Source organism: Ambystoma mexicanum, chromosome 7p, assembly GCF_040938575.1.
Source record: "Ambystoma mexicanum isolate Mex_15411 chromosome 7p, UKY_AmexF1_1, whole genome shotgun sequence".
NCBI classification, from domain to species: Eukaryota; Metazoa; Chordata; class Amphibia; order Caudata; family Ambystomatidae; genus Ambystoma; species Ambystoma mexicanum.
Genome location: NC_090939.1, coordinates 622,672,511 through 623,825,943, shown reverse-complemented (window position 1 = coordinate 623,825,943; position 1,153,433 = coordinate 622,672,511).

Sequence of the window (1,153,433 nt, the reverse complement as noted above, 5' to 3'; positions counted from 1 at the left end):
TTTTGGAGAATAAATCCACGATGACTAATATGGTGTTGTATCCATTGCAGGGTGGAAAATCTGTGATGAAGTCCATCGGCAGGGTATGCCAAGGTGCTGGCGGTACTGTTAGGGGATGTAGTAAGCCAGCGGGGTTCTGTTTCTGAGACTTGTTTTGTGCACAGACACCGCAGGTTTCAATAAAGTGGGCATTGTCTTTTAGCCAGGTTGGCCACCAGTAGTTTTGTTTTAGCTTAGCTTGAGTTTTGGCTATTCCTGAGTGTCCTACCACTAATGAATCATGATAATTTGTGATGACTTTTGCTTTTGAAGTTCTTGGTCTTGGACATATAATCGTCCTTGGAAATACGATAGATTGTCTTCGATGGTGTACTGGTCACCTTTTAGCAGCCATTCCTGTTCAGTCATTGATCCATTGGGGATTGCAAACTGGTTCTTTGGTCATCCACACACGTGGTGGCAGCTATTCTGGTTTGAATCCTTTCCTCAGGAATTATGGCCACGGGGTCGGATGCTGTAAAAGGCTCTTTTTTTTCACTCATGCAAGATAGAGTGTCTGCTTTCCCATTGCGTACTCCTGGCCTACAAGTGATAATAAAATCGTATTCTGAGAAAAAGGGAGCCCAGCGAGGTTGACGCAAGGATTGTGCTTTGGCGGTTTTTAAATATTGCAAGTTACGGTGGTCCGTGATGACAGTGACGGTATGTCTCGCCCCGAAAAGGTAATGTCTCCAGGCCTTGAATGCTGCCTTAATCGCCAGTAATTCCTTATCTGTGATTACACAGTTCAACTAGGGGGCTGAAAATTTGCGGGACCAGAATGCAACAGGGTGTGGTTGTCCGGTTTCAGGATCTCGTTGTGACAATACTGCTCCCATGGCTATTTTTGAAGCATCTGTCTCAACTATGTAAGGTAGGTCTGATCGTGGGTGTCGATGGACTGGTGCTGTAGTGAATGCTAGTTTCAACTTCTGGAAGGCTTCTTCAGCTTCTTTCGACCAATGGAACTTTTGATTTTTCTTTAACAAGGAGGTTATTGGATGTACAATTTGTGAAAACCCAGGTATAAACCGACGGTAAAAGTTGGTGAATCCGAGCACTCTTTGCACTCCTTTCGTGGATGTTGGTGAGGGCCATTGGAGGATTGCATCCACCTTTCGTGTATCTATATGTACGCCTTGTGGTGTGAGCATGAAACCAAGAAACTCGACCTCGGTTACATGGAAAAAAAATGTTTCCAACTTGGCATACAATTGGTGTTGTCGAAGCTTCTCTAAGACTGCCCGGACATGGCCTACATGTTCTTCCATGTAATTTGAGTAGATAAGAATGTCGTCAATGTAAACAAGAGCGCAAACGTCCAGTAGTTCACGGAGTACATCATTCATAAAGAATTGGAACACCGCGGGGGCATTGCATAGCCCGAAGGGCATGACCTGGTATTCAAAGAGGCCGTACTTTGTGCAGAAGGCCGTTTTCCACTCGTATCCCTCTTTTACTCTTGCAAGATGGTATGCTCCTCTTAAATCCAGTTTTGTGTAGATTTGAGCATGTTTAACTTGGTCCAGGAGCTCTGGTATAAGTGGTAAAGGATATCGATGTTTTACTGTGATCTGATTGATGGCTCTATAGTCGATGCAAGTTCTTAAGTCCCCCTCCTTTTTAGGCACGAAGAATAAGGGGGAGGAGGCAGGTGACTTGGACGGGCGAATGAAACCGTTCGCCAGTTACTGATCCAGATAAGTTCTAAGATGCTGATTTTCCTGTTCTGTCAGAGCATAAATTAAGCTGCAAGGGATCTGGGCTCCGGGTACAAGATCTATTTGACCATCGTAGGATCTTTGCGGGGGCAGAACGCTGGCTTACTTTTTTTTTAAGACATCCTGTTAATCTTAGTATTCAAGCGGTAAGGAGCTGATGAGGCCCAGCACGATTCCTTTCTTCGGTTTCAGATTGGTGTCCTCTTTTTTGTAACATGTGTCGGCACAATCATGAGGAAATGTCAGAACTCGTTTTCACCAGTCGATCCTAGGACTGTGGGTCTCCAGCCAGGGCATTCCCAATATCATCTGGAACTGAGGAGCACTGATGAGATCGAAAGTAATGTCCTCCTGATGCCCGTCCTCACACAGAAGCTTGATTTTCTCAGTTTATTGTGTCACTAGGCCAGATGATAGCTGGGAACCATCCACAGCAGTGACGTTTTCCGATTTCTGCTTCTGTCGGAGAGGAAGGCCTATTCAGAGAGCCAAATCTTGGTCAATGTAGTTACCCACAGCTACACAATCAATATATGCCTCCAAGGCATGTATTTTTGATGGTTGCTTGTGATTCACCAAAAGCACTGGAAGGACTAGATGTGAGGTCTGTACAGATTCCTTTTTCATGCTCGACCAGCGGACCCCTACACTTGCCGGGCATTTCCCGAGTTCTGTTCTTTTTTCCCTTTCTGCTTTGGTAAGGGGACTTCATAATCCACCAATTTGCATTGGCTCAAACTGTTCATGTAGTTTAGTCTGATTCTCACGAGATCGTACGTAAACTGACCATCCCTCTGATCTAGCTCGATCCATTTTCCGATTCTGCAACCTATGATTGAGTTACACCGTCAAGTCTATGTAGTCCACACACCTCTCAGGGGGATTCACCACTTGTGCCAACACATCCTTAAGTTCTCCACATAACCCTTGGTAAAAGAGTCTAGTCCTCTTCTCTTCTGGCCAGTTGAAGGATGCAATATCGGTTAATAGATCTTGACTCCCTTGTCTGAGTGACAACAATTCGTTGTCCAGAGCTTGTCCTTGAGTATGACGGGCAAACAATTTCTCCAGCTCATGTTGGAAATTCCCAAAGTTCTGAAGTAAAGGGTCATCTTGATTTACCAAAGGTAAAGCCGAGTACGCTGCACTACCTCCTAAATATGAGAGTACAAACGCCACTTTGGCTTGGTCATTAGGAAAGGCTCCTGGTCTGCACAAGAAATTAAGGCGACATTGGTTCAGAAATACAGCACACTTGTTTGGGTCACTGATGAAGCGTTCAGGAGGGGCTAGAGGCACTGTTCCTGGAAGATCCATCTGAACCAGTTTTGATTGTTGTGGTGTGAAAGAATGACAAGAAGGGGTCACTCCAGGCAGTGCAACCTGCCCTGCTTGTGCTTTTTGCATTTGCCTTGCCAATTTGTCAGTTCTTTCTTGAGTTACAATAAGATCCCTCTGTAATGCATTGGTTTCCTGTCTTGAAGCATGTACTTCAGCTTGTAATTCCCCTAGTAAGAGGGCTAACTGAACTGTTTCTGAAGTTTCCATAACAACCAGGCAGAAAGTATTAGAGGCTTCGCGTTCTGTTACGCTCACCTGGTCTCTGCGGAGGCGTTGGGGCACGGTTGCAGCCCTCTCTGAACTTGAATCACCCCCTTCAGGCCTCTCCCTCAGTAGAAAAGCTGTTAGCGGTGGTACATGGTGATACTGCTCCTTCGTGGGGATAAGAGTGTGTGAGTGCACCAATCTGTGATTGTTGTACCTCTCGAACCCTTCACCCCAAAGTACGGTTTCTGTGAGCATACACTGGCCCATAAAGCTCACCTGTGAATTATGGAAGATAAGCACTCCGTCCTGCTACTTCTGTCAGGGGCGCGTCAAATGGGATCTAGTTCCTTCACTGAACCCTGATAAGGATTAGTCAAGTCCAGCTGTGACTATGCTTCTCCTTATGATTGGTAAGTCTTTCTTGAGCTCTTGTGATGCTGTTCGTTCTGTATAATGTCTTTATATGTTGGTCCTATTTATGCCCGAAATAATGTCTCTCTTCTGTTTTCTTCCCTTAGATGGAAATGCGGTCTCAATGCAGCTGTGAGACGCTGCCGGATGGAAGATGGATGCTACCACAATATTCGACAGCAGGTCGAATATTGGGATGGTTGAAGGAAAAGCATAAAGTATGGCAAAGCACAACCTTAAACTGACTGTTTTTTCGATGTCTAACCTTGTCTTCTGTTTTTCCTTGCAGGCTCTGCTGTCGACGATGGAGCGTGTCGTGCCGCAGTGCCAAGATGAAGATTTCGGCGTTCCGGAAAGTGTAAAGATGAATACTTGGTTTGCCGAAGAGATGTACAGGTAAGAACAGCTTCCCCAGTTGGTAAGTATGCTGGCAGGAAGCACGATGTCCAGGAAGCAGGATCTTCAAAGGTAAGTCTGACTTCATGCAACATGAGCGTTACGCTGCTTGCAAGTGCAGAATAACGCGAAACGTCTGTCTTGAGGATTGGGGCAGCTTATATAGCTGAGATCGTGGGCACGCCCATTAGGGCCGGCTTACCAGCCACACCCTGCCACTCCTAGAGAGTGAGCACTTGCGAAGGCAATCCATTAGTAGCCACACCAAAGAATACACTTGGGGCTGCTTAATGGATGGAATGTTCAAGGTTAATGCATCCTGCTTAATGGATGAAATGTTCAAGGTTAATGCATCTGAAGTGCTATGTCCATAATAAAAGCTTTTTGGTGTTAAATTGATGTTCTTGTTTACTTTTGTTCATGAGCCTAGTGCCAAAGGCGCCAGAACAGTGCCCACCCAGGTCTCCTGTGCATGTGACCCCTGCATGCCTTTGCCGCTGACTTCATGACCATCACACCTATTTCACCACCTTCATGTACCTCCATTGCACTAATGCAAGATTACTTTGTCACTCCTCTGATATTTGCCTCTCAACTTTTCGCCTCCACATTTCTTGCTCTTGGGTTGATCCTTCCCCTCACCCTCAGACTCTGTGAGCACACCACACCGTGAATCCAGAGCATTCTGACAACCTTTGTTTGCGACATGACTTGTGAATCTTTCTCTTCTGGGCACAATAATTCCTCCCAGCCTGTCTGGCCACCTCCTTTTGTCCTAGTATATGCAGCACATGGAGACCACTTTTGTGGTGAAGGCACCCTGCTAGCACGTTTTAAGCGACTTCAGTTCAACACTACAGCTAAATCAATGCCTAGTCTGGGATGCTGATGGAAGCCCTTATTGATGTATTTTTATGTCCAGTTCGTTTACTCTGGATGACAACCCTTATATAACACCCCTCTCTTAGAATCCCCCTGACCCCACTGAGCCAAGAAGTAGGTTTGTTTTGCAAATTAAAAGGTTTATTTGAAAATTAAACAATATCTATATATATATATATATATATATATATATATATATATATATATATATATATATATATATATCACACTTTTATAATAAATTAATATTTGCTAGCACACTTGTAAAGATGATAGTGATCAACAATGGATAATGTTACAGTGGTACACTCTTTTTGATGGCTTAGAAGTGATGTAGAGAGGATAAAGTAGCTGAGAATGCTTTTATGGCTTCAAGGGCAAGGCAATGATGAATGAAAATGCAGTACAGAAAATAAACTTGATATGACTTCAACAAAAGACAATGTAATCACTTTTCTTTGACAATCCCCCCCCCCTTTATGCAAGGTAAAGAGATGGGAGGGAAGCACACAGTTCTCAGGAATGCAATCAAATATAATTCAGTTCCCCCCTAGCAAGCTTAGAGGAAAACTGGTAGGAGTCTTAAACACAGGCAATATACTTTGATGTGGTTGCAATTAAGTGAAAAATATGCGAAAAATGCTTTTAATTCGCTATAGGAGGTTCAGGGTAGGTGATGATACTTTGAATCAATTCAGGCCAGCCCTATCAATGATTCAGGGATGGTTATTAGGTTGGAAACAGATTTCAGGGATGGAAGCAAAGACAAATATTTTTACACGTGGCTGAAATTAAGCAAAATGTCAAATCGCGGAAATGTAGTCACGTGCGTCAAGCGCAATTACGGAGGCACTATAAGTGGTAGAATAAAAGTTAAATCTCGCTTCTATCACAAACGGTTCCGGAGATACGGCCGATTTAGTAAAGGTATTTTTTCGGATTTGAAATTTTAAAGCTCAGAATGACAGATGACAGTTTTTTCAGGTTTAAAGATGACAGAATGACACGATTCAAGCAGGCAGTTATAAATAGGTTAAAATAGTTTGGATTAGATTATTTTAAACTAAGAGATTGGTTTTGGCACAGTGCTAGCTGGGTACTCACACTGGATTTTGGACAGGAATGCGACTTCGTCACGGATCGGGTCAACCGGTTGGACTGGACTCCTGGCGGTTCTCTCGCCACGGACGATCTCTGCCTGGTTCTGCTCACAGCGATCTGGGTCAGCTCTGCTAGCGGCACTGCACAGCGGTCTGGATCTCTGATTCTGACAAAAGTTCTTGGCACTGCACGGCGGTCTGGTCTCTGGTTCCGGGTACAGCTCTGCTTTCTGGGTGTTTCTGGCACAGGGCTTTAGCCAGAATCAGACAGCTCAGCCCGGCTGTCTGAATAGTTTGGTTTGGTTGCTAGGTTTTGAAGGCCTTCTGATAGGAGTTCAGCTGTTGGGTTCTAGAGTTCTTGGAGTTTCTGGATGTGAAGTCTGAAATCAGGATGTGGAGTTGTCTGTCAAAATGCTCAGCAGAAAGTGAAAAAGAAAAGTCCTATCTGGCTTCCAGTGGCTCTTTTTATGTGTTTAGAAAGTGGGTGGGTCGGCTAATTCTGCATGCCCAACCCTCTCAACGTATCATTGGCCAGATCCTCCTCTCTTCCTTGATTGGGGGAACTGGGTTGTGAGTCAGAGTGATGAGGTAGGTTTATGGTTAGAGGATCCTCCCCTTCTCAAATTGCACACAAATCTATTTCTGATCCAAATACATATTTATCTATGTACCATTTTTCTAATATTATACGTCCAGTTAACATATTTTCTGTAGCACCAAACCATTCGATCCCTGTCTTTGTAAGATGTCGTGTCCACTTATGACAGAATTCTGCCCTTTTCATCCAGACCACGACCTCTAAACCTTTCCAGTGCACCAGGGATATGGGTTTCAGATGATAAAGTGCCAGATTTTTAACATGCATACATTTGGAGTAACAACCTTTTTTCCGCTACTATCCCCAAGAACATACCACAGGGTCCTAACACCTCTTAAAATGTGCACAGAAAAATCACAAGAATGATGATGTTATTTATATAATTTTTACAAGTCTGCACAATGAATTATCCATCTTTTTAAAATTATGCTCTGGCCCCAAAGGGGTGTGGTTTTCCAAAGCACATGGTGGAATTTCTAGTTTATCCACTTCCCCCAAGCTCAGCTTGCTCACAGATGCAGTGCCCCTCCCACTTCTCCTTCCAAGAGGAAGCCGTTTACGACCCCCCTAATATAACATTTGCCTGAGCCAGGGACAGTGCTTTGTTTAGTTTCCTGTAGCCCCCAGGTGCTCCTCCCCTAATTCAATCAGAGAGGTGTCATCTCCTTTTGGCAGGGGAAGCAGAATGCAGCCAGGCCTGGGAAGAGTGGCTGAGCAGGTTTCACTCCTGTCGGGGGTAGTTGCCGGGCAGAATTCACTCTCTTCAAGCCAGGCTTCAGCTAAATGTCACTTTAGTTCCCAGTTTTCTACATTCAAATCAAACTGACAATTTTTACACATGCAGCTAGAACGCTGATTCTAAGTTCAAAACTATGACATTTCAACAGTTGCAAACTATGTGACACTCAACAGTAGGTCACTCATTTATTTTAAACATTTAGATTTTAGTGTCTTTCAGTCCAATTTCACTTCAGCTGCTGACATCCACAGCTCAGCCAGTTTTGTTATAAGCATTGTTTTGGGCTCTTTCTCTTTCCAGATTTTGTATGCACACAAGACTACATTCTGCCAAATGTCTGCTGGTGTTCATTGAGATTTTTGAATATCTTGCCATGTTTAAAATAGGCATTTTTAGCTTGCATTTCAGAGAAACAAAGGTGATTTCAAAGCGTTTTTTATTTTTTTATTTTAGCCACCGGCACTGCTGTTTTTCCTTTGGCACATATTTCACTCATGGCACTCCTGACCTATCACGTTCGTACTGGTGGGTGGCAAGTCAGGGGACCATTTTGCTGTGTGCAAAACTGCGCGGTTCCCCAGGATTCTGGCGCAAATGTGGGCTGCGACAGCTCATCCCCACATCTACCCAGTCTATTGATTCAACATGGGTCAAAACCCTTGACAACGTGGCCCAATGATATGCAAAAATAAGGTAAACCCCGTCAGGGGAATGAGACCAGGAGATGAGTTTCAAAGATAACAAAGTTTATATAATCATAATAATTGCCTGCAAAGAACTCTGCTGCCCGAGAACGCTCTCCCGAAACATTACACAGGCAGCACATTAAAAGGGCACACAGCATCACTGCGGACGACATGAACAGGATGCACTTTCTAGCATCGGATTGGCGAGGGGCCTATAGTACAGTTGATACTATAAGGGAAATAAGATAATAATTGGCCGCCGTCCCTCCATTGCTTTTGGCACACATGGGTCAGCTGGGCTCATCTCTGTGGTGTGAAGATCAGGGCAAGGGAGCACACATCTATCTAACTAAATTAAACAACAGGAACTGATAATGCAGAAATAATGCCACACAGAAAATCTTGCAAGAATAGGGGTAATCAGGTCACTTGAACTAATATATGGGCATTCTAACCTCTAACCTCTGGATTCACGTTGATACCGCAATCTCTGCACCGAGTTCCCCGCCCCAAAGGTTTGATCTGCCATATGCCCCGCTTGGGTCCTTATGCTATAGGTAGAATATATTGCCACACAGGATTAGGGCTGTGGTGGGGGTCCCGAGTGATCAGGGCGCAGGAGGGTCAGATGGGTATCAGCATGAAAGGAACTGGGGGGTCAGAGCTGGTGGGCTTTGGCCTGACAGGGTGGGGGTTGAGAGGGCACAGGCAGTTGAGTGGAGATGAATGGGCAATTGGGCTTATGACTTCGCACTGTCTCACGCTCTCCGCAAGAGCGCATTCTTTCGGAAATTATACTATGAGATTGTAACAAGGCATGGCTGGCTTCCATGAGAACAGGGCTCGCGCAGAGCTGGCAAGGTGGAGGTGATGGTGTGGGCTGGCTGTGCGAGGCGCTGAGGATGGGAATGCTGCATTTATAAAGAGGAATGGAGTTTCGGGCCTAATAGAAAAGATGGCGCTGGGCCTAGTTAAAAATGGCTTCTTATGGCAAAGCAGGGGGCTATAGTGTATGTGTTATTTTCCATGGGATGTGGTGCAACAGAATGCTGTGGGGGGTGGCTACTCCTCCCCCCTTGGTTATGTTATGTTCGTAGTGACAAAAGGGGGAGGGGCAGGGATTGTTTCCTTTCCAACAGTGTTGAATATTACGCTTTATATACACCTGTAACAATATTAATAATGTTGGGCATTCAGGTCTTACAAGATGTTTCCAAAACACCAGTGGTCAGGAATGTTCTGGATTCATGGTTTCAGAGGTTATGGGAAAAGTGGACTCCCCCCTCCCCGACCCACGTTGAGACCCACTCTGAGAAAAGGAGGATAGGGATAGGTTGCCTTTCATTTCTTTCTGCTTGTGGAAGAGACCCTTCCATTCACCTGTGCAGATTTAGTGCCGTATAGAGTGTTCCCATTAACCTTTGCCATTGACTATGCTTGCTAGGGATGATGGGAGTTGTAGTCCAAAACCTCTGGAAAGCCTAAGGTTGCAGACCCTTGCGCCTAAAACAATCACCTTCCGCCACCACAGAACCCATAGGGACAAGAAGTAACATAGTTCTCAGGGCGCGCTACATAGACAAGTGCTTCCTAAATGGTGACTTCCAGCCACAACTTCTAACCTTAAACACTGGTCTGCAATGAAGCCAGATGACAGGTATATAAATAAATAATTGCATCTGAGATCACCCCATGTGATCTTGCTAACGAGTCTCTCTGGACTACCTCTAGAATGTTGCTAATACCCGCCGTCCCACTATAGGTACCCTGGAACCATAATTCCCCGGTTTCACATCATATACAGCACACTCATCAGAATGGTGAGATGTTTCTATGAGATGCTGAGTCACATTTCAGTGTGGTTTGCACGCAAGTGAAATGCAGAGAAAAATGCCAAGGTGGGTTGACAATAAATGAATGTGGTAGATGGATGAACATTGTGTCAGAGAGACATAAATACAGCATTTTCCGCTAAAGGTGTTTCTCATGCATGCGCAGTCATTTTTTTAATGTATGTTCAATGTCGGATGATAAATGCAGAAATCATTTTGTAAAAGGTTTCACAAATCCAAAAAGAAACGTTCAGAAACCGGAGGATGTCGCTAAGTAAGGCACACTGTTTGCAGCAAGGTTGATATTGGCCGTCGATGCTTATCATGAAAACCTCAAGGAGTCATGTGTGTAGGTGGAGTATGAGTGACATCAATGTTTTTCCAGCTCGGCTAAGGGCAGATACTATGTGGTTCAACCATCAAATAGCCCCTTTCAGTCCTTTGTATAAGAAAGGATTACATATTTTACATTCAAGTGTAAGTTATTGATTTATGTTTGTAATGTATTTCTATTTTTCGGCAGTTTTGAAAACCTGACTGGATGTTAATAAGTGCGTCATCGAGCCTAACGCTAAACCAGTCAAGCGTATTAACAAATGCAAACACCTGTTCGTGATGGAGGCAAACTGTTCCTCCCGCCTCCAGCACTTTATTCTAAAGATTACTGACACATGCTTACGTTTTAGGCCTTCGTCCTGCCAGTCACCGATTTTCTGAAATGAAATTCAAAAAAGTTGAAAGATAAAGAGGTTTCATTGCTGCGCCTGCCTCTCCCTGCTGGGCAGCCGGGACGGACCCATCTGCGCCTGTCAAAGGTGCTGCAGAGAGAACCTGGCCAGTTGCTTCCTTCTGTCGCCCTCCAGCACTTCCTTCCTCTCCTTTATGCCTGATACCTCAAAGCGTTCCCTGGAAATGCGATCCCCTGCTTTTATCTACAGGAGGATGCTGTTTTATTAAATAGCTCCAACAGCCTAATTCCAATTTTCGAGTCATTGCCGCCCAGCTGCTATAGTGCAGCATATGGATTTTTTAATTTTCAGTCGTAGTGAAGCAGGTGTGCATTTTAGCATTGGAGTCTTGAATGGATGTGATCTAATCTGCTCTATGCACATTTAGAAAACAACAATTAAACTGCACTTCACACACTGAAGCAGGGTATTCCATTAGAAGGTGGCTAAGGAAGGGATAAATTACATATATAACTTTGTTAAAGGGATGTTATGGTTAAGTTACACTAATAAAAAATGATGAAATTCAATGAAAAAACTTTGTTAAAGGGACGTTATAGTTACAAGTAAAACTGAAAAACCTCAGAAATTCATCAGTTATGGTAAACTAAGCAACCATAACTCCCGCCACCACTGTGCACTGCTAAGACTAACACCCAGGACATCACAAACGTCATTGATGACATCACATATCTGTGCCACTTATTTGTGTTCGCTGACATATCGAGGCCAGGTGGTTTTGTTCACTGACAGTCCCAATATTAAAATTCAAAAGGTGCTATCTAGACTTTAACCTTGTCATAAATTCTTAAAGTGCTTTCCTTAGGGTTTGGTCTAAGCTGGTAAGATAGCTCAGCGGGTTGAGCGCTTGCTGCTGCGGTGTATGTGTAATCTGCGGATCGCAGGTTTGAATCCCGGCCAGGCCAACTCAGCCTTTTATCCTTGGGAGGTCGATAAATGAGTACCAACTTCAGTTGGGATGATACATGTATGTAAATATGATCTCTGTAAAGCGCTTTGGCTTAAGGCGCTATATAAATAACAAGTCATTATCATTGGTCTCAGCTCATGGTGCACATACATGAGGAAATAAGCAGGCCTCAAACACACAATTCATTTGTATACATGAAGATAAACTTTAATGTTATTGACATTTTCTGATGATGCTGTTTCTTTCTTCCTTACTTTAGTTTCCCTGTATGTGCCTCTGATTTGTATGCATTGTGGATCTTCATATGTATTGTCTGTACTTGCACAATTGTATAGTAAGTATTGAATTGTTAGCTAGTTATTACATGTTTAACATTACTCAAAACTCTGATAAGGTAGCATTCATTATTGTATTATCCAAAATTCCAAGATTATACATATTGTACTTCTATGGTGCATGCTGCAGTCATTTGCTATGTTTATATATTATTAGGTTCCTGTATTAACAACAGCACTCCAATACAATGTTGTTTAGATGAGTACATTCTTTAATAGATTAAATAGTTCATGATAGGTCTCCAGATCACCCCTGACATCTTGTTACCAACATTATAAACACAACCCCTTGTAAGGACTTTTCATCAAAATTAATTCCACATGTGATGAAGCTTTACTTAGTGCTTGGCTTTTCAGCAATTGATCCATCAGACCATTTAAGGTAGTACCGTAATGTTCCCTGAAGCCGGTTTGGTATTTATTAGGCCTATTTACCCTTCTGGCCCAGATTTTAATTTCCTCTAGAAGCAAACCAGCAAACAACTTTTGGGAGGAGTCCATGATGGTTCATGTCTGATAATTCCCTGGGTATCTAACGTCCCCTTTTTTTATTTGCATTTTTAACAAACAGGAAAAAAAGAGTGAATCTAATTTCAAGCATAAAATGTTTTCTTTACAGTATAAGGCATAAAATAGCCAAGGACAACTGAATTCGGCCTGTTAGGCACAGGTTGTAATATTGCATCCTTCAGAGGTTGATAAACTGATTAGCATTAAAAGTGGGTAATATTAACACCTAGGTGCACCCTTTTCTTCACAAATAACATCTGGTTCAATCAGAATGCTCAGAACACAGTTTACAAGTCCAATATAACCCACGTTCTGAGTATTCCCAGTTGTACATCCATCCTGCCTGTCTCAAGGTAACCTTTACTGATTGGCTAAGCAGAATCTGTTTGTGATGAAATTAAATGACTACTGCTGTGCAGGAGCACATGAATGTGTAGTGGCTAAATCGCCTAGTTAGCCCCACGTTACAACAAACCAACAGTGATCCTAATCATAAAGGTGAAACAGGCATAGCCTGACAGGTATACCTTCTTTGCCATTTGAGGTAGTGCAGAGCAAGGGCAGCGTATACTGTTCAGGATGGTTGTGAGCTGCTACTCAAGCAATCAAAACAACAAAAGTGGTGGAGTAGCAAAATACAAGAATGTCCAACCAATGCACTATAAAATAGGATCTTCAAATAAACCAACAAAATGGTACACAATGAATAAAAACACACTTGCGCATCCCTTTAAGGGAAAATACAGCAAATCAGACTTTTTAATAAAGGGGCACTCAGTTTGTAGACAGGGTTGTTCAGGCCAAGATTTCAACAGCAAAACTTCTAAATTATTGGAAATGTCTTTGAAAAATGTACAGAACATGTCTTAAAAGTCACTGTGGTCCTATAAGGCAAATCAGGAGTACAGGTGTCCTATTTCTTTAATTCTTGTTCTTGGGACTCAAAAGGGTCAAGCCAGGCATTTGGATGTCAAACCAGGCTTCTAGGTTAAGCAGTGGTGATGTGTTCAAATAATGCTGTGCTGTTTGGCAGCTCCAAAGATTTGAGGTCAAAGACGATGTGCAGGCAGTGTTGGGTCGGCTACACTGAAGACTCGCGACTGTGGAGGAGCAGAGGCTTGCCTTCAGTGGTGAGCAGACACGACTTTCTCAACACAGCATCATGGTACTAAAGTTGTGATGGATTTGAGCTCAGAGAGCCTGTTAACCAGCCAAACAAAGTTGACTTGGGTGATACTGTAAGAACCGGTGGATCACAGATACAGAGAAAGTGGAACTTCGGCATCAGCATCATGTGAAACTCAGAGATGTAGAGATAGTTGAGAGTTGATGTTGATGATGAATCCAGCCGTTCACTTGCAGAAGCTTGGATACAGCCGAAGGAGCCCACACCTGCATCAAGGCAGTTCAGAGGCGCAGGGAGGGCCAAGGGTCCCTGCCTTGGTTCTTTAGTTTCTGGGGAAACCGAGTCCAGGGTCTCAGAGGCAAGGTGAACCCTTTCTTCTGCCCATCCCAACCAATAAGGTCTGTAGAGAGAAAGTGCAGAGTCCTGTCACCTCCAGTGAGCAGGGTCCTACATACCCGTATCTCAGTTGCAGTAGGCCTTGTCCAGGCAGTTGGTCACCTCTTATTCAAGCAGTGTCAAAAGATGAATTAATTAAAGGATGGGCATTCCCCCTTATACAGGCAAAATGTGACAATGGATTGGTTCACAGCATGCCTATTGTTAAGGGTCCAATCCTGGCTGCTGTAATCAGTGTCCGTTGCCTGCTTATGTCATATGCAGAGTGCTTTGTCTGTAGGAAGTGGGGAGGGCAAGCAGGAAGTTTTGGAGCCCTATCAAAATACAATATGGTGAAACCCTCTGTAAACATTGTTCTTTCTTGGGCTATTATAACGTTGTCACATCCTCTGTCTGCTTAAATCAAAAAGACTCCAGTCAATAGCACCCTGTTGTGAGGAGGCCATTGTAATGACAGGACTGTCTTTGAAATAGTGGTTCCCATGGGACCTCACAGTCTGTTTTCCTGTTCCCTGGAGGATGTGGCAACCTGTTATGCACCAGCCATGGAAGTTATGGTATAGGTGGAGATACACCTAGCATGGTTGCCTTCTATGTCTACGTAACGGTCTAGCCTCCCACCAAGATGGCGGCTGGAGCGTATATACGTATCACGCACAATAACAACGGTGCGTTGTATCATCGTTGAATTCTAACTTTGTTCATTGCCCCTTGCTTGTACTACTCTGTTTTACAGAAGGATCTTACCTCCTTATCCTTGCCTTAGCCTTTTTCTACCCTTCTGCTTTCACTCGTGGTGTTACCCCTCTCAGGTGTATACTCAACAGCGGTTTACTCTGGTAAGTTCACAGGAGTTTCTTTTCTAGTTTTCTTCGGTTGTCTGTTCCTACCTTAACATTTTCTGCTCCCTTCTCGCCTGTCCGATACTCTGTCTGCTTCCAGTTCCTTTTGTTTCCGCTGCTCTCTTTCACCGCTATAATTATAGTTCTGTGCCGAAGCTCCGGTTACCGCAGCCTCCACGGAGTCACTGGTCCTACGCATCTTCTACCTTCTGCGGTGCCGTTAGGATCTTGCGGTTTTTCCAGACAACGTCTGCCTTCTACGGCGTCTTCTGGGTATCAGTACTCTTCAAAAGGTTGCCTGTCTCCTGTGGTGCCTGCTGGAACTTGTAGTTTCTCCATACTACATATCTGGTCTTGTCCTTTGATTGCCTCAAAGTCTTCAGAATATATCCACCTTTAAAGACCTTTTCGCCACAGCAGAATTCTCAAATAATAGATCGGATACTCCTTCTGACAGGAGAGAAGACCTGCTACACAGGGTTTTTTGCCAAACGGCTTTTTCCCTGAAGTTTTGGGACTGGCTCCTGGGGGATCACCGGACTTGGTTCCCATCCGGTCAGGGTGGCCTCCGAGGAGCCACGTCCTTATTTACGTCAAAAGAAGACCAAGGAGAAGACGGAATCGAAAAGGTATCGAAGAAGACAGGATTGGTCGACTTCTACGGGATCCACTGGAGATTCAGGTGAGGAGGAGTTGGGCACAAAGAAAGGGGAAGTTGTTAGTCTTGACAGTATACAACGCCCAGAAAGTACCCAGATGGCTACTCCAGAACAGATACAGGAGATGTGTAATGCCATCCAAAACCTACGAGTCGATATGCAAGCACTCCAGGCTGAAAACCAAACATTGCGTAACCAAGCCGCAATCAGGGATGAAGGAAGAGGTGAATTACCAGCAATGCCTTTTTCCATGCCTAAGTACGATGGAAACCCAAAGGGCTTAAAGGATTTCCTGGATTCTTGCTTTGTGTACTTTTCTTTTATAAGAAGAACCTTCGAGTCCGGAAGAGCCCGGGTAGGGTTCTTGATTTCCAACCTGACAGGCAATGCCTTAAGATGGGCAACACCTTTGGTGACGGCTGACGATCCGTCAGTGAACGACTATGCCTTATTTGTTCGCAATTTACAGACACGTTTTGAAAGACCAGAGGTCCAGTACTCAACGTATGAGGCACTGTTGGATATAAGACAAGGAAATCAAGATGTACAATCCTACGTATCTCAATTCCAAGGGTTGGCTAACTTGGCTGGATGGCCGGAAACGGCTCAGCAGACATTATTCCGTAGAGGTCTCCAAGATGAGATAAAGGATGAATTAGCTCGAGTAGCCAGACCAGAGACTTTTGCGGAACTAGTAACCTTGGTTCTACGGATCGAATACAGAATTAATGAGAGACGCCATGAGAGGAAGAGAGCACGAGGAGGCCAGCTGAACTATAACCCTCCTACAATTTCAAGGGAAAGATCTTCCACCGAGGAACCAATGCAGATAGGTGCTACTCGTGGACCTTTGACATCAGACGAAAGAAGACGCAGGCGAGAACTGAACTTATGTATGTACTGTGGTTCTCCCAAACATCAATTGAAGGATTGTACCGAGACTCCTTCCCGACGTTCGGGAAACGCTCAGCCTCGTCCCTCTGCAAGGGAGGTAACAGGGAGAGTAGCACAAGTCCTTGCAACCCCACAGGATCTGGGAAAGGAGTAGAGAACAACAGTCTAATGATTGTCCAAGTATCACTAACCACAACAACTGGAAGTTGTATTTCGGTTCTAGCCATGTTGGACTGCGGAGCAGCAGGCAACTTTATTGACATAACCTGGGCTAAGAACAATATGATCATCCTCCAACCCAAGAAGAAGGCAATACCAGTAGAGGGAGTTGATGGCTGTCCTTTATCCTCTGGACCTATCACCATGGAAACGCTACCCATGCGAGTTTCTATGGGTAATCATCACGAAGAGATTACTTTCGATGTGATTAGAGCAGCACACTTTCCTCTCATACTGGGAATACCTTGGTTGAGACTTCACAACCCGTGCATCAACTGGAGTACCAACCGACTGAGTTTCGATTCCGAATTCTGCAGCAAAGACTGTATCAAGGTTCCGTACCCAGAGGTACAATCCGCCAGCCTGGTAATTCAACCTCAGTTGACGATATCAGCTATTCCGATGCAATACAAGGAATACGAGGATGTATTTGAAGACGTCCTGCCTAAACTCCTCCCACCTCATCGCCCTGAGGACTGCAGCATCGAACTGAAGGAAGACGTACCCTTGCCCTTTGGAAGAATGTATCCATTGTCCCAACTGGAACGGACTGCACTTAAGGAATATCTCGAATCCAACCTCAGCAACGGATTGATAAGACGGTCAAAGTCTTCAGGCGGTGCATCTTTGTTTTTTGTAGCTAAGAAGGGTACCAAAGAGCTCCGTCCCTGTATCGATTATCGTGGATTGAACAGTATTACTGTTCGGGACAGATACCCTATGCCCCTCATCAGAGATATCCTAGAGGCTGTTAAAGACTCCCAAATCTTCACTAAGATTGACTTACGAGGAGCCTATCATTTGCTAAGGATACGTCATGGCGATGAATGGAAGACCGCCTTTCGAACACCGTTGGGGTTGTTCGAGTATTGCGTAATGCCTTTTGGTCTTGTTAATGCCCCAGCGGTGTTCCAGAGATTCATGGATCGGATATTTTCAGGCATGCTGAACATATCTGTTGTAGTTTATCTGGATGATATCCTGGTATTCTCCAGCTCACTACATGAACACCGTACCCAGGTTAAAGAGGTTCTTCGCAGGCTAAGAGAGAACGATCTGTTCGCCAAACCTGAGAAGTATTCATTTGAAGTTACAGCGATACCTTATCTTGGATTCATAATCTCATCTACAGGTATACGGATGGATCCAGATAAGGTTAAGGCCATTCTCAGATGGCCCGATCTATCATCTGTCAAGGAGGTTCAACGCTTTCTCGGTCTGGCGAATTTCTATCGCCGCTTTATACCACATTTCTCTGAGATAGTGTTACCCCTTACCTCACTCCTTAAGAAGGGTGTTCTTTTTTCCTGGAATCCAGCTGTCCAGAAGGCATTTGCCACACTAAAGGAACTGTTTACCACAGCACCTGTTCTAATACAACCCGACCAGTCGAAGCCTTTCATAGTTGAGACTGATGCCTCTGGTGGCGCTCTGGGAGCGGTACTCTTACAGGAAGACAAGGAAGGACAGGAACACCCTATCGCCTACTATTCACGAACGCTTACCATCAGTGAGCGAAATTATTCTGTGCTCGAGCGAGAGTTGTTGGCCATGAGAATGGCTTGTGAAGAGTGGAGACACCTCTTACAAGGAGCAACCAATCCATTCCTCATACGTACCGACCACAGAAATCTAAAGGTTCTCCAGCAAATGGAATGTCATAACTCACGTCATGCTCGCTGGACCTATTACTTTTCAACTTTTGATTTCCAGATTACTTACATACCAGGTTCATTGAACGGAGTGGCTGATGCTCTTTCCAGAAGCTGGCCTGTATCCGGACAGGAAAGAACGGCATTGGCCAATGTAGAGAAGTTGTTACCCAAACAACGATTCATAGCCATGATCAATCTTTATCTCCAAAAGGTACAGGAGGGTTATAAAACATGCACTAAACAGACACCCACTTCCAAGGATCTACAAGAGATAAAAGGGTTATGGTTCTACAAGTCAGCCCTTTTCCTACCTTCTCCAGAGCTTCAACAACAAGCACTCAGTTTATGTCATGATCTTCCTCTGGCTGGACATAGAGGACAAAAAGCCACACATGAGCTACTTACTTGAAGTTTTTGGTGGCCTTCGGTGAATTCTGACGTCAAGTCATATGTCCGGTCTTGTTCAGTTTGTGCCAGTGTAAAGGTATCTAGGCAGAAACCCATCGGTTTACTACAACAACCCGAGCTTCCCACTCGCCCCTGGGAAAACATCTCTATGGATTTTATTGTGGACCTACCTCCTTCTCAGGGAAGAACAGCAGTAATGGTAACGATTGATTCGTTTTCCAAACAAGCCCATTTCTCTTCTCTGAAAGGAGTACCCTCGGCAGCAGAAACTGCCCTTGTGTTTCTTAGAGATATAGTAAGACTACATGGACTCCCTCGAGTGATCATTTCCGATAGGGGCGTACAGTTCACTTCAAAGTTTTGGTCCATACTTTGTAAGGAGCTAGGAATTCATAGAGCTATGTCGTCGGGTTATCACCCGCAGTCAAATGGACAGACGGAGAGACTCAATGCCACTCTTGAAGAGTACCTACGTTGTTTCTGTAATAAGGAACAGGACGATTGGAATTCCTTGATCCCCATGGCAGAGTTTGTTTACAGCAATACTTATCACACCTCTATCGGTATGAGTCCATTTTTGTGTACCTACGGCTATCACCCTCACTCCTTCCCCAAGATCGGATTTATCGATACCAAGGCACCGTCTGTGGATAAAGCCTTGGCTGAGATCCAACAAATACATACCTCTGCTCTACATACCTTGGAAGAGAGCAGAAAAAACTCCAAGAGGTACGCGGACAAGAAGAGAAGACCAGTTCCTCAATGGGGTTCAGGGTCGTTAGTCTGGTTATCCACCAGGTACTTACCCAGGTGGGCGAGGCTAGGCAAATTCACCCCAAGATATATAGGTCCTTTTCGGATAGAGACTAAGATCAATCCTGTGGCATACAAACTAAAGCTACCTGCTCGTTTCAGTAGAATACACCCAGTATTCCACACTTCCTTGTTGAAAGAACATATTGAGGATCCTTTTCACAGAAGAACTAGGAAGAAGGACATCAAGACGTCTCTGATTCCTGAAGAGTATGAGGTAGCCAGATTGATGGATTCACGTTACAAACAGGGAACATTGCAATATCTGGTCCATTGGAAGGGTTACCCAAATTCTGAAAGAACTTGGGAACCTAGATCGCATCTACATGCCCCAGAACTACTCAAGAAGTTCCACAGATTGTTTCCCGGTAAGCCGGGAGGGTTCCGGCATAAAAGGGGGCATACTGTTATGCACCAGCCATGGAAGTTATGGTATAGGTGGAGATACACCTAGCATGGTTGCCTTCTATGTCTACGTAACGGTCTAGCCTCCCACCAAGATGGCGGCTGGAGCGTATATACGTATCACGCACAATAACAACGGTGCGTTGTATCATCGTTGAATTCTAACTTTGTTCATTGCCCCTTGCTCGTACTACTCTGTTTTACAGAAGTATCTTACCTCCTTATCCTTGCCTTAGCCTTTTTCTACCCTTCTGCTTTCACTTGTGGTGTTACCCCTCTCAGGTGTATACTCAACAGCGGTTTACTCTGGTAAGTTCACAGGAGTTTCTTTTCTAGTTTTCTTCGGTTGTCTGTTCCTACCTTAACATTTTCTGCTCCCTTCTCGCCTGTCCGATACTCTGTCTGCTTCCAGTTCCTTTTTTTTCCGCTGCTCTCTTTCACCGCTATAATTATAGTTCTGTGCCGAAGCTCCGGTTACCGCAGCCTCCACGGAGTCACTGGTCCTACGCATCTTCTACCTTCTGCGGTGCCGTTAGGATCTTGCGGTTTTTCCAGACAACGTCTGCCTTCTACGGCGTCTTCTGGGTATCAGTACTCTTCAAAAGGTTGCCTGTCTCCTGTGGTGCCTGCTGGAACTTGTAGTTTCTCCATACTACATATCTGGTCTTGTCCTTTGATTGCCTCAAAGTCTTCAGAATATATCCACCTTTAAAGACCTTTTCGCCACAGCAGAATTCACAAATAATAGATCGGATACTCCTTCTGACAGGAGAGAAGACCTGCTACACAGGGTTTTTTGCCAAACGGCTTTTTCCCTGAAGTTTTGGGACTGGCTCCTGGGGGATCACCGGACTTGGTTCCCATCCGGTCAGGGTGGCCTCCGAGGAGCCACGTCCTTATTTACGTCAATAGAAGACCAAGGAGAAGACGGACTCGAAAAGGTATCGAAGAAGACAGGATTGGTCGACTTCTACGGGATCCACTGGAGATTCAGGTGAGGAGGAGTTGGGCACAAAGAAAGGGGAAGTTGTTAGTCTTGACACAACCCTTCTAAGGTGATTAAATAGATGACTGGTATCTGGTACAACTATCACATACAGTTTAATAAACACCCGCCACTGTCCACCAAGTTGAAAGTAAAATTGCAGCAATTGCTTCTGGCTGTATACTTTTGCAATCTGATGGGTCACCATGTCAAAACTAGGTATGGCTTACATTTAGTTTTTAACAACTACCATCAGCCTCCTGTGGTACATGATTATAATGTTTTGAATTAGAGGTGCATACAGTTAAAAAGATACTTCTGTATGTTGTAACATTGGGTTCTAGCAGCTGTGTTCAGGAATGCACATGCAACCTTTGAACCTGCGATGCTGCCAGTGCAGGGCAGATGCTGGGGATGTTAGGAGAAGGTCACATTAAGGTACATATCTGCATTCTGCTTTTTGTCATGGGGCATTATGAAAGTGGGGTCTGATAAGCAATGCTCACTCTCTGGAACAGAGCTAACCACACCATTTTGTTATTTTTAAAAAAGCTCAGGCTGTTTCACTCTCAGAAAGGGCATTTCATCACACTGCCCCTTCTTACCGCACTAACAGCACTTGCTTGGTGATCCATCTTTTAATGTAACCCCATCATTCATTTGGCTCGGCAAAGGTGAACATGGACAGTCATAAAACAGGTGCTAATAAAATAGTGCACACCAGATAAGGGTGTTATTACTGCCTGGAATAATTCACTTACCCAACTTACTGCTCTCATCATTGACTAGGGCAATGACTTGGGGTGGGTATTATAATGCTTAATTATTCCATTACTTGGAAGTGGGAATATTAAGTCATGAAGTTCCCCACAAACTATTGCTATACTTATTATCTGCATTTGGCAAAACCATATGGGCAATGTATACAAGAATATTTAATACTTAAAGGTTATGCACATGGCCAGGTCACTAGTACAAACAGCTTGATACTTATTGTGAATTATTTGTCAGGTCAGACCTATGTTGGAGGATTCCTTTATCTCTAAATCCCATTCCTTGGCCTGGGGTGCAGCATTATCTCTATGCTGCATTTTTCTTGTGTGTGTGTGTGTATGTCGAATCTCCATAGACTGGCTGAGGAAAGGGATTGGCTAAGGATAAACTGGAGATCCTGTGGAGATCCAAATGGGAGGAAGGATTGGTCATCCCAAATTGCACTAGCAAGGCTGGTGTAAATGGAGTTTGATGATGCACCCCAGGACTAATGGACATGTATGTTCTGGGTCTTTTTCTTTGTTCTCTGTCCTGGCGACCATGTTGTTAATGAAATTAATCGTGGATTACTAAGGATTCCAGGCTGAAAGATAGCAGGTCATTGACCTTCTTTCCGGCTCGACCACTGCCATACAGTCAAACCTCAATCCCTCATATGTGGCGGTCTTGCCCTGGTAAGTCCGGCAAAGCAGGATTGCCTTTCCTGTGTCTTTACCTATAGCTTCTATCCTTACCCCACTTGGCAAGTTTTTAAGGTGTCCTCATTGCTCCTGTCTGGTGACCTAAAGCAAGATGGACTGCTCTGGGGGCAAAACCAGCCATTTAAACATTCTCTCTCATGTTTTATCCATTGGGGAATGAGATCATCCCCATTGTCATGTGATTTTAAATGCCAAGATGTGTGTTATAGGAATTCATCTTTAAGAACTGCTTTTTTTGCTTTTTGCATCTAAGCTTGCCCGGGAGTGGGAGAGTTGTCTGAGTGGATTGCTTGCTATTGTGTCTTCAAAGGGTTGATAATCCAACTGTGCAATGAAAAACACATTGCACTTCTCAGATCTGTCCCTGCCTGTCCTTGCAAAGCCGCCACTCTTGATCTCTATTCCTTGAGGGCTCCCTGCTGCGCCAACCACTGATCACTCCCACTTCCTGCCTGGCTGTGACCGGTGTCCTTACTGATCAATCCCACTTCGTGCCTGACTGTGACCGGTGTCCTCAGCTGTGACATCTCTCCATGTGCGTTCCTACCTACTGTAATGCTTGGCCATTCTTGCACTCTAGTCCTGCAACATCACCTTAAGACCAGTGGCCTGGTAGTGTGGTACCCGGGTCCTCTACACTCCTGACTTTCTGTTGCTATCGGTCCACCATCACGGGACTGCCCACAGCAACCTGAGCCCACCACAACAGCTCACTCCCACCACCTTGACCCAGCTGCGCTCACCTAACAGTTTATGGACGCTCTGCTGCCAAGGCTACTCATCCTTCTCTGATCCACCTGTACCTACTGGACCATCTGCTGACACCCTGATGCCAAGACGACTCACACTTCCTCTTTTGTGACCCGGATTGCCTTCCCTTCTGCGACGACCACACTGATCCAGCTGTACTCACCTAACAGCTTATGGTCACTTCGCCTACAAGGCTACCGCCGAGACTAACTGCCTGTTATCATTTCCCCTCTTGTCATGTGCTTTGTCTGTCCCCCCTCGTCATTCACCTTCCTCTCCCCCCCTTCCTCCTCCTCCTCCTCCTCCCTCCTCTCCTTCTCATGCTCTCCCTCTTCGTCCTAACCTTATCTACCCTCCCACTGTCAAACCCTCCAGCTTCATAAACATTGCACTCTGGAATGCCAGATCCATATGCAATAGGACAGTTGTGACACTTGTCTTGTTCTTCCGTCTCAACATCAATTTCCTTTGTATCACGGAAACCTGGATCCCCCTCATGAATTCCACTGTCTCTGCTTCTCTCACCAACCCCTCTTCCTCCTTCTCTCAAGTCTCTCGCCCCTCAGGCTGCGGCAGATTTTTCAGAGATAAATTTCTCTCATCTACCCCTACCCTATCTCTCCCTACCTTCTTCTCCTTCGAATATCTTTTTAAACCCTTCACCTACCCTCATGCTATCCTCTTCTTAATTATTTACAGACCGCCTTGTCCCCTTTCTTCCTTTTATGAGGACCTGGATCACCTCCTCTCTCTCATCTCCCCCTCGCCCACCCCTCTCACAGTCCTGGGTGATTTCAACCTTCCCCTCTCCAACCACTCTCAAACTTCCCCTCTCCTCTCCATTTGTGACTCCTATCTCCTCTCTCCACTTACTACTCCTCCAAACCACTCCTCTGGCTCCACTCTTGACCTCATCTTTACCTCAACCTACTCCTTCTCCCCTGTTTCTTCTCTGCCCAACCATCTCTCTGACCATGCCTTACTCTTCTTCTCCCTTACCCAGCCACCTCCGTCCAATCCCTCTCCCTCCTCTCCCTCCTTCTTTCGTGGTGACCTCCGCAACTTCTTTGCCGCCTTGAACGACGTTGGATGAAATCCCCTTCTCTGACTAACCAATCATCCTATTTTTCATATCACTCCCTCTATGCCTCCTGCCTTAAATCAGCTAAACGCTCCTACTATTCTAACCTTCTCCACTCACAAGCCTCCCACCCCTGTCAAATATTCCAAACCCTCTCTCGCCTCCTCTCCCCTCCAACTCCTGATCCCTCTGCTAACTCCTCTCTCTCTCCCTCTGACTTTGCAAACTTTTTCTCATCCAAAATTCAATCCCTATGCCAAAATATTCTCCTTTCCTCCTCCTATGCTCCTCCTCCCACCTCCTCCTCCCCTTCTCTGCTTGCATGTCCAACTTCTCTCCTGTCACTCCATCTTGCATCTCCCTTCTTCTGTCCAAATCTCACCCTACTGCTGCCCCCTCTGATCCCCTTCCCACCTCTCTCATTCCTAAAATCTACTCCAACCTCATTCCCTAACTAACTACTTTCTATAACACCGGCCTCTCCTCCACCACCTTTCCTTCTGCATTGAAACATGGCACTATTATTCCCATCATGAAGAAACCCTCTGCTAACCCTCTTCTCACTTCAAGCTTTCGCCCAATCTCGCTTCTCCCCTTCCTATCTAAGCTCCTTGAGCGCCTAGCCTACTCTCACCTCTCAGCTTTTGTAACAACTCACCCTCTCCTTCCTCCCTCTCAATCTGTATTCCACCCAAAACACACCACAGAGACTGCTCTCACTACAGTGCTGAATTCTCTCCTTACTGCTTGCTACGCTAAGCAATCCTCTATCCTCATCCTCCTTGACCTGTCCACTGACTTTGATACCGTCAATCACCCCTTACATCCTAGTAATCTTTCCTCATTTGGCTGCAAAGGCTCTGTTCTCACCTGGCTTTCTTCTTACCTCTCCAATCGTTCCTACACTGTCCCCTGGGGTGGCCACACCTCTTCCAGCATCCCCTTGGACTATGGTGTCCCCAAAGGCTTGGACTACGCCTTTTTCTATTCTCTCTTTATACCTCCCTTCTCGCTCCTGTCATCTCTTCCTTCAGCATTTCCAACCACTTCTACGCTGATGGCACCCAACTCTTTCTCTCCTTCTCTTTCACTCCTGACCTTCATCACTCCCTATCTTCCTGCCTTACAGCTATTAAAAACTGGATGTCATCCCATTTTCTCTCCCTTAACACAGACAAAACGGAAGTCCTCTTCGTTCCTTCTAACACTCTTTCTCCTACCCCTCCTCCTTCTATCCACTTTCCCCTTCATATCTCCCCATCTCTACCTATGCTCGCAATCTTGGTATCCACTTTGACTCCTCCCTTTCCTTCTCCCATCACATTTCTCTCACCTCTCGTTCCTGTCGTCACCATCTCTACAAAATCCGCAAGATCTGATCCTCCCTCACCTTCCACGCTTCTAAACTCTTAATCTCCTCCCTCATCTTCTCTCGTCTCTTCTACTGTTCTTCTCTCCTCTTTGGACTCCCTGCCTCTCATCTGGCCCCCCTCAAATCCTTCTACCACTCCTCCATCCGTACTCTCTGCCTCCTCGGACCTCGCGACTCTATTTCTTCCACACTCTCTCAACTTGGCTGGCTTCCCTTCCCCTCCCAACTTAAATTTCAATTCCTCTGTTTGGTCTTCAAATCGCTCCATGTCCTTGCCCCGCCCTATCTTACTTCTCTCCTCTCCTTCTACAATCCCTCTTGCTCTCTCCGCTTCGCTGACTTCTTTTTACTTACTGTACCCCCATCTCCTTGTGCCGCTTCTCGCTTCCGTTCCTTTCAGCTCCTAGCCCCCCTACACTGGAACTCCTTACCTCTCTCTATCCGCTCCACCCCCACATACACCTCCTTGAAAGCCCTTCTTCTTCACTCCCCCCCTTGACCTCCTACCTTCTCTCCTCCCCTTCTCCCCTGTCCCCATACCTTCCCTTCCTCTCACATCCACTTGACCTTATATCACATAATTGAATCTTGTTCCCCTTCCCTTCTCTACCCCCTCTCCCTTCCTTCTCACCTTTCCCTCACCTCCAATATCCAAGGAAGCTGTTCTACATATTGTTACGCTGGTTTGTCTCATGATTGTTAACTTGCTTCTTCCATTATTGTATCTTGTTGTTTGATTGTAAAGCGCTTTGGATTAAAGCGCTACATAAACTTAATAAACATAAAACATAAACATTGACTTGTTGTTGGCCAGGGTGGGGGTTAAAGATTTGTTAGGACTGAAAGACTTGGTATGGAAGTAGAAGTTATTTTGAGCTAGACTCCATTCATAGGCATTGTCACAAATTGATCCCACATGCGTGCGGGGCCCGGGATCAATCCTGATGAACAAGTAGGAGGACTGCTAAGGACCATATTTCTGACAAAACAGGGTATTCTCTAGATATTAGGGACCAGGACCGAAATACAATAAGACAGCTTTTGAGTATCTTAAGGAAGGTACACAATAAAAGATTAAAGACAATGGGCCTCATTACAACCCTGGAGCTAAGTGTTTAACGGCGCCGTAAAAGGCTGCAGCGCCATTAAACACTTAGCGCCTGATTACGAGGTCCCTTTGCGGGACTCGACCTTAACGGCTGGTTTTACCAGCTGTTAAAGTAGGGACCCGCAAAGGGGCCTTGGTGCTAAGTACAGTACCGCAATTTGCGGCACCATACTTAGCGCCTTACCCATTCCCATTGATCCCTATGGGGCAAAAATGGGAATGGGGAAGGGCCATGGAGGAAGGGGGAATTACCGCCCCACCAACCTTGTAATGGGGTGGTAATTCCCCCTTTCTCCATGGCGGAGTCGGTAAGTTACCGGCATGGACCATAGTGCTATTAGCACCATGGTCCTCCGCCTGGGTCGTAATGAGGCCCAATGTTGGATCTTAAAGATTAGGCAACATACTTCGAATGGGGAAGCACACCCAAATGCAATTCCTAGAAATCGACCCAGTGTCAAAACACGTGTCAGCTGTCACAAGAAAATAAATCTGGAGCACAACAAATTCTGACTTTGCAAATCTATATAATGTTAAAAATAGATCTCTGAAATATACTGAATGATTCAGTGAACATTTCTGATCGGTCTAGCGTGATTCGCCAACACAAATGATCAGCTATCTTTTACTGTGAGAGGTTTAGTGTATTACCTCTAAGTGCTGGAGATGCAGCTAGACAACCCATAATACTTACAGCCCAAGTGCACTAACAAACGGTTGTACCCTAACGCAACCCCATTGTCCCAAACTGGCCTGCAAGCCACACAAGGGATGGTAACAACTTATTAATGTGGCAAGGAAGTCTCTGAAATTATAATTGCTAATTTGCTGGAATTTGTTACCCAGGTTTATTTTAGCAGCTGCTACAGGCATGGTTCAAAGTTCGAAAGAGGTCAGCTTTGCCAGATAAACAAAGCTGATGGCACAAGTTTCAGATCGGAGAAGGTGACAGACTAGACAGTGAGGGCCCTCTTTTCAAATGGAAGTACAGACAAGGCAGGAGACCTTAGATATGGTGACACTCAAAAGGGAGCCTGATGAAGGCTCTGCGGGTAGCCTTAGAATGATTGTGATGTACAAAATACTTCCTGTGCTCCATATTGATGAACTGGACTAGCTGGATGAGTTGACCTTGATGCTGGCAAGCCTGAAAGGTGTTCACTCTTGATTGTGCACTTTCTTTCACCACCAGAACAGGGAACCTCATATCCTATTTTCAAGCAATGATCCTTGCCTTGGATGAGGTATGACCAGAGGAGAAGATCAACAATGAGCACTTTGATTCTCTAGCTGAGGATGGACGAGTAAAGGGTGATCCTCTGTCCCTCAGAACACCAGTTTCCCTGCATGTTCATGACCATGAAACATTAATGGAAGCCCTGAGGGTCATATTTTCTCTTTGTGAAATGATGGCCACAGGCTGAAGCAAGACATCGGAGGATGCCTGGAAGAGGGACCTGCTCTCCAAGTGCCATTTGTACTGGGAAGATGAACTGCCTTACAGCAAGCCCATGGAGAAGTTCATGTTTGGCCTTTCTGTGGTTGCTCTCCATTGTAGACAGGAGATTTTGGTGGAAAAAAGGCATCTTCAACCAAGGAGTATTGTTCAAAGTACTTTATTAAATTAACAGTTAACTACCCCATGAGTCTTTCCAACATCCTAGCAACCCTGGAGCCTTCATCAGTTAGGTTTCAAAACATCAACAATCTATATTGAATACAAAGAAAGCCTATACTGCACTATTACTCTACAAACACACACACACACACATTCACACACGCACGCGCACACACACACACACACACAAACACACACACACTCTCTCTGCTCTTCACACCCCAGGCTCTCAGTTCCCTTCGTCGATGGGGGAAAATATACAATGTGACTTGCAGATTCTTAGTACTTTAGGGCTCATTACAAGTTTGCCGGTAAAATGACAGGAATACCGGTCCGGCAGTGTTACCATTACTGGCAGAATTACTGCCATATTACAAGTCATCTAGTGTGCGCACAGCCCCCTGCCCAAAACGATAATACCAGTTGGCGGTCTACCAGCATCAATGGCCATTGGCTAGTAATACCGGCAAAATATTTCCAGCACAACTGTTTCTGCCACCATACCAACTGGTATTACAGGTGCCAGTATTACCAGCAGTGGAAATAGTATCATCGCCAGAACTGGAAGCTCGGTGCCAGCAGCCATCTTTAAAAACTCAATCTACCCTAAATAACTAATTTCCTGCCATTCATTACCCAAAGTGGTGGCAACATAATGGCAGAGGGTACAAAAGACCTGTCTGCCAGAGCTCTGCCTCCAGAAGCCAAAATGTACAGGGGCAGAGCTAACTGCATTGGCTATTGCAGTGGTGGAGCATGCTGATGCCCTATTCGGCAGCAGGCACAGAAAAACATCTGGCCAGAGTAAGACAGCCAAATGGGCCGACATACAGGCAAGGGTGAAAGCAGTGGGAACTGTACCCAGTAACATCAGGGATGGTACGAAGCAATGGGACCACCTCAAGGCGAGGGTCCAGAGCCTCATAGCCAGACACAGGAGGTAGAGTGCTGTGCGCAGAAGGAGGCTGAGTGGAACCCATCCACCTCACGCCCTGGGAGGAGACGGCCAGCTCCATCCTCCACATGAAAGGCATCAAAGGGATAGGGAGCATGGAGGCAGTAGCAGGAACCCACAGTAATGGTGGTAAGTACATCTGACACCATGTACATGTGAATGTAGTGTCCAAAAGCATGGGACCCCCAGCAGAGATGCACACAGTGGGCACAGGAATGGTTGAATACATGGCAGTCACAGCAAATGGCCAGTGAACAGACACACGTGCAAGGGGAGGTGGGTAAACATAGAAATGCACATGCACTGTAGTCGAAATGTACATGTCAACACATGTACACATGAGAAGCACCCATGTGTGCCAAGATAGTCCATGGGCCTCATTACGAGGTGGGCGGTAAGGGATTACCAGCACCGGTAAGGGCACCAGTAATCTCTTACCGCCCTACTACGAGTTCCCTTTGCGGGTCCTCCCTTAACGCCTGGTTTTACCAGGCGTTAAGGACGGGACCCGCAAAGGGATACCGGGGTCAATAACGGTACCGTTATTGCTGCCTTCCCATTGAGCCCTATGGGGAATTTCCGGTCCCGCCAACCTTGGAATGGACCGGTAATTGCTCCACCCACCAGACCGGAGTTGGAATGATTTTGGAGGCAGCCATGGCGCTAATAGCGCCATGGCTACCTCCAACCTCGTAATGAGGCCCCATGTCTGTAAATGAAGCTCCACCACACCCATAACAACAAGCCCCCTTGGCAGGCCAACAGGCAATGTGCAAATGCATGCACCGTGTACACCCTCAGCAGGCACTACCAGGGGTGTTGCTAGCTCTGGAAAGGATTGGGGGCTAGGCTAATGTTGGGACTGTCGGGACTCGGGGCTATCTAGTCTTTTGATTGTATCCCTTGAGCTTCTATCCGGGGCTACAACCAAAAGACCTGGGGCTATAGCCCCCTTAGCCCCCCCTAGCAACGCCTCTGGGCACTACCATCATCTGGTAGTAGCAGCACCCATTGGAGCGATAGCACAAATCCAAACACAGAAATTGTGCACCTATAGAACACAAAAAATGTCACATGATTGTAATGCAATCCTGCAGACATGTCTGCCAGATGACTAACAGCATGTCATTCTATTCCCAGCAGGAACACAGTCCACGGACAGTGATGAGGCCGGACCATCCACTGCAGGCATAACATCTGCCCCCGCCCCTGTAAAGGCCAGACCCCTTGCCAGCAGGAGCAGAATGCAGGGCAGGGCTGGCGGGCCACCATCACCTCACCACCATGGATACACTGGAAAGTCCTAAGGATGACACAATCCCGATGGCAATGCTCAGTGGTTCCTCCACCGGCCAGGAAGGGGACACAGCTGTTGCTAAAGCTCCCACCACTATGCCACAGCCAGCACCTGTCATGGGACACAGTGCTGCCTTCTCTCCTGTGTGTGGAAGACGCCGGGGTTCCAGCACACCCTCCTCGCCATCACGGGCAGTGCAGGCACGGGACCATTGTGGCATTGCTCATGTGGACTCCACAGATGAGGTTGAGGGGAATGAAGGGGATGAAATGGAGCATAGGATGGGAGGTGCATCTCCATGCTTCAGCCCTGGCCCTATACACAGCCCACCACCTATGCCGGTTCCCAATGTGTCGGCCATGAGTGAATGCCTGTAGGCAAATGAGGAGCATCAGGCTTCCATCGAGGATCTGGCAGGCCAGCAGCTGCAGGAGATATGGGCCATGCATGAATTAATGCAGGATAGCAGCCAGCAGGATGGCCCACTCACTTGACCATGCCACCACTGCCATGACTGCAATGGGACAGAGGGTACGGCAGCACGCAGAGGCTACGTCTGCTTCCACCGAGACCCTGCACCAATGCATGCAGCTTATCCTGCAGTTCATGTGGGCCCAATGGTCAGAGGCCACCACCTCTGTGACACCCACAGAGGGCTCCCTACTTAATACCCCAAGGCACCACTCACAGCACCTCATCACTGGCAAGGACGCGGTGAAGAGCTACATGCCCAGTAGGCACAGAGTGTGACAGAGGGTGTTTAGTCCATCATGGTACATCATGCACACAGCTCACGGCCAACACTTCTTGCTTTCATGGTCGATGATTGACAGGGCAGCATGACTTGGTGGGTGGTTTGGGCCTGTGCATTGCTCTCATGCATGGTTCCTGACGGGAGTCTGGGTTATATGTGCAGGTCGTTTGTTTGGATTCCATGATGGATTCATATGCATGGCAACCTGAGTACATGCCATGTCAAATGCCAGTGTCAAGTCCCTCAGTTGCAATTTAGCAGCATGTCATTTCATGTATGACAGTGTTCTTCAGACATTTAGTTGTTCCCCACCCACCCCAGCTCACACCAAGGGTGTCTGGGGCTGGGCACCCTATTCAGTCTTTCAAAGTGTCGTTGGAACAATTACTCTCCTTGTGTATTGTACTGCATGGTTTTACTTTGAATGGACGGTAACCTTGGTCATTGGTTGTGTTGCCAACTGTAATCTTCTACCTTTTTCCCTGGTTTTTGGGGTGCCCCCTGGGCATACCTTGGACACCACTTCGTGGGCTAGCCCCCATTTGCAGCCCATGAATGTTGTGAGATGTGAGATACTGCATCCTGGTACCTGTAGTCCAGTTTGTGTGGCTGACCTTTTGGGGAAGCATGGCTTGGTCATCTACTGCTGCATCATGAATTATGTCCTAATCATGTGGGGTTGCAGCCTGTCATGTGTGGGGTGTGTGGGTCAGTCCTACATGTACAGGGCCTTATCAGGGCATGCAATCTCTATTTGTGGGTCCCCCATTTCATGTCACTTGTACAGCAAGGTTTGTGTGATGGAACATGTACACACCCAATATCCAGGTCAGTTGGCCTCTGAGCCCCTCAATGTATGCTGTTCCACAGGATCATGGCATCATGGGTTGATCCTGGGACGCGGGTGCAGCAGTGGGTGATGGTGAGGTCTGCATCACAGGTGATCTTTCCTTTGAGCAAATGGAACTGCCTCTGGTACCTGTAGACCTCCTCCGATGCCTGGGGTGCCATAAACTCTATATGGGTACAATCCAGGGCTGCTACCACATTGTGCATGTGTGCCATGGTGTAAAATCTTGCCTTTGTTGGATTTGCCTGTGCCAGGGTGGTAGGAAGTGAAATGTGCCATCCACCATGGCGCAGGAGTGCATCCAACACCTGACACAGCACTTTAGTGAAAGCAGGCTGCAAGATGCCAGGCAGTTGGCTCACAGTGTGCTGGAACATGCCCATGGCAAGGAAGTGCAGGGCAGACACCAGCTTTACCAGAGAGCGGTAGTATGGCTGTCCTGATGGTGATCCTGCTCCCTATTTCGTCCAGGATGTTGTTCAGCAGATCTGCAATGGTCTCACTGTTGAGGTGATAAAGGGTGAGGATCTGTCTGTCAGTGAGTGTCCATGGTGAGGCCCTTACCGAGGGTATAGTAGTGTCTCCTACTCACCATCACCCTCCTCCTCTCTTCTGCCTCATGATTCCTGTGGTGGTACTCCAGCCCCTGCCGCTCTATGTTGCCCTGGAGCAGCTGCTTGTGAATGCTGACGGAGGCCAGTGGCAGCATGGTGGTGTAGGGAAGCATGCTTGGGGAAGGTGTGGCCCTTTTGTTCTCTTCCTGTGGTGCATTGGGTGCACCTGTGGCCTCATTTCCATTACCTGCATGTATTTACTGCTCGCTTCCAGGTGTAAGTAATAGAACTACCACCACATTTACCATATACCGGCAAACTCGTAATGCGCCCCAATGTGTGTTGTCTCATGCTAGAAAAAAAATATTTCAATTACATATTTTTTAACAAAATCTTCGGTCATCTTCATTAGCTTTTAACAACTTGACTCCTTCTATTGTAACCTTTTGCATTCCATGGCTCCATTACCTTCTGGATCATAAATGTGTTTTCTTTCTTCGTGCATCACTATACCACAAAAGCGTACGCCTTTCTTTGGTAAAAAATGTATCTAAATACTGTAGGTTAGTCTTCCCTGGTGAAAATCTCTTTCAAAATGTAATTACTCTTGCAGTGACATTTCTAAAATACGTATGGTCTATCCACTTATATACTGTTTGCATTATACCCAGGGATGTTGTGGCCTTTTTAAGGGAGTCAAGTTTGGCACATCGTCTTAGAGTGATTGTCTACATTTGTGCACTGAATGAAAACATTCCGCTTCCTTTCAACCATTCTGTCTAGTCCTGTCCACCAATAATTCTCTCTCAGTCTCTTCTCTCTTTTAGTGGCTCCAGTGTCACCATCACATGCTATATATTGCGGACACCTGCACAAACCCTCAGATACAATAGCGTTTACACCTATGTGCACAGCCTTCTACTTCCCACTTAGATCATCCTTCCCTTGCCAATATTGCCTTACCCTATTCATCAAACGCATTCAATGCATTCCTAGGTGGCCAATGCCCATTCTCGTGCTGTATCAACCTATATTGATTATGAAATCAACAGCACATTCTGTAAGACAATTATCCTTGGAAATAATGACATGAGTTCTTAAGAAAACGTGTTCCATCCAATGTAACTTGTTGCCCTCATTATTACTCAGAGAGTGATAAACAATATTCAGCTCTTTTTTTCCTGAGACAAATGGGACTTCAAATGTATGTCCCTGTAACTATACAAACCAATTGGGTTCCCTCCTGCAAACTATATGAGATCCATTGCTCACAAATACCGACTTCAGTGATTTAACCTATGTGCACTGAAACGTGCTCCTCATGGGAACGTTCTAAACCACTCATCCAACAACATAGACAGCAACTCCCCTCTCTTGATTGATTACTGAGCATTTGTGTTAAAGGATCTTGATGCCTTTTTGAGGCATACGCAATTACGTTTTCCTCTTCAATCCTTCCTTGGGTGGGACAAGTGCATACAACTCCACCAAGTTCCTGTCCAGTAGCATTTCCCGTGTCACAACTCAGAGATGGTGTCCCAGTTGTTGCAGATAACACTCTCCCACTTTTGGGAAAGTTTCCTTCACTCCTCGAATACGAAAGTCTCTAACGTGATAGGCCAAAGACTTTCCCCCCAAGAGCTCAGCCTACAGAAATCTATTTCCACCTGTCAGGCTGGGGGCTTGCGTGAAAAGGCAGCAGCAGACTCAGCAGAGCTAAAGGAACAAAGAACAAAGCAGACGTTCAGAATATGCAGCCAGGTATTGCCAGAAGAACAGCAAACACCACCCCCAAGTACCCACTCTTACCTGTTCCGTAGAGAAATGCACCAGTAACCTACTAGTATTGGATGCAGAGATGAGGGATATATAAATGGTGACGGAGGAGTACACCAGTATACCAGGACACCGATGTCAGTGCAGCAAAGCGTCCCAAAAAGTGCCCAAAGTAATCCAATGTAGATTCAGCAAAGCGTCCCAAAAAATACCCAAAGCAATCCAATGTAGATTCAGCAAAGCGTCCAAAAAAAGTACCCAAAGCAAGCCAAAGTTGATTCAGCAAAGCGTCCCAAAAGGTACCCAAAGCAACCCAATGTAGATTCAGCAAAGCGTCCAAAAAAAGTACCCAAATCAATCCAAAGTTGATTCAGCAAAGCGTCCAAAAAAGTACCCAAAGCAATCCAATGTAGATTCAGCAAAGCGTCCCAAGAAAAAAGGTGCCAAAAGTGTTTAAGCACTAACACAAAGAAAAGGGGGGAATTATCCCATAAGCAGTGAGGAGAGGGATTAAGAACTAGACTAAAACAAGAGGGTCCGCACTGCTGTGGGTTCAATTAATAATTAGTTCAAGTAACAAGTTATTTGTCAGGGTGTACCACAAGGGTATCACTCAAATTTGTAGGCTGTAGCAGACTCTGAAAGCAAACAGGGTAGTCTGATGATTGAAAAACCGTAAAAGATATTTATTTAACAAAGAAATAGCTGTGTAAATAATACATAAACAACTAAACAATATAACAAACATATAAATGCATTTGTTTGATGGTTGGAAGGTTAATAGTCAAGAGGCACCAAACACAAAAACCTAAATATAGGTTTTTCTTCAAACTTTTGAACACAGTAGACAAAAGAGAATTCTAAAAGAAACTGGACAACAAACTGCCAACTGTATGGTGGCCTGGATCCCAGCCAATATTCTTATTTATGGCTTATATTGGGCCACTGCACAAGTTGTTCTCAAAGAGTTGGCAGGAATAAAATTGTTCTATGTCCTACGATTTGTTGACAGGTCTGCCTACGTGTGCGTGTCAAAAGTTAGTGACATAAACAGTAAATTTAAATTGAAATCATTAGACCACGTTTTGGCAAAAGAGCCACCTGTCTGGCCAATAGTTCCATGACATAGTTAAAGTTAAAGTTGCCTTCCTCAGGGCAAAATACCATACAACAACTGGACCCTGTTGGGAAGCAGACATAAACAAAGTAAATAATATGAAAGAGATGAACCCTTTCTATTCAACTACCCATATTGCTTAAAGAGAAAGTCAAACGCCCAAAGGCATAAAAATTATCAAATCAATTCGCTGTGAGTGAGTCCAGGCGCATAGTGAGCCAGGAATCCGAACGCAGAGCGTCTGGATGAAGCGGGGTGACTCACGGCAGGGTTACATTAACAGACAAGGGGTCACACTGGAGAAAACAAGCTCTTTGACAATTAAATGAAAGAAGTTTCAGAAACAAGGGTGCATAAATGATGCTAAACAGGTAATATATTGTTGAAAAGTGGGTATCTGCCTTTCAAAAAATGTTTAATAGGGAACACTGGAGGGAATTAATTCCTAATGTTGTGTTCCGCAGAGTACCTGGGATGACTCCTAAGGTCCGTCAGTTGACATCAAATTAATTGCCCTAAAAATTTAATGGTCCTGTAAATATGCATGATTTTAGAAAACCCCTTTAACTGCTGCGTGTCACAGTGAAAAAATGGCATATGTCTACCTTAGAGGGAAAAAAGGGGTGCATCCAGCTGGCAATTAGCTGTGTTGCTGCCTGCGAAGGGCAGATAGCCTCTTGCCTGCAGAGGGGAGAGCGAAATGTGCTGCCTCTGAACAGAGAGGGAGAAAAGAAGGCAAATGGAGGCATAAACAATACTTCCCGGGACCGCGTCAAAACAGATACATGCGGAAATAAACAGGATTCCGTGCGCGGCTAGTCGCAGTTACAAGGAGACAGGTACTCCTTACCTCGAGTTTACTTCGGGGTGCTGGCTAACTGGTGACTTTACTTCGTCTGACAATGCAAGACGCACAGAAAGCGTGTGCTTGCAAGTGGCGGAGAGAGCGAACAAGCGAGCGAACTGAGGCAGGGGCGTTGATTTGAAAGGCCTCTTCCTGTTGGGTCGCATCTGGGAGGAACTGGATTGGTTGGAGGCTGACGTGCCTCCTAATTCAATGAATCTCATTGCTTAATGGGCAGCCCAGCATCTAGGAGGGACTGGATTGGTTGGATTAGTTGGAGGCTGACGTGCCTCCTAATTCAATGGATCTAATTGGTTAATGGGCCGCCCAACCCCTGGAAGGCATCTCAAGCTTGGCTCCTCGTTCACAGAAGCAGCAAAGTGAAAAGAAGGTGAGAACGCCAAACCACAGGGAAGGTCAGCGAATAGCCCAGCTGCAGTGAGTGACACTGACGACAGTTTGGCCAACCACAGAGTGGGAAACAATCCCGAAAAATGTGAAATGATGTAAATCATGGATGAAAAAAGATGGAAAAAGGATGCTAAAGGTAGGCGAGCAATATGCAACAACGGGCACGTGCACATAAATGCGAATGGCACAATTTAAAAGTCAGCGGGCTGACGGTGATTTTTAATGCAGGATCAATATAGAAACTGCAATCTCAGTCTGCATATGTTTTGTGTGATGATGATAGATAATAGATAATATGGGTAATGGAAACCGCAGAGAGACTCAGAAATCCAAAGCAGGAAGAAGGAAAAAGTTAGGATGAGGAGCAGGAAAAGGTTCTCAGGATATTGGAAGAAAATCCTCATTCAAACCGTTAATATAGCGATAAATCCAACGTGCCACCTTCTGAAGAAGACAACGGGTCACATTAGGAGTATTTTTGACTACATCTAGAATCCACCAGAAAATATCATTAGCAGAGTGCTTTAGTTCAATGCAGTGACTAACAAGGGGTGCGGATTCTGTCCGGCACCGGATTCTTGAGCGATGCTCTGAAATCCTAATGTGAACTGGTCGAGACGTTTGTCCGACATAGCGAAGCCCACAAGGACATTGGATGCAGTACACTACTTGTTTGGTTTTGCAGTTTGTCATAGAGGAAAGGGTCCAGGTTTTTGCCCCAATTTTGAATTCCTTGAGTTTTTTAGTGAATTGGCAGACCGAACAGGATCCGCACGGGAAATGGCCAGTGGTAGTTCTGAGGTCCCAAAGGCCTAATCTCGGGGGGTCCTTTTTGAAATTGGAGTGAACAAGTTTGTGGCGGATATTTTTGGCCCTTTTCAACGCAAACCGTGGTAAAGGTGTGGCGGGCAGACCAAGTTTGATAATTGGCCAATATTTGGAAATCATTTTTTTGATCGCAAAGGTTTGTGGCCCATGGGTTATGATGCATGTCATTTTAGTGATGTCAGTACTAGGTTGGGAATGAAGGTCGGGTTTAGGGCCAAGCAGTATGCCCCTGTCTGTAAAGCGTGCCCTTTTTAAGGCCTTGTTGATCAGTCTCATGGGATAGCCTCTCTCAATCAAGCGAGTGCTCAAATTCTCAGATTGTTCATAGAAATCATTCAAATTAGAGCAGTTCCTCTGTATACGGAGGAACTGTCCATATGGTAGGTTGTCACGAAGATGGCGTGGGTGATTACTGGATTAATGTAACAAAGTATTACGGGCAGTGGTTTTTTGATACAGAGAACACATCAATTTGCCTGATTCCTCTTTGATGACCAAGTCTAAAAATGCAATTTGTGCGGTGCTAAATTCCATTGTGAATTTGATATTTGTATCCACATTGTTCAACCAGTTAAGAAAAAGTATGAGGTCAGGTTTAGATCCAGTCCAGATGAAGATGATGTCATCAATGTACCTTTTCCATTTTGTTATATAGTAACGGAAGGGGTTGGTATGAGATAGAATGTGTAGTGATTCAAATTAGAACATGAAAAGTATTGCTAGGCTGGGCGCAAATGCAGCCCCCATAGCTGTGCCTCTCGTCTGTAGATAGAATTGACCACTGAATTCAAAATAGTTTCTGTTGAGTGCTACAGTCAAAAATAAAGTTCCAGAATAAAATTGTGCGGAACCCGGTCCTGAGTGTCATACTCCATGAGGAGTTCTCACATACAGTCAATGGCTTGGTCTTGTGGTATTCTGGTATATAGCGATTGAATGTCCATTGTAACCAGTATCTGAGTGGATCGGTCAAAGTCAAAATTCTCAAAGATTGTGATAGTGTGAGTGGTGTCCCTCAGGTAAGTTTCTGTTTTCACACTAATCGGTTTCAAAAACATATCGATGCATTTGCACATGGGTTCCAATATTGACCCGCAGCCGGACACGATAGGTCTCCCTGGAGGTTTTTCCAAATTTTTGTGTATTTTAGGGAGATCATACATAGTCGGTATGCGATTTTGACTTGTTGTTAAAAATTTGGATTCCTTATCTGTGATCCATTTGCGGTCATGAGCAAATTGTACTGCACTATCAATTTCAGTTCTGATGTCTCCTGCGGGATCTTTTTAAAAATTTTTATAACTTGCTTCATCTAGCAATAGATCATCCATCATGACTACATACTGTGTTTTGGACATCACAACAATCCTGCCACCCTTAGCGGCTGGTTTAATAATGATGGAAGAATTCTTAGATAATTCAATTAAAGCTTGATTTTCTGACAAGAAAAGGTTATGTTTGATGGGCTTGTGCTTGGCTTTGAGTTTATCAAGGTCTCGAAGGATACATTTTTCAAATGTCAGGATTTCTTTCGAAATTTCATTGCCTGATGGTTTAAAAGTGGAAGGAACACGTAACCCGGTATCTGACTCTGGCTCATTCTCAGAGAGCTCATTGAAAAAAACTTTTAACCGCACTGTTCTCAAGAACCGGCGAATCTCTAGTTCAGTTTCAAACCAATCTGTTGGTTGCGAGGGTACAAATGAAAGCCCTTTTGAAAGAACTTTAATCTGAGGAGATGTTAATTCGATTTTGGCTAGATTGAAAATCGGCATGTCTTTCTGATGATCAATTGTTTGTTCGGGCGGCGCCGTCCCCGAAATTGGCGGTGTGGCGTTTGGTATGGGGGAAACCATTGTTGTCCACAAAATGTGTTTAAGCAAACAAAAGAAAAAGACCAAGGAAACGAGCGTTCACCTCACGCTAGTTCCTTTGAAAAAAGTTCGAGTGAGAGAGCGTCACAGCCTGAGGAGTTAGCAATTGGAGGTTGGGATAGCAAGCTGAGTTTGAGTATTCCGGGGGAAAGCAGTCGAAGGGGGCCGGCGTCGGGAAACAAGAAAGGGCAAGGCAGAGGCAGGGTCTTGTTTTAAGCACGGAGTTCAAGGTTAAACAGAAGTCGGGAAACAGTGCTCGTAACTAACACAGTTTAGGAGCACCTGATGTTCGAACAGACAGTATTTAAATATGATCTTCAGAATGGTACGGCAACGTAGTACGTGTGTGACACGTGACTACCATATCAGGAAGATGGGAAATGTAGTCTTAGAGGGCTCTGTATGCTGAACATCGCTCAAACAAACGCCATGGCAATTTCAAACGAAAACGGGACGTGACAGTACCCCTCCACAAAGGGCGACTTCTCCTGTGCCCGTGCAAACGGTGCAACCAAAAAGCACGCAACAAACGGGGTGCATTCAGATTAGAGGCCGGTTCCCAGGACATGTCCTCTGGACAATACCCCTCCCAGTCGATCAAGTAAGATTGAACCCCACGGCAGAGGCGGGTATCTAGAATGGCACGCACCTCATATTCATCCTCGCCTCTGACGTTAACTGGGGCTGGAACGGTAGGTAGTCGGGTGCCAGGTACAAAAGGCCGAAGCAAGGAGACATGGAAGACTGGGTGCACCCTCCAATGAGTTGGAATGTCCAGACAAACAGCAACGGGGTTGAGACACCGTAAGATCGTATAAGGTCCCACAAAACACGGCAACAGTTTCCATTTACCCCGAATGGCCAGGTGCTTTGTTGAGAGCCATACGCAGTCACCACAGGAATAAGAAGGAGCCGGTGCACGCCGCTTATCGGCCTGCATTCTGGTGTGATGTTGCGAAGCTTGCAGATGTGTTAATACAGACTTACGGATGGCAATCAGTGAATCCCTCACTGCATTGACTGCAGGAATTTGCTTTAGGGAAGGCAGGACAGGTGGAAGACTCCTTGGGTGCAACCCATATAACGCATAGAACGGGGAACAGCCAACCGATGAGTGCAGAGAATTTTTGTAGGCAAATTCTGTGGCACCTAATACCGACAACCAGTTTGATTGATGTTGTAGACACAGACAGCAAAGAAATTGTTCCATGGTGCCATTGGTATGTTTGGTCTGGCCATCCGTTTGAGGGTGGTAGGCCGAGGACAAGTGGGCATCAATACCCAAGGAAGAAGTGAGAGCGTGCCAAAAGCGCAAGTTAAACTGAGACCCTCAGTCGGAAATCAGAACAGTAGGTAGTCCAAAAAAGCGTACCACATGGTCAAAGAACAAGCTGGCCAATGTGGTAGCAGTTGGTATTCCCAAGCATCGTATAAACCGAGCCATCTTGGTAAAGATATCCACTACCACAAGAATGGTGGTCATACCTCCGATACAGGGGAGTTACACCACAAAGTCCAGGGTCACTGTATGCCACGGATGCGGTGGTAAAGGCATACTCATTAGAAGATCTACGGGTTTACCAGGCTGTCTCTTGCATTGTGTACATACGGCACACTTAGAGACGTATTGTTCGGTGTCCTTCTTCATGCCAGGCCACCAGCAGCATCAGTGCAAAAGATCATAGGTTTTGGCCCGGCCAGGATGGGCTGCTAACGGGAGATCATGGGACCATTCAAGAGCCTTCTGTCTGGTTTGGTTGTCAGGTAGGTACAGTAGACCTTTAACATAGGGAATGCCGGAAATAAGTTTGGCTTCCATCTCCTTCAGGACAGAAATATGATCCCTGGCCCATCTCCTTAATCCGTCTATAATTGACGGAGAGACCGAACAAACACATGTAACAGCACCTGAGGGTAATACCAGGGTTGCTTGTTTTACAGATTCCATGTCTGTACCAATGCGGGATAAAGCATCTGCCTTTCCATGTAATGGACCGGGGCAATATGTCACAGTGAAATCAAACATGGTAAAAAACAAATGCCAACGTATCTGCCTGGCGTTGGTACATTTCACATGAGACAAGGCCTGAAGGTTTCGATGATCTGTATACACAGTTATCGGGTGCCTTGCACCTAAGAGATGGTGCCTCCACTCCTTGAACGCCACCTTGATTGCAAGTAGTTCTCTTTCCATAATCGAATAATTACGTTCAGCTGATGTAAGTTTCTGAGAATGGAAGGCCACTGGATGTAGGAGTTGAGTAGCGGGGCACACCTGCGAAAAGATGGCCCCTAGCGCAATAGCGGAGGCATCTGCTTCCACGATAAATAGAAGAGCTGGATTGGGGTGCTGTAATGCAGGAGCGGCGGTAAAAGCATTTTTCAAGTTCTGGAATGCTGCCTGCGCTTCATCATCCCAAAGAAAAGGGACGTTAGGACTGGTCAACCGAGTTATTGGGGCTACTATTTCAGAAAAAGAGGCGATAAAACGCCTATAAAAATTACCAAAACCCAAGAAGGACTGGAGAGCTTTTACTGAGCTCGGGACGGGCCAATCCATAACTGCCCGAACCTTGGAGGTACACATGAGCACTCCTTTTGGGAAATCTGAAACCCCAGGAACTCTACAGACGATGCAGGGAACACACACTTCTCCAGTTTTGCAAAGATGGAGTGCTCCCTTAGATGAAGTAGAACAGAGCGCACATGCTGTATATGTTGGGACAGAGTTTCAGAATATATCAGGATGTCATCCAAATAGATAACAACGTAGCAATCCATCATGTCCCTGAAGATATCATTTAAAAAATGCTGGAATGTCGCTGGGGCATTGAAAAAGCCCAAAGGGCATTACACAATATTCATAGAGCCCAAATTTTGCCTTAAATGCAGTTTTCCATTCATCTCCCTTTCGCATTCTCACCAAATTGTATGCTTCCCGCAAATCCAACTTGGTGAAGATAGTGGAGGAGGTCATTTTATCGAGGAGCTCCGTGATAGGTGGCAACGGGTACTGGTTCTTAACCGTGACTTTATTGAGGGCACGGTAGTCCACAAAGGGACGCAGATCCCCTTCCATCTTTGGTACGAAAAATATTGGGGAGGCCGCCGGTGAGCAGGACGGACGTATGTGTCCCAAGCGCAAGGCTTTGTCAACATAGCTCCGTAGATGTTCCTCTTCCTTCTGTGTGAGGGAGTAAATACGACCATGTGGAATTACTGCTCCAGGTATCTGGTCGATGGGGCAGTCATAGCATCTGTGTGGGGGCAGATTTTCTGATAGGCCTTTGTCAAACACATCAGAAAATTCCTGGTACTCCAATGGAAGTACCGGAACCGGGTTAGATGATGTGGCATTGATAGAAGGGAAGCTAGTTACCATTGCCAGGCAAGGAGACAATGCCGCTACGTCATGAGACTCAAGGCACCTCTGTATACAAAAAGAGGAAGAGAACCGTACTATTTGTTCAACCCAGTCAATTACAGGATTGTGTGTTTGCAACCAAGAAATACCCAGAATGATGCCAAATTGAGGGGCCGTGATAAGGTCGAAAGTAATGGATTCCGAATGACCTTGTAAAGTGGACATTTGTAGTGGACCTGTTTGATCCGTCACCTGTCCAGATACTAAACGTAAACCATCTACCGCATGTATTTCCTCAGGTCTTGCTTTAGGAATTATAGGTAGTCCATAGCTTTCGGCCAACTTGAGGTCCATATAATTCCCACTAGCCCCTGAGTCTATCATTACCGGGTTGGGAAAGGTATTGACGCGAGGAGCCGTAAAGCACACAGCAAGGTAAACATGCGAAGACGGGAAACACTCACCTGGCCTGGGATCATTTGACTCGTCCGGAAGGCCCAGTTTAGGGACGAGTCCTGGCGTTTCCCGTCGACTTGGCGGGCCTTTTGGGACACAGACGGATGTAATGACTTGACTGGCCACAATAGAAACATAGGTTATTCACCATCCGTCTTTCTCGTTCATCTTTGGACAATGGACCCCTGATTGCCCCAATTTGCATAGGTTCGGCTTCTACATGGGAAACAGGAGTAATTCCATCTGGTCGGGGGGTGGTGCGAATATCGGGATACTGACGTTCGCCACGTCTTTGCCGGAGTCGAGCATCAACTTGCAAGACTAGGTCAAGCAATTCGGGAAAACCAGTTGGAACAGCAGGTACCACTGATATGGCATCTTTCAGATCGTCCGACAAACCTTTATAAAACACAGCCGCTTTCTTCTGTTCCGGCCATGTGGTTTCAGCCGCTAATTGGTTGAAACGGGGGAGATATGTCAAGAGATCCGACTTGCCTTGGCTAATAGCCAAGAACTCCAGATCTGAGGTCTGTGCTTTATATCGCATATCAAAAACACTGTTCATGGATTCGATTAACATATCATAATCATACAGAGCCGGGTCATTTGCTTCCAGCAATGGATTAGCCCATGCTGCAGCAGTGCCACCCAGCTGGGAAAGAACAAATGCTGCCTTTGTAGTAGCGTCTGGAAATGCCAAGGGGCGACAAAGAAAATGAAGGCGACATTGGTTCACAAAGGTCCGATACGCCTTGGGATCACCCAAAAAGCGTTCTGGCGGAGCCAAACGGAAGGGCCCAGGAAGGACAACTGGGGCTGGAGCCGGAGGCAGTACAGGTGGTACAGGAGGAGGCTCTGCAGCCGCGGCATCACCAAACTCCTCGTCATAGGGTAGGGGCTGCACAAAGCTCTGTAATACATCCATGCGTTGATGTAAAGTCGCATGCACTGACGCCATATTGGTACGAAGAGCAGACAAAGCCTACATGAGGGCTGCCATTGGGTCCGATGCAGCCTCCATAACCGAGAGGCGTTTTGAGGGCTCCTAAATCTGTCATAACTCAGAGATGGTGTCCCAGTTTTTGCAGATAACACTCTCCCACTTTTGGGAAAGTTTCCTTCACTCCTCGAATACGAAAGTCTCTAACGTGATAGGCCAAAAATTTTCCCCCAAGAGCTCAGCCTACAGAAATCTATTTCCACCTGTCAGGCTGGGGGCTTGAGTGAACAGGCAGGAGCAGACTCAGCAGAGCTAAAGGAACAAAGAACAAAGCAGACGCTCAGAATATGCAGCCAGGTATTGCCAGAAGAACAGCAAACACCACCCCCAAGTGCCCACTCTTACCTGTTCCGTAGAGAAATGCACCAGTAACCTACTAGTATTGGATGCAGAGATGAGGGCTATATAAATGGTGAAGAAGGAGTACACCAGTATACCAGGACACTGATGTCAGTGCAGCAAAGCGTCCCAAAAACTGCCCAAAGTAATCCAATGTAGATTCAGCAAAGCGTCCCAAAAAATACCCAAAGAAATCCAATGTAGATTCAGCAAAGCGTCCAAAAAAGTATGCAAAGCAATCCAAAGTTGATTCAGCAAAGCGTCCCAAAAGGTACCCAAAGCAATCCAACGTAGATTCAGCAAAGCGTCCCAAGAAAAAAGGTGCCAAAAGTGTTTAAGCAAACAAAAGAAAAAGACCAAGGAAACGAGCGTTCACCTCACGCTAGTTCCTTTGAAAAATGTTTGAGTGAGAGAGCGTCACAGCCTGAGGACTTAGCAATTGGAGTTCGGGATAGCAAGCCGAGTTCGAGTATTCCGGGGGAAAGCAGTCGAGGGGGTCCGGCTTCGGGAAACAAGAAAGGGCAAGGCAGAGGCAGGGTCTTGATTTAAGCGCGGAGTTCAAGGTTAAACAGAAGTCGGGAAACAGCACTCCTAACTAAGACAGTTTAGGAGCACCTGATGTACGAACAGACAGTATTTAAATACAGTCTTCAGAATGGCACAGCAACGTAGTACGTGTGTGTCACATGACTACCATAGCAGGAAGATGGGAAATGTAGTCTTAGAGGGCTCTGTGTGCTGAACATCGCTCAAACAAACGCTATGGCAATTTGCGATGAAAACGGGACGTGACATCCGGTTACTATACACAGCTTCTAACTGTCAAACAGTTGTAGACCCTGTGCTTTTTCATTGCTTTTTTGTTATGTTGGCTGTCCATTCACATTTATTTTACTTTTTTGTCAAACTTCCTCCGAAAATGACAAATAATATATTGTACTTTCACTCAAACTAAGAAATGATTATAATTACTCCTTCTTTTCTGGCGTTTTCGCATCACAGATGTTCTTCTCCAAACTAGCCTTGGGTGTAATATTTTTACCACACAACTCACACCCAAGATCATCAATACGCATTTTCCTGCATCAACAATTTCTATTTCTCGATTGTAAGTTGGAATACTGCTTTCATCAAGATAACATGGTAACAAATAGCAATTTCACAAAACGTTCCCACTAATTCTATTTATTAAAGGGGGGACAGGGAAAGGTAGAGAAGAGTGCAAGGAGGCTGGGAAGGGATACCTACATCTCACAGAATCCAATTTCACCTAATGAGAAATCTTTGAAATGTTTTTTCTTCGAATTTGGTTGGGTAAGTGGGTACATTTTAAAACATAGATAGGGTTGGGTAAGGGGACAGGGTAAGGTAGGGGGAAGTGGGAGGGTAGGCGGGGGGTCTCCCTTGCATAATAAAAAAAAATGCAAAGAAAAAGAAATTCGAAGATTTTACCTTTAGGTGAAGTGGATTCGCTGAAAGCACATACATCCGGCTGGGAACGGGGCCAGTTGGAGTAAAAGACAAATATCAGGGGTAGCAGAGAGGATACCCACAAAGGAGAGCTCTGTAAACTCTCTCTTCAACATGTATGTGAAAACTCAGGTTAGCAACGATAAGGGTGGCAAAGTTGCATAGATATGGTCATGTGATGGGAGATTATGAGAGATTCTGAACATTGCTTATAGTCTGTGAAGGGGTTATATGTCAATATCAACACACAAAAAAGGTACTTGTTTAGGCCTTAGATGATATATATATATATATATATAGTCCAACCTGCACTTGTCCCCCCTCACCCTATCCCACTCAGTTAACCCCAAACCCTGTCTATGGACCAAAGCGTTTCGATGAGCTTTCCTTCCCTTCTTCACCAGATCCCAGTTATCTAGAAATCCCTAATTCTCCTGTTTTTGTTTCCGTTTCTGCCCCACCTTCCCAGTCATAATTGTATATATATATGAAATAAAGTTACTTTTCTTATATTCTGTTGTAATTACTTTCAGTTCTTTGTGATGGAACCAATTTAGGTGTCCACGGACATCGCGGTTGTTCGGAAATGTTTGTAAAGAAATGAAAATGTAACTGTCCTGAGGACACTACATCTGTCCGTAATGTTCTCATGCAAGTTGAAAATGTTCTAAGAACACTCGTAGTGTCCAGAAATGTTTGTAAATAAACGAAAATGGAGGTGTCCTTAAGAACACTATGCCTGTTCGTAGTGTTCGCTAGCAAGCAGAAACTGTTCTAAGAACACTCGTGGTGTCCTGAATTGTTTGTAAATAAACAAAAATGGAGGTGTGCTTGAAACGCTATGTCTGTCCGTATTGTCAGCAAATAAATTAAACTGTGCTAAGAACAAACGGCTGTCCGTAACTGTTCGTTTTACATGTGACAAGCTTTTAATTAGTTCAGGACCCGAACACTGTCCGTAGAACATCAACACACATGCGCAAAACAATGTCCGTACATTGGGTGTCCTGCAGACGGCCTCTACCTTAGCGAACATGCTCACAAAACAATCATGTGACCGCGCCCACGCTCATCTCGTGCTCTAAATGCGGACACTGTTCGTGTCCCCGAACAGTTAAAAGTACATTTCCAAGTAATCCACAATATTTCTCATTAAAAAATCACCATACCAGAAATACCACATACTAATCCTAACTTTCAACATAGTTTTTGTGACTTATTGAACCTTCTTTGATGTTCGATCTGTCCTGCGGACGGCGGGCATTTTTGCGACCCGCGCACAAGCACCCCTATATAAGACCACGCCCTAGAGCGCATTCTCATTGTGTTTCTGTCTATTCCACAGAGCACACTGCATTTTGCTGCATACTTTGCAGATTTTGAGATTTCCATCTCCAAGCCTATGACATCCATGGCTCCACTATTACCACATGGTGCTACATCTGCCTCAGCACCACCCCCACCCCCTCCACCACCACCATTTCCCCAAGGGCCTGAAGAGGGGAACAGGAGTGAGGATACAGAGGAGGAAGAAGAGGATGACGAGAATGAGGTAGAGGAAATCCCTACTAGCCGCCCGCGGCGTGATTCTTGGGTGTGGCGGTTGTTTACCGTTCATGGGAATGGTCCTAAGGCTCGTGCGAACCGTGTCACCTGCAACAAGTGCAAAATGGTACTCAGTCGCGGGAGGCATGGATCGTATAGCTTTGGGACTACGACCATGAAGCAACACCTGAACTCATTCCACACTGGGGCCATTCGCAAGGTTGTACCTTGCGAAGAGCGTAGTAGGTTGATTGCCTCTACTTCATCCTCCGTTTCTGATCCTGTCACCACAAGGAACACCTCTGTGGGACAGCGTCTTCCTCAAGCTGCCTCACAGGCCATACAGAATTCTGATGACCCTTACCTTTCAAGGGTCACAGTTGTATGTATGTACTGTGACACAGTACTCTGTAGAGGGGAGCGACTTTGGATTGCTTTTGAGACTATCGTCTCAGAGCATGAGAAGACCTGCTCACTACCCAAATAAAACCCACTCTACATCTTCCTCTCTCAGCTCGCCCTTTCTTAACCCTGTGGTTGGTGCCCCATCCTTTACCCTCCTTTCCCCTCCTCTCCTAGTGTGTTGTGTGTAAAAAACCAAAAAAATACAAAATAACAAAAATCAAAAAAAAAAATAAGGCTCTTTTCAGAGCCGCCTTTCACAGTTAAAAAATAGAAGTAACGATAAAGAATGCAGGGCCCTTTCTATTTCTTGAAAGTCCGCAGACAGTTCGCGAAAATAAAAAAAATTGGGGTGCTGCCCTATTGTAACCATTTCTTTTTTCTCTGGGAGGAGGTGGTGGCTCTGAAAAGAGCCTTTGGGAGGTGTTTGTATGTCAAAAATTATAAATACTTAACACCTACTTCAAAATAGATGCTGCATTTCTAAAAAAAGGTTGCAATGCATTTTGTACATTTCTCAGAAAAATCTGATTGCCAGCATAAGTAATATGGACTCCATCTCTGAGAAAAATGTATGTACTACGAAACATAATATTTTCATTGTGAAGAGAGAACATGCCAAAATCTCTTAGGAAAGCACAAACAGCCTTATTGACATTACGCCTTGCTTTCTCCATTTGTGGACCACATGAGAAAGAACAAAGCCACATTTGTCTTTGCGCAATCCATGAAAAAATTACTTTGGAGTTTGGAAACATATCCATGATCTTCTGAAGTCCTTCTTTCATTGCAAATTGCAAAGAAATTCCAGACACATGTCCTAAACTGTTCCCTCCACAATGAATTACAATTATGTCTGGATGTTCCTCTATCTTCAAAGTTGCACAGAGAGGTAGCAAGTCCAGCCACTTCATTCCACTCACTCCATGCCAGTGCACTTCCACATGTGGGAATCCAAGATCTATAGATACACCACAGCTTTCTGCATGCACCTTAAACCAATGTATCCACAAGTCTCCCAAAATCCACACAATCTGTTTATTGAAACACTCAGCCATAGCTATCTGTTCTTCTCTCACCAAAAAGAATATCAGAGAAAACCTCTCCTAGCACAACACACTCAATAAACTTTACTGACCAATCCCTTGCTACATTCAATCTCTTTTGCATGCCTCCCCACCCCAAATTCCCCGGATGTAATATGCGGTTTCCTGGAACTACCGCCATGTCCGCGAACGTATCGTAACATGGACAGCCCTTCAACCATTTCCACTTCACTCTCTGTGCCATTCCCTCATTGGAGGTAGCTAAGAAATCACATGACCATCCACCAATCAAATGCACAACCTCTACATGTAACTGCATCATCATAGATCAGCACTGCAAATCTACGGTGAATCTCTCGGACTACAAGTCTCATACCATTGGCAAGCACGATCTACGAGAAATACTAGACAAATCTCCAAGATTTCTACTTGCAGCTTCGTCCATATCCATATGCATGAACACAAACTACAGGTATGCATATTTTCTATACAGTACATGAACACATTTTCTAACCGACCTTTACCTTGTATAATCTGTAAAATGAATCTACAATCATTTTTTCATTATCCTAAAATGAACTGTGACTTACAAACCTTTATACCGTTTAATTTCTTCGTACACACACACACACACGCAAATAATGTTAAACTAATCTTTTTCAAATAAACTATATAGACTACATACAATCAAACAAAATTACATGCACACTCTATGATCAAATCTCAAAGAATAATATTTGTACAAACACATATTTGGTTTTACTTTTTTTAGTTTATATAATTAATTACATTTATATAGGACAAGCAGGCTATGACATTCACTCACTATTACGTGGAAAAGCAGGCTATGACATGGACTCACTATTACGTGGAAAAGCTTAGTTGCAGGAATAGTGGTATACAGTGGTACATTATGAATTTAACAAGCCATAGTGAAGATATTTTCTTTCCTACAGTTAGTCATAAAATAGTTTTAATAGTTTTAAGGAAGGCGCTGAGCATTTCAATTTAAAAAATCTATGTCTAAATTAAAAAGAGTGCTATATATATATATACAAACCAAATTACTAATTTCCTTCTTTTACAATTGCAGTGAAGACCATTCTCCTGAAAAGAAGCAGTCAAATTGGAACTACAAAGAACAACTAAGAAGCAAACTGCTCATTTTAGAAAAAACTAAGTAGAATGTTACCATAATGTTTGAATTATTACTCACACTGTAAGCTTAATTCATGCTATTTCTGTGCCTAAAAATAGAGATTCTGCACCATTCTGACCAAAAAACCCCCCGTCTTAAACAGTGATTTACTGGCTGAATGGCCCACAAATTCCTATTTTTCGACACACAAATTACCTAACTCAGCCGCTAGAATTTAGATGTTGTAGAAAAAACAACTGCTTTAATTGTATAGCTTTAGACATACTATTTATACTTCTCCACACCACTAGCTTACTTTTTTCTGTCATCTGAACCCCAGTTTAGTAACACATTAATTCAAGAATAGCCATCTCTACTAGTTGTACTTCCCAATGAACAATCACACACCATTACATACATCTTTATCACCTTACTCAAACACTCATGCACACACCACACATGCATTGCAGAACACCCCAACCCATACCTTCTGTATTTTTTTCAACAGACCGTAAAGAATGCCTACCAAAAAGCAACTCCGTAGAAAGGGACGCAGAAGTAGAGCAAATGAAAAGAAAAGTCTCCAACATAAACATCCATCTATAGCAGAATTTGTAAAAAAAAGTTGAAACACAACAGCTAATACAGTCATGTAGTGAAACAGAAGAAGTGTCTAGTACAAAAACTTTCCCTCCTCTATCAAAAAGTAAAACAACCCAAAAAACAATTAACAGAAAATCAACTATCACTACAAATAAAACTTCTTCTATAAATCTTGATATTGTAACGCTCACCTGGTTCCCTCGGAGGTGCGGGTCTTGGCTGGGCGGTGAAACCGTCTTCAATGTTAGGCGTAGGGTTCGTTTGGCTCCCTGGTTTGGCCCCCTTCTCACCGAAAGCTTGACTTGGAGGGTGAGATGTCTACAAGTGGAAAAATCAGGGGATTAGTAGCTGGAAGGTTGGATGAAGTCACTACCCCCACACTCTCTCCTCCCGTGGTACTCGGTTGCTAACTGTGCTCACCTTAAATAGGTGAATGCCGGGCTCTCCATCCTGCGTCTTGTGCAGAGGCTCTGGGTCCAGTTACTTCACTGGATTTGGGATCAGCCTCTTGATTGCAGAGGGTAAGTAGAGAGCGATGCCGCCGTTAATTGCACGAGCGTATTTTGCATATATCAAAGTCCTTAATGTTCTCTTTTAACGTCCCTTTTCTGCAGGGTTCACTGAGAAGAAATGATGGCGAAAGAATGCCAAAGTTGGTGGAGGCACGTAAGTAGAATGAATGCCACAGTACTTTAATGCGCACCTTAATGTCTTTTCCTTTCAGATGGAGAATGATGAAGGCGCCGGAGATGATGCCCAGGTTTGTGCCGAAGAGTGAACAAGATGATCCATCATCTTGTTCACTCTTCGGCACAAACCTGGGCATCATCTCCGGCACCTTCATCATTCTCCATCTGAAAGGAAAAGACATTAAGGTGCGCATATGAAGGCACGTAAGTAGAAAGTCTGTTCTAGGCCTTTAAACGCACCTTAACGTCTCTCTTTTGCCTTGCAGGTGGTGGAGTGCGGTGCGAGCTGACTTTGGAGCGTACATCGTACAGGTAAGCCGTTCAGAAACAGAACGTTACTAACCAATGTTCTTTTGTCTTTGCAGGGCTCGATGGCGGAGAAAGAATGCAGCAAATACCTTAAACACTCCGGTGGATCGGGTAAGTTGAAGCGCTGACCTTGACTTTGCTAATCTGTGTTTTTGTTGTTTTGCAGATGCTGCTGAAGACTGAAGATTGGATTCTCATCAGGTAAATCTGGAGATTTCGCGTTCACAGGAGCCGGAATGGAAGATTCCCTGGAGCTGACACGGTGAGCGTCCTGCTGCTGATGCAGAATAACGCGAAGCACGTTGCACCAATCGGGTGTGGTTTAAATAGTGCACAGGAGTGCTTAGGCGTCTTCTTCCACAGCCTCGCCCAGGTAAGAAAAAGAGTTCCAGTTTCCAGAAGAGTTCCAGTCCTAGGGAGTGGTGCCAGCCCCACCCAGAGGAAAAGTAGTTCCTTGCCAGAAGAGGATGAAGACATCATCTTGTCGGTAAGGAAGCAGCATGGTCTGCAGCAGGTAGGTCCACCCAAGCACTTCTGTATTTGCTATGAGCCTGGCGCTTCTTGTGCCGGGACCAGTCCCCACAATGAGCCTGGCACCACCGGTGCCAGGACAAGGCCCAAAAGGTCCCTAAAGGGACTTGCTGGCGTCTGCAATGAATGTTGTGAGCCTGCTTCCAAGGGCGTTGGGCTGCTCCTGACTCCTTGTAAGCAGTGGTCATGACAGATATAGTACAAAGTAAGCATACCAAGACAAGTATTTTAGCCAAAATGTTTCGTCACAAAGTCCTTCAAAATCTTATGAAAACAGGAGAGAAACGAGGTTCAAGACTTCAAACCTATCGTAGGAAAGTCATCTTAGAAGCGTTGATAGACAGGTCACTTCTTCTCAAAACAAAGTTATTTATTTTAGTGTTAAACAGAATGAAACCACTAACAAAACTAATAACTAAATTACAAAAAAGACTTCTCAATAAACGAAATGTCAACAGAAATAACTTCTTAAATATCTGTGGAGGTGAATGGAGTCACACTACAACCACAGAACCATACTTTAATGAAGAAGCCTACAAACAAAAGCAAACAAATACAATTGCCATACATAGCAGTGGTCGAGGTTCTGAAAAAGTTAATAATACCATAATGGAACAAGAAGAACTCCTTACAAAAATATGCCCTGAAAACGTAGATTTACCCCTCCATTCAACTGGATCAGAACATCTAGTGTACAAATGGCCATGAACGTCAATGTGTAACATTCCCAAAAAAATGTTCAAGTCTTTACGCCAATTCCTCAATCAATATGTGAAAAGCAAAGACAAAATCAAAATGAAACTACTGCAAAATATGGATTCTTGTCCAATACGCAAGTACACAGGACTACAAGGACATTCCTTGGCCTGCATTACAGGACCTACTTGCAAAACACCCTTCCATGATATCAAAAGGATATCAACACATCATGCAGGTATAAGAAATCTAGTTTATAAACTGTACTTTGCTAAAAGTCCTGCTTTAGTACTAGCCAATTTAAATAACATTCTTCTACATGGTACAGCAAAAGACCTCCTACAAGAAATCGACTATATCCAGACAAAATATTTTGGAAGTGAAACCCACTTACAAGATGAATTAGCTGTCAACCAACTTCGTAACAATTCTGCACATGGCAACCTTTCACTACAGACATACAAAAAAGAAATACTAAAATTTGAAAGTACTTCAGCTGAAGTACCAAACCACGTGTGTGTATGTTGCTGCAGAACTTTACATAAAAGTAGCACAAAAACTATAGACCTATCATACAAAATAGAAGACAATGAATATTCTAAATGGTTTGAATTAGCTCTCTACCTTATAGCAGAAAACAAATATGAAATAACTGACCCCATACTACTTCGCAGTTACTGCACTACAAAACTTGACAACAACCAAACTCCTTCATGTGCTATCACAAAATAACTTGGAATTGTATCCACTACCAAAACCCCTTCAACAACTTAATATATATGAAAGCATCATAATTCAAACAGTGCACCCATTTCAAGCAATAATACGCCTTCAACCAAAAACTGCAAAATTGCCTCCCTCTGAATTAGTGAAAGGTATTCATGGAAAAGTAGTGTATTTACCATTACATCTAAAAGAAAATGTGTACACTCTCGGAGTGCAACGTCCAATGCAGCAATCTTTAATTATCTTGGTAAATGGAGTACCTACAAAAGACAAAAAAATGTGGCAACAACTGGTAGATTTACATAAAGTTAGAGAAGCCCTACAATATCTTAAAGAGAACAATGAATATTACAAAGAAGTTAATATTGAAGAAAACTTGCAAGATACAAGTGAAATAATTGAACAGACACAAGAAGCTGGTCAATTTGAGCTCCTAGATCCTGCTACAATATCAAACACTTTAGACCATTATACAATTCATCCATTGTACTCTAATCACACCATAGAAGATGCACTGGAAATGTACCAAATGCATCAAACAAAAGGATCACCAATCAGCATATGGGAAAAAAGTATAGAAGCACATGCTTTTCCTCTACTCTTTCCGACTGGCAAAGGAGGAAGATACGATGATAGACCTATTCAAATATCAGCATCAAAATATCGCTAATTACGAATGTATTCTGAAGATCCCAGATTTCGAGAAAATGTGGAATACATATTGCACCTACTCTTTGAAAGTGAACTAGCAACTTACTTACCGAGTTGCACACATATTAAAATCAGGATCACACTTTCAAAATATGACAGCTACACAATTATTACAAAAAGTTCAACAAAAAGATGAGGTTTTGCAAGCAAATCTTACAAATCTATTAGCAAATATGCGTGGTACTAAAGAGTACTAGTTTCACCGTCATGGAGATGTACGTTGTATGATCAGAAACCTTGGCCCACCCACTTGGTTTGTTACATTAAGTTGTGCAGAATATGCATGGGAAGTTTTACATGCTTTCCAACGCATATCAAACGAAAACAAAACAAACATAGATATACTAACACCTGGGGAACTTTGTTCGCAGGATCCTGTTAATGTTTCACGATATTTTCACCATTGCTTCATTGCTATGCTACATTTTATTTGTAACAAAACTGTTCCTCCCCTTGGAGAAGTGCAATACTTCTTTTGGAGAAAAGAATACCAAGCCAGAGGAGCACCAGATATCCACATGCTTTTATGGATTAAAGATGCTCCTAAATTTGGTCAAGACAGTGATGCCATTGTTTTACAGTTTATTGAAAAATATGTCACTTGTGAAATTCCATCGGAATCCACAAATAGTGATCTTCATGCAAATATTTTACAATTCCAAAGACACAATTGTGGCAAATATTGTCGTCGCAAATACAAAAACAAAGGGAAATACTACACCAAATGCTGATTTGGTTTCCCTAGACCAGTCACAAATACAGGTCAAGTGGACAACCTAATGTCTTTAGTTAGACATAGTGTTAAAGGTAAGTCACATAAAAATACATAATGCATAAAAAGAAAAGAAGAAAAATATATCAATGATTACAATGCAATCATTGCCTACTTATGGAATACAAACATAGACGTGCAGTACATTGCAGACAATTCCACTGCAGTTGCACGATATGTTACAGCATACTTAACCAAATCAGAAAAGACAGAGCTCCAAGACCTCTGGAATGACCTGTCATCAGATAAAACAGTGTCTCAGAAATTATACAGCTTGGACATAAAAATGCTGTCCCATAGAGAATGTGGATCCTATGAAGCAGCTGATCGATTAACTGGTACTGCATTGTATGGTAAATCTGCAAATATAGTATGGCTAAGTCTTGGTTCAGCTAAATCTAGACAAAGAGTTCTAAAATCATACGAAGATATAGAAACAATAGCCAAACATGATCCCAACAGCCAAGACATTTTAAAAAACAATTTATTGGACACATACTACCCAAACCGGAGTACCACTTTGGAAACCATGAGTCTATACCACATAGCCCAAAACTACACATACAAAAATAATATAAAACCTGATGAACAAAACCGTAAATACAAAGTGACAAACTGTGAAGGCAGCTTAGTAAAACTCACCAAACCAAATTTAATTAATCATATCAAATTGTCATTAAAGACTCCTCAACATAAAGAAGTATATTACATGTCCCTGCTACAACTCTTTAAACCATGGAGAAAAGAAGAAGAAATACTAGATAACTATGACTCATATGAAGACGCTTTCATAGCAAATGAAAGCAGTATAACTGATGTAAACTTTGCACAGTACAAAACAATGCTGCACAATGAACAGCAACACGAAGAAGAACTCCAGGCCCAACTAGATAAGGACACTCCTGACAGTAGTCAACCATCTGTCACAGGAAGCCAAGAAACACTGGGAGACCCACTAATAACAAATGAGGCAGAATTAGCTATGTTAGAAGTACAAAACACCATGTGTTAGTATGAAGATAAAGAAGGCTTAACTATACTAGATTCAAAGCTAAACAATGAGCAACGTAGCATTTTTCAAGAAGTAACAAAAGAAATTGCACATGGTGTACAACATGAAAACAAAGAATGCACCTGTCAAAATTACAAACCTATACTATTGTATGTCAGTGGTGAAGCTGGTTCTGGCAAAACATTCCTAATCAAAATCATCAGTAAGTTCCTTCAACAATTCACAAACAACAAACTGTCAGCTATTGTCACTGCCCGCACAGGTTTAGCTGCCTACAACATAGGTGGTGTCACTTTACACCGATTACTACTCCTGCCAGTAGAACACCAAAACAAATTAGATTATTACAAACTTTCTGCAGAATCTGCAATGGAACTATGCAGAGTATTAAAACAAATGAAAATGCTACTAATAGATGAAGTGAGCATGGTGTCCAACCTAATGTTGGCTTTGATTCACCTCAGATTACAGGAAGTACTCAAAACAAACTATCAAGAGTTCTTTGCAGGAAAACACATTATTGTTTTCGGAGATCTTCTTCAATTGACACCTGTAAAAGGTGAGCCTATTTTTAAAACATTAGGACACAAACACTGTCGTAAAACTGTTGGCAGCATTGGAAATGTCAAACTTTGGCAACATTTCCAATACAGAGAATTAACAAAAAACATGCGCCAATCTGCAGATCTCACTTATGCCAACATCTTAAAAAGTATCAGAGTTGGTATACTTTCTAGAGAAGCAGAAGCAATATTGAAAACCCGGCACATTCATGCACTTTATGGTGATAATACATGTGCTACAGATGTTATGGAACAATTAGCCCACAACAATGTCAATTGTATGGCCTTAATGCCAACTCTTGCAAGCTGTTTCAAATTCAATGAAATCATGTTAAGTAAAGAAATGCAACCAATAATGGAAATTAGTGCCACAGACAAACTAGATGTACATGGAATGACACTACCCATGTGTGACCAAGCCACAGCAAGACTAAACAGTTTAGAAAAATCAATCTCAAACACAGCAGGCTTGGAAAAGATATTAAAATTATCCTTAAACTGCAGAGTAATGCTGAAACGTAACCTTGACATAGACCAAGGACTAGTTAATGGAGCACTGGGTACAGTTGTTGGCTTTCAAACATACTCATGTGACAACAAAATTCAGTTTGTCAATATTCTCTTTGACAAACTTTCAGAAGTTAAAAGAATAGGACGCTCAACAGCTCGATTCCTTCTCTTCAAAGACATGTATGTACGCAGAGAACAATTTTCCCTAACTCTTGCATACGCAGTCACCATTCATAAATCACAAGGTCTTACCTTAGACAAAGCAATGATAGAGATTGGTAACACAGTCTTTAAAGAAGGCATGAGCTACGTAGCACTAGCACGCTTACGTACACTTGACGGTCTATTTCTAATCAACTTTGATGCAAGTAAAATAAACGCTGATATTCCTTGCATTTTAGAACACAATAGACTTCGTTCGCTATACACCCCCATCTACAAACATATCCTGTTCCACAAAAAGGAACATGTTTTAAAAGAAAACTAAATCAAACAGAAATGCAACAGGATGTCACTGCAAATCCTCAGAAACTAAAACTTCATCAAGTACCACAATCAAAAAAGAATCAATTAGCGAAAGTAAACCAGGTACTTCTTCAAAGAAGGAAGACAAACTCCAAAAAAAGCAGTCAGATACAGAACTACATGGTCCATTTAAACTCTCAAATATAGTTGGTGTAAGTTGCTACGCAAATGTAGCAATGAATATTCTATTTCAATTACCACCAATTGTTGAGAACATATACTTACATAGTGCAGACCCATTGTGTTTGCAAATGTTAGTACTTCACAGAAATGCAGCAAACAATCCTGACAACACGTATAGTGTTTATGGAATAAGACAACAATTGGACTACTGTGCTGCAATGGTGAAATTCACTATAAACTCACAGGAAGATCCACAAGAATTTCTAATGTACTTATTATAAGTACTGGAAAACAAAAACATACCTATAAATTAAATCTTCCAGATTTCATACATGTGGAAACATGCATGCACTCTCTGCAACAATGTGACACAAGAACAAATCCCTAATGAGCGCTTTGTGTATATATCAATACCTAATTGTGAATCCGTTCCATTTCAGCAACTTGTACAAAATGCAAACCACGGTAGATTATGTTCCACCTACAATTCAGATAATCGCTCTACGTTAGTAATACAAACACATAGTAAATACGTAATACTAATGCTTCTACGTTACAATGCAGATGGTACCAAAAAAAACTGCAAGCTGACTGGATTCACACATGGTCAAATATCACTTGGTAGGAAAACCTTGACAACAATAGGTATCATCTACCACGCCGGAGCCACAACCAACTCAGGACACTACACTGTATATGTAAAAAAGAAATGTGGATGGTTTGAATGTAATTATAGTACCATTACTCTAAAGCAGAGATTACCAGCAAATCTTACAAACGCTTATTTAATGTTCTTAAAACCTTAAGTACACTTGTAGTAAAAAATATAAACTGTCACAATATTCCAAAAGCTATCTAACTGCCCAAAGATGCTACAACAACTAAACAGATAAATTAGGACTACTCAAATAAATCAAAAAATAGACAGTTAGAATACGCCAATTGGTATCTAACTGTCCCAAAATTTAGAAATATTCAAACAGATAAATCAATACCACAAAATTATATAAAAAAATAAATAGTTAGAATACGCCTACTGGTATCTAACTGCTCCAAAACTGTACAATATCCAAACAAATACCTGATATCTTAAAGCTCCCAAAAACTGGAACAATCCAATGTATAAAGCATTAGCCAGAAACAACAAGTAAACACTGAAAACAAACAAACAAATAAACTGTAGCATAACAGAAAAAGGTTTTTTTTAATCCAACATGGATTTTTTTTCTCCCACAGGCCCAATGATTTTAGCAACAAACACAGAAACTGAGCAAATTGCACAGTACTCTCGTTTATCATCGACTAAATATGAGGGTAAAAAAAAAGAAAAAATGTTGATTGTACAATGTAATAACTCTTTATAAAATACTAATACTAACATGCTATTTTCTTTTATCACAGAAATGAACATAAAAAACATGGACTCCTGTTACTAAACCAAATAGTAAGTATAACATCATAAATACAACCATCGCAGCATATCACACCTATACTGGCTTATAACTTTGTTCCTTATAAATTTGTTTTTGATCCAAAGTTATAAGCCACTCTGAGTGTGATATGCTGCGGTGCTGCTGGCCAGGGCATACACTCTTGGGTGCATGGCATATGACTGTGATATGCTGCAGTGCTTCTGGCCAGGGTATAGACTCTTGTGTGTATGACATATGACTATGTCACACCCATAGATTCAAGCCTTGCAACCATTTTAATGTCTGCGGACACAAGGAAGGTCCTAGAACACATTCAACTTGCCAGAGGACAATACGGACAGCTTCCTCAGGACACCCCCATTTTCTTTGTGTACAAACATTTCAGGACACCGCGACTGTTCTTAGAACACTTTCAGCTTGCCAACGAACAATACAGACAACGTCTCCAGGACACCCCCTGCTAACATTCCAAGACTCAAGACACGCCACTAAATACAATTTTTAATTCAAGTTTCACCGCGTTGTCCGAGGTTGGCGGCGAATGCAAGATGGCGGGCGCGACAGAAAATATGACGTGCATCGTGCACCACACCGCCCAATCAGCAAACACGTCGCATGTCCGCGGACATGACGCAAGCCCATGGGCCAATCGGGGTGCTGTCCGCAGAGCGAACAGGGAAGTCCGTCCGCGAAGCGAACACAGATATCACTAATTTTTTTGCCTTACATTTTGGTAATTTTTAAAAATAACTACTGGATGGATTTACACCAAATTTGCAAAAGCACGCGTTCTGGGCCAAGCCGCCGCTCCTGCCGCAAATTTGGTGTAAATCCGTCCAGCGGTTCGGGCTGTAGCCGTGCGCAAACTTTTTTCCCATTATGTCTATGGAAAAAACAAAAGTTTTGGGACCCCCCTATAACTTTGCCCCCCCTGGACCAAACCTCTCCAAACTTTGCAAATAAAATCAGAGTGGGCCATATACTCTTTTTGCAGAGTTTGGTGAGGATTTGTCCAGAGGGAGCGAAGTTATAAGCCACCCAAAAAGTGCTCTTCCTATGGAAACTCCAACTTAACCATAACTACACGGACGCTACTGCGTCCATGTAATATATATATATATATATATATATATATATATATATCCTCTTTGCTTCTGCTTTCTCTCCTCCTCTCCCCTATTGAAATCTTGGCTGAAACTGTACTGGTTACCTGGCCACCCTCTGATCTCGGGCCCAGGTCCCCTCCCCCACCAGTTACACACCTGCACTGCCTCCCTGGTAACCCTCGCACTTGGGGACTGTTTTTCTGTATCCCTACAGTCCCCCACCAGCACTTGACACCTGACGTCTGCACTTACCCTTGCACTTGCCACCACCTGGCCCTACTGCTCTTATTGTTTTTATTTATTCTATTATCCCATGTACTGCACTGTCCCCACCCCCTCTCATTCTGCACTTTTCCCCTTACCCCCTTCCCCTGCACTTGAGCGATCGGAATGACACTCGGCCTAGTAGGATCGCTGACTCTGTCTTCTTCCCTCTGTCCCCACCTTGCCGCGTCGCGCTTTGAAACACTTGTGTATAGGCGCGTTATAAATCCTGTATCATATCATATATACTGAAAGGGCATCTTGTTAAATTGATAAAGCCTGATGGTGTAATAAAGAGAGTGAAATGCTTTGGGGAAGGTTGGTGTTTTAACTGGTGATAGTCCAAAAAAGTATACAGTGGCAGAAATGTTTGCTTAACTAACTGGCACTTGAACTCATTTCTATTTGGAAAAGGGTGTCTTTCAGCAATTATATTTTATTAACTTTCCTCATGTCTGCACAGAGACAAATCTCACTACTTGCATTCTTAGGAACTACCAACGTCCAAACTACCACACACTCTCTACTGTTATGTTATGTTATTGCAATTTGTAAAGCGCACGGTCGCCCAAAGGCATCATGGCGCTAGGAAGGAGAGCTGCTCTGTCGAGGAGAAACCAATGGAGGAGCTGGAAAATTAGAATTGGTTAGTTTTCAAAGCTCTTCTAAAACAGAAGTGGTCAGTGGTGGCTTTAAGTAGCGGGGGGAGATTGTTCCAAAGTTTGGGCGTGGCAATAGAAAAGGCTCTGCCGTCAAGCCTTTCCCAGTTAAATCTAGGAACAATGAGAAGGTTAGAGGTTGCGGAACGGAGATCCTGATCCGGAACGTATCGGATGAATTTAGAATGCAGGAATTCGGCTCCCTGACCATGGATTGCCCGGTGGACGATGCACAGTGACTTAAAATGAATTTGCTGCTTCACTGGAAGCCAATGAAGTTGGCGGAGCACAGGCTTGATGTGGGCACCATAGGGAGAGTCAGTGGCTAACCTGGCTGCAAGGTTCTGCATACGCTGAAGACGGTGTATAAAACCGATCGGTTGTGACAGATACAGCGAATTACAATAGTCCAACCGTGAGAGGACTGGCGCGGCCACCACAGGAGGGCGGAGGGCTACGGGGATCAAAGGCATGTCCCTCTTAAGGACCCGGCTCTGATGATGGGTGGACTGGCAAACAGCCGTAACCTGGTTAGACATAGACAGAGAGGCAGAGAGGATAACCCCTAAGTTCTTTACTTTACTGACTGGACCAGGTAAAGGGCCAAGGGAGAGGGGCCAAAAAGCAGGGGTCCACAGTAAGGGGTTGGAGGGACATCCTACCAACAGTACCTCCGTCTTATCACCATTTAACTTTAGCCAATTCTGGTCCATCCAGATCCCGACTGGCTTTAGGCAATCATGGAGGCAGGCTGAGACCTCAGTTTGATCCTGATCCAAACGGATCAGGATTTGTGTGTCATCCACGTATGAGTAGCAATTAAGCCCAGAAGAACGGATGAGGCAGATCAAGGCCCAGATGTATATGTTAAACAAAATCGGCGACAGAGAGGATCCCTGAGGGACCCCGCAGGTGAGGAGGCAGGAGGCGGAGAGAAAGGGTGGCATAGCAAGGATCTGTGTACGATCTGAAAGAAAAGAGGTAAACCAGGCAAGAACAGAACCGATATCCCAATCTGTGAAAGGCGAGAGAGAAGGATGGAATGGTCGACCGTGTCAAATGTGGCATAGAGATCTAACAAGATCAGAGCCCCAACTCTGCCTGCATCGACAAGTCTGCACATGTCATCTTGTACAGAGACAAGGACACTTTCTGTACCTCTCCCTGGCCTAAAACCAGCCTGAGCATGATTAAAGATTTTAGAGGATTCCAGAAAAGAAGACAAAAGAGGTGTGACCAAGGATTCCAAGAGTTTAGACAGAAGGGGAAGCAGAGAGATAGGGCAGAAGTTAGCAGGCATAGTAGGGTCCAGGGAGGGCTTCTTAAGGAGGGGAATAACCCTCGCTGATTTCAGCTCCGGGGGAACCAGTCCGGACTGACAGGACTTATTTATAGCCATTGTGATATCAGTCAAGATGTCAGGGGCAATCGTCTTCATAATAGCGGCAGGAATGGCATCCTCAGGAGAGGAAGATTTGATCTTTAAGATGGCTGACTGAATGACTCTGCAAAATGCACAGCCGATTCCGTTCGCTCTTTACTTTTTCTCTCATTTCCATTGGCAGATTCATTTTTTGTACATTTCTTGATTGTTCTATTATGACATACATTGTGCATCGTTCAATTCTCAGATACGGGGAGATATAATGGAGTGTACCAGAACAGAAATAGCATCTGTCACACACATATATATATATATATATTACAGGACCTACAGTAGCAGCCCTGTAGTTATGGTTAAGTTGCTCAACCCACAGGAGGAACAGTTGTTGGGTGGCATATAGCTTTGCCCCCTGGACCAATCCTCATGAAACTTTGCAAAAAAAAGTATATGGCCCCATCAGTTTGATCCCATAAGGTTTGGTGAGGTTTCATAAAGGTGGGGGCAAAGTTGTAGGGGGGGTCCCAAAATGAGTAGGTTTTCCCATAGATGCAATGGAAAAAATATTTTGCTCACGCCTACAGCCCAAACCACCAGACGGATTTTCACAAGATTTGCGGCTGGAGCGGCGACTTGGTCCTGAAAATATGTAAATCCGTCCAGTAGTTTTTTTTTAAACTACTGGGCCAATGCGGACGGACCTCCAATTGGTCCAGAGGCCGACATGAGGTATGCGTACATCAGGTGCGCCTGCTCATTAGTCAATAAAATATGTGCGGTGTGTCATATTTTTGGAAGCACCCGCCATGTTGGATTCGCGGACAGGTGCCAGTGTCCGCGAACATCGCAGTAAAAACATATTAAAAAACACAACATTGCACTTGTCAAACTTATCAAACAATCTCAGGAGAGGTGAGGGGTGATGATGATGGGATCGGTTATGGCCCTACAAAGCCCAATAAAACAGGTGTTTATCTTTTCCGATTTCCGCAAACAGTCTGGGACAATCCTGTGATGTTCGCTAACATATTAGAAGTTCGAGGCCATATATGCTTATTTGTGCATTACAGGGTTGGTGAAAAGCAGTTTTTGGATGGCTTATAACTTTGGCGCCACTCAATGAAACTGCATGAAATTCTAAAATTTCATTCTAGACCTGATTCTGAATGGCTTTGGAAAGTTTGGTGCTGTTTTGTCAAGAGGGAATAACATATTGCAAAGGCATATAAATGTGGTGCCATTTGACGAATGTGCACAAAAGCTTGCAAAAAGATTTTAGATCTAGATGTAAATGGTTTTGCAAAGTTTGGTGGAGATTTGTCAAGATGGGGCTAAATTATTTACATTTTTAGATGGCTTATAACTTTGTTGCCATTTGAGGAATGTAGTCAAATGTTTCCAGAATGATTAGAGACCCAACTTTGATTGTTTGTGCAAAGTGTGAATGGGTTTTGTCAAGTGGGGATTAAGTTATATGACTATTGTATATATGTACATTTTGACACTTTTGAAAAAATAAAACATGGGTGGATTTCCAGCAAATCTGTGTAAGGAGCATTGGCAAGGATGAAAGCATGGTTTTGCAAATGTGTCAGTGTTTTATATTTTGAAAAGTGTCATAATGTTGGTACAAAAAATAGTGGTATACCTTTGGTGACTGAGGTATAGCCTGCGGCCATGGCCAGTGGCCAGATTGTATGGGTCATGGCATAAGGTAATGACGTGGGCAATCTAGCTACTGGTCAAGACCACGAGGGATGGCCAATGGGGATAAAGTGGCCATGTCCACCAGGGACTAGCTATGTCGTAAAGTTTTTTTAATTGCGATAGGTTTGAAAGGGAAAAAAAATGTCCTTGTGGTAATATGGTCATAGGGTTCTCTCTTCGCTTTCTGCAGGCAGCCATGGAAAGGGAAGAGGGGCTTTGTATGGATCCCCACCTTCCCTTTTCATGGTGGCCATCTTGGAAAAGGATTTTTCTTTCTACAGTGAGACGATGCGCATGTCCCGGTGCAGGAAGACAAATCCTTTTTTCTAGTACCCCAGGTTACAGCTTTTGTAACTCACGGTGGTAATGGCCTTCATCCTACATTGCAGGGGCTTGAACGGGGGATAACAGTCCGGAGCCCTCGTTATCCACCCTCGCTTCCCTTGGGCCACTAACTTGGGCTGGCGGGCCGTTATCCCCATTATTGCCCCTAGAACGGGGGATGAACGCCACATTATTCCCATTAGAATAACGCAAAAAGCTAATGGAAATGTTGGAAAATCGTATTGAGTCTATGTACTTTACTAAGAAATGTACATGGACATGGAGTCTATACGATTTTAGTTCTGTTTCTAACTATGAAAGGTGGCTCCTAAGGGAATTTTTTTTTGTTGTTTTTTTATTTCTTTTTTTTGCAGGAGTGGTTAGACTATAAGGTGGGGGAAATGAGGGAAGAGGCAACAAGCACTAATATGGAGGGGCAGGTGGACAGGGAAGATGTTGCTTGTGTGTTACATCTAAGGTAGGAGACAGTGTTTCTCATGCTCCTTCATTACAGCTTCAAAAGCACTTTGAAATTGCTCCCCCCGTGCAGAGTGGTGTGTTGCAGTATATATAGAGGACTGTTGTCTTTGAAAGATATAGATCAACAGCCTCTTTTATTGCTTGCAAGGTAGCTGGTGGGATTTTGTGTCCCACAGAAGTAGGCTGTGTGGTTACAGTATTGGTTGACGAAGATGAGATGGAGGAAGACAGCCTACTACTAGCTAGGAAAAGAACAGCCTTTCTGAGAGCATTGCAGTGGTTGGAATGGTTATGGCGGCGCATGGAGATGGCCCCGGTGGAGTACTGTCCAGGCAGTCCACGACTAACAGTGCATTTCACTTTGGTAGCTTTAGCCTTTGGTACATTCCCAACAGTGGTAAAGAACTGCCACACCAATGATTCTCTCTTGGTGCTAGAGGTAGGTACTTCCTCTACCTCATCTTCTTGGTCCTCTTCATTGTCTTTGGAAGTACTGCGCTTTTTTTGTTGTGTAGGTCCCCCAGCCGGTGGTGGTGGTGTCTCTTGGGGAGGAGGAAGGGTAATAGCTGATGCCATTTATAAGATAAATAGCAGTTTTGCTAATATTATTCCAAGTATGTGCTTCGTAATAGATTGTTAATGGATAATGAATAAGAATAGATGTAGGAGTTGTGCAAGGGGAAAATTATGATTGAAAGTTCCTAGTTCAGCAGAAAATGCAGGTCCGAACTGTCTGAGAAGCACATGTGAGCATGAAAGTCTGCAATGACATCCGATGTTCATGGACGTCGACAAACACAATAACAGCAGAAAAAGTTGCAAAAAGTGAATAGAAATGTTGAAAATGATGCTAGAAGTTGGCAAACAGCAGAGGTTTAAGGTGAAACAGTATACATTGGACATAAATGTTGCTATATTGGGGTAAGTATGATGTTAGTAAATTGTAGGAAACTATCATGCTCTGATAAAAACCCATGAAATGCACTGAAAAATCTTTTTTAAAGGGATGTTATGGTTAAGTTGCTCTAATAAAAATCTATGAAAATCACTGAAAAAACTTTCATGTGGAGACAGTGCTGCCAGTGTCCTGGACACCATGACTGTGCAGATGTGCTGTTTGACTGGTGGAGGGCCACGGTTTGATGGTGTCAACTGGTGGTGGCAAGGTGTCCTGTAGAGCTTCTCTCTTCCTGTAATCATGTTTGCCCGGTTTGGCTTGCCCACTCCATGGTGCCATTAGTATCACCATCATTGTCCTCCACATCTTCCTCCTCTGCTGTGTCACTTCTATCCCATGTGAATGAGAAGACAATGGCAGTTTTGCTGGTACATGGGAAAATATGTGAAACATACACAAACACAGCAAAAATGCTACCTTGACGCTGGGGAGTGCTGAATGTGGTTTACTGGATCGTACTTTGCTGGATTAATTTGTACCCACAGTAATATTCATTTGTATCAGTGTGAGCTGGCCATGTGTAATAGCACAGTAGGAGGTGCGTTTTATTAGGCACTGTGTGATGGCCCACATAATATGGAGGTCATATATGAAACATGGACTTCAGACAATTTCCCACTATTGATGACATCACACCACCACATGAATGCACACATTAGCCATGGAAAGGTGTGACCTTACTTGACCAATTCTCTACTGTATGGACACATAGACATCCATGCCTGCAGGTCTCTTATGTAATGTTGTCCATTGCTCTGGACAGTGCACAGATACGTCCCTGAGTCCCTATCATTGCTCTTTGTTGCAGCAAGTAGGCACATAGCATATGCATCATGAGTGGAGATATGTGTTGGATTCCTATGGCATCACCATGTCTCGGACAGGTTCACATGGCATGGACATTCCATGCAAATCCATATGCCTATTGTTGAGTAATGGTAGTGTTATTGATATGATATTTATAACGCGCTTAATACCCAAAGGTTACTAAGCGCTGACCCGGGAATTGAACCTGTGTTTCTCAGTGTCGTCTTGTTTCCAAGGCGAGCACTTTGCCGCTGAGCCATCCTCCCGGGACTGGTGGAGGAGTGGGGGTGGTACTGCCACTCCCATTACATGGTGGAGAAACATTTTCAATTTTACAATGAACTTCATACAACATTGAACATATTTCTTCACTTAATTAGATATGAACAGACACAATTATATAAATAATACTCAATTGAAAACAAATTGTAAAATAAGGCACAATAATCATTTTTGTATTCTCTTTATTTTAATTAATGTTACTTATTTTCTATACATTTCCTCTAATATGTACTAATTCTATTTCCTGAAAGATTTGGCAAAATGTTAGGATAACAAAGAAAGGTTTTCTGGGCCTTCCAGCCCTCATGTTTTCTTATTTCTTTTGCCTTTTCATGATGTATTCTCCCAGGGTACTTTCTCCTGGCTTTGCGTTATGTTTCAGTTGTTGTCAATTATTTAATTTGTGAATAATAGTGTATAAAAATTAAAATTCATTGTTTGAACTTTTTGTAACCTTGAAAGAAATATTTGAATCATTCATTCACATATTGTTTGTTATGTGTTTTATTTTTACTTTACTTTAGTTTTATTGATTTATACCACGCGGTCCATGGACCCAAAGGCTTAATGGCGCCAATACAGAGAAAAAAAAAAAGTTAATTAAAAAGTCTTCAGTTTCTTTTTAAAAACTACATTTGATTTCATACCCCTTAAGTCAGGACGTAATACATTCCAGGCTCTGGGTGCTGCATGAAGAAAAGCACTTTTGCTAGCCTTAACAGTGTTACATTTAGGTGCATTGAGCTAATCAGTGTTATTGGACCTGAGACACCTAGAGTGACACTTTTCTTTAATCAAGTCCTTAAGATACGCCGGCATCTTCCCCAGCCGACATTTCTGCACTATTAGAACGAGACGATATAGCAGTCTGGATTCAACCGGAAGCCAATGGAGGCTATGGCGAGCCTCTGAGATATGATCTTTACGAGCGGTACCTGTTACCACTCTGACCGCACTATTCTGAATAACCTGCAATCGCTTGCACTCTCCCTTATTAATGCCTGACAGAAGACTGCAACAGTAATCTATTTTGGTGCCCACTATCGCCCTCGCAATAGTCTCGGCATTCTGTTAGGTAATAAAGGGTTGCAAATTAGTCAAATGTTTTATACAATATGCAGATGACGACACTAAAAAATTGACATGAGCCTTCATTCTGAGAAGGCTCTTATTAACTTAAATGTCAGGATGGTTGAAAGCCTAACTTGTCTTATGCAAAGGTGGGATTTCCCAACCTAATAAAACTAAGGAAAGCCTGAGTCAGAAAGTTCAACTTAAAAGTCTGGCTGTGTCCAAAACCTATACTTGCCCTCACAACTAAAGCTAGACAATGTGTAGGGATGGCAATATAACAACCGGTGTTCCAAATAAGGTGCTGAGCTTCTTCCAGCTCCTGGCTTACTTTCTGGTGCCCCTTCCCCAAGTTCAAAGCAGTTCCACAAAGTTTCGGGGTTCCCTTCCCCAAGATCAAGACAGTTTCACAAAGTTTCGGAGTTCCCTTCCCCAAGTTCAAGAAAATCCAAAGTAAAAAAAAAAAAAGTTCACCAATGATTGGGATCTTCCCCAAGCTCCTTAATAGGGTTACTTTTCCCTAGTTTGCCAATTCACATTTGCTATCACCCAAGTCTCTTCCTGTACATTTTCATTGACTTGCTTCTCTTGACATCGACACACTTGTCGTCTATATTCAGTTACTTTTCTATTTAGGGCACTCGGTCTAGGCACAGTTGACAGACCACACGGTCCACCCATCACAGGTCACGCAACCAATACCCCTTTTCCAGCTGCTTATCAACCAGGGATCACTGCTTTCCCTTAACATTGAATTCTTGCACCAAGTTTACTTTATTCCATCACCTTATTGTGGCTAACTTGCCACCATTCACTTAGTTATGGCTCCTGCCAATACAGGTCTCTTTCAAAACGGTAGTTATTTGACCACTTGGCTTGTGTTAATGATCTTCTCGCACCCTTCTTGGAATTTTACCTGCTTTGCCAATACTTTATTTCAGTCAATTCACTCATTGGTATTTACTACCTGTACAATGTTGCTTTTATTCCATTCATTATATGTTCCTCATTTGCTTTCTTTCTGTGCAGCATCAAAAATGCTTATACAATCATCTTTGTTACTTTTTTTTAATCTGCATGGTATTCAATACGGCTTTCTGTTTGATCGTTATTCAAAACTCACACGTTTAGCAATGCTTTCAGTTAATTCAAGATTGTAAACACTTGCCTCGATAGTCAAAAGTGTTTCTTTCAGTTCTGTAAACATTCAGTTATTCATGAAAGGCTTATTGCCAGTTTTCGGAGCGCACCGGTATGAGTGTTCCCCTTCTGCACTCACTGGCTTCAGGAGGCAGCTCCTGTCGGCTTTGCTCTCTTCCTTGGTTGGCTTTTCCCTCCTCCACAGTCTCTGCTTTTCTCTCATGGAGGGAAGGGGGAGTGCCACTTGCTCTTCTGGAGGTCTGTGGTTACACGCAGGGGGCACATGACTTCCGAACCTTCTCTGGGCCTTCCCTGGCACCAACATCTCTGGTCCTCTCCCGACACAGCTTCCAATACTCACGTCTCCTTCTCCTGTCTCTCCAGTATACCAGCTTCCAGCTCCAGCCGGCTCCACACTTCAGCCTACTGTGCAACCTCTCTCCACCTGAAAAGCCCACATTTATATATATCTGTTGGGCTTACTAAGTGGCCAAAGGTGGTGGTCACTTAGTCCAATTGCTCAACCATAACTGAAGGGACATGCCTGATCTTTACAATGCTCTGTGGCCTCTTCCTCGTCTCAGTACTAGAGTGGTGAAATGACCTACAATTGTTCATCACTCTGAGTTGCCTCTTCTTCATCCCTGTACCATACTGTGTTAAATGATGGGACATGTGGGGAAAAGGTGTTTCAATAGCCCATGAAGGCTGGGGCAGGGTTAGTCTGGTTTTCAACAGAGAAAGGGGGATACCATGTCTCCTTATTAACCCTCCTTTCTTTTAACCTCCTTCTGTGGTTTCGGGATTCATAATATTTTCTGATGTTACCCTTGCCAAAGGAAAATGGGTAACAACACCCCGTAAGTATGCCTGGGATTTCAGGTTCATTATGGAATGGGCATTATGGAATGGGAAGGGGGTATACTGTGACTCTCTCACGGACATCCCCCCTCGCTTCTCCACCCCCAGGTTCAGGATCCAAAAGCGATGGCCTTTCCCTGGCCACCTGAGAAGAGGACACACAGGGAGTAGATGTGAGCACGCCTTCAGGTTTCTAACAGCTATCTTTCATTCCTTTTTCAAATATGAGATTCATCACTACCTGTATTTCCTGGATTCTGGTATTTTACGGGTGTTTATTATAGAATTGAAACTGATTGTTAAGCTATTGGCCCAAATATCAATCAGATGACAAAATAGATCTGCTAGAATCTCATTAGGTCCGGGACAACGAATATGGGACATCTTCATTGTGGAGCTAGGCGCCTCTTGTAAAGAAAAATCAGGGGCAATCACTAATCAGCAAAACGTGGGTTCTCCCTGTGTACATTTATCAGTGAGAGTTCTTGACCAGTAATTGGGTTAACCAAGCTATTTAATTTGAAAAATCTTTAATCTAAGCATTATCGTCAACATTTCTTTCAAAGCCTTTTAGATTGCTACAATATGGTGCCCCATTTATCACTATGCCCCAGAATTCCTTAGAATCAGTATCAGAACATGCCTCTAACAAATCAGTCCACATGGCATTATCCAATTAAAGTTTATGTGCAGCAATTGCTCTCTTGTAGTTGACTTGAACAATTACTACCACTTTTCTTGTTGATTCTGGGTTTGAATGAGGAAAGCAGATTTGATTTAGCCTTTCTACATCCTCTGTTAAACAGTAACATCATGCTACGGATCGCTTGCGACGAACAACTAAAATAGAAAATGGGAGAAATGTTAGTCATTAACAAATCTCATATGTGGCCAATATCACAGGCTGATGAACATCATTATCCGAAAGGGTGTAAAAGTACAATAGGTTAGAACCAATTATATTTTGTTGATACGTTAATTTACCAATTGATGCCCATGTTATTGTTTTGCGAAGTTATTTCCACAAGGGCTAGAGATGGTAGTACATCAGGCTCAGCCATATCGTGCTACTGTTTAATCTGAAGTGCAATTGAGTGATGATCACTATATAATTCATCCAAAACAAAACAGAAGTGGGCACCTGATAGAAAATAATCAATTGTGGAGTTTCCTAGTTGACCTCTAAATGGGTAGGTGCCTGGGGTATAATTTGTGACTCGACCATTGATATAACACAGTCACCACTCAATTTGCCATGTATAGAATGTAAGACCATTTGAACAGCTGCTTGGGTCTAACATGCAGTGCATAGTAATGCCCAACATGATATCTTCTTGATCATCAAAAAGATCTGGCAGAGAATGTTATTGATTTTTAAATCAGAATCCCCCCCAAATTGAACCAGCACTGATTTAATCTTTCCCATGACATGAATTATTTGATGATTGATAGGCTACACATATCGCTCTGGCTATCGGGGCTATTATAAAATGATATCAACATCAAGCAATGTAGAGCAATCTAACTATAATCATTTTCCATTATCAAAACCAAGCATCAGAGCTTGAGAAAATGTTAAAATCAGGGCATATATTAGTGATAGAAAAACATATCAAACAATGTTTTTTAAATGGCTAAACCCCCCTAATTTCTGCACCAATGCTTTCTTGGATGCTTTAACTTGATGACTGTGATAACCATCTAACACTTTATCAGCAATGACACAAGTTTCTTGTAAAAGAATGATAACATACTTTTTCAAGAGATTAGATGTTTCAACAATAATTAGTTTGGTAGTTGCCCCAGCGAGGTTCCAAGATAAGAAAGAAAGTGAGGACAAGCTAGTTACAGCGGGCACAATGCTACATTCCTAGTTATCCATTGTGATATATATATATCCATAGTTACTGTAGCCCTAGACAGTTCAACTACATCAACCAGTGATACTGGCAAAATATACAATCAGTCAGCCTCCTCAAGGGCAGACAAAACTCCTTGTCTATTCTCACTTAGAATTTACATTGATTTTGCCTTATAATTAGGGTAATTCTCATGCTGCCTGTACCTTGACGTAGAATGCACATAGGTGGTCAGGATGACAGGCTGTAGACTATTTTTGAGTTTTTGTTGTGTATGCTCTAACAATGGCTTACAATTGCTCAGAGGGTGTCTCCCTTTCTGGACAGAAATTTTGTGTGATTGGTTGCATATGTCCAGAGACTAGAGTTAATCACATATGCCCCTACTCTAAGATTGGCAGAGGTCACCACTATGTAATCACCCTTTAATGATTCAGGAATATTACTCAACGAATGTACTCTTTGGCCCATCAGAGTCTCTTGTGGGTCAACAATGAGACCCGTATTCAAGTGTTAATTCAGTGAGTGGCATTACTTTTCAGAAAGCAGTTGACTGATCTTCTGGCAGGAAATCTACTTCTACGACAGTACACACCGAAAGCAGCGCTGCTGGGAGGAAGTTAAGAATCTCTTGAGCACATTGCTTGAGTCTTTCAACTGCTGTCAGATCATGCGATGTATGGATATTCAAAACATTTAAACCATGCTTTAAACCAGTATAAAAATCAGCAGTCACTATCATAGGTTCTAACTAACTAACTAACTAAAGAATTTCTTATATAGCGCATTCACTCACCCAAAGGTTCACATCCTTTCCCTTATCAAATTCACAAAGGCATGGGATCCTTCTGTGCTGGTGAATCTTGGGACACAGTAGCATCAAACTCAACCTGAGTAGGCAGTTCATTGACCCCTTTACAGATTGATTAAGTGCACCTTAGGTTTTAAATGTTACTCCTTTTTTTATGCCACTTAAAATATCATCAATTTTTAGATGGAAAATCCAAAATGATTTTCATTTTCCCATTTAAGTCCATAGATGTGTTATTGAGCTCCTTAGCTATCCGGCTCCTGCTTCAAGAAGCAAGTTCTCTCCTTGAACAGTTGGAGAATGATCATCGTAGATTGCTCTACATTGCTTGATGCTGGTTGCAGCATGGTGTGTTAATTGTATCTGGGCAGGAATCACTAGGTAGAGCAGCAATAGGTAGCAAAACCAGCTCCTCATAATAAAAGAGTTAATAGTCCTCACTAGAGGTACAGTTTATGTTCAGTGAATTTAGAGAGCTAGCGCGAGCTGGTGATGAAATACACTGGGTTTATTATTTTAAATTATTCTTTATTTGTATTTGTTTTTTTAAGAAAGGTCACAAAATCAGTATAATACATCATCAAAATAAACCGGCACACAGGATAAAAACTTTCACAGAGCAATACATCACATAATCATTACCTTAAAACATTTCATAACAGAATATTATTTAAATACATAAAGTCATCCAATTCATAATCTTAATAAAACTTGCCACCGCTAGGCCTTCTGTTATAGAATTAATATTAATACATCTTTTCCAAAAGAAGTCACAATTTAATGAGCCCTATCCATAAACCTTGATGACGCAGCTTAAAAAACTATTTTATCTTACATTTATTTAGGATCTCACATCTTGCAGTTTCCATAGGACCCTTATTACAGTACCTACAACCTATCTCCTCCAGCTCAGTAATCATTTGTCTCCTAAAATGAATCTCTTTTGTTAAAAGTAAGTTCCATCTCAATCTAGGTAAAATGCTTCTATAGTAATTATTTTGAAACAGAATTATATACGGGGTTCCCCAACTTCTATGTTCAAATGCCAGATCACTGAAAGATGAATACCAATGGAATAAGTCAGTGGTGCACATCCAATCGTAGTCATAGAGGGATTTCTTTACTTTCTCTGGTTTGGCTAACACAGTAGTCCTCTCCATCACCAGATTCAATAGAATAGCCAAGCTTTTTGCTTCCAGCTGAGAAAGGAAATTGCTATTATTCTTCATACCATACAAATGTTTCCCTAATTGCTCATCAAGGGAGTACGCAATCGGGGCAATCAATTTCAAAAATAGTGAGAGCAGCCGCCATTGCACTTGTGCCCCCAGAAAAATAGTCCCCAATTCAAATCTAATTGCTGCTAATTGTATAGCATTTGGCGCTTTCAGTACTTTGCTCCATAATTTCGCTTCCATTAGATCTAGAAATTCAAAGATGGATTCCTCAGCCAATTCCAGACCATATATTAATTTTGTGATAATCTTACCTTCAAACAAATTGAAAACAGGTTTAATCAAAGAATACCCATATTTTCAGTCGATTATTAAGGTCTGATTAGTCAAGAACTTCCCTTTGTTTAAGAGGCTCTCTCTAATATTGGTCCGCCCTGGCCGAGCACTTATCTGAAAACCTAAGTATACCAAGGAATCAATAGTTCCTATCGGCTTATTCTCCAATGACCAAACCCTCCCTTTATGCTTTTTCCCCCAGCAAATTGCTAAGATCATGGTTTTACTAGGATTAATCACCAGTCCATTATCTTTAGCAAATTGGGAGAATTTATCCAGGAGACGTTGTAACCCAGCCCACGAATGATCAAATATCACAAAATCATCACCATACGCCTACCATTCGACCCTCATCAATCCTATCCTAGGGGCGATCAAACCTGCCCCAGCTGGATCATTCACTGCATCTGAAAGATATAGGTTAAACAGGCAGGGTGCCAAATTGAAACCTTGCCTCAGCTCCATAAAAGTTTTAATACGGTCCGAGAGGACACCTTCCTTGTTTCGCCTAACACGAATACCGGAGTCCTCATAGAGGCCCATTCAGAGCTTCAATAATCCACCTGATAACCCCCAGTTAGCCAGTTTGCTCCACAATCTATTCCTAGAAATGTTATCAAAGGCCTTTGAGAGATCAATGGAGGCCAAATAGGTATAGCCATTGCCTTTTCTCCAAGCCAAATCTTGCAAGGCCCTTACCACCAGACCATTCGGATTCATGGAGTGTCCTTTATGGAAGCCTGTCTGGAAGGGGTTAAGTCTCCTGGTTGCTCGCACCCACTCTTCGACATGGCCCAATAAGGAGGAAATTATGCTACAGTCTACATCTATTAGAGAGAAAGGGCAATCATTTTTTTGGGTCTGACCTAGAACCTCTCTTAAAAATGGGGCAATATTGCAGCAGTCCATGACACGAGAAAAATCCCTGAGTCCAAAATACTCCCAAATAACAAGAACAAAACTTTACACCAATTTACAGGATCCAATTTCAAGGTGTAATACATACGTCCATTTGGGTAAGGTGCTTGCCATTTCTTACAGTTCTTTATTAAGGTCCCAATATCCTGAAACTCTATCTTTGGTATCCATGGAGAGTCAAAGATATATTTATGAACATTGTGGGGGGATCTATCTCTATTAGCCCACAGCCGTAGGTATCTCCCAAAAAACCCAACCATTGGGTTTCCTTCGCCACATTCAGTCCATTAATTTGGAACAAATGGTCCAAATGATTCACTAATATCCAAAAAACATGAACATCGTGTTTTTATTAAAGTTTGCAGCATACATTCAGCATCTAACTGTAGTAGGGCTGCCTTTTTTGATTTACAGAGGTTCCTGTATTTTTGCTTTAACTTCTTCAGTTCCACTCATAGATCAAACCCCAATATCTCTATGCACTTTCCTCCTCACTTCTGCCATATCTGCATTTTATATATTATTAGTTTTCCCCCTAACTATACTGGAAAATGTACGATTTAATTTTACTTGTCCATTCAATTCCCCCATGCAATTATCAAAAGACAGAACATTGAATACCCTCACTTTCCAATCTAAAGGAGTTCCTCTAATGACACAGACCAACTCATTATTCAGGATCCCAATATTCTGATCTGACCATCTAATAGCATTCCCTGCACAGGAGATTTCCACATACTGCATAGAATTACGTGCCCCAATTTTATCAGGGAGTTAAATTCAGCAGTGAGAATTGCACGATAACTCCAATTGTTAGGTTGCACTGAAAAGCTCACACAGCAATGAAATATAAATGGGCCTGCAAAAATGTAATCCAGGGTCGAAGCACTTTCCCCTCGCTGCCAAGTTGAAGGAGCATGTACCTCGCCGAATAGTGTTCCGTTGATTAGGGACAAACCCAACTCCTCCAAGGTTGACCTCCACAACCACCCATTTTGTACCTTAGGTTCCTTGGATATAGTGTCCCTAATTACATCCCAGTTTCCATCTATGCTTTCTGGCATGATACAATTTGAATGAAGGTCTCCTGCAGCAATAGGTCTTTCATCAGGGTAAGCATTAGCCCATGTATTAATACAGTCCGAGATAAACTTCAAGAAACCTTGCAAATCCGCCACTCTACAGTGCCAGTAAACATTCATAATTAATAGGTTCTTCGGGCCCTCTAAGGAAGTTAGAGCCACTGCCATCACCCCAAAGGGAAGGTTCAGTAACAGAGTAGCCCTCACACCTAGGATAGACCCTACTGTAATCAACAAGCCCCCCAAAACTCTCCCCCCTTACTAGGCTTAGCATACTGATTAAACACCTGGTAACCATCAAGGAGTGGGGTTTCCAACAACCACGTCCCCTGAAGTAATAATATATCACCTTGTTTCAGACCTTGCATTGCGTCACAATTAATTAGCAGATTTTCCCTTCCTCTGGAGTTCCAGGATACAACATTCAGTCCTAATTCCTGGAGACCCCTTTTACCAGACTGAGAGCCTCTTGGGTGCTGATATTTTCTACAAAGTGGATATAACTAAATCCCCATTACTATATGTAACATCTGCTTGTACCCCAACAAATGTAATAGTTCTTGAGCCTTGGATAGCAGGATTAATCAATATTAGCCCCCCCTGCCCCCAGCATATTCTTCCCCTCTTGGACCAGATCCATCACAGGTTGTATGTCAAATCCCAACTCTTTCAATTGATTCCTTTCCGATACTACCAGCTCTTTCACCAAATTTGATCCAAAATAGAGATGGCAATTATTTGTATGTGCTCGATTAGGAATGGCTACTCGAACAGTATCCATCAATGAGAGCAGACTCAATGTGGGGATTTTGGCAAAGATAGTAAGCACGTTCCCCCTATTTAAGCATACCTGCACTTCTGGACCCAAAACACAGCTCATGCTCAATTTAATTTGACCATTGCTTTGCTCATTTTCTGAATGTGTTTATCCTTAGCCACTCTATTCTCTATCTCATTCGAACCCATCGCTCTCCATTGGCCATCACCATCCTTGGCGTGCAGTCACACGCTACAGGTTTTTGATTTTAAAGACCCCCCAACCTCTGCTCACCCCACCTCCAGAATCTTTCCATTAAATCTGTATACATTTCGGGGGTATGCTCTGTAAACATTGTTGTTTTTGTTGACTCCAGGTATCGCAATTACTATTAGGGTTCCCCTGGATCGACCTCAAGCCCTCATTGGCAGTTTTAGCTGTCTGAAGAGAGTTCGAGCCAGAAACGTTTTTTTGCAGAGTTAAAATCTTATCTTGTTGGGCCGGTTGTAATCTACCCTCTATCTGGACTGAGGACCAAACATCGTTCAACATCCCATAAGCAGTTGGCATAGCTTTAGACCTACAACTGTTGCCAACGGCTTCCCTAATCATATTAGGAAGTAAGCCTCCCAGTGTACTCCCAGTCTTACCCTTCTTTGACAAGTCCAAAATCTCATATGCTTCACTCTTCTTCTCTCCTAACTTATGGATACCCCTATAATGACCCCCACTAGGTATAGTAGTCACACTCTGGTTAATACCACTAACCACACCCCATCTGATTTATTCATCCTCAAATGGTGTCTCAGTTTGGGTAGTGACATTTCTGCTGAACTGGGGTTACTCCTCCTTAGCACAAAGTTGGGGTACAGAAGTCACACTTGTTTTCTCCTTCTTAGAACAAAGTTGACGTAAAGGCAATGTGCCCAGAGTTATATTGACATTACATTTTCGATTTCCCATCCTGTACTCCACGGATTCCACAACCACTGGAGGTGTCCCTTTTGCGCACACTTTTCTTTGGCCCTCCTGATTAGAGCTCAGTACTTCTGAGCTAGGCTTCACTTGGAATGTACCTACAGATACAACATTTGTTGTGGCCCTTTTTGTGCTCTTATTTGCTTCAAAGCAACATAAGTCACTATTTTGATGTTGATGCCCACTTACTTTCACCCTTTTTTGGTTTCCCCTCATGACCTCACCAAACGAGGCCACGTCCAGTGGCTTACAGAACGGTTGATTCCCCACCAAATCACCCTGAGATGAATTGACCTATGGTAAACTCTGGATCAGATTTTTAACCTCCTTGTTGTTGCTTATATCCATACTGGCTACCTCTGACTCATTAGCATTCACCTTAATCGAATCATCACAATGAGATCCGTCCAAACTGACCCGTTAGGGAGCGTGACCCCCTCCTCCCCCAACATTATTTGATGGACAGCGATATTGGGGTGGATGAGGGTATTAACCCTACTCAAATGTTCAATCTTGTCACCTAACCCCATTAATATAAGGCTGTGTTAGTTTAGTTCAAGCTAGATATTATCGTACAAGTTTACAAACAAACTCAACGCCATGTTCAATGCTGACACCGTGGGATGAGTTAATCATATTTCTTCATCAACTTCTCAGAAGATATGATGCATCCCAGCATCTCCCAAAGTATCTAAACCATCTGCCTGGGGCAATTGTATAACATTTTGAATCTTAGGACTTCCTTTCTCAATAAGATTAGTCAAAACATTTGGGGAATTAGGCATTGACGCATCACAAGTCTGCTGTATCACACTCATTGGGTGACTTTATGTCCCTACACCCTCTTGACCTCCCAACTCTAGTTCAGCAAATGTGATAATTCTCATATCCTGTAACTCCCTAAAAGCAGCATTACAGTTTCTATTAGACATGATAGTGATCAATAAACGCCATGGCTTTGGTTGGCACGATGGATTTTTTCTCTGTGCTGGTTCCCACAGATTTAGCAAAATGACAATAAAAAATGATTTGCCCAGCAATAGGGGACTGGATAAAGGTCTGCTTTGTAAGGCCTGATTTCCTATTGTATGAGAGCTTTGGAGTCTTCAGGCCTTTTAAATCACCAGGATTGTCACCGCGAGCATAAGCACCACAATCACCACTCAGGGGTAAGTCATTAGATACCAAATTCAGTCCTCATTACCCTTGCCAGGGAGGATGCCATAGAGGGTGCCAGTATCCACTGTGTTAATCAACAAGTTACGCGGAGTAGGCAATAAATTGCAAGCTACCCCCAGGGTCCGTTTTCCTCTCCCCTCTCCATATTAATAGGGATGCGAGTATTCGGCAACTCCAAACTGTCAGAAGGAGAAGAATCACGGGGGACCATTTGGCTCCTCAAACCCTTCCCCATCCTTAACAACAGGTGTGACTTTATTATCCCAGCCCCTCAGTCCATTCTTCTCCCTTGGTGGCTTTTCACCAAGGAGGGATTCTAATATAGGATCATTTCTGTATCAGTTCCGAATGGAATGTGCAAGTACGCAGCTATGTATCATTTGTTTTAAAGTTGGTCCAAATGGATCTCTGGGTCCAAATGTTAAGTGCAAATTTACAGTATTAAAAACGGTTTAAAAAAGGTTTATAGGAAAAAAAGACACTGTTTGATACTAATAAAAAAAATAGCAAGGTTAGCGGACTATGACGTTTCTTGGGGAGCCAGGTTCACAACGCCCCACTCATGCTACCAATTCCAAGGAGCAAACGATTCAGGCAATGCCGGCAGCATAGCTAGACTATGACGTTGCTTGAGGAGGCAAGTTCACAATGCCACACTCCTGCTACCGATTACAGGCAGCTAGCAGTTCAGGCATTGCCCGCCGGGTGGACAGGCTATGGCTAAGGCGTTACTAGAAGGATACGGCCGAGCAAAGCCGGGAACACAAACGCCAACAAACGCCAACAATTTCGGGAAATGATATCAGTTAAGGAGAGGTACAGACAAGGGGTTAATAATCTCCCGGCCTCTTCAGAATTTGGTTTAGAGGAATACAGATCTTTTTTGTTAGTTTGAGGGCTCGCTCTGCCACCAATGTTCTCTTTCCCAATTTACTCGTAACTTTGTGTAAATAGGTGTCCAGTAGACTCTGCATGTTGTTGGCTGGTTTGGTGCCACCGTTTCTTGGTTTCGTCCCAGAAACACAGTCATGAGTACCCATTGCTTTTCGCCATTATTTAGGAAAGCAATGCACAAGAAGGGAAGGTTCAGAGGTAGCAGCCCACAGTCACCATCTCAATATAGTAAAGGCGCTAAAAAAATCAGAGGAGCTCAAAGGCTTCATGCCTGCAGACACCCCTATCTGAATAATCTGTAGGAATTGGAAGTGTCAAGTGCAAGGTAGACAGTGGGAAGGGCAAAGTGCTATTTGCTATATCCAAAGAGCAAAGCACTATCATTACGAGTTGGGTGGTGAGGTAAAAATGCGGCAGTAATACTGTTACCACCACATTACCGCACCGCCCAACTATGAGTTGGAGAATTCACCTCCAGCAATGAACTGGAGGTAAATCCTCTGACTTTCCACTCATATTTGGCAGAATTACCGCAGCAGACTTACTGCTGCAGTAATTCTGCCAAAAATGTCCCATTAATTGGGGACCTACACCGCACCAAGTGAGGGGTAACAGTAATTGCGTTGGGCGGTTTACCGGAGGATTTACTGCCGGCCAGAATACTGCCCAACTCATAATGAGGCCCACATTTTGGTTACTTCCACTTTAAAAGATGATCCTACAAGTAAAAATTCATTAAAAGTTCATTGATAGATATCACAACACAGGGCCTTTGGTGGTATTTCAGCAGTAAATCAGCTGAGATATCATCAAACTGCATTACCGTTGCCACTACTTGGTCCGGTGGTATTACTGCCGGATTACAAGTGGTGGTAGGCAGTGTTACTCCCCATTAATTGGAGTCCATAGGACTTCATGGTTGATTTCAGTGGTATATCCACCAGCAGTAATAACGCTGAACTGGCTGACTTCAGGTGGTAAGGTGGAGGAAGTACCTCCAGCTACTTACCCCCAAACTCGTAGTTGGGCGGTGCCGTGATGCATTGGTATACAGTATTATCACAGCATTTTGCTGCTCCGCCCAACTTGTAAAGAGGCCCTATAGTTTTTGAAGCTGTGTCAAAATACCTTAAATCACACAGCCATACACATCACACAGGTCCAACGTGCAGATGAGTGCTCCAATTAAAATGTCCACAGCAAAAGTACAATAATGTAGAAGTTGCTGCAGACACTACATGTCAGCAGGTTGCATAGATGCAGGGGTGGTCCATGCTTACACATTGTGTTCCATGAACTAAAGTTCATTGCGGGACCTTCACCGGGGCCCCAGGGTAGCTGGAAAACCCAAGGTCCCGCACTGCTCTCCACTGGTGAGTGGGCATTTGAGGTATAACAATGTGCCATGCCCACAACATCCAAAGCGTATCACAGACTCCATACTTCCCAAACAGCTAAAACAGACCACTCCAGGCCCGCTGTGCTCAACAGCGGTGAGTGGACATTTAAAATATAACAACATCCCATGCCCACAGCGTCTGCACTGGTCAAAGGCTTCAGGGTTCCCACACATCTTCAGGCCCTGCTCCCCTCCACAACCTTCAGTATAGCTATTGTTGCTTTACTGTCACAACATTGAGACAATCCCAATCAATTCATATACTTTAGATCCAGTATCAGGCAGACAGGGTGGAAAACATAAATGACTTGGATCAGGATATGTGGTTCACAGTCTTTAATTTCACAGTGCAAAAGGATCAACACAAAAGTCAAATTATGGATTGGCAAAACCAACAAAAGTCTTTCATCCTCTTGTCCAAAGATGGTTACTGCTCCTTGCTAACATTCTCGATGCAGGGATTACCAGGTTGTAAACCTACATGTATCTAACAACAAGTCCAACTCGAAGTCATCTTCCAAGACTCTCTGGATGATACACCTCTGCTGTGCCTCCAACAGCAATAGGTACAGGTTTATCATCTCGAGGGGTTGTAGTTGGAGAAATTAGTCTCTGCTACCACTCTCTACTACCCTCCATCACCTTCTCCACCTTCAGGCTTGAAGCCATGGTCCACTTCTTGTCTATGTTCCTACTCTGAGATCCCTGCCTGGGCCTTGTGCCTTCTCCCACCCCTGTCACATTGCTTTGACCTCCTTGAGCCTTCTACCTCTTGCTGTTGTTGCCACCACTTCCTTCAGCTGTTACAATGTCATCCTTGGAGTCACCACCTCTTCCTGCTATCATGGTCACCTCCTAGCTCTCACCACCTCCTCCTGATACAAGCACCATCTCCAACTTTTTGACACACCTCCTGATGTTAACACCTCCTCTAGACTCACTCCGCATTCTCCTAATATCACCACTCCCTCCAAGTTGTTTCCACATCCTTGTGATGTTACGCCTCCTCCAGCTCTTCCCCACTTCCTCTAGCTGTTACCACTTCCTCCAGACTCTTAAGGCTGCCTTCTAATATAATCAACCAATCAAACAATCAATCAGTCAGTCAATAATTTTATTTTGAGCAAATCAACAGAAAAGTGTAAAACAGAATACATTGAGACGCAAAACAATAAATTACCTTAATTAAATCTTACAAAATGATTATCCATAATCAATATCAATATTCATGAGCAGCTTTAATTGTCAGTGGTTAGTTCAATCCTTTGTATTCAACTGGATTGACCAAGCCTTGTTCAGCCAACTGAACACTACAAATGTTACATCCTTATAAGTAGTCATTTTACATAAGGCATACAGATCGCTTATAGAACGTGTAAAATATTTGAAAAAAATGGGATAAAGCCATCTCTTTATCAGATGAGCGTAAACTGTGCAGGTCAATAAAAAGTGCATGTCTGAATCGACTTCTGTAGTACAAAATTTAGAGGATTTGCGAGACCATTTATGGGTTAGCTGCGCAACAGATAGGACATTTAATGTTATGAATAAAGCCCTATTAGTGCTTTGGATCATGTTTTTAATATAGGGTTCAGGGAGCATGTCAATTTTATATGGCAGGTAGCCTGGGAAGCTTTTTAGATTAAGGGAATCAAGAATCAGTATCTGCAGCTATAGAGTGTCAAGTTTGGACTTAATTGCCCTCACTATCTCCTCCATTACTGGCGTACATTTAGTAACGAGGTGCACCATCCCTATACTATGCAAAAGGATATGCAAGTGTCTGTACCACTTCCATGATTTGCCATTGGTAGACTTAACTACATCTCTAAACATAAACATCTCATTATAACATCTTTTATTTTTTGACTTCTTTAGGTGTAGCCAGAAATGGTGATTTATTAATGGCTACAAATCTGAGTGCTCTAACACCAGTTTCCGTCGATAGTGGAATCATGGTTGTACGGAGAGGGCCTGATTCACAGAGCATTTTTCAATGGGCGTGTGTTGTTCTCCAAGGTTGTCAGGCCGTAGGTATCATCATGCCCCAAGGTTCGCTGCCATATAAGGCAGTGGACTGAGCTTGGGCAGAGTAGACATCTAATAACGTTAGAATAACGTTAGAGGTAACCAGTCTGTATGTAACCAGTTTGAGAATGTATTGTCTTTTAAGAATAGGTTGGCTAATTGGGAGGTGCATTTTACATTGTCCTTGAATCTGATCATTAAATAATCATAGAAGCTCACCTGCTGAAGCCTGGCCCCTTCAAAGAAAATACTTGTTTGTATTTTATGTGCGAAGTTGCAGAATCTGACCACTATTTTGGAGCAATTAATTAGAAGTCCTCTTTCTTTACAGAAGTCTGATAAAACTGTTATCTGTTTTAAAAGGCCCATTTTAGTCTTTGAAATTAAAACTGTGTCATCTGCATACTTACAGATGCTGACTTTGTGCTTGCCAATGGTAGGGGAATCAGTATTTAGATTTGAGACTCTTAAACTCAAATCATTTACATAAATTAAATAGAGTAGGGGAGTGGGAACACAGCCCTGGAACACTCAGTTTGACACAGGGAATTGGTGTGTTCTTTCTCTGCCCTGTCTGATCTGAAAGTGTCTGAAATATATTTATAGAACCTTTTGATGGGAGCTAACATTTCTGGGAGGATTTTAAGATCATTTAGAACATGCCATAACATGGTTTGGTCTACTGATTCAAATGCAGATTTCAAATCTACAAAGACTAAAACATGAGTTTCCTTTTTGGAGTAACATACTTGCTTAAAATTGGAAATTGACAAAGTGACTGGTCAATTGTGACCAGACCCCTTTTAAAACTAGCCCGTAGGGCTGAGATAATCTCCTCATCTTCTACCCACTTCTGGAACAAGATGGAAGCAGTTTACCGTAGACCTTGGAGTGGTCATCAATCAGACAAATGGGTCTGTAATTTGACGGTGTCAATCTGTCGACTGTTTTGAAGATAGGCACAATCTCAGCCTGCTGCCACCAACTGGAAGGGACAAGGTCAATACTATTGAAGTGGTTCAAGAACCAGGCAAGAACTAGGGCCCAGCTTTGTCCGTCTTCCCTAGATTGATCAGTGGGAATCCAATCTACTCCAGGAGCCTTACCTTTCTTCTTAGATGTAAGTGCCCTGCCTGTTTCTTCCACACCAAATTATAATGGAAACAAATGTACCCCCTGTACTATAGAAGGAGCAGTGCCTTTCTCTGTACAGGTGGCATAAAGATAACTGCAGTTTTGGAACCATGCATCCTTGGTGATTAATGATTCCACTTCATGATTAAGTGAGGTGCCAGATAGTATGTCGATGACGAGATTCCCCAAAAAGGGTGGGTTCTTGTTTTTTGTAGCAGATTTTAAAAGTTCCCACTTGGCTTCTTCTGCTGATCATTTATTATTAACCCGTTCCTTATAGGTTTGTCTCAAGATGGGTATCTGTTCGGGCAATCTGTTGGATTTGATCTCCCTTAAAAGGTCCCTCTTGGCCAACGGCATTTTGAATCATATCAGATATTACGGGATTGCTGTTGTCTCTTAATTACAGTGGAGGGTTTAGTGACTATAGGGGTTAGACTGGATTCTTACTACCAAGGATACCATTGAAATCTCCACCATTTCCCCCATAGCTTGGTCTAATCACTTCTTCATTTGTCCTTTCACATTGTAATCTCCCTTCTACCACAGTCCCACCCCCAAACCAATCCTGTTTCGCAACACACGTAATCTCACACATGAGTTACTCAAGCCCACTCTCTCATCATGTCTCACACCCACTCATTTGGCTAGCAATAGCACAGATATCCAAGCCAACCTCTACCATCAAGGCCTCTTACGCACTATGGACCAGCATGCACTGCTCACATCTAAAATTTCCAAGCCCTATGAACCCCTCAATTCCTGGTTCTCTGACAAGCTTGTCGCTCTCCACAGGAACAAAAGAGCACTGGAGCATATCCACCAAAAAATGCCCCCCATCTCAACGCCTCTAATGTTGCTTCTGCCACCAAGGCTTACAAGTCAGCAGTTATCTCCCAAAAAGCACACTTGTTTGACACTAGAATCACAAATGCTAGCTCTAACTCCAAGGAATTGTTCTCCATCCTAAGAAAGTTGGAAAACCCTGTCCAATCTAATGTCATTACCAGATCTGATAAAAAATGGTATACCGCCATTCAAAAGGCTCTCACCAATGAAATTGACTCTCTTTGTAAAACGATTACTGAAAAAAAAGCCACAACTAACTTCCAAATCCACATAATAGGTTACCCCGACGCAAACCGAGCACCCCAGTCTCCTAGTCACCACTCCATTTGCATTCTCCCAAATTTCTCCTCTGACTTTCCTAGAGACAATTCATGCACTCAAGCCCTCAAACTATAAGGGAGACTCCTGCTCAGCTCATATTATCAAACTCGGTGCTGCTACCTTGTCCCCCATCCTCACTGAGTTTGTTAACGCCTCATTTAAGACCAGAACTTTCCCCAACCGCATCAAATCTGCATGGATTTCCCCTCTCCTAAAAAAACATCCGTCGATCCTCCCCTACCTACCAACTGCAGACCCATCACCTCCGTAATGTTTTTCAATCAAAATCTTAGACCGCATTACCTACTCCCAAATCTATTAGGTGTTAGACAGTCTGGTTTTTGACCAAAACATAGCACCAAAACTGCATTGCTCAACCTTAAGATGCAGCATGACAACATCAGAGACTCAAGCAATCTTGCTATCCTCCTTTTCCACAACCTGTCTGCTGCTTTGACTTGGGTGACCATGACACCCTCTGCCAACAACTTGCCTCACACTTCTTTTTCTCTGCAGAAGCCAACACTTGGGTCAGGTCAAGTTATTCCTTGTTGATCTCAACTCTGGAATCTTCATTGGAAATACTGCTGATGACCCCATTCCTGTCCCCATAGGTGCCCCTGAAGGTTCCTGTATCCTGCTAACACTCTATAATACACTAAGCCATTATTTGACATCCTTGACTTTCTTGACATCTCTTACACTAACTTTGCTGATGATACCCAAATTCCCATCCCCCTCACTGGTTGCTACTCCTAGGACACCATCAGCATCAACAGGATTTACTACATTATCCAAAAGTGGATGGCCAATCACAATCTCTGTTTAAAGGATGATAAGACAGAGCTACTTATTGTAGGCTCTCCTTTTCACCTAAATAAGCTTTATGCAGCCTACTCCACCTTCTCCATCGAGGGTCCTGCCATCCCAGTTCACTAACAAGTTAAAACACTGGGGGTCTATCCGGTTGCTGAGCTGACCATGTCTAAGCATATAAATGTTTTGGCCTCATCCACAACCTACACTGCAAAACTCATCTCCTTGAGCAGACAATTCCTGTCTCCTTCAAACTGTCTCACATTGGCAAGAGCTATTATCATCAGCAACCCTGACAGTTGCAATGTGCTCCTTATTGACACCTCAGCTACCAACCTTACAAACCTTCTCCAAAATAAAGCCCTCAGGGCCAGGCTGGGTTTGTGCTGCATTGACAACATCACTGCCTCCAGACGTGACACTCATTGGCTACCCATCAAAGCCTGCATAGAGTTTAAAACCCTAACTGTGGCACATCGCTGCCTCTACAATGATGTTCCCCTTTACCTGAGAAAGAGCATTTCTGTGAACACTATACTCCTCTGCTATGATCCTCCAACAGTATCACTCTTATAACTGATCGCTTCAAAAAGGGTAGAGCCTGAGGTGAAAGCTTCGGCATCACAGTCCCTTTTGTTTGGAACACTAACCCTCATATATCTGATACGAGCACTCCTATGCCACCTTCAAGAAACTTATCAAAACCTGGCTTTTCAACAAGTATGATTAATACTTCTCCTTAATTGTGCTATTTCTATCATTGTCTCAGTTTACCTTCATGTTCCAATGCTTTAACCATGACTTTTACTGTACAATCGCTGTGATACCTCTGCATTTCGGCATTACAAAAATATTATAAATAAGTAATATAAATAGACCTGCTACCAAGCCACAGTAAACAGCTTCTATAGTCTCTGGGGTAAAACTTTCCATTGTTAGTGCTGTCTCAGGTATAGGGACAACTATCTCAAAGATCCGGGGAGCGTTACTATCATAATCAATGTCTGCCCACCAAATTCTCTTTCTATTGCTCACAAGAGAAATATCAGAGCTATAAAGATCTATAGTAGCAGTTGAGTCAGTGAAAGGATCCCCAAATAGTTTCAGACATACAGTATTGTGGTCACTCTCTACACGTGGTATTACCTCAAGGGATTTCCCAGTTTTCCAGTTGGCTGCTTCCATAAAGTCATTCCATACAGTCATATTCCATATGGCTTGCCTGTGGCCCACTGCTAAAGCTTGGCACTGCTGGGTGGTCTCTAGGGAAGCGTCTGTTACAGGCACCCATTCGCAGTACACAAAGGGAGGCAGCTATCTTCTTTACTTGGTGGTAGCTACGTTTGGTAGTGGGGACAATCCAATTTGGGTATACCCCAGTAATCATCTTCTTCATTCAACAGACTGGCAAAACTTGGCAGAGGTTCTATTTATGCATTAAAATCACCTAACACAGATTTTCTGGGTAGGAGATTTCTTGGTATCCATAGCATCATATCTACAGATCAGATCCTCTAATTCCCCTACTGAGGTTACATTACCAGATTTACCAGTACACAGATATACATTAAATAATTACAGTCTCACATTAGGGAAGCTTAATTTTAAACACAGGTGGTCCTTCAAAACCGACTCCATCATTTCAATATTAACTTTTAGTGTTGTGTTGACTGATACTGATAAGCCTCAACTTGGTCAACCTCTGTGGGCTAAAATGGTCAACTTAAAGAAATCAGTGTAACTTGTCTTTGAAAGATGTTCAGCCAACCATGTTTCTTGGAAACAAATCACCTGGAATTGATCCAGGAAGACGTGCCTGTCTAAATCATTGGTTATATCTTTTAGCCCTGCTATATTTCAAGATATATTTGCATGGTCATTGCAAAGTTCTATGGCAGGAGGATGCATTAAGACTGAGGGAATATTAGCAGGGGTCCCAATATATAAGTCAGTGCAATCTGTGGTAGACTCCATTGTCTGCACTGCGGATCAGTATGATAGGAGAGTGTGTTTGATTGGGAAGGTTTAACACTAGAGGCTAAAGGTCTATTAGACCCACTCTCCTTTGAGGCATAGTCTTCCTTCTCAAAGCGTAGTCCTATTTGGGGTCTTTCTGGAGGCAGTGGCCTCTGCTCAATGAAAAGTATACCTTCAACCAACTGTTTGTGTCTTAATTTTGTCCATACATGGGGTCCTTAGATCAATGGATTTTTGTACCTCAGTGATGTCTGTCTTCCCTAATAATTGACAGGCTCCCTTTCTTGTATAACCACTTCCTCCAACCCTTTCCTACCTCTTGTAATGTTATCCATTTCAAAAGACTCAGAGCACCTCCTCCTGATTCATTCCTCCCATCTCAGCTCCAAAAGCCTCCACTCGTCCACAGTCCTTGTATTATACTCCAAACTCCTCTAACCACTAACCATAACCTGCTCCTTCAATGCATACTGTGAGACTGAGCTACATTACTTATATAGGGGGATCTCTACTCACCCCGGTCGGACTCTGGGTTTGGATATGCACCTGTGAGTCCCAATTTCAGGAGAGATGGGATTAACTGTTGCTTCTAGACTCAGGTAAGTCCAGTAGAGGCTAAGGTGGCTGGCGTACATCTATTACAACCCTTTTGGATTTCATGTGTGTGTGTGGAGGGCCTGGGAGAGCTGCCTGGTTGGAACAACCCTGAATGCTGTTGCTGTGCATTAATGTCAGTTTGGTGGAGGTTAAGGGAGTTGCTTAGCCTAATTTCATGTTTCTCATGGTGTGTGTGGTTGTTTGGCGAGTTTGCTGGTTCAGGTCTGAGGACTTCATGGACAGGTCTGCGTACCAAGAAGGTTCTGAGAACCTCACAGATGTAACAGGTGGCATTTTTGTGAACCCAAGAAACTCTTAATTGTCCCCCTATCATCTGAAGGGATTGTAGTTGAAGGGGATTTAGAAGTCACTGACAGTGGAAGGGTGTATGGTAGCTTTAGGCTGACTTCCCCCTGTCAAGAGTCTGGGAACCTGGGAGAGTGACTTGGGGATCCGCCTTCTTCTGCTATAGGATGCATCCTCCCCTGTCTTGGGAAGGAAACCAGCCCCTGAGCTATTCTCCTGGCAGTTCGCAGAGCCAGGCAAGGGACTTTTTCATAACAGTAACTTGCTTTTCTAAACTATTGAATAATGTAGAAAAGAAATGTTATCAATACAGAAAAGTGTTGAATGTCAACATTATCTATAATGGGCCCAGTGTCAGATCACTGTCTTCACAGACCATGCAGTCATTATCGTATGGACATTGAAATGTTTGTGCACATGCCAAAAATTTTGCCATGTTCTTTACACGCTTGGGTTTTGTTGTCACTTATCACTGGCGCTGAAGAATGGTAAAGAGATGCTTGATATTGTTTTTCTGTTTTTGAGGATTCCACCCTTTAGAATGTCAAAGCATTAGGCTTACTGTTTTGACAATAAGAATGGTGTGTGTGTGTGTGTGCGTGTGTGTGCGTGTGTGTGTGTGTTCATACATGAGTTCTGAAGAACCCAAAGTATGCCAGTCTATCCAAGATAAACATCCATAAAAAGTACAGTAACTGTTTTTATTAAACAAGGATATATGTCTATGGGCTATAAACTGATGTGACAGTAGCAAATTGGCAGGACAGCCTGGATAATTGAAAAGACTGTAAATGGTACAACGCTTAATGTAGTAGAAAGGTATGGAAAGAGATGTTTGCGGCTGTGTGTCTATTTGTTAGGTTTTCATTTAGACTAACACATTATGAAGAAGCAAGTGCAGCTCTTCCGGGTGTTGCAGTAGTATGGATGTCAGAGTTTAACTCATTGGAGTTAACATATTAAATTGTTTTGACAGTGAACTTCCAATCACCAAGACTGTACAGTCTTGGTGATTGGAAGTTCACTGTCAAAACAATTTATCTTAAGCATTTTTCCTAAAATAAATTTCACTTACATGAGTTTCCCTATGTGGCACTGTCTAACTTGGGGCACAAGTTCACATCAGATTTTGGAAAAGTGTCATGGAGTTATTGGGTCTGGATGTTTGACTTTCTACTAGTTATCAGGTTTTAGTTGTTTATCCACTCTACTTAACATATAGTTTTAATTCCACAGTCATCTGGACACTATATTTATATTAATCAAGGTTCCCATGGCCAGTAGTCACTTTCTACAAAGCAGGCACTTGTGTATGAGCGTGATATAAATAAAAAATATCATATAGAATAGTATGTTTTTTATCTTTACGATATAACCAAAAATATGTACCAAGAGGTTTATTATATGCATCTTACTGCTCCTCCTTTGGCTGTCAGTGATTCGCTGGGGACGGTTATTCTGTACTCTTCCTTTTTAAGTCAATTCAAGTTGCTAACCACAAATCTGGGCCCACTGAGCTATAATTCAGAATTCCTAAGGGCAAGTTTGTCCATCCTGAATTCCCATGGGTTTCCTATTTAATTTGGAGATGTCTTCTGATTATTCCTCTCAATTCAAGCACTAACTCATCTTCTGGACAATCCCGTACGCAAATTCTACGTTGAAATGATTAAATCGCCTAGTGACCTATTGGCTCTGTTAAAAAATAAGGTACTGTTATTGGTGAGAAAGGTACCAAAAAGTGTTGTAATGGAGAACTAGCCTTCCTCAAAAGATTAGGTAGGAGCCTAGAGCATCAGAAATCAGGTCTTCTCAAGACAAAATGGCCTCAGAACTCCACGCCAAAATAGCACTATAGAAACAAAAGAGAACATAATGCACTGATTGTACCAGACATACAGACAAAGCTCCAGATCACAGTAACACATTCACGTGCCTACCTCAAGGGGGTTTTTGATCACTTATGCTGATATTAACCAGCTCCAAATACTACAAGTATATTGTTTCACACTATTCATGCCTTTATCTCAGCGGCTATGTTTGTGATCACTGCATAGCACACCTCCCAGAGTGAAACATGTTGGATTTTGCATTTGCGTTCACCAATAAAAACAATGCACATTCAAAATCACTTTCTGGACTTCTTGTTAAAGCAGATATTGTGATAAAGCAATGTGATCTGAAACCCTGTCTGGGGGATGGCTGGACAGATCACAGGAGATGTGCCATAAGTAATAGGGCAGAGAAAAACGCTTTTGTTGCACTGCCCTTTTTCACACAAAACTAGAGAACTATTTAGGATCTATAGAAGATGTCATAACCAGGCGAGGTGGACAATACAATCATCCCTTTAGACTAGCTTGCAGGGGATCTTCTTGGCTTAAACAAGGACACAGCTAACAAAGTCCCACTGAAAATAGAAGATCAGGATCTAGGATCCACTTCAATAGGTTTGTTAGATCTGAAGTGTGGCATACACTGTGATTATATTTCTCCAGAGCAAGTGCCCTCACTCATTACCTTGTTGAGGTACACAACGTCCAGCAAAATCATAAGGAAACAATAGTTCCACTCTTGCTCTGACCTTGACAGAGATTTTCATTACACCATGGCGTAGCACTGAAGACTTTAAAACATATATATATAGTAATATGTCTGTCAAACAAACCAGCAAGTCTATATAAGAAGCCTATTGAACTAATGGCCCACCTGGACCCTGAGAGAGCAAACTCATGGACAATGAGTCCACAGGGAGGATAGCTCAGGGGCAACGTGCTTGCCTTCGAAGCAAGACTACATGGAGCAAGACAGGTTCGATCCCCGGGTCATCTGGGTATTAAGCCCTTTATGAATAACCTATCATATCAAATCAATAGCAAAAAAGATCCCTGTTTTACACCTGTCAATCATGATTAAGACCTACTGTGGACACTGAAACCCTGCGTGCAGATATAAGGAAGGGGTTGCTGAGTGCACCAGACATTATTTGATAGCCCTATTAGCAACCTAGGGCACTCTCAATCATTCCATATTACTCCAGAGGCTCCAAGACTATGGGAGGATCGCTGGGACAGCTCACACTTTGATAACCTCTTTACTTATGACTCACACTCGCCAGGCTGTTTGGACATGACCTCTTGGAACTCAGAGACGTAGCCCTTATTCACAGAGCGTTTTCCAATGAGGTACTGCCATTATGAAACACTTCTGTGAATTAGGCCCTTAATCTGTGGAGTTCCTCACTCGCACTTCTGGACCACCACTGAGACTCTTCAAAATATATGAACGTGCCCACATCTATTGTGATTAAGCAACACAGCATGTCACGCGAAACATATGATGATGGCACACAAGTCCCGAAGAGTATGGATTCTAACCCAAAGATTTGACCTGTCGTTCCCAAATCAAAGAATTCACGAGGCAATGCAAACTATGCGTAAATGGTTCCAAGACCGTGGTACTACAGTTCACCAAATATATCTTGAGCCATTCTCCTTTTCAGTTGTCCTTTCATGGGTAAATCTTGAGAAACCATCAGCAACTCTGCATGATTTTTCGACCCCGCAAGCAATTCTGTGTTGAAGAGTGCTAATCCCTAACAGCACATGCTCAGGAATTTGTGTGTACTTGCTTGGCTCGAGCCGCAAATTGGAGCTGGTCTGAGGCCATTTTCTTACCACTCCGACATTGTGCGTCCGCAATATAAGGGCTTCCAAAAATTAATACAGAGCCCAACAAAGTACTCTTAATTGACATGTAAATCACCTGGAAACAGCTGGCACAAAATCTTGCTGCTCCTCTAGTACTCAGTCGAAAAGGATGATACTACGTTACTCTGTCTTTGAAACTCTATCGGCCTGATTCATGGAGGTGTTTTATAATGGCACAACGTTCCATGAATCAGGCCTTATATTGGCTGCCAATGGAAGAAAAAACTCCTTTTGAGACACTGAGACTCATTTAAAAAAAAGCAGAAATAGCATGGGCAGGTCTTGGGCAACACACAAGCGTGTGCACCCTCGACCTCCTATTTCGATTGTTTTGATGAATCAGTTTAAATAATGCATGGACATCCAGGCTTTTCTAGTTTTCCATACTATTTTGCACCCATTCACAAATATAAATGTAACTGCCACTCCTCATATACTTGTATGGTGGACATCATTTAAATTCTTCCCTTTCGATGCTGCCTCATTTGTGTGGGTGCAAAAAGCAAGCAGAAAATCATGCAGATTCCAACACCTCTGACGTCATGAAAATTCAATGCGGGTGGAAAAGCAGGAGGATCTGATGAAGAGAGTGGCTGGGGGAGGCAGAAGCACCATATATGCCTGGTCCTCCAACTCAGTGCATAAATTGCACAACATTGGCACAGTTCATAATCTACTGGCAGAAACCATGCCTCCACCAGTAAATTACATAATGGCCGACCGTCCGCCTGAATCAAAATGAACCCCCCCCACCACGTGCTTGATCTACAAGGTAGAGTCATTGTTTGACCTCCAACTACTATACACCATCATGCAACTCAGAATCTGCTTCAGAACAAAGTGTTTGCAATGCCGCCTAGAAACATTTGTGTACAGGCACGTTATACATGCCATATCATATCATATCATTAGCTGCACAAAATTGGTCATACTAGGTCCTGTGCTCTGAAACTCCCTTATCCCAGACCAGAGGAAACAAAAAGGAGATCATTTCAAAATTCCTGAAAAGACTAAAGACCACACTTTTCTGTCAAGCTGCTTAGGTTAAGCTTATTTTTAACCCAAAGACAAAATTGTGTGAAAGGAAAATAGATGGGGTTGATGGGGAAAGTGTCAATGGCAGGAGGAGGAAAAGAAAGGGAACACGGGGGTGGTGAATTGTGGAGGCAAAAGGACAGTGAAAAGCTGAACCAAAAGTGGCCTAAACTGTGCTCCCGGGATCAAGACCGCCCTTGCCTTTCCATCCCTACCTAATGCACTGTGACCTTATGACAGACAGTTCGTTTCTTGAGAATAGTTGTTGCAAAAGCTGCAGTGACAGCCCCGAGGCTGCTAAATGAACTGGCCTCCTCTGACCTCGGCATCTCGCTCCCGCACTCTGTGGTACTCTACTTCACTGCACCGTGTGGAGTCCCTCGTAGACCGCCTCACGCTCTGGGCATACATCCGCTCTTCACACTCAAGAATGGGTGGACACCGGAGCTGGGGTGTAACACTTCTTTATTGATTCACATCCATACTGGAACTGATGTTCCCTTAATTTCCACTATGAGTCGGTGGGGTTTCTTCCGGTCTCTCTGAGGCACTAGGTCTGTCTTTTCTGGTCTTTTCAGGCTGACTTGGAGACATCCCGAGTGGCATCTCATTGTCTGTATCTTCTCTGTCTCCTTCATAAGGTGTGTCCCAGATGTGGCTGGCATCAGGTGAGAGGGTTTCTGCTACCGGTATGATCCCCGGCATCTGCCTAAAATGGGACGGGTTCCTTGTTCTGGATTTGTGGTCTCCCTCCGCAGTGACGAGTGAACCTTTTGTCTTGACAATAGTGAAAGGTTCCTCGTTGAATGCAGCCATGTTCTTGAAACCCTGTAGTTGCTTTACTATGACAGTGACCCCGGGCGCAAGATCACTTTCCTTTGCCCGTCTTCTTGTGTCAGCGGTTCTTTTCATGTCTTCTTTCATGAGAGCGTCTCTTCTTCGCATTTCTGGGTCGACTTGGTTTCTTTCTTCCTCTGGCGTGAGATGTGGGAGTCTTGTTCTGATTGTTCTTCCGAACATCACTTCTGAGGGTGCTTTTCCAGTGGTGCTGTGAGAGGTATTTCTATAGTCTCGCATTAGCTGGGACAGCAGTTTTTCTACAGGTTCCCCTGTAAGCCACGCTATTTGAGTGGTGCGCTTGATGTTGCTCATGAATCTTTTGACCGTGCCATTGGCTTGAGGCCATAGAGGTGTTATTTTGCGATGTCGAAATCCCATGTATTCTGCAAAAGTCTTAACGTCCTGCCCTGTGAATGGTGGCCCATTATCGGTCTTTACAATTATCGGAACGCCATATGTGGCAAACATTCTGTCAAGAGCCGGAATGGCACGGTGTGCTGACGTGGACGGTACTATTTGCAGGTCCGGGTATCGCGAGTACTCGTCGACATCTACCAATATGTGCTCCCCCTTTTTAGTGGTCCAAAGTAGTCTACCGCTATTTCTTCCCAGGTCTCTTCCAGAAGTGCAGTCATGCACAGAGGTTTGGGTGCGGTATGGGGGTTTATGACTGCGCAGGTGGGACAGTTCTTGAGCAGTTCCTTCACCAGTGAGTCGAGGTGTGGGAACCACAGCTTTTGTCTCAGCTTTTGTCTCAGCATTCTTAGTGTTTCATTCTTAGTCTTAGCCTCATTACAAAAGCGTCCGTGGTCTCACCTTTGGTTTGTTTTGTGGTGTGGAAGATGTGTCTTTCATAGTCCATGTTTGTGTGGGGTGTGAAATAGTCATTGAGGGTTGTTCTTAGGTTGGTGTAGGTTTCTATGTCACTTTCTGGTATTTCATCAGTATGTCTCGCACATTTGAGCCCACAGCGTGGTTGAGCAGGCTGTGCTTCTGTTCATCTTCTATGGGTCTGACAGCTTTGAGGCACACCTCGAAGTCCCTCAGCCACCTCTTCCACCGTGATCCTATCGTGCTGGTGTCGGTGAGATCACAATTTGAAAGTAGTTGGGACAATATGCTGTCTGACATTTTCGTTGGGAGTGTTCTTGCAGGCGCTACAGGAACAGTTTGTGAGTCCTCCTTGGAATGCCGGGTGTGGGTGTAAACTACAGATTAGGGTCTACCTCTCGGGCCTTGAGGGTGACTTGTATTTGGCTTGGTTCTTGCTTAAACCATCTTCTCACGTGGCCCTGGTATAGTTGGTTTCACTGTGACGGGCGGGGCCCAGCTGTCATTCGAGTGTTCTTTTGAGTAATGTGCGGGCACAGGTGGGGGCGCTGCCATGGCGCAGTTGGGCGGCCATTTTCCCGCTCTGCACCGAGTGAAATATGGGCCCAGGTGGGGGCGCTCTGCTGGCACTGTTGGGCGGGCGTTTTCCTGCTCTGTTCTCGGGCTGTCCTGTAACAGAAAAGTCTGTGACTCTCCTCTTCCTTCGCCAGCGGGGAGCGTTTTTGCTCCCACCCACTGGTGTGCCTTATGCGTGTGTGGGTGGGCACTTTCCCGCCTTAACGGCTGGCCTCCGATGGCTGCCTGGACCTGCTGTAGGCGGGAGATGATCTCTCCAACCACCTGGATGCTGGTAACGGGGAGCGTGCGCGCTCACTTACCCGTTGTCTGGTATGATGTTGAGCTGAGCGGGAGGGCAGCACCTCCACCGCTCGCAGCGTATGTTTCCCTGTGGGGCCTCCTGCCCTCGCCGCAGTCTCCTGCGTGACAGTATGCTGGGGCCTGCGAGACGCATGTGAGCGTGGCCGCTCCAGGTAAGCACATCGGGCAGCGTGGGGTCCGCTTACCGCCTCGTCGCCAATGTGGAGTCCCTCGTGGACTGCCTCACACTCTGGACATACATCCGCTCTTCACACTCACAAGAATGGGCGGACACCGGAGCTGGGGTGCAACACGTCTTTATTGATTCACATCAATACTGGAACTGACGTTCCCTTCCTCTCCTTGCTCCTCCCCTTCCCGCTGCCCCGGGGCCCTGTCCACGTGACATGAGGTGGTGAGGACACCACACAAGGTCAACGTCATAGCTGCTGCCTCCATTTTAGAGAAGATCTTCCCCCCTCGTCAATCTCTTCTGGCCACAGCAAAAAGCCACGGATAAGCTGAACTAAGCGATGCTGCTGCTACTGCACACTCCAAGTGGTAGAAGCATAACAAAAGAAGTAGTGGAACTGTGACTCGGATCGGGATGGGGCATGGAGCGGGGCATGTGGGCATTTCAATTTTTCTTTCATTTTCAGCCTTCATGAAGCAATGTTTCTGGTACAGGCAGATCCTGGTCCTCTCTTTGCAGAATGCTTGATTAAGTCCCTCCAAACTCTTATTCTTTTATTTAAAAAGAAAGCTCTGAGGAACGGTTTCTTTTCAAAATAAAAGTATAGGAATTGTGAAAGTGCAAAAATAAAAGTATAGGAGCACCGCTGCCAGTCGCTCTTGTTCGCTTTGCCCACTGCACACTCCTCTGCTCACTCCCTTGATGTGGCCCCTCGCCCTGCAGTATTCCACCGCATGGAGGCAAAATGGAGTTCAGTAAGATTCTTGGCACATTGCACTGTCCAGCTGAGCTAGTAGTTAGGTGGCATACTGAATTATTCTATTTTCTCGACTGCCAGGCTCTTACACCCAAGAGAGACAAATACCTGAAATATAGGGCATGTACTGACTCCACTGTCGCTAAGGAACTGTTTTGGTTTAGTCTTATGTGGGGGGGGAATATTTCACGGATGCTTTCACGATGTCAATTGTTGTCTGGTGTTTTGGTTCATTCAGATTAATGCTATTTTGATGCATTAACTGTTTATTTTTAGAGTCTAGTTTTTTTTTTTAATTTAGAATAAGAATCTTTGCAGTTTTATGGTACTGAGTGTATTTTAAGTTTGTTGTCTTGAATTTTGAAAAAAATGTGTATGTCTTTATCTTGCTCATTTGTGTAAGGTTTAATTAAAACTAAATCAGAATATCAAAAGAAAAACAAATATACTATTTTCTTTATCTTGCTAGTCTACAAAAATTACTTTATTTCGAGGTGGGCGAGATCTGGTCTTTATTTTTTATTCATGTGCTTTATTTCTGAAATGTTTCCATCAAAGCCAAAATACAATTAACGGTCGTAGTTCATCGGGTACAATGTAAAATACAATACTGGTAAAACAGATTTAAAAACAGATTCATAAGCGCTGCAAAGTAGATTTAAGAACAAATTATACATTATACACAAAAACTAAATATACAACGTAAACAACTCTAATTAAAGTACATAGTGCAAGCCGGGAGAACCTACCCTGCAATAAATCTGAATGGTAATGCACTAATACATCTTTTAGCGAATATCAAAAGGAAATTATGTCAGCATCAACGGTGTAACTATTGGGTCTTTCCCTAGTGGGCCAGGAGTTGCCAACTTTAATGCACTGCTCCAAATATCCCATCTGACTGACCTCATTCGGTATTTGGGGGAGCTGAGGTAATGCGCAGCTGCAAATACCACATCGCTGTGGGCACAACCTTTCTGCAGTTCAAAGATCTCTATTCAACAGGCATACTTTCAAGTTCATTTGTCTAATTTTCAAAATATAGAACAAGTAAACAGGAAATACTGTACAAATTCTTTGAAAAAAGGGCAAAAAAGACACATTTGAGATGAATCTGGACTCCAGGCACTATTTAAGGTAGATAGAGGTAACATATTTATTCTAAATTTAATGAATTAATTGCGTGCGTCAGAATCCTTCATGTCTAGATACCGTTCAGATTGATCTGTTCAGTTGTGATGGCTGAGGTGACCAACTGGATGCTTAATTGTTCGATTCCGTTCCAGGAGCACACGCAGCTCTTTTACTATGTGAGTGTCCCACTAGACCTTAGTGTACCCATTGACCAGGAGACACATAAGTGGTGCACGCAAGCATCCTGTGACACATCACTCTCTCAACTGACCAGGACTATGGTCCCCGATGGCGTTCAACCTACCAGCGCTTTGAGGTCATACCAGTTGATATATAGAGCGCAATATAAATGCCAAATAACATAACATGTGCCGAACTGTATGGAGCTTTATTCCTATCTGGCGAAATCAAAATCAAATGCAAAAAAACTAATTTAACATTAATACTTTTCACATCTATCAGGGAACTTCATGAAGAACTATTACAGACACCCATGGACACACCAGTACACGCATTATTGCCGCCAAATAGAGCTTCTTTTTGCCACCACCCTCTTACTGCAATGTTAGAACATTTGTCACTTTTCTGGTTAATGTGGCAGCCCATGTTTTTGGCTCTGGGAAGCTGCCTAGCATAGCCTTGCTCTCCAATCATCCCTAGATACACAAAGAAACACATCTTTGTACATCAGCAGACACAAATAGGGCCTGATTCACAGAGCGATTTCCAATGGGATTGCACCATTATAAAACGCTTCTGTGAATCAGGCACATAATCTCAAACACACCAGATCCATGATTGTTTATTATTGTTTATTATTGATAAATCACGTAAATACCACAGCACAGTGAAAGCTCTGTTATTGTGTTGGGCGTTTTGCAGAAGCTAGCTGTTATGGTGGGTCTCTAACGTATTGCTATACGTGCGTATTGTGTGGTTCTGAATTCATGCCATTCCAGAACCACTTGAAGCTGAATATGCCCCGGTGGGCGTATGCTCTGGGGGCTTCATAAATAAACGTATGTAGACACCTTATTAATGCCTCCTATGCATTTATTACATATGGTGACGAGGTGAAACTAGAAGGTATCTGTAGTACAGATCCCCCAGAGGGAAACATAGCGCGGCCCGCCCACATTCTGAGGAATTCTGCTACTGCATACATCGTACAAGAGTTCTTGCCAACCGGCCGTGGTACACATCTCCTTATCCTGGCGTACATCAGGAGAAAGTACATTTCGGTGAGCTTCACGAAAAAGGATAATAAGAGAGGATTACAGAGAGCTGGCACCGCGAGAGCCCATTGCATTATATAAAACTGCAACGGCAACACAAAGCCTAGAGAAAAGCACCCAAAGACGTGCCGAACACGTGACGGCCATATTGTGAAGTTGATTGTTTTCAGCAAGTTACCAAGGTAACAAGACTACAGAGCTTTTATAACAACACACTTTAACAAAATGGTGATTTGGCACCACATTACACACATAAACAAGAGAGTATATGCAGTATGTGTGATCAGATGGACATCAAAAGTTGCAAAGACATTTAATGATACAAAGAAGTATATTAACAGGACTTTCTGTACACTAAGCCACCCACTGCATTGAACACTTGCTCCAAATTTACTTGAAGAAAAGAAAAAAGAATTGTAAAAACAAACATATCCTACTATATAAATTAGGTCTATTTGCCTGCCATCATGCAGCACGTTACAGCACCAATCCAATTTGTTCTGCAGCCTAGGAATCCCATGTGCCCATGGGAACAGTGGATTGACGGATTCCAGGAATATTTAAGAGCAGTGGGTGGGAACAAGTACAAGGATGATCTCAAAGAGGCCACTTTGCTAAACTGCATTGGAGCAGAAGCTTTAAGGATTTTTAGGGCACTTCCTGACTTGGGTGGTGCCAAAGGTGGTTCAGGCGACAACAATCGCAAATTTGAGTGTGCCCTAGGAAAGTTTGCCAAACATTTCGATAACAAAACCAATGTAGTGCTAGAAACGTACACATTTTTTTCAAGACGTCAATTAAAGGGTGCATCAGTCGGCACCTACATTGCAGCTCTAAGAGGACTCATGTCAACATGTAAGTTTACTGGGGTCGATGAAGAGTATCTGAGAGATCAATTGGTGTTGAATTTGGCTGATTCACGAATACAACAAAAACTGTGGCTAGCTAGAGACCTGTCACTTGAACAGGCACAGAGATTGCTAGAACGATTGAGCTGGGCGATCGCTGTATGAAAGAAAGGTTCGATAAAAGTGAGGATAAAGAAATCAACAAGGTCCAGGAGGACGGGAGGGAGGACGCTGATGAATTTTTGGTGGCAATGGTATGAAGGATGACCACTACCAATTCTAGAGCAAACTCCAGGAGAGGAAGAAAAACGGGATATAGGAATCGGAGTCAAAGCCGTTTTTAAAGTGTGGCTGGTATAAACACAACAATGTTGAAAAAGAATGCCCTGTGGCAGCTGTTGAATGTTACAAGTGTGGGCATATAGGACACTTTGCTAAAGTGTGTAGGAATATTTGTGGAAGAGGGAGCAGATACAGTAGATACTCCATGAACAGACCGTCACAAAACATGGGGAGGTTTGTCGAAGAAAACTATGGACCAGACAACATGTTAGCCATCAGCAGCGAGAACACACAACATGTGCAGATCCTCACAGTCACTTCAGTAGAGGAGAATAAAGGACCTTGGGTGAATATGGAGTATTCACTGTCTGGCAAACTTCAAGAGATACAATGCACTGGGGTGAGAGCAACAGGATACGGAAAAACTCCTATAGACATTATTGGATGTACTTGGGTGAAGTTGGTTTCCGTGACAGAGAAACGTACTGCAAGTTTTATATAGACAAGAATGGTTAATCTGTAGTAGGATGGGAAGAACAAGCCACTCTACGTGCTAGGATTCATCCTGGAGAGGAAGTTCCCATTTGAGTGTTTTGAAAGATAATAATTACATCAAAGGTGCACTCGCCAAACAGTTCCCCAAAGTGTTTAAGGGGAAGATCGGACTCCTGGAAGGGTTTCAACACAAGATCATTCTTAAAAAAAGGAGCAGTAGCCATAGCACATAAAGTAAGGGGTGTTCCCATCGGTACAAAAGAAGCATTAAAAAAGAACTCTCTCGGTTGTGTGAACAGAATAAAATAGAGCCTATAGAAAGCTCAGAATGGTTAGCCCCCATAGTCTTGGTGAAGAAACTAGATGGGACCATAAGGATGTGCGTAGATCTGAGGCATCTTAACAAAAATATCTGGATAGATAGACACCCTCTTCCAAACATAGGGGAATTGTTGACGACCATGAAGCCAGCCACATTTTTCACCATGTTAGACATATCCTTGGAATAACACCAGGTAGCACTAGAAGAAGAATACAGGAGTTTAACATTGTTTGTCACTCAACTGGGTGCCTTCTTGCTTCGGCTGCAGCAGCATTTCAAAGACTAATGTCACATTTGTTTGGAGGTCTTGAGGGAGTATATTGCTTCCAAGATGACATTTTAATATCTGTTGAGACGGAACAGGAACACAATGCGAAACTGACAGGAGTGTTACAGGTGATTCAAAAGAGTGGACTTACTTTAAAGTTGGAAATATTTAAGATTAAGTGTGACAAAGTATCGTATTTGGGCCATTCCATTAATGCCGATGGTATAAGCCCCAGGAAAGAATTGATAGACTCCATTATGAACATTCCAGAGCCAGACAACAAGGACCAATTGAGAGTTTTTTTGGGCATGACTGAGTACTATTCTAAGTTTGTGGGTGATTACACTAACAAGACCAAATCGATGAGAGAATTAATGAAGAAATTCACACAATTATTGTGGTCGGATAAGTGCAAAAGAGAATTAGAACAGATAAAAAACGCAATTAATGATGCCCCTACATTAGGAATGTTTGACTGCAAAGCGAAAACCATAATATCTGTAGATGCCAGCAAAATTGGTCTAGGGGGAGTAATGGAAAAGTTCAAGATAACGGCTTAGTCACTACTGCATTTGCATCAAGAATCCTTATGGGTGCAGAATTAAACTATTCCACAATTGAGAGAGAAGCTTTGGGGGTGAAATGGATTTTGGAGCAATTTAGGAATTTAGTGTGGGGGCTACCAATTGTCCTCAAAACCGATCATAAACCATTGGTACATTTGTTGCAATCCAAGGCTCCACATCTGATATCACCAAGGATTAGACGTTGGATTTTAGATGTAATGCAATACAACATGTGTATATGCTATACTCCAGGCAAATCAAATTTGGTTGCCGATTGTTTGTCCAGGTTGACATGGGATTGTGGAGATGCCAACACAGAAACAAGTATGGAGTCTGAGCCGGATGACATCATAGCTACTATTAACCCGCGCATAACGAAAGAGGAATGGAAAAATATGGCTGGACTTGACCCTGAACAATTGAGTCTCAGAGAAGCCATAAACAATGAGTGGAAAGACTATGATTGATCAAAGCTTAGGAGCTTATGCTCAAATAAGAGATGAGATATCCATGGACTCAGCACACATTTATAGAGGGGATCGTGTCAATTCCCCCCCATGAATTTGAGAGGACAGATAATAATAATGGCCCATGAAGGTCAATTGGGCAGACGTTTAACCAAAAGAAGAGTGAGGAGTATTTACTGGTGGCCAAGAATGTGGAGGGACATGGAAGAGAGCGACAGGAACTGTATTACGTGTGCAGCAAGTGATAAAGTGAAAACTGTGAGAAAAACACCATTACAACCAGTGGAGATTCCCAGTAAAGTTTGGTTGAAACTGGCCATTGATACCATGGGACCGTATGAAAACCTAGATACTGTCAAAATCTACATTATAGTCTTATTAGACTATACCTCAAAGTGGGTCGAGTGGGGAGTTGTGGAAGGAAATGTCACCATTGGGAAAGTTGTACATTTTTTTAATGAGATTTTTAATAGAGAAGGTGATTCCAAAGAGATAGTTTCTGACAATGGAGCACAGTTTACCTCACTTGAATTTCAATTATTCTTAAAGGATAGAGCAATTGTAACTACATCACTCTATCATCCCATGGCCAATGGCCTTGTTGAAAGAATTAACACATTTGTAAAAAGTGTAATTCAATTGGCGGTGGCCAATTCGCTTCCGTGGAGAGATACCCTTAAAGAGGCTCTTTGTACTTATAGAACAACTCCACATTCTACCATGGATGTAGAACCATTTACCATGATGCGTGGTAGACTAGCATCCAATCGTTTGAGTCCTGCATGGATGTTCATGTATACTAGTAAAGGTCATGTTGATATTGAGCAAGTTATAAGGAGGGTGAGAGAGAAACAAGCAAAGTACAAAAGGTACTATAATTGGAGAAATGGAGTGAAAGATAATGTAATCAGAAGTGGAGATTGGGTGTGTATCAAAGAACCCAAGAATATGATGAAGGGGGAATCCAGATTCAGGACACCACAAAGAGTGCATAGCTGTTTTGGAAAATCAGTTGTGTTGGAGGATGGAAAAAAAAGTGGTCATGCGATGATGTAAGGGTGGAAAGGGATTCCAATATGCCAAGTACCAGTAAATCAAATACTCAGGTGGCGACAGACCATGCAAACAAAAATATACAGGACAATGATCCTGGAAGTATGTCTGGCAGTAAGTCAAATACACAAGTGACGATGGACTATGTTAACAGAAGAATACAGGGCAGCGTTTCTGACAGTAGTGACAATGTGGAGAAAAATAAGAGTGTTGTTCCAGGAGGTGTATTATCCAAAAGAAACCACAAGATCATTCAGAATTTCAGCAATGATTATATTTATTACTGAGAGGCATTTGGACACCTAGGGAACACAGATGTATCCTTTTTATCCAAGTGATGTTTCTGTTTGTTTTTGTTTTTGGTTTATTGTATTCTTTTTATGCATTTCCTTTTTCATAATATAAGGGAAGGGGATGTTATGGTGGGTCTCTTACGTATTGCTATACGTGCGTATTGTGTGGTTCTGGAATGCATGCCATTCCAGAACCACTTGAAGCTGAATATGCCCCGGTGGACGTACGCTCCGGGGCTCCATAAATAAACTCATGTAGACACCTTATTAATGCCTCCTACGCATTTATTACACTAGCCCAAGCGTGCAAGATGAGGATGCAATTGCCAATTGTTGATTTTAAGTGCTTCTTTTATTTCCATAGTGCTTGATACATTAATGTTGTTTGCATATGTGTGCTCCATTCCACTTTGGTGGAAGAATATAATATTGAGATCCCAATTCGTAGCAAACAGCTATTCTGTGATGCAGCGAGTTATTTTTATTACTCCATTGCATCTTTGCTAAAAAAGAAAAAGACATTTCTATCTTGGACATGCTTGAAAATGTCATTGTTAACATGTTTTTATTCAATGTGTGTTTTCCCTGTGTGGGACATGTCAGCTGCTATGTGAAAGTATGCATTGTAGTGAAGGTATATCTGCATTATGATACATGAGGCCATTTCACTTCCAGATTGTTTTTGAAAGATAGGGGAATACAAGGGTGCACAGCACACACCCGGTGGTTTGGGAGCAGTGGTTCAGGGCATAGTTTAAGGTGATCCCATCCATTGAAGGTGGCAGTCTGGTTTTGTTTGTGTGATCTCTAACCTTGAGTGAGCAAAAGCAGTAAGACAGGAAATGAAACAGTTTGGCACAACTTCATTCCCCATGGGATCGAACCTGTTTTGCTTTGCGTCGTCCTTCTTCCAAGACGAGCGCGTTGCCCCTGAGCTATCCTCCCGAGATTGGAAGAGGAACAAGATCTGTAAACCAAAGGATATAAAACAATTCCTTCAAAGTAGGAAGTATTTCAAGGTTACCGTCCTAGCAGTAAATGCCTAATGTGTTAAGTAGCAAAACACTCCCCTAGAAACAAAAAGCATTCAAGCAAATTAGAAATGACTTTTGATGTTGTACTTATGAAACTGTATAACACAAGGGTGAAATGGAATACCATATTGATTAAGTTAAACTACAATTGTGATTTATAAAACCTCGCAAAAACATAAAAATCATGTATAGCAATAGTTGGGTTAGACCTGAGAACAGTATTCCTCAGATTTCTCTACAGATGATCCCAAAACAAAGGAAAGTATTGGAGAAGGTGGGTCGCTCTCAACTCTAGTAAGTAGTGTTCTGTGTCATTGGGAGAGTAGTATATTAAACTGCTCTGGTATTCATGGAAAGGGAAGGGAAACAATTAGAACTTGGAGAGGGGTGAACTCATTGCAATGTTTTAGCCCTGTGATCTTTGGTGATATTTGGTAAGCAGTATAGTGTTAGCTCGTGTGTTTTATATGGATTAAAGGAAAACGGAACCTGCCCTGGGAGATGGAAGCATTCATCGCAGCACAGCATTGTAGTCAAGCAGGTTATTGTGAGGTCCTGTTTTCTATGAGGAGGAAAGAAAAGGAATCAGAACATGGAAATGCAGGGATCTAGTCCAGCCTTGTGGACTTTGGCGAACAATGTATTTCGAGCTCTTCTGTTCCAGCCAGATGGAGCAAAGCAATCAGCACACATACCAGTATTGGGGTTGGAGTGATTTATTACATTGCAGCCATGAGCAAACACAACACCCAGAGCTTTTGTGTTGTGATCGAGGAGAAGAATGCAAGCAAACAGCACAGGAAAGTCCATGTGTTATTGCCGAGGTCTCTTGTGTTCCAAGAAAAATTCTGAGTATGTATGCTCAATTGTGAAACATGGCACACACCATGAGACAAGAGTCTTTGGGCCTCATTACGAGTCCGGCGTTAACCAAGGCGGTAAAACCTCCTGGTTAACGCCGGACTCGTATTACCATTCCGCCTCCGTGATTCCCGGAATTACCGGGGCATTACAACCCCGGTTTTCTGGGAATCACGGAGGCGGAATGGTGTAAATCCCCATTCCCATTGAGTCCTATGGGACTCGATGGAAATGGGGATCATGGAAACACCGGCAGCACATCGTAATGCTGCCGGTGTTTCCTCGTCTGCCTGCATGAGGGAGGTGTTAAACCCGCCAGGTCAGACCTGGCGGGAACATCACCTCCCGCCTGCAGGGGTCGGACTCAGGCGGTCCGGAAACAACGGTGGCGGCGGGTTTACCGCCACCGTTATTTCCGGACCGCCTGGGTCGTAATGAGGCCCTTTGTCTTTGTTTCCTCCTCTGTCTCACTTATTGTTTCTATCTAGACATCTTGAAAATGGGCCCCAGCTTTTCCTTCTCTACCCTTGGCTTTTAGAGAGCTATTTTCTGGTGCCAGGCACGGGGGGCTGGCTCGTAAAGGGGCTGATTTCCCTTAATCTGCTGCTGTTCTCTCCTCAGTCTGTAAAATACAAGGACCCATAGTACACCTCAGCCATAGCTGAACCGTTTTGCTTTCTACAAAGTGACAAAAACTGATTTTGAACTTTCTGATAGCTACTTGCCAAAGGTACATTCTAGACTTGGGGTCATGTCAGTATCATGTGTCTCTGTTGACCAAAGATCTCAATAATACACTTCTGTAACCTACATTGCTTTGATATGAAATAGTACACTTTTTACTCACATAATATTACTTTTGAAATAAAATGTAATACAAATATTGCAGTTAATAAGCACACCTCAAACTCAAAATGATTTTTCGTCTTTAAAAAAAAATAGATATTTTTTTCAGGTATAGAAGGCCAGTGCGCCTCTTCATAGAAATATCTTGAGGTACATTCGACCCCCCAGAAAATACAATTGTGCCCCCCTTGAAAAGCTGCTGGAGAGGTATTAGTGAGGTGTGTATCACCTTTGTGAAAGCATATTGTGACATAAGTCCTCAATGTATTTTAGTCATAACCTATGGGACAGAGGAACGTGGAGGGCAGGAGCCCCCACCATCCAGCAGCCCGATCGCTGCTCACATCGGATCCGCCGTGTGATCCCACCCGAATCACGGCCACACCGTCGCCAGCAGCACGGCTGCTACACCATGCCAGCAGCACCACTACGTGAGCCTGCCTCAAGAAAGCCTAACACTCTCTGAAGCCCTGACGCCGGCGGTGAGTGCTTGCCATTACGAAGCACGAGGCTCAGCCAGCCACAGCTGATCCAAAATGGCTGTCCGTATTGTTATTATGGTTGCCTAGCGACCTCGCTCCTTCAGTACGGCCTGTGATTGGACCGCCTGCCCTACTTCCGCATCTTGTCTTCTCCGGATGGCGAGAGCCGGCCCGCCCTCATCAGGGTCTGCCTAAATAGGCCAGCGCCGCTTCCCAGTACACTTTTCTCCTCGACGCCACGCGTGGAGGACAGGAGCCCCCACCATCCAGCAGCCTGATCGCTTCTCACATCGGATCCGCCGTGCGATCCCACCCGCATCACGACCACACCGTCGCCAGCAGCACGGCTGCTACACCATGCCAGCAGCACCACTACTGTGCGCCTGCCTCCAGAAAGCCTAACACTCTCTGAAGCCCTGACGCCGGCAGTGAGTGCTCGCCATTACGAAGCACGAGGCTCAGCCAGCCACAGCTGATCCAAAATGGCCACCCGTATTGTTATTATGGTTGCCTAGCGACCTGGCTCCTTCAATACGGCCCGTGATTGGACCGCCTGCCCTACTTCCGCATCTTGTCTTCGCCGGATGGCGAGAGCCGGCCCGCCCTCATCAGGGTCTGCCTAAATAGGCCAGCGCCGCTTCCCAGTGCACTTTTCTCCCCGACGCCGCGCGCGGAGGGTAGGAGCCCCCACCATCCAGCAGCCTGATCGCTTCTCACATCGGATCCGCCATGTGATCCCACCCGCATCACGGCCACACCGTCGCCAGCAGCACGGCTGCTACACCATGCCAGCAGCACCACTACCGTGCGCCTGCCTCCAGAAAGCCTAACACTCTCTGAAGCCCTGACGCAGGCGGTGAGTGCTCAAGATTACGAAGCACGAGGCTCAGCCAGCCACAGCTGATCCAAAATGGCCACCCGTATTGTTATTATGGTTGCCTAGCGACCTCGCTCCTTCAGTACGGCCCGTGTTTGGACCGCCTGCCCTACTTCCGCATCTTGTCTTCGCCGGATGGCGAGAGCCAGACCGCCCTCATCAAGGCCTGTCGAAATAAGGCCAACGCCTGTTTGCAGCCTATTTCTGCCGAAGCTGCCGTCTGCCAGTCCCCCTGGCCCAGCACAGCTTCATCTCAAAGGTAATTCGCCCGCTCCTCGCAACATAGTGATAGCATCATAGTTGCCCACGACTTTCCATACCTCAGGTAGCTGAGCGCCTCACGCGACGCCCCTCAAACAGGCTCAAGGCACTCCTGAGTAAGATAGCACCGCTAAAGAAATCCTCCTTGTCATCGAAACTTTACCCGAACAATTAACTATTACCCTACCGCTGCATTGGCAACGTAGGAACTATGATAACACTATCTACTAATCTCGTGTCTCAAGCAGATTTGCATCTCATCTGTACTAAGCTATTACTCTGTCTGCACGGCCTTCCCTTTGTCTCGATCTATGCCTGCACCTGATACTCCCGTACTGCATACCCTAAATGTGCCCAGTTTCTGCCTGACCTCTTCCTGCTCTCGTTCTTGGTCCTGCCAACACTACACAATTGTGCTTAATGTATGCATGTCTTTTAGCAAATGTATGACCACACGCACTTTGTTACACGTATTCTGCGGCCTCAAACCCTCCCACACTGAGCCTTACTCAGGACGCCGACTTCCCATATGCCCAGTCTACACTGGATGCCAGCCCAGCATACTTGCTGACATTCTTCCAACCCCACAAATGAAGCTCTTCTAAATTTCCATGATGATAATCCTCACCCTCTGAAGGGAACTAGTCACCCCCACTAGCACAGCCATACCCCCGTTCTCTGCAGTCTGCCCAGTATTTGATTGTTGTACCTAACCTGATATTTGCTTGCTGCCTTTTAGCCCAATATCTGATTGCTGTATTTAGCCCTATAGTTGATGGTTGCATTTTAGCCAATATTTGATTGCTGCATCTAGCCCAATATTTGCTTGCTGCCTTTTAGCCCAATCTCTGATTGATGTATTTAGCCCAATACTTGATGGCTGCATTCAGCCCAATAGTTGATTGCTGTATTTTAGCCAACATTTGATTGCTGCATCTAGCCCAATATTTGATAGCTGCCTTTTAGCCCAATATCTGATTGCTGTATTTAGCCCAACAGTTGATGGCTGCATTTTAGCCAATATTTGATTGCTGCATCTAGCCCAATATGTGCTTGCTGCCTTTTAGCCCAATATCTGATTGCTGCATCTAGCCCAATATTTGATAGCTGCCTTTTAGCCCAACATCTGATTGCTATATTTAGCCCAAGAGTTGATGGCTGCATTTTAGCCAATATTTGATTGCTGCATCTAGCCCAATATGTGCTTGCTGCCTTTTAGCCCAATATCTGATTGCTGCATCTAGCCCAATATTTGCTTGCTGCCTTTTAGCCCAATATCTGATTGCTGTATTTAGCCCAATATTTGATTGCTGCATTTAGCCCTACACCTGATTGACACACTTAGCCTAACTGATTGCCGTATCTAGCCCATTATTTCATCGCTGTATCTAGCCTAGTACTTGATTACTGTATCTAGCCTAATATCTGTTGCTGCACCTAGCCTAGTGTTAGACTGCTGCAGCTAGCCAATATTTGATCCTACTACTCAATGTCGTTCTTAGTCTACCCTGCCTAGTATCTAATTGCTGCATCCAGTCCACCTGCCCCACACTTAGCCCACCCACAGGCCCTATCTTAACCAGGAATAACACGATGTTCTCTTACATGCCTAACCTAGCCCACCAAGTATCACCCTCTAATCTGATAATTATACTCATTACTACTGCCTACATCACCATGCTAACCCTCCAGCCTCTAGAGGACCCATGAGTCCACATACAGTCAATACCCAGAACCCCTTGCAACGTAGCACAGAGGAACCATAGACTCCGGGCGCGACTTCCTAAAATATTCGAACCCATTAATAAATACAACATTAACCTGGACCACCTTCGCCCGAAGTTACCTTTACCATTAGAAACTACTGACCCCCCTAGCCGTAAACTTCATCCTAAAAGAAATAAGCCTACTGCCAAACTGCCACCTATAATACCACCAGAACCTGACCTAAAAGCTGCTTTAATTAATGCGAGATCGTTAGTCGCTCATGCTACAGACATAGCGGACGTTATCCGGGAAAATGACCTTGACTTCATCGCCATCACGGAATCATGGCTCCATGATGCAGCAAGTCCTGCACTTACCCTAGCAGTCCCTGACAACTATACGATCCTTAGAGCTGAAAGACCAGATGCACGTGGTGGAGGAATAGCGATTATCGCCAAAACCAATCTATCCATGAGAATCACCTCCACACCCAACCTGAAATCTTGTGAGTTTCTTTCTATCAAACTACTTACTGTCAATTCGCAAACATTAAATATCCATCTCCTCTACAGACCCCCAGGCCCTATCAGCTCCTTCAACGAAGATATCACGACTGTTATCTCTGAGAAATTAAAAAACTCCTCACAAACTTTAGTGCTAGGAGATTTCAACTTAGGTTACAATAATATCAATGATCACCCGGCCACTGCCGCAGCCAACACCTTAGCAGAACTAGGTTTCACGCAGAAGGTGAATACTCCCACCCATGCTAAAGGGAGAACTCTCGATTGGATCGCCAGTCACAATTGTAATCCCTCCATAATAGCCATTGTCCCACAAATATGGATGGACCACCATCTAATCTCTTTCACGATCAACACTAAAAGACCTATAGCTCCAACACCCCCGCCCAGCCGTACCCACTTTAACTAGAAATAAGAAAAATATCACAGCCGATAACATCTTACCCCATATCCTACCTAAACTTAACTCTCTACCAGAACATACTGATCCCGACCTTCTATTGTAGGAATTCAATAATGCCATGACCATCGCTCTTGACAGCGTTACCCCGCTTAAACTTAGGAATAGTAAACCAAGAAAGCACCTAAACGTCTGGTTTACTCCCCACCTAAAAAACCTAAGACTACAAAAAAGAAAATGCCAAACAATATGGAACTTGCAACCTACCGCTGAAAACAAATCCAATCTAACAAACATCTCTAAGCAATACAAAAAGGACATCATCCTGGCCAAACAAGAAACATATAATAATAGGATTACCGAAGCCAACTCCAGCATGAAGGAGCTCTTCTCCATCCTAAAAGAACTGGAAACGCCTATCGCTGTACAGGATGACTCTATCAAAGATAAAACCTGGTGCACAGACATACAGCTGGCTCTCACCACTAAAGTATCTAGCCTCCAAACTAAAATTGCCCTAAAGAAAGCATCATTACCAGCCAAAACCCATACATCTGGGGACAAAATCCTCACACCCAAACCTATTGAATGTACCCAATTCAGCTTCTCTAAGGTCTCAGTAATGGAAGTAGAGAAAACTATTCTGGCTCTCAAACCATCTAATTGCAAAGGAGACCAATGCCCAGCATAATTGATCAAGGACACTGCTAGAGATCTAGCTCCCTTTATCACAAAACTCATCAATGCCTCCTTTACCACAGGTACCATTCCACGTAACCTTAAGGAATCCTGGGTACTCCCCTTATTGAAAAAACAAACACTGGACCCTAACATTCCCACAAACTATAGGCCCATCACCACGGTGCCCTTCTTACTAAAAATACTAGACAAGGTAGCTTACACCCAAATCCAGAATTTCCTTGAGGTGAACCAGCTCCTTGGCGTCCGCCAATCCGGCTTCCGACCCCTACATGGCACAGAGACTGCCCTTATTGATTTGAAAGCCCAAATAGTTTCATTCAGAGACGAGGGCAAAGTAGCTCTCCTCCTCCTTCTAGACCTCTCAGCCGCATTTGACCTGGTGGACCATAGAGTCTTATGCAACCATCTGGACTCTGCAGCCCACTTCTCAGAGGAGGCTATAGTCTGGATACAATCATTCCTCAGTGACAGGACCATGAGGGTGTTCTCCCCTTCATCGGCAGCAGACCCAATACCCATCACCTGCGGAGTGCCCCAGGCATCCTGCGTCTCGCCAACACTTTACAACATCTTCACCAAGCCACTCTTTGACGATCTTGACAATCTGGGTATCACCTACACTAACTATGTGGATGATACCCAGATTCTCCTACCACTTACCGAGGATTATGGGGAAGATCTGGCTTTGGTGAACAGAGTCTATAGCATCATTCAAGCATGGATGGCAAACCACAGTCTCTGCTTAAACGATGACAAAACAGAGCTGATCATCCTGGGCACTGCTGCCCGTATCTCTAAACTCAACAGAAACTATTCTACATTCATCATCGATGGGAACACGATTAAGGTCGCTAAAGAAGTAAAAACTCTAGGTTTTTACCTTGACTCGACTCTCTCTTTTACCCAATAGGTGAATTCACTGGCCTCATCCACGGCCTATACATGCAAATTAATACGAGCTGGTAAACAATTCCTGTCAGAAGACAGCTGTCTTATCCTAGTTAGGGCTCTCATCTTATCAAAATTAGACTACTGCAACTCCCTTCTTATAGGGACTTCCAAACAAATAATCAACAGAATACAAGTGCTCCAAAACAATGCACTTAGAGCGGCCCTATGCATCCCAAAAAGAGCACATATTTCTGAAATAAGACGCAAACACAAATGGCTCTCCACCCAGGAAGAAATCAACCTTAAAACTGCATCCCTCATCCATAAATGCCTAAACAACAAAGCCCCCCATTACCTTATAGAACGATTTACTAGAAAAAACCTGACTAGACTCACTAGAACAGCCAGCCCTAACTCCCTTTTAGTGCCCAGATTTAAACTAACCACTATCAGAGGTTCCAGCTTCCCTGTCAAGGCAGCTCTATTGTGGAACTCCCTACCCCAGGCACTTAGATCTGACCTAACTTTCAATAAATTTAGAACAAACACTATAAAATGGCTTACCGAAAATGCCATATAACTGGCACTCTCCCACCCACCACTACATGCATTTCACCTGTTATAGAGTTTTACTATGCAAATGTTAACTATAATTTGAATGTGCGGCTGCATATTTTTCTGTTGTTCTGTTGTTCTGTTTTCTGTCATATGCTGTAACCGTAACCTTTCTGCATCTAAGCTGTAAACCTCCTTGTCTTATGCGCCCTGATACTCGAGGGTCCGGCGCGCACAACAAATAAATAAACAAACAAACAAACAGTGACAATGGCCTTAGTGGAGTGAAGGCTATAAAGCAAAGGGCAGCTACCACCTGTTGGGACTGCAGGCCTAGGCATTATTGCTATGCACACCCAGGAAAAGTAGTAGTGTACCCCACAGGTGCTTTCTTTAATATGAAAATACACCTGTGAATGATTTTTTTCATGAAAGAAAAATGAACCATTGCAAAATGGCGACTACAGCAAATCTAAAATGAGCTCAACACCAGAGTCCATTTTCTTGTTCTATGGTTAGCTGTTGGTGGCACAGGGGGTGCGGTTGCATAGGAGGTGCGTGTGCAGCAGTGAAACACAAAAAAGTACATACTGTTTTATGTTTAATAGAAAATACAGCAGTGAAACCGGGAGAAGAGCGGGATGTGGGTAAGTACAGACAACAGATTGCCCAAGACAAGGGTTTAAACAACTGGATTAGTCCCTCAACTGCTACAGGCATTTTGTGCAGTGCTAAAAACAACTAATGTTAAATGCAGTAAGAAAGTCTGGGCATATTGTTACCCCCATTCTCTTTTTTGAGCTACTAAAGTGTGTGGTAGAATGGGGTATATGAAGCTTAGCTGTCAGTTTGCTTTTAAAGCCCAGGAACAGAAATGAGGGTCCGTTTCAAATGTATTCAGGGATTTCATTTGGGTGTAGCCAGGGGTCGAACCTGCGACCCCTGAGGTCTTCCTTGCTACCCCTGTGGTCTCCCTTGCTACCCCTAAAAAAAATATATCTTTTTTTTTTCTTTTGAATCTTCTGGCTGTTGTCAGTGCCATGTGGCTCTTTGTTTCTGCAGTGGCTGGGTTTCTTGTTGAGGCCACTTACAAAAAACAGGGGGTTCCACGAGTGTAACACTTTCAGCAGTGACCCTAAATAAGAAAGAATAGGAATAACAAATAATTTGTCTTTCTGGAATTCTATACAATAATTGCTAGACTCATTAAAGTGGTGAAAAGTTGTGTTCTATTGCTTCTCATGATGTCATTTCGGGGTGGGGTCAAATGGAATCACTTCCTGCGATGCCATCAGATGTCAAGGGTCATATTATGTTACTTACGCTACCCCTGGCATTTTAGTGAAATGACGTCCCTGAATGTATTGCGGAGAAATGAACCCTTCGTTCCACGTGGCTTTCTGCTTTCAATTTGGTAACAGGTAAATTTCACCAGCAACATCCAGGTAGATTAGAAGGTGCTGCTACAACTGGAGTGTTTGAAAATCTGGGAGTGGTAGCTCAGTCCCTTGGGGAAGGTCGTTGGGTAGAGAGTAGATAAGATCCAGAAGTAGAAAGGGGGAACGTTTGTGAGAAGATGGCCACGTTCTTGCAAGCCAGAAGTAGGTAAGAGCGCCATGATTAACCAGTGACTGATGCCTTTGCCTTCTGGAGTGTCCTGGTCCATTCTCTTCCAGTGCAGAGAGGGGTGCCCAATAATGGTTGCTCCAATTGTAAGCATGACCGTAAGATGGATGATGCCTCCTGAGGGAGGGAAGCAGATGGAGACTGGATCCACCGAGTTTCTTGATGGATTAAGGTGCTGCCTTAGTTTAGAGGATTGGACAATGATGTTATTATTATTGTAATAATTATTAGAATTATGATTTTGGTATTTATTGAGCACAGACCTGCTTCTCGGACCAACAGAGCGCTTTACAATGATAGGGGCAAGAACAAAGTTAGGGAGTAGAGAAATAAGCAAAACAAGGAAGTGGGGATCTAAAAACAGCGAGGAATGGCGCCTTGTCAGCAATGGATCTACAAGTAACCAGGGGAGGTAGCTGTGGGGATCAGATCACCCACTCTCAGGTAGGGTCTGGCGTGGAGGGTGTGTGGACCTAGTATGACATTAATTTCATGGTGTTTAGTCTCCTGGCCAATATACCACCAATCCTCCAATTGGGTTCTGGAGGTGGCTGTGTCACAGTTTATTTTTAACAAATAGGACTTGTTCATTTGAGATCTTAGTCAGATATTCGAATTCAGTGAAGCCACCGGCATCCACTAAATGGGAGGTTAGTGCCACTGCCCCAAAGCATATGCCAGTTCAGCATTGCTCCGCCCACAGAGATGCATAACATGACAGGAATGCATTTTTTCTACACAAGTAAGTATACTCTATAACAAAACGTGAAGTCACTGTGATAGCCAGAGAGTCCCATTCTTCATGCTTGTGTGTGCCCTCATAAACAGAGCTCCCTTGGAGGTGTCAAGATAATGCCATGGAAACATAGACGTGTCAATGAACAGGATGAACAGATCTCCCGCAAAGGTTAACGATGTGTGAAATGTTTAGTAGTGGTTATACGAAAGAGTGTATATTTACCTGATATCCTACCGGAATCATTGTCCAATACAGGCAAATACAGAGCAGAGAGCAGAAGTGATATAAATAAATACCTGTGACATAGTTATGACTGGGAGATTTCTTTTTTGATGGTCCATGTTTTCTTTGTATCATTACTGTACATACATTTTGTGAAATGTCCCTGTACCTGCAAAAGGAGATGTGAAGGCTCTGTAGTGTACCCCAGTGGGCTTAAAAGGGAATATATGAACACATTATCGAAAGAATCCTATTTACTTACAGAGTGCTCTATAGAGTCACTACCTCAGCCTCCAAAAAAAAAAACTGCTGGGCCCAGTGTGGGGTGCAAAACCCTGGTTTGTGCTGTTGCACCACCTATCTACAAAAGGGGACAGCAAAAAAGTGCTTGCCCAAGTTCAACAATGAGCCTAATATTGCACTCGTTTAAAATAAATATGGAGTGAGGTGAAACAATCACAGCCAAGATGACTTATCAGACTTCATTCAAACTTCATCTGGGTCTGTGTGTAAACAGACAGGATCTATGTAACAAATACTGTCCTCAATCCAAGGTGTGCCAAATGAAAACCAACAGATAGTGATTAAGTCAGGTTTTTGAAAAATAGGATCATTTTTTAAGGAAAACGATTTTTTTTAAAAGAAAGAACGTTACGCGTAAACCTTAACATGCTGCTAATATCACTAGTGCACCACAAAGATTACTTCTACTGGTGTCAACAAGTTATTTAGTGTATTCCTCCAATGTCAACAATCAGTCAACCGGTTTCAGCAGGACTGGTTTATTGTGTTGCCTTCTTCAGGACTAGAAGCTCCTCTGTTGGGAGCCAACCCCCTTTGCCAGGACGCTAGGTGCTCATAGGCTCTCACTGCTACATGGATTCCCTTTCTGTATCTGGAGGTTGTATCAAGGTCCTTTTTAACTGTTTCAAATGGCATGTGTTTATGAGTCGTACATCGCTGGGTTTTTGCATGTGTTTTTTCTCACTCCTGCCTCTCCAGTCCGATCAATTAGTAAAGGGGAATACCACACTGGAAACTAGGGAGAGGCTGGAGAGGTGGACACACATAGCAACTCAGCAGGGCTTTTACTCAACAATCTGCCCCCTGTCAAACCTCACTGGTAGCACCAAGAAGCAAGCACATCTAATTTGCACCAATGTGAGGGTGCTCAGAACTTGGACTTATACCATTGGGCTAACATCTTAAAGGCATGGTCTAGTAAAAATGTTTATTGTCCCTACGGGTCGGCCATGTTTTTTTAAGCCTAAGTGGCTCGATTTTAGAAAACTTTCCTATGGACCTTACCCGAGTTTTCGTCCATTAAACGCACGCGAAAACAGGCACCAGGGAGCCGCCATTTTGTGATAATCCTATCACTTGCCGCATCGCCCTGGCTGACCTGGTTTTGCGGCACTAAATCAATTCCCCCGCCCCTGAGCCTGACATTATCCAAACATTCATATTCCCCGCCTCTCTCTGTGACGTTACTGTGCTGCGTAGGTAAAAGTGCCCCGTCGTCTTCTACACGACTCCACACAGAACCCGGAAACCAACACAGACCATCTCACAACACAGCGCACCACAATTCGAAATATGAAACTGTACTTTAAAATCAAACAGCAACACGGTACATTTGGTAAAGTACATTTATTTGACATTAAATGTTTAGAGAATATTCAGCAATTGCCATATGAACTCCGAAAGCCATTTATTTTCTTTTATCTGTATCCGCAATGGTACACAGGGTGTTGCTTTTCGTTAAAAGAAGCACTTTGGAAGCACGGTGAACCGCAAGGCTGTTCCATCAACTAGGCACTAGTCCATCGTAAAGGTTGATATGTTGCTTCTAGCCACGAGTACAGCGTAAGGGCATGTGGGCCCTTGGCGATCGTCCCATAAAATTGTCAGTGTGCTCCAGTTGTTCACACGAAGCTGCAGGTGTCTCACGAAGAAACCGTCTGCTGGTGTCTCAAACCGATGGCAGTAGCAGAAGGGGAGCAAATACCTGTTATGAAAACAAAAAAATTATAATTAGTCTCGCCAGCCGATCTTCATTAATATTACTCATTTTATTTATTACAGCCGATCAGAAACTATTTGCTTGCAAGGATAGTTCAATGGAGTATGTTCGGCTCTAAAATCAATGCGAAAAGTAACTAAATAAATCGAGGCCAACACACAATGATAAACGACAGTTAGTCTACATGCGTGAGGAATGATATGATATATGATATGGCATTTGTAACGCGCCTATACTCAAGTGTTTCAAGGCACGACGAGGCAGGTGGGGAACAAGGGCAGACAGACAACGATCCTACTAGGCCAGGTGTCTTTCTGATCGCGCATGGGGAAGGGGGGAGAAGGGGGTAAAAGTGCTGTACATGGTTAGTTGAATACAAATTAAATAATAGGGCCAGCTGGTGGCAAGTGCAAGGTAAATGCCGGGAGAAGGGGCTGAAGGATACAGAGACAGTCCCGTAGTGCAGGTAGGCAGTGCTGGGAAAAGTGGCTGGGCCAAGGACCGAGATCGGTGAGACCAGTGGACCTGCATGCCCATGTGCCCACTACGAACACGTTTTCCTTGCTTTTCCTAGCTCTTCATTCATTCATTTATTCATGCATCCATTCATTAAATCTTCATTCCGGTATAAAAGCGTGTAAAGATTTACTTACATTATATTTGAAATTTCCATTGTGTCTCTTCGTAATGCAGTCTGTAAAACGGACCGTGCTCTTGACAATGATTTTTCGTATACTGAACTAAAATGAAACTCGGTCTAGTTTCTGAATTTTCTGCCTTATCGTCTCTTACGTTATTGCGCACCCCCTTCAAATGTAGTTCTTTCGGCATGGTCCCTGTCTCAACTCAAAAAACAATAGACCTTTATACTTCCAGTGCGACTTGTGGGCCTCATCTGGGCGCGAGCTGAAAATCAAAGCTGCTGTCCTTCGCATTCTTTATTTGCAACATCACGTAGTATAGGCATCTGTGAGAACTTGAAGTTTAGAATCCCTCTATGTAGTGCGCCTCAATGTGCAAATGCGAACTGGCTACTCTCCCAAATGCCACGGCCCGCTTGGCGCGTTCTAAGTGCCCCAATTTTGTCCCCGTTGTCTGCGAGCTTTGCAGCCCAAATTGAGACATTTAATTTTTGGCGGAAGGCCAGGGAAAGTATAAAGTACCTCAGGAGTTGAGTTAAAAGTGAGATTTATTGTTTGTTTGTTTGTTTTATTATTTGCAATACGCAAGCCTCCCCTCCGTTAACAGTGCGCAACAGTGCGCAGCATTTACATTTACATGAGATGAGACATGACAAAAATATATACATACACATATATGAGGTGAATAGAGAGAATTCAAAGATGACACCCAGCTTGTTCGCCACCCATGATGGTGAAGGTAGGGGTTAGGGTTACAGGTACACTGTACAATAACATTTATTTACAAAAAGACAATCGTATTGCAATTATTTAAACCGGGATTTGTACTTCACAACCAGCTGTGCTTCGGGTGGGCATGGCACAGTCGCAATGTTCGGTGGCAATGGATCACTGCTCTGCAGAGAAACGTCCAAAATTTCCATATCTGTGCTTCTCTAACACAGCAACAATAAGGCCTTTCACAAAGTCGAACTGCATTTCATCATAGACTGGTTTGATCACCCATTGCTTACTTCGTTTTGAAAACACCTTAGTGTAGCGAGGCATCCTTACTTTACCCCTAGTCCTAGATTGTTCACGTCCGACATTGCTGTTATGGGCCAAGACCGCTAGTAGAGTGCGATGTTTCATGCCCCGAAAGCTAAAATGCAAGCGCTTTGGCCTGTATTTAGGCACATATTGTGGAACACCTCCAAATCTCCTGTGTGACAGAATTCTGTCAGTCCTCTCAAATCTCTTGATAGAGTTTTGTCGAAAACAATCTTCTCAATGGCTTTGTGTGTCGGTGAAGATGGAATCAACCACTTCTTCTTCCGTGCCTCCTCTGGGGACAAAGGACCATGTTCACATTGGTAGAAATGTTGATTTGCTGTCCAGCGGTGAACGTTGGTACAGTGGTGCATCAGTGACCGCCATTTTTCAAGTAGTATTTCCACCCACCCTTCACAAGTTTTTGAGCTCCACCAAAGATGGTTGGTGATAGAATGGGACCACTGCAAAATACTTTCAAAACCTTCTTTTTTTCCTGCAGCCGAGATTTTCTTACTGATTGATTTAGCAAGATGCCATACGTCAAATTGATGATTAATATGTGGGAACTGCTCTCTCATTGTCTTGGCAATTGAAGCGTGTCTGTCCGTGGCTATGAGGTCGATGTGCATTCCCCTTGATTGTAGATATTCCACTGATTTTATAAATCCTAGTTTCTCCATGGCCCCTGACGATGTACATTGTGTTACCTGCACGACCACCGAACTCACAATTTTCTTACCATCCATGTCCTGAAAGTGGTAGGTACAGTACTTGGCAGAAAATCCAGGGCTGTCGCACTGTCCATCGCCGGCTAGCCTGAATCGTTTGCCTTTAAATGTACTTGATAGAGACAATTGTTCACTTTTCCAAGCATCACTAATGGGCGGAAACAGATAATCATGTTGGTATATGTAGTACAGCGCTTTAGAAATGAAATGGAGTCCCACAAACTGAAAGAAAGCCTCTAACTTTCTAAAACTGGAGCCACTAAAAAGTGATGCAGCTGCACACAGTAGATTGCCTGCTGGCAGTTTCCCCAGCATCGGTTGTGCAGACCATGAGAACCTATGATTTAATTTACAGGCGGCATTTATTTTGACGTTACTGCCTTTTATTTGACAAGTCACATTAATCAACGGCTTCCCACATACTTTCCCTCTAATGGAATGCACACATTTCAGCATACTTATAATTTCCATCAAACAACTGTCGAATACAATGTATTTGCTCTCTTTCATTAGACTGTCATCCTGCATCAACGTTGTTTCGGCCTGTGACGTTGTGGTGATTTCAACACATTGGAAAGTAATATCGCTGATATCAAGTTCTGATGCATCTATGGATGCTGCGGCTGGTTCATTCTCTGTCATTTCGACATCTATTACTTCAACATTGATGGAGAACACAACAATGTCGACAGGTTTTTGGGTGGCAAATTTTTGGCGGGTGTAGATTGTGTGAATTGATCTGCAACTACTTCAGAGCTATCTTCAATACATTCAATAACATCTTCTTGTGGTGGTGCGGTCGCACAATAGCAATGGTCCAATGCAACTTTGCTGTAGTCTCCAAACACAGTTAATTCATGTTCTGGCCATTGGACATGAGCACCTCGAGCCTCAACACACCTCGCCTCAATTAATAGTTCCTCCATAGTGTACATTGTCTGGCAAGCAACATCTCTCATTCGCTTCACTTTCTGTGTATGTATAGTTCTGACACCCACGGGTAACTGGAGGAGAGATTGGAAAAGGGATGTTCAGTATAAACACAAGATAAAGTGTAGTCCAATTGACTGGAAAAAAACATAAAATAGTCCCCAGCACAAACATTTTTTTAAAATTATCAACTGTTTGTAACTAACCTTTTTTTGTTTTTTTTTCTTTGCATCTTTTTTGACTCAACCTTCAACATCTGCACGCTGTAGCTCCAATTCGTTTCCGCATGTCCTCCCTTCCTCTTGCGCTGCAACAACTATATTTTCTGTATCCGCATAGACAGCACGGAATGAGGCTCCATCGTCTCCCTGAAACATAGTACTTTCATTACTATGTATCAAAATATTGTTAGCATAAAACACACGTGAGGATGAACACACAGGTACATCTCAATAGCCAAACACGATTTAAACATTGTGTGCAACAATCAAACGACAAGTATTCGACCAGTGATGATCTATTTCGATGGAACTGTCAGTATCCATACCTCTGGCTCTGCATGGACTGCCATGAATGGTTGTATTGGAGAGGAGGCATCCGCATCTCCCTGAAACACAGTACTTGCATTAGTATGGTTTTCAATATTGGAAACATAACACACACTTGGGGTCGACGGCACAGGTACATATAAAAAGATAACCACAAATGATGCATTGTCTAAAACAATCAAGGAAAATATAAGTATGTAGATTTCATCAACTTATTTCTCCGATTCCTTTACATCTGCATCATCAAAATGGGATGTTGTGATTGTAGTGGAAGCTCCGTCGTCTCCCTGAAACACAGTACTTGCATTAGTATGGTTTTCAATATTGGAAACATAACACACACTTGGGGTCGAATGCACAGGTACATATAAAGAGATAACCACAAATCATGCATTGTCTAAAAGAATCAAGGAAAATCTAAATATGATCACATTTCATCGACTTATTTCTCCGATTTATTTACATCTGCATCATCTAAATTGGATGTTGTGATTGTAGTTGAAGCTTCGTCGTCCCCCTGAAACACAGCACTTGCGTTAATAGGGAAGAAAGTATAGCAAATGGAATCACGTTATATGATCACGCATGATGGAGCTGTCAGTATCCATACCTCGTGCTGCTGAAGAATATCTATGGATGTTGCAAATGTAGTGCACACTTCCGAAAGCTGTTGCGCCGATTCGTATACGCATGGTCCCGCTTCCACTTCCCCTGGAATTACTTGAATGTCAGGCTCTGCATCAAGTGCAGGGGTTGACGCTCCATCAACTGCCTGAAACATAGTACTTGCATTAGTGAGGATTACAATAGTGAAAACATAACACACACCTGGGGTCGACAGCACAGGTACATATCAACGGCTAACCACGAATGAAACATTGTGTAGAACAATCAAACGACAAGAATTCCAGCTCTGATGATGACGCTCGATGGAGCTGTCAGTATCCATACCTCCTGCTGGTGAAGAACATCTAGAAATGTTGTAGATGTGGCGGACACTTCAGCATCTCCCTGAAAGACAGTACTTGCATTAGTATGGATAACACTAATTATAACTGAAAACAAACACCAGTGGACGATAACTAAGGTGTATATCAATTGGAAAGCACTAACCAAACATTCGGTAAAATAATTACACGATAGAATAAAACTATTACTTGACATGCATAAAACAAGTATGTAGCGGATTAGCCTAGTAAGATTACCTGATAGGCTCTAGAAGTGGTTGATAACTGCGACCACGTCAAGGATGTAGAATGTTCTTGCTTCAGATTCAAGGGATAGTCAAGAAGTTGTAAAGGTAAATTAATGATTGATAATGAAATGTTAATATTAAAAATAGCCATGTAAGGCGACAGAATACTTGAAAAATGCTCAATACCGCACAGTTCCCTGTTCCCATACATATATACATTGCGTTTGTGGGTTATGAAATCGAAAAAGAATATATGATAAATGTCATTATTTAAAAAACGATACACTCATATCAATATCGAAATTATTACAAGGGATAGAACACCTACAATATCAATTAATCCATTCGGCTACCTACACACTACCGCAAGGCCTAAAGCTAAATCCGGACACTTGACGCACCAGTGGCGGAATGTGGACGAATAGAGTGGGAATAGCGTTTTCGATCAATTTCCGTGTCGTTCACCGTTTATTCTTCTTTGTTACCCAAGATGTTGTGTACATGTCCAAGCAAAAGTGCTGGCTGCAGATGCGGTATCGATCACCCCTCTTGTCCTGTAAGACTTGTTGGACTCTACTTTCCAGCTCATCCAGTGGATATCTGCAATGTCTGACCCACTCTCTTATTCGATCAACAGTTTTTGGGAATACATGCATTGTAGTGCCTTCAGATTTCGCATGGGTCTTCGAAGGGCAACCGCTAATCGAACAGGCAGGCATTGTTGATAAATCTGAAAATGAAATATCGACATTATTATACAATCTTCATGAATAAAGATTTGGTACAAAAGTAAATGAATCATACAATGATCAATGCAAGGTTTGTTTTGGTCGCAGGAACTATACCATTATGTGTGGCTAAGTATTTGCATAAATTGCAGAAATGTATAAATGATGTGACTAAAATCTGAACATGTGACTCGTCCCTTGGATGTTCTGTCTTGCACGAGAAGGAAACATGCTTACATTATAGACTGGACCCCCGAAGGATGCAATTCGATGACAATAGACAAAGATGAAAATAAATAGATCTTTTGATAGCATAGCAATGGAAACTCAAGTCAATAGTGTAGGGGAGGACTGGCCGCGAGGCCCTCCTCACCTGCAGCCTTCTCCCCAGGTGAGGACCATGACTCGGTGGGCGTCCCCTCATGCCACCCGGGCCCAGGTGGAGGAGGGTTCACCCGCCGACGACATTGCCCACACGTATCCGTTCCTTGCATATACCAAAATTCAGTTAGGCCTAGAAGCCATCTTGTCTAGCAAAGATGGCGTGAGTTCAGCGCACTGTAGCGCGGCCCCCACCTTTGGAGGGCCTTTCATGCATCTCTGCCGCCGCAGCACCATGGCAGCTCCGCTGCGAGCGCGTTCCCATGAGAAAGTTGGGTACGAGCTAACACCAGATATTAACACTGTAACAATCTGTTATCCACAATGTAATACTGCACCCCGTGTGACCTGATCCGCAAGGCCAGGGCGACGCAGAAATGAATTCAAGTAGTGGTATTAGTGAACGACTCTTCTTAAACAGAATCTGCAAACTATGAATTAGCCACAAAAGTGAAATGTTTATATGACTTCACATGTGACTGTACTAATGCTGCTAGATCACAGAGAAAGTGTCTTTAAGTCATATGTAGACACATGAACCCCTATATGTCTTTTGAGTCACCCATAGTAGCAACCGTCAATCTCTGTGGTCCATAATATAGTTCTACCTCATGTACCGTCGAATGTATACAAATACTTAAACACTGTAGTAGATATAATACCATGTAATGAAAAGGTACTCGGACCGACTGTATTAAAGAAATGTGTAACGAAATTGAAATATATATGTGTGTTTAAATAAGATCAAAATAAGGCAAAACATTATAAAAGTTCTGCATTCAAAAGTCAGCAACGCACGAGGAAAAAACCTTTGTGAATATATGCAAGGCCATTCTCCCTCCCACCCTACCAAGCCTGCCAGATAAAGAAGCTAAGGCATGTGCCGCGCTCCCTCACCTCCCCCAACCAAGCTGGAGCCGCTTCAGAGAGTCAGAGGCCCCGGTACCGCACCCAAGGCCACAGCCCGCCACCTGTGTTATTTACAGCATGGTAATAAACCCACGTTTGACTCCACAGATCTACCAGCACCCTCTCGTAAATCCCACAATCCCCCCAGACCACCCCAAGAATCATGACCCCGTGCAAAGACGACCCCCAACGCTGGGACAAGACACAGAGACCCATTTATATAATAACTTCTAACGCAGCAGACAGACATGTATCATTCGGCTCAGGCCCCAGAGCCCAGCCCCTCGACCTAAAATACCGGTCAATAGGACACAGGTAAATCTCACCCCAACCGACAACCACCAGACCTCTCACGAGGTGCATTCCTCATGTGTTGCGTTTATTTTATCAGATAAACTACTGAGCGATTTATTGATGAACTTAAATGTCGTTTCTTGAATAACTGCAGTGTGCATGGCTTAGGGCAAACGAGTCAGGAAAGGTATTCATCTTTGTCACAGGCTGCCCCAGCATACCAACACCGCTCGGATGACCTCAAGCTGGCCTGCCAGGCCCAACCCAACCCACGAGGCTGACCAGTGACGTCCTCACGCCAAGACCAACCACGCTGCAGCAACACCTATAGTTAGTCGACGCCACCCAATCCCAATTAACTTGTGCCCCCTATAGTGTGTAGGTTCTGATGACGTTTTTTATATTAGAAATACGCCTGTCTTTGCTATTGTCAGACAGAGCGCTCTCGGAGGTTGCAGAGTTCTTTGCATGCCCTATTCTTTGGATAAACGCCCACTTACGCTCACCCGCACTCTGTCTTGGCCTTATTCCCATTACGGGAGAGTCCCTTATTGTCTCTCATTGCGGGGAGGATCGTGCTGAAATTGGGGGCGCTTCCTTTCAGTGGTGACCCCGATAGCGTGATGTCTCCAAATTATTTTTCCTAACTCCTTTTTAACGACCCCCTTGTGGCACGAGAATCTCCGGTCGAGAAGGGATACGCACGGTGAGCCGGCTCCGGGAGGCTGCCCGCCAACGGCGACCGGCACAATAAGAAGTGCGCACTCAATGAGAAAGGGTACGGGATCCCGATTGGAAAAAAATCCCCTTTGAGTGCCGCTCGCCGGAGCCAGGGGCTGACCGTTGAGTTACCGGTGACACTGCCTGGACGGACCCAGTTTCGGAGACTATCGGTTCAAGACGGGCACGTGAGTACCGAGTGCGAGCGATCGTAAAGGGGAAAGGAGGGGAAATTGTGAACAGAAGAACGGGGACAGGTAGAGGAGAAGAATAACGGGGGTCTACTAAAGACGGGTCTTGAAAATTTCTTTATCTTTTTCTTTGCATATGGCCATTAGGAGTAAGAAGTAAATGAAGAAGTAGAAGTGACGGAAACCTAGCTCCGAGAGGGGGTGGAAGGCGGCGCCGCATAGTGCTATCTAAACTAGTACTGGGAATATATAAAGAAGTGAAAAATAAGTTATTAGTGTCTGGCAAGGGAAGACACAGAGTATATTTTAGTATTTGCTATTTCTTTCTATTCTTTTGCTCAGAGGGTAGGGGTCTGGACTAAAAGTGAGCCTGGGGTGAACTGATTAACATAAAATACCAAGACAAGGGGGAAAACAGCAGAAATAGGGATCAAAAATACTGGCACATGCAGACGGGTATCTAGTTACCCGAGTAGAACAACAGGGACAGCTGGACAGGAAGGAAAGGGAGGAAAAAAAAGCCAGGTGTGAGTGGGAAAGCATTGTGAGGGGTGCGCGCACCGTGCGAATAGTGAAGAAGAACGACTGATCGCGAGGGGGTGCCAGAGAGTGTGGACCATAACTAGCAGGTGGTTGGTTGTGAATGAAAATTGCGCGGGATTGAACAGGGATGCGAAGACAATGAGGAATGGCGAGTAAGAAAGAATGTTAATAGTGAATTTAACTTGCGTGATATCGTTGAGAAGTCCGCTCTTGTCTGGGCCATAAAAATATACTTAGACATATCTATACGTAATCAAAAGTAAAGGAGGTGAACACGGTCAGTGCTATTGATTTAAAATATGGGGGCAGAACCTCCCTTGTCACATATTTGTACGAGCTTACCGGGATACGCTGAACGAATCAAGAAATACCACGATCAATGGTTAACAGAATTAAAAGGGGAAGGATTGCCCCAGATTTGGCCTGAGGGGGGGTCTTTTGAAAAAAGCGTTCTAGATATGGTACGAACGTGCATTCGCCTCAAGTATAAGGGCAAACAGTGGCAAAACAGGAAGGAGATATTAGATCTCTGGGGACTATTTGAAGAAATACCCCCACCCAAAGCTCCGGCACCAAATATTGATCTACCTTCCACCACAGATAACCCACTGATGATTCCAAGAGAGGAAAAGGAACAGCTAAATACAGAACAACCTGCGGAGGTGATTAGTTTGTACCCGATATTACATAAACCAGCCCCCGCAGCAGGGTATAGTGATCCCACTTATGTGCCTCCCCCTACAACTACTACACCCCTAAGACCAACAGCCCCCCCACCATACGAAAGCACTAGAGAGCGTGCCCAGACAAGCACGCAGAGAGGGGACATAGAAAAGCTAACGAGCAATTTAGAATCGAGGCTCTCGATAGCAAAGGATGAACTCTCAAGAATAAAAGACATATGTGAGCGTACAGCATGCACTCCCACTCGATCAGGACGTGTATCCAGAACATCAAGTGAAAGTAGACAAATTGAGGAAGGATGGAAAAAGGGTGAAATATTGTTCAGAATTGAGGAAGAACCGACAAGAATAATACAGGTGGAAACACCGGAGGGGAGTATCGGTGATGTATCACGGCAAACAGGGATCAGAGAGGACCTGCTATGTGATGTCCGAGGCGAAATAGATGAGAGTGACAGGTTGAGTATGGCAGTAGGAGGGGAAAGCGAGGAGCTGGATGGTGCATGCTCGCTAGGAACAATAGATGACGAGTGGATGGGACGACTAAGGAATAGAGTGGGGAGGATGGCGTCATTGGGGTCAGCGACGACCAAAGTGGGTGAGGGCGCCACGCTAAAAGGAAAATTACAACTTCCACTAATACACAGAGGGGGAGGAAGACCAAACTATATACCCTGGGCCCAGATGGATAAAGCTAATTTGATGAAGTTATTGCCCCCGTTGTCCGGAGGTGCGAGCAAGTGGATATATGCATTCGAGAAACATACTGCCGGCATACCACTGGCAGTAGGCGATGTGAAAAGCCTACTAGTATCAGCAGTAGGAGATCAAGCAGACAGAGTATGGGTTAAGGCTGGTTTCCCGGCCGTGACATTAGATTGTGACCGTCATGATGGAGCGTCCTTTAATACAGTGCGGGCACGGGTTTGGGATGCGCTGCGGGAGACGTTCCCAGATACTCCAGATTTACAGTCAGTAATGCAGTGTACAATGAATGACGGGGAGGATGCTATGGATTACATTCTCCGGGTGCAGGAGATGTGGAGAGCGGAAACGGGCACACCCTGGCACCAATCCACATCTCTATTTTATTTTATCATTAAGAGAGGGCTCCCAAAAGAGGTGCAGAAGGCACTTGATAAAATAGCGGGCGTTGAGGCAAAGGGGTGGCCAGAGATCCAAAGTATAATAGTGCACCATTGCAAAAGGATAAAAGAGAGAGAGAGGGAAGTAGCACAGAAAAGGTTGGCAGACGAGGCAAAGTTGGTACAATCAAAACTGGTGAAGGTTGCAGCAGCGGTAGCAGGGCTCCCACTCATGAGGGAGGGAGACGAAGGAGAGGAGGGGCAAATAGCAATACAAGGAAGAATAGCAGCAAATTGGGCAGGACAAGGACAACGACAGTGGACTGAGCAGGAGCAGAACGGAGGTCCAATGTGGCAAGAGTGGGCCCCACGAGGGGGTAGAGGTGGGTACAGGGGCCGAAGAGGGGGACAAGGGTATGGTGGAGTGGGAGGAAATGGATGGCAGGGTCCCAGAGGTCCACAGGGGAGCTGCTGGAACTGTGGGAGGTGGGGACATTACTCGAGGGAGTGCAGAAGCAGACAAAACAACGGGTTCCAGGAGGCAGAACAGTACGGTCACCCACACCCAGGGAGCCCATACGGCCTCCCTATGGGACAGCACCAACAACAAGGAAATGAAGGGCAAAGAGGTAACGCACAACTACACGGACATCAGTACAGAACACAGAATCACCCACAGAATAATGACACTATACAATACATGCCAGGTAACACTTTCGCTACCGTAGCGAATGGAGCCCCCGCACCCGCGCCCTACAGCGGAGTATCAGTAGTTTCGGGGAACATTTTTGATCAGGGAGGGGCGATGAGACACCCCGCATAGGACAGCCCACAGAGAACACTTGCGTGTCCAGTACTATCTACGACCCACAATGCATCAGAGGAACCATTGATAGGGGCGCAGATAGGAGACACGCAATTCATATTCATGGTGGATTCCGGAGCGGAGAAATCATGCATTAAAGAGGGCCGGTTCCCGCTATCTAATAGGACGTTAGAGACGCAGGGGTTCTCTGGGGCTGTAATTGAAGTTCCTTACACAGAAGAATTGGATGTAACGGTGGGGGGGAAAACAGTGAAGGCACCCTTACTGTACTATGAACGCTCTCCAATTAATTTGCTGGGGAGGGATCTCTTGAGCAAACTAAACATGACCATATCATTTACAGAAAGTGGTATAGTATGTTCAACACCGGGCATATGTCCTCTACGCATAATGACAGTAATGCAGGGCCACGCAATCATCACAGAAATTAGAGGATTACCAAAAAACGAGGAGGTGTTTATTGAGGGCATGCGAACATTGGCCCTCATAGTACCAGAACTAAAAAGAATGGATTGGAGGATCCCAGCTGAGTTCCTCTTTCGCCCCATAGTATGCCCCGACACAGCCACTGGGGCAGTGCTATCATTGGATTTGCACGCAGTACACGTGTCAGCAAAAAGGATATGTGTAATAGGGATTGACATGGAAGGATGCGAATGGCGTACAGTACTGTGTACAAATGCAAATATCCCACTGCGAGAGCTGTCAGATGAAGAGCTCTTTTCAGACGCCGAGACAGACGGCGAAATAGTAATGGAACTAGCCATACCATGTGACATCGTGATTACGGCCAGAGAAACTCCAATTGAATTAATGGCAGTAGTTGGAGCACCACATACATTTTTTGATGATGACATGAGGTTAATACCAACTAACATATGGACGAACGGCCCCCATGATGTAGGGTTATTACATGGAGTTCAACCTGTGGTGATAAAACTGAAAGAAGGGGCAATTTTACCCCGGGTGAGACAATATCCATTGTCTCGCGAGGCAGAAGAGGGAATAAAAGAGACAATAGAGGCACTGTTAGCACAAGGAATAATAGTGCCCTCAAATTCCCCATGCAACACATGCATTTACCCGATCAAAAAGGTGAAGGGAGGGTCCTGGAGGATGATACAAGATTTACGCCCACTCAATGATGTGATTCAGAAAGAGTTCCCTCTAGTGCCGAACCCGGCCACAATACTATGCAACATCCCAAAACCAGCATCTCATTTCACAGTTATTGACTTAAAAAATGCGTTCTTTTCGATCCCCTTAGCAGAAGAGAGCAGGTACTTAACAGCATTTACACTAGGGGGGAGGAGATTTGAACACTGCAGACTACCACAAGGATATTGCGAAAGCCCAAGCATATTCAACAGAATATTACATGAGGATCTAGGGAACCTATCTGTAGAAAGTACGGTGATTCAGTATGTTGACGATTTATTGGTTTGTGCACAGAGCGAGGAAGAGTGTAGAAAGGATTCAATAACACTCCTGACATTACTGGCCAACAAGGGGTACAAGGTAGATAAGGGTAAGTTACAATACTGCCTAACAGAGGTCCTATACTTGGGACAGCTAATATCAAAGGATGGAAAACGGATCATACCAGACAGAGCAGAGGCGATTAGAGCCGTTGGAGAGCCCAAAACAGTAAAAGAGATGCAAAAATTCCTGGGCATGTGCAACTACTGTCGAGCTTGGATATTAGACTACGCAGCATATACGAGGCCCTTGTTACAGGCACTTAAAGAAGCGCAACAGGAAAACAGACACATAGAATGGACAGGAGAAATGAACACATCATTTAACTCATTGAAGGAGCTAATATCAAGCGCTCCAGTTCTGGCAAACCCAGATTATGGACGCGAATTCTTCTTATTTTCACACTGCAAGGGAACACTGATGACCGCAGTGCTGACACAAAAGACATCGTTGGGTCACAAGCCACTGGCTTACTATAGCGGCACTCTGGACGCAGTAATGCAAGGACATTTCGCGTGCGAGCAATCTCTCGCTGCTGCCGCGTTCGCCATTGAAAAAAGTGCCACAATAGTAATGGGCTGTCCAGTAACACTGTTTGTGGAACACTCACTATTTGCAATATTAGAGCGATCAAAAAGCACATTAACAACACAACGCGCCACAGCATATGAGATAATATTGTCCAGTGCAAACATCCATATAGTAAGATGTAAAACTGTAAACCCAGCCACATTCATCACGGAGGCGTGCACAATAGAAGACATGCAGAACCACAACTGTGCAACATACACCGGTGACGAGGGTCAGGATCAGGTGGTTTTTGAGAATGCCCTGAACGAGGGAGAGGTGTACTTCGTGGACGGGTCGGCCTCAATTGACATGGAGACAGGAGAGAAACATGTGGGTATGGCAGTGGTACGATTAGAGGAAGATGAATATGAGACACTAGTGCAACACCGCCTCCCCTCACACTATTCAGCCCAAGCAGCAGAACTGATAGCACTAATAGAAGCATTGCATGCAGCTAAGGGGTGCGCAGTAACAATATACACAGACTCAGCATACATGACGACCACAGTACACGGAGGGCTGGCACGGTGGGGGCGGAGAGGGTTTCGACGAGCAGATGGAACACCTGTCCAACACGCAGAATTATTAAAAGAATTGATTGAGGCACTGCAAGACCCCACGGCAGTGGCAATTGTGAAATGCCAAGCCCATACTACAAACACAGATCTTGTATCTTTGGGAAACGCGGCAGCAGACGCCGCCGCCAAAGAAGCTTCATACTTTCAGAAAGGTGAGGTAGGGGAGTACATGTTGCACCACACAGTAAGCCAAGAAGTCCCCACAGGATATAACATGATGCTCACACAAGAAATACTAGAGCTGCAAGAGGGAGCTAGTGCAGAAGAAAAATTGCTATGGACTAAGAGAGGATGCAGCAAATCACCAACAGACTTATTGTGGCGACAAGAGAGTTCAGGAAAAGCAGTGATGCCAGTTACGTTGTTAGAAATAGCCTTTCAACAACTACACTTCCCTGCACATAATGCTAAGCAACACATAGTGGCAGAGATACAAGAGGATTGGTTTGCACCTTGCCTCCAGGAACACATCACTAGGCTGGCATTGGAATGCACGACATGTCAAATTTACAACTCAGGAATGACATTACGCACACTGAGAGGTACAATACCAAAACCCAATGGCCCATTTAGAGAGCTCCACATAGATTATGTAGATATGGGAGAAAGGTGCAATGGGGCTCGTTACATGATTGTGGTCGTATGTCCCTTCTCAAGGTGGGTGGAAGCGGGGCCCTGTGCACGTCCTGACGCGAAGAGCGCCGCAAAGTTCTTAGTGAGGGAAGTATTCCCGCGCTGGGGAATTTGCGACGTGATTCGCTCAGACAACGGCACTCATTTCGTTAATGAACTGTTCAAGGAAGTGACTACATTATTGGGAATAAAACACAAATTATGTTCAATTTATCATCCTCAAAGTAATGGCGTAGTGGAAAAGATGAACGGCCTGCTGAAAAGCAGGTTGTCAAAACTATGTTTTTCCCTAAAAAAGAGCTGGATGTACTGCCTACCTCTGGCCCTGTTTGAATTGCGCAATCAGCCAAGCAAAGACCATCATTTATCCCCACACGAGATCGTCACGGGAAGGAGAATGCACACAACACATTCGCCTCTCCGTGAACGTTCTGATGCACACAGAAGCGCTGCGGTATTAGGTGAGGAGTTTACCGACTACTTGAAAAAATTAGCACAAGCAGCGCGCGTAATTGCAAAACAACTTGCCCCGCCCTTCACAAGAGAGGAAGGAAATGCAACAGAAGCAGTAACACAGCCGGACAAACAGTCACAGCTGTTGCCAGGCGACTACATATATGTCAGAAGTTTTGTGAGAAGGTGGAATGCACCACGGTTCCATGGCCCTTATGAGGTAGTGTTTTGCACACCCACGGCGGTAAAGGTGAAGGGCCTGAGATATTGGGTGCATTTGACAGATGTACGCAGGGCGTATAACGCCGTGGAAGGTGAGGTACAGGATGAGGCACAGGCAACAGCGGACAATGGAGTTGTGCAGAACGAATGATGGGAATTTTGTGTGCATTAAGTGATGAACATTGAACGCGACTGGCGCACGACAAGTGTACTAAAATAAATATGTATAAATATATATACTTTTTACAACCTTTGAAGGTTTTTGTGGGGTTTTTTGGTTTTGGAGAAGTTTTTTTCCACTTTCCTTTTTTATATATGAAATAATGTACGGATAGTAATGATTGTACAATTACCTTGTCTGTGGACACACCCCCTCCCCCACCCACTCCCATACTTTGTCGAAACAACGTCACAACGTTAGAAATGTTTACATGCTTGTACTTAATGCACTTTTGTGTTTCAAACAGGATTTACCATGGCATCCAATGGGCAGCCTGCAACTAATAGATTTGTTAGATTTAGAGAAATGTTAGTAGATAGATTGACATATTCATACGAATGTGGTTTATCAATGTGTGTTATTGTGTTCTTCATCTCAATATTTTGCCTGGTGACATATTGGTTCATAGCGTTCATCTCTATCGAGATGAACGAGGGGGGAGGGGGGAGTAACATCACCCTGGCCCCTGGGACGAATTCAACTACAAGTATGAATATTAAAGAAGGTGATTTTTTGGTCTGGGATGGATCACACTTTGTATGGGGTTACTATACTGCACCACCCACTGCTGCCCTGTCACAAGCAAGAAATTTCCAAAAAGAAATGGAAAATGACACAATGTCCCTACCTGAAATATATAACAGCCCCACTACCCTTCCCGCCCCGATACAAAACAGTGATTTGTTGTTTATTGAGGAAAATGGAAAAGTAATTACGATGACAGAACACAAGTTCCTATATGAGGAATTGGAAAAGGGGGGTGGGAAGGAGGAAGGGGGGCATATTTTTTCACCTATCGAAACTAAAAGGTATAGGGGGAGGGAGAAAAGTAGGCGAAGAAGAGAGACAAGTAGGAGGGGGTATGATGAGTATTATGGGTTAGGCTTAGACAAGATGGAAGACCCACGACACCCCCACCAAGCAAATAAATGGTATGCAGATATGAGTGCAACAGCTAAACAGACAACCAATGAAAGCTGTTATGTCTGTTCGCTCATCCCCCATGCATCAGGCACACCCAAAGTGTTGTTGCCAAGAGAATTGCCCATTGTGGATGCCCAATGTCTCCTTCATCTCACACTGTGTAGAATAAAGAACACCTTCCAAGCACACGATGTCTCTTTCAAAATGATGCAGAACAACAAAACGTGCTATTCAAAAGCGTCTGGAGTGGTCTGTCTTAAAGAACCCTTTTTTGCAATACAAGGGACACTGTTTTCCGAAAACAAATGGAAAGATGAAGAAGTACTGTGCAAAGCGGAAGCACTGAGAGGTGTCCAACCAGACAAGCTGCGGTGGATGGAAAAAACGTGCTTACCAATATGGAAAGAACACATCTCTAAACTAACATGGGTAACAGCGATGGAGAAACCCTTCAAGCTACAAAGTGAAATAAAAAACGAACTATGTTTCAAGGGAGAAGGAAAAGTGGCAATGGGAACGAATAAAAACTGTAACAAAACTCTCACCATCCCAGACATGAAAAAAGGAACAGCAGCGCTAATGGACACATACTGGGTATGCGGGAATCAGGCGTACTTGCACCTTCCCCAGGCATGGAGTGGCAGCTGCTCAATGGCCACTTTGCACTCGGCCCTAATGGTGATTCCAGAAAGTCACGTCGACGAAAATAAAAGGACGCAAGGAAACGTGAACCAGGGTGCGACTTCTCCCACTGCAAAAGCGCACCTCTATGTCCTGTCCTCCGGAGGGAAAGAAGAGGAGCTATCACGGAACAAGCGAGCATCGAACTACATATCACAAGCATCATCCGATTTATTGGCACAGATCCCAGACAGGTATCGCCTGTTCAGCTCCGTGGAAACATTTTTTGCCTCACTAGTTTCAAGTGTCCAAGCAAGAGCAAATGCAAAATGGCTCCAGATCACACGGTGGGAACTGATTCAGCTGGCCAATGACACTGAAGAAGGGTTCAACATAATAAAGGTGGAACTACGAGCTCTGCGACTGATGACCATGCAGAACAGGTATGTTCTGGACCTGTTAACAGCGATCGATGGAGGTGTTTGCCGAAAAATAGGAAGTGCCTGCTGCACGTTCGTACCTTCTGAAGACGCAGAAAATGGGTCCCTGTCCCACGTCATTGAAGCAGTACATAATCTGGGAGAGAAGATGAAGATGGAAGGTGGGGCTAAAGATAGCTCATGGTTCGACAATATCTTCTCCTGGGTTCCCTCATGGCTTGGAATGGCAATGAAGTTCTTGATACCAGTTGTGGTGGTCCTCCTCGTGGTGTTCTGCCTGTGCCAGGTGGGCCTCCGATGTTGTGCTAACGCAGTCCCTAACGGTGCAATGATGATGGTGACAATGGGCAACTCTGGTGGTACAGTTAGGGCGACACAAGAAGTACATGTACAGACAGGAACAGATAACACTCCCAGGTACCAGTTAGTGCCTATGCACCGTGATAAGTACATAGTAGACAAACTATGGCACACCACTATCAAAGAACCCCGAGATGTGGAACTGGAATGGTATGAGGAGGTCTGGGTAGACTTGGAAGAAACTGGTGACTGTATATATTTAACATGTACACCAGACGAGTATGCTAGAAGAGGTGAGAGCTTGAGGGGGGTATGTAGGGCATGGATTCCTAGAAAAGGAACACCTGCATGGGATGACGCAGTGATAGAGGAACAAGAATGTAGAAGATTGGAAGAGCTAAAGAATTCGTTACTTTAGTAACGAAAGGGGGGAAATGTAGGGGAGGACTGGCCGCGAGGCCCTCCTCACCTGCAGCCTTCTCCCCAGGTGAGGACCATGACTCGGTGGGCGTCCCCTCATGCCACCCGGGCCCAGGTGGAGGAGGGTTCACCCGCCGACAACATTGCCCACACGTATCCGTTCCTTGCATATACCAAAATTCAGTTAGGCCTAGAAGCCATCTTGTCTAGCAAAGATGGCGTGAGTTCAGCGCACTGTAGCGCGGCCCCCACCTTTGGAGGGCCTTTCATGCATCTCTGCCGCCGCAGCACCATGGCAGCTCCGCTGCGAGCGCGTTCCCATGAGAAAGTTGGGTACGAGCTAACACCAGATATTAACACTGTAACAATCTGTTATCCACAATGTAATACTGCACCCCGTGTGACCTGATCCGCAAGGCCAGGGCGACGCAGAAATGAATTCAAGTAGTGGTATTAGTGAACGACTCTTCTTAAACAGAATCTGCAAACTATGAATTAGCCACAAAAGTGAAATGTTTATATGACTTCACATGTGACTGTACTAATGCTGCTAGATCACAGAGAAAGTGTCTTTAAGTCATATGTAGACACATGAACCCCTATATGTCTTTTGAGTCACCCATAGTAGCAACCGTCAATCTCTGTGGTCCATAATATAGTTCTACCTCATGTACCGTCGAATGTATACAAATACTTAAACACTGTAGTAGATATAATACCATGTAATGAAAAGGTACTCGGACCGACTGTATTAAAGAAATGTGTAACGAAATTGAAATATATATGTGTGTTTAAATAAGATCAAAATAAGGCAAAACATTATAAAAGTTCTGCATTCAAAAGTCAGCAACGCACGAGGAAAAAACCTTTGTGAATATATGCAAGGCCATTCTCCCTCCCACCCTACCAAGCCTGCCAGATAAAGAAGCTAAGGCATGTGCCGCGCTCCCTCACCTCCCCCAACCAAGCTGGAGCCGCTTCAGAGAGTCAGAGGCCCCGGTACCGCACCCAAGGCCACAGCCCGCCACCTGTGTTATTTACAGCACGGTAATAAACCCACGTTTGACTCCACAGATCTACCAGCACCCTCTCGTAAATCCCACAATCCCCCCAGACCACCCCAAGAATCATGACCCCGTGCAAAGACGACCCCCAACGCTGGGACAAGACACAGAGACCCATTTATATAATAACTTCTAACGCAGCAGACAGACATGTATCATTCGGCTCAGGCCCCAGAGCCCAGCCCCTCGACCTAAAATACCGGTCAATAGGACACAGGTAAATCTCACCCCAACCGACAACCACCAGACCTCTCACGAGGTGCATTCCTCATGTGTTGCGTTTATTTTATCAGATAAACTACTGAGCGATTTATTGATGAACTTAAATGTCGTTTCTTGAATAACTGCAGTGTGCATGGCTTAGGGCAAACGAGTCAGGAAAGGTATTCATCTTTGTCACAGGCTGCCCCAGCATACCAACACCGCTCGGATTACCTCAAGCTGGCCTGCCAGGCCCAACCCAACCCACGAGGCTGACCAGTGACGTCCTCACGCCAAGACCAACCACGCTGCAGCAACACCTATAGTTAGTCGACGCCACCCAATCCCAATTAACTTGTGCCCCCTATAGTGTGTAGGTTCTGATGACGTTTTTTGTATTAGAAATACGCCTGTCTTTGCTATTGTCAGACAGAGCGCTCTCGGAGGTTGCAGAGTTCTTTGCATGCCCTATTCTTTGGATAAACGCCCACTTACGCTCACCCGCACTCTGTCTTGGCCTTATTCCCATTACGGGAGAGTCCCTTATTGTCTCTCATTGCGGGGAGGATCGTGCTGAAATTGGGGGCGCTTCCTTTCAATAGCAATGAGACCAATGAACATAGCACTATTGTGTACTCCACTCGCAAATAGATAGAAATTTAAAAATCTGCGAAATATAACTAGGATACATGGCCTTGCCTTGACCAACAAACAGTTGGATTCAGCAAGCAGAGCAGTATGTTGCAGGAGAATAGGTGGGTGGCCACAGGTAGCACACTGATGGGTTTGCTCTAAGCGGTCACAGAAGTTCACGGATAGCACGACGACGAGTAGATTAGCGTAGATCTCATTGGTTGCCAGGTAGCACGTTCAGGAGTTGACTTGCAAAGCACAAAGATGTTCTCATGAGACATATCAAGTGGTTTATAAAGTATTAGAAACAGGGGTGTGTTTGTGAATGAATGACGTATGTATGTCGTGGTATTAGGGCGGCGGCCTGCTTCAAGGGGAGGCCTGGCTGGAGACACGGGGTCTGAGGAGGCCATGTGACCGATGGCCCCTTGGCGTGGGATACCTTTTGAAGTGTACATGTAGTTTGGCACCTTGGCCTTTCGCGCCCCTGACAGCGCGCATCGACTGACGCAAACCGCCTTTGATAGAGGGGGGTGGGCTGGATGGGCCTGGGGCGTGCAGATAAGGCACAGGAAGACTGCTGAATGGAGACACTTATGTGGATTGCAGGGGGGCGGCCTACCTCAGGGGAGGCCTGCCTGGAGACACGGGGTCTGAGGAGACCATGTGAACGATGGCCCCTTGGCGTGGGATACCTTTTGAAGTGTACATGTAGTTTGGCACCTTGGCCTTTCGCGCCCCTGACAGCGCATCCACTGGCTCGAACCGCCTTTGATAGAGCGGGGTGGGCTGGATGGGCCTGGGGCGTGCAGATAAGGCACAGGAAGACTGCTGAATGGAGACACACTTATGTGGATTGCAGGGGGGCGGCCTACCTCGGGGGAGGCATGCATGGAGACACGGGTCTGAGGAGACCATGTGAACGATGGCCCCTGGGCGTAAGGTACCTTTTGAAGTGTACATGTAGTTTGGCACCTTGGCCTTTCGCGCCCCTGACAGCGCGCATCCACTGGCGCGAACCGCCTTTGATAGAGGGGGGTGGGCTGGATGGGCCAGGAGCGTGCAGATAAGGCACAGGAAGACTGCTGAATGGAGACACACTTATGTGGATTGCAGGGGGGCGGCCTACCTCGGGGGAGGCCTGCCTGGAGACACAGGGTCTGAGGAGACCATATGAACGATGGCCCCTGGGCGTAAGATACCTTTTGAAGTGTACATGTTGTTTGGAACCTTGGTCGTTCGCGCCCCAGACAGCCCCACATGCCAGCGCTCATCCACGGGTGTGAACTGCCTTTGATGGGGGGGTGGATGGATGGGCCGGTGGGCGTGCAGATAAGTGTGTGGGAACGAGGGGCCATCAGGCCCCTCTTGATGGCCCCTCTCATGCTTTACTTCTCAGTAGAAACTCGGACCAAGTGCCTCCAGTAGTGAGTTCACCCCTTGCCCTTATGTGATAACTTTGGTTGACAATCGCGTAGATGGGACCACTGAGCATGACTCTTCCTCTGAGATCACTGTCCTGCATGTGAACCAGCCTGAACTAAGCACATCGCTCGTTCATCTCCATAAACGTGTCCTTGCCCACACACCCTCGCCAGTGGAAACTTACTGCCATTGTGACCCTGTGTACCTGCAAGGTATTCTCTTCAAGTGCCAGACCAGTAACCACAACATGATGCCCACCTAGCAGATCCCCAATTAACATTAGACCCCTACTGCAGTATATCGTTGCTTATCAATAACAAATGCCACATACCAGAGATTCTTGTGAGCACAGACCCACACTTCAACCGGTGTATTACAGTGGTCAAGACCCTTAACCTAAGGCCTGTATAATCCAATGTTAATTGTTAGTATAGATATATGTGTGACTTTTATAGAGACATAACCTACTGAAAGACTTTGAACAAGTGTTATTTAGTGCATGCATTATCGAGAATATTTTATGTTAGCTTAGATAGTGACCACCCTGCTTCACAGCGACCAGACCTTCACCCATTCGGAGCACAGATGTCTGACGTCCATCCTTGAATGGAGACACACTTGATTCATTTAAAAAAATCGAAACAACCGTTGTTAAAATATATGTGGTGTTTTATTTTGTATCTTATTTTCATGACACAAAAATACAAGACTTTAAAGATTATACAGGTCAGGTTGCAGCACAGCGAGAGAAAATCCCCTGTACTGACCGCTGTCACTCGGGAACGTTTCTCTTATGGCATGAATGGCACAGGCGGGTATCACTCTTCGAACGCGGTGTCCAAGCCTCCCGTGGAGCCACCATGTAAATGAACGATAGGCCACCAGCCTGTACCACCTGTGAAAAGGAATGAAACAAACTGTTTTTAAATGACCAAGATAATTTTAATAAACATTTGTTGTCAATGACAATTCTTGTAACTAATGGCATTCTGCACGGACAAATGCTATCTAGACAATGCACACTATTGAACAACTTACATGCGTTACAATGATATGTAGATGTAATTTTGGATATAGTAGAAGAACATGAAATAGGAGTGGCATGACAAGCAGAGTATACTTACTCGTTAGTCGGATTACGAGGACGAACAGTTGCGCGAAGTTCGTGCATGAGCACCATCATTATTCTCAAAACGGCCCGTGTGAGGCAGGCTGCCCTGAAGTCTGGCAGCTCGGTGATGCATTGCGGTCGTGGCTCACCTTCCGAAATGTAGGCCAGGCATCCTGAGTTTTCTCGGCAGCAGCAGTTCTCCTCCTTGGTTGGCATTAGCTCGCACCGATTGCATGTGCACCAGGTAGAGACGCCGTCCATGCGACTAGGCCCAGGCTCTTCATCTGTTGATTCGTCCTGGCAACTGCCGTCCGAATCCCCATCGTTTTCGCGTGCTTCCCTTTCCAGTAGTTCCTCCTCGGTATACTCGGGCTCGTACATGTAGGGCATTATTGTAGCCATTGTGTGGTAAACAAAGTAAAATAATTTACCGAGATGGTACAGGTGTTCACACGGGCTACAAGCGGCAAAGGTAGCTGAGCAGAGCACAGAAACGAGTCACAAAATACTCTAAGTAACACAGAGAGAGGAATGGAATCGAAAATCTGCTGCTGTGTGTTGTGAAACGGTCTGTTTATACTTATTGAGGAAAGAGGCGTCCTGCATTTCCATGGCGACACATCATTAGCTGAAGCTCAGCGAATGTTGACACAAGACGTGCTTTGGCGTTGGGAAATGGGCGGTACGAGTCTGCTGATGACAGGCTCAGGGGCGGGGGAATTGATTTAGTGCCGCAGAAGCAGGTCAGCCAGGGCGATGCGGCAAGTGATAGGATTATCACAAAATTGCGGCTCCCTGGTGCCTGTTTTCGCGTGCGTTTAATGGACGAAAACTCGGGTAAGGTCCATATGAAAGTTTTCTAAAATCGAGCCACTTAGGCTTAAAAAAACAATGGCCGACCCGTAGGGACAATAACAATTTTTACTAGACCATGCCTTTAACTGCTACAGCATTTTTGTGCTAACCCTAGTTAATCTTACGTACTATAAGTACGTGTATGTCACATATTTAGCTTTGGGAATGTTGTGCTTATGATATATATATTTTTTTTTTTATTTGCCCCAAATCCTTGCGGATTACATTTTTTATTCTGTATATCATAAACAAATAATACATAACAACAAAAGGTCGAATGTTCAACACAGGATTACAGATGAACTCACAAACTCGGTAACCAAAAATGAACTCGCTAAAATATACTTAACAATGAAACTATGCTTATGATGTTATATACATGTTTATAACAGTTGAGGGGGTTATGCCCACACATCTTTTTTTTAAACCCCTTTACACCACATATTTATGAGGGGGGAGACCCCCGCAGCCCTCCCCATATTAATATTATATTATTTCCCCCCCACATATGTATGTGGTGTAAGGGGGGTCCAAAAAAAAGGCAGCTTTTTCGGCCGTCGTAATTGTGAGGGCGACATTTTGGTACGATTCCAACAATTGCTCTAAAGCAGAACAAATTAGTATATATATAACCTTATAGAACACTGTCTGAGAAATGTCAAAGTTAGGATGACCAAGTTTATTCTCACAATACTGTCCATTCACTCACGTTTCTCCATTCAAGCCTTTGCAAACCATCCTGTCTGAAGATATACAATTTATTAAAGGCAGAAAGTATTAGTGCTGGAGCTGAAAAAAACATGGATTTGCAAATACAAGCTGCTTAGTTTATGGAGCATGTATGATACGGCCTTCACAGACAAATGGTACCCTCTACATTTACAAAGTGAGACATGTTGGCTTTGCCAATGCTCATTTACCTTTCCTGATAGTACAGAAATATATGTATGTGCATTCATACTAAAACATGACATGCACAACATTGGGAAAGAATTCACAGTCCATAAGAACATTGATTAAAAAAGATCAAGTGTCTCATTTTGGGACGTTTGTTTGCCATGGTACCGGTAGTTTTTGCAGGTGCTTCATTTTGGTATTACTATAAAGCTCCATCTCTAAACTGAATACATCTGCTACCTTTACAGTATGAGGAGTGCCATCATTTTCAAGAAGGCATGGTTCATACAGAAGTGGTGTGAATGCTTTGCATTTTGTTCTGTAAAGATATGTTCTTGAATATCTACACCGCGACCATCACCTTTGCAGTGGTTTTACAGCACCAAACATTGTCATAAGGGTTGCCATATTGTGCTACAGCCAAGTATGAACCAGACCATGGATGTAGAAGCATTGGCAATCAGGCCTTGTGCATATACACCACCTGGGAGATGGCATGCACGGTGTACGCCATGACTTATGGTTTCTAGAGGCCGTCCATTGCACTAGTTAGAGTTATGGATGAGGCCCAAAATGCTTTATTCTGTACATTAAAATCAGTTATGCAAGTCATCATAGTGCACAGAGATCAAGAAAAGGGTTGTCTTTGAACACATTACACCCTGCCTACTCTGGAACCATGTCCAGGATTTCTGCAGCTTTAGAATAAGGGCTTATTTATTAGTATGGTGGACATGTTTTAAATATTTGCCATTTTATATACACCCTATTTTTAACATCCCCCTGAATTATTAGTGAGATTGCATGGGATATTTACCACCTGAATACAAAAAAATGCTGCATGGGTAAGTATCTTAAAATGGAAATCCATACAGGTATTACCCTCTGCAATAAGCCCCTGTGTATATAGGATGTTTTAATCAGGTGATTTCTAATTCAGGGGAATTTCCCGACCACCCTAAACCAGGTACGCACAAATCTACTTTATTTAATACAGTTCTTTTTATGAATCTGGGACCCCCAATTTAATAGAATTGATTCCTTACAGCTTCCCTCCACTTTCAAGACCAGAAACAGACAGGGTTGTGCGGAAGGTATATTTATTAACCAAATTGAAATAATTGAAACAGAGAACAGATTAACAAATAGTTTATTCATAAAAGGCTATTTTCAGTGCTACAGTTGAGGAAATAGAGAATTTAGTAACAAACACTTCACCGCAGGTATCTATGCATATAATTCACACTGAGCATGCAAGCACCATGGATTGAGTTAATGAGAAATCTTTCACGTGTGAAAAACAACAAATTAGTTAAAAGAAATCCCTGTCATCCGATTCTCTCTACTGCCCCTTCATTCAAAATAGATACCACCCCCCGTTTTCTCAATAGACAGGTCAGAATTTCAACTCAATTGTAACAGACTATTGGACCTTTGAGTAAGTGATTGGCTTGTAGAAAAGAAAATGTATGTTGAACAGTATGTTGGCAAAACTCCCTTCAGTGATGTTTTTATTCAATTCCCGGGTAAAATGTACCTTTCTCCCTTTCAATGGCAAACTTTAAACAGTGAGAGAATGGGTAGTGAATAATAACCATCTCCCTTTTGTCTGACACAATTTACCTTTAACAATAGTATTCTACTCAATGGTATACCCAGGAATGGCTTCAATTATATTCTTTTCTAGGTATGCACACAATGAGATGTCCATTTATCTTCCAGATAATTCTTCTGGGATAGGTGTCTTTGCACAGAGCAAGAGTGAGGGGATCTCACTGTAGACACACCATGGACCTAGTCTATCAAATATATATGTTTTTCCAGAAGCACATACACTTCTGCAATTGTTTCCCTTTCAGAACATACTCGTATATGAATTTCATTTGGCTTTATCATAGACAGGTGGGCATCCTCTTAATGACTGGTTCCCACTCAAGGAACAAGTGGGCACCAGTCAGCAAGATGGGATCAGCTTTCCTCCACAACCTTTCTGCTATCTCTTCTACAGAATAAGGCCTTGGACTTTAACTCCTTCCAGGCCTCACTTAGAGTGTCTGATAACATATCAATGGGTACAAAAGGACAGCAATCTATTCCTGTGTCTTCCAGTTGTTATTAAATCTTCTTTCTCTCCATCATTCAGTAAGTGAGCGAATAAGTGTCTCTCCTTTCTGAGTGAGTGTATGTTGAATCTTATATTGAACAGCAACTCCACCTGTTTGAGGTGTGTATCATTTCCCCAATCTAATTGGTCAATGTATCCTGATTGGACAGGGTTCCAAAAATGACATCACAGTAGACATACCACTGTGCAGTCATTGGGCATATTAATAAAGGAGGCAGTCTGATAGAAGCAACTTCTAAACCCAGTTTCCCTCCCATTTAATATGATGCCATCCCAGGGACTTTTTACATTAAATATTACCACCTTCTCATATAATGACTTCCACCCATATTACCACTTTACTAATTTGCTCACCAGATATCTCTCTCTGGCACAAATCAATGGATGTAATTCTTATCATAACAGCATGAATAATTACGGAGTTATCGATTTTTCCATTTAACTCACTTCTACTTTTATATTCAACTTATTTTCCCATCTCAAAGCAACAGCCTCATCCCTGGGGATGTTATGACATATATTTCACTAGCATGTGCCTATTCTTTGTGACACAATAAAAAATCACCTAACTGAACCTACCTTTAATAAAAAATGTTTGGTCCAGCTATTAGGGGATTTGATTAAAAGCTGAATGTTTGAACACATTAATGAGTTCTTTAAGAGGTTTGGTTCCAAAGATACATTCGATCTAAACAATTCAATGTACATTTAAATGGCATTTTCCTTTATCCATAAATATTGTCTTACAATTGCAGTTCTTCTGCCTAGATACAAAGACTAGGAACATGGTATTTATTTTATGTTGAGTCATGGCTGGAAATCTTCTCTTGTTGACTTAGGCCTGGCTTGTATGTTATTTGTGGTTTAGGTTCTGACTGATGGTAAGAGCCTTTGTAATTGAAATACCTTTGTTATTATGGTGTTAATTCTGCCTCCTCTTGAGAGGTTTCCAGGCCTGTAGTCCTGTCAAGTGTTAAATTCTTTCATTTACGAAGGCCTGTGAGATTGTGTTAATAGATTTGAACTGAGAAGGACCACAGATTCATCTTAGTTGAAATATATATTTTTAAATGTTCACCCCTAATTTACACATGTGGCAAGAAATAAAACTGAACAATTAACTTTATAGCATGGTCTGGCTTGCTATGCCTGTTTGCAGGATGATCCTTATCTGAAGTGCCCAGGCTCCCCAGAGTTTATTAGCTTCGGAAGGAAAATTATCTGTCCTCCAATCCTGTACACTGGGGTCTTTGTGAGCTGAAAGGATTTCCACATGTCAGAATTTGGTGCTAGCTCCATTTAAAGTTGGTTTCAGTCCCAGTTGCAGCTTTTAATGTGCCTATTTACATAAAACACCACAGTTCATATTGCGTTGGCTTATCAAACCCCTATGTACAGTTGCCAGTTATTGTCTGGTACTTTAAATGTTCATCTCAGACCTTGTGCTTTGTAGTTCTTATTTGAGTGATGGCAAAACATTTCACATGTGTTTTCGCAAATGGTTTCCAACTGCTGGGCACAGGATGCAGCCCAGATGTTGTCTTTGAAGTTAGCACTTTCATTCAACACAAATTTCTTTATTGGTCCCATCCCCCCTTGCTCTTACTCCTTGCAGCAGCAAAAGGGAGAGGGCAAGGGATTTTAGGAATTCTTTTTCATGTGGATCTTCAGTCCCTCTCTGTTCTTTCCTTCAAGAGGTTTCCTTGGAAGCCCCATTCCCATTCCACAGTTCCTGGAAACAATTGTTTAATGAACTAAAGAGAGGGATAGAGAGGCTGAAAGGGAACACATAGAGAAAGAGATTTTTACAACAACAATACATCCTATCACAAAATGTGTATGTGCTATTTGTTATTCCGTCAATTTCTAGCACTCTAATTTGATTAATCAACTGTTAATGTTCCTTTTTATTCCTTTCCTTTTCTTGTTCTTCAGGTTTCATTCTTCACCATTCTCTTTTACTGGCACTTCTGATGACTCCTCAATCATTCTCTAAGCTGTTCAAGGGTACCATTTCAATTGATTGATATGGACCCATTTTTCAACAACCATTTCTCCTTTTCGGATTCAGATTTTATAGGTGACAGGAGAGTTCCTGTCTATGATCTCAATATTACCTCACCAAAAAGGTAAAAATGTATTCTCCTTGGTTTGGTTTCTTTGCAAATTGTAAAGATAATCTCTGCCACCTACCTTGTACACCCATTTTGTTGTCTTTTGATTATTTTAAGAGCTCAATCCTTCAGCAGACTTATCCTGACTGGTTTGGCCATATGCAAAAGCATACTGTAGGTGCTTCCTCAAGTTCTCAATGTATTCAAGAGCTGTTCAGGTGCTTACCAACGTCTGCTCCTGAGTTTGGTAAAGCAGATGCTGAGGCAATACCATTGTCAGCAGTCATCAATTCAAATGGAGACATCTTGGTGGCAGAAGAAGGTATAGATCGAATGGCCATCAGGATAAGCTGCAATCGGATGTCCCAACTTGGTTCAGAATCAACCACAAACTTCTTCAAGATAATAATAATAATTAATAATAATTAATAATAATAATAATTTGGCATTTAAGATATAAGATATTCACAATTGTTTTGTTGCATCTCTCCACACCACCATTCAATCCTGCGTGGTAGGCGATGTGGACTTTACCACAAATTAGTCATCACCTCACTGGTAAATGACTACTTCTGTCAGACTGAAGCCTTTGAGGAAGACTGAAACAATTGGTGGCTGTCTTTGCCTTACAATTTGGGTCAGGAAGGCACTCCATCCACTTTGTGAAAGAGGCATTTCACTGTCAACATGTATTTCTTTCCTCTGGAAGAACGAGTTAATTGTCCAATGAAGTCTGTTTTCTGAATAGGAGCTCTGTGTGTGGGAGAACTTGGTTGGAACTAAATACACACGAGGCATCCCTTTAAATAGGTTTTGAGATCCTGGTCCATGTGTGGCTAGTAATCAACTTCTTATACTATATCAAGAGTCCTTTGAATTCCCCTATGACTGTTAATGGCAGCCTCATGGGCATGGTTTAGCATCAGACTTCAGAATCTGGTAGGTACCGCCCACTGGTCATTAACCAATTGGGGGTTCCTCACCAACAGCCATCTTGAACCTTGAGCTGAAATTTCATCAGAATGTGATGGTCTTCCGTTCCTTCAGAGTCTGATTCTACCAGAGGAAATCTGACTGGATCTTCTAAACATTTATAGAATTGCCCAATAATGGGATCCTCTTTTTGAGCAGTATCAAGTCTGCAGCAGGAGTAGCTCTACTCCACTGAGCAGCTGTATGTTCACTGTCAGTGTGTGTTTCTGATCTGGTCACTGCTGTGACCTGGATTTCTCCCAGGCAGTGATCCATATCTATGAAGTCCCCCTATAGAGCTCCTGTTTTGGCCAATTGATTAGCCAAGTCATTTTCTGTCTTCTCAGGACCCTTTATCTTAAAATGACCTTTGATCCTCCCCCAATAGATGACCATTTCATTAGATGTCACCCGATTCTTAATATTGTGGATCAATCTACCATGTTTTAACAGTTCATTACATGCAGAAAGCATGCTTCTGTTTTTCCAATTCATCAGGTGTTCCATAAACCCATTTCACACATACTCAGAATTGGTGATAATCACAAGTTCTGTGAGTTGGTGGTTTCTTGCAGTACAGTTGGCTTGATAAATTGCCATCAGCTCTGCCACCTGACTGCTTCAGGGGCCTTTTTTTAACCAGCAGAGGGTTCTGAAAGATCATTTACCCATGCGTTCCCAGTGCCAGCAACCAATTCTTTCTCCTCGTCTTTTGTAATACGGTAGGAACACCCATCCGCATAAACTGTGGGTAACTCCTGACATGTGTTTTCTTCACATACATTGTGTGGGGATGCCAGGTATGCCTCCATATTAGCATTGATGATTAGAATTTCATCCTCAAGACAGTGTTCTTCAGAACAATCATGTAAGTCGGCCAATCCTTGAGGTAGAGGGCTCTTCTTATTTTGCCCGTACCTGACCTCCATAGGGAAGCCCTGGATTAACACAGTCCAAGAAGTGATTGTTGAATTAGAGACATTCCCAGCCTGTATTCTATCACTCTGCAGGTATTTTAAGAGTTGGTGAGAGGTCTGTACTATGATGTTCTTACTCTGGATAAATGGGTGGCTATTTTTAAATGCCCACACTGTTGCCAGAAGTGCTTTTTCACAATCATTGAATGTTTTTTCTACAGAGGATAATGTTCTGCTTTCGTAGGACATTACTTTGTTGACTTTCTCACGTTTTTGGTATAACACCACCATCAAGAAGGTATGTGAGAAACCAGTCTCTAAGAAAAAAGCCTTATTCTTGATAGGGTGAGGCAAACAAGTAGCTTGTTACAACCTTTTTCAATTGTGTTTTTGCCTCTTATTATGGTTCCCCACTCTCACTTTACCCCAGCCTTCAATAAGTGGACCATAGGTTGAGTGAACGCAGCATGATCATCAATACATGTTCAACTATAATTAGTAATTCCAAGGAGGCTTCACAACTCATACAGTGTTGTGGGGTTCTTTAATTTGACTAAGGCTTCTTTTTCTGGGGATTGAGGTCCTCTCCTGTAATTTTGTGTCACAGAAAATTCACTCTGGTCTTGCACCATTGTGTTTTCTGGAAATATATTTTTGCACCAGCTTTTTGCAATTGGGTAAGAACATATCTGATTTCTCCCACATATTCTTCCACAGTTGAGTATCTGATCAACAGATCATCCACATGGGTCACATTTCCTCTTTCACTCAGATCAGGCATAGAAATGTTGAACTAATTTCCTGAATTGATGTACACGAAGGGAGTACGGGTCCAAGTATATTGTTGCCCCAGAAGGTAAAAGTAAGCTTATACTGATCGTCCCTATTCACATGTACTGTGCAATAACCGTTTGTCAAGTCAAGGGCTGAGTACACTTTTGATCCTTGGATCTGTGCCAGTCCTTGGTCGATATAGGGAAAAGACCACCTTGACATGTGGTCCTATTTATTCAACTCCCTTAGGTCAGCACAAAAACTCCATTGTCCATTCGGTTTTAGGATCCCCCGTACCGGGTTGTTAAATGTACTGTGGATAGGATAAATTGTGCCACGGAATTCCAGGGTTATGATAATCTCTGTGAGTGATTCCATGGATGCAAGAGGAAATCAGTATTGTCTTACAAACACAGGAGCCATTTCAGGGTCCGTTGGTAGAGCTGTTGCATGAATAGATGTCTTCCCACAATCATAGGCGTTAAATGAGAAGATACTCTGGAAATCCAGGAATACCTGTCTCAGTTGTTGTCACTGTTCATAGGCTTTAAAGGCATTTGCCAGACTGATCTATTCTTCTACCATATGCAGGAAAGCCAGAAAAAACCCTGGTGTCTATATTTAAGTAGTAAGCTCCAGTTCGGTTGAGAGATCTCTTTTAATGGTATTTACCTGCACAGGAATTTCAATGTAATCAAGATAGTTATTATGAACTCTAACCACTACCTCGTCACAGGTAACATCTTCTACACCTCGGGAAGGAGAGCTCAGGTTTGATTCCTACGTCTGCGCTTAGAAACTTCTGGGTATTAAACGGGTTATAAATAACCAATCACATAATATCATAAGGGCATGAAGAATACCCCAAGAAATTTCTCCCATGTCGGGTGTTCATCTTTTCTGGATGGATACTGTCTATTTTACTATAACAATTTTTTGGAATTGGACCTATGATTTAATTTTCTAAATCTATAGAATAATATTGGGAATTGACCGTCATTCCAATAGAGGTTTCTGAACCCAAAGTAATACTTTGAGGGTCTCTGTTATTCACCAATATTCGAATGGTGTTGTCATTTAGATCGACTTATGGTGTTGGATGGAGGGTCAATCCTTGTTGTAAGGTATAACTCAAGTTTATAAATGCTTCCTGATTTTTCAGAGTTTGTCCTCTTTTTATTTTGATTGATACAGTGAATTGTCGCACCTGTGCTGGGATAGTAATCTCTCCTTTTGTTTGGACTTCAACAGCATAAGACAACAAATGAGCTGACCGGGATGCTTTCTCAACATTGTCTAAGCCTATTGAGTTACCCCCCAGTCTTGACCAAACTTTATCATTAACAAATCCAAATGAATTGCAAATCGGTGGAGAATATACTACCTAGATAAAATTCAGAAATTACTTCTCTAACAATCCAACAATTATGATAAATAGTTTTATCTCTAATTGCCATTTTTAACATGCACCTATGATAATGCAGGGAATGGTCAAATCTTTTTGGAGTCGCTGAAAACAGTGATCAGCTTATAAAACTTTTTCCATTGTTTACACAGACTCTGGTAAGCACAGAATCTTTTACTCCATTTATCTGAACGGAGAAGAATGTATGTTCACCTTTTTTTTCTGGATGTCAGTCAAATTACAACTATGGTTTTGTGAACTGTGTTCAGGAGCGCTTTGAAATTCTTTGGGATCCTACCCTGAATATAGAACTTCAAGGTATCGATGTCCAATGTGGAAAGCTACTTGCTGTGAGGGAGAATCATTCTTAGGATTTGGGATAAGGTCCCCTCACTACTCTGGCCTCCTATTGAGATGATGTTGATCTTGAGACCCTGATCATTTTGAAAATTTGATTGGGATGTCGTTCTATCTAGTGACAGGTACCACTAAGGCTGACATAACGGGTACTTCTCTTCAGCTTGATGGGACAGTTTGTTTGGGTCCAGAGAACCTAGTTCACACAATCATTCAAAGGAAACAGCCTCCGAAGAAAGTTGTTCCCCAGTAAAGAGGGTGTGCCTTCTGAATCAACGACAATCACTGGGTGTTTCAGATGGTGTCGCCCAATTTTGATTTCCAGATCCGCATTCCATTGACAGAAATGTCCTTTCCATCAAAAAATGTAGAGTTCTCCTAGAAGAGGTTTGAGAGGAATTTGATGGCTCTCCCCTCTTCCCGGATTGAGTTTCACAAACGTTTGCTTTGAAATCAAGGTTGCCTGTGACCCTGTCTCTACCAGAGTAGATTAATCACACTGACCTTGTATCTCGAGAGGCACATAGAACCTACCTAAAGATATTAGCACAATTGTATTGTAGAATGGTAAGCCTTTGAGTTACTACTTGGAAGACTTCCATTATTGTGCCCATGTAGCAAAGAGCACAAAGTAGAATCCTGCAAACTATAGACCCATTCCTTTATTGTATGCAGACTCAAAGATTTTTGGGTCTATAGTTCTTAAAGAACTTGGTTCTTGGGCTACGAGTAATAGCATCCCTGACAGATTTCAAAATGGGTTCAGGAGGGTTTCGGGTCCTTCTTTAACTGGGTATATGATTGATGAAGTACAACCGTGTTGCTGCGGCAAGTTGACGGGTCCTGTCTTTCTGGCCAGTATCGACCTGTCATTAGGGTTTGACACTGTCAATAGGAATATCCTTTGGGTAAAGTTACAAAATTGGGGGTCAACAAACCATCACTTGAACATCTTGACACACGTGCATACAGATACCAATCTGCAGTTAAGACTGAATCTGCAGGGTAAAATCTCTGCACCCATTGCAACAGACAGGGGTTTGTATTCGGTGTTGTAAACTGGCACTCTTTTTACTCAATCTCCATACAGAGGCGACGGCCAGAGAGCTAGCACAAGCTGCCTTTAGCTCCCCTAAGATCAAACAGGTCAAAATGTACAGTGTTACCTATGCAAACCTCGTTCTCCATGATTGTACCCCCATTGGGTTGCAATGACTCGACTGCATTTCGGAGCTATACTTTTAAGAATGACCTTATAATAAATATCACAAAGTCAAAAATCATACGGATCCCGAGCACTACGACCCTTAAAAGTGATCGCTTCAGTTGATGGTTGAATAATATGAAATTAGAAAACTCCAACAAACTAAAATATCTGGTCTTCATTGTTAGGGGGAAAAAGCCATCCAACTTCGAGCACAAAAGCTATTTTTAGCATATCAGTATATAACATTTTCCATTTATCTGTTAATTACATTTTATGAAGGCAAGGTGATTCCGGCATTGATGTATGGACGAAAGCACTATCACCTCTTGGACAATTATGATCTATCTAAGTTTAAAGGCTTGATATGGAGGAAAATATTAGGTCTTCCACTATGTGTACCCACAGTATTAATTTGGTACATGTTGGGGCTGAAATCTTTGAACTTCTACCTTTTCTAAATAAAATGAACTCTCTGTTAGAACTTGCTGCTCCCCCCTAAAAATACTCTCTTTGGTCTGCTCAGGGTGAGTTTCCTGACCATGTGAAGAAATGTGACATCACCATGTCTAAGAAAGGATTGACACTTTCAAATTAACAAGTGACTTTGGGATATGCTAAATGATTCATGATACATCAGGATTGGTGGGAAACTTGCAACGTGGTTAATATGCACAATGAATGCAAGAAAGTAGGCGAAAGGAGTATTCATTTAACCCAAATGCCCTCTCCATTAATAAGAAGGACGATGATGACATTTTGAATTAATTTACTGAATACTAAACTCCTACAATGCATAAAATCTAAATTGGCTCTGGATAGCACACTTTGTAGAATATGTGGGGCAGGTAGTGAAACGCTCAGACATTTAATAACAGATTTTAGTGCACTATGGAAGGAGCATAGTCTATTTTTTAATAAGATGATTCATGATTCTTCTTTTCTTATTATTGAAGTATTTTGGGCATGGCTCTTCCAGGGGAGATCATTGAAAATGATGTATGTCCTTATGCGCTTCTTGAAGATTAATTTAACTAAGGATCTAGTCATAAAATATTGTAAGATCTTTTTTAGTTTAGGATTTGATTTACATTTTAACTATCATGCTTTTATTTTATTTAGAAGTGTTTTAAGCCTGAATGTATATGTATTTATATATATTGTGTTGTGTAAGGTTTATATGAAACCATTAAAACAAATAAAACACAATTGTAAATAAATAAATAAACAAATAAATAAATAAATAGGGTCTTTGATGAAACCCTTTTGGATATGCCCTTCTTGTCTCTATGTACTTGTGTCCATTCTTCCTCTAAATCAGTGCTACTGCTGGAAACCCATTCCCTATTGTCATCTGGGCCCTCCATATTGTTCTGATGTCTGATTTCAGGAATGCCTCCTAGATGCATGGGGCACAGGCTCCTGTTTTTGTTCTTTTGTCTGTGAATGTTCAGGATTATTTTCCCAGGATCCCTTTTTAGAGGTTGGTTTGGGAAATATGGGGTTTCTTCTTCTGAGGGATGAAAATAAACAGTGTCTCTTCCCCTAGATGGTCTAGAAGAATTATCCTAGTCTCCCTGATGAGAAGAGACTTTTAAAATGCCCTTCCTTGGTGGAAGCTTTTGTCTTTCCATGTCAGCTAAGTGGGCTAACTGATTTCTATGCAGGGTTATTTTCTGCAGTTCCAGTTCTCTCAACCATTCATGATATTTTTCCTCAGGCCTAGATGTATCTTCATTTCAACTCCTGTCCCCTCCTGCATTTCTCAATAGGGCACTCTCCACCCGTCTCGCTGGTAAAGGTGGGAATGAATCTATGTCAGATAAGGAATGCTCTTCTTCCTGATCAGAAATATTTGAGAGAGGGGATGTTAGACACCTCTCAGCCTGCCTATAGGAAGCTGTACATGATCCCCTCTGTCCAAAGAACTTGCCTCTGGTGGTTTACTGCTGGGTAATAGTAGGGCCATTTCATATTCCCTTACTTACTGATATGTTTTTTTTTATTTCAATAATCTGTTTCTGCTTACACTGGACTAACTCCTCTCTCATCACACATGCTAGCCTGATTAGCTTGCAGTGTTTTGCTGTGGGAAGTCAACAAGTCCTTTTTATTTTGCAGTTCCTGCTATAAACATTCATGCCCACACTGGCAACTTTGAATAATACTAGACCTTTCATGACTCTTCTCTTGAAAGTGTACAGGGACGTCATTTGGGGGTCGCACCTGCGACTCCTGAGGTATCCCTTGCCACCCCTGTGGTCTCACTTGCTACCCCTAAAAAAAGATTGAAAATATTATTTTTTTAAACAAATAGAAGCTCCTGGACTGTGCCCAGTGCCATGTGGCTCTTTTTTTCTAAAGTGGCTGGCTTTCTTGTTCAGGCTACTTAAAAAAACAGGGGTTCCACAAGTGTAATATTTTGAGCAGTGACCCTAAATAAGAAAGAATAGGAATAACAAATAGTGTGTTTTTCGTGGAATTCCATACCATAATTGCTAGACTCATAAAAGGTTTATTTCAGGCCACTAATTTAGTCTGTTTTTAAACACGTCAAATTCACAATGCAGACAAAACCTCCAAAAAGCATTTAGAGTAGAATGAGCATCCATTTTGGACTATGGGCATGATTCCCAGTGTGTTTTCCTATGGGATTGCGCCATTAAAAACGCTTCTGTGAATCAAGCCCTATGTATTTTGTTTTTTGCAAGTTGCAGTTATAGCTTGTTTTTTTCTGCCGTTGTCTCTTTAAGATTATCACATGACATTCCATCTTGGTGTCCTTGGTCACTTGACAATATCCTTGTGCCTAAAAGCTTGTGTAGAGTGTAGAAATGTTTGACCATAGCACATAAAGTGGCCCTTGATTTCATTGTTCCACAATTTATCCTTTGTTGTAATGTGGCTATCTTTCCTATTTCCCTGGCATGCTGTTCAGGATGATTGTTTGCATGTAGGAGGTAACGACTGCCCAGAGTACTTGATGCCATGTGAGTGCGCTGCTTTCCCTGCGCTTCTCTAAATTCTTTAATACGCATTAATGAACCCTCCCAATAGTACGTACTTTGCCAACTTCTGAAACCTGAAAAGTAGATCCAGGCAGGCTTGAAATGTGGCCAACTTTGCACTAGACCTGGAGATGAACTGGCCTGCTGTTAAATCTCAGTTACCAGTTTAATGGTATCCACCACAGATTGTAATTTGCTTTCTGACTTTGAGAACATTCAGACACGTAATTGCTCATTTGACTATAGCCGGTAAGCTAGCTATAGCCAGTAAGGTAGCTCAGGGGGTTGAGCACTCACTGCTGTGATGTGTGTGTGATCAGCAGCTTGCAGGTTCGAAACCCGGCAAGGCCAACTCAGCCTTTCATCCTTCTGAGGTTGATAAATGAGTACCAAATTTGCTTCCTGATAAATGAGTACCAATAGAAGTTGGGTGATATTGTATGTATATTTGTTCTATATAAAGCTCTTAAACATAGGTGCTATACAACAACCCATCATTATCATTTGGCCTTTTACATCTGCTTGCATTCACAGTAATATGGGCCTATACACACTGATATTAACGATTCTTTTGGTGGTCCATTCTTGTATGAAATGTATATCATACTACAGTGTTGTTGTAACCATATTGTTTGTAGTTTTCTTAGGAATAATGCTATGTGATGCCACTTCTTGTTTTGTCAAGGGGTGAAAGGTCATTTTCCATTGCTTCCCGTGATGTAACTTTGGTGTGAGGTCAAATTACATCACTTCCTGTGATGTCATCAGAGGATAAGGGTTGTGTGATGTAAATTCGGCTACCCCAGGCATTTTGATGATATGACGTCCCTGCCAGTGTAGCATTTCTTGTTCAATATATATATTTTACCTTGTCTAATTCTTGGGAAGAGACTTCGTTCAAACCTCATTTTCCTCCACCTGATGTAGTTTATTCACCAGTTGCTGTTTCTCAAGTATTTGAGCATTAAGCTGTGAGCTGATCTCTCTGACATTTTGTGACACTTAAATTATGATTAATTTGTTCTTTGATTACTTCTGTAAAAATGAATTTATTATGTTCTTGTTTTAATTCTGTCATGTGTAGTTCAGTGTCATAATGTTGTCTAACAAGACATTATTATACAGATTGGTCATTATATTTTCCTTGTAACTTATTTTTGGCCTCTGTACATTGATTATAAGTGTCCTGGAGACTCAAACACTGTGTCACTTGCTTCTGCAGCTAGACGCGAGAGGCTTAACTTCAGTTGCATTTGGTCCATTCATTGATGGTTGCGACTTACGCCTTTGTGTTTATGGCTACACAATTGTTTGCCATTCAGTAGCTCTTCAGACATTTTCTGGTCTGCTTCTTGTCACAGTTTAATTTGAGCATCCCTTTCTTCCAACCGGCCTTCAACCAATTGGAGATGAAAGTACAGGTCCACAAAACGAGAGATCAGTATAAGAATTTCCTTCTTGACAGTTAAAGCTGCATATAACCTCTGTATGGACTGATTTAGTGGTCCTTGTGCATCTGAAATGTCCCCCTCGGAGAGGCTTTTTTGTCCAGCATATCAGTCTTCCACACGTCAATACCTGTGGCCGTCCAGTCCCCATACAATTATAATTTTTATTTTGATTTTATTGGACATTTGTATGGCGCCTATACACAAGTATTTTCAAGCGCCACAAGACAAGAAGTGGGGGGCACGGTTTATCATAAGAAAACAGCAACCAGAACAAAGGAATGGTTATATTAGCCGTGTGACAATCCTACTGTGCAAGTACTTGACAAGATGATAAGTGCAAGGGTCAAGGGGGAGAGGGAAAAGTGCATTAGTGGGGGGACCCCACAGTGGCATGGGAGGGCAAGTGATAGTCAGGCCAGGGCGGCTAGTACTTGGGGAAAGAGGGGAAAGGGGAGGAAAAGTGCAGTGGGCAGGAGGATTGGGTTGGGGTAGTCCCGGAAAGGGAGCCCGAGGGCAAGTGCTTGTGAAGCGTGCTGGGAAGGACTGACAGGGGGTGGTCTGGTCCCTGTATGACTCTGAAGGGACCAGGCCCCAGTCGCACCAGCAGGTGGAGAGCTTAGCATGGGAGAGGGAAGGAAGAGGTGGAAAGGAAGGTCTTGAAAAGTTTCCGGAACTTAAAAACATCTGGCTCAAGTCTGATGGGGAGAGGGAGGCTGTTGCAGAGGGAGGCACCATCTGAGGAGATGCATCTATCTCCCACTCTGCCTGATGAAACATTCGACCTTCAGAGAGTTGGTGCCAGAAGACTGAAGAATTTTGGCTGGGAGGTATTTAGGGAGTGAAAGATGGATGTAGAGAGGCCCATGCCCCAGACAGCCTTGTGGATGATGCAAAGGGTTCTGAATTTGATCTATCACCGGGAGCCAGTTTAGAGACTTTAGGGCTGGAAAGATGTGGTCCCTGGGCTTGAGCCCAAGGATAAGTCTTACAGTCCTATTCTGGTTTAGTTGGTGGGGGCAAAGGGAGGAAAGAGGAAGGTTGAGGAAGGGGCTGCTGCAGTAGTCAAGCTCAGAGAGAACCAGGGCTCTAGAGACATTGAGCTTCTGGGGGAAGGTGAGGAAAGGTAGAATGCCCCTGAGTAGATGAAGCTGAAAATTGGACTTCTTGGGAAGGTATGTGATGTGTGGAGAGAAGGAGAGAGAGTAGTCAAAGAGGATCCAGAGGTTGTTTGCCTCACAAGTGGGTGAGGGGAGGGGACTCAATAAGTCTGGCCAGAGAGCGAGGGGGACAGCTGGGAGCAGGTGTCCCATCGAGAAGGATCTCAGACTTGCTGGCATTGAGGCAGTGATTGTTGGCAGCGCAACATGCCTGAATAGCAGTCAGGAAGTCAGGTATAAGGCAGGTAGAGGAGGAGGGTGAGGTAGGGGAAGGCAGGCAGAAAGAGAGCTTTGTGTCATCGGTGTAACACTAGAAGTGAGGAAAGTAGGTGGAGATCAGGTGGGCCAGAGGGGCCAGGCAGATGTTGAAGAGCCATGGTGATAGCATAGAGCCCTGAGGGACGCCACAGGTAGAGAGTGAGGTGGAGGAGATAAAAAGGACCCATTTGAACTTGGGAGGGTCTGTTATAGAGGAAAGAGTAAACCGCACCAGTGCCCTGTCTGTAATGCCTAGGGTATCACAGAGATGGTTTATGAGGAGGATCAGTACAGAAGGAAAGTTTGAGTCCAGATTAGAGAGTAAGTCTTATTGGGTATTCAGGAGAGCTGTTTCAGTGCCTATGGCTGCCCTGAAACCAGACTGGTGGTCATGGAGGCAGTCCGCTATTTCAGTGCGGAGGGTCAGTTGGGGGATGACCAGGTTCTCCATGAGTTTGCCCAAGAAAGGGGTGATAGAGATAGGTTATTATTTAGCTGAGCAAGAGGGGTCAGTAGATGACTTTTTTTAGGAGAGAGTGCACCAGGGAGTGCTTGAGGGGTTGAGGGAAATAGCCTGTGGCAAAAGAGTGGTAGCAGAGGTCAATCACTTACCTCTAATTATTTTCTATGTAACAATTTATACTTCTGTGCACACCAGAGTGTTTCCTTATAAGGCAGTTGGATCAATAACACGTAATTCAATGCAACACAATACATTCATGCACATTTGTGAGCTCTCTATAATTCAGGTAAAAGTGCAATATCTAATTCAGGGGAATTTTCAACACTCTCCAAACCAGCTATGCACAATGCTCTTTTATTTAATGAAGTTCTTGTTATGATTCTGGGATGCCCAATTTAATAGAAGGTATTACTTACAGCTTCTCTCCCCTATCGGGTTGCACAGAAGGTGTATTTATTAACCAAAAATAAATAATTGAAACAGATTACAGATACACACATTGTTTTTTTCATAAAATGCCAATGATAAGAAATATTCAACACACTAGTCACTTCCGTTTTCAGTGCTAGAGTTGTGGAAATAAAGACTTTAGTAACACACACATCACCACAGTTATCTATGCATTTAATTCACCCTGAACATGCAAGCACCATGGATTGAGTGTATGAGAGACCAGGAGGAATCTTTCATTTGTGAAAAACAACAAATTAGTTTAAAATATCCCTGCCTATCAAATTCTCACTACTTCCCATTTATTTACAATAGATATCACCCCCATTATTCTCAATTCAGTTGTAACAAAGCATTGGACCTTCGGGTATATGAATGGCTTGTAGAAAGGAAAATGTATGTTCAGCAGTATGTTGGCAAACGCACTTCAGTAATGTTTATATTCAATTACTGGGTAAAATGTACCTTTCTCCCTTTCAATGGGAAACTTTAAACAGCGAAAGAATGAGTAGTGCCTAATCACCCGCTCTCTTTTGTCTGACACAACGTAACTTTAACAACAGTACTCTACTCAATGGTATACCCAGGAATTACTTCAATTATATTCTTTTCTACTATATTATTTTCTAGGTATGCACACAGTGAGATGTCATTTAACTCTGTCATAATTCCTCTGCATTAGACATGTTTGCATAGAGAAAGAGTGAGGGCATTTCATTGTCGAGACATCATTGACCTAGTCTATCAATGATATATACATACACTTCTGAAATGTTCCCTAACTTCTTGGGATGTACAGTCAATGTATGTATTCCCACCCCTCAGTACTAACAAAGAACAGGGCCAATCTAATTCCCCTTTATAGTATCACTCCCCTAAGAAGTGTTTCCCCATTAGAACATACTCACATATGAATTTCTCTTGGCTTTATCACAGGCAGGTGGGCACCCTCTTAATGACTAGTTCAATTCTTCCCTCGAGGGACAAGTGTGCAATAAGTAAGCAAGATAGGAATCCGCTTTCCTCCACAGCCTGTCTGCTATTTCTTCCACAGAATAAGGCCTGGGACTTTAACTCCTGCTAGGCCTCACTTATAGCCTATGCTAATCCATTCATGGGTCCAAAAGGAGAACAATCTATTCCTTCATCTTACTGTTGTTATCAATTCTTAATTCTCTCCATCAGTCAGTGAGTGAGCGAGTACATCTGTCAGTTTCTCTGCTTTCTGAGGGAGTGTGTGTTGAATCTTATATAAAACAGTAACTCTACGTATTTGAGGTATGCATACTTTCCGCAATCGAATTGGTAAATGTAGGTGATTGGACAGTGTTCCAAAAGTGACATCAGACTAGACATACCCTTCTGTAGTCATTGAGCATATTAATGAAGGAGGCAGTCTAATTGGAGTAGCTTCTAATCCTAGTTCCCTTCCATTTAATATGATGTCATCTCAGGGATTTCTTGCATTAAATATTACCACCTCCTCATATAATGAATGCCATCCAAATTAACGCTTTACTCATTTGCTCACCAGAGTCTTCTCTCTGGCACAAATCATTTGATGCACTTCTCATCATAATAGCATGAATAATTACAGAGTTATATATTTTTACATCTAACTGAATTCTAAACTGTATATTCAATGTATTTTTCCATCTCAAAGCGACAGGCTCATCCATGGAGATGCTATGACATATCATTCACTACTGTGCGGCAAATATTCACAACAAAATATACACTTGTCTAATTTGCATATTAAAACTACTATTCAAAAAAATCGTTTTTGGTCCAGCTAATAGAGGATACGCAACTGAACATTTCAATGAGCTGTCTAAGAGGATTGGTTCCAGAGATGCAGACGTTATAAACGGGTCAATGGAATTTTCCTTTATACAAAAATATTGCCTTACAATTGCAGTTCTTCTCCCTATATACAAAGACTAGGAATGCAGTATTTATTTTCTGTTGAGTCAATGCTGGAAATCTGTGCTTTTTGACTCAGGCCTGGCACATACGGCATTTATGATTCAGAGCCTAGCTGATGATAAGAGCCTTTGTAATTTAAATATCTGTGCTTTTATGGTGTTCATTTTGTCTCCAATTGAGAGGTTTCCAAATCTGAGGTCCTGTCAAATTTTACATTCTTTCATTCAGGAAGTCCTGTGAGATGGTAAGAATAGATTTGAACTAAGCAGAACCAGGGGTTCATCTGAGTTTGATGTATTTTTTTTAATGTTCGCCCCTAACATACACACGGGGCAAGTAATAAATCTCAACACTTAACTTTATAGCATGGTCTGATTTGCTTTGCCTGTTTGCAGGATGATCCTTATCTGAAGTGCCCAGGCTTTATAGAGTTGATTAGCTTGGGAAGCGAAAGTATATGTCCTCCCATCCAGTAAGCTGGGGTCTTTATGTGTTGAAGGGATTCCCATATGTCAGAATTTAGTGCTGGCTCCATTTAAAAGTTGCTTTTAGTCATGATTGCAGCTTTTAATATGCTATTTTTATAAAAAAATAACACAGTTCTTATTGCACTGGCTTATCAACCCCATATCTACCATTGCAGGTTATTTTCTTGTACTCAGGCCTTTCATTTGTAGTTTTTATTTGAGTGACTGCAACACATTTTCCACATGTTTTTGTTTGTGGTTTGCAACTGCTGTACACAGGCCGTAGCCCCAATGTTGTCTTTCAAGTTAGCACTTTCATTCAATGGAGATTTATTTATAGGTTTCCCTAATGTTTGCTTCAAAGTGATCCCTGTGCAGTTGTGACCTTACATACTCCACTACTTATCTCACCTCTGTGTCCCAACTTGATCTAGTCCCTATACGCCCATCAGTTGTTTGGTCTAGAATTGTCCATATAGTCAAACACCCACCATGACCCTACTCCTGGAAATCCCCACTGTTATCTGCTTGTGGGACTACACTCCACTGTGATCTCTCCACGTAGTCCCACAGTTGTATACTTTAAGATATCGTCTGCCACTATCTGGCTGCACTGTGATCTACCCCTTTGCTTGCTATGTAGATGCTCTCTCACATCACTGTATCCACTGATGGCAGCTCCTGGATGTCTTCTCCCATTCTTCTGAACTGTGATTTAAGCCAAGGTTCTGCATACCATCTGCTGCTGACATGCAAACTCACTCTAGAGGGCTGCATGATTCCTCCTCAAAACAATGCAGACCTAGGGGACACCAAGGCCAAGACGTTCGCATGGATATGGAAAATAAAAGACTTTTAATACCTATTGGGGTCTCCACTGAATGCGCCCCATATTAACATGGTCAAATTCTAATTTCCACCATATACATTCTAAGCCACCCGCGCACGGCAATTGGTCACCCCCTCCAACATGCATTAACCACTTAAATGTGCGAGAGTGGGTAGAACGTACAATGATTCCTTGTGCAAATTCAGGACAAACATACTCGCCCTTAGCACTTAAACATAACACCACATTTGTCTGACCAAATTGTATAACACAGTCCCAACCAAAGCATGCCAGAACTATGGGCACACTTGGCATCCCACTGGATATAGATATCTCAATAGATATCTCAAGTGCTCTCGACACATTCCACGTAGAAACACATCTGCATGCAGTACCCACGTGAACTGCGCACATCAACACAACAGCAAAGCTGCCTTGGATTTGACCTCTGCCTCACTAAGAGTGGCTGCCTCACCCAGCCACTCTTAGAGCCAAAAAGCAATCACATAGAAGTGGAGCATAGTAAAAACACAGTGGCAAATAGCAAAACATAACATAACTTTCCATGCACCTATGCAGTATCTATCCCAGCCAATGTGCACTCATAGGGTCGGTGGTATTTTAAGAACAAGTGGGATTTTACTGTAATCACCATGCTCACAATGAGAACTTAAATGACATGTTGCCACAGTCTCTCCCTAAAATAGGCACAACATATACTAGTTATGGGGGACGTCTGGGGGAGTCGCCCTTGGAAGCCACATAGTAATACTTAGCTAGCGCAGGGACATATTTTCACATCATACATTTGATTGGTCAATATTCTCCTTGTGCTTTGCTACACACAAAAGGCATACTTGTGTGTGTGAATACTGATTGAGCAACAATTATTTAATTATCCCATGTCTCTCTTAAATATTGAGAATGGCACCCTGGCTCTCAGACATTAATAATATGTAAGAGAAAACTGTTGTGGGAAGGTTAGAGAGGATTTTAGCGTGACACAATCTATATGATTGGTTAAGATTATGAAGGCTGGTTGGTTCAACCTGTCACAGCGTGTGCGGGCATGAGAGTTAACCCACTACACTCTTGTATTAATTCAGTGTAAGACTGATGCCACCACGCTTTCTGCACCAGTTTACTTCTATAGGTTTATTCACTGGTTCATTAAAGTATAGTCATAGGAAGTGTCCAGTATGCGACATGTGTTTCGGCCGATGGCCTGCTTCAAAGCTGGACGATAAGTGAACATACAATGTTGTCCTAGGGTATAACTGAATTGAACACAAAATAAATAATAATATAATATGATATAATTATATAATAATATGTAAACACTGACCAGTCACAGCAAATTTGCTTTGAGAACTCAGCAGTATGGGTTCAGCGAGTGCCCCCGCTCTGCAAAGCCTTGCTTGAAAGGGGACCAAGGGCGTCGACTTCATTACACTCCCTGTTTTCTAAAAACATCAATTATGAGGAAAGAGTTTATTTAGTGCAAGTGGAAATCAATAGCTTCAGTCAACTATCCGTAAAAAAAGGTATATTATTGCTTTCTTCATCTGTGAACTTTCCCTTCTGAAAGCTGCAAGCGAAGATGTTTTTTCCCGGGTCTCCGTAACGTTCTCGATCCCTAATAACTTTCTGGTAATAAATTAGAGTGGGTATATATTTATTTACCCTGGAAGTGCCCGGCAAATTGCCTTGGCGGTATAAGACAGCATTTGTTCCTGACTGAGAAGTGCTCTGTGCCGGACAACAGGTTAATGGGCCAAAACAACTCCATTTGAAAAAGTCAACAGTTTTGATTCGGCAAACCGGTTCCAGGATCTCGCGCATTCCGCATTCCCATCACACATCTGGAGCCTAAACGGACAACGTTTTCTTTCATATAAAACTGTTTATTGTTCTGCGAGATTGATGCTGTTAATATCGGCCTTCAACATGACAGATTAGCATCAGCAGTTAATCAGGGCTATTAGCAGATAAATATCGGTAATTCAATCACTACAGTAATTTCTTTTCCAATAATACGATTTGCGAATGCAAGTGATTAAGTAATTAGCTTACATCTCCATAGATTACAATTCCTCTGAGCTCTGCGCGTTTTCCTTTAGATTACAGTGCTTAATTAAGGCGACTGCGAGCATTTCTTTTCCTGTCCTTTTATTTGTGAATGAGAGGCATGTGTTGCGGGAGAAGGCGAAGCCGTGTAACCGTCTGAAAACCGTCCTCTGTTTATGACCTTCCGCCGGAGTGCCTCGCTCGAGCAAATAGATTGATTTCAAGGCGGGTTTCTGGATCTGCTCTTCGTGTGAAGGTGAAGTAAGAACGCGCGCTGAAGAAGGCTCCTTACAATTTATAGAAGAGTTTACTTTTTTTTTTTTTAAGTTGTTACTGGTGCCCAAAGGGTATTCAGTTCCTGGTGCGCCATACTAAGCTCACTTACATATTTACAAACTATAGGCCATTTTTTATTTTGTGCAATACAGGAAACTGCGCATGTGCAATCAGCTCACATTTTACAGTTACCCACACTATTTTTATGGAGAAGGGAATTTCAAATCTGCATCCATTTATGCATTTTATGCTGCATCCCCTCAGACAGGGGGAGATTATTGCACAATTGTGGACGACGTTTGTGGCGCACAAACACCACTTGCGCATGAGCTGTTGAATTAGCTCAGGGGTGTTGTTAGGTCTGGAAAAGATCCGGGCTGCGCTAATGTCTGGACTGTGGGGACTAGGGGCTAGCTAGCCCTTTGGTTGTAGCCTATGGGCTTCTATCCGGGGCTACAACCAAAAGACCCAGGGATATACACCCCTCAGCCACCCCCCTCTCTCCCCAGCAACGCCTGTGAGCACAGTGTATTTACAATGGTGCTAATGCAATTGCAGATGTGTAAACGTGTGCATGCACATTTGTACAGAAGGCACCCTAAAATAGTGCCGACGTACGTCACTCTTAGGCATGTCTGTAGCAGTGCCCAGTAATGACGTCAAAGATGCCCAAACTTCTGGGCCCCGAAATAGGTGGACTAATCCTCTGGTACCCTATAAACCATAAAGAGTACAGAAATTAATAATGTACTTCACCAGTGACGATGCATTTTGTCAAGGTCAGATACAACATAGCACACATGAAATACACGATTTTTGAACAAGTTAATACACCAACAAGGGGAGGTGCCCTAACGAGAAGACTTAGGCAGAGAGAAATTGTTTGGATTGCTAAATTGGATTGAATGACACCTATAGGGATGAATTGCGATTGAACCCTGGCATGCTATCTATAGTGGCTAGCCATATCTACATCACCTCTGATGGCATTGTCCAGATCTATGTATTTGCACATAGTACATGATTGGGGATAATGGTTGTTAACATTAGACCAGAGGTCTTCAAACTGTGGGGTGCGCTGCAGCATTCCGGGGGCTGGGGGGGGCAAAGAGCCCAGCGTGAAATAAAAATAAAAAAACATTTTAAAAAATGTTTAAATGGAGGAAATGTACTGAGGCGGCTCTGCTCATCCATAATGGGCAAGGGGGTGTCACCCAGTGGCCCCCTCATCCATTATGGAAGAGCCAAGGAGCCAGCCCAGTGAAACACTGAGCAATCCCTCAGCTCCTTTTTCAAGTGGAGGGAGTGTTCCTGGGCTGGCTGAACTGTCATCAAAGGGAAACAATGTTTCCCTTCGACAGTTCAGTTCCCCATCCTCACATGCTCACTGAGCCATGCAAGACTGAGGGCATTTTGCTTTGCCAGCCTTTCAAAGCTCATTGGAAATGCTGGCCGGGGAACTCCATGTCTGTATGTGCGAGGGGGAACTCCTGCGCCTCCTCGCACATACGGACAGAGCAGCCTGGAGTGAGGCATTTCAGCACCCATGTGCATGCCCGTGCAGGCGACTATGTATGTGCAGGCCCCTGCGCACACTTGTGCAAGAACCAGGAAGCTCTTGCTTCCCGATTCCTGTTCATAGATCTGTGTATGCTTGTGTTATGAGTGAGTGTCTGGTGATGGGTGCTCATGTGAATGATAGATTGATTGCTGTGTGTGTGTGTGGGTGTGTGTGTGTGTGTGTTTGGTCTGTGGAGCTGATTTTGGCAAGTGGGGGGGTTGTACAACAAAGACATTTTAAAATGCCTTTGTTGCACAATCCCTCTACCCACCTGCCAAAAGCAGCTCCCCTTCTGAGGTGCTGTGGAGCCCAGGGGACAGGGATGGTATTTTTTTACTGAACATCTTTCATAGATGTCCAGTAAAAAATATCATGCCTGCCTCCTGGTCCCCCCAGCGCCAATTGCAAACTATTTGCCTTTTCACCCAATTGTTTTTTTTTAAGTATGTTCTAAAATGCAACATTTTAACCCATTATTTTAATCAAATTCCCAGAGGGTAAACCCCCCGAACACCCCTAGCTTGGTTGGGCATATCTGGGGGAAATATGTATGCCCCTCCACTTAAAGAATTCACCAGCCACCACTGGGCCTGGGACTGTTCTGGGAGCAGGGTGGGGGAGCCCAGGGACTGTGGTGGGAGCAGGATGGGCAGGAGCCAATGGATAGTGGTGGGAGCAGAATGGGGAGAGCCCAATGTCTGTGGTGGGGTGGGGAGAGCCCAGGGTCTGCATAAGAGTGGGATGAAGGAGCCCAGGGACTGTGATGGGAGCAGGTGGGGGAGCCCAGGGACTATACCGGGAGTAGGGTGCGGTGACGGCACACAATAGTTCATAGCCATTTGGATTTACTGCCCATGTGGCACTTTTGGAGGGGGGGCTGCCCACATTTTGCTCAGGGGAGTCCCAGTCCTAAGAAGTTTGAAGCCCACTGCAGTAGACACTGACTGGATCATGAAGTGGTATTGGCAACATAAATGGCATTAAGATTGTGAACAGATTTCTCTGTGAGGCATCGTTGACGACGTGATCTGGTTTCGAGTGTGAGCAGGTTCACCCGAGAGGGGTCTCTTACAATTGTAGATTCTCTGACACTGGTCATGGTGGCATGTGCCACATTGTGAACCTTGCCCCTTTGGGCATATTGCCAAGATGTGATTTAGGTTAGCCTGAGAGGGTTATTTTTACTATTGTAAAAGGTTGAATATGACCATGGTGACACACACCCGTTTGTGAATTGTGACCCGTAGGGTATATATAAGAATGTGGCATGCATATAATATTGAGAGCGTTTGAAGGCACAATGCCCCCCATTGCTTCGGCTGTCATACATAATACTGTGAACAACAGAGGCATGTTTGATACACAGGGTAAATCAATAATATTGCCTTGCTATTATAGATAGCTTTAGGTGGATAAATAACATGGTGAACAGTGACCCTATTGGTACACTGACACTCGATCAGTGTGGTATTACACTAATAAGTGCAGGTGGCACCATACACTTCCATTGGCCACCATATTAGCATTGGGGGTAATTTACATGCGGATACAATCGACTTTACCCGGCTATATATACTCATGGTGTGGGATATATCCTTTCCCCTGCAGTGAGAAGTATCTACTAGACTCCCCTGGTGACATTACAAGATGGCGCCCGTCGGCGCGTGGCATTCACACATACAGTTTACAGGCATACATTGGTGCACGGACTAACGACATTGGCTCTTTGACTCACTGGATCGATGAATAATAAAAATGTAATAATTATTTAATATAATTACTGTTGCATCTGTTTTACATGAACTATAATGCAGCAGGTTTGCAGTCTATTACGGCCCCGGTCTGTTGCGCCGCGTTCCGTTGAGCTGATTAAGCTTATTGAACTTCGATTGGTAATTGGGTAGGGTAAGATGCAGAGCTTGCCCACGACACCTCATCTGTGTCCTTATACAATATTATGCAGCGTGACATCTAGTCGTGGGTTTTATCGTGAGATGAGAAATCTTACAGAGAGCTTAGTAACTGACATGGTAATAGGTAAGAAGTTGGTTAATTTGCATGCAACTTTCAGCAATGACACGCTGTACTATATCCTTCAGGTGTACAGATTACTTTGAATAAAGTTAGAAAATCAGCAGTGTAACAGCCTTGAAAATGGATATAGAATCCGAAAGGCGTCGGCCAATCGGAAGTGTCAGCGATACACATCTTTAGGACTGAACACTTCCTGCTAAACTGCTTGGTGTTGTGAGCTTATTTATTTCACACTGTATACATATATTTTTGTGTCTATTAATTTAAGTGGTTTTCATATTTTGTGAGGCTTTCTTCTCCCTGTATATGAGAAATTGTAAGGAAGATCTTTTGCTTTTAATTATGTGTTTGAGCAATGTACGTTAAGTGGAAAGTTTAAAACGCTTAGTAAATCATTTTTTTTTCTCCAAATTAAGTAAATCATGAATTTCTTTTCTCTTTATTTTTTCTCTCCCGGTGAAGAGGCGCCATCAACACAAATGATTGCATTTTTTCAAGAATTGCAATAGCCTCACTTACTTTCCCACGCTTTCGGGACATTTTTTGATTTGTCACATTGGTACAAAAACGCAACGTGATGAATTAAGACTATTGGGCACGCACAAAAATGACCGCATGTTGAAGAGGGCTGGAAAGTACAGGCAGAGGAGGAGAAGGCAGCGGGAAGACTAACAGAGAGCGAGAGAAATAGAGCGAGGAAGAGAGCGTGGAAGAGAGGGCGAGTGCGAGAGAGAGCGAGAGAAAGAGAGAGCGAGAGAGAGGGAGGTGAGAGCGAGAGACAGAGAGAAAGAAAGAGAGCACGAGAGAGAGGGAGAAAGATAGAGGCAGCAAGAGAGCGTGGAGGACAGGGAGAGTGTGGGAGAGAGCGAGAGAGAAATAGAGAGCGCGGAGAGAGATCTTGGAAACTCCGGGAGAATGTGTCCTAAATTGCTTCCATGTGTCCCAAAGGCCCCGTGTAGGAAACCTGTGCCCATCGCTGAGTCTGACCTTCTGGGGCTGTGCAATTAACCGGGGTCTAATTTGTATTGCTAGTCTATCAACTTCAAAGCGCCCCCAAGTTGCCAAACTTCATTTTCAAAGAGTCATTCTTGGGTACTCCGAACACAATTATGAAATATGTCCCGCATTATATTAGACGTGTCCAATTAAAATACATCGTTTTAATTGCTAAGGCTTTATTGGTAGAGTGATTACCAACATATTTTGGAGTTAATTTGTAAACCCTCTACATGAAAAATAGCTTCGCAATCCTCGTCTTTATTTGCATTTTCAGGGTAATCATTTTGGGCCACTTGAGGAAAAATTACGAGATTTTTTTTAAAAAATCAGAGGTGCCGTCTAAAATGTCTGGAGTCCGAATTTGTGTGTTTAATAATTCGAAATGCGACTCAGAATCTGCGTCACTACAGTGCTTTCACAATGACAGCTGCGTATGCTCCGGCCTCTTTCTATGTCATGCTCCCGTCTGCCAGTTCAGTTTTTGGAAGAAGGAGAAGCAATTGTGTTCCAGCTGAGACTTTCTCGGAAACCTCACATTGTTTCACTAGAATGTTCGATCGTTGTCCATAGTAGCGTGAATAATACACACCAACCAGTGTCACAGGATATATGCCACACATGCTATAGTGCAGCAGCGTGCAGCACGCAGTGCTCCTCTCTCTCCTTCACACTATATCTATATATATCAATATCGTTAATATGTGCATGGCTTTATCGTAACTATAGCTAAGATAAACACAATTCGCATTGACTTTTCCCAAAATTCTATTGGTAATAACTTTTGGCTCGCTGGAGAACATTTTTCCCCCAAACTGAACATTTTGAGGGAAATTCGATAAAATGTTCAAAAGTTACTGAGCAAACAATATAAATATTGTTTCTGCCTAGTGCTATTCATTTTTCCATAGAGAACAAGTTGATTCTATTGAACGCACGTTAGAGAAAACCCCTGGAAGTATTGGCACAGATAAGAAACAAGTTGGGCACAATACATCACAGTTAAGCCTTTATTGGGTTTTCTGTAAATCTGTCGGGTATTCTTGTTAAAATTTGATGGAGAAGTGGGTGCCCCAGTGTAAAAAAAAGTATACATCGCTCATGGTGCATTGGAGAACTGAGCTTTTCAGAAGTGAAAACCCGCCATTTTTTGTTGCTGGAGCCGCGCGACTCATGCAATAATCCCACGAAAAGCTTAAAAAGGAAAGTGCACAAAAATATCATTTGGAAAGGGTGGTTTTAGATGAAGGTAGTGCTGGTTAGAGGGAAAGAGCACCAAATAGTTAGGTGAGCACTTTGGGAAGGGCTGACGAACCCATTTTGAGGCAGAAGAATTCCGGTTTACTGCAGTAAAAAAGTGTCTCACGGGGGCAGTGATAATGAAGAGGGTCAGGAATGTTATACACAGTGTGGCAAGGGGAACCTCCAAAGGTGGAAGGGTGCACATTCAGATTGGCAAGACTTTAAAAAAAAATGGAGCATTTGCTGATTACTGTGGTATTCACAAAACACTGCTTTACTGTGCAAATTATGCTAACGTTTTTTTCAGTGAATTTCCTATGCTGTAACTTCTCCATGGCCCACTTTCCATGTCCTTCGCCCATGGCCAGTGGCCACGCCATTCACTCTGCAAGAATGAGTATGAAAGATGGTGGCCCTTTGGCCATGGTCTATGACCTTGACCCCTCTCTCCCTCATGAATAAATAACCTGGTACCACTGGCCATGTACTCTTTCCACATTGACACAATTAGGATGAAAGACCATGATCCACTAGCCATGTGGCACATGCCCCCCTTTTTTGTCTCATTCTTTCATTTCTGCGATAGTGTCCCCCTTGCAATTTTCCATGTTAACATACAGAGGATCACCATCAATCATTCCCATTGTATCGCAAACTTTTCTGATCACTACATCCCCATTTTAACTCTCAATGTGTACCCCTCCTCCTTTTTAGGACCCTCACAACACCCACACTGTGTATATCTCCCCTGACACTCTTCTCATATCCAATTTCTCCCACTTTTCTTCTGAGTAGTACCGTTTACCAACCCCGTCATTCGATGTTCCCGTGGGAATCCTGGAATCGTGTGGGATTTGTGCACAAAGCCAAAAACAGTCTGACTCATAATGGGCGTTCGTACCCTCCCCAAAGTGACCACCTAACTCTTTCAACCTCTTTTACACTTCCCACCCACTAGTCTGTTCTGAAAACACCCCTTTCCCTCTCTTTCCTTTTCTTAAAACCCTCAATGATGCACTGCATCATTGGAAATGTATAGAAGTTGTTGAGACTGGGAACACAGTCTTCTCTGTCGAGTTTAAAAAAAAACGACTGGACCAATTCACATAAAACCGAAAAGAGGAATATCTGTGACACAAGGCTCTCTAAGAAGGGAGGGCAGGGTGTGTTAGCTGGTTGGCAGGAAGGTAGATGCACAAACGCCAACCAAAGCAGTCTAATAAGAGCAATATCAAGGATACCTGGATGCAGCCACTTTGCGTTACAATGGCTAACATAAGCAGTTATATGTGCAATGGAGGGTTACCAACATATATCTTCAAGCATCATCGGCGGGCTAAACATAGTAGGTGTAAATGCTCTACGTGTACCACATGTGCTAACCTGCATGTGCTTTCTTCTAGTTGCAATGCCACGCTACCGGCATATCTAGGTACAACCCCATGGTTGTCCTTACAGGTATTGTAAGTGGCTAATATCAAAGTGTCAGGACCAGTACCAAGGCCCCGGAGCAGTGGCAAACTACCCTGGAAGATCTTTAAGCACAGGAGGGGCAATCATAATACATCTTCTTGGTGCTATTAACAGTCTGTCCTCAAAGGTCTATAGGCACATTGGGCCAGTTCTCCCTATGATCTTCACAGTGCTGAGGACAGGACATCACCCTAAACATCTGCCTGAATGGACAGGCTAATGAGAGAGTGCAACACCATTCTTACCCCCTGCCTGAAAATCCATCTAGGTCCAACACCCTTCCCACCCCCAACAATCCATCTACGTGCAACTAATACCCTACCCTCAAAATCCATCTAAGTGCAACATATTTCCTACACCCAAAATCCATCTAAGTGCAACTGATTTCCTACCCTTAAAATCCATCTAAGTGCAACTCATTTCCTACTCCCAAAATCCATCTAAGTGAAGTACACAGATAACCCCCAACATATCTAACTGACAGTCTTGTAGACTGCAATTAAAATAAACACCCAGATTCAACTTTGGCAGAGTAGTGAAAATCAGTTACACAAATAAGCTAGATGCCAGTCGGTATCAGATTTTAGGTAGTAAGAGTGGTGGGGTTTTACTGTAGTACAGTAATGGCTGTACTCCCCGCCCACACCACACTTACCTCATCAGTCACTATAGGTTGTCAGCGTCAGGCATCTCAGGCAAACATGGGCAAACATGGAGTGGAGTGCTCTTTAGAGTGCTGCTCTTTGCCTTGTGGCCCTTAGCCCAAGGCTACCCTGGAGTGCCCTTAGCCCAAGGCTGACCTGAAGTGCTCTAATAATAGGACAGTTTTCCTGGCAAAAGCTACAAACCATGGGCAGGGGCGATGGGTGGGGGGTGGGAAGATGACAGGGAGAGGAGTCACAGTTTGATCAGAAAGGGGCTGAAAAGAAGGCAAAGAGAGAGAAATGGAACGGGGTTGGAAGAGGGCAGGGGAGGGGGCCGCAGTCTGAGCAGAAAGAGGGTGAAAAGAAGGAACAACGAGAGAAATGGAACAAGATGGGAAGAAAGCAGACAGGGGTTGCAGTCTGAACAGAAAGAGGGTGAAAAGAAGGCAAAGAGAGAGAAATGGAACAAGATGGAGGGGGTACAGAGCAGACAAAGAGGGGGCACTTACCTCACAAAGCCAGGGCGGCTGCACAGGACCCGCTGACACTGGGCCTGCTGCTGAAAAAACAGTCCTGGTCTCGGTGTTCAAAGGAAGTAACGCTTCCTGGAAGAAGTTACCAATCACAGGAATGGGAAACAGGTGGGGGGGGCGGTACGAGGGGAGGGGTCACAGTCTGAGCAGAAAGAGGGTGAAATGAAGGCAAAGAGAGAGAAATGGAACAGGATGGGAAGAGGCCAGGGGAGGGGACAGAGAGGGGGCACTTACCTCACCATGCCAGACGGCTTCACAGGACCTGCTCACAATGGGCCTGTTGCTGAAAAGACAGCCCTGGTCTCAGTGTTGAAAGGAGGTAAAGATTCCTGGAAGAAGCTACCAATCACAGGCAGGGGCAGGAAGAGGGCAGGGCAGGGGTCACAATCGTAGCAGAAAGAGGGTGAAAAGAAGGCAAAGAGAGATAAATGGAATGAGATGGGAAGAGGGGGTCACAGTCCGAACAGAAGAGGGTAAAAAGAAGGCAAAGAGAGAGAAATGGAATGAGATGTGATGATGTTGTACAAACATATGAGCGAAGTGAGGAGGGAGAAGTCTGATGAAGACGGTTTTGCCTCATCCTGTATGCCATGGGTGCCTCTAGACTTTATATAGCAACAGAAGTACCTGCAAGCACAGAACATTGACTGACACATCTTGCACTATGCATGACACAGGGACAATTCCAGGGTCGAACTGCCTCCACAGAGTGGGTGACAACGGCAGACTCTCTATGTGTGGATAGTTTTATAAAACAAATGGCCCTGATAATCAATGCTAAAACACAACACAGGGTAATCAAATACATACAGTCATGGTTCATATAGAGGAGAGATTGGAATAGAAGACCACAAACTGCTGCAGTGCAGTGATGCACAATGGAATAAAATACCTGGTTGCTGGAATAGAGGCAAGTTACAGATAAAAGGAACTGTGCTTATCACCGAAGGGTGGGTTGATGGATTAGTAGGCTGCACAGCTCCAGCAATCCTAGAACAACCTGAGGAGGTTGTGCTGAATGCAAATAAAGTGTGCCTTGATGAATGGCCTAAGTATATACAAAATGGCTCAGCTGGATAGAAGATGAGGGAGGACCAGTACAGCTAATACCATTGAAAAATCCTACTCTGTGCTTCAGAAATAATGGAACATTGAAAGTTGAAATTAACACAGGTTGTGGATGCGTTTTTAATATACCAGACATGAAAGTAGGAACATCTGTATTAATGGACCACTATTGGGCATGTGGTTTAAAGGCCTAAATGGAGCTTCCCCTGAATTGGGGGCGGGGAAGGTCTCTGCTCCATAGTAATAATAAGTGCACTACCACTGGTAGTGGCACAGAATAAGGTGCGATTGGTGATTTCCCCCTGATGAGTAAAAACATCTGCAATAAAAGGTCTCTTACCCTAAAACACATCAAAAGGGAGAATCATTTTTCAGCTACATCAATAGAGGCCTATGACGACATACAAGACAAACACACATTGTTTGGTAAAACAGCAGTATTCTTCAACTCCTGCCTTGCTCCCAGTTTGCAAACAGTGGTGAATACAAACTGGTTACAGATAACCAGATGGGAGTTGTTGCAAACAATAAATGCAACCATAAAATTGTTTAATTCGATCAGTGAAGAGGTGAGAGCAGTGATGACCCTTCAAAATAGGTATGTCCTTGATCTGATAATGGCCATGGAGGGAGGCATTTGCGCTAAGATTGGTCTGTCTTTCTGTACATACAATACAGCAAATGATGAGGAAAATGGGACCCTTACAGAGGCTATAATAGCCCTGCAGGAACTGAATACCAAGATAGTGTCAGAGGCGGAAGACATTGAAGATGATGACTGGTTTGAATACCTGTTGTCATGGGTATCCACCTGGTTGGCAAACACATTCAAAATATCATTGGCCATACTGGTATTGGTCCTGACAGCTATCTGTGTCCTGATGATAGCACTGAACCAATCCAAAAAGGTTGGCAAAAAGACACTGGAAATGACCATAATAATATATGTGGAAACTCAAGTACATGAGAGTACACAAACTTATGAAATACCCAGGTTGTATCCCATAGACCATCTAATTGGACCTCCTGGGACATTATCTGAATGTCCTGTGGATTACCACATTAACACCAAACATTTAGTGGATTGTGAAGTTAATGGGGATTGTTGCTTCATGACCTAGAGTCCTGAAGAATACATAGCACAAAGAGGCAGCTTGAGGCGGTTTAGCAAAATATGCATACCCAAAGATGATTATAATGGAATGGGCAGAAATATGGGCTTAGTCAAAAATTTGACCAGAGGGGGGAATGTGATGTTGCAGATGAATACATCATTAATACCTTCTGCCCCAACCCTGCCCCAATAATGCAAGGGCGAGAAACTTTACAAACTCAGATAACCTTATGACCCCATGAACCTTGGGTGGCAGGGACATCATTTCACCAAAATGCCAGGGGTAGCGGAAGTGACATCACATGCCCCTTGACCTCTGGTGGCATCAAAGGAAGTGGTCATTTCACCCAACCCCAAAGTGACATCACAGGAAGCAATGGAATATGACCCCTTGACAAAACAGGAAGTGGCATCAAATAGCATTGTTCCTAAGGACACTGTGAATAATATGTCTACAATATCACTATAATGTGATATACATTTCATACATTAGACATAGCCAAACAAGCAACTGGTTGGACATAGCGAGAACATAAAATTTGTGCTTTAGAAACTTAAATGGAATGAAGATATGTATTTTTGGTTTGGCTATGGTTTTAGGATGAGAATTGTGAAGCAAATGTTTGTATTTGTTTACACTATATGCTTACAAATAAAAAAAACATTTCATACAAGAATGGATCACCATATGTATCAATAATATCAGTGTGTATAGACCCATATTATCACATTACTGTAAAGGCAAGCATACGTCCATGGCCAAATGATAATGATGTGTTATTATATAGCACTTACGCTTAAGTGCTTTATATAGAACTAAATATACATACAATATCACACAACCTGTGTTGGTACTCATTTATCAACCTCAGAGGATGAAAGGCTGAGTTGAGGTGTTAAAGAACAGACTAAATCAGTGACTCACCCCCTGAAGTGTACCTGAAATAAACCTTTAATGAGTCTAGCAATTATTGTATAGAATTCCAGAAAGACAATTTATGTGTTATTCCTATTCTTTCTTATTTAGGGACTCTACTCAAAGTGTTAGACTGGTGGAACCACATGGTGCTGCCAAAGCCCAGGAGTTTACATTTAAAAAAAAACATTTTCTTCTAGGGGTAGCAAGGGAGACCACAGGCGTAGCAAGAGGGACTGCAGGAGTCGCAGCTGCGAATCATGGCGACCTCTAAATGACATCCATGAGAAGTGGTTAATGATATGAGTTAAACTAAGTACCATGAAATAGTATGCTTAACCTGAGTGAATGTACGTACAATCTGCCATAAAGAATTAGTTAGGTTGTGTAACACAAGTAAGGACTAAAAGTGGTATGTAGAATGCACAAATAGTGTGCTGTATAAATAGTGCAACACAGTATAAAGAGGACAGGAGGTTCCTGGTACAGGGTGTTGCGTTTTTTTTACATGGCACACTCCAGCCAGGGACTCCTTCCCCGACAATGAATGTGGCGTACAATAAAATGCTTTTTTATTTTTAATATACTATGGATTCTGTTTGAGTATGCCTCCAACCCGTCTCACACCGAACTTCCACAAACACCCTGTGTCACAATGGACTAGGAACCAGGCCGGTGTGTATCAATAAGATATGTATTCATTTATTATTTTTATTTAATAAAAAAGGAAAATCAAACAATTTCACAGCCACCAATGTTGTGGCAACACTAATGCAATGATCTGTACAGAACAATTAGGTTAAGATATCCTATTACAATTCACACAGTTCTTTAATGACAAAACAGAAAAAAAATAACAATGTCTACCAAGTGATACCCCCAACAGCACTCCCCCCTGCAAAACTCACCCCAAAATATCAGCTAAACTTAATTCCTTTGAATGAAAGGCAGTGGCAAGGAGTAGGATTTGGGGTAAAGCCCACCACAAGATGGGAAGCTAGCAAAGAAAGTGAAAACTTGTTTTTGGAGCAAAATGGCAGAATGGGATTTTGATTGTTTTTTTTATTTACTTGTTTATAATCATAAAAATATTTTTACAGGGATTTTCATTAGTGCAAAATCTGATAAATTTGACCGTAGCTGTGGCGTCTTGTGGAAAGAGAAAGAAAAAAAAGAAAAAGAAAAAGAAGAAGAAGAAAATGATGGAGGTTGTGACTATTTAGGTGGAAGTATCGTAGACCCATTAAATCTATATCCTTTGATCAGTCATTTGTGTCGCTGTAGTCATTTTCATTGCAGCTTCAAGGATCTTGACTGTTGCTATTGCCCATCTTGATTTTTCTCCTGCTATTAAGTGCCCACACCACATCTCCTTGTGCCTGAGTGTGGCTTCTCCAAAAAGCAGGAATAAAAAGGCTTCACGGATTTGGACAGTTCTTTTGACAGTTCAGCAGCAGGTGTCTCACTGATTGCACCATTGAGTCGTCGGCGCATAATCTGCAGATGTTTGAAGTTGCTAAGGATCGGATCGCACTGATTTCTTGTGTTGGTATCAGGTTTAACCGGGTTCTCATAAAGAATTTTTGAGATTGCTTACTTGGGAATTTTAAGCAGTAAGTCAATGGAAGCTTCAATGTATTAGTAGTTGGAGGTAAATGCCCCAGTAATCTGTTTACTGTTGCAATGTCACAAGTTTTAATCCAGTCGTGAAGGCCAATTTTTGTTTTTACTCTTTCAGGATTAGAACCAAATCATCTTGGGTACAAGCCAGTTCTTTCAGCTTCATCTTCAGGTTAATTTCCCAGATATTGAGTGCTTTGCATCGGCCTTGCTGAAGTTCCGAGTGAATTATCTTGGATATGGGAAGACTCTCTGGCATTATGATTTTCCTGAGCAACTGCATTTGGCTTTGCTCGACTGATGCAGCTAAGGATAAAATACCTAATTCACGGCTAATGGCTGCTATAGAGGTTGATTTAGGTAGCCCCACGACAGATTTCCAAAAATAGCCCTCAAGCTTCGGGCAAATAGTTGCTTGGATGTTTAATGCTGCGTCCATTCCATAAGTCAAAGAAGACACGACTTTCGATTTATAGAATTGAATTGCTGGTGAAAGAGAGAATTTCCCGTATTTCTTATCGACTAGTCTAGTTTGAGTAGTCAGTGTTTTTATTTTGTTCCACAGTGCCTGTTGCGTCGCCTTCTCTGTTCGAGTCGCGTCCACCATTATTCCCAGATACTTGATGGTAGGCACTACCTCGATCTTTATGTTATTAAGGGACCAATGGTATTTTTGCAGGTCTTTGGTACGATTTTTTTCCATGATCAAAATTTTTGTTTTTAATGTGTTCATCTCAAGATCGTTGTCTCTTGTATAGTTGGCCAAGTTGGCTAATTGGCGCTGAAGGCCAATTTGCGTTTGATCCATAAGGATCAGATCATCAGCGTAGAGGGTTTGTGATATTGGTTTGTTGCAAATTTTTTGGTGGGAATGATCTGACTGATGATTCATTATGTTGGAAGTCTCCCAAGAAGGTGATAAAAAGTGCCGGGGCAAGTGGACAGCCTTGTTTCACTCCACGTTCCGATTTGATCTGTTCTGGTAATCGGCCCTGCTGGCTCAGTCGGTCCCGAATTTTGGTATCAGTGTGAAGTGCAATCACCGGCTCAAGAATTTCCATTGGGCACTTCCAATCGATTAGCTTGTTCCATAATTTTTGTTGGCTAATTTTCTCCTTGTGACAAATTAACAAAGGGCAGAAATACTCTTGGCGCACCCATCTTGATTTTATCTTTTAAAATGTTCAAAATCATGATGTTTACACTGGTGCTGGCGTTCTTCAAAAAGCCTGTTTGCAGTGGATCTGAACATGGTGATGTTCTTGCCCATTTTTGAAATCTCGCCAAAAGGAGAGTGGCGAAAATTTTGCCCATGATGTCTATGAAAAGCGATTGGGCGATAATTAGCCAGATCGTCTCTGTTTCCTTTTTTAAAAATTGGGACCACCACTGCTTCGGTCCATGTTTTTGGAATTTGTTTTCTAGTTTGGCATTGCTCAAAGATTTTACTTATAAGGATGGACCATTCTGTTCGATGCTGTTTCAGATCTATATTGGTTAACCCATCAATGGGATTTTGATCAATATTTACAACTGCTAGGGGACAGAATGACACAAAATTCGTATTGCTCACACTTTAGGAGATTGGGAAAGTTTATAGAATACTAATCAGCACACAATGGCAAAAATAGACATGAAGTGGGAAAATCGGGTTTGGGAGAAAGGAAATGCAAGGAAAAATACAGTGGCAAATGGAAATTTGTTTCCACTGGGTTTACTATGATATGCAGCTCAGGGAAGGGGTTTAGTTTACAACAGGAAAATCGGTTTTCAATGACAAGGACAGAGGCACATAACAGGTAGACTTCTAGGCAAAAGGTGTTGCTCACAATGGAACAACAGTTTGGGGTTTAATAGGCAGATGCAAATGGGAATTTGTTTGGTAATGCACACAATAAACGGACACATTTGGTTTTCAATTACAAGGGGACTAATTCTTTTGAGGCAACACCTTAATGATTATAATAATTAAACACAACACCAGGGACAAGATGGTTGATTTCGAACTTCAACAATCTTGAACCGTGAATTTCAATGGGGGAATAAATTGATTTACTTACGATAACTATGAGGGATTTACACAGACATCTGAGAGGTTTTCCAAAGGAGATCTGCTAAAATACACAGGCTAATACTAGATTCTTCTATGGGACGGTGACTGAATTACACTGGCAATTTTTGGGGTTTTCAATGGGGTTTTCAATGGGAGAAATATTGGATGCAACGCTACAAAAATGAAGGGCTTATGCAATTTAGGGCTGGGATATATGCTACTTACAGAGCAAGCCTTGGTTTGGGATTCAGGAAAACCAGCTGGATCTCAAGACCCTCTGGACAGCTAGGGCAAGGAGTCTGGTCACTGCACTCTCAAAGATGTACAATAGTTATGACTCTGCAAATGATCAAACATGTTCCTAATTTCATTTTGCATCTTTTCACCAACTGTCACATTTGTCCCATTTTTAGATCAGCCAGAAAACTAGTCTAACTGGCCCTTTCAGTCACCAAAGTCCTAGGAAAACGCAATTAATACCTTTAAAACTGCCTGGAAATTACATGATAAAATAGCATCAAATGAAATTAATTCTCATTCTGAGTGCTGCGAAAAATGCGTGAATGAAATCAGTCTTTTAATGTCAATTGGGAGTGTCAGTCCCCCCGTGGCAGGGCCGCTTTATCCCGCGCAGCCATTTGTCTTCCTCTGGGCTCAGCCGGTGACCAGAGACTTTTATTAGTCCCTTTGAACTTTGCAGTTTGCTCTTTGAGGTGGGCTACTGAGGTGGGTGCAGGAAGGGCTTGCACCTCCTGGTCAAGCTTTAGCCCCACTTTGCCTTCTTTGAAATCTCTGGGCTCTTGCCTTCATGTCTGACAGATCAGGGAATTATGACGCCCTCAGCAACATCACATTTTAATGCAGGATGGTTCACTGGCAGGTGTGACTTCCAGCTGGAAGCAGGGCTTTTAATTGTGAAGTTTCCTGCATCAGCCCAAACTGTTTTTTCCTGTAGTAAGTGTCACTTCAAAGGTGACTGGAGTCTTGTGGGTTGGAATATAATGTACATTTGCTTGGACCACCCTCCCCCCTCATTATATTTTCCTGACACTTTCTGCGTGAGCAGTGCTATCCTCCCACTGTGGCTTTTTAAAGCTGTTTTTCTTTTCACACGTGTACAGGCTTTGTCGCTTCAAATGTTCAAAATACTGTCTTGTAGGTTACAGGATTCTTTGATTTCTCCTTTTTTCAGAAAGTTTGCCTTTACTGTTGGTCCATTGATAATGAGGGGTAGGACCCCTTCCACATGGTTCTTTATTTTGACATGAAAAAAAGAAAAGCCAAGCCATATTTTCGTTTGCAGTGTTTAAAGGGCTGCTGTTCAAGTGAAAGGGAAGTAAAAGCTGTTTGTTTCTGATTGTAGTGTTGACATTCTTGCCCCTCATGTGAATTAAAAGTAAATCAAGTCTGTTTTTGGATGCAGTGTATAATTTCTTGTCATTCAGTTGAAATAAAAACAAAGCAGGGCCGTTTTTGCTTGCAGTGTAAAAATGCTTGCCACTCATGTGAAATAAAAGCAAAGCAGACCATTTTTTTTGGCAGTGTTTAAATGCGGCTTTTCATGTGAAAGGGATCTTTGTTTGGGGCCTTTAAATGCAACCAGCACAAGAGATGGCCTCACTACACTGCTATGGTAATTGGATTATTGATAGATAAGATGCTGAATACACAGGTAGGGACATTGTCATACGGCAGATGTACAAAATGAATAGAAATGGCTATGGCTGCCAATATGGAGACAGGAAGACAGGAGTGCCGTCATTTTCCTAACAGAGACTGCAGCAGATCTCAGAATTAGTAAGGCCCAGAACCCAAGATGCAGAATTTACAAAAACGCATGTATTCTAGCATCTCGTGCAGAGCCCACACAGTAGCTCACGGCCAGAACCAAGGTCAGAAACTATGAAATGAGTAATAGATAAACAAAATGAAGCTTGACAAGGAACGGTAGACTCCCAAGATTAATTAATTTGAACAAGAGCACAAACAACCATTGATGTCCAGGTGCACGAGATCAGTAAGCCAAGAAACTATAGGAAAGTAACTGAACAGTGTCCCAAGTGACCAGAAAGAACACAACATGCATGTTCAAATTAGCTAAAAACTTGATAAATTGAAGGCAATCCACTCTCAAACATGGTACCCTAACATGTGATCCAGATACAAGAAACACTGGCTAGTCATTACGAGCCAAACACAGATAAAACACCTGCAGAAATCCCTCAGTACACGACAGACACTAGACAGAACACAAGGTCAACTACAAAGGAAAAGAAGGCCTCATCGCCTTGTGATGATCAGGAGTGTTCTTTAATTGGAATTATGGCAGACTACAGAGTTCTCGTCCCCCACTTTTTTCCCGCTCATATCTTGACGCTGTGTGAAAGTGGCTATGGTTGGTAAGTTAGAGGTCAACCAATAAGAAGTCTGTTTGCCACACCCCCTATGATGGATGATGCCATCCAATTAGCTATGCCTGCAATTATGTATTAGACATTTTATCAATAGTAGGAATGGCCCAGGTGTAGTCATTTGTGTGCAGCTACCTTGTAATTTAATCTAACCAGTTTTTGGGGTGGAATAGGATGTCTGCTTCTCCATCCCTTAGGAGTTGGAATATCTCAGAGGTGCGTTTTTACATTGATCTAGCATTGAATATGTTGCAGTGCGTCTTTTTTGTTTTCTGGGTTTTGTTTTTCCTTTGAAGGTGGCGTTGGTACTTTAGGTTGGTATTGATTCATTGTTCCTTTAAATTCTGCATTTGGTTTTGTTGCTTCTATTTCTTCGTTCAGTAGATATAATAGGTTGCGTTTTGGGTTGATGTATTCTTCTGGGTCATTTGCCTACTTGTGTTGATGATTCTTTGTCTCTCGCCAGTTTTTTGTGATGAATGGTCTATTGAGGTTATTTTGTTTGGTTGAGCTTCTGTGGATTTTGTATCAGCCCATTGTGTTTCCAGTATTCCTGTTTATGAGTTTAGCGTATTTGTATGTGGTTGTATGTACGAGTGGGTGGTAAGTTGATTGGTAGTGTGATAGAGTGATTTTGGCCTTGTTCCAGTAAAGGGGCACTCTTTCAGTGGGCAGTTATGGTGTTGATTGGTTCTCAGGTGTGGTGGTTTGAGATGGCCACTCTTCTTCTGTTTGGTTTGCTCTATTTTGGCAACTTCTTTCCTAATGTGATTCATTTTTGCAGTGTGGGCTAGTTGATTAGAGGCTGGGTTTCTTGTTTGGTTCTGGGTCTGTTTGTCCAGTTAGGTTGGGTGTTTGAGTCTTTTCTTTGTGGGTTGTCTGGTTGTCCAGAGTTTTTTGTCTTGTTTCCTCTTTGGTGTCCAACTGCATAGATTATATGAGTGGTGGCTGCTTTTCCTTGGTCTGTATTCCTCGTCTGTTGGCATTTGAGCGGGCGATATTTGTTTGAGCTGTATTTGTTCATGTTATTCCAGCATAGAGCAGGGGCTGTAGATTGTAGGATGATATGAAAGGGTGGAATATCCCAGGGGAACATTATCCCAGGGATCAAACTATCCCAGGGGCCAGACTATTCCAGGGGTTAAACTTTCCAAGGTCTAAATATATCGTAGGAGCAGACTTCTCCCAGAGGCAACCTATCATATGGGGACAACCAATTCTAGAGGTAGTCCTATTCTACAGGCAGACCTATCCCTGGGGCAAGACCGATCCCAGGGACAAAACATATCCCAGGCACAAGCCCCATAGAAGGTGCAAGTCCTATCCCAGGGGCAGACCTATCCAAGGGGCAGACCTATCCAAGGGGCAGACCTAACCTAAGGCCAGAACTATCCTAGTGGCAGACTATGCCAGGGATACAAGTATCACAGGGACAAAGCTATTTTAGGGGCAAACTATCATTGTATCACTGTACACAGGCTTCAATGGAGATGCCACATCTTCTCCTGAGCCGCTTCTTCTTTGGCAGTAGAGGGGACAAACCCTCTCTTGCAAGAAAAGTTCTTTAATCATGTTAACATCAACCTCAATGGGTCTCACCCCAGCTGGGTAAGACAACAAATTATCCTTGGTCTGCCACTCAATGAGGGATACTGCTGTCTCTTCTGGGCTGGGGAACTCTGCTAATGCGCAGGGGTTCTGCTTTCTCCTTGAGGGGGCAGACGGGCTTCCTTGACACCTCCAGTGCTTTCCAGCTCCCCCAGGCAGTTGGGAGGCAAGGGTTCCCCCTTTCTTCTCTTGGCATAGCAGTTTGCAGCCCTTTGTTCTCCAGCACAGGATTCCTGCAGCCAGGTCCTCCAGGGACCTCTCTTACACTTCATGACTCTTTCCTCCTTTTTATATCGGCTTTGGTAAATAGGATTTGGGGAAGGACTAGACTGCTGATAGTGGGAAGTGATCATCATTGCTCCTCTCTTCTTCTTCATCCCAATGCTGTGGGGATTGTGGGAACAGTAGTCCCTGTCTGAGAACACTGTATAAATGTTGGTAATATGTTTTACATGCAAACTATATTTAAAAGAAGAGTATGTGGAACTGGGATAAGTGTCTTTCATAATTTTACAAGGCCAGTTAGTTGAGAGTTGGCTTTTGGGATGTGACCAAAGCTTTCCACTACTCTCCATGGTGAAAGATGGACGATATCACAATGGGCCATTATTAGATTGTTGCAAATTATATGATATGATATTTTTATTTGTATCGCGCCCATACACAAGTGTTTCAGAGTGTGACGAGGCAAGGGAGGGTAAACAAGGGAGGACAAAACAACAATCTTACTAGGCCCAGTGACATTGAGAACGTGCACGTGCAGGGAAGAGGGATGGGGGAAAGCACGAGGGGCAGGGGACGAGTGGAAAGTGCTGAACACATGATAGAAAAATAAAAGGTAGTGCAGCCACGAGGTGGTAAGTGCGAGAATAAGATGTAGACAACAGGTGTCTGATAAGTGGTGGAAGGGGACTGTACGGTAGCAGATACAGACCCAAGTGCAAGGGTTGCCAGGAGGCAGTGCAGGTGTGTGGCTGGGAACGCAGGGATCTGGGCCCAAAATCAGAGGGTAACCAGGTGCCCGGTGCCAGAGCAGAAAGATTAGCAGGGTAGAGGAAGAGCGAAGGCAGAAGAAAAGAGCAAGGTGTTGAGGAGCTCCCAAACCAAAGATGGTTCTCCTCAAGTTTCAGAGAGGAAGGGAGGCTGTTCCAGAGGGAGGCCCCAGCCGAGGAAATGGATCTGTAAGATGGGGCCTGTGGGGTGAACTAACCAAGCTGTTCAATGTCGAAAGATGAGTCCGACAGGTTCAGGGTTGTATGTTGGGCCCCATACTTTTCCTGATATACATGGATGAGGTGGTGGCCCATGTAACAAGGGAGTGCTTAGACACCCCCAAATTGGGAGTAGAGAAATGTCCCCTACCGCTTTTTGCCGATGACACAGTTGTTTTGCCCATCTCCCCTAAAGGATTTAAGACCACAATGGAAGCATTCCAGGAGAAATGGACTGAGGTGTCTTTGGAAATGAATATGTCTAAGAGTAAGATCCTGATATTCCGTCTGAAGTTTTCTAAGTACACTAAAATGTTGGTTAAGGTTAAGAACATCGTCCTAGAACAAGTACAGGAATATTACTATTTGGGCATATGTTTTAATGACCAAGGGAACTGGCTTCCACAATTGAAGAAAGCCACCTTGCAAATGGAGAAATATAGGGGGTATAACGAGATTTTTCTATGGGCAAAGTGCAGTCTCACCAGCAATTAAAATGTTATCTATCCAGGCAAAGGCAGTGTTGAGTTATAGAGCTGAATTATGGGGACATGCAGATTGCCATATTTTGGGCTCAGCAGAATGAACAGTCCTAAAGAAATTACTGGGCCTTCCCAAATCAGCTCCAGCTAACCAAATATATTTGGAAGTGAGACTTAGCCCAATACAACGAGAGGTTTATTTTAGACTTGCTCTTTTTTGGCTCAGTATCTGGTCTGTCCCGGAGCTTAATACCACCCAAAAAGCAGTAACCCATCTACTTGACTCAGATGGTGGTACATCCCTCCCGTGGGCATGACAAATACAAGACTCATTGGATTGTTTGGGGTTGATAAACTTATGGCACAGCCCACATTGCATAACAGAGGGACAATTTATTGAAACAAAATGAGTTGCCAATTGTAGAAATTCTACAGGGGGAATTTTATATCTGGAAAGCAAGACGGGCTGGGGTCTCGAAACATACCTTGACATGGTAAGGCCACCTAGCGCATTTAAACTGTATGTTAAGTTTAGAGCCTCCAATTTTCCTCTGGCAAATGTCACTAAGAAATGGTCTACAAATGGTAATGGTACCTGTCCATTTTGCTTAGCAGTGGAAGAAACCCTGACACATTTTCAGTTTTTTTGCAAAGCCACTTAGGCACAGATTTTTAGTCACATTGTTAATAGCAAGTGGTATGACAACAACAGTAGATGCACTAAGGTACCTGAAAAAATGTCATGTGATTAAAGTGGTGTATTGTGTATTTACTTTTCGCACGTGCGCTTGGTGGATAAGAGCAAAAAACATCAAAGAACAGGCCCTAATGGTAGGATTTTTATCTGTGAACGTGAACTTTTTTAACAGTATTATGTTTATTGGATGTAATTTGTTTTTTTTTTTTACTTAGCCTGTGCTATATTTTATGATGTGGTGATCCTTTCTTATGTCTGTATTTTGTAAAATGTGTAAGGCAAGATGACATATGTCGAATAAAAGGCTACTGAACTGAAAGGGATCTACCCCCAACTCATTGCTTGGAGAAGCGACTGACCCTGAGGGAGTTGGAGGTGAAGGAGCAAAGAGCTTGAGTTGGAAAGTATTTACGGAGGGAGAGTTGCAGGTATTGAGGACCCAGGGCCCATAAAGCCTTGTGGACAATGCAAAGGGTCTGGAATTTAATCCTTGCAGCCACTGGGAGCCAATGAAGAGAATTCAGCGCTGCAAAGATAGGATCCCAGGGCTTGAGGCCAAGGACAAGTCTCGCAGTCCTGCTCTGGATGAGCTGCAGAGGGCAGAGAGTGGTTGTGGGCATATTTAGAAGGGGGCTGTTGCAGTAGTCCAGCCTAGAGAGAACCAGAGCTCTGGAGACAGTGAACGTCTGGGGGAAGGAAAGAAAAGGAAGAATACCTGAGGAGGTGCAGTTTGAAGTTAGACTTTTTTGAGATGTAAGAGATGTGAGGAGAAAAGGAAAGCATGCAGTCGAAAATGACCCCGAGGTTCTTAGCCTCGCAAGTGGGAGCAGGGAGAGGGCCAAAGGAAGCCAGCGAGAGAGTGACAGGAAAGGAAGATGCAGATGTGCCGATGAGGAGGATCTCTGTCTTACTGGCATCAAGGCAGAGGTTGTTGGAGGCGCACCACTCCAGGATTGCAGACAGACAGTAGGAGATGAGAGAGGGAGAAGAGGTGGCGGAGGGGAGCCTGAAAACAAGTTGGGTGTCATCCGCATAACATTGGAAGTTTGAGCATAGAGCAGCAATGTAGCGGGTGAGCAGTGACAGGTGTTATTTGAAGAGTCAGGGAGAGAGGTTAGACCCCCGGGGCACACCACAGGTAGAAAGTGAGAGAGAGGAATGGAAAGACCCAAGTTGGACCTGGGAGGGTCAGTTGGAGAGGAAGGAGGTCAGCCAGGCCAGGGCCTGATTAGAGATACCCAAGTTATCATGGAGGCGATTGAGCAGGATGACATGGTTGACTGTGCCAAAGGCAGAAGAAAGATTGAGTAGGATGAGGACAGATGGGATATTAGAATCAAGGTTGGAAAGCAGGTCTTTGCGGATGTTCAGGAGAGCAGTTTCCGTGCTTCTGGCAGCTCTGAAGCCAGACTGATGGTCACAGAGACAGTTAACAGAATCGGTGTGAAGATTAAGTTGGGAGATGGCCAACCTTTCCAGGACTTTGCCCAGGAAAGGAGTGATAGAGATCGGGTGATAAATGGGGGCTTCTTCCTGAAAGGGGAAAGGGGATACTGCTTCTCACCCGATGAAGTCAGGATATCTCCCTGGAGGTTGTCTCCCTCATGTGATCCTCCCTCATACAGCCGCGCCCAGGGTCAGGAGAAGGTAGCGTCTGCTGTCCCCTGGCCACATAGGAAGAGGTCACCAGTGGAAAAACAGTGATTAGTCCCAGAGTGGGAAGGTAAGTTCAAAGTTAGAACCTCACAGCAGCAGAGTTCAAAGCAACAGAGTCACACAGCACAAAATTCAGAGTGACAGAAACACTTAGCGGCAAAATACAAAGTTAAAGTCCCACAGTGGGAAAGTTCAAACTTAAAACCTCACAGCAGAAAAGTTCAAAGTGATAGTCACACATTGGCAACATTCAAAGTTTAAAGTGACAATCTCACAATGGGAAAAATCAAAGTTAAGGAAGTCCCAGTGTGGCAAGATTCATAATTAAAATTAGCAGCAGCTATGTTCAAGATGACAGAGTTACACAGTGCTAACGTTCACATTGGGCCTCATTAGGACCCAGGCGGAGTGGGTTTCCGCCAGCGCTAATCGCGGCGGACCCGTCCGCCGTACTACGAGTTCCCTTAGCGCCATGGAGGTTTTCTCCGCCTGGTTTTACCAGGCGGAGAAAACCATGGCGCTACGGGACCTCGTTGTTAATTACGCCACCGTATTTTATGGTGGCGTAATTAACTCCTTCCCCACTCCCATTATACCCTATGGGGCAAGAATGGGAATGGGGAAGGGCAGAATGGGGATTGGGGATTTACCGCTCCGCCGAGGTCGGAATGGGGCGGTAAATCCGCCAACCCCCATGGCGCTATCGACGGCTTTCCGCCGTGCTTCGCGGTGCATTTAGCACCACGAAATCCGCCTGGGTCCTAATGAGGCCCATTGACAGAAGTCTAAGAGGGAGGAAGAGAGTGGTAAAAAATAAATTGAGTGTGCTATATCATTCTTTACCTTCACCTCCCCCCCAGTGATTCCCTGGGCTGGTAGGCGAGGGGAGGGGCTGCAGTGCAGGTCTGGGTCGGGCGAACAGGCAAAAAGGCAAACAGGAATTTCCCTTATCATTTGCATTTCAATGGCTGCCCTGGAGGATGGAAGATAACCTGCATTCCGTATGCAGTGATAAAATCGTGGCAAAAATGTCGCCTGTACAAAAAAAATGCCGTGGTTTGACCAGTTAAAGGTGAACCCATTACAATATTTAAGGGGAGCGGGGGGCTCCACTTAAATGGTATAATGGGAACAGGGGTTTGCAGGGGTGTCCTCCACATCCTTTACATGGATTGCGGTGGCAAAACCACAGCCTTTTTGCCGCTATATTTTGAGTCCACTGCCATTTGGCACATGGAACCCTGCCTTCCGGGTCACATGGTCCGAGAGGCCTGCAATCCAATACAATTATTAACCTTTGGCAGCAAACTGATTAGAACCAGGAGGACCATTTTTTGGCAGTTTCTGAGAAATTAGACATTTGAAAGAACATTCGGCCAGTAAAATGTGTTAAAAGTCCTAGCTGCAGAGCACACTAAATCCCCTATTTAGAAAACCTGGTGGAAGCAGAGCTTTCACCACATCTTCACACTATCTCATGGCGGCCAGGCCAGGAGGCAGAGCCACTGGCCTATTTTCGTATCTGGCCCTAATGATAGCCCATTTGGGGTTTTCAGCCTCGCCAAAAAAAGTTCACCCATTGGATTTCCTTAAACACCAGATGGTGCTTTACACCTGTTGGGGATTTCGGACTCCTGTTCTCCTCAACATCTGTGAGACTCTGATGGAATTCACACCACTCACCTGCGAATGCAGTCGAGCAAAGGGTATTACTTTGCCAAGCCTAATATTTGGAAAGAGAATGTAAGGGACACACCACCACACAGAGCTAGCAGTGGAACTGGCAAAACTACTGACAGCCACAATCACTAACACCAGAGGTTGAAGTGGGCGGGAGCGAATGGGAGCGGTGCTCCTATACTTTCTATTTTTAAGTTTCACTCTTCCTACACTTTTATTTTAAAAAAGAAACCGTTCTGGAATGGTATAGTTTGAAAATAAAAGTGTAGGAAGAAATTGAAGCTTGCACTTCAATGCAGTGCACTGAACATTCCCTTAAATAGCAGGTGTGTTTGTTTGGGGTTTTGGATTGTGTGGGGGCGGGGGTGCAGCAATGGGGTTTCTGGAGAGTGGGGACAGGCCAGCAGGGAAAATAGTTTCACTTCTTCTTTTCATACACTTCGACCACTGACTAACACCCTCTCACTTTCAGTGAGTCAAGCAGCGGTTTCTGGCACTCTCTTTTGTGGAGGTTTGATTGATGCAGGATGTTGTATCTCAGCATCATCAGGTGACGGTGATCCTGCAATTGCACTGGTGTGGCACGGCCTGTGTGTCGGGACGAGATGGAGGAGAAAAAGAAAAGGCCATGCACATACACATGGGTGATGAGCAGCCGTTTGGCCGAAGCAAATAGAGGGATTACTGCTTCACGCTTAGTTCCATGTTATCTTTATTTACTTTTGGGGACCTGCCATTTGCCATCCCCACACGGCAACCCCACAAAATGGCAACAAGGATGGGATTCAGATAAACCCCCCGTCTACCCAAAAAAACAAAATATATCTCTATTTATATTCACTGAAAAAATCTTGCGTTAAGGGACAGTTAAGGTGATCAGATTTAACACAATAAAACCCATGAAATTCAGCAGATGTGGGAAGCGATGATCATCCTAACTCAGCGTCCCCCCGTTGATAACCCATAAGATCTAATAATGTGTTAATTGTCTAGTGCTTACACCTAAGCGCTTTACATAGAACGCATGTAAGGATAGCTCTGTGGCAACATGCAGGTCTTGGAAGCAAGACCACGCTGAGTAAACACAGGTTCGAATCCCGGACCCACGCTAGAGAGAGAAAAAAAAAAGTGTGTTATAAATAACCTACCCTTCCACAATGAAACTAGCTCCTAGATACCTATGGGTTATGTGCGCGGAAAATAAATGCAAAAATAATATATATGATAATACATACAATATCACCGAACCAGAACTGGTACTCATTTATCGACCTCGGAAGGATGAAAGGCTGTGTTTGCCTTGCTGTGATTCAAATCTGTGACCTGCAGATCACACACAGATTGCAGCAGCAAGTGCTCAACCCACTGAGCTTTCTTGACAGCCTTTATTTGTGTATGTCATTGTAAATCCCATCTGTTATGTATGTGCTCATGAGCTTTGCAACAGGGGGGCGCCTAGGTGAGATGATCATCACTTCCCACATCCATTGAATTTCATTGGTTTTGTTGATTTACATCTCATCACCTTAACTGTCCCTTAACTAAAGTTTTTCTTCAGTGAATTTTAAGGCTTTTGTTATACCATAGTTTATTCAAGGGCCACTAGCCTTGGCCTCCAGCCATGGCCACTGTGCACATTGCACAAATAGGTTTCTTTAGGGCCCACTATCCATGACCTTCGGCCATGGCCAGTGTACATGTTCCACCAATAGGTTGCCTTGGGGCCCACCAGCCATGGCCTTTAGGCCTGGCCAGTAAGCACAGCCTTCGGCCGTGCCAGTATCTTTTAAAACACTAGGTTTCTTTCCAACCAACTAGTCATTGCATTCTGTAGATGTTGCATCAATACTTTTCTTTGGAACCCACTAGCCATGGCCTTCAGCAGTGTCCACTGTACATATTGCACCAATTGGTTACTTTGAGGCCCACTAGCCATGGCCTTCGTTCGTGGCCACTGTACATGTTGCAGCAACAATTTCCTTGGGGCCAACTAGCCAGGGTCTTTAGCCCTGGCTGTGCTCACTGTATATTTTAAACACTGTTAAATTAGGCGGTGCAGGTTAAATGTGTTGGTATTACCATAAACTACAGCATTACCACACCACCCAACTATGAGTTGGGTGGAAAGTTGGTGAATTCCCCTCCACCAATGAGCTTGAGGTAAATCTGCCAACTTTCTGCCCATTTTCAGCAGAATTACCACAGCAGAATTACTGCCACGGTAATTCCCTCGAAAATGCCCCATTGAGTCTTATGGACAAAACAAAACGGGAAGTTACAGCAGTAATACCGCCAGACCAAGTGGTGGTAACGGTAATTCCATAGGGTGGTATTAAAGCAGATTTACCACCAGAATACCGGCCAACTCGTAATGACCCCCTATGTTTCTTGCAAGCCCACTAGTCATGACCTTCACTCATGGCCAGCGGTTCAGTCCTGGCTTATGCCCATGTTGCACCATTGTTTTTTTTTGTTGCACCCCCTGGCCAGGGCCACTGGGACAAAGAGCCAGTTCCCCCTGCCTGGTAGTTGTGATCACAACAGATGGCCCCCCATTTCTTTTTTTTTCAGTTTCCATCCCCTCAACAATCCCCTGCTAATTACCACATTTGCACACAAAAATTACAAAGTCATCACAAATGCTTCCAATGTGCCCTTTCTCTCATTGCTTTGTGTGACACATTTATGTCTCTGAGTGTGTCTTCTGTTGTTACAGCGGTAATCTCGCAAGATTCCCCTAGTAGTCCCCTGATAAACGATATTCCTTTTTTCTGTAACCTGGTGCCAGACCACCCGCAACTCCCCAACTTCACATGGTGCCCTCTTCCTCCCTCCCCAAATGTAGCCTAATGCCTTTGTATCCTTTCTCCACCTCTAGCTATTTCAGTATGTTTCATTTTATTACCACAGTAATCGCTTGCATCGGGCACAACAAAAATGGTGGTTTTTCTTTTCTGAAAAGTCTCTCTGCTGCAAAGCACCATGGGAGATATAGTTATATTTTTGGGAGAAGGGGTAACGATGTTCCCCATCAAATATTTTAAAACCTGCTAGACGGAATAACCCCAAACCTGTCCCAGAAATTAAGTCAATGCTTCATGCCCAAGGTGTTTCTTATTTGGTCCAATTCCGTCCAGTGGTTTTTGTGCTTTAGCTTGATATAATTTTACATTTTGAATGGGAGTAGGCTGAAAAGAGTATTTTTTGCTTTTCTTAGTTACTTTTTCAATTCTTAGCAAATCTTTCCCATAATTTCCAGTCTGGGGGGCCCTTGACAAATGTTTTGTTTGGAAAATGTCAGCCAAATCGGTAGTGCGAGTCAAAAGTTAGTTGCAATAGAATTTTCAGATTACCTATGGCTCATATCACACACATTAACTGAAGTGCAGCGACTGCCGCACTAAAATATATATATAATATATATATAAATAGATATACAAATGAGTGGACAACCGCTATCAAGGACACACCTGCTGACTGACGGATAGCAGGTATCAGGAGAGCAGCAAGAGGGGCTACATGAGAAATCCTGCAAACAAGCATGTTCGGCACAGAGTCGCTCAATGTACAGTCCGCAGTTGCAGCAATATTTCATCGTCCCATCCCTTTTTGATAAGTCGGACCAGCAAGCCCTTGGCCCATGATGGGAGCGTTGCATGAGAAGATTTGAGAATGACCTAGATGCGTACAATGAAAATTCTTCCAAAAGGTTTGCCAGAAGGCTCCTAATTAACCCAGTGCGGGATGACATTGAGGACCTGATCCCTGAACAGACTGACACCTATCAAGGACTCAAGGAAGCTTTAAGTGCTTTTTTCAGTCCTCCAAGGAATATTGACCATGAGAGACACATTTTAAATACTGCCCGTCAGGTGCAAGGAGAATACATGGACTAATTTGCAATGCGACTTCGCAAGTCTGTCACTCACTGCGATTTCCACAAGTTCACGAATGAGGACGCAATTCTTTGCATCATTGGAGGATGCCTATCCACACCGTTTTGGAAGAAGCTGTTAAGGGAATCCCTTCCCCTTTCCACCATTCTCCTGATAGCAAGGACAGAAGCAAGAACGGAAAATCAAGCCGCTCAAATAGAGACAGGGAAAGACATCAAGGGGGAGCGACTGAATCAAATCTCACATTCACTCAAGAACAGGCAAAGAAGTGGCATGGCAGAGGCAAGTGCAATATATGCTGATTATCATTTCCACATGAAGAAAACGTGAGGTTTCCAGCACAAGGGCAAAGTTGCAGCAACTGCGGCAGAGAAAATCATCGAGTGAAGGTTTTCAGCTCCATGCCCATGAGACGGGAGGCAAATTCACACCAGCTGGCACAGCTGGGATGTGACATGATGACCAGAAGTGAAGTAGTGAGTCACGTTTGCCAAGTGACGAGTCGTCCTGCATCACCCTCGCCCCTGCCGTGCATTAATATAAAGACTATGCATACATGATGTCTGAGGCCGTCGACGCTCGTGGAAGCAATGTCAACATATGGGTACGAAGACAACCGGACAAATTTGTCATAGATGCAGGGGCAATGTTAAACATCATGTGCATTTCTGAATTCAACAAGATGAGGGAGCCTCCACCCTGATACCTTCTAAGCTGATTGTTTTTCAATGGGCTACAAAGGATCCGGTGACAAATCATGGGAAGTTGTTTCAAACCAGGCTGCGATACAAAGAGAGACAGCTACCATCGGAAGCTCATGCCCTCCAAGGAGAAGTCCCAGGAAGCGACTTGCTGGGGCCTTCCATGGCCAGATCATGAATATTGCGGCTGTAATAAACACCATGCAGCCATCACACTTGATGATCCACCAATTCCCATCTCTCTTCCAAGGCTTGGGGCATCTCAAAGGACCCCCCCATGGTGATACACATCAACGAATCTGTGAGACCTGTTTCTCAGCACCCCGAAGAATACCGACTCACCTTCAATCATGAGCCAAGAAATAAATTAATTGTCCACTAGAAAATTAGATCACTGAACCAGCGTGGGGACTTACACCCTGCGCTGCTCATATTGTAGCCATTCTGAAGAAAAGCACAGTTGATGAAATACATGTCTGCGTGGACATGAGGCAGGCAAACAAGGCCGTAGGGTGTGAAAGACATCTTGGGATCCTGGGATGCATCTGGACGACATGCTAGGCTCACTTACTGGGGCGCAAGTGTTCTCAAAATTCTACCTCAACAAGGGTTATCACGAGATAGAGCTGGATAAACAATTGATTGATATAACAACTTACGACACTCCACAGGTATAAACGCATACGCTTCAGCATCTCCTATGCTGCAGACATAGTTCAGAAGAGCATTCACCAGGTCATCAGTCATATCAAAATTGCTTCAACTACAGCGATGACATTCTAATTTTTGGGGCCTCACTTGAGCAGCATGATCAGGCACTCGTGCAAGTATGTTCTGCCCTGGTTGAGGCAGAGTTGACCCTCAATGAAGAAAAGTGCACATTCCACAAGGCCAACCTGAAATTCTTTGGGTATGCATTTTCAAGCAGAGGCATTAGACCTGATCCAGGAAAAGTAAAAGCCATCACAGAAATCTCTGCTCCCAGCGGCATCAGTGAAGTCCAATCATTCCTGGGGATGGCCAGCTACTGTAGTCGCTACATAAGGCACTTCGCTACTACGAGTACACTGCTGAGGGAGCTCATCAAGCAAGGCGTGACATTTCAGTGGTCTACTCTGTGTGAGGAGGCTTTCCAACAAGTTAAATGTGACATTGCCTCAGCCGACCATAAGGCATATTTTAACCTGTCCCTATGCTCAGAGCTGACAGTGGATGCTATTCCAGTTGGCCTAAGAGCCATACTGGCCCAGCACAGGCCTGGGAGGCAATCACCACAAGCAGTGATTGCATATGCCAGCAAGAGTCTATCAGACATCAAGAGACACTATTCACAGCATGAAAAGGAATGACTTGCTGTAGTCTGGGCCTGTGAACATTTCCAAATGTTTCTACTAGGGAAACCATTCCTGATCATAAATGACCACCAGGCATTAAGAACTATATATGTATATCTACAATGTAAGATGTTTCCCCGCATAGACATATGGGGCTTTCGCCTGCAGGATTAGGATTTCCATATAATTCACAAGCCAGGGAAAGAACACAACCCAGCAGATTTCATATCCTAGCATCCACTACCTGATCTGGCACAGAATGCGTCCATGGCGGAAGAGTACATCAACTTCATCACTGAAACATGGTCATCAGGACCAGTGTCTACCGCTTTCATAAAGGAACATATTTGTCAGGATGAGATACTACTCCAAGTGCTAGAACTGACAATGATGAGACGGTGGCTCTCTGTGACTCTAGATAGCCGTCATGGAGGTACGAAATTAGCAGTTTATCTTGGTGCTTTCAAGCAGGCAGAGGATGGGGTATCTGTTTCTGCGGAAGGACTCATCATGAGGGGCACTCAACCGGTAGTCCTAGTCAAACATCAACAACAAATCATTAGCCTCACACACAAGGGACACAAAGGAGCAGTTGCCACCAAGTGACAGATTACAGACACCATGTGGTTCCCTGGGCTTGATGCCCTTGTAGAAAACACCATATGTTTGTGCCATATATGTCAATGCACCATGAGAGCTGAAAAATCTGAACTGTTACAGATGTTGGAGCTGCCTGAGACCATATGGAACAAGGTAGCAGTTGATTTCTTTGGACCTCTTTAGGATGGAAAGTATTTGCTGGTATTAATAGACAAATACTCTTGATTCCCTATTGTACAAGTTATGTCGTCCACAGCTTTGATATCATCTTCTCAGCATCGGGTATCCCGGAGGATCTCAAGTTAGATAACCGGCCCCCTTTCAGTGGAACGGAATTCACCCATTTTGAATGATACAACGCCACAACACAAGAATCACTCCCTTATGGTCTCAACTCAATGGGATGAGGTTAATGGGTAGCTTAAAGAGGATGGAGCAACAGAACAAGCAGAGTGCCATGTCTCTCAACCACGCTCTGTACATTCTGTACAGTCTGTTAAGGGACAACAGAAACTCACCTTACAGTACCACACGGAAGAACCCAGCTCAACTAACCTATGGAAGGAAGATAAGGACAATGCTACCCCACATCCCTAGCTGAGACAAACACATTCATCATGAAGTCCTAATAGCTGATCATGAGAAGAATGAAGGCATGAAAGAGTATGCTGACCAGAGGGGGCATGCTGCCTGGTCGTACATAGACATGGGAGATAGTGTTCTGTTCACCATCGGCAAGTGACGTTGGAATCTCCATTTGACCCTTTTCCCATGTCAGTGTCACACATCAGTGGATCTATGGTGACTGCGAGAACTCTGGATTGAGTGGTCACTCCCAACGTGTCACACTTTAAGAAATACATGATGTCCAAGGAGTATGAACCGGAGGAAGAAAGGCAGGTAGAAGAAGCATTAGTTGAATCGAGACCTACAGAGATGAGTGAGCACACCGTTGCATACTCTCACACAGTCAGATGCATCAGGAAGCTGATGCGACAAGTCAAGTGATATAAGATAAAATGATGAACTGATGTAGAGGCACAAGGGGGAGATGTGTTATCTCTGCATCATCAGGTGACTCTGATGATGCAACCGCACTGACGCGGTATAGCGTGCGTGCTGTGAGGGGGAGGAGAAACAGAAAAAGGCAATGCGCTTGCACAACAAGCAGCAGTTTGCACTGAAGTAAATTAAAGGATTACTGCTTCACGCGCGGGTCTGTGTTTTGTTTATTTAATTTTGGGGGCCTGTCATTCTCCATGCTCACCCAGCAACCCTACACGGGTGGAGGCATGGCAGAGTAGTCCCACCTACATATTAGTGGTGCAAGCAGAGAGCCAGAGGGGTTCTTTGAAGGAAGAAAGAGCCTCTTTCCAACAACCTTTAAGTAGGTGCCAACTATATGTAAATTAAGTGGCTCACAATACCCCAGAAACCTGCCTCAGAGAGAGCCACACGTGTGTTGGGGGTGGGGGATTGGAAGGGGATGTCTGATGGTCATTATTTTCAATTGTAGTGATTGCATATATCTGTCATGCTGCTGCTAGTTTGTGTTGCTAATCCTTCCCTATCTGATCATAGTTTCTAATCCAGCCTGTATATTAAATATTGTGTGTATAAGAGGGAGTGATTTAATTTTACCTTGTCATGAAAAGGTCTAAAACATGATGGAGAAACTGCAGCTTGTGAACATGGCAGGAAAGACATGCATGTGAAGTGGTGAGGGCACATCTGGGATGAGAGGATTGTATAGTCAGGGCACATGGGGTTGGTAACGGGGGAGGCAACATTACTGTTGGCCTAGGGTGCCAAAAATCCTTGCAACAGCCCTGCCAATAGATATTTACATTAAGTTCAAAAGCAAATTCTGCCCCACAGGGACTGTTGTGCTCTGGCACCTTTCTATCAAAAGAAAGTCACATTGCCCTTAATGTGCGTATCCATGGCCGCAGGCCAGCATTCAAATAATTGTTATAGGGACATGTAAATAAATTCTTCACTGATGGAGACAGATATTCCTCTTGTGCGTGACTCACCTTTTGAATAAGTGTCTCGATGCATATGCACCGAACAGAATTATGTGATGCCATCTCTGATGGGAGCATGGCTAGATGCCCTTTACGGGTTTTCGAGATATATTAATGTCACACCTGCTGAGTCCAAGAGCTGATTATCAGCAGGCGAGTCCCAGCAAGCATGATACCCCTCTATGCACATCAATTAATTATGTGGCGTCCATCAATGCAACTTAAAAAATGCACAGACACGCAAAGTCACAAACATCCTTGCAAGTGGATATTCGAGACACTAATAATGCATAATAGTGTGTTAAAAAAAACTGTATTACATCTGTACAATCTGTACTTTGCTTGGCACGTGACATAAAACAATATGCACATTGTCTAATACATGCATATATGTATGAATAATTTATTGAAGACAGCATTGGTAATGCTAAATGAAGAGAACCATGTTCTAATCTCCTTCATTAATTAGCCAAATAGATGCATGTAAAAGGATGTCCTCATTAAGATTGCTAAGCATGTGACTAGCATTAATGAATATGTTTGTAGATATTAGCAAAACGAAAAGTGATCAGGGGCCTAATAATCAAATAAACTGAATGTTCTGGACAGGGTGTCACTAATTACTAGCAACGTCGGAATTTCTGCTTCCCACATGAAATAGCTTGGTGAAAATATACACACACAAACACACACACACATACACACTTCTCTAAATGTCTTACAATGTGCCACATTCAACAAGTCTAATGCATCTTGCTCCTTACTCCACAGCCAGCCTAACGCTCTATTGAGTATTAAATGACTCTTTACCACCACTATTGGGCCTCATTTCAAGTGCGCCGGTCCAGAAGAAATGCCAGAAGAAATGCCGGTAATTCTGGCCCCTGTATTTTCTCCAGACTAGCACACTTCAAGTTTGTCGGTAGGGGCCAAAGATCTCCCGGCAGGCCTGACATGACGGCAGATCAGGCCCCTAACGGCAAATAAATGCCTGAATCACCAGCACCAGAAATATGGGTGTCAGTAATTCATGCAATCCCATCCCATGGAGTCCTATTGTACTCCATGGAAATGGGAACTTACCAGCTCTCCCCTGCCTGTAATATCCCGGTAATACCAGGAAATCAGGCGGCGGAGACGGTAATAGCAGTTTGCTGGTATCCAGTCGGTACCGCCAAACTCATAATGAGTCTCTGCAGAACAGTGCAGGACAATGGGTGGGAAGCCTGCAAACATTAGGGCGGGGCACAGGGGAGGAACGGAGATTCCGGGGGCCAGGGGAAGGCACCCACTGTGTGATGTGGCCCTTAGGGATGGAACCTGGGTCATCCCCTAGAGTCAACTCTATCTCCCCAACAGCCACCAGCAGCAGAGTAGTGGCACCCACTTTCATTTCCATGAAGGAGGTATTAGCCCAGGGAACAATCAGTACATGCGTTATGTGGGTAGAAGCATGAAATGATATGATATGATATGATATGACATGATATGATATGATATGATATGGCATGATATGGCATTTATAACGCGCCTATACACAAGTGCTAGTACAGAAACTACATTTTATGTGCCTTGCTTGAAAACCTGAGTGAGGTCTCGACTTCATTAGTTAGGTGGCCCACTGACCACCCCATTGTTCAGAGGGAGGCACACCGTGTACTGAGCAAAGTGACTGACTGGCGAGGGGCTGGCAATCTGCTCGGAGACATTATGGCAAATAGAGAAGGGCTTACCAGATTGCTTCTTGGGTTTATCTGCGTAAAACTTTGGCTCTTTTTTATGTTTACACTTAATTTATTTGTGTTAATTAAACTTTTAATTTATTCTGCAATAAAGCTGTTATTTTTATTATAAATATTATTTTTGAATGCTCTTATTGAGCACGATCTAAGCCCTTAGGTTGTTTATGCGCACCGTGCACATAAGACATTTACAGTTAAAAACACTATTTCTTGAAAGCATAAAACCATTCCTTTAAAAATATTAAGAAACATAATATTACGACATTCTTGCATATCACTAAGTTTGTTCATTATTATGTGTATTTCTGTATAGTCTGCACTTTAATTTGCGCTTCACATTGAACAATGCACACTGTTGAAGTCTAATGCCGTCAAATATGTATGAATAATTAAGTGAAGACAGCAGTAGTGTTCAATGAAGGGAATCATATACTATTTTCTCAAATTCATTAATCAAATAAATGTGTAACAGGAGATCCTCATTAAAATTCCTAGGTTTGTAGCTTTCGATGTAGCAAGACTAAAAGTGATCACAGATCAAATAAACCTCACGCGCTGAACAGTGATGCACTAATTACTGGCAACACCTGGATATCTGCTCCCCCATCAAATCGCTTGGTTGAAATATAAACTCACACACACACACACACACACACACACACACGAACAGACATTTCTTGAAAGTTCTTAATATATCAGATAGTCCCCTTTCTATCGTAATGAATCTTGCGGCCAACTTCATAGCCACTCTGGGCCCCCTAAAACTCTATTGGGTGTTAAATGATTCCTTAGTGCCGCTATGACCCGGCAGGACGGCAGGGCAGTGGGTCAACCGGCCATCGTTGCAACGTTTTGTTCTCAAAATCTTATTCCACCGATGTCTCAGATCCTTGGTGTGTCCGCTACTAGGCAATAGGCAACTGGTTGACCTGACCTCCTGTGCCATCACAACACGCTTTCACGCCTGGTATGGGAGAACATCAATGTTTTCACTGCAGTCCCTTACTGCACTGTTCATCAATTGCACATGGCAGCTCACTTCAGGGAGCACCCGCTTTAAGCAGGTGGTAGAAGGCATGAGATATTCCAAGCCGCTGCAATTCTGTGTTACTTTCTTAGAAAATTGAAGGACGGGGCACTGCTCTAAAACACGCAAGTGGCTATGTTACTGCCTTACCCCTATTGGTATCAGCCAGGCGTGAGCAGCAGATTGGTCAGGTTTCACATTCCAGACCTACACACTCTCACTGATGCTTTGGGTAAAAGTAGGGTGTCTCTATCAATTTCTATAGCACCTGTGAGCACCCTTAAACTGTGACAAACAGTGTAGGATATCTTTGCAGATGCCCTAGCACTCTGCACCCATCCCACTGTCTTTGCGGTAGCAACCTACTTTTGTGGCCATCAGTCTATGCTACTCCTTCCCACAGACTGGGAGCCAGTGGACGAACAAGCACCTCCTTCCCATACTTTCCACAATGAAGGGACCAGATGCCCCCTGTGGCTGCCACAGCACTTCAACAAACCTTTCGATTAGATGAGGCAATAAACAATCTCCAAGGTGCCTTATCTCCTTCCGACTCTCAACCAGAAGTAGGACAGTGATGATTCACCCTTTTGCTAATAAGAGGCATTCTGCAAGTGTAGGTTTGCCTTTCATCCTCTCACTTTCCACCTGCTCCCCCAGGTCCTCTCCACCCTCCTTCTCCTCCTCCAGCCCTCACCACTTACATACACCCTTCTTTATCCCTGTCACCTTGCCCTTATATCACCAGTCCCTATCACACCCCAATAGGCCTTTTACACATTCTTACTGCTTTGTCCAACATGCAGTCCACAATTCCTCATCTTTTTCCTTCTTCATTTTTCTGCTTCCCTTTCTACTCACTGTCTTTCCTTATCTACACACCTTCCTTGACCTTTATGCACTGCACCTCACACCACCTTGCGCCACTATCTCGTGAACTGTTCTTGTTCTTAATCAGCCACCATTTCCACCAGTCAGGCCTTGAATTAAGTCATCAGTGCGCAGCCCAAAGATGGCGCCTGGATCAGCATTGGGTTACGGTCAATCTCTATTTTCCCATCTGTATTTTACAAACTCATTACTGCCCAACTATGTCCTTTTGACACTGGGGCTTTGTGTGTTATTTGACCTTAAAAGAGTGATAAAAGGGTTTTGAAGTATCACAATACTTTGTTTATATTTATAGTATATATTTAACAACGCTAACTTAGTAATACTTCACAGAATTAAAAACAAAATTAAAAAGCCAGCTTCAGACAGTCAAAATACAGACTAAACAGTGTACACTTAAGCAATATGCCCCAAGCATCGGGGCATTACTGAGTCAAGTAATGCCCCTGGGCCCATAGTTATAGGCCCGAGTGAAGGCCCCCGGGACACTACCTGACTCAGTAATGCTCCCGCTGCGAGGGGCATATTGCTATTAGTACCCCGGCCCGCAAGATCTGCGTGACCGGGGTACTAAAACCAGTTTTTTCTGTCCCGAAACGCTGGAGCGTTTTGGGACAACAACAAAAAAGGCCAAGAAAATGCCGCCGGGAAAGTGAAAATAGGGTGTCTAGTCAAAGGATCGGATCTAAAGGGTCGACAGGTCAAAGGATCGACACCAAAGGGTCGACAGGTCAAGGGATTTAATTTTTTTTTAAATTATATGTATTTTTTTAGTTTTTCGTTTAGGGAAAAAAGTGTTTTTTAGCAAGAAAAGGGGGTGGGGGTGACGCCCCCCCCAAAAAAAAATATGTGAAAAAAAAAAATCAATCCTTTGACCTGTCGACCCTTTGGTGTCGATCCTTTGACCTGTCGACCCTTTAGATCCGATCCTTTGACTTGCAACCGGAAAATAGCGTTCATTTTCCCTTTCCATGGCGGCCATCGGGAGCGGATGCGCTGGGAACAGAAGTGTTCACAGTGCGTTCGCTCCTGAAAGACGACAGAGAAGAAGGAAAGTGGGGTTGGGAGGGTGGGGGAGAGAGAGGGAAAAAAAATAGACGTACCTGAATCCCCGGCGGGGGAGGAAGGCAGCCTCCAGCCATGTGGAGGCTCGGGTCAGGGATTGCCCAGCTCCGAGCCTCTACACAGCTGGAGGCTGCCACTCCGCCCGCCGTGGACAAAGGAGGCAAAAGGTAAGTGAGGTGGGGAAGGCGGGGAGGTGGGATGCAAGGCAAAAAAAAACATACCTGAGTCCCCGGCGGGGGGCGCAGGCACCTTCTCAGCTGTGTGGAGGCTCGGAGCGGAGATAGCCCCGCTTCGAGCCTTCTCATTGGCTGAGGGGTTGCCACACCCCCGACCGGGAACAATGGCCGTGGATTCCTGGCCTAGGGATTCCCGGCCGGGTAATGTCCTGGCGCGGGCCAATCAGAATGTTTGTTTCATTTTGATTGAGCCTTCGCCAAGGTACTAATTACAGTTAAAGCATGACTTCCGTAAAAACAGCACCTCTAGCCATCTAAAATCATTCAATGATGACAATGATGGAGACAATTCTTTTCCAAAATGGAGTCATATAAACTATGCAGGCTTCATGATTGCCACTCATAAAAATATTCCATAAGGCTTCAGCTGGAAAGTTCCTCTCCATGCCAGCAGATCTCAGTGCTTGTGACCGTAACTTCATTAGTGAAGAGCAGTCAGTCAAACAATCTTTATCATACTCCAAACATGCTTCCACAGACGCGCGGCAGCATCTCTTATTTTTCGGAATATGTGTCCATGCCCCAGTAATTTCCAGGAACCTTGCCAAATTAAATTTTAGCTTCAAATAATCCCAGACTAATGAATTGCCCAAGAAGTGGTTGAGGTGCATGGCTATGGGACGGCCAATAAGTTCATAGTGGCCTGGTAAACAGGTAAGGCAATGGGTGCCAAAAATCAGACCAATAAATCACAACCCTCCAGAGTGATATGTGAGGACTGAGGTCTTTCCCAGCACAGTGTAAAGAAGGAGCCAAGTATTCCCACCTCAAACACCTCTCCCATAGTGCCTATATGTTGGGAGCCAGAGTGTGCAGTACCATTGAAATTACAGATACAAAGGAGAATCATGGAAGCAAGGTTCACATTGAGAAAATCATACCTGCATGCGAGACAATGTGATGGTTGTTTGAATATAATTCTGAAAGAAACAGGACAAACAACTGAATGAAAAGAGTGATGACCTCATACAAGAACAGAGCTGACGTGCATAAGAAGAGATGCAGAGACGAGAGAATGCAGGCAATTCTATAAGGCATCAAGAAAGTATCGAAAATAAGTGACATTTTGGGATCAAGATGAAGAAGCTTATGCTAGCAAGATAGATGAAAATGTCGAGCTGTTTTACACGTGTACATATCGAAAAGCAAGCAGACAAAGTATTCCTGAGGCTAGCATTATAGTGAATAGATTGCGGCATGCACCAACATATACATATATAAAAGTGAGTAAAGAATGGATGTTTCCACTACGTACAAATAGCAGAGCTGAGAAAAAGAAGTAAGGCCGCTTTTCCAGTATGTCGTAGTTTGAAAAAAAATTGAATTACAGGCAAGGCTGGATGAGCCAAGAAGCCAAGGCCGTATCAGGATGGGGTGAGCTGACATTGGATACAAATCTTGTGAAAGAATGCAGCTCCTGTTCAGAAGGCATGGATGAAAACAAAAAGATGTTAGCGGTCGATTAGAAAATAGTATTTTAATACACCAGAAGCTCGATTTTGTGGTCTTCAGTCACGTGGGGTGAAGAAGTTGGACGAGCATGATGGTCACACTTTCGTATGAGGGGTCCGCACAATCAAGTGTCCTATAGTTATTTAGCCAATAGAACGTTGTGTATTTAGTGACGTTCATAGTGACCTGTTTGAAGGGAGTGCTTAGTTGCCCCACCTGATGTTAAGAAGCCTATCATTTTATTCCACTGCCTAAACGAGTATGGATCGTATACTTAGATGTTTTCTTAAACGCTATCACACTTGCCACTAGGTTTTTGTATTTTGCCACATAGGATGATGTTAGTAATACACGGGTTAACGTCATCTATGACGATTTTCTGTTATATGAACAAGCTTTTTCTAAGATGCATTGAGAGATTTTGCGCTCAGACATCCGTTGATGTCCGCTGTACTCCCTTTTTTAGATAATTGATATTAAAACAGTTATCCTTTTGCCAACTACCTGAGTCGTTTCTATTATTGATGTTTGAATAATTTCTGCATTCCCATCCATCTCAAGGGTATTGCTACCTCATCTTAAAGGGCTGGGAACTCCAGTTCAACAGGGTACCACATTATCACTCTTCCCACCACATGCAAGGGCCAATACCTTCTATTACATCCCTCGGACACACCCGGAAAGACTAAAGTGACAGGAGCAAGGGGGCACAATATTTAACAAAGTATAGAGGAAAGATCAACATATAACACACTTAAATACTCTAGCAACCAGCACCTCATCACAACAGTGGCAGAGTGGGAGCTGGCACCATGTTGATTATGGAGGGAGCCACCCTTGGCCAGTCTTTTCCCAGGCGTGGTGCGCCCACTCTGAGGCACCAACCTGCTGGGCTTTAATGGGGCACCATATTTTGCATAGCGGCAACATAAATGTATTAAAGGTGAGTGTGATCAAAGGTCATTCCTGCTCCTGCCATTACACTGGGAAATTGACAGTGGAAAAATCAGGATTGCATTTATAATGTAATTGATGGAAACAGCTGATGAAGCACCACAGTGAATACTGTAATTGTGTAGCACACACCTCAAGTCTAGGTATGGACGGATGTGGACGGTGGTGCTGGATCTTGTGCTTGTAAGCAGTGGCAGATCGAAAAGACAGGAACATGGAGTGACATTTTCCCCAGAAGATCCTCTGCACTGATGCACCAGTGTGCAAAAAGTGTCATTTTAGTTTAAATTGAGCTTATTTAGGCCACAGGGTTTGTTTATTGTGTGCCAATAGAGAAGACATTGGCATTATTTTCCTAGTACGTGATCCTAAGCACCATCTATATGCAGAAACTATTGCATTGGAGTACAGCTAGGAGGGTGATGGGATGTGTTGAGGGACACAAACGTGTAGGTGTTGTTTGGTTATTTGTCTACCCATTAACTGCCCACAGCCATGCTAATCCCCATGGCCATTCCACCCACTTTCCTCCTACACCCGCTATAAGCACATTCTCTTGGATTCTCTTTGTGCTAGCTTTATCAAGAAGTAGCATTAACCTTTGGTTGAGATGCCTATCAGAGATATTTCTATGGAGTCTTCTACGAATGAATGGCTTTATTGGATCTTTACATGCACTACTGGTGTAATGATTTTTAACCAAGTGTGCTTCCAGTCACTTGATTTGTATGCAGTGTGCATGTCCTTCACTGAAGTTCTGTTAAAAGCAAGCATTGCCAAAGCCAACAGGTTAAATAATCATTTGCCAGGCACTACTGTTAAATGCCCAGGTACTTGCATCATTTTACAGGAGCTGCCAATAATGGCCATTTAGTACCATTACAGCAGTACCTGGCAAATACCTATCCCTATTGTACACAAAGTCAAAACGTTTGGCATTGCCAATGCTTGTTCAGCGGTTGTAGTGGCTTTTTTGGAAAAGTAGACACTTTCCATTTAGAAAATGCACTACTCGCAAACTAATTTAGAAATTGCTACCAAACAAATCACTGTGTGACCGAGGACCTATGATCACTGCCCATTCTGTAAATCACCACCAAATCACAGAGCCTTGCAGACGCTGCATTTATGGAAGGCTTGACTCCAGGTAGTTACTTGTCTTTTTAAGTTTATTTCGATTTGTGATGCTCCATAGGCAAAAACACACCACTTGAAGACCACACATGCAAACTATCTCAAATGACAGCCCTTGGAGGTGCTGCTGGGCAGCTGTGGCTGTCCCCTCATACAGAATGAGGGGATTGGAAAAGTGTGAGCTCTATGACTTTAGCCAGACTTGCAGTGATTTCTTCACCTGCGGGTGGTCTTGTCAGTTCACGTGCTCTGTGTATAGTTACTCACTGTGAGCAATGCAAGACAGGTACTTTGTAATGGCCCGGAGACAAGCATCCCTGGACAGCCCAACAACAACCCCTGTGAGTAGGCATTTATCCTTCAAAGTCAAAAAGCCATATTCATCTGTATTCTCAGCCAGGCTCTTACCTTCTCATGTATGTAAAATGTGTGATGTTCGAAGGCCTGACTAGCAATGCTGCCCGTGTTGCTTCGTCTATGGTCACAGATATGGTGGACTTTGAGCCCCGCTCTGCAGCGGAAGTGAACTTTATCTGGTTAAGAACCAGTGCTGGTGTTTCTAAACACAATTTTAAGGTGCTGCATGAGCGCATGGGTCCCAGACTCCATGGGGCGCTAGTTTTTTGCATACAAAAGGCCTAAAATGCGATCATATCAGAGGAGTTAGCCAAAGTACACGGGTCAAGTCAACCACCACGCAGGGACTGGGGCACCATCCAGAGGGGTTAAACATGTACACACTAAAGGGAAGGGCCGATGGGGATGGGGAGATTCATTTTGATGGTCAGATAGAGGCATTATTACAAGTAACAGGTATGCAAGGAAACTGCAGAGGCACCGTAGAGAGGGGTATCAACAGCAACAGGGACAAGGGTATGACACAGAGCTGGGGGAAAGGGCCGGGTTAGCTCACCTGATTAATCTGCTCCTTCTGCCAAGGCACTAGCAGGCACCTCTTCTTGTTCAGCAGGCTGCCTGCACCGCTTTCTCCTCGAAGTCCCTTTGAATATCGTGGGATGCCTGGTACTTGCTTCTAACCACACACAGAAGACAGAGCAGAGGGGCATGTGGGGGGGGGGCTCCGTTCATAATGCACATGTGCCAGCCACTCATGACCGAGGCCTGACCCGACCCATCCTTCACAGCGCTGCCTGGTCTCTGACTCTGCTGCTGCTGCTGCCGCCAGCGCCAGCCTACAGACAGTGTACAGGGATCAGGGCTGGTGCCATCACAGGCAATGCAAGTAAAGACAAACGTAGTGTGAGTTAAAGCAGCCTTTTGCCTAACCTTGCCTAGTGATAGCACCGGCCCTGCTAACAGTTAGATTTACAATCTTACAGCCACCCAAAATTAAAAGCATTCCATACATCTTTTACAAATATACTCAGCTGGCTTTCTACCACTCTCCCTCACCTACTTCTTTGGTCCATCACTCCCGGAAACAAGGGTGTTTCTAGGTCTGGAAAAGATCAGGGGCTAAGCTAATGTCAGGACTGGCAGGACCTGGGGCTAGCTGGCATTTTGGTTGTAGCACCTGAGCTTCTATGCAGGGCTACAACCAAAAGACCCTAAGCTATAGCCCCCTCAACCCCTCACCCCCCTCAAGAAATGCCTCTGCCCGGAAACATCAAGAAAATATCTGTCCCACTGACGCTCTCCATCACCCCCCTTAAGTGTCTCCCTCCCAAAACCCCACACCCAGAAAAGAAAAGGTACCTGCACTCCTGGCACCCTGCCCCGCCTCCCTCAGCCTCCTCCACACAGTATGGTGTTGGTCCCTGACATTGCTGGAGTTGCTGCTCATTCCACGTGACAGGCTCATGATTCCTGTGCTGTCGGAAAGCTACACCACACTCTGCTGTCTTCAAGTAGTTCTGTGCTCCACAAGTTGCCTGTCAGTGGCAGGCCATGCGAGAATTGCAGCAGACAGTGAGGCCAAGGAAGACCTTGTTGTCTGATTACCTGGGGTTTAAGAAGACCCTGGAGAAGCAGAGGCAGTGCTGTAGTCATGCCAGGGCAATGGGGGTCATTACGACCTTGGCTCAAAGGGATACCGGGCACCAGTAATGACACTGGTGCTGGTAATCCCTTTGCGCCCTATTCCGAGGTCCCTTTGCGGGTCCCGTCCATAACGCCTGGTTTTACCAGGCGTTATGGACGGGACCCGCAAAGGGATACCGGCGTCAATAACGGTACCGCATGCCCATTCATAGTTTAAGAAATTCAACATCCATTGTAAAATCATAAATGCTTCTTATGGGTAGAGAAGATAACGTTTAATACAAAATGTACCTGGAAATGACAGCCTTTGACTACTTCGCAGTATTTTCCTTACAGAAATGACATAGTAATCCGCAATAGAGAGGCAATGGGCCTCATTACAACCTGCCAGTCAGGGACCGTGCATAATCCGTGATGGCGGTAAAAACGTTTCCGTGTCTGCAAGGTTGCGGAAAAACCGTCCGATTACACGCTGTCGGTCGCGCGCACCACACGGACTCGGAAACGTTGTTACCGCCATCACGGAAAACCCCACAGAAATGGAAATAAAGCAGCCACAAGTGGCGCAAAACCCGTGTCCGCCTACCCCACCACGGATATGGAACCAGAAATACCATGATCGCCAAAACAGGAAACAGAGAGGCGGCCATCATATAAAAGCACAATCCATTGCCATCCAGAGCCAGCACAAGCACAAACCTAACTCTGAGAAGCCAAAAGGGACCACCAGCATGTCTGCCAGGATTCCTGCTCAGAGGCAGCACAAACAGCGCTTCAGCGAGGCAGAGCTAACCGTCTTGGTGGAGCACATTGTGGACAATGCGGAGATGCTGTTTAGCGCCGACCAACGGCGTGCCACACAGCAGTGGAGGAAGGAGGTGTGGACCGAAGCTGCACGCAAGTGCACTGCTGTGGGTGTGACAGTGAGGAACGTGAAGGACTGTCACAAGCGGTGGGACGACCTGAGGCTGAGGGTACGCAACCTCATTTCCACGCACCTCCAACGCAGCAGTGGGACAGGCGGAGGACCCCCTCCCCCACTGAGGCTGCAAGCATGGGAGGAGCGTTGCAGCAGCATCCTGCACCTAGAGGGAATCCATGGGATTGGGGAGGCTGAGGCAGGAGTGAGCCCACCTGCAGATGCCGGTAAGTGCCCAAACCTGAATGCCACATGTAAATATGCAGTTGTGAGTACTGGGCCAAAGGACCCATAAACAACCCCCCCCCCCCAGGCAGTGCATGTGTGGGCCAAAGGACCCATTAACAACCCCCCCCCCAGGCAGTGCATGTGTGGGCCAAAGGACCCATCATGATCCGTATGGCAACTAATATCACAGAATGCATACACCAGCAATCAGATGCATGTGACTAACACTATTCAATGTACAATCTTAATGACGCATGTGATGCACCCATCTGCCACCACAACAACACTAATTGCATGCCCTTTGTGTCCCCACAGCCGTTTCAAGTGACAGTGATACTGCACAACAGGCCAGCCAATCTGCACCGGCAAGTACACAAGCCACCGCCACCGCACAGGGGGATGTTGCTGGCAGTTCTGCACCTCTGGCCACATTACCAGCCACTACAGATGTGCCGCCCACCACCACCACCGACATCCCCACCGTCTCCACACTGCCTGAGTCTAGACAGGTGCCACGGGAACCTATCATGGCCACCCAACACAACACCGAAGGCAGCAGCACTGCAGAGGGGGCGGCCTGCAGTGATAACAGTGCCCGCAAGAGCACTCGGAACCAGGGCCACAGGGGGAGTTGCCCACATTGGAAGACCTGGGCTCCTTCCATGAGCTGGAGTTCAGCCCCACATCACTGGGGAGTCCCATGAGGTCGCCCACCCCATCCATGGCCGAACTGAATGCCCGCATGCAGCGGATGGAGGACCAGCAGGCTACCCTCACCCAGCTGGTGGAGAGGCAGCTAGAGGAATCCAGGCTGCAGAGGGAGAGCTACAGCGCCTCAGTGCGTCGCCGGTCGAGGTCCATCGGACGCTTTGCGAGCACTATAGTAACCCTTGCACGCCATGTGCAGGAGGGCAACAACCACACCTCCAGGCTTGTAGAGGCCATGTTGGTTGGCCAACAGGCAAATCTGGCACGGATGCCCTCAATCCCAGATTCTGCGCAATCAAACACAACCACCCCATCCAGCTCCACTACTGCCAGTCCAAGGAGGCGCTTGAGTAGGCTAACGGGTCCCTTGGGCAAGGTTGCACAGGCACAGAAGCGCACACGGAAGTGATGGCATGTGTGTGGGGCAGTGCAGGACACATGTGGACTACAAGGGTGTGCGAGGGGTGGGCACGTTTGGGTGGTGGGGTAGGTAGTTTTGGGGGTTTGAACAATGGGGCCTGGGTGGGGGTGGGCACGTTTGGGTGGTGGGGTAGGTAGTTTTGGGGGTTTGAACAATGGAGCCTGGGTGGGGGTGGGCACGTTTGGGTGGTGGGTGGCCCCGGGTGTACAGCTTCCCTAACCAAAGCACCTCCTTCCCTGTTGTTATTACATCAATACATCACCATTTCGAATCAAGTCATACATGTGTGGACATTGATCATTTATTTTGCAGTGCAACTATTAATTCACTGTCGTCACCATGTTCGTGCATTTCTGTGAATGTGCTGTGACTCAAAAGTAAATGCGAATCAAGGCATCCCGTGCTCTCTGGCCATCATGTGGACCCCCAGGGGGAGGCGGTGCCATCCCATCCCCATCTCCATCCCCATACCCATCTCCATCCCCATCCCCATCTCCATCCCCATCCCCATCCCCATCTTCCTCATCTGCGTCTGGTGGCATTGGGATGTTCCTGCACAGGCATATATTGTGCAGCATGGCATATACGAGCATGATTTTACCCGTCTTCACTGGGCTGTACAGCAGTGATCCGCCAGATCTGCTCAGACAGCGGAAACAGGCCTTCAGCAGTCCAAATGTCCTCTCAATCATTCCACGTGTACGGATATGTGCCCTATTGTATGCCTCTTCATGCCTGTTCCTTGGTCTCCGTACAGGTGTCATCATCCATGGCGTGAGTGCATATCCCGCATCACCTACATGGGATGTAGATGGGGGAACATGTCAGTGTTTGTGGCATCATGTCCTCATCTGCTGCTGTGCATTCTTGTATCATCATTCATTCATGCATATGTACCATGCAGTGTATGGAGGTATGTTTTGGGCATCACTATGTATGTCGCTAACTGGATATGGGCCTACACATTAACTTGCATGTTTACTGTGCCCTGCGGGTGACATTTGATTGTGTGCATGTCACGGTGCAGTGCTGTCCACACATGGCAGAGTGACTCCACTGTACGGAAGTAGTAAATACACATCGTCTCATTTACACGCCTCTCGTGCCTTTTGAGGCAGTGTTTCAATTGAAGGTGGGTGTCTGCAGTGGCACAAGGTTCATAGGACAGTGACGGGATTGGCTGTGCTAGCTTGTGCACGGGCACATTGTGGTGCCCTGTCATGTCTTCCTTCATGATGTTTGGCATCCGCTGTGTATTTGGTAGATGGAAGGAGGGTGATGCATGTGCGGTCACAGCGGCACACTCACAATGCTCATTGGCCTGGACACACACACACCACTTCGACAGGGTTGTAGCATCGTCAGCTGTACTCACCCAATAGCCATGTGCTTTGTCCGGCATAGCGTTCCATGTACCGTGGCAACGTGGAATTCCGCAGTACTATTGAGTCATGTGCTGAGCCTGGGAAACGTGCACAGCAGTGTGTAATCAGTTGCATGGCATCACAAACCATCTGGACATTCAAAGAGTGATACTGTTTCCTATTGCGGAACACCGCCTCAATTGCATGTGGTACTGTGAGCTCAGCGTGGGTGCAGTCAACTGCGCCTATGCAATTTGGCATGCCTGCTATGGCATGGAAGGCCAACTTGGTGGCAATGACCTCGGGGAGGGTGCGGGGTAGGGCTATGTGTTCTGACACATGGCGCAACAGGGCATCCAGTACCTGTATCAGGATTTTTGAGAAACAGGGTTGTGATATGCCGTGCAGCTCACCAACCGTGTGTTGATAGGTGCCAGTGCCAAGGAAATGCAGTACTGAGACAACCTTCAAGAGGGGGGAGATGGCGGTGGGGGTGTCAATTTGGCTGCTGATGTTGTCCTCAATCATGGCGGTGATGTGCAGGATTATTGCACGGTCCAGTCGGTATAGTGTGTGGATCTGTCCTGGGGTGAGGTTCCAGGGTGAGGCCCTGATGCGTGGAATTGCTGGCTGGCGGTGCGGTCGGGCTGGCTGGGCAATGGGGTTTGCCATAGCTGCAGGGTTGGCTGGTTGCCGCCTGTGCCTCCTCCGCCTGCGCCTCCTCCTCTGCGCCATTACTGCCACCATGTGCAGTGCTGCCTGTTGGTTGAGTAGGCCCAGTCCCAGTGCTACTAGACCTGCTGCCTGCATGGTTCTGTGTTGTGTTGGGCTGGGTGTGGCCCTTTTGTAGGCTCCCAGTGGCCTGCTAGGTCCAGCTGGCCTGATTTGTTGCACCTGTGCCCTGATTCAGTTCAGCAGGCAGTGTATAACGGCATGTTCGCGGTGGCGGCGGTTCCGCCACCGTGATCACGGTATTTACGCCATTTTTTTGCCGGTATTTCCGTGTCCGCGCTAGTTGTGATGCTCACGGTGTTTCGTGTTGACGGTAACGGAGGGGTTTCCGTGCAGACGGACTTAACGGGACCCCTATTTCCGCGGTGGCGGTTGAGGGTGGTGCCATTACCGGGGCCGCGGGTCATGATTGGGCGGACATGGAAACGGTGCCGGTATGGTTTTACCGGCAGTGTTAATTCCAGACCGGAGTACTTGTAATGAGGCCCCATATGTATTTGAAGTAAAACTTGACTGCTAAATAAATTAGGTACACTCGATTGCTGTCATTTTGAGTGCCTGAAATTAATAGTTATTGGTAGTGGCATTATCTAGTAATGCAATAAAAGTGAAAAGGTTGCAAAGACTATGATAAACATACAATAGAAATCTATTGTGTTGATTTATACACACCAACCTTTGGAAATAATAGTTCAATAAGGTAGGAATTATGTTGAAGCTCTACAAATTGTTAGTGGATATTACAATGTGGTGAATTCTGAAATGTGGAATTAGGAACATTCTTATGTGCATTGAAGAGAAGAGAAGGAGTTAGTGGCGTAACAAATGTAAAATGGAGATTAACTTTTCCCCCAAATCTTTAGCCTTCTAACCATTCGCTCTGATATTGATCTTAACCCGACTCCTTTTAGGAGTCCTTCACAAAACCATAAGCATGCTCATCAGTTGCCGCCTTCACCAATCTTGAGAACGCAAGATGCTGTTGGAGTGGAGCATTGACCATAAAGCCACCCAACGCATTCACTCAATCTACGTTGGGGGGGGGATTCTTTCATTACCAGCAAACAACATCACAATCTTCCCATGAAACAATGACAGGGGCCCAACCCACAACATAGATCAGTGCATTAAACGGGGCAGAGTCCAGTGCCGGATTAACCATTAGGCCAACTAGGCACCGGCCCATGGCCCCACTACTTTTAGGGGCCCCGCGGCAACAGATCAAAATAAAACAGTGCAGAAAATTAAGGAGAACATTTGCGATGCCGGGCCCCAACATTTCAACTGCCTAGGGGCCTCCCAGGAGGGTCTAATCTAGCACTGGCAAAGGCTAAGACCATTAATCTGTTTGTTTCCCTCCACAAAAGCACCATGTCATGTCAAAGATAATACATTAATTGGCTCAGTCAACGCTCAAGAGTTAGAGCCATCTGCTGAACTGTACTTAGAATCTTATATAGTACTGGCTGTGTAGAAGAAAGACTCACGAAGAAGAACATTAACATTAAAAGATATGCCAAGGCCAGGTACCTGAGTGCCCAAATAAATGTAGCCGACAACCAGCCTATTGAACATATCAAGATTGAAAGACGATTATCAAACGCTTTCCGCCCCAAAGCAATTGCACATTTGAGAGTGTATTACACAAATGTTGCACGGTACAAGTGCAACTAGCACCATAGAGCAAAATAAACATGTTATTTCAAACCATTTTTACACCAGGGCAATGTTTGCCCTAGTTCTAGTCTTTTACCCTGGTCCAAAAATGCACGGAAAGAATATGGTTTTTGCATAAGAAATGTGTTGGCCTAGTGCTAATTGCTCTTGCACCAATGCAATTTTTCTGCAATATGGCCCCTAGAGTCTGATTATAAGGTACAATGGACGCTCATTCTCTTAGGATTTTTCATTTGAAGCCATTTTTGTGATAGTGATCAATTTTGTTCACTTGCAAATGTGCTATTAAATGTGTTGCAGAGCATAGACATATGCTTTGCAGGTGAACCTTGCATCTCTTGACTGCCGTTGTAGCTGGTGCTTCACAAAACTTTGCTGCCATGCCATTGTTTTTCTCAGCAGCCCTACAAGAATCTTGTCAAAATGGATCGGTTGCATGATACCTACAGGGATCGAAATTTCGGATTTGTTGACCAGGAGTAAAAAGCAGCTCCTAGGTATCCGGCATAACCACTTAGAAAGGAGCTACCTCTGGGCAACCAGGAGCTAGTACAGACTGTGCAGCAAACCTAGCATTGCGCAAGATGTAAACTCTAACTTTTAGTCCAGTTCATGTTATTCAATATGCTCTAACTGTCCCTAAAGTGTGTTCTTTATCGTCCTTTATAGATATGTTATGTTACTTTGCATTTATATGGCGCCTTATGTACCATTGGTATGGTCTCAAGGCGCTGGTAGGTTGAACGCCCTCGGGAACCGAAGTTCAAGTTAGTAGAGAGAATAGAGAGAGTCATAAGGTGCGTGTGCGCACCGGATATGTGTGCATCTGGTGTGGCATTCGTGTGATAGCTGCTTCTTAGCGGTAGGTGTGGTGGTTGAGAGATCAAGCGTATGTGTTTGTTCTGGCAGGTTGTTATCCAGACCAATTCTGGCTGCGTTAGGCCTGAGGAGAACGCCTAGGCTGGAGGGTGCGTAACCAGCAGTGTTTAGTTAGGGTGATGGGGAGTATGAGGCAAATTATGGTATGAGAACAGCTATACCGAATGGTGTCATAGTATCGCTGTGTTCTAGTTGAGTGGTGGTGTAAAGAAGAGAGTAAGCGTAGAGATGTGATATGGTGGTTTACCATAGGTGCTTGAGATCCAGCCCATTCCATTAGTTCCATGTACTCCATCCGTTCCATGTACTCCGACTGTTCCATGTATTAAGACCATGCAAGCACTCCAAACCGTTCCATGTTCTTTCAAACGTTCCATGCTAGTTGGTCCGTTCCATGCTCTCTGATCCGTTCCATGCACTCTGATCCGTTCCATGCACTCTGATCCGTTCCATGCACTCCAAGCTGTTCCATGCACTCCAAGCCATTCTATTCACTCCGTTTTATGCACTACAACCGTTTTATGCACTCCAACCATTTTATGCACTCCAACCATTTTAGGCATTCCAACCATTTTATGCACTACCACCATTTTATGCACTACCACCATTTTATGCACTTCATATCGTTCCATGTACTCTAATCATTTTTGTACAATGTCCATTCCATGCCCTCTATCTGTTCCATGCATTCCATTTGTTGCATGAACTTGCTCAGTTCTATGCACATTAACGGTTCTATGTATTCCTTCTGATCAGTGCACTTCGTCCGATCTATGTATGTCATCCTTTCATCATCCGGTCTGCTCCTTTCTTTCGTTCTACCCACATTATCCTTTCTCCATGCATCATCCATCACATAGTTGACCCGTTCTATACACCCTGTTTCTTCCGTTCTGTCCATATACGTCATCTTAACACGTTCCTACCCGTTTCACACGTTCCATCCACTTCACCCGTTCTGCCCACTTCACCGGTTCCAACCACATCACCCGTCCATCCACCTACTGCATCCGTTCTACCACTTCATCCGTTTCGTCCATACACTTCTTTCGTTTTACCTACTTCACCTGTTCCACCCACTTTACCCGTTGCACCCACATACTTCACTCATTCCACACCAGTTCATCCGTTCCACTCACATACTTCACCCATTCCACACCAGTTCATCCGTTCCATCCACATACTTCACCCATTCCACACCAGTTCATACGTTCTATCCACATACTTCACCCATTCCATCCACATATTTCACACGTCCCTTCCAACTACTTCACCCATCCCTTCCAACCACTTCACCCGTCCCTTCCAACCACTTCACTCGTCCCTTCCAACCACTTCACCCGTTCCTTCTGACCACTTCACCCGTCCCTTCCAGCCACTTCACCCGTGCCATACCCTACATCTGTTCAACACCACAACACCCTAATCTGTTCAACACCACAACACCCTAAATCTGCTCAACATCATAACACCCTAAATCTGCTCAACACCACAACACCCTAAATCTGCTCAACACCCTAAATCTGCTCAACACCACAATGCACTCATCCGCTCCATGCACTCATCCGCTCCACGCACTCATCCGATCCACGCACTCGTCCGCTCCATGCACTCATCCGCTCTACACACTCATCTGCTCCACCGACTTCATCCGCTCCACCGACTTCATCTGCTCCATTCACCTAGTTCATTCATCCTGCATTATCGGTTCAGCCCATGTCACTTGTCGCACACACTCGATCCATTCCATGCTCTCTGTCTGTCCCATGCCTTACACTCATCTCATGTACTCCAATCATCTCTTCTGTTGGTTCCATTCATACCATGCACTCTTCCATTCCATGCCATCTTTCTGTGTACTCATCCGTCTCCTGTATTAATCTTTCCATCCTCTTCACATTATTCCTTTTGTCCATTTTGTTACTTTCGTCCATTGCAATCATTTCATCCATTTCATTAACTTCAACCGCTTTCCTGCTTTCATGCAATTTATTATTTTTATCCACTTCACTGCTTTGATCCACTTTACTCATTCTATTCTGTTTGTCCTTTTTAGTTTACATTAGAGGTTATTAGTTTTCGATTTCTTGCTTGGATCTTGATGTTGTATTGTTATTTGTTTTATTGTTATTTATGATCTAGTAGTTTGGGTTAGTTGAATTGCTGTTATCCAGTTTATTCCTCTCGTCCACATTGATCCACTTGTCCATTACATTTATTTCGTCCACTTCATTAATTTCAGCCACTTTACTGCTCTCATACAACTTATTCTTTTTATCCACTTTGCAGGTTTGATCCTTTTCACTCATTCTATTTTGTTTGTCCTTTTTAGCTAACCTTAGAGGTTATTAGTTTTCGATTTCTCACTCGGATCATGATGCTTCATTGCTATTTATGATCTAGCATTTGGGCAAAAGTCATTGAGATGCTGTTATCCAGTTTGAGTTAGTTTGAGTTCGGGGTCGGTTTTAGGGGAAGAGGCAAGTTTTCAGTAATTTGCAGAAAGCTCCGTTTTACTCTTCCATTTTCCTCTCCATTTCATGAAAAAGGTAAGTGCTGCTTGCAAATACACTTTGCAGGCGGTATTTACTAATGGATTCCTACGGAATCCACCTGGTCTTGACCAGGTGCAAAACCTAGGACGATTCCATAGAAACACTTGTGTACAGGCATATTATAAATTACTGATCATATCATATCATAGGAATCCATTTGTTGTACACCTGTATGAAAATATTATGCAGGCATACAACAAATGGCAATGACAAGAAGAATCAGGAATGTACAGCGTCAGGAATGTAGAGCGGGAAATGGAGGCCTAAAAGCATTACACCTTGCTTTTACGCTTCTATCGCCTGATCTGCCCCATTTCAAATGAGGTGGCTAGTGTATCAGAGCTATTGCTCCAATGTATTTTGGCACGAGGGCAACGTGGCCCATTAGAACTATCACAAACATTGCTCTGGTGGAAAAATAAAATGAAATAATATGATTTTTGTCCCTACTTATTTTTTGACCTAATACCAATACCATGCAAAAATGTAACTTGCAATGGTGCAAAGTTTCTGTTATACCTCCCCAGGCATGCAGCAAAAGGAGATGTGGTAGTCAGCAGAGAGTTGTGCATCATACCGCAGAGTTCCCAGATAACTTCCATATGGACCTCCATTTTGGCAAGGTACATGGTCATAACAAGAGATGTGTGCTCTGTGATCCACAACTCATGAGAGACTGGGGAATTCAGTGCCTTCTTTCTGGGGTGTGTGGCTCCCAAGAAAGACAGACACAACACATGAACCCTGCCACATGCAATTCCTTCGACCTAACCCAGAAATTCAACAGAATGCAACGAAGCTCAGACAAACAGTGCTTTATGAGTCACTTACTCCATAACCCCAGACTGTTTGCAAACTCCATACTTCCAAGAATGCATGGTCGTCCGTGCAATCATGTGAAATTAGTGCATCGCTCTGCTACCATAGACTGTGGTTGCACCAAATCCACAACCCTAAGGTGGAGTATGATAATTCAAAAATTGCATTTGTATTTATAAGGCTCTGAATACATTAAGTTCCTACCCAACATACCACATTTGCAGTTTTTAGGGATAATGAGCAGTCTGACAAACAAGCACTAGTGCTCCTTTGTTCCCCATCCAGCCCTCTGCACTCAGGTGCCTGTAATTGATTACAAATCCTGCAGTTTCCGATAATGAATACATTGAGCCTTCTGCCTCCTCTCTGCATGGGCCCCATAAAAGTTATCGCCATAGAAAAGAAAAACTAGTGTGGACAGTTTGTTAACGAAAATTCACATATTTGGACCTAAAACATCCACATCATTGACCTCCGGCAGGTTCATCAAGCACATACAAAAAGATAGCATAACATAATGCATTCCTCTATCACTGGATGACCTACAAACAGTGACCAGCATTCCAAGATCCTCAGCCTACCTCTCCAGCTTTCTAGAGCTTTAGCATCGTGGATAATAAAATCCACCAACTCCTCCTTACTACATTGCGAATTTCCAAACATTTCTTCGATCTAAGGATCTACAAGAATAACAATATAGTTTGCATGCAAACATGTCAAATATGCTCGGATTATCTCCACGTTTGCACTAATTTAATCTTTGGGAATCAGGCACAAGGTAGCGGGTGCAAATCTGAGATACTCCCGGCCTCTCGTCATCTGCTCTGGTGCAAATCTTTATCAATCAGGCCCAGTCTTAAAGTGGATCTTTAAATGATGTCATTTGGAGGTCACCAGGGGTCGCACCCGCAACCCATGAGGTCTTCTGTGCGACGACCCCTGTGGTCTCACTTGCTACCCCTATCAATCTATTTGAATTGAAGCTCCGGAGCTGTGGCCAACGCAATGTGGCTCTTTGTTTCTGGATTGGCTGCATTTCTTGTGCAGGCTTCTTACAAAATAAATAACAGGGGGTTTCACAAGTGTAGCAATTTGAGCAGTGACCCTAAATAAGAAAGAATAGGATTAACAAATAATTTTTATTTTTGGAATTCTACACAATAATTGCTTGACTCATTAAAGGTTTATTTTGGGCACACTTCAGGGGGTGAGTAACTGATTTGGTCTTTTCCTAAACACATCAAATTCACAATGCAGACCAAAACCTCCAAAAAGCATTTAGAGTAGAATAAGCATCCATTTTGGGCTATGTATTTTGCTTTTCGCAAGATGCAGTTATAGCATGTTTTTTTCTGCTGTTGTCTCTGTTACAATCATCACAAGATATTCCACCTCAGTGTCTGTGGTCACTATGACAAAATCCTTGTGCCTAAAAACGTGTGTATATTGTAGAAATGTTTGACCATAGCCCATAAAGTGGCCCTTGCTTTCATTGTGCCACAATTAATGCTTTGTTGTAATGTGTCTCCTATCTCCATGGCATGCTGTTTGGGATGTTTGTTTGCACCAGACCTGCAGATGAACTGGCCTGCTCTGAAATATCGGTTACCAGTTTAATGGTATCCACTAAAGATTGTAATTTGCTTTCTGACTTTGGGAACATTCAGATATGTAATTGCTCATTTTACTATAGCCAGTAAGATAGCTACAGGCGGTAAGATAGCTCAGTGGGTTGAGTGCTTGCTGCTGCGATGTGTATGTGATCTACAGGTTGCAGGTTCAAATCCTGGCAAGGCCAACTCATCCTTTCATCCTTCAGAGGTTGATAAATGAGTACCAACCCAGGATAGGTGATATTGTATTCATATTTGTTCTATATTAAGCACTTAAGCGTAAGTGCTATATAATAACACATCATAAGTGCTATATAATAACACATCATTATCATTTGGCCTTGGAGGTCTGCTTACATTCCCAGTAATTTGTTAATATGGACCTATACACACTGATATTGTATTGTACTGGATATGGTATTTATAGAACGCACAAAGACCGCAAGGCATCAAGGCGCTGGGGTGTGAGGGAGGCCGTTGGACAGTCAGGCTAAAGCAGGTATGTAATTAGAACTTTTCGAAAAGGGAGATACTCCTGGAAATTACGAAGGTCCTGAGGCAGGGTGTTTCAAAGCGTGGGTGCAAGAACTGAAAAAGATCTCCCTCCCGCTCTGGCACAGCAAAATCTAGGAACGCATAGCAGAGATTGATTTGTCGAATGCAATGATCGGCCTGGAATGTAGGGCACAAGTTTAGAATGCAGGAATTCTGCCCCGACATTGTGAGTAGCACGGTGAACGAGACAGAGTACCTTGAACTTAACTTGGCTTGTAGTAGGAAGCCAGTGTAGTTGGTGTAAAAGATCTCGAGAGTGAGCAAGTCTGGGACTCCCAGAGCAAGGCCACTGCTGCATTCTGGAGCGTTAGAAGCCGTTGGAGTAGAATCTCAGGTTGGCCAAGACAGATGGTGGCGCAGTAGTCTAGGGAGCTCATAATAGATGCAGTTACAATTTTGGACCTGGAGGTGGCAGGAAGAAAAGGTAGAATTGTTTTCAGAATCTTTACTTTTGTATAGCCTAGCTGGCAGATCTGGGCTTCTCTAGAGCCAATAGCCATTAGTTTAATCACTAGGCTCTTCACTACTGGAGAGGGCTCTGGACATGGCCCCAGGGAAGGAGGCCAATAATCACAGGTCCAGGGCTGACCCATTCCTGTATGAAATGTATATCACATTACAGTGATATCGTAACCATATTTTTTGTACTGTACTTAGGAACAATGCTATGAGATGCCACTTCCTGTTTTTTCAAGCGGTTAAAGGTCATGTTCCATCACTTCCTGTGATGTCACTTCAGGGTGTGGTCAAATGACATCAATTCCTGTGATGTCATCGGATGTCAAGGGTCGTGTGATGTCACTTATGCTACCCCTGGCATTTTGTTGAAATGACGTCCCTGGGATCTTTGCTGACAATTCACCTTTTGCCTTCACAGGGGTGCGACCTTCAGGGATGAGGTTAGCTGTCCTTGAGACTACGCCATCTTCCACAAGGCTGCTTTATTGGGTGGTGAATTGTTTTGTATTGAGACCTCTTTCCCTTTAAGCAACATATTTCATCGTGGTTGCGAACATTGGGATTGGCTATTGCCTCCTTGCAAGCATTTGCCTTTACTTTTGCTGTTAGCCGAAGCCACCCACATATGATAACGTTAGGGGTACACTTATGAGGAGGCTTGTCGCAGATGGCCCATTTGCCACATTCAGCATTTCAACATCCCATTCTGGGCAAATAATTGTCTTGATCACAGCACAGACACTCTGTTACAACCAATCCAATTCATTAATTTTACACTTGACTTTGTAACACACAGTACTAAATTACATAGAAAAGCCATCTTAATGTTTAGTACATGGACGAGATCATGATTACAGCTGAGTTGAAAAATGAAGTTTCAATGAATCTGATTGTTGGCCCTGGCTAAAACAACGACCTATAGGATCAGAAAGGATATATAAAAAAACAGACTGTAAAAAACAAAACACCAAACAAGCTCATGCAATCAAAGTGAAATGTGAGCAATGTTAAAAACATTCCAAAAGTGGTCATTAGACAAGATTACAGAAAATAGGCAGATGATGGAATTCAGAAAATGTGCCTTGGATGAAAGCATCGTATAGGAAATGAATGAAGCAGAACGTTCATTATTTTCAAAAGGGTCTTGAGAAACGTCAGCTGACAGCAAGCAAAACCAATGACAGAAAAAAGATTTGCAACAGGGCAACCAGGGAAATGAAACGAGTTCAAGTCAACATAGATCTACACATAAATGAGCATGATTGGATGGTTATTTTTGGGAGGAACGTTTGCATTTATGATGATGGCACAGATCACAGAATGTATGTTGATTACATAAATTACACTAGATCTGCTAACCGTTTGAAGCATGTTTTTCATCAAGTAATCTTTAAAAAATGATGTTATTTCTACGAACGCAAAGCATGAAGCCCACACATTTGCTACTAAATTAATTAAAGCACTCCTTATCTGCGAGAAGCAGATTTTTCATTAAATAAGTAAATGTTTGCATTGCTACAAAAGAAAAATTCCTGATTCCTAGCCTAACAATAATAATATTAATATTAATAATAATAATAATAATAATAATAATAATAATAATAATAATAATCATTCTGGTGTTTTATATAGATCCATCATCACTGGGAATCTGGTTTCATTGCCCTTGTCAACCAATATTAAAAATTACTAGTGCCACGTCTTCAACGGGGATCAAAAAAGAAAAGACAGAGACATACGTTTTAAGTGTTTCACTTGCGAACTTGCAAAACGAGTGGGAAACATAATAAATGAGGTGACATGAAGTGTAATACTAGTGTCAGGATAAGTGTAGCATTTCCTCCTAGGTGGGGTGGTGAAATGACCACCTACTCAGCTGTCTGACTTCTACAAAACAAGGGCAATAGCAATCATGAAGGTGAAACAAGCATAGGAAACATATGTGCCTCCTTTGCCTTTTGTGGTAATGTGGGCCGAGGGCAGGCTATACTCTTAAGAAGGGAGTGGAAGTGAACCTGCAGCATCCCAAATAAACATACCATATGCAGCAATAACTGAATGACACACGGCCTAGTAAGATCATGGTTTTTGTCCTGCTTCTGTACTCCCTTCCTTGTCTTGTCATGCCTAGAAACACTTGTGTACAGGCGCGTTATAAATGACATCATGTCATATCATGTATCATATAATATCATATCATATTACCGGTCTCTAGGGGCCAAAGTTGGAAATAGAAGGGCAGTTAACAGTCAATAATACCTTTTCGCTGTTCTTGATGGTTTGACAGCATCAACCAGCTTTCTTGGCACTGTGTAAGCTGTGTGAGGCTCAAAAGTGGCGGTTGCATTGTTTGAAATGGGTAGAATGTGTTGAGTCAGTGTTGAGCTGAAGCTCGTTGCAGTTCAAAGTGGTGTTTGAAGAATGCAGATTGTGAGGGCCACAATGGTCAGTTTGATGGTTGACGGATGGTTGTATGGCAAAGATGCTGGTGACTGGAGGCACAGCTTGAGATGAAGCGATTGGATGCAACTTTCTAAGAATGTGTTTCGTGAGGGCTATAAGGGTTGGGTCGGCAGTCGACAGATGGTTCGACAGCGAAGATGCTGGTGACTGGATGAGCAGTTCGAGAATGCAGTGGTTTGAAGCAGCATTTAAGGGTTGCTGTTCAATGAGACCACCAGGATAGGTTGGACTGTCGACTTGATCAGTGACAAAGAAGCTGGTGGTTTGAACGGCATCTCAAACGTGGAATTTGCAGCTATGAGCTTCTTTTTTTAGCTGAGGAAGAAATCTGCTCATCTGGTGCAGTGCAGCAGAGAAGTGGTTAGGATGTACAACACAGTACTTCAAAGATCAGAAGTGTGCCAAAAGCAGCAACAGAGTGACATGTTATGTTATGTAAGTGATTTCAATACAGCACTCCAACTAAGTCAATGCCTAGTATGGGATGCCCAATGGAAACCCTTATTTATATATTTTTATGTCAAAGTTCTTTTAATTCTGGATGATGTACCCTGGTATAACCCCCCTCTCTTTGAACCCCCCCTCCCCCCGGTCTCACTGAACCAAGAAATAGGTTTGTTTTGCAAATTAAAAGATTTATTTGAAGAATTGAACAATATATATATATATATTACTTTTATGAATATGAATAATATCTGAATATCACACTTATGAATATGAACAATGATCAGCAATGGGTAAATTACAATATCAACAATCTCTTTAATCAGTTAGGAGTAGACATAGGAAGAATAATGTAGGAGAGAATACTTTGTATGGTTCAAGGAAATGCAATAATAGGAAAGAATGCATAAATAAAACTTGATATGAATTCAATCAAAGACAATGTTATCACTCTTTCCCCTGTGACTACTCACTCCACCCAACATGCAATGTGAAGATATGAATGAGGGCACACAGGTATCAGGAATAACAATCCACAATTGCAGTTTCAATCCCACTGCCCCCCCCCCAGCAAGCAGAGAGAAACAGGGCTGATTTTAAACAGACCAAAATAATTTTAAATGTGGTTTGAATGAACGGGAAAATGCTAAAATTGATTTTAATTCGCTAAATAGGATTCAGAACTAGTGAGAGTTGCTTTTGATTGGTTCAGGTCAACACTAGCAATGATTATAGAAAGATTAGCAGATGGAAAACAAAATTCAGAAGTTGAAAACAAGAAACAGCTTTTTTACATGAAGTGAAATTGAGCCAACTGCAAATTCGCGGCAACCTTTCCGCGTGCGGGAAACGCGATTAAAGCAAAACTATCAGGAACATCGTTTGAAAGCTGAGGATGTTAGCTTCAAAATGACATTTAAATTTCGTCTCTAGGACGTGCAGTTCAAAAGTTACAGAGGTTTTTGTGAAGGTAGATTTTTCTCTAAAAGAGTCAAGATTTCAAAATGAAAGATGTGCTATTGAAGATTTGGAACAAAGATTTCTGAACACTAGAAAGTCTATGGAGCCTCAAACTACACGACAGCCCAGCCACCTATCCAGAGGCACCTCCGGATGGTTTCTGTCTGAACGAGATGATTGCCTTTCTCCAGAAAATATATATTAGCGCCAAGATGATTATCATTACAATTATCAAGGATTATGTGGAGGAGAAGAGAACTTAGGATAGACAACAAAGATTCAATAATGCAGTTATGAATAGGTTGGAATAGTTGGATTGGGTTACTTAATACTAAGAGGTTGGTTATGATGGGTTCTGGGTTACAGCTCTGCTCTGCGGGTCTGGATCTGGTTCTAGCATGGGGTTCTTAGCTAGAACAGTAAAACAGCACAGCCCGGCTGTTGAATTTGAGCCCCTTGGAAGTTTACGGGTTAGAATCAGGTTGCAAAAGATTCTGAAGGCCTGCTGAAAAGAGTTCAGTTTTTGGGTTAGGCCTCTCTGCTTCAAAGTTCTATAGTTTGGTTCTAGAGTCTGGTCTATGGATCTATGTCTGGAGCCTGGATCTTCCTGCAGTGTGCTTCGCCAAGAAATCAGTTGAGGAGTGGAAAAGTGTGTGTGTCTTTCTGGGTCCTCAACAGTCCCTATTTATCCATTTCCAAAGTGGGTGGGGAGGCTGATTATCTATGCCCAACACTCAAAGGATCTGATAGGTCAGAGAATATCCTATCCCCTGATTTGAGAAAGGAGCAGTGTGTCATCCTGTGTCATCATGTGTCATGTTTATGGCTTAGGGAAAAACCCTCCCCTTTGTGTCTGCGCAGTATATCTTATTTTTCATAAAAAGATTTTTACAATATGCACAACTTGTTAATATTACATATACACATCACAGATGAATTAAGGCACATCTCTGTTCAAATCCCATATTCCTACAAGCTTTGGTTCGTAAATGACAACTTTTGGTGGGTTTCTCAATGTTAGTTCTGCACCAATTTTTATACATGCATGCATATCCCATCTGGGCACATTTCTGTAATTTTTCATGTTCCTAACATAAACACAATGGCTACAATATGAATAAATTCCGGGATTCAGCCTCAGAACATTGCACAGATTCCAAATTAGTCTTAAACAGTGAGCACATTTTTCATTTTAACAATCTCTAAGTTTCATATTTTTGCCAGTTTGGTACAATATTTTAGAAGTATTTTCCTTAAACATGTATTTAATCCAATGTCAAATCCACATTTTCAGTCTGGCCCGCCTCCCGAGCTGTGCTGAGCCAGAGGGTCACATGGCTTGCCTTCCTGCCAGAGCAGTTTGTTGTCAGTCACACCCGAATTAGCATTCCTATTCAGCTCAAGGACTCCATTGTCTGCACTCAGAGCAACAGGCCAGGGTGCCCCTCCCAGCTCCTTTTCACACCAGCCTGCCATTCTCTTAGTCAAGGGCAGGGGCAAGTTTCCTTTGTTCAGGAAGAAGGTGTGGAATGTGTTTGAAGCACAGTGTGGGAAACTTTAACTCTTAAACCCAATGTCCGAAATTGTCTTGTCTTAAAATATAACTCAAATTTTTCACAAATACATCAACCAATTTCTTACTTCAAGCCTTTTCAGAATATAGTTTTGAATTGTATCCACCTCTTAGGTTTCTGATAGCAAGTCTTTCTTTGGCATAGTTTGAGTTCAATGTTGAACTTTACACAAGATAGGTTTTAAATCGCCGGCTTCTGACAGAGTTGAGTAACGGTATTACACCCATTTTTGACAGATTTCTTGCAGCAAGCAATCCTCAAAAATTGACTTTGCTCAGATAACATATACTTCTATGGACATTATATTTATGTGGATTTCTGAAGTAGAATGATGTTCACCACCCAACAAGGAGGTTGGATCTTATTTGGTGGTTCGTGAGCCATGATTTGTGCACATTTTTGGCAATCAAGAAAAGGGATTTTGGTGGCCAGCCGTGGGATGAGAAAGACGTAGGTCTCCTCGGCTCCCGCGACCGCAACAAACATCCTGGTAAAATCACCTGAAATTCAACGACATAAGAGCAGATAACATTCCCGTATGGTGTCGGACACCCTTGGGCACATACGAGGCGTAGAGCAGAGGAAACCGCAGCCGATTTCAAGAGAAACGACCACAAGAAGTTTGGAGGCATACGACATCCAGCTTCCAAAATGGCTGCCGGCGCGCATGGACGAACGCCCTGAAGCGAAGCAGTGAGGCTGCGCCGCACTGGAACCCAGCCTGCTACTGATCCGCAGACTACATTGGGGAAGAGTGTGGTCCTGGTGGGGCTCCGGCGGTGTCCCTCCCAACTGGCGGACTACAGCGGACCCGTGTGGATGTGAGGGTGGGGCGCGTATCCACTCGCGTGGGACACCTGGGACCCCCGCCGACAGCACTGCTACTCGAGAACGAGGGACGTAACTCCCGTGTGGCCCAGTGTGTGGGGCAAGCCTGTACACCACCGACGAGGAAGTGGTGCCGGTGCGGCTGGGAGGAGTGGGTGAGTGTCCCCGTCCGAGCTCTGCTCCAGGTGGCGATGGCGTGCAAGACAGGCCAAGCATGCAGACCCATACGCAGCTAGTGATATCAGTACCATGGGGAAAGACAAGTCAAGGAAACTCCACACACAAAGCAGGATGGATCAGTACACCATCCCACCGCCCCATGCATCAGACCTCCACCCGCAATCCGCGGACGAGCTGGAAACGGACCAGGGAATTTCATTGAAGGACATTTTGGCTGCGATAGCCGACTCCCGCACATCAATGGAGCAGAAAATGGACGGGATAAGTATGGATGTATCCCTCCTCCGACACATCTCCAAAAATTAACAGCACGCACCGGGGAAGCTGAACATCGCATATCCAGCAAAGAAGATAGAATGCATGACATGCAACAACAGCTCCAAAATGTCACAACCAAACTGAAGGTACTGGAGGACAGAAATGAAGATGGTGAGGGCAGATCTAGGCGTAACAATGTGCGCATAATTGGCATACCCGAGATGGCCGAAGGCCCCTGCATGGGACTCTTTCTAGAACAATGGCTGACTGATCTGTATGAGCCAGATGCCTTCTCCAAGTTCTTTTCCATAGAGAGGGCACACAGAGTGCCCACGGGCAGACCCCCATCCGGCGCACCTCCATGCACGATAATTGCAAAGTTCTTAAACTACAGGGATCGTGATGCCCTACTGCAACATGCGCGCGCAAAAGGCGCCATCACAATCAATTGCTCCAAAATTGCCTTTTTTCCCGACTACACCAGTGCAAAGGGCGAGGCACTCCTTCGAACAACTTAAAAAACAACTGCAAACAATGGTAGTGAGGTATGGCCTGCTCTTCTCTGCGCAACTCAAGATTTATCACAAAGGGACAACAGTCCACTTCAATGATCCCAAGGAGGCTTGGCGCTGGGCTGAACAAAACATAGACAGAAACTGGTTGACCCCCCGCGACAACAGGGGGAGGAACAGAAGACCTCCACCAGACCAACAGCGAGAGGTCCGTCGACCACCAGCGCAAGACCCACCGGAAGATCAGGGGGGCTGACCACTGCCTCAATGCCAACCGGATGCCCGAGGCCCCGTTGGGTCACCCAGCTTGAACTACTGAATTACTCTGTCTACACACACACTTGCAACAGCAGGCTACACACACTTACCTGATGCGGCCGCGGTAAGCCCCATGACCGCAACACAAGGAGAGCCCCTTCCGATAGTGCAACAAACTCCACGTTTGTTTGAAGTTAAGTTGAACGCATGTAAGGTGTCCAGTTGACACCATGGGTTTTTGTTCGGGCGACCGATGCTTCTAGTTGGGAGGAGTATGGGGAGGGGGGTTGGGGATTTGTTAAGTTTAGCTACAGCCGGGACCCGTCAAATGCACAAGATAATATGGCCAAGGGCATATTCGCAGCTGGCGCATCAGACCGTCAATGGCAACACAGGCAGTGACTATCACAAGCACCCATGGCATCACATAGCGGTAGTAGCGACGCTCTCAGAACACTGAGGCTTACAACATGGAACGTTAATGGTGGGCAATGCAGTCAAGCGCCGGTTGGTGCAGCAATTTCTGAACAGGCGGGGTGCTGACATAGTGTTCCTGTCTGAGACCCATCTTGCGGGCACAGATTGTACCCTATTCAGACGTACAAACTACAAGCTGACACTCCACTCAGGTTTCACGATGGGATCAAGAGGTGTCATGATCCTGGTACACAAAAACCTCCCCTTCCACCTTACGACGGTAACCCATGACACAGGCGGCAGATACGTGTACGTGACAGGCAAGCTATGGGATCACTCCATCGCACTGATAGCCACCTATGCACCCCCAACTCTACTAGAGACACTACTTACTGACATTGCCCTGTTAATCGCAAACGACACTTCTAACCTCATGATACTGGGAGGTGACTTTAATGAAGTCATGAATGTAACCCTGGACAGATCACACTTGCGGAATAGAAACCCCAATGTTCTCACCAGACTTGCCACGTTTGCCAACACACTAGGCCTATGCGATGTGTGGAGGAAACTCCACCCGGACACGAGAGCATACTCCTTCCACTCAGGGGCTCATGCCTCGCTTTCCAGGCTAGATTATCTCTTCACCAGAGCAACTGATATACATAGGGCGCAAGAAATAAACATACTTCCCAGAGGCATCTCTGACCACTCCCCACTAGAACTGACACTCATAACATTCAGGCGGATTCCGCCGCCGAGCTGGCGCCTGAATGGCTACTACCTGGGTGACTGCGAGCTTGTGGACAGGCTACAAGAGACCACTAATACATACTTCGAGATCAACACACAGACGGCAATGAACCCAGGAACATTGTGGGAGGCCTACAAGACGGTGTTAAGAGGTGAACTAATATCGTGGATGATCGCTAGCAAAAGACAGCACTGGAGCAAGACACTTGAAGCCGAACAACAGGTCAAGCAGGCAGAGGAGTGGCACATAATTGAGGACACACCGGCCTTGAATCAGACGTTGCTACTAGCACAGAAAAGGCTGCAAAACATAGCGATGGACAATGCGAAACAAGCACATACTGCCATGCGAGTAAGACTCTATGAAACAGGTGACAAGGCTGGCAAGATGCTGGCTTGGCTGGAAAGGAAGGAGCAGGGACGCAGTCATGTCCGAAGGCTCGACACAGGAGGGCCGAACGCAGGGGTGGCGGATCAGGAAATAAGTCAAGGCTTTGCGGAATATTACGCTGAGCTGTATTGAAAACCCACGATACAGATGGACGTCACGATCATGGACCAAATTGACATCCCCACCTTAACTGAGACGCAACTGCAACTGCTGGAGAGGGAGATCACAGAAGATGAGATCCTAAGTGCCATGTCGGGCCTCCAAACCGGTAAAACCCCAGGACCTAACGGCTTCCCGGTTGAGCTATGGCGAAAGGTGGGGACCAATGTGGTGGCCCCCCAACTACTCTGAATGTATCAACATGCCATAGAAGAGGGCATTCTCCCACCAGATCTGCGAGAAGCAACAATAATAGTGATACCCAAGCCGGACAAGTCCCCGGAAAGATGCAGCTCATACAGGCCCATTTCACTCATCAATAGCGAGACCAAAATACTGGCGAAATTACTTGCGGTCCGTCTGCAAAAGGTTATTCCCACCCTGATACATCCGGACCAGTGCGGCTTCATGCCACAGAGATCAAAGCGCATGAACCTCCACAGGCTATATTCAGCCCTGGAAAGGGCCAACAGCATACAGGGCCCGCTAGCCCTACTAGCAATTGACTTTTAAAAAAAAAGGCCTTTGATTTGGTGAGATGGGAGGCCATCTGGACCATAATGCACCGCATGGGCTTCGGTGAGAACTTCATGAAGTGGGTGCGCCTGTTGTACGAATCCCCGGTGGCCAGGACCAGAGTCAATGGCTGGCATTCAGACCTCTTCAACCTGGGGAGGGGCACGAGACAGGGCTGCCCGTTGTCAGCCATGATTTTTGCAATCGCCATCGAACCACTGGCAATCCTCCTGTGAAACGTGCCAACCTGGGAAGGCTTCCGATGGTCTGAAACCTGGGAAGACTGAATATCCCTCTACGCGGATGACCTTCTCATATATCTGAAGGACCCGAGCAACACCTGCCCCAGAGTCATGAACCTGTTAGAGCAATTTGAAGCATTCAGCGGATTACGTGTGAACTGGTCCAAATCCATCCTCTTCCCTTTAGGAGACACCTCGATGGCAAACCTAGTGGCTGGCCCTTACCAGATTGAGAGGCAACAGTTCAAGTATCTGGGGATACATATCATGAAGCAGCTTACTTAATACACAACCCTGAACTTATCCCCCCTTGTAACAGGATTTGCAGAAGATACTCTCCATTGGATCTCCTTGCCACTAACGCTGATGGGCAGAGTGGCCCTGTTCAAAATGATCGCCCTTCCTAAATTCTTATATATCCTGCAAAATGCTCCACTATACATCCACCAGTGAGAATTCCACAAAATCGAGTGCATCCTTAGGAAACTGCTATGGGGAGGAGGACACCGACGAATTGCTCTTGCCACGCTCCAAAGGTCTATCTGGGAAGGAGGGATTGGGCTGCCCAGGCTACAGTCATATTACTGGGCCAGCCAGATGGCGGTAGTAAATGATATGCTCCATGGAGATGGAAGCCTCCCACACATCACAAGTCTTATCTGTAATGCCACCACCACTCCTGTAGAGCATCTAAATGGAGGCCTGAACCGCACACCAAAAACGGATATGGTAACGCATATAGTGAGAATATGGAAGGAAGCACATCGTTACTTAGGATGGGGCGGAAAATTAACGCTGGGGCAACCACTATGGAACAACTGCAACCTTCCTGAAATACGAAAATTGCCCAGATGGGCTGAATGGTTCCAGCGAGGAATCGCCAACATAGGGGATGTGGTTCACGAGGACAACCTGGTACCATCCGAGACATTACATGTGCAGTTCTCCCTCCCAGCCACAGAAAGGTACCACTATATGCAGGTAAAACATGCTTGGACGACCCATCGACACATAACACAAGACATGCCAGAAAGCTCCCCATTAGAGCGAAACATAGTTCTGGACTGGGTAGACCGGAAAGTCACCTCTACCATGTACAATGTGATAACATCCTTTGCAACGCCGGAACTAACCAGTTTGAAGACAAAGTGGGAACGAGATGTGGGTCCACTTTAACCAGAGGACTGGGTGAAGGCCCTGATGTACCTGCGAGAAACGACCATTTCCTCAAGGCTAAGACTGGTCCAACTGAAGATCCTGCACTGCACCTACTACCCGAGAGTGGCCCTCTTCCGCTGGGGCAAATCCTCGGACGCAAGATGCCTACGATGCAAACGAGAAGAAGGTACTTTTTTTCATACTCTGTGGGAATGCAGTAAGATACAGCAGCTCTGACAGAAATGCTGTGATAAACTGTCTAGCGTTATGGGTAAAGCCATACAGCGATGCCCAAAACTCCTCCTCCTGGGGATCTCCAGTGAAACTGACCTTCCCGCTATGAGAAATTGCTCTGGTCGACTGCGATGGCGGTTCTCAGTCGGAACATTGCGCAACTGTGGGGCTCGGAACGTACGCCAAGCTATGACCAGTGGGTCACGGACATGGACATATGCGCTATAATGGAACACAGAGTGTACGCGGTGAGGGGTTGCCTGCAAAAAGCGGACAAAATATGGAGAAGATGGGAAGAGGCTAGCTAAAGGACAAGGGTGGCTCCGCTGCCTCTGAGACCGAGAGATGCCCCGGGAAAGTGGGAGTAACGAATCTGCCATGATTAGTCTATGCCACAAAGTCATCCGATGTGAAGTTGACTGTCTGTCGGACCGTGGTCCCGGAAGTTGAGTTTCTGAATGTTTTTTGTTTCTTGGTTGTCTCTCTCTCTCTCCACCCCATCACCCTCACCTGGAAATGTTGATGATGCATATGTTCCTCTCCCTTCCAGTCTCCCCCCTTCTCGACCCCCCTGCTGTTCCTAACTCTCCCCCTCCTTCCCACATCCCTACCCTGTATTGCAGAGAGATAAGTGTAATGTTGTTTAATTTTCAAATCAATAAAATCTTTCATCAAAAAAAAAGAAAAGGCATTTCCAAACAGCTCTGTGTTTCTTTTTGGCAATCAGCATTGCTTTTTCAAGTGATTTCAGGCTACTTTGTGGGTAGCCCAATAGTGGGTTTTGGCAGTGATTTCCCATGCTCACTAAGATAGGCAAAAGTGGATGGCGGCCTATTTTTCAGATTTTTACTGCGCACTTTCTGGTGATTTCTAGCGAGCAGCATGCTTTCCGGCGGCCATTATGATGTTTCTGCTGTAAGCAGTGCACAGTAATGTTGCAGGGCCTGGACTAGTGGGTTGAGACATCCCACAGTTAGGATATGTCGAACAAGGTTGAAAAGCATCTCAAGGCAGTTTGAAGCTGATAGACATGGATCCTGGCTGATCTGACTCTCAGGTTGCTATGAGTCCCGATCCAGGGGCTCAGGGACAAGATAGGTCCTGCTCTCCCAAACGCAGGGGAGGCTAGCAAACACCTACAGGGGCCATTCACCTCTGTGAGGTCCTGGGTACCAGTGTAGCTGGCAGAGGTAGTTCTTGCTCCAGAAACAGATCACCTGCATTGTGCCCTGGGGATGGTTAGGGAGCAGAGCTGACCTCAGCCTTGGATCACCAGCTTTCATCTAAGAGCTGGAGGACTCTGGAAAGGACTAATCTCACAATAGGGTAAAAACACATTTTTCTGAAGTCTTGCAGTCCAAAGCTGAATGAAAGAAATAATGGAAGACCCCCCTCTTTTCTAGGCAAATGTCCACAGGTGATTGGAGAGAAGTATGCCTGCTTTAAGGGGTCCAATCCCTGTTCTTGCAATGAATGGTCTGTTATTTATTGCATCATGCCCAAATTGCTTTGTGCTAAAGGAAGTGGAGGAGACAGGAAGAAAATAGAGGTAAAGAGAGAAAAAAGATGCTGGAACCCTTCCCCACTTGTGGTGAGCTCCCTTTAGCTAAACTATGCCGACTCCCCTTCACAGACCAATATCATCAAAGGCCTTTTGCTATGAAACACCCCGGTGGGAGGCTAGTCCTACTGTGCAAGATGTACTCTTTGATTCCAGTTTCCCAGGACAGCTCCTGCTGAGGGGGTCAGAGCTGATACCTGACCCTAAGCAAGATGAAAGAACGGGCATAGTTTTCGGTATTTTGTCCTGCTGGCTGGCAGGGACAGGCTGTCTAACCAGAATGCACATAAGCCTTTCATAGCTGGCCTGGGCTTACATTGTTGACACATGATATGAATCAGAGGTGGCTCTTAATTATATAGACCCTCCACAACCATAAAGCTTTGGGTATGGCATATCTTTTCAGATTATGCTGCAACCAAGTGAGGGTATTCTGATAATCATATGGAATGTTTAACAGTGGTGTAAACTTAAATTCAACCTCTGGTCTCCAGTGATTTGGCTATCACAATAGAGTAGAATATCTGTCAAACAGGGCAACTGCGACCACTGAACCTGCTATGTACCACTGGAGAGCAGAAGCTTCATATAAGAGATTAATGCAGCAGGGCAAAGGGGTAAGTTATGCTGTTGGCATGGGCCTTATGAATGGGGGGTCAGGTTATCAGGCCACTCTTTCTGAGATGGTATTATCAAATAAAAAAAGCCCGGCCCTTTACACTCTTGCCAGTTAGCAATTCCTCACAGGGAAGTTGCAGGGAAACTAAAGCGGCTTCTCTACAGCCTCACACATTTCTGGGGTTCCATTCCAGATGGCAGTTTGATGTGTACCAGTTTTTGACAATTGCCTCCTGTAGGGCTCTGTTAGCACATTGCTCAGAGGGACATTTCCTGTTTCCTCCTCCTTCTCTGTGACCTGATATTGTTGGTCTGTGCCTTCTTCACACACCCGAGTTTGCTCTTTGAAATGATCTGCCAAAATGGAAATGTAAAAGTCCTGGATTTGGGAGATGAGCAACCTGTGTGACACGCATGGCAACTCCCAAATCCTAGGATGTGGATTAGTAGAGCTTAGAATAGTCAGAAGGCAGTAAACTATCCTAAGATCCCCAGTAGCTAGTGTTGCCTACATTCTTGGCCAGGGTTCTGACATTTCTCTTTATGATCTTTAAGCTACACCATTTCCCAGGATTCTCTCATCCTGGCATCTATCCTTTCTTCTTTGTCTGGCAGTTCCTTCTCTACCACTCTGCTCCTTTTCACCATTAGTCTCTCAAACTCCTTTTCCCACTATTCAGAGGTACATTTTTCTATAAAGATATATACAATCACTGTGTTACTCTTGTCCATGGTTCTCTACTACTGTAACCAACCATGATCTATACAGTATCAAACTTGATACTCTGGACCCCCTTCTTCACCTCTTCAGGTACTACTATCACTGTCCTTGCCTTCTTCACTCCTATGGGCACTGTTATCATTGACCACACTTTTTCCAGTCCTCCATTTACTATTGTCACTGTTCTCACCAACGGCCATTCTATGAGCCCTACTTGCACTGTCCTCACCTTCTTTACCCCTTTGGGCACTAATATCACTATCCCCACCAAGCCTCCTTCTCTTGATGTCACGCCCTCTGGCCACAGCGCTCCTGCTTCTTACCAACAGCCCCAGTTGTTCTGGCTCCTCACTTTGGTCTTCAGGGTCTCTCCTCCACCTTCCAGGCTTAAGTGTGGCCCACCCCTCACGACCACTCCCGTGGCCTCCTGGGCTCTGCTCACACTGCAGGTTATTCTGCTGTTCCCCTTCAGCCTCTTCCAAAACTGCTTCTGTCTCAACTCTCAGGTATCCATCTCCTACTGGAGACTGTGAAACTCTCCAGGTAATACTGGCCAGAGTTGGACAGTGAAAGACTGGGGCTGTGTATTTATATTTTATTTTTATATTTTTGCTAAACCTTTTGGCATCAAGGAACTATTCCTATAGTGCTCTGCACCCACCAATAAGCCTATCATTGGTGACATCGATTTCAGGTGTCCTAGCTGGAATAGGGAATGGCTGCTGGGATCCATTGACCAGATGGCTTACAGCCCTTAAACAAACTCCTGTTTGGGCAGACCTCTCTCTGGGCCTACCTTCCAGCCTCTCTCTGTGTCAGAGAAATTAATGCGCGTCTCTTCAGGCAGTTGGTGTAAGGATTGGCTGGTGTTTCTCACCCCTGAGCATGGGTTCCACTTATAATGTGGCACTTGAGGGTGGCCTTGTTGGCAGTCTGCTCTCTCGTTGTCATTGCCCAAGATTGCCCTTAGAGTAGACTCACTTAGCCTCTCTGTTCTTGACTGTATGGGCAAAGAGGTCATGTGCAATTAATGGCAGGCTGAATGTTGAGTTTCCCAACCTTACTCAGGTCCCTCTCTTTTAAACTGTATATTTAGATAGGATTCCTCTACCCATACAAGTGGAGTCTAGCAGGCAGGTGCAATTGGTTCTTTGGGACCACCCTTCCTCTATTCTTTTAAAGTGGCAGTGACACACATTTAGGAACATATTTTGGATCATGCTGCGTGGAGAAACTATATCTCTATGTGGGTAAGGTACATAGACAATATTTTTGGGATCTGGACTGGCACGTCAGAATCTCTACAAGATTTATTTACATATCTGAATACTATCGATCAATGGATTCAATTTACTCATGAAAGTTGAAGATCAGACATACATTTCCTAGACATTTCCATTCATGTACAAGAAGGGAGTTACCTTACAAGTATCTATAGGAAGGAGACGGATCACAATTATTTACTCCACCACCAAGTTTTCATAAACTAAGCATGACTAAAAACATACCCTACAGTCAGATGATGAGAGTAAAACGTATAGTTAACGATCCAGCAACCTATGAAAGAGAAATTGAGAACATGGGGAAAAGATTTGAAGCACGGGGATATAAACCTGCAGAAATAATAACAGCCAAAGAGCGTTTGGAATCTACTACAGATAGAAGAAGCACTGAGGATACCACTACATCACCTATGGTTTATGTTTCTTGCTACTCATTACAAAGCAACAAAATCAAATCTGCTATAAAAAAAACTGGTGCACATTGGCAAATGATTCCAGGATAGAGCATCCTTTTAAGGATATCTCGATATTCGCATATAAAAGAAGTGCAAACATGAGCGAGAGATTGGTTAAAACAAGACCACCGACAAAGAAACCACAAACTACTAGGAAGGGAACTTTCCCATGGTTACATTGTAGCAACTGCAATTTTATAACAAAAGGTGACATTATCAATCACCCACGTTCAGGGGAGAAGATACATCTAAAGAGTTATGCAACTTCTGACACGCCAAACATCGTATATGCCATCAAGTGCCCTTGTGGTATATACTATGTGGGCCAATCCAGAAGACCAGGGAAAAAATGATGGAGCGAGCACAGATCATGTATTCATACCAACAACCTGAACTCTGCAGTAGCTAGACATTGGAATTCTTTAAAACACAATATTAGGCAGATAAGGATTCGCGTTCTTGAAGTTGTCAAACAACGGAATGCACATGAAGATCTAGGAAGACACTTGAATCAACAAGAAACATATTGGATTGACCGGCTTGACTCTTTAAAACCAGGGGGTATAAATGTATGACCTGATGTATGACTGGATATCTGTTGATTTGTGAAATTGCAATTTCCATGAAATGAAGTGTACCTTGTGAATGACAGTCGACATGTTACAGACCATTTGAACACTGTCTGATGACAATTACCAAAGAATAATAATTGGCTCAGAAATACATGGGAATATGACGGTGAGAAAACACCAACGTGACATGACAAACCACCATAGGCTAATTTCACCACACCATACTAGGGAGTTGGAGAACGTCCCAAATGAGAGCCTGTGGGACGTAAGGCAATGACACCATCATTGCCATGCTCCAACCTCAGTAGTTTCATCATCCAATACGGTGCGCTGAAGACTGTATGAATTTCCATCAAGCAGACGCGAGAGTATAGTATCGAGTGCAGATTGACTCGCACAGTGTTCGGTCCTTGTGAACATATACTCGCACATATATTTTCATATTCATTAACTGACACTGCTATTGCGAGAACAATTACATACATCGAGCTGTAACAGCAAGTTGAAACACTCCGATCATATTGCAAGCACGCAAGCGCATGAGGGTTGGTACGTTACGAACAACAACACATGCATTTGAATAAATTACACGTGCGCCTGCGCACAAGGGTTGCCAAGTTACCGATATTAACAGATACATCTAGATATACAGCATGGGCAGTATTTACAATTCAGAAGTTTTTGTAGATAGAAAGATGCACATCACGCAAACGGGAGAGGCAATCTTATCTATCCGTAGTCCACTAGTAATGATCCACTACGCTTGTGCTGCATGAACGCATGTGCGAATCACTAGAAGAGGAGTTGTGACATTTAAACCAAGACGAATGAATGCCTGCTCTTTCGAGCAGTGCGTTTGTCTGAGCAGGGAGATTATTGAGGTAAACTAGACATTGGAATTCTTTAAAACAAAACATTAGGCAGATAAGGATTCAAGTTCTTTAAGTTATCAGACAACGGAATGCACATGAAGATCTAGGAAGACACTTGAATCAACAAGAAACATATTGGATTGACTGGCTTAACTCTTTGAAACCACGGGGTATAAACAAATTAATAAACTATACATGCTTTCTGTAAATACGTTGTGTTTTAATGAAGATTTGCATTAATGAAGATGCATCGAGATTAGATACTTTGTGTAAGAATTCATTTGCAAGCATGAGCAAAACCACCTGTACAAGAGAAACCGAATAGACACTATATGATGCGGGTACTCTGTTACCTAAACACGAGCATAGTGGTTGGACTGATATAATGTATGACCTGATATATGACTTGATATCTGTTGATTTGTGAAATTGCAATTTCCATGAAATGAAGTATACCTTGTGAATGACAGTCAACATGTTACAGACCATTTGAACACTGTCTGATGACAATTAATTACCAAAGAATAACAATTGGCTCAGAAATACATGGGAATATGACAGTGAGAAAAGACCAACGTGACATAACAGACCACCATAGGCTAATTTCACCACACCATATTAGGGAGTTGGAGAACGTCCCACATGAGAGCCTTTGGGCTCTCTGTGGGACGTAAGGCAATGACACCATCATTTCCTTGCTCCAACCTCAGTAGTTTCATCATTCAATACGGTGTGCTGAAGACCAAATGAATTTACATCACGCAGACACGAGAGTATAGTATCGAGTGCAGATTGACTCGCACAGTGTTCGGTCCTTGTGAACAAATACCCGCACATGTATTCTCAACTTCATTAACTGACACTGCTATTGCGAGAGCAATCACATACATCGAGCTGTAACAGCAAGTTGAAACGCTACGATCATCTTACGAGCACGCAAGCGCACAAGGTTGGTAAGTTACCAACAACAACAGATGGATTTCGATATATTATGCGTGCGCATTGTGGGATGTTTCAACCCACTAGTCCAGGCCCTGCACATTACTGTGCATTGCTTGCATCAGGAACATCAGAATGGCCACTGGAAAGCATTCTGCTCGCTAAAAATCACCCAAAAGTGCACAGTAAAAATCTGAAAAGTAGGCCGCCATCCACTTGTGCCTATCTCAGTGGTAACACAGGAGCCCACTGCCAAAACCCACCATTGGCTGCCCACAGTGCAAGGCTGATTGCAAAAGAAGCACAGAGCTGGGTGAAATTCTGTTTTTTCTTGGTTGTAAGATTTGCAAAAATCATGGCTCACAAACCACCCAAAAGATCCAACCTCCTGTTGGGTGTTGAACATCATTCTACTTCAAGAATCCACATAAATATAATGTCAGCAGAAGTATATGTTATCTGAACAAAGTCCACTTTTGAAGATGGTTGCTGGAAAGAAATCTGTCAAAAATGGGTGCAGTAACGTTACTCGCCTCTGTCAGATGCTGGCAATTTCTAAATCTGACAGGAAAAACTTGTGTCTCAAAAAGCTAAATATGCCAAAGAAGGGATTTCCATCAAATGCAATATAGGGTGCCACACATTGATTTTCATGTTGAAAAAGACTGGAAATGAAGATATGTTTGCTTATTTTAAATTTGTAACTGTAATTTGCAAAAGGGACAATGTTAAAATGGACTATAATGTAACCTGATTCAGCTAAACTTCCAAGAGGTTTCCCACACTGAGCTTCAAACACATTCCACACCTCCTCCTTAAACAAAGGAATCTTTTCTCCTGCGCTCTGCTGAGTATCTGACTGGCAAGTGTGAAAGGAAATGGGAGGGGCACTCTGGCATGTTGCTCTGAGTGTAGACAAATGAGTCCTTGAGCTGAATGAAAATGCTAATTCGGGTGTGACTGACATCAACTGCCCCGGCAGGAAGACAAGCCATGTGACTCTCTGACTCAGCCAAGCTTTGGAGACGGGCCAGACTGAAAATGTGGATTTGAAATTGGACTAAATATATGTTTAAGGAAAAGACTTATAAAATATTGTACCGAACTGACAAAAATATGAAATTTAGAGATTATTAAAATGAAAAATTTGCTCACAGTTGAAAGCTAATCTGGAATCTGTGCGACATTCAGAGAATGAACCACACAATTTTTAATATTGTAGCTATTGTGATTATGCTAGGAACATGAGAAATTACAGGAATATGCTCAGAGGGTATGTGCATGTATGTGCATGTATGTGTAAAAAATCGTACAGATCCGAAAATGTGTAACCAACCAAAAGCATGAAAAATTGTCATTAATGAACCAAAAGTTGTGCGTATTGAAAATTTGTTTTTTGGGAAAAATAGATTTTCTAAGTAAAAGCAAAGCGGGGGGATTTTTTCTGGACCCTAAACACAGTGTCACTCTGACACAGGATGACATATCATGACACACTGTTCCTTTCTCCAATAAGGAGAGTGGGAATTCTCTGACCTATCAGATCCTTAGAGGGTTGGGCATTGTGAAATCAGCCTCCCCACCCTCTTATAAAAATGGATAAATAGGGACTTATGAGGACCCAGAGGGACACGCACTTTCACTCATCAACTGATCCACTGGCGAAGCACCCTGCAGGAAAATCCAGACTCCAGAACCAGACTCCAGATCCAGACTCTAGAACCAGACTCTAGAACCCTGAAGCAGAGGTCTAATCCAAACAGCTGAACCCTTTTCAGCAGGCCTTTAAAAACCTTGCAAACCTGATTTAACCCCTAACTTCCACGGGGCCTAACCTAATCCATTCAACAGCCTGGCTGAGCTGTTTTCTGCTTCTGGCCAACAACATTTGCTAGAACCCAAGATCCAGATCAGTCCAGCAGAGCTGTAACCCAGAACCCGTCAGATCCAGTCCAAGAGGCTGCGCAGAGACCAGAGTGCTGAGATTTGAACCAAGCACCTGAGACCTGTCCGGTGGCGAGTGGAGTCCAAGCCAAACCTTTGACCAGATATTTGATGGGTCCATTCCATTCCAAAGCCATAGTAGTGAGTATTTAGCATAGAACTATCTATAGCCATCTCGTAGTTTAAAGTGATCCATCCAACCCATTCCAACATATCCAGACTGCATTGTAGAATCTCTTTTGTCCATTCGGAATCCTTTCTCATCCATCTAATTCTGTGAGAATTGTTAGTGTAAGCCAACCTGTTGGTAATTCAAAGCGTAATTTCATTTGAAATCTTGACTCTGTTTGAGAAAAATCTACCTTTATTAAACCCTCTGTAACTTTTGAACCGTACGTGCTAGGAACAAAACTTAAATGTCATTTTGAAGCCAACGTGGCCAGCTTCCAAACGAACCCAAAACAATTATTTATAACTTTTCTGTAATCGCGTTTCCCGCACATGGAAAAGATGCCGCGAATTTGCATTTGGCTCAATTTCACCACCTGTAAAAACAGCTATTTCTTGTTTTCAACTTCTGAATTTCGTTTTCCATCTGCTAACCATTCAACAATCATTGCTAGTGTCTACCTGAACCAATCCAAAGCCACTCTCACTAGTTCTGAATCCCATTTAGCGAATTAAAAACATTTTTAGAATTTTCCCATCACTTCATATTACATTTAAAAGCAATTGACCTGTTTTAAAATCATCCTGTTCTCTCTAAGCTTGCTGGGGGGAATCGGGATTGAAACTGCAATTGTTGATTGTTATTCCTGAAACCTGTGTGCCCTCATTCCATATCTTCATAGTGCATGTTTGGGGGAGTGAGTGATAACAGGGGGAAAGAGTGATCACATTGTCTTTGGTTAAATTCATATCAAGTTTTATTTCTGTGTTGCATTCTTTCCTATCATTGCAATTTCTTGAACCCATACAAAGTATCCTCTGCTACATTAATCTTCCTATTCCTACACCTAATTTATTAAAGAGATTGTTGATATTGTTATATTACCCATTGCTGATCATTGCATACATATTTCATAAGTGTGATATTCAGATATTATCCATATTTATAAAATTGTGATATATATATATTGTTAAATTCTTCAAATAAATCTTTTAATTTGCAAAACAAACCTATTTCTTGGTTCAGTGAGACCGGGGGGATTCAAAGAGAGGCGCGTTATATAAGTTTACATCATCCAGAATTAAAAGAACTTTTGACATAAAAATATATAAATAAGGGTTTCACTTGGGCATCCCATACTAGGCATTGACTTAGTTGGAGTGCTGGATTGAAATCACTTACAGATTGTGGGCTCGTGCGCAGGATTTCTGGATTAGACATACCACTTGTGCAGCTTAATACAGTGTGCTAACTGACAGGATACATAAATCCTGTGGGGCTACTGCGCTGTGTTACACTGTAAAACCACCCCTCAAAAGGGAACGCTCTAAGGAAACACTCTATTTTGCAAAAATAAAATAATAAACCTCTGTAAATCATGAAGAAAATTAATATTTCCAAAATTGAGACATTGGTAGACATCAAGATGGCTAGAGAACACCTTTTACATAAGGTATTTGTGAGAGGTGAATGGACAGAGCAGGGTCAGAATGTTTAGTTGCAGGAAATCACACAACAGATCACTGCAACAGGGTTAGATACATGGCGAGACCAGGGTCCCTTACATGTGGCCCTGAGTGAACGATACATGGCCCTAAGGCCAAGGATGAGCAAAATAAGATTGCCAAGATAGCGGCATTTCTATATTTATCTATAGGAGCCATACAGGATAAATGTGCTGAAGGCCAAGATCTGGCAAGTAGGCAACTGATGGCATTGGAAAAGGTCCAATCTGACCTGGACTCTTCTGAGCAGAGGCTGCAGAGGAGCCAGGAGTCAGAAAATGAAAGCAGGCAGTATATAGTTAAAATCAAAGAGGATATGGGTATCCTGCAACAGGAAAAGGCAGAACAGGATACCAGAATTCTGGCCTTGCAGAAGAAGTACCAAGAAAGTGTGGATTCTCTACTGCAGAGCCAGAAAAAGCTGGAGCAACAACTGGACTTGAACAGGTCATGCGCAGAGCAGGTAGTCACCCTGCAAAGCCACCTAGACAGAGAGAAGGCATAGAGCAACAAATTAATTCTGAAAGACCTGGACACCCAAGCAGAGTTTGATGAAGAGCGCCAGAAAGCTGGTGCCCTTCAAAGATAGAGGGACGAGCTGGTGGCACAGAGGCAGGCTCTTGCTCAGGAAAGGGACACCTTATGCCAGGAAGTCTGTCACTTAAAAGGGAAACTGGAACAAAATCACCAGGCCCTCCAGGGACTGGGTGATCTCCAAAAAGAGCATGATAGATTGTTAGAGCACACCAGGAGGGTGGAAGATGCTCTGGCAAGGAAGGAGCAGGGCAGTATGAACAGGACTCAGGAGGTAACCCTCCTGCAGCAAAGACTGGCCCAGTACTCAAAGACAAACCAGGAAGCACAGATAGAAAATGAGGCTCTCTGTGTGAAAAATGACAGGCTTCACAGGCAAGTAGCCATGCAAGAGAGACTGATAGAGACTAGTAAGGCCTTGTTTGAGGAACAGAAAGATCAGGTTCTTGCATGGCAACAGGGAGCAAGGCCGGATAGAGATGAGGTTTTCTGGGAAAGGGAAACACCTGAGCATAACCTCAGGAACCCTAGGACGAGAGGCCTTCATCTCTCCCAGTTCCTGGACTCTGCCACCCCCATGTCCACTGGCGCACATGAGCCCAGGGCCACGGGGATGGCAGATTACTATGCAGTCAGAAGTATGAGACTCATAGACCAGCACCTCCCAGAAATGGATGGGCGGGCATCTGGGTATGGGTACCCAAGCACTGTGAAGTTTAGTGGGGAACTCCAGGAGAGTAGGCCCACTAAGGGCATCCTGAAAACCTCTGCCCAGCTAGGACAGTGGGGGGTACCAATCGAATCCTGGGAGCAAGGAGGAATCAGAAGACTCCTCTGAGTGCCCAGGACACAGGGGACTAGGTCCCCACATTCTGCCAGCCATTCCCAGGCTTGCAGAATCCGGTAGGACCTAGAAGACCAGACGGGCACTTCTGGGAGCAGTGCCTCTGAGTCAGAGGATGAATGGACCAGGGTTACCCAAACCAAGAAGCCAATAAGGCAAAAAAGGGCCTTGCTTATGGACCCCTTAAAACAGATCAAGGCAATAAGGAGCGTCATCATGCCTTATCATAAGAACACTAAGTATTCTGTTTGGGAGCACTTAGAGCTCTTTGAGCAGATGATGGAAACTTTCCATTTGAAAGACAGTAGTAGCTGCATTCAGTATGTGAAATGGACATTCTCACCAGAATACTCCAGTTTCTTTGCGGGGCTGGAGGACCAAAATCATTCTAGATGGTCCACCTATAGGGCGGCCATCAAGAAGCATTTTTCTGTTCACAGAAATCCCCAAGAGGCTTGCAAGGCAGCCTACAACTTGCAATGTGGGGAGGATCAGGCCCCACAAGAATTTGTGCAGGAGTTAAAGCGTGCCTTTGCGCAGACTACCAGAAGGGTGCACACGGACAGCAAATAATTTGTTAATACTTTTTCCATGCTCTACCAAAATACATCATGACCCAGCTAGTGAGAGATTTTCATGAGAAAAGATCACTAGACTGGGTCATTGAACCGGCCACCCGGATCTATGAGGTGCAAAAGCCCATAGAAAACAAGAAAGCTCAGAAAAGCCCCAAACCAACCAACACGCCTGCTGCTGCTAAGGTGGCAGAGGTAAAGGTTGCCCCCATTTTGGATTTGGAGATGGCGGGCCTAAAAACCCGCCTGCACAGCAGAATAATTCCAAGCCCAGAAGGCCCTCGGGCCAGTTACAGACAGGGAGCCAAGGAGGTAGTCCCACAAATGGGATCCCTCACTACCCTGACTATGTAAGTCCCCGCTACAAGGGGAACAGACCCATCCTGGGTTATGTGTGGACTCCTCCAGCCCAAGGAGGGGGTGGGGGTCCAACCAAGTAGCCCCTAACCCAGGGAACCTCCCTCCTCACTTCCCCCAGGAGGGCAGAAATTCCCCAAATCCTGGGCAGAACTTTTTCCCCAGGTATCCACAAAGTTTTCAAACCCAGAATAATCCATCCTTCTTTCCCCACTTTCCTGAGCCCAGAGAACTTAATCCGGGAGAGGGGAGCACAAAGGTGGAGGGGTGCCCAAATCTTCCCAACCCGGGGTATTACCAGAGAAGGGATAACTACCCTTCCTGGGATCAGCCCAGGGGGGAAATGAGAACGCTTTATAAGCCTGAGCGGTGTCACAACTAGAGTGCCAGATCCAAAACATGGCACAGGATCTGGGTCGCATGCTGAGGGCTAAGCAGAACCATCAGATGAGCATGCCGGTGCAGAATGCCTCTAACTCCGGACCTGGTGCCCCAGAACAATGATGGGGGCAGCACTCCGACAACCCACCGGTTCCCAGGGAGGAGGCACAAGGGGAAGGGGGGTGTAAAGCCTTTAAGGAATCTTGCTTCTACACTTGTAGAAAGCCCCTGCAAACCCAGTAACTGGAACCAAAATCTCCTGCCTCTGAAAGTCTGCCACCCAAGGAGCAGAGAGGGGGTAGGAGAAACAAAGTACCCAAACAGACCCATTTTGTGGAGGAGGTACATATCTTACAATTTGAAGGAGAGGGATCCTCAGAGGATCCTGGGAAAAGGATCTTCTCCTTCAGAGATCGAGGAACTCCCCCCAAAGAAAAATGGGTCCCAAAGGATTCAAATCCAGACTGGGTAGATGTGGGGACGGAGCTAGCTCCGCCCATCATCCAACCCCAGAACCAACAACATGAAAATCCCCTGGTTCAAACCCATCCTGGTGACTGCCTCCAAAAAGGGGGGGCAGCTCAGAACCAGAACCAGGGGAACTCAAAACTGCTCCCATGTCTAATTGCCACCTTTTTTTCAGATTCCCAAGACTCCCCACAGAATTCTTCCCAAATCTCTTCTCTCTCAATGTCCAAAACTAAAAAACTAGCCCACCAGTTGTCCAAAAATGTGCATTATCTGTGCCCCATTGCAGAGAAGGAGGGAAGATACTATGCGCCGGTTCAAGTACAGGGGCAGGGTCCAATTTTGGCACTGGTGGACACTGGATCCCAAGTTACCCTTCAATCAGAAAAGGCCTTTGATGAACTGAATTCCGGCAGGGGGGAGAATTATCAAATTCCTCTCACCTCTCTTCCTGGACAACTGCAGAACTTTGACGGGAAGGAAATTCCCGTCGAGAGGACTGCGGATTTGGACATTAAAATTGGGCGACACAAGGTGAAGCACCCGGTCATAGTTGTGACTCCAGAGGGCACCCCTTGTTTATTAGGGAATGACCTCCTGCGAAGGTTGTCACCCCTAATAGATTGCGTAAACAAGGTCCTCTGGACCCAGACTAGCCGACCAATAAAGTTAAAACAGAGTGTCAACCATGTTAGTTTAAACAGCACATGCCACATGGTTGAACAAAAAATCTGACCAAGTCGAATTTCACTTCCAGAACAACCAAATTCCAGGCATGACAGTAATAGCAGTAGGACAACATACTGGTGATGGGGGGTCCTCTCTATTTCTGAAAATCAACCTTCCTTCCAGTTTAAGGTGGCATTCCACACTGGAAGGAAACACTCTGAAATTCTTTACCAATCCACAATCAGACATTCCCACTCCTGTAGTCCAGAAAGATGTGAAATCAGCTCAGAGCCTGGCTGATATTCAGCAAATTGGAGAGCAGTTGTTCATCCCTGTTCAGTTAAATGAAGGGAAGGACTCTGTTCTCGCCCGAGTGTGTGTGAACAACGGTAAGAGCTTCATCAGCGACACCATGTTCCGCCAACTCCCAAAAGATCTAGCCATTCCCACATTTAGGCTGATAGACAAATGGGAAATGGATCTGGAAACACCCAATTACAAACATCTCCTGCCAAGCAGGTGTATTCTCAAAATCTCCATAGGCAACAAGAGCATAGTCCATAATTGTTGGGTCGTGCGAGACGTCACTGCCGCCTTTTACTTCGGCAGTGACATTCTCAATCGCTCTGCCATTAGTTTGGACCTAATAAACTTCAAAGCTTGGTCCCAACTAGCAGATAATCCCATGGGCTTTGATGACCCAGAGAAAGCATTTAGGTCAGCTCAACTGCTGCCTTATGCAGTTGGAATTCAGATTGGAGAGGAAGTCACCATCCCAAAAAGGACCCGACAATTCTCCCTAGAAGTGGTAGTTAAAAGAGGACAGAAATTGAAAAACCCTGATGTCTATCTTCATCTCAATGCTTCTCTAAAACAGCAAGGGTTGGGGGTAAACCCAACACCACTAGTCAACATAGAACATGACACCATTCCAATAGAGGTGGATAACAGCGACTTAAAGAGTATCACTCTAGCCAAAGGCACCATTATTGGAATGGCGGTTGATGACCGACATTTTTCCATTGATTTAGGCAATGAACTGTTAGGACCATTCCCCAAGGACTGTTTTGACAGTGATAGTGAGGACAACACCACACATGATAGGCTCTTTACCGGGCATGGGGGGAACTTCCTGGTGTACACTTTCTGCCCTTATGGTAAGGAAGATGTGACCTGTGACTTCAGAAGGGATGAGGTGATTTTCCAGGTCCATGAGGGCTGCCTTTCCCACCTGAAGACACCAGTCCAAATCAGCACTCTGACCAGGGACTTCTCCACCCAGCTGGAGGAGGCCACTGAGATAGCAAAACCAGAAGTTTTTCCAGGCTTCAGGCAGATGGTTGAAGAGAGAGTCAACCTAGCTGATTCCTGTGAGACTCTGGAACAGAAGCAAAAGTTGAAACAAGTTTTCTTGGATTTTCAAGATCTCTTTGTGGTGGACTCATATGTCTGCGGTCGCACCGACATCCACACAACAACAATTCCCACGGACCCTGGCATGACTCCAGTGTTTGTGAAGCAATATTGCTTGCCTCTCACATAAATGGATTCCCTTACTGAAATAATTAAGAACTTTGAGTCCCGTGTGATAATCCATCCAGTCCACAGCACCTTCAATAATCCGGTGCTGGGGATGTTGAAGCCAAACGTTCAGTGGAGACTCTACGCCTACCTTAGGGAGCTCAACAAACGGGTCCATACTACCCGATGGCCTCTACCCTACATTGACCAAGGGCTGGCCCAGATCCAGGGGTCACAGTCATTCACTGCAATAGACCTGACCAATGGATACTGGACTGTATCTGTCAGTAGATAGGACCAATACAAGCTAGCCTTTACCTTTGGGGGGCAGCAGTACACATGGACCCGGACTCCCTTCGTATACATCAACCCCGGCAATTAATTCAACATTTTCCTACATAAGGCCATGCCCAACCTGGGTGAGAGGGGTAACCTGGCATATGTAGATGATTTTCTCATCAAAAGCTCAACTGTGGAGGAACACATAGCAATGATCCGTTATGTTCTGACACAGTTGAGGGAATCCGGAGCAAAACTTTCCTTTCAAAAGGCACAGTGGTGTAGAACCCGTGTACATTTCTTGGGCATGAGATTACTCCTCAGGGTCTCTGTCCCCAGGAAAAGAAAGTGGAAGCACTCCAGAAATTGAAAGACCCCACAACTCTGTGGGAACTAAAGAGCCTCCTTGGACTGACTAATTATAGTAGGAAGTTCATTGAGGGCTACACAGAGATCAACAGACCCCTGATTCATATTTTGAAGGGGGGGTCAATGGGAATGGGCTCCAGAACAAGCCGAGACAGTAAGACAACTCAAAAGAAGCCTCTCACAAGCGCCTTGCCTAGCTTACCCTGTCAGAAACATGGAGTTCTTCTTGGAGACAGGGTTCTCTAATACATGCTTGACTGCAGTATTATACCAAAAGCATGACAAGTGACAAGGTCAATAAAGTAATCTCCTACGCAAGTAAAACTTTATCCTCTGTGGAGGAAAAATTCAACGACTGTGAGAAGGCACTCCTGGCAATGGTGTGGGCATTGAAGAATTACCGCCCGTTTATGCAGAGGGAACACATAATAATGGAGACTCCACACCAGCCTCTGCAATATCTCCAAAGTGACAGAATCCGGGCCGGAAATGTGAGTAATTCACAAATGACTTTGTGGATTCTGTCAATGCAAGGCTTTCCTGTGGAGGTCAGATATGGGCAAAACAAGAAGAGTCCCCTCGCGCAAGGTCTGGGTGACTTTCATGATTTTTCCAGAGAAAATTGTCTCGAGGACGAAAGTCTAAAAATCAAGGACAACATGGAGGCATACCTCAATTCCCCACACAAAGTCTTTGAAGAAGACAAGTGTGAGGGAATGTCCACTGTCTATGTGGATGGATGCTCTTACCATGTTGACAACAATGGGGAAATAGAACTTGTGGCCGGCGTAGGGAATGCATGGGTGAATGAGACCCCAGGACCCTCCGCTGGGTACAATATTGGTCCCGAGGTAGTCAGGTGGCAGATTTGATGGCTGTGCATCAAGCCATCCTCACTGCTGCCGACATCAACTCCACGAACTGGTCATAATCACAGATTCGGATTATGTACGGAATGGGTTCGTGGAGCACTTGGTTAACTGGAAGACCAGAGGCATGTTATGTGCTAACAACAAACCCTTGAAACATGGGAAGTTAATCCAAAATATTGATGATCTGGTCACCTCGAATGGGATGACCATCTACTGGAAAAAGATCAAGGGTCATTCCAAAGTAGAGGGACCAGACAAAACTGGAAATGACTTAGCTGATCAGCTGGCCAAAACCGGGGCCATCCAAGGGGATCCAAATGAGATTGAGTCCCTGTTGGGGGAAATCCAGGTCACTGCTATCACTAGCTCCCAGACAAATGCTCACAATGATCTCTCAACTGCACAATGGAGTAAGGAGACTCCAGATGCTGATTTGATTATGGCTCAGAGGGGATCCAATAATTGGTATGTTTTATCAACACATTAAGGACCCTGATAACTTTCCCCTGACCGATAACGATTACATAGGGAAAGAGGACCTCAGAGTGTTGATGAAATGTCCAAAAATGTTCCGAATCCAAGACGGTTAGTTGGTTAGGAGATCCCTAGCTGGCCATGATCAGTGGTTGGTCCCTACCTCATTCCGTAGCCTGATGTAAAGTCACGCCCATGATATAGCCACAGCCGGTCATAGGGGGTTTCATACAACACTTGAAATCTTAAGAGAGGTTGCATACTGGCCACACATGGGGCAGGACCTCAACCAATACTTGAGGGGGTGTCTTGTGTGTGCACAATTTCAGCCAACATCCCTGACACACCGTGCGCCTCTCCAAAAGGGGGGGGATGACACTGCCATGATCAGATTTGCAAGTCGACTTTATCGGGCCGGTAATTCGCTCCTCTAGGGGAAACAAGTACATGTTGACCGTGACATGCTTGTTTACTAAATGGGTGGAATGTCTCCCAGCCCCAAACTGCAAGGCAGAAACAGCAGCTGCCCTGATGATCAACCACATCTTTTCGCGTTTTGGACTACCCCAAATGATCGAGTCAGACAGGGGTAGCCATTTCATCAGCAAAGTAATGACAAAGATGTGGGAGATACTTGGGGTTAAAAGGAAGCTACACATTGCCCACCGGACACCCTAGTGGTGCAGTCGAGAGATACAACAGAACAATTGTGAGCATATTAAAAAAGTTTGTGGCAGATTCTGGGCCAAGTTGGGATATTCGATTACCTCTTGTCCTAATGGTCATCAGATCTACCCCTTCATCTGCAACTAAAATGTCACCGTTTGATCTGATGACTGGACGCAGGATAGTGCTTCCCAAGCATCTGCTCTATAGAACCCAAGAGAAGACATTGATCAATGCCTCCACAACTCATGAGTATGTTGAAAATCTAAGAAAACACCTTGAACATGCTTTTGCCTATGCTCAGCGAAATCTAGAGAGATCTGCAGACAGCATAAAGACCCACTATGACTTAAAGACTACTAGAAAGGAATACAATGTAGGAGAACGGATCTACTTATACAATTTCCAAAGGAACCAGGCCAAACAGCGAACATTTTTGCCTACCTGGAGGGGCCCTTTTGAAATTGTAGACAACATCTCACCAGTCGCCTACAAAATCTGCATCCCCAAAGGCAGATTGCTAGAAGTGGAAGACAAGTGGGTCCATATTAATCAACTAAAGTGTTGCCATCCTAGGCACACTCTGCAGCAACTGGAGGAGTCTTCTGGAAACTCATAGGGGATCACTCCAGATGCATAAAATTCCAATTCTAAAATATTCCATGTATAGCCTATAAAATACAGTAATAAAAATATGTCTGATTTATCAAAATGTATGTGTCCGCCCCACTACATTAAAAGTGGTGGGGAAATGTCTACGAATATGTTTTTGCTTTGTCATCCAAGGATTGATAAACCATGGGGACGGAAACCAAGGAGGACTACCCAGGGACCGGGAGCAAAGATCCGAGGGGCCCAGAGTATCGCTCAATACTCACATCAGGACTGGCGAGGAGAACCGATCGATCCACCTCTGATGGAGAAATAGATGAGGAACGTTGCCATTGGTGGAATCAGAAGAGATGAAACTGATATCCCAGTCTTGCAAATTCCCATTGATGGACGATCAATGCCAAATCACAAGAGGGGGGCTTGTGGAATGTTTCAACCCACTAGTCCAGGCCCTGCAACATTACTGTGCATTGCATGCATCAGGAACATCAGAATGGCCACTGGAAAGCATTCTGCTCACTAAAAATCACCCAAAAGTGCGCAGTAAAAATCTGAAAAGCAGGCCGCCATCCACTTTTGCCTATCTCAGTAGTAACACAGGAGACCACTGCCAAAACCCACCATTGGCTGCCCACAGAGCAAGGCTGATTGCAAAAGAAACACAGAGCTGGGTGAAAATCCATTTTTTCTTGGTTGTCAAATTTGCAAAAATCATGGCTCACAAACCACCCAAAAGATCCAACCTCCTGTTGGGTGTTGAACATCATTCTACTTCAAGAATCCACATAAATATAATGTCAGCAGAAGTATATGTTATCTGACCAAAGTCCTCTTTTGAAGATGGTTGCTGGAAAGAAATCTGTCAAAAATGGGTATAATACTGTTACTTGCCTCTGTCAGACGCTGGCGATTTCTAAATCTGACAGGAAAAACTTGTGTCTCAAAAAGTTAAATATGCCAAAGAAGGGATTTCCATCAAATGCAATATAGGGTGCTACACATTGATTTTCATGATGAAAAAGACTGGAATTGAAGTTATGTTTGCTTATTTTAAATTTGTAACTGTAATTTTGCACAAGGGACAATGTTAACAAGGACTATAAGGCAACCTGATTCAGCTAAACTTCCAAGAGGTTTCCCACACTGAGCTTCAAACACATTCCACACCTCCTCCCTAAACAAAGGAATCTTTTCTATTGTGCTCTGCTGAGTATCTGACAGGCAAGTGTTAAACGAAATGGGAGGGGCACTCTGGCATGTTGCTCTAAGTGTAGACAAAGGAGTCCTTGAGCTGAATGAAAATGCTAATTCGGGGGTGACTGACATCAACTGCCCTGACAGGAAGACAAGCCATGTGACTCTTTGACACAGCCAAGCTTTGGAGGCGGGCCAGACTGAAAATGTGGATTTGAAATTGGACTAAATATATGTTTAAGGAAAAGACTTATAAAATATTGTACCGAACTGACAAAAATATGAAATTTAGAGATTATTAAAATGAAAAATTTGCTCAGAGTTTAAAACTAATCTGGAATCTGTGCGACAATCAGAGACTGAACCACGAAATGTTTAATTTTGTAGCTATTGTGATTATGTTAGGAACATGAAACATCACAGGAATATGCCCAGAGGGTATGTGCATGTATGTGTAAAAAATCATACAGATCGAAAATGTGTAACCAACCAAAAGCGCGAAAAATTGTGATTTATGAACCAAAACTCGTAGGAAGATAAGATTTTGACAGAAACGTACCTTAGGCAATCTGTGATGTGCATATGTTTTATTAATAAGTTGTGCATATTGAAAATATGTTTTTTGGGAAAAATAGATTTTCTAAGTAAAAGCAAAGGGGATGGATTTTTTCTGGACCCTAATCACAGTGTCACTCTGACACAGGATGACACATCATGACACACTGTTCCTTTCTCCAATCAGGAGAGGGGGAATTCTCTGACCTATCAGATCCTTAGAGGGTTGGGCATTGTGAAATCAGCCTCCCCACCCACTTTGGAAAATGGATAAATGGGGACTGTTGAGGACCCAGAGGGACACCCACTTTCACTCATCAACTGATCCACTGGCGAAGCACCCTGCAAGAAAAACCAGACTCCAGAACCAGACTCCAGATCCAGACTCTAGAACCAGACTCTATAACCCTGAAGCAGAGGCCTAATCCAAAAAGCTGAACCCTTATCAGCAGGCCTTTAAAAACCTTGTAAACCTGATTTAACCCCTAACTTCAACAGGGCCTATCCTAATCCATTCAACAGCCTGGCTGAGCTGTTTGCTGCTTCTGGCCAACAACCTTTGCTAGAACCAAAGATCCAGATCAGTCCAGCAGAGCTGTAACCCAGAACCCGTCAGATCCAGTCCAAGAGGCAGCGTGGAGACCAGAGTGCTGAGAGCAGAACCAAGCGCCTGAGACCTGTCCGGTGGTGAGCAGAGTCCAAGCCAAACCTTTGACCAGATCTTTGATGGGTCCATTCCATTCCAAAGCCACAGTAGTGAGTATTTAGCATAGAACTGTTCATAGTCATCTCGTAGTTTAAAGTAATCCATCCAACCCATTCCAACATATCCAGACTGCATTGCAGAATCTCTATTGTCCATTCTGAATCCTTTCTCATCCATCTAATCCTGTGAGAATTGTTAGTGTAAGCCAACCTGTTGGTAATTTAAAGAGTAATTTCATTTTAAATCTTGACTCAGTTTGAGAAACATCGACCTTTATTAAACCCTCGGTAACCTTTGAACCGTAGGTGCTAGGAACAAAATTTGAATGTCATTTTGAAGCCAACGTCGTCAGCTTCCAAACAAACCCAAAACAATTATTTATAATTTTTCTGTAATCGCGTTTCCCGCACACAGAAAAGTTGCAGCGAATTTGCATTTGGCTCAATTTCACCACCTGTAAAAACAGCTATTTCTTGTTTTCAACTTCTGAATTTCGTTTTCCATCTGCTAACGATTCAACAATCATTGGTAGTGTCTACCTGAACCAATCCAAAGCCACTCTCACTAGTTCTGAATCCCATTTAGCGAATTAAAATCATTTTAAGCATTTTCACATCACTTAATATTACATTTAAAAGCAATTGACCTGTTTTAAAATCATCCTGTTCTCTCTAAGCTTGCTGGGGGGAATCGGGATTGAAACTGCAATTGTTGATTGTTATTCCTGAAACCTGTGTGCCCTCATTCCATATCTTCATAGTGCATGTTGGGGGGAGTGAGTAATAACAGGGGGAAAGAGTGATCACATTATATTTGGTTAAATTCATTTCAAGTTTTATTTCTGTGTTGCATTCTTTCCTATCATTGTAATTTCTTGAACCCATACAAAGTATCCTCTGCTACATTAATCTCCCTATTACTACTCATATTTGATTAAAGAGATTGTTGATATTGTTATATTACCCATTGCTGATCATTGCATAAATATTTCATAAGTGTGATATTCAGATATTATCCATATTTATAAAAGTGTGATATATATATTGTTCAATTCTTCAAATAAATCTTTTAATTTGCAAAACAAACCTATTTCTTGGTTCAGTGAAACCGGGGGGATTCAAAGAGAGGGGCATTATATAAGGGTACATCATCCAGAATTAAAAGAACTTTTGACATAAAAATATATAAATAAGGGTTTCCCTTGGGCATCCCATACTAGGCATTGACTTAGTTGGAGTGCTGGATTGAAATCACTTACAGATTGGGGGCTCGGGATTTCTGGATTAGACATACCACTTGTGCAGCTTAATACAGTGTGCTAACTGACAGAATACATAAATCCTGTTGGGCTACCGCACTGTGTTATACTTTGAAAGTACCCCTGAAAAGGGAATGCTCTAAGGAAATGGTCTGTTTTGCAAAAATAAAATAATAAACTTATGTAAATCATGAAAGAAATTAATATTTCCAAAATGGCAACATTGGTAGACATCAAGATGGCTAGAGAACACCTTTTACATAAGTTATTTGTGAGAGGTGAATGGACAGAGCAGGATCAGAATTTGTGGTTGCAGGCAATCACACAACAGATCACTGCAACAGGGTTAGATAGATGGGGAGACCAGGGCCCCTTACATGTGGCCCTGAGTGAACTATATATGGCCCCTAAGTAGGCAACTGATGGCATTAGAAAAGGCCCAATCTGACCTGGACTCTTCTGAGCAGAGGCTGCAGAGGAGCCAGGAGTCAGAAAATGAAAGCAGGCAGTATATAGTTGAAATCAAAGAGGATATGGGTATCCTGCAACAGGAAAAGACAGAACAGGATACCAGAAGTCTGGCCTTGCAGAAGGAGTACCAAGAAAGTGTGGACTCTCTACTGCAGAGCTGTTACTCACCGAACGGGAGTAGACAAGACAGGAGGCCTGAGCAGCGAGGCTGTGCGTTGATTGAAGAGCTCGGGTTGGAGCCTCCACCCAAGCCTCCTCTCCATGAGTGATCGAAAATGACCTTTCTGATGATATGACCCTCTGCTGATAGGTGTGCAAGACAGAGGGACCGATCACCCGAAAGAGCGGGGAGAAACACGCCGCCACGGACCCAGCTGCAAGAAACAACACAAGATTAATCATTTGGAATAACAGCAACTACCAATAGATGGAGATAAGACAGAATAGTACCTGAACAACCCAGTCCCTGGATCCTGAAATTACAATGCCCTGATATCCCCTGAAATATTATAGACAAGGAATTAGGAACTATCCTGAGTAATGTAAATAAAAAGGAGAAAAAGGCACTGAAAATCTTACCCTAGGAAGTCAATGTTCCCTTGTACTCCAGGATGCAGAACACAACGACAGTGCAAAATAATAAACGGGGAATGTTAGTTGGGTAACTAGTCCCGGGCGGAACGAGGGACGCACTAGATCTGGGTGGGTGCACAACTGCAAGGCGTCCTCAAAGTGCACTTATAGGGCGGAACCAGGTAGAATCCATAACAACAAACGTCCTTTAAAAGTGGAGCCAAATGGAAAGATTCCAGAACAAGCGAGAGGAGGAGTGCAGGTGAGGTTAGGGTGCGTGGGAAGGCGCACAAAAACAAATACTTAGAACTTTGGGAATAAGTGCTAAGGCAGTCCGTTGGGCAGTTTTCCTATTCGGTACACAGGCGAGAAGGTAACAGAATCAGCAGGCAGGCAGTCCTTACAACAATCCTCAAGTCGGTACATGGGCGAGCAAGAAGGTAACAAACAGCAGGCAGGCAGTCCTTGGTTCAAAAGAGGGTTCGGTACACGGAGCACGGAATGAAGGAGAAGGAAACAGTATTCCGTTGAGCAGACTGGAAACTGAAAAGAGGAGCTTCAGGAACAAGGCGATAAAGACGGAACTTAAGCGCTGGTTGTAACATTCAAACAGAAGAATGCGTCCTCCGGGCTGCAGCCGCTTAAATCAATGAGGAGGTGGAGCCAAGTGAGGGGAGGCACACGTGATGTTATGGACTACGAATTCCCTTAGGTTTCATGGGAATCGTAGTTCGAAACCGTCTGGCTGGTGCAGTAGTCGTTAGCCTCCATGGCATTCTCCACTTCATAAAGAATGGCGCTGCAGAATGCAGAACAGAACGGCGAAGCGCAATAGTTTTGCCAGATGTCCTTTTCCGCTGTCGGCCCTGAGGTAAGTATGAAGCACTGGGTCGTAGTGTGGAACGGCGTCGAGGTGTGACAAGAGCCAGAAAAAGCTGGAGCAACAACTGGACTTCAACAGGGCATGCACAGAGCAGGTAGTCACCCTGCAAAGTCACCTAGATAGAGAGAAGGCAGAGAGCAACAAATTAATTCTGAAAGACCTGGACTCCCAGGCAGAGTTTGATGAAGAGCGCCAGAAAGCTCGTGCCCTTCAAAGACAGAGGGGCGACCTGGCGGCACAGAGGCAGGCTCTTGCTCAGGAAAGGGACACCTAAGGCCAGGAAGTCTGTCACTTAAAAGGGAAACTGGAAGAAAATCACCGGGCCCTCCAGAGACTGGGTGACCTCCAAAAAGAGCATGATAGATTGTTAGAGCACACCAGGAGGGTGGAAGATGCTCTGGCAAGGACGGAGCAGGCCAATATGGACAGGACTCAAGAGGTAACCCTCCTGCAGCAAAGACTGGCCTAGTACTCAAAGACAAACCAGGAAGCACAGATAGAAAATGAGGCTCTCTGTGTGAAAAATGACAATCTCCACAGGCAGGTAGCCATGCAAGAGAGACTGATAGAGACTAGTAAGGCCTTGTTTGAGGAACAGAAAGCTCAGGTTCTTGCATGGCAACAGGGAGCAGGGGCTGATAGAGATGAGTTTCGCTGGAAAAGGGAAACACCTGAGCATAACCTCAGGAACCCTAGGACCAGAGGCCTTCATCTCTCCCAGTCCCTGGACTCTGCCACCCCCATGTCCACTGGTACACATGAGCCCAGGGCCACAGGGATGGCAGATTACTATGCAGTCAGAAGTATGGGGCTCATAGACCAGCACCTCCCAGGAATGGATGGGCGGGCATCTGGGTATGGGTACCCAAGCACTGTGAAGTTTAGTGGGGAACTCCAGGAGAGTAGGCCCACTAAGGGCATCCTGAAAACCTCTGCCCAGCTAGGACAGTGGGGGTGGGTACCCATCAAATCCTGGGAGCAAGGAGGAATCAGAAGATTCCTCTGAGTGCCCCAGGACAAAGGAGACTAGGTCCCCACATTCTGCCAGCTATTCCCAGGCTCACAGAATCCGGGAGGACCTAGAAGACCAGACAGGCACCTCTGGGAGCATTGCCTCTCAGTCAGAGGATGAATGGACCAGGATTACCCGAACCAAGAAGGCCAATAAGGCAAAAAGGGCCTTGCTTAAGGACCCCTTAAAACAGATCAAGGCAATAAGGAGCGTCATCATGCCTTATCATAAGAACACTAAGTATTCTGTTTGGGAGCACTTAGAGCTCTTTGAGCAGATGATGGAAACTTTCCATTTGAAAGACAGTAGTAGCTGCATTCAGTATGTGAAATGGACATTCTCACCAGAATACTCCAGTTTCTTTGCAGGGCTGGAGGACCAAAATCATTCTAGATGGTCCACCTATAGGGCGGCCATCTTGAAGCATTATTCTGTTCACAGAAATCCCCAAGAGGCTCGCAAGGCAGCCTACAACTTGCAATGTGGGGAGGATCAGGCCCCACAAGAATTTGTGCAGGAGTTAAAGCGTGCCTTTGTGCAGACTACCAGAAGGGTGCACATGGACAGCAAAGAATTTATTAATACTTTTTTCCATGCTCTACCAATATACATCATGACCAAGCTAGTGAGAGATTTTCATGAGAAAAGATCACTAGACTGGGTCATTTAACAGGCCACCCAGATCTATGAGGTGCAAAAGCCCATAGAAAACAAGAATGCTCAGGAAAGCCCCCAACCAACCGACACGCCTGCTACTGCGAAGGTGGCAGAGGTAAAGGTTGCCCCCATTTTGGATTTGGAGATGGGGGGCCTAAAAACATGCCTGTACAGCAGAATAATTCCAAGCCCAGAAGGCCAATCACAGACAGGAAGCCAAGTAGGTAGTCCCACAAATGGGATCCCTCACTCCCCTGACTATGTAAGTCCCTGCTACAAGGGGAACAGACCCATCCTGGGTTATGTGTGGACTCCTCCAGCCCAAGGGGGGGATCCAACCAAGCAGCCCCCAACCCAGGGGACTTCCCACCTCACTTCCCCCAGGAGGGCAGAAATTCCCCAAATCCTGGGCAGAACTTTTTCCCCAGGTATCCACAAAGTTTTCAACCCCAGAATAATCCATCCTTCTTTCCCCACTTTCCTGGGACCAGACAACTTAATCCGGGAGAGGGGAGGCCAAGGGTGGAGGGGTACCCAAATCTTCCCAACCCGGGGTATTACCAGAGAAGGGATAGCTACCCTTTCCGGGATCAGCCCAGGGGATAAATGAGAACCCTGTATCAGCCTGAGCGAGTGTCACAGCTAGAGCGCCAGGTCCAAAACATGGCACAGGATCAGGGTCGCATGCTGAGGGCTCAGCAGAACCATCTGATGAGCATGGCGGCGCACAATGCCTCAAACCTGGTGCTCCAGAACAACGACGGGGGCAGCACCCCGACAACCCACCGGTTCCCAGGGAGGAGGCACAGGGGAAGGGGGGTGTAAAGCCTTAGAGGAAGCTTCCTTCCCCATTTGTTGAAAGCCCCTGGAAACCAAGGAACCGGAACCAAAATCTCCTGCCCCTGAAAGTCTGCCACCCAAGGAGCAGAGAGGGGGTAGGAGAAACAAAGGACCGAAACAGACCCATTTTGTGGAGGAGGTACAGATCTTCCAATTTGAAGGAGAGGGATCCTCAGAGGATCCTGGGAAAAGTATCTTCTCCTTCAGAGATGGGGGAACTCCTCCCAAAGAAAAATGGGTCCCAAAGGATTCACATCCAGACTGGGTAGATGTGGGGATGGAGCTAGCACCGCCCATCATCCAACCCCAGAACCAACAACATGAAAATCCCCTGGTTCAGACCCATCCTGGTGACTGCCTCCAAAAAGGGGGGGGGGGTGGCCCAGAACCAGAACCAGGGGAACTCAAAACTGCTCCCATTTCGAGTTGCCACCTTTTTCTTTCAGATTCCCAAGACTCCCCACAGAATTCTTCCCAAATCTCTTCTCTCTCAATGTCCAAAACTAAAAAAAACTAGCCCACCAGTTGTCCAAAAATGTGCATTATCTGTGCCCGCTTGCGGAGAAGGAGGGAAGATACTATGCCCCGGTTCAAGTACAGGGGCAGGGTACAATTTTGGCACTGGTGGACACTGGATCCCAAGCTACCCTTCTGTCCAAAAAGGCCTTTGATTAACTGAATTCAGGAAGTGGGGAGAATTATAAAATTCCTCTCACCCCTCTTCCTGGACAACTTCAGAACTTTGACGGGAAGGAAATTCCCGTTGAGGGGACTGCGGATTTGGACATTAAAATTGGGCGACACAAGGTGAAGCACCCGGTCATAGTTGTGACTCCAGAGGGCACCCCTTGTGTATTAGGGAATGACCTCCTGCGAAGGTTGTCACCCCTAATAGATTGCGTAAACAAAGTCCTCTGGACCCAGACTAGCCGACCAATAAAGTTAAAACAGAGTGTCAACCATGTTAGTTTAAACGGCACATGCCACATGGTTGAACAAAAATCTGACCGAGTCGAATTTCACTGACAGAACAATCAAATTGCAGGCGTGACAGTAATAGCAGTAGGACAACAGACTGGTGATGGGGGGTCCTCTCTATTTCTGAAAATCAACCTTCCTTCCAGTTTAAGGTGGCATTCCACACTGGAAGGAAACACTCTGAAATTCTTTACCAATCCACAATCAGACATTCCCACTCCTATAGTCCAGAAACAAGTGAAATCAGCTCAGAGCCTGGCTGATATTCGGCAAATTGGAGAGCAGTTGTTCATCCCTGTTCAGTTAAATGAAGGGAAGGACTCTGTTCTTGCCCGAGTGTGTGTGAACAATGGTAAGAGCTTCATCAGCGAAGCCATGTTCTGCCAACTCCCAAAAGATCTAGCCATTCCCACATTTAGGCTGATAGACAAATGGGAAATGGATCTGGAAACACCCATTCCAAACATCTCCTGCAAAGCAGGTGTATGCTCAAAATCTCCATAGGCAACAAGAGCATAGTCCATAATTGTTGGGTCGTGCGAGGCGTCACTGCCGCCTTTTACTTAGGCAGTGACATTCTCAATCGCTTTGCCATTAGTTTGGACCCAATAAACTTCAAAGCTTGCTCCCGACTAGCCGATAATCCAATGGGCTTTGAAGACCCAGAGAAAGCATTTAGGTCAGCTCAACTGCTGCCTTATGCAGTTGAAATTCAGATTGGAGAGGAAGTCACCATCCCAGAAAGGACCCGAAAATTCTCCCTGGAAATGAAAGTTAAAAGAGGACAGAAATTGAAAAACCCTGATACCTATCTTCATCTAAATGGTTCTCTCCAACTTCAAGGGTCGGGGGTAAACCCAACACCACTAGTCAACATAGAACATGACACCATTCCAATAGAGGTGGATAACAGCGACTTAAAGAGTATCACTCTAGCCGCAGGCACCATTATTGGAATGGCGGTTGATGACCGACATTTTTCCATTGATTTAGGCAATGAACTGTTAAGACCATTCCCCAAGGACTGTTCTGACAGTGACAGTGAGGACAAACCACACCAGATAGGATCTTTACCGGGTATGGGGGGAACTTCCTGGTGTACACTTCCTGCCATATGGTAAGGAAGATGTGACCTGTGACTTCAGAAGGGATGAGGTGATTTTCCAGGTCCATGAGGGCTGCCTTTCCCACCTGAAGCCACCATTCCAAATCAGCACTCTGATCAGGGACTTCACCACCCAGCTGGAGGAGGCCGCTGAGATAGCAAAACCAGAAGTCTTTCCAGGCTTCAGGCAGATGGTTGAAGAGAGAGTCAACCTAGCTGATGCCTGTGAGACTCTGGAGCAGAAGCAAAAGTTGAAACAAGTTTTCTTGGATTTTCACGATCTCTTTGTGGTGGACTCATATGACTGTGGTCGCACCGACATCCACACAACAACAATTCCCATGGACCCTGGCATGACTCCAGTGTTTGTGAAGCAATATCGCTTGCCTCTCGCATCAATGGAGTCCCTTACTGAAATAATTAAGAACCTTGAGTCCCGTGGGATAATCCGTCCAGTCCACAGCACCTTCAATAATCCAGTGCTGGGGATATTGAAGCCAAACGTCCAGTGGAGACTCTGCGCCGACCTTAGGGAGCTCAACAAACGAGTCCATACTTCCCGATGGCCTCTACCCTACATTGACCAAGGGCTGCCCCAGATGCAGGGGTCACAGGTATTCACTGCAATAGCCATGACCAATGGATACTGGACTGTATCTGTCAGTAGAGAGGACCAATACAAGCTAGCCTTTACCTTTGGGGGGTAGCAGTACACATGGACCCGGACTCACTTCGGATATATCAACTCCAGCAATGAATTCAACATTTTCCTACATAAGGCCATGCCCGACCTGGGTGAGAGGGGTAACCTGGCCTATGTAGATGATGTTCTCATCAAAAGCTCAACTGTGGAGGAACACATAGCAGAGATCCGTTATGTTCTGACACAGTTGAGGGCCGCCGGAGCAAAACTTTCCTTTCAAAAGGCACAGTGGTGTAGAACCGGTGTAAATTTCTTGGGGCATGAGATTACTCCTCAGGGTCTCTGTCCCCAGGAAAAGAAAGTGGAAGCACTCCAGAAATTGAAAGACCCACAACTCTGTGGGAACTAAGGAGCCTCCTTGGACTGACTAATTATAGTAGGAAGTTCATTGAGGACTACGCAGATATCACCAGACCCCTGATTCATCTTTTGAAGGGGAGGTCAAGTAAGGCAATAAGACAACTCAAAAGAAGCCTCTCACAAGCGCCTTGCCTAGCGTACCCTGTCAGAAACAAGGAGTTCTTCTTGGAGACAGGGTTTTCTAATACATGCTTGACTGCAGTATTATACCAAAAGCATGACAAGGTTAATAAAGTAATTTCCTATGTGAGTAAACTTTATCCTCTGTGGAGGAAAAATTCAACGACTGTGAGAAGGCACTCCTGGCAACGGTGTGGGCATTGAAGAATTACCACCCGTTTATCCAGGGGGAACACATCATAATGGAGACTCCACACCAGCCTCTGTAGTGACAGAATCCGGGCCAAAAATGTGAGTAATTCCCGAATTACTTAATGGATTCTGTCAATGCAAGGCTTTCCTGTGGAGGTCAGATATGGCCAAAACAAGAAGAGTCCCCTCGCGCAAGGTCTGGATGACTTGCATGATTGTGCCAGAGAAAACTGTTTCGAGGACGAAAGTCTAAAAATCAAGGACAACATGGAGGCATACCTCAATTCCCCACACAAAGTTTTTGAAGAAGACAAGTGTGAGGGAATGCCCACTGTCTATGTGGATGGATGCTCTTACCATGTTGACAACAACGGGGAAAAAGAACTTGTGGCTGGCAAAGGGAATGCATGGGTGAACGAGACCCCAGAACCCTCTGCTGGGTACAAGATTGGTCCCCAAGGTAGTCAGGTGGCAGAGTTGATGGCTGTGCATCAAGCCATCCTCACTGCTGTCCGATATCAACTCCACAAACTGGTCATAATCACAGATTCAGATTATGTACAGAACGGGTTCGTGGAGCACCTGGTTAACTGGAAGACCAGAGGCATGTTATGTGCTAACAACAAACCCTTGAAACATGGGAAGTTAATCCAAAATATTGATGATCTGGTCACCTCGAATGGGATGACCATCTACTGGAAAAAGATCAAGGGTCATTCCAAAGTAGAGGGACCAGGAAAAACTGGAAATTACTTAGCTGACCAGCTGGCCAAAACCAGGGCCATCCAAGGGGATCCAATTGAGATCGAGTCCCTGTTGGGGGAAATCCAGGTCACTGCTATCACTAGGTCCCAGACAAATGCTCACAATGATCTCTCAACTGCACAATTCAGTAAGGAGACCCCAGATGCTGATTTGATTATGGCTCAGATGGGGGATCCAATAATTGGTAAGTTTTATCAACACAGTAAGGACCCTGAGAACTTTCCCCTTACTGATACCGATTACATAGGGAAAGAGGACCTCAGAGTGTTGATGAAATGTCCAAAAATGTTCAGAATCCAAGACGGTTTGTTGGTAAGGAGATCCCTAGCTGGCCATGATCAGTGGGTAGCCCCGACCTCATTCTGAAGCCTGATGTTAAGTCAAATCCATGATGCGGCCAGAGCCGGTCATAGGGGGTTTCATACAACACTTGAAATCTTAAGAGAGGTTACATACTGGCCACACATGGGGCAGGACCTCGACCAATACTTGAGGGGGTGTCTTGTGTGTGCACAATTTCATCCAACATCCCTCACACACCGTGCGCCTCTCTAAAAGAGGGGGATGACACTGCCATGGTCAGATTTGCAAGTCGACTTATCGGGCCCGTAATTCGTTCCTCTAGGGGAAACAAGTACATGTTGACTGTGACATGCTTGTTTACTAAATGGGTGGTATGTCTCCCGGCCCCAAACTGCAAGGTAGAAACAGCAGCTGCCCTGATGATCAACCACATCTTTCCGCATTTTGGACTACCCCAAAGGATCGAGTCAGACAGGGGTAGCCATTTCATCAGCGAAGTAATGACAAAGATGTGGGAGATACTTGGGGTTAAAAGGATGCTACACATTGCCTACCAGCTAGCCTCTAGTGGTGCAGTCGAGAGATACAACAGAACAATTGTGAGCATATTAAAAGTTTGTGGCAGATTCTGGGCCAAGTTGGGATATTCGATTACCTCTTGTCCTAATGGCCATCAGATCTACCCCTTCATCTGCAACTAAAATGGCACTGTTTAAGCTGATGACTGGATGCAGGATGTTGCTTCCCCAGCATCTGCTCTATAGAACCCAAGAGCAGACATTGATCAATGCCTCCACAACTCATGAGTATGTTGAAAATCTAAGAAAACACCTTCAACATGCTTTTGCCTATTTTCAGCGAAATCTAGAGAGATCTGCAGACAGCATGAAGACCCACTATGACTTAAAGACTACCAGAAAGGAATACAATGTAGGAGACGGGGTCTACCTATACAATTTCCAAATGAACCAGGCCAAACAATGAACATTTTTGCCTACCTGGAGGGGTCCTTTTGAAATTGTAGGCAAAATCTCACCAGTCGTCTACAAAATCTGCATCCCCAAAGGCAGTTTGACAGAAGGGGGAGACAAGTGGGTCCATATTAATCAACTAAAGTATTGCCATCCTAGGCACACTCTGCAGCAATTGGAGGAGTCTTCTGGAACCCCAGAGGGGATCACTCTAGATCCATAAAATTCCAACTCTAAAATATTCCATATATTGCCTATAAAATACAATAATAAAAATGTGTCCTGATTTGCCAAAATGTATGTGACCGCCCCACTACATTAACAGTGGTGGAGAAATGTCTACGAATATGTTTTTGCCTTGTCATCCTAGGATTGATAAACCATGGAGACAGACACCAAGGAGGACTACCCAGGGACCGGGAGCAAAGATCAGAGGGGCCCGGACTATTGCTCAATACTCACATCAGGACTGGCGAGGAGAACCGATCGATCCACCCCTGATGGAGGAAAAGATGAGGAACTTTGCCATTTGTGGAATCAGAAGAGATGAAACTGACATCCCAGTCTTGCGAATTCCCATTGATGGACGATCAACGCCAAATCGCAAGAGGGGGGCTTGTGGGATGTTTCAACCCACTAGTCCAGGCGCTGCAACATTACTGTGCATTGCTTGCATCAGGAGCATCAGAATGCCCACTGGAAATCATTCTGCTTGCTAAAAATCACCCAAAAGTGCACAGTAAAAAAATGAAAAGTAGGCCGCCATCCACTTTTGCCTATCTCAGTGGTAACACAGGAGACCATTGCCGAAACCCACCATTGGCTGCCCACAGAGCAAGGCTGATTGCAAAAGAAACACAGAGCTTTGTGAAAATCCGTTTTTTCTTGTTTGTCAAATTTGCAAAAATCATGGCTCACAAACCACCCAAAAGATCCAACCTCCTGTTGGGTGTTGAACATCATTCTACTTCAAGAATCCACATAAATATAATGTCAGCAGAAGTATATGTTATCTGAACAAAGTCCACTTTTGAAGATGGTTGCTGGAAAGAAATATGTCAAGAATGTGTGCAATACCGTTACTCGCCTCTGTCAGACGCTGGCTATTTCTAAATCTGACAGGAAAAACTTGTGTCTTAAAAAGCTAAATATGCCAAAGAAGGGATTTCCATCAAATACAATATAGGGTGCCACACATTGATTTTCATGTTGAAAAAGTCTAGAATTGAAGATATGTTTGCTTATTTTAAATGTGTAACTGTAATTTTGCACAAGGGACAATGTTAAAATGGAATATAAGGTAACCTGATTCAGCTAAACTTCCAAGAGGTTTCCCACACTGAGCTTCAAACACATTCCACACCTCCTCCCTAAACAAAGGAATCTTTTCTCCTATGCTCTGCTGAGTATCTGACAGGCAAGTGTGAAAGGAAATGGTAGGGGCACTCTGGCATGTTGCTCTGAGTGTAGACAAATGAGTCCTTGAGCTGAATGAAAATGCTAATTCGGGTGTGACTGACATCAACTGCCCTGGCAGGAAGACAAGCCATGTGACTCTTTGACTCAGCCAAGCTTTGGAGGCGGGCCAGACTGAAAATGTGGATTTGAAATTGGACTAAATATATGTTTAAGGAAAAGACTTATAAAATATTGTACCAAACTGACAAAAATATGAAACTTAGAGATTATTCAAATGAAAAAATTGCTCACAGTTTAAAACTAATCTGGAATCTGTGCGCCATTCAGAGTCTGAACCACAAAATTTTTCATATTGTAGCTATTGTGATTATGCTAGGAAAATGAAAAATTACAGGAAAATGCCCAGAGGGTATGTGCATGTATGTGTAAAAAATCGTACAGATCCGAAAATGTGTAACCAACCAAAAGCGCGAAAAATGATCATTTATGAACCAAAACTCGTAGGAAGACAAGATTTTGACAGAAACGTACCTTAGGCAATCTGTGATGTGTATATGTATTATTAACAAGTTGTGCATATTGAAAATATGTTTTTGGGGAAAAATAGATTTTCTAAGTAAAAGCAAAGGGGAGGGATTTTTTGTGGACCCTAAACACAGTGTCACTCTGACACAGGATGACACATCATGACACACTGTTCCTTTCTCCAATCAGGAGAGGGGGAATTCTCTGACCTATCAGATCCTTAGAGGGTTGGGCATTGTGAAATCAGCCTCCCCACCCACTTTGGAAAACTGATAAATGAGGACTGTTGAGGACCCAGAGGGACACACACTTTCACTCATCAACTGATCCACTGGTCGAAGCATCTTGAAGGAAGATCCAGACTCCAGAACCAGACTCCAGATCCAGACTCTAGAACCAGACTCTAGAACCCTGAAGCAGGGGCCTAATCCAAAAAGCTGAACCCTTTTCAGCAGGCCTTTAAAAACCTTGCAAACCTGATTTAACCCCTAGCTTCAACAGGGCCTAACCTAATTCATTCAACAGCCTGGCTGAGCTGTTTGCTGCTTCTGGCCAACAACCTTTGCTAGAAACCAAGATCCAAATCAGTCCAGCAGAGCTGTAACCCAGAACCCGTCAGATCCAGTCCAAGAGGCCGCACAGAGACCAGAGTGCTGAGAGCAGAACCAAGCGCCTGAGACCTGTCCGGAGGCGAGCGGAGTCCAAGCCAAACCTTTGACCAGATCTTTGACGGGTCCAATCCATTTCAAAGCCATAGTAGTGAGTATTTAGCATAGAACTGTCCATAGTCATCTCGTAGTTTAAAGTGATCCATCCAACCCATTCCAACATATCCAGACTGCATTGCAGAATCTCTTTTGTCCATTCTGAATCCTTTCTTATCCGTCTAATCCTGTGACAATTGTTAGTGTAAGCCAACCTGTTGGTAATTCAAACGCGCAATTTCATTTGAAATCTTGACTCCGTTTGAGAAAAATCGACGTTTATTAAACCCTCTGTAACTTTTGAACCGTACGTGCTAGGAAATTTAAATGTCATTTTGAAGCCAACATCGTCAGCTTCCAAACGAACCCAAAACAACATTCCAATTCCTTATAGTTTTTCCGTAATCGCGTTTCCCGCACGTGGGAAAGAGTCCGCGAATTTGCATTTGGCTCAATTTCACCACCTGTAAAAACAGTTATTTTTTGTTTTCAACTTCTGAATTTCGCTTTCGATCTGCTAACCATTCAACAATCATTGCTAGTGTCTACCTGAACCAATCCAAAGCCACTCTCACTAGTTCTGAATCCCATTTAGCGAATTGAAATCATTTTTAGCATTTTCCCATCACTTCATATTACATTTAAAAGCAATTGACCTGTTTTAAAATCATCCTGTTCTCTGTAAGTTTGCTGGGGGGAATCGGGATTGAAACTGCAATAGTTAATTGTTATTCCTGAAACCTGTGTGCCCTCATTCCATATCTTCATAGTGCATGTTGGGGGGGGAGTGAGTAATAACAGGGGCAAAGAGTGATCACATTGTCTTTGGTTAAATTCATATCAAGTTTTATTTCTGTGTTGCATTCTTTCCTATCATTACAATTTCTTGAACCCATACAAAGTATCCTCTGCTACATTAATCTCCCTATTCCTACTCCTAATTGATTAAAGAGATTGTTGATATTGTTATATTACCCATTGCTGATCATTGCATAAATATTTCATGAGTGTGGTATTCAGATATTATCCATATTTATAAAAGTGTGATATATAAATTGTTAAATTCTTCAAATAAATTTTTTAATTTGCAAAACAAACCTATTTCTTGGTTCAGTGAGACCAGGGGGATTCAAAGAGAGGGGCGTTATATAAGGGTACAACATCCAGAATGAAAAGAACTTTTGACATAAAAATATATAAATAAGGGTTTCCCTTATGCATCCCGTACTAGGCATTGACTTAGTTGGAGTGCTGGATTGAAATCACTTACAGCATGCGCACAAGGGTTGCCAAGTTACCAATATTAATAGATACATCTAGATATACAGCACGGGCAGTATTTACAATTCAGAAGTATTTGTAGATAGAAAGATGCACATCACGCAAACGGGAGAGGCAATTTTATCTATCCGTAGTTCACATGCGCGAATCACTAGAAGAGGAGTTGTGACATTTAAATCAAGACAAACTGAATGCCCGCTCTTTCGAGCAGTGCGTTCGTCTGAGCAGGGAGATTGTTGAGGTAAGCGGGGAAAATGGTATTACTACGCCCGAGAGTTTCAATCTATTGGTACGGAATTACACATTCTGTCAATTACATCTTTACAGAATTTGAGCTGATACGAACTGAAAGCCAAGCAAACAGGTGGGCACATCTTTAGCATATATATATATGAATTGAGAGTTCAGAAGATGAGATACGTGTGACTGAGATTTTGGTTTGTTAATTCAGGACATTGATGCCACAAGGAAGAGTTATTGGAGTCAGGTTTGGTGACAAATATTTAAGGTACCAAACTTATATTTTTCATCATCTACCAATGATTTAACAATCTAATGAACTCTAAAGAGTGTTTAAAGGCTGACTTGGCTAAATGTGTTTTATTTTCTTTATTTCCCTGTTTTCATTTTCCTGTTTGGATTTCTACAACAAATCACACTTATTAGTGGTGGATGACTGGTGTGTGAAAACGCTATCCATTTCAATAATGTTTTTTCTGGTTGGGATTTAACTATGTCTTTTACTCACTGCTTTTGAATTTCCAAATCATTGAATACTTTATGACATGCTGATCACTGGGTTATTGTGATTGTACATACCCTAATATGTGGATAACTGATTTATGATGACTGTTGGATAGTGCCCAAAAGCCCTGACGATGGGCTTGTGTCCGAAATGCATAAGCAAATTTGATTTGGGCACTGATAAGTCAGGCATATATCAAACAATGGAATAATTAAAGCTAAATGTGGACTTACCATACTTTAAAATTAATTGAAGTTTGTCTACCTATTGAAGTAAAGACAAGAATATTTCAAGACACACAAACAACTCCGGAGGGAGAGCTAAGAGTGAGTGCACTCAGGAACAGATTTAGGTTGGTTTCTTCTTTTGGAAGTGACTACAGGGTCCCCACCTTCAGTGGAAGCGAAAGCACTGTGCTTAGGTCTTGGGAAGAGCCTGATTTCTTTTATCTTATGTAGTTTCTGCTCTCCAGGTGATCTTAGAGACCTTTCGGTAACACGCATGCAGTAGATGGGATGCAGAATAACTCTGACACCAAATAATCGTACCAACTCAAGAAGAAGGCAAAGTTTTACTTTTTTTATTATCAATTGTCTAAAACAGGGAGTTATAACGGACATCAACTGACGTTCGGTTGAGTCTCTCATATATTTCATAAAAAATCACAGTTATATAGTAAAGACTTGTCACACGTGACATCATACTACTTGGCAAATAAGAGAAACCTACGAGGGACTGTGATACGCTCAAGGGGAACATTTAAGTATACCTTCTATACTGGGTTGGGTTATGATTGGATCTCTAGTGTCAGGTGGACAACTTATGCTTAGCTCTACTGCAAGTTATCTTCAACATTATTAAGTACACAGTATATTATTGGCTCTCAAACTATAAGGCCCTTTGTTATACGGCCCTCTACAATTGGTTGGCATGATTGTGCCATGTCTGGAACATTCAGTTAACATAGCAGCACATGAGCTCATTCCTAGGTGCCTGGAGGTGAACTCGATTTTGCCTCCCCACCCAATTAGCCCAACATCTCTCATCACCCATGCCTTCTGCCACATTTTTGAACTTGGCCCTGCAATGTATTCTTGCTAGTGAGAATATAAGGGAGTGCAGGCACCCACAATCGCCTGTTCTGGAACTCCAAGCCCAACTCTATTCCCATCCTTGGCTCACGTGACAGAAGGCCACAATTTGGTCAATTTTGCAGTAATTAAATGTCTTACATGAATAAAACTTGGCACGCTTGGTGTTGTTTCTTCACACCTTAAGAAGGGATGATTCAGCTTTTCTTGTTCTCTGCCTTGAGAGTAGATAATTGGTCTTGGCTTGCTTAAACTTTAATACCAGGTCAGACAGCTTCACCCTTCAAGACCGCGATCTCAGCTAATTCATGCTGTTACACAGTTCTCGGTCCTTCTTTTCCATGGGTCCAAACTTGCTAAATTCATGAAACTGATGTCCAGCTTCTATACAATGGCGGCTTTGCCTGCAGTCTATTCACTACCTATAGCCAGCTTCTAATGTAATTCAATCTACTTGCATTGTGTCTCGGTTTATTACACAGTCACACCCAAGTCAGGGAGCTCCTTCCCCCACAATGAATGTGGTGCTGTCAGGATTCCACAGAGGAACAATTCCCTTACACGTAATAAGGTAAAGTGCAAGGCTGCCACAGTCACAAGGAAACCTACCCTTCATGATCAGGTTACACTACGCTCCTCGTTTTACCCAAAGTCCTGAGGCACACCATCTTGCATTCGTAAGAGATCAGTGTATGGACGCAGAGCCCTGTTTCATGGTGGCTGGAAGTTGCAATTGGAACGTTCGGTGGTGTCCCTTACACATGCGTAGGTGATCGCCTCCTGTGCGGAGAACGACGGACTACGTAGTCACGTGATTTTTTAGACCTAAGCCCCACCCGCTCACTCCTCTGTGCTTCTGAATTACATAGAGTGAGCATTGTTCTGTGTTCCTGTGAATTATTCTGTTATTGTTACTGACCTTGCTTCTGCTTCGTGGGCCTTGCCTCCTCTCATTCCCAGGTCTGTTTGGTGATGACCCTGCTTTGCTTCACAGACTTCTTGCTTGGCCGCCTTTATACCTTGCCACCTGGTTCCACGCTGACTCAGATTGCTTCACAGACTTCTTGCTTTGCCGCCTTTGTACCTTGCCGCCTGGTTCCATGCTGACTCGGATTGCTTCACGGATTTCTTGCTTCGCCGCCTTTGTACCTTGCCGCCTGGTTCCACGCTGATTCGGACCGCTTCACAGACTGCCGTATTTGTCTTGGTGCTTCCTGGAACTTGGCCGCTTCTGTTGACTCACGTGCCTTGACACACAGACTGTTACTCCTCCTTGCGCATTGTTAGTACACGGACTAGAGACTTCCATAAGTTTACTTGGATACCATTAGGCGTCCTCGTGCTGTCGGGCTAGGATATTCTACTGGGACTAAGGACTGCAACCACATAGAGAAGGTGTCCTTCTGCCGTTGGGACAGTCAATCTATGGGTTACTTACTTCACAGAGGAAACCCGATCCCTCGTCGATGAACTATCAAGGACTTCCAACACTGTAAGCCCTTTGGCATCTTGAACATTTCTTTCCCCAGACCAATCCTTTGCTTATACCCTATTGCTATATTGTTACAGAACACCTCCCCCTGTTGAAACCATTCACTGTGCCCTTTCAGTCATCCTTTACCGTGTTACTTGTACAGGCCAGCTTTCTCCTTGTTGGTCTATTGCATTTGCTCAGTTGATTAACTGTTGTTCAAGTGACACTTTTTCTTGTGTTTCTTTGCAGCCATCGGTGTCTCCTGTTGTGTCCAATCTTTCGATTAATTGACTCCTCTGTATGTTTTCTTCTTACATCCAGAGGTTTACATTAGTACGAAGAACTCTTCTCCTACACTGCAGGTTCAACTACTCAACACCTGTTTCCATTGAAGGAGAGTTCTGACAGGCGCACAATAAAGCGCTTTGATTTATTTCAGGTTCTTTTTGGTAAGGCCTCCAACCAATCTCGCACACAACCCCAACAAATACCCGGTGCCACAATGGACTACGAACCAGGCCTGTGTATATTAAGAAAATATTTATTAATTAATTGATTTAGCCAAATATGACAAATAGATTACATCAGCCACCAATGTTGTGGCAACACAAGAACAAAATGAATTCCGTAAAGGCACTAACATATAGATAGGCTGTCAAAATGAATACCTTTTAAATCACCCACCAATACAAGAAAAGAACAATTCAACACACGCACAGTGATTTCGAACAAGGTTATGCTTTTCTCCCAGCAACCCCCACCCTGCAGACATCAATTTGACTTGACTCCTTTGAATGGAAAGCCAGTGGCAGGGAGTGGGAACACAACAGGTAAATCGTATTTGTGGTCTTACTCACAGAAACAATATGAAAGAAAGCAATGAACAGGCAGGGATTTGGAGTTTTAGTCAGCACAGAATGGGGAAATTGTTTTTTGGTATATTTGATCAAAGAACCAATATGGGAGACAGAAAAGCAATGGGAAAAATGTGTTTTGCTACACCTAACAATAACACACAGGGCTTTGGGGTTTTTGTCAGAACAGAATGGGCAAATCGGCATTAGGTTGAAATCACAGTGATGTGAGAAAGAATGGAAAGCAAGGGGAAATTCGTTTTTCAGAGTACACAGGGGCAATTTTGTTTTGCACGTTGCATATGCACAGGAGCTAATAGGATTCACACTTCCGATTTTAAAGGAAGGGGATCAATAGGGAATTCCATTTTGAAACACTGTGCACACACATGGAACAGGGTTTGGGATTAATTCTTTTGGCAGTTCTTTATGTCTATACCAGTTCAAAACACACTGGGAAAAGATTGTTGGTTTTGAATGCCAACAAAACAGATCCCGTGAATTCAATAGGAGAATTCATTGATTTACTTCCATAAATATGATAGGGCTCTGCACAGACAAACAGGAGATTTTTCAAGGGGGAAATAACTAAAACAGTGCTGGAGAAATATAGGACCTACACAATCTATGACTTTGGGGTAGTTCAACTTACAGAAGAGGCTTTGAACCTCAGGAACCTCAGAGCTCCACTGGGACAGCTAGGGGGTCAGTCAAAGATCTCCGCTGAGTCCTCCAGGGGGCCCAATCAGCTTCTATATCTCCTGGTTCCTGTCTCCAATGAAAAACTAGGCCTCTCTGCTGGGATGTTATTCGGCAGGGTTCAGCAGCCAGTCGCCTCTCGAAATTATTGAAAGAACTCTAGCTCTGATACAAACTAGCTTATTTATTGGGCAAATTACACCATTAACTTGTCATGATTACCGTGAAAGGGATTGGTTAATGATCACTACCCACCTCCCACCTGTGTGCTGATAGGACAAGGGGATGGGGGAGAGCTTTGGAATAGCTGTGGGAGGATGACGCTTCATCACGTCACTTTGACAGATGGGCTCGGACTGCATTGAGCTCACAAAATATCTCAGCATGGCAAGTAGCCTGAATTTTCAAATCTTTACTTGTATGAATACATTTTTGAGAACTATATTTTTACGCAAATCACATAAGACTAGTCTGAAATGTGCATGCCCTTTTTATGCAGAGATACAGTTTTTCTTGATTAACTCAGGAACCATATCAGTGAACAACATGCCATTTTATTATTTGTTTTATTTCAGTTGTTTTGGTCCCGAAAAATCAATTTGGCAAAGGTTTGGTGAATATCTGAAATGAAGAAATTAAATAATGCTGATGCCAATAAACATCCCTGTTTTAGGCCTCTGGCAGTTGCGATCGGAGAAGTTAGCAATCCGCCATTAGTCAATCTGACCTGGATCGAGGTATTAGTATGCAATTGAATGATCCATTTCAGAATGTTCCATGGACAGTTAGCATCAGCCAGTTTTTTGTACAGAAGCTCTCTTGGAACGGCATCAAAAGCCATTTTAAAATCGATAAATGCGAGATACAGGGGCTGTTTCCGTTGATACGTTCTCTGAATGAGGCTTGATAGAGTAATGATATTAACTCCAGTACCTATCCCCTGCAAGAACCATGTATGAAATGGGTCTCAAAGGTTCTTATCATTTAGCCAAGTATTGAATATCTTTAAGAGCAGCCTGGCAAACAATTTACCCGGACAGTCCAATAGCGCTGTTGGTCTATAGGACCTACGGTTCTCTCGGTCACCTTTTTTAAAGATGGGAAGAATGATAGACTTTTTCCAAGTCTCGGGAATAAAGCCAGATTTGAATGCTTGAGCAAAGATGCGATAGAGAATACTTGCCCACTCATTGACATGCATTTTTAACATAGCATTATGCAGACCATCAGGACGTATTGCTCAGGAGGAACTCAATTTTGTGATGCAGAGTTTTATATCATCAATGTCAAATGGAAATCCACCGGGTACTGTGTTCAAATGATGACACAATCGCATGTCAGAGAAGGGAGAAAGATATAATTTTTGAAAATACATCAGCCATGCCTCAGGTGATATCGAGTTTATCTGGGTAATGAGTTGGGGTGTATCGGAGGTGTGATTAAGCAGGGCCCAAATACCAGCTGTTGATTTTGATACAAGTTGCTTCAACATGGACGCCCCCTCCAGTTCATAAAGCTTAGCTCTTCTTGTTTTAAGCCATTTTTTGTATCTCTGCTTTAGTGATCTGATTTTTTTAGCAGTATCTGCCTCATTTGACTTTAGTAACTGTCGAATTTCATAACTTAGCTCAGCTTTTTGATGTTTTATATCCAAATCAGAGACATGAATAGGTTGATGTTTAATCAACCCGTTACCACTGTCAACTCGTTTGAACATCTGCATGTCAGTTGTATAATCTTTTTCCAGAAGACCAGGGCTTTGATACATTTTCCTAAGATTATGATCTAGGCTTCTTAATTTCTCTCTATTCCAGGTCAGTCTATTGCCCCCATTGTTCACTATAACATCTGTTATGTTTACATTCGTCCACTGTGTCGCATGGGGTTGTCTAATCTGCAATGATAGCTTTAGTTTGTGGTGATCACTTAAATCAGTCTGAATAACCTCCAACTTTTGGACACAATTAAATACTTTTGCATTGATGTAAATATAGTCTATTATAGCATGCTGAGCGCCTCTTTGCCAGGTTGCCTGGGCGGGGCAATCACCCCCCACATTTCCATTTAGCATCAAGAAGTTGCGCTCTGCCCTAATTGTAGACAAGATCATCTCATCCCCTGTTAATTCCAATTCTCCCTCTGTAATGAGATGCAAGTTGAGATCGCCTAGTATTACAATGTACATCAATCCGACCTCTAGGGCTAATTCATCTAGTATTTTCACAAGCTGATTAAAGAAATCCTCAGATTTCAACGTGTTGGAGCACAAATAAATGTTGACAATTGCTATTTTTTTATGGCTGTTAGATAGTTTAGCCTATTGAAATGATGGAGATGGAGACTTACAAGTGGTCAAGACTAGCCCACATTTTTTTCTTTACTGCTATTAAAAGCCCTCCTTTTGGTCTGCCGAAGAAACCTTTTTCTGCTGGTGTAAACAATATGGCATGTGAGTCCCAAATCGGTGGCAATAAGAGCCAGGTTTCCTGAAGGGCAATAATATCGATGTCAGCCAGACCCCCAATATTAGCGGAATTAAGGTGGCGATGCCCTCGGGTGTTCCAGGAGACCACACTTAAATATGCCATTTTACAGTCATCGTGTTCATTATTACCAGCATTATTTAACCAACCTTTGCATCTCTTGGAATTAATGAAAGGCCCAAATCACATTTTCATTAATAACTTTAGTTTGTGTCGATCCCGCCAAAATTGTTTTAGCATGGTTACAAGGGTGTGAATGTCATCTTTAATAAAAGCCTGCAATGACTGTTGTGACATGTACACTGCTCCTTTTATGCAATAAAATGTATTTCTCCCATTTAAGCAAACTGCAAAAGCACAGGTCTCTCTCCCCCTTACCCCCACCTTTTTTAAAGTTTAATTTCTCTTTATAGGCCTGGACTTGCAGAGTGTGCAGCCTGTGTTTATGTTAGCTTACCCCTTTAAAGCATGTGATGCCCTGATAATAGCTCCTAATGGACACTTTATGAGTTTGTGACCTCAAGGTCAATCCTGCTGCAAGAACAGAGATAGACATATCTGGTCTTCCCCGCATTTCTGATCTAAGAAATATTCCTGCTTGTATTTTTAAGTAATGGCTGTGATTGATGATGACAAGCAGGCTTGAATCTCCAGGGCAACAGAGGGAGAGACTGGGGATTAGTCACAAATTTGGAGAAATGACAGTCCATGTACCCTGCAGCAAACAGCCTGTACACCTGTACATAAATGCATTTTAAATGATGTTTTATAAGGCACAGAGTTTCAAATATACATGTGTATTACTTTGTAATTGTCCTTATGTGTTATGAGAACACCATGCCCAAGCTTGAAAATCCAGTGGGAATTCTTCTTACTGTCACTTTGGAGGGAAAAACAAAAATGACATTCTTTTATTTAATACACATGAAGTGCTCCGTTTCACTTCAGCTGCTTGGAGCATAACTCTGGTATCCCATTGAAGATACTGTGCATTGCGGTTTCCTGATGTATAAGTGCAGCTCAACAATGGATTGAATCAGAACATCATTGCCACATGTCTTTCTTTCCTTCCTGAAAGGCATTGCGCACATCTTAGCATTTTCGAATTTAAGCCCACTTTCTTCTCTTTATAATTTAGGTTCCAATGGCCTTATGTCGGACCTCATTTCTGTGCTGGCCTCTGTATTTCTGGCATCCCGGGGTATAATTTCATCCCACAGTTGTTGCATCTGTGCAGGTATTGAACGGCTTGCTTTTTCTGCATTGTGTCACACACGTGCAATCCCCTTCTTCGCATATGGAAGTTTACTTGATTCGTAACTTCGTCGTCAATTTCGATATCGCCCATGCATTCTCTTCAGTCAATCTTTTTAGTGTGTCATGCTTGTCTCTTGTGATTTCACTAGCTCCTCTTTTGCTCTTTTTCATATTCCTTCAGGGAGTTGCTCCCTCAAAGTATCATTCTTCGGGAATACATTTGATAGGGTTTTCTCAGAGGGTATCTTCTTTCAAATATTCTCTGTGGTATAGCCACAGCTGTTGGTGTCAGGCATGGCACGATCTCATGCTCCCAACATACTGGAAGTAGGGGGGCGGGACTGCCTGCAGAGACATTCAGCTACTCCTCTGCACAGGTATATGGAGTACCACCCTTGTTAGCAACATGTGACTGTCCCCTGCCCTGAGTCGAGGACTAGGTGAGGGTGTCTACTGGATCCTCCCCATACTACTCCTAGGCCTATCATCTGCTATCTCTTGAAGGCATCCGGCCCCCTTTGGTCACCCTAGTGGGTGTTCCTTGAGCAAAGAAGTGACTTCTTCATACCGTCTTTATTACCCACAATGTGGTACTCAGTTTACCAATGTAGTGGTGGAGGGTGGGGGGGTTGAAGGGCAGAGTCAACCTGACCGGAGTAATGAACTGCTGACAGCATGGCATTGTCCTGTTCCCAAGCGGAGCTTGAGCTTTAGCAATTGTCACGGCTAGACTGCAAGCATTTATACTGAATCACAGATATCTGGAAATGAATTCTTCCAGAACATAAAATATAGCTGAAAGTATTTTTGCAATTAACATTTTACGTGAGTTCAAGGAAGGCTCGCATAGGAAGTATACAAACAGCGTTCAGAGTAAAGTGGGTTAGGTCTCTGCCACTGTTATCACGTCTGCTATGGTCACGGTGCCTGGAATAAGTGCACCCGTCATGAACTGTCCTCATTCCATCCTCTGAAGCACAGTTAACCGTGTCTAGGTCTTTGCTAAGGCTCATCTAGCTGACTACCTCATCTGCCACCAGTGACCCTGTGTGAAAAATATCGCCTACAAAAAGATTGCAGACAATAATGTTGCCACAGCATTGATTTATCTTTCAAAACCACAGGTACTCATGCATAGCACAAAGACAAACATGGAGTTAACTTGGCAATAATGATGCACGTATAAAATACAACCAATTACAAGTACACAAACATACCTCACTATTGCTCACTTGTGCTAGAAAATCTCCGATAGTTATGCATGTGAATAATTCCTTATTTGAAACTTGAGATCTTAAAGTTTGTTCACGTGCAAAATAGCAAAACAGTACTATGTCTCACTCATAGAGAATTAGATGGACACAATCTAGAGATTATTTTCAACACCCTGGTTGTTACCTTCACTCATTCTGTCGTTAGAAACACCCACACCATGCTGCAGGAGACTCTTAAGGTTAAGAACATCTTTTGAGGCAGTAAAGAACAGAAACAAGTGCCACCTTCTCTAATAATGATGGTCTTGCTAGATTCCAGTACAGAGCTGCCCCAGGGATCAATGCTGGGAAGCTCATATCAGATCTTAGAAGTCAAGGTTCAATTGTATACAGGTCTGTTGTTGATTTTGTTACCCGCATTTTAGCCCCATATACTATTGCATATGTCACTTTCAGTTCATGCATTCTCAATGTGCTTAGGAGCAATGTCCTTCTATACATAGTTTAAGAAGTAGCTGAAGCACACGACTGTCTTCTTCATTGTTTGGGATAACTCACTTATGTCTGTATCATGGCATCCCTCGTCAAGGCACTGTGCAGGCTTAAGGCTTCCTTGGCTCAGAACCACACCCAAGCCATGCAAACGTCCTAGAAAGTAAAATCTCCACAGTGACCCCAACAATCACCACCAATGCAACACATTCCTCAACAATGGCATGGTTCCTGCTTCTCTTAAAAAACATTCTATCACTCCTCATAAAACCTATTGGGGATACATATGTCCATACAACCCCCTCTCTATATTTGACCTTTTGAAGCCAAGATCTGTCAGAGTACAGTTACAACACAACACAATGGAAGTGTGCAACAAAAGACAAAATACACACCCAATGCATTTTTGTTTTGCCGCCTTTTGGTGGTGCAGCCACCAAAACATCGCCAACACCAATGCTACAGAGGAGAGAGATCTATTCAAAAGGGACCAGAAAGCTGACGTTGGGGTTAGCATGACAACTGGAAATGCTGTTGCATACTCAGGCAACAGACTAATGTCTTGTTTAGCTTATTTTCTCCCAATTAGGAGTACTGTAACATGCCACGTGTGTGTGTATCAGTTTCAAAGCTGGTGTCATGTAATGATTTTTGTTTTAGGAGTCAGAGGGGGTCAGGCTATATTTGGTCTACTTTCCTGGCCCTTTTGGGCTACAGGTAATTTTCTCTTTCTGGGAATTGTAACAATACAAGCATTATTTTTGTAGCGATGCAGCAGCAATGACAACATACAGAGGTCCTCATATGAAATCTGAGAGGGCCTCTATATTGTCAATGCTACTGCACCTCTCCCAAAAATATTGCCATACAGAGGTCCTCTCAAGAAATCATAGATTTCTCACAGGACTTCTGTATGTTATCAGTGTTACTAAAATAATGCTTGTAATGCAAGCATTATTTTTTGAAGTGGTGCAGTACCACTGACAACATACAGAGGTCCTCATAGGAAATCTGAGACGACCTCTGTATGTTGTCAGTGGTACTGTACCTCTCCAGAAAATAAGGCTTGTAAGGCAATGTGATGCAAGTATTATTTTTTGGAGCAGTGCGGTACCACTGAAAACATACAGAGGTCCTCATAAGACATCTGAGGAGATGTCAGTGGTACTGCACCTCTCCAAAGAAATAATATTTGTAATGCAATGCAATGCTCAGATCCTAGGGTTTTCGTATTTGCCTTATGTTTTCATGTTGGAAAAATCTTTGTGCTCCGGGTGTGTTGTGTGTGCCATTCAAGCATTTCTATTTCTGTTGGAGGAATATAAATAAAAAAGGCATCACAGGGTCATGAATGACCTGGATATGCATTGCCCATTCCCCTGCTGTCGATCAAACATGATTTATGCGCATTTTAAAGCGCATCACGTTTTTGAATTCGGGATGCACTTTGAAATTGGTACCATTTCCCTTTGTCCTACTGCTTTGTGCAATTGTATAAAAAGTGGGGAAAAGTGTCTCAGAGTGCGTTCATCTATGACTATGAAGAAATGTCAGATGGCTTTTGAGGACATCTGCAACAGGCCGAAAATGAGCCCCACTGAGAGCAAAATTATAATGTAGGACAACAACAACCAGGCTGAAATTATGCATACAACTTGCACTGTTGCTCTGTTCCCTATTGTTCTATCCCTCCCCCTTGTGCTCCCCCTTTGCGCTGCCCTCTGCCTCCTTTGTGGTGTCCCTCTGTCCCCTTTGCACTGTCCCTCAACCCCTTTGAGTTGTCCCTCTTCCCTCAATGGCATTGTCCCTACACAACCCTTGCAATGATGCTCTGTCCCTTTTGCCTTGTACCTCCATCCCTTTTGCGCTGTCACTCCTTTCCTGGTGCGCTGTTGCTCCTTCCGCATGTGCTGTTGCTCCTTCCCCGTGCACTGTTGCCTCTTCCCCCTTGCGATGTTGCCCCTTGTGTTGTTGCTCCTTCCCCATTAAGCAGTCTCTCCTTCCTCTTGCTTTCTCGCGCCTTCCCCCTTTCATTGTCGCTCCTTCCCCCTTGCGCTGTCTCTCCGTCCCACCTTGTGCTGTCGCACCTTCTTCCTTGTGATGTTGTTCCTTTCCCTTGTGCTGTCACTCCTTCCTCCTTTTGCCATCACTCTATCCCCATTTGCACTTTCACTCTTTTCCCCATCTGCACTGCCACTCCCTCCTTCAAATGTTGTACAATGCTCCTGTGTACTGTTGCTGGCCTAGCAATAATCGATTGGATTTTTTTATTCCCCCTTGTGTTGTCATTTATTTCTAATTCCTACCCCACAGTGCTTTCTTCCTCCCACCTCCCACTACCACTGCCCTTCATTCCCTCCCATGCTGCAATTTTCTCTTCCTTGACTGTCATTCCTCATTCTTTCCCTCCATGCTAAATGTAAAATGCAAAAAACTGATGGGTGTGACTTGGCAGCGAACTGGAGCAGTCGCGTTTTCTTGCCTCTCCGTGTTGCCAATGGCGGCGTAGAGCGATCCCTGGGATTGGGAGCCCTAAACTGCACTTAACGTCCTCCCACCAAAGCAATGATGTGCCCTGAACGGTGAAATCCAGAAACAAGTACATCTTGCTGCCTGCGGCGGCTGTCCTGAGCTGCTCTCCGCCAAGTGCCTGACCCCAACATGGCAGACCACCATCTAGGGTAGCGCTCTCAGCCCTCTGTATGTGCTGGGTTGCAGTCTTCTCTCCTTCTACATGTCGGACTTGGTCTGCCATTTAATACAGTTGGGGCTTCCCAATTCCTGTTCCATGGAGCTGAGCTTGAAGTTGCTGGCCTCGCTTTCATGTCTAGTGGGTTTCCCTGGCCCTCCAGTGTGCACCCGCCTTTCATGCTAAACCTGGAGGTGGGGGGCAGGGTCGGGCTGATGAGCACCCTGGAGGCCCTTGGGGGCTGGACCCTCCAACATTCCCCATGTAAGCTGGGGGCCACTATATTTGTCTTGAATGTCGTGTTCCTGTACCCTCATGCTGGCTCCAATTCCCTCATCCTCATGCTGAATTGAAGTTAGGGGCCTGAATCGTCTCCTTAGGATCCTGATTCCAGAGACCCTGCTTCAGGGCACCTCTTGCACCCCAGCCTGATGCATTTGAACTCTGCAGGGGTTCATTCTTCTAAGTTGCTGGGTCGACCATTGGAGTCTTGTCCACCCTACAATCGCCAGTCGACTTCCCAGTCTGCTATAGAGATCAGTGTTTAAAGATGTGAAGGCAGGCGCTCTGTTACCAGTCTTTAGCTTCTCCTCCTAACGCACGTTTTCATGACTTCATCAATCTTCAGGGAGGCTGAGTTTCTGTGTTTTTTCAGGCAGGTCTGCATTTCTGTTTCAGGTGTAACAAATTAATTAGCTCTGAGGATTCTGGTACTTGTATTTTTCACACTTAATTTTGCTGGCAGGTGACTGGAAACAACTCCCTCCATAGCACAAATCTTCCCCTTGATGGGGGGAGGGGGAAAGCCATGGTTGTGGCTCTCCAATGTAAGGCATGATGGCCCTGCTGCACTGCCTTGTGAGCCCGGGACTCCTGTAACAATGTTTAAAGATGTGAAGGCAGGCGCTCTGTTACCAGTCTTTAGCTTCTCCTCCTAACGCACGTTTTCATGACTTCATCAATCTTCAGGGAGGCTGAGTTTCTGTGTTTTTTCAGGCAGGTCTGCATTTCTGTTTCAGGTGTAACAAATTAATTAGCTCTGAGGATTCTGGTACTTGTATTTTTCACACTTAATTTTGCTGGCAGGTGACTGGAAACAACTCCCTCCATAGCACAAATCTTCCCCTTGATGGGGGGAGGGGGAAAGCCATGGTTGTGGCTCTCCAATGTAAGGCATGATGGCCCTGCTGCACTGCCTTGTGAGCCCGGGACTCCTGTAACAATGTTTAAAGATGTGAAGGCAGGCGCTCTGTTACCAGTCTTTAGCTTCTCCTCCTAACGCACGTTTTCATGACTTCATCAATCTTCAGGGAGGCTGAGTTTCTGTGTTTTTTCAGGCAGGTCTGCATTTCTGTTTCAGGTGTAACAAATTAATTAGCTGCCTTACATTGGAGAGCCACAACCATGGCTTTCCCCCTCCCCCCATCAAGGGGAAGATTTGTGCTATGGAGGGAGTTGTTTCCAGTCACCTGCCAGCAAAATCAAATGCGAAAAATACAAGTACCAGAATCCTCAGAGCTAATTAACTTGTCACACCTGAAACAGAAATGCAGACCTGCTTGAAAAAACAAGTAACTCAGCCTCCCTGAAGATTGATGAAGTCATGAAAACGTGCGTTAGGAGGAGAAGCTAAAGACTGGTAACAGAGCGCCTGCCTTTACATCTTTAAACATTGCTATAGAGATCAGGCAGGCTGTGGAGCTGGCTGGTGGGCTCATCTGTGCCGTCATGGAGTGGAAGGTGCCTAGGGCTGGCATGCACAGCAATGTCCTATCTCTTATGTATAACCAAGAGAGGTACAGATCCCAGAAGGTATCAACAGAGGTGCAGGTGCATGCTGCAGGCCTCGAGGAGAAGGGAGGTGACCCGGCAGTTCTGGTCACTGAGGTTGATAAATGGGTTACTGCTACTGAATCCCGCATTGAGGAGCTCGAGACGGGGCTGGCGTACACCTATGACATCTCCTAACTGACGGGCAGAGTAGAGGTGCTGGAGTCCACTAGTGAGTGCCTGTTGCTATGGCTCGAGGATCAGGAGACTCGCCACCAGAGAAACACCAGGCTCAGGGGATCCTGTCCTGGATTCCCGACGAGTAGCTTGCATTGTATGTAGAAGCCCTGTTCAAATATCTGCTCCAGTGGCCGGCTGGGAAGGAGCTCGAGTTGGATCAGACTCATAGGGTGTCCCCCTCTGTCCAGATTTGGAGAAACTGGGCTTCGGATGTCCTGACCAGGATCCATTTTTATAATCATAAGGAAGAAATTGTGCGAGCAGGTCAGGCTCGCCAAGATTTTGCATTCAGGGGATCCACATTTGCGCTCCTGCAAGGCATGTCTCCCTCGACCCTGGCTAATAGACGCTGGCTCTGAGACTTTACCCAATGGTTGAGATGCAAAGACATCAAATATCAATATCAATGGGGGTTCCTGTTTGGAGTACTCTTCATGTGGGAGGGGGAGCAGCGCACAGTCTCCATGTCTCAAGAAGAGATGCCCATCATGAATCCTACATCCTGTCTGCCTTCCCCCGACCCAGACTGGGAGGCTGGACAGAGCTCAGCACGCCCAAAGAGAGCAGCAACCTGATCTAAAGTGGCTAGATCTAGAAATCGCAGATGCAATGGGCAGGTGGACATGAAATCCACTCCTGCTGATCCTCCGAAGAGCTAACCAGACTTCCGAGCCTCGCTGGCCTGAGCCTCAGATGTTGTAATATTCTTTCTCTCATCCTGGGGATGACCCTGGGAATTTTCTTCAGTCATCTCACTGGGTTTTCTTATGGTCAATTCAATCCCTTATTGATGGTGATGTTGTTGAAGTTCGGCAGGGTGATGTCCAATAGTTTTCCAGGCTCTGGTCCACAATGGCCCATTGATGATGGTGGGCAGGTTTTTCCTAGTGGGGTTTGGGGGTGGGAATTTCGGGGGCGATTCGGCTTGGGGGGACAGTTGGGGGTTGGTTTCATTGTTTCATTATGTAAACTGGAATTAAGTGCTTGGAGGGGCCAGAATCTTTTTTCTTGTCGACATTTGGGAAAAACATGTCTTTGATTCTGTTCATGGGGGAGGTTTAACCACTCAAAATTGCTACACTTAACGTGCAAGATTTGAATTCTCTGGTTAAATGGAGATCAATGCTTTGAAGGCTCCAGGCGTCTGGGATGGTCATAGCCATTCTGCAGGATACTCACCTGCCTCCTGGGGATGAGTTGTGCATGCGATTTAGATTCTTTCCTAAGCAATACTTTGCCTCAGCTGGGGTCAAACAGAGGGGGGTTGCTATTCTCCTGGCCAGAGATGTCCCGTTTCTTTCCAAGTGAGTGCTCAGGGACCCGGAGGGTAGATATGTGCTGGTGAAGGTCACCTTGAGCTTAACTTCGGTAACTCTGGTTTCTCTCTACTTTCGTAATGATGGCCAGCATGACTACCTGATAGCTCTGCTCCCTGTAATAACGTGCTTCGCAGAAGTGGACTTCATCGTTAGAGGTGATTTCAACGTGACCCCTGATGCGGCCATAGATACATCTTAGCCACCAGGTTCAGGCGATTACAGACTCTCCCAGGCACTGATGAGATTCTTACACGAGTTGGGAGTGGTGGACGTTTGGAGGCTCTTTCATGGGGGGGGCTTAACATTTTCCTATCATGGTCACAAATGGTTTTCGCCTATTGATCTGTAACTGGTCTTCTCTTCACTTCTTCAATTTGTTTCCAACCCTTATATCAGCCATAGGTTGTTCTCCAACCATTCATTGGTCTCTTTGGACCTCCATCTCACGGAAGCTTGAACCCCACACAGATGTGAGTGGTGCCTATATGATCCACTGCTCCTCAATGCCCGCTGCGTGAAGAATTGGCAGATGAGAATACTAACAACTTTCAACAAAACTAGGGAGAGGGGACGAGACCCGAGGTGGTATGGGATGCTCTGAAAGCCATGGTCAGGGGAGGACTGATTAACCATTTGACTACCCACTTTTCAGCAAAAAAGCACAATATGGACTCCCTAGAGTCTCAACTCAGGGACTGCGAAAGGACTCATGCACGTGTCAAGTCGGCGAGATCACTCCACAAACCTAGACTGGCTAGGTCCAATCTGGAGGCCCGGATGGCCTCTGATACAGCCAGTTTTCTGACCCACACGAGGCAATCTTAATATTCATATTCTAACAAAGTCAATAGATTTTTTAGCACACATTGAAGGTACAAAAGACCAGGAATGGTGTCCAAGCATCTAGGCTTCACTTTTTAGAAGCGGGCAAACTAGAGACTTTAGCGGATTACTATGAATCCCTCCTTGGAGCAGATCCTCTGGCTCAGGATGCTCAGGCTTCTTTCCTGGCTGCGGCCTAGCTGCCTCACGTTTTGGAGGAACAGTGGGTCTCATCAGATGCCCCAATCTCAAAAGAGGAAGTACAGCGGGCTATCGGATCCTTTCACAATCAAAAGGCTCCAAGGCCAGATGGATTTACCCCCGCTTTTTATTAGACCTTCTGTAGATTTTTATTAGACCTTCTGGACACAGCTATTGGGTCCCCTTACCTCATTCTTAACCTCGATGGTGCTGACACAAACCATGGTTGAACCCTATCTATCTTTATTGCTGTAGCCAGGCAAGGACGCAACATCTTGCGGTTTGTATCGCCCGATCGCCTTTCTTAATACGGACGCCAAGATCTACGCAAAGGTCCTGGATGGGACGCCTAATGGAGTGCCTTCCTGCTCTGATCCACCTGGATCAGACTGGATTTATAGACAGATGTAGTACACGTGATAATATTAGGTGGGTTATTAATGCTATAGAGTTAGGGAGAATCCAGACAACTCCTCTCACTTTGCTGGCACTTGACGTTGACAAAGTTTTTGACCAAGTGAACTGGGGATTCATAAAGCTGACCTCGCAAACATTTCGGTTTGCCTCCATCTTTATCGCCTGAGTGGTGGCCTGCTATGGCTCTTTGCGGACCAGGATTTTCATTTGCAGTTGCTATTCTTGGTGTATGCCCATACTCAGAGCGACTTGCCAGGGGGGGCCCATTTTACCCCTGTTCTTTGCACTTCTGATGTAACCTCTGGCAGCCCAAGGCTACCCTATATGCTGAAAATGTTCTCTTTATGTTTATGAACACCCGGACGTCGTTTTGGGAGGCTATGCATCTCCTGGCAGGCTTTAAGGCGGTTTCTGGCTTCACCATCAACGTGAGGGAATCTAAGGGTCTCAATGTCTCAGTATCCTTGCATGCCATGTCCATGATGTGCCAGGACCTACCATTCCAATGGGGCGAACAGGAACTGGACTATCTGGGGGTCGGATTGATGCCTGTAGTCACAGATCTATATAGGTCTGTGTACCCCTCTTTTGAACACTGGCGAGTGACCTGTCTAGGTGGACTGAACAGGAGATCTCCTGGCTCGGTTGGAACATGGATTCAAAATGCATATCATACCCAGACGACTTTATTTTGCCTCAGCCCTTCAAGTGGCCATAACCAGAACCTCTCTTCGGGCTCTACAACCAAATATTATGAGTTTCATCTGGGGAGGTAGAAAGTCAAGAGTGGCCTTGGTCTTCTGATCCACCAGAACTATGTGATGGTGGCGAACATCTCTGGGCTGTTCTTCTGGCTGAGGTCTGAGGGTGTGGCGCAGTTGGTGAGCATGGAGCTGGCAGTAACAGAATTCCTCTTATTGACCCTCCCACATCTGACCACAGCAGACCGATTCTGCAAGGGGTCATTCCTATTCAACACTAGATCTGCGCTCTCTTATAGGGACACCGTGATTAAGCAGAAGGACTGTCTGGGTGCTTGGGACCCTTCTCCATGGTGCTGCGTAATCCCTGTTTTGCTTCAGGCATGGAAGTGGGTGCCTTCTCGCAGTGGAAGGGGGAGGACTGGAGCAATCGGCTCAGCCCTATCAGGAGAGCTCCCTGCTGACCATCGCAGGGGTAAATTCCACCTTTTCCAGCTGGAGTGCTTCAGGTATTGTCAGCTCCTCCACTGGATCACTAACCATATAACCAGATCAGCTAGTACTAGATCCCCTGTCGTCCTGCAACTATCCCTTTAAGGTGGGAGCCTCTGCTAAACGAATCTCTAAAATCTACAGATTACAATACCGTTCAGACCCCTCCACTCAGTTTGCATTCATGGTCCAATGGGAAAGGGACTTTGGGTGTCCTTTACCTGAAGAAAACTGGGAACGAACCTGACGGTGAGCACCGACCTCCTTCCTCTGTGTGACCAACAAAGAAAATTTGCATAAGTTACTGTATAGGTGGTACCTGTGTCCTATCCGCCTACATACATTTGATGCTAAAACCCCCCCCCCCCCACTGCTGGCAGGGGTGCAGACAGGAGGGCTCCTTCATTCACATGTGGTGGGACTGTCAGCTGTCTCAGTCTTTTTGGCGGTGGGTGGTAGCTATTATAGCAGAGATCGCAGATACAGCCTTACCAATGGACCCCGAGGAATATTCTTCTTGGGGAGCCGGTGGAGTCTGTCTATCCGTTGAGTGACGGCAGGGCTTCCTTGGTCTCCCAGCTGCTTTTGGCTGCTTGTATACCTCTGGCTAAATCTTAGAAATGCAATGAAGGCCCTCAGGTTAATGTATAGTGGTATAAAATGTGGGAGGTGGCGGAAAAGGTGGGTGCCCTGCTTCATAATAAATATACTAAACATGTTTCCACTTGACTCCTGCTACACGAATTTGCGAGAAGAACACAGCACGCTCGGAGAAGCCTCAAATGTTGCACCATTTTTCTCTGATATAAGACATTTGCACCTAATTCTATTGTCAAATTAAATGTTTACTTTATGAACCTGATCTCCTTCCTCTTGTTCGGTCTCTTGTCGATATGATTATGATTTGTATTTCATTGGTACATGCTCCTCATTGTTTGCACTTTGGTTTTCATGTAATTGCTTTTATTTACATTTTGTTGGTTATTAGAACATTGCTAAATACTGCCTTGAAAAAGAAATGCATTAAACAACTAAGGACGCTAAAACTCATGCTTGTTGGCCTTTGTTATGAAAACATATAACCACAGTCGCTCGCAGTCTACGTGTCTACGGCAGTCTCCTGTTCCCTACAGTCTGCTCTCCATTGCTGTGGTGGGAGGAGTGACCCACACAGCCTTCTTAATCTCATTCGAGCCGCAGAGCGGCCGCGGAGCTGCTCGCTGAGGTGCTCGCAATCTACGTGTCTACGGCAGTCTCCTGTTCCCTGCCGTGTGCTCTCCATTGCTGTGGTGGGAGGAGTGACCCACACAGCCTTCTTAACTTCATTCGAGCCGCAGAGCAGCCGCAGAGCTGCTCGCTGAGGTGCTCGCAGTCTACGGCAGTCCACGGCTGCTCCGCGGTCCGCTTGCCTCAGAGATGCTAGTCTGTGAAAGGGGCAGTGATGGGCACTGGCTTCAGAGCCAGCGAACCCGGAGCGAGGACAGTGGCCTGGAGCGGTGGAGTCCTTTGAAGCCAGTGAGTCGTGCCAGAAAACCACCCTCCACGAAGGCAAGCACAGCTCAACAAAACCCCAAACCACTTGAAGCTTTGGTGCTGCGAGATTCTAGCAAACACCAAGAAGACTACACTAAAGCCTTAACCAGCTTGGAAGATATTCTTCCAGTTTCAACACCACCGGAATGGCATAGTCACATGGAGGGGAGTGACCAGCCCGCAATGGCAGCGTTGGCTGTGGAAGCCTTCAAACATGCCCCACTGGTTGACAACAAGACCTTACCCCACCACCCCCTCCCTCCTGAAAACAGTACATCGGGCTCTACTAGCCCTCAAGACCTGCAAGCGGAGGAGCCAGCAATTTACCCTGCTGATTACGCCGTCACAGAGGTGGAAGTCTCTGAGGGCGAAATTGCAGACAAGGCGCACTGTTCCTTCCCCTTAGATCCGCGAGTCTCGTCCGTCCGAAATCCTTCTCCTCTCGAACTGAACGCCACCGCCGGCCGGGAGCCTGCCGCGGAGGTGACGAGTCTCACTGCCGACGAGCCGCGAACGGTGGAGAGTGAGCTGGAAAACACGGGGCGGAGTGGCGGCTCAGTCTCGAAGACTGTGCCGACCATGCAGCCCTTGTGGAACTCGGATGAACTGCGAAGCTCAGAGGCTCAGCCCGCTTCAATGTCAGGTCGGGGTAATGCTCAGAACCCGACTTCACCAGAAAACCTAAAACTGGGTCCTGCTCCTCCAGAAAATCAGGAGACCCAGATAACGAAGGAGCCAACTGCATCGGGGGTCCACCAACCAGCTGTTAACCCCCTAAAAGTGCCAAGTATGCCTATGCCTTTGGCAATTACCATCTTGTCAGTCAAATTAGCCGACCTTCAGAACAAAGATGAAACCAAAGTGGAAATTCATCAACCACTCAAAAATGAGGACCTACCCAGTCCCCCAAAAAACAGTGCTATTGGCAAGAGCACTGAGGATTGCTCGTACAATTGAGTACTCTGAAGATGACCTGGATGTATCGGGGGACGCCACAAAACCTCCAACCATCCCCCAAAGACTAAATTTATCTGAGCCACACTCCACGCCGACTGAAACAGTATTCACAAGTCGCCTCAATCCTATGGTAGCAACCAACATTAAATGCCAGTCACAACAATGTACGACGTCTTTTCCTAAGTTTACTAAGCAGGAGCTGAGTAAAAAACCACTGATGAAAGACAAAACACCATCACGCCCTTGCAAGGCTCAAAAAACACCAACGACGGGATCCATAGTCGATTTCTTTGCGACAAAAAAATAAAACCTGCAGGAGGAAGACAAAGCTGAGTTATTGGACGCCGAACTCTTGGAAGGAACTCATCAAGACCTGAACCACGAAAGCGATAAAGACTCTTTGCACAAACTTGCGTTCCTGAAAAGATGGCAGGCCTTGGAACCACCTTGAACGCACCGGAATCCAAACCGACACAAAAGGATACCAAACCCTTCACTGACCAAGCGCAAATTAACTGCATCCCTGTCACAAGTAAGACAGTCGAGGATCCTGTGCTAAGAGATTCTGTAATTCCAACGAAGAGTCAATGCCAGATCGAACTCCCGGACAAAGACTTAATAAATTCGACCGACCAGGAAGTGAGGAAAAGAGACGCTGCTCCTTGTAGTTCCACCCAAGAGAACTCTGCAAATGAGAGGCTCAATAATTTATGTCAACCCTCACCAGAAAGATATGAGACTAACTCTACGCCTGACTCTAGCCTGGCTCACCCACCAAATCTCGAAAAAGAAAAACAGACCTCTTTGCCATCATGTCATCCCTGACTATAGCACCAGCTCCTTTCACCAAGCTCTATGAAGCGCTCAACGACTCAGCAAAAGACCAAGTAACTTTATTGGCCCACATGCAAACGTGACTTTCCTTCATCGAAGGCTACATTACAGCAAAGGAAATCAATAAACCTCCTACGGGAGGAGTTTCTCTGCAACCTGGATATCCTGCCGTTGGCACAAAGTTTTCGAAAGTCCACTCAAACGGATGAGCCAATCATCAAAAACCTTCCAATTTACAGGAAACTCAGCAAAAGAAGCCACGATAGCCATTACCACTCAAGCAATAAGCGAGCCATCTGGCCGGAAGGCAGCAACAAAAACTGAAGTTCCTCCTGCAAGTTCGACTACACTAAAATCAAAAGAAAAAAACACATCTTTGAACACTAAGACTTTGTGGTCGTCTCCAACTAACCTGAAGAAAATCAATCTGACAACTGTAACCAAACCTCAACTGAAAAATGGATGTGCAATCTGGTCCTCTGACCAATCCATCCAAAAAGACGGTGCTAAACTGAGTGGGCACTCCAAGGCGACGACGAGCAGGCCCTCAGCCTGACTCAAAATCGATGACGACAGTCTGGCATCATCATTAAAACAATCCTGCCTACCTTTTGAGCCCAAACCTAATGATCCTACGCTTCTTCCTCAACTAAAGATTTCACGTACCTACACCAAAGGAAAGCAGGATACGGACGATACCACCGTGTCAATCACGGAAAGTGAGTTGATGGAGGCGGCCTTGAATGAGACAGAAACCTGGGAGGACTGGGACGAGGTTGATCGGAAGCCACCACAAAAAAGGAAAAGAAACGTAAATAGTAAATCTCCTGCGTCAAGTACCGAGGACATTGACCAAAAACAAGAAAACAAAATGCTCTCTCCGGAGCAAACAAGTCCAATCTTTTTAACACTGGAGAAGAAGAAACTAAACCTCCACCTCCTGGCAAAAAATAAAGGCACTAGAATGCTTCAATACGCACCGGCCAAGAAAACGGAAAAGTCTCCTATGCAGGCTAGGTCCAGGCCCCGTTCATGTAACAGGAAACTATCAATGAGAGGTGATTCTCAAAAACCAAAATACGAGCGGCCGACAGAAAATTCAACTCATTGGCGCTCTAGAGTTCATAGAAGTCGCCACAGGGATGAGCGTTCAACTTCAAGAAATTGGAGCACAAAAAGGCGACCAAAATCAGATCATGCAGCCAGACCCTCGTTTACACCAAGAAAACAACGAACTTCAAATTCCAGAGGGCCCCAAAATTCAAAGCACGCGACAACACCCAGAGAAAAAAGCAAAGAACGCCGAGCAAAAAGAGAACTCATAAGACGTTCTGCTAGGTCTACTAAGACCCGCTCTTTCATCCTGAAAAGCATCTGGAAAGAAGATTCCTCTTTCATTCTGAACAGGAAAAGCATTCTAAAAATCTTGCACTAGGGTCAAGCACTAAAAATTCTATCGACAGAAGATCTTACGATTGTGGAGTTTCAAGACAAAAAGCGAGTTGACAGTGTTTACTTACACATAGAGTCTGAAACAATAAAGTCTCTCTTAACCAAGGCAAAAAATAAATTAAGAGCCTTAGGATACAATCTCATATATTACACGATTAATGAAGGTCACAAACACAAAGAGCATTCAACAGATCGTTTGGAAAGATGCTCGAGACCCAGAAAGACAAACGACCAACGTACCAACGGGACTTCTCACCAGTATGAGCGAGTTTCGTCATCTTCAAACAGGTGTAACCGAAGGTCCGCTCTGTGGAAACAGAACGAGGGCCATTGCCAAGCTCTCTAGAATTGGAAAGTGTCCCGTCAGGTCCCCAGAAAAACTGGAACATTACCATCGAACAAGACACCTTAACTAAAGGAAAAGAGAAGTCATCTGGCGACCAGAACCAAATTAGTTCCAAAAAAGATCTAAACCATTGGGCCTGGCTGCCCAAAGCCCTGTCAACAAAACAAGGATACTAGCAGTCAAACATAATACAGATAAACAAGGACTCCTCTGGTCAGTCATCAAACATGGAATACATTACCGGCCTAACCTTGGGTTCCTGGAACACACGAGGCTTCACCCACCTGACAAACTCCTCAGATGTAAACTTGGGATCATCTGACATTTGGTGTCTCCAAGAAACATGGATCCAAAACAAACCAATGATAGAGGGCTATGTAACCATCTTGTCTCCAGCCCTGAGAGGAGCCACAGGTCAATCAAGGGCCGGATTACTGACTGCTCTGCGCATCGGATCCAACCTCCAGTTTCTTAAAGTTATAAAGGAGGAGCCGCACATCTTGGCAGTGCTGATCCAACGAGGCGCCAGCCAACAATGATCAAGTAAACGAAAGAAAACTACTTATTTACTAGTAAACTTGTACTGGAACCCTAAAGAATGTGCAACTGAGCACTTCTTATCAAACATTGAAAACATTTTGAAAGATGCTCTATCAAACAACTCATCGACAGTATAATCATCTGTGGTGATTTAAATGTCAAGATCATGCAAAAAAGAGTCAAATATTCACAAATAAAAGCCAACATCTTAACATTGCCAGAAAACTCCCTACAAAGAGGAAAGAAATGGGCGAACTTGATGGACACTTTCGATCTTCACAACGCCCACTTCTTGGGCAAAGCATCCCACCCAGTCCTCCCAACCTTGGAGTTAGCAGGAAGACACGCTACCCTAGACTGTGGGCCTCATTATGACCCAGGTGGAGGACCATGGTGCTAGTAGCACCATGGTCCATGCCGGTGTCCGCCATGGCGGAATGGGGAATTACCACCCCATTCCGAGGTTGGCCGGGCGGTAATTCCCCATGCCGCCATGGCCCTTCCCCATTCCCATTTTTGCCCCATAGGGCTCAATGGGAATGGGGAAGGCGCTAAGTACGGTGCCGCAAATTGCGGCACCGTACTTAGCACCAAGGTCCCTTTGCGGATCCCTACTTTAACGGCTGGTAAAACCAGCCGTTAAGGTCGGGTCCCACAAAGGGGCCTCGTAATTAGGCACTAATAGGTTAACAGTGCCGCAGCCTTTTACGGCGCCGTTAACCCATTAGCGCCTGGGTCGTAATGAGGCCCTATGTCTATCTCTCCAGAAACCTTCTGACGTAGGTCACAGGCTTTGAGGTTATCAGAACACGCAACAGCGACCACAACCTTTTGAAAATGACGTGGACAGCTTCCCGCCTACACGTCCATGAGAGCTCGTGTGTCTTGAGATCGGCCAACATTGAGACCCACGCCAACTCCACACATCTGAGGTTAAAAGGCTCAGCCATTACGACACTAACCACAAATTATTGTCAAGCAAAAGCACTGGACATTTTAAGAGAGGCAGGTAGCCTCACGGACTACTGTCCCCTACTACAGCCATACCAGATTCAAAAAACTGGTAGCTGAAGCAAAGTGAAGACCCACCACTACAACAATTTGATACTTAGAGAAAAAAGGCTGATAATGAGACGTTTTCCTTCCACTATTAATAGAGAAGCAGCTCGGACCGCTACCAATGTTTATAAGAACTGGTTAAAAGGCTTCAAACTCCAGCTTTATCAAGACGATTCCGAGCAAATGCTGCGAGTACTTAGTGGCAAGCAAACAAAGGCTTTCTGGTCATTGATCACTTCAAAAAAGCTCATCAAGTGAGGACGCTTTATCATCCAGCGTCCCAGAAGAAGCCTGGATTGCCCACTTTTCAGCTCTCTTCTGCCTACCCGAGAAGGGGATAGAATCTTTGAAACATCGAAGTGCTCATTGGGACATCGAACTTCACCCAACTTGCATTGAATCTAAAATTAAGAAACTAAAATCATCACGAGCACCCGGCCCTGACGGTCTGTCAAACATGGACTTAAAATCCAACGCGGCAAGCTGGTCTATCCTGATAGCGGAAATCTTTGAATCGTGCATGGCAACTAGATCTATTCGACATCCTGGAAGACAGCAAACGTTGTGTCTATTTACAAATCAGGAGACAGAGGCGACCCGAACAACTATCGCCCCATCGCACTCCTCGACTGCATCGGAAAACTCTTCGGATCCTTCCTACTTGGCAGCTTCAAGATCTGGGTGTCTTCTTCAGAAGGGTGGGACAATTTCCAAACTGGCTTTAGGAAAAACCTAAGCACCATGGCAAACATATTTACTATCAACATTCTCAAAGCCAGAGTCCAGGAAGGGGCGCCCCCCCTGTGCCCGGCTTTTATCGACTTGTCCAAAGCATTCGACAAAGTAAACAGAGAGAAGCTATGGACAAATCTTACCAACTGGAACTGTCCCCCCACCTTGTTTGATCCTATACAAGAACTTTACTCCGAAACATCTATGAGAGTCCGACTCAATGGTACAGGTCGACTCTCCTCACCAATTGGTACAAACTGCGGGGTAAAGCAAGGATGTCCCTTGGCACCGGCACTTTACAACGCCTACATGGGCGATTACCAACATGCCGAAAGAAATATAAAAGCTTTCCCCCTTCTCTGGGCTCTTAAAAGATCAGTAGGCTGCTTACACAGATGATATCATTCTAATTGACCAAACGAAGATAGGGCTCCAGCAAAAACTGAACAATTTGAACGAATATCTGAAAGCCAATGATCTGGAAAGCAACGCCCTGAAAACTAAAGTGATGCGCCTGATAAAAGCGGGCAAACGAAAAGCATCAGAGGCATGGTTCTTCAACAACGTCCGCCTCGAGGAGGTGGAATCTTTCAGATACCTGGGCACCATGTTCAGCAATAAGATGAATGAGCAACCAATGCTAGACCTCTTGATCCATAAAAACAGAACCTCAACTGATCATCATGGACAAAAAATGTGGTCGCTTTTCAGTCAAAGCGGCAATCAACTTTTACAGGATGAAAGTGGTTCCAGCACTTACCTACGTTGTGGCAGCCATGCCAAGTATTCCAGACTCAATTTGGCCCCCTCTGGAAAAAAAGTCCTCCGACTGCCTATCTCTACATCAATAACTCTTATAAGAAGAGAACTCAGCCTTATCTCACTCGAAGGCACGGTATCCCTTAACAGCTTGATGTTCTACAGGGAAGTGAGATCATCTAAGGAGAAAATCTACACACTAATCCAAGAAGAAATCAAGAAAGGCTCAAACAAAATGCTAACAACCTGGATACATAAAAACCAAACGCTCTTAAAAACAATAGGAAGTTCAGAGGACGAGCTTTTGGTTAATCCAACAAAGACGGCAAAGAAATTGAAAGAATTTGACTGGTGTGACACACAGCTGAAAGCTCTGAATTACAAATCTGCGACCCACCTGCCGCTTTTTTCCCAAAAAATAAATGAGCCTATCAGCTATTTACTGAAGTTCCCGAACAAGATCTTTCGTTCGACTTTCTTGAGAGCAAGACTGAACATTTTAAAAACAAACGAGGTCTTGAGAACTCGAGGCAAATCTGTGACTGACTCTTGCCGTTTTTGTCTGAATCAGGACTCAAAGGAGAGCTTAAAACACTTGATTCTCCATTGCCCGGGTACCACTGGCAACAGGGAAACCCACCTAGGTCACCTCTATTCTGAATTTTCAAGACTGGACGAAGACTATTGGTGGTCTTTCTTGATGAATGGGCTAAGTCGAAGACCAGTCATCGCTGTTGTAAACTTTCTGCATAGTTTGAACTTGGACGCTATCTGTCAATGACCAGAAAAACCTTAAAGGACTTAGCCCTTTGATAAGCAACTGGACAAGCAATTTGAAGAAACAAAATGTGAAAACATACAAAAGTTTTTGAGGAAATAGGATTTTCTTTTGTAAAAACTGTTAATTCAGTTAACACAATAAAAAAAATAAAAAAAATAACCCCATAGACAATTGGAGGTCAAAGATTTGGGGTGGTGCCAGAATTCTTTCCCACATCTTTGAAGGGGGCTACCACCTCCCTATTCCAAAATGGCTTGCTCCAAGATTGGTTTGCTGTACCTAGGGTACACCTTCTGTTTAATATACCCCATATCTTGTGAGGTCTACAGGCCACAGCCTTATCTAACTCCCTCAGGGACTTCCTACCTGACCTAACAGGGTTACACTCATTGCCCTAGTCCCCTTCCTCCTGATGACCATCTTTCAACCTTTTCTATCACCGATCTCTCTCTCTGTCTCCACTTTCCACACCTGGTCTTCTCTCTCTCTCTCTCTCTCTCTCTCTCTCTCTCTCTCTCTCTCTCTCTCTCCCTCTCTGTCTCTCTCTCTCTCTCTCTATATATATATATATACTCTCCACTATCTGTCTCCTGGTTTTCTCTCTTCCCCTCTCTCTCTCTCTCTCTCTCTCTCTCTCTCTCCCTCTCTCTCTCTCTCTCTCTCTCTCTCTCTCTCTCTCTCTCTCTCTCTCCATTCCTGTCTTTACCCTCCAGCTCCCTCCTGATCTCTTTTCCTATCTGTACACCATCTCCTTGTCTTGACACCCTCTCTCCATTGTCCTGCCCTGCTCTCGAGGTCTTGCCTGATCTTATCCACTTCCCTCAAGACCTCACTCCTTCCCACACTTCCCTGCGTCTGCTTTCCTTCACCATCCTGCCCCTCACTTCTCTCTCCCTCTCCCTCTCTCTTTCTCCCTTTCCCTCTCTCTCTCTCTCTCTCTCTCTCTCTCTCTCTCTCTCTTTTTCTCTCTCCTACTCCCACCACACCTCCTACTCTCCCTCCTAAATTACCTCCAATCACTCGCCAACTCATACCCAATTGTTACCCCACTCTCAACAACTCACCTTCTCTTTCTGCAAACACTCAAAAGTCTTCTTCAAGTTCTCCTCCAACTGCTTCACACTCTACTCTGTTTTTTTGTCCTCTGTCACCCTCCGTCACCCCAAAGACCTCTCACTGACAAAAGACTCTTCTGGCTTTCTATAACCCTCCCCTTCCTGCTTAGAAGGTTCCCCCTGCTCCCATTGGATGCTCATGTTTGCTGTTTCCCTGGGTCAATCTCTGTCTGTGTAGTCCCAACTCCTCCCATCGAACCCCTTTGGCTCCATTTTCCCCAAGAAATCTTCTTAAGTGCCTCTATCCCTGTACCATTTTCAATCTTCATCTTTGTTAAGTGGTCCATGCAAACAATGTGGTTGTTTGTTCCCTGTTTTCCCCCTGAATCAAGGAATCCTTTGTTCACATATGTTTTTGGGAGTGTTCCCTTGTCTCCAGTTGGGCTGTGCTGCTGCTCACCTACTCGCATGTACCACACCTGGGCATTCTGTAGTGGGTGTTTGATCTCCCATTCAGTGCCTGAATTGGGATGCCTATTCCATAGCCACTTGGTGAACTAGTCTAATCCAGATTGTGTTTTATCCATTGTGCCCAGGTGCATTGTAGCACTTGTAGTCTCTGATTGCAAAATCAGGCTTCCAATGTTTCATTTTCCACCCCACAGGTCTGAGGTCTCTGATGCATGCTGGTCACCGCAGTTCTTCAGACATCTTCTGAAAAAATAGAAAAAGAGAATTGGCCCGGGCAGGCAATGAAAGGCATCAGGATATAGACAGAAGCATCACTGTACATACATGGCTCCACATATACCAACCTGGGATGGAAGTTCTCTTCATCTCCCCCATAACACCTCTGGGGTCCTTAGCCCCCCTTGAAAGAGTCAGATCCATGACCCCATCAAAAATACTACAGTGAATGCAATGACTTGAAACACTAGCAACAGTGATGATTCCATCTGACAAGGGCTACAAAAACAATTCTTCGTCAAATCAAGGAAGAGATTCTGAAATATATGGATAACAACCTCGCAACGGCTGTGAACCTTCTCAATTTGATTTTGGCATGTGACACAGCAAAATATGATATCCTTCATCATCATCTTTGCCACTTTTTAGAATATCATAGGTGAACAGCGATTTGAGAAACAGGGATCTGGAAAAGATCCAGGGCTATGCTAATGTTGGGACTGTCAGGACTCTGGGCTAGCTAGCCTTTTGGTTGTAGTCCCTGAGCTTCTATCCAGGGCTACAACCAAAATAAACGATGCTATAGCCCCTCCACCCCCACACCACTAGTGACACATTTGTTGAGAAGGTTCTCTGGCTTGATCCTACCTTAAAAACATGCCATATATATATCCATGGACCATTTCACTCCAATCTCCAATACCCTGGGCCCAGAAATGCAGAGTGCTGCTGGGATCAGGGTTGTTTCCAGCGGTAGTCGATGTTTACCTGAGGTCAGTAGCTTCAATTCCATTTTGGTTTAAATCTAATTTTACATGAAAAAAATCAAATTGTGATTCCCTTAGAAGATAAGACAAAGTTGAAATATTGTATTATGATTTACTCAAGTGGGATTCAAGGTTGGATATCAACCAACAACTATGGGGCTCATTTGCGAGTTCCCCATAATTCACTGGTGAGAACCCCATTACATTTACACATTCACATGCACAGGTCTCTGCTGCCAAATTCTCATCATTTGCACGTGCCAGAGGGGAGGGTAAAAAGGCAGTGTACACATTTGCACGCAAGCCTTTTGCACTCTGCCATGCAAATGAAGTAAACACTGCCTGCTGTGTATCCATGCCACTCCATAGTAATCCATTGTAAACGCATGGCAGGAGCCGTTTACAATGGATTCCTATGGAGTCAGCCTGCTTTTTGTTGGTGTGAAATGCTGGCTGGCTTCACAAGACTCCACAGCATTTTTGCCAGCATGAAAATCCATGCTGGCTTGAATGCTGTAGTATTTGTATGGCAGAGTGGAAAGCAGTGGCGGAAATGGAAGTTAGGTTCCGCCCCTCTTTCTGCCATACAAATCAATGAAAATGAGCAGGGACATGAATAATTGGCGTAAAAGCCTTATGCAAGGCTTTTACACCATTTATTTACATTACAAGATCATGCAAAATTAGCTTGTATGTCTTAACTGTAGTAAATTAGAGATTCTGTTATGCAGCACTGATACCACAGACTACCTTCATATAGCCAGGTAATATTCATTCCTCTCCACAGCCAGCTGATTTGGAAAGTAAACTAGGCATCATCTTAACACAGACCGATCATTTTACCCTAGGTGACTGCTGTCACAGGAAATGGCCACCATCTCCTTCAGATTGAAAACAAGCATTATCACTCTTGTTGCCTTGCACCACAGGGTAGTCACCATCAGGATCTTGGAGCTCATGAGCTACTGCATCAATGTATTCATCAGATCACCTAAAAAGCAATAAAACAACTACAATTGGTGCAAAACTGACAGTCTGTCTAGTGGATGCCCCCTGGAAGCAGAACCACATTTCTCCCAATCTTAGGCTCCTCTATTGGTCACGAGTAATATTATACATATTTTGCATTGAGCAACAAACATTTTGGAAATCTTGCCCCAAAACATTTCTGGTACAATGAAGAGATAATCTCCCAACAGGACTCGAGACAGGTGAGGGTGGTTTTCTGTGCATGTCTATGATGAACATAAGTAGAGCAGGAGCTAAAAGGATCTCACAGACCATTCTACAGAAGCATTCTAAGAACACAACAATAAATGTGTATACTTGTTTCAGATAGATCTCTCTAATGGTTTAGGAAGGAATCAGTACATGATCCAAGGGTCCCCAAGACAGCTGAGAAACATAACATTTCCCATGACACACTGTTAAATGCCTTACCAAGATCTCTGTCTCATCCTACCAGCGCAGTGATGCTCTTCTGTACATAACTGCACAATGGGTGATTTGCCTTGATTATCAAATGGCAAGTTTATAAGAGTTTTATAAAGCACAATCATCCACCCAAAGGTATGGTGGCACTATAGAAGTATTAACCTGAAGATAGATGGAGACAATGGGGAAAAACACAAACAAAGAAACGTGAGTGAGCAGTCTTCCATAGTACGGATTGTACGTACAAGAGTTTTATAAAGCACAACCGTCTGTGGAGAGCCCCATGGCGTGTTTTCTGTTAGTTGATAGATTTCACCAGTTTGTGATGGAAGACAGAAACCCACAAAGCCGTCCCCTTTGCCCAACGATTTTTGCTTTTTTTCATCACATAATTTCCTGCTGTTGTTTATGTGGGAGAGAGGCATTCCACTGCTCGCCTCAATATCTGCTGCTGAGTTGAAGGATTTAGTGAATGTTGACAATGCATCTGTCTGTACTACAAATCCTGGAGTTTTGTGACAAATCATTGGATCATGTAACTTCTCCCCATGGGGGGACCCTTTCCTGTGATGCTTGGGAGGTGAGGCCGCTACCTGATATTCCCCCTAGGGGTGGTAAAAAGCGCGAGAACCTCACAGGGAGGGATTTCCCTGATGGGGATGTGGACTCCAGTTCCATGATGGAACTCCCAAACCATTTTTCACTTGAGGCTTTAATATCTCTGCAAACCCCAGATAACCAACTTGAGAGTACTGCTGTCATGAATTGTGATACTCTCACCTGTTTTCATTGAGAGACTTACCAGAATATGACCAGGTAAAGACAAGGGCATTTTCATACCTTTTCCTCAAGTACTGAGAAGAAGAAGATCGAAGGAGTGATGCCCATTACGCTCAAAGCTAAACAGTATTGAGAAGAGGAGGCCCCGAGGAGACATGAAGATCACCCCATAGAAACTAGAGAACGACTCTGACAGTCTGCCTGCTGGGGAGGAATTAGCCTGGGAATATAAAGAGAGAAAAATGAATATGGAAGGAGAGAAGCCGGCATGGATACTGGAATCTCTGGGAAGTTCAAACCTGGTATTGAATTAAATTGATATTTTATTTATATTATGCTCGTACACAAATGTGTCAGAGCGCGACAAGGCAAAGTAGGGGAACATGGAGAAGAAAACAACGATCTTACTAGGCCCAGTGACATTGATAACGTGCAAGTGCATGTGGAGAGATAAGCTGCAGAGGTCAGTCCTTGACGGAGAGGACTCTGAGTCCAGGTTGGAGGGGTGCTCCGGAGAAGGCAGGAATGTTGAGGCAACCATTAGCTGGAAGAAGGTTGTCAGTGGTGTGACCTTGCTGAGAGGAACTGCTCGGTCTGACAACTGTGCCAGAAACTGAAAGCCCAAGTACCCAGCAGGACCAGGGCGGTGCGGCTCGGAGCGGAGAAAAGAATGAATGGCCAAGCAGAGCAGCCTAATTCAAGACCTCAGGAATAACCAGTGGCGTGGTGGCTCCAAGAAGAAGTTAACAGGGGCCACTGTATGCCCTGTAGGGGCTTGGGGAGGATTAAGGGGTGCTTCTGGAGCAATTCCCTCAACACAGGAGCCACCCTAAAGCTACTGAGCCTGAAGAGTGCATCTGAGTAATCTCCCTCATCACAGTATCTAGCCTAAAGCTATGACCCTGAAGAGTGTATCAAAAGTAATCTCCTTCATCACAGTAGCCACCCTGACGCTACTGACTATGAAGAGTGGTTGCCAGAAAAGAAAGATAGACCAAGAGAAAACTAATACAAGTGTGGAACGCTTTGGGAGAACTGTCCCTGGCTCTAGTGACTCTAAGGTTGCAATCCAGATTCTTGGAGAAGAGCTTGGAAGGAGTTGCAGTAACTGGATCTAGTGACTCTAAGGTTGCAATCCAGATACTTGGAGATAAGCTTGGAAGGAGTTGCAGGAACTCTTAGGAAAAGTCACAAGAACTGTGTTAAATGTTCATGATACCAGGAGAAGTGAGTGGTTATCCTGGTTGGTAAATCAGACTCTAATTCATCAGACCAACGGGTGAAGCCTGGATAGACCCCATTATAATTTGCAATCTCCAATATTGGTGAAAGTTGTGAAATCTGTAGAAGGGGAATCATTCTCTGGATTCAATCACAAGACTGTAACTAAATTGACCTTTGTTGTCTGGAACAATCGACACTCCTGAAGACTGCTGATACCAGGAGGAGAGAACCATCCTTCTGGATAACTTTAGTTGATTATGTTTTAGTGGTAGGGCTAGAGAGTAGGAGAATTTGGGACAGAGGGCAGTTATTTTGTGTTGGACAATCATCCTGACGATAAGCACATGAGTTTCCTTAGTTAGGTAGGTACTCTCTTTTAGAATAGGGAGAGTTAGGTTTTCTTTCCTTATTATTTAATAAAGGTTTTTAGCCAAAATGCCACATCTTTGTCAGACTCCTTCCTCCAGTGCGCCACAGTTTCCATCAAAGCAATAGAGATCATTGCAGCTAAATGCAGATGTTATTCAAGGTAGAAGCTGTCGCTATAAATGGAACCCAACAATAATCAACTACGCAAGAGGCAGTGAAACACGGTGCTTCTTATTCAAGTGTGACACATATGATTCAACTGTATGGAGAAATATTGTGCCGACAATGAAAGCGAAAATGTGCAGCCGCATGTAGTATGCAGCACCTAACATAAGGCATGTTGACTACTTCAATGTAAAGTGAGAGGCACCAAAATAATGCATTGCTTTATTCATTAATTTTGCTCACCAGTTATTTCATCATATGCGAGATAACACCTGACAAATGGCCCAGAGTTTACCAAACATCAAGAACATTTGGAACTAAATACTAAACTCATGACCTGAATTGTTGAAAACATGAATAAAGTAAAACTGTCTGCAAACATGAAAAATGGTGCCTTGTCACATTAGAAGAATGCACCAAAAGCTGAGCAAAACGTCTGCCATTTGCAAGCAGGGAAAACCTTAATGTAGGAGATAACACTCGCCTATGTATTCATGTGTCATCTTATGGACTGAAATGTTGATATGTGTTCAAAAAGAAGCCTCACAGAGTGCCATTTTTCTATTTTAATTGCAGTGTTAAAGTTGCAAAATGATTATTATTTAGAACATGTTGAGCACAAACAATAAAGCCATTGAAAAGCTGCTTGAAGGAAATGCACTTTGTCATTACAATAGGGGTAAATAAGTCCTTCATGCCTACACACTTATATGAGTGGTCAATGTTGCTATAGAACTGTTAAATAATATTTAACTTAACAGACCAGTACGTTTGAACTTTCCATAACCCAGGGTGAGCGTTAAAGCTTGGCTGTTATGTGGTGACAACCCTGTCCTGTGGGGTGACGGCCAATTTATATGACCAGAAAAAGCCATAAACCCCAATAAGAATAGCCTATCTGTACTGGGACACTAACACAAGGGCTAAGATTAAGTAAACATACTTGAAAATGCATTTATTAAAATTCCTTTAACTTTAAAATCTTAGTGTGCTATCTGATAACCATCAGAGTAGCTCTGTGACGACCCACTCTTTTCTGACAGATTTCAAAAAATGTGGTTGCACCTAATGTGGCATCTTTTAATTTCTACTCTCATGAAACAGACCAAATTGTTGGCTTAGTGAAAATATTAAAAAAGAGGCCCTATGTCAGCAGATCCAGGTTAATTTGTGGCTGAGGGTTCCATTATCCCAGTAAACGAAACTCAAAGTTGGAACATTGCTTAAGAAATGATGAGCCATTTAAATTAACCTTACACTAGCATTTAAAAATGATAATTTTAATATAAACCCTCAACTAAATCAGCTACAATCAAACAAACAGAAACGTGCATTATTATCAGGACATATTTATCTATCACATGAAACCAGATCACATTTCCTGTGTTTTTTAATAATTATTAACATTATAATTATTGATTATTATTATTGATACCTTTATGAAAAAGGACTCCACACATGTATGTTGCGTACCCAGACGTGTGTGTGGGCTGAAAGATTACAGAAATCCTTTTTCCATCAACATGATATGATGCTACAAAAAATAAAACAAATTAAGTGATTTAGAATTGAATATTACTCTGAGCCAATAGGCCCCCCACTTTTTTCATATTCAGATATATGAACATCTAATTGAAGGATGTTTTAAGGTGGCAGAAATGACTTTTAGATAAGCCAATGGAGAACTTCACTAATATAAAACCTCTGACATAATCATGACATAAGTGTGTGAATATTACACATTTCAAAAAAGCAGGAACACACAAGGAATAGGATTATTTCTTTGGAATTAAAGCTACAGGGAAGAAGAACACGAGATGAGTACTGAATCTGGAACCTGCAAAATGTGGCCTTTTCCATGAGGAACACTGAACCAACTTAACCTGAGGCAGATGCTTTCCTGAAAAGAGGAGGAAGGGACCAGGTAAGAAATGAGGGCCTCTGCTGGCGCTGCACATTACATAAGTAGTCAAAATCAGTATAAAATAGTATCAATAAATGCCCCAAATGTAATTAGATACATCTTCTAGAATTATTTCCCTGATTCATCCCCGGAGTGAGGAAATTGAAGGGGGGGATAGGATGGTGGACACATGGGGGCATTAATGGGGGCATTCATTCCAAATAGAACATCTTGAGATTTCATGTGAAATGCAACAGTCCCTTCTGACCGTAAAGCTTAGTGAGATTTGGCTGCTTGTAGAATTACATAACATTTTTGCACACCGAGGGCAGGGAATGCAAAAAATATTGTTGATAGAACGAAAATGGAGTATTGCAGTTTGCTGGTGTAAATGACATCCTGCTTTCATTGTAACTAAAACTGAGGGAGATTACATTCAAATAAAACACAAAAATGCTTTCTCTGTGTGGTGGGTGCTGTGTAAAACATGGACTATTTTCCAGCACTGACAGTGCAGCATTTGGTAAATGATAGCTAAGAAAGGAAGACACCTTGCCTTTTTCACAGATATAGTCCACATTGGGCTGTGGTACGAAGGCACCCCCCAAACATATTCTAAAGAATAATGTATTGATAATGTGTGATCTGTGAAAGTCACAGAGAATTAAAATGAATTTGGGGACATGAGGTAGCTAAATTGTGTCACTTAGAATATTAATGACAGGCGGCAGCACCTCGATGTCACTTGCAGGAGCTTGTATTGCCAGATTTCTCACCTGATTCAGAGTGTATTCCCTTGAGGTGGAACAGACTCAGTCCATTGCTGAAGCTTGGTTATAAGTGCCAGTGTGCTTATTTTCTGGATCCCCGCTAACTGTTTATAGCGGGGGGCTGGATATTCCTGTCATAGTTTATGGTTTGAATTGCTGAATTAGATCATATTATTGTCGCTTCTGAGAGCTAATAGTGCTAGGGAACCAGGGACGCCATTTCACCAAAATGCCAGGGCTAGTGGAAGTGGCATCACGCTACCTTTGACATCTGATGACATCACAGGAAGTCGTGTCATTTGAACACCGCCCCGAAGTGACATCACGGTAAGCGATGGAACACAACCTTTCACTCCTTGACAAAACAGGAAGTAGCATCACATAGGGGGGTAGATACAGAGGGCCGCAGACGATGGGCACAGCTGTACCGGGTGGCAGAGAGGAGAGGGGCAGTCGACATCTATTGAGTCAGGTTGAACAAGGGACGATGTGATGGTGTAGGTGTTGTAGGTGTTGAGGCGAAGCTGTTCCTTGAAGAGATGGGTCTCTTCAGTAGATGAAGGGCACAGTAGGTTGGAGAGGGTAGTCATTACCAGATTTAGATTTGTTTTATGTTTAATCTGATATAGGTTGCAACTAAGAAAACATATGCATTTTGCAATGAGGATATTAGTTAGATGTCACTTGCTATAATGCTTGACTTTCTCTTGAAAGTCCATGATCCAAGGTTCTTTGAAAGGGTCAGAGTTTTACTGAAGGCTGGCCTGAACCGGAAGAGTCAATTGTTCATGGAAACATTGTGAGGAAGTTTGGAAGCCAGGGAGAGGAGTGAGGGGCGGGAGGGGTCAGGATCGTTTTTATAGCATTTACAAATCTGTTTTTTTTATTTTACATTTCGTGAGTTTTGCTACTGGCGATTGCAGAGGAAACATTTTAAGCTATTATAAATATTTCACTGATAGGGCGGATGACACCCTCCGTCAGTGCTCTGAGAAATCGGGAGAGTTTTTGGAGGGGTCCATTCAGCGGGAAGACGTGCACAACCATCTCTTGCAGTTATGAGTGTATGGGTAAATTTGCCCGTAGGCAAGTTCCAGGATGTTGTGCATATATGATCCCCCTTCTTTGCATTTGATGCATTTTGGAGGGATGCGTTTGGGCACGGTCTCATAGTCTTGGCTATCATGTGGAGCCACCAACCAGGAGTAACGTCTGGGAGATGCAAAATTGTCTTATCAGTCAATGTACCATTGAAGTTATACAGAGTGGTAATTGTAATGTGAACGTACAATATGTGTCACCTATGCTGATTCAAACATTTATAGTGTCCAACTTTGTGTTTCAATATCAAGTGGGGTGCCTTAGTCTCTTCATTTGAAATAGTCTTCCTTTACAAATCTTATATTGGCCAATAGTTGCATACATGACATTGCTCAGTTAAACTAAGAGCCAAACATTGCAAACTATCACATCGACTAATTAACAGCAATGTTCTCTTATGTCCCAAAGGAAAGCATTGATTTCTAATTTTTAAATGAAAACAAAATTGAAACATGGATTGTCCAAAAGACCTCATGATAAGCTTCAACATGCACCACAGACAGACTTATATGCATCTAGTTGCCCACACTTCATGACAGTTTTTCTGCTTCATGGCATGCAAATGTACTACACATTAGGGAGAAAGGCAGAAGTGGTACTGTTTTATATGGCTAGTGGTATTGGCATGATGGTGAACGGCTAGGCTGGTCTTGCACATCAGAGAGCGGGATAACAAGCCCAGGGGGGTTGGATTACCCTCACATGGGGACGTGTGCAGCATTTAGGACATTGGTATTGTTGAATAGTGAGCGCTGAGATTTTAGTAATCAGTAGTTGGCATTCTGTGAAATCAGACTCAACTCTATGGGCCTCATTACGACCCAGGCGGTAAGTTACCGCCTGGGCCGTGACTTTACCACCATGGCGTAAACTACGTTTACGCCATGGTGGTTGGCGGACTTACCGCCCCATTCCGACCTAGGCGGGGCGGTAAGTCCCCAATCCCCATTTACCCTTCCCCATTCCCATTTTTGCCCCATAGGGCATAATGGGAGTGGGGAAGGCGTTAATTACGCCACCGTAAATTACGGTGGCGTAATTAACTCCATGGTCCCTTAGCGCCATGGATTTTAACACCTGCTAAAAGCAGGTGTTAAAAGCACCATGGCGCTAGGGGACCTCGTAATTGGCGGTAAGGGGTCGGCGCAGCTAACGCTGGCGTTAACCCCTTACCGCCAGGGTCGTAATGAGGCCCTATGTTCGTGCATCATGTCATACAAAACCAAATTAATCAAAATTCAATGTATTTCACTTAACGATTTAACACGAATGCAGCAGTAATCACGTGACACTTAGAACCTGATTTACAAAAGAGTTTAACAATGGTGCAATCCCATTGAAAAACGCTGTGTAAATCAGGAACATAGTTACAAATAAGCCACTGAACATTAGCTAGTCTGCGAGGATTTTGCACTAGGAATTTAGCCAAACTCAGGCCCTGATTCATGGAGTTATCTGCGGGGAAAATCAGGACTTTGCGTGCCATTCTGCGTGCAAAAACCCATTCATCGATTCATGGAATCGACTGGGCAGGACTTTTTTCGGGACTTGTGTGAGTTCGCACTGGCCCGGAAGATCCTTGCAGAGCGTGGGTTGGTTGTACGCAGAACTCAAAGTATTGGGCCGAACATGCAGAATGAGGAAGTTCAAGGAAAATTGTGGGCGCTCCAAGGGATGGCCCGCGCAAATGAATTGCACTCCCACAATTGTGCAGATCAAATCGTATTCATGGATTTGACCATGCAACCTCATGTTGGGGAAATGATCATGCAAAGCTCCTGAGCTAACTGCCACCGAAGGCAGTCGTACAGTCACTTACGCATAGGAATCACTGTGCAGAGGTAAGATTGCATGCCGGGTTTAGGGATGAGTGCATGCAGTTGGAGTTCCAATCAAACTTGGGTGCGCGTAAGCAGTGTAGTGGGGTGCAGGCCCGGTTTACGGGGGTTTGCACACATATTTAGCGTGAAATGTCAACTTTTATGATACATGGTGCGCATGATGGGGGGTGCTGGGAATAGTTACGAGGGACCATATGCAGTATTACCGGGGTGCTCCCTTGGTTGTGGGGGTTCACATGCTATTTTTCCAGGGTGTGTTGCTTCACGGTTGAAGAGTGCGCAAAGGTCTGTATGCGTGGATGGAATTGCTATGCGTGGGGGCGTGTTATGGGCCTTCTGTCCGCTCTGTGCACATAGGGCTGTTTTACGCAGGAAATTCTGTGAATATGCAGAGTGCACAGATTTTCTTGTTTGCGCAGGGATACGCAAAGTAATTTTTGAGGTGCAAACTTTGAGGGTGAATGTGCCTTTTCCATGAATCGGGCCCTGAGAGTTTTCACAAAGCACAACCGAAAAATTCTGAATGTGGAAGCTTTTATTTATTTGTTCAACAACTGAAGTTGTCAAACTATTGGAGTGGATTCTGCAGGGTTTAGCTCTGTTCTATAAATTACCACCATTAAAAAAAATACTTTAAGGGCTATTGATTTGAATTGCTGTAATTTAGCAAATGCACTGGGAGAACAAACCTCTGTTTGCCAAGCGAGTCTGATCCACTGACGCCATTATGGTTGTTTACGACGCGTTTGTGGCAGTGCACATAATTGGATAACTAGCTTCATCGCGCCATTAAACACCGGGCACAGGCTTTACCTCGCAATGGCAAATCAGTACAAGGTGCAATTTGACATTTCTCTGCGATGTGGCCAGGGATATTTTAACAGCATGCAGCTCTGAGTGCGACACAAGGTTCTGCACTCCGCCTCACCTCTGAAGTATTTTAATCCATGTAACATTCCGCGCAGAATTGCACCAAAGCGCCCAAACATCTGTATACATTATGACCTGAAAGAAAATGGCTCTTGTATTTTCTGCCCCGCTTCGTATGGGGTCAAGCTGAAAAACATTGTGCCCTGTCACAATCAATAAGTCTGGCTTGTGCTGTGACACAATTGTGGCGAACTCTGCTTTGCATTTCTCAGCAGTTGAAAGGAATCGTTTCGAGTTGATGTAAAATGTGCAACTTAGTACAAAGGTCCACACAGCCTATAAACTGTAGTTGGAGCACCATAATGGATAAAACATATGCTATCAGCAAATGGCAATTGTGAATCAAATAGCCGTCCTTGGTATATTAATACTGGGCATTCATGGGTGAAATGTTAGGCAATAGGGTAGCACTTGGAAGAAAAGAGATGGCTATGGTCTGGCCCCGGTCCCACCTTGTATCCCTCTGGTCTAGAGTGGGTGCCCAGGTCATTAGCCTGCCATGCTTGACTAAAAATGACTACATGCAATGGTCCCCATTTCTCCTCATTTGAGATTTTGGGAAAGTTAAACTGGAGGTTACTGAGGTTCATGAATGCTTTCTGCCTTTGAAAGGAACATCTAAACTCCACCTGACTTTAAGCCTTTAGAACATATTCGTTTATTTGTGTTGATTTGAAGAACAGGCGTGTCAAATTAAATCAGAAATGGCTTACAATAACACATTTCCTGATGGCAGAGGCAACCACCTAAAGGGTGCTTGTACAGCAGCACAAAGATGAGAATAATTGGTGAGCCATTTTATAAGGGTGTGAACCAAGTCAGACAAAACAAACATAACAGAAACAGTTTGCATACAAATGTACAATTAATCTACGGCTGCAAGTGTTTTAAACTAAAGAAAAGTACTGTACAAAGATACTCAATTATAGTATTACACAGAACTGGAGGGAGTGGTGGGTTCTGGCAGGGGGGATGGGGAGAGGGCAGGGGGAACTCCCCTTTGGCAAGTAGATGAAGCTTAAGCCCAGTTTGAAGAGGTTCACAGTTGGACTGGCTTTGATTTTGATGGGCAGCAGGTTCCAATGGAGTCAATGGAGTAGGGCGAGAAGGGAGAAAGAGAGGAACCGAAAGGAGGCGCTGGGGTGGTTCATGGGACAGTGAGGTTGATTGCAGAGAAGGAGAGAAGGGAACCAGATGTTGAGCAGACAGAGACACAGTCAGCCAGGAGCAAGAGAATTGATAGCTTTGGAGATTGGGAGAAGCAACATGAAATGGGAGCCATTGTGCATGGAGAGCCGGCCAGCATGGTTTTGGTAGGTAGAAGTTGGAGAGGAACAGGGTAGGCTGTAGAGAGTGATGGTAGCAAAGTTGAGGACTTTATCTGAAAGGAGTTGAGGGATGGCCAGGGAGTAGGCATGAGCAGTATTCCAGTTTGCTGAGCACACGTTTGGACATTAACATTTGTGTAGAGTGGTGAGTAAGAAAAGGGCATGCTTTCCAAATGTTGAGCATGTTAACACGAGCAGCAGAGGCGATGCTAGTGATGGAAAAGTTGCAGTAGGAGGTTGCTATCAAAGAGAACCCGAAGGTTGTGATCCTTGGGTGAGAGAGCAAGAAGAGAAGATGGGAAGGAGACGGGAGAGGGGGGAGTGGGAATGGCATTAGAAGCCAGGAGATAGATGACTTCAATTTTTGAAGAGTTCAGCATGAGGCAGCGGAGGCCCATGCAGTGATGGATCACAGTGAGACAGTGCCCACTCGGATATGTCTGGGGTGAAGTAGAGAAAGGAGAAACCGATCAGAGTGTCATCAGCAAAGAGGTGACAGTAAAAGCCAAAGGATGAGTTAAATCTTCCTCGGACAGAGGGATAGCGGGTGACGAGCAGAGGTCCAAGTACTGATCCTTGGGGACACCGACAGGGAGAGGGGTGGGTTCAGAGATTTATAGGAGTGACCTTCGAGGTGTCGGGAAGTATTTACAACCTGCAATTAGTTAATCCATTTTGGTTTGCTCCAGAGGTAGCGGCGACAGAATCAGGTGTTCTGATGCAAACCCCTGGTGGTGTTAGAACATCTTATATTCAGGTTCTTCTCCAGGGCCCATATTACAGAAACTTTGCACTGGTGCAGTACGTTTTTACACATCATTTGCACAATGAAAACATTGGAACAGACCCTTTGGCTTCATGATTAGCCAGTTCTCTGAAAACAATGGCCAGGCTTTCATCGCTCAAATTAAAAATGAGAATCTAATTGTGCTAGTATGACTAAGATTAAATTTGTCAATCAGGGCTCTACATACGAGGAGCGATCGAATTTATGATTCATCAATAATGATATTCCTAAACCACTGAAATTTCTCTTCTGGACATGCTTGAGTTGTATGCAGACAGCTTGGTTGGTTTAGGCCACATATCTCATAGCCTCATAAAAGTAAAGGAACTGAAATTAGGTCTCATGGCCTTGGAGACAAATAGACATACAGACAGACAGACAGGCGTGCATGCACGGACAGACAGACAAATGCGCACACACGCAGTCTCACACATACACTATTTAAGGGTTGAGGACACATAATTCAATCTCCTGTGTTCTGGTGTCCACTGTTATCAGTGCCCAGGGACTGTGTGAATGCAAATTGGTGGATTGTGTTGATTAACCTTAATCAAGGTGTCCACTGCTTGTTTGTTTTAAGACTTGTGTAATGTGTGTTTAAAAAAAAGGGGGGATATATGTAATTTTGCAATTTGTACATCTCGGTAGATGTAGAGATAAAATGTTAGCATATGAAGGGAATAGGCAGAGTGATTTGTCCAAATTTGGAGAAGTCTTGTCTTTATCACTTTTTGATAGTCGTCTGCATAGAAATGCTATTCTGTTACCAAGTGGAGTTTATGGTTAAATGGTTGATAATGGGATTTTAGGATGACTGGTATGATGTCAATTAGGTGTAGGACTAAGTTGCAGTTTTATAAGCAAGCTTATTTTTAACAGCATTTTCGGCAGCCAAATCATATCAAATAACACAATGGCCCTCATTACGACCCTGGCGGATTTTTTCCGCCATCGGCGGACTTTTCCGCCATGGCGCAAAGTCCCTTTACGCCATGGCGGATGGCGGACTTACCGCCCCATTCCGAGGTCGGCGGGGTGGTAAGTCCCCATTGACCCATTTACCCTTCCCCATTCCCATTTCGGCCCCATAGGGCTCAATGGGAGTGGGGAAGGTGTTAATTACGCCACCGTACACTACGGTGGCGTAATTAACACCGAGGTCCCATAGCGCCATGGATTTTTACGCCCGCAAAAAGCAGGCGGAAAAATGACCATGGCGCTATGGGAACTCGTAGTTGGCGGTAAGGGGTCGGCGCAGCTAACGCTGGCGCAGACCCCTTAGCGCCAGGGTCGTAATGAGGCCCAATAAAAGGAATGCAATTCTCTGACGGATCAGTTTCCACTTGGTCACACAAGTGTGTTGGTGTGTGGAGCTGATCAGTCAAATATTGCCATTTGTTTACTTCCCTTCCACTAATCAGCCACACCCTGACATCTAAAAGCCCAGATGCACACCATTAGCACCACATCCACAAACGCACCTAAGCACATGGGTAGGGTGGTGCAGTCTCTATCTGTGGACACACGCACGAACCCTGCAGCCCGCACGCGTACAAGATTTCGACAAAGTTAAATGTTAAATGTTAAAGGTATATGTACCGCGCACCGTCACCAACGGAATTGGTCCCCAGGCGCTGTGGCGGATCTGCAAATGATAAGGTGGGATGGGTTAGTAAGGTGAAGAGGGAGTAGGATAGTGAGAGGAGTGGTGTTCTGTTGGCAGCTTCAACTCGGTGTACACCGGGTGCTGAGCTTTGGTGCAAGTATTGGATCGGTGTCAGTCCACGTGTGCTGTTGCTCTGGTTTATGTTGTTGCAGTGTTGTGAAGTGCGTGCGGCTTGTTGTACGAGAGATGGTTGTGTGAGTTTTGAGTGAGATAGGTATGCAGAGTTTGAGCTTGTATTGGTTAGTGGGTTACCTGACCTTTAGCATGCTAACCTTCCCAGTTCTGTCCAAGCGTGGCACTTCGCGTTCCCAACTAGATGCGGCGCGGGGCCAATGTCCGGAATTCCATCCAGGCGTCGGATTGCCAACAATCACAAACCCATCCAGATGGGGCGCAAAGTGTCATTAAAACACAAATACAAAGAATGGCCTTATTTTGCAGTGTATGGGGGCAAGGCGGGGGAAGACACTCTGAGCCTGATTCATGGAAGTGTTTTTATAATGGCGCAATCCCATAGGAAACCGTTCCATGAATCAGGCCATCTGAGTATACTCTTTAACATAGGCACAATTTTCAGCAAAACAATCTTTTAAACTACAAAAACACACACTCACTAACAATGTTCACTTCGAGGCAGAGCAATGCTGGTTAAAAACATTTTTCCGTGCTGCTTTAAATACTTGAAATAAGGGACATGTGTCACGACAGTGTTCCCTAAAAACTGAATTAACAACTATTGTAAGTCTGTGAGCGTGTTCAAACATCTGTAACAACTTATTACTGTTTTTTTTTTAAAGTTAACTCTATTAGCATAAATCTTCCAACAGACACGTGGAAATGAATGAAGCCGGTGTTTGATTTTAAAATTACATGATGGGTGAAAAAACAAGCAGGTTAGCTCTTACAGTCATTAGTCATTAGCAGAATAGGACAAGAAGGTTGTTTTGTTTTTACACCGGAATTGCAAGGAATGGTGTGACTCTTCAATGCGCTAGACACACACAGAGCCCATTATGTCCTTGCCCTCTGAAGTCACGAATAAGGACCACTCTTTTTAAAATGACACTAAAACACCATCGTTTCAGGATGTCTCAGCTGCAGGACTGGGCGGCCCAGGAAGAAACTAACGTGACTTTAGAGGTTAGTTACTACGGCGCTTCATTACTTTTATGAGAGGTGATATGTATTGTACAAGGTTATTTTAAGCGTTTGCGTCTCTACGTTACGTGCATTGTTTTTGAGTGCTTGAGGTCTACACATAGCAGAAAGGTAGCTCAATGAGTTATGCGCTTGACTGAAATTGTAGGTTTCAACACAGTCTAACAATAAATCTGTTTCCATTGTCGCTTGTTAAAGGAACATGAACATATATTTAAACTTAAACAAAAAAGTGCTTACTGTCAGTGAGAAAAGCATGTTGGGGCCATGTAACAAGCGGCTCCCATTAACTCGGATTCAACACACAAGACATTTGGTTCCGTGTATTTATAGCGAAAACAATAATAACGGAAACTTATGTAGTGAATTAAAAAGAACACAAAACTCTCGAATTTTTTTCTCTTTTTTAATTTGGGGCGGTCCCCCGTTTCCCCAGCCTTGTTACCCCGCGCCAAATCCTCCCACACTTTTTTATCCCTTACCCCACCGCCCATATATACTTTTAACAAAAAGTTGGACATTTTTTTGTTATTTATTTTCCGTTATTAAAGTTTTTCGTTATTTGTATTTCGTTATAATCAGTGTATACCCCACCACACCACCTTAAGATGAAAGTCTCAAAAACAAACAAGCAATGCTCGCACAGATAGAATTGCAAAAAAGGTGTACTTCGAATACATCGACTTTATAAACCGATAGGGCAAGCCAGAGGATTTCAATGGGATTGCGCTATTGAAAAACGCTTTTTTAAATCAGGCGCAAAGAGTGACAGCGGGATTTGGTGTTCCATCAAGTACATAAAGCAGGCAGTAACATGTGTCAGGTGGCACACTGGCGCCTTAACTCATAACCTGGCAGAAAGCAAAGAAATACCAAACCCATGCCATCATGCACCAGATCCCACACAACACCTAGACATCGGGTAGCATTCAAACTTGCCAGAATCACCCCAGTTTCCATAAGATGATCCTTACTTACCTTGGCTACCGTTTGATGCGCTTTAAATCTGCCTGCCTCTACTCTCCGCCCTCTGCAACTTATCCAAAACAGGACTGCGAGACTTGTCCTTGGCCTCAAGCCCAGGGATCGTATCTCTCCAGGACTGAAATCTCTGCACTGGCTCCCAGTGGCTGCAAGGATTACGTTCAAAACCCTCTGCATCGTCCACAAGGCCTTCTGGGGCCTGGGGCCTCAATACATTCAACTCTCTCTCCCTAATACCTTTGTTCTCGGGCTCTTCGCTCATCTGCCTCCAACTCCCTCAGGGTTAGCCGTTTCTCCAAGCAACGAGTTGGTGGTCGATCTCTCTCTTCGGCAGGCGCCTCCCTCTGGAACAGCCTTCCTGCCTCCCTGAAACTTGAGGAGAACCATCTCCGGTTCCGGAAACACCTCAAAACCTTCCTCTTTGCTTCTGCTTTCTCTGCCTCTCTCCCCTGCTGAAATTCCCTGCCGATTCTGCACTGGTTACCTGGCCACCCCTTCTGATCTTGGGGCCAGGTCCCACCTTTTGCACACCTGCCATGCCTCCCTGGCAACCCCCTGCACTTAGGGACTGGTTCTGTACCCCTACAGTCCCCCTCCCAGCACTTATGCCTGCTCTTAACTTGCACTTGCCACCATCAGGCCGTCTTATTTAGCGTATTTATTCTTCTATCCCATGTACTGCACTTTCCCTTTTCCCTTCCCCCTGGCACTCTTCCCTTTTTTCCCTTCCCTCGCACTTGCGCGATCTGAATGATACCTGGCCTAGTAGGATTGTTGTCTGTCTTCCACTCTTTTCCCTTCCCTTGCCTCGTCGTGCATTGAAACACCTGTGTATAGGCGCGTTATAAATGCCATATCATATCATATCATAACCGAGAAAACAATGTTGATGAAGATGGAGTTGTTGGGAGGCTGTTGGGATGCAGGAGGCCATGTTGGTCAGGGAAGCTGAAATCACACTACCGCTGATAGCCACTTTAGGGACTCCACCTACCATTAATTCAATGCCACCCACCCACCAAGCATGCACCTGTATCGCTATATTAGAAGCATTCTATCCTTTCCCTTTACAAAGCGTTTTGCGAGGAAACCCATTAACCTCGTGGAACTGTGGGCGACTACCACCAATGGTGTCTCCACTGCCTACCTAACCATTGTTCTTAACCACCGTTCTTTCCTGGCTTTTCCCTTATTCCTATTCGGATGAATTGGCCGATGCATTATTTATGTTCAATGCTTTGTAATTGTAATTCTGTATTTTGTTTATGCACTTGGGTGAGGTGACATAGGCATGTGCAATGAGTGTAAAGCATCCCTGAACGTGGATCATTTAATCACACAAGCCATTCCAGATTTCTTCTGCAGCATCTCTTTTCAACTGAATAGAATTGCTGCAACAAACCTTGCACAACAATTGCTTCAGTCCGGGATTGCTTAGGTCAGGGATTTATGTGTGGTGACTTTCACAGCACACAACTATTTAGGCGATAATGAGAATGCTCAATGAGGGTCTGATAGGATTGTATTGTTTATTCATAACGCGCTTAATACCCAGATGTTTCTAAGCGCGGACCCAGGGATTGAACCTGTGTTGCTCCGTGTTGTTTTGCTTCCAAGGCGAGCGCGTTGCCCGTGAGCGATCCTCCCGAGACTCCCGAGGGTATGTTTGACAATGCTGCCCAGAAGTCAGACCAACAACTGGTAGTTTCTGAAATACATGCAATGGGAAGAAATCATTGGGTACATGTATTGGGAGGATAGCCCAGCGGCAACATGCTCGCCTTGGAAGCAAGACGAAACGGAGCACCACAGGTCTGCGGTTAGAAACCTCTGGGTATTAAGCGTGTTATAAATAACCTATCATATCATATCATACATGCCCATGCCAGTGGGGATGTATGCTTCACACCATCATGTGAAATTCGAGGTTCAGAGCACAAATATTTGATGGCAACAGGGTGCTGATAAATTAGCAGGAGCTCTTACCAGCAGGAAACTACTTCCCTTGTTATGGACAAAACTCATATGACATGAAGGACCAGTGGTTCATGGAATGGGGTCATTTTCAAAAGGAATCTCTGCTTCAAGGGTGCTCAGACTTTCCAACATATGCTTGCGGGAAAGTAGAGTTTTTCTGGGTGAGCCCAACTCACCCAGTGGGTTTCCTAAAGGGTTGAACCATGCTGCAGGTCTCAAGGTGGGAATTGAGGCCTGCTCTCCAGTCGCAAGGCCCAAGACCTGAGAGGTGAGTCGACCAACCAATCAGAGGCCCTAAGCCATTCTCAAACAGTCATAAGGACCTTTAACAGGCCCAGATTGCTTCCTGATGTCTTTGTGGGTTTGGTTGGCAAGTTAGAAATGGCCAGGATAGGCTCACCAATTGAAGATTTTGAAGATTCTGAGTGTTTTTGGTGAGCTCAGGTGGATTTAGGAATTGTTTTGAGGAGTTTGTTAGTTGTTTGTGGTGTTTTTGATGTTTCTTTATCCCTGTTGTATCCTCTTGTGTCTGTTTGTGTGTGTTCTTTCAGCTCAATCTCTAACCGTGCCACCCTTACTCACTGGTAAAATAACAAAAGAAAAAGAAAATCACTATGTACTTTCCACTGCACTGTTTTCCCTTTGTCACACCAAAATAAAAGAAAACGAAACAAAAAACAAAACCTTTCCTAACACCTTTCTATTACTGTATTTGTAGAGAAACCTTTGTCGTTGGACCCCAAAAGTCTTTCTGTGCTGTACTCACCCACCCTACATACATTTTGTGTGTTTCAAGAACCTCTTCCCATTGGTGAGTCTTACATGAATCCATTAGTTTGCCTTTGTTGCTTATTTTGTGTTTTGCACACCGTAGGCACATTTGTGTTTTGCACATTGAACTATTAGAAAACAAGCCATTGTATGAGGAGCTGGACTACTCCTCAACCTCTGGCAGCTGATAGTTCATCGAGGTAACCAAAGTCAGGGTGCCTTGGGCACCTCCTTGATGTGGAATCACTGTAGGCTACATGACAATCATGTATTCAAGAAATGCACATGACATGACAGAGTCCCAGCTAGTCTAGCACCTGCTCCAGCAGTGGTGGTGGATGCAAGGGTATGCAAGATGACACGCCATCTCATTACATTTCAAATGATTCCTATTCCACCTCCTACCCCCGCCCCCTCTGACTCTGGGCCAGCCTAACATTTTCTCAGACCCGAATGCCTTGCTGAGAAAAGCCTGACTCAGTGGCACCATTGACAAGCAGGGCCACCTTACAACCAATAGCAGCAAAACCTATTGTTTATGGTGGTAGAATTCAGGGTGTGGAGCCATTTGGTAAGAACAGGTGACACAGGGGGATGATCAATGCATGCACATACTGTGTGCGTTGCATGATCTGTGCCAGTTTGGGGAGCTGGATCCCAAGATAGCGGAGGATGTCAGTGGAGAGGCATAAGCTCCAACACCACCATATCCTCTTCCAGATGACTGGGCAAGAGGTTAATAAAAGGTGGCATGATGAACTGGGATAGTGTAGAAAACGGTATCGGTGGCACGGCTGATTGGTTGATCTAAACAAATTGAGGAAGAAGCTCTATTTTGTGAAGGTGGTATAAGGACTCACAGAGAGTCTCACCTAGTGGTAGAGCCATAGTAATTGAGACACAACCACCACTAAATCCAATGTGCTTGTTAATCAAGAAAACAAACAGTTGTTCCATAAACATGCGCTGTCACATGACACATTACAAAGAGTCCAATCGGATTGGATATTTATCCTTGATGTTTTAATCTGTTGTTTCGACCAATTTTGGTGTTTTTCAGGGCAAAATTACAAATCTCACTAGGTTGTAGTTCCACTTTTCCACTTGATTGGGATATGATAAGTATACACTGACTATGTTATGTCTATTACTTGAAAGTTGTGGCAGTCGCTACATGTGTGACCCAGCCATTCGCAAGGCTCCTCATAGAATACATTTCAAAATGTTGACTCCCAAATAATTCTTGGATTCAACGCACCTGATAAACATCAAGGGTTCCCCATGTGAGCGTCCTGCAGTGTTGTGGCTCTCTTCCATTACCGCCTCAGCGCGCCACACCCAGGTCACCCAACACACTCCTGCTTGTTAATCAAACTGCAGAGGTCAAGAATATAACACTATGTAGACCATGTTGTATAGCTCCACTAGTTGGCAGAGCTACACAAATAAATGAAGGTGGGGCCTTCAGTTTATTAGCATAATACTATAAACCAGAGAGAGGCTGATCTGGTTGGTAGATCCAAATAAAATGAGGCAGAACCACTAGTGAATCCAATGGTGGTGTGAACCAGACTGAATAAGCCAAGAATGTAACTTCAAGACGCTGATGATGTGTGGCTACGGGGTTAACATAGTCAAATAAATTGAGGCATAATCTGCAGTTTGTTACTGTATCACTAGAACCCAGACAGTGGCACTGCTTGTAGGTAGAGCCTGACAAATTGAAGGTGAAGGAAAAGCTAAACATTTACTTTTGCAATGTACTTAACCACTCCTGTTGGAGTCAAATTCTCCATCCTCTTTCCCCATCCCACTCCATGATTGGAAATGTAGCGGACATCCCCAGAAATCATCATCTGGGGAATCTACTATGTGGTCTTACAGGAGATATCCCTAGTGTGTCCTTCCAATGTAGTCTTCAGCAATAAGATGATGGGTCATTTTTAGGAAAGTAAGTTCTTTCTTGTGTGCATCATTGAGGCATCTTCTGTGGTCCGAAACAATATTCTCAGCAGAGTTATCAACACATTCTCACTGCACAATAACAAGGTAACAGCATAGGTTTTTGCACAGCTAATTGAGCAAGTATAGATGACTACACTAACCACTTGCCAAGCCAAAGTTACAGCGGATCATCATCACTACCCAGACGGATTGGGTCAAGAACATAGGCATCCCCATCTTGTCTGCAGTGGGCAGGCTAGATCGAAGAGACTGATGCAAACAGCAATCCAGAGTGAGCAAGGATCCTATCCTATAGCCTCTTGTTTTTTCACTCTCCAAAAGATTGCTGTGGTTCTGCCTGAAATAGTGCCAGAAATTGTGGATAATGAGTGTACAGTGCCTGACAAATTACTTGCTTGTTTTCATTGGTGGAGTCCCCCACTATGGGTTTCATGCAGTCTTACACTTGGCTACTATGTCCTCTCGCGAAGGACAACCTGCTGCATTTTCTTCATCAGCATGCTATTCAAAACTTGCTCCTTGGACTTTAATTCCTGGGTCAAGAAAAGATGCCAGAAGATACTCCAAATTCTCCTTCATCCCAACAATGTGTGGCTCCTGTCACTAGGTTGAGAGCACATGAGTTGTCAGTTACCCTGATTTTGTATCACAAGGTAGTTCATGTATTATTGTGGATAGTTCTAATTCCCATCGATACATCACTGGTATGCCCTTGATGGGTGATTTTTTGTACAGGCTAACCCACTGGATGGCCTCTTTAGAAAGGCTGTAGAAAAGAACAATCATTTCCCAACATTTGCGACTATGGCCCCATTCAGTTGCCAGCTCTGGCTATTTCAGTTGTTGGTCACTATGTTGCACTGTTCTCGCAGACACTCCAGAAAATCAAGGGATGAATTTCACTGAGTTGCAATTGTGGTTTTCATCTGCTTTCAAATAAACTTCTGGCATGACTCAATCTTTCCTATCATGTTCTGTGCAGTATAGGAATGGCTAAAATGGGAGCAGATTGTCTGGGTCACACTGAACAACTCATTTACTAGCAGGTACTGACTTATTAAGTGGTTCACCACTAGATGGAGGGCATGGGAAATCAGGGCATTTACGTGGTCTTGCCTATCCTCAAGGAAGATCCAACATTAGATCAGTTGTCAGTTGCTGCCAACACAGTTGTAAACCATGAGGAGTAAGCCAATGTACCACAACCTTCTTTACTTTATCTGAAAGATCAACTCCCCTGTGAGCCTTACTGTCAAACCCTTCCACCCACAAGGTGGCCTGCTTGCACATGACATTTGGTGGCTGCTTTCCTGGGGCTTGATGACGAGGGGTATGCAGGAAGCTGAACCAGTGTCCAGTGATGGCCATGGAATATGTGCCTCCAGCAATGGTCCCTGTTTTCATTGTTCGGTGCACTTTCTTATCCTCATAGTAGCCCAGTGCCATTCCCACTGCTTCCAGTAGAGGGTTGTAAAGTTGTGGTACTTAGATCTGCATGAAGTAGTTCTGACTTCAGCCGAGATCAGCGAGGCCATGGATCTGTCTGAAGCAGTGTTTTCTACAAAGGAACAGGATATTACATCTATTGGCAGCATTACAACTAGCTTTTTATTAAATAGATATAACTTTTCTTGTCCTTGTGATTTTTTTTGGCACACTCAAAATCCTCTCCAACAATTTGATGGTTCAGTTGTTGTTTTTGTATGTTGAATGCTGCAGTTTTTTGTGAGTATGTTTTCTGCATACTGTGGGAAATGCAAAAATGGTGTGTTCCAAAATAACATTTGGAAATCTGTGGATTGACAGATGCCAACCATCTGCAGTTGAGGGGGGCGAGAGTCTGTATCGTATCCCTAACCTTTTGCCATGCAAGCAGATGATGCCATCGAATCTGCGCCATCGAATCTGCACGAGGTAAGGGATATGAGTCAGACGACATAAGTCAGACTACCACCACCATGTTGCCCTAAAGGTTAAATGTGCCCAAAATGGTATCTGACTTTCCTGGTCAGACACTTGTTTTATATTTTGAAGTTGGAAGGTGTGCATTAGGCTTTTCCAACATGAAATAACTCCCCACTCCTGATTTCTTGGGTCGACTGAGACTGGCTATAACTGCTCCTGCTTTTCGGGCCTGATCTGTGTACTTTGCATTTTTTTTTTAAACTTTCTTTATTGGCATAGTGAAAGAACAGACAATCAGCAAAGTGTACAAGGTAAATATGGTAGCAGGTACATGAGCGACTACATAATGCATGGTAGATACAAGCGGTGGTAGATGCCCAATCGAGCAGACACACGGGGCTCGGGGAAGGACTAGTTCACCTCACCAGGGGGGGGGGGAGACAACAGTCCTAGATCATCCTTGTTGTTCAGGTAGGTACAAAATTCTGACCACACATTCTTGGGATGAGAGGTCTGCGGGAAGGTGGTAATGTAGTCCTCTTCGCACGTTTGAGTCCAGGTGAGGGCCCTCAGCCACATTTCAAATGAGGGGGGGAGCGGCGTTTCTAACTTTGTAATATGCATATTTTGGCCACTATGGTGGCGACATTCAGAAACCTGGACATTTTTCCCAATTCTGGACTATCCTAGAGGCCAAATAATACAGCTAATGGTTCCAGAGAGATGGGGAACGCTGTGATTTCAGTGAGGGCGTCTATTATGGCCTTCCAGTATTGACCCAATGCATCACAGGACCAAAACATGTGCATATGATCCGCATCTAAAGATTTACATCTATGGCAGGGGTGAGCCTGAGGACGTGTAAACTTGTCCAGTCTGTGCGGAGTGTAGTACAGGCGATTTAGGAGCTTATATTGTATGCATCTATATCTGGCATTAAAGGAGGTGGCGCGGGTGTGTACGCACATCTTCTTCCATATTGCGTCAGTGATGGGGTGTCCCAGCTCATCGCTCCATAGATCGCGCGCCGCACGTGGCAACTTTGTAGGGTTGGTCAACAGCATTTTATATAGGGAGGACACGATCCCTCTAGCCCCGGCTGAGTTAGCTATATAGTGTATCTCCGGCGAGTCTGGGTGCTCATCAGGGTAAGAGGGCCAGAAGGCTCAAAATGCTGCTCTCAGCCTGAAATATTGCAGTAGCTCTAGCGCAGTGCCAGAGTGGCCCTGACACCATGCTTGCAGAGTGATGAACTTCCCTTCGGGATAGATATCGATCAAGGCCCGATATCCCAAGTCATACCAGTGTTTCATTAGGAGTGTATCATGTGTGGGGGTGAGGCCTGGGAATTGCCAAATGGGCAACCATTTATAGTATGGGTGAAGACCGGGTTGTGAGTGTAGTATTTGTTTCCACGCCATGATTGTGGCCGCCACGGGGTCGGCCTGGGCATCAGTATGAAATGTGTGGTGGAGTATAAGAGAGAGGGCGTTAACCCCTCGCCTGCTAGCTTCTCAAGCTTCACATGCGGGGGGGGGGGTCAGTGAACGTGTACCAGTATGTGGCGTGTTGGGCCTGTGCGGCAGTCCAGTATTTTGCAAAGTCAGGAGCGGTGAAGCCCCCTTCCTTGTACGGACGGGTCATATGCTGCCACTTCTTCCGGACCGCACCGGAATGCCACAAAAATTGAGCGCAGAGAGAGTGCAGATTTCTGAAGTATCGCCTTCCAGGCCAGATTGGCACATTGACGAAGACGTAGAGCAATTTGGGGACGGTTATCATTTTAATTAGAGCCAGCCTGCCCCACAAGGAGAGCGGGAGGTTACGCCATCTCAACAGTTGGGCTTCAGCAAGCTGCGCCAGAGCCCCGTAATTGTCGGCCATTAGTGAAGACTTGGTGAGGGTTACCTGCACCCCGAGGTATCTGATACCCTTTGGTGACCAGCGAAGGGGGAATTCACATGACGGCTGTGTTGTGGTCGGTGTGAGCGGGAAAATGTCAGATTTGGTATAATTAATAGAAAAGCCTGAAAAAGTGCCAATTTTGGTAATGTCCCGTATGATCAGGTCCAGGTGGGTGGACGGGTCCCTGATATAAAGTAGCACATCATCTGCATTCAGTGAAATGATCTCAGGGTTGTCGCGCATACGTATACCTCTAAGCGTGTGTTTGTCTCTGACGCTGTCAGCCATGTGTTCGATGGCAAGTACAAAAAGTATCGGGGAGAACGGGCAGCCCTGGCGGGTACCTCTATGGAGGGCGAAGGGGGCCGAGGTCCTGGTGTTGACCAGGACTCTGGCTATGGGGTCTGTGTAGAGCAGCTTGATATATGACATCATGCGAGGGCCAATTCCCATTTTATCGAGTACCGCCCACATGTATTGCCACGACACCATATCGAATGCCTTCTGGGCATCAAGGGTGACTGCCACTGCGTTTGCATTGGAGTCAATTCTGGCCAAGATGTTAAACAAGTGGCGGATATTGAGCGCTGTGGACCTACCGGGCACAAAACCACTTTGGTCGGAATGGACTAAGTGTGTCATAATCGGGAGGAATCTATTGGCGATAATCTTAGCAAATATTTTCGTGTCATTGTTGATCAAAGAGAGGGGTCTGTAAGAGCCACATTCGTCCAGCAGTTTGCCAGGTTTGGGAAGCATAGTTATGAGTGCCTCGCGCATGGATTGGGACAGGGTGTGCAGGCTTAGTGCCTCATTCCAGACCTCCAAGAGTCCGGGTGACAGGATTGCTACATGCTCTCGATAGAACTCGGCGGTGAGACCGTCCGGGCCAGGAGCCTTGCCTATCGGGCAGTTCGAGATGACTGTGGTTATCTCGTCAAGGGTGAATGGAGCTTCAAGCTGGTCGCTAGTGGTGCGGGAGAGGAGGGTCATGGGTATTTGGTCCAGCAAGGCATCCGTGTCTTGTGAACTATGGTCCTGCTGGGGGCCGTATAGGGTTGCGTAGAATGCAGTGAACGTCGCGAGAATGTCCTGGTCAGGCCAGCACAGGGTGCCGTCTGCGTTTTTGATACAGTAAATGCGAATCCTACCTTCTCCGTGAGGACCAGCCTGGACAGCGTCCTCCCCGGTCTGTCGCCCTCACCATATTTTCTGGCCACTACGGGACGGGCACAGTACTGGACCTCCCTTTGGGCGTGGGACTCAAATGCTTCCAATTCATCTCTGATCTGTGCCAGTGTGGTCGGGGAAGGGGCAGCAGCATATTCTTTCTCCAGTTCCTTTAGTTTTGCCTCCGACCGTTGCAGGCTACTTTTGATTGCTTTAAGGACACTGGCTTCTCTAGAAATGCACATCCCCCTAATGAAGACCTTGAATGCCTCCCATCGCACCCCGTCAGAGGTATCCCGCCTGTTGTTGCAGTCAAAGAAGGTGTTAATATCGGCCAGGATATCAGCTTTGAAGACTATGTCCCGTAGGGCCTCAGACTTGAATCTACAAGAAGAGCGGGGGGGGGCGGTCCTGTCCCAGTGCTATGCCTAATGTTACCGGTGAGTGATCCGATAGTGTGCGCGGTAGTATGTTGGACTCCGTGACCCTGGCCACCATGCAGCGTGATATGAGAAAGAGATGTATCCTGGAATGGCTATCATGCACCGATGAGTAAAAAGTGTACTCTCTAGACTGTTGGTTGAGAGCTCTCCATACATCTGTAAGACCAAGTGTGTTCATGTGCGCCAGTAGCCTATGAGCTGCACGTGATGGGGCTCTGCGGGATGTACCGGGTCTGTCTAGGTTGCTGTCTAGGATTAAATTCATATCGCCCTCCCCATAGAACCGGGATACCAATGTACTTTAGAAGTATGCTGGTGATGGCGTCGAAGAACTCTGGAGCGTCAAAATTAGGGGTGTATGTATTAACAAGGAGGCATTCCATGTTGGCGAGCAATCAGTGAAGTATTACAAATCTACCCTCTGGGTCAATGTGGCTGGTGCGCAATGAGAATTGGACTGATTTGTGGATTAGCGTCAGCACCCCTTGGACTGGGTTGAGTATTTCGTGTAGTACCTGTTGTTGCCCCACGTCGGGGCGAGGTATGTCGCTAGGTGCCCCAGGGCGTCTGTTTCTTGGAGAAGGAGAATCTTAATGCCATGCCTCTGGGCATAGGCAGTTATCTTGCGGGCTTTGGTGAAGTTGCTCAGTCCGCAAATATTCCATTTCATTATATTAAGAGCCATGGGGTCACATTATGGGACATCCCTGCAGTAGTGTACATTCCCATGTCGTAGTCTGAGTTCACCACCCGTATAGATGTAGTGCGCTGACATCTTGCACCTCTCTGCCATGCCTTTTACTTTAAACACAACCCTAACTACGCCCCCCCCACCCTCACTGCCCAACCACAACATGCAGTGCAGTCCCCCCACCCTAGAACACAAGTGCCGCCAACCGGGCAGAATCCCACCAAGAGGTGAGGGCCGAAGGGCCAAATCCATCGTGGATTAGTCCACATTCCTGCCCAACAAGGGCAAAACATAAGAAGTAACCAAATGAAAAAAAACATTGCAATTCCAGCGGACAGCGCTAGTGCCGTGCGGCCGGAAACTTAAGTATGATGTGGGGCAGCATTGCCGTCCCAGTGATGTTACTGCGGTAGTCGGATCTTGTGATCGGCCTCTGAAGCCAGAGGGCACCCTCAGGCCAGGCAGCAGAGTAGGAGAAGGTGGGTAGCAAGGCTAGCCCCAGGCACCAAGAGAAGGTGGGACAGTGTAAGTCATCTAGGAGCCAGCCTGCAACCCTATGTACGTGATAGGAGGGCATATCTGCAGAGTGAACGAAGACTGGTTGCTATTAACACATCGAGAGATAAGGATCAGTGGACATGATGTGACATTCCGGGCCGTACTGTTCATGATCAGTCACCGTTGGGGGGGTTGTTCCTTGGCCCATGTAGCGGTATCTGTAATTTGATGAATTTCACTGCCTCGCCCGGGACTGTGAAGAAATATAGCTTGCCATTGTAGGTAATTTTCAGCCTCGCCGGGAACAGAATGGCGTAGGGGATGTTGTGCTCCCTGAGCAGCTTCTTCACGCCGAGGAATTGGCGCCTCTCCTGCTTCACAGCAATTGAAAAGTCAGGGAAGATTCTGATAGTGTGGGCCTCAAATTGTAGTTCTCCCTTCTAGCTGGACAGGCGGAGGATGAGGTCCCTGTCGCGATAATTTTGTATCTTAGCGATAATGGGTCTGGGAATGTCACCCGGTCTAGGGCGAGGTGATAGGGCCCGATGGGCTCGCTCCACTGTGAAATACGGTGAAAGATCAGGATTGTCCAGCAGGTCTTTAAGTAGTTTTTCAACTGCATCCTCCATCCGCCCCTTAAGGGCGTTCTCGGGAACCCCGAGAATGAGCAGGTTGTTTCTGCGGGAGTGAGACTCCAAATCGTCACATTTCGCCTTGCCGTTTTTCATTTCCCGTGACAGGGAAGCCACAGTGTCTTGGAGCGCGTGGATACCATCTTCATTGAGCGAAATTCTATTCTCGGCCTCAGTGATCCTGGATCCCGCATGGTCCACTCGAGTCTTAAGTGAGGCAACATTCGCATTGATGTCATTGAGCTTTTTGTGAAAAGCGGCAAAGTTTTTGGCCATGGATTCCATTAGAGTGGTGAGATCAGGTGCTGTGACACTGCGGTGAGGGCCCGGGTCAGGTGCATCTTGTGAGGATGGCGCTTGGTCTCGAAGGACCGTTTTGGTGAACTTGTCCATGGTGCCCCCGTGGGTAGCGCTCTTAGATCTGCCTGGCATTTGGTCGGCGTAGGTCTGGAAGTGGGAGAGGGACACTGGCGGGGGGAGGGCAATGAAGTGAGTAGGTGTAGGTCTCCGCTGGGCCAGAAGCCCTCACCTGATGTTCCTGCCCCAGCTGTGTGTGGATATCGCAGCAGAGGTGGCCAAGACCAGCAGCAAGGTGGTTTCAGGTGGGTGTCGCCCCTGGGCGGTTGCAGATTGTAAGGTGGCCTGGCCTCAGTCAGTTTGTATGGGCGAGGCTGGTGTAGTGGGGCCCACGTATAGCAGAAAAGGCGCCGACGGGTCCACAATGAAGGCAGCGCACACGGGCGCACATGGAATGGGCAGCCGCAGCGCGGGGAGGGGGGGGAACGCCGCACTCACCACCCCCCCCACTCCTCACCTGAATCCCCGCTCCTGGTGAAAACCACTGTCGCAGTAAATATGGGGCTCCGGTCAGCCCGATGAGGGATTCTCCAGAGGGGGGTGAGGGTGAAGGGCGCGCTCCAGCGCAGGCCCAGAACGCAGCTATGTCCGCCGCGGCTCACTTCCAGGGAGCTCCCTCCGCCAGCAGTGTTGGGCTCCCGCGGTGCGCCTTAGGTTCCTCGGCGATGCATGAAGGGAGGGGGGCCGGGGCCGTTCCTCCGGCCGTCCCGGTGCGGGCCCAGGAAGGTGATCACAGCGGAGGGGGCCGGATGCCGAAGCGCGCAGCGGCCCCTTTTTGATATGCGGTGGGAGGGAACGGGACGCCTCCACAGCTGTCACAGCGCGTCCTCGGGAAGGGGATCCTGGCGAGGGAGGCCAGCCCTACGGTCGCACGACGGCAAGGCCTGCACCCGGCCAGCAGCTCTCAGGGGTTGCAGCTGGGTCCCCGAAGGTCGAAACGGCCCCACATTTTCACAGAGCACGGCCACGGGTGTGCACAGTGCCTCAGCGGAGTACCGGTGTCATGTAGCAAGGAGGACCGCAGATGTTCAAGGATTAATGCCTACGCCGCACGGAGCTGAGAGGCTAGGCAGCCATCTTGGGCTGCTCCACAGTGCCACTCTCGCTGTGTACTTTGCATTTGATGCTGTGTGTGTGCTGTGATAGGATCAGTAACCTGGTCCTGTGACAAGGGGATATGGACCCCTCTCAGCCTTGGGTGGAGGATTACCATGGTAGAAGGAGGAGCCTTTTCTACCCCAGAGGGGGAGGTGGCAGTTGAGAAGGCTCCAATTCCTGTTCCCTCCCCAAGTGCCTGTTTATACATGGTCAGTACAAACTTGTATCCCCCCATACCTCATAAATCACTTGCTCACCAAGTTCTTTGTCTTTGTCTTAGATTCAGCGGCATTGCTGAAGTCGACCACAGAGTCAGGAGAAAATAGAGCCCACTGTTGGCACACACTATTTGCATCCCAGAAGCAGACCAGAGATGCGAGAGGGAGAAAGCACCACTAGTGGTGGAGAGCTTACACAGCTGACCAGTGTGAGACAGGATGGTATCAAGAGAGATGACACAGACAACAAAGAAATTATTAAACATAGCTTTATTAATAATCAGGATTGTGTAACGCTAACTTACCCTATGCGATGACGGTATTTCCCTGCCTAAAGAAATCTAAGGAACGTCTCTGTCTATAAGTCAAAAACCAAAAGTCTTTCTGTGTCAAAAACATATGCCTGTTCTCACAACTACAACACAACTAGTAAGGAAATGCTTTCAACCAAATGCACTTGTTCCAAAGTAAATGTTCAATGATTGGCAATTTCAGTTCTTCTAAAGGTCTCTTTGTCAAGATCAATACAGTCCAATGTAATCTTGTGGCAGTAAGACTGATCAACTTCTGAGGTTACCTTCTGCAGATTAACAAATATCACAGTTCATACCACTTGCCGGTCTCGGGTTTCCCTTCCCCAAATTCCAAAGGCAACAAAGTTCACACAACACAAGATGAATATTCTCCAGGTTTTGTTGTCAGGGTTCCATTTCCCAAGATTTACTTTCAGCAGGTTACTTAGTTCTTCTTCTTACCAGTTCACAAAAGTCCATGGGATCTACTTGACCCTTCCTTTGGTTCACTTCACTGATGATTCACCTTTTTGCTGCTTTGCAACTTTTAGTGTTTTTGGAATAGTTGCAGTTGTTAGACCACACAGTCCAACCATCACAGCTCACGCAACCAGTAACCACATATGTTTTGAGCCTTGATGTTGGATTTGTTTGCACTAGGAATCTTTCTGGTCAGGGTGCAGTTGTCAGACCTAATGGTCGACCCATCACAGGTCACGCAACCATAAGTTTCCCAGCGCTGATGCTCAATAGTTCATAAAACAAATGCTTTGATTTTATTGTAGGATTTTCATATGCCTTCCAAACTTGTAGTTATTTAACACTTTGTAGTCTTGTTCAAATAGCAACTGTCTTGTCATTTAATATATTCAGTATTATCAGCATTCATTTGGTTTCACTCTAACCATGCTTTACTTTTGTTCAATATTCAAGATATATAGCTTTACGTTGTGTGTGCTCAAATAATATCCGTCAAACAATTCAGTATTCAATAGTTGCAAGTTCTACTAGAACATGCTCAGCAGCTCCTTTTATCAAGTTCAGCATTCAATATTTGCAAGGCTTACTTATGCGGGCACAGCAGCCCCTTTCATCAAGTTCAGCATTCAATATTCACTTAGTTTACGTATGCAGGCTCAGCAGCCCCTTTCATCAAGTTTGGCATTCAGTATTCATTTGGTTTTACTTGCATGGGCTCAACAGCCCTTCGAAGCACCCCTGAGTTCCCAGTCTCTTTGAGAGCCTTATTGGATTGCTGATGCTCCGCTCAATGGCTTCTTTACCACACGGGACAAGCAACTTGTCGGTTCATTGGCTGGTTTCCTTTCAAGTAAGCTGGCCTTTGTGTTGGGCTCTGCCTCTGCTCCTCAGTGGCTTCTGCTCTCAGCCTCCCTCCTCGTGAGTTTTCGGTCCTGCTCGGTCCGCTCAGCAGGACTCCTGTAATCTTCAGCGGGCGCCTTAATATCTTGGCTTCCCGCCCCTCAGCATGGCAAAACATTTGTTCTGTTCTCATTCTACTCCTCCACAAACTGCAGCTCTCACATCTCTCGCACCTCCTGCTAGGTATCCCTGACTTCCAAATGTTACACTCTATTTCATCAACAATGGGCTGTAGGTGAAAGACGGTATTCCCAATTGCCTGACCTTGTTCATGCCCATTATTGTGCCATTATTGTGACATGCCTGACCTCTCTTCTTGGTAATAGGACATTTGCACTGCTCCTAGTTGGCTCTTCTTCTTCTGAGTAATTAAAGGAAAATTAAAGGGGGTTATGGCATGAGATTGACAACAGCCGATAAATGCTAAGGGAGGAGAGAATAGGTCAATATTAGGAAAGGGGGGGATACCATACATCACCTTCAGGTACCCTCACTCCAATCCCCAAGGACCCTCCATTCAGGTGATCCTCCCTGCCTTGACCACCCCCAGGGTAGGGATCCAAAAGCAATGGCCTTACCCTGGCCACCTGACTAGAAGATTCCGGGGAAGTAGTTGTGACAGCACCTTCGGGTTTCTCACATACCCTTCCCCAATGCGTGCTGGACCTACAGTTTGGAGGAATACTAAGGAGGACCTAATTATATGTACTGTACAGTCTGTCAAATGTACATCATATGACAATCAATAGGGACAGATCAATCTACACAACATTTAGTAGTTACACAGACTTAGTACACTCATAACTCATATACTGGACCAGGACAGCCGATCCCAAAAGGATGGATTGAACTAAAAAGGGACAGAACACACCTCTATCTGAACCTACACCCCCATCCCTAATCCTAGGAGACAGTAGTGCACCACTTATCTATAAAATGGTAGAATAAGGAGGTCAATTCTCTATGTTGTCAACTGGTCACAGAGAGTTGTTAACAGGTCCTGGTCTATATAGCAAGAGGTCACACTTTCCAAAAATTCAGGGTGTCGTAATCTATAACCATCTTGGCCTTAAAGTAAGGGCCATAGGACAAACAGAAGATTTTTTTTAAAGTGGAAACACCATGTGTGAATGTCTTAGGACTGGTATTCAACCTTTTTATTCCCCCTGGATCATATCACACTATTAATTAAAAGTAACGAGCCACCCAACGTGTATTAGATCGAAGGTGCAATCTCTCATGAAGACATAAAAGGAGAATAGATCACTTTCTCTAAAACAAAGACAGTCTAGTTTATATTACTTAAGAACTGGTTGCCCGGTCTGTATGCATCAACCGGTTTCAATGGCCTATCAACTTAATGGCCATCTTCATTAGGACAGTCTTCTAGGCTGTTAGTGTTATTGTATCACCTGGGACAAGTACGATCATATTAACTCAATAACAGGGTACTTGCATGCTGCCGTCTTTGTTGCAATGGATGAGGTGAAGTGATTTAGCTGCACCTAAAATAATTTTAGAACAACACCTTTCAGTGTCTGTGTAAGCCAGAAGTACCAGAGGAGGATAAAAGGAACACCATGAAACAGGAAGTTGTGGGTTGTTCAGTTGCGGTCAGAGGGGGAGTAGGTGTCTGACCAAGAGACCAGTAAGAGAAAGGATGATGGACAAGTGTGTGGAGGTGAATTTTAGAACATCTGAGGTATTGGTTGGTGAGTGCAAGTGGTACTTCATTGTGAGTATGCATGTGGGACTAGTGAGTGAGAAAATTAGAATGAGTGGAGGAAGTGAATATGAAGTGGTTGTGAGAGTGATGGGTGTGTGTCAGGGAGAAGGTATGCAGGAGTGGTAGAAGAAGTGTGGAAGAGGGCATAGTCATGCTCGAAATGTTATATTCAGCACAACAGTTTAAACTGTGTTCATCACCAAGTGCGAATCCACAACTGCTAGGGTTTTGTTTTGCTCGGTGTAGCACCTCATTTATTGCCGAACCGAGTCATTTCCTGAGTCAAAACTGCTGGCCAGAACATGGTGGCTGCTTTGGTGGGACACTCACAATCAATATGTCCAGTACATGTCGATGTATTGATTTCTTTATTTTTCATGTTTGCCATCTGTGAGTGGGCCCCAAATTCTCCTTTTTTGCCTAGGATCAGGATCTGGATGTCCCTCTCTGCTTTTGTCCAAACAAATGAAAAATGTCCTGTTTTCCCATGTTTTCTTGTCACATCTTTTTTCAATTTGGCTACGGTCTGAAAGTAAGATCAAATCGATCGAAGCAGAACAAGTGGTTGGCTAAGGATCACCACGGGCCTGTAAATCTTATAAATACTCCTGTAAGCCCTGATAAAAAAGTTGCATCCTTTTCTCTCGACCTCAGTAACTACATAATTACTCGGTCACATAAGTGACTAAATTGTTGGTACCTTGCCTAAGATTAAATAATTCTCTATGACCAGACAAAAGATGTCTACTGTGATCAAAAATCCATTTGAACTCTACTTTAAATGGAGCCCAATTACACAACAACGGGTTGTCTTTCTGAATCAGGGGTATAAATAACCCAAGCTGCAGTGTCCTTAGAGAGAAACAGGTCACAAGCACTGTTATGGCCTGCATAGACGCAAAAGTGCTGCTTGCATTGCTTACAATATGAATTGTTTCAGTATCCTTGATAACATTGTGGTGGGGCTAATGGCAGGGTCGGACTGAGCCATAAAACTGTCTTGGCACCAATTAAAAAGTGGCCCACATTTGCAAATGGCTATTCATTTCTTTTGTGGCCCTGTTTGAATAGTACCCAAGGGGGAGTTGTTTGATAAAATGTGATGCAAATTGTGCATTTTAAAGAATATTTATTCAGTAACACTGGTCAAAACTACTAGCCCCATAGTGAAGAAACTCATCAAACTGGTTAGTGACAGATTGCGATTTTTGCCATTCAGCCTCTGAAGCTTGTTTTCTGAATCACAGGGATTGTAGATTGGGGTAAACCAAGAGTTTTTATGTTAGGATGGTTTGGATTTTCTTTGCATCAAAGGGGCAAGTGTATTTACTGCTTTGGTAATATTGTTGTTCCAATGGTCGAGTGAAGTTCGTTTATTGGGTAGGTTTAAGGTCAGGCAGTAGGGGGACAAGCATTCTTTGGTGAGGTTCTGAGAGCTTCGGGATAATGGAGGGGAAATGGTAGCAATGGTGCTGATGCTGGGCTTAGTAGTAGGAATGGAGAAGGAGATGATGTGATGATATGATGATCGGACATGGGGCAGGGAGTGTTGAATAGAATAGTGGTATTTCAGGTAAGACCGGCAAGCCACTTTCATACACTTACCTTTGTGAGAAACCTGAAGGTGTCTCACCCGTTAGTCCCTGGGGATCTGTTGTGCGGGCGGCCAGAACATGGCCAACGCTATTGGATCCAGTTCCTGGGGGGTGGACTAGTGCTGGGGGGTCATCGGGGAGTGAAAGTGGACACCGAAGGCTGAGACGCAGTACCCCTTCCCTTTAATACCTTTTCCCCAACCTACCTAGTAGGATATTTAGGAACACAACGCCCCTTCCTGAAACGGAAACTTTCTCACAGACAACTCACCGTGAGAGACAACAGGACTACCCACCTTTCTCAGCAGTATTTTTCCAGATTTTCCCAAACTTACTAGTGAAAACTACAATACCCATAATTCCTCCCCTGTTCTTCATTAAAGTCACTGAGACGAGGAAGAGAGAGATTGAAAGGATGAAGATTACAGAACCACAGACACAGAAAACAGACTCTCCCCTTTCTATAGCAGACTGTCCCATTAATGAGGCCAGGCTAAGTGAGGCCTCCCTCTTTAATTACTCATACCTGACTCCACTTGTCTCTCCCAGGCAGCATAAAAGGCTGAACAGGAAATCACACTTGGAGCGAGTTGGGGATATGGGAAGGTGCCAGAGAGAAGGAGAAAGCCCTAGTGAGCTGCAGAGGCCCTGGAAGACCTGGAAGTGGAGAACACCCCAAAACACTGGCCCTACTATTTGAGTGGAGACCACAGTGTGGAGAAGGGAGCTGTACTTCCAGAAAGCAAGACCAGGGGCAGCTGGGGTTGCCTGGCAGTACCTACAGCAGAACTCCTCCCCTGGGGCCAGACAGGTGAACCCAGGTCCATGAGCGGCAATAAGTAAGACCCTGACCTCATTGAAACATCCCCCTTGTGGCTCAAACAGCCCCCAAAACATGGAATACCGTTTTGGGCAGTGGGAGCGAAATTCTCACAAGTTCATTTTGGGACTCGGGGTCCAAAAACATACTTTTGAAGATTGTGAAATTTGTGGAGAAGGGTCTGAGCCCGGCAGAGGGAGACCCCTGTGAACTTTGCGGAAGAGGTCTGAGCCCGGCAGAGGGAGTCCCTGTGAAGTTTGTGGAGAAGGGTCCGAGCCCGGCAGAGGGAGACCCCTGTGAACTTTGTGGAAGGGGTCTGAGCCCGGCAGAGGGAAACATTGTGAACTTTTGGGAGAGAAACTGGCCCCAGAGGTAGAGTGGTCCGGCACCACGTGGGCGCTCATTCATAGGTCTCTGGATGGTGCCCCTCTACCGAACCAGGAGAAACAACAAGTACCAAGATGTCTTAGGGGAGGCCTGCGTAAGGTGTCAGAGTGGTCATACGAGGGTCAAACCCAATCCCTTGTACAGTCAAAAGTCTTTGGCCCATTGTGGAGGCAAACGTGAACCCGACTGAGGAATGCCTGTATATTGGAGTGAATCCTAACACAACCCAGAACATTGTGGTGAATGAACTGTGTGAAGCCTGACTGGGGGCTTTAGGGAAAGCATGACTGGGGGCTTAAAGAGAAGCCTGACTGGGGGCTGCAACCCGGACTTATGTAAAGGGAAGAACTGAAGGGATCTAGAATTACTTTTTCTTGAACTGGCAAATGTCAACCCGACAGAAAGATGCAGAGAGAAAGCTTGGCGAAGAGGACCCCACTTTCTGAGGCAATTATGACTTAGTGTTACTGTGGCAAATGTGAACCCGACTGAGGGATGCCTGCGAATTAAGCTGAACAGTAATACTCCTGTGAACATTGTAATGACAAGAGTCAACTGGACCGAGGGATGTTTACAGTGAGTGGTTTGTCTGAGCCCGACTGAGGGAGGCTATCATTGAGAGAAGGGTGAACAGTAATCACCTGACATGAATATTAGCAGAAGGAATTCTTGTTTTGTTGTTTTGGCATATCAGGCCCTCTGAAGCAAGAGACTTTGCATGAAAGAGACTTGGGCACTGAAGGCCCCGATATCAAGGAAAAGGAACTGTAAACTTGTATCGGAGAAGCCCAGGGGTGTGCTGTGCTCAAAAGTCACGCCTTGTACTGTGCTAAAATTGTGGAGAAGGGAGACCCCGACCATAACATCCTGACTTATCATTTTGTGAACACTTCTTTCTTTTCTTGTGAACATTATCCCACACTATTTTGTAGCATAGCGGTAAGGATTGGCAATAGGTTTTTTAGTATACGCCCTTTGATTTGACTAGATTCCACTTGGACTGTATTATTATTATTTGATGGACGTAGCTTGCTCCCATCTTAGATTTAGGTTTAGATTAGGTGTTTATATCACCCATTCTTACAGTTTAATAAACACCCTTGAACTATGATCACTTGTGTCTGTCTTGCTTTGATGGCATGCCTTCCTTACACCGTCTTCTCGACTGTCTTTCTGCACACTCTTCAAACCCTTCCTCATGCGATCACCTCTGCGTTTAGGTTGCTGTTTCTTCTCTGGGGGTCCTTTATAGACTAACAGTCGCTCAGTTTTCACGCCTAAATTGCCACTTGCCTTTTCTCATTAGCTTAAAACAATATCTTGAAACCAAATAAGTCTCCTGTGCACGTGGCCTCTCCCTTCAGATCTCCAAACATCAGAATTTGAATTTGAATTTGAGTTTGAGTTTATTTGTAACTGCCTCTGGGCAAAGACCACATCTGGACGCAAATGGAAAAGTACAACGCATGATGACTCAATTAGGTTAAGAAGGGCATTAACCCAAAAAGAAAAGGTGAGTTTTCAAGCTTTTGAGAAAAGCTGATCAAGTCTGAATTGATCAAAGCCAAATAGGTAATGAGTTCCAAAGAGTTGGTCCAGCAACCAAGAATCTTCTATCACTCCTAGACTTAAACTTGGATGGATGGATGGTCACAAGTTTTTGACTAGTGGAACGCAGAGTGCAGGGGGAAGAGTATACATGTATTCTTGTAGAGAGATAGGGTGGAGACAGCTTATGTAAACATTTAAAAACTATACATAGAATTGTTTTAATTGGATGCGTTTGTGGATATCAGACAGTGCAGTGAATGGCAGTAATTCTATGACAAGATCGGAGGCGAGCATTATGCTTAAACTTATTTAATACTGCTAACCCATAGCATTTAAAATCTTACTTTCTTTTTTTTTTATTACAATCTCCAACTTGTTCAAAAATAACAAAGAAAAAACATCACAGAAGGGAAATACAAACATGGGAGTACTACAGTCCCCATGAGGCTTTGCTGTCTGGAAGTCCTCAGCCTCAATCTCGTTGACCAATCCGAGCCCTTCTCCTCCTATTAGTGTCTGTCTCACTAGGTCCCTTCCTCTTCTTTTTTGCTGCAGCCACAGCAGATAAGTATACTATTATTCATCTGTCATGGTTTTATGATGCTAGATACATATGTGCTTTAAGCGTTTACATATGATATTAATACGCGCAGCATACATCTTTTAACAGCGTTTTATATTTATAGTGCAGTGAAGTAAGATTCCAACATCGCATAGATAGTGAGGGCGCGGGAACCTAGGTAATCTGCGTCACAGCTGACAGGCCGGGCCCGTGAGTGGGGCTCCGGCCAGTCAACCAATAAAGTTCCAATTCAGTTTCGTTCGAAGTGGACGTTCAGTTTAGTCCATGCCCAATCGTGGGGAGACAGTAAGCCCCATAATACAAACAACGCCATAGACAAACTCAGCCCTTGGCATACAGTGACGGGAGTACATGGGAGAAGATGAAATAGATCTCTCCAATAGTTTTAAAAAAAGTCTTAGGGAACTCCCTAATACAAGCAGTAGCTCAGGGAGTCAAGTCCTTGCAAGACAGATTGTCTGTCCTAGAGGAGTTTTTGGGAAAAAAGGCTGGCACGCTCCACGACCAAGGGGAGGGGACCACCACAATGAAGCCTTTGCAACAGGAGAAGGGGAGAAAAATGGCCCAGAAGAGAAAGCACTCTTCTACTCCCCCAGGCTCATAGTGGAGCGCCCCCAAGACAATGAAGACATGTCAGACATGTTTGAACCGGACACAATTAGGCACCCGAGGTCCACAGAATGGGTTCCTTCGCCGAGGATAGCCATATACATGTCTCAAAAAATGAAGAAGCCTCTAGAGAAAGATACCAGATTCAGGGTCAAGGCAGAGTGTCCAAGACCGGAGCTAGCGGAGAAGGTAGCTGATACACCCAAGCTCAATCCCAAGATGTTGGCCTTCGTGACGAATGCTGGAAAAGATGCACAAAAGGGCATGGACCGTGTATGGAAAACATGCCAAGACAAGCTACTGACCTGACGGGTCCCATTGCAAAAGTAATGGACCTAGCGGAAAGAGCTAAGGACACTGGGGAGCCGCTGGATCCAGTGATCCTCGCAGGATGGGCACAAAGGGCAGTTTGCATGTTGGGCAACGCAAACTGTGCATTATTGTCTGAGAGATGGTGATCCATGCTACTAAAAATAGATAATAAGCTAGGGGACCTAGCTTCCTACGAAGCAGGAGAGAGTGCTCAAGGCCTTCTTTTCGAAGACACCATCATGATGGAGATTAACAAATTTGTCGGGACATTCACAGCCTCAGAGAAGGCGCAAGCGCCTATCAGGAAAGTGTTTACAGGGTGAATTTTTGCTGGGGCCGGTCAACATAGGGGTCTTTCGACCGGCCGGTTCAATGCCAACAGGAGGCCCCAAGGTCCCAGAGAGCAGTATTGTGAATCACACCAGCAAGACGCTTTTTTCCCCAATATAGGCAGAGGTTTTCAGGGATGCAGTGGTCGTGGATACTACCGAAACGAGAACAATAGCACAGATGAGCAAGTGCGCAGCGAGCTATCCTCCAGTAGGGGGCAGTACAGGATTTTCTTTGAGCAGCTGGCGCAATCTGTCTTCAGACGCATGGGTTTTACCGACAGTGCAAGGTTTTGTGTTGGAGTTTCTAGAAGCTCCAGAGCAGAGGCGACCCCCACCGCGTATTCCAATGACAGAAGCAGAAGAAGAGTTGTTGAACGCAGAGATTCAGACTCTAGCACGGAAGAACGCAATAGAGAAAGCAACGCCACACAAATTGCCCTTTCTGAGCAACATGTTCCTAGTTCATCGCAAGGACAAGGTTCGTCCTGTGATAAATCTGAAAGAACTAAACAGCTGGTTAGTGTACAGACACTTCAAGATGGAAGGGATCCATCTATTAGGAGACCTACTCAGAAAGGGAGATTTGCTGGCGCGGCTAGATCTGAAAGACGCATACCTTACAGTACCAGTAGCAGCGCAATGCCGACCTTTCCTAAGATTCATCTGGAAAGGGGAGATGTGGCAATTCAAGAGCCTGCCATTCGGTCTAGCATCGGCACCCTCACGAGGCCAGTAGCGACAGCACTACAGGAACAAGGTATTCCGATGATCATCTACTTAGAGAACATCCTACTCGTTGCGAAGGGCAAAGATCGCTTGCAGATGCAAGTTCAGTGGGCAATAGACCTAATCTCCAGTCTAGTTTACTTAGTGAACAGAGACAAATCAAAACTAGTACCCCCACCAGGAAACTGGAATTTCTAGGCTTTACCGTAGACACAAGGAAAGCCACCCTAGAGCTTCAAGCAGCAAAGATAAGGGCCATAAAGAAAGGCCTAAAATCAGCACTCAAGAAGCCGATCATTTCGCTGAGGAATCTAGCCAGGATAGTGGGACTCCTAGCAGCATCCATTCAAGCGATTTCCCGGCCTATTACATTATCGAGCTCTTCAGAGTCTGAAGATCAGGTACTTAAGGAAGTGATGGAGATACCATTGGTTAGTTCCTTTAGAGGAAGAGAGCAAAGCAATACTAGTCTGGTGGCTTCACAATATGGAAGCTTGGAATGGTCGAGCCATTTTTGGAGACGTTCCAGAGCTAACTACAGAGTCAGACCCCAGCAGATCAGGCTGCGGGGCCAGATGCGGTCACATAGAGACAGGGGGAAAGTGGTCCCAGGAGGAACTTGAATTACATATCAACTGCTTAGAGCTTCTCGCAGGCTCCTTTACAGTAAAAGCTTTTACCAAAGACAAAGCACAGTGCTGCATCCTTCTGAGGACAGACAATATATCAACAGTACGGTATATAAGCAAGTTAGGGGGCACCAGGTCCAAGATGCTGGCAGAGCTAGCAAACGATTTCTGGCACAGCTGCCTCAAGAGGAAAATAACAGTCAGGGCAGAATGTCTCCCAGGGGCCCTAAATACAGTTGGAGGTTGGAACTACTGTTACTTACTGGATTACAGCGACTGGAAGTTACACAGAGAGACCTTCGAGAAGCTAGAGCAGAGATGGGGACCCCTAGACATAGACCTGTTCGCCTCACGATTAAATGCTCTACTGACAAAATACTTCAGCTGGAAGTTAGACCCGGAGGCGCAGGGGACAGACGCATTCCTTCAACATTGGGGGAGCCAGATCCACTATGCCGTTCCTTCCTTCGCGATGCTGGCGAGGGTACTAGCAAAGATCCGTGGGACAAAGCAGAGATAGTGACAGAAATGCCGGAATGGAAATCGCAAGCTTGGTTTCCAGTTCTGATGGAACTTTCTACAGATTTTCCTCAGAAGATTGTGCACAGACCAGATCTGCGGTCCGACCCAGTGGGAACACATCACCCGCTGATACAGGATCAGACACTGTCGCTATTGGCATGCAGAATTTCAGGCGCAGATGGGGCTTGCCGGGCCTTTCAGAGGAAGCTGCAGAATTTATCAATGCATCATGGGCTCCCTCTACAATCCGGAGCCATAATTCCGTGTGGCAAGCCTGGGAGCTGTGGTGCAGGGGGAGGAGTATTTCTCCTGTTTCAGCACTTATAGTTCAGGTAGTGAACTTCCTAGCTAGTCTGCCTCCCGCCGGCAGAGCCTTTAGGAACGTAGGAGTGTACAGATCTGTAATATCTGCTGGGCACAAACTAGTTGACGGGGCTCCAGTAGGAGAGCACCCAGCAGTGACAAGGCTACTGAAAGGAGGGAAAGTTAGCAGGCTGCCTATGTCAAGGTATTCCTCTCTGTGGGACGTGCATAGGATTCTGTGTCTGTTCGAGCAATGGCCAAGGAATGCCCTTTTAGCAAATAGGCAACATTCAGGAAAATTGGCAACAGTGCTATGTTTAGTGTCTTGCAGAAGGGGTTCAGACGTGAAGGCTCTAGAGATAGGTAGGAAAGTATTCTATCCAGAAGGCATAGCATTTAACATAGCGCATCGGACGAAAACCAATTCTAGAGTAATTTTGTACCCATACTGTAGTGCAATGCATAATATGTTATGAAGCAGCAAAGGCAGCGATAAGACCAGCGGGGTTAGGCAACTGCTTATAGCGTGAAGAAAGCCATATAAAGCGATTGCGACTGCCACCATAGCTAGGTGGCTAAGGGAAGTGATGGAGCTGGCAGGTATAGGCATCACGATGTTTGGAGCACACTCCACCAGAGGAGCCATGGCTTCACAAGCTTTTGCAGCAGATGTTCCACTGCAAGAGATCATGAAGGCGGCAGACTGGTCAAGGGACTCAGTATTCAGGACATTTTATTTTAAACTTGTGTCTGATATAGCTTCTGCAGTTGTGGAAAGCTTTGAACAAGCATAATGCTCGCCTCCGGTCTTGTCATAGAATGAAGATTGCCCAAGCGCACAGCGCAGGAAGTCTTGATTCTATTAAAGAATCGGAGGTGAGCATTATCCCGCCCAGCAGAAATACGTATGGTTATCAGCAGAAAAAAAAATGTCTTATGGATTATGTTACAATGTTAACAGTAATAGTTGTATGAGAAACTGATAGATGTATTTCCCCTCCCTAATATTGCTATTCTCTTTCTTGATTAGGAGAAGAGCAAAAGAACTCTCGTGATTAGGACGCATGGAGTCAGTAATGAGAGTCTGGGAGGACATGAAAAGTGAAGCAGCAGGACTCAGGGAAGAGATGAGAGATGTTCTGAGTCAGCAACGAGTTTGATTTTTCAAGTTAAGACTATGGTTTACAGTTACGAGAACAACCAAAAAAGAAGAGGAAGGAACCTAGTGAGACGGACACCAATAGGAGGAAAAGGGCTCGGATTGGTCAGCGAGATTGAGGCTGAGGACTTCCAGACAGCAAAGCCTCACAGGGACTGTAGTATTCCCATGTTTGTAGTTCCCTTCTGTGATGTTTTTTCTTTGTTATTTTTGAACAGGTTGGAGAGTGTTATAAAAAAAAGAAAGTAAGATTTGAAATGCTGTGGGTTAGCAGTATTAAAGAAGTTTAAGCATAATGCTCGCCTCTGAGTCTTTAATAGAATCAAGACTTCCTGCGCTGTGCGCTTGGACAATCTTCATTACAGATCTGAACAGACTTTGGTAGTTTAAAGACCGATAGCTGCGTTTTGTGCCACCTACAGCTAATGGATTTTGTTTGCAAGAAGATCGATTACGAGATGATTTGCATCATTACATTTTTAATTGGTAAGATCTTGGACTATCCCGACATGTTCATTTTCAGGAATAAAGGTACAATCTACTTCAAAAGCCTGATTTAATTGTCCCCCTAATGTGAGAATGCAGTCTGAAATCTTCTTGCCAAATAACACCCAAGCTCTGCACCTGGTTTACACAAGTCAAAGGGGGGTCAAATAGGCAAGGAGGTTTAGGAAGATTTAATGGATCTCTAAAAGCATTTATAGGACCAAGAATCATTATTTCCTTTTTTACAGGATTTAGTTTAAATCCATTTAACATAATCCTGGTCTGAACCGCAAACATACAACTAGCAAGATTGGTCCCAGATCTCGATAGAGTTAGAGATTTTAAAATAAACATGTGTGTTGTCCACATAAGACTGGTAACAAAGCTAGTATTTTTTTTTAATTAAGTCATTGGAAGTTGAATGTGCATACTACATGACAGGGGGGACACAGTGGTTGATAACTAGCTGATAGGATAGCTAGCTTGGATGGAGTTGCTGCTTGAAACACAGTTTACTTAAACCAGAAATTGCTGATGTAATTATACATTATCTTGCATTGCTTTCCTCGGTTGGTTTATTAATGGGAACGTAAGCGCCTCCCTGAGTTTCCATGATGAACACCTGAGCCATTTCAATTCAGAAATGCTTTTCCCTACTTTCCACATAAGCATCTTCTAGGATCATCCTTCTCTTATCTGACCTCTATTTGAACAGCAACAAAAAACCCTTAGCTGAATTTCCTTTTCTGTTTTTTCAGCTCCTCAACTTTGGCTCGTAGCTCCTCCCCCTTTGCTTGACTGTTTCCATCTGCAGAGTGTGCCCAGTAGTTAGCTCTGCCTGCTCCGCTGACAGTGTTTTAACTACCCATAAAAGCAAGTGCACTTCTTTGTCGTTGTGCCCATCCCTAAAATGGCCCCCTTCAACTCTTGCAGTGCAAAGCGCAATCCCTCCTGATGTGCATGTGTTTTGGGTCTTATTCTAGCTGATGCTGAGAGTACTTCTGATAATGTGTCACCTTGTTCACCCATTCAGACATTTTCTTTCCTTCGGTACCACCTTCTTTACAATATGCATTTTGTTTCATGGTGTTTCCATGTTCCCCATTTTGCCATCTGAATGGTTCCATACCATGTCCCCTCCTTCTTTTTCTGTATCTGTATCTCCAATTCAAATTACTGTCTCGTCTATGCTTAAGATGTTCACTGGCAGGCAGTACTTCTTCTTCCCACTTCCAGGTTCCCTGACCCATGGGTGTAATGTGAGTTCTACTACCTATCTGTTAAGTGTTCTTCCTTTTTTGTAATACAACTATTTCTTTGAAACAAATGACCAAGAAAGACAAAAGAAAAACGTATAAGTTAAACTATTGTCATTTAAGATATTTCTGAGGAGAATATGGACAATAATCAAGTAGTTTAATAGATTTGTAAGTGATAGTAGCTGTTTAGTTGTTTCATAGCTGAGCCCAGGAAACCCTGAGTTTATCAAAACCCTGGCTTCTAGTCTGTTTATGCAAAATTCCATTAAATATGTTTCCAGGCTTTAGAAACCCATGGCTGTCCTTATGGGGATGTAGTATCCATTCAAACTTTAGCATCCATTTAGTGTGCTTGCTCCGTATACTTGTAGGCAAAGAGTTGTTGGTCAGTGTTTTGCAATCCTTGGAGACACACGAAGACCTGTTAACAAAGTGTGTGTAGCTTGCTGCACAAGAGGATCCCACCTGCAGAGGCTCAACCTTTCACTCCCGTCTTCTGTTGCCCTTCTTAACTCCTTCCTTCCTTTCACTCCGTGCACCCAAAGCACTTTACTTACCTCTTTTCTTCGATCCAGCTCCCACCTGACATCTTGCTCACAGTCCACCCACCACAGCAAGTTCTTTTTCTTTCGTTTTGTCTTGCTTATTTGCAAGTTGATGTCTATCAGCTCTCGCACCAGTTATGTACCCCTTTCCTCTTTTCCTGTGCACTAATTCCCTTAGTAAGCAATTACCTCTAGGTATCTGTCCCCTCTTTGCAATTTACTCTGTTTGGAGTGGCCTCCACCACTTTACTCAAGTGTGCCCCTTCTCCTTGGGTTGTTCTTACTGTACCTTCTCAGTACATCCTTTCCATAGTCTTGGCAAAATTCATGTCTAGATTAGTTTTAGTTATGTCTAGGTCCTGCGATTGTTTAATAATAGGATGTGTTTTCTGTTTTCCATTGGCAGATACCAATATTCCCCTTACCTCTTCAACAGGGGGATAAATGTAGAGCTGCTGATGCTTTTCCTTGAGCCTTCAGCTTCTCCCTACTCCTTCTATGTCCAATTACCAGGTTATCTGATGCAGCACAAGTCTCCACACTTCTCCTCCGTGTGGGTGCAAGGAGCTATTCCTCCTATTTCTGGGATCATGGTCCATCCGCCTCCTCATCATAATGCTGGAGTAGCAACTTCATTCGCCCTTTCTATTCCTACTACACTACCTGTCCTGGAAAGCTGCAATATCGCCAAGCACATGCCAAGCCTCTTCCCTAACCTGTAACCAATTTGTCTCATAGAGTTACCGCAGCTTAATTCATGTATGTTTCTTGTTGGTGGCATGCAGGAAGAGAAAGAAACCCCACCATTCCACTCTCTCAATGGTCTTGAGCTAGATGGAAAGTATGCTGCTCCTGTGGAAGGTTTGCCAAAGCGCAGTGCATGGTGACATATTAGGATGGATTGAAGCTCATCTGCACTTCTGCATCCTTCATTCACATGGCATCGGATTGTCAAGCAGAGACGACATGGCCCTCCCAATAAGGAGTATTCATGTGTCAAACCTGCACCATACATTACATTCAATAACCTTTGTAGCAGGAAAAGAGCTTGCTTTTGTTCATTTACAGCTCTTGAGACATTGAAAGGGAAATGGCAGCGCATAACTGCTCCCAAGAAATGGCCCCTGAACGCATATTTCATGGGGTTTTATGCAATTTTTAACAATGAGAATCATACCTAAAACAGTAAGGTGGAGCATGGCACAACAACACTGTGTTATGCCTGTGCAGTTGCTCTCCTCTGACCATATGACATGGTCTTCAACTACAGCAGATCACTCCATCATACGTAACGAGCCATGGTCTTCTGACGAGAGAACACGTGACCCTGATTCCAATTCTGAAGCACGAATATGTCCTCATTCGTGATGTGTCAGTCACTTGCATCAATGGGAATGCCTGTGTTCCGAGCAGGGATCAATGCCACAGCAACAAAGCCTTCTGGTCTGTCCCAGTTTCTGCCAAACAATCATAGATTTCTCACAGTCTTGCTGCGTCATGTCACTAATCTTGGCTGTGGTGGCGCTTTGCTTGGTACAGCTGCAGGGTCAGTGACTAAAAGAGAACATAAAATACTGTTGTCGTCCACACACGAAAGCAGGGTTTCAACGCCACCTCCAATAATGCCTTTTTGGACTTTGCTTTGTTTTTGTATTTTATTTTTCACAACTTATAGAACTGAAATAAGCAGACTGTTGCCAAGGCCAATGGAGTTGGCAATTTATCTTGAGGCTTGGATGGCTGAGAGTAAAAGTAGAGGCAGGGATAACAATGTTCACTGCACTTTAATCAGCACATTTTGTACCACCCTTGCTATCCAACCACATTTTTTATTTGTTTTATTTTTTACAGTACCAAATTCTGTCCACTACATTCAACCCTTATGGCCTTGTCTATTGGATTGTTTTAAATGTTATTTTGTGTTTTATTGGAAATGCAAAGCTGTATCTACTTAACTTCTTAAGTGCTTGAGTTGGCTCGCCCTCGCTCACCTTCACTCCCCAGCCATTCACACTCTGACAGCATCTGGATCCCATGCAACAAGATGCATGGTGCAATCAGAGGTGGTATTAAGCACTCTGCAGGAAGGTAACTTCTCCACCAAAACAGTCATCAAAGCCTAAAATGTGGAGGTACTCTAAGAAAGGTGAGGCATTAACAAAGGCCGCCCAATCCATATCACCCATTTAAATGTAGATGTCCCAATAAAGAGAGATGATTGTGATTGTTATTACTTTACCCAAAAGCCAAAACCGACATTGTCAAGCAGTTCAGAACCTGTGCAATTTGATAGCTGGAGGAATTATTTCTAAATGTCCCAGAGGATCTTGGTACCTGCAGAATCTATCTTCAGCTGTCAAATCAGTGTACCGAACCCCTTGGCCAATTGAGCCGTAATATTCAATGCTTCTCAGTTTATACATAAGCGTGAATACAGGACAGCAAGGTGCAACTAGTATTTGCATTCTTTTTTGTATTGTTTTATGTATGTTACTTGGATGAAACATCAAAACAAAAGCAACACATTATTTTGCCAAAAGACTAATGCGAAAAAGACACTGGCATGGTTGAGAGCTAAACCCAATCCTGTTGGTTTTCTGCCACCAGAGGCAAATGCTCTTAGTACTTCACCACTAACACCATGACAGTGAAGCCTGGAGAAGCTCAAAGGAGCATCAGTCCATATCAATAATTCACATTGCCCTCAGCTACAAAGTATCATTCTTGTGTATTAACACTTACGAACAACATTGTTGAAGGTGGCAGGCACATTCTGTCTCTTGTCTATTGTCATCCAACATCACCACCATCCATGCACTCTGCTGCATACTTGAATTCTCTCTCCTCACTGCTTCTGACTGCTCTCAGAGCAAAGGTGTGAATTTACTGTACCACCTGTAGTAATTGTGAGCAGGTGCAAGTGGATTTAGGTCACATGGCCTAAGCCCCGCCCACCTGTCAATCACTGTTAAACTGTTGGTGCATTCCTGTTTTGCCGCCCTTTTTCGCCACTTAAGCAGCCCTCCTGCCTCTTTTCCTTTGCATTTGGTGAGCATGTGCAAGTGGATCTAGGTCACACGGCCTAAGCCCCACCCACCTTCTTAGCCCTGTATCTTCCTTTCTGCTCTCAACTCTTAGGTCAAGGGCGTCTCTCGCCTGGGCGTTCGAAGTGAAGGGCAAACGAAGAAAAGGGCAATTCATGTTTGGACCTGTTTGGACCGGGAGGACCCACGGAACGATCATGTGGTTTCTCCCGATGTCCCCAGAGGCCATCCCCACCAGGCAATGCCAACATCATCGCCCCTCCTCTAAGGTATGGACTCCTCAATACAGCAACCTCACCTAAATCAACCTCAAGCCCATCAGCACTACTTCACCATCGAACGCAGAATATGATGCTCGCCAAAGTCAGCTCAGCTATCACACATGCAGCGGACATTGCTGACCTCATCAATACACACAACCTTTATGCCATTTTCATCACCAAGACCTGGCTGACACCCACCTCCATGCACTTCATAGATGCTCTTTTCCTTGACGGCTACAGCATCCAACACAGAGACCAGCCGAACAAGACAGGTGGATGCCTCCCAGTCATCCACAAGACCTTGTGGCCCTGCAAAAGACTTGATGTCGACAACATTGGCCCCTTCCAAACGCTCTCCTGCCACTTCCTGCTCTCCCTGATGTCCACAGTCACCTTACATCTTATCTATAGAGCACCCAAACTCAACACTACCTTCATCTGAGACTTCATCGACTTGGTTACCACCATGTCCCTCACGCATCCCAACAACATCTGCATAGGTGACTTCAACTTCCCAGGCAACAATGCCACCAAACCGATGAAGGAAGCTCTTCTCTGCCTTCTCGATACCCTCAGCCTCACACAGCGCACAAAAGACCCAACGCACGAGAAAGGTAACATCCTCGACCTTATCATCACTGCACTGCCTTCCCTAAACTACAGATCTCCTCTCCCACTTGACAGGTCTGACCACCTGGCCATGCCTTTCAACATCCTGCACACCACCCCAGGCAAGCACTCCCAGAAGAAACACATCAGACAAACCTTCAAGTCCTTCAAGAACTTCTCGTGGAAGCCCACACAGAAGACCTTGCCAACCTCGAACTCACATGGACTGAGCACCACCAACCAAAATGTGATAATCTACTGGAAACACTCAACGCCACCCTCTCAGCCTCCATCAACCGACATGCACCTCTGAAACAACGCACCTGCAAACGAAAACCATCAGCACCCTTGGTACACACAAGAACTTAACGTCAGCAAGAGAGTCATCAGGAAACAAGAGAAAACCTGGTGCCGCTCCAGGACCACATCTGGCCTGGTGCCCCTCAAAGACCAACAAGCAACCCGCCGACAACTAATCAACATAGCTAAGGCCTCCTACTATCAGACCACCATAGTAGAAGCCGACAACAAAAAGGTATCCCTCTTCAAAGTGGTGAAGCACTTCGTCTACCCGCTACCCGGCAATGCAATACTACACTCCATCGAAAAATTCACTGCTATCAACACCTTCTTCATCGACAAAATCACCAAGATTCGCCAGCACATAAACACCAGCTCTGCAGCCTCAGACCCACTTCACGTCACTCCTTGTGAAATCTCCACACCCTGGACAACATTCAAGGCACTCAGATCATCACCAGCTCCCTAACTCAAGGCACCTTCCCATCGACTCTAAAGACAGGACAAATCTTCCTTCTTTTAAAGAAGCCCACTCTGAATACCGACAACCTAGGTAACTATCGCCCCATTACCTATCTTCCCTTCCTTGATAAGATAATTGAGCAATCTATAGCTGTGCAACTGCAGAAACAAATCAACACCAACAATCTCCTCCAAACCTACCAATCTGGGTTTAGACCCAGATGCAGCACAGAGACGGCAACCCTACAGGTCATCGACGATGCCCTCAACATCCTTGACGATGGCCAGCCCTGCCTCCTGGTTCTATTCCACCTCTCAGATGCTTTTGACACAGTAGACCACCAGGTGCTCACGGACACCGTATATCAGGGCATGGGGATCAGCAACCTTGTCCTACGCTGGTTCAGGTCCTACCTTGCCAACCACCAGCAGTTTGTTCAGATGGACTCCTCTAGACTGCCAATGCTACCCATCACCTATGGAGTCCTGCAGGGTTTCATCCTCTTCGAGTGAACTTCAATCTATACATGGAGCTGCTGGGAGCCCTCCTTGCCACATACAACATCCACACCCACCAATACCCTGATGACACACAGCTATACCTCAAGATCGACTCCATCCACAGGTTTAAAACCTGGTTCTCGATGATCTAGTCTTGGATGTCCAGTATACTTGAAGCTCGACCCCTCCAAGGCAAAATTCCTACTCCTCACCAACAACACCAGACATCCAGACATACAGACCTGGCTATCAGCCATGAACCCTGAGGGCTTCACACCCGAGTTCACCTCCTGCGCCAAGTCCCTCAGGTCCCACATCGACAAACACCTCTCCTTCAAGACACACATAGCTATGACAACTCAGACAACTTGGTATCAGCTCTCCCTCCTGTGGAAAGTCAAGCCCTGCCTCCCTCCGGACAGCTTTAGATCCACCATCCAAGCACTGGTCTTATACCACCTGGATGGGGCAATGCCCTCCTCAAAGGCCTCCCGTCGTCTTCTCTTGGGGCCCTAAGAAGGGTCCTACATATCACTGCACACCTCATCAAGAATCTACGCAGATACGACCACATCACCCCAGCCCTCATCAACCCTCACTGGCTGCCACTGCACACACAAATCACCTTCACGTTTTGCTGCATCATCTATAAAGCAGTCACCCTCAAGTCACCCAGCTATCTCTCAGATAAACTCAGTATCTCTGTGGACAGCGCACCACCAGAAGCCAGGGCATGTGCAGAATTGGAATCCGCTGCTGCAAAAGGGAAAGGACCAGAAAACAAGCCTTCCTGGCCTACGCCCCAAGACTAAGGAACCTCAAGCACATCCACATCAGACTTACCCCCTCGCTGATACAATTCATAAAAGAACTCAAGACCCACCTCTTCAAGGAGTCTCACCTCCTCATCACTAAGGTCATCATGTTGCCCCCGCGCCACCTGGCATGCAAGACGTTGTCCATACTCTCCTCCCCACCACCTTGTACAGCTGTACCCCTCCTCTGTATCCTATACCGCGCTGTATATCTGTTCTGTTGTTACCTCTGAAAAGCAGTCCACTATGTACCTGTACTGTTGTATACCTCTATAAAGCGCTCTGTTGCTTCTCAAGGCTCGGTCCATGCTCATTAAATACAATAATAATAATAATAATAATAATAATAATAATAATAATAATAATAATAATAATAATAATAATAATAATAATATATTGAAAGACATCACAGTAGCGAATGGTTGCTCACTGTTCCCAATCAACTCACTAATGGACATCTTGCAGCTGTTATCAGCTTCAGTAATATCTGTGGTCATGGATGGTTAGGATTTAGAGTTAGACTTGTGGAGGAGGTGGGCGGCTAAGACAACAGCAATTAAAGCCTGATCAATTATAGTCTACGGTACAGTACAGTGCTTTTTTCTGAATGGCTGTATTACTATATTTCCAAGCATGTACATTACAACATTAAAAGTTTTGCCCAACCTTTCTACTAGCTAAACTCTCATAGCCGCTACCTCTCCTGTTCATCTACAACCTGATTAAGATCTTCTGAAAACTACTCCATCATGCTACCGCACATTTTTCAATTCTATCATAAAGTCAATAATCGTTGGTCCGATTCCTCTGAGACATCAGTGACATTTTACCACTTTGTAGGGCATCTCAGTTGATGAAGGCTATTAAGCCATCTACGACTGACACTTCTCTTTGTACCGTCAAAAATGTTCTAAATATAAAATGATATTCAGAGAAAGTCCTAGAAAAATGTCAAACAGTGTTATCATCCAAAGGGAAAAAAGAGAAGGCTCTAACCTCTATATTTCATGGAGATTAGGGCATTCTACTTGGAGTGCTTACTGCTGTGCTTTCTAGTCCCCAACCATCTATCAGCTCACTAGATAGATGAATATCTTGTAACACCAATGAGTTAAAAATGTACAGAAGAAGACAACATTGTGTGAAACCCTAAACAGACAGCAATACACATGTAACACTAGTAGTGGTAATTTTAGGAAATAAAATCATCAGGGATTAGCATTTTGAGGCTGTCTGAAGAGTCATTAGAAATGTAGGTAATTATATGGTCCACATAGGAGGTGAAAGGTATATGGCTTCATTTTTGGGGCGATCTATGGTTGATAAAAAAAGAACAAACATTGGAACAGGGATCTCATCATCGGCACACCTGCTTGCTCCTTTCCTGTCACTCTCTGGCTGGCCTCTCTTGGCCCTCTTCCTGCTCCCGTCTGTGAGGCTAAAAGCCTCTGGGTCATCTTCGACTCCACACTTTCCTTCTCTCCTCACATCTGTCACAGTCAGCTGTCCAGGAATACACAGGTGGAGACCCCCCAGTATTGGGGTATTGGCACCATTTCAGGAAGACAACAGCGCCTGCAGAAAAACCAGAGAAAGTCACCTGGGCCCTGTCCTGGCACCAGGCACATAAGGAATGAAGAAGCACAAGACCAAGAACCAGATAACTTCCTGGTGTCCCAACATGGAAGGTTTTAACTCAAAACCCTCTTTGCTGTATGCAGTCTAGTGTTTGGGTGGGGCTAAGTTGATCGGGCGTGGCTGGCTATATAAGCCACGCCCATCCTGAAACCATGCTTCACGTTACTCTGCCCTAGGCAATGTGGAGCTCACCGGTGGAGCTCCTGTTCATCTCTGCAGACCGGACCTGCAGCTCCTGTTCATCTCCTCAGACCGGACCCGCAACTCCTACGATACTTACCTGTGATCCCGCTCAGCTTCTAGCAGCCGCTGCGAGGTTGATTCCTGTGGTACCTGCGATACTTACTTGGAAAATCCGATTCCATTTAGCTCCATCATCGCGACTCAAGCTGATGCCTGTAAAAGAACAAGAATAAAAGTAAGAGCATAGCCAGAAGCCGCGCACGCAAAAAAGGAAACATAGAAACTAGAGAACTAAGTCACGCATGCAAAAGAAAGGCAGTGCAAGTACGACGAAGGGCACACAAGGCCAAGTCATAGAGCAAGAAAAGGAAGAAACAAAGCTTGAAAAGGAAAAAGCGTGCGTGCAAGGGGAAAAGCAGCGCTCGCAAGGAAAAGACAGTAAAACAAGCATTAAGCAAGGAAAAGGGGAACAGCGCATGCAAGAGGAAATCAGAGCACACAAAGACTACAAGGCGCTGTGATTACATGCTAGGAAGCACCAACAGCACCGTTTTAACTACCCACCACCACACGACACGTGCTGGGAAGGCAGCACATAAAGACATAAAGAGCCGCAGCAGGACTGGGCTTGGACTACACCGACATAAAGGTGAATCAGTGGAGCAACAGATTCATTGCACCCCTGCTGAAGGAAGCAGGAAGGAGGAAGGAGAGCCTACCAACTCTAAATATAAGGTGAAGAGAGTCCCAAGAGGAACCCAGTTTTCACGAAGGGGGCACAGGGTTGGTGAGGGCCCAGGGGTTGAAACATTCCACGCTCATCATAGTTCCTCATTGTAAGAATCATCCTCCATAAGAAGACCAGCAACCAACGCAGCCAACTCAACCACGAGCAGGCCAGCAGATGCCCACACGCCCAACGGAACCGATTCCCCTGTGGAGATGAGGTGAGCATAACAGAAAGCAATGCCACTACTTGAAGCTCTGCCCGGGCACCATGGAAACTTCAGATACGGACTAGCTGGTCCAATTGCTAGGGGAGCTACGAGCCGAGGCACATGCTGCCCGGCAGGAAACGAAAGCACTATGGAGGGAACTGATTATAAACAGAGACCGCACAGATGACCTAGCCAGACAGCTACTCCAGGCACAAGGCGGTAAAGCACCACTACCTGGTACCGCTCCAACAGTTGCACCGTCACCACCTAATGTGGTGCAGGTAGTGTTAACCTGGCCAGTGCCTTTGGCCCCACCTGAACGATTCTCTGCTGACCCCAACAAATATTCTGTATTCAGAAACCAGTGCCGTCTACACTTCCTTTGCTGGCTTGGAGCATTCCCCAATGACCAGTCGAGAGTCGCTTTTATACTATCGTACCTTGGAGGTAGTGCAGCAGATTGGTTAATTCCTCTGGTCAACCGAGACAACCCCTTGCTTTGTGATTTCACAGGGTTTCAACGAGAACTTGAAAAGCTGTTTGCACACCACACCCAAGGTCAGGTCCTGGACAACAAGCTCTTGTAACTCAGGCAGGGAAGTCAGGATCTGCTGACGTACATAGCCATGTTCAACCGGCTAGTGGCCAAAAGCAACTGGCCAGAGGAGAAAAGGATGACACTCTTTTACCAGGTTTTGCAAGGGGAGCTAAAGTATGTCCTATCTGAAGTAGTGAACGCACCGGAACGATGTGCTGAGTTCATCGGCTTAGCTGTGCAACTGGACCACAGACAATAAATCGACAGAGCTCAATCAGACGGCTGCACTGTTTACATACGCCCAAAAGAGACCCCACCTTGACCACCAGAAAACCATCCCAAACCTATGCAAATAGGTGGCCTGAGAAGCCCACTCACTAAAGCAGAAAGGGAAAAAAGAAGACAGCAGCAACTCTGTTAGTACTGCGGCAAGTCTGGTCACTTCCTCTGTGAGTGTCTGGTTAAGCCACCTAGGTGGATGGGGGGAGCCACAGACAAGGAGAACCCGGAACCCGACTCGGAAAACTCCCATGCCCGGCAAGCGTAGGGGTCCACTTGTCGAGCTGTGAGAAAGAATCTCAGACCTCGCACCTACTCATTCCAGTGTTCCTGATCTGCTACCAACAGCCGTCGAAGATGCATGCTTTGGAGGCATACAAAGACAGTGGAGCAATTGGTAATTATATGGACCAGGATCTGGCAAGCAGGATAGGTCTTCCCCTTTGGCAAAAGACAACAACAGACAATGTCAAGCAGTTGATGTTACCCCGCTATCTTCAGGTCCTGTGACACGTCGCACAGAAGAAGTGACTCTTATTTGTCCGGATGGCCACAGGGAAGACATCGCCTTTGACCTTATCAGTGCTCCTCAGTTTCGATTGATCTTGGGGATTCCTTGGTTGGAGGCCCATAATCCTCAGATCGACTTGCGCACGAGGAGTCTAACCTTCTCCAACAAGCGTACCTGTTCTTGCCACAGGGTAGGGTCACTGTCGGGAGGACAGATGGAAACCAACCTGGGAAGAGGAGGAGTGTTGAGTCTGACGGGTACATTACCACCTGAGTACCTGGACTACCAGGATGTTTTTGAAAAGGAACAGGTGAACACACTCACTCCACATCAACCCTAGGACTGCCAAATAGACCTCACTCCAGGCGCACAGATGCCCTGCAGTCGAATCTATGCCCTCACGGAACAGGAAAACCTCCACCTGAAGGCTTACCTTGACCAATATCTGGCTAACAGGTTTATCCGCCCCTCCAAGTCTCCTGCAGCCTCGCCCCTCTTCTTTGTCCCTAAGAAGGAGGGGGATTTAAGGACCTGCATCGATTACCGAGCCCTAAATCAGATAATGGCGAAGAACCGGTACCGGCTGCCACTCATCCCAGAGCTTCTGAAACAAATCAAGGACACCCAGATTTATACCAAGTTAGACCTCAGAGGGGCATACCATCTGGTGTGAGTTAAAAAGGGGGACGAATGGAAGACCACGTTCCATACTAAGTATGGCCTTCACGAGTACCAGGTCATACCCTTTGGGCTTTGTAACGCCCCTGCTGCGTTCCAGTTCTTCATGAACAACGTACTAAGGAAACTACTGGACGTCTGTGTGCTGGTGTATATCGATGATATCTTGATATATTCAGCCACGAAACAAGACCACGTCATCCATGTTCGGGCAGTCCTGGAGAATCTCTGCCAACCCCAGCTGTACGCCAAACTGGAAAAGTGTTTCTTCCACGTTGCAGAGGTCGAGTTTTTAGGATTTATCCTGACCTCTCAGGGAATTCGAATGGACACCCATAAGGTGGACGCTATCCTTAACTGGCCATCACCATCATCAGTGAAAGGAGTCCAGAGGGTGCTGGGATTCGCAAATTTCTATCGCTGTTTCATTCTGGGATTCTCCCAAATTGTCCACCCAATAACAATAACATCTCTGCTATGGAAAAACAAGCGCTTTAGTTGGTTCGCGAAGGTGGAAGAGGCCTTCCAGAGGTTGAAACAGAGGTTCACATCGGCCCCGGTCCTATGACATCCTCGACCAGACCTCCCGTAGGTGGTCAAAACTGACGCCTCCAGTATCGCCATGGGAGCGGTCCTATCACAGAAAGATCCTGACCCTGGTCAATTACATCCGGTAGCGTTCTGGACACGTACATTTTCGGCACCGGAATTAAACCATGCAATCACAGACAAAGAGCTCCTGGCGATAAAGGTAGCATTCAAGGCTTGGAGACACTACCTGTTGGGAGCCAGCCCTCTTTTTTGCAGAATACGACTATGTAATTACATACTGATCAGGGGTTAGTAATGGCAAGGCCAATGCCCTTTCCCGCATGGACGAAGGGGAAGAAGCATATACAACACGAGGCCCAGTAGCTATCATTCCAGAGGAAAAGATCCCTGGCACGCTCGGAACAACAACTTCTACTTTGGAAAATTTACAGACTAAGATACAACAGCATCTGGAGAAGGATGCGCAGCAAGGAGTAGTCAACACACCATCTCTGAGGGTCCCCCATACTTCCAGGGACGTCTGTACCTTCCAAGTAAGGAACTGCAAGATCAGGTCATCACCAGCTATCACGACTCTCTGGTTGAAGGTCAACCGGAGATTGCTAAAACACTAGCCAAAGTCAAAAGGAATTACTGGTGGCCAACCTGGCGGAAGGACATAATTCAGTTTGTATCATCATGTGGAATCTGCACTCAAAACAAATCTCTAAAACTAAAACCTGCAGGACCACTACACCCCTTGGCAGTGCCTCCCGCACCATGGCATATGCTATCGCTTGACTTCATCACGGACCTAACTCCCTGCAATGGTTGCAACACCATCTTGGTAATGGTAGACTTGTTTTCGAAGAGTGCCCCCTTTATCCCACTGAAGGGCCCATCAACCGCACTCACAATAGCAAAGACCTTTCTGGAACAGACCATCCGGTTACATGGATTCCTTTCAATGTTAATCTCAGATCGGGGCAGCCAATTCATTTTGAAGTTTTGGAGAAAAAGTTGTGAACTCGCTCAAATCGACGTTCGACTGTCCATTAATCATCATCCCCCAAACCGATGGCAAGACAGAGCGAACAAACCAGACATTGGAACAATATCTGAGGTGCATGCTACACCAGACAAAGGCCAACTGGAAGGATGTATTATGGATAGCAGAATATGCATACAACAACTCAATGCATACTAGTACGGGACAAAGCCCATTCTATGTTGTATATGAACGGCATCCACGCACCTCCACCTTTGATCCACCCGAGACATTGGAAATGCTAGCAGTGACAACTTTACACACCACAATTGCCCACATCCTGAAGGAGGCCACTGAACACCTAGCCAGGGCCAAAGAGAGGTATAAGAAGTCTTCAGACCAGCACCGAAAGAAGGTCCCTGCGTACCAAGTCAGAGACACTGTATGGTTGGCATCTGGGCATATCACTATGAAAGGACCCTGAACCTTCCGCCCCAGGTACCTCGGTCTGTACATCATTGAGGCGGTTATCAATCCAGTTACAATGAGACAGACCTTACCTCTGAATATGCGGATCTACCCTGTGTTCCATGTCTCCCTCCTAAAGCCTGTACAACCCGGGACTCGAATCAAGACACCCCCAGCACCCGTGATTGTCGAAGGTGAGCCAGAATTCGGGGTTAAAGACGTCCTGGACTCCAAGATAGTGAAGAATAAGCTCTTCTACCTCATAGACTGGAAAGGATACAGGCCTCAGGCAGGACATTGGAAGCTAGCGACCACATCCATGCCCCACGACTAGTCAAGCGCTTTCACCGCAGTAATCCAACCAAACCTGGACCGAGGAAGAGCCCACCCTTGAGAGGGGCCTTGGAGGGGAGCACTGTCACAGTTAGCTGTCCAGGAATACATAGGCGGAGACCTCTCGGTATTGGGGTACTGACACCATTTCAGGAACACAACAGCACCTGCAAGAAACCAGAGAGAGCCACCTGGATCCTGTACTGGCGCCGCTGGTACCTGGCTCATAAGGAATGAAGAAGCACAAGACCAAGAACCAGGTAACTTCCTGGTGTCCCAACATGGGAGATTGTAACTCAAACCCTCTTTGCTGTAGGCAGTCTAGTGTTTGAGTGGGGCTAAGTTGATCGGGCATGTCTGGCTATATAAGCCACACCCCATCCTGAAACCATGCTTCGCGTTACTCTGCCCTAGGCAGCGTGATGCTCACCGTTGCAGCTCCTGTTCATCTCTGCAGACCGGATCCGCAGCTCCTGTTCATCTCTAGAGACCGGACCCACAGCTCCTGTTCATATCCGCAGACCAGACCGCAACTCCTATGATCCTTACCTGCTATCCCTCTCACCTACTGTCAGCCACGTTGAGGTTGATTCCTGTGGTACCTGCAATACTTACCTGGAAAATATGATTCCATTCAGCTCCATCATCGCGACTCCAGCCGATGCCTGTAAAAGAACAAGAATAAAAGAAAGAGCATAGCCAGGAGCCACGCGCACAAGAAAGGAAAAATAGAACCTAGATAACTAAATCACGCATGCAAAAGAAAGGCAGCACAAGTACAAGGAAGGGCACGCAAGGCCAAGTCATAGAGCAAGGAAATATAGAAACAAAGCTTGCATCGGAAAAACCGCCTGTGCAAGAGGAAAAGCAGCGCTCGCAATGAAAAGACAGTAACACAAGCGTTAAGCAAGGAAAGGGGGAACAGCGCATGCAAGAGGAAAGCAGCGCATGCAAAGACTTCAAGGCACTGTGATTACATGCTAGGAAGCACCAACAGCACCGTTTTAACTACCCACCACCACACCTGCTGGGAAGGCAGCACATAAACACGCAAAGAGCCACAGCAGAACTGGGCTCGGACTACACTGACATAAAGGTGAACCAGTGGAGCAACAAATTAATTGCACCCCTGCTGAAGGAAGCAGGAAGGAGAGCCTACCAACTCTAAATATAAGGTGAGGGGAGTCCCAAGGGAACCCCAGTTTTCACAAAGGGGGCACAGGGTTGGTGTGGGCCTGGGGTTTGAAACATCCCACACTCATCACAGTTCCTCATTGTAGGAATCATCCTCCTGAAGCGGACCAGCAACCAACACAGCCAACCCAACCACGAGCAGGCCAGCAGACGCCCACATGCCCAATGGAACTGATGCCCCCGCGGAGATAAGGTGAGCGTAACACATCTCTGACGTCACTAAGAGGTCACACTACCAGCTGCATCTCCTCAGAGGTATTCTTCCTTTCCTATCCTTCCCCCAGAATCTCACTGTCTCCAGAGCTCTCGTTCTCGCTAGGCTGGACTACTGCAACAGCCTCTTTCTAAATCTGCCTGCTTCTACTCTCTGCCCTCTGCAACTCATCCAGAACAGGACTGCGAGACGTATTCTTGGCCTCAAGCCCAGGGATCGTATCTCTCCAGGACTGAAATCTCTGCACTGGCTACCAGTGGCTGTGAGGATTAAGTTCAAAACCCTCTGCATTGTCCACAAGGCCTTCTGGGGCATGGTGCCTTAATATCTTCAACTCTCTTCCTAAATATCTTCCTTCTCGAGCTCATCGCTCATCCACCTCCAACTCTCTCATGGTGAGTCGCTTCTCCAAGTAATGAGTTGGTGGTCGATCTCTTTCTTCTGCTGGGGTCTCCTTCTGGAACAGCCTCCCTGCCTCTCTGAAACTTGTGGAGAACCATCTCTGGTTCTGGAAGCACCACAAGACCTTCCTCTTTGCTTGTGCTTCCATTCCTCCTCTCCCCTGCTGATCTCCTGGCTCAAACTGAACCTGGCTACCTTCTGATCTCGGGCCCAGGTCCCCTCCCCCGCCAGTTGCACCCCTGACCTGTGTGGGATGTATTGACCCACTCCGCTCTCTTATGCGGCATCACTCCGAAAGTTATGGTGCAAGAAACAACAACAATGGCAGAAAAACTCTGGTGTGTGCCAAAATCCTCCAAAACCGTGTGTTTAAATGCACAAAAAGATGTATGCATAACCTGCCACCCATGGTGCATAAGTGGTGGGATATAAAACACCCTGCAGAAAATGTGCCAGTGGGCTCCATGACCAGCAAACATAGTGCAGAGAGAGAAGCAGCACTTTGCAGATGAAACTCCAAATGTGCCTATAAATGACATTTGCTGTGTTGCTAAAAACTCCAAAATTCCTATACACAACACTTCTCAACATTCAAAATCTTGCTTGGCGCTAAAATTCATCTAATCTAATGAAACATGGTGAATATACAAAGTTCTAATGTGTAAGAGCAAAACATTTCCTCAGACAAACTGGATTGTCTGTAAACTGACAGCTCCTGTCAAACTCTGGGTGCAGTATACTGGGCTACCTGTGAATGACAGCTGTCAGATGAGCTCCTGATGAAACTTCAAAGTATCTAAACTAAAAGTCTGCTGGATTAGCAAACATAAAAGGATTGTTGCTAAAAAGAATACAGATCTCAGTTGTTTTTGATCCTACAGGTTTAAAGCTAAGAAAGTAATGTATGTATGTTATTTGATGCAACAAGTTTGGTTTTTGCTGGGTTTAAGAAATTAAGAATCAATTAGCCTGGCTGAGCTGCAAGAAGTGGAAAAACAGGTTTCTCCCAAGGGGAGGGAAATCCTCTCAGCAGAAACTCACTGGAAGATGATAATTGTGGGTTAGGCCAGACTTTTGTCTACAAAAAGAGAATGAACAATGGCAGATCCTCCAGCCCAGGAAACGGATGTGTGAAATGGTCATAAACTGCTCCTGGAAGGAATTCCCTAAAGGAGGGGGCTAATCCTGGACTCCAGGGAGGGACGAAGGGGCAGACCATTTGCTGTTAAGAATGAACAATGAACAATTTTTAGATACTCATAACTTGTTATTGAAAGTGGTGAAAAATATAAAAAGGGCTGTTAATCTAATTTATGGCTGCACATTTTAAGAGGCGGTAGAAGTGTGTAACATATTCTCGACAGGAATGGCAATATATGTGGTTTTATGTGAACTGTATTAATACTAGAATTGTGAAAGTTTACACACACATTCTTTTGTTAAACATACACATTTGTGAAAATTTGCAGACAATTTGGAAAATGTGTTCATGGCGAAAAGGACAAAATTCCACAGCTGTGGGTTTTTGATGAACAGATGCTACATAAAATATGGAATATGTGTGTGTGATTTGTGTAGAGGTGACCAATGTATAAATATGTATTTAGGAGAAAATCCGATTTTGACACTAGTGGCTGAAGGGAGGTTTCTAAGGACTGTGAAGCTAAACCATAAATGTGACATCATCCATCCTTGATCCAATCACTCAGATGCAAGGCGGAGATGAGGTCCTGATCCAATCCCAGTGCATAGGGGCAGCTTAACTCAGCCGGCACATAGACCCATTTTGTGATGTCCTTTGAAAGGATAAATAAAGACAGCTGACAACACATAGGGACTCACTGATTCACTCACTTTCCTGATTCCGGCGAAGCACTTTGTTCCAGCATTCTAAATCCACCCTTAACATCCTTCCATATCCAGATGCAAGACTCTTGCCAAACAGTAGAGAACTATTGACTTTCAGCAAGACCTAAATCCTCAAACTTATTCTCACAACCCAGTGAGCGCTCTGGTGTGGGAAGGCCTTCGGAACTAGTATCCTGAAACTCTCTGGCTTGCTACCACAAGGCTTGCCTGAGGAACTCACTATCCAGCTGATTTGAAATACCCAGAAACAAGGAGGGTAGATACTGTGCAAATCCGGTGACCGGCCTATCTGATCCAGTCCCGTGCCTGATGTGCTGTCCTTCCTTGACAGACCCAATCCATGACCAGAACTGACGGGACAATTTAATAACTTATTCTGTAAGTATTAATAGGAAGAACAGTGACCCATAATATACCTGCATTGTATGATCCCAATCTCAAACCCATCCCATCTTTAATTCAGAACCATAGTATTGCTAGAACTATCCTTGCGCTGACCTTTCTCTCATCTGTGTACTAAACCCTAACTTCTTATTGATTTGATTAAGCTTATTAAGCTAGGTGGGGCATTGCTGAGCATTCTATCTCACTTCACAAGCATTTAGCATGGCTGAATATTTAGTAAATCGAGAAAGGGACAGGGTAGCATTATTCTCCCCCAAAGCCACCCCAGGTAATGCTTTTTCTGGTAGTAGCACACAACCGGAAACCTTAGGTAACATATTCTACAAACTTGAAAGATTAGCCAAGCGTGAAACAAATAAGTATTGGGAGATAGTATCTTTGGGTAACTATTTAGAGCACAAGAGAAATATATATTTGAAGATTTCTTTGAGAAGTACTTTTGAAGACTTTTTACATTGGCAACACTGAACGCTATTACTTAAGGATCTTAGTGTAATTTGTGTTAGCTAGCAGCGCATCTATATGGTGGAACGATAACTGTCTCTTTGCTTTATAAAAATGGTTTCCTTTTAATTTCTTAATGTTATGCCTGTAATACAATGGCCAGAAATACTTCCAACGGCTCTCAGACTTTGATTATTGTAAATCTTGATTAACAATTCTTTGCAAATCATTTGGACTAGACATCGTTGTATATCAGGCTGAGCTATGTCTTCATGAATATTACCTTAAATTAACTCAGAGTGCTCCGCTGCAACCAGGCAGTGTGGGCGTGGAGATGAGGAAAATACAGAAAAACAGAGGAAGCAAACACCACAAAGACTATTAGGGTCATGGGACTTGGTGTATACCTGTGGGAATAGGAAAAATAAGAAAGGTCATGGGGTGAAGCCCACACCACAAAAAACTAAAAGGTTCATGGGGGTGTCCCCCTTGGGAATAGGGAAAAAATTTGATTAATAGGGGTGTCCTCCATGAGAGCACACACCCAGCAATAGAAAAAGCTAAGACACCACCATGGATGGTTCAGGCACGGTGGTACAACAGAACGGAAATGAGAGAGATGCAAAATGTGAGAGGGTGGGACAAAGGGAACGATGAAGTAGGAAGGGGGGCAGTTGATGGCAGATGGAACATGGCAGAGAGGTTAGTAGGGTTGGAGGGGGTGTAAAAAAGGCAAACAAAGTCAAGTTCTCCAGAAAGAGATCCTGCAAAAAATGACCCTGATACAGTCAAGTCTGCCCTATGGATCAACACAGTGGTAGATTTAGCTAGCCTTGCTTGCGCTGATACCTGCTATCTTTGGGATGTAGCTGTGTTAAAATTAAGCATAACATGTTTCTTTTGGTTTTCATTCAATGAACCATCAATAAGTGGGCTCCTCAAGTCCCTAGTATTTCTGCCCAATCCACACTGCATGAGCACCTACAACTTTTGATTTGCTTCTCAAATTATATGATAATCCTTTTTTGCTTTAGTGGGCCCTTCAGGATACTTTATATGACATCTAAAATTAGTGCTAATCAACATGCAGAAAACCATGTTGCAAACGAATAGCATCTCCACTTACCCGTCACCCCATCACCATACCCCAAGGTAGATCCCTCTCACTTGCTATATGATATAATAGGTTATTTATAATGCGCTTAATTCCCAGAGGTTTCAAATCACGCACCCGGGGATCGAACCTGTGTTGCTCTGTGTCGTCTTGCTTCCAAGGAGATCACGTTGCCCCTGAGCTATCATCCCGAGACTAGTAGAGTAGGAGAACCAGAGATCCAGGCAGACTATGCAGGGGTGGGATTCATGACCCCTGTCTTCTCACAAACTGCCACAAACTGCACCTGGCAGCTCTTCTCGTGCTTCACGCCTGCATGGGCATCTAAATTCGGACCTCCATGTGCTCAATTAAATGGTCAGCATGTGCTGAAACACACTGGGCCTGATTCACTGTAGCTTTTTATAATGGTGCAATCCCATTGGAAAACACTCTGTGAATCAGGCCCACTGTGTCTGTCTGCCCCTCCACTCGCTTCTTACTCATAAGGTGTGTGCCACAATCTGCACTTGTCAGCAATTCGCACTGAGACATGGTTTAATGGCTACGTTCTGTTCTTAATACAAAGTTCAGTCCCCAAAGGAAAGTTTTAAAAATGATGATTCCCACATACATCCATGGCCTCTTTCTCAATCCCTGAGTAGTTAGACTTTGCTGCTATTGTTTTATATTTACTTTCATGTTCTTGTTTTTGTTTCAGGGCTTTCCAGACTGTTATTTTATCCTTATCACACTGTTCAGTCCAGACGTGTTCTACATTGCTCGCTCCTATGTTACTTAGTTTTGGACTAATAGCACGCTGATAAAACAGAAGTCAAACACTCAGCCTTGATTGCTGGCCATTCTACTTCAACTATTGCCCTTACAGGATCCTCTTTAGGTTCCTTCTTCCCTAAACAGCTGATAGACAAGATAATCTAAAATATCCACTATAAATGTACATTTGTCTCTTTTTAAAGTAAGACCTACCTGTTCTGGGGTTCTAGACAACAAAATGTAGCCTTCTATTATGTTCCTGCACACCTTTACACAAGGCTGAATTGTAGCACCATATACTGCCAGGCAATCTTTACCTCACCCGCATGTGCCCATGAAATCTGCCAATATCCCCTACTTAGGTCTAGCTTGGTCATGAAGTTCGGTAGCCCAGTCCTCTTGATTAGGTAATCCTGGGCAACGGTGGATATGCATTGAAGCTTGAGAGTTTATTACATTTGTGGAAGTCAATACAGAACGTCCACGTCAAGTCAGGTTTAAGGACTAGGACAATTGGGGAGACCAAGGTTCTCAGTGAGGAAATGATGACTCCTACATCCAGCATCGTTTGGACTTCAGTTTCCAAAGCCTTCCATTTAGCAAGAGGGTCGAAGGTGGACAACCTTCCTGGGAGGGGTCTCATTTCTGTGTCTGAAACCTTTGGCTTGCCCCAGGCTTTTCACAAAGACCTCGGCAAACTGTTGGAGGAAGTCTGCCAAATCTCAAATTTGATGGGGCAGCAGGTTATCTGGAATCGTCCCTCCCTGGCTGAAGCATAGTTGTTGCTGTTTGTTCATAGGCAGGTTGGCAATGAGTGCCAGATATTCTGACTTCCTCCAGGATTTTAACCAATAGATATGGTGGACTTGAGTGATCCTCCTCTGTTCATCCGGCTGGATGTAGTTGTGGTAGCTAAATACTTAAATAACCTTGTATGTCTCATGACACTTGCCTGTTAGTTTATTTGTGGAGGTGGGAAAGCAGGGCTAGCACAAGGCCCCCTACAGCTAATTTCCTCAGTTTGGTTCCCCAATCTTACAGACAGTGTTTTTCCTGGATGACTTCCAGGTGTTGTTGTGCCAGGAATACATGTCGGTTAACACTGCATTAGTGGCTTGAACAAATTTACTTGTTTCCTCCTCTGACTTCACTTGTCTTTGGCAACACGCCTTCATGCTTCCTACCATACACAAGCTCAAAGCGCGAGCGTTTGCAAGAGGCCAGTGGAATTGTCCTGGCAGCAAATAGGGCCCAGGGTAACAGCTCATCCCAGTTCTGTGCATCTTAATGAATCCTTTTCCAGAGGAACTTCTCAAAAGTATGATTAAAGTGCACAATCAACTCAGCATCTTGGAGGTCATGATAGAGGTGCACAGGGTGTTCTTCTTAAGGTCTGACTTGACGCAGGAGCAGGTGTGTTGCTAGGTCTGGAAAAGATCTGGAGCTTCGATAATGTTGTGACTGTTGGGACTCAGGGCTAGTTAGCCTTTGGGTTGTAGCCCCTGAGCTTCTATCTGGGGCTACAACCAGAAGATCAGAAGCTATAGCCCCTACAGCCCCCCTAGTGAGGCCTCTGCCCGGGAGATGAAGCAAACTCTCTGACCTGGGAGGACTTTTTTGGGCTAGCTTTCCCAGGAGATGTACGTAATTATGTGTTTCAGAATGTTCTCATTTTCGGAACTCATGGGAAGGCCTCAGGGTATCGTGTTGCAAAATGTATGATAACCAGGATGCATTGCTTTCATGTCTTAGAAGGACGCCCGGCCCAATGACATTCACCCCAATATGCAAGACGGACACCTTCATCATGGGAAGAGGTCGTAGAGCGGCTTAAGCAATGTCTTTTCGGGAAGTATTTTGGCATAGTGGGCACTGCAGGCAGTACTGCTGGATCTCTTAATGTGCCCCTGGCTAAAATAAGGGCATGTCCCCGAATCTTGTTTACTCCTTGATGCCCTGCTGAAAGTTGGCATAGTGCTAGTTGTAGGGCAGGCCTTCTGTAATTCTCCGGCAGATGAGCTCTAAAAGGAACAGTACTATAGATAGATAAACTGTCTAGCATAAGTGGCACGAAAGATATATTGGGCCTCATTACGGCCCAGGCGGTAAGGGGTTAATGGCGCCCTAAAAGGTGGCTGGGCCGTTAACCCCTTGCCGCCTAATTATGAGGTCCCTTCGCGGGTCCCTACCTTAACAGCTGGTTAAGGCAGGATTGAACCCGCAAAGGGACCTTGGAGATAATTACGGTACCGCAATTTGCGGTACCGTAACTACCACCTTCCCCATTTCCATTGAGCCCTATGGGGGCAAAAATGGGAATGGGGAAGGGCCAATGGTGAATGGGGAATTACCGCCCCGCCAACCTTGGAATGGGGCGGTAATTCTGCCATTCACCATGGCGGAATCGGTAAAATACCGGCGGCAACCATGGCGCAACTAGCGCCATGGTTACCGCACGGGTTGTAATGAGGCCCATTGACTGCAATCATTCACTGACCAGCAGCCATTTGAAGAGCGATCTTCAATTGGATGGAAGGTTGAACTGCTGTGGCGGTGGCGGTGTCACTAATCCAGACTGGCTTACCAGACTCCCCACGCAGGCACATCTTTGTTCACCTATGTCAACATGTTGGCGGTGGCGGACCATTTGTGTTGCAAAGAGCATCCAAGCTCCGATAAACAAAAAGGACCAAAAAGAAACACAAAACGGGGACAGTCACAGGCAACTGCTTGTGCTTTTGAACTGCAGAAAATAAGTGGATAGCCATATAAATGTTGTACAACAGTCTGTTTAATGAGCTCACAGGAATCACTGGAAAACCTGTTTTTAGAAAAGAAATTAGAGTTGATCTCTCCTTTAATGCTTATTTCCCTTCAAAGTTAATATTAGTGTAACACACGGAGCATCGTTCCCTGCACTGGATTGAAAGAACAAAGGGCCTGCAATATTCCGCTTTGTGCCAGGTCCGTAATTTGGGAGACATTTTGGAAAATGGGGAATTTATGTATTTGGAGAGAATGCAACAGAACATATATCCCATACCAATTCATTTTTTTATAGTGAGTGTTGATGATGAATACGATAAGGAGTAAGATAACGATAGTTTTAAGGATATAAAGAAGGAGTCTGAAACGTTTGCCTCGCCAGATGTTTTGGACTACAACTCACGTCAGCACTAGTCAGCCCAGTCAATGGTAGGGGATTACGGGAGTCATAGTCCAAAACATCTGGAAAGCCACAGGTGGCAGACCCCCGATTTAGGGAGATTGGGTAAGGGGGTGAAAGATGACAGGAGAAAGGCGTACATTTTTTCCACCACCTATGGTTCGTTTGTGACACCATGAGAAAAAAGATCAGGGCACAAATTGATATTGCTGCATGTGTTAATTTACCAAAGATGGTGCATGAGACTTTAAGATACATTATTTTATCCATAATAGAACATTCTTAAGGAATACAAAATTAAGAAGTTACTGGTGTAGTGGGGAAGTTAAACTTAATCATATTATTGTTAAATGTCAAGTATTTTAAGAAAAAGGTGCTTAGGAGAATACGATACAAGAATCAGAGACGTACCCAAAGTCTAATAGATGATAGGTTCTTTGAAATGTGAGAGTAGATGAAATAACCACGCAGCCATTTTCCTTGTGTGCAACTGCAGCAGTATACACACTAATTATGAGTAAACAGACGTTGAAAGGTCATGATATTAACAATGATGGGTAAAACAATTTCCTCTTTGATAGAGAAAAGGGTGAATTGGGAGACCATGGGAGGTATGTAGGTAACATGTCTTCAAATATAAGATTAACTTTTATTTTCCTCTCACGTGTACGTTATAAGTATGATTTGCGGAAACTAGATCTGCAAACGGCATCTAAATAAAATAAACGTAAAAACAAAAACAATATGGTGCATATGACTGTCCAAAATATGAACAGATTCGAGATGGTCACAAAAAAGATAACGCCCACAGCCAGCTGTTGCAGTGTGAGCTTTATAGTGTGTGTTTGTCACTCCAGAGTGAAATACGGATGGAGGAGCGTTTTGTTCTCCTTTAAGGACCCTATAATTGCACCTAAAATGTGAATATGTAACGGCAAGCTGCATCTTTAACAGTGGTAACCGGCTTTGCCGTCATTTACCAATGTGGATCACTATCTTCTAACACGTCACTCTATACAAACACACAACTGGCAGCGGCGAATTTGTATTTTTGTATTTTATTTATTTGTAAAGCCCACTAAGCCCTGAGGCATCTGGGCGCATTTCTGGCATAGCCAACGTTACATAGTTACTTACAGATTAGTTAACCAGAGCAAGAATAATACAAAGCAAGTGCCACAAGGAGGTCAGGCAAGTGAACAGGCGGTGAGAAGAGAATTTCTACAGCTCTTGCGCAAAGAGCCAGATTTTTTAATTTTTCCTGAATATCAGGTAGAGTGTTCCACAGCTTAGCAGCTAGTACCGTTGCATATCTCTCCCCCTCACCTCTCCAACACGAATCTTCAGCATTGGTTCCCCCTCCATAAATGTATTTTCATATCTGGTCAAACTCTTTAATAACAGGCTCGTTTTTAAAAATGCAAGGGAGATTGGCTAACAGGCCCGCCGCGATCCATTCAGAGCAGGAGAGGAGAGACACAAACACTTAAGAAACTCGCTTTTGATTCCTGCCCTGGCAATTTGAAGCAGCATTTAATGGAAAAGTAATCAGCAGCCCCCCTCCTAAATGTAGTTGCCTCTGTACCAGACTGGAAGACATAAGCGGGGGAATTAAAGTGCACTTGAGCCACAGCGCTGATGCACGGCGCCGGATCAATAAGCAGCATTCATACAGCAGTGCCGCTGGGAATACGGAAACGCAGTTTTACCATTACCCTTTCTCGTGAGGGTCACTGTGTGTATTCGTCTAATCAATCTAATCACGGAGTGATAAATGCAAGAAAAAAACATTTTTTAAAGTGTATTGAGGAACATGCAGTCTTCGGCACGCCACATGGAGCTGGAGTCACGTGCAGCAAGGCGTGCTGCGTGCGCACAAAATGGAAGCAAACGGTTCACCCAACTGTTCATTCTCGCTTTGGCATGTGCCTTATTTGTAGTTTTTCTACTCGTTTAAAAGCCGTTTGACTGCTGCTGAGTATGATGCAGAGTAAACAAAAAGTGCACCACTTTTTTTTTATTTTGCTATACACAAAAAAAGCGACAAAGCTCGAGAAAGGTTGGGCTTGTAATATCAAAGTGCGCCCATTGCCTCACTAATTATTCACCATTCTCATATAAAGAAAGGTGCACGCCTTTGAACTCGGCTCACTTTTCATTGGAGACACATTGTGCCTCATTATGACTGTGCCGGTCTGGTAACAACGGTGCCGGTAAGCCTACCAGCACCGTTGTTACCGGACTGGCACAATACGAGTCTGATGGCGGGTGCTGTCCCGCCCACCAGGGTCAGACCTGGCAGGAGGAACGGCACCCGCCGGTAGAGTTTCACAGAAGCACTGGCACCGTTATTGATGGTGCCGGTGCTTCCGTGGTCCCCATTCCCATTTGACTCCTATGGGACTCAAATGGGAATGGGGATTAACAATTTACCAGTGCCTGACTTTCCGGAATGCCAGGGTTGTAATCCCCCGGTGTTACCGGCAAGCCAGGCACCGGTAAATCTTGCAAGTCCGGTAGCAACCCACCTGTAGCACCGGCAAGGTTACCGCCAGACTTGTAATGAGGACCAATGTCTTGTTGCTACCATGTAGCACACACTAAAGTAAAGGTACAAGAAGGAGGGCCTGAATAAGTCATTTTAAATCCACGGTTTCTTCTTCCTATGACAGTTTGCCTTCAGCCCATATTCTCAGGTACACAGTAAATGGCATCGACATGTGTAATATGGGCCAAAACTTGATGCACCCTTTGTCGAGATACAAGACCCGTTACAGACTGCAGCACGTTTATTTCATCGGAATGAGCCTAAAGAAAAATTAACTGCACCTCTCTGCGGTGTAGCGCAAGACACAAACCGTGCTGCCCCTGTGAAGATTTTGGCCATATCCAACATGTTGCATTTCCACCACCCTATGGAGCAGACACTGTATGACATCCCCAAAATAGCACCAAGCAAATGGTGGCTTATGGTGACATAGCGCATTCCGTTTAAGATTATGTATGCTTGAGAAGGCTTCATGGTCTTGGTAACTGTACTCAATCTAGTACTCTATGAAACCATTAAATGACTGACTTGTTTGGACCCTGTGAACTCTTCTACCACCTTCACCTTTAAAGGACCCCTTTGAAAGGGCCTCATTCCAAGTTATGGGGTGGGTGAAAAAAGTGACGGTAATTCCGTTACTGCCATTTTTCTTGGTGGTAACAGAATGACCTCAATTTTTCCCACATTGTAAAATTCCCAGTTTTAACAGAATTACCATCAGAGGAATTACTGAATGGAAATTTCCGCAGATTTTTTAAGGAAAAGTGGAGGATTTACCTTAAGGTAAATCCTCCACTTTTCCTCCAGAAATTGACAGATTTACCACTTGGTAATTCTGCCAAAATTCCCAATAGAGTCCTATGGACTCCATAAATGGGTACTATTACTGCCCTACCACAACTTGTAATCCCATGGTAAACCCATGGGACCAATTAGCGGTAACAGTATCCAATTGTTATGGTAATTTGCTGGAACTATCATTAAATTACCACCAAATTCAGAATGTGGCCTTAGATGTATTCTTTGTTTATTTCAGCTTGTGAGCTACTTCACCTGCTTTACTCTCCACTTCTGTGGTACCGCACAGTGCCTAAAATCAACAGCCCAGAGATGAGCACCACAATGAGTGAGTTTGTCGGCTGGATATGGCATTTAAGGAATTTAATAATGGCTTGTAATTTTTACAATTTCCCTCATGTGGTCTGCCATCTATTACCACACTGGGGGGAGTGCTCTCACAGATGATGATAATTAAGCATAATGATGAGTCAGTGTTGTGGAGTGCTGTACAGTCTGTTGAAAGACGTTGGGTGCTGAACTGTACAGTGCACTGTATGGGTGTATGGCAAGTCCAATGTCTTGTGCAGTGTGTTTCGTGGCACTAGAGTAACATTAAGCTTTATTTATAGGTGCCTCTGTGAGATCATTGTCTCCCTTCTTAAGGAAGAGGTTGAAAGTATAGTGTACCGTCTCAAAATTCAGCTGTCTTCAGTTTGCAGGATTCAAATTACAAACTTAATTATTTATCATGCTTAGCAGGATTATGGCTGGTGTGGGGAATCTGAGTGCATCCTCACTTCTTTCCCCAATATATCCTCCTCCCAAGTGACCAAAGAAAGGCCTTCACTATCAGATCTTGACCCTGGCGCTGCATATGCGAGAGAGGATAACCTGGGTGGACGAGACTTGGGGAGTGGCGATGAGGGACCCTTAGGTGGGAGGCGTTATTCCCCATTTCCATTTACTAATTAGTTTAATATTCCTCAGGCCTTTGTAGGTTACTACCAGTCCCTTCCCTATCTTTCACATAAATCATCTCCCAGTCCACACCAGTCAGGTACTGGGACGAGAAAGAGACAAACTTTAACCCTACATCCTCTCTTTCTTGACTCTTACACACACGCACATCACTTTGGTACTGGGATGTGGAAGATGAATCTAACACTGAAGAAAGACTGTTGGTTTGACAAGGTGCGGTCTAGTCTTTCCAAAACCTTAATTGATGCCAGTAACTTTAAATGGAGGAAACAATGGCAAGAGAGGCACTTCAGTTTCCTGTTGGAAACGCTGCGGGACACGGGACGAGAGGCAGAGATCTGTAAAAGCTGCAGCAGCGGAGGAGCAGGAAACAGGGAGAAGCCAGCTCAAGACTTGCGGGTGAGCCGGCAGAAGCAGAACCGGCACTGTGGAAGGCTGTGAAAATGCTGAGAGCAGAGAGAAGCTTCCTGGGCGTTCACAGCTGCAGGACCGGAGGATAGTCATTGTAATTGGTTATTTATAACGTGCTTAATTCCCACAGGTTTCTAAGTGCGGAACCGGGGATCAAACCTGTGTTGCTCTGCGTTGTCTTCCTTTCAAGGCGAACACGTTGCCCCTGGGCTATCCTCTGTGCTACCAGTGCTCTAAGGAAGACAGCAGGGTGAAGCTAAAACCTCTAAGAGGGAACCCGAGGCTGTGGAAAGGTGGCGCAAAGCAGCAAGAATCAAAAGAGGTTTTCCACTACCACACCAAAGCCGACAGGCATGCGATTGGAAAGCAGTGAGTCTGCCCCAAAGGCAAGGGGACCCCGTGTGTGTCAATGGGACAAAATGAACTAATGGAAGGAATGAATGGTTGTGAATCAGACTTAACAAATGTCCTGGCAAAATAAGCAGGGGAAGAAACTTTTATTTGATTCTATCCAGTGTTTATGATTCGCTTTATTACATGAAGTATAGTAATGGTGTGCTTTTTTTATGTTCTAGCCTGTCACCTCTAATCTGTGACAAAAAGTGTATGTTGCATGGATTGCAGTGAATTGAGACTGGCGAGGAGTACACAGACATATTCATTAATGAAGCACCCATCAAAGCAGAAGGATTCAAAAGCCTCAAGGAGCTGCTTTGGCTACCCTTTGAAGCGGGCATCGTGTTCAAGAGTGCCAGCATCGCCTACAAAGTAGCCCCAAACTAACCACCACTCTACTTGGCCGGGAAACTCACCATCACCGGTGGCAGTGAACCACGAGAAGTCACAACATCACCGGGCTGGAAACAGAAGTGTGCAACAAGGAAATAACTAGGAAACTGGCCTTTACTTACTATGCTCCCTGTTTCTGGAACACGTTACCAGTACAGGCAAGGCTGGTTCAGTCCATCCTACACTTCAGGAAGGACCAGAGGACCCTACTCTCTAAAGAGCCTCTCGTCAATTGCTGATTGAGCCACACAGCCCAACTCCCCCCCCCCCTCCTTTGGAGTTGCCCCGTCATAGCTTCCACTACCCATCCCAGATCCTCTACTACCTACAGACCCTACTTGTAATCCCACGGGCGTGTCTCCTCTGAACAGTGCTCAATCTTTTTACCAGCTACAAATCCCATACTTTCAGACGCAATGAGGGCATTTTAGAAGAGAGGGCACCTAACCTTTAAACCACAGCCAAATTATCTAGGTAAAGTCCCTATCTGAGGAGGCATCTACAAGTATGGGCCAGAAAAAATAGTCAACTTTGAAGCAATAAGAGTCACAGCTTTACCCAAGGAAAATATCGTCTCTGTGACCATTGTCCTGCAAAAGGTATGATGCCGAGGACTTCTGAAAACTGTGACTAATAATGGACACTGATCCAAAACATTCCTCAGCTGCAGGATTCATCGAGAGCCAGGGGCTTTATAAACTCAGAACTCCTCTGGATTATCCATACCTAAATCCAATTGAAACGGTATGGGCACAGCACAAGAGCGATTTAAAGCATGTGCATTAACCATGCACAAGGCAGGGCTGCTTGATGGCATCACATAGTTTTGGTTGGAGGTACTTTTAAGAAGACTTTTTTGCAGAATAATTGGCCACGTTAAAACGTTCCTACCAGTGGTCCTTCAATGGAATGGGATATCGATGAATATGTGAGCCTGTATTAAAAAAAATCTATTCCTTATCCATATACTTAAAAATAAATAATAGATACTAAAAAGATATTTTGAGCTGAGTTGACCGCCAGCCATTGAAGGTTCCTCACCTTCCGGTGAAAGGATAGTTAGCTGGGTGAGGGAGACGACACATGAACACATTTTATTTAATTAAGTCTCCGTGTAACAGTATGATCTCCAACACACAGCACACTTTGGATGAGCAAACATCTCCTTTGAGGGAAAGGTTTTGAGGTGCATTGGTCATGTTGAGGTGTACTATTTGATGTCTGGAATGGCAGCTGTGAAAATATGTCTGTGGAATGGTTATCTCGAATAAAACAATATAAAACAAGAGATTGTAAATAAAACACACAGCACAAGAGACCCATCATACCAAGTGGATCTAGTAAGACCATCTACCACCTTACAATGCGCCATACTACAGGCAGAGGGCCCACGTGGGTGCAGCGATTGTAGGTGAGAGATGGATGACACGATTGCTGCGAGAGACATATGAGCAATGGCAAGTCTCTTCACACAATTCCTTTGTTGGATTTTCATGAAACAATACAACTGTGGTCTCATCAGCCGCACTACGTCTTTCCATGTGTTGATATGTGGCCAATGTGATCAGCGGGGGAGGGGAGGATCAGGTGTGGGGTTCCCCATATGTCCCTCACAATGTACAGGAGGTCATAGGATGTTTAACAGTGACCCTTTTCTATTTCCCATAGGTCTGAACAGCTACACAGAGAGAGAACGCACGCACGCACGCACACGCACACGCACACGCACACACACACAAACATTTTAACTGTTAGTTTTAATTACATGCATTGACTCACCATTACTTTTTTTTTACAATAAATATGTACATCAATATATACATGAGTATGAAATGATGGGGGGGGGTGAGGGTGCACTGGGATGATGGCTAAAAGTTTACAGGTGATACAGTGCAGGGAGCACTGACATTTATATTTGAGGGTGATAGGAGCAGAAGGCCTGGAAGGCATGGAATTCTGTGGTAGATGTCATGGGCACACCGTCAAGAGGAGGGGGCACCCAGATAATCGCCAAAGGTATGGACGAGAGGACAGATCAAGGAGGGCCAGTATTGATATTAAAGTACGCTACAGTGGAAGGGTTATGGGCAGGGGGAGACAACATGGTTTCTTTTCCTCTGGTTCATCCTCATCCAGTGTCCCATGTGCTTCTTATTTCTGCTTGTACTATACAGCTAACTCCCCACGCTGTTTTGGGGAAATCTCTCTTAAAGGTCCACATTGTTTCATAGGCTCACAATTAATTGAAAATATTCCAGGAGAAAAGGGTGAGCTGTGGAGATGCTGGGCTCATTTGCAGGCCCCAAAATGCCCTCACAGCTGAGGTATTGGTGCTATAAAAAAAAAAACGAATATTGTCCATGTTATTATTATGGACCCTCCAAATAGGAAAAACATAAGCAAATAACGTACAGTTCTGTACCGTAATATGAAACACTTCCAACGCCAAAAGAAAATTATTGAAACCCTCATAAATGGGAAGGACACAATACTCTGTACTGTACCCCAAATGAAGTTATTCCATGGTGCATACTGCAGACAATGTACTAGGTTATAACAGGGGAAGACGGAGAAAAGAGAAACACTGTGTTGAATAACACAGTTACATACCCTCTGTGATCAGGAGGACTTTCTTCTGCCCATTGACCTTTGAGGGACGTTTTCCTTCTTTAGCTGTTTGCATGCATTTATTGCCTATAGTAGAACCTGTTGGACCCCTTTCGGATATTGGTGCCATTAAAAGAGTGGTTCTTGGCAGACCCTGTGTTTAGGCTGGAAGCTGCAGGAATGTTGGGCTTTGGAATCTCTCCCTCAGGTTTAAGCTCCTCAAGCACCATTGTCACATCCATTAAGCACATTCTTTAATGTTTCTATTTGAAGTGCAACTACGCTATGGAGGGTATTCCTTGATGGTGTTGATTCACACTCTGCCTGGAAGGCATTTTAATGTACTCTGCTTGTAAAGCAGTTCAAAGAACCCCAATGGCCCACATATTGTAGCCCTGGGAAGTCCCTGTGCTGTGCACAGGTGGGGGAGGGGAGCCTCACAAGTGAGAGCTGCACAAAAGCAAATGAAAATGGCCTTAGCTATCTAGAGGAGGGGCATTTTGGGAGCTGTGGAGATTCTATTGCCATACTTTGCCAGTTCCACAGCCTGCATTGTTTTTTAGGGGGGCTGGAACTAGGTAGTGATGGGTAGAACATTGACAGGCCGATTCATGGAATTAATGTGCGCTGAAAATTCCGGCGCAGAGGTGCCAAAATGTGCGATTCACAGTAAAAGTGCGAAAATCACAGTGCAACTGCGAAAATCGCAGGGAAACCAGCGCACATCGATTCATGGAAGTCCGTGCGCGAGAAATATATTGGATGTGCGCTGAAAAAGTGCGCGGCGCATGCCGGCGCACAGGTCATCCAACGGCGTGCGCCACGGCCGCTGCGAAGTCGCACATAGCGCGGCGCACATTACAAAAGTAGGCAGAACACGGGGCGTAATACTCGGAATGGGGAACAACGCGTGAAAATATGGGCGTCACGGGGGAAGTACAGGAGGCAAGTGCGCGGAACGCCCACACGCTCACCTACAACTCGTATTCATGGAATCGAATAGGGCAAACCAGCGCACGGTCAAACACGCGCACAGGGGCAAACAAGTATGCCACAAGAAAGCAGGCGGTAGCGTCCCTGCGCCTGAAATAAATGTGCGCCAAAATGTGCGCTAACAAAAAGCACCCATATACAGCTATGATGAATGATCCATACTGTGGCCCTCTAGGACAAATGAGGTGCAAAGGGGTACCGACAAACACGGACACCCGCTGTGTGAAAAATATCGTGTGCGTGTATTATCGGGTTCGCGGGAAGTTCCACATGCGATTGGCCTGGGCACATGTATTCCGGGGTGCGCGGGAACTTCCACACGCGAATTTGCAGGTACGTGTATTTCGGTGTGCGAGTGAAATTCCACACGCAATTTCAGCAGGGTATGTGTACTCCGGTTGAGTGGGAAATTCCACACGTAAATCCAGCAGCCTACGTGTATTTCGGGGGTGCCGTGGAGTCCCACACATGAATTGGCCGTGTGGGTCCTCCCAGCTGTTCCCTCTACACCCTCTACACCCTCCACGGCCCCTGCAGGCGGCCCACACCACAGGGGACTACCCTGCACCCCTGCACATGTCCCGCAGGCAATCCATACACCATGGCCATGCCCCCCAGCCAACCCACATGTCACCTTGCACTACTGTCCACCAACGCATGTCCCCCTGCACCCCCACCCCCAGCACTGTAGGGAACCCTCCACCAGTCCCCCACTCCTGTCTCCCTGCACCCCCACCCCCAGCACTGTGGGGCACCCTCCACCAGGCCCCCACTCATGTCTCCCACCCCCCCACCCCCCAGCAGTGCGATTTGCCTGGGTACGTCTATTCCAGGGGTGCGCGGGTAGTCTTACACACAATTTCATCACGGTACGTGTATTATGGGTCTGCATGAACTTCCACACGCAATATCAGCAGGGTACATGTATTACGGAGTTCGCGGGAAGTTCCACACGCAGTTGCCCTGGGTATGTGTATTTAGGGGTGCGTGGGAAGTTTCACACGCAAATTTGCAGGGTACGTGTATTTCGGTGTGCGCGTGAAGTTCCACATGCAATTTCAGCAGGGTACGTGTACTCCGGGTGCGCGGGAAATTCCACACACGATTCCAGCAGCCTACGTGTATTTCGGGGGTGCCGGGGAGTCCCACACGTGAATTGGCCATGTGGGTCCTCCCAGCTGTTCCCTCTACACCCTCCACGGCCCCTGCAGGCGGCCCACACCACAGGGGACTACCCTGCACCCCTGCACATGTCCCGCAGGCAGCCCATCCACCATGGCCATGCCCCCAGCCAACCCACATGTCACCTTGCACCACTGCCCACCAACGCAAGTCTCCCAGCACCCCCACCCCCCAGCATCCAGGGGCACCCTCCACCAGGCCCCCACTCATGTCCCCCTGCACCTCCACCCTCCTGCATCCAGGGGCACCCTCCACCAGGCCCCCACTCCTGTCTCCCAGCACCCACACCCCACCGCACTGTAGGGCACCCTCCACCAGTCCCCCACTCCTGTCCCCCTGCACTCCCACCCCCCTGCATCCAGGGGCACCCTCCACCAGGCCACCACTCCTGTCTCCCAGCACCACCACCCCCCAGCCCTGTCAGGCACCCTCCACCAGGCCCCCACTCATGTCCAACTCATGTCTCCCTGCACCCCCACCCCCCAGCAGTGCAGGGCACCCTCCAGCAGGCCCCCACCCTTGTCTCCCTGCACCCCCACCCCCTGCATCCAGGGGCACCCTCCACCAGGCCCCCACTCCTGTCCCCCTGCACCCCCACCCCCCAGCACTGTAGGGCACCCTCCACCAGGCCCCCACTCATGTCCAACTCATGTCCCCCTGCACCCACACCCCCCACCAGTCAGGGGCACCTGCCAGCAGGCCCCCACTCATGTCCAACTCATGTCCCCTGCACCCCTACCCCCCTGCATCCAGGGGCACCCTCCACCAGGCCCCCACTCATGTCTCCCTGCACCCCCACCCCCCAGCAGCAGTGCAGGGCACCCTCCACCAGGCCCCCACTCCTGTCTCCCTGCACCCCCACCCCCTGCATCCAGGGGCACCCTCCACCAGGCCCCCACTCCTGTCTCCCTGCACCCCCACCCCCCTGCATCCAGGGGCACCTTCCACCAGGCCCCCACTCCTGTCTCCCTGCACCCCCACCCCCCACCAGTCAGGGGCACCTGCCAGTAGGCCCCCACTCATGTCCAACTCATGTCCCCCTGCACCCCCACCCCCCTGCATCCAGGGGCACCCTCCACCAAGCCCCCACTCCTGTCTCCCTGCACCCACACCCCCCAGCACTGTAGGGCACCCTCCACCAGGCCCCCACTCCTGTCCCCGTGCACCCCCACCCTCCTGCATCCAGGGGCACCCTCCACCATGCACCCACTCCTGTCTCCCTGCACCCCCACCCCCCAGCAGTGCAGGGCACCCTCCAGCAGGCCCCCACTCCTGTCCCCCTGCACCCCCACCCCCCAGCACTGTAGGGCACCCTCCACCAGGCCCCCCCTCCTGTCCCCCGGCACCCCCACCCCCCTGCATCCAGGGGTACCCTCCACCATGCACCCACTCCTGTATCCCTGCACCCCCACCCCCCAGCAGTGCAGGGCACCCTCCACCAGGCCCCCACTCCTGTCCCCCTGCACCCCACCCCCCAGCACTGTAGGGCACCCTCCACCAGGCCCCCACTCCTGTCTCCCTGCACCCCCACCCCCAGCAGTGCAGGGTACCCTCCATCAAGCCCCCACTCCTGTCCCCCTGCACCCCCACCCCCAGCACTGTAGGGCACCCTCCACCAGGCCCCCACTCATGTCCAACTCATGTCCCCCTGCACCCCCACCCCCCACCAGTCAGGGGCACCTGCCATCAGGCCCCCACTCATGTCCAACTCAAGTCCCCCTGCACCCCCACCCCCTGCATCCAGGGGCACCCTACACCAGGCCCCCACTCATGTCTCCCTGCACCCCCACCCCCCAGCAGTGCAGGGCACCCTCCACCAGGCCCCCACTCCTGTCCCCCTGCACCCCCACCCCCCTGCATCCAGGGGCACCCTCCACCAGGCCCCCACTCCTGTCTCCCTGCACCCCCACCCCCGACCAGTCAGGGGCACCTGCCAGCATGCCCCCACTCATGTCTCCCTGCACCACCACCCCCCAGCACTGTAGGGCACCCTCCACCAGGCCCCCACTCATGTCCAACTCATGTCTCCTCCCCCCACCCCCCAGCAGTGTGATTTGCCAGGGTACGTGTATTCCAGGGGTGCGCGGGTAGTCTTACACGCGATTTCATCAGGGTACGTGTATTATGGCACCGCGTGAACTTCCACACGGATATCAGCAGGGTACGTGTATTACGGGGTTCACGGGAAGTTCCACACGCGATTGCCCTGGGTACGTGTATTTCGGGGTGCGCGGGAAGTTTCACACGCGAATTTGCAGGGTACGTGTATTTCAGGGGTGGGCGGGTATATTTACTCGCGACTGGGCGTGGGAGAGCGTGTTACGTGTATTCCTGGAGTGGGCGGGAAGATTTACACGGTCGCCTACAACGCGCAAACAAAAAAAAGGTCCAATCCGGAAACACGTACGCCAGCATGAAGCAGGCGCACGTCCCGCGCAGCATAAAAGAGTGCGCAAACAACAAACAAGCTCAGACGCCAGGATGAATATACCGTTCCTAGCAGCAGTGGCCGTGGGATACCGCAGGATGAGGAGAAGGATAGTCAGGGCCAGAATCTTCACACCCAGAACCAGCCTATTTGGTATGCCTGATGACCAGGTGTATGGGAGGTACAGGTTTCCACCACACATAATACTCGACCTGGTCAGTGAGTGGGAAGATGACCTCACATCACCCACCCTGTGCTCCCAAGCTCTCAGCCCCCAGGAGAAGGTCCTCAATGTACTGCACTTCTTGGCTACTGGATCATTTCAGCGGGCAAGTGCCATAGTGGGGGGGGTGTCACAGGCCACGCAGTCACGGTGCCAACACCAGGTGTTGCCCATCATCACTGCACGCCCATCAGTCCGCAGGCATATATACCTGCCCAGAACACCTGCAGAAAGGCAGGCTGTCAGCCAGGATTTCTACAGGGTGGCACAATTCCCCAAAGTGCTAGGTGCCACTGATTGCACCCATGTGGCTCTACGTCCTCCCAGGGCATCTGAGCACATCTACAGAAACCGCAAGCACTGGCATTCCATCAACGTCCAGGTAGTATGTGATTCCAAGGGAATCATCACCTCAGTATATGCCAACTATCCAGGGTCCACCCACGACAGCTTCATTTACAGGATGTCAACCCTAAACCGGGACATGGAAGCTGGGCGGCATGGCAATGCATGGCTGCTTGGTGAGTATAAATGCCACAGCACATGCATACATGACAGATACAGAGTAATGTGAATACCCCACTAATGATCCCCATCACCACCTCCCCAGGGGACAGTGCCTACCCTCTGAGCACCCACATGATGACGCCAATTCGGAACCCCATCACGCCTCCAGAGGTAAGATACAACACAGCCCATATTGCAACCCGGGGCATAGTGGAGCACACATTCGAAGTGCTCAAGTCACGCTTTCGCTCCCTTGACCGTTCTGGCGGGCAGCTGTTATACGCTCCCCCAGTAGTGTGCAGGATCATAGTGGCAGCATGTGTCCTGCACAATGTTGCAACACAACGGGGCCTGGCTGTGGACATGGTGGTGCCCCCAAACCCCCAACCACATGCACGCCCGCTGCGCATGGGAGGGGAAAGGACACAGGGTGAGGCAGCCCGTACGCAGCTGGTGGCTAATTACTTCACATAGAAATCACACCCCTGTGGAGTGCACACAGCCCTGGCACATACCATCTGACAATCAATGATGACTCAATCTGACAATTATGATGAATTAAGGGACAGTCAACTGTCAGAACCATAGCAGCCTGGAATTGTTCATCTGGAAGTGTCACAATGTGTGCATCCCCACCTACACAAACACCACCAATGCAGTGTCATCAAAAGACACACTTCCATGCAGCAAAAATGAATACCCACTTGCAAAATACAACATGAGAACAGTGCCATGTCACCCAACCCCTCCCCGGCACGGCCACACAACACACTGTGGAGGGTTTTGACCCATGTGGAATCATTAGACGGGGTGAATGTGGGGATTAAGCTGTCGCTGCCCATCATTTTACCCCAGAACAAAAATAAATCATTGGAGTGGGTAAAGATGGGGATGCGCTGTCGCCGCCCATCAATTCATCCCAGAATCCAGGAGAGCTGCGCAGTTGTGCGCACACCAAAATGGTTACCTAACTTGCCACCCACCAGTGTAAAGAAAGGTCTTTGTCAACAAAATCCACTGTTACTGATGTCAAAAAGTTGCTGAAATCGTGACTCATTGGACCACTTTAAAGATTCAACCCTTTTGTGGGGTTCCACATAACCATCTTACTGTAAGGAGCCCCATCAAAACAATGTTAAGCAAGGATTTACTACCATGTAAGAACCATTCCTGTTTAGAATGCATTAATCCAAGAAAGATCCCAAAATTGCATGCAGTACCAACAAAAACCTCAAGGCGGCACTAGCGGTCTAAACTCTGACAGGAGAGCTGTCTTGCAAAACTGTCTAAGTGCAAAGAAAGGGGTCTCATGTCATTAAAAGTTCAAAGGGGTTGCCTGTCCTGAGAACTCTTGACACTTCAGAACTCAACACAAGGAGCCAGGAAATCACAGGGTTCTGTTAATTAAATGCAAAGTGGCTCCCTGGCCTCCTGATGTCAGCTTGCCAGACACCACACAAAGGACCCTTTCCTCTGAAAGGAATATGTTGATTTTTACTGTTTTACTGTCAACAAAGGCCTGCCTGCCAGAGGATGCATGTGACTGACCCACCCAAGTCTTGGAGGCGGACTCCAACACTCTGAGGACTGAATTGAAAGTAAAATATATATTTTACAAAAACACTGATAACTCTTTGTAATCAAATGACAGAAATGTATAACTTTGAGAGACTTAATTAAAAAAATGTACCTTTAATTCAAGCCCAAACTCCAAATTGTGGGATATTCTGGGACAAAACCCTGCTGTTTATTACTATTACAGACTCCCTGTTTCAGCTAGACAAACGAAAATGCATTGGTATGTGGGTAGATATGTGAGGAACAGTTGTATAAAATTTAATGAAGATCCAATGTTGTTTAGCACATTAAAAAGTGCTAAAAGTTGCCATTTCTGAATGCAAGCCCCCAGGAAGAGCAGAGTTTGAACAGGGTATACCTCCTGTGATATGTGAGGGGTGCGTGTAATTTTAAACAAATGTTTACCTGTGCAAATATGTCTTTTTATATCAAATATAGATTGTGTGCAATTTGACAGGGGAGTGTCCTCTCTGCAAGCCATAAAATGACATCGCTCTGACTCACAGTTCCTTCCCCAATCAAGTGAGAAATGGAAATTTGACCAATGGCAAGTGGAGAGGGGTAGGGTCTAGTGATGCTCACACACACCCATTTCAAAACACATAAAAGCAGAGAGACAGGACAGATAGGGACCTTCAAATCCATTTGCAGCTGGAAGCTCTGCCGGAAAATCCATACTTTACCTCCCTCAACCTTCAGAAAGATCCAGACTTTAAATCCCTCAATCTTCAGAATCCAGAGAGAGAGCAGACCCAGATCACTGTGAAGTGCAGAGACCAGAGTCCCGTCTAAAACCTGACCAGATCCATGGCGAGGCCCATTTCACTCAAGAATATAGTGTGAGTACCTAGAAAACTGTGCAGAACCAATCTCCTAGTTAAAATAATATAATTCAATCTAGCTTAATCTAAGTAGAACTGTCTCCTAACTGTCACCTGTCATTTGCAAAGCTGTCACCTGTCATTTTCTAGTTGCAAGCTGCACTTGTCTTTTTGAACTTTAAAATTTCAAATCTGAAAAACGACCTTTATTCAATCGCTCATATCTCTGCGACCGTTTGTGCTAGAGACTTGCAGTAACTTTCATCTGGAAGCTGAGATCCTAGGCTTTCTTAGGACCCCAAAACGATAGTGATAATCCTTGTAGTTCCTCTGTAATCGCGGAACACGCATTCGCGAATTTTGCCACGATTTGCAAATTTCTTCACGTGTAAAAAGCTGCTGCTGCTTGCCTTCCATTTGCCAGAAATTCGTTTAACCTGCTAATCATCCCTGGATCATTGCTAGTGTGAGCCTGGACTAATATTAACTAGATACCACTCACCCTGAACCTCTACAGGGAATTAAAAACATTTTAGCATATTTTTCACTCCATTGCCAGCACATATAGAAGCATTTTGGGTTGTGTTTTAAACTTCTGTTGTCTAAGCTTGCTGGGGTGAACTGAATCACATTTGATTGCATTTCTGAGAACTGTGTGCTTTTCCTTCCACTTCCTTGCATTGCATAAAAGGGGGGGGTGAATTGCCAGAGAAAAGTGATTACATTGTTTTGTTGAAATCATATTGAGTATTTTCTGTACTGCATTTCATTCAACATTGCATCCATCTGAAATCTATAAAGCATTCTCTACCACATTATTCTTCTGTTCCTATTTACCAGTGTGCTACCTTATCCATTTCATGTCAACTCCTTAGTGATTATAAAGAAGTGTGCTAGTGCCAGATTCTCCGTTGTTAATCTTTATCATATCAGATTAAGTGTGATATTCAATTATTAATTTATTATAAAGTGTGATATATATATCTATATTGTTTAAAGTCTCAAATAAACCTTTTAACTTGCAAAACAGAACTACTTCTTGGCTCAGTGGGGTCAGGGGGATTCCAACAGAGGGGTGTTATATAGGGGTAGTCATCCAGAACGCATGAACTGGACATAAAGATATATCAATAAGGGTTTTCATTCAGTATTATAGACTAGGCGTTGACTTAGCTGTAGTGTTGAATTGAATCCTCTTACAAATTGGGGGCTCGGGCCGGACGGTTGGGTTAGATTTACCACTTGTGCAGCTTAATACAGTGTGCTAACTGACGGGATACATACATCCAGTCGGATCACGACGCTGCATTACGCTGTGAAGCATTCCTCAAAAGGGACACTCCAAGAAAAGTTCTGTTCTGCAAAAATAAAATACAAACTTCTGTAAGTCAGGACAGAGACCAATCTCTAGAATGACGACCTTAGTAGACATGAAAATAGCCAGAGAGCACCTCTTACATAAACTATTTGTGAGAGGTGAATGGACTGAACAGGGCCAGGATGCCTGGTTGCAGGCCATCACGCGACAGGTCACTGAAACAGGGTCAGACCTATGGAGAGATCAGGGTCCATTACATGTGGCCCTGAGTGAACTATATATGGCTCCTAAAGCCAAAGATGAACACGACAAGATTGTTAGGATAGCGGCATATTTATATTTATATATGGGAGCCATAAAGAATAAATGTGCTGAAGGCCATGATCTGGCAAAAAGGCAACAGATGGCGTTAGAGAAGGCCCAATCTGATCTGGACTCTTCTGAGCAAAGGCTGCACAGAAGCCAGGAGTCAGAAAATGAGACCAGACAGTACATCACTAAAATAAAGGAGGATATGGATGTGCTGCAAAAGGAAAAGTCAGAACAGGATACCAGATTTCGGGCCTTGCAGAAGGAACACCAAGAAGGTTTGGACTCCCTACTGCAAAGCCAGAAAAAGCTGGAGCAACAACTGGACTTCAACAGGGTATGTGCTGAGCAGGTAGTCACCCTGCAAGGCCACCTAGATAGGGAAAAGGCAGAAAGCAATAAACTGATTCTGAAAGACCTGGATACCCAGGCAGAGTTTGATGAAGAGCGCCGGAAAGCTGGTGCCCTTCAAAGGCAGAGGGACGACCTGGCAGCACAGATGCAGGCTCTCAGTCAGGAAAGAGACACTTTAGGCCAGAAAGTCTGCCACTTAAAAAAGGAAATTGAAGAAAATCACCTGGCCCTCCAGGGGCTGGGTGACCTCCAAAAAGAAAACCAGAACATGGAAGATGCTCTGGCAAGAAAGGAGCAGGCCGGTAGGGATGGGACTCAGGAGGTAAACCTCCTGCAGCAAAGACTGGCCCAGTTCTCCAGGACCAACCAGGAAGCACAGAGGGAAAATGAGGCACTCTGTCAACACAATGATAGACTCCAACAACAGGTAGCGATGCAGGAGAGACTGATAGAGTCTAGTAAGGCCTTGACTGAGGAACTGAAAGCACAAATGCAGGCTCTTGCATTGCAACAGGGAGCAGGGGCAGATAGAGATGAGGTCCGCTGGGAAAGAGAGACTCCTGACCATAACCGCAGGAGCCCTAACATCAGGGGCCTTCATCTCCCCCAGTCCCTGGACTCTACCACCCCCATGTCCCCTGGCGCACATGAGCACAGGGCCACAGGGATGGCAGATTACTATCCAGCTAAGAGTATGGGGCTCATAGGCCAGTACCACTCAGGAATGGAGGGGTGGGCATCCGGGTATGGGCACCCAAGTACAGTACAGTTCAATGGGGGACCCCAGGAGAGTAGGCCCATTAAGGGCATCCTGAAAACCTCTGCCCAGTTAGGTCAGTGGAGGAGGTACCCATCAAATCCTGGCAGCAAGGAGGAATCTGAAGACTCCTCTAAACTGCGCAGGACACAGGAGACCAGGTCCCCACATTCTGCCAGCCATTCCCAGGCTCGCAGAATCCGGGAAAACCTGGAAGAACAGACGGGAACCTCTGGGAGCAGTGCCTCTGAGTCCGAGGACGAATGGACAAGGGTTACCCGAACCAAAAAGGCCAATAAGGCAAAAAGGGCCTTGCTTAAGGACCCCTTAAAGCAGATTAAGGCGATCAGGAGCGTCATCACGCCTTACCATAAGAACGCTAAGTATTCTGTTTGGGAGCACTTAGAGTTGTTTGAACAAATGATGGAGACTTTCCATTTGAAGGACAGCCAAAGCTGTATTCAATATGTAAAGTGGACCTTCTCCCCGGAATACTCCAGTTTCTTTGCGGGGCTGGAGGACCAAAATCATTTAAGATGGTCCACCTATAAGGCGGCCATCTTGAAACATTTTTCTGTTCACAGAAATCCTCAAGAGGCTCGCAAGGCAGCCTACAATTTGCAATGTGGGGAGGATCAGGCCCCACAAGAATTTGTGCAGGAGTTAAAGCGTGCTTTTGCACAGACCACAAGAAGGGTGCGCACGGATAGCAGAGAATTTATAAATACGTTTTTCCATGCCTTGCCCAAATATATCATGACCCATCTCGTGAGGGATTTTCACGAGAAAAGATCTTTAGACTGGGTCATTGAACAGGCTACCCGGATCTATGAGGTGCAGAAACCGATAGATAGCAAAAGTAATGCCCAGAAAAACCCCAAAGCCAACAGCACCCCTGCTGCTGCCAAGGTGGCAGAGGTAAAGGTCACCCCCATTTTGGATTTGGAGATGGGGGGGCCTAAAAACCTACCTGCACCTAATAATGCTAGGCCCAGGAGGTCCTCGGGTCAGTCACAGACAGGGAGCCAAGGAGGCAGCCCTACAAATGGGGTCCCTCACTCTCCTGATTATGTAAGTCCCCGTTACAAGGGAAATCGACCCATCCTGGGTTATGTGTGGACTCCTCCAGCCCAAGGGGGGGGGTCCAGCCAAGCACCTAACCCAGGGAACTTCCCTCCAAACTTCCCACAGGAGGGCAGAAATTTACCAAACCCTGGGCAGAACTTTTTCCCCAGATATCCACCCGACTTTCAGCCCCAAAACCATCCATCCTTCTTTCCCCAATTCCCTGAGCCCAGACCACTGAATCCGGGAGAGGGGAGGCCAAGGGTGGAGGGGTACCCAAATCTTCCCAACCCGGGGTATTACCAGAGGAGGGACAGCTACCCTTCCCGGGATCAGCCCAGGGGAGAAAACAGGGCCCCGTATCAGCCTGAGCGGGTTTCCCAGTTAGAGCGCCAGGTTCAAAACATGGCGCGGGATCTGGGTCACATACTGAGGGCTCAGCAGAACCCTCAGATGGGCGTGCCGGCGCAGAACGCACCCAACTCTGGACCTGGTGCTCCAGAACAATGACGGGGGCAGCACCCCGATAACTCACCGGTTCCCAGGGAGGAGGCACAAAGGGAAGGGGGGTGTAAAGCCTTGGAGGAAGCTTCCTTCCTCACTTGTAAACAGCCCCTGGAAACCCAGGAACCGGAAACAAAATCTCTTGCCCCTGAAAGTCTGCCTCCTAAGGAGCAGAGGGGGGGTAGGAGAAACAAAAGACCCAAACAGACTCAGTTTGAGGAGGAGGTACAGATCTTCCAATTTGAGGGAGAGGGATCCTCAGAGGATCCTGGGAAAAGGATCTTCTCCTTCAGAGAGGGGGGGAACTCCTCCCAAAGAAAAATGGGTCCCTAGGGATGCAAATCCAGACTGGGGAGATGTGGAGACTGAGCTACCGCCGCCCACCATCTCATCCCAGAACCAACCGCAAGAAAATCCCCCGTTTCAAACCCATCCTGGTGACTGCCTCCAAAAAGGGGGGGGCGGCCCAGAACCAGAACCAGGGGAACCCACAATGGCTCTGATCTCCAGTTGCCAACTTTTTCTTTCAGATTCCCAAGGCTCTCCACAGAATTCTGCCCAAATCTCTTCGCTAGCAATGTCCAAAACCAGAAAGTTAGCCCACCAGTTGTCCAAAAATGTGCATTATCTGTGCCCCCTTGAGGAGAAGGAGGGAAGATACTATGCCCCGGTACAAGTACAGGGGCAGGGTACAATTTCAGCGCTGGTGGACACGGGATCTCAAGCTACCCTTCTGTCCAGAAGGGCCTTTGATGAACTGAATGCAGGAAGGGGAGAGAATTACCAAATTCCTCTCACCTCACTTCCTGGACAACTCCAGAACTTTGACGGGAAGGAAATTCCCGTCGAGGGGACGGCAGACTTGGACATTAAAATTGGGCGACACAAGTTGAAACACCCAGTCATAGTTGTGACTCCGGAGGGCACCCCTTGTTTACTGGGGAATGACCTCCTGAGAAGGTTGTCACCCCTAATAGATTGTGTAAACAAGGTCCTCTGGACCCAGACTAGCCGTCCAATAAAATTAAAACGGAGTGTCAACCATGTTAGTTTAAACGGCACCTGCCACATGGTTGAACAAAAATCTGACCAAGTAGAATTTCACTTCCAGAATAGCCAAATTCCAGACGTGACAGTAATAGCAGTAGGACAAGAGACTGGTGGTGGAGGGTCCTCTCTATTTCTGAAAATCAACCTTCCTTCCAGTCTAAAGTGGTACTCCACGCTGGAAGGAAACACTCTGAGATTCTATACTAATCCACAATCAGAAACTCCCACTCCTATAGTCCAGAAAGATGTGAAATCAGCTCAGAGCCTGGCTGATATTCAGCAAATTGGAGAGCAGTTGTTCATCCCTGTTCAATTAAATGATGGGAAGAACTCTGTTCTCGCTCGAGTGTGTGTGAACAACGGTAAGAGCTTCATCAGCGAAGCCATGTTCCGCCAACTCCCAAAAGATCCAGCCATTCCCACATTCAAACTGATAGACAAATGGGAAATGGACCTGGAAGCACCTAATTCCAAACAGCTCCTGCCAAGCAGGTGTATGCTCAAAATCTCCATTGGCAACAAGAGCATAGTCCATAACTGTTGGGTCGTGCGAGACGTCACTGCCGCCTTTTACTTAGGCAGTGACATTCTCAATCGCTTTGCCATTAGTTTGGACCTAATAAACTTCAAAGCTTGGTCCCGATTAGCGGATAATCCCATGGGCTTTGATGATCCAGAAAAAGCATTTAGGTCAGCTCAATTGCTACCTTATGCAGTTGAAATTCAGATCAAAGAGGAAGTCACCATCCCAGAAAGGACCCGACAATTCTCCCTGGAAGTGAAAGTTAAAAGAGGACAACATTTGAAAAACCCTGATGCTTACATAAAACTAAATGTTTCTCTCCAACTGCAAGGGTTAGGGGTAAACCAAACTCCATTAGTCAACATAGAACATGACACCATTCTAATAGAGGTGGATAACAGCGACTTAAAGAGTATTACTCTAGCCGCAGGCACCATTATTGGAATGGCGGTTGATGACCGACATTTTTCCATCGACTTAGTAAATGAACTGTTAGGACCAATCCCCAAGGACTGTTTTGACAGTGACAGTGATGACAACGCAACACCAGACAGGATCTTTACCCGGCATGGGGGGAACTTCCTGGTGTACACTTCCTGCCCCTATGGTAAGGAAGATGTGACTTGTGACTTCAGGAGGGATGAGGTGATTTTCCAGGTCCATGAGGGCTGCCTTTCCCACCTGAAGCCTCCAGTCCAAATCAGCACTCTGACCAGGGACTTCTCCACCCAGCTGGAGGAGGCCGCTGAAATAGCCAAACCAGAAGTCTTTCCAGGCTTCAGGCAGATGGTGGAAGAGAGAGTCAACCTAGCTGATGCCTGTGTGACTCTGGAAAAAAAGCAAAAGTTGAAACAAGTTTTCTTGGATTTCCAAGATCTCTTTGCGGTAGACTCATATGACTGTGGTCGCACTGACATCCACACAACAACAATCCCCACGGACCCTGGCATGACTCCTGTGTTTGTGAAGCAATATCGCTTGCCTCTCGCATCAAAGGAGTCCCTTACTGAAATAATTAAGAACCTTGAGTCCCGGGGAATAATCCGTCCAGTCCACAGCACCTTCAATAATCCGGTGCTGGGAATATTGAAGCCAAACGGCCAGTGGAGACTCTGCGCCAACCTCAGGGAGCTCAACAAACGGGTCCATACTTCCCGATGGCCTCTTCCCTACATTGACCAAGGGCTGGCCCAGATTCAGGGGTCACAGGTATTCACAGCAATAGACCTGACCAATGGATACTGGACCGTGCCTGTCAGTAGGGAGGACCAATACAAACTGGCTTTTACCTTTGGGGGCCAGCAATACACATGGACCCGGACTCCCTTCGGATACCTCAACTCCGGCAATGAATTCAACATTTTCCTACATAAGGCCATGCCCGACCTGGGTGCGAGGGGTAACCTGGCTTATGTAGATGATGTCCTCATCAAAAGTTCATCTGTGGAGGAACACATAGCGGAGATCCGTTATGTTCTGACCCAGTTGAGGGCCGCCGGAGCAAAACTTTCCTTTCAGAAAGCACAGTGGTGTAGAACCCGTGTTAATTTCTTGGGGCATGAGATTACTCCTCAGGGTCTCTGTCCCCAGGAAAAGAAAGTGGAAGCACTTCAGAAACTGAAAGACCCCACAACTCTGCGGGAACTAAGGAGCCTCCTTGGACTGACTAATTACAGCAGAGAGTTCATTGAGGGCTACGCAGAGATTTCCAGACCCCTGATTCATCTCCTGAAGGGGGGGGTCAAGTGGGAATGGGGTCCAGAACAAGCCGAGGCAGTAAGACAACTCAAAAGAAGCCTCTCACAAGCGCCCTGCCTAGCTTACCCTGTCAGAAACAAGGAGTTCTTCCTGGAGACAGGGTTCTCTAATACGTGCCTGACGGCAGTATTATACCAAAAGCATGACAAGGTCAATAAAGTAATCTCCTATGCGAGCAAAACTTTATCCTCTGTGGAGGAAAAATTCAACGATTGTGAGAAGGCACTCCTGGCAACGGTGTGGGCATTGAAGAATTACCGCCCGTTTATCCATGGGGAACACATCATAGTGGAGACTCCACACCAGCCTCTGCAATATCTCCAAAGTGACAGAATCCGGGCCGGAAATGTGAGTAATTCCCGAATTACTTCCTGGATTCTGTCAATGCAAGGCTTTCCTGTGGAGGTCAGATATGGCCAAAACAAGAAGAGTCCCCTCGCGCAAGGTCTGGCTGACTTGCATTATTGTGCCAGAGAAAACTGTCTCGAGGACGAAAGTCTAAAAATAAAGGACAACATGGAGGCATACCTTAATTCCCCACACAAAGTCTTTGAAGAAGACATGTGTGAGGGAATGCCCACTGTGTATGTGGATTGATGCTCTTACCATGTTGACAACAACGGGGAGAAAGAACTGGTGGCCGGCGTAGGGAATGCATGGGTGAATGAGTCCCCAAAACCCTCCGCTGGATACAAAATTGGTCCCCGAAGTAGTCAGGTGGCAGAATTGATGGCTGTGCATCAGGCCATCCTCACTGCTGTCCAGCATCAACTCCACGAACTGGTCATAATCACAGATTCAGATTATGTACGGAACGGGTTCGTGGAGCACCTGGTTAATTGGAAAACCAGAGGCATGTTATGTGCTAGCAACAAACCCTTGAAACATGGGAAGTTGATTCAAAACATTGATGATCTGGTCACCTCGAATGAGATGACCATCTATTGGAAAAAGATCAAGGGTCATTCCAAAGTAGAGGGACCAGACAAAACTGGAAACGACTTAGCTGATCAGCTGGCCAAAACCGGGGCCATCCAAGGGGATCTAATTGAGATTGAATCCCTGTTGGGGGAAATCCAGGTCACTGCTATCACTAGGTCCCAGACAAATGCTCACAACGACCTTTCAATTGTACAATGGAGTAAGGAGACCCCTGATGCTGATTTGATTACCGCTCAGAAGGGGGACCCAATAATTGGTAAATTTTACCAGCACCTTGAGGACCCTGAGAACTTTCCCCTGACGGATACCGATTACATTGGGAAAGAGGACCTAAGAGTGTTGATGAAATGTCCAAAAATGTTCCGGATCCAAGACGGTTTGCTGGTAAGGAAATCCAAAGCTGGCCATGATCAGTGGGTGGTTCCTACCTCATTCCGAAGCCTGATGTTAAGTCACGCCCATGATGCGGTCACCACCGGTCATAGGGGGTTTCACACAACATTGGAAATCTTAAGAGAGGTTGCATACTGGCCACACATGGGGCAGGACCTCGACCAATATTTGAAGGGGTGTCTTGTGTGTGCACAATTTCAGCCATCATCCCTCACGCACCGCGCGCCTCTCCAAAAGCGGGGGATGACACTGCCATGGTCAGATTTACAAATCGACTTTGTAGGCCCTGTGATTCGCTCGTCTAGGGGGAATAAGTACATGTTGACCGTCACATGCTTGTTTACCAAGTGGGTGGAATGTCTCCCAGCCCCAAATTGCAAGGCAGAAACGGCAGCTGCCTTGATGATTAACCACATCTTTTCCCGTTTTGGTCTACCTCAAAGGATTGAGTCAGACAGAGGTAGCCACTTCACCAGTGAAGTAATGACAAAGATGTGGGAGATACTGGGGGTCAAAAGGAAGTTGCATATTGCTTACCGGCCAGCTTCTTCTGGGGCAGTAGAGAGATATAACCGAACCATTGTGAGCATATTAAAGAAGTTTGTGGCAGATTCTGGGCCAAGTTGGGATATCCGATTACCTCTGGTCCTAATGGCTATCAGATCTACCCCTTCATCTGCAACCAAAATGTCACCATTTGAGTTGATGACTGGACGCAAGATGGTGCTTCCGCAGCATTTGCTGTATAGGACCCAAGAGCAGACACTGATAAATGCCTCCACTACTCATGAGTATGTGGAGAATTTAAGGAAACACCTTCAACATGCTTTTGCTTATGCTCAGCGGAATCTAGAAAGATCGGCTGATAGCATGAAGACCCACTATGACCTGAAGACTTCCAGGAAGGAATATCAGGTGGGAGACCGGGTCTATCTATACAAATTCCAAAGGAACCAGGCCAAGCAGCGCAAATTTTTGCCTACATGGAAGGGACCCTTTGAGATCATCGACAAGATCTCCCCTGTGGCCTACAAAATCCACATCCCCAAAGGTCCTTTGGCAGCGGGGGAAGACAAGTGGGTCCACATAAACCAGTTGAAGTGTTGCCATCCCAGGCACACTCTGCAACAACTGGAGGAATCCTCTGGAATCCTAGCGGGTACTGTCTCAGACTAATTCAGTTCCAACTATAAAACATACCACATCTAGTCTCTTAAATATTGTGATTCGCATGAAACTGTCTCTTAGTTATACTGTTTTTTTTGTTTTTTTCAAAATAAGAATGTAATGTTTCGTCATGATGAAATGCATATGCTGCCCCACTATCTCAACAGTGGTGGAAAAATGTCTATGGATAGGTATTGCCGCTCTTCCTTTGTCGTCCTAGGAGAAAGAAAACCGGGAGACGGGCCAAGGAGGACGATCCGGAGACCGGGAGCAGAGACGCAACGGGCCCGGGGTACCGCCCAATCTTCCCATCAGGACCGGCGAGGAGAACTGATCGATCTGACCGGATGGAGAGGAAGATGCTGAACTGTGCCATCTACAGAATTGGAAGAAGATAATGTGGACATACCAGCGCCAGGGTTCAAAACCTCCCTTGCAACCGACTCCCCCTCGACTCAAGTCAAAGCGCAGTCGGGCGGGGGGGTTTGTGGAGGGTTTTGACCCATGTGGAATCATTAGACGGGGTGAATGTGGGGATTAAGCTGTCGCTGCCCATCATTTTACCCCAGAACAAAAATAAATCATTGGAGTGGGTAAAGATGGGGATGCGCTGTCGCCGCCCATCAATTCATCCCAGAATCCAGGAGAGCTGCGCAGTTGTGCGCACACCAAAATGGTTACCTAACTTGCCACCCACCAGTGTAAAGAAAGGTCTTTGTCAACAAAATCCACTGTTACTGATGTCAAAAAGTTGCTGAAATCGTGACTCATTGGACCACTTTAAAGATTCAACCCTTTTGTGGGGTTCCACATAACCATCTTACTGTAAGGAGCCCCATCAAAACAATGTTAAGCAAGGATTTACTACCATGTAAGAACCATTCCTGTTTAGAATGCATTAATCCAAGAAAGATCCCAAAATTGCATGCAGTACCAACAAAATCCTCAAGGCGGCACTAGCGGTCTAAACTCTGACAGGAGAGCTGTCTTGCAAAACTGTCTAAGTGCAAAGAAAGGGGTCTCATGTCATTAAAAGTTCAAAGGGGTTGCCTGTCCTGAGAACTCTTGACACTTCAGAACTCAACACAAGGAGCCAGGAAATCACAGGGTTCTGTTAATTAAATGCAAAGTGGCTCCCTGGCCTCCTGATGTCAGCTTGCCAGACACCACACAAAGGACCCTTTCCTCTGAAAGGAATATGTTGATTTTTACTGTTTTACTGTCAACAAAGGCCTGCCTGCCAGAGGATGCATGTGACTGACCCACCCAAGTCTTGGAGACGGACTCCAACACTCTGAGGACTGAATTGAAAGTAAAATATATATTTTACAAAAACACTGATAACTCTTTGTAATCAAATGACAGAAATGTATAACTTTGAGAGACTTAATTAAAAAAATGTACCTTTAATTCAAGCCCAAACTCCAAATTGTGGGATATTCTGGGACAAAACCCTGCTGTTTATTACTATTACAGACTCCCTGTTTCAGCTAGACAAACGAAAATGCATTGGTATGTGGGTAGATATGTGAGGAACAGTTGTATAAAATTTAATGAAGATCCAATGTTGTTTAGCACATTAAAAAGTGCTAAAAGTTGCCATTTCTGAATGCAAGCCCCCAGGAAGAGCAGAGTTTGAACAGGGTATACCTCCTGTGATATGTGAGGGGTGCATGTAATTTTAAACAAATGTTTACCTGTGCAAATATGTCTTTTTATATCAAATATAGATTGTGTGCAATTTGACAGGGGAGTGTCCTCTCTGCAAGCCATAAAATGACATCGCTCTGACTCACAGTTCCTTCCCCAATCAAGTGAGAAATGGAAATTTGACCAATGGCAAGTGGAGAGGGGTAGGGTCTAGTGATGCTCACACACACCCATTTCAAAACACATAAAAGCAGAGAGACAGGACAGATAGGGACCTTCAAATCCATTTGCAGCTGGAAGCTCTGCCGGAAAATCCATACTTTACCTCCCTCAACCTTCAGAAAGATCCAGACTTTAAATCCCTCAATCTTCAGAATCCAGAGAGAGAGCAGACCCAGATCACTGTGAAGTGCAGAGACCAGAGTCCCGTCTAAAACCTGACCAGATCCATGGCGAGGCCCATTTCACTCAAGAATATAGTGTGAGTACCTAGAAAACTGTGCAGAACCAATCTCCTAGTTAAAATAATATAATTCAATCTAGCTTAATCTAAGTAGAACTGTCTCCTAACTGTCACCTGTCATTTGCAAAGCTGTCACCTGTCATTTTCTAGTTGCAAGCTGCACTTGTCTTTTTGAACTTTAAAATTTCAAATCTGAAAAACGACCTTTATTCAATCGCTCATATCTCCGCGACCGTTTGTGCTAGAGACTTGCAGTAACTTTCATCTGGAAGCTGAGATCCTAGGCTTTCTTAGGACCCCAAAACGATAGTGATAGTCCTTGTAGTTCCTCTGTAATCGCGGAACACGCATTCGCGAATTTTGCCGCGATTTGCAAATTTCTTCACGTGTAAAAAGCTGCTGCTGCTTGCCTTCCATTTGCCAGAAATTCGTTTAACCTGCTAATCATCCCTGGATCATTGCTAGTGTGAGCCTGGACTAATATTAACTAGATACCACTCACCCTGAACCTCTACAGGGAATTAAAAGCATTTTAGCATATTTTTCACTCCATTGCCAGCACATATAGAAGCATTTTGGGTTGTGTTTTAAACTTCTGTTGTCTAAGCTTGCTGGGGTGAACTGAATCACATTTGATTGCATTTCTGAGAACTGTGTGCTTTTCCTTCCACTTCCTTGCATTGCATAAAAGGGGGGGGGTGAATTGCCAGAGAAAAGTGATTACATTGTTTTGTTGAAATCATATTGAATATTTTCTGTACTGCATTTCATTCAACATTGCATCCATCTGAAATCTATAAAGCATTCTCTACCACATTATTCTTCTGTCCCTATTTACCAGTGTGCTACCTTATCCATTTCATGTCAACTCCTTAGTGATTATAAAGAAGTGTGCTAGTGCCAGATTCTCCGTTGTTAATCTTTATCATATCAGATTAAGTGTGATATTCAATTATTAATTTATTATAAAGTGTGATATATATATTTATATTGTTTAAAGTCTCAAATAAACCTTTTAACTTGCAAAACAGAACTACTTCTTGGCTCAGTGGGGTCAGGGGGATTCCAACAGAGGGGTGTTATATAGGGGTAGTCATCCAGAACGCATGAACTGGACATAAAGATATATCAATAAGGGTTTTCATTCAGTATTATAGACTAGGCATTGACTTAGCTGTAGTGTTGAATTGAATCCTCTTACAACACCATGGCATGTCATGCTATGTGAGAGCAAACAAATTAATCCCCACAACATGACCCAAGTGTCACAAACTACAGTGTCCCTAATGGAGACTGGACACACATGAAATGCTCACAGTAATGCAGGAACAACAACACACATTACCAAATACTTACCAATAATACTAATCACCTACACAACCTCCAACCTACCATAAACATGACAGTACGGTCTTAAAAAATTGGTAGCCTCACTACCTGATAATGCCAGTACTTCGAACACTTCCAACTGTACAGTGTTAGCGCCACGCAAAAGTGTAGGTGCACTGCTTACAACATGGACTCCATTTCCAAAGTAGAGCGCCTTGTGAAGACATGACAAATGGACCTGCAAATTAGGAGGATGAGATGGATGCAGAGGCACATATCAATACACCATGCAGTGTGCAATACAACAACAATATGCACTAGGATTGTATACACAGTATTGACTACAGACTGCCCACACATCAAATGGGAGTCCAACGTCACCGTGTAAATCAATGTTACTTGGGCACACCCTTTGCAAGCCCATGGAAACGGGAAGCAGAAGGGGTGTGTGTCACACAAACCCAAGCATCTGAACCAAATTCAGGACAAGCCAGCCTGTGCCCAGCCAAAATACAGCGTATGCCCACGGGAGCCACACAAGGCAACACACTTTCCAAAAAATCAAAAATCAAAAATCAAAAAACAAAAATCAAAAATCAAAAAACAAAAATCAAAAATCAAAAATGGCTATGAATGGGCCAGGGGGGGCGGAGGGGGAGGCCACCCAGGAGGTCCGAGGATAGGGTGCACACCAAAACCCACCTGTGTGGATCTTGCAAAAAAAAAACACCTCCATGGGCTCATGGCCTGCACGGCTACCCTATTGTGGGAGAATCGCTGCTGTCGCTCTCCTCACCCTCTGCAGCTGCATCAGGAGGTGGTGGCACTATGGGAGGCAGCCCACCCAAAGCCCTAGTGTGGTCTTCCATGGCTACAAGCATGCAGGTATGGAAGGTCTGGTTCTGGAGGATAATTGTGCAGAGGTCCCCATGCAACAACTCACGGGATGCCCGGAACTCCTCCCTAGTTGCCTGCATCTCAGTTGAGAGCGTAAGTGTGAGCCGCTCCAGCTGCTGTTCTGTCCTCGTGTTAGCTGAAGCCTCAAGCTAAACCAGAGTTACCCTAAGCTGACGGAGTTCCACCCTCAGGGCTTCCCTGTGGCCCTGGGACTCAATAGAAATGGCTTCCCGCAGAGTCTCCAGTACCGCCCGCCTGTCCCTGTTGGACGCCAACATGTCATCCCTGTGTGACTAGCTAATGGAGTCTGTTGCCTGCTGTAGTTGTTCAATCAGCCTTTCTTGGGGGACAATGGAAGTGGCCACCCTATCCATGGCCTGAGCAATCATCTCAGTTGATGCTGACTGTTGGTTTGCCATACCGTATATGGTTTGCTCCCATGCAGTATTGCCAGGTGGCGTACGGTTACCGCGTCGGCGGGCACCACGCCTGTCTGGGGCAAGGCGAACTGCGCCTTGCTGTGCCGGCACTGCCTGAGGTTGCAGGACTGCATTCCCCCTCTGATCTTCTGGCCCAGGAACAGGATCAGATGTAGCGGAGTGTGACCCTGCATCCGTAACCACCAAAGGCGGACCTACCAACACTGACATCCCCATTGAGGGTTCTACCCCTGGTGCAGGTGGGTTGGACAGTACAGAATCCCTCCCAGAAACACTTACCTGCGATGGCACGTAGGTCTCATCATCCGAATCGACACCTGAATAGAGCTCAGGGGAGGTGTACCCAGAGACACCCCTAGAGTTGATGGTCTGCAGCAAGTATGGGTTCTCACCCACCACCACACCACGTCCCTCACTGGTGCCCGGTCTGGCCTGAGACCCCTCCTGGGTCTGCACCATCTCCACAACCCCAGCAGTATCAAGTGCGTCATCCCCTGCAAAGACATGAAAGAAAAGAAATGGGAACAGGCATTAGCACCATGGCACACAATTAGGGCTCAGAAGCAACAGAAACAGTACTTCATTGACACATGTCCCACATGACTTTAACCCTCCCATGCATGCACTGTCACTGCGTGTGAAGGGGAGGCAAATGGAACACATTGATGACACCAAGATGGAAGACCAACACATTTACTGCATGCTGGCTAGCAGTGCCATCACACATTGGCCTGTGGTTGGCATGTCCAATACACATACATGACACATGCCATCACACAGATGGCATGTACCCTAGACATGTCACGCATGTGACAATAGGACTGAGAAATGCCTAGTAAAAGTGGTGGAATGCAGAAAATCAGCCTGAATGAACTCAGAATAATATGCAACTATGTTGTGGCAAGATGACACTTCAAGGGAAACTGGCGTGAGGTTGGGCTGAATGTCTACTGTTGCCAGAAGGGATACTGCAACACCCAAATCCTGGTGCGCAGAATGTATTGGATGAAGCACATGGGTGACCCAAACCACTCAGGCACAAACACCCTCACCTGCCACTCAATCAGAAGCACTCACACACAACCATGCACATGGATGACACACAAATGCATGTGCACTCACCGGACAATGCCTCATAATCTGGCAGGTCTCCCACGCCTTGGATCTGTTTCTCCGTGACGTAGGTCCCAGCAACATACTCATGTGGAGTGAGTTCTATGTCCTCTGCTGGAGACCCACCTCCAGTCACTAGAGTTGCGGCATGACTTGAGGCCAGCTTTTTCTTTGCCCTGCGCTTCAGGTCATTCCAGCGCTTGTAGCAATCATTAGTTGTGCACCTCAAGAATCCAAGGGCACTTATGAGTTCTGCGATGGTCTGCCAGTGTGCCTGACGTTGTGCAGGTGTGGTCTTGCATCCTGCAGTAATCACCATTTCGCTGTCATGTGCGGACACATACTCCACAAGTGCATCAAGTTCGGCCTGATTGAAGCTGGGCTTCCTTGGTGGGCCGGACTGTGTAGCTGTGTCTGGGGAATCAGCCTGTACTGGACGAGCACGCTTCCTCTTCCGCTTGGAAGGTGGTGGTGATACTGAGTGTCCTACGCTGCTCTGGACACTAGGGGCAGGAGCCTTGGTGGACTGTGGACCAGGAGTGTGGGAATGAACACTCACCATGGGACTTGGTGCAGGCATTAGCTGAAGTGTGATGTAGTCAGGGTGAATGTCAGCAGGATGGACTAGGACCGACACTGTCCTGGCTGAGAGACTCAGAGCTGGGGTGGATGGAGCTGCAGCTGCCCCTGCAGCCTCCCCACCCTGCCTACTCGGGGCAGCAGATGACATAGCTGCCCCTGATCCACGTGGGCTGGTGACACCAACGTGCACCACCACATGTGGCCTAGACCTTCTGACCTGGAAGTCAGCCATGGAGTCACCCTGTGCCAGGTCTGGTGCCACAATGGGCTGGTCCAACAAGGGCTGAGCAGGGATGGTATCAGCCACGTTACCCTCAACCAGGGGGGGGCATGGGTGTCCCTGACTGGTCACCCACACATGGGGGGCTAGGGGCATCCTGCAAGTCCCGGCCACGTCCCCTACCGTATCCACCACGGCCACCTCTTGTGGCTCGTCCACCTTTGCCACCCTTACCGCGTGCTCGCCTCCCAACCATGGCACTGATGTAGTTGTGCATATGGGAGTTGCAGTAAACTATTGTCCTGGGCAATAGGGGGTCAAAGGGGTAGGGTAATGGATGGAATTTGTACCCTAGTGCTCTAGCAAGGCTGTATGTGACCCCTGGGGGAAGATGACGGGTCACGCAACGCACAGGCACCCCGAAAAAGGGAGATAATGTGCACGCAACCCCTCCTAGACCACGTGCGTGGAAAAATAAACCTGCACTACGCTGTGGCACCCAGAAACACAAAAATGAACGTATGCGTGTCACACACAGCCTAGACTGACCTCTGAAGGGGTAGGCAACACACGGGGCAAGCACAGATGTCAAATACGTGCGCGACTCACCATCTGCCAGGAAATAACGTGTGAAAAATACGCATGTGTGCGCGTTGGCAACACCCCCGCCAAAAGAAGAATTGTACGCTGTCTGAGGAGACAGGACAACAGGAGAAGTGAACGCTGTTTGAGGAAACAGGCCCAGGAAAAAGACAAAAAGACAAAAAGCTGTCAGAGGTAACAGGGAGTACGAACTTGGAACACCATGAAGTAAATCGCGTGTGAACCGACAAGAAGTACAGATTTCACCCACTCGCTCTCCACGAAAAGCACGTACAAGGAAATTGCGTTCTACACGTACCTTTTAAACATGCCCACACGTCCAGCGTCACTTCCGCGTGTACGCGCTAAGGCCCCATCCTCCAATTACACGAGCTGACACTCTGAGGCTGACACTCTGAGGTGCAGTCATTGGACGTGTAACATGCACCCGTGTACAGGGAAACGCCCGCACACGCACGTCACAGACGCGCATACGCGCTGGTGGCCTTTGGGCCAATGAATTCACGTACGTGTGCTGACGCGCTTATGTACTAAGGACCTCTCCTCGAATTATACACAGACGTGCTGGATTTTCACGTGCCAAATCACTCTGTATCAAGCTGGCCACGCGTCACTCCGTATCAAGCTGGCCACGCGTAAGACCACGCTCCTGCTCAGAAGGCCGAATTACTGCCCCCCAGAGCCCCGAGCACGCTCCCACCTGCCATCTGCTGCTGCCTGATTGCCTGCTGCCCACGTGCCCTGCCATTTGCTGCCTGCACATCAGCCAGGGGTGCTGTTGCTGTGACCACCCCTGCTGGAACCGAAGACTCCCGACTGGGATTCCATCGCTCCACAGACCAGCCCCAGGACCCAGTTGCCCACCCACTCCTGCCTCTGGGGTTGCACTGCAACATCTGGCACCACTAACAACCACCGGCCAGAGAGGCAGAGGGCCACCAGCTTCACTGCCACCGAAGTTGGTGTCCTGGTGGAGCAAGTCCTGGGGCAGTATGATGCCCTCTTTGGAAGTTTGTGCGCCGACAAGGAAGGACGGACTCGGATCTGGACGGACATTGTGACTGCCATCAACGCAGAGGGGGTGGCAGTCCGACTATTCCATCATGTCAAGAAGCGCTGGGAGGACTTCAGGTCCAGGACCCTCAACAAGGCCCGGCGCCTCTTGAAGGCAGCGGATGCTAAGGGGCGTCGGGGCCACTTGTCAGACGATCAGATGAGGGTCCTGAAACGCACATCCCCAGCGCTCCACGTCCAGGTCCTTGAGAGGCAGACCCTTCTGGAGTCGAGCGGTAAGTGTACATGCATCATGATTGTGAGCTGTACGTGTGGTGATGTGCCAGTAGTGTGCAGGTTGCACATTTGTTTTTATGGGGCCAAGTATGGGGGGGATGTACAGGGCCGTGATGCTAACACATGCGAGGGCTGTCATGTGTGAGACATGGATGGTGCTTGTGTGTGTAGGCTTGCACGCCAAATGCAGTTGTGTGGGCACACATGTTTGGATGAATGTGTATGTAAGTAGGCATGTTCGTGATGTCACACATGGATGTTGTTTTCAGCTGCATGTATCAGCACTGTGACAGCGGGATGTGGAAGCCTGATTGGCAGATGTGACATGGATGCCAATCTGAACACTGCGACAGTTGGCAGAGGTGTACACATGCATGCAAGTGTGGTGGTGTGTGTGCATTTGTAGTGCACTCCCTGTGTTGCATGTGATGTCGGGCTCACTTTTGCCTGCTCATGCTGTTGTATGTGTATGGATGGTGCTGGCTGTTGCGATATGGCTGTGGTATGGCTCATGTGGCTGGTGACATGTCTGAGGTTTGCCAATGCCACTCATGTACAACTGTCATGTGTGTATGTGTCCATTGTACAGTGCCCTGATGCCTGTGCTTTATTTCTCCCTGTCTGCAGCGTCAACTGATGAAGAGGGCGGAGAAGGTGCTGTGGAGCACAGCGGTGGGGATCGCACCCCAGCCGGAGACGCAAGGCCCGGCTCCCCTCCCAGGTTGTGATCTCGTCGGGGAGTGAGGAGTCCGGTGCCGCGTCCCAGGCCGCAGCTGCCGGGGGAGGTCCAAGAGGCGGAGGTCGGAGTTGGACTCCTCGGCAGCAGAAGGGGCAGCTGGGACCCCACAGGGCCCAATGGGGGTAGATGGCACGGAGTCATCCAGGTTGGTGGGGGGTTTGGTGGAGGAGGAGGCTGTGCAAGTGACAGAGACGGAGTCTGGGGGTCTGGAGGTGGGGATTCCACTGGTGCTAGTGGTGCAGTGCAAGACCAGGGACAGGAGGCAGCACAGGCCGCCGCGGAGGTGCCTGTGTGCAATCCTGTCCCTGATCCTGTCACTGCATCATCTTGCACCAGCAGGGATGCCTACGTCCAGACCCGTTTTCAGGCAGGGGATGAGCTCACAACAACTGGCCTTCCTCTGCCTGCGGACGTGGCTTTCCAGGTATGGGTTGAGCCTGTCCTGACTGGTGTGGCATTGCGTCAACGGGCCATGCGAGGTGACCTGGAGTCTTTTCATGAGGAGACTGCACGTCATCTCGAATGGCTCATTGACCGCGTCGGCCTACTGGGACAGGTCACCCAGGCCGGATTCCTCCATTTGCTGCAGCTTGCTCCGACCCCCTCCTCAACTGAAGACCCTATGCACCAGTCGTCCTCTGTGCCATCTTCCCACCCATTTGTCACCTGGGTGCCCTGTGGAGCTGCCTCTGACGGTGCGGCCAGGCTGGTGGAGGAGGCATCCCTGCCACAGTCGGGAGTCGGACGTCCAGCAGGGGTGGCCACATCAATGACTGCACCCCAGCCGGTGGAGGATGTGCAGGCAGCAGGAGCCAGGGCACGGGCACAGGCACAGCAGCAGCAGCAACGAGGTGGGAACCATGATGGCTCGGGGCCTTCGACATCGGAGGGGCAGGAGGACCCATGACGGGAAGTGTCTTCCGTGTGGCAGCGGTTGGGCCACGCCATAGATGCGGAGCGGCAGCGGGCGGAAGAGGCATGGCTCACGATGGTCAGGGCAGAGAACTCCATGAAGAGGGCCCCGAGGCGGGCCAAGTGCCTCGAGGCAATCCACAGGGAGTTGGAGGTGAACATGTCGTCGGCCCTGTGGACCCTAGGGGCCATGGAGGAGGACCGCCTCCGGGACATTGAGCAGCAGTTCGATGATGCCCTGGCCCGGAACATCCCGAAGTGAGCCGTCGGACTGGCCCGCTGCCCTTGTAAATAGTTCTGTAGTTAGTGTTAGGTTTCCTTTGCTTTTTTATATTTTTTTTACCTTTTGGACAATGGACCACATTTTTGTATATACTTTTTTTTATTAGGTAGTGTCATTAGATAGGTTTCCTTTCTTCTGTTGGGATCATGGACCCTGGATTGTTTATCTGTATATAGTTGACTGTCGGAAAAAAAAAAAAAATTGATTTTACCCATGGAGCAATAGTTTTTGGTTTTAATTTTCAATTGGATTTACTTTTGTGAATTGTGACTTTGGACACCTTTCCTTTGGATTATGATTTGTGGTTTTACATTATTTTACAGACATGCTGCTTTTTGTTTTAAATTCCCATTTTTGTTTGTTTATTTTTGATTCCATTTATGTTGCTTTTAATACATATTTTTTCATCATACTTCAATGTGTAGTATCATCTCATTGGTTTCATGCATGTCATGATATGGGTTTTGACATTCACTGACACCGATTGTGTGTATGTGAGGGACATGTGTTCATTTACATACTTGCCATTGGTGTTGTATCATGTAATTGGCATTTCTAAGTGGGTGGATGCAATACTTGGGTGGGTGTTTGGCATGTGGAGACTGCCCATAAGGGCCAGGGATCTAGATTGTGATGACGTGTTGGCTGGGGGACATGTGTGGGGGCCTGGTGGAGGGTGCCCCTGGATGCTGGGGGGTGGGGGTGCTGGGAGACATGTGTGGGGGCATGGTGGAGGGTGCCCTGCACTGCTGGGGGTGGGGGTGCTGGGAGACAGGAGTGGGGGCCTGGTGGAGAGTGCCCCTGGATGCAGGGGGTGGGGGTGCAGGGAGACAGGAGTGGGACCTGGTGGAGGGTGCCCTACAGTGCTGGGGGGTGTGGGTGCTGGGAGACAGGAGTGAGGGCCTGGTGGAGGGTGCCCCTGGATGCAGGGGGGTGGGGGTGCAGGGAGACAGGGGTGGGGGCCTGGTGGAGGGTGCCCTACAGTGCTAGGGAGTGGGGGTGCAGGGAGACAGGAGTGGGGGCCTGGTGGAGGGTGCCCCTGGATGCAGGGGGGTGGGGGTGCAGGGGGACATGAGTGGGGGCCTGGTGGAGGGTGCCCCACAGTGCTGGGGTGGGGGTGCAGGGGGACATGAGTTGGATATGAGTGGGGGCCTGGTGGAGGGTGCCCCACAGTGCTGGGGGGTGGGGGTGCAGGGGGACATGAGTTGGACATGAGTGGGGGCCTGGTGGAGGGTGCCCCACAGTGCTGGGGGGTGGGGGTGCGGGGAGACATGCGTTGGTGGGCAGTGGTGCAAGGTGACATGCGGGTTGGCTGGGGGGCATGGCTATGGTGGATGGGCTGCCTGCGGGACATGCGCAGGGTAGTCCCCTGTGGTGTGGGCCGCCTGCAGGGGCCGTGGACGGTGTAGAGTGAACAGCTGGGAGGACCCACATGGCCGATTCACGTGTAGGACTCCACGGCACCCAAGGAATACACGTAGGCTGCTGGATTCACGTGTAGAATTTCCCACGCACCTTGGAATACACGTACCCTGCTGATATCATGTGTGGAAGTTCACGCGGACCCATAATACACGTACCCTGATGAAATCGCGTGTAAGACTGCCCGCGCACCCCTGGAATATACGTACCCTGGCAAATAGCACTGCTGGGGGGTGGGGGGGTGGGAGACATGAGTTGGACATGAGTGGGGGCCTGGTGGAGGGTGCCCTACAGTGCTGGGGGTGGGGGTGCAGGGGGACATGAGTTGGACATGAGTGGGGGCCTGGTGGAGGGTGCCCTACAGTGCTGGGGGGTGGGGGTGCTGGGAGACATGCGTTGGTGGGCAGTGGTGCAAGGTGACATGTGGGTTGGCTGGGGGGCATGGCCATGGTGGATGGGCTGCCTGCGGGACATGGGCAGGGTAGTCCCCTGTGGTGTGGGCCGCCTGCAGGGGCTGTGGAGGGTGTAGAGTGAACTGCTGGGAGGACCCACATGGCTGATTCACGTGTAGGACTCCACGGCACCCAAGGAATACACGTAGGCTGCTGGATTCGCATGTGGAATTTCCCGTGCACCTTGGAATACACGTACCCTGCTGATATCGCGTGTGGAAGTTCACGCGGACCCATAATACATGTACACTGATGAAATCGCGTGTAAGACTACCCGCGCACCCCTGGAATACACGTACCCCGGCAAATCGCACTGCTGGGGGGTGGGGGGGGTGGGAGACATGAGTTGGACATGAGTGGGTGCCTGGTGGAGGGTGCCCTGCACTGCTGGGGGGTGGGGGTGCAGGGAGACATGAGTCGGACATGAGTGGGGGCCTGGTGGAGGGTGCCCCACGGTGCTGGGGGGTGGGGGTGCAGGGGGACATGAGTTGGACATGAGTGGGGCCTGGTGGAGGGTGCCCCTGGATGCAGGGGGGTGGGGGTGCAGGGGGACATGAGTTGGACATGGGTGGGGGCCTGGTGGAGGGTGCCCCACAGTGCTGGGGGGTGGGGGTGCAGGGGGACAGGAGTGGGGCCTGGTGGAGGGTGCCCTACAGTGCTGGGGGTGTGGGTGCTGGGAGACAGGAGTGGGGGCCTGGTGGAGGGTGCCCCTGGATGCAGGGGGGTGGGGGTGCGGGGGGACAGGAGTGGGGGCCTGGTGGAGGGTGCCCCACAGTGCTGGGGGGTGGGAGTGCAGGGGGACAGGAGTGGGGGCCTGGTGGAGGGTGCCCTACAGTGCTGGGGGGTGTGGGTGCTGGGCGACAGGAGTGGGGGCCTGGTGGAGGGTGCCCTACAGTGCTGGGGGGTGGGGGTGCAGGGGGACATGAGTTGGACATGAGTGGGGGCCTGGTGGAGGGTGCCCCACAGTACTGGGGGGTGGGGGTGCTGGGAGACATGCGTTGGTGGGCAGTGGTGCAAGGTGACATGTGGGTTGGCTGGGGGGCATGGCCATGGTGGATGGGCTGCCTGCGGGACATGGGCAGGGTAGTCCCCTGTGGTGTGGGCCGCCTGCAGGGGCTGTGGAGGGTGTAGAGTGAACTGCTGGGAGGACCCACATGGCCGATTCACGTGTAGGACTCCACGGCACCCAAGGAATACACGTAGGCTGCTGGATTCGCATGTGGAATTTCCCGTGCACCTTGGAATACACGTACCCTGCTGATATCGCGTGTGGAAGTTCACGCGGACCCATAATACATGTACACTGATGAAATCGCGTGTAAGACTACCCGCGCACCCCTGGAATACACGTACCCCGGCAAATCGCACTGCTGGGGGGTGGGGGGGTGGGAGACATGAGTTGGACATGAGTGGGGGCCTGGTGGAGGGTGCCCTGCAGTGCTGGGGGGTGGGGTTGCAGGGGGACATAAGTTGGACATGATTGGGGGCCTGGTGGAGGGTGCCCTACAGTGCTGGGGGGTGGGGGTGCAGGGGGACAGGAGTGGGGGCCTGGTGGAGGGTGCCCTGCACTGCTGGGGGGTGGGGGTGCAGGGAGACAGGGGTGGGGGCCTGGTGGAGGATGCCCTGCACTGCTGGGGGTGGGGGTGCAGGGAGACATGAGTTGGACATGAGTGGGGGCCTGGTGGAGGGTGCCCCACAGTGCTGGGGTTTGGGGGTGCAGGGGGACATGAGTTGGACATGAGTGGGGCCTGGTGGAGGGTGCCCCTGGATGCAGGAGGGTGGGGGTGCAGGGGGACATGAGTTGGACATGAGTGGGGGCCTGGAGGAGGGTGCCCCACAGTGCTGGGGGGTGGGGGTGCAGGGGGATAGGAGTGGGGGCCTGGTGGAGGGTGCCCTACAGTGCTGGGGGGTGTGGATGCTGGGAGACAGGAGTGGGGGCCTGGTGGAGGGTGCCCCTGGATGCAGGGGGGTGGGGTGCTGGGGGACATGAGTGGGGGCCTGGTGGAGGGTGCCCCACAGTGCTGGGGGTGGGGGTGCACAGGGACAGGAGTGGGGGCCCGGTGGAGGGTGCCCTACAGTGCTGGGGGGTGTGGGTGCTGGGAGACAGGAGTGGGGCCTGGTGGAGGGTGCCCTACAGTGCTGGGGGGTGGGGGTGCAGGGGGGCATGAGCTGGACATGAGTGGGGGCCTGGTGGAGTGTGCCCCACAGTGCTGGGGGGTGGGGGTGCAGGGGGACATGAGTTGGACATGAGTGGGGGCCTGGTGGAGGGTGCCCCACAGTGCTGGGGGATGGGGGTGCAGGGGGACATGAGTTGGACATGAGTGGGGGCCTGGTGGAGGGTGCCCCACAGTGCTGGGGGTGGGGGTGCTGGGAGAAATGCGTTGGTGGGCAGTGGTGCAAGGTGACATGTGGGTTGGCTGGGGGGCATGGCCATGGTGGATGGGCTGCCTGCGGGACATGTGCAGGGTAGTCCCCTGTGGTGTGGGCCGCCTGCAGGGGCCGTGTAGGGTGTAGAGTGAACAGCTGGGAGGACCCACACGGCCGATTCACGTATAGGACTCCACGGCACCCAAGGAATACACGTAGGCTGCTGGATTCGCGTGTGGAATTTCCTGCGCACCTTGGAATACATGTAACCTGCTGATATCGCGTGTGGAAGTTCACGTGGACCCATAATACACGTACCCTGATGAAATCGCGTGTAAGACTACCCGCGCACCCCTGGAATACACGTACCCAGGCAAATCGCACTGATGGGGGGTGGGGGGGGGTGGGAGACATGAGTGGGGGCCTGGTGGAGGGTGCCCCACAGTGCTGGGGGTGGGGGTGCAGGGAGACAGGAGTGGGGGCCTGGTGGAGGGTGCCCTACAGTGCTGGGGGTGCAGGGGACATGAGTTGGACATGAGTGGGGGCCTGGTGGAGGGTGCCCCACAGTGCTGGGGGGTGGGGGTGCAGGGGGACATGAGTTGGACATGAGTGGGGGCCTGGTGGAGGGTGCCCCACAGTGCTGGGGGTGGGGGTGCAGGGGGACATGAGTTGGACATGAGTGGGGCCTGGTGGAGGGTGCCCCTGGATGCAGGGGGTGGGGGTGCAGGGGGACATGAGTTGGACATGAGTGGGGCCTGGTGGAGGGTGCCCCACAGTGCTGGGGGGTGGGGTGCAGGGGGACATGAGTTGGACATGAGTGGGGGCCTGGTGGAGGGTGCCCCACAGTGCTGGGGGGTGGGGGTGCAGGGGGACATGAGTTGGACATGAGTGGGGGCCTGGTGGATGGTGCCCCACAGTGCTGGGGGGTGGGGGTGCTGGGAGAGATGCGTTGGTGGGCAGTGGTGCAAGGTGACATGTGGGATGGCTGGGGGGCATGGCCATGGTGGATGGGCTGCCTGCGGGACATGTGCAGGGTAGTCCCCTGTGGTGTGGGCCGCCTGCAGGGGCCGTGGAGGATGTAGAGTGAACAGCTGGGAGGACCCACATGGCCGATTCACGTGTAGGACTCCACGACACTTCCCAAGCAACCCGAAATACACATACCCAGGGCAATCGCATGTGGAACTTCCCAAGCAACCCCGGAATACACGTACTCAGGGCAATTGCGTGTGGAACTTCCCGCAAACCCTGCAATACACATACCCTGCTGATATCGCGTGTGGAAGTTCACGCGGACCCATAATACACGTACCCTGATGAATTTGCGTGTCAGACTACACGCGCACCCCTGAAATATATGTACCCAGGCAAATCGCACTGCTGGGGGGGTGAGAGGGGTGGTAGACAGGAGTGGGTGCCTGGTGGAGGGTGCCCCTGGATGCTGGGGGGCATGCCCATGGTGGATGGGCTGCCTGCGGGACATGAGCAGGGGTGCAGGGTAGTCCTCTGTGGTGTGGGCTGCCTGCAGGGGCCGTGGAGGGTGTAGAGGGAACACCTGGGAGGACCCACACGGCCAATTCACGTGTAGTACTCCCTGCGCACCCCTGAAATACAGGTGCCCTGATGGAATCGCGTGTGATAGTTCCCGCGCACCCGGGAAATACACGTACCCTGCTGAATTTGCGTGTGATACTTCCCGCGCACCCCTGGAATACACGTGCCCTGATGGATTTGCATGTATTACTTCACGCGCACCCCTGATGTACACGTACCCAGGACATTCGCGTGTGAATCTTCCCGCGAACCACTGAAATACACGTTCCCCGCTTGGCGTTTGCTGTTTGGCAGCCCTGTGAACTGGTCCAGGGTTAGCGCAGACATTTGCGATGAATTGGGAATTTTGATGGATTTTCCTTGCGCGAGGGCGTTCTTGGGGGCGTAACTGGCGCTGCTGCAGGGTCGCTGCGCCACTCTGCGCCATGGCTGGTTTTGGAGGCTAAAATCCATGAATACGCTGTGCGATGAAATGGATTTTTTCGCACGCGGCTGGCGCACTCTATCGCACGGGGACACTGTGCGCCAGCCGCGTGCGCCACTTTTGTGCGAAATTCTATGAATTACCCTGTGAGTATTTTTATCAATCACATTTTGGCGATTCAGCATCTAAGTAAAAACATGCGTTTAAAAAAGAAAGACAATTCGAAGGAAAACACCTTGTCAAGTAAAAGAAATGCTTCAAAGCATGGATTGAAGACATATATAAATAAACATGACAGCGAGTCAACCTACTGATTGGGAAAGAAAATAATGACCATTTACCAAAGTTCATACTGATAAATGTAAAGATACTCTGGGGTTAGACTACCAACTAACACATTCACCTGTAACTACCTCCCTAAATACTTGGGATTATGCCAGTTTTACTTACAAATCTTTTTGACAGCGAGGCGTTCTTTATCGACAGTTGGCTGCTCTTTAGGATCAGAGGAACGTGGCTCAGTCGACATCCAAAACAATTCATTTGGCTGGAAGCTGTGCAAGGTTTTTACATCTTCAGGTTGTAGGACCTAAGGCCTATTTCATTCGTAGCAACGACAGAATGTATTCTTGAGTGCATCTCTGGGTTCCCATGTAGATGTCTTTTTCCACATGATTTTTGGTGAAGTTCCTTTTATCATACATCACGGATTGTAGCTCGGTGTTTGCAAGATTGTGTGGTGGATGTATCACCTCATCATTGTTTCTTCTTGTGACATATTTTGTTGGGTACTCCCCACTGGCACTAAAGTCTCAAGAAATCTTAAACATATCTTCACCTCCAAGACCTAAAACAGTAGAGGGTCCTTACTTCTGCAAACATTACACTGTGCCCTTCTGATCTCGTGCACCTCCTAATTATCATGGCTACCCAACCTCTCAACATGTATTTACACCAATGAGCCTCTTGGCTCTTCTCTTTCCTTCCTTTATCTAGAGCCCCAGAAAACGGTTGTGTTCTAAAAGCTCAGGGGCTCCTAAACACTGAAGGACATGAACAATGATTCAGCCCCAAATAAGGCAGTCTAGTAGAGAGCAGTGCATATTCCATTCAATTTCACCACAAGCTTCAAGGGAAATGGACTGTAATAGACTTCCTCATACTGCTCATGTTCAGAGTTTCCCTAAACATTCCCATCCCTTTTCAGGCTAACATTTTATTCCCATCCCTTTTCCTGCTTACATTTCAAACTCCCAAAACAATTTTTCATAACAGTGAGTGCTGTCCAACTTGGCCTTGATGGTACCTGGAACCAAGTCCTTGTCAATGAGGGCAAGCCTGTCATCCCAGAACCTATTTATGTCCCACCTTGAGTAGTCTCAGGTACACATCACTTTCCCAGAAATACATTCTTGCCACATCTGTCTGTACATCCCCCTCATTTACTGAAATAGGGTGACTGTTACCAGGTGCAAGTACTTCCAATTCCTAGTGTCCACAGTATTGTGGACAAGGGTGCTTGAAAGGCATATAAATCTCAGCCATTCTGCGATGACAAATTCAAGCCCATGAATTCTCTGAGTTTGAAAATTCATTTGTACTAGAGGCTGATGAGCACCAAGTCAAAGACCCTGGGTAGCCATGCCAGAGAGACTACTTTTTCTTGGCCTTGCGCCTGTTGACAACGAACACCAGTTCCATTTTATCACAGATGTAAAGGATTGACCTAAAAATGGCGTTGACATGAGAAAGGGAAAACTTTTCACAAGACCTACTGTGAGTCCTTTATCATATCATGCCTCTTGCCAGCCAGCACACAGCACCAAACAAGGGCATCGCCTGATACAGATTCCCCATCCAAGCTATACATTCCGCTGGAAGTCATTGTGACTCCAATTTAATGAAGTCAATTCTCCTCTCCCAATCACCAGTCTTCCCACATTTCCCTTGCTGCACTGGTACCATGTTGCGGCTGTTGCTCCTGTTATATGGACAATGGTATATGCCCGCAGACCAATGTTCTGGGATCATCACCTTGGAAACAATATTCAGGTGACCTAAGATCTGTTTCAAAGCCAGCTACTCTCACTCGTGAAGACCCCACATATGCCTTAATAAGGTTAGCAACGTCTCCCACTTTTCAGCAGAGACCCTGGAACTCACTATCATAAAGTCAACCTTATCCTTCTCTAAATGTCCGTCTAGCTTTTAGAAGAGAGAACATTCCAGCCTACTGTTCTGCCCCCATGTTTCATCAAATAGATTGTAGTAAGAACTGTTTATCACATTGAATTGTGGGTCAGTAATAGGAAATAGTCTAATAAAGATTTGCAACCTTGTTCTTCATCCCTTTTCCCTCCTGAATATTGTTAAATTAATAGAAATGATACCAATGATAATCTCCCATGGGATTATTCAGTGATTCTTTCATGCCGCTCTGTTGAAATCAGCAATGTATCTACTATTCTACTGTTTGGTGTTGTGACAGTGGATGTGACATTTGAATTTGGGGTAAAGGTTGGCACATTGGCAAAATAAAGAAAAGTAAGTTATGCTATTTGATTTACAGGAATGAGTTTAGGCAACAAGATCATTTCAGGGATCCAGCTCAGGCATTTCAGGCAAAATAATTCAGTAACCAGTCTCTTGTTGAATATCTTAATACATGCAAAACATATATTTCCGAAAATTGGAGATACAATGACAGGATCTTATCAGTGGAAAACAGAAAGTGCAAAGACATCTTTCCACCGATGGCAGCAACCAAGTCAAAGAAGGTCAGTCATGACCAGTGAGTGTTTTATGGTGCCATTATATGCTCAGTTGGAGTACTGTTTGCCTAGTGTTTATTTCCAGGCTTGCTGATGGTACTCTTGGTCAGAAGAGATTTGCCTGGCATTTCGGTGCCCGACTGCCCTTGTGGGTGGGACAAAGACTGATATGCAAATGGATATTTCTCCTCTGTGAAGGGTGCAGTGAGCTAAATCGTAGTTGTAGACACTCCTGAGGGGAAGAAATGCCATAGAACAGGGTATTTGACACACGTTTATTTATTGTTCACTTGTTAGCCACTTATACAGGAAGTAAATACTGTGTCAAAGCACACACAGGGGGCAGGGGGCGAGAAACAATGAAAAATATCAATTATTAATTACTATGCCTTCGGAGTGTTCAGAACGTGCAAGTGCAGAAGGGAGGAGGAATGGGATAGGTGCGGGGTGCTCATGAGTGAGCAACAGGTGAAGTGCAATGAAGGTAAGTGTGAGCATCCAGGGTGGAGGGTAAGCAGAGGCAAGTGCTGAGGATAGACAGAAGCTGAGGGCGATTTGGTGTGGGTGGTCAGGGCCCCATGGATGCATAAGGGCCCTGATTTAACAAGGGGGGTCCTGGGAGTCTCTCTGCCAGACATTAGTCCTGGTTACGAGAGACTTACCCAGAGTCTTTAGCTCACTATCTTTTCACAGAGAAGAAATATCCCAAACATATCAGTCTTTGTCCTGCCCTGGGGCAGTCCAGCACCGAAATGCGAGGCAATTCTCCTCTGAACAAGAGTACCAACAGAAACCCCAGACACGTGTTTCGGTCTGGTTGGACCTCATCAGTAGGGTGGATCTGTGCCTCTCTAAGAATAGTGAGCAAGGGGTCCACGTCTGGATTCCCCTAGTAACTTAGGGTGAGACCCAAAGTTACTTAAATATGCAGATTTAACAAGGGGGGTCCTGGGAGTCTCTCTGCCAGACATTAGTCCTGGTTACGAGAGACTTACCCAGAGTCTTTAGCTCACTATCTTTTCACAGAGAAGAAATATCCCAAACATATCAGTCTTTGTCCTGCCCTGGGGCAGTCCAGCACCGAAATGCGAGGCAATTCTCCTCTGAACAAGAGTACCAACAGAAACCCCAGACACGTGTTTCGGTCTGGTTGGACCTCATCAGTAGGGTGGATCTGTGCCTCTCTAAGAATAGTGAGCAAGGGGTCCACGTCTGGATTCCCCTAGTAACTTAGGGTGAGACCCAAAGTTACTTAAATATGCAGATTTAACAAGGGGGGTCCTGGGAGTCTCTCTGCCAGACATTAGTCCTGGTTACGAGAGACTTACCCAGAGTCTTTAGCTCACTATCTTTCACAGAGAAGAAATATCCCAAACATATCACCGAAATGCTAGGCAATTCTCCTCTGAACAAGAGTACCAACAGCATCCCCAGACACGTGTTTCGGTCTGGTTGGACCTCATCAGTAGTCTGGCAGAGAGACTCCCAGGACCCCCCTTGTCAATTTGCATATTCAAGTAACTTTGGGTCTCACCCCAAGTTACTAGGGGAATCCAGACGTGGACCCCTTGCTCACTATTCTTAGAGAGGCACAGCTCCTCCCTACTGATGAGGTCCAACCAGACCGAAACACGTGTCTGGGGATGCTGTTGGTACTCTTGTTCAGAGGAGAATTGCCTAGCATTTCGGTGCTGGACTGCCCCAGGGCAGGACAAAGACTGATATGTTTGGGATATTTCTTCTCTGTGAAAGATAGTGAGCTAAAGACTCTGGGCAAGTCTCTCGTAACCAGGACTAATGTCTGGCAGAGAGACTCCCAGAACCCCCCTTGTCAATTTGCATATTCAAGTAACTTTGGGTCTCACCCCAAGTTACTAGGGGAATCCAGACGTGGACCCCTTGCTCACTATTCTTAGAGAGGCACAGCTCCTCCCTACTGATGAGGTCCAACCAGACCGAAACACGTGTCTGGGGATGCTGTTGGTACTCTTGTTCAGAGGAGAATTGCCTAGCATTTCGGTGCTGGACTGCCCCAGGGCAGGACAAAGACTGATATGTTTGGGATATTTCTTCTCTGTGAAAGATAGTGAGCTAAAGACTCTGGGCAAGTCTCTCGTAACCAGGACTAATGTCTGGCAGAGAGACTCCCAGGACCCCCCTTGTCAATTTGCATAAGGGCCCTGAAATCAAACAAGCAACGGTGAGATTAGCAGAGGAGGGGGGGGTAAAGAGGAAAGTCTTGAGGAGCTTCTTGAATTTAAGAAAATCTGGCTCAAGGTGAAGGGGAAGGGGGAGGTTGTTCTAAAGAAGGGAGCCAGGTGAGGAATGCGATTAGCCACCTGCCCTCTGTTTAGCAAAACACTTTACACACAACAAGTTGCTGTCTGAGGAGCACAGAGGTCAAGAGGGAGAATATTTAGTAAGAGAGAGTTGAAGATAGTGTGGTGCCCAGCCCCAGACAGCCCTGTGGAGGATACCGAGAGATTTGAAGTTAATCGGTGAAGCAACCGGGAGCCAGTGAAGACTTTTTAGGGCAGGAGAGATGCAGTCTCTGGGATGAGGCAAGGATAAGTTTTTGCTGCCCTATTCTGGATTAGCTGGATGGGTCGCAGAGTGGAAGAAGGTAGATCCAGAAGGAGGCTATTGCAATTGTCAAGCCTAGAGAGTACCAGGGCTCCGGTCACATTGAGCTTCTGGGGGAAGGTGAGAAAAGGTAGAATTCCTTTGAGAAGTAATACCTGAAAGTGGGACTTCTTGGCAATGTCCTGGGTGTGGGGGGGAGTAGAAGGAGGAGTCGAAGATGACGCCAAGATTTCTGGCTTCACAAGAGGGAGCAGGGAGAGAGCCCATGAAGGAAGACCAGAGTGAAGGGAAGAAGGCAGGAGCAGGGGTCCCAATGGGAAGGATCTCCATTTTGCTGGCAATGAGGCAGACATAATTGGAAGTGCACTGTGCCTGGATTGCAGAGAGGCAGTCAGAGATGATGGAAGGTGCAAGAGGCTCAGCAGGAAGTTTGTAGACGAGTTGTGTGTCATCAGCATAACACTGGAAGTTGGGGTGAGAAGGAGGAGATGAGGAGTGCCAGTTAAGTAAGATAGATGTTAAAGAGCCAAGGTGAGAGAATAGAGCCTTGGGGGACACCACAGGTGGAGAAGGAAGTAGGAGAGGAGAAGGTGCCCAGGATGACTTGGGAGGAGTGGTAAGTTAGGAAGGAGGTCAGCCAGTCCAGTGACTGCTCCGAGATACCAAGGGTGTCGGGGAGCCTTTGTATGAGGATGGAGTGGTTGACCGTTTCAAATGCAGAGGAGAGATCAAGCAGGATGAGGACAGTTGGGGAGTTGTAATCAAGGGATACAAGCAGTTCTTCACAGGTGTGTTCACAAGAGCAGTTCCATGCCTCTGGATGCTTGGAATCCAGATTGATCATCATGGAGTCCACCAACAAGTTCAGTGTGAGAGTAGAGGTGGGACAGGGCCAACTTCTCCAGCAGTTTCCTCAGAAAGGAAGACATGGAGATAGGGCGGGAGTTGGTTGGACAGGTAGGGTCTGTTGATATTTTTTTAAGGAGGGGGCACACAAGAGCGTGCTTGAGGGAGGAGGGGAAGAACCAGTAGCAAAGGAGTGGTTACAGAGATCAGCAAGTGCAGGGGCAAGAGAGCCAATGCTGTCTTTGATGGTTCTGGATGAGCAAGGGGAAACCTGTTTGAAAGAGACCTTGATGCAGAGGACAACTCTGGTGAGTAGTTCAGGTGAGACAAGGGTGAAGGAAGAGAAGGAATAAGGAGGAGGGTGAGTGGCCAAGTGAGGCAAGTGGGTGAGGGATGGGTTGGGAGTGTGAGTAACAAGGCTGTTCAGGATGTCCTGAGTTTTGGTGGTGAAGTGAGTGGCGAGTGCATTGTAAAGGCCCTGAGAAGGACTAGGGGAGGAGGATAATGTGAAAGGGTTGGTTGGCTCCCTGCAGATTTGGAACAGTTCATACGTGTTGTTTGATGCACCAGATACCCATGCCTGAATGTGGGCCCTTTTCATGGCACGGAGTCACCGAGAAGGAGCAGGTTGGAGGAGGTTGAAAGTAACAAGGAACAGAAATCAGCCCATTCAGAGAGGAACAGGAAGGTAGTGCCTGGAGGCCGGTAAATGGTAGCAATGGTCAGGGTGGAGGAGGGAAGAATAACAAACTTGTATACCAGGCTCTCAAAGGAAGAATAGAGTTGAGTGGGAAGGGTGGAAGAAGGAACCCTCTCAGGGAAGATGAAGGCAACCCCACCACCAACACGGTGAGGACATGGCTCGGAAATTATCTTAAAGCCGTCAGGTAGGAGGGAGTCAAAAGCAGTGACTGAGTTGGCATTGAACCATTTCTCAGTAAGAGCGAGAATGTCAAGGTCAGTGTCTTCAAGAAGGAGGTACATGTCAGCAGAGTGTTTGTTAGCTGGCGGGAATTAAGAGTGTGCCTTTGAAGTTTTTCTGAGGTGGAGTACAGGGGCATGGTACTTCAGTCAGAGGGGGGAGAGAGGGGAAGTAGGTGGAGAGGCAGTAGAGGGGAGAAAGTGAATGAGGAATGCATTGGTCTTTAGGTCATACCATATAAAGAGTAGTGCCATCTCCATTCCTCTCATGGGTCTAAAGACTGCTTGTGCCTGAGCTATTAGCTGGTGGTTGTTTTCGACATATCCCAGTATTTGTTCATAAACATAGGTCTCCATTAGTTTTGCCGGGTATGGAATGTTTGAGATGGGTCTGTAGTTTATGAGGTCTTCAATATCGCCCGCCGTATCTTTGAGGAGTGGTCTGATGTAGGCTGATTTGAAGGCTTGTGGTACCCTTCCCATTGAAAGTGACATGTTGAAGAGGTTTAGGTAGTATTCTGAGGGTGTTCCCTTTGCAAGGATCGCTTTGTAGATGTCTGTTGACAATGCTCATTATTGTTATCGGGGTGCAGGTTATGTTCTATTGGGTCTGTTTCACCATCAAGTAGTTTGGTTAGGATTCATATTGGGTTCACGTCTTCTTCTGGATCCTCTTCATTTTCAGTGTGATGGTGCCAATGGTCCCCTTGGTTTTTTGTAATGTATGGCGTAGAGGTCTCGTTTCATGCTTTTTCTTCTGTGGGGTCCCGATATCCTGCTGATGCGTATAGTGTTCCTGATTGTTGGTTGCTGCTCTGTCCGATGGTCTGTTGAGAGGTAAGCCATTAGGTAGAGTGATTTTTGTTTGGTTTTCGTGGTGGATCTTATTTCAGTTGGGCACGTGGGTGTGCATTTCATTTAGGGGTGTACTGAAATTCGGCATCAAGCAAGTAGTCTGCAAAATTCTGACTGAAAATGAGATATTCGGCTTCAGCCAAATACTTCATTATCACTTGAAGCCGAATAGATTCCCTACATGATAAATTAAGTGATGCTTTTACTGCGTGCCTGTAATAATTCAGGCATGCCATATGTATCCTTTTAAAGGATCATTAAACAAATGCTGTTGTCCCTTTTTTGATTGAGTACAGGCAGAACAGAGGTGTGAAAGTACAAATAAAGTCGCTGCCCTCCATGTGCTGGACAGACTTTCATCTGGTGGTTTGCTGGGGAGGGGTGAGCTGAAGCAAACCTCTCAATATATTTAATGTATCTCTGGTCTCCCCTGTATTTTTCTGTTAAAATCCACTGACCTGGAACAGTAGTTCATGAAGTTGCTACTGAAAATGATATTTTCTGTAGGCACTTATTGATTTGCTGATGACCTGTTTGAGGATCTGAAAATGACTGCCTCCAATCCCACCAATTTCCAATCCAAATAATATAATTTAGTGGATTAATATAGCTGTTGCAGGGATTTCAGTAAGTCACAAACCATGAGTAAAATAGCACAGGAGGAAGTGTACCTGTAGCAAAGAACTGTATTTAGTCTTCAGGCCAAAGTTAAAAAGCAAGTTAGATGGCTCCGTGGGAAGTGTCCCTCATGCCAGATATGTGCTTATTATATCAAAACATAGGTTACAATGCCTGCACTCAAACTTTCTCATGCTGCCAAAATGAGTCCCTTTGAATTAAGTAAAATTGACAGATGTTACTAAAGAACGTGACTATATTGTTTTTTAATGAATATGTGCCAGTCTTTGGCATCCGAAATTTTCCTCCCAACATTAGAGAATTCAAAAAGAGGGATATTTGTGTAATAAAGATAAGGAGATATACGTTTATAATTTAGAAACATTGGACCAAATGGATATACAAGTGACACAAATAAGTGAAATAAACATGCACATGCCAATTAAAGATCTGAAAATCAGAACTGCCCCTTCCCTATCGGGTCAGATGAGAACCATGGAGGACTCAGCATTCCCTATCTAGGGAATGATGTGAGTGTTTACTGTGTTGCTGCTCTGCTTACCTGAGTCTGCCTACAATTGACTAAAATTGGAATCGTTCTTTCAGTGTGTGATGTTTTTGGCGTGCCATATAGCCAAACCCCTCTCAGGTACATTTCTATTTGTGAGCGTTGCCGCTCCTAAAAACACGTACTCCTTCAGATCCTGTTTGTTACCTGTGTTGTGTGTGCACAAAACTGTTGTTTTTTTTCATTTTGTGTCGGCAACTGCAGGGAGATAGTTTCTTCCTGTGAGCAGTGCATCACATGAACATCATCCTCGATCATTTACTTGGAGCCCCGCCTGTCGAGTGGTTAAAACAATACTCACGCAACCCCTGTCGCCTCAATTACCCATTTGGATCCACGAGTGACTCCACTTAGTGGAGCTTTCACTGTTTTTGCACGCTTCTTTCCTTTACACTGTATGACATGCCAGTGACTGCTGGGAGATTAGTACTTCCTTTGCGCTGCGCACGCCTATTTTGTTCCAGCAGACTTCTAAGTCTGATTTTAGCATTATGTTCTGTCTGTGCTGGTGACTGTGGGGTCTAATTGTGTATATTATTGCTCCCTTTGAACCACACAGTCTTTATGAATCCAAGTGATTTGACCGCGGCTGAAACTACTGCGGGCAAAACGTTTGCATGAGAAAGGTGCGAACTACCAAAAGTTTGCACCTTTCTCATGCGAACACACTTACATTCTCACACCCACACACACAACACACCCATAACAACCCCCCCACCCACACCCTCAACACACCCACACCCCAACATACACAAACCCCACTTACCTTCATCTTCACGCTGGTTCCCTCCAGCGCCAGTTCCCTTTCACGTCCGTGAATGTGAACCGGCGCTGCAGAGTCCTTTTCTTTTTTTTGTTTTTTTAAACAGAAGGCTGCGGGGGTGTCCCCCGCAGCCCCGGCTCACTATACCATAAAGTATAGTGAGCGGGGCAATGTGGGGGACACTCCGCAGCTCCTGTTTTTTTTAAAAAGAATTAATACATTTTTTTTAAATGGAAGGCTGCCGGGGTGTGCCCCGCAGCCCCAGCTCACTAAACCATGAAGTATAGTGAGCGGGGCGATGCGGGGAACACCTCGCAACCCTGTTTTTTTTTTTGTAAACAGAATGCTGCAATGGTGTCCCCCAAAGCCCCCGCTCACTATACCATAAAGTATAGTGAGCGGGCCGATGCGGAGGACACCGCCGCAGCCCCCGTTTTTTTTTACAGTGCTGCCACCAAAGGTTCGAACTTTTGGTGTTCAAACTTTTGGTGTTCAAACCTTTGGTGGTAGCATTTTTAGAACTTTTGGTCGTTGCAAGCATTTTCTTTTCGGTACAATTGACCTAAACCGTCTTTATACATGTTTTGCTACTCAATTGGAGGTTTGAAGAAGCACTGCAATCCGTGAGCCATTGTTTTAAAATCCATTGAATATAGTTCCAGTGACTGCAGGGGGTCAAGAACTCCCTTTGAACCGTCCATTGCTAATAGACTCAAGCAGTTCATAACATCCGCCTCATTCCCTCTGAGTTTTGTCTGAGCTGGTGACTGTGGGGAGCTATTGTGTTTGTTCTTACTCCCTTTGAACTGAACAGCCTCAGTAATATCCTGGAAACTTACTAAGTTGACCGACCTTTTGATAATTGAAGTTTTGAATTGTGGTGCTACACTTTCCTGTTATGCACTTGCTGTCTGATAACCCAGCTGGGCAAATCTAAACAATGTCTCTCCGCACTGGTTTGCGTAGCCCACCTCTAACTCCCAAAGCCACTATGCTTAAGAGAGACACTGCTGACATTGATATTGGTGCGACCGACATAATGGGTCATTACGACCCGGGCGCAAAGGGATACCGGGCACCGGTAATGACACCGGTGCCCGTAATCCCTTTGCGCACTATTCCGAGGTCCCTTTGCGGGTCCTTCCCTTAACGCCTGCTTTTAGCAGGTGTTAAGGACGGGACTCGCAAAGGGATACCGGGGTCAATAACGGTACTGCAATTTGCGGTACCGTTATTGCTGCCTTCTCGATTCCCATTGAGCCCTATGGGGCTCAAATGGGAATGGGGAATGGCTTTTAAAATTGGGGCTTACCGGTCCCGCAAAGATTGAAATGAACCGGTAGGTCCCCATACCGCCACAACGGTGGCGGTTCCGGTATTGGTGCTAGTCATGGCGCTAGTAGCGCCATGACTAGCACCAACCTCAGAATGAGGGCCAATTACTTCCTTAGAGGGAAACCAAGTGCCCCATGGTGGTGACTTGTGTAATAACAATGAAGCAGAGCTAGTTGCAGTGCTGACCCATAATCTAGTGGTTCCCGATTCTCCTGCATGCCAAAATGTAATACCTACATTCTGCACTGAAAAGCCCAAACAGAAGAGTCGTAACAAGTGCAGTCCTAAAGCTACTACTGTGGGTCATGTTGTCACACCCCAACCAAGGTCTCCCATTGGAGGACAATGCATAATGGACTATTTCCCTGATGTTAACTGGGACAAGTACAGAAATTAAAACCATAGTACCCCTTAGAAAAACCGCCATAATTGACCATACGCAAATGAACATTCTGAACGACCTAAGCATCATCGAATATGCAGACTCAATTACACATTCAAAAGTCTACGTATCTTTGGATTGAGTCACCCAGCAAACCTGTGACGCATCTCAAATTGGGTCCCCTTCCGAACTCACTGACTTCATCTCCCAAGAAAAGAGAAGAGCCCATTCTATTTCATCTCCGGACTACTCCACAACCTAGTGACGGAGCTATTCATCACACGCTCAGAGAGGCTGATGATTGTATCAAGCTGTCCTCCCCAGCCTTTCTGCACTTAACATGGTTCTTAGCTCTTTTGTTAAATTGATTGATAACATTTGGGATGAGGTAAAGATTTGCTTGACTATGCTTTCATCCATTTACACAAAGGTTGAAGACCTGGAAGCATGTGTCGGCCACTTGGCCTCTTTTGAAAAAACCTGCAAATTCAGGCCCTGCCCAAGCCCCTATTTCTGCTGACATTATCATAATAGATGAATCTGTGCGTGAAATAATACCTGTCCCCAATGACACCCATGCATCATCGTGTCATGTTAAGGTGAATCAAAACCCCATCACTATGGATGTTTGTGACAATCCTCCACATCAAACTATTGCTTTAATTCACACACAAAAGAGTGGTTCCAAAGTCTGTCCCATCACCCGAGGGAAAAAACATGTCAAAGAATCAAAAAGTGCTAAAGAGACATAACAATTCTTCTTTAAAATGGTTACATGATCTCTCCATAACTGATTCCATGAATCTGAATCTGACCTAAACCCCGCTTTTGTACTTGAGTTAAAAACGACATCAGATTTGTGTGTTCCTACAGTTTCCTCTTTAGGTGACCCTCTGATGGCTAATGTCTGTAGTGGAGGATTGTCCATCCCTAATTTATCTACTCATTGTGTAATTGACAATGCTAGAATCTTCAAAGCTGATGCTTGTCTACAGATGGCTCCCAATTCTGATTCTAAAAATGTTTTCTACAATGATGTTCCGTGCTTGTCAATTGGCCACGCTCCAGATTTGGGCAGACCGTCTACGGTTCTACCATCTGCAAAAACTCAAACAATTCAGAAATCACATGTGCTGAATGATGTTCTGCATAACTGCAGGTTTGATATGGTACCAAAGTTAGGATTAGTGAGTTTGGATACAACTCACCAAGCAGTTGTTCACCAAACTGATGACAAATCAGCAGAACACGCTGCTGCAAATCATGTCTTATTGCTCCCTCCTTCTAGCAAGAGCTCCAAACAATGTGTTCATGCCCACACTAATCAGCCAAATAGGTATCTAAATTGTGTCAGTGACAAAGGCCGTAACACTCATTAATATAATTCTGAGCCTAAACCTGACACATTGGTATATCCTCTCCCTCGTCCACCTTTTGCAAGTTCAGAGAAACCATCTACCTACCATTTCAAACATACTTACTTGGGTGCTTTACTCGATAAATTATATATTCCATCTGAAAGACAGTCTACAGTGACTCCTAACTGCGAAAAGCCCTTACAGGGTGGAAACTGCTCTACTGCAAACACTACGTCTTGTCATACTTGTGTGTGCTTAATGGGTGCTGCATTGAACCCCAATAATGTAATCTATGGGGAAGGAGCTACCAGCAGTGCTACTAGCATACCATCCTATAGTAGGGTGGAGCATCTTAATTCCAATCTGATGCAGCTATTAGTTACTGGGGAGGGCTCAAGAGCTTCTAATAGCCTTAACACTCAAACTCCGGAGCCACACAATGGGGGTCATTACGAGTACGGCGGTAAGGGGTTAACGGCACCGGTAAGGGTGCTGGTGCCGTTAACCCCTTAACGGGTCCGTTATTAGCTTCCTTCCCATTCCCATTGAGCCCAATGGGGGCTCGAATGGGAATGGGGAATGGTTTTGTGAATGGGGACTTACTGGGTCCTCCAAGGTTGGAATGACCCGGTAAATCCCCATTCAGAGAAGCCGGTCCCGGACAAGAGTTGGAGGAATCCATGGTGCTAATAGCGCCATGGATGCCTCCAAACTCGTAATGACCCAAAATGTCTTACTAATGTCTAGTCTGCTGGGTGACTCCATACCAGTCTGTTTGAACCGTATAAATATTCTGTACATTTTGGCTGAAATCCCCACACTGATGGCAATTTCCTCTGCTGACATAAAGAGAGTGGCTTTCCCAGACAAAAAGGATGTGTTCCGAGGCCCTTCTTCATTTACAATCTAAATTAGTGTTTAATTTAATTTCTGCAGAAAGCACAATGTTGGATAACCTAGAATTCTCAATTGTGAGATGGGAACAAGAAGTTAACGATGATCATAAGCTAAATCCTAAGGGCAATCCCTAAGTCAATTACATTAAACGATGGAATGGGGATAAGAAATAGTTTGGCCCCATTGACGACAGAGAATCTAACCTACAAGGGCCCACTAATAATCGGCTCCTGGCGGCGCTGATGATGAAGTGGTGTCTGTAAGCAGTGATGTTGGTAACGGGGAATTCAAAATACTGTCATGGAATTCTAGAGGCCATGGCCACTTGTACACCAACAAGTCAGTTCTGGATGAACTACGACATTCCAACAGTTTAATTCTCTAAGAAACTTGGCTCACTACTAGCCCAGTGCTGGTTGGGTATCATGTCCTTTTCCAGAAAGCAAAGTGCGGTGGTAGACCATATGGTGGCTTAGCCATCACTTTATGATCTGATCTTTTAGCGGTTTCCCGACCAGTTCCAAACCTTCTTTATAGACTATTGACAGTTGAGCTGGAATTCCGTTCCAATTCGTACTATGTCCTACTGTTGAACATCTACCGGAATAAGGACGTAGGAGAATTTGAAGAATTCCTGCAGACCATTGTTCATTTGGTGTGTAAATGGAAGGTGAGAAGTGGTTCTCGTCATGTTCTGTTAGTGGGCAACTTGAATGTTAAATGCGTGTTTGTATTGGCTGAAGAGCTTTTACTTAATTATAAATATGACTACTCGCCTGTTAATCAAAAATCTAAAGACGGTCTGCAGTGGAGCTCTACACTTGCTTCCTTAAATCTATACTCCCTCAATGACCAATTTAGGAATAGTATCAACAACCATTATACAATGTTTTGTGGCTCCAACCAATCCACAATTGGCTATGTCTTTGTCGACCCCCATTTGTATGAGATCTGCTCTCATTTTTCGAATAATACTACCCAATGGAGCGACCATTGCATCCTGAGTGCCACCTTAAACTTTCCATTCACACTTTTCGACAATCACATCATGGGCCCTATTGAGTTAAAAGTCTCTGCTTGGGGCAACGGTGTTCGCAGAATTGCTTTGAATGTAGATGGGTTGGCTCAGCAGTTCAGATAATCTATGGCCTGTTCCAAGCTTGAATGGAAGGTCCAAGTGTTCAACGTGGGAAATGTTGACGACACCATCAATGTTTTAATCTCTGGTGCTACTTATAACCATACGTCCCTTCGGAAACCCTACTTGTAAGAAGCACTTACATGTATATGATGAGCAACTAGCCCAGAAAAAAAGACAGATGAGGTCCACCTTAAGACTAATAAAGACTCTCCCGATCCTGTGGGAAGAGATAATGGTTAAGTGTAAATTAGTTAAACAAAACTATACCATCTACTGTAAACATCTGCGTGCATTTCTGTTACACCAGGATTTGTCATTGATGCTGAGAGCTTCATCCAAAAAAGATGGGGGTTTGTTCTGGTGCTTAATAAATGACCAGTCACTGTCTACATGTATTGCTCAGTTAAATGCAGTAATTAAAAAAAACCTGTGCAACCTTATTTCGCATCTGTTCGATCTGGGCAACGTGAAACCTTTGAAACAGATAATTAATTCTAACTATGAAACAACTAGAGAGAAGCCCATTAAAATCAATGTAAAAATGGTGTTGGACTTGATAACTTTATGTAAAACCTCATGAGATGAGGGGCCCAATGGGCTGTCAAATGCCATACTTAAAACTGCCCTAGAAATTGGGCCAATGCCCTTGCGATTTTATTTGAGTGTCATTGCTACTAAAACGTTTCCTTTGTCATGGCAAATTGCCTTTATTGTTCCCATCTTAAAAAAAGGCTTAAGTTCTGAGCCCTCGAGCTATAGACCTATCTTGTTGCTGGATGCGGACAGTAAGATCTTTTCATCCATCCTACTCCAGCATTTAGAAAAATGGGCTGCTGACATGTTTAGACTATTTAAATTTCAGACAGGTTTTCAAAAGGCTCATTCTTCATCTAGTAACAGTCTTGTGCTTAGGTTTATTCAAAAAAATACTTGGGCTACTGCAGATGCTTGTACCTACATAGACTCTTTTGATTTATCATCTGCCTTTAACCGTTTTGACCGTGTCAGACTCTGGGGAAAGCTGAAAAACTGGGGGGATTCTCTGTAGCCTTCTGGATCCTATTATAGGCCTCCATGAGAACTCTTTGGTCCGGGTAAGGTTGAATTGAGATGGGGCCATGTTTTGAGGCATTCGGACACGGTGTGGTCTTCGACAAGGCTGTATTTTGGCTGCCTGTTTGTTTAACCTTTATGTGTCTGATGCAAGTGAGTACCTGACCCCAGCACTCTAATTGCACCTACGTGGGCTCTCAGAAAATATTGTGGCTCGCATATGCGGACAATTTTCTTCTTTTTGATAAATCCTGTGTGGTGCTGAAAAGACTTCTTAAGTCTTTCTCTGCATATGCGATCGACAATGGCCTTAAGATCAACATAAAGAAAACCAGAATTCTAGCCATATCTAGAAGCATGAAAAAGCGCTCCCATTTGTGGTCTTCAGAAGATACCGTGATTGCTTTGGCCCCCTGTATGACTTACCTTGGCTACACCATATCTATTGTGACAGGTTTTGACAAATGGAGGCTCGTGTTAAATCAAAAGGCAGCAATGTTGCTCTCACAAATACTGGCGTTACATTGGCAACTTTGTTCATTTTCTATCATGCCAGAACTGAAATTATATGTAGGAAAGGTAGTCCCCAAACGAATTTACTGACAAGAACTATTCTTTGATGCAGCCTTGAAATCACTGGACTTGTGGGAAGCTAAGATATGGCGTAGAGTTTTGGGGGTACCTATCTGTTTCCCCATTGCCACTATAAGATTTGAATTAGTTCTTATTTCTATTCACGTCCGGGTGGAGTGGAGTCTCTTGAGATTATTTAGAAGAATACTTGTGCCTATTCGTGATTCCCTTTATGTGAACTTTCAGGAGTCCATGAACCTGTCTCCCACCGGGAAATGTCCCAATGTTGTCAGAGTAATTAAAAACCACTGTGATAGAATTTTTACAAAAAATCTACATGAATATTGATATTTTGATCCAAAATCCAATCAAGGTAAAAAATCAGCTATACGACATGATTGGATCGAGACACATAAAAATTCCTTGGTTATACATCCATTGCCCATCCCTCCCATGAACATAAAAAGAGGGGTGCGATTGTCCCATACCTCGTCAAATTTCCTGATAGCCACCACAGGAAAATATTTCTACATTTCAGATGGAATTTACTGCTAACCAAAGAAATTCTATCGTGGCATGGTATGATTACACCTGAAGACTCTGGATGCAGGTACTATGGTCTGAAGGGCACTGTCGAATCCACCAGATATTTGCTCTCTTTCTGCAAAGAGCTAAGTGAAAAAAGTGAAAAAGGTGGTTTCTGCACTCATCTATTACTGAGGCTCATAACAGAACCCGACGCTTGAAGCATAAACCAGATTTTTGAGTGCTTGCAGCGCTTGTGAGTCTGATGGGACTCTTTCTGACAACACAACATCAGTGAGCTATTTGTACTCCGACGATAGTTTATTAAACAATCTATGCCCAGATTTGAAAAAGGCACATGTAGGGTGCCGAAACACGTGTCATCCTTATGGGCGATCAAATAAATAAATATATGATGAACTAAGAGAAATTGGTGTTGTTTAATACTGAACTCCCTGTGGCGCAGTAATAGATGAGTGCAGAAACCACCTTTTTCACTTACTACAAACGGAGTAGGGGAACTCTGTGTCTTCGTTCTCTGCACGCATCTGTGCGACACTGTAATACTACTATGTTGCATCAAGTCGCAGAGGTCTAAAAGTGACTATACAAAAAAGTTCCCCGAGTCATATTGTTTCTAAGTGAAAAAAGGTCTTGCTATCTGGGCAAAACTTTTCCCACTAAGCAGTGGGCTCAAGATATGCATATCTGGCACCGATGCCTAAGTGGTACAGTTCCCTCTGACATTCTAGCCGTTGCAGATTTTTTCAAATCTCTAGAACTCACAGAAAGATGGCTAACTTTCTCTGATTTGCCGACTACCAATGTCAAGTAGTTTGTAGTCCGCATTTCCCTTTTACGATGCTGATTGAGGAAGTCATACGATTTTATGTGATCTTAGTCTAATCTAATATTCCAGTGGTATTCTTGACACATAAGTAAAGTTGAAAGGTTGTTTCTGCAACGTCTCGACAGTGCAGTATTTTGGATTGTCTTGAGTTTTATGTTATGTGAATTCTCTCCAAGACTTGAGTCTTCATGAATTTTACTTTTTATGGTTATGATCTAGTGTTTTTATTGTATTTGCATCCTTTTATGAGTATGATTTGTTATGTGTACTTATGTACTTCCTATGTGAACGTTTTTGTAAAGGTTTTTTTTAAACCATATACAAATAAAAAAGAATCAAAATATATTTTTGTCTGAGGTCTTTTACCATGCCCCAAAATACCACAAATATAGCCCACCCAAAAAGAAAGAAAAATACTATCTATTAATGAAAAAGACATTTTTTCACATGCCTCATCCACACTCAGTACCACGGGTAGAAAGCATGGCTTTAACATCCCAAAGGTTTGTATTCAGTAGCACTTCAGCAGTCAGCAGGGTGCTAATTGTTGTAATCACTCTTGTTTTGTGTTTCAGTGCCTTGATGGAGCCAGACGGCTAAAGATGGTCAGGTTCAAAATAACATTTGAAAGTACAGGTTTCCCCCAGGTGAGCTGTTGTGCCTTTTGACCCTCTTACGCCTTGATTTGGTGCCTTAACATCTTGTTTTGCGCCCCCTAGGTCCCCGTGCAGCATGGTGGTCTCCCAACCCCTTCCGCGCATTTCGTTTCGCTTCCCCTCCCTCCTTCCGCCCCCCAGCCCTCCTCCACCTGTGATTGGCTGTTCATTTTTTCCCCTGCCTGGCCCAATCACTGGCACAGCTAGTGCACGGCTCCTTCTCCCAGGATTCCCCCAGGTGAGCTGTTGTGAATTCTGACCCTCTTGGGCCTTTATTTGGTGCCTTAACATCTTGATGTGCATCCCCCAGGACCTGCATACAGGGGGATAGTCTCCTGACCCCTTCTGGGCATTTCATTTCACTTCCCCTACCTCCTCCCAGTCCTCCCTCCACCCATCATTGGCCAGATCACCGTTCTTACTGACCATCCCAAGGCAGCCCTCTGCCCGGCAGCCCCTGTGGCTAAGAGCCCCAAGGCAAAAAAGCGGCTCCCACAGAGGCGGCTCCAGATAGTGTCTGCAGGTGTCAGCAGGGGAAGCCAGTGGCCAGCCATCATCCAGCAGCGACTAGTAAGTTAGGAGTGGCCTGGGTTTGGAATAGAGCCATCACTCTACCCTAAGACCCTGCCACATTACCTACACTATAATAACACTGTGATTATTGCCCTGTGCCACTCTGAGATAACACAATGGTTCTGACCATATTTAAACTACATTGTGAAACCTAGGTCTTTCTCTCACTATACAGGACTCTCAGACTTAGGTGTGTTGTTCTCAGGTATTAAATGGCAATGTGAAAGTATTTAAATTGCATTGTGAAAGTATTTAATTTGCATGGTGAAAGTATAATAAAATTGCCTTGTAAAACCACTATACAGGACTTTCAGAGTTAGGTGTGTTTTTCTCAGGTATTAAATTGCATTGTGAAAGTTTTTAAAAATTGCATTGTAAAACCTAGGCCATTCTCCCACTGTTCAGGATGCTCAAACCTAGGTGTGGTGTCTCTGGTTTTAAACCACATTGTAAAATTAGTTCTTCCTTCTTAACAAAGTGTTCATCAGGTATAAAGTCCTAAAAATGAAAGTGGGCAGACTCATCAACAAATGCAAGGGAATGGGATGTTGCCAGAAATTAGCATATCAAAGTGAAATATGCACATTTCATTACATTGGCTTTGCATAACTACCCAAATTGCACAGGACGAATGGCATTTGACTTTCATAAAAGCAACACACACACAAAACCCAGAGAGGATTGTTTCTTCTAATAGTCTTTTTGAAAACATTAAATATGTGCATGTTTTAAACTCCAAGAACCAATACACATGTTTTCCCTGGGACTTGCAGTACCGGAATGAGACATTTGGCTTCTAGTTGTCTGTTATTTTTCATCAGGTAATATAGTGCAGTGGTGAATTGTCCGGCCTACAAACCTGACTGCGGTTCGATCCCCGTGGTCAGCTTTAACGCATAAATTCAAAGAGGACATGCAATGTTTCTCATTTTAGCTTGGGGGTAACGAGTCCACCCTCTGAAAAAAGTGGGGGGACTTTGTCCCCCCGCGTTTACCCTCGACTTGAGCCTTGGTGTTCATCCAGGAAACTGTTCTACTATTGCCTGAGCTCTTGTCGTTTTGTCCAATTGTCTACTATTGTCTCATCTCTCCTTGTCTCATCTGCTTGCGCCCCTCCCTGTGTCCTTACCTAGTGTTTTCCCCGTCCTCTTCTCTCCTCTCCCTACCTACTCTATGGTGCTCTCTGTCTCTCATATCTTTTCTAACTGCTTCTCTGTCAACTATCCTACTCTCCTCACTAAATCTTGTGGGAAGAGGTTTTAAAAGAACTTCCTAGTCTCTACTCCAGGCCTCCCTATTGCTGACACCTATACCAGTGCTTCCTCCAGGCAAATCCTCACTGACATCCTCTTTGCCATTCCCTCGCCAGCCCTATGGGCTCTCCATATGCTCTCTGTGATTTTTTCTTTCTCTTCTTCCCCAATTAATGGTGGCACCAGATGGGAGGCCCTCCAGGCTGCCTTCCACTCGTCTAAGGTCATCATTAATGTTTACCATAATGGGCCCGTCTTGGTCCAAGGCCCTCAGGCCAACCTTCTCCTCTTTGATAGACGCTTCCTGCACCTCATTAATTTCCTTCCTTCTCCTGATGTCCCCTTTCTTCCATCCACTGCCTCCTTGCCTCCCCCTGCTGCCTCCTCCTTGGCTACCTCGCCTTCTCCTCCTCCTTCCTCTTCTGCCCCCCCTCGGGCTTCTCCTACACCTCCGCAGGGCGTACCTCTGATTTGTACCACTCCCCAGAAGTCTTTCAAGGACGGCAACCTTCTCCGTATTGCCAATCTAAACTCTTGCTCAGCTGTCAAACACTCCTCTGACATCTGCCGCCTCCTTGAAGAACTTGACCTCAATGTCCTTGGTCTCACTGAGACATGGTGCACGGCCAGCTCTGTCACAAGCTTTGTCACTCTCCTCCCTGACGGCTACAAGATCCTCTCCACACCCTGGTCCAATCGTTCTGGACGGGGTGTAGCCCTAATCTTCCCTGAGTGGATTCCTGCCACTGTCATATAAGTATAATATTTTAAAAAACAGTAATTATTTAAAAAAAAATCCTTCTCTTTTACCAACTATACCCATTTTGCGTAGTGAGGTATTTACCTAGTACAGTATTTTGAAAAATCTACCTCCATCAAATGGCTCATGATCATGTGTTGAAATACCTCATGATAATCTGTGATATTTGCCAATACTTGAATTTGTTTTCCGTGCCTGAATAAAAAAAAAAAAAACATTTTGTTCCATAAGTGAAGGGGATGGGCTAGTGCATCCCCTTCAATTGTGGCCCAAAGGGAGGCAGGTGAACCACAAAAGGACAGACAATGGGAGCACCATTGACATTCACATTCTATACTGCTTTGTTCATGGAGATGCACAAAAAGCAGAAGGGTCATTAATGGCCCTTATATTTATTTTGTTTCCATGGAACAGGAGCGGCCTGCACAGCGTATGTCCCATATGCATCTCCATCTCTTAAACAGGAATAGAAAAAAAATGATTTCAATTTTTCACGAACATGGTCATGGGGTATTTCTGAAAAGCTGCATGCAGTATTTCTAAAAAGCACATTTCCGGAATGGGCTTACCACGTTAGTGCCAAAAAACCCATAATTTCTGAAATCAACTGTAATTACTGCATGCTATGCTCTTTATGGTAGGAATACAACCAAAACCACAATTAACCCCTTGGTGGTTATTCCCCACACTGAATAAAACATCACTACACAGACCTGCCGGTAAGCATTTTAAAATCACCCGTGTGTATTGCAGTATAGGAATGTGGAAGTGAAGGGAAGGAGCGTTCCATGGGATAAGCATAACGAATGTGGGAGCCAGCCCAGTCAAACCCTGAGCGCTCTCTCAACTGCTTTTTCCAGTTGAGAGAGCACTCAGGGGCTGGCTGAACCTTCAAGGGGAAACAAGGTTTCCCTTTGACAGTTCAGTTGCCCAGTCATGCACGCTTGTTCAATGGGCCATGCAAGGCTGGGTGCGTTTTGCTTCCCCAGCCCTGCATAGCTCATTGGAAATGCTGGCTGGGGAACTGCATGTCGGTATGTGCAAGGGGGTGGTCCTGCGCCTCCTTGCATATACAGACAGAGAGGGCTGGAGTTGAACATTTCGTCACCCATGATCAGGCCCCTGCGCACATCTGCAGGAACCTGGAAGCTCTAGCTTTCTGATTCCTGTTCATGCTACGCAGGAGTGTTGAGCGATGGGCAGGAATCATCAGGATCGGGGCAGAAGGTATGTTTATGTTAATTTATTTAGTATTGAAAAATGTGAAAGAATGCGTGTATGCTTGTTTTACGAGTGAGTGTATGATGATTGGTGCTTGTGTGAATGATCGAGTGCTTGCTGTGTGAATGTTGCGTGAGTGTGTTTGTGTGTTTGTGCTGGTCCATGGAGCTGATTTTGGTGAGTGGGGAGGAGGATGGCTGTACAACAAAGGTATTTTAAAAATGGTTAGTTGCACAATCCCCCTCCCCACCGGCCCAAATCAGCTCTCCTTCCGAGGTGCTGTGGGACTCAGGGGAAAGGGATGGTATTTCTTTACTGGGCATCTATGATAGATGTCTAGTAAAAAGTGCCATGCCTGCCTCCTGCCTCCCAGCACGTTACATGCACACATAATCAAGTTGATTGTATGTGTGTGTTAGGCGCTGTGGGGCCCACGGGACATAGATGGTATTTGTTTAGTGGATATCTATGATAGATGTCTAGTACAAAGTACCATGCCTGCCCCGTTGGCCACCAAGCACCTTGCATACACACATATTTGATTGTGTGCGTATATTAGGTGCTGTGGGGCCTAGGGGGCAGGGATGGTATTTTTGTACTGGACTTCTATGATAGATGTGTATTAAAAGTACCATGCCTGACCCCTAGCCCCCCCTCACCCTAACACCTTGCCTACACCCATAATCATGTGATTGTATGCATCTGTGATAGATACCCAGTAAAAAATGCCATGCCTGGGCCCGTCAGCTCACAGGCACACAATTGACTCTGCTCCTGCGAGCCGCTTGTGTGCCCAGGGGGTGGGCATGGCAGTTTTTATTGGACATCATGCACAGTAAAAGATAATATGGCTGTACCTTGGGACCCCAGCACCTGACACACATCTGCTCCCTGGAACACTAGTCCCTCACACTCACAAATAATGACATTCATAATTAATGTGACTAGGGGCAGGCATGATATTTTTTTTACTGCCCATGGATTTTATAGCAAGCATGATACGTGCTTTTATTTACTTAAACTGCCATTTTTATGCAGCTAGTCTAGCCATTTTTTATTGTGGTATGACATTTTGTATTGGGCAGCTTTGATAAAGCAAGCATGATAAGTCTTCTTACGAAACTAGATTGGCATTTGTATGCAACCAATCTAGCCATTTCTTACTGTTGCATGATATTTTGTATTGGACATCTTTGATACAGCAAGCATGATCAGTGGTATTATTCTTATCGTGTCATATCATTTTGTATTGGGCGTCTTTGGTAAATCAAGCATGATAAGTGTTATTATGTCGCTAGACTGGCATTTCAATGCAGCCAGGCAAGCCATTTCTTATTGTGGTATGACATTTTGTATTGGGCATCTTTGGTAAAGCAAGCATGATAAGTGTTATTATGTAGTTACACTAGCATTTCAATGCAGCCACACCAACCATTTCTTATTGTGTGTGGTGTAACATTTTGAACTGGACATCTTTCTTTAATAAAGCAAGCATTGATTACATGATTGATTTATTGTTTATTTGTATAGCGCCTATGCACAATGTTCTTCAAAGCGCTTCAAGGAGGGAGGGAACATGGGAAAATACAGTTACATTCTTACAGGTCCTTGAAACAAATCAGAATGTGAGAATAACTATCAAATCATAAAAGATAGTGCAAGTGCATGGAAAAATAAGGCAGAGGAGAGGAAAGGAAAACAAGGAGAACAATACTAGCAGTAACATTACTATGCCTGATGACAATTGGTGCAGTGCAAGAGTGACAAGAGGAGGGGGAGGAGGGGAGGTGAGGGGAGGGGAGAAGGGAAGAGGAGAGGTACATAACAATTGACTATCTTAAAGGATCAGTGACTGATCAAGGTAGTGCTGGGGAGGGAGTGGGAGGAGAAGACACGGAGAAAAAAAGGGGGGCAGACAAGCTTTTAACAAAGGTCAAGGGACGAAGATAAGAGTAAGTGCTAAGATAAAAGAAAGGTGAGAGAGGGGAAGGGGAGGGTAAGATAGCTGTAGGTGGATGGGGGAGGGAGAGGAAGTAGGGGAGGGGAACGAGGCTGCAAAAGACAGGCGACTACAATGACTAAGCCTAACGGCAATTGGGGTAGTGCCGGAGAGTTACAGACAGGAGGGCAGGGAGGAGAAGGAGGAGGGGAGGAGAGGTAAGGAGGGGAGGAGAAGAGGGGAGAGGGGAAAGGGTACAAAGCAGGAAAGGGGTGAGGGGGGAGTGGGAACCTCGTGGGAGGTGGACATTGAAAGAGGGGGGGCAAGTGATGAGGAGGGGACTATGAAGAAGGGAGGGGTGGTGAGGAGGGTGCCCTGGGGGATTCAGTCAAAGGGGGGTAAAAAGAGGGACTGGGGCAAGAGGGGGTACACAGACACACTCAGGCCCAAGAGAGGGGTATACAGGCACACTAGGGGGCAAGAGGGGGTACACGGACACACTCAGAGGTAAGAGGGGGTACAGGACACACTTGGGGGCAAGAGGGGGTACACAGACACACTTGGGGCAAGAGGGGGTACACAGACACACTCTGAGGCAAGAGGGGAGTATACAAGCATGATCAGTGTTATTATGTAGCTAGACTGCCATTTTGATGTAGGCAGTTTGGACTTGTTTTTATACAGTGCAATGCACTTTTAATGGTAAAGTCAACTGCATTGTGCTCTTATGTGGGGATACTGCCATATATTGGCAGAACAAACACGGATATGCTTTCCGATAGTATCATTACTGGCATTATGCACAAAGCAAACATGAGTGTGTGCTTATATGGGAATACTAGGGTATAATGGTGCAATGTATGGGCACAGCCAGTGTCAAAATGTTTTATACTGGCACACATTTTGGGCAAAGGCATCATGAAAATGTGTTGGAGAAATGCTCCTGTGTACTGTTGGTGACTTGCATCTATCGGATTAGTTCATGAGTTACCCTTCAAAACCAATTCAAACTGTCTTTTTACCCAATTCTTTCTAAAAAAAAGTGTGCTCTAAAATGCATCATGTTAACCCATGATTTAAAAAAAAAGCCTTGAATTGTTTTAGCTCCCTTCCTAGTCTAGGGGAGCGCTATGGGATATCTTGGAGAAATATTTACGCCCCTCCTCTTAAAAAAATCACCAACCACCACAGAATCTGCATAGGATCAAATTGGAGGTCTTGCTCTGTTATTGTGTAAATACATTAAATCCAGCTACATATCTTCATTGTGCCGTTCTATGCAGTGTGGTGTGTGTTAACAAAGTTAAAAAAATACATTAAGAGCCTAATTATATGTTGTGCGTTTTATTGATCTGCAGTATTATTGGTTTTGCAACCCACTTGTGCTACTCACCAACATGTGCTGGAGGTATTTCCTCCACTTGCAATGGCAGTTTTGCCCCACCACATGTTGTAATAGTGCATGCTCCTAATTGAGTCCACCTGGAAACCAACATGGGAAAAAAACCTGTGAGAATAGAGGACTCTTAGCAACCCATTACATTAATTCAGTTACTGAAGGTAATACCGCCTAAGTGTGATTCTGTACGCATTTCAACAATGACAGATAATCAGAGCATTGCATAAAATAGGGTTGAAACGTGGTATTCTAAACAGAGGACCATCCATTCTGGGGTCTAATTTGAACTCGAACACTACACTGCACACACAAATTACGAATGAGGCATACCTTTCAAAACACTTCTTGAATTTAAATGTGCATTGATTTTCAATACTGCTTCCGGGAACAGCTACAGAGGGTTCCCAAAGGTCTAAAGGGCCCAGTTTTTCAGTTCAGAATATAATTCCTTTTCTGAATACCCGGGAGAGGTGTAAAAAGGAAGAGTGGAGGGTACATGACGGCCATAGACAGTGTAGCTGGGTGGCCTCATCATTGGTCTCCAGCCATGCCTGCTCAAGAAGTCCAGGATCAGATCTGAAAGTCAGCCAGTGTGATGCGAGTGCACACGGTCAGTGGAAATAATACAATATATTCTTAAACCAGATGGATTGGCGCCGGAAGGCGCAACTTTTCTTGGGCCCAAGACAAGTCTCTCTCTGACGAAACTTTGAAACAAGTGGAACGCATGAGTATCGTTTGAACACATATATACTTCGGATTCTTTACTGGAAATGTAAGACATCAAGGAGAGATGCAGAGGCCAAACATGGCTTTGAGATTAATCACACTTTCGTAAAGAGAGATTTTATGAAGCATTGAACATCTCGAGGCAATCGAATAAAAGGGAAGAGACAAATAAAAATACAATATCGAGTTCTTGGTCTCCAAATTGAAAGAGAAATGCATGAGGCTTGAAGGATCAGAAGAGTTTTGTCCCGTAGGTCAAGCAACAGCAGTACCGGAGAAATTCCGTTCCAAGTGGCTTAGAAGATCCGATCAATACGTGCAAGAGGAGTCAAGGAAAAGGGTGGAACAGGCGCCGCGGCAAAGAACGATGGCCGCCATGTTGCTTTCTCTTGGGACCGTTGCGTGAATTATTTAACCAAGGACAGGAAGTAGCTGTGAGTGCCATGCCAGACATGTGTCCTGTGCTCTATGCGTCAGTCACTGGGGGCCATGTCCGTGTTCAGGGACAGCAACAGAGAGAAGGCACCTAAATGCGAATACGAGCATGAGAAAAATGTGGCCAATGATGGAATGTTTACAAATCTTTGGTGCTAGGTTAAAATCACTTACAATACCGTGAACATTTGGGTAACATGAAAAACATTTTTATTGGGGACAAAAACTAATGCTGAATACAGTTTATTATTTGTATATTTATATATATAGCAACAAAGTTGGGGGTTTGGGGGGGTAGAACAAATCCTTTCACCTGAAACGTGAAAGTAGGATAGTCCATTTTGAGCCAAGTCACAGATAAAGATTCCACGACGCCACCTAGTAGCCATTGCTGGAAGTTCACCTCCATTTCTGAGCCACATCAGCAAGGCATTGTGGGTATGCAAATTGGCCCAAAAGCGAGCCTTTTTCATGAGGAAATTGTCTTTGTCTCAGAGGGCAGTTCTACTTCATGCACAGCTTAATCTACCCAAGAAAGACATTTTGCAAGACTGTCAGGACAACTACTTACCTGGTTTCATCCTTATTAGGTATCATCAGTGTAGCATACCATGGAGTTTCTTTAGTGTTCTACATGTCTGGCACATGTCTGCTTGTGGCCGTTTTGGAGTGGCTTGGCAGGGCATGCCTGGGATGGTTATTGTCTATCTCTATTGCAGAATAGATATGCCAGGTTAATATTTATCCCCAATTTTAAAATAGAAAAATATAAAAAGCAAGTATGGAGTTCGTTTTGAAGAACCATGACTATCTCACACGGGCATAGTTGATGAATCCTGGAGATTAGGCAGAAGTCATTTATTGTTGGATGTTAAATTGGTATTTGATGTGATCTTTGCAATTGGCCAACTAGTTATGTCACAACTGATGTCCAGGAACTGGCGTCTGTGGATGGTTCTGTCTGCTCCCCAAATGGGCCACACCTAGTCAATAAGACCCAGAGTCATCCACACAAGGAGAAGACATGTAAACCAAGGGAAACCTCACGATCTATAGGGATTCAAACAAGAAATATGGCCAGGATGTTGAACAGTGTTCCCTCAGATCGAGCCCCCACCCTTCAATGAGTATAAAAAACACTTGGAGGAAACAGAACTACTGGAAACGACGAAGAAGAAGGGTCAGATATAGCAAAGAGATGGAGGGGGCCAAACTGAAGGCACAAGGCCGATAATAAAAATAAAAAGCAGGCAACTTCTGAACGGAACAAGGGCGGACTCTAAGGAAGTGGTACATTGAGAAGGAAAACAAGGTCCAGGCAGTCTATAAAACAATCCACAAGAAGTTCGAAATTCCAAGTCCAAAAAACAGGAAGCAAAAATTGAATAATCCAGAGGAAGGAAGGAAACAAGATCCAAGACCAGGCAGAGACACAAGATCGAGGGTTCAGATCAGGAGGAGGTAGCAGAACAATCCAAAGTAGGTAGGGATACAGGGCATACAGGAGAATCAGCAGGTATTAGGCGACCAGTCGAAAGTCAGATGGAGAAACACAATACTGTAAGGCAGATCAGAAGGAAGGCAATACTTAGCCACAGAAGGCAGAGGTATGGTACCCGGGAAATAAGGTCTGAGAAACACAGGAAGGAAGAACAGGCCCCCACAAACTCAAAGAGAGTTTGTTGAGGCATGGTCTTTCTGGCAGCCCCAGAGAACGCTGAAAGGGTGGTAATCCCACCTCCATAGGATGCGCAATGGATGTTTTGATTTTTAGATTTTTAACATTTATATAAGCGCATATCACAAGGGAACCTGGAAGCAAGCTGCATCTATGACCAGCTGTTAAAAAAGTAATGGTTAACCTAGAAGCCAATTAATCAAGATACTATGCAAACATATAGGTTTTCAAGTGTTTACAAAAAACCATTAGGGAATTCAATTGATGAAGATGTATCGACAAAGAATTCCAGGCTCGGGGACCTGCAACAGAAAAGCGCTGGTCACCCCAGGTGGTGGTTCTGGAAGATGGAACCACCAACAAACATTTGTCCACTGAGCGCAATAAACATTTGAAAACCAAACACAACAGTTTAAACAGAACTCGTTCCTGAATTGGAAACCAATTAACTTGATATTATGTCTTTACGAGACAGTGAGAAAATCAGATGTACTGCAGAATTCTGTGTTACCTGGAGCCGTTGGAGTTCGCATTCTCAAAGTGTCATGTCATGTGATCCAACGACCCATCATTACCGCGCAGGTGCATCTGGTACTGGCAGTCCTCAACCACAGTCACCACATGAGGCGCCAACAGCCAAAAAGCGTCTGCTGAGTTCATAAGGCTCAGCTGACCATACGTGTGACAATTATGAAAGTTAGGTGTTATGATATAAACAGTATCACAATTTTATGTCTGTGCATAAGTGGAACTCTCTTTGAAAGTTTGCTGACAAATAAAATGGGAAAACGACCTCTCTCTTAGCAGGTAATAAAGCTCAGTTAGTAAAACACTCACTTCAGCAATCTGTGTGTAACTTGCACTTACAGGTTCGAATCAGGGATGAACTAGTGCAGCCCTTCCGCTTTCCTCTGTCCATGAAGTTATTACAATTAACACGTACTATAAATAACACCCATTATTACAACCTTAAGATTCTTAAGGAATCTGGCATGAAGCATTGCATAAACACATGATATTATTATTGTTTTGAATAACAAGCATTGGCAATGCCAATAGTTTTGGCGTTTACTGCTGTTATTTGCATTTTGCATTTATAGGCACCAGGGTGCAAGGAGGGGAGTGCAAAGTTTGAAAGGGGGGTGTGATAAGGGGTGCAGGTGTGCAATAGAATGAGATGAGGAATAGAGTAAAGGAGAAAGCCATTGACAGAGGGTGCCATCGATGATGAGCAAGAAGACATATGAGCGATAAAGGGTGCAAGTGAGTGGGTACGAAATAAAGCAAGTGTGTGAGAGGAAGGATGAGAGAGAATTGGGAGAAAGGTAAGATGGGTGGGAGGGGAATACAGGAGGTAGGATGAGGTAGGGTGGGTGGGCGAAAACGGATGTAAGGTGGTTGGTGGGGGTAAAGAGAGAGGTGGTAGTGTTGAGTAAGGAAAGAGGGGATATGAGGCGTGGTGGAAGAGGAGGGTAGGGGGGTGGGGATAGAGAGAGAGAGAGGGTAGCACGTCTGGATTGGGTAGAGAGGGTGCGGGTAGAGAGAGTTGTTAGCGTGGGTGGGGGTAGAGAGTTGGTAGGTTGGGTGAATGGGGGTAGTGAGAGTTTGTAAGGTGGGTGGTGGTAGAGAGAGTTAGGTAAGGTGGATGTGTGGGGGTAGAGAGAGTGGGGGTTGGGTTGGTGGGAGTAGAAAGAGTGGGTGTAGGGTTTGTGGCTGTAGAGAGAGAGGGGGTAGGGTGGGTAGCTGTAGAAAGAGTGGGGGTAGGCTGGGGGTAAAGAGTGGGGGTATGGTTGGGGTACAGAGTGGGGTTAGAGTGGGTGGGATAACGAGTGGGGGTAGGTTAGGGGTATGGTTGGGGTAAAAAATGGGGGTAAGGTGGGTGGCTGTAGGAAGAGTGGGGGTAGATTGGGTGGCTATAGAAAGAGTGGTGGTAGGGTGGGTGGGGTAAAGAGTAGGGTTTTTGGTTGGGGTAAAGAGTGGGGGTGGGGTAAAGAGTGGGGGTAGGGTGGGTGGGGGTAGAGAGAGTGGCGGTAGTATCGGTGGGTGGGGTAGAAGGAGTGGGGGAGGTTGGGTGGGGGTAAAGCGAGTGGGTGTGGGTAGAGAGAGTGGGGTAAGGTAAAAAGAGTGGGGTATTGGTAGAGAGGATGGGTGTAGATAAAGTGGGGTAGGGTGGGTGCGGTAGAGAGTGCTGCAAGTGGCTGACAAAGTCCCGCTCCATGGTTTTAGAGTGTACCAGGTGCTGCTTAAAGTAAAAATGGTCAGATGGTTGAAGCTGCACATAAAGAGAGAGAAAGAGAAAGAGCAAACATTTCTATCCCAGTCCTGGTGCCCCTCCACCTGCACATGGGGCTATCTCCCTCCACAATAGAGTGGTGCTGCACCCCACATTGCATAGATGTTTTAAAAATAATGCTACTCTTCAGTTTGGAGCTGTCTTTAAAGTCATTCATCTTCCATAAATATCTAGAAAGTCCCTGTAAAGTTGGAAGCTATTTCAAAGCAGGATTTGCATTAATGTATTGGGGTAGGGGTGATGAGGTCAATTGGTGAGGGGCTTGCTTCCACAGACACTGCAGGAACGCCATTGGCACTGTTTTCAAAAGTGCCGATAAGCTGCAGCTATTCTAACCCACCCAACGCTGCACTTGGGGGCAACGGGCAGGTTTCAGATGGCTAGAAGGGCAGCCAAGGGTTAATGAAGTGTGCCCCGTCACTAACACGCCTCTGAGAGGAATTACACTCTCTTGCACATTTTAGCAAAAGTTGGCCGTCCACCCCTCTGAGTGGAATTGCAGACTCTCTTATGATATGGCATTTATAACGCGCCTATACACAGATGTTGCACTTTAGGAAGAGGTGGCATTTTAGCAAAAGGTGGCTGTCCACCCCTCTGAGTGGAATTGCAGACTCTCTTGAAAATTTTAGCAAAAGGTGGCTCTAGGGCTTGAACCCCTGCCCTTGGTGTTAGCATGGCCTGTGCCTTCCCCGCTAGGCTAGCAAGGCAACCCAAAGAAGCCCCGTCCCACACTACAGACCTGTCAGGCGCTTAATTCCCGCGAGAGCGCCTGGGATAGCCTAGCTTTTTTCACATATATTTCCAGATTTCGTATCTGCTGCATTTACATTTTGAGAAAAGCCTGGATGTCCCCACATTGTTTCCATTGGAGCCCCGGGCACCATGGCGTCTGTCTGTGTTTCAGGCTCCTGATTCCTCAGTACAAGGGCTGGACTTGCAAGCAGAACGCCTGACTATATGTAGCTTGGGAATGAGGCAAATACCAATGTCTGCGCCTTTCATATCCAAGATCTCATCGGCACCCACCTCTGTGGCGTGCTGTGTTCCTGTCAAAGAGCAATGGTGGGACCACATTTGGAAAACAGGGTTCCTTGCATTGCAAACATTGCTGTAAGAAGTTAAAGGCCAGAGGAAAGAAGGGTGCCCTTACGGACCATTATTGCCGATGACGTTGAGTTATATGCATTCAGTACCTCGGCCAAGGCTGGGGAAAAGATGAGGACTACGCAATTACATTTGTGGTTAACTAAAAAAAACGAAAAATACGTACCTTACCCAACTGAAAATATATTCATTTGTAGTCCATCGTGCCACCTCGCTGTAACAAGCCTGAAGGGTGGCCTGAACCCTGTTTCTTGCTATGGGTAGAGAAACACTCTAAACATTGAGCTATCAGAAAGGTATTACCCGAATTGTTCGTTTGCAATTGTTCGAATGCACAATTGCACGAATTTACAGGGTCACAATTGACCTTTTCACAATATATATATATATATATATGGGTTTGGGGCGCGTTCGGGTTGGGTGGGGACTTGCGGGGGGTTTCCCCCCGCATATATGTTACAATTGACCTTCACAATTCGGTAAATTGTGAAAAGATCAATTGTAATTCGAGTAATTTGCAAACAAACAATTCGTATACAACCATCAGAAGCACATTGGTTATAAAGAAGGAAACACGGGATTAAATGGCAGGTGGTCCCACACCCAGGTACGTCACCAAATTATTAACAAGGGGAGCCCGCTGGCATTCCGCATTAATCCCCAAAAAAACCAAAAAGATGATATACAAATGTATAGACGGTCCCAAACCCAGGGACCATCACGGAACCCCGGAATTTCATCTGCAAAGGCACGGCCAGCAGCAGGAAAGAGAGGCCGGCAGCGAGAAAGAAAGAAATCAGTCCGCCGCTTAAACATAGTCCGACAGGATTTGAAAAAAAAAAAGCATTAGTGCATGCAAATGAAAATCTAATGGACATATAATTAAAAACATACATTTTGCTTTTACTTTGGTAGAGCACGCATCTCCCCAGCAACAGCAGCAGGCCAGCAGACATGAGCGAGAAGGTGAAGGCCCAGCTGGTACTTTGGCCATTTCATGGCCAAGCGTTGGCCATACATTGCTCCCAAACTCTCCTCTACAGTTGACTCAAGACCAACTAGGACCCCCTATGCCAACCTACTCACCGTACCCATGGTAAAAAGAGCAAGAGCAGGGGGTGCCAGCTTCCCCTACCTAGCTGCCCTACACTGGAATGCTCTCCCCACTATCCTGCGAGCTGAACCCTCACTCACCACCTTCCGCAAAACCCTGAAAACCACCCTATTTGCCTGATTCTCTACCCCGTTCTTTATATTCATCCCCCTATTTGAATATTTGAACTGTGTACGCTTCTTGCATAACATGTGTTACATCTATGTACCCAATGTTGTAATTTATGCAAAATGTAACTAAGCCTGCTGCAAGTAACAGCGCCACAATGCCCCTGGGCTGTCTGTGCGCTATACAAATGTAAAAAATAAAATAAAATAAAATAATTTACAGTAGCAATGGTTTGGCAATATTTTGGTGGTCACACTACCAAATTGCGGTGAAACCAAAAATGAGGCGAATTACTGTTGCCCTAATATATTTTCATGTTCATGTATTTTGTCCGCCTTTGCCAGTCTACTGTATGTTTTAATATCCCATGCGGTATTGCTGCATACATTATTTAGAGGATTGCTACTTGTGGTAGAAAAGGCCTATCCTGAGTACATGTGACTGAGCTAAAATATAAACCTTAGCACTACCTTAAAGCAACTAGCACTCACTATGGGACTCACTTGGCACTAAGGCTAATAGACTGCACCAAATAACAGGGTCTTACAGCACATTTGACATTTGTTAATGTATTTTTTAGGTTTTAAATGTCCGAATACATTTTGATGATTCAGTCTATTTTTATTGCATACTAGTTGGGGATACACATGCAGGAATTTATAGATTATTATCATACATAGCATCCTGAAATATCCGTACAAAAGCCAGGAAATCATGTTCTTATTACAGGCTAGTTGTGACATCACAACTGCCCTGTAATAAGAAAATGACATCACAACCATTCGGTACTCAGCTATTGCACATCACTTGTGACATCAGAGTGCGTGCTACTTGAGCCAGCACAGAGCACAACAACAGCTGTTATGTTTGCAGTTAATTTAAGCTGTGGCAAGCTTTTCAAATTTCGTGCTTGTAAAATAGTTTTCTGTGACACTTTACAGACAATAATTAACAAGGAACTGCTTTTGGTAGATTGTTTAATTTGTGCGCTTCTAGAGTTTAACACATGTAAGTGAGAATCAGCATGTTTTACTTATTTAAAAGCACAAAATGAAAGTGTTTTATTCAATTCATTTTATTAAACTGCCCAAACTATTTTTCTGCGACACATTACAAGCTGCAAGTTAGCTTTAAAAAAGAAAAATTCAAACACATAGGCCCTCATTACGAGTTTGGCGGTAACCATGCCGCTATTGGCGGCATGGCTGCCGCCGAAACCGCATCGGGGTCCGGGTCCTCGGAATGAGGACTTACCGGGCCATTCCGAGTTCGGAAGGCCTGGTAATTCCTCCCTCCAAGGACCCGGACACGGTCCGTCCCCATTCCCATTTCAGCCCCCATAGGGCTGAAATGGGAATGGGAGAGGGAGCAACCAACGGGCCCTTACGAGATGGTCCGTTGTTTGCTCCCTCTTCCCCTCGCGGGACCCGGTAAGCACGCCTGGTTTTCCCAGGCGTTCTTACCGTGTCCCGCGAGGGGAACTCGTAATGCGGTGGTACGGAGTGAACGGCGCCGGCACCTTTTACGGCGCCGCTCACTCCGTACCACCAGGGTCGTAATGAGGCCCATAGTACGTTACTTATGTGGAACAGCAAATGGAAGATCTCTTACATTATATTAAGGAAAATGCCATGTAGTGAAGGAGATGACAGTGTGTGGTCATGTATTATAAGGAATAAAATACCTCATACTGTACGTGAAAAGGATAAATCACCTCAGCGTTACATAACCTTATAAAGGAACTCAGCCTTATGCCTCATTCCTATGTTTGGTCACAAAACTCCCCAGAGACTAGCAATATCCTTATAACATGTGGTAGGGGGTACTTCATCTATCTATATATACAAAAGTGAACATTTGTGGGTTTTTGATGCTTCACGTATGGTCCCTATACAATTCCACACCGTTTCACCAATCTGCACCAAATATTGCACAGTCACCTGTTAGGACCGTCCAGACATTACTGGTTACATGCCATCTGGACACCTCACCCGTTTCCCTGGATTTTAGTAAAAGTGAAAATTTGGGTATGAGTTTGTGGCTTCGCATATTTTCCCTATACAATTCTACACCGTTTCACCAATCTGCACCACATTTTGCAAAATCAACTGTTAGGACCCTCCGGACATTACTGGCTACATGACATTTGGATATCGAACGCCTTTCTCTGGATTTTTAGCAAAAGATTCTGGGTTTGTGAGTTTGTTGCTTTGCGTATGTTCCCTATACAATTACACACCGTTTCACCAATGTGCACCAAATTTTGCACAGTTACCTGAGCGTATGAGGGAATGAAAGTCCGGGCAATGCCTGATATGTCAGCTTGTCCCATATATAATGCATCACTGAGCCAATTTGCAGAGATATTATCAAACTTTTAAACACCATTTCATTGAATCTGGAGCCTAGATGTAACACCTCCCCATGTTAATTACTGCTAGCGCTTAACAATGGAAAGTTGTGATTCTATTAATGATTATATTAATGTCACAGGGGCTATTATTTAAGCATAAATGCCCACTACCAGGGGCTTCATTAGCTAGTTATGGCCCAGACCCAACTGAAGCGAAGGTCTTAACACTATGCCCTGATGCCATTACCAGGAGTTGAACCATGGGTTTGTAACTGGGGGTCCGAGAGCAAGGTATTTGTCTGAAATAATCGACTGCAGTGAGTGCAAAAACTGTTGGTTCACAAAAATACTCTCCTCACATGTCTGCCATTGAAATGAGACTGGGCTCTATAATGAGTCTTTCTTCAATTACACTGGCATCCCGGGCAGATGGCTAGGAGAAGCATTGTGGTGTGGTGCTGATACAGAAAGGCAAACTGGGGTGGCGAGTGAGGTGGGAGGTAGAGGAGCAGATGGGGAAGCAGTGGTGAGAGGGAGGGAAATGGCATGAGGGTATGAGCAGCAAAGTGCTCAGATCGCGGGATTGGATCATGAGAATTGGAGTAACTTGATTGACTCCCACACCTCTTTGGGTGCTAATCTTCATTAATGTTCGTATTGGGTTTTGGGAGAACAAAGTGAACCACAAATATTCTTCGGCCACCAGCACGCCATGTAACCTTTGCAGGAGTGGACATATAGTAACAGAGTCAATACAAAGGGCTAATACCACTATCCAGTTCTTCATGTTGTGGAATCAGAAAAAATACAATATTACAGCTGTTACACCAAGCAAAGGAAAATACACCGACACAGGCTTGTAAAGATTCCCAAAATCTTTATTACAAAACTGAACAGTATTCAAGTAGAATTACAGCTATTTGGCCGTCAATACATCACAGAGACCACCAGCAGGGTGTGGGATGTATTTACCCATGCATCCGAGCCGTACCTCAAAACTGTGCAGTACTGACATGGAAAACATGATGATGGCCAGAGCGTCCCAGAAAATGCACAGGGAAATGCATGAAGAATAGGCTGCCACCCATTTTTGCCGATGTTATGGGCACAGAAGGACACTGCCTAAAACCACCATTGGACTACCCGCACAGTAGTCTGAAACCATTGGGAATGGCAATGCTGATTGCCAAATGCAACCTAGAATTGTGGGGAATTCATTTTCTTAAATCCCAAAAATGGGTGCAGTACCAGTACTCACCACTATCCAAAAGCCGGCAGTTTAAAACCACCCTGTGTTTCTCTGAAGGCAAGCCAAAGTGCCTATTTCAAACATTGCAATATGTGCAAAATATTCACTGAACACCAGCAGACATTTGGTAGAATGGAGTTTTGTGTGCCTACAAAATCTGGGAAATGAAGAGCCCAGAACAATGCTTATAACAAAACTGGCTGAGCTATGGAGTCAGAGGTTTAAGTTGCACTGGATTTAAAGACACTAAAATCGAAAATGTTTAGATTAAATGAGTGACCTATGTTTGGTGTCACATGCCTTTGTAACTGTTGAAATGTCATAGTTTTGCACTTAGAATCAGCATTCTAGCTGCATATGTAAAAATGTTTAGTTTTATTTGAATGCAGAAACTGGGGAACAGAAATGACAGCTTAAAGAGATTCCAATTTGCCTGGCAACTACCCCCATCAGGAGTGAAACTTGAGTCACAGCTGTGTTCCCAGGCCTAGCTGCCCTTTTGCTGCTCACACTAAGGATATGCCATCTATCTGATAATTGAATTACCTGTGCTCTGCAGGAGAGTGAACAATGCAACTCCCTTCACCCAGGCAGAGGGTTTATTGAGAGGATCATAAATGGCTTCCTCTTGAACAATGAGCCTCTCCTGACTCAGGCAAAGGTTTTATTACAGCAGTCGTAAAATGTAGCTTCCTCTTGGCAGAAGCTGGGAGGAGCACTGCCTGTGAGAGCAAGCTGGCTTGGCAGAACTGGATAAACCAGTATTTCTACCTTGTGCTGAGAGGAAACCACACCCCTTTGTAGCCAGAATATTGTTTAGAAAAAGATGAATAACTCATAGTACGGACATGTGAAAATTTTATAAATGACACCATAATTCTTGTGATTTTTCTGCCCACATTTTAAGAGGTTTTTAGAACCGGTGGCGTGTTCAGGGGGGTTTTAGTGGAAAAGTGGATATTACTCTAAATGTATGCATGTTAAAAATCTGAAACTTCATCAGTTAATGTCCATACTCCCTGCGCACATGTATGTAAAGTTGGGTCAATGTCAGAAATTGAAAAATCAGTTAAAAAGTCAATTATCTGCCATTTCTGAATGCAAGCTCTTAGAAACAGCAGATTTGGACAGAGACATGGCTAAATTCAGCCACACCATGTATATGTAATTTCAAGCAACTGTGTAACTGTGAAATATGTCTTTTATTATCAAATATAGAATATGTGCAATCTGACAGAGGAGTGTCCTATCTGCAAGCCATAAAATGACATCACTCTGACACAACTTAGCTTCGCCAATCAAATGATAAATGGAGGTTTGACCAATTAGAAGCTGAGAGAGAGGTAGGGTCAGTGATGCTAGAACACACCCACATTCTAAACACATAAAAGCAGACAGACAGGACAGATAGGGACTTTTTTCAAATCCATTTGCAGCTGGAAGCTCTGCCGGGAAAATCCATACTTACCTCCATCAACCTTCAGAGAGCAACATAGAGACTTCAAATCCATCAGGCCAGACCAGAAGCAGAGTAGAGCTGACCTGTTAGCAGAACCAGAGAGAGCTGACCCAGATCACTGTGAAGTGCAGAGACCAGAGGCGAGTTTAAAACCTGACCAGATCCATGGCGAGGCCCATTTCACTCAAGAATATAGTGTGAGTACCTAGAAACTGTGCAGAACCAATCTCCTAGTTAAAATAATATAATTCAATCTATTTAATCTAAGTAGAACTGCCTCCTAACTGTCACCTGTCATTTGTAAAGCTGTCACTTGTCATTTCCTAGTTGCAAGCTGCACTTGTCTTTTTGAACTTTAAAATTTCAAATCTGAAAAACGACCTTCACATAATCGCTCATATCTCCGCAACCGTTTGTGCTAGAGACTTGCAGTAACTTTCATTTTGAAGCTGAGATCCTAGGCTTTCCTTGTAGTTCCTCTGTAATAGCGCTCGGCGCATCCGCGAATTTTGCCGCGATTTGCAAATTTCTCCACATGTAAAATCAGCTGCTGCTTGCCTTCCATTTGCCAGAAATTCGTTTAACCTGCTAACTATCCCTGCATCATTGCTAGTGTGAGCCTGGACTAATATTAACTAGATACCACTCACCCTGAACCTCTGAAAGGGAATTAAAAGCATTTCCAGCATATTTCTCATCCATTGCTAGCACATATCAAAGCATTTTGCCTGTGTTTTCAAAACTCCTATCTGTTTTCTGTAGTGTAAGCTTGCTGGGCTGAACTGATTTACATTGATTGCATTTCTGAGAACTGTGTGTTTTCCTTCCATTTCCTTGCCTTGCATCAAGGGGGGGAGGGGATTGCCAGAGAAAAGTGATTACATTGTTTGGTTGAAATCATATTGAGTATTTTCTGTACTGCATTCATTGAATATTGCATCCACCTGAGCTTACATAAAGCATCCTCTACCACATTATACTTTTGTTCCTATTTACCAGTGTGCTACCTTATCCATTTCATGTCAACTCATTAGTGATTATAAGAAGTGTGCTAGTGCCAGATTCTCCGTTGTTGATCTTTATCATATCAGATTAAGTGTGCTATTCAATTATTAATTTATTATAAAGTGTGATATATATATATTTTAAATTATCAAATAAACCTTTTAAACTTGCAAAACAGAACTACTTCTTGGCTCAGTGGGGTCAGGGGGATTCCAAGAGAGGGGTGTTATATAGGGGTAGTTATCCAGAACGCATGAACTGGACATAAAGATATATCAATAAGGGTTTTCATTCAGTATTCTAGACTAGGCGTTAACTTAGCTGTAGTGCTGAATTGAATCCTCTTACAAATTGGGGGCTCGAGCCGGACGTTTGGGTTAGAATACCACTTGTGCAGCTTAATACAGTGTGCGAACTGACGGGATACACACATCCGGTCGGATCACCACGCTGCATTACGCTGTGAAGCATTCCTCAAAAGGGACACTCCAAGAAAAGTTCTGTTCTGCAAAAATAAAATACTAACTTCTGTAAGTCAGGACAGAGACCAATCTCTAGAATGACGACCTTAGTAGACATGAAAATAGCCAGAGAGCACCTCTTGCATAAGCTATTTGTGAGAGGTGAATGGACCGAACAGGGCCAGGATGCGTGGTTGCAGGCCATCACACAACAGGTCACTGAAACAGGGTCAGATATATATAGAGATCAGGGTCCCTTACATGTGGCCCTGAGTGAACTATATATGGCTCCTAAAGCCAAAGAGGAACACAATAAGATTGCCAGGATAGCAGCATACCTGTACCTATACATGGGAGACATGCAGGATAGATGTGCTGAAAGCCAAAATCTGGCAAATAGGCAACAGATGGCATTACAGAAGGCCCAATCTGATCTGGACTCTTCTGAGCAGAGGCTGCAGAGGAGCCAGGAGTCAGAAAATGACAGCAGACGGTACATCACTAAAATAAAGGAGGATATGGATATACTGCAACAGGAAAAGGCTGACCAGGATACCAGATTTCTGGCCCTGCAGAAGGAGCACCAAGACAGTTTGGACTCCTTACTGCAGAGCCAGAAAAAGCTGGAGCAACAATTAGACTTTAACAGGGCATGCACGGAGCAGGTAGCCACCCTGCAAAGTCATCTAGATAGAGTGAAGGTAGAGAGCAACAACCTGATTTTGAAAGACCTGGATACCCAGGCAGAGTTTGATGAAGAACACCAGAAAGCTGGTGCCCTTCAAAGGCAGAGGGACGACCTGGCGGCACAAATGCAGGCTCTTAGTCAGGAAAGAGACGCCTTAGGCCAGGAAGTCTGCCATTTAAAAAGAAAAATGGAAGAAAATCACCTGGCCCACCAGGGACTGGGTGATCTCCAAAAAGAACACCAGAACTTGTTAGAGCACACCAGCAGGGTGGAGGATGCTCTAGCAAGAAAGGAGCAGGCCAATAGGGACACAGCTCAGGAGGTAACCCTCCTGCAGCAAAGACTGGCCCAGTTCTCCAGGACCAACCAGGAAGCACAGAGGGAAAATGAGGCTCTCTGCCAGCACAATGAGAGGCTCCAGCAACAGGTAGCGATGCAGGAGAGACTGATAGAGTCGAGTAAGGCCTTAACAGAGGAACTGAAAGCACAAATGCAGGCTCTTGCATTGCAACAGGGAGCAGGGGCGGATAGAGATGAGGTCCGCTGGGAAAGAGAGATTCCTGACCATAACCGCAGGAGCCCTAACACCAGGGGCCTTCATCTCCCCCAGTCCCTGGACTCTACCACCCCCATGTCCCCTGGCGCACATGAGCACAGGGCCACAGGGATGGCAGATTACTATCCAGCTAAGAGTATGGGGCTCATAGGCCAGTACCACTCAGGAATGGAGGGGTGGGCATCCGGGTATGGGCACCCAAGTACAGTACATTTCAATGGGGAACCCCAGGAGAGTAGGCCCATTAAGGGCATCCTGAAAACCTCTGCCCAGTTAGGTCAGTGGAGGGGGTACCCATCAAATCCTGGCAGCAAGGAGGAATCTGAAGACTCCTCTGAACTGCGCAGGACACAGGAGACCAGGTCCCCACATTCTGCCAGCCATTCCCAGGCTCGCAGAATCCGGGAAAACCTGGAAGAACAGACGGGAACCTCTGGGAGCAGTGCCTCCGAGTCCGAGGACGATTGGACCAGGGTTACCCGGACCAAAAGGGCCAATAAGACAAAAAGGGCCTTGCTTAAGGACCCTTTAAAGCAGATTAAGGCGATCAGGAGCGTCATCACGCCTTACCATAAGTACGCTAAGTATTCTGTTTGGGAGCACTTAGAGTTGTTTGAGCAAATGATGGAGACTTTCCATATGAAGGACAGCCAAAGCTGTATTCAATATGTAAAGTGGACCTTCTCCCCAGAATACTCCAGTTTCTTTGCGGGGCTGGAGGACCAAAATCATTTAAGATGGTCCACCTATAAGGCGGCCATCTTGAAACATTTTTCTGTTCACAGAAATCCTCAAGAGGCTCGCAAGGCAGCCTACAATTTGCAATGTGGGGAGGATCAGGCCCCACAAGAATTTGTGCAGGAGTTAAAGCGTGCTTTTGCACAGACCACAAGAAGGGTGCGCACGGATAGCAGGGAATTTATTAATACGTTTTTCCATGCCTTGACCAAATATATCATGACCCAGCTCGTGAGGGATTTTCACGAGAAAAGATCTTTAGACTGGGTCATTGAACAGGCTACCCGGATCTATGAGGTGCAGAAACCGGTAGATAGCAAAAGTAATGCCCAGAAAAACCCCAAAGCCAACAGCACCCCTGCTGCTGCCAAGGTGGCAGAGGTAAAGGTCACCCCCGTTTTGGATTTGGAGATGGGGGGGCCTAAAAACCTACCTGCACCTAATAATGCTAGGCCCAGAAGGTCCTCGGGCCAGTCACAGACAGGGAGCCAGGGAGGCAGCCCCACAAATGGGGTCCCTCGCTCTCCTGATTATGTAAGTCCCCGTTACAAGGGAAATCGACCCATCCTGGGTTATGTGTGGACTCCTCCAGCCCAAGGGGGGGGATCCAGCCAAGCACCTAACCCAGGGAACTTCCCTCCAAATTTCCCACAGGAGGGCAGAAATTTACCAAACCCTGGGCAGAACTTTTTCCCCAGATATCCTCCCGACTTTCAGCCCCAAAACCATCCATCCTTCTTTCCCCAATTCCCTGAGCCCAGACCACTGAATCCGGGAGAGGGGAGGCCAAGGGTGGAGGGGTACCCAAATCTTCCCAACCCGGGGTATTACCAGAGGAGGGACAGCTACCCTTCCCGGGATCAGCCCAGGGGAGAAAACAGGGCCCCGTATCAGCCTGAGCGGGTTTCCCAGTTAGAGCGCCAGGTTCAAAACATGGCGCGGGATCTGGGTCACATACTGAGGGCTCAGCAGAACCCTCAGATGGGCGTGCCGGCGCAGAACGCACCCAACTCTGGACCTGGTGCTCCAGAACAATGACGGGGGCAGCACCCCGATAACTCACCGGTTCCCAGGGAGGAGGCACAAAGGGAAGGGGGGTGTAAAGCCTTGGAGGAAGCTTCCTTCCTCACTTGTAAACAGCCCCTGGAAACCCAGGAACCGGAAACAAAATCTCTTGCCCCTGAAAGTCTGCCTCCTAAGGAGCAGAGGTGGGGTAGGAGAAACAAAAGACCCAAACAGACTCAGTTTGAGGAGGAGGTACAGATCTTCCAATTTGAGGGAGAGGGATCCTCAGAGGATCCTGAGAAAAGGATCTTCTCCTTCAGAGAGAGGGGAACTCCTCCCAAAGAAAAATGGGTCCCTAGGGATGCAAATCCAGACTGGGGAGATGTGGAGACTGAGCTACCGCCGCCCACCATCTCATCCCAGAACCAACAGCAAGAAAATCCCCTGGTTCAAACCCATCCTGGTGACTGCCTCCAAAAAGGGGGGGGCGGCCCAGAACCGGAACCAGGGGAACCCACAATGGCTCTGATCTCCAGTTGCCAAATTTTTCTTTCAGATTCCCAAGGCTCTCCACAGAATTCTGCCCAAATCTCTTCGCTAGCGATGTCCAAAGCCAGAAAGTTAGCCCACCAGTTGTCCAAAAATGTGCATTATCTGTGCCCCCTTGAGGAGAAGGAGGGAAGATATTATGCCCCGGTACAAGTACAGGGGCAGGGTACAATCTCGGCACTGGTGGACACGGGATCTCAAGCTACCCTTCTGTCCAGAAGGGCCTTTGATGAACTGAATGCAGGAAGGGGAGAGAATTACCAAATTCCTCTCACCTCTCTTCCGGGACAACTACAGAACTTTGACGGGAAGGAAATTCCCGTTGAGGGGACTGCAGACTTGGACATTAAAATTGGGCGACATAAGTTGAAACACCCGGTCATAGTTGTGACCCCGGAGGGCACCCCTTGTTTACTAGGGAATGACCTCCTGAGAAGGTTGTCACCCCTAATAGATTGTGTAAACAAGGTCCTCTGGACCCAGACTAGCCGACCAATAAAATTAAAACAGAGTGTCAACCATGTTAGTTTAAACGGCACATGCCACATGGTTGAACAAAAATCTGACCAAGTAGAATTTCACTTCCAGAACAACCAGATTCCAGACGTGACAGTAATAGCAGTAGGACAACAGACTAGTGATGGGGGGTCCTCTCTATTTCTGAAAATCAACCTTCCTTCCAGTCTAAAGTGGTACTCCACGCTGGAAGGAAACACTCTGAAATTCTATACCAATCCACAATCTGAAACTCCCACTCCTATAGTCCAGAAAGATGTGAAATCAGCTCAGAGCCTGGCTGATATTCAGCAAATTGGAGAGCAGTTGTTCATCCCTGTTCAGTTAAATGATGGGAAGGACTCTGTTCTCGCTCGAGTGTGTGTGAACAACGGTAAGAGCTTCATCAGCGAAGCCATGTTTCGCCAACTCCCAAAAGATCCAGCCATTCCCCCCTTCAAACTGATAGACAAATGGGAAATGGACCTGGAAGCACCTAATTCCAAACATCTCCTGCCAAGCAGGTGTATGCTCAAAATCTCCATTGGCAACAAGAGCATAGTCCACAATTGTTGGGTCGTGCGAGACGTCCCTGCCGCCTTTTACTTAGGCAGTGACATTCTCAATCGCTTTGCCATTAGTTTGGACCTAATAAACTTCAAAGCTTGGTCCCGATTAGCGGATAATCCCATGGGCTTTGATGATCCAGAAAAAGCATTTAGGTCAGCTCAATTGCTACCTTATGCAGTTGAAATTCAGATCAAAGAGGAAGTCACCATCCCAGAAAGGACCCGACAATTCTCCCTGGAAGTGAAAGTTAAAAGAGGACAATATTTGCAAAACCCTGATGCTTACATACATCTAAATGCTTCTCTCCAACTGCAAGGGTTAGGGGTAAACCCAACTCCATTAGTCAACATAGAACATGACACCATTCCAATAGAGGTGGATAACAGCGACTTAAAGAGTATTACTCTAGCCGCAGGCACCATTATTGGAATGGCGGTTGATGACCGACATTTCTCCATTGGTCTTAGAAATGAACTGTTAGGACCAATCCCCAAGGACTGTTTTGACAGTGACAGTGATGACAACGCAACACCAGACAGGATTTTTACCCGGCATGGGGGGAACTTCCTGGTGTACACTTCCTGCCCGTATGGTAAGGAAGATGTGACGTGTGACTTCAGGAGGGATGAGGTGATTTTCCAGGTTCATGAAGGCTGCCTTTCCCACCTGAAGCCTCCGGTCCAAATCAGCACTCTGACCAGGGACTTCTCCACCCAGCTGGAGGAGGCCGCGGAAATAGCCAAACCAGAAGTCTTTCCAGGCTTCAGGCAGATGGTGGAAGAGAGAGTCAACCTAGCTGATGCCTGTGTGACTCTGGAACAAAAGCAAAAGTTGAAACAAGTTTTCTTGGATTTCCAAGATCTCTTTGCGGTAGACTCATATGACTGTGGTCGCACCGACATCCACACAACCACAATCCCCACGGACCCTGGCATGACTCCAGTGTTTGTGAAGCAATATCGCTTGCCTCTCGCATCAATGGAGTCCCTTACTGAAATAATTAAGAACCTTGAGTCCCGGGGAATAATCCGTCCAGTCCACAGCACCTTCAATAATCCGGTGCTGGGAATATTGAAGCCAAACGGCCAGTGGAGACTCTGCGCCGACCTTAGGGAGCTCAACAAACGGGTCCATACTTCCCGATGGCCTCTGCCCTACATTGACCAAGGGCTGGCCCAGATCCAGGGGTCACAGGTATTCACTGCAATAGACCTGACCAATGGATACTGGACTGTGCCTGTCAGTAGGGAGGACCAATACAAGCTGGCTTTTACCTTTGGGGGCCAGCAGTACACATGGACCCGGACTCCCTTCGGATACCTCAACTCCGGCAATGAATTCAACATTTTTCTACACAAGGCCATGCCCGACTTGGGTGCAAGGGGTAACCTGGCTTATGTAGATGATGTCCTCATCAAAAGCTCAACTGTTGAGGAACACATAGCGGAGATCCGTTATGTTCTGACACAGTTGAGGGCCGCCGGAGCAAAACTTTCCTTTCAGAAAGCACAGTGGTGTAAAACCCGTGTTAACTTCTTGGGGCATGAGATTACTCCTCAGGGTCTTTGTCCCCAGGAAAAGAAAGTGGAAGCACTTCAGAAACTGAAAGACCCCACAACGCTGCGGGAACTAAGGAGCCTCCTTGGACTGACTAATTACAGCAGAAAGTTCATTGAGGGCTACGCAGAGATCACCAGACCCCTGATTCATCTCCTGAAGGGGGGGGTCAAGTGGGAATGGGGTCCAGAACAAGCCGAGGCAGTAAAACAACTCAAAAGAAGCCTCTCACAAGCGCCTTGCCTAGCTTACCCGGTCAGAAACAAGGAGTTCTTCCTGGAGACAGGGTTCTCTAATACGTGCTTGACGGCAGTATTATATCAAAAGCATGACAAGGTCAATAAAGTAATCTCCTATGCGAGCAAAACTTTATCCTCTGTGGAGGAAAAATTCAACGATTGTGAGAAGGCACTCCTGGTAACGGTGTGGGCATTGAAGAATTACCGCCCGTTTATCCAGGGGGAACACATCATAGTGGAGACTCCACACCAGCCTCTGCAATATCTCCAAAGTGACAGAATCCGGGCCGGAAATGTGAGTAATTCCCGAATTACTTCCTGGATTCTGTCAATGCAAGGCTTTCCTGTGGAGGTCAGATATGGCCAAAACAAGAAGAGTCCCCTCGCGCAAGGTCTGGCTGACTTGCATGATTGTGCCAGAGAAAACTGTCTCGAGGACGAAAGTCTAAAAATCAAGGACAACATGGAGGCATACCTTAATTCCCCACACAAAGTCTTTGAAGAAGACAAGTGTGAGGGAATGCCCACTGTCTATGTGGATGGATGCTCTTACCATGTTGACAACGACGGGGAGAAAGAACTGGTGGCCGGCGTAGGGAATGCATGGGTGAATGAGTCCCCAGAACCCTCCGCTGGATACAAAATTGGTCCCCGAAGTAGTCAGGTGGCAGAATTGATGGCTGTGCATCAGGCCATCCTCACTGCTGTCCAGCATCAACTCCACGAACTGGTCATAATCACAGATTCGGATTATGTACGGAACGGGTTCGTGGAGCACCTGGTTAATTGGAAAACCAGAGGCATGTTATGTGCTAACAACAAACTCTTGAAACATGGGAAGTTGATCCAAAACATTGATGATCTGGTCACATCGAATGGGATGACCATCTACTGGAAAAAGATCAAGGGTCATTCCAAAGTAGAGGGACCAGACAAAACTGGAAATGACTTAGCTGATCAGCTGGCCAAAACCGGGGCCATCCAAGGGGATCTAATTGAGATTGAGTCCCTGTTGGGGGAAATCCAGGTCACTGCCATCACTAGGTCCCAGACAAATGCTCACAACGACCTTTCAATTGCACAATGGAGTAAGGAGACCCCTGATGCTGATTTGATTACTGCTCAGAAGGGGGATCCAATTATTGGTAAATTTTACCAGCACCTTGAGGACCCTGAGAACTTTCCCCTGACGGATACCGATTACATTGGGAAAGAGGACCTAAGAGTGTTGATGAAATGTCCAAAAATGTTCCGAATCCAAGACGGTTTGCTGGTAAGGAAATCCAAAGCTGGCCACGATCAGTGGGTGGTTCCTACCTCATTCCGAAGCCTGATGTTAAGTCACGCCCATGATGCGGCCACTGCCGGTCACAGGGGGTTTCACACAACATTGGAAATCTTAAGAGAGGTTGCATACTGGCCACACATGGGCCAGGACCTCAACCAATATTTGAAGGGTTGTCTTGTGTGTGCACAATTTCAGCCGACATCCCTCACACACCGGGCGCCTTTACAAAAGAGGGGAATGACACTGCCATGGTCAGATTTACAAATCGACTTTGTAGGCCCTGTGATTCGCTCGGCTAGGGGGAATAAGTACATGTTGACTGTGACATGCTTGTTTACCAAGTGGGTGGAATGTCTCCCAGCCCCAAACTGCAAGGCAGAAACTGCAGCTGCCTTGATGATTAACCACATCTTTTCCCGTTTTGGTCTACCTCAAAGGATTGAGTCAGACAGAGGTAGCCACTTCACCAGTGAAGTAATGACAAAGATGTGGGAGATACTGGGGGTCAAAAGGAAGTTGCATATTGCTTATCGGCCAGCTTCTTCTGGGGCAGTAGAGAGATATAACCGAACCATTGTGAGCATATTAAAGAAGTTTGTGGCAGATTCTGGGCCAAGTTGGGATATCCGATTACCTCTGGTCCTAATGGCTATCAGATCTACCCCTTCATCTGCAACCAAAATGTCACCATTTGAGTTGATGACTGGGCGCAAGATGGTGCTTCCTCAGCATTTGCTCTATAGGACCCAAGAGCAGACACTGATAAATGCCTCCACTACTCATGAGTATGTAGAGAATTTAAGGAAACACCTCCAACATGCTTTTGCTTATGCTCAGCGGAATCTAGAAAGATCAGCTGATAGCATGAAGACCCACTATGACCTGAAAACTTCCAGGAAGGAATATCAGGTGGGGGACCGGGTCTATCTATACAACTTCCAAAGGAACCAGGCCAAGCAGCGCAAATTTTTGCCTACATGGAAGGGACCCTTTGAGATCATCGACAAGATCTCCCCTGTGGCCTACAAAATCCACATCCCCAAAGGCGGTTCGGCAGAGGGGGAAGACAAGTGGGTCCACATAAACCAGTTGAAATGTTGCCATCCCAGGCACACTCTGCAACAACTGGAGGAATCCTCTGGAATCCTAGCGGGTACTGTCTCAGACTAATTCTGTTCCAATCATAAAACATACCACATCTAGTCTCTAAAATATTGTGATTTGCATGAAACTGTCTCTTAGTTATACTGTTTTTTTTTTTTTTCAAAAAAGAATGTAATGTTTCGTTATGATGAAATGCATATGCTGCCCCACTATCTCAACAGTGGTGGAAAAACGTCTATGAGTAGGTATTGCCGCTCTTCCTTTGTCATCCTAGGAGAAAGAAAACCTGAAGACGGGCCAAGGAGGACGATCCGGAGACCGGGAACAAGATCCAATGGGCCCAGTGGACCGCCCAATATTCCCATCAGGACCGGCGAGGAGAACCGATCGATCAGTACCGGATGGAGGAAAAGATGCTGAACTGTGCCATCTATTGGAAGAAGATGAGGAAACATCCCAGGTCTTGCGAGTCCCATTCGTGAAATAGAATGGCCATCGCAAGAGGGGGGCTTGTGGGATGTATTTACCCATGCATCCGAGCCGTACCTCAAAACTGTGCAGTACTGACATGGAAAACATCATGATGGCCAGAGCTTCCCAGAAAATGCACAGGGAAATGCATGAAGAATAGGCTGCCACCCATTTTTGCCGATGTTATGGGCACAGAAGGACACTGCCTAAAACCACCATTGGACTACCCGCACAGTAGTCTGAAACCATTGGGAATGGCAATGCTGATTGCCAAATGCAACCTAGAATTGTGGGGAATTCATTTTCTTAAATCCCAAAAATGGGTGCAGTACCAGTACTCACCACTATCCAAAAGCCGGCAGTTTAAAAACCACCCTGTGTTTCTCTGAAGGCAAGCCAAAGTGCCTATTTCAAACATTGCAATATGTGCAAAATATTCACTGAACACCAGCAGACATTTGGTAGAATGGAGTTTTGTGTGCCTACAAAATCTGGGAAATGAAGAGCCCAGAACAATGCTTATAACAAAACTGACTGAGCTATGGAGTCAGCAGTTTAAGTTGCACTGGATTTAAAGACACTAAAATCGAAAATGTTTAGATTAAATGAGTGACCTATGTTTGGTGTCACATGCCTTTGTAACTGTTGAAATGTCATAGTTTTGCACTTAGAATCAGCATTCTAGCTGCATATGTAAAAATGTTTAGTTTTATTTGAATGCAGAAACTGGGGAACAGAAATGACAGCTTAAAGAGATTCCAATTTGCCTGGCAACTACCCCCATCAGGAGTGAAACTTGAGTCACAGCTGTGTTCCCAGGCCTAGCTGCCCTTTTGCTGCTCATACTAAGGATATGCCATCTATCTGATAATTGAATTACCTGTGCTCTGCAGGAGAGTGAACAATGCAACTCCCTTCACCCAGGCAGAGGGTTTATTGAGAGGATCATAAATGGCTTCCTCTTGAACAATGAGCCTCTCCTGACTCAGGCAAAGGTTTTATTACAGCAGTCGTAAAATGTAGCTTCCTCTTGGCAGAAGCTGGGAGGAGCACTGCCTGTGAGAGCAAGCTGGCTTGGCAGAACTGGATAAACCAGTATTTCTACCTTGTGCTGAGAGGAAACCACACCCCTTTGTAGCCAGAATATTGTTTAGAAAAAGATGAATAACTCATAGTACGGACATGTGAAAATTTTATAAATGACACCATAATTCTTGTGATTTTTCTGCCCACATTTTAAGAGGTTTTTAGAACCGGTGGCGTGTTCAGGGGGGTTTTAGCGGAAAAGTGGATATTACTCTAAATGTATGCATGTTAAAAATCTGAAACTTCATCAGTTAATGTCCATACTCCCTGCGCACATGTATGTAAAGTTGGGTCAATGTCAGAAATTGAAAAATCAGTTAAAAAGTCAATTATCTGCCATTTCTGAATGCAAGCTCTTAGAAACAGCAGATTTGGACAGAGACATGGCTAAATTCAGCCACACCATGTATATGTAATTTCAAGCAACTGTGTAACTGTGAAATATGTCTTTTATTATCAAATATAGAATATGTGCAATCTGACAGAGGAGTGTCCTATCTGCAAGCCATAAAATGACATCACTCTGACACAACTTAGCTTCGCCAATCAAATGATAAATGGAAGTTTGACCAATTAGAAGCTGAGAGAGAGGTAGGGTCAGTGATGCTAGAACACACCCACATTCTAAACACATAAAAGCAGACAGACAGGACAGATAGGGACTTTTTTCAAATCCATTTGCAGCTGGAAGCTCTGCCGGGAAAATCCATACTTACCTCCATCAACCTTCAGAGAGCAACATAGAGACTTCAAATCCATCAGGCCAGACCAGAAGCAGAGTAGAGCTGACCTGTTAGCAGAACCAGAGAGAGCTGACCCAGATCACTGTGAAGTGCAGAGACCAGAGGCGAGTTTAAAACCTGACCAGATCCATGGCGAGGCCCATTTCACTCAAGAATATAGTGTGAGTACCTAGAAACTGTGCAGAACCAATCTCCTAGTTAAAATAATATAATTCAATCTATTTAATCTAAGTAGAACTGCCTCCTAACTGTCACCTGTCATTTGTAAAGCTGTCACTTGTCATTTCCTAGTTGCAAGCTGCACTTGTCTTTTTGAACTTTAAAATTTCAAATCTGAAAAACGACCTTCACAAAATCGCTCATATCTCCGCAACCGTTTGTGCTAGAGACTTGCAGTAACTTTCATTTTGAAGCTGAGATCCTAGCCTTTCCTAGGACCCCAAAACGATAGAGATAGTCCTTGTGGTTCCTCTGTAATAGCGCTCGGCGCATCCGAGAATTTTGCTGCGATTTGCAAATTTCTCCACATGTAAAATCAGCTGCTGCTTGCCTTCCATTTGCCAGAAATTCGTTTAACCTGCTAACTATCCCTGCATCATTGCTAGTGTGAGCCTGGACTAATATTAACTAGATACCACTCACCCTGAACCTCTGAAAGGGAATTAAAAGCATTTCCAGCATATTTCTCATCCATTGCTAGCACATATCAAAGCATTTTGCCTGTGTTTTCAAAACTCCTATCTGTTTTCTGTAGTGTAAGCTTGCTGGGGTGAACTGATTTACATTGATTGCATTTCTGAGAACTGTGTGTTTTCCTTCCATTTCCTTGCCTTGCATCAAGGGGGGGAGGGGATTGCCAGAGAAAAGTGATTACATTGTTTGGTTGAAATCATATTGAGTATTTTCTGTACTGCATTCATTGAATATTGCATCCACCTGAGCTTACATAAAGCATCCTCTACCACATTATACTTTTGTTCCTATTTACCAGTGTGCTACCTTATCCATTTCATGTCAACTCATTAGTGATTATAAGAAGTGTGCTAGTGCCAGATTCTCCGTTGTTGATCTTTATCATATCAGATTAAGTGTGCTATTCAATTATTAATTTATTATAAAGTGTGATATATATATATATTTTAAATTATCAAATAAACCTTTTAAACTTGCAAAACAGAACTACTTCTTGGCTCAGTGGGGTCAGGGGGATTCCAAGAGAGGGGTGTTATATAGGGGTAGTCATACAGAACGCATGAACTGGACATAAAGATATATCAATAAGGGTTTTCATTCAGTATTCTAGACTAGGCGTTAACTTAGCTGTAGTGCTGAATTGAATCCTCTTACAAGGGTTCAATGTGAGCAGTGAACAGAATTTCCTAGCTGGTCATCAACACATTTATACAATTTGTAAAATGATGTCCAGCCCTCTTACAGGTTAATTATACACTGGGCTAGGGTCGCGCCAGGTTCACTTTCCTAATTTACATATCTCGTGCATGCGGTTTACTTTTGAATATATTTACTAACACACTTCATTATTCTTTAATTTAACATTTACACTCTTTACATGCTGTTTTAACACAGACCAAACAAATGTTTCACATATCATATTTGGAAAGCGTCAGTCACGGGGGGCCACGTCCGTGTTTAGGGACAGCAACGGAGAGAAGGCACCTAAATACGAATACGAGCATGAGAAAAATGTGGCCAATGATGGAATGTTTACAAATCTTTGGTGCTAGGTTAAAATCACTTACAATACCGTGAACATTTGGGTAACATGAAAAACATTTTTATTGGGGACAAAAACTAATGCTGAATACAGTTTATTATTTGTATATTTATATATATAGCAACAAAGTTGGGGGTTTGGGGAGGTAGAACAAATCCTTTCACCTGAAACGTGAAAGTAGGATAGTCCATTTGAGCCAAGTCACAGATAAAGATTCCACGACGCCACCTAGTAGCCATTGCTGGAAGTTCACCTCCATTTCTGAGCCACATCAGCAAGGCATTGTGGGTATGCAAATTAGCCCAAAAGAGAGCCTTTTTCTTGAGGAAATTGTCTTTGTCTCAGAGGGCAGTTCTACTTCATGCACAGCTTAATCTACCCAAGAAAGACATTTTGCAAGACTGTCAGGACAACTACATACCTGGTTTCATCCTTATTAGGTATCATCAGTGTAGCATACCATGGAGTTTCTATAGTGTTCTGCATGTCTGGCACATGTCTGCTTGTGGCCGTTTTGGAGTGGCTTGGCAGGGCATGTCTGAGATGGTTATTGTCTATCTCTATTGCAGAATAGATTATGCGAGGTGAATATTTATCCCCAATTTTAAAATAGAAAAATGTAAAAAGCAAGTATGGAGTTCGTTTTGGAGAACCGTGACTATCTCACACGGGCACAGTTGATGAATCCTGGAGACTAGGCAGAAGTCATATATTGCTGGATGTTAAATTGGTGTTTGATGTGATCTTTGCAATTGGCCAACTAGTTATGTCACAACTGATGTCCAGGAACTGGTGTCTCTGGACGGTTCTGTCTGCTCCCCAAATGGGCCACACCTGGTCAATAAGACCCAGAGTCATCCACCCAAGGAGAATACACGTAAACCAAGGAAAACCTCACGATCTATAGGGATTCAAACAAGAAATATGGCCAGGATGTTGAACAGTGTTCCCTCAGTTCGAGCCCCCACCCTTCAATGAGTATAAAAAACACTTGGAGGAAACAGAACTACTGGAAACGACGAAGAAGAAGAGTCAGATATAGCAAAGACAAGGAGGGGGCCGAACTGAAGGCACAAGGCCGATAATAAAAATAAAAAGCAGGCAACTTCTGAACGGAACAAGGGCGGACTCTAAGGAAGTGGTACATTGAGAAGGAAAACAAGGTCCAGGCAGTCTATAAAACAATCCACAAGAAGTTCTAAATTCCAAGTCCAAAAAACAGGAAGCAAAAATTGAATAATCCATAGGAAGGAAGGAAACAAGATCCAAGAACAGGCAGAGACACAAGATCGGGGGTTCAGATCAGGAGGAGGTAGCAGAACAATCCGAAGTAGGTAGGGATACAGGGCATACAGGAGAATCAGCAGGTATTAGGCGACCAGTCGAAAGTCAGATGGAGAAACACAATACTGTAAGGCAGATCAGAAGGAAGGCAATACTTAGCCACAGAAGGCAGAGGTATGGTACCCGGGAAATAAGGTCTGAGAAACACAGGAAGGAAGAACAGGCCCCCACAAACTCAAAGAGAGTTTGTTGAGGCATGGTCTTTCTGGCAGCCCCAGAGAACGCTGAAAGGGTGGTAATCCCACCTCCATAGGATGCGCAATGGATGTTTTGATTTTTAGATTTTTAACATTTATATAAGCGCATATCACAAGGGAACCTGGAAGCAAGCTGCATCTATGACCAGCTGTTAAAAAAGTAATGGTTAACCTAGAAGCCAATTAATCAAGATACTATGCAAACATATAGGTTTTCAAGTGTTTACAAAAAACCATTAGGGAATTCAATTGATGAAGATGTATCGACAAAGAATTCCAGGCTCGGGGACCTGCAACAGAAAAGCGCTGGTCACCCCAGGTGGTGGTTCTGGAAGAAGGAACCATCAACAAACATTTGTCCACTGACCGCAATAAACATTTGAAAACCAAACACAACAGTTTAAACAGAACTCGTTCCTGAATTGGAAACCAATTAACTTGATATTATGTCTTTACGAGACAGTGAGAAAATCAGATGTACTGCAGAATTCTGTGTTACCTGGAGCCTTTGGAGTTGGCATCCTCAAAGTGTCATGTCATGTGATCCAACGACCCGTCATTACCGCGCAGGTGCATCTGGTACTGGCAGTCCTCAACCACAGTCACCACATGAGGCGCCAACAGCCAAAAAGCGTCTGCTGAGTTCATAAGGCTCAGCTGACCATACGTGTGACAATTATGAAAGTTAGGTGTTATGATATAAACAGTATCACAATTTTATGTCTGTGAATAAGGGGAACTCTCTTTGAAAGTTTGCTGACAAATAAAAAACGACCTCTCTCTTAGCAGGTAATAAAGCTCAGTTAGTAAAACACTCACGTCAGCAATCTGTGTGTAACTTGCACTTACAGGTTCGAATCAGGGATGAACTAGTGCAGCCCTTCCGCTTTCCTCTGTCCATGAAGTTATTACAATTAACACGTACTATAAAGAACACCCATTATTACAACCTTAAGATTCTTAAGGAATCTGGCATGAAGCATTGCATAAAAACATGCTATTATTATTGTTTTGAATGATAACAAGCATTAGCAATGCCAATAGTTTTGGCGTTTACTGCTGTTATTTGCATTTTGCATTTGTAGGCACAAGGGTGCAAGGAGGAGAGTGTAAAGTTTGAAAGGGGGATGCGATAAGGGGTGCAGGTGTGCAATAGAATGAGATGGGGAATAGAGTAAAGGAGAAAGCCATTGACAGAGGGTGCCATCGATGATGAGCAAGAAGACATATGAGCGATAAAGGATGCAAGTGAGTGGGTACGAAATAAAGCAAGTGTGTGAGAGGAAGGATGAGGGAGAATTGGGAGAAAGGTAAGATGGGTGGGAGGGGAATACAGGAGGTAGGATGAGGTAGGGTGGGTGGACGAAAACAGGTGTAAGGTGGTTGGTGGGGGTAAAGAGAGAGGTGGTAGTGTTGAGTAAGGAAAGAGGGGATATGAGGCGTGGTGGAAGAGGAGGGTAGGGGGGTGGGGATAGAGAGAGAGAGAGGGTAGCACGTCTGGATTGGGTAGAGAGGGTGCGGTAGAGAGAGTTGTTAGCGTGGGTGGGGGTATAGAGTTGGTAGGTTGGGTGAATGGGGTAGTGAGAGTTTGTAAGGTGGGTGGTGGTAGAGAGAGTTGGGTAAGGTGGATGAGTGGGGGTAGAGATAGTGGGGGTTGGGTTGGTGGGAGTAGAAAGAGTGGGTGTAGGGTTTGTGGCTGTAGAGAGAGAGGGGGTAGGGTGGGTGGCTGTAGAAAGAGTGGGGGTAGGCTGGGGGTAAAGAGTGGGCGTATGGTTGGGGGGTATAGAGTGGGGTTAGTGTGGGTGAGATAATGAGTGGGGGTAGGTTAGGGGTATCGTTGGGGTAAAAAGTGGGGGTAAGGTGGGTGGCTGTAGGAAGAGTGGGGGTAGGTTGGGTGGCTATAGAAAGTCCCTGTAAAGTTGGAAGCTATTTCAGAGCAGGATTTGCATTAATGTATTGGGGTAGGGGTGATGAGGTCAATTGGTGAGGGGCTTGCTTCCGCAGACACTGCAGGAACGCCATTGGCACTGTTTTCAAACGTGCCGATAAGATGCAGCTATTCTAACCCACCCAACGCTGCACTTGGGGGGCAACGGACAGGTTTCAGATGGCTAGAAGGACAGCAAAGGGTTAATGAAGTGTGCCCCGTCACTAACACGCCTTTGAGAGGAATTGCACTCCCTTGCACATTTTAGCAAAAGTTGGCCGTCCACCCCTCTGAGTGGAATTGCAGGCTCCCTTATGACATGATATGGCATTTATAATGTGCCTGTACACAGGTGTTGCCAGGCCTTTAAGTGGGGTAAGAAATCGAGGGGGGGCCCTCATTTGGGGGCGTGGCTTGTGGGAGGGGCGTGGCCTAAAAAGTACACAAATCGTAGGGTATGCACACAAATATATATAAATGTTATATATTTGTGTGCGTACCTTACTACGGTTTGTGTACTATGCAAGCCATCTTTTCTAAACATAGAAATATGTAACATATTTCTACGTTTATAAACGTTTATATAACATTTATATATATTTGTGTGCATACCCTACGGTTTGCCTAGTTTTCAGGCCATCTTTTTTGAACATTTCAGGTTTATAAAAGATGGCTTGAAATGTGTACTTTCAAAGCCATCTTTTATAAACCTCGAAATATGTCGAGGAATCCCCAGGTTCGCCGAGGGTTAAAGACGCCTCGGCGACCTGGGGAAACAAAGGCACAGTAACTGCCTCTGGTGACCTCTCGCGCGAGGGGTCACCAGATGCAGTTACTATGACTGACGGAAGTGGCAGCCAGTCACAGCGTCGCTGTGTCTGGCTGCTACTTCTGTCAGCTTGCCTGACTTCATTGCAGGCGCATCTCCCTTCGCGGCTGCGGCCGCGACGGGATAATGCATCCCGCCAATGTTGCGGTAGGACGGGGGCCCACTTTAAGCACTGGGTGTTGCACATGTTAGCAAGAGGTGGCATTTTAGCAAAAGGTGGCTGTCCACCCCTCTGAGTGGAATTGCAGACTCTCTTGCAAATTTTAGCAAAAGGTGGCTCTAGGGCTCGAACCCCTGCCCTTGGTGTTAGCATGGCCTGTGCCTTCCCCGCTAGGCTAGCAAGGCAACCCAAAGAAGCACCGTCCCACACTACACACCTGTCAGGTGCTTAATTCCCGCGAGAGCGCCTGTGATAGCCTAGCTTTTTTTCACATATATTTCCAGATTTCGTATCTGCTGCATTTACATTTTGAGAAAAGCCTGGATGTCCCCACATTGTTTCCATTGGAGCCCCGGGCACCATGGCGTCTGTCTGTGTTTCAGGCTCCTGATTCCTCAGTATAAGGGCTGGACTTGCAAGCAGAAGGCCTGACTATATGTAGCTTTGGAATGAGGCGAATACCAATGTCTGCGGCTTTCATATCCGAGATCTCATCGGCACCCACCTCTGTGGCGTGCTGTGTCCCCTGTCAAAGAGCAATGGTGGGACCACATTTGGAAAACAGGGTTCCTTGCATTGCAAATATTGCTGTAAGAAGTTAAAGGCCAGAGGAAAGAAGGGTGCCCTTACGGACCATTATTGCCGATGACGTTGAGTTATATGCATTCAGTACCTCGGCCAAGGCTGGGGAAAAGATGAGGACTATGCAGTTACCATTGTGGTTAACTAAAAAAAACGAAAAATACGTACCTTACCCAATATTCAATTTGAACCCTGTTTCTTGCTATGGGTAGAGAAACACTCTAACTATTGAGCTATCAGAAACACATTGGTTATGAAGAAGGAAACAAGGGATTAAATGGCAGGTGGTCCCACACCCAGGTACGTCACCAAATTATTAACAAGGGGAGCCCGCTGGCATTCCGCATTAATCCCCAAAAAAAACAAAAGATGATATACAAATGTATAGATGGTCCCAAACCCAGGGACCATCATGGAAGCCTGGAATTTCATCTGCAAAGGCGTGGCGGGCAGCAGGAAAGAGAGGCCGGCAGCGGGAAAGAAAGAAATCAGTCCGCCGCTTAAACATGGTCCGACAGGATTTGAAAAAAAAAAAGCATTGGTGCATGCAAATGAAAATCTAATGGACGTATAATTAAATGCATACATTTTGCTTTTACTTTGGTAGAGCACGCATCTCCCCAGCAACAGCAGCAGGCCAGCAGACATGAGCGAGAAGGTGAAGGCCCAGCTGGTACTTTGGCCATTTCATGGCCAAGCGTTGGCCATACATTGCTCCCAAACTCTCCTCTACAGTTGACTCAAGACCAACTAGGACCCCCTATGCCAACCTACTCACCCTGCCCATGGTAAAAGGAGCAAGAGCAGGGGGTGCCAGCTTCCCCTACCTAGCTGCCCTACACTGGAATCCCCTCCCCACTACCCTGCGAGCTGAACCCTCACTCACCACCTTCCGCAAAACCCTGAAAACCACCCTATTTGCCTGATTCTCTACCACGTTCTTTATGTTCATCCCCTATTTGAATATTTGAACTGTGTGCGCTTCTTGCATAACATGTGTTACATTTATGTACCCAGTGTTGTAACTTATGCAAAATGTAACTAAGCCTGCTGCAAGTAACAGCGCCACAATGACCCTGGGCTGCCTGTGCGCTATACAAAAGTAAAAAATAAAATAAAATAAAATAATTTACAGTAGCAATGGTTTGGCAATATTTTGGTGGTCACACCACCAAATTGCGGCAAAACCAAAAATGAGGCGAAGTACTGTTGCCCTAATATATTTTCATGTTGTATTTTGGCCGCCTTTGCCAGTCTACTGTATGTGTTAATATCCCATGCGGTATTGCTGCATACATTATTTAGATGATTGCTACTTGTGGTAGAAAAGGCCTATCCTGAGTACATGTGACTGAGCTAAAATATAAACCTTAGCACTACCTTAAAGCAACTAGCACTCACTATGGGACTTACTTGGCACTAAGGCTAATAGACTGCACCAAATAACAGGGCCTTACGGCACATTTGACATTTGTTAATGTATTTTTTAGGTTTTAAATGTCCGAATACATTTTGATGATTCAGTCTATTTTTACTGCATACTAGTTGGGGATACACATGCAGGAATTTATAGATTATTATCATACATAGCATCCTGAAATATCCGTACAAAAGCCAGGAAATCATGTTCTTATTACAGGCTAGTTGTGAGATCACAACTGCCCTGTAATAAGAAAATGACATCACAACCATTCTGTACTCAGCTATTGCACATCACATGTGACATCAGAGTGTGTGCTATTTGAGCCAGCACAGAGCACAACAACAGCTGTTATGTTTGCAGTTAATTTAAGCTGTGGCAAGCTTTTCAAATTTCGTGCTTGTAAAATAGTTTTCTGTGACACTTTACAGACAATAATTAACAAGGAACTGCTTTTGGTAGATTGTTTAATTTGTGCGCTTCTAGAGTTTAACACATGTAAGTGAGAATCAGCATGTTTTACTTATTTCAAAGCACAAAATGAAAGTGTTTTATTCAATTCATTTTATTAAACAGCCCAAACTATTTTTCTGCGACACATTACAAGCTGCAAGTTAGCTTTAAAAAAGAAATATTCAAACACATAGGCCCTCATTACGAGTTTGGCGGTAACCATGCCGCTATTGGCGGCATGGCTGCTGCCGAAATCGCATCGGAGTCCGGGTCCTCGGAATGAGGGCTTACCGGGCCATTCCGAGTTCGGAAGGCCCGGTAATTCCTCCCTACAAGGACCCGGACACGGTCCTTCCCCATTCCCATTTCAGCCCCCATAGGGATGAATGGGAAAGGGAGAGGGAGCAACCAACGGGCCCTTACGAGATGGCCCGTTGTTTGCTCCCTCTTCCCCTCGCGGGACCCGGTAAGCAGGCCTGGTTTTCCCAGGCATGCTTACCGTGTCCCGCGAGGGGAACTCATAATGCAGCGGAGTGAACGGCGCCGGCCCCTTTTACGGCGCCGTTCACTCTGTACCGCCAGGGTCGTAATGAGGCCCTTAGTACGTTACTTATATGGAACAGCAAATGGAAGATCTCTTACATTATATTAAGCAAGATGCCATGTAGTGAAGGAGATGACAGTGTGCGGTCATGTATTATAAGGAATAAAATACCTCATACTGTACATAAAAAGGATAAATCACCTCAGCGTTACATAACCTTATAAAGGAACTCAGCCGTATGCCTCATTCCTATGTTTGGTCACAAAACTCCCAAGAGACTAGCAATATCCTTATAACATGTGGTAGGGGGTACTTCATCTATCTATATATACATAAGTGAACATTTGTGGGTTTGTGGCTTCGCGTATGTTCCCTATACAATTCCACACCGTTTCACCAATCTGCACCAAATATTGCACAGTCACCTGTTAGGACCGTCCGGACATTACTGGTTACAAGCCATCTGGACACCCCACCCGTTTCCCTGGATTTTAGTAAAAGTGAAAATTTGGTTATGAGTTTGTGGCTTCGCGTATTTTCCCTATACAATTCCACACCGTTTCACCAATCTGCACCACATTTTGCAAAATCACCTGTTAGGACCCTCCGGACATTACTGGCTACATGACATTTGAACAACAAACCCCTTTCTCTGGATTTTTAGCAAAAGATTCTGGGTTTGTGAGTTTGTTGCTTTGCGTATGTTCCTTATACAATTACACACCGTTTCACCAATATGCACCAAATTTTGCACAGTTACCTGAGCCTATGAGGGAATGAAAGTCCGGGCAATGCCTGATATGTCAGCTTGTCCCATATATAATGCATCACTGAGCCAATTTGCAGAGATATTATCAAACTTTTAAACACCATTTCCATTGAATCTAGATATAGATGTAACACCTCTCCATGTTAATTACTGCTATCGCTTAACAATGGAAAGTTGTGATTCTATTAATGATTATATTAATGTCACAGAGGCTATTATTTAAGCATAAATGCCCACTCCCAGGGGCTTCATTAGCTAGATATGGCACAGACCCAACTGAAGCGAAGGTCTTAACACTATGCCCTGATGCCATTACCAGGTGTTGAACCATGGGTTTGTAACTGGGGGTCCGAGAGCAAGGTATTTGTCTGAAATAATGGACTGCAGTGAGTGCACAAACTGTTGGTTCACAAAAATACTCTCCTCACATGTCTGCCATTGAAATGAGACTGGGCTCTATAATGAGTCTTTCTTCAATTACACTGGCATCCCGGTCACATGGCTAGGAGAAGCATTGTGTGGTGGTGCTGATACAGAAAGGCAAACTGGGGCGGGGAGTGAGGTGGGAGGTAGAGGAGCTGATGGGGAAGCAGTGGTGAGAGGGAGGGAAAATGGCATGAGGGTATGAGCAGCAAAGTGTTCTGATCGCGGGATTGGTTCATGAGAATTGGAGTAACTTGATTGACTGCGACACTTCTTTGGGTGCTAATGTTCATTAATGTTCGTATTGGGTTTTGGGATCACAAATTGAACCACAAATATTCTTCGGCCACCAGCACGCCATGTAACCTTTGCAGGAGTGGACATATAGTAACAGAGTTAATACAAAGGGCTAATACCACTATCCAGTTCTTCATGTTGTGGAATCAGAAAAAATACAATATTACGGCTGTTACACCAAGCAAAGGAAAATACACCAACACGGGCTTGTAAAGATTCCCAGAATCTTTATTACAAAACTGAACAGTATTCAACAAAATACACAAATAGCTATTTGGCCGTCAATACATCACAGAGATCACCAGCAGGGTTCAATGTGAGCAGTGAACAGAATTTCCTAGCTGGACATCGACGCATTTATACAATTTGTAAAATGATGTCCAGCCCTCATACAGGTTAATTATACACTGGGCTAGGGTCGCGCCAGGTTCACTTTCCTAATTTACATATCTCGTGCATGCGGTTTACTTTTGAATATATTTACTAACACACTTCATTATTCTTTAATTTAACATTTACACTCTTTACATGCTGTTTTAATACAGACCAAACAAATGTTTCACATATTATATTTGGATAGCATTACTGTTCTTTTATACTTGTAGTTTAACATTGCTAATTCAAGTAATCCCCTGCTCCGGAGGTCAACAAAGGACAAGGTCTACATGACCCTAACATGTAACCTGAAGGCAGGTTGGACATTAACTCTCCTACAGAGGTTGGAGAGGTTAAGGCAAGAACAAGGGCACAAGGGACGGCCATTTTAGATTGCAGGGTGACTTTGTACAAAAACCCCAAAATGGCGGTTCTAACCTAAAATGGAGGCTTGATTCAAGATGGCGGCTTACATCAATTTCTAAGGTCAAGACCTTGCCGTAGAGAGTTATTCGTGTACAATTTTAAGCAACTTGGCGTAGGCCAATATACATACAAATCGTTATAATAGGAGGCATAATTTAATATCCGGTTTGACAAACCCTCCTTTTGGCCTATGCCAAGTGCTAACACTACTTCTGATCTGCTTGCAAGTAACTCCATATGTCATCGTCCATACACCCCGAATCATTGTCGGACATATCTATTGTCATTAGATCTGACACCAGAGTTTCTTTCAACACATACTCTTTGGAAACCTTCTTTGGGGCGTATATTGTATGCCCTTATACACTTGTTGCTTGCGCGCAACATCCCCCTAATACTGAGCATATACCAGGGAGACACTGTATACAACAGCAGAGAAACAGAAAACTTCCAAAGATAATCAGCAGGGCCGAGAACAACTTCCATCTCCATGACTGTAAGAGGTCCCAAAACTATGTACCAAGTTCCCAGTTTCCCTCAGGAACATGTACTTCTGAACTAAGAACATGTAGATTTTGGATAGCCCTAAAGATCGTCGGAGAGGAGTCTGGTATGTAAACGCAGCAAGCGGACCCGACTAAATTACATACTCCTCCTCGCTCTGCCAGGATAACATCTAATGCCATCCGGTTCTGAAGAGCCACTCATCTTATCGCTCTCTGCTCTAACATCACATTATAGAGTATGTCAGTGGTCCGGTTGATGGTTCTCTCCAATACTCTCGCTAGTCCCCTGATATCTTCTGAATTCGTAATTTGCCCAAAAAATGGCACAAAAGATTTCATAATATCTCCTAGAGTTTGCGCTGGAGTATCCCCTTTCACACCTCGTCGTGGACGAGTCTTCGAAATGTCTAAAGTACTGGCAATAAATACCCCAGGTAATAGAATCCCTAAATAACAGGTTCCTTGCCAATCCCTGGGCAACCATGGAAATGCCACATCACCGCAAACAAAATAGACAGGTTCGCCTATGTACAGAGGTCTGTTTTCACTAGTCAAATTCGCAACGTTAGCGCACTTTCTAAAATTACCCATTGACCGTGTTACATTCCTCTGTATGCAGAAGGATACTGAATCGGGGCTATGATTAACAGAATAAGATGGAGGCGTGGCATCCTTATTGCCTATAGGGGCCATTTTGAAAGACATTAAAAACTGAAAGGGACGAGACAATTTATCCGAGGGCCAAACAGAAGCAACGTTTGGCTTTCATCTATTTGCAAAAAGCGAGCATCCCAGGGGCATCAAAACATTCTTTTCAAAACTATTTAAATTTGTACCATCAAAGTTCCCTGAGATGCTGTCATTCCATCGACCAAAAAATAGTGCTCTAAGAGAAGCGTAACAGGCAGTTGTCAAAGGTAAGGGATAAATATACCAACCTAGCCCCTTATCCCAATGTTGCGGTAGATGTGTACAGATCCAGCAATTGGTCTTATTAAAAAATTGCATGAGTGGCATTGATTATTAACAAAAGGGTATTATTCTGATAGTTCCGTCTATGCAAAGAATCCCTAGTGGACAAGGTATTCAATTGCACAGAAGGAGTGGGAATAACAGATATATTTTCAATAGGTAAAAAGTCCTCTAACGGATATGCTTCTTCCAGATACCATAACCCAAACCCAACAGTTACTAAAAATCCAGTAATTATCACGAAAAGGCAACAATACACTTTGGGGGTCCCCTTACATGCTTCATCATTGTCTCTGCTAGTCACATATTTATCTAAAAGTTCGGTACGAGCGGTAGCGGGTGCAGGCATTGTAGTCTTCAATCGAAAAAACACCAATTGTTCATTTGCTGGCGACTCCAGTCGCGCGTTTTCTTAATGTCTTTGCCACAACCCTTAGCCGACAGAATCTTCCCGCACAGTCGGGCCAAAAGGCAAGCCCTCATATGATTTTCTCAATCGCACAGTCAGACCATGCTGTACGCTTACTTCCTTGGGCGCAAATTATATTTTGCAGTTTCTGGCGAGAACAAAGTGTCGTCACTTCCTCCTGGAAGTGACGAATGGACGGAAATGGGATCAGAAAAGGATTGATTCGGAAGTTCCACTGTTGGGGATTGCGGAGACAAGATGGCCGTTTTGTCCGGCCTTGCGGATTCTGAAGCGGTCTCCAATTCTCCCTTGTTGGTTGTTGCTGTTTCAGGCACGCTAGTTACAGCAGTGGGAAGGGATTCTGTGTCTTCTGTATCGTATGGCATGGGCTGTGCGATCCGTTTGGTGTGCGTCGCATGGATCCAGTGTTTACGACCCGCTACCCGCACAGCAGTCTGGGTGACTAGCAGGACTTGGTAGGGACCCCTCCACCGAGGTGCAAGGCCAAACAACCTCTCAAAAACCTTCGTGAGGATCCAGTCCCCCGGTCGTAGACTGTGACAAGGACCCTCGTAGTGCACAGGTAATGCTTCTCGCACCTGGTGATAAATATAAAACAGATTTTTAGTCAACTGGTTACAGTAACCTGAAAGAAGCACATTTTCTACATCCCGTAATGAACGACTTTTTGGCATACCCCAAATATTAGCAGGTCTCCCCATTACCACATCAAAGGGAGAGAGCCCAGTCTTAGTTTGAGGGGTTGTTCTCATCGACAGTAACACGATCGGTAAGGCGTCCGGCCACTTTAGCTTGGTGCCAGCACACGTCTTAGCGAGTTTGTTCTTTATAATGCCGTTGTGCCTCTCCACTAATCCGGCACTTTGGGCATGTCTAGCTGAATGGAACCGCTTGTCAATCTGTAATCGTTTGCAAATTTGTAGGATTACAGTGGCAATAAAGTGTGGCCCATTATCTGACCAGATGACACTCGGCTGCACAAATCTAGGAAAAAACTCTTTCAACAGAGATTTTGCCGTGGTTATGACCGTTGCATCTCTAACCGGGAAGGTCTCAACCCACTTACTAAAGGCACAAATAACAACCAATACATATTTAAGATTGTTACACCGTTCCATTTCAATAAAATCAAAGTGAATAACCTCAAACGGGACAGAAGGTGGAGCGAAACTTCCTCTAGGAGTCGAGGTATCTTTTCCTACATTGTGCTGCAAGCAAACCATGCAGTTCTGGACAAAACGCTCCGCAGTTTTGAAAATCTTATCATTGGCCCATACACTGTGTAGCATTTTTGTCAATTTTCGTGCACAAACATGTGTCGGACCATGAGCCATAATAACCATCATTGTAATGTAGGCGTCAGGGAGTAACCATTTCCATTCAATATTGTCTACCCAGCACCCATCGTCATCCAATCTCCCTGCACCCTCGATCCCTCTCTTAGTTTCCTGTATGGTGGCATCTGCTTGAATATCTTTTACAGCATCGATATTTTCGCCCAAAGAGAAAACATTTACAATTTCTTTTAAAGCATACATTTCTGAACTGAAATCAGTGGCAGTCTGTTTAGCTATCTGATCGGCGAAAGCATTCCCTTTTCCTACATCATCTGTAACCTTTTGATGTGCTGAACATTTTATGATAGCTAACTGAACAGGGAGTGCAAGTGCTGAAAGTAATCGCACTATTAAAGTGCCATGCTGGATTTTCGTTCCGTGCGAGGTCAAGAAACCTCGTTCTTTCCAAAGTCTACGGAAATTGTGGGCCACCCCAAAGGCATACTGACTATCAGTATATATATTCACTGTAAGCCCTTCAGAAAGTTCACAGGCTCGAGTTAACGCTATAATTTCTGCGGCCTGCGCAGAGTTATACATAATTCTTTTAGTTTCCACAACCGTGCTTAAAGTAGTAACAGCATAAGCAGCCGTGGATGTACCGTCTGGAAGTTTAAAACAAGAGCCATCACAAAATAGCTCTCCTTGTGGGCTATTCAAAGGCGTGTCTTTCAAATTGATTCTTCCTTTAGTCTCTTGTTCTGTCATATAAAGGCAATTGTGTGACGTATCGTCACCATCAACAGTATCTTGCGAGACAGGTAAAAGTTCAGCCGGATTTAATACACAACACCTCTGAATTTGAATGTGGGGGGCAAACAAGATTAGTTCATATCTTGTCAATCGTGCAGAAGTGAGGTGTTGCATTTGAGTTCTATTCAATAGAATATCTACAGAGTGAGGTACCATTAGGGTTAACGCATGACCCAGGACCATTCCCTCACTCTGTTTTACAGACTGCAGTAGCAGCAACAGCGCGCAAACATCTTGGCAAAGCGCATGCTACAGGATCAAGGGCGGAGGAATAGTAGCTGCACGGCCTATTCTTCCCTCCATGTTCCTGTGTTAACACAGCCAAAGCACATCCATCACGTTCATGCACAAACAATACAAAGGCCTTGTCATAATTCGGAGTTCCTAAAACCGGCGCTGAACACAGCGCAGATTTGAGCAAATCAAATGCTGTCTGGTGTTCCAAACTCCATGGCAATGACAAAGAAATGCCCTTCTTTGTCAAAGCCAGGATTGGTTTAATCGTTAACGAAAAGTTAGAGATACACAATCTACAATAAGAAGCCATACCTATCAAGGCTCTAACTTCCTTTTGCGTATTTGGGACAGACATGCCAGAAATGGTCTTTATTCGTTCAGGTGTCAACCGTCTTCCCTCCTTTGACAGGAGATAGCCTAAATAGGCAACCTCCTGACAACAATATTGGAATTTTTAAGTGAAGCTTTGTGGCCATGTTTTGCCAGATGACAAAGCAACAACACGGTGCCTTCTTTACAGGCGCTCTCAGAATTAGCAGCCAAGAGGAGGTCATCTACATACTGCAGTAATGTGCAAGTAGTAGGCAACTCGAGGGTATCAAGCTGCTCTTTCAATGCCCTACTATAAATACTTGGACTCTCAGTGTACCCTTGTGGTGCACGAGTGAATGTAAACGAGCGTCCACCTAGGGTAAACGCAAACAAATACCTGCTATCCTTGTGTATGGGAATACTGAAAAACGCGTTTTTAAGATCAACAACGCTAAAATGAGTGGCAGAAGCCGGAATCATGGTTAGTATCGTTGTAACATCAGGTACAATAGGAAATTGAGGAGCCCCAATTTTGTTAATAGCGCGTAAATCAATTATAAAACGAAAGGGAATCGCATTATCACCTTTTTTGTATACTGGCAAAATGGGGCTGTTACATATGCTACCTGTCATCTCCTCAATTACTCCACGATGTACAAAATCAGAAACTATACATTTCAAAGCCTGTTCGCCTTCAACTGAGATCTTATATTGCGGGATGCGAGGCAATTTTACTCCATGTTTCAAAATAATTTTAACAGGTTCAATTCGAAGAATGCCCACATCATTATCATCAATTGCCCATAAGCATTCTGGGACATTACTAAATTCTGGCGGTAAAGGTCAAGTCAAAAACTGAGAGGCGAGTGATTTCTGAGGTGAAATTGTTATCCGAATTCCATCCGCAGAACCATGTATTACTGCATGCAATGCCTTCAACAAATTTAGCCCCAGCAAGTTCTCCCCACAGTTTGTGGTAAGTAGAAATGGACACTGTTCCGTGAAGGGACCCAGTGTTATTGGTACCGGCAAAGAGACCAGACAAACTACAGGAAACGTTGGACTGCCCTGACAGGGGAATATTTGGAACCCGTGAATGATCAATGGAACATTTCTGTGCTCCCATATCTACTAAAAATAGATGCTTCCTATTTCCCACCGCCATCTCAACGTAGGGGCCTTTCTGATGAACGGGAATAGGCGTAGGTTCCAAATCCTGCTTCGGGCAATCCTAGCGGAACAGAATATTATCAAAAGGAAGCTCTTCAGAGAGGTACACGGCAGAAGGGGGATCAAACATGTTTCTATTATCCACATTCGAAACTTGCTTATCTTGTTAAGGAGGTTGCTGTGATTCTGGTGTAAACTGACCTCTGCCAGGGCCCCCTGCACCTAGGCGACCTCGGGATCGTCTACCCATATTCCCAAATGACCTTTGCTGCAAGGTCGGACATTGTGCGCGCCAGTGGCCTTCCTGCCGGCAATAGGCACACTGGCTAATGGTTACCGGAGCCAAGGGCGCACTTCCCTGTGGACTGTACTGACCTCTAAATTGATTACCCCCTCTAGGGTTTCTAACAATCTGCTGTAATAAAACTTTAGTTTTCAGGTCACCCCTTTTTTTCTCAAGTTTTTCCTTTTCAGTATTTACACGATTTTCATAGTACTGAGCCATATGCAGTACTTCTGATTGAGACTTCGCCTGCCAAGCGCTTTCAGAAGACATAATCTGTAGCTGGATGTCAGGCAGCAATCCACGTACAAATTTGTCAACAAACAACCTTTTCCCTGACTCTGTGCCTAAGTCTTGTCCACTGAAATCTGAGAATACCTGCTCAAACCGATTGAAGAAATCGGTAGCACCCTCAGACTTTCCTTGGACACAGGCCATAAGCTTGTCCCAAATGATTCTTTTTTCTGGAACCATAGTTTTCAATTTTACAATAATTCTATCAGGCAAGGTTAATATCACTTGAGGTGGTCGTTCGCCAGCTGGTCTTTCTCTGTCTAGGCTAACCATGTTATCCCATGTATCTCCCAACCCAGGTATGCCATCTATAGTCCTAATCTGTTTCCACAAATCAACTGGCAGGAGTACGGGAAATAATAGGTCAATATCACTTAAAGTGAATACCGAAGACTGCAAGACCGACTCTATTTCTTTAAAGAATCCGGTCGGATTCTTTCTTATATCGGGAATAGATTGCTTTATGGTGTTCACTTCCTGTCTTGAAAACGGGACGTGAACAAACTGTGAAACGTAATGTACAGGAATTTCTCTGGCTACTATTCCTCGTCTAGCATCGGCCGCAATCTCAACTTTCGGGACAAATGTCGGAGGGACCTCTCTCATAGGCAACTGAGAAGTAGGCAGCTCTGAATGTTTACTAAGCAACAGAGCCAAATCAAGTGCTAAGGCAGTTGAAGAAGTATCAATCGAGAAGGCTCTCTTATAAACACTCAACAATTCTGCGGGACAACAAATCTTTCTTCTTACACACTCATTCTGCAGGTGCTCTACCCTCACCTGTATCACTTTCTTTTGCATTTCTAACGTATACTGACTATGTGTGTCATATACTTCATCTGGAGTTAACGACATATCCGAAATCCATCTTATCGCATCCTTTATACAAATTTGCGCTTCCTCTCCTTTTAATTCTCGACGAGGAGAAAACCGTTTCTGTAAGTACATAATACCTAAACTACCACCATCTGCTTCCTCATTCTGTAACTCTTTGAACTCCTTCCTATACTCAAAAATCCTCTCAACATGCTCATATACCTTCTCCGCAGGATCTCTGGACAACGCTGAGGTGTTCAAATCCCATAACCCTTGTGGGAAATCTACATCATTTAGTCTATTCCACATTACGCTCAAATGAGTCCCTAATCCTTCGATAAAAACATTTTTCTCAGGAATATCTTTTAAATTTTCGAGTGTGGAAAAAACATCAGCTTGTTCACCCTTCTCCATACAATGTGTAGCCCAAGCAGTCAATTCACTCCTTTTGTCTGGGGACAAAGTATTACGAGTCACAACCCTTGGTCTTGCTCCCTGGTCTACTACAAGCGATGCAGAATCACTTGGAAGAGGAAGAGTAGGCACATTCTGAATAACAACAGGTGAAGGCAAGGGGGCAGGCAAAGGGGCGACGGCTGGAAGAACAACAGGGAGGACCGAAGGAACTATAGGAGGGGGAACTACAAGAGGAAGGGGCAAAGCGCCAGGAGGAGGGACGTATGGAGGTGGCGCGGAGGCATCAGGCCTTCGTTCATGCAAAAGCTTATTAATCAATTCATCTGACGTATGAAAATCTTTTGAAGGGTAGATTTTCTGAATGCCTAATTGAAACGCCCTGTCCGTGTTCCTAACTGACTCCAATTGTTTATTTTGATCATATAACCGTGCCTTTTCGACACTTGTCATATGTCTACGCATATGTTTCTCTCTACTCTTTTGTTGCTGCAAAGCTTCTGTTTTCCAACTGTGCAACGCGTCAAATGCTGCAGGTCTAGCCTTTTTCTTTACTAATACAGACTCTAAATATTCTATACGAGGGATTTCAAAACTACCATTGGTTGGCCACTGAAGTTCAGAATTATGTCTGGTTTGTCTGTGCCAAATGTCATTAAATGCTATACTACCAAAGCCTTTCTTTCAGTACATAGTACATGCCGGAGACCTCTCCTGTGGTGCGGATGGCTATCTTCCAAAGATTGTCTGTCGCTGCGGATTAATGCCCCAAAGCAGGCAGACAATTTCCCAGGCATATCAAAGTTCTGGTGTTACCTGGTTAAATAATTGTGCTCGCGAGTACAATGCTCCAAATTCAAATTGTCAGGGTTAGATTAAGAATCGGGGCACGATTCACCTGTCCAAAGGCCTGGGAGGCCCGATTGGGTTACTAAGGACAATGCTAAGGACCCACGTGTCTGGTGATTTTTGGCAAATTTACCCACCTCAAATATATGGGCCCTCGTAAAAATGTCATCTCGGGCTACCGCTCACCGTCCAGGGATCGGATCGTGCAGTTTCATCGAGGAATTCGCTTCTCATCTAGAGTGGCCGGTTCTGTTGGCACCGTCCGATCCCGGTCCGATAGCCGAGCCAACCTTCAATGAGACGAAGTTAATCTTGAGGGTCCCTATTCGGGCGCCATCTGTGGAATCAGAAAAAATACAATATTACGGCTGTTACACCAAGCAAAGGAAAATACACCGACACGGGCATGTAAAGATTCACAGAATCTTTATTAAAAAACTGAACAGTATTCAACAAAGTACACAAATAGCTATTTGGCCGTCAATACATCACAGAAACCACCAGCAGGGTTCATTGTGAGCAGTGAACAGAATTTCTTAGCTGGACATCGACGCATTTATACAATTTGTAAAATGATGTCCAGCCCTCTTACAGGTTAATTATACACTGGGCTAGGGTCGCACCAGGTTCACTTTCCTAATTTACATATCTCGTGCATGCGGTTTACTTTTGAATATATTTACTCACACACTTCATTATTCTTTAATTTAACATTTACACTCTTTACATGCTATTTTAATACAGACGAAACAAATGTTTCACATATTATATTTGGATAGCATTACTGTTCTTGTATACTTGTAGTTTGACATTGCTAATTCAAGTAATCCCTGCTCCCGAGGTCAACAAAGGACAAGGTCTACATGACCCTCACATGTAGCCTGAAGGCAGGTTGGACATTAACTCTCCTACAGAGGTTGGAGAGGTTAAGGCAAGAACAAGGGCACACGAGACGGCTTGGGTTACTACTTTTAGATTGCAGGGTGACTTTGTACAAAACCCCCAAAATGGCGGTTCTAACCTAAAATGGAGGCTTGATTCAAGATGGTGGCTTACATCAATTTCTAAGGTCAAGACCATGCCGTAGAGAGTTATTCGCGGACAATTTTAAGCAACTTGGCGTAGGCCAATATACATACAAATCGTTATCATAGGAGGCATAATTTAATATCCGGTTTAACAATGTGAGCTATTTCTGAACTATTTTGAGTGTCTCACCTGTACCATATTAAAATAAAAGGCATTTAACAATAGCAGATTCTCTTGGCCTGATGGCTAAACACCTGATCAGTGCTGTTCAGGGACCTGATGGCAGGCTGGTATTGTCTGGGGCACTGCGGGGTATGGCATCCTGCCATTCCTCTGAGGGCTCTACCCGTCAAGCATTTTGGACTAATTCATTGCCAACGTTAATGCATTAGCCTAACTTTGATACCCCCAAAATGTAGGTGATTTAGAACATGTGCAAATATATTTGTCGATGGCCAATTCATATGCCATAAAAAATCTGAAAGAGACTAAAACAGAATTCTGCTCTTATGTTTTTTGTGAATTACACGGACTGATGAACATAAAAAAAACCCATGCAGTCTGAATTATCACATCTAATTTGATATATTTAGCATCTATTTTTCAATTCAATGGTGTCTCAACCCTTCAAAATCTTTCGTCACATTTGCAGAATCTCCAAAAAGCCAGTTTCATGCCACCACTTTAAACTGTTGCATTTTACACAAGAATGTCTCATTGAAGTGATGTCTAGACAGTGCATGTCATTATCAACAGACATGCCTGGGGCCAGTATCTCCAGTTCCAGACAAAAGAGGAGCAGCGAGACCCCCACATGTGGATGATTAAAGACACCAGTGAGCCTATTGACTCAAAAATAGCAGGTAATGCCAGGCACATATAATTTCAAAAAGCATTCTTTGTATTTTTCAAAATAATTCCGCAGACAGTTGCTTCAACAAATCTACAATGTTCCCTTGAGAATGTGGTGTAATTCCACCTGCAAGTGAACTTCTGTGTTTTAGTTTGTGTACTAAAAACACATCCTGAGCTTTTGATTATGCAGTAAATGTTCGTATTAATTTGCTTCAGTAATCAATTCTACATTTACAGAATGGAAAAGAACCTCTGAACACGAGGCACCTACTGCAAATTCCCAGCAATGTGGCATAGCGCAGAATCATTATTTTCTTAGCTGCGTCCTGAAGAATTGTTTAGCCAGGAGCTAAGAACTCTCAACTTATGAGCAACACAAAGACCAGAACTCCAACTCTATTTCTCAAATAAAAAAGCACGAAACAATCCGCATGTCTGATTCTTGCTCCGAAACTATTGGTTAATTCTGTTTGCATAAATGACTAATATGACTAATACATTCAATCAATAGATGTGTGGCACAACTACCTTCTATAATTTCTTGGTGCCCAGACTTGAAAGTTCTTAAATATGGACGTCGACCCCCCCCACCAGACGCCCGCACTGATGTGGTTTAAAAAAAAAATGTGACCCTGAGATTTCTGGAGTTTCAGGAAATAATATTCCACAGAAATATGTCGGGAGGTCATGAAGAATTGCATAATTGTACATAAAGGTATTCATAGTTTAAAACATGTTTACCTGACCACGTTTTGAACAGCTTTAAACATGGGGGTCTCCATCGGAAAAAACTAATATTTTTGGTGCCCAAATATCTCCAAATTGTCGGCTTCGATTTTCACAATTTGTTGTGTGCGCCTAGATTTCATCTTTAACTGGTGCATTGAAATGCATTTTTTTAAATCAACTCTTTTATGTTATGTTATGTTATGAGATATTTATAGCGCACACTATCACCAACAGAGTGGTCCACTGGTGCTCTGGTGGATTTGAAAAGCAAAAGAGTAGGGTAAGTTAGTAGGACTGAGCCGGAAAAAGCGTGAGAGCTGTGATGTTCTGTTGCAGCTTCAGTTCGTTTTACACAGTTTGCTGAGCTGAGGTGTGTTTTTTTCCATTGGTAGTTGTCATGTGCTGTTGTGCGAGGCCATGTGTGGTTTTTCTCATTGTTGTGGTGTAGTGAACTGCGTGTGGTTTGTTGTACAATATAGGTATGGTTGGGTTATGTTTAGAATTTGATAGGTGTAAGAAGAGGGATGAGATTTTTATGGGTTTGGTTAGTGGTGGTGCTCCATCATACCGCCTCCTCTTTGGCCACCTGTGGTACACATCCTTGCCAGTGTCACGTATTGTGGTGCGCTGGGGGTAGGTCTCCCTCCTGTATTCTGTGCAGGGTTATGGGGTGTCGGCAGGGTTATTTAGTGGTGATGCCTCCTCAAACCCCCTTTCGACTCTGTGTCTCGAATAATGGATTTCTACACCTCTTTCGCTTATGTAATATCCTTTTGTGCAGCCAGCATCAGCTTCCTCGGCCACTTCCATGTGCCCTTGAGCTACATGGTCCCTGTGGTTCATCTGTTCGGTCACCACTCTTTCCCCTTCAAATCTTCTGTTTTCTGTCTGTGGTTCAACCTAGGATGCTTCTGTCATGGCTTCTCCTTTCTGGCGCTTGTGGAGGAGAGGAATAAGTCGCCATTAACGTTCTGCCACTTATTCCACAGAGTGTTATGCCGCTCTAGTCTTTTCCATCATGGCTGCCGCTGATTGGATATTTTCACTTTCAGTTTGCCCTGGCGGTATATTGCAACTTGATTCATCCTCCCTCCTGGGTAAGATGCTCAGTTCTCTCCTTCTTTATCTCTCACTCTCTGAGCGTTCTTCTTCATCACTCGTTTTCTCCTTAGAATACTTCTGCTCCTTTCCTCCGCATTCTGCATCTGACCACCACCGTAATTGTTGCGTGTCTTGCTTGCTGCTCTCGACTTGTTGCTTCTTTTGTTAAATGGCCGACTTCTACTTCTGTGTAGGAGATACAACGGTTTCTTGGTTTTGCAAATATTTATCGCAAGTTTATTCAAGGTTTCTTTAAACTGGAGCTTCCCATCATAGCGTTCCTTGAGAAGAATGTTCCTTTACGTTGGGGTTCATCGGCGGAAGAAGCCTTTCAACATCTCAAGACAATGTTTTGCACTGCACCGGTTTTGTTACAACCCAACCAGAACCTGCCCTTCATTATCAAAGCTGATGCCTCGGCTGGGATAGTGGGTGCTGTACTCAAGCAAGAAGTGCAAGGACAAGAGCATCCATAACCTATCTATCCAAGACCCTGTCTCCCAACGAGTGCAATTACTCTGTGATCGAAAGAGAGCTACTACCTATCAAACTAGCATGTGAAGAATGGCACAATCTGTTGCAAGGTGCTACAAATTCGTTTCAAGTCCAGACTGACCATTGGAACCTCAGGATCTTACAACAGATGAAATGTGTTAACCGCAGTCAGGGAAGATGGTTCACTATTTCACGCAGTTTGATTTCTCCATTACCTACATCCCTGGAACCCAAAACACCATTGAAGATGGCGTGTTTGGCTATCAGGACGTAGATACCACTCTTTCCAGTCCTATGGGATCTATGTACCATCGGAACAGATTTGTTTTTTTGGTTTAATCTTTTTTACAAGATGTCAAGGAAGCATGTTGTCATTTGCTTCTCAATCAGTAGGGACAACATATGCAACCTTTCGAAAGGAAGGAAGGGACGTTATTTATCCAGGGTCGTCTGGTGGTTATGGAAACATCTTTGCAGAAGAAAGTCCTTACGTGGTGCCATGACAATAAGACGGCTGGACATAGAGGTTTTACAGCAACTTTGGACCTCATGCAACAGAACTTTGGTGGCCTAATTAGCGAGGAGACGTCAAGGCCTTTATCAATTCTTGTCTTGTATGTGCACAATATAAATATAGCACAAGAAGACCTATTGTTTTTTTGGAGCAAGCACCAGTACCTTCCCAGCCCTGGAGTCATCTATCCACTGATTTTTTTGTGGATTTGCCTCCCTCTCAAGGGAATACCGCGATTATGGTCACTATAGACTCCTTCACTAAATTGGCTCATATTGTGCCCTTACCTGCTGTACCCCCTGCGACTGACATGGCCAGAGTGTTTCTTCGAGATATATTTAAACTACATGGACTACCGACCACATGATTTTGGATCCAGGCTCTCAGTATACATCAGCTTTCTGAGGTAGCCTCTGCAAATTCCTGTGTATAAAGAGGGCCTTATCTTCAAGATACCATCCACCAACTAACAGAAACAACAAGAGACTAAATGCCACCATGGAACAGTACCTTTGTTGCTTCGCCAATCCGCAACAGGATTACTCGGTAGTTCTTCTTCCTACAGCCGAGTCCCCTTATAATAATACTGTTCATTCTTTCACCAAATTGAGTCCTTTTTTTTGTACCTATGGCTTTCATCCTCGCTCCTTGCCCATCATTGTGTATCCTTCCAAAAGGATACCATCGCTGGGTAATGTGTTGTCTAGCATCTCCAAAGCACACAAATCAGCCCAGAAAAGTCTTGAAGACAGCAAGAGGAGGGTCAAACGACAGGCAGACAAACATCAAAGCGGTACTCCAGATTGGGAGGTTGGTTCCAGGGTGTGACTGTGCATAAGGTATTTACCAAGATGAGTTCACCCTTGGAAGCTATCTCCACAATACATCGGTCCTTACAAGATTTTGCCCAAGATCAGTTCGGTGGCCTTTCAGCTACAATTGCCTAAGCCTCTGAGTGGGTTACATCCAGTGTTTCATGCCTCTCTTTTTTATGTTCTTGGGTTCCTGATTCCTACTCCAGACAGAAGAAGAAATACGGTACCAACACTGCTCCAGACACTAATGAATCCAAAGTTTCCTACATCTGTGATTCACGGTATCACAAAGGAACTCTTCAATACTTGATGAGTTGGAAGGGGTACCCTCCGTCAGAGAACTCCTGGGAGCCTAGCTCATATGTCAATGGTCCTCGACTCATCCGGCGATTCCACCAACTGCATCCTGGAAAGCCTGGTACCTCCAGGTATAGGAGGGGGCATCCTGTCACAGATTCTCCATTCTGGTGCGTGTGGAGGAGAGGAATAAGCCACTATTAACGTTCTGCCACGTATTCCACGCAATGTTACGCCCGCTCTAGTCTTTTCCATCATGGCCACCGCTGATAGGATATTTTCACTTTCAGTTCGCTCCGGTGGTGCGTTGCAACTCGATCCATACTCCCTCCTGGGTAAGACACTCAGTTATCTCCTTCTTTCCCTATCGCTCTCGGAGCGTTCTTCTTCATCGCTTGTTTATTTCTTGGAATCCTTCTGCTCTTTTTCTCCGCATTCTGCTTCTCACTGCCAGCATGATTGTTGCCTGTCCTGCTTGCTGCTCTCGACTTGTTGCTTCTTTCCATGCTGGGCTCCCTCTTGCTTGGATCCTGCTTTCTGGGAATTTTCCATTCTCCTATGTTAAGGTCCTGGAATTTGGACCTCCCAATTGATCTCCTCCACAGCTGTACTTATTTTGCTGAATATCCTTCAGGGTTTTTTTGTGCCTTGTGCTTTCCCCCCTACCTGGGTGTCCCGGGGATAGAGTACCTTGCCTAGGCAGTTTACAGTCAGGCATATTGGCTACTTCTCATGGCAGGCCTTTTCTCTACCAAGACGGAAAGACCTTGAGGAAGAAAAAGAAAGGCAATGCGAAGACCCCAAGGGAACAATTGCCTCCTACCTCGTCTGAAGGTTCAGGTGAGGAGCAGGAGGGGCTCGTTGACAGCTCCCATCTCTCTCATTAGCCTCTGTTAAGGCCCTCTATAGGAACTCGGGGCTCCCTCCCATTCAGAAGTCTCTCCACCTCCCTGCACTTGTGGTACACTTTAGTCCTCCATGTTGCGCTATTTGTATTCATTCTGAAAGATGTGGGTGTCGCTCATTTGTTTTCGTCCGGTTCTAAGTTGAAGAGCCAGGTTTTTAGGAGTTTCTGAATTTTAGAGGATCCTTCATGTTGCATATTTTTCTCAGGAGGGAATTCCAAATTTATGTGGCTAGGAGAGAGAATGCTGATCCACCACATTTTTTCCTTTTCTGCGGTGTAGGTTCCAGCAGGATATCATTCTTGGATGTGAGTGTTCTGGTTAGATGGTAATTGGTGATTTTATTTTGTAGGAATTCTGCTAGTTGGCCGTGGATTGCTCTGTGCGTTATGCACATTGTTTTGAATGTGATTTATTTCTTGACTGGCCTGGTGTAAGGATTGATTTGTAGATGTCTCATGGGCACGGGTCCATTGGTGATCCTTCTTTTCTTCTAAGATTCACCAGCTTGATTTGTGTGAAGCTTTGTAGGTTGCGGTTCCATTTTCGAGGGGACATGTTGCATGCTCTGGTTGATTGGTCTGCTTTGTATGATCCAATGCATGCTGGTGATTATATTTTTAAAGTGGTCTGCAAGGTTGTTGCATAGTTTTTGTGAAGGTACCAGTGTGTCGTTGCATCCAGGTGGGTTTCTCATCTCATTTATGATGTTGAATAGTTCTTTTTGGGCGTTGGAGGCTATTGTGATTCGATTGTCGTAGTAGGTCTTTTTGGCTTTGAGAATTTCCTTTTTGTATGCTCAGATTCATTTTTGATAGTTTATTCTTTTTGCCTGTTCATAGTTTTTCCTCCATTCTAGTGCAAGTGTCTGTTTTTTTTTCATTGTACTGATGTGGGGCGTGAACCATTTAGGCACTGCTTTCTTTTTTGAAGGGATGAAGGATTTTTCCAGGGAGATGCTGTCTATAGTTTTGGTGATCCATTTCTGGATTAGGTCTGCTCTTTCGTTTAGGTCGGTTCCGTCCATGCTTGTGGTTGAAGGTGTCGAGGATTCCAGTTGTTCTTTTTAGTTACTATTTTGATGGTATTCCAGTTTCTTCTCCAGATTGCTGGGAGCTTTTGGGGCTGTTTGTGTGCTTTAGCTGCTAGTTGGTTTACAAATGGTATGATGAGGTGATCGCTCCATAGTATTTGTATTGGTGGTGCCAAAGAGGTTAGATTTATTTTGGCAGAGATTGCGTCAAGAATGTGTCCTGTTGTGTGTTCCTCCTTTTACCATCTGGTGTAGTTTGATTGTCTCAAGTTGCTTCATCAGTGATTTTTGAGAGTTTGCGCTCTCTTCTTCAAACCATAAATTGAAGTCGTAGAGGATTATCAAGTCTTTGTGTTTGGTGGCTACGTTTGTGATGGCTTCTTTGAAGGTGTCAACAAAGGTTGCGTCGTCGGTCGGTGGTCTACAGATGAGTATGAATGTGAGGCTTGTTTTTGAGTTAGCAGTGAGGTGAAGGACAAGAGATTTACAGTTTCTGATGTTCAGTGGGTTGTCTGTCTTTATTTTCTGGTGTTCTTTGTAGGCTATTACAAGTCATCCTCCTCTTTTACCTTTTCTGTTTAGTTGTCGGGTAGACAGCTGTGTAGTGTGACTTTGTAGTTGTCCGCTAACCAGGTTTCTGTGATGAATAAGATGTCTATTCCGCCAGATTTCCTAGATCTCTGCAGCATGTTTGACCATTGATCTTGAGTTGAATAGATTGCAGTGTATTTTTATAATAGTGCTTTGTTTTGGTCCAGGTTTTGTCTTTTGTTAGATTTCCTTGTTGGTCTCATGGTGTGCAGTGTGCTCAGTAGGGTCTGTTCCTTCATTGAGTAGATCTGCTAGGTTTCTTATTGCATTCCTGGCTTCTTCTGGTTCCTCTTCAGTATCTCATTCAAGTTGCTGTAGGTGCCCTAGAGTTTTGGTGATATATGGAGTGAGGGTGTTGTTTTCCCTCTTGTTCCTTCTGGGTGCTTCTTGTCTTTTCCAGTGCGGTCCGGGTATCTTGCTAGATCATCTAGCAATGTTGGTGGTTTGGAATTGTTCTGTTCAGATGTCTGTCACTAGGTATGGTGTTGGGTATACAGGTTTTTCGCTTCTCTTGGAGTTTGTTCTATTTTCTGTCATTCTTATAGGTGTGTGTTCCGTTGTCATGTCTGCGTTTATTGGCTGTGTGCCATGGTGTAGTTCCATTTGATCTCCTAGTTGTCCCTGGTATCATCCTGTTCTGTGTCGTTGCATAGTGCAGTCCTTTGGTATCTGTTAGGCTTGTGACTTTGCGTTATTCGGGTTATTGAACCAGGGGTTGTAGGTCTTCATGATTTGGTTCTTTACTGATATTTCCTTTTTGTTTCCGATTTGGTTTTTGGCGTTTATCTCGTGGTTCTTTTAGTTGTGGTTGTTGAACATATAAATGCACAAACAAACAAACTTTAAAGTATTTCCTTTCCATCTCCAATGTGGTTTTTCCCCCCTGTGTTTATCTTTTGGGTCCTTGGATGATGTTGTAGGAGGCCAGTTGTGCGACTAGCAAACCGCTGTGTTGATAAAGACCTGGTGGTTTGTGTGCAGCGGGGAGGGTGTTTGGGAAGGGGGCATTGCTGACGGTGCAGCGACACACTAGATTATGGGGCGTTGTGCTAGGTGGGAGAGTTGGGTTATGCGAAAACCCACGGTTGGTGCAGGTGTCTGGGTTGGAGACACAGTGATTACTCAAGATGCACCTCTACCTTAGCTAAAAGGGTTTTTGGGTTGTCCAAGCTGGGGCACAGCAGTGAGTTTATGGTCCTTTGGATCATGCATATGATAATGGATGGGATTAACCCAGAATAATTCTGAATCCAGATAATCGGATAAACTCAAGAAGATGGCAAGTTACTGTTTTATTAACAATTGTCTAAAACAGGAATGTTACAACAAACATCATCGGACGTACGCTCAGCCTCTCAATAATCTCCACCAAAAAAAAATATTCTTATACTGAAATATGCATCAGAGTGATGTCATACTATGTGGCAATAGTGAAAAACCTATCAAGGGTCGGGATTGGTTAAGGGAAACATCTAGATATACACTTACATAGGAGCTAGGATTGGTATTGGCTGTCTGATTTCAGGTGGACAAATTATGCCTACCTCTTAAAACATGTCACTTCAGAAACATTAGATACACAGTTACTCAATGGTTTTACAAACTATAAGGTCCTTCGTTATATGGACTAATACAATTGGTTGGCACGCTTGTGCCATGTCTGAAACATTTGGTTCATTCTAGAAGCACGTAAGTGCAGACCCAGGTGCAGGGAGGTAGGATATGAAGCAACCTCACCACCCAATTAGCCTAGCATCTCTAATCACCCATGCCTTCTGCCATGAAATTGTCTCTGTACTTGGCTTTGCAAAGTATTCTTATCTTTGGGAATGCACGGAAGTGAGGGCACTCGCAATCGTGTCTGGAACTTCATACACAATAGCATCTGGAAATGCTCTAAATGAATTAAAACCTAGCATCCCATGTGTTCTTTCTTGCACCTTAACATGAGAAGGTTCATCCATGCACACTTGTTTTTCTTCAGAGTAGATACCTGACCTTGATTTTTAGGATCTTGACCTCAGGCCAGGCAGCCTCACCATGCAGCTCCATGAGCCTGCTATTCTGCTGCAACACAACTTTTCATCCTCCCTTCATGGTTTCTGGTTTACTTATTCATTAAACCAGTTTCTATGCAACGCAGCTTTGTGTGCATTCTATTCACTAGTCATGGGTAGCCTATGCAATGAATTGGTCTACCTTATATTTCAGCATCTGTACAATTCTTGAACATCTGTTTTCTGCTGCACTTTTTGTGCATGTGTAATCTTCTTCTTTTACACTTGAGAATTCACTCTATTCTTTACTTCGTCATTACTTTCTTCAGGATCCATACATTATCTTCAGTCAGTATCTTGAGACGTCATGCACACTTTCTTATGACATCATCAGTTTCTTTGCATATCTCTTTCTCATATTCCTTCAGGGAGTTCCTCCTGCAGGTTATTTTCACTTCAGGGGGACATTCTATAGGGTCGTCTCAATGGGTATCTTCTTCCAAATACTCGCTGTACCATCAGTACGATAGCTGATTTAAGACAAGGCACAGTCTCATGTCTCCAATACAGGGTAGGTAGGAGGGCGGGATCTCCTGCAAATGCATAGAGCTGCTCCTCTACATGTCCCACCTCTAGTCGAGTCCTCGACCACCTCCTCAAGTTTTCCTGCTTCGTTGCCTCTTCTCTTGAAGAAGTTTTTCTTGGGTGTCCATATCTTCGTTACTCCCCTATGAGTGCCCGTTGTTTTAACATGTTCATCCACACTCAAGGGCATGTTGCTCAATTGTCCATTCCGGGTACAGTAGACCCAACCTCCCATGTATATTCTTATGATCCTTTGGATACCAGAATTTTATTCCTTCAGGTGCCACAATACTAGCCTTTATGTAGTCTCTGATGACATCATCGGTCAACACCTTGTCTTCTGGTTCATCCTTTGCATCAATCATGATCTTCATTCCCACTGCTTTCTTTGCCGTTTTTTTACATTGTTCCATTAATATTATGATCATACAGAATCCAAATATGATTATCACCAATATTGCTCTGAGGAACTTGAATAAGTTTGCCATTCAACAAGGGATCCATGAAAACAGGAGTGCGAACCAACTGTCATCTGTCTCATCCACCATTTTCACATGTAGATCTATGAACAAACATATGGCCTCTGTCAAGGTCCTGTTCTCACGATCATGAGATGGTCTGAATGTGCAATATGATGGCCAGATCCTGGCACAAATACCTCCTTCCATTGCGGTAATCATGTCGAGGACATGTCTATTCTGGAGGGTCATCAGCCTTATGGCCCTCAACTCTTCTTTTATGGCATTAAATCCTTTTGTAGTGACATTGATTGTTTGTAGCAGCTCCTACCTGGTGATCGGTAGCCATTTGGTATTTACCGCTGTTTTTATCCAAGGCATACATATAGAAGTGACCATCACTGCAGTTCTGCTGAACAATTTGTGCTCGTCTGGAATGTTTTCATAAGCCATTAGGGATTTCTGTGAGAAATAATTTGATCTCTTAATCCGCAGGAGTTCTAGTGACCTCTTCTTTCTCAGGTGATCATCTACTTTGGGAAATTCTCAAATCTTTAGGTCACTTTGTGGAATCACCAATGCTGGAACATGGATATACACCAATGCACACACACCACCCCAATTCCTGGGCAGTTTCATGTATGCTCTAGATCTGCAGTCCCAATACTGATCCATTAAGAAAGCCACCCCTCTCCTCATTCCTCGGATGTCAATTATGTTCTTGCACGCCTTATTATGTCCAACATACATTTTCCCTTTGCTTTGAAAGCACATTGTCGCATTAATCAGTGGGACTAAATACACTGCATCTGCTTCACCTTCCACCTATATCAGCAGTTTGGAGTGGAGTACTTGGCCCAAAATGTCAGACACTCATCATTCACCTTCTGAACTCCTTGCACTGCTTCCTTTCTCAGCAGATGAGCTGTACAGGACATCATTAGACCTTCCCATCCTTTGTTTGTACTCACTCGTCCATGGATCAGTAGTTCTGAACGTTCCCAACATCCAGGCATTCCAGTCTTCTCTGTAATGTCAGAACAGTTCATTATTTTAATTTCTTCAACAATCACTTTGTCTTGACCTGCAGCAGGGTGCACGAGAATCCTGTCTGTCCATCCAGACTCTTTCTCCATATGTGTTGTCTTGATATAATCATCCTGGTATGGAAATGACTGACTTGATCTACATCGCAAGTTTGCCCAGTTCCCTTGAAGCTGTCCTCTAGTAGTATAAGCTGCTAGATGACTGAGGCATTTTGCATTGTGTGCTGGCATCTCCTTTGAAATAAAGTTTTTTTTACTGTATTCATGGCATAGGGGATGAGAGAGCAGACATAGAAATTTTCATCAGATGCTCTATCCCCCACCTCTTTCATGTGCTGGTACCACATATTATTCCCCAGGTGAGCCGCATTATCAAGATAGGTATTTAGACCTTGATTATCTTCCTCTACATCCCTATTATGTCGTCTGGCATGCCCATAGAGGTTAAAGAAATGATCATCATTCGTACCTATACTAGGAAAAATCATAGGTGTAATATTTTCAATAAGACCATTAGCATAACAGAGACTTCAAAATGTAAGGTGCGGAAAGAAAAAGAAAATACACATGGATATGTATATCAGGCATAGAAGTCTGGAAAAACATTTGGTGTGCCATCCCACTACTTGTTCAACTTGTGCTCTCTCTATAATCACATTATCCACTTCACGAATAATTTTTGATGCAAACATTCAATTTTATGTTCGTAGTTACACAATCTGCTCGATAATCGCAATTAAGTGTCTCCTTATCAAAGGACCATTTTAGGGTCATGCAGAAAGGTGTGAATATTAACATCTCTCCTAACAAGTGCAGGGTAGGACTGAAGTATAAACACAAAAATAGCAACTAGGACCTGATTTGTGGTATTGTCAATTGGTATCATATATTTATAATTGAAACAGTTATTCTCCTAAAAATGAATCTGAGTATTGATCTCTTTTCCAATTTCTAATCAGGAACTGACGGTTCCGCATAGAACTGATGCAATATTTATTCCTTCAAAGAATTTCAAAAAAATATGTTTTCATCCTCTGGAATTCTCGGCAAGTCCATGCACTTCCTGCTAATGGTTTAAGGAGTGTCCACTGAATTCCAGCTCAAAAGAAATATGGGCTAACTACTCGCTGTTTTATCGTCCTTCTTCTTGGTCATCGATCGAGTCTGCACACACAGAAATTCTTGTATTCCTTCTTGGCCAACAGGCACTGGACGGAGGGTCTCACCTTTGTAGACATTTACATTGTACATTGCCTAAATGCAACCAAGCTCTTCTTCCTGATACCCTAACTACAGAAGGGGAGACTTCTGCAACACAAAAGGGACCATTAAACCCAGGCTTGTGCCATTTGCAGGTGAAGTTTTTATTGAGGATGAGGACATCAACATATAACTTTAGTGGTGGCCATAGTTCACTTGGATTGGTTACTGGACTGTCCTTTCCCGTGTTCCTTGACCCCTCCCTCCTATGGTTGACTTGATCTGCAATAAAAGAAACACTGGTAGTCATACATGTCAAATAATCGTACATTTCCTCACCCAGAGCTTTGACTACACTCTGGGAATCACTCCTGACTCTAGATGGAGGCTTAAGAGGTGTTTTCATGCAATACCCTCATAATGATTCATGGGGAGGAAGATGGTGCTCAGAATCTGGCTGATTTCAAAGGGAATATAAGGCTAGGGGCAGGCAATATAGCCATCCCTTCTTCAGAGTTAATTTTATCTTGGCTATCTGCTCTTTGAGGAGACCGTTGAGTCTCTCACATATTTCGCTTGCTTGCGGAAGATAAGCAGAAGAAAAGATATGCTTTATGCTCAATGTAAGTCCTATCTGTTCAAACAGCGTATTAACAAATTGTGGTGCATTATCAGATCTTAATACTTCACACACACCCCATCTTGGAAAGACTTTGAGCACTAAAATCTTTGTTGCAAAACGTGGCATCGGGGTGTGTACATGGACCAGCTTCGATCCACCTAGAGATGGGACAAACCACAACTAATAGATACCTGTATCCATTACATGCCTGCAGCATAATGATGTAATCTATATGTAAATGTTGAAACTGACCATTTGGTCGAGGAATTACTCCTCTGATTGTTCTCAGTGTATGCCCAGCAGTAAACATATGACACACAATGCAATTCACCATGAACTGTGCAATGTGTTCTAATAGATTGGGAATAAATTGGTGGTCTTCTGCAATTGTGGCGGTAAGTCTTGTATATGCGTCGGGTAATGCAGCTGCTCAAGTGTGACTTTTAAAAATGCCATTGGAATCACTGGCTTTCCAGTAGTTTCCTGTCTCCATAATAATATGATATGGTATGATAGGTTATTTATAGTGTGCTTAATACCCAGAGGTTTCCAAGCACGTATCCGGAGATCGAACCTGTGTTGCTCCATGTCGCCTTGCTTCCAAGGCAAGCTTGTTGCCCCTGAGCTATCCTCCCGAGACCCCTGAGGGGTCTAATGCTTCCGTGAGGGATAAAGAACATCCCCTGTGTTTCTGTAGCTCTTGCTCTTCTTGTGGGGCTCTATCCTGAATCTCTATTCGTTGCGTAATTGACAGCATATTAAACCCTTCTAGTATGAGCAGGCTCCTATTCAAAATGTCTTTAGTATCTTAAGTTTCAAAACTCAAATTTGTCTGAAGAATATTCAAAGCTTTTGGCTTCTACATCTGCAGCTTTGTTTCTGCGAGAGATAAAGTCTGTTCATTTAGTATGTCCTGTGCATTTTACGACCGATATGGCTACTGGGAGTTGTAGTGACGTAATGAGCCTGTCCAATAAATATGCATGTTTCACTAGAGTGTTGTCTGCATGGAGGCAACACCTCCTTTTACAACGTGATAGTCCTGCATGTAACAACATGACAGTCCTGCATGTACGGCTGACGTCATATAGGCAGAGTCATTGTACACCATCACTTCCTGCCCTTTGTGTTTCTCGAGCACAGCAATAAGCGCTTCCGATTCTGCCATTTGTGCTGAAAAATCAGACAGTAGTCTTGCACTTGATATTACCTCAAATTCACCATTTAATCTGGGCCTTACAACGCCGGAGCCTGAAAGCCTCTCGCCACTAGTTTGGTCAATTTTCGAAGAACCATCACTAAAGAGAATCTACCTCCCACTAGAACATTTTCTTTCACAAGGGGTACATCATTATAGAATTCAACATAGTTTGAACAGTCATGCACATGATCACCCTCTTCTAAAGGTTTAGCTACACACGTGGTTGGGTTCACTATTTTACACCTCACTACCTTAATTGCTGGATTAGAACTCATTTCCTCATAAGATGAAGCTCTTTGTGACATAAATGTACCCTTGTGTTTCTCTAAAATGGCAAATAAGGTGTGCTCTACGTAGAGAGTCGTGGAACAGTCCATGGTAATACTTGTGGACTTCTCAATTGCAAATTCGGCAGCAGCCAAAGATTGTTCGCATGGAAAATGTCTTCTCATAACTAGATCGAAAATCCCACTGTAGCATGCCAAAGGCTTATACCCCAAAGTTGTTCTTTGTGTGAGTACTGCTGTCATCACTGACCTATTGTGTGTGTGAAAACAAATATAATTCTTAGCTAGAGTTAGGAATCCCTAAAACTGGAGCTTTAAAGATTACTCTTTTTAATTCCTCAAATACCTTCCTCCATTTCTTCAGTCAATTAGATTTTTTCTTTACCAACTTCTGCTTTTTTAGTGCTTGCAAAAGTGGCTTGGTATATGTCTATGTGCTGTAGTCGAACACACAGGCCCTGAAATAATTGCATAAGACTAGGAACAGCTAAATTTGCCTCACCGTGTACTGTTTCGGTGTCTTCATGATAGCCTCAGGTATTTCAGGAGTCACCTTCTTTTCTTCATGTGAAATTAACTGGCCTATGTAAAACACCTCTTCCTGACAATACTGTAATTTCTCCTTGTCTACCTCGTATCCTTTATCTGCCAATATAGTCATTAACTGAGCCAAATCTTTTATACACTCATCCTGTTTTGCTACAGACTATTATGTCACCTACGGACTGAATTACTGCACTCTTGAGTTCAATGTTACCTAGATCCATCTGTAGGGCCCTTTTAAAGATCGATGGGGACTCACAATACCCTTTAGGTAAACAAGTATGTTTTAGTCTCTTTTGTCTGAACGTAAAGGCAGTAAGGTCTTCTGAGTCCTTGTGCAACGGGATTGAGAAAAATGCATTTTTAAAAATCGATCTCCGTGAAATACTTAGCTTTAACTGGGATACTATACAATATTGTTGCAGGATTAGGAACTAATGGAAACTCTGCTTCTACAATCTGAAAAGAGGGCGCAAGTCCTGGATAAATCTCCACGACCCCCCATTCGATTTTTTAATCAGATACACTGCAGTATTGCATGGGGATTCCAATGGAACTAGGATTCCCTGATTCATCAATGCTGAAATAGTCTTGAATAGGCCTTTATCAGCTTCTCTAGACATAGGATACTGTTTTTCTCATGCTAAGTATGCTCCTGGCTTGAGTTTTATTTTAACCTCTCCTATTCCCTTCAATAGGCCTATGTCATATGGGCCCATAGACCAAGGGATTCTTGGCACCTTTTTTAGGTTTTCCTGATAAATGCTGGTCGGTGCCACATTATCGCAAAAGGGGCTTAGTTTTGTACCTACATTTGGCACTAGCTTCTTTGACACAAAAATAGAACTTTTCAAGTTTATTCGAAAAATTAAACTGAAAGCCTACTTTGGAGATGTTCAAATTCCAGAAACGCACACAACTAACAACCATTTGGAACTCAAACCTAACAGTCATTTTACACCATCATTACCACATGGAACAACAGACATTTTCCATGAAGCTTTTCTACGAGACTTGAAGAAAATCTCATTCAAAACACCAAGATTTTGCAACCTTAATAAGAGCGAACTGTCGATCATCAGAAACTTATACGAGGATGAGACTATCACCATCCGTCCAGCAGATAAAGGCGGAGAACTATTAGTAATGAATATAGATGACTACAGAGAAGAGTGTTTAAGACAATCGAACAACACAAATGTGTACAAAGTTTTACCTTGTAATCCAACTAGAGAAATTGCAGGGTATTTGAAGACAATGTTGGAGATGCCAGAAGAGAACGAGTGGATAAGTGATACAACCAAAATCTTTCTTATACAGAGTTTTCCAAAGGCATCACATCTCTATTTGCTTCCCAACATTCACAAGTCATTACTAAAACCACCTGGACGACCAATAGTGGCTGCCACTCACAGTGTTCTTCAACCCCTAGGCATTTACATTGACACCATATTACAACCAATTATACAAAAACATCCTACTTACATCAAGGATACAACAGACTTTCTTAACAGACTTGCACAGATCCAACTTGACGAGCATGACATTCTAGTCACTATTGATGTCAACAGCCTCTACACCTCCATTCCATATTGCCTAGGACAACAGGCAGTGGAATGGTTGTTTCTACAAGAAGAAGAAGTAGGGGCATCAAAGGAATGGGTTATGATGTTACTAGAAATTGTTGAACAAAATACCTATTTCCAATATGAAAAACAGTACTACCCAACAATACTATCAGTGGCACGGCAATGTGTGCAACAATGGCACCTATATATGCAAACTCGTTCATGCTGAAATTTGAAGAGGACCATATCATCAGACACCATGGCATTGATATATAAAACACTGGGGGAAGATACATAGATGACATCTTTTTGATTTGGAATGACAGACAAGAAACCCTCAATTCATTTTTGGCATACATCAACATGATTGACACCAGGATTCAATTCAAGCATGAAATTGCCCATCCGAAAGTTAATTTTATGGACATACTGTTAACTCCTAATGTACCAACATTTGACACTGTTGTATATCATAAACCCACAGACAAAAACAATCTTCTACATAGAATGAGTTTTCATCCTCCAGCTACAATAAGGAGTCTACCATAAAAGCCAATTGCTTCGCTTTAAAAGAATTACTAGCACAGACTGCCAATATGAACAAGAAAAGAAGGAGATGCTGGACACATTTAAAAAGCGAGGATATAAAGAGGACAAATTGCTAACTGCTTCAGAGAAAGTAGGATTAAAGGATAGATACAGCTCATTGTCGGGCATAAAAATAACAAAGAAAGAGAACCCACTTGTATTTGTAAGTAAATACAGTATACAGTGACCAAAAAAAAAATATTCTTAAGCACTGGCCTGTACTAACTTGTGATGGTAAATTTCAAAGCTTATTTGAGGAGAAACCAGTCTTTGCCAATAAACGGAGTAGCAATTTAAGAGATGTGTTAGTGAAGACAAAACCCAAGACGGACGAGAATGAGACCAATTTAAAAAAAACAAGGAACTTTCCCCTGCATGTCATGAAATAACTGCAACAACATTAAAAAGGAAACACATATATATTGGACAAACAAGCAGGAAGGCTTGTTTATGATGGAACGAGCATAAATCTAATATAAGAACTCACAACCAGTATTTGCCAGTTGCCAGACACTGTAATCAAGCTAATCATCAAATTTCGGAAATGCGTGTTCAAATTTTGGAAGTGATAGAAACAGCAAACATAAGGACCAGTGACAAAGAATCTTGAACAATGTGAGGCATACTGGATTGAGAGGCTTGACACAGTAGCCACCCGTGGATTGAATGAATAATTAGATTTACACTGTTTTCTATTAATAATTCTTAGTTATAATCATACAGCATTGAAGCTTTTTTTTGTTTACACCTAATGTTTGGACCAGCAGGATGCAGATGGTTGTTTAGTTGATCATAATCCATGAGCAAGAACAATGAGATGGCACATGCGTAGAAACAATTTGTTATTATGTATTCATGACAATACTTCTGAATTATGATTTTTTTTAACTCACACAAGATCCTATGAAGGTTGGTTAAGAACTTTGAGTATATTTTGCCATGGCCAATTTAGAGGTTTTTTTCTTAACTATGATAGCTGTTTAGTGTATAAGCATTGATGAATATTGCAATTGATTAATGTGCACAAACAGCAGGGTTGATGTCTTCTTTGGAATAAGGTACGAGTTAGATTATGCCTGATTATAAGTAGATGAGTTGACAAGACCTACTATGTTCGACAAGAAATACTATGATCAAAGCTATTCACCTCATTTTGAAATAATGGATGCACTAACAGTGTATTGTTTCTCTGTATATTTTGCAGTAAAGGAGCATCAGTCACACTTACATTTGAACACTATTGTGAATACAAATACTGACATTTGGATTTCTGGATAGAAATTAAGGCATTCTTCAAGTTGTGAATATTTGAAGAAACACACAACTGCATCACATACGCGGCAAAGGTTCATCCAATTACAGGTACTTGACCTCAAGTTTAGTGCATCCCTATTTAGCTTTAACAACATGTGTGAGTTTTGTTGCTTGAGCACAATTGTTGTGAGAATTGAAAAACTGTATTACTAGTGATTTAATCAGCGTTTTTGTTTTTTTCTGGCACTATAGAATTCGCCCTGATCAAGGACCAGTTATTGGGTCCAAAATGCATTGGCAATATGTTGCAATTCTGCTCCCTCAACTAGAAATGAACTTTGGCAATTAAAAATAACTACAAACAAAACTATAAAGGACTATTGTCTATCTTTTTGGAACAAAATCTAAGTATTATATTTTATCTTCAACATTATATGCAATAGTGTAATTTGCTTCAGTAGTTTATAATACAATACAGGCAACTCAAAAAAGTTTTTTCATCAGACACACTTTTTAACTCATCAGGTATCCTCACACTCTTCCCTACTAATCCAGGTAGCCATGTCTATAAAATGCTCACCCCTTACATGAAGACTTCCAGATCTACCGGGACTCCTCGTAGAGCTGCTTGCTCTGTAAATGCCAATATAAACTCTCCTACATTTAAATAGTGTATTCCTGGAGTGGAGCACACTATTCCTTGATCGTTAAATGAAATTGTCATGTTAAGTTTTGTCATTAAATCTCTTCCCAAAATATTAACTGGCGTCTGTCGTGAATATAGTAAGGGGACAGATATGTCACATTCCCCTATAGAAACAGGAAATTTATCAGTAAAAGGAACTAAATTCGTAGCTCCAAAGAGCCCTTGAGCATTCATGGCAATACCTGACATTGGATATTTTCCCCGCTTATACAAGAGCGAGTCACCCCAATGTCTACAAGAAAAGAAAATGATTTGCCTCCTATCATCACATCGACCCTTGGTTCCTCTTTGGGGTCTGGTGTTACTGATAGTACTGAACACATCAAGTGTTCCTGTGAGCTGTCCTATTCAGGGTACAAATTCATCCCCGTCCCAGTAAAATGGTATCCTCCTACCACAGTGACACCCCCTATCCTAGGTGTCAGTATTTGCCCTGTGCTTGCATTTTGTTGTGTTTGCATAGGTGCTTGTTGTGACTGCCCTTGCGATGGGTGCATTTGTACCAGCCCCAGCTGTTGTGTCTGCTGTACTTGGGGCGCCTGTGCGTGATAGGATGTGTGATCCTGGACAAAGCCCTCTCATATATGTGTACTGTATGGTGGTGGATAAGCTGTCCCCTCTCTTGAAAGTTGGCCATTTTGTTGCAGCATTCCCTCGGCTTCTACATACGCGTCCACTATTCCCTGTCATCCCACAATTCCAACATACCAGAGGTGGCCCCCTGGCAAACCCTCCTTGAGTATTCTAACTTTCATTCTGGGCATTTTGAAATCTACCATGGGTGTTCTAAAATCCGCCTTGGGCATTCTGAAATCCACCTCCTCTTCCACTAAAACCTACACCTCTATTTGGTGGCCAAAACACATACCCACTTTTATCCATCGGGTGTGAATTATTCCCCTCTGACATATGCACTATTTCTTGCATTCCGGCTCCTTCTCCACTTTTCAATACTGCCCCTTCTATAGCAATCTTTGAAAGTTTCTTCTGAACTTACTTGGCTTCCACAGTCTTTCTATTTTCATCTTTTTTTTATTCTTCTCTTGTAATAACCGACAATGATGCACAATAGATAATTGTATCTCAGACCATGGCTTTCCTTCCATCCCCACGTGTTTTTCCATTTGTTTCTGTACCGGTGATGGCAATCCCTGACACAAAATATGATAAAATAGTGCCACTGTTGTTTCCCACGGTTCATGCGTTTCAAGCTGCCATTTCTCTGAAATATCCTGAATATAGCAATAGGGTCTTCATCTTCCTTGATTTTACATGTCATAATTGCAACTATATCTGATGTGTCAGGATACTGTACCCTGGGAGCTCTCCAACCATCTGTCCTGCAATTATAAAATGGCGCGCCACCATGCGCCATGTTTTGTGCTGTCACACCTGCATATCCCGCTCATCTCCGAACGTCGTCAGCTCTCTCTCCAAGAATGGCTGCCAATAGACCTGTTATGTCGCCTATGGCCAGCGTGTTTCTTCCTGTCATCTTTTCTAATTCATATATTCATTTCCCAGGCCCTGAAGACAAACTAAAGAGCTTGTATTTTAGGTTGTCTTACGCATCTGAGGCCATGGAATATATTGTGGCCTTGCCCCTTCTCTAACAAGGGGAATTGTGAGAACCCCATTCCAAAGTAAGACCCCACTATCCTTTTACCTAATGAAGGGGTGATCGTTCCAATTGGACTTTGTGCTGGTAATGACCATAAACTACTCACATAAGGTGGAGATTCTTCAGGGAAGCTCATGATATAGTATAGGATCTGGTGTCCGTTGCTTAGGGTGTTCCAGATCTGACCAACTTGCCTCCTTATCCATCTTTGAGCTTGCCAGGGGGGCACACACACTCTCTCCCTCTATCGCACAACCTGACTCATCTGACATTGCTAGACCCCAACTAGTGTTACTATCATCCTCCTCTTCCATAATTTTAATCTGCGCAAGCAAAGAAAGTGCTTGGCATTCATCACTAAACATGTTAGCCTCCTCATCCCGTGGTTTAGTTACCGGGGATTGATTGCTACTCCCTAGAGTTCCATATTCATTGTTTTGTCTTATTTGCTGATATATTTTATAGATCCTTTCTCCAATATTTTCTGCATCATACCTTTCCTCTTCTAGTGTTACTCTAGGTGTTTCTAGCACTACTTCTTTTATCAGGAGAATCTCTCGTTCTGTCCCATTGTATTTCCTCGCTCAGCCTCATTCATTCTTTAAGAATGAGACTGCATCCAGGCCTCGCTGCTTTCAATTCTGCTTCTTCGTCCATGTCCCTTCACTTTCTCGCATCCCTATTTGCCCTCTCTTCTTCTTGCCTTTGTTCTTCCCTTCTCACTTCCTGTGTTCATTCTTATTCTTCTCTCCTTTTCTGTAATCTATTGTCCTTCACACTTTGTGTTTCCTCTTCCTCTCTGTCCCTTTCTCTCCTGTCTTTTTCTTCTATCTCTTTCTTTCAAGTGTCGTTTGTTTGTTTGTTTATTTATTTATTCGTACTTCCTTTGTTCCTCTGTCCGTTTTTCCTCTATTTCTTACTCTTCTCTATATATATGTTCCTGTCTTTCCCTGCTTTTTCTTCCTTGTTTATCCTCCCTAAAATCTTTTCTCTTTCCCTGTCCTTCTTTTCTTGCTCGTCCGTGTCTTCTCTCTGCCTAACCTACTCAATACTTTTCCCATCTAATTTGCGTGATATCTGTCCTCCCATCCATTCATTCTATATGAGTGTTACCTCATCAGCCCTATCCTTTCACCTTTCCATCTTTAGATTTTGGGGTCTATGTATGTCGATATATTTAATCTCTAGCCCCTTTCTTCCTTATCTCGTATGGACTTGCAGGCATCTTCCTTCATTTTTCTCTGTTCTAGACTGTTGTCACTACTGTAAGCGGGGGCAGTGGGTTCATATGTTGGGTTACTATACCCCAACGCTGCTTTCAATTTCTTTAAAAGAAAAATGCCTATCTCTTCTGTATCTACACACTTAATCTTAGACAGGGTAAGAGGAGCTGAGGGCTCAATGCCCCCCCTTTATGCAGATTAAGCATCCACTCCTCCGGTGCCGGGTCCTCTTTCTCCTCTTGGTACATTTCAAAGTTCTAAAACTGACAATCTTTTCTCCAATTTCTTTTCTGTGTATGCAGCGTGCACATATGTGGTTATGTATTGTAATACTACTTTTGACAATGATCCACCCCCCCTTCTGGCCATGGCATAAACATTTTATCAGCTGTGCCCTTTACCCATTTCGCATGTTACTGTTTGAGCTTGAGCGCATGTCTTGGTAGTGTGTTTCAAAGGTGCATGAGAGGCCTCCATAATAACAAGTCGCAATTGACTGTCAATATTTACCAGATCGTTAATGATATTTCTATCTCAAGGTTAATTGGTCACCACTTTTAATCCCAAAACAACAAATAAGAGCAAGCACCATTAATCGCTGCTCAATCCTCTTTTGTTTCAACAATCTATCTGTCTTCTGATTGGCGCCAATTGTTTACTACACTTTAACTTTAAATAACATCACTTCCAACCTTCCCAGCTTATTATCTCTCAAGAACTTCACACAACAAATAATACTCAAACTAATGACAGAACACATTAATAACCCCTGTGATCACCCTCTCTTCTTTTATAATCGCTTATAATAAGAGGTGTACTTCCCACTCCTCCAACTGTATTACCCTATACAGGGTTTAAGACATCACCTTTCACAGTCCTGAATGTGCGTATTCTCTCTCTTAATATTCTGATTGGAATTTGAGACATCTTCGATCTCTCTTGAAATAGGATTACTTAGGCATTCCTTTATCTCCCCAAAATATCACAATCCTGTCCCTTTATAGTGCCATTTCCCTCCATCTACATAATCAACTCGAGGCCATCGGTATCGACTCCTCCTCCAATCTGAACACTTCGCCTTCGGTCCGCGCCATGTCCATGGAAACCGAGCAGAGATTTCTTCAAAGGGGGACCTGCCCACCATCTCGATTCTTCTCGTAAGTTTATTTCTATCAGCCGCTCTCCACAGGAAACACCACGATCTTCCAGCTAATGGCAGAGGATGCCCGATCATCTGAAACTCTGGAGTCAAACTGGTTTTGATCTGGAACCATCCGCACTGCTACCACGTGAGCTTATGGACCTTTGGATCTTCCATATAGAAATAGATGGGATTACACCAGAAACATTCTGAGTCCAAATAACCACACAAACTAAAGAAGACGGCAAGTTACTGTTTTATTAACAATTGTCCAAAACAGGGAGGTTACAACGAACATCATCAGATGTATGCTCAGCCTCTCAGTGAGCTACACAAAAAATTCAATTCTTATACTGAGATATGCATCAGAGTGACATCATACTATGTGGCAATAGTGAAAAACCTATCAAGGGTCATGATTGGTTAAGGGAAACATCTAGATATACACTTACATAGGAGCTAGGATTGTTAATTGCTGTCCGATACCAGGTGAGCAACTTATGCCTACCGCTTAAAACATGTCACTTCAGAAACATTAGACACACAGTTTCTCATTGATCTTACAAGCTATAAGGTCCTTTATTATACAGATTAATACAATTGGTTGGCATGCTTGTGCCATGCCATGTCTGGAACATTTGGTTCATTCTAACAGCACGTAAGCCCAGACCCATGTGCACGGAGATAGGACATGAATGATACATCACCTCGTAATTAGCCTAGGATCTCTCATCAACCATGCCTTCTGCCCTGACATTGCCTTTGTACTTGGCCTTCTGGATTAGTTACAGAGGGCGCAGAGTAGAGGAAGGCAGGTTGAGATAGAGGCTGTTGCAGTGGTCCAGCCTAGAGAGAACCAATGCTCTGAAGCCGTTGAACTTCTGGGGCAAAGTGAGAAAATGAAGAATACCTCAGAGAAGGTGCAGCTGATACTAGGACTTCTTCGAGAGGTCTGTGATGTGAGGGGAGAAGGAGAGAGTGGGCTTGAAGATGACCCCAAGGTTTTTTGCCTCGCAGGAAGGTGCAGGGAGAGGTCCTAAGGAGGGTGACTAGAGTGAAAGAGGGAAAGTGGGAGCAGGTCTCCCATTGAGGAGGATCTCTGTCTTGCTGGCATTGAGGCAGAGATCGTTGCAGACGCACCATTCTTGAATTGCGTAGAGATAGTCAGGAATGAGCGAGAGAGGAGGCAGAGGGGAGACTGAAGGAGAGCTGAGTATCATCCGCATAGCACTGAAAGTTAGAGGAGAAGGTAGAGATGAGGTGGGTCAAAGGTCCACTTTGAGGTTGAAAGGCCGTGAGAGAGGTTGGAGTCCTGGGGAACACCACATGTGGAGAGAGAGGTGCTGGAGAGAAAGGACCCCAGTTGGACCTGAGAGGTATGGTCCAGGAGGAAGGAAGTCAACCAGGCCAGGGTCTGATCCGTGATGTCCAGGTTCTCACTGAGACGATTTATCAGGATGGCATGGTTGACAATGTCGAATGCGAGATATGGCTAACTAACACAATCAGGCTAGATGCGAGATATGGCTATCTAGCACAATCAGGCTGAATGTGAGATATGGATAACTAACACAATCAGGCTGAATGTGATATTTGGCTAACTAACACAATCAGGCTGGATACACGATATGGCTAACTAACACAATCAGGACTATTGCGAGATTTGGCTAAATAACATAATCAGACTAGATGCGAGATATGGCTAACTAACACAATCAGACTGAATGCAAAACTTGGCCAACTAACACAATCAGGCCAAATGCGATATTTGGCCAACTAACACAATCAGGCCAGATGCAAGATATGGCTAACTAACACAATCAGGCTAAATGCGAAGATATGGCTACTAACACAATCAGGCTTGATGCGCAATGCGGCTAGCTAACACAATAAGGCTGGATACAAGATATGGCTAACTAGCACAGTCAAACTAGCTGCAAGAAATGGCTAAGTGACACAATCAGGCTGGATGCAAGATAAGATTACTATACTAACTGTTGGCTGTACACATTACACTGTGAGCTAACAGACAATAAGATAGGATAAGTTTAAGATTGGGTTGGTCAGTTTAGTGGGGAGCAGTAATGGCTGCACCCCCTGCCCGACCCACACTTACCTTGTCAGTATCTGCTGGTTGACGGTTGCATGTCTCACAGGCTAACACGGTCTGGAGCTCCTTCTACCCTTTGCCTCAGGGTCCTTCACCGGAGGGGGCTTTAACGGTTTTGGGCCGCCCTACTGGATTCACATAAGAGGGTACAGCACCCAATCGGGGTGGAGGGGGTAGCACTGGAGATGGTCAAAGTGGGTCAGGAGGGAGGTGGAAGCAAGAAGCAGTGAAAACTACACAAATTAAGAAGAATGGGGGCAAAAAAGATATCCCCCGAGTTTGAGACTGAGAGAGTTAACATCTTCAGCCCAATCACAATGAATTTTCAGTGCCTCACTAGTGATGACTGGTGGAGAGTTCTGTTTGATGGGTCAAACAGAGTGTTGTTATATGCTTTGGTTTCTTTCCTTCGTGTTATAAAAGATCGTCTACACGATACCTCGGTGGATCCGTTCGTTGGGAGGTCGTGAGGTCCGCACCCGAGTGTTATGGGAAATAGATGAAGGGAGGAGGCCTTGTACTGATTTGAGATGAATGTATAAATCTTAGCTTGGTTTTGTCCTTTTTCCTTTGCTTCTTCCATTTCTTTTTAAAGGTTTGTAATATAACCAATAAAAAAAATTAAAAAAAGATATCTTGCACTAGGAGCACCTGCCTCACCTCACACCAGGGACTAAAATGACACAGTGAGGCAGGGAGTATAAGGACTAGGCCCGCTTTGTTGTGATTTATGGGGCTGGCCAATCAGGGGAGATGGTGAGTCTGGAGGCAGGAAAAAGCAACAGAAATGCAAGAAGCGGGTTGGGAGGGAGGTCGAAGCAATGAGTGGTGAAAACTACACAAATTAAGCAAATCTGGGGCAAAAAAAGATAATGTGCAGCAGGGGTAACTGCCTCACCTCACGCCAGGGACTAAAGTGGCACTGTGAGGTGTGGAGTATGCAGAATAGGCTCGCTTTGTAGTGATTTACAGGCCTGACCAATCACAGGAGGGGGGTGGGTCTGGAAGTGGGAAAAAGCAACAGAGATGCAGGAAGCGGGTCAGGAGGGAGGTGGGAGTAACGAGCTGTGAAAACTACACAAATTAAGTCAAATTGGAGCAGAAAGAATATCAGGCACCAGGGGCACATGCCTCACCTCACGCCAGGGACCAAAGTGTCACATTGAGGTGGGGATTACGAGGACTAGGCACGCTTGGGCATGATTTAGGGGGCTGGTCAATCAGGAGAGAATGTTGGGATTCTGGAGGCAGGAAAAAGCAACAGAGATGCAGGAAGCGGTTCGGGAGAGAGGTGGAAGGAACAAGTGGTAATATCTACACAAATTAAGCAAAATGGGGGCATAAAAGATGTCAAGTACCAGGGGCACCTGCCACACCTCAAGCCAGCGACTAAAGTGGGGCGGTGAGGCGGGCAGTATGAGGACTAGGTCCGCCTTGTTGTGATTGACGAGGTTGGCCAATTGTGGTAGGTGGATGGCTCCGGAGGTGGTAAAAAGCAACAAAGATGCAGGAAGCGAAAAGGGAGGGAGGTGGAAGAAACGAACAGTGAAATTCTGAGATATCAAAATGAGATATTAATGATTTAAGACTTATCTATATATGACACATGAACAGAATGATTGAACATTTCATTCAAACTACATTCAGAGCTTACGAGTTTTACTGTGTGTACATTGCATAACTAAAATATCCTAAAAACTTAAATCAAAGGCAAGACACAGCTGACATTGATACTAGTTTTAAGGTGATGGATTAAATGTAAACCTTTCACACTAACTGTGCCAAGAGGAGTATGAGTTTCACATTTAGTACATTATGCAGCTTACACCTGAAAACCCCTCAAAATCAGCCCTGATTTTGATGTTAGTTTTATGTAATAAACGTACATTTTTCATACACACTGTACCATGGGTGCATGATTTACACAGTTCGTAGATTTGAAGTCTTTTGAAACCTGACAGGAAAGTCAGGGCTTACTTTAATGTAGGTTGTCAAGAGCTATATATCACATACAAGCACAAATTGAAGAAGTCATATATGCGCCTGCAACATGTGCACCTATCACGCATGCACAGATCACATCTGCACCTACAAAACATGCACCTACAACATGTGGATGTATGACAAGTGCTCCTGTAGCACATGCTCCAATCACCAGCACTCTTTCGATGCACACTTTCCACACATTTTATGAGACACACTCCTGCTAAATGTGTTCCTCTGACACGTGCAGCTACTAAACATGCTCGTACTAGACACACACATACTCCTATGACACCTACACCTACAGCAGGTGCTCCTACAACACATGCTACTACCACACATGCTCTTATTACACACACTTACAAACACTCCTATGACATGCTCCTACGGCACCCACTTCTACAGTACATGTTCTTCTAATAAGCACATCTACTACACACACACCTACTACACATAACATGTGGACGTATGACAGGTGCTCCAATGACATATCCCCCAACCACACACGCTCTTAAGACACATACTCTTACAATGCACACATATCACACACTCTTACGACACACATACCTAGACGTGCGTTTTTTCAGGCGCTGTAAACTGCATTCAAGTATCAACTGTAGAAGTCATATGCGCCTACATTTGTACATTTTGCAGTTTACATCTGAAACCTCACATCAAAGTCAGGCCTGATTCTGATGTTAGCTTTCAACGGATGTAATACATTTACATTTTTCATTTGAACTGTACCGAGATGTGTATGATTTTCACAGTTCATATATTACGCAATGTACATCTTTTGAAAACTAAAAAGAAAGTCAGAAGTCATATAAGCACCTAAAACAAGTACACCTATGACACAAATCACAGCTGCACCTTCAACAAATGTACCTACAACATCTGGACATACACCATATGCTCCTAAAGCACATGCTCCAATCACACACAGGCCCTCATTACAAGTCAGGCGTTAAGGGTTTAACGGCGCCGTCAGCACCGTTAACCCTTAACGCCTGATTCACACTTTAACGCCTGCTTTTTGCACACATGCTATTACAGTACACGCTCCTATATCACATGCTTCTATAACACAGGATCTAACAGCACACAAAGTTATCACACACACAAACACACTCCTATAACACATGCTTCTACAACACTCAGACCTTGGTGACAGTCTTCTCCATATTGGAGATGATTCTAACCAGTTTATCCAAAATGTGCTTGTGTTCACACTTCAGATGTGTTCATGTCCAGTTTGCTCTCTATGGTGGTAACTAAAGCTTTGATGCTGCCCACATTAAAGTGGAGCACCCCAATTAATGCCATTAATGCTTCCACTGCCATGTTTGCTGAATTTTCAATTCCCACAAAATATTTGGCTTGAAAAATGCCTCTCCTCTGTGTTCTCTCTTCCCTTTGGTAACACCACCTTTCTCTCACATATGATCTGCTTGCCTCTATGGATCAGAGGGTCCCTGTTCTCATGCTGACACTGAGAACACACTGCACATTTCATTCATGCCTTCCATGTATCCCTTCCTATTTAAGGCAGAGAGCGCTGGGTGACACCGCTCCATTCCACTTTAACTCTATGCCCCGTGGAAGACTTTGCATTGTAGATCTAGTCCAGGTGCAGCTCAGCTGAAGTGTTATTCCCTCTCCCTCTGATCAACAATGTAGTGCAACGTCTTAAGTACAGAAAGGTCTAATCAGGCTCATCATTCCAAGAGTCATCTCAGAGTCATTGCTTTGCAGTAACCAGGGTGCACTGCAAATTATGTGTGATCAGGAAAGGTGAGGTCTTAGTGGGTTACAGCTTCCTCTTGAAGTCTGAGGAAATGTCACTGATGGAAGCAACTGGTCCATTGCTCCCTCTAGTCCATCACTCTTCAGCTACGGTTCTCCTAATAGGTTTGTGGCATAGCTGACCAGACACAGGAGCTGCTGATGTCTAGCTCCATCTGAGAGATCAGCTGGATCCGTTCTTGAAACAAAAGCTATGATGGGTTTGTTTGCCTCAAGGTGGTTTATGAGTCTCTGTGGGTTGCAGCTGCAAACTAGAACCTCAGTTTTCAGATGGGCTCTGTCAAGTCTTTAGCATCTTTGAAAACAGAAATACTGGTAACACTGACACACTGCTTTTCATGCTGGTTCCAAAATGAAATGATGGGGAGGTATTTTGTGATATTGTAACTGATCGCATGGCATTGAGGTATGGGTGGGTCACTAGGGGTTCAACTATGATTCTTACACAAGTCATTGAAATGCATTTGCTTAATTTAGAAGTTCATTGATAATTGTACAGTTAATATTTGATTTTTCTATCCACTTCCCGTGATTTCATCCATGTCATATACTGTGTAATACCATTTTGTGTCAATGGGTTCACATATCAGGTGGTTAATTAAGTCACTAAAGAATGAAATGGCATACAATGACATTTTCTTTATGATGTTGCTTTGTCTGAAAAAATGATGCGAGTGTCTGTACCTATTTTGACGAAGACCCTTTGCAGGGTAGATGTTGGGGCACAAACTTCTGGGGGCAAGGGGAGTCCTACCACTATGTGAAGGGCCTGCAATATCCGAATTGCAGCTGACAGGAACTCTAGGCATTCAAGCAAGAGAGCGGCTCGCAAGTATCTGCACACAGGTTGCACACTAGAGCTGGCACATGGATTGCACACCCACTCACACTGCAGCACAGGTACTCGCCAAAAAACGTTTATTCTGGGGAGCGGGGCAACCCATGAACCACATAAGTTGACGAGCTAAGTTGACGAGCGTTCAAGACGCCGGCCAGCAGGGAAGCAGAGGGCCAGTTTGCAGAGCTGCTTGGCTGACATGACAGATCAGTCTAACTCCAAACTTCCACCATAACAATGTAAGCCCTAGACCCACACTCCTCAGAACCATTATGTTATCACTTAACACACTAGTCTAGGGAAGCCAGAACTCATCAAAACAATGAGCAGATGAAGCGAAGCAGCCGATAGGGAGCTGGAATATGACCAATCCTTTATTCCGTGGACAATGAAGCAACAACTTAATTCTTCCCAGGTATTTTTCGAGCCATTTAGAATTGATAAACAAGTATAAAAGGAGGCTGAAAGACGAATATAGTGTGTGGGTTAGGACATAGATCCAGAATGTTGGTGGAGAGATAGTAAGGGAAGTACTTTCTTGAGCAGTGCATATAAGAGCTTGGTGGGAAAGGGAAACATATTGCCAAAAGTCTACTGAGGGCTCTAGGTCAGTTCTTGGATGGGACCCGGAATAACGACAGAGTGACAGAGTGGATCTGATTGCAAGCAGGCTGAGGACTACGGGTGAGAAGCAGGCTGAGAGCAGGGGAGCTTAAGGGGAAAAATCACAACCTGGGCCTTCTGAGGGCTCCAAAATAGAAGGTAACCACTGCGAAGTAGCTGAGAATAATTGTATCCTGAAAATCACCCTTCTGGGGTAGAAAGTCCTACCCATAATTGTTTTGGGTATCTTCTATGCCGAGGGGAAATCAAAAGTACTTATCGGTAGGCATGGCCAGTGACTACATCCCTGGAGTCTAGGAACACAAATCCAGGCCTGTAAGTCATTGGGGGTCATTACGAATTTGGAGGTAGACACGGGCCCGTTATTAGCTCCATGGTCCCTTAACGGGTCCTGCTAAGGCCGGTTGGTAAAACCAGCCGGCCCTGATGGGACCCGCTAAGGGACCTCGTAATAGGGCGGTAGGGGGTTAACGGCACTGGCATCCTTACCGGTGCCGTTAACCCCCTACCGCCAGGGTCGGAATGACCCCTATATATCTGAATCAAGATCGAACAAACAAGTTAAAGAGAATACAAGAAAATATGTTGGGGTGCCATACACACTCTGAGACTGTGAGTGTCCTAAATTGTTCTTGGAGTTATGCAATGTTCTGTCATGTTAAATGTTCTTACACTGTGCACTGTTTGCAGCTGCTTGGAGTGGGACACGAGGTGCTCTTGGAATAGACCCTTGCACATGTTTTGGCTATACCTCCATCCTGAAAATGTTAAATACAATCATCCCTCTTAAGTTTAATTGCTTTCTTGTGCCTTATTGACGTCCATCTAACCCCCCTGTGTGATACAAATAAAGGTGCTGAACTTCATTCTTTGTGTGCCGAGTGCTCTGTCCTTCCCTACAATAACAGTATGTTTTAACATTTCACTGCGGATAGACATACATTTACAGAACATGTTTGCCTCATTAATCCAATGCCTAATTTCAGAAAGGATAGTGATGATATCGCTGGCAGTAAATGAAAAATACTGCTGGAGGTGAAATACTGCCAAGCTCAAAAGGCAATCCCTCTCATAGTAAAGTAGGCCATAGTAAAGTGGCAGTAAACATTGCGAACACAAGAGCAGTTTTGAGCTATTACTAAAAAATTGACATGAAACAAACTGCCACATTTTGAAGTATGTGTTATCCCATAACACTCAAGTAATGATGGGAAAGATTTTTTTTCCTGAAAAGGCCCATTGGCGGAATTTGCATATATCATGGCAGGTGTCATTTTTACCACTGTGGCATTTGTGGTACTACAGTAAATGTAAAATAATGGTGTTCCCCGTGTGTTATATTTCCATATAGTGCATGTGAAGTAGGGAGCTTTGAAACACACATTTTCTTGATGTATAAGCGCCTTACAAATGCCCAATAAATAAATAAATAAACAGAATCTGTGCCTCTGGTTCAGGGCTCCCATATTTATGTATGCATGTATTTACTTGTTGTCAGATCATGACAAGTAATAGTCCCCGGCATGCGTGTTCTTTGAAAGTGTACAACAGCTCAGAGAGGAAAACAAGCCTAGCAGTGGGGAGGCAAGTGCAAGGGCCATGCTCATGCTGCAGGTGACAGGGGAGGATGGAGGAAGTTAATCTGGAGTAGAAAAGGTACTGACCCAATGAACCTGGAGTTACATCTGGTAGCAGTAGAGATCACTTTAGGGGGTAACTCAGGTGGCAGCATAAGTGTGGCCTAAAGAATAAGACAGCTTGATGAGATGATTCTCTAAGAGGTTTCTGAATTTTAAGTGGTTTTCCTTATTTTTAATACTCCAGAGAGAGGCGCCCACTGATCCAATAGACATCTGTCCAAGACTCTTTTTTGCTGAACTTTGAAGTGGATATCCTCATCACTTTTAAACTAATGTTTTAAATATTGGCAGGTTCCCTCTTACGAACGCCCTTTGCATTATGTGCTCCATCCTGAAAACAATTGTTTTCTTCAAAGGAAGCTGATGTCCGTTTTTAAGTGCTGCAGTAGTTTGGTCCAGCGGTTTCCACTTCACAATGAGCCTTTCTGCCCTGTCTTGTACTTGTTGAAGGAGAGGAGTTAGATGTTTTGGGAGACCTAACTAAAAGCTGCAACACGTGATAATCCATGCCAAGGTCATCACTGCTTAAACATTATAATGCATGTTGAGGAATGGCAAAATGTGCTTTAGCAAGTCCATGTGAGCCTTGCAGGTTTTAGACAAATCCTTAATCAGTCTGTTAAAATGTATCTTGCTGTCAAAGAATACCCTGCATTTTTACAATCTGTGATGGTGTTGAGGAGGATCAAAATGGAAGACTGGTCAAAAGAGAGGTTGGGGAATATTTAGACCCACAAATATAATTTTGATTCTGAAGCTTTCAGGGTGAGGTTATTGCCAATTAGTAGTGTTGGATCAAGAGAAAACAAGTTGAAACTGTATGAGACGTCTCAGATATATTATGAAATTTGAAACCTGTTTGTGAGTCATCTGCATACATTTGCGATGGGTGTCAGCAAGAGGCTTCATACATCAAGTGAAGAACCAGGGGGTAAGACCAAAACTTGGTGAACTTCCTCCCAGATGGCCAATGTTTTCCTGTCCTGCAGGGAGTATATAATCATTTTAAGAGATAGGCCCAGAATACCCAAAGAGGGCTAGAAAGCCTGCAGCAGAAGTCTGATAGTTGAACCTACTTAATGCATTTGATAAGTCAAACAGAAAATTACGGCTTGGCAAATCTCATGACGCCCTGTTGCTAACACGTTCTTCCTATAGTGCAGCGACGATTCAGTGCTGCGTTAGGGTCGGAACCCTGACTGACTGCGGCACACCCGATTGTTGGTTTGCTATATTTCTGGAGTTGGTTCGCAGTCTTTTTCTCCAGTACCTTGCCTAAGATAGCGTTGCTCAATATGTGCAAGAAATTGGACAGCACATTAAATAAGGGCTGATCGCTTTTTCAACAAGAGTGAGATAATGGCCTTCCAGGGACTCTTAACTACCTCATGAGTGAGGGAGCTGTTCATGAAAGCTGAAAGTGCCGGGGCTGAAGTGATCACATTCCCCTTAATGAAGATATCAGGGTAGGTAGGAATAAGTTTGTTCTCATGAAGGTTCATTTTAGGGACAGTTTTATGAAGTCTTGTGGGTATATGAGGTTTCAGGAACTGAAAGTGTGATTGCAGCACAGGGTGGTGTCAGATATGGGGTGGGCCACAATACTGTTGAGATTTATTTGACTCTGCCACAGAAAAAAAGTGGCTAGATCATCAGCCATGTTTTGCAAAATGATTGTTGGCAAATAACATTATATTGGTGTTCTTAGTTTCTTGCACATCTTGAAAACATCAAAAGATTTGTTATAGGCCTGCACAATGTGACTGTGAAGAAACTCTTTATTTTACTGATAATGTCATACTGGTGCCCGTTTTAGTGCCTGTTGCATTCCGCTTTGTCTTCTTGGTCTCAGGTTTTACACCATTTGACCTAAAAGTACCTGTTTGAAGCTTTCAGGAGAGCCAGTTCTGTTGGGTTTTTATTAAATTAAATACATTTTATTTATTTTATTGGTCACTTGTTAGGTGCTTATACAATTAGCAAAACAGTTTCAAATCACACACAGGGCGGACAGGGGAAGGTAGACAATGGGCCTCATAACGGGGTTGAAAATCCAGCACCCGCGAATGGGCAATTACCGGGGTATTCCAGCCCCGCTGGACCCGGAAATTGCCCTTTTGCAGGTGCCGGTGCCGGTATATCCCCATTCCGATTTCAGCCCTATAAGCCCCACAGGCCCCATAGGGCTCAAACTGTTCATAACGGTGCCGCTGCTACAGGCTTGCTGTACTCGCGGGTGCCTTTCATTCCACCAGGGCAGACCTGGCGGAATGAAAGGCACCCGCGGCACAACTCAGAGTTTTCCGGTCCAGACAAAATGGTACCGGTAAGCTTACCGTTAACGTTGAATCCGGACCGGCAACCTTGTAATGAGGCCCAATGAATTACAGCAAGGATAAATAACTGAATTAATAGTACAAACAAATAATGAGAGTAAAGGGAAGGTGAGACGAACCTACTATACCTTTTGAGTGTTCAGAACGTGCAAGTGCAGAGGGGGGAGGAGGGAGGGATAGGTGCTTTGATGCTCATGGAGACGTGCTCAGGGTAAGTGCTAAGAAGAGAGGAATGTAAGTGCAACCACCCGTGGGTAGGGGAAGCCCAAGTAAGTGCAGAAGAAAGACAGTGGCTGGGATGAGAGATGTGGGGGTCAAGGCCCAAAGGACACACATCAGTCACCCTGCTGTAAGATTAGCAGGGAAGAGAGGAAGAGAAGGAAGAGGTAAAGAGAAAGGTCTTCAACCTTTTTCAGTACTTAAGGTGGTCATGCCCAAGACACAGTGGGAGAGGGAGGCTGTTCCACAGGAGGGAGCCAGCTGAGGAAAGTGATCACCCACCAGCTCCATGTTTAGCAAAGCGCTTAATACACAGGGAGTTGGTGCCAGAGGAACAGAGGAGACTTGAAGGGGAGTATTTGGTCAGGAAGTGTTGAGGATAGAGTGGTCCCTGGCCCCAGATAGCCATGTGGATAATACAGAGGGATTTAATCAGTGCTGAGACCAGGACAGGGACGTCATTTGGGGATCGCCAGAGGTCGCTAATGTGACCTCTGATGTCTCCCTTGTGACCATTGGGGTCTCCCTTGCGACCTCTAAAAAAAAATGTGTAATGCAAGCTCCTGGCTGTGGCCAGAACCATGTAGCTTTTTACTTCTGGAGTGGCTAGCTTTCTTGTTGAGGCCCCTTAAAAAAAGAAGAAAAATAAGAACAGAAGTGCCACAAGTCTAACACTTTCAGCACTGACCCTAAATAAGAAAGAATAGGAATACCAAATAATGTGTCTTTCTGGAATTCTATACAATAATTGCTAGACTCATTAAAGGTTTATTTCAGGCACACTTCAGGGGGTGAGTCACTGATTTAGTCTGTTCTTAAATGTCTCAACTCAGCCTTTCATCCTTCTGAGGTCGATAAATGAGTACCAACACAGGTTGGGTGATATTGGGTGTATACTTGTCTTATATAAAGCACTTAAGCGCAAGTGCTATATAATAAGACATCATTATCATTTGGTCATGGACGTCTGCTTGCATTCACAGTAATTTGGTAATATGGGCCTACACACACTGATCTTAACGATACATATGGCGATCCATTCTTGTATGAAATGTATATCACATTATAGTGATATCATAACCATATTTTTCGTAGTGTGCAATGCTATGTGATGCTGCTTTGTCAATGGGTGAAAGGTTGTGATCCATTGCTTCCCGCGATATCACTTCGGGGTGGGGTCAAATGACATCACTTCCTGTGATGTCATCAGGGGGTCAAGGGTCATGTGATGTCACTTCCGCTACCCCTGGCATTTTGGTGAAATGTCGTCCCTGGACCAGGAGCCAGTGAGGGCTTTCTAGGGCAGGAGAGATGCGGTCCAAGGGCTTGAGGACAAGAATAATTCTCACTGTCCTATTCTGGGTTAGCTGGAGGGGTCACAGGGTTGAGGAAGGAAGATTAAGAGGAGGCTATTGCAGTAGTCTAGCCTGGAGAGAACCAGAGCACAGGTAACATTGAGTCTCTGGGGGAAGGTGAGGAATGGAAGAGTCCCTTCGCGAAGGAAGAGCTGAAAGTGGGACTTCTTGACAATGTCCTGAATATGAGGGATGAAGGAAAGGGAGGAGTCGAAGATGACTCAGAGATTCAGGGGCCCATGGAGCAAGGGCAGAGTGCAGGGAAGAAGTATGGTGCAGGGGACCCAATAGGGAGAATCTCTGTTTTGCTGGCCTTGAGGCAGAGGCCATCAGCAATGCACCAGGCCTGGATGGCAGAGAGGCAGCTGGGGATGAAGGATGGTGCAAGGGCATCAGTGGGCAGTTGGAAGAAAAGTTGTGTATCATCAGCGTAGCACTGGACGTTTGGGGAGAAGGAGGAAATGAGTTGTGTAAGCAGAGAAAGGAGATATGTTAAAGAGCCAGGGCGAAAGAATGGAGCCCTGGGGGATGCCGCAGGTTGCGAAGTAAGAAGGGGAGGAAAAATGGCCCAGAATGGTTTTGGAAGAACGGTCACTTAGGAAGGAGGTAAGCCAGTCCAGTGCCCGCTCTGAGATGCTAAGGGTGCCATGGAACCTTTTTATGAGGATGGAATGGTTCACTGTGTCAAATGCAGAAGATAGATCAAGAAGGATGAAGACAGCAGGGAAGTTGGAGTCAAGAGATGCAAGCAGTTCTTCACGGGTGTACAGAAGAGCAGGTTTCATGCTTCTGGATGCTCGGAATCCAGACTGGTGGTCATGTATGAGAGTTGAGTTGGGGGAGGGCCAGCTTCTCGACCAGTTTTCCCAGGAATGGGTTGATGTACATGGGGCGGTAGTTGGCCAGGCAGGAAGGGTCTGCAGAGGTTTTTTTAAGGAGGGGGAGCACAAGGGAGTGCTTGAGGGAAGATGGAAAAGAACCAGTAGCAAATGAGTGGTTGCAGAGGTCCGCCAGAGAAGGGCAGAGAGAGGCGATATTTTCCTTGATGGTTCTGGAGGAGCAAGGGGCAACCTGTTTGGACGAGACCTTCATCGAGTTGACAACTCTGGTGACCTCTTCAGGGGATAGAGGAGTGAAGGAGGGGAAGGAGAAGGGTGAATGGTGGGGGGAAGGGTTGGGTTGTGAGAGTGTGTGACAAGGCTGTTCAGTATGTCCTGGGTTTTGGAAGTGAAGTGAGAGGCAAGTGCATTGCAGAGGGCCTGGGAAGGAGTAGGGCAGAAGATGCTGAGGATGGGTGGGCAAGTTCCATACAGCTTTTGAAGAGTTTGGCCGTGTGCCTGAATGTGGGCTTTTATTTGGCATGGATGGAGAGTCTGTAGTGTCTCCCGATCAGGCGGCAGGCCAGTTTGTCAGAGGGTGAACCTGAAGTGTGCCACTTCCATTCAGCAGTCCTGCACTTACATTTTGGGTTTTCAAGATCACAGTCGTACCAGGTGTTACTCTTGGAGGCAGGTCTCAGGCGGATCCTCATAACTGAAACAAGGATGTCAAGGGTGTTGGTGATGGACAGATAGAGGTTGCTGTGTACAGAATCAGCAGAAACAACTGTGTTGGTTGGGCAAGGGGAAATAAAGATGGCAGCTGAAACTCGTTTCATCAGACATATTTTCGTGAACGAGTTTGGCAGAGCATTATGAGGAGCTGTCACAGGGCCATAGGGACCCAAGTGGTAGGTGAGGATAGAGTGGTGAGACCAGGAGAGAGGGTTGGCCAGGGGAGTAGAGAGTGTGAGGTTGGAGAGGATGATGGCATCTAGCATGTGTCCAGCAGAATGGGTAGGGCCAGAGGGAAGAATGGAGATGGATAGCGAGGAGCAGAGGTCAGTGAAGGCGGTGGTTGCTGTGCAAGGGGAGTCAAGGTGGATGTTGAAGCCACCTAGTAGTAGCAGGTTGGAGGTGGTAGAGAGTAGGGAGGAACAGAAGTCTGCCCACTCAGATAAGAAGAGAGAAGAAGTGCCAGGGGGCTGGTAGATGGTAGCAATAGTCAAGGTGGAGGAAGGAGAGATGACCAATTTGCACACTCGGCTCTCAAAGGACAAATAGTGCTGAGTGGGTAGGATGGTAGAAGGAATCCACTCTGGGGAGATTAAGGCAACTCCACCGTCTGCACAGTGGGGTCGAGATTTAGAGGTGATCATAAAGCCGTCCGGGAGGAGTGAGTCAAAGGAAGTAACTGAAGTTGAACCCAGTTTCCATTTGTGCAAGTATGTCCAGGTCATTATCTTCAAGGAGAAGGCAGTAGAATGTTTGATCGCTGAGCGTGAGTTGAGGGTAACCAGATGGCGACGATTGCTGTCTTTGAAGGTTTTTGGAGGCAGAGTGACAGGATGTGGGACATCCACCTGGAGAGGTGGAGTAGAGGGGGAAGAAGGGGAGGCGGAGTGACGGGACATGGGGAATCCGTCTGGAGAGGAGGAGCAGTGGTGGTAGAAGGGGGAGAGGTAGGGGAAGGAAGGACGTTGATGAGAGAAGACAGGAGCCAGTCAAATAGTAGGAGGTTGGCCTGAGCGCCTTGGACCAGGAATGTACCCATGTTGTAAACATTGATACAGCTGTGAGATGAGAAGAAGCCCACAAGAAGGACTTCCCACTTGGTGCCGCCATTAATGTAAGTTGAAGAGTAAGGTGGGAGAGTAGCAGTGAGGTGAGAGGTCCATAGTTCAGGAGATGGGATGGAAAAAAGGATATCAGTGAAGATTTCTCTTGATGATGCACTGACATAGGTGTCTGCAATTGGGAGGCCTGGGTTAGCAGGAGGGATGTCTTTTTTATGTTTTTTACAACCAGATTTAGTGAGAGAGGGAGGATGGGTGATGGTGTAGCAGTTGAGGAAAATAGGGGAGAGGGAGAGTGCCATCTCGGAACCAGGGAGGAAGACTGAGGCAGAGAAAGTGAGAGGTGAGATGGGGGTGTGTATGCTGCAATCCACAGTTCTGAACCTGAACCACTTGGCACAGTAGGCCAAATGGGTAATAGGTGTAAAGTCAAACAGGTAGGATGGAGGCACAGCTAAAATCGATTTTTACACAAACCGGTGGTAACAGTGCAGGCTGGAAGCACAGCTAAAATCGATTTTCACACAAACAGGCAGTAACAATGCAGTATGGAGGCACGGCTAAAAATGATATTCACATAAACAGGCAGTAACAATGCAGGATGGAGGCACATCTAAAAACGATTTTCACACAGACAGGCAGTAACAATGCAGGATGGAGGCACAGCTAAAAACAATATTCACACAAACAGGCAGTTACAAAGCAGGATGGAGGCACAGCTCAAAAAATGTTCACACAAACAGACACAAATTTGCAGGAATGGCACTGGGAATGCAGCACAGCAATACAGTAGATGATGTCAGTGAGAATGAGACACATTAAAGAAGCAGAATGCAGAGTCAACTTAGGGAATGGGGCATCTGCAAGTTGGATGACTAAAGAAGCAGAGGAAGTGAGATCAGTGGAGCCGAGGCAGCCACTAAGTAGCAGTACTCACATGATGGCAGGAGTAGGGAAGTCACAGTCAAGAAGACCATTTAAAGTATATATGTCATTCAGGGGCATTTTGCTGTAGATTTTGGTGAGTAGGGCTCGGAGCACAGGCAAGCACAGACAGGAATGGAAAGGGCCCTAGATGTGGGCCTTTGGAGAGGGGCCAGCCAAAGCCTGCCGGTTCCCCAATAGGCCAAAGAAAAGCAGTAACAGCCAATCAGTAGGAGGGGAGGCGGGTGAAGAGGCACTCAGGAGAGCATTGTAAGTGTGGGTAAAGGCGGTGGCCATCTTGGAAATGCTGCGTGGTGCCAGAATACAAAGGGCACACAAGCATCTACATTTAAAGAAGCCCCACACAACCACAGTGCACGCTGCCCCCAAAGCGTTGGGAGGCAGTGAACATTCTGTAGAATGCCCCACAGTGATCAGCGATAAAGAGACAAATTCAGCAATATTTTTTGAGATTCATTTCTTTTTAAATTTGCATTTTTGAATTACAGCATACCGTACGTGGGATAAAGACGAAAGCAGCAGTAGAGTGAAAGTCATCAGTCACAGTGATTGCAGCTTCAGGTGAGTAGTTAGAAGGCAATCAAGATCCTCCTGACTCTGAGCAGTGAAAAGAAGAACAGCTGATGCTGTTTCCAGGCTGAGATGTGATGGCCTTGCGTGGTCTTGCTTCCAAAGAAACAACAGGTTTTGACATTTCATATTTAAGCACTGAGACAAAACAGGAGCTATTGGAATTGCTGTGCATTGTCATGAGGGAAATATTAAAGTAGAAAACAGTCTATGTTTATAAGAATAAATGTCTTATGTCATAATGTATCATATAATTGTTTTGCATATGTTAAACTTGGTATAATGGAAGGAAAAAGCCATTTATCAAAGTAAGCGTTGTTTAAATTAGAAGCCCAAAAAGAAGTTCTGCTTGTTTGAAAATGCCATTAAGGATTTTCCTACACCATCTATTTCATGACCTCTGATCACAACAATCCATGTTTCCAAACTAACTCTTTCCAAAGTAATTTGCAGAAATGCACAGCAATGTTTCAGTTTAAAAATGACATTTAATTACTGAAATATTCATAATTTCAAAATGCGATGTGCCATGAAATTTTGATGTACAATTCCCCATCTCTCATACAATTTTGATCAAAATAATATTAATACATTATTAGAAAATGTATATATTTATTCATATAATTGATAAGCATGCATATACATTAAAGCCAGGTCAGAGACATTTAATTAAATGGAGCACATTACTCTAAACAATGTAATGTTATTTTGCACAACTGCATATGTACACACATGAAGTTATTTTAGAAATTGATATTTTAATAGAAATAAACACCCACTCACCAGGGTTGGGTGACATAGAAGTTAGAAACTCCTACTCATGAACTTCTAAATACTTCAAAACATTTGATTTTCTAGGTGTCAGTTAGCGACATCAAGACATCAGTCAGAGGGTCCATCAATAGAGTAGTGATGCATCAGATCACAGTGATTTGGGAGGAGTACATACAATAAAAGATCAAAACCATTTGGGAAGAAGAGATCATTTCTTAATTTATATTTGTGAAAGATGACAACACAGATGATTAAAGAGAGGAAATTCATGCACAATGTGCAGGCATGGAGCTGAGGTAATACCTTCAAGTTCATAGGAGGGTTTTTCAACTGAGGCATAAGTGGGAGAGCACTTAGGATACCTTGTTACCTGAATCCAAGGATTGCGAAGGGTATCAGATGTCCTCCTTTGTCCAATGATGTGCTGCTACATTTACGAACACAGTGGGGTCGCAATAACCAGAGTGTCCAGAGAACATTGTTCATGATTCTGATTTTTATCCAAAAAGATTTCTATTCCACAATTAAGAACGTAAGTGAACCGATGCCCCTTTTGTGTATTTCGATGGTATAACCCCATAGAAATTGAATATTGGAGAGGGCACGATCTCCCCTCTTCAACTGGAAACAAAGAAGCTAATCCACCTGGTCTTCATTCAAGAAAGACTCATTTTGAGTCTGTCAGTTACAAAGGAATGTGTAGAGAATCGCAATGTGATGAGCGCGTGCCGTCACCCGAGCCTCTGCCTCTTTGTTATGATTCCAGGCAGAGGGGCTCGCGTGACGAAAGTGACCGTTGAGAATATTGCAGCTTGAGGAGTGATTGTTCCGTCGGGCTCGCTTATATTAAAGTAAAGTCATTACCTTATCACTGCCTCAGTTGTCTCACTACATTTGGCGATGAGGATCGAGGCCTTGTGGTGAGCCCACGACGGAGGACGTTCCGCAACAAGACTCACAGGTACCCGCCCAGGCCATCGGACCCTGGTGGGTTCCGGCGCTTCCTGCACCTCCCAGGTCCAAGGGACCTGCTGCCACTTGTTCTGCTCCGGAAGAGGCATCAAGAAGAGTGTCCAGGAACTCCGGCCTGCTCTCCGTCCTTCAGTGTTGTTCAGGTGAGGAGGGGCAGTGGGAGAGCGGGGAGGAGTTCGGGCTGAAAACGGAAGGGACAATCCTTCCGACCGCGATAGCAATGTTGCGTTCAGTGAAAGTTCGGGCTGAAAATGGAAGGGGCGATCCTTCCGACCCCAACAGCAACGTTGTGTTCAGTGAAGCTTCCACGCAAGCCACGCCCGTCGGCACGCCCATTTATTTGGGGAAAAATAAGCCCAAATGCCTTACGGAGACAAGGAAGTAAATAGACATTTGCACTGTATCAGGACAGTGCCGGAAGGTGAAAGTCCACATTATATAGTACACAGAAGCAAGTAATGTGAGCTGGGCTACTACACACTGTGAAAGGATATATTTATATAAAAAATATTGCTCCAAATTAAGTAAAAGTGATGTACTGAGCAATACAAAAACAGCAAAAGTTTGGAAAGTGACTTGTACCTTATAAAGTTGTAATAATTGCTGCAGCTAGTATGGCCCCACCTCCACCTTTCTTAATGGAACCAGGTGTCCCACCTACAAGGTGGGACAGGTGGAAAACGCTCTTTGACACTTACCTGGTAGCAATTGGAGGAGATAAATTTGCTGCCACAAGAAAGGAAGCTATACTTTTGCACAATCTAGGCACGGAGGGTCGTAGTGTCTATGATGGGTTCCCACAACCTCCACAAGAAGGTCAGGGGGATGTGGATCAGTATACCCTGGCTGAAAAGAAATTGGAAATTCATTTTGAGGCAAAGAAGAACATAACATTTGAAAGGCATAAGTTCTTCCAGAGATTACAAGATGCTAGTGAGCCTGTGGAGAAATGTATTGCATCCTTAGATCTTTGAGCCACACGTGTGAATTTGGCCAGTTAACGGACTCACTGATCTTTTCAAAACTGTCCCAGGATTCGGCAGAAACCAGCCCCCACTCCCCAGAGACAATTTCAGCCCGGCCACCGGCAGAAAGCCAGAGGGGCCAATCCGACCCTGCAGGTATGCAAGAACAATTTACCATTGGCACACTAGAGCTGGTGCCCAGTGTGATGTTGTTTCCTACTTCACTTGCTACGGAATGCTAAACCCATCTTGGAAGAAACACATCTGCTCATGCTGGCATTTTTTGGAAATAGATTTCCCCTTTAACTATGATTCCTCCACATGGTCCCTGCAGCTTTTAATGGGTGGAAATAAAGTGTCATGTTTGTAAAAATAACGAAAACAACATGTATTGTTCTATGAAAGGACCAAACGTGCATTTGATCACGTTACCTTTATTTCGCTTCAAAATCAGCAAATCTCTTTGTTTTATGTGTCCTGAAGGGCACCGAGCCAGGGTGCGCTTTTATTTCATTCTTTGCTTCATAAAGAACTGTAACTAAACTTTGAACTCTCTGATACGCAATTATATGCAGCAAACAGAACCCACAAACATTTTAAAGTTATCTAGTAAAGTTGGTTTACAGTCTAAATTCCAAAAGCCGCATTCAAAAATACCAATCAGTGTGTTGTTTTTATTTTAATTACATTTCCGTCCCACTAGCACAATAAAATCAAGTGAAAATCAGAACATATGCGAGGTAATATGTTTAGATTTCAAAAATAAACTTTTCCGATAGAAAAAATGACAGGCATGTTAACAGGCGTTGGAGCTGTGCTGTTTAGTACAGCAGCCGCGGCAATAAGGTGGCGGCAGAGGGCCATGGCCAAAATTAAAGACACCCCTCGTCTGCACACGACCAGAACTTTCTTGGCCTTTCTTTTTCTAGAACATTCGGTGAACAGAGGTGGAGGGGTGTGCAAGGATTGCCCAGGAGAGGCCATTGGAGGGAGGAGTAATGGGGGAGGGGCCAGGGGCCTTAAATGCTGCCTCACTCGAAGATAGCCTCTTCATTTTTTTCGAGCTGGCTGTGCTCCAGCCTTGTTTAGCGGCAAAGCTCCATAGGTGACACAAGAGACCATCACTGGTCCAGCAGAAAACAAACACTCAATGGGCCTCATTACACGGTAGGTGGTAAGGGTTTACCGGTACCGGTATTTTACCGGTACCAGTAAATCCTTACCGCCTTACTACGAGGTCCCTTTGCGGGTTGGGGAATTTAACGCCTGCTTTATGCAGGCGTTAAAAAGCAACCCACAAAGGGACCAGTGGAGCTAATTACGGTACTGCAATTTGCGGTACTGTAATTAGCGCCTTCCCCATTCCCATAGAGCCCTATGGGGCAAAAATGGGAATGGGGAAGGGCAATGGTGGAAGGGGGAATTACCGCCCCGCCAACCTTGGAATGGGGCGGTAATTCCCCTTTCCACCAAGGCGGTGCCGGTATTTTACCGGCATGAACCATGGCGCTAATAGCGCCATGGTTCACCGCCTTCCGTGTAATGAGGCCCAATGTATTTTATATTGATTTCCTTTATAAGCCGCGTTTACCAAATTGCTGTACATAAAGCTTTAAAATGGTACAAAAATGACCACTTTACATCCAAAAGTAGAAAAAAACAAAGAAACTAAGACATGGTAGAAAGAAGATAGCTTTTAAGAGTTGTACAAAAACGAGTGTAAGAGGGAAATGACCCAATATGCAATATGCAATAGAAAAGCATGCTAAATTTTACTGAAAATAACTTATGATTTTCTCTCCCTCGGACATTGCGGACTACATCCTTTCCCCCGACCCCCTTACTTACCTGTGGGCGGCACACCTTCTTGTGTACCACCATCTCCTGCATCCCTTTGCGACGCCGGTTCCCTTCACTTGTGTGAATGGTACTGAACCCATATGCATGCATTAGTATTGGCCGACCCCCAAACCCTCACCCATAGTAATTGGCTCACAACTTGTGTCAAGTGTTGGCAATAAAAGGCCGTAGGGTTTTATTGTACAGATATGGTTATGGCAATAAACAATAATCACATATCATAATAGTATCATACTTTTGGGCACCGAGTCGTGAGGTTACCCCCTCTGGTCCGTGCCCGCCTTCTTGTGTCCCACGACTTGTTGTGGGCACCGTACAGTGCCTTGTACTTCTTTTTTGTTCTTCTCCCTTCTTTTGTAGGGTGGGAGGGTTCTGTGGTAAAGAAGCAAAAAAGATTTGGAAGACACTGAGTGAACAGTGAACCTCCTGTTTGTTTGGGTCCCCGTTCAGGGTCCACAAACAGATTGTGTTTACTCAGAGCATGCTGCTCTTATTTATAGGACCCAGGGAGGCCCTGGGTCTTTGTTATTTATGTGGTGGGGGCTGCTGTTGTCGCATCCCCCGGCCGGATAGCCGACTGTCTGGCCCCCTGATGGGGGCAGGACTTTGAACCTGGGCCCTGCCTGACTGTTGGTTTCATTATGGTGCTTAGCACCTTGGTATTTGGAGGAAGGGTGAGGTGGTCATTGACACCTCACCCTTCCTTGGCTTTGTGCTTCAGAGACTGCGTATCTCTGGAGCTGGGGGGAGGAGAGGAGCAGGCTGAGATAAGGTTGCGGCTGCCCCTCTCCCAAGCTGCTGATGGTAACAGCAGTTACCCTGCCTTGCTTTTGGGATGCCCTGCAGAATTGCCCAGAACCGGGGCTGCAGGGTCCTCTTTCATCTTTTTGGTTTTGTTTTACTTTATTGCGACGGGTGAGTGGGACACCCTGGCAACCCCGCTGACATTACAGTGAACAAGGGTGTGGGAGACACCGCTGCAGCCCCCACTGGTCTTGTTCACTGAAATGCCACCGAATGGGGGACTTGGTCGAAATGTCCAGGCATACTTAATTTTCGTATGGCCGAAATTCGATCAAATCTCCCATCCGTTTGTTTTTTCGTTTATATGTACAGATTCCGGTTAACATTCGTCTCCATAATATTTTGATTTTTAGTATCTTCAGATCTGAGATTACTTTGTTAAAATTAGGAGCCTCGCAGGGAAAGAGTACATAGCACATTATCATCTATTCACTGAAAGGATATGGAGAAAATCACCATCTCCAATTACCATGTTTTCAAAAGCATGCATAATTTAGTGAATGATAAAGACTTTACACCATGGATTTTGGCTTTTTCAGCGCATGACACTGCATTATCTGTCTGCAGCTGTTTTAGAATGGTACAGAGTAAAGATATAATTACCTCTCATAAATCACAGATTTACAGATCCACAAATTCCTTGACAAAGGCATCGAGTCTGCTGAAATAATGCACACATGCCATAATAACTCACAGGAAATCACAACATACAAACCCCACTCCTCCTTCTCCCATACTCATCCCTCACTAATTACTCACAGCTAAATGTACCAACTTTCATACAACACAACAGCCACGCCAAATGGCCAATAAAGTCTACCACACTATGTTTAGATTCATACCACATTCTCTCCATAACAACACCTCACTCACCCCAACCCATCCATGACCATCACCTTACCTCTGCGATCGCCCTTACAGCTTGCGCACAGCAGAGCACGTTTACTCATGCTAACACAGTAGAATCCATACCCAGCACACAGGCAATGGGTGCTCCTGACCGGCACTCGTCAACACGACAGCCTTTCCACTCCTCGGGCCTCATTACGACCCAGGCGGTAAGTTACCGCCTGGGCCGTGACTTTACCACCATGGTGTAAACTGCGTTTACACCATGGTGGTTGGCGGACTTACCGCCCCATTCCGACCTTGGCGGGGCGGTAAGTCCCCAATCCCCATTTACCCTTCCCCATTCCCATTTTTGCCCCATAGGGCATAATGGGAGTGGGGAAGGCGTTAATTACGCCACCGTAAATTACGGTGGCGTAATTAACTCCATGGTCCCTTAGCGCCATGGATTTTAACACCCGCTAAAATCGGGTGTTAAAACCTCCATGGCGCTAGGGGAACTCGGAATTGGCGGTAAGGGGTCGGCGCAGCTAACGCTGGCGTTAACCCCTTACCGCCAGGGTCGTAATGAGGCCCCTCATCTTTCCCACTGTCCCACTAACACAAGGTCCCCAACACATTTTTTTTTTACAGAGCCATGATCAATGAGGCCAACATTGTTGGTAGAAGGGCGCTATACAAGACCACTTTTCCTATCCTTACCTTGCCTTGCAAATTCCACCACCTTCAAACTCTGTTTAGGTGGCATTATACTTCAACTTCTTTTGGTTTTTGTAGTTTTCGATTCTCAATTTAAGCACACAAGTGCAAATAAGAAAGAAAAATAATATATTGTAAATACAATATGTGAGTAATATCCAGCCTGTAACCGTGCAGCAGTAGAACTATTACAATGTTTTAACATGCTTTGCTTTGAAAACTGCTCTTAATTTCTTAATTCATAGAAATAGCACCCATTTAATATAGTGTACTATACTTATTTAAACATCTTTCTATTTAGCATTTTAAATGGATAATGCATGCCATTGTTTTTTTCCATTAAATCTTTGTTTCAAGAACAACAAAAAACGAACGAGCTGCTGTGGTTGTTGTAGCCATGCTCTTGATGCTGAGGAGTGGAGGAGGAATTACAGGGTTTTCTGCCAAACCACATCCATCGTTGGCATGATGATGAGGTGGTGTTATGCAAGACGTACTCCACCGTGAGTATATATTTCCGGACTCAGACATTACTTGCTGACCACAATGGAGTCCTCATGCAGTTATACACAACATGATCACAGAACACAGGGTGTCCTTCCAATTTTGGAGGCATTCTTTGAGTTGTTCTGTGGAACTATTGCCACACTCAGCTACCATTACCACCATCTGGTCCGGTTGATTTACAGCCTGATTCTGAGTGGAGCTATAGAGGTGTTAATCTGCATTTTTGGAGTGCATAGGAATCCAGTGGGGATTTGTGGATTAACCATGAGTGGTAATTCTGATGGTGATAGATCCACCACTTTTTGATGGTCGCATAGTAAAGATACCTCCAGCCAAGCTAAGGGTAAGCTAAGGTATCTCCTCCACTTTACCTCCAAACCTGTGATTTGGTGGTGTGAGAAAGTGGGGCTAAAGCAATTATTGCCATTTCACCACTTTTTCCTGCGCTTCCAAACTCATAATGAGTCTGACAATCTTGACCTGGTTTAAACTAATTACAGAAACCTGTTTGTCCAACAGTTACTCAAGCCTCCTGGATGCCTGCCTGCCAGATTGGTATAATTTCTTGGCCAATTTTCAGGCAAATAAAATGTGATTGGGTTTAATTTATTTTCCCATAATCTGGTATTTAATGCTCCAAAAGAAATAATACTCACCTTTTGAGATACTTCAGGTGAAATACCTCCTAGACTCAAAGAGTTCAGTGACAGTTTTAAGAGCATATCGCCCTGGGGGGACTTTTCCTCTGTATTAGATGAGTGGCAGGAACTTGTCTACAGAACTAATCCATGCATTCATAGTTATGGGAAATCTAAGTAACTGCTGGATTGTGGGTATACCAATAGCAGCCGACAACTCATGAATAATATGCAAATGGAGGATTTTGCCTAACTTGTCCAATAAACCGTTCATATAAAGTTACACAAATCTGATGTTCTTTTGGGTTGGAATGTGCTCCTCACACCCACTACATGCTACATGCATACAACAGGTTTATAGCACCATGAACTGATTTCTTCGCAAGAATGTGGTAAACTAACCCCTGCCAGCACCCTTGTTCTCAAACCTCACTGATGTGACCTTCAGCATCTACTTGGATTGCTCTGAACAAACGCAAAATCCAAAGATTCTTCTGCAGGCGCTCAACAGTGAACTAGAATGCAACTTGAAAATGTTAGCTTTATTGACAGCTAAAACCTCTAATCTTTCTTTGAAACTTGCCAATAAATGTTTCGGTTTGGACATAGCTCACCTAAAATGAGAAGGTAGGAAACTTGAAAGTAAATTGTTCAGGTAAAATTCTCAGGAGACACTTGTGAATGGCTGATCCACAGGAGAGGCTATCATAGAACTATTACATTGTACGAAAGCAGAGCACTTTGGCAATTGGCAATTGCTTGCTTTAGGCCCCAAAAGAAGAACATGAGATATTCCGAATGTTCAAGCAATTTTCCAACATAGTAGGCATTTGAGCCTTCTTCAGCATCTATTCTGACTAAGTGACCTTTCATTCTTCTTCCAAGGCAACATTAATTTAATGGAATGCTCTCTCTCTGTAGAGGCTGCCCAAGCCCCCCCCCCATGTCATAGAATGTGTAAGCCTCCCTTCACGTTTCTGCCTTTGACTACATTACAGAAGAAGACATCATACAACTGGGAGACATATGAAGGCCCTGGAAACACTTTCCCAACACTATACACCTCAGTCATCACACACAAAACAAATCCATGTTCTAGTACCTCACATCACTAAGCTCTGCAAATTCTTCCACCAGTCTGATGAAAAAGAACTACTGCATATCCTGAAAATCTTACCAATTCCAAACCCATCTCCAAGTTATACTTCCCATTCAAGATTCTTCAACGATTTGCCCATACATAGCCTCATTCCTACTATGAATCTAGTACCCTGTTCCACCACAGACAGGCCGGCTTCCATCTTGGGAAGAGCATGGAAAAAACCTTCCGAACATTAATGAAACCCTCATGGATTTGCAGGGACAGAAACCAATGTGCAGCTCATATCCGTATGGTAGACTGTGACACGTTAGACCACACTATTATAATGAGAGATAGTGTACTCAAATGCATCAAGTTCTTCCTGACAGACTGTGCTTTCAAAATAAGAGTTGGCCAGTTCCTCTCAAGCATGATGACCTCAACATATTTAGATTATCAAAGGCATCCACTACACCCCCATTGCTTTTCAATGGATACATGTCACCCCTATCATCCACAGAGGAGAACCTAACCAACTCTCTCGTAATGTGTACTGATGGCAGGCATCTTATCTTCAGAGTCAGAAATGATCCCCAATCTTCAAAACCGATTTCGGACTCCCTGTTAGTGGTAGCAGCGTGGAGTAAAATCAAGTAGAGCAGATTAAAGTGAGATGTAAATGAGGGGTAAACAGGGTGCCGATGTTTTTATAGGCAGTTACTGTGAATATAATAATCTTTTTAGATGTGTTGATTCAGAATTTGCACCCGGGGAACTGCGCTCAACCAATCAGGTGACTGGAACAGCTGGTGAGAATACACAAACCCTGCCCGCTGTTGCTGCCACCTGATGCCCTTCCCGAGATGCGCCTTTTTTTTTCTTTTTCTTTTTTTCTGACGTGGGGAGGCTTGTTAATGAAACCCAATTCCCCTTCCCCTGCCCCAAGTTATCTGCGTGATGGGAGATTTGCTTTCCCATCCCGATGCTCCACCCGTCTGGACACCATTAACATAGAAAAGGGACTAGGTCTCTTTTTCGCATGACCGCAGCCATTTTGGAGCATGTTTTCCATGGCCACTGTCATCTGAAAAAGGACCTGGTCCCTTTTCTATTTTAATGGTGGCAGCAATTAAAAAGAATTGTTTTCCTCTGACGGGAGATGGGCTCGCACTGAGCTCATCTCCTATCAGACAAAAAAAAAGAAAACTGAACTTATGGTTCTTTAGTAATGTGCATGCAATAGCTGGGGTTCACAGAATAACTCTGAGTCCAAATAATTGAACCATGTCAGGAAGATGGCAAAGGCTGCTGTTTTATTAACAATTATCTAAAACAGGGAGATTACAACAGACATCATCGGACGTTGGCTCAGCTTTCGACAAATTTCTCAAAAAACAAACACTTTATACTAAAAATACGTCAGAGGTGATGTCATGCTACGTGGCAAATGAGAAAAACCTACAAGCGATTATAATTGGTTCAAGGGGACCGTCTAAGTATACTTTCTATAAGGACTAGGATTGTGATTGGCTGCCTACTGTCAGGTGGACAACTTATGACTACCTCTAAAACATGTCATCTTCAACACTATTAAGTACACAGTTTATCATTAGTTCTCAACCTATAAGGGCCTTCATTATACGGCCCTCTACAATTGGTTGGCAAGCTCATGCCTTGTCTGGAACATTTGGTTCACTTAGCAGCACTTAAACTCATATCCAGGTGCCAGGAGGTGGGCTTAGACTTTACCTCCCCACCCAATTAGTCCAACATCTATCATCACCCATGCCTTCTGCCATGAAGATTGTCTTTGAACTGGCCTTGCAAAGTATCCTTGTCTGTGGGAATACATGGGAGTAGAGGCTCTCACTATCATTGTTTTAGGACTCCAAGCTCAACTCTATTTCCATCTTTGGCTCATGTGACAGGAGATTATGATTTTGGTCTATTCTGCAGCATTTACATGTCTTAAATGAATGCAACTTGGCACTCTTTGTGTTCTTCCTTTGCCCCTTAATAAGGGATGATTCATCCTTCGAACAATCACTGCTTTCAAGAATAGATAACTGACCTTGGCTGCATCTGTTTTGATGCCAGGCCAGACAGCCTTGCAGGCACTTCCATGTTCTCAGCTTATTCTTGCTGGGACATAATTCTCGGCCTCCCTCTTCATGGGTCCGAGCTTACTAAATTCATGAAACCGATGTTCAGTTCTTATACAATGGCGGCTTCGCCTGCAGTCTATTCACTACGTATAGCCAGCTTCTATGATTACTTAGTCTACTTGCGTTTCAGCGTCTGTACAATTATTGAACCATTGCATTTTCTATAGCACTTCGCACATGTGCAATCTTCTTTTCCGCATATGAAAGTTTACTCTATTTTTAACTTCGTCATCAGTTTCTGTAAGATCCATACATTCTCTTCAACCAGTATTCTCAGGGCGTCACGCGTGTCTCTTATGATGTAACTAGCTTCTCTCTTTTGCTCCTTCAGGAAGTTCCTATCTTAGATTGTCATTTCTTTGGGGATACATTCGATAGGGTTTTCCAGTGGGTACCTTTTCTGGAATACTCACTGTGGTATTGGCACAGCTGCTGGTGTGAAAGATGGCACCGTCTCAGACTTCCAACATATAGGAGGTAGGGGGGCGGGATTTCCTGCAGAGGCATGCAGCTGCTCCTCTGCATTCCCCCCTCAGGTCGAGTCCTTGGCCAACTCTTCAATGGTTTCCACATCTTGATATTTTTTCTTGAAGAAGTGCTTCATCGGGGTCCAGATCTTCATCATCCCCCTCAGGGTGCCGGCTGATTTAACATGCACATCTACACTCCAGGTCATGTAGTTGCACTGTCCATTTGGATTACAATAGACCCATCGTCCCACATACTTTTTATGATTCTTTGGATATAGGAACTTTATTCCTTCAGGTGCTAAAATGCTGGCCTCTATGTATTTTCAGACATCTTTATCCATCGATTCCTTGTGTCCAAACCCTGATTCGTCATTGATCATGATCTTCATTTCTACCACCTTCTTTGCTGTCTTCTTGCATTGGGCAGTTATTATCCTGATCACACGGAATCCAAACATCACAATGACCAATATTCCGCCAAGAATCTTGAATATGTTTGCCAACCACCGCAGAATCCATGAGAATATGGAGACAAACCAACTGTCATCCGTAATGTCCTCTGTTTCATCTTGTTATGCAGGTTTCTTAACAATGAAACATGAAGGCCTGATTTTGGCGCACATTCCTCCTTCCATCGATGTGATCATGTCAAGGACATATCTGTTTTGCAGGGTTATTAGTTGTATGGCCCTCACCTCTTCCTTGATAGCATTGAATCCCTTTATTGGTGGTATTGATCGTCTGCAGGAGCTTCTATCTCGTAATCTGAAACCACTTGGCATTGGCCATCGTTTGGATCCCAGATATGAAGATAGTCACAAAGATTGAAGCAGTCTTACTGAACAACCTGTGTTCATACGGAATGGCATCATATGCTTCTATTGATTTGGCTGAGAAGTAATTCTCTCTTCTGGTCCGATTGAGAAACTCAAGCGTTCTTTTCTTTCTCAAAAAGGCATCTGCTTTTGTTCAGGTCACTCTGAGGAATCACTAATACTGGAACATGAATGAGCACCAATGAGCATACTCCACCCCAATCCTTGGGCAGCTTCATGTAGGCCCTAGACCCACAAGCCCAATATCGATCCATCAGGATGGCTGTCCCTTCTCCCACCCTGGAAACGCCAACTGTAGTTCTGCAGTCCTGTTGTCTCCCACATGATTCTTTCCACGTCTTTGGAAGCACAATGTCACATTAGCCAATAGGATTACAGCCATGGGGCCTGATTCATCTTTTACCCATGTCAGCAATTTGGCATGCTTAGCCCATGACTTCACACCCATTGTTCACTCTCGGTACCTTTTGTACATATTATGGCTTCAGTAGATGATCTGCACAGGACATCAGTCCTTCTTCCCATCCCTTCTTGGATTTCACTTGTCCATAGATTAAGTCTTGAGTTTGCTCCCAAAATCCAGGTGATCCAGCTATTCTGTTTCACCTCACTGATGATGCCCAACAAGGCTGAAACACGTGTATGGGGTTACTGATGGTACTCTTGTTCAGAGGAGAATTGCCTAGCATTTCGGCGCTGGACTGCCCCTGTGCAGGACAAAGGCTGATATGCGGGGAAATTTCTTCTCTGTGAAAAGGACAGTGAGCTAAAGACTTGGTAGAGTCTCTCCCAGGGGTTATTCACCCAAGAACAGGTCATTGGGCTGTGTTTGTGCTGGTAGAGAGATTCCCAGACCCCCCTTTGTTTGCATACATTAACTTTGGGTTTCACCCTAAGTTAACAGGGCAATCCAGACGTGGACCCCTTGCTCACTGTTCTTAGAGAGGCAACAGTTTCATCTCACTGATGATGCCCAACAAGGCTGAAACACGTGTATGGGGTTACTGATGGTACTCTTGTTCAGAGGAGAATTGCCTAGCATTTCGGCGCTGGACTGCCCGTGGGCAGGACAAAGGCTGATATGCAGGGAAATTTCTTCTCTGTGAAAAGGACAGTGAGCTAAAGACTTGGTAGAGTCTCTCCCAGGGGTTATTCACCCAAGAACAGGTCATTGGGCTGTGTTCGTGCTGGTAGAGAGATTCCCAGACCCCCCTTTGTTTGCCTACATTAACTTTGGGTTTCACCCTAAGTTAACAGGGCAATCCAGACGTGGACCCCTTGCTCACTGTTCTTAGAGAGGCAACAGTTTCACCTCACTGATGATGCCCAACAAGGCTGAAACACTTGTATGGGTTACTGATGGTACTCTTGTTCAGAGGAGAATTGCCTAGCATTTCAGTGCTGGACTGCCCCTGGGCAGGACAAAGGCTGATATGCGGGGAAATTTCTTCTCTGTGAAAAGGACAGTGAGCTAAAGACTTGGTAGAGTCTCTCCCAGGGGTTATTCACCCAAGAACAGGTCATTGGGCTGTGTTCGTGCTGGTAAAGAGATTCCCAGACCCCCTTTTGTTAGCATACATTAACTTTGGGTTTCACCCTAAGTTAACAGGGCGATCCAGACGTGGACCCCTTGCTCACTGTTCTTAGAGAGGCAACAGTTTCACCTCACTGATGATGCCCAACAAGGCTGAGACACGTGTATGGGGTTACTGATGGTACTCTTGTTCAGAGGAGAATTGCCTAGCATTTCGGCGCTGGACTGCCCCTGGGCAGGACAAAGGCTGATATATTCGGGGAAATTTCTTCTCTGTGAAAAGGACAGTGAGCTAAAGACTTGGTAGAGTCTCTCCCAGGGGTTATTCACCCAAGAACAGGTCATTGGGCTGTGTTCGTGCTGGTAGAGAGATTCCCAGACCCCCCTTTGTTTGCATTTTCCTATTTAATAATTTTTAATACAATCATCACATTTCTTTATACTAGTGTAGAGGAGGAGCCAAGTACCCTTACTCCAACTGCCCTGCCTCAATTACCTATAGAGTGGGAACTGAAGTATGTAACGTATGCAGAACAGTTGAACCAACAAAGAGAAGAGCGTGTACTCTGTGCAGTGCCAATAAGAATACCCATACCTAAGAAGATCTGGCAGGCAAGGTACCCATTGAGAAAGCCGTAAATGCATACAAGACAATATGATGGCCATTTGAATGAGATTCCTGAGGAAGCAGAGCAGATGAATGGTAAAGGCGAATGGTGACTTCACACTGAATAGAGCTGATGTCTACAGAAGAAAATGCAGAGACAAGAGAATGCAGATATTCTATAAGGCATCAAAAAAGTACCAAGGATTAGTGACATCTTGGGATCAAGGTGAAGAAGCGTATGCCACAGAAACAGATGAAGATATTAAGCTAGTTTAAGCGTGTACAGATGCAAAAGAAACGCAAGCAGACAAAGAAATTGTGAGCCTAGCTTTATAGTAAATAGATTACGGTAAGTGCCAATATGTATAGATGCATATGAACGAGTAAAGGATGGATGTTTCCACTACGCATTATAAGCAGTGCTTGCTGGACATTAGCAAGAAGGCCTCATTTCAGTGTGTCGCAGTTAAAAAGCAAATTGAATTACAAATGAAGCTCAGCAGAAGGAATTGGATGAGCCAAGAAGCCAAGGTCTTATCAAACTGGAATTTGCTGTCATTGGATACAAATTGTGTGAAAGAACAGAGACTCCTGTTCAAAAGGCTTCAGCAAAACTAAAGACGTTAAAGGACTATTAGAAAATAATATTAAATACACAAAAAGGCTTGATTTCATAGTGCCGAGTCATGTGGAAGAAGGAAGTGTATGATCAAGGTTGTCACACCTACGCACGAGGGCAGGCTGTGCCCGCGCTCCTTAAAAATTCTCAGAGCACAGTAAAAAACTCAAGGTCAAACGTCAAAGCACTAATTGATGCTGGACCATTGAGGTGACGATGGATTGATAGATTCATTGGTGGGAAGCTAGTGTTAAGACAAGCTCACCAGTACCTAGATGTTCAGTCTGCATGCTGCTAGACGTAGGTCGTAGCGATTGAGCAAGCACATCTTAGTAGATGGAAAGGAGAAAGAGATAAAACTGATGAGATAGCGCTCTTACAGAATGAATGGATGGGAGGTCAGATTTTGCTTAAGCTCAATGGTAAAGGCATTGAGGACGTAAGACAAAGGGAAGATCAAGACGAGCAAGATAAATAGGACAAAGAAAGGGAAGAACGATTAAAAGGCAAAGGAGCAAAAAGAAAAGATAGACAGGGACGAGTGCAGTTATATCAAGACGAGCAAGCAAAAATACAATAGAGAGCAGAAGACCAAAGAAAACGTGACAATAGACAAAGAACAGCTGATGAACAAGAGAGGCTAGAAAGAAAAAACTAGAAGAGGAAGAGCAGAAGTTAAGAAAAAAAGAACACAGAGACGAAGAAATGAGGAAACACAAAGGGATAGGAAAAGAAAAGAGGAAGAAAGAGTGAGAGAGGAAGCGAGAAAGCCAAGAGAATTTGACAAAGATATGGAACGCAAAATAAGGCTGAGAGCACGCAATCTTGATTACTTGGAAAAGGAAGTAAGAAATCCTGAACCAAAAGTAGCATGGGAGGATATAGAGGAATTTTTTCCAGAATGCGATTCATTACCAGGCCCGTCTAGAGCAAATCTAGAAGACGAATTTGACTCAAGAAGAATTGGAGAAGTGATTGATAATGTATACCATGAAATGAGAGCTCAGAAGGAGTCAAGGGGGAAGGGAAAAATGCCATCTCGAGAGCACTCAGTTGTATGACACGGAGGAAGCCTCATGTAGGAGGAGACATAAGGAGCTGTCTTTAAACAGACTGACTCTAAATAGAAATTACAAAGAGAGAAGTTGCACAAGTTGGGCACAGGAAGAGAGAGATGGTGCATGTGGTCCTGAGGGATGCTTTTCTATGGATAAGTAAGTAAGATGGTCGGATTTACACAGTCAGACTGACCTAGGGGGCAACCCCATGGTAAGAGGGGGGTGTCACCGTCTTATGTAAGATCATTGCCAGGTAGAAGGTGATGCAGGAATATCGTCCCGGCGGTGGATTGACAAATGATGAGGGATGAGAATGAGTTTGGAGCTTCACAGTTTCCCTTGCTAGAGAAAGGAGGAACGAGAGCACAATATACACCATGTCCTCAGATGGATAGGGATAATCTAAAGTGCAAACTTCTGAGTTTATCTTCTGGTGCTGGAAAATGGATACATGAATTGGAAAAAATGACAGGAGGAACTACACTGGCTATAAGGGAGATTAAGGTTCTTTTAATTGCCATGCTTGGTGAAAGAGCTGATGGCGTGTGGACAAGAGCAGGATACCCTGCTGTGACTACAGTCAACACTACCCATGACAGAGCACCATTCAATAACTGTAGGGCGGCATTCTGGAAAGCGGTTCAAGTACTGTATCCGGACACATCTGATATGGGAGCTATAATGACAAAAAAGATGCAGGAAGGAGATGATCCGTTGGTTTACATTCAAAATTTTCAGGAATCTTGGGCCTAGGAAACGTGCGAATCTTGGGGAAAATCAATACCGGTATTCTATCATATATTATGCCAAGGGCTGCCAGAGCCAGTACAGAAGCAGCTCAAGACGTTAGTGGGTATTGAAGCTAAACCGTGGTCAGAGATTCTGCTGACCATTGAGCATTACTGCAGACTCCTGCAGGAAAAGAATTGCAAAAAAGATGATATTCAAAAAGGCGAGGAGGCAAAGTTAGCGCAGAAAAAACTGTCCAAATACGCTATTGAAGGGGCAATGTTGATGACAAGCGTAGACAGATCGAATTCACAGCAGATAGTGAACATGCATAATCAAAGGTGAATAATAAAAGGCAGTTCGATCAAAACAATAGTAGATATGCTCCACGAGGAAGAGGATTTCGAGTAAGTGGTTGGCAAGGTAATCAAGGAGATTGGCAGAATAATCAGGGAAACTTTCAGAATAACCAAGGTGGGTTTCAAAATATGCAAAATGGTAATCAGCGCTTGCAAAATGGGCAAGTTGGGAGACCGATGCCTGTATGTTAGACTTGCGGATTGACAGGGCACTTTTTTCGCATGTGTAGAAGTCAAGGGATGATGCAAAATTGCCAGTTTTGAAGAGGGGGATGTCAAATTCGCAGCAGAGTGGAGATGGATTTGCGTACAATCAAACAATGCAGCAACAAGCGCAGAGAGTGAAGCAAGGCTTGCAACCACAGCAGGTAGCAGTTAATCTGCCGCAAGAACAATCTCAGCAATCACCTATGCAGCTTCAGCAAAACACAAACACAGGTCAGCTAATGACTCCTGGGATAGGGGATGTCACTGCCAATGGAGGGAATCCTTTCACAAGTAATGGAATGAGGCTGTGCCCACAATAGGACAGCTCACTGGGAGGCCTGATGTGTTCAATACTATCCGTGATGCCAAACCCTCATAAGGAACCAAGGGTGGACGTCAGTATAGGGGGCAAAAGATTTTAGTTTTTAGTAGACACGGTGCAATGCGCTCATCTATATGAGAGGGAAAGTTTTCAATGTCTGGCAATGCCATGAATACTCAGGGGTTCACAGGAGCTACAAGCAGAGTTCCTTTCACTGAAAAATTACCAGTTTCTATAGGAGAATGTGGCATGAAGGTGCCACTGCAAACACCCGTCAATATATTGGTACGAGATTTAATGACTTAGTTGAATATGACAATCTCGTTCACTGATGAAGGTATAGTGTGTTCAACAACAGGAATGCATTATTTAAACATGTGCGAAATTATTATGGCATTCGCAGGACAACTAGCTATGAGAGCGAATCCATTAGAACCAAAGGTTTTCCAGTATGGAGTATGCATTCTTTTGTCATGGCTACTAGGCCTAGCAGGCAGAACAATGAGAACTCCAGATGAATTTTTGTTTAGACCGAGGATACCTATGCTCGAAGAAAAGTGACACATTTTTCCCTTAGCGATACAAGCAGCCATAGTGCGAGGGGAAATAGTTTTGCTTGATGGACATGATGATGAAGGAAAACAATGGCACACAATAATCGCCTTCAGAGAGGGTTACAGACTGACCGACGTCACTGACGAAGGTCTGTTTGGAGATCATTCATCTGATGACAAAATAATATTTGAGATGTACATTGCTTATTGGGTAAGAGTAATTAAAAGTGAGGTTCCTCAGAAAATGATGATAGAACAAAAACCTCCCGAGTATTTTGATGACGACATGGCAAAAGTGCCAGTTTCATTATGGACCACCGGCCCCTATGGCATAGGCCTACTAAAGGGGGTCAGAAAATTGAAGACTAAATTGAAACCAGGAGCAATTTTACCTCAATAACAACAATATCCTATTGGGGGTAATTCATAGAATTCAGCGCACAAGTGGCGCACGCGGCTGGTGCACAGTGTGCGCGTGCGGCAGTCTGCGCCAGCTGCGTGCGCCAAAATCCATTTCCGCGCACAGCGTATTCATGGATTTCAACATCCATAACCAGCCGTGGCGCAGAGTAGCGCAGCGACCCTGCAGCAGCTCCAGTTACGCCCCCAACCCCTCCCTGTGCGGCATGAACAGCGCACAAATCCCGTACATGGCGCACAGCCCAGTGGAACAGCATACAGACCGCCAACCACAAAAATGTCTGTAAAAATCCCCGTGCACTCCTCCGAATACACATATTTCAGGGGTACACGGGAAGTTTTACACGCGATTGGCCCTGTGCGAGCGGGGTACGTGTATTTCGGGGGTGCGCAGGAAGTTTTACACACGATTGGCTCTGTGCGAGTGGGGTACGTGTATTTAGGGGGTGCGTGGGAAGTTTTACACGTGATTGGGCTTGTGCGAGCGGGGTACGTGTATTTTGGGGGTGCGCAGGAAGTTTTACACACGATTGGGCCTGTGCGAGCGGGGTACGTGTATTTTGGGGGTGCGCGGGAATTTTTACATGCGATTGGCTCTGTGCGAGCGGGGTACATGTATTTCGGGGATGCGTGGGAAGTTTTACACGCGATTGGGCCTGTGCGAGCGGGGTATGTGTATTTCGGGGGTGCGCGGGAAGTTTTACACGTGATTGGGCCTGTGCGAGCAGGGTACGTGTATTTTGGGGGTGCACGGGAAGTTTTACATGCGATTGGGCCTGTGTGAGCGGGGTACGTGTATTTCGGGGGTACGCGGGAAGTTTTACATGCGATTGGCCCTGTGCGAGCGGGATATGTGTATTTTGGGGGTGCGTGGGAAGTTTTATATGCGATTGGACCTGTGCGAGCGGGGTACGTGTATTTTGGGGGTGCGTGGAAGTTTTACACGTGATTGGGCTTGTGCAAGCGGGGCACGTGTATTTTTGGGGTGCGCAGGAAGTTTTACACGCGATTGGGCCTGTGCGAGCGGGGTACGTGTATTTCGGGGGCGCGCGGGAAGTTTTACACGCGATTGGCTCTGTGCGAGCGGGGTACATGTATTTCGGGGATGCGCAGGAAGTTTTACACGCGATTGGGCCTGTGCGAGTGGGGTACGTGTATTTTGGGGGTGCGTGGGAAGTTTTACACGTGATTGGGCCTGTGCGAGTGGGGTACGTGTATTTTGGGGGTGCGTGGGAAGTTTTATACGTGATGGGGCCTGTGCGAGCGGAGTATGTGTATTTTGGGGGTGCGTGGGAAGTTTTACACGTGATTGGGCCTGTGCGAGCGGGGTACCTGTATTTCGGGGGTGCGCGGGAAATTTTACATGCGATTGGGCCTGTGTGAGCGGGGTACGTGTATTTCGGGGGTACGCGGGAAGTTTTACATGCGATTGGCCCTGTGTGAGTGGGATATGTGTATTTTGGGGGTGCGTGGGAAGTTTTATATGCGATTGGGCCTGTGCGAGCTCGGTATGTGTATTTCAGGGGTGCACGGGGAGTTTTACACGCGATTGAGCCTGTGCGAGCGGGGTACTTGTATTTCGGGGGTGTGCAGGCAGTTTTACACGCCATTGGGCCTGTGCGAGCGGGGTATGTGTATTTCGGGGATGCGTGGGAAGTTTTACACATGATTGGCCCTGTGCGAGCGGGGTATGTGTATTTCGGGGCTACGCAGGAAGTTTTATATGCGATTGGGACTCTGCGATTGGGGTATGTATATTTCAGGGCTGCGCGGGAAGTTTTACACGGGATAGGCCCTGTGCGAGCGGCGTATGTGTATTTCTGGGGTGCGCGGGAAGTTTTACGCGCGATTGGCCCTGTGCGACCGGGGTATGTGTATTTCTGGGGTGCGCCGGAAGTTTTAAATGCGATTGGGCCTGTGTGAGCGGGGTACGTGTATTTCGGGGGTGCCCCAATGAATTGCCAGTGTGTGTCCTCCCAGGTGTGCCCTCTCCCCCCTCCCCAGGGCCTGCAGGCAGACCCCAACACAGGGGTACACACTGCACCCCTGGCCATGCCCCACAGGCAGCCCATCCACCCTGGCGAAGCCCCCCAGCCAGCCCACATGTCACCATGCACAAGTGAGCACTGACTCATGTCCCCCAGCACCCCCAACCACCCAGCATTGAGGGTCACCTGCCAGCAGGCCCTGACTCATGTCCCCCTGCACCCCCATCCCCCAGCATTGAGGGGCACCGGCCAGCAGGCCCCGACTCATGTCCCCTTGCACCCCCATCCACCCAGCATTGAGGGGCACCTGTCAGCAGGCCCCGACTCATGTCCTCCAGCACCCCCATCCACCCAGCATTGAGGGGCACCTGCCAGCAGGCCCCGACTCATGTCCCCCAGCACCCCCATCCACCCAGCATTGAGAGGCACCTGCCAGCAGGCCCCGACTCATGTCCCCCTGTACCCCCATCCAGTCAGCATTGAGGGTCATCTGCCAGCAGGCCCCGACTCATGTCCCCCTGCACCCCCATCCACCCAGCATTGAGGGGCACCTGCCAGCAGGCCCCGACTCATGTCCCCCAGCACCCCCAACCACCCAGCAGTGAGGGGCACCTGCCAGCAGGCCCCGACTCATGTCCCCCAGCACCCCCATCCACCCAGCATTGATGGGCACCTGCCAGCAGGCCCTGACTCATGTCCCCCTGCACCCCCATCCACCCAGCAGTGAGGGGCACCTGCCAGCAGGCCCCGACTCATGTCCCCCAGCACCCCCATCCACCCAGCAGTGAGGGGCACCTGGCAGCAGGCCCCGACTCATGTCCCCCAGCACCCCCATCCACCCAGCATTGAGAGGCACCTGCCAGCAGGCCCCGACTCATGTCTCCTTGCAACACGAAAGGAAGTTGCACAATCATGGGCCTCATGTGCACCAAAATACCACTGCACGCCACCACAGTCTTGACATGCAATGATTTCACCAATCCACCCCACACCGACATGCCTATGCCAGGACACAAATCAAAAGTCAACCATGTACATCAACACATGTCCTTCACACACACACACTGTTTGCCATAGATTGTGTAAAACCACAATTTTACATGCATGAACCCAATGAGAGAATCCCACACATGGAATTAAAATATCAAAATGTATTATAAACAAAATCAATGTAATGAAATGAAAGGCAAAAAGATAATACAAACATGAAATGAAATGCATGGGCAAAAATATGAAAAATGAAATGTAAAAAGAATCCAAATACATCCTGAAGAAAAATGTTCCAAATTGTCTGTCCACCATAACAAATCCAAAGGAAAAGTAAAAATCAAAATCCATTGCCCCATGGTGAAATCCAAAGAAAATGTGCACATAAATCCAAAGTCCAACTATGTACCAGGAATTTTGAAAGGGTCCATGAGCCCAACAAAAGAACTGAAACCTATCTAAGAAACTACCTAAGAAATAACTATATCCAAAAGTGTGGGGCATAGTCCAATCACCCCAAAAGAAATGAAAACGAAAATGAAACCTAACACTAAAAACTATTTACAATGGCGGCAGGCTAGTCCGACGGCTCACTTTCCGATGTCCCGGGCCAGGGCATCATCGAACTCCTGCTCAATGTCATGGAGGCGGTCCTCTTCCATGGCCCCGAGGGTTCTCAGGGACGATGCCATGTTGGACTCCAACTCCCTGCGAATAGCCTTGAGGCACTCGGCCCGCCTCAGTGTCCTCCGCATGGAGTTCTCCGCCCTGACCATTGTGAGCCATGCCTCTTCCGCCCGCCGCTGCTCCGCATCTATACGCTGGCCCAACCGCAGCCACAGGGAAGACACACCCATTCCAGGGTCCTCCTGCCCTCTGGCCGATGCCTGCCCCTCTGATGTCGATGGCCCTGAGCTATCATTGCTCCCACCTAGAGCCTGCTGCTGCTGTCCATGTGCCCAGTCTGATGATGCCTGCACATCCTCCATCTGCTGGTCTCCAGTTGTTGGGGTGTCCACCCCTGCTGGACCGCTGACTCCCGACTGTGGCAGGGATGGGATCTCCACCAAGCTGGCTGTGTTGGTCGGGCCAGGCCCACAGGGGGCCCTGGTGGAATCTGGGCCGGAAGACGGCAGGGAGAACGACTGACGCATAGTCTCCACAGAGGAGGAGAAGTCCGCCAGAGTGTGCGACACATGTAGGAACTCACCAACCAGGGCCCCTCCCAACGTTGCAACGCTGCTCTTCGTGATGGCGTGCATGCTCCCCCTAGGAAGCACAGACATCATCACGAATGACACGCATGCGCAACGCGACACTAATCAGGATGGAGCCCATACGTCATGGGACTCCTCGTCCGCAGGTAGTGGAGAGGCAGATGACGTAGGCCTCCCCCCTACCTGCGGACGGGCCTGGGACGGGGCATCCCTGCTGGTGCATGGTGGTGCAGTCACAGGGTCAGGGACAGCGACATGCACAGGCCCCTCTGTGGTGACCTGTGCTGCCTCCTGACCCTGGCCCTGGACTGCACCACTTGCACCAGTGGTATTACCCCCATCAGGCCCCATGTGCGGCTCAGTAGCGGGCTCCCCCTCTGTGGAGACCACCAACCTGGATGTCTCTGCACCGTCTTCCGCCATTGCAAGCCCCTGTGGGGGCTCACCTGACCCTTCCACTACAGCCGTAGTGGCAGACGCGGCACCAGTCCCCTCGCTCCCGGATGATGGCAATTCCTGGGAGGGTGGCTGGGCCTTGCGTCGCCGCCCGGTGGAGGCATCCCCGCCGCTTAGTTCCACAGCGCTGTCTCCGCCCTCTTCTTCACTGGACGCTGCGTAGAGGGAGACATAGAACACAAGCATCAGGGTACTGTACAATAGTCCCCCAGACAGGAAGCAATAATACATGAGTGGCACTGTCAAACGTCACTTCCATCCTGTCCCTCCACAATACATGGGTCAATACACACAACACACATGCAGAAACAGGCATGGTGCATGCAATCAACATCAGCATCCATGGACATGGGCCTCTGTTAACCAAAATGTTGCCTTCTAACTCACATGCATCATGGCTCATACTGACCCCATGCACACACATCACCGGAGGCTCATGCATCCATGGCATTTCAAAGTCACACACACGCTTCTCAGACACACAGACATGCACACCATACATGTACATGAGAGCAGCACCCATCTCTCACCCACCACCCATGTCCAAGAACAGGGACTGGCATGCATTCATGTGTGCATTCCGCATGCAGCTCCCCATGTCTCATTGCAACACATGCACCATCCATGTGGTTCACGCATTACTGGTCTCACATGCACTACCATGATGTCCCGGCTCACACACATCCATACATGGCCTATGTTACACATACAGGCAAGTAGCTGACTACCAGCACACTGCAACATGCCCTGTTTCACACAGCAATGCATGGCCACTTACCGCTCGACTCCAGACGGGCCTGCATCTGAGGATCTGGCGGTGAAGCACTGGGCGAATGCTCTCCAGAACCCTCATCTGCTGGTTGGTAAGCTGGCCCCGGCGCCCCGCTGCATCCTCTGCCTCTAAGGGGCACCGGGCCTTCCTGAGGGTCCTGGACTTGTAATCCTCCCAGCGCTTCTGGACGTGTGTCAGGTCTCGGGGTGCCACCAACTCCGCGTTGATGGCACCAACGATGTCAATCCAGATCCTCTTCCGTCCTTCCTTGTCGGCGCGCGATGGTGTGAAGAGGGCATCATAATGCCCCAGGACATGCTCCACCAGGACACCAACTTCCTTCTCGATGAAGCTGGTGGCCCTCTGCCTCTCTGGCTGGGGGTCGCCAGTGGTCCCAGATGGTGTTTGCCCTGACATGGCGACTCCCGAGGCAGGCATGGGTGGGCAACTGGGTCCTGGGGCTGGGCTGTGGAGCGATGGTATCACAGTCGGGAGTCTTCTGTTCCAGCAGGGGTGGACACAGCAACTGGACCCCTGCAGATGGCTGACGTGCAGGCACCAAATAGCAGGGCACATGGGCAGCAGGCAGGCAGGCAGCAGCAGATGGCAGGTGGGAGCGTGCTCGGGGGTCTGGGGGGCAGGAATATGGCCTTCTGGGCAGGAGCATGGTCTTCCATGTGTTTTCGCGTGGCCAGTTTGATACGGAGTGATTTGGCACATGAAAAAAGTGCACGTCAGCGTGAAATCCGAGGAAAGGCCCTTAGCTCATAAGCACATCTGTGATGTTACGCGCGTGGGCGTTTCCCTCGTGACGTGTGCATAGTGGTTCAGTGCGTGAAAAAACTGCATGTCTGCGTGTGAGTGCGTGTAATCCGAGGAAAGGGCCTACGCGCGTAAGTGACGTGACGCCACGGGGGCGTTTCCCTCAGCACGGGTTAAAGGAGAGCGGGGCCAGCAGTTCGCTGTATGTGCCTTTCGTGGAGACCAACATGTGTGTTGCTACTTCGTGTTGTTTCGCGCGCCATCACAACTTCACAATGGATCAAGGACGTATCTCTTCTTTTGGCGAGGGTATTGGCTACGCGTGTTTTTCATCATCGCACTAGTCTGACGGTGAGGCACGCATGCTATTTTTCCCACTCCGGGTGCCCCTGTGTATCGTGTACCCGTTTTTGAGGTCATAGTAGCCTGCATGTCCCACGTGTTTTTCGTGTTACTGGGTGCCACCGCGTACTGCGGGAGGTTAATTCCACGCACGTAGGCTGCAGGGGTTGCGTGCACGGTTTTACTGCAGTTTTGGGGTACCTGAGCATTGCGTGATCCATCACTACATCAACGGGGTCACATACAGCCTTGCAGGTGCAGGGGTGCTGTTAGCATCTTGCATCCCACCCCCTTCACCCCAATTGCCCAGGACAATTGTGGTGTACACCTCCCATTGGCACTCCTCCATCTGTGCTGGCACTACTCCATCTGTGCCATGGTTGGGAGGCCACCAAAGGTGAGGGGCGCCTCAGCTGGGTGTCCCACTCATGGCGGGCATGGTCAGGGACGTGGCCGGGGTGACCAGGGAGTAAGGGGACTCCAGGGTGTCCAGGGTGGCCGTAGAGGGGGAAGAGGCAGGGGTGTGCCACTTGTGCACGATGTTGTGCCATGTGTCGGTGCAGTCATGCCACCACCCCCTGTGGTTCCGGGAGATGCAGCTTCTGCATCTGGCACTGGCGCCCGTGTGAGCCGGCAGTTTGTTTCATCAACTGCCACGGGCCCAAGGGTAGTGGTAGCTGCAGGTGCAGCTGTGGACACCACCACCCAGGCTCAGGGTCTGCCAGCGCAGGCTGTGTTGGCACTTGAGGAGTCCTTGGAAGATTTCCAACAGGACAGGAGGGAAACCGTAGGTGCACGCAGGGCTGCCCTGACCGAGACACGTGTCCCTGGGCCAGTAATGTCATCTGCTGCCCCGACCAGCCGGGTGTTGGCAAGTGCAGGGGCAGATGCAGCCAACAACATCCCAGTTGTGAGCCTGCCAACCAGGACAGTCACAGTCAATGACCCTGCCACAGCGGATGTTGCTGCGCAGGGTCCATTAGAGGGCACCCAGCTGCCACTGACACAAGTCAGGCCTTTGGTCGTCCCTCCACCTGCCACTCCCTTGGCTCAATCCACCAGTGCCACTGGCCATACTGATCAGGGCGGCATTTGCCATCCAGGGTCTGCGCCACAATCCAAGAGGAGGAAGGTTGCACGTGCAGCACAGGCTGGGACCCCACACACAGCCACGACCTCCTGCATGTCGAGGAAGAAGCCTTTCTGCAACCAGGAACTGGACTTCCTCGTGGACTACGTGCGGGACCACAGCCGTGACATGCTAGTGGGGCCTAATTGTCAGACTACGGCTTCCGACCGTGATACCCACTGGAAGCAAGTTGCGGAACATGTGAGTGCTTTCGGGCATGAGGTGCTCACGGCGCAAGAGTGCAAAAAGCGTTGGAATGACCTCAAATGCAGCGCTAAGGCTAAGCGTGCCTCAAATTACAACTTGACTCTGGTGACTGGCAGTGGGCCTGCACCTGAGGAGGAAGACCTCACTCCGCACAAGTCATTCGTTGCGGAGTTCATACCACCTGAATCGGTCGAAGGAGTAGGAGAGATGCCAGACTTTGATGCCCATTCCAGTGAGTGTTGCTGCGTGTTTGTTGAGGACATGTGTGTTTTACTTGTGTGATGTGTTGTGCATGACTGCCACTACATGTCATGTGTACAAGGTTCTGATGTTCAAGTAACACAATGCTTCACTGATGCATGGCTGCTCTGCAGGATGGTGGACATGTGGAGCGGACGGGGACTGTCCGCATCACGACTATTGCACCCTACTCACATGCTGGTCACCAGGATGCCCCTCCGGTCCATGTTCAAGCTCACTGACCCTTCTGCATGTAGCCTGGGGAGACCTTCCTCTCAGCCCTGGGACTATGTCATAGCATGACTGACGTGCATGTGTCCTCTGCCTGCATGTGGGTACTCCACGTAGGCATGCTCCCTTGCCCCTCCACCCCCCCTCTGGACCCCAATTTCACCTTTGCACTGGTCTGCTTTAATTTTGCCCTTGAGTACTTGCCTGTTCATGCATCCTGTGTACATGCTAACTTCCACCAGCCATCTGCCAGACATTTGCTGTGGGTTACATCCTTTGTACTTGATGCAGAGTGTCTCACTTGGACTGTGCATAGGTCAGATGCCCCGCAGGGACATGAGTGCCCATTCATGCTCCATGTGGATTCCATGCATGCCCCTATGTATCCTTCACTGGATGATCATTGTAGTACGTGCCCAGGGTGACGTGTACTGAAGTCGTACCTTGCTAAATGCGTCTGGATGCTTCCCCAGGGTACATTGGATGTTGTGTGAATCTTGACACATTGGTCTTACATTTGCCACGCACCCACCAGCGCTTTACTTACTGCATTGACTGTGTATGTACCATCACAGGTGGAATCTTACGTATGGGTATGAAGCACCACACCAGATAGTTTGTAGCGTATCTTGTTACTTTGGGGCATGCATAGTGGTGTGTGTGTGTTATGGGCACACACAGATTAGTGACTCTGGCTCTCTTTGCAGCATTGAACGGGTCATGTTACCGGACCTGAGAGTGTGCAGGCAGGAGGCCCAGAGATAAGTTTCTCTTTGACTTCAATTTGAGTAATTTGGTACTATGTGCATGATGTACACGGTTGGTCTGATTGTGTATGTGTTAATGTGATTATTATGTTTTTGTACATTCCCTACTTTGCCTTGTCAATCCTACTCCCCTCTCCTGCCCCTCATTCTGGTTATCCAGTATACCAATGCCTGTCCCGACTGCATATCCCTGACCCTCCTTCCCCACCAGGGTCTCAGAGCCCTGTGTGAGTTTGACCTTGCAGGCACCCAGACCACGGTGGGGGTGGTTGGTTCGTGCCACTCCTGCGCCTGTACACGGGAGCTGTGACAGTACACATCTGTTTGTGGTGCATCATTCGATTTTATGTACCACACATTGTACACATCCTGTTGTGACATTGTTTTACTGTGCTACCTTGGTTGTTCTATCATTGTGCTAGTACTTGGACTTTGTGACGTACTGCTACTTCAAGTCATCTAATGGAGGCTCTTCTGGTTTGTTTTGCTGCCTGTTGGCTTTTGCTTGGTTTATGTGTTGGCTTGCTTTGAGTTCTCTTTGATTTGTTGTTTTTGCAAGTCAAGGTGGCATCTGAGGGTGCTGGACACTTTTTACACGCAAGGTGGAAGATGGTGATAAAGGGGAAGGGTGATCCTGTGGCCAGGTGAACTTCAAGGATGAAGGCTACATACCCCATGCGCAGTTGTTCAGTGGGTCATGGTGATATGTGAGGGAGGGGGGTATTTTGTTGTTGGACAATTGCCTTGCCCCACAGTGTGATGGGAACCCTGACATTGTAATTGTGGTATCCTATGTACATGATGTATTCTGCTGATCAATGGCTGTTCATGTGTTGTGTTTACCTTTCAGGTGTGAGGGTATAGTTGTGGTTTGACATGCTGGGGTGTACACATGAGCAATGTTCACATGTGATGAGGACACTGATGGTCACTTGATTGCACATGCATGTATTGAGTGCATGTCCCTACTGACACACACACTCGCACTATGATCCACAACACGTACAACCACCTTTCCATGTCCACATGTGCACACAGTTAGCCTTCTGGGGACCACTGTATCCCTGCAGCACATGATCTATGACCATTTGTGGATCCTGTACATGCGTGATTTGTTTTTTTATTTAGTTTGTCATTTTCATGTGATCCTAAGGGTGTGCATCACACACAATGACTGGTCATTATGCTGTGTGCTGAGCAGTGTCTTGCAGGAGATGGACACAGCACACGTATTATGCAGTGTTTATTTTGTCGTGCACAATGTGCATGTGAACAGGCATTCATTGCTATGTTCAAGCTACAAATGTTGGTATGCATTTGGGTATGACTTGCTTTGTGTGGGAAGTTGTTGGTCAGTCATTTCATCTGATCCCATGTCAGGCATCATTGTCTGACACCACTTTGCATTTTTTACATGTCAATGTGTACATTATTGTTATTGTGTTGGTGTTTTGCTATTGCTTGCCATGTCACGTTGTGGTTTTGGTGGCTTTGTGTGACATACCAGTGATTGCCATGGCCTGTTTTGTAAGTCTGTGTGATACACACCTTGCATGTGTACCTTTTGGTCACACAGGATTGGTTAGGTTGAAGTAGCTAGGGATGCACACAATGTGGCACTTCCATGGCAACATTCACAGGGTCGGTAAGGTTTTGACAGTTGACTGTCTCTTTGTCATCATCGATTGTCACCTGGTATGTGCCAGGCCTGTGTGCAATCCGCAGGGGTGGGAGTTTAGGTGAAAAATGTGGCCACAAGCTGGGTCCGGGCTGCCTCACCACTTGCCCTATCCTCTCCCATGGGCAGCGACTATGCCTGTGGTTGGGGATGTGGGGGCACCACCATGTCCACCGGTACGCCCTGCCGTGTTGCAACATTGTGCAGGACACATGCTGCCACAATGATCCTGCACACTACTGGGGGTGCATAGAGTAGCTGCCCGCCAGAGTGGTCAAGGGAGCGAAAGCGTGACTTGAGCACTTCGAATGTGCGCTCTACTATGGCTCTGGTTGCAATATGGGCAGCGTTGTATCTTACCTGGGGTGATATGGTGGGGTTCCGGATTGGCGTCATCATGTGGTTGCTCAGAGGGTAGGCACTGTCCCCTAGAGAGGTGACAATGGTTGTGATTATTGGGGTTTGTGTATTTGTCTGTCTGTGACATGCATGCATGTGCACTGGCATTTGTACTCACCTAGGAGCCATGTGTCGCCATGCTGCCCAGCTTCCAGGGCCTGGCTCAGGGCGGAAATTCTGTATTTGAAACTGTCATGGGTGAAGCCAGGGTAGTTTGTATAGACAGAGGTGATGATTTCCTTGGCATCGCATACCACCTGCACGTTGATGCAATGCCAGTGCTTGCGGTTTCGGTAGATGTGCTCAGTGGCCCTAGGTGGACGTAGGGCCACATGGGTGCAATCTATGGCACCGAGAACTTTGGGGAAGTGTGCCACCCTGTAAAAGTCCTGGACAACGGCCTGCCTTTCTGCGGGTGTTCTGGGCATGTATATGTGCCTGCGGACTGAGGGGCGCGCAGTCATGATTGCCAACACCTGGTGTAGGCAGCGTGACTGCGTGGCCTGTGAGACCCCCCCACTATGGCAGTAGTCCACTGAAATGACCCAGTGGCCACAAAATGCAGGACATTGAGCACCTTCTAGAAGGGGCTCAATGCTCGGGAGAAGAGGGGGGGGTGATGTAAGGTCATCTTCCCACTCCCTGACCAGGTCTAGGATGATACGAGATGGAAACCTATACCTGCCATAGACCTGGTCGTAAGGCATCCCAAAAAGGCTTGTCCGGGGGGAAAAAATGCGGGCCCTGGCCATTCTCCTCCTCCTGCGGTGTCCCACGATCAGTGCTGCGACAAATGGGGCATTCATAGTAGCGGTATGTACGTGTTTGTTGTTTGTGCACGCTTTTATACTGTGCGCAGGGACGCTTCCGCCTGCCTTCCTGTGGCGGACGTGTTGACACCTGTGCGCGTCTTTTAGCGTGCGCAGGTTTCCCGTATTCAAATCCATGAATATGAGTTGTTCGCTTGCGTGGGGCGTTCCGTGTATTTCCCTGCAGTACTACCCCAGTTACGCCTTCTTTTTAACGTGTTGTTCCCCATTCTGTGCGTTACGACCCGTGTGCCACCCCTTTTTGTATGTGCATGGACGTTGTGCGCTTTCCCTGTGCACGTTGCGCACACCGTTCGGGATGTTGCAATGACGTGTTTGCCCGTGTGCCTCACGCACGGGTTTGGCGCACATCCCGAGAAAAACACGCACAGAGACTTCCATGAATCTCATGCGTGCGCGTACGCTTCCTTTTTCACACTTGCGCCTGCTTGCGCCTGCTTGCGCCACTTTTTTCAGCGCACATTTGTTCCATGAATCAGCCCCTATGTCTCGAGAGGCAGATGAAGGTATTTTTAAGACGATTTCCTCCATGATGGATCAGGGCATCTTAGTGACATCAGAGTCACTGTGTAATACATCAGTGTACCCTGTGAAAAAAGTAAGGGGGGTCATGGTGTTTAGTGCAAGATCTTCACCCAATAAACCAGATTGTAGAGACTGAGTTCCCTTTAGTTCCTAACCCGTCTACGATCATATGTAATATACCTGTTGAAGCACAATATTTTACTGTGATTGACTTGAAAAATGAATTTTCCTCAATCCCATTGCACAAAGACTCACAGGATCTGATCTGACGTCATTCACCTTTAGACAGTGTAATTTGAAAAGCACTTGTTTACCACAAGGGTATTGCGAGTCCCCATCGATTTTCAATAGAGTTCTTCAAATGGACTTAAGCAATGTTGCTTTAGAAAGCATTGTGTTGCAATATGTAGACAACATTTTAGTTTGCAGCACCTCAGAGGAAGAGTGCAGACTCGATTCTGTCCAGCTGATATAAAGTTGACAAAGAAAAGTTACAATATTGTCAACAAGAAGTGTTGTACATAGGCCAAATGATTTCACATGAGGGAAAAAAGGTTATCCCTGAAAGAGCTGAGGCTATTTTTAAAACAGCAAAGCCACACACGATAAAACACATGCAGAGGTTTTTGGGATTATGCAATTATGTCACAGCATGGGTCTTTCACTACAGTTCGTATATAAGGCCTTTATTGCAGGCTCTAAAGAAAGCACAGGCAACACAAGCAAAAATCGTGTGGACTGAGGAAATGGAAAAAGGGTTTGACGAATTGAAAAAAACAATTTGCACAGCTCCAGTTTTAGAGATTTCTAATTATGCTGAGGAATTATTCTTCTTTTCACATACAGATGGCACTGTTATGACAGCAGTGCTCACACAGAGAACCGCGTTGGGGTACAAGCCCCTTGCATATTACAGCGGAATCTTAGACCCAGTAATGAGAGGCCATTTTCCATGTGAACAAGGTTTAGCCTCTGCCGCGTTCACCCTAGAAAAGGCTGCAAGCATAGTAATGGGATGCTCCATGACGTTATTTGTTGAGCATGCACTATTTGCCATTTTAGAAAAACCAAAAGGCACTTTGACTTCTCAAAGGGCTTCTGCCTATGAGGTAGTCATGTTAAACCCAGCGATCAAAATATTTTGATGTAAAATAGTGAATCCTGCCATGTTTGTAGCTGAGCCAATGACCGAAGGAGAACCTCTACATGATTGTGCAAACTTTGAAGAGTTCAATGATGAACTCCCTAGAATAAAAGAGAATGCATTAGCAGGATGAGAGATTGTTTTTATTGATGGTTCTTCAAGGATAGATCAAAATGATGGACAGAGGAATACAGGTGCTGCTGTGGTAAAGCACACAGCAAATGGGGAATTTTGGGTGCTTATTAGTACTCGATTACCGTCTCATTATTCATCACAGTCTGCAGAATTATTGGCTTTGATACTCGCGATCGAGAATCACGCAGACCAGGAAGTAACAGTATACAGCGACTACGCCTATGTGACATCAACGGTGCACGCAGGCCTAGCACATTTAAAAAGCAGGGGCTACCTCCGAGCGGACGGCACGCCAGTGCAGCATGCCGCCTTATTGGATAGGCTTATTAAGGCACTATAACTCCCAGTAAGCATTGCAGTCATTAAATGCGCAGCCCATACTAAGGGGGCAGATTTTATCTCACATGGAAATCAAGCAGCAGATGCTGAGGCCAAGCGTGTAGCAATTACAGATAAAGAGATTATGAATGTGGAGACTATTGATGTGAATTAAAAAATTATTATTATGATGACTATATCTGAAGGGTACAATGATTTGTCTAAAACGCAGTAAATGGAGGTCCAGGGAGAAGCACCTCAAGAGGAAAAGAATTTATGGGCGCAAAGAGGGTGTTGTTTAAACCCCTCTGAAGCATTGTGGCGACAGGACCGCACTGGTAAACTGGTGATGCCTATAGCCTTATTAAGGGTGGTGCTGGAACAGCTATTGTTGAGGATTGGTTTGTGCCAAATTTAATGGAGCATTTTTCATTTTTTATAGTGAACTGTATTGTGTGTCAACAATTCATGACTGGGCATACACTGTGTGTAATGGATATAGATACCTGATCATAGTGGTGTGTCCCTTCTTGAGATGGATAGAAACAGGTCCATGTACACACCCAGATTCTACCTGTGCAGCAACATTTTTAGTGCGGGAAGTATTTCCTTGATGGGGAGTATGTGAAGTTATGAGGTCAGATAATGGTCCTCATTTTGTGAATCAGACATTTGAGCAGATCAGCTTGTTGCTTGGTATAAAGCACAAGTTTTCTTCGGTTTATCATCCGCAAGGAAAAGGAATCTGTGAGAGGCTCAATGGCTTGCTTAAAGAAAGAATAGCCAGGTTGAAGCTTACCTTGAGGAAAGGGTGGTTGCATTGCCTACCACTGGCATTATTTGCTTTAAGGAATCAACAGGGTTCTGACCACCATCTCAAACCCCATGAAATAGTGACGGGGAGACGAATGAGGACACCTCTAATGCCTTCATCCAGAGTTAGAAGTGATGATCAGCTAACTGCAGAACTGTTAGGAATAGAATTACATGATTATTTGAACTGTATGACTTCCAGTATTTGTGTCATTTCAGGACAGCTGCATTGACAATGGTGTAGGGCAGTACCAAACACAGAAGGAGATGCTTCAACAAACCAATCACAAGAATTATGTGTTCCCCAATTATTCCCCATAGATGCAGTCCTAATCCGCAACCACGTAAGGAAAAAGTGGGACAAACCCCATTTTAATAGTCCCAGCAGTCCATTTATTGTGGAAGACGTCAAACCGTCTTGGTTTGGGACACTCCTTTTAAGGCATTTATAAAAGGATTACAGGAACCAAATTTGAACACTCTGTGCATGTCAGTTGCATGGTCAAGGGGAAATCTGTATTCATAAAGCCACAGTAGCTTATTGACTTTGGACTGAGGCATGCTTAAGCCTTGGTAAGAAGAGGATTATGCCAGATTCTGATCGTGGATACAGCAATTGGAAAAGGGTGCAGTACCCAGACTCGTTCCATACTGATTTCCTGTTTGGATTTATCTATGGTGTCACCCAGGGATGTCCTTTCTAGGCATGTTCTTACTTATTTTTAGTTGGTGTTGCGCTCTTTCCCTTCATTGGTGGCGAGAACTACTTGCATACCAGATTTCTTGCGAGATCCTAAGAATGGCCCAATTATAAGAAGATTGCTTATGGTGATCACTGAACAATTCTTGCAACTACCTGAGTACAGCAAGGAGAGTTCAAATGCCCCTATCAACTGTTGCAGCTCATAGACCAGTCAGTGTGGTGTTCTTTTGTCTGATTGAGGAGTACCCGCATCTTGTTGGAAGGCACACTGATGTGCTCACCTTTCTAAGGGATCTGAGAAACACTGCAAATCTGAATGTGATCTTAGAAGGCATTATCATCCAAGGTAGCATTTATTCTGAGCGAAATCACAGGTCGGTGTAGAAACTTGCCTTCGAGGGACAGATGGAAAGGTTGCTGATAAAGAAAAAAGACTTTTGGTTCAGGCTGAAAGAAGTTCATGTCATCAGGGCTGAAGCAGATTTGAAGCATAGATTGGGAGATAATCTATGTCATTGAGCTCGTTTAGACTTACTGAGGTCAGTTTTCTTCATACTAAAGAGGCATCTATAGTTCAGCTGGTGAAAGACTGGTTCCAGAGATACAGAGAAAGTTGTTTTTGTCATCCAGTAAGCAGACAACTGATTGAGGACAAATTGCTGAGTCAAGACAGCAGCGTCCAGAAGCAGTACACAATGCTGATGTATTAAAGTTTGAGTTTTTCCTTCCTTAGGTAATCAAGATGGGGAATCTCAGTAGCAATATACTATTACCGCATGAAGAGAGATGCTCAGGTTGTCTAAGAAGTAAATGTTGTAGGGTGACATATCTTTGTGTCATCTACACTTGCATTGTGTTCATACTCATACTATTTTCATTGACTGTACGAACAGAGTTCTACATTGGTGCAAATGGAGCTAAGACTACTGTGCATGCTCCTGAGCAGAAAGAAAATGTACGCGTGGCAACTACTAGGCAGCCTAGACCCTATGTAATCATTCCTATTCCAAAGAAAGATGGCAAATTGCCTGAACTTGAGATGGATGTCACTAACAATCGTTCACATGCAAAGAGTGTCTTAGAACTTATTTTTGGACACCAGAGACAGGCTTGGCAAGACAGGCATGACAAGGGGTTGCTAGAGAGTGAGCCTACACAAGTAATCCATGAAAACACACCTGGTCCAGTGACAATTGACCCAAAAGCAGTTTCGAAAAGAAGATCCCAGATGGAGATTATGCGAGACATTTTCATGCTTAAATGGGCTGCTGAGCAGATGAGGTGTTCTGAACTTTCTCTGACTCAAGGAGCACATGTAGGTGTACCCCATCCATTGATAGATACGCCTATGTCTAATCCAGAAAGAAGAAGCTATGTTGGAAAACTTCATGATATCATTATGGAAGGTCACATGAAAAGAATGAGACCTAAAAGAAGCACACAGGAAGATATTTATGAATTAAATGATTATCTGGACAGCACGGCACACTTGGAAAATAACATATGGTACCAACACATGAAGGAAGTTGGGAGAAGAACTTAAAAGGTGGAATGCTTCGTAGGTGCACTTCTGCCATACAGCATGGGGAAGGCAAAAATCTTCATAGCTGTTGAAATAGATGTCCTGACTGCACATTGCATAGTGCATCTAGCATTCTGTAGTACACGAGCCTAGTTCATGGGCTGAACAGCCTCTATCAAATGGGCAACTGAATGGACAGATCTGAATGAAGATTACTATATTTAAGATATAAAGACAAGAAACAACACCAAGATGAGGAATCTCGTGATCAGATATGAGAAACCTGGAGTAAAAGGAACTGGAATCAGACGGGAATTGAATAAAAGAATGAAAGTTCCAGGAAAGTCTGCAGAAGACATTCATAGATGGAAGAACAGAGGCCAGATGCAGATTTGGGGAACTGCCCTATCACCAGATGGCTGGGAGGAAGGTGTGGTGATCTGCAGAGATTGGGTAATAATGGATCACTACTAGCCAATGATTGAACTTGCACAAATGTTGTGTAAGCCTCTATGGCCAAAAGTTGCTAAGCTACTGACATGGGTCAATGACAAAGGAGGACCCTTGCAGATAGTGCCGTTAGAGAATGCAAAGCTGTGTTTCAGAAATAATGGAACAAGAAGGATGGGAGGAAACCAGAATGTGGTGGAATATTTGAAGCACCAGGCATGAACATTGGAACATCAGTAATCATGGATCATTATTGGGCTCGTGGATCCAAGGCATATATAAAGGTACCTAAAGACTGGGGAGGAATATGCACATTGGTGAATGTCCATGTTCCAGCATTAGTGATTCCAAAGAGTGATCTGAATCTGGACAGTTTACCAAAGGCAGATTCTCACCTGAGGAAGAAGAGATCTGTGGAACTGATAAAGAGGATGAAGAGAGAGAACTATTTCTCAGCCAAGTCAATAGAAGCTTTTGATTCTATTCCACATGAACACAGATTATTCAGCCAGACTTCTTCAGTGTTCACGTTGATCTTCATGCCCAGAATCCAGGTTGGAGCAAATACCAAGTGGCTTCAGATAACCAGATGGGAATTGCTGCAGACAAATAACACTACCATAGATGGATTAAATGCAATCAGAGAAAAGATGAGACCCATAAGATTGATGACTCTCCAGAACAGATACATCTTGGACATGATCACAGCTATGGAGAGAGGTGGTTGTGCAAAAATCAGAGAATCATGTTGCACGTTCATACCTTCTCATGATGACGAGAATGAAACCTTGACAGAGGCCATAGACATGCTGATGAAACTCCATGGCCAGATGATTGACGAAGTAGAAGACATTGCTGATGACAGCTGGTTTGGATCACTCTTCTCTTGAGTCCCACAATGGATGGCAGATATGTTCAAGTTCCCTGGAGCCCTGAACGTGTTGTATTTCTTGGATTTTGTGTGATCAAGATAATCTTGCAGTGCAAGAAGACAGCTAAGAAAGCCATAGGCATGAAGATTCTGATTGATGTTAAACCAGAATGGAAGCCCAGAGATCTGACAGATGAAGACATCACAGACTTTGTGAAGGCCAGTATTCATGCACCTGAGGGAAAGAAGTTCCTGTACCCAAAGAACCATAAGAAATATGTGGGAAAATGGATCTATTGCAGTCCAACTGGACAGTGCATGCTCATGACATGGAACAAGGATGAGCATGTGAAATCAGCAGGATGCCTGAAGGGAGCCAAAAAGATATGGATTCTAAAGAAGCAGTTCTTCAGACAAGGATTTCTAGACGTGAAGATTGATGGGAAAGTAATCGATGGATCTCCCAGAGGGGGGAGTGTAGAGGAGGAGCCAAGTACCCCTACTCCAACTGCCCCGCCTCTGTTACCTATAGAGTGGGAACCGAAGTATGTAACATATGCGGAACAGTTGAACCAACAAACAGCAGAGCGTGGACTCTGTGCAGTGCCAATAAGAATACCCATACCCAAGAAGATCTGGGAGGCAAGGTACCCATTGAGAAAACCATACCTGCATACAAGACAATATGATGGCCATTTGAATGAGATTCCTGAGGGAGCAGAGCAGATGAATGGCAAAGACGAATGGTGACGTCACACCGAATAGAACTGACGTCTACAGAAGAAGATGCAGAGACCAGAGGATGCAGATATTCTATAAGGCATCAAGAAAGTACCAAAGATAAGTAACATATTGGGATCAAGGTGAAGAAGCCACAGAAACCGATGAAGATATATTACGCTAGTTTAAATGTGTACAGATGCAACAGAAACGCAAGCAGACAAAGTAATCATGAGGTTAGCTTTATAGTAAATAGATTGAGGTAAGCGCCAATATATATAGATGCATAAGAACGAGTAAAGGATGGATGTTTTCACTATGCATTATAAGTAGTGCTGAACATTAGCAAGAAGTCCTAATTTCAGTATGTCGCAGTTAAAAAGCAACTTGTATTACAAATTAATCTCAGCAGAAGGAGTTGGATGAGCCAAGAAGCCAAGGTGTTATCAAAATGAAATTGGCTGACATTGGATACATATTGTGTCGAAAGAACAGAGACTCCTGTTCAAAAGGCTTGAACAAAACAAAAGATGTCAGAGGGCTATTAGAAAATAATATTAAATACACAAAAAGGCTTGATTTCATGGTGTCCAGTCACGTGGAAGAAGGAAGTTGGACGATCAAGGTGGTTAAACCTATGCACGAGGGCAGGCTGTGCCCGCACTCCTTAAAAGTTCTCAGAACACTGTACAAACTCAAGGCCAAACTTCAAAGCACTAATTGACACTGGGACCATTGAGGTGATGATGTATTGATATTTTAATTGGTGGGAAGCTAGTGTTAAGACAAGCTCACCAGCACATGGATGTTCAGTCTGCATGATGCTAGACGTAGGTGGAAAAGAACTGATGGGGGTTAGAATCCAACCAATTATAGTGGACCGTTTAATTAAGGGTCCTATAGTTTGTGTAGCCAATGGCACGGCGTGTATTTAGTGACATTCATAGTGGCCATTTTGAGTGGAGGCCTTAGTTGCCCCACCTGATGTTAAGTACCCTATCACTTTCGTTCACTGTTCTATACTGATATGGAACTTTTACTTAGAGATTCATTTACAGCTTATCACTCCCTCCAATAGGTTTTGTTGTTTTCCACGTAGGATGGCGTTGGTAATGACACAGGTCAGCATGTGACTGATGATGATTTTGCATGATATAACCTCTGATTTGACTAAATATAAGTTGAGTAAGAGGATCGAGCAAATGCTGATGTTCATTGTACTCCCTGTTTTAAATGTTTGATATTAAAACCGACTCCCTTTTTCCAAACTACCTGAGGCGTCTTGATTATTGATGTATGAATAAAATCTGCATCCCCATCAATTTCTAGGGTATTGCTACTCATCTTGAATGGCTGGGAAACCCAGTTCACTTGTAACTGCAAAATCTGCTTGATGGTGGCAATAAGGAGCCTCCTTATCACTTTGCCATAGGATCCTGTAAGAAAGTGCAAACATCAACGTATCTTCTCACAAGACCAGGAGATGCTTGAAGTAGAAACATAAAGACAGCAAGCAAAAGTCGATTAACGTGACTAACAGGTATTCTAACAGGTATTCTTCACGAAATGAATCTGGATACTGATCTCATTTCCAATTTCTAATGAAGAACTGACATTTAGGCATAACTCTGATGCTTCAATGTGTATTTCTTAAGTTCAATTTTGAACTACTGGAATTCTCTGCAAGTCTTTTCACTCACTGCTAAAATATCTATAAGGAGTGTCCACTCGAATTCCAGTCCAACATAAATCTGAATTAACCGCTGGTTGCTTTATCATCCTTCTTCATCATCGATCGAGTCTGCACACACTGAAATTCTTATTCTTGTCTTGCTTCTGGATCGACAATGGTGGGAGGGCGGTACTCACCTTTATAGGCCTTTACGTCAACCAGGTGAAGCCAAGCTCGTCTCCCTTGGACTGTCACAGCTGAAGGATTTATATTCTGAATGCAAAAGGGACCATTTAAACATGGCTCATGCCACCTTCGAGTACAATTCTTAATTAAGACTAGGTCTCCAACATATAACTTAGGTGCTGATAGTAGTTCAATTGGGTTGGTTGTTGAATTGTCTTCTTCTGTGTTCTGAGACCAACACCCCGTGCGCTTGATTTGATCTGAAATGAGAGAGATGCTAGATGTGATACATGTCAAATAGTCGTGTATTTCATCACCTATGGTTTCAGCTACACTTTGGGCAACACTTCTACTCATAGATGGAGGTATAAGGGGCATTCTCATATGCCTCCCTGTCAATAGTTCATGAGGGGTGAGGTGATGGTCTGATCCTGGCTGATTCCGAAGGGAATATAAGGCTAGGGGTAGGAAATATAGCCATCCCTTCTTCAAAGTCATTTTAATCTTAGCAATCCTTTCTTTAAGGAGGCTGTTGAGTCTCTCACATATCCCGTTCATTTTCAGGTGATAAGCAGAAGAAAATGTATGCTTAATATTCAATAGAAGGCCTATCTGTTCAAATAGCTCATTTACAAAATGTGGCCCATTGTCAGATCTCAGCACTTCACACACACCCCATCTCTGGAAAACTTTGCACACTAAACACTTTGATGCACAAGTGGTATAAGGGTGTGTACACAGACCTGCCTCGATCCACCTAGAAAAGGTACATACCACCACTAATAGATACCTATATCCATTACACACCTGAAGCATATCTACATAGTTGATATGTAAATGATGAAACTGACCATTCGGTCGAGGTATTACCAGTTAATTGTCCCCAGTGTATGCCCAGCAGTAAACTTTTGACACACGATGCAGTTTACCATAAATAGTGCAACATGTTCCAAGAAATTTAGAATGAACCAGTCTTCCGCAATCTTAGCAGCAAGACTTTCACTAGTTACATGCGCGGTATAATACAGCTGTTTGAGCGCAACCTTTAATAATGCTACTGGCATTACCGACTTCCAGTGCTGTCTTGTCGCCATAATGCTTCTGTGGGTGATAAAGAACACCCCCTTCATTTCCACAATTCCTGCTCTTCCTGTGGTGCACTTCCTTGAATCTCCATTAGTTAGGTTATTAATAATGTATTAAACCCTTCTTGCACTAACATGGTTGCGACTACAAAACTCGAAATACCTGGGGAATATGCAACCCTTTGTCTTCTTCGTCTGCGGCTTCATTCCCACAAGTGATCAAATCTGTTTGCTTAGTTTGCGCTGTACATTTAATGACTGCTATGGCTACTGGGAGTTGTGGTGCCTTAATAAGCCTATCCAATAAGGATGCAGGCTGCACTGGAGTTCCATCTGCGCAGAGGTATCCTCTCCTCTTCGAACATGCTAACCCTGCATGCACAGTTGACGTCACCTAGGTGGAGTCACTGTACACTGTCACTTCCTGTCCTTCATGTTTCTCGAGAGCGACAATGAGCAATACTATTTCTGCCGCTTGAGCTGAAAAGTGAGACGGTAGAATTTCCCCCCCTGCTAAAGCATTCTCCTTTACACGAGGTATAGTATCATAAAAGTCAACATAATTAGCATAGTCATGCACATGATCGACTTCTTCTACTGGCTCAGCTATAAATATGGCAGGATTCATTATTTTATATCTTACAAACTTAATTGCTGGGTTCAAAATCATCAACTCATAAACTGAATCACTTTGGCATGTCAATGTGCCTTTGGGTTTCTCTAAAATGGCAAACAGGGCATGCTCCACGAAGAGAGTCATGGAGCAGCCCATGACAATACATGTAGATTTCTCAATCGCAAACACAGCTGCAGTTAATTATTGTTCACAAGGTAAGTGTCCTCTCATAACTGGGTCTAAAATCCCAATGTAATATGCTAAAGGTGTATATCCCAATGTAGTTTGCTGCGTAAGCACTGCTGTCATAACTGTTCCATTTGTGTGCGTAAACAAATAACGTTCCTGAGCATAATTGGGAATTCCCAAAACAGGGGCTGTACAAATTGCTTTTTTCAGTTCCTCAAACCTTTCCTCCATTTCTGCAGTCCATTCTATTTTTACTTTACCCACTTGTGCTTTCTTTGAATCTTGCAGAAGTGGTCTTGTGTATGTACTATGATCAAACACCGAGGCTCTGAAGTAGTTTCATAATCCCAAGAACTGTTGCATCTGTTTCACTGTGTTTGGTTTTGAGGTTTTCATAATTTCCTGGGCTCTTTCAGGTGTCACTTTTTTTCCTTCATGTGAAATCAATTGACCTATGTATAACACCTCTTTTTGACAGTATTGCAACTTCTCCTTGTCTACCTTATATCCCTTATCTGCTAGAATAGTCATTACCTGAACAGAATCGGTCTGCACTCATCTTCTGTGGTGCAACAAATGAAAATGTCATCAACGTATTGTACCATTGCACTCTTGTATGTTTATTTTTTTGTTTGTTTGTTTTATTCACTTATAATGTGCACCAAACCCGAAGGTAGCCGGGAGCAGCAGTACAGAATATGCAAGACTTGAAGTTACATGGTTACAGATTACGAGCAAAACAAAATATGTACAGGTCATAGAAGGTCAATTTTAAATTACTAGCAATACAACATAGATACGGGCAATAGAGTGTCATCACACAAGACAAAAGGAGAAATGTACAAATGGGCAGCAAGATGGTGATTATATATATATATATATATATATATATATATATATATATATATACACTAAGAAGTGTCGGGAATCATGTAAGAGCTAGTGAGCAGCTAGTCATCGGTAGACTTCAACAGAATGATATAGTTGGATCTGAATTTCAGATAAGGCTGCTCCACACGTAGATAATGTGGCAATGAATTCCATAATTGGGCCGCTCGGACTTGGAAGCTGACTCCCCCAGCATTAGCCAGCCTGAATCTTGGTGTGATATGGCTATTGATATTAGTGGTTCTTGCCGGTCGGTGGAGCTTCTCTTTAGGAGTCTGTCCGTGAGATAGCTAGGTGTAGCATTATTCAGAGCTTTGTGAATAAGGGATGCGACTTTTAGGTGGATTTTATTTTGGGTGGACAGCCAGTTGTTTTGTTGTCTTATCTTAGATATGTGTGATCTTTTAGACACGCCAAGGGCTGCTCTTAAGGCATTATCTTGTAGGATTTTAATTCTGTATATGATAGATTTGTTAGCACCGATGAATAAGGCATTGCAATAGTCAAGCCTGGACAAAATCAAGACTCTAGCTAAAATAATGCAGTTGTCTTCTGAGAGAAAGTTTTTGTCTGCTCTAATGAGCTTGCGTGTGTAAGTTGTGGCTGATGCCATGGATTTCACCTGTTTGTCGAAGGAGAGGGTGGAATCCAGATAAAAGCCAAGTGTCTTCACCTCCTTGGATACCTTGATGGTATTGCCATCAATCTCAAAGGAGGTGTAGTCTTGGCCTCATTTTTTGAGATTATAATAAGTAGCTAGGACGATAAGCTCTGTTTTATAATCATTCAGACATAGACCGTGGGTTGCTATCCATGTCTGGATGATGAGATACACCCTATTTACCAAGGCCAAATCCTTGTTGTAAAACTGTTAAGATCAATATTGCCTAAATTCTTTTGTACGACTCAATTAAAGATCAATGGGGACTCACAGTACTCTTGGGGCAAATAAGTATGTTTCAGCCAGGTTTGGCGTAATGTAAATGACGTCAAGTCTTGTAAGTCCTTGTGCAACGGGATCGAAAAAAACAAAATTTTCAAATTGCTTCCCGTGAAATATCGAGTTTCCACCGGGATACTACACATCGTCGCCGGTTTAGGAACTGAAAGAAACTCTGCATCTAAAATCTGGTTAATCGGTCTCATATCTTGTATAAATCTCCACGACCCTCCTTTAGGTTTTTTGATCTGATACATCGCAGTATTACACAATGATTCTGATGGCACCAGAATCCCTTGTTTCATCAGTGTTGAAATAATCTGGGATATGCCCTCATCAGCCTCTCGAGACATAGGGTACTGCTTTACTCAAGGTCAAATCGCTCCAGGCTTGAGCTTTATTTTAACTTCCCCTATTCCCTTCAATAAACCTACCTAATAGGGACCTGTGGTCCAAAGGGCACTTGGCACCTTTTCCAACACTTCCTAAAAAAATGCTGGACGTTGCCGCATTATTGACACTCGCTGTGGAACTTCCCTTTTCTCTATTATCTTATCCAGTGTATAATGCTCATGAAGAACACTACTTCATCATCTGTTATGTCAGTCAATCTGTACCCTTCCTCAAGAGCTATTACTGTTCCCCATGGTCTACCCTCATCATCTACTCCTTCGAGCATTGCCATTTCCCTTCGTTCTATGGCTGCTTCCAATTCTGAAGGGATAGTCTGTCCCCCATTCATCCATAGGTATTTGTGGTCGAAACAAAAACTCATCAGGTATCCTCACAATTGTTCCCACTAAGCCAGGTAGCCATGTCAGTAGAATGCTCACCCCATACATAAAAATCTCTGGATGTACTGGAATGCCGCGCAGAGCCACTTGCCCTGTGAACACAAGTATAAATCCTCCCATGTTTAAATAGTGTATTCCTGGAGTGGAACAAACTATTCCTTGATCAGTAAATTAAATTGTCATGTTTAGTTTTGTCATTGAGGGAGTAATTCATAGAATCTAGCACACAAGTGGCACACGCGGCTGGTGCACAGTGTGCGCGTGCGACAGTCTGCGCCAGCCGCGTGCGCAAAAATCCATTTCCGTGCACAGCGTATTCATAGATTTTAACATCCAAAACCAGCCGTGGCGAAGAGTGGCGCAGCGACGCTGCAGCAGCGCCAGTTACGCCCCCAACCCCTCCCCGTGCTCCATGCACAGTGCACAAATCCCGTACATGGTGCACAGGCCCCCAACCACGAAAATGCCTGTAAAACTCCCCGCGCCTGTAAAACTTTCACACGCGATTGGCCCTGTGCGAGTGGGGTACGTGTATTACTGGGGTTCACAGGAAGTTTCACACGCGATTGGCCCTGTGCAAGCGGGGTACGTGTATTACTGGGGTTCGCAGGAGGTTTCACACGCGATTGGCCCTGTGCGAGTGGGGTACGTGTATAACTGGGGTTAGTGGGAAGTTTCACACGTGATTGGCCCTGTGCGAGCGGAGTACGTGTATTACTGGGGTTCGCGGGAAGTTTCACACGCGATTGGCCCTGTGCGTGCGAGCGGGGTACGTGTATTACTGGGGTTCGCGGGAAGTGTCACACGCGATTGGCCCTTTGCGAGCGGGTTACGTGTATTTCTGGGGTGCCCGTGAAGTTTCACACGTGATTTTGCTGTCAGTGTGGGGTACGTGTATTTCAGAGGTGCGCGTGAAGTTTCACACGCGATTTTGCTGTCAGAGCGGGGTACGTGTATTTCGGGGGTGCGCGTGAAGTTTCACACGCAATTTCGCTGTCAGAGCGGGGTACGTGTATCCAGTATGGTGCGCGGGGAGTCCTACACATGAATTGGCAGTGTGGGTCCTCCCAGGTGTCCCCTCTACCCCCTCCATGGCCCCTGCAGGCAGCCCACAACACAGGGGTCACCCTGCACCCCTGGTCATGTCCCGCAGGCAGCCCATCCACCATGGGCATGCCCCCCAGCCAAGCCACATGTCACGTTGCAATATGATCACCAACTCATGTCCCCCAGCACCCCCACCCCCCAGCAGCAAGGGACACCTGCCAGCAGGCCCCCACTCATGTCCCCCAGCACCCCCACCCCCCAGTAGTGAGGGGCACCTGCCAGCAGGCCCCCACTCATGTCCCCGAGCACACCCATCCCCCAGCAGTGAGGGGCACCTGGCAGCAGGCCCCCACTCATGTCCGCCTGCACCCCCACCCCCCAGCAGTGAAGGGGCACCTGCAGCAGGCCCCCACTCATGTACCACTCATGTCCCCTGGCACCCCCACCCCCCAGCAGTGAGGGGCACCTGCCAGCATGCCCCCACTCATGCCCCCCTGCAACCCCACCCCCAGCAGTGAGGGGCACCTGCCAGCAGGCCACCCGCCAGCAGTGAGGGGCACCTGCCAGCAGGCCCCCACTCATGTCCCCCAGCACCCCCACCCCCCAGCAGTGAGGGGCACCTGCCAGAAGGCCCCCTCTCATGTCCCCCTGCACCCCCACCCCCCAGCAGTGAGGGGCACCTGCCAGCAGGCCCCCACTCATGTCCCACTTATGTCCCCCAGCACCCCACCCCCCAGAAGTGAGGGGCACCTGCCAGCAGGCCCCCACTCATGTCCCACTCATGTCCCCCAGCACCCCCACCCCCCAGCAGTGAGGGGCACCTGCCAGCAGGCCCCCACTCATGTCTCACTCATGTCTCCCTGCACCCCCACCGCCCAGCAGTGAGAGGCACCTGCCAGCATGCCCCCACTCATGTCCCCCAGCACCCCCACCCCCCAGCAGTGAGGGGCACCTGCCAGCAGGCCCCCACTCATGTCCCACTCATGTCCCCCTGCACCCCCACCCCCCAGCAGTGAGGGGCACCTGCCAGCAGGCCCCCACTCATGTCCCCCAGCACCTCCACCCCCCAGCAGTGAGGGGCACCTGCCAGCAAGCCCCCACTCATGTCCCCCTGCACCCCCACCCCCCAGCATAGAGGGGCACCTGCCAGCAGGCCCCCACTCATGTCCCCCCCTACATGAAATAAAGATGCACAATCATGGCCCACTTCTACACCAAAATAACACAGCACGTCGCCTCATTCTTGAGACGCAATGATTTCCCAATCCACCCCACACTGACATGCCTATCTCAAGACACAAACCATAAGTCAACTATGTACATCAACATATGTCCATCACACACACCCACTGGTTGGCATTGATTGTGTAAACCCACATTTTCACATGCATTAACCCAATGAGCGAATCCCACACATGGAACTAAAATATGAAAATGTATTCTGTACAAAAATAAAGCAATGAAATGAAAGCATAACAAAATTCGCAAACATGAAATGAAAAGCAGGTGCAAAATATGACTAAATGAAAAGTATAACCAATCCAAAGAAATCCAAAAGAAAAATAGTCCAAACTCTCCCTCCACCAACGCAAATCCAAAGGAAACGTAAAAAGAAAATCAATTGATCCATGGTGAAATCAAAAGAAAAAGTTCTAAATAATCCATTGTCCAACTATGTACAATCCATTGTCCAAAAGAAAAATCCATTAATCCATGTTCAAAATCAAATAAAAAGTTAAAATAAATCCATTGTCCAACTATGTACAATCAATTGTCAAGGGTCCATGAGCCCAACGAAAGAAATGAAACCTACCTAAGAAACTACCTAATAAAAAAACTATATACAAATGTGTATGGCATAGTCCATTCACCACAAATCAAAGGAAAAGAAAAAGGAAACCTAACTCTAAAAACTATTTACAATGGCAGCGAGCTACTCCGACGGCTCACTTCCTGATTTCCCGGGCCAGGGCCTCATCGAACTCCTGCTCAATGTCCCGGAGGCGGTCCTCTTCCATGGCCCAGAGGGTTCGCAGGGACGATGACATGTGGACCTTCAACTCCCTGCAAATTGCCTCGAGGCACTCGGCCCGCCTCAGAGCCCTCCGCATGGAGTTCTCCGCCCTGACCATTGTGAGCCGTGCCTCTTCCGCCCGCTGCCGCTCCGCATCTATGGCCTGGCCCAACCGCTGCCACATGGAAGACACTTCCAATCCTGGGTCCTCCTGCCCTCTGGCCGATGCCTGCCCCTCCGATGTTGAAGGCCCCTAGCCATCATGGCTCCCACCTTGTTGCTGCTGCTGCTGTGCCTGTGCCCTGGCTCTTGCTGCCTACACGTCCTCCTCTGGCTGGGGTGCAGTTGTTGAGGTGACCATCCCTGCTGGACATCGACTCCCGACTGTGGCAGGGATGTGTCCTCCACCAGCCTGGCCGCAGGGTCAGAGGCAGCTCTACAGGGTACCCAGGTGATACATGGGTGTGAAGATGCCATGGAGGACGACTGGTCGGAACAAGGTCCTGCAAATGGAGGAATCCGGCCCTGGTGACCAGTCCCAGTAGGTCAACGCGGTCAACGACGCATTCGAGATGATGTGCAGTGTCCTCACGAAAACACTGCAGGTCACCTCGCATGCCCCATTGACGCAAAGCCATCCCACTCAGGACAGGCTCAACCCGGTCCCGGATAGCCACGTCCGCAGGGAGAGGAAGGCCAGTTGTTGTAAGCGGATCCCCTCCCTGAAAACGGGTCTGGACGTAGGCATCCCTGCTGGTGCAGGATGATGCAGTCACAGGATCGGGGACAGGATTACACACAGGCACCTTCGCGGCAGCCTGTGCTGCCTCCTGTCCCTGCCCCTGCACTGCACCACTAGCACCAGTGGAATCCCCACCTCCAGACCCCGTGTCTGTCCCTTCCGCAGCCTCCTCCTCCATCAAAACCCCCACCAACCTTGATGACTCCGTGCCATCTTCCTCCGTCGGACCCTGTGGGGTCTCAGCTGCCCCTTCTGCTGCAGAGGAATCCAACTCCGACCTCTGCCTCTTGGACCTACCCTCGGTAGCTGCGGCCTGGGACGCGGCACCAGACTCCTCACTCCCTGACGAGATGACAACCTGGGAGGGGAGCCGGGCCTTGCGTCTCCGGCTGGTGGTGCGATCCCTGCCGCTGTGATCCACAGCACCCTCTCCGCCCTCTTTATCAGTTGACACTGCAGACAGGGAGAGATAGAACACAGGCATCAGGGCACTGTACAATGGACTGATACACACATGACAGTTGCACATGAGTGGCAGTGTCAAACTTCAGACATGGCATCACAATCCCCAACACACATGTCATTTCAACTCACACACATGAGCAATTCCACAGCAATATCGCACCAGGCAGCACCATCCATACACATACAACAGCATGAGCAGCCGAAGGTGAGCCTAACATCACATGAAACACAGGGAGTGCACAAGACATGCACACACGCCACCACACTTACATGCATGTGTACATCTCCACCAACTGTCGCGGTGATAAGATCGCCAACCATGTCACATCTGGCATTCAGCCTTCTACATATCAGTGTCACATGCATCCATGTTGCATCACAGTTGCACACTTGTCAAATACACACACATGCACATGTACACAGTGCAGATACATGCAGCTGGAACCAACATCCATGTGTGACACCACAACCATGCCAACGTACATACACAGAAATTCAAACATGTGTGCTCACACATCTGCATTTAGCCTGCATGCTTACCCACACATACACCACCCATGTGTCTCACACATGAGAGGACTCGCATGTGTCAGCCTCACGTCCCTGTACATACACATCCATACATGGCCCTACAAAAACACATGTGCAACCTGCACACTACTGGCACACCACGACGCGCACAGCGTCCAATCAGTATGCATGTACACTTACCGCTCGACTCCAGACGAGTCTGCCTCTCAAGGACCTGGACTTGGAGCACTGGGCATATGCGTTCCAGGACCCGCATTTGGTGGTCGGACAGGTGGCCCCGGCGCCCCTTGGCATCCGCTGCCTTCAAGAGGCACTGGGCCTTGTCGAGGGTCCTGGACCTGAAGTCCTCCCAGCACTTCTTGACATGTTTGATGTCGTGGACTGCCACCCCCTCCTCGTTGATGGCAGTCACAATGTCCATCCAGGTCCTGGTCCGCCCTTCATAGTCAGCACAAGAACTTCCAAAGAGGGTATCATACTGCCCAGGACTTGCTCCACCAGGACACCAACTTCCCTGGCACTGAAGCTGGTGGCCCTCTGCCTCTCTGGCTGGGGGCTGCCAGTGGTGCCAGATGGTGGTGTGCCCGACATGGCAACCCCAGAGGCAGGTGTGAGTGGGCAACTGGGCCCTGGGGCTGGGCTGTGGAGCGATGGTATCCCAATCCGGAATCTTCAGTTCCAGCAGGGGTGCTCACAACAACTGCACCCCTGCAGATGGATGATGTACAGGCAGCAAATAGCAGGGCAGCAGGTAGGCAGGCAGCAGCAGATGGCAGGTGGGAGTGTGCTTGGGGCTCTGGGGGGCAGTAATTCGGCCTTCTGGGCAGGAGCATGGTCTTCCCTGTGTTTTTGCATGGCCAGCTTGATACGGAGTGATTTGGCACGTGAAAATCTTGCACGTCTGCATGTAATTTGAGGAAAGGCCCTTAGCGCGTAAGCGCGTCTGTGACGTTACGCACATGGGCGTTTCCCTCGTGACGTGGGCATAGTCGTTCAGGGAGCGTGAAAAAACTGCACGTCCGCGTGTGAATGCGTGTAATCCGAGGAAAGGGCCTACGAATCTGTGACGTGACACGCAAGGGCGTTTCCCTCAACACGGGTGCATGTTCATCGTACACGTGCAAAAACTGCACGTCCGAGTGTCAGCTTGTGTAATTGGAGGAAAGGGCCTTAGCGCGTACATGCGTAAGTGACGTACGTGTGGGCCGGTTTAAAAGGTATGTGTAGGACGCCATTTCCTTGTACGTGCTTTTCGTGGAGAGCGAGTTGGTGAATTCTGTACTTCTTGTCGGTTCACACGCGATTACTTCACAGCGTTTCAAGTTCGTACTCCCTGTTACCTCTGACACCTTCATTGTTTTTTTGGGCCTGGTTCCTCAAACAGCGTTCACTTCTTTTGTCCTGTCTCCTCAGACAGCATACAATTCTTCTTTTGGCGGGGTGTTGCCAACGCGCACACGCGTATCTTTTTCACGTTCCTTTTAGGCAGACGGTGAGTCGCGCACGTATTTACCAACTGTTCTTGCCCCGTGTGTCGCGTACCCCTTCAGAGGTCATTGTAGGCTGTGTGTAACACGCGTACGCTTATTTTTGTGTTTCTGGGTGCCACAGCGTAGTGCGGGTTCATTTTTCCACGCACTACGCTGTGGTCTACAAGGGGTTGCGTGCACGTTATTTTTTGTTTTTGGGGTGCCTGTGCGTTGCGTGACCCGTCATCTTCCCCCAGGGGTCACAGACAGCTTTGCTAGAGCACTAGGGTACGAATTCCATCTTGTACCCTACCCCTTTCACCCCCAATTGCCCAGGACAATCGTTTACTGCTACTCCCATACGCACAACAACATCAGTGCCATGGTTGGGAGGCGACCAAGCGGTAAGAGAGGCAAAGGTGGCCGACCTCCAAAAGGTGGGTGTGGTGGGCGTGGTATGGGACGTGGCCAGGATTTGCAGGGTACCCCTAGACCCCCATGTGTGGAGGAGCAATCAGGGACACCCATGCCCCCCCCCCATTGTTGTGGGAAATGTAGCTGACACCATCCCAGCTCAGCCCTTGTTGGAGAAGCCCATTGTGACACCTGAACCGGCACATGGTGACTCCCAGGCTGACTTCCAGGTCAGCAAGTCTACGCCATGTGTGGCGGTGCAAGTTGGTGTCACCAGGCCACGTGGATCTGGGGCAGCTATGTCATCTTCTGCCCCAAGTAGGCAGGGTGGGGAGGCTGCAGGGGCAGCTGCAGCTCGATCCACCCCAGCTCTGAGTCTCCCAGCTGGGACAGTGTCGGTCCCGGTCCATCAAACAGACGTTGCCCCTGCCAACATCACCCTGCAGCCAATGCCTGCACCAAGACCTATGGTCATTGTGCACTCGCACACTCCTAGTACCCAGTCCACCAGCGCTTCTGCCCCTACTGATCAGAGCGGCGTAAGCTACTCAGGATCCACACCACCTTTGAAAAAGAGAAAGAAGGGTGCTCTGGCACTACAGGCTGAGACCCCAGACAGCTACACACTCCGGCACGTCAAGGAAGCCTAGCTTTAATGACGCCGAACATGATGCACTAGTGGCCTATGTGTCGGCACATAGCCGCGAAATGGTGGTGACTGCAGGGTGCAAGACCACACCTGGTCAACGTAAGGCACACTGGAAGACCATCGAGGACATCATTAGTGCCCTTGGATTTGTGAGGCGCTCAGCTGATGATTGCTACAAGCGGTGGAATGACCTGAAACACTGAGCAAAGAACAAGCTGGCCTCAAATCATGCTTCTACTCTGGTGACTGGCGGTGGGTCTCCACAAGAGGACAACCAACTCACTGAACATGAGTCTGTTGCTGGAACCTTCGTCACAGAGGAACAGATCCAAGGCGTGGGAGACCTACCAGATTACGACGCATTGTCCGGTGAGTGCCCATGCGTGTGTGTGTAATCCATGTGTATGTTGTGTGGGTGACGGGTTCTGATTGAGTGCCAGGTGAGGGTGTGTGCACCTGAGTGGTATGGGTCACCCATGTGCTTCCTCCAAAACATTCACCAGCCTTGGATTTGGGTATGACCATATCCCTTCTGCCCACAGTAGCCATTTAGCGCCACATTACTGCAGTTGCCCTTGAACTGTCATCTTGCAACAACATTGTTCTGAATTTTTCAGTGTTCATTCAGGCTGATTGTTTCAATCCTCCCACTTTTGCAATGCATTTTTCAGCCCTATTGTCACATATGTGACATGCTTCTGTCATTGATTACAGCCCACATTGGCCCACATTTGTTACCTTGTTATGTGAATGATTAGACCATTCAGGCTGATTGAGTATTGGCCTGCTCGCATTGGTTTTTGGTGCCTGTGTGTATGTGGTACATGATAGTTGTTTCCTGTCACGTTTAAGTGACCAGCCATTGATGTGTAGATCTGCCTGCAATCACTGTATTCTTGTACACTGGATGTGTTGCAGTGAGTGGCACGTGCATATTTTGTCACACTATGTAGCATTTTTCATCTCATCATGTCCATCTCACATGGATGGCTGACAGTACTCATTCACTGACATATGGCTGTACTTGTCAAATGTACCATGGCTATGCTACATGCCATCTGTGTGCTGGCATGTGTCATGTATGTGTATTGGACATGCCACTCACAGGCTAATGTGTGATTCCAGTGCTACCCAGCATGCAGCAAATGTGTTGCTTTTCCATCTTGGTGTCATCAGTGTTTGCTTTTTGCCTCCCCTTCCAACTCAGTGACAGTGCATGCATGCCAGGAGTATAGTCATGTGGGACATGTGTAAATCATGTACTGGATTTCTGGCTTGTCAGGCCTATGTGTGTGCTATGGTGCTAATGCCTGTTTCCATTTTTTGTCTTTCATGTTTTTGCAGGTGATGACGCACTTGATGCTGTTGAGGTTGAGGAGATGGTGCAGACCCAGGAGGAATCTCAGGCACGACCAGGCACCAGTGGGGGACGTGGTGTGGTGGTGGGTGAAAACCCAATCTTACTGCAGACCATACTGTCCAGGGGTGTCTCTGGATGCACCTCCCCAGACCTCTATTCAGGTGCTGAATCAGATGATGAGACTTATGTTCCGTCGCAGGTGAATGTTTCTGGCAGGGATTCTGTTCTGTCCAACCCACCTGCACCAGGGGTAGTACCCTCTATGGGGATGTCAGTGTTGGTAAGCCTGCCTTTGGTGGTTACGGATGCAGGGTCACACTCCAAAACATCTGATCCTGTTCCTGGGCCAGCAGATCAGAGGGGGAATGCAGTCCTGCAGCCTCAGGCAGTGCCGGCACAGCAAGGTGCAGATCGCCTTGCCCCGAACAGGTGTGGTGCCCGCCGACGCGGTGGCCATACGCCCCCAGGCAATACTGTATGGGAAAACTCCATGTACGGTATGGCAACCCAACAGGCAGCATCAGTTGAAATGATGGCTCAGGCAATGGAGAGGGTGGCCACTTCCATTATCCCCCCTGAAAGGAAGATGGAGCAACAACAGCAGGCAACAGACTCCATTTGCCAATCACACAGGGAAGACATGTTGGCCTCCAACAGGGACCGACGGGCGGCACTGGAGACTCTGCGAGAAGCCATTTCTATGGAGTCCCCTGAGGGTAGAACTCCATAACCTCAGGGAGACCCTTGTTGAACTTGAGGCTTCCACAAATTTGAGGACAGAACAGCAGCTGGAGCTGCTCACATGTTCGCTCTCAGCTGAGATGCAGGCAACTTGGGAGGAGATCCGGGCATCACGGGAGGCCATGCGTGCAGAAATGCAGGCAACCCATCAGGTGCTGCATGGGGATCTCCATACTATCATCCTCCAGAACGAGACCTTCCACACCCGCATGCTTGCTGCCATGGAGGACCATACCAGGGCTTTGCGTGGGCTGCCTCCCATAGCACCACCACCTCCTGATGGAGCAGCAGAGGGTGATGAGAGCGACAGTAGCACTTCTCCCACAGTAGCACAGCCGTGCAGGCCATGAGCCCATGGAGGTGTTTTTTTCTGCAAAACCCACACAGGTGGGTGTTGGTGTGCACCCTGTCCTCGGACCTCCTGGGTGCCCCCCAACCCCCATATGGCCATTTTTTTTATTTTTTTTTATTTTTATTTTACAGTGTGTTGTCTTGTGTGGCTCCCGTGGGCATCCACTGTGTATTCCGGCTGGACACACGCAGGCTTGTCCTGTGTTTGGGTTAGATGCTTGGGTTCCTGACACACACACCCCTCCTGCTTCCCGTTTCCATGGGCTTGCAAAGGGTGTGACCAAGTGACAGTGACTTACACAGTGACATTGAGCTCCCATGAGCTGTGTGGGCAGTCTGTAGTCATAACTGAGTGGACATCCTCAGTGGGGTTTGTTTTTGTATTGAACACTGCATGGTGTATTGATATGTGCTTGTGCACCCATGTCTTTCTCCTTATCCGCAGGTACCTTCTTCATGTCTTCACAAGGCCGTCTCCTTTGCAGATGCAGTTCATGTTGTATGCAGTACACTGACACATTTGCCTGACAGCAACACTCTGGAGTTGGAAGGGGTCGATGTGCTGGTTTATAGAGGTTGTATGACTAACATTACTTTGAGTTTGTACTGTCATATTTTGGCAATGTTTCATGCTGTGTTGCTGTATTGTGTTGCTGGTAAGTATTTCGTCATGTGTGCTGTTTGTTATTGATTACTGGGAGCATATTGTCTGTGGCCTGTTTCCTTTGGGACAGTGCACTTTGTGACACTTGTGTCATGTGTTGTGCATTCCTTTGTTTGCTTTCACATTGCAGGACATGCCATGGTGTGTTGGGTGGCGGAGATGGGGAGGGGTTGGGTGACATGGTGCTATTTTCATGTTGTATTTTGCAAGTGGGTAGTCATTCATGCAGCATAAATGTGTGTCTTTTTGTGACACAGATTTGGTTGTCTTTGGGTAGGTAGGGATGCACACAATGTAACACTTCCATGTGACCAATCTCAGGATGGTATGGTTGTGACAGTTGACTGTCCCTTATTTCATCATCATTGATTGTCAGCTGGTATGTGCCAGGGCTGTGTGCACTCCACAGGGGGGTGACTTTACGTGAAGTAATTAGCCACCAGCTGCGTACGGGCTGCCTCACAACGTGCCCTTTCCCCTCCCATGTGCAGCGGCCATGCATGTGGTTGGGGATGTGGGGGCACCACCATGTCCACCGGCAGGCCCCGGCGTGTTGCAACGTTGTGCAGGACACATGCTGCCACTATGATCCTGCACACTACTAGGAGCACGTATAGCAGCTGCCCACCAGAGCGGTCAAGGGAGCGAAAGTGTGACTTGAGCACTCCGAATGTACGCTCCAATATGCCCCGGGTTGCAATATGGGCTGTGTTGTATCTTACCTCGGGTGGTGTGGTGGGGTTCCGAATCAGCGTCATCATGTGGGTGCTCAGAGGCACTGTCCCCTGGGAAGGTGATGATGGGTATCATTAGTGGGGTTGTAACATTACTCAGTATCTGACATGCATGCATGTGCAGGGGCATTTATACTCACCAAGCAGCCATGTATCGCCATGCCGCCCAGCTTCTAGGTCCCGGTTTAGGGTTGACATTCTGTAAATGAAACTGTCATGGGTGGATCCTGGATAGTTTGCATATACTGAGGTGATGATTCCCTTGGCATCACATACTACCTGCACGTTGATGGAATGCCAGTGCTTGCGGTTTCTGTAGATGTGTTCAGTTGCCCTGGGAGGACATAGAGCCACATGGGTGCAGTCAATGGGACCTAGCACTTTGGGGAAGAGTGCCACCCGTAAAAATCCTGGATGACACCCTGCCTTTCTGCAGGTGTTCTGGGCAGGTATATGTGCCTGCGGACTGATGGGCGTGCAGTCATGATGGCCAATACCTGGTGCAGGCAGCATGACTGCGTGGCCTGTGACAACCCCCCACTATAGCACTTGTCTGCTGAAATGAACCAGTGGCCAAGAGGTGCAGTACATTGAGCACCTTTTCCAAGGGGTTCAGTGCTTGGGAGCACAGGTTGGGTGATGTGAGGTCATCCTCCCACTCACTCACCAGGTTGAGTATTATGTGAGGTAGAAATCTGTACCTCCCATACACCTGGTCATCAGACATCCCATTTATGGTTCTGGGTGAAAGAATTCTGGCCCTGAGTATCCTCCTCCTCCTCCTGTGGTATCCCACAAGCACTGCTGCGAGGAACGGCATATTCATCTTAGCGTCTGAGCTTGTTTGCTGTTTGCACACACTTTGATGCTGCGCGGGTCCACGTACGCCTGCTTCCTGCTGGCGTACGTGTTTCCGGATTAGCGCGTCTTTTTTGGCGCACGCGTTAGCCCCATTCGATTCCATGAATACGCGTTGTAGGCGCGCGTGTGGGCGTTCCGCGCATTTGCCTCCTGAACTTCCACTGTGACGCCCACATTTTCACGCGTTGTTCCTCATTCCGTGTGTTACACCCCGTGTTACACCTACTTTTGTTGTGTGCGCTGCGCTATGCGCGCTTTCGCTGTGCACGTAGCACATGCTGTTTGAAGACGTGTGCGCCAGCGTGCGCCACGCAGGATTTTAGCGCACCTCCATGGATTTACATGCGCACGGACTTCCATGAATCGCTGTGCGCGGGCTTCGTTGCGATTTTCGCACTTGGGCTGCAATTTGCACGCTTTCGCACGCTTGCGCGGAAATTTTCAGCGCACATTAATTCCATGAATCGGCCTGTAAATCTCTTCCCAAAATGTTAACCAGTGTCTGTCCTGAATATAACAAAGGAACAGACATGCCACACTCTCCTATAGAGAGTGGTAATTCATTAGTTATCAGCACGATTGACGTTATATATTTTTTGTAATGATTATTCTATTCAAGGAAGGTACTCAAGATGTGAAATTAGCAGAGGCCAATGGACCAGAGGTTTACATAACCTAATATGAAATACAATCGGACATCCCATTGCATTAGGAATCCATTTTTATAATGTTGTAATGTTTTCAAGTCTGTTAACTTGGTTCTGTTTGTAGATATGTACATATGTTTGTTTGAGTGGAAATGAAATTTGCTTGATTTAAACCATATAAAAATGCTAATTTGTTCAGCTTGAAGTTGCGCTCGGCAAAGCGAAGGCCAGGGTTTTGAAAAAAATTAAGAAAACAAGGGTAAAGAATGAACCAGTTTGTTTTGGAGAAATATTTAAAGCAGATGTTTTAGTCATATTATGTTTTTAGTTCGAAAATCATATCTTCTTTATGTGTGCTATACATTGAGCATGTGTTTCTGTAAATGTGTTATAGGCACAGAAGGACGAGGAGTATAAAGACTCAGACAACAACTAAAACCAAAGACGTCACTTGCCAAACGGATTTCACGCAGGAGCAACTACTATTTGAGGCACAGCGTGGTCCAGTCAATATTCAGACTTGCGATGCACATGTCCAGTGGCCGGAAAATGAATGGAATCTCACCTGCGAACCGTACAAAGTTACCATGGACCATTGATACTTTGTGCAAACTTGAACGATGAAACTGAAGACAGTGAAGATGCAGTGCAATTGCTTGCAGACCCGTTGGACACAATCTACACCCTCTAAAAATGTCCCACCCAACAAACATTCAATATTACCTGTTTCTCCAATTCATGCAGAAAATGCACAGCCTGAACTAACAGAGGCTGAAGCTTCAGCGCAATTGACTGAGCAATTTGCCCAAGATCTCGAATTCAGTTTTCCTAGTTTAGGGCAATTGTCCACCACCGTCGAGTCACAAAACAACGTACTGTAGGACGAGTGGCTATTAAAGGAGCAAAAATACATTGTATTCAACAGCTACCTGCTAGAGATTGTACAAATGCTGAAATGTGATCACAAATTAAGAGGAAACAAATGCAGGGAGCCATTGGTGAGTGTGTCTCATGTAATACAGGGCACCAAACTTACAATCCAGGCCAGCTGTGTCCACCTCCATAATACATTTTCATGGTTTGCTCAACCGATGCTCGGCAAAGTGCCTGCTTTGTCAGAGACAATAAGTGATAGTGATCAGAAATAGGTCCCAGGGCTTAGCCCTGGCAAACACCCGCCACATATTAAACACTTGTTGGAAAGGATTATATTCTTTCATATTTAATGTGAATCGTTTAAAACTGTAAAGCTCACCTGATTCCCACGGAGGCGCTGATCCCGGCTGGGCTGCTATCATTTCTTCAATTGAGAAGCGTAGAGCTCGGACGACTCTCAGGACTGGGCTTCCTCTTATCGAATGTCTGACTTGCAGGGTAAGTTTTCTGCAGGTGGAAGAAAAAGGGTTAATCACCGTTTGATGGGATTTCTTCTCCCACCAATCGCCAGTTTCTCCCACAGCCTAGCTTTCTACTTGTCTCGGCGAGCTCTCACCTTAGGCGTATAAATGCTGAGCTCTCCATCCTGCATCTGGTGCAGGGGTGCGTGGATTCCAGTTACGTCACTGGATGAGTTCAGTGTTGAGGCTCAAGTCTTTTGCGGCCTTAGTTGTGGCACTGGTGCTGGGATGCCTGTAAGTATACTGTAGTCTTTAGGCTTTAAAAGATGGGCACCTCAATAATGTCCCTTTTCCTTTGTTTCAGGCCTCGGGATGCTGTGGGCGTAGTTTTCCATTGCTGCTGCACGTGCCGATGCACGTAAGTATAATGTTCATTGGCCGCTTTTAATGGCACCTCTAATAATGTCCTTTTTCTAGTTTTCAGGTGCCGGGATGCTGCAGGCTTTATATCCGTTGCCACTGCACGTGCCGATGCACGTAAGTATAATGATCGTTGGCCGCTTTTAATGGCACCTCAAATAATGTCTTTTTCCTGTTTTTCAGGTGCCGGGATGCTGAGGTTGATGCGGCCGCTACTGCGCGTGCAAAAACTGGTAAGTTAAGATGAATGTGACTGCCTTCACCCGAACCCCTTTTTAATTATGTCCTTTGCCTTTCAGGTGCAGAGAAGCTGCCGAAGAGAAGGCCGCGGTTAGCACCGTTGCAATCACAGATGGATCAGGTAAGCGGGCGCGGCTGCGAGCGAGTTGCACTTTTCTAACCTTATGTTTATTCTTTGCAGGTTTTGCCGGTGACTGGATTCCGGGATCTGGTAAGTATTGTTCTGTGTCTTTCTTCATCCACAGGTTGCTGCGCGGAAGCTGAAGATGACTCTGGACCTGGAATGCAGGAGCCGACTCGGTGAGCGTCCTGCTGCTGCTGCAGAATAACGCGAAGCACGTGTTTTCCATCGGGCGTGGTTTAAATAGCAGAGAAGTGCTTCCAGTGTGTGTTCTTCCACCGGTTCCACCCAGGTAAGAAAAGAGTTCCTGAATGGAGGGAATAGTTCCTCCCAGCCCTGATGGCTGGGGACTTCAACCAGACTGGATTGTTCTGGGTAAATATGCAGCATGGTCTGCCTCAGGTAAGTCCACCCAAGCATTATTACACTGTTTATCAATATGAGCCCATCGCCTATGGCGCCGGGACTGAAACCCTTCATGAGCCTGGGGCCAAAGGCGACAGGACACAGTCCAAAGGGCCCCTGTAGGGGTCTGCTGGGTCCAGAATAGTGGAAGACGGGTCTGCTTCCGAGGGCGCTGGGCCAGTCCTGGCCCCTCAGGAGTAGCGCCCATGACAAAAACAAGCATTAGCTAAGCCAATAGGTTATGCTTTGTAGTGGTGGATGGTAATATTTTTTTGTAAAGCCCACCCACAGGACAAACAGATGTATCCTCTACATTTGCAAAGTCAGCATGTATTGTTTCACATTTTAATATGTTTCTTGGTTTTCTCTAGGAACCTTTTCTTCTAATGCCAACAGGCAGAATTACTATTTGAATAATTTTCAAAATTGGCTAAGGGAGCTTAAGTTCCAACATGAAGCACCTGTCCTTCCAATCTATTTATAAATTGGTTCTAGTAATTTGTCCTTCAAGGTCCAGCATACAGTGTTTCTCTTTTCAATGAGTTTCTCATTTGTCTTTTGGAACTTTACCTTAAAGTTCCAACATGCAGCAACCACTTTGTTAAGCAGTTTCTCAAGCAGCATCAGGAAATTGTCCATTATGTTCCAAGGTGCAGCTCATGTCCCTTGATCTTCAGCATGCCTTCAAAACTTTCTCTTTATGCTTCAGCATTGGGTTCTTCCCTTTTAAAACTATTCCCATAAACTGTCTCACGGAATGTAGCTTTGTTTCTTTACAATCAGTTTCTCCAGCACGCTTTAAGAACTTTGCCATAACGCTTCAACATGCAACACTTCTTTCATGCAATATTTGAAAAGGCTTTAAGAAATTTCCCTAAAAGTTCCAACAACAATTCTTTCAATCTGTTCCCTCAACTGGAACTTGGTTTTCAAGTTCCAACATATAGCACTTCTCTCTTTCTCCATTTCCACAATTGGCTCACTCCAGTTTCCAGTCATCATCCTTTCTCTTTTCAATCCTTTTTTCCATTGGCTTTAGGGACTGCATCTTCACATTCCAGCATAGATAGTTTCTGTTTTCAATCAACTCAAGTAGATCTAAGAAACTTCCGTCCAGTGCCCAGGGACCAGCTTTTCTGTTTTCAATTACTTTCTCACTTGTCTTTTAACAGGTTTTTCCCAAGATGTTTCCTTTCTGTCCTCATCCTCTGCGATCTTCCCACCTCTTTCGACATGGTCAACCACGCCATCCTGATCAATCGACTCCGTGAGAACCTGGGCATCATGGATCATGTCCTAGAGTGGTTGACCTCCTTCCTCTTGGACCTCCCCTCCCAGGTCCAACTTGGTCCTTTTCTCTCCTCCACCTCACTCTCTACCTGTGGCATTCTTCAGGGTTCTATTCTCTCACCCTAGTTTTTCATCCTCTACTTGGCCCATTTGTTCCACCTGATCTCTACCTTCTCCTCTAACTTTCAGTGTAATGCGGATGACACTCAGCTTTCCTTCAGGCTCCCCTTAGGCTCCTCTCCTCTCTCGCTCATTCCTGACTGTCTTTCCGTGATTCAGGATTGGTGCACCGGCAACATTCTATGCCTTCATGCCATTAAGACAGAGATCCATCTCATTGGGACCCCTGGCCCTGCTTTCCCTCTCTCACTTTGGCTGCCTGCCTTGAGATCACTTCTTTCAACTTCCTGCAAGGCTAAAAACCTTGGTGTCATCTTCGACTACACTCTCTCTTCCTCTCCTCACATCTCGGACGACACCGAGAAGTCCCACTACCAGCTGCATCTCTTTAAAGGTTCTCTTCCCTTTCTCACTTCCCCCAGAAGCTCACTGTCTCCAGAGCCCGGGTTCTCTCTAGGCTGGACTACCGCAACAGCTCTTTCTCAATCTGCCTCTTCAACTAATCCAGAACAGGACTGCAAGAGACATATCCTTGGCCTCAAGCCCAGAGACGGTATCTCTCCAGGCCTGAAATTTCTCCACTGGCTTCCAGTGGCTGCAAGAATCAGGTTCAAGACCCTTTGCATTGTCAACAAGGCTTTCTGGGGCCGTGCCTCGCACTACATCCAATGTTCTCTCCCAAAATACATTCCTTCTGGAGCCCTTCGCTCAGCTACCTCCAACTCTCTAAGGGTTATACACTTCTCCAGGCAGAGAGTGGGGGCTAGATCTCTCTCCTCTGCAGGTGCCTCCCTCTCTAATGGCCTACCTGCCCCTATCAAACTTGAGCTGGACCACCTGCAGTTCCGGAAGCAGCTGAACCCTTTCCTCTTCTCCTCTGCTTTCTCTCTCTCCCTCCGCTGCTAACCTATCTGTCTGCTGTACTGACTGGTTGCTTGGCTACCCTCAGAGTCTCACTGTGTATCAGGCTCTTTCTTGATCAGTCACCTTTGCACTGCCAAAAAACACACTTGGGGACTACTGATGGCTATCTGACCTAGCGGTATACCTTACGTTTTTCACATATGTAACACACATGTCTGTTGTACAATACATTTGCATTTTAATGTTGCCCTTATGTGAAACCTAAACTTGTCCTCCAATCATTCTATCTCGGCCCTCCTCTGGTGTTTAGCCCTAGGTCGTGCTGGTGTGCCACTTATCTAGGGTAATGGGGCAGATAAAAGAGACTTGCCCTGTCGTATCCAGGCAATAGAGTGGTTTAAGAAATACCAATGTTTTAAAATACACACATTCTTATTGGCAATGAAAAATAAGCCCTTGGGGGTGCTGGAGGCTATACAGGTATATACTCTCTTTTTAATGTTACCTGTTTAGCGACCCCAAATTAAATCTAAAAATGCTAATTCAATTTTATACATAATGAAACACATTGAAAATGTGCAATGCCTCCAGGCCTACCACACACTTAGGGGCTGTTACTGTAACACTGCAGTCCTTTGTTCTCCCCGCACTACCCAGAGCCGCGCTACCCTGGCTGCACTTACTCAGAGCATTGCTTCCCTGTTTTCCCCTACCCTCTCCATTGCACTTACCCCGCCCTTTCCCCTTGCACTTCTCGTTATCGCACAATATGAATGACACAAGGCCTAGTAAGATTGTTTGTCTTGTCCTCCCTCTGTCTTCCCTCCCTTGTCTTGTTGCTCCTACAAACACTTGTGTACAGGTGCGTTATAAATGTCTTATCATATCATATTGTATATCATATCATGGGCCTTCTCTGCTTTCAGTCAGGAGTTCATTCATCAGCACTGCCTGATTACAGGAGCTGCCATTCCACCTCTACCTCTCACTATCAAGCCATCTTCATGGCAACCCTGCTCTCCTGCCATATACGTGTGATGCTTGTCTCATTTCTGCTGCTGCTTGTGGCCTCCGTGTTCGAAATCCATTTCCTCTCCATGAAATTCAACAGGTTGACTTTCAGCGCTCTACACTGCCTTCACCATGGCTCCTGCACACAAGGTGTGGCAGCATTCACCATTTCTTTAGTTTGTCCACACTCCCCCTTTAAAGAGCACTTTCTTAGAGCATTTTGTGGGTGCTAGGGTGGACTTGGCCAGCTCAGGCATGGTTTGCAGCTGATGCTCACTCTGCATGGAATGGGAAAAATGAGTACCTTTCCTGCTATGCTGCAGATCATGTGACAGGAACTCACTACTCCACAATACTTCCCATGTCAAAGGGGGCACTTTGATAAAATATGAATCGGCATCGGAATCGGATATAGAAGCATCCACATTTCATCCTCTGACCATGAGGCTCTCTCATCATGGCAACAGCCTCCAGCATCCAAGCTAAGCCCATATGGGCTGTATGTGTATTTATTTGATGTGCTTTGAAAAGTTCACAACTTTGACAAAGTCGCATTCTTCCATTTAACAAATTTCCCAGTGTGGCTACCTGTTACTTGCACGTGTGGGCTCTGCCCTTAATATCTCTGTTGCTACATTTGCAAGCTTCCTGCTGCCCAGTTGGGCTTTTTAAAATCAGAGGAGCTACCCTCCAACATGGCTGCTGACATTTTGGGCACTGGTGTGCCACATTAGCCCACCCAACTCCATTGTGATTGGCTTCTCCTTTCTACATAAGGCCAACCTGGGGGATCTGGCCCCCTGATGAAGGCCCACAGGAAGGCCCCTGTCTGCGCCTGTTCTCTCCATTTTCACTGGCATTGAATATGAAAGCATCCACATTCTATCCTCTGATCATGATGCTCTATCATCACGGCCAGACCCCCCAGCACCCAAGGTAAGCCCATCTGGGATGTATCTGTATTTATTTAATGTGCCTTGAAAAGCACACAACTTCAACAATGTCGGTTTCTTCCATCTAATAAATTGCCTAGTGGGGCTACCTGTTACCTGCAGTTGTGGGCTCTGCCCTTAATATCTTTGTTGTTGCATTTGCAGGCAGACTGCTGCCCAGTTGGGCTTTTTAAAATCAGAAGAGCTACACCTCCAGCATGGCCGCCAGCATTGTGGACACTGGTGTGCCACATCAGCCTCTCCAACTCCATCCATGATTGTTTTCACATTTCTTCAAGAGGCCAATCAGGGGAACCGGCAGGCTGAGCAGGCCCACAGAAGGCCCCTGTTTGGCCAAGCCGGCCTGGACATCCATGACCACAGGGCTGTTTGGTGCTTTTTATTCCCCTGCTCACTCCTATGTCACTACAAAGTGTGGTGTCCCGGCTCACTGTCAATAAGGTGAGCGTTCACCTGCTGTGTCACTTTTGTGTTTCTGTGTGTGTTTCTGACTGATCCAGCAACCTGGAACCAAGCACCACTTTCCTCCCTCCTGGCCTCACTGACACATTCTGGACTGTACTCCTTCAGATGTCTTCCGACTACTGCACAGTTGCATTCTAATCTTGTGATCTCACTGTGTATCCTAACTCTTGTTATTCTTCATTTCACTGTGTTCACAGTGTTTTGCACTCTCTGACTCTTGGTGTTGTCTGTGCAACATGATTTTAAATTTAGGCATTTATCTGTGCTAAATGATTTTTTTAATGTGGCCTTTTCTTTGTGCTACATGATTTTTACATTTGTACATTTCTCTGTGCTACAGGATTTTTTAAATGTAGGCATTTCTGTCTGCTACATGATTTTTAACTTTGGACATTTCTCTCTGCTACTTGATTTTTAAATGTGGGCATTTCTCTCTGCTAAATTCCTTTGCACTGACACTCCTCATGTGTGTCTGACCCTCAACTCGTATATCTCTAACTCTGCTGTCCTCACTGGAATACTGTTTTTTGTGTTATTTTTCTGCTCTGTTTGGCTGCTAGGCCGCCTGGTGAGTTCTGTTGTGCACTGTGCATTTCTGTCCCTCCCTCTCCACTGAGAGCCGTTGTTGAATGTAGAAGGTTATGATTAGTTGAAGGGAACATTTCCTGTAGCTTCGATCAAGCGCTCTGCCCTTTGCAGTGAGATATTTAACTTTCCTCTTTAGGCAGCCAATCCATGCATTCTACCCTTTTGCCACTCTTAACATTGTTCCCAGATATTTTATCTAATTTGATGAGACCAAGCGTTTCCCATCTAATAGCCAGCTTTCTTTTTTCTTTGTACTTCCTCTCACATCGCCAAATACAATTATCTCAGATTTGGAAGCATTCGATTTGAAGCTATTTTTGTCCACGTATTTCTGAAGGATGTTCAATTTTCTCTGCAGACCGATCTTAGTCTGATCTAAAAGGACCAGATCGTCTGTGGATAATATCCAAACAACCTCCGTGCCATTGATCTTAGGTGGGACTGTTGTTTTATCTTCTAAGTCCCTTTTTGTATCGTCAATGAAAACGTTGAACACGTTTGGGGCAAGGGGGCATCCTTGTTTTAGCCCCTTTGAAGTGTCTATTTTCCTAGTTAGGTTCCCCTTTCTGAGGAGCTTCTTTTGTGAGGCTACCTCGTTATCATAAACATGGGTTGGTTTATGGAGTGGCTTTAGATTTTCAGATTTAGATTCTCTGAAAGCTAACAAAATTCTGCCGTACTCAACATCTTCTGGCTTGCAGTTTGCCTCACAAGTAGATCTTTTATTATTAGAGGATTATATTTGGCCAATAGACAAAGTCTATTTTGACCTCCTTCTACTTCAACCCATTCAGTCCATCATTGGGAATTTTCTTGGACCATTCTGAAATTGTCAGTATTATTGGGTCATGGTCACAATAATCTACCTGCTGGACAATTAAGGAGTTAATGTCTGGAAGCAAATTTTCCGTTATGAAAAAGTAATCTATAGTAGCTTTCCTCTTTCCGTTTGTCCAGGTGGCTGCAGCCAGGATATCTCCCTTGGTATTTCTGTTTAGGAGATGGATCCCTCTCAACTCCATCTCTTCCAGGCATTCGTGACCATGACAATTCTTTGGTTCCTTTTCTCCAATTTTCACTCCTGGTATCCCCTGCCTTCCTAAGAGGCAATTTGAGTTAAGGTCACCACAAATTTCCAAAACGAAAGTTCAAGTGATCCAAGTACATTTCGTCAATCCAGTCTGTCACCAGATCTACGAAAGTGGCTCCTCCATAGCCAAGATTCCTGGATGCATGTTATGTCTAATTTAAATATTGCTGGGGTCAGCTCATTAAGCAAATGTAGATATCTTCGAGTGTTCCAGCTCCCAATTTCCAGGTTTCTTGGTCTTTCATTCTTCTGGCTTAAGGCAAATTTGTCTTTATTTGACAACAGCAGAGGTGGGTTTTCAATAGTACTAGTCTACCTCGGCTCCCAGCCAATTACTGGCTCTTTGGTTCCATCAATTTAATGTTAGTCATTGATGTCTTTTTTTTTTAGATCGATTCCTTGCATTTTCTTTTCCACTCCCTATCTTTTCTGTCAATCTTTTCCTTGCCTCTTCTCTCCTGCTCAAATCAAAACCCAAAGATCGAAGATGGTCATTTGCATCTAGCATTAACAAAGTCATAGCCACAGAGCTCATGAGTAAATTTACTTTATCGTCAACTCTTTGATCTGGAAAGTCAACGATCGTAATGTCGTCTCTATTAACCACTCTTAATTGTTGGATCACTTTAATATCAGACCGTCATCGGCGCTCAAATTCTTTCCAATGTAATTGTTAGGCTCTGGTCCCAATCGAAGTCGACTCTGTTGGCTCCCTTATAGTTTGATCACCTGAGATCCATTTGACTTTGACTAGATCTGTCAAACCCTGTTTCCTTTGGGCAGTTTGAGAGGCGATCGTGGTTTGACTTCAAAAGTAGTTCATTTATTTTGATTGCCTGTGACGTGGGGCATTTGTCAGAGTCCTTCTGGGTCCTTCGTTTTTCTCTTCTTTCTGAAAGGGTGAGGAATGATAGTAAGATGTTAGACTCCAGGGAGTAAAGAGTCTTTGTTCCTCTGGCTCTTGGGAGGGATAACCTGGCCCACTCTCAAATGTTCCTCCTTGGTGGAAAGTCATCATCTTCATAAACTGATAGGTCCATCAGCTCCATACCACTCGCTTCCAGTTCCTCTTTTTGGTTATTGTTGCTTTGAACCTTCGAAGATGTCTCTGGCTGCGAGATGGTTCCCATCCGCCCGGACAAACCTGCATTTTCTACCGTTAGGTCACTTTGGGTTGGCTTTACTGTGTTTTGAACCTTCAGGTTTCTCAAAAAACATTGCGAGCCACAGGGCTCTCCCTGCATTGATTGTTTCACATTGTAGGTTTCTTTCCTTGTTTTCCTGTTTCACTTTTGATGGCCCCTGTTCCATTTCTTCTACCTTGTTGAAAAATAGAGAAAGGATTTCTGCTGCCATTTCTTGGGTCGCAAATATCCCTGCTCTTCCCAGTTTTGGGATTCTCCATGTTATCCAACTTTTCACAGTCATTGTGGATTTGGGCCCTAACTACTACAGCTGTTGATGTTGTACTGGCTTTCTGTTGAAAACTTTCAGGTGTACGTTTATCCTGGTTCACTTCTGGCATAGAATGCTCATGGACGACAATATCTCTGTCCTCTTCCCTTCCTTTTGACGATTCAGGGGATCCCGAAGATGTAATACAGACCTCTTCACCAGTATCTCCCTCCTCACTTAAGTTGTGGATCTTCTTTAGCGGTCTTTTGAGAGTTGGACCAAGAGTCAATTTCTCTAACTGACTCGAAAAAATTTGCTTATCTGTTTTAGCATCTTGAAGCAAGTCAATCAGTGATTTTAGGATAACACCCTCGATCTCTTTTTCTCTTCCTTTCTGCTCTCTGATAGATTCGATAGAGGATTCCATGTAGATCAAATTTGAGTTCATCAAGACAATTAAGGTAGTTTGGTCCTCATAATTTTTGCTCATATTATCATATAATTTTAGGCAGGGTGCTAAGGATATGGTGACTGCTGAAAGGATTGAGGCTTGAAGGTTAGTTGCCCATACCGGTTGTCTGGCTGGGTCACTCGCTTCAAATATTTTGACCTGGGGAGTTGGGTCTTTTTATTCACCCTCTGGGGCTCCTGCTTACAATCGGAGACTTTGGTGGACTCCAGTTCAGAGGAGTCTACTTCACTGGTTCATTCAGTGTATCTTTTGCAAGGCTTGTCTGGGTGTCTAGACTCTGATGGTTCCCAAGTCTTAAATTGTTTGTGTGTATTTGGGTTGCCTCTTTAAGGTCTTCTCTACGATCTCCCTTGAGGGGTGCCCCCATGCTAGGGATAGAATCTCTGCATATTTTGTCATACAGGCTGCCTGGGCTGAGTTTTCTTTAGCCCCCTGGGATAATAATGGTCCCACGGGACCCCTATGGCCTCTTTTTTGGGATCCTCATCTGACAAAGGCAGTTCTTCACTCATGAACGGCCTTGAAGGAGGTCCCCCGTAGGTTCTCGGTATCAGAGTTTGAATGTCCAAAGCCAGTGCACGATTTAGTGGCTGCAGCTCTCGGTTCAAACACACTCTGAAATCCACCTCGGGGCTCTGTGATTGGTAGCCATCTGGGAAAGAGCTGCTGTTTTAGGCTTTAATGACTGTGCTATGGTTGGGTCCTCTTCAAATAGCAAATCAGTTGGTACCACAAGCCTGTTTTTCCTTATTCTTTCTATGTCCAGATTAGGAGCCTCAACTTCTTGCGAGTCTATAGCGGTATTATTCGGGTAAAGTTCCACTGAGACTGGCAAAGTACAAACAAGTACCGTTCCATTCAGACATGATGGCGTTGTGTTACTTAATAGATCTTCATCAGAAAGGTTACCCCAAAGTTTACCAAAGTTTACCTAGAGCCTCGTGCAGATCATGTATTGAAATCAAATTTCTGTGGGTGTCTGACATCGCAGATGGGGCCTTTACATTTGGACAAGCAGTTAGGGAGCCAGTACCGTGCATGACTTTAGATTTAAAATACCATTTTAGTTTTCCTGAATCAGAAATTGAGTGGCTTTTTTTTTGTCTACAGGCCTGCAATTTGTTCATTATTCATCGTTTTACTGCAAGTGTCTGGCATCGCTCTACTTCCCTTCTTGAAGAAGTGATAGCACTTTTGCATGCAAAGAATCCTTAAGTGCGGGAGAAAGCCTGTCTTCCATGAATCCCTGCATCATTTGATCAGAAAGTCCTCCTTCCTCTGATCGATTTGCAGAAGCCAAACCATCCATTGTTAGGACCGGCGGGAGTCGGGAAGGTGTTTTACAGACCTCCGATATGGTCTACTTGGGGCCTGGGGCCATTGGTGAAGTCTATTCCACTATGGATTGGCGGGGAGTGACTTTGCATGTGGGTCAGATGGGGCTTGTGGCAAAACGCAAATGTGCAAACTCAGGAGCAGAAGGTTTCGAGTTCAAACGTACCTGCCGTCGGGAACGCTGCAGACCTCTCTGGTCTGGTTCCAGATCCATACATATTTGTTTCAATCCTCTCTTCTTCTTCTCACTTCTGCAAACACTCTGCGAAACTCTGCGACACTTTGCGTGTTTTAAGGAAGTGAAGAGAATAATAGAAAGTGAAAGCAGACTCTCTCAGAAGGGCCACAGTAACTGGATACTCCTGCAGTCTCCAAAACTATGCAAACACTCTGCAATGCTTCACATCCGCAGTGGGTGTTTTTTTAGGAAGTGAAGAAAATAATAGAGAGTGAAAGCAGACTCTCGCAGCACAGCAACAGTAACTAGATACTCCTGCAGTCTCCAACACTCTGCAAAAACTTACCTACTCTAGCTACATAACAACATTTATTATACTTGCTTCATCCAAAATGCCCAATACAAAATTTCACGCCACAGTAAGAAGTGGTTAGACTGGCTGCACCAAAATGCCAGTGAGCTTATGGTCCTTAGGAAAGTGCATATGGAATGGATGGGATAACACCAGAATAATTCTGAGTCCAAATAACCGAACCAACTCAAGAAGATGGCAAAGTACTGTTTTATTAACTATTATCTAAAACAGGGAGGCAGGGAGGTTACAAAGAACATCAACGGACGTACGCTCAGTCTCTCAATGATCTCCACAAACAATACAATTCTTATACTTAACAATACGTCAGAGTGACGTCATGCCATATGGCAATAGTGAAAAACCTATTAAGGGTCAGGATTGGTTAAGGGAAACATCTCATTATACAATTATATAGGACCTATGATTGTTACTGGCTGTCTGATATCAGGTGGACAATTTATGCCTAACTCTCAAAACATGTAACTTCAGAAACATTAGATACACAATTTCTCATTCGTCTTACAAACTATAAGGTCCTTCATTATATGGACTAATATAATTGGTTGGCATGCTTGTGCCATGCCTTGAACATTCAGTTTATTTAGCAGCATGTATGCCCAGACCCAGGTGCAGAGAGATAGGACATGAAGCTGCCTCACCACTCAATTAGCCTAGCATCTCTCATCATCCATGCCTACTGCCAACAAATTGTCTTTGTATTTGGCATTGTATAATATCATCTTTGGGAATGCATGGGAGTGAAGGCACTCACTATTGTGTCTGGGACTCCAAGTTCAAGCTCTATTTCCATCCTTGGGTCACGTGACAGAAGACCACCTCCCTTCATATCTTTTCCTCCTTCCAAGCTCCCAATTCTAACTACAGCCCGCAATCCTGGTCTCCATTTTGATTAAAATCTCTCCTTTTCCCATCACATTTCTCGAACCTCTCGTTCCTGTCATTTTCATCTCCACAATATCCATAAGGCCTGCCTGTTTTTCACTTTTCAAGCATCCAAATATTTAATTTCATCTCTGATCTTTTCCCTACTGTGAGTCTAGAAATTACCCTATCAAAGCAAAGATGGTATATAATGTTGGTCGAAAACCAATCGGATCATATGCCCTACATCGCCAATACAGAATAGTCAGAATAACCATAGAGCATCTATGATGTGCCCTAGATCCGCCATTTGCCTTCCCTGCCTTTCTGTTCAAATGCTTTGCAAAATGTATTTCATTTAATTCTGCTCTAACACGAAGCAAGGCAAGAAGTTACATGTTGAGAGACCGGCCCAGGCAGAAATGCCAAGCAATACAGAAATACATTGTTTTCCTCCCTCACAAGTCTTTGAAGGTGAGCAGAGAGGCATTTAATCACCAAGCCAGGTGCCAGCCTGTCTCGCTGAAACTGTAGAAACAGGCCGTTAAGGCATGAATTATACTTTCCTAGTGGCCTCCCTTTCGGGGACCTCTTTAGATCAGGCTGACCCCTACTTCACGAATAGAAACTAGCATGCTTTGGAATGTGTCTCTCCTACGAACACAGTTTGTGTTCTCCATAACAAAGAACCATGTCTGCTTACTGCAAATTGCAACAGTTGCTAAACCAAGTAATATAGATTAAGAAAGAAATGTGTCATAATGTGTCATATTTGTCATAATTGTCAATTACCAAACCCTAGCTCAAGAAAATACATTATGGGCGGTTTTGATGTCTCACAAAAAGATTGTACAATTGTCTTTTCGTATATATGATACTGTTGTAGAATGCTTGCTTTCTTGCGTCTCACAAGGTATGGGTGACACACGTTGCGAGACGTTAGACTCAGTCGGCCAACTGAGACTATTTGCTTTGCAATAAACCCTAGTCCTTGGAAATCGTTCCCTGTGTCTGTCGTATCACTGGGTGTATGGTGATTGTGCCTTGTATCCATACGCGAGGGTTTTCAGGGCCTAGCAAAATGGTGCCCGAATAGGGACCCTCCTCCATTTGCTCCATCGTGTATGTTTGCATTTGAAGAAGGAGAAAATGAATCGAGGACGAGGCCGACGAACCAGGATTGAAAGGATTTCGGGCCACCCCTGTGAAAGTGATGAGAGACTCCTTTGCAGATCTGTACACAACCGGTCCCTGATCGATGAGCAGCAGCCAGAGAGCAAAGAAGGCGAGGGTCCTGAAACGAGGCAGATTGAGCCAGATACAGAGTCACAACGATTCTTGGTTGCGTCTGTATACGGACGAATTGCGTCTCGAGAGAAGAATTGATTGATCAGGTGAGTCGTGCCCCGATTCTTAACAGCCCTGATATTGGTTGAGAGTTGCTCTTGCAAGATCAAACGCCCAGGGTAAGGTACGAATAAGATAAACATGCCTGGGAAATTGTCTTCCTGTCTAGTGGGATTTTTCCACTGCGGTAGACAATCTTTGGAAACTGGCCAGGCTGCGCCACCCATAAGGTCACCAGCGTTTGAGATGTATGTGAAATATGGAATAGGAGCGATAATGTTTAATTAAATTTGGCATAGGCAGACCAGACATGTAGTAGATTTGCAGTGGCCAAAAGACGGTAGTTTTGAGATCGCCCGAATAGAGCACTTAGAATCAGTATTGCTGCGCAAGAAAGCACGCCCACGACATTTGATGTCATAAGAGACTGGAGGAAAGAAGCTAACCTCCGTTTAAAAAGTAGGGAGAAACATGCGTGCAGGCCTAAATCAAACAAGGAGAAAGCGATAGAATTAGAAGAGAGAAAATGGCATGAGGATATCAGAAGAGGGGATAGGAGTATCCAATTAGACATACAAAAGATATATCCACAACAAGAATTGCATGCATCAGATGAACTAATAAATAAGATGTTTAATGAAAAAAGACAAGAATGCCCTCAAAGTAAGATTGACATAATTGCACCAGTACCCATTGCTCCACCTCAGTTGCCACCCCCATCCCTGTTTTTCCAACTGCACCGTCTCCCCCTGCGCACGTGATACAATTTCCCCACTGCCGACAGAGCAGGCATTAGCAGCTGCCTTAGGAGACAGTTCCACGGAGGCAGGGCCCGCACAGAGAGGAAGTACTAAAGTAATGCGTAGTACGGTTAGCAGAGCAAGGAGAGAGGAGCTTAAAGAATGGGCAGAAATGTACATTGAAGGAAATGACGAGGGATCCACGCTGAGTACAATGTGTGACTATCAGAAGCTCGGTGAAAAACAGGTATTGTTAGAATGCATGGGGGAGTATCTTATGGATAGATGGTGGAAATTAACTGGTATGGTAGCACCGCAGAAGTTGCGGGATCTAAATGCTTTTTCACGTATGAGGGAATGTGCGGCAGAAATAAAAGAGCACCTAGACAGGCTATTTGAGTTTAAAGATGAACTTGATGAATTGCATGCAGAGATGAAAAGAGGGAAATGAGACAAGGTGATACCATATGTTGTGCAGTGATTTTTTCCGCTGTCAAAACCTGTTAGTGAGGAAATGAAAATATGTACACGAGAGGCGATTAGATGGATTCCTACAATGGAGGTGTATGATACGTTCGAGCAGTATACAATAGAAATGCAAAGGAAGGTATTGCAGGTAATGGTTGAGTATTTGCAAGATAAATGTGTTGAGAAAAATGATTGTTGTCCCTCTGAATTAATGACAATATACAAGAGAGCGTTTTCACCTGAAACTGGAAAGACTGCCCTTTCCCTCGATCTAGCTATAGTGCTTAATAAGAGAGAGAAAGAAGACAGGACCAGTTTGATATTTCCCATGAGAGAAGTCCCTCCCACTTTTGTGCCAAAAGTAGAAATTCCTGGCGTTGATGGAGCTCCCGCGCAGGTAACAGAAGCCCATTATACAGCCCAGTACGTGCATGTCCCTTCTTTGATACAAGAGGTAAATAATATAACACAAACAATCCCTGATTTAAGAACAAATCCGGCAGGATTCCATAAAGAGATTGAGTCCTATTTGAAATTGTCTATTTTTACAATGAGTGATATTGATTTATTATTTCCTGTAATTCTCCCAGTAGACATGTGGAAGCAAATTAGGAATGTAGATGACACTGAGATTTTGGGTGATACATGGGAAAATTTGATAAAAGAGGATACAGACAGAAAATCTGGCGAAAAGCCATCACCAGCTCTGTCAGCATTACCAGCACGAATAGTACAAAAATTAAAGATTTTGGTACCCGAGAAGAGAATTATCTGGGACAAATTAACTGCATGCATGCAAGGCAAAGATGAATTGGCTACTGACTATTTTAACAGATTTGAAGAAGCATTTGCAGACTTTAGTGGCCAAGATTTAAGCACTTAACCTGGGAAGAGACTATTTGTTGACAAATATGTGAGAGGGTTGCTACCGAAAATTCAAAATTTAATAATGACATCAGAAAGTGCGTGGCAAGCAAAATCACAGAGTGAAGTATTACACATGGTGCAATAATATGAGAATAGAGTAAATACAGAGAAAGAGAAAGAGGTGAGGGAAAGGGTGAATGTTAAAACGAGAGTGTTACTGCAACAGGTAGCGAATAATAATAGGGGCGGAGGAAATGCACAAACGAGAGGGAATTTCTCTAACATGCACGAAGGTCCAATTGGACTGAATCAATGCGCATATTGTAAGGAAGAAGGACATTGGCGAGCACCGTGCCCACATTTACAGAATAAGAATGGAAATGCCCCAAGAAGACAGAATAGAGGTCGCCCGGGAACGCAAATACAAAATAGAAACACTAGAATGCTACAAAATCAGAATAACCAAGGAAATAACAACCCGAGTCAGAACCAAAACCAATAGCAGCAGAATAGTGCAGGAGAAGGACATTTTTTTGATACTCAGTCCGATTCATACTATTCAGGTGACTTTACATCGGATGATGTATTGTTCTGTCAAACTAGAAATTATATCGTGCCTCCTATTGCTATGAATATAAGTATATTGGCCTACGCCAAGCTGCTAACAAGCTGCTTATAAACTACATGTGAATAAACTCGCATTGCAAGGTCCTGACCTTAGAAACCATGTAAAGTGTCATTTTGGGTCAAGCCGCCATTTTAGGTTTTCTTGCTCTATAAAGTCACCATGTGAGCTAAAATGGTAGCCTATGTTATTCAGAACAGAGCATGATTGTCATGACCTCTGTACAGCTAATGTATAACTTGCCTGCAGGCCACTTGTTAGGGTCATGAGCTGAGACCTTGTCCTTCTGCTGACCTGTGTGCAATGGATTACCTGTATCACCGAAACTGATCTATAATTGAATGAGAACACCTGCTTAACTATATTGTATAAATTAAGTCCTGCATTGTAATGTTAGGCCTAGAGCATACATTATTACCATTTCTTCTTGTTAATGTATAAACCTAAGATGAACTAGATTTGACCTGGCAGTAACCCTAGAGCAGTAACTTATTTATGGAATGGTTAACCTGCAGAAAGGCTGGACAACAGGCTGGAGAAATGTATAAAAGCCTGACTGTTTCAATGAATATTTGCACTCACTGAGCACACCAAACCACACCGGAGTTCGCTGTGTTGTACTGAGGGTCGATAGCTATCTGAATTTTGTTCTGTTCTTTTGTAACTGGATTCAGTATAAAATAAAGTGCTTTGTATGTTCCTTTGTAACCTGTGTTTGGTGTGTTTCCTTTTTGGTTACCTTGCCTCATATTATTTCCTTGTTTTCACAGTTGGCGCCCAGAATAGGGACCCTCAAGATTGATGCCGGATTATTGAAGGTTGACGCACGCTATCGGACCGGGATCGGACGGTGTGACATAACGGGCCCGACTGAACGAGACGCGACAACTCAACAGCGCTGCACGATCCGTTCCCTGGACGATAGCCGTGTGGTCTGAGACGGCATCTTGACGAGGGTCAATTTTTTGAGGCGGGCAGGTTTGCCGAAATCACCATACACAAGGTAAAATTCGTTAGGTAAGTCCTTTGTAAACCGATCGGTCCTCCTTAGGTTTGGTCAGGTGAGTCGTTACCCGACTCTTAATTCAACCCTGACAATTTGAATTTGGCGCATTGTATCTGCAGAAACAATTATTGACCAGGTAACACCGAGTATTTGAGAAATGCCTGGGAAATTGTCTAGCTGCTTTAGGGCATTATTCCGCAGCGATAGACAATCTTTGGAATCTAGCCATCCGGCACCACAGGAGGGGTCACCGGCATGTACTATGTACTGTAAGCATGGCATTGGAAGTGTAGTATTTAATAAAATTTGGCACAGACAAACCAGACATGCCTCCGAACTTCAGTGGCCAGTCAATGGTAGTTTTGAGATCCCTCGTATTGAATATTTAGAGTCAGTCTTGTTAAAAAAGAAGGCCAGACCTGCAGCATTTGATGTTTTGCAAAATTGGAAAAGAGAAGCGCTGCAGCAGCTTAAAAGTAGGGAAAAACATGTGCGCCGTCATAAAACAAATGCTGAAAAGGCGTTGTTATATGATCAGGACAAACAGTCTGAGTCGGTTAGGAATATGGTAGGGCTTTCTCACTCGGTATTCCGAAAATCTATCCTTCTAAAGATCTTCATGTTTCTGATTAGTTTATCGACAAATTGTTAAATGAACGAAGGCCTGGTGCCTCTGCACCACCTCCGTATGTTACTCTTCCTCCTGCTATACCTCTTCCTGCTGTTATTCCTGCTCTTCCTGCTCAACCTGTTGTTCCTATTCCTCCGGTTGTTGTTCCTCCACCTGCTCCTCTGCCTCTTCCCATTGCACCAGCAATAGTACCTCCATTGAATTTGCCTGCACCCTCACTCCCAAGTAGTTCTGTACCGCTTGTAGTTGATCAGGGTGCAGGGTCGAGGATTGTTACTCGTAATACTGTTCCTACAGAAAAGAAACAGGATTTGTTTGCATGGGCTAAGCATTGTATGGAGAGAGATGATCGAGCTAATGTTCTTGCCACACTTTCTAATATGGATAATTTTCCTGAGAGAAATGTTTTCATTGAAGGTTTAGGGATTCATTTATGTGTAATGTGGGGTAAATTAAATAATGCAGACCTCCCACAAGGGTTGAGGGACCTGAATACTTTAGCGTTTTCAAGAGACACTGTGGAGAAGGTACATGAGCATGTTGAGAGGATATTTGAGTATAGAAAGGAGTTGGAAAGGTTACGGAATGAGGATGACGAAGAAGAAAGTATGTATGTACAGAAACGATTTCTTCCGTGTCGTAAATCGACATCTGAGGAGGCGCAAATTTGTACAAAAGATGCGATTAGATGGATTTCAGACATATCGATAACTCCAGTTGAGGTATATGACACATACAGTCAATATACGCTAGAAATGCAGAGGAAAGTGATACAGGTAATGGTAGAGTACCTGCAGGATGAATGTTTAAAGAGAAAGGTTAGTTGTCCCACAGAGTTATTGAGCATTTATAAGAGAGCTTTTTCACTTGCCACTTCTTCAACTGCTTTAGCGCTCGATTTAGCTCTGTTGCTTAGTAAGCGTTCGGAGTTGCCTACATCTCAGTTGCCTATGAGAGAGGTTCCTCCGACATTTGTCCCAAAGGTTGAGATTCCTGCTAATGCTGCAGTAGGTACACCTGCTGTGGACATTCCTGCACATTATGTATCGCAGTTTTTTCACGTCCCGTTTTCATGACAGGAAGTGAATACTATTAGACAGACTATTCCTGACATTAGGAAAAATCCGACAGGGTTCTATAAAGAGATAGAGTCCGTTTTGCAGTCCTCAGTGTTTACCCTAGGCGACATTGATTTGCTATTCCCTGTACTCCTGCCTGTAGATTTGTGGAAACAAGTTAGAACTATAGACAATGTACCAGGGTTGGGAGATACATGGGCTAACATAGTTAGGCTTGATGGGGAAAGGCCAGCTGGTGAGAGACCACCTCATGTGATACTAACTTTGCCTGACAGAATCATTGCAAAACTGAAAACTATAATCCCCAAAAAGAGAATTATTTGGGACAAGCTTACGGCCTGTGTCCAAGGAAAATCTGAGGGTGCTACCGAGTTCTTTAATAGGTTCGAACAGGTATTCTCGGATTTCAGTGGACAAGACTTAGGCACAGAGTCTGGGAAAAGATTATTTGTGGACAAATTTGTACGTGGATTGCTGCCTGACATCCAGTCACAAATTATGTCTTCTGAGAGCGCTTGGCAGGCGAAATCCCAATCAGGAGTACTGCATATGTGTAACGCTCACCTGACTCCCACGGAGGCGCTGGCCTGGTTCGCGCTGCTGTGACCTCTTCTAAGGTGATGCGCAGGGTTCGGAAGACGGACTGGACCGGGCCCCCAAATCTGGCTTGTCTGGCTCGCAGAAGTATCCTTCTGTAGGCGAAAATAGGGGATTAACTGTCTGCGGTTAATGCAATCAGCCTCCCACTTTCCCCTCTCACCCTCCTCGAAACCCTTTTGTGATTCCTCGTAGCGTCTCACCTTAGGGTCTGGAAGGACGAGCTCTCCATCCTGCTTCTGATGCAGGGGCGCGTTGGTATCCAGTTACTTCACTGGATTTTCGGATTGGTGAGAACCAAACTTGCTTGGCTTCCAGGTAAGTTATTTGATAAGAGGTTCCCCTTGTGTCCATGCATTAATGTACTAATGCTAGTGTCTTTTTCCCCATAGGGGCCGGGGTATGGAATGCTGGGGAACAGGCACCGACCCGAGATGAGAGGTGAAATCCTTGTAGAAATCAGGTAAGTCTTTAATGAGCATTTTTTGGTAATGTCTTTTCATTCGCTCATTAACGCTGATGTCTCTTTTTCCCCTTAGGGGCCGGGGTCTGGAAATGCCAGGATGCGGCGCGGACCCGAAATGAAGAGGGAATGAATCAACAGGTAAATCTTAACATGGAGATTTAGCTTTCCTTATTCCCTTCTCTCTCTCACCTTTTGTTCTGCTCTTTTTCTCCCTAGGCGCTGGGGCGTGTCTGCGAATCCGGATGATCGCTGCTGAACATGGAGGCGCCCTGTAAAGATGAGTGGAATGCGGCGCTGCAGCGATCGACGCAATGAGCTTTTAAATAAAAGTCTTCCTTCTCAGGATTGTCGGCGAGATGTATCTGGGATGCGGATTTAGCAGGTAAGGACTTTTCCTTCTTCAGTTCTCTTCTTCTCTTCCTTTGCAGGTGATCCAGGATGCTGGCAGGCGTGGCAGAAGTCAGGATGCAGGAGCAGACACGGTGAGCGTCCAGCTGCTAGATGCAGAACAACACGAAGCACGTGTGGCTGTTCGGGTGGGGTTTAAATAGCCTTGGAAGAAGTTCCAGGTATGTATCCTTCCTCCAATCAGGTATGTATCCTTCCCCGACCACGCCCGGATGGTAAATTAGTCCCACAGGTAAAGTAGTTCCTTTCAGGCCTCAAGGAGGCCGGGATCCTGTAGCATGGTCTGCATCAGGTAAGTGCACCCAAGCATTTCCATAATGAGACTGGCGCCTATGGCGCCAGGACTGATGTCTTTTATGAGCCTGGCGCAATAGGCGCCAGGACACTGTCCAAAGGGCCCCTATATGGGGTTGCTGGGTCCTTCCTTGGGGACTGGATGTCCGCTTTCGGGGACGCAGGGCTTGAACCGGCTCCCCGGGGGCGGGCATCATGACAACATGGCTCAGTACTACGAGAACCGTGTCAATAATGAAAAAGATAGAGTCGAGAAGAGAAAAGGTGATTTGAAGACTAAAGTATTGTTACAGCAAATTGTTAGAGGCCCAGAGGGGGTAGTTCGCAGATTAGAGGTCAGTATGTTCCACAAGGGAATGTGCCCTTGGGTCCTGTGAATATCAACCAGTGTGCCTATTGTCGCCAGGAGGGTCACTGGCATGCACAATGCTCCGTCCTTCGACAGAGGTCGAATAACACATTTGGAAATATGGGTAGACGATCCAGAGGTCGCCCAGGTGTAGGGGGCCCTGGTAGAGGCCAGTTTTCGCAGGATCCCCAACAACCTTTTTCACAGGATAATCAGACTTCGAGTGTGGATACTAGAAACATATTTGATCATCCTTCTGCTGCATATCTATCTGAAGAGCTTCCTTTTGATGATATTTTGTTTCGTTAGGATTGCCCGAAGCAGGGTTTGGAACCTACACCTATTCCCGTTAATCAGAAAGGTCCCTACGTTGAAATGGTAGTGGGAAATAGGAAACATCAATTTTTGATAGACACTGGAGCACAGACGTGCTCCATTGATCATTCTCGGGTTCCAAACATTCCACTGTCAGGGAAAACCAATGTTTCTGTAGGGTTTTCTGGCACACCAGTTGTTTGTCCAGTTTCTTCACCGGTACCTATTTCTTTGGGTCCCTTTACGGACCACTGTCCATTTCTCTTGACTTCAAATTGTGGAGAGAATTTGCTGGGGTTGAATCTGTTGAAGGAATTAAATGCGGTAATTCATTGTTCTTCTGATGGAGTGCGTTTGACGATTTCACCACAGCAATGTTCTGTTTCACAATTCTTGACTAGACCTTTGCCACCAGAATTCAGTAATGTACCAGAGTGTTTGTGGGCAGTTGATGACAATGATGTCAGTGTTTTGCAGATTGAGCCTGTTAAAATAGTTTTGAAACATGGAATTAAGCTGCCCCGTATTCCACAGTATAAGATCTCAGTTGAAGGCGAGCGAGCTTTGAAGAGCATTGTTTCCGATTTTGTGCATTGTGGGGTGATTGAGGAGATTGCAGGAAGTTTGTGCAATAGTCCGATTTTACCCGTGTACAAAAAAGGTGATAATGCAATTCCATTTCGTTTTATAATTGATTTACGTGCCATTAATAAAGTTGTCGCTCCGCAATTTCCAATTGTGCCTGATGTGACGACAATATTAACCATGATTCCAGCTACGGCTACTCACTTCAGTGTTGTGGACCTAAAGAATGCTTTCTTCAGTATTCCTATACATGAGGATAGTAGATACTTGTTCGCGTTCACCTTAGGGGGACGCTCATTTACATTTACTCGTGCACCTCAAGGTTATACTGAGAGTCCTAGTATTTATAGTAGGGCTTTGAAAGAGCAGCTTGATACCCTTGGATTGCCCCCTACTTGTACGTTGCTTCAATATGTTGATGATTTGCTTTTAGCCGCTGACTCTGAGAGCTCTTGTAAAGAGGGCACTGTGTTGTTGCTCATCCATCTAGCTAAGCATGGTCACAAAGCTTCGCCTAAAAAGTTTCAATATTGTTGCCAGGAGGTCGCCTATTTAGGCTATCTCCTGTCAAAGGAGGGAAGAAGATTGACACCTGAAAGAATAAAACACATTTCTGGCATGTCTGTCCCAAATACACAAAAGGAAGTTAGAGCCTTGATAGGTATGGCTTCTTACTGTAGGTTATAGATCCCAAACTTCTCACTAGTGATAAAACCGATGTTGGCCTTGACGAAGAAGGGTATTTCTTCGCCATTGCCATGGAATACGGAGCATCAACATTCATTCGAGTTGCTCAAGACTGCATTATGTTCGGCGCCAGTTTTGGGCACACCGAACTATGAGAAGGCCTTTGTGTTGTTTGTGCATGAATGTGATGGATGTGCTTTGGCTGTATTAACGCAGGAACATGGAGGGAAGAATAGGCCATGCAGTTACTACTCTTCTGCCCTTGATCCTGTTGCATGCGCTTTGCCAAGATGTTTGCGCGCTGTCGCTGCTGCTGCTGCGTCTGTAAAACAGAGTGAGGGAATGGTCCTAGGCCATGATTTAACCCTGATGGTGCCTCACTCTGTAGATATTCTATTGAACAAAACCCAAACGCAACACCTCACTTCCGCACGACTGACAAGATATGAATTAATCTTGTTTGCTCCCCACATTCAAATTAGGAGGTGCTGCGTTCTTAATCCGGCTGAACTTCTACCTTTCCCGCAAAATACTGTTTGCGGTGACGAAGAGTCACATGACTGCCTGTATACTACTGAGCAAGATACAAAAGGCAGAGTTGATTTGAGGGACACTCCTTTGGATAACCCACAAGGGGAGCTGTTTTGTGATGGCTCCTGCTTCAAACTACTGGATGGTACATCCACAGCTGCTTATGCAGTCACTACATTGAGTACGGTTGTGGAGACCAAGAGAATTACGCATAACTCTGCGCAGGCCGCAGAGATTATAGCATTGACTCGAGCTTGTGAGCTTTCCGAAGGGCTAACAGTAAACACATATACTGATAGCCAGTATGCCTTTAGGGTGGCTCACAACTTTGGGAGACTTTGGTCAGAGAGAGGGTTTTTAACTTCGCATGGCACCAAGATCCAACATGGCTCCCTGATAGTACAATTGCTTTCAGCGCTTGCGCTCCCTAGTCAATTAGCAATCATTAAGTGCGCAGCACATCGCAAGATTATAGATGATGTAGGGAAAGGGAATGCTTTCGCTGATCAAATAGCTAGACAAACTGCCTCTGATCTCTTCACGGAGATGTATGTTTCAAGGGAGACTGTAGATGCCTATGCAATGGATGAGGGTGTCGGGTCTGTACGGGATATCCAAACCGATGCCACATTAGAAGAATCCAAGAGGTGGGCTGAGGGCTTGGGGAAACTCGATGATGATGGGTGTTGGGTGGACATGGTTGAAGGGAAATGGTTGCTTCCTAATGCCTATATAGTAATGATGGTTACCATGGCACACGGTCCCACACATGTGTGCGCTCAACAGATCACGAGAATGTTAGAGAAAGTCTGGGTAAATGATAAGATTTCAAAAATTGCCCAGCATTATGTCCAAAATTGCATGATTTGCCTACAACACAATGTGGGAAAGGGGACAGCAACTCCAAGAGGTAGCTTTGGGCCTCCTTCTGTCCCGTTTGAAGTGATTCACTTTGACTTTATTGAAATGGAGTGATGTAACAATCTAAAATATGTCCTGGTGGTCATTTGCGCCTTTAGTAAGTGGGTCGAGGCTTTCCCTGTTAAAGACGCTACAGCCATGATCACTGCAAAGACCATGTTAAAGGAATTGTTCCCACGGTTCGGTTTGCCGAGAGTTATCTGGTCGGATAATGGTCTGCATTTTATCGCTGCTGTAATTCTACAGATATGTACGGCTTTGCAAATTGACAAACAATTCCATTCGGCCAGACATGCTCAGAGCGCCGGATTAGTGGAAAGACACAATGGTATCATAAAAAACAAGCTCGCTAAGACGTGTGCCGGCACTAAACTAAAATGGCCGGACGCCTTACCGATCGTGTTACTTTAAATGCGGACAACCCCTCAAACTGGGCTCTCTCCCTTTGAGGTGGTAATGGGGAGACCCGCTAATATTTGGGGTTTGCCTAAAAGCTGCGCATTGCGCGATGTAGAAAATGTACTTCTCTCCGACTATTGTAACCAATTGACTAAAAACCTGTTTTCAATTTATCACCAGGTGCGAGAGGCATTGCCGGTGAGGTACGAGGGCCCCGGTCACAGTCTACGACCAGGGGATTGAAGCCTCGTTAAATCCTTCGATAGAGCGTCTTGCCTCGCACCACGTTGGAGGGGCCCCTACCAGGTGCTCCTGGTCACTCAGACTACGGTGTGGGTAGGAGGATGTCGCCACTGGATCCACGGCAGCCACACCAAACGGATCCCACACCAAGTGCCATACGATACAGAAGACGCAGAACCCCTTTCCGACATTGAAACCAACGTACCCGAAACGGCAGACGGTGGAGAGAGAGTATCGGAGGCCGTTCCGGAAGTTGTAAGGCCCGAAAAAACGGCCATCTTGCCTCCTTGCTCTCCTACTGCATTGTTTGTGGATCATCCATCTTCTGATCCAACTTCCGTTCACTCGCCACCTCCTGTGGGAAGTGACGACATCCTGTCTGCTGATTGTTTTGCACCGGAAACTGTGAAGTATAATCTCTGCCCAAGGAGATAGGTTTGCAATACGGCTCTTGCTGTACAATTGAAAGAATTTGAGGGCTTGCCTTTTTTTGGCCCAATTGCATACAGGGTTCTGCTGGCTAAGGGTTGTGGGAAAAGACATTAAGAAGACGCGCGACCGGAGTCGCCAGCAAACAAACAATTGGTGTTTCTCGATTGAAGACGACAATGCCCGCATCCGCTACCATTCGTACTGAACTTTTGGACAAAAATGTGACTAGGAGAGACAATGAGCAGATATGTATGGGGGCCCCAAAAACGTTTTGTTGTCTACTGGTGATAATCACGGGACTTTTAGTAACTGTTGGTTGTGGGTTTTGGTATTTGGAGAGAATGTACCCTTTGAATGATTTCCTACCTGTTGAAAATATAACTGTTGTTCCCACTCCTTCTGTGCAACTACATACCTTGTCACCTACAGATCTTTTGCATAGACGGAATTATCAAAATAACACTCTACTTCTAATTATGAATGCTACCCATGCAATCTTTAACAGAACCAATTGTTGGATCTGCTCGCATTTACCGCAACATGGGGATAAGGGGCTAGGTTGGTATATTCACCCTTTACCTTTGACAACTGCTTGTTATGCTTCACTTAGAGCACTGTTCTTTGGCCGATGGAACGATAGCATCTCGGGGAACTTTGATGGCACTAATTTGAATAGTTTTGAGAAACGTGTTCTGACTCCCCTGGGATGCTCGCTTTCCGCAAATAGGAGTAAGCTCAATATTGCTTCTATTAGGCCTTCTGATAGACTGTCTCGTCCTTTCCAATCTTTGATTTCCTTTTAAATGGCTCCAATAGGCAATAAGGATGCCGTGCCTCCTCCTTATACTGTCAACCATAGCCCCAATTCAGTTTCTTTCTGCATACAGAGGAATGGCACCCGGTCAATGGGAGATTTTAAAGGTTGTGCCAACGTTGTAAATTTGACTGGGGAAGACAGACCTTTGTATGTAGGCACACCTATCTATTTTGCTTGCGGTAATATAGCATTTCCATGGTTGCCCAGGGATTGGCAGGGAACTTGTTATCTAGGAATACTGTTACCTGGGGTGTTTATAGCAAGTACTGTAGAGGTTTCGAAGGCTCGTCCACGGCGGGAAGAGAATGGCGACACTCCAGCACAGGTTTTAGGAGATGTAGCGAAATCATTCCTTCCATTCTTTGAGCAGATAGCGAATTCCGAGGATATCAGGAAACTAGCGAGAGTACTGGAGAGAACCATCAACCGGACCACAGATATACTCTATAATATGACTTTAGAGCAGAAAGCGATCAGATTGGTAGCGCTTCAGAACCGGATGGCATTAGATGTCATCCTGGCTGAACGTGGTGGAGTATGTAAACTAGTGGGGTCTGCTTGCTGTGTTTTCGTACCGGATTCCTCCCCAACTATTTTTAAGGCAATACAGAATCTGCACATTCTTAGTTCAGAAGTGCATGTTCCCGAGGGAAATTGGGATCTTAGCGTTTGGTTCTGGGACTTCTTGCGGTCTTGGGGTTGGAAAGTGCATTCAGTCTTGCTGATTATTTTGGGAATTCTGCTATTTCTTTGTTGTTGTATCCAATGTCTACCAAGTATATGTTCAATGCTAAGGGGATGTTGCGCTCAGGCGATAGGTACAATAGGACATGAAGTGTATGCCCCGGATAAAACCTCTAAGGAGTATGTACTGAAAGAGATCTTAGTAAAAGATCTAATGGCGTTAGATATTTCTGACAGCTATTCAGGGTGTATGGACGATGACACATGGAGTTATTTGCAGGGAGATCAGAAGTAGTTTAGCACTTGGCATAGGCCAAAAGGAGGGTTTGTCAAACTAGAAATTATATCGTGCCTCCTATTGCTATGAATATATGTACATTGGCCTACGCCAAGCTGCTAACAAGCTGCTTATAAACTACATATGAATAAACTCGCATTGCAAAACCTTAGAAACCATGTAAACTGTAATTTTGGGTCAAGCCGCCATTTTAGGTTTTCTTGCTCTATAAAGTCACCATGTGAGCTAAAATGGTAGCCTATGTTATTCAGAACAGAGCATGATTGTCATGACCTCTGTACAGCTAATGTATAACTTGCCTGCCGGCCACTTGTTAGGGTCATGAGCTGAGACCTTGTCCTTCTGCTGACCTGTGTGCAATGGATTACCTGTATCACCGAAACTGATCTATAATTGAATGAGAACACCTGCTTAAATATATTGTGTAAATTAAGTCCCGCATTGTAATGTTAGGCCTAGAGCATACATTATTACCATTTCTTCTAAGATGAACTAGATTTGACCTGGCAAGGGACCCTAGAGCAGTAACTTATTTATGGAATGGTTAACCTGCAGAAAGGCTGGACAACAGGCTGGAGAAATGTATAAAAGCCTGACTGTTTCAATGAATATTTGCACTCACTGAGCACACCGAACCACGCCGGAGTTCGCTGTGTTGTACTGAGGTTCAATAGCTATCTGAATTTTGTTCTGTTCTTTTGTAACTGGATTCAGTATAAAATAAAGTGCTTTGTATGTTCCTTTGTAACCTGTGTTTGGTGTGTTTCCTTTTTGGTTACCCTGCCTCATATTATTTCCTTGTTTTCACAGTTCAACTAGGACAGCCCAAGACAGGGGTCGGAACCAGTATCTATTCCTGTTGACCAGAAAGGGCCCTACATAGAGATGAAAGCGGGGAATAGAGAGCACACTTTTCTAGTGGACACATGTGCGCAGAAATGCTCGATTGATCATCACTTGGTTCCGGAGATACCACTGTCAGGGCAAATGAATGTTTCAGTAGGGTTTGCAGGCACCCCAGTAATCAGTCCAGCGTCACAGTCGGTACCTATAACACTAGGTCCATTCACTGAGTCTTGCCCGTTCCTTTTGACACAAAATTTCTGCGAGAATTTATTGGGTTTAAATTTGTTGAAAAAATTAAGTGCGGTTATTCATTGTTCTCCTGATGGAGTGTATTTGATGATATCACCACAAAAGATGCCAGTGTCACAATTTTTGTCTAAACCAATACCAACTGAATTAAGTAAGGTACCGACTTGTATATTGCCGATGAATGACAATTATGTTGGTTGTTTAAAAATAGAGCCAGTGAAAATTGTTTTGAAGGAGGGAGTTACATTGCCAGGTATTCCACAGTGTAAAACTTCGGTGGAGGGTGAAAAAGCATTGAAATGCATTGTTTATGATTTGATTAAACGAAGCGTGATAGAAGAGATTAGTGGTAGCACTTGTAACAGTTCCATTCTTCCAGTTTATAAGAAAGGGGGTAATGAAATACCATATCGTTTTATAATTGATTTGCACGGATTGAATAAAGTAGTTGATCCCCAATTTCCATTGGACACAGATGTCACTACCATTTTGACAATGATTCCAGCCTCTGCTTCACATTTTAGTGTCGTAGACCTTAAGAATGCATTTTTTAGCATCCCAGTGCATCCATATAGCAGATATTTATTTGCTTTTACACTAGGAGGACTTCTTTCACATTCACACAAATTCCACAAGGTTAAACTGAAAGCCTGAGTATTTATAGCAGAGCACTAAAAGAACAGCTAGACATGCTAGAATTGCCAACAGGGTGTGTACTATTGCAGTACATTGATGACCTGTTGATTACTGCCGACACACAAGACATTTTCAAAGAGAGTACTGTTACATTTTTCACACATTTGGCAGCACATGGACATAAAGCTTCATTAAAAAAATTCCAGTATTGTCGGAAAGAAGTGGCCTATTTGGGCTACCTTCTTTCGAAAGAGGGAAGGAAACTGACACCAGAAAGGATAGAAAGCATCTCTGGTATGCCTATTCCAAAGACACAGAAGGAAGTCAGAGCCATAATAGGCATGGCTTCATATTGCAGGCAGTGGATTTCTAATTTCACTATGATTGTGAAACCTATGGTGGCATTGACAAAAAAGGATGTTGCTTTGCCTTTACCAGTGAGCGAGGAATGTCAGAATGCATTTGATCTGCTCAAAGTTGCGTTGTGCTCAGCTCCAGTTTTGGGCACACCAAATTATGAAAAGGATTTTAAGTTATTTGTGCATGAAAATAATGGCTGTGCACTGGCTGTTTTGACTCAGGAACAAGGAGGAAGAAATAGACCATGCACTTATTTTTCTTCGATGCTGGATCCTGTTGCATGCGCTTTGCCATGCTGTTTGCGAGCTGTTGCTGCAGCTGCTGCGTCAGTAAAACAAACCGAGGGAAAGGTTTTGGGTCACGCCTTAACTTTGATGGTGCCCCACACAGTAGACGTTTTCTTAAATAGAACGCAGAAGCAACATCTTACATCAGCCAGACTGACGAGATACGAAATTGTCCTCTTTGCACCACATATTCAAATTTCAAGATGTTGTGCTTTGAATCCTGCAGAGTTAATGCCCCCTCCCAATGAAGATACGGTTGAGAAGAAATCACCACCCCATGATTCTATAATGGTTACTGAACAAGAAACGAAAGGAAGAATTGACCTAACAGACACCCCATAGAAACAGCCAGACGAGAACTGTTTTGTGACGGTTCCTGTTTTAAACTGCCCGATGGCACATCAACTGCTGCATATGCCATCACAACCCTGAAGAGTATTGTAGAGAGCAAAAGGATCCTGTATAATTCAGCAAAGGCTGCAGAGATCATAGCATTGACAAGAGCATGTGAAATTTCTGAAAATTTGAATGTAAACATATATACTGACAGTCAGTACGCATTTGGGGTGGTACACAATGTTGGTCGACTCTGGGCTGAGAGGGGCTTCCTATGATCACATGGAGCCAAGATTCAACATGGTGCTTTAATAGCAAGATTGTTGTCTGCATTGAAGTCTCCAAAGCGACCAGCAATAATGAAATGCGAGGGGCATAAGAAAGTATCATGTAACGTTGGAAAAGGAAACGCATTTGCAGACAAAATTGCAAAACAAACTGCCACTGATCCACATACAAAAATGTTTATAGCACAGGCAGAAGAAGTGCCCTCCATGATCGAAAATGGGATTGCCACAGTCAAAGCGATGCAGGCGGAGGCAACTGCAGATGAAATAAAAGCGTGGGCTGAGGGTTCAGCAGAATTAGACGTAGAGGGCTGCTGGGTAGACAAAGAAAGTAGAAAGTGGATGCTGCCCAAATCCTATGTAACCGCGATGGTCATCATGGCCCACAGCCCCACACACATATGTGCTAAAAAAATGATTCAGCATTTGGCCACGGTATGGCAGAAACCACACATTAGAAAAACTGCTGAAAGGCTAGTCAAGAATTGTATTACTTGTTTGCAACATAACATTGGAAAAGGAACAACTACTCCAATAGGTAGTTTTGGCCCCCCCTCTATGCCCTTTGAAGTCATCCATTTTGATTTCATAGAAACGGAAAGATGTCACAACCTTAAATACATCCTGGTGGTAGTCTGTGCATACAGTAAATGGGTGGAAGCATACCTGCTTAAGGGCTGCACAGCAATGAGCACAGCAAAAGTGATGCTGAAGGAATACTTCTCTAGATTCGGCCTGCCATGGGTCATATTGTCAGACAACGGCCCGCATTTTGTTGCTGCCATGATATTACAGATTTGTGCAGGCCTTCAGATTGATAAACGATTCAATTCCGCCAGACACCAGATGAGTGCCGGTCTTGTTGAGCGTCAGAACAGCATCTTAAAAAACACAATAAGTAAAATCTGTTCAGGGAGTCAATTGAGGTGACCTGATGCGCTGCCCTTAGCTTTGTTGTGCATGCGCACATCTGTGCAAGCTAGGACTGGAATCTCCCCATACGAAATCATCATGGGGAGACCCGCAAATGTTTGGTGTGCCCCACAGCCCAGGCACTTGAGTGAAATAGAATACCCTTTGCTCAGCACTTATTGTGACATGTTCACGCAGAAACTCCATTTGATTCATCAGCAGGTGCAGGAGGCTCATCCTTTCAGATAGACAGGCCTGGGGCATTGTCTGCAGCCGGGCGAGTGGGTCCTGATCAAGAACTTTGAGAGAAAGTCTATCAAATTCTCCTGTCAACGCAGACTGCAGTCAGAGTGGATGGTCATAAGGCATGGATCCATGCCACCCACACGAAAAGAATTCCATTTCCGTTGAAAGAGCTGCCTGATCCGGACGGCAAGAAAGAAACAGCTGCCCTTGACTCGAAAGACACAGTTGCCAGTTCTCTGCCACAGTTACTGCCTGAGCCTGAGGAAAAGCCTGAAAAGATTGCCACAGAGGGAAAAGGGCTAAATGTGCCCAAACTTTGCCCAGCAGATCCTGCATCATCGCAGGCTGACTTAAAGCCTGCTTCATCACTTGTTGCATCACAGGCTGACACTCAGCCTGCATCTGGAAGTGCTTCTGCACTGTTCATTGATCATACAGTACCTGGAGCGATAAGGTAGAACCTACTTTCTCAAAATTGGAAGTGATCTGATCTACGTGTTTTGTTTTCACCTCTATTCCCATCACAGATGAATTGGGTATCGGAGGCCTAGGGAAGTGGAGCGTGGGGGATGTACCAGTCTGCATCAATTTGGGTGCTCTGGAACGCGGCTTCCCGGTACTATCTTTGAAAAAAGTAAATGACATATGTTGATCACCCTGTGCGAACAAGCGGGTGCATATGGTACAAAGGCAATTGATGTCTGCTCTGGAGTCTTTTGAGCACTGTGCAGAGGCACAATAATCTTGCCACATGTTTAGCAATCCAGGCGGTTGAGAACTGGCCTAGACACTTTGCTGACCTCTTGGAACATTTTACGTGTTTTTAACGGGCGCGGGTGTAAGAACTATTCATGAAGAACATTGTTGGAGAAGAAGAATTGCACACAATGCCCATACTTGCTTCTGTCCCCTCCTGCACCAACGCTGATGACGTAGTAGATATAGAGGCTATAAAAATGTCTAGAAGAATTTTCTGCAGAAAATTCATGCTAGTGATTATAATACTACTTTGCATTCTGAGTACACTGATCCCAGTGTTATGGTATCTGGAAAGCGTGCATCCATTGAATTCTCTTTTGGCTGCCACCAAAGCACCTGTCACAGACAGTCCAGTCCATGTACTCTCTTATACTCTCCCTCCATTAGAAGAGAGACACAGGGAAGGTTATGGTAATAACATGTTTCTTTTGATAATGAATATGACTCACCCTATCCTGAACAGAGCACATTGCTGGGTCTGCTCCCATTTACCCCAGCATGGCGGGAAAGGAATGGGTTGGTATGTACAGCCATTACCCCTCAATACAGCATGCTATGCATCAATAAGTGCACTATTTTATGGGAAGTGGAATAAGAGTGATACAGGTCAGTTAGATAGAACAAACATAGATGAGTTTGAGAAAGTGGTAATGAAACCTGTAGGTTGTTCCATATTTAACAGAGCAAGAGTGATAAGACAGTGGTAAGGCCAGTAGACAGACAGCATGTGCCTTATAAGTCATCTGTAATCACGTTTCACATGAACCCAGTAGGGAACAAGGACATAGTGCCCCCTTGTATACAATAAATTACAATCCTTGCACTGTCCCATTTTGTCTACGGAAAAAAGGTTCCTATTCAGTATGGACATTCAATAGATGCATGAATATTGCAGTACTTGAGCGAGAAGAAGAACCAATATATGTAGGTGATCCCGTTTATTTTATATGTGGAGAAAAAGCTTATCCCTGGTTACCTAGAAATTGGGGAGGGAAGTGTTACCTAGGGATCCTTTTTCCAGGTGTATTCCTTTCCAGAACGTCAGACATATCGAAATTATCTAGATCCAGGCCACGGCGGGATGAAAGAGGATTAAATGCGGAAGACATAGCAAAATCATTTATACCATTTTGGGGCCAAGCAATAAACTTGTGGAATATATGGAGATTGTCCAGAATTTTAGAAAAAACGATAAATGGAACGACCAACATATTGTATAATATGACCCTAGAAGAAAAGGCAGTTAGATTAATTATACTTCAAAATAGAATGGCTCTTGATATAATTTTGGCTGATCGTGGAGGTGTTTGCAAAGTCGTGGGGTCAGCGTGCTGTGTATTTGTAAGTGACTCCTCCCCTATGATTTTTGAGGCAATAAAGAAATTACACATTCTAAACTCTGACCGTCATGTCCCGACAGGTGGTTGAGAGCTGAATATAAGTTCCTGGTTTTTGGAGTTACTGCGCTCATGGGGATGGAAACTAATTGCAATAATAGTAACATTACTCAGAATCTTCATAACATGTTGTTGTTGTATACAATGCCTATCAATCATTTGCTCTGAAATAACAGATGAATGTATACACATGGTAACAGAAAAAAGAACTTCCAAATTAGATACGAATACAAACGACGAAACAGAAACTATGAAAGCGTTCATGTTGATTAATATTGATGATGACGATTACAGTAGTATGAATAGTTCAGAACTAGATACATGGTCAGATGAAGATGCGATGTATGGATGATGCTCTTGGCTTACGGCCAAAAGGAGGGTTTGTGAGTCTAGAAATTACCCTAACAAAGCATAGATGGTATATTATGTTGGCCAAAAACCAATTGCATCATATGCCCTACATCGCCAATACAGAATCGTCAGCATAACCATAGAGCGTCCTTTTTGTGCCCTAGATCCGCCATTTGCTTTTCTGTTCAAATGCTTTGCAAAATGTATTTTATCACGTTCTGCTCTAACACGAAGCAAGGCCACAAGTTACATGTTGAGAGACTGGCCCAGACAGAAATGCCAAGCAGTACAGAAATACATTGTTTTCCTCTCTCACGAGTCCTTTAACGCGAGCAGAGAGGCATTTAATCACCAAGCCAGGTGCCAGCCGGTCTCGCTGAAACTGTAGAAACAGGCCGTTAAGGCATGAATTATACTTTCCTAGCGGCCCCCCTAGTTCACGAATAGAAACTAGAACATAGCATGCTTTGGAATGTGCCTCTCCTATGAACACAGTTTGCTCGCTAAACAAGTGCTTTGTGTTCTCCATAACAAAGAACCATGTCTACTTAATACAAATTGCAACAGTTGCTAAACCAAGTAATATAGATTAAGAAAGAAAGGTGTCATAATGTGTCATATTTGTCATAATTGTCTATTACCGAACCCTAGCTCAAGAAGATGCATTATGGGCAGTTTTGATGTGTCACAAAAAGATTGTACGATTGTCTTTTCGTATATATGATACTGTTGAAGAATGCTTGCTCTCTTGCATCTCACAAGGTCTGGGTGACACATGTTGCGAGAGGTTAGACCCAGTTGGCCGACTGATACTATTTGCTTTGCAATAAACCCTAGTACTTGGAAATCGATCCTCATGTCTGTTGTGTCTGTCGTATCACTGGGTGTAGGGTGATTGTACCTTGTTTCCATAAGCGAGAGTCTTCAGGGCCTTGCACTACTCTTCTATTGTTCTACCACTCTGCTTGGGCTTCCTAATTCTGGTCTTGCTTCTCTAAGATCAGTCTTTAATTCTTCTGGTTATCTATTGTGTCTTCTCCCCTATTTGGATTCTATTTCTTCTTCACTTGCAGTACTTGGTTGGCTGTCCTTTCACTCTCAAATTAAATTTAACTTTCTTTGTCTTGTCTTCAAATTCTCTATGGTCTTGCCCCTAGCTATCTAGCTGCACGTATATCCTTCTACATTCCCTCTTGCTCTCTTTGGTCTTTCTGTCAGTTTTAGACTTCTGGTTCCTCATCCCCCCGTGCTCAGTCTCGTTTTCGATCTTTTGAACTTCTTGCTCCCCTCGACTGGAATGCCCTCACATTTTCTCTTTGTTCCATCAATGTCTACTCTCTCTTCTATGGTTTTCTAAAATCACACATCCTTCGACACTGTTGAATGATTGCATACTGAACCCAATTGTTTATTCACTTTTATTGTACTGTTTTTAATTTTTATGTTTAGCACTTTGGTTTAAAGCGTTAAATAAAAGACAAATAAAATACAAAGAAAAGACCACGATCTGGTCCATTTTGCAGGTTTTAAATGCTCTAAATGAATTAAAACTTGGCATTCTCTGTGCTCTTTCTTGTACCATAACATGGGACGTTACATACTGTGCACGCTCATTCTTCTTCAGTGTAGATAGCTGACCTCGATTTCTACGATCTTGACTTCATGCGAGGCAGCCTCACCACGCAGCTCCACAAGCCTGCTATTCTGCTGCAACACAGCTTTCCATTCTCCCTTCATTGTTTCTGGCTATTTATTTCATGATACCAATGTCCAGTTTCTGTACAATGGTGGCTTCGCCTGCATCCTATTTACTACTCATAGCTAGCCTCTATGATTGCTTAATTTACCTTTCATTTAAGCGTCTGTACATTTATTAAACTTCTGTTTTCTGCAACAGTTTATTAACGCATAATCTTCTTTTCTACACTGACAGTTCATTCGAGACCTTGCGTCGTCATTTGTCCTCTAGGATCTATACATTGGGGGTCATTACAAGTTTGGAGGTAGCCATGACGCTATTAGCTTCATCATCTCGAGAGATTGTGCACACTTTCTTATGACACCATAAGTTCACTTGCTTAGCTCTTGTTTCACATTCCTTCAGGGAGTTCCTCCATCTATCATAGAGGCCCAGTAGAAAATGACCATGCCAGTCCCTGCAGCCCCCAGCACCTCACACATGCACACAATCAATGTGTTATGTGTGTAGATAAGGCACTGCGGGGCCCAAGGGGCAGGAATGGTATTTTGACTTAGCCATCTATCATAGATGCCCAGTCGGAAAATACCATCCCTGTTCCCTGGGTCTCCCAGTGCCTCACTAGGGGAGCTGATTTTGGCCCGTGGGAAAGGGGGGTTGTGCAACAAAGGTTTTTTTTTAATTCTGTTGTTGTGTAACCCCTCTCCCCCTCAGCTCCCTGACCCAGCACAAACACAAACATTTACACAACATTCACATGCAGCATGCACTCGCTCATTCACACGTGCAGCCATCAACATACACTCATTCATAGCACAAGCATACAAGCATCCATACATATATTTAAATTAAAATGAGTGTACCTTCTGCGCCAGTCTTGAAGTTTCCTCCCAGCGCTCCAGCTTCCGCATAGCACAAACAGAAATCAGAAAGCAAGCACGTGTGCGGGAGCCAGGGTGCTGATGATGAAGCGCACCTCTCCGTTTTTATGTGAGGGGAGGCACAGGAGCACCCCCTCACACATACAAACATGCAGTTACCCAGCAAGCAGTACCAATGGGCTATGCAAGGCTGTGGAAGCAAAATACCCAAGCCTTTCATGGCTATTTTCGCATGTGCGTCTGGTGAACAGAACTATCAAAGGGAAACTGTGTTTCCCTTTGACAGTGTAAGCCAGCCCAGGAGCACTGGGCTGGCTCCTCCAAAATGGGCAGGGGTGCAGGTGTGTTGGTGCTCCCTCACCCATAATGGAGGAGCTACCACTGGTTCAGATTAGCCTAGTAATATAGCAACTTGTGATTGGGGTATTTTGCAAAGCATTAACAGAAGGACCACAATATGTGTGAAATATGGTATATGTCGTCACAACCAGAAAAGAAATGGACACACTAGCCTGGTCTGCCCATGCTCCTCTGGTCTCAATTTCTATTGCCTAATTCTCAAAACCTTATGAAAGTAGGATGAAATAAGCACATTGCTAACCATATCCTCTGTCCACAAAGCCCTTCAGCCTGATCCTTTTATTCACAAAGGCAATCTGCATGTAGTGGGATGCATATTTAGCTCTTCTGAATGCACTGGACACTAAGGCCCAATTCACAGAATGTTCTGCATGGGTCAAAGTGACTTTGCACTGCTGAAAAGTGACGTTGCACTGCCGTTAAAAACCCTGATTCATGGAGCTGTGCAACGTGTATTTTTGCCGTGCAAAGTCAGTGCAAAGTGCTTTTGTACTGTAAAAATGACTATGCACTGACTTTGCACAGCAAAAATACACTTTGCACAGTTCATGAATCTGGGTTTTTGTCGGCAGTGCAAAGTCACTTTTCAGCAGTGCAAAGACACTTTGAACCGTACACAAAATTCCATGAATCAGCCCCTAATATTGCAGTTGACCCAACAACTAAGTGGATGTGGACAACCGCAGTTCCTCTGCCCTCCAACCACAGGACTGCTGGGAGCACATCAGAGACAATAGTCTATAAAGTGCCAGTGACTTAAAACAAATATTTTACATTCTCATTTCTATTTCAGGAGCGTAAATGTCAAAAGTACATGAGTATATGATAGGTTATTTATAACGCGCTTAATACCCAGAGGTTTCCAAGCGCGTACCCGAGGATCGAACAAGTGGTGCTCCGTGCCTTAATGCGACCAAGGCGAGCACGTGGCCTGTGAGCTATCCTCCCGAGACACGGAAAGGAGAGGAAATGTTCATGCTTTGCACGTGCGTCTCTATTTGGAGCCGTGCAGGACGGGGGACGGGGGTCGTGAAAATGCCACTATCTAGGGATTTTTCACTGCATATGGTCTGTGTCAGGAACGGTCAGGTGTAGGTGAAGTCTAGGAATCAGAGATGTGTTCAGGATTGCACTCAGTACACCCCTGACACACGCCTCCCAGGTGCAGATTTTGCATTAGTGGCCATATGCATATGCAAAGTAATTTGCACGTGCGCTGATTAACTTTGTGATTTACACGTGTTGCAAGCTTGCAGCTGGCTTATGCAAGTAGAAACACCGCTTGTGAATTGCTTTCACTTCTTCCCGACGCCCCTGCCTGCAACAGATGATGTTGCGTTCAGGCATGCATCAGTTCATCCATCAGCTGCCATTCCTGGTTCCTGGTTCCTTCTCCTGCACCAATCTACAGCTGGGTGCCCTGCCTAACAAGGTAAGGCAGGGTGACCACATTCAATGTCCCAGGCCACAATTATGCCTTTTTGAGCATGACGATCTACGAAAATGACCATCTTTACTATGGGATACCCCCCTTTCTATCATTTTTCTCTACCCCCGCCTGGTTGCATGTATGCTTGACTGTTGTATCTCACCCCCTGTTGTTTGCTTGGGATGTCTGCTTATTTGAATCCATCTTCTTGCTCCTCCCTCCTCTCTCCTCTCCCCCTCCCTTCACTGTATCCTCAGCACTTATGAGACATGTCGCCTGACCTGTATCATAGAAGCTTGTTTGTTTCCCCCCTCTCCCTCACCCGTTTTTCCTCCCTCTTCCCCTCCAGCACTATCTGAAATGTCATTAGGCCTAGTTTTGTTCTTCCCCTTCTCTCTGTCCCCCTGCTCCCCACCTCTTGTTCAATTCTGGCACTACCAAAATTGTCATCAGGCCTAGTAAGGTAGCTGCTTGTCTGTCTTATTCTCCTTCCCACCCTCCTCCTTATCATTGTCAAAGCTCTTTATCAGTAATGTCGCCTGACATGTATGATAGCAGCTTGCTTATCTCCCGCTCACTTGTTTTGTTTGCCCCCCGCCCCTCAGCACTATCTGAAATGTCGTCAGGCCTAGTACGATAGTTACTTGTTTTGTTTTTCTCCTTCTCCCTATTCCCCCCACCTCTTGTTAATTCTGACACTACCTAAATTGTTGTCATGCCTAGCAAGGTAGCTGCTTGTCTGTCTCATTCGCCTTCCCACCCCCCATCGCCTCCTTATCATTGTCAAAAGCTCTTGCACTATCTGAAATGTTGCCAGGACGAGTATGATAGTTAATTTCAAATTCTTAATGTATCCAGGACTTGTAAGAATGTCACTGTATTCTCCCTTGTTCCCTCCGTGCCTTGAAGCGCTTTGAAACACATTGGCCCTCATTACGACCCTGGCGGAGATCCATGGTGCAATTTGCACCATGGACCATGGCGCAGAGCTGCCAACTCCGCCATGGGGGTTGGCGGACTTACCGCCCCATTCCGACCTTGGCGGGGCGGTAAGTCCCCAATCCCCATTTACCCTTCCCCATTCCCATTTTTGCCCCATAGGGTATAATGGGAGTGGGGAAGGCGTTAATTACGCCACCGTAGATTACGGTGGCGTAATTAACGAGAGGACCCGTAGCGCCATGGATTTTTCCGCCCGGAAAATCCGGGCGTAAAAATCACCATGGCGCTACGGAAAGTCCTAATCTGGCAGAGAGGTACGCCATGCATTACGCTGGCGTAAACCCCTCTCCGCCAGGGTCGTAATGAGGGCCATTGTGTATAGGCGCTATATAAATAAACAATCAATCAATCTACACGAGTGCAATCGAGGCAATGCAAAATAACATCGCCAAACTATGAAAGCACAGTGTAATATTCTGAAAGGTGTCAGTGTGAAAAATAAAATTAATGAAAATAGCATGCTGGAAGAATCTTCCCAGCATTAAGAAATAATAAAATATTTAGGTGTATAAATATCTGATCAGAATCCTTTTATTCTTGAAATGTGAGGTTTTGAAATAGGCATAACCTATGCGGGAGTCGTTCCGCGCACAGTGTCTATGTTCCTGCATCATAAAGTTCTTGTTACTGCCTTAATTAGAACTTGTCAAAGCAAGGTTTAAACAAAAGACATGCTCCTATGGGTATGATTTCAAGAGGTGCGCCATTAAAATATTAAAGACTTCCCAACTAAACAAGAGTGGAATTCATCGAGTCTGGAGAACATTTTGATATATAATTTATATATGTAAATTATTTAGCGTTAATGCAAATTAGCCTATTATTGAAGTTTTCCTGTGTTGTGAATGACACTTCAACCCCTGGATTTGTCCAATGTTAATACAATAAATACAGAATTAAAGAACGCAGCTACATACATGGGAAGATGATTAACTGGGGCCTAGCCAAGCCCTGTTCTTGTATTAACATGTGTCTGAGGTTGTAATTATTAGTTCTGTTATTAGTATTTGTTTTTAAATAGTATGGTGTTCTACTGAGGCATAGCTACATCTTAATTGTAATATTGCTAAAAGAGCTGTGGTACATTCCACTGAAAAAAACATGCCCAAAAAGAAATGCATACCCGTGAAATCCGTTCCTAATTATGCATTTAATAAATGCTTATCTTTGTGGACGTTTGGCTGTTGGTGGCTCTTGGACAAGGCACTGTAAACAATAACAATGCTAGCATGAATGCACATCCAAGGCAGATGAGTCCCTTGCAAGAGAGAAGGCTTAGTGAAACTGAGAAAAAAAGCGTATTCCTCTCTTCTTGAAGTGAGCCCGTTCTGGTACAGTGTATCCACCCAGGGTCGTGTTACAGAAACGTTGAAAGTGCAATTGTTCAAAAATCCCTGGTGCAAAAACAAGAACATAGTCCTTCAATGCATTTCTGCAGCAGGTCAATGTTTGCAACAGTGCTAAAGCAAACTTTGCTCTGGCGCAAAACATTATTGAAAGAATAGCTTCCTTACCCCAGAGCAGTTTTTGAACATGTACTACTACCACGCAATAGTGTTCTTGCACCAGTGTTTCTGAGATATGGCGCCTCATAGAAACTGTGTAAAGATATTGGAATTATTTCCGACAAAATAATTGTGACATGTGACGTTTTGCGATATTGAGCAATCTGCATCGTTTTTCAAACCGCATGTTGGCTGCAGTTAAGCAGTGCAGGTGTCGGTAGTTGTAGGAAGAAGAGATGGTTTGAAGAGTATTTTACAGGATTGTGGTAGGCAACCTACACCAGTGAGGAATGGAGCAGCATACTCAATCAAGGAGCATTGCTCGTGGAGAAACGTGCAGGAGCCTTCGCCTGCCATGAACATTGATTTCTAGTTGGTAAGTGTGAGAGCAGCGAAAGCACCAAAGTCCCTCTGTCTCTATTACACACGATGCATTTCATAGAACAGTGTTAACAAGCTCGACTTGAATAAATGAAGCATTGAATGGTGAACATAGCCCCACCCTCTGAGAGCCCACAATACTGGCGCCTTAGGAAACAAAAAAAGATTGACTGCCTCTTACTCAAATTCGGACACATATACATAAAAGTATTAAAACATACCAACCTATTTAAAATCGTGATACGTTGTTGTTTATTGTGGTTTTTCTACTTTTTTGTAGGCCTTTTTCCATTCGGTTTGAATTCTGTTACTGGCATGTCATGTGGAAGGCCGCAGTCGATTAGAAATAGGTTGTGCATTGTTGTATGTTTTAACACTTTGGCCTGATGAAGCCCCGTGTGTGGGGTGGAACGTGTGGCAATTTGTTGTCATGGGAGAAATTGCCTGCCATGTTTTACTGCTATCTTGTAGCAGGATTTGATAACAAGAATACATTTCTCCTCTATTTTTGCACCAATACCAGTTTGAGTGCCAGAGCCTCTTTCTCTACCTTCTGTGAGGATCAATGTTATACTTTATGGTACACAAGTGAAGTGTGTGGTATATTGCACGGCCTGCAGTAGCGGCCATTTAGTTCTTGTTAAGTTGCTCAACTCATAGAAAGAACACTTTTTGGGCAGCTTATAGCTTCACCCTCCCTGGATGAATCCTCACCAAACTGTGCAAAATGAGTATATGACCCCCTTGGAAAGATTCTGCAAAGTTTGGCGTGGTTTTGTCCATAGGGTGAAAGTTATAAGCGGGTCCTAAAATGTGTGGAAATCCTAACAGACGCAATGGAAAATATTTAATGATCACGACTACAGCTATACCGATGGACAGATTTTCACAAAATTTGCGGCAGGAGCAGCGGCTTGGTCCCGGAAGTGTCCTTTTGTAAATTTGGATTTGGTGTAAATTCGCCCAGTAGTTTTTTTTTTTTTTAAATGGCCAAAATGTATGTAAAACATTTTTTTGATGACTGTGTCTAGTCTGTGGATTCATTTCCTGATTCAGTTCGCGGACACCCCCCCCGGACCAATCGGAGACCAGCGTGTTGTCTGCAGACATAAGACGCGCCCACTGATTGGGTGTTGAAAAGCGTGAAGTGCTTCATATTTTTTTAAATGGTCACCATGTTGGCTTTGCCGGTAGCGTGGTGGGGAAATAGACTGGAAAACACATTTGGGGTTATATGGTGGTTGAAAAAGGGACCGGAAATGGTGTGGGGGGGTGGAATAAAGATGACATGGAGCTGTTTTTATATGTGAAAAAAGGGTTTGCAGATGCCGCTGAGTCTATAGTCACTTTTAGTGTCCATGGACATTATAACGATGGCAGGGGGTTCTGGGTAAGTTTTGTTATTTGAAGGTCTATTGTACTTTATATGGATTAATTCTATTGTGGGGTTTGTGGCCAGTGGCCAGATTCTTGGAGGCACGTGACCACGTGGGCACCTGGTTCAGCGTGCTTGGTAATTATCTGCGCATTAGCATTGTCTAGGAGTGTATGCAGCGATATTCCAAGCAATTTTTTATGCAATCCTGTGCAGCACCTCGGCCTGAATTTTAGTCACATGCAGAATTTATTTTCCCATTCAAAGCTATCCCGATTTTCAAAACCTTCACCACACAGTCAGTCCCTAGTGGCCATGTCTACTTGAAACCCATTGCCAGTCCCTCGTGGTCATGGCCAGTAGCCAGATTATCCAAGTCAAACTCGGACAATCTGGCCACTGCCCATGGCCACAGACCATGACGTGGACAATCTGGCCACTGCCTATGGCCACTTGCTATACCTCAATCACCAATGGTATATCATTGTGTTTTATATCTATTTAGGACACTTTTAAAAAAATAAAACACGGACACATTTGCAAAAACATGTTTTCAAGTCTTTGCCAATGCTCCTTGCACAACTTTCCTACAAATCCATCCATTTTTTATTTTTTTTAAAGTGTCAAAAATGTATGTACATAAAATAGTCATATAACTTTGCTTCCAGTTTACAACAGACTTTGCAGAAAATTCAAGGTTTGGTTGGGCACATTCGTAAAATGGTAACAAAGTTATAACCCATCGATAAATTTAGAACCATTCAAGGCCACGTCTAGAATAATATCACACATTTCATACAGTTTCATTGAGTGGCACCAAAGTTATACACCATCCAACCCTGTAATGCAAAAAAATGCAAAAATATGTATGCATGCTCCCGAACATCTGAAATCTTCGCAAACATTACAGGGATGTCCCAAACTGTTTGTGAACTTCGAAGGTGGAAAATCACCTGTTTTGTGGCTTTTTATGGCCATCTCACATCCCATCCTCATCACTCCTCAGTTCCCCAGAGATTGTTTCATTAGTTTCACAAGTGCAATGTTGTGATTTTTAACATGTTTTTACTGCGATGTTCGCGGACAATGGGCACTGTCTGCAAATCCAACATGGCAGGCGTTTCACAAAAATATGACGCACCTCACGCATTTCACCATCCAATCAGCGGGAGCCACTGATGTCCGCGGACATAACACCAGACCCTGGACCAATCAGAGGCCTGTCCATGGACCAAACAGAGAAGTGAGTCTGCGGACCGCACCCAGATATCACTAATTGTTTTTGACCTATTTTTTGGCCATTTAAAAAAAAAATACTACTGAACTGATTTACACCAAATTTTCAAAAGCATGCTTTTGGGACCAAGCCACCGCTCCTGGCACACATTTGGTGAAAATCTGTCCAGCGGTTTGGGCTGTAGGCATGAGCAAACATTTTTTTTTCATCGCGTCTATGGGAAAAACACAACCATTGATAACCCATATAACTGTGCCCACCCTAAACGTAAACTCACCGGACTTCGCAGAATCAATCTGAAAGGGCCATATACCTTTTTTTGCTCCAAAGTTTTGTGAGGATTCGTCCGGGGGGCAAAGTTATAAGCCGCCCAAAATGTGGTCTTCCCATTGGTTGAGCGCCTTTACCATAACTACATGGCCACTTCTGCAGGCCGTGTTGTGGAATCAGAAAAAATACAATATTACGGCTGTTACACCAAGCAAAGGAAAATACACCGACACGGGCTTGTAAAGATTCCCAGAATCTTTATTACAAAACTGAACAGTATTCAACAAAGTACACAAATAGCTATTTGGCCGTCAATACATCATAGAGACCACCAGCAGGGTTCAATGTGAGCAGTGAACAGAATTTCCAAGTTGGACATTGACGTATTTATACAATTTGTAAAAATGATGTCCAGCCTCTTACAAGTTAATAATACATTGGGCTAGGGTCGCGCCAGGTTCACTTTCCTAATTTACATATCTCGTGCATGCGGTTTACTTTTGAATACATTTACTAACACACTCCATTATTCTTTAATTTAACGTTACACTCTTTACATACTGTTTTAATACAGATCAAACAAATGTTTTGCATTTTACATTTGGATAGCGTTACTGTTCTTGTATACTTGTAGTTTATCATTGCTGATTCAAGTAATCCCCTTCTCCCGAGGTCAACAAAGGACAAGGTCTACATGACCCTAACATGTAGCCTGAAGGCAGGTTGGACATTAACTCTCCTACAGAGGTTGAAGAGGTTAAGGCAAGAACAAGAGCACACGAGACGGCCATTTTAGATTACAGGGTGACTTTGTACAAAACCCCCAAAATGGCGGTTCTAACCTAAAATGGAGGCTTGATTCAAGATGGTGGCTTACATCAATTTCTAAGGTCAAGACCTTGCCGTAGAGAGTTATTCGCGTACAAGTTTAAGCAACTTGGCATAGGCCAATATACGTACATTGTTACAATAGGAGGCATAATTTAATATTCCAGTTCGACAAACCTTCCTTTTGGCCTATGCCATGTGCTAACACTACTTCTGATCTTCTTGCAATTAACTCCATATGTCATCGTCCATACACCCTGAATCATTGTCTGACATATCTATTGCCATAAGGTCTGACACCAGAGTTTCTTTCAACACATACTCTTTGGAAACCTTATCTGGGGCGTATATTTAATGCCCTAATACACTTGTTGCTTGCGCGCAACATCCCCCTAATACTCAGCATATACCAGGGAGACACTGTATACAACAGCAAAGAAACAGAAAACTTCCCAAGATAATCAGCAGGGCCGAAAACAACTTCCATCCCCATGACCGTAGGAGGTCCCAAAACCATGTACTAAGTTCCCAGTTTCCCTCAGGAACATGTACTTCTGAACTAAGAACATGTAGATTTTGGATAGCCCTAAAGATCGTCGGAGAGGAGTCTGGTACGTAAACGCAGCAAGCGGACCCGACTAATTTACATACTCCTCCTCGCTCTGCCAGGATAACATCTAATGCCATCCGGTTCTGAAGAGCCACTAATCTTATCGCTCTCTGCTCTAACATCACATCATAGAGTATGTCAGTGTTCCGGTTGATGGTTCTCTCCAATACTCTCGCTAGTCCCCTGATATCTTCTGAATTCGTAATTTGCCCCAAAAATGGCACAAAAGATTTCATAATATCTCCTAGAGTTTGCGCTGGAGTATCCCCTTTCACACCTCGTCGTGGACGAGTCTTCGAAATGTCTACAGTACTGGCAATAAATACCCCAGGTAATAGAATCCCTAAATAACAGGTTCCTTGCCAATCTCTGGGCAACCATGGAAATGCCACATTACCGCAAACAAAATACACAGTTTCGCCTACGTACAGAGGTCTGTTTTCACTAGTCAAATTCGCAACGTTGGCGCACTTTCTAAAATCACCCATTGACCGTGTTCCATTCCTCTGTATGAAGAAGGATACTGAATCGGAGCTATGATTAACAGGATAAGATGGAGGTGTGGCATCCTTATTGCATATAGGAGCCATTTTGAAAGATATTAAAGACTGAAAGGGATGAGACAATCTATCAGAGGGCCTAACAGAAGCAACGTTTGGCTTACTTCTATTTGCAAAAAGCGAGCATCCCAGGGGCATCAAAATATTATTTTCAAAACTATTTAAACTATTTAAATTTGTACCATCAAAGTTCCCTGAGATGCTGTCATTTCATCGACCAAAAAATAGTGCTCTAAGAGAAGCGTAACAGGCAGTTGTCAAATGTATGGGATAAACATACCAACCTAGTCCCTTATCCCCATGTGAGCAGATCCAGCAATTGGTCTTATTAAAAATTGCATGAGTGGCATTCATTATTAACAAAAGAGTGTTATTCTGATAGTTCCGTCTATGCAAAGAATCTCTAGGCGACAAAGTATGCAATTGCATGGAAGGAGTGGGAATAACAGATACATTTTCAATAGGTAAAAAGTCTTCTAACGGATATGCTTCCTCCAGATACCATAACCAAAACCCAACAGTTACTAAAAATCCAGTAATTATCACAAAAAGGCAACAATACACTTTGGGGGTCCCCTTACATGCTTGATCATTGTCTCTGCAAGTCAAATGTTTATCTAAAAGTTCGGTACGAGCGGTAGCGGGTGCAGGCATTGTCGTCTTCAACCAAAAAAACACCAATTGTTCGTTTGCTGGCGACTCCAGTCGCGCGTCTTCTTAATGTCTTTCCCACAACCCTTAGCCAACAGAATCTTCCCGTACAGTCGGGCCAAAAGGCAAGCCCTCAAATGATTTTCTCAATCGCACAGTCAGACCATGCTGTACATTTACCTCCTTGGGCGCAAATTATATTTTGCAGTTACTGGTGAGGACAAAGTGTCGTCACTTCCTCCTGGAAGTGGTGAATGGATGGAAATGGGATCAGAAAAGGTTTGATCCAGAAGTTCCACTGTTGGGGAGTGCGGAGACAAGATGGCCGTTTTGTCTGGCCTTGCGGATTCTGAAGCGGTCTCCGATTCTCTCTAGTTGGTTGTTGCTGTTTCAGGTACACTAGTTACAATAGTGGGAAGGGATTCTGTGTCTTCTGTATCGTGTGGCACGGGCTGTGGGATCCGTTTGGTGTGCGTTGCATGAATCCAGTTTTTACGACCCGCTACCCGCACAGCAGTCTGGGTGACTAGCAGGACTTGGTAGGGACCCCTCCACCGAGGTGCAAGGCAAGACGACCTCTCAAAAACCTTCGTGAGGATCCAGTCCCCCAGTCATAGACTGTGACCAGGACCCTCGTAGCGCACAGGTAATGCCTCTCGCACCTGGTGATAAATTGAAAACAGATTTTTAGTCAACTGGTTACAGTAATCTGAAAGAAGCACATTTTCTATGTCCCGCAATGAGCGACTTTTTGGCATACCCCAAATATTAGCAGGTCTCCCCATTACCACCTCAAAGGGAGAGAGCCCAGTCTTAGTTTGAGGGGTTGTTCTCATCGACAGTAACACGATCGGTAAGAAGTCCGGCCATTTTAGCTTGGTGCCAGCACACGTCTTAGCAAGTTTGTTCTTTATAATGCCGTTGTGCCTTTCCACTAATCCGGCACTTTGAGCATTCTGGCTGAATGGAACCACTTGTCAATCTGTAATCCTTTGCAAATTTGTAGGATTACAGTGGCAATAAAGTGTGGCCCATTATCTGACCAGATGACTCTCGGCAGCCCAAACCTAGGAAAAAACTCTTTCAACAGAATTTTTGCCGTGGTTATGGCCGTTGCATCTCTAACCGGGAAAGCCTCAAACCACTTACTAAAGGCACAAATAACAACCAATACATATTTAAGATTGTTACAACATTCCATTTCAATGAAATCAAAGTGAATAACCTCAAATGGGTCAGTTTAGCCCAGACACTGTATGCCACCAAACCTGCACTCCTCCAAACCAATAGTACTAGAGATGCCACAAAACTCTGTATACCATTTCAAATAATTCATCAAACAATCTCCCAACATCCACACAGTCAGCAATAGCCACATCCATTATTCCTACACACAATGATCAAAACACCATCTACCCTCTCTTCCTGTAAAACACAACCAGAACACCTCATTGGCTAATCCCCACAGTACCCTTTCAATTCCAGGCATCCTTGAAAGACCCAGATGTGGCACATGCCGTCTGTAGACTACTGGAGTATCTGAAGACCTCTACCCTTTCCACTTTCATGTTATGAACACTCTCTCATTGGCTGCTTTCAAAGAGTCACACATCCGTCCACCAATCTGAACCTGTAGGCCCTTTAAAATGAGGTAGCATCCGGAAGTGCACTATTTGACTGTTGGGATCGACTGTGCCTCTGCTGGGCTCCACATCTGGACTCTCGTACATTGGGCTTTTGGAACGTTGGAAAGTTGAGGCTGTGAGCTGCGCCGAGGACGAGTCGGCAGGAGTGTTGTTATTGGCTGAGTTAGGCTACACTCATTCAAGGCCGCCCCTTGAACAGCGTTGAAACGCTTATAATCCTGATGCACGCGCATCCAGCGCGTGCATCCAGGAAGTGCACCGGAAGTACACTGTTTGACTGTTGGGATCGCTTGTGCCTCTGCTGGGTTCCACGTCTGGACTCTCGTACATTGGGCTTTTGGAACGTTGGAACGTTGAGGCTGCGAGCTGCGCCGAGGACGAGTCGGCAAGGTGAAGCTCAATAGCTTTTGTGCAGCGTAACATGGACAAGTGTAACTTTTGTATGATTCTGAGTGACTGTGGAAACTACTATGTTCACTCGCTGCCCTGAACTCGCTGCACTGAATTGTAATTGAATTGTTACTCGCTGCACTGGTTTTTTCATTGCACTGATTGCGCCCTTTTTGAAAACCTTTTCTTCTTTTCTTTTGTTAGGAGTATTGTTATTGGCCGAGTTAGGCTACCCTCATTCAAGGCCTGCCCCTCACACAGCGCCGACACGCTTCTAATCCTGGTGCACGCGCATCCAGCGCGCGCATCCAGTAAGTGCACCGGAAGTGCACTGTTTGACTGTTCGATGGTTCGCAGGCTCGCAGGTGACGGAGGCTTATTTTTTTTTTTGGGATCACCTACACTTAGTGTGAGACATAGTGCCTCATACAAAGTCATTACATAGAAATGGTGTGTGTGGTTTGTCTATAGCAGTTTGTTATCTGCCAATGCGAGTAGCTAGGAGGATAGGGGTGATCCCAGGTCTCTGTGTGCTACTAGTCCGTGTTCTATGCTATTTAGTGCAACCTATTGTGGACTAATACTATTCCTACTGATGACTAGTGTCCTCCCCCCGCTTTTTGTGGAGAAGATCGAATGTTTGGCACTGAGTAGAGGTTATTACAGAAGGGGCACGGCACTATGGTCAATGGCTTAAGAAGTGCTAGAAAATTGAACAAAGTGCATAGTCCCACCACGTTAAGTGAATAAAGGTTGAATATCATGTCATCAACAGACGAGATGGCGGTGCAATCTAATACACAGGGTGCTAATGTGAATTTTGAATGTAATGAATTAAGTCCACTATCAGTATCACACATTAGTGATGTTGTTAGTGAGCAAGTAGATATAGTCGATATGGACGAGGATAGCATGCATACTAAGCTTAAACAATCATCCCCCATCAAGTTCAATGTAAAAGAAGTCAATGATATCACACTAATGGACATGGCCATTAAATCCATGACAGAGGAACTGGGGCGGTGGAAAGTTAAAAAATTAAAAATATAAACACCCACGCTACAAACCTTGGCCTGAACGATTGCTCAATTCTTGGTCTTGCCATTGAAGAAGAAGTAAATAAGAGAATGAGATTCTCCTTAGGACCTTCTACACCGGTGTAAAACAATCATATGGCAGAGAGGATGTACACATGTTCAGTCTCCCACCATGACACAAACAGGGATCATACACCTTTACCTGTGATATGAATGATGCTCAGCTTTGGAAAAATGAATGGCAGAAGGAGCATGCCCAGTCGAAGCAACAGCTTTCTAATGGCAAAATGCTGCTGGGCCAGGGTAAATCCCTTATAAATTCTAGGGAACAAATAGATATGTTTGATTTGACAACAGGGCTGCTTTCTGGGGGGAGGACTCATGAGGTTGGTGACAATGTTGAAGAGGCCGACTTTCGCCACAATGACATGGATACATTTGGTATGAATTTCCCGGTATTATCCAGGATTCTGGATCTGCTTGACAAGGGCCACGAGTTGACGCACCTTGAGCTAGGGAATGTAAAAAATACTATGACTGAGATATTATGTCAGATCGACACAATTGAGGGAATGCTATTTACTTGTCAAGCGATAGTCTCTCTGGTGGGTGAGCACAAGAAAAGTGCCAGGTTAGTTAATGAGAGCACGCAAACTCTGGCTGATCTCAGAATAGTCAATGCTAAAATGAAATTGTTTGCAGAAATGGCAGCCACGCCTGAAATTGACAATAAAACATTAACTCCCGAGTCCATACCCAATTATGGGGGTGGTGAGGTGAGAATTGTGTCCATAATTGAGCAAATTAAAACTGACATTATGGAAATTAAACTCGCCATTACTAATGGACAGGGTGAAATCGTAGAAACTCCCAAAGCATCAAAAAAAGTTTCTATCCCAACTGAGCAAGGAGCAGATAGTCCTTCAGCACTGCTTGTTTTAATTGACCTCTCAGAAGGAGACATGAAAGAATTGGGAGAGGTGATGAACCCTCCTCCTCCGGATGAACAAATGGAAAAAGAGAGTGTTGTATTTACCCGTAGAGAAAAAAGAACAATTGCCAGAGCACAGAAAAGAAACGCGCGCAACAAAAAAAATATTACTGCATTAAAAAAAAAGAAAAATATGACGGTTGGAACTGGTGCTCAGTTGAACGAAGCTCTTAGTAGCCAATATGATGGAAATGGTTTCGATCTTCACCAACTCAATGATGAATCAAAAAAACATCTGGCCATGATACATGATGAGGCTGCAAGCACCTCTAAGACGCCAAAAAAGTGTCTAAAGAAGTTGAAACATGTGATGACACCAGACACTCAAGACGCGATAATTGAGGCTGAGGAAAGCAAGTGTCAACCCAAGGAAAAGAGGAGTATAGCTTTCACTAGTATGGGTCCTCCAGGGGCACAAACGGCACTTTCACAATTCTATAAAATAACGAATAAAAAGACCAACTCCCACAACAGTATCAAGTCGACAAAGGTGGAGGGCTATGGGCCATACAGCGTACAGCCGTATGAAGAAAAGCTGGCCGAACATGTGGCAGGAGACAAAACAACTAAGGAGAAACATCATGCAAATAGTGAGAAAGAGGAAGAAGCTGCGCAGGTAGTTGATCCCCAATCCACATGTCCAAAGCAAAAAACTCCCCTCATTGGTATCCACAACTAAAAGATGTCCACAGCGCCACAAATTGCAATCATATCAAATATAAAGAGTACGAACGGACACAAAAAAGAATCAGAAACAGAAGCAAATGACTTTAGAAAATATGGCACCAGGGATGCCAATTATAATGGGGTGGGAGAGTGATGTGGCGATTAATGGAAGAACCAGTTTGAATAGAACGTTTATTCTAAAAGCCTTCCAGGCAATTCCATCCTTAAGAACTTTACGCTCTGACGACATAGAGTGGATACGGTTAGCCACTAACTAAAACCACCTTATGATTTGTGGCTTCCAATCAACAATCATTGCTAGGATGGTTTGGGAACAAAGAGAGAACTTTGCAGTGATTGGTTTAGAACCATTCTTATTTCAATGTGAAAGAGTTGCCGAGACCTTCCTTGTAACACTACTCAAAAAGGAGGGGGTGAACAATGCGCTAATACAACCCGGCCCGCTATCCAATCTCAATGAAGAAACCATAAAACAAATCCTTACTCTAGCAGCATCTAGGCTAATCAAGGGTAAAGCGGAATGCTAGCATACAGATAATCCATTGCGAATTATGTCATGGAATAGCTGTGGCTTGGCTAATTTTTCAAGATGGGTCAACAAGAATGAGTCAAATGATTTTCCTGAAATCATTATGCTTCAGGAAACTAAACATACTGAAGCATTTGATGTGGCAGGCTACGAATATTATGCACACCCAGCATCTAAAGGTCCAAAGGGACGACCCTCGGGGGGCACAGCGGTACTGGTGAAGAATACATGTAGATTCGAAGTGGAAATTATTCACCAGGATACTGCCGTGCTGGCTCTTCAATTAAATCCTTATCTCCCCACTGATACCAAAATTGCCATTGTATGTATTTATTGGAACAGAGCAACAATGGGTTGGGAAGTTATTGAAAATACTCTTGACATAATCCTTCAAGGGATTTTTGTGAGAAGCAACAATGTGGGTTTGTTACTGGGGGGGACCTCAATTCATCATGTTTTACTCCGAATCCGGAAATTGATGACATGAGTAACAGTAAACCTTTGCCCTCCATAAAATATGGACTGAAATGGGTAAACTTTTTATTAGGTTGGGATGTGCAATTGGTGCCCCCCTTGGATGAAAGTAATCCTCTCACTTGGAAACGTGGTGAATTGAAGTCTTATATTGACCATTTTTTTATCTCTTCTTCATTGGTATATTTGTGTGGGAAAGTTAATATTCTCGACATGGGTTGTAGCGATCCTGCTTCAATCTGTATGGGAATGGGAATTTCATACTGGCGCTATCACTCAGATACCGTGCTCAAACTTGTTGAGATGGAAAGACCAGGCAGAACTGTAAGATGGAATCCTCTGACTTGTAAGAAACGTATTACTATGATCAGAGAAGAGCCAGTCTTCAGGAGATACACCCATTGCTATATTGGGGCGGACATGGAGATGGAACAAGAACTGCACACTTGCATTAGTAATCATGTCAAAACCATCTCTTTGTGCGTCAGCTCGGTCCGTACTCCGACTCACCATAAGCATGCATTTAATTTACACATTCAACAATTTAAAATAAGGAAAAACTTAAAACTATGACAGCTGGCAAAAAAAGATCAAAATGTGGAAATGTATAAATTTGAAAAAAACGTATTATTTTAAAACATAAAAACCTTATCAAGGATCTAAAATATGCCACTACACTAAAAGATAATCAGCACATGATGCATCAAATTTTTAAAAATGATACACGCAATATTTGGGCATTGTTAAGAACTATTACTAGTCCTAATAAGATTATGCAGGATCCACCTATTTTGGCTGCCACTTGGGGAAAATTCCTTACAGCCAAATTTGAACTACCTCCGTCATTTAAAATAGATGCTTTGAAAGATTACTCTGCATATATCATTGAGTGCTGTCCTTGGTCGATTGATGACATAGTGTTGGCTATTTCGAGATTAAAAGATTCAAAAGCAGTGGGGCCGGATGGGATCCCTCCATGTTTGATAAAGATGGATCCACATTTATGGTCTATAATATTGAAAAACAAATTCGACAACATCTTTTCAACCAAACAGATTCCCACCTCTTGGGGATCAGCAATTATTGTTCCCATTTATAAAAAAGGTAGCACTATGGAACCGGATAATTATAGGCCAATTGCGCTTACTGATGCCTCGTATAAGGTATTTACACAGCTAATCCTCATTGACCTACAGGAATTTCTAGCTAAAAACCACATACTGTCAAAATTCCAAATTGGTTTTAGAAAGTTTATGGGGTGTTCACTCAATGCTACGCTTGTTTCTCTTTTACAGTGCCAGACCAAGGATGAACACACAGGGGCAATCTATATGGCGGCATTAGACCTGTGTGCAGCGTTTGATACTGTTATCAGTGAAATACTTTGGAGCAAAATGACCATTCTGGGTATTCCAATCCATCTAATTGCCTTTTTAGCACTCCTTCATAGTCAGACGAATTATAGGGTCCGAGTTCACAGCATGGGTACCCTCTCTGATCCGATCGATGCTGTGATTGGGCTTAAGCAGGGCGGCTCTCTTGCAGCCGTCTTGTTTAACCTATATCTCATAGATCTGGAGTGGAATTGGAGAGACATAATTAGATATCCGGCAAGATTGAATCATCTAAAAATTAATGCAATAGGTTTCGCTGATAAAATACTCCTGATTGACAGAACTCCCTTCGGCTTACAGAACAAACTATCTAGTACCGTTGAATATGCCCAATCTAATAATTTAAAGATAAATTAATAAAAATCACAGATCATTATCTCCGCAGATGGGAAATTGAGGACCAAAATTCAATTGGTCGATTGGTTTAGTAAATTTACAAGAGGTGACAAAAACAAGGTATTTAGGGTATTACTTAACTGACCAATACTCTACTAAATGGTGGAAGGATATGCTTGAAGAAAAGTGTAAACCATTAATGTCACAGATGGGTCTTATTAGTAAAAAATATTGCAATTTTTCCCTAATTCCGTTGGTTCAATTTTATTTACTAAAAATTGAACCAATCATTCTTTATTGCCTTGATATCTGTACAACTGAGATCGATGATCTACTCGACATAATGCAAGGTAAAATTTGGAAAAAGACATTGAGGCTAGCTTTGTCTATCCCCAATGATATTATTCGGCCCGAATTTGGTTTATTACCTTTATCAGAGAAGAGAAATTGGAGATTGCTCAATAATTATAAAAAAATACTATCTCCTCCGAGAAATTCTTTGTACGAGGATTTATCAATTATGATAGCTGCAAGGTCCTCCAGGCTCTTAATAAATATGTCGAGAAAATGGAAACGATCCTAGATCTAATCAATGTTATCAAAGTTGAGCTCATAGCATGTCTTCCTGCCAACAAGAGGAAATTTCAATGTTTTTTTGGTGCATACAGTCTGATAGGATTGGAAATTACAAATCGTATTACGAATATGCTTTGTTCAGAAAGAAATTGGGTGATCTACCGAGTTATATTCTAAACTTTACGGGTCTAAAAGAAAGAAATCTGTACATACGATTTAGGCTTAATCAATTCCCCACATTTGAACGTGTTCAGCACTGGCCAGTACATAAATCAGAACTCTTGGCAAAAGTTATCGAGTGTCGTTTTTGCGGTATGACAAACACTGAAGAGTCTCTAAAACACCTAGTAATCTTTTGTCCAAAATTTGAAGTACTTAGAATTCATGAATTTGGAAAGTATTGTATTCTGAATCATATAATGCCAGAATTTTATTATGGAATAGATGTATGTGGGGAAAGAGTATCCGCTTGATTTTAAGGTTAACTAAAGTTCTTGAGGTACTTAATGAGCACTTATTGGAAATTGGATTATAAGGGAAGTATGGTATGACTGTACGTGATATGAATTCTAAAACATACCTGTAGCATGGATGTGCTCCTTCTTGGTAATTACGAAAGACGATAACCTCAAGCATTCATACTCTACTCTATGTATTAGTTCAAAGATGACTAAACTATCTTGTTTTATATATTTTATATGTTTTAGAGGTTTTAGAGATATGAATTGTAAACTTTGATGAGAATGTTTAAAGAACTCTAATTGTGAATTTATTTAATATGAACTAAATGTAAAATGTGTTTTGATTAAGTTGGAAAGGTTATTTGATTAACCAAAAACAATTTTAAAAAATTTAAAAAATGAGGTAGCACTATCTAGGATGGATGGGGATGGCGATCTTACTCTTGAACCGATAATCAGACCGACTCAGGAAGTTGGCAAATCTGTAGCTGTTTTATTAACAACTAGCTGTCCCCGGCCACGCGTTGCTGTGGCTCAGTCTGGTTAAATGGAAAAGAAAGAAAAGAGAAAGCGCACGTTTCTAATATATTTAATTTCACAGTTCTTGTGGGTAGTTTTTAATGGGTCTAGCGGTTCTCCAAGTTGAGGCAGTTTAATTTTCCCGGCGGCGCAACACATTCCTTTAGTTTCTCCATTAAATTACAGAGCCTTGCAATAAGGACACACTTCAGTTATGGTGCCAATGAGAACATGCCGGCTGAAACTATAATCATCAGCTGGGTTGTACCAGAATGCAAGGTGATTGTAATCGCGTGATTGCTGAGAATCGGAAACATTGAAATTGAATCATAACATTTTAGTATAGCGTTTGTTGCTTTTACATTTTTATTTATATAGATCATCTAAAGCAGAGAGTACAAAGGGCATCAACAGACACCGCAGAAGCATTCTCAAAACATTTCATAAAAAATTACACTTATATAGCAAAACCTCGTCATGTGTGACATCATACTACGTAGCAAAATAAGGAAACTTTTGATAGATTATGGTTGGTCTACGTGGAACATCTAAGTACACTTTCTATGGGGTATGGGATCGTGATTGGGTCTCTAAGGTCAGGTGGGTAGCTATGCCCACCCCTAGTGCAAGTCATCTTCAGTGTCATAAAAATATACATTGTTTCATTGGCTTTAAAACTATAGGGCTCATTGCTATGTGGCCCTCTACAATTGGTTGGCACGCTTGTACTTTTCTGGAATATTCCACTCGCAAGCAGCACACAAGCTGGTACCCTAGGGGCTGGAGGGGAGGGTTCAACTTGACCATACCTGCCCACCCAATTAGCCCAACATCCATCATCCATCACATCCATTCCTCTCCTCCATCTCTATCTCTACCTGTGGTGTTCCCCAGGGGTCTAACCTCTCTCCCTGGCTGTTCAACCAATACCTGGCACTTCTTGCCCACCGCATTGCCGCGCACTGCCCCAACTTCCAGTGCTATGCGGATGATAGTCAGCTCATTTTCAGGCTACCCTCAGCCACCTCTTCTCCCTCTCTCATCTCTGACTGTCTTTCCGCCATCCAAGAGTGATGTGCCGCCAATGATCTCTGCCTTAATGCAAGCAAGACTGAGATTCTCCTCATTGGCACAACCACACCCACTTTCCTGTAACTCTCTGGCCGGCCTCTCTTGGCCCTCTCCCTGCTCCCACCTGTGAGGCTAAAAACCTCGGGGTCATCTTCAACTCCATACTCTCCTTCTCTCGAAGAAGAAGTCACACTACCAGCTGCACCTCCTGAGAGGTATTCTTCTTTTCCTCTCCTTCCCCTTGAAGCTCACTGTCTCCAGAGCCCTGGTTCTCACTAGGCTGGACTATTGCAACAGCCTCTTTCTAAATCTGCCTGCTTCTCCTCTCCGCCCTCTGCAGCTCATCCAGAACCGGACTGCAAGACTTGTCCTTGGCTCAAGCCCAGGGATCATAACTCTCCAGGACTGAAATCTCTGCACTGGCTCCCAGTGGCTGCGAGGAGTAAGTTAAAAACCCTCTTCATTGTCCACAAAGCCTTCTGGGGCCTGGGGCCTCAATACTTTTCCTCTCTCTTCCTATATATCTTCCTTCTCGAGCTCTTCGCTCATCCGCCTCCAATTCCCTCAGGGTCAGTTGCTTCTCCAAGCAACGAGTTGGTGGTAGATCACTTTCTTCGGCCGGGGCTTCCCTCTGGAACAGCCTCCCTGCCCCCCTGAAACTTGAGGAGAACTAGATCCAGTTCGGGAAGCACCTCAACCTTTCTCTTTGCTTCTGCTTTTTCTCCTCCTCTCCCCTGCTGATTTCCTGGCTGATATTGAAACTGCACTGGTTTACCTGGTCACTCTCTGATCTTGACCAGGTTCCCTTCTCTGCCAGTCACACACCTGCACTGCCCTCCTGGCAACCACCACACTTGGGGACTGTTCTATGTATCCCTACAGTCCCACAACGAGCACTTGACACCTGATGCCTGCACTTACCCTTTACCCTTGCACTTGACACCTGCTGGCCGTACTTTACTATTATTTATTCTATTATCCTATGTATTGCACTGTCCCCTTCCGCTTCCCCCCTGCACTTTCCCCTTCCCGCTTCCCATGCACTTGCACAGTCTGAATGACACCTGACCTAGTAGGATCGTTGTCTTCCCTCCGTTCCTCCTCACTTTCCTCGTCGCGCCTTGAAACACTTGTGTATAGGCGCGTTATAAATGCCATATCATATCATATCTCTCCTACTGTCTGCCATTCAATTAGTCCTTTGAACTCAGCCTTGCAAAGGATCATTGTGCCTGAGAATAAAAGGGAGTGCGAGCATGGCCTTAACTTTTGGTCTTGTCGTAGCTTGCCCAAAGTCTGTTTTCATCTGACCATGTGACAAGAGACCGTGTTTTGAGCTCCTTCATTGTATTTAATACAATTAAATTAATAAAACCTGGTGCTTCTAGTATTTTTCCTTTGCACAGCAATAGGATCCCGTCTTGCGTCTCACGTTCATTGTATCACCTTGAATAGATAACCAGGTTCTTGGCTGCCCAACACTTGACACTGAGCCAGACAAGCCTTTTCGAATCTTCCTTCGCCTCCAGCTGTTCTATTCTACTGTGCCACACTTTCAGCCCTTCTTATTCACGGGGTCCAAGTTTGCAAAAAATGCGTTGTGGAGCATCCAGATTCTATATATATATATATATATATATACATATATATATATATATGTATATATATATATATATATATATATATATATATATTGGTGGCACCGCCTGCAGTCTATTCACTACGTATAGCCAGCCTTATGATTACTTAGTCTACTTGCGTTTCAGCATCTGTACAATTATAAAACAGCTTTGCATTTTCTTCAGTGCTCTTCACACTTGCAATCTTCATTTCGCACGTGAAATGTTGCTCAACTCTTTACTTCACCATCAGATTCTATAAGGTCTATGTACTCTCTTCATAGGCATACCTTCTGAGTGCATCATCTCTGCTTCATATGACGTCACCAGTGTTCTCTTTCATTCATCATCACATTTCTTCCGGAACTTCCTTCAGAAGGCTGTCATTTCTTCACGGATACATCATATAGAGTTTTATCAATGGATACCTAGTTTAAGGGACTCTTCGTGGTATAGGTACCATCACTGGCGTTGTGCATTTCGCATATTTTCCGGTTGCCAACATATAGGTAAAATGAGGGTGGGACTTCTGGTAGATGCACTTGGCTCCTCCTCTACACTCCCCCCACTGGTTGATTCATCGACCACTGTCCCATCAGTCTTCACATCCAGACATCCTCGTCTGAAAAAGTGCCTCTTTGGAGTCCATATCTTCATTACTCCTTTTAGGCATACTGCTGTTTTTACATGCTCATCAACACTCCACGTCATGAGACTACATTGTCCATTCAGGTTCCAGTAGATCCATCTTCCCACATACTTCTTGTGGTTTCTTGGATACAGGAACTGTGTTTCCTTGGGTGCATGAATGCTTGCTTCTATATATTTTTTGATTTCTTCATCTGCCACCTCTTTGAGTCCAAACCATGACTCAACATCAATCATGATCTTTATTCCTGTTGCTTTCTTCACAGTTTTCTTGCACTGTTGGATTATTATTCTCATCACACAGAATCCAAACATGACCATCACCAACAAGGCTCAGAGGAACTTGAAGATATTCACCATCCAACATGGAACCCATGAGTAGATTAATGCAAACCAGCTGTCATCTGCAATATCTTCCACTTCATCTTCCATCTTGATGTGCAATTTCATCAGCATTGCTATGGCCCTCTGTCAAGGTCCCATTCTCTTCATCGTGAGAAGGTATAAATGTGCAACCAGATTCTCTGATTGTGGCACAAACGCTTCCATCCATAGCTGTAATCATGTTCAGAACACATCTATTCTGAAGAGTCATCAGTTTTATGGCTCTCAATTCTTTATTGATAGTGTTGAATCATTTTATGGTAGTTTAAATCATCTGCAAGAGCTCCCATCTGGTAATCTGTAACCATTCTGCATTTGCCATCGTCTGAATCCCTGGCATGAAGATAGTTTTGAATACCGCAGCAGTTTGAATGAACAACCTGGGTTCATACGGAATAGAATTACAAGCTTCTATTGATTTAGCTGAAAAGTAGATCTCCTTCTTTGTTCGATTTAGAAATCCAACTGCTCTCCTCTTTCTCTGGTGATATTCTGCTTTTGGAAACTCTCAAATGTTCAGGTCACTCTTCTAAATCACCAACGCTGGAATATGAGCAAGAACTATAGAACACAGCCCTCCCCAGTCTTTGGGCAACTTCATATAGTGATAATGGACCATTGGCCAAGTAGTGGTCCTTTATCACTACTGTACCATCCTTCATTCCTGGTACATCGAAGATTCGACTGCACTGCTGATTTTCTCCAACTTTTCTTGTGCCATTGTTTCTGATGCATAGCTCTGCACTAGCCAGAGGCACTATCAGCAACGGGCCTCCTTAAACCTCAACCCATGTCAGCAGCTTTGCAAGCTTCGGCCAGAGAAGTTGCATCCTTTTTCCACACAATCAATAACTGGTTTGTGACGTCCTGTTACTGCCACCGCTCTGCGTACTACTATTCCTTCTTCCCATCCATCTGGAGAAAGTATTGTTCTCCAGATTTGCATCTGACCTCTCTCCTTGCATCTTCATATTTCTTCATCATTCTTTCCTTGGCAATTGAGCTTTTTATTTATTTCCCATCTGATTCCTGCTCCTTTCATTTAAGGCTGTTCTTATCTTATCACAATATCTCTGGTGTGTGCTCTCGCTCTTGTATTCAAATCTTGAACATATTGATCTTCTTCTGGAGCTGCCCATTCATTCACCCATACCAAGGATGCTGTTCGACCCTGGAACTGATCTCTTCTATGGCAGAGTGCAAGGTTGGTCAGACAATGACCTGTCTGGACTTCTATTTCTATAGCTATGAATATTTTGGACTTCCCCATAGCATAAGGTAGGAGTGCACAAATATAGCAACTCTTCTCAGAGGTTCTTTTTCCCACCTCTATCATGTGTTGATGCCACATGGTATTCCCCAAATGTGCTGTACTGTCTAGATAATTATTTAACTCATAATCATCTTCCCTTGTGCTTCTCTTGTGTCTCCCTCTTTCAAGGTGAGTTTGCGCATAATGATCATGGAGTATACCAAACTTGGACTTCTTAGAGGGGGAATCATAGGAACACTTGTCAGAGAAATGGGTGTCTTTACATGTGTCACTGGTGTAGGGATAATCACATATGTCCTTGGTCTCTTTACAATAGGTAATTCTGCATAAGTCACTGGAGTGGGAAGGATCAAGGGGACTCCTACCTTTTTGGGACCAATGAAGTAAACAGTATAGATGAGCAAAATCAGAAAAACAATAATACATGTTGAGAAGGCATATATTATGCACCAATACATGAGTCCCCACCACTTTCGATTCTCCACACATCACTGAAGTTGCTCATTTTCTGGAACTGCATTATTATTAACAGTCTACATGATGCCTGTGAACTATTTTAAGGAAAGAAAACACCTTTTTAATCAGACAACCTCGTTAGATGCTCAGGAAGCTGCAGGATCTGTTCAACTATTGCCCGCATTAACCTCCTAATTGCACGGCCATTTTTAGGATGTTGCAGGAATACACAAATATTAGTACTATGCCAATTAAGAGCAGGGTAAGCTTGGAGTATGTATATAAAGACAGCGAGAAGTAGTCATGGGTATCGACATCAGATAGAACTATGAGGCTAACCAAAGAAAAACTCAGTGAGGAAGGAATTGGGAAACTGCTCCCTTTTCCAATCATCGATCTGGGGGTCATTACGACCCTGGCGTTAAGGGTTTAACGGCGCCGTAAAAGGTGTCGGCGCTGTTAAACCCTTAATGCCTGATTACGAGGTCCCTTTGCGGGACCCGACCTTAACGGCTGGTTTTACCAGCCGTTAAAGTAGGGTGCCGCAAAGGGACCTTGGTGCTAATTATGGTACTGCAATTTGCGGTACCGTACTTAGCGCGTTCCCCAGTCCCATTGAGCCCTATGGGGCGAAAATGGGAATGGGGAAGGGCCATGGTGAAATGAGGAAATACCGCCCCGCCAACCTTGGAATGGGGCGGCATTTCCCCATTCCACCATGGCGGACTCATTACAACACCGGCACCAACCATGGTGCTAATAGCGCCATGGTTTAGCACGGGGGTTGTAATGAGGGTCAAAGTCTAGAGGCCTCATTATGGGTTTGGAGGTAGCCATGGTGCGATTAGCGCCATGGCTACCTCCAAAATCATGTCCAGGTCCGGGTTCCCTGAATGGGGACTTACCGGGTCATTCCAACCTTGGAGGACCTGGTAAGTCCCCATTCAAAAAACCATTCCCCATTCCCATTGAGCCCCTTAGGGCTCAATGGGAATGGGGATGGAGCTAATAACGGGCCCGTTAATAACATGCCCGTTATTAGCTCCTTAGTCCACTTGCAGGACCCGCAAAGGATGTCTAGTCTGACCAGATGTTCTGTGCGGGTCCCGCAAGGGAACCTCGTAATAGGGCAGAATGGGTTTACCAGCACCGGCACCATTACCGGTGCCAGTAAACCCATTCCACCAACCTCGTAATGAGGCCCTAGATCTGGCATTGTCAGCACATCAACACTTTCTAAAGTCCAATTCAAAGATTCATGTGGCTCAAGAACGTTTGCTTTTGCACTCCTGCTAAAATAACTATAAAAAGTGTCTGAGGTGAGCGCAGTCCAAATACACACTTACATTTATTCAATCAGCAATCTTAGTGTCCTTCTTCCTCATCATCGATCAAGTCTGTACATGCTGAACTACTTCTTCTTGTCTTGCTTTTGAATCAATGGTTGGGGGTACATCGGTTTCACCAGCATATGGCTTCACTTTGCCCACGTGTATCGAGGCGCATGTTTCTTGGACTTTTACTGCTTAGGGGGTAACATTTTCAATGATAAACGGTCCATTAAAACAGGGCTTGTGCCACTTCCTTGTGAAGTTGTGCTCTAGGACTGGGTCTCCAATAAATATTTTGGGCACAGGTAATAGTTCTTTACATCCGGTTGCTGAATGGTCTTCATCTGTGTCTTGAGACTGACACCCCTTACACTTAAGTTGATCTGAAATTAAAGATAAACTAGCAGTCATACCTGTCAAATATGTACGAAACTCATTTCCTAACAATTGTGGATTCATCTGGACATCACTCTGCTCCTCGATGGAGGAGACAAGGGCATTCTCATTCACCTCCCTGTCACTAGCTCATGGGGTGTGAGGTGGTGGTCTGACCTGGGCTGATTCTTTAATGCATAAAATGCAAGGGGCAGGTAATACAGACATCCCTTCTTTAGTGACAATTTTAATTTTGCAATTCTCTCTTTGAGAAGACCGCTGAGTCACTCACATATTCCGTTCGCTTGCGGGTGATCAGCAGAAGAAAACTTGTGTTTTATGCTAAGCAATAAGCTAATCTGTTCAAATACTTCATTAACAAAATGGGCCCATTGTTGGATCTCAGCACCTCACATACTCCCCATCTAGGTGTCAGGCTGACCCTTGGCCGTTGATCTGCGGAAGCTGCTGAGCCCCACCAGACCCTTAAAGGCGTGGCACACTCAAGTACTCTTACAACAGCTAAGTATTCCTCAACCCTGGGGGAAGGGGCAATTGGAGAACATAATAAAGAACAGACTCCCTCTGGACCTCTGGACCCTCAGGATAATCTGCATCAAAGGAGAGAAGATAGATTAACACAAACATCAAACATTTCCTTCTGTACATTCCCTGTATTTACTGTACTGCCACAATTGCTAAGTACTGTTTGTCCTCTGCTTATTGCTTGGCGGATGAAATGACCCTTGGTGGTGAAGATGAATAGAAGAACTTTTACAATGTTTATTGCATTACATGGAAGAGACTTGACCCCTAAGAACTGAACTTCAGGCTTCTGGCTCCAAACATGTCTCACTATTTAAGACTCTTACATCAAAAGGGTTCATGCCATGCTGTTTAACTTTTTTGTTAGATATTGTTCCTTTGAAGAAAGACGTTCATTTAATGTACAAAATGTTTCTAGTAGAAAGTGGTTTCTATTGTGCTGAGTAGTCACACACAGGAACTGTCACTTAGTCCATTAGTTCCCATGCTCCTGTCTCCATGGTTGGCAAAAAAGGTCACACAGCAAACAAAAAGCACCATGAATTAAACCTGCCAAGCAAATTATTGTCTCTATCTTGGCAAACAGATTTTCATCAAAAACTATTTACACGAGCGGGTTTGGTTACATATGTTGCTCATTCCTGCTCAGTTCTTCTTAGAATGGAAGGGAAAACAATTCCTGAATACTCGCACCTTGAATTTCAAGATGCGCAGTGATACGAACTTCACGTTCGCAAACAACAGCGGTTGCCTCTCTCTCTCGCTACATGAGATGAGAGTAATAGAAAACCATGCGGGCGGCAACAGCATCCTCTCTATTTAATCTGAAGCACAGCTACTGTTGCTTCCAAAGGTCCGCGCATGACGGGGAAGAAAACAGCAGATCTTTGAAGCCGATCAGAACTGTTTCCCCCATCACGGTTGCTGAGAGCAAAAGCAAACAAAGTAATGACTTTGTTTAATCTCCACAGAAAATGTCTCTGAGGGGTCCAACGAAGTTACTGAGCTGCGCGGGCTGACTTAAACACTCTGCTTATGAAATCGATCTCGTGCACGCTCAGAAAAACAAAACGTTCACCTACTAACAAAAGTTTAATTACTTCCTTACTGGAATTTCACTTAGAAGAAGAAAAAAATAGCCTTTCTACAACCGAATGCAGCCTGCATACAATAATGTCTACGGTTCCTTGACTTCTCAAGTTAACAAGTAGGAAATAGAAAATACTTGGCACTTATCTCTGGAAACAGCTGGTGACCTCTGCTCACAGTCTTTACAACATAACTGATCTTTCCTGATATCTTCCTCTTGGTTCTCTTTATCCCGGCTGTTTGGCCCAAGGATTACCAATAACGGTAACTCCAAAATGTATGTCGAGCTCAGCTGAAGTCTAACAATGAAAGGCAGTTCAGAACTCCTTCCTCCAGAACAAATGGAATTTTCAACCAATCAGATCTCTACCCAGAACCTCCATCTTGGCTTGAGCACTTGTCAAAGCTCTAGATACTAAGTTAAGGCATAACTCTCATAAAATAATGACACTCCTAGAAAAGATTGTCAAAATTCTTATCTTCATATTATTTGCATAACTAAGCTGTAGCAACCCTGACAGTACCCCCTCCTCAAAGCCGTGTCTCAGGGCCTGACTTGCAAGGACATTTCTTATGAAACTTAGTAATTAACATTGGGACATGAACATCACTGACCTCCTCCCAAGTGCGCTCCTCCGGCCCACACCCTGACCAATCAATGAGATATTGCAACTTTCCCCTTATCCGCCTAAAATCCAAAATGGATTTAACTTCAAACTCTTCCAACCCTCCTTCAACCAAGACAGGAACCGTTGAAACCCTCAATCTAGTCCCTTTGTGTACCGGTTTCAGCAAACTCACGTGAAACGTAGGATGGCCCTTCAGACTTGCTTGCAGTTTCAATTTCACAGCAACAGGATTTATCACTCTCTCCACCTCAAAAGGACCTGCATACCTCTGACTGAACTTATTTATCCTTTTAATTCTCAAATGTTTAGTTGACAACCAAACCAAATCTCTCACCTACTGGGGACTCAACCTTCTTTTTGCATCAGCATACCCCTTCTATCTAACCTTACTTTCCATTAAAGCCTCTTTAGCTCTCTCCAGGTTCATTTTCATAACCTGCAAATGAATCCCAACCTCCGGATTCATTTCTTCCTTCTCGACATTATCAGTAAGGAAACAAGGATGAAAACCCCTTCACAAAAAGGAAGGAGTCATAGACGTGGAATCCTTTTCACAATTATTATATTCAAACTCAGCCAGCCAAATTAAATCTACCCACTCTGAATCTTCATTCAAATAACACCTCAGGTATTTCTCCAGCTCTTGATTAACTCTCTCCACTTGTCCATTCATCTCGGGATGAGAACCTGAATTTAACTAACCTCCATTCCTAATCCCTTACAAAATGCCCTCCAAAACCTAGACATGAACTGAGAACCTCTATCTGAAATGACCCTACTAGGCAGACCATGCAACCTGACCACCCCTTGAAGAAAGTTCTGAGACAGATTTTCTGCAGTAACTTCTCCCATAGTGCGAATAAAATTTCCTTCTTTAGACACAAGATCGACTACCACCAAAATAGATTAACAACCTTGATTCCTTGGCAAGTCTGAGATGAAATCCAAAGCCACAATATGCCAAGGACGAGGAGGAATTGGAAGAGGCTCTAACAAACCCATGGGCTTCCCAGTCAGATGCTTTGCCTGAGCGCGAACAGAACATGTTTTCACAAAGTTCAATGTATCCTACCGAATTCTTTCCCTCCAAAACTCCCTTCGGACTAATTCCAAGGTGCTTTTGAAACCAGGATGCCCAGATAACATAGACTCCTGGCTATCTTTTAACACATGCTCTCTCAATTCCAAAGAAGGTAAGTATAATCGATCATCAAAATATGGCAGGACATTCCGAATACTGCAAACCAGATCTTGCTGCACCCTTTTTTTAATTTCTTCTACCTTCATCACCTTTTTGATTTCTTCAGCCAGATTCCAAGAAACTTTAGTTCCAGCCAATACGAAACGCACCGACACAATCAAAGGCTGAGGAACACACTCACTCTTCATTGATTCACTTCCCGGGAATTAGCGAGACAACGCGTCTGCTTTTCCGTTAAGCTTCCCAGGCCTAAAGGTGACTACAAAATCGTAATCTGCAAAAAACCAACAACCATCTTAATTGTCTTAGGGTTAGTGGATTTGCTGATTTCAAGAAAAGCAGATTTCGATGTTCTGTTAAAAGTATTACAGTGTGTCTTGCACCCAACTGATGGTGTTGCCATTCCTCAAATGCCAACTTGATTGCCAAGAGTTCCGTATCAGAAATAGTGTAATTCATCTCTGCTGGCAAACATTTATTAGAGAAGAAAGCCATGGGATGAAGTTGACCAGTCACCGAATGTCTTTGCGACAAGACCACCCCCATAGCTAGATTTGAGGTGTCTGCCTGTACAAAAAATGACTTTGCCTGATCTGGATGAAATAAAATTGGACTGGACACAAAACAAGCCTTTAACTTTTGAAATGACTTCTCTGCCTCACCATTCCATAAAAACTTCACTCTTTTCTTAAGCAATTTAGTAATGGGAGAGATTATTTGAGAAAAACCTTCAATGAAATGACGATAAAAGTTGGCAAAACTAATAAAACTATAAACTTCTTTCACCTTGGTAGGGGAAGGCCAGTCTAAAATCACTTTAACCTGACGACGATTCATCTCCAAACCTTTAGTGGAAATGATGAATCCAAGAAACTCCACACACTCTGTATGGAATTGACTTTTCTCGAATTTTGCAAACGGATGGTTTTCTCAGTTTCTGAAGGACCTTGCGTACATGTTCTTGATGTTGATCTAAGTCTGAAGAAAAAGTTCAAATATTGTCGATATAAACCACCACAAATACACCTAGAAATTCTCAGAGAACCTCATCAATAAAGAATTGAAAGGCCGCGGGAGTGTTACATGGACGGAAAGGCATCACAAGATATTCGAATAGCCCAAACCTGGTCTTAAAAGCTGTCTTCCACTCATCCCCCTCATGAACCCTGACTAAGTGGTAGCCTCCCCATAAATCCAGTTTAGAAAAAACTGTGGCACCTTGAATTTGATTCAGCATTTCCGGAATTAAAGGAAGAGGATACCTATTCTTGATGATCACCTTATTTACTGCACAATAATCTATACACGTTCTTAAGGAACCATCTGGCTTCAGAACAAAAACAAGGGGGAGGCTGCCTGAGACTGTGAGTGATGAATTAACCCCATACTTCAATTCTCACCCAAGTATTCTTTTAAGTATTCATTCACCTTTTCTGTGAGAGTATTTACCCTATTACTAGGTAACACTGCCCCTGGCTCCAGATCTATTTTACAGTTGAAAGGTCTGTGTGGGGGAAGCTCCCCAGCTACTCTCTCATCAAACACATCCCAAAATTCTTGATAACAATCGGGTAACTTCCCAACCACAGCTCTAATTGCATGATAAGAAACAGTGCCCCCCCTCTTCAGCCAAAACCTTTGACACGGATACCTCCGCCTCATGAAAATCCATCTTGAGAAACCTTTCCTGAAAGCAGTGTGCCACACAGAAATCAGATTGCAACTCCACCGTCCTTCGACTCCACTCTATCCTAGGATTATAGGATGTGAGCCACGGCATTCCCAAGATAGTCTTTAATTGTGGTGCATCTATTAATTCAAAAGAGATTTCCTCCCTGTGACCTCCATCCAGAACCATGCACAACAACTCAGTCTCATGAGTGATAGGACCTGATGAAAGCGAGGTTACATCCATTCCCCTTACCTGTTCCACCACCTCCTTTCGATTTAACTGAATTCCCAAAGCCTTAAACACACCCCAATCCATGAAGTTACATGTGACCCCCGGCCCTGATCCCTTTAAAACTGCTTTGACTAACAAGGATACATTCACTGTAATGTGTGAAACCGCTGCTTGTAGGGTATTCACCACCTGCTGTTCCTTAATGGCTGAGATGACAGGTCTCTTTGGGGTGTAAGGGCAATTTCCAAGAAAGTGGCTACCCTTACCACAATATAGACACAGTTTATTTACCCATCTCCTCTCCTATTCCTCCTTAGTTAAGGGCCCTCTCACTTTAGACCCCTGATGAGACCCTCTTACCTCGACTCCACGACTTCTGAATTCTTTATTTACAAATTCTACTCTAGAAAAACACACCCCTCTACCCACACTCCTCACTTCTCCAAGACTATGTTTACGCTCTACCTTTCGCTCATTGAGACAGAAATCCAACTGAATAACTAAGTTCATCAACTCATCACATGACGTTGGTCTTTCCACTATAGTAGATAGTGCATCCTTCAATTCCTCTTTGAACCCCCTATAGAAGAGAGAAGACCTTTTTTCTTCCAGCCACCTGCTCTCCAACAACAGTGCCTTAAATTGAGTGATATAAAATACCAAATTTCGTCCACCGTGCTGAATTTCTAATAATTCCACATCCACCTTCAAAGAGAGCTGACACCGATCAAACATCTTCTGAAACTCTTCTTGGAAGAGAGCAACATTTCTCAAGGCTAAATGTCTCTGGCTAATCAACAACTCAGCTGATGCAGCTGTCTCACCAGATAAATATGACATGACAAAAGTAACCTTTGCCGTATCCGAAGAAAATATCTCAGGTCTACTTAAAAAAATGAAGCTTGCACTGAGTGCAAAAAGTCTGAAACCTTTGGCCTCTCACCCACACCTCTCGGGAGCTGCCAACGGAACTGACATACAAATAGCACTCGCACCCCCTAAGACTCCAATGTTCCCTGCTGGAGAACTATCCTCATCCTCCCGGAGCAGCACTGGTGGATTGCCTCCCGCATGAGTCGTAGGTGCGACTGCCCTCCTGACCTCAGCTTCCTGTAGACTTGTTACCTTCTCACTCAGTTCCTGCATTCTTTTATTTAACTTTGCAATCTCCATATGAGAGATCTTTAACTTCTCCCTCAAATCCCTAATCATATCTCCCAACACGTCAATTGAGGTCTCATCGGGGTACCCAATAGCTCAGGTAAACTTAAAAATGATGGCCTTTCATACTGCCAGGCTGAGCCTTGGCAGTTAATCTGTGGAAGCTGCTGAGCCCCACCAGACCCTCAAAGGCGTGGAACACTCAACTACTCTTACAACAGCCAAGTGTTCCTCACCCCTGGGGGAAAGGGGGAATTGGAGAAAATGATAAAGAACAGACTCCTTCCGGACCTCCGGACCCTGAGGATAATCTGCAGCAAAGAAGGGAAGCATAGATTAACACAAACATCACACATTTCCTTCTGTACATTCCATGTATTTACTGTGCTTCCACAATTGCTAAGTACCTGTTTGTCCTCCGCTTCTTGCTTGGAGGATTAAATGACCCTTGGTGGTGGTGAAGATGAACAGAAGAACTTTTACAATGTTTATTGAATTACATGGAATAGACTTGACCCCTAAGAACTGAACTTCAGGCTTCAGGCTTCAGGCTCCAAACATGTCTCACTATTGAAGACTCTTACATCAAAAGGGTTCATGCCTTGCTGTTTAACCTTTTTGTTAGATACTGTTCCTTTGAAGAAAAACTTTCATTGAATGTAAAAAGTGTTTCTAGTAGAAAGTGGTTTCTGTCACTTAGTCCATTAGTTCCCGTGCTCCTGTCTCCACGGTTGGCAAAAAAGGTCACAGCGCAAACAAAAAGCACCATGAATTAAACCTGACAGGCAAATTATTGTTTCTGTCTTGGCAAACAGATGTTCATCAAAAACTATTTACACAAGCGGGTTTGGTTTAATATGTTGCTCTTCCTGCTCAGTTCTTCTTAGAATGGAAGGGAAAACAATTGCTGAATACTTGCACCTTGAATTTCAAGATGCGTAGTGATATGAACTTCCCGTTTGCAAACAACAGCTGTTGCCTCTCTCTCTCTCTCTTTACATGAGATGAGAGTAATAGAAAACCATGTTGACGGCAACAGCAACCTCACTATTTCCAAAGCTCTGAGCATGACCGGGAAGAAAACAGCTGATCTTTGAAGCTGATCAGAACTGCTTCCCCCGTCACAGTTGCTGGGAGCAAAAGCAAACGAAGTAATTACTTTGTTTACACTCCGCGGAAAATATCCGTGAGGAGTCCAACGAACTTACTGAGCTGCGCGAGCTGATTTAAACACTCTGCTCACGAACTCGAGCTTGCACACACTCATAAAAACAAAACGTTCACCTACTAACAAAAGTATAATTACTTCCTTAGTGGAATTTCACTTAGAAAAAGAATAAATAGTCTTTCTAGAACCGAATGTAGCCTGCATACAATAAAGTCTACAGTTCCTTGACTTCTCACGTTAACAAATGGGAAATAGAAAAGACTTGGCACTTATCTCTGGAAACAGCTGGTGACCTCTGCTCATAGTCTTTCCAACATAACTGATCTTTCTTGATATCTTCCTCCTGGTTCTCTTTATCCTGGCTTCATTAGGCCTACGTCATAGGGGCCTGTGGTCCATAAAGAGGTTGCCACTTTTTCCAAGTCCTCATCAAAAAATATTGGGCGCTGCCGCACTATTATCATTCGCTGTGGGATTTCGCTTTTCTCTATTCTAATCCAATATTTAATGCTCATCGTGAATATTACTTCATCATCTGATGGATCATTCCTGAACATATCCTTGTCAGTGACATCAGTCAACCTATACCCTTCCCCAATGGCCATCACTGTTCTCCATGGCCTGTCGGTTCCTACGTGGATGTCCAATACCCAGCTCACAATGGCTGCATCTAACCTTAGGGGTATAGTGTGTCCACCCTCTTCATCCATCGGTATCTGTGGCTTGAACAAGGACTTATCAGGTATTCTCATAATTTTACCCACCAGGGTGGATAGCTATGTCAACAAAATGTGTACCTCATAAAGAAAGACTTCTGGCTCTAACGGCACTCCTCGCAGAGCCATTTGCCCTGTAAATGCCAATATGAATGCACCCACGTTCAGATTATGTATCCTTGGAGTAGAACACACTATTCCTTTATGAGTGAAGGAAATTGTCATACTTAGCTTTGTCATTAAATCTCAGCCCAGAATATTAACCAGTGTCTGCCGTGAATAGAATAATGGAACAGACATGTCACATTCTCTTATTGAGACTGGTAATTCATCAGTAAAAGGAACTCTGCTTGTAGCTCCAGAGAAACTTTGCGCATTCATGGCATTTCTCGATAATGGATATTTTCCCTCTTGTATACATGAGCGAGTCGCATCAGTGTCTACTAAAAAAGAAAAAGATTTGCCTCCTATGGTAACATCAACCCTTGTTCCTCTTGGGGGTCGGCTGTCACCAATAGTTCTGAACACATCAAATTACCCTGTGAGATGTCCCATTGTGGGTCCATACTTATCCCTGTACCTGTAAAAGCACTTCCTCCTACTACAGTGACACCCTCTACACTAGGTGTCATTAACTGTCCCTTGTTTGCACTCTGCTGTATCTTCATGGGTGCGTGCTGTGACTGCTCTTGCGGCAGATACAATGATGCTTGCTGGGGTTGCAATGCCTGTTGCATTTGCGGCGCTTGTGCTTGATACACTGTCTGATCTTGGGCAAACCCATCCCTAGTTTGTAAGCTATATGCTGGAGGATAAGCTGTCCCCCCTCTTGACAATTGCCCATTCTGTACATACACTTGTCTCCCACATGTTCGTGCAATATGCCCTGTCATTCCACATGTCCACCATATAGGAGGGGCTCTTCTGACTAGCCCTTCTTGGTTGAATCCCCCTTGACAATCTAATTATCATTCTGCATATTCTGAAACCTACCTTGGTTATTTTGAAAACCACCCTTTCCTCTGTATCCCATTCCTCTGCCTCTCGGCATAAACCCATTCCCTCCTTGGTCTATCTGATGTTGATTATTCACCTGCGATGTACTCACTGCTTGCTGAATTGCCAGTCCCTCTAAACCTGTCAGTAGCCCCTTCTATGGTGTACCTCAACAATTTCTTCTGAACTAACTTGGCCTCCTCAAGTTTTCTAGCATCATCCTATGTCTTATTTTTCTCTTGTAACAGCCGGCAGTGAAGTGTAATAGTCAGCTGTATCTATGCCCATGCCTTCGCTTCCATTCCCACTAATTTCTTGAGCTGTCTCTTTACTTGTTCTGGTAATCCCTGACACAGAATGTGACAAAATACTGCCACTAATTTCCCCCACAGCTCCCTCATTTTCAAAGTCCAGTGTTCCTGAATACTTTGAATATAAGCAAGCAGATCTTCGTCATCTTTCATCTTACTTGCCATAATTGCACCCATATCTGATGTATCAGGATACTGTACCCTGAGCGCTCTCCAGACATCTGCTCTACAATTATTAAATGGTGCTCCATCATGAGCTGTGTTCTGTGCCGTGACACTCAAATAGCTTGCTCTCGTCCAAATGTCATCAGCCCTTCCTCCAAGAATGGCTGTTAGGAGCCCCTTAATGTCCCCTATTTCCAGAGTATTTCCTCCTGTCATCTTTTCTAACTCATAAATCCATTTCCCTGCACCCGCTGTTAAACTGGGGAGTTTGCATCTTAAATTATCATTATCCATCTGTTCCCAGGGAATATGCTAAGATCTGGCCCCTCCTTTCCCCAATAAGGGAAACTGCGTGAACCCAAATCTGCAATTGGCTCCCATTGTCTGCCTATGCATATTAGGGACAATGGTTCCTGATCACCTCCTTCCTGGCAATGGCCTCATTCTGCTCACATATGGTGGTGACTCTCCCTTCTCACTATGTGAAAGCCCTCTAGGCTGCTCTGAATATGCTATAGGATCTGGCATCCTATCTTTAGGCTACTCAAATTCAGACCATCTTACTTCCTTGTCTGTCTGCAGACATCCCTCAGGACTGCATGCACTTTCTCCCTCCTCCCCACGGAATGTTTCTCGCTCTTGATCTGACATATCTAATCCCCAACTAATATGGCTGTCATCCCTTACACCTTTGTCTAAGTTTCAAAAATAAAGGGGATAGCCCAATAATCTATGGTCCTCTGGGCTAAATATATATAGTACAAAACAGGAAATGAACCCATAGATGGAGGATGACACCCAACCAGTACATTTGCTTCTACATAAATAATTACAAATGATTCAATCTTTTTACTTCAACACATTTTTTAATAATATTGCATATCTAAAAAAAAACACTCAATGGTGTAGAAATAATTCAAATATAAAACACAATCAATACAAAAGATCCACAACATTCGACCCTACATACCATTCATATAACTTTTTCAAGCCAACATCCATGCACACAACAAACTCCATGACCAATTACTTATGATCACACTCCAATGTACAAATATATAGTTGTTCAATATTCAATCCTTTGATTAAACTCTTCACATATGGGTAACCGCCTATATCCAAGTAGGCAGTATGTCGACACGTGTTTCGGGTTGTATTTTCTAGACTTTACTTAGTCCACTATGTACACCAACCCACTTCAGGACAAACAACAGGAACAACAATAATGCCCCTTTCGATCTAGCAGGGTGGATCAAATTGCTCTGAACACAATGGGTAACCATTCCCTCAAAGTGTTTCTATAGTCCAATCATACTCACGGACTACTTTTAGTCGTATGCATAGTAATCTTGACACGCCCGACTCTTACGATGCTGAATCATCGACTTCTGGCATACACCTTGTTATGGTGGTCTCTTTGTTCGAAGTGAAAAATATCCTCACCAAACTTTGCAAAAAACGTATATGGCCCACTCTGATTTGTTGAGGTTTGGCCCAGGGGGGGCAAAGTTATAGGGGGGTCCCAAAACTTTTGTTTTTTCCCATAGACATATTGGGAAAAAACTTTGCGCACGCCTACAGCCCAAACCGCTGGACGGATTTACACCAAATTTGCAGCAGGAGGGGGGGCGTGGTCCCGAAAGCATGCTTTTGCAAATTTAGTGTAAATCTGTCCAGTAGTTTTTTTTTTTAAATGACCAAAATGTAAGGCAAAAAAAAGAGTGATATCTCTGTTCACTCCGCAGACGGACTTCCCTGTTCGCTCCGCGGACAGTGCCCTGATTGGCTGAGCGGCTTGCGTGATGTCCGCGGACATGCGACGTGTTCGCTGATTGGACGTCGTGGTGCTTAAAGCGCATCCGATTTTCGGTGGCGCCCGCCATCTTGCATTCGCCGACGACCGCGGACAGCGCAGTGAAACTTGGATTAAAAATTGTATTTAGTGGAGTGTGTTGGTGTGTAAGAGTGTTTGGGGAGGGTGGGGGAGTATGAGTTAGGTTTAATGTTCTGTTTTTTTTATATGCTAGACACTTTTGTTGTGTTCGATTTGTCTGCGGACAACACGGCTGTTCTGAAATGTTCTATATAAACTAAATGGTGGGGTGTTCTGAGGACGGAGTATGTGTCCGTTTTGTTCGCAAGCAAGCTAAAATTGAGCTAAGAACACTCGCGGTGTCCTGAAATGCTCTGATTACTCACTGGTAATCTTCATCACTCCTAGTCCTACTCTTCCTCGTCACAGTACTGACGACCCTCCTCACCCTCCCTGCGGGGAAGGTCCCATGCTCCGGCTTGGTAATATGAAACTGAGTGATGTGGATGTGGGGGAGGAGTTATAGGAATTTGAAGAAATAGAAGAAGGGCCTGTGTCGGAGGCAGGGGCTTCATGAAGTAAGTACTGGGACAAGGAAGAGTGGACGTGGAGGTAATGTTTGCAATTAAACAAAATGGGGGTGTTCTGAGAACGCTGTTTGTATTGATCTTTGTCAGGTTGAAAGTGTTCTAAGAACCTCCTTATGTCCGTTGACATTACAATTTCCTATGGACCTTAACCGACTTTTTGTCCACTAAACAAACGATAAATCAGGCTGCTGTGCGCCGACATTATGTGATAATCCTATCACTTGCCCCATCGACCTGGCTGACCTGCTTTTGCGACACTAAATCATATCACCCGCCCCTAAGCCTGACATTATCAAAGCATTCATATTCCTCTTCTCTCTCCGTGACGGTACAGGGTGCGTAGCCAAACGCGCCCAGTTGTCTCCAGTCCTACGCGACTTTACACAGAACCCAGAAAACAACACAGATCATCTCACAACACAATGCGCAACAATTCGGAACATGAAACTGTGATTTAAAAGCAAACAGCAAGATTGTACATTTCGTAAAGTACTTTTATTTGACATCAAATGTTTAGAGAATATTCAGCGATTTGCATTTGTCTTTGCTGTTGATCCGCAAAGATTCAACTTGAGTCACACGCTGTTCCTTTGCGGTACACAGGGTGTTGGTTTATGATAAAAGAAGCACTATGGTTGCACTGACAATCGGAAGGCTTTTCCAACAATGAGTCATTAGACCACCATAATGGTTTGTATGTTGCTTCTAGCCGCTAGTACCACGTAAGGGCATATTGGTCCTTGCTGATTGTCCCATAAAATGGTGAGGGTCATGAAGTTGTTTAGAAGTAGCTGCACCTGGCAGTCAAAAAATCCATCGGCCGGGGTCTGAAAATCGTGGCAGTGACAGTACGGAAGGACATGCCTGGTTTTAAAAAACATAAATTAGTCTCACCAGCCGATCTTCATTAAAAATATTCATTTTATTTATTAGGGCGTGAAACTATTTGCTAGCGAGGATAGTGCAACAGAGTATGTTAACATATTCCCACTAACCCACCCTCTGTCCTCTACCCTTTTCAGAGCCCTCTAAGCGACAGGGGACCAATTAGGCGGTGATAGTGTGCAGTAGAAAACACTACGCCACATTGAACGAACAAGTACAACTTAACCGGTCTTTAACGCCAGGCTATTGTTATTATATTCCGGTATAAAATAATCTAAAGGGTTACTTACATTATATTGGCATTTTCCATTGTCTAAGCATAGTGCAGTCCCAAAATATGACTCCGTCTGTGCCAACGATCTTTCTCATAGTGATATAATATATAAAAGCGGTTTCATTTCAGAAATTTCATCCTTATCGTGTCTTACGTTTTTGCAACACTACTTCAAAAGAAGTCTTTTAGCAAGATCCCTGTCTGTCAAGGTCAAAAAACTATAGAACCTTATAGTGCGAGTCATGGGCCTCTCCGGCACGTGAGCAAAAAATGGAAGCAGCTTACACTGCTAAAAACCTATGAAATTCAGTGAAAAAAAACTGTGTTAAAGGGACGTTATGGTTCCAAGAAAAAACGAAAAACCCCTGAAATTCGCCAATTATGGTAAACTAAGCAACCATAACTCGCACCACTACCGTGCACTGCTAAGACTAACACCCACGACATCAAAGATGACATCACATATGTCATTGATGACATCACTGATGACATCATATGTGTATGTACTTTTCATGAAATATGTGTACAAGGGATTCTTATTATAATGTTGCGAAAAAAGTGTCAAGGATCATTGCAATAAATATCATACCCTAATTAGTGCTTTGAACGATGCATTGATATAAATAGCATACTATTATGGGGTTCCATCTAGTATACTAAGCTACTAATGCAGAAACATAGCATTGTGTGCAGCGTAAAAGATGAAGGTATAATATTCGTAATGTTAATATGTTGAATAATGAAATGATAATTGTTTTCTTAACATATTTTTGTGTACTGTGAAATGAGTAATAAGTAGCTAATAAAACCCATGTATTACATAATTGCATTACTATAGAGAAAACACAAGGAGACAAGAACACATACCAACATACATATACATAGGGTAAATAGCAGCTTTGAAACAGAGAAATCATCATTTATTTGCATGAAAATAATGCTGTCTTTAAAGCTTGTGTCTTCCCGTATGTATATGTTTCATATGATGTGACTGGACTCTAAGGGAATTACTATAAGAACCTACTTGTAGGATATGTCTACAAATAAAATACAATTTTTAGTTTCTGACTGTTACTGAAGAAAACCATGTGGCCTAGATATGTCAGCAAAAGAAAAAAGAGTGAGCCAGAAGAACACTCGCGGTGTCCTGAAATGTTCGTACATAAAGAAAATGGGGGTGTTCTGAGGACATTGTCCGTATTGTTCGCTGGCAAGTTGCATGTGTTAAAAGAACACTCGTGGTGTCCTGAAATGTTCGGAAATAAACAAAATGGGGGTGTTCGGAGGACGTTCTCTGTATTGTGTGACCGCTTAGCTGTATGCAATGAGGGAATGGCACAGAGAGTGAAGTGGAAATGGTAGAAGGGCTGTCCAAGATTTACTCGGTCCGTGGACAGCGGGGCTGTCCGTGGACAGGGCGTGCTACATCTGGGGTTTTCCAGCAAATCCAGCATGGAAAAAAGACTGTAGGGTTCAGCCAATCAGATGTTGAGGTTGTGGATTTGTGTTGAAATAGACTGTAAGTAGTGAAGCTGACAGAAGTGGCGAAAGTCAGGGTGCTTGGAGATATGTTTGTGCATGGTTTACAACACTATGCTCAATGCAGACATCTTGCAAAGAATTTTGATGTTAAAGGAGTGAAAGTGGTGTGGAGCACTGTGCCTGATTGCAATGTACAGGGAATTGTACAACTTTGTGTTAGCTCATGAGATTTATCCCAATGATCCTTGACAGTTTTTGGTCAGCATTATAAGAATCACTTGTACAGAGTTTTCATGAAAAGTAAATGCACATGTGATGTCATCAGTGATGTCATCAATGACATTTGTGATGTCATCTTTGATGTCCTGGGTGTTAGTGTTAGCAGTGCACGGTGGCACGAGTTATGGTTGCTTATCTTACCATAACTGCCGAATTTCAGGGGTTTTTCGGTTTTACTTTGAACCATAACGTCCCTTTAACAAAGTTTTTTCACTGAATTTCATAGGTTTTTAGTAGCGCAACTTAACCATAACGCCCCTTAAACAAAGTTTTTTTACTGAATATATATATATATATATATATATATATATATATATATATATATATATATATTGGCGGCACCGCCTGCAGTCTATTCACTACATATAGCCAGCCTTATGATTACTTAGTCTATTTGCGTTTCATCATCTGGACAATTATAAAACGGCTTTGCATTTTCTTCAGTGCTCTTCGCACGTGCAATCTTCATTTTCCATGTGAAATGTTGCTCAATTCTTTACTTCACCATCAGATTCTATAAAGTCTATGTAATCTCTTCATAGGCTTCTGTTCTGGGTGCATCATCTCTGCTTCATGTGACGTCACCAGTCTTCTCTTTCATTCATCTTCACACTTCTTCTGGAACTTCCTTCAGAAGGCTGTAATTTCTTCGTGGATACATCATGTAGGGTTTTCTCAATGGATACTTAGGTTCAAGGACTCTTCGCGGCATATGTACCATCACTGGCATTGCGCATGTCGCATTTTCCGGTTGCCAACATGTAGGCAAAATGGGGGTGGGACTTCTGGTAGAGGCACTTGGCTCCTCCTCTACAAATCACATCCAAAACCTCCAAAGCTAACCCTGTCATGTCAGTTCAACTCTTCCAGATGTACACTTGAACTCTGAGAATACATATCACCTTTTAATCAAAAGCATATGCATCAAAAACTACTGTGAAACTGTCCAAGATATCTATTTCCAGATTCAACAAGATCTTCATCTAATAATACATAGTGAAGGTATGCTTATTTTTTAAAAAAATATGTTCTTCAACTCTTTCACATATAAATATATATAGGGTTCCTGCTACTTACCCTGTAATAATCTTCTTAATAAGCATATTCTCTTGTGTAACCCCTCTAGCAAAATGCCATGCATTCAGCATTCATTACCTGCTCACATGAATTAGCAAACGATTAGAATGCTCTGTGTTTCAAAAGGTTTCTTTCTTTTTACAATCATTTTGATGAAAGTTAAAAAATGCATATGTGCATTTATAGTAGCACTGTGCCACGTTTTCATAAAAGAAAGGAAAAGCAGATACAATAGAATGCTAGACCATTTTTAAGTGCCACTTAGTGTGTGCAAGTTTAATATATTAACAATACATGTATATTTCCTAATGTAACCCATTCCAATCTTTGGCTGCTTATGCAGTCCTCATCTTTTATCTACAATCTGGGATTTGTACTCCAACTTTTATAATGAGAAAAGTGGAACTACAAGTCTCAGAACGCAAACAAACAATCCAGGACTAGATAAACACCTACATATTACAATGCATCATGTTGGCAAGTATGCATATATTCCTAACATATTAAACTTCCACACACCAAATGCCATTAAATGTGTACTACAATTCTCTTCCATCAACTTTTATTCTCTTTTACAAAACGTTACACACAGAGCTTCTATAAATGCACATACAGATTATCTTAACATTCATGAAAACGCTTCTAATAACAAACATTTTTAAACGTTCAGCAATTACATTAACTGTGTTTCCCAACAACTTCTCCTACCTTCATAAATAACAAGCTTGCTTACTAAAAGTACTTAACCATTACTACATATCCCCACTCACTTCATTTTACAATTACAGGAAAGAAGCACATTGCCAAAGACAAAATCTGAAAAAAGAATAGCATTCAAATCCTACAAAGTACATTAATTTACCAATTATATGTAGGCAATCTCAACAGCACAGTAACACTGAATATTACTCCACCCTACTCTTTTCAAACCAAAATGTCTTTCACTCTAATTTATTATATTGCAACATTCACACACTTCCTATTCCCATCTAAACACTGCCATTACAACACCAACTCTTTTCCTGGAAACAGCACAATGTTCCTACTGATTCAATCAGACCACCACTTCCTTACTCACTATCATAATGCCGTCACAACTCTACAGACTCTTATCCTCACGACCTTCCCAGCCACACCTGATAGGCCACCTCACAAGCAAATAGCACTGTATTAATCTCTCCAATCACACCCACACACACATTCACAATACATGCATATACATTTCAAACTCAAACTTTCTCTTTTCCCAACAGGCACAACAAAATGCCTTCTAAAAAGCAACTCCATATAAAAGAAAGGAAACATATAGCAGATAAGAATAAAACCAAACCATAAAGTCATCCACCTCTAACACAATTCATAGAAAACATTTAAAAAAAGAGCTAGTAACCGCACTCAACAATACTAAACCAGCCAAGATAAAAAAAAGGTAAGGCCCCTCTTGCAAAAACTAAATGTAAAAAAATATGCACAAAGAAAAGCTGACCTACTAACAAATCTAAAACTGTATCTACCAGTTTTAACGTAGTCACGGTAAAGCAATTCAAAAAATGTATGTTCCAAATAATGTTCCACTGTAGAGTTCTTCCCAATCTTATGAAAACAACTGAAAAGTCATGATCTAGCCTTAAAAACTACTCCAGGAGGCTAATCCGTAAGCTCTAATTCACAGCCCTTTTCTACTAAAGAGAAAATAAATTATTAATTTAACATTAAATATTGATTTTAAACAGAATTAAACCACTAACTAAAATAATCAATAAATTACAAAAAGTACTTCTAAACATGCGCAGGGTCAATATAGATACCTTTTTAAAATTCTGTGAAGGCGAATGGATTCACACAAGCAACACAGAACCATATTTCAATGAAAAAACGAATAAACAAGAACAACAAAAACAATAGCCATAGACAATAATGGTTGAGGGTATGAAATGGCAGAAGACACCATTATGACAAAAAAAAACATTATAGAAAAAACATCCCCAGCAAACTTTCAACCAAATGCTCCTTTCTCCCAAGCAAACCATCCAGTGTACAAATGTAAATGAAGCTCAATGTGTTACATGCACGAACAATCCTTTAAATCTTTACGACAATTCTTCAATCACTTTGTGAAACTAATGGACAAAAGTAAAATGAAAACATTCCAAACCATGGACTATTGTCCAGTGCGCAGCCACACTGGACTTAGCTGGCATTCATTAGTCTGCATTTTAGGAACTGCTTGCAAAAGCACATTCCACCACATCAAAATGTTAGCAACACACCATTCTGCTATGCAAAACCTCCTGCTCTAGAACTGCAAAATTTAAAAAACATTCTCCTACATGGAACATCTAAAGAACTACTTCAAGAAATAGAGCACATCCAGAGTAAATACTTAGTAACTGAAGTTCACTTAGAAAATTCTGTAACTTCAGAAAACCTCATAAATACTGACGTCCTAACAAAGACATACAAAAAAGAAATAGCTAAGTTTCAAAACACATCTGCTGAAATACCAGACCAAGTATGTGCCTCTTGTCGCAGAAATTTTTATAAAAAGAGCAACAAAAATTATAGACACAGCCTACAGCCTATAAGCCCTACAATATCTACAAGAAAACAATGACTACTACAAAGATAGAAACATAGAGGCAAACTTAAGAGAAACCACCCAAATAATTCAAGACTCACCAGCAACTAGCCAATTTGAATGTGTAGACCCTGTTACAGCAGCCAACATTTTAGACAGGTATACAATTCACCCTCTACAGTCCAAAGACACCATTGATGCTTAGGAATGCTCAGGGCAACCCGTTCGCCTTGGAAGCAAGATAATGCGGAGCAACACAGGTTCAATCCCTGGGTCTGCACTTAGAAACCACTGGGTATTAATTGCATTGTAAATAACCAATTATAAGTATAAACATATCAAATCCATCAAGCCAAAGGATCCCCAATGAGCATATGGGGGAAAAAGTGTCAAGCACGTTTGTTTCCTCTACTCTTTCCTACAGGACAAGGAGGAAGATATGATGAAAGATCCACACACGTTAGTCTATGAGAATATCGCTCTTCAAGAATATATTCTGAAGACCCCAGATTCAAACAAAATGCTGAATATATTTTCCACCTCATCTTCGAAAGTGAACTAGCAACTCTATGTCATGGAGTTGCACAGACATTAAAACAGGCTCTAACTTTTTAAACATTTCCACTACCCAACTGCTTCAAAAGATAACAGATTAAGATGAAGTTTTGCATTCAAGTATCCCAAATCGTTTGGCAAACATGCATGGTACAAAAGAATATTGGTTCCAACGTCACGCTGATGTACATTGTATGCTAAGGAACCTAGGCCCACCCACATGGTTTGTTACTTTAAATATGCATGGGATGACTTGCACGACTTCTTGCACACTGCAAACCAAAATAAAGATGGAATAAATATATAAAAACACGAGGAGAACTCTGTTATCTTGATCCTGTCAATGTATCAAGATGCTTTCACCATTGCTTCATTGCCATGTTGCACTTTATCTGCAATTAAACTTCCCCTCCACTCAGAGAAGTGCAACACTTCTTTTGGAGAAAAGAATATCAATTTAGAGGAGCACCACACATCCACATGCTTTTGTGGATAAAAGATGCTCCTAAATTCGGCCATGATAGTGACGCCAATGGTTTTACAGTTTTATAAAAAAAACATTACCTGCGACATCCCTTCAGAAACCACAGATAGTGACTACATACACAAATCTTATGCTTCCAAAAACATAAGTGTGGCAAACACTGCCGACGTAGATATAAAAAGAAAAGAAAATACTCATTGAAATGTTGCTTTGGCTTCCCTAGACCAGTTTGTACAAAAGGTAAGTAAATAGCTTGATGCCTTCTGTTAGATATAGTGTAAAAGGCAAATCCCCTAAAACACATACAACATTAAATGGGACGAAGCATCCAGGTACATCAATGATTACAATGCAACCATTTCCCTCTTGTGGAATGCAAACATAGACATGGAATACATTGCAGACAATTCCTCTGCAGATGCAAGATATCTCACGGCTTATCTCACCAAAGCTGATAAACAGAGCTAAAAGACCTCTGGGGTGAGATGTCATCTGACAAAATACTATTACAAAAATGTTATAGCTCTCTCATATAGAATGCGGGTGCTACAAAGCTGCAGACCATTTAACAGGTACAGCCTTATATAGCAAATCTGAACACATTATCTGGCTGAACATTGGTCTAGCTTCATCCAGAAAAAAGAGTACTAAAATCCTATCAAGAGATAGAAACCATAGCCACAAATGATCCAAATAGCTAGGACATTTTAAAAAACAATTTAAATGACACATACTACCCAAACAGAAGTACTGCTTTGGAAAACATGTGTCTGTATGACATTGCCCAAAACTACACCTACAAAAACAATGTCATAGGTGTGTCAACTGCTGCTTTTGCTTCCACTTTCATCCCCCCACACCCTACCTCTGTTACTAATTCTGACTCTGCTCTCAGCAAGCTCCACCTTTCTATTAGCAAATACTCTTGAAATTCTTGCCCCAGTCATGAGGATCCACCTGAAACCTGCCTCTAAGCATAACACCTGGTACGCCTCTGAACTTTTGGGACTGAAACAAAAGTGCAAGGCGGCAGAACGGAAGTGGCAATCTTCAGGCTCACACTCTGACAAACTGGTCTGCTGCCTGCTCCAATACAGTACAATACAATACAGGCTCTCCATCTGTGCCAAAGAATAGAGCCCACTTACAGTCACAGGTTTTTGCTGCATCCAACAACACGGCTGAACTTATCAAGATCTGCAGGGTACTAGCCAACTCTTGCGCAGTGTCCTCCTCCCCTTCTCCTTCCCAGGCCCTCTGAAATGCACTGTCCACACATTTCAACAAACTTCACCACCAAAACTTCACCACCAAAACCCAGGACATCCTGAATGCCCTTGCTAATCACCCTCCCAATGCAGCCCACACTTTCTTGCCTCCCTTGGCCCCTCACCCTCCTCCTTTCTCCTTCTCTTTGTCCCCTGAACCCTTAGGCTCTTTAAGATGAGTTAACACTCTACAGGGTGGATGGGGATGGAGATATTACTCAAAAATCAATAATAAAACTGACCCAGGAAGTTGGCAGAATACTTAGTCTGTTTTAATAGCAAATATCTAAAACAGGGAGTACAACGTACATCATTGGATGTCTGACAGCAATATCTTAGCGAAAAACATAAAAAACAAATTTATATACTAAAAACTCATCATCATTGGAAAACTGAGAAAACCTATGTGTGTCTATGATTGGGTAACGGGAGACATCTGGATATCATTTCTATGAGGGTTGGTGTTGTAATTAGGTCTCTACTGTCAATTGGGCAACTCTGCCCACCCCTTGTGCATGTCATTGTGAGTGTAATCAAATACACAACATCTCATTGGACCTCTAAATTATAGGGTTCTTTGGTACGTGGCACACTTGTACCATTATGGGATATTCCACTTGTTAGCAGAATGCAAGCTTGTACCCCAGGTGCAGGTGGTCTCAGCCTGGTCATGCCTCCCCACCCAAAAGCCCATCATCCATCATCACTCAAGCTGTCCCCCATGAACTTGGCCTTCCTGGGAATAAAAGGGAGTACGAGCATGACTTTATCTTCTCGTCTCAGTGTATCCTGCCCAAAAGTGTATTTTCATCCAATCATGTGACTGGAGACCATGTTTTGAGCTTCCTTGTTGTATTTAATCATATTAAATTAATACAACATGGCACTCAATGGGCACTCAATTAATCCAACTTGGCACTCAATGGGCCTCATCATGAGGCTGGCGGTAATACAGTCATGGCTGCCGCCGGTATTTTATTTTTTCCGGCGCCCATAAATGGGCAATTACCTGGTCATTACAGCCTTGCCAGACCCAGTATTTGCCCATTCCTGGGCGCCAGGAAAAATTATTCCCCATTCCCATTTGAGGCCCATAGGGCTCAATGAGAATGGGGAAGCCGGATGCACCGGCACCGTTATGCTGTGCTCATGGGTGCCGCTCTGCCTGAGCACAACTCCTAATTTGCCGGTCCTAGAACTACGTTATTGGCAAGCTTACTGGTACCGTAGTTCCCGGACCTGCAAACTTATAATGAGGTCCAATTTCCTTCCGCCGCACCTTGTCAGGAGCTCGGTTCTCGCCTTCTCGTTCATTGTATCTTTTCATTATAACTAACTAGCTTCATAACAGCCTTATCCCTTGACACTGGGCCATGCAGGTCTCTTTGATTCTTCTTCCATCTCCAGTCAGGCGTATTCTGCTGTGCCACAGGTTTTTAGCCCTTCTATTCACGGGGTCCAGTTTGCCCAAATATGATGTGGAAATTCCAGATTCCTATGCATATATATTATAAAATGGTTGTCCGTTTCTTCCATGCTCTTCATACGCATGATCATCATCCCATATTTGAGCGTTTACTCAATACTTTCTTTGTCATCAAATTCTATATAGTTTATTCATCTTCTTTCTTGTCATCTCTTCTGATGTTTGACACTTCATGTGACATTACCAGTCTAGTCTTTCATCCACCTTCACATGTTCTTCAGGGATCTTTCCCAAGAAGCTGCCAGTTCTCTGTGGATACATAAAGAATGGTTTCCTTAATGGATACTTTGCTTCAAAGGCTGCTCGTGCTACAGGCATCATTACAGGTGTCTTGCTTGTCACTATTTCCGGTTCCCAGCATATAGGCAATTTAGGGGTGGGACTTCCTGCAGAGGCTTTTGGCTCCTCCTCTACACCCCTGACACACCTGAAGAAGTTACCAGAGATGTCTGCTCCATGAAGTTCTCTTCTAACCAGGTTTCCCCTTGCTCATCCAGGACCATCCGGGATAACATTGGCTCCTGTGCCCTCGCACTCGCTGATTTCTGCAATTACTCTTTTGACATTGGATCTCCCCTCTTCCATTAAGCACTCCATTGTGCTCAATGGTTGGCTGACCAGGGTTTATTTCGGCCAATGACCAGACTTTGAATCAACACTGATCAAGCACATACTGGAGCTTTTTGGCAACAAGAAAGCACATGCCACTCCATATCACCCTCAGTGAGATGCCCAAGTGGAGAGGTTTAATTGAACCCTCTTGGCAATGCTGTGCACCCTAAGGCCAGAGGAGAAGAACCGATGGAGTCAACATGTGGCTACCCTGACCCATGCGTACAACTGTACAAAAACTGATGAAAAAACTTCTGTAGACCCTACCTACCATGCCAACTACCACCCTATTTCCATCACCCCCTTCCTGGTGAAGCTCCTGGTGAAGTTGGCACTGCCTCAACTCAACACACACACCCAACTTTTTGATGGGTTCCACAGCCGTCAATCTGTATTCCGAGCATCCAGAGGCACAGAAACTGCTATTCTGAACTCCCGTGAGGGACTGCTTGCATCTCTGTACTCCAACTCCCCTGATGTCCTCATGCTTCTCGATCTTCTTTGATACAGTCAGATATTCCATCCTCATACAAAGGCTCCACAATACACTTGGTATCTCGGAGCGGCACTGGACTGGCTGACATCCTTCCTTATTGACCACTCTTCCCAAGTCATCCTGGACACCTTCTCCTATCCAACTTCCTTCTCCTCCTGCGGTGTCACCCACGGTTCTATCCTCTCCCCTTGGATCTTTAACATCTACATTGTATGCCTCAGCTCCTCCTTCTCCTCCAACGTCCAGTGTTACAGAGATGACACACAGCTCTTTTTCAAACTTCCTGCTGACCCTCTTGCACCCTCCATCATCCCTGAATTCCCATCTGCCATCCAGTCCTGGTGCACTGCCAATGATTTTTGCATCATTGCCTGTTAAACGGAGATCCTTCCCATTGGGACCGTTGCTCCCTCCTTCTTCCCCTCACTCTGCCCTTCCTTCTCGGGCTCTTCATCTGCTCCTTCTGGAGCCAGAAACGTTGGAGTCATCTTCGACTTCACTCTCACCTTCCTCCCTCACACTCAGGACATTGCCACAAAGTCCCACTTTCAGCTCTTCTTTCTCAAAGGAATTCTCTATTTTCTCACTTTGCCCCAGAGGCTCAATGTTACCTGAGCACTGGTTCTCTCTAGGATTGAATATTGGAATAGCCTCCTCCTGAATCCACCTTCTCCCACTCTGCAACCCCTCCAGCTAATCCACAATAGGGTAGAGAGACTTATCCTTGACCTTAAGCCCAGGGACTGCATCTCTCCTGCCCTAAAAAGTCTTCATTGGCTCCTGGTTGCTGCACAGATAAAATTGTAATCCCTCTGCATCATCCACAAGGCTATCTGGGCCAAGGGACCATACAATCATTAACTTTATCTTACTAAATACTCTCCCTCTAGACCACTACGTTCCTGTGGCACCAACTCTTTGTGTGTAAAGTGCTTTGCTAAACACAGGGTAGGTGGTCAATCCCTTTCCTCAGCTGCTGCCTCCTATGGAACAGCCCCCCTGCCTCTGCACCTTGAGCAGGACTTTCTTAGATTCTGGTAGCTCCTCAAGACTGTACTCTATACGTCCTCCTTCCCTTCTTCTCTTCTCTGCTAATCCCACAGTTGCTGAGATTGGTGTTCGGGCCATGATGCATCTTCGGGGCCCTGTCCTCCCACACTCAATCAGTCCAGTTCCTGTTTACCCTCAGCATTTGCCTCGGAACACCCTCTGCCCTGGAGGTTCTCACTTACTTTCCCCTGGCCATGTAGCACTCAACAAACCAAACACTTCATCTATGGCTCACACATGAGCCCAGCCTCCCCAGAACTTACGCTCACTGCACTCTTCCTTGCTGAACTTAAAGGTTTTGAATACTCACAAGGCATAGTAGGTTCATCCTTCCTCTTTTTCCCTTCTCTGCCTTTATTAAATATTGTGTTTTGTAATGTAGTTCACTGCCTTGTTCCCTCCTTTCGACCAGTGGGTGCTTTGAAACAGTATTTTTTAGGCTGTATAAGCTTCTAACAAGCAAACAATAAATAAATAAATAAATGAGACATCTGCCAAATATTCGGTCTCAATTTGTGAAGGAAGCCTTGTGAAACTCACAAAACCAGCCTAATTATTCATATAAAGTTATCATTTAAATCTACACAACATAGAGAACCATATTACATGGCCCTATTCCAACTTTTTAAATCTTGGAGACAAGAAAAATAATTATTAGGTGACTCATTTGAAGCTGCATTCAAAGTAAATGAAAGCAGTATAACAAAGAGAATTTCAAACAATACAAAGAAATGTTGGAGAATGAACGCCAACAAGAGTTAGACATTGAAGCTCAACTAGATAAAGACACTCCTGAGGGCATTCAACCTTCCCTTACAGGAAGGCAAGAACCACTTGGAGGACCACTCATTCTAAACAAAATAAAAATAGCCATGACTGAGGTAGAAAATACCATGTATAAATATAAACAAGATGCCGAAGACTTGTCAGTGCTCGAATCCCACCTAGATGATGAACAACTCACCATTTATCTAGAAGTCACTCAAGAAATTGAACACGCTTTTAAACATGAAACTAAAACCTGTAACTGTAAAAACGATAAACCTCTGCTCCTGAATGTAAGTGGTGAAGGTGGTTCTGGTGAAACATTCTTGAATAAAATAATCAGCACATTTCTACAAATCTTAAACAACAGTCTTTCGGCTGTATAAACAGCCCCCACAGGTTTAGCAGCATACACCATAGGAGGTGTAACTTTAAACCGACTACTGCTCTGCCCGTAGAACACCAACACAAATTAGAATGCTATAAATTATCAGCAGAAGCTGCTTCTGAAGTATGCAGAATTCCGAAACAAATGAAAGTGCTCCTGATAGATGAAGAAAGTATGGCTTCCAATCTCATGTTGGTTTTAATTCATTTCAGAATGCAAGAAGTCCTAAAAACCAACAACGAAGAACTATTTGGAGGAAAACATGTTATTGTTTTCAGTGACTGCCTGCAGTTAACACCAGTAAAAGGTCAACCTATTCTCAAAACATTAGGACACAAACAATGCCACAGTACGCTCTGCAGCATTGGAAATGTGAATCTCTGGCAACATTTTCACTACAAAAAACTAACTCTAAAACATTTGTCAGTCTGAAGACCTCACCTATGCTAAAATTTTAAAAAGCATTTGAACTGGTTTGCTTACTAAAGATGTTAAATTCATCTTAAATAGTAGACTGTTCCATAAGCTATATGGATGAAACACATCTTCTCCTGATGCCATAGAACATTTAACTCAACAAAATCTAAAGTGCATGTCCTTAATGCCAACCCTTGAAAGCTGTAGACAAAGTTGAAAAAAGAAATCAAACCATACTATAAATCAGCTCCACAGATAAATTAGGAGTGCACAGCATGACACCTCCTAGGCGTCAACAAGCAACCACATGACTAAATAGCTTAGAAAAATGTATTTCCAACACAGCTGGATTGGAGAAAATATTTGCTTTGTGTCTGAACTGCAGAGTAATTCTGAATCGTAACCTTGCCATAGAATAAGGTGTAGTCAGTGGAGCAATTGGTACAGTTGTTGGCTTCTAAACATATCCACATGACAACATTCAGTTTGTCAACATCCTCTTTTACAAACTTGCAGAGGTTAAAGAAATTGGGCCTACAATAGCACATTTCCTTCTTTTCAAAGACATATACGCACGCAGAGAACAATTTTCTCTGTCTCTTGCATATGCTGTCACCATTCACACATCACAGGGTCTAACCCTAGATCACGAATTGACTAATATTGGCAGCACAGTCTTTAAAGAAGGTATGAGTTACATAGCAGTTGCACATCTGCATACACTCAACAGTGCATTCGTAGTTATCTTTGATGCAAAGTCAATGTGGACATTTTTTGCATCCTGGAATACAACAGGCTTTGTGCACTTTACACCCCCATCTAGATATGTACCCTCAACCCCCAAAAAAGAAACCTTTGAAAAGGGAACTAATCAAAACAGAATTTATAACAGATCTCCCAACAATATTGCTAAAGAAACAACAACCAACTCCTTCTGCATCAAACACTGCAACCACAAAACTGTCTAGTACAAAGTCAAATGCACGTCTATCACAAAATAAAGACACACATATCTCTTCTCCAGAAATATCTGCAGGCCCATCAAACAATCCACAAACAGAACTCACTTATTCATTTAAATTCAGCAAAACAACTGGAGTAAATTGTTATGCTACTTTAACAATCAATCTTCTTTTTCAATTGCCACCAATTGTTCCACACATTTACTTAAATTGCTCAGACAAGTTGTGTTTGCAAATGCTCGCCCTTCATAGAAATGGCGCAAATAATCCTGAAAACACTTACAGTGTCTCAGGTATAAGGCAAGAACTGGACTACTGTGCAGAAATGGTAAAATGTGCCATAAACACACAGGAAGATACACAATAATTCCTAAGGAACTTACTACAAGTACTAGAAACCAAAAACATCCCTATAAATGAAATCTTGCAGATTTCATACAAGTGGAAACATACATGCACCCTTTGCAACCATGTTACACAAGAGCACATCCCTAAAGAACGATTTGTATATGTATCCATACCAAATTCTGAATCCATTGCTTTTCACCAACTTTTGCAGAATGCAAATCATGGCATGTTATGCCCTTGTTGCAATTCAGACAATCGTACCAATATACAAATTAACTCACATAGACATTATTTTATACTAATGCTTCTAAGGTACAATGCTGCAGATGCTAACAGAAATAATTGTAAACTTACAGGCTTCCCTCATGGCTAAGTATCTCTTGGAATGAAAACCTTCACAACAGTAGGTATAATATACCACACAGGCGCCATAACTACTTCAGGACACTATGCTGCATATGTAAAAAGAAGAAGTGGTTGGTTTGAATGTAATGCCACCTCTGTTACTGCAAAACATAGGTTACTAGCAAATCTTACAAGTTCCTACTTAATACTGCTTGCACACAAATGTTGTCACTAAACCTAACCACAATTAACCAAAGTTGCCAAGTATCTAACTACATCCATAATACTACAATAGTACTTTTAAAAGTTTTGACTAAAATGTAAGTAAAAGAAATTAGTGATATCTTTGTCCTGTCTGCGGACCCATTTCCCTGTTCCGTCCACGGAAAGGACTCTGGCTAAGAAGGCAACGTGGTGTCCACGAACATCGGACACGCCCACTGATTGGATGGTGAAAAGCGTGAAGTGCATCAGATTTTTGGAAACGCCCGCCATCTTGGATTGGCATACAGCGGCCGGTGTCTGCGGACATCGCATTTAAAACATGTAAAAAAACACAACATTGCACTTGTTAAACTTATCAAATAATCTCTGGGGAGGTGCGGGGTGATGGTATGGGATATGGCTGCAAGAAGCAAAAAAACAGGTGTCTCTCGCCATGAAAGTCTGCGAACAGCCGGATGTTCGCAAAGAGTCCTGTGAAGTTCGCGGACATCTCTGCATTATAGGGTTGGTGAAAAGCAGTTCTTGGATGGCTTATAACTTTGGTGCCACTTAATTAAACTGCATGAAATGCTGCACTTATATTCTTGACCTAATTCCGAATGAGTCTGCAAAGCTTGGTGGGATTTGATCAAGAGGGGGCGAAATTAGAGGGGGGGTCCCAAAAAATATAAAGGCTTATAAATGAGGTGCCATTTGACGAATCTACACTTAAGTTGGGTAACTGATAATAGATCTAGGTATAAATGCTTTTGCGAAGTTTGGTGGGATTTTGTAAAGAGGGGGCAAAATTAGAGGGGGGTCCCAAATTATTTTAAAGGCTTACAAATGGGGTGCCATTTGACGATTCTACACAAAGATATGCAAAAACATTATAGATCTAGTTATACATGTTTTTGCATGTTTTTGCAATATTTTGTGGTATTCGTGGTATTTTGTCAAGAGGGGGCAAAATTAGAGGGGGGTCCCAAAATATTGTAAAGGCTTATACATGTGGTGCAATTTGACGAACACAAAAGTTTGCGAAAAGATTTTAGATCCAGATATAAATGTTTTCATAAAGTCTGAATGGATTTTGTCAAGTGGGGGCTGGGTTATATGACTATTGTATGTGCATACATTTGACACTTTTGAAAAAATAAAACATGGGTGGATTCCCAGCAAACTCCGGCTTTTAGGAACCTGGGGTGCTAATGGCATTCATCCCTCATTATAGCCACTGGAATGGGGGGATAATGGTCCAGAGACCTCGTTATCAACCCCTGCTTCACTTGGGGCTGACAACTTGGGCTTCTGGGCCGGTATCCACCGTTCCAGTCCCTGAAATGGGGGATGAACGCCACAATATTTCCATTAGCATAACACAAAATTTTGGAAAATCTTATTGAGTTTATGTACTTTACTGAGAAATGTAAAGTAGATGGAGTCTATAGGTTTTTTAGTTTTATTTTTTGACTGTGAATGGTGGTTCCTACAGGAACATTTATTTTGTTGTTTTCGGATGTATTTTATTTTTTGGCAGGAGAGCTTAGAATGAAAGGTAGGGAGGGAAATGAGGGAAGAGGCACCAAACAATAGTATGGAGGGACAAGTGGACAGGGGAAAATGTTGCGCGTGTGTTATTTCTAAGGTAGGGGGCAGTGTTTCTCATGCTCCTTGATTACAGCTTCAACAGCACTTCAAAAGTGCTTCCCTCTGCAGAATGTTTTGTTGTAGTATGTACAGGGGACTGTTGTCTTTGAAAAAAAATGTATCAAGAACCTCATTTGTTGCTTGCAAGGTAGCTGGTGGGATTTTGTGTCTCACAGAAGTAGGCTGTATGGTTACAGTATTGGTTGAGGAAGATGAGGTGGAGGAAGACAGCCTCCTACTTGCTAAAAAAGAACAACCTTTCTGAGAGCATTGCGTCATTGGATTTGGTGTGGCAGCACATGGAGGTGGTCCGGTAGGAATACTGTCCGGGGAGTCCGCGGCTCAATACAAAGTTGCACTCAATGCATTTTACATTGGTAGCTTTAGCCTTTGGTACATTCCCAACAGTGGTAAAGAAATGACACACCCATGATTCTCTCTGCTAGAGGTAGGCACTTCCTCTACCTCATCTTCTTGGTCCTCTTCATTGTCTAGGAAGTACTGCGCTTTTTTTGTTTTGAAGGTCCTCCAGCCGGTGGTGGTGGGAGGAGGGATGGCATTAGCTGATTCAATTTTTAAGATAAATAGCAGTTTTGCTAAAATGTTTCCAAGTATGTACTGTGTACTAGATTTTTTATGGATAGTGAGTAGCAATAGATGTAGGAGCTGTGCAAGGGAAATTTTGAAGTTGAAAGTTCCTGGAGCAGTATAAAATGCAGTTCCGAACTGTCCACGAAGCACAGATCTTATCGCGAAGTGCAGACACGTTCTTGGGCACGTCATCATGACGCGTGCAAGCATATGGTCATGTGGCACTATCCGGATGGTCCGCAATGAAGTCAGATGTTCGTAGCTGTCTACGGATGCAAAACCAGTTGAAATAGTTGCAAAAAGTGTATACAAGATTTAAAAATGATGCTAGAAGGTGGAAAATGGCAGTGATTTAAGGTGACCCTATGTAAATTGGACACAAATATTGCTCTATTTGGTAAGTATATTAGTAAGTCGTAGGAAAATAGTGTGAACTGGTAAAAACCCATGAATTCACTGAAAAACCTTGTTAAAGGGATGTTATGGTTAAGTTGCACTAATAAAAACCTATGAAATTCAATGAAAAAACTTTGTTAAAGTGTTAAAGTATATATATATATTTATAACTTTATTCGGAAGATATGCCTCAATCATAGTACAGTTTACAATACAAAACATATATAAAAAAAACACCATAATGGATTAATATCTACATTAATTTCATTACGTAAGAACATTTTGTTTAAAATAAACATGCAGTAATAAAAGCAATGAACACTTGTAAAAACCACAGCATGCATGTGCCCCATCCGGGCTACTGCTTTCCCATTTTTGTGCTCATAATAGACCCCAGTGTTCTGTTCTTGAATGCAGATCTTAAACATTTTTAGACCAATTACACATGTTCAGGCAGGGTGCAGCATTTCAAGGCTGGATGGCTGAAGGAGTTGGGAAGTGCACTAGGTAACTCCAAACAGGTGCGAACCAAGGCCTGCTTGCCAGAGAGTGGGCTTTGCAAAAAAAAGAAAAGATGAACCTCATCCTCCCGCCCTCCTTGACAAAGTGGACATGCGGGTGAGGAACAAGGCCCGCTCTTCCACTTAGAAGACTCATCGGCCAACAGGAGTATGCCCAATCGGAACTTGCAAACCAGGATTTTAATTTTACTGACATCGGGAGGTCCCAATATACCTCCAACCCCCACACGTCCTTAAGCAACAAGTAAGCCCTCGCTTATTTCCCCTTTAAGCAGTTGTCAATCATCTTACTCCATTGCCATTCTTTAAAATTGTTCTTAAGTACCGCCTTGTAGGCACAGCCCAGCCTTGTGGGGTCACTCCAAAGATCCCCCAGTCCGATGTTAAAGAGCATAGTTCTTAGATGCTTAAACCAAGGAACTTTCCTACCACCTGGCCTCACAAGAACCTCCTCCAAGCCCTCCCTAAACAAAGTTAAAGCTTCATTATTCCAAATGCACAGCCAGTAGAACACTGGCTGCATGATAATGGCATATTGGATCTCAGTAAGACCAAATTTGCATGCCACTGGGGTAGATAGCGCAATCCAGGTTAAGCCCTGCAATGCTTTCAAAAATGTATTTTCTGCTTTCTGAATCATAGTACAATCATTCACTCCCCATAAATCAGCACCATATATTATCCTAGGGATTGCCTGGGCCTGATAAATCTTTAGGGGCACCGAAAGAGCCTCGCCCACCAATCTTGTCACCAGATTTCTAATGAGACCAAACTGACGCAGGTGCAAAAGTGAGGACCTTGCTATCTGATCCTGCCATTTTAAATTGTTCAAAAAGATCAGACCCATATATGTGTATGAGTCCACAGACTCCAGGGGCAGGCCATTCAGGTTGAAGTTTGCCCATGGTCGGTTCCCACCACCCCCAACCTGCATGGTTTTAGTTTTGGAAAAATTAATTCTTAGACCCTTTGCAGAGCAAAGCTTGTGAAAAACATCCAATTGGTTTTGCAGGTCAATCAAAGTCTTTGACAGTAAGACTGCATCGTCAGCATACAACAGCAGGCTCCATTTTCTGTTGGTCAATGTTCGGGCGTCTCTCGCAGCTTCTAAAAAACTAGGCACCAGACTATTAATGTGTAATAGAAATAGCAGAAGCACCAAAATGTAGCCCTACTTAACCCCTATGTCTATAGATACTGGATTGGATGGGTCTCCAGATCCCCAGCGTATCTGTGCCTGTAGCGGCCGTGAAGTTATGGTTAAGTTGGTCATCTCATAGGAAGAGCACTTTTTGGACAGCTGATAACTTTGCTCCCCCTGGACGAATCCTTACCAAACCTTGCAAACATAGTACATAGTATATGGCCCGTCATTTGGTGAGGTTTCGTGATGGGGGGCAAAGTTTTAGCGGAGTGCCAAACACTTTTCTTTTTTCCATAGATGCAATGGAAAAGAATTCTGCTCACGCCTACAGCCCAAACCGCTTGACAGATTTTCACCAGATTTGCGTCAGGAGCGGTGGCTTGATACCGAAAGCGTGCTTTTGTGAATGCTGTGGAAATCCATACAGTAGTTTCTGTTAAACTAGGCAAAATGTACGTCCCCAAAAATTAGTGATATCTGGGTCCACTTCATGGACACATTTCCCTGTTTGCTTCGCAGACATACGATGCGCCCACTGATTGGCTGGAGAGAAGCGTGATGGGCATCATATTTTTCCCGAAAGGCCTGCCATTTTGTATCTGCAGATATCCATGGATAATGCAGCAGGGAACAGGGCTGGGAAACATGTTTTGGGGCATCTGGTGTCGGGAAGAGGGGCTTGGAATGGTGGGGGAGTGAAAGATGGTTGATATGATGTATTTGTTTAGGTAGAAGAAGACTGTGTGGTGTCCGCGATAGTCTGCGGACAGGTCCTTAGGCAGGCATCTTGTCTAGTGAATGCATGCAGGCTTCATTAGTGTAGGTGAATGGAATGTAGGTAATATGAGGGTGTTTGCATAGGTTACAGATAGGCCATGCGCCCAATAATGTAGGAACTGGCACAACTACTGCAGTGTCATATGGCCATACCACCAAGAATGTATCCACAAGTAATGAAGTGGGTAGTGTTTGATGGGCAGTTGGAGAAACATGTTTGGGCGTATTTGGTTACTGCAAGAGGGTTTCTTAGAGTAGGGGAATGGAGTCTGGAGGATATGGTGATATTGCCACTGATGAAAACTAGGGTTGGCAGTGTACTTTGATATCTACAGATGGTGTTCGAATTGGGAAGTTAAGGGCACATTGTTGTGTGGCAAGATTCTTGGGTGCATTACCGTATTATGATGTGGTGGTTGTGGCCAGCATCTAGACTCTTTGGGGCATGGCCAGGGGCCATGCACCCACGTGTCTGCCCACTGGTTGCAAGTACTGCAATAGTATGTGTACAGAAGTGAAGAGAGCCTTGGGTGCCTGCCTTATGTCTGTGGGTTGTAGCCACTGGCCAAATCAGATTCTTGGGTGCATGGCTGTATAGTGCTGTGGTGGTTGTAGCCATCTGCTAGACCCTTGGCCGCATGGGAGTATGCCCGCTGGTTGCAAGAAATGTAATGGTATGTGTACAGAAGTGGACAGCGTCTCGGGCGCCTGGCTTATGTGTGTGGGTTGTGGCCACTGGCCAGATTCTTGGGTGCATGACTGTATTATGCTATGGTGGTTGTGGCCTGCCACTAGACTCTTGGGTGCATGGCCGGAATATGTGTACAGAGGTGGACAGGGCCTCAGGCGCCTGGCTTATGTGTGTGGGTTGTGGTCACTGGCCAGATTCTTGGGTGCATGTCTGTATTATGGTATGATGGTTGTGGCCTGCTCCTAGAGTCTTGGGTGCATGAGAGTCTGCCCACTGGTTGCAAGAACTGTAATAGTACATGTAAAGAAGTGGACAGGGTCTCAGGTACCTGGTTTATGTGTGTGGGTTGTGGCCACTGGCCAGATTTTTGGGTGCATGGCTGTATTATGCTGTGGTGGTTGTAGCCAGCCACTAGACTCTTGGGCGCCTAAGAGTCTGCCACTGGCTGCAAGCACTGTAATAGTATGTGTACAGAAGTAGACAGGGCCTTGGGGGGTTGGCTTATGTGTGTGGGTTGTGGTCACTAGCCAGATTCTTGTATTATGATGTGGTGGTTGTGGCCAGCCACTAGACACTTGTGTGCACCCAAGAGTCTGGCTGCAAATACTGTAATATTATGAGTACAGAAGTGGAATTTGGCTTTTGGAAAAAACTATTACAATAATATGTGTACAGTAGTGCATAGACCAGGCCTTTGGGCAGGCAGCTTATGTGGTTAGTTTAAGGGAGTGGAATGTAGATGATAGGACAATGTTTGGATAGGTTCAAAATAGGCCATATGTCAAAGAATCTAGGCACTGGCAGAATGACTGCACTATCATAGGGCCATGCAAACAAGACTTTACCCACAACTATTGCAGTAGCTAGTGTTCGGTGGCCACTTGTAGACACCTGTTTGGGCATATTGGGTGACCACTTGAGGGATTCTTACAGTAAGGGAGTGGAGTTTGCATGCCATGTTGATAATGGCATTGGGGAAAAATAGGGTTGGTGGGCTACTTCAGTATGTGCAGGTGGTGTTCAAATTGGGTAGGTAAGGGTTAATTGTTGTGTGTGGGTTGTGGCTACTGGCCAGATTCTTGGGTGCATGGCCCTATCATGCTGTTGTGGTTGTGGCCAGCCTCTAGACTCTGGGGTGCATGGCTGGAGGCCGTCGGCCATCGGCCTCCGGCCATGCACCGCAGAGTCTAGAGGCTGGCCACAACCATCACAGCATAATAGGGCCAAGCACCCAAGAATGTGCACACTGGCATAAGTATTGCACAAACGTGTATAGAAATTCAATTGTCTCATTACAAAGAAGCATGATACCAATAGGCGTAGACTCACTTTACATACTCTTGTTTGTATGCTTCTTCATTGAAATATGGCTCTATGCTGGTGTGAATTGTTGCAAATGTATCTATGTTGATATTGCGCAAGTTGTGAAGTTCATTTTGTAGTTTACTAGCTAATTTTGTTAGTGGTTTCATTCTGTTTAAAATTAATAAAACAAATTTCCTTTTGAGGAGCATTGCACTGTGTAAGAGAGCTTCAAGTATCAGTTTTCTGCGGTGACTTTTAAGGGTTGAGCGTGATTTCTCTGCTGTTTTTATAAGGTTCTGAAGGACGCTATGGTGGAAAAATGTTTGTAAAATGAATTTTTTGGAATGCTTTTCATTAGTAGATGTAGTACTAGTGCTACTGGTAGTTTTATTCTTCTTAATACATTTATTTTTGGTTTGACATTTTGGGAGACACACTTTTTTTCCTGCTAGCTGGTTCAGTTTTGCTAGCTGGTTCAGTTTTGTTCAGTAACTGCATTAGCTGTTTTGTTTGAACATTTTATACAAACTCTGCTAGAGGCAGATAAATAGTTTGCATGCTTTTAGTTTTATCTGCTCTATTTTTCTTCAGAGTTGCTTCTGGTAGGCATTCTCTTTTGTCTTTTCTCTGCTGTTCTTATAAGGTTCTGAAGGACTCTATGGTGGAAAAATGTTTGTAAAATGAATTTTTGAATGCTTTTCATTAGTAGATGTAGTACTAGTGCTACTGGTAGTTTTATTCTTCTTAATACATTTATTTTTAGTTTGACATTTTGGGGGACACACTTTTTTTCCTGCTAGCTGGTTCAGTTTTGTTCAGTAACTGTATTAGCTGTTTTGTTTCAACATTTCATACAAACTCTGCTACAGGCAGATGAATAGTTTTCATGCTTTTAGATTTATCTGCTCTATTTTTCTTCAGAGTTGCTTCTTGTAGGCATTCTCTTTTGTCTGTAGGAGATAAAATGGAAAGTGTGGGTTTCAAAGTTGTGCAATGTATTTGCCCGCACTGTGTATGAGAGTATGCATATCAGGGTAGGCATAAGTAGAGCACTGTGTGATTGTGTGATGGGTTATTAATTCTGGTTGGTAAGGTTGTACTGGTATCTGTGTTTGTTGATGTGTGAAAGGTTTGCTTCAGTGTGTATGACTTTGTACTGTGCATGAATAAGTAAGGACATTATGATGTTTTCAGAAAACAAGTGGGTGTTTCGACACTGGTGTTCACATGAAAATACAAAGAGTGGACCTGCTGAGGTGCAATGAGTAAGAGTGAAGCAAATGCTGTTGCGTTGCATATACTTTGGTAGGCTACAATAAACCAACACTGCACTGTCTGGGTAATGGGATGAACACTACTACAGTACTGCAATTACTTTGTTGGATGTGAAGAGTAGGTTCCTTCTGGGTGGTTTTGTTTTCCAGTAGAGACGTTTCTGTGTTTCAGGAGGATATTCTTCACTGAAATTGTGAAAGAAGGAAGTTAGTGGGTATGTGTGTTAATGGCACAATAATTGCACTAGGAGAACACATTATTACACATTGTAGGAAGATTTGTTGGGAGGCACAGTTAGTAACATTGCACGTGATTACAAATACGGTTGTAACACGGCTGTTGGTCCAGATAGGTTGGCACTACATTCCTAACACTTGTTTGGCAGCAACCTTCCCAGTGTCACCATGTTGGTCTGGAATGTCAGGTGTTGGCAAATGTTAGTCTGTATGTGTTTGAAATTGAACATTACTGCATGGGAATGGGGACTTGGAAGCATCAGCATGGGTTGGTATGGGAGTTGGTATGAGAGCCAGTGATGCAGTGATAAGTATGCCATACAGGGTGCGCTTTTTCAAGTGTGAGTTGTTGTTGCACTACTTGCATTGGAAATGGAGTAGTGCAAGCTCTAGTAGGGTGAGAAAGGGTAGAAGCCCAAAAAGATGTACAGATTATAAAGAAGAATGTGTGTGCAAGGAATTTTATAAACTTTCCCACACATAAATGCTTGCTACATGAGTGCCATTGCAGTATGTTGCAGAAATCCTTCCTGTTGCTTTCATTTATTTATCACAATTGACAGATCACACTGTTGCCAATGTACACATGCATTTGTTTGCTTTCTTTCAAATGGTGCTCAAATGAGTAGTTGTAAGCGCAGTGCATTTTGTTAATTGTGCAATCTGTGTAATTGCCATGCTATGGTAACATGCATTCAGTTTTTGTTTTTTGTGTGCATTCTGGGCATTTTACAGCAGGTGTGTTAGTGGGAGAAGTGGTTGTAAAAGAAACAGAAGGAAAGAAGACAATAACAGTTTGCACATTGGAATGGGTGACATGGGCAAGCATGCATGTTGTGGTAATTTAATGAAGTTTCACATATGATCTGCCACTTGAACATGCTGTGCAAATGTTCCAAATGTGCTTTTCTTATTTTTGTTTTACAAAAGAATCAGAGAGAGTGCTGCTAAAATTGAAATATGTGGTTTGCAACGGTTATGCAAGTGGGCTTCAAAAGAAAACTTTGAAAGCACTCAGCATTGTAAGTAACTGCCACTTGATGTCAGGAGATGGGACAAATGACAGTATGCTTATTGAGTAGTTTATGCAGGGTAAGTGGCAGGCAGCATGTTCAAATGCATTTGTAAAACAGTTGCAAATATACTCTACAAAATATATGCATAACTGTAGTTTGCGTTGATGGGTGCAGATGTGGATGAATCTGGAAGCAGAAATCTTGGAGAGTTTTACAGTACTTTTTGATGGAGGTGCTTTGCAATTACAGTACTCTGAGTGTTGAACTATGATGACAGAGTTATATGTAGTGTTCTTGGAGGTGATTGGTGGATGGTTGTGTGCCTGCTTATTAGTAGCCAATTAGGGAGTGCTGCAAAGAGTGAAGTGGAAAGGGAAGAAGGGCTTCCCCTGTGTTACAGAGTTCGTGGACAGCGCAGTAGTCCACGGACAGGACGTGCAGCATCCGGGGATTCTCAGCATGCCTCGCATGGAAATGGGACTGTGTGGATTAGCCAAACAGGTGTTCGGGTTGTCCGTCATAGGAAGACATGGTAATACTGTTTTGCATTCCTGGGTGCAGTGAAGATGGCAGAGATGCAGAACGTCAGGGTGTTGATGTTGGAGATTCATTTGTAAATGATCTGAAGAGGTATGCCGAGGGAAGAGGCATTTCAGCCAATCTTGGTATTGAAGGAGTGGAGGCTTTGTGGTACAGTGTGCCTGGCCGTAATTTGCAAGGAGTGCTTGGACTTTGCAGAGTTATGGCCACTTTCAGCATTCCTGATGTTCTGGTGGTCCATTGTGGAGCACTGCTTGTGGGTTATATCAGTGCTCCAAGTTTGCTTAGTGTTCTGACAAGTGGAAAGAAGTCTTCAGTCCACTCCTTGTTGCTGAAGAATCTTTGAAGTAGGCAAACTTTGTTACTTTGTGATTGCTCCACTGCTCCTTTGAAAATACACATGGAAATCATCTGACTTGCAGTAAGGCATTGTGCCTTTAAATCTAGTGGGGACGCTGTGTTGAGTGATGTCTGCTACACCTGTCATTCTAACTACAAAACCTTGCGGGTTAGCAAAGCGGTCCGACAAGTGGAAAGCAGTCCACAGACCGCAGGTGAGCACGGTGAAATTTCTTGAATAAATTGTACATTCGTTCTGCTACCTTGCGCAGCTGTTGGAAGTATTATTGTGTGCTGGACTTAGTCTCACGCAGCACCTATACAGCTTGGCGGTGCACCAGTGATTTAAAGTACATTTTGACTGGAAATGGGGGACTGGTTACTCCTCCGTACCTCTCTATTTAGTTTGTGGTGTGTGGAGACTGTGGGATATAAGCTCTTTGATCCACATGCTGGGAGTATCGTAAGTTTCATTTTAAGGGGACTTATTGTGAGCTAGCTGTTTTTGATATCGGAGTATGATACCTATTAGACCCACGGGTACTGAGTAACACGGCACAACATAGATGTGCCAATCTCTTTAAGCCTGGTTACTCCTCCAACTCTTCAAGTGCAAACTAACTGCCCAATAGATGTGACGGTGCAAATAGGGGCAAAAACAATTCTCAATGTAATATCTTGAAGAATCCTGGATCAAAATCATCCTAGGAGGCTGTGTTTAAAGCATCTGCTATCCCAAGAATGGAGGAAGTGACAATTGATTTAATTCCCTCAGAGACCTCATCCATTGAGGTGGAGCAGGACCCATCGATCTATGGGGAAATGATTAAAGATGGCGAGGGACTTTTAGAGCAAATCAATACGGCCTGCCCAAAAGTTACCACAATATATACATTCATGAATGCCTTAAAAGATGGCTCCATGGAACAAGACTGTATTGAAGCCTAGGGGCTTGACACCTGTAGTCCTGCAATCCAAACAATGTTTTTTTTATTCACAGATTCTGTCATCGTTGAGAGGGGTCATAAGGTGGGCATGGAGGGAGACAAGGGGCCCCCTCCAGCCGATTCTGCTGCAATGTTATCTGCCAAAGGGAGAGAGAGTGGCTCTTCACAGTACGGCATTGCCAGCTCGGCTCCTCATGGCAGCCAAACAATCAGCCTTCCAAGAATGATACATCACAAATGTGCTTTGGGACAGGACAAGAGGGAGGGACAAGTCCAGAGTATAATGGAGGATGGGGTCCACACGGAGGTATCAGAAGCCATGAAGCCTTGGGCTAAAGAAACAGAGACCTCATGAAAGCGATGAGGAAATGCTCATGGGTAGAGATCAAGTACTGAACAAAAATAGGTCCCTTAAACATACAACCTCTAGTTGTTCGGATACATCCACCAAACGCCCTAGACTATCTTCAAATACGGAGACTCCTGTGTCCCAGGTGGAGACAGCATTGTCGGACGAAGATCTGCTATTGGATCAGGCAGCTTCACAAGTATAAAATCAGTTGGTGCCTAAACCATCAATAGACATAGGTATGATTGCGGCACTCTCCTTAACGATGGCGCGGTTTATGAAGTTATATGAAACCTTATCTGACAATCTGAAAGATCAAACAGCCATCATAGCTATGCTGCATTCCAAGATGATCTTTATCAAAGGTTTTGTGACAGCTCTGCTGGGAAACCCGGATAACAATCTGGAACAAATTATAAAAAATCTTCATTGTATTTGGGATCCTTTAATGCAGGAAAAAGAAAATCAAAGGCGGTCTGTTTTATTGAGTAAGCCTGTATCCACCTTGTTGGATGATCCAATAAGAGACAATGGTCTCTTTCTGGCTCAAGTCATTGACCTTACTTACTTCTTATCCCTAATGGAAATGCAAAGAAGTGCCTCAAAAGCTTCGGGAGGATTCCCGTGAGGTCCAATGACCAACCAGACTCTTCAATTAGGATTGAGGGTAAGGTAGAAGGAACATATAATGGGGGCGCTAGACAAACACAGGAACAAAGTTTAAGGCAAATGGCTGTTTCATGGGACTTGTCTATGCTTTTGAAACCAGGTCATTTGCATAAAAGATCAGACAGGACATTTAATATTTTTTTCAAAAATTTCGGAAGGGCATACGAATATAAGGAACCTGGAAGGATCGCCCCAGACTAAAAGGGATGTCCTAAAATCAGCTATAACTTATATAGCAAAATCTAAGAAGAACACAAACATGTGCAACAAAGGCAATGGGGCAAATACATTGGCCGGGAATGTACGAGTAAGTATATCTGTGAAGACTCAAAACAAGGGGACCTCATCCGTAAAAATGGATCAGAGGACTATAATGTGGGTTCCAAAAAAATCCTCAAGTATCTCAAACGACACTGATAAAGTCACAGATGAAGACATTTTTCAATGACAGGGGTCTAGTACCAGTGACCAAGAGGGGTTGAACAGAATTAAGCAGAGGTCAACGCAAACGAGGACCTGTTCAACCTAGGATATGACACAACAAAGTGAAACCATGCTTGGACAGCTGACACACAAGGGTAATATGGTGGATTAATGGCAGTATGAAGAAGAATTCAAAGCTGAGGTGGAAGAGGAGGGGTCAGAGAACGGGTTGGATGAAAATGACATGTCCAAATTATCAGTAGACAGTGACCTGAGATGGGGTATTAGGGAGAGAGGCTGTTAGTCTGACCCGTCCAGGAAGTCCTGTCCTGAAGAGCAACATGGGATTCCCTTCCAAAATTTGAGGGCTGTTCAAAGGACTATGGATCAAAAAGAGTGATTTAGTGAGATCTGATGCCACATATAAGAAAGGTCAATCTTCAGGGGTCCCAAAAGGGGTTACATGGAGTGAGTCACTCAATAAGCATAATACTCAGAAAGAAGAAGATACAACAAGAATGGGGTTGGACATGATACTACACATAAGTGATGATCATATCCTCAACCGAGCTAATGTCTTATGACTCCTCCACAGTCTTCCATCTCTGAGCGGCATACAATCCAATGATCTGCATCTTATAGACTTCCCGGATGAGTCAAGGCAAGACAAAGTGATGATTTATCTTTCCTCAGTGGAGATCAAGCATCTTTTGCTGAGGGCTTTGCCTAAAAACTCCATTATGGGTTTTCTACTAAAGGAATTGGACCCAAATGAGGAGTCACGAAAACTAACTAAGACAGAAAAGGAAATAAAAAAGGCACCTGACAGTCAACAATACTGGAACAGTAGAGTCAATTCTGCCCAGAGTAATGGAACGAACCAGAAGGCTTCCGTGAAAACATTGGCCCAACTCATAGGGGCAAACAGGTCAGCAAACATACAAATTCTGGTGGAAAACACTAAGGCCTGCTTGAGCAAGAAGGATACGAGGGCACAAAGTCATATTGATCAAGAAGAAGAAAGTCGGGGATGGTTAGCGGGCGCGTTGGCATCCAGCTCATAATGCCCAAGGCCTAGCAACCTTGATGAGCCAAGAGGGATGGTGTTTGGAGGTTGGAACACCAGAGGGTTCACAAACCTCTTTGACAAAGGTGATCCTGTGTTTGACCATTTTGATGTGATTTGTCTCCAGGAGATGTGGATCTGGGAAGCGCCAATCCTCAAAGGGTTCATTATACATCCAAACCCTGCAGTCAAAGGCTACTGGGGCGTCCAATGGCAGGACTTCGCCTGGAGATTATTCTTGCAAGAAATGTCACGCCTCTAATACAGATTGCTCTGCTTTAAAACTTCAACAAGCGAGAGGGTGATGAAGGACATCTACTGATATGCAATTTGTATCGGAATATCAACTCTAAAATGGTGATTAACTTTGTCAGAAAGGTTATGAATCAAATAGATGATGCTATGGCGCTATATGGAACTGATAAAAATATCTGTCATCAAACTCAACAGAAGCACTTTTAAGAGCCTATTTTGGAGAAGTGAGCTTGACTTGAGAAATATTAAAATAACGAATGGTTCTACAAAGGGCGGGGGGCATCCCACCAAGTTCGAAGTGGCAAAGGTGCAGAGAGAAGCAGATCTTAGACTACGGGCCTCATTACAATGTTGGAGGTAGTCATGGCACTACTAGCCCAGAAGAGGCAGGGGAGGAGGTGAAGGAACCTTGTGAATGGTAATTCAAGACAGAAGAAGAGGATATTCTTGAATTGATAAAGTCATCGAGCAATTCTAGAGTAGCTGGGCCAGACTGCCTTACAAACGTAATCTTAAAAAAGAACCAGAACCAGGGAAAGTGGACAGCCTTTATGAAGGACCTGTTTGATGCCATTAGAATTCCTGCTTCAGGGACCAAATCAACCGTGGTGCCTATCTTCAAGAAGGGTGATAGGTCTATTATTGGCTGCAATCAGTCTATCGACTTTCTTGACGTTGTTGGAAAGATTTTCACAGCACTACTTCTCAAACACATCACATGAGTAAGTTGTGCACGGAAACCAAACAGTTCGACATCTGGCAGGCAGGTTTCATAAAGTGTATAGGCACACCACTAAACCTTTTTCTTATTAATCTTTTGTAGAACATGATGCAGTCAAAGTGCAATACTAACATCTATCTGGCCAAAAATATATCTGTCACAGGCTTTCGATTCTGTGGATCGTCCTACCCTATGGTCAAAATTAAAAGCTTGAAGTTGCCCGCAAGATGTAAGGGAAGCCATCAAGGCCCTTTATACCGAGACCAGTTTCAGAGTTAAACTGGATAACTCAAGAAACTTAACTGCACCAATCAAAAAGCCAAGGGTTTAAAACAGGGTTTTGGGTTAGCATCAGCCACATTCAACCTGTATATTTCGGACATTGGAACTGCATTTCAACAATATTAGATGCTTTCTGCTAAACTTAGCTTGAACACACACATCAACAGCATCCTGTATGCAGGCGACCTAGTGCTTACGGACCAGAACCAGATTGGTCTGCAGCGCAGCTTGATGCTTTGGCCACTTATCTTTCAGCGAATAGATTACGGATAAATGCTGCAAAATCCCAAATTCTAACTTTTGGCTGAAAGCGGGGCAGAAGACCGAGAACAAGTGGTTGGTTTATGCAAGGAGTGAAACTACCTAAGGTATCATCGATGACCTATCTGGGTATGTCCATAAATGACAGCAATATTGACTCTCAGAGGGAACAAAACCTAAAGAGCAAAACGAAAAATCTTGCAACTCTGGCCAGAAGGATAAGATTCCGGCATTGTAAATTCTCCTTCATTCCAGTGTTGGATTTCTATTGGATGAAAGTGTTGCCCATCTTAACATATGGTTTGGAATCCTCCTTCTTACTGTCTTGGACTGTGCGGTCTAGGCTGGAAGGCACCTTTTGGAGGTACTTACTTTCTTTGCCTAAATCGACGCGAATAGCGATAATAAGAAAAGAGCTTGGCCTAACTTCCATGTATGCGGTTACAGTTCAGAAATCACTCTCGTTCAACCACCATCAGAAGGGGGTTTTCATCTCCTAAAATCAGCTTTGCAATTAGGAATGGAACAGACCCTTGTGGAGTGGAGAATGGTGTGTATGGGAATTCTGGAGAGCATAAGCATGACAGACGAACTGCATCCAATGAACCCGAACCATGTCAAACGGAAGCTACTCGAATAGGACTGCTAAACCAGTTCTTGAGAATACGCCTGAATTTGATGCCCACAAAAGAAAGATTGGAAGTCAACAAAGTGCAAAAAAAATCAGATTTTGGTTGCAGATGCAGAGATTGGCCCTCATTCTGAGTTTGGAGGTAATCATGGCGCTATTTGTGCCATGGCTACCTCCAATACCGTTACCGAGTCCGCCCTCGTTCAATGGGGACTTACCGGTCTATTCCGTCCTTTGCGGGACCGGTAAGTCCCCATTGAAAAAGCAATTACCCATTCCCATTTCAGCCCCTATAGTGCTCAATGGGAAGGGGGAAGGCACTAATAACGGTACCGCAAATTGCGGTACCGTTATTAGCTCTGAAGTCCCTTGAAAGGCCCCGTCCATAACGCCTGGTAAAACCAGGCGTTAAGGAAGGGACCTGCCAAGGGACCTCAGAATAGGGCGCAAAGGGATTACCGACACCGATGTCCTTAACGGTGCCCGGTATCCCTTTGCACCCAACTCGGAATGAGGGCCATTGTCTTTGCTAAAACGACACCCTCTCTCTCTTGCTAATAGATTATCCAAAAAAGGTGCATGTGTCGGAAGCAGTTGATACACTGAATCTCAGAGTGCTCGGGAGATCAGTGTGAGAACAGTGCGACTTGACACGTATGAGCCACGTCTCACTGATCCCTGAGGTCCTTTCCTCTATTCCAGGCTCTGCGTTCGGTACTAGTGTGCCTGCAGCAGCAGACATTTTGTCTGCCAAAGATCTTGTCCACCAGAAGCCAGGAGCCATTGAGCGGCCCCGAGCCGAGCTGAGCGGTGGGGAGCTGAGTGGTGCCATTGTGGGGGAGGGCTGCCACCACCAAGTCCCCTTTTGTCCCCTCTTGTCATTTTGTTTTGGGACGTCTTTTGGATATTGCAGTGGAGGGCTGCCAGCGCACCTCACTGGGATTCCCGACAGCTGGCTGAAACGAAAGCTGGTTGTAACAGTGGGCACAGCAATCACTCACACTAAACACGCCTAGAAAAACGTTTAATTTGCTTTTTTACTATTGGTGCCAGACGTACGGTTCGGAGACTGCAGGGCTAATTACCCTTTGATCCGAACCGCCGTCCTTTTCACTTTACCTTCAGAAAGCAATTCGATTGGGTTTCATGCCTGCCTTCATGCCTGGTTCAATATAAAGAGGAACCTTAGGTTCGGAGACTGTGGGGTTTATAACACTTTGATCCATCCCACCCAGATTCCTCTCTACAACGCCCAGCATAAAGTTCAGGATATCAATCATACAGCAACAGATACCAAAAACTTCAGAAATTCAGCAAGGTCAGGACATGATTATGCTGTGCTGCCTACTTCATAAATAAATAAGGAAATTTCACACGTTAGGAAAGACATTTCTACCTATATTCTCACAAGACAGCGGAATACTGCAATCTGCCCCAACAGGCTGCTTATTAAGGTTCTGAAATCCAAGTATGCTCCCAAGATATAATTTAAGAAGTGGTTCAGGAATACATGAGCCAAGAGTCCCTGGTTGGGAGGACTCCCTTACTGGCACATCTTCCAGGCTAGAACTAGTTAATGATTGTACCTTTCAAACAGGCTTAGGGGAAGAGACGTCCATGCAGAATGGCCAGTGGGAAGCCATCAAAGACTTCACCCTCACAGCGACAAACATGAAGGGAACAATCAAACACTACTTCCCAAGTCAAAGGTATTGGAGGCTGACAAACTCTCCTATACACCTGCACTCAAGTCTGGCAATTGGACAAAGGAATACTAATGGAGGGGAGGAAAACAAGCAACTACCTTAAGTATTGGATCCTCCCTCTAGGTTGATGCTATCACCGATTTCCCCAAACAGTACCCATAATCCCAAATAAAGCCAGATTACGACAGAACAACTGAGAAGCAACTCACCTTCCCCTAAGACTATTGACCTCCTAAGGGATAGGGACCTTAGTCCCCCTTTAAGGGAGACACAACCATCCCTCATGAGTGAAGCAACACTGGCTGGCCTAAATTTTGTTCTAAACTCCCTTTTCTAAGCGTTTGAAAATATCAAAGGTGATGCACAGATACACACGGGTATCTTAATGGAAATGTCTGAAGACATATATCAGTTTGACTCAACAATAGTGGCCTTGAATGCAATCAACAACACAGTTTCACCAGCATTACAGGCTATAAGGGATTTAAAAATAGAAAGTTCCGAAGTTAAACATCTACTTATGGATTTTTTACAACAAAAAAGAAAACAAATCATGATACAGGAATCACAATCAATAGGAACTCCGCTAGAGGTTAATATACCCCTCTCACCTGTAACAACTGACTATCCATCCACATTTGAGAATACTCCTCTTTCTCAGTTAATCCTGGATGAATTGTGCCATCTGGCCAGTTGGCGGACACTATACCAGAGAGCATACCCTCCAATCCAGAGAAATTGTCCATCCAACAAGGGCCTGAAGAGAATCTAGAGACGGAGGAATGAAAGGATGGCTTGCAACAAACCTTCAAGCGCAGAAGAAGATTGAGAAAAAAGAAGAGGGGAAGAAAACATAAAGCATCTGACTCTCCGAATCCCAAAGGGAAAAAGTAAAAAAACAGAAAGATCGAAAACCTGGGGAGCAGTAAGACTAATATTTTTATAAAAGCCTTAACCAACCCACTGGCAAATCCAAAAATCCAGGAGAAGAAGGGAAATGACAGCCAAACATCTACAGTAAGCCAACCTGGGCCACACAACTCAATACAGTTTCTACCACCAAGCAAAGAATTAAGAATTACATCAATAACTGTAGGCATACATACTGATCTACCATCAAATAGCCCCAAAAAAGGGTGTAATGAAGTTCTAGAAGCTGGGCCTACGTTATCATATGGAGGGAAACAAATAAAGTGGGCTCCAATCTTTCTTTTAAAGAAAACATCTCTAACAGTGTCAACTCAAGTCCAAGAGCCCTCCATAAAAATCGCACCCATTTTTTGTAAGCCCCAAAAAAAGAATTCAAATATGCCCACGGAGCCCTGTTCAATAGAAGACATCCAAGTACGACAGGCAGTGGTTGGAATAGAAGTTAAAACCGTACTTCCTCGGTTTGTGCTAATCAGTACAATGGGCCAGAAAGTAGAGACTCATAGACAGGAGGAAATATCAACCGGTTCAAAAGATTACAAAGACCCCGATAACATACAGGTGGAGCAGGTGTCTTTTGCTATTCCGAAATTATGGTTCACCTGCAAAAAACACATATTCAATCCAAAATTCTTGAATAGAGGTGAGATACTGTTAATAATCAAAAATGTTCCTGCTCTATACCTCTTTTCAACCAGAAATATAGAATACACCAAGTTCCCTAATCCCAGTAAGATACATTTGGACGAAGTGCAGTTGACCTCGAGAGCAGGGGCCAGAGCAATTGTTACCGCAGTAGACCTCTTGGAAAAACACGGCTTGCTGGTTCACAAATCCCTACAAGGGGTACACAGAGAACAAGATAAAGCACCCACGCTTAAGGAAAAGACAGCTCAAGGAAATGGTGGACGTCTGCACGGAGGTCAAAACTCCCCCCCAAAAAGTGGCTCAGATCACGCCATCCAACTATCTTTAATTCCCGAAATTATCACACAAATTTGCTCAAAGTTAGGCACAGGTCAGACTTTACTTTAGCAAAGATCAGATTAAAATAACAAGCTGGAATACGAGGGAATCCAGTACTTTCAGAAATGTGAAGACCAAATCAGAGGCATTTGGGGGTAATGACTTGATCCTTTTCCAAGAAACCTGGTTAATGCATGCACCAGAATTAGAAGGCTTCACAATGGGGAGTCAAGCAGCTACAACGATGGGGAAGGGTAGACCCAAAGGGGTGGCTACTTATGGCCTGTAGATCAGATTTTTTTTAAACAAGTCCTAAAAATACCATGCAATCAGGACGGCATCTTAGCTGCAAAATTGGAGGCGCCATCAACTGCCAGCATGAAAGAACTGTTGGTGATGAACCTATATTGGAATCCTGCATGTACAGAACTCCCGGTCTACCAAGATTCCCTGGGTGAACTTCTTGCATTTATCAAAGCCAGTTACCCGGATTCACGTATACTGGTTGCAGGGGATCTGAATTCTCAGTGTGTTCCATACAATCCAGGGTGTCATTTGTACAAAGCAAGAACAATAAGTGAAAACGGTAAAAAATGGTGCTCCTTCTTCAAAGTATGGGACTTAAGGTTACTGAATGGTAACATAGAGGGAGGCGTGCCGCCAGCATAGACCTGGTTACGCGGGAACATCAGATCCACTCTGGATTACATTTTTGTATCTCCCAGTTTATTTCATCTGTGTGATGAGCTAGTAGTGGGTGACTCTAATTTAAGTGATCACAGTAAGCTACCGGTGTCATTTTGCTGGAATTTCAAACTAACAGCAGCAGTATGGCATAATAGTCTAGAGGTAAACAACCAGAAGAACAGAGTCTCGAAATACAGAAATGAAGGCCATTGGTTGAATAAGGAACTCATACATATCGCTACAGCATCAGGTCCAGAGTCCTGGGAAGTAAACTGCCACCCGCAGCATTTTCATAATTTTCTTTGGTCAATAGACCAACTCCAAATCACACTTCTTCAAAAATGAAATTCTCATAAACATGCATTTGATGAAGATTCCATGAGGAAAAAGTGGGAAACCCGCAGCTCCATTGCAATAGCAAAGAAAGAAATACTGGATAGCTCTACCCTATGGAAAGAAATAAAACTTATTAAAAATGTGTATAAAAACTGGTCCAGACAACAGCGCTTCAAACGCCTGCAGCAAGATGGCGAATCCATGTTAAGAATATTATCAGATAACAACTCGCGCAACTTCTGGTCCCTGATAAATTCTCAAGGTCAAGATCAAGAGGCGATGCAAACAAACTGCATGCAAGAATCTGCATTGATTAACAATTTTTCAGAAAAATATTCGAAATCCGATACGGCCCTTTGTTCATCCCTTCAGACTCCTCATGGGCATTCAAAGTCACAGAGGAGGAAGTCCTCAAGTTAATCAACAAGTCATCTTCCACCAGAGCCTCAGGACCGAGCAGACTTAACTATCAGGTTCTAAAAGCAAATCCAGATCTGTGGGCGAGAATATTGTGTCAACTCTTCTGTAAAATTTTGAGGACTAAACTCATTCCACAATCTTGGAAGACTGCTCTAATAATACCGATTTACGAAAGGGTGACGAAAAAGATCCTAGTAATTATAAGCCCATTACATTACTGGATATTGAGAGTAAGATCTTTGCTGGGATACTATTGAAGGAACTGGAGAAATGGGCTAAAGCGAAGAAAATAATACCAAAGCAACAGACTGGCCTTAGAAGGGGTCACTCAATGGGCCTGATTGGTATTACTCTGGCAACTATTCGCTATGGGAAAGAAACACCAAAACCACCAAAGACATTTGCAGCCTTTATAGATCTATCCAGTGCTTTCGATTTAGTTGATAAAGAGAGACTCTGGCTCAAGCTCTCCAGAAAGGATGCACCTAGGCCTTTAATAAATATCTTAGCAGCTCTTCATGATAATAACACAGCCGTTGTAAGACAAAACTGCGAAGGCCTTCTGTCGGATGAAATCCAGGTGAAAAGAGGAGTAAGACAGGGCTGCATGGTGGCCCCATGTTTCTTCGACTTCTACCTTGCTGATTTCAGTGAGGAAGTAGATTTAGTAGGTCCAGCAAGTGCGAAAGTGGGGCAGGAAGTAATCAAATGGCTCATGTACGCAGACAACATCGTACTCCTAGATAGAACACCTGTGGATCTCCAAAGGATGTTGTCTGCTCTTGAAATCTATATGAAAAAAAATGATCTAATAGTCAACCCCGATAAATCAAAAATAGCCGTCTTTGGTGGTTGCGGCAATGCTGACCAATTTCCTTGGAAGATAAATGGCTGAATCATCCCTGTGGTAGACAAAGTTAAGTACTTAGGATGTACACTGTACACCAAACCAAGAAGGTCACAAATACTATCTGATATCACATGTGCGACTAAACAACTAAAAGCGCAACTGCTAAGAATTTTTGGTCAGTACTGCAAATTCTCATTGATTTCAGCACTGAGGTATTATAAAGCAAAGATCATCCCAAGTCTTCTATATGGAATAGCGGCCAAGCACTTGGATCAGCACTCGCCAGTCCTGCTCAACCTAAAAAAAAGTGGTAAAAGAGATTTTAACAAATTGTGATAGCAATGAAGATCTTCTGGTGTCAAACCTGATGGAGACAAAGAAACAGATGGAAACAGTAGATTGGATTAAGACAACAAGGGAAATGAGAGCATAATCCTCCTCAACCTCTTTATCTTTACTTGAAAAAAAATTGGGTTTTTTACTGAGATATCTAATAAAATTTCCAGATCGCAAAATAAGACACACTTTTCTCAGAATGCGGCTCAATTTAGTTCATACAGGAGCTGTTCAAGTAATAAGCGGTCAAAAAAAAAGTGCCAGAATTTTATGTACGGGCTGCAGAGATCTAAAACATCAGACGTTAGAGCATCTTCTGAGACACTGCCAAGGCACTTTAAATACCAGAAAAAAACATTTGGGCAAATTTGTCTCTAATTTAGATCTAGAGACAGGTCTCTCCTCACTTATGTTCTGGAATAGACTGATCACTGGGGAAGAGACGGCATTGAAGATAAATGTAATCAGAGTACTTGTAGATATGGAATTCATTTTATCAAAATATTGCTAATATTGTATAGACATGTCTGCCTGTAGTTTCTTAAATTTAAAAAGAATTGTATGAATTGGTCTGTTAATAATTGTAAGACGCTTTTCTTCCTTTTATTTTTTCTGATACTTTCTCTTTTTGTGAAAATTTTGATTATAACACAAATAAAAAAAGTTTTAAAAAAGGATTATGCAATGACACTCCAGAGACCTTGTTTCATCTATTTATGCAATGCCTTTACCTAGGTGATGTGGGAGCAAATCTGATGGGGAAAATTTTCCGTGACTATCTGACCTTATCTCTGAATGAGATGTGGGCCTTGCTAATGCAGGGCAAGAGGATTACTTTGACTCTCACATTGTTGGAATTTGATAAGGTCATTTTTCAGGAAATAGATACAAGGAACTCTCACGAGGAATGAGTTATGTAATTTACTACCTTGGTAAAAACTGAATGATTCATTTTGAGAAATCAACTTTGTAAATAGTTTTTCTTTTTTCACTGTTGATTTTTAATTATTTGGTTTCTTTTTTTAAATTCAATTGGATACATTACTGTATAGCTGAAAGGTTTCGCTTGTAAACAGTTTGCTAATAAAAAAAAGTTTGCTTAGTGCTCTGAATGACTTGATGAAGGCACTGATGCTGCTTTTTCCCAGTGTAAATGTGATTTTCTCACAGATACCACCTAGAGCAGTATGGAACAACCCCAATGTACTCTGCCCTCAGCAAGATGCCGGAAGGTGGCATGTCTGGATTTTTGCACAGTGCTGAGATGTTCACTTTCCACAATGAGAATATTAATTCTCTTAGTGTGAACTTCTTCACTGCAGATGGCATTTCTTTGTCCACCATTTGAAGTGCCACGGATCGCACGTGCCACATCCCAGCCTTTTCAGGATGGGAGATATGGAAATGGGACATCAGTGATGTCATCAATGACATTTGTGATGTCATCTTTGATGTCATGGGTGTTAGTCTTAGCAGTGCACGGTGGTGACACAAGTTATAGTTGCTTAGTTTACCATAACTGGTGAATTTCTGGGGTTTTTCGATTTTACTAGTAACCATAATATCCTTTCAACACACTTTGTCCACTGAATTTGACAGGTTTATATGAGGACAACTTAACCATAGTGTCCCTTTAACAAAGTTATTGCAGAGCCTGGTTATGGTTAAGTTGCTCATCTCATAGGAAGAACACTTTTTGGGTGGTTTATAACTTCGCTCCCCCCGGACAGATCCTCACCAAACTTTGCAAAAAATGTATGCGGCCAGCTCTGAATTTTGGCAAGTTTTGTGAGGTTTCGTCAAGGGGGGGCAAAGTTATAGGCAGGGTTCCAATATTTTTTTCCATAGAGTGAATGGAGAAAAACACCTATAGCAGAAACTTCTGTACGGGTTTTCACCAAATTTGCGGCAGGAGCGGCGGCTTGGTCCCGAAAGCATGCTTTTGTAAATTTGGTGGACATTTGTTCAGTAGTTTTTTTTAAAAAATAGGCAAAATGTAGGTCAAAAACATTTGTGATATCTGGGTTAGGTCCACGGACCCATTTCCCTGTTCGGTCCGCGGACAGGCATCCAATCGGCTTAGAGGGTGAAGCATCCACTGATTGGATGGTGAAAAGCGTGAAGTGTGCCAGATTTTTGGAAACGCCCGCCATGATGGATTCACAGACTTTGGCCTATGTCCGCGGACATTGCGGTTTAAACATATAAAAAAACACAGCATTGCTATTATCAAACTTATCAAATAATCTCTGGGGAGGTGAGGGGTGATATGGAAGGGATGGGATATTACCATTAGAAGCAAAAAAATAGGTGTTTTTCACCGTAAAAGTCTGAGAATGGTCCGGATGTTCGCAAACAGTCCTGTGAAGTTCGATGACACTTCAGATGTTCGGGGGCAGTTAGTGGATGGCTTATAACTTTGGCATCACTCAATGAAACTGCATGATATTTTGGAATTCCATTCTAGACGTGGTACTGAAAGGCTTTGCGTGGGATTCTGTAAAGTGGGGGAGAAGTTAGAGGGGGGTCCCAAAATAATATAAAGACTTATAAATGTGGTGCCATTTGACGAATCTGCACAAAGGTTTGCAAAACGATTTTAAAGCTAGATATAAATGATTTTGTAAAGTTTGGTGGGATTTTCTCAAGAGGGGGCTATTTAGAGGAGGCCTCAACATTTTTGGATGGCTTATAACTTTGTTGCCATTTAACGAATGTGGATAAAGATTTTCCCAACCTTGAATGTTTGTGTAAAGTCTGAATGGATTTTGTCAAGTTGGGGGCTAAGTTATATGATTATTGTATGTACATACATTTGACACTTTTGAAAAAAAAAACATGGGCTGATTTCAAGCAAACTCATGTAAGGAGCATTGGTAGGGACCTGAAAGCATGGTTTGGCAAATGCGCCTGTGTTTTATTTTTTTACACGTGTCATAATGTAGGTACAAAAAATAGTGATATACCTTTGGTGACTGAGGTATAGCCTGTGGCCATGGGCAGTGGCCAGATTGTCCAGGTCATGGTATAAGGTCATGACCTGGACAATCTGGCTACTGGCCATGCCCGCGAGGGATGAAAAATGGTGTGAAAGTGGCCATGTCCACCTGGCACCGGTTATGGAATAAAGTAAATCGAAAGTAGGATAGGTTTGAAAAGGAAAAAACATGTGCTCATGGTAATATGGTCATAGGGTTCTGACTTCACCTTCTGTAGGCTGCCATGGAAAGGGAAGAGCGGCTCTGCTCCGTACTGAGCCCTGCCTTCTTTTTCCATGGTGGACATCTTGGAAAAAGGATTTTCCTTCCTACAGCGGGATGCCACAGGCATCCCGATGTAGGAAGAATAATCTATTTTTTAGCACCCCTGGTTCCCGCTTTGGTAACCAAGGGTGCTAATGGCCTTTACCCCCCCACCACCCATTGCAGGGGCTGCAATGGAGGATAATGGTCCAGAGCACTCGTTATTAATTTATTTATTGATTTACAACACACCGAAGGCTGACGGCCTCAGGGCGTACACAGGCACACTTCACTTTATTTTTTTGACAAGAGTCATAATGTGGGTACAAAAAATAGTGATATACCTTTGGTGACTGTGTTATAGCCTGTGGCCATGGGCAGTGGCCAGATTGTCTGGGTCATGGTATAAAGTCATGACCTAGACAATCTGTCTACGGCCTTGACCCCAAGGGATGAAAAATGGTGTTAAAGTGGCCATGTCCACCTGGCACCGGCTATGTGATAACGTTATTCAAAAGTAGGATAGGTTTGAAAGGGAAGAAAATGTGATTGTGGTAATATGGGCATAGGGTCCTGACTTCGCCTTCTGCAGGCTGCCATGGAAAGAGAAGAAGGGCTCTGTACTGAGCCACACCTTCTCTTTCATTGTGGCCATCTTGGAAAAGGATTTTTCTTCCTACAGCATCCCGCTGTAGGAAGAAAAATCTTATTTTTTGCACCCTGTGTTCCCACTTTGGGATCCAGGAGTGCTAATGGCCTTTATCCTCCATTGCAGGGGCTGCAATGGAGATTAATGGTCCGGAGCCCTCATTATTTATTTATTTATTTATAACACGGCAAAGCCTGCAGGCATCAGGGCGCACACAGAGACACTTCACTTGGGCCAATAACTTGAGCTGCCGAGCAGTTATCCCGAATTCCAGTCCCTGGAACGTGGGATGAACACCACATTATTCCCATTAGCAGAACACAATATGCTAATGGAAATGTTGGAAAAAATGTATTGAGTCTATGTATGGTCACGTGGCACTGTCCAGTGACGTCAGACATTTGCGGACGTCGACGGAAGCAAAAACAGTGGAAAACGTATAGAAGTGTTAAAAATGATGCTAGAAGGGGGGAAATGGCAGAGCTTTAAGGTGAAACGTTGTAAATTGAACTTGGGTGTTAGTCTTAGCAGCGCACGGAACCATAACGTCCCTGTAACAACATTTTTCCATTGAATTTCATAGGTTTTTATTAGTGCAACTTAACCATAACGTCCCCTTAACTACGTTTTTTCGTTGAATATATATATATATATGCAAAATGCTTGGAAATTTGTAATATGTGAAAACACAGCAAAGACAGGATACAGGGGACAAGGTTCTGGGTAACGCATTTCGTGCTCACAGAGCGATTGATCACACACAAGTTTCACAGTGGGAATGGCAGAGTTATTGTGTAACAATTCCTTTTTCCATGTTCCCAACCAAAGCGAGTAAGACAGCCAAAGTGTGTAAAGCAGGCGGATATGTTGGAATAAAGTAAGTCCATGGGTTTAACATTGAAGTGGGTACAAAAGATCAAGTTGAAATGCAGACAAATGCATATGGGAGCAGTTTACAGTCAATTAAACTAATACATGAAAGCAACGTAGTAAAAGTAAATGACAAATGCGATGATAGATGCAATGTCAAGCTAAGTAAACTGCAAGTGCAAGCAGCGAATTAGTGCCAAAACGGCAGGCAAAAGTGCTCATGCATAGAGCAGCATGAAATTGAAGTGCTAGTGCATATGTCTTCCTTATGTCATGAGCTCAAAATAAGCAAAACATTACTCATGTCTGGAAGGAAGGATGAAGAAAAAGTGCAAATGAATGATGATAAAGTGCACAGATTGTTAAAAGACCTTGGGCATCATTACAAGTATGGCGATAAGGCAATAGCAGCACCGGTATCGCTACGGACACAGTTGCTACTGTACTGCCATACTAGGATTTCTGCTTGTGGGTGGCCTTGCAGCCACCAGGTCTCACCTGGTGGCCATACCAGCACCCGCGAGTGCATCCCGAGAGTGTCAAAAGTAATAGTGACAAGGTAAACAATTTTACTGGTGCTATGTTTCTCTGTGAAGGTTAAATTGACAGTGTTAGTATTGAAGTATTGATGCTTTTTACAAAACTGAACCAGTCAACCTCAGTCCCTGTATCTCCACCAGGTCACAAGTTGTGTGGGGAAAACCTCAGAAATTATTTCTGATAGAAATGTATCCTCCCACCATCCCATTGTCAGATTGACATATAGAGGAGTAAAAGTGCAGCCCATGGCGGTGCCATATACTTGGTGAAAAAAGACACTCTAAAAAAGAAACACATTATTTTCTAGACAAACTTAAGCATTTCCAAAATCATGGTTCAATGGGCCAAAAAATGAGCGATTGTGTTTTCAATTTTTTTTTACATACATTAATGCCCACATGGTGATCTATAGAAGTGTACAATGATACAATGTCTAAAGTGGTCAGGATCAAAACCTTTTCCCATCGGACCTCACTGATGTGTTGGAGGAAATCCTTGGTGTCCTGTAAATAAGAGGATGAAACTGAAACAAAAGAAATCAAAGTTTCATCTATGAATCGTGGCATGTTTTACAATAATGATCCTGACAAGGTAACAATAGGTCTCCCAGGCGGATTAACCAAAGACTTGTGAATTGTGGGCAACAAATAAATGGTGCGAATGGTAAAAACAGGGGTAACCAAATATTTTGTGGTACCAACATCCAGAATGCCATTCTCACCACTTGGTGACCAATGCCCTTAATTCAGATTGTATCTGTGGTAAAGAATTAATGGACAAAGGTAGATAGCACTTTTTGTCCTTGAGTTGTCTGAGTGCCTCTGCCACATAGTCACAACAATTTTGCAGGACTATGTTAGGGCCTTTGTCTGATGATTTGATGACAACCGCCAACAAATTCTGTAATTCACGCAATGACTTGGATTGCAGCTGGGTGAGATTATGGCATACAGATGACACTGTTGATTGTTGCAATTTTCACAGATCAGAGATGCAAAGGTCATGAAATGTCTCCACACATCCCCCAGTGGGCATGGGGGATTAAACTTGGACTCGCCTTCAACTGGGAAGAGACAGACCACTCTGAGTTAATGTCAAAGTCACTAAAACAAATATTAGTGGAATCAAATGAAGCATACCAAGGTCGCTAGATTGGTCAAGGATTCAATGTCAGAAATAAGAAGATTAGGTCTATGTGAAGGAGGAATGGATTTAGTGGCTTTGGCCGGGTTTATGGCAAAAAAGCTTTTCAATTTGAACTGGTCCAAATCTAAGCATGTTTGCACATAATCAAAAGCATTGGTAGGACAAAAATGTAGGCACAGCCTAAGAAGATCTGGCTGTGAGTTGGTGAGAACATGGGAAGATAAATTGATGACGTGTATTATCCATGGGGTTTACCTTTTTGCTTCCTCCACAAAGCGTGTCAAGCTGCCCTGGGAGTCTTGATTTAGGTTGTTTCCCATGTTGACCTCGGTGGGTTTTCTTCCAGCTGCTGCTTTGCATCCTTTTCCGCTTGCACAACCCCTGCCTCTGTTTTGGGACTTGCTATCTTGACACAGAAGCCGCATTTCCTCTAAAAAATGAAACCTATCATTTTCAGAATTCGAAACATCCGATTCAGAGGATATGATGCCAGATTCCTTAGGCTGCAATGGCACCAAATTGGACGTGGACATGTTGCGAAGAGTATCAAAGCGCTTGGCAAATGTGTAAACCCTCCCAGTGTCATAATCTGTTTTATCACAGATACATTTCCTGTGTTTACGTTGTTTAATCTCATCTTCGTAGGTATTCAGGTTACCATCGATCTTGGAGCAGAGTGCATTGTCATCTTCAGTTGATTGTATGGATTTAAGTTCTGTTCAGCTGCCTCAATATGTTTAAGGGCCATTGCATGATCTAATTTGGCATATCTTACCAATATTGTCAGAAAATGCACTGAACACTCTATTTTGGCAAGACCTCATTCCTCAAGCATGGCAGGATCTTGGTCCTCAAAAGAAGGCATTATCATTATCTATAAGGCCCCTGGGAATGTGATCAACATTCAGATAACTTTGTAGGGAACATTCCTCCCACCACTTCAAAATCTCTTCCCTCTGATAATTGTCAATTTCTCTAATTAAAGTCAACTCCCTGCTGATGGCAAGGTCAGGTTGTTTATTGGTATTAGGATTAGGTCCTGATGAGATGTCTTGCTGCTCATTAAAAAGGATGTGTGCCTGTAGTAGACAAGCTGCTTCCCTAGTATCCTTCATGCTGTGTTGAAAAATAGATAAAAAGATATGGCTCTCAAACTGACCCGACTGGTAAGCCAAATGCTTAATCAGCATAAAGCCACTGTGAGATTGATGGTGAAAAGAACTGCCTAACAACAATACCCCAATAGTATGCAACGAGATGCTAAAAAAAAGCAGCAAGGACTTCCCAGTATTGTAATGACGGGCATCCTCCGACACACCATAGCACTGTAGGTTCCCGACCCTTGCGCGTGCTTAGGGCAGACTCCTGTGAACAAATAATTCACCAACAGACACAGCAAGTGTGCCCACAATGCGTGAATGGGTCAAGCTGCATCAGTAAACAAAGTAGAAATCCCTGTGCTGGTCCTACATGGAATGTGCCATGTCAAATAAATGCAGAACAGAAACAAACAATACCAAAGGCAGGATGGCTACACTCCAGGGTCGATGGAAGCAAGTGAAGTAAGCAAAAATCCAAGGAAAAATGCTCGGAAGGTTTTAATATGTGAAAACACAGCAAAGACAGGATACAGGGGACAAGGTTCTGAGTAACGTGTTTTGTGCCCGCAAAGCGCTTGATCCCACACGGGTTTCACTATGAGAATGGCAGAGTTATTGTGTAACAAGTCCTTTTTTCATGTTCCCAACCAAAGCGAGTAAGATAGCCAAAGTGTGTAAAGCTGGCAGACATGTTGGAACAAAGTAAGTCCATGGGTTTAACATTGAAGTGCGTACAAAAGATCGAGTTCAAATGCAGATAAATACATGCGGCGGCAGTTCAAAGTCAATTAAATAAATAATGAAGGCATGAAAGAAATGTAGTAAATGTAAATGACAAGTGCAATGATAGGGGGTGGCTAATTTAAAAGCCGCCCAAAAAGTGGTCTTCCGACCTTCCTATGGGTTGAACCACTTAATGGTGACTACACCTCTGCTACCGCGGGCTGTGTTTATATATATATATATATATATATATATATATATATATATTTTTTTTTTTTTTTTTATTTTTTTTTTTCAAGGAAAAAGCTTTGTTAAAGGGGATGTTATGGGTAAATTGCACTAATAAAAACCTATGAAATTCAATGAAAAACCTTTGTTTGTTTGCCATCTGTGAGAACTTGCTGTTTACACTACATCTTTGTAAATTGTTTGCGTGCTAATAAAAAAAGTTTGTTTAAGGGACATTATGGTTACAAGTAAAACCGAAAAACCTATGATATTTGCCAGGTATGGTAAGCTAAGCAACCATAACTCGCGCCACCACAGTGCACTGTACACTGCTAAGACTAACACCCAGGACATCAAAGATGACATCACATCAGTGATGTCATCAATGACATGTGTGATGTCATCAATGACATTTGTGATGTCATCTTTGATGTCCTGGGTGTTAGTGTTAGCAGTGCACGGTGGCGCGAGTTATGGTTGCTTATTTTACCATAACTGCCGAATTTTAGGGGTTTTTGGATTTTACTTTGAACCATAACGTCCCTTTGACAAAGGTTTTTCACTGAATTTCATAGATTTTTAGTAGCGCAACTTAACCATAACGTCCCTTTAACAAAGTTTTTTCACTGAATTTCATAGGTTTTTCGTAGCGCAACCTAACCATAACGTCCCTTTAACAAAGTTTTTTCACTGAATTTCATAGGTTCTTAGTAGCACAACTTAACCATAATATCCCTGACTTCATATACATGTAACATAGAACATACTGAACCCCCACGTAGTGATTTTGATGTCCGCGGACTACCGCCATGTCCGCGGACATATCGAGAATCTGAGCGTGGTGAATGTAAATTTAAATAGTGTGCCCCATTTCCCCTTTGAAGTTGGCTCTGAAAAGAGCCATTTTTTTTGTTTTTTTTACAGATGCTTGACAGACACCTGTTATTTTGTATTTTTTTCTTGGTTTTTTTCTTACTTTACTCCTAAAATCTTCACATAACCTTCTCCAAAGCAACCCTTACATTCCAAAATAGAAAGGCATTTCCCGTAAAAGATAAAGAGATGCCATCTTCTTTAAAATTAACAGTATTACTGGCATCAATATTCTCATTATTACAGAAGAACATACCAGCTCTAAGCATGAAGGCACACATGCCTTGGTTGATGTCACACCTAGCAATGTTTTGCTGAGGACAAAAAACTGAACTATTGTCCCATATTGCCCTAGGTAGTAATCCGGAAAAAATTACTTTCACATTGGAAGGATCTTCATTACGGCTTGAACCAAGCGTTCCAAATCAGCCACAAAAGTAGGAGCACTGACGTTGCCCAAATGGAAAGCACCATAGTGCAAAACTACCACATGCGGACTGTTCATCGTGGCCATATCCTCACAAACGTGTACAACTCCCTGTACATTGCAATCAGGCACAGTGCTCCACACCACCTCCACTCCTTTCACAACAAAGTTCTTTTCAACATGCCTGCATCGAGAGTACTGTTGTAAACCATGCACAAACATATCTCCAAGCACCAACACCCTGACTTTATCTACTTCTGCCATCTTCACCACACACAGTCTCTTTCAACACAAATCCACAACCTCGACATCTGATTGGCTAATCCGTACAGTCTTCTTTCCTTGTTGGATTTGCTGGAAAACCCCGGATGAAGCACGCCCTGTCCACGGACAGCAGTGGTTTCCGCGGACCGCGTATCTCTTCGACACCTCTTCTACCATTTCCACTTTACTCTCTGTGCCATTCCCTCATTGCATACAGCTAAGCAGTCAGACAATACGAAGTACGTCCTCAGAACACCCCCATTTTGTTAATTTCGAACATTTCAGGACAATTATCATTTCATTATTCAACATATTAACATTACAAATATTATACTTTCATCTTGTACGCTGCACACAATGCTATGTTTCTCCATTAGTAGCTCAGTATACTAGATAGAACCCCATAATACAATGCTAGTTATATCAATGCATCGTTCAAAGCACTAATTACGGTATGATATTTATTGCAATGATCCTTGACACTTTTTCGCAACATTATAATAAAAATCCCTAGTACACAAATTTCATGAAAAGTAAATGCACATGTGATGTCATCAGTGATGTCATCAATGACATTTGCAATGTCATCTTTGATGTCCTGGGTGTTAGTCTTAGCAGTGCACGGTGGTGGCGCGAGTTATGCTTGCTTAGCTTACCATAACTGACGAATTTCAGGGGTTTTTCGGCTTTACTTGGAACCATAACGTCCCTTAAACAAACTTTTTTTATTAGCACGCAAACAATTTACAAAGATGTAGTGTAAACAGCAAGTTCTCACAGATGGCTTTACACAAAATGTTGCAAAGTAAGCATTTATGCTCGTTCACAGTGAAGGTCAGCTGCTTCCATTTTTTTCTCGCGGCCCGGAGAGGCCCACGACTCCCAGTATAAGGTTCTATTTTTTTTTTTACCTTGACAGACAGAGATTGTGCTGAAAGACTTCTTTTGAAGAAGTGTAGCAAAAACGTAAGACACGATAAAGATGAAATTTCTGAAACAAAACCACTTTTGTATATTATATCACTTTGAGAAAGATCGTTGGCACACGCGGAGTCGTATTTTGGGACTGCACTACACTTGGACAATGGAAAATGCAATTATAATGTAAGTAACCCTTTAGATTATTTTATACCAGAATATAACAACAATAGCGTGGCATTAAAGTCCGGTCAAGTTGTACTTGTTCGTTCAATGTGACATATTGTTTTCTACCGTGCACTATCACCGCCGAATTGATCCCCTGTCATTTAGAGGGCTCTGAAAAAGGCAGACGACACAAGGTGGGTTAATAGAAATAATTTAACCGGTCTGTAGCCGGTCAAGCGTTCTACTCGCTGTGCCACTTCACTGTAGCCGGTCAAGTGGCACAGCGAGTAGAGCGCTCGCTTTGACATCCGCGCACAGCTTGCTAATGCAGGTTCAAATCCTGGCACGGCCAAACTCAGCCTTTCATCCTTCCGTAGTCGATAAATGAACACCACACACTGTGGGTAATAATAAGCAGCGCTGAGATACCTGAGGTTCTTAGCGCTTTATAAATGCCAAAAATATTATTATTTTATTATTAACATACTCCGTTGCACTATCTTCACTAGCAAATAGTTTCACACCCTAATAAATAAAATGAATATTTTTAATAAAGATCGGCTGGTGAGACTAATTTATGTTTTTTAAAACAGGTATGTTGCCCCATTTTGCCAATGTCACGATTTTCAGACTCCAGCGGATGGCTATTTCAACTGCCAGGTGCAGCTCCATGTAAGCAACTTCATGACCCTCACCATTTTATGAGACAATCGCCAAGGACCAATATGCCCTTACGCAGTACTAGCGGCTAGAAGCAACATACCAACCATTATGGTGGTCTAATGCCTCGTTGTTGGACCAATCTTCCGATTATCAGTGCGACCATTTAATGCTTTTATCATAAACCAACAGCCTATCCACCGCAAAGGAACAGCGCGTGGCTAAAAATAAACTTTTGCTGATCGACAGCAGAGACAATTGCAAATCGCTGAATATTCACCAAACATTTCATGTGAAATAAATGTACTTTACCAAATGTACCATCCTGCTGTTTACTTTTAAACCACAGTTTCATATTCCGAATTGTGGCGCACTGTGTTCTAAGCTGATCTAACACCCTCTGTACCGCAAAGGAACATCGCGTGGCTCAACATGAACTTTTGCGGATCGAGAACAAAGACAAATGCAAATCGCTGAATATTCACTAAACATTTGATGTCAAATAAATGTACTTTACAAAATGTACAATCTTGCTGTTTGTTTTTAAATCACAGTTTCATATTCCGAATTGTGGCACGCTGTGTTGTGACATAATGTGTGTTGTCTTCCGGGTTCTGTGTAAAGTCGCGTTGTACTGGAGACGACTGGGCGCGTTTGATGAGGCACCCTGTAACGTCACGGAGCGAGGCGGGGAATATGAATGCTTTCATAATGTCAGGCTTAGGGGCGGGAGATATGATTTAGTGTCGCAAAAGCAAGTCAGCCAGGTCAATAGCGCCAGTCATAGGATTATCACATAATGTCGGCGCACACCAGCCTGATTTATCGTTTCTTTAGTGGACAAAAAGTCGGGTGTGGCCCATAGGAAATTGTACTATCAGCAGACAAAAGCAGGGTTTGTAGAACACTTTCAACCTGACAACGAACAATACAAACAACGTTCTCAGAACACCCCCATTTTGTGTAATTGCAACCATTTCGGGACACCTCGAGTGTTCTTAGAACACATTCAACTTAACAGATTACAATACGGATAGCGTCCTCAGGACACCCCCAGTTTGTGTATTTACAAACATTTAAATACACCGCGATTGTTTTTAGCTCAATTTTACCTTCCTTGCGAACAAAAAGGACACATACTCCGTCCTCTGAATACCCCACCATTTAGTTTATTTACAAAATGTCAGAACAGCCGTGTTCTCCGCGGAAAAATCGAACACAACAAAAGCATATAGCACATTAAAAAAAAAACATTGAACCTATCTCATACTCCCCCACCCTCCCCAAACACTCTTACACACCAACACACTCCACTAAATACAATTTTTAATCCAAGTTTCACCGCGCTGTACGCGGTCGACGGTGAATACAAGATGGCGGGCGCCACAGAAAATCTGACGTGCTCCACGCCCCACGCCATCCAATCAGCGAACACATTGCATGTCCGCAGACATGACGCAAGCCCATGGGCCAATCGGGGTGCTGTCCACGGAGTGAACAGGGAAGTCGGTCCGCGAAGCGAACACAGATATCACTTATTTTTTTGCCTTACATTTTGGTAATTTTTTTTTTAAAAAAACTAATGGACGGATTTACACCAAATTTGCAAAAGCACGCTTTTGGGACCAAGCCACCACTCCTGCCGCAAACTTGGTGTAAGTCCGTCCAGCGGTTCGGGCTGTAGCCGTGCGCAAAGTTTTTTCCGATTATGTCTATAGGAAAAAACAAAAGTTTTGGGACCCCCCTATAACTTTGTCCCCCCTGGACCAAACCTCTCCAAACTTTGTAAAAAAATTCAGAGTGGGCCACATACTTTTTTTTGCAATTTTTGGTGAGGATTCGTCCAGAGGGAGCGAAGTTATAAGCCACCCAAAAAGTGCTCTTCATATGGAAACACCAACTTAACCATATATATATAGTTATGGTTAAGTTGCTCACGGGGCATGAGCAGGGGGTGGGGGAAGGGATAGAGACACACGGGGCATGAGCGGGGGGTGGGGGGAGGGGAGAGACACACGGGGCATGAGAGGTGGGTGGGTGGGAGGGATACAGACACACGGGGCATGAGCGGTGGGTGGGAGGGATACAGACACACGGGGCATGAGCGGGGGGGTGGGTTGGAGGGATACAGACACACGGGGCATGAGCGTGGGGTGGGTGGGAGACATACAGACACACGGGGCATGAGCAGCGGTGGGTGGGTGGGATTTAGAGACACACGGGGCATGAGCGGGGGGTGGGTGGGAGGGATAGACACACGGGGCATGAGTGGGGGTGGGTGGGAGGGATAGACACACGGGGCATGAGCGGGGGGTGGGTGGGTGGGATAGAGACACAAGGGGCATGAGCAGGGGGTGGGTGGGAGGGATAGAGACACTCGAGGCATGAGCGGGGGGTGGGGGAGGGGAGAGACACATGGGGCATGAGCAGGGGGTGGGTGGGATTGATACAGACACACGGGGCATGAACGATGGGTGGGAGGGATACAGACACACGGTGCATGAGCGGGGGGGTGGGTGGGAGGTATACAGACACACGGTGCATGTTCGTGGGGTGGGTGGGAGGGATACAGACACACGGGGCATGAGCAGGGGTGGGTGGGAGGAATAGAGACACACGGGGCATGAGCGGGGGGGTGGGAGGAATAGAGACACACGGGGCATGAGCGGGGGGTGGGTGGGAGGGATAGAGACACACGGGGCATGAACAGGGTGTGGACGGGAGGGATGGAGACACACGGGGCATGAGCGGGGGGTGGGCGGGAGGGATAGAGACACACAGGGCATGAGCAGGGGGTGGGGGGAGGGGAGAGACACCTGGGGCATGAGCGGGGGTGGGTGGGAGGGATAGAGACACACGGGGCATGAGAGGGGGGTGGGTGGTAGTCATAGAGACACACGGGGCATAAGCGGGGGGTGGGTGGGAGGGATAGACACACGGGGCATGAGCGGGGGTGGGTGGGAGGGATAGACACACGGGGCATGAGCGGGGGGTGGCTGGGTGGGATAGAGACACACGGGGCATGAGCAGGGGGTGTGTGGGAGGGATAGAGACACTCGGGGCATGAGCGGGGGTGGGTGGACGGGATAGAGACACATGGGGCATGAGCAGGGGCGGGGGGGAGGAGAGAGACACACAGGGCATGAGCAGGGGGTGGGGGGAGGGGAGAGACACATGGGGCATGAGCGGGGGGGTGGGAAGGCCAGAGACACACGGGCCATAAGCGGGGGGTCGGTGGGAGGGATTTATAGAGACACACGGGGCATGAGCAGGGTGGTGGGTGGGAGGGATAGAGACACACGGGGCATGAGCGGGGGGTGGGTGTTAGGGATAGAGACACAGGGGGCATGAGCGGGGGGTGGGTGGGAGGCATAGGGGCATGAGCGCGGGTGTGTGGGAGGTATAGGGGCATGAGCGGGGGTGGGTGGGAGGGATAGGGGCATGAGCGGGGGGTGGGTGGGAGGGATAGAGACACACGGGGCATGAGCGGGGGTGGGACACATGGGGCATGAGCGGGGGGTGGGTGGGAGGGTGTAGAGAAACACGAGGCATGAGCAGGTGGTGGGGGGAGGGGAGAGACACATGAGGCATGAGCGGGGGAAGAGACACACATGGGGCATGAGCGGGGGGGAGGGAGAGACACACACGGGGCATGAGCAGGGGTGGGGAGAGGGAGAAAAACACACAGGGTATCAGCGGGGGTTGGTGGGAGGGAGAGAGACACACGGGGCATGAGCGGGGGTGGGGGGAGGGAGAGAGACACACGGGGCATGAGCGGGGGGTGGGGGGAGGGAGAGAGACACACGAGGCATGAGCGGGGGGTGGGGGGAGGGAGAGACACACGGGGCATGAGCGGGGGGTGGGTGGGACAAACAAAAACATGGACATGCCGCACGGACATGAGTTCGTGCGGCAGATCCCGCTCCTCGGCCCTCCGCTGGCCACCGTGTGCGATGGCATGAGCGGGGGGCTGGAGGAACAGGGGACACACGGAGCATGAGCGGGGGTGGGGGGAACAGAAAGGACACACGGGGCATGAGCGGGGGGTGTGGCAGACACGGGGCATGAGCGGGGGTGGGAGGAACAGGAGACAGACACGCTCCTGCTGACCTGACAAAGCCTCTCATCCGGGAAAGAAAGATGGCGGGCATCTCTGAAGCCAGACGCACTGCACACTTTCACCGCATCCAATGAGAGAGCACATCAGATGTCCGCGGACATCACGCAAGCTGCTGGCCCAATCACCGTCCTGTCCGCGGAGCGAACAGGGAAGTCCGTCCGCAGACCGAACACAGATATCACTAATTTTTTTTGCCCTACTTTTTGGTCATTTTAAAAAAAACTACTGGACGGATTTTCACCAAATTTGCAAAAGCACACTTTCGGGACCAAGCCGTTGCTCCTGGTCCAAATTTGGTGAAAATCCGTCCAGCTGTTTGGGCTGTAGGCGTGAGCAAAAATGTTTTCCCATTCAGTCTATGGGAAAAACTGAAATTTTGGGACCCCCCCTATAACTTTTCCCAAATTTTTCAGAATGGGCCATATACTTTTTTTGCAAAGTTTGGTGAGGATTCGTCCAGGGGGAGCGAAGTTATAAGCCGCCGAAAAAAAGCCGCCCAAAAAAAAAGTGTTCTACTAAAAACCTATGAAATTCAGTGAAAAAACTTTGTTAAAGAGACGTTATGGTTAAGTTGCGCTACTAAAAACCTATGAAATTCAGTGAAAAAACTTTGTTAAAGGGACGTTATGGTTCCAAGTAAAACCGAAAAACCCTAGAAATTCAGCGTGCACCGCTAAGACTAACACCCACGACATCAAAGATGACATCACAAATGTCATTGATGACATCACTGATGACATCACATGTCTGGCTCACTCATTTTTCTTTTGCTGACATATCTAGGCCACATGGTTTTCTTCAGTAACAGTCAGAAACTAAAAATGTATTTTATTTGTAGACGTATCCTTCAAGTAGGTTCTTACAGTAATTCCCTTAGAGTCCAGTCACATCATATGAAACATATACATAGGGGAAGACACAAGCTTGAAAGACAGCAATCCTTTTTGTGCATAAAGATAATCAATTGACTTATCAGCACTTTCTGATAGTTCTGTTGTTTTTTTATGGCTGTACTTTCCCTGTATATGGTCATATTTGTATACATTGTACTCACGCTACTTTCCTTAGGGTCCAATCACATCAAGTGATACATATACATAGGGTAAATAGCAGCTTTGAAACAGCAATCATTTATTTGCATGAAAATAATCAGTTAGGTTATGAATTGTTTCTGCTACTACTTGTGCTTTTTTGCTAACTTCACTTTCCCTGTATATACCCATATTGGTATGTGTTCTTGTCTCTTTGTGTTTTGTCTATAGTAATGCAATTATGTAATACATGGGTTTTATTAGCTACTTATTACATATTTCACACTACACAAAAATCTATTAAGAAAACAATTATCATTTCATTATTCAACATTCTAACATTACGAATATTATACCTTCATCTTGTCCGCTGCACACAATGCCATGTTTCTGAATGAGTAGCTTAGTATACTAGATAGAACCCCATAATAGAATGCTATTTATATCAATGCATCGTTCAATGCACTAATTAGGGATATTTATTGCAATGATCCTTGACACTTTTTTCGCAACATTATAAAAAGAATCCCTTGTACACATATTTCATGAAAAGTACATACACATGTGATGTTATCTTTGATGTCGTGGGTGTTAGTCTTACCAGTGCACGGTGGTGGCGCGAGTTATGGTTGCTTAGCTTACCATAACTGGCGAATTTCAAGTGTTTTTCGGTTTTATTGGAACCATAACGTCCCTTTAACAAAGTTTGTTCACTGAATATATATATATATCAGGAAACCAGTGAGGATCCACAGGCATGATGAACAGCACTCCAACCCAGCATCAATAGTGAGGAAATACAGCTCTGGATAGCAGCATGTAGCCAAAACCTATCTTTATTGTTAAAAACTCATGCCCAGGCAGAAGGACATGGCGGCATAACACATTTCACAACTTTCTTGTTCCTTGTTCACATGAATGTATTATATAAGGTGTGCAGTGAGTTCAATAGGAAATTGAAAAACTAAATTGCTAATAACATTTGGCTTGTGCAATTTTGCAGAAACTTTGCAGATAATTTTGTATGCCCGAGTCCCTCTAGAAGGGAAAGTTTGGGAACGATTTGTTCCAAAACAAAAAAAGTTATTATTGAAAAAAAGAGCACTTTTAGTCTACTCCCCGTTCATTTTTCCATAAACAAAAAGGTCAATTTTTGCTCCACTGCACAGCCCACACCGCTGGACGGATTTGGATCAGGTCCAAAACACCTTGGGCAAAAAGCATTGTCTTGCAATCCTTTTGTGGTTTGGTTTGATTTTGATCAGTAGATTTTTTAAATATTCTCCCCAAATTATAGCTATATTCCTATGATGCATTGCAGTAGAGAGGCTTTTCAGAAATGAAAAAATCGCCATTTTTTTTCACAATGTAACTGATACCGGCGGCTATACCCGAGCATCCACAAAAACTAAAAGCACAAAAATGGCATTTGGAGGTGGAAAAAGTGTGAAAAGGCAGGCTAGAGGTGGGGGTGGTGGTGCCACCATGTGAAATTTGGGAGTTGGAGGTGGGCGAAGGACTGAGTTTGCAGTATAAATGTTTTTCAGCAGCCGCGGGTATTCAGTCAGATACCCTTGGCAACCCGCAAAGGCGAGATTGGGAAAAAGAAATGCATCACACAGTACAAGTGTTTGAGGGGGGATGGCTGGGGAAGCAAATGGAAGTCGCGGGACCGTGGGGACATTGTCATGAGCAGAGGGACACTTGGTGAGTGAGTGGGGGTCCAGGGGAACATGTTTTGTTTTTCACCATTTTTCCTGATAATGGTGGCTGTATGTGGTACAAGGCTAATATAGCCGCGAATTTGGGGAAAAGTTATACAACGTATATATATATATATATATATATGTGTACGGGTACAGTCAGGCCGGGGTTGTGGCTTAGTAGCATTGTAAACGGCTGAAAGCCTGGTAGTTTTGTAAAATGTACAGTGGCCATGGCGAAGGCCATGGCTAGTGGCCCATTACAGTTTTAAAATATAACCATGGCTAATGGCACCCAAAAAAATATGATTTAAAAATATAACAGTGGGCACTGCAGAAGGCCATGGCCAGAGGCACATAAAAATATATATAACAGTGATGCTGAAAAATATACAGTGGGCAAGTCAAAATGCCATGGCCAGTGGCGCCAAATAAAATATGATTTAAAATACAGTGGTGCCGGAAAAAACCATAGTAGCAAAACCCTGGAAATTCAAGGAAAAAAAGTTAGTTTAAGTGCAGGGAAGGTGACTAAACACGACAAATCCTGTGCATTGGGAAACTCAGGAGCGGCTTAACTTGACACTTTCCTGTTGCAAATCCCAAGAGCAAATATATATATTATAAGAAAAAGAATTCACAATACTATATGGCATTATGGGCGATATGGCATTATGGGCTAGATCTTTGGGAACAGTCCGAGTTAAGCTGCTACTGATGGTATGGTATGGTATGGTATTGTTTATTTATATAGCACCTATACACAGGCAAGTGTTTCATGGCACTCAAGGAGGGTGGGAACAAGGGGTTAAAAACAAGCAGTCACTCAGAGCCCTTGAAATTCTGAGGCTATAATAGTCTGCACAGGCAGAGTTTCCAAAGGCATTGAATTTCAAGGTTTTTTTGCATTAGGTTTCGTAGTTTAGTCACCTTAACTGGATATTAAATAATGTTTTTCTCCTTGGCTATATTATAGGGTAGCAGTCGCCGGCCTATAGTTAAGGTGAGTAGGATCCTCAAATAAATTAATCGCTAACTACCTTTGACTCTTATGACTCATCTGGCCAGAATTCTGAAGTTAAGTAGGGGTGTGCGGGCCCCGTGACTGAAAAGTTTGAAAAAGATTTGTTTAAAAAGGAAAAAGTTATTAAGAAAACAAAAACAAAAAAAATCAAAGTTGCAGCCTACTTATCATTCATATACCCATACAGAAAAAAGGTCAACTATAGCCAGACCACACAGCCGAAACCACTGGATTGATTTGGACCAGGTCTGAAACAGCGTGGGCACACAGCTTTTACTGGAGGCCTATTTGTGGTTTGGAGTTATTCCGTGCAGTAGTGTTTTAAAATATTTAACGGCAAAGGGGTGCGCCTTCTCCAAAATAGATAGCTATATTTTAGGTAAATTCCCCAAACAGGGTGTTTTTAGAAATGAAACAGCCAAAATCTTTTATTTTTTGCAATGCGAGAGATAACCACGGCTATAGCCGAGGATATCGGAAAATGAAATGCAGGAAAAAAGGTATTGGTAGGTCAAAAACATGCAAACGTTATTATGCTAGAGGTGGGGTAGAGGAGATTGCTAGATGACACCAAGTGAAATCTGGCAGTTGGAGGGGGGAGTAGGGACAGAGGCTGTTTCTGGAAGCTTTCTGTAGCCTCGGCTATATCCGCAAATAGCCGACATTTGAAAGCAAATTGCATCACGGAAACAGCGTGTGATATGGGGGGAATGGGAGAGGGCAGAGAAGGTTAGAAGGCCATCATTAGAGTGTGGGGAGCAGGCACAGAGTAGAGGGACAGTTGGTGAGGGCCTGGGGGATAGGGAGGCATTTTTTCCCAACAATCATTTTTCCCAATAATTGTAGTTATAAAGGTCTACAGGTAGCCGAAGGTATCTGAAGTTCCGAACCCGCAGTTATAGCTTAAAATATATATATATATATATATATATATATTTACAGCAAAGGTGACGCTTGGGGTACAAAATCACTGGCTATGGCCAGTGACACAGTAATTATTTGGGACTTTTATCCATGCAGTAACTCTGTCTAGTTCTGAGGAAGCTGTCAGCTACCTCATGGTATGTTGCCTTATAGTTGAGCACAAGTTACCTTACAGCAAGGCATTCATATTCAACAATTTCACTTTTTGTACACAGGTTACTGAGGCTAAATGTTTATTTCCTTGCACTTGTCTTAAACTTTCAGTGCACCTCTTCCATGGCGTACCTCCTCTTACGAGGGTCAACCAAATTAAACATATTTGGAGAACTGTAAGTAATTGTGTTTCATAAACTATGTTCTCTAAGTAATTATATTCTCTTTTCTTTACAGACTGGAAAGTGCATATTATGACATAATCACTGTGCACATATTACTGTGGACATGGCCCTCATTACGACCCAGGTAGCAATGGTTTAACAGCGCTGTAAAAGGCGGCAGCGCCGTTAAACCATTACCGCCTGATTAAAAGGTCCCTTTGCGGGACCCGTACTTAACAGCTGGTGTAGACCAGCCGGTAAAGTGGGTGCCGCAAAGGGACCTTGGCGATAATTACGGCAACCGTAATTTACGGTGCCGTAATTAGCGCCTTCCCCATCTCCATTATGCCCTATGGGGCAAAATGAGAATGGGGAAGGGCAAATGGTGAATGGGGAATTACCGCCCCCGCCAACCTTGTGATGGGGCGGTAATTCCGCCATCCACCATGCCGGAGACCGGCATGGACCATGGTGCTAATAGCACCATGGTCCAACGCCAGGGTCGTAATGAGGGCCCTAGTGTCTGTAACACTGCGCATATACTGTATCCCACTTTCTGTACATTTCCCCAATGTCGCCCCATCCTTACTATTCCAACCATGCACTATATTCGCTGCCTCTTCATTCTCTCCATTTTTACCTAACCCTGATTCTCCCTATGTACTCACATACTTACATCTTTAGTACTATTATTGTACCTCCACCATACCTTTCTCTAGCCCTACCCTCTTGACCACTACCCACCCACTCTCCCGCTAGAGAATGTATTCATGCTTTTGCACTGTTCTGCCATTTTCTCTTATATTGTGTGTATCTCAAAATACACAATATAAGGAGTACTAAATACAATGCATATATATATATATTTCTAATTTCTTTTTTAATTAATAGCTGCAGCTATGTGGAAAGCAATGTGATTGGGCAAACCATACACACAGATAATAGCGGCACCGTCTGAAGTGTATATCCGTGGCTGCAGCAGTACAGATCACTGCACAGCACACGTAGTAGTGGCTACCAGGGCCCACTGTTTTATCACAGCAATATACAGGCCAATGGTATGTTGTGTATTTCTCTGGTTGCATAGCCGCAGCTACCCAACAGTTTGATCGAAAATGCATCACAAAAACAATGAGAATTATAGGGGGAATGGGAGAGGGCAGGAGAGGTGAGGAGGATCTCAGCAGAGTGGGGGAGCGGCATAACATGTTGGGGTCAGTTGGTGTTTGTGAGTGCAGGAAAAGATTATTTGTTGTTGTTTTTCCGAATAGCCATGTCTACAAAAGCAAAAACATTTTTGGGTGTTGCTATACTCGTGGGTATGCAGCAGGCAGCAAGTCACACATAAGCGCATTTACGTATCTCATCAATTGATTGGTTGCAGGCCTAAATGTGGCTATTGAGCATAGCCACAGGTATTAAGCCATACATTTCTGTGCAATAATCATGTTATTCTGTGGGTGTTAGACCACACAATTTCACATGTATTTGTGATTCCATGTCCTCACATCTACCCCTGTCTCATTTCGACTTTTAAAGGTTGGCAATGTCTGTTTTCCAGTTAGTAAAAAATGTGTGTGTTTCCGTGGCTAGGAGTAGGTGTTATTAGCCGTGGTTTGAATAGCCACGACTATCAAAGATGGTTAATAAAAAAGGTTTTCTATGTGTTTCGGTGTTTATAATTGGTTAGTGTTACTGCTGTTATTGTGATAGGTTGCAGTGAAAATGTGTCAGACATTTTAGTACTTTGCTTACTGTATAGTCTTCTTTTCATCCTATTGATCTGGAAAGTATAAAAGCCACAATTGTTTCCACTTTCCGCATTTTTATTGCAGAACTCACAGTATGCACATGCTGAGTGTGTGGCTGATGGGAAAGTAAGGGTCAGGAAATATTTATCTATTTAAAGGTTTATTTACAGTGTTGTGTGTGTCAGCTATATTAACCACTGCTATCAGATGGCATATATTGCCACTATTTTCCACCTGCACTCACCAAGTGGCAGTTAATTGTATCATAGAAGTGTTTAGAAAATGCATTCTTGTAGTCTTTATAGAATATTGAAAGTGTTGCTGCTGCTCATACATTTATGCATTCTGATTATTTTACTGAGTTTCTATTAAATATAACCATCTCTGTTTATAAGCCCATGCATTAGTTGTTAGTTTCTAATACTCGTATAAATAGGTATCCATAAAATGTAGCATTTTTTCTATAAATAAAGCTACACTATTTTGTTAGCACTACTATCAGATTACATGTATTGCCACATGTTCTCACCAAATTCTATTTACCATTATTGTAGAAATGTTTTACAATTACTTTGTCCTTACTTGTAAATAAGGTACAAATAGTGAGGTTCCTATTTCCCCATGCCCTTTTTTTTACTGTCACTAACATGCTGCTTAAATAATACATTCAGGTTAATGGGAGTAAATGTTTATCTGCTTGCACTTGTTATAAAGTTTCAATGCACCTCAACCATGAAGTACCTCCAGCTGTATGCAGTTTTTTATTTGGAGGAAAATGTAAACAAATTGAAAAAGACATGATAAATATTACTATGCCACTGCAATGGAACAATATGTTTAAAAAATATAAAATAATTAACTTAAATAATGTTTCAACAACATTCTAAGAGGTTGAACTTTTCTGAAATGTTCTGAGTCAGAAAATGGCATCTCCCACTATGAAACAATTATGACATTTGCAGCACAAAACAACATATTTTGCCAATGGAGGTTGTCGAAGGTACTATGCTGGAGGTGGATGGTGCAGAGGTTGCCGTGGTGGTTGCTGGTGGAGAGAGTGACCCCATAGCAGCTGTTGACAGTAGTCAGAAGAAAAGGCAATGAGGAAAAGTAAAGGAATTTTCTGACAAACTGCATGTTATTTTTTAATACACCTTGATTTTTTTCCCAACAAAGACAAGAAAGGTTTGGCAATGATGCCTGTATTTTATGTTTCTCATGGGCCTTCCAGTAGTCCTCATCAAAGTCATCCCAGAGGACTCAGACTAAGTGTTGTATGAAGACACATATCCCCAAGCTGTGTGATGGAATGTTAGATAGTCCTTGGTTTAGCTTTTCTTTGCAGATGCTGTGCTGCACCTTTTCTATCTGTTTTAGAAGTAGTTTTCTATATGTTTTAGAATTGGTGCTGCCCCACCACAAAGTACCTTGAGTTGCCTGCAGTTTTTTTCATGCCGCTTAATGTTTTGTGAGGGGGTTGCTTTGTTCATCCACCCACCCCCTGTATCCTTTCGCATGCTTTGTACCCTCACCCTCTGTACCACTGTGCACCAGACCCTCACTCTTTATATCGAACTCATCCTGCCCTCTCTTTCCTAACCTCACTGGCCCTACCCTAGTTTCAGTTCCCCCATCCACCGTATTTCCAGACTCTGTACTCTCACCAACCTCACTACACCCTGTGTACCCGTACCCACTCAGTATATCCCCACTCACTATACTCTCACCTATTTACATTATCGATTTGTTAGTGTATGTTTTTTTTATTCACCTTGGATTTCTTCCTAATGACTCAATGATTATTATATGTGAAGACAGCAACAGTGTACTATGCACACATTTTGTATCGAACATAGTGCATATGAGGTACTTCATATGAGTGTCAAACAACTGTGACTGATTGTATTTCATAAAGTATGTTCTGTAACTAATTGTTTTCTTTTTTTTTTACAGACAGAAGCGTGAAAATGATACCTTTCTCTTCACATGTATTAAGTATCAATACCTAATACAAAATCCACTCATTTTACCTAACTCTGACTACCCCACTCACTCTCCCTGTTGAAAGTCCTCCCACACTCCATACATTCTACTTATATCCTCTCTACCCCTTTCCAGCCTACCCTCACCATCCTGACCCCTACTCATCCTATCACCAAAGAATCTATTCATGCTACTGCACCCTACTCCCATCATCTCTTAAACTCTATATATCACGATAGAGGGACTCTAGTGCTTGGAGAGGTGGACGAAGGACTCCCAGGTCATTCAAGGTGCTCCACAGGAGGCTCCTGTCCACGTAATCAAATGCTAAACTTAAGTCCCTAAAGGCCATGTAGACAGGGGTCCTAGCAGGAAAGACATGCTTGGATTAAACAGTTATACATGAGTACATTGGTTTATTGTACCCATCCCAGGCTTAAAATCTAACTGTGTATTGGAAATATCATTATTTTCCAGCACCCAATCCTCAAGTCTTTTCGTTAAAGTACCAGAGAACAATTTGGGGGTGATATGAGGATGGTAACGATTTTGAGCCCTTTTTATAAATGGGTACAATAGTGCCAACCTTCCAGCTGGCAGGAATTTGTTTAGTAAGCAAGACTGCATTAAATACTTGTGTAAGAAACAAGGCCCACATCTCTACACATGAGCTGATAACATAATTCAGAAACCCATAAAGCACTTGTGCTTTGTAAGATTTCTGCCAAACTATAATCAATATAATATATGTCTGCTCCAATATAACTATCATCAACCCCAATTACCATGGATAGACAAACAGTTGTGGCCCGAGGAACAGAAATTGGGTCAACTGTAGGTAAACCCTTTGTCAACCATCCAGTTGTACATGAGGGCCTGGATGACATCGATTGACTGCCCTCGGAAATTGGGAAGATGACCTGCCAATGTTGTAATGTCATCAACCTGACATCTTGGAATATTGCAGGGGTGGCTAAACATCTTAGAGATAGTGCTTGGGTGAAATCTATGGAGGGATTCAATGTTATTGGACTGCAAGAAACATGGGCTGTGGATGAGATAAACATCCAGGGCTATGCTTCAATCACTGTCAGAGCTAACAAGGGCCCAAATGGAAGACCATATTGGGGACTAGTTGTTGGGGTAAAGGCCTCCATGAATTTCTAGGTCACCGATATTAGTACTGGCTCCCCTGACTTAGCACAGCTGGCAATCAGTACGCCTGAAAATCGCTGTATTTTACTGTTTAACCTCTATAATAGGCCAATAGAGAGATAATAACCAAATGCTATGGAAAAATTAGAAAATGTGTGGCTAGTTGGGAACAAAACAAAGGCAATCGTTACGAGACCATTGTTTTGGAGGATTTCAACATGCAGATGGAACCAATAAAGGAACTTGAGGGAGCCTGGGAAGACCGGGACACTGCATTAGACATTCCCCAAGTAGTTGCAAACTCATGGGTTAGAACTCAAAAACATGCAATGGAGTCCTTGCAAATCCTATATAATTTGAGACTTCGGGCATGTAACGGTGGGTTTCTTTCAGACCAGCCAATCAAAGATACTTATTATGGCACGAATGAGAGCTCAAGAAACGACTATGTTCTGTTTCTTGCCAAGATTGGCAAAATGTGCTGGAGTTTGAGGTGGCAGAGCATTTGGAGAGTGATCATAGGCCTCTGGTCTTCTCTGCGAGGGGCCCAACCATGTGGGAAACCAGGTGTTCTGCCACCCCTGCCAAAATTGAGATCACTGAACACGCACAGCGCATCATGAAATGGCCAATTTGGTTGCAAAAGAATCTTGTCGAAAGGATGTATTGTTCAATAATGGGGAACATCGAGCAGTTGTGCTCTGGGGATTGTGTGGACAATAACATCCTTTGTTAGTTTGGGGAAATGGTAAAGGAAATCCAGCCACTTCTTAACACAAGTAGATCAGTAAACCCCAGGAATGTGAAGTGAGGGGAACAATGGCTCCACTTGGCTTGTAGAGATGCCAAACACAAATTGACGGTCTACTTGAAGATCAAAGAGCAACTGGATAGGGTGCATCTCCATGTATTAAGAAGTGAGTATAAACCCTACTAAAGACTAAGAAACAGCCGTACATGAAGGAGAAATGGGTTTCAATGTTGGAATATGCTAAGGCTGGGACTCTAAAATGTTTTGGTAGTCTGTTACAGACAGGGATTTGAAGGGTGATGTTACTCTGTAGGCTTGTATTACCCGCGATGTATGGTACAAAAACTTTGAGGTTCTCTTTCATTCCCCATGTATAAGTGATGGTGATGAGTGGGCATCTCCTGTCATAAATGATCGACATGGGATGACCAATTTGGTACTAAAACTGTGGTTGGTAGAAGAGGCTCTGAGGTCCAAGGTCAGTGGGAAAGCCCCAGGTCCCAATAATAATAGACCTTTTCAAAAGCGAGCCTGTAATCTTGACTAAAGTTTTTAATTCAGCACTGACAACAGGTGTGATGTGGGACAACTGAAATGGTGCACTAATTGTCCCAATATACAAGAAGGGGGATAGGGCTGTACCATCAAATTATCGCCTTATTTCCCTTCTTGGAGTGGCAGCTAAAATATTTTCCAAGAGTATCTTGAAGCACCTCCAGGCACAGGTGGACAAACCTCACCGTTAAACCATCTTCAAGCAGGTTTCCAGGCTGGTATACGTACGGTGGAACAGAGCTTTATGGTCCATTTGATCATTCAGAAACATCTACTAATCGCTAAGACCAGGCAGTGAACCTGAAGACGGCCTTCAACAGTGTTGCTAGGGGGCAGCTGTGGTAGGCACTTTCGGCCCAGGAGCATCCCAGTGACTCTATTCTAATAATACTGCAGTCGTCCTATGGAGCCTGGAGGGGAACATAACTAAGATTCTCAGAGTTGATAGGGAGATGCGCCAAGGATGCATTTTTTCCCCCCTGTTAATCTGCATTTACATAGACTCCATCATTGATGCTCTTCTCGCTGCTAATTCAAATCCACCTAGGCTTGGGGGTGTTAGGATGCCAGCACATATATTTGCGGCCATATTGTTGTCCACATCCCCTATGGGGTTACAGCAAGTGTTGGACTATTTTTAAAATAGCTGTGGGGACCTTGGGCTGGAGATCAACTCTAGTAAGACCAATTTGATGGTCTTAAGCCCAAAGAACCCTAGAGATAGGGGTTTGAACAAGATAGTGCGATACACCATATTGGAGCCTGTGCAATGGTATGACTATCTGGGCACCTGTTTTTCATGAGGGGTCGGGTGGTTACAATAGCTCACAAAGGCCAAGATCATGTTGGAAAAAACAGTGGGGCCTTGACTACTTACTTTTTCAGGCACGGTGGTGGAGCATTGAAGCTAGTCCTGGCAGTGTACAATGCCCAAGCTAAAGGTTTTCCCTTCTTTGGGTATGAGGACTGGGGAAATGCAAACTCTGCCCCCTTAACTGTGGTTGAGAACACATTTCTTATGAACATCCTATTTGTTTCACAAAGCATGCCAACAGCAGCAGTAAGGATGGAGTGTGATATAGGCCCAATAGGCGGCGAAGCGGAAATGAGACCCATTTTTTTTACTGGCTGAGAGTGTGGGGAACTCTGGAGTTGGCCAAGAACTGAGATGCTCTCACTTATGTGATGTCCCTAAGAAGTTCTTATAAAGTCCTGTGGTTGAGTCACATGAGTAAATAGCGCTCTGTGTTGGGCTTATGTATATTCTGGGTAAGCACGCAAACTATGCCCCTGACTGCTAAACTACTGGTGAAGACAGCCTATCAAATATTTACACAAAATAAAGTCATTCTAAATAGCTCAGCTTTAGCTAGTTGACCAGGGTATATGAGTTACAAACCACTGTCAGGCTATGAGGATTATGTGGATGTCAATTTGTGATGATGAGAATGAAACTTGGTTAATTTCTTGCTCTTTTGTCCTGGTTTAAAGGAGCTTAAGAGACGATATTTGGTCCAATTGTTTATTCTCTTTGGGCTCAGAACAACCAGAGAGGCTATGTACCAGTGCAAACCTGTTGATAACCTGAATATTGTATTTTTCATATCTTTGTACATTCGACTGGCATGACACAAGAGTAAAAATGTGCTAGTTCTATCAAACTGAAACTTAACTGTTATTTGCACTAGTATTTCTGACCTTTTAACATGTTTTATGTAATCTTATATTGGTTTTGCACTTGTGTGATTTTGTACGTTTTGTTTTTACCTGATGGATCTCGCTGAATAAAGGTTTTAACAACAACAAAATAACCAAAATACCTCTTTTACAGAAAAAGTATCTAACTAGGCATAACTTCATGGTTATCGTAGCATAGATGCCTCTCTTGCCATCCCTATTTGCGCCATTGTACAGTTTACTGAAATGTTCACCCCAATGTTGCTCCTGTACAAAAATTTCTCGGGCGACATTGGTACAATTGTTAGCAACGATCTTCCAAAAATTCTTGCTGTCATGGGTGGTAGTTACTACACACAGTGCTTCTAAATGATCCTGTGTAATCTTCAGTTTTCTCATTGCTAATTCTCTTTTATAATCTTTATGTTCCTGCCTAAGGATTCAAATGTTTAGATTATTAGCTATTGACGCACTCATAGGAGCTCTCTTTTTTTCCCTGCAATGAACCTAAGACTTAGGCTGAATCTTAGTCCTAGAGGGATTGCACTTTGTGCTGAAAATGTATCTGCAATTTGCAATAAAAGTATTAAAGACACAGACAATATGATGGGTTGAGGCTTCTACACTTAAGCATAGCATGATATCAGCTTTGATCCACCACCTTCCCAACAAAGTCATTCTCCCTATCTGATCTACAGCACAGGGCCCTCCTATTTGCACCCATTCACAAGGATAAGGAATATGCTGAATCAAGGGCACTCTTTTTCTTCCCACCCCAGGGCCAGGTGAGGGATAAAGTACAGTGATCACTAGTGCGGGAGTCTACAATTTCAAATTAGTTTATACAGTCGCAATATTTTATTGGAACCAAAATGTAGTCAAATAATACTACAAAACCACCCATTGTTGAAGGTATAATTGCCTGCAGTCACCACGTCAAACCTGCCATTAATGGCTCTATAGCTGATTCCCAGAATTAAATCCTGAAGCACCAGGGTGCTATTGAGGTAATAAGGTCCAGCGGACTAGGGTTTGGAATGGAGAATGCATGCTCCAGTCTGATACTGAAGTCTGCTGAATATCATGTCAGGTCAGGATCAGCATAAGGTCATTCTGCAGTAGGTCCTTCAGAGCGTTCAGAAGGCCATGGGATCTCTTGCCCTTTCTATTATAAAGGTTTGTAAAACCCAGAGATTTATAGCCACACATTTTGACAATAATACACTGAAGAATATCCTTTATGCCTTTGACTTCCTTAATTTCCCAACCCGGGGTGGTTGCAACATAGATGGGTAAATCGCCGGAGGGATGAATTAACCAGCCAACGCGCGTTGCGACCTGTGGTCCTTCGTGAGGCTGATATATAATATAATTCATTACAATATTGCAAAACAACAATAAACAGTGTTCTCCAAGTTATGCCCTGTGCCTGAAACCTTTGTCACAATGCTTACAAATTCAAATAAAAAGGATTTCTATCTGTTCCTTGCATTAACAGTCCTTATAACACGGTGTGTACTTCAATCTTAAAAATAATAAGAGAAAAAGAGGGACAAATGACAGAGACAAAAATAGGAAAATATATAGATACATATCTTTATGAAATTCCAATACTTTCAACCATAACCACAATCTCCTCTTGTGATTATGTATAGCTTTAAACAACCTAATTTGCAGGCTTAGTGAAGCAACCACATTCCACATCTCAATGCCACAATAATTGGCATGACGTAATGCTCAATTTGTGGTCTCAATTCTACACCCAAATGTGAGTTGAGTGATTTCCTCATTCATACTAATTCCTGGGTATTATATAACTTGTCTCTTTATAAAATTGGTGTTTATTGGATTAGTCCCTCATCCAAGTGCTCTCATGTTCCTAATGTTGATTCATGTATATTGTGTAACTTGTCACTTTGTGATATTAGTGTTAATTAAATTGGGCACTCACCACAGTGCTCTCATTTTCCTATTTTCCATAGAATTAAGGCCAAGAAATGGCCTTGTGTCAAACTTAAAGCTCTGAGATCACATAAAAATGCAATTACTAATATCATTGTAGTAACTCTTACTGTTCAGATAGCCTGGTTGCCAAAAAGCGTAAGTGTTCACTTAGACCAAATAATCTTATTCTTGGTCTGACGTTCTGATGTGTGCATTACATTTTAGCGCTCCTTGATGAGTTCAAACTACAAGTGAAAATCAGAAGGTATATTTTCTAAAATAGCTTTCATTATTCTTGACAAGTAAAGTCCACCCTTGCTTGTTAGATTTCAACTGTTAATTCTGTGAAATTCTGCTTGCTGGTGGGCAAAATGTCCCAACATTCAAATTTCATCAGCACACATTCATCTGAAAGTTTTTGATACGTTATTTATAGGGTTACATTGCTGTATGTTGCTCCTTTTGCTGCCTGTATATTGCTTTGTTTCATTGTGAACGTGGTGTTCCAAAAATGTATTATCCCCATCTCAAACTTACCTAAACTTAAGGATGTCCAGTCAGGAACCATCCAGTCGTGTTTGCCATTCAGCGTTTTATCTCTGGTGGGTTCCATTTTGCTTTTCCTATTTAAATACGCAGGAGTGATGTCACCGGGTTCAAGTTGAGGGTACACGCGGTGGGCGGAGTCCACCCACTTCTTTCAGAGCGTGGACTGAATCCCCCCCCAGTTAAAATGAGAAACATTGAAAGTCCTCTTTTAATTTATGAATTAAAGCCGACCTCAGGGATCGAGCCACAGTCAGGTTTGCAGGCCAGACACTTGACCACTGCACTATATAGCCTGATGGAAAATAACAAACAACTAAAGGTGAAATGTCTCATTTCAGTACTACAAGTTCCAGGGAAAACATTTGTTTTGGTTCTCAGAGTTTAAAACATGCACAACTTTTAATGTTTTTAGAAACACTATTAGAAGAAAATATGCTCTCTTGGTTTTGTGTGGGTGTTCATTTTATGAAGGGCAAATGGCATTCGTCTTATGCAATTTGGATGGTTATGCAAAGCCAATTTAATGAAATGTGCATATTTCACCTTGACCTGCTAATTTCTGGCGACGTCACATCCCATTGCGTTTCTTGATGAGTCCCCCCACTTATATTTTTAGGAATTGACCCCTGGATGTCACGCGTGCATGATGCGTGATGTCACTTCCTCTTGTTTGTAAATAAAAACATTACATTGAGCGTGCATCATGGAATACTAGAGAAAGGGTTCTAGTGCAGTCTTATATATGAATTATGTTAACCGACTATTGTCTAACCTGCAAAGATGTTCCATTTCATCAAAATGATCATGTAGTAGAGCTGTAATTGTTTGATCTTGATGTGTATCTCACAGGTTGTAATCAATTGTAAATCCTTATTTAACCTAAGCTTTACATCAGGATGCTTCATTGTTCTGCAAGACAATCCTGCCACTCCTACTTATTTAAAAAAATAGTACATCAACATAACCATAAACGGCAGTTTTAGTATGTGTGCAGTGGGGTGCACCAAAGCATTGTCCTACTGTAAAAGAAATAATTTAAAATTGTCATAATTAACAGAATTTCTTTTTCCCCTGGAAGATGGGCACTAGTATATTGTGATAACAAATTCTGACAGTATCTCACACAAAGCATTCTTGCTCTTTAAGATAGATAATTACATATTTGAGGTACATTTATGTACACAATAAGCAGCTAGATCCCTACACGTGTTTAAACTTTGGGGTACTCTGCATTGTTAGTCTCTAATTATATGGGGCCTCATTACACGGATGGCGGTAAGGGTTTACCGGTACCGGTATTTTACCGCTACCGGTAAATCCTTACTGCCTTACTACGAGGTCCCTTTGCGGGTTGGGGAATTTAACGCCTGCTTTTTGCAGGCGTAAAAACCAACCCGCAAAGGGACCAGTGGAGCTAATTACGGTACCACAATTTGCGGCACCGTAATTAGCACCTTCCCCATTCCCATAGAGCCCTATGGGGCAAAAATGGGAATGGGGAAGGGTAATGGTGGAAGGGGGAATTACCGCCCCGCCAACCTTGGAATAGGGCGGTAATTCCCCTTTCCACCAAGGCGGTGCCAGTATTTTACCGGCATGAACCATGGCGCTAATAGCGCCATGGTTCTCCGCCATCCGTGTAATGAGGCCCATAATCTTTCATTGCCTATGAATCTCAATAAATACAGTTAAGCCACATAGCAACTCCATGAACAAGGTGGCAAAGTACAGCAGACATTACCTGTGATACAAAGATTATTCTCAGTGTAATTCATCTGTGCATCTTAGTCTTATTAATATATGCATCAGTTCACCTCCTACAAGAGATTCTCTACAGTGTTAGTTCCTGACACTATAATCTTCCATTATCTATACAATACCATGAATACAATTAAACCACATGGGAATTCTGTAAACAGTTTGTCATGTCATAGAAGACATTCCAATATATTCCATCTGTACATCATGGTACTGTTCATGTATGCTTCAGTTCACCATCTACAGGAACACAGGTATTATGTGTGCTGTGTTCAAACATTCAATAGTACTCTGTAGTTTGCAAATGCATCTGGATTCCAATTGTCTAAGCAACACTCTCTGGTCCCTACCCCGTTTGCCACACTTGGCCTTCTGTAAGCCAATAAATCTCATTTTATATTTGTCATCCATCTGGTGGTTCTCTTGCCAATGGTGTGCCAAGGGTAGTCTTTGGTCAGGGTTATACAAACTCGATAAATGTTCCCATATGCGTACTCTTAGTTGTCGTATCATGCTCCCTATAATAGGTCCTGTGGTAGCAGCCCTGTAGTTATGGTTAAGTTGTGACTTATAACTTTTCCCCACCCACATCCATCCACACCAAAGTTTTCAAAACAATATTTCGCCCCCTTGGATTGATTCTGCAAAGTTTTCTGAGGTTTTGTTCAGAGGGGGCAAAGTTATAGGGGGTCCCAAAATGTCTGGTTTTCCTCATAGACGCAATGGAAAAAAATGTTTGCTCACGCCTACAGCCCAAACCGCTGGACAGATGTTCACCAAATTTGTGCCACGAGTGGTGGCTTCATCCCAAAGGTGTGCTTTTGTAAATTTGGTGTACATCTGATCATTAGTTTTTTTAAAAAAAACAGCCCAAAAGTAGGTCCCAATGAATGAATGACATCTAGGTTCGGTCTGCAGACTCACTTCCCTATTCTCTCCGCCGACACCCCTTTAGGCCAATTGGGGTCCGGCATGATGTCTGCGGATAGCAGATGCACCCGCTGATTGGATGTTCAAAAACTTGAGGTGCGTCAGATATTTTGAAACTTATGCCATGTTCGATCTGTGAACTGCTGTTGTTATCCGTGGACATCGTGGTAAAAATCATATTTAAAAACACAACATTGCACTTGTCAAACTCATAAAACTATGGGCCTTATTAGGACTCCGGCGCTAAACCATGGTGCTATTAGCATCATGGTCCATGCCGGAGTCCGCAATGGGGAATGGGGAATTACCACCCCATTCCGAGGTTGGTGGGGCGGTAATTCCCCATGCCGCCATGGCCCTTCCCCATTCCCATTTTTGCCCCATAGGGCTCAATGGGAATGGAGAAGGCGCTAATTACGGTACCGCAAATTACGGTACCGTAATTAGAACCAAGGTCCCTTTGTGGGTCCCTTAAGGTCGGGTCCCGCAAAGGGACCTCTTAATTAGGCGCTAAGTGTTTAACGGTGCCGCGGCCTATTACAGCGCCGTTAAACACTTAGCGCCTGGGTCATAATGAGGCCCTATCTCTGGGAAGATGAGGGGTGATGAGGATGGGCTGGGATATGTCCATAAAAAGTGATACATTTGCCGTTCTTTTTCCTTCCGATGTCCACAAACATCTTCAGGGGCATCAATGCCTATTCCTGAATTAAAGGGTTGGTGAAAAGCAGTTTTTGGATGACCTATAACTTACTTTGGCGTTACTCAATGAAACTGCATGAAATATTGTGATATCATTCTAGACCTGACCTTGAATGGTTCTACAAAGTTGATTCTGTTTGAGAACAAAATTAGAGGGGGCAGGGTCACAAAATATTTGAAAGGCTTATAAATTTGGTGTTCTTTGACGAATCTGCATAAAAGTGTGGAAAAAGATTTTAGACTCAGAATTTAATGTTTGTAAAGTTTGGTGGGAATTTGTGATAAGGGGGCAAAATTAGAGGGGAGTCTCAACATTTTTAGATGGCTTATAACTTTGTTGCCATTTCATGAATTTGAAGAAAGGTTATCAGAAAGATTGTAGATCCAACCTTGAATGTTCGTGCAAAGTCTGAATGGATTTTGTATAGATATGGCTAAATTGTATGACTATTTATTTGTGTGTACATTTTGACACTTTTAAAAAAATAAAACATGGATGGATTTGCAGCGATATACCTTTTGTGACTGAGGTATAGTCTGTGGCCATGGGCAGTGACCAGATAGTCTGGACAATCTGGCTAGTGGCCTTTACCACGAGAGAGTGGTTATGGGGTCAAGTTTTTTTTAAATCGGGATAGGTTTTAATGGGAAATAAATGTTTGCTCGTGGCTGGATGGGATTGCAGCAAATATGCACATAGAGCATCAGCAAGAACTTCAAAACATGGTTTTGCAAATATGTCCTGTGTTTTATTTTTTGTAATATGTGAACATGTAAGTACACAACTCAGTGATATAACTTTAGTGCCTGGGCAATGGGCCTGACCCTGAGCAAGGAGAAATATGTACTGTAATTTGCTAATTGGGGCATGCAGCATGGTTAAGCCAAAAGTTCGAATGGGAAAACTGTACTCTGCTTGAGGTTACAGCCTGAAGTGCTGGACTGGATTACAACCAAGTTGCGAAACCAGCTCCAGCAAGCATCTAAAAGCATGTTTATGAAAATCTGTCTTGTGTTTTATTTGTCCAAAATGTCAGAATGTAGGTACAAAAACTAGTGATATACATTTGGTGTCTGTGTAGTGGTCCTGGGCATCAGCAAATGCAAATGTGTACTCTGATATACTTATGGCAGAATGCTGCATGGCCGAAGCCCATGCCCCAAGGATTTTGGAGACTGACCATGGCTGCGAGCTGTGACCACTGCCCATTGGTCACATTATTAGGGTATACTGGACACTGAGCTAGGATGTAGGGTAGGTGCAGTGAATAATGGGGGTTGTTTGGTGGGGCTGTGGTGATGGTCGAGCCTCATGCCGTAGGCAATTCAATGATGATTTGCATCCCCAGCATGCGCTGCTGATAACAACACACATACGTATGCGTAGCAAACAATATGTTTGTTAAAGGAGGTTTATAGTTTGTATATATGTTAAAAGAGGAATTATTAATAACTTGTATACAGTGATGTTACATCATGAAACATTTTGACTTATAAAAACCTATTAAACTGACAGAAAAAGCTTTGTTAAAGGGGGACGTTATGGTTTAAAATGCACCCCACCCTTGGGACTCCTCCACCCCAGTAGTTAGCTAGTGGTCTCCAACCTTGGCATCCCTAGTCACTTCCCTCATAGGCTTCAATGAGCACTTGCCCATCCTTTTGCCCTTTCTATTTATATTATGTTATGTTATGTTATGTTATGTTATGTTATGTTATGTTATGTTAGTGGTACTTGTATAGTGTACTTTCACCAACGGAATTGGTCCGCAGGCGCTCTGGCGTATCTGTAAACAGGAAGGGTGGGTAGGGTTAGTCGGGAGGCGGGGAGAAGGAGAGTGGGAGAAGTGGTGGGCTGTTGGCAGCTTCAGCTCGGTATACACCGAGTGCTGGACTTTGGTGCTAGTATCGGATAGGGCGAAGGCCTCGAGTGCTGTCGGTGAAGTTAATGTGTTGTTGATGCCGTGTGGTAAAGTGCGTGTGGATTCCTGGGAGAGAGAGAGGTTGTGGGTTTAAGTATGCAGAAGATTGAGGGTTGGGTTAGTGGGATCTGTATCCTGATTCAGGTACTTATGTTTCCGTTAGAGTTGTATACCTGTTGCTGGTTCCTCGTGGGCTGACTCGCTTTGGTGGTGTTGCGCTGATCCAACTGTATCCTATTGAGTATAGTTTGGATTGGTGGGTGCGCCTGAACCTGATCTTCAGGTGTGGGACTGGGTGGGTGATATCTATTCTCAGGGGATATAGTGTGACCCTGGTCAGTTGAGGCTTTGCACTTCTCTCACTGCACAATCCATATGTGCATTTATAGGAGCACTGTGAACAATGTTTTTGTATAAGTTTTGTAGAGCATTGTTAAGTGGTAATTGGTGTATGGAAGGATAATATGGTGACACGGTTATGTGTATAGTTTTTCAAAGTGATTGTTGGATGGATGTGTAATTGTGCGAAAGCAGGCAATGAGGGAGTGTTACAAATATAAAAGTAAAAAGGGTAGAAGGGCTGTCCTGTGCGATGGTTTGCACGTGCCATCCGGGTCGTTTAATAATGCATGGAGTGGAAAGGGGACTGTGGAGACCGCGGATAGTTATAAAGGTGCATGGATTTTGGTGCTTATTGTATGCCAGAGAAAAGTATTTGGGACAGAAAATTGTTTCTGTCCCTTTATGTTTTTCTTTAGTATACAATTATCCATTATTACATTTAGCATAACATACAATGCTAATGGAAATGTTGGAGAATCTTATTGAGCCTAACTACTTTAATGAACATTTTGAAGTTGATGGAGTCTATAAGATTAATTTTGTTAGTATTATTTTTAACTGTGAAAGGTGGATCCTAAAGGAACCTTTTTTTGGATGTTTTTTGTCATTTTCTTTTTGCAGGAGAGGCCAGGAAGCAAGGTGGGGGAGGGAAATAAATAAGGGAAGGAGCACCTGAGAAAGATACAGGGGGAGGTGGACAGGAAATGATGCAATGTGTGCCTTAAATGTAAGGTAACAGGCAGTGTTTCTCATGCTCCTTGACTGAAGCCTTGAAAGCATTTCGAGACAGTGCCCCCCTGCAAAGTGGTGTGTTGCAGTATATACAGAGTACTGTTGTCTTGGAAAGATATGGATTAACAGCCTCATCAATGTCTTGCAAGGTAGCTAGTGGGATATTGTGCCCCACCGGAGTAGCTTGTCTGGTCACAGCATTGGTTGAGGAAGATGATGGAGAGGAAGGCAGCCTACTGCTTCCTGAAAAAGGAACAGCCTTTCTCAGAGCATCTCGGTGGTGGAATTTTGTGTGGCGTTGCATGGAGGTGGTCCCTTTGGAGTACTGTACAGGTTGTCTGCGACTGAGTGACTGCGTACATTTAACCATTGTAGCCTTAGCCTTCAGTACACATCCAATGGTGGTGAAGAATCGCCACACCCATGATTCTCTCTGGGTGCTGGAGGTATGCATTTCCTCTATCTCATCTTCCTGGTCTTGATTGTCTTCTGCATTAATGCGTTTTTTCCATTGTGAAGGTCGTCTAGGTGGTGGTGGCTCCTTGGAAGGAGGGATGACCATGGCTGATGCCATTTTTAAAGTTAAATAGCCGTTGTTCTAATATTGTTCCAAGCGTGTGCTTTCTCCTGGATTGGAAATGGAAAATCACCAAAAATAGTTCTAGGAGCTGTGAAAGGATACATTTTGTACTTGAAACTTCTTAGATCAGCTGAAAATGCAGTTTCGAACTGTTCGCGAAGCACGTACCCATTCGCGAACACGTCATCAAGCTGTGTACGCGTCATCACGTGACACTGTCCGTAATGTCGGGGATGAAGTCAGACATCCGCGAGCATTGTCGAACAGCAAACGGTGCTCAAAATGTGCAGAAAGTTCATAGAAGTGTTAGAAATGTTGCTAGGTGGTGGGGAATGGCATAATTTTTACTTAAAAAAACACACTTACTGGACTAGTGGGGGAGTTTCCACCTGTAATTTCTCCAGATCATATATCACACAACGAAAACGCAGGTTTTTTGAATTTTTAAGGGTTATTTATGCATTCCTACCAAAAGTGTAGCGTACAGATAAATTGCCCTCCAACATATCTTACCAAACCCTTGTGAACTTACTATCCCTAGTCTGCGCTGATGAGCCGCTTATATAGGGTGAGGGGATAGGGAGAGAGTTGGCCCATCTCATGCTAGTCACCAATACTTCTTACAAGCATGCTTTCTTTTGAGTGTGTCTTATTTGCATTTTTTTGTATTCTTTTTCTTTGCTAGGCATTACCACATTTTAAAATCTATTACAAAACACTATATTTCGATTAGTTATAAAAAACAGAACCCAAAAGTGGTTATCTGGGAAGAGCACACTAGGCACTCAAACTCTTGAGCTAGTGTAGAGTCATTCAACAATACCACTTTCTACCCAATGGGTTCGGAAACTGTAATGCTCAAACACTATTTCTTTCATTCGTTGACCCTCTCACCATGTTGCTGTTGTATTCCTTTCATAAACAAGGGTCAGATCTGGCCTACCGGTTTCTGTGGTGTGAATTCCTCTCCCACTTTCTTCAGGGCCACAGCACGTTTTAAGTCCAGCTATCTCTGTACGACACCCCACCTTTTGTTTTGCTCGTGTCGGATTCACAATGATGAATGGGTGACTAAAAAGTGGGTCGGATGCGTCTATGTTTGTGCATTCCGAGGAGACCTGCAAACTCAGGTTTCGGTGGAGTAGCAGTAGCTGACTTGCGTACGCGGTGCCGCAGCACGTTAAAACCTGCTGTGGCCCTGAAGAAAGTGGGAGAAGAATTCACACCACTGAAATAAAGTGGTCCGGTTCCACGTTAGTCACCTATGCACAGTTAGTAAGAAAAAACATGATGGTAAAAACATTGGGGTCCAAGGCCTCAACATCTGGACTGTCATGTACCTTAGTTAAGAACAAGACCCTGCCCGGTGTGCTTCAAGAAGAATGCGCATTGGAGAGTGGCATTCCCGACCACTGCTTGAACTCTGCAATCACAGACGCCCACTTTCCAATGGTCACGTCACCATGACAACTGTAATACCTGTGGCCAGCCCTAAAACTGAGTGCTGCAAAGTTACCACAAGTCGAAAAGCAGACGCAGTGCAACAGACGCAACATTGCCAAATAAACAGAAACAAAGCTGCATTAGCTCTCCATCAATGTCAAAGCAACTAAAGAAAAAATAGTATTTTATTCAGGGAGCTTTGAGCAATAGGCAATACATGGTGGATAACGTGGGGGTGTAGAGCCAGAAACATGAAAGTACCAGAGAAGAGATGAGCCACTGGGACATATGTTTTTCTAGCCTAGGAAACGCCCGTCTCCTTTTGTGAACAGCTGCCGCCATCACCTGAAAGCAAAATCTGACAATGCATTGATTGCAGAACATACCTGTTGGCGTGGCCGACGCACGCAGCGTGTTTTGCTCCCAATGCCTTTACTCCCCACTTCTCTGTGCCCACACAGATTGTTTAGGTTCGTTTTTTTATGTGGTTATGTGTTACGTTCTTTTGTTTATCTCCCAGGGTCCGTGGCATTGCCAAAGGCTTTTGTTTCCCAGCAGTGAATGTTCGTGATTTTTAATTGCTGCTGTGGCCGGTGTGACTTATGAGTGTACTGTGTCTACTAACTTTGGGTTAATTAGAAAGCCGATAGGTAATGCATGCCTCCGGCTTAGTCAATTGCACTTATTCAAATAACCAAGCACAGGTTCCCAGCACATATAGCTGTGGGTGATGCAGAGCAATATCCTGGTGTGCTGCATTCATTATCTGCATTTATCAAGTTTCAAATGCTGGAAGATAAGCCGAAGGTACCGCGTGAAATAGGTTCACAGTTATGAAGAGGTATGCACCGATGAAGTTATGAGCAGCGTGCATTTTTCAAAACATGACAAAAGAATAAGGGCCTGATTTACAAACAAATAATAATGGGACTTTCCGATGTTAAAACCTTTTTGTAAACTAGGTCCTAAGTGTTCAATTTCCGGTTGTTCTTGATTGCGTAAAGAGGCATATTTTAAGTTGAGCATTTTAGGAGTGGCCGATGGTCATTTGCATAACTCGTAGTTCAGCGTTTGCATTCTTTGAGGACAATATGGAGCATAATGTAATCCTTCTCACACTTTCCAAGTTCACGTGGGTACGATCGCCTTCAAACGCCGCAAAGCAAATAGCAGACTCACTGCCAGTAATCTGGAGTTGGCATAGCTACTGGCTACTAATTCCTTGATCCAGCATGCCAGTCACTTTATAAAAACTGTAAGCGACGTAGAAATACAAACGTTCACAAAATTAAGCGCAACTGAAGTATTTACTCGCATAATTAGCAGAGTTGCTGCAGTTGCTCAGTCTCCCGAAAATTAACAAATTCTGCAACACCTGTCGTTTTCTGAATGCAAAAACATCAACATATATCTGTTCTGCACAAGCAGTGCTTCATTTGCGGGGTAGGGAGGAGTGTTTGCCAGGGCTCAGCACTGGCACTTAAGTAGCCATGGCAGTGATTTTCTCAGACTCTGTCTGATTATGATGTGGTGTTTTTGCAACTGTATTACTTTAAATCTCATTCTGTAGGTGTCATACAACAAGCAACACAAATGTGAACTGAGCACAGTCTCTTCATCCTTGTACGGCTCATTGTTATTCATGAATTTGATGACCCAGGTGGGCAGGACAGTGCTGGATATCTATTTCCATGGATAACAATGAGTGGGAAAGTCACAATGCTGGGTGTTTCTGCTGACCATGCTCACACACCACTCCGGTCCTCCTGCAAAACATTGGTGTAGCTCAGATACTGTAATATCCAGTAACACAATCACAGTACTGTGGGTTGACAACAAGAGGGCAGTCACTAACCAGCAGCACCCACATAGGGGCAAAGCCAGGTAACAGACTAGCACCTAAGAGGAGTGTCTGTCATGTGTGCCAACTTATACAAACAGATCTTGCTGCAAGGTTGGGCAGGCAAGTTCTTCAGTTCAGGAATGATTGTTCCTGCATTTGTCAATCAATGTACACAGGAGGAAAGCAAGATTACTTATTTTGTTCTGTCAATAGATGGTCAACACGTTCCACTTGCCACTTATAGAATCCAAACCAAATGTTAACAATGGTGATGTATATAATGGAACACTCAAACATTTGCCCTAAACTAGTCAATTGATATCTGCAAATTGCTCATCTGCTATGCGTAGTGCAAACATCACCCACAATGGGCAGTGGGAGTTGCAGCTTTAACCTTGAACATGTTGACACTGTGGGGCGCAGCTATGGGTGGTGGCAATAGTGGGCTGGGAGTTTCCTGCCCCAATGTGTCCCAGGTGTGGTAGAACATATTTTGGCCCTGGCACTTATTTTTCTGCAAATTAAGCCCTGTGCCCTGTGCACAAGACATTCTGCCCTTGTAGTATAGCTACCATTTTCCAGTTTGTCTGTGAAATTGCTCAGTCATCTTGCTGGGTAATTCAGAGTCTCATCTTGATAATCGACCCAAAAGGAATGCAATGGCCATCAGGGTCTCGTTATCATAAGTAACTACTGTATGCCTTCTCGGGCTCTCCTACCAGTCCACCATCATCATGGGAATAAAACCTCCAAGCTGCACACAGCTGGTGTAGATGGTCCAAGTGGCACATGGAAGATGCGATGGACGAAGTTCAACAGTCAGGAACAGCAGGATAGGGGCAAGAGGAAGAATGCAGGCGTCCAAACATCTGGATTACCCAGAGATGCAGGAGTCAAAGTAAAGCAGATGCTGAGTGGAACAGGACATACAAAGGCAGAAGCCTGCAGCGGATAACAGAGCCGAAGCAGAGCAGGAGTCGGGACGAAGCAGGAGAGTCGGGGACGAAGCAGGAGTCACTGCGCAGTAGGTACAGAGAAGACCAGCAGCGATGACGGGGATCGGAGTGGAACAAGATGGAAGGGGGGCAAGGAGCAGAGACGAGACAAGCAGTGAAGATGGGGATTGGAGCAGAAAAGGCTGCAAAGCAGAAGAGGAGCAGAGACGAGATGCAGAAGGACTGGAGGGAAACATGAAGAACAGGAAAAAGGAAACAGCACCCATGAAACAAGAGCTATGACATGTCAGGCCTGATCCCTCGCCGGAATATTAAGGCCATCTTGGAATGTCAGAGTGCGTAAGAATGACTAGACTGCAGCTCTCGTACATTGGAAGGCGAAGGCGTAACAGGCCCATGCAAGTACTTAATAGCACGGCACCATCACATGCACATTCCCAGTTACTATCCTCCCCTGCACATTCAAACTAACTAGCCCTCCCATGTGCATTCACAAGTACCCCCTGCACATTCCCACTTACATTTGATAATTCACAGTTACTAAACTTCCCCAGCACATTCACAGTTACTAACCTTCCCCTGCACATTCACAATTACTAACCTTCCCCTGCACATTCACAGTTACTAACCTTCCCCTGACCATTCACAGTTACTAACCTTCCCCTGACCATTCACAGTTACTAACCTTCCCCTGCACATTCACAGTTACTAACCTCCCCTGCACATTCAAACTAACTAGCCCTCCCATGTGCATTCACAAGTACCCCCTGCACATTCCCACTTACATTTGATAATTCACAGTTACTAAACTTCCCCAGCACATTCACAGTTACTAACCTTCCCCTGCACATTCACAATTACTAACCTTCCCCTGCACATTCACAGTTACTAACCTTCCCCTGACCATTCACAGTTACTAACCTTCCCCTGCACATTCACAGTTACTAACCTTCCCCTGACCATTCACAGTTACTAACCTTCCCCTGCACATTCACAGTTACTAACCTTCCCCTGACCATTCACAGTTACTAACCTTCCCCTGCACATTCACAGTTACTAACCTTCCCCTGACCATTCACAGTTACTAACCTTCCCCTGCACATTCACAGTTACTAACCTTCCCCTGACCATTCACAGTTACTAACCTTCCCCTGCACATTCACAGTTACGAACCTCCCCTGCACATTCAAACTAACTAGCCCTCCCATGCGCATTCACAAGTACCCCCTGCACATTCCCACTTACATTTGATAATTCACAGTTACTAACCTTCCCCTGACCATTCACAGTTACTAACCTTCCCCTGCACATTCACAGTTACTATCCTCCCCTGCACATTCAAACTAACTAGCCCTCCCATGTGCATTCACAAGTACCCCCTGCACATTCCCACTTAAATTTGATAATTCACAGTTACTAAACTTCCCCAGCACATTCACAGTTACTAACCTTCCCCTGCACATTCACAATTACTAACCTTCCCCTGACCATTCACAGTTACTAACCTTCCCCTGCACATTCACAGTTACTAACCATCCCCAGGTTGTTCACACTTGCTACCCCTAACCTGTACATTCAAACTTAACAACCTTCACCTGCAAATTCACAATTACTAACCTTTCCCTTCACGTTCACACTTCTTAACCTTCCCCTGTACATTCTTAATTTAAAATGTTTAGCTCCATCGAGACAGACATTAGCTCCACATTCCACAAAATAACATACTCTGCTTCTTAGCCATACCAGAAAAAGTGTGGGACAAATGACTGATCACCCAAAACAAAAAGAGTTTCACTATTCAGTATCTTTTTTACTACACCGAGGTAGCCATGGTGCTATCAGAACCATGGCTACCCCCTTACCGCATTCCGAGTCCGGGTTCTCGCAATAGGGACTTACCGGGTCATTCCAACCTTGGAGGACCCGGTAAATCCCCATTCTGAGAACCATTCCCCATTCGAGCCCCCATAGGGCTCAATGAGAATGGGGATGGAGCTAATAACAGGCCCGCTAATAGCAGCCCCATTATTAGCTCCCTGTTCCGTTAGCGGCTCCCGCTAAGGGCACCTGGTAAAACCAGGGACCTCGTAATGCGGCGAGGGGGGTAAACGGCAACAGCGCCCTTACTGTTGCGTTAACCCCTTACTGCTGACCTCGTAATGAGGCCCCATATGTTTCCAGAGCTGAGGCCTGATGTGAGGGCAAAGCCGGTAACTCACAGTGACACCTAGCAGACCAGCCTCACAGCGGCACCCAGACCTATTAGCCTCACAGCTGCCTTCATCTCTGAAAACAGATACTCAGTGCTTGGATGACCGAGCACTTGAAACAAGCACATTCTTAAAACTTTGCATCTAGCATGCATTTAGCTATTGATCTGGGTTCACCAGCATTAACTATACCACAGACCTGAAGATGTGCCGTTGCTGGTTACAAAACACATGGAGGCAATACATGTTCTATTTATTAACTTTTAGATAACTGCTTTCTACTAACACCTACATGCTTCTCTACAGCTATAATCAACATCAGTACTCCCACCATTCTGCTGCATGAAGAAATGGACCTGCCTTACATTGGCCATGAAGTTGCTATAAAGCTGTTAATGTTTTATGTTCGACTTTGGTCTACACCATCACTTACAATATTTAGGAAAGCCATGAAAGATGTTTTAGCACAGAATGAAGGCGGCACTTTAACCTGTTTTACCCCAGCTCCCTCCTTCCCTCAGGCCATCCTCTATGGGTCCCCGTCCCTCACACTCTTGTGACGCAAAAAAAAACTTGGTGTCATCTTTGACTCCTCTCTCTCCTTCTCTCCTCACATTGTGGGCCTTGCCAAGAGGGCCCACTATCAGCTGCACCTCCTGTGACACATTCTCCCTTGCCTCATCTTCCCGCAGAAACTCGATGTCTCCAGAGCTTTGGTCCTCTCTAGACTGGACTACTGCAACAACTTCTTCCTCAATCTCCCTTTATCCCCTCTTTGCCCCCTTCAACTAATCCAGAATAGGACTGCAAGACTTATCCTTGGCCTCAAGCTGAGGGACCACATTTCTCCAGCCACAAAATCTCTTCAATGGCTCCCGGTTGCTACAAAGATCTAGCTCAAGGCCCTCTGCATCATCCACAAGGCTTTCTGGGGCCTGGGACCATGCCACATCTAGCACCCTCTCCCTAAATACCTCCCTGCTAGAGCCCTCTGCACCAACTGTCTGCAGATCAGATGCTTCTCTAATCAGAGAGTGGGGGTAGATCCAGCCCTCCGCTGGAGCCTCCTTCTGGAAGGTCTCCCTGCCCCTATCAGGCTTGAGCCAGATTTCCTTACATTCCGGAAGCTCCTCAAGACCCTCCTTTTTGCTTCTTCCTTCCCTCTCCCCTTCTACTGCTAAAAACCCTGCGTGTCACAGTGACTGGCTGCCTGGTTCCCTCTAAATTCTACTGGGCACCAAGCCCCCTGTCCAGCCCACTCACTTCTTCGCACTTACCATGGGGACCCTCACCTACTGCAATCCCTGGCACTTGCCCTCTTGGTCTACCCTCAGCACTCACTTAGCCCCTTGGGCCCTCTTCCCTCCCTCCTCTACCCCCCTTTCACCCGCACTCTCGCCTCTTTACCCTGCACTTCCCCTCCCACCCTAACACTTCGCATTTCACGCAGACCAGCAACCTCCTCTCCCTCACACTTCTTGTTACTGCACTTGCACGATCCGAATGTCACAAGACCTAGTAGGACTGTTATTGCTATCTTTGTGCTTTGTTCCCCCCTTTTTTGTCTTTTTGTTGTATAGACGCCTTAAAAATGTCCAATTAATAAATACACGTAAAGGATTGTCTGCATGGCTTAGGTTATTCCAGAATATGGACTCACCCATCCGAGATAGATTCTCCTACCAATAATCTTCTACAGAATCCAGATAAAACATCTTGACATTTTGCAAATTCAGAGCTAGAACTCCATATCACTAAGCCAGTAATGGAACTGTAACTTGTTTTTGGGCTATGAGCCCTATCTGGATCAGATTATACCCTCCTTGGTACGAACATTATTTTTTTATGTTTAGGATTGGCACTCTACAGTTAGCCACATGTTCTTATAAGCATGACTACCTGTGATTGATGGCCATTCTGCTGGACCTTCATTTTTTGTTGCTCCGCCCCCTGTATGATAACTTGAGGAGGCCATTTTTAAAACCTAGATTAATTGAAACCAGGATACTTAATTTACTAGTTGCTATGACGGACTGTAGAAGAACAAATAATCCCTCTGGGGTTCCATACATCCTACATTTTTCTATGGCATCCATTCTTCTGATTCTATATAAAACAACTTCATTACCAGCATTGGCTGCAGCTTTTTCCCCTCTACTTATCCTCTTTGAATATCTCTACTCTACTGCCTCTGTTTTGTCTCATTCACGGGACATTCGTGGTTATCATGCGATGATGTCATATTTGTTGACGGACATTGCAGAGGTGTATATTTCATCACAGACAAAACAATTGTCCTGTTTTTTAACCCTTGTAACGCCAAACGAACCCCATTCCGACCATGTTTAACCTCTTTACCCCACTACCCTTTATATATTTATTTAATGTTTACAGAGTTTTTCGGTATTTTGGTCCTCAGTGAAATTGACCACTCTGTAATGTTTTCGGTATATTGAGTGGGCACCTAAGAGTTCTGTTATCTAACGGAGTGAAGTTCAAATAACCCATGCCACCTTTCCCAATGGAGGTAATTCAGCAAATATAACACTGAATTATGTTAACAATATTCTGTACATGTACATATTCTCTGCCTGGTGTATCACAAAGGCAGAATTCAGAAATAATTTCATGTCAAATGTATCTGTCATTTACAATTGTTCCTCAACTGCTCCTTCTTAAGTACAGATTAGCCAGAAATCACAATGGTTGTGTTAGCCAACTGCGCATTGACCATGGTTCATCACCTATTGTCAATGTCTTTCACTAAACCCAAGATGATCTGTCATGTATTGCCGACTCCTTTTTACTTGTAAGAGTACACAGTGATGATACACTTCCAAAATCTATCTTCGTTCACAAGTAAAATCAGCTCAAACTATGTTCATTTTTCGAACTTTCTGGCATGTACAAAGAGCTCCAGGCAAGACACGTCTGCTTCTTTCATCTTTTTGTATCACATCTGCTGACAGAGGCCCTGTCCCTGTTTGGGAGGAGAAGAGGCAACCACCACATCCATTTTGATAGCTCCGACATGGAGTTTGGGCGACAGATTTGAAGAGATGATGTAGAAGTGAGAATTTGCTGGACAGGATTACCTGGTTCATCTTCTCTTAGGTGTGCAGTCATAATGTCGACATCAATAATGTCGACAGTCAAAATGTCGACAAATTAATGTCGAAAAACAATAATGTCGACAAACAAAAATGTCGACATTTTTCGATATTTTTTCGAAATTTAATTTAGTGTATCCACACCCAATGGCCTTTAGCCTCCGCCCGCTCCCAACACTTGCTTTCTCTTAATCTGCCCAGCGTACAATGGTCTGTAGAACAAAATGTCAACAGCCTATGCTGCACTTCAAAAACATGTGGTGTTGTGCGATATTTGTTTAGCGCTTAACTGCCATTGCCAGGGCCTCCGAGTGCTTTGGTTTGTCTGAGGGAGACCATAGTCTGAGCATACATGATAAACAGTACACTGCATAGCAGGAGGACGACATTACATGATACTACACATTTATGATTGCAGGCAAATGGCAATTTCTAGCAGTGATGACTAGCACTGTAACACAATATTTAACATTGTTTGTGGTATTAGGCTGATGTGTGATTTACAATGTCAGTGAATATGTGCTTGTTGGCATAACATCTGAATTTGGCATGGGGCTAGTGAACGAATATGGGAATGCTGTATTAAAAGGTGGTGCTAGAAGCGTATGTGCATGTGTGTATATGTGAATAGCTATCCCTAGAGTAACAGATTGCAGTGAAGGGCTCTGTGAGCACATGCAGACAATAGCTGGTGAAGATTATATGTTAAATTGTACAATATATTGCATAAAAACACTAAAATTACATGTTCAACCGTAAATAAAGTTGCTTTTAAGATTGAAGGCAAATGCCAATTTTTGGAGTGGGGACGATTTCTCACTAAATACTCTCTCTCCAGATCGTTATGCTCCTCCGGCACTAACTCTCTGTGTGTCAAGCTCTTCGCTAAACTGTGAGCTGGTAGCTGGTCTCATTCCTCGCAGGCTCCCTCCTTTGGAAAAGCCTCCCCCTAGATCTTAGTCTTGAGACGGATCTCCTCAAATTCTGGAAGCTCCTCACAACTTTCCTTTTCACCTCCTCCTTCCCTTCCTCCCTCCCCTACTATACCCACCAGTTGCTGAGATTGGCAGACAGGGCCCTTATGTGTCCTCCTGCGTCCTCCTGCGTCCTGGCCTCCCACACCCAATGGCCTTTAGCCTCCGCCCGCTCCCAACACTTGCCTTAGCCCCCACTGGCCTGTACCACCAGAGGCCTGCACTTATTTATTGGCAGCTGGACCCTCTCACCTAGTCACTTTACAGCTGCATACTCCCTAGCACTCCCCTCTTAGTACACCTAGCATTTACCCCAACTCCCGCTTTACTTTGCTCTCTCTGCACCTGCACGTTCTGAATGCTCACAAAGCATAGTAGGTCCGCCTCTATCTTTCAATTTTGTATCTGCTTTCATTCCCATGTTCCCTTTGGGCGCTTTGAAACACAATGTTTAAGCGCCTTACAAATGCACAATAAATAAAATAGATACTTTTGACAGTTTTAGTAATCATTCAGAATAGTTAAAGACAGGGCCTCATCACTTTCAGGGATCATTTTCTGTCCTATTTTATTATAATTCATGTGACTTTTGGTAATATAGATAAGTAATCTGTTCTAATAGAGTTAACATAACTTCTTGTACTTTTGTTTGTGAAATCCATGGGGGATTGTATGGGTTCATAGAGGCCTCAATAAAACAAGACAGGCAGATTAACAGATTTACATAAAGATATTTAGCTTTTAACTTAAGTGAGACCTCACTATTTTCTAAGCATTTTGTAGTTTCCTGGATAAGTGAAGATAGATACCTGGTGATTAACACATATCTGAGTTACCACATATGGGAAAATAACAGTTTTGCACTCATTTATTAATTTCAGAGTAAAAACACAGAATTCAGCATTCGAAAGAAACCGCACAAAGTTAGTACAATGCATTCACACCTTGATTAGACTGCAGACGTATATAATTGATGAATAATAATGATCACGCTAAATGTTTTGAATAGGGCTTGTATATGTAGGGAAAATACATCAGTTCACTGTGACTCTGCAGCATTAGAATTCCTTTTTTCATAAAATCACCCTTTTAAATATAGCATTTTTCAGTCGTATGTGAGTCCTGCAGGTTTTATTTTTATTATTATTATTATTGTTATTATTATTATTATTGTTATTATTATTATTATTTGATTTGTATACAGCGCATCACGCCCATGGGCCTCAGTGCACACACATAACAGAGGGCAAAGATAAAGGCAGTGCAGTAAGGGGAAGCATGAATCGAGTAAGCATTGTCTGCATATATATGTTTGTCTAGTCCTTAGAATTAAAGAGATAGGTTTTTATAACTTTTTTGAATGTGGCATTGTTCGAAATGTTTCTTAAATCTGGATGGAGGGAATGCCAGAGGCTAGGCACACAAGTATAAAAACATGTACCCCCAAATCCTTTAAGATTACAGTGGGGGTACACTCAGTTTTCCAAGTGCATTTGACTGGAGGAGACATGTATTTAGAGTCTTTTTCAAGCGCTGCTGCAGATAAGTGGGTGCTATGCCATTAACAAATGTGTGTGTAAGTGAGAGGACTTTGTGAGGTATACAGTAGTGCATTGATAGCCAGTGTAAGTGTTTTCTTGCCTGCGTAATATGTTAAGTTTTAGCCAGTCTGCACACCGCTCTAAGAGCTCCATTCTGCACTATTTGAAGGTTTTTTGTGTCGCCTTTTAAAGTTCTGACTAATAGATTGTTACAATAGTCAAGTCTTGAATTTATCAATGCTGTTGCCACTGACGAGATATTTTTGGGAGACAGGTAAGGTTTAATTTGTCGTATTAGTTTAGTCGTGCAAGCACATGTAGCTTTGGTTTGTAATACGTGCTTGGTCATGCTAAGGCCTGATTCCAAATAAACTCCCAGGTTTTTCACCCATAGACTGACTTGTATAGTACAATTGGATATTTTGAATTGACTATACCTGTCCTCCAATTCTTTTATTCTCTGATCCATACCCACAATCATGAGTTCAGTCTTACTTTTGTTCAGAGCTAGATAGTTAGCAGTCATCCATTCCTGGATTAAGCCGTAAACCTCATTTGTTTTTGCTGCATCCTTGTCATAATCCCCAGTGATCTATAGGACTACTTGTGTATCGTCTGTGTAATTGTTATAACCAATGCCAACGCTATCCAGGAGGTCAAAGAGTGGGCAAGTGTACACATTAAACAATTTGGGGCAAAGACAGGCACCCTGAGGAACACCACATATCAATCACTCAGAGGGTGCCAGAAAACCATCCGAAGACACTCTATGAGTTCGTGGACTGAGGAAAGATACTATCCAGGAGGTAGTGGTATCAGAGCAGTTCACCAGTTCTCTCAACCTCTCAAGCAGAAATTTGTGATATATAAGATCAAATGCTGCCGAGAGGTTGAGAAGCATCAACAATGCAATTCGGCCATTATCAACCATTTTTGCAAGGTTGGCTTACAGATCAAGTATAGCGGTTTCTGTTCCATGAGAGGATCGGAAACTAGACTCTAGAGCACTCATCACATTTTGTTTATCAATATGTTTTTGTAGCTGCCGCTAGGCCACCCTGTCTAAGATCTTTAGGAAGAATGGAACATTTGTGAAAGGGCGATAACTACTTGCATCCTCTGGGTTGACTGTCTCTTTTATTAGAATGGGGGAACTCCATACTTCTTTTAGCCAGAAATGTACAGTAGATGTATTGACAGAAGAGTTCTCTATCTCCGTAATAAGAGATGCTGGGCATTGAATGGATGCTTTTATTATACCGGCTGGGCATTCATTGCCAATGCAGGCCGAGCGTTTTAAGCCTTTTACAAATCCTATCAGTCCAGCCTTGCAGACCACATTTAACTTCAATTCAGGAGGTTGGGGTAGATAATTAGTCAATGAGTTATAAGTACATGGAGTTTTAAAGGTGAGACTGGGTGTGTTCTGTCGACCTGCGTCAACGGTAGCCAGGAGTGTTTTGATTTTATTAGAAAATCCACTTTTATTCCCTCCAGTTCACTAAGAATGCTAAACAGTTCTTTTTGATTGGATTTAGCATTATTTAATCAATTTCCAAAGCTATCTTTCTTAGCCTCGAGAACAGCATTTTTGTAACTGGGTGCTGTGATTCGGAAAGCTTCAAGATTGGTCTGACAAGGTTTTCTCCTTCAGAGCCTCTCGCTTTGCTAGATCAGCTAACATAGGACCAGCCTGATCAATAAATGCCTTTTTTTATTTATTTACTTGCATTAAAATTGATTTACAATTTTTTTAGCAATCTAGTACAATCAAATCACCATAAAGTAAAAAAGTGAAGTTAAAGTAAAAGAATAAAACTAATCATCACAATTATATCAGAAAGAGAGCAAGAAAAACGTATCAAACCAAGTCAAGCAAGTCAATCAATCAATCAGTTATCTTTAACAACAACAACAGATCCTGACTCAGGGCAAATTTCTGCAAGAAAGTGAACAAGTGCAATAAAAAAATTTGTTTTTTGACCATAGATTAATGCATATCACCAGGCAGAGGGGTCGGATATGGCAAAGTCTGAAAAAAGAGATTGAAAATACTTTGTGTGAGGATCTCTTAATGCCGGACATTCTGTGATAATATGGAATAATGATTCAATCACACCATTGTTCTTACAGAAACGTCAGTGATTGTCTGGTACCAGGCCCCGTATTGCCTGAATTCCGTTTGTCAAATACAAGTTCAGGCGAACTCTCATGAATTGATTTCTAATTTTTTTATCAGGCAAGAGTTTCAAATAATCACAAACAGTGTTTAACCTACGCCCTTTTGTCGATAGTTGGGCTACAGAATGATGGCTATTAGCAGTGTCCTAGGTCTGAATCCAGTCATGAGATTTCAGTTTTAATTTCACTTGCGTAGGATTAGCCATCAGTTTTTCCAAAGAGCTTCCTTTCTCTTCCAGGCACTCCATCATTTTCAACCGCCAACCCTTCAAAAAGAGATTAGAATCCAATATAATTTCTTTATAGATAATTTCCCAAAAGAGTGGCCTTGGAGTAGAAGAGCATTTACCGTAAAGGGCTAATCTATTCCAGGTGACTATAAAATTCAAAGATGTAAGACCCAACTCTCTTCGAAGGATAGCCATCGGGATAGATTGTGGAACACACAGAACCCTTTTCCAGAAAATACCTTCGAGGCAGGTCCACAAAGGCTCCGAAATATTGAACATAGCTTCAGCTCCAAAGGTTATAGCCGGAGACACATTGGGCCTCATTCCGAGATTGGTGGAAGTCATGGCGCTATTTGCGCCATGACTGCCACCAATAATCGGTCCGGCACTGATCTAGTTCAATGGGGACTTTCCGGTGTAGTCCAACCTTTGCGGGACCGGTAAGTCCCCATTGAAAATACCATTCCCCACTCCCATTTGAGCTCCCATAGGGCTCAATGGTAATGGGGAGGGCGCAAATAACGGCCTCGCGCATGTCAAGCCCATTATTTGCACCCTGGTCCATTTGCGGGTCCCGTCCATAATGTCTGGTCAGACCAGACGTTACTGGAGGGACCCACTAAGGGACCTTGTAGTAGGGTGGTAGGGACTACACGCACCAGTCTCCTTACCGGTGCCCTGTATCCCTTACCGCCCTACTCGAAATGAGGCCCATTGACTTTGTAAAAACAAAGAACTGGAAGGATGGAAAAACGTCCAAACTTTCTATTTAGCTCGCATGCTTGGCTAGTTAGCACTTTCATCTTTGATATTAGATGGGATAACATGGGAGCTTCTGGTCTTGAATTACTTAGCTAAATACCCAAGTACTTGAAAGAGTGGACATGTTCAATCTTCTCACCACCTATGTGCCAGGAAGGGCAGTTTGACCTTGCCGATGTACCGAAGCTCATTGTTTTAGTTTTACAGCCCGTTCTTCATGATGTAATTTTGTAGTGCGTTAAGTTGCCTTTGTAGGCCAACCGGAGTCCCCTTGATTTATGTGGGCTATTATAAAGGTTAACCAGGACAATACTCATATTAACATCTAGGCTACCCTTTAATACCTGTAAGCAATGATTTTCAACATTCAGCTCAATATGATCACATTTCTACAATGACTTAACAAAAACTGCCATTCCCCGTATGACCGACCCCGTGTGTTCTTTAACGCTGGAATCTGGAATGATTGAAAACCATCCAAAAACAGAGTAGCTAGTGCCCATGTCTCCTGTAGGAAGACAAATTCAAACTGCTGCATCAAATCGCTTATGTCTTCCAGTTCCAACTTGGACTTGGCCCCTGCTATATTCCATGATAACAGAGACACAATAGCACCATTCGAGGGGTTCCACCACCAAGTACATTGCTGGTTTGGTATGGGAATATTGCCCTACTGGTTGAAACCTTGGGTCCCTACCCCATACAATCCCAAGTTCCCAGCCGTATTTGACCCCTTCCCTATCTGCTCCTGCTCAGCTACAGCTGCTTTGAATATGTAATAGACGGGGCAAAAAGGGGGGAGCAGTTTTTCACGAATCATAACGTAATACAGTGTAACAATTTGACGGTACTTGATATCCCATGGTGCCACACCAGACTCCCGATGAGAATACGGAGGTCAGTGTTTCACGATGGAAAATAGGAAAGGGGGATAGTGCATTCTCGCACAGAGGAGATAGTGGGATTTGAGGAAGATGTAGCAAGAAAGATAAATGAGAGTTGTCAAGGGGGTTGGAATGTACACATCCATGCTTTGACTTGGATAGATGAGAGACATCAACCAGTTCACATAAAGCCCCTTTTACAATTCTCTTTGTGTTTCAGGGCCATGGGGACAACTGCAGTGGTGGGGAATACTGGCTTTGAGAAGACAATGAGCATCCCGGAACTTCATATCAAAAGCACATGCCGAGCTGCCTCCAGACTGGGGAGGGGTGTACGTCCTGGTCATGCTCCACAGCCCTGCATTGGTCTTGCCTCAAACAGATTTACTAGCCTTCAACAACCACTGCGCATTACACCAAAATAAGATGATGAGAGAGCAAAGGGTACAAGGAGGACAGGAGCACACCATGAATGTAAGGAAAAGAAACAGTAACTACTTGTCGAAAGAGTCCTCACAAAGTTTGGACGCCATTCCATACTACTTCAGACTGTTTACTAAAGCATCTGTCTTTTTTGCCTCACTGTTGCCTCCTGGGGTGCAAGCAGCCACTAATGCTTAAATGCAGTAAGAGAAGAACTCTGTGCCCTACGACTGGTAGCGCTTCAAAACAGGTTTGTCTGGGACATGCTAATGGACATGGAAGGCGGGGTCTGTCACCAGATCAGGAGCAGTTGCTGCACGGCAATACCCACCAACGATTTCATCAATGTGACACTGACTGAGGCCATCGAGGAAATCCACACCCTCCACGAGAAGATGACAAAAGAGACACACAATGCCACATCTGACATTTGGCTAGACTCACTGCTCGCCTTGGTGCCTGAGTGGCTGACTGTGATGTTTAAGGTGACTGACCCCTGCTTGTCTTGATTCTCGTTGTTTTCTGTGCAGGACAGTTGATTCTAAAAAAACTGTAATTGCAGCAGGAAAATAATTTGTTATATAATGTCTACTACTGATGGGGGAAAGAAGGGTAGAGGAAACGATAACAAAAAAGAGGTCCAACATCATGGAATGAATGACAGTGAAGAGCAAGAACAGGTGGTTTTTGTAGTGCCACCACAAAATGCAGAGGATTATGATGCTCTTTGGGTAGCATGTTCCTCAGATGGCTGGGAATGCAAGATAATAGGCATCACCTTGGATGAGTATGAAGAAGAGGGAGGGGACATGGACAGGGTAACGAGGCTATGTATTCCCAAAACAGTAAGCAAAGAAATGGCGGGAAAAAGAGTGTTGATTGGTAGATTGATCGAAAGGGGGAATGCAGTAGAGGTGCTGATTCAGTGCTATCAAGGGGGGGTGGATTTACCAGCTGCAGGAATTATGGGAGCAGGACGGGGCACCCCTAGACAGGGCAGGATATCGTTGATAGCTGCAATAAAGGTGTCTGAGTTGCACCTGCAGCTCGAGAATTCTTGGGGAAAATCGAGGATGCGAGAGAGCTTTGGGAGTGTTGGGTTGGAGAATTAGATAAATATGGTAACTAATATGAGGGGGAACCACGTGGCTGCCATTATGAGGTGATAGCAACAGGTAAGTAAATCACTTGGGTTGAACACTGACAGGCCCTGTATGGTGGGTAAACATAAAATTGCATTAGCACTCAGAGGCAATGGGGTGCTGGAAGAATGATGCCAGCTGACTGTTCCCAGGAGGCAGAGGTTGCTGGGGATGAGGACTAGCAGATACATACAAGGTCAGCGAGCCGGGCTCCTGGGTGCTCACTGGGACCGGTGAGACTTAAAATCATAAAAACATGTTCAGGGAGGCACAGCCCAAGTATGGTCAGCAGTTTCAAATTTCCCCCTGGTAGATGAGCATGGGAAGAAAGATGTGGGACGAGAGGTTGATATGGGAAGGAACCAATAAGAAGGTGAGTTGTGGTGTCCCTGAAAGGCAACAAGTATATTGTGTTATTGCTGATATCCGCAAGGCACCTCATTGTTTGGATGCTGTGTGAATGTATCCCTTTCCACAGGCTCAGGATGTGTTGTGTGCTGACCAATGGCAGAAGAATACATTTCTGTAGGTCAGCACGATTCTGTATTACAAATAACAAGTAATTCTTGGGGCGGACTGGGAAGAAATGTGGCGCCATAGGGGAGGTGATGAACAGAGGGGTCAAAGATTGTTTGCTCCAATCATCTGCGACTAACATATATCTAGCTATAAGGGACTGATATAGTCCTGCCAATCAGCTTAGCACGATGTCTAAAATTTAGCAACAGTAATCACAACTGTTTCTGACTATACAAATAATGTTTTAGCCGTATAAGGGATCTAATAACAGTAGGCTGTGTTGGCAGCTCCTATCAATCAGTTCTGTTCCACTGTGCTACTTGATTTGTGCTTGCCCAGCTGTAATAAACACTGTTACTTCTTGCCTGATGTATGCTCCTTTTTGGATCACTTCTGATACCTTATTAACTACGTGCTCATGGAGGACCCCTGATACAGAGGTTTTGGAAATTCCAAACCTAACCGTTTGCCTTTCATCCCACATTCATTTCTCAGGGAAGTGCACCAAGGTGATCTTGAGCTCAGGTAAATGGGGGCTGGAGATAGGTAAGAGGCAGGATAAGGTCTAAGGTTTTACAAAGAGTACTCTCATGCCCACCTAAACCTGTCTCCCAATAAGTGCATTTTAATCACCCACCTGCTACACCAATTTTTCTGAAAGGAATCCAATGCATTTTTCCTTTAGATTTCTATCTTGACTTTATTCATCATCCACATCAACCTTATGCTTAAATGGTTCCTCAATGTATTGCAGGGTTGATCAGGAATGAAGACTTTTTAACTGGTTTATACGGCCTCAGCATTCCTCTATATTATCCCCTTTCAGTTTTCAAATGTTGCAGGCCACATGAGATACTTTGTCTATATTTTCAGAGGATCCACTTCAAAACGTCTCCTTATATCAACTCTTTTAGAAGGTATGGGGGACATTATCATGCTGAGTGATTATGATCCAGAGGTCACAGTGAGTTTTCATACTCACAGCATAATTCTCAATATTTCATTCATCATATGAAATAGTATGCTGTAGATGCTTTCAAATGTTAAATACATATTTGTGGATGGGGGATGCATTGATTAATGTTTTTTTCCTGGGTACAGTACATCAGTGTTATGGCAATACCATATCATTTCCAGTCAATAATTTGAACGGGGAAATTGGGCAGCTGAAGATGAAGTGGCTTTTAGAGCTATCATAACTAGGGATCATTGTATGACCCAACTAAACCCAGAGTCATCTGCAGACTTCCTGAAGACTCCCACAACTGTTTGGTAATACATCCCCACTCCTACACTATATGCAGGGTAGTAGGCAATGTATACTTTATTTTTCAAATCCTAACCACATCACTTTTCTAGATTGACTGCCAGGGTGAAGTGTTGGAAGTGTTTGTCTTCTTGTGGCCTCAGAGCGCTGTTGCAGTTAACTGGATCACTTTCCTTTTGTTTTCTTCTGTGGAGTCGGCGTGATCTGAAAAGCTATGTCTTTAAGAGGGCTGGCCTCTCACAGCTTAAAACCCTACGTGCTACATGAAGCACAGCAAAGTGTTGGAAGTGTTTGGCTGTGTTCGCCTGAGGAGGTCTGTCGAGTTCATCACCACAAGTAAACTGAAGAATCATGCCTTGTGGACAGTTTTTGAAATAAACTCTACGCAGCATTTCATTCATGCTCCAAACATCTAATCATTTAGTGAGGGATACTCTACTACAGACATTGGACTATACTATTTCAACTTCCTCAATGAAGCGACACATCAACCAAATTGTCAAAAAAATCCAAACAAAGATCTTGTAGCCTGAATGAATGGGCAAATTTTTTATGGACAGTTAGTCCTATTCAGCAGAATCCATTGCTTGAATCTGATTCCAATATCCCTGACAGACGTTTAGATCTATCTTGTGAACCACAAACTTCCACAGATCATAATAAAGGTCAAGTTCTTAGAGGTTACTCAGATCAACAAGACAATGTTCTTTCTCCTTCAATTATAGCAATAAAACCTCATTGCTCTCGAATTGAACCAGGTCAAAGACCACATAGGTGTAGTCCACATTCAAATCAAAGCTGTAGAAATCAATCTTCTGAGAGACACCCTCTACCTGATTCTCCTAATTTTCACAACTCTACACTGTCAGCTTTGAGTTTTGTGTTAAATTATTTGGTGAAAGTCTTTGTGTCATTGAAAGACGAAGTGCACACCTACTCAGGCATCATTATGGAACTCACTAAAGAAGTGAGCAACTTCGACTTTTCACTTATTAGCTTGAATAGAGCTATGTTCACCCAGTTCTAGCAAATTGCCTCACAGGTTTCTGTGAATGAAAAGGTGCACACTGACTGCATGAACAATTTAGCAAATGATTTCAACTCTTACAAACTGAACAACAATTGTATATGGTCAGACATTAAATCTACAATTCTGGCCCAAAATAACTCTGATACCACCTCCGGTGTTCCATTCATATCATCTCCTCAGTTGCCATCTTTTGATGATGATACCCACTATCTGCATCTGTTATGGAAGAATTCATTTGTCTGGCACAGACGGTTGATGTGCAAGCCCTATCCGACAGGGCATTTACCAACCCTGCCCTTAATTCACCGGATATTCTAAATGCCTCTTCTAATCTAAAAGAAAAAATAGGTCAGTCTAATACTGATACTTCAAATTCCTTTCCCAGACAGCATCATGTTCCGGCATCCGTGGATGACCAGCCTGCTCCGAATAACGAAACCCCCCCAAAAAAAGGAAAAAGAAAAAGAAAAATCTCAAACAGGCATCAGCTATAAATGAAGACCTGGATCATCAACAAAATCCCAAAGTGTATTGCAAAAGTAGCAAACAAAAGAAAGCTGGAAAAAATAATGTTTTCAAAGCTCTTGATAACATCTTAAAAGAGTTTGATAAAAAGAATAAAAAATCGAAAGGACTGAAACTGACTTTAATGAAACCTTGCCTGCTGGCAGTGGAGGAAGTACAGTGCCTTGTGTTGCCTGACTTGAGAGCAAGCCCTTCTAATGCTTCGGACCAAAGCAATCCTCAAGCTAAATCTACGACAGCCTCCCAAACTCACACATTTTCTCCAGATCTTCCTCTTGTAAACCCTGTTAAATTAGCTCCCATGTTCTGCAGAATAAAACATCTGAAAGCTATGGACAAATCTGCAAAGTCTGATCCAACATCTAATTTCACTCCAGTGCCGTCTGCTTTATCGTCATCAGAGGTGCCTATCAGTTGTCCACCATCATCACCTATACAAATGTCTAAATCCCTTGATTTATTGTTGCCTGATAAGCCATTTGCTGCTCCCAAATTATGGCTTAAACAATTCATAAAAAAGGGCAAACAGCACTAAACCATAGTGCCATTCTTTCATACACCATCTCAGACCTTTATTTGTTCTCTTCTAATGACATTAACAGACTGTCATTCCCTTACGATAACAATACACATATTGTGGAACTGATACTGAAATCTAATGCAGGTGGTCAAGCCCTTGTCTTGGCAGCATAGGATTAAGACAATAGGAGTTGAGATATCCCTAACTGTTCCATTTTTGCCTCAGAATGGAAATCTCAATGGCCCATCCAGATCGGTTACTGAAGAAAAATCTACTGTCTCACCCGGCAATCAGATCCCTAACATGGACACAACTCACCCTCAAGCAAAAGGTGTAGTTTCTGTAAAGAATGACAAGTCTAAGTTATTGTCCTTACTACCGGACATCATAACTGAAGTCTTTCATCATCTCAATGTCTCCAACAATACACTCTAGGTAAAAGACTGGATCAAGCCCTTAAGTTGGAATACTCATGGCCCTTTGTCATTTACACAGAAGGACAACGAGGGAACAGAATTTTTCAGAGTTTGACTTTGTCTTTTTCCAGGAGACTTGGCTTATGACTGAGATATATCTGGATCGATTCACTATGATCTCCCAAATAGCAATTTGTCCAAATGGGGGCTGACCTTCTGGTGGCCTCATGATTGCAATTCGCTATTCTGTAGGATCTGATGTTTTGTGCCTTAGTGAGGACATCCATGGTATTCTTGCCCTTAGATGTAGGATTGCATGGGGTGCAGTAACCCGAGGCCATCTCTTACTCAGTATATACTGGAATCCGGCAACCTCTCCTCTTTTCTAGAATCACTTTTGGCAATTTTGACTGATTTAAAAATACAATTCCCGGCTGATTTATTATTTATCGGTGGAGACTTCAATGCCTGTTGCGCCTCTACCGCAAGGCATTTATCTAAATCCAAGCTTAATAATTACCATTGAGAAATGTGGGACCAACTGCTTAAGGAATGGAACTTAACCATCGTCAATGACAATATTCCATCTGATTGCCCCCCCGTGCTTGGACTTCGTCTGACAGTAAAAGTTCCTCCATAATAGATTATATAATTGTCTGTACTGACTTGTTTCAACACTGCCTATGGTTACACGTGATTCCCATGCCACATATTGATGATCTTTCCCTGCAAACTACTTTTCTGTTGCCCCATATGAGCTTGCTAACTCATCATACTAAATTATCTGTGAATATGCAAGGGAATTGCATTGCTTGTTTTAAAAGATGTGGACGGTTGCTGAAGGATAAATTGGACTCCATTGTAAATTATGGCCATGAATGTGAGATGTGAGTTGGAAAGGCTGTGATTTCCAGGTGACTTTGTGAACTTTATTTGGCATCTGAATGTACCTAGGTTTACCCCAGTCGCAAAATTGTTCACGCCAAACCTCGATCATTTCTTCAACTCTTTGGGAGACATATTTTACCGATAATACACTGACAGTATATTTGCTCTGAAACCACCTCTGATTGTAAAACACCATGGTCCTTGAAGATAATGTAGGATGATATATTGAACAGAATCATGCATTTATCTAAATCTCGTGCAGCTCATCCGAATGGACTTACAAATGAGATTTTCTACACTGAACCAACTATTTGGGCAGCTATACTTAGTAAACTTTTTAGACATATAATTAAGACCCATACATTTCTGCATTCTTGGAAACAAGCAATAGTCATCCCTATTTACAAGAAGGGACTTAGATCAGATCCTGCAAAAAACAGACCCATTGCTTTAATGGATGGCGACAGCAAGAACTTCGCCAGGTTAGTCTTGCAGGATCTTGAAGCACAGGTTCATAGTAAAGGTATACTGTCCAAATTTCAAGTTGGTTTTCGCAAAGGCCTTTCAACACTACTCAGTGGCGCAATACTTAACATCTTAAAGGCTCAGTCCCAAAAGATAATGTGCAACCTAAATATATTGCACTAATTGAGCAAGTCAAAACGTTTGACCTTGTCAATAGGTCAAAACTTTGGCTAGAAATAAGGTCTCGAGACATTCCAGAGAACTTTTTGCAAATTATTATCGCCCTACACGAGAACACTACAATAAAAATGTGATTAATTCAAATGGGCGATTTATCTTCTTCCATCCCGATTGCAAAAGGGGTAAGGCAAGGTTGCCTTTTGGCTGCTCTTCTTTTCAATTTATATCTATCTGATCTGGTCTCCTTTCTACAAAACTTCACCTTTGTATCCCAGGTCATAGGCAAACGTCATTTCTTGGCATATGCCGATGATATAGCCCTGATTGATAACAGATGGATTGCAGACTGATGGCATCAAGGTCGTAGTTTCCTGAGAGCTAGAATACTGAGTATCATCAGTGTAGTTAGTAAAAAACACATTACACTTGACTAAGAGGTCACATAGAGGCCTGATCTACAAGTTGAAAAGCAAAGGAGACATACAGGCCCCCTATGGAACACCACAGATGATAGATGTCAGTGGTGAGGTCGAATCACCGCAACAAACTCTGGCATACTGATGTGAAGTATGATGTGAAAGAAAGGACTGCACACATTTGATGGTGTTCAGGCTACATAGTCCAATATCCCCAACGATAAGGGGGAGGCCGTCTTGATCCAAGAGATCAAACACCGCCAACAAATCTAACAAGACAAGCATTCCAGTGTTGCCTTTATCTGAGGTACTCAGCATGTGAGTTTGAAGGTCTAGGAGAGCGGTCTCATTGCTGTAATGCGGACAAAAGCCAAATTGTCTAGTTTGTTTGTTTGTTTGTTTTATTCACTTATAATGCGCACCAGACCCGAAGGTAACCGGGCGCAGCAGTACAGAAAATGCGAAGCTTAGGTTGCAGGGTGGGGTCATGGGATACATACACTGTACAAATACAAAATACAAATATAGAATGCAAAATATCACGGAAAGGCAGCAATTGCGGTTTACATGCAGAATAAATACAAAATATGATCAAGACAGTCTATGTACAGGTACTGTGTGGGCGAAAGCTCAACGGTCAGGTGGGCAAAGTGGGTGGGACCATAAGATCATGATGAAATGTATGTTCTGGGGTGGGGTGAAGGATAAGTGGGCGCCGGTAGGCTATTCATTGGCAGTCCTTAGCAGATTGATGTAGTTATTTCTGAATTTAGGGAAGGGCTGTGCCTCGCGTAGGGGATTAGGCAATGAGTTCCATAATTGAGCTGCTTGCACCGGGAAGCTACTACCCCCCGCCTTAGATAACCTGAATCTCGGAATAGTGTGCAGGGTGTTAGATGCTTCAACGAATGACTGGAGTTGGATGGTGGCACTTTTGTCCAATATTTATAACAGAAAATTAGAGTTTGTAATGGGCCGTAAATTGTTGGTATCTTTGGGGTCAAGCCCAGATTTCTTAACCAGGGGTGTTGTGGTGACCTTTTTGAAGGAGTCTGGAATCTGGTTGTTGGCAAACAAGGAATTTACAAACCTAACAAGAATGGGAGAATAAATGTCTTTATGTTGAAGCATTAGGTTAGGAGAAACAGTATTTCCTGGCCACTAAGAGGAGCGTAATGAGGAGATTGTATTCATCTTGTCAGGAGTGTTTTTAACTTGTTCAAATTTGATCTTAGTGCTTGCCTTATCCACTTTTACACTGAAGGCCTGTTGTGTTTTAAGACAATATTGATCCGTTAGGGTGAAGGATGTGGATAGGGTGCCAGGTTTCTCTAGCGATTTAACAATTTCAAAAGGCTTTTTGTTGTTATTGTTAGCCTCCTCTATCTGCATGTTAAAAAAGTTCTTCTTCATGTCACAGATTACTGCTTTGTCTATGGTTTTCCGAATAATTTTATTAGCTTCGGTGGAGCATTTTTGCCATTTTGACTCAGCTTGCCTTTTGGCTTTCTTCATTAAGCTCGGTTCTTGAGTGTACCATTTTTGGTGTGAAGGATTGTCTCTGACCAATTTATTTCTAATAGGGGCTACTTTGTATAACATGGTACACAAATAATGATTTAAATAGTCAACCAGGCGCATTGGGACGTCTAGATGTGAAGTTGAGGTCAAGCAATCTTTCAAGTCATTAGCAGTGACTTTTTTAAAGTTGCAGTTTTTAACAAGTTTCACTGGGTTCTTTGCTTTAGGAGGAGGATTTTGAGGATGAATTTGAAAGGTTATGAAGTAGTGTTCAGACGTATTATAAGGCAGTGTACAGTCAACCTGCACAATAAGGTTACTGGACACAACCCAATCAAAGATGTTCCCTTTATTCTGAGTGGGTGAGTTGATAAGTACATGGTAGTCAATGTTGTGTAGGGCTGTTTCTAGAGCAATAGCTTTGTTGTCAGACCTGTCATTGTGCCATCGATTAAAATCCCCAACCAGCAAGGTAGAGCAATTTTGGCCATGTAAATCAATTAGAGTGTGGACAAGTTCTTCATTGAAGTTTGGAATGTCTGTTGGAGGGCGAAGGACTAGGACAACGCTAATGAAACTGTGAGCAGTTGGAGTCATTTTAACATGAAGAATTTTGCAGTTGGCACAGACGCAAGGTCACTAAAATAAATCCAGTTGTTTTTTAGAGATAATAGCCACACCACCACTGTGATCTGCAGACTGATTTTGGAAGGTAGTGGTGTAGCCTTCAGGCTTGGCCAAAGCAATCATTGGGCCACTTGTTTCTGTGGTCTAGGTTTCTGTGAGGCATATTAAGTCTGGATCAAGTTCTAAAATGTAATCATGAATGTTGGATCTTCTAGGCATTGATAGACTTTCCTGAAAAATGGCACCTTCACTTTCGGCAGTTCAGCATATGTATCTGGAACATCTCTACTACAATGAACAATTGGATCTTAACTTTCCTGCAACTTCTCTGATGAGTCACAGCTGTCAACTGGATCTTTATATCAATTAATTCTCTTCGTCAAGCTCCTGTATTGGCTAACTGGTCTGCTAAATCATTTTCTGTTTTGTCTGGACCCTCTATCTTGGAGAGACTTTTATGTTCTTCCAAAGTCATGTCATGTTGTTTGTAGTCATAAAATGAAATGGTTTGGATCTGTATTCAATGTTTCAAGAGTTTGTTGTTTGAGCAATGAATACCCCTAGCCTTCCAGGTTTTCTGATGTTTTACACATTTATGTAGGGCATAAACAGAATTGGTATTGTTTGGTAAAGGGTCGCCAGCTCAGCCAACTGACTACTCCATGGACCAATTTTGTAACCTACAGAGCGTATAGCAGTATCATTCATCCAATTCTTTCTAGTGCTAGCTACTAATTATTTCCTATGATTCTCTATAGCATGATAATGGCATGCATTCACAGAAACATTGGACTTGACCTGGAGGTGCTTTCTTCTTGCACAATATGCAGGGAAGCTAGACCTGCTTCAACATCATCAGTCATTATGTAATCTTCCTCTTCTAAACATTGATCTTTGGCACAATCAAGTGGACCCATCAATCCTTGAGCCATCAAACATCTTTTTTGTGGACAGACCTTATGCCTACAGGGTAGCCTAGCAGAGAAATAATCCAAGAAATAAACCTCAACTTATAGACACTGTGCAAATATAACATTTGTTGGGGGAAGATTGCAAGTGTCATATGGTCCCATGTCTCAGCAGGCAATAGAGTTCCTGTGAACAAGTTTTGTACACATCGTTTTTTTTATTGTCCAGAATGGCCACATCTTCCACAGATCTAAATGCTAGTTTTGTCCCTAGTTTATCTTTCATATTGGTAATTGGCATCAAGACACTGTTTATCATTTCACCACTATGCAGTTCCTTGCCATTCTTGAGGGGTGGATGCACCTGCTCCTTCATCCTCTATCCCTGGCAGTAGGTGTGCTGCCATTGAGAGGAGATGTAGGTGTCCTTTCAAGTGCATAAGCGTGCAGGCGCCTGTCACTCTGTGTAGCCTTTCTGGCTGCAGAGTTGCATGCTTATCTGGTGTATCCATGGGGACCAGGTTTTGAACCTGGTTAGATTCTCAACAACTGGGAAAATGCCTAATCAATTGGGTGACACCTAATCAACTGAGTCCCAGGATTCTCTCTGCCTAGATTATAGGGGAGGAAGGATAGCTCAGGGGCAACAAGTTTGTCTAGGAAGCAAGACAACGCAGCGCAACATAGGTTCAAATCTCGATCCCGCGCTTAGAAACCACTCGCTGGTATTAAGTGTGTTATAAAACAATAATTATAATTCAAACACCCTAGCGGGTATTTCGCGGTGCTGATTGGCCAATCTGCGGGCTATAAAAACTGGGCCTTCGCTTGGGTGATTAACTCGGCCTTCAGGGGCCATAACACCCGGTACGGCCCTCGCTGCAGGTCCATAAAGCTTTATTATAATTAATTTGTAAATTGTACGTCTGTGGGCTTTATTAAGTGTTTATTTTTATTTTCGCATTGATTTATCCCATTTCATGTGTTTTATATACTCATATTTTGGGACACTGGAAATAAGCACTGATGCAGAGTTTATTGTATTTACAGTCAGTTTTCATGGGACATACTCATATGTACTATTTACAACACAAACAGAAACAATCCACTAAGCAACAGGATCTGATGTGAAAAGTTGTGAACACGTTGGAAATAGCTAGCCAGAGGTGGTATCTAGCCCTCTGCAAGACTTTAGCATCTTCATATGACATATGTGCCCTGACCACCACCCCACAGCCACCAAAAGGGGCCACCTAATGTAAACCCAAAATTCAAAGGTGTTATAAGGAAGATAACAAATGGAAAAATGTGCACCGAACCATAGCAAGCAGTTCAATAACAATGTCACAGTAAAGAGACAGAATTGTTGTTATGAATATTAGCATATATTACTAAATATCAGTATTCTTGTTGTTTTATTGTTTGCTATATTTTTACTGCTTTAGGTCATCAAAACAAAAACATTTAAATAAAAATAAATTCAAAATAAATTGAGCTGTTACATCATGCTTCATGCTGGGAACTACACGCCAATTCCAAAAGGCTTTGGCAGAGTTAGTAATCCAACTCACCTTGGATACCACAAGGCAAAGGCTCTCACTGCTTAAACGCTAGTGCCATACTGATGTAGACTGGTGGGCTGTAAATGAGCTTCAGCACATCCCATTACATCAAAATGCACTCATCTGCAAAAAAGGCAAAGTACTCTTCTACAAAGTGGCAAAGTGACAATTCCATCTCACTATATTATGATACGCTCATTGGTGATTCTAGCATATTTATTTCTGTTTTTGTTCATACTGTAACACACGTGATAAAACATCATCTCTGGCCAAAGCCTGTGCATGGGCCTCATGGTTTACACCTGCATGCACTGGCCCTAGGCACAAACCGGAAGTCAGTTGAGGAGACAAAGGGTCCTGTTTTAGGGAAATAGTGCATTATGTGATAGCTGCTATTTTAAATAACAATGACAGTAAAAGCACTGTTTTTCCAGCCTTTAACTTTAAGCCACTATCCTAACACGAATTTAGTAAAAGCCCTTTAACAGAACCCAGTATTGGACAAATGTGTGCCAGGCAGCATAGACTTTAGAGCACCCCTCAGGTGCTGGGTGCTATCATATCAGCACCTTCACTTTCGTGTCCTATGAAAATGTTCAACCGTGCTGCACCTTTAAACAAGATGATAACACGGCTGTGATGCCAATCAACTCGGCAATGTGTGTTTGGTGACTGTTCCATGCCAGCATCTGTGGTCATGGCTGGAATTGGGTTGGGGGGCTGGAAAGACATGTTCATGTTTTGTTTAATACAACATCAAAATTAATGAATTAAAGACTATGGTGCAAAATGTTTTTTTTTATATCCTTGTAGTGTGTGTACAATGCAGCATTAAAAGTTGAAAACGATCTACCACAGAGATTATAGTGAGATGTGCTCTGGGGCAGAGAGCAGATGTTGTGTTAAAATAAACGATGTGCATGATGGTATGAAGTGGCAGATTTATGGTTTCTGCATAGTATAATATTCCACTGCTCAGTGTTATACAAGTACAACACCCACAGAATGGAAGGGCACCAAAAATCATGTAAAAAATACCCTAGCATTAGGAGGTGAATTCTTGATGCTACACAAATCATGGATCTGCCAGCATGGTCAATGGTGAGGGGTCATGGAATTTGCAGTCCAAAACATACAGAAAGTCACAGGTTAGAGGTGTGAACTTTTTATGACTATGATCTATGCTTTCTGTACGGTATGTGCATCAGGTACAGGGCTTCTGTTCCTGGTGTTGATCGTAGGGTATCCAATTTGGGATTCCTAAGCTGGGAGCTGATCAGTACAAAGCTTTGTACACATCAATTCTATACTAATCAGTAGAAAGGGCATAGCTGCCTACCTAGTATCATGTAATGTAACCAAAGCTACATAAATGTCCTATGATCTACCTACCTCATGCAGAAACTGCAGAAATATATCTCCAAGCCACATAATGTGTTGTGTTGAATCTTTCAAAAGTGCTAATGGGCATGGGACCAGGCCAGCTGTAAATACCTGTCATCAGAGATAAATCGTATATAAATGGGGCATGCCATTCCTTTATAAGGCGAGAAGGCCATGGTGCAATGCAATTCTTCTCATGTCACCCCTCTCTCTAAAAAGACAGAACACACAGGGAAAAGCAGTCGCTGGGCATCATTGCAAGTTTGGCGGTCCAGAAATAAGGGTGCGTAGCAATGTACCGCCACCCTTTCCGGAGCGCCAAACTATGAGTTTGCTGCCAGGGGCATGGTACTGCCAGCAGGCCTGACCTGCCTGGAGTTCAGGCCCCTACCAGCAGTGAAGGAAGCACTGGACTACACCATAGGGTGTGAGGGCCACCCATTACCATTGCTAAGTAGACACATATTGCCCATTTGTCGCCTATGTTCGTGACATGCAACACTGAGTATGCAGCGGATGTTCTGCAAACTGGAGGTTCACTGTGTCCATAGATTATCTGCTCAGTTACAATTTGCGCATGCCTGTTGAAAACTTTAAACTAGAAATTGTGCAGGGAGATGGTGGAGCCTTCACAATTACATCACCTGCATTCTCCTCATCTGTATTAATCCTTGTTCCCCATGCCTTCTCCTCACTCAAACCCACACTATCGCCCTTGCCTTCTCTCCACCCACACCCACACTTGCACCCCTGCCCTTTCCTCACCTGTCACCACCCTGGCACCTCATGCCTACTACTCATCCAAACACGCCTCTTGATCCCCTGTCTTATCTTCACCTGCACCACCCCTCCTCCCCACACCCTGCAGGACGCACTGGCTCCTTTGACACTATTGAATTACACCCTATTTCCCATTTGATGCTCGACATGCCAAGTACCCTCTACTGCCAGCCAGTGGCTCAGAGGAAGAAGAGTGTCTCTCCTCCATTGCCTAATTATGCAGTGAAAAGTACTTTGCAGAGGAATGAGAAACCGAATATAAATACTGGCAAACAATGCCCAGGAGATACATCATGCATACTGTTCAAATGTGTTAATCTTTGAGCAGTATGAGCAGTGGTGCACGTGAGTGAGCTTTGATGGATCGGGCAACAAGGCAGACCTTCTAGTTCTTCTGAGGACCACCTTCTTCACCTTTGTGCATGCAAACTTTCACAGTGAGCCCACCCAGCTTTGTATGAATAACATAACAAGATAAATGTTATGTATATGAAGAGAGAGCACTAGACTCATATTGCCCTCACTCACCGGACACAGCACGGCCCTCTTTGTCCATCTAACCAGTGGCAGCAATCAAGTTACTTCCTTCCCTGTACAACACCCACACTTCCTCCACTTGGCCCCTGACAGTCATTGCCAGCCTTCTCATTTGCACACCCTACCTCCTCTTCCCTTTAACCCTGACACAAGTGGCAACCGTCTATCTTCCCATACTGTGTCTCAGCTACCTCACCACCCATTTGCCCCCTAAATTAGTGGCAGGCATTAGCCATCCTCTCCTGCCAACTCTGACTGTTCCTTCAGTTAAATTTCGTAGGCAAATCTTTGGTTTGACTGTATACGTTACTATACTGTTATAACTTTATGTTCTTGACAACAATTTTAGTGTATATTTCTTAATTGCATCGTGAGCCCGAGTGAAGGCTGAGGGGCAGTTTGCTGCAGTCCCCCACTCCAGGAAGGATTGTTGTGCATTGTACACATGCCTAAGTCCACGCCCCCTTCAACAGCAGCCCTGCCGAGGAACGAGGAACGAGCCCTCAGCGAAAACCTGAGGTAAGGTTGAAGGGCAGTCTGCAGCAATCCGCCACTGCAGGAAGGATCGTTGTGTGTTGTACGCACGTCTAAGGCCATGCTCCCTTCAACACCAGTCCTGCCGAGGAACAAGCCCTCAGCAAAACCCGAAGGAAGGGTGAGGGGCAGTCTGCGGCAGTCTGATGCTCCCGGAAGGATCGGTGTGCATTGTACGCATGTCTTTGGTGACACGCCCTTCAACACTAGCCCTCCTGAGGAACGAACCCTCGGCAAAGCCAGAGGGACGGGTGAGGGACAGTCTGCGGCAGCCCACGGTATGCACAGCATGCATGGTTTAGTGAACATATTTTTTTGTTTGAGACTCTTTCTTGTTGACCTCCGCTTCCCCCAGATTCATCAGGATCCCGGAGCCTGTGGTGGTAACATCTGTGGTCACGCAGAATACATGGTCATTTAGATGAGGGTTGAGAGGGGCTCTGGCAGTCCTCTTAGCTGTTGAAGCATCACTCATCCTGTTTCTTATTTACTTTTCATAACTTTTTTTCCCACCTGGTTTGTTTACTGTTTTAACATTGTAACAGTTTTAATCAATTTCATACATTAAATCAATGTGTTTCATATATTACAAGCGTAATTTGTTGATACCATTGAATCATTCCCAATAGGATTTCTGTGCCTATGCAATGATGAAAAAGAAAGTCTGGTTCATTGTTTCTCCCTATCAAAATATAAAAAGAAAAACAAATACAATCACAAAGAGGCAAATGCTCCGATAAATGAAATGAAGTCATTGCTTTACACCCTTGATGACCAAACTAAGCTGGCAGTATTCCTGCCAAAGCACAAGTCAGTTGCTAAAAATGTTAGTAAGTTGGAAGGAAATGATATTGCATAGGTAACGGCAATAGAGACAGTGCCAAAGGGAAACAAAGGGAGGGGAGAACATAGGGGAAATTCGGCACCAGGCAAATAAAGAAGCAGTTGGCACTCAGGTGCGAATACCACTGGTAGTAGCGATCCATTCCAGATGAAGTTCTTGGGCTTACCTACTGAAAAAATATTTGCTACTTGTGAAGTTAAAAGGATGGGTGGTCAAGAGGGCAGGAGGAAGTATTCTATCCCAGCTCTTATTCATGGAGGGGTAGTAATGAACAAGGGACAGGTTAATGGGAAGCAGTTGGGAAAATCAACCCACGGTAGCAATATACAAAAATTGGCTACTGAGGACTACACCTGCACCTCAGTAATAGATACACCTGCATTGTGTAATATACCAATAATACAATGGACCTCAGCAAGTGAGATTAGAGTCTCTTCATACAGACAACGTCAATATTGTTAATATCACAAAATATATTTATTTTTATATAAATTCACAGTATTTGTTCATACACCATATCACATAAATGATCACTTGTTCAACATCCACATATATATTCCACCATTCATATCACTATTCATTCACACACTCAATAATGTACGTTTCTACACCAATGGGTTATTCAAGAGACCAAGAATACTCATACATTGAAACAATTCCTTACCCCTATATCCATTCCATACCCATCATCCATTCCTCATTCAATGTACCCATCCCCATTCCCATTCGAGCCCCTATAGGGCACAGACGTCCAGAGCGGGTCCCGCAAGGGAACCTTGTAATAGGTCGGAATGGGTTTAACGGCACCGGCACCTTTACCGGCGCCGTTAAACCCATTCCGCCAGGGTCGTAATGAGGCCCATGGTGTATGAACAAATACTGTGAATTTATATAAAAATAAATATATTTTGTGATATTAACAATATTGGTGTTGTCTGTATGAAGAGAGTCTCCAATCTCACTTGCTGAGATCCATTGTATTATTGTTCTATGTGACATGACTGGAGGACCTGTGTCTTAACAGGCACCCTATATTTGAAATTGTGTAATATACCCACATCTAGGGCTGCGTTGAAGAGCATATTTAGTATTCGGCCGAATACCAAATAGTTTGTGAACTATTCGACTGAAGTATAAAAGACAGAAAAAAATCAGATTTAACCTTCATTGTCTGATTGCTCCAAGTAGGTGTAGGGTGTTTTCTCTCTCTGCGGTCTGGGGAGGTGGGATTTATGTTTAGTAGGGATGGGCAAGCAGAATTCCAGGTAGGGGATTTGTGTTGTTGGGGTGGGAAGTGGAATGTCATGCATGGTATTTGTGTTAGGGGGTGGCAGGCCCCAAGTAGGAAGTTTGTGGAGGTGTTGGGAATGTAGGATGCAAGTAATGGGGGCTTGCACTGTATGCCGGCAGAGTGTCAGCAATGCTGTCTGTGGTTCAAATACTTGCATGCTCATTTTGCCGGTTCAGCCCATGTTTGCCACTTGGAGCCAAACCATACTCCAAGTCTCGGCCCGAACTGGCCCATCCCAGGAATTCTCTGGCTCTTCCAACTCTACATCCTACAAATACCACCAACAGAGCATACCTCTCTGACTTTCTCATATAGAGTCCTCACACCTATCTTTACCCGCTGTCACACACCGGCCCACTCTGGAACTGGAGAGATTACCCAACCTAAATTCCTCTGGCCTGTTATGTCAGGGAGAGTAATATGCCCCCACCTAACGGAGCCCTGCTAGTCTCCACTACTATTGTGAATTATTAATGTTTCTCTATGGGCATGGCCCATAGGAACAAATGCTGCTCACATTTCACTTATCCTCACCACTCCTTCTCACCAATACACAAACATATGCACCTTATCATTCCTGATAAAATATCAGATAATGTTAAACTCAGGACTCAAGTCATTAAAAAAAGAAAGGGGGGACTATGGCATACGCAATGGGAAGTGACATGACAGGAACTGAATGTATCCTAAAGCGAAATATGCACATGTCTTTCAATTTGTCTTTTCCAACTGAAGAAATGCACATTGCATATAAACATTCACCAAAAGAAAAGATGTTCCTGTAGTGTTGCTGGCTAAGTATAAAAGGTGATACCCTTTCATGTCTAAGAATATGTAACAAAACATGCCCTAAAGAACAGATTACAATATAAGATATTTTACAGCTTTGTGATAGCAATTTGGCTGGTCTTGTGGCTAAGTGTCTGGTCTAATTCTATTCAGTTTTGCAAAATGAAGTCTTTATTTGCCTTTCTGAGTTCTCGTTGCATTGTATTCAAATGAGAATGACAAAGTATTCGGCAAGAGACGAATAGCAAGAAACTATTCGGCTGAAGCCGAATAGCCTTTTTTCAGCCGGAATTCGGCCGAATACTTACTCGAAGCTGAACTACCCACAACTAATCGTTTTGAGGTTTCATCAAATAGTGGGGACATCATTGATGTTGACACAAAAAAAACTGTTGTGGAATTAGTGAACAAATGCAAGAAGTTCAATGGTCCAGCAGAGGTTGGTGTTGGTAAAGGTACTCACACAGATCCCCTGAAAGACTGTAATTTTAAGAGCTCCATGAACAAAATTAGTAGTACAGATATTGGAATCCCAATAGAACACGTATAAGGTGATGGCAGAAAGATAACAACCTATTTTAAGCCCTTAGTGGGACCCAGATCAGCAACCAAAGGGAATTGGGGGAGAGTGGTGTTGTTCTCCCCACATTGAGTCAGAGCGAGAATAGGCGCTCCCCATCTCACATTGATGTTAGTTACTTGGCAGGGAATCAGACCATACAAGTAAATGACTGGAGGCCACTGATTGATGTCAAAGAACTCCTTTTATGTTCCCGGATCTCGAAGAAATTACAGTCCAAGATACACATTTTCTTTCTTTCATTGTTTCTATCTCAATTCAGTGTTCAATGAAACATTTAATGACTGAATCGCGACAGGCAGCTCTTAATATCTCAGAAGTTTGTTTGTTTATTTATTTATATAGCGCTCAAAACCCGGAGGTATCTAGGCGCATTACAGGTTGCTTAGAGTACAGGTTACAAGTCACGAGTTGAAGCAAGAAACCTTCACCCTGTCCTTGAAAAAATGAATCAAGCGCTGGGCATCTTAGCCTCTCTGTATAAGGGTCTAAATGTGGAAATCTCAATCAACACTTCTGGAGTCTTTGCTGTTTAAGATTAACAATGTTAAAATAATTGTTGGCGTCCCATGTGAAGCAAAACAACCCCCATTTGGCTGCCTGCCCCTTGGCCCCACAAAGGGTCTTGACAGGCACTCAGGCCAATTATGATCCACTTCATAACTCCACTGGTACTTTGACAGAAAGAGGGGCCCGGACTGTGGGAGAGGGCTCTATTATTTTGGTATCAGTGTCTGAGTCCTCTCCAGCGACGGCGGACTTTCAACAACAAAATGCAGAGGTTACAAAGCTGCATTCTCCCATGCATGCTTTGTACTCTGAATCTTTAGTGATTGATGAGCTTTCTCAAAACCAGCCTATATCTCCCCTTAACGAGACTCAAACAACAAGGAAACAATCATCTAAGAAAAAGCATTGTGTTTAAATGAGGGTGTCTGTTAATCAAGGGAAAACAATCCTGCCACCAATCTCCCAGAATGTTTTTGAGATCACTTTTTAGACAACCATCAGTTGCTGCCACCTTTAGAACTCAGAAAATGAAAAAAACACAGAAATTTGTCAGGAATGGGCTCCGCCTCATTGACAAACTTTAGTATTCTGAACAAAGAAATGGACTTGGACACTGCATGCAGTCCTCTTAGAAATAAAGTTCAGGTTTCTGCAGATGTGCAACATTCTAGCAGAGAACCTCAATATAATCTTACTTTGGTCTTGGTTCATGTGTCTGCTTTGGGTAATGCTTTGGGTAATGAACAAATTGGTGGCTTACAGTCTGACCCAAGCTCTTTTTCTGCCTGACATGTAATGGCCCCAGGTTTGTTTCATTTAGGAGGGGCCCCCAGTGGGGGGATCACCTCCTCGGATATAGCAGGGGCTTCAAAACAATTAAATCTGTTAGCCCCCAATTTTGTACCAAGTGTTGCAAAGGTTTCCCATACCTAGCCCAGCTCAAAGACCCGATAAGGACGTCCTTCTGGGAGTTTCAAGCCAGCTACTACCGGAAGCAACATGGCCTAATGTCGTAGAACTTCCTCAAATGGCAAATGTAGTGACTATGGCTGAGACTTTGGGCAATCGGTTGATATCTCAACTGGGCATAAATGATATTAATGCTAAAGGCCTGGGGGAAGAGCCTCTCTTTTTAACCCTCAGGGTGGATCTTAGCCAGGCCAAAAAGAGGTCTATTGCTTTTTGAGAGGTGCTCAAGTTCCTGGCCATCGCCTGACACATTTGATGTTCGGAGGGAGGGACGACAGGTCAATAATGCTGCTACACAAAATATTCAACAAGTTCAAATGACTAAGGCTTCTCAATTATTGGTTGAATGTTTGCTTCCGGAACATCAGGGAGATCGCCTTACATCTCTCTAACATTCTGAAAAGTTTTGGTGCAATTCCTTCTTTATGTTCCTATGCTTCAAAGGACATTACAAGGGTCTATTTTGTTGATCGTTACCGCACGGATCGAGCTGTTTAATACATCAATTTGAAAGTAGTTTGTGACCTGATTGTCAGGGAAGCCCTGTCATTGCAGCAGATGGGCTTTGACACAACCCCTTTCTCTGAGTCAATAAATTGGATGGGGCTTTATCATTACTCAGACCTTCACCCAAATGATCTTGTTGTCTCTACCAACGTGCACAGTGGGGGAGTACGGTTGGTTAATTCCATCGGGCCACTGCGTATCATGGGCTGAGACGAGCTAGATTGGTCTTGGGTGGGTGGTGTTCTAAATTGTCCAGGAACGCCTCAATGTGGTTCTCAGACTCTTTAGTGACCGACCACACTTTGGGGGAAAAATGAATGCAACATAATGTTATTTGTTAACAGGAGACTTGGTTTACTAAGAACGTTCATAGCAACGGATATGTTTCATTTCTACAACTTGCTACCTCTTCAGACACGAGTCGCCCTAAACGAGATCGCCTGATCTTATTGAAAATTGATTCGGGAATGAGAGTTGTCTCTTCGGACGTCTCAGCTATGGGCTTGTTATGTGTACACGTTCAAGTTGGATTGAGTGAGAATGTAGTGCATCTGCTTCTGATGAATGTTTATTGCCATCAGGGAGTATGTCCTGTGGGCAAATTGTTAAAAGATGTTGCCTTAGTAATAAACGGTTGGTGGGATTTATTCCCAAATGTTTTTTTTATAGTAGTGTGTGATCTAAACTCCTCATGTCTGACTGTTAGTTTTAATCAAACAATGGACAGATGTCCCCCGGCTAAAGATGAGAAGTGTGTAGAGGGATGGAAGTGGCTTGTCAGTTTGGAAGGTTTGGGACAAAACATGTTGAATTGGGTTGACCCTACGGCTCCAAGAGATCATTTTACGTGGCACAATGGAGCCGTGGGCTCTACCATAGATTATATATTTATGGATGCAGGTTTACTAGAAAGTTGCTATCCTTTGTTAATCTCCAAAACCACCTTAAGTGACCATTACCCTCTGAGTGTCGGCATTGATTTGAAATGGAGTAATTCGATGAGTGGGAGCCCACAGGCAATATCATTTAAGGGCTCTTGTAATCAAGTGTTTTGGAACCCAGTTAAAGTTTGTCAGTCAACACTGCTTTTGAAGAATAGTGCAATTCAGTGGTTGGAAACTGGACTGTCAGTACCCTAACCATTGAATCTTTTCAGACACTTTTAAATGGTATTTTTTCTGAAGTTTTTAAACTTGGCCATGACAGATTGATACTCCGTAGTGCCCTCTACCTGTATAAATTGGATCTTGACGTGTCTGCCCATAAAAAGTCCATCCAACTCAAAATAAAAGCATTCAAGGGTAGGTTCGTAAGTGAGCCTTCACTGATATTCCTTGAAATTAAGAGAGTGTGCTTAAAATATCATGAGATACAAGAGCATTCCTCTTCCAGGGAGATAGTGATAATATGCTGGAGGTTTTATGATGTAAATTCTCTTTGATGGTTTGGCGTATTATCAATGGGAACTCTAATCCACAAGTACAAAAGAAACTAAATGCAGTGGCGGAACCAGAGTGGGTCTCCCATTTTGAAAGAGTATTTTCCTGTCTCATCCCGAATTATAGTCTTTTGGCCTTTGAGCATTTTCGGGATTGGCAATTGGAAGTAGAAGAGGAAACCATTCTAAATATCCTTTCTAAATTTAGTTCATCATGGGATCCAGACCTGAACAAACTCTCCAATTTGCTATTCTGTGGTGATCCAGCAATGTGGTGAAGCATCCTGACTTGTCTATTTAAAAATGTTATGGACACAAATCGTTTAACCATACTTGGCAGATTGCTCATGCAATTCCTATTTGCAAACATGGCCCCAAACCCGACCAAAAAATATATCGCCCAATGTCGATTCTTGACGCTGACAGCAAGGTGTTTGCTGCCCTGCTGCTGCCTCGTGTCGGAGATTGGGCGAAGGAGACAGGCAGGCTTCAGAGGTGGCAAGTTGGTTTTAGAAAGTTTATGGGCAAGCATTAAATGGCTTCATGCTGAAATGTCTTCAATCAACTGCATGGGCAAAAACCTATACATCTATATTTATCACAACTATTGACCTCACTGCTGCTTTTGACAGTGTAAATAGGGAACTTCTATGGAATAAATTACCTGATTGGGGAATGCCATCGAGTCTGTTGAGGCTACTGATTGGTCTGCACGAGAATTCCGTGATGCAAGTCCAATTAAAGCAGGAGGGGGCTTTATCCGGCCAGATTAAAGTACATCGAGGAGTACGACAAGGCTGCATTCTTGCCACGTGTCTTTTGTATTTATATACATCAGACATCAGTGAATATATGCAGAATGTAGCTTTCGCCTCCCCCGAACTTGCCTACCTAAAGGTTTCCTGGCTTAGCTACTCTGATGATTTTTTGCTATTTGATTGCACTGAGAGGGGATGACAATGGGGGTCATTACGACCCAGGTGGTAAGTACGCCAACTTTACCACCATGGTGTAAACTATGTTTACACCATGGTGGATGGCGGATTTACCGCCCCATTCCAAGGTGAGTGGGGCGGTAAATCCCCATTTCCCATTTTACCCTTCCCCATTCCCATTTTTGCCCCATAGGGTATAATGGGAGTGGGGAAGGCGCTAATTATGCCACCGTAAATTACGGTGGCGTAATTAGCACCAAGGCGGTTTAGCGCCATGGATTTTAATGGCTGCTAGAAGCAGCCGTTAAAATCGGAATCAGGCGTTAAGGGTTAACGACGGCGTTAACCCTTAACGCCTGAGTCGTAATGAGGCCCAATATCTGCTTATTGCCTTCCATATCTATGACAACCTGATTATTAATTCTCAGAAAACCAAAATAATGCAGTGTACTAAAAAAAACTCGTACCTCCTCCTACACCTGGTGTGTGGGCGGAGCTGCCGTGGAAAGGGTGGAATGTTTTGTTTATGTGGGATTCCCAATTTTCGCAAAGTCAAGGACTGGGCTAAAGCCCGAGCTTCAGCTATGTTGAATGAGATGAAACGTATTGGCTGAAGGTATGGGGAAGTTTCTGTAAAACCTCTAATTAAGTTTTATGAGGAAAAACGGATACCCAGGGTGTGTTATGGTCTCAGACCGTTAGGACTTTTGGAACCAAATTCTGTTCCCGATGGTCCTTGGGAAGTCGTTTCCACGGATTTCATCGTAGATTTACCTCCTTCCCAAGGGTTCAAGTGTATAATGGTGGTAATCGATTTCTTCACAAAAATGGCTCACTTCTCTCCGTTACCAGGGGTTCCAACAGCGGCAGGTATGGCCGAGACCTTTATCAAGGACATCTTCCACATCCACGGAGTTCCTAAGAAAATCATCTCTGATCGAGGTAGCCAATACACCTCTCGATTTTGGAAGAATCTATGCAACCGTCTAGGCATTGAGAGAGCCTTAACGTCCGGGTTTCATCCCTAGTCCAACGGGCAGACGGAACGCCTGAATGCCACCTTAGAACAATGCCTACGATGCTATGTGAATCTCCAACAGGACAATTGGGTCTCCCTACTTCCCTTGGCTGAGTTCTCTTATAATAATTCCTTTCACTCTACTCTCGGTCTCACCCCTTTTTTCTGTAACTATGGTTACCATTCAAGGTCCATACTGCACGTCTCTGGCATCACCAGCGGCTTACCAACTGTTGATTCCGCTCTCGCCATATTGTGAGACGTTCACCTTCAGGCTAAACAAAACCTTAGCGAAGCACACATGAGGTATAAGGTTCAGGCTGACAAACATCGCAAGCCAGTCCCTGATTGGGGGGTAGGTTCTAAGGTCATGTTGTCCACAAGATACTTACCTCGATGGGCACACCCTTCCAAACTTTCTCCTAGATTTCTGGGACCTTAAGAGATTACACAAGCTATCAACCTGGTGGCTTTTCGTTTAAAACTACCCAAAAGTCTTCATAGGGTTCACCCTATGTTTCATGCTTCACAACTAAAACCTTTCCATGAAGACATCTGGTCCCGCAAAAAGATAAAAGCCCCCTTGCCCCTACTTCGACCCAGGAGGAATTTGAAGTGGCTCAAATTTGTGATTCCCGGTACCGCCGGGGAACACTGGAATACCTGGTGCGATGGAAGGGATATCACTGGTCGGAAAACTCTTGGGAACCAGCCTCTCTTGTCCATGCCCCACTTTTAGTCCGCAGGTTTTATCACTTTCACCCTGGCAAACCTGGGGGGGGGCCCTAGGAGGGGGCATACTGTCATGCTGCAGCAGGGTTGGCGGGCATGTAATTGCTGGCGTTTGTGTCCGCCATAGGGTTTCCCCTCACTGCCATTCACCGCATCGTTCTAGTCGTTGCACGCGAACGTGACCGGAAGTATAAATTACTCTGCTTCCGGGTCACGTACACGTTGCAACGTTTCCGGGTTCCCTCCTGTGTTACTGCCGCTCCCGCTACTGGTGTTTACTCTGCCGTCTATTTTTCTCCTTTTTGTTCCCATGCTTTTCTGTTTTTTCCTCCTTTTCTTCTTGCCCTCGCTCTGTGCTTCTTAGCCTTGTGCCTTCTTTCTTCTTCCTTCCCTGTTCGTCTGCATTTTCCCTCTCTCTCCTCTGCCTGTGTCTTGCCCTTGTACCTGATTGATCTGCTGCCTTCCAGACCCTTGCCTGCTTACCGGACTGCCTGTGTCTTGCCCTTGTACCTGATTGATCTGCTGCCTTCCAGACCTTTGCCTGCTTACCGAACTGCCTGTGTCTTGCCCTTGTACCTGATTGATCTGCTGCCTTCCAGACCCTTGCCTGCTTACTGGACTGCCTTTGCCTATCCCTGGTACTTTATTGACCTGCTGTCTACCAGACCCGTGCCTGCCCACTGGATTGCTCTCCCATTACCGATCATCCTCCAGCGCACTCTGTCATCTTCGCTTATCCTACAAGAAGGATACCTTCTAGGGTTTTTTTTGTGCCTCCTGGCTTTTTTACCCTGAGTGGCGCTCCCGGTGGGATAACCCCCGTGCCCCTATTTTTAGAGGCACGGTGGCATCCTATCGAGGGCGTCCTTACCTGCACAAAAAAAAGGAGAAGCCTCCAAGAAGCAAGGAAGGGAAACCCAAGAAGAAAGTGGAAGGTGAGGAGTTGGGGGAAGGGGGAGAATCTGCCTTTTCGTCCGACGAAGAGGACATCACCGACCTTTGTGACAGCAGGGTACTAGACTGGACTGGACACAATAGATCAGTGTTTCAGGCTATTTCTGATAATAGAGAAATATGTGATATTGAGGAAGATGATGATCTATGTGATCTTCATCAACCTCAAAACAGCATTTGACAGTGTGCCCTGAGCTCTACTCTGGGAAAGGTAATAGCATCCATCTGTCCCTGCTATGAGCTATCATTATCTGTTATACTAACAACCAAGCAATGGTGAGATGCCCTTTCCAGTACAAAAAGGAATTCCACAAGGCTGTGCCCTAGCTCCTACTCTCTTTTCTCTCTTTATTAATGCTCTCTTTATTAATTCTCTATTTATTAAGACCTAATGATGGACATTTCCTTTGATGCTGCAACCTTAGGCAATGAAAGGGTTGCACTGCTACTATATGCAGATGATGCCAAATTGATTTCTAAAACTCCAACTGGCTTGAAAAGATAACTTGCATCATTTCATGTCTGTGTATCTAATGGTATGTAGATGGATCGAACCAAAGCAAAAACAATATTTCTTGGCCAAAAAAGGGGAAATTAACCCAAACTGATTTTGCCCCTGGAGGGTATGCCTATTGAACAAGTGACCAGCTACGATTATCTAGGTATAAGGTTTGACAATAAAAGTGAATGGGACAAACAAATGGAAAAATCACAATTGAGACTCAAAGGTTCATGCAGTGCTTTGCATAGCTTTGTTTTTTCACACGTGAATGGTGCTGTGAGCCAGTATCTGAGAATTTACAGAATGCAAATATGCCCTTTGGCTACTTCCGGCTCTGATATCTGGGGCTGTTTAAACACAACAAAAGTGTTCATTACAGTGAATACATTTCTAAGGGGTTATTGGGCCTACCTAGGAGAACATCAAACACGTTGCTTAGTCTAGAAACTGATCTAAGGAGTATCAAGTTTGATTTGGATATTAAACCGATCTTATATTGGATATGTGTCTGGTCCTCTCCAATGCTTATACATTTTTGCAGTGCTTTGACAGATGTTGCAGTGCAAGACGGGAGTTTGAACATCCCTTGGTGCAAATATGTAAAAACAATGTTGAAAACATTGAATTTGACAGAACTCTGGGTTAACACATCTGCTATAAACATTGCCACAAAGTTAATGGTAAAGATGGCGTTTGAGAACTATGTAAGTTTGCAAACATTGTATGAATGTGATAAATATGCACTCTCAAGTGAATTTCTACTGCATAAAAAAATATTGGTTTCAATGTTTATCTAGATATGATCAGTTTTCACCTTGATAGAGCGTTATACATTAAGCTTTTATTGGGAATTTTACTAGTCACTGCTCTGAGAAACAAATGGAACACTGCAAATACAGGCTTATGTTACATGTGTGCTTCTCCCAAAGAGACACTGGGACACTTTTCGTATGGGAGCATAATCTAACGGATTTCCCATTTGGTGAGGCCGACATCCTCAAGATTATTAACAACATGAACACATCGAGAGCACTGGTTCCAGATAAATTAGCTAATGCAGTTATTAAATGCAACACCATTAAGTGGGCAACTTTTTTATGGAATATGTACTCTAATATCTGACACAGTGGGGTTATACCAGACAGCTGGAAGAAAGCTGTTCTGGTACCTATATTTAAGAAGGGAGAGAGAACTAACCCAGATAAATACCAGCTGCTGGACATGGCAGACACATGTTGTAAAATATTTTGTACTCTCCTATTAAAATTCATGAACCAATGGAGTAGCAAAGAGAAATTACTCACCCCGCAACAAACTGGCTTTAGACAAGGTCTCAGTACCTTGGATAACCTGACTTTTTTTTACCATATTTTAGGGTTTCCTAAGATAAATAAGCTGAGAATGAATGTAAAAAAAAACAAGATTATGATAATGGGGTCACAGTCGCACATGAAAAAACTCAGGGATATATATAGAAGTTAAACAATGAGGTGCTTGAAGTGGTGAGAATGTATCCATATCTAGGTATCTCAATTATGAACATCCCTGTTAAAAGTTTCTATGAACATTCCCTAAAGAATAAGATGTTGGGAAAATGGAACGTCATTAAACGCTATATGGGGGAAAAGGGTGATACTCTTTGGAGGGTTTTTCTCAAACTCTATAAATGTAGCATTGTTCCCGGGGGTCTTTATGCTCTAGGAAATTTAGAAACGAAATACTTGTCTTGGACGATAGATTAGAAGGCAAAATATGGTGCCAGGTTCTTAAAGTCTCTAACACGGTTCCCATCGAAACAATAAAATGTGAACTGGGCCTGGTCTGTCTCAGTACATATGGGAAATGCGGTGTTGCAAATTGTACATAAAAATAACATTGTCCAAAGGGAACCAGGAGAGTTTAATTAATATTATAGCTATAAATATGGATGGGAATACCAATGTAAATCAGTTTATGGCAAGTCTACAAAAACATTTGACAACCTTTCTATATCATATTGCATCCCTATGCCTGGGGATGATATTGAGGCTACCACCTTTCAAAAACATTTAAAAAAGAGAGCCATGGAGTGGGATATGTGTAATAACTTAGTAGGAAGAAACGGTACACACAATATACCCTGATGGGATATAAAATTGCAAAACAAAAGTATATATTACAAACATTTGCAACCATGGTTTACTATGTTTCTTCCTATTGCTCCGGTTTAACATACTACCTTGCTACGACTATGTGGGAGCTGGTCAGCTGTCCCGTACCAAGATACACTATGTTGTTTGTGCAAGAAAGAGGTGGAAACCAGTAGACATCTATTGACAAATTGTATGTATTCCCAAGAATATTGTAATAAAGGTGATTGGGATCTGGTGAGTGATCCTAGAATGGTATCGATCAACCAATTCTGGTCAGCTATATATACAGCAGACACTTTAGTGTATGTGGGAGCAGGATATTACATCTGGAATCAAGTAGGAAAACTGTTACCCACAAATCAGTGATTAATGCAATTCACTTTAGAATCTACTGTGAACACTAATTTTTCATATAGTCACATAGGTATTTTAGTGATGTATGTTCGTGATGTATATAGTCTGTATCTTAATAATGTAGGAAGCTGATGTCTATTGCGTTCTTCTTAAATTTCTAATTTTTTCAATGTTTTTATGTTTAAGTGATCAGAGTGACTTTGTTTTGCTGTTAATTTTATGATTTGATTTAACAAGCATATGATTAATGGAATGATATCTTTGCATTGTTTGTAATGTAGTGTCTGTAATGGATTTTATGATGTGAAAAGTGTATAAGGTTTTAATTAACAAATTGCACTATAAATCACATTAAAAAAAGGAGTGAGGTAGAGTGGGTGAGTGTGGTGTGGTAGAGTTGGTGAGAGGGATGAGCGTAGTGGGTGACTAAGGTGGGGTAGAATGGGGGAGTGGGCTGAGTTAGATAAGTGTGTTGCAATGAATTGGGGTGAGGTATAATGGATGATTGCAGTGAAGTAAAATGGGTGAGCCGGGTGAGATAGAGGGAGTGTGGTGTGCTCATGTGGGAGAGTGCGGTGCGATAGAGTTGGTGAGAGCAGTAAGGTAGATTAGGATCAGTGGGTGAGATAGTGGGGTGAATAGGGTGAGGTAGAGTGGTCGAGTGGGGCTAAAAAGATTGGTCAAGGGGTATGGAAGAGGCGGTGAGATATATGGTGATGTATGGTGTGAGCTTGTTTGGGGAATGTTATAATGGGTGACTGAGGTGATGTAAAGTGGATGAGCTGGGTGAGGGAGATTTGGTGAGTGGGGTTCATTTGTGTGGGATGGGTAGGTTAGAGTGGGGTGAGACAGAGAGAGCACATGTGATGAGCTAGAGTATGTGAGTAGGGAGAGGTAGTGTGTGAGTGGAGTAAGGTACATTGAACTGAGTGGGTTGGGGTAGACTGGGTGAGTGGGGTAAAGTACAGTGGTGAACTCAAGTGGAGTGAACTAGAGTGGTCTGATAGAGTGAGCAAGAGTGAGAGAGTGGAGAGAGGTAGAGTGGTCCGGTAAGTTTTTGCACAGTGGGGTCATTGTTGTGAGTTTGATTGGGTGAGTGGGGTGAGCTACAGAGAGTGATCAGGGTTAGGCAGAGTGGGATGAATGCAGTGAAGTAAAGTGAGTGAGTTGGTTGAGGTAGGTGAAGGTATAGTGTGAGGGTGGGATGGGGTATAGTGGGTGAGTGTGGTCAGCTAAATATAATGGGGGAATGCCATGAGATAAAATGCCCACATGGGGTATGCTAGCATGTGACAAGGTATAGTGGGTGAGAAGGGTGAGCTAGAGTGGTTGAATGGGTTGTGGCAGAGTGGGGTCAGGTATACTGGGTGTGTGGGGTGAAGTAGAGTGGGTGTGCAGGGTGAGTCAGTGAGTAGGGTGAGCTAGAGTGTATAAGTGGGTGAAAGGGGTAAGGTAGAGTGGGATGAGTGTGTGAGATATTGTGGGGATAGAGTGGTGAGATAGATTGTATAGGTGAGATGAGGTAGAATAATCAAAGTGGGGTCAACTAGGCTGATCTTCTTGGGTGAGCTAGAGTTTTTTTAATGTGTGAATTGGTTTATCAAAGTAAACCTTACCCAATGTGTACGTGCATACAGGCAGTATCAAGAAAGAATCAAATACCAAGGAGTAAAGAAGAAAAAACAATGACAAAGATTGAAAAAAAATAAGTAGAACAGCCATTTAAAAATACAATCTTAAACTATCCTTAAAGTCATTATTACCATCTCAGAGTAATCATATAAATTCGATATAAACAAATTGTTAAGTGATCTTCATTTCCACCAGACAAACGTTGCCAAAATGCATAGATTAAGCCAGTCATCATCGTATACAAACTTTCGTAACATAGTAATCCTCACATTTTTCAAAAATTAACATTTTACCAATAGATGATATAGAGATTCAGTTGTGTCTGGCTGTTTACAGAACAAACATTTGGTCTCTAGTACAACAGTTTTGAAGCAGAAGTCAATAATGTCACCCCTGGGCATAACATACAGCCTGAATCAGTGAAATTGGGATCTGGGGGTAACAATATATTTATAAAAACAATAACATTTTCCATTTAAACCACACTTCCAGTGACGCAGAATGAGTTCATGTCGAATTATTACAATAGGCACACAGCTGGCCAAGGATAGTTTTTGTTTACAAATAAAGCCTTCTATTTTTTCAAGATTTGAATAGGTGGCTAAGTGGCATATTTTCAGTTCATACAGTAACAATGGAATTACTTTGGCCTTGTAAAAGTTAATGAGTGGAATTATTGTGAACACACACACAATGTGATTTATTAATACTTTTCATTTGAGAAGCGAATAAAATTGCCTCCTCTTTTAGCCTTAGCAATATGGGATTTTGGCTAGGAATTGCATCTAAGCTAAAACCCACATATTTTAAATGTATTGCAGGTTATAATAAACAAGAACTGATTTTCCAAGTAAAGCCATATGGCTTCCTGTTGAATTTAGAAAATCGTACGATTTGGTTTAATTAGAATTTATCACCAAATCATTATCACTTGAATATTGTTAGATAGCAGTGATCCGCTATTGTAGGCCCAACTGAGTCTGATCCAGGAGAATGACATCATCTGCGTAAGCTAGCCAACAAATCTTTATGGTATCCAAACGTGGTGTGGCAAAAGAGGCTATCATCAAGAATAGCCCAATATCAGATAAATGTAGATTAAAATTCAGGGAGCCAGAATGCCTCCCTGCTGCAACCCTCTAGAACTGGGGAACTCCTTAGACAAGACGCCCCGACAGTTCAACCTTATTTGAACCTGAGTGTCCAAATGTAAGTGGATGTGATAGTTGATCTATTTCCTGTGTCAAATCCTAATGAGCGGGTAAATGCGGTGAGGGTGAAGTAGAGTTGGGTCACCTAGAGTGTGTGAGTAGGTTGAGGGACAGCGGTTGATGAATGGGGTGATTTACAGTGTGAATGTGGTTCCAAGTGGGTATGCCTGATCAATTTGGTATGCATGTAGTTGTGGAAACAAACTGAAGAATATGTATTGAAATGAAGATTTTTTAAAAATGTTTTGATATTGCCAAATGTCATCAATTAATTTTGAGTAAAAATAAACAATAATTGATTTTGTATAACACATATTTATAATTTAATATAATCAGTAATGTCAATCACTTAAGTTCTTGATCTATTTTGTGTTTAAGTTTTTTTAAAATGGCCAAAAAGTAAATAAACAAAATTAGTGCTATCTGGGGCCAGCCCATGGGCTCATTTCCTGATTCGAAGTCCATGGACGCCTCTGGGCCAATCAGAAAGCAACGTGACATTTGCGGACATCATACACGGCCACGGTTAAAAACGTGAACTGCGTCAAGACTTTTTAAACGGACATCATGTTGGATGCGCGAACAGCACCTGTAGTCTGCGGTAAAAACATATTAAAAAATACAACCTTGCACTTGTCAAACAAATGAAATTATCTCTGGAGAGGGGGTGAGGAGGATGGGATTGGATATGGCCATGAAAAGCCAAAAATGTGACGTTTTTCTTCTCCGATGTCTGCAAACATGTTCGGGGACAACCATGCATATTTCTGCATTACAGGGTCGGTGAAAAGCAGTTTTTGGATGGCTTATAACTTTGGTGCTACTCTTTTGTGAAACTGCATGAAATTATGTAATATTATTTTAGACCAGACCCTGAATGGTTATGCAAAGTTTGGTGCTTTTTCGCCAAGAGGGGGCAAAATTAAAGGCGGTACACTAAATATTTAATCAGCTTATAGATTTAGTGCAGTTTGATAAATCTGCACAAAATGTTTACAAAAGGAATTTAGACACAGATATGAATGCGTTTGCCAAGTTTGGTGGGATTTTGTCACGAGGGGGCAAAATTAGATGGGGTTCTCAACATATATGTTATATATTGACAAATCTGCACAAAAGTTTTCAAAAATATTATAGACACAACCTTTAATGTTTGTACATACTCTGAATGGATTTTGTCAAGTGAGGGTTAAGTTATATCACTACATTTTTGTATGTATATTTTGACACTTTTCACACAATAAAACATGGACGGACGGATTTGCAGAAAACTCCTGCAAGGAGCATTGGCAAGGACCCGAAAGTATGGTTTTGCAAATGTGTCTGTGTTTTATCTTTTGAAAAGTGTCAAAATGAAGGCACAAAAAATAGTGATATACCTTTGGTGACTGGGGTTTGGCTTGTGGCCATAACACAGACAATCTGGCTACTGGCCATGAGCACGAGGGTCCAGCAATGGGGTTAAAGTGGGCATGTCCATCAGGGACCTGCTATGTGGTAAAGTTTTTCAAAATCGGGATAGGTTTGAATGGGAAATAAATTCTGCTCTTGGCTACAGACCGAAGTGCTGGACAAGATTTCAGCAAACATTCATGAGGAGCATCAGCAAGGACCTCAAAGCATGGTTTTGCAAATCAGTCCTGTGTTTTACTTTGTTGAAAGTGTCAAAAAGTAAGTACAAAAAATAGTGATATAACTTTGGTGTATTGATAGTGGGCCTGGAAATCAGCAAGGATGAATGACTACTCTGATTTACTTATTGAGGCACGCGGCATTGCCAAAGCCCTAGGTTTAAATGGGAAGAAAAATTCTGCTTGCAGCTACAGCCCCTTGTATAGACTTTTCATTAAAATGTATTTCATATGTGATCTCATTAGTGATATCATCAATGACATTTGTGATGTCATCTTTGATGTCTTGGGTGTTAGTCTTAGCAGTGCACAGTGATGGCGCAAGTTATGGTGGCTTAGCTCACCATAACTGACACATTTTTGGGCGTTTTCGGTTTTACTTGTAAACCATAATGTCCCTTTAATAATGTTTTTTCACTGAATTTCATAGGTTTTTATTAGTGCAACTCAACCATAGCGTCCCTTTAACAACATTTTTTTCACTGAATATATATATGAAGTGAGACACTCCTTAGAGAATTTGAGAAACTACAAAGGCAGGAAATCAGCAAATGGTGGGAAGAATACTCACTTCAAAACTACATATATGTAGGACGCATACCCAGAGGCTTACGTATACTCACAACGCCCACATTCGAAGAACAGGATCCTGCCATGTTACAGAAATGGGGCAAATCAAGTAATATCTTTTCTGTCTCATTCCTTAACATCCTAATTAAATATGCCAAAATTGATTGACTTAAAATATTGTTAAAGATACAAGAGATTGAAGAGCAGCTGCCAGCCACCAATCCCAGTGAAGAGGGAAAAGCCAACTCGCTCAGGGCTCTTGGTTTGCAACAATGTATCAGTAACCCCACACACAACAAAGGTCGCATCCTGAATTCTCCATCTCACCTACTGGACACTTTACACCTTTTCCCATCCTGTTTCCCCATACCTTGGCCCGCAGCATCAGAAACCTCACAGAGGAACACCTAGCTCCCATGATCAGCTCACTTATACCCAAGCCCTCTTTGGCAAAGACCCTACCACACCTGCAGACCTATATGCCAAAACCTTAACTGCTGCTATTGACACCATAGCCCCGCTCAAGCCACACAAACTTAAACCCTCGGCACATAGAAACTAATGGTTCACCCCAGAACTTCAAGCACTCTGTACGAACAAATGGCTAGCAGAAGCCAACTGGAATCACCATCCAAAGCCAAAAAGCTACTGTTCACGGTAGATGCTAAATGCTACAAAAATGCTATTATCTCTGCCAAATCTTTCACCTACAATCTGTGCAATGCAAAGTCTAACACATGTGGGATTTTCACTATTTTCAGGGAATTAGAAACCCCTACAATCCCACTGACCACCATAACCAAAGATGTCTCATGGTGCCCCAATATCCAAAATGCCATGCTCACTAAAATTGATACCTTTCACAAAAAAGTGACACCAAACAATCCCTAATCAAACCCTCGTAAATATCTCTGACAGACCCTTCCTCCTTCACTGTCAGCCTTCAAGACCCTTCTATGTTTCACTTCACCAATGTCTCAGAAGATGAAGTCAAATCCATTTTAAAAGGTCTTAAACCAGCTCTGTGTAAAGGCGACAATTGCCCAGAGAGCCTTCTCAAAGACTTCTCAGACATTTTAGCTCCCCTCTTTACCTCCTTCATCAATCCATCCTTCTACACTGGCATAGTTTCAACTAGCGTCAAAGATGCATGGGTTCTCCCACTTATTGAAAAACCATTGCTAGACCCCTCAATCCCTACCAACTACCGCCCAATTACAACTGTCCCTTTTTTACTAAAGTTTCTGGACAGAGCAGTCTATCTGCAAATCCAGCAATATCTAGAAGCCAACCAAATCTTGGGCATGCGTCAGTCAGGATTCTGCCCAGGCCGTGGACAGAATCGGCTTTACTCGACATAAAGATCCAGATTGATGAAATCAAAGAATGAAGGCTATCCTGCCCTGCTGCTATTCCTCAGTATCTCAGCAGCCTTTGACCTGGGTGACCACAAACTCCTGGGTGGGCACCTATCTTTATTAGCCAACTTCTTCCCTGAGGCCTCATCCTGGATTGTATCCTTCCTAGGGCATAGATCCATTAGAGTATTTGCATAGAATACCAGTGGCCCAGCAACATCTGTCACCTGCAGTGTTCCTCAAGGGTCTTTTGTATCCCCACTTTGTATAACATATTCACAAAACCAGTATTAGCCCTCCTGGACTCTATCTGCGCGTCCTATGCAAATTGTGAGGATGATACGCAAATCCTACTCCCCCTCTCCAGAAACTACCATGAGGACTCCAGCTCCCTCAACTCTGTCTACATGACCATCTAGGCATGGATGGCGATGCATTATTTATGCCTAAACAATGAGAAGACAGAGCTTCAATACTCCTCTTTTAACATGGATGGGATCCCAATACCAGTGTCACCTTTTGTGAAAACACTTGGTGTGTATTTGGATGCAACACTATCAATGCAAGTTAGTGTCATTGCCTCCTCTGCTGCCTATACGACTAAATTAATATGTGCTTCCAGACCTTTACACTCTCCTAATAGCTGCCTGACAATAGCCCAAGCCACCATAGGATCTAGGCTTGACTATTATAATTCTCTTTTCGTAGGTACTACTGATATCAACATTCGGAAAATGCAGGTTACTCAAAACAACACACTTAGAACTGCACTGAATATCCCTAGAGCTCAACATATCAGAACAAGAAAAAAAAGCCCACTGGCTCCCGATTCATGAGCCGATTCTCTTTAAAACACTTTCCATCATACATAGATGCTTGTCCAAGAATGCCCCACCTTACTTATCCCAAAGAAATCACCAAGGCATCCTCTTCCAGGCTGACTAGGGCAGCCGATGCCCACTGTATCATCAAGTTCAAATTTAAACAAGCTAAAGCTAGAGTCTCTACCGTCCTGGCCATTGCTGACAAACATTGGAACATTCTCCTGTCTGCCTTGTGGCCGAACAGTCCTATTGGATTTTACGGAAAGCGCTAAAAACGTTGATGCTTACCTAATCTTGATTATCAAGTGCTTCCTCCTTCTAGGGGGTAATGCAAAGTTGAAAAACCTATGATGTCAGACTAACACTGTATGTAAATAATATTTTATACTGACATGTTAGTAACTGGTTATGTAACAGCGCCTTGATGCCTCAGGGTTTAGCGTGCTGTATAAATGTAAAACCAAATAAATAAATATAGCAGAAGACCATTGAGGATCCAAGGGTATTATCAACAGCACCCCAACCCAGTCTCAGTAGGAAAAGAATACGGCTCTGGAGATCAGCTGTTAGTAAAACTCTCCTTTATTATTAAAAATGAATTCCCAGACAGAAGGACATGGCAGCATAACACGTTTCTCATCTTTATCATTGCTTGATTTTATGCTTGATTGCTTGATTTTATGAATAAATATATATTTACATATAGCTGATTTTATCTTGTCACTCCCAACAGTAGGTCCACACACTTCCATACACGTCAAGGGATTGTATCCCTTGTCCAACTTTTTATAACCCTCCCCATAGAAAAGAATTACTCCATTGACCCCAACTTCAGCTCTGTAAATTGTTACTGTTTGCACAATTCGTGTACTAATGCGTACAATCCTAGTTTGGTAATCTTACACGATATATGGGCAGCCTAAGTGTATTTGCATTTTGCACAGTTCTAGCAGTTAGCAGATACATGTGATAACGAAAAATATACTAAATGTATTTTATATAAAACTTTCCCAGTTTGGTCACCATAGCACAATTGAGTTGTAACATGTACTGGTCCTGATGCATAATTATCCTCTTCTGTAGGTATGCTTTCCACTACCAAGAGTGATTAAACACTGCTGGACCTGTAATGGGATACCGTGCACAATAAACCTCTTGGAGCTTGGTGCTCATCTCTTGGCTTATGTCCTACGGCATTACTGTGCCATACATTCAGGCATCACAGGGACAGCAGGTATACAGGTATCAGGTACACCTTGTGGAGTAACTCACAAGTTACAATGCACAATGAATAACTATAAGGGTGTCTCCAGAATGGCGTTATTTACATGGGGAGAATAGGAGGAGGGGTAAACAAGGTACAGTCTACAGTCTAATTGTCTACAGTTTAATTGGTTAATCAAAAAACATTTCAAGTATAGCAATCAAGCCTCAGCACCTTAATCAGGGCCAGCTGGAAAGCTTTGGCCCAAGCAGGCAGAAATCACCCTTGTGATAAAGCATGAACACCTTGCAGGTGACCAAGGAAGTTACTGGGCACTCTGCAGGAGGATAGCACCTCCATATCCAAGAAGCATCCTCACATCACTGCTATGGAACAGACATGGTTGCAATGGAAAATTAGCCCAGCTTAATGTATGATTCAATTCTAAAGACTCTCCTCTCTCTCTCTCTCTCTCTCTCTCTCTCTCTCTCTCTATCTCTCTCTCTCTCTCTCTCTCTATCTCTCTCTCTGTATCTCTAATTCGTTCTCCCCTTCTGTATGTCTGGTTTGTTCTCTCCTTTTCAGGTGAACATGCTCAGAAGCAAGCCTATCTAAACTATCGGGTTCGATCCAGCACAAATGATTCAAACTACTTGTATCTGAGGCTCAAAATGGTTTGAAAATGTTGAACTGGATTTTTAATTCCTCGCGTAGATAGGAGTGTTTGATGGTTTAATTCGTCTTGAATACAGCTCTTCGATAATACTGAAGTCTATGATAATGGACCAGTATCCTAGGATTCAGATTTAATATTGCCTAGGGAAATGATGTAGCAGCTGCATAAAAGTGAAAAACGTGCATAGGATGCACTTTTTATTTGCGTTCATTTTAGAAGTTCACAGATCTCTTTATTCACATATTTGACCTGAGCATTTCTGGGGGGGTGGTGCTGCAGCAAAAACTGTACACTGGCCAACCCCCTTGCATACATTGGTGTCAGCAGAATGGAAGTGTATGTGTAATCGGAATAAACATATCCTGTTTTAAATGTCATTTTTTTATATCTCGTTGCAGGACACTTTCTAATGCACTTATTGGATAATACCTAGCAGTCCCATTTCCTGCAGATCAAAGTAATATTCCAATGGGCAGTGGCATTCGAGTTTAAAGGATTTAAAATAACACGCTCCCATTATGATAATCAAAAGCTGACTACCATTTCCTGCAGGCAAAAACATCAAATCCAATACTGCCAAGGCGTGTATGCTGAGAAGATAAAGAGGTTGTGTGCAACGTTGCACTTGGTTCTAGGAAACTATAATGTTCTATAATCATATACAAAAAGAACTATGAGGGCTTCGAATTATGTATTCATATTTATAAGAAGCACTGTAACATTTGGAAAGTTACAAAAGGAACTTCAGATAACTAACGATGTTTTACTATAAGTGTAAAGCAAATGCAAAGTTGAATACAGCCTCCTTATCATCACAAAATATTATTCCTTCAGCTTTGGAGAAAAATAATCATCAATCTACTTTACAAATGGTGTGGATGACAAGTAGAAAAGGTTCCTAGTCTGATAAAACCATACGTCACTAGACTACCTGCAATAAAAAGCTATCATTTTTCTTAATGCTTTTCACAAAACAGGTAGATTTCAGCTGGCATCTGTTCTTTTTGGATCAGGGATGGCAAAATATACACTTAGAAAACCATTTCCAGAGCTTAGATGTCATAACCGTGGACAGTGTTATGGGAAGGGGCAAAGAAAGATTTTCAGGGACCATGCTTTTGGCTTGTTTTCATCTAATTACAGTGACTTTTGTAAACAAAGACGTTCATTCGCCCTGGCAGAACAGGCTTGCCTGAACTTTTGTTTGTCAAATCCAGGCTACTATTTTATGGTTTTACGTAAGTGCTAGAAATGGAATACAAGCAGAGAATTTGTGATAGTATAAACTCACTATATTCAAAGCATTTTGCAATTTCTCGGAAAGCTATGTGAATACAGAAACACACTTTGTTTAACAGATATCTGCTGTAACTGTAGGAGATTTAGGTGGTGCACATTTTCGAATGGTGCAATTTCAACTAAGCCAGGAGTCATAACTTAGACTCCACCAAAAGTGATATGAGTTGGTGTATGTGAGACACTAGGGTGAGACAGAATTGAGAATTCATACAAACCAGAGTGGAAGGGTAACTTGGGACTTAGCCTGCCAGGGCAGTGCACATTTTCAAGCAGTGTAACAACTAATTTCTAACTTCTAACATGATTAACTACTAACTCCTAACATGTAACAAACTAAAACAATTAGTGTTTAGAATGGAACAGCTGAGTCCATAGCACAAATTGTTGGTGTAAACTTAGGGTGAAAACTGGGATGTAATTGGCACTGCAGACGCAGGCTCTAGAATGCTGTTTGTAAAATAAATGCAGGAATTAAAGCTGCTCTTGCAATGGGAGACATGAGGGTTAGAGAACTTGGAATGTTTACTTGTCTTTAATGTGATACCGTTTATAAAATACACTTTACACATAAAATATACATCTACATACTAAAAATAAAACTTAAAGAATAAACCTATAAGTAGTACATACTAATATCGCAATTTCTCAATACCACATAACAGTAAAATAAAACTAATATTCCACCGAATTAAGAAGAATACAATAAAATAAAATAAGATAAGAATAAAATAGTGAGCTAAACTAATAAAGTGCTATTTCTTAAAGCAACACAATTACTACATACAAACCATCCATGGTACAACAGAGGTACAAACGTACTCCTTCCCTCTGTCGGCAACTAAGTAGTATCAAGAAGGGCAGCAGACCCAAACAGAGAACGAGGAAAAGTTGGCATCTCAAGAGTAACATACAGCTATTTCAGATAGAGATACTCAATAAACTCTCTGTCGTTAACCAAACATTATACATTGCTACCAAGAGCCAAATATGTATTGTATTGATACTACTCCCCCAAAAAGATGGTTGTGCTATAGAGTCAAAGCTATGTGTACATCTGCCATATTGGGTCAGATATGTTCTGGCTAACTTAGGGCAGTTTGTAAGCACATGTTTCCCTGTTTCTACTATTGACTTGTTCTTATATAAACGGCAGTAATGTTCTGCACGGGGTATCTGACATGAGGGTTAGAGAATTTGGAATGTGCAAGATTGTGTTACTCAAATTAGGTCTATTGTCCATGTGCTAGCGCAGAAAGCCAGAATAAGAAAAGTATACCATAATTGTGGCGTTCATTGAACTAAAACTTTGCTCAAAAGTGACATAGAATAGAATAGGGGCTTCTGGAAGTTTCCAGGAGGTATGACCATTCAGAGGAGGTGTCGGATTGACAGATGCATCACAGTCAGGGCAGGCAGGTCTTATACTTTGTGTAGGGGAGTATGCATGAAGTGGGCAGGTAGAAAGACAGAAAATTGCAGAAAGAGGAGGTAAATCAGGCATGAGCGGAGGCAGAGAGACCAGGCTGATCGTGACTGGGAGGCGTTCTGCAGAAGAGAAAGGAAGAGGAGTGGGCCATGGGGAATTTGAAGCCGAGCTGAGACCGAGGGCACCAAGCCTGTTCTTCACTGGCTTTGCAAGCGCAGATCCTTCAGGCATTTTGGTAGGCATACAAGTAACAAAGTGAGGATAAAACATCATGTTTGTGTGTGATAGAATATAGTGTGGTGTGTTTTGCACGTGGGTAGCCAGTTGCAAGCTGGCAAAAGCATTGAAAGTAGGTCAAAGCTCCATAGATAATTCCAGGTTCGCCTGCCAAACTTCCTTGTGGGCGCTTAAAAAAGGCATCTGAGAATACTTTCGCTTTTATTGAGCTATGTGTGTAATGCAGGTGACAACGTGTGAAATATGAATTGACTTAATTTCCTGCTAAATGCCTTTTCTCTCTGTATTTCTAAAGACACTTTGTAAACTGCATTTGTGCAGTGGCCATATTTTGAGAAAATATAGCTACATGCAGAAGGACACAGTTTTAAAAAGAAACGTGTGTGGCAGTTCATTGTCAGTGTATTTCCATGATAAAAGTGTTACATGTCCAGCACTGAGTTCGAACCTGAGTCTCTCTGCAAATGGCTCCGGATAGAGTGACTATAATTTCAAGCTGATTCCCTGTGTTATGAATACATCAATTTACAAGTAACTTTGTCATACTGCATTGGGTAATTAATTACCTAGCAATCCAATATAAATAAGGAAGAGGAATTGTGTACTGGGTGCAGCACTAAGTTCTGCTTTTGGTTTCAGCAAATGATCCCATTGAATGAATAACAACAGCTAGCCCCGTGTTTTGTGGCAAGCTAGGAAACCTCACAAAATACCCTCCACAACTCATGTGGAAAAACAACTAATTTGGGCCCAGTTCATAATTTCGGGGAAAAACACAGAATTCAGCATTTGAAGCTCCACAAAATGTACCCGTCGCTAAGCCTCACCGTTGCAAAGTTCCCAATGTATTTATAACTTGATTAGCCACCAATATTTAAATAAATAATAATCAACAATGTTCACAATACATTTTTTTCACCTCTTGGGAGGATGTAGGAAAATATATATCTTTCATTGAATCTGCAGCAATTTCCTTTTCTCATGACTTTTCACTTTTAAATACAGCATTTTCCATTTGTAGGTGTGGCCTGCAAGTTTGGTGCACATACTAAACTTTTCATATGAAAACCGGCTTTTGTTAAATATACTTCTGATATTTTGGCATGTTTAGACAGGAATACTTTTTATATAAATCCATGCACCACCATCAAACTCAGAAAAAGTATCTTAGGAAAACTTCCAAATCATTGGGGAGAAAGGTTCAAGGATCTGAAGTCCTTGAAATGCGTTGTATTCTATTGTCTTCCAATGATAAACAATGGATTGTAAAGAGAAATGCCTTCTAGAGCTCATTACAGGCACCACTAGCTCTGTGATCACACCAATCTTTGAAGGCCTTAACGATGAAACGGCAAATCAATCAACTACATTTCCAGGGCACATGCACTGGAAATTACCCAGGAAGGACTGAAGGGGTCATGAAGGAAGCTTCCAGATGTGTACTGGGATAGGGAACCACTATCTTCTTTGTTTAAAAGGTTACAACCTGTTTCCTAATTTTCTTTCCAAAACACAAAGGATAGCTAGAAAGGAGGTGACATACAGGTGACTTGACAGCACCTTCAATGAGAGCACATCCAAAACCAAAGTCAGAGGATTTAGAAAATGTATACAAAACCTTCACAGTAGTGCTTTGCCACAAGGTGGAACCAGGTCTATCCACGGTTACATAACCTCTTAAACATTTCCCCTTAAAACAGCTGGAGACTGGGAGGAATCCTGTTAGACCAAAACTCGTATTTCAGTATCAGCCTACCTTCTCCCACAACATCCATGCCACAGATGTGAACAGCTGTCACATAAAGTTGATGTTTCTATCCTGAAAACACCATCTACATTGCCACCTACACCTTAGACCTGGTCCCCCATATTGATTTTTTTACTAAGGGACCACTCTATTGTCTATATTTAATATGAAGGCATTGAATGCTCTCACCAGTTCCTTCCAATGGGATGATTGCTGTCTCTTTCTATACTGCCTCCTATTGCCCACAACTTGAAAAGAGGTGCTTAAAGATGATGAAGAAATTCAGTCTGCCAAATTCGTACTCTTGGCATTCCCCTTCCTGTCGCAATGACCACGCAGTTTAGTCCTGAGAAGTCACTTTAATCCATATACGGGCACGGCATCCCTACGCAATTGTGATTTAAACAAAATATGTTTTGGTGCTTGCTACCCTAGGTGTGTATGTGTGCAAAGCTTACTGGTGTGCACGGCTTGCAGCTACACGTGCACATCAACTTTCTAGCCCCCATGAACCCCAATTCTCCACACCCAAACAATGCAAAGAACTCTGCATGGGTGAAGTGATGCCTGCAAATCCTGACCTGGAGTCTCTCTTTGCAGATTAACAAACCCCTCTTTATCCTCCAAATTACTTCCAACCCAATCTGCTCAATCTGAGAGGCATAGTAATGCTGATCACAGGTAAGTACTTTGGTAATTTCCTTTTCAGGGAAAAGATGTCAATTCTTTTCCCTAGAGCAGGGGGGCAACATCCAGTCATCAAGAGCCAAATCCACACCATATTTTATAATGTGCAGTCAAAATATTTTTCGACACAGAGAATTTAGTTTGGAGTTATTCAGATAGTCAGTGGTGAGCCTAAAAACTTTGTGAGATTGAGATCTCACAGACTGCACTTGGACACCTGCCTGCATAGAGGTTAGAGCTTGTCATGTTATCAGGAGTATTCTTAAGCAATCACTATACTTGCTGGGGGTTGTAGTGTTGATGAATCCATTACAGGTATTGGCCTTCAAGTTCTGTCAATCAAAGCACTGTTGGCTAAAATGCCAGGAATTGATAAAGGTGATCTTTTGTTCAGGGTAATATTAGTCTGCATGGTGTTCAGACATTTGAGTGTGAAGTAAGCATTCTGGGCCAAATTCAGAAAGGACTACATGTGAAGAATGTGAGGGAGAATTTCTCACTGGGATTCGGAACTCAAGTCCCATTTATTTATTTATTTATTTAGTTAGTTATTGACATTCGTAATTTATACATCAAGCACATTGTGTTTTGAAGCGCGCACAGGGCAACAGGGTGGGAACATTGGAATTAAAGCAAATATAACAATGAAAGATAGAGGCGGACCTACTAGGCCTTGTGAGCATTCAGAAGGTGCAGATATAGAGAAGGGGTGAGGGAGTGGGGGGTAAGTGCTAGGTGTATAAGGAGGGAAGTGCTAGGGAGTGAACAGCTGTTAAGTGACTAGGTGAGAGAGGTCAGCTGCCAATAGATAAGCCAAGAGGTAGGTAAGTGCAGGCCTGTGGTGGCAAGGACAGTGAGTGCCAAGGCAGGTTTTGGGAGCGGCGGGAGGCTGAAGGTGATTGGGTGTGGGTGGCCAGGGCCCAAAAGGACACATAAGGGCCCTGATTACCAATCTCAGCAACTGTGGGATTTAGCAGAGGAGGGAGGGAAAGAGGGGGTGGAAAGGAAAGTCTTGAGGAGCTTCCTGAATTTAAGGAGATCTGGCTCAAGATGCAGAGGAAGGGGGAGGCTGTTCCATAGGAGGGATCCTGCTGAGGAAATAGATCGGCCACCAGCTCTCTGTTTAGCAAAGCCGTTGACACGCAGAGAATTAGAGCACGCGGAATGTAAAGATCTGGAGGGAGAGTATTTAGTGAGACAAGTTGTAGATAGCGTGGTCCCCGGCCCGAGACAGCCTTATGGATGATGCAGAGGGATTTGAATTTGATCCTGGCTGCAACCAGGAGCCAGTGGGGGGTTTTTAGGGATGGAGGGATGTGGTTGCTGTGCTTGAGACCAAGGATAAGTCTTGCAGCCCTATTCTGGAATAACTCGAGGGGTTGTAACGAAGATTAAGGAAACAGCTTTTGCACTGGTCTAGCCTAGAGAGAACCAGAGCTCCAGAAACATTGAGCTTCTGGGGGAAAGTGTCGGAGGGAATTCCTATGAGGAGGTGGAGTTGAAAGTGGGCCTTCTTGGCAAGGTCCTGAATGTGAGGGAGGAAGGAAAGAGAGGAGTTGAAGATGACTCCAAGGTTTCTGGCTTCAGATAAAGGAGAAGGGGAGGGCCCAAGGATGATGACCAGAGTGAGGTGTTCAAGAATAGGACTTCAGGGATGAAGATGGGACAAGCTGTGGATGCAGGGGTCCACAGGCAGACTGTCTATTCAAATGTAAGTGCCAGGAGCACCCCTTTTTTTTTTTATTATTTATGGTTTTCACATAAAAGCCTTTACAATTTTATAAATCAAATCAAAATACATAAAATCAATGACAAATTGTACACATCTATATTCATTAACTCATCCTTACATACATAAAAAAACATAAAACATTTACAAAATACAAATATTAAAAAACATCCCTAAAAACAACTACTCCCTCAACCTATACAGCCAAATAGAGGGATTAGAAAGTGCCAGCAGTATTTTTTATAGTATTCATAAAAGACATAACAGCAATTCCCCCAAACGGGATTGCCGTCATTAATTTCACCAAATATTTTTCCTGGTTAACAGAAAGTGCAGTGCAATAATTTATCAAATGTTTCAAGGTTTCAGGCACAGTTGTATCAGTACAAAATCGGCAATAAACTACTTGAGCACCAATTAAATTCCTCTTTAACATTACTTCCTTTGTACCCTGAAGATTCCATCTTAATCTTAAAAAATCTTCACGTTTATAGTGATTCTGAAAGATGCTTAAAAGGGTGCAAGACTCCCTAATTTGTAATGCTCGAACTTCAAGTGCTTCAATGAAGAGTAGCCATGTAACTTGTCTACTGTTTCACAGCGATCCATTTCCACAGGGGCACATTCTATTTTTCACAGAAGTTTCCCTCTCACTTTTCCCAATTTCTAGAAGGTAATTTTCACACCTTTCCTTTACTCCTGAAACATAGTTATTATCCTTCATACCCATGACACAATGGAGCATTTAATAGATATGGGCCTCATTACGACTACGGCGGAAGCTGTGCTGGTAAAACCGGCGCAGCTGCCGCCGGAGTTGCTTTTGTACCGGCACCCTGGAACAGGCAATTACTCGGTCATTACGGCCCTGCCGTACCCAGTAATTGCCCATTCCTGGGCACCGGTAAAAAAAATGCCCCCCATTCCCATTCGAGCCCCATTAGGCTCAATGGGAATGGGGAGGCCGGATGCACCAGCACCATTCAGAATGGTGCCGGTGCATCCAGCAATGTCTGCTCGTGGGTGCTGGTCCGCCAGGCAGGCCAGTACTGGCGGGTGGGAAGGCACCCGCGAGCAGAACTCATAGTTTGCTGATCTGGTAACAACGGTACCGGAAAGCTTACTGGTACCGTTGTTACCGGACCCGCAACCTTGTAATGAGGCCCTGGTGTTGACTCGTGGAAAACAGATCTTACGATACAAGTTTAATAAACTACATGTCAACTTGGCCCTAAGAGAGGAAATCCCCAATTGAAACCTAATTGCTGTCACCGGTACCAATTTAGGGACTCTTGCGCCACATCAATCCTTCCATTCTATCAAGCAAATCATGTACCCATTTTCCCCAGAATTCCAAGCACTCCTTTTATACCAACGTGGGTGAAGCTCTGGGAACAGTCCCCTGCCCGTGTGGTTGTTGGGTGCAAATTGGCAGCAATGGACTGGTTTTTAATTTCCCCCATTTTTAAGAGATGGAAATGTTAATGAATAATGTATAAGGCTCATTCAAATGTTCAGCCTTTCTATTTGTGGCAAATTATGTGGGCAGGTGTCTACCAGAGCGCTGTCAGTATTGGGCTTTCCCCTGAGCCTGCCCTCCCACAGAGGAGTAAAGATATAGGGGAAACTGATGCATGGATTGTCCCATATCAGATCTCGTCCACCTGTGAATCAGACCTATGCTGGTGGACATGGCACCCACTTCAGGAGCATGTCGTTAGGGTGCACATTGTGTTGACCTGCATACACTGCCTGTGCAGAGGGATTTGCACAGTCGCTCTTGTTTCTGTGATCAGCACCCACACAACAACCTGCAGTTTCCCATTGCTGAGGCTTGTACACAGGTGGGTCAATTGTGCTGTGGGTTTGAGAATCTACGCTGCAGTCTGAGGAGGAAAACAGCAGAGAAGGGTGAATGAGGAGGACCAAGTAGCTGCGTCTACAGACAAAGTCAACACGATTTAATTACAATGTAGAGGGTACGGAAAAAGATGAGGGAGTGAATGTTTACAATTGTGTGCATGTAGAATTGAATGTGCTGACACAAACCGTGAGGTGTGAGGACGAGGAAGCCGAAGCTAAGTCTCAATATATATATAGGCCGTGTAGTGTTACTCGAATATCAAGAACCATTGGTAGGTGTACGAACTTCTGTGCACACCAGGCAATCGCAAAGTTAGAAAATACAACTGATAGTAAACCACAAGGCGTATATGTTCTCACTTGTGGAACATGCAAGTGTGAAAATACAATCGGACATTCAGTTTTGACAGGAGAAGCTAAGAAGCTACATTGATACAGGCCTAGTTGGAAAACGCCCCTAGAGGTTCCCATTTATTTTTTCATTTTCATTTACTTTGTTCGCGATGTCTACTTTTAAAAAGAAACACAAGTGTAAATCTCTCCACAGGCACTTGAGAAAGGTCAGTCTGACACAGTATGAAGTTACCTCTAGTTTTACAACTAAGTTACATGACACCACTGCGATAGTGCCATAAACCAGTTGTGTCTTTTTTTTCGCCAAGAATTCCCAGGTTTGTAATAAAACGATGCAATAAAAGCTGCAACCCTGTGTCACTCGATTCTAGTGGCTGTGCTCGAAAACAAAACCTGTACCTGGATACTTTAAACAAAGGTGTATACTTTTCAGTAATCATGCCGAAGAAACTGCACCAACCTTACAACCTTTAAAAAAACATCCCCCGGACTTTAAGTTAATATACAATGTATGCCTAAGCCTTATGAAGAACGCTGGCATTCTTCATTATATATGCGATATTGCTGCTATTTGTGCCTGTTAATGCTTTAAATAATTATAACTTAAAGGGCTCATTAGTATGCATAGCAACATTAGCGGAAGCCCATTGTTCATAGCTGCTTGTCTGTGTACTACTTAGCCAAATAGGAAATTAACAAACTATGTTTACCCAACAACTGGCAATTCATAAATTAATTAAATAAAAAAATGAAACATAAAACCCAAACACAGCAATGGTTTTAATAGGTTTCCCTATGCGATCTAATTTACATTTTCTGTCTTCCCTTGCAAAGATATTACTTCATTAAGATATTTTCCAAATTAGAGAAGTTTTAATGACTTCTCTATTTATTGCTTCCATATGTAAGTAGTTATCTTCCTTACAAATGGAAATGAGACCCAAAATTGCAACAAATGAGGCCAAGCCGCTGAGTGCATGTGTTCCCCTTCGGAGAAAGTACACATGCCTGTTCGAATTAACTTTAACCTACGTGTCCATTGAACAGACATCCTCTAATGTGGGTGCTTTTAAAACTACTCTCGTTAAAATGCATTCTGAATGGCTGAGACCACTTGATCAGGGTTTTCTAAGCAAATAACCCCAGTTAATATTAAACACCTGGGTCGACTCGCGGGTCTCAGGGGACCCGGTGCTGCTGTGCTTGACCTCTGCCCTCTTAGAGTGAAGTTAGGTCCTTTGTGGCCCACTTTGGACTCAGACAAGAAAACTATTCTGAAGGAAAACACCTGCCTGACGGGTCTGACCCCCGAGAAGCAAGTGCGGGTTTGAAACAAAGTCAGCTGGATGAAAGAGGGGGCATCTAGCGCAGGTGCTTCCTGCATCCAGCTTCAAACAAGAATTGCGCGAGAAAAGGCACTGTCTGGTCACTTCCGATTTAGCCATTTGTGAAATGGGATCTTCTTGGCAGTAGAGACATTGCACAGATGCCGTGTATTACATGTGATACCTCGAAACATTTTGCAAAAATGTGTAGGAGTTTACCAAAAAAGTGATGAGATGAAATGAGAAGAAATAATGTATTACAGTGATTATGTTCCCAAATGTGGACTTGGATACTCATGACACAAGTGTCTGTTTCCACACTTGTCCAAAATGTGTGATCCTCTGTTAATCAATTTTGATTCCATGTGTCTCCTTTCATGACTGTGCCTGAACGGGGAGCGTCACAGAATCAAGAATACAAGGTATACCCGCCACTGAACTGCACACTGTGTACTTGGTGCGAACTCAGCTTACAGCCACATATGCCAACACGCCTCTTGTCAATCAAGTCACCTTTTTTCTAGTTTATGGGGCATGTCGTTTTGCTTTATCAATTATAAATCCAGAACTACAAGCCCCACATTGCAAAGAAAAAAACAAGGTTGATGAGCACCTCCCGAATGGCATGTTGGAATGTATGTATGCTATTTGCAAACTTTCCCTAGCGAAAACAATGTTGTTATCTCCATTTTCTCTTTCACTCCTGCTGAAACATCCATGGCGATAATGCAAGTCTACAGACAAAGTCAATTCTGTTGCCAAAACTCCAATAAATGTGTGTATGCATGCTTACACAGCTATGAGCAGAAACTACTGGCTGAAAAGCCAAGGCTGGAAGGAGATGACCTCATAGCTCGGGGTCAGTTGGCCACTACGCTCATATTAGTGCCGTGTACAGATGGAGGTGTCTGATTTTTCTTATACAATTCCACATAATTCCGTTGTCTTCATTTTCTGCAAAGAATCCGAGCATGTTGCCGGGGAAATGAAGGGGAGCACATGAATGTTCACCGAGGGATATCAGACATATTTTATTTCGAATAATTCTCTTTAGTGTGTAACACATAGTCACTACACAAATGGCCATGAGAATAAAAGTAAAAGAAATGCTTCCAAAATTAAGTTACCGTGTTTATAGCCTAGTATGTGTACGTGCAATGCTAGAAATAAACACGCAGGGCTTACTGCCCAAAAAGCGTTTGACATTTTCCACTAAAAGTGGCATTACTCATTTTTGTCAGCAGGTCTGAATACGGACGGGGCAGTGAAAGGAAAATATTTAATCTATCTCTATTTTGCAGATTTATGACGTGCCTACGGTAAAGTAAAACGACAGGGTTGGAAACATAACTCCTTCCCAATCCTTCCGTTACTTCTCGCATGCCCCGGCCTCCAAAGTGGCTCCCGGAAGCAGGCCGGACGCCACTCACCCGCACACTACGACGCTGTCAACACAGCACCTGCGTTCACCTTGCACCATACGGTAGGCCTCTTTCTATTTCCGTGGCACTCCGCCAGTGCGTTTCATTCCCACTATTCCAAGCTTAAAACTTGTCGGCGTTTCCTCATGGTCTTTACAGCTCTGACCTAGCATACTGTAGATTGTATGCCCTCATTCAATCGGATTGACCAGAACATGAGCAGGACGCAAGTTTTGGCACAGGCATAGCTCACAGTTACAACGCGCCAGGACTCATTTCAGCTCGGGCCGGTTACAGAATTCAGACCTGAATGGCTTTCTCTCTCTCCAGCTACAGCGTGCTTTCTAATGGGCCAGGCCAGATGTGAAAGGTCAGAGCAGTGTGCCTTGTACAAACAGTCTCATTAATGCAGCCAGATTCTCTAGGAAATAAATGAAGGGAAGAAAGATAATTGGCAAGCACAGTGGCACTAGCAATTTGCTTTCATCTTTAGCCCGCCATCTTGGGCCTGATAAAGACCCACATCTGAAAGTGATCATGGCGGAGTATTATGTTTTTCAAACCGCGGTGAAATATAATGAGGCATTATTCTGCTGTATTTTAAATGCAACCAATTTGCAAGCGGCTTTCATGGTGACCGAGGTAGACAAGGAGAACACAAGTTTTTTGAAGTAACTTCCTCACTTTTACCTAGTCCTACACCAGGAACAAATGAAACGCAATTGCTTTCACCCTTCTGGAAGCAAATGGAAGTCATCACTTCGCATCAGGCTGAGGGTATGATTCCTGCCAGGGACGATAACAATGTGCTGTTGTTGATGCGCCCCAGTCAGGGACACTTAGCAGTGAGAATGTCATATTGTCAAGTACCTTTAAGACTGCAAGGCGAAAGACAACCTGTACCAATTTCACTTTGCCGCCAGAGGGTTGAATCCCTCTTCCGGCCGTCCGTGGTTTCTCTGGTAACCTGATGTGATGGGAGACTCCATGTAGCCACTAGAAAAATGCAGTGAGATCATTTTTAAGATTACCCCCAAGAGAGCACATTCACGTAAAATACAGGCTCTCTATGCCAGTGTGCCCTAACAGACGATGTCCTAATTTCTGTGATTTTGTGGGCGCCAACATAGACTACACACTCACTGTTTTAATAGTATGCAGGAGGCCTGATTCCACCAAGTGTGCACAGGCAATTCATATTGCCCTTATTGCGCGAAAAGGCCTGACCCAAAATACAATTGAGTAACTTGCTTATCTATAATATTTTGGAATGTTATATTGGTAGCATCTCTTTCTAGCCAACAGGGACCATCTGCGAATCCGTGATATACTCAAAACGCACCATTTTCCCTATAGCGAGATACAACTGAGTCCAATATCAACGTAAGAGGTCTTTGTATGCTTCATAAATGCTTTATAGTTACATAAATATCGATATGAAAGGCCATATATGTGTACATACACTATGGCCCATTCAGGGAAGTGCCTCCCTTCAGCTGTAGAAAAAATAGTATTTCGATTTAGATTAGCCAAAATACGCATATAAGGGAACTGCAGAGAAGAGACGTAGGGCCTGATTTACAAAGCGTTTTTCAAGGGGATTGCACCATTGTAAAACGCTTTTGTAAATCAGGCCAGAAAAATTGTAACTAGCAAGTTAGGGCATATTCTGGGGAGAGACCCTACAATGAGGGGAATGCAGAGACAAGAAATAGAAGGTCATAGAGGAGTACATGGAATTTGGTCAGGCCAACCTGAGCCTGCAGTGAGCAGAAACGAACTTATTTTCAAAAGTAGTTCATGTGAATTTGCAAAGTCTGCCCTCTCACTCATAGTATTTCTTTCATGTCTAGTAACAATCTGACAGAAACACCACCGTAGTAATGTTTCATGTTATAAACCACTTTCATTTCATGGCTCCATTTATTTTCATATTGTATTTTTGTTTTTGAATACATTTATTTTTTCAATATATTTTCCTTTCTTAACATTACTAACACGTCTTCTTGTATATTTTTGTAACTTTTGGGTCTATTACTTTTTATACACACCAACGAGGATAAAATTGTGTTTTTTTAATACGTTTGTCAATACACAAGCCACATACTCACATGCTCTTCCCACAAATGAGTCACAAGGTTAACTTTGAAAGTAACGTCAGGTAAATTATCTACTTGCCTCTAACAAGTCGGCATTCATAAGTTGCGATTCATTATGGAACACCTAACTTTGTCACGTGTTCTTTATCAATCATCTGTTTATTTCGGAAAGCAAGAAAGTTGCACAAAAACAGGTTAAATAAAATACAATTCAAAACACATCAAAGATTTTCAATAACTATATGGCTAAAAATAAATAAAAACACTAGCTTCGGATCAATAAAGTGCATATGTGGTCTATAGAAGAAATATTTAAAAATAAATATTTCAATTGTAGTGTGTTGCCTTATACAACCATTCGATCATTAGGCAACCGTGTGGAGTCAAACACCTGTTTCCTTCTGTAAAATGCCATTCTTCGATAAGATAATTGGGAGCAGCCCACCTTGGGGAGACTCTACTCACAAAAGGTATAACAATGCTGGATGGCATTGGACCAAACCAGTTTCTTTTAAGATTATTTTCAGAGTGTTCTGGGCACAACAATACAAAATGCACAAGGTCTTCATCAGGAGCACATATAGGACATGATTTGTCAGTTATGTTGCCTGACCATGTCCATTGAATCTCTCTCGAAGGCAAGCAATTGAATCTTGCCCTAGTGATCGGAACACGTTGGGCTGGGGTAAGTAGCCCATAACAAGTATTTTTGGATTTATTTGTGGCAGCTGTGTCAACCAGCTCAATTATGGTCAAGTTCTCTTTTCCTCAGTGCTACTTGTTTCATGTAATTAGCACTAGGAAGGATTATCACAGAGTTAGAAAAAAAGTTTGTTTTCACGTGGTGAGCAAGTTTTATTTAGCTTTAGAACATTGACTATTGAACCATCCTTTAGGTGTATCGTTCCCTTAAATAGTGACAGGCCTATTAAACCTCTCTGTTCCAGAATGTCTTTTGAAGTGGTTCAGGGCCATCTAATAAAGAATTGAGGCAACAATGTTCTCGTATATCTCCATTTGATCCACCCCCCCGCCAGCTTAAAGTAAGTTTAGAAGTTGGTAAACTGGTCACTGCAAAGAAGGGGTAGGTAGTCCTTTTTGTGTTCTTACCCAACTTAAATTGTAAAAAAAAGTGGGCGATGATTGCAAAAAACAATCTACATCAACATAAAAATCATCCAATAAGCCCCAAAAACCTGACTGAAAAAATAAAAAAGAATCAGTGCACATTAATTGAACATAAGCCCAAAGCGTGGGGTGCAGTGAAAGGCCCCAAACAGAAGTCCCTTTCACATTAACAGCAGGATTCTAAATACTGAAACAAAAATGGCCTGGCATTTTTTTTAAAGTAAAATTGAAGTGCCATGTGGAAAAGGGCCTGCCTGTCATTACCAAAGGAAAAGCAGCATTTTAATTTACAAAAATGAAAAATCAAAGATCCCTTTCACATGGAAAACATTTTTAAACAGTGACATCAAAAAATGGCTGGTGTGTGCACATCAAAGCAGTTTAAATGTGAAAATGTATCACTTCTAACCGAAAAATGTCAGGCAAAAGGCATGATGTGCGGGTTGACAAAAAACAATGTATATTAGGTTTCACATACCAAACTCCAGTGACATTTGAAAAGCCACTATGTGTTCATGAAAACATGTCAGCCCAAGACAAACCCTTTTGCTGGCTGTGGAAAAGTTCATGAGGAAATCTCCCACTCCCAGTTTGGATGTTGCATCTCCCATGTAGTTACCGACCGCAAAAAAGTGTCCTGGTAAAGGTATGGAAATTCAGTGCTCTCCAGACCTGCTGGCTCTGAAGGCATTGACTGCAGGAGAAGTCCCCCTTGGCTAGAGCATGACTAATATGAGTGAAAATGGGGGCAGAAACTTCAAAGAGCAGAGAGCAAGGTTCCAACACAAAGAGACTGGTAAAAAAAAAAAAGAAGAAATCTCAGTGCAGGCTGACCCAGTGAAAACAAATGGCCAGAAGGCATGAGAAGAGCCATTTGTCCCACATGAAGATGATCAATTAAATTAAAAGGACTATAATCATTTAGGCCTTTTTCTCAGAAATCATAGGGCGGATTTTCTTCATCTATGTACCATTTTTAGGTAATTTACAGGCGATTTTGGAGGTATAAAATTCATACACCTGCGACTCATGGAACTGTAATGCCTATCAATGATGTGTTTCTGGCTGATCTGAATATGTTTCAAATGTGAGAGTTGGTGAGCGGGTGGAGAATAAAATTAGGGCTATGGGTAATAACTTAAATATTCATAACTGTTATGCGTTGTGTGGAAATGGCAGAAAGGTGCCACAAGGCCGTGCTACATGGTACAGACTTGGTGGTCGGCTTAATTCTCCATGATTAGATGAATCAGAAAATATGTTTATTATGGCAGTTGCTAGTAAAATTATGAAGCTGTGATACATAACTAGTTTTTGCCAAAAAAGTTGAAAGGAGAACAAATGGTGATTACAAATGTGAATTGCCATATGTTACTCCAGACACCTAAAACCAATCCTGTCTTGGAGGCTGGGTTTGGGAGGAGAGAGAAGGGTGACTGTCCAATCCTAGTTGTGGGAATTATTGCACAGTACTTCCCCAAGATTGTAAATTGGTGGTGTCATCGCTGCTATATAAGGGGGACTGCACTAGGAGGAGGGACACACATAGACACACAGACAAGAGGCAGACCATCAGGAAGGCTGCTGAAACTTACCATCTGACAGCTGTAAGGAAACACCAGATGAGAATGCTCAGAGTGCATCTGGGTGGAGCTGTCTATTTCTAGGAAGGCATCAAAGCTGACTGGGTTCTATGGTGGAGAGCGGGAGGTTATCTTTGAGAGTGGAGTGACCAGAACCCTGCCCTATCTTTCCAGAGTGTCCTGAGATTCAGCTGGATCTCTCAACTGTAAACAGAGGATTTCTATGCAAGTATAACTGAGCCCTGGGAAACCAAAAGGTGGGGAGTCTGTTTGCCTTAAATCCTTTCCCTTTATAGTGGGCAGGGGTTAGGGGGACTGTGTAGATCCTTAGCCTATTTAACTAAAATATTAATCGAATTAATTCCCCATTTGGCAGAACATGTTTGTGGTGGTGACCCCAACTTCTTTAAGGAAGAGGAGTGTCTTTGTTCTTAAATCAGTCCAACCTTTTTATCTAGCTTCCCCAACACAGGCCTTCAAGTGGAGGGGTGGTCTGAAATTCCAAATCGTTCACATTTTTCTGTCTTACTTCCCAACATAGACCAAAGCCAGGGGGTCTGAAAAACAAACCGATACATCACCTTGTGTGTATTGTAAACCAAAAGTGTGGGACGAAATCAGAATTGCCATGCGTATTTGTACAAATCTTGAAATCCTACTGCTAGCCTTTTAAGCCTGCAGTAAAATAAAAATCGCACAACACTACATGATAATTGCTTTCGTTATTGATCAGTGTAAATGTAGGGGAGGAATGGCCACGAGGCCCTCCTCACCCACAGCTCCCTCCTCAGGTGAGGACCATGACTCGGTGGGCGCCCCCTCATGCCACCCGGGCCCAGGTGGAGGAGGATTCACCCGCCGACGACATTGCCCACACGTACCCTGTCTTTGCATTTACCAAAAATTAAGTTAGGCCTAGACGCCATCTTGCCTAGCAAACATGGTGTGAGTTCAGCACACTGTAACGAGGCCCCCACCTTTGGAGGGCCTTTCATGCATCTCTGTCGCCTCAGCAGCCCTGACAGATCCGCTGCGAGTGCGTTCCCATGAGAAAGTCGGAGATGAGCTAAACCCGAGATGCCAACACGGCAACATTATATTAGTAACAATGTGATATTGCACCCCGTATGACCCGGACCGCAAGGCCGGGGTAGCGAGGAAAAAAGCTGAAGCATCACTATCTGAAGAAGGTAGAAAACAATTCAAGTATTGGTATTAATGAACTACCTCTGTTTAAAATGTGAATAAACCATAAAAATGTAACGTTATATGATATCCCTCCAGGTCTGGACTAATGCTGCTATAACCACGGAGAAAGATGTTGACCAAACGTGTAACCTCTATCTGTAAAAGTGTTTTTCAATAGTATGTAGAAACTTGAACTCATATATGTTTTTGAATCACCCAAAGCGGCGAGCATCAATCTCTGTAGGCCATAACCTAGATATCCCTCGTATAACGTCTAATGTACATACAATACGCACACAATGTAGTGAATATAATGTTAGGTAATGAAAAGGTACTGGAACCGACTGTATTAAAGAAATGTGTAACGAAATTGAAGTATATATATGTGTGTCTAAATAACGTCAAAATAAGGCAGAACAGTATAGAACTTCTGCATTCACTGATCAGCAACGCACGAGGAAAATACCTTTGTGGATATATGCAAGGCCATTCCCTCTCCCACCCCACCAAGCCTGCCAGATAAAAAAGCTAAGACTTGTGCCGCGCTCCCTCACCTCCCCCAACCAAGCTGGCGTTACTTCAGAGAGTCAGAGGCCCCGGCGCCGCAACCAAGGCCACAGCCCGCCACCTGTGTTATTTACAGCACGGTAATAAACCCACGGTTGAACCCACTGATCTACCAGCACCCTCTCATAAATCCCACGAACCCCCCAAGAATCCTGACCCCGTGTAAGGACGACCCCCATCATTGGGACAAGACACAGAGACCCATCTATATAATAACTTCTAACGCAACAGACAGACATGTATCATTCGGCCCAGGCCCCAGAGCCCCGTCCCGCGACCTAAACTACCGGTCAATAGGACACAGGTAAATCTCACCCCAACCGACAACCACCAGACCTCTCACGAGGTGCATTCCTCATGTGTTGTGTTTATTTTATAAGATAAGCTGCTGAAGCGATTTATTAATGAACTTAAATGTCATTTTCTGAATAACTGCAGAGTGCATGGCCTAGGGCAAATGAGACAGGAAAGGTATTCGCCATTGTCACAGGCTGCCCCAGCACATCAACACCGCACGGATGACCTCAAGCCGGCCTGCCAGGCCCAACCCAACCCACGAGGCTGACCAGTGACGTCGTCACGCCAAGACCAACCCCGCTGCAGCTACACCTATAGTTAGTCGACGCCACCCAATCCCAATTGACTTGTGCCCCCTATAGTGTTTAGGTGTTGATGACGTTTTTTGTATTAGAAATACGCCTGTCTTTGCTATTGTCGGGCAGAGCGCTCTCGTAGGTTGCAGAGTTCTTTGCATGCCTTATTTTTGGATAAATTCCCACTTACGCTCACCCGCACTCTGTCTTGGCCTTATTCCCACTACGGGAGAGTCCCTTATTGTCTCTCATTGCGGGGAGGATCGTGCTGAATAGGGGGCGCTTCCTTTCAGTGGTGACCCCGATAGCGTGATTTCTCCAAACTATTTTTCCTAACTCCTTCTTAACGACCCCCTTGTGGCACGAGAATCTCCGGTCGAGAAGGGATACGCACGGTGAGCCGTCTCCGGGAGGCCGCCCGCCAACGGCGACCGGCACAATAAGAAGTGCGCACTCAATGAGAAAGGGTACGGGATCCCGATTGGAAAAAAATCCCCTTTGAGTGCCGCTCGCCGGAGCCAGGGGCTGACCGTTGAGTTACCGGTGACGCCGCCTGGACGGACCCAGTTTCGGAGAGTATCGGTTCAAGACGGGCACGTGAGTACCGAGTGCGAGTGATCGTCAAGGGGAAAAGAAGGGGAATTGGGAATAAAAGAACGGGGACAGGTAGAGGAGAAGAATACCGGGGGTCTACTACAGACGGGTCTTGAAACTTTCTTTATTCTTTCTTTGCATATGGCCATTAGGAGTAAGAAATAAGTGACGTGGTAGAAGTGACGGAAACCTAGCTCCGAGAGGGGGTGGAAGGCGGCGCCGCATAGTGCTATCTAGACTAGTACTGGGAATATATGAAGAAGTGAGAAATAAGTTATTGGTGTCTAGCAAAAGGAGACACCGGGAATATTTTTTAGTGATTGTGCTCTCTCTCTCTATTTCTTTTTTTCCATTTCCACGGGGTAGGGGGTGAAAATGAGAAGGGTATAAAGAAGTTAGAACATCTTAAAAAGTGGGGACTCAGTAGTGGCACGTACAGACGTGAACACAGTAACCTTAGCAGGAAAACAGGGACAGCTGGCTAGGGAGGAAAGGGAGGAAAAAGACAAAAGTGTGAGTGGAAAGCATTGTGAAGGGTGCGCGCACCGTACGAGTGTTGGAGACGAACGGGTGGCCGCGAGGTGGTGCCAGAGAGTGTGGCCATAACCAGTACTTGATCAATTACAAGTGAGATCACATAAGAGTGCCTGGGAATGGGAAGGAGATGAGATATGGTGAGTGAGAAGAGATTTGTGCAGTGAATAACAGTGGGTGATAATTTTGAGAGGTCCGCTCTTGTCTGTGCCATAAAGGCATACATACGCATATTTACACCTAATCAAAAGTAACGAAGGCGAACGCGGTAGCGCTAGCGATTTAGAGGATGGGGGCTGAAACTCCCTTGTCACACATTTGTAAGAGCTTGCCGGGATATGCTGAACGCATAAATAAATATCATGATCAATGGTTAACAGAATTGAAAGGGGAGGGGTTGCCCCAGATTTGGCCAGAAGGAGGGTCTTTTGACAAAAGCGTTCTTGATATGGTATGTACATGTATTCGCCTCAAGTATAAGGGAAAACAATGGCAGAATAGGAAGGAGATATTAGATCTTTGGAGATTGTTTGAGGAAGTACCCCCACCCAAAGCTCCAGCCCCAAATATTGATTTACCTTCCACCACAGACAATCCACTAATGATCCCGCGAGAGGAAAAGGAACAGTTAAGTACAGAACAACCTGCGGAAGTGGTTATGTTGTACCCAATATTACCTAAACCAGCCCCTGCAGCAGGATATAGCGACCCGATTTATGTGCCTCCCCCTTCGACCAGCACGCCACAAAGACCAACTGCACCCCCACCATACGAAAACACCAGAGAGCGCGCCCAGGGAGGCACACAGAGGGTGGACATAGAGAAGTTAACGAGTGACTTAGAGTCGAGGCTTACAGTGGCAAGAGATGAACTCTCAAGAATAAAAGACATATGTGAACGCACAGCATGCGCCCCCACACAATCTGGACGCACGTCTAGAGCGTCGAGCGAAAGTAGACAAATTGAGGAGGGATGGAAAAAGGGGGAAATACTGTTCAGAATTGAGGAAGAACCGACCAGGATAATAGAAGTAGGGACAGCAGAAGGAAGCATTGGTGACGTCTCGCGAGAGAGAGGGATCAGAGAGGATTTGTTATGTGATGTCAGAGGAGGGGGGGATGAGAGTGATAGATTGAGCATGGCAGTAGGAGGAGAAGGCGAGGAGCTAGATGGTGCATGTTCACTGGGGACTATAGAAGATGAATGGATGGGACGACTAAGAAATAGGGTGGGGAAGATGGCGTCATTAGAGTCAGCAGTGACTAAGGAAAAGGAAGCTGCAACGGCAAAAGGGAAATTACAACTCCCATTACTCCACAGGGGGGGCGGGAGGCCAAACTATATACCGTGGGCTCAGATGGACAAGGCTAATTTAATGAAATTACTACCACAGCTGTCAGGAGGGGCAAGCAAGTGGATATATGCATTTGAGAAACATACCGCTGGTATACCGCTGGCAGTAGGCGATGTGAAAAGCCTACTAGTGTCCGCAGTTGGGGATCAGGCAGACAGAGTATGGGCTAAAGCGGGTTTTCCAGCTGTAACTTTAGAGTGTGATCGCCATGATGGGGCTTCTTTTAACACCGTGCGAGCAAGGGTGTGGGACGCACTGCGGGAAACCTTCCCAGATACCCCTGATTTGCAGTCAGTAATGCAATGTACCATGAATGACGGGGAGGACGCTATGGATTACATTCTCCGGGTGCAGGAGATGTGGAGAGCGGAAACGGGTACGCCCTGGCACCAATCCACGTCTCTATTTTACTTCATCATTAAGAGAGGGCTCCCAAAGGAAGTGCAAAAGGCACTAGATAAAATAGCAGGCGTTGAGGCAAAAGGCTGGCCGGAGATCCAAAGCATAATAGTACACCATTGTAAACGGATCAAAGAAAGAGAGAGGGAAGTAGCACAGAAAAGGTTGGCGGATGAGGCGAAGTTGGTGCAATCAAAATTGGTGAAGGTCGCAGCAGCGGTAGCGGGACTCCCACTCATACGGGAGGGAGAGGAAGGAGAGGAGGGGCAAATAGCAATACAAGGAAGAATAGCAGCGAATTGGGCAGGACAAGGGCAACGACAGTGGACAGAGCAGGAGCAGAACGGAGGTCCAACGTGGCAAGAGTGGGCCCCAAGAGGAGGAAGAGGTGGGTACAGGGGTCGAAGAGGAGGACAAGGGTATGGAGGAATGGGAGGAAATGGGTGGCAGGGTCCCAGAGGTCCACAGGGGAGCTGTTGGAATTGTGGGAGATGGGGGCATTACTCAAGAGAATGCAGGAGCAGACAAAACAACGGTTTCCAAGAGATAGAACAGTACGGACACCCCCATCCAGGAAGCCCCTACGGCCTCCCCATGGGACAATACCAGCAACCAGACAATGTAGTACAAAGGAGTAACGCACAACTACACGGACATCAGTACCGAACACAAACCAGCCCACAGAATAATGACAATGTGCACTACACGCCTGGTAACACTTTCGCCACAGTAGCTAATGGGGCACCCGCCCCCGCACCTTACAGTGGAGTGTCCGTAGTTTCGGGGAACATTTTCGATCAAGGGGAGGCAATGAGACACCCCGCATAGGACAGCCCACAGAGAGCACTTGCGTGTCCAGTACTGTCTACGACCCACAATGCATCAGAGGAACCATTGATAGGAGCGCAGATAGGAGACAAGCAATTCATATTCATGGTGGATTCGGGAGCGGAGAAATCATGCATTAGAGAGGGCCGGTTCCCGTTATCTAATAGAACGTTAGAGACGCAGGGGTTCTCTGGGGCTGTAATTGAAGTTCCTTACACAGAGGTATTGGATGTGACAGTGGGGGGTAAAACAGTGAAAGCACCCTTACTGTACTATGAAAACTCTCCCATCAACTTACTGGGGAGAGATCTCTTGAGCAAACTAAACATGACAATATCATTCACAGGGAGCGGCATCGTATGTTCAACGCCAGGCATATGCCCCCTCCGTATATTAGCAGTAATACACGGCCACACAATCATGAAAGAGATCAGAGGGGTACCAAGAAATGAGGAGATGTTTGTTGAAGGTATGAGAACATTGGCTCTCATAGTACCAGAACTAAAAAGGGTGGAGTGGAGGATCCCAGCAGAATTCCTTTTTCGTCCCATAGCAAGCCCTGACACTGCTCTTGGGGCAGTACTATCGTTGGATTTGCATGCAATACATGTATCAACAAACAGAATATGTGTGATTGGTATTGACATGGAAGGATGTGAGTGGCGGACAGTATTGTGTACAAATGCAAATATCCCGCTGAGAGAGCTCTCGGACGAGGAGCTATTTTCTGACACTGAGGGAGATGGTGAAATAGTGATGGAATTGGCAATGCCCTGCGACATTGTAGTTACAGCCAGACAAACTAAGGTTGAACTAATGGCGGTAGTAGGAGCACCGCACACATTTTTTGATGAAGACATGAGTTCAGTACCCACTAACTTATGGACTAATGGCCCCCACGATGTAGGGTTGCTGCATGAAGTTCAGCCTGTGGTGATAAAATTAAAACAGGGAGCAATACTACCCCGGGTGAAACAATATCCACTGTCGCGAGAAGCAGAAGAAGGGATCAGAGAGACAATAGAAGCACTGCTAGCACAGGGTATAATCGTGCCCTCAAACTCCCCATGCAACACATGCATTTACCCAATCAAAAAAGCGAAGGGGGGTTCATGGAGGATGATACAAGATTTACGCCCACTGAACGATGTGGTAATGAAGGAGTTCCCTTTAGTCCCGAACCCGGCGACAATACTGTGCAACATTCCAAAAGTAGCATCACACTTCACAGTAATTGACTTAAAAAATGCATTTTTTTCGATTCCCTTAGCAGAAGAGAGCAGGTACTTGACAGCATTTACATTGGGAGGAAGGAGGTTCGAACACTGCAGACTACCACAAGGATATTGCGAGAGCCCAAGCATATTTAACAGGGTACTACATGAAGATCTGGGGAATTTGTCTGTAGAAAGCACAGTGATTCAGTACGTTGATGATTTATTGGTTTGTGCACAGGCTGAGGAAGAGTGCAGACAGGACTCGATAACACTCTTGACATTATTGGCCAATAAGGGGTACAAGGTGGACAAGGGGAAGTTACAATACTGTCTGACAGAGGTCCTATACTTGGGTCAGCTGATATCAAAGGATGGCAAGCGAATTATACCAGACAGGGCACAGGCGATTAGAACAATTGGGGAGCCCAAAACAGTAAAAGAGATGCAGAAATTTCTGGGTATGTGTAACTATTGCCGAGCATGGATATTGGACTATGCGGCGTACACAAGGCCCTTGCTACAGGCACTGAAAGAAGCACAACAAGAACACAAACACATAGAATGGACAGAGGTGATGAACACAGCATTTAACTCACTAAAAGAGCTGATATCAAGCGTTCCAGTACTAGCAAATCCAGATTATGGGCGCGAATTCTTCTTATTTTCACACTGCAAAGGAACACTGATGACAGCAGTACTGACACAGAAAACATCTTTAGGGCACAAACCACTCGCTTACTATAGCGGCACCTTAGACGCAGTAATGCAAGGTCATTTCGCGTGCGAGCAATCCCTAGCTGCAGCCGCGTTCGCAATTGAAAAAAGTGCCACGATAGTGATGGGCTGCCCGGTGACACTGTTTGTGGAACACTCACTTTTTGCAATATTAGAGCGAACAAAGAGCACATTGACAACACAACGCGCCACAGCATATGAGATAATACTGTCCAGCGCTAACATCCATATAGTAAGATGTAAAACAGTGAACCCAGCCACATTCATCACAGAGGCATGCACCGTAGAGGACATGCAAAACCACAACTGCGCCACGTACACAGGTGACGAAAGTAAGGATCAAGTGATTTTTGAAAATGCCCTGACCGAGGGTGAGGTGTATTTTGTGGACGGGTCAGCATCAATCGACATGGAGACAGGAGAAAAGCATGTGGGTATGGCAGTGGTACGATTAGAGGAAGATGAATATGAGATACTAGTACAACACCGCCTCCCATCACACTATTCAGCGCAAGCAGCAGAACTAATAGCGCTAATAGAAGCATTGCATGCCGCCAAGGGGTGCGCAGTGACCATATATACAGACTCAGCATACATGACAACAACAGTTCACGGTGGGTTGGCCCGGTGGGGGCGGAGAGGGTTTCGGCGAGCAGACGGAACGCCAGTCCAGCATGCAGAATTATTGAAAGAACTGATTGAGGCCCTGCAAGACCCCACGGCAGTGGCCATCGTAAAATGTCAAGCTCATACCACCAATACAGATTTTGTATCTTTGGGGAACGCGGCAGCAGACGCCGCTGCCAAAGCAGCTTCATATTTACAAAAAGGTGAAATAGGAGAGTACATGTTGCACCACACAACAAGCCAAGAGGTCCCCACAGGATATAACATGATGTCCACACAGGAGATAATAGAGCTGCAAGATGGAGCTAGTGCAGAGGAAAAATTGCTGTGGACTAAGAGAGGATGCAGCAAATCACCGACTGATTTATTGTGGCGACAAGAGAGTTCAGGAAAAGTGGTAATGCCAATTACGCTGCTAGAAACAGCATTTCAACAACTACACTTTCCCGCACACAACACAAAGAAACACATAATGGCAGAGATACAAGAAGATTGGTTTGCACCTTGCCTCCAGGAACACGTCACAAGGTTAGCTCTAGAATGCACGACATGTCAAATTTACAACTCAGGTATGACATTGCGTACACTAAGGGGTACGATACCAAAACCAAGTGGCCCATTCAGAGAGCTCCACCTTGATTATGTAGACATGGGAGAAAGGTGTAACGGGGCTCGATACATGATTGTGGTTGTATGTCCATTTTCGAGGTGGGTGGAGGCAGGCCCATGTGCCCGCCCTGACGCGAAGGGCGCCGCGAAGTTCCTAGTGCGGGAAGTGTTTCCGCGCTGGGGAATTTGCGACGTTATTAGCTCAGATAACGGGACGCATTTTGTTAATGAATTATTTAAAGAAGTGACTACATTATTGGGAATAAAGCACAAATTATGCTCGATTTATCATCCTCAAAGTAATGGCGTCGTGGAAAAGATAAATGGCCTGTTAAAAAGCAGATTATCAAAACTTTGTTTTTCCCTTAAAAAGACTTGGATGTACTGCCTGCCTTTGGCCTTGTTTGAACTACGAAACCAGCCAAGTAAGGACCACCATTTGTCCCCGCACGAGATCGTCACGGGAAGAAGAATGCACACAGTGCATTCGCCTCTCCGTGAGCGTTCTGATGCACACAGAAGCGCAGCTATATTGGGGGAGGAGTTCACAGAATATCTGCGAAAACTGACACGGGCAGCGCGCGTAATTGCAAAGCAACTAGCCCCCCCCTCGACAAGAGAGGAGGGGAACGCGACTGAACCAAACAGGTTGCCTGAAAAACCACTACAGCTAATGCCTGGTGACCTCATATATGTCAGAAGTTTTGTGCGGAGGTGGAATGCACCACGTTTCCATGGCCCCTATGAGGTAGTGTTTTGCACGCCCACAGCAGTAAAGGTGAAGGGCCTGCGATATTGGGTGCATTTGACAGACGTACGTAAAGCTTACAGCGCTGCGGATAGTGAGGTACAGGACGAGGCACAGGCAACAGCGGACGATGAAGTTGTGCGGAATGAATGATTGGAATTTTGTGTGCATTATGAGATGAACAGTGAACACAATTAGCGCGCAACAAATGTCCTGGACTAAAACATGTACATATGCATATGCAAATTTTCTTTTTATTACAATTTTTGAAAGTTTTGCGTGGGGTTCTTTTTTCCTCTCCTGTGCTCTTTAAGATGTTTTTTTATTTGTTGTTTTTAAACTGTCATGTTTTTTATTATTTATATATATATATATATAAAGTAAGGTACGAATAATGATGATTGAAAGGCTACCTTGTCTGTCAACACACCCCCTCCCTCACCCAACCCTATATTTTATCAACGAAACGTTACAAAGTGGAAATGTTTACATGTTTGTACTTAATGAACTCTCGTGTCTCAAACAGGATTTATCATGGCATCGAATGGGCAGCCTGCAACTAATAGATATGTTAGATTTAGAGAAATGTTAGTGGCTAGATTGACATATTCATTTGAATGTGGTTTATCAATGTGTGCTATTGTGTTTTTCATCTCAATGTTTTGTCTAGTATTGCACTGGGTTATAGCGTTCATCTCTACCGAGATGAACGAGGGGGGAGGGGGGAACAACACCACCCTTGCCCCTGGAACGAAAACAATTCCGACTGTAGGTATCAAAGAAGGTGATTTCTTGATCTGGGATGGATCACACTTTGTGTGGGGATACTATACTACACCACCCACTGCTGTCCTGTCACAATCGAGAACCAAAAATGTAAATAATGACACAATGTCCCAACCTGGAACATACAACAACCGCACGATCCCTCCCGCCCCAATTTCAAACAACGATCTCTTGTTTATTAAGGAGGATGGAAAAGTGATTATGATGACAGAACACAAGTCCCTATATGAAGAATTAGAAAAGGGGGGTGGGAGGGAGGAAGGGGGGCCTGGTTCTTCACCTACTATAACAAGAAGGTACAGAAGAAGGGAGAAAAGTAGGCGGAGAAGAGAGACTGGTGGACAGGGGTATGATGAGTATTATGGGCTAGGGTTAGACAAAATGGAAGACCCACGACACCCTCACCAAGCAAATAAATGGTATGCAGATATGAGCACAACAGCCAAACAGACAACCAATGAGAGCTGTTATGTCTGCTCACTTATCCCCCATGCATCAGGCACACCTAAAGTATTGTTGCCACGAGAATTGCCCATTGTGGATGCCCAATGTCTCCTTCATCTCACGCTGTGTAGAATAAAGAACACTTTCCAAGCACACGATGTCTCTTTCAGAATGCTACAGAACAACAAAACGTGCTATTCGCAAGCGTCTGGAGTGATCTGTCTTAAAGAACCTTACTTTGCAATACAAGGGACACTGTTTTCCGAAAACAAATGGAAAGACGAAGAAGTGCTGTGCAAGGCAGAAGCACTGAAAGGTGTCCAACCGGACAAGTTGCGGTGGATGGAAAGAACGTGCTTGCCAATATGGAAAGAACACATCCCTAAACTAACATGGGTAACAGCGATGGAGAAACCCTTCAAGCTACAAAGTGAAATACAAAACGAACTATGTTTCAAGGGAGAAGGAAAAATGGCAATGGGAACGAACAAGAACTGTAACAAAACTCTCACCATCCCAGATATGAAAAGAGGAACAGCAGCACTAATGGACACATACTGGGTATGCGGAAACAAGGCGTACTTGCACCTTCCCCAATCATGGAGTGGTAGCTGCTCAATGGCCACTTTGCATTCAACACTAATGGTGATTCCAGAAAGCCACATTGACAGAAGTAACATGATGGAAGGAGGCTTGAACCAGGATGTAGCTTCTCCAACTACACAAGCGCACCTTTATGTCCTGTCCTCCGGAGGGAAAGGAGAAGAGCTCTCAAGGAACAAGCGGACCTCGAACTACATATCGCAAGCATCATCTGATTTATTGGCACAGATCCCAGACAGGTATCGCCTGTTCAGCTCTGTAGAAACATTCTTTGCCTCGCTGGTATCAAGTGTCCAAGCACGAGCAAATGCAAAATGGCTCCAGATCACACGGTGGGAACTGATCCAGTTGGCCAATGACACTGAAGAAGGGTTCAACATAATAAAGGTGGAACTACGAGCTCTGCGACTAATGACCATGCAGAACAGGTATGTTCTAGACCTGTTAACAGCAATCGATGGAGGTGTTTGCCGAAAAATAGGAAGTGCGTGCTGCACGTTCGTACCTTCCGAAGACGCAGAAAATGGGTCCCTGTCCCACGTTATTGAAGCAGTACATAACCTGGGCGAGAAGATGAAAATGGAAGGCGGAGCTGAGGATAGCTCGTGGTTCGACAATATCTTCTCTTGGGTTCCCTCATGGCTTGGAGTGACAATGAAGTTCCTGATACCAATAGTGGTGATCATTCTTGTAATGTTCTGCCTGTGCCAGGTGGGCCTCCGATGTTGTGCTAATGCAGTTCCTAACGGTGCAATGATGATGGTGACAATGGGCAACTCCGGTGGTACAATTAAAGCAACACAAGAAGTACATGTGCAGACAGGAGCAGACAACACCCCCAGGTACCAGTTAGTGCCTATGTGCCGTGATAAGTACATAGTAGATAAACTATGGCACACCACTATCAAAGAACCACGAGACGTAGAACTGGAATGGTATGAGGAGGTCTGGGTAGATCTGGAAGAAACTGGCGACTGTATATATTTAACATGTACACCAGACGAGTATGCTAGGAGAGGTGAGAGTTTAAGGGGGGTGTGCAGAGCATGGATGCCTATAAAAGGAACCCCTGCATGGGATGACGCAGTGATAGAGGAACAAGAATGTAGAAGATTGGAAGAGCTAAAGAATTCGTTACTTTAAGTAACGAAAGGGGGGAAATGTAGGGGAGGAATGGCCACGAGGCCCTCCTCACCCACAGCTCCCTCCTCAGGTGAGGACCATGACTCGGTGGGCGCCCCCTCATGCCACCCGGGCCCAGGTGGAGGAGGATTCACCCGCCGACGACATTGCCCACACGTACCCTGTCTTTGCATTTACCAAAAATTAAGTTAGGCCTAGACGCCATCTTGCCTAGCAAACATGGTGTGAGTTCAGCACACTGTAACGAGGCCCCCACCTTTGGAGGGCCTTTCATGCATCTCTGTCGCCTCAGCAGCCCTGACAGATCCGCTGCGAGTGCGTTCCCATGAGAAAGTCGGAGATGAGCTAAACCCGAGATGCCAACACGGCAACATTATATTAGTAACAATGTGATATTGCACCCCGTATGACCCGGACCGCAAGGCCGGGGTAGCGAGGAAAAAAGCTGAAGCATCACTATCTGAAGAAGGTAGAAAACAATTCAAGTATTGGTATTAATGAACTACCTCTGTTTAAAATGTGAATAAACCATAAAAATGTAACGTTATATGATATCCCTCCAGGTCTGGACTAATGCTGCTATAACCACGGAGAAAGATGTTGACCAAACGTGTAACCTCTATCTGTAAAAGTGTTTTTCAATAGTATGTAGAAACTTGAACTCATATATGTTTTTGAATCACCCAAAGCGGCGAGCATCAATCTCTGTAGGCCATAACCTAGATATCCCTCGTATAACGTCTAATGTACATACAATACGCACACAATGTAGTGAATATAATGTTAGGTAATGAAAAGGTACTGGAACCGACTGTATTAAAGAAATGTGTAACGAAATTGAAGTATATATATGTGTGTCTAAATAACGTCAAAATAAGGCAGAACAGTATAGAACTTCTGCATTCACTGATCAGCAACGCACGAGGAAAATACCTTTGTGGATATATGCAAGGCCATTCCCTCTCCCACCCCACCAAGCCTGCCAGATAAAAAAGCTAAGACTTGTGCCGCGCTCCCTCACCTCCCCCAACCAAGCTGGCGTTACTTCAGAGAGTCAGAGGCCCCGGCGCCGCAACCAAGGCCACAGCCCGCCACCTGTGTTATTTACAGCACGGTAATAAACCCACGGTTGAACCCACTGATCTACCAGCACCCTCTCATAAATCCCACGAACCCCCCAAGAATCCTGACCCCGTGTAAGGACGACCCCCATCATTGGGACAAGACACAGAGACCCATCTATATAATAACTTCTAACGCAACAGACAGACATGTATCATTCGGCCCAGGCCCCAGAGCCCCGTCCCGCGACCTAAACTACCGGTCAATAGGACACAGGTAAATCTCACCCCAACCGACAACCACCAGACCTCTCACGAGGTGCATTCCTCATGTGTTGTGTTTATTTTATAAGATAAGCTGCTGAAGCGATTTATTAATGAACTTAAATGTCATTTTCTGAATAACTGCAGAGTGCATGGCCTAGGGCAAATGAGACAGGAAAGGTATTCGCCATTGTCACAGGCTGCCCCAGCACATCAACACCGCACGGATGACCTCAAGCCGGCCTGCCAGGCCCAACCCAACCCACGAGGCTGACCAGTGACGTCGTCACGCCAAGACCAACCCCGCTGCAGCTACACCTATAGTTAGTCGACGCCACCCAATCCCAATTGACTTGTGCCCCCTATAGTGTTTAGGTGTTGATGACGTTTTTTGTATTAGAAATACGCCTGTCTTTGCTATTGTCGGGCAGAGCGCTCTCGTAGGTTGCAGAGTTCTTTGCATGCCTTATTTTTGGATAAATTCCCACTTACGCTCACCCGCACTCTGTCTTGGCCTTATTCCCACTACGGGAGAGTCCCTTATTGTCTCTCATTGCGGGGAGGATCGTGCTGAATAGGGGGCGCTTCCTTTCAGTAATTATTTCGTGAAGTGAAATTGGTAGAAAGTAAAGAATTGGGATCTGTGTTCTTTTTGTAACTAATTTGTGTAATTGATTTGAATACCAAGAAGTTAATGGTGAGCCACTGATAAATTGGTGTTTGACATGTTCGTGCTAATTTCTATCACCTTTAATTTAAATAAATACCAATATTTTCCTGTACACCAGCCTGGTTCTTGGCTCATTGTTAGCTCAGGTGAGAGGAACCCAAGGGGCATGATATGTGTCTGAGAAAGGGCTGAAAAAAATGATCCATTAAATAGTTTGTTACACGACACCTTCAGTGGGGTGGGAAGGAACTCCCTGTGTTGAGGGTGGCCTCTCAATAAACGGTTACAAATTGGGGGCTTGTGGCTGAGATTTAGCTCTCTATTTCTGACCCATGACAAGTACATTGTGAGGCAATGACACAAATTGAGGCTTCATTAACCCTGGAACAATAGGGATCCAATTTATGAGCATTTTACATTTACTTAATGTTATCTACTTCATTTTGTATCTAACTTTAGGTCTCAGTATAATTCTTCTTTTATCTAAAAGAAATGATATTGTAATAAATGCTGTAATTTTCTTTTTATTTAAATGCAATGATGTAAAAAGCATTATTAAGGTTTGTATTTAAAATTAAATGCACTATAAAGAAAAAAAGAAAAAAAACTTTGTGACAGACTATCCATTTTGATACAATTGTATTAAGGTGGATGGAAAGTCATCTTTGTTGTGTTAAAGTGCCACCATGACTTGACCCCGGAGTTCCAGGGACATTTATAGGTAATTTATGCAGGGGCAGAAATCAAGTTTTAGTAAGGTGCAAAAAGCCAATGTGAAAATAACTGCTGTACACATTTGTGAAGCTAGAGAGCATCTCCTAACAAAATTATTTCTTGAAGGAGAATCGGTTGAGGACGATGCAGGAAACTGACAAACCAGAATTGTGCAGGAGGTTACCTCAGTAAGCAATGATATTTGGCTTGAAGGTGGAATATTGCACAAAGCACTTGAAGCCTTTTATATGACCACAACTGCTGGTGATGAACAGATACAAATGGCTCAGCAAACTTCTCAGTTATATTTTCATTTGCTTTTAGTGGAAGAGTGTTGGCAAAATAGTGAGGCTAGTAGGATGAATCAGGCTGGAGACCTGTCACAGGCCCAGCACCTTGTTTAAAAACTCAAAGATGAGCTGAAAACACAGCAGCAAGAGATTTCAGAGCGTGAAACACCATTTGTTGAATTGAAAAATCCACATAAAGAGTGTGTAGAAAATCTGAGCACACTGCAACACAAGTTAAATGACCAGGCTGCCCATAATAGTCCTTTCAGATGAAATGATGGCCTTTCAATTGCAACTGAAGCAGTTGAATGAAATGAAAAGTCAGTTAATTATCAAAGGGGTTGATTCCCAAAATGACTTTGATCAGATACATCAGCAGGTAAGTACTCTGAAACAACATAGGGTGCAGCTGGCTCAGGAAAAATACCTCCTGAATCAGGATGCAGCGTCCTGTTACAGAGGATAAATCAGTTGAAAATGGCGGTAGAAAAAGAACAGTCAGGTTCTCAGGAACTGACTAGAATTAGAAAAGAAAGGAATGAGCTTGTAGAGCGAGTGAGGCAAACAGAAACAGAACTATCAGAGGCAGCGAATTGTAGTGATGTGCAAGAGAAAGAGAATAGTCTCCTGAACCAAAAGCACCTTGAATATCCCTGTAGCATGCTAGGCTCACAGAGGGAGAATTCATCACTTCATCATGATGTGCAGCAAACAAAAGATTGGTTGGCAGCTCAGAGGAGGGTGCAAGAGATTAATCAGGCTTTAGTGTCAGAATAAAAAAGCCAGCTCTCTGACTACCAACAGCAAATACATAAAGAGAGACACAGGTGTGGGAGGCTCACCAAGGAAATTGAAAATGATAAACGGGCCCTGAGGCACCCTGACCAATCAGGATATGGGACAAGGCCCATTGATCAAGGTGAGGCGTCCTTCCCAACAGGGGCCTCATACCAGTCATTTACAACCTCTTATGCACAAATAGGAGCCAACCTCATTCATGCCACATATAAAGTACAGGGTGACATGAGGCAGTTAAACATATCCAGGCCTAGCACGCAGAAGGGAAAGTGGCTGGACCAGTATGTCCTGGGAAGTAAGGAATAATATTTGTAAAGTACTTCAGACAATGAAAACTCTTATGAGGAGAAAGTCAGGGAGTTATACTGGCTAAAGATGCGACTACAAAGTGACCACCTATCCCGCTTCACTGAAGGAGAAAGCCAGACCCTCAGCCTAGGAAATGCATCCTAAAAACCTCTGTATGTTCAAGAGAAGGGGGAATTCCCCAGACTCCTTGGGCTTGTAAGGAAATCCAGGGAGATTGACCCTGATGGTTCACTTTGGTCCAGGTGAGAGCAGTCCAGACAACATTGTTCTGTGAGATATTCCCAGTCTCATAGAGATAGGAAGCGCCTAGAAGACAGGGATGGGAGTACCAGTAGCAGCACTGAGTAAGAAGGTGAATGAACTCAGGTGCAGAGGAAGAAAAAGACAGAGAACAGAGCAAGGGTTTTGTGGAAGATCCAATAAAACAAATCAAGGCCATAAAGAGATTCCTGACCCCATATCACAAGAATGCCAAGTATTCAGTATGGGAACACCTGGAACTTTATGAGCAGATGATGGTATCATTCCAAATCAAGAATGATGTGAATTGCATAGTATTTTCCAAATGGACGTTCTCACCTGAGTACTGTAAATTATTTCAACCCGGCACTCCACCTAAGTCAATGCCTAGCGTGTGATGCACAGCTGGAACACTTAATTATATATTTGTGTCTATGTGTTCTTTTATTTCTGAATGATGTACCCTTATATCACGCCCCTCTCTTTGAATCCCCCCCCCCGGTCTCACTGAACCAGGAAGCAGGCTGTTTTGCAAAGTTAAAAGATTTATTTTATGAATTTGAACAATATATATATCACACTATTAATATTTATACAAGGATCACCATTGGGGTGATGTTACAATCAACAATCTCTTTAATCAGAAGGAGTATGGATAAGAAAAATAATGCAGCATAGAATAAAGCTTTGTGTGGGTTCAGTCAAAGGCAAGGTCATTCTTTCCCCCTGCACACTTCTCAATTCCCCCCAATATGCAAGATAAAAGATATGGAAGGAGAGAAAACGGGTTTCAGGAATAAACACTCAACAAATATAGTTTCAATCCCAATTCCCCCCAGTGAACTCAGAGAGAAACAGGAATGATTTCAAACAGGTCAAATGCTTTTGAATGTGGCTTGGAACTAATGGGAAAAACACAGAAAAAATGGATTTAATTCACTTAATTGGATTCAAAACTAGTGGGAGCCACTTTGTATAGTTTCAGGTAAACACTAGCAATGATGATTGAATAACTAGCAGGTGGAAACTGAATTCAGAGGTCGGATGCAAAGAACAGCTGTTTTACATGTGATGAAATTGAGCCAAACGAAAAATATGCGGAAAACTTTTCCGTGCGCGAGAAACGAGATTGCGGGAAAACTATAAGGAATGTGGTTTTGTTGGAAAGCTGAGGATGTTAGCTTCAATTTGACACTTGAATTTAGTTTCTAGCATGCACGATACGGAAGTTACAGAGGTTTTAGTAGAGGTTGGTTTCTCTCGAAAGAGTCAAGATTTTCAAATGAAAGACGCGCTTTTGAAATTACAAACAAGGATTTTCTTTACACTAAGGAGGCTATGAAGATACAAGATACCCAACGGTACAGCCACCAGATCAGTGACGGCTCTGTCTGGCTTTTGCCCGCCGAGACACTTGTCTTTCTTCAGCAAATATATTAGCGCAAAGATGATATTATCACTACCATTATCAAAGGACTATATGGATGAGCGAAGATTCAGGAAAACAAGAGGATTTTCTATAATGCAGTTCTGGATATGATAGAATGGGTTTGGATAGGATTACTTATGGATAAGATACTGGCTATGGACAATTCTATGCTATAGATACTCACAACTACTGTTTGGAATAGGCCCGTCAGGGATCTGGTCAAAGAGTTCTGGACTGGAATTCTGCTAGCCCACCAGACAGGATTCAGGGCGTTTGGTTCTGCACTCAGCACGGCACTCTGGACACTGCATGGCCTCCAGACTGGATTTGACAGGTTGGTTCTGGGTTGCAGCTATCTGGTTACAGCTCTGCTCTGCTGGTTTGGATCTTTGGGTTCTAGCAAGAGGTCTTGGCAAGAAAGCAGAACAGCACAGCCAGGCTGTTCTCTTTTTGGTTGTTCCCCATGGAAGTCTGGGGTAAAATCGGGTTTCAAGATTTTAAAAGGCCAGCTGAGAAGGGTTCAGCTTTGGAATTGGGCCTCTCTGCTGTCAAAGTTCTGGATTCTTGGATATGGGTATCTTCTGCAAAGTGCTTCGCCAGTAATCAGTTGATGGGTGAATCTGTGTGTCTCTATGTCCTAAGCTATCTCTATTTATGTATTTCCCTAAGGGGTGGGTAGGCTGAATTATACTAGGCACACCCTCTAGGAATCCTATTGGTTAGGGTCTGTCCTCTCTCCTGATTTGAGAAGGAACTCTGGTGCCATGATGATGCTGTATTTTACAATCCAGGGATTACCTCCCCTTTGTTTCTGTACAGTAAATCTATTTTTCACATAAATCATATTTACAATACAACCAAATTGCTAGCAATACAGATTTACATCACAGATTTAGTAGAGCAAGTATCCGTCCGAGGCCCATCTCAGTGAGAGCTTTAGTTCAGATTGGACAGTCTTTCGGCGCTTTTGGTTGGGTACCCAATGTCAGATCTGTCCACATTTTTCTACATATATGCACACGACATCTGGGCATAATCCTGTGAAGTTTCATATCTCTAGCATCATCACAATTGCTACAAAATTACAATTTCGGTAGTCCTGTCTCTGAACATAGCACAGAGTTCAGAGTAGTTTCAAACTGTGAGCAGAATTTTCATGTTAACAACCTATTTTTTACAAATGTTGCACAGTTCTCTGTGTGTCTTTTTCAAAAAGATATTTTCTTGTGGGTTAAGATATACAAATCTGTCTGGTCCCGCGCCCATGGTTTTGCTGGGCCAAGAGCAATCCAGCCTCTCTTCCTGCTGGCAGTTAGTTTCTGTTGACACTTGAATTTGCATTCCCTTTCAGTCCAGGAAGCCTATTGTCTCTCCCCAGAGAAGCAGAGCAAAATCTCCTCCTCCTTTCATTAGCATCTAACTGAGAGTTCCTGGGCAGAGAGCAAAAGGAAGGCACCTTTGTTTGGGGCAAACTGTGGAATGTGCTTTGAAGTCCTCCGGCTGGTATCAGTTCACTTTAAAATACTTTGTTTAAAATTGTTTTTGCTAAAATACTTTACATTTTCACACAGATCCCTAATTCCAGTCTGTTTAAAGCATAGAGATTGAAAGATTGAATAGTAGCAACCTGCTTTTGATGGCAAGTCACTTCTTTTCCACAATTTGATCTTAATGTACCAGTTCAAGCTAACAGTGTAAGTAAATGACAGCTTTGATACAGGCAGGCGGCGGTACTGCGCCCATATTCTGACTGATTATTTTCCAGGCAAGCATCTTTTTGAATGTGGATATTCTTGTGATGAAATCTGCTTCTCCTGACATTGTGCTTATGGGGATTCCTTAAATAAGGTGATGGTTAACACCCAACAAGGATGTTGGATCTTTTCTGATGTTTGGGAACCATGATTTTGCAATTTCAACAGCCAAGGAAAAAACAGATTTTAGAGCACTTCTGGGTTTTCCTGGCAATGCAGCACTGCCTTTTCAAGTAGTTCCATTTCACTCTGTGGGCAGCCCAATGACAGGTTTTGTAGTGTGGTCTCCTGTTCTACCACAGTCACAGGCAGAGTAGATTGGCAGCCTATTTTTCTGGTTTCCCTGCGCACTTCTCAGAGATTTTCAGCACACATAGGGCTTTTTGGCGGCCATTCTGTTGTTTCTGGTGAAAGCAGAACACAGTGATGCCGCAGGGCAGAGCATAGTGGGTCAATGCATCCCACATTATTCTAGTTTTTTGCAGGATTAGACGACCAGGAACATCATAAATGCTCCACATATAAGGCAGCCATATTGAAAAATAAATCTACCCATATGAACCCACAAGACGCCCGTAAGGCTGCATATAACTTGCAGTGTGGGAAAGATCAGGCCCCTACGGAGTTTGTGCAGGAGTTAAAGTGGGTATTTGCTTGGACTTCCCAGCAGGTGAATACCAATAGAGGGGAGTTCATAATTACATATTTCCATGCGGCCCCCAAATACATAATGACTCAGTTGGTGCGTGATGTTCAGGAGCATATAACCCTGGATTGGGTGATTAAACAGGCCCCAGGATTTATGAAGTCCAGAGCCTGCTGAGAGCAAACATACAGCCAAACCCCCCAAACCCTCTAACAGCCATGCTGCTGCAAAGGTGGCAAAGGTAAAAATTACCCCTCCATTGGATCTGGAGACGGGGGGCCTAAAAGTAATCCCCTGCCAACAAGCAAAATGGAAAGCAGAAGGGACCCCGCAAATCCGGCCCAATCGAATGGTAGTCAGGCTAGGGCCCAGAACAATGATTACTCTGACCCTGCCACCTATATAAGTCCTTGGTACAAGGATACTAAACCAATCCTGGGGTATGAATACACTCCCCCGGCCCAAGGTGGGAACTAATCAGGTAATTAGTGCCCCAGTGTGGAAACTGCCACAAATCTACCTTTGTCCTAGCCCTGCGTGGGTGACCATGTTGTCAGTCTTAGACAAATCTCCTAGGGGTGGTGTGGATCACTATGCCCCCCCTGCTCTTGTATCTCAGTGCCTTTCTGCACTGTGTTACTCCTAGATTACTCCTATCTTACGCCTATGGACACACTAACATAAGACACAAAGAAAACACATGAATCGATTAAACAATAGGAACACTTTTATTCATACATAGCAATGCATGATGCAAACACTACTATAATGCACATCTTGAATTTGCACCTTTTATGTTTTTGGTGCAAATCTACCATGCAATGCAATAACTATAAGCCTTACAGGCTTCTAATGCAAGAAATCTAATAGCAATCCAATCCATTCCTCTCCATTCCACACTATACTTCACACTCTCTCTCTAAGACAAACCCTGTCTGATTACCCCATCTATCATGTCAGCCAAAGCTCTGTGTGTGTCTGTTCTAATTCCCCATGCACATGTCTTATTCAACAATGCACCTCTTTTGCTCTCTGTTGCTCTGTCTCTCCTCTCCAGCTAACTTCTGCAACCAGCCAGTTAGTCAGGGCCAGGCCTCTCTCTGCCAGATCCCTGCCAGATCGATCTCATCAGCTCTGCTGCACCCAAAACCGCATCCCGAAGTACATCCAATCACTCCCAAACGCCTCTCCAAGTCATCCTCGATCTCTCAGAGTGTCAGTGTGTCATCTCCAATCCAACTAGCATCTCAAACTACCAACTCCCTGTCTCCTCAGAGAGAAGACCAGCAGAGAGCAGCAACTCAAATCTCAGAGCCTCACCTCTCATTATACTGTTCAATGACGTATTCATATCCATGGTTACATGTCTCTCTAAGCTAAAATGCCTCTCTTTCTGTCTGTCAGCATTTCTAAATGTGAGCAGTGCCTAAAAGTCTGTGATGCATGTACTTGTACTTTTCAATCACTGCGTGTTCTGGTCATCATGACATTTTCTATATCTATACCATATCTTCTTCTGTCTGCCTGCGGTACAAAACACCATCTTACCATATTTCTCCATTCAAATCCCTCTCTCCTTCGGCATGTCTCTCCGTGCAAAGCTCTCCCTCTCTCTTCATGGTGCTGCCTGCCCCCACCTTCTCTCTGTCTGCGAAGCACCAGCCCAGGCTGATAAGGCCACAATGCCTTCTCCACTCGGACAAGGGTCATGTTATCTGTCTGCTAAGCAAACTGTTTACGCATACTTTGTACACTGTAAATCATAACAACTTTGCACTCAGTGGCTTCTATGGGTGCTTAGGAGCCAGCTACATGCTCTGTCTAGCATTTACTCTTTCTCTCGCAAACCCAAGCGCTATCTATAATGCCTCAATGAATATTCTAAGTAAACACTCAATCCGTGTCTCTCTACAATGCATACATAATACATAACAACATATCTCTACATGTGTCTACAAATATAACATGTGTTTCTACATGTCACTTCAAATATAACAGGCCTCATTCTATAGCAAATTGCAAATGCATACAAAGTGGCAGAATAATGTAGACAGTCTAATGTCACTACTTCATGTCACTACTAATCAGTACTAATCAGAATGAATGATGGATAAGTGGATCCCTAAATGGGTAATGATTCTCTAATAATGGGTAATGATCCTGTAATGAAAACAAACCAGGGTTCTCCATACTATCTGGGTTTACACCAGGAAACTTCCCTCCGAACTTCCCTCAGGAGAGAAGTATCGCTTCACCTCCATTCAGAACTTTTTCTCCAGATATACCCAGAATCAGAACTTCCAAAATAATCCTCCTCTCTCTCCCTAGTCCCAGGGCAATAGATCCCTGAACCTGGGAGAAGGGAGATTCAGCATGGAAAATTATGGGGGGAATTTCCAGTACCCGAGCTACTCTGGAAGAAGGGACAGTTACCTTTTTCGGGAGCAGCGAGGTGTAACCTGAGACCTCCCTACCACCCAGACAAGGTTTTGCAACTGGAGTGACAGGTCCAGCAACTGACTGATGTTCTGGGGCCCATGCTGAGGGCTCAGTCCAACTCTCAGGTCCAGCTACTCGCCGATGATCTGGGGCCCATGCTGAGGGCTCAGTCCAACTCTCAACCTAACCCTGCTTCCCAGAATTCCCCAACACCCAGGTCTGATGCCCCATGGGGGAAATGATGAGAGGAAACTCAGACAAACCACAGGTTTCTGAGGAGGGGACCCCGGTGGAGGGGAGATGCCAAGCCCTAGAGGAAGCTTACATTCTGATCCAAACAGAAACCCTAAAAACCTCTCAGCATGAAAGAGTCTCTTCTACCCCCAAAATGTTAAAACCCAAAGAGCAAAGGGTAAGTAGGAGACGCCAAAGAAGAAACCACTTTGTGGAGGAACTCCAGACTATACCCTTTGAACGGGAAGAATCCCTGGAGGATTCAGGTAAGCAGACCTTCACTTTAAAAAAAAAACAAAAATGGGTCCCAAAAGACCCTGATTGGGACAGGGTAAATATGGAGACCGACTCAGTACCAGAAACTCTTTAACCCCAAACAGGTGAGCCAGACAGAATGGACACGAAGGGGGTGTCCTTTCTTCAAACAGGTTTGTCACTGGGTAAAGGGGGACAGGTGACAGCCAAGGAGCTGGGGAAAATGACAATTACCCAACAACTCCAATTGCGGGTTGCAGAGTTTTTTTTTACAGATTCCCGGAGTCTGACACAGAAAACTGACCAAGATCACACAGTGTTGGAGTTCAATATTAAGAAAATGACCACCGGGCTGTCAAATAACTCAAACTTTTTTTGCACCTTGGACGAGATATAAGGCTGATTTTATGCACCGGTAAAGGTGCAGAGTCAGTGTAAATTATCAGCTCTTGTGGATACTTTAAGTAATAAAAAAGCAGGGAATGACAGATTAAGGTGCGCTCAACTTTTACAAATTATAGGTAGTCCACTGCAGCAACTTGTGGATACTGTATTCCAAGGCACTCTCCTGTCAAAAAGGGCCTTTGACCAACTAAACTCAGGAAGGGGGAGGGCCAGCAAATTCCACTCACACCATTTTCCGGACAACTCAAAAATGTTGACGGCACCGGCTGAAACATCCAGTGATAGGTGTGACTCCAGAGGGCACACATTGTTTACTGGGGAACGATCTCCTGAGGAGGTTATCACCTCTGATCGACTGTCTAAACAAGGTCCTCTGGACGCAGACTAACCGCCTTATCAAAATAAAAATGAGTACCAATTAAGTAAGCTTGAATGGTACCTGTCATGTAATTGATCAACACTCTGAGAATGTGGAGTTCCATTTCAAGACTAACCGAGTCCCAGACATCACTGTCATCTCTGTAGTAGAACAATCTGGTGATGGGAACACTTCTTCATTTTTTTTAAAATATATTTTTATTGAATATTTAAACAAACAATACAAACCAAACTTGCAGTGTACACAATAACATTTCGGTTATACATTTTCAATTTTGTTCACTGCCTCCCATTACCCACCCCGCGTTACGAGCCTGCTTTCACTAGTGTTCTATTTCTGCATCTTGTGATTGGGTATTCCTTTCCGTGGGATACACCGGGTTGTGTATTGACCCAAATAGTTCTGCTATCAATAGTTTCCAGGCCTTCAGGGTCTCAGTTTCCTCCTCCCGCCAGCACCGCTAGCTTCTAGCCATATCGTGGTTTCCGCTTCCGCCCATTTCTGCAGGTCTTTCCACCATAATTCCAATCGTGGTTTGTGGCACGTCTTCCACCCCATAGCAATTCTCCTCTTTGCAAGCGCATATGCCAGATCTTTCAGTTTGCTTACATCCCTAAGTTTCGGTGGCCTAGGGAACCCCCTAACAGGCAAGCCCACACAGTATCCACCACAATCTTGATACCTTTTTCTGCTAATTTGCGTGCAACCTCGCCCCAGAAGCGCTCTTAACCGGGCATGACCAAAACATAAGCACCATGCCCGCGTTTTCATCATCACATTTAGGGCATGCCTCTGGTCCCACATTTTCGAACTTGGCTATCCTCTGAGGTGTCAGATACGCCCTATGCGTAATGTATAATTGCATCTGCTTAAGTCTTGCGTTCGTCGACACCTTCTTGTGATACCCTTGGGCATGCTCCCACATCCTATCCTCCATCGGGGTTCCTACTGCCTCCTCCCATTCTAGTCTCAATTGCACCATCTCCTTTCCCACTTTGGCCATCATCCTCTCATATATTCTGGATATCACATGTCCCTCTGCTATGTCGTATATTATGACTATGGTAGCATCTGGTTCTTCCTCAAGCACCAGTTCGGACCACATACTCTTAATCTTACGCACCAGTCTATTGTACATGATATACTGGCCAGTGTGTAACCCAGTTTCCGCCTCCAACTCCCCATAATTCGTTATGGTCCCCTCCTGCCAAATATCCCCCATTCTCGCTATACCGGCCAGCTCCCAATGGTTTCTAATTATTATCCTCAGTTGCTCTTCTCCACCTGCCAATGCAACCAGTGGTACCTGGGGGGAGCATGGCCATGGGTTCCCCATCAGTTGACACGCCCTGCACCACATCTTCCATCCTAGTACCATCATCTTGGGGCGCCCACCCATTACTGCCTTGGGCAACCACATAATCTCCTTCAGATAGAATGGGGCACAGTCCTGCCTGAACAGTCTGGTCTCAGAGGTCACCTCCTCCGAGAGCCATGTGGCCACATATTGCAGCTGACTTGCAACATAATAAACTTCATAATTAGGCAGCTTTATACCCCCCTTCTTATAAAAGTTCTGTAGCTTCCAGAGGGCCACTCTGTTCCTTGTATCCTGCCACAGGAAGTCCCTACACATGCTGGCCAGTCTGCTAAAGAACTTCTTTGGTATCAAATACGGGATATTCCCGAAGTAGTGCAGGAGCCTGGGCAAGACCACCATCTTTAACATTGCACTACGTCCCATCATTGCTAAGGGCAGCTTTACCCAAAACCGCATGCAATTCTCAATTTTCGCGATGGCTACTTCTGTATTTTGCTTATGCTAATCTTCCACAGCGTGATATATATCTATTCCCAGGTAGAGAAATGTGCTGACCACCCACGGCACCTGCAACACGGGCAATTGTTTCAGAGGGATCCCTTTATATCCACCCAACGGGAACATGCTAGACTTCTGAGGGTTCACTGCTATACCGGACATTCCCGCATATCTCCCCATCACCTCCAAGACATATTGGAGGTTTTCCTCTGGATATCACAAATACAATAGTATGTCAGCTGCATATAATGATATCAGGTGTCGTTCACCTCCAACAGGGATGCCTATCAGAGTCAAGGAACCCTTCTTCATTCTTGAAAATCAACCTTCCTCTCCGTTTTCTGTGGCAATCCACACTGAAAGGGAACACCCTGATAGTTTACACCAGTCCAAAATTAGAAGAAACCTTGAGTCCCTGACAATCAGATGAGGAAGAGCCCACTCAAAATCTGACAGACATTCAGAAAAAGGGCGAACAGTTGATTTTCCCCATTCAGTTAAAAGATGGGGAGGAGCCGGGGCTCACAAGAGTATGCCTGAATAATAGAAGGAGTTTCATCAGCGAACAATTATTCCGGAAACTCCCAAAAGATCAGACCGTTCCCACATTTAAATTGACTGAAAAATGGAAGTAGGTCTGGAAACACCAAATTCCAAACATCTCCTGCCTAGCAGGTGTATGCTAAAAATGTCCATTGGCAACAAAAGCACAGACCATAATTGTTGGGTTGTGAGAGATGCCCTTCCACCTTTTATCTGGGAAGTGACATTCTCAACCGATTTGCAATCAATTTGGATCTAATTAATCATAAAGCCTGGGCCCGACTGAGGGGTAACCCCATGAGCTTTGACAAACTTGAAGAACCATTCTGGTCAGCTCGATTGCTGCCTTATGCAGTTGAAGTTCAAGTTTGAGAAGAGGTTACCATCCCAGGACAGGTGCAACAAACTCTTCTCCTCAAAATTAAGCGAGGACAGAACCTCAACATCAGGACGTCTATATAAATCTAAATTCCCATCTCCAACAACAAGGTTAGTATTTAAATCGGACACCTCTAGTAGACCTAGAACACAACACCATTCGAATATTGGTGGATAAGAGCGACCCTCAAAGTATCACTTTGGGTGCAGAAACCTTTATTGCAATGGCGGTTGATTCCCAACATTATTCTATTGATTTAGGTAATGGAATCAGTGGAGCAATCCGAAATGACAGTTTTGACATTAGTGACAGCATTCCTACAGAACATGTTTTTACTAGGCAAGGGGAGAATTTCCTGGTGTACTGTTCCTGCCCCTACGGTGTGTAAGAGGTGACCTGTGACATTAGGAGCTGGAGGGCAGTGTTCATATTCAAGGATCACTACCTCGAACCACCTGTCCAGGTCAATACCATCAAAAGAGATCTCTGCACCCAATTGGGGGATACCGCTGAAATTGGCAAGCCCGAGGTCTTTCCAGATTTCAAGCAGATGGTCAAGGAAAGGATCAATCTTGCTGATGCCTGTGAGACCGAGGAGGAAAGACAAAAGCTTGGAATTCCAAGATATATTTCCCGTAGACTCATATGACTGTGGGCACACATCCTTTCATTTAACCACCATTCCGACGGACCCCGAGATGGCTCCAGTATTTGTGAAACAATACCGGTTACCTCTCGCATCCATGGACTTACTCACAGAGATTATTAAGAATTTAGAATCCCGTGGGATAATTCATCCGATCCACAGTACCTTCAACAACCAGGTACTGGGGATTCTCAGACCAAATGGCCATTGAAGACTATGTGTAGAGCTGAGAGAGTTGAACAAACAGGTCCACATGTCAAGATGGCCCCTTCCCTACATTGATCAGGGACTGGCCCAGATCCAATGGTCAAAGGTGGACACTGCCATTGACCTGACCAACTGTTACTGGACAGTACCCGTGAGTAGGGAAGACCAATATAAGCTTGCCTTTACCTTCAGGGGTAGCAGTAACATGGACCCGTACCCCCTTTGGATACATACACTCCGGCAATGAGTTCAACCTCTTCCTACAGCTCAACTGTGGAGGAACATTAATCAGAAGTCTGCAGAAGTTTGCTATGTTCTAACACAGTTGCAGAAAGCCAGAGCAAAACTGTCCTTTCAGAAGGTACAGTGGTGTAAGACCCCTAGGGCACAAGATCACACCTGAATCCACAGATGAGGACGGTGGAAGCCTTATTGAAATTAAAAAAACCTACCACTCTGTGAGAATTAAGAAGCCTTCTTGGACTCACTAATTATAGTTGGAAGTTAATTGAAGACTATGCAGAGGTTTCTCGACCCTTGGTCCATTTATTAAAGGGCGGAGTCCAGTGGAAGTGGGGTTCAGAACAATCTGAGGCAGTTAAAAACCAGAAAAGAACCCTTTCCCAGGCTCCTTGTTTGGTTTACCCCATAAAGAACAAGGAGTTCTTCTTGGAGACGGGGTTCTCAGATACTTACCTAACAGAGGTATTGTACCAAAAGCATGACATGGTCAACAAAGTCATCTCATACGCGAGCAGTACTTTGTCCTCTGTGGAGGAAAAATACAATGACTGCAAGAAGGCACTACTGGCAATAGTGTGGGTGCCTAAAAATGACCGCCCATTCATACAGGGGGAGCACATCATTGTCAAGACTCCTCACCAACCCTTGCAATATTTACAAAGTGACAGAATCCGGGCAGGGAACCTTAGTAATTCCAGAATTCCTTTCTGGATTCTGTCCATGCAAGGCTTTCCTGCAGAGGTCAGATATGGGCAAAACAAGAAGAGTCCCCTAGCACAAGAGTTGGTGGACTTGCATGATTGTGCCCAAGAAGAATGTCTCGAGGACAAAAGTCCAATGACCAACAACAACATGGAGACGTACCTAACTTCCTCACACAAGGTCTATAAAGAAGACATGTATCAGGGGATATCCACAGTTTATGTGGATGGGTGCTCCTACCATGTTGATCGCAATGGGGAAAAAGAAAAGAACTTGTGGCTGGCATCGAGAATGCCTGGGTAAATGATACCCCAGAACCCTCTGCTTTTTATAAAATAGAACCCTGAAGTAGTATAGTTGCAGAGTTGAAGACTGCTTATCAAACCATCATCATTGCAGTGCACCACCAACTCAATGAACTGGTCATCGTCACTGGCTCTGATTATGTCAGGAATGGGTTTGTGGAGCACCTGATTAACTGGAAGAATCTAGGCATGATTTGTGCCATCAACATACCCCTAAAGCATGCCAAACTGATCCAGTCAATTGACGATCTGGTGACCTCCAATGATATGACCATCTATTGAAAGAAGATAAGAGGTCATTCCAAGACAGAGGAGCCAGATAAGACTGGGAATGACCTGACTGACCAGCTGGCTGAAACCAGAGTTCTGCAGGGGTATTTCATAGAAACGGAATCCCTGCTGGGCAAATCAAAATTGCTGCTGTCACCAGGTCACACACTCATGCTAACAGGGAACTCTCGATGGCCCAGTGGAGTAAAGGTACCCCAGATGCAGATTTGATCAGTGCACAGAAAGAGGACCAGATAATTGGGAAATGTTATTGACGCACTGAAGATCACATAAGCTTTCCTATAACAGTGTCGGATTATACCGGTAAAGAGGTTCTGCGGGTGTTGATGAAGTTTTTCAAGATGTTCTGAATCCAAGATGGTTTGTTGGTAAGGAGAGCCCTTTCTGGCTATGACCAGTGGGTGATACCTACCTCATTCCGAAGTCTGATGTTGAACCACACCCATGACGCAGCCACTGCTGGTCATAGGGGGTTTCATACGACATTGGAAATCTTGCCTGAGGTTGCCTAGTGGCTACACATGGGCCAGGACCTCGATATTTACCTAAAGCAGTGTCTTTTGTGTGCTCAATTTCAACCCAGTTCACTCACATACAGAACATAGCTCCCCTACAAAAAAGGGGAATGACACTGCCTTGGTCAGATTTGCAAGTTGATTTCATAAGGCCAGTGATTCGCTCCTCTAGAGGAAAGAAGTACATGTTGACAGTGACAGGCTTGTTCACAAAGTGGGTAGAATTTCTTCCAGCCCGAATTGTAAGGCGGAGACAGCTGCTGCACTAATGATCAACCGTATCGTCTCTTGTTTTGGCCTCCCACAAAGGATGGAGTCGGACCGAGGAAGCCATTTTACCAGTGAGGTGATGGCGAACATGTGGTAGATTCTAGGGGTAAAAAGACAACTCCACATTGCCTACTATCTAGCCTCAAGTAGGGGGGAAGAGAGATACAACAAAACGATTGTGAGTGTCTTAAAGAAGTTTGTGCCAGACTCTGGACCCAGTTGGGACATCCGATTGCCACTTGTCCTGATGGCTATTAGGTCTACACCATCTTCTGAAACAAAGATGTCTCCATTGGTATTACCTCAGCATCTGCTCTTTAGGACTCAGGAGCAGACACTGATAAATGCCTCCATTACTCATGAGTACATTGAAACTTTAAGGAAGCACCTCCAGCATGCTTTTGCTTGGGCTCAGCGCAATTAAGAAAAGTCGGCTGATGGAATGAAGACACACTATGATCTAAAAACCGCCAAGAAAGAGTATGAAGTAGGTGACAATGTTTACCTGTACATTTTCAAAGGAGCGGAAATTCCTCCCATATTGGTGTGGTGCCTTTGAAATTGTAGATATAATATCACCTGTTGCTTACACGATCTGCATCACAAAAGGAGAACAGACAGAAGAGGAATGGGTCCACATCAGTCAGTTGAAAAGCTGTCACCCCAGACATGCTTTACGACTGAATGAAGACCCAAAAGAAAGTAGAGCATGGGAACAGGAACCATCTGAAGAATGAAAAGGAAGGATGACAAATTGGATGAAAAATAAGAAGGATATATATATATATATATATATATATATATATATATATATATATATACATATATATAGGAGTAATTTACTTGGTGTCATTGTACAAATGAAGGAAATAAATAAAATATGTTTTGTGAAATGGTGAAAATGTCATGTAATAATTGTACGTTGTTGTTGTTCTAAATTCTATGTAACTCATCCGGAGAAATATGTGTGTAAAAAGTACTGAAACTCTTTTTCTATCTTTTATTAGCGAACTAACCCCCTCAACTTTCAGACTGAAGGTGAGAGAGGAGTCTGGTGAGTACCCCAGGGACCTTGAACGAAAGGAAGAAAGTGGTAGTCAGAGATGGAAGGGGAGACTGTAGTGCCCACTCCCTAATGAAGGAAATTACGCCTAATGAAACCACACTCTGCCCTGCTCTTCCCCAACAAAGAGTCATGTGGGGTGCAGTCGAAGGCGCCAAACAGAAGTCCCTTTCACATGAACTGCTGGATTTTAAACACTGAAACAAAATCAGCTTGGACTTTGTTTTTTATTTTAAAGTAAAATTGAAGAGCCATGTGGAAAAGGGGCCTACCTGTCATTACCAAAGGAAATGCAGAATTTTCATTTGCAAAAAAAGAAAAATCCAAGATACCTTTCACATGAACAACAGGATTTTTAAACAGTGACACCAAAAACGGTTGTCACAGGTGTGTGCAAATAAAGGCAGTTTAAATGTAAAAAGTATCAGTGCTATCAGACAATTGTCAGGGAAAAGACATGATGTGCAGGGTGCCAAAAAACAATGATATTAAGGTTCACATACAAAACTCCAGTGACATTTGAAAAGCCACTTTCTGTTCATGAAAAATGTTAACCTAAGACAAACCCTTTTGCTGGCTGCGGGAAACTTCACAAGGAAATCTTCCACTCCCAGTCTGGATGTTGCATCTCCCATCTAATTACCAGCCACAATAAAGTGTCCTGCTAAAAGTGTCACAGTTCAGTGTTCTCCAGATCTGCTGTCTCTGAAGACATTGACTGCAGGAGAAGTTACCCTTGGCTGGAGCATGACTAATATGTGTGAAAATGGGGGCAGCAAGCTTCCAACACAAAGAGACTGGTAAAAAAAAACCTCTGGGTGCAGGCTGACCCAATGAAAACAAATGGCCGGAAAGGCAGGAGAATGCCCATTTGTCCCACTTGAAGATTCACAATTAATTTTAAAGGACTATTGTCATTTTGGCCTTTTTCTCAGCAATCATAGGGTGAATTTCCTTCATCTATGTTTAATTTTTAGGCTATTTCCAGATGATTTTGGAGATTTAAAATGCATCCACATGCGACACTAGGAACTGTAATGGCTATCTAAGATGTGTTTCTGGCTGACCTGAACATGTTCCAAATGTTAGAGTTGGTGAGCGGGTGAAGAATAAAATTAGGGATATGGCTAATAACTTACATGTTCATAACTGTTTTGCTTTTTATGGAAACAGCAGAAAGGTGTCACATGGCTGTGCTACATGGTACAGACTTGGTGGTCGGCTTATCTAATTCTCCATGATTAGCTGAATCAGAAAATATGTTTATGATGGCAGTTACTAGTAAAATAATGAAGTTGTGATACATAACTCATTTTTGACAAAAAGTTGAACGGAAAAGAAATGGCGATTACAACAGGGAATTGCTCTATGTTGCTGCAAACCCCTAAAGCAATCCTGACTTGGAGGCTGGGTTTGGGAGGAGAGAGAAGGGTAATTGTCTAATCCTAGTTGCAGGAATTATTGCAGGGTACTTTGCCAAGATTGTAAATTGGTGGTATCATCGCTGCTATATAAGGGGGACTGCACTAGGAGGAGGGACACACACAGACACACAGACAAGAAACAGACCATCAGGAAGGCTGCTGAAACTTACAATCTGACATCTGTAAGGAAACACCAGATGAGATTGGTGGAGAGTAGGAGGCCATCTCTGAGAGTGGAGTGACCAGACCCCTGCCCTATCTTTCCAAAGTGGATTTCCTGAACTGTATACAGAGGCTTTCTATGTAAGTACAACTGAGCCCTGGGAAACCAAAAGGTGGGGCAGTCTGCTTGCCTTAAATCCTTTCCCTTTATAGTTTGTGAGAGCGGGGGAACTGTGTAGATCCTTAGCCTATTTAACTAAAAATATTAATTTAATTAATTTCCCATTTGGCAGAACACCTTGGGGTGAATTTTGTTAAAATGTCGAAAATAACAAAGTTCACTTCTCAGTGTGCTCTGAAAACCATAGCCTATAATTTAATTGGATAATCATTTTTGTCCTGCTGACCCCGACTTCTTTAAGGAAGAGGGGTGTCTTTGTTCTTAAATCAGTCCAACCTTTTATCCAGCTTCCCCAACACAGGACTTTCAGTGGGGGGGGGAATCCAAAATTCCCCAACTCGTTCCAATGTTTCTGTCTCACTTCCTAACATAGACCAAAGCAAGGAGGTGTCTGAAAAACAAACCTCTAAATCACCCTGTGTTTATTTTAAACCATAAGTGTGGGCAAAGTCGAATTGCTAAATGTATTTGTACCAGTCTTGAAATCCTACTGATAGCCTTTAAAGCCTGCAGGAAAATCAAAATCGCACAGCACTGCATGATATTTGGTTTCATTATTTATCAGTGTAATTATTTTGTGAAGTGAAATTGGTAGAAAGGTAAAGAAATGTGATTTGTGCTTTTTTTTGTAACTAATTTGTGTAATTGATTTGAGTAACAAGCCATTAATGTTTAGCCACGGATGAAGTGGTCTTTGACATATTCATGCCAATTTCTATTACTGTTAATTTAAATAAATATAAATATATTTTCAGTACATCGGCCTGGTTCTTGGCTCATTGTTAGCTCCGGGGTGAGGAATCCAAGAGTCATGATATGTGTCTGAGATAGGGCTGAAGAAAAGAATCCATTACATAGTTTGTTGCGTGACACCTTGTGTGGGGACGGAATGAACTGCCTGTGATGAGGGCAGTCTCTCAATAAACCGTTACACAAGCATAGAGCCATGTGCTTAGCAAAAGCTCTTCTGTACACGTTTGAGAATGGTTCAGTGGGCTTGGGGCTGATTGGCTCCTTGGTAATTGGATTGCTAAGATTAACTTTCAATGACCTCAAAAGATCATCCAATGGGGACAGAGTATTGAAAATATTCATTTTAAAGTTTGTCATACAATGCATGATAGAATTGGTTTTATCCATCAGATCTATCGTAGCAGAGCCGATTTACTTTAGAAGGGCCTGTAGGGTGTGACCAGGCAGTGCCTCTTGGTGATTTATTCTTGCTAATTTTTTCTTGGTTGTGAAAAGGTTTATCCTGACTGTAATGCAGTTATTGCCATATATGGATGACACTGAGCATAACGATGAGGATAAGCGGGCTCCAGTAAGGACACCAGGAGCACTCTGGGGAGATTCCGGTACGTCTGACTGCCAGGATGGAAAATGAGACGGTAAGTCAGAAAGATCAGGTGAAGTTGCACCCAGAGATTGTGAAAGTGAGAATGCAGGCTCCAAAATATTCTGCAGGGAGGGGGGCATCAGTGTATTGTTGTGATAGAGAGTGCTTGTTCAGTCTTGATTATCTGCTCATTTATTCAGCCAGTGCTTGCATAAGAAACGTGGTTAGTGTTTCTGAGGAGCAACAATTCTTCAGGCAGGTCGCGTCCGGTTCAAGTCTCCACTACCTTCCTGCATCAGTAGAGTCCTCCGCAGACAGTGAGTAGTATGTTTATACATGTAACAGGGAGAAGGCAAAAGGCAACCTGTAAAGGGCAACCTGCATACATACAGATGGCAGAGCATAGGCAGGAGCTTCAACAGAATTCCTTCTACTCACTGATTAATTCTGCAGAACCACTCCACGTGCATCAGAGTCAGGTCTCAGTGTCCACAAGTCAATCCCTTGAGAAACATATAAAATGTGCCATGTGCCTCCAATCAACTCAATCCGAAGTCATGATGTCCTATTTCAATTATGCAGCACAGATAGCAGGGTTTACAGATACTACTAGTTACCAGTGACCTTGATAAAGAAAACATGTGTGGTTTTCTGGGCCAGAGCTCCAGAGAACTACAAAAGGCTCAATGGTGCAGCAACCTCACTGCACACTGTGAATTGAAATTCAGGAACAGTGGAATAGATGCCAGGCCCGCTCCGCTCTTAACTCCAATCTCCAAAATGGGGACATAATTGCCCCTTGCATACACAGACACCTTCAGGAGTCAGGGGCTTAGCAGGGAACAGCCTGCCCTACTTGCAACTCCGCTCCACTCTGCGGTCAGCAGGATGTAAGATAATGTAGCAAGTGAAGCTGCTTTCATGCTCCAGGCTCCTCCTCTTCTCCCCCAACAGCAGGGAACAGCCTGCCCCACTTGCTGCCCTGCTACACAGTAAGCAGGGTGTGAGATAATGTAGCAGCTGATGCTGCTTTCAGGCTCTGGGCCCCACCTCCTCTCGCCCAATATGCAGGGAACAGCCTAGCCCACCTGACGCTCCGTTCTTTATGTTGTTTTTACATATATGTCTAATAAGCTATGTATTAAATTTGTTAAGCTTCCAAATGTGCAAGCAAGTCACCTAACGTACATTATGTTTTAGATGATGTATAAACACATTGGAGCTCATTTTGCTCCACAATGTAGATTGCTTGGAGGCGGACACTTACATTTTCACTCATGTGCAAACAGGTCCCATCTCGGCAGTTTTCGTCATTTGCACTGCATGGTGCAAATGAGAAGTGTAAAGAGACAGTGGAAGCCTCTTTACACTTCTCTTTTTCGCTCCACGGTACACATAGAGTAAATGCTGCTTGCCACGTAGGCATGCCTGGCAGCATTTCAAAGGATTCCTATGCTGCAAAAAGCAGGTGTGTTACATAGGAAATCATTGGTTTTATGCCAGCATGCACTTCTCATGCTGGCATGAACTCAAGTTGTTTTTGAAGGCGGAGGGAAAACAGGAAGCAGAAACGTAACTCCTTTTCAAGCCCTGCCCGCGCCTTCGAAAACAATCAAAATCCCCCAAAGAGTGAATGGTGGCGTGAAGACAGGCGTAACACTGTTAGGTATGTCTTTAGTGATTCCATTTAACCATCCAGGGGGACTCCAAAATGACCCCCATAGATTAACTTTGACACATGCCCATTAATTAAACAACCCACTATAAAATACATATCAACTTAAGTATGTTACTTCTTGGTCAAACCAATAATTGAGTGAGGATACAGGTGTCATGCCTTCCAATTTTAGAGAAAAGCACTAGACCATGCTCAAGTCCCTCAACAACACTTTAAAAGCACAACGGGCCACTACTATCTGACAGAATAGACTTTCCACCTACCAGAAATGTTAACATTTTGATTTCGAGAAGGCAGTCTGCAACAAAGAGATCGAATTATGCTGAGTAGAGTTAAAGAGGGATAACCTGATTGTACAAAAGAACAGGAAAGCCCAACCTCTAAACTCCTGTTACAAAAAAGCTGGTCCCTTGGAATATTCTCATACACAAAGACGAATTACAAAATGGGTTAGAAGAATTAAAACATATCAGCACCACATATGCAAACAAAGTAAAAAACATAAAAAACAGTGGCCCTCATTCCGAGTAGGGCGGTAAGGGATACCGGGCACCGGTGAGGAGACCGGTACCGGTAATCCCTTACCACCCTACTACGAGGTCCCTTAGCTGGTCCCTTCCTTAACGCCTGGTCTGACCAGGTGTTAAGGACGGGACCCATTAAGGGACCTGGACGCAAATAACTGGCTTGGCATACACCATTAAATGGGAATGGTTTGGTTAATGGGGACTTACGGTCCCTCCAAGGTCGGAATGGACCGGTAAGTCCCCATTGTACCAAACTAGAGTTGGTACCGGTATGGCACGCAGTCATGGTGCAAATAGCGCCATGACTACCACCATACTCGGAATGAGGGCCAGTGTCTACAAAGGCCATACTTATATTATACATATGAAAATGGGAATCCCATATTGTCCCATAAAATGCACAACAAGTTGGTTTGGACACAATAAGGGTGTTCTTTTGTTCAGGGCATGCCACTGGAAGGTGCATATTTATTGTATTGTGAAAAACAGAATTGATTAGTAAATCTCACATAGGAGAGAAATTATGTCTGTTTTTTAGCTTTTTAAAGAATTGGTAGGGGTCGGTAGGCATTCAAGTAAAGTTCTGCACAGAAAAATCACACAATCTATATACTGATATGTTGAACTTTAACCCATCTCAGGGTGGGGATTGGTCACCTATGCAATCTTAACTATAGTAATGGATGTTCATCTCCCCAGGTGGACAGTGAAATGCCTTGTTCGCAAGAAAAATGGTGCATTACAAACCATGATTTTTTAAGAATCTGCACCACAGAAGACTTGACTAGTGGTGACATTGTGGGAACCAAAGATGGTGACACAAAAGAGGAAGCCATGTTGGGAGAATAAATCACACGAGGGGCAAGAGTAAACCACTAAAATGAAAAATGAATTTTGGAAACATAAATTACGTGGGTGGCAAAAATGAAACTGATAACTTGTAAGGCACAGACCAATATTGACCACCAAAGTAAATAGGGCTGACAAGATAAACGTCTTGAACAAATGAAATGTGTGGCCATTTTGTTTGAGCAATAAGTTATAATTATATTTCCTAAGATTTGAGAAGAGGGAAAAATACTAGCTGTGAAGAAAAAATCTTAGAATTGTTTGGAGGCAGAGAATTGCATTTAGTGGTTGCAGTGACTGCGCTAAAGTTTTGTGATGGACAAGACAATATCATAGAAGGAAAACTATGTAATTTGTTATGGAGTAGCTCACAAGCTACTTCCCCTCTTTCTGGTGATGGACAGAGGAACGTGTCAGTTAGAGCTCTTGCCCCTACCCCGGTCCCATAATTGTGAAGGTGAAAGGCATTGTTTACTGAGACAGATGTATTATCCATACTTCAAGCAGATGCACATGCTGTAACCAAAGATGACAAAAGCAAAGAGATTGCACTGCTAGGCTTACACACATAGCTGCACAAGACACGAAGAAGACATGCATTCATCATGAAGATACATAGCCACTAGTACAAGACACGAAGAAGACACGCATTCATCATGAAGATACAAAGCCACTAGGTCAAGACACGAAGAAGACATGCATTCATCATGAAGATAAATAGACACTAGGTCAATCTCATGTTTAGACATGAAGAATGTTGCCCACACTCAATAGCCACTAGAAACATATAATAAACAAATGTATAAGCGAAATGCAATGCAAAATATATGCAGAACACAGCTCACTGGCATGGAAAAGTAGCAGTGGTTAGCAGCAGCAGTTTTGTCTTAATTCACAAAATCTCCTAAGACTTTCTGAACAGCACTGAGAGGGGTGGTTTAAATGGCACACTAAACACAGATGTTGGCAGGGAAAATATAACCGAAAATAGAATTAAATGGTAAGAAAATATGATTTCAGCTGTGCCATGGCAGGAAGGGGGTTCTAACAAACAATTGCACCATAACAGGATACATAACAGATTTAGAACATCCAATCAGAGGGATGGGAAACTTTGAACTGGCCTTGGCAGACAGCATTATTTTGGGTTTCATTTTCAGAAACAATATCTGGTTTGAACATTGTGTATGAAAGCTGATGTTTTGTTGGTCAGCAAGAAATTATGCCAGTGAGAAAAGGGAGGAATGTGTGTGGGTGTTCAATGGCTGTCTGCCAATTTTGGGCAGGGCAATGTATTTTAATACTCAATGGCCTGACCAATCAGAGTCCTGACCCCTTATAGAATGTATATGTAGACAAGTTGCTGACCCAATCCTTTCCCACCTTAGGTGTTTGTGTTTTAACACGTCACTCATGATGTCACAGGCCTTAAAAATGGCTTGCTGAGTTTACAACTGGGAGAGACATGGATATTTTGCATGAGGCTCATGTTATCCCTGTTTTATGTGTGTCCTGTTAAATAAAACATTAGTTTGTCAAGTCTTTTCGTCTCCTTCATTTTTTGAGACAGAGGATTTCTCGTGGCCTGACTCTGCTCACCTCATGGGGTTTTTGCCCATATCAGAACACTAGTTGCAAAGAAAAATGTACAAGATATTACATGCACTGGTTTTAACTGAGTGTGCCATTTGTTTTTGATGAATGATGCAACATACTTGTTGTGGAGGAAACACCTTAGAATTATTTAGAGATAGGAAATTCATTTCAGAGACTGTACGTGGCTTTCCCAACTTCCTATAAGGATCAAAGAAAGCACTGGAGACATGAGATTCCATTCACTAGTTGTAACTGAGTCTGGCAGCATTTTCTGATGACTAGATAAAAAATAGTTGCAAACATTTGAGATGAGCCCAAATACTGGTTGTACAGAAAAAAATCCTAGAATCGTCGGAAGTAAAAGATAATATTCAGTGGGTGAAACTGAGTGTGCCAACTTTTTGTAAAGGACACTACAATATATCATTGCAGAAATGTATGTTATGACAAAATACCTGTACATAAGGAAAAATAGAATTGGATGGATGCAGGAGATTCTATTCAGTGGCTGTGGCTAAGTGTACCAACATTTTTTGTTGAGATAAAATATCATGTTTCTAAATGTATTTATTGTGTGTTTTAGTTTCTACAAACAAAACTTTTCACATGAGAAAAAACAAAGGAAAAAAACAAAGAACATCAAAAAGTATATTCAACACTAGACAATTAGTCTGGTTAAAAACAAATATAGAATTACGAGCATACAGATTACTTTTAAACTCATTCTGAGGATTAAATCACAAATCAACTACACAGTTCATTAGACCATAAACAAGAGAAAATTCTATCATTCTACAAATGCAATTCATCATTACATATTCACAGTAAAATATCATCAACAAAGTGCATTGCTGAGATTGCTGGGTGATTATTCAGTGCAGTTAACAAATGCCACCATAAATTTTGCCATGTGAGTATACGCTGCCACACCATGAACTTTTCAAAATGTATACATCCAATCACAAAGTGTATAAATGTCTCTCTACTTACAGAACAAAATTGACACTTACGATCATTCTTTGAAACATTTTGTCTAGCGCCTATGACATCCTGCATTGGTAGCAAATAATGTTTAATTTGAATCATCAACTCTCTAATCCTCTTGTCACAATATTATTTTAATAAGAGTTGAAGAGTGCTAAAAGATTGTATAGCCTTGGTAAAATGGTCTGAAATTGTATAGACCATTAATTGAGATCTAATGTTGAGCCAATCATTTTCAAACAGTCGCGTTTTCACCCTCTGGTGAGTGTGGATTAATTCCTCTATAGTTAAGGAATTGTCAAACAAGACACCCAATGTTACGTTAATCCATTCATTTAGGACCTCACATGAATGCTTTACCCATAGATCATTTAGCTTACCAAAAAATGTATTAACCGAAGGGCAAAGGATAGATCTTAAGAGTTGTACCCTCTGCCAGCCAACATGTGTTTTCAGTGTGGTTAAACCTAAAAGATGAGAGATTGCTGGAAAAAGGGTACCAGAGGGGAGGGAGAGGACACTCCTCCATACCATAGCTTCAAATTTGTTCCAGTCCAACCTTTCATCCCATATCTCTGCACCATGCATGATTTTGAAGATTTTTCTTGTCTACTGCTCTTAGTTGGGTGGCCATAGAGACGGCCTACACTTTAAAGATGTTTCTAAGACTAGTAATTGTAGGGTTTGCTTGTAAATCAACCCCTAGATATCTAAAGGATTCGACTAAATCGACTTTTTGATCATTAATAGAACAGCAATATTTTTGTCTCCCTGGCTTACTCCTATGTTTGTTAAAAATCAATATCTTGGTCTTGCTACATTAATACTGAGACAGTTCTCCTGGACATAGCCTATCACGGCTCAGTAATCAAGACAATCCTATAGGGGTGTAGTCAAACAGTACTACATTATCATGATATAATAGGTATTTCAGTTCCCCTGAACCCACTTTCGGAGGATTAGCACCAATATTAACAAGAAAAGAGCCCATATCCATAATATACATATTAAAAAGAAAGGAAGCCAGAACGCAGCTCTGGCGTAGGCCCTGTTCATTAGAAATCCACTCCGAGAATGAACGTGCTTGATCTAACCTCACCTTTATCCTGGTATTGGTGTGCAATGTATTCACAATGTCAAGCTGGGCCTCTGGACAACCCCCTTCTCTGCAGTTTGGACCATAGTCTTGAGCGATTAACACAATCAAATGCTTTAGTAATATCTAAAAAAGCAATATATAATGCTCGCCAAGACTTTCCTACCTGTTCTGTAAGTAGAGAAATTAGTATAGGATTCAGAGAGGTGTTAGTGCCCTTAATATAGCCATAGTTTCCAAAAAACAGATAAGCAATAGAGGCAGGATTCAAATAAACATGTAGAACTATAGAAATCTTCCAGATTGCCAAAGTCAAGCCCCACCAAATTATTTTCATGCCTAAAACATCAGGTGTATCTAACACAAGCTTTTCTACAGAGGAACCCGGGGCCAGGCGCCAAGTGCTTAATAAAGGCCTACCTCTAGGTCCTCTCCTGGCAGGCTTATAAATAACAGAATTACCATCAAGAATCGGGATATCCACCATTAATGTCTCCTGTAAACATATCAACTCAATGTCTACCCAATCGCTAGCATCTAAAGTGAGATGTTGAAAGCCCCGGGTATTCTAAAAGATTATCTTGGTGACCGTTTCTCAATTTTGAACATATTTGGAAATCCCTTGTTCATGCAGGGAATTAATTACAAAAGCCCAGTCATATGCAACTGAGCATTCCGATAAATGTTTAACAGCGCCTTCTTGAGTTATGAGGGCACCAGATTTTACTGAGATCACCAAGGGATCAAGTGGAATTTATCTGTATTTAACATCCCTTACAACAGGCAAATCGTTACCGTATGCGGCTTCCAGTGATGAGGACTACATTACCAAGTTCTTTACCAAATGCGAGTAAAAGCCCAATTTAACTACATTGTGCATTATCCACAAATTCTACTTGGGCTAGTTCTTTTCTTGGTAGATTTTAGAGCTGATATTTTGCTTAGTAAAGAAAGGATGTATTGTCTATTCAGAGGATAAGATCCTCCAACAGCAAAATTACGCTTTTAAAAACACATAGGCCAAATCATCCCTAAACTGGGGCATTGACTTTCCAAGGTATATTTATAAAATGTATTTATTGGTCATTTGTTAGGCGCTTATACAATTACCAACAACGGTTTCAAAGCGGCCAACAGGGCAACAGGGTGAGGGAAAGGGGAGGAAGACCGTGAACAACAAGATAAATAATTGAATTAATAGTACAAACAAATACAAAAAAAAAACAGGGAGGGGAGACAAATCTACTATGCCTTGTGAGTGTTCAGAACATGCAAGTGCAGATGGGAGGGGGTAAGGGAAAGGTGATGTGGTGCTTATGGAGAAGTGCTCTGGTGAAGTGCTAATAAGACAAAAACATAAGTGCAACCTCACGAAGGGAGGGTGACCCTAAGTAAGTGCAATAAGTAGACAGCCGCCACGATGAGAGATGTGGGCAGGCACGGTCCTGAGGATACATAAGGGCCCTGCACATCAGTAAGGCTACTGTATGATTAGCAGGGAAGAGAGGAGGAGAAGTAAGAGGTAAAGAGAAAGGTCTTGAGGCTTTTTCAGAATTTAAGGAGGTCCTGCTCAAGATGCAGAGGGAGAGGGAGGCTATTCCACAGGAGAGAGCCCGTCAAGGACAGTGATCGACCACCAGCTCTCTGTTTAGAAAACCGCTTCACACTCAGGGAGTTGGTGCCAGAGGAACGCAGTGGTCTAGAAGGGGAGTATTTAGTCAGGAAGCATTGAAGATAGCGTGGACTCCAAGGATATGTCTCGCTGTCCTATTCTGGGTTAGTTGGAGGGGTCGCAGAGTGGACAAAGGAAGATTAAGGAGGAGGCTATTGCCATGGTGAAGCCTGGAGAGAACCACAGCACCACAGCATGGGTAACATTGAGTCTCTGGTGGGAAAGTGAGGAAGGGAAGAGTTCTTTTCAGAAGACACAGCTGAAAGTGGGACTTCTTGACGCTGTCCTGAATATGAGTGATGAAAGAAAGGGAGGAATCGAAGATGACTTTGTGATTCCTGGCTTCAGAGGAGGGGGGAGGGGAAAGCCCACAGAGGAAGACCAGAGTGAAGGGAATAAGTAGGGTACAAGGGACTCAACGGGGAGAATCTCTGTTTTACTGGCATTGAGGCAGAGGTCAGTAGCAGTGCACCAGGCCTGGATGGTATAGAGGCAGTCAGGGATGAAGGAAGGTGCAAGGGCATCCGTGGGAAGTTTGAAGAAGAGTTGTGTGTCATAAACGTAGCACTGGAAGTTGGGGAGATGGAGGAAATGAGGCATGCCAGCAGAGAAAGGTATATGTTAAAGATATATGTAGGTATATGTTTAATGTCTGAACTTCAGGGGCCACATCTCTTAAGTGTGTTAACTGAAATGTTGTGGTTTTACAATTTTTGCTAGTCCCCTCAACAACTGATGTACCCGGCTGGGGTCTATCAAAGTCAATGATGCTCATCCCGCATCGAGAATGGGGCCCCCTCTTTGGGAACTAAGTGCGCCACATCTCTGGGGGAACATAAGAACGTGTAAGAGGTAACCAAGGAGCAGGAATAGTACGAGCACCCAGGGCATCTAAGTGCTTTAAAGACTGCGCCTAAGGAAACACTCTGACTACGGAGGTGCCCTCAGCAAGGTCGCTACAATAAAGGGACACTACTAAGTCTTCCTCCAAGTCCTCAGAATGGTTAGTCAAAATGCTGTAGTCAAAGGAATCTACTAATAGTTCCCTTGTCTTTGGTTTCAAATAAGAGGTTATTAGGGTATTCCCCCTTGTGTTAACGTGTGACTTTACAATTGGACTAGTCTTTACTGAAGAGGTCCCTGAAATTGGCTTTGGATTACCCTTCATTCGCTTGTTTACAGCCGCCCACCTTTAGTGAGATAGAGGGGTGTGGAGTGGGGGGAGATCCTGTATGGATATCTCCATAATTTCACACAATTCCTCAATATCAGCCTTAACAGATCAAAGAAATTTGTGAGAACCCTTTAAGCCAGGAACCTGGGTATTTTTTGCTTTCTTCAAATGTTTGAGTTTGTTTTCCTCTTTCCACCCTCAAAAACTACCACATCTAAAGGTTGTTTTGTGGTGATGATGGCAAGATCTAATTCCTTAACAATACCCAGCTACTTTGCTAGAACCTCCCCATCAGCCAGAGTCCCCGCCCAATCAACTTGACATTGTAAGGGTAAGCCTATGGTTGCATTCACCATTACTGCATGAATCTGATCAGACTGATTGCAAACAACATTTGAGAGGGTCATTGAGTAACGTGGGCCTCCCTCCTCTAGTGTTTGAGAAGCAACATACCTCCTGAAGTCAGTATTGCTAATACATGCAAAAATAAAACCTTCAAGTAAGTTCATCTTTGCATACAGTTTGTTCAAAGTTGCTCTCACTTCACAGATTTCAAATTGGGTGTTGTCATGACCCCTATCCAACAAGTTCAAATTCTAGATAGAACTCGATAAGAGCAAATGTCAATTGTAGGATCACCCTGCATTTGGGAATGGTCAGAACGAGAGGGAAATAGAAGGTCCCCTGTGTTGATATGCCAGCATCTTGTACTGTGTCCAACAAGCAGGGAGAACCAGTGGACTCGCCATGCCCAAGAAAGCCTTCTACTTGGGATGAGGTGTGAAGCTGCTTTAAGTTGTATTCGATGACACTGATGGATATTCTTGTTGAGGCATCCCAGCGGGGATAATCAAATCAGGCCTGTGAAGCTGCACGTCCTCTATGCCTACATGTGAAAAGGGGCCAGGAGTAGAGGGGACTAGTGATAAGGGAATTATTTTAGGGAGCTTGTGCAACATGACTGGTGCCAATATTGAAACATCCGAAATAAAAAATGTTATCAGGATCAACATGGTCCAATGAGCCAGAGGTGTCCTGGCTTAGTTGTGAAAGGACCAAGGATGTATTAGCAGCTTTCTGTTCTGCCCTGTCAGCTATCATCACATTACAAACGGACTTGACATCTGACACTGACATGTTGCCGTTTAAGTTTCCAGCCGCAATAGCTTCAATTGCATCCAAATGAAGAACCGCCCTGCCACTAGGAGTCAACATAGATTTAGTAGCCGGCAGCAGGGTGAAAAGATGTCCCAATAATCATAGGCATCAGAACTGGCCTCATAACATGGATAAGCAAGGGTCGCTGATGCGGCCTTGGGTGTTAATGGAGTTGGCTCCATTAGACGCTTACCGCTCCTTAGGCCAATTACCATAGGCAAAGGGCAGCAAACTTGCAGCGCTGAATTATAACAAATAGGAGGAAGTTAAACAGTACCTTACAGGAGTCTCCGAAGCCAAGTTGGTATATGCTCCACATCTGTCCAACAGGTCCACAGGAACACAGAAACACACTGTGCGCTCTGTGCCAGGGTTTGTTTTTGAACTCGTCCTCCAACAAAAGAATGAATTAGGTAGAAAGACTTCACAGAGCTCGTAGCTTGCAACAAATTGGCATGATACCGAGCTTCCAGGATCCAAAGAAACACACTGCACACACATTCATTTGAAGAAAGGTTTTTAGTATTGTTTGGAGTAAGGCAAATACACTTGGTGATTTAATTGATTGTGCCAGCATTTTGTTTAACATACTAGACAAAATGCTAGTTGCCCAGAAATAATCTTAGAATTGTTTGGGGAGTGGAGAATTAATACAATGGCCCTCATTACGACCCTGGCGGAGTGGGTTTACGCCAGCGGTATTCGCGGCGGACCCGTCCGCCCTACTACGAGTTCCCGTAGCGCCATGGAGCCGTTTTCCGCCTGGTTTTTCCAGGCGGAGAAATCCATGGCGCTACGGGACCTTGTTGTTAATTACGCCACCGTATTTTACGGTGGCGTAATTAACGCCTTCCCCACTCCCATTATACCCTATGGGGCAAAAATGGGAATGGGGAAGGGTAAAATGGGGAATGGGGATTTACCGCCCCGCCAAGGTCGGCATGGGGCGGTAAATCCGCCAACCCCCATGGCGGTATCGGCAGCTTTCCGCCGTGCTCCATGGTGCATATTGCACCACGATCTCCGCCAGGGTCGTAATGAGGGCCAATGACTATAACTAAGTGTTTGAATTTTTTGTGACGGACAAGACACACTAATATATGTGAAGATCTGTGAAAATCAAAATGCTAGTTATAAAGAAAAATCCGTCGATTGATTTGGAGAGAAAAAATGCAATTCTAGTTGTGAAAAGAATCTTAGAATTGTTTGGCTGCAAATGATTGCATTCAGTGGCTGTAACTGAGTGTGCCAGCTTTTTGTGGCAAAGGAGATGTAATAATCGCTGATAAAATGTGTGATGAGACAAATAATTAGTTGTGAAGAGAAAATCATACAATTGTTTGAAGGCAAGAGATTACATTGCTAACATTTTGCTAACATTTTCTGATTTAAAAGCACTAGGGTTGAATATTTCTGACAAGACTAGTTGTGAATAAATATCTTAGCATTGTTTCACGGCAGGAGGTTCATTTAAATGATGTTAATTGAGTGTGTCAATGTTTCGTGACAAACAAGTCACCATTTTAGGGTTTAGGATTTGTAATGCGACAAAATGCTAGATGCAAAAAATAAAATCTTAGAATTGGTTGGGGGACAGGCATGCACCCCTGCCATCATCTGGTGTTTTGTCTACTACTATTATGGAGAAGAGAATCCCACTGACCACCTTGTGCAAAACACACACAACTGGTATTTCTTGTCAGTGGGAGGAAATATTAACATCTTGAATAACAAAATATCTGGAGCACATAAACAGGCCAAGGGGGGGCATAAACTGGGGTGCTGGAATTGTTCATAGTTGACTGAAGGCATCGATGTTGCATTTAGCATCACCTCCTACGCAAGAGATAATTACTCAGATATTTCAGTTGGAGGAAGGGGAAGTTCAGTCCTCTTGGTCTCTGAATTCATCCACTGATGAGTTTTACAAACCAAAACACAGTGTAGAGGAGCTTGGTATAATATGATATGATTTGCTATTTTTAACGCACTTAATACCCATTGGTTTCTAAGCGCGGACCCGGGGATCAAACCTGTGTTGCTCTGTGTTCCTTTGCTTCGATGGCAAGCACATTGCCCCTGAACTATCCTCCCAAAACAAGGGAGTATGAGAAGTTCCTGGTCATCTAGTCAGCTTGATAATAATGATGATGTTGATGATCTACTTAAAGATTACGACAAATCAGAGTCCAGGCTGCAACACATGATTGTAGAAATCAAGGATAACGAGGAGTCAGAGGAGGATGATGGAAACTACCCAGACGGGAAAAAAATAGCTCCTAAGCTACATCTGTACAGTATCGATTAGACACAGCCTGCAATATTTAAAGAATAGCAATTTTCAATAAGGACAAAAATCCACAACACCTTGACACCTGCACGCTATGCGAATATCTGTGTGCTGGAGTCAGCTTGGGACAAAATTGGGTACCACATCTTTGAGATACATATGATGCAGCACTATGCACAGGATTGGGATGTACTTACATGGCCTCATCCTGAGCCCTCCGACCAGAAGCCAATCACCACATCAGTCCCGCTACATGCTGTTAGCCCAGGAGGCATTGCTGTTGTGCCAAATGTGTTCTTGGCACTGAACCACAGCTTTACCTCCCACCAAGATACCCCATTTCCCACAAAGTCAGCATTAGTGAGTTGAGCAAGGCAAAAAATCTCACAAGTTGAATGACAGAATGAAAGAATGTGCTTTCCTCGTGATGTACATGGACCTCTTGAATTATCGTTTTGCCAATTAACTTCAGTTTGTTTCAAATTATGAATAAAACCAATCCCTGCTGGGGAAATTCCCAGTAAATGTTATTTTTTCATGTAAGCGTGTATTGCAGTTTTAGGACAAGGTACTTTTAACTTTGGGGCAGGCACTAGAATAGCTCAATTGCTAGAAAGTTAACTTCCCCATGGACATCTGAAAAAGAGTTCTAAACATCAATTTCATATCTGAGAACATTGTCACCCACCAGGTGTTCTTCCCCTCCTCTGCCAGACACGAGGGGTTCTGATTCCAAAGGATCCTATGGGCATAGCCTGTGCTTTCACTTCAGCACCTGGCCACTTTGTGTATACAAGGATTTGAAGGCAAGGGCACATTGGTATTGACACCTTGGAGAATGTGGAGGAGGTGTTGGCACAGTGGATAAGCCCACAACACCTACTGCTGGGACTTATTAATACTGGCAATCATCTGGTATCCTTGCTTTCCTACAGATTGTCAACCCTATGCATGTTCCTTGCTTTCCACATGTCCCCCCGTTTGCCATGAAAATAGCTGTTAGTGGGTGAGGCATTTCATTCCTACCCCCACAATAACCCCTGTGGTGGCAGTTCATACATTGTGCATATGTTAATCCCTTACAGCCCCTTCCTATCTCTGAAAGAACAGTCCCTAAAATGAGATACATGCTGCATACCTGCCTTCGCCCTGGTTTCATTATTTAGCTTTTGCACAAAGCTTTCCAAGGAGCTTGAACAGAGATTAGCCCTTACTAATGAGACAGATATACAGCAAATTAAAGATTGGAGTGTTATTGAACTGTCCATACTATCCTCCCCAATGCAATGACCTGTCTTTCACTCTCAGTGAACATCTCTTTACCTTACTGCAGCCATGACAGTACTTTAGGCCAAGATATGGTGCACCCAACATTTGGGTGCATTTTGAAGAATCCACACTCCACCTTTTATATTTCATGCCCCCCATTATATCACGAAGAGCATGCTGCAAGGTTTCAGAATCAATATGAAACAAAAATTACGGAACTGCTTTAACAGCCGGTGAGTGAGTGTCACTGAAGGGCGGGGGGTCATTTTGGCCTGTGGCTTTGTCCACCGTATGAGAGGAGTTTGAGACTTTTGGGAGACACTGGGTTAGATCACTGTTAGAAAAGACCAAGGATTCTGTGCCCTGCCCCAATCGCTTGATAAATACCTGACAAATGTTGTTCACTGTCCTGATTGGCATTGCCCCGATGGGTAAATATCTCAGCTGGCTACTAAACAGGCAGCTGTGCAAGTTAATGTGACACTTGAAGTGAAGTGACTCTCAGTCTGCCAACACACATACTAAGAAAGGTACAAAGAATACCAGGGTGCTCATTTCTCAAGCAGCCCTTTCTTTGAACTTCGTGTGCTTACCTCTCATGAGACTTAGCTTATAGTAAAACATAGAGTCTCAAGACTGACCCCTTCTGTTTGCCAATTCTCATATCCTTGTTGTCCACAGGGGTTTGATGTATCTTTGAGGAGAGATAGAGATGCAGAGAGAGAGAGAGGTGACTTGTCCAGAAGAGCACAGTTGATAGGAGTGTAGGACGGACACCAGGTCTTGCCCGAGTAAGCAGCTCACCTCTAAAATCTCATACCACCTCACATTTCACACACACAGCCCCCACAGATGGCTACTACAGGCCCTGCCATTAGCACATTATTAATAGTCAAACTATAAACAAGCTATCCTCTCTAGTCCTATAACACTTCTCCACATCAGCCAGTAACCATCCTTGCACATCAAGCGGTCAGACCTTGGTTTCTCCTCTTCAGGTAACATACCCCCAAGAGTCTCTGCCAAACATATAAGTAGATTGGCACTCAGGACATGGGTGCATCCAACCTTCACCCATCAAAACCAAAGGTTTTGCATCTCCCTCTCCACCTATCCCACTCACAACTCCTGCCTCTTTTGTTACAGAGCCACAAGCAGCAAGGTTTACAGAAATAAATGGCAAAAGAGCTCTATATAGGTCCACTTAATATTACATAGCATTGTGTTCACATGTTTCATCAGCAATTGACACCCTTTCAAGAAAAGTATTGCCACGACCCAGGAGATCAGCTCGCAGTCAAAGAATTGTGGTGCACCATTTACAATTGTCTTATAAGTTACCAGACCACAACTTGAAGATGGTAATTTCCACATGGGGAGTTCTATGCCACACAAGTTGAACTGTATAAGTGTTCGATGCAATGCCATCACTGAAGTGTGTAACAGTCTTAGTCTAGCATTTGTTGTTACATACTAAGACACTGGTGTCTGCTCTTTGATATCTTTTGTGTTCTACTGACATTTGTGGAGGACTTCAAGTGTATTAACCAGCACTCTGCATCACTAATTGAGGTACTGCCCATTGTATACCTGCTACAACCCAACCTGCCCAGGGGCCCATGATGTGGCTGGCGAGATGAATACAGTGCTGCTGGTAAAGGGACCCACACATGGGCCACATTACAACACCGGCGGTAACCAATGGCGCTATTAGCACCATGGTTGCTGCCGGTATTGTAACAAGTCCGCCATGGTGCAATGGGGAATTACCACCCCATTCCAAGGTTGGCGGGGTGGTAATTCCCCATGCACCATTGGCCCTTCCCCATTCCCATTTTTGCCCCATAGGGCTCAATGGGAATGGGGAAGGCGATAATTACAGTACCGCAAATTGCGGTACCGTAATTACCTTCAAGGTCCCTTTGCGGGTCCCTACTTTAACGGCTGGTCCAGACCAGCCGTTAAGGTCGGGAGCCGCAAAGGGACCTCGTAATTAGGCACTAAGGGGTTAATGGCGCAGCAGCCTTATACAGCGCCGTTAACCCCTTAGCGCCAGGGTCGTAATGAGGACCATGGTCTCAATGGAATACACACCCAGTACCTACTGGTGTAATTTTCAGACTCACATTTCAATGCCCAAGTGGTAAATTTCAGCTACATGTACCAGATAGAAAACTTTGGGAACCCATCAGAATAAGACACAGTTAAAATGTGCAAAGATACTCTGACGCAGCTGATGGAGTGGGTGGAAATTAAATTGCATTAGGGACAAAGGCAGGAAGAAAATACAACAACTTCAGTGTTCAAAACACTGCCAGCGATGTCATGGCAATCTCTTTTTCATCAACATGATGCATTTTCCTCTTGCTGCCTACACTGCCTCAGTCATCCTATGTGAACTCTACCGATGGCAGTCATAGGCTGCGAACAGAAATACTGTAGGATGCACGCCTCACTCACTTAGTAAAGCTGAACGGATTTCGGTCTACAGGAACATGCAGTGGACCTTTAGCAGTTCAGAGAGTGGATGCTTCTCTAGTTGATGCATCTCACACAGGTAGGGTGATGATCAACAACAGTGCTGGTTCCTAAACTGCCCCCATCCGTGCACTGTCCGATTGAGTATTTAACACAGAAGCGGGTTTTGTATCTGATTAGAGTAAAAGCTCTGCACTGTCTGTCCCATGTTGAACAATTAACTAGTTGAAATGTTCCCGCACTTCTTTGAGAAATAGTATGGAAAGAAACCTCGTTATATGCAACACATCAGCTGCAATGATGAAGACATTTTGTTTGATTCAAGTCACTGTCACAAAGCTGAGTGAGATGAAGCACAGACTGGTGCAAATGAGTTATCTTAACACATGTTCCTTAGGATATCTTACAAGGGAAAACCAAATCACCTCCCACAATGTGCACAAAATAACTTAATCTGTGTCAGGATAGTCGTTCACCAGGATGAGGTTAGATTGTGGTGTAAATTCAAATGTTAGTGTCTCTCTGGGACGTTCAAAGGTTTTCAAAGTACATTTTTTTCGGTTCTTTTTAAGGAAGACGTCTCTTCCTGTGGCTTAATTACGCAGTAACGTGCAGCGGCAGCGTTTACTCACTTTGCATTGCGGAGTGCAAATGTCAAGGGTAAAAGGCAGTGTACAAGTTTCTACGCCTCCTTTTGCCCTTTACATTACAGTAACATATTCTAACATGTCTGAGGATAGCAACAAGCCTTCATTATAGGACCAACTAATGAAGGGTAAAGATGCTAACTTAATTCAGCACATGATGACATTTTATACAGTAAGCATGAAGCGTTTAGAAGAATTAACTAATGAATAGGGCATACCTATACTAGCGTCTAGGCTGAATTACATATCAACGATGAAATGCTAGGATTATAATTGTTGTAACTGTTATTAACCCTTGGAAATTGAAGATGTCAGTAAAATGGGTATTGCTTGCAGTATACATGCAGTTTTTAGTAGTTGTATGAATGTAAGGGGTTTACCTATGTTAGTGATTAGACAATACTTACTAAACATGATAAAATGCTTGGATGTAGTATTTGTAATTGTTCTTAACCCATGTAAACTCAAGTTGTATGTAAATTGTCTGTTTTATACAAAGTCAATGTTGGCTATATGTATAATACATAAAATAAATGCAAAATGTAAAAGAAAAAAAACTCAATAATGCAATAATCCCACCCCACAACGTCAGACAAGAAACAGGCTCTATAATCTGAAGATTTTATTTAAAAAAATACATCCAGGAATTAAAGTGGTCCCCTAACTTACAACGCCGGGGAAGTCACTGACAATATTTCTAATGGATACCAGCTGATTTTATACAGAAAGGAATACACATTCTGCCTGTGCTTCTGTCACTAATGTTTTCAGTTCAATTTTCAATGACATCCAGACAACTACAATTGGAATGCATTACTATTCTTCACAACAGAATCATATTCCTCCTCATACTTTGATTTGTAGATTTGACATTGGGGGTCATTCCGAGTAGGGCGGTAAGGGTTAATGGTCACCGTTAACGAGACCGGCGCCGTTAAACCCTTACCGCCCTACTCCGAGTTCCCTTTGTGGGTTGGTACTTAACGCCTGCTTTTTGCAGGCGTTAAAAAACGGTGCCGTAATTAGCGCCTTCCCCATTCCCATTGAGCCCTATGGGGCAAAAATGGGAATGGGGAAGGGCCCTTGGTGAATGGGGAATTACTGACCCCGCCAACCTTGGAATGGGGCAGTAATTCCGCCATTCACCATGGTGGAGTGGGAAAGATAACGGCGTCAACCAAGGCGCTAATAGCGCCTGGGTTAACGCCAGGGTCGGAATGAGGCCCTTTGACTTTCATAAAAGTTGATTCACACAATCTACAGTATGAAATTGTAGTTTTCTACTTGAAACCCATCTATCCTTGAAATCAAAAGGTGAACAGTTCTCAGAATACAGTTTGAAACAAAACAGCTCACTTCAGGGCTCAAAAAGTACACTCCCCACTAGCCATTGGCTTGTGATAATTGACTCTTGGCGAATAAGACATTGTGTGCTGTGTGCTTCTTTAGAATTGAGGTGGAGAGTGACTTTTTATGCCTGGCTAGTAGATAGCAACCTGGTTCACTTGTTTTTCTCTGAAACTATTGACAAGAATTGGAATTAGAGAAACATGTTGCTCTAATATGGCTCAATTATTCTCTGAGTGATCCAAATATAAAATGTTGGACACTATTGGTGTCAAACGTTTCCTAGCATTTGCAGAGATATATTGGGATATCTTTCATGATATTGAATTGCTTGAAAAGATTTTTAAAAGCATGAGTTCGGGAATTATTGTTTCTTTTTGAAAAGCTAGGCCTCCAGCACCTGACTCTCACTATTCTCAAGGAGTTTGTTTCTCCCTGAAAACATTCCAGTTCCAAGTGTTCTTTAAGAAATAGATGTCAATTAATTTAATGACTATACCACTGAACAGCCACACAGGCTTGCTATTTTACATTTAAATTTGGGATGTCTAAGGCCTCCAGATATCTGAAATTGCAGGAGAAATTCCTTAATATTGTGAAGCTATCTAGGGTTTCAATTGTAATTATAAATCACAAACTTCACATGCCTTGCACTATAGTCCCCCTTTCAATGGCATAGCTTTCAATCCGGCTCCCCCAAAATAATTGCATTTACTATCTGGGATTTAATTAATTGTTGGGACATTTGTTTAAATATTATGGAAATTTAGTCATAGGCGCCCCTCTCAGAGAACAAACACGGCCCATTGACATGTTCTGTGTGAAGGTACCCACTCGAGAGTCAGCAGCCACACTGTTGCCCACTGTACCTTTCACAGATGGGAAATATCCATTTACATATCAGTATTTTTCCCGCCCACTTGCGCAGTCCAGCACCGAAATGCTATGGCAATTCCCTTCTGAACAAGAGTACCAACAGCACCACATATACGTGTTGGCATCATCAGTGAGGTGGAGCTGTGCCTCATGTGCCAGCTTCATCTGCCACTCCTTTTCCAGATCATCATTCATCTTGTTGTGTTTTGCCTCTTGCCTTGCATCTCCGCCACATTCTACATCCTCATGGTCTAACTGCTGCCCTAAAGCCACATCCTTATCTTATACCTGCTTCTCACATGCAACTCCTTGTGTTCTATCTCCTTGTGTTCCCCTTCAATCTACCCTACACGGCCAGGCCAGTATAGCCACGTAATAACACTTCTCATGTTTGCTTTATACTTGATGACAAATAAATGATCCCTTGCCACATAAACAAAGTATATGCAGGCTGGCATTACTCGTAGCAGTCTGCATATACTTTCTCAATGTGGCAATGCCTTTTTTACTTCACATTAAGGGTAAAACAAACATAAGTGTTATTACGTGGCTAGAATGACCTACATTAGTAGTGTCAATCTGCATTTATTTTCTTAATGTAGAATGACATTCTGTACTTGGCATCAAGAGTAAAGCAAACATGATAAGTGTTATTACATGGCTATACTGACTTACATTGGTGGCTCCAATCTAACAATATATTCTTTGTATGTCACTGTCATTTGTGTACATTACAGCAAGGATAAAAGCAAACAAAAATGTGATTGCACTGGCTTATCTTGGTATAGCCAGTCTGGGCATACCTTCTTTCTGTGGCATGGAATTTTTTACTTACTTGGAATCCTTACATAGCAATACTGGCATATATTGCTGCAACAAACATGGACATATATAGGTACAACTAGTATGACAATGTTTAGTACACTGGCATATGTTGTGGGCAAAGGCATCATGAAAATGCATTGGAAAATGGTTCCTGTGCACTGTTGGTGACTTGTATATCTATTGTGTTTTTTGTGTGCTGCCATACAAAATTGATTGCAAACTGCGTGGCTTTTTACCAAATGTTTCACATTAAGTGCTGTAAAATGTACAGTTGTTGATCATTATTTTAAAAATGTTCCCCCAAGACATCCTTGCTTGGTTCGGGCTCCCTCACTGCGCTTGGTTGCTCCCACATGTTAGGTGCATACATTTAAGCCCCTCCCGTTCAAACATTCACCAGCCACCACTGAGTAAACATCACTGTATTTCCTGTTGCCAACAGACAATATCTAACCGATTCAAAGGGCATTCCTTCCTGTAACCACCACTATTTCACAGATACTGACCCTATGTCCAGAATATAAAGCCAACTTCTAATCCAAAGTATGACCACTTCTCTGCTTTGGACTCTCAAAAAGATCTTCACCAATGATTTTATCTTCAGTTTAGAATCCCCCCCCCCCACCTTGGACATACAGGTATTTCATATCTTTGTTCATGTTGACTGGATATTCTTGGTTCCATATTGTATTATGTTTCTTTTTTCATTATCTCCTACCCTATAGTATCTATAAATGTTTGTATTGCTGTCATATCACAATGCTTATTTTAATTTTTAGCTTTGTAACAAGTAGAATGTTTTCAAGGTTCTGCTTCCACTTTTTTAATCAATTATTTCGAAAATAATCACTTTCATGCCATTCTGTAGTTTCATGTTAATGCCCCTTTTTTCAGAACCTTGTTTCTCGATTGAGATGCCTTCATGTATTGTAGTGCGCTGTCCTTAGAATACTCATGTGAGGACATCCGGTACAGTACTGCACATTTTCCCAAAAGACTTGTTGATACAACAATGGTTGCTCACCTGTGGATTTCATGATTTCGGAAGTTTATAGCTGTGCCAATGAAGTCTTTGTGGATGTCAGGGCAATCACTTCCACATGGGTAGCATGGATTTTTCTTCTGAGATGTATGTTTCTGCAGAATTTACAAATAAATTGCGTCCCAGACTGACCCCCAAGTTGCTGCCAAATGCTGTTGCCACTACCTGTCTGCATAGATGCAGAGAGGTTCGAATAAAGTAGAATTCTTTTTAATGCATTATACTTTCTCCATTATTATAATAATCTACATGTTGTCACTTCATCTTTGTATAACGCCCTTTCACATTTCTTGAATACATTATGTGATATATTAAAAAATAATGTTATAATCATTGTATCATACATACATTCTCATCAGCAAGTTGGATGTAGCCCATTTGTTATTTCCAATGTCATTGTCATTATTAGAGGTGCATGTTAACCCTACTAAGTATCAACATGTATGATTTTGAGTATGTTTTAACTTGTCATCTACTCTGTCATAGACAGAGCAAATGGAAGGCCTCTCTACAGACACTTTAATTGATCCACAGCTAATCCTATATGTTTTGAATTGTGAGAGGAGTTGTTGTTTTGCACTGTCTTTGTGTTGTCTTTACTGTTGTTGTATCAGTGACTTAGTGCCCATATTATCTGCTATTGCGAGGGCCAATCAGTGACATAAAGTAGTTTACCTGAAACCACATTAGTGCGTGGGACTGGGCATATAGACACACTTAGTTCTGCGCTGGGTAACTTAATCTTTAAAGATGATATGCTATGAGGGACTGCAGCAAGTACACAGGGCTTGTGACTATGGCCTATGCCACAGCAATATGCATATGATACAATATGATATTTTATTTATATTGCGCTCGTACACAAGTGTTTCAGAGCACGACAAGGCAAGGGAAGGGAACAGGGGAGAACAAAAACAAACTTACTAGGCCCAGTGACATTGAGAATGTGCTAGTGCATGGGAAAGGGGAAAAGTGCATGGAAGGGGGAGAAATGGAACTGCAGGGCAAAGGAGAAACAGATAAATAATAATAAATAAATAAAATAAATAATTAATAAAGGCAATACACGGTTGTAGTGCAACCAGCAAGTGGCCAGTATAAAGGATTTTGAGTGATACACTGTAAGTTGACTCACCCGAATAAGCTTCCTCTTTATTGATTTGTAGGAAATAAATATATCTTCATTTGCGATTAGAACATAGTCCCTCTGAATCACTCAAAATTCTTTATGAGTTGTCTCATACCGGCCATGGAAGTAAGTGAAGGATTGTTTGTGCTTATGGCATTTGCCAAACGTGTTAACAAGAGTATAAATGAAACACAACTATGAGTTGGTCTACCTGAAGTGAAGCATGCGTCTTTTTAGTGACTAAAAGATCATTGAGTTGACATAGAGGGAATGCTAGACATACCAGATGACTATTTGTATTGTTCAGAAGAATATATATGAAGCAGTGTTTGTTTGTAATTGTTATTTTGTATCATGTTTTTAGATTCTATTAAATAGGCTGGAATTACAAGACAGTATTTTTACTGAATAAGAGAAATTCATATGTCCTGAAGAAGGCCCGAAAGAGCAAAATGTGAAATGCCACTCGAGATAGTGTTTAATGTCTCCCCCCAGGCTGAAACATGTTGACGATCTAAAAAGACTTTCATTGTTTCTAAGTATATAAAAAAACATTCTAATTGACCCCTGTATGAATTGTAGGGAATTTTCTCAATATTACCAGTGTTCAGCTACTCATGACTGTACCCTATTTTTTCTATTTTTTCTTCACTTTTTCTCTTTTTTATTAACAAACAATTGAGGTTTGAGGGATTATGTGAAATTTGTGAAATAAAATATGATGTTTTTTTAACCTTTTGAATAAAACATATAACTTTTTGATAAGATTGTGAGTATGTGTCTGGTTCTAAATATATGTAGTCTTGTTAGTTGTCTTTATACACTCTCATAAAAAAGATGGTATGTTAATGTTTGGTGTAAAAGCACAACCAATCTGCTCCATGCCAGTGTAGAGAGGGGTCATCTTTTTCTCACCCTTTATTACTGTGGGTACAGATACAGACCACAGGGCAAGGGGTGGCCCGGGGGCAGTGCAGGAGGGTGGCAGGGTGAGCAGGTACCTGCGCCTGGAGGACAGAGGATGGCCAGGTGCACGGTGTCGAGAAAGAGACCGATCAGCAAGGGAGAGGCGCGCGAAGGCAGAAACAAAAATGAAAGGTCTTGAGGTGTTTCCAGAACCGGAGATGGCTCTCAAGTTTCAGAGTGGCAGGGAGGCTGTTCCAGAGGGAGGTCTCAGCCGAAGACATAGATCTACCCCCAGCTCATTTCTCTGAAAAACGACTGACCCTGAGAGAGACAAGGCAAGGGAGGGGAACAGGTAGAACCTTTATAGTGCGTATCCGTATTTATCCATATTTACACAAGCAAATTCCCTTCTTTTTTTATCCTGTAGCAGGATCATCCATTTAGATATTGTAAGAACCCATTTCTATTTCAGAAAAATAGGTTTCTTAGTTTATTTTTCCCTTTGCTCTTATACACGTGTTTCAACCTAATGCAGTCATTTTCAAAAGTCATTGGTATGAAGGATAGACAGACACATGTCAAATTCAACGTTTATGTGGTACAGTTAACATACATTGGTTCAATATGGCAGTTTCTGATTCATCCAAACACAATTTTTAAGACAGTATCATGCAAAGAAAATACAAAGGATTTGCAAATGACCAAATCACAGTACCAATTGTAGCCATCCATAATCTGGTATATTGGGGTACATGGATGTGGATTGAGATTTCGTGGTATCGAACAACTGCCCAACTGCCTTCTGAGAGTTTGGAGGGTTTCGGCAGATCCAATCACAGGATCAGCTCCAGCCCATCGAACTTTCAGGGAGAGTCCTCTCCCTTGTTTGATGTAAGGCGGAGGCGGTCCCCTCATTAAAACTTGTAGTTGGATGAGATCCACGCACCTTGCTACATCCTCGGCTTGTGCCGTGCATGAGTGGACAGAAACCTTTTATACATTTCTATGTGAGCTGAAAAGAAGATTTAAAACCCACTTTCCACCCAAGCTAACCTGCAGCTTGCAATAGATTGCAATATGTGGTTTTCAATAGCAATACAAAATTGCAGTATTCATTTTGTTCATTGCCATCTACCACATTGCATTCTTGAATCCTGTCATTTTGAGTATCACTGGTTTTCCAAATGCAACATCATTCCGTACATTTGGTCCCTGCTTTTATGTTAATCTGTGCTTTTCTTGGTTTATATCTTTTAAATAAGGATGATATGCTGATTAAAATGAAGACAAATAAGTGAAACATAGGAACGTATTTAGAAAAGTGCGTTCATATTTTTTGTTTAAAGAAGTGTTTTTCAAGTGTGTAACTTGACTTATTAACTAAAACAAATATTTAGTGTCATATTCAGCTTCAGCTGAATCCTTAACGAACCATTTGGTGTAAAGCTGATTACTAAATATGCTAATCGATACACTCCTATTCTAAAGGCTATGTCCAGTGAATTAATCATAGGGAAGGGGATAGTGCAGCCTAGGTCAACACATCTTGCTTGCAATCTCCCAATGAACTGATGTGTTTGCAACCAGCTGATATAGACTGTTGAGGGCTTTTCAAACTAGGAGCATCTTGGGAAGAGTATATTACAACAGATCTTTTTTTACCGAATATATGGCCCTACAATGTCTGGAGCATGTATGTCATAAAGATAAACATTTGAAATCCAATCTGCACCATGTGCAGACTGGATTTGTCAAGAACATTGCAGGTGTGATGGGAAGTACCCTCATGCAGGATTTGCAGGTGTGATGGGAAGTACCCTCATGCATGATTTGCAGGTGTGATGGGAAGTACCCTCATGCAGTGGAATCCTTAAAACCATGGAATTGTGTGCATAGAGACACATATGTAAAGGGGTGAAATGCCAGTCCCTCTATGAATGAGTGTTAACCATGATGAATTGTTCAAATGCAATACAATAAAGACACATATGTTGGCAACTCCCTCATATTTCTAATGATTGTTATGATGGATTTAGTGGATTTATTTTGTATGTATTTTAAAGAATGTATCCATGTATTTTGTAAAGGGGTCAATTAATAATCTAAATGGCATTGTAAAAGGATTTGTCAAGGAGAAAATTGTTTTAAACATTCTTGGGTAATACACTTTTCAGAATAATAAAATGACAAATGTGTTAATTGAATATGAATATGAAAGGTGTGCTGAATTGTTTCTTAGAATAATGTGCAACGTAGTGATAAATGTCCATCCCATGCCTACAAAAAAGCCCAAACTGTTTGCTTTGCCAATGCTTTTATACTAGTGGTGGGTAGTGGTGGGTCAGAACATTCACTCGCTTCAGCAATGGCACTGGGCTAATTCACAGCACTCACATACTGTCTCAGGGCTCATAACACATTTGTATTTCAGCTAAGCACATAATATGTGTGCCACTATTTTTGATAGAGAAATGCAAATTATGGCTAAATATTTGGGATTGTCAGTCATATATAGAGATGATTTGCAGGTTGGTACAATATGACATGAGCCTGTTCTCTACAATGCCAGTGCCCACTAAGGCATCAAGCACATTTTACTCACCCACATGGGGCATAGGACAGGCTACGGTGCCAATGCATTGCAAGACATAAGACAAAGAGGTGGGGTTATGTTGTGCAATGAACCCAGAGACCGCTGAAGTGCACAGCCTGGTTCATGGAACGCTTTCCTATGGGAGTGTGCCATTATAAAACACTTTTCGTGAATCTGGCCCTTTAAGTGTTATGCTGGAACTGTACATGAAAAGTGTGTGCCTCTGCATTTCTTCTTTAGTACTTAGCAATCACTCACATTGGGCCTGGTTTACAAAGCTTTTTTCAATGGGACTTCCCCATTGATATATGCTTTTGTGAATCAGGGGCTTAATTGTTGGTTTTCCACTCATCTATCTCCGTGTGGCCTTCTTGCTTTACATGACCCAAGGGTAGAGGCCTTGCGTTCAATTTCTCGGCAGCGCGGTTTCTGATCTACCTGCCAGTGCTTCCATTGCTGGCGCAAGTTCAATGAAGTATCTAGCAAATAGGGTCAAGTAAGAAATGTGGCGATATCAAGGAATCACATTTTTTTGATGGGCTGAGAGTCTGCGATGAGCAGGTCCCTGTATACATTTTAGAAGCCATCCGAACTTGCAATGTAACCATTCTTGTATTTCCAATATAAGATGTAATAACGCTTTATAAAGTTACACATTGATCGCCTGGGCCTCTGGAAATTGCATTGGGGTTGCACTTCTGCAACAATGTTCATTTGATGGTGGGGCTCAAAGGATCATTCATTTTCTGCTTCCAGACATAGTAAGAAGTGAACAAAGACATGCTGATGGCATTAACGTTCGACAATCATCTAACAACATTTTTAGAAAAAAATAATAACTTGACAGGGCAGAAATATCGAAAATATACATTTTTATTATGACGCTGATCGCAGAAAGAGACATTTGCTACATTTTCGTGTGAAATTAACCACCACTAATTTGAAAAATGTTCAGAATCCGACTCTGCTACTAAAATGTCTAAAACTGATACATTATTTCTGGAACATTCGGTGAAATTAAATACATTAAAAAAAATACTTTTATCGTTGCCGGCACCAGTAGGGCACATCAGGAAGCACCTGGTCTTGTGGTGAAGGCTCATGGGAGTCGTAGTACAAACGATTTGGAGAGACACAGGTTGAGACCCTTAAGTCAGTAACCTGCAGAGCCATGTCAGAATGTACACGATGATCACATCCTGAATGGCAGGAATCGAGGCAACAATTACTTTAAACGTATTTATTGGTAATTGGCAGCACAATGATAGTGGCTGGTCGAGTTGTTTACAAGGAAAAGACAGTCAGTCTCAAGCTTTTTCAGAAAAAGCCTCTCGCCCTTCCTAGCTTAATTTCAATGAGGATAGACAAATCAAAAACGACTTTCGACTTCCATACTGGTAATAAAAAGAGCATGTCACACACCAGCAGACCAGCAAGCCATCCGGAAATTGCCAAATATCAACACACAGAGGCATACACCCCTACCACTCACATATCTCTCTCACACGTGTGCACACAAACACGCGCGCGCGCACACACACGCGCGCGCGCGCACACACACACCCCACACACACACTTTGGGCAGCATTCCAAATGTACCTGTCCAGATTTACATGTGCCAACTGATGCTGTACCCCCTCCGAAACGCACACACAGGGGCACAAAAATCAAACCAGTATTGCAAATAGTACCTTATTCCCAGAAGACATCATTGACAAAATAGCCAGTAAAGCTAAGAGCTACCATTTTCTTTCATAGAGGCAGTTCTCATTTTCATCAACCATTTTCACATTATGGTTTAATTTTTGCCTAAATCGAAATGATAGGCTTGGATCACACCCACACACGCTCACTAGTGTTATAGAATGACTAAATTGCCAGGAAGATGTCTTTGAAACATATCCTAGGATATCAACATTATATAATGACGCAATATAAACAGTAAAATACTAGCACAATGACACAGTTGGTTACTTGCGACTTTGACAAATGAAAATGACAAAGTTGAGAAGCAACCGCCCCAGATGTGATTCCAAACTTGTGACAACTCCAGATGTTTTCGACTACAACTCCCATGATTCTTGAGCATTGACTATGCTGGTTACAACTGATGGAAGTTGTCCAAAGCAACTGGAGAGCCACACGATATAAACCCCTGCACTACACCATAACACTGCTTCAATCCATTGTCCAAAAATCTACACTTCGGTATCCAGTTTTCAATAAACGTAAAAAAAAAAAAAAACAGCCACATTTTCATGCTGACTTATATTATCACCAGTTGCTTTTAAATGCTCACATTGCACGTGGCCAAACGCGAGTTTCATTCATTATGTATTTGTGGAACTTCTTCAAAGGGGCTATTTGCTTCTCCATGTATCTCACGTATGGGGCCTCCCACAAACTCCAATATAAATAACATAGTCATGTTACAATTCTGTTTTTTTTTTTAATACAGGGCTTTCTTTTCTTTAAACTAAGATGCAGGCCACAGGTGCCTATATCGTGCATGACATTGCCTTACCTAATAATCACGTGCAAACCTTGCATACACCTCTACAAATACGTAGGTGTACGTCAAAAACGTGCAAAGATATTTATCATCATGAAAAGTGTTGATGGAGCATTTTGAATGGTCTGACTGCATCTGTTTGACTGAACACAGACACTGACCTTTCACAAAGCCGAAGCATTGGACACGGAATTGGCTGTCCTTACTCACTTGACGGCGGCCTTCTAAAGCTCAGCCCCTTCCTACCATCCACCTGTTACGTATGCTACTGTACAATCAAATCAATGTCGTGATGACTTAGTGAAGCATCTACTCTAGGCTCTTGTGCAAATCTCACCCAAGCCTGCAAATCTGCGTGTATTTTGACATGCAGAATACTAATGCATGACAAAAAAATCAGAATCATGGAACAAGACAGTAACCCGACGCATTGCTGTCTTGTGCCACCGTGAGCAGCAACAGTGCCCACCCATGATGCTCATGGTGTGCTTAAGGAGTTGTGGAAGGGATGATGGTCAGTGGGGAAAGGAGCAGGAAGGTTGGTTAAGTGAAGGGGAATCACGGTGAGGTAATTTGACAAAGCGGTTTTCTGGTATGGAGAATGGAGAAGACTCAGCAAGGCAATACAGTGGGGATTAGTGAGCGAGCATAGGGCTTAAAGACGCATCCAGTGGGTGAACAGGGGGGTCCAGGACATGCATACCAGTACAAAGCAACAGGTCTGTCAGGGGAGGGTAAGAGACATGTGATGCAGGATGCACCATGACTCCTACAAAAGATGCCGTAAGGGGTCAAGGAGGTTGTGGTGACCTGGTCACGCTTCGCCCCTTGACACAGTGAGGCAACTCCTTAGCGGCAAAATAAATGGGGTAGTTCCGAGCATGCGCGACAGTGTGCAGGTGGAGCCTGGATGGAATACACATGTGCATGTCACTCTGTGGGGTCCAGGGGCTACCGTACTGCAAGGCTTCACAACAATGGCGACAAGGAAGTTGTTTTCCCCGGATCTGCGTGTTGCATAAGCTGTGCTGACGGAGGGTTTTGGAATGCTCACTTCGGTGGACAGCTGAGCAAGCACACGAGAGGAAGGTGAGACAGGCCCTTTAATGCCGTGTGGAAGGAGGTTGCGGCTTCCCAGCTAAGGAAGTGCACGTATGCCTCCAGGACAATTTTTGTAGGGTGCATTTTTCCCTTAAAAAAAAAGGAAATGTTCATTTTCTTTTCTCTTTTCTCCTAGTACAAGAGGAGTTTGAAGAGTTATTCCTCATCCTCAATATTTATTGACACTGTCCCTGTGCATGTCTTGGCTGAGTTGCGGCCTTCGATAAAAGGTGGTGCCTGTGCGCACAGTGTGACAGCATGGAAGCAGACCAGGCAGCAGCCGGATCTGTCCCTGGCAGTGGCCCATAGCCAACAAGGGGCACTGACTCCCATGCCATAATTTGACATTTAGGGGGTGCCAGCGGCCCTAGGCCCCAGATGGAATTTGTGACTGAAGCACTTGGAGATGTGCTTCTCTGCAGTTGTGGAGGTGGACGACCAGGCAAAGAAGTCAACACTTTTGTATGCGGTAGGTCCAGCTGTTTTGAAGCTGTTTGAGACCTTGAGGCCGGCGGATGCTCATATGATGCAGTGAAAAACTCTCTGAGGGACAATTCCATCCCACTAGTGAATCTAGATTGCGAGAGGTTTGTGATGTGTGTGGCCAAGCAGACGGATGACGAGTCGCTAGACTAATTCCATGACAGGCTGAGACAACTAGCAACCATGTGCGCGTGGACCAATGAGGAACCGATGGTGCATAACTAACAAATTCAGGGATGTGCCTCAGGGAACCTGGGGAGACATATCCTGAGGGAGCCAGGACTCACCCTGGTAAAGGTCCTTGAAATGGGACAGTCCTATGAGCTGACGGACACAAGAACGTACCAGATGGATGCGGCCATGAAGATGGTGACCGAGAGGACGTATGCGCAGTAGAGCACCAGCAAGGCGCCAGGTGTGGTCGGTGAGGCATGGGCTCCAGGAGGGCCTGGTGGCCAGAAACACCAGCTCAATGCACGCTGTGCGGTTACAACCTTCTGCATGCAACTGAGTGCCCTGCAAAAGGGCGTGTGTGTGGGAAGTGTGAGTCAGTGGACCAATTTACGCGCATGTGTAAAACCCTGGGCCAGTCGTCACACCACAATGCCCCAACAAAATGGTCACGTTTGCTCAGAGACAATTCCCAAGGTTGCCCAGGTAGAACAGGATGAGGATCAGCAGGTGCATGATCCGGACCCGGAGGATGACGAGGAAGACCCATTTTGATCTCCAGTCTCAGTGACTTGAGAAGTAAGAGGAAGAGGCAGTTGAGATGTGCTGTATCCGTGGCTGGGTGTGAGATCCCCATTTTGATAGACACTGGCACCACTGTGAGTGTAATGGCTGTGGAACACTATGAGGGGCTGCCAGGTCTTCCACCCCTAGCATGGCCAAAAGTGAGGATTTTCACGTTTGGTGGCAAACAACCACTCCCACTAAAGGGGGCCTTTGTATCGAGAGTGGGGCATGGGCCGAACACCATTAAAGTGAGATTCTTTGTTACTGACATCACCAAAGACACTCTGCTAAGTTGTGCCGCAGCCGAGGCCCTGAAGATTGTCAGTTTCACATATGGGGTCTATGTGGAGGACATCCACGAGTTGCTGTGAAGGTCTGAATAAGTGTTTGTCGGCATAGCTAAATTGAAAGGTGATCCTGTCAAGCTGCATATTGATGAATCCATACGCCTGTGGCACTCAAACACAGGAGGGTCTCATTTCATCTTAGGGCCCAAGTAGACAAGGAGATAGAACGTCTAGTGGAAATGGTCATCATCGCAATGGTGGAGGGGCCAAACCCATGGGGGTCACCAATCGTGGTGGCCCGGAAGCCAAAACAGCCGGAATCAGTCTGGAGTTATGTGGACATGCTCCTTTCAAACTAGGTCATCAAGCAACAATATCACCTCACGCCCACTTTGGATGACATCATTGCAGAGTTACAAGGAGCAAGATTCTTCTCCATATTGGACCTGAGAGAAGGCTATCACAACTTTTAGGACTCACAGGGGCTTGTACAGATACAAGCGGCTCAGTTTTGGTGTATCGTCCGCGAAAGTATTCCAAAACATCATGCAGGGGGTGCTGGCTGACCTGACTGGAATAATTAACATCAGTGATGACAATTTGGTGTTTGCTGAGTCTGAAACTGAGCACATAGAGACATTAGAGAAAACGTTAGAGAGGATATGGTTGCTGGGACTAACTCTTCACAAGGAAAAATGTGAGTTTTTCAAGGAGAAGATCAAGTTCTTTGGTTTCGTATTTCAACAAGGGGGAGTGTCACCGGACCCCAAGATGGCTCAAGGGGGAGTGTCACTGGACCCAAAGAAGGTTAAGGACATCAAGGAAGCCAGACCACCAGAATCAGTCACGAACATGAAAAGCTTCCTCAGTATGGTGGGTGCTTTATCTGGAACCTAGCGATGCTGTCAGAACCCCTGCAAAACCTAACCAAGAAGGAGTGTGCATGGCAGTGGGACCTACTCAAACAGAATGCTTTAAAGAGATCAAGTCGGCCCTGATGGCTGAGAGCACCATGGCATTGTTTAATCCGTGCATGGCGTCAAAGATTATGGTCGATGCAAGCCCATTTGGACTGGGAGCAGTATTGACCCATCAGAATTCAAAAGGGGATGTCCTGGCAGTATCGTTCGGAAGCAGGGCACTGACGGACACAGAACATAAATGCTCCAATATAGAGCAGGAGGCACTTCCAGTGCTCTGGGGGTGCATGCATTTCAGGCTTTATATACTGGGGAGGCCAGTGATGGTGGCGACCGATCATAAGCCCTTGCTGCCGATCTTGGCAGGGTCATCATCAAAGCCCCCGGGACGCATCAAGCATTGGATGCTAGCTCTCCTAGAATATGTCTCGTAGGTGAATCGACCGGGAGCAAACAACGCCGGGGACTATCTGTCCAGACACCCTGGGAAACCTGAAGCAGAGTCAGGGAACAGAGAAATGGATGTGGAGGAGTTTGTCAAAATGGTGATAGAATCCAACATACCAAACTCCATGTCAGTGCAGGAGATGGCGGACCACTCTGCAAGTGATGAATGTTTCTGCTTGGTCCGGGAAGCTTTCAGCAAAGGAGACTGGAAGTGGGCCCTTATGGGGTTGGCCAAGCGCACGCAAGAGGCAAAGATTGCGCTAGAGCATATGTGCAAGGTGAGAAACGAGTTGTCTTTCACTGAATCGAGGCTGATGATGAGGTGCCAGAAAATGGCTGTATAATTGGTGCTTGTGGCCACGGTCATAGCTCTGGCACATCATGGGCATCAGGGGTCAGCCAAAACCAAGTCCCGACTAAAAATGAAGGTGTGGTTCCCCAATTGAAACTACTCATCAATGGGTTTGTGAGAAACTGCGTGTGGTGTCAGGCTGCACCCCACGTGTAGAGGGATCCCCAGATCAAGTCGATGCAGAGAGGGAACAAGCCATGGGAAGTTGCGCACATGGATTTTGGCTCGATAGGGAGAGAAACACACTTTCTCGTGGCTATTGATGAGTGGAACAGATACCCGGCAATGGAGTTCATTGAGTCAACATCGTTTGAGAATATCGGACCAGCGCTGGAAAAGATGTTTGCATCTCAAGGTTTCCCGGTCAAACACCGGAAGATCTCTCTGCTGTGGCCGAGAGTGAATGGGAAGGCTGAGCACTTCATGCAGACACTGAACAAAGTATTCTGAATAGCTCATGGGCAGGGACAGTCTCTGCGTCAAGGCCTATATCAGTTTCTGAGAGAATATAGGGCTACTCCATACAGTTCCATCGGAGTTGCTCCAGCGGAAGACATGTTCCAAAGGTGCCTGTGCGGTCTCTTCCCAGACAGTGAAGACAGAGAGCCGGGGGTGATCGATGAGGAGCCGGTGGCCGATGACTGCAGGTGGTAGAACGAGAGGGAGAACATCAGGAGGAAATTGTGACCCCCCCCGATTTCTCGCTGGGGGATGAGGTGCTAGTCAGGAACCAGCACCTGCAAGTCAAGATCTCGCTTTGCTATGAACCACAGCCACTGGATGTAGTAGGAGTTAAGGGATCCATGGTGACTGAGTCAGTTGGGAACAAGACAGTGACCCGCAACTCCAGTTTCTTCAAGAGGCTTAGTGGGCATCACCCTGTCGATCAAAGCCCAGGGCAGAGTGAGACTGAACCACGTCCGGAATGTGCCTGGTGCCCCTCAAGAGTGGCAGATCTGAGCCCAAGTGAGAAGGACGAAGCCAGAGGACATGCAGGTAGGAAGTATCCAAAGAGGGAGTCCTGATGCCGTCCGCCACACCTGAAGGACTATGAATAATATGTCATCAATATATGGGTTGGAATAAGGCAAAGACTGTTAGAATGTAGTGTTTTGAAGTTGTGTTATGCTCATGTTAAATGTTTACAGTAAGAAAATGTTGAGTGTGTTGTTATGTTTCATTGTTATGAAAAAGGAGGGATGTGGTGACGTGGTCACGCTACGCCCACGACAGAGTGACGCAACCCCATCACTGGGAAATAAATGGGGCAGTCCCACGCATGCGCGACTGTGTACAGGCGGAGCCCGGACGGAATACATGTGTGCATGTCACTCTATGGGGGCACAGTGGCTACTGTACTGCAAGGCTGTGAGGCCTCACAACAGAGGTGACATGTAGCTAAAACAAAACAAGCACTACGAGAAACAGGAGTGCAGCTGAGGGAGCAGAGTTATGATGATCTAAAAGGTGCCCAGCAGTGTTCTTCATATCCACTCAGAAAAGTGTGTAGGATGAATTGTGGGGAATTAGATGAGATTGGTGTTCTATGAATGGTGAATATGATCTGCTAAAAATACAAAGTCAAAAATATCCCATCCCTTCTTTACTTGGGGCCCATCTCTAAGGCACATCCTGCAGAAATACCAGCATAAACACAGTCTGAGTTATTAGGCTAACCATCACCAAGAGCTTCACAGGTTTTGCCATATTGTCTCAATTATCTTTAGCTGGAGGAGCTGGCTTCAAACAGGAAGTTGGTTATTAGCAACAGAAAACGTACAAAGAAAACACAGTCACCTTTTCAAAAAAGAGTTCATGTTAATCAGCCTGGAGCCAGCGGACCTACAAGAACCACCCAGGGTCGAACTACTGACTCATTCTGCAATGACGAGCTATATGAAGAAACTCACTTTGTGGTGTCCTCCCCCGGGACGTCCAGTTAAGGGTTGAGTTTAAGGCTGGTATTGCCCCTCTTAAGGTATTGCCTTAAACTCCCCTTGCACTCCTCTGACCAGCTCCTTACCAGCATTCTATGATCCTACAACTGCCACTTTCACTTTCAGAAGATTACTGGCTTCCTGTTTCCTGTTTACAGCTGTCTCCTGCTGAAGTACTTCTGGGTTCCTTTGGAAATGTAAGCACTTTCCTTGAGGTATCTACTCACCCTGGCTTCCAGAGAATAGGGCTGACAGAGCCAAGAGTTCTTGCAATTATCTTTTTCCTTCTTAATTCTTTGTTCCCTGCTAGCCTGTTTGCCACTGGTTGCCACAAAACATGGCACAAACAAAGCACAAAACAACTTTCAAATAAAACTCTTCCACTGTACTACAATGAAACAACCAGTTGCATACACCAGCATTCTGCTGAACTGCCACTCTGCATCTGCTCACACATATGAAATCAATGAACTCAATAGCACACAATCCCCAGACATACTCTTCCTTACAGAAACATGAAACAATCCTCTCCACACAACCATTATCTATGACATCCTTCCACCGCACTATCCAGTATAGAGGATACACTTTGTCTTAATGCCACCTTTTTCAATTATCTGGGCATGGCTTATAAAAATATAGTTGTGGCATCCTGTCATTTTTTGTAAACTTGGGAGTGGAGCTATATCACTGGCCCTGGACTTGCTTAAGAAACAAGCGCTCCCGGCCGCTCTGTATGGTGCAGAATTATGGGGTTTTACAAATCTTAAAAGTGACGTTATTGTGAAAATACATTTCTTAAAACATTTCTATTGTTTCCCGTCAGTGCCCCTTCCACATTGCTTCACCTAGAACTTAATCATATACCAGTAGCGACCCAGCTCTCTTTCAAACCGGCCCTGTATTGGATTAGAGTATGGCATACTGAGGGTTTTGGCGAAATACTGTGAAGGGCTAATCCATATATTTAGTATAACAAGAGGAAAAAGCCTAAAATGGTTTGCTCATGTAAAGTCATCCGTTGTGAATTTAGACAGATCTGATCATTGGGAAAACCCACAGTCTCTCTCCACTCAGGAAACTAAGCAATTGAAAGCCACGACGATTTTGAGAGCTCTTGAGATCATAGTATCGAATGCTGCTAGCCTAAAGTTGGGGCCTGATTATCTCGAACTTAGATGGAAGCCTGGGTGCAAGGCGTATCTGGATATAGTATCTACGCCCCTAGGGAGATCTCTGTTTTTACGTTTTAGACTTGGTATTTTACCGTGTTTGTACCTTAACTTTGTTATTCTCTCTCTTTGTAGACTTTACTTTTGTTCAAGTAACCTTAACTCTTTCTTTCCAACTATATTTATTTCTATTTGTATTGGCTTCTTTTGTGGGGGATACAGCACATGGCATGTGAGTTATGTTGTATAAGTGTATGTAGAATGAGTATATGCCATATGAATGTATCAGCTTATAAGCGAATGGCGTATGAGCCATATGGTTTGCATTTCATAGATGTACGTAATTTTCGTCTTGTCTACATCTTACGTACGTTCATATAAAAATTCATATCAAAGTTAGTCATGACTTTTATATGCATTTGTATATGTATAGTTTGGGTAGGAGATGTATATTAATTTAATTCTTGTCTTCCAGTTATTTTATGTGTAGGTGATTGGGTGAATAAGTGTGTGTCATAAGCGTGGGTGGCATACGTGTGTTTCATAAGTGTATTTGTTGTAAGAGCGTGTGGTGTAAGTCATATCAGTGTTTAATGTGTAAGTGACTGGCATGTGTGTATTGTGTATTAGTATCATATGCGTTTTCTGTGTGAAGTCATATGAAATGCACATGTTGAATATGCCTCCTATACACATCAAACCTCACACAAAAATACGTTGATGTGAATTTTGATATGTTTAGGAATCGTATAGAAGTTTTATGAAATGTTCATCTTCTATAATTTTCAAATACATTAGGAAAAACCTCAAAGTAATTCATGACCTTGCTGTGAGTTTTCATATGTATATTAATTTACATGTACAACATGTACATCTCCTACATGTATATGTACAGTTCAAAAATGTGCTTTGATTCTGTGCCTGTGTTATAATAGTGTATGTTGTAATAGCATAGCATGTAATAGCATGTACCATGGGGTGTGTGTGTGTGTTAAGAGCATGTGATATATGAGCACATGGCATTAGTGTGTGTCATAAGAGCTCATTTCATAAGAGTGTTTGTTAGTGTTTGTCATAAATGTGTGTCATAAAAGGGTGTCATAGGAGTGTGTGTCTAAGAGATTGTTTCATAAAAATATAGATTGTAAGAGTGTGTGTCATATGAGTCTGCGTCATAGAAGTTCGGTGTGTAAAAGCATGTGTCTCAGAGCAAGTGGCACAAGTGTGGGTGTTGTGTGCATGTGTCACATGTGACTGATAAAAAGAGTCATAATAGCATGAGTCTGTAGACTGTTCTTTGCAGGTACACATCATAGGAATGTGTGTTGTTAGAGTATTTGCAGTAATAGCTTGTGTCGTAAGTGTGTGTCATAAGGGCTTGTGTCATAAGAGCATGTGTTATTAGAGAATGTGTTGTAAAAGCGTGTGTCATAAGTGTGACTGTCATACGTCTGTGTCATTTGTGCATGTGTTTTAAGCGTGAGTGTGATAAGTGGGAGTGTCATAATGGTGTGTGTTATAAGATTGTGTTTGTTAAAAGTGTGAGTGATAAGAGCGTTTGTCATAAGACCATGTTTTGTAAGAGCGTGTGTCAGAAGAGTGTGTCATAAGTTTGTCATAGGAATGTGATGTAAAAGCATGTAGTGTAATAGCATGTGTCCTAAGTGTGTGTGTCATAAGTGTGAGTGTCATCAGCGTATGTGTCAGCATTGTGTTTATCGTAAGAGTGCCTGCCATGACAGCATGGATCATAAGAACATGTGCTGTAATAGCTTGTGTTCCAAATATGTGTCCTAAAAGTGTGCGTGTCATACGTGTGTTTGTAATAAAAGCTTGTGTTGTAGGAACATGTGTCGTAAGAGCACCCGCCATAAGTGTGGGTGCTGTAAGTGTGCGTGTAGGATGACAAAGGACGCAGGCACAGATGATAGGTTGAGATTCTATTTATTCAGCTCTCAGTTTACTCCAAAGAAAACAAAATAAAACTAAACAAATAGGGTTTACTTCACCAGTTTCAGTTCAACAGTTCTTCTGCTGGACCAATGTTCTGCAATAAGGCTCTTCTCCCTCGTTCTAAGGTGCCTGATAGGTCCACCAATTCTCCGGGTCTTCCTCGGGCAGCGCAACGTCATGTAAGGCAGAAAGTGCAACAATGTAGCAGGCATTTCCTTCCCTTTTATAGCACCTCCTGTCTGATGTAACTAATTCATCTCCTCCTTTTTGGTACTGACCAACCCCATCTCTTCAGTGTAAATCCCGCCCCGTCATGGCCGCCATTCTCCCCTCATGTCCATTTAGACCAGACTCTGTTGGGCTGTTTCTCCATTTTCCTGTGTAATTCCCTGTTTTGTTCTGGCTTCCCAGGCATGGCTTATCTTCTTTTCCCATTGTAGCGAGTGTCCGTGTTCTCGCTGCAGCTGGCACATGATTCCCCACAGAGGGTGCTTGTGTTCCTGCTGTGGCAGGTGTTTGTATGCCCACCACATCTGGTGCCAGTTTTCCCTTAGCGGCCCCATATTTCCCTGCTGTGTCGGGTGCTAGTGTTCCTGCTACGGCAGGTGCCACTTTGTCCGCTTTGGTGGGTTGTGCTCCTGCTGCGGCAGGTGCCTGCTTCTCTGCTGTGGCAGGTTGCGCTGCCTGCTTCTCCCTTCTCCGATGTGGCTGGTTGTGCTCTCACTGCAGTGGGGGCCTATTCTCAGCTGTGGCAGTTGTTGATTTCCCTACCGCTTTGTTCTGGGTGTGAGTGCGGTGGTCCCCACAGTGTGTGTCATAAGTGTGTGTGTCATAAGAGCATGTGTCATAACAGCGTGATTTGTAAGAGCATGTGTCGTAAATGTATGTCTTAAGTGTGTGTGTGTCAAAAGGCCATGTGATGTAAGTCATATGGTGCAAGATCATGTGTAATAAGTGTGTGTGTAATAAGTGTGTGTATCATAAGAACATGTGTCATAAGCGCACATGCTATAGGAGTGTGTGCCATAAATGTGAGTGTCAGAAGTGTGAGTGTCATAAGTGTGTGTGTTGTAAGTGTGTTTGTAATGAGAGTGTGTTTCATAAAAACTGTGTCAGAAGAGTTTGTGATTGAGGAGCGTGTGGTGTAAAAGTGTGTGATACAATAGTGTGTATTATATGTGCATCTTTGTGTATGAGTATCAATACCATCTGTTGTAAGTGTGTGTGTCATAAGAGCAGGTGCCATAAGAGCATGTGTCATAAGATTGTATGTTGCTGGAGTGTGTGTCCTAAGAGCATGTGTCACAAGAGCATGTGGCATTCATGTGTGTGTGTGGCATAAGAGCATGTGTTTTAAGAGTGTGTGGTATAAACATGTGTGGTCTAATAGCAATTTGTAAGTGTATTTGTGTCATATGTGTAAGCTTCATAAGTGTGTGTGGCATAAATGTATGTGTTTTAAGAGTGTGTTGTAGGAGTGTGAGTCATAAGAACATGTTTTATAAGAATGTGCGGTGTAATTGTATTTTTAAGTGTGTGTGTGAGTGTGTGTGTGTTGTGTGTTGTAAGAGCATGTGTCATTTGAGCTTGTAGTGTAACAGCATGTTTTGTGTGTGTGTCAAATGTTTGTATGTCGTAAGTGCATTCATCGTAAGTGCATGTGTCATGAGTGTCAGTGTCGTTAGTATGCATGCCAAAAGTGTGTTGTCTCGAAAATGTGTGCCATAAAAGCATGCATCATAAGAGTGGGTGTCTTGGTTCTGTCATTTGTCATCTCTGCTGGCCCTGGTAAATTGTGCTCATTTATTGAACAAAGATATTGAGATCACTCAGGAAATTTATAGGGAGGTTAAGCATAAACATGATTCCCTATTTGGTGAGAACAAAATGTTTGCATCTGTAACTCAAGTACTATTCCCTGGGTGTATTGTCCATAAAACTGCTTTCACTCCGGAAACTTATTTGAACAAGATCGTTCTTGTTTTTAAAAGAGTTTCGTATAGCATGTCCGTCTGAAAATGTTTCTGGTTGGCAGAGTTTTCACACAGATGGTCCAACAATTCCTGTAAATCTTGCCAGTCTGCGCAAACGTGACGGAAACTGTTATACATTTCCTTCTGGTGTGTCCCAAATCCTCACTATTATGAGGCAGATGGATCCTACCGGTTCTCTTGAAATACCCAGCCTGCTCACCCTGTTATGCTTTAGTTATCTGCAAATCAACATGCCTGAAGGATGTGGTTTTTGCTGTATCCAGATTTACAGCAAAAGCATGGTGGTAAGAGCTACGCACTAAGTGAATGTTTGCTGCTAGCCCTCTATCTCATTTTTGCTAATGTATTTCAAACGGTTTTTAAGATTTTAACTTTTGTTCATGATTATACTAATTTAACCAGATTTTTATCAATTTCTTTACTTTTTGCTGTGAATAAAATGCTGACTGATTCTACTGTGTTTAAAATGTGTATGAACTGTCTATATATTATTTGTACTTGCACTTTTTTGGGCTTGCTCCCAAAATGAAGTTTATTTGACTTGAAGAGTGTGTGTCATAAGAGTGTTTTCTGTAAGTGTGTGGTGCAATATCATGTGTCGTAAGTATGTGTGTCTTAAGTGTGAATGTCAAATGTGTGTGTCATAAGTGGATGTCATGTGTGTGTCATAAGAGCATGTGGTGTAAGAGTGTGTGGTTTAAGAGCTTGTTGCCGAAGGGTGTGTGTCGTAAGTTTGTGCATGTGTGTCATAAGTGCATGTGCCATGAGGATGTGTGATGTAAGGTGTATGAGTTGTGATATATAATGTCTGGCATGTGAGTGTATGGTCTCTAAGTAACGTATTAGTGTTTAGTATAAAGTTACTTCAGTTACATCATCACTCTTAAGTATTTTCATATTGTTTCAGCATAGCTTCATGCATCTTCTCAATGACATCACTCTGCTCTCGTCAGATTTCACTCAGTGCTCCATAATGTTCAATGGTGCATGCTGACATCCTTCCATATGGCATCCTTCCACCCTTCCAGTGTGAGGGTACATTTGGTACGGCTGTCAAAGTGCATATCTTCTCTCATACACTTGATGCGTTATAGGCATAACACAGGGTGTCCCACATATATAGCCCTTCTCCTGCTGTTCCAGTATAATGGCCGTCAGGGGCAGGAGCTAGGGAAAATGCATCCACCTGCTCCTCTACAGCACACTCATTCTGCTCATGTCTTAAATGCTTCCCATGTGTATAAAAGAGCACAACATAATCATGTCTAACTTTGATGTGTTTTCAATATGTACAAGAGGTGTTTATGACTTTTGTATTTCATACATTTAGGCAATTTACATCTGCTATTTATTTTTAAATTTGTTTATTGGCATTTCCTATTGTTACAATGATATCAACGTGACTGAATTGCATACCGATGAAACATCTTAGATACAAATGAAAACTTGCATCAAAGTCATTCCCGACTTTGATGTTCGTTTTCATACATATAGTAGCATACACATATGAAATGAACATCATCTACACGTACATGTGTACAGTTCACTTAAAAGATGCACATTCCTTCTACACGTGCGTGATGTATAGATACATTTAAAAGCATAAATATTTCGAAAATGGCCAGATTGAATTTCAGTGGATCAATTCATGATAAGATCAAGATGCATGCCAAAATAATTGAAATTCAAAGCGACCAATTTTGAGATATTTGGGCAGACATTTTCTTTCCCCTATGAGAAAACTCTGTGTTAAAAGCATTTCAAAACATGATAAAAGCAACATTATATATATCAAAGTCCAAATTTGTTTATGGTGGAATTTGTTGAAGGGTTGTTCCTTATACAATTCCACACTGTTTCACCAATCTGTAACACATTTTGCATAGTTACCGGTTAGGACCCTCTGGACATTACTGGCTACATGGCATTTGGACACCCCACCTCTTTCCCTGGATTTGAGCACAAGGCAAAATTTGTTTGAGGGTTTGTGGCTTGACGAAGCATTGTTCCTTATACAATTTCATGCTGTTTCACCAACCTGCACCGATTTAGCATATTTATCTGTTAGGAACCTCCGGATAGTACTGGCTACATGATGTTTGGACACCCCACACCATTCTCTGGATTTCCACACAAGCCTAACATTTTTTGTGGCTTGGTGAAGCATACTTCCTTATACAATTCCATACAGTTTCACCAGTCTGCACCAATGTTTGCAAAGTTACCTGATAGGACCCTCTGGACATTACTAGCTACAAGACATTTGGACACCCCACCCCTTTTTCCCAGATCTCAGCACCTTCACACATGAGACATCAATGTGGTTGTAGAAGGAACGGTCCTGTCACAAGGAACACAACTCAAGGTCCAGGCCCTAAAATGCACAGTTTCCAAGATATTTGCATTGCAATGCACCGCAATGAACTACGCCGTACCAGGGGAGGCGACAGGTGGGGAGAGAGCACAGAAGGCCACAGTATGCAGCAGCACACCAATTCCTGCCTCCCCCAACGTCTGCTCTGGTGCATGTCAGTTAGCCACACACGCCCATTATCAATGCAGTTTACTTCAGGGTGCAAAGCACATCAAGCGATCAGTGAATCAGAACTGCGACCAAGAGTATCACTGTTATCATGTCTGTTTACAGAGCCCATTCGGAGAATGGGTACTTCTGCTAGTATTTTTTAATATGAAGCCATCCTTGGACAATTCTGAAATGTTCAATGCAGGGGTGGCTGGCTTAAAATTTTACTGTGGAATGTCTCATGGATGGAGTCAACAGTTTTTAAGAAAAAATATTTTCTGAAACTCTATAGACAATCACACTTAAGCTTAACTATGGCATGCACCACAGTATTTGGATTAGTTATATATATATATATGCCCTAACAAAAACCTGTACACTTCACTAAAAAAAAACTTTCAACCTCCCCTTTATGCTTCAAATTAAAACCGAAAAACCCCTGAAATTCGACAGTTATGGCAAACTAAGCCCCAACTCTGCCACCACCCCTGTGCACTGCTACCACTAACACCCAGACCATGAAAGATGTCATCTCAAATGTCAATGCTGACATCAATGACAACATCACTTGTTTAGCCCCTTTCTTTTCCTTCCCTGCCATACATATAAATGTACAATCAGTAAAAAAATGTCACTAAAGGAATGTTATACTTCACAGTGCAACCAAGCACCACTGCACATTCCCCCATTATAGTAAGCTAAGCAACCATAACTCGCACCATCTACGTGCATTGCTAAGACTAACACCCAGGACATCAAAGATGACATCACAAATATCATTGATGACATCACTGATGACATCACATGTGAAAGTAATATTCCTAAAAAGTCCCTACCTACAAGGGGTTCTTTCTATTATGTTGGTAGCAAGATGTCAGGGGTGATTGTGTAATGTTACACATGTAATAACTAGCTCACAAATCTAGACTTAATACACACTTGTGCTACAACAAACAATAAATATGACGACCCAATGCATATAACTGAGCGGCACATACAGGGAAACAGAAGTAGGGTAGAAGGAACTAGCAGCATCCCACAGTTTATCTTCCTGTATACAAATTAATTGTGTTTTTGAGACCTGCTATTGCCCCATGCATGTACATCATGAGCTGACACTAGACCCTAAGGCAAGTACTTTTATTGATTGTACATATATATGTATGGCAGGGAAGGAAAAGAAAGGGGCTAAACAAGTGATGTCATCATTGATGTCAGTATTGACATTTAAGAATGACATCTTTCATGGTCTGGGTGTTAGTGGTAGCAGTGCACAGGGGTGGTGGCAGGGTTGGGGGCTTAGTTTACCATAACTGTTGAATTTCAGGGGTTTTTCGGTTTTTATTTGAAGCATAAAGGGGAGGTGGAAAGTTTTTTTTAGTGAAGTGTACAGGTTTTTGTTAGGGCAACTTAACCATAACGTCCCCTCAGCAATGTTTTTTTTTTGTAATGAATTTCACTGTTTTTTGGGAGGGCAACTTAACTATAACCTCCCCTTAACAACGTTTTTTTTGTAGGGAATTGTGTAGATTTTTGGAAGGTGGAAGGTAAGCATGAAATTGTGGCAATGAAGTTGATGAGCAGAATATACACTGATATCATGTGCTTTTGAGAGATATGCAGTATAATCTACGTACTTGACATACATTTAACATAGAACATACAGAACACCCTCCCTATTGATATTGTAAAGGTACGGACTGAGCGCCTGTTTGCGGACGGGGTTGGACAGGATCAACATTACCGAAAGAGGCGGGGGGTAGTAGAAAATGTACAAATTTCTTACAAAAAAAGTGTGCAACGTAGAAGAAGGACATAAAGATATTATGGAAACCTGAACCTGGGAAAAGAAAACAACACATGTAATAAGCATGTAGAATGAAGTGGATGGTACCATAAAAAAAAGGATGCTTCCAGCATAATCACTTCACAGAAACTTGCCAGCCTGGAACGACAGTGGATGGACGCAGTAGGACGAAGGGAGATTACAGCAAAGGAGTGAGTGCAGATCATTTTTTTATATGCGTGAGTTTTTGTTTATAAGTGGTGGATAAATAATAATTTCTTTCTGTTGTTTTGACTCAGAAATGGCTAGTACTTTGGAGTGGCTGGAGGAGTATTTCCCGCATGGGGAAATGTCTGAAGACAGCGACAATAATCGTACACAACATTGCTCTGCATATACAAAATAGTGACCAGTATTTTAGAGGCATTGAACTTAAGTATTTTTTTTTAACATAGCAGGAAAAAAAAGACGAAAGGGTAACAAACGAGAAAGAAGAAGGCAGGATAAAGAGGATAGAGGAGAAAATGGACATATTGAACGCCAATTTTCAAAGTTTACGGGAGTTTGTAGAGGACTTGTGAGAGGAAAAGTTTGTTATCATTGCCCCACCTGCACCTGCCCTGCTTCTCCATTCCTTAGTGAACCATCTCCAAACCTTGAACAGAAAAATAGACGTTTTGATGAAATATCCATCCCTTCTTCCCCTCACAAATCTTCTCCTCATAACCAGCCTGTGTTGAATCCTAATTCCCCCATATTTGTTTCAGTGTCCGCTTCCCCCTGTATTTCTTTAGAATGATGTGTGTGTGTGTGTGTTTGAAATGTTTTTGTACAGTAGTTGTAGAGAAAAAGTGTGTGTGTAGATTTTTTTTTTTAAAAGACATAAAATGTTCGCAAACAGCGCACCTGTTCGACCTATCTGCAAGCAATGGAATGTGGGTGCTGTCTAATGTGAAGTAAGACGGATGTGATGTGTGACTGCACCATCTTTTGAAAATGTGCATACATAAATAGAAAGGGGTGTTCAAAGGATATACTACCTTGGGGTACCGCTCGGAAACGAGATAATACATGTTCGTAGAACACACAAGACACCCGGAATGGGTGTAAAAGAATGAAAAGGGAGTGTGTGAAGGACAGTATAGTGGTCCGTATTGGGCGCAGGCAAAATGGTGCTGTCCGTAGAACAGGCACGGTGACCGGCAAGTTCGTAGGCAAACAAAATGGAGTTGCCCTAAGGACACTGGAACTGGCCGTACAGTGAACATAGCATGCGTGCACATGCGCAGTACAAACGTAAGTATTGCGAACATAGCGCCAGTTCCTAACTGTCCATCTCACTTGTGTCACACTTTGAAGTAGTTTGAGAACCCAAACACTGTCCGTAGGACACTTGTGCGCATGCGCATGTTTGATTGTTTGCATTTGCTGTCCCGGGGACTTTCATTACGGAGGCGGATGTGTTGAGGACGTCATCATATGACCGTACCTAAGCTGAGTGTGGGGACTAGTTTCAGCGGTTTGTGTACTTCCACAACAATAAAAATTAACTTGTAGACACAAGGCAAAGTATTGTAGAGTTTAAAAATGTAATTTCACACATCCCAAACAATAGCCCACCTCAGGAGTTGCTGTGTAAGATGTGTGTACTGCTTTGTAGGGATGAAGACGGTCATGAGGCACACCCCTCCACCCCTAAAAAAGGCCACACCCCCGAGCGCATCTTCATTGTCCTTCTAGCTATAGCCGATTGAGGTGTGTTGCCTTTACTGCTGTAGTGACCAAAAGGAAATTAATCGGTATGGCTTCCATGGCTGCTGTTGGGTTATTAGCCTCTGCTCCACCCCCAAACCTGCCACCATCACCACCTCACCAAGGGCCTTCAGAGAAATATATGGGTGAGGATGTAGAGATTGAGGAAGAAGAGGAGGAAGATAATGAAGTGGAGGAACTCCGCGCTAGGAGCACTCGCGTGAGTCGTGGGTGTGGCGGTTGTTTTCCGTTTATGGGAACGTACCAAAAGCACGTGCGAACCTGGTGAAGTGTAACCAGTGCGATGTGGTGTTGAGTCCCTGGAGATTTGGAGCGTACAGTTTTATTACGACAACCATGAAGCGACACCTCACTTCGTTCCACACTGCGGACATTAGCAAGGTGGTGCCATGTGAAGAGCATAGTCGTTTGAGTTCCTCCACAGCATCCTCGGAATCCGATCCTCCCACCACAAGAGACACTCCTGTGGCGGAGCGCCTCCCTCCAGCTGCTTCACAAGCCATTCGCAATGCTGTGGACCCTTACCTTTCAAAGGTGAAAGTAGTGTGCACATATTGTGACGCAGTTCTCTGCCGGGGGGATGTTTTCGAAGTGCTTTTGAGGCTGAAGTCATCGAGCATCAGAAGATCTGTTCCTTACCTAAATAAAGATCACCCTTAATATTTGTCTGTTCAGTTGCCCTTTCTTATCCGCGTGGCTGGTGTGTCGAGTGCTGTTAATCAATTAATGTAAAAACAACAAAAATGACAGAAAAAGCTCTTTTCAGAGCTGCCTTTCTCAGTATAACAATAGAACTATGAAGTGAATCCCGTAGACCCCTGCTGAGTTCAGCAAAAGTTTGCAGACAGTCGTAGAGGGGAAAAAGAGAGGGTGCAAGTGGAGCAAATGCAATAAAGTGTACGTTGGGAGTAAGTGGCGGCTCTGAAAAGAACCTTTTGGTGGTGTGTTGTGTGGGTCAAAAACAGTGGATTGGGGAAAACGTATAGTCAGATAGGTTAGTGTGATTGCAAAAGAGGGCGCAATGCGTTTTGTAAATTGTGAAGAAACATCTGATTGCCAGCATGTTTGAGGTGGACTCCATCTCTGCGGAAAATGAAACTACTACGAAACAAAATGTTTTAATTGTGGAAAGAGGACATGCCAACATCTCTTAAAAAGGCACACACAACCTTATTCACATTGCGTCTCGCTTTCTCCATTTGTGGACCAAATGCAGAAGAATGCAACCATATTTGTCTTTGGGCAATACGGGAAAAAGTATTTGGCAATTTGGAAACATGCCCATGAGCTTCGCGAGTCCTTCCTTCATGGCAAATTGCAAAGAAATTCCAGATACATGGCCTAAACTGTTTCCTCCACAATTAATGATTAGTATATTTGGAGGACGCTCTGTCTGTAAAGTAACACAAAGAGGTACCAAGTCCAGCCATCTCATGCCACGCACGCCATGCCAGTGCACTTCCGCATGTGGAAATCCGAGATTTGTAGATAAACTGCAGCTTTCTGCATGCACCTTCAACCAATGTATCCATGAGTCTCCCACAATCCAGATAATCTGTTTTCGAGCATGGAAAGCCATGGCTTTGTGGTGTCCTGTGAGGGAGAAGGCGGTCTTACTAAAGTACATCGGTCAGAACACACCTACTGAACTTCATGGACCAATCCCTAGCTCCGGTCATTCTCATCTACAAAAAAACATACCAACTCGTAGCATGAATGCACGCATGCCGCGATTGATGATGCACCTCCCCATGCTTTGATCTGGACAGAAGACAGAAGTGTTGTTCCATTGTACTCTCGGGAGTAAAGCAGAAAAAATTACTTTCGATGTTGAGAAGATGGTCATGAGTGCTTCAACCAACTGTGCCAAATCTGCCAACAAAGTACGTGAAGTCAGGTATCCCAAGTGACAAGCACCGTAGTGCAAAATTACCACATGAGGAGTAGTCATTCTATGCATTTCTCTGCAAACTTGCAGAATTGCCGCAGCATTGGCATCAGTGTCAGCGCTCCACACCACCTCTACTCCTCACACATCAAAATGGTGTGCAACATGCCTACTCTCGGCATAGTGTTGTAAGCCTTGCACAAAAATGTCTCCAAGCAGCAAAACCCTGACCCTCTCCAAGTCAAGTCAAACAACTTTATTCGGCCAAAGAAAAATGACCATCAAAGTACATCCTACAAAAGCATTACTAAGAAAATAAAATAAAAAGTAAAAAATGCAGTTCTGGTACAGCGTTGCATAGAATCAGCCACAAAGAAAAAAACAGGGCAGTACGAGCAATCCACCCCCTCCAATGGAGACCATAAGCAGATCTTTAGGGCCAAAATCAGGTCCCACCATCCCCATGCCTCCTCCAACACCCATGGCGCCTCGGGCCCAAGACAGTCAAATTAGCACCAGAAAGGAAGCTGTTACTAGGGAAGACCCCGGTCTTTACTATGGCAGATCTAACAGGGGTGACAGGGCTGAGGAAAGGGGGCATACTGATTGAAATCCCACTCTTCAATAACTTGCCAGCCCGACCACAACCTCCCCAAACCCTGTATGCTATACGATGGTCCCAAAAAGTCAATTTAATGCTGTCCAGGGAGTTTTTGCCCATGCTGGTAATTCTGCTGCACCCTGCCAAAGCCTCTCTTCGTACAAACGGGCAGCCTCCAGTGGTATTTAGCCAGAACAGGCATTTGTTAAGTAAAGCGTCCCTTGGCTCTGGCTTGTCTGCTGCCAGTTTGGGCACCCCCTGAAGAAAGGCTATTGTATGATTGGAACTTCCTGATTCCAGCAACTTTAATTGAGCCCCCGATTTCCTTGGACCCTGGACTTTGGGTTCGATACATTCCGAGACCATGGGGGCAGAGCCCTGTGCCTGTATTCGGTCAATGGCAGTCCCGTTGGGGGTGGACAAAACCAAAGGGACCTCTACAGGAAGACAAACTGGGGGACATCCCAGGAGTGGGGGCGTGTGCCTTTCGTCAGCTGGGGTGTTAATCCTGGGCTCCTCCACTTGATCATTTCCATCTCCCTTCTTTTGAGCCTCTAGCAAAGTGTATAACAGGTCCTTAATGATGGCCAGTTCCACCAGTACTTGGGTACACCCACACCCCCTTTGCAAGGGCGCTTCCTCAGTAGGATGGTCAGAGGTCAATTTGGGCTCATGGTTACTCTCAGCAAATGTGTTGTTTTGGATGGGGACCTCGACCGACCGTGAAGGGGACACACCAAGGGCGGAGCTACCCCCTAAACTAGTAGAAGAAAGTATATCGCTCCACGAACTATTATGGGAGCTATTGTGGGAGCTTGAGGAGGAATTGCCCCTTTGAACAGTTTGGGCAGTTAGTGTCAGTCTGTCCCCCACAGCCAAAACAGATGAAATAGGAGAGTCCAGCCGGGGCCCAGACGGTAAAACAACCCGATTCCGTGCAGGTAAGAGGGAGGACTCTACCCTTGGACTATCCAGAAGATGACGGATCTCATTGAGCAGGAAGTGGGTATCCCCAAGGATTGCGGGTGCTGTGGCCTCATGGGTGGTTCCTGGTGCACAATGTGTCATCGAGGCAGCTAAGGGACCCGCTATCCGAGACCTCTTTAGCTGTCTGAATTTCCTCTTGGCTCCGGTAGGGGGGCCCGGGCCGAGCTCAGGTCCCAAAAACACAAGGGGTGCAAGGGTTGGGGTCCCCCCCAGTGGGTTGGGCAAGATGATCCGGCATAAGGGCCCAGACAATTGATTCAAAAATGGGGCAAAAAAGGCGCCAGTAAGGAATTGACACCTAGGTTACCTCCTTTACAAACAGCAGACGGCAACAGCTTCCATACGATGAGCGGCGGTGAGCAGCGGCTTCAAACTCCAACCTCCCTCTGTTCAGTGTTGGAGTAGTATCTCAGCAAGCAAACATGGAGTGCAACGCTCCCCCTCAGCGGTCCGCGAACACCCCTGCGGGACGCAAACACCCCGCGCCCTTTCCCCGCGGGCTTCACCCGGCGGGCTTGAGTGTCCGTGCCTTTAAGGTGGGGGGGGCGTGGCCAAAGAACGAAGGCCCTCCTGGGCCAGACAAAGTCCCCCTGCGGGACGCAAACACCCCGCGCCCTTTCCCCGCGGGCTTCACCCGGCGGGCTTGAGTGTCCGTGCCTTTAAGGTGGGGGGGGCGTGGCCAAAGAACGAAGGCCCTCCTGGGCCAGACAAAGTCCCCCTGCGGGACGCAAACACCCCGCGCCCTTTCCCCGCGGGCATCACCCGGCGGGCTTGAGTGTCCGTGCCTTTAAGGTGGGGGGGGGCGTGGCCAAAGAACGAAGGCCCTCCTGGGCCAGACAAAGTCCCCCTGCGGGACGCAAACACCCCGCGCCCTTTCCCCGCGGGCTTCACCTCTGCCATTTTCAGTGTGCGCACCCTCTTTCGACACAAAAGAGTAATGTGAACATCTGATTGGCTGATGCCTACAGTTGTCTTTCCATGCAGGATTTGCTGTAGAAACCTGTATGTGACACGCCCTACTAGCGGACAAGCGTTGCCTATGTGCGGCACGTAACTCTCACCAAGTCCTTCCACCCTGTCTACAATGGTACCAAAGCGAGTCCCTCATTGGACACAACTAAGCGGGCGCACAATCATCCACCAATCACATAGAACATTGCTAATTTTAACTCCGTCATCAACATTGCGCACTTCAAAATTACTGCACATGATTCTTAATGGAAATCGCATACCATTGCAAATCACCTACTTCACAAGCTACTGTACAGGATTGCGAATATCTACGTACAGCTCCATGCATGTCCACATGCATCAGTATAGAGTACAGGTATGTACATTTTAATCAGAGTACATGTGGAAGCCTTATGATTTAAAATAGACAAAATAGTGCAAGATTTGTCATTAACAAATCGCACGACTGCTTATTGTCTTCTGCATAACCTCTACATACGTTGCAAGCATGCCTATTTAGGCATAGCTCTCAACCATTTTTGTCTTAAAGGCGGGTGAAATCAGCCAATTTTGTTTTTGGCGGGTGAGACACCCATTGGAATGAATGGCCGTGCATGAGGCTTGGCGGGTGAGTCTGTCCTTTACAAGGCGGGTGACAGCCACCAAAAGCATGTGAGTTGAGAAGTATAATTTAGAGCAGTCCTCAATTTTGTATGTGAAAATGTCGGAGTTCTGTACTCTGTACTGCCTACAGTAATGCTACTTGCAATGTGATTGTATGAGAATAGTAAGCGCTCCTGATAGTAGTGCTGACATGTCCTTCGGAGGGTCTCCTGATTTTTCGACATCGTGCTTTTCATTAACAAGTACAAAATGTTTGCCCATCTAGTACTTTGCCCTATCGCTTACAAACCTCTCTCCTATTCATACTACACTTTGTAAAGAACAAAGCATTTGCAAACCCTTAAAAAATGTAGTTATTTCGAAGGACTTTCAAGTACCATATTGAAAGTAGAATGCAAAGACAGCACAGAGAGAAGTGAAATGTGCACGTGGACTGGGTTAAAATATGAAAGTTCAATCCTCTGATGAAAGAAGTACAAGTAAAGTCTGCAGTATCGTGACTGCTGCAAACACCCAAAGTAATTCATATTGTTTTTTTAATACACAGTGAAGACTTCTCTCCTGAGAATCAACAGCAACTACACTGCAGATGACATATCCGAATGAAACCTGGTCATCTTGCACAAAAAAGTAAGTACAGTACAACCTTCATATTGTAACTACTCCTTAAAGAGGCTGCATGGGTTATTTGTTTATTTTGGCCACCAAAGCAAGCATTCATTTGTAAACCATTCTACCTACAAATATCCATTCATTGAACAAAGAATAACAGTTGGAATGGCTGACAAATCCCTGTGTGTTTGGTACTGAAATAACATAGGAAATCCTTAGAAGGTTAGATTGTGAAAATATGTTGCGGTAGCAAGTTTTTGGCATTTCGGTTATTAATAATGGTTCTCATCACAAGTAGGGCACTTTGTACTGTCATCTAAAGCACATTCTAGTAGTATACAAACAGTAAAGTAGCCTTACCAAATGATAGTTAGAGGTCACTGTAGGTTGACACACCATGCCAAAGAGCTTCCCCATCACACTTATGCACACATGCATACAGCACACATACATTGGACAATAGACCAAAGTATACTTTTTTTTCTCAACAGACACCAAAGAATGCCTACCAAAGAGCAACTCTGTAGAAAAGAACGCAGAATTAGAGCAAATAAAAATAAAGGTGTCCAATGTAAGCATCCACCTGTTGTAGAGTTAGTGGAAAATCTTGGTACAAACCAGCTAATGCAGTTGGGTAACATAATAAAAGAAGTCTCAACTACCGAAACTGTATCTCCTCCATTAAAAAGTGTCACTAAACACTAAACACAGAAATGTTGTCAAAAAACGGCTGCCAGTACAGCTAACAATGTTCTTAATAATCCTGATAGTTTAAGAAGAACCCATAGTAAAAAAAGTATTTAGCAAAAATGTTTCATCACAGAGTCCTTCAGAATCTACTAAGAAGAGGACCAAAATCATCCTCACCCTTTAAAACGTACCATAGAAAGGTAATTCTACAAGCACTCGTGGACAGTGCAATCCTTCTCAAAAGGAAGTTGTTCATATTAGTGTTAAATAGGATGAAAGCACTAACAAAACTAAGTACCAAACTACAAATGAAACTCAGCAATAAACGGAATGTGAACAAAACATTTTTTTTGCATGTTTGTGGTGGTGAATGGAGTCACACAACAACCTCAGAGACAAATTTTAATGAAAAAGCATACAAACAAAATCAAACAAACAAAATTGCCATCCATAGCAGTGGACGAGGGTATGAGAAAATCAATACTGCCAGCATGGAACAAGAAACACTGCTTACAAAACTATCTTCTGAAAACTCAGAATTACCTCTCGATGCAGCAGAACCACACCGTCCAGTATACAAATGGCCATGCACATCAATGTGTGCCATTCCAAACAAAGCTTTCAAATCTTTACGTCAGTTCCTCAATCAATATGTAAAAGGTAAAGACAAAAGTAAAATGAAAGTGCTGCAAAATATGGATATTTGTGTAGTGCGGAAAAACACAGGACTAAAAGGACATTCATTAGCCTGCATTTCTGGGCCTATTTGCAAAAGTACCTTCCATGATATCCAAAGAATATCAGTACATCATTCCAAAGTAAGAAATTTAGTGTATAAAATATACTATGCAAAAAGTCCAGCTTCAGAATTAGGCAATTTAAATACCACTCTTCTGCATGGTACACTCAAATACTTACAAGAAGAAATGGACCGTATTCAGAAAAAGTATTTTGAAAGTGAGAGCCACGTAGAAAATGTAACAGTTTAGAGCATAATAGCGACAATTCTGCACATAGCAACCTTCTATGGCACACATACAGAAAAGAAATACTAACATTTAAAAGGTCATCGGCTGAAGTACCAAACCATGTGTGTGTATGTTGCCGCAAAACGTTTCACAAAAGGAACACAAAAAATGTGGACATAGCATACAAAATAGAAAACAATGAAGACTCTAAATGGTTTGAATTAGCTTTGTACCTTTTAGCTGAACGCAAATATGAAATAACTGAATGCCTAATATGTTGCAGTTACTGTACTGCAAAATTAGACAACAACCACACTCCTTCACGTGCAATTACAAATAATTTGGAATTGTTTCCAGTACCAAAAATCCTGCAACAGCTCAATTTGTATGAGAGCATAATAATTCAAACAGTTCACCCATTTCAAGCAATTATTCGCCTTCATCCAAAAACAGTAAATTTACCTTCATCTAAATTGGTGAAAGGCATTTGTGGCAAAGTAGTTTACTTGCCATTAGATCTAACGGAAAATGTGCACACTCTAGGAGTGGAACGCTCAATAGAGCATTCTTTAATAGTCTTGGTAAATGGAGTACCAACAAAGGACAAAACAATTTGGCAACAATTAGTGGACTTACACAAAGTTAGACAAGCATTGCAATATCTAAAAGACAATAATGAGTACTACAAGGAAATAAATATTGATGAAAGCTTAAGGCAAACAACTGAAATAATTTAAGAGCCATCAGAAACTGGACAATTCGAACTTCTGGATGGAGCTACAGTACCCACTCTTTTGGACCATTACACAATTCATCAATTGCATTCCAATGAAAGCATAGATGATGCACTAGAAACTTACCAAATGCGTCAAACCAAAGGGTCACCAATAATTATTTGGGAAAAAAGTATAGAAGCACGTGCTTTTCCACTGCTATTTCCTACTGGCAAAGGTGGGAGATACGATGATAGACCCACTCAGATTGGGGCATCAGAATACCGATCATTACGAATGTATTCGCAAGATCCCCGATTTAGACAAAATGTGGAATACATATTCCACCTACTCTATGAAAGTGAATTAGCATCACTATGTTATGGAGTTGCACACATTCTTAAATCTGGAACGCACTTTCAAAATATGTCAGCTACGCAGTTAATACAAAAAGTACAAGAAGAAGATGAGATTTTACAATCAAGTATAACAAATTTGTTTGCAAACATGCGTGGTACAAAGGAATACTGGTTTAGATGGCACAGAGACGTGCGTTGCATGATCAGAAACCTTGGACCACCAACTTGGTTTGTTACGCTAAGTTGTGCAGAATATGCATGGGAAGATTTACATGCGTTCCTATGCATAGCAAACAGAAACAAAAACAACATAGATATATTAACACCTGGAGAACTTTGCTCTCTAGATCCAGTGAATGTGTCAAGATATTTCCATCATCGTTTCATTGCAATGCTAGACTTTATTTGCAATAAAACTGTTCCTCCCCTTGGAGAAGTGCAACACATCTTTTGAAGAAAAGAATATCAAGCGAGAGGAGCACCACATATTCACATGCTGTTATGGATCAAAGGTGCACCGAAATTTGGGCACGATAGTGATAGCACTGTTTTGCAGTTTATCCAAAAATATGTCACATGTGAAATACCTTCACAACAGACACATAGTGAGCTGAATGGGCAGATTTTACAATTTCAAAGATACAAATGTGGCAAGTATTGTCACTGTAAATACAAAAACAAAGATAAATACTAAACCAAATGCCGCTTGGGTTTCCCTAGACCAGTTACAGAAACAGGTGAAGTAAACAACTTCATGTCTTCAGTTCGACATAGTGTTAAAGGTAAACCACCTAAAAACACGTATTACATAAAAAGAAGGGAAGAATCAAAATATAACAATGATCACAATGCAATCATTGCCCTATTATGGAATGCAAACATAGATGTGCAGTACATTGCAGACAATTCTACTGCTGTTGCACGATATGTTACAGCCTACTTAACAAAAGCAGAAAAAACAGAGCTTCAAGACCTTTGGGATGACCTAGAATCAGACAAAACATTATCACAGAAATTGTACAGCCTAGGCATAAAAATGCTCTCTCATAGAGAATGTGGGGCCTATGAAGCAGCAGATTGTTTAACCGGCACTGCTTTGTATGGAAAATCAGACAACATAGTATGGCTAAGTCTTGGTCCTGCAAAATTTAGAAAAAGTGTGCTAAAATCATATGAGGGCATAGAAACAATTGCCAGAAATGATCCCAACAGCCAAGACATTCTAAAAAACAATTTACTGGACACATACTATCCGAACAGGAGTACCACTCTGGAAAGTATGTGCCTACACCACATAGCTCAAAACTTTGCATACAAAAATAATGTAAAACCCGATGAAAGCAAACGTAGATATAGAGTGACCAATTGTGAAGAAAGCTTAGTGAAACTTAACAAACAAAGCTTAATTCATCTTGTGAAATTGTCATTAAAAACTCCTCAACAGAAAGAACTATATTACATGTCTCTGTTACAACTTTTCAAACCATGGAGAAAAGAGGAAGAGATACTAGATAATTATGAGTGCTATGAAGATGCTTTCAAAGCAAATGAAAGCACTATCACCGATGTGAACTTTACGCAGTACAAAACAATGTTACACAATGAGCAAAAACAGGAAGAAGAAATTCAGACCCAACTAGATAAAGACTCTTCCAACAGTAGTCAACCTTCTGTAACAGGAAGTCAAGAACCATTAGGACAACCACTAATAGCAAATGAGGCTGAAGTTGCTATGGCAGAAGTAGAAAACGCCATGTATCAGTATCAAGAAGATACAGAAGACTTAACTGTACAACAAGCAAAACTTAACAACGATCAACGCAGCATTTTTGAAGACGTAACAAAACAAATTGTGCATGGCGTACAACACGAAAATAAAGAATGTACCTGCCAAAATTATAGACCTATACCGCTCTACGTCAGTGGTGAAGCCGGATCAGGGAAAACATTCTTAATCAAAATTATCAGCAAGTTCCGTCAACAATTGACAGACAACAAACTGTCTGCTGTTGTAAAAGCCCCCACAGGTTTAGCTGCCTACAACATCGACAGTGTGACTTTACATCGATTACTACTGCTTCCAGTAGAGCATCAAAATAAATTATACTACTACAAACTTTCTGCAGAAGCTGCAATGGAATTAGGTAGAGTATTGAAACAAATGAAAATGCTACTAACAAATAAAGTGAGCATGGTCTCCAATCTAAGGTTGGCTTTGATTCATCTCAGATTGCAAGAAGTACTTAAAAGTAATAACGAAGAACTCTTTGTAGGGAAACACATTATCATTTTTACGGCGATCTTCTACAATTGACACCAGTGAAAAGCGAACCGATTTTTAAAACCTTAGGGCATAACTCTGCCAGAAAACAGTTGGTAGCATAGGTAATGTTAACCTTTGGCAACATTTCCAATACAGAGAATTAACTGAGAACATGGGGCAATCTGCAGATCTCACTTATGCCAACATCTTACAAAAAATATTAGAGTTTGTGTATTTTCGCAAGAAGCACAAGCTGTATTGAAAAAGCGGCATATTCAGGCACTTTATGGCGATAATGCATGTGCAACTGATGTTATGGAACAAATAGTGCACAAAAATGTCAATTGTATGGCCTTAATGCCAACTCTTGCAAGCTGTTTCAAATTCAATGAAACAATGTTAAAGAAAGAAATGCAAGCAATGATAGAAATTAGCGCCACAGACAAACTAGACCTACATGGATTGACAGTACCCATGTGTGAGCAAGCCACAACAAGACTAAGGGGGTAATTCATAGAATCCAGCGCACAAGTGGCACACGCGGCTGGCGCAGTGTGCACGTGCGAATCCCTGCGCCAGCCGCCTGCGCTAAAATCCAATTCTGCGCACAGCGTATTCATGGATTCTAGCCACCAAAACCAGCCGTGGCGCACAGTGGCGCAGCGACCCTGCAGCAGCGCCAGTTATGCCCCCAAGAACGCCTCTCGCGCAGGGAAAAGCCATCAATATACCCAATCCAGCGCAAAGGGCTGCGCTAACCCTGTACCAGCACAGCAAGCGGGCTACGTGTATCACTGGGGTGCGCGGGAAGTACCTCACGCGATTCCATCAGGGTACGTGTATTTCGGGGTGCGCGTGAAGTTCCACACGCGATATCAGCAGGGTACGTGTACTTCAGGGTGCATGGGAAGTTACACACGCGATTTCCGCAGGGTACGTGTATTTCAGGGGTGCGCGTGAAGTTCCACACGCGATATCAGCAGGGTGCGTGTATTTCAGGGTGCAGGGGAAGTTACACACGCAATTCCATCAGGGTACGTGTATCTCAGGGGTGCGCGGGAATTTCCACACGCGATTGGGCCCGTGCGAGCAGGGTACGTGTATCTCAGGGGTGCGCGGGAAGTTCCACACGCGATTCCATCCGGGTACGTGTATTACGGGGTGCGGGGGAAGTCTCACACGCGAAATCAGCAGGGTACGTGTATACCAGGGGTGCGGGGGAAGTTCCACACGCGATTCCATCAGGGTACATGTATTTCGGGGTGCGTGTGAAGTTCCACACGTGATATCAGCAGGGTACGTGTATTTCAGGGTGCAGGGGAAGTCTCACACGCGATTACAGCAGGGTACGTGTATTCCAGGGGTGCGTGGGAAGTTCCACACGCGATATCAGCAGGGTACGTGTATTTCAGGGTGCAGGGGAAGTTACACACGCGATTACAGCAGGGTACGTGTATTCCAGGGGTGCGCGGGAAGTTCCACACGCGATTCCATCGGGGTACGTGTATTTCAGGGGTGCGCGGGAATTTCCACACGCGATTGGGCCCGTGCGAGCAGGGTACGCGTATCTCAGGGGTGCGCAGGAAGTTCCACACGTGATTACATCAGGGTGCGTGTATTACAGGGTGCGGGGGAAGTCTCACACGCGAAATCAGCAGGGTACGTGTATACCAGGGGTGCGCGGGAAGTTCCACACGCGATTCGATCAGGGTACGTGTATTTCGGGGTGCGCGTGAAGTTCCACACGCGATATTAGCAGGGTACGTGTATTTCAGGGGTGCGCGGGAATTTCCACACGCGATTGGGCCTGTGCGAGCAGGGTACGCGTATCTCAGGGGTGCGCGGGAAGTTCCACACGCGATTCCATCAGGGTACGTGTATTACAGGGTGCGGGGGAAGTCTCACACGCGAAATCAGCAGGGTACGTGTATACCAGGGGTGCGCGGGAAGTTCCACACGTGATTCCATCAGGGTACGTGTATTTCGGGGTGCGCGTGAAGTTCCACACGCGATATCAGCAGGGTACGTGTATTTCAGGGGTGCGCGGGAATTTCCACACACGACTGGGCCTGTGCGAGCAGGGTACGCGTATTTCAGGGGTGCGCGGGGAGCACCACACGTGAATTGCACGTGTGGGTCCTCCCAGGTGTTCCCTCTACACCCTCCACGGCCCCTGCAGGTGGCTCACACCACAGGGGCCTACCCTGCACATGTCCTGCAGGCACCCCATCCACCATGGCCATGCCCCCCAGCCAACCCACATGTCAACTTGCACTACTGCCCACCAACGCATGTCCCCCTGCAGCCCCAGCCACCAGGGGCACCCTCCACAGGCCCCCACCCATGTCTCCCAGCACCCCCACCCCCCAGCAGTGCAGGGGCACCCACCACCAGGCCCCCACCCATGTCTCCCACCACCCCCACCCCCAGCCACCAGGGGCAGCCTCCACCAGGCCCCCCACCCATGTCTCCCAGCACCCCCACCCCCCAGCCACCAGGGGCAGCCTCCACCAGGCCCCCACCCATGTTTCCCAGCACCCCCACCCCCCAGCACTGTGGGGGCACCCTCCACCAGGCCCCCACCCATGTCTCCCAGCACCCCCACCCCCCAGCACTGTGGGGCACCTGCCAGCAGGACCCCACCCATGTCTCCCAGCACCCCCACCCCCCAGCACTGTGGGGCACCTGCCAGCAGGCCCCCACCCATGTCCAACTCATGTTCCCCACCCCCACACCCCCCAGCACTGTGGGGCACCTGCCAGCAGGCCCCCACCCATGTCCAACTCATGTTCCCCATCCCCCCCACCCCCCAGCACTGTGGGGCACCTGCCAGCAGGCCCCCACCCATGTCCAACTCATGTTCCCCACCCCCCCACCCCCCAGCACTGTGGGGCACCTGCCAGCAGGCCCCCACCCATGTCCAACTCATGTTCCCCACCCCCCCACCCCCCAGCACTGTGGGGCACCTGCCACCAGGCCCCCACCCATGTCTCCCACCACCCCCACCTCCCCAGTCACCAGGGGCAGCCTCCACCAGGCCCCCACTCATGTCCCCCTGCACCCAGGTCCTCACAATCCCCAATCATGTGCGTTATGGTCAGCCTCCACAGCCAAAAGGCCCTACCAAGTAACCCATTCACCCACATGGAAATGGAAATTACATGTTACACCCCCAATGTTCATAAAGCAAATGAACCCATGTCCGTCACACACAGTGGTTGCAAATGAATGGGAAAACACCCAACATGACATGCATGAAACCAATGAGATGATACCACACAGGGAAGTATGAAAACAAAATTGTATTAAAAAAAATTGAATGCAAATGAAATGAAACAAACTACAATGGCAATGAAAAAAAGATAAGCTGCATGTCCGTCCAAAAAAATCAAAACTACAAATCCAAATCCAAAAAAAAGTTGTTCAAAGTCACATTAAAAATAAAATCAATCCAATGAAGAACTATGTACAAAACATCCAAGGGTCCATGAGCCCAACTGAACAAAGGAAACCTACAAAAAACCCTAACTAAAATGCAACTATATACAAAAAGTGGAGCTGTGTCCGTCGACTCCAAATCATAAGAAGAAACAAATGAAACCTAAAACTAAAGAACTATATACAAAGGCGGCGGGCAAGTCCAGCGGCTCACTCCGTGGTGTTCCGGGCCAGGGCATCATCAAACTCCTCGTCTATGTCCCGGAGGCGGTCCTGTTCCATGGGCCGAGGGTCCGCAGGGACGACGCCATCTGCTCCTCCAACCCCCTGCGGATTGCCTCGAGGCACTCGGCCCGCCTCAGGGCCCTCCGCATGGAGTTCTCCGCCCTGACCATTGTGAGCTGCGCCTCTTCCGCCCGCCGCCGCTCCGCACCTATATGCTGGCCCAACCGCTGCCACACGGAAGACACTTCCCGTCCTGGGTCCTCCTGCCCTCCGGCCGATGCCTGCCCCTCCGATGTTGATGGCCCCGAGCCATGATGCCTCCCATGTTGACTCCGCTGCTGCCTCCGACGCCACTGCCTCTGCCAGCATGACGGCATCCAGGCTGATGGAATCCACCGACGCCGTCGTGCACGTGCCCTGCCTGATGATGCCGGCACATCCTCCATCTGCTGGGGTACAGTTGCTGTGGTGTCCACCCCTGCTGGACCTCTGACTCCCGACTGTGGCAAGGATGGGATCCCCACCGAGCTGGCTGCATTGGTCAGGGCAGGTCCACAGGGGGCCCTGGTGGCATCTGGGCCGGAAGACGGCAAGGAGAACGACTGGGGTATAGTCTCCACAGAGGAGGAGAGGGCCGTCAGATTGGCCGACACATGCAGGAAACCCCCGAACATGGACGATCCCAATTGGGCCACGTCAGCACGGTGCTCTTCGTGATGACGTGCGTGCTCCTCCTGGGAAGCACGCGCGGCATCACGAATCACAGCCGTGCGCATCGCGACCCCAATCAGGACCTTCTCCATACGGCCAGGGGTCCCTTCGTCCGCAGGTGGAGGGGAGTCAGATGACATGGACATCCCCTCTACCTGCGGACGGGCCTGGGACGGGGCATCCCTGCTGGTGCATGGTGGTGCACCCATAGGGTCAGGGACAGCGACATGCACAGGCCCCTCCATGGTGACCTGTGCTGCCTCCTGCCCCTGCCCCTGGACTGCACCACTTGCACCAGCAGGGATGCCCCCACCAGGCCCCATGTGCGCCTCAGTGGCGGCCTCCTCCTCCTCTGTGGAAACCACCAACCTGGATGGCTCCTCACTGTCTTCCGACGTAGCAGGCCCCTGTGGGGGCTCACCCACCCCTTCCGCTGCAGCCGTGGGGGCATCCCCGCCGCCTTGCTCCACAGCGCCGTCTCCGCCCTCTTCTTCACTAGCCGCTGCGTAGAGGGAGACATAGAACACAAGCATCAGGGTACTGTACAATGGTCCCCTAGACAGGAAGCAATAGCAGATGAGTGCCACTGTCAAAGTACACTTCCATCATGTCCCTCCACAACACATGTGTCAGTCCAGGCAAAACACACACAGTGACAGTCATGGTGCATGCCATGGACATTTCCATACATGTCCAATGGACTCTCGAAACATACAATGTAATGGAACTCACATGCATCATGGGTCATGCCTATCACATGCACACACTTCACCTCAGTCACATCCATCTGGCCCCGTACACCCCAATCACAGTGGATACAAGGATGACTAGGCTGCATCAGTGAATCTGTACATTGTCACAGACATGTGTCATGCATCCATGGCATCCACAAGTCACAGACACGCAGGTCAGGCACACAGACATGGACACCATATATGTACCTGGCATCAGCACCCATCCCCCATCCCCACCCATGTCCAGGAACAGAGACTGCCATGCTCTCATGTGTACAATCTGCATAGGGCTCCCCATGTCGCATTTAAACACATGCAACAACCGTGCGGTTCACACATTACTGGTCGCACATGCATTACCATGATGTCCCTGCACACATACATGCGTACATGGCCTATGTCACACATACAGGCAAGTATCAGACAACCAGCACACTGCAACATGCCCTGTCTCACACAGCAATGCTTGGCCACTTACCGCTCAACTCCAGACGGGTCTCCCTCTCAAAGATCTGGGCGTGGAGCGCTGGGTGTACGCGTTCCAGGACCCCCATCTGGATGGAACTCATGCGGCCCCGGCCCCCCTCCACGAGGCGCCGGGCCTTCATGAGGGTCCTGGACCTCATGTCTTCCCAGCGCTTCTTGACCTTCTGGATGGTGCGGGTTGCCACCCCCTCCGCGTTGATGGCAACCACACAGTCGGCCCAGATCCTCTCCCGTCCTTCCTTGTTGGCGCGGGACGATCCGAAGAGGGCATCATACTGCCCCAGGACTTGCTCCACCAGGACACCAACTTCGGTGGCAGTGAAGCTGGTGCCCCTCTGCCCCTCTGGCCGGGGGTTGCCACTGGTGCCAGATGTGGATGTGCCCGACATGGCAACCCCAGGGGCAGGAGTGGGTGGGCAACTGGGTCCTGGGGCTGGGCTGTGGAGCGATGTTATCTGAGTCGGGAGTCTTCTGTTCCAGCAGGGGTGGACACAGCAACTGGACCCCTGTAGATGGCTGATGTGCAGGCACCAAATGGCAGGGCACGGTGGCAGCAGGCAGGCAGGCAGCAGCAGATGGCACGTGGGAGGCTGCTCGGGGAACTGGGGGGCAGTAATTCGGCCTTCTGGGCAGGAGCGTGGTCTTCCATGTGTTTTCGCGTGGCCAGCTTGATACGGAGTGATTTGGCACGTGAAAATCCTGCACGTCAGCGTGAAAATCGAGGAAAGGCCCTTAGCGCGTAAGCGCGTCAGCACGCGCACGCGATTTCATTGGACCAAAGGCCCATACAGCGTAAGCGCGTCTGTGACGTTTTGCGCACGGGCGTTGCCCTGGCAGGGCTTGGAGATCCCGTGTGCCTTTACACTGTTCTGTACGTGCTTTTCGTGCAGTGCGTGTGTTTTCCATCCGTAGGGGTTCACACGCTATTACTTCACAGCGGGTGTTGGCTACGCGTTCTTCTACACGCAAGGCAGACGGTGAGTGGTACCCGGCTCCCCCAGGCCCGATCGCGTGAAAAACTTCACGCGAACCCCTGAAGTACACGTAGCCCGCTCCCCCAAGGCCCGATTGCGTGAAAAAGTTCACGCGAACCCCTGAAATACACGTAGCCCGCTCCCCCAGGCCCGATCGCGTGAAAAAGTTCACGCGAACCCCTGAAATACACGTAGCCCGCTCCCCCAGGCCCGATCGCGTGAAAAAGTTCACGCGAACCCCTGAAATACACGTAGCCCGCTCCCCCAGGCCCGATCGCGTGAAAAAGTTCACGCGAACCCCTGAAGTACACGTAGCCCGCTCCCCCAGGCCCGATCGCGTGAAAAAGTTCACGCGAACCCCTGAAGTACACGTAGCCCGCTCCCCCAGGCCCGATCGCGTGAAAAAGTTCACGCGAACCCCTGAAGTACACGTAGCCCGCTCCCCCAGGCCCGATCGCGTGAAAAAGTTCACGCGAACCCCTGAAATACACGTAGCCCGCTCCCCCAGGCCCGATCGCGTGAAAAAGTTCACGCGAACCCCTGAAATACACGTAGCCCGCTCCCCCAGGCCCGATCGCGTGTAGCCCGCTCGCACAGGCCCAATTGCTGTATGTTGCCACTTTTGTAATGCGCAGGGACGCTACCACCTGCCTTCGTGTGGCGGACGTGTTTCGGCTTGTGCGTGGCTTTGCCCTATTCGATTCCATGAATACGTGTGGTTCGAGTGCTTGTGGGCGTTCCGTCTGCTTCCCTGCAGTACATCCCCAGTTACGCCCTTATTTTCGCGCGTTGTTCCCCATTCCGCGCGTTATGCCCCGTGTCCCGCCCACTTTCTGGTGTATGCGCCGAGGTTGTGCGCATTCACTGTGCGCTTCGCGCACGCCTTTCGGGATGTTGCTGTGACTTGTGCGCCATGCACGGGTTTGGCGCACATCCCGGGGTGTACACGCGCAGGGACTTCCATGAATCGCACGCGTGCGCGTGCGCCTGTTTTTTTCCGCTTGCGCCTGCTTGCGCGTAGATTTTCGGCGCACGTTTGTTCCATGAATCGGCCCCCAAATAGTTTACAAAATTCAAACTCCAACTCAGCTGGGTTGGAAAAAATATTGAAATTATCATTAAATTGTAGAGTAATGCTTAAACGTAACCTTGACATAGAGCAAGGGCTAGTTAATGGAGCACTGGGCACAGTTGTTGGCTTTCAATCATACCCATGTGATAGCAACATTCAGTTTGTAAATATTCGCTTTGATAACGTTTCATAAGTGAAAAGGATAGGGCGCTCAATGGCTCGATTTCTTCTCTTCAAAGACATGTATGTACGTAGAGAGCAATTTTCTCTAACTCTTGCATATGCAGTTACCATTCATAAATCCCAAGGTCTTACCCTAGAGAAAGCATTGATAGATATAGGAAATACAGTCTTTAAAGAAGGCATCAGCTACGTAGCATTATCACGCTAACATACACTTGAACGTCTATTGCTAATAAACTTTGATTCAAGTAAAGTCAAAGCTGATATTCCTTGCATTCTAGAATACAATAGATTGCGTTCACTGTACACCCCTCATCTGAAACAATACCCTGTTCCAGATAAAGTGAAACGTGGTAAAAGAAAAGTAAATGAAACAGAAATGCAACAGAATGCAACAGGAAATTCCGCAAAAAAAAGAAAAGAAGCTAAAGTTTCATCAATTGCTGCAAACATAGAAGAACCTATTAGGGAATGTAAACCAGGCACGCCGGCAAAGAAGCAACAGAAAAACCGAAAGATACACTCAGATACAGAACTTGCTGGCCCATTCAAATTTACAAATGAAAGTGGGGTAAGTTGCTAAGCAAATGTAGCAATGAATATTCTATTTCAATTGCCACCAATTGTTAACACTATTTACCTGCACAGCACAGACCAATTGTGTTTGCAAATGTTAGTGCTGCATAGAAATGCAACAAACAATCGTGACAACACATACAGTGTTCATGGAGTAAGGCAACAATTGGACGACTGTGCTGGAATGGTGAGATTCACTATGAACTCACAAGAAGATCCACAAGAATTTCTAATGTACATACTATTAGTATTGGAAAACAAAAGCATACCTGTAAATTAAATCTTCCAAATTACGTACACGTGGAAACATACATGCACTCTCTGTAACAAAGTGATACAGGAAGAAATACCAAATGAGCGATCTGTGTATGTTTCCATAACAAATTGTGATAGCATTCCATTTCAGCAACTTGTACAAAATGCAAACCATGGCAGATTATGTAGTATTTGCATTTCTGACAATCGCTCTACCTTACTGATGCAATCACATAGTGCCTACATAATACTTATGCTTCTACGTTATAATGCAGATGGCACCAAAAACAACTGCAAACGTACTGGATTCACACACGGTCAAGTGTCACTTGGAAAGAAAACCTTTACAACAGTAGGAATAATCTACCATGCAGGAGCTACAACCAATCCAGGTCACTACACTGCATACATTAAAAAGAATTCTGGATGGTTTGAATGTAATGATAGCACCATTACTCTAAAGCAGAGGTTGCCAGCTAACCTAACAAATGCGTATTTAATTTTCTTGAAGCCAAAATTTACGAAATAATGTTTACTTCAAAATTGTCAACAAAGTATGTGAAAGGCTACAAATAGTTAGAATACGCCCACAGGGATCTAACTACCCAACAGGATGGAAGAATGACACAAATAAATGATTATCACAGATCGTTGGAAACAAATGCACAGGTAGAATACGCCTATAGGTATCTAAGTGTTGTTAAAAATCGTCAGGAAGGCAACAAAGAAAACATTAATGGGAAAGATGAAGGAAACAGGATGTAACAACGACACAAATGAATGAGTATCAAAAATCTGTAGGAACAAATGCACAGTTAGAATATGCCTACAGGTATCTAACTGTTGTTAAAAATGGGCAGCAAGGCAACAAACATAACATTGATCAGAAAAATGAAGAAAACACTGAAAGGAAAAAATGAAGTACTTAGTTCCATAAGAAATGAAGGTTTTTTTTTATTCCAACAAGGATTTTTTTCCCCAGACCCAAGGATTAGAAAAGCAAACACAGAAACTGAGCGCAATGCACAGTACACTGGTTTGTAAACTAAATATGAGGGTCTAAAAAAAGAAAGTTAACTGTGTATTATGCAATGTGGTAAATTTGGAAAAACTGCAAACACTAACACACCTTTTTCTTTCATCACAGAAATGGAAAAAGTGATACTTCCGCCAAGTACGATAACCAATTTAAAAAAAGTTTATGGATTTTGAACAAAGTAAGGTGTAAGTATATTGGCAGGCATTTTCCACACATGGGAATCTACTCGTCTAATCTACTGTACTAATGTGCTGCCCTTTCATCTGCGGTGAGTAACCTACCACCTACGCCTTCCAACCAAGTTTCAAGGAGTACAGTTCCTATCCATAACCATCGCTGCATATGTAAAACATGGTCCTGGTAAATTAGCTGCTTATAAATTTATTTTTCGGACCATCGTCTACAGCCATGAAGTGAAGACACTAGGGCATCAACACAACAACCACAATCCACCACACCCATATTAACTTGTAACTCCACTGCTTATGACTTCAGCCTTATGTCCATGGGCTTTAGCCATGCACCCAAGATTGCAGGGTCTCCCCACAATCACCTCGGTGATGTGTGGTAGTGGGGGTTATTCTATAGGTGTGTTATCCTTCAGTACCTCTGCCCAGAGGCTTCCCTCCTAGGTGTATGTCTGTAGATCTTACATGGGATGGGTGTGCAGTGTCTTCCATGTCCAGTACTTACCACTTTGTTCTTGGTTGCATGGCCTTCGGCCATACACCCAAGACTGCACGCACTCCCCACAACTTGCCAATCAAAACGCAACACTACGGGTGTGTGCATGGATGGCACATGTGGCAGTCTTTGTGGCGAGGGCCTACAGTCTTGTAAGTAAGGCCTTCAGCCTTTGGCCGACAGCCATGCATCGAAGAATCTAGGCCCTGGCCACAACCACCGTAGCATGTGCCACCCATGGCGGCATACTAATGAATATAATGATGGCCATTAGAAAAAATAATGCATTCATGGCATGTTGTCAATTTCAATGTTCCCTAACACCACACGTGTCCTTACAAATCTAACAACTCCCCCGTGCACTGCACAGGCTAAAAGACAGGCCTTATTGGACCCCTCATTTTCTGTGCGTACAAGGAGGCCACAGGACATACGTCATTAAGTAGGTATAAGTGAATTATTGGGTGCAAGGCCTTCGGCCCTGCACCCAAGAGTGCAGGATCTCCCCACAACCACCTCCTTGTTCTTGGGTTCATGGCCTTTGGCCATGCACCCAACACTGCATGCACTCCCCACAACTTACCAATGAAAATGCAACACAAGAGGTGTATGCATGGGGGCCACATGCAGCTGTGGTTGTGGCCAGGGCCTACAGTCTTGGAAGTAAGGCCTTCGGCCTTCGGCCGCCGGCCATGCATCCAAGACTCTAGGCCCTGGCCACAACCACCGTAGCATGTGCCAGCCATTGCAGCGTACTAATGAATATAATAATAGGCATTGGAAACAGTAATGTATTCACAGCATGTTGGCAATTTCAATATTCCCTAACACCACACGTGTCCTTACAAATGTAACAACTCCCCCATGCAGTGCATGGGCTCAAATATTGGCCTTATTGGACCACTCCTTTTCTGTGCGTACAAGGAGGCCATAGAACATACATCATTAAGTAGGTATAAGTGTACTGTGCATACAAGATGTCCATACACATTACATCATGACGAGCGACCCCCAGAACAAGTGCATTAATCACCCATATGTTAAGACTGTAGCCCCTGGCCACAACCACCATAGCATGTGCCACCCCTGGCAGCGTACTAATGAATATAATAATAGCCATTGGGAAAAATAATGCATTCACGGCATGTTTTCAATTTCAATGTTGCCTACTTATACCTGTGTGCTTTCAACAGTTACAAATTTCCTGTCCACTACATGGACTGAAGTGTTACAAATTTCCTGCCCACTACATGGACTGAAGTGCTATCGTTATTACCCTCCACATTTACTGTACGTACAAGGTGTCCATAGAAATTACATCATGACGGCCGAAGAACAAATGCATAGATCACCCATTTCTTACTGTCTGAACCTTTCCCAATGCTCTGTGACACAGCAAAATAGGTTAATGAAAAAATCATGTGTACGCTGGTTGTTGCTCCGCTTTCCGCGGATCCAAGATGTCGGGCGCATCCAAACCATCTGACGCAGAACACGTCTCGCAGCAGCCAATGGGTAGAGACGTTATGTGTACGCGGTCATGACGGCAGTCCCTTAGCCAATCGGTTTCTTGTTCATCGACCGAACAGGGAAGTGTGACCGCGCAGCGAACATAGATATCACTAATTATTTCAGACCTACTTTTTTATAATTATAAAGAAACGTACTGCACGTATGGTGACAAAATTTACAAAAGCACGCTTTCTGGACCAAGCCCCTGTACCGGCCGCAGATTTCTTCAAAATCCGTCCAGCGGTTTCACCTGTAGCTGTGCGCAAAGTTTTTCCCCCATTCAGTCTATGGGAAAAAAGACATTTTGGGACCCCCCCTATAACTCCACTCCTCCTGGAGGAATTATCACCAATCTTTACAAAAGAATTCAGAGTGGCCAATATAATTTTTCTGCAAAGTTTGGTGAGAATTCGTCCTGGGGGAGCGGAGTTATAAACTGCCCAAAAAGTGCTCTTTCTATGGAAACAGCAACTTAACCGTAACTACATGGCCAGTACCGTATATATATACACACATACACACACCACCAGGAAAGTTATGGTGGGTTTAAAAAGGTTTGAAAAAAAACCTTTCCCCAGAAATGTGAAAGTAGGAAAGTCCATTTGAGCCAAGTCACAAATTCCACAACGCCACCAAGTAGCTATCACTTGAAGTTCACCTCGAGTTCTGAGCCACAACAGCAAGGAATTGTGTGTATGCAAATTTGCTCAAATGCTAACCTTTTTCTATAGGAAATTGTCTTAATCTAAGAGGGCAGTGCTACTTTATACATAGCTTAATCAACCGAGGACAGATATTTGCAAGGCTGCCAGGACAACTACATACCTGGTTTCACCCTTATTAGTGATCATCAGCGCAGTAGAGTACCAACAGCCTTATGGTTTGAGCATTTGGCCATGTTTTCACAACACCAAGAAAGTTATGGTGGGTTTAAAAAGGTTTGAAAAACACCCTTTCATGTGAAAGTAGGAAAGTCCATTTGAGCCAAGTCACAAATTCCATAATGCTGGAATTTTATCTCCAGTTCTGAGCCACAAAAGCAAGGCATTGTGGGTATGCAAATTACCTCAAATGCAATATAGATACATATTCAAGGAAATAACTTTAGTTGCATGGACGTTAAGGTGAGAACTTAACTCAACAAAACCTGAAATTCAGCTAAAGCCACCTCAACTTTGCGCCCCCTTGTGCACAGCCTATGACCACAATGATGACATCACAGAGAAAAACAAGATGTCGGCTATTTTATTTCTAGAAAACACACGTTTTCAGGTAAATCCACAAGATATAGCTATCTATTTTTGAGAAGGGGGCACCCCATCCTTCATAAAATATTTAAATAACTACTGCACGGAATAATCCCAAACCACACGTGGATCATCAGTCAACGCTTTGTGGTTAAGTTGTTTCATACCTGGTCCAAATCCATCCAGCAGTTTGGGCTGTGTGCTTTGGCAAAAATGTACCTTGTTTGCCTAGGGGAAAATCAATGGGAAGTAGGCCGCACTTTTTGAGAAAATTATTTTTTTGTCTTTTTAATAACTTCTTTATTTTTTAACAAACCTTTACGAAACTTTGCAGTGTGGTGTTGGGGGGCGAGTCCTTGATTACTTTTGAAATTTCGCTCAATCAAAATGTATTAATGATAGAATTTTGAGGGGTTCCTACGGGAGTTATAGCCTTGAATAGTCGACATTTCTAAGCAAACTACGTCATAGAAACAGCATGTGTTGAGAGGGGAGGGGACGAGGCCATCTGGGGAGTGGGGGGAGCTGGCACAGATGAGGGGGGTACTTGGTGGGGGCCTAGGGGCAGGAATGCATTTTGTTTTTTTTTATTTGCCTTTTTCCTGATATTCGTGGCTATACTGGATGCTATGAAGGACTACAGGTACCCATGGGTAAGAGTAGTTCCGTGCCCGCGGTTATGCATTTTGGGGTGCCTGTGTTTCATTTCTTTTTTAAAGTTATTTTTATAGGTATAGTAATGTCGGGGTTGATGAATCCCAGCTGGTCATGGCATAAGGCCCTGGTCGGTGACATAATAGGTATTTGGGGGTTTTATCTATTTTGGCTGTGTTTTTTTGGACTTTCTTACATGTGATACCGTGGAGAAAAACCAAAGAAAATTGTTTGGAAAAATCGAGAGAAAAAGGTGCCACCCTACTATAGTTTAAATGCCCATACACTGTATTTTAGACTGTGTGTTGTCACCGATGCTATTTTAACTTGGGTAATTGTGCCTTTTAAATGTATCCCCACATAGTTTACTGTCATGTATCATACTCTGATTTCTATATCTTCATCTACCTTGCATAACTACATGAGCAGGCATTTACTGTATTGATCTTTTAACATATATTGGATTATAAATCCCGGTGTGAGCCCCCCTTTAACTAAAAATGTGTAACCACGGTTATAAAAAAAGTCAATGAACTCTAACTGCAATTATATTTAAAAAAAAATGTGGGGTTTTATTTTATTGTATTTGTGTATTTATATGTGATAAGTAGTCCTTAATAGGATTGTTTTGGGGTACGCTGAGTACTGGAGTACTGTTTGGATGTTATGAAGGAGCACCGCATTTCCTTCATCGGTTAGGTGTACTCCATCATTTGTATAGAAATTGGCTATGTAGAACTGCACATTGTTTGAAATCCATAACTGGTTGTGGTCTCTTATGAATGCTGAAACTACTTTATCATTATCCACTTTAAATAACTTCATGAGGAGTCATTTATTGTATTGACATCTTTTAAGTACCATTGTGTCACTAGTGTCTCTTTTGTCATTTATATTCCATACTCAGATATTTATTTTCTAAAATAAAATTTAATAACCGAGTGGCTACCCCGCAGCCACCCGTTGCGCAGCATTGCTATTGGCGGTTAAAAGGTCCACCCTGTGCAGCCACGGCTATATACCAGCAAATGGCACGTCAAGTGTTTGTGGACATGTGATATCTGCGACTACGAGAGGGTTTTAATATGTGAGGGCTGCGGCTATAGAAAACAAACATTGGCAATGCCAATAGTTTTGGCGTTTACTGCTGTTATTTGCATTTTGCATTTATAGGTACCAGGGTGCAAGGAGGAGAGTTCAACATTTTAAAGGTGGATGTGATAAGGGGCGCGTCCATTGAAGTGAATGAAAAGGAAGGAGAATATACCAAGGGAGAAAATGTGCTTTCAATGATAAGACAAAATATGAGTGAGAAATATTGAGAGTTAGAGGGTAAGAAATCAAGCAAGTGTGCTAGAGGAAGAATGAGAGGAGGTAGTGAGTCGGGGTGAGGCGGTTGAAGATAGAGTTTTGTGGATGGTGGTAGAGAGAGCGGGGTTGGGGTGGAGAGTGGAGGAGGTTGGGTGGGGTAGAGAGAGTGGAGAAGGTTGAGTGGGGGTGGGTTGGGTTGGGCCAGAGAGAGTGGAGTTAGCGAGTGCGGGTAGAGAGAGTGGGTGTAGGCTGGGTGGGGGTAGAGAAAGTGAGGTAGGGTGAGGAGGCAGGGTGATGGGGTATGGGCAAGCCATCCCATACAGGCCCTGAGATGGGAGGCCTGTCTGGTTGCCTCAGACTCCATCTTGAAAAGAGATCACTCTGCTGCTTCAGTGTTGAAAGTCACACAGACTTGTGACAGGACTCTTGATTGGGAGAAAATACATTAAAGAAGCCACTATTGGATTACATCCGCATAATACAACAGTGCTCAGGTACTCACACCATGTTGCACCTGCTACCATCAATGGCCAGTCAATACCACTATGGCTGTACCTGGCAAGTGCCTTTTCCATGCCTAAACCAAAGCTCCAACTGTTGGCATTGCCAATGCTTATCTATATAATTTCTACACATTTAAAGAAATTTTATTTTAGTACTGTGTTTTTCCACTTTTTGAAAAGCCTGTTACTTGTTTGCATTGACTGCGCCCCTAAACCAGCCCCACCCCCCCACACCACCCCACCCCAATAGGATCCCAGAGTAATTTGTTGCTCTTTTTTCATCACTGCTTGCACACAATTAAATAGTGACAGTCACATCAAGTGCTCCAGGCAACAGCATGCAAAACGCACACAAGGGGATCATATAAGAACTTGTAGCATTACTACAGTGGCAGTGATACACCTCAGATCAAGAATGGTGCTGTCCACACATTGTCAAGAGTGAGAAATAGAGAACAGGGTTCTGTAACTGCACACTCCAGACAGCACCTCAAAGGGGCAGTAGGGTCAAATGGGGCAAACAAGACAGCGGTCAATTATAAAGAAAGAATTTGAGTAAATGATATGATGGGATGATCAAGGGCTGGTCATTAAAAGGGGAGGGCCTTTAGTGCGGTCTTCATTTTTGCTGTTTCTACTGTTGTTCGGTTACTGGACCCCAACTACTCTTGTTCCCGGAAGTAAGACTCACTACGCTGGTTCTACTATCCAGCTTCAATTACTCCTAATACCTATTATGGTGGCCGGTGAGGGCACTTAAGCCAGCCCCATTAGTGCTGGGAACAGCAGCACTTAGAGTAGTGGAGGCACAGTGCCTTGGTTGGTTGCCAGGCGTCAACCGGTCTTATCAAAGTGCAGTGCAGACCCTGGCAGGCTGTACGGACACGGGCCTGGTGGGGTGTTGGGGCACCCATGGATGTGTGTTTATGTTTCAGATTTATATAGCGCGACCAGGTACCCAAAGGCTTAAGGGCGCTTAATAGACAAACAGCGAACTAAACAGGACAAACAACAGATGCAGATAATATTGCTGGCCATGCGAGAAATGCAGGGAGCTATCTTGGCATTTTGTAGAGTGTAGAGAGGTTAGGAGAAGAGTACCGGTTTAAGCGTTTTCTTAAAGACATCAGTGGATACAATAACTCTCAATGAGAGCATTAATGAATTCCATTCCTGGGAGGCTGCAAAAGCAAAAGCAGCATCCCCAGCCTTCTTGGTCTTACATCGCGAGATGGCAAGAAGATTAGACACATCTGATCTAAGAGCTCTTGTGCTGTGCTTTATGATGATGAGGATGATGACTTCTTTGAGATACACGGGCATTTGACCCTGCACACATGTGTGGGTGTTGAGAAGCAGCCTGAAGGAAACCCTGGCCTGAATGGGGAGCCAGTGGAGACTTCCTCTTGCTTCTGACACATGATCTCATTTCTTAAGGCATTTAACGACTCTTACTGCTCCGTTCTGAATTACCTGTAGAAGGTGGAAATCTGATAAGGGGAGTCCCACCAGAAGGCTGCAATAATAATCTAATTTAGAACCTATGATTGCCCTCGCAAGTGTATCTGATTTTATTTCAAATATGAACGGTCTGAGGCTACGGAACAATTCAAAAAAATATGATGTCGAGGAGGTCAAACTGTTGACCTGGGATTTCATGTTCAGATTGTTATCTAAATAGATGCCCAAGATCTTCACCTTGCTCATGACCTCAATAAGGAAATTATCTATGTTAAAATTCTTATACATTGGTCCCAATTTCTCGAGTTTAGTCTCTGATCCAACTAATAGAAGCTCAGTTTTAGAGCTGCTAATGGCTAAACCATTGGCCATCATCCAATGTTGAATCTTTTGATAGATTTTATTAATGAGTTTTTCGTCCTCCAGGTATGATCCTGGTATGGCTATAACACACTGACAGGGTAATTCATAGAATTTCGCAGAAAAGTGTCGCAAGCGGCTGGCGCAGAGTGTCCGCGTGCGATTGTCTGCGCCAGGCACATGCGCTAAAACCGATTTCCGCGCACAGCGTATTCATGGATTTTAGGCTCCCAAACCAGCCGTGGCGCAGAGAATCGCAGCGACCCTGCAGCAGCGCCAGTAACGCCCCCAAGAACGCCCTCGCGCAAGGAAAAGCCATCAAAATCGCAAAATCATCGCAAAGGGCTGCGCTAACCCTGGACCAGTTCACCGGGCTGGCAAACAGCAAACGCCAAGCGGGGAACGTGTATTTCAGGGGTGCGCGGGAAGTTCCACACGCGATTTCAGCAGGGTACGTGTATTCCAGGGGTGCGCGGGAAGTTCCACACGCGATTTCAGCAGGGTACGTGTATTTCAGGGGTGCGTGGGAAGTTCCACACGCGATTGGCCGAGTGCGAGCAGGGTACGTGTATTTCAGGGGTGCGCGGGAAGTTCCACACACGATTTCATCAGGGTACGTGTATTTCAGGGGTGCGCGGGAAGTTCCACACGCGATTGGGCCAGTGCGAGCAGGGTACGTGTATTTCAGGGGTGCGCGGGAAGTTCCACACGCGATTGGCCCCGTGCAAGCAGGGTACGTGTATTTCAGGGGTGCGCGGGAAGTTCCACACGCGATTGGCCGAGTGCGAGCAGGGTATGTGTATTTCAGGGGTGCGCGGGAAGTTCCACACGTGATTTCATCAGGGTACGTGTATTTCAGGGGTGCGCGGGAAGATCCACACGCGATTGGGCCAGTGCGAGCAGGGTACGTGTATTTCAGGGGTGCGCGGGAAGTTCCACACGCGATTGGCCCCGTGCAAGCAGGGTATGTGTATTTCAGGGGTGCGCGGGAAGTTCCACACGCGATTGGCCCAGTGCGAGCAGGGTACGTGTATTCCATGGGTGCGCGGGAAGTTCCACACGCGATTTCAGCAGGGTACGTGTATTTCAGGGGTGCGCGGGAAGTTCCACACGCGATTGGCCCAGTGCGAGCAGGGTACGTGTATTTCAGGGGTGAGCGGGAAGTTCCACACGCGATTGGCCCCGTGCAAGCAGGGTACGTGTATTCCAGGGGTGCGCGGGAAGTTCCACACGCGATTGGCCCAGTGCGAGCAGGGTACGTGTATTCCATGGGTGCGCGGGAAGTTCCACACGCGATTTCAGCAGGGTACGTGTATTCCAGGGGTGCGCGGGAAGTTCCACATGCGATTTCAGCAGGGTATGTGGATTTCAGGGGTGCGCGGGAAGTTCCACACGCGATTGGCCCAGTGCGAGCAGGGTACGTGTATTCCATGGGTGCGCGGGAAGTTCCACACGCGATTTCATCAGGGTACGTGTATTTCAGGGGTGCGCGGGAAGTTCCACACGCGATTGGGCAAGTGCGAGCAGGGTACGTGTATTTCAGGGGTGCGCGGGAAGTTCCACACGCGATTGGCCCCGTGCAAGCAGGGTACGTGTATATCAGGGGTGCGCGGGAAGTTCCACACGCGATTGGGCCAGTGCGAGCAGGGTACGTGTATTCCATGGGTGCGCGGGAAGTTCCACACGCGATTTCAGCAGGGTACGTGTATTCCAGGGGTGCGCAGGAAGTGCCACACGTGATTTCAGCAGGGTACGTGTATTTCAGGGGTGCGCGGGAAGTTCCACACGCGATTTCAGCAGGGTATGTGTATTTCAGGGGTTCTGGGGAGTACTACACGTGAATTGGCCGTGTGGGTCCTCCCAGGTGTACGCTCCACAACCTCCACGGCCCCTGCAGGCAGCTCACACCACGGGGGACTACCCTGCACCCCTGCTCATGTCCCGCAGGCAGCCCATCCACCATGGGCATGCCCCCCAGCCAACCCACATGTCACCTTGCACTACTGATCAACAATGCATGTCTCCCACCACCCCCACCCCCCAGCAGTGCAGGGGCAGCCTCCACCAGGCCCCCACTCATGTCTCCCACCACCCCCACCCCCCAGCAGTGCAGGGGCAGCCTCCACCAGGCCCCCACTCATGTCTCCCACCACCCCCACCCCCCAGCAGTGCAGGGGCAGCCTCCACCAGGCCCCCACTCATGTCTCCCACCACCCCCACCCCCCAGCAGTGCAGGGGCACCCTCCACCAGGCCCCCACTCATGTCTCCCACCACCCCCACCCCCCAGCCACCAGGGGCACCCTCCACCAGGCCCCCACCCATGTCCCCTATCACCCCCACCCCCCAGCAGTGTAGGAGCACCCTCCACCAGGCCCCCACTCATGTCTCCCACCACCCCCACCCCCCAGCCACCAGGGGCACCCTCCACCAGGCCCCCACTCATGTCTCCCACCACCCCCACCCCCCAGCCACCAGGGGCACCCTCCACCAGGCCCCCAACCATGTCCCCTATCACCCCCACCCCCCAGCAGTGCAGGGGCACCCTCCACCAGGCCCCCACTCATGTCTCCCACCACCCCCACCCCCCAGCCACCAGGGGCACCCTCCACCAGGCCCCCACCCATGTCCCCTATCACCCCCACCCCCAGCAGTGCAGGGGCACCCTCCACCAGGCCCCCACTCATGTCTCCCACCACCCCCACCCCCCAGCAGTGCAGGGGCACCCTCCACCAGGCCCCCACTCATGTCTCCCACCACCCCCACCCCCCAGCCATCAGGGGCACCTTCGACCAGGCCCACACTCATGTCTCCCACCACCCCCACCCCCCAGCAGTGCAGGGGCACCCTCCACCAGGCCCACACTCATGTCTCCCCCCACCCCCACCCCCCAGCCACCAGGGGCACCCTCCACCAGGCCCCCACTCATGTCTCCCACCACCCCCACCCCCCAGCCATCAGGGGCACCCTCCACCAGGCCCCGACTCATGTCTCCCACCCACCCCCACCCCCCAGCCACCATGGGCAGCCCCCACCAGGCCCCCACTCATGTCCCCCTGCACCCCCACCCCCCAGCATCCAGGGGCAGCCTCCACCAGGCCCCCACTCATGTCTCCCACCACCCCCCAGCCACCAGGGGCACCCTCCACCAGGCCCCCACTCATGTCTCCCACCACCCCCACCCCCCAGCAGTGCAGGGGCACCCTCCACCAGGCCCCCACTCATGTCTCCCACCACCCCCACCCCCCAGCAGTGCAGGGGCACCCTCCACCAGGCCCCCACTCATGTCTCCCACCACCCCCACCCCCCAGCAGTGCATGGGGCACCCTCCACCAGGCCCCCACCCATGTCCCCTATCACCACCACCCCCCAGCAGTGCAGGGGCACCCTCCACCAGGCCCCCACTCATGTCTCCCACCACCCCCACCCCCCAGCAGTGCAGGGGCACCCTCCACCAGGCCCCCACTCATGTCTCCCACCACCCCCACCCCCCAGCCATCAGGGGCACCCTCCACCAGGCCCACACTCATGTCTCCCACCACCCCCACCCCCCAGCAGTGCAGGGGCACCCTCCACCAGGCCCCCACTCATGTCTCCCACCACCCCCACCCCCCAGCAGTGCAGGGGCACCCTCCACCAGGCCCCCACTCATGTCTCCCACCACCCCCACCCCCCAGCCATCAGGGGCACCCTCCACCAGGCCCACACTCATGTCTCCCACCACCCCCAACCCCCAGCAGTGCAGGGGCACCCTCCACCAGACCCCCACTCATGTCTCCCACCCCCCCACCTCCCAGCCACCAGGGGCACCCTCCACCAGGCCCCCACCCATGTCCCCTATCACCCCCACCCCCCAGCCACCAGCGGCACCCTCCACCAGGCCCCCACTCATGTCTCCCACCACCCCCACCCCACAGCCACCAGGGGCACCCTCCACCAGGCCCCCACTCATGTCTCCCACCACTCCCACCCCCCAGCCACCATGGGCAGCCTCCACCAGGTCCTCACAATCCCCAATCATGTGCGTTATGGTCAGCCTCCACAGCCAAAAAGCCCTACCAAGTAACCCATTCACCCACATGGAAATGGAAATTACATGTTACACCCCCAATGTTCATAAAGCTAATGAACCCATGTCCGTCACACCGCAATGGTTGCAATTGAATGGGAAAACACCCAACATGACATGCATGAAACCAATGAGATGATACCACACAGTGAAGTATGAAAACAAAATTGTATTAAAAAAAAATAAAATGCAAAAGAAATGAAACAAACTACAATGGCAATGAAAAAAAGATAAGCTGCATGTCCGTGTAAAGTAAATAAAAACACCAAATCCTAATCCAAAAAAATGTTGTTCAAAGTCAAATGAAAAATAAAATCAATCCAATGAAGAACTATGTACAAAACATCCAAGGGTCCATGAGCCCAACTGAACAAAGGAAACCTACAAAAAACCCTAACTAAAATGCAACTATATACAAAAAGTGGAGCAGTGTCCGTCGACTCCAAATCATAAGAACAAACAAAGGAAACCTAAAACTAAAGAACTATATACAAAGGCGGCGGGCAAGTCCAGCGGCTCACTCCGTGGTGTTCCGGGCCAGGGCATCATCGAACTCCTGTTCGATGTCCCGGAGGCGGTCCTGTTCCATGGCCCGAGGGTCCGCAGGGACGACGCCGTCTCCTCCTCCAACCCCCTGCGGATTGCCTCGAGGCACTCGGCCCGCCTCAGGGCCCTCCGCATGGAGTTCTCCGCCCTGACCATTGTGAGCCGCGCCTCTTCCGCCCGCCGCCGCTCCGCACCTATCTGCTGGCCCAACCGCTGCCACACAGAAGACACACCCCGTCCTGGGTCAACCTGCCCTCCGGCCGATGCCTGCCCCTCCGATGTTGAAGGCCCTGAGCCTTCATGGCTCCCACCACGTTGCTGCTGCTGCTGTGCCTCTGCCCGTGCACTGCCTCCTGCTGCCTGCACATCCTCCGCCGGCTGGGTTGCAGTTGTTGATGTGGCCACCCCTGCTGGACGTCCGACTCCCGACTGTGGCAGGGATGCCTCCTCCACCAGCCTGGCCACACCGTCAGAGGCAGCTCCACAGGGCACCCAGGTGACTGATGGGTGGGAAGATGGCACAGAGGACGACTGGCGCATAGGGGGTCCAGTTGAGGAGGGGGTCGGAGCAAGCCCCATCAGACGGAGGAATCCGGCCTGGGTGACCTGTCCCAGCAGGCTGACGTGGTCAACGAGCCATTCGAGATGACGTGCAGTCTCTCCATGAAAAGACTGCAGGTCACCTTGCATGGCCCGTTGACGCAACGCCACACCAGCCAGGACAGGCTCAACCCGGACCTGGATAGCCACGTCCGCAGGCAGAGGAAGGCCAGTTGACGTCAGCTCATCCCCTGCCTGAAAACGGGTCTGGACGTAGGCATCCCTGCTGGTGCAAGATGATGCAGGGACAGGATCGGGGACAGGATTGCACACAGGCACCTCCGCGGCGGCCTGTGCTGCCTCCTGTCCCTGGTCCTGCACTGCACCACTAGCACCAGTGGGATCCCCACCTCCAGACCCCGTCTCTGGTGCTTGCACGGCCTCCTCCTCCACCAAACCCCCCACCAACCTGGATGACTCTGTGCCATCTTCCCCTGTTGGGCCCTGTGGGGTCCCAGCTGCCCCTTCTGCTGCCGAGGAGTCCAACTCCAACCTCCGCCTCTTGGACCTCTCCCCGGCAGCTGCGGCCTGGGACGCGGCACCAGACTCCTCACTCCCCAACGAGATGACAACACGGGAGGGGAGCCGGGCCTTGCGTCTCCGGCTGGCGGTGGGATCCCCGCCGCTGTGCTCCACAGCACCTTCTCCGCCCTCTTCATCAGTTGATGCTGCAGACAGGGAGAAACAAAACACAGGCATCAGGGCACTGTACAATGGACACATACACACATGACAGTTGCACATGAGTGGCATTGGCAAACCTCAGACATGTCATCACAATCCCCAACACACATGTCATTACAACTCGCACACATGAGCCATACCACAGCCATATCGCAACTGCCACCACCATCCCTACACATACAACAGCATGAGCAGCCAAAGGTGAGCCAGACATCACATGCAACACAGGAAGTGCACCACACATGTACACATACCACCACACTTGCATGCATGTGTACACCTCTGCCAAGTGTCGCACTGTTCAGACGGGCATCCATGTCACATCTGCCAATCAGGCTTCCACATACCGCTGTCACATGCATCCATGTTGCATCACTGTTGCACCCTTGTCAAATACACACACATGCACATGTACACAGTGCTCATACATGCAGCCGAAAACAACATACATGCGTGACATCACGGACATGTCTACTTACATGCACATTCATCCAAACATGTGTGCCCACACAACTGCATTTGGCATGCAAGCCTACACACACAAGCACCATCCATGTCTCACACATTACAGCCCTCGCATGTGTCAGCCCCACGGCCCTGTACACCCCCACCCATACTCGACCCCATACAAACAGATGTGCAACCTGCACACTACCGAATAATCACCACACGCACTGCTCACAATCAGGATGCATGTACACTCACCGCTAGACTCCAGACGGGTCTGCTTCTCTAGGACCTGGACGTGGAGCGCTGGGGATATGCGTTCCAGTACCCTCATCTGTTCTTCCGACAAGTGGCCCCGGCGCCCCTTGGCATCCGCTGCCTTCAAGAGGCGCCGGGCCTTGTTCAGGGTCCTGGACCTGAAGTCCTCCCAGCGCTTCCTGACATGTTGTAAGTCGCGGACTGCCACCCCCTCCGCGTTGATGGCAGTCACGATGTCAGTCCAGATCCGAGTCCGTCCTTCCTTGTCGGCGCGGGAACTTCCGAAGAGGGCATCATACTGCCCCAGGACTTGCTCCACCAGGACACCAACTTCGGTGGCACTGAAGCTGGTGCCCCTCTGCCTCTCTGGCCGGGGGTTGTCAGTGGTCCCAGATGGTGTTTGCCCCGACATGACAACCCCAGAGGCAGGAGTGGGTGGGCAACTGGGTCCTGGGGCTGGGCTGTGGAGCGATGGAATCCCAGTCGGGAGTCTTCAGTTCCAGCAGGGGTGGTCACAGCAACAGCACCCCTGGCTGATGTGCAGGGAGCAAATGGCAGTGCACGTGGGTAGCAGGCAGTCAGGCAGCAGCAGATGGCAGGTGGGAGCGTGCTCGGGGCTCTGGGGGGCAGTAGTTCGGCCTTCTGGGCAGGAGCGTGGTCTTCCGTGTGCTTACTCGTGGCCAGCTTGATACGGAGTGATTTGGCACGTGAAAAATCCAACACGTCTGCGTGTAATTCGAGGAAAGGCCCTTAGCGCGTAAACGTGTCGCCAGCGTATGCGCGTCTATGAAGTCACGTGCACGTTGAATTGGGCACACGTTTGAAAATGTTGCGTGTGAAAAAAATGAAAGACACGTCCGAGTGTCAAAGCGTGTAATTGGTGGGAATGGGCCTAGCGCGTACACGCGGCAGTGACAAAGCGTGTAATTGGTGGAAATGGCCCTACACGCAGAAGTGACAAAGCGTGTAATTGGTGGAAATGGCCCTACACGCAGAAGTGACAAAGCGTGTAATTGGTGGAAATGGCCCTACACGCAGAAGTGACAAAGCGTGTAATTGGTGGAAATGGCCCTAGCGCGTACACGCCGCGTAAGTGACGCTGGACGTGTGGGCCTGTATAAAAGGTACGTGTCGAACACCATTTCCTTGTACGTGCTTTTCGTGGAGAGCGAGTGGGTGAATTCTGTACTTCTTGTCGTTTCACACGCGATTTACTTCACGGCGTTTCAAGTTCGTATTCCCTGTTACCTCTGACAGCTTTTTCTCTTTTTTCTCTTTTACTGGTTTACCTGGGCCTGTTCCCTCAAACAGTGTTCCCTTCTACTGTTGTCCTGTCTCCTCAGACAGCGTACAAATCTTCTTTTGGCGGGGGTGTTGCCAACCAAACACGCTCCTTTTTCACGCTCTTTTACCTGGCATACGGTGAGTCACGCACGTATCTAACATCTGTGCTTGCCCCGTGTGTAGCCTACCCCTTCAGAGGTCATTCTAGGCTGCGTGTGACACGCATACGTTCATTGTGTTACTGGGTGCACAGCGTAGTGCAGGTTTTTCTTTCTGCACACGTGGTCTAGGAGGGGTTGCGTGTACGTCATCTCCCTTTTTTGGGGCTCCTGTGCGTAGCGTGACCCATCATCTTTCCCCAGGGGTTACATTCAGCCTTGCTAGAGCACTAGGGTACAATTACCATCTGGTACCCAACCCCTTTGACCCCCAATTGCCCAGGACAATAGTTTACAGCCACTCCCATACGCACATTAACATCAGTGCCATGGCTGGGAGGCGAGGATTCCGTAAGGGTGGCAAAGGTGGAAGAGCCACAAGTGGTGGCCGTGGTGGATCCGGTAGGGGACGTGGTCGTTACTTGCAGGGTGAGCCTGTCCCCCCATGTGTGGAGGACCAGTCAAGGGCACCCATAATCCCCCCCTCCCGTTGAGGCTGATGTGGCTGACACCATCCATGCTCAGCCCTTGTTGGACCAGCCCATTGTGGCACCAGACCTGGCTGACTCCATGGCTGACTTCCAGGTCAGCAGGCCTATGACACGTGCGCTGGTGCATTTTGATGTCATCATGCCACGTGCATCTGGGGCAGCAAGGTCATCTGCTGCCCCAAGTAGGCAGGGCGGAGAGGCTGCAGGGGCAGCTGCGGCTCCATCCACCCCAGCTCTCACACACCCAGCCAGGACAGTGTCGGTCCTAGTCCATCCTGCTGACATTCCCCCTGACACCATTACACTTGAGCCAATGCCTGCACCAACTCCCATGCTGAGTGTGCAATCCCACACTCCTGATACAGAGTCCACCAGGGCTCCTGCCCCTAGTGTCCAGAGCGGCGCAGGACACTCAGGATCACCACCACCTTCCAAGCGGAAGAGGAAGAGTGCTCGTCCGGCACAGGCTGATGCCCCAGAAACGGCTACACAGTCCGGCCCTTCGAGGAAGCCCAGCTTCACGGATGACGAACTGAATGCACTTGTCGAGTATGTGTCCGCACATGATAACGAGATGGTCATTGTTGCAGGATCCAAGACCACACCTGCACAACGCCAGGCACACTGGCAGACCGTTGCGGACATCGTAAGTGCCCTTGGAATCGTGAGGCGCACAGCCAATGATTGCTATAAGCGCTGGAATGACCTAAAGCGCAGGGCAAAGAGTAAGCTGGCCTCAAGTCATGCCGCAACTCTAGTGACTGGAGGTGGGTCTCCAGTAGTAGACATGGAACTCACTCCACATGAGTCAGTCGCTGGGACCTACGTCACGGAGGAACAGATCCAAGGCGTGGGAGATCTGCCTGATTACGAGGCATTGTCCGGTGAGTGCACATGCATGTGTGTGTCATCCATGTGCATGGTGTGTGTGTGAGGGCTTCTGTTTGTGTGCCAGGTGAGAGTGTGTGCGCCTGAGTCGTATGGGTCAGCCATGTGCTTAATGCAATACATCCTGCGCAGCTGCATTTGGCCATAGCAGTATCCCTTCTGCCAACAGTAGACATCTAGCCCAACTGCACACCAGTTGCCCTTGAAGTGTCACCTTGCCACAACATTGTTGCTTATTTTTCACTGTTCATTCAGTCAGATTGTTTGCATTCCACCACTTTTACTAGGCATTTCGCAGTCCTCTAGTCACATTTCTGACATGGCTATGGTAAAGTGGAGTGACTTTGTTACCTGGATATCATTTGTTCACACATGTCCCTGTGCAATTGGACCATTTTGGACTGGCAGCTCCAGGTGAAAAATCTGACCTGTTTGAATTAGAAAAGATATTACATGCGGGAACTGGACTGAATGAATAGGTGCTGCCCTCCTCTCCATCTTCACTCAATAGCAATGGTACATGCCATCTGTGTGTGCCATTTGCCTGCCCTTCATATGCAGTGAGGGTGCATGCATGGGAGGGTTTTAGTCATGTGGGACATGAGTCAATCAAGTACTGGTTCTCTTGCTGCTCAGCCCTCATTGTGTGCCATGGTGCTAATGACTGTTTCCATTTCTTTGTTTTTATGTCTTTGCAGGGGAAGACGCACCTGATACTGCTGGGGTTGTGGAGATGGTGCAGACCCAGGAGGGGTCCGAGGACCGACCAACCACCAGTGAGGTACGTGGTGTGGTGGTGGGTGAGAACCCACAAGTGCTGCAGGTTGTGCTCTCAAGGGGTGTCTCTGGCTGCACCTCCCCCGAGCTGTACTCAGGTGTTGATTCGGATGATGAGACCTACGTGCCGTTGCAGGTGAGTGTTCCAGGGAGGGATTCTGTTCTGTCCCACCCACCTGCACCAGGGTCAGAACCCTCAATGGGGATGTCAGTGTTGGCAGCTACGCCTTTGGTGGTTAGGGATGCAGGGTCACACTCCGCGACATCTGATCCTGTTCCTGGGCCAGCAGATCAGAGGGGGAATGCAGTCCTGCAGCCTCAGGCAGTGCCGGCACAGCAAGGCGCAGTTCGCCTTGCCCCAGACAGGTGTGGTGCCCGCCGACGTGGTGGCCGTACGCCACCTGGCAATACCGCATGGGAGCAATCCATTTACGGTATGGCAACCCAACAGGCAGCATCATCCGAGATGATGGCTCAGGCCATGGATAGGGTGGCCACTTCCATTGTCCCCCCTGAAAGGCTGATGGAGCGACTACAGCAGGCAACCAACTCCATCTGCCAGTCACACAGGGAGGACATGTTGGCGTCCAACAGGGACAGGCGGGCGGCACTGGCGACTCTGCAGGAGGCCATCTCCATAGAGTCCCAGGGCCACAGGGAAGCTCTGAGGCAGGAGCTCCTTCACCTCAGGACAACTCTTGTTGAGCTTGAGGCTTCAACACACCAAAGGACAGAACATCAGCTGGAGCGTCTCACCCGTACGCTCTCAGCTGAGATGCAGGCAACGAGGGCGGAGGTCCGGGCATCCCGTGAGTTGTTGCATGGGGACCTCCGCACACTCATCCTCCAGAACGAGACCTACCACACCCGCATGCTTGCAGCCATGGAGGAGCAGACTAGGGCCTTGCGTGGGCTGCCTCCCATAGTGCAACCACCTCCGGATGCAGCTGCACAGGGTGATAATAGCGACAGCAGTGATACTCCCACAATAGGGTAGCCGTGTGGGCCATGAGCCCATGGAGGTGTTTTTTTTTCCCAGGATCCACATAGGTGGGTTTTGGTGTGCACCCTGTCCTCGGACCTCCTGGGTGGCCTCCTCAACCCCCCCGGGCCCATCAATGGCCACTTTTGATTTTTTTTTATTTTTATTTTTATTTTTATTTTTATTTTTAATTATTTTTTTCCCAATTTTTTTGGGACAATTTGTTGCCTTCCGTGGTTCCTGTGGGCATACGCTGCATTGTGGCTGGGCACATGCAGGCTTGTCATGTATTTGGTTCAGATGCTTGGGTTTGAATCACACACACCCCTCCTGCTTCCCGTTTCCATGGGCTTGCAAAGGGTGTGCCCAAGTGACATTGACGTACATGGTGACATTGGACTCCCACTACATGTGTGGGTAGCCTAGTCAATACTGTGTATACATTCCTAGTGCATATTGCTGTTGTGTTGTACACTGCATGTTGCATTGATGTGTATCTCATCATCTGTGTCTACCTCCCAATTTGCAGGTCCCTTCCTCATGTCTACACAAGGCCCTCTAGTTTGGAGATGGGGTCCATGTTGGCAGCAGTGCACCTACAACTCTACATGGCGCCAACACTGCACAGTTGGTAGTGGTGGGAGTGCTGCAGGCATTTCCAGGTGGTGAGACTACTAATTTATTACATTTGTGATGTCATGTTAATGGTAGTACCTGCTCAAGTTTGTTGTTGGTCCTGCATTACTGTGAGCATTTCAGGTGTTGCAAGTTTCAATTAGGGACACTGTATATTGTGACACTAGTGTCATGTTGTGGGGATTACTTTGTTTACCTGTAAATAGCATGACATGGCACGGTGTGTCGTGTGGCGGTGCTGGTGATGGGTTGGCTGACATGGCACTGTCCTCTTGTTGCATTTTGCAAGAGGGTATTCATTTTAGCTGCTTGAATGTGTTTCTTCACAAAACTGCATTGGTGGTGTCTGTGTGGGTAGGGATGCACACATTGTAACATTCCAGGTGAACAATCTCAGACTGATATGGTTTTCACGGTTGATTCTCCAGACATTCAGGATCAGTGTCAGGTTGAGTCATCATTGATTGTCAGATGGAATGTGCCAGGGCAGTGTGCACTCCACAGGGGTGTGATTTCTATGTGAAGTAATTTGCCACTAGCTGTGTACGGGCTGCCTCCCCCCGTGCCCTTTCCCCTCCCATGCGCAGCGGCTGTGCATGTGGTTGGGGATGTGGGGCCACCACCATGTCTACGGCCAGGCCCCGGCGTGTTGCAACGTTGTGCAGGACACATGCTGCCACTATGATCCTGCACACTACTGGGGGAGCGTACAACAGCTGCCCGCCAGAACGGTCAAGGGAGCGAAAGCATGACTTTAGCACTCTGAATGTGCGCTCCACTATGCCCCGGGTTGTAATGTGGGCTGTGTTATATCTTACCTGGGGTGGCGTGGTGGGGTTCCGAATTGGCGTCATCATGTGGGGGCTGAGAGGGTAGGCACTGTCCCCTGTGGAGGTGGTGATTGGTATCATTGGTGGGGTTGTGACCTTGCTCAGTATCTGACATGCATGCATGTGCAGTGGCATTGATACTCACCAAGCAGCCATGTATCGCCATGCCGCCCAGCTTCTAGGTCCCGGTTTAGGGTGGACATTCGGTAAATGAAGCTGTCGTGGGTGGACCCGGGATAGTTGGCATATACTGAGGTGATGATTCCCTTGGCATTACATACTACCTGCACGTTGATGGAATGCCAGTGCTTGCGGTTCCTATAGATGTGCTCTGATGCCCTGGGGGGACGTAGAGCCACATGGGTGCAGTCGATGGCACCTAGCACTTTGGGGAATCGTGCCACACCGTAAAAATCCAGGGCGGCAGCATGCCTTTCTGCAGGTGTTCTGGGCAGGTATATGTGCCTGCGGACTGATGGGCGTGCAGTGATGATGTTCAAGACCTGGTGTAGGCAGCGTGACTGGGTGGCCTGTGATACCCCACCCACTATGGCACTTGTCCGCTGAAATGATCCAGTGGCTAAGAAGTGCAGTACATTGAGGACCTTCTCCAGGGGGCTGAGTGCTTGGGAGCACAGGGTGGGTGATGTGAGGTCATCCTCCCACTCACTCACCAGGTCCAGTATTATGTGTGGTGGAAACCTGTACCTCCCATACACCTGGTCATCAGGCATCCCAAAAAGTTCTGGGTGTGAATATTCTGGCCCTGACTATCCTCCTCCTCCTCCTTTGGTAGCCCACGCCCACTGCTGCTAGGAACGGTATGTTCATCCTGGGTCTGAGCTTGTTATTTTGTTAGCGCGCAAATTTATGCGTTGCGTGTGTTGTAGGCGAGCGTGTGACCCGCGCACCCCTGAAATCAAGTACCCAGTCCAATAACGTGTGGAAATTCCCGCGCACCCCGGGATACAGGTGCGCTGACGTACTTGCGTGTGTAAGTGCCCGTGCACCCCTGATATACACGTACATAGGCCAATCGCGTGTGCGCGCACTTTTGTCCAATTACACGCGATGACACACTGACGTGCTGTCCAATTACACGCGATGACACTCTGACGTGCAGTCTTTCCACGTGTGCTCTGTCATCACGTGCTGTGTGGGAAACACCCGTGCGGGTCACGTCACAGATGCGCTTACGTGCTGAGGGCCTTTGGTCCAATAGAATCGCGTATGCGTGCTGACGCGCTTACGCGCTAAGGGCCTTTCCTCGAATTTCACGCTGACGTGCAGGATTTTCACGTGCCAAATCACTCCGTATCAAGCTGGCCACGCGAAAACACACGGAAGACCACGCTCCTGCCCAGAAGGCCGAATTACTGCCCCCCAGTGCCCCGAGCAGCCTCCCATGTGCCATCTGCTGCTGCCTGCCAGCCTGCCTGCTGCCACCGTGCCCTGCCATTTGGTGCCTGCACATCAGCCATCTGCAGGGGTCCAGTTGCTGTGTCCACCCCTGCTGGAACTGAAGACTCCCGACTGGGATTACATCGCTCCACAGCCCAGCCCCAGGACCCAGTTGCCCACCCACACCTGCCTCTGGGGTTGCCATGTCGGGCACTTCCACATCTGGCACCAGTGGCAACCCCAGGCCAGAGGGGCAGAGGGGCACCAGCTTCACTGCCACCGAAGTTGGTGTCCTGGTGGAGCATGTCCTGGGGCAGTATGATGCCCTCTTTGGATCGTCCTGCGCCAGCAAGGAAGGACGGGAGAGGATCTGGGCCGACTGTGTGGTTGCCATCAACGCGGAGGGGGTGGCAACCCGCGACGTCCAGAAGATCAAGAAGCGATGGGAGGACTTGAGGTCCAGGACCCTCGTGAAGGCCCGGCGCCTCGTGGAGGGGGGCCGGGACCGCATGAGTTCCATCCAGATGAGGGTCCTGGAACGCGTACGCCCAGCGCTCCACGCCCAGATCCTTGAGAGGTAGACCCGTCTGGAGTTGAGCGGTAAGTGTCCAAGCATTGCTGTGTGAGACAGGGCATGTTGCGGTGTGCTGGTTCTCTGATACTTGCCTGTATGTGTGACATAGGCCATGTATGCATGTATGTGTGCAGGGACATCATGGTAATGCATGTGCGACCAGTGATGTGTGAACCACATGGTTGTTGCATGTGTTTAAATGCCACATGGGGAGCCCTATGCAGATTTTAGAAATGAGAGCATGCCAGTCTCTGTTCCTGGACATGGATGGGGGTGAGGGATGGGTGCTGATGGCAGGTACATATATGGTAGCCATGTCTGTGTGCCTGACCTGTGTGTCTGTGACTTGTGCATGCCATGGATGCATGACACATGTGTGTGACAATGCACAGATTCACTGATGCAGCCTAGTTACCCTTGTATCCGCTGTGTTTGGGGTGTATGGGGCCAGATGGATGTGACTGAGGTGAAGTGTGTGCATGTGATAGGCATGACCCATGATGCATGTGAGTTCCATATCATTGTATGTTTCAAGAGTCCATTGGACATGTATGGAAATGTCCATGGCATGCACCATGCCTGTTACTGTGTGTGTTTTGCCTGGACTGACCCATGTGTTGTGGAGGGACATGAGGGAAGTGTACTTTGACAGTGGTACTCATCTGCTATTGCTTCCTGTCTAGGGGACCATTGTACAGTACCCTGATGCTTGTGTTCTTTGTCTCCCTCTACGCAGCGGCTAGTGAAGAAGAGGGCGGAGACGGCGCTGTGGAGCAAGGCGGCGGGGATGCCCCCACGGCTGCAGCGGAAGAGGTGGGTGAGCCCCCACAGGGGCCTGCTACGGTGGAAGACGGTGAGGAGCCATCCAGGTTGGTGGTTTCCACAGAGGAGGAGGAGGCCGCCACAGGGGCACACATGAGGCCTGGTGGGGGCATCCCTGCTGGTGCAAGTGGTGCAGTCCAGGGCCAGGGGCAGGAGGCAGCACAGGTCACCGTGGAGGGGCCTGTGCATGTCGCTGTCCCTGACCCTGTGAGTGCACCACCATGCACCAGCAGGGTTGCCCCATCCCAGGCCCATCCGCAGGTAGAGGGGATGTCCATGTCACCTGACTCCCCTCCACCTGCGGACGAGGGGACCCGTGTCCGTATGGAGAAGGTCCTGATTGGGGTTGCGATGCGCGCGGGTGCAATTCGTGATGACGTGCGTGCTTCCCGGGAGGAGCACGCACATCATCACGAAGAGCACCGTGCCGACGTGGCCCAATTGGGATCTTCCATGTTCGGGGGTTTCCTGCATGTGTCGGCCAATCTGGCGGCCATCTCCTCCTCTGTGGAGGCTATACGCCAGTCGTTCTCCTTGCCGTCTTCCGGCCCAGATGCCACCATGGCCCCCTGTGGACCTGCCCTGACCTATGCAGCCAGTTCGGTGGGGATTCCATCCCTGCCACAGTCGGGAGTCGGAGGTCAAGCAGGGGTGGACACCACAGCAACTGTAGCCCAGCAGATGGAGGATGTGGCGGCATCATCAGGCAGGGCACGTGCATGACGGCGTCGGTGGGTTCCATCAGCCTGGATGCCGTCGTGCTGGCAGAGGCAGTTGCGTCGGAGGCAGCAGCAGAGTCAACGTGGGAGGCATCATGGCTCGGGGCCATCAACATCGGAGGGGCAGGGATCGGCCGGAGGGCAGGAGGACCCAGGACAGGAAGTGTCTTCCGTGTGGCTGCGGTTGGGCCAGCAGATAGGTGCGGAGCGGCGGCGGGCGGAAGAGGAGCGGCTCACGATGGTCAGGGCGGAGAACTCCATGCAGAGGGCCCTGAGGCGGGCCGAGTGCCTCGAGCCAATCCGCAGGGGGTTGGAGGAGCAGATGGCGTCGTCCCTGCGGACCCTCGGGGCCATGGAACAGGACAGCCTCCGGGACATAGACGAGGAGTTTGATGATGCCCTGGCCCAGAACACTACGGAGTGAGCCGCTGGACTTGCCCGCCGCCTTTGTATATAGTTCTTTAGTTTTAGGTTTCATTTGTTTATTCTTATGATTTGGAGTCGACGGACACAGCTCCACTTTTTGTATATAGTTGCATTTTTGTTAGGGTTTTTTGTAGGTTTCCTTTGTTCAGTTGGGCTCATGGACCCTTGGATATTTTGTACATAGTTCTTCATTGGATTGTTTTATTTTTTGATTTTATTTTTTCTTCTCCATGGAGCAATGGTGTTTGGATTATATTTTTTTTTCTGTCGGATTGATTTCATTTTTAATGTGACTTTGAAGTACATTTTTTTGGGATTTGGTGTTTTTCATTTTTTGGGACGGACATGCACCTTTTCTTTTTTTAATTGGCATTGTAGTTTGTTTAATTTCATTTGCATTCATATTTTTTTAATACTTTTTTGTTTTCATACTTCACTGTGTGGTATCATCTCATTGGTTTCATGCATGTCATGTTGGGTGTTTTCAAATTCATTTGCAACCATTGTGTGTGACAGACATGGGTTCATTTGCTTTATGTACGTTGGGGGTGTAACATGTAATATTCATTTCCATGTGGGTGAATGGGTTACTTGGTAGGGCCTTTTGGCTGTGGAGGCTGACCATTATGCACATGGTTGGTGATTGTGAGGACCTGGGTGCAGGGGGACATGGGTGGGGGCCTGGTGGAGGCTGCCCCTGGTGGCTGGGGGGTGTGGGTGGGTGGGAGACATGAGTGGGGGCCTGGTGGGGGCTGCCCATGGTGGCTGGGGGGTGGGGGTGATAGGGGACATGAGTGGGGGCCTGGTGGAGGGTGCCCCTGGATGCTGGGGGGTGGGGGTGGTGGGAGACATGAGTGGGGGCCTGGTGGAGGCTGCCCCTGCACTGCTGGGGGGTGGGGGTGGTGGGAGACATGAATGGGGGCCTGGTGGAGGCTGCCCCTGCACTGCTGGGGGGTGGGGGTGGTGGGAGACATGAGTGGGGGCCTGGTGGAGGGTGCCCCTGGTGGCTGGGGGGTGGGGGTGGTGGGAGACATGAGTGGGGGCCTGGTGGAGGCTGCCCCTGCACTGCTGGGGGGTGGGGGTGGTGGGAGACATGGGTAGGGGCCTGGTGGAGGCTGCCCCTGGTGGCGGGGGGGTGGGGGTGATAGGGGCCATGAGTGGGGGCCTGGTGGAGGGTGCCCCTGGATGCTGGGGGGTGGGGGTGCAGGGGGACATGAGTGGGGGCCTGGGGGAGGGTGCCCCTGCACTGCTGGGGGGTGGGGGTGATAGGGGACATGAGTGAGGGCCTGGTGGGGGCTGGCCATGGTGGCTGGGGGGTGGGGGTGGTGGGAGACATGAGTGGGGGCCTGGTGGAGGGTGCCCCTGGATGCTGGGGGTGGGGGTGCAGGGGGACATGAGTGGGGGCCTGGTGGGGGCTGGCCATGGTGGCTGGGGGGTGGGGGTGGGTTTAGGAGACATGAGTGGGGGCCTGGTGGGGGCTGCCCATGGTGGCTGGGGGGTGGGGGTGATAGGGGACATGAGTGGGGGCCTGGTGGAGGCTGCCCCTGGTGGCTGGGGGGTGGGGGTGGTGGGAGACATGAGTGGGGGCCTGGTGGAGGGTGCCCCTGGATGCTGGGGGGTGGGGGTGGTGGTAGACATGAGTGGGGGCCTGGTGGAGGGTGCCCCTGCACTGCTGGGGGGTGGTGGGAGACATGGGTGGGGGCCTGGTGGAGGCTGCCCCTGGTGGCGGGGGGGTGGGGGTGATAGGGGCCATGAGTGGGGGCCTGGTGGAGGGTGCCCCTGGATGCTGGGGGGTGGGGGTGGTGGGAGACATGAGTGGGGGTCTGGTGGAGGGTGCCCCTGGATGCTGGGGCGTGGGGGGGTGGTAGACATGAGTGGGGGCCTGGTGGAGGGTGCCCCTGCACTGCTGGGGGGTGGGGGTGGTGGGAGACATGGATGGGGGCCTGGTGGAGGGTGCCCCTGGTGGCTGGGGGGTGGGGGTGGTGGGAGACATGAGTGGGGGCCTGGTGGAGGCTGCCCCTGCACTGCTGGGGAGTGGGGGTGGTGGGAGACATGAGTGGGGGCCTGGTGGAGGGTGCCCCTGGATGCTGGGGGGTGGGGGTGGTGGGAGACATGAGTGGGGGCCTGGTGGAGGGTGCCCCTGCACTGCTGGGGGGTGGGGGTGGTGGTAGACATGAGTGGGGGCCTGGTGGAGGGTGCCCCTGCACTGCTGGGGGGCGGGGGTGGTGGTAGACATGAGTGGGGGCCTGGAGGAGGCTGCCCCTGGTGGCTGGGGGGTGGGGGTGGTGGGAGACATGAGTGGGGGCCTGGTGGAGGGTGCCCCTGGTGGCTGGGGGGTGGGGGTGGTGGTAGACATGAGTGGGGGGCCTGGTGGCGGCTGCCCCTGCACTGCTGGGGGGTGGGGGTGGTGGGAGACATGAGTGGGGGGGGTGAGGGTGGTGGGAGACATGGGTGGGGGCCTGGTGGAGGCTGCCCCAGGTGGCGGGGGGTGGGGATGATAGGGGCCATGAGTGGGGGCCTGGTGGAGGGTGCCCCTGGATGCTGAGGGTGGGGGTGCAGGGGGACATGAGTGGGGGCCTGGTGGAGGGTGCCCCTGCACTGCTGGGGGGTGGGGGTGATAGGGGACATGAGTGGGGGCCTGGTGGGGGCTGCCCATGGTGGCTGGGGGGTGGGGGTGGGTGGGAGACATGGGTGGGGGCCTGGTGGAGGGTGCCCCTGGTGGCTGGGGGGTGGGGGTGGTGGTAGACATGAGTGGGGGCCTGGTGGAGGCTGCCCCTGCACTGCTGGGGGGTGGGGGTGGTGGGGGACATGAGTGAGGGCCTGGTGGAGGGTGCCCCTGCACTGCTGGGGGGTGGGGGTGGTGGGAGACATGGGTGGGGGCCTGGTGGAGGCTGCCCCTGGTGGCGGGGGGGAGGGGTGATAGGGGCCATGAGTGGGGGCCTGGTGGAGGGTGCCCCTGGATGCTGGGGGGTGGGGGTGGTGGGAGACATGAGTGGGGGCCTGGTGGAGGGTGCCCCTGGATGCTGGGGGGTGGGGGGGGTGGTAGACATGAGTGGGGGCCTGGTGGAGGGTGCCCCTGCACTGCTGGGGGGTGGGGGTGGTGGGAGACATGGATGGGGGCCTGGTGGAGGGTGCCCCCGGTGGCTGGGGGGTGGGGGTGGTGGGAGACATGAGTGGGGGCCTAGTGGAGGCTGCCCCTGCACTGCTGGGGGGTGGGGATGGTGGGAGACATGAGTGGGGGCCTGGTGGAGGGTGCCCCTGGATGCTGGGGGTGGGGGTGGTGGGAGACATGAGTGGGGGCCTGGTGGAGGCTGCCCCTGGTGGCTGGGGGGTGGGGGTGGTGGTAGACATGAGTGGGGGCCTGGTGGTGGCTGCCCCTGGTGGCTGGGGGGTGGGGGTGGTGGGAGACATGAGTGGGGGCCTGGTGGAGGCTGCCCTTGGTGGCTGGGGGGTGGGGGTGGTGGTAGACATGAGTGGGGGCCTGGTGGAGGCTGCCCCTGCACTGCTGGGGGGTGGGGGTGGTGGGAGACATGAGTGGGGGCCTGGTGGAGGGTGCCCCTGCACTGCTGGGGGGTGGGGGTGGTGGGAGACATGAGTGGGGGCCTGGTGGAGGCTGCCCCTGGTGGCTGGGGGGTGGGGGTGGTGGTAGACATGAGTGGGGGCCTGGTGGGGGCTGCCCCTGCACTGCTGGGGGGTGGGGGTGGTGGGAGACATGAGTGGGGGCCTGGTGGAGGGTGCCCCTGCACTGCTGGGGGGTGGGGGTGGTGGGAGACATGGGTGGGGGCCTGGTGGAGGCTGCCCCTGGTGGCGGGGGGTGGGGGTGATAGGGGCCATGAGTGGGGGCCTGGTGGAGGGTGCCCCTGGATGCTTGGGGGTGGGGGTGCAGGGGGACATGAGTGGGGGCCTGGTGGAGGGTGCCCCTGCACTGCTGGGGATGGGGGTGATAGGGGACATGAGTGGGGGCCTGGTGGGGGCTGCCCATGGTGGCTGGGGGGTGGGGGTGGGTGGGAGACATGAGTGGGGGCCTGGTGGGGGCTGCCCATGGTGGCTGGGGGGTGGGGGTGGTGGGAGACATGAGTGGGGGCCTGGTGGAGGGTGCCCCTGGATGCTGGGGGTGGGGGTGCTGGGTGACATGAGCAGGTGTGCAGGGTAGTCCCCTGTGGTGTGTGCTGCCTGCAGGGGCCGTGGAGGGTGTACAGGGAATACCTGGGAGCACACAGCCAAATCGCGTGTAGAATTTCCCGCGTACCCCTGTCATACACATGCCCAGCCAAATCGCGTGTGGAACTTCCCGCGCACCCCTGAAATCCACGTACCCTGACAAATCGCGTATGGAACTTCCCGCGCACCCCTGAAATCCACGTAGCCGGCCAAATCGCGTGTGGTACTTCCCGCGCACCCCTGAAATCCACGTACACGGCCAAATCGCGTGTGGGACTCCCCGCGCGCACCACTGAAATCCACGTACCCTGACAAATCACGTGTGGAACTTCCCGCGCACCCCTGAAATCCACGTAGCCGGCCAAATCGCGTGTGGTACTTCCCGCGCACCCCTGAAATCCACGTACACGGCCAAATCGCGTGTGGAACTTCCCGCGCACCCCTGGAATCCACGTACCCGGCCAAATCGTGTGTGGAACTTCCCGCGCACCCCGGAAATCCACGTACACGGCCAAATCGCGTGTGGTACTTCCCGCGCACCCCTGAAATCCACGTACACGGCCAAATCGCGTGTGGGACTCCCCGCGCGCACCACTGAAATCCACGTACCCTGACAAATCGCGTGTGGAACTTCCCGCGCACCCCTGAAATCCACGTAGCCGGCCAAATCGCGTGTGGTACTTCCCGCGCACCCCTGAAATCCACGTACACGGCCAAATCGCGTGTGGAACTTCCCGCGCACCCCTGGAATCCACGTACCCGGCCAAATCGCGAGTGGAACTTCCCGCGCACCCCGGAAATCCACGTACACGGCCAAATCGCGTGTGGAACTTCCCGCGCACCCCTGTAATCCACGTACCCTGACAAATCGCGTGTGGAACTTCCCGCAAACCCCTGGAATTCACATGCCCTGCCAATTCGCGTGTGAGACTTCCCGCGCACCCCGGTATGGTGGAGGGTGCCCCTGCACTGCTGGGGATGGGGGTGATAGGGGACATGAGTGGGGGCCTGGTGGGGGCTGCCCATGGTGGCTGGGGGGTGGGGGTGGGTGGGAGACATGAGTGGGGGCCTGGTGGAGGGTGCCCCTGGATGCTGGGGGTGGGGGTGCTGGGTGACATGAGCAGGTGTGCAGGGTAGTCCCCTGTGGTGTGTGCTGCCTGCAGGGGCCATGGAGGGTGTACAGGGAATACCTGGGAGCACACAGCCAAATCGCGTGTAGAATTTCCAGCGTACCCCTGTCATACACATGCCCAGCCAAATCGCGTGTGGAACTTCCCGCGCACCCCTGAAATCCACGTACCCTGACAAATCGCGTATGGAACTTCCCGCGCACCCCTGAAATCCACGTAGCCGGCCAAATCGCGTGTGGTACTTCCCGCGCACCCCTGAAATCCACGTACACGGCCAAATCGCGTGTGGGACTCCCCGCGCGCACCACTGAAATCCACGTACCCTGACAAATCACGTGTGGAACTTCCCGCGCACCCCTGAAATCCACGTAGCCGGCCAAATCGCGTGTGGTACTTCCCGCGCACCCCTGAAATCCACGTACACGGCCAAATCGCGTGTGGAACTTCCCGCGCACCCCTGGAATCCACGTACCCGGCCAAATCGTGTGTGGAACTTCCCGCGCACCCCGGAAATCCACGTACACGGCCAAATCGCGTGTGGTACTTCCCGCGCACCCCTGAAATCCACGTACACGGCCAAATCGCGTGTGGGACTCCCCGCGCGCACCACTGAAATCCACGTACCCTGACAAATCGCGTGTGGAACTTCCCGCGCACCCCTGAAATCCACGTAGCCGGCCAAATCGCGTGTGGTACTTCCCGCGCACCCCTGAAATCCACGTACACGGCCAAATCGCGTGTGGAACTTCCCGCGCACCCCTGGAATCCACGTACCCGGCCAAATCGCGTGTGGAACTTCCCGCGCACCCCGGAAATCCACGTACACGGCCAAATCGCGTGTGGAACTTCCCGCGCACCCCTGTAATCCACGTACCCTGACAAATCGCGTGTGGAACTTCCCGCAAACCCCTGGAATTCACATGCCCTGCCAATTCGCGTGTGAGACTTCCCGCGCACCCCGGTATACACGCACACGTATTTTTTGTCAGCGGGTGTCAGTGTGTTCTTTGCACGTTATTTGTCCTGGAGGGCCACAGTATGGGACATTCATCATGGCAGTATATAGGTGCTATTTTTTGGCGCACCTTTTGGCGCACATTTCTTACAGGCGAAGAGACGCTACCGCCTGCTTTCTTGTGGCGGTCGTGTTTGTGCCTGTGCGCTGGTTTGAGCGTGCGCTTTTTTGCCCTATTCTATTCCATGAATACGTGTTGTAGGCGAGCGTGTGGGCGTTCCGCGCACTTGTACCCTGTACTTCCCCCGTGACGCCCACATTTTGGCAATTTGTTCCCCATTCCGAGTGTTACGCCCCGTGTTCCGCCTACTTTTGTTGCGTGCGCCGCGCTATGTGCGATTTTCGCTGTGGCCTGTGCGATTTTCGCTGTGACCTGGCGCACGCAGTTAGATGGCCTGTGCGCCAACGTGCGCCGCGCACTTTTTTATCGCACATCCGATGGTTTTCTCGCGCACGGCCTTCCATGAATCGATGTGCGCTGCTTTTCGTGCGATTTTCGCACTTGCACTGCGATTTTCGCTATTCCACTGCGATTCGCACGTTTTTGGCCACTTGCGCCGCGCTAATTATTCCATGAATCGGCCTGTGAGTGTTGTCCGTGTAGTTCTCGAATATGATCCCTTCATGTTCCAACATCTGAAAAAATTGAATCAAAAAGATATTGTAGAAACAAGGTGACACGCATGCTCCCTGTGGGACACCATGCATAAAAGTGGTGGGTTTAGCTTCTACGGGGTCACTAGCTACCCTAACTTGCCTTCCCTTCAGGAAAGAAGAGATCCTGTCGGTCGCTGCCGAAGAAAAATTGACATTATTCCTTAACCTGGTGGATAAGATGGAATGGTCCACCAGGTCGAAGGCCGCTGAAAATTGTGAATCATGAGTAGGGAGATTTGACCCCTATCCATACTCTGAAGAAGGTGAGACTTTAAGCCAACAAAGCAGTCTCGGTTACATGGTTGAGTCTGAAACCCGATTGATAGTCATGGAATATGTGATTCTGTTCTAAGAAAACTGAGATTTGATTGTGTAGCCACTCTGTCCAAGATTTTTAACAGAAAGGTGGTGTTTGTAATTGGTCTGTAGTTCGACGCAATATGAGGACAGAGGTTGGGCTTCCTCAAAAGTGGGGGAATACAGGCATTTTTGATATTGTCTGGAACCCTATTGAGGGCAAAAGAGGAATTAACAAATTAGGTCAGTGCAGGATAAGAATAGGAGAGCATTCCTTTATCATGATAGATGATCATGGGTTCCTTTTACAGCTCATACTTTTAACCTGCATGATAGTTTTAGCCAATTCTTGTTCCAAAATTGGCTGAAAATTAAAGATGGGCTGATCCATATTGTTAGTTGCAGGAGTTTGTAAATTGATCTCCGAATCTTGTATTGGCATGACAAGTTTTTTTCTCCTCGTTTACCTCTCTAATTTTTTCCAATTTATTAAACAGGGCCTGCTGAATTTCTGTGCACCAAGACTCATTTTTCAGAATAATATCTTGAGTGGGGCCAGGTGTATGCGATTGTTCCTTTAAAATTTTAAAAAGTTCTCTGTCATCAGATTTGGCGTTCACTATTCTTGTGTTCAGTGACTCTTTTTTGGCTGTAAATACAGCCAATTTATACTCTGCTGTTGCCCTTTCATAGGCTGCTGAGCTGAGTACAGGGTCGGCTGCCTCATGGCCCCACGTCTCCATAACGGCACACATATCCAGGTTAAATTCTTGAATAATGGCTGCTACATCCGTCGCATGTTTAAGGAGAGACTTAGAGTTTAGAAGCATATATTTTAAACTACAACTGGGCTTAGTAATCTCCTTGAGGTTAGGACTAATAGTACAAATGGGTGCTGGTAAAATAATGACTGGAGTAGGCACAGAGTCCGTTGTTTGAAGATTCTGGTTAAGCATGGAGCATCCAGTTCTCACTTGGCTTGTGCAAACCCTGGCTACCATGCTGGCAAGAGGGCCCCACAGCAACAAGGCCTGCAGGCTCGTAATCACAAGGAGTGGGCCTGCAGGCAGGCAATGAGACATGCACACAGTCGTTTCATTCTTGGAGTCTGCCACCTTTCTACCGCACTTGCGGGCAGGAGCTCCTTTTATTCACATGTTGTAATAATAGGGTAAAAGTGTTCTTGCAACTTGGATAAACTTTCACTAACAAGCACTGATAGCAATTATCAATATAATCTTTTTTTGTGGGTGGGGTGATTATTCATGGCTACACACTGCCGCACATGCTCATTCGACACTTTTGCAAGCGCATAAATTGCAACATTTCATGGCCTGTTCGTTGACGCAGATAACAATCACGTGTAGGCGCGGAGCCTCAGCGCATGATATGATTGGATGGTACATGAGGCACCCAGATGCGTAACCGCATTGAGGAAGCTTGACATTATAGTGGGTCATTTCTCACGCTGGGATTTTGTCAAACTGCATGGGCATTGCTCCGTCAAAAAATGTGCAACGTGTGATTAGACCATTTGTTAATGCAGATAGAAGTCACGTGTCTGCGCAGAGCCACAGCGTGTGATATGATTGGCTGGTGCATCAGGCGCAAAGATCCGTAGCCATATTGAAGAAGCTTGACGTCCTATTTGGTCACTTTGCACGCATGGATTTCGTCAAACGGAATGGGCATAGTCACGTGTAAAAATTGCAGCGCGTGATTAGACCGTTCGATAACGCTGATAGAAGTCACATGTACGTGCGGCGCCACAGCGCATGGTATGATTGGCTGATGCATCAGACATGAAGATTCATAGATGCATTGAACATGCTGGACATCAAATGGCATGGTCGTAGTCACGTGAATACATCGCAGTGTGTCATTGGCTCGTTTGTTGACACAGCTAGAAGGGTACCACAGCACACAATGCGATTGACTGTTAAAAACAGAACAGGCGTAACTTTGAAAGTGATTGGGCATTCCATTGACACAGCTACTGCCATGTGCAGGCACGACTACTCATTGGGCCATATGATTGGTCAATAATTTAGGCACAAACACATCATGGCGCTTGGGCATACCCACACGTATGGAACACACATTGAGGTTTGCTATATCATGTAACCGCGGTTAGACCCCTCCCCAAAAAATATTTTTCATGTTTTCTGTCATTGCTTTTTGTGTCTTGGTGGGTGAACTTCATTGTGAGCCTTTATGACCTCTTAAAAGCAGTACCTTGATCTATCCTTTCCTTTTTTTATCTTTGTTCTTTCTATACCTTTGTCCTTTGTCTTGTGCTTTGTAGTTTGTCCATTTTTGTTATCTTAGCTTGTTTAATTTTTTTTTGATATTAAGAGTCCTTTTGTGTTGTTTATTTTTACAATTTTTATTTTTCCTCCACGGTCCTGCATTTTAATAGGACTACAGCCAGCATTGATGATGAGGTGGTGTGGCTGGCTTCAGCTTTACCACTGTGGAACAAAAAATGTGCACAAAAACAATAGTTGACAGTTGGCAATATTTCCAAGTAAAGGACCGACATAGCACTTATGACACACTCTCTTACGATGCACACTATTACAATGCACACTTACTACACACTTTTATGGCACACTCTTCTGAAACACACTCCTACAACATGTTCTCCTACAACATGTGCTCCTATAGCACATGCAGCTACTACACATGCTCCTACTACACCCACACATGCTCCTATGACATGTGCGCCTACAACACATTGTCCTACAACACATACTTCTACCACACAGGCAAATACAACATGTGCTGTAATCACATACGCAGAAGGTATTAGTTTTACAGTCATATATGCCTCTCATACATATTAAGTTTACTTTAATGTGAGCTTTCATACACATAAGAGGCATACAATGCATGAGCAGAATGGAGGTACATTTTATATTAAAACACTACACATACATGTGTGAGGTTAGCATTTTGTATATATGAAAACTAATAAAAACAAACTCTTACTATGCACCCTCTTAGAACACATGCTCCTTCAACACGCGCTTATATCAAATGCAATCCTATGACTTGTGCTCCCATGACAAACTCCTATCGCACACATGCTCCTACGACACACAGTCCTCCAACACATGCTCCAACAACATGTGTACCTTCAAGGTGTGCACCTACAACACACAATCATATGGCACAGGTTCTTAAAGCTCAGAAATCTACAACACATGCACTTACGACACATACACTTCTGCCATGCACTGTTATTCAACATGCTCTTGTGCCACACAAAAACACATATACTACATGCTCTTTCAACACACTCTAGTATTACAACAAACCAATATCAATAATCACACAGAAAGTTTAAATTATTTGGATTTTGTTTTTACAAAAGAGTTAAGTTTAAACCAACACCAATGTATAGTCTACAAACATCAGAAATAATAAAGTTAAGGTAACAACATATTCAATTTTATTAATACATTAAAAAAATATATTAAAAGGAAATATCATGGTAACCCATACATTTAAAAGCATATAATATTACCATTAAACTATAACAAATCCACATATAAAAACAAGTAACTCTACAAGATGTTAAATCCTTCAAAGGTACATTACATGTACACTTATGATATATTTAAAAAAAATGTGATGTCATCTTTGATGTCCTGGGTGTTAGTCTTAGCAGTGCCCGGTGGTGGCGCGAGTTATGGTTGCTTAGCTTACCATAACTGGCAAATTTCAGTGGTTTTTCTGTTTTACTTGGCACCATAACGTCCCTTTAACAACGTTTTTTCATTGAATTTCATAGGTTTTTATTAGTGCAACTTAACATTGCGTCCCCTTAACAACGTATTTTCATTGAATTTCATAGGTTTTTATTACTGCAACTTAACCATAACGTCTACGAACATCTGACTTCATTGCGGACCTTCTGGACAGTGCCACATGACAATATGCTGGCGCGCAGCATGATGACATGTCCGAGAACCCGTCCGCACCTCACAATAAGATCCATGCTTCGCAGACAGTTCGGAACTGCATTTTCTACTGATCTAGGAACTTTCAACTTCAAAATTTCCCTTGCACAGCTCCAATACCTATTCCTACACATCCATTAACAATCTAATACACAGCACATACTTTTAGCAAAACTGCTATTTGTCTTAAAATGGAATCAGTTAATGCCATCCCTCCTCCCCAAGAGACTCCACCACTGCTATAATCAAGGAGCATGAGAAACACTGCCCCTACCTTAGAAATAACACACTCGCAACATTTTCCCCTGTCCACCTACCCCTCCATATTAGTGTTTGGTTCCTCTTCCCTCATTTCCCTCCCCACCTTTCGTTCTTAGCTCTCCTGCCAAAAAAAAGAAATACATCCGAAAACAACAAAAGAAATGTTCCTTTATGAACCACCTTTCACAGTTAAAAAATAGAACTAAAAATAAAACCTATAGACTCCATCTACTGTATATTTCTAAGTAAAGTACATAGACTCAATAATATTTTCCAACATTTCCATTTGCATTATTTGTTATGCTAATGGGAATATTGTGGCGGTCATCCTCCGTTCCATGGATGGAACGGTGGATACCGGCCTGGCAGCCCAAGTTATCAGCCAAGCGAAGCGAGGGTGGATACCGAGGTCTCCAGACCATTATCCCCCCATTCCAGCCGCTGTAATGAGGGTTGAAGGCCATTAGCACCCTAGGTTCCCAAAGTGGGAAAACGGGCGCTAAAAAAGGGATTTTTCTTCCTACACCGGAACACCTTCGGTGTCCCAGTGTAGGAAGGAAAATCCTTTTCCAAGATGGCCACCTTGGAAAGGGAAGGCGGGGTTACGTACAGGACCCCTCTTCACTTTCGATGGCAGCCTGCAGAAGGCGAAAAGAGAACCCTATGACCATATTACCACGAGCACATTATTCTTCCCTTTCAAACCTATCGCAATTTTGAATAACTTTACCAGGCATTTTTGATATTGTCTGGAACCCTATTGAGGGCAAAAGAGGAATTAACAAATTAGGTCAGTGCAGGATAAGAATAGGAGAGCATTCCTTTATCATGATAGATGATCATGGGTTCCTTTTACAGCTCATACTTTTAACCTGCATGATAGTTTTAGCCAATTCTTGTTCCAAAATTGGCTGAAAATTAAAGATGGGCTGATCCATATTGTTAGTTGCAGGAGTTTGTAAATTGATCTCCGAATCTTGTATTGGCATGACAAGTTTTTTTCTCCTCGTTTACCTCTCTAATTTTTTCCAATTTATTAAACAGGGCCTGCTGAATTTCTGTGCACCAAGACTCATTTTTCAGAATAATATCTTGAGTGGGGCCAGGTGTATGCGATTGTTCCTTTAAAATTTTAAAAAGTTCTCTGTCATCAGATTTGGCGTTCACTATTCTTGTGTTCAGTGACTCTTTTTTGGCTGTAAATACAGCCAATTTATACTCTGCTGTTGCCCTTTCATAGGCTGCTGAGCTGAGTACAGGGTCGGCTGCCTCATGGCCCCACGTCTCCATAACGGCACACATATCCAGGTTAAATTCTTGAATAATGGCTGCTACATCCGTCGCATGTTTAAGGAGAGACTTAGAGTTTAGAAGCATATATTTTAAACTACAACTGGGCTTAGTAATCTCCTTGAGGTTAGGACTAATAGTACAAATGGGTGCTGGTAAAATAATGACTGGAGTAGGCACAGAGTCCGTTGTTTGAAGATTCTGGTTAAGCATGGAGCATCCAGTTCTCACTTGGCTTGTGCAAACCCTGGCTACCATGCTGGCAAGAGGGCCCCACAGCAACAAGGCCTGCAGGCTCGTAATCACAAGGTGTGGGCCTGCAGGCAGGCAATGAGACATGCACACAGTCGTTTCATTCTTGGAGTCTGCCACCTTTCTACCGCACTTGCGGGCAGGAGCTCCTTTTATTCACATGTTGTAATAATAGGGTAAAAGTGTTCTTGCAACTTGGATAAACTTTCACTAACAAGCACTGATAGCAATTATCAATATAATCTTTTTTTGTGGGTGGGGTGATTATTCATGGCTACACACTGCCGCACATGCTCATTCGACACTTTTGCAAGCGCATAAATTGCAACATTTCATGGCCTGTTCGTTGACGCAGATAACAATCACGTGTAGGCGCGGATCCTCAGCGCATGATATGATTGGATGGTACATGAGGCACCCAGATGCGTAACCGCATTGAGGAAGCTTGACATTATAGTGGGTCATTTCTCACGCTGGGATTTTGTCAAACTGCATGGGCATTGCTCCGTCAAAAAATGTGCAACGTGTGATTAGACCATTTGTTAATGCAGATAGAAGTCACGTGTCTGCGCAGAGCCACCGCGTGTGATATGATTGGCTGGTGCATCAGGCGCAAAGATCCGTAGCCATATTGAAGAAGCTTGACGTCCTATTTGGTCACTTTGCACGCATGGATTTCGTCAAACGGAATGGGCATAGTCACGTGTAAAAATTGCAGCGCGTGATTAGACCGTTCGATAACGCTGATAGAAGTCACATGTACGTGCGGCGCCACAGCGCATGGTATGATTGGCTGATGCATCAGACATGAAGATTCATAGATGCATTGAACATGCTGGACATCAAATGGCATGGTCGTAGTCACGTGAATACATCGCAGTGTGTCATTGGCTCGTTTGTTGACACAGCTAGAAGGGTACCACAGCACACAATGCGATTGACTGTTAAAAACAGAACAGGCGTAACTTTGAAAGTGATTGGGCATTCCATTGACACAGCTACTGCCATGTGCAGGCACGACTACTCATTGGGCCATATGATTGGTCAATAATTTAGGCACAAACACATCATGGCGCTTGGACATACCCACACGTATGGAACACACATTGAGGTTTGCTATATCATGTAACCGCGGTTAGACCCCTCCCCAAAAAATATTTTTCATGTTTTCTGTCATTGCTTTTTGTGTCTTGGTGGGTGAACTTCATTGTGAGCCTTTATGACCTCTTAAAAGCAGTACCTTGATCTATCCTTTCCTTTTTTTATCTTTGTTCTTCCTATACCTTTGTCCTTTGTCTTGTGCTTTGTAGTTTGTCCATTTTTGTTATCTTAGCTTGTTTAATTTTTTTTTTGATATTAAGAGTCCTTTTGTGTTGTTTATTTTTACAATTTTTATTTTTCCTCCACGGTCCTGCATTTTAATAGGACTACAACCAGCATTGATGATGAGGTGGTGTGGCTGGCTTCAGCTTTACCACTGTGGAACAAAAAATGTGCACAAAAACAATAGTTGACAGTTGGCAATATTTCCAAGTAAAGGACCGACATAGCACTTATGACACACTCTCTTACGATGCACACTATTACAATGCACACTTACTACACACTTTTATGGCACACTCTTCTGAAACACACTCCTACAACATGTTCTCCTACAACATGTGCTCCTATAGCACATGCAGCTACTACACATGCTCCTACTACACCCACACATGCTCCTATGACATGTGCGCCTACAACACATTGTCCTACAACACATACTTCTACCACACAGGCAAATACAACATGTGCTGTAATCACATACGCAGAAGGTATTAGTTTTACAGTCATATATGCCTCTCATACATATTAAGTTTACTTTAATGTGAGCTTTCATACACATAAGAGGCATACAATGCATGAGCAGAATGGAGGTACATTTTATATTAAAACACTACACATACATGTGTGAGGTTAGCATTTTGTATATATGAAAACTAATAAAAACAAACTCTTACTATGCACCCTCTTAGAACACATGCTCCTTCAACACGCGCTTATATCAAATGCAATCCTATGACTTGTGCTCCCATGACAAACTCCTATCGCACACATGCTCCTACGACACACAGTCCTCCAACACATGCTCCAACAACATGTGTACCTTCAAGGTGTGCACCTACAACACACAATCATATGGCACAGGTTCTTAAAGCTCAGAAATCTACAACACATGCACTTACGACACATACACTTCTGCCATGCACTGTTATTCAACATGCTCTTGTGCCACACAAAAACACATATACTACATGCTCTTTCAACACACTCTAGTATTACAACAAACCAATATCAATAATCACACAGAAAGTTTAAATTATTTGGATTTTGTTTTTACAAAAGAGTTAAGTTTAAACCAACACCAATGTATAGTCTACAAACATCAGAAATAATAAAGTTAAGGTAACAACATATTCAATTTTATTAATACATTAAAAAAATATATTAAAAGGAAATATCATGGTAACCCATACATTTAAAAGCATATAATATTACCATTAAACTATAACAAATCCACATATAAAAACAAGTAACTCTACAAGATGTTAAATCCTTCAAAGGTACATTACATGTACACTTATGATATATTTAAAAAAAATGTGATGTCATCTTTGATGTCCTGGGTGTTAGTCTTAGCAGTGCCCGGTGGTGGCGTGAGTTATGGTTGCTTAGCTTACCATAACTGGCAAATTTCAGTGGTTTTTCTGTTTTACTTGGCACCATAACGTCCCTTTAACAACGTTTTTTCATTGAATTTCATAGGTTTTTATTAGTGCAACTTAACATTGCGTCCCCTTAACAACGTATTTTCATTGAATTTCATAGGTTTTTATTACTGCAACTTAACCATAACGTCTACGAACATCTGACTTCATTGCGGACCTTCTGGACAGTGCCACATGACAATATGCTGGCGCGCAGCATGATGACATGTCCGAGAACCCGTCCGCACCTCACAATAAGATCCATGCTTCGCAGACAGTTCGGAACTGCATTTTCTACTGATCTAGGAACTTTCAACTTCAAAATTTCCCTTGCACAGCTCCAACACCTATTCCTACACATCCATTAACAATCTAATACACAGCACATACTTTTAGCAAAACTGCTATTTGTCTTAAAATGGAATCAGTTAATGCCATCCCTCCTCCCCAAGAGACTCCACCACTGCTATAATCAAGGAGCATGAGAAACACTGCCCCTACCTTAGAAATAACACACTCGCAACATTTTCCCCTGTCCACCTACCCCTCCATATTAGTGTTTGGTTCCTCTTCCCTCATTTCCCTCCCCACCTTTCGTTCTTAGCTCTCCTGCCAAAAAAAAGAAATACATCCGAAAACAACAAAAGAAATGTTCCTTTATGAACCACCTTTCACAGTTAAAAAATAGAACTAAAAATAAAACCTATAGACTCCATCTACTGTATATTTCTAAGTAAAGTACATAGACTCAATAATATTTTCCAACATTTCCATTTGCATTATTTGTTATGCTAATGGGAATATTGTGGCGGTCATCCTCCGTTCCATGGATGGAACGGTGGATACCGGCCTGGCAGCCCAAGTTATCAGCCAAGCGAAGCGAGGGTGGATACCGAGGTCTCCAGACCATTATCCCCCCATTCCAGCCCCTGTAATGAGGGTTGAAGGCCATTAGCACCCTAGGTTCCCAAAGTGGGAAAACGGGCGCTAAAAAAAGGATTTTTCTTCCTACACCGGAACACCTTCGGTGTCCCAGTGTAGGAAGGAAAATCCTTTTCCAAGATGGCCACCTTGGAAAGGGAAGGCGGGGTTACGTACAGGACCCCTCTTCACTTTCGATGGCAGCCTGCAGAAGGCGAAAAGAGAACCCTATGACCATATTACCACGAGCACATTATTCTTCCCTTTCAAACCTATCGCAATTTTGAATAACTTTACCACAAAGCCAGTCCCAGATGGACATGGCCACTTTAACCCCAGGTGTTGTCCCTCGTGGTCATGGCCAGTAGCCTGATTGTCCGTATCATGACCTTATTCCAAGACTCGGACAATCTGGCCACTGCCCATGGCCACAGGCAACACCTCAATCACCAAAGGTAAATCACTATTTTTTGTACCTACATTATGACACTTTTCAAAAAACAAAATCCATTCAGACTTTACGAAAACATTTATATCTAGATGTATAATCTTTTTGCAAACTTTTGTGTAGATTTGTCAAATGGCACCAAATTTATAAGCCTTTACAATATTTTGTGACCCCCCCTCTAATTGTGCCCCTCTTGACAAAATCCCACCAAACTTAGCAAAAACATTTATATCTAGATCTATTTTCAGTTTGCCAAATTAAGTGTACATTCGTCAAATGACACCTCATTTATAAGCCTTTACATTATTTAGAGACCCCCTTCTAATTTTGCCCTCTCTTGACAGAATCCCACCAAACTTTGCAAACACATTCGGAATCAGGTCAGGAATATAATGGCAAAAGACCATGCAGTTTCATTGATTGGTGTTAAAGGTATATGCCATCCAAAAACTGCCCCCAGACATCTGAAGTGTCCCTGAACTTCTCAGGACTGTTTGCGAACATCTGAACTGTTTGCAGACTTTTGTGGCAAAAACCACCTGCTTTTTTGCTACTTTCAGCCATATCCCATCCCATCCTCATCACCCCTCACCTCCCTAGAGATTATTTGATAAGTTTGACAAGTGCAATGTTGTGTTTTGTAATAGGTTTTTACCGCGAAGTCTGTGGACACCGGCCGATGTCCGCGAATCCAAGATGGCGGGTGTTTCCAAAAATCTGACGCACCTCACACTTCACGCCAACCAATCAGCGAACACGTTGTGTGTCTGCGGACATGGCGCAAGTCTATTAGCCAATCGGCGTCCTGTCCGCGGAGCGAACAGGGAAGTGGGTCTGCGGAGCGGACATAGATATCACTAATTTATTTGCCTTACATTTATCATTTTAGATGGATTTACACCAAATTATCAAAAGCACTTTTTTGGGACCAAGCCGCCACTCCTGCCACAAATTTGGTGAAAATCCGTCCAGCGGTTTGGGCTGTAGGCGTGAGCAAAGTTTTTTCCATTATGTCAATGGGAAAAAAAAGAAATTTTGGGACCCCCCCATATATCTTTGCCCCCCCCTGGACCAAACCTCACCAAAAAAAATTCAGAGTGGGCCATATACTTTTTTTTGCAAAGTTTGGTGAGGATTCGTCCAGTGAGGATTCGTCCAGTAGGAGTGAAGTTATAAGCTTCCCAAATAGTGCTCTTCCTTTGGGATTAGCAACTTAACCATAACTATATGGCCGCTACCGCAGGCCATGTAATGTTAAAGGAAAGTATACAATATTTTGTAACACAAAATTACTACAACAAGCTTAAAATATAGTATACACAACCATAATGCCACCAAAAATTTGCAATTAACAAAATACAGAGACTATCTAAAAAAATGTATCTACAATGACAAAATATACACAGGAATTCAAGTATTATACTTTACATATACAACAGTACCAATTAACAAGATGCATGTCATCATTGTAAATATATATACTTTACTAAACAATAAACCTAACATTTGAAGTAGAAAACGCACATGAAATAACTAAAAAGGTATTAAAATATCATTTGGATGGGATAGACCCCTACCACAAAATGCACTGCACCAGGAAAGACCCACACACAAGAAATTGCTAAAACAGATTAAACCAATTGGAACAATCCCAATAATCCAAATACACCACACCAACCTATACCAAGAGATAAAACCCCTACTCGTTCACCACAAAAGAGCCCCTTTACCGAAACAATACGAAAATCACTCAACTTATAGTGCTACCTACAATTTACCACCCCCTCGGACAACCATCCTACCTTAAGAACCGTAAACACATTAGGAGGATAACCGGAAACCCAATGGACAGACAGGAATCCCACAGAAACAAAACTGAAAGAAGTATCCTCAATACGTCATTCAGCACAAAAAACTGCCATGACACAAAAGAATCATCAATGTGAGCAGACAGACAACCCGGAAGAAATCATCAATCCAAGACGCAACCTTGCTGAACTGCTCAACGAAGAAACAGAAACAACAGAACAGAATGCATAACTTGATGGAAAAAGTAATCAATATCAACTCAATCTCCCAACTCCCCAGTCAAGATGCAGAAAAAAGATATACTGCAACCTAGTCAGCGCAAGATCAATGTCAAAAGATAAAACAGAAATATACGAACTGCTGAGCAATGGGGGCAGACTTGCTATTTCTCATGGAGGTCTAGCTAACTCAAAACTTCAAAGTAACAGCACACAATTTCCACCCAACTACTTCAAACTTAAACAAGTCAACCAAGAAGGAAAAAGAGGAGGAGGTCTCGGCATGGCATACTAGGATCAGCTAAAAATAATAACATCACCACTACTAAACATCCCAAACTGTGAATCACTGCTCCTGCACTTAGCTTTAGATCACCACACCTACTTGTCTACAGGCTACCGTCACCAGAATTGCCATTAAACATGATCACCTGATCATACTGGGATATTTTAACATGGTACGAAGAAAAAAACATCGACTCACCCAAAACTTTAACAAATTACCCAGTAACAATGCATCTACAACAACTGGTGAAAGGAGCGACACACACACAGCAGGCCACACCCTGGATGCTATCTTCTGCACAAAAACCTGGTTACAACGGCACCACCAATGCAAATCCTCTGGAGCGACCACCTCATTATACCGTTTGTGATCCACCCACCAACACGGATACTTGCTATCGGAACAAAATGCCAGACTGGAAGCCCCAAAACTGTCAATGACAGTTTTGAGACTCAGCCAGCAAAGAAGAAAGAACTGACACACTCCAAAAATGTATCACTAAAACGTTAGATGACATTGCACCAGAAAAACCATTCACCCCTTCTCTAAAGAAAACAATGGCAACATGGGTCATACCCCACCTCAGAGCACTGAAAAAAATGAACAGAAAATTGGAACAAGAATGGAGGACAAACTACGACCAACTGAAAAAAAGTTGCATACCAAAGACAGATACGACTATACAAAGCTGAAATACTCAAAGCAAAAAAAGTCATTCTACACCGAACAGATCACAAACTCAGGCAGTTCAACATCATCAAGGAGCTAGGAAACCCAGCAGCATGCAACAACACACCAACCCCGTCACAAAAACTATGCAATGACTTTGCAGACCACTTCAAAAACAAAATCACTAACATCCAGCAAGTCATGAAGAGCATGCCTAAAATCACCAACAACCCCCTTAACCAGCCAACAATGGAACCATCTACTTGACTAGACTCAACAGCCCGGTGAACAAAAGCAACAGAGCCTGCTCCTCAGCAGACTTCTGGCCACCAGACGTAAACAAGACTATACTCACCCAGAAAACATCTGCAGGATATTTCCTCAACATCTTCAACCACTCACTAGCAACATGAACTGTGCTATGAGCCTTCAAATTGGCATTCATCAACCCACTCGTTAAAGACCCATCGGGAAACATGGAAGACCTAACCAACTACCAACCAATGTCAAACATCCCAATCCTGGAGAAGCTACTAGAAAGCTACATCTATGAAAAAATCATGGAACATGTAGAAAACAATCAGATACTAGACCAGGCACAAATAGGCTTCAGACCCATGAGAGGAACGGAAACAGCATTATTATCGATATGGGACAATCTAAACACTAACGCAGTCTCCAATGTCAAATCTCCACTAATACTACTCGATCTATCAGCAGCCTTCGACACAGTCCACCACAAAACACTGACCAAAAGTCTTGAAGGTATTGGAATTGGCAACAAAGCACTCCCCTGGCTAAAATCCTTCATGTCAGAAAGAACAGAAAGGACTGACACCATTCTAGTCAATACCTTGCAAAACAACACATGGAGTCCCACAAGGCTCATCACTCTCACCACTAATGTTCAATATCTACATGACCTCCCTGATTAACATCATCAAAAAACACGGCCTCAGCTGCTACAACTACACAGACGACGCTCAAATCATCTATAAAGTCAATGCCAGAGAAGAACAAAACCCATCCCTTGCCAATTGCCTCACAGAAATAAACCATTGGATGAGCACCAGCAGCCTTAGACCTAACCCAGAAAAAACAGAAATCATGATCTCACCCAATGACCAGTCAAACCATCACCACATTCGATGGACTACCAAACTGGGAAACCCACCAGAACCATCTAAAGTGGTTGACAAATCTCAGACTATTAATGGGCAATGAACTAACACTAAAAGCGCAAGTCAACACTGTATTTAAGAAATGTTTCTTCCACTTAAACACAATCAAGAGTATACTCCCCTTCTTTACCTTTCCACTCAGAACACTCTCCGCCATCGCTCTCATCATGTCAAGAATAGACTACGCCAACAGCATCTATCTTGGAATGCCAGAATACCTTATGAAAAAAACTACAACAAATACAGAACACAGCAGTAAGATTGCTGCTCAGACTCACTAAGAGAGAAGATATCATACCAGCACTGAGAACACTAGATTAGCTACCAGTCAAAACACTTTACATAAAACACAGAGCAATCCACAGCCAAGGAGCAGAATTCATACAGGGAAAAATCTCCATCTACAAACAAAAACGAACATTAAGGTCTAGCAAAAACATTCACCTCAAACCAAAACAATACACAAAGCATATATTCGGGGATCAGCATTCTCCTGATAGCAGTGAGACTTTGAAACTCGCTCTCAAAGGAAATAAGACCAACCTAAAATTAAGAAAACTGTTAAATACATGGCTCTTTAACTCACCAAGCTAAACAGGAAACCCCATTGAAGTAAGACTGCCAATGCAACACAATAAAAACACCAACAACCTGATCCCCCCCGAAACAGGGCCATCCAAAGAAACAAAGCATCCGACCGCAAAAAACACCATAGAATAATTTTAACTCGACAGATTAACCCAACCTGCAGAAAAAACTCAGATGACCACCGACTAACCCTAATAAAAACTCTTTAAAACCCTGTATACCCACCCTCCAACACTGAACAAACCAGAAACATACCTCCCTCTCAATCCCACTAACTAATCCCTCCCAACCCCTTCCTTATCAGATCTGCCAGAGCGCTAGGAGACCATAAAAATGGTAGTGGTACACGGTTTAAATCATAACATAACACTAACAGTAAAAGCATAGTAACATTGACTTCTACGAATACCAATACAAAACCAAAATTTAAAGTCATTACAGTGTATAAAAAATGCAAAAATGTAATGTGTGCTAAATCAAATTTAGTAAATAATGCAAACTGTCAATACTAACAAATGCAGCACAAATGCAATACACATTAAAACAGTTTACATTGTTTTGTAAAAACATTACGTTCACTGTAAAGCATTTTCTTAAAACATATTTTTATTGGCATTTTACATAAGTAACAAACAGTAACAACCCCTCCCAACTCCCCTTGCCCCGTCAGCAGCCTCCCTCCCAGCATCACCCCCCATTCCTAATGTATACATCTGAGTCTTTACATAATGTCAAAAATGTGCATATTATGCGGGCAGCATTTTTTCAAATAGTCCCCTTGCAGGTATCCCAAGACCATCCCCCCAGTCCTGCCAGAACCTCCCTCCATCCCCCTATATACTATATGTGATCCCCTACATTGGAATCATCCCCCACAGCTCCTGCAGCCACTCAACCCCTATTGGGGTCTGCCCCTGCTTCCAACATTTTACATCAGCATCATCATCATCAATGCCTTTCTCTGGGCCTTGGTCTGAAGGCTGATTCCCAGATCAAATAGACCACACATCCACTCCCTAGGTCTGAAAGGTGTATCAACCGTGACCATGGCTTGTATCTGGCAGGAGATGTCCACCCAAAAGGGGGCCAATACCGGGCATACCCACCATATGTTATTCCAGTTACCGCTCCCCCACACCCTCTTCAACACTCCACTGGCGACACTGCATACATATTGTGCAATCTTACCGTGGTTTAATGCCATTGCATCGCCACTTTATAACAGATCTCTCTAAACTGAATGGACCATGTCAGTTTAGGGATATTCACCAAAAGGTTCTCCCAATGCTCCATAGGGATGCTCACACCCAGCATATTCTCCCACTGTTTCATGTATGCCCATTGTGGAAAGATCCTGGGTTCTAATAGGATCTTATAAAGCATCAAAATCATATTTTTGGATCCTGTATGTGTAGAAATACATTTTTCAAATGTAGTTAGTGTCCTGGTTGCTTGAACGTGGAATCCGACAGCCAGTGTCTCAGTTGGCAGTACCCCATTCTGTCTCCTTCTGTAAGCCCTAAGGATTGCTTACCCTCCTCAAACATAGGTATCCCCACTCCCTGTACTATGTCTTCCAACTTCCTACACCCCACTGCCATCCCTGGGGAGAATTGGGGGTTCCCAAATAGCGGTGTGAACAGTGATAGGTATGAGGTTAGGGCACTCTGCCCCAACAGCCTGTCCAAAGTCGTGCACACTACCACCAGCACCTGACTTAGGTTGGTATTCTGGGGCCTATCCTGCCATCAAATCCATATGGTCTCCTCCAATAGTCTTCCCGCCATTGCTCTATCCATTCTGGCCCATGGCTTGGATCAATCCTCAAAGAACCACTCTCTGACCACCCTCAGATGGGCCGCCTCATAGTATTTGGCAAAGTTTGGAAGCCCTAAGCCCCCTTTATCCTGAGAAGCCATCATTACAGGTAAGGCCACCCATAGGTGTTTATTTTCCCATACAAACCCTGAAACTAGCCTGTTCAGTGCTGCGAAGAAATCCTTCGGAACCAAAATCAGCAAGGCTCAAAAATAGTACAAGACTCTCGGCAGTGTGACCATTTTCACTGTCTCAGTACAGCCCAACCACAAAATAGAGAGCGGGTTCCACTTCCCCAGATCCTCCTTAGTCCATAGCAAAGCCTACAGATAATTCCTGTCATAAATCTGCGATATGGTGTTTGCTATGTTGACCCCAAGATACTTTATCGATCTGTCAGCCCAGGAAAAGGGGAGTACCCTCCCAGGGAGTCCCCCTCTGCCAGCGTGAGTGCCAGACCCAACAGTTTCGACTTCTGCATGTTAATTTTACCACAGCCGAACATGTTGCAGTTTCTTGATGTCTCATTAGCGATGGCCTTTTGCTGTGGCCTCTGTATGTGTTGCACCAATATCTTTTTAGCACATCATCCATGGCCACTGGCTATGTCACACCATTAAGTTGTTACCATACACCCATTGCCCCCTGCCGAGTAGATGCAGGCACTGCAGATGGTTAAGCCTTTCTGTTTCTAACTTCTTATTCCCGCAATAATTACACAGTAATCATTTCCAATTACAGAAATACCTGCGTACAGTGGCAAGTCGCCGGGTGCTGTGATAATGTGAAAAATTGCTAAGATTTTTAAAAGGCTTCCACATACTCACATGAACTAAACATTTGTGTGTTTTCTTTTTTCCAAGCCCCCTCACTCCACTCAGTAGTTTTATCCTTACCTATCCCTCTCCCATGAGATTCACACAGTCTTCACGTGATAAACCAAAAACGTTCAACCCATAACTGGCTTCCCAACCCACCCGCAAATCCCCAACTTGACATGTGTCTTCTTTCCCACTCCCAACCTCTAGCCTGATGTGATTGCTATTGGCTATTGGCATTGGTTTTTGATAAAGACAACAATATTAGACTCTATAAAATCGTGGCGGAGCTCCTTCCAAAGTTGTACGGCATCCCTTTCCTCCTCCAAATAGCATTTTGAGTTCTTTCATTTGTGGCTTCTTCCGGTTACATCGCAGGAATCACTCGCATCAAGCAAAAACAAAAAAAATGTTAGATTTTCATTTCTGAAAAGCCTCTCAGCCTCTCTGCTGCAAAGCACCAAGGCTGTTATATATAGAGGTTTTAAGGAACAGCGGGCAGTCCCAAGTCTCTGTGAAATATTTTAAAAGCTACTGGGTGGATTTAACCCAAACCAGTCAAGGAAATGATGCCAATGCTTTGTGCCTACATTGTTTCTTATTTGGTCCAAATCTGACCAGTGATTTTCACGCTACGGCTGTTTAAAAACTGCACTTTTTCTCTATGGTAAAATTAATGGACTGAAAACTGTGAAACAGTGGTGGTTTGTTTTCTTTATAAATTTTTATTGTATAACAGATTTTTCCCAGAGTTTGCAGTTTGGAGGGGGCTAGGGGGCTTGACAATCGTTTTGTTTTCAAAATTTCATACAGATCCATACAGCAAGTCAAATGTTATTAGCAATATCATTTTGGGGAAAAGCCTCTCTGCCTCTCTGCTGCAAAGCACCATGGGAGATTTGCAAAACTTCTGGATGGATTTTCCCCAATTCTGTCCTGGAAATCGAGTCAACACTTTCTGCCCAAGCTTTTCGATATTTGTTCCAATTCCCTCCAGCAGTTTTTGCTCTTTTTGGTCTTCAGCACGCACAAATAAGGACTTTTTCTATGTGGGGCAATAATGAGAGTAGGCAGAAAACAGCATTTTTTTGCTGTCTTAATAACTATTTCATTTGTTAACTAATCTTTTCCAAAATGTCAAGTCACGAGGGAAGAGAAGGATAAACTTTTAGTTTGGAAAATATCAGCCAAATCCGTCATGCATGTAAAAAGTGATTAGCAATAGAATTTTCGGATTTCCCTTGGATCTAGGCAACTGTAGTGCGCCGACTGCTGCACTATATATATATATTAATTACAGGGCTCGCGGTAGCAGCCCTGTAGTTCTGGTTAAGGTGCTCAACTCTTAGAAAGAGCACTTTTTGATCGGTTTATAACTTTGCCCCCCTTGGAGGAATCCTCACCAAACTTTGCAAAAATAGTATACCGCCAACTTGGAATGATTCTGCAGTTTCGTCAAGAGGGGGCAAAGTTATGGAGGGGTCCCAAAGTTTTTGAAATCCACATAGACACAATGGAAACCAAAATTTGCTTGCACCTGCACCCCAAACCGAAAGACAGATTTTCACCAAACTTGTGCCAGGAACGGTGGCTTGGTCCCGAAAGCGTGCTTTAGTAAATTTGGTATAAATCCATCCAGTGTTTTTTTTTAAATGGCCACAAATTAGCTAAAAAATGAAATTATGATATCTGGGTCCTTCTGCTGACTCATTTCCTGATTCAGATTCCACAGACACCCATGGGCCAATCAGAGAGTGACTCGATGTCTGCGGACACCAATAGCGCACGCTGACTGGATTTTTAAAAACGTGAGGTGTGTCAGATTTTTGACTCCGCGGACAGCACAGTAAGAAAAAAGTCTGGAAAAGCCATTTGCTGTTATTTGGTGCCCGGAAGAGGACCTGGAAAGGGTAGGGGAGTAGAATAAAGTTGACATGGAACTGTATTTTTGTAGGTGAAAACAAGGGTGTGCAGATGCCGCCGAGTCCACCGTCACGGACATCATTTAGATTGCAGGGGGTTCTGGGTGAGTCTTGTTTTTTGAAGGTATATTGTACGTACTTGTTTTATGGTTTAATTATATTGTGGTGGTTATGGCCAGTGCCACACATACCATAGTAATATGTGTATAATAATTATAGGTACTGTAGGGGATTACAGTATTTGTAATATGGTGGAATGATATAAATGAAGTGTATATGATATTTAGGATTGTAGTAAAATTGAGGATAGTGCTTATAGAATATGATTTGTTTCTTTGTGAAAATAACAAATAGGATAATACTTTGTATGGTTACTTAGTTGCATACAGTAATTAAGTTTGAATCTCTGGTTCTTTTCTGTGAAAAAAACAGTATTGTTTGTTAAGCAGGAAAGTTTAAAAGCTTTAGTTGCATACAATTTTACATATAGATTTACTTTTTTTACCATCATAAATAGTAGATTACATGTACTGTACTATATCTGGTACAACATTAGTGTGTGTTACAATTTTGTTGTATTGACATGAAATAATCATTGGGTCATTGCGAGAAATAAATCCATGGAGGATTAAAAAAAAACCTACTGTAATTATGTGAGTGTAATTGTGATATTATGTTTGTTTGAAGTGTGTTCTAATTAAGGCGATGTTTAAAGTAGTAAGATACCTGTTAGCGTATTCTAACTACATTGGACTTTACAAAACGTTTTGCAGTAAGAATAACTACGACAGCATATTTGAAGGGTATTACAATGAAGGGTGTTTTTTAATGCAGTTAGATACCCTTTGGCGTATTCCAACTGTGTTGGATTTTAACAGTACCATTATAGTATTTTAGATGTGGTTAGATACCAGTTGGCATATTCTAACTGTTTATTGTACTATAGTTCAGTGAGTCCATTTGGGGTGAAGGAATATTAAGTAGGAATTTGTTAGATCTGGTGGTAACGTTGGTGTATTGTAATTATATTGGATTTTACAAGACGTATTGCAGTAACAAGAACGGTGATGGCATATTTGAAGTGTATTGCCATGAAGGGTATTTTTGAAGTAGTTAGATACCTGTTGGCAGTTAGATACCTAACTGCCTCTGGTTTTAAAAGGACCATTGTAGTATTAGCACTGTCCCATTTTTACTAAAAATCGTGGACAAAGCAGCTTACCTGCAAGTACAAAAATTCCTTGAAGACAACCACCTTCTTGGTCTTCGGCAGTCAGGCTTCAGGCCACGACATGGCACCGAAACAGCACTTCTTGACCTCAAAAAACAAATGGATGACCTCAGAGATGCAGGCAAACCTGCTCTACTCCTCTTTCTGGACCCATCAGCTGCCTTCGATCTGGTTGATCATAAGACCCTCTGCCACCATATCGCCACCGCAGCCATCTTCCCCCAGTGCCTGCAATTGGATAACTTCTTTCCTGCAGGAAAAAGCAATTAAAGTCTTCTCCGACTCCTCCTGCGCTGACCCGAGCATCATCCAATGTGGTGTCCCACATGGATCCTGCTTTGACTTATCTCTTTACAACCTCTTCACGAGGCCGCTGTTGAAGATCCTTGATGCATTGGGCATCTCATACACAAACTATGCTGATGACACTCAGGTGCTTATCCCCCTCTCGGGTGATTACCTGTCTGACCTGAACACGCTCAACTCTATCTACTCTACGATCCAATCTTGGATGGCAGAAAACTGGTTATGCCTCAACAGTGAGAAAACCGAGCTTCTGCTAATTGGCTCCCCATCCACCCTGGGCAAGCTGGACAAGCAATACAAATCTTTCAGCGTAGATAACATTCCCATCCTTGTCTCCCAAACGGTGAAGACCTTGGGTGTCTACATGGACCCTAACCTTAACATGAATAGGCAGGTTAATGCCATTGCATCCTCCTCAGCCTATTACTCCAAACCTCTCAACGCAGTCAAACCTTACCTCTCCCAACAGAATTGTCTCACAATCACCAAGGCAATAATTGGCTCAAGATTGGACTACTGCAATGCCCTTCTAATAGGGACCTCAGGTAAAAACCTTGCTAAACTACAACTGGTCCAAAACAATGCCCTCAGGACTGCCACTGGACTATCACGTAGGGACCACATCTTGGGCCTCAGGCGACAGGCCCACTGGCTACCAGTTAAGGAAAGAATCATCTTCAAAACTCTTGCCCTCACGTACAAGTGTCTTCACGATCAGGCCCCCCAGTATCTCTTCCATAGATTCTCTAAACCCTGTGCCTCCAGGCCATCCAGAGCGGTATACTCCAACTTGATCACTGTGCCCAAAACCCGAAGAGTTTGTGCTGGTGGCACCAGCTTCGCCACTATGGCTGCCACCCTCTGGAATTCCCTCCTACCGCATATCAGACAAATAGACTCTCATACCGCCTTTCGCAAGGCCATCAAGACTAGTTTCTTCATATAATTATGCTTGTCTTGTCCTCAACGAAGTAATATGCATATGTAACACTGTATCATTTCTAAGACCAATACTTGGGTGGCTTTTTTGTAACCCTTAATCAAGCCTTCCTATGCTCTGTTTATAGCGCCTCGATCCCCTTGGGCTGCAGTGTGCTTTACAAATTTAAAAAATAAATAAAATAAAATAAATTATGGATGTAGTTAGATACCTGTTGGTGTAATGTAACTGTTTATTCTGCTATACTTTAGTGACTACATTTGGGTTGAAGGGATATTAAGTGGGCATTTGTTATATTTGCTGGTAACCTATGTTTTGGAGTAATGGAGGTGTCATTACATTCAAACCAGCCACTTTTCTTTTTTTTTACATGTGCATTATAGTGGCCTGAAGTGGTTGTAGCACAAGTGTGGACGATTATGCCTACTGTTTTGAAGGTTTTCTTGCCAAGAGATACTTGCCTGTGTGTGAAGCTACTAAGCTTGCAGTTGTTTTTGGTACCATCTGCATTGTACCTAAAAAGCATTAGTATTAGATATTGGCTATGTGAGTTTATGTGTAAGGAGGAACGATTGTCTGAATTGCAAAAATTGCATAATATGGCATGATTTGCATTTTGCACCGGCTGATGAAATGGAATGGATTCACAATTTGGTATAGATACATACACAAATCGTTAATTAGGGATATGCTCTTGCGAAACATGGTTGCAGAGACTACATGTATGTTTCCACGTGTATGCGATCTGGAAGATTTCATTTATAGGTATGTTTTTGGTTTCCAGTACTTGCAGTAAGTACATTAGAAATTCCTGTGGATCTTTCTGTGTGTTTATGATGAATCTTACCATTCCTTCACAGTAGTCCAATTATTGCCTTATTCCTGAGACACTATAAGTGTTGTCAGGATTATTTGTGACATTTCCATGAAGGACAAGCATTCGCAAACACAACTAGTCTGAGCCGTTCAAGTAAATGTTTTGAACAATTGGTGGCAATTGGAAGAGTAGAGTGATTGCTACATTTGCATAGCAATTCACCCCAGTTGTGTTGGAAAATTTAAATACACCAGAGAGTTCTGCCTCTGTGTCATTTGCTGGACCTCCACTTGTTTTTGTAGATACTGGCAATGTGTCAGGCTAGTAAGCTTACAGTCTTTTTTGGTAAGATCTGCATTGTAAGTTAGAAGCATTAGTATCACATATTGGTCATGTGAGTTTATTTGTATGTTGGAACGATGTCTGAATTGCAAAAAGGGCATAATATGCTATGATTTGAATTCTGCATGCACTGGTGAAAGGCAATGGATTCACAAATGTATGGATACATACACAAATAGGTAATTAGGGATGTACTCTTGTGAAACACGGTTGCAAAGAGTGCATGTATGTTTCCAGGTATATGAAATCTGGAAGATTTAATTTCTAGGAATGTTTTTGGTTTCCAGTACCTGTAGTAAGTACATTAGGAATTCTTGTGGACATTTCTGTGTGTTTATGGGGAATTTTACCATTCCTGTACAGTAGTCCAATTCTTGCCTTATACCTGAGACACTGTAAGTGCTGTCAGGATTATTTGTGGCATTTCTATGAAGGACGAGCATTTGCAAACACAACTGGTCCGAGCCATTTAAGTAAATATTGTGAACAATTGGTGGCAATTGGAAGAGAAGATTGATTGCTACATTTACATAGCAGTTTACTCCAGTTAACTGCGGTTGTGTTGCTGAATTTAAATGGACCGGAGAGTTGTGCCTCTGAATCCTTTGATGGGCCTGCAGTTGTTTTTTGAGAAGAGACATTTGTCTCTTTGTCTTCTGATGGATGTGCAGTTGATTTTGGACTAGACCGTTTTGTAGTTGTATTATTTGATGGAGCAGCAGTTGTTTTTTGTTTCTTTAGCAGTATTGTTGGGAGATCTGCTATTGGTTCTGTTTGTATTTGTTTTCTTTTTCAAGGTTTTATTTTGTGAGGTACAGGGTACACATCTAGATGGGGGTGTACAGTATTTGTAGCATGTTGTATTCTGGGATGCAAGCAATGTCAGCGTTGACTTTGTTTGCACCAAAGTTATCAAGTAGTAGACCATCGAGTGTACATAGACATGAATGTGCTACATAACTCATACCTTCTTTAAAGACTGTGCTGCCAATGCCAATCAATGCTTGGAACTTGCGATTTGTGAATACTGACAGCATATGCGAGAGACAGAGAGAATTGTTCTCTGCGTATATACATGCCTTTGAAAAGAAGGAATCATGCTGTTGATCGCCCTATTCTTTTAATTTCTGCTAGTTTGTCAAAGTGGTTGTTGATAAACTGAATGTTGTTGTCATGTGGATATGTTTGGGAGCCAACAACTATACGAATTGCTCAATTGACCAAACCATGTTTTACGTCAAGGTTACATTTTAGATTGTTCCAGACCCAAGAGATTGCATTTTGGCAAAGACTGGATGCAATATAGGACATTACTAGCGGTATTAGTGCATAACGAGAATGTGGGGCGTGAACAATCGAGGACTGTGGGAAACTTTGGGATGCTTTGCTGCACAATGGCCTTTATGAAAAGAAGCAAAAAATGGGTGGTCAAGCCAATATACGAGGAAATGGAATTCGATTTTGTGAAAGATCTTATTATGACTGTCTTGAACATACATTACATACTCACGGAATCGCACACAATTGGGTTCCGAGGACACATACATTGCCACAAAACATTGCAAACATGCCTGTCCACCTAAAGCAGGGCTCGTGGAACAGTTCACTTCCTGCTACAAATGATTACCATCTGTTTTTTTGATCAACAATGTTTATATAAAGTGTCCAAATAAAGCATCCAATTTGTCTTTTGAAACTTTCATCGACTAAAGAGCCATCTATCAGATCAGAGTAAAAAATCGATATCCTTTACCACTTATACCAGAGCTCCTGGACCAAGTGAAACATGCTCAAATCTACACAAAACCGGATTTAAAAGGAGCATACCATTTTGTAAGAGTAAAAGAGGGAGACGAGTGGAAAACAGCCTTGCGCACGAAGTACGGCCTCTTTGAATAGAAGGTCATGCCCTTCGGGCTATGCAATGCCCCCTCGGCGTTATCATTCTTTATGAATGATATACTCCGTGAGCTACTGGCCGTTTCCGCTCTTGTTTACATTGACAACATTCTTATCTACTCAAATTCCGTGGAAGAACATGCAGGCCATGTCCGGGCAGTCTTAGAGAAGCTTCGACAACACCAATTGTATGCCAAGTTGAAAAATGTTTTTTCCATGTAACCGAGGTCGAGTTTCTTGGTTTTATGCTCACACCACAGGGCGTACATATGGATACACGAAAGGTGGATGCAATCCTCCAATGGCCCTCACCAACATCCACAGAAGGAGTGCAAAGCGTGCTCGGATTCGCCAACTTTTACCGTCGGTTTATACCTGGGTTTTCACAAATTGTACATCCAATTACCTCCTTGTTTAAGAAAAATCAAAAGTTCCATTGGTCGACAGAAGCTGAAGAAGCCTTACAGAAGTTGAAACTAGCATTCACTACAGCATTAGTCCTTCGACACCCATGACCAGACCTACCTTACATAGTTGAGACAGATGCATCAAAAATAGCCATTGGAGCAGTATTTTCACAACGAGACACTGAAAAAGGACAACTACACCCCGTCACATTCTGGTCCCGCAAATTTTCAGCCCCCGAGTTGAACTACACAATCACAGATAAGGAATTACTGGCGATTAAAGCAGCATTCAAGGCCTGGAGACATTACCTTCTTGTGGCGAGACATGTCATCACGGACCACCGTAACTTGCAGTACTTGAAAACCGCCAAACCACAATCCTCGCGTCCACTTCGTTGGGCTCTCTTTTTCGCAGAATACGATTTTATTATCATTTATAGACCTGGAGTATGCAATGGGAAAGCAAATGCTCTATCACGCATGAGTGAAGAAAAATAGGCTTTTATAGCATCTGACCCAGTGGCCATAATTCCCGAGGAAAGGATTCAAACTAGAATAGCTGCCACCACGTGTGTGGATGACCAAAGAACCAGTTTGCAATCCCTGATGGATCAATCAACACAACAGGAATGGCTGTTAAAAGGTGACGAGCACACCATCGAAGACAATCTACCGTATTTCCAAGGACGATTATATGTCCAAGACCAAGCACTGCAAAAGCAAATCATCAGAAATTACCACGATTAATTACTGGAAGGACACCCAGGAATAGCCAAAACTTAGGCTAAGGTAAAACAAAACTACTGAAGGTCAACCTGGTGAAAAGACATTGCTCAATTTATTGAAACCTGCGGTATCTGTGCACAACACAAGTCTCAGAACCCCGCTGGCTTACTACATCCCCTAACAGTACCGCCAGCACCTTGGCATACCCTGTCGATGGACTTTATCACGTATCTTCCACCCTGCAATGGATACAACACCATATTAGTCATTGTGGATTTATTCTCCAAAATGGCCCATTTCATCCCTCTGAAGGGACTGCCAACTGCGTCAACTCTCGCTTCTGTGTTCCTAGAGCAAATTGTTCAATTGCATGGATTTCCATCAAAATAAGTATCTGATCGCAGAACTCAATTTGTTTCTGCCTTTTGGATAAAGTGTTGTACGATTGCCAAAATCGATCTCTGGTTGTCCACAAGCCATCACCCTCAAACTGATGGGCAAACTGGACAAACCAAACAAACTTTAGAGCAATATCTCAGGTGTGTGTTGCAACAGTCCAAGGATTCTTGGAAAAATATACTCTGGATAGCTTGCATACAACAATTCAGTTCACACAAGCACAGGGCAAACTCCATTTTACACTGTGCACGGAAGACATCCAAGGACATCAGTATTTGATCCACCCGTTACCCTGGAAATGCCAGCCATAAAAAACTTGCATAAAATCATCTATCAGGTTCTTAAGGAGGTGACAGAGCATCTAACCAAGGCTAAGGAAAGACAAAAAATGTTTGCTGATCGACATTGGAAGGAAGCTCTCGCCTACTAGATTGGAGAAAAGGTGAGGTTAGCATCCAAATATATTCACCTGATGGGGCCAAGAGCGTTCCGCCCAAGATACTTGGGCCCCTATACTATGAAGTCTATAATCAATCCTGTCGCCATGAAATTGGAGTTACCATCGCACATGAAAATTCACCCCGTATTTCATGTCTCTCTCCTCAAACCCTTGAAATCCAATAAACGGCTTAGTTCTCCGACAGAGCCCAAAGTAATAGATGGAGAACGAGAATATGAAGCCAAATCCATCCTGGACTCCAAGGTGGTTCGATGAAAATTGTATTATCTAATTGACTGGAAAGGTTACGGACCTCAAGACCGAACTTGGGAACCAAGTGAACACAACCATGCTCCGCGCTTAATCAGACAGTTCCATTGCAATAATCCCACCAAACCAGAACCAGGAGGAGAACCACCCTTGAGTGGGGCCTTGAGGGGGAGTGCTGTCATGGTCATGAAGTCAGGGGCACAGGCATGCAGGGGTTGCATGCACAGGAGACCTGGGTGGACACTGTCCTGGCGCCTTTTGAACAAAAGTAAACAAGAACATCCATTTAACACCAAAAAGCTTTTATTATGGACAAAGCACAGATGCATTAACCTTGAACATTCCATCCATTAAGTAGGATACATTAACCTTGAACATTCCATCCATTAAGCAGCCCCAAGTGTATTCTTGAGTGTGGCTGCTAATGGATTGCTTTCACACTTGCCCATTCTCTAGGAGTGGCAGGGTGTGGCTGGTAAGGTGGCCCTAACGGGCGTGCCCACGATCTCAGCTATATAAGCTGCCCCGATCCTCAAAACAGACGCTTTGCGTTATTCTGCACTTGCAAGCAGCGTAATGCTCACCGTCGCATGAGGTCAGACTTATCTTTGAAGATCCTGCTTCCTAGACATCCTGCTTCCTGCCAGCACACTTACCAACTGGGGGAAGCTGTTCTTAACTGTAGCTCCATCGTCGACTGCAGCGCCTGCAAGGAAAAACAGAAGACAAGGTTAGACATCGGAAAAACAGTCAGTTTAAGGTTGCGCTTCGCCATACTTCGTGCTTTTCCTTAAACCATCACTTACCTTCTGTCGAACTTTGCGGTAGCATCCATCTTCCATCTGGCCGCGTCTCGCGTCTCACAGCTGCATTGAGGCCGCATTTCCATCTGAGGGAAGAAAGCAGAAGAGAGACATTATTGCAGGCATAAATAAGAGCAACATATAAGGACATTAAACAGAACAAACAGCATCACAAGAGCTCAAGATAGAGTTACCAATCATAAGGAGAAGCATAGTCGCAGCTGGACTGAACTAATCCTTATCAGGGATCAGTGAAGGAACTAGATCCCATTCGACGCACCGCTGCCAGAAGTGCAGGACGGAGAGCTTATCTTCCATAATTCACAGGTGAGCTTTATGGGCTGGCATATGCTCACAGAAACCGTACTTTGGGGTGAAGGGTTCGAGAGGTACGACAATCACAGATTGTTATCTCCACGCAGGAGCAGTACCACGTACCAATGCTCACACCTTTTCTACTGAGGGAGAGGCCTTAAGGGGGTGATTGAAGTTCAGGGAGGGCTGCCACCGTGCCCCAACGCCTCCGCAGAGACCAGGTTAGTATAACAATTGGTGAGATCTACAGAATCATGCACTTTTTGAGTTAGTTCTCTGTAGCAAAAATGTTGCCAGAGATTTACATTTTCAATCCTGCCGAGTGTGTTACGGCATTGTTTGTGTCCCAATGTTTTGAAAATATGCTGACCTTTTACTGGTGTTAGGGTCTCCCAAAACAATAATGTGTTTTCCTCCAAACAGTTCTTCGTAGTCGATTTTTAGCACTTCTTGCATTCTGAGATGAATTAAAACCAACATGAGGTTGGAAATCATGCTTACTTCATCTATCAGCAGCACATTCATTTGTTTAAGAATTCTGCACACTTCAGTAGCTAGCTTCTGCTGATAATTTGTAGTATTTTAAATTGTTTTGGTGTATTGATATGATATGATATGATACGGCATTTATAACGCGTCTATGCACAAGTGTTTGAAGGTGCGACAAGGCAAGGGAGGGGACACAGAGGAAGGACAAAAAAAACGATGTTTCTTGGCCTAGTGACATTCAGATCATGCAAGTGCAGGGGAGCAGAGACTGGAAAAGTGCCGAGGGGGGGGACAAGTGCAGGACAAGGAACACGAAACAGCAAGTAGTGCAGCCAACGGTTGGCAAATGCGAGTGTTTAGAAGTGCAGACAACAAGTGTCTAATAAGTGCAGGAGAGGGTAGTGTAGGGTTACAGATACAGTCCACAAGTGCAGGGGGTGCCAAGAGGCTGTGCGGGTTTGCAGCTGGACTGGCAGGGACCTGGGCCCGAATTCAGATGGTGGCCAGGTGACCAATGTGTGTATCAGAAGGGAGATCAGCAGGGGAGAGGAAGAGAGAAGGCAGAAACAAAGAGGTATGTCTTGAGGTTCTTCTGGAATTGGAGTTAGTTTGGCTCAAGTTTCAGAGAGCAGGGAGGCTGTTCTAGAGGGAGGCACCAGCCGAAGTAAGAGATCTGCCCCCAACTCGTTGCTTGGAGAAGTGACTGACCTTCAAGGAATAGAAGGACGAGGAGCAAAGAGCTCGAGTAGGCAGATATTTCGGTAGAGAGAGTTAGAGGTATTGCCGTCCCAGGCCCCAGAAAGCCTTGTGGTCAATGCAGAGGGTCTACTGGGAGGAGCAGTAGTTGGTGTAAAGGTACACCTCCTTTGTTGTAGGCAGCTAAACCTGTGGGGGCTGTTACACCAGATGAAAGGTTGCTGTTTGTTACGTCTTGTAGAAATGTGCTGATCATTTTAATTAAGAAAGTTTTAACAGAACCAGCTCCCCACTTAAATACAGGAGCATAGGTTTACAATGTTTACTGTTCCAGGTTTTAGTTTCATGTTTAAAACCATGTTAAATGTCTTCACGTCTTCTTCAGATTGTTTAGATTGATGCATGGTATTTTCTACCTCAGTCATGGCTATTGCTGCTTTATTTGGAATGAGTGGTTCTCCAACTGGTTCTTGATTTCCTGTAAGAGAAGGTTGATTGCCTCAGGAGTGTCTTCATCTAGTAGAGCTTCATGTTTTTCCTCTTGTTGGCGTGCATTGTCCAACATTTGTTTGTATTGTTTGAAATTGACATTTGTTATACTGCTTTCATTTGTTTTGAATGCATCTTCAAATGAGTCATGGTCCCCTAATAATTCTTCTTTTCTCCAAGGTTTACAAACTTGCATTAGGGCCATGAAATAAAGTTCTCTATGTTGCAGAGATTTAAATGATAACTTTATATGCTTATTAGGCTGGGTTTCGTGGGTTTTACTAGGGTTCCTTCACAAGTTGAAAATGAATAATTTCCAGTTGTCTCATCTGGTGTGACATTGTTTTTGTAGGAATAGTTTTGGGCTATATCATACAGGCACATGCTTTCCAAAGTAGTACTTCTGTTTGGGTAATGTGTGTCAATTAAATTGTTAAACTGTCCTGGCTGTTGGGATCATTTGTGGCTATTGTTTCTATCTCTTGGTAGGATTTTAGAACTCTTTTTCGGGATGAAGCTGGACCAAGGTTTAGCCAAGCAATATTTTCAGATTTGCCACATAAGGCTGTATCTGTTAAACGGTCTGCAGTTTCGTAGCACCCGTATTCTGTATGGGAGAGATGCATTTTAGCTCTGTTTTCACAGCTTTGGTGATATAGGCTATGGCATTTCTTGCAACTGCAGTGGAATTGTCTGCAGTGTATTGTATGTCTATATTTGCATTCCACAAGAGGGCAATGATTGCATTGTAATCATTGATGTACTTGGATGCTTCATCCATTGTATTGTTTTATGTGTTTTTAGGGGATTTGCCTTTTACACTTCGTCTAACAGAAGACATCACGTTATTTTCTTGTCCTTTTGCACAAACTGCTCTAGGGAAGCCAAAGTGACATTTGGTTGAGTATTACCTTTGTTTTTATGTCTACCTCTGCAGTATTTGCCACTCTTATGTTTTTGGAAGCAGAAGATTTGTGTACGTAGGTCACTATGTCTGGTTTCTGAAGGGATATGTATTTTTCAATAAACTGTAAAACAGTGGCATCACTGTCATGGCCACATTTGGGGGCATTGTTTATCCATAAAGCATGTGGATGTGTGATGCTCCTCGGATTTATATTCTTTTCTCCAAAAGAAGTGTTCTACTTCTCTGCGTGGAGGGATAGTTTTATTGCAGATGATGTGCAGAATGGCAATGAAGCGATGGTGAAAGTACCTTGATACATTGACACGGTCAAAAGAACAGAATTCTCCTGGTGTTTCTATATCTATTCCCCCTTTCTTTTGGTTTGCAGTATGTAAGAAGTTGCGCAAGTCATTCCATGTGTATTCTGCAAAACTTAAAGTAACAAACCATGTGGGTGGGTCTAGGTTCCTTAGCATACAAGGTACATCAGTGTGACGTCAGAACCAATATTCTTTTGTACCACGCATGTTTGACAAGAGATTTGTGATACTTGACTGCAAAACTTCATCTTTGTCTTTTATCTTTTGAAGCAGTTGGTAGCGGACATGGTTCAAAAATTAGAGCCTGTTTTTTAATGTTTGTGCAACTGCATGACATAGAGTTTCTAGTTCACTTTCGAACAGGAGGTGTTAAACGTATTCTACATTTTATCTGAATCTGAGGTCTTCCGAATACATTCATAAAGAGCGATATTCTGATGCAGTAATTTGCGTGAATCTATCATCATATTTTCCTCCTTTTCCTGTAGGAAAGAGTAGAGGAAAAGAATGTGCTTCTACACTTATCTCCCAAATGCTCATTGGGGATCCTTCGGCTTGACGCATTTGATATGTTTGTAATGCATCTTCTAAAGTGCCTTTGGAGTGTAATGGGTGAATTGTATACTTGTCTAAAATGTTGGCTGCAGTAACAAGAACTACATGTTCCAATTGGCCAGTTGGCATTGAATCTTGAATTGATTGGGTGGTTTCTCTTAAGGTTTCCTTTATGTTTATATCTTTGTAGTATTCATTGTTTTCTTTGAGATATTGTAGGACTTGTCTAACTTTGTTTTAGTAGAGTAGTTGTTACCAAATTATTTTGTCTTTTGTTGGTACACCATTAACTAGTACTATCAAAGATTGATCTATTCACCGTTGTTTTCCTAAAGTTTCTACATTTTCTTTAAGATCTAATGGCAAATATACTAGTTTGCCACAAATGCCTTTTAGTAACTCAGATGGAGGCAATTTGGCTGTTTCCAGTTGAAGCATATTATGGCTTGAAATTGGTGTACTGTTTGGATTATATTGCTCTCATACAAGCTAAGTTGTTGGAGAGCCTTTGGAAATCGGAATATTTATAGTAATTAATACAAGTAGCTAATAGTTATTAGTGATAGCACATGATGGCATTTGGTTATTGTCAAGCTTTGTATTGCAGAATGTGCAAACTGTTGAGGGGTCAGTTATTTTGATGTATTTTCTGTTGTTAGATATAAAGCTAATTGGAACCATTGGGATTCCTCATTGTCCTCTATTTTGTAGGCCATATCTACTATTTTTGTACTCTTTTTATAAAAACGTTCTACAACAACAGACACATACTTCAGCAGATGTTTTTTGAAACGCAGCTATTTCTTTTTTGTATGTGTTTTTTGGGAGGTTGGTGTTTGTGACGTTTTTGCTAATGTTTTCCCGAAGGAGTTCTTTGGGTATTCCATGTATTAGGAGAATTTTATTTACATTTTGTAGTTCTAGAGCAGGACTTTTTGCATAGTACAGTCTATGCACAAGATTTTGTATAGCAGAATGGTGTATTGCTAACATATTTGGTGGTATATGCTTTTGTAAGCAGTTCCTGAAATGCAGTCGAGTGATTCTGTGCACTTTGCAGGAATCTATGGTGTGCAAAGTTTTCATTCTACTTTTGGTGTCTCCTACCATTCCATGGCCTCGGCCTTTACTGTCTATGACAATTGTTTTTTTTTAATTCTTATTTATAGGCCTCTTCCCTGAAATATGGTTCTGTGCTGCTTGTATGTATCCATTAATCTTCACAGAAGTTTGATAAGGCATCTATATTGACATTGCACAAGTTTAGAATTACTTTTTGTAATTTATTGATTAAGTTAGCTAGTGTTTTCATTCTGTTTAAAATAAATATAAACAACTGTATCTTTAGGAGAATGCGCTATCAATTAGAGATTCGAGGATACGTCTTCTGCAGTAGTTTATAAGGGTAGATCAAGACTTTGTAGCTGTCTCTTTCAGATTGTGAAAAACTCACCGGTGGACATTTTTTTATCAAATTCATTTTTTTCGAATGCTTTACTGTGCCTACGTTAACATTGGTAGATCTGGTGTTAGGTTCATTAGTAGGTCTGCTTTTGTTTGTACATCTCATTTTACTTTTACTTTTTTTAGTTGTGGCTGGTTTAGTTTTATTTAGTGAGGTTACTAGCTGTTTGGTTTTAATGTTTTCTATACATTGTTTTAGAAGTGGATGACAATATTGCTTGCTTTTATTCTTATCTGCTCTATATTTTCTTTGTTTTATACAGAGTTGGTTTTTAGTAGGCATTCTGTTCTGTTTGTTGGGAAAAAGAAAGTTTGGGTTTGAAAGTTGTAGAATGTATATGCATACATTGTGCATGGGTGTGTGGGTGTGAATGTAGAGATGAATAGAGTGCTGTGTGATTGTGTAGTGGGATTATAGAATGTGGTTGGGAAGTTTGTAAGAGTAAGAGCCTGTACAGTTGTGATGGGCTTGGGTTAGTGAGTAAGGGAGTGGTGGTGTGGTAGAATAAGTCGGGACATCATGATGTTTTGAGGAAAACAGTGGTTGTTATAATGGTGAGTTTTAGTGCATAGGTATGAGGATTGTGTGGGTGTAAAGGAAAATGGGTGAGGAAGTGTTTGTATGCGTGGTCATGCGTGACAGTAAATTTGGAATGTAATGAGTGTGAACATTGTTGGGTTGGAATTAGGACCTCCTGTGGATAGGGTGTGGAATAGTAAGGAAGTTAAATTTTGGTATAGAAGATGATGAGAGGTGGATGTGTTGTTAGCCAGTAAAGAATGGGTGGTGGATTGAATAAAGAGTAATGTTTAGATGGGAATAGAAAAGGTGTAAGTGTTGAACTATAATGAGTAAGGGTGAAATACATTTTGCTGACTAGAAAAAAATACTCTAGGCTAATCTATAGTGAAAGTACATTGTCACAATTAGCAAGATATACATGCCATATTAATGTACTTACTTTGTAGAATGTGAAGAGTGTTCTTTTTTCAGTAGCTGTCTTTGGCAATCTTCTTTTCTCCTGTAATTGTAAAAGAAGGTTAGTGGGTATATGTGGTAGTGGTGAAGTACTTTTAGTAAGACAGGTTATTTATGAAGGTAGGAGGAGTTGTTAGGAAAAAGAGTTAATAAAGTTGTGTAATGGGTGGTGTAGTAAAGTATGTTAACTATGTAGTTAGAACAATGGGAGTAATAGTAGTGCTGTTTGGGACATTACAACGAACAGGACAAAATGCATGTGAAACAAAGATGCATATCTAGGTTATGTTTGTGCTTGTGATTTTAATAAAAGAAGTGCTGTGTTTGTGGTCCTAACATCCTGCTAGCAACAGTGTAAACACAAACGCTTGTAGGGACTTTTCATCAAAATGTATTTCAAATGTGATGTCATCAGTGATGTCATCAATGCCATGTGTGATGTCATCTCTGATGTCCTTGGTGTTAATCTTAGCAGTGCACTGTGATGGCATGAGTTATGGTTGCTTAGCTTACCGTAACTGGCGAATTTCATGGGTTTTTCAATTCTGCTTGTAACCGTAACGTCCTTTTAACAAAGTGTTTTCACTGAATTTCATAGGTTTTTATTAGTACAACTTAATCATAACGTCCCTTCAACAAAGTTTTTTAAATTAATTTCATCGATTTTTATTAGTGCAACTTAACAATAAAGTCCCTTTAACAAAGGGTTTTCAGTGAATTTCTTAGGTTTTTGCTAGTGCACCTTTACTCTGCTACAAGCCCCTTAGATTCAACTCTCCCCACAATGTGGCAGCTATGGAGTCCACAGACAGCGCAGTAGTCCGCGGATGGTGGACGGCATTTGCAAGCCTTGAAATCATAGGGGAGACCCAAAATAAATATAACCATTAACCAAAAAACAAATGTACTTAAAATCACAAATAATGTTTATTACATGTAAGTATACATTTTGTACAAATACTCACATTTCAAAATAAAAACATTTTCTTAGGCAACACACATTGTGATGGAATGCACCAATCACAAACCATAACTGTACACTTCATATGATCTCCCGCGTACAACTCTGGATACAGATTGAAAACAGCAGCTGCTTACTGGACAACACATTCTTATTAAATAGTAAGTGCATTGCATTTATTTTTATTTTTATTAGCTTTCATTACATAAACATGTGTTGTGAAACAGAAGCCCTTTTCTTTCTCACAGAAATGGCAAGCACACTAGAATGGTTGCAAGAGAACTTCCCAAGAGATTAAATGAGCTATGATAACATTTCCAATGGTATGTAGTACATATTTTCCTGTTAACAAATAATGTACTTTGTACACACCGTACTTAAATAATAATTTCTATTTCTCTTACAGTACATAGTGTTCATGACCAAAAGCATGCCTCAGGTTCATTATTTTCAGTCACCCACAATCATAAACAGAAGTCGCATACCCAAATGTAAATAGTCAAATGAAGAACTTGTCAACTAAATTGGATACACTAACTAATAATGTCAATGAACTTGTACAGTAAATGAAAAATCACCTGTCCGACTTGCACTTGCACCCCTTGACTCCAACAGTCATCCCCAGGCAATTTTGAACATTTTCCTCAAAGACGATTTGATGAAACCTCAGTCCCTTCCTCCCCTCATGATTATTCTACATAAATGCCTAATTCTCCCATTTTTGTTTCCCATTCTGATACTCCATTCCTTTGTTGAATACATTTATTTTCTGTACTACAAATGTCTTTAATGTTGTGTGTTTTTTTTAAAGTCCTATTATGAGTCAGCGGACTACGTAAATGTCCGGGATGTGAACACTCAAAAATGGAGGTGACCCCTGACAGGCGCAATGTCTGCATATGTCCGTTTCTGTGTGACACACTTGATTAGTCCACAGACAGTATGACTAGCCGTGGCTGTCTGAACTCAAAAAGGAGGTGCCCCGGACAAGCGGATTGTCCGGACATGCCTGTGATGCACTTTTAATTAGTCTGCAGATGCCGCGCAAGTCCAATGGACACCCTGTGAATGCACATTGTGAGTCGCGCCTAGAGGCTGTCCAAAGGCGGCCGTCTGGTTTGCGGACGTTCGGGGACGCTATCATGTGACCGCACCCGTGCGGTATGATGGTTGTGTTCGCGAACAGTGTCCGTGGCCACAGACTGTTTAAAAGTCTATTTTCTACCAATCTAGGGTGTTTCAAGCAGAAGTGTTACCCTTGCACAGCTCCCAGACCCATTCTGCATTGATCTGGCAACATTTTACATCTTTTCAAGGCCTTTCTGTGACTCAGACACAACTATTGCTTTTCCTCACTCTCAATCTAGCTATCCAGGAGACAGCACCTGTTTTGGAAAGCTATTAGGGAGATCTGCAATCTTGCCAAAAATGGCATCTGCTTTGGCCCCGTCTGATCCCCAACCACCCACACCACCACCATCTGGAGAGCCAGGACAGGGGAACAGACACAATGATGTAGAGGAGGAACAATAGGAAGACAAAGATGAGGTAGTGGAAGTGCCTACCTCCAGCACCCAGAGTGAGTCCTGGGTGTGATGGTTCTTTAAGATCATGAGTGGGGTTCCGAAGGCTCCCTGTGTTGAATGCACTCAGTGTGGGGTGAAACTCAGTTGCGACAACAGGGACACTACTCCTTTGGGACAACATCAATACGCCACCACATCCATTCTAACCACCCAGGTTGCACTGCGAAAGGCTGTTCCTTACTCAGGGAGGAGCAGGGTATCTTCTTCTGTGCCATATTCTTCTCTCACTCCTGCCAGTACAAAGGGTACTGCCGTGGGGCATAGGAACCCACCGGCTGCCTTGCAGGCAATACAGGATGCTATGGATCCTTACCTTTCATGGGTCACATTATGCTGCATGTACTGTGACACACTGCTCAGCACGGGAGGACAGTTTCAAAGTGCTTTTGAGGTAGTTGTCAAACATCAAGAGAAACACTGCCCCTACCTTAAATTTATGGCACGCCCAGCATCTTCCCGTGTCCACCTGTGCCTTCATCTCTGTGATTGGTGCCCCTTCTCTCCTTTCCCTCCCTTCGCTTCCCCACCTTATCTTCCCTCTCCTGAAAAAAAAACCTGAAAAGGGCAAAAAGAAATACAAAACCAAAAAAACGCACAAAAAACAGTTTCTTTTAGGAGTCACTTTTCAAAGTAAAAAAATAGAAATGTGAAAAGAAGTCACAGGCCCCTGGCAGGCTGCACAGTCTGCGGACAGCGCTGTAGTCCATAGACTTTAAAAAAACAGGGCATGTGACAATTGGAATGATTGCAAATGTTTTGCGCTCAAAAAGGGTGGCTCTTAAAAGAACCTTCATTTGTTTCTTTTGGCTTTTATATTTTCTTTAGATTTTTGGTTTTACAAACTGAACTAAAAAAGCTATTCAATAATTTTCATTATTTCGTCTCACTTTCACAAAAACTGCTTAAAAGCATTTTGAATGTTTTCCACAAAAATCTGATTACCCACATCAGTTAAATGGACACCATCTCGCTGAAAAATGTTGGCCCTATCAAATTTAATGTCTCATTATGGAATGATGTCATCCTAACATCACGAACAAAAGCACACACAGCTTTACTGATATTGCTCCTCGCTTTTTCCATTTGCGGACCAAATGAACTGGAACGCTTCCACATCTGTCTATGGGCAATTTGAGAAAAATTATTTTGGAATTAGGCAACATTTCCTTCACATTTTCCAATGTCTCCTTCATTGCAAACTGAAATGAGATTCCAGCCACAGTCCTGAAACTGTTCCCACCACAATGAATGATAATAATATCCGGATGCTTCAATTCAACCATATTTGCATAAAATGGGAGCAAGTCCACCCACTTCATGCCACGCACTCTGTACCAGAACACTTCCAATTGAGTGAATCCAAGATGTTCGGCTATTCCACAATGCTCAGCATACACCTTCACCCAGCGGACCCAAGAGTCCCCCAAAATCCAAACACTCTGCCTGCTGAAAGACATTGCCATGGTCATTTTCAATGTTCTCACAACTCCTACTAACAAAACTCCTGCTATCCTCTCTTCCTGTACACCACACCCATAAACCTGATTGGCTGATGCTCTGATGTCCACAGACATGGCGACTGTCTGTGACCTGTGCTGTCCCATTTCAATGGCAGGCAGTACCAAATGACCCGGATGTGGCACGTGCCGTTTGCGGACTATCGCGATGTCCGCAGAGAGATCATTCCATTGAATGGGGCAGGTAGGGAAATTAAACACAATGTAAGTTATTTAATCTTTAGTGGTGGCTATGAAAAGAACCTTTAATTTCGGAAGGGGGTTTGTAAACAAACACCTTTCTTTTTTTTATTTGCTTTTATTTTTTTATTTTTTATTATAGCAACCTCCTAAATCCATTCCTTACAAAATAAAGGAAAATTGCATTGCCAATATTTGTAAAGTGAATTCCATCCGGACAAAAAAGAATTCACCCTTAAAATTGATATTATCATTCTCTAAAAACGCAGATTTACTTTTATTTACAATCTGTCTTGATTGTTCAATTGCTGACTGAAGAAGTTTGTTGGACATCTCTATTTGTGTCTCTGATTTGTTTGTGAAAAAAATAATCTTGGCATCAGGAAACAGTTGCATAAGGCTTTTAAAAAAATCCTTCAGTGCAACTTGCAAAGACACTGGTGTCACAAACCCCAAACTGTCCGCTCCACAATTAACGATCACAATATCTGGACATTTAAAATAAGCCATAGTCTCACAAAAGGAAAGCAAGCTTGCCCAGTTTGAGCCACAAACTGCATGCCAGGAAACTTCCACTTCTGTCAAACCAATATTTCCGAGGATGCCATGATTTTCAGCATATACCTTCAATGACTGAATTGAAGAGGCCCCCAGAATCCCACAGTCTGCCTTCTGAAACACATAGCCATAGCCATTATCACTGATCTCACAACTCCTGCAAACAAAACTCCTACTACCCTCTATTCCTGTACACAACGCCCAGCAAACCTGATTGGCTAATTCCCACAGTCCCCTTTCCATACCAGGCATCCACAAAAGACCTGGATGTGGCATTGCCTGTCTGCGGACCACCGTGGTATCCGCGGACCCCATAACACAGGGGCAGCCCTTCTACCCTTTCCACTTTCATGTTCTCAACTCTCCCTCATTGGCTGCTTTCAATGAGTGGCACATCCATCCACCAATCACATCCAAAACCTCTACATCTAACCCTGTCATCTCACTTCAACACTTCAAATGTACACTTAAACTCTCAGAGTACATATCGCCTGTTAATGAAAGGCATCTGAATCAAAATCTACTGTGCAACTGTCAAAGGTTTCTAATTCCAGATTCAACAAGATCTGCATCTAACGAAACAAAGCACAGGCATGCCTATAAGTACTTTTGTTCAACACTTTCATAAATATATATATAGGGTTGCTTCTACTTACCTTGTAATAAGCTTCTCAATCAACATATTCTCTTTTGCAACCACTCTACCAAATGCCATGCATAGCATCATTCAGCACACTTACTTACAATGCTGCACATGTAAACATCTTTCTTTTTAAAAGCATTTCAATCAAACTTACAAAATACATATGTGCATGTATAGCAACACTGTGTGCTAAATCTTTCAACAAGAAAAAGGAAAAGCAGCTTCAACAGATTTCTACAACATTTTATAATGGCACTTGCTAAGTGGAAGTTTAATATGTTGGCAGTACATTCATACCAACCAACATAACCCATTCCAATCTATAGGTGGTTATAAATCATCTATATTTTCTCTGCACTCAGTTACTTGTAATACCACATATCTTGCACTACAACTCCTAGAATGTAAACAAACAAAAAAAACACAGGACTACATGAGATGATTCAAAAGTATAACATTTATATGGAATGGAAAATGGTGTGCATTTAAAAAAACATCTTTTTAGGACCATTTCAATTAAAATTGAAAAATATATATATGCCTTTCAAACAGCACTAATTATAACTTCTCTAGAAAAGAAACAAAAAGCAGATGCAAAACATTTCCACAACATTTTTAAGTGCCACTTAGTGTGTGTATATTTAATATCTTGATAGTACATGCATACTTGCTAACATAACCTGTTATAGTTTACAGGTGCTTTCCCAGGCCTATATTTCTATCTACATTCTAGGACTTATAGTTAAACTTTTCTAATAAAAAACCTGCAACTACAAGTCCCAGAATGCAAAGCAAAAAACAAGACTTCATAAGCACCTAATCATGTTTGCAAGTATGCATCCACTGCCAACATATTAAACCTCCACACACCAAGTACCCCTTAAACATGTTCTACAATTCTTTAACCTCCACTTTTATTTTAGTTTACAAAACAGTTACACACAGTGCTGCTATAAATGCTTGTATGCATTTTTTTTATCTTTCATAAAAATGATCCTAAAAACAAACCTTTTTACACAGTCATCATTTTCCATTTTTCATTCCATATTAATGTCACACTTTCCAACCTCACTTATTACAACCCTTGCACTGTCACCATTCTCAACCTGCTTCCACATATGTATGCACTGCCAAAGTATCTATATACAACACTTCACCTTACATATAAAATACTCTTCTTTTCTAACCTCTACTATAAGCCACCAAAAACTGCTGCAACAACAATCCATTACATTACCACTAGGCCACAGTTTCCCTATTTGTTAATAACACTGCAGCACAATACAAATACACTGCACCACAAACACAGCACTTCTTTCATTTAACTCAGCAGCATTAAGGTAACCTACACATAAACCTTTTCTTTAGACCCATTGTTCCCCTTTCCTTCTAATCTCACTTTCCTTCTAATCTCCCAAATAGCACTACTCATACTTCAATTATTCTAACAACATAGTTAACATACTTCACTAGACTATTAAATACACAACTTTATTAACTCTATTTCCCAACATCTCCTTCTACATCCATAAATAACAACCTCTCTTACTGAAAGTACTTCACCATTACCATATATACCCACTGACTTTCTTTTATAATTACAGAAAAAAAGAAAATGACTGAAGACAACAACCAGAAGAAGATTACTCTTCACATCCTACAAAGTAAGTACATTAATATACAATTAATTTCTTTATTATGGTACCAATGCACTTTTGCTATATATTAGGCTACAGTATTCCTTTCAAATCATCAACATTTATTTCAGTCTTACTCATTACATTTCAGTATGCACGCTCTTTCCATTCTCATCTAAACAACATCATTATAACAACCACTACTCTCCACAAAACATCACAATGTCCATATGTATTCATTCACACCACCACTCTCTTACTCACTATCCCAAGCCCATCACACCTCTACACACACAGTAACTCTTACAACCTTCACACCCACAATTATCATCCCATTACACAATCACATAGCCCTGTATTCATACACCCATTCACAATACATCCATATATATTCGATAACTTTTAAACCCACACTTTCTTTTTTCAACAGTCAGAACAGAATGCCTACTAAAAAGCTACTCCATAGAAAACAAAGAAAAAATAAAGCTGATAAGAATAAAAACAAGCCATACAGTCATCCACCTCTAAAATAACGTATAGAAAATATTCAAACAAAACTGCTTTAACATCACCCAACAAAACTAATCCAGCAACCACTAAAAAAAGTAAAGCCCCTCATTCCAAAAACTAAAAGAACATGTATAAACAAAAGCACACCTACGCATAAACCTAACCCTATATCTAAGAATGGTAATGTAGTCTGAGTAAAGCATTCCAAAAAGATTTACAAAAGATTTTCCACCGTAGAGTACTTCACAATCTTATGAAAACAGCTGAAAACCCACGCTCTAGCCTTCAAAATTACTGCAGAAGACTAATCCTCAAAGCTTTAATTGGCAGAGCATTTCTGATAAAAAGAAAGTTGTTTTTATTAATTTTTAACAACATGAAACCATTAGTTAAATTAATCAGTAAATTACAAAAAGTACTTCTAAACTTGTTCACAGTCAACATAGATACCTTTTCAAACTTCTGTGCAGGTGAATGGATTCATACAAGCAGCACAGAACCACATTCCAATGAAGAGGCTTGTAAACAAGAACAAAAAATAAAAACAATTGCCATACACAGTAATGGCCGAGGGTGTGAAATGGTAGGAGACACCATTATGGCACAAGAAACCCTTCTAGAAAAAATGTCCCCAACAAGCTTTCAACCAAATGTTCCTTTTGCCCAAACAATCTGTCCAGTTTACAAATGGGCATGCAGCTCAATGTGCAACGTACGCCAACGATCATTCAAATCTTTACAACAATTCTTCAATCAGTATGTAAAACTAAAATACAAACGTAGAATAACAACTTTACAAACCATGGACTCGTGTTCAGTGTGCAACTACACTGGACTGCAAGGACATTCATTAGCCTGCATTTCAGGAACTGCTTGCAAAAGCACCTTCACCACATCACAATGTTAGCAACACACCATTCCACTATACAGAATCTTGAGCAGAGACTATACTATGCTAAAAGTCTTGCTTTTAGTTAGTGTTCGGAGTTGTTGGAAGCGAATTCCGCAGCGGGTATCAGGAGAGACCAGTCATCCTGGACCTCAGTGGCGAAACATCAGAGATATTGTTCCAGGGTCTGATTTGCACGTTCTCTGGCTCTGTTGGTTTGGGGATGATATCCTGAAGAGAGGGCACTTTGGATTCCTAAAATCCGACAGAGGTGTTTCCAGAACTGTGAAATGTATTGGGGACCCCGGTCAGATATGATCTTGGAAGGAAGCCCATGTAGTCGGAATATGTGTTCCAGAAATATTCCAGCTAGCTCTGATGAGGAGGGCAGTTTCATCGGTGGCGTAAAATGGGCCATATGGGTGAACAAATCTATGGTGACCATGATGGTAGTATATCCTCGGGAAGGTGTTAACTCCACTATGAAGTCTGTAGCGATGATTTCCCATGGTTTAGTGGGTAGAGTGGGATCAGAAGAAGACCCGCCGGTCTTTTGCTATCATGTTTATTTTGGGCACAGATCACACAAGCCTGGATGTATTGCTGTACGTCAGACTTCATTTTAGGCCACCAGAACTGTCTCTGTATAAGGAGGGTGTTGGTGATACCTCAGTGCACGGAATTCAGTCTGTCATGACAGAGGTTTATTATTTTCTGCTGTAACTTCCGTGTAGGAATGAGCAATGCATTGTCCTTGAATAAGTAGCCTTTCTTGGCTCTTAATTTCCACTGGTTTCTTCTCGAAATGTCCTTCCATATTTCCGATGATTGGGTTTGCGATCGGACTTCTTCCAGGAGGTTAACTGCTTGGGCTTCGAAGATCGTGGGAGAAAACATTTTAGGATATGCCTTATCTTCAGTGGTCACGTAGTCAGGACGTCGAGACAAGGCGTCAGCGATCAGGTTCTGTGATCCAGGGACATGAGTGATGTGGAACTGATACTGGGCAAAAAAGTAGGCCCAACGTGCCTGACGACTGTTCCTGCACTCCAGTGACTGTAGAATCTGAAGGTTTCGATGCTCAGTACGCACTTGGACAGGATATCTAGCTCCCAGAAGTAGGTGTCGCCATTCAGTGAAGGCTTGGCGAATAGCTAAGCGTTCCTTTTCCAGGACGGAGTAGTGTGTTTCACTCAGAGTTAAGGTTCTTGAAAGATAAGCAACGAGGTGTTCCAAGTCGTCCTCCATTTTCTGCTTCAACACTGCTCCTATAGCGTAATTAGAGCCATCCGTTTCCACTAAAAAGGGTCGACTTGTATCGGGTTGAGCCAAAATAGGAGCTTGTGTAAATTCGGTCTTCAAACGCTGGAATGCAGTTTCTTGTAATGTTGACCAGACAAAAGGGGTATCCTTCTTTAGCAGAGCCACTATAGGTTGTACAATCTCGGAAAAGGTCGCTATGAACTTTCGGTAGAAATTGGCTAGTCCTAGGAAGGATTGGACTTGTATCACGGACATGGGAGTAGGCCATGCAAGAATGGATTTTACTTTTGAAGGATCCATGCCAATTCCTCTCTGGACTAAGGATAAATCCCAGATAGTGCACAGAGGTAACGTGAAACAAAAATTTTTCAGGCTTGGCTAAGAGGTGATGATGGTCTTTGTAGAACTGCCTTTACATGTCCTTCATGCTTCAGAGGATCCTTGGAAAAAATCAATATGTTGTCCAGATAGACAATGGCAAAGAGAAACAACATGTCAGAGAACACCCTACCCATAAAACAATGGAACACTGCTGGGGCGTTGGCTAGTCCAAAGGGCATGACCAGGTACTCGTAATGGCCAAAGGGTGTTCTAAAGGCGGCCTTCCACTCGTCTCCTTCCCGAATACGGATCAAATGGGAGGCACCCCTGAGATCCAATTTGGTGAATATTACTGCACCTCTCACAGCTTCCAGGATATCCGATATCAAGGGTAGTGGGTATCGGTCCTTAAGAGTGCATTGATTTAGGCCACGATAATCGAGGTAAGGACTGAGTTCCTGGCCATCTTTTTTAGGAACAAAGAACAACGATGCGCCTGCTGGTGATTTTGAAGGTCTTATGGTACCGTTTTCAAGGTTTGTATCCAGATATTCTTTGAGGGCCTTTTTCTCGGGTTCGGAAACGATAAACATACTACAGAAAGGGATCACTGCCGAGGGTTCCGTTTCAATTGCGCAGTCTTCGGGTCTGTGTGGAGGTAAAGCCTGGACTATGGCAGTTGAAAATATATCGGCGAATCCTTGGTAGGCCTCCGGAACCTGTATTATATTGGAGTTTCTTGCTCCTTAGGTGGTTCCTCAGGGGGTGTTAAAGGAGGTTCCAAGGATAGACAATGAGACATACAAAACTCCGAGCCTAGGAATAGTGATCCTGCTGTCCAGTTTATATACGGATTGTGTTTTTGTAACCAGGGCATACCCAATACCATGGGGTAGTGGGTGGACTTAATGATACTTAATGATATCGAATCTGATTAGCTCTTGATGGTGGTTTATTGAGAGCTGGATTTCCTTCGTCTGTAGGCTTTTGGGCCCTGAACTGAGGGGTCTTCCATCGATGGCTTCCACAGGCTGCATGGTGCTTCGTGCCTCATATGGGATTTGATGACTGACAACCCATTCCTGATCAATGAAGATTCCCATAGCTCCACAGTCAACCAAGGCCAGAATGGGACAGATCTTACTCTTCGAGTGTGAAAGAAATGCCTGGAGAAAGACCAGTTTGTTTTGTCCAGGAGAGTTCAAGGATGGAATTGATGTGGAGCAAACATCTCTCTCCCGAATCTCTGCTCCATTTAAGATCGGGAGCTGGCGTTTCCCGAAAGCCGAGGAGGTCCCAGAGGACATTCCCTGACCAAATGTTTGTCTGAAGCACAATACATACACAAACCCGTATGAATCCTTCTCAACCTTTCTTGAGGTGATATGGGTCCACGAAAGGCTCCAATTTGCATGGGTTCTGGGGCTGGGCTTGGGTTTGCGTCCGTTCTGACTGTGCTCTCAAAGGTCATCTTGGGTGGGTTTCCCCTGGATTTCTTCTTTTCAGCCTTCCTTTCCTGGATGCAAAAGTCTATTTGCATGGCAAGGTCCATTAGTGCTTGGAATGAATTTGGTCGAGCCACCCTGGCCAGTTCATCCTTGATCTCATCATTCAGGCCTCTCCTGAACAGGGTAAAACTAGCCTCAGAGGACCAGTCTGCTTCCTTAGCCAATTGTTTAAATCTGGTCACATAAGTGAGCATATCCTGGGAGCTCTGTTGAAAGTCCAGCAAACGTTCTTGGGCAGTAAAGACCTGCTCTGGACGGTCAAACATGCTTTTAAGGGCCTGTATGAACCCATCATAGTCATCTAGGAGGGCATCACCGGAGTTAACAAAGGGTGTTGCCCAAGTTAAGGCGTTGCTGGAAAGGTGGGATATGATGAAACCCACCTTAGCATTAGGAGTCGAGAAATAATAAGGCTTAAAGGTAAAGTGGACCAGGCATGAATCCAGGAATCCGCAAAGTGTTTTTGCCGAACCATCATACTTGTCAACAATGCAGCCCAACAGGACACCCTCCTTTGTGGCAAGATCCCGGGATAAGACCAATTGTTTGAGCGCAGCGTTTTCCGCCTTAAGATTTTGGACCACGGTTGATAATTCTTGCATGCGTCGCATCAGGTCCTGCGCGGCGGCTTCCATCTCGTTTTTAGGTTCGATCAAGTGGCGTCTCAAACTGTCAAGGAGTTCCCCCCTTCTCACCTGGGTCCGTTGTTTGTCGGTGTCTTCGATCGCTGCCTTCTTGCGAATGGACCTGGTCTTGAACAGTGCTGCTCGAGTCTCGTCAGGTTCCAGGTTACGTTTAGTTCCGGGAACGCGGAGTCCAGGAATCTGGGAGTCTGGGAAATGCTAGTAAGGCTCGGAATCAGGAAGGGGGAAGTGGTCAGGAGTGGGTAATAGCACTGGGACAAGGAAACAATACCGCGAGCTACGAACACATGTCTGAGGGCTACTTTGCAATAGCATTGAGACGCGCGGAGCCGCGGAAGGCGTGGTCTATAAATAGATCATGCCGCGTTCAGCGCATGGCACGAGCAAGAGCTTCAGCTCTGGACGGCCATGTTGGAAGTAGTATGGAATGTAAGCCCCGTTGAGACAAGGACCAGGAGGTCCAAAAGGGGCATAATCTGAAGTTCATGACAGTCTCAGGAATAAGGCAATAATTGGACTACTGTGCAGGAATGGTAAGATTCATCATAAACACAGAGAAAGATCCACAGGAATTTCTAATGTACTTACTGCAAGTACTGGAAATCAAAAACATACCTATAAATGAAATCTTCCAGATCGCATACATGTGGAAACATACATGCAAATCTCTGCAACCATGTTTCGCAAGAGTATATCCCTAATTAACAATGTGTGTATGCATCTATACCAAATTGTGAATCCATTCCATTTCATCAGCCGGTGCAAAATGCAAATCATGCCATATTATGCCATTTTTGCAATTCAGACAATCGTTCCTCCTTCCACATAAACTCACATAGCCAATATCTAATACTAATGCTTTTTAGGTACAATGCAGATGGTACCAAAAACAACTGAAAGCTGAGTAGCTTCACACACAGGCAAGTATCTCTTGGCAAGAAAACCTTCACAACAATAGGCATAATCTACCGCACTGGTGCCACAACCACTGCACTTGGTTTGAATGCAACAACACTTCTGTTACTCTAAAACGGAGATTACCAGCAAATCTAACAAATGCCTACTTAACATTCCTTAAACCTAAATTTAGTCACTGACCTGTAAAACTATCAGCAGTTAGAATACACCAACTGGTATCTAACTACATCCATAATACTACAATGCTCTTTACACCAACTGATATCTAACTACATCTACAGTACTGCAATGCTGCTATTAAAATGCAAAACAGTTTCACTACACCAACAGGTATCTAGGTACTTCAAAAATACCTTTAAGAAGAATAGTACAATGGTATTTTTGAAAAGCAAAATAGTTAGAATATGCCAACAAGTATCTAACTACTTCAAATAATACCCTCCATTACACTTCAATTCGACTACACCATCATGATTCTTCAAACTCCAACAGTGCTTGTAACAACAAATACACTTATCTGTGCACTTTAAACATTCCCTTAAGTACAGCACACTTCAAACAAACAAACTGTCAAACATAAACTCACATAAATATAGTAGGATTTTTTAATCATGTATGGATTTTTTTCCCAATGATTATGCAAAGAGAAACAGCAACTGTGCAGAACACACAGTAATGTTGTTCTAAACATAGTACTTAGAATGCACTGATTTTGAGGGTCTAAAAAGTGCATGAATATGTGAGATTGTACTCAATGAAACCTTCTAAAATATCCTGCCTAATATATTATACTGGGGTTTTTTTCACAGAGAAAGAAGCAACAATTTCTCCTTCATTAACATGTACTACAAACTGAACCCATACCCTCAATTGTACAGCAATCATAAGTACTACTTGCACTTCAATTGTATTGTCTCACCATGTTACAAATACTGTATGTTGCCCCTACACTACCTAGAATTGCTATACACATATTATTATAACCAGTGCCTACATTCAATTACTATACACATATTGTCATATGTGTATAGTATAGTATACGTCCAAGCACCCAAGAATCTGGCCACTGGCCACAACCACCACAGCATAACTAAACCATACATAACAAGGACATAGAATACGTATTGGAATAACAGAACTCACCCTGAACTCCCCCAACTGCCAAACCTATGTTTCACCAATGAAAACATACCCATATCATCTATATTCAACTCCCCTACCCTGACCCAGCCCTCTTTCAGTCACCAAATAACCCCAAATGTGTTTCTCAAGCTATCTGCCCAAGACTCTCTTGGCGGACTACCATGGTGTCCGCGGACTGCCACGCCACCTGTATGCTCTTTTTCCACCTATATAAAGAGCTCCATATCATCTTTTTTCCACTCCCACGCCCTTCCCAGCACATCTTTCCAACACCAAATGACCCAAAATGTGTTTTCCAGACTTTTTCCCCACCGATCCATCCGCGGTCAGTTGCAGCTGTACGGGGATCCAAAATATCGGGTTTTTTGGAAAATATGATGCACCTCACGTTTTTTTGTTGACCAATTGGCGGGCTCACCCAGTGAACAGGGAAGTGAGAACGCGGACCGAACCCAGATATCACACTTTTTTTAACCTAGTTTTGGGCTGTTTAAAAAAAAACTGGACCGATTAAGACCAAATGTACAAAAGTACACACTTGGGACCACGCCACCACTACTGGCGCAAATTTGGTGAAAATCCGTCCAGTGTTTTGGGCTGTAGACGTGAGCAAAATATTTGCATCTATGGAAAAAACAGACATTTTCAGACCCCCCCATAACTTTGTCCCCCCTTGATGAAACCTCACCACACTTCGAAGAATAAATCTGATGGGGCCATACACTCCTTTTGGAATGTTTGGTAAGGATTCACCCGGGGGGTCAAAATTAAAAGCGGCCCAAAAAGTGCTCTTCCTATGGGTTGAGCAACTTAACCATAACTACAGGCCCGCTACGGCAGGCCCTGTAATATGTACCTGCGGTTGCGGCCCTGTAGTTATGGTTAAGTTGCTCAACCCATAGGAAGAGCACTTTTTGGGCAGCTTATAACTGCTTCCCCTGGATGAATCGTTACTAGATTTTGCAAAAAAAGTATATGATCTGTCTGAATCTTTCTGCCAAGTTTGATAAGGTTTCATCAAGGGGGACAAAGTTGTAGGGGGGCTCCCAAAATTTCAGTTTTTTCACAATGGGAAAAAAAATGTGCTCACGCCTACAGCCCAAACTGCTGGGACGGATTTTCACAAATTTGCGGCAGGAGCAGCGGCTTGATCCTGAACCGTGCTTTTGTAAATTTGGTATAAATTTGTCCAATAGTTTTTTTTTTTTTTAAACGGGCCAAAAGTAGGTAAAAAAAAAATGTGTGATTTCTTGGTTCAGTCTGCTGACTCACTTCCCAGTTCAGTCCGCGGACAGGCTTCTGATTGGCCAATAGGGCAACGTGATGTCTGCGGACATCGGACACGCCCACTGATTGGATGGTGAAAAGCATGAAGTGCGTCAGATTTTTTAAAACACCCGCCATGTTGGATTAGCCGACAACCTCCAGTGTCCGCTAACATTGCAGTAAAAAACTATCAAAAAAACAACATTGCACTTGTCAAACTCATCAAATAATCTCTGCAGAGGTGGGGGTTGATGAGGATGGGATGGGATATGGCCGTAAGAAGCCAAAAAAGTCAGCGAACAGTTTGAATGTTCGCGTACTGTCCTGTGATGTTCGCGAACACTTCAGATATTCAGGGACATCTATGCCTATTTCTGCATTAATGGGTTGGTGAAAAGCAGTTTTTGGATGGCTTATAATGGCACCACTCAATGAAATGGCAATCTAGGAATATTATTCTAGGCTGATTATGAATGGTTTTGGAAAGTGTGGAGCTGTTTTGTCAAGAGGTCACAAAATTAGAGGGGGGTCCCAAAATATTGTGAAGGCTTATACATGTGGTGCCATTTGATGAATCTGCACAAATATTGCCAAACGATTTAAAAATCTAGATATACATGTTGTAGCAAAGTTTGGTGGTATTCTGTCAAGAGGGGGCACAATTACAGGGGGGGTCCCAAAATATTTTAAAGGCTTATACATGTGGTGCCATTTTCACAAATCTACACGAAATTTGGCAAAAATATGTTAGATATAGCTGTACATGTATTTGTAAAGTTTGGTGGATTTTGTCAAAAGGAGGCTAAATTAGAAGGGGGCCTCAACATTTTTAGATGGCTTATAACTGTTGCCTTTTGACAAATGTGGACAAAAGTTTTCAGAAAGATTATAGACTCAACCTTGAATGTTTGTGTAAAGTCTGAATGGATTTTGGCAAGTGGGGGCTAAGTTATATGACTATTGTATCTAGATACATTTAGACACTTTTGAAAAAAAACATGGGTGGATTGCCAGCAAACTCGTGTAAGGAGCATTGGCAAGGACCTTAAATCATGGTTTTGCAAATGTGCCCATGTTTTATTTTTTGACAAATGTCATAATGTAGGTACAAAAAATAGTGATATACCTTTAGTGACTGAGGTTTAGCCTTGTGATGTCATCTTTGATGTCCTGGGTGTTAGTCTTACCAGTGCACGGTGGTGGCGCAAGTTATGGTTGCTTAGCTTACCATAACTGGTGAATTTCTGAGGTTTTTCAGTTTTTCTTAGAACCATAACGTCCCTTTAACAAAGTTTTGTTTTTTCATTGAATTTCATAGGTCTTTATTAGTGCAACATAACCATAACATCCCTTTAACAAGGTTTTGTCAGTGATTACATGGCCACGGTAGTGGCCATGCAGTTATGGTTAAGTTGCAGTTTCCATAGGAAGAGCACTTTTTGGGCGGCTTATAACTTCGCTCTCCCTGGACGAATCGTCACCAAACTTTGCAAAAAAAGTATTTGGGTCAAGTTTGGTGAGGATTCGTCCAGGGGGGGCAAAGTTATATGGGGGGTCCCAAAACTTTTTCTTTTCCCATAGACATAATGGGAAAAAACTTTGCTCACGCCTGCAGCCCAAACCGCTGGACGGATTTACACCAAATTTACGGCAGGAGTGGCGGCTTGGTCCCGAAAGCGTGCTTTGCTTTATTTGGAGTAAATCCGTCCAGTAGTTTTTAAAAAAATGATAGAAATGTAAGTGAAAAAAAATTAGTGATATCTGTGTTTGCTTCGCGGACACACTACCCTGTTCGCTCCGCGGACAGGACGGTGATTGGGCAAGCAGCTTGCATGATGTCCACGGACATCTGACGTGCTCTCTCATTGGATGCGGTGAAAGCGTGCAGTGCGTCTGGCTTCAGAGACGCCCGCCATCTTTGTTCCTCGCATGAGAGGCTTTGTATCCCGCCTGCACAGTAAATCCCCCACCCCCACCCCCGCTCATGCCCGTGTCTGTCTCCTGTTCCTCCCACCCCCCCACTCATGCTCCGTGTCTTCCCTTTTCCTCCAGCACCCCGCTCACGCCATCGGCACACGGTGGCCAGCGGAGGGCCGAGGAGCGGGATCTGCCGCCTTCACACGAACGCCCTGCTCATGTCCGTGTGTCTTTCTCCCTCCCGCCCACCCCCCGCTCATGTCCGTGTGTCTTTCTCCCTCCCGCCCACCCCCCCGCTCACGCCCCACTCGAGCCCCGCTCATCTTGTCCACCCGCCCACCCCCCGCTCAAGCCCCGTGTGTCTCTCGCCACCCCCCGTGTGTATCTCCCACCCCCCGCTCATGTCCGTGTGTCTCTCCCCTCCCGCCCACCCCCCGCTCATGTTCGTGTATCTCTTCCCTCCTGCCCACCCCCCGCTCATGTCCGTGTGTCTCTCCCCTCCCGCCCACCCCCCGCTCATGTCCGTGTGTCTCCCCCCACCCGCCGCCCACCCCCGCTCATTTCTGTGTGTCTCTCCCCACCCGCCGCCCACCCCCCGCTCATGTCCCGTGTGTCTCTCCCCACCCACCGCCCGCCCCCCGCTCATGCCCCGTGTGTCTCTCCCCACCCGCCGCCCACCCCCCGCTCATGTCCCGTGTGTCTCTCCCCACCCACCGCCCGCCCCCCGCTCATGCCCCGTGTGTCTCTCCCCACCTGCCGCCCACCCCCCGCTCTTGCCCCATGTCTCTTTCCCCCTCCCACCCACCCCCGATCTTGCCCCATGTCTCTTTCCCTCTCCCGCCCACCCCCGCTCTTGCCCCGTGTGTCTCTCTCCCTCCCCCCACCCCCACTCATGCCCCGTGTGTTGTCTCTTTCCCTCCCCCTCCACCCCCGCTCATGCCCCGAGTGTCTCTCTCCCTCCCCTCGACCCCTGCTCATGCCCCGTGTGTCTCTCCCCCTCCCGCCCACCCCCACTCATGCCCTGTGTGTCTCTCCCCCTCACGCCCACCCCCCGCTCAGGTCCCGTGTGTCTCTCCCCCTCCTGCCCACCCCCGCTCTTGCCCCGTGTGTCTCTCTCTCTCCCCCCACCCCCGCTCATGCCCCGTGTGTTGTCTCTCTCCCTCCCCCTCCACACCCGCTCATGCCCCGTGTGTCTCTCTCCCTCCCCTCCACCCCCGCTCATGCCCCGTGTGTCTCTCCCCCTCGCGCCCACCCCCACTCATACCCCGTGTGTAGCTCCCCCTCACGCCTAGACCCCGCTCATGTCCCGTGTGTCTCTCCCCACCCGCTGCCCACCCCCCGCTCATGCCCCAGGTGCCTCTCCCCACCCGCCGCCCACCCCCCCGCTCTTGCCCCATGTCTCTTTCCCCCTCCCGCCCACCCCCGCTATTGCCCCGTGTCTCTTTCCCCCTCCTGCCGACCCCCGCTCTTGCCCCTTGTGTCTCTCCTCCTCCCCCTGCCCCCTCCCCCCCGCTCATGCCCCGTGTGTCTCTCTCCCCTTCCCCCGACCTCCCGCTCATGCCCCGTGTGTCTCTCTCCCTCCCCCCCACCCCGCTCATGCCCCGTGTGTCTCTCTCCCTCCCGCCCACCCCCCGCTCATGCCCTGTGTGTCTCTCTCCCTCCCGCCCACCCCCCGCTCATGCCCCGTGTGTCTCTCGAACCTCCCCCCACCCCCCGCTCATGCCCCGTGTCTGTCTTCTGTATCCCGCTCATGCCCCGTATCTGTCTCCTGTTCCCCTCATGTGCCGTGTCTGTCTCCTGTTGGCCCCCATGCCCCTCGCTCATGCCCCGTGTCTGTCTCCTGTTCTCCCCACCTCCGCTCATGCCCCGTGTCTGTGTCCTGTTCCCCCCACCCTCCGCTCATGCCCCGTGTCTATCTCCTGTTGCCCCCCACCCCCCTGCTCATGCCCCGTGTCTGTCTCCTGTGCCCCCCACCCGCTCATGCCCCGTGTCTGTCTCCTGTTCCCCCCACCCACTCATGCCCTGTGTCTCTCTCTTGTTGCCCCCCACTCTCCCGCTCATGCCCTGTGTCTGTCTCCTGTTCTCCCCACCCCCCGCTCATGCCCCGTGTCTGTCTCCTGTTCCTCCCACCCCCCGCTCATGCCCCGTGTCTGTCTCCAGTTGCCCCTCACCCCCGATCATGCCCCGTGTCTGTTCTCACCACCCCCCGCTCATGCCCATGTCTGTTGTTCCCCCCACCCCCCGCTCATGCCCCGTTTCTGTCTCCTGTTCCCCCCACCCCTCGCTCATGCCCCGTGTCTCTCCTGTTCCCCCCACCCCCCGCTCATGCCCCGTGTCTCTCCTGTTGCCCCCCACCCCCGCTCATGCCCCTTGTCTCTCCTGTTGCTCCCCCACCCCCCGCTCATGCCCCGTGTCTGTCTCCTGTTGCCCCCCAGCCCCCGCTCATGCCCCGTGTCTGTCTCCTGTTGCCCCCACACCCCGCTCATGCTCTGTGTCTGTCTCCTGTTCCCCCCACCCCCCGCTCATGCCCCGTGTCTGTCTCCTGTTGCCCCCCACCCCCCGCTCATGCCCCTTGTCTGTCTCCTGTTGCCCCCCACCCCCCGCTCATGCCCCGTGTCTGTCTCCTGTTGTCCCCCGCTCATGCCCCGTGTCTGTCTCCTGTTGCCCCGCACCCCCCGCTCATGCCCCGTGTCTGTCTCTGTTGTTCCCCCCGCTCATGCCCCGTGTCTGTCTCCTGTTCCCCCCACCACATGCTCATGCCCCGTGTCTCTCTCCTGTTGCCCTCCACCCCCCGCTCATGCCCCGTGTCTGTCTCCTGTACCCCCCACCCCCCCGCTCATGCCCCGTGTCTGTCTCCTGTACCCCCCACCCCCCGCTCATGCCCCGTGTCTGTCTCCTGTTGCCCACCCCGCTCAAGCCCTGTGTCTGTCTCCTGTTCCCCCCACCCGCTCATGTCCCGTGTCTCTCTCCTGTTGCCCCCCACCCCCCGCTCATGCCCTGTGTCTGTCTCCTGTACCCCCCACCCCCTGCTCATGCCCCGTGTCTCTCTCCTGTTGCCCCCCACTCTCCCGCTCATGCCCTGTGTCTGTCTTCTGTTCCCCCACACCCCGCTCATGCCCCGTGTCTGTCTCCTGTTGCCCCCACCCATGCCCCGTGTCTGTCTCCTGTACCCCCCACTCCACGCTCATGCCCCGTGTCTCTCTCCTGTTGCCTCCCACCCCCCCGCTCATGCCCCGTGTCTGTCTCCTGTTGCCCCCCACCCCCCGCTCATGCCCCATGTCTGTCTCCTGTTCTCCCCACCCCCGCTCATGCCCCGTATCTGTCTCCTGTTCCCCCATCCCCCGCTCATGCCCCGAGTCTGTCTCCTGTTCTCCCCACCACCCCGCTCATGCCCCGTGTCTGTCTCCTGTTCCTCCCACCCCTCGCTCATGCCCCGTGTCTCCCTCGTGTTCCTTCCCACGCCCCGCTCATACCCCGTTTCTCCCTCATGTTCCACCCACTACCACTCATGCCCCGTGTTTCCTTCCTTTTCCCCCCACCCCCTGCTCATGCCCATGTGTCTCCCCTGTCCCCCCCACCCCCCGCTCATGCCCTGTTGTGTTCTTTATACACCCCGCCTTCCCTTTCCATGGTGGCCATCTTGGTAAAAGATTTTCCTTCCTACACCGGGACGCCGCAGGCGTCTCGGTGTAGGAAGGAAAATGTTTTTGTTTTTTATTACCACCCGGCGTTCCCACTTTGAGGACATAAGATGTTAGTGGTCTCAATCTATTGAAAAGGATGTTATGGTGACGTTGCACTAATAAAAACCTTTAAAATTTAGTTAAAAAAAAATGTTACAGGGACGTTATGGTTAAGTTGCACTAATAAAAACCTATGAAATTCAATGAAAAAACTTTGTTAAAGGGACGTTATGGTTAAGTTGCGCTACTAAAAACCTATGAAATTCAGTGAAAAAACTTTGTTAAAGGGACGTTATGGTTAAGTTGCGCTACTAAAAACCTATGAAATTCAGTGAAAAAACGTTGTCAAAAGGACGTTATGGTTCCAAGTAAAACCGAAACACCCTTGAAATTCGCCAGTTATGGTAAGCTAAACAACCAGAACTCGCGCCACCAGCACCATCAAGGGTTTTTCGCGGACATCTAAAATGTTGGGTTGCGGCCTTATCAAAACATTGCACTTTTCTCTGGGAGGAAGTGGTGGCTCTGAAAAGAGCCTTTTGGTGGTGTTTTTTTGTGTTTTAAAAACTTAAAATAGTTAACACCTACTGCAAAATGGATGGATGTAATTGCACAAAAGGTTGAAATGCATTTTGTAAATTTCTCAGAAAAATCTGATTACCAGCATAAGTAAGATGGACTCCATCTCTGCGAAAAATATATGTGCTACGAAACATAATATTTTCATTGTGGAAAGAAGACATGCCAACATCTCTTAGAAAGGCACAAACAGCCTTATTAACATTCCGCCTCGCTTTCTCCATTTGTGGACCAAATGAAGAAGAACGCAGCCACATTTGTCTCTGCGCAATACGAGAACAAATTACTTTGGAATTTGGAAACATGTCCATGACCTTCCCAAGTCCTTCTTTCATTGCAAATTGCAAAGGAATTCCTGACACACGTCCCAAACTGTTCCCTCCACAATGAATTATAATTATGTCTGGATGACACTGTGTCTCCAAAGTAGCACATAAAGGTACCAAGTCCAACCACTTCATTCCAACTATGACTCCTATGAAGACGCTTTCAAAGCAAATTAAAGCACAATAACCAGTGTACACTTTACACAGTACAAAACAATGTTCCACAATGAACAGCAACACGGAGAAGAACTCCAGGCCCAACTAGATACCACTGAGACAGCCACTAATAGCAAATGAGGCAGAATTAGCTATGACAGAAGTAGAAAATACCATGTCTCACTATGAAGATACAAAAGACTTAACTGTACTACAATCAAAACTGAACAATGAGCAGCGTAGCATTTTTCAAGAAGTAACAAAAGAAATTGCACATGGTGTACAACATGAAAATTAAGAATGTACCTGCCAAAATTACAAACCCATACTACTATACGTCAGTGGTGAAGCTGGTTCAGGCAAAACATTCTTAATCAAAATCATCAGTAAGTTCCTTCAGCAATTGACAAACAACAAACTGTCAGCTGTTGTAACTGCCCCCAAGGGTTTAGCTGCCTACAACATAGGCAGTGTCACTTTACACCAATTTCTACTCCTGCCAGTAGAACACCAAAACAAATTTGAATATTACAAACTTTCTACAGAAGCTGCAATGGAACTACGCAGTGTTAAAACAAATGAACACTAATAGATGAAGTGAGCATGGTCTCCAACCTAATGTTGACTTTGATTCACCTCAGATTACAGGAAGTACTTAAAACAAACTACGAAGAGCTCTCGAGGAAAACACATTATTGTTTTCGGAGATCTTCTTCAATTTACACCAGTGAAAGGTGAACCTATTTTTAAAACCTTAGGACACAAACTCTGCCATAAAACTGTTGGCAGCATAGGAAATGTCAACCTTTGGCAACATTCCCAATACAGAGAATTAAACAAGCGACAGTCTGCAGACCTCACCTACACCAACATTTTAAAAAGTATTAGAGTTAGTGTACTATCTCAAGAAGCACAAGCAATATTAAATCCTGGCACATCCATGCACTTTATGGCCATAACTCATGTGCTACTGATGTCATGGAACAATTAGCACCCAAAAATGTCAATTGTATGTCCTTGATGCCAACTCTTGCAAACTGTTCCAAAGTCAATGAAACAATGCTGAAAAAATAAGGGCAACCAATATTTGAAATTTCCGCAACAGACAAACTGGACGTACATGGTATGACAGTACCCATGTGTCAACAAGCCACAACAAGACTAAATACCTTAGAAAATTCAATCTCCAACACAGCTGGTTTGGAGAAAATATTAAAATGATCTTTAAACTGTAGAGTAATGCTTAAACGTAACCTTGACGTGGAGCAAGGATTAGTTAGCAGAGCACTGGGTACAGTTGTTGGCTTTCAAACATACCCACGTGACAACAACATTTAGTTGGTCAATATTCTCTTTGACAAACATTCAGAAGTAAAAAGGATCGGGCGCTCAACAGCTCGATTCCTTCTTTTCAAAGACATGTATGTACATAGAGAACAATTTTCTCCAACTCTAGCATACACAGTCACCATTCACAAATCACAAGGTCTTACCTTAGATAAAGCATTGATAGATATTGAGAACACAGTCTTTAAAGAAGGCATGAGCTACATAGCACTATCACGCTTACGTACACTTGACTGTCTATTTCTAATCAAATTTGATGAAAGTAAAGTAAACACTTATATTCTTTGCATTTTAGAATACAATAGACTACGTTCACTATACACCCCATCTAAAAACATATCCTGTTCCACAAAAAGCAAAACGTTGCAAAAGAAAACTAATTCAAACAGAAATGCAACCGGATCTCACTGCAAATCCTCCAAAGAGAGTAAAAGAAGCTAATTCTTCATTAATTACCACAACGAAAGAAGAACCTATTAGTCAATGTAACTCAGGTACTTCTTCAAAGAAGCAACACGCACTCCGAAAAAATTACTTGGACACAGAACTTTCTGGTACATTCAAATTTTCAAATATAACTGGTGTAAGTTGGTACGCAAATGTAGCAATGAATATTTTATTTCAATTGCCATGAATTGTTGACAACATTTACTTACACAGTACAGACCAATTGTGTTTGCAAATGTTAGTCCTTCATAGAAGTTAGTTTTCATGGAATAAGACACGAATTGGACTACTGTGCTGGAATAGTGAAATTCACTATAAATTCACAAGAAGAACCACAAGAATGTCTAATGTACTTGCTACAAGTACTGGAAAAAAAAACATAACTAACTGTGAATCCGTTCCATTTCAGCAACTTGTACAAAATGCAAACCATGGCAGATTATGTACTAGCTGCAATTCAGATGATCGCTTCACCTTACTAATACAAACACATAGCAAATACGTAATATTGATGCTTCCACGTTACAATGCAGATGGTACCAAAAACAACTGCAAGCTGACTGGATTCACACATGGTCAAGTATCGCTTGGTAAGAAAACATTCACAACAATAGGTATAATCTACCACGCAGGAGCCACAACCAATGCAGGTCACTACACGACATATATAAAAAAAGAATTGTGGATGGTTCGAATGTAATGATAGTACCATTACTCTAAAGCAGAGATTACCAGCAAATCTCATAAACGCTTATTTAATCTTCTTAAAACCAAAATTTACGAACTAATCTGTACTTAAACATTAACAAAACTTCAATTAGAAAACTATAAACAGTTAGAATATGCCAACAGGTATCTAACTGCTCCAAAGAATTTCAACAACCAAACGACTAAATCAATACCACTAATAACTAATCTGTGCATAAACATTAATAAAACTTCAATTAAAAAAGTATAAATAGTTAGAATACGCCAACAGGTATCTAACTGCCCCAAGATTTTGCAACAACCCAACAGATAGATTAACAAGTTGAGAATATAAATAAAAAGTATGATCAGTTACAATTCAACAACAAGTATCTAACAATCTGCAATAAGCCAACATTAGCCAGAAACAACAAGTAAACACTAGGAAAACACAGCAATAAATGTACTGTACCAAAAGAAAAACATTTTTTTTTTAATCCAACATGGATTTTTTTCCCCACAGACCCAGTGATTTAACAACAAACACAGAAACTGAGCAAATTGCACAGTACACTGGTTTGTAATCTACTAAATATGAGGGTCGAAATGAATCAAAAATGTCTATTATTCAATGTTATAAGTCCCTACAAACTACCGACACTAACATGATCTTTTCTTTTATCACAGAAATTGATTAAGAATATATGTGCTCCAGTTACCAAACCAAACAGTAAGTATATTATAATAAGTACAACTCATAAATACTGCTCCATAACACAACCATTGAAGCAAACATGTAACCGTACACCACAATGAAAAATGTTTACTTCCATGGATATGTTATACTGCAGTGCTTGTTACCAAACTCTACAATCTTAATAGCATGATGTACCCAAAACTTCACATACAAACTATACAAATCAAACAGTACATAAACTGTAGATTTGCAAATATTTCACACATATTAAATTCTATGGGTGTGATCTATGGGTGTGATCTTCGGCCATGCACCCAAGACTCTAGGCCCTGGCCACAACTACCGCAGCATATCACAGCCATAGATCACACCCATAGAATCAAACATTTTAACGATGCAGTATGGGCATTTTTATGTCTGCAGATACCTAACACGTTCTAAGAACAGTTTTATTTTGCTTGCGTACAGCACAGCCAGATATAGTGTCCTTAGGACACCTCCATTTTGATTGCTTAAGGACATCCTGGACACCACGCCTGTTCTTAGAACAGTTTCAACTTGCCTGCGGACACTACAGACAGGAAATAGTGTCCTTAGGACACCTCCATTTTGGTTAATTGTGGACAACCCGGGCCCACGCCTGTTCTTAGAACAGTTTCAACTTGCTTGCGGACACTATGGACAGGAATAGTGTCCTTAGGACACCTCCATGTTGGTTAATTGCGGACAAGCCGGACACCGCACTTGTTCTTAGAACAGTTTCAACTTGCATGCGGACACTACAAACAGGAATAGTGTCCTTAGGACACCCCCATTTTCGGTAAGTACGGACATCCCGGACACCAGGCCCGTTCTTAGAACAGTTTCAACTTGCCTGCGGACAGTACGGACAGGGATAGTGTCCTTAGGACACCCCCGTTTGCCCAATTACGGACATCCCGGACACCGCGCATGCTCTTAGAACAGTTTCAACTTGCATGCGGACACTACGGACAGGAATAGTGTCCTTAGGACACCCCCATTTGCCCAATTACAGACATCCCGGACAGCGCGGCTGTCCGCGGACATAATGAACACAACAGGGGTGCCTGCCACCTAAATAAATACAGCATTTGACCCATCTCTTACATCTCTACCTTCCCCAAACGCCCTTACACACCAACACACTTGCCAAAGTTGTATTTCTCCACCATTTGTCACCGTGCTGTCTGGGGATGTCCGCGGATCCAAGATGGTGGGCGTTTCCGAAAATCTGATGCACTTCACGCTCTTCACCATCCAATCAGCGAACACGTCACATGTCTGCGGACATGACGCAATCCGGGCACTGGCCGTGGAGCGAAGAGCAAAGTGTGTACGTGGAGCGGATATAGATATCACTAATTTTTTGTGACCTTCTTTTTGGTCTTTTTGTAAAAACTACTGAACAGATTTTCACCAAATTCACAAAAGCACACTTTCGGGACCACGCCTCTGCTCCTGCTGCAAATTTGGTGAAAATCCATCCAGCAGTTTGGGCTGTAGGCCTGATGGGAAAAAAGAGGTTTTGGGACCCCCCCTATAACTTTGCCCCCTCCTGGACCAAACCTCCCCAAACTTTGCAAAAAAATTCAGAGTGGGCCATATACTTTTTTTGCAAAGTTTGGTGTGGACTTCCCTGTTCGCTCCGCGGACAGCACCCCGATTGGCCCAGCGGCTTGCGTCATGTCCGCGGACATGTGACATGTCCGCTGATTGGGCGGCGTGGTGCGTGATGCGCGTCAGATTTTCTGTCGCGCCTGCCATCAGTTACAATTCAACAACAAGTATCTAACAATCTGCAATAAGCCAACATTAGCCAGAAACAACAAGTAAACACTAGGAAAACACAGCAATAAATTTACTGTACCAAAAGAAATACATTTTTTTTTTAATCCAACATGGATTTTTTTTCCCCACAGACCCACTGATTTAACAACAAACACAGAAACTGAGCAAATTGCACAGTACACTGGTTTGTAATCTACTAAATATGAGGGTCGAAATGAATCAAAAATGTCTATTATTCAATGTTATAAGTCCCTACAAACTACCGACACTAACATGATCTTTTCTTTTATCACAGAAATTGACTAAGAATATATGTGCTCCAGTTACCAAACCAAACAGTAAGTATATTATAATAAGTACAACTCATAAATACTGCTCCATAACACAACCATTGAAGCAAACATGTAACCGTACACCACAATGAAAAATGTTTACTTCCATGGATATGTTATACTGCAGTGCTTGTTACCAAACTCTACAATCTTAATAGCATGATGTACCCAAAACTTCACATACAAACTATACAAATCAAACAGTACATAAACTGTAGATTTGCAAATATTTCACACATATTACATTCTATGGGTGTGATCTATGGGTGTGATCTTCGGCCATGCACCCAAGACTCTAGGCCCTGGCCACAACTACCGCAGCATATCACAGCCATAGATCACACCCATAGAATCAAACATTTTAACGATGCAGTATGGGCATTTTTATGTCTGCAGACACCTAACATGTTCTAAGAACAGTTTTATTTTGCTTGCGTACAGCACAGACAGATATAGTGTCCTTAGGACACCTCCATTTTGATTGCTTAAGGACATCCTGGACACCACGCCTGTTCTTAGAACAGTTTCAACTTGCCTGCGGACACTACAGACAGGAAATAGTGTCCTTAGGACACCTCCATTTTGGTTAATTGTGGACAACCCGGGCCCACGCCTGTTCTTAGAACAGTTTCAACTTGCTTGCGGACACTATGGACAGGAATAGTGTCCTTAGGACACCTCCATGTTGGTTAATTGCGGACAAGCCGGACACCGCACTTGTTCTTAGAACAGTTTCAACTTGCATGCGGACACTACAAACAGGAATAGTGTCCTTAGGACACCCCCATTTTCGGTAAGTACGGACATCCCGGACACCAGGCCCGTTCTTAGAACAGTTTCAACTTGCCTGCGGACAGTACGGACAGGGATAGTGTCCTTAGGACACCCCCGTTTGCCCAATTACGGACATCCCGGACACCGCGCATGCTCTTAGAACAGTTTCAACTTGCATGCGGACACTACGGACAGGAATAGTGTCCTTAGGACACCCCCATTTGCCCAATTACAGACATCCCGGACAGCGCGGCTGTCCGCGGACATAATGAACACAACAGGGGTGCCTGCCACCTAAATAAATACAGCATTTGACCCATCTCTTACATCCCTACCTTCCCCAAACGCCCTTACACACCAACACACTTGCCAAAGTTGTATTTCTCCACCATTTGTCACCGTGCTGTCTGGGGATGTCCGCGGATCCAAGATGGTGGGCGTTTCCGTAAATCTGATGCACTTCACGCTCTTCACCATCCAATCAGCGAACACGTCACATGTCTGCGGACATGACGCAATCAGGGCACTGGCCGTGGAGCGAAGAGCAAAGTGTGTACGTGGAGCGGATATAGATATCACTAATTTTTTGTGACCTTCTTTTTGGTCTTTTTGTAAAAACTACTGAACAGATTTTCACCAAATTCACAAAAGCACACTTTCGGGACCAAGCCTCTGCTCCTGCTGCAAATTTGGTGAAAATCCATCCAGCAGTTTGGGCTGTAGGCTTGATGGGAAAAAAGAGGTTTTGGGACCCCCCCTATAACTTTGCCCCCTCCTGGACCAAACCTCACCAAACTTTGCAAAAAAATTCAGAGTGGGCCATATACTTTTTTTGCAAAGTTTGGTGTGGACTTCCCTGTTCGCTCCGCGGACAGCACCCCGATTGGCCCAGCGGCTTGCGTCATGTCCGCGGACATGTGACGTGTCCGCTGATTGGGCGGCGTGGAGCGTGATGCGCGTCAGATTTTCTGTCGCGCCTGCCATCTTGCATTTGCAGACGTCCGCAGACAGCGCAGTGAAAGTTTGTTCAAAATGTGTATTTAGTAGAGTGTGTTGGTGTGTAGAAGTCTTTGGGGAGGATGGGGGAGTATGAGATAGGTTCAAAGTTGTATTTTATTTATGTGCTAGACGCTTTTGTTGTGATCGATTTGTCTGCGGACAACACGGCTGTTCTGGAATGTTCGTAAATAAACAGAATGGATTCAGTGTCAACTTGAAAGTGTTCTAAGAACACTCGTGGGGTCTTGGAATGTTTCAGGGGGGGTCCTGGAGACATTGTCTGTATTGTTCGTTGGCAAGTTGAATGTATCCTAGGACCTTCCCTCTGTCCGCGGACATAAAAATGGTTGCAATGCTTGCATCTATGGGTGTGATATGCTGCGGTGGTTGTGGCAAGGGTATAGAATGTTGGGTGCATGGCCATTTGGCCATGCACCCAAGAGTGTATGCCCTGGCCACAACCACCGCAGCATATCACACCCATAGTGGCTTTTAACTTTGGGTCAAAAACTAATTTATAAGGAACAATGTTATAAGCTTGTATGGGTGTGATATGCTGCGATGGTTGTATTTATCTTGTTATTCATACTATTTGGTTTAGTAACGGGAGTCCATGTTTTTCTTGTTCATTTCTGTAATAAAAGAAAATAGCATGTTAGTATTAGTATTTTATAATGACTTATTACATTGTACAATCAACATTTTCTTCTTTTTATTGACCCTCATATTTAGTAGATTACAAACCAGAGTACTGTGCAATTTGCAAAGTTTCTGTGTTTGTTGCTAAAATCATTGGGTCTGTGGGAGAAAAAAAATCCATGTTGGATTAAAAAAAAAAAACCTTTTTCTGTTATGCTACAGTTTATTTATTTGTTTGTTTTCCACGTTTACTTGTTCTTTCTGCCTAATGCTTTATGCATTGGATTGTTCCAGTTTTTCTGAGCAGTAAGATATTAGGTATTTGTTTGGATAATGTAAAATTTTGGCCCAGTTAGATACCAGTAGACATATTCTAACTGTTTATGTTTTGATATAATTTTGTGGTATTGATTTATCTGTTTGCATATTTGTAAATTTTGGGACAGTTAGATACCAATTGGCGTATTCTAACTGTCTATTTTTTGCTCTATTTGAGTGGTATTAATTTATCTGATTAGTTGTTGTAGAATCTTTGGGCAGTTAGATAGGTTTTGAAATATTGTGACAGTTTATATTTTTTTACTACAAGTTTACTTAAGGTTTAAGTACAGTTCAGTTATCAAATTTTGGTTTTAAGAACATTAAATACGCGTTTGTAAGATTAGCTGGTAATCTCTGCTTTAGAGTAACGGTACTATCATTACATTCAAACCATCCACATTTATTTTTAATATATGCAGTGTAGTGCCCTGAGTTGGTTGTGGCTCCTGCGTGGTAGATTATACCTATTGTTGTGAAGGTTTTCCTAACAAGTGATATTTGACCATGTGTGAACCCAGTCAGCTTGCAGTTCTTTTTGGTACCATCTGCATTGTAACGTAGAAGCATTAGTATTACGTATTTACTATGTGTTTGTATTACTAACGTAGAGCGATTATCTGAATTGCAGGTAGAACATAATCTACCGTGGTTTGCATTTTGTACAAGTTGCTGAAATGGAACGGATTCACAATTAGGTATTGATATATATACAAAGCGCTCATTGGGGATTTGTTCTTGTGTCACATTGTTGCAGGGAGTGCATGTATGTTTCCACATGTATGAAATCTGGAAGATTTCATTTATAGGTATGTTTTTGTTTTCCAGTACTAATAGTAAGTACATTAGAAATTCTTGTGGATCTGCCTGTGAGTTTATAGTGAATTTCACCATTCCAGCACAGTAGTCCAATTGTTGTCTTATTCCATAAACACTATACGTGTTGTCAGGATTTTTTGCTGCATTTCTGTGAAGTATTAACATTTGCAAAAACAATGGGTCTGTACTGTGTAAGTCAATGTTGTCAACAATTGGTGGTAATTGAAATAGAATATTCATTGCTACATTTGCGTAGCAACTTACACCAACTATATTTGAGAATTTAAATGGTCCAGGTAGTTCTGTATCTAACTGCTTTTTTTGGAGTTTGTCTTCCTTCTTTAAAGAAGTACCTGGTTTACTTTCCCTAATTGATTCTTTTTTGCTTGTGGTACTTGATTAAGTTTTAGTTTCTTTTAGTCTCTTTGGAAGATTTGCAGTGACATCCTGTTGCATTTCTGTTTGATTTAGTTTTCTTTTAGAACATTTTCCTTTTTGTGGAACAGGATATGTTTGTAGATGGGGGGTGTATAGTGAACAAAGTCTCTTGTATTCTAAAATGCAAGGAATATCAGCGTTTACTTTATTTATTTATTTATTTATTTATTTATTTATTTATTTATTTATTCGCATTTGTTAAGCGCACAGGCAGCCCATGGGCATCATGGCGCTCGTTACAGATATGAACATGACTTGTTATACATACAGAAAAGTCATAATTTAGTTGCAAGAGAAAAGTAGTAGCTATAGGAGAGGAGGAGAGAAGAGAGGAGAGGGTCGGAAGACACAAGTTGGAGGAGTTAGTTGAACAAGGTGGTTTTCAGTTTTTTTCGGAAGGCAGTGAGAGAGGTTTCTGCTCCTAGCATGCTAGGTAATGCGTTCCATAGTTTAGGTGCGATGTAGGGGAAGCTTATTCCACCTGCTTTGGCTCGCTTGATGCGTGGGACCCTGAGTTGGTTGGTGTGGCATTGTCTCATTGGTCTATTGGAGTGAGATCTGACTAGCGTGTCGGACAGGTATGAAGGTGCAGACAGGTTAATACATTTGTGTGCGGTGGTAAGTATTTTGAATGTAATGCGCTCTTTGACAGGTAGCCAGTGTGCTTCCCTTCTGGTTTGCGCGATGTGGTCCCTTTTAGGTATATTGAGGGCTGCTCTTAGTGCATTATTTTGTGTTATTTGGAGTTTATTGAGATTGGAGTTGGAGGTGCCAGCCAGTAGCGCATTACAATAATCTAGTTTGGCTCCAATGGTGGCTCTGGCAATGGATAGGCAGTTATCTTTAGTTAGGAATGGTTTGATTGCATTAATGAGCTTAGTGCTCAGGGCGGAGGCAGAGACAATGGAGTTGATTTGCTTGTCCATAGAGAGTGATGCGTCAATGTGGACTCCTAGTGTTTTAACAGAAGGTAGAACTGGGATGACACAATTGTCAATGCAGAAGTTGGTGAAGAGGGGGTCGAGGTTTGTGAGAGTGGATTTTTGGCCAAGGATGAGGATTTCGGTCTTGTCTCCGTTAAGACATAGACCGTTTGTGGCCATCCATGCTTGGATGGTGGCGTATATATTCTGGAGGGTGGCTGCGTCCTGGTGGTAGAGTCCTGTGAGCGGGAGGAGTACTTGGGTATCGTCAGCGTAGTTGGTGTATGTGATCCCAAGTGCGTCCAGTTTATCAAAGAGAGGTTTGGTAAAAAGATTATAGATGGTGGGAGCCGTACATGAGCCCTGAGGGACTCCATACCTGATGGTGGTAGGTTCTGCGTTGGCTGTATTGGAAAACACTTTCATCACTCTACCTTCGAGGAAGGAGGTGATCCAATTTGTGGCTTGTTTGGAGAAATGTGCGGCCTGAGTGAGATGGTTGGTGAGGATGGCGTGGTCGACTAAATCAAATGCCGCCGAGAGGTCTAGGAGGAGCAGAAGGGCCAGCTTGCCTTTATCTAGGATCAGGGTAATTTGATTCTTAAGATCTAGTAAGGTGGTTTCAGTGCCATGACCTTTGCGGAATCCGGACTGCCTTTTACCTAGGACAGAGTTGTTTTCCAGGTAAGCCTGTATCTTCATATGTGCAGCTTTATCTAGGATTTTTAGGAGAAATGGAACCGTAGTAATGGGCCGATAATTATTTGGTTGGGCCGGGTCCAGGGTTGGTTTCTTTAGGAGTGGGCCACCCACGCCTCTTTAAGGCTGTCAGGGACTTTGCCTGTCTTGAATGAGGCGTTAATGAATGCTGTGATGATTGGTGCGAGGGCTGTCGCACATTCTTTAATGATGTTGGGGGGGCATATATCTCCTTTGCATTGAGATGGTTTGAGCTGTTTGAGGATGTGGAGAGTGTCTGACTCGGTGATTGGGGAGAAATCGAATTTGGAGGTGTGCTCATCTTTGGTGCTTTACTTAAATCAAAGTTTATTAGAAATAGACCGTCAATTGTACGTAGGCGTGACAGTGCTACGTAGCTCATGCCTTCTTTAAAGACTGTGTTACCAATGTCTATCATTGCTTTGTCTAGAGTAAGACCTTGTGATTTATGAATGGTGACTGCGTATGCAAGAGTTAGAGAAAATTGTTCTCTGCGTACATACATGTCTTTGAAGAGAAGGAATCGAGCTGTTGAGCGTCCTATTCTTTTTACTTCTGAAAGTTTGTCAAAGAGAATATTGACAAACTGAATTTTGTTGTCACGTGGGTATGTTTGAAAGCCAACAACTGTACCCAGTGCTCCATTAACTAGTCCTTGGTCCACGTCAAGGTTACGTTTAAGCATTACTCTGCAATTCAAGGATAATTTTAATATATTTTCCAAGCCTGCTGTGTTTGAGATTGATTTTTCTAAACTATTTAGTCTTGTTGTGGCTTGGTCACACATGCGTAGTGCCATTCCATGTACATCTAGTTTGTCTGTGGCGTTAATATCCATAATTGGTTGCATTTCTTTGCTTAACATTATTTCATTGAATTTGAAACAGCTTGCAAGAGTTGGCATTAAGGCCATACAATTGACATTTTTGTGGGCTGTTCCATAACATCTGTAGCACTGCATTATCACCATAAAGTGCATGAATGTGCCGGGTTTTCAATATTGCTTCTGCTTCTCTAGAAAGTATACCAACTCTGATACTTTTTAAGATGTTGCCATAAGTGAGATCTGCAGATTGGCGCATGTTTTCTGTTAATTCTCTGTATTGGAAATGTTGCCAAAGGTTGACATTTCCAATGCTGCCAACAGTTTTACGGCAGAGTTTGTGTCCTAATGTTTTAAAAATAGGCTCACCTTTTACAGGTGTCAATTGAAGAAGATCTCCGAAAACACTTATGTGTTTTCCTGCAAAGAGCTCTTCATAGTTTGTTTTGAGTACTTCTTGTAATCTGAGGTGAATCAAAGCTAACATTAGGTTGGACACCATGCTCACTTCATCTATTAGTAGCATTTTCATTTGTTTCAATACTCTGCGTACTTCCATTGCAGCTTCTGCAGAAAGTTTGTAATAATCTAACTTGTTTTGGTGTTCTACTGGCAGGAGTAGTAATCGGTCTAAAGTGACACCACCTATGTTGTAGGCAGCTAAACCTGTGGGGGCAGTGACAACAGCTGACAGTTTGATGTTTGTCAATTGTTGAAGGAACTTACTGATGATTTTGATTAGGAATGTTTTGCCAGAACCAGCTTCACCACTGACATACAATAGTATAGGTTTGTAATTTTGGCAGGTGCATTCTTTGTTTTCATGTTGCACACCATGTGCAATTTTTTTTGTTATTTCTTGAAAAATGCTACGTTGCTCTTTGTTTAGTTTTGATTGTAGTGTAGTTAAGTCTTCTTTATCTTCATAGTGACACATGGTGTTTTCTACTTCTATCATAGCTAATTCTGCCTCATTTGTTATTAGTGGTTCTCCCAGTGGTTCTTGGCTTCCTGTGACAGATGGTTGACTACTGTCAGGAGTGTCCTTATCTAGTTGGGCCTGGAGTTCCTCTTCGTGTTGCTGTTCATTGTGCAACATTGTTTTGTACTGTGCAAAGTTTACATCAGTTATACTGCTTTCATTGGCTTTGAAATCGTCTTCATATGAGTCATAGGTATCTAGTATTTCTTCTTCTTTTCTCCATGGTTTGAAGAGTTGTAGCAGGGACGTGTAATATATTTCTTTATGTTGAGGAGTCTTTAATGACAATTTGATATGATTAATTAAATTTGGTTTGGTGAGTTTTACTAAGCTGCCATCACAGTTTGTCACTTTGCATTTACGGTTTTGCTCATCAGGTTTTATATTATTTTTGTATGTGTAGTTTTGGGCTATGTGATATAGACACATGGTTTCCAAAGTGGTACTCCTGTTTGGGTAGTATGTGTCCAATAAATTGTTTTTTAAAATGTCTTGGCTGTTGGGATCATGTTTGGCTATTGTTTCTATATCTTCGTATGATTTTAGAACTCTTTTCCTAGATTTAGCTGGACCAAGACTTAGCCATACTATATTTGCAGATTTACCATACAATGCAGTACCAGTTAATCGATCATCTGCTTCATAGGATCCACATTCTCTATGGAACAGCATTTTTATGCTCAAGCTGTATAATTTCTGAGACACTGTTTTATCTGATGACAGGTCATTCCAGAGGTCTTGGAGCTCTATCTTTTCTGATTTGGTTAAGTATGCTGTGACATATCGTGCAACTGCAGTAGAATTGTCTGCAATGTACTGCACATCTATGTTTGCATTCCACAAGTGGGCAATGATTGCATTGTAATCATTGATATATTTTTCTTCTTCTTTTCTTTTTATGCAATATGTATTTTAGGTGACTTACCTTTAACACTATGTCTAACTGAAGACATGAGGTTGTTCACTTGACCTGTATTTGTAACTGGTCTAGGGAAACTAAATCGGCATTTGGTGTAGTATTTCCCTTTGTTTTTGTATTTGCGACGACAATATTTGCTACATTTGTGTCTTTGGAATTGTAAGATTTTTGCATGAAGATCACTATTTGTGGATTCTGACGGAATTTCACAAGTGACATATTTTTCAATAAACTGTAAAACAGTGGCATCACTGTCTTGACCAAATTTAGGAGCATCTTTAATCCATAAAAGCATGTGGACATGTGGCGCTCCTTTGGCTTGGTATTCTTTTCTCCGAAAGAAGTGGAGGAACAGTTTTATTACAAATAAAATGTAGCATAGCAATGAAGTAATGGTGAAAACATCTAGAAACATTAACAGGATCCTGAGAACAAAGTTCTCCAGGTGTTAGTATATCTATGTTTGTTTTGTTTTCGTTTGATATGCGTAGGAAAGCATGTAAATCTTCCCATGCATATTCTGCGCAACTTAATGTAACAAACCAAGTGGGTGGGCCAAGGTTTCTGATCATACAATGTACATCTCCATGGCGTTGAAACCAGTACTCTTTAGTACCTCGCATATTTGCTAATAGATTTGTAAGATTTGCCTGTAAAACCTCATCTTTTTTTTGAACTTTTTGTAATAATTGTGTGGCTGTCATATTTTGAAAGTGTGATCCTGATTTTAATATGTGTGCAACTCCGTAACATAAAGTTGCTAGTTCACTTTCAAAGAGTAGGTGGAATATGTATTCCACATTTTGTCGAAATCTGGGATCTTCAGAATACATTCGTAATGAGCGATATTCTGATGCTGATATTTGAACAGGTCTATCATCGTATCTTCCTCCTTTGCCAGTAGGAAAGAGTAGAGGAAAAGCACGTGCTTCTATACTTTTTTCCCATATGCTGATTGGTGATCCTTTTGTTTGACGCATTTGGTACGTTTCCAGTGCATCTTCTATGGTGTCATTAAAATGCAATGGGTGAATTGTATAATGGTCTAAAGTGTTTGCTATTGTAGCAGGATCTAGGAGCTCAAATTGACCAGTTTCTTTTGTCTCTTGAATTATTTCAGTTGTATCTTTCAAGTTTTCTTCGATATTAATTTCTTTGTAATAATCATTATTCTCTTTGAGATATTGCAGGGCTTCTCTAACTTTATGTAAATCTACCCGTTGTTGCCAATTTCTTTTGTCTTTTGTAGGTACTCCATTTACCAAGATAATTAAAGATTGTTGCATTGGACGTTAGACTTCTAGAGTGTGCACATTTTCTTTTAGATCTAATGGTAAATACACTACTTTTCCACGAATACCTTTCACTAATTCAGAGGGAGGTAATTTTGCAGTTTTTGGTTGAAGGCGTATTATTGCTTGAAATGGACGAACTGTTTGAATTATGATGCTCTCATATAAATTAAGTTGTTGAAGGAGTTTTGGTAGTGGATGTAATTCCAAGTTATTTGTGATAGCACGTGAAGGAGTTCGGTTGTTGTCAAGTTTGGTAGTGCAGTAACTGCAAAGTATTATGGGGTCAGTTATTTCGTATTTGATTTCTGCTATAAGGTAGAGAGCTAATTCAAACCATTTAGAATCTTCATTGTCTTCTATTTTGTATAAAAAGGTCTATAGTTTTTGTGTTACTTTTATAATACGTTCTGCGGCAACATACACACACTTGGTTTGGTACTTCAGCTGAAGTGCTTTGAAATTTTAGTATTTCTTTTTTGTATGTGTGTAGTGAAAGGTTGCCATGTGCAGATTTGTTACGAAGTTGGTTGACAGCTAATTCATCTTGTAAGTGGGTTTCATTTCCAAAATATTTTTTCTGGATATACTCGATTTCTTCTAGTAGGTCTTTTGGTGTACCATGTAGAAGAATGTTATTTAAATTGGCTAGTGCTAAAGCAGGACTTTTTGCATAATACAGTTTATAAACTAGATTTCTTATACTTGCATGATGTGTTGATATCCTTTTGATATCATGGAAGGTTGTTTTGCAAGTAGGTCCTGATATGCAGGCCAACGAATGTCCTTGCAGTTCTGTATGCTTGCGTACTGGACAAGCATCCATATTTAGCAGTATTTTAATTTTGATTTTGTCTTTGCTTTTCACATATTGATTGAGGAATAGGCGTAAAGATTTGAACATTTTTTTGGGAATGTTACACATTGACGTGCATGGCCATGTGTAAATTAGATGTTCTGATTCAGTCGAATGGAGGGGTAAATCTAAGTTTTCAGGGCATATTTTTGTAAGGCGTACTTCTTGTTCCATTATGGTTAATTAACTTTTTCATAACCTCGACCACTGCTATGTATGGCAATTGTATTTGTTTGCTTTCGTTTGTACGCTTCTTCATTAAAGTATGGTTCTGTGCTTGTAGTGTGACTCCATTCACCTCCACAGATATTTAAGAAGTTATTTCTGTTCACATTTCGTTTATTGAGAAGTGTTTTTTGTAATTTAGTTATTAGTTTTGTTAGTGGTTTAATTCTGTTTAACACAACAATAAATAAGTTTCTTTTGAGAAGAATTGCACTGTCTATCAACGCTTCTAAGATTACTTTCCTACGATAGGTTTGAAGTGTTGAACCTGGTTTCTCTCCTGTTTTTCTCAGATTTTGAAGGACTTTGTGACGGAATATTTTGGCTAATATACTTTTCTTGGTATGCTTACTTTGTACTATATCAAGATTTATAGAAGACGTTTTATTTGTAGTGATAGTTGATTTTCTGTTAATAGTTTTTTGGGTCGTTTTACTTTGTGATAGAGGAGGCAAAGTTTTTGCACTAGAAACTTCTTCTGTTTCATAACATGACTGTATTAGCTGTTGTGTTTCAACGTTTTTTACAAATTCTGCTATAGATGGGTGTTTATGTTGGAGACTTTTCTTTTCATTTGCTCTACTTCTGCGTCCCTTTCTACTGAGTCGCTTTTTGGTGGGCATTCTTTAGCGTCTGTTGAAAAAAATACAGAAGGTATGGGTTGGGGTATTCTGCAATGCATGTGTGTTGTGTGCATGATTGTTTGAGTAAGATGATAAAGATGTATGTAATGGTGTGTGATTGTGAATTGGGAAGTTGAACTACTAGGGATGGGTATTCTTCAATTAATGTGTTACTAAACTGGGGTTCAGATGACAGAAAAAAGTAAGCCGGTGGTGTGGAGAAGAATAAATATTATAGGTAAAGCTATACAATTAAAACAGTTGTATGTCCTACAACATCTACATTCTAGCGGCTGAGTTGGGTAATTTGTGTGCCGAAAAATAGGAATTTGAGGGCCATTCTGACAGGAGATCACTGTTTAAGACGGGGGGATTTTTGGTCAGAATGGTGCAGAATCTCTATTTGTAGGCACAGAAATACCATGAATGCACCGTACAGTGCGTGTGAGTTATAAATCAAATATTATGGTAACAATCTACTTACTTTTTTTTCAAAAATGAGTAGTTTGCTTCTTAGTTGTTCTTTGTAAATCAAAATCGGCTGCTTCTATTCAGGAGAATGGGCTTCACTGCAATTGTAAAAGAAAGAAATTAGTAATTTGGTTGCTATATAGCACTGTTTTCATTTTAGACATAGATTTTTTTAAATTGAAATGCTCAGCGCCTTGCTGAAAACCATTAAAACTATATTATGACTAAGAGTAGGAAAGAAAATATCTTTACTATGGTTTGTGGAATTCATAATCTACCAACGTATACCACTATTCTTGTAACTAAGCTTTTCCATGTAATAGTGAGTCATTGTCATCATAGCTCTCAACCATGTGTGTCGCAAAGGCGGGTGAAATCACCTGATTTTGTTTTTGGCGGGTGAGACACCCATTGGAATGAATGGGCGTGCAGGAGGCTTGGCGGGTGAGTCAGTCCTTTACAAGGCGGGTGACACCCGCCAAAAGCGTGTGAGTTGAGAGCTATGTGTCATAGCCTGCTTTTGCACGTAACAGTGAGTGAATGTCATAGTCTGCTTGTCCTATATAAATGTATGTAAGTACTTATATAAACGAAAAAAATTAAAACCAATTATGTGTTTGTACAAATATTATTGTTTGAGATTTGATCATAGAGTGTGTATGTTATTTTGTGTGATTATATGTCGTGTATATATTTTATTTAAAAAATGTTAGTTTAATAGTATTTGCATGTGTGTGTGTATAAAGAAATTAAACGATCTAAAGGTTTGTAAGTGACAGGTCATTTTAGGACAATGAAACAATGATCGTCCATTCATTTTTCAGATTATAGAAGGTAAAAGTCGGTTAGAAAATGTGTTCATGTATTGTGTAGAAAATATGCATACCTGTACTTTCTGTTCATGTATATGGATATGGACCAAGCTGCAAGTAGAAATATTGGAGATTTGTATAGTATTTCTCTTAGATCGTGGTTGTCAATGGTATGTGACTTGTACTCCGAGAGATACACCGTACATTTGTTGTGCTGCTCTATGATGATGCAGTGACATGTAGAGTTATTGGATTTGATTGGTGGATGGTCATGTGATTGCTTAGCTACATCCAAAGAGGGAATGGCACAGAGAGTGAAATCGAAATGGTAGAAGGGCTGTACATGTTACGATACATTCGCGGACATGGCGGTAGTTCTGGGACACTGCGTATTACATCTGGGGAATTTGGGGAGGGGAGGTATGGAAATGAGATTGGATGAAGCAAGGGATTGGTCAGTAAAGTTTAGTGAGTGTGTTGTGCTAGGAGAGGTTTTCTCAGATATTGTTTTTGCAGAGAGAAGAACAGATAGCTATGGCTGAGTGTTTCAAAACACAGATTGTATGGATTTTGGGAGACTCGTGGATTCATTGGTTGAAGGTGCATGCAGAAAGCTGTGGAGTATCTATAGATCTTGGATTCCCACATGTGGAAGTGCACTGGCATGGAGTGCGTGGAATGAAGTGGTTGGACTTGCTACCTCTCTGTGCAACTTTGAAGATAGAGGAACATCCAGACATAATTGTAATTCATTGTGGAGGGAACAGTTTAGGACATGTGTCTGGAATTTCTTTGCAATTTGCAATGAAAGAAGGACTTCAGAAGATAATGGACATGTTTCCAAACTCTAAAATAATTTTTTCACGGATTGCGCAGAGACAAGTGTGGCTTTGTTCTTTCTCATGTGGTCCACAAATGGAGAAAGCAAGGCGTAATGTTAATAAGGCTGTTTGTGCCTTCCTAAGAGATTTTGGCGTGTCCTCTTTTAACAATGAAAATATTTTGTTTCGTAGTACATACATTTTTCGCAAAGGTGGAGTCCATCTTCCTTATGCTAGCAATCAGATTTTTCTGAGAAATGTACAAAATGCATCGCGACCTTTTTTAGAAATACAGCATTCGTTTTGAAGTACGTCTTACGTAGTTAAAATGTTTTACATTCAAACACCTCCCAAAGGCTCTTTTCAGAGCCACCACTTCCTGTTAGAGAAAAATGCATTGGTTTCAATAGGGTAGCAATGCAATTGTTTTTATGTTCACGGACCATCCGCAGACTTTCACGAAATGAAAATGGCTATGCTTTATGTATCTTCACTTCTATTTTTTAATTGTGAAAGGCGGCTCTGAAAAGAGCCTTATTTTTTTTTGATTTTTGTTATTTTGTATTTTTTTTGTTCTTTTTTATACACGACACACTAGGAGAGGAGGGAAAGGAGGGTAAAGGGGGGGGGACACCAACCAAAGGGATAAGAAAGGACGAGCTGAGAGAGGAAGATGTAGAGTGGGTTTTATTTGGGTAGTGAGCAGGTCTTCTGGTGCTCTGAGACGATCGTCTCAAAAGCACTCCGAAGTCGCTCCCCCCTGCAGAGTACTGTGTCACAGTACACACATACAACTGTGACCCTCGAAAGGTAAGGATCATCAGAATTCTGTATGGCCTGTGAGGCAGCTTGAGGAAGACGCTGTCCCACAGAGGTGTTCCTTGTGGTGACAGGATCAGAAACAGAGGATGAAGTAGAGGCAATCAACCTACTACGCTTCTCGCAAGGTACAACTTTGCGAATGGCCCCAGTGTGGAATGAGCGCAGGTGTCGCTTCATGGTAGTGGTCCCAAAGCTATACGAACCATGCTTCCCGCGACTGAGTACCATTTTGCACTCATTACAGGTGACACGGTTCGCATGAGACTTAGGACCGTTTCCATGAACGTAAACAACCGCCACACCCAAGATTCACGACGACGGCGGGTAGTAGGGATTTCCTCTACCTCATTCTCGTCATCCTCTTCTTCCTCCTCTGTATCCTCACTCCTGTTCCCCTCTTCAGGCCCTTGGGGAAATGGTGGTGGTGGAGGGGGTAGGGGTGGTGCTGAGGCAGATGTAGCACCATGTGGTAATAGTCGAGCCATGGATGTCATAGGCTTGGAGATGGAAATCTCAAAATCTGCAAAGTATGCAGCAAAATGCAGTGTGCTCTGTGGAATAGTCAGAAACACAATGAGAATGCGCTCTAGGGCGTGGTCTTATATAGGGGTGCTTGTGCGCAGGTCGCGGACATGCGGGCAGTCCGCAAGACAGATCGAACATCAAAAAAGGTTCAAAAAGTCACAAAAACTATGTGGAAATTTAGGATTAGTATGTGGGATTTGTGGTATGGTGATTTTTTAATGAGAAATATTCTGGATTACTTGGAAATGTACTTTTAAACTGGTCGGGGACACGTCATCAATGACATTTGTGATGTCATCTTTGATGTCCTGGGTGTTAGTGTTAGCAGTGCACGGTGGCGGCGCGAGTTATGGTTGCTTATCTTACCATAACTGCCGAATTTCAGGGGTTTTTCGGTTTTACTTTGAACCATAACGTCCCTTTAACAACGTTTTTTCACTGAATTTCATAGGTTTTTAGTAGCGCAACTTAACCATAACGTCCGTTTAACAAAGTTTTTTTACTGAATTTCATAGGTTTTTAGTAGCGCAACTTAACCATAACGTCCCTTTAACAAAGTTTTTTTACTGATATATATATATATATATATATATATTACATGGCCACGGTAGTGACCGTGTAGTTATGGTTAAGTTGCTGTTTCCATAGGAAGAACACTTTTTGTGCGGCTTATAACTCGGCTCCCCCTGGACGAATCCTTACCAAACTTTACAAAAAAAAGTATATGGGCCACTCTGAATATTTTTCCAAAGATTGGTAAGGATTCGTTCAGGGGGGCCAAGGTTATAGGGGGGTCCTAAAATGTCTTTGTTTCCCATAGACCTAATGGGGGAACAACTTTGCGCATGGCTACAGGCCAAACCACTGGACGGATTGTCATCATTTTCGCGGCAGGGGCTTGTTCCCCAAGGCGTGCTTTTGTAAATTTTGTCAGAAATCCTACTGTAGTTTCCTTTAAAATGATCAAAAAGTAGCACTCTAAGAATTATTGCTCTCTATTACCGCTCCGCGGTCCCACTTCCCTGTTCACTAAGTGGAGCATATTTCTATTGGCTAATCGATGGCATGCTGTACAGCAAGATGTTGTGCTTGCACCGATTGGTTCTGCAGCACTGTCAAGTGCGTAGCGTTCTTTTGATAAGGCCGCCATGGTCATTTACTTTTTGTGTTGTACGTCGAAATCCCCGCAAACAAACCCTTATGGACACTGTGTGGAAAGGTAAGAATTACTTATATGTGGCAGTAGAAAGTGAAGCAGTGCTTTGTTCTTGTCACCACTATCGTGCTGTGCAGTGAAAATTGGTAGGCAATGTACAAGTCCTTACTGCATCTATGTAAGAAGCCACCACCAAAAGTACTGCGGTTACACTGGCGTCCTATATTTTTGAATCTGAGGCAGCCACCAGCATGGTTTCGTAAATACAGCGCCTCTGCACGTGGTTGGTAGTAACGGTTCTCATGATTGACTGCTGCTATGTTGTTGCAAAATGAGAATGTATTTGCGTTCGGAGTGAAGGTCAGTTCATTTTATTTCATTTTTCCAGTAGGCGCTCAGTGTGGTCGCACATGTACCAGACCTCTTAAGGGTCAATTGTTTTTCGACCTTGACGTACAGGGAACGGAGACAGAAAGAATGTAGGGAGTCACAATTTGTGAAACATTCCCTTTGATAAGTTATGCTTCAAAAAGGTTTGTGAAGCACATGAAATATCAGTTCCCGAGGACGTCTTCTTGCAAACAACTACTGTGTGACTGCGGAGGCCGAAATGGAGGCAGTTCATATCATGTAAGCTTATTGTTCAGGCCTGTACACCAAATTGCCATTATTTACTTAGTCTGCAAAAAAAAAGGATTACCATTAATGCATTTGGAAGTTTGTGTGCCGTTGAAATTTCAGACCGCACATTACCGCCGTCTGTATGATGTCACTACAATTTCCACTATTACCTACGAAATTTATATGGCATTGCTATTTTTTTACCTATTATGCAGATTGTACATTGTCACCATTTGTAGGGAGTTAGTACATTTCCTTGTATAACATTATTTTTTTATAGAAATGTTATGTGTTACACCTTACATTTCCGCAAAGGCTTTGTATTGATAGATCTTTTTTGTCTTTTTCCCCTCAGTTATTTTCTTCCATATTGCGAATGTCATGGACTGCAGCGTCCGAGTGATGGTTTTTCAATCGTCAAGTGCAGCTAATCATCACCGGTTGTCTGTGCGTCATTTTTGAATGGGATGACTGCATCGGACCTCTATGTCCGTACGCAGTTGTAGCAGTAAGAAGCAACATACCATCCTTTCTGGTGTCATAGTTCGCAGCCATTCACGTCGCCTTGTAAATCACTGTGACAGCAATACGCATAGTATGTCAACGACGCATAATTTCAGTGTTGTTAAACAACAACGTCACCATTGCCACTAACATTATAAGTAACACACCATACTTTCTGATGGACTACATCACAGCGATTGCCGCCGTCTTGTCAATGAATGTGAGAGGAAACCGACTACTGTGTCGCCACTGCATGCTGTGTGTGTGATAAAAACTGTGGCGCCAACGCATGGTGATTGTGTGGGAAAACATCAACGTGACTGTCAAAATTAAGTTAGTGTTTTTTTTACCCATTTCATGTTTCCCTTCACAATGTGCCATGCTACGTTGCAGGTTGTACTATGTTGTTTAATAGGTGCCGTATCACGGTACGTAAGTCTGTATGGAATCATTTGTTTACGCTGCCAAGGTACATTATCCAGAATGCTATTGCATACCACTTGCTTTGACAACATAAGGCTCAATGCCATCTATTATGCTTTCGTGCCGTTAGGGTACTTTCTGTTACCCAGATGCCCCAATTAACAAGAGCAGTTCTGCATGAAGACGCTATGTTGTCATATTTGCTATCTTTCTAAAAGTGGAAAAATGAGATCAGGTGCAGTGAAAATATTTCCTGTACAAAAACGTATCAACAGCTATGCTTCCTTATACCTTCTCACTATACATTTCTTCACCCATTGCACCTTGTGACACTTACACAAAAATGTGTGCACAGGTCGGTGGTAATGGTGTTGCTTGCAAGATTTCTGCCTTTAGTGCACTTTACTTCACAGGGTTTGTTGTCATTTTGTCCACACATTAGAAGACTAATTCTTTGCCTTCTGTACGCACATTTTTGCCAGACATATTCCATGTATTTTCCACACATTTATGGAAAGGTCATTGTGCATGAACAAACACCTTTGTATTTTACATGTGGTAGTGTTTTCATACTTCACAAGTGTCGTCATGTACATAAGAAAACAAAGGTACGCCTTTCGTCTCTGAAGGGTACGCTGTAGGTATGATTACTCACCACAATGTCGGGGAGGTAAATACTGCCATTTACTGGTTGGGACAAACCATTGCATTGCAGGCGCCATGTCCACCAGGCACTGGCTTTCTGTTAAAGGTGTTGCTGATAACCACATTTTAGAACAAATACAAATCTTCTTCACCCACTATGTGCGACACGTTTTCCTTTTTTACTTTCTGGCAGCTGTAATGGAAAGTGGAAAAAGACTTTCTATGCAACGGCCGTCTTCCATTTCCATGGTGGCATCTTGGAAAAGGATTTGTTTTCTTCAAACGGGAATGCCAGAGGCGTTACGGCTGAAGATAAAAAATCCTTTTTTTTGGTGCAATGGGTTAGTGCCGTAAAATCTGTATAGCTATGGGCATTTATCCCCCAGACTTTTAGGGTGGGGTTTACTGATTCAAAGACCTCGGTATGCACTCTTCCTTCTATTGTGGTGCAAACTTCTTTGCCTTCTGTACGCACATTTTTCCCAAACATATTCCCTGTATTTTCCACACATTTATGGAAAGGTCATTGCGCACGAACAAACACCTTTGTGTATTACATGTGGTAGTGTTTTATACTTCAGAAGTGTCGTCATGTACATAAGAAATCAACAGTGCGCCTTTCGTCTCTGAAGGGTACGCTGTAGGTATGGTTACTGGCCACAATGTCGCTGAGCTAAATACTGCCATTTACTGGTTGGGACAAAACATAGCATTGCAGTCACCATGTGCACCAGGCACTGCTTTTCTGTTAAAGGTGTTGCTGATAATGACACATTTTAGAACAAATACAAATCTTCTTCACCCACTACAGTCACACGTTTTCCTTTTTTACTTTCTGGCAGCTGTAATGGAAAGCGGCAAAAGATTTTCTATGCGACGGCCGCCTTCCCTTTCCATGGTGGCCATCTTGGAAAAGGATTTCTTTTATTCAAACGGGAACGTCGGAGGCGTTCCGGATGAAGATAAAAAATCCTTTCTTTTGGTGCAATGGGTTAGTGCCGTAAAATCTGTATTTGTAATGGCATTCAGCCCCCATTTTTTTAGGGTGCAATGGGGTTTACTGCTTTAAAGACCTCGGTATGCACTCTTGCTTCTACTGTGCTGCAAACTTGCCCTGTTGAGTTGTGAACGGGAATTGCTTCAGTTACAAGTTCGTACAACAATATACAATGTCCTTCTGCACTATCAACTACTCACCCATATTATTGTGAAAAGTGTCTGAGTTTTGTACCATGTGGCCATGCTGTGCTACAGCATATGCTACTTTGCAATTTGTAGAAAGATGGGCAGTGCAGTCAAATGTTGCTTTACAGTATGCTTATGTGTTGCTATTGGAATCCTTATAAACACTCAATAAACATTTTGGTCAACTTATGTTATGATTCACTTACAGTACTGCCAACATATGCAAATAATTCAAAAAACGTTTCTCAAAGGGACATTATGGGTACGTTGCCCTATTAAAAACCTATGCCATTCTTTACAAAAACTTTGTAAAAAGGACGTTATGATTACAAGTCAAATCTAATAACCCCTGAAATTCGGGAGCTATGGTAGGCTAATCACCCATTTTTCCCATGAGCACTCTCCACTGCTACCACTACCACCCCGAACATAAAAGATGCCACCACTCATGTCATTGATGCCATCACTGACGCCATCACTTCTTTAGCCCCTTTCTTTTATGGCAGCTAAGCAACCATAACTCACGCCACCACCGTGCACTGCTAAGACTAACACCCAGGATATCAAAGATGACATGACAAATGTCATTGATGACATCACTGATGACATCAAATGTCTGACTTATTTATATCGTGTTATTGAAAAATGTAGGCCAGGTGGTTTTCTTCAATAACAATCCCAATATCAAAATTGAAAAGGTGCTGTACATAAAAACGTTAACCTTCTCATATGTTCTTAAAGCATATGCTTTAGGGTTTGCTCTCAGATCATGGTACACATGCATGGGGCAATAGGGGGCATCCAACAGAGACTTAATTTGCATACATGGAGATAAACTGTAATGCCATTGACATTTTCTGAAGATGCTGTTTCTTTCTACCTTAATTTAGTTTCCCTGTGTGTGCCTCTAATTTGTATGCCTTGTGGGTCTTCATATGTATTGTTTCTACTACCACATGTGTATATGCAGTCTTGCATTGTTAGCTAGTTATTGCATGTTTACCATTACATAAACACCCCTCACATCTTGCTACCAACATAATACTCACAACCCCTTGCAGGTAGGCATTTTTAATTGGCATTATTTTCACATGTGATGTCATCGGTGATGTCATCAATGACATTTGTCATGTCATCTTTGATATCCTGGGTGTTAGTCTTATCAGTGCACGGTGGTGGTGCGAGTTATGGTTGCTTAGCTGACATAAAAGAAAGGGGCTAAAGAAGTGATGGTGTCAGTGATGGCATCAATGACGTAAGTGGTGGCTGTGTAGTTATGGTTAAGTTGCTGTTTCCATATGAAGAGCACTCTTTGGGCGACCTATACCTCCGCTCCCCCTGGACGAATCCTCACCAAACTTTGGGAAAAAAAAGTATATGGGCCACTCTGAATTTTTTTGCCAAGTTTGGTGAGGTTTGGTCCAGGGGGGGAAAAGTTATAGGTTGGGTCCCAAAACGTCTTTTTTTCCCATAGACATAATGGGAAAAAACTTTGCTCACGCCTACAGCCCAAACCGCTGGACGGATTTACATCAAATTTACAGCAGGAGCAGCGGCTTGGTCCCGAAAGTGTGCTTTTGTTCATTTGGTGTACATCCGTCCAGTAGTTTTCTTTAAAATGACCAAAACATAAGGTGCAAAAATTACTAATAAAGGACACGGATTGGCCAAGCGGCTTGCGTGGTGTCCCCTATGTATATACATCATATGATGCGACTGAACTGTAAGGAAAGTAGTGTAAGAACATATGAGAAGGGTAATGTCTACAAATGTAGTACCTTTTTAAATTCGTGACTCGGTGAAGAAAACCACCTGGCCTAGATATGTCAGCAAACAAAAAAGAAGGAGCCAGACATGTGATGTCATCAGTGATGTCATCAATGATATTTGTGATGTCATCTTTGATGTCCTGGGTGTTAGTCTTAGCAGTGCACGGTGGTGGCGCGAGTTATGGTTGCTTAGCTTACCATAACTGGCGAATTTCAGGGGTTTTTCAATTTTACTTGTAACCATAACTTCCCTTTAACAAAGTTTTTTTTTTACTGAATTGCATAGGTTTTTAGTAGTGCAACTTAACCATAACGTCCCTTTAACAAAGTTTTTTTTTACTGAATATATATATATATACTAGAATACACTATTTGTGCCAAATCACACATGCCACAGCACCACCCAGGAACCAGATCATCTGGATCTTAAGGCCCTTCACTGGTATGTTGTACAAGGCGGTGGGGGTGGGTCACTGTGGATGATTAAATGGAGGAGGTGCCAGGGTTTGGGTTGGCATAGTGTTTAGTTTCATATCCTAGCCAAGCCTCATTATTGAAGCAGTGAAGCTGAAACTGTGCTACTCTATCAAAAAAAGAATTCATATACATACTTATTGTGCCTTAAAGTGAAAATATACAGCTGTGCCAATATGTAAAGCAATGGCGGCTCAAAGGAACATTTGCTTATAATACCTAATCTAATATTTTTGTGTGCAATTAGCCTTAGCTTCACATTATATATGTGCTTGTTCATTTTTAAATTAACTCATCTCATGTGGAAAAACCAATGAAACATTGCTTTATAATTCTTTGATACTATTTGGTGTAATCTGTGCTCACCTGTTATACAATTCTCTAAATATTTCAAGCAGCCGGAATTACTCGTGGAGTCTTGCAGTTTTTTGTGTGCTATCCTGGAGATTAGGAACAGCTATGAACCTTAGCATAAAAATATAGGTCAAAATGTAGATGGTTTGTATAAATGTGCTTTTCAACTGAAATGTGCCAATCAATGTGACAACTTTCATTTGCGTAGATGTTTTTGGTAAGCATCAGGGCCCGCCAATGACAAGCAAAAAGAGCACCATGGAGGAAACACTAATTTATGCAGAAGTGCATATTTTATGACTACAGTTTGGAAAGTAAAAAATGGTTGATTTGAAAGATTGTAACCTCGTTCCTGGAGTACAAGACAATAGCTATCACCGGCCTATTTATTTACAATGACCTAATCTTTTATGCTTTAGCCCAATTCAAAATACTGCCTAAAAAACTCTGATATACCCTTGCATTCCAATCAGTGATTCAAGCAGGGGTGTTAATGGCCAAATTAATGGGCCCGATCCGTGAAGCATTTTTGCGGTAGCAAATGTATATCCAGCCAGAAAAATTCACAAATTGTGGCTTCTGTAAATTGTACCTAATTCATTCAGATGGTCACTAACATTTTATTTTAGGGCACAATTTGCATAAAAGAACAAATGTAATACATGCAAAGCAGACAACGGGACAGGATTATTTCATTCTCAAAATAACAATAAATATCAAGACAGACAAGCACAAAAAAAAAAAATATATATATAATATTTCACATTTTATTCAATTAACAGTCTAGAATTGCGATAGTTACACACATGGTCTTAGAACTAACAGGCAAGTGTTTTAGTTGCAAGCAAATCCATGTCTGTAACTATGGCATTTTTACACTGTTAATTGAATAAAATGTGTAATATCTGAAACATGGCGCAGATCGAGTGCCCTGGATTCTTTGTGTACTTACCTGAGCCTATTTATTTATTAACAGAGTCTAGTGGGTTTTGACACTTTCTGTGTTGGTTTAATGTGGCTAGTTCTGAAGCCAACTAGGAGGCACCCACTTATAGAGGCTGAGCACCGGCTTCTTCAGAACATTGAAGTTGGAACAAATATATATATATATATATATATTCACTGAAAAAACCTTGTTAAAGGGATGTTATGGTTAAATTGCACTACCAAAAACCCTTGAAATTCAGTGAAAAAATGTTGTTAAAGGGACGCTATGGTTACAAGTAAAATCGAAAAACATCAGTAATTAGCCAGCTCTGGTAAGTTAAGCAACCATAACTTGCCCCACCACCGTGCATTGCTAAGACTGATACCCAGGCCATCAAAGATGACATCACAAATGTCATTGATGACATCACTGTTGACATCAAATATCTGGGCCACACGCTTTTGTTTACTAACATGATTATGATAGTTTATTGTTTTTTTTTTTTTATTTTATACAGTTTATTACAAACCTTTAAAATATGATTACATCATCGAATCCACACAACATAACATAAACATTTTCATTCAACAGCTTGTTGCAGTTTTACTCAGCAGTTTTTTCCGGCCGTTTGCTTAAGCAGTTTCCTTTTCAAAGCTATTTAATTTAATTTCCAAAATATCTATAAAAAAGGTAAGGGCAAAAGTTAATTTCCTATCTGTTTATTGTTTTTACTGTCAATGAGAATTACCAAAGTTTAAAACGTGCTGAAAAGGGATGAGGGAGACGACCACCCCCTCCCCCTCCTACTAAATTCATGACAAGGAAGAAGGCCAGAAAACACTGCAATCACCCATTGTATTTTGGACAAATTCGCAACAGACCCATGATTGACAAGTATGTCGAGAGGTATCCACTCAGCCAGCCATACAGACTAGAGATGGTGCAGACCTATCACTGTGTGGATGAAGAGCCACAGGCCATGATCAGGGATAACTCTATAGACAGCCTGGACTAAGCCCCAAGAAACCATGTTGCTGATGTCGTTAGAGACACCATGACATAGCATCGTTAGACATGAAGCACATGTGCCATCCGCACTGCAGGACAGAAACATGCACTACAATACATGAAGGACATGAGTGTACAGTTCTATAGTTAGGGGACAGATACATATACATACTGTCATTGTTTTATTGTTTTGCCATTAGCCAAACTCAGCAACACAGAAACCAAAAGAGATCCGTAGCAAAGCTTGTAGATGCATACATGCAAATAACCTAAAGGAACTGCAGGAGCACCTATGGGACTTGACAGAGCTAAGTGTGACTAACCTATGTAAATGTAGTCTACTATGGACACTGTAGAAACCACATTATAAGGTTAAGGAAAATTACAGCAGGCCTCATGCCTCAGAGCAGGAGACGGGCTGAGCTGATTCAGGCTGGACAGAGCAGGACGTGCGAAACAGAACCCGCAGCCAAGGTCAAGAGATACGGATAACATTCCAATCCCTAGACGACAAAAGGACCAGCTGCAGAAGATTCTAATAAATCCTCATAATTCTGAGCTGCACAGCACAAATTCATGTTCTGTGAACATGTGATGCGGCCGAATGAAGACAATGGACAGCGATCAGCTGTGGCGAATGAAAACTGGTCCCATACCCCCAGACACAGACAGCGACAAGTATGCAACTGTATGCAACAAGTGCTGCGCCGATCAAGAGAGCACTCGCAGAAGCTAAGGTGGTACACACAAGTTACAATGCAGACACATAGTCACTCTCATTACCTTGAAGATGTACACAGTGAGCTGAGAATCTTTGCAGATCCCAGGCCTGGGGACATCAGCACTAGCCAATCACAGTTTTGTACCCTAGGGGTGGGTAGCAACGAGCAAAAATGAATGGTAAGTCCACCACACTGCAACAATGTTATAGTTTGTGACTTTGGGATGGAGCAGGCCAGCCACCTTATATGCAGGGGCCAGTAGCGTAACCTCTATAATGTAAACTATAGGTGGTAGAACACTCAATACCTAATCATGTTGTGACATCATGCTGATGACATGTGGTAGTAAAACGGGCCTACGAGATGTGCATGGATTTTTCCTGTTCCTGTGCTGCTCCCTGTTGGATTTGTCTGTAATAAACCGCAGTTTTAACTTGCCGTTGACTGAGTCCTCCGTGTATCCTGGGGGAGGGTGTTGGCCCTCTGAGTCTACGGACTTCCAGTGTCCCTCTGGCATAATTGGGGGTCCGTCCCCAACATTGGTATATATCTACACATTAACATTTTATATGTTCTTAAAGTACTTTCCTTAGGGTTTGGTCTCAGCACATGGTGCACATACATGGGGCAATAAGCAGGCCTCAAAAACACAATTTATTTGTATACATGAAGATAAACTTACATTTTTTTGTGTTTAATCGTGATTAACGATTTTTACAAACTTGGTGCATGTTTTCCTTTGTTGTCACATTTCCTTTCCTTGCTAAGTAATGCAGTCTTGAGGAGCTCTGTCCTCTTTGTACCAGTTTTGATCTGCGGCCTTTCTCTCTAGGTCCAAATCGTACAAAATGTAGCTGTTGCTAATGTCAGCAATGTAGAATCTCCGCTTATCATCTGATTCCACCAAACATCGTCAGTTGTCGTCTGATGTTTGAGTCTGTGTGGCCGAAGATAGATTGTTCTTAATTTGTCTGTTCCTGGACAGAGAAGGAGTAGATGTCGCACTGTCTCAATATTTTGTGTGACTGAGCAGTAACGGCATGTGTTGTTTTCGGAAATATAAGACTTCGTTCGTCTTTAGGACGTTCAGGCGTGCTCTTAAAAAGATCGATTGAAAGTGTTTATTCAGGGATTTCTTTAGATAAGTTCTCACCTCGTCTATTTTTTGAGTGTTGAATGTCAGATGTGACGAGGATATATATTCACTTGCTTTATCCAGTGTATCGATCCAATCTTGAGTTTTCAGTCTGTCCTTGATCTTTCCAGGGATTTTTTCGATGTCCCATTCCGAACACCCGATTTTTTCCGCCAGGTTGAGTTGTTTTTCGTACCAGGCTGTCAGCATCCGGGTCTTTTCGCTTACCATTTCTCTAAAGATGATGTCTAGAATTTGCGGGCAAGGGGTTCTCAGTATTTTTCCCAGGAATAAAAGACTGTTTCTTTTGATCACGTATTTCATTGAAGACAGACTTAGCTCTTGTCTGATTACTGCTATAGGTGTCGAATTAGGCAGCTTCAGTACTTTACGCCAAAATAGGCCCTCGAGTCTGTCCCACAGTGTGGCAGGAAGTTGTAGCATCGCTTTGGCTCCGTATGTTATTAACATTTCATGGGGATGCTGTTTCTTTCTTCCTTACTTTAGTTTCCCTATATGTGCCTCTGATTTGTATGCATTGTGGTTCTTTATATGTATTGTGTGTACTAGCACAAGTGTTTAGTAAGTATTTTTTTGTTAATGATTTATTACATGTTTAAAATTTCTCAAAACTCTGATAAGGTAGCATTCATTATTTGAGTACCCAAAAATATAAGATTCAAAATATTGTACTTCTATGGTGCATGCTGCAGCCATTGCCTATGTGTATGTATGATTAGATTCCCATATTAACAACAGCACACCAATATAATGATTTGTTTAGATGAGTACATTTTTTAAGAGATTAAGTAGTTCATGATAGGTCTCCTGATCATCCCTGGCATCTTGTTACCAACATTATAAACACAACCCCTAGTACGGACGTTATGCAAAATTATTTTCACATGTGATGTCATCAGTGATGTCATCAATGACATTTGTGTTGTCATCTTTGATGTGCTGGGTGTTAGTAATGCATGGTGGTGGTGCGAGCTATGGTTGCTTAGCTTACCATAACTGGCGAAATTCTGAGGTTTTTTTCTGTTTTACTTGTAAACACAACGTCCCTTTAACAACGTTTTTCACTCAATGTCAAGGGTTTTTTTTAGTGCAATTTAACCATAACGTCCCTTTAACACATTTTTTTCTGTGAATTTCATGGGTTTTTGTTAAGTGCAACTTAACCATAACGACCCTTTAACAAAGTTTTTTCAGTGAATTTCATGGGTTTTTGCTAGTGCACTTTTACTCTGCTACAGGTCCCTTATATTGTGCTCTCCTGCCCACCCCCAAGTGGCAGGTATGGAGTCCGTGGACATCGCGGTAGTCTGCGGACATCAAGCGGCATTTACAAGGCTCAAAATCATGGGCAGACCCAAAAAAGATGTACCCATCAACCAACAAACAGATGTACCTAAAATCACAACTAATGTTTACAACATGGAAGTATACCTTTTTGTTCAAATTCTCACGTTTAAAAATACAATATTTTTTTTATGTAAGACACATTGCAATGGAATACACCAATCACAACCATAACTGTATACTTCATATAATCTCCCCAGTACAACTCATGAAGAAATTGTGCCCCAGTGTAATCATTCACAATCCCAAGAATCAGAATGAGAAATTGGTTATCTATCAGCTTACCCTGCACACTGAATCTGTTGGTTGTCTCCATGACCATCAGTCTGGCTTTAGGGCATCCAGAGGCACGGAAACTGCTCTTCTGAACACCTGTGAAGACCTACTCTCAAACCTTGACTCTAGCTCTCCCTCTGTCCTCGTTCTTGTCAACCTCTCCTCTGCTTTAGCTATAGTAAACCAAAACATCCTGATCTCCCGTCTCCGTGAGACCCTGGGCATCACCGATCAGGCCCTGTACGGCTCGCATTCTTTCTCACTGACCGTCCTTCCAAAGTAGAATTGGGTTCCTTTCTCTCTGCTATCACTCTCTCTACTTGTAGTGTCCCCCAGGGATCTTATCTATCCCCCTGGTTTTTCAATATCCATATGGCCCCTTTGGTCCACATGATATCTGACTTCACCTCCAAATTTCAGTGTTATGCGGATCACACTCAACTCTCCTTCAGGCTACCCTCGGCCACTTCCTCCCTCATCCCGGACTGTCTATCCGATTTTCAATCCTGGTGTGCAGCCAATGATATCTGCCTCAATGCCAGTAAGACAGAGATCGTCCTCATTGGGACCCCTGCTCCCGTTTTCCCTCTTTCACTCTACCCGGCCACCCTTGGTCCTGCACCCTCACCACTAGTGAGGCAAACAATATGGGGGTCATCTTTGACTCTACTCTCTCCTTCTCTTCTCTTCACAAATCTCAGACATGTCCAGAAAGTCCCACTACCAGCTGCACCTACTCAAAGATATTCTACCTTTTGTCATCTTCCCATAGACTCACTGTCTCCAGAGCCCAGGTTCTCTCTAGGCTGGACTACTGTAACAGTCCCTTTCTCAATCTTCCTACCTCTACTCTGCGACCCCTTCAACTTATAAAGAACAGAGCCGCAAGAATTTTCCTTGGCCTCATGCCCAGGGACCACATATCTCCGGCACTGAAATCCATCCACTGTCTCCCTGTGGCTGGAAGGATCAAGTTGAAGTCCCTCTGCATAGTCCACAAGGCTTTCTGGGGCCGGGCCCCTACTATCTACAACGCTCTCTTCCTAAATACTCTCCATCAAGAGCCCTCCTCTCGGCCTCCTCCAAGTCTGTGCGGGTGAGCCATTTCTCCAAACAGAGAATTGGGGTAGATCCTTAAACTCTGCAGGTGCCTCCCTCTGGAATAGCCTACCTGCCTCTCTCTGTCTTGAGCCGGACCTCCTTAAATTCTGCAAAATACTCAAGATATTTCTCTTCTCTTCCTCTTTCTCTCTCCCTCCCACTTGCTAACCTCTCTTGTTTCTCTCCTGCTTCTCTCCCTCGCTATCTACCCCAATCTGCTCAGTCAGCTGACTGGTCGCCTGGTGCACATCCAGAGCCTCACGGTCCCAGGCTCCCCCACCCGTCCGGCACTTGCCTCCGGGCCTCCGCACTCTGCCTTGCATTACTGCACTTAGAATATGTTCCATGAGAGTGGCACCCACCCTGCACTTAACCCTGGCCCCCACTGGATTGGGCAACTTGTCCTTCTCCCCCTTCCTCGCATTTTTGCCTGTACACTTGTATGACGTTGAATGTACTGAGCTAGCATGTTTGTCAGTCCTATGCTCCTCTATCTCCCTACCCTAACTGGTTATGCCAGCATGCATAGGCGTACTGATGACCAACATTTTCTTGTCTTGTAAGTTCCTCTCCAACCCCCATTTTTTTCCCCAACTCTTTGTCACACACTTATACTAATAGAAATGCCCCAGCCTAGTAGGCTAGTTATTACTGTTAGATAATTCGGAATCTTCAAGGCCTAAGAATGACAATGGTATTCCCTTGTTCCCTTCCCACCTTGAAGCGCTTTGAAGCACTTCACTTGTGCAGAAGCAATTTACAAATAAACAATTACAATTGCAATTGTTTTGCCCTCAAAAAAGGTGGCTCTTGAAAGAACTGTTTTATTTATTTTTTGCTTTTACAAGTTGAACTAAGAAACATTTCACTGATTTTCATAATTTCTTCTCACTTTCACAGAAACTGCTTCAAAGCATTCTGAATGTTTTCCACACAGATCTGATTACCAACATCAATTAGATGGACTCCATCTCACCACACAATGTTGCCCCTATCAAATTTAATGTTCTCATTATGGAACAATGTCATGGAAACATTGCGAACAAAAGCACACACCGCTTTAGTGACTTTGTGCCTTGCTTTTTCCATTTGCGGACCAAATGAACTGAAACACATCCACACCTGTCTCTGGGCAATTTGTGAAATATTTTGAAATTAGGGAACATTTCCTTTAACTTTTCACAATGTCTCCTTCATTGCAAACTGCGATGAGATTCCAGTCACATTCCCCAAACTGTTCCCACCACAATGAATGATAATAATGTCTAGCTGCATCAATTGAACCCTATTTGCCCAAAATGGGAACAAATCCACCCACTTCATGTCATGCACGCCATACCAGACCACTTCCAATTCAGGGAATCCACGATTTTTGGCTATTCCACAATGCTCAGCATACACCTACACCTAGTAGACCCAAGGGTGCCCCAACATCCAAACACTGTGCCTGCTGAAAGTCATTTCCATGGCCATTTTCAATCCCCTCACAACTCCTACTAACAAAACTCCTGCTACCCTCTCTTCCTGTACACTACACCCAGAAACCTGATAGGCTGATCCTTCTATGTCCGTGGACAACTCGACTGTCCGCGGCCTCCGCAGTACCCTTTCCTTGCCAAGCAACCTCGAAGACCTGAATGTGGCCCGTGTGTCTGCGGACAGATCGTCCAATTGAAGGGTGTGGGTAGGGAAATTAAACAGAATGTAAGTTATTTAAACTTTAGTGGTGGCTCTGAAAAGAACCTTTTTGGGGGTCGGGGTAGGGGGGGTTGTTAACAAACACCGGAACCTCTTCAATGCATTCCTAAGATTGTAAATGAAAATGACATTTCCCACATCTGTGAAGTGAACTCCATCTGGACAACAAAAATTCACACCCTGAGAATTTATATTATCATTCTCAAAATATGACATTCCCACAGCATACAAAAAAGCAGATATACCATTATTGACAATCTGCCTTGATTGTTCAATTTGAGGACTGAAAAAGCTTGTTGGACATTTCTATGTGCGTCTCTGATATATTTCCAAAAGAATTATGTGAGCAGCAGGAAAGAGTTGCATTAGGCTTTTTAAAAATTCCTTCAGCACAACCTGCAAAGTCACTGGAGTCACAAACCCCAAACTGTCCCCTCCACAATGGGCAATCACAATATCTGAATTTTTACAGTGAGCCATACTCTCACAGAATGAAAGCAAGCTTGCCCAGTTTCAGCCACAAACTGCATGCCAGGAAACTTCCACTTCTGACAATCCAATATTTCCAAGGATGCCATGATTATCAGCATATACCCCAGAATCCACAAAGTCTGCCTCCTCAAATACATAGCCATTATCACTTCTCTCACAACTCCTACAAACACAACTCCTACTACCCTCTCTTCATGAGCACCACACCCAGCAGATCTGATTGGCTACTCCCCACAGTCCCCTTTCCATATCAGGCATCCACAAAAGACCCGGATGTGGCATGTGCTGCCTGCACACTAGCACGGTGTGTGTGGACACGCTTACAGAGGGCAGCCCTTCTACCCTTTCCACTTCCATGTTCTCATCATTTCCTCATTGGATGCTTTCAAAGAGTCATGCATCCATCTACCAATCACATCCAAAACCTGTACACCTAACCCTGTCATCTCACTTCAACACTTCCGAGATACACTTGAACTCTAAGAGTACAAGTCTCTTGTTAATGAAAGACATCTGCATCAAAAACTACTGTGCAACTGCCGAAGATTTTTATTTCCAGATTCAACAAGATCTGCATTTAACAAAACATAGTACAGGTATGCTTATATGTAAAATAAAAGTTTTCTTGAACTCTTTCACAAATATATCTATGTATTACATGGCCTGCGGTAGTGGCCATGTAGTTATGGTTAAATTGCTAATCCCACAGGAAAAACACTTTTTGGGCGGGGGGCTTATAACTTTGCTCCCCCCGGACAAATCCTCACCAAACCTTGCAAACATAATATATGGCCCACTCTGAATATTTTTGCAAAGTTTGGTGAGGTTTGGTCTGGGGGGCAAAGTTATAGCGGGGGTCCCAACATTTTCTTTTCCCATAGACAAAACTTTGCTCACGTCTACAGCTCAAGCCGGTGGATGGATTTCCACCAAATTTGTAACAGGAGTGGCGCATAGACCCAAACGCATGCTTTTGTTAATTTGGTGTAAATCCGTCCAGTAGTTTTTTTTTTAATGACCAAAACGCAAAGCAAAAAAATGTGTGATATCTATGTCCGCTAGCCGCGGACAGGACACTGATTGGTTTATCGGCTTGCATCATGTCCACGGACACACAATGTGTTTGCTGATTGGCTGGAATGAGGCCTGAGGAGCGTCACATTTTTCGATGCGCCCACCATATTGGATCCGCGGACAGCGCAGCAACGAACAGAGGCAAAATGCAATTTTGGGGAGTGTGTTGGTGTGCAGGAGTGCTTGGGCAGGGTTGGGGAGTAAGAGATGGGTCAAATACTGTATTTGTTTAGGTGGCAGGTGCCCCTGATGTGTTCGCCATGTCCGCGGTCATCGCGACTGTCTGCGGACATAATAAATGCACTACTAGCTATTTTACTTTAGTATGATGTTGCTTTTGGGTTGTTAGTAGAGCATTGATTGTAATTAATATTCCCTATAAGCAGCCCACATCAAAGGCCGAGGCCTTCGGGCCATGCACCCGAAACTGTAGACCTTGGCCACAACCACCGCAGCATAACACACCCATAGAATCAACCACCCATAGAATATCCACAACCCATAAGTTTGTATACTGTTTCATTTGTAGAGCTTGTATGTGAAGTTTTGGCTAGGCTATGCAGTTAAGATTGTAGAGTTTGTAACAAGGACTGTGTCATAAGATACCCATGGAAGTTAACATTTTGGATTGTGGTGTATGGTTAGATGTTTGCTTGAATGGGTGTGCTATGCAGCTATGTGAGTCCATTTATTTTATACTTACTGCTTGAGTTTTTTTTGTGGTTGTATGCCGTTTTTTCATGACATGGGTAATTGGACCAGACATACTTTTTCGATATCTGTGATAATAGAAAAGATCATGTGTTAGAGTAGGCAGCTCATAATGGGTTATTGCATTGCATAATAGACATTTCTGTATTTTTTTTGTCCTCATATTTAGTACTTAACAAGTACTATAGTTCAAACCAGTGTAATGTGCAATTTGCTCTGTTTCTGTGTTTGTTTTCTAAATCATTGGGTCTGTGGGAAAAAATATCCACGCTGGAATAAAAAAAACTTCTATGTTGTGGTACAATATATTTCTTTCATTGTTTTACTGTGTATTTCTTGTTTCTTGCTAATCGTCTATCTGCTGGCTTGTTGCAGATTTTTGGGGCAATTAGATACCTTTTGGCGTATTCTAATTGTTTATTTGAACCTTTATGCTATTCATCTATCTGTTGGGTTGTTACAGATTTTTTGGGGCAGTTAGATACCTGTTGGCATATTTTAACTGTATATTTTTTGTTTGATTTTAGTGGTATTTATTTATCTGTTTGCTTGAAGCAGAATCTTGGGGCAGTTAGATACCTGTTGGCCTACTCTAATTGTGCATAGTTTTGAAGTTTATGTTTTGCTTATGTTCATACACAGATTACGTATTAAATTTTGGTTTTAAGAATATTAAGTAAGCGTTTCCAAGATTTGCTGGTAATCTCTGCTTTAGAGTAATGGTACTATCATTACATTCAAACCACCCACAATTCTTTTTTATATATGCAGTGTAGTGACCTGCATTGTTCTAAATTTAACTGGGGTTTTGGGTGGTAGAGGCTTAGTTTAAACCAGCGACCTGTGTCTTTCAAGTTTCTCTGGTGTCGCGCTAGTGTGTTAATTGGTAGGGAAGGACCAGTCCCCTCCTTCCCTTGGTTGAAAAGTGAAGGGGTTTAAACACACTTCGAGACTGCCCCACCTCCTGTTGTCGTAGTTTGCCCGCCGACGCGAGGAATAGCAGCTGGGAGATAACGGGATTAACCCATGACTTTTTGTGAAAGTGGCTTTTCGGAGAAAAGGAAAACATTCTTTTGGTACAATAACCTTGCCCTTGAGATTAATCTTTTGTTTTGAAAAAGGCCCTTGAGAGGCTGAAACACGTGTCAACAATGGTAAAATGGGCAGTAAGAGCTATCAATGAATACATTGGCTCAAACTTTACTACAGTGTGGGAAAATTATTTTTCAAAACGACAACAGGAGGTGGCGCAGTCTCGAAGTGTGTTTAAACCCCTTCACTAGTGACCTGCATTGGTTGTGGCTCCTGCATGGTAGTTTATACCTATTGCTGTGAAGGATTTCTTACCAAGTGATACTTGACCATGTGTGAATCCAGTCAGCTTGTTTTTGGTATCATCTGCATTGTGACATAAAAGCATTACTAATACGTATTTACTATGTGTCTGTATTTCTAAGGTGGAGCGATTATCTGAATTGCAGGTAGTACATAATCTGCCATGGTTTGCATTTTGTACAAGTTGCTGAAATGGAATGGATTCACAGTTAGGTATGGATACATACACAAAGCGTGCATTAGGGACTTGTTCCAGTGCCACATGGCTGCAGAGAGTGCATGTATGTTTCCACATGTATGAAATCTGGAAGATTTGATTTATAGGTATGTTTTTTTCCAGTACTTGTAGTAAGTACATTAGACATTCTTGTGGATCTTCTTGTGAGTTTATAGTGAATTTGACCATTCCAGCACATGTAGTCCAATTCTTGTCTTATTCAATGAACACTGTAAGTGTTGTCAGGATTGTTGGTTGCTTTTCAATGAAGGACTAACATTTGCAAACAAAATTGGTCTGTACTGTGTAAGTAAATGATGTCAATAATTGGTGGCAATTGGAATAGAATATTTATTGCTGCATTTGCGTAGCAATTTACACCAGTTGTATTTGAAAATTTGAATGAACCTGACAGTTATGTGTCAAAGTCATTTGTTTGGAGTGTGTGTTGCTTCTTTGAAGAAGTAGTTGAGTTACTTTGACCAGTAGATTCTTCTTTGGTTGTGGTACTTGATGAAGTATTATTTTTTTTTTGTTTTATCTTTGGAGGAATTGCAGTGAGATCCTGTATCGTTTCAGTTTGAAGTAGTTTTCTTTTAGAACGTTTTGCTTTTTGTGCAACAGGATACGTTTTCAGATGGGGGGTGTAGAGTGAACGCAGTCTATTGTATTCTAGAATGCAAGGAATATCAGCATTTACTTTACTTGCATCAAAGTTGATCAGAAATAGCCCGTCAAGTGTACGTAGTGTGATAGTGCTACATAGCTCATGCCTTCTTTAAAGATTGAAAATACAAAAAAGATAGCAGGCACCCTTCTCTCGAAAGAACACAACATGATAACCTGTTCAGTGGTTATTAACCACTTTGAGAGTTCGCAGCCATCTGCTTTTTGCTCACTGTGTCTTTCACAGATGGGAAATATCCATTTGCATATCAGTCTTTGTCCCGCTCACATGGGCAGTCCAGCTCTGAAATGCTATGGCAATTCCCTTCTGAACAAGAGTACCAACAGCAACCCCGTACACGTGCTTCAGCCTTGTTGGGCCTCATCGGTGAGGTGAAGCTGTGCCTCTCTGAGCACAGTGAGCAGGGAGTCCACGTCTGGTTGCCCACAGGTAACTTAGGGTGACCAACCCCAAGTTCCTTCCAAAAATACAAAAAAGGTAGCAGGCACCCCTCTCTCGAAAGAACACAGAATGATAACCTGTTCAGTGGTTATTAACCCCTTTGAGAGTTCACAGCCATCTGCTTTTTGCTCACTGTACCTTTCACAGATGGGAAATATCCATCTGCATATCAGTCTTTGTCCCGCCCACATGGGCAGTCCAGCACCAAAATGCTATGGCAATTCCCTTCTGAACAAGAGTACCAACTGCAACCCCATACACGTGTTTGAGCCTTGTTGGGCCTCATCAGTGAGGTGAAGCTGTGCCTCTCTGAGCACAATGAGCAGGGAGTCCACGTCTGGTTGCCCCCAGGTAACTTAGGGTGACCAACCCCAAGTTCCTTCCAAAAATACAAAAAAGGTAGCAGGCACCCCTCTCTCGAAAGAACACAGCATGATAACCTGTTCAGTGGTTATTAACCACTTTGAGAGTTTGCAGCTATCTGCTTTTTGCTCACTGTACCTTTCACAGATGGGAAATATCCATCTGCATATCAGTCTTTGTCCCGCCCACATGGGCAGTCCAGCACCAAAATGCTATGGCAATTCCCTTCTGAAGAAGAGTACCAACAGCAACCCCATACACGTGTTTGAGCCTTGTTGGGCCTCATCAGTGAGGTGAAGCTGTGCCTCTCTGAGCACAATGAGCAGGGAGTCCATGTCTGGTTGTCCCCAGGTAACTTGGGGTGACCAACCCCAAGTTCCTTCCAAAAATACAAAAAAGGTAGCAGGCGCCCCTCTCTCAAAAGAACACGGCATGATAACTTGTTCATATGCAGTGTAGTGACCTGCACTGGTTGTGGTTCCTGCATGGTAGATTATACCTATTGTTGTGAAGGTTTTCTTACCAAGTGATACTTGACCGTGTGTGAATCCAGTCAGCTTGTTTTTGGTACCTTCTGCTTTGTAACATAAAACCATAACTATTACGGATTTACTATGTGTCTGTATTTCTAAGGTGGAGTGATTATCTGAATTGCAGGTAGTACATAATCTGCCATGGTTTGCATTTTGTACAAGCCGGTCAAGTGGCACAGCGAGTAGAGCGCTCGCTTTGACATCCGTGCAGAGCCTGCTAACGCAGGTTCGAATCCCGGCGGGGCCAAACTCAGCCTTTCATCCTTCCGAGGTCGATACATGAGCACCACACACCGTGGGGAATCATAAACAGCGCTCAGATACCTGAGGGTTTGTAGCGCTATATAAATGCCAAATTATTATTAAATTATTATTACAAGTTGCTGAAATAGAATGGATTCACAGTTTGGTATGGATACATACACAAAGCGTTCATTAGGGACTTGTTCCTGTGCCACATGGCTGCAGAGAGTGCAGAGAAATCTGAAAGATTTCATTTATAGGTATGCTTTTATTTTCCAGTACTTGTAGTAAGTACATTAGAAATTCTTGTGGATATTCTTGTGAATTTGATCATTCCAGCACATGTAGTCCAAATATTGTCTTATTCAATGAACACTGTAAGTGTTGTCAGGATTGTTGGTTGCTTTTCTATGAAGGACTAACATTTGCAAACACAATTGGTCTGTACTGTGTAAGTAAATGTTGTCAATAATTGGTGGCAATTGGAATAGAATATTTATTGCTACATTTGCATAGCAATTTACACCAGTTGTATTTGAAAATTTGAATGAACCTGACAGTTATGTGTCAAAGTCATTTGTTTGGAGTGTGTGTTGCTTCTTTGAAGAAGTAGTTGAGTTATTTTGACCAGTAGATTCTTCTTTTTTTTATTTAAAATGTTTTGTTTGATTATACAAACTTTTCATTATGTTTTGCAGTTGCATTGCATTTCTAAAAAAGAACATTATTTAACTACATTTCAATTGTTCAAATTGTTTCCTTTGTTGATTGCCAACCAAAATTTGATTATTGTGAAAATTAGACGTTTATCTTGTCCTCTAATAAGTTGTCCCATCTTTCTTGGGTTGTCAATTGTTTGTGGATATCCCAAAGAAGTCTCTCTACAAGGCCCTTGGTTCCTTCAGTGCCGGGCAGATCATAATCAGGTGAAAAAGAGTTTCAGGGATGTTTATTGCTTTACAGAAACGGCAATCAAAGGTTATGCTAGTTGATTTGTCTGTCATTGTTAGATATTCACGAGTCGGTAAGATGTTGAACCGAAAACGCAGAAACAGGTCACAGATGCTGTGGTCCAGGAAATAGTTCAGGTAGCCTGGCAATTCATGAAGGGCTCTATCTCAGTTTCACATTTTAGGTCGCGTTTATATTTGCTTTGTTCAGCCACAGTTTTAATCCAGTCATTGGTCCGTATTTAGCGCTTCGCATACTGTGGTCTGTTAATCAGCATTTCCTCAGAGATTTCTTCTGTATGCATTTTCAGTTTGATTTCAGAAGTCCATTTAGAGAGGGCTGTGATTTGGAATGCTAGTTTCTTTTCTTTCAGGATTTCCAACTGTGGCATTTTGTCTTTGGAGATTATTTTTCTGTGGAGGTCCATTTGCTTCCAAAGAACTATAGATTGGCTGGATTGAACGGCTAATTCGTAATACATTCTTGGCATTGGGAATGATCTGGGAAGAGATAATGTTTTCCTCCAAAATAGCGCCTCATACCTAGGCCAATTCAGTGTTTGCTGATTGATCAGTGATTCACTGGCATACGTCAAGATCAGAATTACTTTTTGCTTATACAGAGCAATTGTAGCTTTCATTGAGTACGTTCCGTATTTTCGATGAAAGAAATGACCTTGTCTTGCAAGAGATCTGGCTTTTCCCTCAATGTGATCCTTCCATTCTTGTTCATTTAAGGTGGAATTAATCATTATGGCCAGATATTTGATTTCCTTGGTTATCACAATCTGTTCTGTTTTTAGGTGTATCTTTAAATTGTGGTGAGTTTTGTTATTTTTTTGTTGATCTTTATCAGCAAATCATTTTCCAACATGAAGTTTTGAGCTTTGTCTAAAGATTTTTGTAGACCTGATACAGTTTTGTCTAACATGATGATATCATCGGCGTAGATTAGAGTTTGGATAGGATGTGTTGTTAATCTTTGGAGGATTTGCCGCTATGTTTTGGATCCTTTCTCCGAAGTAGCAAGTATACAAATTGCATAGGTACGCTGCCAAAGGGCACCCTTGTATCAAGCCGTTGCAGGTGGGAATTGGGTTTGTCACCATCCCGTCATTGGTTAACCAGACTCTGACGGAGGTATTAGAGTAGAGTTGTTTAATCGGGTTCAGAATGGATAGTGGACATCCCCAAGCTGTTAATTTGGACCAAAGTTTTTGTCTGTCGACAGAGTCAAACACCATCTTTAAGTCTATAAAGATGGCATATACTTGGTGGTTCTTACTTATTGCTTCATATTTTATCAAGTTCAATAGTAGGAGATTGACATTCGTTCCTATTGTCTTGACAAAACCAGTTTGTCTTCTTTCCTGCTTTCCATTCTCCTCTGCCCAGATGTTAAGCTTTTTTACAAGGTAGCCCGCAAATAGTTTCCCTAGGGGATCTAGCAGCGCTATAGGTCTATAGTTCACCGGATTTTTACGGTCTCCAGCTTTGTAAATTGGAATAAGAATAGCCAATGTCCAGCTGTGAGGGATTTCCTTTGTCTTCTCAATGAGGTGAAGAAGTTGGGGGAAGAAGGCCGCCCATCCATCTGGTGCTGCTTTAAGATCAGCATTTGATAGTCCATCGGGACCAGGGGCTCTAGATGGATTCAAGGCCATGATGGTATTTCTCAGCTCTACAATGTCCCAGTTAAGATTCTAAGAACAGTCTTCTTTCACCAGTTCAATTGCAGGGATGTCAATGATTGAATTATAGAGAGTCGTAAAGTGATTAATCCATTCCTGCGCTTCAACTTCTTGAATCATATGAGATGCTTTTGGTGAATCATTCAGCCATAACCATAGTTGTCTCGTATTTTTCTATTTGAGCGCAGCTAGAATTGCTTCTGCATCATTTTGTTGTATTATAGCTTTGATTGCTTTGATTGAATTCAAATATTTCTATTTTTCTTTTTTTATTTCAATTTCAAATTCAGGTTCTTTTTTTTAGTTGGCGTATTCGTTTTTTAACAGATTTTTTCTTCAACTTGATTTCTGAATTGAACTGATGGATATGTTTGTTTTTTGTTTTATTAATCCTGGACCGTGGTTGATGGTATTTTTCTAGTGTCCACCCATAATTCAATTTTAATTGATCTTGGAGCGACGACTCCTCAAAAGTTGTTATTAGACCAGATATCTGGTGACTTTTGATACAGAAGTTTATTCAAACCATTGTTAATTTCAAGAGCTGGTAAAGTTATTCGCGGGTACTTTGATCTTACTGTGTCTCATGAAGTTGATATTTGGTGATGATCACTGGTGGGCTGTGGAAAGTGGCGGTGGAGATGACTAGCTTCCGTATACCTTCCGACATGAAAATGTAGTCGATGATGGATGTCGATTTTTCTCGTGACCATGTTGGGAGAGGCAGACCTTTATTGTTCACTGGAGGGCCGATCAAAGATATGTTACGAATGGTAAGTTCTTTTACCCATTTTCTGGCTCTAGATGACAAAGCCTGGGAATCTAGTTTTAGTCCTTCTCTACTGAATAGGTGCATGTTAAAGTCTCCCGCAATGATGTATTCTACTTGGTTGTTTGAGTAGGCTATTGTATCGATTTCATCAGATATTGTTTCTATGAATTTGTTATCATTCATTGCAGTCGGATTCCAGTAGATGTTAAAGATGGTTAAGTAGGTGTTTTTTGAGCATTGATCCGGATCGTTAGTGAGAGTTGGTATGAGTATGGTGATGTATTGAGCCCAAGAGTGGATATTTTTCCTTGATATTATTGTCCACGAAGGAGTGATTTTCATGAGGATCAACATTCCTGATGCAGGTCTGCCTTGTTGTGAGGTGATTGAGGGGTTCATCAAGGTTATAAATCCTTCACAAATCACATCTTCATTTAACCAGGTTTCCTGTAAGCAAATTATGTCTGCTTCTGCAAGAGCGGCTGAACCTTCATCAAAGAGGTGTTTATGACCTCTGGTGTTCCAAGGGCATAAAGATGCTATACTCGATTGGGCAATTATTCCTGTTGATTGTTATAGGTAAGTTTTCCTGCTCTGACTCCTTTGTTCGCCTGGCATGTTAGATGTTGTTTTGCTTCGGGGGGTCCATTGGTGGTCACGCCATATTTCTTGTCTCTTCAAGGCATTGTGTGTGTGTGTCTGGACATTTTTCATGTTTGTATCTCCCAACTTTGGAACTGAATCGTTGGAATTCTTCTGTTTGTCTTGTACCAATTGTTGTTTCTTCATTTTATTGTAATGATATGGGTCAAACATCGCAAGTTTAGTGCTGCATTTTTTTCCAGCCATTGATCTGGATACAAAGATTTCTTTAGCTTCAAATCCCAACGTCGCTAATTGAGGCTTTGTGGAGAGTACACGCTGCATTATTTCTTCAGTGTAAAAGTCAATCTGTGCTGTTTCCATCTGTCATTTATTCGGGAAATGAATCACCTCAATGTCTCAGGAACCGATCTGGGCCAATTGCGGAGCTGTATTGAGTAGGCGCAGAACATTGGTTCTAATCAAGATTACAGACTCGTCAGAGTTTGTCGCAATTGGAACTAGGGATACTCTGAATGCAAAAGATGCTTTTATTGGATTGAGGAAGGTTGGTCTGACCAGTGGTGGATCTGTTTGGTCAGATTGGATCTCATTGTTCTTAGGCCTCTTTTGCACTTCTGGAGACGACCAGGATTCATCATTTGACACCTCTGAGTATCCCAGAGAAAAGATGTTTGATGAATCCTGATTGAGAGAACTCATCTGTGTAGATTCTGAAAATGATTCCTAACATTCTACAAGGACAATCAATAAAGCGTCCTGAGGGTCTGTAGAAATAGAGTTGTTAGCGATAGAGTCGTCATCCGTACTCCTATCCATAACTGGCGAAGCTTTGGTCACTTTGGGGGGGATGTCTTGGTTGATCACCGCCAGCAGGGCGTCAAGTGGTTCATGCTTTGTGGTCATCGTATTTAGTTGTCATGCTTGATGCTTTCATAGTTGGAATAAATGGAACAACAGATAGTGGGATTGGGCTCTTTTCAGTTGTTTTTGTAGCAGTTTTGGTTGTGTTCTCCAGCAGAGATTTTTACACCGATTGCATTTTTCTTAGAAATGCCCGCGAGCCTGATTGAGTTTTTTTTTTTGTGTTTTCTTTTATTTGTTTTGCTTGGTAGTTCCTTTCCCACATGACCTCATTTGGTCAGATCAAAGATGTCAAACGCAGTGCATACTGCCGGTTCAGCATTAGTCTTGCTCGATGTTAAAGCAGGGTCCAGTGCTCCAATGGGGTAGGGTTGGATTTCGTATTGTGTCATCTGATCTGTTTTGAGGACATCTGTTTGCATTATGGTTACAGTTTGGGTTTGTTTGGTTGTCTGATGTGGTTGTGGCGGCACCTGTGAATGGTTTTTTACTTTTTCATCCATCATTTTCTTGGTGATTATTGACACCGTCTCCATCAAGTTTTGTTTGTCCGCGCGGTCAACTCTCGCAACTTCTGCATGTTGGCTTTGCCATGTTCTTGAGGTGTCTGCTTCGTATTTAAGACGCTCCTGGATGGTTCCGATGAAGCCTTCAAGATGGGCTTGCTTAGTCATGATCATGGCTAGCAGGGTTGCTTGACCTTTAGTTGACTCAACCATCGCTTCTTGTATTTTGAGAAAAGATATCATAGCTACTGATAATACTGCTACTAGCGTGTTCTAGAGGTCGAGCATCGTAGTTGGTAATCTTTCTGGGGAGTTATTCTATACTTCCGATATCTTGTGTGAAGAAAATTATTCAACCTCTAAGAGTTCTTGAGGAGACTTTGGAGAACTTTTTAGGGACACCTGGGGTCCTTTAGGTGCAATAGGTGTTGATGTGTTGATCTTTTGGATTGGAGTATGGTTGAGAATCTCCCCAAATACGTCCTCTCTTTTTTCCTGAGAGTCCATAATCGCATCTATCTCTGTTATGTCGAGAGAGAGGTGCGCAATGCAAACTGACAATGGCTTGGTATTTTCACAGTTGAACGAGTCTGTGGGGTAGTATGTCGATTGCCGTTGTTGTTTGGCTGCTTTTGCTCGTTCTCAAAGAGATGGTGTGAAACAAGAGTCCTCAAGGGCGGATTTAGGAATTATTTCGTTTAGTTGTCGGGGCTGCATTGATAGGGGACTAGATCGTTTTGAGCAACCTAGTGGTATTGACTCGAGAAGGGCATCAGAAATTGGTTTATGCAAATTGCATTGAATGTTCCGTTGCTTCTCTGGGTGAAACAGTTCTGTAGAAGTTGACATTTTAGACAACTTAGAAGGGGGGGTAGGCGAGTTTTGAGGAGGAAGGGCAGTCTTTTGTTGAGCTGAAGGTGAATGAGCCTCGGGATCAAAAGTCTGCAGTGTATTCCCTGGTGATGACATGTGTACAGGTTGTGGCAAGATTTCTAATGGATGCAGTGCCTGATCTTCTGGTTGATATGTTTCTGCGGTTGTAATCACATGAGGTGACGTGGCGACCGTATCATCTTTTTTCGGTGTCATTGTTGCACATTGGGCATTTGTAAGATCAGCCATTTTTCCAGGGTTAGGATTTGGTTTGGACATTTGCTTTCCTTTTATCTCTGTTGGAGTTGAACTTTTGTTTGACATAGCTACAGATTCTTCTAATTTCCCTTGTAATCGGGTTCGCAGTTTGGTGTGTTCCATTAATAATTTGGATAAACAAAGAGGAATACAATCACTGAGGACTGTATAGTCATGATAAACAAAGTATGTAGGGGTAACCAGTACTTACCACCGATCCTGCCGATCCCAGCCGGTAACAGCAGTAAACAGCCGCGCCCTTAACTACACTGTGGGCTTCACGCTGCAAGGGTCGCGCTGTACTGCTTAAGTATGGCACTTCCTGTGGGCATGGCATGAAAAAGTCAGGTGACGCTTGTCACATGATGAGGCAACGAGCTTGGAAGGACCCGCTCGCTTCAACTGCTGTCGGCTCCTGCCGGCAGACTGATGCGAGCTGGAGCGGGGCTTTGGAGCTCCAAAGGACACGTTTCAGACAGAATCAGGCAAGTTCAATTGTAGGTATCAGCCCAGCCGAACAGCAGTAAACAGCCGCGCCCTTAACTGCACCGCAGGCTTCACCAGATTCTTCTTTGGTTGTGGTACTTAATGAAGTATTAGTTTCTTTTTTTTTCTTTGGAGGAATTGCAGTGAGATCCTGTATCGTTTCAGTTTGAAGTAGTTTTCTTTTACTGTGTTTTGCTTTTTGTGGAACAGGATATGTTTTTAGATGGGGGGGTGTAGAGTGAACGCAGTCTATTGTATTCTAGAATGCAAGTAATATCAGCATTTACTTTACTTGCATCAAAGTTGATTGGAAATAGCCCGTCAAGTGTACGTAAGCGTGATAGTGCTACATAGCTCATGCCTTCTTTAAAGACTGTGCTACCAATATCTATCAATGCATTATCTAGTGTGAATGATAACTGCATATGCTAGAGTTAGTGAAATTTGTTCTCTGCGTACATATGTGTCTTTGAAAAGACGGAAGCGGGCTGTTGAGCTTCCTATCCTTTTAACTTCTGATAGTTTATCAAAGAGAATATTGACAAATTGAATGTTGTTGTCACCTGGGTATGTTTGAAAGCAAATAACTGTACCAAGTGCTCCATTAACTAGTCCTTGCTCCACGTCAAGGTTACGTTTAAGCTTTACCCTACAGTTTAAAGATAATTTTTATATTTTTTCCAAACCAGCTGTGTTGGAGATAGAGTTTTGTAAGGTATTTAGTCTTGTTGTGGATTGTTGACACATGGGTAGTCTCATACCATGTACGTCCAGTTTATCTCTGGAGCAAATTTCAATTATTGGTTGCATTTCCTTTTTCAACATTGTATCATTGAATTTTGAACAGCTTGCAAGAATTGGAATCAAGGACATACAATTGACATTTTTGTGTGCTAATTGTTCCATGACATCAGTAGCACATGATTTATGGCCATAGAGTGCATGGATGTGCTTGGTTTTTAATATTAATTGTGCTTCTTGAGATAGTACACCAACTCTAATACTTTTTAAAATGTTGGCATATGTGAGGTCTGCAGACTGGCACATATTTTCTCTTAATTCTCTGTATTTGAAATGTTGCCAAAGGTTGACATTTCCTATGCTGCCAAGAGTTTTTTTTACAGTTTGTGCCCTAAGGTTTTAAAAATAGGTTCACCTTTCACTGGTGTCAATTGAAGAAGATCTCTGAAAACAATCATGTGTTTTCCTTCAAAGAGCTCTCCATAGTCTGTTTTGAGGACCTCTTGTAATCTGAGGTGAATCAAAGCCAACATTAGGTTGGAGACCATGCTCACCTCATCTATTAGCAGCATTTTAATTTGTTTGAACCCTCTGCGTAGTTCCATTGTAACTTATGTGGAAAGTTTGTAATAGTCTTATTTGTATCGTGTTCTACTGGAAGGAGTAGTAATGGTGTAAAGTGACACCTCCTATGTTGTAGGCAGCTAAACCTCTGGGGGAAGTTACAACAGCTGACAGTTTGTTATTTGTAAATTGTTGGAGGAACTTGCCGATGATTTTGATTAAGAATGTTTTGCCTGAACCAGCTTGACCACGTATAGCAGTATAGGTTTGTAGTCTTGGCAGGTACAGTTTTTATTTTAATTTTGCACACCATGTTCAATTTGTTTTCTTATTTCTTATTTCTTGAAAAATGCTACGCTGCTCATTGTTCAGTTGTAATTTCAGTACAGCAAAGTCTTCTGTAGCTTTTTCATACTGACACATGGTGTTTTCTACTTCTGTCATGGCTAATTCTGCCTCATTTGCTATTAGTGGCAGTCCAAGTGGTTCTTGGCTTCCTGTTACAGAAAGTTGACTACTGTCGGGAGTGTCCACAACTAGTTGGGCCTGGAGTTCTTCTTTGTGTTGCTGTTCATTGTGCAACATTGTTTGGTACTGTGTAAAGTTTTCGTCTGTTATGGTGCTTTCATTTGCTTTGAAAGCTTCTTCATAGGAGTCATATGCATCTAGTAACTCTTCTTCTTTTCTCCATGGTTGAAAAGGTTGTAGCAGGGACATGTAATACAGTTCTTTATGTTGAGGGGTTTTTAATGACAATTTCATATGATTAATTAAGCGGCATTTGATACGTTTCACTAAGCTGCCTTCACAATTTACAACTCTGTATCTGCCTTTCTTTTCATCTGGTTTAATATTATTTTTGCATGTGAAGTTTTGGGCTATGTGGTAGAGAGACATGGTTTCTAAAATGGATCTCCTGTTTGGGCAGTATGTGACTAGTAAATTGTTTTTCAAAATGTCTTGGCTGTTGGGATGATTTTTGGCTATTATTTCTATGTCATCATATGATTTGAGAACTCTTTATCTAGATTTAGCAGGGCCAAGGCCCTCATTACAACCCCAGCGTTAACCAATGGCGCTATTAGCGCCATGGTTAACACTCGTAACTTACCGATTCTGCCATGGTGAAATGGGGAATTACCACCCCATTCCAAGGTTGGCAGGGCGGTAATTCCCCATTTACCATTGGCCCTTCCCCATTCCCATTTTTGCCCCATAGGGCTCAATGGGAAAGGGGAAGGCAGTAATTACGGTACCGCAAATTGCGGTACCGTAATTACCTTCAAGGTCTCTTTGCGGGTCCCTACCTTAACGGCTGGTCCAGACCAGTCGTTAAGGTCGGGAGCCGCAAAGGGACCTTGTAGTAAGGTGTTAAGGAGTTAACGGTGCTGCAACCTTTTACGGCGCCGTTAACCCCTTAATGCCTGGGTCGTAATGACCCCCAAGACTTAGCCATACTATATTGTCAGATTTTCCATACAAGGCAGTACCGGTTAAACGGTCTGCAGCTTCATAACAGCCACATTCTCTATGAGAGAACATTTTTATGCCTAAGCTGTACTATTTCTGTGATAGTGTTTTGTCAGATGATATGTCATCCCAGAGGTCCTGAAGATCTGTTTTCTCTGCTTTGGTTAAGTAGGCTGTGACAAATCGTGCAACTGCAGTGGAATTGTCTGCAATGTACTGCACATCTATGTTTGCATTCCATAGGAGGGCAATGATTGCATTGTAATCATTGATGTATTTTGATTCTTCTGTTCTTTTTATGTAATATGTGTTCCTAGGTGATTTACCTTTGACACTATGTGTGACTGAAGACATAGTTGTTTACTTGACCTGTTGCTGAAACTGGTCTAGGGAAACCAAAGCAGCATTTGGTGTAGTATTCCCTATTTTTTTACATTTGCGATGACAACATTTCCCACATTTGTGTCTTTGAAATTGTAAAATGTGTGCATGAAGGTCATTATGTGTTGTTTGTGAAGGGATTTCACAAGTGACATATTTTTGGATGAACTGCAAAACAGTGGCATCACTGTCTTGACCAAATTTAGGAGCATCTTTAATCCATAATAGCATGTGGATGTGTGGTGCTCCTCTGGCTTGCTATTCTTTTCTCCAAAAGAAGTGTTGAACTTCTCAGAGGGGACAAACAGTCTTATTACAAATAAAGTGTAGCATAGCAATGAAGTGATGATGGAAATATCTTGATACATTTACAGGATCTAGAGAGCAGAGTTCTCCTGGTGTTTTTATATCTATGTTTGTTTTGTTTTTGTTTGCTATGCGTAGGAAATCTTGTAAATCTTCCCATGCATATTCTGCACAACTTAATGTAACAAACCAAGTGGATGGGCCAAGGTTTCTTATCATACAGCGTACATCTCTGTGACGTCGGGACCAGTATTCTTTTGTACCACGCATGTTTGGTAAAAGATTTGTAATACTTGACTGTAAAACCTCATCTTTTTCTTGCACTTTTTGTAATAATTGCGTAGCTGACATATTTTGAAAATGGGTACCTGATTTTAATGTGTGTGCAACTCCGTAGCATAGAGTTGCTAGTTCACTTTCAAAGAGAAGGTGGAATATGTATTCCACGTTTTGTCTAAATCTAGGGTCATCAGAATACATTCGTAAAGAGCGATATTCTAATGCTGTTATCTGTGTGGGTCTATCATTGTACCTTCCTCCTTTTGCACTAGGAAAGAGTAGAGGAAAGGCCTGTGCTTCTATACTTTTTTCCCATATGCTGATTGGTGATCCTTTGGCTTGTCAATTTTGGTATATTTCCAGTGCATCATCTATAGTGTCTTTAGAGTGTAAAGGATGAATTGTATAATTGTCTAAAATATTGGATTCTGTAGCAGGATTTAGAAGTTGAAATTGACCAGTTTCTGGTGACTCTTGAATTATTTCAATGGTTTTTCTCAGGTTTTCTTCAATATTAATTTCTTTGTAGTATTCATTGTTGTTTTTTAGATATTGCAGGGCATGACTAACTTTATGTAAGTCCATGAGTTGTTGCTAAATTATTTAGTCTGGGTAGGTAAGCCATTTACTAAGATAATCAAAGATTGATCTATTGGCCGTTGCACTTCTACATTGGGTGCATTTTCTTTGAGATCTAATGGTAAATAAACTACTTTGCCACAAATGCTTTTCACTAATTCTGACGGAGGTAATTTTGCCGTTTTTGGTTGAAGGCGTATTATTGCTTGAAATGGGTGCACTTTTTGAATTATGATGCTCTCATATACATTTAGTTGTTGCAGTGGTTTTGGGAGTGGAAATAATTCCAAGCACGTGAAGGTGTTTGGTTGTTGTCAAATTTTGCAGTGCAGTAATTGCAAATTATTAAGGGGTCAATAATTTCGTATTTGTTTTCTGCTATAAGGTAGAGAGCTAATTGGAACCATTTGGAATCTTCATTGTCTTCTATTTTGTACATTATTTCTACAGTTTTTGTACTACTTATATAAAAAGTCCTGCGGCAACACACACACACATGGTTTGGTACTTCAGCTGAGGTACTTTTAAACTTTCATAATATTTCTTTTTTGTATGTGTTTAATAGACGGTTGCTATTTGTACAGTAGTTGCTAATTTGATGTAAAGCTATTGCATTTTGCAAGTGGCTTTCACTTCCAAAATATTTTTTCTGGATATGCTCTATTTCTTTGAGTAGTTGTTTGGCTGTAACATGTAGAAGATTATTATTAAATTGGCTAGTGCTAAAGCAGGACTTTTAGCATAGTAGAGTTTATGGACCAGCTTTCTTATAGTTGAATGATGTGTTGATATCATTTTGATATGATGGAAGGTGCTTTTGCAAATAGGTCCTGAAATGCAGGCTAATGAATGTCTTGTAGTCCTGTGTATTTCCGCACTGGACAGGCATCCATATTTTGTAGTAGTTTTATTTTGAATTTGTCTTTGCTTTTTACATACTGATTGAGGAATTGGCATAAAGATTTGAAAGATTTTTTGGCAATGTTATACATTGATGTGCATGGCAATTTGTAGACTGGACGTTTTGTTTCAGTCGAATGGAGAGGTGATACTGAGTTTTCTGGGGATATTTTTGTGAGCAGAGTTTCTTGCTCCATAATGGTGTTATTAAGTTTTTCATACCCTCGTCCACTGCTATCTATGGCAATTGGGTTTGTTTGCTTTTGTTTATATGCTTCTTCATTAAAATATGGTTCTGTGCTTGCGGTGTGACTCCATTCACCTCCACAGATGTTTAAGAAGCTGTTTTGTTGATATTCTGTTTATTGAGTTTTTTTGTAGTTTAGTAGTTAGTTTTGTTAGTGGTTTCATTCTGTTTAAAACTAAAATAAATAACTTCCTTTTGAGAAGGATTGCACTGTCTATGAGAGTGTCTAGGATTAATTTTCTATGGTAGGTTTTAAGGGATGTGCAGGATTTCTCTCCTGTTTTTATAAAGTTCTGAAGGACTCTGTGGCAGACCATTTTTTGTAAAAAAAAAAATTTGGTATGGTTACTTGCCACTATATCAAGATTTATAGGTGCAGGGTTAGCAGTAGTGGTAGCTGAAGTCTTGTTAATCACTATCTGTTTGGTTTTACATTTTGATAGAGGAGGCAAAGTTCCTGTACTGGAAGCTTGTTTTGTTTTGCTTAATGACTGTATTACCTGTTTTGTTTGAACTTTTTGTACAAAATCTGCTAGAGATCGATGCTTATTTTGGACACTTTTATTGTGCTTTGCTCTACTTCTCCGTTGCTTTCTACAGAGATGCTTTTTGGTAGGCATTCTTTGCGGTCTGTTGGAGAAAAAAAGAAAGTGTGGGTTGGGCTGTTGTGCAGTGTATGTGTGCTTTGTGCATGAGTGTCTAAGTATGATGGTAAGGATGATTGTGGAGGTGTGTGATTGTGCAATGTTGGGAAGGCTATTCTTGTATTTGTGTGTTACTATAGTGGCCTTCAGATGACAATATAAAATATGCAGCTGGTAAGGGGAAGCACTAATACTACATCTAATGGTAAATGGTTAATAAACTTGTTTGTTCTACAATACTAAAATGTTAGTGTGTTTGAGTAACAGAATATTATGTAAGTATTGTACTTACTTTTTTATATGGAAAGAGTAGGTTTCTTCTAAGTTCTTGTTTGTACTTCAAACACTGCTGCTTTTCAGGAGAGTGGTCTTCACTGCAATTGTAAAAGAAAGAAGTTAGTGAATATGTGTGTTTATAGCAGTCTTGTTAATGTAGACATTGTTTTTGTTTTTGTTTTGTAGTAGTAGTGTTTTCTTATAACTGAGCATAGTATGCACATGCACTTTCCCTTGCCTATGTGCATCCTGTATATTTTATTTAGAACCTGTTAGTTGAATATGTTTTACAAATGAGTATAATAGTAAACGTGTAGAGCACACTTGTGTTTTTAATGTTGTCTTATTGGATGTTAAGAGATAGAAGAAATAATCATATGCATTGTTTGCTATTTTTTACAGGGTAAATGGCAGAGATTGTACAGAAAAGCATGCAATGTATGTATTTGTGAAGGTGTGGGAAATAAAGCAGAAGGATTTCATATTGAGGCAGTGGTGTTGTTTCAGCTGGCAGCCTTTCTAATTATATTGTCTGTGTTTGTGCTTGAATGAAGATGCATGTACTCATCCTGGCTGTGTGTAATTTTATAACACACTGGACAGCCTTTTTCATAATTATACTGTTATTTCTACCATCTTTTAACATGAAATAACATTCTTTAGTGTAAACAAAAATTTGGAGAGCAGACAGGTTTGCAATTGACACTTCATCATAGCAGATGGGAGAAATTACAGTAAGTTCATTTTACAGCTTATACAGGGTAAGTGGAAATTACTATATATATGTATTCCTAGAAGATCTGTACATATACTGTGTAGAAAATATTCATACCTGTAGTCTGTGTTCATGCATGTGGATGTGCATGTGGATGTGCATGATTCTGCAAGTAGAAATCTTGGATAGTTTTATAGTAGTTGTTGCTTTAGGTCCTTTGCAGTCACAGCACAGATGTACTGAGAATGATCAAAGGTGCATCTAAAGTGCTGATATGTGATGATGCAGTTAGATGTAGAGTTCTTGGATGTGATTGGTGGATGATTGTGTGACTGATTAACAGTAGCCAATGAGGAAATGGTGCAGAGAGCGAAGTGGAAAGGGTAGAAAGGCTGCCCCAGTGATATGTGCTCCGCAGACACTGCAGTTCACAGACAGGGCGTGCCACATATGGGACTTCTCAACATATCTGTCATGGAAATAGGACTGTAGGGATCAGCCAATCAGGTGTTGAGGTTGTGGTTTGTGTTGAAAGAGGCTGTGTGTAGTGAAGATGGCAGAGGTGGAGAAAGCCAGGGTGTTGGTAGATGGAGATGTTTGTGCATGGTTTGGAGCAGTATGCTAAATGCAGAAATGTGACAAACAATTTTGATGTTAAAGGAGTGGAGGTGGCGTGGAGCACTGTGCCTGGTTTCAATATGCAGGAAATTGTTCATTGCAAGGTACAACCTTACGAATAGCCCCACCGTGGAATGACTTTAGGTGTCGCTTCATTGATGTAGTACCATAGCTATACGAACCAGGCTTGCCACGACTCAGCACCATGTGGAACTGAGTGCAGATCACCTTGTTCGCGTGAGCTTTTGGCTTTCCAACAATGGTGGTAAATAACCGCCACACCCAAGACTCACGATGGGTCCTACTAGTAGGGACTTCCACTACCTCATCCTCGTAATCCTCTTCATCACTCTCCTCTGCATCCTCATGTCTGTTCCCCTCTGCAGGCCCTTGGGGAAGTGGTGGTGGTGGAGGGGGTGGGGGTGGTGCTGAGGCAGAAGTAGCACCAGCAGGAGCAGCAGCAGCCATGGTTGCCATCTTCAATGGTGTCAGGAACCACCAAAATGTGAGCAGTCTGCACACAGGAAAGAGCAAGAGCAATCCAATGCAACAATGCATCAAGGAGCAGTCTCTGTCCTGTAATCCCCAAAACAGAAAAAGGAGCAGTTGTCGGTGTGGCCTTTTATAGGGGTGCTGGTGCATGCTTCCTGGACACCCGTGCTGTCTGTGAACATTTCGAACACCAAGAAAGGGCTCAAAAGGTTCCAGAAAGTACGTAGATCGGCAGGGACATTGTCTGGGACATGTGCCATGGTGAACGTTTACTGTAAAATACCTTGGATTGCTCAAAAAAACACTTTTTAAATATTCGGGGGCCACAGTGTCTGCAAATAGGGACACACGCTCAGCATGGGTGCGGTCACATGATGACGTTGCGGACACGTTCGCGAATAAGAAGGCTGTCCGCAGGATGCCAAATGCGTGGGGACAGTTGTGCGCATGCGTGCGACTTTTCTACGGACAGTGTTCGGGTCCCCAAACTAATTAAAAATACGACACATGTGCGGCGGACAGTTGCAGACAGGCGCGATGTTCGTAGGACCCAAGTGTGTGATGCGCATGTGCGCGGGTGTTCTACAAACAGTGTTGAAGTGCCTGAATAAAATAAATGTGCATCAAAACTTTGCGGACAGGCGGACGGGATATGTGTTCTACAGATATATTAATTCTGGTTGTGGACATTACGAACAGGGGAGGTGTTCTTAGGACACCCCCATTTCGGGTGATTGCGGACAAGCGGACATCTTGTGTGTTCTAAGGACACCTCCATTTTAACTACGAAGAGTACGAACAGGTATATTGTCCTTAGGACACTCCCATTTGTGTTAATTGCAGACAAGCGCACATCTTGTGTGTTCTAAGGACACCTCCATTTTAATTACGGACACTACGGACAGGTATAGTCTCCTTAGGACACCCCCATTTTGGTTAATTGCAGACATAGCAGACAGCCGTGCTGTCCGCAGACACCCTAAGTGCCTTTTTAAAAAAAAATAAGAAACAGGCATATACTAAGAACACACTTAAAATGTTATTATTGTTTAACAGTATAAAAATTACGAAAGAGATGGGCAAGCAGAAACTGAAACATATACAGAGGAATTAGGGGTTTGGACATGATGTATGGGAGGGGAGGAAGGGATGCACGTCTCATCGTAACTTTTTTCTTGATGGGGAGGGTTTGGGGATAGTTGGCTGGGACATGGAGAGGGGGAACAGGTACATGTGGGACAATGATATTTAATGTTTTCTTTAATATGGTCCTCAATAAACTGTTTCATAAGAATGAAGTTTTTCATTAACATATCCATTTTTAGTTCCATTTGTTTCAGAGGATCTTCTAATGTCTCTCTCTCTTGGTATACTATTTGTAGTTTCTGTATGGTCTGTTAAAAAAATTGTGTTAAGTACACATAAAGTAATGGTTATTAATTGGCTTATATAGAGAAATGTTTTGTCTACCATTAGTATCACTGTCTTCACTCATTTCATCTCATGGAAAATTTTCTTTCAGCCATTCCAAAGTACTGGACATTTCTGGGTAAAAAAATATATATATATATATATTAGTTTTAGTGTACCTAATACACAAAGTTTATAAATATATGAAATAAATGTATTGTACTTATTAGTTTCTTACAAACTTTTGTCGTTACTGCTGTGTAGGTATGCTCTTGTTTATTGTTGTGCAGTTTCTGTGAGGTAATTCTGTTAGAGGCATAGTTATTTTGTTTTGGTATATTCCATTATATTGCAAACGCTATTTCAGTGGATGGTTGGTGTCTTACATATACAGATTCCACTTCTTATTTATTATTAAATGTAATGTATTTATGCAGTAACTTTTTGAACATGTTCAGTGTTTTTATTGAATGATACAATAATGTAAGATACCCCCTGAGTATTTGGATCGTGTTGATGGTGACCGCGACCGTCCGCAGACATGCGCATGGTCCGTGGACATCAAAATTAGTAGCAGGGGCAGGGGGTTCAGTATTTTCTATGTTATATGTATGTAAGCTAAGGGAATCCTAGTAAACATTTATCGAATTTATATTATCTCTATCTATATTCAGTGAGAAAACTTTGTTAAAGGGGTATTATGGTTAAGTTTAGCTACCAAAAACATATGAAATTCATAAAAAAAACATTGTTAAAGGGGCGTTATGGTTAAGTTGCCCTACTAAAAACCTATGAAATTCAGTGAAAAAATCTTTGTTAAAGGGACGTTATGGTTCCAAGTAAAACCAAAAAACCCTTGAAATTCACCAGTTATGGTAAGCTAAGCAACCATAACTCGTGCCACCACTGTGCACTGCTAAGACTAACACCCAGGACATCAAAGATGACATCACAAATGTCATTGATGACATCACTGATGACAACACATGTGCATTTACTTTTCATGAAAAGTCTGTGCAAGGGATTCTTATAGTAATATTGATAAAAAAGTGTTTAATATGTTTAATTATTATTATATGTATATTAATTATATTATAGTTTAATATGTTGGCAACACATGCATACATCCCAACATCACCCATTCCGATCTACAGGTGTTTCTTAAGTCTTTCTTTTTTTCTTTGCATTCTGTCACTTCCAATTGACTTCACCAATTATAAAATTGAAACTACAAGTCCCAGAATGCAAAGAAAAAAACACAACTGAACTCCATAATTCAGAACTGTGAAATGTATATCAAATAAACATATGAAATGCTGTGCTTTTCAAAATATTTTTGGAAGCCTTTTTAAGAAAGTTAAAAAATGCATATCTGCATTTCCAGCAGCACTGTGTCACTTTTTCATAAAAGAAAGGAAAAGCTGAAAAAATAGATGTGTACACCATTTGTAATTGGCACTCAGTGTGTGCCAGTTTAATATATTAACAGTACATGTATATTCCTAACATAACTCGTTCCAATCTTCAGCTGCATATGCAGTACTACTTTTTTCACTGTATTCTGTGACTTGTACTCCAACTTTCACAATGGTAAAAGTGGAACTACAAGTCCCATAATGCAAACAAAAACTCTAGGATTACATAAACACCTACATATTAGAATGCATCATGTTGGCAACTATGCATATACTCCTAACACATTAAACATTAAACTTATACACACCAACTGCCATTTAAAACTGTACTACAACTCTTTACCATGAACTGTTCCTCTCTTTTACAAAATGTTACTTCTGCAAATGCACATACGCTTTTCTTACATTTCATGAAAATGCGCCTAAAAGCAACCAATTTTAACCATCCACCAATTTTAATAACTTTTTCCCCACCACTTCCTAACAGTACTTCGGCATTACCCCATAGCCCCACTAATTTTCTTTTACAATTACAGCAAAGAAATACATCATTGCAATCAACAACCAAAAAACGAATACCCTTTCCATCCGACAAAGTAAGTACATTAGTGTACCAGGTATATGTATGTAATTATAGCAGCACAGTTCCACTATATATATCAACCCAGACCACTCTTTTCAAACCAACATTTCTTTCACTGTAGCCCATTAATTTCCACCATTCACACTCCTACTATGCCCATCTACACACCACCATTGCAAAACCCACTCTGTTCCTCAAAACAGCACAATCACTGTACAGATTCCATCCAACCACCACTGCCTTCCTCACTAAACCAACACCATCACACCTCTGCACACTCATAGTCTCACAACCTTCCAACCACACCTAATATAGCACCTCACAATCAAACAGCAATCTATCTATCTCTACAATCACACCCATGCACCATACATGCATATACATTGCACAACTTTGCAATACAACCTTTCTCTTTTCCCAACAGACACATCAGACATCCTACTAAACAGTAACTGTAGAAAATAAAGAAAAAGTAGAGCACAGAGGACTAAAGGTACACCACATAGTCATCCACCTCTAAAACAATTTATAGAAAACATTAAAACAAAAGAGCTAGTAACCTCACTTAAAATAAAACAAAATCAACCACAACTAAAAAAGGTAAGGCCACTCTTGCAAAAATAAAAGTAAAAAATGATGTACAGAGAAAAGCAGACCTACTAACAAACCCAATCCTCTATCTACCAGTGTTAACAAAGTCACAGTAAAGCAATAAAAAATGATGTTTCAAACATTTTTCCACCAGAGTTCTTCACAATCTTATAAAAGCATCTGAAAAATTACGAAAACTACCACAGGAGAGTAATCCTACAAGCTCTTATTGACATTGCTTTTCTACTGACGAGAACATTGTTTCTATTGATTTTAACAAGTACTTCTAAACATGCGCAGTTTCAAACTTCTGTGATGGTGAATGGATTCACACAAGCGGCACAGAACCATACTTCAATGAAGAAGCTTACATACAAGAACAACAAAAAACAATTTCCATAGACAGTATGGCAAAAAAACCTTTAAAGAAAAATAAATCCCCAACAAACTTTGAACGAAATGCTCCTTTCACCCAAACAAATCAACCAGTGTACAAATGGGCATGCAGCTCAATTTGAATTGTATGCCACCAATCCTTTAAATGTTCACAACAATTCCTCAATCACTATGTAAAACTGAAAGACAAAAGTAAAATGAAAACTTTAGAAATCATAGACTCTTGTCCATTGCACATCCACACTGGTCTGTGAGGACATTCATTAGCCTGCATTTTAGGAACTGCTTGCAAAAGCACTTTCCACCACATCAAAATGTTAGCAACACACCATTCTACTACACGGAATGTTGTGCATCGACTATACTATGCAAAAAGTCCTGCTCTAGAACTGCAAAATGTAAATAACATTCTCCTACATGGAACAGCCAAAGAACTCCTTCAAGAAATGGAACACATGCAACGTAAATACTTTGGAAATGAAGGTGACTTCGAAAATTCGGTACCTTCGGAAAACATTACTGAAAACCTCATAAACACCAACATCCTAATAAAGACATACAAAAAAGAAAGAGCTAAGTCTCAAAACACATCTTCTGAAATACCAAACCAAATATGTGTCTGTTGCCGCTGAACATTTTATAAAAAGAGCACAAAAATAATAGATCTAGCTTACGAAATAGAAGACAATGAAGAATCCCAATAGCTCCAATTAGCTTCATATCTAACAGCAGAAGGCAAATACAAAATAACTGACCCCTTAAGAGTGTGTACGTACTGCAACACAAAGCGTGACAATAACCAAACGCCATCATGTGCTATCACTAATACCATAGAAATGTTCCCACTTCCAAAAGCTCTCCAACATCTTAACTTGTATGAAGGCATTATAATACAAAAACTGCACCCATTTCAAGCTATAATACACCTTCAACCAAAATCTGCCAAATTACCTCCATCTGAGCTACTGAAGGGCATCCATGGCAAAGGAGTATATTTACCATTGGATCTAAAAGAAAATATTCAAGCTCTAGGACTACAACAGCCAATATATCAATCTTTGATTGTACTAGTCAATGGTGTGCCAAAAAAAGACAAAAGAAAATGGCAACAACTAGTTGACTTAAACAAAGTTAGACAAACCCTAAAATATCTAAAAGAAAACAATGAATACTACAAAAATATAAACATGGAGGAAAACATAGGAGAAAGTACCCACATTATTCAAGAGTCAACCGAAACTGACCAATTTGAACATGTAGATCCTGTTACAGTAGCCAACATTTTAGACCAGTATACCATTCACCCACTGCACTCCAAAGACACAATTGATGAGGCATTAGAAATATATCAAATGCATCAAGCCATGAGCCCCCCAATGAGCATATGGGACAAAGTGTAGATATGATGAAAGGTCCACACAAATTAGTGCATGAGAATATCGCTCTTTACAAATGTATTCTGAAGGCCCCAAATTCAGGCAAAATGTTGAATACATTTTCCACCTCCTCTTTGAAAGTGAACTAGCAACTCTATGTTATGGAGTTGTACACACATAAGAAAAAACATATCAGCTACTCAACTGCTTCAAAAAATAAAAGACAAAGATGAAGTTTTACAGTTAAGTATCACAAATCTCTTAGCAAACATGCGCCATACAAAAGAATACTGGTTTTGATGTCACGCTGATGTGCAGAGCAAGCATGGGAAGACCTGCACGACTTCTTACACTCTGCAGCCCAAATTAAAGATGGAATAGCCATAAAAACACGAGGAGACCTCTGTTAAATGTATCAAGATACCTTCAGCATCGCTTCATCGCCATGCTGCATTTTATCTGCAATAAAACTAACCTTCCACTCTAAGAAGTGCAACAATTCTTTTGAAGAATAGAATATCATTCCAAAGGAGCACCACACATCCACATGCTTTTGTGGATAAAAGATGCTCCAAAATGTATTTGGCCATGATTGTGATGCCACTGTTTAACAGTTTATTGAAAAATGCATTACCTGCGACATCCCATCAGTAGCCACAGATAGAGAGCTACATACACAAGTGTTACTCTTCCAAAAACATAAATGTGGCAAATCCTGCCGACATAGAAATAAAAACAAAGGAAAATAATGAACCAAATGTCGCTTTGGCTTCCCTATACCAGTGTGCAAAAAAAGGATAAGTAAATAGCTTGATGTCTTCTGTTAGACACAGCGTAAAAGGCAAATCCCCTAAAAATACATATAACATTAAAAGGGACGAAGCATCCAAGTACATCAATGATTACAATGCAATCATTGCCCTCTTGTGGAATTTTGTATTGTGCAATGTATTGTATACATTGCAGACAATGCCACTGCTGTTGCAAGATATGTCCTCTGTGATGACATATGATCTGACAAAACACAATCACAAAAATTGTACAGCTTCAGTATAAAAATGCTCTCCCATAAAGAATGTGGGTTCTACGAAGCTGCAGACCATTTAACAGATACAGCCTTATACGGCAAATCTCAGCACATTGTATGGCTGAACCTTGAACGAGCTTTATCCTGGAAGACAGTACTAAAATCCTACCAAGAGATAGAAAATATAGCCACAAATGATCCCAAGAGCCAGAACCTTTTTAAAAACAATTTACTTGACACATACTAACCAAACAGAAGTACTGCTTTGGAAAATATGTGTCTGTACGACATTACGCAAAACAACACCTACAAACCAATGTCACACCTAATGAGACAACTGGCCAATATTCAGTTTTAACTTGTGAAGGAAGCCTAGTGAAACTAACCAAACCCAGTCTAATTAATCATGTAAAGTTATCATTTAAACCTTCACAACATAGAGAACTGTGTTACATGGCCCTACTCCAACTATTTCAATGCAAATGAAAGCAGTTTAACAAATGACAGTTTCAAACAATACAAACAAATGTTGGACAATGAATGCCAACAAGAGGAAGACATTGAAGCTCAACTAGACAAAGACACTCATGAGGGCAGACAACCTTCCCTTACAGTAAACCAAGACCCACTTGGAGAACCACTCATTCTAAATGAAGCAGAAATAGACATGACTGAGGTAGAAAATACCAAGTAGCAATATAAACAATCTGAGGAAGACTTGTCAGCTCTGGAATCTCAGCTATATAATGAATACCTCACCATTTATCTAGACCTTACTCAGGAAATTGAACATGGTTTTAAACATGAAAATAAAATCTGTAGCTGTAAACATTATAAACCCCTGCTCCTGTATGTAAGTGGTGAAGCTGGTACTGGCAAAACATTCTTAATTAAAATAATCAGCACATTTCTACAAAATTTAACAAACAAACAACAACGTTTCGGCTGTATTAACAGCCCCCACAGGTTTATCTGCCTATAACATAGGTGGTGTAACTTTACACTGACTACTACTCCTCCCTGTAGAACACAAAAACAAATTAGAATACTACACATTATCAGCAGAAGCTGCTACTGAGGTATGCAGAATCCTAAAACAAATGAAAATGCTCCTAATAGATGTAGTAAGCTTGGTTTCCAACCTCATGTTGGCTTAATTTCATCTCAGAATGCAAGAAGTCTTGAAAACCAACTATGAAGAACTGTTTGGATGAAAACATGTAATTGTTTTTGGACACCTCCTACAGTTAACGCCAGTGAAAGGGCAACCTATTTTCAAAACATTAGGACACAAAGACTGCCGCAAAACTCACAGCAGCATTTGAAATGTACATTTTAAAAATCATTAGAACTGGGCTGCTTACTAAAGATGCAAAATCCATTTTAAACAGTAGGCTAATCCATGAGCTAAATTGGTGAAACACATCTACTCCTGATGTCATGGAACAATTGACTCAACAAAATCTAAAATGTATGTCCTAAATGCCAACCCTTGCAAGCTGTAATCAATTCAACGAGACAATGTTGAAAAAGAAATGTAACCCATGCTGCATATCAGTTCCACAGACAAACTATAAGTGCACAGCATGACACTTCCTGTGTGTCAACAAGCAACAGCACAACTAAATACCTAAGAAAAATGTATTTCCAACAGAGCCAGATTGGAGAAAATATTGACTTTGTATCTGAACTGCAAAGTAATTCTAAAATGTAACCTTGACGTAGAACGAGGCTTAGTCAATGGAGCAATTGGTACAGTTGTTTGCTTTCAAACATATCCGCATGACAACAACATTTATTTTGTCAATATCCACTTTGCTAAACTTGCAGAAGTTAAAAGAACTGGCCAGATAATTGGACGTTTCCTTTTTTTTCAAACACATGTACCTTTGCAGACAGCAATTTTCTTTGTCTCTTGCATATGATGTCACTATTCACAAATCACAAGGTCTAACCCTAGATCAAGCATTGTTTGACATTGGCAGCACAGTCTTTAAAGAAGGTATGAGTTATGCAGCACTTTCACGTCTCCGTACACTTAATGGTCTATTCCTAGTTAACTTTGATACAAACAAAGTCATGCTGATCTTCCTTGCATCCTGGAAAACAACAGGCTGAGGGCTCTATACACCCCCCATCTAGTTATGTACCTCAAAAAAAACCTTTAAAAGACAAATAATAGAAACAGAAGATACAGCAGATTTCACAACAATAGCACTAAGAAAAACAACAATCAACTCCTGCATCAAACAATACAACCCCAAAACTGTCTAGAACAAAATCAACTGCACATCCATCACAAAAGAAACACACAAACCTCTGTTCTCTAAAAACATCTGCAGGCCTATCAAAAAACCACAAACAGAGCTCTCTGGTCCATTTAAATTCAGAAACTCAACTGGAGTAAATGGTTATGCGAATGTGACAATAAATCTTCTCTTTCAATTGCCACCAATTGTTCACAACATTTACTCAAACGGCTCGGACCAGTTGTTTTTCCAAATGCTCGTCCTTCACAGAAATGCCACATATAATCCCAACAACACTTACTGTGACTCAGGTATAAGGCATGAATTGGGCTACTGTGCAGGAATGGTAACATTTACCATTGGAAACCCAAAACATCCCTATAAATTAAATCTTCCAGATTTCATACACGTGGAAACATACATGCATGCTCTGCAACCATGTTTCACAAGACCACATACCTAATGAATGATTTGTAAATGTATCCATACCAAATTCTGAATCCATTCCATTTCACCAGCTTCTGAAGAATGCAAATCATGGCATATTATGCCATTTTTGCAATTCAGACAATCGTTCCACCATACAAACTCACATAGCCAATATGTCATACTAATGCTTCTAAGGTACAATGCAGATGATACCAAAAATAACTGTAAGCTTACAGGCTTCACACACGGCCAAGTAGCTCTTTGAAAGAAAACCTTCACTACAGTAGGTATAATATAGCATGCGGGTGCCGCAGCCACTTCATGGCACTACACTGCATATGTCAAAAATCAAGTGGTTGGTTTGAATTACTGATACCTCTGTTACTCCAAAACATAGGTTACCTGCAAATTTAAAAAATGCCTACTTAATATTCCTTCAAACCAATAGTCAATAAACTATCACACAATTAACAGTTAGAATACGCCAACAGGTATCTAACTACTTGAAAAACACCCTTCATTGCAAAGCACTTCAAATATGCCATTGCAATTCTTATATGACAAACATCTTCTACCCTCTAATGCAGTTAGAATAAGCTAACAGGTATCTAACTATTTCAAGTACTCCCTTAATTACAACATACTTCAAACAAACATACTATCACCCTTACACTCATGTAACTGTAATCATTTTTTTTAATCCAGTACGGATTTGTTTTCCCAACAACCCAATGATTATATAATGTGAAAACAACAGCGGTATGTCATACACTAATGTTGTACCAAACAAAGTTCTTAAAATGTACTGTTTATAAGGGTCCAAAAAAGAAAATGTATATTTAAAACTGTATACTACTACAGCTTTTCAACTATCATGCTTAACCAATTGTATGTTTTTTCTTCAACTGAAAAGAAACCAGTGATTGCAGCTTCATAACTCTACAGCACTAAGTAATCACAGCAATTATAATCAGCTACATATTCTGTGTGCACTATCCTACAATCATAAGCCCCATATACAGTTCAATTACATCATTCCTCCATATTGCAAACACTTTGTAATCCCACTACATTACCTACAATTATTGTACACATATTGCTACTATGGTGATTCTGGCCATACTCCTACTACATTACCTGTAATTACTATACACATATTACTACTGTGGTGGTTGTGCCCAGTGCACATATTCTTGGAACCATAGCCTGTGGCCATGCCCCCCAGAATCTGTCCACTGACCATAACACAATGAACTATATAACAAGTATGTGCCATATACCATCAACTAATAAAACTGACCCTGAACCCCCTTCCATCGAAGGGATGTCCGCAGGCAGAAAAATAGACCACAGACTGTGCAGCATTTCTGAACCCTTTTTACACCTATAAAAACAGCTCCATATTACCTTCATTCAACTTCCCTACCATTTCTAAGCCCTCTTCCAGTCATCAAATAACCCCAAATGTATTTCCCAAGCTGCCTGTTTAATGCGCTGCTCTAAAACTTCTGCGGTGCCCGCAGACATCTACGACACCAGCCCAACCTTTTTCAACCTTCAAAAACAGCCCTATATAATCTTTTTGTCTACTCCCCCACTCTTCCCAGGCCCTCTTCCACCACTAAATGACCCAAAATGTGTTTTCCATACTATTTCCCCATTGCGCTGTCCGCGGTCACTTCCACTGTCCGCAGATCTAACATGGCGGGCGCTTCCAAAAATATGACACTTCACACTTGTCCACAGACCTCACATTAGCCTCTGGAGCAATCGGCGGCCCTTCTGTGGTTCGAACAGGGAAGTGAGTCCACGAACCGAACCCAGATAATACACATTTTGTTTTACCTGTGTTTTGGTTGTTTTTAAAAAAAACTACTCAACAGATTTAAACCAAATTTGCAAAAGCACGCTTTTTGGACCAAGCCGCCACTCCAGCTACAAATCTGGTGAAAATCTGTCCAGCGGTTTGGGCTGTAGGTGTGAGCAAGTTTTTTCCCCCAATTGCATCTATGGGAACAAACCACACATTTTGGTATAACTTTGCCGCCTCTTGAAAAAACCTCACCATACTTCACATCATCAATTTGATGGGCCATATACTGGTTTTGCAAAGTTTTGTTAGCATTTTTCTGGGGGGGGGGTTATAAGCTGTCCAAAAAATGCTCTTCCTATGGGTTGAGCAACTTAACCATAACTATGGGGCCGCTACCGCAGGCCCTGCAGTAGTGGCCCTGTAGTTATGGTTAAGTTGCTCAACCCATAGGAAGAGCAGTTTTTAGGAAAACAAAGTATATGGCTCCATCAGATTGATTCTGCAAAGTTTGGTGAGGTTCTGTGGAGGGGACAAAGTTTTAAGGGGAACCCAAAATGTTTGTTTCTCCCATAGAGGCAAAAAAAATGTGCTCACGCCTACAGCCCAAATCGCTGGATGGATTTTCAACAAGTCTGCGCTAGGAGCGGTGTCTTGGTCCCAAAAGCATGCTTGTGTACATTTGGTGTAAATCCATTCAGTATTTTTTTTTAAATGGGCCAAAAGTAGGTAAACAAAATATTTGTGATATCTGGGTTCGGTCCACGGACTCACTTCCCTGTTCGCTCTGCGGACAGCCACGTGATTGGCCGAGAAGGCGGCATGATGTCTTCAGACATCGGACACGTCCGCTGATTGGATGGTGAAAAGCAGGAGGTGCATCATATTTTTGGGAAATGCCCACCATGTTGGATTCACGGACAGCGCCCGTTGTCTGTGAACATTGCAGTAAAAACATATTAAAAAGCACACCATTGCACTTGTGAAACCAAATAAACAATCTCTGGGGCGGTGAGGGGTGATGAGGATGGGATGGGATATGGCAATAAAAATCCAAAAAACTGGCAGTTTTCCACCACCGAAGTTCACAAACAGTTCGGGACAGCCCTATAATATTTGCTGACATCTCAGATGTTCGGGGGCATCCAAACATATTTTTGCATTACATACAGGTTGGTGAAAAGCAGTTTTTGGATGGCATAAAACTTTGGGGCCACTCAATGAAACTGTATGAAATTGTGTGATTCTATTCTAGACATGACCTTGAATGGTTGTACAAAGGTTGGTGCAGTTTGCCAAGAGGGAACAAAATTAGAGAGGGGGAGTCCAAAAATATTTGAAATACTTATCAATTTGGTGCCATTTCACAAATCTGCACAAAAGTTTGCAAAGAGATTTAAGACCCAGATCTGAATGTATATGCACAATTCATGTGAAATGTGGCCAAAATTAGAGGGGGGTTTCAACATTTTTAGAGGGGTTATAACTTTGTTGCCATTTGATGATTGTGCACAAAAGATTTTAGAAAGATTATAGACCGAACCTTGAATTTTTCTGCAAAGTTTGAAGGGATTTTGTCAACTGGGAGCAAAGTTATAGGACTATTTTATGTACGTATATTTTGACACTTTTCAAAAAATAAAGCATGGATGAATTTGCAGGAAAGTTGTGCAAGGACTTGAAAGCATGGTTTTGCATATGTGTCTGTATTTTATTTTTTGAAAAGTGTCATAATGTAGGTACATAAAATAGTGATTTACCATTAGTAACTGAGGTATGGGCAGTGACCAGATTGTCATGACCAAAGACAATTACTCAGAAAATCTGGCTACTGGCTATGACCACGAGGGACTGGCAATGCAATGGGGTTAAAGTGGGCATGGCCATCAGGAACTGGCTATGTGGTGAAGTTTATAAAAATTGGGATAGGTTTGAATGGGAAAATAAATTATATCGCTGCATACACTCCAATATAATGCTAATCAGCAGTTAATTACCGACCATGCGAACCAGGTATCCACGTGGTCACCAGGCACCCCTTGAAATCATTACCCACCCTTTTTTGCGACCATAGTGGCACAAGATATTCGGATTGGATGCTGGACTCATTTCAACATCCTCACAGCAATGACTGGCCCACAATCCACATGCCTTGAGAAAAGCTCTAGAGAGTCAAATTGCGTGCCGGCTGAGTTTTAACAATATAGCATCAAGAATGGTTTTGAAGGCTGCTTCATTATTATAAGAGTTACTTATTGAATAACCCAGTGCTAAGGTGAACAGGGCTCACCCTCCTATCCGAAACCCAACACTTGAAGAAGGAAGGGCACCTTTCATAAACGAACCCCATCACCAGCAGCAGGGTAATATGCAGCGCTCAGATTTCTGAGGGTTCGTAGCGCTATATAAATGCAAAATTATTATTATTATTAATATGTTTAAAGTACTAGATGAAGCGCAGTGATCCACCCATGCTGCCGCCCTGCATTTACTTGATAATCGTGTACTCTGATTTAATTATTGGTTCATGCAGCATGGATGAACCCTAGGTGTGAATGTGAAGAAATATTTTGCTTGTGATTACAACCTGAAGTGCTGTGCTGAATGACAGCAAACCTGCACGAGGAGCATTAGCAAGGGAAAGCATGGTTTGCAAATTTGTTCTCTTTTTTTATTTTTCAAAAGTGTCCAAATGTAAGCACAAATAATAGTAACATAAGTTTGATGCATGGACAATGGGGCTGGCCCTCGGCAAAGACGAATGCATACTTTAACTTACTTATTCGGGCATGCGGCATGGCAGAAGCTGTGGGTTTAAATGGGAAAATAAAATCTGCTTGCGACTGCAGCCCGGAGTGCTGGATGGGATTGCGGCAAAGTTGTGGGTGTGCAGCATGGCTGAAGCAGTAGGTTTAAATAGGAAAAAAAAAATCTGCTTGCGGCTGCAGCCGGAGTGCTGGATGGGATAGCAACAAAGTTGTTCGAGGAGCATCAGCAAGGGCCTGCTACGATGCTTTTGGAAATCTGTCCTGTGTTTTACTTTTTTTAAATTGTCAAAACTAAGTACAAAAAATAGTGATATAACTTTTCTGCTGTGTGCAGAGGGCCTGCATTCGGCAAGGACAAATGTCTACTCTGATTTGCCTATTGGGAATGCGCTGCTGATAACGACTCACATGAGTATGCGTTGCAAAAAATATGTTTGTTAAAGGAGGTTTATAGTTGTTACATATATGTTAAAAGAGGAATTATTAATAATTTATATACAGTGATGTAACATTATGAAACATTTTCACCTATGAAAATGTATTCAATTGACCAAAAAAACATGTTGCCTATATTTTGGGAACCGGAAACTGTGACACGTGCAGTACCAGTGAAGATGCCTGTACGTCAAAGAATTCTTGAAACAAGGTATCCATTGAGAAACCCATACATGCATTTACAAAGAAATGATGGTCTTCTGGACAGAGTCCCAAAAGAAGTGTGAAAATGGATGAGAAAGAGGACTGGTGACGTCATGAAAAGCAGAACTGATGCACCTGGAAAAGACACAAACAATGAAAGAACATAGACATTCTATAAGATCTGAAGAGGAGGTGTCAAAGTTAAGCAACATTTCGGGATTGAAATGGAGATGCTTGTGCAAAGAAACACTGAAGAAAATGCAAAGTCATTTACGCTTGTACAGATGCTGTAACGCAAGTATACAAAGTAATCCTGAGTTGGCTACGTAGTGAATAGATTGCGGCGATGCGCCAATGTATATACATGGGAATGTATGGAATCTGGATGTCCCACGATGCACTGCAGCAAGACCTGAACCCCATGAATGGAAAGGGCTTGAGTGTGGCGTAGTTGGAAAACAGCCAATGGCGAAGGAGAATTCAAGAAAGGCTGACTGGCCCAGCACCAAGAGTCGAGGCCACCGTGAGAATGGTTGTCTGTGAAGAAGCTACATGAATATGAAGAAAGAAACAAACTTCTGTTTCAGGTGGGATGAAAAATCACTGAAGACAATAGTTCATCATGTATTAGTACCATATGCAACGAAGACCTCGAAAACGTGGTCTCCAGTCACATGGTCAGATGAAAATAGACTTTTGGTCGAGCAACACCGAAACCAGAAGATAAGTCCATATCACACTCCCTTTAAGTCTCAGGCACAGAGAGCTTCTGCAAGGCCAAGTTCAAAGCCTTAATTGAGTGGCAGACCGCAGGAGTGATGACAGAAGTTGGGCTAATTGGGTGGGGAGGCATGACTAGACCGACCCTACCGGCACCTGGGGTAACCAGCTTGCATGCTGCTAGCGAGTGGAATATTCCAGAAGGGTACAAGTGTGCCATCCAATTGTAGAGGGCCATGTGTCAAAGAGCCCTATAGTTTGTGTAACCAATGAATCGTTGTGTATTTTGTGACGATGAAGAGCACTTGCACTACAAGAGGGTTTAGCTGTCCACCTGATGTTGGAGAACCAATCACAACCCTCGTCAGTATGAAACGTATACCTATATGTTCCCTGTAAGCCTATCACATCCGCAAGTAGGTTTTTGTAGTTTGCCGCGTAGTGTGACGTCAATGATGACACATTTTTAATATATAAGAAGGCTTTTTTATTAAAATCATTGAGATTGCTTGTGCGACATCCGTTCATGTCCGTTGTACTCCCTGTTTTAGATCATTGCAAATAAAACAGCAATAAGTTTTGCCAACTTCCTGAGTCGGTTTGATTATTGATGTATTAGAAAGTTCTGCATCCCCATCCATCTCTAAGTATTGCTACCTCGCCTTGAAAGATCCCCAGGTCTTTGGGTTCATGTGCATTTATAGGAGCACTATGTACAGTTTTGTGGTATAGTATGGGAAATGTAGATACAAAAGATTTGTAGAACATTGTTAAGTGGAAATGGCAGTTGGTGGGTGGAAGTTTAATATGTTTATAGGCTATATGTAGAGTTTTTTAAGAGATTATATATGTGTGAATTGTTTAAAGCAGGCAATGAGTTACAAACATAACAGTAAAAAGAGTAGAGTGGCTATTTTGTGTGATGGTGTGCATATGCAATCAGGGTTTTCTAATAAGGCATGGTGATGGACAGGGGAATGTGGAGACTGTGGTCTCATGGACAGGAGGTGCCACTGTAGTAGGAGGAAATCCTTTCACAGGGACAGGGATGAGTTTGTATCCACAATAGGACAGCTCACAGAGTAATTTGATGTGTTCAGAACTATGTGTGACACCAGACCCCCAAGAGGTACCAAGGGTCGATGTGACGATAGTAGGCAAATCCTTTTCTTTTCTTGTAGACACTGTAGGAACACGTTTGTGTATACGAGAGTGAAAATATCCAAAGTTAGGTATTGCCATGAATGCTCAAGGGTTCTCTGGAGCTACGAGCAGAGCTCCTTTTACTGATAAATTACCAGTCTCCCTAGGAGAATGCGACATGTCCATTCCTCTGCTATATTCACAACAGACACTGGTTAACATTTTAGGAAGAGATTTAATAACAAAACTTAACATGACAATTTCATTTACTGATCAAGGAATAGTGTGCGCCTCTGCAGGAAAATACTATTTAAACATGGGGGAGTTCATACTGGCATTCACAGGGCAAGTGGCTCTGCGAGGCGTTCCAATAGATCCAGAGATTTTTCTATATGGGGGTAATCATTTTACTAACATGGCTACCTGGCCTGGTAGGAAAGATTGTAAGGATACCTGATGAGTTTTTATTTAGACCACAAATACCTATGGATGCAGTGGGTGGACAGACTATTCCTACAGAGTTGGAAGCAGCTAAAGTACGAAAAGAGATGCCAATGCTCAAGGGATAGACGATGAGCGTAGACCATGGAGGACAGTGATAGCTCTTGAGGAGGGGTACAGATTAACTGACATAACTGATGATGATATGTTCAGGGAAGACCGAAGTGAGGACAAAGTAGTGTTCTTCATGAGCATTATTACCAGCATTTATTTCGGAGGATGTTGAAAAATTGCAGAGTGTCCTATGGACCACAGGCTCTTATGTTGTAGGTGAAGCCACCATTATATAAAAGTCGGATATCGGTATCAAGAATTTAGTAAGCCAGGACCTGTGAAGAGGGAAGGTAAAACTGTGTCGCAGCAAGAATAAGCAGAACTGTGGAGCCGCATGGTGAGGTTGTCTGGCCTGGAGTCAAGGCTAAAGCAGCCAAGGTCAGCTATCTATTCCGGAAAGGTACACATGTGCGAAGGATGAATCATCCCTTGTTAAGGTGCAAAGAAGGAACACCAAGAGTACAAAGTTTAATTAATTTAAAGCATTTAAAAACTGCAAAATGGACCAAATCCTGGTCCTATCACGTGAGCCAAGGATGAAAATAGAGTTTAGACTTGAAGCCCCATGACACAATAGTGAGTGCTCTCACTCACATGTATTCTGCATACAAGGATATTCTGCAAGGCAAAGTTCAAAGACAATCTTCATGGCAGAAGGCCTGGGTGATGAGAGATGCTGGGCTAATTGGGTGGGGCGGTACTGTCATGTCCCATCTCCTTGCACTTGGGTCTGGGCTTACACGCTGCTAAGTGAACCAAATGTTCCAGACATGGCACAAGCGTGCAAAACAATTATATTAGTCCATATAAAAAAGGACCTTATAGTTTGAGAACCAACAAGAAACTGTCTATCTAATGTTTCTGAAGATTACATGTTTTAGAGGCATATGTTGTCCACCTGACAGTAGGCAGCCAATCGCAATGCTAGTTCTGACAGAAAATATACTTAGATGTTCCCTTTAAGCCAATCGCGACCCTTAGTAGGTTTTTCATTATTTGCCATGTAGTATGACATCACCTCTGACGTATTTTTTATATAAAAGCTATTGTATGTGTAAAGATCGCTGACAGAACCTGAGTGTACGTCTATTGATGTTTGCTGTAAACTCCTTGTTTTATATAATTGTTAATAATACAGTACTTTGTCATCTTCCTGAGTTGGTTCGGTTATTTTGACTTGGAGTTATTCTGTGTGATTCCATCCATTACATGCACATTCCTAAAGGGCCCTAAGCTCCAAGCCTTAACCCATGTTCACCAGAAAGGGAAACAAAAAATGTTGTTTATAAACAAGCTTTAGAATGCCATAAACCATGTCAACCAGAAAGGGAAACAAAAAATGTTGTTTTTAAACAAGCTTTACAATGGCATAAACCATGTTCACTGGGAAGGTAAACAGAAATATTTGCTGCATCAGGTAAAATTACCTTTCCAGGGGGTTTTTGCAAGATGGTGCCTACTGACAAAGCCGTAAACGCTTTTCACCGGGAAGGGGGAAAAATTGTATTTTTTTTGGTTTATTCAAATAAAAACCCTTACAAATTCAATTTTAACATTTTTCATACATTAAATAAAACAATTAAAAAGGGAAAAAATTAGAAGAAATTCACCATACAGCTAATACATTCTTAAATAACCCTTGCAAAATCAATTTTACCTTTTTCATTCAATACATAAAACAATTAAAAGGAAAAAACAAGGAATTCAACATACACCTGACACATATCTGAAAGTAGTAGATAGCTTAAACAAGCATGTATAGTGGGGTCCTCTTTTTTATAGGGGGCCAACCTGGGAGAGGACAACAAATATAAGTACAAGGCAGAGACCCAGTTGGCTACCCTTGGATGTAACAATAGTCGGGGACTTGTAATCAAACCAGTAATGTGGAGGAAACCATCTTTCTAAACATATATCAAAGACGGTAGAAACCAGAAATATAGAAAAACACAATTTATTAGGAAGCAAAGTAAAAAGCCACCAGGGAGTGGTCATCAAAAAAGCATCAATCGGAGAAAATCAAACAAATATTTCATGTGTAATCAAATCAAATATACAAGGGACACATCCATTATTTTCATTTGTGTACGGTTGACATTATCATAGGGTACTGTTCATAGTTAGTGGACGACACAATCCAATTCTTGTCAAATCCCACATCTACAAAAGTGTCGACAGGTTTTAGACTGTTTCCAGCCTTGCTACTTGGTTGTGGAAAAGCCTTCAGATTGTTAAATCACTAGATAGAGCTTGGTGCAAGGCTTTCTTCAGGACACACAAGGGCCTCAATGTTGGGGCAATATTCAATCTTGATTTTCTTTCTCTACAACAAAGTACATAAAAAATACATAAAAAACAATTAATATCCACTATATTTCCAGTCAAATACTTATTTCAAACAATATCTATTCACATTACGAGTTCACAAATTCACCCAACATGTCATTTGATTGTGCATCCTTATTACTTTCTTGGTTTTATCCTTGTTTTCCAAAGGACATTATTTCTAGCATCTCTTTTTGCTATTTGCTAGTTAATTCATTCAATATGGTTCGTTATTACACAAGAGTTTACTTATTTTGTTTTGTTTTACCATATATAAAGCATACACGAGTAGGAAACACATGTATACCAGAATAACGTCAAATTACCGTCAGAAAACGCTGTTTTTTTTGTGGGAGCTTTGAAGTTCTATTCTGTAACCCAGTCTCGTTTTGTTTCTCTTTTTCAGTATCGTAATTGTCATACAGCGTCTATATGTGAAAAATTTATTCATTTAGGGTTCCCGTCATGTCTTTGTTGTTTATAGTTTATAGTAAGGAGGGGTATTGGTCCTACCTCTGTTCTTATTATTTTCCGTCTTCTAGCTCATGCAACAAATGCCGTGGCGAGCGGACGGTAATTTGACCTTTTTCTGGTAACCTTCTCATGGTTGTCACTGAGGACAGTAACTTCCATTTTGTTTGTATTTGATTGGATAGCATGAATGGAGACCATCTCTTTGACAAGCGAAGTCAATTCCGCAATTTTTGTGGCATTCAAAGCCACTATTTGCTGAAGAGACGGATCTAGGCCCGGCTCTGTACGAGGCTTGGGCTTGGAGTTCTCAGCCACTACCTCAGCAAAGGACTTTGTTTGAGTGGCAGTAGTGTTAGTTGTTGCCCTTTCATCGTGCTCATGCATCAGCAAAGAGATTGCGTTGCAAGTGAATAGCAGTCCCTCCATTCTACTTAATTTTTCAATGAATTCTGTCATTTGCAATTGTAATATTTTGACTTCCCCATGAGTTTGTTCATGGCCCTTGTCTAATAAGTTAAGAATCTGAGTGATTACTGGAAAGGATTCTGGGCTATATTGCTGCTCTTCTAGTCTATGAATCGACCGTAAACCGGGGTCATGGTTCATTGGCTTGTTATTTTGATATTGTGGTTCGGTGAAGAATTCAGGATTGTGAGAGGTTTGAGTGAATTGACGATTGATTTTTCAGAAATAGGGGAGCTATTATTCTGCAAGTTTGTGGCAGCCACTGTGGAAATTCTACATTTTCAACCCCATATTTACGTTTAGTTACAGGGGTAGATGGTTCGTGTGATAGTCTTATTCGCTTCCCTAGCTCAGATTCAATTGCGGGAGCTAACATTGAAAAGTCAGCAAAGTGGTTGCCCAAGTTTTCCACTCTAATTTAGTCTCTATCGAGACTTGTATCCAAGTTCACATCGTCATTAATCCATCCTCTTGGGGAGATTTTATTTGCCTCCTTTATAGAAAGAGACGCCGTAGCTTTCATATGATTCAATGTGTTTTTACGAGGATTCGGTGTTTCACTCTCAAAAGGAGTATGTACCTCGTGTGGAGGACTGCTGTTGGTAGTCTTGACTTCTAACTGAATTGTTTCAACTTGTTGTGGAGTCGTGATTTGTACTCCAGAGTTTTTGTGGGCCCTATCAGGAAGGATTGGAGGGGAAAGTTCTTTCATTGAGTCAGGGAGGAGGGGGCGATTCTCCACCTCTACATCGATGGTAACCGGATCGACTTCTCCCTTTTCGCATATGTCGGCATTCAAAGGCAGAACATCCTCTCTCCCGCTAGGTGCCTCACCATCTAACAACACAGTGGATGCTGAACCATCCACTGCATTCTCTCCAATTTCCTCTTCAGGAATAGAGGGATTATTGATTGATTGATTTATTTATTTATATAGCGCTTTATACCAAGGTGCTGTACAGTGGGACAACAAAATACAATATAACAACAACATTTAACAATGAGAGCAAAATTTACATCATGAATCATTCAACAAAACAGTGCAAAGAGCAATTAACTTAGGTGGGGGGTGGAAAGGGGAGAGGGAAGAGGTGGGGGGGGAGTAGGAGATGGACAGGGCGAGGGAGAATGGAATATTATCCACTATGGCAGCTATGGGCAAAAGCACAGAACATTCATCTTCTGAATTTTTTGGTTTTCTCATATGTTTTTCCACTTCGCAAACCATTCACCATTGTAAGGGAACAATTTCAGTTTACTCGCACAGCTATTAGTAACTGTGCAAGATAGAAAATAAATACCTCTATAAATCAAATTGGACCCAGGCAAGCAAAATATTATATGTATGCTGCAATTAAACCAATGCCTAGATAACAAATTAAATGAAAATGCCTTCAACTCACCCGCACCGCAACAGCTTAACAGCCCAACAGCCCACTTTGGAACGCACTTCGGATGCGCGCGCGATGCGCACGCACCAATGTAGAAATAGGAAGTGAGGCGGTGGGGGGGGTGGGCAGGGAGGTGGACGAGAGGTGGAGTCAGGAGAAGCTACAAAAAAACAAAGAAGTAACTCTCAGGTAAACTATGAACGGGACGTAATTAGACAACACAGTGAGCCGTGGTGGACCCGCGGCTCACAAGATAATAATATCAGCATAACAGTGACTAAGTCCCGTAAACAATTACTTGAAGGTAAGTCCAATAAGGTTCTAAATTCCGTGTTGCGGCAGCAAGCGTACTTTCTCTCGTGGATGGTGAGGTTTGTGGATCGCAGCAAAACAGTCCTTAGCCCTCTGCAGCCCAACAGCCCACTTTGGAACGCACTTTGGATGCGCTTTGTGTTTTGCAGATGTGTTTCTCAACTGATCCCGAGATGAGGAACAAAACTCAAGGTCCCTATTGGACCTCAAAAACCACATTTAAAGCTCCTTGAATACATGAATACTACTATAAGTACAATTCCCTTTTGCCCTGACAAACTCAAGGGTGTTGTTGATGAATATTTTCCTATGCAGACTTGTTGAATGAATAATTGCATTGGCACCAGTGCCTTTATCAGCAGGGTGTTCAGATGTATCTAGAATTCTCAATTAAAAGAAAACTGTAATATACATTATTGTTAATTGTATCTTGAAGTCTTGGTTCTCAAACCATTTGCTCAAATTGTTCAGTTCAACCTGACTTCTATCCAAACATATGAAAACAATCATCTAACGATCTCTGACACAAGAAGGTGACACGATTCTGGATTCCAAGAAGGCTCTTTCTCAAACTGAGTCATACATATATTTCCCATTGGGGACACGAGCTTCATGCACATACCAATGTATCTTATCTTATCTTAATAGTACTTATAAAGTGCACTGTTTGCACAAAGTCATCATGGTGCTATAACTGCAGAAGTACAGACTGGGTGGAGCAGAATACTACAAAAGAAAGGTCTTCAACGCCCACCGAAGGAGAGGGAGAGATTTCCATGCCCTAGGCACAGCCACTGAGAAAGCACAGCCTCCAACGCAGGAGTGTCTAATCCTCGGAAGCTGAGCAGTTTTAGAATTGGGACCACAGTGATCTACATGGAATGTATGGGCAGCACTTAGCTTGAAGATATTCTGCCCATGTTTTATAGAAGGTTCAGTGAACCAACTACAGAGATTTAAACCTAATGCATTACTCAACTGGAAGCCAGTGGAGATGGCGGAGAAGTGGCATCATAAGGGCACCACACACGGGGTGGAACACTGCTCTTGCTGCCATATTCTGCAGCAGCTGTAGACGATGGAGCAAATATTGCGGTTACAGTAATCAATACCACTGATTACCAAAGATGATACCACCGGAGCATGACATTTTGATGGAATATAAGGGACGGTGGCTCAGTAGGAAGAGTGATGTTTTAGGCACTACAAACATTTGGAATTCTATCACACTTTAGGTACTGCAAAGGTTTTAAATCTAGTTGCATTGTAGGGACTACAAATGTTTTGAATCCTATTGCATTTTAGGTACTACAAATGTTCTGAATCTAGCTGCATCTTAGGTACTACATTTTTTTTTAATCTAGCTGCATTTTAGGCACTACAAACGTCTTGAATCCTATCATATATTAGGTACTACAAAGGTTTTGAATCAAGCTGCATTTTAGGTACCACAATTGTTTGAATTTAGCTAGATTCAGGCCCAACTAAATGCTCTGAGGCCTCTGCACTAGGTACAGCAAATACAGCCTTGTCCCAATTCAGGATTTGGAATTCAGTTACAATGACCATTTATCTCAGGTACTATAGTTTTTGCCAAGCAATCACTTGAGGCTGAACATGATTATCATGAGTGACATACATGGTTGTGGTTTGGGACTACAGTGTGTCTTTGGGATGTCCAGTCTGTTGCTGCCCTGTTTCTTCTGAGTGCCTGTGAGGATAACATACCCTAAAGTTGAAAATGGGTGCAAGAAATTGAGCTTAGGCAACACCATGTCACGTTAGCACTCTTTGATTGTTATCATATTCCAGCTTGAAAATTCTCAGATGGGTAACTTGCAGTCATTTGCATGTTTCCAGTGGTTTTGTCACTGAGCTTTCAAATGTTCAGCTACTATTTGTAATTAAAAGCATGAAGTTATTTTACACTATCAGAATAGTATTGAAATATGAGTTGGGCTAGCGGGTATAAACTGTTTGAGGTCATAACTGTTTTATCTCAGATTTTTTGTACTGTGGGGGGTGTGTAACATCGGGGGGTGTGTAACATCAGGTTTGGCTTGTTGAATTTGTAAATACGGTTGTGGTGAAGCTCTGGCAGCAGTGGACATTGAGGTCTGTCAAGATTCAAGACTGGGTTCTGTCATCTAAATGATACGTGGCTGGCTCGCATACAGGCAACTAAGAAGTACAAATGTAGTGCTAAGATACAGAGCTGTCTGCATACTCCAAGTGTAGGTGTGCAGGTGGCATCAACTAATATGATGGACTTGAATCAGAGACAGCAAGAGGAGGTCTTTTTGCAACTAGCCAATCCACCTATTATTTCAACTAGGGAAAGGAGAGTGTATTTGGCTGCATAATGCACACTCGGTCGCTTCCCTCATAGCGCCAACAAAGGTCCAACTTCATTGAAAATGTTGTCTTGGAACATTGCAGGCCTAGAAAATAGATTAAAGGACTCAGACCATCTTATCTTTTTGTGTCAATTCGATGTCATTACTTTGCAAGAGACTTGGTATGTCGACCCACCTAAGTTGACAAATTATTCTTCTTTTTATGTTAATGCTACCCCAAGTAAGAATGGCAGAAACTGTGGGGTATTGGTTACTTATATTTGGAAATATTTAGGACATAAAAAGATGTTGAAATATTTTGTATCTAATACTCTTTTAATAATAGATATCACTTGAGCTAAAGGTGGAAGATGGTTTTTGCTAAATTTCTATAATGCTAGAGGAGGAGCTGATGTGAAGGCTCTGCTAGCTGAATTGCTGTATGAATTAAGAATCATGATGACCCCAACCAATTCTTCGATCAAGATGATGTATTGTATATGTGGGGATTTTAACCAAAAATGGGCAATGCAATGGGAGAGGCGACTATAAACAATGAGCAGGACATTGTACTCCAAATTCCCCCTCTGGTTTTAATTGATCCAATCTCAGATGATAGAGGCCGGAAATTCTTATTAAGTCTTTATGAGCTTGGTATGTGCCGTGTGAATGGCAGATGTAGTTCAGACATCCCAGGGAATGATAGTTTCATAAATTCCAAATTTCACTCCATTATTGATTACATTATTGCAGATACAATGAGTTGGCCTATGGGGGTAGATTTCAAAGTAGCCTCCTAATTGGAAAGCGAACACAACACATTGGTGTTAACTTTGATATTGGGTGCACTTTAAGTTGTGGGCAGACTCATCAGGGTAGCTGAAAATTAGTTGGAGTAAACCAAGAAAGCCATTGTCGTGGGCACAATGTGATCAGGAAGGTTTAATCGTGAAGCTTATACATGATACCCTGCCCAGCATGGAGATATGTTTGAACTCATCTACTGACATATTCGGGGTACTTGATGCCTGGGGAAATATAATGAGGGCTGCAGGTAAGGACTGTGCACAGACTCAGTGGAAGACTAGGAGTTCTAATAGGTGATCAGGTCATTTTGATGCCAAGTGTAAGACTGCTAAACATTCACTTATCCTATCTTTGAAATGCCCTATTAGGAGCAGTTTCGAAATTGCAAAGGCCAGGAAGATGTACAAAAATGTGATCAGAGAGAGGAAAATATATATGGTTGAAAAGAGCTGGGCAGATCTGTGAAGGGCTGCTGTTTTAGGCAATCCTAAATTGTTTTAGAAGATGATTGCCACTGGCCTAAGTGATAATATGTCTAGTGGTCAAGGAAGAGTCATCAACATTCCAGCTACTAAATGGCTGAAACTTTTTTGAAGAATATACAACCCTACAGGCCATTCTTTTGATTTAGGGCCTTACACTTCAATTTGTGAGGGCACTGGAACAACACATTGTATGTAAATATGTGCTCTGTAAAGCGCTTTGGATTAAGGCGCTATATAAATAACACATCATTATCATTATCATTAACACATAGTAGCAGTATCGGTGACTAATGTTATCTGTAGAAGATCTCGAGATTGCATTAAAGAATATGGCTAATGGGAAAGCAGTAGGTCCAGACTTGGTCCCTATCAAGCTTTTTAAATGTAAAGGAGCAATGCAGTTGCCACTTTCTACAAGGGTATTTAACATCTCACTGCACAACAAGGTCAGCCTGCACAGTTGGAACCAGGCCATCATCCTCCCAATTTTTAAGAGGAAAGGCAATTTGGCAGATCCGGCATGCTACCGCCCAATCTCCCTAACTGACATGACGTTCAAGTGGTTCAGTGGGGCACTTCAGTGGAAAATCATGGAATGGTTAGAGGGTAAAGCTATCTTCTTAGATATTCAATATGGTTTCCGTAAGGGGATGGAATCAGTCAACCACATTTTAAATCTGACCTTAATTTTTGAGAAATATGCCCATGGCTTTGGGGTGACAATATATGTAGTTTATATAGATTTAAAAACCACATTTAATTGTGTAAATCGTGGGAAATTATGGGCAGCTTTGTGAGCTCTCGATATGGTGCTCTCGATGCTTAGGCTTTTGGTTCAAATGCACAGGAACTTGTCAGTAAGTGTGAGATTTAACAGTCAAGGCCAACTGACAGACCCGATTAGTTCAACTAGTGGCGTTAGAGAAGGCTGTGTGTTAGCCCTGCTACTTTTTAACTTGCACATAAACTCACTATATTCTACATTCACTGATTTGTCTACTGATGTGCCTGAATTAGGTGAAAGGCATCTTCCATTACTGAAGTACGCGGGGGAAGGCATTCTCAGTGCAAAAACGGAAAGGGCCCTTTAATCACTAGTGACACATTTTTGTGAATATATGATGGCAAGGAATCTGAAAATAAACACTGAGAAATCGAAAGCCATGCATATTGGCAGCACTTAAAGAGTAGATGGTGCCATATTGGTAGAAGGATGCAGGCTAGAATGGGTACATTATTTCTGTTATTTGGGTGTCAATTTGTCAAAAGGGCTAAATTGGCATAGAGCAATTATGGGAGTAAATCAGGGCTTTCCACGTTATCTGATCCACCAGGAATTTAGTTTGGAGTACATTTCAGATCATATTCAACTCTGTCCTGTGATATATTGGTTACATTTGTGGGGCAACCCCATCCTGACTTTAACAAGGATGATAATTAGTGATATTTTGTGTTCAGATGTGCATTACAGGTCTACTTGGTTAAACTACGTGTGTACTTTATTCTATTGGCCTGGCGGAATATTTCCACCTTAAAATATTCAGGAATAAAGAAGATGTAACTATTGTGGCAAAGGCCTTCCTGAGTTTCAAGCAAACCCAAAGAGAGAATTGTGAGCGCCATAAGAAGAGTATCCTGGGCTTCCTCAGATCTAAATCATTGATGGATCCACCAAGCTATATTTATTGGCTCAATGATTCGAGGAAGAGGATAACTTTGTTATGCTTAAGAACCAATCTGCTCTTTGGGAAAGGTACTGCATTGGATAAAAACAGCAAATAAGGTGAGTAGATGCTTTTGTGATGGCAGGATGTGGATGATCTGATGCATGTTTTACTATTGTGCTCTGTAAATGCGAATTTGAGGCGCAAATATCTTCATTCATTGCTAAAAAGCTGGGTAATAAGATGTTAATCTGTAGCTTTTAACATGATTTTATTACTTCAAAATCCAAATTATGCATTTAAGATTTATATTTTTATTGAACATGTGCTGGAACTGAGAGTGTGTTTACTACAGTGTAAATAGTCTAAAACTGTAATCTAAAGTGGTATTATTGTGGTTGTGTTATACTGCACTTTTAATGTATTTTATATTCATAGATATCATTGTGATGTATGTAATGCGATTTTGTTATTATCTTTTATGCGTTTAATGTGCCCGACATAAAGATTTTCTATCTATCTGTTTGAAGATCCGATGATAGAAGCTTCTTATTTAATGATTTAGATTTTGTAGTTGATGATGTAAAAATCATTGAATAAATAAAATATATTTTTGGAGATTATAGAGTGTGAAGAGCAAATAAAATGAGGACCAACGCTAGACAATCACTCTTTACAAAGTTTGTTTCTAAACTCCGGAAGTCTGCAACATTCAAGTTAATTAGGTCCTATAGATAAGCAAAGGACAATGTTTAGCAGATAAAAATATAGTCATTAGGATCGATCAGCTAATTTCACGTTAGACATATAATCACAATATTAAAATGAAGGAAATACATTGTTTGGAAACACTATGGGCCTCATTACGAGGTAGGAGGTAGCCATGACTACCACCTTACTGCATTCCGCGTCCGGGTTCCCGAAATAGGGACTTACCGGGTCATTCCAACCTTGGAGGACCCAGTAAGTCCCCATTCCGGGAACCATTCCCCTTTCCCATTCGAGCCCCCATAGGGCTCAATGGCAATGGGGATAGAGCTAACAACGGTACCGCAATTTGCGGTACCGTTATCAGCTCTGAAGTCCCTTAACGGGTCCCATCCTTAACACCTGGTTAGACCAGGTGTTAAGGAAGGGACCCGCTAAGGGACCTCGGAATAGGGTGGTAAGGGATTACCGGCACCAGTGTCGTTACCGGTAATCCCTTACCACCTACCTCGTAATGAGGCCCTATGTAATGATGGGGGACATTTTCTGTAATGTACCCCTTTCTGTGAACCTTATTCTTCATATGTCTTTCCCCAGTGTGTTCCGTTGTGCCTCTAATGATAATTCCTCCTATGAAAATAAAAAATAGCAGACGTGACCTGGAAACTAAAAGTGGCCTTCTGAAGTTTTTTTGAAGTGGCACCATATTGGACTGTAGAAGAAAACAAAGCAAGTGAGTTCAACTTCTTTAGGGAAACTGGGGATTCTTCCCGCAAACAAATATGAAAAAGGTTTGGCCCACATAGTGAATTTAAAGCACTGTGTCGACATATAGGGATTAAACGTAGTATAATATAAATATTATAACATCTATTGGTTAAGATTGAGGGAAAACATACTCCGCAAAGGGAAGTGGGGGATGAGGAGAGAGGGAAGGAAGAGGTAAAAATGACTGGGAGAGAGGGTAAGAAGAGAGGAAAAGCAGGCAGATGCAGACAGATGCAATCTTAGTTTGCTGATGTAGCTCTTAAGACTTCCCAGAGGCTGCATCTAAGTTTCAAAGGGGAAGAGTGAGCAGAAGGGAGTTGGAGTGGGTGGCTAAGTGCATTCATGATTTTGTCGCGCTCTGAAACACTTGTGGAAGAGCACAATACAAATAAAACTTCAATATCAATATCAATGATTATTAGACTATGGATGTGGAAAGAGTGTTAGATGCATTGCATGCTTGTGGGATATTATAGGTGTCTGTTAACCATAGTCCTAACCTTCAAATTCACCCCAGAGAAAACTGTTCAGGGGTAGACTCTGCCTAAATTTGCAACAACTGACAACAAATGTTGATGCTGGGTTTAAGTAACCATGGCAAAATTGTGCAATTTCTATTCCCATTGAGAAGATGAATGATGACTGACAGTTAAGCAGTGTGTTTATATGACAAGCAGTATCTGTCAGACCTGAATATGAAGCAGGGGAGTGCCTTCAAAGAGACACTTCTCTTTGGGTGGAATGCCAGGCGTATTCCTGTTATAAATATCAGCAATTGCAGGAGCAGGGTGACATGTATCAGGCCATGCCTCTGTTATTAGGCTAAGCAGAGGGTACACATTTGTTCTTGGTATGTTAGGGGTTCTTGATGTAGCCATGCGCTGGCACATTGATTCCCCTGTCACCTAATTCTCAGGAGGATAGCTCAGGGACAACGTGCTCTTGGAAGCAAGACTACAGGGAGCACCACAAGTCGATCCCCGGGTCCGCGGTTAGAAACCTCTGAGTATTAAGCGCGTTATAAATAACCTATCATATCATATCATAATTATGGCTTTTTAGTATGTAGATAGGTGCCCATTAGCAGGAATCTGACAGTTTAGGCGAAGAAAAGTTTAATATCATGTCAAATCCAGACCAAAGTAACCTATTGGCCATTCCTCTCATGCTTATAAATAGCACATCCCACACTCATGTGTGTAGAGATGGTTCTTTCACTAACAAAAGGACTGGGCTAGAGGTATCGCATTTGTCTTTAATGTATCATTGTTATGTTCGTTTGCATTTGCATATGCATCTGCCTCAAAGTGAACTTCAAAACACATTCAGCACTGTTTGAGGCTGAGAGAAGTCCGCTTTAGAGGGATTTATCACTGTCACATCAGCATGCTTTGTGCCCGGTAGCAAAGATTGAAATAATGCTAAACTGCACTGCAGTTTTCTCGCAAGGAGCAACCAACAGTAACACTCAACCATGGGATTAAAGCTCTTTTTTGTTATACATTAGTTTGAATGATGGGCGTTCGGAAGGTCATACCTCAGTATATGATGGATTTAATAACCACACTTTTCTGCTTCACAGAAACCTTCTTCCAGGCACTCCACTAGTTTGTATCCCTCTCCCACAGGAATGTTGAAAATAGAGATGCCTTATTTTAGCAAGTCAAGACCAGGCACTTAACAACCCTCTTCATTGCAGAAGTGCACATATCAGAGTTCCTAATAGTGCCCAATATGCCACCAGCCTCCTCCTTCTACTTCAACTTTGCAGAAAGCATATCACACCATCCAGAGCATAGGGAGTGGAGAGAAGAAGTTAAAGAGCAGAAATGCAAAGGAGAAGAAGAGAGGAAGTGGTGGGTAGGGAATGGAGAGTGAAGGAATATGAGAAAGTGGAAGTTGTGGTAGAAGGAGGGGAGGCCCACAAACATGAGATAAAACTAAGACTGCTAAGAGCAGCAGCCTGAAGAAGTTAATAGTTCGGTGGAGGAGGCACTTGCAAACCTATGAGAGGCCCAGCCTGGTAGACGGTCTGTTTCCAACAAGGTGGGTAGATATAGCCTCTGCCTGAGGATCTTACAATTTGTGTAACTAGCCAGCCTGGATCACATTGAACGAGTTAGAGTGGTAGGTCTTCCAAAAAGATGTTACTACTAGGGGACTTTCTACTACTTCTATGTAGTAGAAAGGTACAGGAGGAACAACACCAGAACCTGGGAACCATGACTACAATACCCAATAAAGAATTAGTGAAGACCAACAAAAAACTACATGCACATTCAATCTCAGGGACTGTAATGACTTTTCATACGTAAAGGAGGCAGGCCTGAAACAAGAGGGGGTAGGAGGAACTGGACATTTCAGTTTAAGATGGTTATGGGGAGTACCCAGGTCATAGAGTACTTGAACCCAAACCTGAGTACCTCTGATCTAAAAAAAATTGGGAAATTGTATCTGGTCTTAAATCTTTCTTTGATCCCTCTGCCATTGCATAGTGTGTCAGCACTGGTTTCAAAAGGACCTGACCCCACGGTGGCAATAAACCCATCATCTGAGAATGGCTGGAAAAATGTAAGCCCCCACTTTGCACCACATCAGAATGTGCTGGTTATGACTTACATATGAAATACAGTGTTATGGATGAATAGAACTCCAATATCAACACACATCAAGATCTTGTTCTTTGGGGGAAGAAAGGGCTGCAACGATCCCTGTTTAGGACAAGCATTGTTTCCGTAGACTGGGTATTTCCCATGTATTTCTGTGTAGAAATGCAGTCCTTAATATACCCAGGTGCTTGTCCATATAAACAGTTATGCACAATCATGAGTATTTTAAACTAATTCTGGACTTAACTGGGACCCAGTATAGCTCCCTCCTGTAAGTCGAAATGTGCTCATGCCTTGTCACACCCATGACAATCCAGATGGCATCATTCTGTAGAATTATGCAGTTTTCCCAAACATACTTTGTTAGCTCCCCCCCGGCAAAGCGCTACAATAGTCAATCCTAGGAATAATGATAGCTCGGACCAGTGTGGAGCTGTTACCTTCAGAAACATGTGACTTGACCAATCTAAGCAATCTGACGTGATATTGGGTTGTGTATATAATGCTGTTAACATGAACTTCCATATTCAGTGAGGGGTCCATAATATCCCCTAATGTTTTGACCTTCTTGGCTGTTGTATTACAATAAACCTCAATGGCAAAACCAGTGTATGAATGATGCAATCTGGCACATGCCTGGCGGGAACCAAAGATCAGGAGCTCAGTTATATCTCCTTTCAAGCACATGACATTAGTTGCCATCCAATTCTGGATTGTACCATAAATAGAAGATATTTTCTCTGCATCCTTTGCCTAATCCCCACTCAGCTTCATAAGGAGCTGAGTGTTATCCGCATAGTTTGTGAACCAGACTCCTAGCTTTTCTAGCAAGTCACACAACAGGTGGCAGAAAACAATTAACAAGGATGGAGAAATACAGGTGCCCTACGAAACTCCACATTCAAGCAATTCAGGTCCAGAACACACCTCTCCCTAAACAATTCTAGACAACCTGTTGCTCAAGAATGATCTTATCTAGCAAATTGCCTCATGAGAGCAATTACCTATACATGTTAACCTCTCTAATAGTTTATTGTGGTCTAGCAGATCAAAGGCTGCTGATAGATCTAAAAGCATCAGCAGCCCCGCTTGCTCTTATCCATAATTTTGAGCATTTCGGTTTGAAGGAAGAGCTCACTCCATGCCGGGCAAGGATCTAAAACCTGATTGTCTGCTGTGAAGAATTTCCGCACCTTCTGAATGTTGCTGAAATTGCAAAGTGGCTAGTTTGTCCACTATCTTTAGCAAGAAAGGGACATTGGTTATTGGCCTGTTATTGCAGTAGAGTTGATGATCCAGCCCAGCCTTATTAATGAGTGGAGTGACTGTTATACATTTTTTAAATATAGCAGGTATTTCCTTTTTCTCAAATGTAGCGTTAGTAAATCTAAAAAGAAAGGGCACAAAAATATCACTGCTATCCAAGATAACTTCCGATGGGAGAGTTTCAGCAAAGTACATCTTGGGTCTCATTTTGTTCAGGGTGTTGGAAATGGTCTCACTAGAGAAAGGGTTGAAAGGAAACCTGGACTTGTTCTATTGGGCTTTAACATCCATACTTTGTATTTGGTCCCTATAGGTTAGATCCTCCAACATATTCCTGATGTTATTTTGTGCTATCTTACTTTTCTCTGAAAAAGCTTTCTGGATAGCTACACAATCTTCCTCTTGTGGGATGAAGTAATCAGATTGTGCCTTCATTTCTCCAGACTTCTGAGAATTTCCAATAGTTTTTTAGAATAATTTTCTGGTTGATTATCTGATTGTCTAAGAAACTTTTCTTGGCTAGTATGATCTCCTTATAATATATTTTTTTCTATTTCCTTCCAGGAGTTCCTATGCTCTAAAGTCTGATCCTTTTCCAAAATTCTCTCTGCTTTCCTTTTTTCCTGTTTTTGAATTGTGAGGGCTGGAGTAAACCATTTCTGCCAATTCCACTTCTCCCTGAAGGATTTAGATGTCAGTGGTATCACCTGTTCTAAAAGCTTAGTAAATGTTTCCTCATACTTTGTTACCGGAGTCTGTGAACTATCTTCTGCTGAAGTATTAGCCATAATCTCGTCAAGACATTTCTTCAAGTCCTCCCTGTGAATGGTACTAGAATTCCTACTGATCACTCTTTTTAAAGGTTTTTTGTGTCCAGCACCAAGCCGGGTATTGAAAGGTGGAACATCATTAAGAAGTGATCTGAACAAATACACTGCACTAAAACCAGACGGGTAAAGACAAGATCTTTCGTCACAACCCAATCCAGTGTGTTCCCAAGGATATGAGTAGGCTCTTTGTTATGAATGAAAAACACACGGTTTTAAAAAAGATGCTCAAGTTGCATGGTCTCTCGATTATTTTGATTCCCCTCCCACCTATTCAAGTCTCCCAGCACCATTGTCGTACTATTGGGTTTGTTTAACATCACTGTTCCCTGTGTAAGTAAGAGACCCAGCAGCGAAGCTCATATGTGAATGTATCTTACTCCTCAAAACATAAGAGGTAAAAGGGCAATCCCAGAGCGGCTCAAAAGGTTTCAGTTCCACCCATGCACTAACCCTTTCCCTGTCATATGATGATATCTCCCTTTCCCCAGAGTGTATTACAACTCAGCATAACAATGCCCTCTCACAGAATTCCTTTGATTATATGTTTGCAGGGAAGGATCAAACTGGGAATCAGGGACACTTCTTTGTCAAAAGGGCAGACAAGTGTACTGGCGAGAAAATATGGGGGTGGAACCTCTAGATAGAATCTCTTGGTTTCCACCCCTTTCAACAGTCAGACCTCAAGCTAGCTCAGAAACACGAGAACAAGTTCTTTGTTCTTTTGGCCAGGGATTGCTCAGAAACTTTATATGTTTTGTTGCTCTTGCCAGATCTGCCAAAAGACTTGTATGGTAGATTTGGGACACCACTCTCCTCTGCCCCAACTAGTTATTGTACTCTAGGGTAGGAGTGGATATCATCAGTCTCCCTGCACCTTCCATGGCTCGCAACTGATTCATCATAGTCATAGCTGATTATGCTACCCGCTAAAATTAAGCCTTTCTCCCATAGAACAACACCACCTATCAAAGTGTTAAAGAAATAGTTGCTTTCTTCTGAAGAGTGGGATTTCTTCAGAAATATTAACAGACCAAGGGTCAACCTTTATGTCCTGCATTAGGGCAAAGTCAATTTAACACTAAAGATTCAGACTCTCCACACTTCTGTCTATGTTCTAGAAATGGATTTGTTATTTGAACCATTCAATCAAATTTTAGAGAACATCCTGAGGAGATAGGTGGACACTAGTGGAAGGAATTGTGTCAACCGGATCGCATGAGCCTTTTTTGTTTTTTGGAAGATTCTTTCACCTCTAATTCATTCTATACCTTTGAGCTTGTCTACTTAAGGGAACCCAGAATATCCTGACATGTTTAGGGAGAGTTGGGGAAACTAAGATGATACTGCATGATCTTCGTTTTGTTTGCAAAGAAAACAAGGAAGCTTATTACACTTGTCCCCAAACTCATAAATCAACACATAATTATAATTACACTTGTCTGCAAACTCATACATCAACATATGCCTCTGCAACAGGACAAGCAGAAGCGGCTTTACAATGGACAAGATTCAAGGAGGGAGATAAGGTTAATGTTCTACTGCCATCAGCTAAAATCAAGCTCCTTGCTCACTGGCATGGGCTATGTCTTGCCACTGAATCCATCAGTGGCTTAAACTAAAGAGTCCAAGAAACAGACAGAGAAAAACCTTTCACGTTTATCATGCCAACTGGTCAAAAGAATGGGAGCATCCAGACGACATGACCATGTTAGCCATCTCAAGCTGTCATAATCCTGTAGAACTGGTCCACCCCTTTGTTCCAAATGATGATACAGGAAGGTTTGCAGCCCTACCCGCGGCCTTCAATTTTTTCCCTCCCCCCTCTTACTTTCTGACCAAAAAATAAGGGAAGTTTGAGTCACAGGTGACAGTTCAATTGGGGTTGCCTTCCTTGGCCATGGCGAATAATCCATAAGAAGGGTGATCATTGTATGTCCTTCATCCCCAACTAAAAATATGGCAAACAAATAACAGTATGATTTCTTCTTGTACTTTAACACAAGTAAACCAAGTTCATCTCATAAAAGTCCAACAAAAACCAGAGCAAAAGACTGTTTCTAGGAATTCAATAAATCCTTATTGTGTCCTGGACAGCCTTCAGATATTTACAATCACTCGCATTATAATATTTTAAGTGTCCCCTGCCTTTTTTCCAGGTTTCTTATAGGTGTTAATGTTAATGTTACATATCTTTTATAGGACACAACACATCCGTGGGCCTCAGTGCACAGCATTCAAGAGGAGAGGCAGGATGTCCAAAAAATCAAGAGGAAGGCGAGAAGAAGTAAAGAGCTTAGGCATTGGAATTAAAATGATACATTTTTAGAGATCTCTTGAATGAAGAAAGTTCAAGGCAAATATGAAGATCAGTGGGCAGAGCATTCCACATGTGAGGTGCAATAGAATAAAATCAGGTGCTGCCAAATCGAGCCAGTGTATAGCGAAGCTGCTCGAGTGTATTAGAGTTGTTCAATCGGAGAGACCTGGAGATAATGGATCGCCTAATCGTTTTCAAGGTGTGTTATCCTTACTTACCTATCCTTGCTCACCTTCTAGTAGGGTCCTGTTCTAGGGGCTGTCCATTGCCATCATGAAAATCTGAGTAGCCACTGGCAAGAGGCTGGAGGCCATAGGAGTTCTTAATGGGATTTGTCTGATTATTGGGGACTGAGGTAGGCACTTCTAGATCTGATCTATGGGGCCCCTTGAGTATGTCAAACTCCCCCTGTGGGCTACTCTCCTTGTGCCACCATAATGATCTCATTACTTGTGAAAACTCCTCTGCTTCCCTGTCTCACCTGATTCAATACTGAGGCTCACTCTGACCTCCTGTCACCTCTTCATCACCTGGCCACATACTCTTACCTCCTCCTATCCACCAAACTATCCACCAAACATGTTGTGTACGTTGGGCACCTCTCTTCTCTGTCTCAGCCTTCCCAGCAATTCTACTCTCCTTGTCTTCCACCAATGACTCTACTACCTATTCTTCTTGGTCTGCCACCAATTTACCCTGTTAATGTGTCCCTGATTCATCCTCCTCATTAGTTATCACAACCCCTTCTCATTTTGGCACCACATCATCCTGGCCCACTTCTTCCTGCTCCTATAGTCATAACACCTCCTTATTTTGAATGTTCACTTACCAGTCCAAAATAAAGGGTATAGCCAATCAAGGTTCTATACAAAATGTATACTTTAATCAAATATACCATCTGAAATAACAACTAAATAAAAAAACACAGTACAAAATCCACCTCTGTGCAAAGAACAGAGAATGTTCACATATGAAGCACTCTGTGTAACAAAGCAGTGGGAGAAAATGCATTCAGAAACCACCATGAGTTATAAAATAATATGCTCTGGTACGAACAGGGATATATGGTGTCCTAGCATGTCTCTAAGGGCCACAGATGGACTGAGGGGGCAGTTACCAGTCAATAGTACCATTTGAGGGTCTGAGCAGTGCAACAACACCAAATCCTGCTTGTAGGTGCTGCTTGTGCACTTCAAAGTGACTTGAATTCAGCTGTCACGTTGTTCCAGATGGGGAACATGGTTGAGCAGAGGTTTGTTGTAGTTTAAAGCAATGCTTGAATAAGGCTTATCGCGAGGGCCACCAGGGTCAGTTCAATGGTTGGTTTGAATGCAAAGATGCTTATGACTGGATACACACTTCTATGAGGTTGGTTCTATAAGGTGATTTGGGAAGTGCAAAGCATGAGTGCCACCAGAGTGGCTTTGATGGTCGGTTCATCAGTAAAGATGCCGGTGACTGGATTGCAGTTGGACTCAGGTGGTTCAATGTAGCGCTCAAGAGTTTCTGGTCTTGATGTGGAATCAGAAAAATACAATATTAAGGCTGTTACACCAAGCAAAGGAAAATACACCGACACGGGCTTGTAAAGATTCCCAGAATCTTTATTACAAAACTGAACAGTATTGAACAAAATACACAAATAGCTATTTGGCTGTCAATACATCACAGAGACCACCAGCAGGGTTCAATGTGAGCAGTGAGAAGAATTTGCTAGCTGGACATCAGCGTATTTATACAGTTTGTTTTAATGATGTCCAGCCTCTTACAAGTTAATTATACACTGGGCTAGGGTCGCGCCAGGTTCGTTTCCTAATTTATATATCTCGTGCATGCGGTTTACTTTTAAATACATTTACTAACAGACATTATTATTCTCTAGTTTAACGTTACACTCTTTACATATTGCTTTAATACAGATCAAACAAATGTTTCGCATGTCGTATTTGGATAGCATTATTGTTCTAGTATACTTGTAGGTTAACTTTGCTAATTCAAGTAATCCCCTGATCCCGAGGTCAACAAATGACAAGGTCTACATGACCCTAACATGTAGCCTGAAGGCAGGTTGGACATTAACCCTCCTACAAAGGTTGAAGAGGTTAAGGCAAGAACAAGAGCACGAGACGGCCATTTTATATTACAGGGTGACTTTGTACAATAAACTAAAATGGCGGTTCTAACCTAAAATGGAGTCTCGATTCACTTGAGGTCACGACCTTGTAATACGGATTTCCTCGCAAAGCGACTGGGCATAGGCCAACATGTACAATGAGGACGAAACAATATCATATCAGTTCTAACATTGAGATCAACAGGGCAGGTTTAAATTTGTGATGTAGATGCTGGCGTTTCGAAAGGTGGTTCGAAGGCAGCAGATGTAACAATGTATTACAAGTTTGAGCTAAGGTAATGACATGCTCAGCTGCCGTGGTGCAGCAGCGATCTGGTTTGGGTGTGTGAGATAGCAGCTCAAAGATCGATTGAGTGCCAAAAGCAGCTCTGGAGTTGGTTCGAACTGGGACGAACAAGTCAGTTTTTTTTTTGTGTCTTTTTTTTCCAACACACATAGGTGACCACAAAGAGTGCCAAACACTTTGTAGGCTAAAACTTAATCAACAAAACCTTTTTTCCAAAACGGTCGCTGTCCGTCTAAAAACTAAACTATCCCTCGGAGCACAAGCTAACCATAGGGAATGGTGCTGCACTGCCTGCCTGCACTGCCTGTCTAACAGGGATAGCGGGAGAATTATCCATCCACGAAGCTCAAACCGAATTGTCTAAGCCACCGTACAGACAAATGTACGTTTCTTGAAATTTCTCAAAACACCAATGGTACAGGACTCACTTTAAGATGTTGATGAACCCATCCATTTGGCATTTAAAGGGGATTTCATTATTTCATTCCACCCACCTTTAAATATGCATCCATGGGATTTGTCCTTAAATCATTTTATTTACTGGCCTATAGCCACCTGTGACAATTCCAATAACCAGGGACAATTTGCACAAAAAATGTAAAAAAATGAAAAATAAATCAAGAATAAAAAAGTGAAGTAAAAAAGTGTTATCCCTATAACATGAGTTGGAAATGATATACACGTATTCGGTCAACTGGTTTCAGTGACATGTGGGTAGTTACTGTCTTCAGGACCATCAACAACAGGGATATTACTTTTTTAGGAACTACTTTCCTTCCTTCTGCTGTAGCAAACAAGCAAAAAGTAAGCACCTGGGAAAGAGGACATTTTGCTCAGTTTCTGAAGTGACTCCTGCACTTCTAATTGCATTCACATTCTCCTATCTGTGGGATTGTTTACATGATTTTATTTTAAAAGAGTCTAACACAGGCTCCCGCCCTCAGGACATAGTTCGACCCCTACCTATGTGTGACCTAGGGCTGCTTGCAGTCTTCATGTGTGGTGTGATAATTTCTCATTCTGTTACAGCGCTGTAAATGAGGCTGCCACCTGATGATAGGTAAAACACAGAATGCTCCCATTAGTCAGTGATCTGTTCCTATTTTTCAGATCACTAACCCTGGTCTATCTAGTGCTCTACTTGTGTGGCATAATATGTTGGCCCAGTGTGGGGACATCACACGATCACGGGAGCGTGTTCTCGCGAGATCGCAAATAACGTGATCTCGCGAGCCCACGCTCCGCGGGAATACGTTCCCGCTTCAGAGCTGGCAGCCCGGCAGATGAAGCGGTCGCACCACAGCGCTGCTCCTGATGAGGAGCTGAGAAAGTGAGAACTCGTAGCAGCCTCACAGCACAGCTTCTAGGGCGTAACACCACAGCCAAAGGAGGTTACATGGGGGCCCTAGAAGCTTACAGCGTGCCATCATAGTGCACACACTTCACATAGTGATTTAACTGGGGAAGTCCTGAACTGAACTGAACTGTAAGTAACTGCTTGATTTGAGCTGGGATATATAAGGGTCCACACCGGTTGTCATTTAATAAAGTCGGTTAGAACTCACTACAGCGTCCTGTCGTCCCTTAAGGCCACAACATAATTGGCGACGAGAATACCAAAAGCCCCACGGCCCCACCATGCAAGGCGCCACACCGCCCCGGGCCTTTCTCCCTTCACCGGGGACACCAGCAATTCCATGGATGCAGTGGGAGCCCCTTTTCTCCACCTATCTGGAAGCAGTGGGCGGCACGCGGTATGCCCCCATCAGGAAGAGGGCGATGCTGTTAAATGCATTGGGGGTTGAAGGTCAGCGCATTTTTGCCAGTTTGAAGGCAATACCTGCGGCCGATGATGACGACGACGACGTCTACAAGGAAGCGACTCGTCGCATTGTGAAGAGGTTCACCAATAAGGAGAACGTTGTACTGCACAGGCTGAGGTTCTACACCCACAAACAAGAAGGGAGCGAACCCGAGGACGAATACATCACAAGGATGAGGGAGCTGGCTTCTCTTTGCGCCTTTGGCGAAAACGCAGAACAGGTCATCTGCGACATGCTCGTCGTTCACACTAACTCTAGGAAAGTGCAGGACAAGTTCATACAAGAAAAGGAGGTCACCCTTGACAAGGCCATCCAAATTGCCAGGGCGGAGGAAGAAACCTCCAGCAGACGCAAAGAGGCGGGAAGTCACCTGCCTGTGCCCGAACTTGCGGCGCGACAATGGAAAGGGCGCAGAGACAAGCAGTCCTGCGACGGCCCCAGAGACAAAGGTCCCAGGCAAAAGGAGGCACCCAAATGCTATAGATGCGCCAGCACCAAGCACATGGCGAATGATCGCGACTGCCCCGCCAGGAATAAAGAGTGCTCCAAGTGCAGACGCATTGGTCACGTGGCTCCGGCATGCACATGGCGGGAGAAAACTGTTTCCCGTGTCAATGGTGACTGCGCTTCAAGCGATGATGACGATCTACAGGACAGACCCATGGTCGTCATGGTCAACGCCCCCCATGCCAGGAGGGAAAAGCCCCACTGCACCATTAAGGTTGACGGAATGGAGACGCGCGTCATGGCAGACTCGGGATCTGACCTCACTATCCTCCCCATCAACACATATAAGGAGATGATGGGACAAGCAAAAGTAGAGATCAGAACGACCAGGCAAAAACCGACGGTGTTCTGTGGTGCAACTGTCGACCTTTTAGGCTACATCAAAGCCCGGATCGATTTCAAAGGTCGGTCTACCACCACCAAAGTATATTTCTCACCCAAAGGCCCAGCCGTGCTGGGATGGGACGATCAACACAAACTCAGCATAAAACTAGATCCCAGCACTCCGGAACAGGTACTCATGGTCTCCTCAGGAGCAGCGCTAAATTTAAGTCAGGGCAGTACCTGCCACAGCGAGACCCGCATTGGATGCCCACCTTCGGAAGATGGTCGAAGAAGGAACCATCGAGACCGTGGAATCCTCAGAGTGGCTGAGTCCAGTAGTTTTGGTCAAAAAGAAATCCAGCAACAACCTCAGGATCTGCATCGACCTAAGAAGCCTCAATCTAGAGGTAATCGCGGATAGCTTTCCACTCCCCAGCATCAACGAAATTGTCCTCATGATGAAAGAGGCGGCAATCTTCTCTAAGCTGGACATGCGGGATGCCTATCACCAGATTCCCCTGCACAAATCCTCTCGCCCCCTTACAGCGTTCATCACTCCTTTCGGCACTTTTCAATATACCCGCATGCCATTTGGGTTGTTGTCGGCAGCATCCGCATTTCAGAGGATGATGAACTCCTTACTTAAAGGACTCACAAATGTTTCCTTCTTTCAAGATGATATCCTCGTGTATGCCAAAGACAACGAGACCCATGACAAGGCACTCAGGACAGTCTTGAGCAGGCTTCAAGAGGAGAGCATTCACCTACGCCACGAAAAATGCGTCTTCGGAGTGAGCAAGGTAGAATACTTTGGGTACTGCATCTCAAGTGACGGCGTCAGTCCCAAAAAGAACCTCATGCAGGCCATAACAGAAGCCGATGTCCAAAGAGGAACTACGCTCATTCCTGGGCCTAGCGGAGCACTATGCCAAATTCGTTCCTAGACTCTCCGAGACCACGTCTCCCATGAGGGAGCTTCTGAAGAAGGGGGCAGCTTACTCTTGGGGCCCGGAACAGAACGAAGCTTTCTGTGAAATCAAAAAGAGAATTCTACACGCGCCGTGCCTGAAACCATACAACCCTGAATGGGACACCTGCATTACCACAGACGCCAGCGCGTATGGCCTGGGGGCCACCTTGACCCAGAAGAAGGGAGACACTGAGAATATTGTGGCGTTTGCATCCAAAGCGCTGTCATCATCGGAGAAGAATTACTCCACGGTTGAGAAAGAAATGTTAGCATGCGCATGGGCTGTCGACTACTTCAGATCGTACGTATGGGGGACAAGATTCAAGCTGATCACCGACCACAAACCCCTCATTCACATGTTGAGCCCGGGCGGCACCAAGACTGCCACCCCGAGGCTGGCCAGGATCGCCGCAAAGCTTCAAGAATATACATACGAGATAGCCCACATTGCGGGTTGGAAAAACGCACAAGCGGACTGCATGTCCAGACTCCTGAACCAAAGCGCCCCTGGTACCACATTCTTGGAAGATGAGTGTGTCGTAGCCTCCATCAATGACTTGAGGAACGGCGAGTACATGGACCTGAGTGAGCGCCACTGGCAGGAGGAGTTCGAACAGGACGATGCCCTACGGCACGTTAGTACCTGGGTTCGTGAAGGATGGCCCAACGAGAGAGCGATCCCCAAAGGCCTTCGTCCCTACTGGAAAGTGAACGAGGAAATCACCACCATGAACGGTCTCATCCTCAGAGGCGATCAGATCATCCGGCCCAGCGGAATCCGCAAAGTGATACTGTGCAGAGCACACTCAGGCCACCTGGGATGCAACATGACCAGACGAAGGATACGCGACGCCTACTGGTGGCCAGGCATGGACCAGGACATAAGACAAATGGTTGAAAGGTGCCATGAGTGCACCAACAGTGACAAGCGCCTAGCCGTCAGGCAAGCCCCCATGCTGCCCACCGAAGTCCCCAAAGGGTAGTGGCAAAAACTAGGTTTGGATTTCATTGGGCCCATGGACAACATGCCCCAGAACACAAATACGGGATAGTCATGGTCGACTACTTCTCCAAATGGGTGGAAGCTGACTTCACTTCAGACATCACCACAAGCACAGTCATTGAAGCACTCACCGCCGTATTCCAGCGAGAAGGTCTACCAGAAGAACTCGTCACAGACAACGGAGTGCAGCTAGTCTCCCGAGAAATGGAGAAATTTCTCAAGCTCAACAACATTCAACAGCGGAGAGCAAGCCTATACCACCCACAGGCCAATGGCCTGGTTGAGCGGGCAAACCGCTTCATCAAAGGGGCGCTACAACTGGCTGATGCCTCGGGCCTAGACCCCTACAAGACAGTCAAGGAAGCTGTAGCAGCCCACCGCCTCACCCCCAACGCCATCACAGGTGTTTCGTCATTCCATCTGCTGAGGGGGAGAAGGGCAGCATCCTCACTGGTACCACCCTGGCTCCATCAAGTGAGGGCTGACGAAGACGTGGACATGGATGACGTAGCATTTCGCATGCAGCGCAACAAAGAAGCAATGAAGACCCAAGGGGACTTGCGTCGAGGAGCTCGACACACAGCAGTTAACAGAGGTGACCTGATGAAAATACGCCTCCCCCACAAAGACACTTCGACTGGCTCCAAGTACAGCAGTCCCATAGAAGTCATGGAGAGAGGGTCAAACCACATTTGCACCAGCGACGGAAGGAAATGGAATCTAGAGAGAGTGGCCATGTACCGCAGGAAGGGAGACATGGAACAACCACACTGGGATACCGGAGAAGACCAAGACCGCCAGGGGACATCCGAAAACCCTCGCCTCTCAGAAAGAGATGCCTTGGAGCCACACCATGGCAACGAGTTCTCAAGCCCCAACTCTCCAACTACACCCAGGGAGTCACAGCGAAGACCAAGACAAGGAGAACTCTAATCACCCGCACCTCCTCAAGAGTACTCCAGCAATCCTGCCCCATATACAGATCTAAGCAGACCTCAGAGAGAGAGAGAACAAAACCCAGCAAGTTTGCAGACTTCGTCATGGAATGAACACCCATCCTTTTTCCCAGAAAAGGAGGTGTGTGGGGACATCACACGATCGCGGGAGCATGTTCTCGCGAGATCGCACATAACGTGATGTCGCGAGCCCACGCTCCGCGGGAATACGTTCCCGCTTCAGAGCTGGCAGCCCGCCAGATGAAGCGGTCGCACCACAGCGCTGCTCCTGATGAGGAGCTGAGAAAGTGAGAACTCGTAGCAGCCTCACAGCACAGCTTCTAGGGCGTAACACCACACCCACAGGAGGCTACATGGGGGCCCTAGAAGCTTACAGCGTGCCATCATAGTGCACACACTTCCCACAGTGATTTAACTGGGGAAGTCCTGAACTGAACTGAACTGAACTGAACTGTAAGTAAGTGCTCGATTTGAGCTGGGACATATAAGGGTCCACACCGGTTGTCATTTAATAAAGTCGGTTAGAACTCACTACAGCGTCCTGTCGTCCCTTAAGGCCACAACACCCAGTCATGTTTCATAAAAAATACCTGCAGTTAGTGCACTTCTTGTGCGGCTTATATGAAAACGCTGGCCCGTTCTTTCATCTCAGCAGCTACCCTGTAATTTGAGTGAGAGTGCGTTGCTATGCAACGCTTTTGTTGCTCTCCGCCTGCCGACACGCTTCCTCGTCACCTGACTCGTCAATGTGATGGGAAATACGTGACCTGCAGAGTCATCTTAACGTGGCTTTTATATTATTGACAGAATGACCTTGTGGTCTGTGCATGTAGCGTGTGGCTCCCATGTTGATATATGGGTGGTGTTACATACATAATATTGGTTGTTGACAACATGTTGTTGACTGTTCACTGTACTTTGCATCTGTCCAACATGCATAGAAAAACGCTAAGGTTATCCTGTATGCCTTCTTCTAACATGGATTCTCCAGGTGCCTTTTTGCAAGTGCCATATTAGCGTGGAAGTGCTTTTTTCACAGACTGACTGAGTATTCTGGAAATGGCATGCTAGGCCCTAATGCGTTGTGTGATTGGTCTCCAAAAGGCACCAACTGGATGTTCGCATTTATATTCCAGCATGTTTCATAATGGGAATATTTATAAATATTTTTAATGTATTATGGAAGAAAAACTTATTCCATTTTTTAATTCAGCAACTGTCTTACAAAACACTGTTCCCAGTGCCATTATTGTTAATGGGAGATTCGAGCTATTCATTGTGGTTGCTCATATAGATCTTCAATTGCTCCAAAATGGGCCTCTGTGATCTCACTGAGCTAATGCTACCTTAAAACCGCACTCACAGTGGAATAGTGTACCCAGGTTGTGCTAACAACTGTGTGTGTTGTCTATTTCAGTTCCTTAAAGTAGATCTTGCAGCAGTTCAACAGCAAAAAAAGAGGATTCTTGGCTGCCTTGACTCTCAGGTGCTGTGAGTCCCACTCTGGGGTCTCTGGGGTCTCTGGGGTCTCTGGGACATGTGCAGTGTGTGTCCTCTGGCTCACAATGCAATGGAGGCTAGTGAACACTTGCAGGAGTCCTTCACCACGATGATGTCTTGTGCAGCAGTGTGTCTGGCAGAGAATCAAGTCTTGTTTCAACAGCAAGTCACCACAAATGTGCCCTGGGATGGGTGCAACAGAGTGCTCCTCTGCCTTAGATAATCAGTCTTCACCTCACTGGCGGAGGGCTTTGGAAAGTCAACTCTCCCAACAGATGTCCAATTAATTCTTTCTCATGTGTTTGTTTCACAGTGAATCAAAGAAGGAATGAGGGTCCCCATCTTTTAAAGACAAAAGACTACAGGTGATTAGACTAAAGCAAGACTGCTTTAGGGGGTCAAATCCCTGTCCTTGGGAAAAGTGGACTTTGCCTTCTGACATCATTCCCAAAGTGCTTTTGTGGGGACATGAAGGAAGAGAGATATAGAGAGAAGACAAGATGGTGGAACATTCCTCCAGCTGATCTGAGCTCCCCCTGTTTACACTAACTCTGACCTTCCATAGTCAATAGGATCAAATGTCCTTTTGGTATTCAGCACACTGGTGTGAGATGCGAGATTTTGGGATGAGTGTGCCCTTTGACTCCTGTCTCCCATTCCAGCTCCTGCTGGGAGGCTGGCTCACTAGAGTGAGGTGTTACTCAACCTCAAAAAGGTGAACGCATAGGCACAGCCATCAAGTCTCCTTCCCTGTCAATTGGCAGTGCCAGGCTGTCTAACTGAAATACGCATAACCCTTCCAGAGATGTGTTATGTTATGTTATGTTATGTTATGTTATGTTATGTTATGTTATGTTAACTGAACTTAGAGAGCGCACAAACACACTAAGGCATCTTGGCGCTAGATGGCAGATAGGACATTCTGACAGAGGCGAGAATGTATTTAAATAAAGTTGTTTTCAATAGACGTCGAAAGAGGAAGTGATCAGTAGTGCTGCGGAGAACAAAAGAAAGGTCATTCCAGGCTTTCCCAGCAGCCACGGAGAAGGCCCGTCCTCCAGTACAAGCACGCCGGTAACGGGGTACGGCTACCAGGAGAGCTGATTGAGAGCACATGGCTCGAGTAGGTACATGGCACGAGAACTTAGTTTGCAAATATTCTGCACCACTACCGTAGAGCCCGGTGTACCATACATAAAGACTTGAAAGAGATCCTGTCTGCCACTGGAAGCCAGTACAATTTCATAAGTAAAGGAGACATATGTGTTCCGAAGGGAGGATGAAGGATTGCTCTCGCTGCCACATTCTGCAATAGCTGAAGTCGCTTGATCAACTAGCGGGGCTGGGCCAGATAGAGGGAATTGCAGTAGTCCAGCACGCTTAAAACTAGAACGGCAACCACTCGCGCCTGGCAGGCTGCCGGCATAAAAGGAAGAACCTTGCGGAGAATGCAGAGCTTGAAATGGCCTGATTTACATACCGCTGCCACTTGCTCATCCATAGAAAGAGATGCAGAAAATCTATCCCCCAGGTTTAGCAGGGGTGGAGAGAGGGCCAAATGACAAGGGACAAAACTCAGTGGTCCAGAACAGGTGGGGAGATGTAGTACCCACAACCAAGACCTCAGTCTTACTGCCGTTCAGCTTTAACCAGTTACTGCCCATCCAGGCTCCCAGGTCCTCAAGGCATCTTTTGAGACGACTAGCTCTTTCAGTCCTGACTGAGGTCAAGGCGGAGAAGAATTTGGGTATCATCCACGTAAGAATAATAACGAAACCCGTACGATTGATTAAGACGCAGGAGGGGTCTGATGTAGACGATCAACAGTATAGGGGAGAGTGCAGAGCCCTGTGGAACCCCACAGAATAAAGGAACTGCATCAGAACGGAAGGGGGGCAAGGACACGGATTGAAATCTATTGGCCAGAAAGGCCTTAGACCAATTTATAACTTGAACTGAGAGGCCGGCCGCAGAGAGGTGGTAGATCAGTGTAGCATGGTGAACTGTATCGAAAGCATCCGAAGATCTAACAACAGGACTTCTCTGATACCACCCTGATCTACCAGGCCCTGCAGGTCATCAAGAAATGAATTAAGCACAGATTCAGTCCCTCTGCCGGGTCGAAACCCGGACTGGAAAGGATCAAAATAACTGGAGGTTTCCAGAAATTTAGATTGGAGGGGAGAAACAAGGGCTTCCAGAACCTTCATCAAAAAAGGAAGGGGGGAAATCCGGCGACAGTTGGCCAGCACCTCGGGATCTAAGGAGGGCTTTTTCAGCAGAGGGATGACCAGCGCATGTTTCAAAGAAGCAGGAATCACACCAGTGACGAAGAATGCATTAACAGCGGTGGTAATAAGGCCTAATAATTTCTTAGATCTGTTCTGAAGAATGGCCATGGGTATGGCATCAGCCAGAGAAGCTGATTTAAGGTGGTGAATTGCTTTCAATATGTCAGAGTTGGAAAAGCGGGGGAATGTAGACCACTCGTTAAGGACTGATCTCCACAGGAAACCTTCCAGCTTAGGCCATATTGTTGCTTGGATAGAAGGGCTTGCGTCCATCCCATACAAAATGGATGGTACCACTTTGGTTTTGTAGAATTGGATTGCAGGCAACAAAGAGAACCTTCCAAATTTGTTGACAATTTCTCTAGTCTACGAGGTTAGGTTTTGCGTTTTATCCCAGAGGACTTGCTGCATTCTGGCTTCAGATCTTAAACTGTTAATCGTGACTCCCAGGTATTTGAAATAGGCTACAGATTCGATTTTAGAACCATCCATCTCAATTTATCACCTCTTTTTGGAAATGTCTCCACGGTCAAGATTTTAGTCTTTTTGTTATTTTTTATTTCCAGGTTATTTTGTTCTATGTATAGCGCCCAAGTTGTTCAGTTGTCTTTGGAGTCCGATGGGCATTTCATCCAGCAATATCATGCCATCGGCATAGAGCAAATGTGGAATGCTACAATTGCCAATTTTTTTACGCGGAAATTATCTTACTGTTGTCACAGAGTCTTTGTAGTCCCCCAAAAACACGATAAACAAAGCAGGAACCAAAGGACAGCCCTGCTTTACACCCCTTTTGGAGGGTATTCCGACCAACAGAAGGCCCTGTTGCCTAAGCCGCACAAGCATTTTTGTGTTGGTATGTAGAGCAATTACGGGACCCAAGATGGAAGGCGGACACTTCCAGGCTTCAAGCTTCTTCCAAAGTTTCTCGCTGTCCACTTGGTCGAAAGCTTGACTTAGGTCAATGAAGGCTAGGAACACTCTCGGGGTGCCAGTTCTAATCTTGCTTTTAATGATGTTTAAAAGCATAATATTCACTGATGTACTTGCGTTTTTCATAAAACCCGTTTGAAAAGGGTCAGCACATGGAGAAAGTCTGGCCCACTCCTGGAATCTAGAAAGAAGAAGGGATGTGAAAACCTTTCCAATGATGTCTAGAAGGGCGACCGTGTGATAGTTGTACGGGTCTTCCCTACTGCCCTTCTTAAAAATTGGCACCACGAAGTCGGAATTGTTTTTAGTTCCTTACAGCGGCTGAAGATTTTGCTGATAAGAGTTGTTCACTCCTCTGGATGGAGTTTTAGGTCTATATTTGTCAGACCATCAGGACCTGGGGCTCTGGACGATTTCAGTTTCCGGATGACTCTTTTGATGTCTTCTTCGTCCGCTAAGTCTACCCATGCAGCACTGTTGTTTTTTTCAGAAGTCGGAGAATTCCCTCTTGAGAGTTCAAAAAGGCTTGTAAAGTGGTTCACCCATTTATTTTCACCTACAGAGTTTGTGAGAGTCTTGTTGGTTCGGAAGTCTGTGTTCTTTATTAAGGCCCAGAATTCTCTGGATTTCTTACTACTCACAATTTTTAACATTTCTTCTGAGTAATGTTGATAAAGATGAATCCAGTGATTTTTAAGGCATGATTTATAATTATTGGTCTCCACAATTACGGCCGTTCTGGATTGGAGCGTGTTTTGCTTCCTTACCATCTTTTTTCAATTTTCTTAGTTTGCACCTTCTTCGACCAGAGCCTTGTTGTAGTCATGGTTTCTGGGCACGCTTGCTTTTGTTCTGCCCCACTTTGTATATTGATAGCAGAGGCTGGTAATTAACTGTTGACACAATTTTGCCTTCTTCCCTGCCGGATGCTTGTTGCTCGTACTTTCTTGGTAAGTCTACGATATTGTTTGTTGTGAGCCGCAGCCGGGTCTGTTGGTTGTTAACTTCGATGTTGGACTTGTAGGATGAGTTTAGGGGGCGCCTTGCATTCCAGGACATGGTCAGCAAGTTGTGGTTGCTTTCTTTGGTTCTTAACACTTTGAAGGCTGAGATTAAAGGAAGTAATGCGTGGGAAACAAAAATGTAGCCTAAAGTAGCCGAGGAGGTGTCTCTTTCCCACGTCGGAATCTGAGGGGAGTCAGCCTGCAACACAGCCACATTATGAAAGTTCTGCAAGTTCATTTGGTCTGTCCATGCAGCCCTCGTTCCTCAGCCTGCGACCCCGGGTTTTCCATTCGTTTGATCGAAGTAGGTTTTGCACATTTAGCATTGAGGTCGCTGCAGATAATTACATCCGTTACCTGATGGTCTACATATAGCTCTATTGACTTCGACACTGATGCACCAAAAATGTTGTTTGTTGTTCATTGTGGATTCCAATAGAGGGTGATAATGGCCAATTGAGTTGTTTCCAGCTTCATACTCAGTGGTCCACAATGTTCCCAAGTTAGAAGTGTTACAAGCTGCCCATAGGATTCTGATACCTTTTTGATGATGTTAACCCCTGAGCTGGCACGCACTGCTAGGAGGAGGCCTGATGATGGACGGCCTGATAACCCTTTAGAAGTGGGCGAGATTACAACTGTGTAATCATCAAGTGCAGGCTTTTCCTCCATTAAGGTCTCCTACAGGCAAAGAATGTCAAAAACACCTAAATCTGGACCTCCTGGTTGGATCAAATGCGTGTGGCCTCTGGTGTTCCATGACCCCATTGTCAATGGTGATGTTGTAACGGTGTCAGGGGCATGCAAAGTTTCATCCGGCTCCTCTGATTTCGGCCAGGTGGTTGCTAGCTTGTTGACTTAATTGCAAGGGCTTTTGGGAGCCAAACCCATATTCCTTTCCTCGCTTTTTCGTCAGCTTTATTGAGTGTGTTTTATACCCAACTTCAGTAGTTTTAGTTACGTAGGTCTGAGGGCCTCTTCCAGATGCCTTTTTTTTGGATTCACCTTCTGACCTCCGGTCTTCCCTTTTTGCGGAACGCGGACGTCTGGTTCTTGATCTATTCTCCTCCTTTTGGCCTTGAGTAAAGTTATCTTGGTCAGGCCTTTTGATTTTTGATAAGTCAGAGTGTCTTTTTGATCTGGAGCTGCTAGGGGCTGATTGCCCCATCTAGAATTTTTGTATAGCTCTTCGGTTTTAGATATGTAGCGGGAATTGTTTTCCCCATCGCTCCCCCACTTAAGCCGGTGGGGTTTCCCAGTTGTGTATTTTTAATTTCGGTGAGCCGAAATCCCATTTGCTGAAGTTCTCTGTTGACATCTGTCGGTAGGATCTGCACCACACAAGCTTTTGTGTGCAGGTATGCTTTTGCTTTCTGCTCTCTGTGATAGGTTCGATCAAAGTGAAATCGTCCGTCTTCAGAGATCTCAGTTTCCGAACTTTAGAGAGTAGATATAAGACGGTTATTCTATTCAGGACCAGGTCTTCCTGGTTGCTTGAAGTTTGTTCTAATTTGAAAATTCGATTCCCTTAAGAGAGTTTATGGTGGTTTTCTACTTGTGGGCGAAGTTTCCATGCATATGGCTCTTTTTCACGTCTGTGTTGTTTCCTTGACGTGGTACCGCCAGTTAGGTCGATTGGGTTCGACCAAGTGTCGTCACTAGGTCTGGTCCTGTTTGTAGGAGTTGAATCATTGCGTTGGGTCTCACAAACTATCTATTTGTATGGCTTCATAGGTTTATCAGAGGTTGAGGTCCAGTCTGCTGAGTGGCCTAAATCTTTACATTTATCTTCAAGCATCACAAAAGGTGGCTCAAGGTTTTCTTTTTCTTTGTCCTGTGAGTTCGATCGCGCCTCTTCCTCGGTCCGGCGCAGACCATTCGTTTCATTTGTCACCGGGAAGGATAAATCCTCTGTTTGTAGATCAAGGTCTTGGGAGAGGTGTTGCGTTATGTCCATTAGAGCTTGGTCCGCCATGAAATCTTCAACTGTTACTGGCGATTTTGCCAAATCCACCACTCCTCCCTCCGGCGTGAGCTTACCTTTTAAGACTTTTTGTTTGGTAGACTCCTTGCGGGTTTTCAGTGCGCTAGTACTCGGTTCAAGTGTGTACTGGCCCGAAACTAGATTTTCCTCTGTTGCTAGGCAAAGCGTCACTTGGCGCTTTTTGTCGTTACCCGTTTTTGCCTTTATTTTCATGTTTTCAAAAATCGGAAACCCTTTAGGTACGTCAACCGAAACCTGCGTTTTAGGAGGAGGGTTTGACCGCTCCCGAACAGTGGCTTTGGGCTCTTAGTAATCAGGTTTCTGAACCAGTATGTTCAAAACTAGGCTCTTGTTTTGATGGTGATGGGGTGTTCGTGACGTACCGTCAAGATGGTCACTGGACCATTGCTCCATTAGATTTAAGTTGCATTGAATGGCAGTATTCACCTGACTCTTATGTGCCGATGAAATTGTCGGCCAGAGTGGCACAGGGGACGTTTGGGTTTCAGTCTCTATAATTTTGATTGTGTTCGATCGCACTGAGGATCGTAGATTTGGTAGTGCTTGATACAAAAGAAATTTATTTTCCCATGTTAATTGTTGTTCTGAGGATTTTTGCCCCATTGCTGTTATATAGCCTTACAGATAGATGAGCTTCGAGTGCATCATTGCGATGATAGTTGTCTGATTCTTCAGAGTGTCGTTTAACAGCTCGTAAAGCTTGCTGAAAGGTGCCAATGCAATTGTTATGGTTGACATAATAGTCAGGAGATCTGGTTTCTTTGAGGGAGTATCTTTCAATGCTGTGCAAGGGATTTCACTCATTATTCAGTTTCTAGTTGGAGTGCACACCGAAGAGGTCTGATGATGATTGGGACTTAAAATGATACTCAAAGGTTCACAAGGCTTAGTCACTCCTGTGATTGGTCCAGTCGGAGGTGAGTCTTTTTCTATCAGCAAGGTCTGAAGTAGTAGGGTAGTTGGCGCTTCATCAGCTTTTACCGTTGGTGAGCCAGGATCCTTTGGTTTGTCCCTTAAGTATCCAGTGACTGTTTTCAGGGTTAGCTCGCTGTTTGCATCTCGTGAGGTGGTGCAGAGGCCACTGGGCGTTGGTCTCCCCCCGGCTCCAGTCTTTTCATCTGATATGGCCTCTGAAGAATAGGGGGAGCAGACTGTGGGTCTTGCTCCACTGAAACAGTGGACGTCTTTGGCTGTATATCAAGACTCTCACCATGTTGCGTGTCTGTCTGAACATCTCTCTCGGCCCTCCACTCCGGCTCCTTCAATAGTGTTAACCTCTGGCAAGGTACGCCTGAGGCAAGGAAGGGAGATAAGGGATGGAGAGGGCTAATGGAGGTACGCAGTCTTTATTTGTCGATTTGAGCTCCAGTTTTCATGCTTTGTTTACAGGACGTTTTTCCTGTACGGCCTCCAAAATGTCTGCATCTAATAATTTGGTGGATGCATCCAGTTTTCTTTCGCACTGCTTCTTGAAGAAGTCTTTTAAGGCACTTGAAAGCAGGGGACTGAGAAGGATGGTCTTGCCAGCAACCCCTTTTCTGCTTAACGGCACCTTTTTGTTCTTGGATTTTTATTTTCAGAGGTAGCAGTGGGTCGGCTTCCAAGCTTACCCACTTGGGACAAGCGGTGCATTTTCTCTTTTCCCCTCTTCTTTGGTACAACTTTTTTCCAAAGTTTTAGGGCGGTTGATTCCTCGTGGGGCTCTCAGAGCTCTCCGTACCCGATACACACGGTCCCTGGTTATGGACATGGTTCATGTTGGGCAAACGTTCACTTGAGGAATCCACAACTTGACAGTCTCGTTCAAGTTCAGGTTCGTCTGTCACAGAGTTAATGAGACCCTTGGTCCTTTTAGCTGGGTGGAAAATGTCCAGGATGAGAACAGCCGGGACGCCCTCTGTTTCTGCATGGACTAAAGCTAGTATCTTGAGGCACGGTCTCGACGTCAATGAGGGTGGTTGGTCCCGGCTACCCTCAGCTGGTGTTGACCTAAACGGGATGTCACTGGAAAATTGGGATTCCTCCACCTTAAACAGTTCCATAAATTCCAAGAATCCAGTCGGGACCGATGTTGATAGGGGAGAGTTGTGTCTCAGGTGGGATGCAGAGCAGTCCTCCCCCACTCCCAGCTTGAAGACCATACCCGTACCAGGGCTGGCACTACCCACAGCCCCCGGGGGGGGCTTTACCAGGGGCCATCTTCCGGCAATCTCTGCTGCAGCACTGCTCGCCAATGCAAGGCCCTGAGGGAGGTGGATAGAGCAAGGGAAGGTCACTAGATCTGGATGCTCTTGCTGGATCATGGTACTGGTAGAGGATTTCACTACCTCTGCCATGACTCTGATTTCCAGCAGAGGGTCTCCCTCTGTAACGCTCACCTGATTCCCGCAGAGGCGCCGGTCTTGACTGGGCGAATAGCGTATCTTCAAAGGTGATGTGTAACACACGATTGGCTCTTTGGGCTGGACCTCTGTGCACTGTATGTCTGACTCGAAGAGTAAGATGTCTGCAGATAGAAAATATGGGATTAATGAACTGGGGTTATTGGGTGTCTCTCTCTTCTTCCCCTTCTCTTCTCCTGTAGAACCCCAAAGGTTAACGCTCTCACCTTAGGTAAGTGAACGCCGAGCTCTCCATCTGCCTCGGGGCAGGGTGCCGTAACCAGTTTCTTCACTGGATAAGGGTGCAGGCCTCTTGACCTCAGAGGACTGCTGTCCGTCGTTTACTGCACGAACGGTAAGTTCCGAGTATTTCAAATGTCTTTAAAAGTCTTTTGTAATGATGTCTCTTGTTTTGCAGGGTTCCGGCGATGGCGGATGACGGGCTGAAGTGAGTTGAGGATGGAACCCGTGTGAGGAATAGAAGCGCCTGGAAGCACGTAAGTAAGCGCTTGTTGCCTGCTTCACGATGCGCACTAACTGTCCTTTTATCTTGCAGGTACAAGTTCAGAGCTGCTGAAGGGTGCCGGAATACCCACTGGGTTCGACGTGGGAAGGAGTAATGGCACGTGAGTAATAAAGTTACCCAATGTCTTTAAACGCACCTTCTTTTGTCTTCAGATGCGGGATGCAGCACCGAAGGCCTCCAGAGCGTGCGAAGAGTTGGTAAGCTTTTGTCTTTCAGATGCCGGAATGCAGTGCGAAGACCTCCGGAGCACGCGAAGAGTAGGTAAGCCTTTGTCTTTCAGATGCCGGAATGCAGCGCGAGGCGTTGGTGACAGCCGATGGACAAGGTAAGAGAAGCGCTGTCACTGAAGACCGTAATGCTAACCTGTTCTTTCTTGTCTTTATAGGTGTTGCTGAAGACTGGATTCAGGATGGTAAGCCTTTTTCCCTTAGGCCCAGGATCAGATGCAGAAGACACGATGAGCGTTCTGCTGCAGAGGATGCAGAATAACACAAAGCAAGATTCATCCATCGGGTGTGGTTTAAATAGCCTCCTGTGGTGCTTAGATGTCTCCTTCCACAGCCACGCCTAGGTAAGAAAAGAGTTCCTGCTTTCCAGAAGAGTTCCAGTGTTCTGAACCTAGGGAGTGGCTCCTGCCCCACCCAACAGGAAAAGTAGTCCCAAACAGAAGAGCATTAGAGGCTCAACTGGCAGGTAAGTAAGCAGCATGGTCTGCTGCAGGTAAGTCCACCCAAGCATTATGAGCCTGGCGCTTCCAGCGCTGGGACTGGGCATATTTATGAGCCTGGTGCCACTGGCGCCAGGACAGGGTCCAAAAGGTCCCAATTGGGACTGGTTGGCACTCGGAACCTGGGTTATGGGTCTGCTTCCAAGGGAGTTGGGTAAGTCCTGACCTTTTGGAAGCAGAGATCATGACAGCCTCTCCCTCTTCCTCACCGGAAGTTTTCTGCAGCATAGGAATGTCCCTCGGAAGATCCTGATGGGCTTGCAGCTGTAGGTCGGCTGCTGGACAAGATGGAAAACTGGCAATGATATCAGAAGCAGTCGGGCACTTGCACCAACAGGCCATGGAACAGCTGTTCTGCTGTTGACGGTAACTTCTCAGCATACGTCCTTCTGCGTCGTCACCTGGCTTGTTGTTTCTCAAGGAGGGGCACAAGTCCATACCGGGTAGTACAGAGTCCATAAACTTCCAACAGACAAAGACTGTGACTCGCGGTTTGTAGCAGGATTTATATTTTTTAAGGTCTGCGGCTCTCGGCTTCCTCGAGTCCCGAGATCACTGCAGATCACTTTCTCTCCACTTTCCGCTCTGTGTTACATGGCAGAAAGGAGTATTTGAGTTCTTGTGTTTCAGGTGCAAACACAGTAGCCACACCTCCAGCAGTAAACATTGTGGAAAGACTGCAGTCTGCCTCCTCGGCACCACAGATCACTTTCTCTCCACTTTCCACCCCTAGCAAAACTGGCATATTAATTTTCAGTAGGTAATGTGAACTTATTATGGGAATTTATCTAGATGCAATGTAGAAAGTAGTCTGGCAACGTTAACATGGGGAAGTTTGGCATAGCACAGATGAATCTATCAAAGCAGTTAATTTTCCAAGGAAATGGGAAAGTGGCACAGTGATTTTCTGGGCCAATGTGAAAGTAGCACAGTGATTTTGGGAGAATTCTGAAAACGTATTGGCATGCATTTAGGGGATAAAATGGAAATGAACGTGAGAATATGCTTAATTGGGGTCAAGTTAGAAAGGGGCTGTTGAAACGGGTATGAACATTTTCTGGGGAGGATATGAAAATGTTTAGATATCCTGGGTGGATTGAAAAGTGGCACGATAACTTTTAGGCATCAATAGGCGAATGTTGTACGGATTTACTGGTGCAACAGAGAAACTAGCATGTCAATGCATTTAACATGGGGAACCATAGCATGGCAGTGTTTAACTTCTTATGGTGGTTTTCAGGAGGCAATGGGCTGGCCATTTTCCAAGAGAAATGCATAAAGTAACATGACAATGCGAATAACTGTGACACACCCATAGCACATTTATAGTGGCAATGTGTATTTGGCAAAGCTATTTTCTGAGGGCAAATGGAAACCTACCATGACAATGAGCTCATTTGGGGCAACACAGTTCGAATGGTCTGGTCAACTTCTGAAGCAAAGTTTAACTTCCAACGTCCTTTTCTGGTGGCAAAATTGAAAGTAGCATACCAGTCTGCTTAAAGGGGGCAACAATAGCATCGATCTATTGAGAAATGGCTTGCTGATTTTCTGGAGCCAGTATAACATGTTCTGGGAGCAGTATGAAACTGACATAGTAATTCCTCTTCTAGGAAAATGTAGAACTAGAACGACAATGTGCTCAACAGGGAGGCGAGAGGAGATTGGCATTACACTATTAAAATGTTATAATTATCTTCTGGGGGATTGTAAAAGTTGCATAGTTATTTTCTAGGAGCATTGTGAGAATGATATTGAACTTTTGGGGAATCAGTGAAAACTAGCATGACAATGTATTTAACTAGGGTGACAACTTATGGCACTGTTAAAACCTGAATAATTATTTTATCAAGACTGCATTCCAGACATTTTCTGGGGGGATATGGAATTTAGCATCACAGTGTGCTTACACTGGTAATGTGAAAATGGTATGGACATTGTTTTGGTCGATGTAGAAAAACTAGCCTGAAGATATGCTTAACTGGAATTTCACTGACATGACACTGTTGAAACTGGTATGGCCGTTTCCTGGGGCCATGTGAAACGTCCATTGGAATTGTATGGGGTTAGTTGAAAAGCAACATGCGCATATCCTTGGAGGATGTGCAAATTAGCATCACATTCGCAATTCATATAAAACTGACATTGCACTTGTAACTGGCATATTTTTGGGGGGCAATGTAAAACCGGCATGTTCATTTACTCTGATGAGTGTGGAATTAGCATAGGACGTTTCATGACGGAATGGTGAAACTAGTATGACCATGTGCTTAACTAAGGTAAAATTGACATGACATGGCAATTTGTATGTTCATTGTGAGACTACAGTGGTCGTTTTCTGGGTTATATGTGGAGTCCAGCATTAAAATCTGTTTAACTGCGCACTCGCTGGTATGGCACTGTTGAAACTATCACAGCAATTACCTTGGGCAAACGTAAAACTGGCATGGTCATTTTATGGGTACAATGTCTACAGTAGCAGTACAATGTGCTTTACAGGACTGCAACAACTGTATAGACCTTCTCTAGGATCTGGAATATGAATTTGGCATTAGTGTTAATTATGGGTAGCATAAAACATGCATACCTGTTTTCTGAAGTCAATGCAGGATCTGTGGAAAAATACCATGGCACTAATGAACTAGTTTCATGAAGCAACTTAGAAATTAGCATGACAATATGTATGTTTGGTGTATGTGTAGAAGGATCCTAGTGAAACTGGCTCGAACATATATGATTAGGTGGGAAATTCTAAGTGACTTATTATTGACAACACCATATATTATTAATGCAAAGTTCAGAAGCATGTTGTTAGTGACCTGTCATATGCCATCAGTTGTACACTTGCATAGCAACTGGAATGATTTGCATGCTGTAGCAACTCTGATTCACAATATGTTAATCGGTATGACGTTGTTAAATTGCTAGGGTTCTTTTCATGGATTGTTGTGCCAAACATTTTCGGCTGAAAAAACTCTCATCAAAAATCATGGGGGGGAGTTAAGGGGATGTAAGGGGTAGGAGCGTGGAGAATAGGGACTAGATATTAGGGAAGGGGGTGGGGCGAAAGGCCCAATATAAAAGAATGTGATTAGTTTTTTCAGCTGAACATTTTACCCGTGTAGAAGTGAAACATTTTATCAGGCACTTGTTCAGTGATGTGCTGCTATTATTTGATTTTTCTGTAACCAGTTGTCGATTCGGGTGCAAAATGTGATGTCATGGACATGAATTATTTGCTTCAGATAAATGCTCCTGCCTGCCATGACAAACATGGCATGTACATTCTTAGAATGTTGCATCCGTTTCTCTTCTTTTATTGAAAACCCTCCACAATACCCTCTACATATAACCCTAAAACATATTCAGACAAACTCAGAATCAGCCAAATTTGGGGTAAATCGGCTGATCCAAACTTTCCTAAAATGGTATTGAGTTTTGATCAAAGTGGCTCTTCAAAGTTTATCCTCAAAGGTTATTACTAACGCATCCATGGTGATAATTCTTTATAATTCTTGATTAGTCTTCTAAGGAGTGGGAGGAGGTTATGAGACTGTTGAATTGATGCCAAGTGGCTAAATAATGTATTAAACAGTACGTGCATAAAAATAATATATCATGTTAGTACAAATGCTGACTAAACATATAATTATATATTTTTTTTTTATTTTTTTTTTAAGTGTATTTGGTTTATACAAACCTTTCACAATCAGAAAAAGAAAATGTCGCTTTTAACAAGGAGATCTAGCTTAAATAAGAAAACAACGTAAGAAAATACAGAGGGGAGATCAAAAACCAAGCAACAAACCCTTAATGAAATAAATAAAACCGAACTTGATAGAGACCTTTAAAATACACTAAAGATACTTGAAGAATCTTTAAAAAACAAATTTTGAACAGATTTTACGATAAAACAGTATATCTTCCTAGCTATACCAATTAGCTTTTTTGCATTACATCTTCTTCATCGCAAAGGTCTAGCTTTTTAAGGGTTTGTTCTAAAAATTTGACCGTTACAAAGTTTATTCTTGGAGTTCGACAGTCATATATTAGACTCCACCACTTCTCCGAGTCTAAACCGTATAAATCAACGATGTTGTTGTTTAGATACAAATTTCTGAGATCTCTTAATTTGGGGCAAAATAATACCAAGTGACTGAGGGATTCTTCACTTCTTTTGCACAATCTACACATTGTGCATATCTTTCCTTCGGTATATCTTGCCTTTGTTGTTTTGTTTCGGAGGACATTCAATCTAAAACGCAACAGTAGATCTCTTTGCTTGCAGTTTGCAAATGTTCTCAAGTAGTTTGGTACAATAGACATTACACCCCAATTAGTTTTCGTGTATGGGTTTTTGACAGTGCTCTTTTGTTTCCGTATTTGACCAGTCTTCGGCCCATAACATTCTTTTGACAGCTATAGGATTTTCTGCCAAGGTTCGAATTTCCAGAGTTCGTTTTTTTTAGCATTCGTTCATTGTCTCTTTTCCAGTCTTCCACTACCTTTTCTTCGAAATTGTTGTTTACGCAGAATATTTCGAATTGAGGAGGCGTCAAGTTGGTCATTGTTTTTCTGTACAACATCAGCTTATTGTGGCAGATGTGTACATATAAAGCAGTCAGGCCAAGTTCATGACAAATTACCGTCATTGGTGTTGCTTCTGGTACCGGTAAGATATTTTTCCAGAAAAGCCCTTCTAGGGTGTTCCAGAATTTTTCCGGAATATTCATACAAGTTTCTGCTCCATATGTTAATGTTGGTATCACTTTAAGCCTGTAGAATGTTATAACAGGTTGGAGGGAGAACTTTCCGTATCTTTTGTTAATGATTTTCGCTTGTGCTGTTAGTTGTTTTGTTTTCGTCTTTAGCATCCTTCTCCAGGGCTCTTCGTTTTTTATTCCACTTAATTGGATGCCTAAGTATCTCATTTCATCGCATGGTTTTATTAGTGTTTTGTTCACTATCCATTTCTCGTTCTTGCTTTCTTTCCATCGTTTATCACCGAATATCAATATTTCCGTCTTGTCTGCATTTATTTCGAAATCTTTTTGTTCTACATATTTTTCAACCTGATTTAGCGCTCTTTGAAGACCAATTCTTGTGTGGTCTAGTATTATCAAATCATCTGCATATAGCAGATGATGGACCGGCTGCCATTTAATCTTGGTGGAAAAATTCTACTATTTCCCAGGCAGTATTGCAAATCTTCTATGTAAAAGCAGAAAAGAGTGGCTGCTAGCGGGCATCCTTGTTTAAGGCCTTTTGTTGTTTTTATGTCCTTTGACAGGGTGCCACTTTGATCTAATTTTACTCTTATGGAAGTTTTGGCATGCAGTTCTTTGATTGATTTCAGCAGGTCTGTGGGGCAGCCTTTAGAGGCTAGTTTTTCCCAAAGGCGATTTCTATTTACACTGTCAAAAGCTTGACATAAGTCAATGCTGGCTGTGTATACTTTTTGTTTGTTTGTATACTCTCTTTTTTTCATCAATCGTAATATCAGAAGATTTAGATTACACCCTACTTTTTTCAACGAAGCCTGACTGCCGTTTATCGTACATGTTTGTGTCTTTGATCAATTTTTTCAGTTGATTTAGAAGGAGGGTGGCAAAGATCTTCCCGACACAATCTAGCAAGGCGATTGGGCGGTAATTTTTGGGTTCCATCCTATTTCCTTTTTTGAAAATGGGAACGAGGATAGCCGACTTCCATGAATTAGGGATTTGCCCTCGCATAACAATTCTCTTGAACAGTCTTTCACAAAAAATTGCCCATTTCTCGGGATCTTCTTTTAGTACCGCATTCGATAGGCCATCTGGCCCTGGAGCTCTTGAGGAGCTTGCTTTTAGAATTAACAACTTTATGTCTTCCTTATCGAATGGGATATTCCAGGCTCTTGTTTCATTTTCCTCTGTGTTGTTTTCCATCTCATTGAACAATTTCGTGAAATGTTCCATCCAAGCAGTTTCTGATATTGGGTTCACAAGCGCCGCTGCTGTTGATTGTTTTTCGTTTAGTAAGTCCCATAATGTCCTGTTGTTTGTGTTGTTCATGTCTTCTTGCATGGTTTCAGCATCCTGTTGATACAGCTGAGATTTATGGGATTTCTGCCAATTTTTGTATTTTTGTTTCCTTTTTGAAATCAGTTCTTTTATTCCTTCGATCTCTTCTCTATTTTTAGTACATATAGATCAGTTCTCAGTTGTTTCTTTTGTAGCATCACCTCTGGGTCATATACATGTAGTTTTTGGACTTTTGGTTTTGTGAATTTCCCATTACTTTGTATGAATATCTGTAGAGATGTATCATATTCTTCGGACCTTTTTTCTTTACCTTGCCACTTTTCCAGATTTATCAGTATAGTGTCAAAGTTTTTTCAGCCTTAACCGATTTAATCCATGTTCCAGCTCGATTTTGGTATCCCATATCAGGTTTGCTCTGATTTTCCAGTGAGAAATCACAGCGATAATTGGTTTGTGACCGCTGTGAGTTGATGGTGTTACTTTGAAACTTTGGATTTTCGCTAACAGCTGTTCAGAGACAAACATATAATCCAGAATGTTACTCACATTGCCATTAGTCCAGGTCTTTGATGGCGGTATGTCTCCCTTCATGTTTCCGTTTAATCTATGGAATCTCCTTGCTTCCATTTCATCATTCCACATTTTCCCTCACTTGCATTTTTGAGGGATTTCTTCCATTTTGTGTTGTTTTTTGATTTTCAAAGCAGTTGGCATTGAGATCACCACAGATGATAATATTCAGGTCTTGGTGTGCTTCTCTTTTGCTATCCAAGCATTCCATTATTTGATCTATGAATTGTTCACTTTCATTTGTTACAGGGTTCCAATAAACATTCAATATTAGCAATCTTTGTGTGGGTTTTAGAGTTTCCGACTGGAATTGCACTTCCGTAGCCTATATATTCGAGTTGATGTTTGTGGATTCTAGCACCGTTATTCCAGACCCATTTTTAATTAGGGTTAGTAAACCTGCAGAGGGTCTTCCAAGTAGGCCTCCGTTTGCTGGATTACATAACACGGTATATCCTTCCTTACAGGGTGCAATTTTGAGCCATGTTTCTTGTAAGCATATTATTTCAATGTTATTTAAGGATGAATTGAAATCATTAAAAAGGTGACGGAATCCTCTGGTATTCCAACTTCCTATTTTCCATTGATCTGCTTGAACATTTTTCGGATGGCTACAGTTTCGGTTTCATGGCAAGAGTACCAGCTAGCCAATTCCAATACTTCGGGTCCTCTTTAGGTGTTTGTGTTGTATTATTAGAATAAAGCATTTTTTGAGTTCTTTTTATAGTTATTTTTATTTTATTTTATTTAAATGTTCCTTTTCCTGCTTTTGAATTTGTTCCTCATTTCCATCTTCCTTTGTTTCTCGATTCCTTGGTTCTGTGATTGGTTTTGCTGGATCATTGCTGCCAACCAAATGACTCTGATTGTATTCAGAGTCCTCTCTTTGTTTAGGCTTTACGATCTCCTTTCTTAGTTTGTTGTAATTCACTTCCTCATCTTTAAATGGGTCTCTGTTGTAATGCTCGTTTTTATTGATTCCACGAGCCCCTGCCTCTTCATCAGTAATTTGATTTTCAGCTGGTTATGTGATCTTAAAGCCCAATACTCTGAAGTTTTCGTGGGCCTCTAACATAATAGAGGCAAGTACAACCGAGTTTGTCACAATTTCTACAAGGTCAACACGAGCTTCATCGGGGAAACGCACTGACAAAATTTCCTCAGATTTTATAATTTTGAATTGAGGAATATATTGTAGAAGTTTCATAACTGCTGATCTATTTAGTATCAGCCCATCTGAGCTTCTTACCATTTTCTCAAGTATCACATGATGGGTTTTTTCATGGGTTTTTGTTTTTGCTTCATCCATTTGTTGTTTTGAGCAGTCTTTCTTGAGAATCCTTGGCTTTCGCTCGTTGTTCTTTGCTCGTTTCTTATATCTTTCTGGTGATCATTCTTTGAATTGTCAGAAGGTGATTCTTTCGGTACGGAGATTTCCTTTTGTCTTTTCATTTCAGAGTATTTATCTGTGCATTTCTTTAGTTTGTCGCTTAGGGTTAGAAAATGTTCTTCATTTGGCGCCTTGAGGTCAATACATACTTCTTTTGCTTCATATATATTGAAATCCATAATCACCCGTTCTTGGGTTTCGTCTGCTTGCGAATTTTCATCGTCATAGACCAAGCAGTCTAGAAGTTCTTGTAGGCTGCCATCAAGTATGCTCGAATCTTCAGAAGACACAGATATGGTCGAGATCTTATCTGAGACCGATTTGGGCGGGGTCTTTACAGATTTACTTTTAGGTTGAAGCACAGTGGAAGTATTTGGCATCTCATCTTCTGCTGTAACTTTTAAATTCCTTAGGAAACTTCTAGACCCACAGTTCTTTTTCTTTTCTTTGGTGTTCACATTTTTTGTTTTGCATATGCTTTTTGCGCTTTTCTTTTGTATGTTTGTGATTTTATTTCCTCTGTCTTTTTGGTTGCATTTGGGTCAAATATTGAGTAGGCACTTGTGACTGCTTTGTCTGGATTTTTCATCAATTTGTCGGCGATCTCGTATGGAATTTGTTGGCTGTTTCCATTTTCAGTTTGTATTGGCTTTTGAATCGTTTCCGTACATGATGTAACTGTGGAAGCAATTCTTTGATCTTCGTATGCAATATGCTGTGTAGTATCAGATTCAATCACAGAAGAGTCACATAAGGTGGTTCTTTGGTCTTCACATGTCGTGGGCTGCATAATATCAGGTCTTGTTTCACCACTTTTTGTTTGAGATGTTAGAGTCATGATGATTTCTCAAATTCCTTCTAGGAAATGATGTTTATCGGAATTGGCATCTTGAAGTAAATCTATCAGTGTTTTTAGAATAATTCCATCCATTTCTTTCTCTCGGTTTCACTTTTCTTTGATTGCCTCCATGGCTGATTCTATATAGATCATTTTGCTGTTCATTAGGGCAATCATTGTTGACTGATCTCGTTGGCTTTCATTTAAACTTTCATACAGTTTTAGAAATGGAGCCATGGTTATTGCTACTGAGGAAATAATGGCTTCCTGTGATTCTTTCAACCACCTAGTTTCTTTTGAAGCCCTATTGATTGTAAAGTTTTTGAGCCTTTGTGGATTAATTCCTTTGTTTCTGGTGCTCTCGTTTGAGCTATACTCTGATGATGATGAAGAGGAGTCATCCAATGGTATAGTCTCCTTTGGGTGGTTATTCGTGTGAGGTAGAACATTTTTAATTTGTTCTTGTAAAGCTTTTATTTCTTGGGCACGTTTTCTGTTTATCTCTCCCTCTTCGAATGACTGTAGCCTTAGACTTTCAGATTCAAAGCTGATTTTTTTTGTAATGCCAGTTGTCACGGCTACTTCTATCGCGGGCTCTGGAAATTCACTCTGTGTGTTTGCAAAAGTGCTTTGAACAGGAGAATGTTTTCACGTGCGTTTGGGAGCCCATGACTCAATCCGCGGCTTTTCCGCACTTTGCTTTGGTATGTCTTCTTTTTGAATTGTTCATTTAGAATTTTTTCTGTATTGAGGATCTTAGTACTGACTTTTTCTGGGATCAAATTGACTTTTTGCAATTCTATTATCCCCGCTGTGTTTGAAAGTAGATCATCATCTGTTATTTCTAAGGTGACATTTCCTTTTGAGAAAGCACTTCTGTCATCTGATACTATTTTTTCTGTTGTGCATTCTTGGTTTTGGTTTCCTATTTGCATTTTGCCCTTATTTATGATTTTAGTCGCATCAATTGAAGCTGGTTTTCCATTAAAGTGCCATCTTAATGTTCCTATCTCGGAACTAGAATGGCACCTTTTTTTTCGCATGTTTGATCTGGTTTTGAATTCCAGCAAATTCCAGTGCTTTGTATTGCACACTTTCTGTATAAGTGTTTTTATTTTTTGTACTGATGTTTTTTAGTGTTTTGCTGTTCATAGTGTCTTTTTGTGTTTGCATACATTCAACTTTATTTTAATGTTTGCTTAGGGCTTCTTCTGTGAGTGTATTTTCAGGTTTTTGTGGAGATACAAACTGAGTTGTTATAATGTTTGTAATTTCTGATGTGTGCATATTTTTTTGGTTTTCAACATATGCAGGCAGTGAGGCAGTGTTTTCCTCACTGCAAAGACTTCCCAATCCCTGTTTCTCAGGGATAGCACACTCGCCGGTTTTAGTTTCATACAATAGCGGGCGAGGCTCGCTTACTATGCCTGCAGGAGGCTGGGCTGACTCGCCTCCGGTGCTGGCTCCTCCCACACCAGGAAGCAGGCTGCTCACCGGCTCGGAGCATGGGAGCTCGCCGGAAGCTCCCTCTCCGCTGCTCGCCCCCTCCCGCTCGCGGCCCGCTTCAGAGTGCGGGGGCCCAGCAGCTACTCCCTCCCTGCAGGGCACCCCCTCCCGCTCGCAGCACGCGGGTCCGCAGCACACCGCGGATGGCGGTCCCTTCAATGAGATCGCGGGCATTGCAGCTTCGATAGACAAGGACGCGCCTCCACCCGCAGCGGCCCCAGCACGCCTGGTCTCACACTGGGTCTCACGCTGGGCGCACAAATCACCCCCCGCTCTGCCTGCACATGCCACGCCACAAGCGCCGCCGGCGCCGCAGGGAGAAAAAAAGACCTCCTCTTAACGCGCCTCCGACTCCCCGGATGCCTGACAAGACACAAGCGTCGGAGAGGAACAGATTCCAGGTAGAATTGGCGATAGCGTTTGGTTTATATGCAAACCGCAACCTTTGTTTAAATGTGGCTTTATATCTGTATTTGTTTTTTTTATTTGTTTTTCAAAGGCTTTCTTGGCAGTCTTTGTAGTGGATATGGCAGATGAGGAGGCTAATGGCGGAGCAAAAGTCTGCTTTTCAACGGGGTGTCAGGGTTGTCTAAAGCAAGTACCTTACTCCGGGTTCTTGAATACATCTCTCTTGATGTTTCATGGTCCATTTGCTCGCACATCGGCGAACACTCAGCAAACACTCCGCTACGCTCTGCGTCTGTGAGTGGTCTTTATGGGTTCCAATGACAGAAACAAAAAACAGACTCCAACAGACTTTCTTCCTTCAGGGTAAAGGTAACAGAGCTTCTCCTTCTCCACTGCCAAACACTCGGAAAACACTCCCCTAATTATGTTTAATTCATTGCACAGTGATTGATCCCAGTTATTTTCCAAGCATCAATTTAACAGTCTAATGGGGACATACATTTGAAGGTAAAACAACCTAAACGAATCTGAATGAATATATGGATATAAAATGCATTTGATCTGGTTCAAATTACTCTGACTAATTGTGTGCCCTCTATTTCTTTAATTTCTCTCTTCCACTTTTTCTTTTGTCTTTTTAACCCCATGGATCCTCCCCTTCACCAACCCTTTCTTTTCTGTGTTTTAAAAAATGTGTTATATATGACTGCGAATGAACATTTTATTTTCACTTTGAATTTATCATCTTTTATTTTGTGTTATGGTTTAAATAATCAATGTGCATCAATACATTTTGCAGTGTTTGACCTTTGCACATTTATTTGAAAAAATATGTTGAATATGAATTTGTTACCATAGATTGATTAACATAGTGCAACAAGACCTGATTTGATAAAGGCTTATAAAAAGCCGAAACACGTGTCATCACCAAGGGCAACCATGAATAAATATATCTTATGAACACTATTTTGGCACTGTCTGTCATCTGAGTATTTCTTTAAATACTAGTTTTGACAGTGGTTTATTTGGCTTTTTAACCACAATTCAGCAAGACGCGACAAATGTTTTACTGTGACCTAAGCGAAATTGTTTTCTTGCTCAACCTATTTGTGTCACCTTGATAGACCAGACCCTCAAAGCAAAAAACGTTTTTGAACATCGGATATGGGATTTGGTTTGCCTTTAAAGTTCAGCTGGTGGGAGGCTCACAAAGCATTAGCTATAAGATATTGTATTGTATTGTATTGTATTGTATTTATTTATAATGCGCACCTAACCCAGGGGTAGCCAGGCGCAAAGGCAGCAAGAGGGTTGCAAAAACTTAGTTACATACAGAAGGGTGAGGTCCAGCTGCGGTTACAGTGCTGGACGTATCACGCCAAATAGGAAGGGTGGAACATATACATTATAAGCAATATTATATACATATTTACATACAATGAGGTAAAAAGCCAGGTGGTAGTGGTGCATCCAGGCATCAGAGAGTCGTTATGAGTCGAGTGTTTTAAGCCAGTGGATGGTTCTGGCTCTGAACTGGTGGTAGGGTAGGTCCTCCCTGCAGGTAGGAGGAAGGGAGTTCCAGAATTGCGCTGCTTTTACTGGGAAGCTGTTGCCTCCAGACATAGTACGTTTGAACCTGGGCACCAGAAGAAGGTTGGAATTGGCCGTTCTCGCGGGGCGAGAGTAGGTGGGTCTAGTAAATCTGGAGATGAGGTATTTAGGGGCTGCTTGGTGGAGGCATTTATGAATCAGAGACACCGATTTAAGGAATATCTTGTCCTTGGTGGATAGCCAGTTGACGGATCTTCTGGAATCAGAGATGTGGGCTTTCTTCGGGATACTGAGGGCCGCTCTAAGGGCATTATTTTGGAGGATTTGGATTTTGTTTGAGATGTATTTGTTACAGCCTACATATAGAGCGTTGCAATAATCCAACTTGGAGAGGATCAGCGCCCTGGCCAAGGTGGTGCAGTTGGTAGGGGAGAGAAAGGGTTTGGCTGCCCTAATGAGTTTGCAAGTGTACGCGGTGGCGGAGGCCATTGCGTTCACTTGTTTGTTGAAGGTGAGGGAGGAATCTAGATAGAAGCTGAGGGTTTTAACCTCCTTAGCTACCTTGATCTTGTTATCATCAATTATGAACAATGAGTATTTGTGGCCCAGCTTGTTGAGGTAGTGTGTTGAGCCTAGGATAAGGAGTTCCGTCTTGTCATCATTCAGGCATAGACCGTGTGAGGCCATCCATGCCTGGATGATGAGGTACACTTTATTAACGAAGGCCAAATCCTAGTCATAATCCCCCGACAACGGGATGAGGATCTGGGTATCATCGGCGTAATTAGTGTAGGTGATACCCAGATCGTCTAGATCATCAAAAAGAGGCTTCATGAAGATGTTATAAAGTGTAGGGGAGACGCAAGATCCTTGAGGCACGCCGCAAGTGATAGGTGTAGGGTCGGCTGCTGCTGACAATGAGAAGACTCTCATCGAGCAGTTATTACGGAAGGATTGGATCCAATTGGTTGCTTCTTGAGAGAAGTGGGCAGCTTTTTGTAGGTGATTGCACAAGATCTCATGGTCGACCAGATCGAAGGCCGCAGAGAGATCAAGGAGTAGCAATAGTGCTGTCTTACCCTGGTCTCTCAGCTCGTCTATTTGTGCCTTGAGATCTATAAGTGCAGTTTCGGTTCAATGCTTTGGCCTGAAGCCAGATTGTCGGACGCCTAGGAGATGGAAGTGCTCAAGGTAATGTTGGATCCGTTGGTAAGCTATTTTGTCGAGGATTTTAAGAAGGAACGGTACTGTGGTGATGGGGCGGTAGTTAGTTCGAGTGGATGGGTCTAAATTCGGTTTTTTAAGCAGAGGGAGGACCCAGGACTGTTTTAAGTTATTAGGTACGGTGCCTGATGTGAAGGACGCATTTATTAGTTTGGTAAAAAATGGTGCGAGATCACGGGCTGCATCCTTTATCAGTTGAGCGGGGCATAGGTCTCCATGGCAATTTGAAGGTTTGAGGGTGAGAATAGTATTTTCTACCTCTTTGGTGGATACTTTATGGAAATTAAAGGAGGGGTTGTGCGCTGGGGGAGCTGCTTGAGTCAGGTGAACCTTATTGTGGGTGACGGTACTCGACTTAGTAGAGGCGAGCAGAGATTCTTTTTTAATGCTTATCTTAGTCTTAAGGGAAGAGATTTTGTACGCTAGTGCATTTTGTATGCCCGTGCACCAGTTTTTATCTTTGTGGATCGGGGATTCAACCTCTTTAAGTATTGTGAAAAGCTCTCTAGTGTTAGATTTAGCTTGAGCGATGCGTGTACTATAGGACGTTTGTTTGGCCAGTATAATTTCTTTTTTATATTGGGAAGCTAGACTGCTTAAGTTTTTTTTGTTGTTTTCTGAAGGGTGAGTTCGCCAGATTTTTTCATGGCGTCGCTTTTCCTGTCTGAGGGCTTTAAGATGAGGTGAAAACCAGGAATTGATGTGTTTCCGGGGCTTACTCTTTTTTAACTTCAAAGGGGCTATGGCATCAAGGGATGAAAGCATGATTTTATTATAGATGTCCACCATCGTGAATGGATCTGTATGATCCGGGATGGCATTCAAGGTTGGTGTGATTAGTGGGATCAAGTTTTCGGGGGTGATGTTTTTTTTATGTCGGGATTGGACAGCTGGAGCTATGCTGTTAGCTTGTGCTGGGATTGCCTGTAGGGTGAACGAGATCAAGTAATGGTCTGTCCAGGGCTGTGGGAGTATGGCGGTGACTAGGACTGGGCAGTTGTGCACCGCTAGCCAGTCCAGAGTTCTCCCTTTGATATGGGTGGGCTCGGTGATCTTCTGGGTGAAGCCCAGTTCCTCTAGGGTGTTATTAATAGTACTTGCATTTGTGTCTGCGGGGTCGCTAAATCCGAGGTTAAAGTCTCCTAGTAAGATGCGTTGTGAGGAGTTTTTAAGATTGTTTGTTAAGATGTCTGTGAGGTCTTCTTCAAATGACCCTAGAGGGCCCGGTGGTCGGTAGATAAGGTTGATGGAGATGGATTGAGTATTAGATAGAGTTACCTTGGCGGTTAGGGATTCACAAGAGCTCACATTAGTGGATGATTCAATTGTGATATGGAATTTGGTTTTGGCTATGATGGCAAGACCTCCGCCTCTAGAGGTAGTATGATCAAGTCTTAATAGCTTGTAGTCATCTGGTACCGCTAGCATAATTGCAGGGCCTGCCGTGGGGTGTAGCCAAGATTCGGTGACCGCTAAGATGTCCAGGTCTTCGTTGTGTAGCAGGTCGGCAATGTCTGATGCATGGGCGGGCGTTTATTAGTGCACCCTTGGTCCTGAGATCTACTGGGTTTAGGGGTGGTGGCACGGATTCATGTGTATTTTTCTGGTCACGGATAGGCTCACGGTGGAGTCTACTGTTCAATTGAAGAGGGTGTAGGGAGGGATTCCTAGTCACCTTGTTGTGGGCTGGTTTAGGTAGAGGGTCATAGAGCCTTGGGAGCCTGGCACGTAGTCTAAGGTTCCTCATGAGAACAGGGCAAGGTATGGAGGTCATTTCAGTTAGTGTATATGGGTTATATGCAGGCTCAAGTGCTGGTAAATTAGGTAGCATGGTTGGGTATTGGCTGTTCAAAATGTACAATATTGATCTCAGTAACACTGTATAAAACGCATGGAGATATATTGTGATATTGGGCAAGAAGGGCTAGTGCAGTGAAGTTGTAGTCACTAGCAGGGTGCATAGGCAGTGGGTCACCTAGATTCGATTTTAGCAATCAGGGCACAAAAGCATAGGTTGCTAGCAGGGTGCATAGGCAGTGGGGCACCTAGATTCGATTTTAGCAATCAGGGCACAAAAGCATAGGTTGCTAGCAGGGTGCATAGGCAGTGGGTCATCTAAATTCAATTTTGGCAATCAGGGCACAAAAGCATAGGTCACTGGCAGGGTGCATAGGCAATGGGTCACCTAAATTCGATTTTAGCAATCAGGGCACAAAAGCATAGGTCACTGGCAGGGTGCATAGGCGATGGGTCACCTAAATTCGATTTTAGAAATCAAGGCACAAAAGCATAGGTCAGATTTTAGCAATCAGGGCACAAAAGCATAGGTTGCTAGCAGGGTGCATAGGCAGTGGGTCATCTAAATTCAATTTTAGCAATCAAGGCACAAAAGCATAGGTCAGATTTTAGCAATCAGGGCACAAAAACATAGGTCACTGGCAGGGTGCATAGGCAGTGGGTCATCTAACTTCGATTTTAGCACTCAGGGCACAAAAGCATAGGTCGCTAGCAGGGTGCATAGGCAGTGGGTCACCTAAATTCGATTTTAGCCATCAGGGCACAAAAGCACAGGTCACTGGCAGGGTGCATAGGCAGTGGGTCATCTAAATTCAATTTTGGCAATCAGGGCACAAAAGCATAGGTCGCTAGCAGGGTGCATAGGCAGTGGGTCACCTAAATTCGATTTTAGCAATCAGGGCACACAAGCATAGGTCACTGGCAGGGTGCATAGGCAGTGGGTCATCTAAATTCAATTTTGGCAATCAGGGCACAAAAGCATAGGTCACTGGCAGGGTGCATAGGCAGTGGGTCACCTAAATTCGATTTTAGCAATCAGGGCACAAAAGCATAGGTCACTGGCAGGGTGCATAGGCAGTGGGTCATCTAAATTCAATTTTAGCAATCAGGGCACAAAAGCATAGGTCACTATATATGGCAAAGTTATGTTTTCAGGTATTTCGATTACCTTGTGTGTGGCAGTTATGGACTGGCAGATGGCAGACACAGGCACAAACAGGAACCAAACAGGTGCTGGCCTTGTAGCAGTGGGCCTTGGGTGTTGTGGTCCGGCTCTGCCTGCCGGCAGCCAATGGGGGATGAAATAGGCAGGACAGCCTATCAGTATAGCCTGGAGAGGTGTCCTCGGCAGGCTGATCTGGCATTGAGAAAGGAGTCGTCGATTTTTGAATTGCGAGTACCTCGTGTACTCCAATGGCGAATCCAATGCAGGAGCGCAAATTGACACGATTTGGTGCTATTAAGGAAGCACGTTGGCGCTGCTTTGTTTTAAATATGAGGATCTTTAAAAACCGAAGCGGATGCAGCGTTCAAAATAAATACATCGCGGAGAAGGCGCTACAGACTAGCGCTTGCCTTAATTATGGCATTGCTCAGGAAAGCTTACTGGTGGGTGCCCGCTATCAACGTTGACATATTATTTCAAAAATGTTTTTTCTGGTGGTGAGAGAGAGCTTGTAATTTATGCTTCTCTTGATGAAAGGCATTTCAATCCTCGGTGTTTGAAAGGGCACCAGCCACCATGGACCTCTGTTTACTGTACATGAAATTTGAATCCAAAAGGGCCCTGCATTGTCTAGCACAGGCCTCAAAAGGCACCTGCATTGTGTTTGCGGTTTCATTTTAATTTGGTTTCCCTGTGTGCCCCAGCCTTCCCCGCAGTTCTCTTCCCTTTGTGCCTCCTCTCCCAGTCCATCTCTCCACACACCCCCGCCCACTGTTCCCTGATTGGCCCTCTTGGACCAGGAAGTACCACCTTACACCCGGTACTTGCGAGGCTTAATCCCACTTTGCCCATGTCCTATCGAGCAGCAACTCCCTCTTTTGTAGGTAAGGAGCCTTTACTTGTGAAATCTACATCATGTTTGCGGTTTAATTTTAATTTGGTTTACCTGTGTGCCCCGGCCTTCCTGTGGTCCTCTTTCCCTTGTGCTTTCTCTCCCATCCCAGTCTCTCTACTCAACCCTGTCCACCGTTCCCTGATTGGCCCTCTTGGACCAAGAGGCACCCATAGGCGATAACCCTAGAGCAGCCGGCTAAGGACCACAAGGCAAAGGCAGCTCCCGACTGAGCCGCTCCACCCTGTCAACTGGGACGCCTGCTGCAGTCAACCAGCAGTGAGTGGTAAGGTAAGTATGGGCCGGGCGACAAATGCACTCCAGTAAAACCCCACCACTCGTATTACCTAATACCATGTACCTACACACACCTAGCCTAAGTATGCAATGGGTTCATTGAAATCCCAAAATTAAATGTTCTCTTACAAGTCTTAATTACTATTTCATCATCATAAAATGGATTTTATTAAACATATATGCACTCAAACATCAACAGTGTATAATAAATATAGAATTAATAAAAACATACAACAGAATAATGTTTAATCTCTAAATTACACGCATATGTTAAAACCAGAAAAAGTGTCACTTTGCACTGTGTTATTCTCCGGTATTTTGAGCGTGATACACGCAATGTGCAAATCCTCACCATTTCACTCGCCCAACTTGTCCAAGTTTCTGTCCTTCAAGCTCTATTCTGCTGAACATTCATCAGGGGCTGATACACTTAGTATATATGTTATGCTTGACTGTTCAATGTATCCTACTCTTTTTGTAGTCCCTTGAAATACATAAAAAACATAGGGCCTCATTACGAGAATGGAGGTAGCCATGGAGCTATTAGCTCCTTGGCTGCCTCCGTTCCGGGCTCCATTACCGGGTTCCTGCAATGGGGATTTACCGGATTAATCCGACATAGGAGGACCCGGTAATTCCTCCTTGCAGGAACCCATCCCCATTCCCATTTGAGCCCCCATAGGGCTCAACGGGAATGGGGAGGGAGGTAATAAAGGGCAGATTACATCTGGCCTGTTTTTGCCTCCCTCTTCCCCTCGTGGGACCCGGAACGCATGCCTGGTTTTACCAGGCATGCGATCCGGGTCCCGCAATGGGAAGCTTGTACCAGCCCCCTTCATTACTGGAGCGCCAGCCTTATAATGAGGCCCATATACTCCGTTACTTAGTCTACAAATGACTTTCCTGTTACTATAAATTCCCTTAGCATCATGATATGGGAATTAATTATTCCATATCTTACCGGTGAGTCTTGAACCTCTTTTATAGACCATCTTCAACTTTAAATGTTGATCACGCTCCCAACTTCACTAATGGTGCGTGCTTTAAATACACCATCTCGCTCTTCAGCAAAACAACAGAAAAACCCAATCCTGATTATTCTATAAATATCCATGTGCAAAGTCACCTTTAAGTAAAAGACCACGTACCCTTTGTGACAAACATTCATAAGGGCTTACCTCCTGATGCTAGATCTCTATAGCCCGGGACTATTAAGGGATGGTTCCCTCCTATTCTCAACACGTTTGTCAGAAATCTAAAGACACACATAGGGACAGGAGTTAAAAGGAGAATCAATGTTATAAAAAATTATAGGCTCCTTAGTCTCCACCTCTAAGATGTTAGTGGATGTAGGTATATTTTCTTACTTTGTGATCATCCAGCACGGGCCCCTCCATTTCGGTCTTCTTTTCCAAATGCGAGTGCCAAAACAAAATGGCTGCCACTATTGAAATACCTTTGGCGGTGTGTGATGACATCACTGAGTTTTAACTCTGGGACGTATACTCGTTTCCCGAGTGTCCCTCCATCTTGGAGTGGCTACCGTGGGGGCCTGGATATGTAAAAAGCCCTGTCACGTTTCATTTTGTAAGTCTCCCAACTTAACTATGAGCTAACGGACGATCCAATTATGCGTTGTCTGTCATTGCTCCATTAACAGACATATAGAGTACATCTGAAATAAACCTCAAACGTAACTAATGGTTCACATTGTAATTAATACATAAACCAACCTCTAGCAAGTAGCACCTAGTACTAGCACAATATCACTTCATTCCCAATATCATCCATCTTAGTTTTAACAAGAGGTTTCTAACGAGGCCAATAGAGCACAGAGACTATGAGATAATGGCCAATTCACTTGTGAATCCTCTGTCGTTGCTCCATTAATGGACATCTCCAGTACATCTACAATAAACCTCAAACCTAACTAATGGTGGTTCATATTGTGATTAGTACATAAGCCAACCTCTAGGAAGTAGCACCTACTACTAGCACAATGTTGCTTCATTCCCAATATCATCCCTCTTAGCACAGAGACTTATTAGAAAAATGTCCAACCACTATCCTACATTGTGACACTCCACAGAATCATTTAGCCCAACCAGGTGACTTCTAGTCAGAAAAATCAATCTTTGTTTCAAATATAGGGGTGTTCTATTAATATCCTCCTGTGATGGCCATCTCACCTCTTTTAGAATCACCCAATGCAAATCTGTAAAGGTATGGCCTTGTTCCCTAAAGTGTGTAACAAGCGGCGCCTGTTCAATCTTATTCTTGATACAGCCTCTATGCTCTATTAGTCTCGATTTACACTTTCTATTGGTCTTTCCAATATTTAGCTTCCATGGACAAATGATCAAATATATGACATTCATCGATTTACATGTCTTTGTATTGCTGCGTCAAAGTTGAAACTGAGTGTCTTTACATTACTGTGCCAGGGTTAAAAGTACGTTGTTTGCAACTACTGAACCAAGGTTGAGTCTGGGTATCTTTCCATTGCTGTGCCGGGGCTGGGGCTGGGTGTTTTTCAGTGCTGTGCATAAACTGAGTCTGGATGTCTTTCCTTTGCTGGGCTGGGTCTGAGTGTTTTTCAATTGCTGTGCCAGAGTGAGATCTGGGTGCCTTCCCATTGCTGTTCCAAAATTGATTTAGATGGTTTTGAAGGTAGGAAATTAGTTATGCTTTGATGGATTTTGGGGGTAGGAAATGTGTTGCACTCAGATGGATTTCGGAGGTGGGAAATTAATTGCACCTAGATGGATTTTAGTGGTTGGACATGTATTGCACTTAGATGGATTTTGGGGGTAGAAAATGTGTGGCACTTAGAGGAATTTTGAGGGTAGGAAATGAGTTGCACTCAGATGGATTTTGGGGGTAGGAAATGAGTTGCACTCTGATGTATTTGGGGGTAGGAAATTAATTGCACCTATATGGATTTTAGCGGTAGGAAATTAATTGCACATAGATGGATTTGGTGGTAGGAAATGTCATTGTGTGGCTGTGCTTCTGGTCATTGCACCATGCAGTGCCTTTGTTTTCAATGCACCATCATGGCTGCCATCTTCATTCGAGCACCGAGTGCACGGCTCCATGACCCTTCTTCATTCTGATTGGCCCCTCTACTGTTCATCAAGACAATCAGGATCCGGAAGACACAAGCCAGCCCCCGACTCCAAGGCCCATCAGCTAATGCCACTGTCTGTGCCTGTCTGGCCTTTGGAGGGATGGAAAAGTCCCTCTTTTATCCCACCTTAGCACCTCATGGAACAGTATGTAGCAAACTACCCCACAAACGTGCGTCTCTGGAGCTTTTTTCTACCATTAAGAACACCTGTGAGTCATGTCCTGGACATTGGTATGCCTATCCACTAACTCATAAAACTGATGAATCTAGGGGTGCCTATGCCATTCTGCCTTTCAATGCCTTACTATATCCCTCTATTTATTGCATTTCTGTGCTTTTTGGTAACTTCAAATCCTGGTATGTTTTTAACAATTCTACACTCCTATTTTACATTGCATTTTAACAACTCTTTTGCATTGCATTTCTGTGCTTTTTGATAACTAGGCTGCCTAGTGAGTTTGTGCTTGTGCAGTGCAGTTTCTCCTTCTTTCCTCCATCATTATCTCTCTGCCACCCCTATGGAACTCACCATCTCCCCTATTTATTCTAACTGCTATACTATCACCTATCCTCCTCCTCTCATGAAGTCTTGAAGGGAAAAGTTTAAAAAAGGCATCCTGACCACTAACCCCAGTCTACCCATTGCAGACACTTACACAGCACTACTTCCAGACAGATTGCCACTGATATCCTCTTTTCTGTACCCTCTCCAGATCTTTGGACTCCTCATCTTATCTCTGCTCACTCTCCTTTCACATCTTCACCCATTAATGGTGGCACTAGATGGGCAGCACTCTTGGTGGGCTTCCCATCTTCCAGCTGTATCATTAATGTCTATCGCAATGGCACTATCATGACTCAGGGTCCGAAACCCAAACTCCTTGTCTTAGACTGCCAATTGCTGTCCCTCATCAACTTCCTTTCTACACCTGTTACTCCTTCTTCCTCTCTCTCTGTCCCCCTTCCCCCTCCTCTGACTGGTGTACCACACCCTGTACCCCTCATTGGAAAACCTTCAAAGTCAGTGACCTGCTGCATCTAGCCACGCGTAATGCTCGCTCTGCTATCAAACACTCTGCTTACATCTGCCTCCTCCTTGAAGACCTTGACCTCGATATCCTCACTCTTACCAAGACGTGGTTCAATGTCTGCTCAGCCACTGCTTTTGACTGCCTTCTCCCTGATGTCTCCAAGAACATCTCTAATCCTCGCCTTAACCGTGATGGTGGTGGTTTTGCTCTGATCTTCCCTGACTGGGTCCCTTCTTCCCTCATATCCACCCAGCCATACTCCTCCTCCGAGAACCTGGTCTGCAAGCTGGTCATCTGTCTCATTTCCTCCCTGGCCATTGACACTATTTACAGGCCACCTGGCTCTATCACCTCTCAGAATGGGCTGATTTCTCTTCCCCTCTACTCACATCTACCTCAAAACTACTTCTCCTGGGTGTCTTGAACATCCACCTTGACTGCTCAATCAAGGCGTCCACTCTCTTCCATGACATATGCAACTCTCTCTCCCGCTCCTTTCTACCCTCTGGTCCTACTCACTCAGCTGCACACCTTCTTGATGCTTTGATCCACACAGATCTTTTGCTCTCTGGCCCACTCGCCAACCCACTCTCCTAGTCAGACCACTCCCTCCTCTCCTCTCACGTGGGTCCTCTCTGCACTCTGCAACTCCCCCAGCTCTGCCACCTTGTTCAAATACAACTGCCAGATGAAACGAGTGTCAGCTGCCTCCTTCGCATCCACCTTCATCCTCTCCTGCCACTGCAGATTTTACCTTTGAATTTGCTCTCAGCAACCTCTATCTTGCCAACACTAGCGCTCTCAAAATTCTTGCCCCTGTCATGAGGATCCACCTTGAAACATGCCACCAAGTGCAATACCTGGTACGATTCTGAACTTGCAGCCCTGAAACAAATGTGCAGAGCTGCAGAATGGAAGGGGCAGACCTCAGACTTACCCTCTGAAAAACTGGCCTGTCGCCTCCTCCACAGGCAATACCGACTCTCCATTCATTCCAAGGAAAGGGCCCACATCCAGGCTCACATCTCTGGAGCATCCAACAACATGACTTAACTCTTTAAAATCTGCAAGAAACTAGCCAACCCTTCTGCAGTCTCCACCTCACCACTTCCCTCTCAGGCCCTCTGCAATACATTGGCCACACACTTCACTGCAAAAACTCAGGACATCCTGAGCACTCTCTTTCATTTTCCCCCTCCTCCCCTCCCATTCCCCTGGCACCTATGGCCTCCCATCCTCCCTTTGCCATTCTCACCTCCTTCTCTCCTATCACATCCAATGAGGTCGCTTTGGTTGTCTGCTCTATGAAGGTCTCCTCCAAACATGTCTCCCCCTCTGTCTCCTCCTCTTCTTCCAGAACTGTTAAGGACAATATCGACTCCCTTGCCCCTACACTTGCTGATTTCTGCAATCACTCTCTTGCTACTTCATCTTTCCCCTCCTCCCTCAAGCACTCTCTTATGCGCCCCTCCTGAAAAAGGCTTCCACCGACGTCTTGTGTCTGGCTAAATACTGACCCATCTTTATCACCCCCTTCCTTATGAAACCCTTGGAGAAACCGGTCTTCCCCAACTGACCCAGCATACTGCGCTTGTTGGTTGCCTATATGACCATCAATCTGGATTACGAGCATACAGAGGCACAGAAACTGCTCTCCTGAACACCCGTGAAGAACTGTGTGCATCTCTTGACTCTAACTCTTCAGCTGTTCTCATTCTACTTGATCTCTCCTTTGCATTTGATACAGTCAACCGCTCCATCCTCATAAAGTGCTTCCACGATACCGTTGGTATCTCAGAGCTGGCACTGGACTGGCTGATCTCCTTCCTCACTGTCCATCGCTCCAAGGTTATCCTGGGCTCTTTCTCCTCTCCCACCTACATCTCTACCTGTGGCATTCCCCAGAGCTCCAACCACTAATGATCTCCCTAAATGCCATCAAGACTGAGATCCTTCCCATTGGGACTCCCGCTCCCTCTTTCTTCCCTTCCCTCTGGCCACCCTCTATTGGTTCTCCGCATTCTCCTTTAACTGAAGCCAGAAACCTTGGAGTCCTCTTCAACTCCTCTCTCCTTCCTCCCTCAGATCCAGCTCCTTTCCACGAAGGACCACTTTCAACTCCACCATCTCAAAGGAATCCTTCTTTTCCTCACTTTCCCACAGAAGCTCAATCCCTCTAGATCTCTGGTACACTCTAGGCTGGATTAATGCAAAAGCCTCTTCCTCAATCTACCTTCTTACTCTCTCCGTTGCCTCCAGTTTTTCGAGAATAGGGCTGCAAGACTTATTCTTGACCTCAAGCCCAGGGACCGTATCTCTCCTGCAATAAATTCTCTCCACTGGCTCCCGGTTGATGCAAGGATCAAATTCAAATCCCTCTGTGTCATTCATAAGACTGTCTGGGGCCGGAAACCACGCTATCTATACAACTGGCTCTCACCAAATGCTCTCCCTCCAGATCTTTACGCTCCTCGGGCTACAACTCTTTGCATGTCAAGTGCCTCTCTAAACAGCGAGCTGGTGGTTGATCTCTTCCCTCGGCTGGCTCCCCCCTCTGGAACAGTCTCCCCCTCCTTCTCCGTCTTGAGCCGGATTTCCTCAAATTCCAGAAGCTCCTCAAGACTTTCCTTTTAACCTCCACCTTCCCCCTCTCCCTCTCCCTCTGGTGTTTAACCCCATAGTCGCTGAGATTGGTGACCAACGCCATTACTTCTCCTTCTGGGTCCTGGCTTAGCCCCACCAATCGCCTTCAGCCTCTGGCCACTCCCAGCATTTGTCTTTGGGCACCCACTGACATGAGCTGTCTCACAGGCCTGCACTTAATGTATTGGCAGTGGACCACTCTTACCAAGTGCCCGCTGCTATTCACTTAACAGTTGCTTGCAATTTACTCCCTTGCACTTTCCTCTGTGAAACGCCTAGCACTTACCCCACCCCATCCCTTCTCTCTCTCTGCACTTGCACAGTCTGAATGCTCACAAGACCTAGTAGGACCGCCTCTTTCTTCATCTTCATTGTTATTTCTTTTGCCTTGTGTTACTATGTTGCCTCCTCGTTGCCCTGTGGGTGCTTTGAAACACAATTTCTGCATGTATAAGCACCTTACAAATGCACAATAAATAAATAGAACATCTATTGCACTTCGATGGATTTTGGGGGTAAGAAATGAGTGGTACTTAGATGGATGTTTGGGGGTGGGAATGGTGTTGCACTCTAGATGGATTTTTGGGGGTAAGAAATGAGTGGTACTTAGATGGATGTTTGGGGTGGGAATGGTGTTGCACCTAGATGGATTTTTGGGGGGTTGCAGGGGAGTAGGAATGGTGTTGCACTGTCCGTTAGCATGTCCATTCACGCAGATGGTTAGGATGATGGCCTGTCCCCAGCACTCTGAAGATCATAGGGAGAACCAGCCCAATATGCCTATAGCCCTTGAAAACAGACCGTTAATTGCACCAAGAAGATGTAGTAGGCGTCAGGGCTGGACTGGGAACTAAAAAAGGCCCTGGAAACATTACTGGGGTCCAAAAGAGGCCCTGGAAATAAAGTTCAAAGTGGCCCGATATGACACATTTTCAGCAAGCCCAGTGCTTTTCCTATGAGAACATTTGGAAATGCCACACAAAAGAGGCCCAGAGTGCAGAGGACCACCGGGAAATCTCCAGAGTTCTCTATAGGCCAGTCCACCCCTGGTAGGCGTGCCCCTTCTGTGCTTAAAGATCTACCTGCATAGCTTGCCACTACTCCGGGCCTTGGTACTGGACCTGACAGTTTGATATTAGCCCTCTTAGAATACCTGTAAGGACAGCTATGGATTGGTACCTAGATATGCGGGTAACCTGGCATTGCAACCAGAAGAAAGCGCAGGCAGGTTAACACATGTGGTACACTTAGAACAATTTTGGTTACAACGTTTAGCCCGCCCATGACGATCGAAGATTTATATTGGTAACCCCCCATGTCACGCATAGCTGCATAAGTTAGGGATTGTAACGCACAGTGGCTGCATGCAGGTATCCTTGACATTGCACTTATTCAACTGCTTTGGTTAGCATTTGTAAAACCTGGAAGATATGTTGTAGGATGATAAAGGTAACCAGTCTATTACACCCAGAGAATCACATTAGCCTAACTTTTATGGTAGCCTGTCTGTCCCATATAGAAGATGTTCTAGGACAACCAGTCTATTGCACTTCATAGACTTAAGGGTACCCAATCCATAGTGCCTACGAATGTAGCTGACTTTTTCCTCTTCACTGAAAATCGGATGACACAGCAACATTAAACATAAGCTCCACCCGAGCTTACGGTATGTATAAATACACCACTTCAGTGGACATGTTCCGTAGGCACAGCTATCCATCCACACGCTCTAGAATGCAACTATGACTTTGATAAAGTTGCTGTAGCTGGTCAAATAACAGCCTTGCACTTAAACACCAGACTTGCCTCAACGCCTCTACCATTATAATACAGCGACAACCTATGTCGAATTCGGTCTAGTTGGTTACATATCGGGTCTACAGCACTACAGCACTAGTGCTCTGTCGGATCCACCCACAGCACCCGCCCACGTGCCTGACGTCTTGGGTTGCTTACTGGAGGTTGCTTACTGGAGTTTAGCCAGCCCTCCTGAGTCCTAATCTTGGCAAAATGCACACACACATTTTAAGCCGCATAGTAGAACTTTCCATACCTGGACTTCGGTCCCTGAGTGCGTTACTACCACAAAGCTTGTTGAGGCCATACAAATGAGAAAAGGCGCTATATAAAGGACTACTGCAATACAATACAAAGGGACTAGAAATGACCATCCTGTGCATTGTGCCTCACCCTGCTTTGGGTGTAAAGGAATGGGACCCAGAGCAGGTGTGTCTTTTCCTTGTTTGGATAAATGCATCCCTTGTGGGCCCATAGGGTGCACTTCTCTTTGTGAGAGAAGTACCCTCAGATCAGACAACTGGGCGTCTGTATTCACAACTGGGATGAAAGTGTGTTCATCCCAGATGCACACATTCGTACTCGGATTTTTGAATCATTGACAATCTTTCCCAGAGGTAAAGGATGCCCAGCATATCCAACCCCTCTGCATATGAGCATAATCTGCATTGCCCTCACTTGTTGTTGCCACATTGACATTTAGCAAAAGTGGACATTTCAGATTAAAGTAATCATATTATGCTTGCTTAAAAAATATTAAATGCCTATGACATAAACACAAGATAACAGGGTTGCGACAGGAGAACATGTTTTTTCAGCGCAGAAGAGAAAATCTGTGCACTTTATGTTTGCATAAATCAAACGCATTTCAAATGGTACTTTTTCAATAAAAACAGGAGGAAACCAGGAATCCTCTAAAATTGCACCTGAGAACATAGGACAGCATAATGGTATCTCAAAATAACAAGGATGGCAAAGATGGTCAGAAAAGGCAGCCGGGTGACAGATCAAGAAAACACCCTCTTCAACTTTAATGGTCCGGCATCATGATAGAGAACGCGCTCTAGCCTGAACTGTCCATTGATGTGAATGCCCGCAACCAGGAAGGACAATAAAAGACACTGGGGCTCCCCTCTCCCTACCTCCCTTTCCTCCCTGCACCCCCTATGGTGCTTGCTGTCTCACCTATCTTTTCTAACTGCTTTTCTATCGACTATCTTATCCTTCTCACTAAGTCTGGCAGGAAGAAGCTCATATGGGACATCCTGGTCTCCAACCCAGGCCTCACTATCGCTGATACCTATACCAGTGCTTCCTCAATACAGATGGAAAAAATATCGGAGTGCCTAGACAAACACCTTCAACCGCTGGCAGCAGGACTTTCATCATACATCCAGGAAACCAAGCACATCATACAACAATTAGAACTAGTACAATGGGGAGAAAACTATCGGTCAGTCACATTAGATTTCTCAGCGCTCCATACAAGCATCCTCCATAAAAAAGGATTAGAAACCAGTTATTATTTCCTTAAAACAAGATCTGTATCATTTCACCAGCAGCATCTGATGATCCTTCAAATGCTTACCTTCACCTTGCTAAATAACATCTTCACTTTCAATCAAGAACTCTATAAATAAGTACAAAATACAGCCGTGGGTGCCAAATTCACACCCTAATACAAACCTACAAACCTATATATGGGACACTACGAGATTGAGCATGCTTGGCAACATCCAGCATTCACAACAGAAAACAATGTGGTGTATTGGGGAAGGTACATAGATGACATCATAATCATTTGGAATGGAAGCCTAGACCAACTTGAACATTATCACAAGTATATCAGTCAAACCCAATACAACCTACAATTGACTCTACAGCAAAGCACAACAGAAATTGACTTTCCGGGACTCCATCTATACATACAAAGCAATACGATTCATAAAAACACTTTTCGTAAAACCAACAGCAGTGAACAGTATACTACATGCCTCCAGTAACCATTCAAACCATGTTATTTTCAACATACCATATGGTGAGTTACTCCGAGTAAAAAGGAACTGTACAACGGAAGTAGAATTTGAAAAACATGCAATGAACGCCATTGATAAATTCAAACAAAGAGGATATCGACACAAACATCTAATCAATACCTATCAAAAAACGAAATTATGAACAAGAGAAGATATTCTGACAAACAAACCTAAATTAGACTAAATAAAGGAATTAGATAAGGTGAGATTTATAACAACATACAGCACAAACAACTCAATGATCAAAAAAGTATTATCAAAAAATTGGAACATTCTACAAATGGACGTAGACTTGAATTCTATTCTGGACAACCAACTCAGTATTACCTTTCGAAAAACAAAACCAAAAATCTAAAAGGAATGCTCAGCCCATCCCATTTCATACAAAGGAAAAACTCCACCATTGGCCCTCCAAAGAAGTGGCTGAAGCCACCAGTAACAGGCAACAATAAATGTGGAAATTGTCAAATATGCCAATACTCAGACAATGGTAAGACTAACATCCATGCGGACCAATTAAGCATCTAATACATTGCAACAGCAAACATGTTATATATGGGATTCAATGTATCTGTAAAAAACAATATATAGGAAGTACCATAAAACCTTGAAGATAAGAATTGGAGAACACATGAGAGCAATCAAAAACAAAGACCTATGATCACCACTGGCATTCCATTTTCAAGAAAAGCATGCAACTGAACATTTTCAAGACATGAGATTTTTTGGGTTAGAAAAAGTAGAGCTACCTCCTAGAGGAGGCAATCTTGAACAATTGTTAAGACAAAGAGAAGCACATTGGATTTGTATAATGGACACCTGTCATTCAAGTCTTAACACAGATATGGAAATGCATCATTTCCTCTGATTTACTGTGTCAAAAATATTGTATTTTACTAATGTGACTTTAAATATACTAATTTAGATGTTTTTGTGCTGAAATGTAAGCTTATTTCTTACAATGTATTACAAATGTTGAATATTTAGTTCACATAAACAAGTTAGATATTTAGCCTCTCAATCACAAGAGCTAGGTCCAAATATCATGCCAAATAAATAACATGTAAGATAAGCATCAACTACCATATTGATACAAACAAGAAAGTCATTCAGCCATTACGCTATAAGGTTAGACTAGCATAACACATTTAATAAAACACTAGGGTCAGTTTTCTCTCATTTAAGGTTCCCCTACAATCAAAAGATATGCAGAGCAATGATTCTGGACTCCAACCAATTAAAACATAGGTTATGAGATCAGCAATATGACAATTTAAGACAGAGAAACCACAAAGAATATCTGTCAAATAACGATAATAACTTAACTTCCTTTGTAAAATCTCATTATTACATGGCAACCGAATCAAGAATCATGCCTTCGATCCTAACTTAGATGGAGTTATAACTATTTATTGAACAATAGAAAGCAAACACAAAATTATGACATAAGATATGGGAGACTACATGCTTAGCAAAGCAAAATGGCGGTGACATGATGACACAATCACGCTCAACATCCGTGGCCGTGTCATCATGCCAATACAAAAACACATCCATTTTTGATTTCCTGCAGCAATCGTACCGTGAGGAAATCGTAAACAGCATCTGGTAAACCTGAGGAAAACAGGTAAACTCCAGCATAATGATAGAAAACCTATGTGTTCAAATCACAATCATGCATAGTTTTAATACTATAAAGTGTAGCATTTAACACATTTTTATTATTCTGTATATCATAGGAGACAATACAGCAGCCATCCTACACAATAAATGGATAAGCCCTATACAGATGCAAAATAATTTGAAGTATTCCAAGGGCATAAATTAGTGAGTATGCATAAACACATTTTCTTGACCATATATGGAAATGAGAAAAAAACATATTTAAGATTTAAATATTTAGTTTGTCCTAGGTTCCAAAAAAAGTAATGTATGGAATAAACCTCCTGATGAACCGGCTGACTGAAAGATGGGGAAACACGTGTTGAGGAAGTAAACATGAGAAGTCAAATATATAGTAGTTTAAGTCTGCCTTACAATATAGAGGCAGCGAATAAAAGGGCAATGCATAACATTTTTAGAAATTGAATGAGTAGAATCCAATTTATACACAAATACCAAATATGCAGTGGGGCGCCAAATACAACAATTAATCTCAAACCACTTTGAAATTGGATGAAGTTAATTCAATAAATGGCATCTAAAGGAAGAATATAATGTACAGGATTTCTGATATATGTTATTTTCCAAAACAGAGTATAATTTAATCAATTAGAGGAGTTAATAACCTCTACACAAACAAAAATGTTGAATATCACAAAGTGATTTTGAGAAAAAGAATAACAATGACATTTCATTTTTGACTAAAAATTGTCAAAATTGGTGCAACAAAATTGGATCCTAATGTTTTTGTCTCTTCCTCAATACTGACCTCACCGACATACTCCTTGTTGTTCCCTCTCCAGGCCTATGGATCCCCCTTATGTACTCTTTTCGCTCTCCTTTTTCCTCTTCTCCCATTAATGATGCACCCAATGGGAGGCCCTCCTGGCCCCCTTCCACTTTTCTAAAACCATCATTAATGTCTTCTCAAATGGCACGTCTTGGTCCAGGGCCCTCAGGCCAATCTCCTCCGCTTTGATAGATGCTTCACACACCTTATCAACTTCCTTTCCTCTCCTGCTACCCCTTCCTACCCCTCTCTGGCCCCTCTGCTACCTCCCTCTTACACCTCTTCTGCACCCCCTCCTGCTTCTCAGTCCACCGTGGGACCCTCCGCCACCCCTCTGGCACTCTCTTCTCCCTCTCTAACTACCTTGCCTTCTCTTCCTTCCTCCTCTGCCCATCCTCTGGCACCTCCAACGCTTCCACAGGGTGTACCTCTGGCCTGTACCCCTCCCTGGAAGTCCTTCAAATGTGGCAACCTGCTCAACATTGCTACTCTCAACTCTCGCTCAGCTGCTAAACACTCCTCTGACTTCTTCCAGCTCCTGGAAAAGCTTGATTTGGATCTACTCAGTCTCAACAAGACTTGGTTCACCGCCAGCTCTGTCATGAGTTTCCACACTCTCTTTCCCAATGGCTACAAGATCCTCTCTGAACCCAGAATCAACCATCATAGTGGGTGTGTAGCCTTGATTTTCCCAGAGTGGATCCCTACTTCTATCATTCCACTGCAGCACTACATCTCCTTTGAATGCCTGGTCTGCAGCCTCACTATCTCACCTTTGGCTGACTCACATTGTGACACAGCCCTTCATCTCTCTATCTCTAACACTCTGGATAGCCTTGCCCCTGTCATGAGGATCCGCTTGCAGCTCAAATCCAAGTGCAACCCTTGGTATGATTCCAACCTCGCCACCCTTAAACGCAAGTGTAGGGTTTGTTTGTTTGTTTGTTTGTTTATTGAATTTATAAGGCGCACCAGACCCGAGAGTAGCAGGGCACAACACGGATATGCACAGCTTACATGTTACATAATATACAGACAGTATGCGAATAGTCACATTACAAAAGATATAGTACAATATACAATATGCCAACAAGTAATGCAAGTGGCAGAGTTAATTACAGCTCGGTGCAAAAATTGAACAAAATGTACAGAATTTACAGTCTAGCAACAGATCGCACTAGTTTGTCTGAGGGAGCTAGTTCTCAGTCAGATTGAGGTGGGTGATAAGATTCTTTCTGAAGAAGGAGTAGGGGAGGTCGGCCCTTAGCTGATGTGGCAGGGAGTTCCAAAGTTTAGCGGCTTTCACAGGGAAGCTGTTGCCGCCGATCTTAGAAGTTTTTAATCTAGGTACTACCAAGCAATTAGTGTTGAGGGTTCTGGGCGGTCTGCTAGAGGATCTTCTGGTTATTCTGTCGGTTAAATATCGCGGAGCGACATTGTGAAGAGCTTTATGGGTCAGGGAGGCCATTTTTAGTTGTATTTTATTGTGAATAGATAGCCATTTGTGATGGTGTCTGATAGCAGAGATATTCACTCTTTTGTTGATGCCCAATGCTGCTCTAATGGCATTATTCTGTAGTATTTGGAGTTTTTGGATAATAGTTTTATTAGCACTGCTGTAGAGGGCTTTGCAGTATTCTAGTCTTGATAGGATGAAAACTCTAGCAAGTATAAGGCAGCTATCTTTAGAAAGGAAGGGCCTACCTGCTCTAATCAACTTACATGTGTAGGCTGTGGTAGAGGCCAAGGAATTGAGTTGTTTAGTAAAGGACATAGTTGCATCAAGGTAGAAACCCAGTGTTTTGACCTCCTTGGAGACACTGATATTATTACCGTCAATGTTGAAGGAGGCATATTTATGGCCTAGTTTGGAGATGTTGGAAGGGGAGCCGAGTGACACAGAGGAAGTAGAGGGCATTGGGGGCACCCCCTGACAGACTGCCCAGTCACCTCCTCTAAAGGCAGTACCGACTCTCTGTCCTCTCTAAGAAGAGAGACTACCTTCACACCTGCATCTCTGCAGCATCTAACAACTCGGCCGAACGTTTCAAAATCTGCAAGGAAATGGCTAATCCTGCTGCAGTGTCTACCTCTCCTGTTCCCTCTCATGCCCTCTCAGGCCCTCTGCATGGCCTTGGCCTCTCTTTGCACTAGTAAAACTCAGGACATCCTGTCCACCCTCTCTTCCTCTACCTCCTCTTCCTCCTCCTCTACCATTCCTGGCCCGTCTGAGGCTGTCTATCCTCCTCCTTTCTCCTCCTTTCCCCTGTTCACCCCTGACAATGTTTCTAGACAAGTCCGATTTATGAAAGTCTCATCAAAGCAGGTTCTCCCTGCTCATCCAGAACCATCAAGGACCACATTGACACCCTTGCTCCAGCCGTGGCCAATTTCTGCCATCACTCCTTTGCCAATGGAACATTCCCCTCTCCCCTTAAGCAATCTCTTGTGCACCCCCTTCTAAAGAAACCCTCGGCCAATCCTTCATCTCTGGCTAACTATCGACCGATCTCCATCAATTCTTTTGTGGGCAAACTCTTGGAACAGCTGGCTGTCTCCCAGCTTAATCTACATACTGAATCTGTTGGTTGCCTCCATGACCACCAGTCTGGGTTCAGAGCTGCCAGAGGCATAGCAACTGCTCTCCTGAAGCCCTGTGAAGACTTGCTCTCCAATGTTGACTCTAATCTCCCTTCTGTCCTCATTATCCTTGATCTATCCTCTGCTTTTGAGACCATCAACCATGCCATCCTGCTCAATCGATCTCTGCGACAACCTTGATAATACTTATTGGGCACTAGCGTGGTTGACCTCCTTTCTCACCGACTGACCCTCTCAGGTATAACTCGGATCTTTCCTCTCTTCTATCCCTCTCTCTACTTGAGGTGTTTGCCAGGGGTCTAACCTCTCTCTGTGGCTCTTCAACCACTATCTGACACCTCTTGCCCACTGCATCGCTACTTTCTGCTCCAATTTTCAATGTTATGCAGATGACACTCGGCTATCTTTCAGGCTCCCCTCAGCCACCTCGGAATGCTGTGCCACCAATGATCCCTGCCTTAATGCCAGTAAGACTGAGATCCTCCACATTGGGACACCCACTCCCTCCTTTCCTCTCTCTTTCTCTCTCTCTGGCTGCCGACTCTGGACACTCTTCCTGCTCCTTCCTGTGAGGCTAAGCACCTTGGTGTCATCTTCAATTCCACCCTCTCCTTCTCTCCTCACATCTCCGACATCTCTAATAAGCCAAACTATTAGCTGCACCTCCTCAGAGGTATTCTTCCTTTTCTCACTTTCCCCCAGAAGCTCACTGTCTCCAGAGCTCTGGTCTCTCTGGACTGGACTATTGCAGCAGCCTCTTTCTAAATATTCCTGCCTCTACTCTTCGACCTTTACAATTTATGCAGAACAAGACTGCAAGACTTGTCCATGGCCTCAAGCCCAGGGATTGTATCTCTCCAGCTCTGAAATCTCTTCACTGGCTCCCCATGGCTGCAAGGATCAAGTTCAAGACCCTCTGCATTATCCACACGGCTTTCTTGGGCCTGGGCCCACTGTACCTTCAACCTTCCTTTCCAAAACATCTTCCTTCTACAGCTCTACTCTCATCCACCTCCAACTCTCTGAGGGTCAGACGCTTCTCCAAGCAGAGAGTTGAGGGCAGATCTATCTCCTCGGCTGGGGCCTCCCTCTGGAACAGCCTCACTGCCTCTCTCAAACTTGAGCAGAACCACCTCTGGTTCCAGAAGCAGCTCAAGACCTTCAGTTTTGCTTCCACTTTCTCTCTTCCCTTCCCCTGCTGATGCACCTGACCGCTCTGCACACTGGTCACCTGGTCACCCTCTGAACTAAGACCCAGGCTCCTGCATGTCAGTTGCCCTCGCACTGCCTCCGGGGCTTCCCAGCACTTAAGGGTCTGTATCTGCAACCCTATAATCCTTTCTTTCTGCACATATGAGCCACCCGCTCGCTGCACTTGTCAGCTAACTGCACTTCCCCTTTCCCCTCCGCCCTGGCCCTTCTCCCCTTTCCTCTTCCCTGCAATTGCACAATCTGAATGACACAAGGCCTAGTAAGATCATTATTCTGCCATCCCTTTGTTTCCCCCTCCTTGTCTTGTGTACAGGCGCATTATAAATGCCACATCATATCATATAACCCTATGTATCACACTATTGGTGCTTACATCAAGCGGAGAATCTAGCGCCAGACACCTAAGTAACAGTTCTGTCGCCATTTGCATTTAGTTTTGTAGGAACATATGTGGCCTCATTACAAGTGTGCCGGTCCAGTAACAACAGTGCCGGTAAGCTACCGGCACTGTTGTTACCGGATCGGCACACTCCGAGGTATGCAAGCAGGTCTGACCTGGCGGAATGAATGGCACACACTCGCAGACCTTGACGAATGCACCAGCACCATTCAAGAACGGTGCTGGTGCATCCGTCCTCCGCATTCCCATTGAGTTCAATGGGACTCGAATGGGAATGGGGAGTAATATTTTCCGGCACCCGGCAATAGGGAATTCCCGGGACCACCAGGGCTGTAATGCCCAGGTAGGTCCACATTGACGGGTGCCGTAAAAAAATGACTCTGGTATTTACCAGCACGGCTGCCGTCGGACTCATAATGAGTCCCATGGACATGGTTTAATTCTATTTTAATACCTGTACATAATTGGTCTGAGTTGTAGATTATAAAACATTTATTTGCAATCACACTTGTCATGAATCACTCTATTGATTTATATTAATTGGAAAATTGGTTCAGTTTGCCATTTGTCACTGTCACTAGTGGTATAGTCTTCATGCCATTCTGGATCTGGTTGATCTGTCTGTGTCAATGAACAGAGGGTTGATGTAGTTGAGACAACTAATTGTGTGATGTCTGTCGGCACTGATGAGTGCACTTGCCTGCCGAAAGGGAAATCACATTCCTCACGGTGTCATGTCATTGTTGTCATTGTTCTATTTCACTGATGGTCAGACCTAGATTAGAGGCAGATATCGACACTAGAAGATCATCTTAATTGGCATCTGCATGTCGAATATGGTCTCAAACCATCCGCCTGATCAAGTTTATATCATGCATGCACATGCGCCACTGTAACAGGACCTGGCTACCACACATCCTTTTTTAAATAACTTGAAATCAGATCTTCCCTTAGGTCAGCTGGCACATCCCTAGGTCCATCTAATGCAGCATGCGGGTCAGGAGACTTTACACGACATGCCTTAGCACAATGGTTTGAAGGACAGTAGGTACAACTATGATGCTGCACACTGTCAACGGGCCATATTGTGGCATCCCTCACCCCAACCCCGAGTCTTCTAGGCACCTGGAACAACTATGAGGCTGTGCACTGTCAAATGATCTTATAGTAGCACCCCCCACCTGAGTCGTCTAGGCGCCTGGTACAAAAATGAGGCTGCACACTGTCAAAGGGTCAAATAGTAGCACCCCCCACCTGAGTCATCTAGGCACCTGGTACAACCATGAGGATGAACACTGTCAAAGGGTCATATAGTAGTACCCCCCAACGGAGTCGTCTAGGCACCTGGTGCAACCATGAGGCTGCACACTGTCAGAGTGTCCTTTAGTAGCACTCCTCACCCCACCCGAGTCGTCTAGGCACCTGAAGCATGACTTGAGTTTGCAGAATGTAAGCTGTAGAAGATTCCTGCTGTGCAGAATTGTACCATTGCTGGCCTCTGCCCACTCAGCTCCTAAAAGTAGGTGTCTTCCAAGAGGAGAAGCATCGTCGCCTGTGGATGTTGATATCAAGTTGAATGTGATGCAGTGTGTTCATTTGTACCACTGAACCACACTGGGGAGTCCCAAATATGCACCAAAAACTAGGCAACTTCACACTTTTAAACCCGTAAGTGCTTTATATGAGATCAATATACCTAACCATTTACACAACTTCTTACATTATTTACCTATTGAATTAACCCATCATTTCACAACCAGGTACAAATTATCAATCTAAACTGACTCTCATTCTAACATAAATCACATATATTTTATTTCAATAAGGCAAAGAATGGTTGATTGAACATCAATTATAAATAAGTATGTATACACATTTGCAGATAAAGTGCCACTCCGTCCACAAATGCAAAATACAATTATTCTCTATCTGCATCTTTTTCTGACATATTCATCCCATGTTCCTCGCTCGAAGGTTACTTATACAAAAAAACATAACCTAATACAGGTAAAGAGCTAAAGCATAACAATATTAAAATAGAACAAATCCATTTCTAACATAGTCTGAATTGGTTATGATTACTGATTCCAGGATTTGGTGATTTCAGGCAGTATGGACAGTTATTTTAAATGGCCATGAGTTCTGCCACCTGACTACACCAAAAACCATTTTGTATAACCAGCTGCCGGTTCAGGGATGTCATTTACCTAAGCATTCCTGATACCAGCTACAAATTCCTTCTCATCAATTTCTTTAATATGGTAGGACCATCCATCCACCTAAACTATGGTCATTCCCTTAAAGGTGTTCTCATCAAACCCCTTATGAGGATAAGTCAGATATACATCCATGTTAATGGTTGTTTAAAGTTCTTTAGGTCTTCTTTAGGTCTTGACCTTTCTGTGGCAAATAAGAAAACTCACGTAGAATCTCCATTGTCTTTTGGAGTCCCTGATGACCAGCTGTTGCTGCATCCTGGGAATGATATAACATTAATACTTCGAAAATGAGGTTGGTACCTCCCACTGATCGTAACCAGATTGGGGTTTGCTGACCAGAAGTCAGTCTTGAATTTAGAATTTTGTTTTTAAATGTCATTAAAACCCAAAGATCTACCATGCCCTGACAATTCGGTTCAGATAAAGCACCGTTTTCTGGAGTATTTGCTGAATTTTCAAATTATCGGGTCTTCTTTCCCTGTGCTTATAAGGTCTTGATCTGGAGCATTTCTTCTCACTTGAAAAGTAAAGAGCTTGCTTTCAGCTTGGGATTTTGGTCGAGTTGCTGCAGTTATCAGTATTTTTCCCAGGAGATGTTCCATATCAGTGTATTCCCCTTGAGTTTTATTTGTTTATTTATTGCGCATTTGCAAGGCGATTATACATCAGGTAAATTGTGTTTTAAAGCGCCCACAGGCCAACAGTGAGGGAACTTGGGAATTAAAAAAATATATAACAATGAGAGATAGAGGCGGAACTACTAGACCTTGTGAGCATTCAGAATGTGCAATTGCAGAGAGAGAGAGAGAGAGAGAGAGAAGGGATGAGGGAATGGAGGTAAGCGCTAAGTATACCAGGAGGGAAGTGCTAGGGAGTAAGCAGCTGCATGTGCCAGGGTGAGTGGTTAGCTGCCAGTAAATAAAGTAAGTGCGGGCATGTGGTGGCAAAGGCCAGAGGGTGCTAGGCAAGTGCTGGGAGCAGGCGGAGGCAATTGGGTGTGGGAGGCCAGGGCCCAAGAGGACATATAAGGGCCCTGGTCACCAATCTCAGCAACTGTGGGTATACCAGAGGAGGGAGGGAAGGAGGAGGTGAAATGGAAAGCCTTGAGGAGCTTCTGGAACTAGAGGAGATCTGGCTCAAGACAAAGGGGAAGGGGTGGCTTCCATAGGAGGGAGCCTGCTTAGGAAAGAGATCGCCCACCAGCTCTCTGTTTAGTGAAGCGCTTAACACACAGAGAGTTGGTCCCGGAGGAATGTAAATCTCTGGAGGGAAGGTATTTAGTAAGAGCAAGTTGTAGATAGTGTGGATGATGCAGAGGGATTTGAATTTGATCCTTGCATTAGCCAGGAGCCAGTGGAGAGTTTTTTGGGATGACGAGATGCGGTCCCTGGGCTTGAGACCAAGGATAAGTGTTGCAGCCCTATTCTGGATAAGCTGTAGGGGTTGTAGAGATAAAGAGGGTAGATTAAGGAAAAGGCTATTGCAGTAGCCTATCCTAGTGCAGAACCAGAGGTCTGGAGACATTGAGCTTCTGGGGAAAAGTGAGGAAGGGAAGAATTCCTTTGAGGCGGTAGAGTTGAAAGTGGGCCTTCTTGGTAAGGCCCTGAACGTGAGAGAGGAATTACAGAGAGGAGTCGTAGATGAAGCCAAGGATTATGGCTTCAGACAAAGAAAAAGGGGAATGCCCATGGAACATAGCCAGAGTGAGGGGAGGAAGGAGGGAGCGGGAGTTTTGTCTAGTTGATAAGCCAAATAATTTCCTGTGCTATCGGGACATTCAAATTTTGTGTAGATTTTATTTTCTTACAGAATAAAGTCATGTTATTTAACATCAATTTATCATCTTTTGTTTGGATTAATTTCCCATGGTTTTTTTGTTTTTCTGTTTGCACAAACCATTCCTCTGGCTTTCCAGTTTATTAAATGTTCAACAAATCAATTTCAAGCAACAAAAAGAAGTGGTACTGTGAGTGAAACAGCCATATATATTGATATTAACCATAAAACGTATGTATATCTCTCGGACTGAACTGAATAAAACAGTGAAACAGCCATATATATTGAGCAATACCTCTATGGGACACAGACCGTAGGACGCTCGATGTAAGTAAGAGTAACTATCAAATTTGTATTCAACATATACATGAAAAACCAATCAACTCTCAAAGAAACCACCACTCAATACAAAATTCTTAGAGAAAAATCTTTAAAAACAATACAGCAATCCAAAGCAAAATTATAAAATATTTTCCAACCAAAGGGCCTATACACATTCAGGCATCTTGACATTCAAACTTTGATGCTGTGCTTACATAAAGCACCATAGAGGACCAACAAGCTTCAGCTGTGCCCACTGCATAAGGCTGCCATCAAGGACAATTTAGAGATGTGCCTGTATAGGGTAACGTATATCAGTTTAAAGACACTGTATACTCAACATAATAGCAAAAACAAAAAAACAGCAAGTCAACACAAAATGTGTTTCAAGCAAAGTCTGAATTAGGTATGATTACTAATTCCTAGAGTTGGTGATTTACGACAGTAAGTACAGCTTTATGTATGGCTATGAGTTCTGTCACCTGACTACTCCAGAGATCAGGTTTTATAACTCACTGCAGGTTTAGGGATGTCACTTACCTAACCATTCCTGATACCAGCTATAAATTCCATCTGATCAATTTCTTTAATATAGTAGGAACATTTGTCCACATAAACTATGGGCATTCCCCAAAAGGTTTTCTCATCATGCACATTATGAGAAGAAGCCAGATATTCCTATGTATTATTGGTTGTTTTTAATTCTTCATCCGCTACACAGGCATGTAGATCGGCTAATCCTTGTGCCAACTGACTTTTAATTTTGATCATATCTAATTTCTACATGATAATCTTGCATGGAAAGAATCCATGAAATGATCCTTGAATTAGAGATATTCCTTGTCTGTATCTGGTCACTACATATAGTGTAGAGGCTGGTGGGAGGTTTCGACTATTCTATGTTCCCAAAGAATCAACGGAAGGTAGTTTTTCTACTCCAATAACATTGTCAGGATTGCTTTCTTGCATTCATTACATTTGATCTCAATGGGGTTTTGTTTGCATAAGAGATCACTTTTTAACTTTAACCTGCTCATACTTCTGATGTGAGAGCGCAGTTAGACAGGTGTCAGAAACTCCTGTTTCCAGGAACAATTTGTTATTTATAATATCATAAGCCAATCACAGAGCCTGGAATAAACTTCTTTTCAGTTGTTTTATAGCCATTTGAGATGAAGCAAGTGTTGAGTGACCTCTGCATAAGTCTTTGTTAATTTACAACTGTAGTTCGACAATCACAAGAGACATACTAATTTATGTAGATTCTTGGGGTTATTCACTTTCAGTAAAGCCAAAACTTCTTTTTTCTGGGCATCAAGGCTCTAGGCTGTGATTTCATGGCCTATAAAGTTTTCTTTAGTACAGCACAATAGTGTTTTCTCAAGGTATGACTTCAAACCTATATCTCTCAGTTGGGTCAACACATGGCGGATCTCCACCAGGTGTTTTTGCACAGTTTAACTTTTAATTAATGAGTTGTTTACATCGGCCAAATACCCTAAATTCCACAAGATCAGGGATGGCTTTGTGTAGGAATATGTTAAACTAATTTCTGCTATTTATTTACCAGTTTATCCAGGCATATTGTTTCCCCCAAAATATAAATGAAAGTTCATATTGGTGTTCACTGAGAACTGAGACGGTCTAATACCCATTGATCACATTGAGGGCAGCATGTAATTAGAACCCTGGATCTGTGCAAGGCACTATCAATATAAGATAGAGGCCATCATGACATGTGTACCCTCTAATTTAATTCCCTTAGGTCTGCACAGAGTCTTCACTCACTATTCCGTTATTATATTCCTAGTACTAGGTTATTATAAGTACCGTGAATTGGGAAAATAATTCCATGGGATTCCACATTTTTGATTATCTGCGATTCAATGGAAGTTAAAGGTAAATTGTATTGCCTAACAAATACTGGTGCAATAGTAGGTCTTTACGTATGGTTTTATAATGAAGGGACATATGCCTGTAGTCATAGGAATGAACATAGAAAATGTTCTAAAAATCCCAAAATACCTGTCTTAACCTTTGTATTTGCTGTTCTGTCTCACAGGCACAGCCATACTTATCTGCTCTTTAGTCATATGATGGAAGCATGAAAATATTTCTAGGGTGGCTATTTCTATTTGGGTGGCCAGATCCTTGCTTATAAGGCCAACCTGTGGGATAGATGTGTTAGTGTTGAGGTCATTTCTTGTTACTTTGAAAACTAGCTCATTTTCGAGGATCTCACAAGTAACATCCTCCACTTCATAAGGGCACAGGGAGTACACCATAAAAGTCCCCCTTGTCAGGAATAGACAGTTTATGATCTGCTCTCAGCAATTATTTTCGAAAAGTCTCACGGTTTTGCACCAACGATGTGATTGGTTAAATTCATGGAAAAGTGTCTAGAATCAACAGCCATTCCAAAGGAGGTATCTTGGGATAAAATGACACTTTTGGGGATCATTGTTATCAACCAATATCGTTCTGGTGTTATCTTTAAGATCTACAGATGGGGTTGGATGTAGCCCTGTTGCTGTAGTGCATTATTTATATAAATAAAAGCATTTTCATGAAACAAGGTCTGTCCCTTTCTGATATTTACGTAACTGGAGGGACTGCTCAAAGAGAGTGGTAGGACTTGGGAGCTGTAGAGATTGGAAACAAAGGGGTGGCGTCCTGCCACATATGTTTTATCATACAGTAATTGTTTGTTTTTCTGATTACTGTGAGACTTTTCTCATTTCACATATTTTTGTATCCTAGAGACTGTGAGATTGTGCTATTTACAGTACAGAGGTATAAAGAAATGATGCAATAAAACACAGGTGACTCTTAGCTTATTTATTCAGCTAATGTCACAGAATAAAGAAAATGGAAATAAATTACCCATGATATTACGATAGTTTTGTAGAACAACACTTTTCCAGCAGTTTAGTGTGGGAGTCTGAATACAGTAGAGTAAAGCCACAGTACAGAACTCACATGGCATAAACTTGAAGGTGCCAAAAAACTTAGTGCATAGAATTAGTACAGTATGTATGTACAGTAGGGCACAGACAATATCACATTTGTAGACATTACTTCTTTACAAACATCATCCTAATATTAGTTTCAAATGGTATATTGGATGTCTTTCGAAGAGGAGAAAACCAAGTCTTTGGTCTACGTCAAGATGTTTATCAGATGTTTTTGGAGGGACTGGCTTGCTGGCCTGGGTGTAACGAGGGTCCCTGGACGTTTCGGCGTCAAAAAGCCTTCTTCAAGGGTTTAGACCCAGTCTCCCTGTCAAACGGGAATAGAGTAAGGACGTAATTAGCGTTCAAAGAACACTCTGGTGTTGTCATACAAACCAGGATACTGGTATGCGTGAAAACAAATTTAAAAAAAAAGGGGGGGTTTATCCCCTGGACATAAAGAATATTGGACTGCAAATATTCAAATGTCGGGCTTGCACTGGCTAAAACACTGACCTGAAAGGGGTTGGCCTGGAGGAGGTGAAAGTGGTTAGACAACCTCCGTAATTGATGGCGTGAATCACAGTTTACTTAGTACCGGATGGGCCTCGAACATGTGTCTGGGGAATGAAATGGAGACAAAAAGATCGTTGACACACGGAAAGTAAATTAGGTAAATGCTCGGGTACGTGTAGTGGAAATAGGTGAAAACCTATAAGTGGCTGGGAGGGCCACAGAAGATCAGAGTAGATAGAAGTTACCTGTTTCTGTGCTGGGGGTATTGAAGGACCCGGCAACTTGAGGCTTGAGGTGGCGGGACACCCTGGTGTGAATCCCAGCGGGGACACCCGTCTGTTGCTGCAGTCAAAAGGTGCAGAGTGTGCGGTTGTATTCTGTAGAGAATGGATAAAGCTTAGGACATGCCGGGAAGCGATTTGGATTGAAAAGAAGCCGCTGAAGTTGATGCCAATGTAGTGGCTGAAAAACGGGAGGGGAGTGGTTGGGTGTCGGAAAAGAAAGAGACACTGTCTGCCACTCAAGCCGTTACCTTAGAAATTGTGACCGTTGTCAGCAGCTCGGGTAGGGGTCGGGCGCGAGTGAAGCAGCGTCAGGATCCCGTTGCAGCTCGATGTGAACTGCACAGTGCAGCGTATATGGCTGGGAGGGGCTGTGTAGTAACTCTCCCTACGCTTGCGCAGGGGTGTGGAGCTACGCCCCCTCAGCTTGTGCGCATGCGTGTAGTGGGGACGGGGCTCCACAGTATGCTCTCTAATGTGTGCGGGGGAGCGCCGTCCGGGCGCTTGCAAATGCGCATGTGCGGTTGTGTAGTGGGCTCATCGAAATGGGTAGACCCCTTGTTATGTACTTGTTAGGTGTAAAATAGCCTGGGCTCAATGTATGGGTTGTTTGGTGTTGATCGAAAAGGAACCAGACCGTATTGGCAAGGTGACGTGAGCCTGGGACTGCTAATCACAAAGGCAGATTAGTTTGGTGCAAAAGAGAGATACATATTTGCAAAATGCATTCAAAAAACCGTAAGTTCTGCGATTTGGTATATATGTACATATTATAACAGCATCAAAACTGGGGATCACATTTTTCTGTTTGCATGTTATTCTCGGCGTCATCTTCATATATACATTTATCGAAGGCAATAGTGTATACAAGCGGGGGAAAAAGAGAAAATTGCATGTGCATGCCTAGAAGAGATACATAACACGGCATGCTGCTAATAGATGCAGAATAATATTAAACTTGATAGTATTCAGTTGTCCTATTCTTTATTTGTTTTTTTATTATTTTTTAAAATATATATTTGCAGCAAAACAGGGTATGCAACAGGGGTGAGGGAGTTACTGTGGAGACTTCAACTGCTCGTAGTTTTGTGCTGAAGGTGAGAGCATGGTCTCCGCTGTACTTCGTTGTTTCGGTGGAGTGTTTGAGACCTGGCTCTGAAAGGGGAACTTGTGTAGGTATTGGAAGGACCCAGATGGCCTTGGGTAGCGATATTGTCGCAGGAGGGCGGGGTGCTCAACTAAAGGTGGTGGGGGCAGCTTCGTTCAGACCAATGGTGATGGATTTTAGTTTGAAAATCCACCAGGCTTCCTTATGATTGAGAGCGTTTGTAGTGTTGGTGTTGTTAAAAATGATGTCGACCACCCACCACTTCATGTCATCGACTCCATGCTGGAATTCCAGGTAGTGTGAGACCAAGGGTGCTGTATGGGTTTTGCATCGTATACGGGATCTATGTTCCCCTATTCGTTTGTTTACTTGTCTCTTGGTCTGTCCCACATACCTCAAACCACAAGGGCACTCGATAACGTAGATTACATTAGGAGTTTTGCAGTTGGAGAAGTGTTTTAGTTTCCAATCCTGTTGTTCGATTTTGAATGAAGTGGTTTTTTTTGTTAGTTTACATACATTGCAGGTACCACAAGGGTGGTGTCCCACAATTTCACGTAGGCTCCAAAGTTCAGATCTTTGTGGTTTTTTGTTGAGCCTAGCATGGGTAAGTATATCTTTCAAGTTTTTTCCCCGTTTCAATGCCATGCGTGGTATCGGTTCCTCTGGAAGGCTGATCTGTATCAGTGGCCAAAATTTCCTAATGGCTGCTTTAAGGTGAGTAGTGTCCGGACAGAAGGTAGAGACACAGGTGATTTGTTGATCTACTTCTGAGTTGCGTATTTTTGGCGTCAGGAGGGTTTCCCGCGGGATGTATTGTGCTCTTTTTCTGGTGTTGTTGACTAATTTTTTGGGGTACCCCCTGTCTCGTAGTTTCATCTGTAGAGAGACCGCATTTTCTTTGTAGTGTTCCAATTCTGTGCAGTTGCGCCTTATTCTAAGGAACTGTCCAAACGGTAGGTTGTTTCGTAGGTTGTTAGGATGGAAGCTCCTGTAATGTAGAAGGGTATTACGGTCCGTTTCTTTTTTGAACAGGGAGCACATAAGTTTGTTCTCTTTTACTGAGATAGTTAAGTCCAGGAAATTGATATCTCGGTTGCTTTTTTCTAAAGTGAATTGAATCTCACTTGTTTGGCTATTGATCCACTCCTGAAAGTTATCTAGGGCTGTTTCATCGCCCTTCCAAATAAAGATGATATCATCGATATATCGGAACCATCGAGAGATTTTCTCATGGAAAGGATTATTAGTGTTGAAGATGAGTTGCTGTTCATATTCTGACATAAAGATGACTGCCAAGCTGGGTGCAAACGCCGCACCCATGGCGGTGCCGCTTATCTGGAGATAGAATGTTTCATCGAATGTGAAGAAGTTATTGCGAAGTGCCAATTCAAGGAGTTCTACAATGAAGTTGGTGGGTACTCGGGTTTGTTTCATGTTATGTGTCAGATGTTGTCTTATACATTCAACGGCAGAATCTTGTGGAATGCTTGTGTATAGGCTGGCAATATCCATGGTGACTAATAATTCATCCATTGGTTGAAAGGGCTGGTTTTCAAACAGTGCAATGGTGGCCATTGTGTCTCGCAAGTATGTGGGTGTCTCTTGGCTCAGAGGTTTCAAAAAGTAGTCCACAAATTTGCAGATAGGCTCAAGGATAGACCCACATCCAGATACGATGGGTCTTCCTGGTGGTTGATGTTGATCCTTATGTATTTTGGGGAGTGCATAGAAGGCAGGTGTTCTACCTTCTGATGTAGTGAGGAACATTTCTTCTTTTTCGCTGATCCATCCATGTTCCGAGGCAAAAGTCACAATTTCTTGAATGTTAGACTTGATTTCCGCTGTGGGGTCTTTTTTCAATTTCTTGTAATTGGCTGGGACGTCCAAGAGACATTTGACCATGCTTTTATATTGGTCTATGTTTTGGATGACTATGCCACCTCCTTTATCAGCTGTTTTTATCACAATTTGTTTGTTAGTGGAGAGATCTTTCAATGCCTTGTGCTCATCCACTGATAGGTTTCTCCTTTTGTCCTCTTGTTTATCCTGGAGTTTTCTCATCTCATTCCTGATGCATTTTTCGAAGGTTATTATAGATGGTGATACTTCGTTCTCACTGGGATTGAAGTTAGAGGGGACACATAGTCCTGAATCTACCTCCCTTGATAGAGGCTCCTTGTCCTTAAAATAGAATTTACGTCTTACTGTTCTGAAGAATGTGGACAATTCTTGATCCAAATTGAACCAATTGGTCTTGTTCGAGGGGACAAAGGAAAGACCTTTAGCTAGGACCGCAGTCTCATTTCTGGTAAGTTCTATTCCTGATAAGTTGAAGATGGGGATGCTATCTAATACCTCCATTGGTTGCGTCGTCTCCGCATTGGTGGGCCCCACTGCTGGTAGTTGTATGGGTAGAATGGTATGTTCATTGGTGGTGTTGGGCCCCAGTGACGGCCTCTGGGGCCCCCCCGGCCTAAAAAAGGAACCTGAGGGGGTGGTGTTGGTAGGGATTGACCTCCAAGTTGTTGTCTCCCTATGTTTTGAGGTGACCCATTCGAGGAGCCTGAACTGGACGTCTCAGAAAATGTGAC